Source organism: Phalangium opilio, unplaced genomic scaffold (assembly GCF_054372755.1).
Source record: "Phalangium opilio isolate 3A_F unplaced genomic scaffold, DU_Popi_V2 ptg000082l_1, whole genome shotgun sequence".
Taxonomy (NCBI): Eukaryota; Metazoa; Arthropoda; class Arachnida; order Opiliones; family Phalangiidae; genus Phalangium; species Phalangium opilio.
The window spans coordinates 1823150-2965653 of NW_028324189.1; the positions used below are offsets into that span (position 1 = coordinate 1823150).

Consider the following 1142504-nt stretch of genomic DNA (forward strand, 5'->3'; position numbering starts at 1 on the left):
TCATGGAACCTATATAGAGAGTTTTCACTGAAAAGGCTACAGAAAATGCCTCCCCTTGTACTGCTCTTATCTTAAACTTCAGTGCAGTGTTGTCAGGCTCTCTGTGAGTCAAGTTGAACTGTTGGCTTTTCTCTTTGCAATCTCTTGACTCACTAACGACCTGGCAACACTGGGGATCGAAAAAATAACCTAATTAGGTTGAAACTATGTGGGAAAATTGGATTAGCAATGACAAGCAAAGAGATCGTTAACGTTCTAGTAGAATATCAAGGTCTTGAAGCTACAGGCGCGTAATTTCTTTGCTGGTCCTCTTTGAAATACGAAGTCCATGGTTCTTCTTCTTCTTCTCTTCTCTCACTTTTGGAGGAACCCCTCCTACTCAATTCAACCCAGTTTTCGAGTGGTGTATAATAGAGTCGATTAGACCATTGTTCAATATTTATACATCATAGGGCCTTTTTTTGTCTATAGCTCGATCCCTTTTTTTATTTAATGAGAAAGCAAAAGGCCTTGCCACCAAAATGAGTAAATGACTCGTTTTAATTAACTTTATCACGCGTTCCTTGTTGTAAGTAGCTCCATTAAGAGCTTTGTGACTACATGTAGGTCAAACAGTAGGAAATATACTATAAAACTATACTAAAAGAAAAATACAAGAGGTTTCCATAGAGGGAAATGCATGATTATAGCGTTTTTTTTTAAACAAAATTAAATCCGGTTACATGATATGGGAAACGGTCCTCCCTTTTCCCGCCTTTTTCTATAATGAAGTGTTTCTCTAATTATTGTTCATTTTAATAAATGGTTTTATTACATTAACGACGAGAATCTTGTTTCATTCCTCTACCTTATTCACTAATCTAATCACGTGATATTACTCTTTCAATTGTTTTGTGAAAAGCGCGCGAAATGGTGAAATTCAAAAAGGCTTAACGAATTTGAAAGTATTGATAAAGCACGTGCCGTACGTTTTGTTAAAAGCGCGCGAAATACCGAAATAAAAAAAAATATTCAAAAGTAGGCTTAGCAAATTTTTTTTTTAAATTTACGCTATAACTCGCGGTCTTTACTAGTGCACTTTATTTTAAAATATTATAAACTGACGTATTTACAAGAAAGCAGAGCGCAATAAGAATGCTCCGTATACTTCCCCCGTGTTAAAATTTCTTGCAATCTAAATATAGATTCAAAACCGACTATTTACAGAAATGAAAGGATCCAGACCGATCCAGACGAGCCAAGCCTTAAGACAAAAATAAGTTTAAAGAGAAAAATAAAAAAAATCCCTCGAGTTTCTCCTAACACTGGCACGATGTCTTAGCCTATTGTCTAAATAATTCCAGAGATTATAAAAGCAAGAAAACATAGAGAAGAGAGATGAGACGTTAAGTTTAAACTCAAATGACCCCAAACGTGCAACCGCTGTTTGACGACAGCGTATATCAAAATTACGCAATTAAAATGCACCATAGAAAATTAAGACTAGAACTTGACCTTATTTGGATTAAATTTTGGAAAACTTCAGGTTAGGGGTCAGGGATGTTGCGACCCTCAATATGGCGTTGGTCATATTCAAACCAAAGTTAATCTAAGTTAACTTTATTTAATGCATTGCTCATTATAAAATATTAAATACTTTTGTTAATGCTTCTCTCTTAACTAAAATTTCTCAGTGGAAAGCTATAAGGTATGGGGCGACCAACGTACGTGATTATACTGCTTAATTCGTCCGTTCAAATCCCCCTTTCGTTCATAAACATACAAAACTACACGCCACACATAAATAAGTATACATTTGCTAAGTCAACAATGGCTCCATTAAATTATTTATAAAATAGGCCCTTATGTATGTAAGGTTAGAATGGCGCTACTGTAGGCGTAGAAATTCTATACACGGACGGAATTAACAACGGTGTAGTTAGATAGGCAAAGGCCTAGCAGAAAATTTTACTCGTTTTAAGGCTTAATGATTTCAAGCCGGTTAATAAGAGTTATCGAAAAGTCACGTGCCAAAATCCCCCCCCCCCCGCCGAAGCGTACCGTTGCCATGGAGATAAGCTAATCACCCTTCCCCGCCATTAAAAGCTTGCCACTGGTACAAAAAAATAAAATAAAACTACAAAACGAAAAGCTCCGAAGCTCAAATGGAAATAGAAATAAATGTTATTTCTCTATTTCTTAAATCTCTTTTTAAATTAAAAAAAAAACCCTAGAAGTTGTTATCGCGCCCGCAATGGATTACAGAACTGGCCAGTCATAACGCCAGAATACCATGGTATTATTAAAAAAAAATACGCCAATCATAGTGAGAGTATCCGCTGACGTCACTTACAATCAATGTTTTTTCATTTTAAAAACATTTATTTTATATAATTTACCACAACTTTTTTATATATTGACCGATTTAAGTGAAATTTGGTTTATTTTGAAGCTTATAATGTCCTCTAAAACTATACGCTCCTTTAAAACTAAAAATTACGCTACACCATCCCTTTAAATATGAATATCCATATTCGCAAAGCATAGGAATTTTAATGTAATAGCGCATGCATTCTTCAAACCTTTTATTTTTTTTTCTTACCACCAAAAAAACCTCTAACATAAAAATAAATCTAGTTTTTTTAGGCCAACACATATACGACCTAAAGCCTAAAACTCTTCTAGAAAAGTCTAGACCCATACATGGAACTAGAGCGAGGTCCATAAGAATTTTAAGAACAAAAAAACATTTTCTAGATAAATTCCTTGAAAAAAAAAGTTAAAAAAATAAAAAAAAAACACCGCCTAAAGAGCCAAGCTTCTTGTAAATTACAAAATTGGAGAAAGACGAATTTTTTCCTCTTTTTTTACTCCATTTTATGATTTCATGGGCTTATAAAAAGCCATAACATTTTCTCCTTCGTGAGGTCAAAATCGAAAACGTTTTCTCGAGAAGAATAATTTCGGAGATTGCGAAATTGGGGAAAAAAATGTATCTCAAATTCAAAGTTCAACCGCGATTAAGTTAACCACTATAAAGATTTAAGGCTTTCCTATGATGAACTCTCAACTTGAAATAGGTGTAGAATTTATACCGTTTCATTTCGAATATTCAATACAAACTTTTGGCCTTCATCATAAAATGAAAAAGGATCTAACCCTATTTTTTCTCCAACAGAGTTGAATTCTTAACATATACACCGTTCTTGTATAGAAGGGGATCATAAAAACAACCCGTAATTTTCCTTTTTACGAAACAGGAAAATTTCAAACTCTTAAGCCTAACTTTCAAATATCGATTCTTGAAAAGTTCTAACGTAATAATAAATTTTACTCATACCCAATTCAACTGAAAGCCCAAGAGTTTCTACCCATTAAATTTTATCTTAAAAATGCTAGAAAATACGTACTAAATATTCCTGGTCATCGAGTTTTTAGGCTTAGAAAGGTCAGAAAATACATAATAAATAGGTTTAAGCCTTGGCCGCACACTTTTTAGGCTTAAATAGGGGCAGAAAATACATAATAAATAGGTATAAGCCTTGGTCGTAGATTTTTAGGCTTGAAAAGGGGTAGATAATGCGTAATAAGTGGGTATAAGCCTTGGTCGTAGATTTTTAGGCTTGAAAAGGGGAAGATAATACATAATAAATGGGTTGTACGCCTTTTAGGCTTAAAGTTGTACAAATTTGGTAAGCAATTCTTTATGAAGGGATAGTAATGATAAAGCAATGTTGCCAAAACGTCCCCAAGTTAGTTTACACGCAACAGAATGGTGCCCAAATTTTCATTCCAATCCATTTATGAAGATAGCGTGAGAAAGATTACTTTTAGCATCCATTAACAAATTGCATTTGGGGATATGATTCCTCGGGATTCTGCAAATACATTTAATTAATTCGAAATGATAGTCATTTTTGGTGGTGGTGGTCCCCTTACGGAAGGCCCAACTTACGTTTCCGCGTTAGAAAAGAGAGAAGAAGAGAAAAAAGGGGTTGGCAGATTATTTATTACCTTAATTCTAGGCTTCCGTTTTTTCTCGCGTGACACAGTAAGTTTTCCCGCGTTTTCACATTTGTCAAACCATTAGGCTTAGCGACAAAGGCTTAACAAGGGCGCGATAGATATTAGAAATAGTACGTAACTCCATCATCGATGAATAAATTGTTAGGAATACATACAGTTAAAAGGAATCATTGCGCTACATCCATTTTCTCAACGCGGATTTTGCGGGAAGAGATAAACTATAATCACCATGTTTAATTTACCCACGTGTTACACCGAAGTGGCGTATTGTAACCCCAAGTATTTAGTATCGATTTAAAGGGAAGAAAAAGGGCTATGACATATTCAAAGGATTCCCGTGTATTTTTCATAATAACAGAATACCAACGTCGAAAAATCGAGGGGGCCAAAAGCTAAATAAACAAATAAAGTTGACCCCAGAGGCTAAAAAAACGTCAGTTTCTATCAAGATAAAAAAAAATTCAGCTCAAAGATCAACGTAGCTATATAGTAGTAGTGTTAAACAAACACGTCAAAAGATTATTCTGGCAGCCTTTGAGCGTGAGGCAAACGGGGGTTCAAGCCTCCCTCCCCCCAAAGCCAACCAATTGTTGACTCTTATAGATCGAGCAAAAACCCCCCTTTTCCCAGAAAAAAATTACTTTCTACCCTCATTTTTCATATCAGACCGGAAAAATTCCTACTTACTAGACTAGATGGTTGAGATTTGATGTATAGGCAGAAGTCACAGGGGTGTGGCTTAAGATAGCTCCTCCCCTATCCGCCAAAATGGCGACAAGTTTTACAGAGTTTAGGAAGCTCAGCATGATATTTTTTGGTGGTGTTTGCTTCTCTTCCGGAATTAGTGGACTGGTCTATAGTACATATTCCTAGTTAAGCCCCTCCTCTTTATAAGAAAAAACAAAAGTGGATATTAAAAAATAAAACCATGACCCTAAAAATCAATCCATTCAGTATATCTTATAAATAAATTGAAGTTTCTTAAGCCTCGGTCATTTGAAGTTCCTTTGGAGAATAATATATAAAAGCTAAGCCTTGGTCAAAACTTTAAATCAGGAATTGCAATCCAGGATTTTCTGTAGAAATAATACAGTCCAACTGGGGGAGATAAGGCCTTAAGCCTGAAGTTCCTTCCGGAAACCACCAGAATTAAAAAAAAAGATAATTTTTTATCTAGATTTATTTGTAGTGTGGTGTTTTTTTTCTTACATCTAGTTCCAATTTAATCCTACTAAAATCAATGATCCCCGGATAAAGTTTCTTCTTCTGTTTACAGAAGTAATTCCTTGATTCAGTCACGTGTGAATTTTGGTGGTAGCGTCGAAAACGTGACGTGTACAGATAAAATGAACCGTAAAGGATATCTTAACTGACCACTAGAAAAGGGGTAACTCACTTGTAGAGCGCGTAAGCCAGTGACTCCCCTCTCGTTCGTTGCCAGTTTAAGATTGTACTGAAGATAAAAAATCACATAGACGTTTCGATGAAAAACGGGGAATTTTACTAATTATCAAGTAAGCATAAAATAGGTCCAATAACCCAAAGCGAAAAATGCCATGACAGATGGAAAAATAATTCTGGACATTTGGTCGTAAGTTTTAACGGATTTTTTTAAACGAAAGTCAACTTTTCGTGGTTGGACAGCGGCACTGACTTTCTGGCTATGGTCCAGTTTACTCGGTCTGTGAGAAATTGTCTCCGGTAAAGGAACGGGGGCAGACAGTTCCGTTTTGAAAGAATCAGATGACCAACACTCAGATGTTAAAAGTTTTCGTCGACAGCTAACGCAACTCTTGGTCGCCGCTAAGCCTTGGTTTGTTGCGGAAGAAGAGTTAGGCTTAGTTTCCGGAGAGACCTAGTGACCAGTCAAGCAAAAAATCGGGAGTACTTAGAGACAACCCGTCAGAGATGTTATATATTTTTTTTCTCTCTTTGGGAAGTACTGACATCAAAAACAAATCAATAGACAATTCCATTAATTCCTGAGAGAAGCATAGACCACAGGGACGGTGGAGGTCACCTTCTAGGGTTATTTCCCTCGCGCCAAGAAACACGTGCCGCTAGAGGCAGTGCGAGTCGACTAGACTGCCCCGTGTAGTGAACTCTGGTGAAATTCATCTGGTGTTGCCTCCAGACGCGATTGAAATAACCAGTCTCCTGCGTATTTGTTTCTTTGCAAGTAACTAATGAAATGGTCTATATGGCAGAGGTCAGAGTGTGATAGAAGTTCATATCTTTCGGAAAGTTGTTTGTATTTATGTATCTTTGTGTTCTTTAAAAACAGTCACAATTCGTTAAGTTCTGAACTGCTGGTGAGTAACTCTATGGGAAGGTTCATTATAACTAGTTTGGGGGTCGAGTTCTTCTCAAGGTTGGGTCCGCCAACCCCTGAAATTTAATTTGGTGACTTCTAACACCTTCTGGACACCTTACAACACCACAAGTACAACACCAACCAATAACACTTGCCTGGTTGATATTTTTAGTATATGCGAAGCCATATTCAACCAAAGACGCGAAAACCATGGACACGCAAAAGAACAACCAAATATCTAAAGCGGTGACGTAATCAAGTCGTGGTAACGAAGCCCTTGATTGGAGGGTTTGAGTAGTTGTAGTTAAAAGGGCAGTAGCTCCTAAGGTGACCCTTGCGGGAACCGCGCTGGCGTTCAACCAAAACGCCAACCACGATAACATGACGATTAAGGTTGATGGAATATAAACGTTAATTAAACTTCCGGTTAAACGACGTTGGAATGTGAAATTAGTCCATAAAATTGTATAAGTTCCTTTGAAATTTAAATATTAATAATTATTCACGTGGAATATTGAATAAATTCACTAATAAATACCGGTCGGCCATCGTTTGGCCGTCTTATGCGTTGTGATGTTCAACAATGCAAATTCCAATAGACTAAATTCCTTCTCGTGTCTTATATTCGGAATTTTGTAGTTCAAATGGAGTTCCGAAATTGTTTCCTGGATCCATTTGACAGTTGCCAAATGATCGGGAGTTGTGACTATATCGCGTAAAGAAACCTAAATTGCACCTTTGCGGTATTTGTGCTCGGATGCAATGGGCCACATCGAAACCTTTTTTAGTCTACAGAAATTTGTTCAAACGTTTGGGGCTGCCAAGTGTTGCCAGGCAATTGTGAATTTGTGACCGCTATCTACAACGGACTGGTTTTGTTTGATTAATTCATTTCCAAACCTGAGATGCTCTCGCAAATTAATGTCAACAATTAAGTTACGGTTTCAAACAATAAGGAATTTGGTGGACTAGTAACTTTTAAGTGCTATCCATCGTCTTTGGGTCCACATACAAATCAATTGTCCTTCTTAACCCAATATAAAACAGACGATACTGCGCCCCTCCCCTTTTAAAAGGATCTATTATGACGTCAGACTAGAACTTTTACCCGTGATACCTTGCGAACAATTTGATGATAAGGCCTATTAAAGGTGCAAAAAGTGACCTTTCGTACCTAGCTCCATTTGAAAGTGACAATGTTGAGTATCCATTGGATAACGTTGAAAATCCATACGACAGCCCACCGTTAAAATGTACCTGAAGTTGATTATACGTTTTTTTAAGTCGAGTTGCAGGTTATGGGGGTATTACAATTCATTCACCTGGTTAACCTTTGAACGTAACGACCTTGAACGACCCAATGTCGTATATTAGGAACCGAAACGGGAAATATTTTACCATCTTTACTATTTGGAAATGTTAAATCCGGTTTCCACATGCATTTAACAAATTTCTGAGCCAAAACTTCGGTATTGTTATTAGGTGTTAGGTTTAACGTTTTATCTAGCCATAATTCTCCGATGGTAACCTGGAGTCGAAACTCCATATTTTCTTCTTTAACTTGGTCGATATCGTGAATATATAGAAACATACTAACAACAATGGCTTCCCCTGATTGCAATAAATTAATTTTAATCCTAATTAGATTATGGATTTAAATATACACCTGAACGTGTATACAGTACCATCATTATCCGGTAAATCCATATTTTCACATTTTTTACCATCATCCCTATTTAATTAATCAATTAATCGCGATTAAAGTTAATTCAAAATTAATAATTAACATAATTAATGCAAAACTTACGAGGTATTTGTAATATCGCATATAAAAAATACGAATAGAAGTTGATAAAACCAGAAGTAATTGAGAAAAAACATATTTCAAAGACCCACTGCTGTTCAGTCTTAATGAAGACTAAACTAAATTAAGTCCGAATACTCGAATGACCATTTGACCAACTGATCTCGTTCATATGAACTTTCCAATCGTGTCTCCAAAAAAAAGGTGTTTCGATTCCCAAGAGAACCCTTCTTCGAAAACAAGGCCAAAAATGTTCATACATCAATCTGCATGAATCTCTACTAATTTATCCATGCTTAAATTTTACTCTGAAAAACGGAGATCTTTTGATGTTAGGCGCTACGCTTCACGATTAAGGTTCAATATTCGTCATAAAATTCAGGTAAATTCACGAAATCTATCGATGACATTAAATGGAAAAATAATTGTTGTGACTTTTTAGTTCTGAATGTCCCTGAGAAACTTCCAAGAACATTAAAGAAGGACACACACGGTTTCTGTCACCAACAGAGACATATAGTGTTAAAACATCAGGGGGGGGTAAGAACGGACACTACCAACACCACCCACCCCTTTTCCTTTTTGTCTACTCTAACTTAATGTCAAAAACGCACTCCGATAAAATAATAGGCAGGTTAAGAATATTGCAATAAACAATTGTATGTTTAATAAACAAATTTCTTAACTAGCTGGGACTTTTTGGAACCATCCAGATTAGAGGCTGGTAAGCCCCCTACATTTTCACGAACTGAACTACCCTAATCTAACCTTTGATCTCCAATACCAATATAAATAAATACAAATAAATAAATAAATAAATAAATAAAATAAGTCAAATTTGACTTCCTTAATCTAATAGTTAAAATATTGCTTATGCGATCTATTATCAATCAATCAATTGGAAAGGAAAGTTCTTGTATCGATTATAGGTGGACAAAAGAACTGTTTTATAAAAGTTTCATATTTGCCAAAACCCCTCCCCTATTTTTTTCTAAAATAGCATCGGAAACCATTGATTATGTCTTACAATGATAGTAAACAAATATAGCCTTTTGGCACTGAGAATTTCCTGTACCCGAAATATACGTCACGTTTCAATTGCCTGACATAAATAAAAATAATTTCTACATGGTTTTCGATTTCATACTTGAAATGTTTTTTTAGTCTTATTAGAAATACAAGGAGATTAGTTTCGCGCGTGCGGCAAATTGGGGTTGGGACAAATATAAGTAGAGTATCTCGTGCTCGGAATCGATATTTTCCGGGCCCCGCCAAAAAGCGTAGCGCGAGCGCTTTGCTATATCAAACATACTCGTGAATGAAACGCAATTGGCCCTTTAATAAGCTCGAAGGCGCATAGTTCAAGTTAGGGTTAGCAATTTCAAACATGTTAGGCTTAGTACTAAGATTTTAAACATTCCAAATTAGGCTTAGAAATTTTGAAATGTTCTAATAATTAAATAACCGTGTCATAAACACGAAGAACACGATATATAGAGATTGATAATGTAACGTCTCTATTGGTTCAGTGGAATCATTTTAATTATACCCTATGGATACAGCGTGACGTCAGTGTAGATGTACAATGTTTCTACGGGCAGGTCATTTAATAGCACCAGCTTCCTTCCCATCCACATCCCTTCCCTCAAACTTGTTTGTATCAAAGGATGATGGTCCGCAATAAAGAGAGACCCCGCGACTAAGGGACATTAGGGCAATAAATCCCGAATTTGTCGACAGAATGGTCGACAGAATGTCTAGGAAAGCTTTTTTTATTTTTAGGTAGCTTTTTGTTAACCCTAATTTGAACCCCAATGCGTTTTTTTTTTCTTGACGTTAAATAAACTTATCTTTCAAAAACACGCGGGTTTTTCCTCTTTTTGTTAAATTCAATTGGAAATATTAAGTAAAAAAAACTAAACTATTTTTCGTTATTAAATTATAACAGTAATAAATAAAGAAAACCGTATTAAGTTAGGCCAGTAAATCACGTGATATTTCTCTTAATATAAAAAATTAATTAGGAGAAACATCTAACGCAGGCGCGTAGAAAAATACATTTAATGGGAAAGAAAGAAAGAAAAAAGGTACGGAAGGTTTTTTCCCGCCATGATCGTTTCCCGCGTTTTTAAAGACAGCTCGGAAAAGGTATAGGGTTACGTTGGATGAGTTTCCCCTCGTGAAAGCAACCTCTCTAGTGCACGCGCCTTTTTCGATAGAGGAGAAGCAACAGTGGTTGGTTACCATGACAACTCCCGGAATTACTCTATTCCACGCGCGCTCCCCGTCTTCCTTCCCGCCAAACTGACGGGGGAAAAATGGCCGACAGGAGAGAGAGAGAGAGAGAGAGAGAGAGAGAGAGAGAGAGAGAGAGAGAGAGAGAGAGAGAGAGAGAGAGAGAGAGAGCCCGCCAAAACTTTCTACATCATTTTTATTAAGCGCGGTGCGTGAGAAAGGGGGATAGGAAAAAAAAGGCGCGAAATGATTTGGCGCCTTTTTTTACACACTAGCAAACCATACATCATTTTATGGCTATAGATCTCCACGTGATCTTGATTCGCTCAATATTTTTCAGATTGTCCGATAAAAAATGAGCTGTTTGTTTATTTATACAAGTTATAACGCGAATCTAAGCCATCCTTCCATGAATATTCGTAAGATATATTTTACAAGTATAATTTCAAGTTCTCAACCCTTTTAGGCTACTTATCAATGCATTTGAAAGCTTATTATTGGTTAAATTAATAGGTAGCTCAAAGGAAAAAAGGTGGTGTATGGTTAAAAATATATTTTTAGGGGTTAAGTACGCAATATTATTGGTAGAAATGAATTTACCCTTTGGGTACATAGAGAAAACCTTCAAGAAGGAATAGAGAGTTTAAGCATCCCCTAAACGCGTACGTGTAGCTACCTTCCACAGTGCATTAGACCAATGCATTGTCAAAGGTGGCTACACGTACGCGTATAGGGGATGCTTAAACTCTCTATTATTATAGACTAAAAATCAATGTTAGGCTTAGCAAAAGCATATGGAAAAGCGGGAGAAGGGTTTCGATTTAACCTAAACCGTCCGTAGTTTCACGGCGACATCTAGAAAATCGTATTTAAATCGTTTTCTATTATCTTTAAGCGAGATTAGTTTAACGCTTAATGTATTCAGTTTATCTACAGTTATCGATTATTTAAATTAACTCTACAAGGAGGTAGACGATTCGAGTTACGGAATTTGTTATTGTGTAAAGATGGCATGGCAGAGTATTGTCTGATAATCCAAACATTAAAACGGTTCGCGACTTCAAAGAGATAAAAGCTTGATTAATTCGGAAAATTCGTAGCGGGGCTAAAATCTATTTGCGATAATATAATAATATAGAAAAGGGGGAGATCTTGTTTAATTACGTTATGTAAATATAGCATCTTTCAAAATTAAATTTAATCAAAAGGTAATGTATCTCTCATTTGTTTTGTTTGTGTTGAACTACATAGGGTTCGAGAATTATTGAATAAAATGTTTTATTTATTTATATTGTCACGTTATATAAGGTTATCATAATTTGATTTCTATTCAACTTTATCAATTTCATTGTTAGAAAAACAAATTAGATATTTAACTTTTAAATTAATTATTTTTCAATTAATTTATAAAGCAAAGTCCTTCCCCCCTGTATTTTCATCCTAATTATTTTTAGTTGTTAAACAGTATATTTTTCAGAACATCTAAAATTAATATAAGTCACAGACTAAATAGGAAGATGGACTGTAAAATTAACCGAGTGTAGTCAATTCTCGTGTCGTTCTCGAACTAGCTCGAGCTGTAATCCTCTAGTATTTTTTTGTATGTTTATACTTATAAACATACAAACTCTAAATTTTGAAATTATGTTTCAAAACCTATTAATTACAAAGCTGCAACTTGAATTCAATGTTAACTAGAATTTTCGTAAACCCAAGAAATTTTCTTGACAAATATAAAACATTCTGACTTTGCTTCATAAAATCCCTATTATTCTGTGACACGTAAATATACTTTAAAGTCCAACTGCGATTATGGGACATCATAAAGAAAGTCACATTAACAGGTGTACACTCCACTCTCCGCAGTACACATTCAGGTATATAATAAGTTTCTAGAACCTCTCCAGAGAGAGAGAGAGAGAGAGATAGATGGCAAAGAGAAATTCAAAGTACCGTTATACACACGTCACCTGTCACTAATCGAAAGACACCTGTTTACCAGAGAACTACTTCGCTTTCAGTGTCAAGTTATCCTGGTTGTAAAGGGGGGAAAGAAAGGGGCTAAAAAGTTTGCGTGGGATAAAGTTTTCTAGTCGTAGTTATAGCGATAACAGCGCCAACGTTGTCGCCAACGTTTTTCCGTTCTTTAGCTAGCTGGCTTGGAGAAATTCTAGAGATCCTACAATCTAACTTAGATATCTGGGATCCTTTCGGTAGATTACTAGCGAGTGATAGGTATGGCTCAGTCAAACGGTTAAAAATAACACCCCCACACATCCCTGGACGAAACGGACGTTGACCAACTGGACCATGGGAACGTCCGAAGAAAATATGAGCTCGACCTATCAATTAAATAATCTTGAACAACAAAATTCAAGTAAGTTTTTAGGTTTAGTTTTTCAAATGACAACTTTTAAAGACTTAATTTCTTAATTAGAACTCCTTTGTTGTATTATAATAGATTTAAATATGTTTAAAGATAATGGGGATAATTATATTTACTACTAATGGGATATTATCCGCTTATAATGAGATCAATACCATAACCTTTTCATCTCACGAGATTCAAAGAAAAAGAAACCTCGTGAATTGGCATGTTTCCAGCCTCACGAGATTCAAGAGAAAATTTCGTGAATTGGTATGTTTCCAACTTCACGAGATTCAAGGAATAAATCTGGTGAATTGCCATGTATCTAATCTCACGAGATCCAAGGGGGAAAATCTCGTGAATTGGCATGTTTCTAATCTCACGAGATTCAAGGAATAAATCTCGTGAATTGACATGTTTCTAATCTCACGAGATTCAATTGAAAAAAACTCCAATTTTATTTTCACCAAAGTGAAATACGAATAAGATTGGTTATTCAATCAGTAGTTACAAGGACACCAGACGAAAATGAAACACATTTTGAAATCAATCCAATGCACACAATAATAACTTGACCCTCGAGAAAGTTAAGGTTAAAAATAGACCATAAATGTAGTGTTTTCTGAAAGAGAGACGCCAATTTTAAACCAACGAAGATTATTGCCCCTTAACTAAACAGCTCGTCTAAAACCAACAGTAGAGTTGATAAGAGAGCTATAATAACATAAGTTGGCTAGCTTCGAACGTCATCTTGACGTCATAACAGAAAGGAGAGAGGGGGAGGGAGGGGTAAACCAAATCCAATAATATCTTATTACACTATATTATTTTTATATCAAATCCTACCGGATTACGGTTAATCTAGAAGCGCAAGAAAGGCATCGGGATAAAGTTAGAAAATTAATTGTATCAGAGTATAAGAAACACCTTAACCTAAATTTTGGACAAAGATAAAAGACCCTATTCCATCTCAACTAAGTTGAGATAAACTTCAAATTTTTTAAGGTCAAACAAACACCATTGTCACAAAAAAATAAATAAAAATTATATATAATTTTTGTAGATATCGTGAATTTATACAATTACTCCAGTAACACAGGGTGTTCAAAAAAGGGTAATTAAAGGAGGGTTTTATGGAAATATCAATTTTGAGTCGAAAATATAAGAATTACCCTAAACAATTTATGATTTGAGTGCTTTAGGGATAACCCCCTAATTAAATTAACATCGTCTTCCAATTTCTTAATTAAATTTAAGGGGTCATCCCTAAAACACTCAAATCATAACTCGAAAACAGTGTCCCTTATATCAAAATGGAGATAGAAGTTACATTTTCGACTCATATTTGATCTCCCAAAGACACCCTGTATACTTCAAGTTTTAAATAGAATATTCTTGGTAGAATTAATATAATGGAATAAGGTAGACAATATTCGCCGATAAAGAACTTAATAATATACAACGATAAATGTAACGGTATAAAATTCAAAATGAATAATGGAGGTTTTGGGTATAATATGCACTGCGCAATTATTTAACGTGTAAACAGCTGTCTAAAGTGTACAAAAAACCATACACGTTTTCATACAACTACGAACCTGAATGACTTTGAAGGTACACTTGAATATTCATTTTCAAGGTTAAAATCTAAATTTAATAAATTGACCTAAAGGGTCATTATAGGGTTAAATCGCTATGGTTTTGTACCACCACCTTGGTAAAATGGTACTTGGTATGCATGCACCTGTTGATATTGCAGTTAAGTTATAGCGCTTGGGATTTAAACAGCTGTAATAATACGGCGATAAGCTCTAGGCTTTAAGATAAAATGTCATAAAACTCAATAGTAATTTTTAAACTATCTGGTTGATTTATGGTTTCGACGACTTAAACGTATAGATTTTACAAATGCATGCTGGGAAATTAAGTACAAGTACTCACTGGAATTTTCTTAAGCCTTGGAGAGTTGATTTGTACATGCGTTAATCCTTTCTGGTATTTTTCATTCACAATTAACTCTGGTCACAAAATAGGGTCACAACCTTTAATTTAAAGAAATACATTATTCAAAACCATTAGCTCTATCCGTGACGTTTTTATAACGAAACTAAAATGATTTAAATTTTTTAAAACGTAAAGTATACCTATACCATATTAAAAATTTAAAAGAAAGAATGAATGAATGCTTTATTTCTTTTATATTGACAAAGGCATAAACTAAAAATAGTTAGCTTAAGAAATTCTGGCTTGAAAACTCCGCAGTTTATAAAGAAAATTCCGAATGAAAGGAAGCCCTCCCACGTTTCGAATAAACATTTTTTTCTTCCTTCCAAGAAACCAACTTATTCATTTTGTCATTTGAGTTAGAGCCAATAAAGGATAGTATAAGAACGTGGTATCTCCCGCCTTTCCTAATATTAGCTTCGTATCACTGGACATAAAACAACCCCCACATTGAAAAGATAGAAGAAAATAAAACTGATCCCAACCAATTCGGCTTCAAATATATTCTGAAATGAACCAAACTTCAGCACCAACCAAATATCCTAAAGAATGATGATATTATCACATTTTCGCAAGAATATTGTTGAAGCAATTTCAACATAAACCTTTTGACATCGTGTTGGTAGGTATGTTATATAAAAGGGCACTTTGAAATGATTTAGGGCCATTACGTGATTACTTACACTTATATAAGGAAGTGACCCCGAGGGAAAAGTGTAATATCATATTTTCTTCCGATATACTTGACACCCTTATTGTCCATACTTCCGGCCCAAAAAAAGGGTCATCGAACTTTCTCGTTTTTAAAAGTATACATACATATAAGAATCGAATTCCACTTATAGTGTATATTATAGAGTATATTATATTATATAATATTTTCTTTCATTTATTTCCAAGTACTGTATTTTTTCTTTACTATATTTTTAAGCAAAGGTGGAAAGTTTAAGAAATGTCTAGACATAAAACCTTTCAAGTTTTCTGTCACTCGATCTATATTCAAATTAGGCCTAACGCCTACAAGTTTTTGCGTAACTTAAACCTAACGAAAGCGAAGAAAGTCCAGAATGCTGCTCATTCTTAAACTAGACATATATGTATAACCAACCATAAGTTCATAAGAAATGTTCACCATAAGTTTTTCACTGGTTACAAACTGGAGCTTGTCATGAAATGAGTGAGGTAGGTCATAGATTCGAGGTAAAGCGAGGGAGGCCTGGTGAGGCGCTGCTGTCAAGTGTAGGACTTCAATTCTCGCTGGTCGTTATCGAACTAGCTCGAGGTGTAAGTCTCTAGCATTACAAAGTGTAGGTAATTTCATACTTATGCATGGAACATAACTTATAAACATATGATATAACTAACAGAAAGTACTGCGTAAGGAATTAAAAGACACGTTGCCATAGAACCAACGAAAAACATTATATAATGTCGTTCTTAAACCCATCGACACTGAACAACAAAATGTTTCATCTTTAAATATTTCGGGTTTTCAGCTATGATAGGAGTTATTAAAAATCAAGAGGTTAATTTCGCTTCTCTCTTTCCCGCCCGAGAGGTTGACCTTTAGCTCTGTTGGGTTAAAATGGCCCGGAACCAGCGTGGGTGTAAACAAGATAAACCTGCAGAGAACGGCCGGGCGCGTACTGAGCCAGGGATTCTGTTACCGATACAATATCTCTCTCTCTAGAGAGATTCAGACTATTCTCAGAAAACTCGCCCTTTTACCTTTTACCGACGACGAATTAATTAAAAGCTATATTTTCCCAGAAAGAGGGGATGTGTGTAGGCTTGTTTCTAGAACTATACCTGGAAATGCATACCTATATAAATTAAGTTTTCACCAAAGGCTTAATTTGTTTTTGCCCCTTCGAAAAATAATACCAATCCGTTGCTCAGACAAATGTTAGAAGAGTAACTTGCATGGGTTTGACAAGATAATGAATATGTTACATACAGGGTGTTACTGATAAGTCTGTCATAAATTAAGGGGGGTGTTCTTTGGGTGTACGAAAATGAATAACTTCTATCTCCATTTTGTTTGACCTAAGGGACACTCTTTTCGAGTGAAGATTTGATTTGAGAGTTTTAGGGATGACCCCTTAAATTTAATTAAGAAATTTCATTTAAAAATGGTAACGTTTCTTTCAGGTCAATGGATGTTGTACGCCGCTGGTGGAGGCAGTGCTGCCGGGGCGTTTATCTTCGTATCTATACTGATTTTTGTTTTATGGAGACGGAACAAGTCTAAGAAGGATGGGAGTTTACGAGGAGGATCGACTACACCGGAATCAACTCCCGGTGGACACATTTGCAATCATAAAATGTAAGGATAAGTTGTAAGAAATTAGGATGTGTATTTTCTTTGTTGTGGTATATCAAGGTTAACTAATTTCAAAGCACTGTTTAAATGTATTCCCTGGTCTCCTGGTCCATGACTAAATTCATTTAAAATATTTTTATTATTATTTTTCCAATTTCAGGCCGAACTCTAGTTACTCGTCGAGTTCAGCGGACGAAGTTGACCTATCATATCCATATCCAACAATACCTTCACCTAAAAGGATGGCTTTGATTCAATCACCATCCGTGGATCTACCAATGTTACAAGCTAGGCCCAATGGAATGGGTGGCTTCTCGAAAAGACCACCGAATTTACCAAGATGGCATTCCATGGGAAATTATTACCCATCAACTGTTATAGGAAAAGTTCAACCCGACTTATACAGGTATGTTAAAGAAAGTTAATCAAGGTAATTTAAAGGTAATATTAGATTGTAATTACTTAGGGGTTCAGACGATGACGAACCACATTCACCACCCTGTGGTAACGGAAGACTTTGGTTCTCAGTAACATACGACGAAGAAAATGAGAAATTAAAAGTTAATGTTCTTAAAGCAAAGTATTTACCAGGTAAATTAATAAATTTTTCCATCACTATACAATGTTGTTCAGATTTTGGTGCCATTTTTTTCATTAAGTAACTATTTTTGATCTGAATAACGTTGTTAAACAGAGGGGGGATGAATAGCTTGCCCTAGAAACGTACCAAGTACTTGTGGGTTATTGAGAGCAAACCCGGATATTGGAACCCATTATAAGGGTAACACAATCAATGTCTTCATATATAAAAAAACTGCCATTTTTATGACCCAAATACAAAATGATTGGATTATCTTATAAATAGCGGTTTGTGAATATATTTAATTTGAAAATGAATCCTTATGAATATAGAGGATGTGTATACGTTTTGAATTTGAGTACTTCAATATTCATGGGTAAATAGACAACACACACTTATCACAAAGACCCTGTTTTTTAGCATAGGGGAATATTATTATAAATAACCTTTTATAAGAATCTATAGGCCCAAATTAAGGATATGTAAATAAAGCAATCATTTTTTGACAGGTCGTGGCTACAACAATAACCCGCGGGATCCATTTGTCCGCTTGTATTTGTTACCCGACGATGAACATTTCGAACAAACGAAACCAAGAAAAAGAACATTGTCACCCAAATTCAACGAGGTTCTTCAGTTCAAGGTAAGCCAAGTTAATTGATAAGTATTATTTTAAACATAAATAAACTTATTTATTATCGTGTCCAGTTGACGAAAGACGAATTACCAACGAGGACATTAAGATTATCAATGTACGATATAGATAAAAGGAAAGTGAGACATTCTTTAGGACATATCTTCGTAGTTTTGACCAAAATTGATTTAACTACTGGAGAAGTTATGTCCAAAGACTTGGAAACATCATGCCAGGTAAGGATGCAGAGAACTATCTCTACAAATAGGCATAATATTATAAATGTGAAAATTTGCTAAACCTAAACCAGTTTGGATGTTTAAATGTTTGTTACTCAATCCCGCTTTAATGGCTGAACGTATTTGAATGAAGTTTGACGTGCAGGTGTGTTACCACCTGGATTTATATATAGGATCATTTTGATCCCGGTAGCATGTTTCGGTCTGTTAATTTCGAATGGTTTCCCGCTATTAGAACATTTCTTTTGATTTGATTTGCTTTGCTATTCTGATAAAAACTAATTAAAAAATACCACGTAAACATCTAGTTTGAAATAATTTAAAAATTTTGACAGCCTTCCGCTGTTGGTGAATTACAACTGACCCTATCATGTAACCCAATGACCAATCGTTTAAAAGCAGTAGTTGGTCGACTACGAAACGTCAGAGGAATTGATAACGGAGAAGCCAGTAAGTTGAACTGAACCGATTCAAAAGTCTTTAAGATCTAAAAAGCAATCACGGCCATAATCTAACAGGTCTCTACACCAGAGTTCAATTATTCCACGGTCATAAATTAATGAAAACAAAGAAAACAAACTTAAAACATCACAATAAAGAAAGGGACGAAGTTGTTTTCGAGGAAGCCTTCAATTTCGCGGTGGCTAGCAAGTACTTTGATTCTTTTAGTATCAATTTCACAGTGGTCATTAGTGGACCAACGCCATTGGTTAAAGATCAACCAATAGGAAAGCTTGTAGTTGGGCCTTTTATGTACGCCAGGGGGGATCCGTTATTGCACTGGCAAGAAATGTTATCAAACCCGAGAAGTTTAGTTACAAGGTGGCATACTTTAGAGGAAACGAGCTTGTGATGACTTTTTGAACCCCGGGTCAAGGGTATTTAAAACGATGTGTCTTTCATATTTCTTCCGAAGTTGTTGTTGTTTTCATAACTACTTGGTTAAGTTCGAATGGGTGCTAATGTGTTTTAACTTTTAATTTATTTGTAAAGGAAGTTAATTAAAACGAGTTAAGTCTGAATTATCGAGTTTAAGTGATATTATATTTAAATATAATGTAAATGTGAAACCGGAATTAAAAGGAAAATAATAATATTTCTGATCTATCTATATATATATGTGTAATTATGATTAATTTAGATTTAATGTGGATATGAATTTAACGAAAATGTTTCTGTAAAGAAAAGTAATGTAAATTTGTAATTTAAAACGTGTTTTAAAACCAATGATGTTAAATTTTATCTCTCTCTACTTTTATATATATATATTAATTGTGTTAATTAAAATAATTAATATTAAATACTGTCAATCGAACAATAATTGTAAAGAATAAACTAATTCCATATCACTATTATTAAAATTATGTTGAATTATTTAAAACAATTGACTCAATTTCTGATTCAAAGGGATTGTGGGTAATTTCAAATCAGCACACGCTCGTGATTGGTTGGAATGGTAAGAATAGGCTCCACCCATAAATAATCCCCAAGGAAAGTATGCAAGCCGCTTAAACACTATATCGTGTTATATAGGAAAAAAGACACGGAGAATTTTACAAAAACGGGAAATATATTTTGGTTTTTGCTGATGAAGATAACCGCCATTTTGTCAATATTTTTGCTATATTAACAAGTAAACAATTAGGAATGTTTGTTTGTTTATCTCTCTTTCTTCTCCAGTTTAGGTTAAATTTATAATAATCTTACTGGTAAATTAAATTTTAAGTACCTGTAACTTTGATCTTTAATTGGTTTTTTTTTTCTTAAATATTTTGTTAATTGCTTTTAGTTTAATTTAGTTAATTTAAGAGTGTATATCAGTCTACAATTTTACGTTATAAAATGTATTATTTTTGTTTTCATTTTGCAGTCATCCAAACCTCAAACATTTAATCATAATAAAATTGTGTTAGGGAGATAATTAAAGTTTAATTTAACGACAATTAGTTTGAGAGGTTTTTTTTTTACTTTAGTTAATTTGATTGATGTTTAAAAAATCCCGTAGAAACATTGAAATATGGTTATATAGCTTTCGTTTTTTCGGATTATTTTTTATTTTAAAATCTATTAAATAATCTTTTTTTACCATATTGTTTTGCATAGCATATCTATTTAGTTAAATTTAATTGTAAAAAATTAACTCATTTTCAATGTTTGCACGGAAACGGTTTTAATTCATTTTGTGGCTGGTTAAACAGTAGGGCAATTTGGAAACAGCATGAACAAAGAAAAATAATTATTAATTTTGGCTAGGGTATAGATTTGGGATTAAGTATATAGTGTTTGTCATCTCTACTTGGACACGACTATAATCGATACTTTAGCGTTAATATTCAACTAATTGGGTCAAAATTGGATCAAACTGGACCAAAATTCAATAAAATCGAACTAATTTTGTCGAAATTGAAATAAAAAGCAATAATATTGAACCAATTGTATCAAAATTGAAACAAAATGGTTTGAAAATGATAGTGGTGCAGTTTTTCCAGCATAATGGTTCGTCCAAGAACCCATTTAAGTCATGAGAACATTTAAATCACCAATGCACGTCTCCGCGAGCGCTGTCGTTAAAATGACCTTACATCATAGAAATACAACCCAATTATATCTTTTAACATTCTTAGTACTTAAAAAGGTTATTGGTGATTCAACGTAATATCCTGTATCCCACGATAAAACCAAATCACAGCCTACCCCATCGATAACACGTCATAAAATCAAACCCCCCCCCCCCAATTACTTTTTTAGACAAGCCCTAATAACAGCAGCACGCAAAAGGATATTTGTTCGCTTTAGAAGTAAATAAATTGAAGTTCTTCTTAAATCCTTAATTATATTCTCCTTTGGTATATTGTATTATTATTTTCATTTTTATTTACTTCAAGTAAATTTACTTCTGCTCTTAGATAGTAACGGAAAATTCGAGGGGTCGGACACGAGTAATCTAAGCCTTAGGCTACTACCTTCGACAGTGATTACGGGGGAAATCTGAGAGTGATTAGCCCCTCGTGAAAACAATAAATACGTTATGTGTATGTGTGACTTTGGCCTAACAATTAATATATTTTTTATACAATAATTAATACCATTTAAACACTTACATATTAATTTTTCGTAACAAGGATTGTGCAAATTTTGTGAAAGCCCGGGAAATATTTATTATTTTTTATAATTTAATTTTTTTACGCTTATTTTTTTTTTTTTTTGTACATTGGATCCGTGTGAGTGGAATTTGTGCTCTTCAATATATATTTAATATATATTATTAATTCTACTAACATTTCTTTTAATTTCATCTTAATTCTTTTTTTTTTTTGCCTTTTGGATTTTAAATTAAAATTTCAAATCTTGTTTTTTTTTTGGATTAAAAGTCTAAAATCTACTTTTGTTTTTGTTTATTTTTAAACATCCATCTCGTTTTTTTATCATATTGCTGGGTTTTTTTATTTATTTTTAAATTAAATATAATATTGAGTTTAAATAATTAAAATTATTTAATTTTATGAAGGTTTTAAATCTGGTTAAGGAGAAGATTGCTTTTTTTTTTAATAGATTCGGTCAAAATTAGACCAAAATTTAATATTTTAAATTGTTATAATATAATAAAAATAACTTTTGTTTGGTTTATAAGCGGGCTCGCGCTAAGATCAAACATAAAGGCAAACTTTAAATTTCAATCTGCAAAACTTATTTAAGAGCTATTAAAAACTCACCTAAATTAAAACTAAAAATCTTATTAATTTTGGTCTAATTTTGTCCTGCCTTAACCCAAACAATTTCCTTACCAGACTTAAAAAAAATCCATTGACCAAATTTAAAATCCAAAATTTGAGGTGGAAAAAATAACAATTCTCGGATCATATCAAACTATAGTGCAAACTATAGACTGACGATTAACGAAGGTATCGTTAGGGGCGTTACTACCATTTGACCTTTGACCTGCCAGGGATGAGCCACCAGACCCGCCAATCTTTGAATCCCCGGAAATGGGGGAACCGGCTCCCGGACTCATAAGAGACGGGTTACCGGAAATACTCGTGGGTATACCACGTGCGCACTCCGCGATACCTGTACCACTTTGGCTGGTTCGAAACAGAACTTCCGCCTTCTTTTCGACGCCATCTTTTTGGGGTTGGGGCGATAGTAGAATAGTGGGGGGAGGAGGAAGTATGGGGTTCAGAGGGGGACTATTCTGAAGTTGAGTGAATTCGGGAAAACAAGCGAACATAGAGTGTTGTTTTTTCAAAGTCTTATGTTTAGGAAGTTTAGGTTTGTCCCCGTGGGCTCCGCCTCGAAGCAGACCACGCCCCACGTTCCCGTCCCAGATGGTCCCGGCCAAGTGAAGGTGTTCCCGGGAACCAAATGGAGATGGGGCTCGCTTGAAGTCATCGAGACTGGCACCCATATCGTGTTTAGGGGAGGCGGAACGCAAGTCCCAGTAGAACGAGTCGAAAGATTGTTCCCTTTTCAAGTTGCCTCGTAAAAGGACGCGCTTAGGAACAACGCCACGCCACGAGTGACCTTTTGAAATTAGGTGGGCAGATGGACAAAGAAATAATTTTCAAGGTCATAATTTAGAAAATATTTGAAGTTTTGGGTGGTGCCAAAAACGCGGGGATACAACATCTAATCAAAACATCAAAAAGCGTGGAAGTGGAACAGCTCGAAAATACGCAAGATTTGCAAAGTCAAAAATATCAACGTCTATCAGTATCAAGCGTGAACTTGGGTGCTTGGAAATCTACTGGGTCTCACAAGCAATAACAGGAGAACTGAATGGGTTAAAATCCGCAACCAAAATCAAAGATTTCAAGAACAAATCACGGTTTCAAAATGTCACAAACCCTCTCAAGTGCAAATGCTTAAATAAGCTATTCACAATAAAATAGAATGCAATGACTAAAATTGCGGGATAACTATTGAGTAAAGCATACTGGAAAACTGCACTAAGATGCAATAAAGTAAATTAAAAAAGTATGACAGACCTGGAGTTTTGGCCTCTTCGGTGACCGGAGTGACCGGTGGAAGATCGAGGTTCAATCCTTTACCCGGATTATTGTGCAGCCTCATAATGGGCACTTGCTGATTGTTGGCTAAGTGGACCACCAAATAGCCCACGTTCATGGAAGTAGATACGTTCAACAGGCTTAAATGCAAGTCCAAAATGGCAATACGGTGACCAGTTTGACTGTTCCATAATTGCATCGTATTATCATCCGAACCTGACAAAGATAAGTATCAAATTAGGTCCAAGGTATAATAAGGTTTATTTAAAAGTTGTGACCAAGGGTTAGCGTTTTCATTGCGATTTTAGGCTTAGTTCAAGTAATTAGTTCAAATTACTTACCAGAAACAACGATGCTTCCGTCTAGAGTCAATTTGACGCATTTGACGACCTCCGTATGACCTCTCAAGGTGAAATTTTCAGAACCGGAAATCATGTCCCAAACTATTAGATTACAATCCATGCTACCGGAAACGACCATCGCCGGACTAAATGGCGCCACGGCGACGCAAGTTACTGGTCCTTCGTGACCGACCAGAACCTTTTCATAAACAAACAATTAATTACTAGAATATTTTACTTATGTCTTAAGAACGAGTTAAAAATCCAGAAAACGTATTACCTGAGTCAGTTTTCCGGTGGCCAACTCCCACACTTTCAAGGACATATCTTGGGAACCCGTGATGATGGTATGACAATCGTAAGTGACGGTATAGCACAAAATCGCGTCACTATGACTGACACTTTTTTCATTCTCGGCGTCCATCAAGTGCCAGAACTTGAGACTGGCCTCGTTCTTACCGCCCACGGCAAAGACCCAATGAGAATGCAGGATCACTTGATTGGTAGCTTTAGTAGCGATGGATATTTGAGCTCCAGTATCAGCCAACCATAACCGGTGAAGTCCTTGACAATCAACGGATAAGATTCTTCGACTATCCGATGAAATGGCCACCGCCGTTATCTTATGTTGGTGTTCCTGATTCGGGCGGGAAATTCCAACATTAAACCGTACATTGTTGTAAGAGTAGTACTTACCTTGAAACACGAGACAACTAGACCGATTGTTAGTCCCCAAACCCTTAGGGTCGTATCTTCGGAACCGGAAACGGCGAAGAGACCATTAGGGGCGAATGTTAGGCACGTTATGGCTCCACTATGTCCTTCGAGACTCGTGGTCATTTCACCCGTACTAATTTGCCATAATTTTACACAGCCATCTTTCGAACCGGAAATGGCTAAACTTCCATCCCTGGAAACTGCTATGGCGGTCACCGGTTCTTTATGGTCTTCCAGTCTCCTGTGTTTGTGTTTTTGATGGCTTCGGGGTTTTCTTTGTCGGTAAAAACTCCAAACCACGACTTTGTTACCACCGGCGGTGATTAGGAACCCGTCTTGCTCTTGAGCCTGTTTAGATTTAACCCTAAAGGTCATAAAGGTCACGTAAAACAATTAAAAAAACTTACCTGAGCACTGACGACACCTTCGGTATGACCCGATAGAACTTGTATCTTTTTGGCGGAATGAATATCGTAGACGTAACATTTACCATCGCTGCACCCGACGACGCATCTGCAGTTGTCTCTGGCGAAGGCAGTGACCGTCACGGTTCCCGTATGACCTTCCAGAGAATGGACGTCCGAGCCGGTGGTCAAGGAACGCACGTGGACGCTGTTGTCTTCGCAGGTTAACAACAAAAAGGTGCTGTCACCCGAAATATTCATGTGGCAGATTGGAGAAGGAAGGCAAATGGAGTTGAGCAAACTGAAGTCTTCCAGGCTCCATATCAAAACTGTTTTATCCGTCGAACCTACTCGGAAAGCCAAAGAACCTATCGTTATTTTCCGGTTAACTTCTGACCACGAAAAGTGTTTTTCTATGTTATATTTTTAACCCCATTTCGTTAAGCCTAAAAAAATAGTCTTGGCTCGTGCTTCTACAGATTCCTATCCTAAGTAACGCGTAGTTGAGGTTGTTTGCTTGATTGATTGATGGATCACTTCCCCCCTTTTCTATTATCGAGACAATGCAGATATTGATCGATTACCAGAATACTATAGCCCAAACCCGGACCCTGATTGTTTTTCTCGTTAGGCCTAACGGACACGTACTTGTACGTTTCCAGACGGGAATATAAAAGTTAATTACCAGTAGCGAAAATGTCATCCCCGCTGTTGACGGCGATGCAACTGATGACGCCGCGATGACTTTCGAGTTTCTGAACCACTTGACCAGTGTCCAGCCTGGAAACTATGGCTACACCAATCTCGGAACCGCTTAAAACCAAACTTTCCGAGACGGTGGTTGTCAAACACAAAACTCCGGTAATATGGTGACTTAAACGATGTTTGACGTTAGCCGTCGCCACATCCCAAATGATGACGTCGGTATCTTCCGATCCACTGACCAACCAACGACCCGATGTGGTGATATGTAGGCACGTGATGTTGGCTTTATGACCTGATGATAGTTTTGAACTTTAGCCCCCTTAAAGAGTAGATTAGGCTTAACAAGAGGCTGACCTTTATAAGTGCGCACGAGATTGCGCGAAGGCAAATTATACGCGTAGATTGTCTTGTCAGAGGAGCTGCATAGGACGTATTGCGAGTCCGGCGTGGCCACCATATGAGTTATTTCTTGTGGACATACCATGACATTAATTTGGGCCGGTAAGGTCAAATTCAACCACGAATTTTGGGGCACCAACAACGACGTTGAACGATTATTGCACCACTGCAAAGCCTGACTGACCAGTGAATCCAAAACGGCCGAAGAACATTCTACAACGAAACACATTAAAAAAAAAAACTTAAACCTTGAAGAAGAGACGGTTTCTTATGAAAAAATGCTAAAAGCGCTCCATAAATAAAAGGCGTAGGCGTCAAACTATGACGCTACTTCCGTTAGACAAAGTCCCGCCCCATTATTGTCGGTCTGAATTCAATTCTAAAGAGTCTATGGTTCCAAACGACAAACAAAATAGACGGAACCATCTATCGAGCGGTCTTTCCTCCTATTTTTTTTTCTTTGGGTAAGAAATTTTCCCTCTTTTGTTGAGGACAAGAAACTAGTCTTTGCGATATGAGTATGTCTGTGTGTGTGTGTGTCGACGGTTGGGGAATAAAAAAAATAAAAAAAAACTTCGACTCTTGGCTGGAAAAGGATTTCAACTTGAGATAGAATGAGGAATACAAGAGAAAGAAAAGTTTCGCAACGTGACTAGACTTTCAGATGACTACTACAAAACATCCACCCTTGCACGGACAATCAAATTGGCCTTTATTTTTCAACTTGAGTTTGTACCGTCGCGTTTGAAAACTGCTATATAGATTTTTATCTCGAAAGCTTTTCAAGTTTAGGCCTATTTTTACCTCTCCGAGTGACGTATGTCACGGAGAGGTTCTAATTTCGACGTGTCTGTGTGTCTGTGTGTCTGTCTGTGTGTCTGTGTGTCTGTCTGTCCGTTGTTACACCCACGTGACCGCGTTCGCAGTTTGCAAATCGGAGCAAACGTATATTCAATTTCCAGACCGCATTTACAGTCCCGGAAATTGTATTCGACTTACAGGCTATTACTCCATTGCCTGTTTAACAACTCTGTTCATTTGTCCACCCCACATGGACACTAGTCTGAACTTATTGGCTTCTAAACACCACCATCTTCTAGTTTTTCGCCCATTCCACATGGACGGACACCAGTCTGTACTTACTGGCTTCTAAACACCACCTCCTTCTCGTCTTTGTCCATTCCACATGGACACCAGTCTGTACTTACTGGCTTCTAAACACCACCATCTTCTATTCTTTGTCCATCCCACATGGACACCAGTCTGTACTTACTGGCTTCTAAACACCACCATCTTCTATTCTTTGTCCATCCCACATGGACACCAGTCTGCACACCTGGCTTCTAACACCACCATCATCCTTAAGGTTAAGACATACGCGGCGATCGGCTAGGGTTACGAGAAACGTCTAGCCTTCCATTGACGGGGTCTTCCGCCAAGGTTCACGCAATTGCGATGTTCTTATCCATAGCTGCGATTCGAAACCCTTATATACTACCTATTTGAGTAAGGCGACGCAACGGGCGTATGCTTCATTTCAAACGCCAATATTAGTCAGGTCTCTCAAGAATGTTTAATTGTTCTTTTTTAAAACGATGTAACGTTCAATAAAGCGAATAACTAACGAAGAAAATATTAAATATTAATTATATTTATTTTAATATTTAAGATAATCTTGTTTCTCAATTCAAAATTAATACGGAAATGGTTAAAAAGCAGTCTATGTTATTGTCTGTGTGTGTCCGTCCGTTATTACACTAGTGCCGCAGTGCGCTGCGTTAGAAGTTCGTTTTGTTTTGATGTGTAAAGAAATCCTACAGAACCATAATATTCCCTTTATCCTTAATATAAAGTGAATATGATGAAATATTTTTCGTAATTATGATGCATTTAGTGCTTTGGTGTCTTTAAAGCTCTGTTTCATTTTAATATTCCAAAGAGTTTTACTAATATTATTATTTGAAATGGCTGTTTATAAATTACTAAAGCTATACTACATCTGTATATAGAATAATCCTTGGTTTAGTAATTTTATGAAGAAAGCTAAGAACTAGACTCCGGCGGGTATATCTTAGTGAAATATAGAGTAAATAATTGAGGCCTGAGGTGATGTAAACTTTGGGTTTTGATTTTCGTGTCTGAAATGAAGAGACATGAACGGTTCAGAGTGAGCCGAAAGTTAAATACACTCTTAAATAATCAGGTTAAGATTTTATAATAGAAGAAAAGATCATGTTGGCAATTAGATTAGTAGGGCTAAGCTACAGAGTTTTTATTCTCTTTATGGTGCGCATTGACTATCAGTGCGTCTAGCTACAATTTAGCTTTGGTATTATCATAAGTTAATTATTTAACGTTAACACTCATGTTGGCAAACTAAGAATATTGTTTAGGTGAGACGAGACGATAGTGTTTACACTGCTAACCAGTTGTGAATGTAGCTATCAGAATATAGGGTAAACAGCTGAAGCGTAGACTTCATTTCCTGTTCTTTTTGCCATTAACTGATTTCCATGGGTCCAAGATTTATCCTTATTGGATGTAAAATGTCGTCTGCTTTACTGTATATTCGCTATGCTTGGAATACTGCTTCAATATTTCGAAAATTTTTACTTCAAAAAAGAGAAATAATTCCATATCTAGGTAAATAACTTTGTAGTAGTAGACCTCTTGACTCGGAGAGGTAATATTTTGGTTTTCCCAACTTGTTTATAATTGCGATAAAGTATTTTTATTAACAACTTCTAAGTTTTTTATTTCGATTAATTTACTTTTGGTGGGGGTCTTATAAAATAAGAGGATTGCAGCATGAAAGCTTTGAAAGTTTAGGCCAATATTTTAATTGAGATTTGATAACTTCTATTTTATCTCGATTAATTTACTATTGGTGGTGAACGAGTTATAATAAGCCTTATAAATTAACAACAGGTGCCTCGGTGCCTTAACAGACAATGAAGAGAAAGGCTGCTGTCACTTTCAGATATAGTCAGTCTAAAAGAGCTCTAAGACAATTATCTTAACTCTACAAGATAAAGCATTAACAAAAGACGCGTTCCGAGCTAGGCTGCCCCACTTTTGAAACTCGCGTATTGTTCTGCGGTTAATACAGAAAGGAAGTAGGGCTACTTACCCGAAAAAGGTCGTAGCCAATTCAAAATCTCCGTGGCCATTTGTTGGGGATCTTGACTCAAAACGTCAACGGAAAGTTTTGTCATGCTGTATAATAATTCCACTTCCCAATCCAAGAGCTATTGTAAACGAAACAATACAAAAGAGATTAAATTATTAAGATAAACTAATTAGGTAGTAAATTACTAATAGGTTTATTTAAGTACTTACCTTACAACGGACAAGCTCAAGGACACTGCGGATGTAACTAATGGAAGCTCCTCTAATGGCGGAAAGTAAGAAATCAAAATTGCAAATCGCGTCTTGTTTCAGCTTTAGATGGTCGCCTATTTGAATTGAATGGTATTTTCGTTTCGCTCAAACTATACCTTAATAAAGGGCAATTTTAAAAAAACCTTACCACTCATCATAAGATGAAACCAAAGCTCATCTATCTCTCTTAACATATCTGACCAATCGCCTTTCCTCCAACTGGAACCTCTCGTGACAGCCGGGCTGCCATTTTCGACAACGGGTGTACCCTGCATGGCAAGTTTTAATAATCATCCTTTTAATTTAGAATTTTCCCAACGAACAAGCCCTCGCGGAAAATTGTCAGTAGAGCGGGAAAAAGGCACGCGCGTTTACGTCCAGCGCGTGACAGGGCTGATAAAATTCCTCCCAGAAATTAAAAAAATGGTCCTTTTCAACTCGACTCACGAGCTAGTTGGGCGCGCGACTATCAACGATACCGCGAGGATGGATTACCGTCAAGGTAGTTGACGGGGAAGGGAATAGTGCGGGAAATGGATGAAAAGAATTAGGGACACGTACCTACCTTTTCATCTTTCTCCGAGAGGAAACTTTGATGGAAAGCGCTGGCCAAATCCGTGTGACACGCTAGAGTATCCGCTTCTTGGGACAGATAACGTTTTTGGACAACGGCCGAAATTGAGGCGTGACTCCAATGAGAATACGTCCTCCCATCAACCAAATACTCCTTCATCATTACTCCTATAGAGAAATTAACAAACAAAGGAAAAATAAATTTACGGACCAGATCAATATAACAAAAAATAAAGGTTTCCATTCTACTACAGGCTTTTTCTTCATTGAAAAATAAAACCAAAACTACTTGAGATTCAGTGTCCCAGAACTAAAAGAGGCTTGAATAATTGATTTTTGATTTTCAATCGTTCGAATCGAATCGAAACACGAAAGAAAATCAAAATTCAGCCCGTTGTCAAAACAAAGAATATACTAAAACCCTCCACTTCTACAAGACCCTTTAGAAAGAGCTAAAAAATAGTAAACCTGAAGGAGAAAAACCAATAAAAGTAAGATTTTTCTCTTCATTGATTTTAAATCGAATTGACAACGGGGATAAATCAAGATCCCACTTTGATTCAAATGTTATACAGGGTGTTTCTGATAAGACTGGCATAATTTAAGGAGGATGTTCTTTTGGCGATTTCGAGTCGAAATAGAAGTTACATTTTCGACTGAAAATCGCCCAAAGAATATCCCCCTTGAAGCAGAAATTCCAGAAACACCCTGTATATCCTAAACTCAAGAACTAGTATCGATTAGGCTGAGCAAAGTTCACGTAAAAGGGTATATATATAGCTTTAATTTTAATTGCGTTTAGCTTAAATTAAGGCCTATAGACTAGACATAAGACTTTCCAGTATGGCCGTGCATGTGTTTAGATAAAAAGGGTTAATCGCGATAGGCGACTGACGGAGAAAACAAAACAAAAGCAAACATACATAACGCTTAGGCCTAACGTTTGGTCCAGAGTTCTAAATAAGATTATCAAGCGGAGTTAATTAAGAGATAGAGGAAGCCCATTTAGGGGGTATATACGAGCGGGGGAGGGGGAGGGGGGTAAAGGCCCACGCCGCTCGTCGAGGGAAATAAAAGAAAATTGTTGTTGTAAATGCAGTTGTAGTTGGTTTTGGTACCGTATAAAAGCATAAGTTTGTAAGATATATGTTCACCATAAGTTTCTCACTGGTAACTTAGAAACTGGAGCTTGTAATTTTGAAGTGAATGAGGTAGGTCATAGATTCCAGGTAAAGCGAGGGAGGCCTGGTGAGGCGCTGCTGTCAAATTTGGGCTTAGTAATGCAGACTAAATAGGACCTAGATGGAAGTCCTGCATGCAAAATTAACCACCGAGTGTAGGACTTCAATTCTCGACCACGATGTTCTCGAACTAGCTCGAGTCTCTGTAAGTCTCTCAGTAGCATTACGAAGTATGGGTAGTGTTATACTTATGGAACATATCACTTATAAACTTATGATAAAAGCTAAGGTCTCTCTGATAGAGAGTTTTTGGGGAGAAAATGCGAGGATAAATTTCCGTTCTCAGCAACAACCACGGACGGACATTCCCAAGAAGAAAGCTAGGGGTTAGTTTTAGCGCATACGCAACACTTTACGGATAATTTGCGGCAAACAGATGTTAGAGAAGAGAATTTTATTATTCCATCTCATTCTTGGTACTAAGAGCGATAACAACAAAAGAAAGGCGGTCGAAAACAATAGACCTGGATTTGATGGAATTGCTGGATCATGAGCCAAGCGTTCATTCATTTTGAAGGATACCATAAGCAATGATATAACGTGTGGTTATCGTTAATGCCAAATTTCTTAGTTAGTTTTGTTTCTATATTATCAATTTTAAACCACCATAAACAATCAAAACTACAACAAAAATAAATAAATAATAATATTTCAGACTTAAACAACTTCAGTTTGAGTAAACTAAATTAAATTGGAAAACCCAAACAAAGCCAATGGAACTCCGAAGAACAATTATATTTGCGAATTCCTAAAATTCTTATCGTCTCTTAGACGGGGACCTGCCCGTGAATTAATTCGGAAGCGTATATATATACGGATATAGATATATCTAAAAGCCCAACTCAATATTCAAATGAGGATTATATAAAGAGACTAAAACTTAAAGATAAAATAGTTTTCCTCTCTTTGTGAAAGGAACCAGCTCTTTGAAAACTCTATATATTCAACAAACGAAATAATCGTAAATAATATTTTCAACTTCATCCTATTAAAAATTATTATAGGATTCGTGGAAATTCTCTACAAAACACTTAAAAGTTTTAGAAGCTTTAATTCTCGACCTTTCTCTTAGTAAATCGTATATAAAAATTGATTTTTCAGTTAGAATTAAGGATTTCGTACTAAATATAATTGGGTTCCAAGTAATTGCGGGTCTAGTTCACTCTATAGTCGTTTAGCGTCTTGGTTTGAGCCCAAATTAAGGCGGTATTCAATAAAAGCTTCAGCTATAGTACAAGACGCAAAAGTATTATAGTCCATAAGTTTCGAAGCCTTTTCAAAGAATTAAAACAGACTCACGCAGACACTCTAACAGATTCTAATTAGTGATAAAATTGCCATTAAAACGTTTCTCTTCCTAGAATACCGTATATAGAAACAAAATAACCCGAGGTTCTACTATGCTACACACATACCTTTACACACCTGGACCCTTGTATTAAATTAATACCTGATAATTTCGAGTTAATTCACTTTTGGCGAGTCTACATTTAAGATTATGTACGTAGTCATAGAGAGGGTCTCTAAATTAAACTTTAATAAAGGACGCTGTATAATGGAGATACGCGCGATATTGAATTTAAGACGGGTTCTTGCGTGGGTAGCGAACCGGAAATGGCCGGGGAGACCCCTAACACTCGCTACGTACCAACCCTGGACATTCTTGTCAAACTGAAGTTTCCGACTGCCCAGCGGCGGGCGCCTTTAATACGTAACTAGAACAGTCACCTACGAGCGTCCTCTATAGTGCACTTAAATGTTACCCGGACCGAAGTTTAAGTTACCTTGGTTGGCGCCATAGTTACGGAAAATTTTAATTTGATAAAATACAGTTCAAAACGTTTCTCTTAAGCGCGTCACTGCTTATTATCGAATCAAAATTTACCAACTCTAGTCTAGGAGAGAAATGGAGTTAAAATATCCTATATGGATATATAGTCTCTAAAACTCACCTAAGCCTAATTCAAAGTAGATTATTTTTAACCCTAACTCACTTAAGCCTAATTCAAAGTAGAGTCATGGTTAACCCTATCTCACCTAAGCCTAATTCAATGTAGAATCATTTTTAACCCTAACTCACTTAAGCCTAATTCAAAGTAGAGTCATGGTTAACCCTATCTCACCTAAGCCTAATTCAATGTAGAATCATTTTTAACCCTAACTCACTTAAGCCTAATTCAAAGTAGAGTCATGGTTAACCCTATCTCACCTAAGCCTAATTCAATGTAGAATCATTTTTAACCCTAACTCACTTAAGCCTAATTCAAAGTAGAGTCATGGTTAACCCTATCTCACCTAAGCCTAATTCAAAGTAGAATCATCGTTGAAACCAACGTTCTCTACGCATTTGCCATTTGGATTTTTAAACGTTTACTCTAGCTAAGCCTAACGCATTTAAAACTTAAACACTTCATGACTAAAAACAATGAAAAATTAAATAACACTTACTCATTTCTTCTTTAATTCCAAACCAGCAACTCAAGGAAAACTCGGGCCTTTTATCTTCGCCCAAAATATCGCTAACCGGTCCTTCAAAATCTGTCGAAGACAACAATTCGACGATCTCCGCTTCTCTGAGTCCAAAATTGGTGCAGGTCAAATACGAAGCGAGTTTCCGAATTGTCCTTGACCCGTAGCGCGCCTCTAATTCGTCTAACGACAAATTGACCAACCGTTCCAAGTCCGTCACGACGTCATCCTCGGTTAGACAGGTGGAAGACAACCATTTCCGGGCACGATGCGACAACAATTTCACGTACAAAGGTGAAACTTCCGACGAAGAGTTTTCAATACGGTTTCTCACAACATCCCATTGTTCTCGCGTCAAAACGTGCTTGTGATCGCGTAGATTACATTGCAACATGCTAACAGCCGCCGTATGATTCATGGGTGGTATACGCACCAGATTATCGCTGCTCGAGATACGCGATTTCAAAAGAGCCAATACCGTTTCGGCTTCTTCGGCGATGGAACACAAAATATGCACGTTCAGGGGTAGATTCCAAGGTAACCAACCCAAGATGGCGGTTTGCGTATTGGCGGTTGACCGTAATTGGTGTAAATTGTCTAAAATAATGACCAGTTCGCTCGAAGTAGATTCGACCATTTTAAGAAGATCTTGAAACCAATTGCTGAGTTTTCCCAATTCAAAACTGTAGTGTTTGGGAGTGATTTCGAATCCAAATACCAGACTTATGTGTAAACATAAATTACGAAGGAGTTCCGGCGTGTACATTGAACAAGGACTTTGACCCACGTGACGTACAACACGGACCACGTCGTTACCCAACCATTCGGGACAGTACATTAAGACCTGGTCAGATAAAATAAAAACAAACCAAAAATTAAATTACCAACTTCAAAATAAATATAATCTGCAAATCTTTCTGGTACATCAAGGTCACTATAACCTTCAACGATTGAGATCCCCTTGACAATTAACGAATCTCGCAATAAATTACAAGCGCAAATTACGAATTCCTTAACTTTCTCAAGAAAAATATAACAAAACCGAATAATTCTCAAGACATTTTTATGGATGAATATATATTAGGAAATAAGATTATTAAAATAGTTTCCGGTTTATTCCTAGAGATATTCCTTTTGGGAACCTTCCTAAATTCCCATGGGGGGAGGGGAGCAACCTGAAAGTCATCTGAATTAGGGAGGAGAGGATCGAATATAAAGAAGAAAAAAAAATTCAAAGACTTTTCTTAAATAAAAAGTCTATTATTTTCGTTTCCGGAGGCATGAAGTCAAAACCACGCCCTAACTTTCTTCCTCTTTTCAATACTTTCCCCTTGTTTTACATTTAGGATAGTACGAGGGGAGGTTCACTAAAATAATATACCTAAAATTTCAATATGTAAATACGCTAAAAAAGTTGAATTCATTTTGAGTATCCAACCCTTTGTATGTAAAAGGTATAGGCAAGCGTAGGCTATTTCGACCCAACTCACGCGCGCACTTTCTGGCACGTGATAAATGTTTTATACGCATTACCTACGTGAAGGTATGTAAGAAAAATAGCTGGTGTTTTCAATAAAAATGCCCCATATTTTAAAAGGGTTTTCAGACAGTTTTCTTTCGAACATTTTCAAGGCGTCAAGACAATGTCACGTCGTCTCTTCCGATTTTATAATGTGTAATAGGAAGAGTAGGGTGGATTCCGTCAGAATATATTTTCAACTAAATTTGCATCTAAAACAAGGCGAGGTCCCTGATATTTTAATATCAAAGAAACCAAAGGAGGATGTAGGCTTAATAGTAGTACAAATTCCGGTTGAAATTACGGGCGCGGGAAACAAGAACATAACCGGAAAGAAATAAGAACGGCCGAGAAAACAAAAGAATCAGAAATAAATTAATTTAAAGATGTCAACAAATAAAAAAAAATAAAGAAAACGGTTTAGTAAATTTAAATAATACCTTTCAAGAAAACAAGAACGCCATTAGAGTCAGGATGTAATAAATTAAACCAAGTACCCATATGTTATCTAGGAACGTATTAATAGCTATTTTAAGTTATCATAAGCAATGGATGAACCGGAATTGGTTCCTAATTAAGCCTTTTTTCCGAAAATAACTTTTGAAATTAATTCACTTCTGGACCGACGTTGCGAGAGATTTCAAAGGATGTCTGTCGTTTTCCAAGGCGAGGTTTCCGTACAAAATCTACTTTGAATATGGTTTCTATAACGTAAGAGATTTGACCAAGACTTAGCGTGTTATATTCAATGCAACCCTACGTTGGGAAAAATAAAACTTGGGCACTAAAAATGCCATCCAAAAAGGAGGGGAGCTCTCTTAATCCTAGCGATATATTTAGTTCCAAAGAGAGAAGGAGAGAGAGAGAGAGAGGGAGCGAGAGAGAGAGAGAGAGGGAGCGAGAGAGAGAGAGAGAGAGAGAGAGAGAGAGAGTGGAAGACAGCTTTGAATTGCAAATGCGGGCTTGCCTCCCAAGTATATATATATACCCATCCCTCTTTTGTATAGAAACATTCCTTCTACTTAAACCGAGACTCTTTCCGTCGACCAAGGCCTAACGTTAAACCTAACGAAGTTTATCCTTTTGGACATCCAAAGATAACTTGTCTAAAAAAACTACTTTTCAAATCGGTTTCAAACTGGTTAAATTCAATTTTTACAACCAAATAAAGGCTACAAGAAGAAAACCTGACCCCTTCAGCATCTTTATGGTTAGTCGTATGTGATGTAAGTGCAGTTATCGGACACTTTATTTGAAAAATAATGTCGATATTCGTGTTCAGAGTCCTCAAATTAGTCAGAAGCAATAAAAAAAGCATGTCTCCATTTCGACTAAAAGAATGAAGGTGAGGAAGTCTTATGTATAGATTAGGTTAGGTTTACTGTAGGTAAGTTTTTCCTCAGGGTTTTCAAAAAGATTTCCCAACAAATGTGACGTTGTCAGTTATCCCTGAGGTTATTTTGAAAGTTCTGAACACGAATGTCGAACATTATTTTCAATTTAAAAAAAATGTTCCCTGTAAAAAAACTGCACTTGCTCCAAGGATGTTTACCTGTGATAAAAGTGTGGATTTTCCGCATCCTTCCTTTCCGGTGACGATGATGGGCGTATGTCTAACCCGGCTTTCATCTCCCACGCACATCAACTCCTGGATTTGCAAAAGAGGACCGCAGTCACTGTCCAATGATTGAGACACTCCCAAGACACGGAGATGTTGTCGGCAATTGCATAAGTGCGTCTGAGATTCTCTTACAACTTCCTGTCAACCAACCAAAGAATAAAAATAATAGATTTTAAAGACAAAGGCTTAGCGACATAATTCTCATCTAGAGAAAAGAGGGTGGTCTAAACATAAAAGTAGATACGGATCTCTCATGCATCCAACCATTTTTCCCCACAAAAGGGCCTAAAGAAATAAGTTGCATTCAACCGTAAGCTTATAACAAGATTCCCGACTTAATAACCCCTAAAGGATAAATAGCAAAGGCCCATTTTCTTTTGATGCATGGACCATAATTAAGCTAGTTATCTCTTTTCCTCGTGAATGTGCGTATCACAAATGACACGCGCGTGGGCGGACGAAAGCCCTGCACATGCAAGAGTCAGAAAAGATACGATTCAATCCGTGAAAAAGATTTAATCATGAAATTATTCAAATCTCACGTGAAAACTGTAGACTTAACTTTATCAAAGTCATTGATATATTTGGTGGCTACAAAGCGATGGAAAAATTAGAACTGCATACAGGGTGTTTCTGATAAATCTGCATGCATAAATAAAGGGGGATGTTCTTTGAAAAATCAATTTTCTGTCGTAAATGCAACTTCTATCTCCATTTTGTTTTCCCTAAGGGTCACGGTTTTCGAGTTATGATTTGATAAGTGTTTTAGGGATGACCCCTTAATTAAATTAGAAATCATTGTCTTGATCAGTTTCTTAATTAATTAAATTTAAGGGGTCATCCTTAAAATACTTTGTTCAATCTTAACTCGAAAACAGTGATGCCCCTTTGGGCAAACAAAATGGAGATAGAAGTTACATTTTTGACTCAAAATCGCCCATTAATTTATGCATGCAGACTTATCAGAAACACCCTGTATATTTAAAGGGAAAAGGTTCCCGAATGATTAATAAAGGAAAAGGAAAGAAAAGAAAAGAAGATAAAGAATGAGCTACTTCTGAAACGAAATTTATCTCAAATTCCCTTTTATCTCTTTCCTCTCTCACAGATTCAAGATAAATTCCCCGGGATCTTTTAAAGGGATATTGAAACTTAAGTATACAATTTGATTTAAAGGATTTAACGTGGGGATAGGCTGCTGAATGGTTTTATCTCCCTTTAACTCAATAAATTAAAAGGAAGAATCTTTTCTATCTCAGCGGATAGGAGAACAAAGACAGATCGAGATCTGGTTGGTTTGTTGTCTCTTAGGGAAGTGAGATGCGATGGAGTAGTAATCTCCATACCTATAACGTAGCCTCTGAACCCCCCCTCATCTATTTGTATTAATGTTAAATAATTAAAAAGCTTCGATTAATTTTCTTGATCCAAATAATTCACAAGGATTTTCAAAGTCGCCCAGCCCTATTTCAAGTCATCGATTACTGGACTCATCCCGAAAAAAGTACCCCCAAATTACCTAAGAAAGGTTTTGACCTTTAACCTCTTTAAGGAATTAAATATAAAAGCTATAAAGCTGGTTTATTTAATATAAATTATATAGCAAGCGCCTGAATGAATGAATGTTTATTGACTTTCTCAAAGAGATCCCTTTTAGAACAAGGAGAAGCAAAAGAATTTGCTCACAAGTTATAAGTATTAGTACAACAAAAAATTTTACATAATGAAACCAGTAAAAAATAAAAATATTATGAAATATATATATATATATATATATATATATATATGTGGTGGGTAGCTTCACCGCAAACACACGTGTATTGTAAGATAAACATTTCTACAGGGGCTCGTAGAGTTAGCATGGGATGATTTGCCCCTGGAAAGTAGCTTCCCCGTTATAATTATTTTCTTTCAAAATTTGTATTAAAATTTAAACTAAATCATATTTAACTGCGAGAAGTTTTTGGGGAAGGGGTTTTTAGAAACATTAATAACGGTTTCTTCTAGGGGTCCTCCTAAACTAAAGCAATTGAGTTTTGCAGTAGCCATCCAAAAAGCGCTTGTGTTAGAGAAAATATATATGTATCCTTTATGGACCCTAGAAAGAAAATCTAAAAATAGATATAAAAGATATCTGTAACGTTTGTAATAAAGATAAACAGCCGATATGGGAGCCGAAACTTGAGTGGAGTGGAACCCATATACCTATACACTTTGCTTTTGAAGGAAAAGAATTTACAAAATTTATCCAAGAATAATAAAACCTAGTCGAAGGGGGTTGAATAAAGTCAGACTATACGTGACAAAAATGCGTACTCAGGTACGTAATATTGTCAATTCAACCCATACAAAAAATGAAGATTTACGTTGGGGTGTTTTTTTTTTCTTGTAAAAGGTAGGCGACAATTTCCCATGATCTTATACGAAGTGTCCCGTATCCCATAATACACCGCGGGAGAAAATAATAAATGACGTAAAGAAAGATTTATATCGTTTCCTATACCATATATTGGACCAAAGAATATGGTCCTCTCATACAAATTCCTTCTAAAAAGAACCATTCGGAATTTTCCCCCAAAACAATGTTACTTTTACGTATAAATCTGATTTATAATAAAGCAAACAAAGATTGTAAAGTATCTAATATAAGCGCGTGCAACCAACCTTATTCACTAATCACGTGGCAATATCAAAATTGGAAAACAAAGGCTTAGGTTTAACGATTATTTTAATTTTGAAATTTATCTTATATTCTTGAAGGGCATATCGGGATCTATTTAGAATAAACGTGTAACTCGACAGTACAGTCGAAGGCCGGGATGACCCCGGTATGCCTAAGATATTACTGAAAGGATATAATGGTCTATATTTAATATTAGGCCAAGGATATACGGGACTATCCAATAATAAAAGAAGGTGATAACGTAATATTAAAATCGATAAGACGTTTTTCGCCAAAAGAGAATAATCATTGAAGAGGAAACAACGAACGGAACGGCTGAGAATCTTCTGGCATCGGGACACGCTCGGAATAATTCTTACGTTTTTCTATATCGGCTCAGCGGGAGTTATTGCTTTTCCTACTACTCAATTTCGCTACATTTAACGATTATTATACGACCATGTTTGTGATTGGCGCGGAATTAGAACTATATATATATATATATATATTGTATGTTTCTTGGACAATAACAATAGCGTATATCCTCCATCGAACGGTCTAAAATTATTTATAATAAAACCACAGTGCTAAGCCTAACTCAGCCTATTTCAGAAAATAATTGATAAAATTCTTAGCTTCGTATTCTTCAGATCACGTCGCGAGACTCCCTGATTGTTTTAAGCTCGTTAGGCTTAGCGTCATCTTGAAATTCAAACCCCATCGATAATTATTTATAATAAAACTCAGTGTTAAGCCTATATTTCAGTAATTAATTGCCCAAAATCCTAGCCAATTAGACGCTCCGTATTCTTCAGAACACGTCGCGATTGTTTTAAGCTGATTAGGCTTAACGAAATCGTGAAAAGTTTCAAACCATATCGATAACTATTTATAATAAATAATAATAAGCCTAACTTTGCCTATATTTCAGTAAATAATTGACACAAATCTAGGGCCAATTAGAAGCTTCGTATTCTTCAGATCACGATGCGAGATTTCCTGATTGTTTTAAGCTCGTTAGGCTTAGCGAAATCTTGAATTACATTCAAACTCCTAACTTTTCAAGTTTCGTTCGGTGTTTCGATAATTTTATTACGCGTTAAAACTTATAGGGTTCGTGTTCCCGAGAGAAAAATCCCTTACTTTTATGGGATAATATGATTGGTTAGGAATAAAATATACGTGGTTGTCTACTTGCCTGGAGGGCTAGCCTAAGTGGAGGCGGGAATTCTCCCCAAGAGGGGGCGCTAGCGGCGGCAGCTTCCTCCGAAAGTAATTTCAAGTTGTTGAGGACCAGCTGAGAGAATTTCTCCAGGTAGGACGAGTGCTCTTCGCAATCCGAGTCAATTCCACCGTTCTCTTGGAAAGGAATTCTGGGAAGATAGAGGAACCCAGAAAATTCTTAAGATCGTGCACTGACCAACTTCAGAATCGTATAAGTGACTGAACAAGAACCGAAAGGGTAAAGTTTGCCAAGAAAATCAGAGAATACTACTAATGAACCCCTGAGCTATAAGGCTAACTTTAACTTCTCCAAAGAAACATATTCAAATATACAAAGTAAAAACTGAAAGACAATGATTTCTATTTTAATTAAGGGGTCATCCCCAAAACACTCAAATCATAACTTGTTTTAGGGGCTGTCCCTTCTGTCAAAATGCCATTTTTAGAACATACACAATGTATATGTTTCATGTACCACGTGTTTTCTAGAATTTTGTCCGCACGCGTCAGCTTGAGAGTTAATTAAAATGATACACTTACGAAAAGTAGTGTACGTTCTTGCGGTCAACGCCCAGGATGATGTCCTCAAATAGTTGTTGAAAACCCGAATTACTCTCGTCATCAACGGCCACCGTGTCAACGAAGTCCGAAGCGGACATGGGTGTGGTACCCTCAATTACCGGCACTTCTGTATAACATAAGAATACACACACACAAAAAAAACCATATTTAGATCATAATATTAGATGAATAAATTAACATTAATGTCGGAATTGAATATCTTCATCAAAATCGATTAAAATTTTTTGAATATTTAAAAAAAACCATATTTAGATCATAATATTAGGTGAATCAATTAACATTCATGTCGGAATTGAATATCTTCATCAAAATCGATTAAAACATTTTTGAATATTTGATAAACCTATATTAAAAATTTAGAAAAGGCGGGAGTCATTTTGAAAAGGCTTAACTGTTAAGTTTTAATTTATTTAAATGAATATTTAACACCATATAAGCAAGCGTAAACAAGTTGGCTTGAAGATTATAAGAGAGATATTTCTCTGGAAACCATTCCCCCTTATAAATTTTTAAGGATGAAAAATCAACCGTCTTCTAGTCTAGTTGGAAGTATTTTCAAATCTCTATCAAGCTTTCCAGAAAAGACTTCCCAAGAAATGTCTTAAGACTTGGCCCTTAAAGGTTTCTATACATATAAAAAAAATAAGATTTTCTCAAAAACGGAAGCTTTTCCGAAGCTTTCCTTCCATTCCGCGAGGCTTAGAGTCTTTTTCTTCTGGATTGTCCACTATACTTTATCGCGTCAAACCAGACTAGATGTTGATTTTAAACCCAGAAGCAAAGGAATTTTTAAGCCTTCTTGTGGGTGGTTTCAAAGGCACCACGTATACCCCTCTATCTTTCTTACAAGAGTTTATTCAAAATTACTACCCGCTACTAAGTCTTTTTTAACATTAAATTAAAGCAAAATAAAAAAACGTAAGATGTTATAAAAAAACGATACGCGTTGTTGAAGTTTAAGTTTAAGAGTTAACAACTTTTAAATGATGATGAACTTAAAGGGTAAATCTCGTATATTCCATTAAAATTTTAACCCATTCTTAGAGTGTTAATAAACCCCCCTATTCGTATCTGAAAGCCCTAGAACGATCCAGGGCGTATTATTTAGACCGGAAATTAAAAACGCCCAAGCCGAGAAATAATGACTAAGCGGCTTGAAGCGGCTTTCATTCGGCGCCTTCCAGCGCCGCTCATCTCTCTGAGAGTATATATGGGCAGAAAGCAAAGGTGTGAAAGAGCCCCGTCTCCCGCGTGACTTCCGCTTTTGGAAAAGCGTTTAATTATGAATTCGTATGGCGCGAGGAGGTCTTACCATCGATTTTTGGCGGTAAAATTTCGTATACCTTTCACACCTCACGCGCTCGCGGCGTCTTTGGTGTGGTTGGTTTTCCACGCGCTATTTCCCGCCTAAAACTAACCGAGCCATGGCTGCTGTTTAGGTTAATTCGAAAACGCGGGAAAACCTAATCTCGCGACACACACAAGTATTCGGTATACAGAAGGAAAAGGCGGGAAGAGAGGATCAATGGACGAATTTACATAGATACCGGGATTCATTCCCCGCTCTCTCGCTTTTGAAATAAAAGACAGGAAATGGAAAAATCACTTCGGGATTAACTTGAGCCTGGATAATTTTGAATGCTCGCCATCCCGCCAAGGAATATACGAAAAATAACTCAAAGGCATTCAGGCTTTCAAAAAAGGATTAACATTTTTCAAATAGGAAGTCCATAAGAGTGAAGTAAAAGCGTATAGAACCTTTCCCAACTGTCCCTCAAAGCTAAATTAGCCACTTGGAAATCAGTTTAACGAACAAACATCCATGCTTATGTCCCTGCAAACAAAGCTCCCTGCAGCTCTTTCCCCTTGTCGCCGTCGGAGACAGGGAGAACCAAACACAATCAATATTTATAATAGGTAATCACGGTACCATCATCCAATCAATCTCCTAACAGAAGTCAATTAAACCCCCGTATAATTATCAAAAACTTTGCTCCACCCGTCCAAAATAATAAATAATATTAGTAACCCAAAAACCTTAAAATTCATCTTCATTCCTAAATTTAACTTTTTGTTTACTTCATAATTAGTTAACTTATTCAGGACTACGTTAATTAATATTCACAAATCACGTGGCCTCACTCCATTAATTGTTACATGGCTCGCCTAAATTCAAAATTCGAAAATCAATTTTAAAATCTTTCGGAGGTATTTCCCCAATGTTTCACTACGCAGATTGGTTTTAAGAAACGATAAAAAATCACTTAATTAAATTCCCTTTCGTCCTCCTTTTAACAAACAGCCCTAATGAAACAACACCTAATTAATTTAAGATTACTTCCGAATTAATCTACTTTCTCCCAATCCCCTTGCTAAAATTAAACGACCTACTTAACAGAACCCATAGTTTTGACGACTTGGCAATCACTAAAGACGGGGGGCATAATTTTAAAGATTGAAAACTCGCGAAGTAAAAATTTATTTTCTGTATTATATTCATTCATTCTTCCGTTGTTCCAATGTGTTTAAAAGTCCCAAGATCCTTAACATCTCCAATTACGAAAGTTCCCTTAATGGCGTATTGATTTCAAACCCCCCTGGCCTACCCCACCCCCATCCTCTTTTACCCCGACCCTGGGGGGTGTCACCGAATCCATCTTAATGTCCTATTGATTGGGATTTCTCCAATCTACATCCCCCTTTTCTTACAAGTACTTAGAGGACCTTAAGCCTTTTCATAATACGCGTGTCTATGTTATAGTAACAGATTCGTCTTACGGTTGACTTTCACTTCTAAAAGATAGTTAGCCTTCTCTATTCCTGCAGATCGTGGATGGATCCATCCCCCCTCTCCCCATCCTCCCACCTCCAGTCCGAATCTTCGTTAAGGAGAGGATGGGTGTTTGCAGGATTGATATATATATAGCAAAGGATCCGATTTCGTTTAACGAGACTTTCAAAGAGGAGAAAAGACTTCACTTCAAAGACTACTTTCTCTTCTATTAGATTTCACCTTTACGTGTTCATACGCGTCAGCTTTACGTATTATATCAATATATCGGTTTAAGACTAGTGAACAAGTTGGGTTATAGAGGGTTAATCTAAGGTTTTACTATTTTATTTCCATGATTTTTTTATGTATCTAAAAAGGTCAAAGGGCAAACACTTCGGCGTAGGGATATGGTTTTATTCCCATATAGAGAAAATTGTGATTGGAGTGTTTTATGGGTGACCCCTTAATTTATATAGCATTGTCTTTAAATTTTTGACTTAAATTCTAGGGGTCATCCTTTAAACACTGACACTCCAACTTTTAGGGCAAAATGTCGTCCATGGACTGTAATTCGGTCAAACCAACCTTTTTGGAGCACAATGTATACTGCGCGCAACTTCAATAGTCAAAAACGCATAATACTCAAAATCCCTAAATCAAACTGAAGCTAAAAATCCAATTTTTCTCCAGGTTCCTCAATAAAAAAAAGACGTGTCGAAATTCGCAGCTTTTCCCTAAACTTTATGAATAATCATGAGTCGAGAAAAAGACGGCGGAGAGAGTTATAATTTTAAATTCGTTTTTTTTCCTTCAAAACTAATCACGTGATCTTTCATTCCGTTTAGGTCAAGGGTTAGATGGTTAGGTCTTTTCTTGCTTTTCGTTCAATGCCCTTTCAGACAAGAATTTTTCTTTTTCTTTTTCTATCCTTATAGATAATGAGTCTTTTCATCCGGCAGTCAACCGGCAATAATGACGTACCCAGTCTTAATTAAACCTTACCCTCGCCTAAGCCTTGCCTAAGAATTATATACCCAAAATAGAAAAAGGTAAAAACTTACCATCGAATTGACGAACGACGCAGATGATTCGATTTTCATTTGGCTTGGAAAGACTTAACGCGTGACGCAGTTGAGTATGAACTCCTATTAAATGACAAAATAAAACAATTCTGTGTGATTTTGCTTCGAAAATCCTACAGTGGATTGAAAAAGTCCTTGGCAGTGTTTTATTAACCAGGAATGCATAAAGAGACTAGGAATAAATGTGCCCCCATATATCCCATGTTAATTTCCATGCGGGTTTTGTGGGCCGGGCTTAAGAACTTACTATCCCTCACGCCTCATAATTCTGATGCCGTCTTTCTAACTGTTGTTTCATTGGTAGGTAGCAACTCGCAGCGAGGTAGATTATTCGCATTGGTAAAATTCGTCACTCATAATAATAAGTCTTAGCTCCTCCCACAAAACCCGCCTAGATACGTTGAGAATGATTCCAGTTAACTATATGCATTCCTGTCTCGACAAGAAATTTTGTATAGAAGTGCCTTATAAGGATCAGAATGTATTAATACGGTCATGGAATAAAAATAAATGAAAAAAAGAAGGGGCTTCTTTAGGATGAAATATCTCGATACAAAGAAAAGGAATGTCCAGTGATTACCACTGTCCGTTTATTATACGTAATGGTCAAGAGATAGCCTCTATCGGACATTCAAGAAAATAATGGGTCAGAAAGAGAGAAGAAACGGAAATGTTATTTTCTTCAGATCGAGAATCGATGATAGCCACTGTCCGGGTTTTTTTTTAGGATGACCAATATCGGACAAAATACGTGTGTGTGTGTGACCGACCACCCATAAGGACCATGGGAATCCTTTCAAATATTTCTACACTGCATTCGTTGCCTATGATATAACCTAGACAACGCTGCATTACACTGCATAGACATCAATCTCAACTATGTTAATTACAAAGAGAACAAACAACTACAACTTTTTCACAATGTCTATAAACAAAGGACTTGCCACTTCCTTACGTACAACAAAGTTAGTTGCTGTTTTTTTGTTCTTTTAACCTATGTATGGAGGATAATATCCCTTTGGAGATTTAAGCGTGGGAGTTTCAGCTACTTAAGCCTCGGTTCGTCTTGCACCGGCTTATTCTAAGCATTTTAGGACAGGATCTTTAGGATTAACTGAAGTTTCAGGCAAAAGGGGGAATAAATTTCATCCCTTCATTGTCTGTGACACTAATTCCAAAGGCAGTACAGTACAGTCGTAGTTCTGTCAAGGAGTTACTGTAGGCCTTGGCGTAAAAGGAATAATTAAAAAGTTTGCAAAGGCCTAACAGAAAAGTATCATTTTCAGAATATTCAGGCGTTTTTTTTTCTCGGAAAATTTTAATTTTTGATGTAATTTTTAACCAAGAAAGTGTATTAAAATTAAATAGAATTTTTAACTTACCAGAGAAGAAATATCTCTTGTGTTTTTCATCTTGTTCTTGATTTATTAGGCCTTCGTCATAAGCAACACGTGCGCCATATTGGACAATTCGAATCATTTTCTCTAATTCTTCCGTCCATTCTAGAACCTCGGCTTCGCATTGTGGTCTGTTCAAATCGTCAGGCCTTCTGCAGAAAGGTTATAAGAAAATCTTTTATCAAAATTAACATTTCCTCAAAATGAATATGACTATGACGTCAGAACTATGGTTACGTAAGAGTATGTCATAGTCCTATTTCTCCGCTTTCCAACGATACCTAATAAATGGAATTACAACAATCAGGGCTCGAGTAATTAAGCAAAATGTTAATAAACATTATCTTCATAGGATTAACACGGGATAATTTGCAGAGCAATTTGGAGGGCATAACTGTGGGTTTATAAAAGATACTGTGAATATCCTTTGTGTATATTATAGTACGTTTTCTTCCTTTGCAACGATACCTAATACTTAGGTTACAACAATCAGTACAGCAAAATCATCAAAAAACATTTAACTCTATTCAAAACATCGACTTTGCAGTGTTAAGACTCTAGTTCTATAAAAGACACAGGAAAAATCATCTGGATTCGTATTCATTTCAAATAATCTCAATAATCCCCAAGTTTCAAAATAAGCAACTTCATCTACCGAGTTATAAATAAACCCAATCTATTGTCTAACAATCGAATCGAATATGGCGATAATTTATAAGCGTCCGTCGTACGTCTCTGTAAATCAGGCCAACGCCAGGAAACGATAGGGACTATACATTGTTCACGGGGGGGGGGGGTTGGGGCTGCTTGGAATAACGGTATAATAACATCCTCGAACTTGGGGTCCAGTCAGCGAAGCTATAGTTCTCGAGCTGTTGAACAATCTGAACTTAACAATAACTCTAAAGCTCGGAGCCCCGCAGGCCCCAGTTGCCGGGGGCTATAGATTTCCCTCGCGATTACATTTCAAATTATATTTCGAAAAGGGGGCATACGATGAGAACGAGAACGGAGAACCCAACAAAAAAAATATTCCCAAATCAAGGAATACAAATTTACAGAAATATTTAAATACAATCGCGAAAATTCCTTAACAGTATAGAAAATATATTAAAGGAGTTGAAGTTTAATTATCGATTCAAGCTTAATCCGTCTGTCTGTTGGTAACGCTTTAATAGCAATTTCCCCGACGTTTACAGGTTCTCCCTAACTGTCTAAAGTAGTTTTCAGAGACAATTAATGTTTCACCAAGAAGTGATATCTAGTTTATTGGGGAGAAGGTATAAGATGTCTAAGTATTCGCGCGCCATAGTCCTGCAGTCCCCCTTTCAAAATGCAAGGGGGGGGACGTAAAAAGAGGCGGGGCTATTTCACCTCTCCTCAGTCGGAATTTTCGTCATTCGCGTCGCGCTGACGTGAGTTTTCAAGAACCAATGAGATGCTGGTTGTAACTCCGGACGTACGTTTGGACTGGAGATAAAGCTAGATTATAAATGTGGCAAATTTATACCTTCTCCCTAATAAACTAGATATCACTTCTTGGTTTCACCTATTATTTGCACTTGCAGAAATTAAGACAGACATGATTTGTGTCTAAACGGCTAACTTACTAGTATTAGAAAGTTACACAAGTTTCAACAAATGAACATAAATATAAATATTGAGCTTACATTCCTTAAGTTTAATTTCTTTGGAAGAAAGGGTATACCTTTCCCGGTTTTGGCGGGAAATCGTGGCAGTAAGATTTTGGATATATAAACTCGTATAACTATGCAGTTCTCGTGAGAAGGAAAGGTATCGATCGAGGTGGGGGTGGGGGCACTGAAAACAGGTGGTATCATTCCATTCTTAAACTGTTTTCGACATCCAGCTTTCCTGCAGCACTCCCAATTTATCCACAAAGTATTTGGAAAGAGCGCGTAAGGTAATAATCTTGAAAAGAGTGAACCCCCCCCCCCCCACCGGGTTTCTAAACTCGTATATTGAAGTATATAACCCCGAAGTTAAATTCAACAAAATTATAAGATTTTTTGTTTTATTGCGGTTTTTTTTTGGAAAATTGGGTGATTTAAGCAGCTAATACCGATTTCAATCGGTAGATTAAGGACCTTACAGGAAAATAGGGACTTTTAGGGATCTGGTCGGAACCCTTAAAAGGTTCCCTCATATAATATTAACTTTAAATAAATATACTTCTAATGCATATTTTTGAGATAAAAACGTAAGAGGGCCCTACTGTTTTCTGTAGAAGCGGAGTAACTTCCATTATAAAGAACATATCTAAGACAAGAGAACGTATAGATAATTTAGCAGTTCATGGGCCTACTTTTCTTTGCTCCGATTGTTAAATTATTTTCATTCAAAATGGCGGCGATGCACGTGGGAAGCGAAGCCCTGCACTACAATACAACTATATACTTTAATGTTCTTAGTTGCTAAATGTGTTCTCGCAATTTTATTATATAGGAGGTATACAATCAAAGTGCAAGCTGCAAGAATGGGGCACCACTTAGAGAATAGCTAGCCTAGCTCGCGGAAAAGCCCAATGCCCAAATGAAATTTTATTACGGACAGCGATAACATAAATTAGGGGTACCTAACCTCGCTGCTTTTGCGCGGGAAAAGCTCGGTAAAGCGAGGGCCCTACAGAGTTAGGGAACTTTCCTATTCTAAGCCTTTGGAAATTAATCTGTTTGGGAAATTTATTTACACGGCGGGGATTGGAAGTTACTGTGTTTCTCCTAATTTGTTTAGCAAGAGCTAACGTAATCAGAGCAATTAATAAAGTTACTGCTAGATTATTAATTTGGTTTATAGTAGGATTTTGGTTATGGAAGTTAAATTGCAATTTTTTTAACAAAAGAAATTATTTTAAATTTTTTTCTATTGGTTTACCTGAGACTGAATTTGCGGTACTTGTGTTTGACAGGCTGCAAGACGTAAGCCGGAGGAACTAAATTATTGTTGAGCCGGAACCAATTGTCCAGAAATGAAACGTCCAAACCGGATTCTTGAGCAGCGTTGTAGATTATTTGATACTCGCTCGCTTCGAAACTCGTCGGTAAAACGTATGGTTTGTATTTGTTACCGATTAAACACTGAAAATGTATTTATTTTAAATATTAGGCTTATTCGGCTCAAATATTGGAGATTAGGAAATTTGGAGTAAATAGGCTTAGTAAAAAATAGGCTTAATGGCTTATAAATTCGTGAGCAATAGAACATTGCATTAATTCCAGAAGAGATATGGAAACACCTTAGGGGCGGGGTCACCGTCATGGGTTATTTCCCACGCATTAAAAAGAAGGGTTAAAAATTTGGGGATTAAACTTCAAACCCCTCAATATTATCTAGCCTAAACTTCAATACCTCAACCCACAAAAGTAGAAAAAGAAGTTTATTTCAGCGGCAACCACACGACATATCACCCATATCAAGAATAGTTCACAATTATCATACCTATGGAAAGTATATTGACATTTTTAATAAAAAAACCCTTCTTCTTAAAGAATTGACGTTAACATAAAGAAATTAAAATTAAAATAGGGAATTTCCTACCATAAAAATAATTTATTCTACTATTGCTTGAATTTTTAAAAAAAGTCACCACCTAATTTTAAATTAAATTAAATTAACGACTAGATTGACGAATGTGTTATAACTAGCTGGCACGAATGTACTGTTTTATAACACAATAAACATTATTATTATTATTATTATTATTATTATAAATTTGGCCTAAAAAGTTCGGTATGAACTTGCATTAATCATAATATTTTTGGTATAAAAATCACATTAATCTTAACAACTTCGGGATAAAACATTTCAAAATAGGCTTAGTAATTCAGAATTTAAAATTAGGCTTAGGAAATCTTTAAATTGACCTTTTCTTTAAAACAAGCTCACAAACAATACATTAAAATAAAAAAATTAGAATAAGCCGGCTACGAAAGGGTTTTTTTCTGAGAGCCTTGCGGAGGAGAATGCCCATGGACTTTATTTAGGACAAGTAACATTCGTTTTCTAGCAATGTCAATCGGTTATCTCTTCCTATCCGACTCGGAAATAAATTTCCTCTCAAGTATTCGCTCCATAGGAAATAGGATTGCGGAGAAAAAAAGACCGTCTCAACACTGAATTCAATGGGTGCTAACCCTAAGCTTCTATTTCTTAAGGGAACGGACTAATGAACCCTCATCTTGAAAGAGAAACTCTTGTAGAAATAAGAAACCCCGAACCTACCCATAAATCTCACACGAGAAAAATCGATACTGGTCAGAATTTCCCTTTTCATATCCCATAGGAATCTTACAATGAAGTTAACCATGTCCTTACGGGTAATTAAGCTTATCTTCATGGAAGATTGAGACTGAAATGAACTATTATCTCGCGGGATAGAATAAACGAGCATTTTTGGACAATTTGCTTGCTTTTTCGGACGAGCTCTCATTACGCGCGAGCCAATTTTTTCTTTTCACGAAAAACACGCGAATGTTAGCCACGTGCCTTTGGTACGTACGTTTAAATTTGAAATAGATCTACGTGTTAAGGCCTGGAAAGGTTTCTGACTAAAATGGTCTATTTTCAGGTACGATTCTCGAGCGCGCGAAGCTATGACGGGAAATATTTCAAGCATTAAATTTAGGAAGGGTTTTTGAGGGGGGAATATTTTTTAGGTTAAATTTCCCTATCGCGTTTAAACAGAAATTTAACTTTTTGGGTTGCTTTTCCAAACTTTATATTCGGTTCAATGCTTATTCTTGATTTATGTTTAATAAAAACTATGCGATTTATAGAGCAGGTATTTTGATCGCCATTTTTATAGGTGTTTTGGTTTAAGGGGTACAATAGGGAAACAGCGTATCTCTGTTTCCTACTATATTAGATAACCTGGAGTTCTAACTCATTATTGGAGTAAAACTGGCCTACATCTTTGGACACAACTGGCCTACATCTTTTTCGGTTACAATTGACTTACATCTTCGGCTATGATTGGGTTACATCTTCGGCTACAATTGGCCTAAACATATTTGGCAAAAACTAACCGAAATAATAGCGTAAAACCATCATAAATCTTTCAGTAAATTAGCCTAATATGTGTGTTAAGATATTAGGCTAAATCAGCAAAACTTACCAAAAAGAAACAGCCAAGAGATGTTTGATAACACTCTTCGATTTCTCGTCTTTGTCGATCGAAAACGAAAGGTTCAAGGGAGGCTTCTATCTCGTTTCCTTGTTGGGTGTCCACAAACTGGACATCGAGTCCCAATGATAAACAATGCCTTTGTAAATCGGGTAAAACCGAATCTTGTAGCACTCTCCTTTCTTGTTCAAAATCTACAGACAAAAAGAAATAAAAAATGATTATTTTAATGTGACCTAGGGTCAAGTTACCAAACGAGTTTACGTGACCCCTTTTAAGAGAGGGGTTGAAGGGTTTCAGATGCAAAATTTTGTGATAAGGTGAATTACTATATAACCTTTGAGTGGCTTGTAAGCGCTTAAAATTCAACATCATGATTGTAATTTTCATATCTTCCAATTCACTCAAAGTCTATAGAATATGTCCAAACATTAATAATTGTAATAAATTACCCCTTGAGTGACTTTTAACCCTGTGAAAATTCAACAATACCCTTTGAATTTATATCTCTTAAATAAAATTTATAATCTGTAATATGGTTTTTCCAAGGGACTTAAATACTATGAGATAATGACAAATGCTCTCTTGAAAATGGATTTTGTAATTTGGGCAGCTTTTCTACCTTAAAAATAAGGAATTAGAAAATGGAGAAAGCGTGTAAGAATTTTATCTGATTTCGCCTTTCCCCAAAACTAATTCGATTTTGGGTTAGAACCGAGAAAATAAATCTCTTAGCTCGCGACGAAATTGAACTTAGTGTCAAACTGTGTTTGTTCTGCTTTTTCGACCCCGTTTTTCTATACATTTCATCAGTAATGCATACAGCTAACAGGAATCATTGTATACCCTTTTTCTCAAGGTATTCAAATGGATTTTGTAAGAAGAACTAAATTAATCATTATGAAAGACGAAATTTACCTTGCCAACCAATGACATCACAGTTAGAATGACGTCATAATTATGAGACGTAACGGATAGTAAGTTATCAAAACCCTCACACACAATTATTCCTAGTAGCTGTATCTATTCCATATAAGAGAAGTTACACGCGGAAAATAAATTGCTTCGCCAAGACACCGTTTTTTTTTCAAATGTCCACCCACGACGCGGCAAGTTTCGAAGAAGGTTTTTTTGAAAGCCTTCGATTTGATGAAAAAGGTAAAAAAAGAGCTTAGAATATCGAGCTATATCCCCTTGTTTATTTTTCAAACCGTCTGTTCAATCAATATATATTGTTCACTGCAAGTTCCCGTAGGTTTTTCGAAGTTTGGTTTGCTTTAAAAAGATATTGAGATGAAAAAGTGTTTACTTTTAGTTTAATTTGGTTGTTAGGGTTATAATACTCCGTGCAATTACTATATAGAGTGTTTAGTTCATTATGATGTGTTTAAATTGTACGTTACGTTTCGTAATTTGAATCAAAGTTAAATGATGGATCAAATTTGTAATGGAAAACATTGTGCAATATTTGGGCTGTGGTTATCATAAAATTTGGTGAAATTACTGTATTCAATGTCTAATTCATGGAAGTAACATATTTTGTATGTATCTGCCTTTGTTCAAACGTTACAGGCGTTTTAAAGTTGGATTAAAACCTCTCGGTATTTTGGAAATAATTTTAGTTCAAAAATAATTGGAATACAAACTCAAATTGACGTTTGGGTGTGCAGTGTGTGATTCACTTTTACAAGCTCGTATAATTCGCATTCTCCAATTTTCTCAGACGAAATGATTGCTAAGCCTTTTCAATGCCTTTATTACGTGCTGTTTTCAATAAGTTTAAACTTAAAAAGAGAGTCTCTTTTACACAAAAAAGTAAAGCCAAAGGTTTCCTTCGATTATGTTCAAATAAAAAAGACGAGAGAGAGAGAGAGAGAATCTTCACAGTTTTACTGACTTGACTTCAAATGTTCTTATATCTTATTTTGTAGGCCCTAAAAATATCTCAAAGAAGAGTTAAACGTCCATCCAGAAAAAGGCAAATATGCCATTTTCCCAGAAAGAGAGTGAGAGAGAGAGAGAGAGCGAGAGAGAAAAATAGAGGAGAAAATCCCTGACTCTGCCATTTCTTTACAAATTCTCTATACATACATTTTTTTCTCCAAAATGTAATATATTTTATTTTTTTAAATCTTGTTTGATCTAGTGATGTCCCTACACTTTATATAAAAGTATACTAACTTGAAATAATCAAATATCGGACGTTAAAGAGTAAATTTATCTACTAGAATTACACAGGGTGTTTCTGATACCATAAATTAAGGGGGATGTTTTACGGATAATTTTAGGAATTGATAACTTCTGACAAAATTTGTATAATATAGTTTTGACCTGCGAATTTTTTTCTTCTTCACATATTCATTTTTTGGTGTGCGCTTTTGAAATGCTACTCTAAATATATATAACAAATGTCACTAAAGATGAACTATAGTTCAAACACGCTTTTCTAGGATGTGGTTAAACTTCAAATTTTGTATATTTTCTATTTCAGAATTTGTGTGAACTTCAAGGAAAAGCGCATCCTCTTTTTTTCCCCGTGGTATTGATAAAGTAAAATAAATATGGCCCGCGGACCCCAACTTGCATCAAGAGTTGAAAAACAAAAATATTGCACCTCTAGTATAAACTTTCAATAGAGGATAGGTTAGGTTAGTCCGGAGTAGTATGAATGCTTCTGTTATATAGTAGGCTCCCACTACATCTTGAAAAACATTCATGTTTCATTAAAAATGTACTGCACACGCTCCTGCAACTTAATTATAATATAGGGGGAAACCACTAGAATATAGGAGTAAAATTCCTATTGGCTTCACCTGTAGCTCGTGCATGGACTCGCGCTGAACATTTTAGCTAGAACTCTTGTCTATATACACCAGTATTTTAGAATTCGGTACAGACAGTGTGTAGGAAAATTCGCGTTGTAAGCCAATTTAAATTTAGAGGAGTATACTGCAAACTCGAAGCGTTCCTCGCTTCATTGCGTTGGGATTACGTTAGGCTTAGATAAGAGGCATTTCGATTTAACCCTATTAATAATATGCTAATAGGGCAGGCAACTCTCGCTTTGAACTGAAAGGCGGGCAACTTGTATTCTAAAAAGATAATGGTACCACCATTGTCCTAGCTATTCTTACGGTTTGTTATAACACGAAGAAAGAACTTAATGGTTGTTTACAGCACGTAAGGGGGGAAAAGGGTTATGTTATATTTGGCGCTAAAAGCAAATGTCGGCAAATGTTCTACCGAATGTTTTGGCGGGAAACTACCTAGAAGGAGTTGGCGCGTGCTTCTTGTCACGCGACGATCTAGTTGAGAGAGAGCACTATAGGATAATCTGGAAACAGACCGGACATAAGCCGGTGGTGATGCCCATAACATAATAATAAGTGGGAAAAGATATATAATGCTTTTATCATCAGCGTCATTTTAACTCAATTTAAGCTTATTAGAGATTCGCGCCGGCGCAGTACAACCACGTTTGAAAGTATACACGTAATAATATTCAAAACCTGTCGTATCGGAAAAGATATAAATAATATATTTAAATTTACCTAAATCCATTTTGAGGATTAGAAACTTTTCCTGGGTATATTTTGAAATCAATTGGAAGTTTTATTTTGGAGGCGATATGATTCATTACGAAGTTTTTCTGGGGTTTGCTTTAGCGCCCGAGGTGTTTTGAGAGTCGCGCATACTGAGGTCGAATTCCGCGTAAAAGTTCATTGGAGCGAAAATTTGGGGGAGTTGGTTGGTTCTAGCTAGCTTCTCTAGATGTTAGGGTAAGGGGGGGGGCAAGGTTGGTTGGCTTAGATTGAGATCCTTATCGATCTTCATTCAGATAAGCGCCTCCTCAGCTTTACTCGGAGCTGCTCCGGCACAGACGAACATGACACGCTCTAAAGGATATATCTCTCTTCCTTACTGATTATAATCATCAGCTGACAAGATCCGGTCATTATGCCCCCCCCCCCCCACCTAACTTGATATTACGATATATCTAAGTTACTGTAAAGTTCGAGAGCTCTAGTTCTAGTTTTATGGACCATTTAAATGAATTTCAATGGTTAATTAACGTCATTAATTTTCATTAATTCCATGTATTTCAACGGTTAATTAACGTCATTAATTCTCATCAATTTCATGAATTATTCAAGAGTATTTTAAATTATTTCATAAACTAAATGTATCCATGAACGATTTTAATTTTTTTTATAAATTGCATCAATTATCCATGAAGTTTTTAATAAATTCCCTAAATTCCATGAATTATCCATCAAGTTTTTAAAATATTCCCCAAATTCCATGAATTATCCATCAAGTTTTTAATATATTCCCCAAATTCCATGAATTATCCATCAAGTTTTTAATATATTCCCTAAATTCCACGAATTATCCATGAATATTTTAAATTATTCCATAAATTCCACGACTTATCCATGAAGGAATAAAATGTTCTATAAATGCCACGATAAATAAAACCGTATTCCTTCAATTCCACAATAAATAAATAAATAACCCTTATAAATTATTCCTTCAATTCCACAATAAATAAATAAATAACCCTTATAAATTATTCCTTCAATTCCACAATAAATAAATAAATAACCCTTCTAAATTATTCCAAAAATGCCTTTTTTCACAAGAAAAGGAAAGAAAATTTAAAAAGTTTAAACTCACCAGATTTTGTTGATGAAATGAAAACTTTAACGACTCTGGATGGTGGATTAGGTACGCTCGTTAAATTTCCATGCAAAATTGATTGCAAAATATCGTCTTGATCAACCGCTATTTGAGCCATGGTCAATTTGTGATCGTCTTTTGACAAAATTCACTCTCAACAAATTCCCTCAGCAAGTAAGAAGGGGGAAGGAGAGGTTATGGAGACCCGACCGAGAGTAAGTCAGTCCTTTCCAGAATTCGAAATTCAAATCAATGAAGGTCCTTTTATTCAGCAACCATTTTCAACTTTAGGGAATGTCATTGGGCCTATCGACCTGATGGGGGAGAAAAAAGAAATACAAAGTTATAGCTTAAATTATTCATTTTTCAATGTAAGCTAACGGATACATAAAAACTCTTAGTTGATGATATAGAATCTAAAAGAAAGGTCAGAGGTTAATAATATACTCAGTATAGTTCTCTAACTACAGTTGAGCTTCGACTCCAAATAGTCTGGTGGTTTATAGAGAAAAATCAGAACGCATTCAAAAAACCCTTACAAGGTTGAATTTTAACTTCTGAGTAAACTATATGACGTTGTCAGCAAATACACAGGCTGGTTTCGGTATTTGTGACCAATGGGATAGTATTTCTCCACTAAACATTGAGATAACAGGCTGCAATCATTTATCCCATAGAAGTTAATAGCCACAAATACCTAATCCACCCTGTTTACTGTTGGAACTTGAAACTAAACCATTTTTAAACAAACGACCACAAATTTCTTTCCTCGAAAAATATAAATTTATATTCTTGATATATTCATACATTAGAAATGATATATTTTATGGTATAAATTTTTAAAACCAAATGTTTGCAAATTGTATGTTACATTTGAAATGATGTGATATAAAAATAATAAAATTTAGATGTTGTTCTTGCAGCCTTAAACATCATGTCAATTCTGTTGTTGGAGCCTTCTTGAAATATCCCTGTAGTATCTAAAAGACGCACCAGGATCTCCGTAAGACATGCCATCACCTCGGCCTCCTCCATTCCCGTAGGTTCTGTACGGTTGCATCTCATACGGGTTGTAACCCTGATGTTGAGCCTGAGGTTGATTTCTTATCCTTGCCAAGTATTCCCGTTGCCAACTACGTCTAGCTCTCTTGGCGGTAATTGCCTTCTTAACCGGGACGTAAACAACTTGTTCCTCGGCGTTCTTTTGTTGTTCATCTTGGTTCTCGGGAAAATTACTGGCTTCGAGGCAGTAGACGGCGGTAATCAAAGCCAACGTTACGATAATTAACTTCAACATTGTTAATTTTTAAGACACCAACGAAAGTTAGGCTTAACAATTGTTTTAAAATAAATTTTAAAATCTTAGCGCGTGACTTGACTCTTACAGCACGAGAGACGTTATGAAATAAATTTCACGTGACCTATGACCGTGACTTTGCGCGCGCGATTTAATAATGACGTCATGCCTAAGTGTATAACCATGGATAAAAAATGCGCGTAGCTTGAAAACAAATTTCCTCACGAGCGTTAACCCTAAATAAGAAGAAAACAGCTAAGCCTATTTTTGATTCAGCCAGATGTTTCACGACGGGAAGCTGTTGATTTTGGGCCTAATTAAAACTCGAGTATTTATATAAGATATGTTGTTGATAGAATTAGATAAGGAAGTACAGCCTATCAACCAGAATATAAGAGAGAAAGGGGGTTTTATACCAATGTTTAAACTCGGAACATATTCTTTTTAAGCCTATACTATATCCATTACCCAAAAGGCTTTATCTAGGACAGGATGCTTGAAAGCAATCGTCAGTGAAAGTTATAGCTACAGAATGCTAAGGCGGATGACTACACAATAATAAACGCCGTAGAAATAAAAGTAGCGCTACATCAGATACTGCAATGAAGAAAGGAATAGCTCTTAGTGTTCTCTCTAGGTACCTATATCGGATTCCGATATATAGAAAAATATAGGCGAACCTCTTTCACGCTTTTGGGGTTTTTCCAACTAATGGAATATCCAAACGTAAGGCCTAGACCGTTCCACGATCCATAATAATGGAGTGAATACCCCCAGCGACCTACGGTAGTGCCACTATCTTCAGTAAGAAATAGGCAGGTTAAGCAAATTTAAAACACTCATGGAGAATATGTTTAAGAAAATAAATACTCAATTTTCTTTTCAAGAAATAGACCTTCTGGGGTTGACTCTTGGAGAAATGAAAATAAGCGTTTGTTTCTCTGGGTATTTAATGAAAGGGTCTATGGCAACTTAACCTCTCTACATTATTTCCGGATTTAAAAAGTCCATTTCGTCAATATGTTTTCTTCCTACGCCTTTATTTCGTGGAAGTTTTGAAGTATACAGGGTGTTATGATATTTTGTCCTAAGGGACACCATTAGAGTGTTTTAAGGATGATCCCTTAAATTTAAGAAGAAATACCCTGAAAGACACTGCTAATTAGTCAAGGGGTCATCCTTAAAACACTCTAGATAATCATAACTTGTGTTAGGGGGGTTTCCCTTGTGGAAAAATGTCTTAGAAGTTACATTTTCGACTTCAAATCGATTTCCCATATAGAACAGCCTATACTTTGGTCCTATCACCTTTTTTAGAAACACCCTGTACAGGAGTAGAAGAGAGTTAAGAGTTAACGAAAAGGCCTTTTCAAATGTAAGTTGAGTCCGAATTTGAAAACTTAAGATTTCTCTTTCCAAGAAGGCGTGAAATTCTTGGATTTGTTTGGGGGTTAAATAAAACTTATTTCTTCCAATATTTTCAATGGAATATTGTCTCAAAAAAGTCTGGTTTAAATACAATTAAAATGTATACAATGTATCGTCTGAGACAACATAATCAAACTCCTCTCTCTAGAGAAAAATGCTGGGTATATGATTATAAATTAGTGTCTGGGCATATTAACCATTAGTGTTTGGGAGTGAGCACGATCCATCTTATGGAGCAAAAAAATAAAGACCCTAGTCATTTGGTATTACCATAAGTTTATAAGATATGTTCCATAAGTATGACACTACCAATGCTTCGTAATGCTAGAGGCTTACTAAGAGTTAGTTCGAGAACGACAAGCGAGAATTGAAGTCCTACACTCGGTGGTTAATTTTGCAAGACTTCCATCTAGGTCCTATTTAGTATGTACTAAGCCTTTGACAGCACCTCACCAGGCGTCGCTTTATCTCAAATCCATGACCTACCTCATTCACTTCATGACAAGCTCCAGTTTGTAACCAGAGATTAACAAACTTATGGAAGGAACATATCTTATGAACTTATGTTATTACATTAGAAAAATGCATGGGGGATACCTGGGCTCAAGAAATCCGATATTTGAGGTAACGTTCTTTTAGACTCGGGGCTAACCTATCCTATTATACATGGCATGGGAAAGGCTTAACGAAAAACACTGCTGGAGGAGAAAAGAATATACAGTTAAAATATTTCTACAGTGTAACCTTATTATTATTGCATAAATTTCACGTGTTTATATCATTAATAAGTAATAATGACTTTGGATAATTACTATTTTAACACCCCATCCGTTCCCCAAATAATTAGAAGAAGAAGAAAAAAATGTAGTCAAACCAGCTGGAGCTTTTCCTTAATTAATACCACGTGACCGGTCCACTCGATAGCCCGCCAATGAATTTCCGAATAGGATGCGCGAGCACCCCGAACGGAAAAGGCGGCAAAGTTATTAACGGGCGTCAAAAATTTAATATCAAATTATCCCCAACAGCTTGTCCGTAAAACTCGTAAACAATTAAGCTTTCTCTCATAATCGATTACAGTGACTTTATATTATTTATAGTAATTTTTTTAAATTGATTAGCTAGTGTCAGAAATTAAATTCTCGTTACAAGTAAATAAACATTTGACTGAATTTTATTTTAAAAAACTCGTATTTTCAATTTTATGGAACTGAATTGAACTAAATCGAGCACTTTGCTTTCCTTACGTGCCAGAGTTCATCATCAAAAGAGCGTTAAGAAAATATTATAGTTGAAAGTTATTGTAAGGTATATTTTCCTCTCGGTACAACCAAGCTCTCTGACGTCACTTCTCGCCGCCATCAAAGCTTTATCGAAGGCATCGCGTTATCGGCGAAAGTAAGTTCGCGACCTCTTTTTGACCTACTAACCTTTTCAATCGAAAATTTATCCCCATAGAGAATCCCGCCTTTGATATACCAGATATATTTCTATATTTAAAGGTAATCGCGACAGTAGCTCGAGCCTTTAACCGAAATAGTCTATGGATCGCCCCGAAATCTTATTTGCAATCTTCTCCAAACCTTTTCGCCTTGGTATATTAAGGCGATAGTGCTTCCCAAGGGAAGTTGATACTATTGTCAAAGCTAGGGTCTCTGTTATTTCGGAAGATGATTTAATAACATCCCCTCCTTTGATCTTGGTAGCTTTTCTTCTTGAAAAATAAAAACCAAGCTTTTCCCATACCTCGACTCTCATTATAGTCTATGGAGTTGCTAAAACTTGTTATTGCAAACGACAGGTCTTTGGGGAAACTTTCCCGGCAACTTTCGTACACTTTCGATGGAAATATTTCGGATATCAAAATTAGGCTTAGCACAGGCTTACTTTTACTTCCCTTTATTAAAAAAACCACGAGATTAAAATTCACGTGGGGTCAAAGTTCAAAAATTTCGTGCCTGGCGCGTGCGCTACTTTAAAAATCACGCGCGGAGTATAAATTCAAATATTTTTAAAACATTCTCTAAGCCTAACTCGAAACTTCTCCTCATCCTTAACAAAATGTTGAAGTTAATTACCGTAATTCTGGCTACGTTTTTAATTACCGCCTACGCCCGTCCTGCCAGTGATAACCGCCATCATGAAGACGGATTTACTACGCAGGAAGTAATTAAGGATCCCGAGGAATCAATCGTTTTTGTTCCGGTTAGAACAATTACTTCGAAGAGTCGAACTAGACGCGGTTGGCAACAGGATTACCTAGCTAGGCTGAGAGCCCATCAACCAGCTCAACATCAAGGTTACAACCCATACCAAGGAGGTGATGGAATGTACTATAGTGGAGGTTACGGAGGATACGTTCACCAGAGAAGACCAGTGCAATCACCTCATTTCGTTCGAGGAGCACCAATGTTTAGTGGAAGATAATAAACATAATATTACTTTAAAATGTTCATCTCATAAAAAATGTTTTAACTATGTATTGAAAATTCATATGTATACTTATTAAACTGATCCTCTAAATTAAACTAATTCTAAATGAAATGGTTAACTTGTTATTCTTTAAAACGCTACTCCTAATTTTGGATTCCACATTAAACAAACACTTAGGAGGTGACCGAAGGAGTGTTTTGGTCAAGTCATATCTAGCGGTCACGGGGCAGTCGTCACCTAATGGGTAGGATCTCTGCCAATGCAGACGCCAATACCGTCACACTTTGTAACCTTTCAAATAATATTTAAAACCTTATCTGTATCAATTTTCAAATTTGTCCATAATTTTAACTTTCCCGACCTCTGGGGCAAACCCGTTAATACCCTCTCTGGTAACTCTTGTTTAGAAAGGAAATAAGTCGAGGCAAACCTTTGAATTAGTAAATAAATAAATAAATAAATATAGCTTGACATCCGGCATAGAAAGACAGATTGAGAGGGGGAATATAAAAGGTTGTTTATAAGAGATGTCAAAAATGATAAGTCCCGCAGTGCTACCAGAATAAAATCGTTTGGAAAAGATTATGGAGAAAAAGGGGCTGCTCGGTGACGGTGTGGTATTGTGTCCATTGGGGCGGAAATTGATTCAAAGACTCGCGTGACATTTTTGCGAAGTAGCTTCCTGTTTCTCTCGTAAGCCTTACGGAAACCTCAGAGCCTCAAAATAATCCATATATTAAAGAAAAAAAGAAAAACCTGCAGTCTTTACAACATAAAACAAAGAAAATCGGTTTGTATTTAAGCAGTAGGGTTCGAGAAATCAATTTTTGAATTATGCGACGAAAATACACACATATTTTTACCTAAAGAACTTTTTTGACAAATCGTTACGGGTTAGTAGTTCAGCAGTACTCTTGAAATAGAAATAACTAGTTGAGTAACTTGGTTAAATCACAGTCTTCAAAGAGCTTAGAGGAGTAGGTGAGATGGAGTAGATATGTTCGTGGGCTATGTGCGGCAAAACTTCTCCCAGAGTACCTTGCGCACGCCTATGCCCTCGGTAGGGGATTGTTAAGCGCTATCACGTAGCAGTGGTAGCACCATTTTAAAATTGAAGCTAGTTCTCATGAATTAGCTTCAGGGGCAATATTTATCATTAAATCGTTTATTCGTTTTACTGACTTGTATTATTCAAACGTCGTCTGCTAGGGTATGACCTTACAAGTCTCCTAGGGTTTTTGTTATTAAACTATTAAGCCTTGGCTACTCTACTCTCCATTTTCTATTCACAAAGGTTTAGGTTTCTCTGATGATACCGAGGGATCGGACACGATATGACCTATTGACCTAAGAACCATATTTATAAAAAGCCACGACTCCGCGTAGTAGACCAATTAAAATTGCGTAGATCAATAAACGTACCAAGGGGATTTTAAAGATAAAAAACATCCCTGAATAATGAATGACCTACCCTTTAATTTGGGGTTTTTTGAGCTGGCCCTGGCAACAACTCTTTTTTTTAACATATCCCTAACCCTTGGTTGTTCTTAATTAGATTATCTGGCTATGGTCCATGACGGGGGGATCGAATTACCAAAAGGGATTATGGGTAATCACCTTCCTTTGATTTATTGAATTCGTGCTAAGCCTATTTTTCTTTTTTTGAATAATTAATTAAGCCTCTTTTATTACTAAGACTGATATTCCAACTTTCCTTCAAGGCTACAAGTTATTTTTCTTTCTTGTTCAGCTACAATTGATAAAAAAATTGGAGGTAAAAGCTCTCTGCTCCAAAAGCAGGCTTATGATTCTTACGTTCATTTTTTTCATCTAGTTTCTTACCTATTTTCTTTTTTTGGCGCTAGATATCAAAAAGGGTCTGAGATTCAATATAGATTTTCTCTCAATCTGACCTATCGACTTCCCTGGGGTTTATTCGCGTTGTCTCAGTTAATACAAGTCAAAAGCAGGAACGAGAGATATTGGGGAGATAATTCTAAGGGAAACCTAGGGGAAACTAATATATTTTTCGATTTCAAAATTCCCTGACTTTATTAAAAAATAAAGGCTTTTCCCTGACCCTATAAAATAAATTTTCCTGATCAATTTTATTTATAGAAAAAAAACAGTACGTAATTGTTTTTAAATCTGACTAATACCAGCCTTAAACTTAATTCACAATAAAAACGCGAACATCTCAACCAATTTTTCCATTTGCTCTTAAAGAATCGTAGAGAAGCTCTACAACCATTCGGAAAATACTCTACTATTAAACGTAGACAATTAATAAAATTCTATATTCACGTGAAGTAAATTGCGACTGGATCCAAATGAAGCGCACGAGAAAAAAATTTAAAACACACGACTCCCAATACAAGCCAAGTTTGGGTCGATCAAAAATTCTCGAGGTGCAAAATGTTTTTTCTTTATTTTTTTCTTCTTCTTAAAAGTCACGTGTATAATTTTCCGATATTTTTTATTTTTCTAAGAGGCTAGATCCCCCAAAGGCTGAATTGGGGGGTTTTTTTCTTACCACCACTTCAAAAAATAAAAAAAAATAAAACTTCTTAAAAAGGTTTAGGAAATATTTTTCTCATTTAGAAATAAAAAAATGTAGGAAAAATTCTTTTTTTAGTAAAATAAAATATATATATTAAATTAATAAATAAATAAAATAAAAAATTGCAAAACAAAATCAAATTAAATTAAATTAATTAATTGGAATTAATTTCCTGGCAATTTACGTGAAATAAATATTTAGTATTTATAAGTAATTATTTTTGTAACTCAAGTTTTGGTATACATTTAATTAATTAATTAAGAAAATAATTAAGTTAAGGTAAATGAAGACGCTTGGCCGCCGCCAAGCGGTTCATTTATGTTATGATAGAAAAGGGGATTGTTTTAAAGCCGCATTTATTTTTTCCCTCTTTTTTCCCCCTTGCCTCGAAAACAAGCAATTACGGTCGCTAAGCATAGAATCTCTCGCCTAAGTGCCTTTTCAAAAAACAAAGACTGGAAATTTTTCACAGTGAGAATGTACCAAACCCTAACCTCTTTTTGGGTAAACTTAAATAACATTTTGCGGTACAATCTCCGCGTGAAAAAAGTGGATTAAAATAGATATTTAAAAGGATAAAGCTTTCAGACTAAGAGCTTTGAAATAATGGCATATTTATGGCCGTTGAAATTACATTCCACTCGCCTATTTCACGTGGTATCAACTTAAGTTAGGAATATAAAAATTCCACCCACGTGCAAAGCTTACGTTAAAATTTATAGGATGATGTATACGTATGTCAAATTGAGTTTACAATGGAGATAAAGCGCGGTTCAATGGCAAAATGATTTAAAGGTAGCGAATTTTACGGTTGGGATGAGGTTACCGAGGTTAGGGGTTCTCTTGAAAGTCGAATAAGGCGTTTTCCCTTTTTTCCATGAGATTAACTTCTACTAAACATAGAGGGTTTTTTATACTTATATGAAAAAGGGGCTTTTATATATATTTTTAATATCACTCATTAGTATGTATAGTGTACACTTCAAGCGTAGACCTTATAAACCGTATAGGGGGTAGGAAAACTGGGTATATAAAAGCTTTGTCCATACAAAACTATTCCGCATGATGCAAGAGAAAGGTGATCGCTACCGTTGTAGTATATCAAGGTCAAAACAATAAACAGGGTTCATAAAGCAATTGTAAAACCGATTTCCCTGAGTTTTCCAGGTTTTTTTTCCATATATGGAGCAATAACAAACCGATTTCCAGGTTTTTTCCCTATATGGAGCAATAACAAACTGATTTCCAGGTTTTTTTTCCATATATGGAGTAAAAACAAACCGATTTCCAGATTTTTCCCATATATGGAGTAAAAACAAACCGATTTCCAGATTTTTCCCATATATGGAGTAAAAACTAACCGATTTCTAGGTTTTTCCCATATATTTCCCTGAGTTTTCCAGGTTTTTCCCATATATGGAGCAATAACAAACCAATTTCCAGGTTTTTACCATATATTCCTCTGAGTTTCCCAGGTTTTTTCCCATATATGGAGCAATAACAAACCGATAACCAGGTTTTTCCCATATATTCCTCTGAATTTTCCAGGTTTTTATATATTTGGAGCAATAACACACAGATTTCCTTGAGTTTTCCAGATTTTTTCCCATATGGAGTAACAACAACTGGAGTGACTTTTGTTGAAGTAATTTCAGAGCAAACTTAATACTCAAACCTAACAAATTTCTCCGAATTTTCCTTGAATTTTTTGTTAACTATTTGCATGAACCCTGAATAAACCTTACTATCGTTAATTATTCTTCAATATAAAAAACCAGGAAGTAGCGATCCGCACTTGAGCACGTGCTTCTTATCATGTCACGCGTGATTCTTACAAGGTCACGAGATTTGGCGATAAAATTAATTGCCACGTGACGCGATTAAACCAAAAGAATATTAAAAATGTCCATAATACAATACAATTCAAGCAAGCTAGCAAGAACACTTATCGATTTCAAGTATTACATAGTATAAAAATAGGCCTAGTGTCTTTAAGCCTTGCCTGCCAATAATAAAAAGTTAAAAGTTCTCTGCACTTTTTTAGTACCGGCTTCTAAGTTAAGTGTCGATAGCGGGTTATTGGGGGGAAGGGGGGGGGGTAGTATAGACGTAACTTTAACACTGTCACTTGGCCACTGTGGTGTGTAGCTTTTATGTTTGATCTAGTTTAATGGCTTATTTTGCGGCCAGAAAAATCGAACTGAAACTTTTCTCAAAAGCATCGTTATCCGAGATGCTAACCACTTTCAATTCTCGATCGCCGCCTGAAGTTTTAGGGATTTGTATTGATCAACGATATTCAATCCCTTATAAGACCAAGGTTACGGAATAGGGTGGTACTGAGAGAAGGGAGGAGCTACGTGGACGTGACGTCAATATATTGGTATAGTCTAAATTGTATTACCTAAGCTGACGACTTCCAATATGGTCGCCAAGAGATAGGAGGCGAGAGGGTAGACACTTGAGAACTCTGGTGTACAATATGTCTTGAACTCAATGTACTGTCAAAGCTGAACTGTGAGTTCCGAAGGATTTGAACTCAACGCACTGTCAAAGCAGAACTCTTTTGAACTCAGATGTACACATACAGCCAGAGCGTCTACCCCTCGATAGGAGGTGAGGATGTGACGTCACGAGAAAGTTCGTTGTAGCAGACTATATTACAGCAACCTGATTCTCCTCCCCCTCCCCCATAATACTATTTAACGTGTTAGGCTTAGGTTAGGTTAGTTTTGTTTAGGTTACTTTCTTGGCGCAATTTGGAAGTGGGGTCAAGTTTCCGTTTTCTAGCCCGGGGTCATGACCTTTACTATGAAACAAAAGAAAACTATGGCCCATCCTTCTGATCGATTTTTATTTTCTCGTAAAAAAAGTGATTCAAGTTTCCCCTCTAACGCGAAAAAAAAATAAAAAATAAAAATGAATTTTGGTCCATTCTTTCGAAAGAAACTGTGTTGGAGGGAAAAAGGATTTTTTTTTACTTTTATTTTAAGAATCGAAGAAAGCTAGGTCAAAAACGTCCATGACTTCCAACGGCGATAGCTTTCATAAACACAATCTTTCATAAACGAGAGAAAAAGGATTGGAAAAGTTCCAAAAAAAAAAAAAAATTCTAGCCATTATGATTAATGAGCTATATACGCCTTGAGATCAGTAGCATTTATATGCTGAAGATCTAATTTTATTTTAACACCCTTCTCAAAAAGGTCATTATCGAGTTTCCTATCGTTAAATTTAATCAAATGTATCCAGAAAATTCTCAGTTATTTCTTAATTGATCGAATGTGTACAACACCCTTTAATATATTTATAATATCTATGAATTCATCATATCGTACGAGATTATTTGGCGCGTGCTTATGGATTTTAAAAGATTAAGATGGCACCTCCTAGCCTATGACTGTATTCGATTCTTTGGAAAGTTAACAAGGGATGCTACTACTCTAAATAAATGAAGTGTATAGGTTATATCACGGGCATGCATTGAAGGATGAATTCACGAGAATTAAGTAAAAAGGCGCGTTCTTGTTAAACGCGCACGTGAAGGGGTGGGTGGTAAGGGTCGCGTTAGTATAGTTTGGCGCGAGAATTTGGGCGGGAAAAGAATAAAAAGAGATTTACAGACAACGCAGCTAGCTAGCTAGTAGGGCACGCGCCCTCCCTGAGTCCCTGGTCCCCAGAAAATTCAATTTGGGCGAAACCGCCGTCGCTTTCGTGATATGTAAATGGCGGTTCGTTCCGCTACGAGAGAATGGATTGCTTTCTAAGGGGGGGGAGAGTTTGAAAGGGGTAAAGCCCACGTAAATTACGCGACTGCGTTAGTGGGTCCAAACTGGAATTAAGGTGAACGTATAAAGGCACTAGCTCTGTCTTATAAACGAAGGGGGCTTTTTGGCGCCTATTTTTTTAACCCGTTCTATATACAGTGGACCATGAAATAGTCAGGAGGCATTCTGGGTAATACTTGAACCGAAGAAGTGTAATATATTTTTTGGGGTTTATGTTTATGTTTTTGTTTATTTATGTGCAAAGCAAAATAAAGTGAAAGTTACTTTAATATAATACCTTTCATATCGTAATGTACTCTCATATTAAAGTGAGGGGTAATAAACGCCAAAATTGTTGTTATTGTACTTGCAGGCCATAATGAAGTTTCAAATTTAAATTGGTTAAACTATACAAAACGAGAACCAATTCCTTTGTTTTCTTTTAATAAAATTAATGTTTGTCCAATTAAAATACGATATACATTGACAACAGCGTGTTTCTGAAGGGTTTGTCTGCAAGTAAGTGCAGTGAACGATTTCAAATCATAAATATTCCACGACATTTTTGCAGTCCGGGTCACCGTTTTCAAATTATGTTTAGAGTGTTTTACTTTACGCATGACCCCTTAAAGACATTCAAAGGCAATGAATTCTCTTCAAGGAAATTTGCACGAAGTAAAATAAAATTTAAAAGGACTGAGATTCACTTTAGGTTAAGAGCCAAAAATTCCATCAAAACATCGATCATTTCCTCTAACAGTAAAATTGTAATTCTAAATGACACTGTAGTCTTCGAAAGTAGAGTTCGAAACGACAATTAAAGTCAATTCAGTCGTTAAACGGGGCAGGTCCGATAATTGCTTTTTTAACCAAACCAATTGCAATTCCGTTAACCGTTTCAAAGTCCTAACGGTGCGGGCTACGAGCTACTAACGATTATTTCCGTGTAGGGCGCGCGAACGAATTTAAAAATTCCTGGTAACTCTAGAATTCCCAAATGACAAATGGTACGTACGTTGGGTTCCCCTGAACCTATACTAGTGTAAATTGCGACTTTATGTTGAGAGAAAGGAGCTAAAAATATCCCCAACACACACCATTTTCCCCCATGCACTCCGGCTTCCCCTAACAAACACAGCTGTAAACTGTTTTTGCATAAAAAGAAATATTTTAAACGCTCCTGCACGTGAACTCGTCGAGGTATTAAAAAGAGTTGATTTAATAATGTAATGAATATAGAATTAAGTATATCAGGGTTTGGATTAAATTTTTACATTGAAAATCTCCCTAACTTTTCCAGCTTATCCCTAACCAAATTTTCCCAATATCACCCCTGACCAAATTTTCCCAATATCACCCCTGACCATTTTAAGGTGTTTACCAGAGTCCACTTCATAATTACACCTGCAGCCCATATTTATCATTGCTTGAAGCAATCATGGTTTGATATAACAAACAAAACCCCTGATTTTAGTTTTTAGGGAGAAACTTTAAATCCCTTTTGCAAATCCCTGACTTATCCAGGTGTTCCAGGTTATCCAGGTTCAGTAAGAACCCTGCATAATAATATTTAGCTACTCGTAAATACGAAAGGAATAACCTTTCTTCAATATTCATGTTTAAAATTGAATATTCATATAGCGTTACGCTGTTCATATATTTTTAAAACAAAACCATTAAGGAATAAGCAAGCCTTCGCCAGAAAAGCGTACTGTTCATTTTGGCGACTTATTAACAAATATTTTTGTATAAAATGTATAAATTTACGTCAGACTAATTTGGAGTCGAATTTTTAAACCGCATTAATACATACTTAAAATCCGAGTTTTTAAAAATTATAATACTAATTAAATAAATATTAACAAAACTTACCGCAATCAAACTCCAGGACTTTATAATAAGAAAATCCAAGTTAAACTTCAAGTATCACGGAAAATTCCTGTAAACACAAATACATATAATTAATAAATAAGAAATTAACTCTAAAAAAATAAATAAATCAATCACAACACCACTGCAAAACAATTAATTAAAAATTAATTCCAATTAACCTACCACCATATTTAAAATTTCTCATATTAATAAATTTGCGTGTTTTTATAATTAACGTGCGTCTCGTGCACGCGTGAAATTGAAGTCAACGCCGCCGGATTATAAACGTCAAAACACCTGACCCTTTAAATATAATTGGCGGGAGATCCGCGCTGAAGAACACCAAATATATTTTTAACAATTTACACGTTTTTGGCGGGTAAATATACAAAATAGGCTTAGCAATCTCCTTGCTAAATACTGTATACTTCCGTCTTGAATTTTTACTTCTCGGTTTAGGAGGGAGAGTATTTATTTTTATTTTTTTGTTTATTTATTTACTTCTGACGTAATATTTTTAACGCGCGCGAAAATGCAAGGCAGTCCCCGTTTCTCGTCCGATCACCGTTACAAAACTGAGTCTGAGACTGAGAGAGAGAGAGAGGAATTGAACGGAAAAGATCCCCCTAGCTTACACCAGGGGCCGACCCCGAAAATATCGAACCACGTTAAGCCTAGCGTCCACCTTCACCGCGTCATCGTAGGCGTCTACGCGACCTCGTACGGATAAATCCCGAAACATTGGATAAGATCCCTTTACTATTTTACCTTCTCTTCCTTTTTTCTTTCTTTACCATATTATATTATATAACGTATAATGTCTACAAAATGTATATTACCTCTATTACAGGATTTATAAGAGGCTTAAAATATTAACTGTATATAAATACAGTTTGGTTTAGTTAAAATTACGTGAAGAGGTTATTTATTTACTTAACAATCAAATTTTAACTATATTTTAATTAGTGGCGATAGATTATGTTTAATTTAATTTAAATATTTTATATTTTAAGTATTTTAAATTTAATTATATAAATTAATTCGGTTTAAATAACATGAATTATTGTTATTGTTTATTTTAGTATTTTAAGTATAAGCAATACATTTTTTTTTACTATATTTTAATTAGTGACGATTGATTATGTATAATTTAATTTAAGTATTTTAAATTTAATTATATAAATTAATTCGGTTTAAATAATATAAATTATTTATTTTAGTATTTGAAGTATTAAAATATGAAAAGAAAAATTTGGACGTCGCCTGGTGGGTAGCTTCACCCTGAACACCAGTGTATTGCGGGTTAAACATTTCTACAGGGGCCGTAGGATTAACATGGGGTAGTTTCACCCTGAAAGCTGGCTTTCCCTGAAATATAGCAATATTTAATTTGGCGAAAAAATGTATTAAAAATTAAGGTAAAGTTAATATTAACCAAAATAAATTCGTAATAAATATTAAATAACCCTCTAAAGCGAGTCACCAGGGCCATAAAAATTTAATGTGTATTTAAATTAAATATAAGATAGTTTTAATTATTTAGTACTTAGTAATTCAAAAGATACATAGGAGAAAAAATATATTGAAAGGGAACCTTTTATTTCTAAGTGTAATTTATATAAGATAATTTCAAGATGAAATTACACCAAAGTGTAAGGCGGGGATTCAAATAGCATTATGGATAACGGATCCCCGCCTTTAACTTCGCTTTATTCTCCCGATAAAAATAAATACGAGGAAAGCAAATAAAAATCCCATACATGATAAACATTTGGAGATAGTGCAGTTAAAGTGGTCCGAAATTCAGTCTTAGATTGCATTTAAAAACGACCTCGATAATAAAGAGAAGCGGTCCTTTCTAAGACTGATGTAAGGGAGAAATACCTTGAGAATAAAACTAAACACAAATGAAGCCTAGAAAACATTTCTCCGATACATCCCAATCTAAGGTTACGTTAGATAAAAAGGGACCGTGTTAAAACTCAGCGTTTCTTTACCATTGAACCTTGAATGTGGGACGAACTTTTACAAATAAAAACTGTGTGTTTTCCGTCCATAGAGAGAGACTCTCTGAGAGAGAGAGAGAGAACGTGGCAGCGGTAGAAAAATATTCTTTATAAGTTAAATAATGCAGAAAAACGTTACCCATCAAAACTTTCGGCATCATAAATTGAGAATGCCGATACTCTAAGCCTTGGTCATGGGAAAAAATGTCTATATAGATAGGGGGTTATATTATTTATATTTATAAACTGAAATGATGCTAGGGGTCCCAAAAGATGCCAAAAAGTCCCAAAAGAAAAAGGGACCAAAGCAAAAATAAAAAGGCGGCAAAATACTTTGTAGGATGAAAGCCTTACAAAAATACACTACTTATAAGTGATTTTTTTATTATTGTTTTAATTTCATAGTAGTTCAATTCAGTTCACGAAAGGAGTGGTTCACGTAAGGGATATTTTTTTGATATTTTTTTTTCTCTTTTCTTATTGCGATAAGCAATATCAGTGGTCGTATCTCAGAACTTAAGAGAAACTTGGGTCATTCTCGCAAATATTTTGGTCATGCTATCCTACCCCCCTTAATGTGACAACCCTTCACAGTAAGCCAAAAAGTCCAATATATTATCATAGATATGAGAAGTATATCAAAAAGTGAAGATTCCTGCGTTGATTTAATAAGAATGACAACCTAAATAAATTGAAGATATCTATGCATTTTGGGAGAATGAGGTTTTTGAGCAACAAGGCAACCTTCCTTTCTACCAGTCATAAATTGTGATTCCCTGCTCTGACGTCTTTTGAAACGCTGTCTCACTTTTGGTTCCACTCGACTGACCAATCAATTTGGGCCATTCGTCTCCCCCTCTAATAGTTCATCCCATATTGATTGTACAGTACTAACAATCAATACAGAGAGTTGAAAGAATTGGCAGACCTGAATTTCTCATAAAACTTGGGGCTTTTTTTTAAAGAACTGAAGGTTTCTTAGACATTTCTTCAATGTCTTTGAAAGGTTTTGGCAGTACGGAGGGTTATGGGGTGGGGGAAGGAAGGGAGATGGTTTTCTGTAAATGTCTGTACACATAACTTTTATTTTCATTGCCGATGAAGGTTTTATATTGAGAAAAACCGACATCACTGATATGGTCGGTTTTCAATAAATAAAAAAGGCTAAAGAAATCACTATATTTTGATCGAGATTTACCAAGGCAGAAGTAGGATAAGGGACAAGAAGTATTGAGGTAACCAAATTCTTCACTTGGCGAAAGTGAATATTCTTGATAACACACCAACGGTTGGCCCTCTGGTAGCGGTTTCTGAGTTTTCCCTCCAAAACGTGAGACGCTCGCGGTGGTAGACGGCCGAACTAAATTCAAGCACCCGCGTCCGTGTTCCGCGGCTTTAGGATGAGGGGAAGGGGTAGGAATTTTTTGGAACTTGACCAGTTTTTTTCTCTCTAGTGTAGGCGCGATGGAAGCGGCATAAAATCCTCAAATTTGTCCACTAGTGCCAGGATCTATTACCAACGCTAGAGCTCTTTACTTCTAGTCTCATCCTACTTCTGACCAAGGGCATATAAAAATAATAGATAGTTTATACAAATGGTATGAATCCTTCTGCTATTATAAAATATTATCATTTATGAATCCTTTTTAATTTGTTTGTAATTTTACATTTTTAATTAAAAATAATCGTGTGGAAGAAATAAACTCGAGATAAAACAAGAAATAAATTTCCAAGGGGGGTATTTTCTTTTTTTCTTTAACGTAACGTTAAAAATCATCTAGCGCCAGACGCTAATATTCAAATTTATTCTGTTTACCCTCTGGCAAAATTCAAGAATTGAACACGAAATTCCTCCAATTTATTCGCGAATACTCTGTTAATACAACCGAAATATAAAAACCCCTTAAGAAACTTTAAAGTATACTTAACCTTTTTACGTATTAATCAAACAAGTACGAATAAGTTAATAGAAAACTCCCGGTTAATGGACATTTCATTTGATATGCAAATTGTCATGGCTCCCTTTTTTTTTTCTTGGTTTTTGGAGGAACGCAATTACAAGCTAAGAAGGACTAAAGAAGAACCGGTTTCTAATGGTAATGGTAAGGTTCACACTTTTTCTTATTATTTGAAATAAAATTATGAATATTGCCATGGACTTCTGCATATTTTAAAGAAGATATGAAGCCCGTATAAAACATTTTACTAAAGTCAAAATACGAATGAGGTTTCAAAAATAATAAAAACAGAACATAATCCGTATTTCAAAATCATCCTTTGATTTTCAATTATATTCACCTAACTTCAAAATTGTTTGTAAAGTTTAAACAAATGATTGAATAAAACGCGGAGATAGGGGGGATACGAACAGAACCTTTTAAAGGGAATATAAACCAGACCCGAGACGTTCCTTTCCACGTGTATGACGGAAAACAATATTATTATATAAAGGTTTATTACGCAATAATTTGACGGGTTATATTCCCTTTTATAAAAATTGCATTCTTTTTTGGTTTGCTGAAGTGGAATGGAAAAATAATTGAATCCGCGGTAGTTGCTGGTGCGGTTACCGAAATGTAACAGCTGCATCGGAATACAAGCAACCTCCGTAACCACGCATCCAAAAAGAATGCAACTACAAATGATTGGAGAGAGCGAGAGAGAGAGAGGGAGGGAGAGGAGGAGGAGTAGGAGTAGGAGGAGTAGGGAAACAGGGGGTAACCTGAAACTGTACTGGAATAAAACCACCACTATAGGTTTCATTCTTGTACAAATAAAAATAATATCAAAACAATAACGCTGAAAATATGTCTAAGGGATATCAATACCTTCAGGCTTTTTTAAACAATAATATATAAATTTGGTGAACAAACACTCTCAATAGAGAATAAACAGGGTGTTCCTGATAGTCTGCATGCAAGGGGGATGTTCTTTGGGTGCACGGTTTTGAGTCGAAAATATATAACTTTATCTCCATTTCTGTTATGATTTTCAAGAGTGTTTTAGGGATGACCCCTCAATTAAATTATAAATCATTGAATTTCTGTTTTTTAATTAATTTTAAGGGGTCATCCGTAAAATACTATAATCAATCTTAACTTGAAAACAATGGCACCCAAATGAAATTCCCAAATATTAATTATTAAGGGAAACTTCAATATTTATTTCCCTTTCTTTCCCTAGGGGTCACCCATTTCCAACAGAACATTCCCGCCTTTTCCATGTAATTTAGGTAAGCTAGCTTGAAGCTTTTCATAATGAATTGAACTGTACCATTCCTTGTACAAATATCTTGAACAGAATTGAATTATATTATAATAATCGTAACAATAAAAATATTGTAAATTAGACGTATTTACGTCACAAAGCCGGGAAAGGTGTGTTGTCGGGGGGGGGGGGTCATCTTTACAGGTGAGCTGCTCGGACTATATCAAAAGCGTACTGTACAAATTCCGAATTCATATATTTTCAGAGGAGCGTCTCTTTGGATGCGGGTTCTGAGCTGGCATAGCTTACCTATTAGTCGCCCTAGCAACCCTATATACTCTCTTTTCCTTTGCTTGTAATCGATCGCCTTAGCCTAGCTCGTTCCTTAGGTAAGGTAAGCGAGGCTTACCGTGACTGCTTTATACCTTTGCCTGTTCACCTTTAGCTCCGGCGAGAGAATCACCACCTCGCAATATTACACACATATATATCCTTAACATTTTCTCTCTCTGGAGTCGTCTGGACACTTGTTGATATTGTAAGGATACGTTAATATATTAGTAGATAGCTCTTCATGGCCCTTTTAAAATTATTTTGTTTAAAAATAGGTCCAAGCGTATCTGAATTTTAATGACTATATAATTAGCAAGTTGTTTATTATATAAAGGTAAATTATTAATCTTCACTACTTAAATTTGAATTCGCCTTTGAGGATAGCTTCTCGCGCAATGCATAAAAATGCAAACGCAAATCACTCTCAAAATTTAAACCGCGCCAAATAATCCACGTGTTTTACTTTAAGCACGTGACCCGACTTCCCCCTTCTTTTGAAAAATAAAATTAAAAAAAACGTCACGTGACGTGTAATTAATTTCACGAGATTTTTTATCCCTTGTATCTTTAGGAATTTACATCAACTAATTCCAATCGATGTGTTGTCCCAAAATTCCAACGAAAATTGTGAAGGGGAAAGGGTTTAAATTTAAAAAAGTAATGAAATAAAGTAAAGAAAAAAGAAAAAAAACCATTTGACCTCTGATGCAATCTTGGTGGTAAAACGCGAAAGAACAGTGGTTAAAACACTGACTTTGCCTATAGAGTACGTGTAAAAACACGATGATGGAGTCCCAAGTCTAAACTCTAGCGACGACGTGACTCGGGTTCCGTTGCCATGACAACTAATTCTTAAGTTAAACAAAAAATTGTAGGAGTGAAGTCTTTACAACCCACGGGGTAACGGGACAAAACCAACCTCTAAAACCTCCTTGGCCAAAAAAAAATAATAAAAAAAAAATTCAATTTTAAATAAAAACATTCCGAGAATGTCCTAAGGCCTTACGTTTTTGCCAAGGATCTGAATTTTTGACATTTTACTAACTAATAACAATATTGTTTTAAATAATATACTTCCCTGTAGGACCAACGTACGATAAGACCAACATGGGAATAAAATAGAATTTAATAAACTCTAAAAATGTGTTGTAGTGACATTACGAATAATTTCACTTACACCTGTAATGTAAATTATGTGTTTGTTTGTTTTGAGTATTATTTTGTTTACCTATAGTAAACACTTTGGAGTATTATATTTCATAAAAACAAATGAACGCAATCGCGATCTTTGTGTGAGTGTGTTTGTGTGTTCAGTGCTTAGATAACAAACAAAAAAATAGGCTTATAATTAAGCCTTAAAATTTATCTCGGTTCGATGGTCATTTTGATGCCATGTTCCGAACGCAAGACCATTTCGGAGACCATTTGAATTTTGTCTCGAGGCTCCAAAGAGGTTAATTTAAAATTTCGGATAATGTTGGCCAAAACAACTTTCTGTTCCATAATAGCGAACTTTTGACCTGTTGATAAGAAAAGGTCATGGAGAGAGATAGATCAACCTCAAAGGTCAAAGGTCGTAAGCTGCTTGAATGGAAAGCGAGTTGGAAAAGAAAAAAAAAATTGATCCAAAACCAAGGGCAACGCGTTGCAGCGTTTAGCAAGTGTGCAAAATGCACTAAGAAACAAAAGAAGGAAATTGTTCATAACTAGATCATGAATGAACATGAAACAAACCAAGCCCCACATTAATCATTCGTAAAACTTAAACTAGCAAATAGTCAAAAGCAGACAACGTGAAAATGATGTGGTTATACTATTGTTCTTGTTTTAGTACCAAATAAAAACGAGTTATGATTGCCGCTATTTTAAGTGTTTAATTGCACAAAGCATACGGAAATAATAAAATGGATAAAAAAGCATATGATGCTACTCACCAATGCAATTTCTAGGTCCGGCCGAGAATGGTATATAAGCGTAAGGATGTCTTCCTGAGCAATTTTCGGGGAGAAATCTGTCCGGGTCAAAGACTTCCGCTTTGGGAAATACTTCCTCATTGCGGTGTAACATGAATGTGAACAGCATTAGACCCGTTCCCGCCGGAACCTTGTGGCCATCTACGAAAAAATAATTAAACATAGAAATAAATAACTATATAAATATATAAAAAATATAAGTAAATAAATATATAATAATTATATAAATAAGTAAATATATATAAATAAGTAAATATATATAAATAATAGAATAGAATAGAGGTTTATTGTGCATAAAAAGAATCACGTAGGATTCACGGGATAAGTAAATATATATATATATATAATAATTATATAAATAAGTATATATATATATAATAATTATATATATATATAATAATTATATAAATAAGTAAATATATAAGTAAATAAATATATAAAAAGCATATAAATACTATAAAATGTAATTTAATAACTAGGTATAATTACTTATAACAGCGTCCTCGTGTAATTCTCGTCCAATCAGGGGCAAGGAGGGGTAAATACGTTGACTTTCCTTCATGACGCAATCAATGTACTTCATTTCTTTGATGTCATCCATGGTGACGGGTCGCTCTTTATCGTCACCAAAAATGGACTGGACTTCGTCGAAAATTTTCTTTTGAATCTCAGGGTTTAAACCGATAAGGTAGAGAGTCCAGCTCATCCCCACTGCGGTCGTATCGTGACCCTAAAAGAATCACAATGTAACCTTCGACCCCCCGCACTACTAATACTACAACTAATTAAGCTTAATTAAATCTTACCGCAAACATGAAGGTATCAACTTCTTCTCGGATATCTTCCTCCGTAAAAGATTCATCGTTTATATGGTTACGAATTAAAATATCCAAGAATGCCTTGCGGTTTTTAATATTAAATTCTTCGTCGGAATCTTCGCCTGATTTGATACGTCGAATCATTTCAATTTTCCTTTCGCGAATAACCTAATTGGATATCAAAGGTATTATCAGTAAAAAAGGGTTAAGTTCGTCCGCTAATTAATCCCTGAACTTTATAATTAAACAAAATGAATTCAATTAACAGCAAATTAAGAAGTAATTTTTTTGACCCTTCAAACAAAAATACAGATAATAATTTTATGTCCCCACGTGTTATTTTGTGACCCTTCAAACACTAACGTCAAGTGACCTTGATATACCAAAAAAATAAACAAAGATAATAATTTTCATGTCCCCATGTGCACCTAGCTTTAAACAGTAATATCTGTAATTAAATTTATAATCCATGATCGTACAATACTTGTACAACAAAAATTTCAATCATGACGTAGACACCCACATGACCCGGTAAAGAAAAAGAAAAAATAAATAAAATAAGCAACGACCCCAGCAGAACCACAATAAAGAGTAATTTATCACTAAGCCTAATTCCGGAAATATTTCCTGTTAATCCGACCCGCAAGTTTTAGTTCCGAGTTTTCAGACCGCTTTCTCGGAATTCGAACGAGAGTTAAGATTAGGTAATCCATCTAAGCAACCAAGCGTGTTTGAAAAAGAAAAAAAAAGAAAGAAAAAAAAAATCCCCCTAAAGTGACAACACTAAACTTTCTGACCCGGAAACTATATTCAAATTCTGATTTCAATTTTGTGAGAAATAAGCTAAGCGCACTACAGGAAAAAAATGTATAAATTCATAATGAGTTTTCATTTATTTATTTATTCAACTCACGCGCTAGCCCTCGTAACCTCGTGGTCTGTTTATCCACGTGTTTTACAAGCGAGTTCAAAGGTCACTTACGTTTCTCGTGAAATCTCCCATATGTTGCATGCATTCTTTAAAACGTCTACCACCAGGTGACAGATAAAATATCCAATCAGGCCATAACCACGGTCTCATAATACGGTACATAAACATTTCAGAAGCCCTGAGTTTTAATTATATATTGTTACTAATTAACATAATGATCTATTTTTAATTAACTTACTCGCCCAGGGCATCCAAATACGGATTCTCTGCCTTTTGTTGAGCGCCAACATATTTTCCCATGGCGGTTTCTGAAAAATGGCGATGAATTTAATCACTTATTAATTTCAATAATTTATTGACAAGATCGCATTTTATTTAAAAAAACCCTTAAAAAGGTCATTAAGGAGTTTTCTATGATTAAATTTGATCAAATTTATCCAAAAAATCCCAATTATTTCTTAATTGTTGTGATCCAAAAAGGGTTGTGGGACCAAAAGTGGGAGATTTTGAGTCAAAAATGTAATTTCAATGACTAATCGTACCTTGTTTAGACTGTCAAAATGTGATAGAACATTATAACTCAAAATCGATTTCCCACTATGGTCCTATAATTATACTTTTTAAAAACACCCTGTACTTAATTTGCATAATTACCGCATAGTATATCGAGGGAACACAATGTAATATGGGGCACCATATCAAATGCCGCGCCATGAGACGCCTGTTGATTCAATCTCTGTACTAAAACGGAAGCGTGTTCATTGATAACGGGTAAGAAATCTTCAAGAATGCGAAAATGAAAAGCCGGAGTTAACAACTTCCTGCGTTTCTTCCATTTGGTTCCGGTACTAAGATTTAAAATAATAATAATAATAATAAAAAAAGTATATTTAATTCAATCGACGCCTTAAGATATACGGTATTAACTTAACAATTAGTAAACTAAATTTTAGCGACATTTAATCTAGTCACGTATGGTTATCCACGTAGAACATTTTTCTTTTAATTTTAATCCGGTCGAATAATTATTAAGAATTATCGCAATATTTCTTTAATTCTAATGAGGTTAATTTAGTCGTATTATATTCATATTTATATTTACCTGGTGATAAGTCCGGCTTTAAACCATTCGTTTAAAAACTGATAAACGAAACTTTTGTCTAGGATCGAGTTACTGCTTAGTACAACCTAATTAAACAACAAAAAAGTAAATTAAAATATTACTTAATATTTGGGTTTAGGTAAATTTTGAAATTATAAGGGCGTTGGATTAAAACTAATGGATTTTTAAGCTATGTTTTATCAACCGTTTATTTTTTTATTTTTTTTTTTGAGTCATTAAAATTTGCACGTTCAGAAATGCAGAGGTTTATTTTAACAGCACGAGCTTAAAATGTTTTTACTCCGAGGTATTAAAATAGCACGTGCAAAATAATCAATCGCACGAGCTTCAGTTTTTTAATCTGATCGATTAAAATTTGCACGTGCAAAAATGCAGAGGTTTATATGCAATTTTTTCGTTAAAGTGTGAACAAGCCTTCGCAAAGGAGAGATGGGTCTATTTTATTTATTTATTTATTTTTTAATGATCCGACAAGTAATTAAAATTAAATTAAAAACAATAAATACAGTACCTCAATTGTTTCTGGTTTATAAAAAACAATTACGGGTCGAAATCCAAACCAAAATCGAAATATCCTGTCGGCATTGAACATTTGCGTTACTCCGCAGAGAACTTGAAATGACACTGTAACAAACACATAAATAAATAAATATAATTACTACTGAAATTCATTCCAAAACTATATTTACTATAAACCACCTAATTTAAATGAAAATAGGGGGTTTAATTTTTGAAACCAATTTTCAGCCGCTATACGTTTAAAGTTAATTAAATTAATCGGTGCAAAATACAAACATAAAACGGGGTGCGATTTCCATTCAACCCGAGCTAATTAATATTCATGTCACGTTTTCAGATGCTACTATAGCGCCTGACGATCACATAGAATTAAAGAGAACATTATTTATTGATATTTTAAACAAATTTTATGGGCTGTTTAAAATTTTAATAATGAGACATTTAAATTTTCCCAAGGTTAAAAGTAATTTATTTCAAATTCCGTAACCCATTATAAATATTAAAATTTATAAAATACCAATCATATTCTAAGCCGAATAATATAGCTTCTAAGATAAATTTCTAACCAAAATACTAAAATAAGGTGTTTAAAGGATTACTAATGAGACAATTAAATTTTGATTAAAAATAATTTATTTCAACCCCATCCACATTAATAAATTATTCTATTAAATTTTTGAAACTGTAAGAAGAAAACTACAGCCGCTGCTGCTAACCCTAATTTGTAACCAAAACACTTAAATAAACTAAAATTAAAATCATTAAAAAAACCTACTTAATTAGAAAAGAAAAGAAAATCCAAATTTCTTATTTAACAACAATTAAAAATAACCGAAACACGTTTAGCGATTAAAGTGCAGTTGATAAGCAACATACATTTTCTTTACCTAACCCGCAAAAATAAACGTTAATAAGCTTCATTAACTATTTTTATCGTTCCTTTAACTAACAACTGAAAATCGAGTACTATTTCTTTAAGATCTCTCGACGAATTTTAAAAAGATTTTAGATAAGTGTTTTCCACCTCAATTTTCTCGAATTTTCTTATTCTTGGTCTATTTCTATATCCTCATTGTTCGTTAGTAATATATTGTATTTAGTTCCCGACGAAGGACACGCTTATATAAATAAATATAAAATAAAAAATGAGTTTTTTTCGAGAAGAAGAAAAAAATCTCACACATTTTTGAGAAACGGAACGTTTAAGAAACAATGACACCAAATTTCGAAGGATAACAGATATAATAAATCTCCAATAGACACTTAAAGGTCTCTTATTTTTAGAACGTTTTTCTAGGCTTGTCTTCACGTGCAAAAATAAATAAGAATAAGAAAAAAAAAACACTCGTAAATCTTCAATCAGAAATATATTAATTCGAAGATTTGAATATAATTGAATTCTAACGAAAAATATTAACGTGTAAAAATACGCCATGCTCGCTTAGGACTTGCTACACCGTAAATTCTTCTGAGATCTCATGTACAGTCAAGTTTTAAATAAAGTTTTATACAATTTTATACAGTTTGTTTTAATATCATTTTAATTTAAATAATATTAATTTAATGCTTCAATATTATTTAATATTTTTCTGTGTGATAGCCAAGTGACAATACGTTTTATGTACAAAAAATACTGTATAAAATTCTATAAAACTTCATTTAAAACATGACTTCACATGGGATCTCAGAACTTACTACACAATTAATGTTTTGATTTTTAAATTAAAGTAATGATAGTAAAATTATTTTTCTCTATAAAAAGTATAGTTAATACTTAAAATTTTATTGAGAATTCCTTTGCATTTAGTATAAATCCAAATGTAATTCCCAGTAAAAAAAAACTTAATTAGGTATTTCCCATGAATTTATAACAAACTGGAATCAGCCCTTAAGCTAAGCCATACGCGATTAGATATAAAAGATAAGGGTATACCAATTTCCGGGAAAGTCTCGTTCCCATTTCACACATTTGGTAATAATAACAAAAAGAAAACTGTCGGATTACTTACTGACATTGGTGTTAACGGTTTTACTAGCCAAAATTGATTTTATAACAGCGATAGCCACAAACAATGGGTTGCCCTTTGAACCCGGCACTTTCCATAGCATATCACTACGCCGTTTAAGTCTAAGAAACATAAACGTAGCCGGCACTAATGTCACTAATAAAACCGTAGTCCACGCCGCGGTCCATAATGAATTGTACGGAATTAACGTACTTAAACTGACCGGTAACAAATCCGATGACATTTTCGTTTAAAATTGTTCTTTAAAATATATATTTCGCGAGAAATAAATTTTAACCTGAAAGATTTTATTTATTTATTTTTAATATTATTTCTATCTTAGAGAACGATTTATTTGGCCTAATTTTAATAGATAGAATTTAATTACATTGCAATAATAAAATTCACCGAATTATATTTAAAGTCCTATTTTTCCCATACAATTTTAATTCGAAATTAAAACTGACAAAAATAATTTGTAAAAATAAACATTTGTATCTACCAAATTTCCCAGACCTTTTTAAAAATGTCAAACTTCAAATTTAAATACTAAGGAAAATATGTGAAAAAATTTAATTGCGAAGTCCAGGACTTATTGGTCAATATAAGTTAGTTTTATAATTAAAAATTAAATAACTTAATTCATTAAAATACAATACAATCGTTCTCTAAGACAGTAATAAAAAATAAATAAAAATAAAAACAAAATCATTCAAATCAAAATTTACCTTTTAAATATAAACCCAAATTGCAATATCACGTTCGCAAATCAACGATGCCATCGAACACGCGAGGTTTAAACCAAAATCCAACAAGAGGTTAGGGCCTAACGATGTACCATCCTAGCACGAGCGAAACCTTACTAAAACTAAAACACCGTTAACTACTTCGAGTCAAAGTTACGTCAAATGTGATGGCAGTAAAGTGGCGTATTTTCAGTTTTATTCATAGAGAGGTTCTTTTTTCCTCCGGGTTGGTAGTATTAACCCCCCGAACGGATTTCCCTTCCGAAAAAATCTAGGGAACACACTTTCATTTGGTTCAGAGTTTCTAAAAAAGCGAAAGCAGAAAGGTATAATGCATTCAATAGCAGCAGGATATAGTCGACGAGAAACAGTGAAAAACTGGGTCACAGTTCTAGTGGTGTTGGTGCTGGTGCTGGTAGGGTATATACTACAGATATTTAACGTTTTATCTCGGGTACTTTCGGGTAGATAAGGGTATAGCATACCACCCTCTTACATTTGAATTTTATTATGGTATAATTCCGGTGATGAAGTATGCATATACGTTTAATATTATTACCTTAATTTTTGGAGTGGTATAACTCTGGTTCTATAAGAGATAAGTTTAAATCCATCATGTATGATATACCCCTATGTCTATTCTTTCCAACGACATTAATTACTCGAGGTTACAATAATCAGGGCTCGAGTAATTAAGAGATACTGCAAAAAATGCATCTCCATTTGATTTACATGAGCTTAATTGCAGAGGCTCAGAACTACAAGAAAATCTTTTGAATATGTTATAGCTCAACTTCTCTCCTTTGCAATGATACCACTACTTGGGGTTACAACAATCAGGGCTCGAGTAATTAAACAAATAATCAAAATTAGCCTAAGCCTGCATTTTTTAATTACTTCTCCATAGTAGCTCAATAGCCATCCCTCCAGTAAACACAAACACTTTTACTCTTAATATACCATTCACTTTGGATGCGAAAAAAGCGGGTCAAAAAATTATAAATGATCTGCATGGATGCTTCTTAGCACTTAGATCTTTGTTATTTTTCATTTGAATTTAAAATTAAAACTCTACGCATTTAGTTATAGTTCAAAACTTAATTTTTTTTAATCCATTTCCGAATTATATTATTATATCATTATATCATTATAGTTAGGCCCTAAAAATAAATAATAATATTAAATAAAACTAAATATATATATAGCTTAAAATAAATATAAATATAAAGTCGCCAAATTATATATCCTATAGGCTATTTTATTTTAAAATTGGTCGTTAAGAGCTTTGCCTTTGAGCGTAGTAAATACAATACCGATTAGCACGTTCGACCAACAACTTATTACGTAATATAAAACCGTAACCCGCGCGTGAATCGTGATTTGAATAAAAAAGGGTTAAAATTGAACTTCAAAAAGTTCACGAGGTTTAACCAATTAAATGTTGTTTAAAACTTGTAAATAAAACTGACCCATATATATATTAACATTTTCTTAAAACTCAAGTTTTTGCAGCAATTAGCGGTTAAAGTATAAAGTATATTACAACATAAAGATAGCTTTCGTTTTTAAGTTTAAAATATTAGAACCGGATTAAAGGGTATATTGGTTGTTCCTGATAAGTCTGCCATAAATTAAGGGGGTGTTTTTGAGTCGAAAATGTAACTTCTATCTCCATTTTGTTTGCCCTAAGGGACCCCTTAAATTTAATTAAGAAAATAAAACACAGGGGCCATCCCTAAAATACTCATCAAATCATAACTCGATTTGAAACAGTGTCCCTTATATCAAAATTGAGATAGAAGTTACATTTTCGACTCAAAATCGATTACCCAAAAGAATTTATGGCAGACTTATCATAAACACCCAGAATAGTAAAACGCGTGCAGGAATATTAATTAAACGTATTAAAGTTTAAAAGTTTAAGTTCAAGTTAAATCCAACGAAATTGGAATTTGAAGTTTGAGTAATTTTGCCTAAGGTTAAATAAACTTTGTGAACTTATTCAAATACTTTTTATCTAAGCATTAATGCAACGACGCTCGTAAACCTACATTTCTTTAAGATATAGTCCTATTTTTGGAGTAAAAATAAAAAATAAATAAAATAAAATCTCTTTATCGCAAAGAGCGACCAGACTGGGATGGGTCGGTACTGTACCATGTATCTTCCTTCGAATGTTAATTACCATTAAATAAATTAAAACTTATTGAATAAAAGCTGCAGCGGGGGGTGGGAGAGGAAGATTTAGAGCTTTATAGGTCACTAAACATAAATATAAAAATTTGTAAGGGGGCGCAATGCAATGCAATACCTCTACTAGGCATATATTATTATTATTACACCTTTGGGTTATTTATTTACGACGACGACGAACACGTTTTCCTCATCGCTCCCATATGAAAACTTTCATTAAACGATTCCAGAATTAATTAGTAATGGTTCGTTGACATTCCCATGGAAATACGTATAACCAATATGTGGTCCTTTATGGAATACTTTTATATAAAAGATCCCCATCTGGGAAAATAACTTTTATTTATTTTTTAAATTATTCAGAAATTCAATATTAAAAGGAAAAGCGAATATCGCTTGTTTAAAACCGGTTTTCAACGGGATTTTTAAAGCAAACTGAGAACGCATTAGACTTGTTAATTTGTTCTATGTTATTTTATTTAAATACTAAATTATTATTTACTTATTTCGAAATTTTACGAAATCAATATTTAACATTATTATTTCAGTTCTAAACTCTATTAGCGTTTCGCTATTGTGTCTTATTATTTTAAAATATTTTAAACAGGGTGTTTAATGCTCCTTGATTTCAGCTTCAAATACACCCTGTATACTTCAAATAATTAAATTTTGTAATTACGAATTTAGATATTTTTCCAACAGGACCAATCTATTTGGGTCCATTTATCTGTTACTTTTCTATAGTATTTGTCCACAAAGATATTTATATTTAATAATAATCTCTTAGAGCCTTGCAACGACACTGCAAACTTTGGAAGTTTCACGGTGGTCAAATACTCTTTTCAAACAATAAAAGAAAAACATATTTGGCTTCAAAATCTTTTGAAAGAAACAAAAGTTAAAAAAATTATTTGTCTTAAAGACATCGAAAGTTAACTTGTTTTTCGAGTTGTGTATTTATTTAAAAAGGGCTGGAACCGAAAAGAAATCATTTATTAAAATCCATTTAAAACTTCTTTCTTTTTCTCCAACGTTCTTTAAATTTTGACGGATGAGAAGTAATACTTCACCCTTTGGCACGGTAACATAAATTTTCAAACAAACCACGTGTCTATAAAGATTTAAGCAAAAGCCTAAAAGTCTTAACCCCAATTTCCCGCCAAATGAACTCGTAAACTCTTGTTTAACGAAATTACGTGCCACCACCCCTACTGGGAAATATTTAATGTCCTAACCTTGACCATGCTGGACTCAAGTTGAATTCTAGCCTTATAATTGACCCTTTTCAAACGTCGGGGGGGGGGGGTAAAACAAAGTTTGACGCCTGACCACTTGGTTTTCTTAAGATATACTACACCACCTCCCCCGAATTGAAAATGGTCTATTGCTAAGCCTAATTTCCCTCAACTGCTTGATACACTAAGAAATTATGAATATTTTGTTTAAAACATTAAAACACTTTTAGAAAAATATTGCGCAATTTATTTTAACTTCCTTAGTGGAGACTTCGGAGAGATAAAAAAAATAGGTTTTAGGTCAAAATAAACTACAACTATGAACTCAGCGAGAGGTTAGTTGATAAAAAAAGTAGAATTTCTACCTTCATTTTTGTTAGTGTAAATTTTTATTTCGAAAGCCTAACTTCAACTGCAGAAAAACAATATTTTTTTCTATATTTATTTAAATTTAAATTTAAAAATAATACAGCAGCGTGGAACAGATCAAACCATCAAACACTTGATCTGAAATTAATGACATCGTCTACGATATCAATGTTTATATCAGAAGTATATAATACTTCTCTTAGAGAGAAGTGTACAACATAGCGGGTAATCGTAACATCATTCTTCCCAACATCATTTTACATTTGGAGCAAGGTTACTAAATCGAACCACATTATTGTTCATAATTCATATATATTTTGGTGTATACTTAGTTAAAATTCGGTAATAGTTCCTAATTCATGTCTGATTGTATATAGTAATTATCTTTTCTGTACAGTGATCATTTGTATTCTGATGATATTTAATTCCATGTGTGTATTCTAGTGAACTATTTTGTAGTTTTTTATATGCACATTAAATTCCCTTTTCATTTCATTTCATTACTAAATTAGCACTTAATTATTGGCCAAGGTGCGCTTGTGGATTTTTGTCCCACGTCAAGACAATCAAGGTTTATGGGTTGATTGCTGAGGATTTAGTAAATACCAAACAGTTATAGAATTCACCCTAGCACGGTGCGATGCCCATCTGAAGTTAGATGAGCATGGAGGAGAGCAAAGAAATAGGGTTCCCTCACCTGGGAAGAATCATGTTACATAACTAAAGTATTAAGAGGATACAGAGTGTCACTCTTCTTCCATTATCCCCTTCTGGTACACTCACGCCTTATCATAAAGTGATCGCGGATAATTCATATATTGGAGAGGTGATCTTATCCACGCTGTAATTGTCGCAAAAGTAAGCTATAGTAGACCTTCGGTTAAGTTATTTAAAATGCGAAATTACGGTCCTCGTTTGAAAATAGAACGACAATTTTGACTTCCGCTCGCTCCTCTATTGAATTTGAACGGTTGTAAGCAACAATAAATTTCAAATTTGATTTTTTAAAAACCTTCTATACTTTCGTAAGGCGTAGATAAATAAAATCCGAATATAATAGATACCTCAGCTCTAAAATAAGCGGGTATCGAATAACGCAATAAGGGTGGAACCCGTAATTGAATTTTTAAACAACGAAATAATCCCGGTATGTGTTTAAGAACAATGAAACCCCATAATCACTTTGAAAGGAGCTCGATTTATATATGAAAATGTTATATTTTAGGTACTTCTAAGGGTATGGGTGATCATACTAAAGCTTAATCACTCAAGATTAAATTTAAATACAAAAGAAATTATAATATTATTGTAAAATATAGTATAAAATAGTTAAAAAAATACTCTGGGATAGAATTTTAAATAAAATACTTCAAAAAGAGTAATAAAATTTAAATATTAACTATCTTTACATTTGAAAATAAAATATTCAATTTATTATCGTGTATTTAAAAATTTTTTATTATTATTTTTTTTGTTTGATTTATTTATTCATAATCCTCCAATAATGAACTCAAAGATATGCAATTAGCGGGGGATTTTAATAATATTTCGCGTGATTTCTAACCTCCTATGGTGTCAAACTGATACCACAACCAAACTATTTAAAAGTGTAGATCGACGCTTACAAATCTTTGTTACTCGTTTGATATTATATTATAATTTTGAACCTAATGTATGTATCCAGACCCTCATTTTTCTGTACAGATAAACGCAACGCGCGCTATCAAATTCATTAATATATTCATTGATGAAAAACAGGCTGAGGTGTGTTAAATATTCATTTTAAAAAAATATATATATATACTTCTAGGTACGTCTAAAGATTTTCGAGACGATGGTTTCGCATTGTTAATCCTGGTAACCATGCGTGAAATTCGCGTACGCCGGAAATTCCCTTCTTAAAAATAATACTAATTTTCCAATTAATAAGGTCAGATAATCTATAAGGGTCATAAAGATTATCTTAGATATTAAAAAAAAATTAAGATTTTTTATTATTACCGTGCACCCATTCGATTTTAATTAAATTGATACATCATGCTAAAAAATTTCCTTTTTTAATCGAAAGAGCTTATAAATTAACGAATATATGAATTGGAACCATTTTTCTATCTGCAATATTAAAAGAGATACAAGCAATTAAGTTTCCGTAATGAGTGACACTACGCGTTAGGCTTACCTACGAGCACCCCTATTGGACGAATCCGTCAGGTGGTACAAGGCGTCCAATAAGGGTACTCCCCAGTGTTTTTGGAGAAGTGTCCATTACGGAAATTTAATAGCTTGTATCTCCTTTAATATTGTAGATAGAGACATAATTCCAATAGATATATTCGATTATTTTATTGGCTCTTTCGATTAAAAATAAACAAATTCTAGCCCGGCTTATCCCTTTAATTCAAATCTTCATGATCCTTATAGATTATCTGATCTAATATTAATTGGAAATTAGTATTAACTTTCACTTCTTTTTTTTAGTATAAAAAGTGGTTTCTAAGGCATTAAAAAGCTTAATGCGTTGATCTAGATAATCATTCACGCAACAGTACCTCCTCGCGATGCCTTTTTCTATGAGTCAACCGTATAGTAAGTATAGACCTATAGTTCTAAAATATTTCAAAAGCCGGTATATTATTGTAGACGCCTTAAAATCTCGCTTTCAGTGAAAATTATCCCATATAATTCCCATATACCTAAATGGGAAAATAAACGCTTCGTTTGACTCTAATGTCATTTCCTCCTCTATTATTGACTCGTGATTATTGTTGGCAAATTTAGAGTATATATATATATATATATATATATATATATATATATATATATATATATATAATTCAAGTACAACTACTATAGAGGGTGCTCAGAAAATGGTAATATAGGACCGAAATACAGTATGTGAATCGAATTTGAGTGGAAAATGTTCGTTGAGGGACACAGTTTACAAGTATTGATTGGAGTAATTGTTTTAAAGATGAACTCTTAATTGAATTAGCGTGTTCTTAAAGTTTCTTACTTCAATTTAAGGTGTCATCCCAATAAAACCCTCCAATGTGTTAGGGCAAACAAAATATCATAGAAGTTACATTTTTGACTCAAAATTCCCAAAGAACATCCCCCTTAATTTATGCATGCAGACGTATCAAAAACACTCTGTATATTAAATAAAATATATTTAAATTGTAGCGTAACACATAACCTATATACTACTCTGGTTTAAAACAGCGACGAATCACCCTTAATACACTAATATACCATAATTTAACAGCAATCTCCTTAAATTAAAAATAAAAAGATAATTTATTAATAATCAAAGTGTTCTAGGCCTACTCCTAAACAATCAACACCGAAATAAACCATCAATAATAATATTCCCAAACGAAAATTAAAAAAATAATAATAAGAAGTTAGAACCAATCAAAATAGTAAATACACAATAGAACACTTTTAAGAATGAAGAATAAAAAATCTTCAAAATCCAATTCCGTTTTCATTGAAATAAAAAAAAAATTAAAGCGTGTTAAAATCAACTATATAAAAGAAACCCCTATCACTCAGGACTGTAATTTTAACTTCCGCGTTACGAGTGGGGGGTGTGGATGGGGGGGAAACGGGCTAGACTAAGGTAAATCCACCATAATTAGTGAATTTTTAGCAAAAGGGTATACTGGGAGGTATAGGTTTAGTATGTATGCCTAGCTGACCTATATAATAAACCCCCACTGGGAAGATCATATCATTAACAAACTTTAACAAACGACACTTCTTGACAATATATACTTTATAATTTAGCCCGTGGCTATATATCATAATTTGGATAGAAAGGTCATTTACGCAATGATGGTTCACGGTCAATTATTGGGTTTGATAATCGTGTAATATTATAGCCAAGGGCGATAAATGCGATGCTTTCCAAAATTTAATATAAATCAGACATTATTAATTTTAATCAAGAAGGTGTAGATTAAATATATAATTAATTAAATTATTTAACAATTAAAATTAAGGTTACATTGTGTTTCTGATAAGGCTGACATATTTTAAGGGGGGATGTTCATTTTGAGGCGAAAATGTAACTTCTGCGACATTCTGGCGTCAGGCCCATTGTTTTCGAGTTATGATGTGAGTGTTTTAGGGATGACCCCTTAATTAAATTAGCAATAATTGCCTTTAATTCTTTTAACTTAAATTTAAATATATTAAAAACGACAATTTTATAGCTACATAATAATTAGTGTAAGATAAAAACAAAACAGCTACAGGCAGTAGATTTTAGAATATAATTAATATGTATGTATTTTAAATTATAATTAAATTATCTAGGATTAAACCTACACACCTTTTCTAGCAAAATTAAAAAAAGTCATCCTTCTTAGAAAAGAATCCGGAAACGAAAGGATAAAGTTTTTGGCGTGGTTACTAAATAAAAGGAGAGTATGCTAATTATTAAGCACAGCGTCTAGTTTTCTAGCTACAAATTGAAACCGGCAATTAGTACTTAAGCAAAGAAGGGTATATTCGCGGGTGTTTCTCTCATTCTCTTTCTCTGGAATATCTTATTTCAAACGCTAATAAATAACGTGGGAAGTTTTACCTATCATCTAACTTTCACTAGAAAAAAAACACGTCAATACGCCCTTTGCGGAAGGTGGTGGTGGTGACCTCAAGCCTCATTCACCTTCAGAGTCTGACAAATAAAGACATATCAATACTAGAAAGGTTAAGTTATAAGAAAAAATCAGATAACATAGCATTTCACCAGGGATAGATTTTATGGCAAAAACGTTTTTCGCTGTATCAGGGATAGATTTAATTTTAGAAGTAGGAATGGAGAACAGAGTAATTAATCTGGGCGCGCGTCAAAGTCCCGGACCCCCTTCCACGGGATAGGGGGGTATGAAAGAAGAGGCAGGAGGGTTATAGCGACAGAGGTAAAAAGGAATTACGTCAGTATATTTCGCCTTCTCCGTTAGCAACGTCATCAAAACGTAGTTTAAGTGAGCCAATAAGATAATTTAAACTTTTCGTTACGTGTTGGAGGGAGTGGCTCTATACTAGGCTATGAGTGGGACTGAAGTAAATACTAACCGTTCTTCATTCCTACTTCTAAAATTAAATCTATCCCTGGTTTAAGGTACAAAGATGTTAACCCTCCTAAACATCTAATTTTTATGTCTCATTTGTATGTTAAAACAAACAAATTTAAAAACTTATATAAATATTTAAATAAATATATAAATCAACGAACTTAACATGGAAGTTAAATCAACATCGTCATAAATAATTTAATAACGCTTACAATTTGTCGTCACAAAGTCAAAATCGAGGCTAAAAAAATAAATTTGAAAGTTAACCGTAACGAGAGCAATTTTAAACATTCAAAACCAATTTAAAAATTGTAAGATAAATTATCATAATCTAAAATTGTAATAACAGCGGGTGTTGAAGAATGTTAGAACTTTCACCACACATAGGGGAGCCCCAAAATAACGGGGTCATATTATTTATAATCCAATAAGAGAAGCGCTTCTTATAGCGATCTCCCTACCCCCTGTTCAATTGTCAACCATAAAAATAATAATAATATATTTTAAACATCAATTTCCTGTTTCTATAAAATTCGGATTTGGCATTATTCTGGATAAATTTTTTATTTAAGTGCCCATACTCTCCAAGTTTCGAATAGCTGGTTCTTTAATGTTTTTATTAGAGTCTAAATTCAGCTAGAGATGGAGGTTTACACACAAAGGACCCTATAACCTAAATAGGTCGATTCTCAAACGTTGAAATGCCTTTTTATTTTTTTTTAAATGGATGGAAATATACGCTGTTTAAATTTAATGCACCGGAAATAAGTTAAATTCTTAATACCAGTTTTTTATTTTATTCTTATTGTCTTAAGAAATTATTATATGGAGAATTGGGACCACAGATGTGAATTATAATTATAGTTTACGTCAGGGTGTGATAGTAATTTTTTTAATATCGATTTTTCTGTTAATTATAAGACCAATCTGCACAATGAAAATTCAAATTATTTTAAGATTTCATGGATAATTTTCAATTAGCACCTCTGACCAATCGCGTAACGCCCTGACTTTTTGATAACAAAATTCTCTATATCCAGCACCACAACTGTCACATCCCGTGCACTTTTTTTTATCAAACTTCGCGCCAAATTTCATTCGACATGGAGCACGTGCCACGAGAATTTTGCTAACAAAAAGGCGGGGTGTTACGTGATTGGTCGGAGGTGCTAATTTCAAATTATCCATGAAATCACTCAAAACTAATTTAAATTTTAAAATCACTCTGAGGTATTTCCTTGATGTTTCACTACGCAGTTTAATCTTATAATCAATAGAAGAATCGAAGAAAAAAAATCACTTTATTTTTCTTTAATGATATTCTTCGGTTTTAACCAATCAGAGCTTAAGGTGAAAGGGTTTGACCTTCATTTGACCTTTACTCCATCCTTCGAAGATTATATTATTCTAGCTTATCATGATAATACCAAGGTTTGATACCCTTAATTGTCCTCTATCTAACGATACTAAATCTATGGTAATAAATCTATCAGGATTCGGAATAATTGACGTTTCAATTCTGGTAATTTGAACTCAAACACTGCTTCTGCTGGATCATAATACCACAAAATTAAAGGGTGTTGATGAAAAATCTTTATAAACACGACGACGTAACTGGGCTGTCTGTCTTCTACGCAACAACACGATTTTAAGCCAGTTGTATCAAATTCCGGTTTGTTGTGGTAGTTCAACCCTCAAAATTTGAATTAAAAGAAGAAAAGAAGAAAAGAAATAAACCTATAAACAATATTTTAACAACTTCCGCGCGGCAGAACCGCTGGTCTTTCAAAGCATTATACACCTGCCATCTAAAAGAACTTTACGACTTTTAAATTTTTGAGCTGTAATACAAACCAGGAAAATAAAATGTTCGAAAGTAGTTCTAAGGTCAATTTATCGGGGGTGGAAAAGGGGTAGGGGAACATTATTTCAAAACAAAACTGTCAAATAAATTGTTATTATGGAAAGCTCTACCACTAAAATTTACTCTATATTTGAAATCGAATATTATAAAGATATAAAATTTGTTTCTTTGAATGAAGGGAGTAATCTCTGAACCTAGTTAACTAGAATATGGTATATAATATAGAAATACTAAAATGTTTAAATTTATTTTATCGATTTAAGTACTAACTATACGCGAGCTAAGTCAGAGTATGTGAAAATAATGTATTCAATAATGTCACGTTAGGTTGGGTTTAGTAAGGTTAGTTTCATTAGTAAATATTATATACTATACATACAATATTATGCATATTATTACAGATACTAGTAATTAAATTGACTAAGCTAAATTAAATTTAGAAAAAAATCTAGTAACAAAATTGATTATCACGAGTTATAAATCTCTAAATTTTTTTGGGGTGTTTTTTGGTGGGTTACTTTTGAAACAAGATTGAGTTCATCGTGGCAACAAACTTACGAAATGCTTAATCCCCTTTTACCAAAGACTAATCCTTTAAAATTTTGACAGCTTCTTATAAACTTAATTTTTTGGTCTTTTATCCGTTGGAGACACGACTTAGTGTAATAAATAAACCCCAAGTTAGAAGAAAAAATTGATATTGATTAATTTAGTTTCAGAGACTTAATTTCGCGCTAAGTTTCAGTCAGTCTTAGTATAACTCATTAATGCCTCAGAAAACTGATTATTTTAGTTATGTGGATTCTTTAAACCAAGATTGAGTATGACCATGGAGAAAAGAGGTAAGATGGAGCTGTTATGATGATGGGCGACCTGCTGCAATGGAAGCATCCCAGTGTACCTTCCCCGCGCCCCCTATTGTTAAGTGCTGCCGCGTAAAGCCATTGTATTTGTATGAGAACTAGATTCTGTTTTTAAGACACAGGGGGCATCGGTAAAGACCCTACCGAAACGCCAAGCATGCTGGGAGGACTTCGTTGCCGCAGACGGGGGGGGACAGCCTGCATCGTTATAGGTATGGAGATTACCACTCCATTTCTCTCTCCTTCAAGGTATGACCTATATTGTCGGGAAAGCTACTACTATTATTTTTTTAATTTTAAGAGGAAATTTAGGTGCAAATATTTCGCCATCTATACTCGTTCTAATTAAGATGTTTGCAATTAAATATTTTAGCCAAAATTACTTCAAAATATTTGGATTAATTATTTCTTAACTAGATTGGATATTTTTGCAATAATAAATAATGTATGCAATTAATTAAAGGGATAGAATCGGATATATCTGAGTTGGTCACACTAACATTGGTTTTCTATAAATTAACCAACAATAAAAACATGGGGGTCAGTAGAAATCGCGAGAAAAATTTATTAATTAAAATAAACGTGAATAAAAATTAAAATTTTGAACGCCAGATTTAAAATCGGCCACCATTTTCAACCCATTACCTACGTAGGTAAAGTTCGGCCTCTGATTGGTTGGTAGTAGTTGGAATGAAAACTGTCGTTTAAGGAGTAAAAAGTAGTAGGAACGAGAATCTAGGTCAGCTTGCCTGGTGAATCGTCGTCTGCTTATATGCATAAGAATGTCAGACGAGAAAGTATTTCTGATCATTCCGGTCCTGAATCTGAGGATGAAAGTTCGAACTCCGATTCTTTGGATTCAGAAAATTCGGAACAATTTATAATAAACGAATCTGAGGGTAGTTCTTCTGAAGTTGAAGAATTTGGTGTGCAGCCATACCAATTCCCGTCAATCTGTATCATACTGCGCTCACAGAATGAATCCCCCTACCAGTAGGAAAAACACTACGGAGCCTTAGAGACTTATGAAGTCGAAATTGGCCATATGTCTAATCAGCGCCACTAGCGGATGGTCTGAAAACTACTCCCATAGAGTCTAGGTATATTTAAGCGGGTTTGCAGAATTTCCGCCAGGTGGCTCGAACGCCGCGCCATCTGACGGAAATTCTGCAAACCCGCTTAAATATACCTAGACTCTATGGGAGTAGTTTTCAGACCATCCGCTAGTGGCGCTGATTAGACATATGGCCAATTGGTAGAGACGAACTAGTAACGTTTTTCGGTGGTTCGGCTCTGTGTCACCAGGTGCCCTCATGATCGCAAAACAAGAGCATTTTGGATCTTTTAATCGTAATTTAAAAATCATTAATTAAACTAAAATATAAAAACATATATATTTTCAGAATCCTTATTTGTCTATCTATCGAAATAAATTAACCTTATAGGGATTTATTGCAATGAAATTAAAAGATAGTATCCCTTTAAGTATATATTCTAGATGGCAACCCAAACTGAAACGTTTCTCTAAATTTGAGGGAAATTCAAACTTCCTTGAAGAGATTTTATCCCTCTTGAAAACTCGTTTTGGTTTTGGTTGTGGTTGCAAGGATTATTTAAAATGTCTAAGGATAAAACGCAGAGTAGGAAATATCGAAGGTAGATGTTCCAAACGGTACCTAGCGGGCACAATCGGCAAACCGGAAAGCCAATATTTTGAAGCGTCAACACGTGACCGGGTTCTTGAAAGTTTTGTCTCTCTCTGTCTCCTCTAGCTGATCTACTAAAACCTTGCCTATTAAACTAAATTAGTGTAAACTCACATGATATATTCTTGAACTGAATGTTTGCGTTAATCAAGGATTATTCCTTTAATCTATTATTAAAATTAAATTATGATTTTTAGTAACTAACCTCATTCTTGAATCTTCAACTAAATGTTCGTAACGACCGTTGACAATTCGAAAAAGAACTATAGAGGCTGCATGCTTTCGAAAACTATCTCTCTTTCGTCTTTGCTTTCGCGATAATAAGATAGGTGGCACCATTTCGCTATTCGTTTTCCGTTTGACGCACCAAAACAGTAGGTGGATAAGAGGGGGATGGGTGAAAATTTCGGAACAACTAGAGAACATTCCCTTACTATAGAGATATATGTGTGCGTTTTATCCTTAGACATTTTAAATAATCCTTGGTGGTTGTAAGAACTGCGAAGGTAAATTTTACTTCGTGATCGGTTATTGGTAGATTATGTTGGAAATTACCAATTTGGATTTTACGAAGAGTGCTTGAAAAACAATACTTCGAAACGAAAGATTTAACACCAATTCGTTGAAATTACGTTTTAAAACGTTTTCAACGGAAATTTCTTTTTAAGTGTTATCTTTTCACAACCTTCAGATTCCTTAATTTTAATCGAACCAACAAAAAATTCTTGTACCTAGTCTTACTATTTTTCAATGCAAATAATTTTATCACTTGCTTGTATTATTTCAAGTTAAATAGCAAAAGTGAATAAATTGCAATTCGACTTTAAATTGTTATAACTCTGGTTCTATAAGAGATACATGATAATCCTTTCAGTATTCTATAGCCCTATTTGTCCTTTTTCCAACAGTATGCAAATCATCATGTTACAACAATCAGGGCCCGAGTAATTAAGCAAAATAAAAAAGCTAATTACATAAAAATTACGATGGATAAAGCTTGGCTACAAATTATATTTATTTCGCAATATTTTTGTATTTAACTTTCAGTATCCTATAATTATTTAATGTTTGAAATTAATGTAATAATCCGTACTATTTCACAGTACCATGGAGAGGAAAAATAACCCTCTGTAACTAAACTGTAAACAGAAAATGTTACGGCTGAATTACCCCCTTCTAATAATCCTTAAAAGTCTAACCGACAAAAATTCAAACAACGTCATCAATTGTTAGTCGTGCTGGTGGTTTTTAATATTTAACGGTTTTACTATGAAATCGGGCCTAATGGATTAAAAATTTGTGTTGAAATAATTATATTATAAATTATGCATTTGATTTTCGCATAAGGAAAAATGTTATAGCTTATAAGCGTGGTTCAAATATCATAAATTTGTTTATAGCTTTTTTTCCGAGCGAGACCGCAGCTAAATCCCCAGCTTGACCTAAAATTTGGGGCTTTGGTGTTTAGTTGCTAGCCTTGACTTTAATGTTTAAACCATTTTGGACCAATGGTGGCCCCTTTTGACTGACTATAAGACAATTTGGGTTTGTCGCCAAATACAAAATTTCAAGATAAAACCATCTTAAGTTGACATTATTTTTATTATCTTTGCTTTTAGTGCCGATAAATAAAAATTACGAGCACCGGAAGAGACTAGAGATTCCATAGAGTAATCGCTCCAAGTATCATGACATTTGACCCCAAATTAAGATAGCTAAGATAAATTTAAAATGTAACCACGCAAAATTTTCTTACACTTATCTTTAAATTCTGATAACTTCAGTACAAAATGGCGTAGATTAAAATTAAGAGTAGCGGAAGATACTAGACAATCCATAGAGTAATCTCTCCAAGTATCATGCCATTTGACCCTAAATTAAGATAGCTACGCTTGAATGAAAAATTCAAATACTTAACCACCAGTACAGGAGAATCTAGTATTAATTTGAATTAAAACTAAACGAAAATAATCGGTAGATAAATCAATGGCTGTCAGAACGACACGGTACGCAACCTTAATTTGATAAATAGCGTCAAAATCTCAAGCGAAAGCTAAGAAATAAAATAACCGGGATTTTGGCATGGAAACCTGTTTGATTTCGAATTTAATGTGTAGCCCCTATTGTCCAAAAACCTCAAGCCTATTGTGAATTACTCGAAGACAAAAATTCTCTTCCGCTAAAAAGCATTTTCTTTTCGGAAATCAAATATTTCTTCAAAGTTTGTACCCTAAACTTTATCAAATATGACCCCATTTTGTATCAGACGATATCAAACGACAGTATCGTTTAAGATTATTCAAATCGATTTGTTTCAATAAATAAATCGTGGTTAATTTTTTTAGACAGAAGAATTTTTTTTTTTTGTAAAAATCCCACCCACCATATTTAGCTGACCACAGTTTCTAAACGCATGATTAAAGGCGTAAAATATTAGCAATAAAGGAAATTTTGTACTTACAAATTAAGTGGTGGAAGCTTATATCTTTCTTATCCGTTCCATATCATGATCCTTAATCGTGATAATCGCCCGACATTCCTTAGTGTATCTCTTCCTGATACAAGACTATTTAAAACGACAAAAAAAAATAAAGACAAGAAAATTTATTAGATAATGTAAACAAATAATTAGTTTCCTTAAAATCGTAAATATTAAAAAATCAAATCAAAAAGTAAATCAACTAGAAGTATATAGTTTGTACTTGTTAGGCCTATATGATTTTGTTAATAAACAGGGTGTGTCTGATAATTGTGGCATTAAGTTAAACTATAGATTACCATAACACTAAGCTAACCTCAGAAAAATATGAATGAAAATTATGATGGGAGGTCTGTAAGCTTGAAATTGCCTGGTTTTCTAAGAAAATATTCTATAATTTTACTACGAATTATGAACTTTTAGAACTTAAACAAGAAGCGATATCTAGTTTAATAGGGAGAAGGTATAAATTCGCCACATTTTCAGACAGCTTTATCTCCAGTCCAAACGTAGCCTGTCCGGAGTTAATCCCCGTCGCCTCTAAATTACAATCAGCATCTCATTGGTTCTTGAAAACTCACGTCAGCGCGACGCGAATGACGAAAATTACAGACATATTTTCCGACTGAGGAGAGTGTAGCGAAATAGCCCGGAATCCTTTTACGTCCCCCCTTGTATTTTGAAAGGGGAACTGGAACTATGGCGCGCGAATACTTATAGGAATCTTATTCCTTTTCCCTAGTAAACTAGATATCGCTTCTTGACTTAAACCATATTTCCGAGAAAAAAAATAATGCAGATCTACCCACAAACTCCCACTAAAAAGCCCTACCTCCAAAAAATGTCCTGGGGCTATTAATGTTGGCCTATTTTGGGTGGAATATTTTCTAAGTTAGTTTTGTTACAATATAATTAATATCTGAAGATATTAAGGGAGGGCTATATTTAATAAAGAATAATGCAGGTTACGTAAAAATGGGTCCCAGGCCAAGTTTCCTCGGAACGTCATATTTTGAGCGGGAAAATTACTATAAGACATTATTACCAGTCCTAGAAATAATTCGATAATAGTATATATTAAAAAAATATTATGATAGTTTAGTTTCCCTTAGCTAATGACTTAAGAAATTATCAAAGCTAAATTAGAAAAACAATGCAATTAAAACTAAAATTGACAAATTCTTTTAACCATTTAAAAAAAACTCTTAAGATTTCAAGTGTGAAATGTTTAAAAGTTTCTTCAAATATGAGTTAAAATTCAAAGAAAATTCCTTGAAAACTGTCAAAATTTCATGTCTGATTTGTTTAGATTCCATGAAAATAATATTAAAAATAATTTACAAAGAAACATCTTAAGATTTCAAGTATAATATCAGGATTTTGTTAAATTTAGTTAAAATTCAAAGAAAGTTCCTTGAAAATAATGTCAAGAAGAAAACTGTCAAAATTTCATATCCGATTTTTTTAATTTTCTGGACATTGAAATTGATTTATTAGAACAAAAAAAAATTATATTATTTCAAACAGGTCAACGTTTTACCTGAGACGTGGTTAGATTTTAATCAAATTGGGGGTAGGGGATGTTAAGAGAGAAATCTCTCTCTCTCTCTCTAAGAGAGAAAGAGAAAGCAGTAAGCAGGAAAAGCAGGAAGAAATATGGGATTAAAAAAAGAGGGGTAATTCCGGCGGGGTAAGACTAACTTTCACTAAGGTAAATCTGATTGGATGATAGGACAATTACGTCACGAAAAATCCGGGAGCACATTTGAAAAGTAAAAGTAAGGGGCAGTTTTGTAGAACTTTTGCTATAATATAATTTCAAATTTCCATTCATTTAGTCGTGTCCGAAAGACGAACGTTACATGTTTTCTAAAAAGAAAGAGACGATATTTTAATTTAAATTTTGATTAAAATTTAAATTAATATTAAATAAAAATGGACACAGAATTCGTGGAGTCTTATCTAAAGAAGACTGGAGATGATTTGCCAGTTTATATGTTCGCGATTTTATTTATCGCGATGGTTCTCGTATCGGTCATCGTTATGTATTTCACGAGAATGAAGGAATATCTAGCAATGGTCAATCAAATGCCCGGAGCGAGACACAATCCTTTTCAAAGTATTTTCGTACCCCTCATGCCAGTCTTAAGAAATAGCAAACATGTCGATATGAATGTCTGTAAGTTGAACCAAAATTTTCTAATAAAATTATTTATTTTTTGGGGATTCATAATTTATTATTTATTGCTTATATCTATGAAGAAAAAAAGAGATGAGTTCAAACTACTGAAATCAAATTTCTAATTAGGGTTTAAAGTTGAAATTATTATTTATTGCTTAAATAAATCTGCCAAAAATTAAGGGGGATGTTCTTTGGGTGATTTTGAGTCGAAAATGTTCTATCTCCATTTTTGGCGTCCGCGTCACTGTTTTCGAGTTATGAACTGAGTGTTTTAGGGATGACCCCTTAATTAAATTAGCACTCATTGCCTTTCAGCTTCATAATTAATTTTAAGGGCTCATCCATAAAATACTCTGGACAATCATAACTCGAATACAGTGGCCCTTAGGGCAAAATTTAATAGAACATTTTCGACTCAAAATTTCCCAAAAAACATCCCCATAAATTATTTCAGACTTATCAGAAACACCCTGTATATATTGTAGGTTAGTATTGCTCAAAACCGAAATTATATAAGAGGCGATATTGTCCTATAATATTCAAATTAGAAACAGCGTATATTATAATTTTGTTTTTATATATAATAATTTGAGCATCTAATTATAATATTTATAAAATACCCAGGGGTGTTATTTGAACTTCCTTATGTTTTGTTTTGTTTGTTACAATAAACAAATTAGACTCGAGTTAACAAGGTTAATAAACACTGGCACGCTATGTCCAAGTCACGCAATCACAGTCCATTAAAAATTATAATTTAACAATCTAGCTAATTGCAAAAGAAAAATAAAACAATCTTCAATTATTTCCCTATAAATAATTCTTTCTTAACTTTAATAAAGTTTCGCAAATAATCCCCTGAATTTCACGATAATCGTGGTAAATTTGAATTACTTTTAATTTCCGCTTTATTTTGATTTAAAATAAATAGTTAATTAAAGGAATATTATCTTCCGATAAAGCACACTCGAATGAGCTCGGAAATACTTAGTTTTCCTCGTATTATTAATCCCAAGTTAATTCAGGTAAAAAATAATTAAGCGGGAAAAATCTCCAAAAGATTCTGTGATTGTGAAATCCCCCAAACATGATATAGTTTCTATATTTGGAGCTTTCATTAAGAATATTTAGTTCAAGTGCAGTTTACAAACAATAGTTTAGTAAATTAAGCTTAGGAGCTCATTTTACGAGCTATGGCTTTATTTAAGCGCTGTTTACAAGCTATGTCATTGTTTATTGGAAGTTTACAAGCTATGGCTTTGTTTAAATGCAGTTTTCAAGCTATGGCTTTGTTTAAATGCAGTTTTCAAGCTATGGCTTTGTTTAAATGCAGTTATCAAGCTATGGCTTTGTTTAAATGCAGTTATCAAGCTATGGCTTTGTTTAAATGCAGTTTTCAAGCTATGGCTTTGTTTAATATCATTTTACAAGCTATGGCATTGTTTAATATCATTTTACAAGCTATGGCTTTGTTTAATAGCATTTTACAAGCTATGGCTTTGTTTAATAGCATTTTACAAGCTATAGCTTTGTTTAAAAGCAGTTTTCAAGCTATGACTTTGTTTAAAAGCAGTTTTTAAGCTATGACTTTGTTTAAATGCAGTTATCAAGCTAGGGCTTTGTTTAATAGCATTTTGCAAGGTATGGCTTTGTTTAATATCATTTTACAAGCTATGGCTTTGTTTAGTATCATTTACAAGCTGTGGCTTTGTTTAATATCATTTTACAAGCTATGGCTTCGTTTAAAAGCAGTTTACAAGCTATGGCTTTGTTTAAAAGCAGTTTACAAGCTATGGCTTTGTTTAAAAGCAGTTTTCAAGCTATGGATTGGCTTTGTTTAAAAGCAGTTTTCAAGCTATGGCTTTGTTTAAAAGCAGTTTTCAAGCTATGGCTTTGTTTAAAAGCAGTTTTCAAGCTATGGCTTTGTTTAAAAGCAGTTTTCAAGCTATGGCTTTGTTTAAATGCAGTTTAAAACTTAAAAAGAAGTTTGCAAAAATAGAGAAAGTGTAGAATAACACCAGAATCCTAAAATTAAAAAAACTAAAAACATTATTTACAAATAATTCCATTTCCGCGGAATCCAAAAATAAAGCCTCTTCACATCCGGTTACACGTAACTCTTCCCAAAAGAATTGTTATTTAAAGGGGGAAAAGGTAGGCCTAGTGCTTCATTATATATCTTATTGTAGTGAAATCCGTAACAATTCCTGAACATTACAGTAGAAAATTTTAAGATGTCATATTTCCCTGTACGTATCATTAAGCACGTGTAAAGTTGAAACTTCACTCTTAAATATTTATTCCTTCCAAAATATAACAACAAAATAAATTCCTTTGTATAATAAAAAATAAAAAAAACCAAAAAATCGGAAACATAAAAAAGATTTCGTTACAAAACTTTCCTTATTACGGCATTCCGAATCGAATGAATTTAACCGGGCGAATCGGTTAATTTAATTGAATTAAAAATATATATATTTAAAATATTAAAAAGTTAATTTAGCGTGGAAATGTTTTGTACGTATAGAATACGATACAGATCTTTTCAAATTATGATAAAGATCTTGGAATTGAAATAACCAACTGTATTTAATAGCCTAATGAGGCATTATATTGCCACGTGCCACAATATTAAATAACCATTTAGAAAATTTTGATTTTACGCCGTTTATACGCTCAGTTTTATTGATTTAATATTCTTTTTAATTAAAAATATTTTAATCACGTCTAAATTTCACTTTTAAAACTTGATACCATATTTACTATTTTAGAAAAACGTTAAAAAGTAAGTAAATAACATATTTTAGAAAATAAAAGCAACACGGTAGATAAAATTAAATCAAGAAGTGATATAGAAGTTTACTAGTAAACTAGATATCGCTTCTTGATTAAATAAAAGAAATAAAAGAGTCCATATCATCTTAGTTATAACGATTAGTTTTAAAGGCTCTAGACTGGACTTACGACTTGATATGATACCACCACCGTATTTGACCCAGTTCTGTATTATCTATAACGCTTGTTTTAAAAGAACAGCTTCTAAAAGCAAATCACTTCCGGATTTTATAAGCGATTAATGATGAGGGGATCTTAAGACTCAAAAGGTTCTGAACTTTTAGGGGCACCTGTTTGGTTTCCTACGTGAAAAAGTTCCCATTTAAATAAAAAAAATTAGAATTTTCTTTTAAAATATTATCGAATAAGTAAATATGAATATATTTGAGTCTGGTTTAATTTTAAATGAACGTCGCGTATTTCAACTTTCTATAGAAATTAGTACGATATTATCATTACAAAGCTTCTGAAAAAAATCTAAAAAAGTAGGGCCGGATTTTTATATGAGTCAAAACTTTCCTTCAATAACAGGACGTGATCTGTACATACGTTGGAAAAGGTTTTTTTACTCGAATTTAAGTTCAAAGAGCTCGCGTAAAATGAGAAGAAATAAATCAGGTTCTTTTTCATTTTAAACTATAAACTCCGATAAAAAGTAAATAGTTGTTGACAACTTAATTCTAATAATAAACAGACAGTTGGCTATTAAATTAAAAAAATAAATAAAAGAAATTATTTCAAAATTTTAGGTATGATTAGTCAATAGAAAATGAAATATAAATAATTATTGTTAAATTGTTTCGGTTATTAAAAAAGTTTGTTGGGAAAAATTCGAGAGGCTAATCACTCGGATGATTTTAAACTGATGTCACATGATTCGTCTTTCTTTAATGCCCAAAAAACCATATGACGAGACCATAATACTTAGACACAATTCACTGCTCTGACGACTTAGGGGTTGTTTCAACAATTTGGCCTCTACCTACTTTCCCAGAAATATTTTATCAAATTTATTCCATAAATAAATTTAAAAAAAGAAGTCATATGACAACGCAGGATTCCTTCAGACCATATCCTTACGATTAGAATTAAATCTTACATTTTCAAAATTAAAATGTATAGACATAAATATTATTTTTTAGCAGAAATTTTGGGTATCAAAACGTGAGAAATATTCAAAATGATTAAAACACAATTTCAATTTTAATAAATTCTCTGCGATGAATTTCAATTACACGTACCCAACTGATATTTTCTGTCATCTTTAAAAATGTCGGCCAGAAAACTAATAAAATTGTCTCGAGGGAGGGGCTGACGGGCAACGCCGGATGCCTTTGCTACTAATTCATTTTAAATGTTACTGTTTAAAAAAAGTGTCAAAATCACGCAAAATTTGCTAATTAATTGCCTAGAGCAGTCCCAAAAATGCTTATATATTACCAAAAAAACCTGTTCAACTAGCCTTTATCAATATATTGAGTCAAAAAATGCTATTTTAAGGTAAATTCTTGATTAGAATCCTTAATCGTAAAGCCCTCGAGTCTAAGTTTGAAAACAAATTATATTTCCTGCCGGTGAAGTTTGGTTTGATTTAAGTATATCATAGCTAATCTTTTTTTTAACAACCCCCCCCCCCTTATTTTGGGTACACGTGGTCTTGATTGGCATACCACCATACCTAAGTCACCATACTTAAACACAAAAGGCTCGGAAAATACGAGGAAAATTTTAGTGAAAAATTCTGCCCTGATTCCAAAATATTTCTATGAAATTTTCACCAAGGTGTAAAAAAACGTATAGTGATTAAGAGATATGTGAATAGAAGCCCATAAAGTTAATTTCGTTGTCAAAGATAGGGGGGAAAGGCATGAATTTAACCGGAATAAAGGGGCAGTTCCAAGTTCCAAAAGGGTCCGATCCGATTTCTCTAGACTCTAGACAAGGACAAAGTGCAGTTCGTTGCCTTTAACTGTTTCAAACTCATACTAACTTGATATGAACTGCCATTTCTATAAACCCCAGGAACTAGATTTAAACAACGTTACATAACAACTGACATAATTATCAAAACCTGTCACTTGATTTTAAAAGAAGAAGAAAAAAAGAGGTATTACGCGATTATATAATAAATGTAATTAATTTTGAAACCAAATTACTCCAATGAATAAACTAGAACATTAACCTGCTTTCTTTGTATTTAATATTTGTTTATTTACAAGCACGTTCCTGTTGTATATATAAGCCAATAATTATATAATTTGCCACAATGTTTACTTGAAATTCGGTTGGTGGGTCGGTTGAAAAGAAAAAGGCCTTAATTAAAGAGTGAATAAAGTCCAAAATTTTGACATAAATAATTTGATATCTTGAATACCCTGAAAACTATAGCTTAAAGGATAAAATACCTACGTTGAATTTACAAAAACCAGCTACACCTTAAACTTAAACGCGGTAATACTCCCTTTAATTTCGACAAACAGAAACCTGTATTATAAATCAAACCAAAATCAAACGTCACTTAATTTTATGAAAAAAAAATAATAAATAATTAATGGGCTTAAAATATATTAAGATCGATTGACTAAAGTCCAGAGAATCAAGGACTTTCTATTCTGTGAAAGGACAGTAAATGAGCTAGACTTTGTGACAGAATGATAAGTAGCGCTTTATCCTAAATACCCGAAAAACCACTTATTTTTCTTAAACGAAGTTGAAGGAATCCTTTGACAAGTTCTAAAGATAAAGAGGCAGCGAAATAATAAAAATACACTTAAATTCTGCAAGATTTTCTTAATATTTTAACGACACTTCACGTTCCCTTTAACGGTGAACTTTTACTATAGGGCACAATGAGCAACATATACTAAACTTGAAACTACTAGAAAATGTTTTCTAAACCGCTTTAAGATGGACATCCCAAGGTTTTAAAGATAATAGAAGTAAGATTGAACCTTAAAAGGAAAAAAAAATATTTATGAAAATAAAAATTGTAAAAAGATCAAGGTTTGAAATTCCCTTTCAACGAAATTTACATCAGCCGGAACTAATATATAAGTTAGGCTAAAAAAGACGAATACGAATTTGTCCATCAAAAAATTATAGTGGGGAAAATCTTGTTTCATCCTTTTTTCTTTCTTTCTTCAATTCAGTATTCAAAATTATAGTACTTTCTTTAAAAGCCTACTTTAATTCTTATGATTTTTCAAGTTATAATAAAGAGATTCCAAAATTAACTATTGGAAGGTTTGAACAAGGAGTATTAAGAAATGGAGCCGATATGAAATCGAAAGTGATTTATTTTGTAAGAATCCTATATATAAATAATGAAAGTTAACGCGGTTAAATGCAGCCCCAAATATTTTCTATCTTTGAAGAGAGTGCGTCTTAACCTATCTCACATCCTTAGAGCGTTTTTAATACGAAAATTAAATTAATTAATAAACTTGCATATATATTTATCAAAACTAGTAAAATTTTCTTATTTAAAATTAAAATTAATTGAATAATGAGTATTCTCTATGATCCAAAATTAATCCATATCGTTGAAAGAAACTAAACTACTCCTCCATTACTTAATCCTTCTTGTTATGACGGCATGGTCATTGCCAAAAATCTTTTGAATTACTATTTTATTTTATTTTTTATTATTTATTTAGTTCCATTGTTAATTCACGGCTTTTCCAACTTCAATGATTTTTTTTTTTTTTTTTACTTTCATTTTATAATAGCATTTTTTCAATCGTTATGCGCTTACACTAAACTATACGGGGATTCTGGAATTTGGAGATTTTGGGCTTTTTTTCGACCAATCGTAGTTTGCTGTAAGCCCGAAACCGCCGAGGTAAGTAAATTAAAAACAAAATACCTTCACAAACTATGCAACAACTAACATTTATTTCTCCCCATAGGAAATTCTTAGTAGTAACGTCATCATAGACAAATCAACCGAGTACAATTTTATGAAACCTTGGTTAAAAACTGGTCTAGTTACCAGGTAAGTCTGTAAACTTATCTAATATATATTTTAATTATTAATTTAAAAAAATATATATTTTTTTAATTAATTAGCGGTGGAGCTAAATGGAAGGGTCGAAGAAAATTGCTAACATCAGCCTTCCATTTCCGAGTTTTAGAAGTATTCCTTCCGGTTATCGAAGAACAGTCGCTTATATTGGTGGACAAATTCAAAGCCCTTAACGGCGAAATTGTAGATGTGGTACCTTTGGTTACTCTATGCACCCTGGACATTATTTGTGGTAATATTATTCATATACATTTCACTGTCCCTTTTATTGTGTTCAACCACCGAATAAATAGGAGAGGAATTCAATTTAATTAGTTCTGTTAAAGGGATATGTACATAACACATTCTATATCCCTTTAAACGCAAAGAGTATAAAAATAATGGTAGTGGAAATCACTTCATTTTAACGGTCTTAAATTAATAATTAAATGAATTCAGGTGGTATTACAATTTTCGTGCTTGATTAGCTACGGAAGTTAACAGGGAAATATAATTCTAATATAATTCGTAACCGTACGGGAAGTTTCCACTCACTGATGACAAATACTCCCTGGTAAAGCCCCCTAAATAACAGGAAATTTAATTTGAAGCTACAATTTTCCTAACAAAAAAAATAAGAAAATACCCCTTTATAAGTGTTTCACGTGTCTCGCACCGATGCCCTAATCATAAGCCTACATTAAGGCGTATATTTAATATTTCCTCTTATTGTTAAACAGAAACAGCCATGGGGAAATGCATCGGTGCTCAGAAAAACAACGATTCTCCGTATTTAACAGGATTACACGAGTAAATGAGTTTTCGCTTAAATCTTATTTAAAATTACGTTAATTTTTTTTTCCTCTTAATGTTGCAGAGTTTGCGAAACAATTTTCGCGCGAATGGTCAGACCTTGGTTATGGAGTAATCGTGTCTTTTATCGCAGTGAAATGGGTAAAAGCTTCAATAAATGCGTCAAAGCTATGAGCGACTTTGTCCAACAGGTAATTAATAAATATTAATTTTAAAATTAATAGGCATTAATTGCTGCAGAGAAGTAAACACACAGGAGGGGAAGCCACCATCTTAGGGCATTAATTCGCGCCAAGAAGCTCCGTTAGAAGCAGTGCGGGTCCCACGTGTAGTGATGTACACGGGCTCCGTTTGGTATTGCCTCTTGGCGCGAGGGAACTGTCCTAAGATGGCGTCCTATCGCCTGTGTGTTGGCTTCTCTTTTAAGTAATTAAAATAATGGTCTATTGGTAAATTGAGTTCAAACAAGGGTGTTACGAGTAAAAATTACCTTCACTAAAAACGGAAATAACGGTACTTTGGGGAATTTCCAAGGAAAACGAATATATTTTAAAAAGTAAATACGTGAAAGTTAAAATTAAAAAATAACGACGAAAACCACTAAAATTTGAAAATTGACCCACTCCAATGTTAAAGGTGTGAAACTTTTGGCAGCCTACATAATCCTGAGCAATCTCAGAGACGTTAGAATACCCTCCGCCAATCTCCCACCCCCTATGGTCCATTTTTATGCCGGAAATGGCGCAAGTCCTACTTTCGTTTTAAACATTTTCTGGTCTTTTATTTGAGGGAGTGAGACGAGATTTCTCAAAATTTCTATGCTCTAATCGGAAGTAAATCAACAAGAAGTTATTAAAAAGAAAATTACGATAAAGGTCATTAACAAATGGGAATTCCCAAAACACAAACTCGCGAGAGACATGTATATACAAATTAGTTGTAACTTCTAAAGTTCATTTACTTCTGATGTAACTAACTTACTAAAAGACGGGGAGTTAGCTCGGGATTTTCTTTGACCCTCTTCCGAGCCGTCGGCTCGTGGCTTTGCTATTTTTTGTTTCCTTTGCACGTTTTTTTATGATCTAACTAAAAAAACTTTTTTTGGTTAAAAACTTTCCTTATGCGGTTTTTCATGTAATTTAAGCGAAACCATTATATATTTTTGAGGGCGAGTAGGCAATTATATGGTACTTATATATATTTTATACTCCCACCAATTTAATCTTGTAAATTATAATATTTTATGAAGAAACGTTAAGCCTAATTTGGTCATCTGCAGGTAATTCGTGAACGTAAAGAAGAGATGTTAAACGAAAAATCACTTCAAAAGTTGGAAGAATTGGCTAACACGAGTGACGAAGGTTATATGGGGGCCAAAAAACGTCAGGCATTTTTGGATCTTTTACTGTTTCATCATATTCGTGATAACAGTTTAAGTTTGGATGATATCGAAGAGGAAGTGGATTCTTTTATGTTTGCCGTAAGTTATAAATTTCAAACTTCTTACGAGGAAGCGAATAATGATTCGCAAAATGATGTTAAATTTATCTATAATGCGTTGTGTTTACACTTTCTAGGGACACGATACGACCGCCGTCGGTATCAGTTGGATGTTGTATTTATTGGGTTTATATCCGGAAATTCAACAAAAAGCCTATGATGAGGTTTATGGTATTTTTGGAGATGATACCGAAAGAAACGTTACTTTGGAAGACGTTAAAGAATTGAAATACTTGGAATGTGTGCTTAAAGTACGGGCGTGTTTCATTGGGGGAGCTATATTAGTTTATTTGTCCAATTACTAATAAATAAAACTATTTCAGGAAACTCAACGAATTTATCCGTCAGTGCCATTTGTGGCCCGTAAAATACGAGAGGAAACGTTAATCGGTAACTATAAATTTAAAATAGTTCAGTGTTAAATTGAATTTCTTAAATTTGTAGCCAAAAAAAACTGAAATGTAGTTTTAAAACTTTAAAAACCCCGCCATTTTTAGAAATCGGTCAAAAGTTGCGTTCGACACTAACGTTATCTATCGACAATATCCATAACAAAACATATAAACTTTCAAAGATGGCGTTACCTCATTGAAATATTTTATATTTCAAAATTATACACGCGAGTGACAGAATCCCGCCTTTAAGTCTTAATGTTAGCCTTAAAATTTACAGCAAATACCTTTAACTTTTATTTGAAATATTAATTTAGGCTTAAATATAGGCTAGATTCGTATAAACCGTGTTTGGAGGCATTTACAAACAGTGAAGTTGGCATCCAAAATCCCGGTCAAAGACTCCCCATCCCCTAGCTAAGCCTTGGTTTCAAAAACGTGGTACAAATGCCGAGAATACCCTATTTTTCAAATGCTTCAATCACTATAAAAAACGTTCAATCATACCTTTTTGTTGCCATTATCGTATTCCTGGCTAATCCAAATGCTTATTAACACAAACGCGCACTTATTATCGCGGTTATTTTCACTAGTAGTTTTTATAATTTTGGAGCTCTAACTAAAAGCGGCTTCTCGAGACAAGCGGCCATTTAAACTTGCCAATAAAGCATGTGTGACGTCACAAACGCAAAAATCGGGAACTATCAGTGTTCTACACTAATAACGCTAGCCTAATGTATTTATAACGTAATTTGAAATGCGTTACGTAAGAATTCGTGGTATAGAACTATTGGGATGAATATTTTGTAATTAGCTATTGAGATGAACTCCAAAATGGAATTTAATTTTTTTTTTTTTTGGTTTTATGGAAAAATGTTTATTAAAATAATTACCTTTTTGAATTTTCAGCTGGATATAGAGTACCAAAACACTCCACCGTTTTGGTATTTTCATTTATGATGCATAATAACCCGAAATATTACGAAGATCCTGAAACATTTAACCCAGAACGATTCAGACCTGAAAATTGCAATGGAAGGCATCCATTTAGCTATGTTCCATTTTCGGCTGGACCGAGAAATTGCATCGGTAAATAATCTAACTAACTAACATAATTAAACCCTAATAAACAAATCGCGATCAATCTACAACAGGTCAAAAATTTGCCTTTATGGAAGAAAAAGTCATTGTTGCTAACGTTCTACGTAACTTTGTCGTTAAATCACACGATCACAGAGATAAAATTCATTTCACAATGGAAATGGTTTGTAGATCGAAACACGGCCTGAGATTATCATTTACACCCAGAAAACCGGGTGCTAACTTTAAAATTAGAGCTGAGGGTTGAACATTTAATAATGTCCAATGACCTATTCGTTACATTAACGTAAAATAGAAGTTTTTCCACCAACTAGTCCTACGCAAAACAAAATAACCAACAAGCAAAATTGATAATGGCGAAAAACAAAAACAAACATCGTTAACCAACCAAATTCTACATATTTCCTCAAATAATTATTCAATTTTCCTCGTTAGATCCCTAACCTTAATTATTACGAACATGGTTCCATATATATTTGTATATATATTATTGTAAAATATTGCTCAATAAACGTTTTTTATATTTATCACGGTTCGGACGAAAAATTTTTACATTGAAAATCCCTGACTTTTCCAGCTTATCCCTAAAGGTTTTAAGGTCTTTACCAGAGTCCACCTTCATAATACCTGGTCCATTTTTATTACGCCTGTGCGAGGACCCGGTACCCGACAATTACCGGTCGGGGAAATCCGGGTACCCGACCCGATACCCGACAATTACCCGGTCGGAGAAATCCGGGTACCCGACCCTATACCCGACAATTACCCGGTCGGGGAAATCCGGGTACCCGACCCGATACCCGACAATTACCGATCGGGGAAATCCGGGTACCCGACCCGATACCCGACAATTACCCGGTCGGAGAAATCCGGGTACCCGACCCGATACCCGACAATTACCCGGTCGGAGAAATCCAGGTACCCAACCCTATACCCGACAATTACCCGGTCGGAGAAATCCGGGTACCCAACCCTATACCCGACAATTACCCGGTCGGGGAAATCCGGGTACCCGACCCGATACCCAATTTGAAGTTTTTCAACTACCCTTACCCGACCCGATACCCGACAATTACCCGGTCGGAGAAATCCAAGTACCCGACCCTATACCCGACAATTACCCGGTCGGAGAAATCCGGGTACAAGACCCGATACCCCATTTGAAGTTTTTCAACTACCCTTACCCGACCCGAAATACAAAAATAACTACACGCACAGGCCTAATATTGCTCGAAGATTGGTTTGATATGCCAAACGAAATCCCCGACTTTTAATTAAGAAAAAAGCTTTAAAGTTTAAAGTTTAAATCTCTGACTTACCCAGGTTTTCCAGTATCCTTAAGAACTCCGTTTTTACAAACAAGACAAGACACATTTAAATCACCCAACAAATTTATTATTTTTTTTTTATGAGAAAACAATTTTGTCACATTCAATTTGTTGTTGTTGTTTATACGTTTTTCTTTAATAGTATGCTGGGTACGACTAAATTATTGTTCGAGAGAAAAAAAACCAAATTAACGAGGGCGGGCTAAATATTTTAATATCAGAATTAATTTAATAATAATAATTATAATAATAAACTGACAGCTTGGTACTAAATAATTAAACGAATTTTTCTTGCGCCCCTCGTTAATTTCCGTTTTATGAACAATCAATTATACACGTGATAAATATCTGTTCATTTAAATTTTTAATATATATATATATGTATAATAGTCTTAAATTGAACCCAAAGGAAATATATAGTAAATAGCCTTAAAGTTGACCGCAATTATTATTATAAAAAAAAAAAATTAGAACGTAAAAGTCAAATTATTCCCGCATCGTTCGGTTTTGGTTTATTTAACGCGTTAGAGTCTTGTAAAGTCACCTAGGCTTTTTCTCTCTTAACACGCACTGCGATAAGCGATGTTTGGCAGGATTTTAATGTAGTTCCAAACAGTTCCATTTTTCGCGCACATTTCGGTTCGGTTCGGTTTGGTTTTTTATATTTCTTAAACCCTTTTTAATTTCATTTAATTTAATTTAATTTAACCCTATCTAAATCAATTCAAGTTATTTTTCATTTTTTTTAATTACCGGTGATGTGTTAATTAATTGTTTTTCTTTCAAATTTAATTAATAATTAACCTAAATAACGTTTTTTAATTGAAATAAGCGAAGAAAAGGGATTCATATTGTCATTTTTTTTTTTTTAACTTTTTATATAGTGTTCCATGTTTTTTTTGTTTTCCCCGATAAACACTGGTGATTTTCATAAATTTCACATAGGGGGACTAGGGGGGTGTAATAGTCTTTTTAAAATTGTCCCTAGTTTAGTTAGATTAGCAACGTAGTAAAAAGAAACAGACCCCTATTTAAAATTCGCCGCCATTTTGAATTTATTTTTACGTCGGTCATTTAGAAACTTGCTGTTTTAAATGTTGCAAGAATTCGTAATAAGAAAAGGAAGATTCTGATCGATCATCAACCATGTGTTGCGCAAAGAGATGCTTCATTTTACTGTCTTCCCTAATAAATTTAGTAACAATCGTCGGTAATTACTAATTTATTAACAGAAGGGGATAATAGAAGAAGGATGACACTCTGTATCCTCTTAATACTTCAGTTACGTAACGTCATTCTTCCCAGGCGAGGGTATCCCTTTTAGTTTGCTTTCCCGCTCATCAAACTACAAATGGGTAACTCTCGCACCGTAAGGTGAATTCTATAGCTGTTTGGCACTAAATCCCCAGCAATCAACCCACAAACCTTGATTGTCTTGACGTGGGACAAAAATGCGCAAGCGCATGCATGCATGCGTCTTGCCAAATATTTAAACGCTAATAGAGTAATGATGAGGGAACTATTTATCGCGTATGTGATTCGGTTTAGTAACCTTGCTCTAAATGTTCCTTCCGATGTTGGGAAGAGTGACGTTACACTTACCCCGATTTGTGCTTGTACACTTCTCTCAAAGAGAAGTATTATATACTTCTGTTATTAATTGACGTTTCTTAAGTTTGAAATTTTTTTTTTTTTTATTTTTAGGTTAAGTCCGAAGTTTTGCGAGTTTTGTTAACGTTTCTGCGCAAAAACTTTTGCAAAATGAGCTTAACAACTTAAAAACACATACCTGATAATCAACAAGGGAGCGTGGAATGGCCTCTGACTTAATATCCATGAAATGAAGGTCCTAAATCGGTTATTTTCCGGTGTTTCCAACTCGGGGACTTCATACTGTAATGACAATTAGTGAAAAAATTCCTTGGAAACTCTAAAATAAAGCAGCAAATTAAACAAACAAACAAACATACCATTCCATCGGGTACTCTGCTATAATTGGGCACTCCTAAGACATTTTGGCAAAAATGTTCGTTAACGTTCTTTCCAACGTAAAGATACATATACTCCAAGGTATCCAACAGATACGCGCCGTAAGAGTCAATTTTCTCAAAGGATAATTGAAGAATTGGTGGTTGGGGAATAACAACGTCATTTTCATTTAAAGCATTCTATAATTAAAGTTGTTAATTCAAAATTAAATAATTAAGGAAGTAATTTAAATTAAATTAAAAGGGTTGTAACTTGTAAGGGAAAGCTTACATTATCGTCCAAAGCGTGAACTGGATAAAGATTAGGATAAACGTAACTTAGAAGATAAGTTAAAGGTAAGGTTTTCATTTGCTCCATTGCAAATACTCTCTCGTCCAGTTTTGTACTTATAGCCACTCGGAAAGCCGGCTAATTAATTTGAAACTCTTTGTTAATTGATTTATTAATTAATGTAAACCAAATGATTTTTCTTACGTGTTTGAGAAGAGCAATAACATAGAGAGGCACTAAACGCACGGAGAAAGGGGACATGAGAGCTCCCGCAGTTTGAGAAGCAGTTAAAGTCATCTTGAAAGCAATTAGAATATCAATGCAAGCATTAATAAGAGCGTCCCTCGCATCTGATAACGAAGCTGTAATACTGCGGTCCACAGCTACGGAGATAAGACACAAAATATTACTAATTAGAGATTAAATCCAGGGGTGTGCGAGTACTCATTAAGTTCGAGTATCGAGCCGAGTACTCGACTCTATACTCGATAACAACACATTGAGATACTCGAGACAGATTCGAGTAGCTTTTTCAACATTTTAAATACTCCAACAAATACTCGAGTCCGAGGCTTACAACTATAGCAGACGATGAGTTCATGATCATTTATTTTTAAAATCAATTGTTCAATGTTTAATTGATCACTAACAATCTTTTTGAACTAGTTCGATATTAGATAATTGAACATCTTCTTCGTTATTTTCAAGAAATTAACAAAATTGCTACTCGACAAGTCAATATTTGAGACTCGATAATTACATTACTCGAAAGAACCAAAATTTGACCTATCTAAATACTCGATACTCGAAAGTATTTTTGAGACTCGGATACTCGATACTCGATAAGAAATTAGTTTTCGATACTCAGACTCGGCTCGAAACCGAAAAAAAAACGGGACTCGCACACCACTGATTAAATCACTTAAATTAAAATGTATCATTAATTAATTAATTAATTAATTAATGTAGTATAATTCGCACCCATTTTGGACAATAATCCAATAATAGCTTGTTGATCTGCGCCTCCTAAAATCTCGGTTAAATTTGAGGAAACTGGAAGGCTTAGAGTATGAACCCTTATTCTCCGTTCTCCTTTACTAGAAGTATAAAGAACGGCGGCTTGGAAACAAACCACGTTGGACTCCGATAGATTCTCTTCAATAGAGATCTGCATTCCAAATCCACTGTCGGGATTAATATTGGGCAACGAGAGAAGATCAGTTGAACGAACGAAAAAATTCCCGTGGAATGTGTGAATAGACAAGCCTCGTGTACAACGAATCCTCATAACGGCTTCAAAACCAATTTTCCTGGTTAAATATCGTCTTAAATCATTCTCGTATCGTTCGACTTGAACTCTATTCAACGTCTGATGATATCCGGGGTAATAATGCACGCAACCCGACGAAAACTTCGATACGCAAGCCAAGGTCGCCACGTCGCAATATTGCATACTCATTAAAAATAAATCAACCGCTACTTGTTGCCCCGAACAATCCAAGGCCATTTTCTTATAAAAATCGCTAGCGGGACCCAGAGTTTGATTACTGATATCTTTAGCAGCGCGTTGGTTCGGATCTTCCCTGGGTTTTAAAGCTCCAGGACCAATATTGGGTAATGTAGCTTGCATTACGGTTACTCGTCCACCAACCGGAGACTGAGAAAGTAATTTAATAAGGTTTAAAATGAAGGGAAAATGATTTAAATAAAACTAATTAAGAAATAAGATTGATTAATTAATTAAACATACCACCATCTTGAATGCAGCTTGAAGCGCCGCACCCAAGGCACTATTTGTATCATCATTCTGAGCAAAACGTGTTGGCAACTCCGTTAAAAGTTCTTGAAGAAGAGCTTTATTTTCGTTTAAATTTACTAGTAAGTTATCGGGTAAAGGAACAAACATTTCTGCGAAAGAAAACGATTAAAGTCGAACATTAATGGTCTTAAACCTTCATCACTTACCATCAATATCCGATACAACCATCATCTGAGGTCTCGTCATTCCTTCGCAAAGGCTATAAAAATGTACGGCACTATCGTAAGTCATAATTCCAATCCTAGTACGAGCGTCTCCTGGTAAATTATCTATTTCGTCTACCAGAACTTGACAGAAAATGTTCAAATAGCCTAAAAACCCCAAAAACCAAAATATATTAACGTAAAAACGAACATAATTAAGTACATTCAATCTTACCCGTTTCAATGGCAACGTGAGAAACGTCTAATAGAAAGAGATAAATGGCTGGTTGAGGCGGTCTTAGCATGTATTCAGATGGAGCTATAAATTCTATCGTAGCGTTTTTAATTTCTGGTCTCCTGCTTGGGTCTCCAAATGTTCCACTAGAGGGATCGTAAAAGAACTCTTCCGGTACTGAAATGAGTGTGAAAATTAATTACAAATGAAATAAGCTTAAAACTACTATTATTTCAACTTACAATCATTTATTCTATAACAAAGATTGCATTTCCACCTTCTTTGGTCGAGGAAGGACACGAAAGGATTGATGTACGTGCGACAACTCCTACAACGAACTATCGTGTTACACTGAATCACAGGAAGGTGCTGCGAAGACAAATGAAACCATTAATTTGCAACGGTTTCGCCTCTGTTGCAAATTACAGAAATTATTCAATAGAAGTGAAACCCTTACGCTAACGTCTTTGAAGGGATGAATAAGAATTCCCAGTGGAAGCCTTGATTTTTGAAGTAATGATGAATTTTCAGGGACTTTTGTTAGTGTGCATCTAAAAATGCTATTGGATACCAAATGGGCGGAAAAAGTTAATGTCTTCGATTAACTTTCAATCTAAATTATATAGTACGCTTACTCTGTACTACAATTTGCTTTCTCTTGGGGCAGAATAGGTTTAGGGGGCTGAACGGGAGTTGGAGGCAGAATATGCCTATCTTGTAACAAATTTACACTATCATTACCCTGAAAATTTAATTTAAACTCAATTAAATTAATTCTAAACCCCTAAAAAGTGAAGAAACTTACCCACATCCTGGAGAAACTATTATGAATACTCATTCCAGCCATTCTAGCGTGCAAATGTGGGTCATAGCCTCCCGGGACGCCCCCAACTGGTCCCTCGGGAAGGCCCATTTGAGGAGGTCCAGGTTGTCCTTGAGGAGGCATCATACTCTGCTGTCCATAGTTGTTTACGTAAGATTGATTCACTGGTGTCATTGCACTGTGACTAGAAGTTCCTTGACTGTAGCCTGTCTGTTGGGGGTACCTAGGTCTCTGAGGCGCTGGGGCCAAGGGCGTCGGAGGAGGGGGAGGTTGCTGTTGTTGAAGCATTTGAGGAGGCTGTACGGGAGGAACAGCTTGGGGTTGTTGGGTAACGGGACCCATTGGATGGTGGCCCATATAAGGAGGCGGTACCATAGGTCTAGATTGGACAGTACTACTAGGAGGAGGAGGAATGGTAGGGAAAGACTGAGGAGGTGTAGGTACCCCCAAAGTTGGAGGCGCTTGACCAGCCAATGCTTGAAGATTTGTCGTGGAGTTTACCGGACCTTATTAAATTGGCAAAAATGGGGCGATTTAGGATCTTTTATTTAAGGCGGAGTTTGACACGAGAACGTAAAAGAATACGGTGTTAAAAGCTGCGAAAACACCTACTGGGCCTAGGTGACGGGAACTGTCCCTCCATGCTGTCATAGATTCGATTAGGAAGGGGAGAAGGATTTCTCGAGGAGCGTGCGGAATTTGGTTCTATTAAATTAATAGAAGAAAGCCAGTGGTGAACGGTTAACAAAAACGACAAACTCAAATACGACTATAAATTATTACGACAATTAAGACAAAATAGGCTTATTAATATCATAAGTTTATAAGATATGTTCCATAAGTATTGTAGCATGGCTCCGTGGCTCACGGACTCTTTTTCCTTTCTTATGGGAAAGGACTCTCTCCTTTCTTGTGTGTCGCCAAGATGTATGGAGATAGTTTAAGAAGGACCACCTAGATTTAACCAGGGATGGGCTCAACCCCATCCCTGGGCCTTCGGGGTGCGTGCGAGAGACGGGAAATGGGAAACAGTCAGTTTTGGCTTGAGCGTGGAGAATAAAGGTTCTGTTTCTGCGAACGTGGTGTATTTATTTGATTTCAAACACTTATGTAGTTAGTAAACTTAGTCTTTCAAACTACCTAAAACACCGCTACAGTATGCAAACGTCATACCATAGAGTAGTGTCGGTAGGGGGGGGAGTAGACTGTGTATCCCTTCCTCTAGGCGCGCTTTTGTAAGAAGGGATACTGTACGCGCCTGGTAGGGGGATGACACTGAGCTAAGAGATAGAATAGAGTAATGTCAGTTCTACGTATGCAAACGTCATACCCTTCTATCTTTTAGCTAAGTGTCATCCCCTCTTACAAAAGCGCGCCTAGAGGGAGGGATAAACAGTCTACTCCCCTCTCTACCGACACTACTCTATACTCCGTAATGCTAGAGACTAAAGGCCTTTTCAGACGTTACAACTCTTGACTCAACTAGATGGGTCAAAAAAGTTGAGTCTATCAATTTTTAATTTGGTGACTCAACATGTCCAACTTCTGTTCACACGTTCCAACTAGTTTACTTAACTCAAGCCGACTCATCTAAATGAGTCAAAAGGTTGTATCGTCTGAATAGGCCTTTACTGAGAGATAGTTCGAGAACGACAAGCGAGAATTGACTACACTCGGTTTTGCACGTGCAGTTCATCTTCCTATTTAGTCTGTACTAAGCCTAAAAGCCTTTGACAGCGCCCCTGGCACTATGACGTTTCACCCACGTCACTTTAAAAGGGCTAACCGGCGCTGTTGGGGTGAAGTCCGCTCTTAGTTCAGGGGAAAAACACCCAGCTCTTGGCCATAAGAAATGGCGCCACCGTCGCGGTGGGCGGGTAAGCAATATGCTAACCAACAGTTTGACCCCCCCCCCTTCACCCCAACAGCTCCGGCCAGCATCTTTAAGACAAGCTCTCAGTAACCAGTGACAAACTTATGGAACATATCTGATGAACTTATGGTATAATGTTTTAAAAAGTGTGGAATCGTTTTGAAGATTAATGATAACACATTGACATTTTGTTAAGACAATGCGATGCTCAGAGTGACCACAGAATATTTCAAGACAAATTATATAGGAATTTCTATCAACAAAACGGATAAAATGAGAGGAAAATATGGCGTAAGTATTTTTCAGTAAAATTATAATAGCAGAAAATAATTTTATGGATAAGGCAAATTTGAATCATAGAAAAATAATTAAAATATGTAAAATATAAGAAACATTAGGGAAATATTTAAGGAAAATACGCGAAACATATTCTTGAGTAAAACTAAAATTGTAGAAAATATTTTTACGGAAAATTTAAATTTTAAGACCAATTAAATACCTGATTTTCTTTAGATTTTAATTTAAAAAAAAAAAGAAAAATAATTAAAGTACGTAAATCACAAGAAACATTAGGGAAATATTTTAAGAAAAATACGCGAAAAATATTACTTAGTAAAACTAAAATTGCAGAAGATAATTTTATGGAAATTTTTTTAAGACCAATTAAATATCCTATTTTTTTGGATTTTAATGTTAAGTCATAGAAAAATATGTAAATCACAGGAAACATTAGGGAAATGTGTTCACTAGTCTAAGATGGGCACACTATATACTTAAATTAATCATTGTAATCATTTTTAATTTATATTTTCTACCAAACCATTCCATCTTAGACTTTTGTCATCACGAACATTGAACTTGTGTAAGTTAAGGTTCATGCAAGGTACGTCAATTAATGATACTATAAGCTCCTACACACGCTCAACTAAGCCTACATCAAACAATAACTATACATAAATAATTAAAATTAAACTCACCAGAAGAATTTGTAGTTAATCGACCTTGGCTGGAATTCCTGGATATATTACCACCACCAGCAGATATTGGTGCGTGTGGTGGGGGTAAATTTTGATATGCCTGCTGTTGTGGCGGTGGTGCTTGTGTAATAGTTCCAGGACCAGAAGGCACGGAAGAATAAGAAGAATAAGGAGTATTGATGATTGGAGGTGGGGGCATTGGCCCCCCGCGTGGACCAAAGTTAGACTGTTGATCAGTCCAATTTGGGGCAGCTGCTGTTTGACTTGAGTTAGTCATAGGAGCACCATTCGCGCCAGGAACACCGTTAAAATTTGTCGGGGTATTATTGTTTTGCATTCTATAAGGTCCATTTTGTAATGGTCTCGAGATATCTCCGTTTATAACATTCATGGGAGGTTTTGCTGGAAATTGTCCATCCATTTTTGGGGGTCCCATTTGAAATTGAGGAGGCATCATTTGTGGGTTGGGAGGACCCATGGTGTTTTGTGGCGCACCAGGATTAAAACCAGGAGGGGGACCCATGGGAGGCATTCCAAATTGGTTTGGTTGGGCCATCATATACTTTCCTGTAAAGATAAAGGAACAATGTACTGGTTTAGTTGAATTTCTGATGAAATGAGGTCAAAGAACACTTGTTAGCGTAATTAACCTTGTAATATTTAGCGTACATGATCAATAAAATTCTTAATTAATGATTGGATACATGGATCAATGCCAAATTATATAAAAAAACATCTTGAAACTTTAGGCCTAATTTTTGTAGCTACAAATTGCAGGTGACGTGTAAGCCTTTTTAACTTTATAAGAGGTTAAAAATTGATCAGGAATTCAAGGATAAGGCTAAATTTAAAAGGTAGCCGAGATTAGATAGTAATTTGTTGGCGTACTAAAAGATCTACGAGGAAAAAGTGGCCTACTGCAGCCGCCTTTTTGGCAAAATCATGATAATCATCCCCATCTTCTATGGCCAAGGCTTAAGTTTAGAGAAGCTTAAGACGTATTTACCTTGTTTATGGAACTTTCACGATTAAAAAATTATAAATTTCTATAACTAAACTTTAAAATTCAATAGAAAATAACGTAACATTTAAAGTTTAAAAGGCATCGCGGCCCAAGGCCGATGAAAAATTATACACACGGTGTTCTCTCGCGTATTTTCGACGTCATCAGGGGCGCCCGTCACAAACTATACCGGAAGCTTAACAAGGCGCTTCCAACGGTCAAAGCCCATTGCTTCCAAAGCCCGTTTCTTCCAAAGCCAAAATCATTTGGAAGTAACGAGCCGGCTGGCTGGATCGTTACTTCCAAAATGACGCCCCCTGCAATACGATTGGTTAAAAACATATGGTAGTAGGAAAACTCCTAAGAAATGCCCCACCCAAATCTCCCGGTGCGTGGACAAATCTCCCGGTGCGTGGACATCTCCCGGTGCGTGGACAAATCTCCCGTTGCGTGGACATCTCCCGTTGCGTGGACATCTCCCGTTGCGTGGACAAATCTCCCGTTGCGTGGACATCTCCCGGTGCGTGGACAAATCTCCCGGTGCGTGGACATCTCCCGGTGCGTGGACAAATCTCCCGGTGCGTGGACAAATCTCCCGTTGCGTGGACAAATCTCCCGTTGCGTGGACAAATCTTCCGTTGCGTGGACAAATCTCCCGTTGCGTGGACATCTCCCGTTGCGTGGACATCTCCCGTTGCGTGGACAAATCTCCCGTTGCGTGGACAAATCTCCCGTTGCGTGGACAAATCTCCCGGTGCGTGGACAAATCTCCCGGTGCGTGGACAAATATCCCGGTGCGTGGACAAATATCCCGGTGGGTGGACAAATCTCCCGGTGCGTGGACAAATCTCCCGTTGCGTGGACAAATCTCCCGTTGCGTGGACAAATCTCCCGTTGCGTGGACAAATCTCCCGTTGCGTGGACAAATATCCCGGTACGTGGACAAATATCCCGGTGCGTGGACAAATATCCCGGTGCGTGGACAAATATCCCGGTGCGTGGACAAATCTCCCGGTGCGTGGACATCTCCCGGTGCGTGGACAAATCTCCCGGTGCGTGGACATCTCCCGGTGCGTGGACAAATATCCCGGTGCGTGGACAAATCTCCCGTTGCGTGGACAAATCTCCCGTTGCGTGGACAAATCTCCCGTTGCGTGGACAAATCTCCCGGTGCGTGGACAAATCTCCCGGTGCGTGGACAAATCTCCCGTTGCGTGGACAAATCTCCCGGTGCGTGGACAAATCTCCCGGTGCGTGGACAAATCTCCCGGTGCGTGGACAAATCTCCCGTTGCGTGGACAAATCTCCCGGTGCGTGGACAAATCTCCCGTTGCGTGGACAAATCTCCCGGTGCGTGGACAAATCTCCCGGTGCGTGGACAAATCTCCCGTTGCGTGGACAAATCTCCCGTTGCGTGGACATCTCCCGGTGCGTGGACAAATCTCCCGGTGCGTGGACAAATCTCCCGGTGCGTGGACATCTCCCGGTGCGTGGACAAATCTATACGTTTGAAACTTTGGGGCTTTTTTGTTGAAGAAGGTTTAAGAGGATGGCGCCACCTTTACTTTATTATATAATTATTAATATAATATAATATAATAATATAATTATAATATTATATATAATATAATAATATAATTATAATATTATATATAATATAATAATATAATTATAATATTATATATAATATAATAATATAATTATTTAATATAAAGCGCGAAATATTAAATGCATTCTTAATATCAATGTTCCTGATTGTTGGCAATTATTATTATTATTATCATCATAACGTTAACGATAAATGGTGTTTGAATAGTAACATTAAAATTATTAATTTCATTAATTATTAATTTCATGACTATTTGCTTAAAGAAATGACAAAAGTTTAGCTTACTTACCATATTAAAATATTTCCATCAAGTTTAAAGCATGATGTAATGTTCTAAAAGCCCGATTCCTTTTTTTATCTTAAAATAATGTTAAAAATTTTTAATTTCCATCCTAAAAATCGTTAACATTTGGGCTGTATTCCAAAGGTTGCAATTAAATCTTAAAAGCTGAATCTCCTAATCCCATGAAGGGTTTGAAAAGGTAAGGATTTTATAAGAAAATACATTTTCACGAATTATTTTTGTGCTATTTCATAATTATAGAAGTTACTCAAAGAATGAAATTTTAACGTCGGATCTGCTTTATGTTTTTTATACTTATAATAATTTATTACGTACCCAAAAGGTAGGCTGGGTTTGAAAAAATATTCACCAATTATTTTTGTGATATATCAAAATTATAGAAGCTACTCAAATAATGACAGTTTCTTCAAACGTAATATTTTCTTTGTTTTTTTATTTTTTTTTTTTACAGTTCTAATCATTTATTAATTTTCAAAAAGGTACGATTTAAAAACAGTTCACCAATTATTTCTGTGATATTTACAAATTATAGAAGTTACTCAAAGACTGACTTTTTTTAAACGTTACATTTTCCATGTTAACAACATCCGATCTGCTTTGTTTTTTTACAGGTATAATCAATCATAACGTTTCAAAAAGGTACGATTTAAAAACAGTTCAATTATTTTTGTGATCTTTACAAATTATAGAAGTTACTCAAAGAATTACTTTTTTTACCGCCTCCCCTCTTCGCTTTGATTCGTACTGAGTTTAATATAAAGCACTAAATGTGAAATGTAGTATTCATAAAATACATGTATATTAAAATGTCTGTAACTCGTGTTCTTACTTGTTTTCAATTATTACTAACAACAATAATTGGTGTATGAATATTAGCATTAAAAACTGCAATTATTAAAGTGATGACTATTTTCATTAAAAATACAGCAATAATCATTAATTATGTATAAAATAGTTTCGTTTAACAAAAACCATAAACTATTTTAGTGCATTTATAACATTGTAATTGCTTTAAGAAAAGTATTGTTCCAACAATTTTCAAGCCCAGACCATTAACTAAGCCAAAGACGACTTCCGAAATTCGCCAAAACCACCTCTGATAGATCAAAACCAAATTTGCTTATATTTCAATTTTAAAAATATTGTTTCTCTACTAAATAGATTTGCAAAATCTTCTTGTACCATTCTATAGTGTGACGTGCAATATAGATATCAGGAACAGTACCCTCTTACTTTTATATAATATTTAATTTTTTTTAATTAATTTATGGCGGTTGAGGATGTAATATTTAAATATTTTCTAAAAGGTCAATGTACATTAGAACCTTGAATAGTTGCGAGTTTTGTCCGAATCGGAACGACCTCTGATAGGACAAAACCAAAGTTGCTTATATTTCAATTTACGCTAATTGAAATTGGACATAAGGTTCGTGATCATTTACGTAATAATCCTTGAAAGGGTCATTCTTGCTGATGTCCGCGTTTTAAGGCACAGATTTGGTGTCATTCATGGCCCTTGTGGATATAGTATTTAAATGTTTTTTAAAAGTTCTACGCGTGTCATGTGCAATATAGATATCTATAACACTACCCTCTTACTTTTACATAATATTTAATTTTTTTAATATACTTCCTCTTCATTTATGGCCGTTGAGGATTGTTTGTGGTAGGTATGAAAAACTAGGGAAATTACTTTCTCATAGTCGTGAACAACAGGATAAAACTGAGATTGTGGAAAACCTTGCATTTTAAAAGGGAAATGTTAAATTGTGGGAATATATTTGTGTGATGTGTTTCAATTAGTATTCATTGAGTACCTTATATCTTGTCAAGTTTCCCCGGAAATATCGGTTTACATGGAGCCGATATTGGCTGATACCTATATGAAAAAGATAGGCCGATATATCGGTGCATCCCTAATATGAAGTAAATTTTTACAAATTTTTGATTTTAAATTGTGCTGTTTCTTAGTAAATTAAATTAATATTGAAAATTTGAATTGGAAAAACTAAAGGTTGCAAAAACTACCCCAAAATAAATATCCTACTAATTATTAATTAATATAAGCCTAATTAAAATAAGTAAAAGTGAAAAACCGTTCTAACGGTCTAAAAATCACAATTATAACTCTATACTACACATTAAAACATAATTAACAATATGCCGCCAAAAAACCTAGGTTAAAATTAATTAAACTAATTTTTAACGCCTTATAGGTAATGTGTTTTGAATTATAGTCAGTTAAGAGTAATCTTCGCCTATAGTGCGAGGGGGCCATGCAAACCAGTCATACAGCAATCCCTATAAGCCGCCATCCTTTCCCCCATTTTTCGGGGTTATTACAGATTTTTCGGCGTTATTACACATTTTTCGCGGTAAGGAAAAATCTGTAATAACGCCGAAAAATGGGGGGAAAGGAGGAAGCGCTACAGATATTGCCGTAAGACTGGTTTTTTTCATGCCCCCTTCTCACTAAAGGCGAAGTTTTCTTAACTGACTATAATTCAAAACACATTATGATTATTAGGCGTTAAAAGTTAGTTTAATTAATTTTAACCTAGGGTTTTTTTTGGGCTGGATATTGTTAATTACGTTTTATAGTGTAGTATGGAGTTATAATTGTGATTTTAGACCGTTATAACGGGTTTTCACGCTCACTTATTTTAATTAGGCTTTAATCTTCATTCAGTATTTACTATCTTTTTAATTGTAAAGCCTATCATTTCTACTATACGTGGTTTAAAGTATAAAATCAATTCAGTTTTGATTTTTGTTATTTGTTATCAGTCACCAGTGTAATTTAAAATTAATTTTTACTATTGTTTGTTTGTTAGTTTTGTTTCTTGCAGTGTTTTGATTTTTGCTAATGATTTTTCAATTGCAATTTCGCCCTTTATTAAATTTAATAGATCGTTAATAAAAGTTTAATTCAAGTTTGAAAAATCAGATTAATTTCACTTTCGAGAGCGTAGGACTAGCAGTTTCCGAACTATCGACCACCGATCGTCGAAAGCTGGAAATCGAATTATGCCAATTATATGAATATTTTGAAAATATCTTGACGCCAAATTGAATAGTTTTTAACACCGAATTCAATGCCATTAACCGCTTTAAGATAGAGTCAGTAGTTGGACCAGAATCAGACGAATAGGGCTTTTCAAGTTCTTCAAAATGGCAGGAAAAACATGGGGACACCAGAAAGTAACAGGAATCGATCAAAAGTAGAATTTAAGTCAGTTAGGTTGAACTTAAAAATAGGGATCACCGTAATCAGTGGAACAACTAATCAACCGCTAGTATTAGGATCTTGCGATTACTTTTATTCGATTACTAACAGTTTTTTACGTCAGAATTGGATAGTTTCATTCAAATTTATTGCTATTTTAATGCCAAAAATGTGTTTGAAAGACGAAATATTAACTGTTATAAGCTGTCTTTTCGGACGTTTAATTGCATAATTAAACATTCGTAGTTGATGCACTTCCTTAAATAATTAAGCTAATTACAGTTAGAAACCGAAAATAACCGAAAAACTAAATTTTGTAAAAGTGGTCTTCGACTTCAGCTTTCAACCTAGTGTTACACCCCTAAATACTTCATACGTTTGCAAGGTTAAGATTCCCTGGATTTAATTTTTACGTTTTTCGTTAATTACGTCTCGTAATAAAAGTAATTTAAGAAGAAAAAATATTTTTCCTCACTAATTTTAGGATTAGGAAGTCGAAATAAAAATTTATTTTGAAGTCGTACAATGATATTTTTTTCACCTACTTAATTTCATACTATTTTGCATATCGCCATTCGATTCATTAGCTTAAACTACTGCAAAATAAATATCCTATTAATTATTATAAGCCTAATTAAATAAAACGTGAAAACCATTCTAACGGTCTAAAAATCACAATTATAACTATATCCTACATTTTAAAACCTTATCAACAATATCTCGCCCGAAAAACCGAGGTTAAAATTAATTAAAATAATTATTAACGCTTAATAATGTGTTTTGAATTATATTCAGTTAAGAAATCTGGAAATATTCGCCTTAAGTGAGAGGGGGCATGAAAATAACAAGTCATACAGCAATATCTATGACCCGTCACATTTCCCCCATTTTCGGCGTTATTACACATTTTTCGGCATTATTACAGATTTTTCGTTGTAAGGATAAATGTGTAATAACGCCGAAAATGGGGAAAAGGATGAGGCGTCCTAGGGATTGCTGTAAGGGATTCATGCCCCATTCTCAGTCACAAAGCCCGAAGCTGTGGATGGTTGCCAGTTGTGCTTGGTCGACCGATAAATCTTCAGCGGACGTTGAAACCCTAATTTTTGAATTTTGATTCGCGAAGGTTGGTAATTAATTTCTAATTATTTTCCTAGATTAGTCTATATTTTCAGGTGAAATTCAAATCTCCAACGGACGTTGAAACACTCGTTCATGGATCGCGAAGGTTGGTAATTAATTTCTAATTATTTTCCTAGATTAGTCTATATTTTCAGGGGAAATTCAAATCTCCAACGGACATTGAAACACTCCTTCATGGTTCGCGAAGGTTGGTAATTAATTTCTAATTATTTTCCTAGATTAGTCTATATTTTCAGGGGAAAATCTCCAACGGACATTGAAACACTCGTTCATGGATCGCGAAGGTTGGTAATTAATTTCTAATTATTTTCCTAGATTAGTCTATATTTTCAGGTGAAATTCAAATCTCCAACGGACGTTGAAACACTCGTTCATGGATCGCGAAGGTTGGTAATTAATTTCTAATTATTTTCCTAGATTAGTCTATATTTTCAGGGGAAATTCAAATCTCCAACGGACATTGAAACACTCCTTCATGGTTCGCGAAGGTTGGTAATTAATTTCTAATTATTTTCCTAGATTAGTCTATATTTTCAGGGGAAAATCTCCAACGGACATTGAAACACTCCTTCATGGATCGCGAAGGTTGGTAATTAATTTCTAATTATTTTCCTAGATTAGTCTATATTTTCAGGTGAAATTCAAATCTCCAACGGACATTGAAACACTCGTTCATGGATCGCGAAGGTTGGTAATTAATTTCTAATTATTTTCCTAGATTAGTCTATATTTTCAGGGGAAATTCAAATCTCCAACGGACATTGAAACACTCCTTCATGGTTCGCGAAGGTTGGTAATTAATTTCTAATTATTTTCCTAGATTAGTCTATATTTTCAGGGGAAAATCTCCAACGGACATTGAAACACTCGTTCATGGATCGCGAAGGTTGGTAATTAATTTCTAATTATTTTCCTAGATTAGTCTATATTTTCAGGTGAAATTCAAATCTCCAACGGACGTTGAAACACTCGTTCATGGATCGCGAAGGTTGGTAATTAATTTCTAATTATTTTCCTAGATTAGTCTATATTTTCAGGGGAAATTCAAATCTCCAACGGACATTGAAACACTCCTTCATGGTTCGCGAAGGTTGGTAATTAATTTCTAATTATTTTCCTAGATTAGTCTATATTTTCAGGGGAAAATCTCCAACGGACATTGAAACACTCCTTCATGGATCGCGAAGGTTGGTAATTAATTTCTAATTATTTTCCTAGATTAGTCTATATTTTCAGGTGAAATTCAAATCTCCAACGGACATTGAAACACTCGTTCATGGATCGCGAAGGTTGGTAATTAATTTCTAATTATTTTCCTAGATTAGTCTATATTTTCAGGTGAAATTCAAATCTCCAACGGACGTTGAAACACTCGTTCATGGATCGCGAAGGTTGGTAATTAATTTCTAATTATTTTCCTAGATTAGTCTATATTTTCAGGGGAAATTCAAATCTCCAACGGACATTGAAACACTCCTTCATGGTTCGCGAAGGTTGGTAATTAATTTCTAATTATTTTCCTAGATTAGTCTATATTTTCAGGGGAAAATCTCCAACGGACATTGAAACACTCGTTCATGGATCGCGAAGGTTGGTAATTAATTTCTAATTATTTTCCTAGATTAGTCTATATTTTCAGGTGAAATTCAAATCTCCAACGGACGTTGAAACACTCGTTCATGGATCGCGAAGGTTGGTAATTAATTTCTAATTATTTTCCTAGATTAGTCTATATTTTCAGGGGAAATTCAAATCTCCAACGGACATTGAAACACTCCTTCATGGTTCGCGAAGGTTGGTAATTAATTTCTAATTATTTTCCTAGATTAGTCTATATTTTCAGGGGAAAATCTCCAACGGACATTGAAACACTCGTTCATGGATCGCGAAGGTTGGTAATTAATTTCTAATTATTTTCCTAGATTAGTCTATATTTTCAGGTGAAATTCAAATCTCCAACGGACGTTGAAACACTCGTTCATGGATCGCGAAGGTTGGTAATTAATTTCTAATTATTTTCCTAGATTAGTCTATATTTTCAGGGGAAATTCAAATCTCCAACGGACATTGAAACACTCCTTCATGGTTCGCGAAGGTTGGTAATTAATTTCTAATTATTTTCCTAGATTAGTCTATATTTTCAGGGGAAAATCTCCAACGGACATTGAAACACTCCTTCATGGATCGCGAAGGTTGGTAATTAATTTCTAATTATTTTCCTAGATTAGTCTATATTTTCAGGTGAAATTCAAATCTCCAACGGACATTGAAACACTCGTTCATGGATCGCGAAGGTTGGTAATTAATTTCTAATTATTTTCCTAGATTAGTCTATATTTTCAGGTGAAATTCAAATCTCCAACGGACGTTGAAACACTCGTTCATGGATCGCGAAGGTTGGTAATTAATTTCTAATTATTTTCCTAGATTAGTCTATATTTTCAGGGGAAATTCAAATCTCCAACGGACATTGAAACACTCCTTCATGGTTCGCGAAGGTTGGTAATTAATTTCTAATTATTTTCCTAGATTAGTCTATATTTTCAGGGGAAAATCTCCAACGGACATTGAAACACTCGTTCATGGATCGCGAAGGTTGGTAATTAATTTCTAATTATTTTCCTAGATTAGTCTATATTTTCAGGTGAAATTCAAATCTCCAACGGACGTTGAAACACTCGTTCATGGATCGCGAAGGTTGGTAATTAATTTCTAATTATTTTCCTAGATTAGTCTATATTTACAGGTTAAATTCAAATCTTCAACGGACGTTGGAACACTCGTTCATGGTTCGCGAAGGTTGGTAATTTCTAATTATTTTCCTAGATTAGTCTATATTTACAGGTTAAATTCAAATCTTCAACGGACGTTGAAACAATCGTTCATGGTTCGCGAAGGTTGGTAATTCCTAATTATTTTCCTAGATAAGTATATATTTACAGGCTAAATTCAAATCTTCAACGGACGTTGAAACAATCGTTCATGGTTCGCGAAGGTTGGTAATTAATTCCTAATTATTTTCCTAGATAAGTATATATTTACAGGCTAAATTCAAATCTTCAACGGACGTTGAAACAATCGTTCATGGTTCGCGAAGGTTGGTAATTAATTCCTAATTATTTTCCTAGATAAGTATATATTTACAGGCTAAATTCAAATCTTCAACGGACGTTGAAACAATCGTTCATGGTTCGCGAAGGTTGGTAATTAATTCCTAATTATTTTCCTAGATAAGTATATATTTACAGGCTAAATTCAAATCTTCAACGGACGTTGAAACAATCGTTCATGGTTCGCGAAGGTTGGTAATTAATTCCTAATTATTTTCCTAGATAAGTATATATTTACAGGTTAAATTCAAATCTTCAACGGACGTTGAAACACTCGTTCTTGGTTCGCGAAGGTTGGTAATTAATTCCTAATTATTTTCCTAGATTAGTATATATTTACAGGTTAAATTCAAATTTTAAATGGATGTTGGAACACTATCATTCATGATTAGTAGAGGTACTTTCATAATTTATCCATAATACAGAGCTTCGTATCTTTTTTCTTGAAAAAATGTGTTCTTCTTGTTGCTACCATTAAAGTGAATCATAATACCGCTGAAAATAAACCTGTAAACCTGTTTTAATAAAAATTTCTCTATGTGGTTTGCCCCCAAGATCGCGAAGGAAAGTGGGGAAAACATTTAGGCCGAAAGAACAACTCGCGTACTTTAATCTTATTTTGTTATTTCAGTTAAGGTTATCTATAGTTACCCAAAAATAAACCTGTTGTTTTCGATTAATTTCACGTTAAATATGGTTATTTAAGTTGAAATTAACGGCTTATCTTCTTTTACTAGTGTTATTTCAGTTTATTATACGTGTTTGAACAAGAAATTCTCCTCAACTGCAAACTTTAGAGGAGTGAGTCCGAGTGACTGTTTGACTTTTGCGGAACAATCACTACTTTGCCCCAAAACTTTTAAATATCGCGGCTTTTCAATGGCTCTCTTTTAAAAATGGGAAAAAGGCTTTTAAAGGGAGGGTGAAGTAGAAAATCTACTGATTTTTTATCGATTCTTCAACTAATTATAGGACCAGTCTGCATAGTGAAACATTCAGGAAATACCAACTCCGAATGATTTTAAAATTCAAATTAGGTTCAGATTTTAAGGATAATTTTAAAGAAGGTCCTCCTACCAATCGCGTAACGCCCTGCCTTTTTGTTAACAAAATTCTCGTGGCACGTTCCGTGTTGAATGAAATTTATCACGAGATTTGATAAAATTCGCGCGCGACGTGATAATCGTGACGTGAGACATGGAGCGTGCCACGAGAATTTTGTTAACAAAAAGGCAGGGCGTTACGCGATTGGTCGGCAGTCCTTGTTTAAAATTATCCTTAAAATCTGAACCTAATTTGAATTTTAAAATCATTCGAAAGTATTTCCTGAATGTTTGACTATGCAGACTGGTCTTAAAATTGGTAGAAGAATCGATAAAAAATCACTTGATTTTCTACTTCACCCTCCCTTTAAATGACAATTTAATTAGTCGTAAGAATTAAACAGGAAAATGGAGGCTGGGTGAAATATAAGTGTAATTTTAATTTTAATTTGTTAGTTTAATTATAAGGTATCCATGAATTTACCCAAAACATTCGTGTTTTGGGTTAATTTCACATTAATTATACTTGATTAAGTCTAATTTAGCGGCTTATCATGTTTATCTAGTGTGGATTTAGATTATAATACAAGTTTCAATAAAATATTAACTTTAATTGCAATTACCCTAAAATTTTAATGTATGCGCTTTTGATGTATTTTAACGACCATTATTATTTTTGATCATTATTTTGAAAGTGAAATAGGAAACTTATTTTTAATTTTCTTTTTCTGGTTTTTTATGGAGCTAGGGCGCAGGCCATAACAGCTCCTTGAGGCATATTTAAATTAGACTATAATAGTATCGAGAAAAACAGTGACATAGCGAATAAATTAATTTAATTAGTGACTTAATTAGTTAAATAATTGACATTTTCCAAAACTGTCTCGGTTAACCACTAGCGTAGGTGTAACTGCGCGTGTATGCAAAATTTTATGCAATTTAAACCATAGAAAGACAAGATATATTGAAATTAGTAACTTTAAATTTAATGTCATTTAACTTAATGTAATTTCAAAAATAAAAGTTTTTCACAATTTTGTTGTAATCTTTGAAATGTTGTCTTTCGGTTTGTAAAGTCTTGAAATTTTTAAATTGAAACACTTGCTTGGAAATGAGCAGAAACTAAAGGCATATGAACAACCCCTCCCCCCTTCCCAAGTTGGCTTTAGCTCGACCTTAACGAGATGAGGTCGCCAAATCGGGGAGCAATATTTGCTGAAGCCAGAGGGGCCGGAATGGACCCGTCAGGAAGTTTTAGGGAGGGACCGGAGTTTGGGGGTTTAAGCCTAAACTACTGTGGCTGTACGAAAAACTTGTGATGTTTTAAACTTAATTTGAGCGTGGTTCGTTAGAGTGGATTAAGCTTAAAATTTATTTGAATTTTTTACCCTAATTGCAATGTTTAGTGAAGTTTAATATTTTTTCCACATATTCAGTTTTTAACCCAAAACTTTTGAATTTCGCGGCAATTATTGTACTTTAAAGATAGTTTAAATTAAGTGTGAAATAGAAAATATTGGGCTTTACCAATGGCTTGGGTATATAGTTTTAATCATAATTGAAGAGTTTATTTTATTTTAGCTTTTATCCAAAAAATGTATATTTTGGTTTAATTTTACGTTAATTATATTTAATTGAGTTAAAATTACGTAGGACTGTGTTTTGGCAGTGTACATTTAGGTTATAAAATGAGTTTAAATGTATACTACACCTTAATTGCAAATATAGTGGAGTTTTCCATTCTCATTTTACGCTTAAGTTTTGAATTTCGCGCCTATTAAGGTACTTTGGAGATAATTTAAATTAGCTTAAGTGTGAAAAGAAAACACGGGGCTTTACCAACGGCTTGGGTACATACAATCTTAATCAAGAACATCATTTAAGAGTCATCTGAGTTTTCATCCAAAAAAAATGTATAATTTGCTTTAATTTCACGTTAATTACACTTAATTACGTTGAAATTAACTTGCGTTCAATTTTTATCATATCCTGTGCCAGGTTTGTGCTAACATAAAGATTATCTATACAATATGTTAATGAATGATGTTATTCTATAGTTTAGCTTGAATACCAGTAATTAAATCAAATACCTATACAATTCATAGCAATTTAAACCAATAAACAAACGGCAATGTGGACTGTTGAAATAGCAAACAACGAAACCCTCCGTTTCTAACGTGGTTACATTGAGAGAATCTGAGATGTAAACATAAAAATTATTTGACAAATTAAATTATATAACGACACAGTCCTCCTGGATTAACCAGCACAACTGTTACTTATGAGAAGTGCCATACTTACGTAACATATCTTATAAAATTATGCCGTTTATCATTAATGTAAACTGGAGATGACATATTTTGTGCTTAATAACGATAGGAATAATTGCTAACAATTACGAACACGAGTTACAGGCATAGTAATATAATTTTATACAAACGCTATTTATAACGGCGTTTAATATTTCACGCCCTACCGAGAGAAATGTCCACGCACCGGGAGATTTGTCCACGCAACGGGAGATTTGTCCACGCAACGGGAGATTTGTCCACGCAACGGGAGATTTGTCCACGCAACGGGAGATTTGTCCACGCAACGGGAGATGTCCACGCACCGGGAGATTTGTCCACGCACCGGGATATTTGTCCACGCACCGGGATATTTGTCCACGTACCGGGAGATTTCTCCACGCAACGGGAGATGTCCACGCACTGGGAGATTTGTCCACGCAACGGGAGATTTGTCCACGCAACGGGAGATTTGTCCACGCACCGGGAGATGTCCACGCACCGGGAGATTTGTCCACGCACCGGGAGATTCGTCCACGCACCGGGAGATTTGTCCACGCAACGGGAGATTTGTCCACGCAACGGGAGATTTGTCCACGCACCGGGAGATTTCCACGCACCGGGAGATTTGTCCACGCACCGGGAGATTTGTCCACGCACCGGGAGATTTGTCCACGCAACGGGAGATTTGTCCACGCAACGGGAGATTTGTCCACGCACCGGGAGATGTCCACGCACCGGGAGATTTGTCCACGCACCGGGAGATTTGTCCACGCACCGGGAGATTTGTCCACGCACCGGGAGATTTGTCCACGCACCGGGAGATTTGTCCACGCACCGGGAGATGTCCACGCACCGGGAGATTTGTCCACGCACCGGGAGATTTGTCCACGCACCGGGAGATTTGTCCACGCACCGGGATATTTGTCCACGTACCGGGAGATTTCTCCACGCAACGGGAGATGTCCACGCACAGGGAGATTTGTCCACGCAACGGGAGATTTGTCCACGCAACGGGAGATTTGTCCACGCACCGGGAGATGTCCACGCACCGGGAGATTTGTCCACGCACCGGGAGATTTGTCCACGCACCGGGAGATTTGTCCACGCAACGGGAGATTTGTCCACGCAACGGGAGATTTGTCCACGCACCGGGAGATTTCCACGCACCGGGAGATTTGTCCACGCACCGGGAGATTTGTCCACGCAACGGGAGATTTGTCCACGCAACGGGAGATTTGTCCACGCAACGGGAGATTTGTCCACGCACCGGGAGATGTCCACGCACCGGGAGATTTGTCCACGCACCGGGAGATTTGTCCACGCACCGGGAGATTTGTCCACGCAACGGGAGATTTGTCCACGCAACGGGAGATTTGTCCACGCACCGGGAGATGTCCACGCACCGGGAGATTTGTCCACGCACCGGGAGATTTGTCCACGCACCGGGAGATTTGTCCACGCACCGGGAGATTTGTCCACGCACCGGGAGATGTCCACGCACCGGGAGATTTGTCCACGCGCCGGGAGATTTGTCCACGCACCGGGAGATTTGTCCACGCAACGGGAGATTTGTCCACGCAACGGGAGATTTGTCCACGCACCGGGAGATGTCCACGCACCGGGAGATGTCCACGCACCAGGAGATTTGTCCACGCACCGGGAGATTTGTCCACGCAACGGGAGATTTGTCCACGCACCGGGAGATTTGTCCACGCAACGGGAGATTTGTCCACGCAACGGGAGATTTGTCCACGCACCGGGAGATTTGTCCACGCACCGGGAGATTTGTCCACGCAACGGGAGATTTGTCCACGCACCGGGAGATTTGTCCACGCACCGGGAGATTTCCACGCACCGGGAGATTTGTCCACGCACCGGGAGATTTGTCCACGCACCGGGAGATTTGTCCACGCAACGGGAGATTTGTCCACGCAACGGGAGATTTGTCCACGCACCGGGAGATGTCCACGCACCGGGAGATTTGTCCACGCACCGGGAGATTTGTCCACGCACCGGGAGATTTGTCCACGCACCGGGAGATTTGTCCACGCACCGGGAGATTTGTCCACGCACCGGGAGATGTCCACGCACCGGGAGATTTGTCCACGCACCGGGAGATTTGTCCACGCACCGGGAGATTTGTCCACGCACCGGGATATTTGTCCACGTACCGGGAGATTTCTCCACGCAACGGGAGATGTCCACGCACAGGGAGATTTGTCCACGCAACGGGAGATTTGTCCACGCAACGGGAGATTTGTCCACGCACCGGGAGATGTCCACGCACCGGGAGATTTGTCCACGCACCGGGAGATTTGTCCACGCACCGGGAGATTTGTCCACGCAACGGGAGATTTGTCCACGCAACGGGAGATTTGTCCACGCACCGGGAGATTTCCACGCACCGGGAGATTTGTCCACGCACCGGGAGATTTGTCCACGCAACGGGAGATTTGTCCACGCAACGGGAGATTTGTCCACGCAACGGGAGATTTGTCCACGCACCGGGAGATGTCCACGCACCGGGAGATTTGTCCACGCACCGGGAGATTTGTCCACGCACCGGGAGATTTGTCCACGCAACGGGAGATTTGTCCACGCAACGGGAGATTTGTCCACGCACCGGGAGATGTCCACGCACCGGGAGATTTGTCCACGCACCGGGAGATTTGTCCACGCACCGGGAGATTTGTCCACGCACCGGGAGATTTGTCCACGCACCGGGAGATGTCCACGCACCGGGAGATTTGTCCACGCGCCGGGAGATTTGTCCACGCACCGGGAGATTTGTCCACGCAACGGGAGATTTGTCCACGCAACGGGAGATTTGTCCACGCACCGGGAGATGTCCACGCACCGGGAGATGTCCACGCACCAGGAGATTTGTCCACGCACCGGGAGATTTGTCCACGCAACGGGAGATTTGTCCACGCACCGGGAGATTTGTCCACGCAACGGGAGATTTGTCCACGCAACGGGAGATTTGTCCACGCACCGGGAGATTTGTCCACGCACCGGGAGATTTGTCCACGCAACGGGAGATTTGTCCACGCACCGGGAGATTTGTCCACGCACCGGGAGATTTGTCCACGCAACGGGAGATTTGTCCACGCACCGGGAGATTTGTCCACGCACCGGGATATTTGTCCACGCACCGGGAGATTTGTCCACGCAACGGGAGATTTGTCCACGCACCGGGAGATTTGTCCACGCACCGGGAGATTTGGGTGGAGCTTAAACTATTTTCCTACTACAAATCCTATGTTTCCTACTATATTTTGGAAGAAACGACCTTTGGAAGCAACGATCTTTGGAAGCAACGGGCTTTGGAAGCAACGAGCTTTGGAACAAACGGGTTTTGGAAGTAATGATAGCCACCCGCTTCCAACGTGGCAAGACTTCCGGTTTTTGAAAAGCCGGCAATATCACGCGTTTAGCGCCATCTATATCTAGTATCTAAAAAGTATTTAATCCTAATTTAAATACTTTAAATTAAAAAATAAATACTATAATAAATTAAAGTATACCTTACGTAGAAATAAAATTACTTAATCTAATATTAATTATAGTATAATTTTAAAAAAGTTAACAGACAGACAAAGTATCAAAACACACAGGTTATTAATTAGCAAAAGTTCATATTAGCCAAAAAACTCCATATATTTTAATATTTAGTAGAAAAATTAAACTACGCCAATTTATTTTTTATTGTCACTAAGATATTTTCATCAATTCTAATTATAGTTAACATGTTAACTACGCCAAAATTTCGTAAGCCGCTAAAAAAAATCCCAATGAAAACCTGTCCTGTATTAACAGCATTATGTATTGACGTACGCTGGTTAAACCTATGGATAAACCCAAATAGACACCATATCTATGTAGACACCTACTTAACCCTTTCCCCTCCCCCACCCCAAAATTCTGTACGTTTATAGAATTCTAGTTCTACTAAAGAACGGCCCTATAAGCGTAACTAATCTGAAATTTCGTGCGTGTATTGTTGAAATGTACGAAATTTTGCGGGAATAAAACCCTTGGGGGTCCGGGAAGCCCCTCAGTACTTGGGGGGACATTGACGTCAAGTGAGAGACGTCGTCAAGATTGCAAACCAAAAGGAAACCCCAAAAAGTAACTCATGAATTCTATTGAAAATAGCCCTACAACTTCGAAAACAATCAAAGACAATTATTTCCGAAATCACAAAGAGAAGGAAATAATATACACAGGTGATTTCACCTTTGACCTCTTATGAAGTTCCCATTACGACATAATAGGACCCCTCGATATTAAATAGCCAAATTAATATTGTCCAAAAAAAGCGGATGGCCTTCAACTTTGAACTTAATTTCTCGACTGCCAAAGTTTTCCTTTTAAAGATTACGATCTTAAATCAAAAATCAACCATCTTTGAAATAAAAACGATTAACTCATACAATTTGTCAATCTAGCTCTTGCGCAAATAATAATCATAAAACATTGTGATGTAAATAAATTTTAACCAGGATTTCATCTTAGTGAAAGTCGCTTGACCTCGTGACCTCTAAATTATCTTGCCATTGAAGAATTAACGAGGACGTAAATTGTTGGGTTGACAAAAATATTATATTGTAAGAAAAAAATAAATAAAATTCCAAGAACGAAGATAAATAAGGAATAAATAAAGTAAAATATTTAAAATTGAATGCATTAATTCAGAGACACATTCCTCGAAGAAACCTTCCAAGGTTTTTACTACTGTATCTTATAAATTAACTAGAATATTTTTTTAATTAGCTAGAACGATCATAATTTTCCTTATAAATTTAATAACATATATACTCTGTTTCACTGCCAAAATACATTGTAATTGAGTTACAAACGGGCTAATTAGGCTAAAGTTTAGTTCTTTTGGAGACAGCGCGAACTTAATTTTTTAAATATGGTTACTAATTGTAAGGAAATTTATATAATTAAGGAATTTTATTAGAGTATGGTAATATTAAAGATGGTTTAGAGCAGTCTGGGAAATAGCACACTTCCTCTGGTCCAAAAGCGGTTTATTAATTGCTTGGACTAGTTTTTAAATTCAAAAAGTGGGGGTTACTCTTCCTCTGGACCAGTTTATTAAATGCTTGGACCAGTCTTTAAATTCAATAAGTCAAGATGAGGGGGTTACTGTTTCTCAGGACCAGTTTATTAATTGCTTGGACCAGTCTTTAAATTAAATAAGTGCGGGTTACTGTTCTTCTGGACCAGTTTAATAATTTCGAATCTATAGTACACCTAAAGGGGACCAGTAATAAGGACCATTTTATTATATTGGACTAGTTTAAAAAAATTCTTATTTATTTATTTAAGACTGGTTTAGAGGGAGGGGGTATTCGCGTGGCGTCCCTTAAGTGAGTGTCCCCTCGGTTCGGAATTAACTGTTAATTTTTACAAACACGTATAAAACTATTCAAAGGTCGAAAAACATTATTATTTTCATTTTTTTTAAACTACATTCTTTTGATAATACTTATTATTAAGTGGTTGATTCGAAACTAACCCCTTAACCCTAATATACGACAATGCTACTTAATTTTAAAATTTAGAGGGTCTTCAATCGTAAAATGATTGTGGATTATCGGAGTCGCAAAAATTACCCTTTTCGTGGAATTTTCTATTTATTTAAAGATTTTGAAGAAGAGCCCCTTTAATCGAGATGGTTTTGCGCTGCTGTAGCATCTTTTCTTTAAAGCTGAATTTGCTGGACTTTAGTCATACGATGTTGTTATTTTGCACTTAATTTTGATAAGATTGAAGTGCAGTAGCTAAAACTTCAAATTCGTTTTCACTTTTTCTATAATAGACCGATTTTTCAAACCGATTTTATAAATTAAAAAAGGCAATTAATAAATGACAAAAATAATGGGGCTTTTTCCCTTTCATTAAGTAGAATTTAACTGCGCGTGATTATATCCTACCTTATGTTAAAAAAAGCCCATTAAAATTTATTGATATTTAAATTCATTTTCATTTTAGTTCCTTGATAGCTATAATTATTTTTAAACATTTAAAACTGATGCCAAGTATGCGTAATTATTTTTAATCGTTTCTATTTTTATTGATAGTGTCCACTAAAGGGGTTAGAGAAATTTCCACCCCCGTTTCTTAACTTTAACCACGCTTCAGGGTTGCCAGACATTTGTCAGATTAACCCGAATGATCTGAATCGAACCAGAACTAAAGCTTTTCAGTTTATTGTAGCTTAAAGGAGGGATGTTGATGGAGCGGTAACCTTCATATCTATGAAGTGTTGCACGTGGAAAATAAGATATCAACGCCACGTGAAAAATATTTAATAAAAAAATATGTGAAAAGGAGGTTTTAATTTTAAATGGTTAGAAACGATTATCTTATAATTTGAAATCTGGCGTTTTTACAAGAAAACAGTACTTAGAGCTTAATGGTTCTAATTTCGCAACCTTAGAAAGAATAAATTTATAGTTAAAATATCTTATTCTACAAAGAAAAGTAAGCGTTTTTAACGTTGCAATTTTAGTTTTTAGGTAAAATATTACGTGAATTGTATAGAAAAAAAATAAATTAAACAATTTCTCTTAAAATTTAGGAGGAAACATGAGTAATAATTTTTTCCCTCATAAAATTTGGGTATTTTTCAAGTAATTTCGGAAGCAATGAGTGCGGATTTTTGGGATGTCTTTTGGATACGAAATATGTTACTTATCAGCGTGTGAATCAGTCAAATTTTAACACACTGATATGGATAAACTATACAAATCCGAATTGTTTCATACGCAAATCCAATAACTCTTTATCCATTTTCTTTGAACTCTATTGAACTAACCCCTAGAAAAACTCCCCCCCCCCATGTTTCTTAACTTTAACCCCATGCATGCTCTTCAGTAATTTTTGAGATCATCTCTGTAGGTTTGGAGCTGAATGATCACTGAATACTGTAAGCTTTTTACTCTGTTGTAGATATCGGTTGAACAATTAACCAACATCACTTGTCCGCACACTATGTGGGATTGTTTTAGGATTGAATCAAGGTTATTCGCTACATAATGAGGCATTTTTGATGAGTTTTTCAGACGAAACCTTTACCCTTTAACTGGGAAAATCAACTTACAAAGGGAATAAAGAAATAAAAGTAAACCTAATCATTGTATAATGATTGAATGTATTACGCGTGTTTTAAAAAGCGGGGGTTCGATTACAAGCACTATAGATTCAGTAGGGACTCTCTCTCTCTTTCATGCCTTCGTAACCCTATTTCGTAACAACATACGTTCATGACGTCACCCTTTTATAAACTATCGGGGAAGAGGATGGCTAGGTCCTATTGGTGGAAAAGGCCGGTTAGGAGAGTCGTATGATGGAGGAAGTAACGGTGGCGCCACATAAGCTCGCGGTTCTGTTCTACCGCCCTGTCACGGACCCTAGCTTTATAATCCACGCGCAAATTCCCAGCAAAAATAATATAAACCCGTCTTTGGTCTGGTCTCTCCTGTCATTGCCGCTGCAATTTTCAGTCAGACAAAAACGGCGCGCGAGCGGTGATAATACGGTACCATGTGCCTAAAGAGTGACTGATTGAACAGAAAAGGCGCGCTTCTATTCTAACCATCTATTCCATCCCGAAACCAGAAAGTGAAACTTTTCCCGGATAGGAAAAATACCTCGGATTGAAATAAAACCCGCGAATATTTCGTTCTTTCCCCCCCTTTTTTGCTTTTCTTTCATTATTGTAAAGAGAGAAAGAAAAATTCCCCGTCGTGGTGGTGGTACTTGGCTTAGTTGATAAAAGAAACGGGGTCTCTGTCGACTGCCGTTCATAAACTAACTGGAAACCTAGGAAGCCGGACGCGTTTCGTTTTCATTATAAAGCGGACAACGGTTTAATATTTTAAACTAATTCCTTAGTCGGTGCTACAAATAATTCAAATTAATACAGCACGTGAAATCTGACTGAGACATAAAACCGAGCGCGTGTCGATTTCCCGCGAAAAATCTCTCCCGCCAAAAAAAAGTGCGCGTGTTTTTATTTCTTTTATAACAGTTTTGAATATTGAAAATTTTAAGAGATAGTTCTTTCATGATAAACTTAAGCCTTTTCCCGTGGCATAGTGTCGGTGTGTGTACAGTTTTCTAGCGAGGCCTCGCCTCTTTTGTATCGATTACCCTCTCGGAATTTCAGCCGATTTCTCCAAGAAAAAGGTGCACGGTCTAACGGCGCAAAATCAGTACGACGACGTAAGTTATCTCCTTATATTTTTATAATAAACCGTTAGATACGCTTCGTTTAATTTTATATAAGATAGAAGTTTAGCAAAAAAAAAAATAAATAAAAAATATCTATATAAATTGGTTTAAAAATCCAAAGTTTTCCCCATTGGTTTAAAGACAGAAAATTATTGAAAAAAAAAAAAACCAAAATACTTCGGTCATTTACCTGCCCCGCGCGTGTTTTTTAATTTTTATTTGGTTTTAATATTTAGTATAATTTTAGTAAGTTTTATTACTGATTATAATCGCGTAGAGGTAAAGAAGTAGTAGTGGTAAAGGCCGGTTTCATAGACATTAGATACCTCTAAAAGGGACTTTTCCACAGACAAATTGTTTATAAATAGGGTCACTCCATTTAGAAAAGTATCATGGCAAACGCCTAGTACAAACAAGAGATACCGTTACGTCTCACCATGGTTCATTATTTTGTCTATGGTTGTATAAAATCGTTCTATTGATCGCCCTGACTCTAAAAACCGCCCAAAACCTGGCGTTCCCAGCTTCCGAGAAACTATTCTATACTTTCTCTCCTACAACTACACTGCAATAAATGACATTTCTACTCCGTTATTTCAAAGAAGGTTCAATATTTTTTTTTGGATGTCTTTAAGATGGGCGTTTTTAATGAATACGGGGATTATGACTACCATTTCAGTTGTACAATCGTCTAGAGCTTAAATGGGGCTTCATTTTAGAACAAATCGCGCTAAAATCGGACCATAAATAAGAACGTTTTAGGGAGAAATAAATTCAACGTGACGTCATGTTGAAATACCCTAATATCAATGACAACCTGAATTTATTAATTAATGATAAATACAGATTATTATAGGGGATGATTCGGGCTACAATTTAAGCCAAACCACGTCAAAATCGGACCAGATTTAACAAAGTTATAAGTAATTTTCTTCAAGGGGAAGATTAAAAAAAATAAATTTCTTAAAATGTTTTTCTGTGTTGACGGATGCGTGAATTTTAACGGGTTTCTTCTGAAAAATACGACATTTATAAGGAAAAAAATAAAACATTTACGCGGAATCTTTCGTTAAAGGCCAATGAGTTCACCTTGATAATATGCTTATTTTTAACGACTTCTTCTATACCAAATCGGAACAAATATATAAGTATTAGTATTAGCCATACCCTGCCTTTAACAACGCTAGTATCTATGGGAAAATAATATGGGATGCCAATACCCTAACGTCATTGTAATCAGAGAGGCGTAAAAATTCACCCCAAAAAAATCCCAACCAAAATTAGCGTAAAAGCCCATAAAGGGATAGCGAACTACATTTTCTTCTTTAAAAAAACCCCATGCGCTAGAAGTCTTCAGTTTAGTAATAATACCTTCTAAATTTTCGTTCTCAAAACGTGACTTGGCTACATTTTCATTTTGGCCATGAGTATAAAATTAAATGCCTTGCTGCTCGAAATATTTCCATCTAATTTGGTCCGTTATTTCTTACATATCACCCCCGTTTTTAAGTCATTTGCCTAGCCGAAAAACTGAAGAGGTCAGGTGTTTTTTGGGGAAAGAGAGAGAGGAAAAGGAACCAGGAAACGAGGTCAGATACGTCAAAAGCAGATTCCTTAAAAATTGAAAGTGAGATAGCCAGTCGCCCCATCCCCTGGCAGGCACTCTAGCAATTTTTTATTTTATAAAAATATTTCCTCAAGTTTTTATTTAATTCGGAATCATACTTAAACCGTAGTACGTACAAAGTTACACTCTTAACAGTTTAATGCCCTATTTATCAATATTGCCCTTAGTGCACACTTAATATGATCAGATCTCTATTTTAGCCGGAAATAAATTATTAACAACAAAACATTTTTTTAATTATATTAAAAAGTAGCTTTAGAATATTATCTGTGTTTTAAAATTTACATTTTACAATGCATTTTAATTTAAATATATCATACCATAATTATTGATCGTAATATCGATATTATATATATATCGATAATCGATTACAGCTTGACGTTAAGCCTAACTCGAAGGGTGAATTGATTCCATGTATTTCTTATGAGCGCCTGTAAAAGTGTTTCACGCGGTAATACGCAAGGCTTATACGGGAAAGTAACCCACCAGGGGCTATAGGTTTATTATGTGAGCCGTACAAAGTCTACACCCTTTATATTAGTTATTATAGAAGTGTTGCCAGTCATTTATTAGTGCAATTATTCAAATGCTATCTACAACAGATACTGAAAAGCTCGTAGTACTACTTAATCTGTTCGATTCAGTTCCAAACCTGCATGAGATGCTCTAATTACAGATCACTGGCAACACTGAAGCACGGTTTAAGTTAAGAAATGGGGACCTTTCTCTAGCTCATTTAGTGCACCACCATCTTGTATAAATGGCGACTAGAAAATATTCAGGGTTCGGACGAAATTTTCATATTGAAAATCCACGACTTTTCCTTGACCAAATTTTGCCAATATCACCCCTGACCATTTTAAGGTCACTGTTTACCCAGAGCCCAATTCATCGAAGGCTCGAAGCATGGTTTGATCAGGGTTCATACAAATTTTGGAAAACCGATTTCACTGAATTTTCCAGGTTTTTTTCTCCCATATATTTCCCTGAATTTTTTGTCAATAATTTTGGTATGAACCCTGTTTGATATACTAAACGAAATTCTTGACCTATCCCTGACCTTTTAGGAAAAACACTTTAAATCCGTGACCTATTCCTTCATTTTCCAAATCCATGACTTATCCAGGATTCGTACGAACCCTGAATATCGCGTAGGCAAGGCCGGAAGTATTTTTTTTTATAACAATATAATAATATTCTTAGACTAACGTATAATTTCTTTTGTTATTCTAATCTTAATAAAAAAAATAGAAAAACCGCAAATTCATCTCCTTAGGTGAAAATTTAACTAAATTTTAATTTTTATCACGTATATACTCACTTGCATAATTAATAATTATATATTTATGACCTAGTTTTAATACCGGTCGTTATCTTAACTATAAATATTGTGAATTAATTACAATCCCATATTTTTTTCTTTAATAATTTACATTGAATTGAAACAATCGCAATTAATAAAAATAACCCCAATAGCTATAGAGCTATTTCAGAGGGGGTAATGGCTACGTCACCAATGCTATTTGCCCATAGAGAAACCCTCATAAAATGGCCGCCCTCTACACTCAAAGGCAGGCCCAATTTTCGTAGCAGACGAAATTTTTCCCCCACTGAAATAGCTCTATTGTTAATTGAAAGATATGACTGTTTAACATAACATTGGAGCATTAAAAACGAAAATAACAAGTGACGCATTACGCCGCGGTTTTAAATTATACCTTTCATTCTCAAGGTGAATTGCTTACTGAATTATCTTTTAGATTACATAGTAACTATAAATAATTAGTAGGCGACAGACGTAATTTAAATGTTGAAGAAAACATGTTTTTTAAATTTATATTAAAATTCGTCTACCTGTCATATTTGGGTTTATAGTTTTACCATAAGTTTATAAGATATGTTTCATAAGTATGTCACTACTACTTCCTAATGCTACTGAGAGACAACTCGAGCTAGTTCTAGTAGAACGACGGAAGCGAGAATTGAAGTCCTACACTCGGTGGTTAATTTTGCAGGACTTCCATCTTCTCCTATTTAGTCTGTATTAAGCCTTTGACAGCCCCTCACCAGGTGTCGCTTTACCTGGAATCTATAACCTACCTCACTCATTTCATGACAAGCTCCAGTTTCTAAGTTACCAGTGACAAACTTATGGTGAACATATCTTATGAACTTATGGTTTTTCTTCATAATATATAATAATATATTTATTGTGTTTTTCTTTTTTAAACCAGTAGAAAAAAAACTTAGTGGGTCATCTGAAAATTTAACTACAATTTTCCTCCTTTATTTTGAACTGCAATTACGTTTTGAACCAGAAACATTAAATTTCCGGTTGTCCGAAAAGTTTCCTCTTAAAATTCTATAAATATCTCTCGTAAGAAATTATTATTATCATCCGTATTACGTCGATTATTGGTCCAGAAGAAATCGAATGTTCGATTCTGTGACGTAATACATGAGAAATAGGACAGCTTTCTCTACTGACTGACCCCGTCTATTTTATTTTTCTAACACAAAACAAATTTGAATAAAATAGTTTGAGCTATTTCTTAAAAGATATAATGTAGCTATTAGAGTTACTAGCCCTACCACTTCTACATATCTTAAGTTATAATTAACCCAAAAATAAAAGGGGAAACTAAATTAAGCATAATTTTAGCCAAAAATGTTATTGGCGAGTCTAATGGCTTTAATACTTTCGGTTAGTTGTAGGATCTCACGCGATTTTGACTTTCTTCTTTAAGCCTAATTGGCTCAATTAAGCAATCCGGTCACGTGTCAGGGCGTAGGCTAAGTAAAGAATGAATGACACGTCATTCTTAAAAAAAGGGGGGGAGGAGGGGTTTATGGATTATAGCGGCAGTACTCTCTCCATTATCGACCCGTCTCACATTTCACTCGACGTATAAGGGGTCACTCAACTGTGACCTGTATCTCCTTCTCGCTTTCAAAAGCTTAAAATTGATATATTTATTTAAATAAGGGGACTTGCACGTGAACTAATTTTTATCTTGGAACTTCCGAGCACGTGATTTGATTGTTAATCAACTTGAACTAAATTTCGAGCGCGTGAATTGGTTTTTAATCCCCCTTGAACTAAATTTATGCGCGTGATTTCGAATTGATTTATAATCAATTTGAACTTCGAACACTTGAATTGATTATTAATAAATTTGAACTTCGAACACTTGAATTGATTATTAATAAATTTGAACTTCGAACACTTGAATTGATTATTAATAAATTTGAACTTCGAACACTTGAATTGATTATTAATAAATTTGAACTTCGAACACTCGAATTGATAATTAATAAATTTGAACAGGTTAATCAATAATCAAATTTGAACTTAGAAGATGTTAGTTGATTATTAATGAACTTGAACTTAGAAGATGTTAATTAATTATTAATTAAATTGAACTTAGAAGATGTTAATTGATTATTAATCAATTTAAACATTGAACACGTGAATAGATCAATTTGAACGTAAAAGTAATTTTAGCAATTAAATGTCAATTATTAAACAACAAAATTTTAAATTACGAATTAATTTACGCGCAAATAATTTGCAAAGCACGATAAACCCTTCTCTGCATTACGCAAAATCTTTCTCGAAAATTATCTTCGAATTTCTAAAAATAGTTAGCCCTAACCGATAACTAAAAGTGGTGAGAGATTGAAACATCAGACTTTGTTATAAAACGCGCGCTGAGCTGACGTTGCGTCTATCAACATAGTCTGACATTAAAAAAAAAAAGATTACAAAATGTTGATTACTATACATTTGTAATGCAGCAAAGGCCTAGATATTTGTGTGTGGAGGTGGTTTATTCGTCATCTTACGATAGATTGTCTGAGATTTCTCTCGTGGCTCGCGCGTGATACTTCATTTCATGACAGTCGCGCCATTATCTAATATCTGTAATAAAGGGAAGATGAAACGCAATCCGAATCAGCTACGAGAAACTTTTTTATGCCCTAGATATTCTTTGCAGTATCATACGATGTTTTAATGACGTCTTCAGATTGATTCCGGTTAAGATTAAAACTCTTATTTGCGTTGATTTCGCATTAAAAATTCATGACACGCGGGTTCATTAGCGATTCATTTAATTATAAATTCACTTTCCCTTTGAAGGATAAGAAATTCCAAGGTCACCCACTTTCTTACTTCACTACACGTGTTTTTTCTCAAAACCTAACACACACAACGAAATTTAGTTTTTTAAAAATGTGAATGTCGCTTTTTTTTAATTATTAGTCATACTCAGTGGACTTCAAAATTTTACTTTGATCCCTTTGTTTTATAAACTTCCTCTATATTTTTTTTTTGTTCCTATTTATACGCTTGGCTACCTTTCTTCTCGTTATTATAGGTCGATTTTGTTCCATTTGATTGATTTTTATAATTTTATAAGTTACAATTTATTATTTATTTTAATTTTTTTTTACCTGTCTTGAATCTTGGCTTCTCTAATTTATATGACTTATGATTTTTGGTGCTGAAATTTATGGCTTCATATGATTTTTGAATGCACCCCGTATTGAGCTTAAGAGCCGTCGCAGCTATTTTATTAATTTCTTTTTATGGTTTTTTAATTACGATTAAGTTCAAAAATCACACGTAAGTAATTAACTTGGATTGTTTTTTATAAGAAGGTAATAAATAATTTGTGAGGAGGGTGGATTAACTATTTATTTTTTACTCTAACGCGTAAAATAATTATTTTAAATGGTTTAAAATTAATATACCCCTTAGCTGAAAATTAAAAAAATTAACATAAACCCGCCACCACTTTTAGCTTTAGAGGCTAGTTTAATTTAGCTATAGATATTTAATTAATTATTTTTTGGGTTTTATTATTTTAATTTTTATTTATTTTTTGTTAATCGATTAATTAAATTTGCTCTTAAGCTTATTTTTTGGCTCCTGGCGCATGCACGCTCAAAAACTTTCTTTTTTTGTTTTTTTCTCCCATTATTTTAGTCCGAACACGACCCAGTTGTCACGAGTCAATCTCACACGAATCAATCAAATCAATAAATCAAGGCACGTGATCACGTGAACGAAACACGCACGAGCGAGAAAAATGTCCCAAACGCTAGGAGCCGACATGAGGGTCTCGTTCTCACCCAACTATTCGTACATCTTCGCCTTTGAGCGCAATTTCGACAAGCAGTCCCGTCGCCAATGGATGCTGGACAATTGGCACACCGTTTTCTATTACATCGCCGCCTACATGATCCTGGTCTTCGGTGGACAAGCGCTGATGAGTTTACGACCACGATTCGAACTCAGGAAGTTCTTAGCTACTTGGAACATATTCCTGGCCGTCTTCAGCATCATCGGAGCCTTGAGGACCTTTCCCGAGTTGATTTACGTCTTGAAGCAGTTTGGATTTCACCATTCGGTCTGTAACCCGAGTTACATCGAAGAGAACAAGGTCTCGGGCTTCTGGACTTGGATGTTCACTTTGTCCAAGGTGCCCGAGCTGGGAGATACCATCTTTATCGTCTTGAGGAAACAGAATTTGATTTTCTTGCACTGGTACCATCACATTACCGTTTGTCTTTATTGCTGGTACACTTACAAGGAGCACATAGCCATGGGTCGTTGGTTTGTCTGTATGAATTACTCCGTCCATAGCATCATGTACACTTACTACGCCTTGCGTGCCTTAAAATTCAGAGTCCCGCGTTGGGTGGCCATGTTCATTACCATGTCGCAAATTGTCCAGATGGTCGTGGGTTGTTACGTCAGCGTTTACGGTTACCAAGCCAGGGGACGGGGCGAGGCTTGCGTCATTACTCAAGACATTGCCAAACTATCCCTACTCATGTACTTTTCTTATTTCGTTCTATTCGCCAAATTATTCTACAACAATTACTTTACTCCACCAACTTCCAAACCCATCGCTTACGTCAAAAAAGATCAGTAATCCATTTTAATTACACCCCCACCCCAACACCCCTCACGTTAAGGTATCGCATCACCTTAAATTACTAAAAAGAGACTGAAAACATTCGAGACACAAAATACTGTTATTTTGTATTTTACTTCTCTTATCGTGATTTATTCAAATAAAAAAAAAGTCAAAAAGTTGAACAAGACATTCCTTAGGAAATAAAAACAAGAAAAATAAACAAAACCCCTGATGTTTTTGATTTAATTTAATTTTTCCTTAATCTTAATTAGTGTTATTGTTATCACCTTTGGGGGCGATTAATGCCACAAGGGAATTAAAGATGTACTACCCCAATGTGCGTGAAAAAAAAATGTTATTATTATTATTTTTGGTATACAATGTTCCCTAATTTGAACGTCTTAATATACGGGACACAAACTTGGACAAAAACCTAAGAAAATGGATGGACAAAACGGGGGGTTTTCAGTTAATATTTTATAATATGTCTAAGACATATTATTAAATTAATTTGGGTTTTTAAAAAAAATGTTTAGAATTAATTTGGTCAGTATAAATTTAGAATTTTTGGAAAAATTAATAGCTAGAGAATTTTTGGAAGTAATTCCCAAAAACCCGAGGACCCACCTATTAAAAAATCCCCCATCTGAGAATATAACTAAGAATTTGCATATTTAAGAAATAATTATGAAAATTGTATAGTTAACGATAAAAAAAAAGAATTAATTTTTTACTTAGCTAGACGCGGCGCAAATATATATAAATGATTAGCTTTAATAATTAAAAATTGGACTTAATTAAAATTTCTTGGAAAAAAAATAAATATTGTTAAATTAATTAATTATAAGAAAAATTGGTTCTTTTGGCGGCTCAAAAAAATAAAAATGGTTGTAAATATATTAAGATACGTAATCGTGAATTTCGTGAATATTAATTCACGGTATCTTCATTAATGTAAGATTAATTAAATACCAATTGTCTTTCTAATTGCAGCTATATATATTTTTTTGGTGATTTGAAAAATTAATAAAATTGTTATTAACGCTTATTAACGCCACGCCATGTCTTTTGATAATAGACTAATTTATAAATATAAACAAATAGCTTTCAAACAACCCAATATTTAACCAATTTTTCTTAACTGCAAAATTAATAATAGCACAGAACTAACGACTAAATGCATAATAGTAAATAAATAAATAAAAATTTTATAGACTATTTGAAATAAACAACAACAAATGAGAGCTTTAGATGTTCCAAGAAATTTTTGAAAAAACATTTAATTGGTTTTTTTTTTAATTTTTGAATAATTTGAAAATTTATCACAAAGTCTTAAAAATTATTTAAGAAAGGCTCAAACCCTTATATGTTTGTGTATATTAGTACCACACCATAATTAAGTGTTCTAATTAATATTGTTTACCCATTGTTGGGTTTATTATCATTATTATAATTTTTTTTTGTTTTGTTGTATTTCTCTTAAAAATTCTCGAGAAATAATTATTTTGTGTATTGGTTGAATTTAAGTTTGTGAAGAAAATTTTCCAATAAAATATTTTATTTTTTTGGGTTTTTTATAAAAACAAAAAAAAAAACAAAAATGAGGCTGTTGATTCAAATTGCGTCATAGCCACGAGGCTTAATTAAAAGATTTTGGAGGTAATTCAGTTAAATAATAAATCGTAACAAGGTAACAAGTCTTAATTGAGTATTTTTAACCTTTTAATTCCAAGAACGCAAAATTATATAGGTATAGTAAAACGGTTGTTTTAATCACGTAATTTCGTTTCATTCCGGAACCATTAGGGTTAGTAAGTAGATTGTCATTCGATGACTAATAAGAATTATCTACAGGGTAGTGGCATTGTATATTATCTTCCCATAGAGGATTATAATGCGTGAAGCGCGGAACTGACATTACTCCATTTGTCTGCCTTGTTTACTAGTGATAAATCAACGTACAAATATGTATCGCTAATCAAAAATATTTTTTGAAAAAAATGTTTGTTGAAAAAATATTAGTGATTATCTAAAGGTAGATTTAACACCTGACTGACCTCTGACCTTTAACAACTATTATGGGCCTATATAGACCATTTCATTAATTCCAGAAGAGAAGCAAACGCTAGAGAAACGGGGAGGTCAAATTGGGTTATTTCCCTCGCTACAAGAGGCATGCACAGAAATTTTAACCTTTTCAACTTTTCTTCGAATACTATAGGCCTGTCCAGACTGACACATTTTGCGAGTTCGCATCTTCGCTTTGCTTGTTTGCAAGATCGCGCTACTGTCCACATTGGGTTTTCGCTACTTTGCGTCCTCACCTCGCGAAGATACAAATTTCTTGCGACTAGGCCAAGAATTTCGCGTCTTCGCGAGAAAAGCACCAATCACAGACGAGAGGAAGGCAGGGGGCGATTAGTTTCGTTTTTCTCTTTGGACAACGTCGATGGAGAAGGGCAGATGGCGCAATGATTGCTCAATTTTTATTGGCTCTCAGAATGGGAAAAGCAAAATTTTTGCTTGTATCTGAACAGAAGTGCAAATGTTTTTCGTGATCTTTGCGAAGATGCGAATAGACGAAGGCGCGAACACGCGAGCGCGAACTCAATGTGGACAAAGCTTATGACCCCAGCTGGGACTGTTTTGCGAGGGGCGTGGTTATTATGCTGCGTTAAAGCTGAGGGACACTTCTCGCACGTGACCCGCGAACAAAGAGAAGAAAAAGGGCAAAATTTCTTAACGCGTGACAACCCTTCTTTTCTAATAAGTCCTCCAAGGTTAAATTGAGCAGCTTGTTTCAATTATTAAATCGAACTATACTCGATAGATGGCGACTATCTTACTAGTATATGGGTAATAGAGTGGCAGCATCTTACGTTATCTTTCCATTGAACGCTCTACTAACTGCCAATACTAGATAATGGTTATTTTCGAGGGGTTCGGCACATGTCCCCATAAACGTCAGTAGAAAAAATTTGCGGACAATAACCTTCTATTCCTTAAGTATATTTGTATTGGGAAAACCCAAAAACATCTTATCAAGATGTCCTGGCACTTTTCTCGCAATTTATCTTGCCTTCTAAAGGACCTGTCATAAATCAACTTGAATTCTTTGTCCCGAAAGTCGAAATGTACCTGAGAACCAACCACCAAAATACCCCACCCCTAGTACTTAAAAAGGAATCCTATTGCCCTGGGGTCAACAGGTTAAAGGCGGGGATGGGTACCCCCTTACCTTGATAAGATACAAGCTCTATTCAATGGGTAAAGAAAGATTTTCTTTAAAAGCATTCTTCGGAGTTTCAATGACTTTTCAAGATAGAGAAAATTGTCAAAATGCTGCTTACTGGGCGTTCTCGAACGTCATATTTGAAATACTTTACTTTCATGGGATGGGACCCATATTCCCCAATTATCTCCCGACCCTACATTATAAAAGGCCACTGTGTCGTTCGCGGACCTACCTTTTTACCTACAAAGAATACAGCTGGTTTTCGTTTTGAGCTCGAGGAATGGCGCCTTTTTATTCTATAGGCTCGTGCAATAAAAATCTTGTCTTTGTCACGTGAAAAGGTGACAGTTTTCGCGCCCGTTTAGTTGCACGAGCTGGAAATTATACGGTTAGAAACATACTCCGCTGTATTAACTCCTGAACATCAACATACCTTACTTTCTATTTTTAAAAACGAAAGTAATTCAAGGTTATCGGCGCTGGGCTTTTTTTGAGCGCATCATTAGATTTATATAGTTTCTGGTGTTTTTTAAATTTCAAGGCCTACAACTTACGAGTGAAATAAATGTATACTTATATTTATTTTAATAATAATGTTATTAATAAATATATGTAAAAATAATATGTTTTCTTGAAAAAATTGAGGATAAAAGAGTTTCAAATTAGATTTAGTTTTCAAACCTTTTTATCTCTGAATAGAGATGTATTTTAGGTGTATATTCAAGGTCATGGAGTAACTTTAATGACATCTTACGCGCTACTAAGTTAAAAATAATAATTGGAATTCTTTTTTCTTAGCAGCGTTTCCTCTTGAAGCAAAGTAAAACCGGAAGTGACGACAATGTGGCAAAACGGATCTTTCCTATTCTCGTTCGAGAACGAATTCGAGCACCAATCACGTCGTCAATGGATGACTGATCATTGGAACCGTGTCCTGTATTACATTCTGGCCTACGTCATGCTGATCTCGGTGGGTCCGGCCTACATGAAATCCAGAGCGCCCTTCGAACTACGTCCACTCTTGGCCGTCTGGAACTTTTGCTTCGCCAGTTTCAGTTTAATGGGCGCTTTCAGGACCATTCCCGAGTTCCTGCACTCTCTCAGAGACCATGGCTTCCACTATTCCGTCTGTAACCCATCCTACGTCGAGCAGAACAAGATCAGCGGTTACTGGACTTGGTTATTCACGCTGTCGAAGGTTAGTCGTATTCGGAATATGGTCCGATCTTTTCACGAGGTGATCGTGTTAAATTGGTATTTAACTATAGGTCCCTGAGCTGGGTGATACAATCTTCATCGTATTACGCAAGCAGAAGTTACTGTTTCTTCATTGGTACCATCACATTTTGGCGGCGTTTTACTGCTGGTACACGTACCGCGAACACACAGCCATGGCCAGATGGTTCATCTGGATGAATTACTCCATCCATTCCGTCATGTACTCCTATTTCGGGTTGAGGGCCTTGAGGTTCCGTCTACCACGTTCCTTCGCGGTTTTTATCACGACGGGTCAAATATTGCAGATGGTGATCGCCAGTTTCATAAGCGTCTACGCTTATTACGTCCTGGTACGAGGTTACGATTGTACCGTCACTTTTGACACGGCCAAACTCTCTTTCCTGATGTACTTCTCCTTCTGCGTCCTCTTCGGGAAACTCTTCTACGACAATTACCTCAGAAATAAGTCCAACAAGATGCGCGAAAAATTAAATACCGCTACCAACACCGCGGATATGCAAAAAACCCTCAATGGGGAAACTAAATCCACGTTGTCTAAAACGGAAGTCGCCAGCACTAATCACGATAAAATTAATATAAAACCGATTAAGGAAGAATAGTAGTAATAGTGTCGCCGTCTGTTAACGAAGTGAGTAATTGTACCCCCCATCAACAACCAATGTCTCTTGACATTGATAATTATTAAAAAGGGGGAAATATTATAACCCGGTAATCGAGATATATCTTCCCAGTTTCGTTATTAGTGTCAAGAGACATTCGTTTTTGATATAACCACCCACGTTTTTCTTAACAATATTTAGAAAGTTTTATACACACGCAATTAAATATTAATTATAACTACATTTAAACGAAAAGTCAACAAATAATAACCCAATACAGACAAACAAATTAACAAACAACCGAGCTATGAAACGCACCTACACTCGAAAACAAACAATATTTGCCTTTGAAAAAAATAAACAAACAGAAACAACAAGAATTGAGACTGAAAAATACCAAATAAATAAGAAAGGTTAATTAGATTAAAAATTAAACTTACATTTAGTGAGAGAGATTAATTAGAGATCTCAATTAACTTACTAGCTTTAATTAAACGAGAGAGAAGCTGACACGAAAATCGGGTTTAAAACACAATAAGTCTTTTTATAGAATAAATAAAAAAAGGGAAAGAATTCCACGTATGTGTTAAAAATCGGAATTTTAGAAAATACCCCTAATAAATTAATTAAAAACGTTGGGGTTTTAAAGATGCAACAACGAAACATAATTAATAATTAAATAAAAAACACACATGATGGCAATTTAGAAATTTAGAACTCAAATTTAAACACGTATAGTCAAATCACCGCACAGAAATCTGTGAAGGATTAGAGAAATTAATGAAATTACAACACACAAAAGCACCCCTAACCCCTAATTAGATAATCAATTAAAAAATATTAGACTTAAATAATTAAAAAAAAATAAGAGTAAAAAAAAATTAAATAAAATTTGCCCCTCCTAGCTTTCAATTAACTTTTTTTTAACTTAAATATAAACTTATTAAAATTAAAAATGGCCTACCCTTAAGCGCGCTAAGTGATATATACATATATTAATTATTTTAAGCTTAATTTATTTTATAATTTTCGCTAGTCATTTTATAATATTTTGCCATATTTAAAAAATAAAAAAAATAATAATAAGTTATATATAGAATAGTTATTTTTTAAAGTATTAATTGTTAAAATTATATATTTTTAAAATTATGTTCAGTTTAAAAATAAAAAATCGAAATTAATAAACTTGAAAAATAATAATAATAATAATAATAAAATTAACGAAATATAAAAAAAATACAATTTAAAAATAATAAAAAAAATTAAACCAAAATAATGTATTTTTTCTTATCCATGCATCAATAAAGTGCCTTTAATTTGTTGTAATTAAATTAAATATGGGCAAAAAAATTAACCAAGTTTCGTTTCTTATTTCTAAAATAGATGGCAAACCTTTCCTTACCAATTTAATATAATTCCTTTTTTTAATTCATTAAAAGGGACAGTGAAATGTAAAGAAAACCGGTTTTCACTTTTCGAAACCACGAGGAAAATATCTTCAACTTCAAGAGAAGAAAGTACGTACGTACAAAACACGTTTCGATGTTTTGGAAGAATTTTCAATTCAATCATGTTTTGATCTCATTGACGTCATTAATATTAAATTTTGACATTGACGAGATGAGAAAAATTTTAAAAACATCACGTTTCGAAGTTCAAGAAAAGAAGATCATTCAATTTAAAAGTAAATTATATAGTATAGTTCGGATTGACACGGTGTTTTCCCCAAGCTATGATGACATGACAGGGAATTTTATCAAATAATTGAGGTTTTTAACATGTCATAAAATTTTGAATATCTGAACTTCAGCCAATCAATCCATTTTGTTAAATTATATTTTACTTTTTTTTTTTTTAAGTTTTAGTGCACATGGAGAGTTTCATGGACACATCAGATAGGTCTTGAAGTCCATTTTGCAATATTTAGGCCTATATTTTTTGCCTATTTAAGTTTCGCGCGCTCTTCTTGTTTTTGGTTTATTTAAGTTTTACGCCATTTTTTGGTTTAAGTTTCGCAGTATTTATTCACTAATATTTTTATTTAAATTTCGCAGTATTTATTTATATTTAAGTTTCCTAGCATTTATTTATATTTATTAAAGTTTCGTAGCATTTATTTATATTTATTTTACAGTATTCATTTATTGAATGTTATTTTATGTTTATTTTAGTTTGCCATTATTTATTTATATGTTGTTTACTTCAGTTCAAAGCTTATAGAGAAACCGAAACTTCCATAAGATAATAATTTTGTGGCCCATCACAATGACTTTTATTAAAAGTTAAAAACCGATAATGTCGACGATAAAATGGATAAAATCATTCGGTCTAGCGTCATCATAATTTAAAGTAATTATCCCGGGTACAAAAACTAATTATCCTTTAAACTTTGATTACAAAATAATTTACATAATTATAATAGAAAAATTAATTCGCATTTTGTTCGTCATTTTATCAAGAAGATAAAGTCATAATTTAGCCATAAGGATAACGCTAAACCAATCCTTAATTCCTTTTTGATTAATTGTAAGTACATTTATTTTATCATTTAATTCAGAAATACCGGAATAAATATAGGGATTCAAAATCTTGCACCCAAAGAATATCCCCTTGTTAGACACACCCTGTTCAATTATTTGCATTTTCCCCTTTTCACGGAGAGTCACCATTTACAATCGTATCTTAAGAACAACACTAATCTTAATCTTAGTATTAAGTATTAATTATTACCATTTTGACCTTGATATTCTGGCTGGCATCTTAATCCCCTCTTTAACTATAGCTACAGTTGTTTTTGTATCCCACAGTATTCTCATCCTTCCCTTAGGGAGTTTTAATTTTTTTATATAAAAATCAACGTTACAATTACCACCGCGCTGGTGCATAATGACCTTGAAACGGACAATTCATAGACGATGGTGCATAAAAATAAAGTCAATGCCATCCGTCTATAAAACGCGATATAAACAACTTAAAGTGCTAGGCCTAATTACTTTCAATCCTTTTTGCACTCCCACCTCAAGAATGTGTCAAAACACACGTCATTCACTTTGGATTATTTTCGCGAAAGGGTTAATTTTTACTAAGAAGTTAATGGAAAATATGAACTTCGTAATGACATGGCTTATAACTATAGTAATTAAACTATTATTTTTTTTTTAATTTGAAAGTTGTTTACGTCGAAATAAATGTATTTCGTAATGAAGGGGTATGCCATTTACTTTCAACAAAATGGAAATTGATCATCCAATCATACAACTCGAAAACAGTGGCCCGGATGGCAAAATGTCATTGAACATTTTCGACTCAAAATGCCACACCCCTTTATGTCTGATAGAACTTTCAGAAGAAAAAAAATTGTTTATCGAATTATGCATCTCATTTGTCCTCAAATACTATAATTAAGTATAAAAACCTTTGGTTATAATAATTTGAATAATTGTCCGAAATACAAGGAAATGTTATGATGTAATCCGTATAATTAAGAAATCAATCTTTGACAAAACAAGCGTTGACGTCACGATCCTCAGCCACTCCCACTATAATTAAATTAAATAAATTATATAAGTGACACAGGGAATACTTATTATTCCACTAGGTGTGTTATAGACAAGCTTCATTGAAATCGTCAACATAGCCCACGTGTTCTTTCATATCTCGCGCTATTACTGAAGTAAACGCCCACTTTTTCAACTTTCATCCTAGAGATAACAGATCAGAGTTAAGGATTCTCAGTAACACTTCTATAATTTTCTGGCTAAACATCCAAAAACTAAAAGTTTTAGTGTTAACCTGGTGGGTGCCCTTGGCGATATTATGATTATCTTTACTATACTTTAGTTAGTGAGTTATGCAAGATCGGAAACAACTTTTGGTCTATAGTGTTAACTCCCTCGGACGGTTTAAGAATATTGATTTCACGTTTTCATAAACGTGAAATGATTTTAGGAAGGTTAAGCTTGATTAGATAGAAATTAATTCCCAAAATGCATTGTTTAACCTTTCTACAGTTCTTTAAAATTCAGGTGTCTGGATTTTTGGGTGTAGGTGATCTTTAATCAGACTTAGAATCAAAAGTAAAGTAACAATTAATTTAAAAATCTGGTTTAAAGATATTGAAAAATGCTCTAGTACGTTTTATAATTAAAAAAAAAAAAGAAACCAGATTTGAAAATTTTATCGAATTTAATTTTCTCTCTTAAAAAGCGCAATTTTACGAAGAAACTTTTAGGGATTTTTACATTGAAAACGAGTTCTGTAAAAGAGTGTAGGGTGGTGGCTTGTAATTCCGAACGCTTCTAATTCCGAACAGTTTTTTTAAATTGATTTTTCTTTTACTTGCGAGGCTTTAGACCGTGAAAAATAGGCTTAAATTATGCCTTGATTCATTGTCTATCCGAAAAACATCATTTCAAATCCATATCTAAAAGTCAGGGAACGATGTGACACGAAATAAAAATGTACCTAATTTGCGAATTTAATTTAATGTCAATTAAAGGGAATGCCGACCCTGATGCCTCCGAAAATAAGGTTTCATTTTCTTCAGATAAATCAGAGGCAAATAAACTCAATTTCAGCCAAAACGTCAAGTTTTCCCCCACAAAATAAGCATTCGTAACGAAATTTTGGCTCAAAATTAAATTAATAAAAGAATATTTATAAAAACCTTTGCGAGCAGCTAATTCCGACCACTCGAAACAACACTCCATTAATCATAAATTATCGACAGTAAAATTAAATTTAACGCTATTAAACGACATGGTTTAACAGATTAGTTATCCTCGATAATACGGCGATACGTTTTCCCGGGCTTTTCAAGCAGACAACTTTAGTTTAACCCGGCTAGCGTAAAGTCCCTGTTTCCTTCCCTCCCCGCCGCGGCGCCGTCACTCGTACTCGTACACTATTCCGCGATAAAAAAAAATAACGGTTCAATCTCGCGCCAAGTTTGAAAATTTGCGTTCGCGCGTTTCAAACTTTTGCATAAACGGGTCGCTAAAGGTTTATACCTACTTGAATATGGAATATGACGATCAAGGTAATGTAAATCGCTGTTGCATTTATTAATAATCTTTTTTATCCTATTAACCTACGAGAGATTTAAAACTTGAAAGCGAAATTTATTATAGAATTAACGTCCCAAAACTTAAGCCTTGGTTAGGGAATTTTATCCCGATTCACCTAAAATATTTCAGTTTTAGATAATCCCAATTTAGCATACAAATGAGATAGGCGCTGAAGTTTATTTCACCATAGTTATACCACATTACAGGTGGTGGTGTTAAAAAACCACGTAAAAACAAATCAAAATACACAGATATGGATGTTGTCAAAGCTCTCGAAGACGTTCGTGAAGGACGTCTTTCTATTACCAAAGCGGCTGCCCTTTACCACATCCCTAAAACTACCTTGCATGGCAAACTTTCGGTTAAATATGACAGTGCCCAAGTTGGAAGAAAGTCTGTTTTAAGTTATGACGAAGAGAGAGATCTGGCTAACTGGGCGATCAAGATGTCCAAAATCGGATATGGTCGCGTAAAACATCAAATTTTTGATAAAGTACGAGATATGGTTCAGAGAGAAGGAAGAATAACACCTTTTAAAGATAACAAACCCGGAAAAGAATGGTTCCGTGGATTTTTAAAAAGAAATCCTGACGTGAAGCTGAGAACCGCCGAGCCCTTGCATATTTCTCGAGCCACTGCATGTACACCAACTGCAATTAATCGTTGGTTTCAAGGGTACCAGAAATTTATGTCTGGCCTTGGTATGCTTGACCATGGTGGAGACCGTGTTTGGAACGCGGATGAAAGCGGGTTTTGCTTGTCACCGAAAACTGGCAAGGTCCTTGCGTCTAGGAAACAGAAAAATGTTATGCAGATTGCAGGGGATACACGGACACAAATAACGGTCTTGTGCGCAGTATCCGCGTCTGGAAGCGCAATCCCACCCTTTCAGATTTTTAGCGGAACTCGTCTTACACACAATCCTCTCGAAGACGGAGTTGAAGGGTCACGTTTCGCGCTCTCAAAATCTGGATGGATGACTTCTGAAGTTTTCCAGGGGTGGATAAAAAACCACTTTTTAAAATGCATTCCACCTGCTAGACCCGTTGTTTTGCTGCTAGATGGACATAGTAGTCACGTCAATTTGGACACAAGCAGACTGTGCGAAGAAAATGGCATAGAACTGTACTGTCTACCCCCACATTCCTCCCACATCTTGCAACCTCTTGATGTTTCAGTCTTTAAGGCAATGAAATGCAATTGGACAAAAGCTGTTCAACAGTACCAAACGGAAACTGGAAAATTTGTCGACAAGAAAACCTTTTCTCGTGTCTTTCGGGGATGTTGGGAGAACACTATAAGCACGGCCACTATCATTCATGGCTTTCGGGCGAGTGGGGTATTTCCCGTGAACAGGTTGGCAATAGACGAAACCAAACTGTTACCATCAGAGTTGTTTGACGATGATCAGGAAGTTGAGACTGCGCCGAACAATGAATTTGACAAAATGAAGCAATCTATCAAAAACCTCGAAGAAGCGTTGGGTGAAAAAAAGATTCGGGAGTTCAGGTTAATGGAAGAAGAAGGCTTTGACATCGCAGAACCATTGTTTGATGCGTGGAAAACTCTCAAAAATTATTTCGCCGCGATGAAAGCCCCCATATCCGACAAATCATCAGAGTTGGGTTTTACAAGCACTTTAGCATCAGTCAACGACTTTTTCCATTCTCCAAGGGAAGATTTTGAAACATTTGAGAACTCTGGACAAAATTCGGCATTCCCAACTGTGCCACACAATCAAGTTACAAACCGACCTGTCCGATCTACACCTCCAAGTTCAACTTCAAAAACTTGCAATGCTGAGGCGACTGCCACGTCGAAAAAATCCACTTTGAATGTCTCTGACCAGACAAGTAATTTTACTTCGGCAGCTCGAGGGTTTGTATCGCCGGGCATTTCCATACCAACTTCAACAATTAGAAAACGTTCTTTTGCGGTTCCGTATTCAAAAACTAAAGTTCCTGTAGCAGCCTTAATAAAGCCTCCGCCTTCAGCCACCCTGAGCAAGCCTCCGCCTTCAGCCGCCCTGAGCAAGCCTCCGCCTCCAGCCGCCCTGAGCAAGCCTCCGCCTTCAGCCGCCCTGAGCAAGCCTCCGCAATCAGCAACCCTGAGCAAGCCTTCGCAATCAGCCACCCTGAGCAAGCCTCCGCAATCAGCCACCCTGAGCAAGCCTCCGCCGTCACCCACGCAGAGGAATTCCCAGCCATCTTTCAACTTTACGGCTGCCTTGAACTTAAGCACACATTCATCCTCAGTTCTCATAAGCAAGCCCACATCATCTGAATCAGCAACCAACTGTCCATCAACTTCAATTGCTAGCAATTTCGCAATCGCAACGCCAGCTTTTCGGGGAATTCTCTCCTACCCAGCTCATAAACGAGTTGAAAAGCGGAAGAGAAATCAAATGGTAATCCCGCAGCATTTAACTGGACCCGAATTTATCTCGCTTATGGCCACAAAGAGAGAGGAAAATGAAAAAAAAGAAATAGAAAAGATAGAAAAGAAGCAAAAGAGGGAGGAAGAAAGGGTGAAATTACAGAATGAGAAGGAAGAGCGGAAGCGGGCAAAATTGGAGAAAAAGGCGACAGTTACAGCAAACAAGGCAGCAGCTAAGGAGAAAATTTTGGCCAAGAAAGCCACTAAAACTAAAAAATTCCGTCCTGATAAAAAAACAGTCTGCCAATCTTGCGACACACGATGGGAAAATAGGGAGGCTAATGAAGTGTGGGTGTGTTGCAGTGTTTGCAAGAACTGGTACTGCTTTAAATGCTGCAACTTGAGTGAAGCAAAGAAAGAGTTAGCTTGCACTGGTGGTTACAAGCATCGTTGCGATAATTGCCTTTTTTCCACCTTACTTTAAAGACTTCTATTTATCCCCGTTAAATCCACATTGTACCTAGGCCTATACTTACCTAAACTGTTTTTTCCACTAAATAAATGTTTAATGAAATTATGAGTTTTTTATTATTGTTTTTAAGCAGGTTCGGTAATTAGAAGCGGGGGTTCGGAAATTAGAAGCGGGGGGTCGGAAATTAGAAGCGGGGGTTCGGAAATTAGAAGCGGGGGGTCGGCAATTAGAAGCGGGGGGTCAGAAATTGGAAGCGGGGGGTCGGAATTGAAACCCCCTACGTCGGAATTACAAGACATCAGTTCGGAATTGGACGCCACTACTAGAAATGGGGAAATAGATATTTCTCCACAAGTTACCGGTAATTTTGGCTCAAAATAGGCTCAAAAGTAGCGCAAATGTTCAAGCTATTTGGTACAATATCAAATATTTCTCATAACATTATACGTGTGTCATGTTTCAATCGATTTTAAAAAAGTGTTCGGAATTACAAGCTACCACCCTATAGGTTACCGTAAATAAAAAGATCTAAAAACTAATTTTACTGTTAACTTAGAACGTGAATCGAATATCGAATTTAAATCATTTTTTTTTCTTTAAATTATGGTGAAACGATAGTGGTACTTTTTTTATTATTTTTTCTTTTTCAAATCGGTATATAATAAAACTTTTCTAACATTAAAATTCCAAGGTTAGTAAAATTTACTTAAAGCAAATTTAATTACACTCTTAATAAAACACTCTTATACTTTTATGTGAATTATTTAATATTAAACAAATGAATATTTTTCTTGTTAATTTCTAGCCGTTATTGGATATCCGTAGGGGCTAAATTATTCACATTTATATAAATGGAGAAGTTGAGATGGACTCGGAATGGCAAAAATATTTCTTTGTAATTTTAACTGATACCTAAGTATAGTTAAGGTTTTCAAGGAAAACCAGTTTCATTTTCTTGTGTAAATCAGTTTGAGCAGTGAGGACCAAAAGTGAGGACGTATGGTTTGAGCTAGACGTTGATACATCTGCCAATCAGGAGTCAGAGCAATCTTCTAAGTACTTATTAGTTATTTATTGAACTGACCCCCAAGTCACTAACTGGCTTCTGACGGTATAGGTCATTGGAATGATCTTACAGTATAGTATAGATACAGGGTCAATTTAAACATTGTTCTAAATGCAGGGTCAATTTAAATATTGTTCTAAATGCAGGGTCAATTTAAATATTGTTCAGAATGCAGGGTCAATTTAAATATTGTTCCAAATGAAGGGTCAATTTAAATATTGTTCTATAAATGCAGGGTCAATTTAAATATTGTTCTATAAATGCAGGGTCAATTTAAATATTGTTCCAAATGAAGGGTCAATTTAAATATTGTTCTATAAATGCAGGGTCAATTTAAATATTGTTCCAAATGCAGGGTCAATTTAAATATTGTACGAAATGCAGGGTAAATTTAAATATTGTTCTAAATGCAGGGTCAATTTAAATATTGTTCCAAATACAGGGTCAAATTAAATAATGTTCTAAATACCGTGTCTATTTGAATATAGTTCGAAGTATTGATCTATTTGAATATAGTTCGATCTAAATACAGGGTCAATATTAAACCACCTGATCATTAAAATCAACTTATAAAAGAAATTATCAGAAATTGTGCCGAATTTTTGACGAAATTTGAGTCAAACATCGATAGAATTAATAAGTAGGAAGAAAGTAAGTTCCAATCGAGTCTATTTGAATTCTACTTCTTACCCCACGATGCAACCTTGACCAAATTTAATGTTAAAAAAAAATTAAAACTTAATTTCTGATTAAATTCCCAATTTAAGGGGTTACTATTACTAAGCACGTAGAAAGTGAAGTCAATGACGCCACGTCAAAATTGCAAATGTAAATTTACAAATCAACAAGGGGAGTTTGCCTTGCCTTAAAGTCTTTAACTATATGACATTATAACCTTCTTATAATTATTTTAGAAATAATTGTTTTTCATTAATTTTAGGTGAATAAACGGGGGTAGGACATGAGGGGGGTGGAAATAACCTTAAGAGGTCGGAAACTTGCGTATTTGTAAATTATAATTTTACCGGATTTTGGTATTTTACCCAATACCTCGAGGAAATGGAAAACTAGCCCAAAGGAGTTAAAAATAAATAAAAATTAAAACACTAGTGAAAAAATTAAATTCACACAAGAATATGCCATTAAATTTAGTGTGAGGATAAAGGTACTAGAAACGATTTAATTTTTGGTGACAAAAATGATTTAAACTAACTCCACACGGGAGGCTAGATAACTCGCACTGCCTCTAGCGGGGCTTCTTGGCGCCAGGGAGAATACCCCAATGGCGGTTTCGCCCCTGCGCGTTGCTTTCTCTGTATGTAATTCCCGAAATGGTCTATAGAGAGCTTTCTCAGATGGGATAGTAGTACGTCACACCCTCCAAAGTGTTACCGCTGTTCTGGTAGCCATATTGAGTGCATGGTCTCAGCTTCATTCCTGCGCCTTTAAACCCACCAATATGGGAGTATAAATTATGTCACCAGACTCAGCTCCTCCTCCAACAGAAAGCTCTCTATTCTGCGTTCGATTCAGTACCAAACCCAAAATGCTTTTACAAATTTCTGGCAACCCTGAAGCGCATGTGCATTTAAAGTTTATCAACCGAGGCGGAAATTTATTTATCCCCTTTAGCCTGCAAAATATATTCATGGTAGAATGAAGTTAACCACTCATAATCAACATTGTCCTGAGGCCATGTTGAGGTATTTAAAATTCACCTCTCATGCAGACTCTCACTCTTATTTTTTTCAAGATCCCCCCCTCCTACCCTCAACCCTAATAAAAATATTTAGCAGAATACTTGGGGGAAATAATGAAAAACCAGGTAAACTTAAGTTCAATTACGAAATATTAAATATTGGTTTGCAGAAACAAGAATAAGACAAAAAAAAAAGAAATTATAGCTAACAGGGTTTATTGGCTAACATTACGTTAATTTCGGCACGAAACAAAATCATTAGATGGCAAAGAAATCGGCGTAGAACGGTGTTACGTTTCACATCGCTTTGAAGAATTACACATCGAAGTGTCTTTTCTAAAAAGCCTTGCCAAATATTTAAGTCATTCGCAATTCGATAGGGGTACGTCTTCATTTTTAAGCGTTTAAACCTTAAGGTGTTCGTTCATCTTCGATTCGAGTTTCGCTTCTACGTAGATAAGTCTTGTTTTGAAGTAGAAATCACGTCTTTTCACGTGAAATAATATTACCACCCCGGGATTCATTGGAATTTTCATTACAACTAAGGTACTACTGCTACTACTACTACAGGTTGGTACGTTGCTCTTTGGCAGGGTTGGGGGTTTTTTATTGACGATTTCAAGAAAATTCTGGACATTGAATGCGACCTTTTCACGGTATTTACAAAGAAAGGGGCGAAATCAATGCAATCTTCTGTTCAAAAGTTGGAAAGTTCGAGAGATTTCCGAATGATGGTTACCCATAGATAGGCTTTTTTCTCTTCTTTACAAAATGGGGTTTTGCCGTTTTCCCCCTTTTGGTGGGCCAATGATTGCACTGATAAAGACTCGCAGTTTCTTTGAACTTGAAATTTGAGGAGGTAGAGACAGAGCCTGACAACACTGCCCCTGACGTTTAATCTAAGAGAGATAGGGAAGGCATTTGCTTTGAACTCCCAATAGTGAAAATTATCTCTTTAAGAAAGATGCCATTGTGAGATAGAGAACTCATTGGTAAAGAAGTGCTGTCCAGGTTAACACTTGAGATCTAATTTACATTGGTGGTTTAAAAAGGTAAAAACAATTCATGCTTTTTAATATGCTTGCTGTTGTTACCCCCTCGGTTATTTATTTATTGTTTGCTATTGAGTTCTTTCAATAAATAATCTTTCTTTCGGTTATCTTTGTAACGATGTAGATGACCTAGGGGCCAAATAACCTCACCACGTGGACTGGTGTTGGGTTATAAAGAACGTATTAATGTTACAAAAAATATTGACAATGGAATTCTAAAGCCATCCCCGTTTGTCATTCTCCCATTTACTACTCTTTATACATTTTGTCAAAACGAAAATTCTTCATGGTACAATGGTAGTAGCACGGTACCCGATGGTACCGGAGGCTTTTGCCCAAATTTTCTTAGTAACGTTAACGCATTCTTTCCATTGTAAACGCGGTAAAAAGCTTTCTTGACACAAGGGGCAACCTTAAGCTGTGGTAAATCTTAACCACGTAGATACGGCGGCGGAATACATAATGTAAAATGATTTAAGGTAAAATAGTCCTTCATCTTCAAGATAGGGTGGATACCTTGGCTCTTGGCATTGAGCGTGAACCAAACCATTTACTCCCCCCCCCCCATTTCCCCCTTTTTTAGGCTTAGCTATTGGCGCTACTTGGTCGGTCTCATGTGCAGGGTTGACTTTATAAAATCGAACGTAGATAGTAAGAAGTTCAGTCTCACCGAAACCATCCTTGCAACTTGTCTGGGTTTGGTGGTTTTTTTCTCGCAATCGCCTGCGCCTGGTACTTGTTGACTAGGTTTTGGTCTTTTTTCGGTGAACCTAACCAGGCCTACACGTACTCCTCGCGTGTGGTGTAGTGACCAATAAATTTATTTAAAATTAAAGAGAGATATATCTTTATTATCGCGTCGAGTTACGGTAGTAGTTCTCCAAGTTTTTTTATTTCGAGATTATTCCTTTTTTTAAAGATACTTCAAAATTATTTTCAACGATTTTTCTAGAGTAAGTTTTTGTTGATTTTTTACTATTATTTTCGTTTCAACTTTAATCTAAATTAAGTTAATTTTTTTGAGGGGGGGGGGGTACGCCTAGGGGTCAAGAAGGTACTTTGATAATTAATATATTTTTTATGATTGGATTATCAGTTACGGTTTTTTTTTTAATAGATAGTTTTCTTTAAATTGGCCCCCTCCCCTATCTCAGCTTCAGTGTTGTCAGGCGAACTCTGAGTCAATTTAGTCACAAGTACTGAATAAAACCGAACTGTTATGCTTTCCTCTATGCAATCTCTTGACTCACAAACGGCCTGGCAACACTGGGGGAACTAAGCTCTCCAAGTTCAAAAATCGAAGATTAAATTACCTCGAGTCATTTCCAGTTTAGTTGTCAAATATTCGAGGTCAAAATTATATCGGTTCGTTTAATTCGAGTTAATTAAATAAAACTAGTAGATAATTACGATGAATTTTACCAATTCTAATATATATTATGAAAATCTCTGTTCTGGACAAGCGTTTCGAGCTAAACAGCTCGGACCCAATTTATTTAATTTTCTTGTGTAACTGTTCTTTTGAATTTTAATCGAAGTTTTTTCGGTAATAAGGTAAATAATAATTTTATTTTGGTTTATTTTTTTTTTGTAGTAACTTGATCACGATGATTCAAAGATCCGATAATATAAGTTTCGCCTACTCCCCAAATTACTCCTTTATTTTGGACGCCGAAAAAAATTTCGATAAGGATGCTTGGCAAGAGTGGATGCGCAAGAACTGGCAGCTTTCGCTGTACCTGGGTTTTGTCTACCTAACTTTAGTCTTCCTGGGTCAAAAGATCATGGAGAAGCGAGAGAGATTTGACCTTAGACCGTATTTAACCATTTGGAACGCTGGTCTGGCCATCTTCAGCATCATGGGTACCTTGAGGACGACACCGGAATTCTTCCACGTACTATTCAACTACGGGTTCCACTTCTCGGTTTGTAACCGAAGTTACGCCGATTATAACCCGATCAGCGGCTTTTGGGGATGTCTCTTCGTCATGTCAAAAATCCCGGAATTTATGGACACCGCCTTTATCGTTTTACGTAAGCAAAAGTTGATTTTCTTGCACTGGTACCATCACGTGGCTACCGCCGTCTTCTTGTGGTACGGATACCAAGATCATTCCTCAACCGCGCGTTGGATCTTCGTCATGAATTACTCCGTCCATTCCCTGATGTACAGTTACTACGCTTTTCGCGCCATGAAATTCAGAATCCCCAAATGGATCTCAATGTTCATTACCGTCTTCCAAATAACCCAAATGATCATTGGTTCCGTCGTATTTGGTTACGTTTTCTACTTTACGCGTTTCAGTAACGAATGTCACATTGAAAAACACTTGGTCAACGTATCCATTATGATTTACGTCTCTTATTTTATCCTATTTACCAATTACTTTATCAGGGCTTACTTAGTTAAACAGACTGTCGCCCCGTCCCACAATTCCTCCAATGGTTACGTTAAACAAAACGGCTACACGAATGGTCAAGTTGTTAAAAATGGTATTTTATCTAATGGCTACAAAAAATTGGCGCAAAATGGCACATGCGTTCCTGTTACAAACGGCCACGTGCGATCTAAGGTGGAGTAGAAAAATCATCCAATTCATTTCCCGCGCAAGCGCGCGTACCTTCAAATAAAACGCGCCAATTTATTCTTTGGCAAGTAAGAACCATTACTTAATTTAAATTAAGGTTCTTTCGTTATTTTTAATAATTTTTTTTGAACATTCTTAATTAACAAGTACAATATAATTATAGTCAACCATAGATCCAAAATGGATGGTGTTAATTAAAACATTCCCGTCCATTTTTGATTTTACTTGCTTAAGAGATTAAATTAATAGGGAAATTGTGTATTAATATTTTAGTCAAATTGATGTTAAACTTGTAATATTCATCTATTTTTAATATATAAACATATAAACTTTCATGATTTCATTTATTAAACGACCGATGTACTGAGTACAGAAAAAAATACACCCATCTTTTTCTACTTTTTCATATCGTGAATTGTTTGTCAACCTTAAGTGATTTTTTAAAAAAATTAAGTTTTTAGATTTAGTAGGCAACTTTGGGGTTAAATGTAATTTAGAAATTTTAAAATCAATTTGAATTGTGCTCATTGTTTTGTTGTTGCTGTTATTGTTTCATTATCACATTTTTTTTTTAAATTTTTTTTGGAAAAAAAAAATCATTTTCGTTTAATAATAATTTGAAATAAAATTTTTTAAAGCTACATACAATAATGTATAAAAAGAAGCGTTGTAAAATAAATAATTTCATTTTAATATTTTGGTTTCTTGCTTATAGATCTAAGCCTAATCATTATCATATTTTAACAAGTATATTCCCACTCCATTCTAAATTATCCTTGTATTTCAATTATATTATTATTGTGTCGCTCTATACAAACCACTTTCAATTTAAAACAATAATAAAAGATTTTTATTATTATTTTATTAAACTTCAAAGTTGTAAAAATAGGGTAGTTTCTATGCTTTTACGTCATAATTGAAATAGAAGAATGTTTAATTTGAAAGGTTAGTCACCCAGTGTATAAGGCTGTACCTTTAACTGTACTAAATTCATTACGCGTAATCTTTCAAACCCAATCCTTGACAGTGATAAAATTATTACACGTAATCGGTTTACAGTGATAAGCCCCCACGATTTAATCATAAAGTCACAATGTTAAGGGTGTAGTGACGTAAGTGAAACGTCATAGATTCGAGGTAAAGCGATGCCAGGTGAGGCACAGACTAAATTGGAAGATGGACTGCAAAATTAACCGAGTGTAGTCAATTCTCGCTTATCATTCTCTCAATAAGTCTCTAGCATTACGAAGTATAGATAATGTCATACATATGGAACATATCTTATTAACTTATAGTTATAAATAAAGTGTTGCCAACTTAAAAAAATATTATTGGAATTAACTAATAATCTTATTGGCGACATGGAAAAATCAGCTTAATTATTACGTTATTATAATGCGAAAATTAAGACTGAAATGCTGAACGTGACCTTGAAAGAGTTAAATAATACCATCATTTAAATTTGCATATATAATTATACGTAAACAAACCTGCCCGTGAAAAAATTACCCTTTCTCATAACCCTTTTTCTTTCCTTAATATTTCTTGTAAATTAAACCTAAAGAAAAATAATAATAAAAGGTATTTAATATTTGTTTAATTGTAGTGTTCCCTTGATTTTATACGTAAACAAAAACACTTCGATTATAAATGAGTAAATTTCTTATATGCTTCCAATTTCGATATATGGGTTAATTATCAAATAACAAGAATGTTTTTCTCGTGAAAAAAAAAAAATAATTATAAGATTTAAAAGTAACTACCATAAATAATTTTAAAATAACAATTGTTCTTTTTTGGAAATGTTGCAAAATACCTTAAATTGTAAGGTAAAATATCTTTAATGTGAAAGTTTGAGAGTTTCGATGTTTGTATGTTTGTTACTCAATCCCGCTTTAATGGTTGAATGAATTTGGATGAAATTTGTCAAGCAGTTTAAAGGCCGGATTTTCTGCTAGAGGGTTCTCCTGGTGCAGAAAATGACTCGCGACCGAGTAACAATAGAGAAGCGAGTCGTCTAAAAAATACGGTTCTCCTGGTACAGAAAATCGAGGGATAGGGGTTCTACCGGTGCAGAAAATTGAGATATGGTATAGTCACGTTAAAATTTTGGACCCCCCTTTTCGCCCCTAAACTTGGGCGCCCAATATTTCCTAAAGTACGGTTCTTCGGGACGGGTACAGAAACCCGAGCAATAAACATATACATACACTTTGGAATTCATTTTCAAAGTAATCTGTTCAGCAGTCCTAAGTTTTGTGAGACCACTTCGCGAAGAACAAGAAAGTCAGTTGAAATTTTACCCGTGCCAAAGGTCTAAGAACAGAAAGCCAGTAGAGTGCTACTAGGAATATTGTCGTGACGTCACACCCTCTTATCTCTTACCTTGGCTCTGGCAACCATATTGGAAGTCATCAGCTTTGGCAATACAATTTAAGACCCCAGAAATGACGTCACGTCACATGGCTTTTCTCTCGCACTGTAGCTCCCTATAATCTATACGTTCATTACAAAAGATACGGGGAAAGGTTGTCGAGGTAAAAAAGGAGGGTGACAGTAATGGGTCAAAACAGTATCGGTACCGCCCGCGGGGGTTTAAAGTAATATGGCACGGTCGCTAATGGGTTTCTACAATTGTTCGTAGCGGGGACCCCAGAAATTTTTGGGAGATGCTCTTTCAGTGCAATGACAAAAATCTTCTAGAAATACCACTAAATGGGTCCCGAGCTTGGCGCAGTCCTTGTTATATATACGGGATTTACGAGAGGTATTTCTGTGAGCGCTGCCATAACCTGTCGGCGGCCTTTAGTTAGTGGCTGACATTCCCTGTCGTCGAACGCGCTCAGTAGCCTTGGCAGAACAACTCTCCGAAAAGGGGGCGGTAACCTCTAAAGTCCCGTTATATTCTTAAAATTTACAACATTGACTTTACTACTTCTTCGAACTGGATATTTGGAAGGTAGATTTTTAACAGAAGTGAAACCTCGTGACTTGAAGAAGTTGGATAGTTTTTCTATATTCTCGGGAGTATAGTGATGATTTTCACCTTTACTAGTACAACCCCCTCAGGGGTTGGGGAGTTTTAAGAATATGTAGACACCAGAAAATTTGCTTACCCTTAGAGTCACATAATAGAGTATTTCTTTGGGATGTCCAAACGTTTCTAGAAACCATATAGCTCTCTGGGAGAGGGAGATTTTTAACAGTAAAACTAGAAGTTTTACCCAAATGTACGGCTTTAACGATATTGGTTCGAAATATTTTAGTATAGTGCTCCATCGTTTCATTAGAAACTGTTTCGTATAAGACTTTGCCATGGAATGTTCATGAAACCAACTAACGCTAGATGGTTCAGAAAAAAACTACTTACACGAATGTGCTAGTTCGGATGTTACTAAAACTCTTTCCCTTTATTTTAAAACTGAGATGGAAAAATATGATTTTGAAAGAAAATACTCCGCTGAATCCAAATCTATATAGCCGATTGATTAAAAAATTTCTTCTATTTTTTAATTTAAAATGTACTTTTTTAAACAATTGCAATGAAGTGCAGAATTAATTTGCTCACTCCTGTAGGCAAAAATCCTCAAGTTTATCTTATGGGTTGCATGTGCCTACAATTCTTTTAAAATTTTTCTCAACATAGTGATATAGCCATAGCCCTCACTCAATGGCTTTTAAGGTTTTCAAAGACTAGTTTATTATACTGAATTCAGATTCTATACCTCTGCTCAAAAGTACACTTCGCCACTGATTCTTTGACAGTTTGGTGTTGCTTTGGCTAACAATTGGCGAGACTAACCCCCATGGTATTCAACAAAACGCATTTGTGGTTTAGAAGATTATTAAATTAGCTATTGCTTGAGCTTCAAAGCTATAGTTTACTTTTGCTGCATGTTTAGTGCTCGGGTTTCTGTACCCGTCCCGAAAAACCGTACTTTAGGAAATATTGGGCGCCCAAGTTTAGGGGCGAAAAGGGGGGTCCAAAATTTTAACGTGACTATACCATATCTCAATTTTCTGCACCGGTAGAACCCCTATCCCTCGATTTTCTGTACCAGGAGAACCGTATTTTTTAGACGACTCGCTTCTCTATTGTTACTCGGTCGCGAGTCATTTTCTGCACCAGGAGAACCCTCTAGCAGAAAATCCGGCCTTTAAGATTGTTCTTTGGGAAACCGATTTTGAGTCGAAAATATATAACTTCTATCTCCATTTTGTTAGCCTCAAGGGACACTGTTTTCGAGTTATGATTTTCAAGAGTGTTTTAGGGATGACCCCTTAATTAATTAAATTAGAAATCATTGTCTTAATTAATTAAATTTAAGGGGTCATCCGTAAAATAATCCTTGAATCTTAAAGGCCGACTTCCAGCGAAAAGGGTTCTAGCGAACTGAAAACCGAGCATCGAGACTAACAATGAAGCGACCTGCTGTTTTTCTAATCCCGCTGGGTCAAAAGTTGGAAGGGTTCTAGCAAACTGAAAGCCGTGCAATGTGGTTCTAGCGAACTGAAGATGAACAATAGAAATCCTTTTAAATTTATTTCCTCTCGAATTTTTGCTTTCCCCTGAAGGAAATTCTCTACTGTGTATCTTCAGTTCGCTAGAACCACATAGCACGGCTTTCAGTTAGCTAGAACCCCCTCCAACTTTTACCCCAGCGGGGATTCGAAAATCGGTACGGTCGCTCCATTGTTAGTCTCGATGCTCGGTTTTCAGTTCGCTAGAACTCTCTTCCATGGAAGTCGGCCTTTAAGTTGAAAACAGTGTCCCTTAGGGCGAACAAAATGGAGATAGAAGTTACATTTTCGACTCAAAATCAGTCTAAAATCGTGAATTACGAATAAAAGTAAAAATATGTAGAAAGGAAAAAATGATTTCACTTTCACTTCAAGTTGTTTTCACCCAGACGTTCCACTTCTTTCGCAGAAAACCTGTTTCTGACGTCGATCGCCCCTAATTTGCATCGTGACATCACGATCTTAATGAAGGATGACGTCACAATTACAAGCATAAAACGTTTCAACTGTTTTAAGACAGATGTCAATACCGTCTTTAACTTAATTATAAAAAACAGGAAAAAAAATGTTTCTACTAAAAAGAAAAACATTGCCCAGGACTATAACGGTATATATGTTAAAAACACCCTCAATTTTCATTCAGCTTTTAACGTGATTTTTAAGCACAGATTATAAGCGCTTAAACAGTGTAACGGTGCCAAATCACTCGAGTGTGAAATTTAACAATTTCTTAAATGGATTATTGTAAATTTTTCTATTGAAATGGGTGAGTAACCTTTACGATTCATTATTTAATATCATTCATAGATAATATTAAATTTTATTTATATATATATTATAATAAATATAAATAATTAATTAATTATAAATAAAATTAATTGCAAATAAAACTTAATTAATTGGAAATAAAATTTAATAATTGCAAATAAAGCTAAATAATTGCAAAAAAACTAAATAATTGCAAATAAAATTTAATAATCATAAATATAAATAAAACTATTTAAAAATAACTAAAAATCTAATTAATTGAAATAAATTTCAAAATAAGGAATGTTTCGGCGCCAATTTTAATTCAAAATCTACGATTAATTTTGAATAATTGCAGAATTATTTTAATATCTTCAAATTAGTGTAGTATTAATTTTTATTTTGAAATATTAATGTTTTTAAAACAAAAACAAAATATTAAAAATTTCCCGGTTCTTATCACGACAAAAACAACAAAATTATCCCAATATTTAATTAATACTCGTAACCGTACGTTATTTCGTCTTTCCGAACTACAAGATGCTAAGAGATTATAAAGAGAAAACGAAACCCAACCCACCCATGAAATAAATAAAAATGAGAAAATAAATAATTTTAATATTTAATATTTCTTAAAGTACAAAAATAATATTTTATTATAAACGTTTAGGCAATCACGTACGAAAACAATTAATCCCAAGGAAATTAAATTGTTGTTAATTAGTTTGATTTATATTTTAATCACGTAATTATTTTGAGTGTCACTCTTAGAAGGACATTGCACAGTTCTAACCTTAAACACTAAGGTACGCGGTATCTTACAATTAGATAACAAATCAAGACAACCTTCAAGAAATTTACCCAAAAGACCCAACCTTTGCCACCTAAAGTCAATTAATTATTCGAAGTTCTATGTAATTGAGATAAGTATTTGGCAGTAAATCAAAATATTCTTAAATATATTATATAAAGGCGTATTTAATTCTGGCGCTGGCATACAATTAAAGTGATAGAAAACTAACATTAGGTGAAATATATTTTATATCAAATTACCTACCTGCCAAAACTTTATAGGAATTTAATTTAAATGGTTTGTCGAAAAATTGAAAGTGAAAAACCGGTTGGTAGTAAAAGCAAGGGTCTCAAACGGTATATACATAGTTTTTAGACTAGGAGGATTAATACCATTTACAGAAGGAGGCCAGTCTTCAACTCTTACACAGGGAGAATAGACTCCTTAGTGGAGTCAAAAGCCAGGCCTCCTTGGGTAAAAGGTATGGATCCTCCTAGTCCAGTTTCAGAAATTGACCAAAGCACGTGTACGAAAACGTGGCGCGAGAAAAATAATCCACGTGATTAAGGTTAGGTTTGATTCTGTTTAATGAAGGGTCAGGTTGGTTGCCTTCTAATCCTTACGGATTTAGGTTTATGAGTCAACTTCTTAATTAAAGGGACAACAAAAAAGGTAGCAGCTGGTGGGTAAAGATTATACGAGTGGCTAAAAGTGCCCTCTTTTGGGGGTAGTAAGAAAATACATTAAATGCAATATTGTTTAAAAGGTGGCAGTAAACAAGCTAATTAGCAATAATTTGGAAGAGGTTAAAACATATCCAATTTAAGTCAGAGGCACCACGTGACGCTAAGATCCAAAGACTCGGTATGGAGTTGGACTGGCCACCTAGTCCTGTTTTTCGCGACACTACAGCACCAGTTCCCGGAAGTGCTCGTTTTTGAAATAATAAAATAAAAGTTTCTTTGAACCACGCCTCAACTCGGTCACGTACCTCTGACGTATTTCAAAATAAATTTAACCCACCCGCCGCTGCCTTCTTTGGAGTCCCTTTAAAATCAGACAATATTTCCTATTTGAATTTTTCAACACTTCAAGTAACGAACTTCGTACGTATTATTATTATTACCCCTTTTACTGTTATTTAGACTTAATTTTCTGCCCTTTGACGTAGCTGGCCAAGAAAAATTTTAAAAATAGGTAAAAATAAATGCCGTAAATGCAAACGAAGGCGAAACTTAACCCGATAGAAATATCGCATTTTTTCCCATTCAAAAGCGTCACCCAACTAACGAGACTTACAACAGCACCGATAACCATTTGAGTAATTTGGGAAACAGTGATACATTTAGCTATAAAACGCGGTATCTTAATTTTAGCAGCGGTTAAGGCGTAATATCCGTACATGATCGTATGAATAGCGAAATTCATGCCGGTGTACCAACGACAAAGGGAGATCAACTCGGCGAATCCGTGCCATGTAACGATAAGAGTAGCTGCGTGATGAAACCAATGTAAGAAACTCAATTGACCCTTCCTGGTAACGATAAACGCGGTATCTAACAACTCAAACACCTTGGAAACGGTAAAAAAACAAAGCCAGCATCCAATAACCGCATTTTCCAAGTTATCCCCACGGTTGCAGATCGAATAATGAAGACCATGTTGCCATGTCACTTGAAATAACCCGGGTAAAATGCGCCACGAACCAAAGGCGCTGAAAACGCATAACAAGACGTTCCATAGAATTAGACATTCTTTCAGTTTAAAAGGTTCCTTATCTTTCATTAATTGTTTGCCGGTAAATACCGATACCAGGTATGTGGCAGCGAAAATGTAAGGCAGGTATAATTTGTCGTTGAAAATTTGAGTCATAGTCGCGGTATCGAATGTTTTCTCGAAATTGAACGTGAATTTCGTTGTTGAGTTCGATTCAAAAACGGAGACGGTTTCCATTTTGTAATTTGAGCGGATTTTGACGTGATGGTGGTATTGTTTTTGCTGGATTAATTCAACAACTTGGCGGTATCGTTTCTAATTGGTTCACGGAGTAGTCCTTCTTAATTTCTGATTAAATATTTTTTTTTACAATTTATAATTTGCTGGTAAGGTTTCTAATTGGTTCCAGAATTACTGGTACTGTTTCTAATTGTTTAGAAAATTGCCGGTACGGTTTTTAATTGGTTAGAAAATTGTTGGTATGGTTTGTAATTGGTTAGAAATTTGCCGGTACGGTTTCTAATTGTTTAGAAAATTGCCGGTACGGTTTTTAATTGGTTAGAAATTTGCCGGTACGGTTTCTAATTGTTTAGAAAATTTCCGGTACGGTTTTTAATTGGTTAGAAATTTGCCGGTACGGTTTGTAATTGTTTAGAAAATTGCCGGTACGGTTTTTAATTGTTTAGAAAATTGCCGGTACGGTTTTAAATTGTTTAGAAAATTGCCGGTACGGTTTTAAATTGTTTAGAAAATTGCCGGTACGGTTTTAAATTGTTTAGAAAATTGCCGGTACGGTTTCAAATTGGTCAGAAAATTGCCGGTACGGATTCTAATTGGCTCCTGAGAATTACTGGTACTGTTTCTAATTGCTTCCAGAATTGCTGGCACGATTTCTAATATATTGACAGTGTCCAAAATTAAATCTTTCAATATCATTAATTGATCCACGAGACTTTCACTACACTAATTCTTTAAATAAATAAATAAACAAACAAATACTTGCAAGTAATACGAGGTTGTATGCACTCTTTAAATCTTTACACGCTAATAAACTTCAACAAGCGGCAAGCATATTACGTTATAACCTCGCATGATGCAGTAGTGAGAGGCGTATCGAATTTTAGAGCGGTTTTTTGTCGGCGTACGTCTACCACCAAGGATACTTATACATTTACAAATCACAACTGACGAGATATTTGCTGTTTTGTTGGCATCATACGAGAGACTACGCGATAAAAGTGCTCTAAACGTTCGTAGTCATTATCAAGACTTGACGTCCAAAACCTTTGGTACTATCAAAGTCTATAACTATTATATAGCATAACTGACAAATTTAAAATTCAACTAAATCTTTTAGGATGTATTTTTCTTACAAAAAGCCCTGTCTTAATGATCGTCATTATCAGCAGAAATGAATAGTAGGAAATGAGCCCCGTTAAAATATTTAACTCAACCGCTGTTTCTTATGGCACTAATAAATTTCTAATGTCCGTTATTATTCTAGCACAAGGTTACGTTTCCAATAGAGTGCTATTAAAAGGCGATTTAACCAATCTTGCCTTAAAAAATTCTATACAATTTCGGTATAAATATGAAGTTATTTATAATATTTTTTCCTGACATTGCTATAGCTACACAGTGTGGGAAAGGTCAGAATAGACAGTTTTAACAAAAGGGGCTAAAGAAAATCCCCCCTTACTATCTGCTTCCACTTCAGTGCCGTGTTGTCAGGCCCTCTGTGAGCCAAATTAGTCAAGTACTGATTCAAACTGAACTGGTAGCCTTTCTTTTTGCAATCTCTTGACTCACCAACAGTCTGGGAAATAAGGATATTTCTTAAACTAGTCCTTTGGGACCAGTGACCCCCTAGTGTCCTAAATAATAAACTTGTCTCCGGACTGGTCCCAGCCTTTGTTCTCCAATAGATTCGCAATAATAATAAACTGGTCCCGAGGACCAGTAACCCCCAGTTCTTGAATTAAAAAGTTTTGGACTAATTAACCTTTTCCACACTGTACTCCGAGGAATTTATTATATCGGCTGATAATAATTAGAGAAGGATAAAATCCCGTTTAATTTCCATATTGTGTTTTTTGATATGCATTGTATGTTACCCAACTTCGATTATGATTGGCCGCGAGACATTTACATCATGTCTTCTCAATATACTTTGTCTATAAATGTACAAATAATTACTTAATATTGAATGCGCAATCATTTTAAAAATATATACTTCTTTCTAAATTACTTATAAAGAATTAATGTTTTATAATACATTTTAAAGATCAATAAAAATAGTTGTAATTTGCTGATTCAAAATATAAACTTTGTAATTTTGGAATTTGTTACGTGGACTTAAACCATTTCTTTTCATTTCTAAATTTTGGTTAATTCAAGATGGTTTGATTGGCTAATTAAATAGTTCAAGAAATTGACCAACAAACGTGTAAGAAATCGTCTAGCTGTCTAGACACAAGTTCTACGGTATATTAAAATTAGTTGGCGCGAGAAAAATCACGTGATTTTATTTTCCTTCAAATTAGGCTTAAGGCGGGCGTACAAGTTCTTTTGAAATTTAAATATAAATAATTAAAGTTAGTTTTACAAACTCTTCAACAGGGTAAATATGGCAAAGCAATTTTTATATGTGTTTATATTTAAATAATGTAAATTTAAGCTATTTGATGGCTTAAATTTATATTTAAATAATTGCAAATTTATGCTATTTGATGTCTAGAAGACGGCATCCCATATATGAATGATTTATGAATAATTTATAATTCAAGGATTTTATCAAATATTGATGCTTATTGCGTGTTTCCATTTTCCACACACACCTGTTATTTGACTTCCGAGTTCAATAAATTCACGGGGTTGAATCAAGTTCGCCTAACAGCTTGCTGTAAGTCAATCTTTTTTTTTTAATTTTAATATTGTAGATGTAGACACAAGCTTCTAATATTCATTATTATATATGCACTTTCGAAATATAATACTCTTAAATGATCTATTCCTTTTACAAAAGTCGGGGGTGAAATAATCAGGTGTTTTTATACCTTTATTTATACGTTGTATCATAAATTGATAATCAATCATTAAGTTTATAGCTTTCCCCCCACTGCCTAGGCTATAATCGGTCTCATCCCACGCTGGTAATAAATTATACGAGACACTACCGCTGTGAAAGCCTTCCCTTTACTGTACTCTTAGCATGACACGCGAGATGTGGTAAATAAATAAATTAATAAATAAATAAAAAATCTCTTCTCGATTGCCGGCGAGGTTTTAATTCAGTAATGCAAACGAAAGGACTGGTAACTTTGTAGCTCTATCTAAAGTCTTTGGAACCACAATATATAACGGGGATGTTACGTATTAACCCTATATCAGGAGCAGACGATACATTTGAAAAGGGTCTGTAGTAAATTTATAAATTTACATTTGAATAACGGTATAAATTATTATAAATTATAACACGCATGGATAAATACTCTCCATGCAATAACAGGATGTATTAATTAACCTGAAGTTATCAGCCAATTTTAATAGCTTTTAATCCCATAGAAAACCAAAAAAATCACGACAAAACTTCGAATTAATTTACATTTAACAGACAACCTATAAACTAAAATAGACTATTTTAGTTAAAATAGCTTTGGCACGAGATTTCTTAAGTTAATTTACCGTTAATCCCACGAGTTCCGGCTCACGTGCAATATGCAATTTAATTTTTTAAAGCGCTATTAAAGGCGAGTTCGATTACGGCTCGTGATTTCGATCGGATATGTCCTTAATTAATGCGTTTGGCAGAGCGCCCGGAAAAAATTGTATTGTCACTGTTTCATTTAGCGGATTTGAAAAAAAGAAAAGGCATATATAGTTGTACATATTCCCAATATGTGAAAATGTTACTACTGTACAAGATTAAGGGTGTATTTGAATAGCGAAAGGCTTAGCTTATGCAATTTTAAAATTTATGGTTTGCTTAATTGTGTAAACAGTCATTGCGTATTTGACCTATTTTTAAGGGTGATTAGCTCCTGCTATTTATTAACTCCTGTATTATTTGAAAATTAGGTTTCATTCAAAAATATTATGTGGTAAGTATTAACAGTTTCCTTATGTTTATTATTATTATTTTTATTATTGTATAAACTCTATATACATATCTATATATATAGATAGATATATAAAACCTAAATTATGAATTAATATAAGGAAGTAATGAATATATACAGTTAAGTTTATGAATTAATTCACTGAATTGGGTTAAATTTCAAAATACGAAGCTGCAAGTGACTTAGAAAGTTACCAAAAACTCGGAAATAATTTTTTTTTTCTTAAATTCAAATACCACAAACTTTAAAAAAGGGAAAAAATATAATATAAGCCATAATAGATTTCTTAAAATACAGGGTGTTCGAAGAAGGTTAATTGTAGAATAGAAGTACAGGGAGTTTAAGGACGATTTTGACTCAAAAATATTCTTTGATCTTATGCTATTAAGGGTCTAAATTGATTACCACCCTTTTTGAAACACCCTGTACACCATTATTTACTCGTGTTATATTAACTCTGACTCAACACTCCCCCACGTAACTATAACCTCGCCAAAATTCCCACGCACCATTTTAAAAAAATAATATAAAATAAAATTTAAAAAAAAAAAAAGTTTCGACATCAAGGTTGCTTTGGTTTAATATTATTTTAACGTCTGACCCAATGCTTAGCCTTTCATTGCAAGGTAGTCCAATAGGAAGCGAGACGTAGGTAATATTAATTCTTAAACAAGGATTCCTGTAGCGATAATAATTCCAACCTCGTAAAAATATAAGCGCACCGTGATACTAGTTTTAAATTAAAATTATACAAATTCCAAATGGTGGTGACATATTTTTCAAGATAGAGAAAAAAATCTTCAATCTTCAATCGCGAGTGGTAAACTCTACAGTGTACATACACAGGACAGAAATCTGACATTTGGGAAAAAAAATCTGTGTAAGTTTTCCAAATTGATTTATTTGAAATTTTTGTGTCCATTTGGATTCTTTGAATGCTTTTCGTTTGAGTTAACAATTTTTGTCCTTGAAAATAAATATGAATTACTGAATTTATTAGGAATTTTTAAGTTGATATAGATTAATTTATTTAAAAAGAAATTCCGCGCGGGAAATTTTTTGATTTCAATTTCTTCCTAGTATAAATGAAATTTAAAATTTCTTAAAAATTGTTTTGGTTGAACGGTGGGATTTCCCAATAAGCTAAATCTTAGATGAAGACTTTTGAAATTCAAGTTTTATTAATTCTAATCGCGTCTTAAGCGTTTAATGTTTATAATCCTGAAAATCGAAACTGAATGTTGTAATGCGAGTTTTTTTAGTGACGGTAATAGCAGAGAGAGTCTGGTAATTCATGTTTAAGATGAATTAAAAAAAAAAAAAAAAACCATTGCCGTGTGGGTTCGTCTACACTCTCATTAAAAAGTAAATCCGCCGGGGAAATCCAAAGCAATTTGACCTGAGGCGTAAAAGGAAGACCGCACAGGAGTGGCCAAACGATCCGGTATTCCCTTGGTTTTCCCGCGCTTTTTTTCATGTCTTACTAAGCACATGGGCCAGAAGAAAAGATGACGATTGAAGAAGTTTGGCTGGACTATCCAACTATTTGAGAGTCTAGCTCTAGCAGTATAGACCATTTCGGAAATTACATAATGAGAAATCAAAACACAGTTGGGGTATTCTCCCTCGCGCCAATTAGCAACGCCAGATGGAGCTTGAGTTAACTACACGTTAACTCACACTGCCCTCTAGAGTGGCTTCTTAACGAGAGGCAGAATACCCCAATCGTGGCCTCGCCCCTGTGTGTTGGTTTCACTGTATGCAATTTCTGAAATAGTCTATTTGATTAAAATTTATCTGACAACACTGCAGTAATCATGTCAAAGCTGATAGGAGGGGGGTGTAATTATCTCACAATAACCTTCACCCTTCTGTATTATTACATTTTTTTTTGTTAAAATTTTTCTATTCCTTTAACACATTTGCCGTATATTTATCTTTAAATCTCGCCCTTAACATAAAAAGGTTTTCGAAACCATCTCACTTTAAAAAGTCTTAAATCGAAACCATTTCACTCTCTAAGATCTAACCTTGACTGCTATTGACCTTAGCACCTGATTAGTGAGTACCCCCTCAAAAAAATCTTAAACGTCCTGCCTCCAATTTTTCTTTTGAAGCTATCTTCCAAAGAAATGTCAACCCTCCCCGGGCCGGTATGACCCCGAGAAATGCCTTGTTATTTGGAAAATCCTTGCGAAATCGCCAGGTAGGCCTTGTTGAAACCCCTTAGGGCGAGAGAACGTACTTTGAACAATCGTGGTTGGCTTAGGAACTTCCGAAATCCGAATATTTCAAAACTAGAGTCAGGTAGAACACTTGGCTTCGCCAGAGTTCAGTTTACAATCGTTTTTTTCTGAGATTGGTAACACTTTTTCGGCTCTCTCTGATTTTTCGCTATTATTGGACTTTTCAACTATCATCATGGTCCATGGTATTTAACATTATTTTTTATTTAATTCAATTCAATTTAATTCTATTTATTATTTGTTACTGGTTTTTACTTTAAATTAAGACTTAGTTATTTTAATATCTCGCTCAATTTTATTAAGGAAAAGTTTATTTAATTTAATAGCTTAGTTGAAGGGGTGAAATTAATCAAGGAAAGTAATGGTTAATAATTTTAAACAATTTACTCTGGAGATAATTATAATTGTTAGCTTTAATGATAAGGGCGTGTATAATAGGCGATTTAAAGGGTTGTTAAGTTACATAGAGATTAAATAATTTAATTCCTTGATGGTAATTATGGTTTAATGTCCCGATTTGTTTGTTTTTCGATTTAATTTGGATAGTTAATTTTAAATAAGGTACGGGGTAATTAAATTAACTATGAAAACTATTAAATTTTATTAAATTTATTCTGGCTAATTTCGAGGTACGCTAATTAAGTAATTATTACTTTGTCAGCTTAATTATTTTTAATTTGATATCGTTGGTTAATTTTTAATTAAAGACCAATTTCGTCTAATTAACTAACGTTTTGGAGTAAGGATTAATATCCCAAACATAGTTCATAGCTTTTAATTACTATACTTAATTAAAAATATATGTTTTAGAGAAAACCCCCAGACACTCGGCCCACCTCCCAATATTTCGCATAAAAACTCCCCCTAAACTAAACCACGTTGACTCGACCAATTATAATTAACTAATTTTTAATGTTAATTTCTTTCAATTTTAGATCAAGTGGACAGTATGATCTCCGGAGCCTTCAAAACGAACGTTTCCTTCAAATATTCGCCGACCTATTCGGTCGTGTTTCCATTTGAAGACGCGTTCGAAGCCCAGGAACGTCGACAATGGATGCGAGACAACTGGTACCTAGTCATCTACTTCAGTCTGGCCTACCTAGTCTCGGTATTCGGTGGCCGAGTACTTATGAATTCCCGCCAGAAATACGAATTGCGTTACCCATTGGCGGCTTGGAATGGTCTCTTAGCCATATTTAGCATCATGGGTACCTTGAGGACCATGCCGGAATTCATCCACGCGATAAGTAATTACGGATTTCATTTTTCCGCTTGCAACCGAAGTTACGCTGATTACGACAAAGTCAGCGGCTTTTGGGGGTTCCTTTTCGTCATGTCCAAAGTGCCTGAGTTTATAGATACGGCTTTTATCGTCTTACGTAAGCAAAAGTTAATTTTCTTGCATTGGTACCATCACGTGGCCACCGCGTTTGTGTTATGGTTCGGATACACCGATCACTCCTCATTGGCTCGATGGACCATCGTCATGAACTACTCCGTCCATAGTATCATGTACAGTTACTTCGCGTTAAGAGCCATGAAAGTCCGAGTACCGCGTCAAATCGCCATGTTCATTACCACGTCGCAAATTACTCAAATGATTTTGGGTATCTTCGTCACGATACACGTCCAGTTAACCCTTTGGCGCGGGGAACGTTGCGACGTCGGTTATCACGTGCTCTACAGTACCATGCTCCTTTACGCCTCCTATTTCGTATTATTCGTCCATTTCTTCATTAAATCGTACTTCGGTAAGCCCGTTTCCGTTTCCAAAGAACGCGACGTCACCGGCAAACTCCACGAGAATTGTAATGGACATGTCAAGTCTGGGTTGGCTAACGGTGAAGCCATTCAGACCAAGAAAGTGGCGTAAGATGGATGGAGAAAGAGTCAAAATTGTGGTTATTTGTTTTTTGGCGAAAACATAACATGAATGCTCAACATTGTTTTGTTTGTTAAAAAAATTGCGCCATTTTTCGCGCGCGAGCTACTATTCCAAAGACATGACATGAACAATATTTTTGAGTACTTTTTTTCTTAATTTACTTTTGGGTTTTTTAAGAAAGTTTAAAATAATTGCCAAATTTAATTCCCAACCCCAAAAATAACGTTAAATTTTTTTGTACCCCATTTTGTTTATCGGGAAATATTTTTTTTAAATTTTTCCAAAATTTTTAAACAAAATATGTTTTCTAAGTAATATTAATATTATTATTATTAAATTTATTGTTGTATTGAAAAAAGAATGCAGTTTTCTTAATATGAATAAAAGATGTGTTTTTGTTTATTTAAAAATGGCCTTTATTTATTTTTAAGTTTTAAGTCACTTTTAAAAGGGTAAGTTGTGATATTTTTTGCTATTCAATACCGGATATTTGAAGTGCCACTTATTCTAAAGTAAGTACCAAGGACTTTAGTTTGTTTACAAATCTAGTAAACATCGCCCTAAACGTTCAAAGACGGTGGTAAGTTTATATTTCTAAAATTAATTCTTGTAGTTGTGTTATGCCTAATTTGAATATTAAAATACAAAAGCACGTGGTGGTGTATTTTTCTCGTGCCAAAAATGAAGCTATTTCTAGCGCCAGATTTTATGTAGTATTAGTCAATTTCTTTAAATTCTGTAATATCTTATAATAAAGTTAACAAATGTTTTGATCTATATGGATCAAGATCAAATCTAATACGAGGTAATTTCATACTTAGCTATTAATTTAGAAAATAAGCCAAGGAACTTGGGAAATTGTAAAATATAGCTTGCGGTCGTACCTAAGTACGTTTTAGACAAAGTTGCATTTAATTAATATTTAATTACATCATAAGTTGAATAAAGCATAACAGAAGAAATATAAATTTAAAGATTACAGGTTATATTCAAAGTCCCCCCTAAACCTTGGCAGAGATAACTGCTAACCCGTAATTTATGAACAGAGTGATTACCTCCACCCGAGGGGCTAATCACTCTGTCCAACCATGACCGATTACGTGTAATCACTCTAAAGGTATGATTGGGTGGTATCGATTTAGTGCAAGCGTGTATACGGATTACTTTGAGTGACTGACCCCTCGAAAATGTCCATGAAATTAACAATTACCAATAACAAAAGTATATTGTAGAATTACATAATGTTTCTGGCAAGTCTTACATAAATTAAGGGGGATGTTCTTTGGGAAATCAATTTTGAGGCGAAAATGTATAAATTCTATCTCCATTTTGATTGCCTTAAGGGACACTGTTTTCGATTTAAGATTCAAGGAGTATTTTACGGATGGCCCCTTAAATTTAATTAAGAAACAGATTTAGACAATGATTTCTAAATTAATTAATTAAGGGGTCATCCCTAAAACACTCAAATCATAACTCGAAAACAGTGTACCTTGTGGCAAACAAAATGGAGATAGAAGTTACATTTTCGCCTCAAAATTGATTTCCCAAAGAACAACCCCCTTAATTTATGTAATACCATAAGTTAATTATACCTCTAAGTACACAAATCGCTACCACTTCTATGGCAATAGTGTTTGTCTGGCTCCCTTTAATGAAACCCTATACTCTCTCCGTATCATTTATCACCTCAACTTCAATACAAAATTGTACTGCCTAGCCTAGCGTTTCTTTTATCCCTTTTAGAATGTTTCAGGACTGAAACCGCCTCTATCTCACGAGAGAGAGGGGGATTTGGGGTTGCTTAAGTAAAATTCGTTCCCCCCCAGTGCCTGCCTATACGAAACGTAAAACTCTCCTTTATTCCACTGGATGATTTTATTTTTCGTCTCGACCGCTTGGTGGCTGCACCGCGACAGAAATTTTAAAATTTTCTCTCTTCGGATCTTAGCGCTATACGAGTTCTGACGTCACAGTAGCCTGCCAAAGATGCCGAGTCGTTCCCCGAATTTGTGTACTTAGAGGTATAATTAACTTATGGTAATACTTATCAGAAACATTCTATACAGTTTCTGCTCTTATAACAAATTACTGGCAACCCTGAAGTGTGGTTAAAGTTAAGAAATTTCTTTAGTGCACAGTTATCTATATGATATCAACGTAAAAATCTTGAGGTCACTTTTTACTAGAGTTGAAACGTTTTTATACAACCTTGAAGAAAAGAAACCTAAAACGTAACCTCGAAATTTTCGAGACCGTTTTAACTACTATTATCAAAAACTCATTTCATTTTAAACTTTTAAAATTATTTTGAAACTAGTTTCTTTTTGGTTGCATAAAAATAACACCCCTTTTCCATTCCGGGGGCTATAATAATATTCGCATCTCGTTTCTGATTGGTTAATAATATTCCAACAAAACGCCAAAAAGCAAAAAAACCCAAAGCAATTTTTATATCATAATATTGACGAGATTAGAAATAAACGGGTTAGTTTTATTATGATTCCGGGGGTTATAAGAAATAACCAATGACATGTAAGGATTTTAATTAAACCCAGAGTTGAAATCTTGAATCAAACTATTAAACTTGTATTTCTAAAAGATTTGAAAGCGGGAGCGGTAGGCGCGCGCATCGTTTCGCTAGAAAGGTTTTCGCGGTCATATTTATATAGCCAGCGCCTATTTCTAAATATCCTGTATGTTTTAAACAGAACAAATTCGACTTGTAAGATATTTTAGTTGATCCTGGATGTTTAAAGACGATGGTCATTGGGAAAAATCGTCTCTTCTTACCTTAGATAATTTTGTACCCAATTTTCTTTACCTTACCTTCGTTTATATCTATATTTGAAGTTCTAAGAAAAAATCTTTTTTGGAAAAACCCCCTAAAAGCACACGCATAGACACATTCACAAACTGGATCGAGGTGGATTCGTTAAATTCACGGACTACCTAGACATCGTCGGCAACGATTTGAAAATAAGGAGGAAAAAAAAAACCGTCATGATGATGATCCAATGTACCTCCATAATCACTACGAAAGCGAATTTCGTAGCCTAAAGACAACTGTCTTATAAAAATCGAAAAGAAAACGGTGTCAGTGACTTAAAATTAAATTCTAGTTTGCAAAAATTTTCGCCAAACTTCAAAAACGGTTTCCTCAAATTCAAGGTAAAGTTCCATTTATGTTTTTTGAAAAATTATTGTACCGTTGTTATATGAATGACTTTGATGACAATTGATTAAATTTAGAGATAGAATGATGTATTTTTCTTGTCAGACAATTATAGTCGAGGGGCAAATCACCTAGTATAAGTTTACTAACAAAATTTTCAATTAGTTTTGGGGGTAAAAAAATGGCCATTGTCAAAATTTTTATTTTACGGAGAAACATTGATTTCTAGTTTGAAATTGAGAAGTTTATGTATTTTTTTTAGTAAACTCAGTGGAAAATTCAATATTGAAATTTGTTTAACAGTGAAATTTGGGAATATTTGAACTATTTTAATTTCAAAATCGGGTTTATTTTTATTATTACACCGCGTGGTTTTTCCCTTGTAAATTTTGAATATGGAAGATACTGGGAATGGGCTTGTATATCTATAACAATGATTAATTTGGAAATATTCATAAACAAACTTTGAAACCACGCTTCGTGTTTATTAGAAGAAACTAGGGTTAAAAACGCAAAAAATTCGAGTTGACATTATGATTATTGATAAATAAATAAATAAATATTAATTCGAAATAAGATAGAGTCGAGTTGTCAATGAAGAGTTTTGGTAAATTCTCTCTTTGACGTCGAGTCCTATATAAAGGGCTCTATAAAAGTCTGCTTTCCGCCGGTATGTGAAATATTTTCGATTTAAAATTAGCCAATTTATAACTTGAAAGAACATATTGTTTCGAAATTAATTCATTCATGCTTGCTGAAGATATTAATCAGTTTTAAAATGCATCATTCTAACCAGACATTTGTAAATATATTATTTTTAAAAATTATCTGTCAAATGCTTATGATAAAAGAGAAATATTTAGCTCGATTCTTTTTATTTTAATTATGGGATACCATTTCATGGTTAATATTGGCAAAGTAGTTGATGAAAATCTCGTGAAATAACTTATGAGATTCGCGTGAATAACTGATGGGAATTTTATGAGATAACTGGGAAATATAGTTGTCCTCGTGGTCCAATTTTCAATATGAAATTTTCCGTGCCTTTGAAAATCACTACCAATTGGATAGAAAATAATATCTTTTCTAAACCTTCCCTTTAATTACTAATTTCAGGTGACAATCGACTCCTTGTTCGTTTTAAACATGTTTTCCTCAAGAAGTACATCCTTGTACTCGAACGGAACCCCAGTAACGTTCAAGTACTCTCCCAATTACACCTTCATTTTCTCCTTCGAGGAACATTTCGACAAGGATACCCAACGAGAATGGATGACCAATAACTGGCACGTGGTCATCTACCTAGGATTGGCCTACATCCTCTCGGTCTTCGGTGGTCAAGCTTACATGAAATCTCGCACTCGTTACGAACTGCGTTACCCATTGGCGGCTTGGAATGGTCTCTTGGCCGTCTTTAGTATCATGGGTACCTTGAGGACCATGCCGGAATTCATCCACGTTCTGAGTAATTACGGATTTCATTTCTCGGCTTGCAATCGAAGTTACGCCGATTACAACCCAATTAGCGGCTTTTGGGGATGGATCTTCGTCATGTCTAAAGTGCCTGAGTTTATCGACACGGCCTTTATCGTCTTGCGTAAGCAAAAGTTAATTTTCTTGCATTGGTACCATCACGTGGCCACCGCGTTTGTGTTATGGTTCGGATACACCGATCATTCCTCATTGGCTCGATGGACCATCGTCATGAACTACTCAGTCCACGCCATTATGTACAGTTACTTCGCGTTAAGAGCTATGAAAGTTCGGGTCCCACGTTGGATCGCCATGCTTATAACAACGTCGCAAATTACTCAAATGATCCTAGGGGTAATTGTAACTATTCACGTGCAATTATCTCATTGGAGAGGGGATCGTTGCGATGTCAGTAACGCCGTTCTTTACAGCACAATGTTGCTGTACTTATCCTACTTCATTCTTTTCGTGCATTTCTTCGTTAAGGCTTACATATCGAAACCAATTCCAAATGAAAGTAAAGTAAAATCGCATGTCGAAATTAATCATAATGTTTTAACGCAAAATGAAGCCATGAAAAATTACAGTCAAAACAATGGATACATTAGTAAGAAAGAAATTTAAAAATTATATCATATTTTTATATATCATAACTCCACTCTTAAAGGGAATAACACCACCATGTACACACCCCTTAAAAACATTTACCTCATGAAGGAGGTTGTAAAATTATTCCCCCCCTCATTTCTATTTCTTTATTTTAAAAAGTATTTTATATGAATTTAATTTAAGTATTGAATTGAATTGAACTGAACTGAACTCATCTCGTGATTAAAATCTTATATCTATGCCTACATCTTTTGTAGAAAATTAAAATAAAATATAGGGGAAAATAGGGAAAGATTTTTAAAATCCATTACAAATGCGAGCAATATTAACCCAAATACTCAAAAAGTATGAAAATATGATAATCAAAATAATTTTTTTCTTTACCTGGTTGACATTCAAATTTAAATTTTAAAATTAATCTTAGAAATATCGAGGAAAAAAACTACCTATAAGATTAAAAGAAATATATAAAAAAATTCACGAGATTTAAAAAATAATATTAAAAACAATAACTTAAATTTAAAAATAAACTTTCAAATGTATCAGATTAAATAATTGAAATATTATGAATATATATTAATGTTAAATATAATTTCTTAAAATTGCGTTAAATTTTCTTGGAAAAAAATGGTTATTATTTATTTTTTAACTATTATCTGACCCATTGGTTAATTCATTTCCATTTAGAATTGTAAATAAAAGTAATTTTAACATAATTACGATAAAGTTTACGGTGAATCTAGAACGGTTCACTAAACAGACGTTTAGTTCAGTTCATTAGTTTAAAGGTTCAAGTTCGAAAGAAAACCCCAAAAAAACGAAGCCAACCGGCCGCGTATTATAAGCGTTTAAAGGGGTCATGACCTATACACGCGAAAACAAACCAGTTTGGGACTCGCATTTATCCCCAAAAAATCGGAAACCCCCTTTTTATAATTTTTGCCTAATTAGTATTTAGTTAATAAAGATAAAAGGGGATGCAGACGAAAAAACGGTAGGGGGTCTAAATTCTTAAGAAGGTTGGCTTACATTTTGCTCTTCCAAAAAATTTTCAATTTGAAATGTGGGTCAAATGCGGGGTAGAGGATTTGGTATTGGGGGACTTTTGGAAATACATACTACGTCGTGAAACGTCACATTGCATGGGGTAGTAAGACAGGAGAATAAAATAGCTCCCAAAATGGCGGCAGGATGTGGAGCAATTGCATTTTGGAGGAATTAATTAAAAATATCGTATAATTGAGAAAGGTCACGTGGACTATTTGGTAATTACCGTAATTACCAATTACGTGTTGTATTGCTTAAAAATCAGATACGCCCCCGTAGTGAGTATCCCCTCGCCCAAAAATACTGTACAACTTAATTTAAATAAATTAAAATAATATGAATGAAAAAAAATAAAAAAATAAAAAAAAAATTCTTTAAAAATTTTCAAAATACGACTCTAAAATAAATATTTAGAGTCCGTTAATTTAACGTAATTTAAATAAATTAAAAACTCTATGAATGAAAAATTTTCAAAATACGTACGACTCTTTTAAAATTTGCGCGTAATAATGACTAAGGAAGCGTATCCTCTATAAAATAAGGGCAATTAACATTATATTCCTATTGATATTTATACAGTGAAAGGCACTGAGGTGTCATTACTAAGAGGAACCTAAAAAAAAAACGCCTCTTGATGTCGAAAAATTATATTACGTAATTGTAATGAATGTTATATACACACACACACCTAGGTGTTCGATAGATATAACCTTGTTATTCGTTTTTTGACCCATTTATAAAACTCTTCCTTAACAAATTCCGTACAGGAGAGACGACGGGACCTTCTTTCCCTCCTGGCTAAGAGCATTAAAACATTTAGAGAACAGGAGTGGCACGCGCAGTTTGAATTAAAAAATAATAAGAAATAGTAAAATAAAAAATATTATATTTTATAAAATACACGTGCAATTTTTATTTCCTTTTTTCTTTGAAATTAAAAAAAAATAATAATAAAATAAACGTCAGGCGCGTGAATTAATTTTATTGCACGTGCACGTGGTTTTAAATAAAATTGAATTAAAAAAATAATAAATAATAAAAAAATTATATTTTATAAAATACACGTGCAATTTCTATTTCTTTTCCTTTGAAATTAAAAAAAATAATAATAAAATAAACGTTATGCGCGTGAATTTATTTTTTATTGCACGTGCACGTGGTTTTAAATTACCAAAATAGTATGTATATATATATATGTAAAATTTTTTTTTGGAGCTGTAAGGCTGCTTTAGCCCTAGCTCGTCACTTAAAAGGAACAAAAAAAAAAAAAAAAAAATAAAACTAACTAAATAAATAAAATTATAGAGTTTAAAACTGCGTAAAACAAGATGCTCAAGACCAAATTCAATATTTTTTATTAATACCTTACTTTTACTTTTGAAAGGATTAAAATTTATTATTATTATTAAAAAAATTACAGTGTCGAGTTGCCACTCCTATATATATGCTAATTATCCCTCCATGTTTCGTTCCGATTCAAGTTCAGTGTACTATATAAAATACAGCTAGCTCAGTATACTTACATATAAGCCCAAATAAATAAATAAAAGAAAGAAAAAAAATGTTTTCCGCGAGTACTAAAGCTGTCTAAATTTTTCAATAAGTTAGGTATTATTTATCAGGTTTAAACACAACGCACCAGGAAGTGAATTTTATGAAATACCGTATGCAACATACATTTTGGTGTATTATAATTGTAAATAATCTATTTTATGTATGTATTATACAAAATATTTGGATCATTTAGTAAAATATTCCACTTAAATAGAAATAGAATGCGAAACCGTAACGGCTCGTTTTATCGAAAAAATAAATCGGAGCTAAAACCCTTTGAGTAAGGACAATAATAAATAACTTTTTGTAAACAAGTCAAAGGCCGGAACGAGATAGCGTTCGGTTTGTATTGAAACGCCGCATTGAAATTTAAATTGATAAATATCAATATTTAAATATTATCTCGATGTTTGAATTAAAAAAATCTGTCGCTGTAATTTTTGCTAATTACTTTTCTCTTTTTCGTACGAAAAACATGTCAATTAATGTTCGTTAAATTTGAATAAAATATAATATTATAAAATATATTAATTGCCTAAAATAATTATTATTGTTTTAGCGTCAATTAAAGTTGTTTCCCATTTTGTAATATAAATGGTTTAAGGGCATTTTTCAGCGGATGTTTTGATGGTTAAGGCTTAGGAAATCACGTTGCAAAGCATGCTGCCATAAATATAAAGGTGTTATGACACACAAAAAATAATAAAATTGGGCTAATTAGTTTTTACCTTGAAACTAAAATCTATATTGTATATTAATATCCTTTTGGGGTCAGCGGGTCAAATACTTCTCAGCGAATGACTCGAGTAATTTCGTTAATTATTTTAATTTTAATTAAAGGTAATTTAAAGCTGATTGAGTAGTGACAAAGCCCTTTTTTTTTAAGCCAAAAATTCTGGGGCCTTGATATATTTGAGGTCAAAGGTCATCATATTTATATGTAGAAATTTAGCAGACTTTTTTACAGAGTGCCTAGGAAATATTTGATTTAAAATAAATACACAATGAATATTTTTGTTAAAATTTTGTAAATTAAAATATTTTAAAAATTTCGTGAAATATAGATATTTATGTACTTCACAATCCCTTTGAGATCAGATAAAATAAACGCTCTTAATTTAGGAAGTAAGTGATTTCCGACACCGAAATCCGAAAACTTTCTAAAAACAAGCTTGTCCCATAAATTCGAGACCCAAATTTCGTAATAATTTATGTGTAATTTTGGTTTCTTGCAATAAAAAACTGCCCCATAGCTATCTTATAACCGGTTCTTAAGTATTTACTGTATATCATAGGGCTATCTATTAAATTAGATATAATGGAGTCAAAGGCAGGGATTTATTTTATTAATTAATATGAGATTAAGCTATCGTAGCATCGGTTTCTGTTTATGGACACTTGAAGTCTCGTATTTCAATGGGGAGAGAGCACTGCATTAAAAGGCGGGGTGTATTCGTTTGAAATAGGGTTTTAAAAGCGAAGATTAGAGCTTGGCAGTGTACATCGAATACAGATTGAAATTGGAGATTTCTTTTGCTCCTAATCCCTTCAGAGAAAAATTCGCATTTGAAAAAGGGGTTTTGGTTTGAATTAAACTATAAAATATGCAATTTTTTTAATTTGAAGTTAATAATTAATTAATGAAAATTAAAGAACGCGAGTCTGGCTTGAAAAAGAGATTAACCGGGTCGAAATCGGACAATAACTAAGAAAGCTACAGGCATAACCCACATATTAATCGTTCAATTAAAATTCAAAGGGACTATAAAACATCGAAATTATGGTGGACAATATTTTCATGTTTAATAGATGCGCAGGTGGTAAAGACACGCGTGTAAAACTTTGCCTAAGTTCCATCTCGCTTTTTGACGCATGCGCTGTAGTCTTTTTTGTATCATGAGAGTGCCATGATGCAGAGACGGATGGCTCGAAAAGAACGTCTATTCCCTTTTGGGAACTCATTTTATTTACTTCATACTCTCTTTAAGCTAAGAATTAATAATGTCAAACATTTCAAATAAACTTAATCCCTTCTTAACCCACCACTACAGGTCAAAGTTCAATCGGATTATAAACAATCCACTTATAACATTTATTCTTCTGCAAAAAGGGGTTAAGTGTTACTTATATATCCCCTTAATTTCTTCATTCATTTCTAAGCTAAACAATCATTACAGGATCATTTTGAAATTGACACCCACTGGAAAGCTAAAATCCCACCCGTAGCACCCGGAAGGGTAATCCACGCTCCCTACAATTACCAGTAGCGAGTTGTAGTCGCTTAAAATAAACGCTGATGTGGTGGCATAACGACGAGAAAACAAACACACCCCTAACATAATTAAGGTTATGATTCAGATTAAGAACTGTAGCTATTTTTCTAATAGGTAAATTGCTTATGCTGTTTTCCCATTAGGCTTGATTATGGAGTAACATTACTGGAGTGGTAAAGCTTGGTTTACTAATATATTACTCCATGGTTATAATAAAAAGTAGCACGGGGCCAAGCAGTCAATGGTATAAGTTAGGATGTGCTTGGATTTCTTTATTTTTATATTAAACTCAAAAACATTTACCACCCTGAATCAAGTTTCATAAAGGACCAATTACATGTATCTTAATTTATTAAACAACCATCAAGTCGTCCTTGGACTACAATTAACATGGTGGTTCTATGATTTCATCAGTTCATTTTGTTGTGATGATTTCATCAGTTCATTTTGTTGTGATTTGATTTAGAATCGTATAATTATATCCAAGCGCTCTGACTATAAATATATATTATCATTTTTATAGCTCTGAGGTTTTAATCGGAAGTATAGCATAGCTTATCTGTTTGGCAATGCCTCCTACATCTAAAAGGCCCGTGCATTGTGATCTTTTTCCTTCTCAAAAGTGACGTTTAAGTTTGCCACGGTTTCCCGCTATAGGGGAGCCGTTTCTCAGATTTTATCGGTGTGAACGGGCCTTGATAAATATATCGAAGGCAATGGTTTGGGTTCAAATCCCCATCAAGACTCAAGAGGTAAAGCGAATAAGGATATAGCGCCCCCTATCGACTACCCATTGAACTATTTAATTAACATTCAGCATTGCCATCTATATAAAAATTTAATATATGTTAAATTAATTAATAAATTGAAATATTTTTCCAATTTCACAATTATTAATAAAATAAATAGAATTAAATTAAATTTCGTTACTTTTAAGTGTCTGGTGTCGCCCTCTACTACTCGGATTAATAATCTCATTGATAAAATAATAATTAGTCTAAAATAATGGATCCCCAATTAAGTTTGGCTAATTTCGGCAATTATAACGATTTATAATAATTAAAATTAGTTAAATTTAATTTTTTTTTAAATGAAGTGTCGCCCTCTACTTCCCAGTGGAGAAATCTCTATTGTTTTTAAAAATTTCGCAATTTATTTTAAACCCAATTTATTAATTATATGAGGCCTTAACTGAAGTTAAATTAAATTAAGTAAGTTGCGCCCGCAATCACAAAATTTAAATGAAATCAATAAATTCACCCATGAATCTTTGATATAAATTCATTTTACACCCAAACAAATTCACAAAGGACCTCCTTACCAACAATATTTTTAAACTTCTTAACCTTTTTGGCCAAACTATAAAAAAAAGTTAAAGAACCCAAGGATACGTTTACACCAACATGTCAACGCTTTTAAAAAATAGTGCAGAATCACTTTTGACCTTCAAAAGTGAAAACATTGCAATTCAATAAGGAAAATAACGACTACTTGTGACGAATGGTCTTTTAAAAAATTAAACTTTATAATCAATTTTCCTGGGGGGGGGGGGGGGGGTTTACAACACGAAACAATATCAAAAAAAAACATTGGGAAACAATATTAAAAAACATTGGGAAACCATTATTCCGTCATGTAAACGTATTGCAAACATTCGCATCTACTCGCTGTTTGTTCTCTCATTGTCAACTGCATTTAACAACGTGTTAAATGTTAGTGCGCGCGCAGAGTCGAAAGTTTTATATGTGAACCTCCATTCGTGGAGATAATCCTTAGTTGGAGCCCAGCTAGCCCAAGTACTCGAGTATAGTCTCACTTCAAGTTAAGTACTTGAATTAATCATATCAGGGCCTTTAAAGCAAGTGTGAGCTTTTCCGGCAAACCCCACTCCGAAACATCTACTACAAGTGCTTAACAAAAACCTTCCCATTTGCAAGCCTGAACGCTACGCAGAGTTTACTAGTTCTTAACCTAACCTCTACCCAGGTAGTCAACGTAGTTCATTTTCAACGCGTGTACCCTTCCCAATAACGTCTACAAGTACTTAAAACCAACAACGAGTCAAGATAATGTCTAGCAACAACGGTTCCGTGGTTCAGTTCCCATTCTCACCTTCCTACTCGTTCATATTCTGGTTCGAAGACGCGTTCGACTGTCCCAGTTCGCGGAAATGGATGCGAGAAAACTGGCATTTTAGCTACTACATCGGGGTTCTCTACATTGGTCTTATATTAACGGGCAAGTACTTGATGAAGAACAGACAACCGATGAGTGTACAAACGAGCCTGGCAGTATGGAACATTGTTTTGGCGATGTTTAGTCTATTGGGAGCTTATCGGACATTTCCGGAACTGATCTACGTCGTTAAAGAGTACGGGTTGCATCATTCGATATGCGTAAGTAGTTTCGTACTTAACAAGATCAGTGGCTTTTGGGGATTTCTCTTCGTGGCTTCCAAAGCCGTGGAACTCTTGGACACCATGTTTGTTATAATAAGGAAACAAAAACTTACCCATATCCATTGGTTTCATCACGTGGTGACCCTGTTGATATGTTGGCGAGTCTTCTCGGACGCTCCCGCCATGTCCCGTTGGATGATGACCATGAATTACTCGATCCACGCCGTCATGTACACGTACTTCGCTTTGAGGGCTTTAAAGTTCAGTATACCACGATGGGTAGCCATGGTAATTACGACGTCGCAAATAACTCAAATGATTGCCGGATTATTCGGGGTTTGCTACTCCATTATAGACTTGTCCGTCGGTGGTAGTTGCGAAACGCCACCTTTAAGTTTAGCCGCCATTTTATTCGGATACGGTACGTTTTTCATCCTATTTTTAAATTTCTTCGTCCAGAATTACGTTTTAACGCCATCTGCGAAAAAGGACAGCAAGAAATTAAACTAACTGTGTTAAAATATTTATTAAAGTTGGTTATCAGTTGTGATTAATCTTAACAATTAAGAATGTTTTTCCATGACACTGTTTGAAAGTGTATTTGTACTATTTCAATGAAAATTTAGCAGCGTGTTATCTTTATTTTCTTGACTTAAAAATGTTGATTAAATGATTTGCGTTTCTTTTTTAATTATACTTTATTAAGATTACGATATTAAGCTAACTAGAACCCATCCCTCAAATCAAACTAAAATTAATTATTTATTCTGTTAAGTTAAACATTAGTCGCTTACATACCCCACTGCATACCCTCCCCGCGCCCAAATCATACTTTTAGTTCACGAAAAATCCACCAGTAGGCGCGTGGCATTGGCGTTAACATCAGGGTGAGTGGGTTTAATCATCCCTGTTGGCAAGTAACATACGGAAACTTCTACATGCGAGGGGCTAATCACTCCTGAGTTCCTTATGCACCTAATGCTGGATGGTTTCACGTAATAATTTTAACAGGATAGGAACTAATTAAAGATGTACAGTGAATAATATTTTTAGTAAGGATAGAATGTGTACGCTTATAACCAGGAGTGACTAACCCCTCGGTTGCTCATAGGATATATATGTTGTAAATAAAACAAAAGGGTAGTTGTAAGTAATCAACCAATATCTTTAAACTTCACACAATAGAAAAAATATTCGTTCAAATATTAACTCAACACCCCCGATACGTAGCTGCGAAAATATTTTTAGAATAGAACAACCACATAAAGTGGCACACACAATTAAGTTATTAAAACCGTACATCTCCCAACGAATGACGTTAGAGAAGAAGCGAAACTTTTTGCCCTAGACTCTCTGTACATCCGGGGTAAGAATGGAATAAATACAGTGGTATAATATCCTACGATTTTTTAGTACATTTACTCGTATTAAAAAACAGCTGTACCTTATAATATCCAACAATCATTGCAAATGTGGCAATGCACCGACAAACAACGCTGCGGTACAAGCATTTTATTGCGCAATAAAAGTGGGCTTAAATGTGTATTATAAACAACAATTAATATTCAGGGCTTTTCCAAAAGCAAGTTTTCTACCCCTTAATTTGTCTTTGAAAAAAATTCCCTCAGTTCAAGTAAGTTTATTTGATGTTTCTCTTGAAATTGGTATTTCAAATATGAAAGTGTTTCTAATTTCGGGGAAATGCGTGACGCTCCCTGAACTTAAGTGCAATGTATTTAATTTGTTATTGAGTTTTGGTTCGATTTGAAGACGTATATAAGTAGGGTTGGGTTTCGAGCGAAAGTGTTAAATTTTTCATTGGAATGGATAAGCTCTCGACGGGCTGTCGCTATTCAGTCCGAAATATTTGATTAAAATATACGAAATATTGTTAATTTGCAAGGATTTGCATTCCGATTTTATATTTTTAAATTATGGAGGGTAACGTTTCCAACCTCGTTTGCGTTTGCCCAAACAACTGGACATTGGACAGTAAGTATAGTTAGCCATTAGTGAAAAAAAAATTATAGAAGTGGTAAAGGGAATACTCATCTATATCTGTGATAATGATGTAGTAGGGAGAAGAGAGGTAAGGTGGAGAGATAAAAATGATGGGTGACCCGCGACCTCCCAGCGTACCTTGCGCACGCCCCCTACAATTCGGTATAGGCGATTGTAGCGCCAATGTATTTGTATGAGGTTTCTGCGTCTCGGTGACGTGATTGGAGGGTTTAGAGTTAACCAATAGTCAATAAGTTACGACAGAATTGAAATTAGCTTTTTCAAAAGAGTAATTTCTTTTCACAAATATTTCTTACACTTAATAATAGGGATTATTTGTAAAATATCATAATCATAAATTTTCCTTTATAATTTGGACAATTGTTGAAACTATTAAGCAAAGGTTTTAGCATATTTAATTATATGGCATTTAGCTCAGAGTTCGCGTAAATCACAATTCAAAAGAAATCAAGATTTTAAATTGCATCCCTTAAGGCGAATAAAATTTAATAGCTGAAATACATTAATTCAAAATTATAATAACAATCTCTCATCCATCAATTCCTGCAAAGAAGCAAACACACAGGGGAGAGGCTACCATCTTAGGTTTAATAATAATTCATTTTTAAGTTTGTATTACAGTATTTCTTTTTCGACATGGCTAAGTCGATAAACAATGTTATTATGTTACGATTAAGTTTTAGGGTTACTTCACCGCTAGAGGTAGCCTCCCGCGTATAGTGAAGTTGGTGCCTCTTTGCATGAGAGAAGTAACCTAAGATGTGGCCTCCCAACCCCCCTGAGCGTTGGGTTATCTTAAAGTAATTAATGGGATAGTCCATTGTTTAACTAAAGATAAGATTTCGATTAATATACCTTCACATTTTTTTCCGTCGAAAATTATTCGATCATAACTTCGACATTAATGAACATAATATACTTTTAAGTGGTTTCTTTAAATCGTTGCCAAGTCAGTCGTTCACAAACTAATCCTTGAGATCGATTATATTATATCTTATTTTAATTTCTTTCAGTGTCGACTTCGTATATAAACGATTCGCTCGTCAACATTTCGAGCGTCGACCGTCAACAAGTCGAGATGGCTGGAATCAACTACTCCTTCGTTTTTTCCTTCGAAAATAACTTCGATGGTACGAAAACGCGAGGATACATGGCGGAAAATTGGCATTTCAGCCTGTACGTCGGTGCCATTTATCTAATTTTGATCACCATGGGTCAACATTTCATGAAGAACCGTCCTCCCATGAATCTGCGTACCGGTTTGGCTTGTTGGAACGTCATTCTGGCCATCTTTAGTCTAATGGGTTCGTACAGAACCTTACCGGAGTTAATTCACGTCTTAAAGTACGAGGGCTTCCGGTATTCGTTGTGCGATAACAGCTACGCCGAAAATAAAGTTTCCGGTTATTGGGGTTTCTTGTTTACCATGTCCAAAATGGCCGAATTAATCGATACCGGCTTTATCGTGGCCAGAAAACAACCACTGAAGTTTATACATTGGTTTCATCACGTGGTTACCATGTTCGTCACGTGGAGTAACTTCGCCGAGGCTCCGGCCATCGCGCGTTGGTTAATGACCGTCAATTATATCGTTCATACATTCATGTATTCGTATTACGCTTTCAAAGTCGCCAGATTTCGCGTCCCGGAATGGGTAGCCTTAATAATAACCACTAGTCAAATCGCCCAAATGTTGGGAGCCTTGTTAGGAACCATTTATATCGCCGGTGAAGTAATTCGAGGATCGCAATGCGATGCCAGTCCAAGAGCGTTGTTAGTTTTGTGTTCTGGATACGCCTTATTCCTTCTCTTATTTGTTAAATTCTTTATTCAAAGATATTTCCGAAATAGAAATAAATTAACGAGCTCCAAGAAAATTAATTAAAAAAAAACCCCCCAAAACTCTCACGTGCGTTTTGTGACTGTAAAAGACTATTTTTAATTATTTAAAAATCCCCTATCCAATCCCATCCCCACGGGTCGGATATTTGCCTGTAATTAATTGTTTTTCAAGTAGGGTTAATTGGTACTTATTCCAAAAAAAAAATATATTTACCAACAAATAAACAAACATTTATTTGTAATAAATACGTACAAAATTCTGTTGAGAAATAAATTGTACGTGATTTTAACAAGCTATTTTAGGTCTGTAAAATTTTATATATTGGCATGTGTCCGACCCCTTTTGCGTTATTAAAATTTGGCGCGTGCTTTTAAACAAATTTTAATTTGGCTTAACACGTGCATTCAAGATCTTGTAAAAAATTTAAATTAAACGAAGTAAGCGTAATGATAATTTTGTAATTAAATTAAGTAAAAATAAAATCAATATCTTTTTAATTTGATTTGATTTAATTTATGATTAAAGCTAAATTAATTACGGGGAAAATTTATATAACAATGGTCAAGGTCGAATAAGTGTCATTATTTAAATTAGGTATGCTGGTCACGGATTGTTCAACCTCAACCGTATACAATATAATAATAAAATTAGTTTCATTTAATAATAAAATTATAGCTTGACCGTATAGAACTACAAAATGAGTTTCTTTTAATTGGTATTCAAAACAACATTGCAGGAAAAAAAATTACGTCAAATTTTCCTCATAATGACATCTTAGAGATTTTTACACTTTGATCTCGCCAACTTTACCTCAAAAAAAGCTCTTACTTCATTGGTTGAGAAACAATTTTCTTGGGGCTATAGTCAAAGGCTATGAACTTTTGGTAAAATCCAGGGAGGAAATATGGGACTAAAAATGCTCATATAATACTATTTTGGCTTGCCTTAATCCATGATTGAAATTATAGAATATTATAGGATAGGTTAAAAAATATAGAATTTGATAGGAATTCTACTATATTTCCTTCGATAAAATTGGTTAAAAATATTATATAACTTAATTAAAATTGTGAAATTTATCAAATGTTTTGCAATAATTTAACGTAATTAGATAGTTATCGTACGCTTGGTAAATTTAGTTAATATCGGTTTTATTTCAATTACGTGGTTCATAAACTGCAAGCTTCAATGAAGCTATATACCGACCCAGTTGACGTCACCTCAAAGTAATAAACTCAAGGTCTGACAATAAATTAACATATTCAAATTTGTAGGTTTGAATTTTTAGTTTTATTTTAAAATGTAAAAAGGTGAAAGGTTATAATTTCGTTATGTTCTTCGGTAATACTTAAGCTAGCTAGGTTATTATCCGATATATCATTATATTACTTAAATAACAAACTCAACGGTACGTAAACAAATCTAATGGAACAACAATTTGAAGTACGCATTTGTCCAAACATGTTCGTACGCACTTTTTAAAAAGTTCAAAATCTTTCCCTCATTTAAAAGACTATTTGGTCCATTGTTAAACAAGCCAAGATGGATGCGATTGTAAATTTAAAGTGAATATGAAATCATTTTAATTGTCTTAGCCCAGCAATCAGTAAGTTTGTTCCCCTTGACAATGCACTTTCCTTGTTAAACCATAACTTAACATTGCCCCCCCCCTGGGAGGTCAAACCAAGCCAGTAGATGTAATTGGAGGAAGTATAGCTCATTATTTCTGTAATTTGAACTTTAATTTATTTCAAATACAGTATATAAAAACAATTCCCTGATCAAACTCGTATAACTCGTTGAAAGTAACGTTTGAACGCGACATCTAAAATGTTTTCCATCTTTAATAAACCAACTCCGTTCGAATTCGAAGAGAATTTTGAATTGACGTTCTTTACGAAATGGTTCGAAGTTAACGATATATACGTTACACCGGTGGTTATTTTATACCTAATCGGAGTTTATTACGGTCAAATTTATATGCGAGATAAAAAACCTTGGAATGTTAAATACGCCCTGTTCCTATGGGACACATCTCTGGCTATTTTCAGCACTTTCGGGGCCATTCGAATGTGGTCAAGTACGTTATATATTATAAGAAAATACGGTTTTCACGATTCCGTTTGCGTAAATTATTTTACCGCGGAAAAAGTGGGTGGATTTTGGTTATTTTCTTTCGCCGTGTCGAAAGTGTTCGAACTTTTGGACACTGCATTTTTAATCGTTCGTAAACGCAACGTATCGTTTCTACACTGGTTCCATCATTCGACAACGGCGTTTCTTTACATATTCTTTTTATCGAGTTTATCAGCATTCGCTAGATACTTCGCTAGCATTAATTTTACCGTCCATTCAATTATGTATTCTTATTTCGGTTTAACAGCGATAAACGTCAGATTACCGCGTCAATTTTGCATGTTTATAACGACGATTCAAATATTGCAAATGATCGTTAATTGTTTCATCTCGTTTTACGCCTTGTACGTAATGTTATCCGGAACTGCATGTCATATTAGCGTCGGGGTCCTCCTAACTGTTTTAGCATTTTTTCCCGGTTATATTTATCTGTTCGGTGAATTTTTTTATTCGAAGTATTTGAAGGCTCCCAAATCGCGTCTTAACGGATCTTTGGTCAATTGCGCTAATAATGGTCAAGAAAAGAAAATAACCTAGGATGTATCGAAGTGGACTTAACTGGACTAGCAAAGAAGCGGCATTAATTTCATTTAATTCGTGTCACCTTGAAATATACCAAACAGAAATAATACAGATAACCCCCAACGGCTAGTGAGTTTGTGATATTTAATTTTTAATATAACCCTAATGATCCCCTTTCTCATGAGGTGGTTTTTGTAATTTTAAGTAGCTAAAACCATATCAGAATTAATACAATAATCGTGCATACCAAAGTCATAATCTTTGTAAAGTTCCCTTAATAATTTTTAATTAACGTTTTCAATAAAATAGCTTATTCACGTATCATTAACTATTAATCTTTGATATTACTTAAAAACTATTTCATTAATTTAATGATTCCATAATCCAAAGTGTAGAATATTAAAATATTAAAACACCCTCCATAAATATTTGTCGCCGCTACTCAAATAAAACCAACGACATTTTCCTGAACAATTGAATAAAAACAACCTTAATTTACATAATCATAAGCAAGGATGATTTTATAAAATTTTCAAGGACTTTCAAATACAATTCAAAGAGATACCGAAATGTAGTAAAAGCATGAATAATTTATAACTATGAAATTACTATATTTCTTTAGTAATTTCATAATCATGAAATTAATATATTTCTTTAACAATTTTATAAAGAAATGCAATTAATATTTAATTATTAATTTTATAAAAAAATGTAATTAATATTTCTTTAATAATTTTATAATAATGAAAAAATTCTTAAATAATTTTATAATAATGAAAAATTCTTAAATAATTTTATAATACATTTTAACTATTATAAAATATTTTATAATTGTAAATATTGTTTCTTTACTACTTAATCGTAAATCATTGCTAAAATATTTTTCCTTGAAACATAACACTCTTATTTATTAAGTATTGTAGTTAAAAAGTTTAATGATTAAGTAAGGATTATAAATATTTGCCTCTAAAATTTATAAATATTGAATTGTATTTTATGTTCAAATTTGGCAAAATATCACGTATGATAAGTTGATTACTGTACATGTATTTAAAGTTTTAATACCATTGTTTGTGTGTCTGTGTAATTTTAGTTCGAAACCAAAACACGTGTTATGAATTTTAAGTTTATTGTTAATCTGATACGTTAACTTACGAGGAAAAAGGGTAAGTTTTATTTTAAAAGTTATATTTAAATGCGTCTCGTTTTTCAACAAATTAAGCAAAATAAAAGAAGCGTAGATATCGCATCAACTTCACGTCACGTTCGCTATAATCGCAATCTTACTTAGAGCTTTAATTTCCTTAAAAAAGACCTGATCTTTATGGAAGCCTTTAAACGTAGTAAGACTGAACGTAACACATATAATTATAAATAAACAAACCGGACCGTTTATTTATAAATAGTTGCCCATACATCAAATTGTGACCTCTAGGTGACGTCATGAATTAACTTAAATTGCCCCGTGAATAATTGTTTAATGGGCATGTATTGTTTCAAAAAAAAATTAACCTACTGCTTTTTTAACAATGAAATGGTTGAATTAGGTTAAATTATAAATTTAATGTCAATAAATTTTAGATCTAGCCTTTAAGATAAATTAGGTCTTTATTGGTCACAAGAATTTGGTGAAATTTGGCCTATATTATTGACATGGATTTGGTAAAATTTGACCTATATTATGGGCATGTATTTTATAAAATAGTCGTTGATATTATTCAAATTTGACCTGTATTATGGACTTTATTTTAATAAAATTTGGCCTATATGATGCATTTGCTTTAAGTTAAATTTAGCATACATTATGGACATGCATTTAGCAAAATATGGCCTATATTATGAACCTCTTTTAGTAAAATTTTGTCTATATTATGAACAAGAATTTAGTATAACATCCTGATTACACCCAATTAGTACATGCATAGACCTGTAATTAACTACACAGATTTTTACCGCAGTCAGTTCATAATACCCGAGAACCTCTAACTAAAAGTAATGAAATATATATTCATGTATGAATGAGGTAAAATTCCTGTTAATAAACCCATTCGATTCAGGAGTACGTGTAATTCTAGTTTATACTTTCAAAGCATGCGCGATGCACCTTCTTCATAGTAAATGTAATAATAACGTACTGGGACTTTTCCCCATTAGATTTACCGACCAACACGTTTCACGTTCGGGTTTGAAGCGCCAGTATACGGGGCCATAAGTCTGACATTGAAGTACAGTAAGTTTTAAAACCATATATATATATTTTTAGAAACATTTTGGGAACCCCCTTTTTTTCTGCTAGTGTTTTACTTTTTACGGTCTAAAAGAGCATATCACAAACTAATCGTTTTCTAGGGTAAAAAGTTTCCTCTAAAAATTATAACATTTTTTTTTAATATTATTTTGCTTTGGGGGGAGGGGGGTAAGAGGGTGACTTCGAAAGAGTGGCGCGTTTAATCAAATGGAACCCTTTTTTCTTTAGTTTCAAACAAACAGTTGTTAAAGAACGTCGTCCATCTTATTCCAAGGTACGTCCCGGACGGTGCATGTTCAAGTTACGGTGGTGCCATATTTTATTATTACTTGACAAGTTTCCAAGATGAAGCAATTGGCGCAATTTATACGGATATTGCAATGCAATTTTGCTTAAACGGTAAGTCTTTTAAGTTTATTCAACTCGTGATTATTTTTATTATTTTTAATTATTGCAAAGCGCGTGCAAAAATGCAATGCTTTTTTCTCTAGCTCGTGATTGTAGGAGGGTTTCTTTAAAAGTGTTTATTAACTTATGTCAGCAATCTGTCAACATGTAGCAATAATAAAGGGGTTTAGTTATTACGTAAATCGCTATTAAGGAAACTTTCTAGCTCCATTACAAATTACTTCATAGAAAACGGTTTAAACTATACTAATAATCATTAAAAGGCCTTGCAAGCACCAAATTTAAATTATAGACCATTTCGGAAATTATATACAGAGAAACCGACGCACAGGGGCAAGGCCGTTATTGGGGTATCCTCCCAACACCGAGAAGCACCGCTAGAGGCAGTGAGAGTTGGCTAACCTTCCGCGTGCAGTAAACTCGGGATCCGTATGGCGTCCCTTCTTGGCGGCTGGCGCAAGGGTGAAAATCCCGAGGGGCAGGTCACTCTGTGTAAACGGCTGTACCTTTCAATGTTCTAAATTGATTACGAGAAATCTTTAAAATCCCTGTCCTAGACAGTGCTAAAATGATTACGCTTAATCCGTAATCGGTGTGCAAGAACTTTGACGTTGATTAGCCCCTCGGAATACCCCAATGGCAACCTTGCCCCTGTGCGTTGGTTTCTCATTACCTAATTTCCGAATTAGTATATTGGAAATGAAATTGTGTAGTAATTCTATTGGTGTGCACTGGTATCTACTTTAGTCTCCAATGATTTTACTCCATGATGACTAATTATAATAGAAGCCAAAGGAATTTTAAACTTTTTTATTCGACACAATCCGAGTTATTTAACGCGACAGTCCATTAGCAGTCTAAAAACAAAATTTTTAGGACGTGTGAAGAATTTTAGAGTTTTCCTCAATAAACTTCATCATTATTACGTGATGCAGAAGCGATCACTAGAGCAAATGGCACTGATTAACCAACCTTGTATTTAGCGAAGTGACCAGCATCTCGCGAATGGGGTTCTATTACAAATTAAGGTTATAGGCGTAATTAGGTCCAAGAAAAAAAAAACACCAAAATTTCTGAGAGCTGATGAAGTTAAAAATGCCATGCTTCAACACCTTTTACATAGTTTCGCTTCGATGGAACTAACATGGTTTGTTTATTCATGTTTTTTTTTAAATTTTAAATCACTTGGGGTTTGGTAATGGACATGGTGGTATTGAGTACGATTTCATAAAATTTGCATTTTTGTGTAGTTTTTTTTATATAATATTTAATCAATCATAGATTCAATTGATTGAATTTTATATTTTAATTTGATTTCTGAAGGGGGTTGTTTAAACTCTAATATCTCGAGCTCTGTTTGAGGTAAGACCTAATTCTTGGCACAATTGGAAAGATTACGCCTTTCTCTATGACATCCTATAATGGTAACTAGACATCCTGAATTTTGTCTGCACTCTGATAAAATTAAAACTTTGCCGTCTCCAGCTCGGGTAATTGATTTGAGGCACAATAATTTAATACTATTAAATTAAGTTTAATTTATCGTTAGTATTGATAACCAAGTTAGAGTTATGACCTTTCAAAGTTGAAGTTCAGCAGGTTACAAGGGGGTCAAACATTTCTATTTGAAGTTCAATATGTGGAACACTAATTAATATAGTTTCAAGTATTTAGTTATGGCATTTCAAAGTTGAAGTTCAATATGTGGAACACTAATTAATATAGCTTCAAGTATTTAGTTATGACATTTCAAAGTTGAAGTTCAATATGTGGAACACTAATTAATATAGCTTCAAGTATTTAGCTATGACATTTCAAAGTTAAAGCTCAGCAGGTCACACGTAGGTCAAACGTTTCTATTCAAAGCTCATTAAATGGAACATTAATTAATACAGGCCCAAGTAATTAGTTTTATTTAATAGCGTACAATGTTAGCTAATAAAACCCAAAGCCAAGGGGATAGACAAAGAGGCGGAGCCTAAGAAAAATGAAAGTCAATGTTCAAGCAAATGAAACGCTCTTGGGATTAGATTAGGGGTTTTCCCATTTAACCAGAATTCCCATACAATCTTTCGTAATCCAAGAGATTTATTCTTGGTATTTTTGAGCAAAACAATTCTCAAAAAAGCAAACAGATTCACGAGGATTATTAAATCAACTTAAATAGAAATTGGAGATTAAGTTAAAAACAAAATTCCCCCATAGCAGATTTAGGTATTTATTTAAAAACAAAACCCAATAACGCGAATCGATCCATATTTTTCAGGAAAAAATAATACCTAAAACGCACGTTTTTAAAAATAAAAATGGTATAAAAATAAAAATTGGTGGCTACTTTTCCACGTTTTTGTCTCTCGAAATAAACTCTTTATAACAATTATCATTTAAGTTTAAAGGAAACAAAATTCGGGATATTTTTTTGATGATAAAACTCGTATTTAAATATTAAAAATTGATAATAACGTATTAATCGTATAGTTTTAAAAAACCCCTTAAGGTATGTACCATTTATCAAAATCAATAGAGGAAAAATGGTAAATTAAAAACTTGGTATTTAAAGAAAAAAAATCCAAGATTTATCTTGAAATGGTGAAATTTAGCCAAAATCTTGATTGGTGGGGGGGGGGGGGGTTGCGTAAGGACATTACGTTTTGTTTTCCACATGTGGAGTAATAACATTGGAGTGGAAATTAATTTCCCTAAAAGTATATTATGGCCAATAAGTAGGTACATTATATCAGAAGTGTATAATACTTTTTTCGAGAGAAGTGTACATCACAAAGAGGAGTAACATGATTCTTCCCATCTGAAGTTTGATGAGCAAACAAAAAGGGTGAGACTTGGAAGAATTATGTTACATAACTAAAGTATTAAGAGGTTACAGAGTGGCATCCTTCTTCTATTACCCCCTTCTGATTAAATCTATTCAAATTAATGGCCCTAATAATAAACTTAGGTTAGTATATATAATTTTCTTTGAGATTTCGAAATGGTTTTTGACCAACTTCATGTGGAACAATGTTTACCTCTTTTACCATCTAATTTCTCTAAAACCCCCGTTGCTCTAATATAATTAGTTAAGTGAGATTGTTAACCCCAATCCTTCCAATAAGTGTATGATTAATGACAAAAAAAATATTAAAATTTAAATAACCTTGAAAATTTATGTAATTTCAGGAGAGGGAAAACCACACTCGTCAAATTTGTGACTGGCGATACGAGCCAGTGATTTGATAGCTCGTTTGGTTCATTTTTTTTCTTGTTACCCAATTCATCACTCACTAACTCGAAGAAAAAAGAGGTGACCACGAACCCGTATCAAATAAACAAAGGGTTGCAATTAATCTAATCCAAATCATCCATCTAAAACATTGCTACATAAAAAACAACGGATTGACTGACGCAAATTGAACTATTTAGTTTGTGAAATACTAAAAAAAAAAAAAAACCAAACTCGACAACATATTCCGACATTATCGCAACCGAAATTTAAGTGTCTTTGTTTGGCAAAGACAAAAGAAAATCTCCCAGCAGATAATTTTTTATTTGTCGGTGTTAATCTATATTTAAACGTGGTCGTGGCTCCTTAACATACGCTTGGGTTGTGCCCTAAAGCTATTAATTTTAAAGTATTATATTTTTAATCGAGTTTTAATTAATTAAAATGAACGGGACTAAATTAGTGCGGTTTCCGTATTCACCGGAATACTCTTACGTTTTTGGATTCGAAGAGACCTTTGACCGTGATTCGACCCGGGTCTGGATGGAAGCTAATTGGTCCATAAGTCTTATGGTTGGAGTTTTGTACATATTCGGGGCTTTCGCCTTACGGAATTTCATGAGGACCAGAACGGCCTGGAAGTTAAACGGTGTCCTTATCATCTGGAACTGGGCATTGGCTATCTTCAGTATCGTTGGATTTGTCAGGACGTTCCCGGAGTTCTTTCACGTTATAAGCAGGTATGATTCTTTGCCCTAGATTGTAAATTGGCGATAGTAATATAACTTCCAAAATTGAACCAATGTAATATCTTAACTCAACAACAAGGTGGTCTAACACTACGCCTAATTTTCCAAATATTTCTTTTAGGTATGGCTACCACTTTTCGGTTTGCAATCGAAGTTACGCGGACATTAACGTCATCACTGCCTTCTGGGGTTTCCTGTTTTCGGCTTCAAAGGTCCCGGAGTTACTGGACACCGCCTTTGTCATTCTTCGCAAACGCAACTTGATTTTCTTGCACTGGTTCCATCATTTCTTGACCTTGGTACTTAGCTGGTACATTTACTCCGATCACCCGGCTATGGGTCGTTGGATCATGGTCATGAACTACGCCGTACATAGCGTCATGTATTCGTATTACGCCTTAAGAGCCATGAACTTCCGGCCACCCAAATGGGTCAGTATGATGGTGACCACGATTCAGATTGTTCAAATGATGTTAGGCTTAGCGGCTAGCGTTTATTCCGCCGCCATGCTCTTAACTGGGAACAAGTGTGGACTGTCCAATGACGTATCGTTTTTCTTGTTGTTCGTTTATTCTTCGTATTTTTTCCTATTCGTCAATTTCTTCTTGAAGGCTTACGTCACGTCAGCGAAAAAAAGCGTCATGCGCAAAGTGTCACGTGATAATAATGATAGAACTGTTGATAGTTGTATTAACAATAATCATCATAAAATTTCGCATAAATTAGATTAAATAAATAATTAATATATTGGTAATTGTTAAATGGGGAAAAAATTGTTACACGTTTCTTATGTCTATGTTAGAAAGAAGAAAGGTTAAAATATACGTCATGGATATTAGAAATATATCATAGAATAATCAATCCTCTCTCCCTCTCTCTATGGAAAAGTATATTCTAATGTTTCAATTATCACGTGCTTTTTTTTAAGTTAATTTAGGACAAATCCTAGAATGAGTCATCACGCGTTTTGAAGTAATTTTTAGTTTGTTAATTAACATTAAATATAATAGTTAATGCCATTAAAATATATTTAAAATTTATAAAAGAAAACTGATCATTTATTTTACGATTTATTTTCTAGTTCGTTTAATTTCAAAATTAGTCCCATTTATTTTAAAGAGGAAAAAATAAAATAAATATTAAGAAAAATTAATAAGAAGTTACTCATTTTTACGCTTTGATTGAGAAATTTTTCGCCTATTTGAGATGCATGCCCAAGTTAGGTTACCATGTGGAACGAGTAGCCTCCATCTTTTTTTTTCCTTAAAATTAAATATGTCATCTTCCCTTTAACAAAAAAACCTCTTAAAAATAGAACCAATAAAAAAGTATTTCCTCAGATTACAGCACCAGTGACGTCATTTTATCGATAAAACAATGTAAAAAAATAGATAAAGAACAGAAAAAGGTTGGTTAATTATTAAGCGATTACAAAGAAAATATTGTAAGGAATAGTAACTTGTATTACAGGCGGCTTATACGCCTGCGATTTATGTCTGTCTTTTAATCCTAATTAATAACTTTTGGGTTTTGGGAACGAATTAGAAAAAACAGTTTGGCTACACATCATTCATTCTAAATACTGTTTAAATTTAATTTGAATATGTTTATTAGTTACTTAGAAAAAAGAGCATATGCGAAGTCAGTCAGTAGAGCAGGTAGATGTATTTATTCGTTGGCAATATTTGATTCCTTACTCTATTTTCTTACGTTGCTAAAAATTACAGACGCGATAGATGTTAATCTCTAGAAAGGAAATGTTAAGATATCCAAGGTCTAAATTGAAGAGGTACGATTTTTAAGCCTTTAGACTCTACCACGATATTGGCCATCCATTTTTCAACGAGCTTTCAAAGTGTACGGTGATTATGTGACTTACAAAGATAAGAAATTATCAACGCTGTATTACGTTTCACAGGCGTATAAAACGTGGACATTCGCTATAGACTTTACCGGTATAATTCTAAAACTTAAACCCCTTAAAAAGCATCTTAGAACTCAACTAAGGTAAGTAATAATAAAATACTATTTTTAATTTGACCTTTACAATTTCTCTAATGATGAAATCTCGACCTATAATTATAGTATAATGGGGGGGTTATGTGTTTGACTGTATTATACCCTAAGGAAAGTTAATTTTTAATTGAGGAAAATACCAATATAAATTTAAAGAAAAAAATGGTGATTTAAATAATTGTTACCGTAAAATTGCTTTTTAAGTATTTATTAATCATCTTGAATTACTGCTTTAGTAACAGGAAAATAGTTTAAGTATCTAACACATCAAGGTTTGGGTAGGTAACCAGTACCTTAATTAACATAAACGAACACCATTATCAAGTTTAATGTGAAACAAAAAAAAAAGAAAGACAAAATGCGCCTGCGCCAATGTGTACTCAGGTTTATTATAGTAAAGGTATATATAGGTATAGGTATAAATTATTTTAACGAGCCTTATCTAGCAAAACGTATGGTTTCTAACAATCCCACCTGAGTTACCTATCGTCTGTATTGCAGGCGTGTTTTAAAAATCTGAACGAGAGATTTTAAAAAGAGTTATAATAAAACCAAGGTAAAGTAATTCAACTATTTGATAAAGAATTCTCTTTTTAAAGAGAGTATAAACTTAAAACCCAATATTATTAATTTTGTCACTCTGTTTAACAGGTGTGTTAGGGAAAAATAACCAGAACTAGTTGGCAGTTGTTTTTTTAAGCAACTTGCTTTATACTCCCTTTATCTCCATATCGTTTTCTATTTTATCAAACGGGCTGAGAGAAACTAGAATTCGTATCTTAATTTTGCAATATATTAAATGATATCTATTGTAAATCTATTTCCTACTCTATATCGGAAATGTATTGATACCAGGAAGAGCGTTGTATTTCCACTGACATCTGATAATACTGTAGTATACATAATTTACTTAAATAACGTCATCCTCGTTAGACTGTGAAACAGTGTATCATTAAGAAAGTTAACGCAACAACGTTGCTACGTTTTTTATTTAAGTCGTAAATATTAAATAGATTTAATGAAATATGATATTGTATCCCCGGAAATTGAGTAACGGTTGCTATAAACATTAATCTATTTGATCTGTTTACCACGCCACAGATACCGCGTTACTTCCGGTTGAACAAACAAACATTGAAGCATCCTTATTGGCGTAAACATCGGAAATCCAACGACGTTCAAGATGAAAGCTTTCCCTTATTCGCCCAACTACTCATTCGTCCTAAACTTCGAGGACAAATTCGACATCCCCGGTCATCAAAATTGGATGCGAGAAAACTGGACACTGAGTATAGCCTTCGGTGTCATCTACGTCATATTCATCTTCGCCTTGAAACGATGGATGGAGACACGCCCTCCTTATCAATTACGTCACTTTCTGGTGGTTTGGAACGCCGGTCTGGCCGTTTTCAGTATTACAGCCGCGTACAGGACGCTACCAGAGTTCATCCACGTTTTGACGCATTACGGCTACCATTTTTCCGTCTGCAATAGAAGCTACATGGTCAGCAATCCAGTGACGTCGTGTTGGGCGTGGTATTTCATCTTGTCCAAAGTCCCCGAATTAGGGGACACCTTGTTCGTTATTCTACGCAAGCAAAAGTTAATTTTCTTGCATTGGTTTCATCACTTTTTGACTCTGATAGTCAGTTGGTACGTTTTCGACGAACAACCCGGTATGGCACGTTGGGTCATTGTGATGAACTACACCGTACACGCCGTTATGTATTCGTATTACGCGTTACGCGCTCTCAGATTTAAAATACCCAGGTCATTGGCCATGTGTATCACTGTTTCGCAAATATTACAGATGTTTATGGGTTTCTTCGCTAGTGTTTACTCTATGGTCATGATCTATGGTAAACAACAATGTCACGTCTCGAAAGGAAATGCCTTGGCCTTCTTTTTCCTGTATTCCGCCTTTTTGGCACTTTTCCTCAATTTCTTCGTCAAATCTTACTTTTCATCGACGAAATCGCCAAGGTCAGATGATTTAAATGCCAAAAAGAAGTTGGGCTAATAAGCGCCATTACTAAGTGTAAGACTTCTTTGTTTCATTTTACATAATATCTCAGAGTTAAGCCTCACTGATTTCTTCCTAACCTTTAGGGTCAAAGTTTTAGAACCTAAGTTTTGGAAGACTATTTTAAAGGTCCCTGATCTTTCGGGAATATTTTCAAATTTCGTTGACCTTTCGGGACTATTATAAAATTCCGTTGACCTTTCGGAACTATTATAAAATTCCGTTGACCTTTCGGAACTATTATAAAATTCCGTTGACCTTTCGGAACTATTATAAAATTCCGTTGACCTTTCGGAACTATTATAAAATTCCGTTGACCTTTCGGGACTATTATCAAATTTCGTTGACCTTTCGGGCTTATTTACAAATTTCCCTGATCTTTTAAGCTTATTTACAAATTTCCCTGACCTTTTAAGCTTATTTACAAATTTCTCTGACCTTTTAAGCTTATTTACAAATTTCCCTGACCTTTTAAGCTTATTTACAAATTTCCCTGACCTTTTAAGCTTATTTACAAATTTTTCTGACCTTTCAGGACTATTTTCTAATATCCCTGATCTTTCGGGCTTATTTACAAATTTCCCTGATCTTTCGGGGTTATTTACAAATTTCCCTGATCTTTCGGGCTTATTTACAAATTTCCCTGATCTTTCGGGCTTATTTACAAATTTCCCTGACCTTTCGGGCTTGTTTACAAATTTCCCTGATCTTTTGAGCTTATTTACAAATTTCCCTGACCTTTTAAGCTTATTTACAAATTTTTCTGACCTTTCAGGACTATTTTTAAATATCCCTGACCTTTCTATCACCTAATTTCCCTGACTTATCAGTCCTATTTTCAAATTGACCTGATCATCCAGCCTTTCTATTCATATTTGCCTGATATTTCAAATTCCCCGAGTCTGTGTCAGCCTTATTTAGAACTTTGTTTCTTTTACGAAATTGAATTTAATCATTTCTTTTCCGGCAATTTTCTTTTGCAGATTACTTCTTTAAATACGAAATTAAAAGTCGATTTAACGCTACAATGAACAATTATCGAGAACTGTTTCTATTACTAAAATTATAGCCATATGCGTGGCTAAATGGAGTGTAACTTGCGTGTTATTATTTAAACAATTAAATAAAATTATTGAAAACTAATTTAGGCAATTATTCGGAATTTAACAAATTAATTGGATTTTAAATGCAATAATTTAAAATTGATTTCAGAGAGGGGATAAATCTGGGCCAATACCGAGGTGGATAATGCATATCATTATAGCCCCAAAATAAAACCATTACTCTGCGATGTTTTATAGGCCGATTTTGATCATTGTAGCACTATGAAAAATAATGCTTTTAAATATTAAACCGTACGTAATTTGTGTAAAACACGTACAGGTAGAAGGTGCATCTTGTACAGCGTATACTCCCCCATTAAATTCCAAACTGACTTCGTATACATAGTTTTCAGACTAGGAGTTTTGATACCATTTACACCAGGAGCCCGCGCTACTTGGCTGACAAAATGTATTCATTACATTGCGAAATATCAAGGTTCATACAACCTCTGGGAAACCGATTACCAGGATATTTCCAGGTGCAAGGCCACCTAGTAACTGTGGGAGTGGGGTTTTTTTTGTGAATAAAAACTATGGTATTAGTTGGAGCAAACCCTTCAGGGCAAACCTAACAAATTTACCTAAATTTTACTAAAATTAAAAAATTATAAATTTCCCTAAATTTTACTAAAAAACATAAATTTCCCTGAATTTTACTAAAAGTTATTAATTTCCCTGAATTTTACTAAAAGTTATTAATTTCCCTGAATTTTACTAAAAGTTATAAATTTCCCTGAATTTTACTAAAAGTTATAAATTTCCCTGAGTTTTACTAAAAAACATAACTTTCCATGAATTTTTAGTCAACAATCTATTTTCCCGACTTCTCCAGGTTTGTATGAACCCTGAATTTCTTGTCAATTTGTTTCTCTGACTTCTCCAGGTTCGTATAAAATTAAAAAATTCTAAATTTCCCTGATTTTTTAGCCAACAATTCCCTGACTTCTCCAGGTTTATATAAACCCTGAATATTTAGTCAACAATTTATTTCCCTGACTTCTCCAGGTTTGTATGAACCCTGAACTTCTAGCCAACAATTTATTTCCCTGACTTCTCCAGGTTTGTACGAACCCTGAATTTATTAACCCTATAATCCTTGAATGTCCTCCTCCCCTCTTCCTCTTAAGCCTAAACCACGTGCAAGGAAATAAACCTCTTGCAAGTATAATTACGTCACGCGCAATCACGTCCGGAAGCAAACAAAAGAAAACCAATAATCACGCGCACCGATAAATTCCAAATTCCTAATCAAACTTAATCGTAAAAAAATCCAAGCCGGGGCGATCTCGACACGATCACTGTGTACAAGTAATCTGTCTAGAAAGTAATTCAGGCGAACCAGGACAAAAAGGCTGGTAATTTACAATCTTAAAAGTCCCTTAAGTTCCCCAAAAACGCAAAGTGTATCATTATAAACAAATCGCTCTAACGTATTATTTCCTGATCTTAACCAAGCGGATAATTTCTCTAAACCTCGTTAACTGATTTTTATTTTTTTTTTTTTTTTTTAAAAAGAGGGTTTGCAAACTTACAAGGGAAGTAAACCCCAAAGAAGAACCAGTTTTACCAAGAAACCTTAGAGTATTTTAATAATGAAACGCGATAAATTTTATAAGAAAAATCACGCAATATTTGTCTAGAATTTTCATAGAACGGGAAAAGCCCATAAAGGTAAAATGGGCGTTACTACCTGTGTGGTTAACTAAAAAGTCAACCTGTACTTTATAGTAACTCCAACTACAAATCCCGCTCTCCTCCACAAACGAGAGTGGATCATTTACTCGAGTTTAACCACGGATAGGTACACGCGGGAAATTTTTCACCGTTTTTTTTTTACTTTACTTTACTTTAATTTTGTTTTTAAATAATATTTTATCTGCATTTATTAATTAATGGTAACCATAAATATCGCTAATTAATCGGTATTAGTATCGATATCGCGATAAGATAATCGATTATTTAGTAATCGAGGAAAAAGAGAACATTAATAGTGACAGTGAAATATTGGACTGCTTGAAATTCCACGGATTTTTTGAAAGTATTAAATCGATTGTGAAAAAATGTATGGGATTTCTATACGGTAGAAAAAAAAATTGATTTGAATGCTAATTTTTGGTTTTACTTTATCAGAAATCGAGATCACGTGGTCATCAATTGATTATTTAAAACCATAAGCGGAAAATCGCGAAAAAGTGAGTCAAAATTTTAAACTAATTAATTTATAAATCAATTTCTTTTGAATATTATTTGAAAATCAAACAAAATATCTTTTTGATTATTTCTCTCAAGCTAACGAAATCCATTTGTTAAAATCCATAAAAAATCCCCCCTCCACTAAATTGAGGACAAATAATCCCTAATTATTAAAAGTTAACAAGAATCGATGACTGTCGAAAGTCAAAACATATCTTGGAATGACCCAATCACTTTCCCATTTTCACCAAATTATTCCTTCATCCTTCCAATGGAATTGAACTTTGACAAAGAACATAAACGGAAATGGATGGAACGTAACTGGAGTATTTGTATCTACTTAAGCCTAATTTACGTCATATTCTCATTCACGGTCCAACATTTAATGAAATGTCGTAAACCATTCGAAGTCCGACGTACCCTTCTAATATGGAACGTCATATTATCGTGCTTCAGTTTTATCGGGGCCTATCGAACATTACCGGAACTTACCCACGTGCTAAGTAACTACGGTATTCATTACTCGATATGCGATCGAAGTTATATCGAAATGGATAAAATATCCGGTTTTTGGGCGTGGATTTTTACATTGTCAAAATCCCTAGAGCTTTTCGATACGGTTTTTATCGTCTTACGTAAGCAAAAATTGATTTTCTTGCATTGGTCCCATCATATTTCGGCTTTGGTAACTAGTTGGTATATTTATTCTGACCATCCCGCTATGGGTCGTTGGATGATGACCACTAATTACTCGGTACACGCGGTAATGTACGCGTATTACGCCTGTAGAGCGGCTAAAATTAAATTACCCAGGTTTATAGCTATGATAATTACTTCTTTACAAATTATTCAAATGATTATTTGTTTCACGGCCAGTCTTTACACTTTTGTTATGAAAGTTGGTGGTTACGAATGCGGAATTTCTTGGAATTCCGCCTTAACCGTTTTCGCGGTTTATGGCACATTTTTCGGACTGTTTGTTAGACTATTTGTTATTAATTATTTGAGTAACTCTCAGAAAAATACCCAAAAGTTGGACTAAAACCAGCTAATAGAGTTTAATAAACTTACGGGGGAAAACGTGTGTTGCACTTTAATTTCATAAAATTTAATTTTCGCAAGAACTTGTACGTGTCAAGCCAGTTTTGAAAATATTAAAATTGCGTAATTATTGTCGCGTCACCCTGACGTTTTACCGCACTTTTATCCCTCGTAAACTTCGTAAGAAACGGTACATGCTCCCTAAATTACACTGGTACACGTTACGTTTGAGTTAAAGGTTCTATGGTGTGTTCTACACTGCAGATAGCGTGCACTAAGAGGGAGACATTTAACTGTTTACTGCGCTTCATGATTGCTAGCAAATTGTTATTAGAACATCCCACTGAATCGAACAGATCTACAATCTTTTCAAGTAGATAGCGGTTGAGTTTTACTTTCAAATGACTATCAACACTTGCCTGTAACACTATCTTCTATATCTCAATGCATTTTGACACAAAATACTACTTTGTTACACATATTGAATGTTTAAAAATTTGAATGTTTATGTTTGCAATGTTGATTTTTTACTCTTTGTTGATGTTAACTATTATTAAAAACATTTGGGCAATTTCTGATTATCCAAATAATAAAATTTTGATTTTCTTTTCCCAACTTGAATCACTTATTATTTCTAACTTTAATAAAAGGGACCATAAGTTCATAAGATATGTTCACCATAAGTTTGTCACTGGTAACTTAGAAACTGGAGCTTGTCGTGAAGTGAGTGAGGTATAGGTCATAGATTCGAGGTGAGGCGCTGTCAAAGGCTAAATAGGAAGATGGACTGCAAAATAAGAGTGTATTATTTATGGAACATATCTTTTAAACTTATGAAGGGACCAATTAACTAGAAAACGAATGTCCTTGAAGATAAAAATACTTGCAATAAATAATTGCGGTAACCTCGACTACATAAGATACTGCAATTACTTGATTAAATACAAAGATAATATACCAAATTCCCCATGTTTTCTTTGCAGAACAATAGGAAGGACAATTTTCTCGTAATTTAACAAGGAAAAAATATGATACTAATCCTCTATGCAGTCCTTAACATTCACTGCCAATCTTTCTTTGTCAAATAGTCATGAATTAAAATTTTACTCAGAATTCTTTCCTATAATGGTTTTTTAATACATACAGGGTGCTATAAAAAGTATAGTAGGGAACGAAGTCCAGTGGGTTATTTCAAGTCAAAAATGTTCAATGATATCTTGTCACAATTTACGATTGATGACCCCTAGCCCCTTGATGAAATTAGAGTTGTGTTCAAGTAAAACACTCCAATCTTAACTTGTAAACAGTGACCCTTAGGGCTAAATAATAATTATCATTGAACATTTTCGACTCAAATTCGCCCAATGTACTTCGGTCCTAACACCCTGTATAATCTAAGAGCACCAGTGAAAAAAGTGGTATTTAAAAAAAAAATTAACATTGAACAAATAAATTTTCTTTTCACGCGTAGGTCTTTATTGAGGAAATATGATAAAAAATAAACCTAGTATTTATTTTTCCCGTGCAAAGGTTTAATAAATAATATTTAAGTCAATTTACGACTTATTTTTTTAAACAAAGTATATTATATTTTACCACCTTCCCTAACTTATATCATATTTCGTCCATCACCATGGAGCAATATTATAAGAGACAAAGGGTTAATTTGCATATTTCATTGGGGAAATTCAAACCCATACCAATAGGTATCCTCCTTGTGGATAAAAATGCTGGAATTAATTTAATGTTTGGCCAATTTTGACCCAAAATATTCATTGAAACAGGAAATAAATAAATAAAAAAGTTAATCATTTCGAATGCAAAATCATTGAAGGGGTAAAGACAATGATATCAGCGATACTACCACTACCACCAGTGAAAGCAATAAAATAATATGATTAGTAAAGCCACTCCCTATTTTTTCCGTGTCGTTTAAAATTCAAATTGATTTTGCTTTTGAGAAAATTTATAAAAATTTATTTCGGAATTGAATTTCAAATAGATAAACGTCGTCGATTCAAGTCGAGTGTGCGCCAGTACGTTTTATTTCTTGGGCGACGCAGTTGCGGCAAGTTATTTGGCAAAATCTTTTTACCTATTACGTGCGAATTAAAACTTAATTAATTTTAAATCAATTTAAATAACGAGCCAATAATGTTTTTGGACATTATTAGTATTCAAAAACCAGTTTTGTCTGAAAATTATCGCAACCTTGAAGGTTGACGTTTTCTATGGTGTAATTTAATTATATACTTAACGCCGCCAATTTTTGATTAGACGTTCATTCGGTGTTCGCCGAGCTAACCAACGACAAGTGTGTTACGAGTGGTTAAAGGGGTAAGTTTCGAAAAATAATTTTGAAATATTTCAATTTGGTAATTTCGTTTATCGATTTACACGTTTTTGTCGTGAAATATTTCGAGATCTATAAACCTCTTGAACTATACAGATCGAGGGGTTAATCACTCGAAATAGTTTTTATAGTGGAGATGTATCACGCCTTATCAATGAATACGTTCAATTTTAAGTAGTAATTTCCCCCTTGGCGTTACGAGGACTTAAGGAATTTAGTAGGAGTACAAACTTAAGTAGCAATGATCAATAGACAAATTCGTTTATTACAAACAGAGAAACCAATGTTCACACAGGGGTGAGGCCGATATTGGGGTATCCTCCCTCTCACCAAGAAGCTCTACCAGAGGTAGTGCGAGTTGGCTAGCATCCCCCTTGTGTGTTTGTTGGTTTCTCTGTTTGTAATAAACTAATTTGTTTATGATGGAGGAACATAACATTATAGTTTGCGTTTATTGTAAGCTATGGAAAATTGGGAAAACAAAATAACCCTTGTTTTTAGTGTTAGCTGACTTTCCTTTTAAATAAATAAGGTAGTAGTTACGACCTTAAGAACGGAATAATTAATTTGTTACTCTACCAAGAAAAAGCGCTCGATTTACAATTTTCACGGTAGATTTGGTTGTTTTTTCTTCATTAATGTATCGAATCCTTTTAATTTTTAGGAAATCATTTGAAGAACGAAATGAGCGTTGAAAACCATTCGCTATTTCGACATGGCGAGAACATCACCTTCGAAGGTTCTCCCAAATACGCCTACATATTTTCCTTCGAGGAAAATTTCGACCAATCATGGTCACGTGGATGGATGATCCGAAACTGGACCGTGTCCTTTATTCTGGCTGCTATGTACTTATCGGTTGTCTTTGGAGGACCAATTCTGATGAACAGTCGTAAACCGTTACGTTTAAAAGGTCCGCTAATGTTGTGGAACTTTGGACTGGCCATATTTAGCGCCATGGCGGCTTTTCGCCTTTACCCCGAATTTTTCCACGTATTACATCAAAAAGGCTTTCACGGCTCGGTTTGCGATAATCGCACCTTTGAAACCAATAAAATAAGCGCATTTTGGTATTGGTTATTTATATTATCAAAGGGCCCGGAGTTATTAGACACCGTGTTTATCGTATTACGAAAAAGGAAGTTATTATTCCTGCATTATTTTCATCATTGTACCACTTTGGTTTTCACCTGGTACATTTACCAGGAACACGCCGCCATCGGAAGATGGTTCTCTTTCATGAATTTGGTGGTACATAGCGTCATGTACGCGTACTTCGGTTTACGCGTTGTAAACGTTAAGATCCCGCGGTTTATCGCTATGTTAATAACCACGTCGCAAATTGCGCAAATGGTCTTGGGTACCGTCGTTAGTTTTTACGCTTACTCTATGCTGTTTATCGGTTCCAAATGCGCCATTACCGAAACGGGGGGTCGAAGCGCCGTTCTCATTTATGGGGTTCATTTTATTTTGTTTGTAAAGCTATTTACGGAATCTTATCTGATTAAGAGTAAGAAAAGTTCTGTTAAATCCGACTAAAACGCATGGTTTTTGAATTTGTTTTTATGTTTTTGTGATATTATTTGTATTAGCACCTAGCATTATATTATATCATGATGAAATAACTTTAATTTTATCAATAAATATCTTATTTTACTATGACTAATGTATTATGACGTTTCATCATTTCATTACCATTAGGTTTTACGGGCGCCCATACTGAACCTCTGTATTGTAGGAATTGCAGACCTAATTCCTTCGTAACTCGTGTAATATTGTAATTCATTTAACTTACTAGCTATAATTTCGCAAGGAAAATATGAAGCTATTAAATTTTATAACCTACACAAATTGAGCATAATTTGCAGGCCTAATATTACTTTCACAAATAAATAAACATTAATGGAACTAATTATTCCACGTTGTTATTGAGAAAATATCAACATCTCTCTCTGGAATAAATTTACCTTCATCATGGCAGGATGAAGGGGCTGTCCGACCCCCTCTCCTTTTTTACAAACACCTGCTATGCTAAGGCCCTATGAGGAAGATTTTCATTTGTCCCACGGTCCGACAAAACCCCTTTAAGTATGGATGTCACAATTTCTTTTCATATAAGCCTTTTTTCTTTGAAATAAACCCAAGTGTTTCCTAGTTATTGGTATTTGACGTAAGTGAAAAACCACGATATTCATAAAAATGTTGAAATGTTTGAAATTTCGTTAGTATATTTCATCAATAAGGTGGTAAATTATTAATTAGTTTGGAATTAAAAACAAAATCATGAAAGGGACTTTTAAGAAGTTTCTTCAATCGATCACAAATTTCGAACGATGGTCGAACCAAGTGGTCCTTCGAGTTACTTTCTGGTACGCGCTCTCAACGAGGCCGAATTGAAACGCTTTCCGAATTACTACCATATCTTCAGCTTCGAGGAGAATTTCAATCCGTTAGCCGCCCAAACATGGATGAATCGTAATTTTACATGGAGCATTTATTTGGCCATCGTTTATATCGGCGCCGTTTTTGGTCTACGAGAATGGATGCGCAACCGTCCCCCATTGAATGTCACCCGCTTAATGGTTTACTGGAATTTTGGACTATCCATCTTCAGCTTCTTGGTGTTGGTTCGATGTTTCCCCGAATTTCTTTATGTCTTACAAAACCGCGGATACTACCACACTGTCTGTAGCAAGGACGGTAATCAAACTCACAAGATCGTTGCCTTCTGGTACTGGTTGGTGGTGATATCTAAAGCGTTCGAACTAATGGACACCTTATTCCTGGTCATGCGTAAGAGAAAATTGCTCGTTTTGCATTGGTTTCATCATTCGGTTACTCTGGTCTTCACTTGTTACTTGTACGACCAACAAGCGGCTTTGGGACGGTGGTTTACCGTCATGAATATGTCGATCCATACAGTCATGTACGCCTATTTCGCGCTTATGTCTTTAAAGGTGAAAATACCACGACCAATAGCAATGGCGATTACCATCAGTCAAATAACTCAAATGATGATCGGAGCCTACGCTAGTTTTTACGTTTTCGCCATAACTTTAAAAGGGGAAAGTTGCGAAGTTTCCCAAACGTGCGCCACATTAGCAGTTTTAATGTATTTGGTACATTTTTATTTATTTATTAAGCTATTTGCCGATTCCTATCTTAGTAAGAAACCCGTTGTCAAACACGATTAGGACTTAAAAATATGTTGAATTATTGTTAATCACGATGTTAATTTAAAACTGTACCTAGGGATTCTCTTTATCGAAATAAACTTAATTTTCTTACGCAAGTGGTATTAATTTCAATATTAATATGTTTTGAACCTAACCCCGGCCGAATGAGCCCATAAACCGAGATAGAAACATAAAATTTTAACTTACTAACTTACCAGTCAATTTCCTCATGATGATGTCATAAATAAGCATGGGTTATCCAAAATAATGATGATAAACGCGCACATAAAGACTGATTCGAACCACGTGTTCGAACTGACACACATGAAGCACCATTTTGATAGTTGTCTATTTCCGATCACCTTAAAATTTTAATTTGACAGTTTCGACACACCAAGGCTTAGCGTCTTAAATTTTTAATTTCTTCGCCGGAGAAAGAATCGACGAATTTCCTCTGGATATTTTTTGATAAAAACGCTCCGCGCTGTTATATTTACCACATATGACAGTTATTTCACACAAAAATCAACTTTTTTCTCACTATTTTAAAATATTTTGAAGATCAACGTTAGAACCGGCTTTACCAAAAATCTGAAAGTCGCGTAGTCTAAAACCTGAGTCCCTATTGGTCGAGAGAGGTTCTGGTCGAGTTCATATTGGTATGGTCGAAAGTAAAAAGAAACGTCAGGAATAAGATTGAACTAATTTTATTCTATGGATTTTTGTAATTTAGTACAATTTAATCTAATTAGCTAAAAGATATTATTTATATAAACCTTCTTTTAAGTAAAATGTAACAAAGGTTTACGCGTCTATAGACAGCACCAATTTTTTTTTTTAATATAATAATACGATGAGGCTGCCACTTATATAAACAATGTTAGCTCAAAAACTGTGTTAGAAACGATTGATTGACAGGAGGGGATATTGCACAAAAATTTAATTATATAAAAGAACGGAATCTTAACGATATTATTAAAACTTTTACAAATTTCACTAATTTAAAAATCTTAATAATAATATTTTAATTAATGAAATGATAGGATTAAAAAAAAAAAAAAAAAAAAAAAAACAATAAACCAAAGTTGCCTATAATAAAATAAACAAAACATTTTACAATCGTACAACCATTATTTTAAATATTTAAGTTTCTTTTTCATCATTTTAATAAAAATGTTATTTCGTTTCGTGGAATGGGTGTGTTTTAATTATAATTATTTTGTAGTAGTTTTGAAGCGAGAACGAGTGCGCTTTTCATTATTATATTCCTTTTTTTTTATTTTGGCAAATATATATATAAAATTAACGTAAAAACTAGCTCAGTATTTTTTTTTTGCAAAAAGGGGAAAATACTGGCCCTAGTAGTAATTAACACGATTAATTTTACGATCCCCCTGGATAAATAGCAACGTTACGAAGGCGGAATGCTCGGTTAGTTTACGAAAAAACTTAAGGAACGTTTTTAATTTAATTTAATTTAATTTAATAATAGTAGCGTATATTTTATCGCAATCAATATAAAAGTTGGCACAGCTTATTTTATTATATTTTTTTAATTGGTTCTCAATCGTAGAGCTACGTTGCCAAAAAAAAAAATGGTATGAGGATCAAGATGTAACTTACCTCTATTAATTTAATTTAATTTAATTTAATTAAGGTATTAAATTAATTAAAACGATTCGCAAGAGGGAGAGACGATAAACTTGTAAAAAGCGAAGAATGGACTTAATTTGATTGTCTTCCTGACTCTAATTAGTGAAATTAATTCTTATGATTTCAAAATTCAAACGAAGGCAGTTGTAGCGGAAGACTTCTAAAGTTCTAATCATTAACAATAAATTAGTTATATATATAAAAAAAAATACGGAATGAAGAAGAAGCTTATTTTGGCCACGAGTCGCTGGAAAATTAGTTTATATCACTAGTTTTTCACGCAAAAATTAATATCAGTTTTGTTTTTTTTTTCCTTTATATATTTTTTGAAAAAGGGGCTATATAGCTTTCATCAAACGTCGACAACGTCATCAGCTTGATCATTTTCATCATCCCGATCACTGGATGTGATCGTGGTAGACGCGTTTTGCGTGGTAGAAGAGGAGGAAACAACCTCGGAAGTTGTTTCCTTTGACCAAGACACACCCACTGAAGTGGACGACGACCAGCGTCCACTAACAAAGTTATCGCTAGATTTATTATCGCTGGTCGAATTACCCCCAATCATGGATGAAGAAGCGTCGCTTGAATAAAATGTTGAGCGAATACGAGTTGTTGAAGATTCTAATTTAAAAAATTAACGTATTTCCAATTTTGCGTCAATAAAAAAAAATTACGCTAAAAATCTAATTAAAGGGAGGGTGAAGTAGAAAATCAAGTAATTTTTTATCGATTCTTCTATACTAATTATAAGACCAGCCTGCATAGTGAAACATTCAGGAAATACCAACTCCGAATGATTTTAAAATTCAAATTAGGTTCAGATTTTAAGGATAATTTTAAATAAGCCCCTCCGACCAATCGCGTAACGCCCTGCCTTTTTGTTAACAAAATTCTCGTGGCACGTTCCATGTTTCGCGCCACGATTGTCACGTCGCGCGCCTAATTTTATCAAATCTCGTGATAAATTTCTTTAGACATGGCGCGTGCCACGAGAATTTTGTTAACAAAAAGGCAGGGCGTTACGCGATTGGTCGGAGGGGCTTATTTAAAATTATCCTTAAAATCTAAACCTAAATTGAATTTTAAAATCATTCGGAATCTGTATTTCCCGAATGTTTCACTATGCAGACTGGTCATAAAATTGGTAGAAGAATCGATTAAAAATCACTTGATTTTCTACTTCACCCTCCCTTTAAAACTGCCTAATTGTAATTGGGGGTTTGTTTAACTAACCTTACCTTGATAAATCCTTACGCTAGGCTTAATTGTTTAAAATTAATTGATTAATTACTAAGTTAAGATTATAATTAAGTGATAGAAAATGAATTACCCTTGCTATGAGCAACTGATTCGATACAATCTGTGCTTTTGACCTTATCGGTATCTTCAATATTCATCGTAAATTCTCCTTAAGTTTCAAAGGAAAATTTAAATTAAACCCTACCAGTAAAAGTAAAACCTAAAGAAAACTAATCATCCATTTACCAGAGAGCCTGGAATCAACCATTCCCACCACAGATCTAGGACGGGGTTTGGGTGGTACCAACGGAGCGGGTTTATTAAGGTTTCCCTTCATACCTCCAAAAAATTTTGATATCTCCCCTAGCCTCGGAGACCCCCCTGACAAAATTTGCCATTAATAAGCGCCCAAAATATGATAAAACCCTTTAATATTTACCTGGAGATGTGTTAGAAGTGGCTGGAGATCCAGATAAACGACCAGATACGGGTGCGATGCCTGCTGAGGATCTAAGAGGACTGTTTCTATCTCCGATAGAAGTGGGACTATTATCGGAGAAATTTTGCAAACTAGAAGGAGAAGAATCTTTCCCCAGAACGTAATCGGTGGGTGATTTCAAAGCTTCCGCCAATCCAGTTGGCTTCAATCGTACTCCTTTCAGCAAGTTATTCGTTTCCGACGACATACTACTTTGACTTTTCTCCACCATGGTGACGTTACAACTACTACTACTACTAATGGAAGTAACGGACCTTTTCTCTTGTCTGGCTTTCATTTCAGCTAAAACGTTGCCAGTCGCCACTCCAACTCCAACTTTCTCAATTTTGGGAGAAGAAGCCGGAGTTTTGTTGCTGATATCGTCTTCCTTCACTCCTTCCAAGACTAGGTGACCGTTTTGAATTTCCAAATGGGGAGCCGATAGGAACTTGTCAGCTGATGGTGTCGTTGACGTCGTTGAGACTGGTGGAGTGTATGATGGATAAAAAACGCTATTCCCTCGTTCTCGTTCTCGTTCTCGTTCAGTTTTTTGCGGAGGAGGAGTTGAAGAATCCGTTTCTGTCGGTAAACTTAAAGGTTCAGCCACATTGACGACTTTAACGACGGGTTCGCAGGATTGCGATTTTTGAATGGCACTTTCGTCTTTGGAAGCTGACGTAGTTCGACTAAAAAAACTCGCGATTCCCCTAATGATTCTAAAACAAAATTAATTTGAAGTACGAGTTACTTTTTAAGAACAAAAAGAAACGATACTCTTCGTGTTTCATTGTGAAAAATTGGCCATATGTCTAATCAGCGCCACTAGCGGATGGTCTGAAAACTACTACCATAGAGTCTAGGTATATTTAAGCGGGTTTACAGAATCATAGCCAGGTGGCTCGAACGCCGCGCCATCTGACGGAAATTCTGCAAACCCTCTTAAATATACCTAGACTCTATGGGAGTAGTTTTCAGACCATCCGCTAGTGGCGCTGATTAGACATATGGCCAATTGATTATAAGACTAATAAATAAGAAGAAGACTGACCCTTTTCGTTCAGTGACAGTTTCCGTAACTTTCTCTATAGAATTAATGTGCCTTCCTCCGCCCAAACTGGTAATTGAAAGGGTATCACTCGCTGTAGTGCTATTACTGTTCGTTCTGCCCCTAAAATAATTCCGCGATCTTCCAGGTCCAATTATTAGCGACGTCAAAAGAATATTCCCAAAATCTCCCCCCCCCCCCGCAAAAAATTAATAAATAGTTAATCTAACCTAATATCCTCGGAATCTGGAGAAGCGGAAGTGCTATTGATGGGGGGTTTCTTGAAAAACTTCTCCAAACCTTCACCTAATTCTTGTAAATCTTCTCTAATTTCGCGGCTTTGCAAACAAGGTCGCGTTGGAGCTCGAGTTTTAGGCCTTTTCGGTCGATCTTTTCCTAAATGCTCCAATTTATCGGAAGTCGGAGACAAACTAGGTAAACTATCTGAAATATTACGAGGGAAAAACATCGTCAGGTACGAATCGACGCTGATCTAAATCTAACGAAATAAAACCTTCTGATTCTTTAGGTAATAAATCTGGTATATCATCAGCGGCTATACCTTCTATGCTATCTGTAATCGCCATTAAATTTAATTACAGTTACGTAATGATTAAACATAACATAAATAAAATTCAAGAGAAAAAAGACGCTAACCCACAACTGACTGAGGTCGAAGTTTCCTTGTATGAACACTTCGTCTTTTGTGAGCTAATTTAGGAGTTGCCTACCGACAAACAATTGTAAGAGTTAATTAATTGTAATTAAGAGAGTAATTAAACTAAACATAATATTATAATAACTAAATAAATTTGAAACAAATAAAAAAATTAAATAATAGAGTGCTGTCAGAAGCGCCGGAGTGACGTCACCCATGCTGCTTTCCCATAAAGAAAAAACGGTAACTGTCATGGCCGCCCATTGCTAAAGGCAGACTCGTGACGCTTAACCTTGGATCTGACGTCACAGCTGACAGCACTCTATTGCAATTGCAACTATGATTGGTTCCAAAACTTACTAAATTCAACCAAGCCAATTGCTGCAGCATTAATTTAATTTAATTTAAACAATCTCATTAATTTAATGAACTTAATTAAATAATCAACCGCAAATTTCCCTCCCAAAAAAGCAAAGCCCCAAACCCAGCAAAAATAAATTAAAACCATTTGAAACTTACCGATGGAGAATCAGATCCTTCACTATAACTATCCAACTGTGAATCTCGACTGCGGCTACTCCTCAATCCAGAATTACTGACCATATCATTACTAATATTAGGGGGATTCATAAAAATTCGGGAACGACCTCTAAGAACATCAGGAGTCGCGCTACGTTGTTGGTTCATACCATCAGCCTAAAGTAGGCCATTTTTAGGCCAAAGCTTCGAAGGTTTTTTTTTTTAAGTATAAACTATATAGTATACCAATTCACGATGACTTTTTGTCAAACAATCAATAACTTCGTCCAAAATCCTATCTGAAAGATGGGCGGCTATGGAAAGGTTGGTTTCGCTAACTTTGTTCATGATATCAGCTCCGGCTCTTTCAACTAGAGCGTGTTTAACCACGTCATTAGGAAAAACTTCGCGTTGACGACAAAGCTGCTCGATATCTTGTTGTAAGTGCTAAGAAAAATGATTTAAAAAAATTTGTTGTGTTTAAATCGTTCTGTAGTGACATGTAGTGACGTTATTCACAAATAAAATTAGTATTCATTAAGTTTAAATTAGTAAACCAATAACGCGACTATTTCATCAATCAACTATTAATAGATTACATGATAATACTGTCGTTTGGGGTCAGCTAAGTCAAGTGACCCGGGCGAGCAAAACGAACTGTCTGATTAATCAAAAAAAAAAAAGAACTAACCATGTTGGCCAGGCTAACTGATGACGTCATCTTACCTACATCCCTTTATCTTATCTAGCCTATTCTAGTCAACTGTCAAAGTCTACAAGGTCTATTTTATCACAAACTGAAACAAAGAGTAAATGAAAATGAATAATTACTTCGTCACTCATAATAGTAGGACAATGTTCTTTTAAACATTCAACCATGCAGTTTGCAGTGACCTTAATGTAGTTTGCAATGGTTGAATTCAAATCATCGGCGTAATCTTGTAGTTTAAGTTCAACAGGATTAACACCGGCCACTTCTTGTTGCAAAACAACATCGTGAAGCCTCGTTAACAGCTGAATAATTAATTAAAATTATTCTTGAAAGAGCTGTAAAAATATTAACTCGGGGATTATATGTTACTTGTTTTGAACTATTAGCGTCTTTTAAATGCAACTCTGCCTTAGTAACTTGTTCCTCTAGTCGATTTTTCTTTTCCCCTTTATCGTAACTTTCCTTCTCTCGTTCATCGTCTTCGTCAACTTCCTCAATGGAAGCTCGCTTCACCAAAGCTACCGTATCTTGTAGATGAACCATTCTTCGGTCTACCATCTGTAAAGAATTTTACGCCTTAACATGGTCGAATTCGGCCTCAACACGCTCTCGAGTTCGGCCTCAACACGGTCGAATTCGGCCTCAACACGCTCTCGAGTTCGGCCTCAACACGCTCTCGAGTTCGGCCTCAACACGCTCTCGAGTTCGGCCTCAACACGCTCTCGAGTTCGGCCTCAACACGCTCTCGAGTTCGGCCTCAACACGCTCTCGAGTTCGGCCTCAACACGCTCTCGAGTTCGGCCTCAACACGCTCTCGAGTTCGGCCTCAACACGCTCTCGAGTTCGGCCTCAACACGCTCTCGAGTTCGGCCTCAACACGCTCTCGAGTTCGGCCTCAACACGCTCTCGAGTTCGGCCTCAACACGCTCTCGAGTTCGGCCTCAACACGCTCTCGAGTTCGGCCTCAACACGCTCGAATATCGGCCTCGACACGGTCGAATTCGGCCTCGACACGCTCTCGAGTTCGGCCTCAACACGCTCTCGAGTTCGGCCTCAACACGCTCTCGAGTTCGGCCTCAACACGCTCTCGAGTTCGGCCTCAACACGCTCTCGAGTTCGGCCTCAACACGCTCTCGAGTTCGGCCTCAACACGCTCTCGAGTTCGGCCTCAACACGGTCGAATTCGGCCTCAACACGCTCTCGAGTTCGGCCTCAACACGCTCTCGAGTTCGGCCTCAACACGCTCTCGAGTTCGGCCTCAACACGCTCTCGAGTTCGGCCTCAACACGCTCTCGAGTTCGGCCTCAACACGCTCTCGAGTTCGGCCTCAACACGCTCTCGAGTTCGGCCTCAACACGCTCTCGAGTTCGGCCTCGACACGCTCGAATATCGGCCTCGACACGCTCGAATACCGGCCTCGACACGCTCGAATATCGGCCTCGACACGGTCGAATTCGGCCTCAAAGTTGTTGAAATAGGCCTTATAATAAAAAAAGGTTGTCGCACCTGCTGCATCGAAGAAAACAAGAAACCTTGTTGAAGCCTAAAAGCTTGTCCATTACTACATTTTTGAGGATTGACATTACGACACAAGAGTTCTTCTATTTTTTTAAGGGCTGTTTCAGTTTTTTCGGGGTTAACTTTCATAGCGGTTGTAGCGTCTGTTATGGGACACGGCATATAACGTAACGTGAAATTCCTTCAATATTAAGTTTAATTGAAAAAATTAGTAATTAATTCTGCTTAACGCGGACGCGAAACTAACTTATCGAGAGCGTAGGCGATATCCATAAACCCTTGAACTCCGATATTATTTTTATCCAAAAAAATAGATCTCAATTTTGTGTTAATTTGCAAGGCTTTGGCCAAAGTCTTGGCTCCGGCGGGTCCCATAAAGTTACCGGTAATGTCTAAAGAAGTCAGACTTTGATTGCTGCCCAAAGCATTCAAAATAACGCAAGTTTCCGAACGTAATTTTGATTCGGCCAAAGATAGAGTTTCTAAAGCCGAATCTTCTTCGTGGATTAGTTGCACTATGGAATCCAAAACTCGCCCTAAATGTCTACAAACCCGAATAAATTAATTTAAAACCTAATCTATTAAATTAGGCCAATCGTACTTTGGTTTAATAGTAGCAAAATTTCTTCCAACGTATAAATGTTTAAGGGATTTGTTTTTTCCAGCTGCTGAAATAACATTAGCTAAATCGGCATCGAAATCTGAAAGGACGTACGCGACTTTTAATTTTGATTTTTTTGGGGGGGGGGGGGGGCTTCATTATAATTAACTTAATTACTATTTTCGCTGATGTCTAAATGACACAAGCATCGAATTCCTGGCAAACACGATTCCAAAACTAAAGCTCCTTGAGATCTTAAATCGTTGCAACTTAAATCTAACGCAACGTCAGTCGCAATCTCATTAGAAGCTAAACCAAGTAGCATAGCTCTGCCAAAAACAATATTTAATTTATAAAAGCTAATGATAGGTTTCTAATAAGGGTGGGCGAATACTCGTCTAAAACGAATAATTCGATCGAATATCGAGACGAATAACCGTCTCGGTATTCGTTTGAACCCATTTTTACTATTCGAACGAATATGGAATACCGACTTTACTATTCGATAAATATTCGACAACCTGCAATTTCCTTCGCAAAGGGCCAAGGCCTAACTCCGCTATTTTAGGCACCAAGATGTGTACAAAATGTGGTGAAATATTAACCCCTAAAAATATACTTTCACTAAAAGCATAGTCGTTTTTCATTTCCGAATAAATATTTTGTAAAAAATGGGTACTAACAACCTCCTTTAGTACTTCGTCAATAGCAGGCCTTGATATTCGACAAGTATTCGCGAATAATAGGCCTAATATTCGCGAATAATAGGCCTAATATTCGCGAATAATAGGCCTAATATTCGCGAATAATAGGCCTAATATTCGCGAATAGTAGGCTTAATATTCGCGAATAGTAGGCCTAATATTCGCGAATAGTAGGCCTAATATTCGCGAATAGTAGGCCTAATATTCGCGAATAGTAGGCCTATTATTTGACGAGTATTCGATAAGACTATATTTTCATTAAGCCTAACTATTCGATATTCGATTAAAAAATCATTATTCGTCTCGGTATTCGATAAGAAAATTTTTGGGTATTCGATATTCGTCTCGATAGTAAAAAAGTGGTATTCGCCCATGCTTAGTTTCTAATTATTCAAGATCTTTGTACTTTAACGCTTCTAGAGGTAATCTGTTGTTGGAAACGTTTAATTTCTTGAGAGCGAGTGTACTCGAAAAAAAGGCCTTAAAAGACGGAGGAACAATAATATCTTTCGCCTTTTTCAAACTAAACAGATTTCGCGACAGTTTTAAGTCGCTTAAATTTTGAGCGCAACCTCTGAGAAGCGCACCAAATACGGTATCAAGAGCGCATTCAGTGCCAGATAAATCTAAATGGGTTAGGGCATTTGGTTGCGCTAAAAAATTGTACAAGTTCTGAAAGAAAGGAAAAAAAAAGGGGGGGGGCAAACATTTAGTTAAATTCGTTAATTGATTCCGTTAACGAAATTAAAATACATTTATATCTTCCTTGAAAATGTTTTCGCTCAAGTTTAGGTGGGTTAGAGTCGATGGCATGGCTTTATTCAAGGACAAGGCGTGAGCTAAAGAATTGACCCCCTTAGCGGAGAGACCAATCCTGGACAAATTTAGACGAATTAGGCCTCTTTGAAGTTTCCCGACTGTCGTGCTTAAATGACCAGCTCCTGAAACGCAATTACGACATTAATTAAACAGAAAAGATAGCTACAATTGAATAAATGCTCAGTTTATGAATTTAGAAGCAAATAACGCAAAATTAACTGGAAAAAACAAAGGATTAGTAGTCAAAACTCATAATTAAATTACATTCAATTAGTAATCAAAATTATCAGGTTAATTAGGAGATTATGAACAAATATGATCAAAAAAGGTTCACACTAACAAAAAGCTACAAAATTTTGACGACAATTACATGCTCAGAGGAACAAAAACTCTACGTAACAAATTTATTCGCCAATATTCAAATATCAATAAGAAAAATGCTGGTAATGGGAAATATTTTTTGGGATGTAATTTCACATTAATGATCACTAAATGACGTGTAACCTAACCTTGGGTGATTTTGGCAATAATTCCATTCAAATAACTGATTCCTAAAACATCAGGGTGAAAAAAAGGCAAAAAAAATAATCTAAAAAAATTAAATTTAAAATCAAAGGTAGGGAATTTTAAATTTCACACTCTTGTATTATTATTATTTTTTTTTTTCCTTTAATGTTTTGTGTCAAAAAATATCAATTTCATGCTTAAACACTTTAAATCATTAAATTTAGTTCTAATTCTAATTAATTAGAAAATATATTACCTTTATCTTCTATTAGGTTATTTGATAAGTCCAAAGTATGAAAAGGTACATTTGGATTGCTTATCAAAGCCAATGCGAGTTTATGAGCAAAATCCCTATTTTAAAATACAAATTTTTACATTAAATCACGTAATTACGCTAATTAGCCTTATTCCTGATCAGCGCCATCTACCCATAGCGGTGACTTTGAGAACTACTGTAAGCGGCAAGCCAATCAGATGTCGCTAAAATCTGGTGACGTCATTTTTGGTAAGACCCGAGAGTGCCAGTCAGTGTCGTCACCAGATTTTAGCGACATCTGATTGGCTTGCCGCTTACAGTAGTTCTCAAAGTCACCGCTATGGGTAGGTGGCGCTGATCAGGAATAAGGCTAATTATAACAATAATTAGTACGAATATACACCATTTAACTCCTATATTATCTAAATAAAGTTCCTCAATGGAGACAGTTTTTTTCATAACAGCCAAAATCTGTTCCAAAGCTTCCGGGACCAATTTCATATTAGAAGCTCGGAATTTTGTAAACCAGGCATTGTGAGATAACGCCGAAATTATTGGAACCAAATCCCTATTTAAAATTAATTAATTAATTAATTAAACAAGGTGGGTTTTTTATTTATTTCTAAATGAGTATAGAAAAATTCTTGGTTCAAGTTATTCTAACCTTCCATCTAAATGATCAAAATCTAACAGCGATAGTTCTTTGCTATCATGTGACAAATAGATGGTGTCAACATCCCACGCAACTTCTTCACGATAAGGTAGTCCATGATAATCGCACATACAAGCGTATTGCGTTGAAAAACCTCCGCAAACCAGGTCTTTTGATTCTAAACTTTGATTGTATTCCAACATGGCTTGAAGACGGCTCGTAGGTTCCACTTCAAATTTTCTTATTATATGGCTGTTTTACGTTAAAACTTAACTATTTTAACAAAAACTTCTGCTGAAATAACCAGTGGTGTGCGAGTCCCGTTTTTTCGGTTTCGAGCCGAGTCCGAGTATCGAAACTAATTTCTTATCGAGTATCGAGCCGAGTATCAAAAATACTTTCGAGTATCGAGTATTTAGATAGGTCAAATTTTGGTTCTTTCGAGTAATTATCGAGTCTCAAATATTGACTTGTCGAGTAGCAATTTTGTTAATTTCTTGAAAATAACGAAGAAGATTTTCAATTATCTAACATCTAACTAGTTCAAAAAGATTGTTAGTGATCAATTAAACATTGGACAGGTGATTTTCAAAATAAATGCTCATGAACTCATCGTCTGCTATAGTTGTAAGCCTCGGACTCGAGTATTTGTCGAGTATTTAAAATGTTAAAAAGCTACTCGAATCTGTCTCGAGTATCTCAATGTGTTGTTATCGAGTATCGAGTCGAGTACTCGCACACCCCGGGAAATAAGTATTAGTAATTTTAAATTTACTCTAAAGGCACTTGAGGAAATATAGTTTTGAGCGCAGTTCCTAACTGAATGATCATATGATTAATAACTTCGATCTCGGTGTTAATTGCGTTAAAGTTGAAGTTTCTATTTTCAATCATCAGGCACAGCTAAATAATTCGTTTCTTTATGTTAAAATTAATTATATTGGTTAATTAATAACCGTTAATTTAATTCACTAACCTGATGTGGTTTTTTACTTTCTACACCCTGAATATCTAAATAATGGAATGTGTGCTCTATCTATTTTTAAATAAATAAACGGAACTATGAATTCAATTTCAATGCGGGAGAAAAAAAAACAAAATAGGTTCGCTAGTACCTTGGTTGGAACTTTGGTAGTAAATATAAACATACGACAGGAGGAAAATGCCTGAAAAAACACTAGTTATTGCAAAAGGTATGACAAGCTAACAGGTGTTGGTAAAAAGTGACGTCAAAACAATTGCAATTCTCACCAAAACTCTGTTTTCATATTTATCAGGCTTCGTTTCCATTTTAACCATACATCGAAAAGCGGTTTTGACGCTTCTACCTAACGCGTTTCTAATACTATCTGTTTTGGGGTTCACAAAAAACCCAAAATTGTGAATTATTATGTCAGAATTGGCCTATTTTTGACCTACTATAGAGTAGTGGCACTCCATGTTAACAACCCATAGAGCTTAATACAGTCAAAGGCAAGTAGGTGCCATTACTCTATTTCCTACAATAGAGTAGTGGCACTCCATGTTAACTACTCATAGAGCTTAATACAGTCAAAGGCAAGTAGGTGCCATTACTCTATTTCCTACTATAGAGTAGTGGCACTCCATGTTAACTACCCATAGAGCTTAATACAGTTAAAGGCAAGTAGGTGCCATTACTCTATTTCCTACTATAGAGTAGTGGCACTACATGTTAACTACCCATAGAGCTTAATACAGTTAAAGGCAAGTAGGTGCCATTACTCTATTTCCTACTATAGAGTAGTGGCACTACATGTTAACTACCCATAGAGCTTAATACAGTTAAAGGCAAGTAGGTGCCATTACTCTATTTAAATGGATAACAAAATATAAACTTACCATGCAATTCTCTTGTTATGACGTTTTTGCTTGCCATTTTCTTTATATATTATTTTTACGGGGTTTAATATTTACAGACGAAACTTGTTTTTAATGGATAACGAGGCTTATTTACTAGGATTTTTATTAATTACGATATTTAGACTTAAATTATAAAAATCTAACTGGCAAAGGCCTACTGAGGATTCATCATGATAGTTCATAGTCCGGATTTAACTCCAAAAACACTCATGGTAGAAAAATGTCTGTTTTTCTAATTTTCGCAGTGTTGCGCAATTTAAAAACACTTGATATTCATGATTAGGCTCTTAAGGAGTGGAAAAAAACCAATTATTTACAAGATTATTTCCAAGAAGCCGAACTTATTAGGCTTTTAGGCCTAACGGCGACGGGACCACTGACAAGTTGACAACTGAACCACCACTACTGCGCTGAGATCAAAGGGTGAAATCACCACTTTAAGAAATCTCTGTTGACGGATTTACAAGCCGCTCAAAGACTACATAACTAGATTTTTTTCAATTCAACTTAAAATTAAACACTTCACTCAAAAACTATGAAGTAGTCCTAATGAAAGAAAAACAAACGCAAGAAAGTAAATAAAACAAACAAGGGACTCAAAGATTATAAAGACGTTCCATTTAATAATAAACAAGCTGCTAAAACACTAGAAAAATACGTCAGAGTTAACGTCAGAAAAGTTCAACTTCAAGCATTCCGTCACTTCCGTGTTGTACAACTTGTAAGTTGTAACAGGGAGAAAAGAGGTACAATGGAGCGAAATTGCGAAAATAATGATGGGCCGGCGACAATGACAGTCTCCCAATGCACCTTGCTCACGCCCCTACCCTTCAGTAGGCGAGTGTTAAGTGCTGCCACGTAGCGCCATTGTATTTATATGAGAACTAGCTTCTGGTTTAAAAACACAGGGAGCATCCTCGACGTTTCAGCAAAGAGAATGGAAGTAGAGGAGTGGAAGGAATGCCTCAACTTGTTGCCCTTTTTCCTGGTACAGGGCAACTTCCGCTAAGCAAAATTAAACGGGCCGGAAGCTCTCATGTACCAATTTTAGAGCAACATCATTATTTGCGCTTGTAGAGCGGGGGACCTGCCACTCCTTGGGGTTTATAGTCTCTATGGTTTCAGTACCGTTCAATCCCACCGAAACGCTGAGCATCTGAGGATGCAACTTTATAGGTATGGAGCCTGAGGTGCTACACTGTTAGTGCTACTCCATCTCTATCTCCTTCAAGGTTGTAACAGTCAGGAGTCGGGCTCCTACAAAAAGTTCAAACCTAAAGGTCAGGTAGAAATTAAGAACGCGACTAAGCCTAATGGAATTTGTATTGTATAAGTATTTTGTGAAATTCTTAACTAATTGTGGAAGGAATTATTGTAAAAACGTAATCAAATTCCAGTAAATAACAAAATTGACGATATAAAGAGTGTATTCTACTCGTAAGTTTTAAATTAAACCAATGATTTTAAAGTAACGCCCCTTTCTATTGGATGAAAGTTGGTTAGGCTTAGCATTTGTTGTTTGACTAAATGACTTTCTGCGGGCAAGACTAAAGTACAGAAAAAATCGAATGTGCCTAAGGTTGCCTAAGGTCGGAAATCACTAAAATCCCAGTCGGGCGAAACGGCGGTAGAGGAAACTTCATCCTAAACGTTATTTTTCACCAAGGGGACCGATGGGGAGTAAAATACATTTAATTATAATTAAAAATGATTAACATTTTACGAATTTAAGCTTTTCTATCATTCAAAACATCTAATTCTTTAAAAAATAACGATTTACTTTGACGGCGTTAGGACCACTTAACTCCGCCCACAATTCTGTACTTTAGTCAGCTTAGGCCCCTTTATGTTTCTTAATTATCCCGGCCTAATTCATTTAATTATTTCAATTAAAACCAATGTTATGAATTAAAAAACACCCCCTTTCACCCACTGTAACTTTACACTTTATTTCCTTAAGTAATCCTTATTAAAACCACCCCAAATCACCCTTAGGCACCCGCTGAGTATGATATACTTTGTCAACCAATAATGAAACCGGATATTTCTGGCGGGTGATTCGAAAAATTCTGTACTTTAGTCTGTCGATCAATTTCGAGTTTATTTCCGAAAGTCGAGCAAATTAAATAAAACAATCGATTTAGAACGACTAATTATCATGGAAAAAGGCTTATTCAACATCTTTTATGATTATTCCATGCTAATTTAAAATTTTCGCCCCCTTAGGCACCCTAAAAAAGGCCATCTTTACACTTTAAACGCTTAAATTTTAATTATCAAGGTCTTCTTACACAATATAGCTTACAAATATAATTATAATTAAACAAATTAATGTGGTAAACCTTCATTTCTACCCTTTGGAAACCTCAAAACAACGAAATCCAAATATTCATCTTTAATTGATACGATAAAGGCTCGAAAGATGCCAAAGGCTCGAAAGATGCCCGTAGTGCATGCGAGAAAGATATCTTCAACTTAACTCCTCCCACAATTCTGTACTTTAGTCAGTTCTTAATTAATTCGGGCTAATTCATTTAATTACTTCAATATAAACGAGTGGTATAAATTAAAAAACACCCCTTTTCATCCCCTTCAAATTTCCACTTAATTTTCTCAACTAATTCTTATTAATACGACCCCAAACTACTCTTAGGCACCCGCTGAGTATGATATATTTTGTCAACCAATAATCAAACCGGATATATCTGGCGGGTGATTCGAAAAATTCTGTACTTTAGTCTGTCGATCAATTTCGAGTTTATTTCCGAAAGTCGAGCAAATTAAATAAAACAATCGATTTAGAACGACTAATTATCACGGAAAAAGGCTTATTCAACATCTTTTATGATTATTCCATGCTAATTTAAAATTTTCGCCCCCTTAGGCACCCTAAAAAAGGCCATCTTTACACTTTAAACGCTTAAATTTTAATTATCAAGGTCTTCTTACACAATATAGCTTACAAATATAATTATAATTAAACAAATTAATGTGGTAAACCTTCATTTCTACCCTTTGGAAACCTCAAAACAACGAAATCCAAATATTCATCTTTAATTGATACGATAAAGGCTCGAAAGATGCCGGTAGTGCATGCGAGAAAGATATCTTCAACTTAACTCCTCCCACAATTCTGTACTTTAGTCAGCTTAGGCCCCTTTATGTTTCTTAATTAATTCGGGCTAATTCATTTAATTACTTCAATATAAACGAGTGGTATAAATTAAAAAACACCCCTTTTCATCCCCTTCAAATTTCCACTTAATTTTCTCAACTAATTCTTATTAATACGACCCCAAACTACTCTTAGGCACCGCTGAGTATGATATATTTTGTCAACCAATAATCAAACCGGATATATCTGGCGGGTGATTCGAAAAATTCTGTACTTTAGTCAGTCGATCAATTTCGAGTTTTTTCGCGGAAATCGAGCAAATTAATCAAAACAATCGATTTAGAACGACTAATTATCATGGAAAAAGGCTTATTCAACATCTTTTATAATTATTCCATCCAAATTTAAAATTTTCGCCCCCTTAGGCACCCTAAAAAAGACCATTTTTACAATTTAAACGCTTAAATTTTAATTATGAAAGTCTTCTAACACAATAATAATTACAAATATAATTGTAATTAAACTAATTAATGTGGTAAACCTTCATTTGAACCCTTTGGAAACCTCAAAACAACGAAATCCAAATATGATATATATTCATCTTTAATTGATACCATAAAGGCTCGAAAGATGCCGGTAGTGCATGCGAGAAATATATCTTCAACTTAACTCCGCCCACAATTCTGTACTTTAGTCAGCTTAGGCCACTTTACGTTTCTTAATTATCCCGGCCTAATTCGTTTCATTATTTGAATATAAAGAAGTAGTAATAATTAAACAAAACACCTTCTTTCACCCCCTGTAATTTACCACTTTATTCTCTCAAGTAATCCTGATTAAATCTATCCCAAACCACCCTTAGGCACCCGCTGAGTAGGATATATTTTGTCAACCAATAATGAAACCGGATATTTCTGGCGGGTGATTCGAAAAATTCTGTACTTTAGTCTGTCGAGAAAATTCGAGTTTTTTCGCGGAAATCGAGCAAATTAATTAAAACAAACGATTTAGAAAAACTAATTAACATGGAAAAGGCATATTCAACATCTTTTATAAATATTTAACGCCAATTTAAAATTTTCGCCCCCTTAGGCACCCTAAAAAAGGCCATTATTACAATTTAAACGCTTAACTTTTAATTATCAAGGTCTCGATGTGGCTGCTATTACTAGCCCTTGGGTCGTCTTCTTTTATTTAGGTCCGACTCACTGTCACCAACATCGTGCACCTTTCTTCTCATTTCTTCAAGTCCACTAGAATAGTAAAATCTATAGCTCTTGCACAACCTTATGGATGGTCTTTCTCACATTTTCTCAGAAATTGTATGTTGCTAATTGCTTCCTAAGAGTTTAATTGGGTTTCGGTTTCAAGTATCCATCAAAATAATGCAACTTTTGATATAGATATTAAGCTAAATTATTTATACCTATATATTTTTTATCTTAGTGAAGAGGGATGTAACCGTTATATCGTCTCACAGTCCCTTTTTCGTTTTTGTCAATGCCCCTTTAGTTTTTTTATACCCGTTTGAAAGGTTATTGATTTGCTAAAAGCGACAGTGGATGATTCAGATTTCACCCCAACTCAACTTCTACTTTTGATTTTATAGTTTAAAGCCCTTGTTTTTATATTTTGTTTTCCTGACCTTTACTCATTATATCCCCTGTGCTGCAGTAAGTTGTTACAAGGGGTGAAAGAGGGGTGTTCTTTTAATTTATACCACTTGTTTATATTGGAATAATGAAACAAATTAGGCCGGGATAATTAAGAAACGTAAAGTGGCCTAAGCTGACTAAAGTACAGAATTGTGGGCGGAGTTAAGTTCACTCCCGACACGTGTAGAGCCTTTTTCGTAACGCCATTAATTAAGGGGATGAAAATAATTAACTAGTTTTAATGAAGATTAGTATCGTGATTGATATGATATTTGAAGACTAGCTTATTGTATTTTTTAAAGCGATAAAAAAGTCGAATATTTTTCATATTTGGTTTCGGTTGTTTTGAGGTTACCAAAGGGTAGAAATGAAAGTTTACCTCATTAATTAGTTTAATTACAATTATATTTGTAATCTATATTGTGTTAAATTTAAGCGTTTAAATTGTAATAATGGCCTTTTTTAGGGTGCCTAAGGGGGCGAAAATTTTAAATTGGCGTTAAATATTTATAAAAGATGTTGAATATGCCTTTTCCATGTTAATTAGTTTTTCTAAATCGTTTGTTTTAATTAATTTGCTCGATTTCCGCGAAAAAACTCGAATTTTCTCGACAGACTAAAGTACAGAATTTTTCGAATCACCCGCCAGAAATATCCGGTTTCATTATTGGTTGACAAAATATATCCTACTCAGCGGGTGCCTAAGGGTGGTTTGGGATAGATTTAATCAGGATTACTTGAGAGAATAAAGTGGTAAATTACAGGGGGTGAAAGAAGGTGTTTTGTTTAATTATTACTACTTCTTTATATTCAAATAATGAAACGAATTAGGCCGGGATAATTAAGAAACGTAAAGTGGCCTAAGCTGACTAAAGTACAGAATTGTGGGCGGAGTTAAGTTGAAGATATATTTCTCGCATGCACTACCGGCATCTTTCGAGCCTTTATGGTATCAATTAAAGATGAATATATATCATATTTGGATTTCGTTGTTTTGAGGTTTCCAAAGGGTTCAAATGAAGGTTTACCACATTAATTAGTTTAATTACAATTATATTTGTAATTATTATTGTGTTAGAAGACTTTCATAATTAAAATTTAAGCGTTTAAATTGTAAAAATGGTCTTTTTTAGGGTGCCTAAGGGGGCGAAAATTTTAAATTTGGATGGAATAATTATAAAAGATGTTGAATAAGCCTTTTTCCATGATAATTAGTCGTTCTAAATCGATTGTTTTGATTAATTTGCTCGATTTCCGCGAAAAAACTCGAAATTGATCGACTGACTAAAGTACAGAATTTTTCGAATCACCCGCCAGATATATCCGGTTTGATTATTGGTTGACAAAATATATCATACTCAGCGGGTGCCTAAGAGTAGTTTGGGGTCGTATTAATAAGAATTAGTTGAGAAAATTAAGTGGAAATTTGAAGGGGATGAAAAGGGGTGTTTTTTAATTTATACCACTCGTTTATATTGAAGTAATTAAATGAATTAGCCCGAATTAATTAAGAAACATAAAGGGGCCTAAGCTGACTAAAGTACAGAATTGTGGGAGGAGTTAAGTTGAAGATATCTTTCTCGCATGCACTACCGGCATCTTTCGAGCCTTTATCGTATCAATTAAAGATGAATATTTGGATTTCGTTGTTTTGAGGTTTCCAAAGGGTAGAAATGAAGGTTTACCACATTAATTTGTTTAATTATAATTATATTTGTAAGCTATATTGTGTAAGAAGACCTTGATAATTAAAATTTAAGCGTTTAAAGTGTAAAGATGGCCTTTTTTAGGGTGCCTAAGGGGGCGAAAATTTTAAATTAGCATGGAATAATCATAAAAGATGTTGAATAAGCCTTTTTCCGTGATAATTAGTCGTTCTAAATCGATTGTTTTATTTAATTTGCTCGACTTTCGGAAATAAACTCGAAATTGATCGACAGACTAAAGTACAGAATTTTTCGAATCACCCGCCAGATATATCCGGTTTGATTATTGGTTGACAAAATATATCATACTCAGCGGGTGCCTAAGAGTAGTTTGGGGTCGTATTAATAAGAATTAGTTGAGAAAATTAAGTGGAAATTTGAAGGGGATGAAAAGGGGTGTTTTTTAATTTATACCACTCGTTTATATTGAAGTAATTAAATGAATTAGCCCGAATTAATTAAGAACTGACTAAAGTACAGAATTGTGGGAGGAGTTAAGTTGAAGATATCTTTCTCGCATGCACTACGGGCATCTTTCGAGCCTTTATCGTATCAATTAAAGATGAATATTTGGATTTCGTTGTTTTGAGGTTTCCAAAGGGTAGAAATGAAGGTTTACCACATTAATTTGTTTAATTATAATTATATTTGTAAGCTATATTGTGTAAGAAGACCTTGATAATTAAAATTTAAGCGTTTAAAGTGTAAAGATGGCCTTTTTTAGGGTGCCTAAGGGGGCGAAAATTTTAAATTAGCATGGAATAATCATAAAAGATGTTGAATAAGCCTTTTTCCATGATAATTAGTCGTTCTAAATCGATTGTTTTATTTAATTTGCTCGACTTTCGGAAATAAACTCGAAATTGATCGACAGACTAAAGTACAGAATTTTTCGAATCACCCGCCAGAAATATCCGGTTTCATTATTGGTTGACAAAGTATATCATACTCAGCGGGTGCCTAAGGGTGATTTGGGGTGGTTTTAATAAGGATTACTTAAGGAAATAAAGTGTAAAGTTACAGTGGGTGAAAGGGGGTGTTTTTTAATTCATAACATTGGTTTTAATTGAAATAATTAAATGAATTAGGCCGGGATAATTAAGAAACATAAAGGGGCCTAAGCTGACTAAAGTACAGAATTGTGGGCGGAGTTAAGTGGTCCTAACGCCGTCAAAGTAAATCGTTATTTTTTAAAGAATTAGATGTTTTGAATGATAGAAAAGCTTAAATTCGTAAAATGTTAATCATTTTTAATTATAATTAAATGTATTTTACTCCCCATCGGTCCCCTTGGTGAAAAATAACGTTTAGGATGAAGTTTCCTCTACCGCCGTTTCGCCCGACTGGGATTTTAGTGATTTCCGACCTTAGGCAACCTTAGGCACATTCGATTTTTTCTGTACTTTAGTCTTGCCCCTTTCTGCGAGTTAATTAGCGTTAAATTACGCAAAATTATCATGTATTCCTTATCAGTTTTACGCGCGGATTTCGCGTAAATCCTTATTCTAAAGTTCTAGTGACTGTGAAAGTGCAATGTTGTTTACGCTCAAAATACAATGAAGAGAGTCAGTTTTTCGCAGCTCAAATCCAACTTAGTTGGTGGTAGACGACGTAATTCCGATTCTGACAGCAATAATAAAACGGAAATTGAACAAAATTGTTCTCCCGGAATAGAAGTACCATCTTCCGGGAGTAAAAAAGATTTGCACAGAAGCAACAACTTGTTCAGGGTGTTAAAAAACAAATGGAAAATCAAAAGAGGAACTAAGTATAATGGAGATAATCACGAAGAAAGTCAAGGAGCGACAGCCTTACCTTCTGTCGATGGTCAAGAATTTGTGCCTAAAAAAATACACCCTAAAACATCTAATAATGTAGTTGCCAAAAGAGCCGTAGGCCCATTACCGTCCCAAGCTCAGTGTATTCCTTTAAATAATCACCACCAAGAGACTGATGATACTTACGAAAATGCCAGCGAAATTGGTGCCACTATAAATCCTTCCAACAATGTTCAATCCCTTTCTATGGAAAGCAGTCAAGGAGAGACCTTGCAACAACCCGAACAAGTTGAACTAATAATTAGTGGTGAAGAATCAATGGGAAACAATCTATCAGTTTCTTCCACAACAGGACAGAGGGCGGGCAGTTTAACGAAGGAATTGTTTAAATTATCGCGCTGTGGATGGTATTGGGGTCCCATCACACGCAGTGAAGCTGAAGAAAAATTGACTGATCAACCTGATGGGGCATTTCTCGTTAGGGATAGCTCGGACGATCGTTATTTGCTCAGTTTAAGCTTCAGATCGTGTTCTAACACTCTTCACACTCGAATTGAACACTCAAATGGTTTATTTAGTTTCTACGCTGTTCAACATCAACCACATTTCGCTTCCTCAGCCACTGGAACTTCCAATAACGGTTCTTCATCCCAGGATAGTGAAGGTCATTCTTCAATTGTGGCTTTAATCGAAGAATCCATGAATTATTCCCAATCTGGGGTTTTCTGTTATTCTCGCGGAAGAACTCCCGATTCTCCTTCTTATCCCGTTCGATTAACAAAACCAGTTTCAAGATTTAATCAAGTTAGGACTCTTCAATATCTTTGCCGTTTTGTTATAAGACAACATACGCGTGTAGATCACATACAAAAACTCCCACTTCCAAATCCAATTAAGGGTTATCTAGAAGAGAGTCATTATTAATTAAAAATTAATTGTTTTCGTTTTAAAAGAAGGAAAAAAAAAAATAAAAAAATTAAAGATATATTAATTATCAAGATCCATTTAAAAAAATGTTTTTAAGTGTAATACTAATTTAACTTATTAGGGTAAAGATTTAACGTAAATTTTAATTAACGAATATTCTTAAGTGCCATCCAAGATTATTATAAGGTCACCCAATAATTTTTAAACAAACACTAAAAAAAAAAAAATGTTGTAAAATTAAATTAATCTATTCTAGTTTATGAAGAAAATGATGTTAAAGAAATGTTAAAAAAAAAAAAAGAGTTTAATTAACTCTAATGTTAATTATTAGGAGGCCTTAAATGACTGAGTCTGAAACAACCCTGAAAGTACGGTGCTTTGAAATAGTTTAATTGTTTTTAAGGATTTGTTTTATTAAACACGGATTATCATTTACCAATACTATAATTTTACGCAATAATTTCATTCACACTTCTGGCTATTATTTTTCAGTGTACTTAAAATAATTTAATATAGATACGCTATCTGAAGATTTTAATTAAAAAGATTTTAGAGCTTAATTTCACGTATAAATAATTTAATTCAGGTCCAAGTCTAAATCTAAATCAGGAAATAAAACAATCTCGATCCCTTTAACATTGTTGGAAAAAAAAAATAAAATAAAAACTTACAAGCAATGTATATAAAGTCTATGAACATTTTATTTTACTAATAAATACCTGTAAATGAAAAAGAAATTTAAATAAATGAATAATTGCTATTTAAATTATTATTTTAATCCAGTCCAGACTAAGTAAGCCTACTTTAAACAAAATTAAATACGGTTGTTTAATCCCAGCATATTTTTGACAGTTGTAAATGCACCTTGCGAAGCTTTCTCCAGATCTCCCAGCTAAAATGTTAGGCATAAGTTAAGCTTAAAGGTAAGTTCAGGTAACATAACGTTATATAGGCCTATATATAAATAAATATAAAGGGAAAATAAATCTCTAATTACAAAACAATTAGCATTTAATTAGTTTTAAAGATGACTACTGCGCCATCCGCCTTGCTTTAATGACGTCTGCTAAACGAAACTCATACGCGACAGCCGCGTGATCAAGTGCGCTATGCCCTCACCTCTCTAAGCCTGTATTAACCAATCCCTTTAGGGGTGCCTATCAGACGTCACTAAAGCAATGGCGGCGCGGTAGTCCTCGTTTTTAAGACTAATTAAATGCTAATTATTTCGTATTAAGAGATCATTTATTTCTTTTAATATTTTTCCCTTTATGTTTAGAAAAAGGCCGTTCTTTTAAGGTATAATGTTATGTTACCTGAACATGATATACCAATTAAACAATGCAAAAATACCTGATCAATAGTGTCATGGACTAATTCCAGATTTTTGATAGATTTATCTAAATATTTCCAAGTATTTTGATTTCCAATTGATTTATCTTGAAGCAGATAAAGTTCCGATGTTTTATATAACGTCATTATACCCATTCTTCTCGCATACCATAAAGTCTAAAATAAAATTGAGTTTTGTATGGTTTTCACCATTTACAGAAGAGTACTATTTATCCATACTAACATTCAATTCTCTATAACCAGCGTAAAAAGCAATACAATTTATCATTTTTGAGAAATTTCTGGTTGACTCGGGTAAATTTTGGGGTAAGAGTGTCAAAGCCATGGCCTGGTTTAAAATATATATATATTAAACATCGTAAAACTACGGAATCAGATTAAATTTAGAATTACTTGTGGCCACTTATTTAAATACGGAATAATCATTTGTAACTTAGTTTCGATTGCAGTTTTAATTACAACCTTATCGCTAATCCTCTCATCACTTCTAAAAATGTCAATTAACTTTAATCCTAATCATTTTAAAAATAAGATAATCATGCAGCATTACGAGACTAAATTCTTCAATTCATCTTCTAATTTCTCATTAGATGTTGCGTGAAAATAGTGAACAAGATCGACACCCCCATTAACAAATAAACCACTCGTAACTGAGGGATAACCAACATCTTTGGCTCCTAAAGATCGTAATTAACTTTAATCATCAATGGCTTCTAATTGCGTGGCTTTGATATTACCAGCAACTAGAGACTCTTTGCTCCAACCATAATTTGGTACGTATGGTAGGGACGCTTCTAAAATATTTTCTTTAACACTTTCAGAATCATTTTGAGCATCGATGTTTACATTTTGGTTTAACACGGCTGTAAACAATGTAAAAAAACAAGTGAAATTTAACATTCGGTAGTTAACTACAAAGTTTATTAGGTTAATAAATAGGTACACATGTATTTAACAAGCCATATTATTCTCTAAACGAAACAAGACCGATTCTATAAGGTCAAAATTGGTTAGTGCCGACTGACACATATCTCTGTGGTTTTCTTTGGTCAATGGTGGTAAATTTTGACCTAAATTGGTGCAAGCGTTGATATTATACTGAGAAAGCGTCCAGTCTTGATTATCAGAGCTTTTTAACTCCAATTCGTAATGAGCTTTGGATAACTGAAGACCCAGTTTCAGAGGTTCCATGAATTTATTACGTATAAAATCCAACAAATCCCATATTTTAGTTTTATTCAACGTTTTTGGATCCCGTATGAATAAGTAACGCAAAAATGCGATTGTAGTTAAGACAGAGTCGTAGTTTTCGAGTATATCAGTTTTTTCTTCATCGGGTAGGTATATTACACGTTTAATAAACATTGATAATGATCTTCCAGCAAAAATTAAACTCGTGTCTTCTTCCCTTGACAGTTCCGCGTGAAGATTTTCTCTATAGGTATTTATAACTAAGGATCTAACACCAGAATGGGTTTCATTTTGAAGTAGAATATTCAGCAATTCGCATCTACCCTCGTTTTCAAGCTTAGAAATCAATTCTTTAAAAATTTCCAGTGATTCTTTACGATGTTCTTGTACTTGGCAATAAATCATAACTTTAAACAAAAGTTTCGGCAACGTGGTAACATCTGGAATGTCTAGAATGTTCCTAGGTAGCTCATTGTTCGCAAATTTCTTCAAAAGCCCCGATATCAAAAGTAATCCCTTATGCAATATCAAATCTTCCGTTCTGTTCAGAAGCTGGATGCAATATTTAACGTTTGACGAAAAGAAGTAAGTAGGAGAGAGAACTAGAGGTTGAGAGACGGGTGGATTCTCTCCAATTAAGAAATACGAATAAGTTGCAGCTGAAAAATCATCCGGTTTTGAGAGAAATTCTTTGTAAGGTTCATCTAGGATTGAGAAAATGTTTCCTTTCATGGCAGAAATGTATTCTACCATCTTCTCAGCGCACATTCGTATTTGGCTTTCCGAATCCCCAGGTTCATGATGTAAATCCAAATAAGCCAGAGGATGACCCATTATGGACAGAATGAAAGAACATAGATATATTCTCTGTTGAACTATCTTTTGGTTTGAGTTTGACGCATCGTCCTCATTTCGTTTCAAGGAAACTTCTTCAACAAAGGGTTTTAAAAAGTCTAGTATACTTTGAAGAACATCCTTCGCGTCTGAAACTTCCGGATCTAAGTCTAGAAGTTTTCTTTCTTCACCTTCGTAATTGTGAATGGAAGGCAGTTCCAAATGTTTGATGAGAGATGATAAAGATGACAAAACCCAGTGCAAAGTAGCTCCCCTTTTACCAGGGATTCTTAATAGTAAACGTTGAAGGGGAATTAACAAAATAATGGCTGAAAGGGGTTCAGTGTATTTGTCTTCGATAACTGCTAAGACATACATCAAAAGCTCTTTTGATGAGCCATTAACAATATAAAAATCTATTAACGTTTCCAAAATCGCGAATTCGTGGTCGTTTATTGTTTTATCTACTAAGTTCGAGCAAATAAGTGGAAAAACTTCTCCCGACCACTCGAGAAGTTCTGGTCTGTTATTTTTGCAATCAAACACAAATTTTGCATTTTCGAAATCTTTTTTTCCCAGTAAAGCTTTTACAGCGTCGATTAAATTAGAGTTATCCATGCTTTTTTCACTTAAATTTACGAGATTAAATCTAAAGTTAATTTACTTAACGCGAATATTAACGTACTATTACTATTACGCAATAGCTCTAATGGCCGCGGCCCGCCTGGCAACTTTTTCTTTTTTTGGCAAGGCCAAGGCTTAACGTTTAGCAGATTAAAGATGAAATGAAATACACTTACAATAGGTTATTATACTTCTTGCATTGGCGACTTTAATATTCCTTCTTAAACTAATTAGTCGCAAAAGAATCTTCATAACTAATTTAACCCTAATGTGATTTTTAGTTATCTCAGAATCGTCCGTACTCGGCTGTGTTGCTACTTTATAACGCGCCGTCTGCTGGGCTATGATTGGACTATAACCTCTTAAGCAGACAGCAACCAAACACGTGGGTCGCTGTCATCGTGGGGAACTTGCGGTAACGGGTTGTACCGACTTTTTTATAGCATTCTAATGTCTATGGGTTGTACTAGTACCATACTACCTCGGTCTTTTAAATTAACTTCATTTAATTAATTTTAAGAAAGTTTTAAGTATTTAATTAATTAACAAATATGGCTACTGATACTGGCAAAGCACCAGTCAAAATATCAAAATATTTGTTAGAAATGAAGGTAAATAATAAATATTATTATTCTTAATGTTATTCAAATTAATTACGCTATTAAAATAATCATTGTAATTAGTTTATGAAACGAACTAAAGAAAGAGAAGAACTTAAAGCTGAACAAGAAGCGGATAATATTGCTTTCAAAAATAAAGAAATTGAAAGTCTAACCAAAGAAGGGTAATTAGCAACATAGATCCTGACTAACTCTCACTGCCGGTAACTAAATACACTTATGTATAGAAAGAGAATAATCATAGAGCCCAGTATAACATCGTGCGAACGTTTAAGACCAGGCAGGATATCATTTAAAGGAATGAATCCTGATATTGAGGTAGACAATATCTCAAATATCATCAATTATTACTTGGTAAACTTTAATTAAACACTCTTAATAGAAATTAATGAAAGAAGAACAGGAGACTAAACCAGCAGAGGAAGACCCTAGTGAGGGTATAACTTCAAAAGAAATGGCCCAAAGATATTCCTCATTGGTTGACACAATGGCAAAGAAATTTGGTGGGAAGAAAAGAACACACAGTGACAGTGAAAAAGATAATGCAGGGACACAACGCAAAAATAAATTTAGAAAGCCTAAAGATTGAAGAAAAGCAATAGCCCTACAAATCATGTACAAAAATTTCATCAATTTCATAAATAAAAATAATCCACATACTTTGCCAAAGTTGGTTTCCAATTTTCCAATCATTTTATCTAATATAGGCCTATTAGAAACCTTAATTAATTATTTAGATCGCCATTTTATTCAATTTTAATTTATTTCAAAGAGTGTAAAAAAGATTAGACGACTTTAAGTTGTTTGTAAGTAAAAAACTAGGAGTATTAAACTTTTCATAATAGGAGAAGAATGAGAGAGCGAGAAGATCACAAGGAGTATAAACACCTTAGAGTCTTTCCACGCCTAAGATAGAAACCTTTCATCTATCAAAGCTTTTCGAACCAAATTTCGGCGTCCAACGCTTTTTCTGACGGCTTCAATAGCCTTTTTTTCAGAACAAATTATTCGTCATAATGAACTATAAACTCAAAACAATTTTAACTTATAATACCTTGCTTGTAAAATAAGTCAAAATGGCGGCAAATACGAAATTTTTCGATGTCGAATCAATGACGCAAAAAAGAAGAACTTCAAAAATAATTAGGGTACTTTCTTGACCGCAAAATAACGCCCAGTCAAACGAATTACCGTTATCTTTAATAATAAATACGCTTTAATTAAATTAGGCCTAATCTTGAATTTGCATAAAGTAATTAAACTGACCGTTGTAAAAAATGCCCCTATCCGTCACTCGCGCGAATTCAAGATCTAGTATATTCTCAAGGAGTAACCTATCTCTTACCACGTAATCCAAATCTTTAAAGGCCTAAAAAAATAGGCTTAACAAGTTTAATATTTAGGCCCAAAATAATTAGGCTTAACGTTCCTTACATGCTCTATGAATCCGGATAGAAACTTATTCATCATAAGATACGTGTTAACAACACGATCAATATCGACGCGAGATAATCTCCCGCCAGCTTAATTGACATTAATTTAATTAATTAATAAACTAAATATTGAAATTAATCAAGTTTACCTCCTTGCATTCTATCTGAAGTTTGGCTATACTGAGAGCACATGAATATTTAAGAACCCCCAAAACAAAATAGGTCTTTTAAAGAAACTGTAAAGTACTTACGCTTCTTAGAGGTAGTAAAAGTCTTTGGTACTGTTCATGAACTCCTTCCGGTAAAGCCATCCTAAAGGTCTGCTGTTCCGTATTAGGTAAAAGTCCTCTTTGTCCGCACAAGTCCTCCTCTTCGCGTCTCAAGTGTTCGTGCATCTCTTTCATATTGATGTCCGCTCGTCCATGAGTGGACCGTCCGTGAATGTAGTATCCGTACTTGATGGCGGTCATCGCAAAAACGCTGACGTTGCTGACCGAACACAAGTCAACAAACTGTTGCAGTTTGTCCTCGAAGAATCGCTCGTAAATGACTTTATGAATGGTCAATTGCAGGAAGACCACCGCGAGGTAGATGGAGGCGCCGATGGCCAAACGACTGATTTGATTGTCGGATGTCCCGAGTCGCCACTCGTCATCGCGGCTTAACTTTGAAAATGGGTCGGATTTCGAAAGATTCTCAAAACCAATTACCTGTTCGGAAAAGACATCGTATCTTTTGTTTGCAAGTACTTGGAATGAAATTGTTGGTACCAAGAGAAAGGCGACATAGCATTAACAAAAGGTGAAGCTCATCTTACGTTTAAAAACAGTAGAGTACAAAACAGTTGAATACTGGGAGCGACCCTCCTCAAGGTCTGCAACTCAGTCCAAGTACTGGCCACAAAATAAACCCTCCAAATAGTGGCAGCACTCATTTCTTGGTATTTTTCCGCGAGGGAATTACGGGTAATTGCACCCCTTCCTCCTAACAATGACCCCGTAATACTCGATGACGTTTCAGGCGCCATACTGGTCTCGTCCGTCATCTTGACCGATGTCCGACGGTTGTTACTGGTCAAACCCCCGCTTTTAGATTTAACATTGGGTCTTTCCCAGTCGATAAAGAATATATTGACCGTACATTGAGTGACTAAAATGTCCAGTAATTGGACGCACTACAATACAAACATTATTTAATCTCCATTAAATTAATTATAATGTATGTAGGTTTAATTACTTTCATAGCGAGCGCGATTATTACGTAAATCATCAATGATTCTGATTGGTCTTGAGTTGGGAGTAATAAATGCACGACGGATTGGCACTAATTTTTTTAAATATAATATAATTAATTGAATTTTAAATTATTAATTAAGTTAATTAATTACCTTAAACATGATTAACCAATTAATTGAGGCGCATAAAATCACTAAGAAAAACGCGTTCGCCAAAGTCCCACAAGCGTGGATTAAAAATCGACCGATTGTCTAAATATTTTTTATTTTAAATTAACAACAATTAAATTTAAATAAAAATTAAATAAAGTAAACTTTACCATGATATCCAAGCGATGTTTCCCGGAACGTCTACACCAACCCCAAGTTTGAAAAACCGTCCAAATTAAAGAAAGAGTTGATATAATACCTAATGATATCTAATTAAAATGTTAAGTTTTAATTTTAGTGTTAATTAATTACGCCGAGTAATAATTAATTTTACTGATATGTTTGAGAAGGTTCGACTTTGTTCCATTTCATACGATACTGAGAAATACGACTAAAGCGTATTTAAGACAATTAGACAAATTTTAATTGAGTTTAAGATTATATTTAATGTACATTAACTTGGGCGTTGAGTTTGAAATCATCCGAGGTGACCTCCTCAAATTCTAGGGTTAATAAAGGAGGGTAAATCGAACCGACGTTATTCTCGTCATCTCTGACGGTAATTCTATAAACGCGAATATTTAATTACGAATTTTTAAACTTAATTAAAAAATGGCGGCGACATACTTAATGGAGACATGACTGGCGTAACGAAACACTCTAGCGGCGGCTCCATTTTCTTGGTCGAATTCCACACCACTAATTGCATCGCGTAAATAAAACCTTCTTGTTAATTGCCACTTTGATTTATCCGAATCTAATTATAATTAAGGCTAATTAACTCTAATTCCAAATAAACGCGGTTTATTTTACCTCTATTAATAAATTTCCCGTTTTTATTTAAGTTTTTATTCAGCACCGGTATTGGATAAATCATTTGACCCGATGGCGAATTATGAATCAAAACTAATGATAATTAAGTTAAATTTACATCAGCCGGATTATTTATTTAATTAATTTAATTATCTTACATAATTCGTAAAATACGAGATTGGCGCCATCCCATATATTACGAACTTTTAACTGACACTAAAAACCAAGTAATTAAATTAAATTAATTTTAATGTCAATTATAGTTAATTTAATGGTAATTAAGCGTGCCTCTCTTTGATATTGAACCCCGAAAAGGAACCCAGTCTCTATTTCATCGGAAATAACGTGACACGGTCCTAATTTTGAAGGTGTTATGGGAAAAATACCCAAAAACGAACCATTTAAGGAATAAGTAGCCGCGGCTAAATTGAATCTCGACATCTAATTAAAGTAAATAATCTTAATTACTAAATTAAATTAAAATTATATAAATTTACATTTTTTCCTGAATTAAAGGCAAATATATTTTTAACATTGGTTTTTGTTAGCGTTTCTTGAGCCGTTTCGTCCGAATAAAATAACCATGGTATATTTTCGGAACTAATTTGAGATATTAAATTTAAGTATTATAAGGGGTCATCCGTAAAACACTCTAATAAGAGGTAAAATTAATTAGTACTAATTACCCTTTAACTGCGGCATTTGAAACGATTTCCAAGTATTTATCACACGCGGTCGAATCGCTTTTATCATTATTTAACTTATAATTCGTTAGAACGCATAAATTAGCTAAGACTTGGCAGGCAGATGCATTTCGAATTACCTTAAATTTAAACAATATAATTAACGATTTTAATTAATTTAAGTGTAATTAATTACTTGGCAGTTATATATAGCGGCTTGTAAGTGTTCTCGAAAATAAGCCGAATTTATTTTCAGACCATTCTAATTGTTGGTTAATCAAAATATTTAAATATAATTTAAATAAAATGTAATTAACTTTTATAAATAATTTACTTCAAAATTGAGTGTTGACCAGGCACCTAATGGTGGCAATAAATTTAACAGCGGTATGCACGAGCCACCGCTTATCACGTACTTAAAATTCACATTAAATTAATAAATTGCAATTAAAATTAATTAATTATGGTTACTTTATCAAGCGGACACGAGCAATTTCCCGCGGCCAATTGAAAATCTAACGGACAATGGACGCATCTAATACGTACGTACCACCACAATTAAATGAATCTTAATTAAATTTAATTCCTTAAATTTAAAAAAATGTAAATACCGATTAGATTTAGTATCGGGCCAAGTTGAACCCGGACATTCGACGCATTCTTGTTTTAAAATTGAATCCTCATATTTTTCAACTTAAATATGTAAAAGCCGTTTTTGGCGGGAAAATTTTAACCAATCGGAGAAGAGTATTTGCGATAATTACCAATAATTCCATTTTGACAAGGCAAACACACTTCCGTCTCATTTTTCGTATAATTTTCTGGACATTTGACGCAATTCCAACCGTCAAATGACGTAACCTTTTTAAATATTAAATACCTATTAGGCCTAAAATTTAAAAACGATTAAACTAAGGGTATGGACCCTACTTCGTCATCTTGACACGGTTGACATTTGACTCCCGGTTTATCAGACTTGACAAATTTATGATGAGGAGCGCAAACGCAAGGTAAGCCTAAAAGAAATTAAATCTCTCTAAGCCTAATTATAAATAATTAGGCCTAAACATTTATTCAATAAGAAAATTTATTTTTAGTCGTTTATTAATAGCTGTACCTAGAACTCCACGTGCGTTTCCGTTTCGCGGTAAAATTACTTATAGCCGGCTTAAACCGGTTCTAAATTAGTTACCTGACGTCACGAGCCCTTATTTAACGGGGAGTGGGGGGTAGGGGTCACTAGAGTTCATTGTATTACGGTAACGTTACGTATACTCACGGTCAGGGCTTCCCCTTTGAAGAGCGACGCCGGAGTCAGCTGCGCGGCTTTCAGAAACACATTGTCTACAAGTTAACCATACCGTATCATAATACTCCGTTTCCATACACGAATTAGGCTTAACGAAGTCAATGGAACCCGATTTTAAAAGGTTCAATTTATCAGCCGAAATAATTTGAATTAAAATAAAAATTAAAACCGTTTTTCGAAAGAAATCCATAATATGATTCTTATATCTATGATTCTAGGTGGTTTCCATGACAACGACGTTTGTTTTATAATAAATATTAATATTATTCTAGCTAATAACGCGTAAATTAAGTTTTAATACAAATAAATTTAACGAGATCATTGCATTATGTTAAACCGGTTTCATTGAAAGCTCAGCCAAGATTGCGCGTGAAAAGCAGCTGTTTCGGCGTTAGGGGAAAGCCTGATTCATTTTTTTTGGTTAATTATAGATTGTTTGAAAATAGGAACAGACAAATTTCCCTCTCCATTCGCCATCTGACTTAATACATGGAATTGAACTGACTCGTAATTGATTTTAAGTGAAAATTAGAATTTTTTTGGTAATGAAGATAAATCATTTTCGCTTTCATCAAACTACGCGGGTTTTTTTGTGTTACATTAACTAAGTTTAAAATTTAACGTTCACTAGATGGAGATACAAAAGAGAGAAAGAGCAAGAGAGAGGGAGAAAGAGGAAGAGAGAGAGAGAGAGAGAGAGAGAGAGAGAGAGAGAGAGAGAGAGAGAGAGAGAGAGAGAGAGAGAGAGAGAGAGAGAGAGAGAGAGAGAGAGAAAGAGAGAGTGGTAGATACAAAATTTCGAATGCCTAGTTTTAGTTTTATATTAATTGTATAGAGGTAAATCAAGGGGTTATTCAGTATATATTTATAGATTTAAAAGAGTGAATGGCCCCTCGAGATAATAAACTTAGTAGTAATATGAAAGTTGACACGACCAACTATCTCAATTCTGCAAATGAAGATAATTCAGTTTTCTATGGAAATCTTAACGAAGGTCGAATTAGTTTGAATTCTGGGAAAAATTACATCATATAAAGTCTTATAAAATAAATATTCGAATAGTTATTCAATATATATATGCTTGAATAATTATATAAAAAAAGAGAAGTATTTCTAACGCACGTGACTGGAAGTACATAAATTCTCGGAGTATTTCTTTGAGCACGAAATAATTCTCGCGGTATTTGTTTGATCACGTGATAATTTGCGAGGTATTATTTAATCTCGTGATATTTCTTGAACACGTGTCACCAAAATCCATAATTCTAGCGTTATGCCTAAGAATATAAATCGGTCAAAATTGGAAACCTCCCATATACGACCTAAGATAGATAAAGAAATAAAATGTACAATAGGCCCACTTGATAAACACTGATCTTCTTTCTATTACGAATTAACATCTATGAACGACTTTTCATTGTCTACAATGCGGGGAAGAATATGGCAGGGTGTCTATCTGACAGTCTCTCGCTTTACAACCGCAGATAATATATATATATTTTTTATTACACTGTCATTTCTTGCCATAGATAAAGATGAAGTTATCATTATTGGGATTGGCGGGGAGTATAAGATTAAAATATACTGAATCCGTACAAATTAGATTATAACTTCGGGTTTTATCTACTCTTGATGTAGAGACAATAACGTAAAAGTTAGAGAATTTTATTAGAGGTTGGAAAGCCAGCGGAAAAAGTCGAGTCATGGTGATGGCATCTTCATCCCTAGTGTTTTGTTTAATTCTTCAATGTTTTGTATTTAGTTCGCCCATAGATACCAATAATGACTTTGAAATTATCGACTTAAACGACAATACCATTGGTGAATTAACCAGTAATACACTTCCGTCTAAAGTCAAAATAGTTGAATTGGACAATAAAGGGTCCGTAAGTACCAAGAACCCAATAGATCCCAACACGAATATCGTAGAAATTATCGACTTGAATGACACACACGCCATTGATGAGCTAACCAGTAATACAATCGAATTGGACCTGAACGCGTCCGTAAGTACCAAGAGCCCAAGTAAGGTCACCGAGAAATTAGATACATGGGGAGTGACGACGACCTTTGACCCCGTGGAAGCCGGTTGCGATTTAGACCCCAAAATGCGCCAAGAAATCGCTAGTCATCAGGAAGTGGTTGATAAAATTGTGGATTACGTTCTGAACCAGGATAGAGGTCAAACTTACAAGGAATTGTCCGAATTCGTTGACCATTACGGTGGTAGGATATCCGGGAGTCAAGCGTTAGAGGACTCAATTACTTTCTTATTGGATAAAATGGAGAAACTGGGTTTGGATAACGTTCACGGGGAAGAAGTGACGGTTCCTCATTGGGTTAGAGGTCGAGAGACTTTGAGTATGATTGAACCACGCAATAAAACCATGGCCGTCTTAGGGTTAGGACTGACCTCGTCGACATCCGAAGAGGGGATAACGGCCGAAGCCCTAGTGGTCAACAGTTTCGAAGAGTTGGAAGAAAAAAAGGAACAGGTATGAAATGTTTCTTTCAAAATAGACCGGAGACTGATTTCGCCATTTGAACCTTGACCAAACCAGGTGAAAGGAAAGATCGTGGTGTACGCGTTTAAATTTGAAAAATACGGTCAAGCAGTAACATTCCGTTACGACGGTGGACGCAAAGCGGGGGAATTAGGAGCCGTGGCCGCTCTGGTCCAATCAGTAACGGACTTTTCCCTGTACACTCCTCACACTGGCATGTCCAACTCGGGACAAAACAAGACGACAAAAATTCCCTCAGCCTCCATCACGGTTGAGGACGCTCAAATGTTATTTCGAATGAGCCGTAGAGGTAACAGACGAAAAAGAACTATTTAATAATTTTAGTCTCAAAAGAACTATTTTCGCCCGTTATAAAGAACTCCCTTCCAAGACTGCCAATTCTTTGTTAGATTGTGATAAGAAAGACAGAGAACTGTATAGGATGAGTGATTTCTTCCGATTCACGCACGAATGATTTCTCGAGTTGTTTGTCTTTTTAAGTGCTTTTTCTTTTCATCTCTCCTTTCCTTTTCTTTCCTTTAAAAACAAAGATTAGTTACAGTCTTGGAAGGGGACAGAATCTCTTTAAATTAGCAGCCGTATTTTAACCCCTTTCAAGCTTGCAATGTACTTTTAATTGCTCACGCACCGTGTTTCAGCGCTAGAAAACTTATACTTTTATTTTTCAGGAGAAAGAATCGTTCTACAACTGCTAATGGAATCGAAGACTTTCCCGGATTCGATTTCCAGAAACGCAGTTGCTGAAATTGAAGGAGTACTCTACCCCGAAGAGGTCAGTCAGTTTGACTATTATTATTTGTTTTAGCATAAAATACCTCAACCTGAACCCACATTGAACGTAAGCCTAAATAAAACCTAACCTAAACCTTAAATAGCCCACCTTAACCTAAACAATCACAATGGGGAGTCAGACTGCCGTCTATACCCGAATTTTCACTGAGAATGTTGATTTTTATAAATAGTTGGTGATAATCGGAGGTCACTCTGATAGTTGGGACATTGGTCAAGGTGCCATGGATGACGGAGGAGGAATTTTCATATCGTATCGAGCTTTGGAAATATTAAAAAAATTAGGACTGCAACCCAAAAGGACTCTAAGAAGCGTCTTATGGACTGCCGAAGAAGTTAATCTAGTCGGAGCTAAAGCTTATTTCGAGGCGCATAAAGATATAGCTGGTAACATTAGCGTTGCCATGGAAACTGATTACGGAACTTTTAGGCCACTGGGATTATCTATGGGATCTGAGGTGTTGCATAATCAATGCGTCTTCAAAGAAGTACTGAATTTATTAGCTAAAATTGACGCTGATAGACTCTTCATCGAGGTATAGTACTAAGCCCGGGCACTCACTTAAATAATAAACCTAATTACCTAAGCCTAATTTAAAATGAATAAAAAATCTAGAAATTCCTGATGGACTTGAAACCATTCCACGAAATAGGGGTGCCAACTGGTGCCTTGAAAACGGCCAATTCAAAGTACTTTTACTATCACCATACGGAAGCTGATACCATGGCCATGATGGACCCTGATCATTTGGACTTGTGCTTAGCCGTTTGGACAGCCAGTTCATACGTACTGGCTAACTTACAAGATAAACTTCATCGAATAGAATAGACTTAACTTAAAAAGAAAAACTTAATTATATAATTGTGAACTTATTTTAAAAGCAATTATTATTCTCGAAATAAAATTCAGTAGTGCCTAACACGGTGGTCGTTCATAATAAATTATTTTTACTTCCTCAGCAGGAAGTTGGATGGTCACGCGCGTTGTTTTTACCACCAAGAGCTAATTAATGGAAGTGCGTTACCAATAAGAAGACGGAATAACATTAATTCAATGACAAAATGTTACCCATACCAAAAGGTAATAAATAAAAACCTAAAGCATACTTCGTTCGCAGTTCCCAGCTTTTGGCTGTACACGACATGTAAAATGAGAAGTAAACGTCGACTCTACACGAACCAACTCATCAGGGCAAAGCCTTTTTGTTTTAGAGATAATAGTACTCTAGTGGTGATAATAAGCCGGTCTCTTCGATGTACAAAGGGGGTAAGCAACCCTCAGTATCTGCGCACTCTCTGAACCAAACGAGCTATAGAGCGCCAAAAAGTGAGATTGAAGGCAATGTTTTACCCCTCCCCCTGTGTTTTTTCCCTATTTGTTATATCGAAGAAGCTTATTCTTGGTAAGCAAAGGGGTCGACACTATTCTAAGAGGTAAATTGGAGGGGTTTCTCATATTGCGCGAGCTTAAATCATGTACACTTTTGTTTTATGCCTATGAACTTTTGAAAATACATTACGGAGGTGCACTCCGTTTATTATCTCTTGGACTAAAACTGTAAACTTAAGTTTGTCTTTGTCGTGTTAGAACTATTGCAACGACACAACAAAAAGAAAAAAAATGGTAAAATGTTCCAACCTAATTAAACCCGTTGGTCATGGGCGTTCGGGATAATTACGGAAACAAAAGTTAGTGGTTTTACACGTACTTTAAGCGATTTTCCAGAAGGTACGCTGTTGGTAAGTCGGACAAACAAACACAACCCTTACCCGTTCCAAGTGCATTAAATTACAACTACGCTACTAAATTTGAAGGAACGCAACTTCGTCCCTTCAAAATCGACAAACGTAAAGTGCTCTCCTACAAACGGCATTAGGCAAAAAAAGAAAATTTTTGGAAAATGTTTTGAAAGGGTTTCGTGTAATTTACTTTAAAACGTGCTAGTGTGATTATGCTTTGTTCTTATTGGTTGCGAGAAGGCTTAGGATTAATGCGGATTAAGGTCAAAGGTAACGGTCTATCGTTTCTGTTTTTATTGGTCGTGAAGCTCAGTCTTTCTTCCGCTGAAGGTAATACGAATGGTAAGTTAATGAACAGGGTGTTTCTGAAATTAAGGGGATCGGATCTTTGGTCGATTTCAAGTCGAAAATGTAACTTATATGACATTTGCCCTGAGGGACACTGGAACAGATAAGAAGAACACTTATTTCGAGTAAAATGTCGCTTTACTACTCCTAAAATGAGATCCACGATTCTTATTTATGGCTTTAAAAGCAGTGTCGTATTTCTGACATTTATCGTACATTCAGAGTAGGGCCTCTTATATGTGTGTTGTTACCCTGTATGAGTTTCAAACATCAATTTGAACTCGAATCATCATTTTCCTTGATTTTAGCTGTTTGTTCCGAAATACCGCATTTTTGTTGAAAAATGTATCCAATTTAGGATCAGTACCCGATGAAGTCGTGCCTAATGAAGTTCGTGCTCAGTAATTCAGCAAAACGTGAACAAACAACCCATCCATAGGAATAGCATTAGACCCAACTTTGGAGGCTCGTAACTCTGGTTCTAGTAAAGATACGGGGATGTCCTTTGAGTATGCCATAGTCCAATTTGTCCCCCATCCAACCATACTATAAACTTAGGGCTACGACAAACAGGGGCCAAGTAATTAAGCAAAACGTAAACAAACAACCCGTCCATAGGAATAGCATTAGACCCAACTTTGGAGGCTCGTAACTCTGGTTCTAGTAGAGATACGGGGATGTCCTTTGAGTATGTTATAGTCCAATTTCTCCCCCATCCAAACATACAATAAAATTAGGGCTACAACAAACAGGGGCCAAGTAATTAAGCAAAACGTAAACAAACAACCCCTCCATAGGAATAGCATTAGACCCAACTTTGGAGGCTCGTAACTCTGGTTCTAGTAGAGATACGGGGATGTCCTTTGAGTATGTTATAGACCAATTTGTCCCCCATCCAACCATACTATAAACTTAGGGCTACGACAAACAGGGGCCAAGTAATTAAGCAAAACGTAAACAAACAACCCCTCCATAGGAATAGCATAAGACCCAACTTTGGAGGCTCGTAACTCTGGTTCCAGTAGAGATACGGGGATGTCCTTTGAGTATGTTATAGACCTATTTCTCCCCCATCCAACCATACTATAAACTTAGGACTACGACAAACAGGGGCCAAGTAATTAAGCAAAACGTAAACAAACAACCCCTCCATAGGAATAGCATTAGACTAAATTTTGGAGGCTCGAAACTCTGGTTCTACCAGAGATACGGGGATGTAAATAATGTCACCTTGACACAAATGTTCGGATAATTATAAAGGTCATTAATTATTCCAAGCAAAAAAAAAAAAAAAACTTCGCGGTTTCGAACCTGTGGCCTTCCGGGAGTCAGGCGGATGTGATCACCACTACACTAAAGACGTGTTATTATTGGAGATCGAAAAACAGGAGACTAGTATTTAAGCAAAATGTGAACAAACAAACCCCTCCATAGGAAATGCATTATACTATACTTTGCAGGCTTGTAACTCTGTGTCTACTAGAGATACGAGGATGTCCTTTGAGTATGTTATAGTCCAATTTGTCCCCCATCCAACCATACTATAAACTTAGGGCAACGACAAACAGGGGCCAAGTAATTAAGCAAAACGTAATCAAACAACCCCTCCATAGGAATAGCATTAGACCCAACTTTGGAGGCTCGTAACTCTGGTTCTAGTAAAGATACGGGGATGTCCTTTGAGTATGCCATAGTCCAATTTCTCCCCCATCCAAACATACTATAAAATTAGGGCTACAACAAACAGGGGCCAAGTAATTAAGCAAAACGTAAACAAACAACCCCTCCATAGGAATAGCATTAGACCCAACTTTGGAGGCTCGTAACTCTGGTTCTAGTAGAGATACGGGGATGTCCTTTGAGTATGTTATAGACCAATTTGTCCCCCATCCAACCATACTATAAACTTAGGGCTACGACAAACAGGGGCCAAGTAATTAAGCAAAACGTAAACAAACAACCCCTCCGTAGGAATAGCATTAGACCCAACTTTGGAGGCTCGTAACTCTGGTTCTAGTAGAGATACGGGGATGTAAATAATGTCACCTTGACACAAATGTTCGGATAATTATAAAGGTCTTTAATTATTCCAAGCAAAAAAAAAAAAAACTTCGCGGTTTCGAACCTATGGCCTTCCGGGAGTTAGGCGGATGTGATCATCACTACACTACAGATGTGTTATTATTGGGGATCGAAAAACAGGGGACTAGTATTTAAGCAAAATGTGAACAAACAAACCCCTCCATAGGAAATGCATTAGACCCAATTTTGGAGGCTCGTAACTCTGGTTCCAGTAGAGATACGGGGATGTCCTTTGAGTATGTTATAGTCCAATTTGTCCCCCATCCAACCATACTATAAACTTAGGGCTACGACAAACAGGGGCCAAGTAATTAAGCAAAACGTAAACAAACAACCCCTCCACAGGAATAGCATTAGACCCAACTTTGGAGGCTCGTAACTCTGGTTCTAGTAAAGATACGGGGATGTCCTTTGAGTATGCCATAGTCCAATTTGTCCCCCATCCAACCATACTATAAACTTAGGGCTATGACAAACAGGGGCCAATTAATTAAGCAAAACGTAAACAAACAACCCCTCCATAGGAATAGCATTAGACTAAATTTTGGAGGCTCGAAACTCTGGTTCTACCAGGGATACGGGGATGTAAATAATGTCATCTTGACACAAATGTTCGGATAATTATAATGGTCTTTAATTATCCCAAGCAAAAAAAAAAAAAAAAAAATTCGGTGTTTCGAACCTCTGGCCTTCCGGGAGTCAGGCGGATGTGATCACCACTACACTACAGATGTGTTATTATTGAAGATCGAAAATCAGGGGACAAGTATTTAAGCAAAATGTGAACAAACAAACCCCTCCATAGGAAATGCATTAGACTATACTTTGCAGGCTTGTAACTCTGTTTCTACTAGAGATACGGGGATGTCCTTTGAGTATGTTATAGTCCAATTTGTCCCCCATCTAACCATACTAAAAACTTTGGGCTACGACAAACAAGCGCAGAGTACTTAAGCAAAATGTGAACAAACAAACCCCTCCATAGGAAATGCATTAGACTATACTTTGCAGGCTTGTAACTCTGTGTCTACTAGAGATACGGGGATGTCCTTTGAGTATGTTATAGTCCAATTTGTCCCCCATCCAACCATACTATAAACTTAGGGCTACGACAAACAGGGGCCAAGTAATTAAGCAAAACGTAAACAAACAACCCCTCCACAGGAATAGCATTAGACCCAAATTTGGAGGCTCGTAACTCTGGTTCTAGTAGAGATACGGGGATGTCCTTTGAGTATGTTATAGTCCAATTTGTCCCCCATCCAACTATACTATAAACTTAGCACTACGACAAACAGGGGCCAAGTAATTAAGCAAAACGTAAACAAACAACCCCTCCATAGGAATAGCATTAGACCCAACTTTGGAGGCTCGTAACTCTGGTTCTAGTAGAGATACGGGGATGTCCTTTGAGTATGTTATAGTCCAATTTGTCCCCCATCCAGCCATTCTATAAACTTAGGGCTACGACAAACAGGGGCCAAGTAATTAAGCAAAACGTAAACAAACAACCCCTCCATAGGAATAGCATTAGACCCAACTTTGGAGGCTCGTAACTCTGGTTCTAGTAAAGATACGGGGATGTCCTTTGAGTATGTTATAGTCCAATTTGTCCCCCATCCAACCATAATATAAACTTAGGGCTACGACAAACGGGGGCCAAGTAATTAAGCAAAACGTAAACAAACAACCCCTCCGTAGGAATAGCATTAGACCCAACTTTGGAGGCTCATAACTCTGGTTCTAGTAGAGATACGGGGATGTAAATAATGTCCCCTTGACACAAATGTTCGGATAATTATAAAGGTCTTTAATTATTCCAAGCAAAAAAAAAAAAAAAAACTTCGCGGTTTCGAACCTGTGGCCTTCCGTGAGTCAGGCGGATGTGATCACCACTACACTACAGATGTGTTATTATTAGAGATCGAAAAACAGGGGACTAGTATTTAAGCAAAATGTGAACAAACAAACCCCTCCATAGGAAATGCATTAGACCCAATTTTGGAGGCTCGTAACTCTGGTTCTAGTAGAGATACGGGGATGTCCTTTGAGTATGTTATAGTCCAATTTGTCCCCCATCCAACCATACTATAAACTTAGGGCTACGACAAACAGGGGCCAAGTAATTAAGCAAAACGTAAACAAACAACCCCTCCACAGGAATAGCATTAGACCCAACTTTGGAGGCTCGTAACTCTGGTTCTAGTAAAGATACGGGGATGTCCTTTGAGTATGCCATAGTCCAATTTGTCCCCCATCCAACCATACTATAAACTTAGAGCTATGACAAACAGGGGCCAATTAATTAAGCAAAACGTAAACAAACAACCCCTCCATAGGAATAGCATTAGACCCAACTTTGGAGGCTCGTAACTCTCTCTGGTTCTAGTAGAGATACGGGGATGTCCTTTGAGTATGTTATAGTCCAATTTGTCCCCCATCCAGCCATTCTATAAACTTAGGGCTACGACAAACAGGGGCCAAGTAATTAAGCAAAACGTAAACAAACAACCCCTCCATAGGAATAGCATTAGACTAAATTTTGGAGGCTCGAAACTCTGGTTCTACCAGGGATACGGGGATGTAAATAATGTCATCTTGACACAAATGTTCGGATAATTATAATGGTCTTTAATTATCCCAAGCAAAAAAAAAAAAAAAAAATCGGTGTTTCGAACCTGTGGCCTTCCGGGAGTCAGGCGGATGTGATCACCACTACACTACAGATGTGTTATTCTTAAAGATCGAAAAACAGGGGATTAGTATTTAAGCAAAATGGGAACAAACAAACCCCTCCATAGGAAATGCATTAGACCCAATTTTGGAGGCTCGTAACTCTGGTTCTAGTAGAGATACGGGATGTCCTTTGAGTATGTTATAGTCCAATTTGTCCCCCATCCAACCATACTATAAACTTAGGGCTACGACAAACAGGGGCCAAGTAATTAAGCAAAACGTAAACAAACAACCCCTCCACAGGAATAGCATTAGACCCAACTTTGGAGGCTCGTAACTCTGGTTCTAGTAGAGATACGGGGATGTCCTTTGAGTATGTTATAGTCCAATTTGTCCCCCATCCAACTATACTATAAACTTAGCACTACGACAAACAGGGGCCAAGTAATTAAGCAAAACGTAAACAAACAACCCCTCCATAGGAATAGCATTAGACCCAACTTTGGAGGCTCGTAACTCTGGTTCTAGTAGAGATACGGGGATGTCCTTTGAGTATGTTATAGTCCAATTTGTCCCCCATCCAGCCATTCTATAAACTTAGGGCTACGACAAACAGGGGCAAGTAATTAAGCAAAACGTAAACAAACAACCCCTCCATAGGAATAGCATTAGACCCAACTTTGGAGGCTCGTAACTCTGGTTCAAGTAAAGATACGGGGATGTCCTTTGAGTATGTTATAGTCCAATTTGTCCCCCATCCAACCATACTATAGACTTAGGGCTACGACAAACAGGGGCCAAGTAATTAAGCAAAACGTAAACAAACAACCCCTCCGTAGGAATAGCATTAGACCCAACTTTGGAGGCTCATAACTCTGGTTCTAGTAGAGATACGGGGATGTAAATAATGTCCCCTTGACACAAATGTTCGGATAATTATAAAGGTCTTTAATTATTCCAAGCAAAAAAAAAAAAAAAAACTTCGCGGTTTCGAACCTGTGGCCTTCCGGGAGTCAGGCGGATGTGATCACCACTACACTACAGATGTGTTATTATTAGAGATCGAAAAACAGGGGACTAGTATTTAAGCAAAATGTGAACAAACAAACCCCTCCATAGGAAATGCATTAGACCCAATTTTGGAGGCTCGTAACTCTGGTTCTAGTAGAGATACGGGGATGTCCTTTGAGTATGTTATAGTCCAATTTAACCCCCATCCAACCATACTATAAACTTAGGGCTACGACAAACAGGGGCCAAGTAATTAAGCAAAACGTAAACAAACAACCCCTCCATAGGAATAGCATTAGACTAAATTTTGGAGGCTCGAAACTCTGGTTCTACCAGGGATACGGGGATGTAAATAATGTCATCTTGACACAAATGTTCGGATAATTATAATGGTCTGTAATTATCCCAAGCAAAAAAAAAAAAAAAAAATTCGGTGTTTCGAACCTGTGGCCTTCCGGGAGTCAGGCGGATGTGATCACCACTACACTACAGATGTGTTATTATTAAAGATCGAAAAACAGGGGAGTAGTATTTAAGCAAAATGTGAACAAACAAACCCCTCCATAGGAAATGCATTAGACCCAATTTTGGAGGCTCGTAACTCTGGTTCTAGTAGAGATACGGGGATGTCCTTTGAGTATGTTATAGTCCAATTTAACCCCCATCCAACCATACTATAAACTTAGGGCTACGACAAACAGGGGCCAAGTAATTAAGCAAAACGTAAACAAACAACCCCTCCACAGGAATAGCATTAGACCCAACTTTGGAGGCTCGTAACTCTGGTTCTAGTAGAGATACGGGGATGTCCTTTGAGTATGTTATAGTCCAATTTGTCCCCCATCCAACTATACTATAAACTTAGCACTACGACAAACAGGGGCCAAGTAATTAAGCAAAACGTAAACAAACAACCCCTCCATAGGAATAGCATTAGACCCAACTTTGGAGGCTCGTAACTCTGGTTCTAGTAGAGATACGGGGATGTCCTTTGAGTATGTTATAGTCCAATTTGTCCCCCATCCAGCCATTCTATAAACTTAGGGCTACGACAAACAGGGGCAAGTAATTAAGCAAAACGTAAACAAACAACCCCTCCATAGGAATAGCATTAGACCCAACTTTGGAGGCTCGTAACTCTGGTTCAAGTAAAGATACGGGGATGTCCTTTGAGTATGTTATAGTCCAATTTGTCCCCCATCCAACCATACTATAGACTTAGGGCTACGACAAACAGGGGCCAAGTAATTAAGCAAAACGTAAACAAACAACCCCTCCGTAGGAATAGCATTAGACCCAACTTTGGAGGCTCATAACTCTGGTTCTAGTAGAGATACGGGGATGTAAATAATGTCCCCTTGACACAAATGTTCGGATAATTATAAAGGTCTTTAATTATTCCAAGCAAAAAAAAAAAAAAAAACTTCGCGGTTTCGAACCTGTGGCCTTCCGGGAGTCAGGCGGATGTGATCACCACTACACTACAGATGTGTTATTATTAGAGATCGAAAAACAGGGGACTAGTATTTAAGCAAAATGTGAACAAACAAACCCCTCCATAGGAAATGCATTAGACCCAATTTTGGAGGCTCGTAACTCTGGTTCTAGTAGAGATACGGGGATGTCCTTTGAGTATGTTATAGTCCAATTTAACCCCCATCCAACCATACTATAAACTTAGGGCTACGACAAACAGGGGCCAAGTAATTAAGCAAAACGTAAACAAACAACCCCTCCATAGGAATAGCATTAGACTAAATTTTGGAGGCTCGAAACTCTGGTTCTACCAGGGATACGGGGATGTAAATAATGTCATCTTGACACAAATGTTCGGATAATTATAATGGTCTGTAATTATCCCAAGCAAAAAAAAAAAAAAAAAATTCGGTGTTTCGAACCTGTGGCCTTCCGGGAGTCAGGCGGATGTGATCACCACTACACTACAGATGTGTTATTATTAAAGATCGAAAAACAGGGGAGTAGTATTTAAGCAAAATGTGAACAAACAAACCCCTCCATAGGAAATGCATTAGACCCAATTTTGGAGGCTCGTAACTCTGGTTCTAGTAGAGATACGGGGATGTCCTTTGAGTATGTTATAGTCCAATTTAACCCCCATCCAACCATACTATAAACTTAGGGCTACGACAAACAGGGGCCAAGTAATTAAGCAAAATGTGAACAAACAAACCCCTCCATAGGAAATGCATTAGACCCAATTTTGGAGGCTCGTAACTCTGGTTCTAGTAGAGATACGGGGATGTCCTTTGAGTATGTTATAGTCCAATTTGTCCCCCATCCAACCATTCTATAAACTTAGGGCTACGACAAACAGGGGCCAAGTAATTAAGCAAAACGTAAACAAACAACCCCTCCACAGGAATAGCATTAGACCCAACTTTGGAGGCTCGTAACTCTGGTTCTAGTAAAGATACGGGGATGTCCTTTGAGTATGTTATAGTCCAATTTAACCCCCATCCAACCATACTATAAACTTAGGGCTACGACAAACAGGGGCCAAGTAATTAAGCAAAACGTAAACAAACAACCCCTCCATAGGAATAGCATTAGACTAAATTTTGGAGGCTCGAAACTCTGGTTCTACCAGGGATACGGGGATGTAAATAATGTCATCTTGACACAAATGTTCGGATAATTATAATGGTCTGTAATTATCCCAAGCAAAAAAAAAAAAAAAAAAATTCGGTGTTTCGAACCTGTGGCCTTCCGGGAGTCAGGCGGATGTGATCACCACTACACTACAGATGTGTTATTATTAAAGATCGAAAAACAGGGGAGTAGTATTTAAGCAAAATGTGAACAAACAAACCCCTCCATAGGAAATGCATTAGACCCAATTTTGGAGGCTCGTAACTCTGGTTCTAGTAGAGATACGGGGATGTCCTTTGAGTATGTTATAGTCCAATTTGTCCCCCATCCAACCATTCTATAAACTTAGGGCTACGACAAACAGGGGCCAAGTAATTAAGCAAAACGTAAACAAACAACCCCTCCACAGGAATAGCATTAGACCCAACTTTGGAGGCTCGTAACTCTGGTTCTAGTAAAGATACGGGGATGTCCTTTGAGTATGCCATAGTCCAATTTGTCCCCCATCCAACCATACTATAAACTTAGGGCTATGACAAACAGGGGCCAATTAATTAAGCAAAACGTAAACAAACAACCCCTCCATAGGAATAGCATTAGACTAAATTTTGGAGGCTCGAAACTCTGGTTCTACCAGGGATACGGGGATGTAAATAATGTCATCTTGACACAAATGTTCGGATAATTATAATGGTCTTTAATTATCCCAAGCAAAAAAAAAAAAAAAAAAAAAATTCGGTGTTTCGAACCTGTGGCCTTCCGGGAGTCAGGCGGATGTGATCACCACTACACTACAGATGTGTTATTATTGAAGATCGAAAATCAGGGGACAAGTATTTAAGCAAAATGTGAACAAACAAACCCCTCCATAGGAATTGCATTAGACTACACTTTGCAGGCTTGTAACTCTGTTTCTACTAGAGATACGGGGATGTCCTTTGAGTATGTTATAGTCCAATTTGTCCCCCATCTAACCATACTAAAAACTTTGGGCTACGACAAACAAGGGCAGAGTACTTAAGCAAAATGTGAACAAACAAACCCCTCCATAGGAAATGCATTAGACTATACTTTGCAGGCTTGTAACTCTGTGTCTACTAAAGATACGGGGATGTCCTTTGAGTATGTTATAGTCCAATTTGTCCCCCATCCAACCATACTATAAACTTAGGGCTACGACAAACAGGGGCCAAGTAATTAAGCAAAACGTAAACAAACAACCCCTCCATAGGAATAGCATTAGACCCAACTTTGGAGGCTTCTAACTCTGGTTCTAGTAGAGATACGGGGATGTCCTTTGAGTATGTTATAGTCCAATTTGTCCCCCATCCAACCATACTATAAACTTAGGGCTACGACAAACAGGGGCCAAGTAATTAAGCAAAACGTAAACAAACAACCCCTCCATAGGAATAGCATTAGACCCAACTTTGGAGGCTCGTAACTCTGGTTCTAGTAGAGATACGGGGATGTCCTTTGAGTATGTTATAGTCCAATTTGTCCCCCATCCAACCATACTATAAACTTAGGGCTACGACAAACAGGGGCCAAGTAATTAAGCAAAACGTAAACAAACAACCCCTCCATAGGAATAGCATTAAACCCAACTTTGGAGGCTCGTAACTCTGGTTCTAGTAGAGATACGGGGATGTCCTTTGAGTATGTTATAGTCCAATTTGTCCCCCATCCAACCATACTATAAACTTAGCACTACGACAAACAGGGGCCAAGTAATTAAGCAAAACGTAAACAAACAACCCCTCCACAGGAATAGCATAAGATCCAACTTTGGAGGCTCGTAACTCTGGTTCTAGTAAAGATACGGGGATGTCCTTTGAGTATGCCATAGTCCAATTTGTCCCCCATCCAACCATACTATAAACTTAGGGCTATGACAAACAGGGGCCAATTAATTAAGCAAAACGTAAACAAACAACCCCTCCATAGGAATAGCATTAGACTAAATTTTGGAGGCTCGAAACTCTGGTTCTACCAGGGATACGGGGATGTAAATAATGTCATCTTGACACAAATGTTCGGATAATTATAATGGTCTTTAATTATCCCAAGCAAAAAAAAAAAAAAAAAAAAATTCGGTGTTTCGAACCTGTGGCCTTCCGGGAGTCAGGCGGATGTGATCACCACTACACTACAGATGTGTTATTATTGAAGATCGAAAATCAGGGGACAAGTATTTAAGCAAAATGTGAACAAACAAACCCCTCCATAGGAATTGCATTAGACTACACTTTGCAGGCTTGTAACTCTGTTTCTACTAGAGATACGGGGATGTCCTTTGAGTATGTTATAGTCCAATTTGTCCCCCATCTAACCATACTAAAAACTTTGGGCTACGACAAACAAGGGCAGAGTACTTAAGCAAAATGTGAACAAACAAACCCCTCCATAGGAAATGCATTAGACTATACTTTGCAGGCTTGTAACTCTGTGTCTACTAGAGATACGGGGATGTCCTTTGAGTATGTTATAGTCCAATTTGTCCCCCATCCAACCATACTATAAACTTAGGGCTACGACAAACAGGGGCCAAGTAATTAAGCAAAACGTAAACAAACAACCCCTCCATAGGAATAGCATTAGACCCAACTTTGGAGGCTTCTAACTCTGGTTCTAGTAGAGATACGGGGATGTCCTTTGAGTATGTTATAGTCCAATTTGTCCCCCATCCAACCATACTATAAACTTAGGGCTACGACAAACAGGGGCCAAGTAATTAAGCAAAACGTAAACAAACAACCCCTCCATAGGAATAGCATTAGACCCAACTTTGGAGGCTCGTAACTCTGGTTCTAGTAGAGATACGGGGATGTCCTTTGAGTATGTTATAGTCCAATTTGTCCCCCATCCAACCATACTATAAACTTAGGGCTACGACAAACAGGGGCCAAGTAATTAAGCAAAACGTAAACAAACAACCCCTCCATAGGAATAGCATTAAACCCAACTTTGGAGGCTCGTAACTCTGGTTCTAGTAGAGATACGGGGATGTCCTTTGAGTATGTTATAGTCCAATTTGTCCCCCATCCAACCATACTATAAACTTAGCACTACGACAAACAGGGGCCAAGTAATTAAGCAAAACGTAAACAAACAACCCCTCCACAGGAATAGCATTAGACCCAACTTTGGAGGCTCGTAACTCTGGTTCTAGTAAAGATACGGGGATGTCCTTTGAGTATGCCATAGTCCAATTTGTCCCCCATCCAACCATACTATAAACTTAGGGCTATGACAAACAGGGGCCAATTAATTAAGCAAAACGTAAACAAACAACCCCTCCATAGGAATAGCATTAGACTAAATTTTGGAGGCTCGAAACTCTGGTTCTACCAGGGATACGGGGATGTAAGTAATGTCATCTTGACACAAATGTTCGGATAATTATATTGGTCTTTAATTATCCCAAGCAAAAAAAAAAAAAAAAAAATTCGGTGTTTCGAACCTGTGGCCTTCCGGGAGTCAGGCGGATGTGATCACCACTACACTACAAATGTGTTATTATTGAAGATCGAAAATCAGGGGACAAGTATTTAAGCAAATTGTGAACAAACAAACCCCTCCATAGGAAATGCATTAGACTACACTTTGCAGGCTTGTAACTCTGTTTCTACTAGAGATACGGGGATGTCCTTTGAGTATGTTATAGTCCAATTTGTCCCCCATCTAACCATACTAAAAACTTTGGGCTACGACAAACAAGGGCAGAGTACTTAAGCAAAATGTGAACAAACAAACCCCTCCATAGGAAATGCATTAGACTATACTTTGCAGCCTTGTAACTCTGTGTCTACTAGAGATACGGGGATGTCCTTTGAGTATGTTATAGTCCAATTTGTCCCCCATCCAACCATACTATAAACTTAGGGCTACGACAAACAGGGGCCAAGTAATTAAGCAAAACGTAAACAAACAACCCCTCCACAGGAATAGCATTAGACCCAAATTTGGAGGCTCGTAACTCTGGTTCTAGTAGAGATACGGGGATGTCCTTTGAGTATGTTATAGTCCAATTTGTCCCCCATCCAACTATACTATAAACTTAGCACTACGACAAACAGGGGCCAAGTAATAAAGCAAAACGTAAACAAACAACCCCTCCATAGGAATAGCATTAGACCCAACTTTGGAGGCTCGTAACTCTGGTTCTAGTAGAGATACGGGGATGTCCTTTGAGTATGTTATAGTCCAATTTGTCCCCCATCCAGCCATTCTATAAACTTAGGGCTACGACAAACAGGGGCCAAGTAATTAAGCAAAACGTAAACAAACAACCCCTCCATAGGAATAGCATTAGACCCAACTTTGGAGGCTCGTAACTCTGGTTCTAGTAAAGATACGGGGATGTCCTTTGAGTATGTTATAGTCCAATTTGTCCCCCATCCAACCATAATATAAACTTAGGGCTACGACAAACGGGGGCCAAGTAATTAAGCAAAACGTAAACAAACAACCCCTCCGTAGGAATAGCATTAGACCCAACTTTGGAGGCTCATAACTCTGGTTCTAGTAGAGATACGGGGATGTAAATAATGTCCCCTTGACACAAATGTTCGGATAATTATAAAGGTCTTTAATTATTCCAAGCAAAAAAAAAAAAAAAAAACTTCGCGGTTTCGAACCTGTGGCCTTCCGTGAGTCAGGCGGATGTGATCACCACTACACTACAGATGTGTTATTATTAGAGATCGAAAAACAGGGGACTAGTATTTAAGCAAAATGTGAACAAACAAACCCCTCCATAGGAAATGCATTAGACCCAATTTTGGAGGCTCGTAACTCTGGTTCTAGTAGAGATACGGGGATGTCCTTTGAGTATGTTATAGTCCAATTTGTCCCCCATCCAACCATACTATAAACTTAGGGCTACGACAAACAGGGGCCAAGTAATTAAGCAAAACGTAAACAAACAACCCCTCCACAGGAATAGCATTAGACCCAACTTTGGAGGCTCGTAACTCTGGTTCTAGTAAAGATACGGGGATGTCCTTTGAGTATGCCATAGTCCAATTTGTCCCCCATCCAACCATACTATAAACTTAGAGCTATGACAAACAGGGGCCAATTAATTAAGCAAAACGTAAACAAACAACCCCTCCATAGGAATAGCATTAGACCCAACTTTGGAGGCTCGTAACTCTCTCTGGTTCTAGTAGAGATACGGGGATGTCCTTTGAGTATGTTATAGTCCAATTTGTCCCCCATCCAGCCATTCTATAAACTTAGGGCTACGACAAACAGGGGCCAAGTAATTAAGCAAAACGTAAACAAACAACCCCTCCATAGGAATAGCATTAGACTAAATTTTGGAGGCTCGAAACTCTGGTTCTACCAGGGATACGGGGATGTAAATAATGTCATCTTGACACAAATGTTCGGATAATTATAATGGTCTTTAATTATCCCAAGCAAAAAAAAAAAAAAAAAAATCGGTGTTTCGAACCTGTGGCCTTCCGGGAGTCAGGCGGATGTGATCACCACTACACTACAGATGTGTTATTCTTAAAGATCGAAAAACAGGGGATTAGTATTTAAGCAAAATGTGAACAAACAAACCCCTCCATAGGAAATGCATTAGACCCAATTTTGGAGGCTCGTAACTCTGGTTCTAGTAGAGATACGGGATGTCCTTTGAGTATGTTATAGTCCAATTTGTCCCCCATCCAACCATACTATAAACTTAGGGCTACGACAAACAGGGGCCAAGTAATTAAGCAAAACGTAAACAAACAACCCCTCCACAGGAATAGCATTAGACCCAACTTTGGAGGCTCGTAACTCTGGTTCTAGTAGAGATACGGGGATGTCCTTTGAGTATGTTATAGTCCAATTTGTCCCCCATCCAACTATACTATAAACTTAGCACTACGACAAACAGGGGCCAAGTAATTAAGCAAAACGTAAACAAACAACCCCTCCATAGGAATAGCATTAGACCCAACTTTGGAGGCTCGTAACTCTGGTTCTAGTAGAGATACGGGGATGTCCTTTGAGTATGTTATAGTCCAATTTGTCCCCCATCCAGCCATTCTATAAACTTAGGGCTACGACAAACAGGGGCAAGTAATTAAGCAAAACGTAAACAAACAACCCCTCCATAGGAATAGCATTAGACCCAACTTTGGAGGCTCGTAACTCTGGTTCAAGTAAAGATACGGGGATGTCCTTTGAGTATGTTATAGTCCAATTTGTCCCCCATCCAACCATACTATAGACTTAGGGCTACGACAAACAGGGGCCAAGTAATTAAGCAAAACGTAAACAAACAACCCCTCCGTAGGAATAGCATTAGACCCAACTTTGGAGGCTCATAACTCTGGTTCTAGTAGAGATACGGGGATGTAAATAATGTCCCCTTGACACAAATGTTCGGATAATTATAAAGGTCTTTAATTATTCCAAGCAAAAAAAAAAAAAAAAACTTCGCGGTTTCGAACCTGTGGCCTTCCGGGAGTCAGGCGGATGTGATCACCACTACACTACAGATGTGTTATTATTAGAGATCGAAAAACAGGGGACTAGTATTTAAGCAAAATGTGAACAAACAAACCCCTCCATAGGAAATGCATTAGACCCAATTTTGGAGGCTCGTAACTCTGGTTCTAGTAGAGATACGGGGATGTCCTTTGAGTATGTTATAGTCCAATTTAACCCCCATCCAACCATACTATAAACTTAGGGCTACGACAAACAGGGGCCAAGTAATTAAGCAAAACGTAAACAAACAACCCCTCCATAGGAATAGCATTAGACTAAATTTTGGAGGCTCGAAACTCTGGTTCTACCAGGGATACGGGGATGTAAATAATGTCATCTTGACACAAATGTTCGGATAATTATAATGGTCTGTAATTATCCCAAGCAAAAAAAAAAAAAAAAAATTCGGTGTTTCGAACCTGTGGCCTTCCGGGAGTCAGGCGGATGTGATCACCACTACACTACAGATGTGTTATTATTAAAGATCGAAAAACAGGGGAGTAGTATTTAAGCAAAATGTGAACAAACAAACCCCTCCATAGGAAATGCATTAGACCCAATTTTGGAGGCTCGTAACTCTGGTTCTAGTAGAGATACGGGGATGTCCTTTGAGTATGTTATAGTCCAATTTAACCCCCATCCAACCATACTATAAACTTAGGGCTACGACAAACAGGGGCCAAGTAATTAAGCAAAATGTGAACAAACAAACCCCTCCATAGGAAATGCATTAGACCCAATTTTGGAGGCTCGTAACTCTGGTTCTAGTAGAGATACGGGGATGTCCTTTGAGTATGTTATAGTCCAATTTGTCCCCCATCCAACCATTCTATAAACTTAGGGCTACGACAAACAGGGGCCAAGTAATTAAGCAAAACGTAAACAAACAACCCCTCCACAGGAATAGCATTAGACCCAACTTTGGAGGCTCGTAACTCTGGTTCTAGTAAAGATACGGGGATGTCCTTTGAGTATGTTATAGTCCAATTTAACCCCCATCCAACCATACTATAAACTTAGGGCTACGACAAACAGGGGCCAAGTAATTAAGCAAAACGTAAACAAACAACCCCTCCATAGGAATAGCATTAGACTAAATTTTGGAGGCTCGAAACTCTGGTTCTACCAGGGATACGGGGATGTAAATAATGTCATCTTGACACAAATGTTCGGATAATTATAATGGTCTGTAATTATCCCAAGCAAAAAAAAAAAAAAAAAAATTCGGTGTTTCGAACCTGTGGCCTTCCGGGAGTCAGGCGGATGTGATCACCACTACACTACAGATGTGTTATTATTAAAGATCGAAAAACAGGGGAGTAGTATTTAAGCAAAATGTGAACAAACAAACCCCTCCATAGGAAATGCATTAGACCCAATTTTGGAGGCTCGTAACTCTGGTTCTAGTAGAGATACGGGGATGTCCTTTGAGTATGTTATAGTCCAATTTGTCCCCCATCCAACCATTCTATAAACTTAGGGCTACGACAAACAGGGGCCAAGTAATTAAGCAAAACGTAAACAAACAACCCCTCCACAGGAATAGCATTAGACCCAACTTTGGAGGCTCGTAACTCTGGTTCTAGTAAAGATACGGGGATGTCCTTTGAGTATGCCATAGTCCAATTTGTCCCCCATCCAACCATACTATAAACTTAGGGCTATGACAAACAGGGGCCAATTAATTAAGCAAAACGTAAACAAACAACCCCTCCATAGGAATAGCATTAGACTAAATTTTGGAGGCTCGAAACTCTGGTTCTACCAGGGATACGGGGATGTAAATAATGTCATCTTGACACAAATGTTCGGATAATTATAATGGTCTTTAATTATCCCAAGCAAAAAAAAAAAAAAAAAAAAAATTCGGTGTTTCGAACCTGTGGCCTTCCGGGAGTCAGGCGGATGTGATCACCACTACACTACAGATGTGTTATTATTGAAGATCGAAAATCAGGGGACAAGTATTTAAGCAAAATGTGAACAAACCCCTCCATAGGAATTGCATTAGACTACACTTTGCAGGCTTGTAACTCTGTTTCTACTAGAGATACGGGGATGTCCTTTGAGTATGTTATAGTCCAATTTGTCCCCCATCTAACCATACTAAAAACTTTGGGCTACGACAAACAAGGGCAGAGTACTTAAGCAAAATGTGAACAAACAAACCCCTCCATAGGAAATGCATTAGACTATACTTTGCAGGCTTGTAACTCTGTGTCTACTAAAGATACGGGGATGTCCTTTGAGTATGTTATAGTCCAATTTGTCCCCCATCCAACCATACTATAAACTTAGGGCTACGACAAACAGGGGCCAAGTAATTAAGCAAAACGTAAACAAACAACCCCTCCATAGGAATAGCATTAGACCCAACTTTGGAGGCTCGTAACTCTGGTTCTAGTAGAGATACGGGGATGTCCTTTGAGTATGTTATAGTCCAATTTGTCCCCCATCCAACCATACTATAAACTTAGGGCTACGACAAACAGGGGCCAAGTAATTAAGCAAAACGTAAACAAACAACCCCTCCATAGGAATAGCATTAAACCCAACTTTGGAGGCTCGTAACTCTGGTTCTAGTAGAGATACGGGGATGTCCTTTGAGTATGTTATAGTCCAATTTGTCCCCCATCCAACCATACTATAAACTTAGCACTACGACAAACAGGGGCCAAGTAATTAAGCAAAACGTAAACAAACAACCCCTCCACAGGAATAGCATAAGATCCAACTTTGGAGGCTCGTAACTCTGGTTCTAGTAAAGATACGGGGATGTCCTTTGAGTATGCCATAGTCCAATTTGTCCCCCATCCAACCATACTATAAACTTAGGGCTATGACAAACAGGGGCCAATTAATTAAGCAAAACGTAAACAAACAACCCCTCCATAGGAATAGCATTAGACTAAATTTTGGAGGCTCGAAACTCTGGTTCTACCAGGGATACGGGGATGTAAATAATGTCATCTTGACACAAATGTTCGGATAATTATAATGGTCTTTAATTATCCCAAGCAAAAAAAAAAAAAAAAAAAATTCGGTGTTTCGAACCTGTGGCCTTCCGGGAGTCAGGCGGATGTGATCACCACTACACTACAGATGTGTTATTATTGAAGATCGAAAATCAGGGGACAAGTATTTAAGCAAAATGTGAACAAACAAACCCCTCCATAGGAATTGCATTAGACTACACTTTGCAGGCTTGTAACTCTGTTTCTACTAGAGATACGGGGATGTCCTTTGAGTATGTTATAGTCCAATTTGTCCCCCATCTAACCATACTAAAAACTTTGGGCTACGACAAACAAGGGCAGAGTACTTAAGCAAAATGTGAACAAACAAACCCCTCCATAGGAAATGCATTAGACTATACTTTGCAGGCTTGTAACTCTGTGTCTACTAGAGATACGGGGATGTCCTTTGAGTATGTTATAGTCCAATTTGTCCCCCATCCAACCATACTATAAACTTAGGGCTACGACAAACAGGGGCCAAGTAATTAAGCAAAACGTAAACAAACAACCCCTCCATAGGAATAGCATTAGACCCAACTTTGGAGGCTGCTAACTCTGGTTCTAGTAGAGATACGGGGATGTCCTTTGAGTATGTTATAGTCCAATTTGTCCCCCATCCAACCATACTATAAACTTAGGGCTACGACAAACAGGGGCCAAGTAATTAAGCAAAACGTAAACAAACAACCCCTCCATAGGAATAGCATTAGACCCAACTTTGGAGGCTCGTAACTCTGGTTCTAGTAGAGATACGGGGATGTCCTTTGAGTATGTTATAGTCCAATTTGTCCCCCATCCAACCATACTATAAACTTAGGGCTACGACAAACAGGGGCCAAGTAATTAAGCAAAACGTAAACAAACAACCCCTCCATAGGAATAGCATTAAACCCAACTTTGGAGGCTCGTAACTCTGGTTCTAGTAGAGATACGGGGATGTCCTTTGAGTATGTTATAGTCCAATTTGTCCCCCATCCAACCATACTATAAACTTAGCACTACGACAAACAGGGGCCAAGTAATTAAGCAAAACGTAAACAAACAACCCCTCCACAGGAATAGCATTAGACCCAACTTTGGAGGCTCGTAACTCTGGTTCTAGTAAAGATACGGGGATGTCCTTTGAGTATGCCATAGTCCAATTTGTCCCCCATCCAACCATACTATAAACTTAGGGCTATGACAAACAGGGGCCAATTAATTAAGCAAAACGTAAACAAACAACCCCTCCATAGGAATAGCATTAGACTAAATTTTGGAGGCTCGAAACTCTGGTTCTACCAGGGATACGGGGATGTAAGTAATGTCATCTTGACACAAATGTTCGGATAATTATATTGGTCTTTAATTATCCCAAGCAAAAAAAAAAAAAAAAAAATTCGGTGTTTCGAACCTGTGGCCTTCCGGGAGTCAGGCGGATGTGATCACCACTACACTACAAATGTGTTATTATTGAAGATCGAAAATCAGGGGACAAGTATTTAAGCAAATTGTGAACAAACAAACCCCTCCATAGGAAATGCATTAGACTACACTTTGCAGGCTTGTAACTCTGTTTCTACTAGAGATACGGGGATGTCCTTTGAGTATGTTATAGTCCAATTTGTCCCCCATCTAACCATACTAAAAACTTTGGGCTACGACAAACAAGGGCAGAGTACTTAAGCAAAATGTGAACAAACAAACCCCTCCATAGGAAATGCATTAGACTATACTTTGCAGCCTTGTAACTCTGTGTCTACTAGAGATACGGGGATGTCCTTTGAGTATGTTATAGTCCAATTTGTCCCCCATCCAACCATACTATAAACTTAGGGCTACGACAAACAGGGGCCAAGTAATTAAGCAAAACGTAAACAAATAACCCCTCCATAGGAATAGCATTAGACCCAACTTTGGAGGCTCGTAACTCTGGTTCTAGTAGAGATACGGGGATGTCCTTTGAGTATGTTATAGTCCAATTTGTCCCTCATCCAACCATACTATAAACGTAGGGCTACGACAAACAGGGGCCAAGTAATTAAGCAAAACGTAAACAAACAACCCCTCCATAGGAATAGCATTAGACCCAACTTTGGAGGCTCGTAACTCTGGTTCTAGTAGAGATACGGGGATGTCCTTTGAGTATGTTATAGTCCAATTTGTCCCCCATCCAACCATACTATAAACTTAGGGCTACGACGAACAGGGGCCAAGTAATTAAGCAAAACGTAAACAAACAACCCCTCCATAGGAATAGCATTAGACCCAACTTTGGAGGCTCGTAACTCTGGTTCTAGTAGAGATACGGGGATGTCCTTTGAGTATGTTATAGTCCAATTTGTCCCCCATCCAACCATACTATAAACTTAGCACTACGACAAACAGGGGCCAAGTAATTAAGCAAAACGTAAAAAAACAACCCCTCCATAGGAATAGCATTAGACCCAACTTTGGAGGCTCGTAACTCTGGTTCTAGTAGAGATACGGGGATGTCCTTTGAGTATGTTATAGTCCAATTTGTCCCCCATCCAGCCATACTATAAACTTAGGGCTACGACAAACAGGGGCCAAGTAATTAAGCAAAACGTAAACAAACAACCCCTCCATAGGAATAGCATTAGACCCAACTTTGGAGGCTCGTAACTCTGGTTCTAGTAGAGATACGGGGATGTCCTTTGAGTATGTTATAGACCAATTTGTCCCCCATCCAACCATACTATAAACTTAGGACTACGACAAACAGGGGCCAAGTAATTAAGCAAAACGTAAACAAACAACCCCTCCATAGAAATAGCATTAGACTAAATTTTGGAGGCTCGAAACTCTGGTTCTACCAGAGATACGGGGATGTAAATAATGTCACCTTGACACAAATGTTCGGAAAATTATAAAGGTCTTTAATTATTCCAAGCAAAAAAAAAAAACTTCGCGGTTTCGAACCTGTGGCCTTCCGGGAGTCAGGCGGATGTGATCACCACTACACTACAGATGTGTTATTATTAGAGATCGAAAAACAGGGGACTAGTATTTAAGCAAATTGTGAACAAACAAACCCCTCCATAGGAAATGCATTAGACTATACTTTGCAGGCTTGTAACTCTGTGTCTACTAGAGATACGAGGATGTCCTTTGAGTATGTTATAGTCCAATTTGTCCCCCATCCAACCATACTATAATCTTAGGGCTACAACAAACAGGGGCCAAGTAATTAAGCAAAACGTAAACAAACAACCCCTCCATAGGAATAGCATTAGACCCAACTTTGGAGGCTCGTAACTCTGGTTCTAGTAGAGATACGGGGATGTAAATAATGTCACCTTCACACAAATGTTCGGATAATTATAAAGATCTTTAATTATTCCAAGCAAAAAAAAAAAAACTTCGCGGTTTCGAACCTGTGGCCTTCCGGGAGTCAGGCAGGTGTGATCACCACTACACTACAGATGTGTTATTATTGGAGATCGAAAAACAGGGGACTAGTATTTAAGCAAAATGTGGACAAACAAACCCCTCCATAGGAAATGCATTAGACCCAATTTTGGAGGCTCGTAACTCTGGTTCTAGTAGAGATACGGGGATGTCCTTTGAGTATGTTATAGTCCAATTTGTCCCCCATCCAACCATACTATAAACTTACGGCTACGACAAACAGGGGCCAAGTAATTAAGCATTACGTAAACAAACAACCCCTCCACAGGAATAGCATTAGACCCAACTTTGGAGGCTCGTAACTCTGGTTCTAGTAGAGATACGGGGATGTAAACAATGTCACCGTGACACAAATGTTCGGATAATTATAAAGATCTTTAATTATTCCAAGCAAAAAAAAAAAAAAAAAACTTCGCGGTTTCGAACCTGTGGCCTTCCGGGAGTCAGGCGGATGTGATCACCACTACACTACAGATGTGTTATTATTGGAGATCGAAAGACAGGGGACTAGTATTTAAGCAAAATGTGAACAAACAAACCCCTCCATAGGAAATGCATTAGACCCAATTTTGGAGGCTCGTAACTCTGGTTCCAGTAGAGATACGGGGATGTCCTTTGAGTATGTTATAGTCCAATTTGTCCCCCATCCAACCATACTATAAACTTAGGGCTACGACAAACAGGGGCCAAGTAATTAAGCAAAACGTAAAAAAACAACCCCTCCACAGGAATAGCATTAGACCCAACTTTGGAGGCTCGTAACTCTGGTTCTAGTAAAGATACGGGGATGTCCTTTGAGTATGCCATAGTCCAATTTGTCCCCCATCCAACCATACTATAAACTTAGGGCTATGACAAACAGGGGCCAATTAATTAAGCAAAACGTAAACAAACAACCCCTCCATAGGAATAGCATTAGACTAAATTTTGGAGGCTCGAAACTCTGGTTCTACCAGGGATACGGGGATGTAAATAATGTCACCTTGACACAAATGTTCGGATAATTATAAAGGTCTTTACTTATCCCAAGCAAAAAAAAAAAAAAAAAAACTTCGCGGGTTCGAACCTGTGGCCTTCCGGGACTGAGGCGGATACAGATATGTTATCATATTTGATCGAAAAAACAGGCCAAGTAATTAAGGAAAACGTGAACAAACAAACCCCTCCATAGGAAATGCATTAGACTATACTTTGCAGGCTCGTAACTCTGGTTCTAGTAAAGATACGGGGATGTCCTTTGAGTATGCCATAGTCCAATTTGTCCCCCATCCAACCATACTATAAACTTAGGGCTACGACAAACAGGGGCCAATTAATTAAGCAAAACGTAAACAAACAACCCCTCCATAGGAATAGCATTAGACCCAACTTTGGAGGCTCGTAACTCTGGTTCTAGTAGAGATACGGGGATATCCTTTGAGTATGTTATAGTCCAATTTGTCCCCCATCCAACCATACTATAAACTTAGGGCTACGACAAACAGGGGCTAAGTAATTAAGCAAAAGGTAAACAAACAACCCCTCCACAGGAATAGCATTAGACCCAACTTTGGAGGCTCGTAACTCTGGTTCTAGTAAAGATACGGGGATGTCCTTTGAGTATGCCATAGTCCAATTTGTCCCCCATCCAACCATACTATAAACTTAGGGCTATGACAAACAGGGGCCAATTAATTAAGCAAAACGTAAACAAACAACCCCTCCATAGGAATAGCATTAGACTAAATTTTGGAGGCTCGAAACTCTGGTTCTACCAGGGATACGGGGATGTAAATAATGTCATCTTGACACAAATCTTCGGATAATTATAATGGTCTTTAATTATCCCAAGCAAAAAAAAAAAAAAAAATCGGTGTTTCGAACCTGTGGCCTTCCGGGAGTCAGGCGGATGTGATCACCACTACACTACAGATGTGTTATTATTGAAGATCGAAAATCAGGGGACAAGTATTTAAGCAAAATGTGAACAAACAAACCCCTCCATAGGAAATACATTAGACTATACTTTGCTGGCTCGTAACTCTGTTTCTACTAGAGATATGGGGATGTCCTTTGAGTATGTTATAGTCCAATTTGTCCCCCATCTAACCATACTAAAAACTTTGGGCTACGACAAACAGGGGCCGAGTTATTAAGGAAAAACTAAACAAACAAACCCCTCCATAGGAAATGCATTAGACTAAATTTTGGAGGCTCGTAACTCTGGTTCTACCAGGGATACGGGGATGTAAATAATGTCATCTTGACACAAATGTTCGGATAATTATAATGGTCTGTAATTATCCCAAGCAAAAAAAAAAAAAAAAAAATTCGGTGTTTCGAACCTGTGGCCTTCCGGGAGTCAGGCGGATGTGATCACCACTACACTACAGATGTGTTATTATTGAAGATCGAAAATCAGGAGACTAGTATTAAAGCAAAATGTGAACAAACAAAACCCCTCCATAGGAAATGCATTAGACCCAATTTTGGAGGCTCGTAACTCTGGTTCTAGTAGAGATACGGGGATGTCCTTTGAGTATGTTATAGTCCAATTTGTCCCCCATCCAACCATACTATAAACTTAGGGCTACGACAAACAGGGGCCAAGTAATTAAGCAAAACGTAAACAAACAACCCCTCCACAGGAATAGCATTAGACCCAACTTTGGAGGCTCGTAACTCTGGTTCTAGTAAAGATACGGGGATGTCCTTTGAGTATGCCATAGTCCAATTTGTCCCCCATCCAACCATACTATAAACTTAGGGCTACGACAAACAGGGGCCAAGTAATTAAGCAAAACGTAAACAAACAACCCCTCCATAGGAATAGCATTAGACCCAACTTTGGAGGCTCGTAACTCTGGTTCTAGTAGAGATACGGGGATGTAAATAATGTCCCCTTGACACAAATGTTCGGATAATTATAAAGGTCTTTAATTATTCCAAGCAAAAAAAAAAAAAAAACTTCGCGGTTTCGAACCTGTGGCCTTCCGGGAGTCAGGCGGATGTGATCACCACTACACTACAGATGTGTTATTATTAGAGATCGAAAAACAGGGGACTAGTATTTAAGCAAAATGTGAACAAACAAACCCCTCCATAGGAAATGCATTAGACCCAATTTTGGAGGCTCGTAACTCTGGTTCCAGTAGAGATACGGGGATGTCCTTTGAGTATGTTATAGTCCAATTTGTCCCCCATCCAACCATACTATAAACTTAGGGCTACGACAAACAGGGGCCAAGTAATTAAGCAAAACGTAAACAAACAACCCATCCACAGGAATAGCATTAGACCCAACTTTGGAGGCTCGTAACTCTGGTTCTAGTAAAGATACGGGGATGTCCTTTGAGTATGCCATAGTCCAATTTGTCCCCCATCCAACCATACTATAAACTTAGGGCTATGACAAACAGGGGCCAATTAATTAAGCAAAACGTAAACAAACAACCCCTCCATAGGAATAGCATTAGACTAAATTTTGGAGGCTCGAAACTCTGGTTCTACCAGGGATACGGGGATGTAAATAATGTCATCTTGACACAAATGTTCGGATAATTATAATGGTCTTTAATTAACCCAAGCAAAAAAAAAAAAAAAAATTCGGTGTTTCGAACCTGTGGCCTTCCGGGAGTCAGGCGGATGTGATCACCACTACACTACAGATGTGTTGTTATTGAAGATCGAAAATCAGGGGACAAGTATTTAAGCAAAATGTGAACAAACAAACCCCTCCATAGGAAATGCATTAGACTATACTTTGCAGGCTTGTAACTCTGTTTCTACTAGAGATACGGGGATGTCCTTTGAGTATGTTATAGTCCAATTTGTCCCCCATCTAACCATACTAAAAACTTTGGGCTACGACAAACAAGGGCAGAGTACTTAAGCAAAATGTGAACAAACAAACCCCTCCATAGGAAATACATTAGACTATACTTTGCTGGCTCGTAACTCTGTTTCTACTAGAGATATGGGGATGTCCTTTGAGTATGTTATAGTCCAATTTGTCCCCATCTAACCATACTAAAAACTTTGGGCTACGACAAACAGGGGCCGAGTTATTAAGGAAAAACTAAACAAACAAACCCCTCCATAGGAAATGCATTAGACTAAATTTTGGAGGCTCGTAACTGTGGTTCTACCACAGATACGGGGATGTAAATAATGTCACCTTGACACAAATGTTCGGATAATTATAAAGGTCTTTACTTATCCCAAGCAAAAAAAAAAAAAAAAACTTCGCGGTTTCGAACCTGTGGCCTTCCGGGAATGAGGCGGATGATATAACCACTAAACTACAGATATGTTATCATATTTGATCGAAAAAACAGGCCATGTAATTAAGGAAAACGTGAACAAACAAACCCCTCCATAGGAAATGCATTAGACTATACTTTGCAGGCTCGTAACTCTGTTTCTACTAGAGATTCGGGGATGTCCTTTGAGTATGTTATAGTCCAACTTGTCCCCCATCCAACTATAATAAAAGCGTGGGGATCGAGCATACAGGAGCCGAGTAATTAAGGAAAGTGCTCAACTTGGGGTAGCGTCTCACTTATAGCTAGAATGTTACTTAAAGAGTTTTCACACTAAACTTTGAAGGCTCATAATTCTATTTCTACTTTAGATACGGCGATGTCGTTGAGTATTTTATAGAGCTATTTGTCCTTCATACAACCATACTAAAATTCGGGGATGGAGTAAACAGGGGCCAAGTAATGGAGAATATTCACCGACATACCTCTATCTATAGGCATAGCATTATACCCAACTTTGGAGGCTCTTAACCCTGGTTGTACTGGAGATAGGAAGATGCCCTTTGAGTATGTTATAGTCAGGGCCGAGTTAAAGGGTGGGGCGAGGGGCACTGGTCCCAGGGCGCAAGGCTTGTTGGGGGCGCATAGAGTTAAACTTTTCCTTCTTAGCAACGTTTGCTGTTCCTTTTTTTCGACTAGTCTTCTTGTCTAATGAAGTTCGTGCTCAGATACCCAAGTTATTTTTTATAGTTAGTTTTTATTGAAATAAGATTTGGTCAAACGATGCCCACTTGTAAATGTACCTGCTGTGTAGTGGATATCTCATCTGTTTCACACACCGATTTTCTTACCGATTAAGTTACTTATTTTATTTAGAAATTGAATATAAGGAACTAATCAACGCTAGAAAAAAGATGATATTCTACAACGAAACTACGGGTATTAAAATTAATAAAAACATCTATTTATAATCATTTCATAATTTAAACTTTAACTTCAGATTGGCGAGATTTGAATTTAGTGATAACTAAATGTCTGGGAGGCGAGAATTCAACGGCGTATTACTACTCGATCAGTAACAACGCCGACCAATTAGCCTACACTGTGGACGAGAATCGCAAGAAACACTTTCACCTACATTGGCCCGTTATACCGTTACGGACACTATCAAGTTCATTTTATACTGACAGTACGGAGGACCCGATTATAATAGTCTTATTTGTTCGAAATGAGTCCTTTCTTATGGAGGTAATACAAACATCGCGTGCCTCTAAGGTACAGGGTGTTTCTGATAAGTCTGCCATAAATTAAGGGCTGTGTTCTTTGTATCAAACTGAGTAGAAAGTGCTGGTCAATTCATAGCAGATTTTACAGAAAAACCCTGTATAATTATTTATATTATTATCAAAATTGTTTAAATTCAGGTTCGAGATATGGTGGACTTCAGCGTTGCGGAAAGCGCGTATTATTTCGATTACACTTCAAGCACCGACGATTTTTCGCGAACGGGATGCGATAATTGGACAAAATTATCTCCAGTTAATGAATATGAAATCCCGGATTTTATTAAGAATAAAAATAACACTAAAATTTATTATTTATTATACAGAACGTTAAAGGTTGCCATCATCAATTAAAGGACGTGGAACGCGATTTCTACATAATGATCCTACTTAGCTCAAGTTGTAATATCGGAATAGTCGAGGTACCCTCTACCCCAATTAAAAAATAACATTAAATTAATTTAATTTAATTATTTTTAAAAGCAACCGTCCAACAAATCTGGTTTTCATTTTTACACAAATATTATAAAAGACAATTTTGATTTCTTGTATGTATGAAACAATTATAGACCAGTTCATTAATTCCATACGAGAAGCAAACACCATATGGGTGGGGTGGTTTCCTTCTTGGGTTGTTTTCCTCGTGCCAAGAAGCGTGCACCGCTAGAGGGCAGCGCGAGTCGGCTAGTCTCCTTCCGCGTGTATTGAACTTGGGCTTCTCTTCTTGAATTAATGCAGTGATCTATTGTAAATACGAGGGGATCATCACTGCGTTTCGATATTTATTGTGTAGAAAGGAATGCGCTTTTACGACGAACGCGCATGGTTACGGAAGAATGACGGATAATGGGAAATACACGGGTCTAATGGGAGACCTAATAGACAATGTATTTACGTATTTAATTTATAATGAGTGAAATTCAAAATTTTTTTGGGTGAAATTTACAGAAGCTCGGTATGATATTTTCGGTACGTCCAACTACGACCAGAATGCATTACGTCGATTTCACAATCCCCATGGAATACGACGCTCAAATATACATCTACAACGACGAACAAGAGGTTAAACATCCAAATATCAGTTTCCTTTTCTTGCCTTACGAATTGGAGGTATAACGAAGAGTACAACTGCAATATTTAATTATTTATGTCTCTAAAAACTATATTTATTCGCAGGTTTGGATCGCCATAATCTTGTGTTACGTCACGTGTTCATTTTTAGTTCACTTATTATCGTTTAACATCAAATCGGGTTCGTTTCAATGGAGCCTTTACGATTCGACGCTTTACTTCTACCAGGCGTTGGTCATGCAACGTAAGAAAACAGTTACACCAATAAATGAAACGGCGTTAACCTTCGACCCTTATAGCGGGATCCTCTCGTATGATACGATTTCAAGGAGTCTGGAAATTCGTGGGTTTATGGTGGTTCTTCACCATGATCATCACCACGGGTTACGGCGCTAAGTTCATCTCTTTCATAACGTCCTCAATCACCAACGACCATCACGTTGACGATTTGGAATCGCTCGGAGACATGATTGCCAAACAAGGTTACAAAGTGGGAACCGTCAGAAACACCCTGACGCATTTTAGTTTGTTAAATCAAATACGAGAATATCATAACCACGAAGTAATATAATTAACAGGCCCGGTTTTCTAATTGGATTTATTTCAACGTGTTGTTTCGATCATTTAATAGAACCGGGCGAAGAAACACGTTGAACGAGAAAATCCTTACTACGAACTGATGCATCATATCTCAAATACGTCGGAACAAATGGAATATTGCGATACCGTTGAAGAAGGAATGCAGAAAGTCCTTTCGGAAAAATACGTCTTTATCGGTTCGGAAAACGCCATAGAAGTGGCCATGACCACTCTGAACGTCACCAAGAAAACTCATTTTGACCAGGAGAGACTCTTAGGAACCATCAAAAGCGTCGCACTTCGGAAAGGATCCAAGTTACTCGTACCCATGAACAGAGCGTAAGTGAATTTCCCCGCTAAGGCTTGGCTACATTTGAATTTCCCCACTAAGCCTAGGCTAAATTTGAATTTCTTCGCTAACCCTTGGTTAAACTAGAATTTGCCTTACTCTAAGCCTAATATCGTGCAGGTTTCGCAAGAATCAAGAACAAGGACTGTACAGCAAATGGGTGAGTAAAATCGAGAAAGAAGTACAGGCCAACAAGGCAATCACGACGGACGGCGTTCAACGGGAAGAAGAAGAAGATTCTGTGGAGGAATATTCCAGTTTGGACCTGCAATCCGTTCTCCCCATCATTCGTCTCCATCTCTATCTAAACTTGATTACGGTATTCGTCTGTTTATGCGAGAACATCTTTTACAAATGGCGTTCGTACAACGAGTCACGTGGTAGAAGGCGTCGCAAACGGAAAAGAGCCTTCTTTCGCGTGAGACGACCACAGATATTGGTACACCCATCGTACGCTGATGACCCGATGGGTTTGAGACTGATCCGTGACACAATCAGACGCAAAAATCGACTCGAAATGGAATACTATCTAAATTTGCCAGCTATTGGACAACACCCTAATTATTACTATTAATTTAATTGCTTTGTACTTAAAATAAAATTAAAATTGAGCTTCATCTGGTATCATTGTAATCGATTGAATTCTGGGTGATTATAAAAATCATGGCTGGTAGTTGTGCGTTTGGAAACTATCTTTAGTAACGTTTTTGGAAAGAATGAAAGTCAAGAACCCCCGCTGAAACCATGGACTTCAATTATAAAGCGGACCAGCAGCAACCAAATTGCATACACAGTGAACTTAAGGGGAATACATCATTTACTACCCTCCCCACACGGATAGCTTCAAACAGTTCTGAACTTAATCCCAATCTTCCATGGCACGTGAATTTTGCACCGATTAAAGCACGTGCACCGTTTTCTTGTCCCCTAAAGGATACGTAAAATCCATGGTTAACACACAAAAGGGATAGGGCGATTCCCTGAAACGAGACGACAAAAACAGAAGGAAAACCATTTCCCCTGAAAGTTTTCTTTCCCTGGACAAAGTGCAAAATATCCGGCCCACCCGCTATGAAAGAACGGGTCGAAAAAGGGCTAGGACACTCGCCAAACATTTCATCGAGAGAGATTTGTAGTGTTAGGTCCCTTGATTTCAAAACAACTCTAATATTGGAAGAAGGAATACACAGATTTCTTCCACTTGGGATCTAAAATAAGTCATCTGATTGAAGGCAAGGGAAAGGGCTTAAAACTTTGTTAAAGAACAAGCTCCTCCTTCCTTGCGTTTCATTGGCTATTCACCCAAGGTTCACTCGTTCAAACAACGAGGTTCGGTGCGGATAGGTCAATAGCTATACGTCAATATCACTTGGTTTCTAATTTCAAATACATTAAGTGTGACGTCAGGGATGATGGTTTCTACATCACCTCCCCTTTAGTTCAAGCAGAAGGCATGACAATTCATATACAGCCACAGAGTTACTCGGTCCAACCTCAAAAACCTGCCAAAGGTTATATTTCAAACACTTCTGTACATTTTAGGATATTAGATCTTGAAAGTTGAACCGGATGTGAACCGGACTTTTGGAGCGAGGGAAGAATGACTATCGCTCGTCTATTTCCTTTCAATACAATCGAGTCATTTGTCTTTCGGGGGGGGGGCTTACCCCCCTATCGGAGTCCCTTTATTCTATTGGAAATGCCTCCATTTCGAGATACAACCCCTCCCCCCGGCCCCGAAAAGGTCACTCTAGATAGTATGTGGGCGCCTTGGCTCATCGAGAAGATGGACTTCGGGGTTAAGGGGTTCCTTCCCCTACCCACCCATAGAAGAAATTACCTGTCAACTACGTTTAAGCTAGAGACCACCATCACCACTCGAGAGGTCAGACACTTTTAGCGCGAGATGGGTTACGCCACCCCTGTAAAACCTCGTATCATCAATTGAGACGCGAGAAAGTGTTAGATCCCTCGATAAAACTGTCAGTGCACGCGCTATAAAGATAGAGAGAAAGCTGGCCTGGCGCGAGAGCCACTGTCCGAAGTTCCCGCCAAAAAAAAAACGAGAAATTGCTAAGCCTAACGTGGCCGAAGGGGGTAAAATTTATAGTCTGCCAAGGGGAATTGTCAAGATTGAGCGATATATTTCCAGCGGTGGTCCAAAAGGAACTCGTGTTGGAAGCTGATACCCCAATTATAGTCCGATAAATGATGACCCAACAACAACCAACTTATTAATTACAACACCCCTGACCTACCAAGGTCATCCATCCATTATTCCCCAACGTATTAAAAAACTAAGTTACGTCACACGAGATAAAAAAAATCAATTATGTCTCGTGATTTGAAAATAATTTCGCGCTATGAATTTCAACTAAAGATTAAAAAAACTCGAGTCAATTCAGGTGAAACCGATCCCGGGGTAGGGCGTGGTTTAAACCCCAACGTGTCTAGAGCTCTTCGGAACTTCAATCTATCTTCATTAAAGTCAAACGATGGGGGCATTCCTTTCAAGAAAGAAATTTGGTTTTTTCTTTACATTATCATCAGGTTCCAGGGGTACTGGAGGAGGGGGGGGGGAGATCCCTTTGATTCTTTGAAATATTCAAAAGAAGCTCCCCAAAAAGTCGAAAGGCCAAAAGAACAGAGAGTTCTTGAACTGCTAAGTATCTCAGAAGATTCAGGCTAGACCCCGACCCGACCCAACCCCTTCGCGTTACACCTGATTTCAACTTATTTAAACTTTGCGAAAAGTTTGCCCTCAAAGAATTAATACAAACACTACATGAATAATTCCATAAAAAAACAATAAAATTTAACTTAAGTTGTAAATCAATTATTTTCGAGGCGAAGCAAGCTATTAAAAAGAAGAAAATAAATGCTTCTTTCCGTGGAATTTGGAAGGAAACATTTCTGGTCAAGTGGTCAAGCAAGAAAAAAATCCAATAGCCAAAGCGATATTCAGTATAAGCAGCGCATGCGCCCAGCGAAAATAATGATATGCGATCTCAGAGCGGGTAAAATGGAATATGACATAAAATTTCAAATTCCCCCAAAATGAACAATCAATCAATCAATATTCATGTGAGAAAATGAATAAATTCAGAGCTTGGGGATAGGTACTAAAATATTCGGAGAACGAAACGTCAAAGAGATTTTTCTTTTTTATAAAAAAAAGGGCATTCAGGAAATTAAAACGGAATTGATTTGAAATTCTAACTTAATTATTCAGATAGTAAAAAAAAAGAAAAGAAAGAAAGTACCTACTCCTACAAAAATATTCTTTACGCTTTCATTAGGAATTAAAAGAAGACACTAAAAGGATCCGACGTCATTGGTAGATGAAGGAATACCACGCGACCAATCAGGAAAGAGTTCGAATGAAGTTGGTTCCTATTATCCAGGTATTCCTAAGCCTCTAAGACCTAAAAGCCAACGAACTTTCTTTGTACATACCTACAGAAAACCTCTTTCTTTAGAGTTACAAGTAGTTCGTTCTAACCACAATGGCAAGGTGTTGGATACCATAAATATACAGGGTGTTATAGAAGTTACATTTTCGATTCGAAATTGATTTCCCCATAGAACTATTCCGCTGAACTTCGGTCTTATACCAATCTTTTTGGAACACCCTGTATATAAGAATAAAAAGAGCCCCATACACGATGCTAGAAACCATATAGAAAAGAGGTACAATACTTTCTTAAACGCTTAACTATATACATACATATAAAGGTATATGGCCCGTATTTTATTATTGCCTCTAGTTCTTAAAATCCCAAGTTGGTCTGTGAGAGCTTTACTTTTCCTCAACACAACACAACACCTAAGAAAAGGTAGACATTTACACAAGGGAACCCAGCCCCATCAATCCATAAAACAGCGTGTCTAGAAGAAGTATATTAAATAGAAGTTACGATAGACACTCGGTTAATTTTGCAGTCCATCTAGGTCCTATTTAGTCTGTGTACTAAGCCTTTGACAGCGCCTCACCAGGCCTCCCTCGCTTTACCTCGAATCTATGACCTACCTACCTCACTCACTTCATGACAAGCTCCAGTTTCTAAGTTACCAGTGACAAACTTATGAAACATATCTTATGAACTTATGATAAAACCATCCTACCGGAAGTGAGTTAAACTAATTTTCAAATTAACTTCGGTGTTAATCAACTTTTAATAATTTATGTTAGGTGAGCGTCAGGGGAAGAAATCTACTAATTCCAGACGTCCCCCCAAAATGGCGTATAGGGGGTGTTAGCTTTAAATGTTATTAGTTTATATTCTAATTTATGGATGACGTATAAGTCTTTGTCTCTCCAAAACATTCCATGTATAGCTTTCTCGTTTTGCCTTTCATTCGTCGCTTAGCAAAAGTGGGTAATTATTTTGGCGTTATCCTGTTGGGAACATACGAGACCCCGATGGTATGAGAGGATCCACGCTTTTAACAGGCAAAAATGACTTGGAAATAATCCCTCAGCTCAGTAGAAAAAGTACTTAAAAAAATATTACAACACAAATCCCTCTTTTACTATAAAAAAAACGTTTCAAAGCCCTATCTGGTTTTTTTTTCTGAACAAGATACAAAACCCTTCAACATTGTTAATTTAGATACGTCATGCTCTCCTCCGTCATCCTAGAACATCGCAAACGCGAGATTTAATGTTTGTCGTTAAGGGACCAGGGGTACACGTTCAAAAACATGTTTTTGTCGACGAGGGAAAAATGTTTGTAAAATCGCGCGCCGAGTATTTGAGTGTACAGTTCCGAGGGATCGGTCACTTCTCCCTCTTCTATTCAATGGAGTAAAAGAAATAAACTACAGTTTTGTTGCGCGCGTGCACTTGAGAAAAGGCGCGCCGAAACATTCGTGTTGCGCGAGATGCGAGTACGTGTACATAGTAAAGCGATTTTTCTTAAAAAAAAACAAGTCGGGAAAACCAAAATATTACCTCTCCGTGTCGAGAAGATTATATAAACTTAAGTATCCAATGAAAACGTCGAACTTTTGCCCTCATCCTTTCCCGCGCTTTGCGCTTCCGCATTTCATCCTTACTCTCAACATTATCTTCCTCCATTTTACATACAAAAATCGAATACTCACAAAAAGGAGCGGCAAAAACCTGCTGGCTCTTTACAACCACTTAATTTGACTTAATATCCAACTTCCAAACACAAACATTTACTGGTAGATAAATTGACAACCTACAAGCAAAGAAAAATTCTCAAGAATGGCTCCCGCAAATTTAAAAGGTCTATTTTCAACTAGGTTTTTTTGAAATTTTTGGTCTAACTGTTATCTACACCTAGATGGTTTTCAGAGAAACAAACAAGGAGCATAAACACAATAATGGAAGCTTCAGCTTTATTTAAAACATATAAAACAATTATCATCTCTGCAAATAGCTTACACATGTCTTTTTTACCAATGCCTAACCGTTTGGATTTTTCTAAAGCAATCTCAGCACCAAAAAATATATTTTGATACAAAATAAATGTTTTATATTCTTATTAAGAATAAAACAAGAGGATAAAAAAGATCTGTCCTCTCGTAATTTTTTAAGCTTTTATCAAGATTACTCTATACAACAGTAACAAGGAGTATAAACCCATTAGTGGAAGCAGTATTTTTTTTCCGAAACAATCTCGCTTATGTTTATCCTCTCTAGGCTTCGCTAAATACGTATTTCTCTTACGTAAAATATTAATAGACAGGCAAGGATTCATACCATTAAAGAAGGAGAGCAATATTATCCATATTTTTATTTCATATACAGAGAAAAGAAATTATTATGTTTCTGAGAGGAGCTTCCCATTTTTGTTGTTGTTTTGAAAAATATATCGCAATGCACGGGCCTTAATAGATATAGGAGGCAATGAATGAAATATATCACAATGCACGGGCCTTGATAGATATAGGAGGCAATGAAGGAAATATATCGCATGCACGGGCCTTGGTAGATATAGGAGGCAATGATAATCTCTCTCTTTGCACGAGAGGTTTATCTTTAATATTTAAATAAATATAATTATTTTTAATTATTTTAATCTTCAATAATTAACATTAATAATAGTTAAATCGTTTAAAATAAAGTTATACCTATTATCATCTCAAACTTTGCTAATATTGACGTTTAAATTGAAGGGTACCCCTCTTGCCCGCTTTTTTCAAATTTGGGGTATATATACGATTCGTTTCCATTATAATAGTAAGGAAAAAGCGCAATTGCGAAAACCTTTGGTGGAGATCCCATCTTAGGGAGGCTAGACGTTTCTCGTAACCCTAGCTGATCGCCGCGTATATCCTAAAACCAAACGATGATAATGGAGTAGAAGCCAATGATATAGATTGGTGTCTATGTGGAATAGACTTTGTGGATGGTGGTGTTAGAAGCCAGTGTAAGTGCAGACTGGTGTCAATGTGGGATTGACAAAGAATAGAAGATGGTGGTGGTGTAAACCAGAAAAGTACCAGACCGGTGTTCATATGGGATGGACGAAGACCAAACATGGTGGTGTGAGAACTCAAGTATAGATTAGCCAAAGGAGAGAAATACAATTTTCCAAATTTCTGTGAACTGTCAATGCGGTCCGGAAATTGGGAACACGTTTGCTCCGATACGCAAACTGCGAACGCGGTCACGTGGGTGTAACAACGGACAGACAGACACACAGACAGACACACACACACACACACACACACACAGACAGACCCGGCCGTTACAGAACCTCTCCTGGACCACGTCACACGGAGAGGTAAAAACGCGATTTCAGCACGAGACCCAAAAATCCCGCCTTTTTCTAATAGCTTTTCAAAACCCGTTTTCTTTCGTTTGCCGCCTAAAAACAATTCTTTAAGACGTTTCTCCAAACCCAAACAACGCATTCCCTATAGCTAAGCCTAACCCTATTAAAAAGGAAGCTGCGTATGTACCAATGGTCCTGAAGCAAACTTCGATTGTTTTCTATACTACAAAAATTTTACTATTCAAAATAAAGGTAACGTATATTTTTCTCATCTTAGTATGCATAATTTATTCCATTTGGAGAACATGCCTATATTTTCAAAGGTCACCCATCGTTTATAGATTTTTGGTTCAGAGAGAAAGACGAACAAAATTGGGTCGAGTCGCTTAAAAAAGATGACAAATATCGAAAAGAAATGAAAGGAAAAATAAAATAAAATGAAAAACCTAAGGCTGATGGTTTTTTGGTCTACCGAGTTAAGAATTGGGTCTATAAATCAAAAGACGAAAGATATGACCGAGGACTAACAGACCGAGAAGATCTTGGCGTACATCTTGTAAAGCGACTTAATTTAACGCTAAAAACGCTTGTCACAATATTAACTAGACTCATTTATCAAACGAGAAGAAGCTCGGTTTCACGCCACGTGCCAAATTAAGGAATAAAGCGGGAAAATCCTTTCAGTGTGTGTGTGTGATCGCGCGCGCTAATTGTCTTTTAGCCAACGGTATCTAACGACAAACTTTGGGACGTCACAACTCATCTAATTTAAGTACTAACAGAAGTGGTATGATACTAGAAGTATTGAGCTAACCAAATTCTTCACTCGGCATTAGTGAAAAGACTTGATATAACACAAACGGTTGGCCCTCTAGTGGCGGTTTCAGAATTTTTCCCTCCAAAACGTGAGACGCTCGCGGTGGTAGACGGCCGAACTAGATTCAAGGAGCCGGGTCCGTGTTCTGCGGCTTTAGGTTGAGGGGAAGGGGCTGGGAAATGTTTTTGGAACTCGACCAATTTTTCTCTCTCTAGTTTTAGCGCGTGGCAAGCGGCATAAAATCCTCAAATTTGTTCACTAGTGCCAGGATCTATTACCAATGCTAGAGCCCTTCACTTCTAGTCTCATACCACTTCTGGTACTAAGTATAAACGTCTTAAGGGTGTGATATAATGAATTGTTACGCATCTAACGGCATCATAAAAACAACTATTCTGACTATGGTTTGTTAAATTACATTTGCAACAACGTTAAATCTTAGTAGGATTAATGTATGGCGCAATTTTAACATTTATAAAACGAGAAAGGGAAACTAAAGCTAGAGAAGAGGGAGGGGGGAAGGATGGGGGCGTGGAGCGATGAATACGCCAGCTAGCGGTGATGGAGAGAAATTACGGAGGAAGGGAATATTCTTCCTCTTTTGGGAAGTAGAAGATCTCGGCATCTCTAGCTAGGCAGTTGGGAAGTAAAGTGTAGTCGCGAGTCATCTCGGTGGAGCCCACGCTCTTCCTTTACAAGGAATACAATTTGTGGAGACATATTCGAAACAGGATAGGAAAAAGTCTTACCAACAATATAAAAAGAGGAAGCGTGTAAGGAAGCAAGGCGTCTCGGGTAAGAGACCATTTCTGATAACTTGCATGTCAACAATCTTTTCAATTTTCCTCCGCGCAGTTAGAATGATCTCACACTTCAATTTGCTTAAAAGCACCACGCTAGATATTCCATTCTTACAATTGAACTTTTTTTTCATTTATTTACATCCATATTCTTCGTTGATAATATGTATTTTTTAATTTAAATTTTAATTGGGGTGGGGTCAATCTCAAAAATAAATTGGGGACTTTTAAAGATAAAAAGTAGGGTAGGTAAAATAGGGACCAAAATTTTGAAAGTAAGAATTAACCAAAAAGGGCGGGCTGAACTGGTAAAACAAAATGACATCTTTAATGCATAAATATGTCTTAAAATGACAAGTTTTTAAGTGTTAAGTGAAGTTAAGAACATTACATAACTCTTTTTTTTCGAGTTTTCAACAAAATAACAAGTTATTTCGGACTTTTACTGATATTTTGGTTTAGACTGACAAAGAGTTCTCGTTTTTATTATTATTCTAGATAACTTTCCATGATTAACTACTAAATAAATGCCTTTTTTTCTTCGGTTTTTTTTTGAAAATAGTGCGATTTAAGGACCAAATACCGATTTCAAGGTAGATTAAGGACCTTGTAGAAAAATAGGGACTTTTTGGGACCAGGTGGAGGACCTGCAAAGGTTATAATGTTGTTTCTCAGCTATGACATGACCAATTGCGATAATTCTTATTTTAACTTAAGACATCTCAAAGCTTCTTATGTCGTAAATGAACCAAATATAAAAAAATCTTTTGAGGTCTAATATATTTGAAGTTAAAGGTCACTATTTCTATGTCGAAATTAAATTAACATACAGTATAACTTTATAATAACGCGCTATTCGCCTACAGAGCTGTTTACCACGTCACAGAGGCGATCTCACGGAAAAGCAAACTTCCAGGGGATTTCACTCCCACGTTAAACCTACGAGCCCCTGTAAAAATGTTTCACCTTTCAATACACTAAAATTAAAGGGTGAAGCCACTCATCAGGGGTTATTGCGTCGCTGTACAAGAATCTATGACGTTTCACCTACGTTTTCACTTCATGACAAGCTCTCAGTAACCAGAGACAAACTTATGGGACATATCTTATGAACTTATGCTATTAACCCTATGGCCTGAAAACAAAACGTAAAGAAAAAACACCGCTTTAAAAATCCCAGATACTTTTTAAAAGTATGCGGCTATCTTTCCGCATAATCGAATACTGCCAGAAGCAGAGAGAGAGAGAGAGAACCACCATTAGAAATATGGTATCAGAAAGATACGTTCCAAAATCCATCATAAAAACCATAAATTTTATCACAAACTTGTCAAAACTAAAAAAAATAAATTTTCAAACCCAAAAACTGATAAAAACTTACATTTTCACACAGGGCTACCAATATCATAGTCACTTAGCACATTAACCTACGTGTCTATCGAGTATATCAGCCTAGAAAACCCTAGCAGAAATAAACATGGGATATTTGAGGGAACAATGATTTCTAGCTGCATGGTTTTTAAATCGAGTTGCCATGAATAAATAAAATAGAAGGTGCCTTATCCTAGCATGCTACTGCTGCCAAGGCCCAACAGAACTCGGATAGTAAGTAGATGTAGAGGTATTTGATAAAGGGAATCTACAAGCCCCCATGCAAATATGATAAAAAAAGTGATTTCCTCGTCCATAATGGATTCGGACAAATGTTGGTCCATCTGAAATATTCGGTCGCTGACAAAAATGTCATTTTGATAAAATCTAGTTTCTCTTCCACCCCCCCTCCCCCAATAACCAGTTTAACGTCTCTATCTGAACAGAAAAAAGGCTTAGATAAACCTAAAGCGACGCTTATGGGCCTGCAGTAGATGGATGGTCATTCTTTAATAATAATAAAAAAAGGACAGTTGCCTGCAGTATCTAGGAAGCCATATTCTTTTCCCCTCTGGGTCTTAATGAGACCAAAAGGATGGAAAGCGGGAAAGGGGGGGTTGGCAGGGGGTGTCGCTATCGAAAAACAATCTGGGGGAAATAATAGTCCCGGGGGGAAAAGGGGTCAACCCCCAAATAACTTCTTACTCCTTTCTCAGATACACTATTGATGTTAGTTTAGTGATTTTTCTCCGGACAATACGTTGTTTTTTATCTCTTTCGACGTCTCTTTCACCATATAAGATGTTAGCCTTAGTTTTTGAGTGATATAATATAATAAAAACGTGTTCTTCCTCATCACGAGAGACCGTTGTATTCACTAAATTAATCACGTGACATTATTTTGTTATAGCGCGTGGAGTTTCAAAATACAAAAAACAAAGGGATTGTGGAAAGGTAAATTGAGTGTTGATTTTTTTGTATCGATTCTTCGACTAATTTTAAGACATATCTGCGTAATGAAACGTCCACGAAAAACCTCCCAATGATTTTAAAATTCAATTTGTTTGAGATTTTATAGATAATTTGGAATTTGCACCTCCGACCAATCGCGTAACTCCCTGCCTTCTTGTTAACTATTTTCCACGCACGAAACACAATTTCGTTAAAGCACATGAAATTTAATTTAAAACAAGGCTTAACGAGTATTTTAATTTATGCTCTATATATAGCAGCAATGGATATTTCTACTAGTACATATTCTAGTACAATATTCTAGGGGTGAATTGAATTAATTCGCCTATCTCTCGCTCTCACTCTATATGTTTGTATGTGAATAACAGAGGTACGCTTTTGGCTTCCGGAAATTGGTGGGCTAAGCCTTTGAAAATATATTTCCTGTTCCATTCAGAAGAAGGGCTATTTTAAAAGAATATCCGGAAGTCGGATTACGCGCCTTTACCAATACTAACCCTTTAAAGCCTGAGGACTATAGAGTTAGTGGAATAATATACTTTCACTGAAAAAGTCTATCTTTCCAAAGGAAGGTAAGAAGGTTGTACACTGTGTAGTAACAATTTCTTTTCGGATATAAGGATATAGCGTTGTTATTCTTGTACTATATGTTCAATTTAAGTTTGAACTAAAGCTTAAAGTTACTATATAGACAAATCCGTTAATTCCAAAAGATAAGCAAAAGTCACATGGGCGGGGATTGAGGTGACCTTCTTGGGTTATTTTCCTCTCGCAAAGAAGCACGTGTAGTGAACTGGGGTGAACTCCGTCTGGCGTTGTCTCTTGGCACCAGGGAAATAACCCAAGATGGCGACCTCCCACCCCTGTTTGTTGGTTTCTCTTCAAGTGATTAATGAAATTGTCTATAAGGATCAAAGGTTTACGTTGAAATAACATCCTAATCGGCTTCTCGCGTAGTACAATTTCAAAATGAAACAAAAACCATAGAGTGTGTTTTTCCCCTGGATACAACACTATATAATACAATATATACGATCGGAAATTAGAAATTAAGGGGTGTTCATTGTATCCAATTGCATTTGTCTCATTGACAATGTCCGGAGGACCGTATGTCCTTGAAAACACAATCGATCTGTACCTATTTTGGTATATACGATATATTCCCATCTAAGCGCATATATTTATTCAAAACTTGCGTATATTTTTAGCCCCCCCCCCCCCAAAAAAATATAATACAAAAGAAGAAAGAAATTTTAACGAGATTTTGATATGAGAATGTTTTTAGGTTAGGCTTAGCATATAAATCATGCAAAACCGGTTAGTAGGCGTGACCTATAAACCTTGGGATGGGGAAAATAAGCTAAAAAGTATATCCTAGATCGTGCATGCAGGCATGCAGGCAGCCCTTTGGGAAATTCCTTGGACTACCAATTTATTTAAATTTAGGTTGATTTTGTTTTATTTTCTTTTTCTCCTTATAAATATATGGGAAATCGATATAAGTTTATAACCCCTTGACCCTTTTGGATAAATCCTTCTTAGCTTAAATAATGCCCCCGTAATGGCCGTCGCTACCTGTTTTGAATTCGGAATGCGAAAGGAAATAGAGCGTAGAAGGATTAGAGTTCAATTCCGCGGAAATACAGCTCAAGGAGCTAGGCTTTGAAAGGGAACGTATCCAAGGCTTAGCAAGCTCCTTAATTAATTGGAAATAAACAGGTGCGTCGACACGATTAAATAGATCGTTAAAGAGAGTAACTCTCTCAATCGCAAACGATCTCCTCCTCTCCTTCTCTCTCTTCATTTCGCCAGCGATATCGACCGAGAGATTCTTCACTGCATTCCTATTCTAAATTCCTTTACCATATTTCCTATTGAATGCTTAATAAGTGCGTATCCCCTCGAAGATATTTATATTCCCTTTTATTAATATTGTAATTTGTAATTTTCACGTGAAAGAGAAAGAGAGATCACTATAGCGCAAGTTTGAATAAAGAGATGATAAAGCATTAGGCTTACACTTCTATAACGTTAATTGAATGATACAAATTAGAATTATTTAAAAAAAGAAAAAATTTACATTAATTAGAGGAGCATAGTATGATTCTGGAGAAGGATACTCTTATAGTGCTAACACGAAATGGTCCTTCCCATAGTACATTACCAGTCTGGGAAATAGCACGCTTAAATGTTTGAACCAGTTTATAATGGCTTGGACCAGTTTTTAAATTCAAGAAGCGGGGCTACTGGTCCTCGGGACCAGTTTATTAATTATAAATTTACAGGAAGCTAAGGATGCTGGGACGAGTTGATTTGTCGTAAGTGAGGGTACTGAGGCAACATTATAGCTACGGGGATTACCACTCCATCCCACTATCACCTTTAAGATGTCACTCCCGAATCAAACTTCCCTAACTAATCCACGGTTTTATAATCCAATTAAAATATATTATTTTTATTACAAACTTCGAATAAATTTCTAAGAATTATTAAAAAGTTTTCCTTGCAAAATTTTAAGCAAATCAGTCTCGAATTTTACTAAAATTAGTTGGGAACGTTGCTTTTAAAAGTGGGGAAAATCCCACGTAGTTTTAACTTTTAGAGGGCATAATCTAAGGAAGACCCCCGGGGGAAAATAACCAAAGCCCATAGCTGGTGGCTGGGCTGCCCTAATTAGAAGTAACGCGACGTCTTACTCGAATAACGTTCTTTGATGTTTGTCGCGCGCTCGGTGATAATTTCTCGTAGTTAAAAGCTTTCCCGGGCTCCTTAATATAATCTTTCCCGCCAATTTCCTAAACCTTTCAGGACGGTGAAAATATATGAACTTACAAAATGGGGTCATAAATTCTTTTAAGTTTTCGCGCGTTTGCAGTGTTACAAAAGCCCACCCCCCAGTTTCGCTTCAAAATTTATGAGATGTATGTACACTTCTCCCGCGCAAAATAAACAATACTCGTGCATCAAAACAAACAAATAAACAAAGAAACAAGGCGTACCCCCAAAACAAAGACGCAACAAAACGGTATGAAACTTATTTTACACTCACCAGTTATTTGGCTTCTTAAGACTTGGGATTGGTTAGAAAAATCACGTGACACAACGTGACCTATAGCTCTGGTTTTCCATATAAATATAATTGACATCTAAGATAAAATATATAGAAAATTGGATTTTTAATTAAACTACTCCTCTCTCTCTCTCTTTGAAAAAGATCAATTCATTGACAAAAAAAAATATGATGAAGTTGTCGAGAGAGAGAGAAAAAAAGATGATGCCCCGATAATGAGAGGACTTTAACCAACCCTGGAAAAAAATGTCCCCCAAAACATTCAACTCCATCTGTTTTCGATTGACCCTACCCTCCCTTTCTTCCTTCCATTAAAAATAAAAGTTGATCAATAAGAGGCCATATTCCCATAACTTGAAATTAAAAAAAAAATTGGTCCTAGTCTCCATGCACTTAAGTCAAGATGTTCTTTGAGGACCCACTCCTATCACGTTCAAAAGAAAAATGGGGTCGGACAACGTATAAGAATATTATATAAGAGTGATTGAAGTATTTAGAACTTTTGGAAAGTGTTCGACCTCTTTTTAATACGGTATATTGCGCGTGAAGTCAAAAGAAAAAGCGGGAAAACTTCGGCGCGTGAATTTTATAAATTTCTCGAGAGTAAAAATGCGCGCGCTGAAAGGGTGCTAGCTTTCTCGCACGTGGATAGACTCGTAATTTTTGGCGGGCTTTAATCTTCCTCAAAGTTTAGGAAAAAATTTTGATACGAGTCGTTAAGTAGAAAAAATGCAAACCCAGACGGTTTTTCCTGCCGCTCCATATTTTAATGCAAATTTACGCTCTGCGAAACGGATAAAATTTCCAGCTTGAACTGAAGATGATTTTCAAATTAGGCAAATCGCGTATCGATTTATTACGCCGTTAACCGCGATCATATTAATGGCCTGGTATTTATTTGACATTTCATTTTGAAATGGACACCTTAGCGAAATTGGAAGGCCGGAGCGGGGGTCAGGGGCATGGATGGACCCCAATAGAGAGAGAGAGGACACTAAGCTAAGAGATATATCTTTTACACAACACGTCTTGAAAGGGGACACAGAAGAAAAAAAAATGCAATACACTCGCCCCCCTAAGAAGAAAGAAAAAAAGAAGTTTGGGCCTTGGGCAGAACTCCAATAAAAATTGGGAAGCGCTTAGCAAAGAGGCCAAGATTCGCTTGGAAAAATGGGGATCAAGAGTAGGGGCATTTCAACTAAAGAGTGCAGTAAAAACAAGGCGAAACTGAGCTATTGTATCCATTACCGAGCTAGTGTACGGAAAAAAGGGGAGGTTGTCTAGAAGATTGTTTCGTTAGTTTTTCATTCGCTAGAATGCTTCAACGATCCATCCCTAAAAAAAATACAACTGGGACAAAACTTTACTTCTCCGATAAACTTTCAACATGGACCTTTTCGACTAAAATTGGATTGTTAGCTTTAACCTATACGGAGAAACATTTTTTTGAAGTCAAGAACGGCATGGCTCGCGTCATAAATCGAATTCGTCTATCAAAATTATTAAAACCTTGGCGCGCGCGTGAACATTTCTACCGATAGATCTAAGGGGTCGGATGGTTACCCGCATTTATATTATAATCGCTATATTAAATGAAGGAATAATGGAAAGTAACCCACACCCTTTTATTTTAGCACGTGAAATGTCATGCCACGAGACGAAATTAATCGAAAGGGCCATTATCTTTAGCCTTACTTAAACTGGAAGGTTAAAAAAGGTTAAAGGTCGTATATAGGAATTGCCATCCGCGATCCTTTGGGATAAACTGACCATTGTGAAAATGGGTCAGTGACGGTCTTGATTGATACATTACTATAAAGACCGCTTCATTTCCTAGATGGACTGAGTGAGAAAACTCTAGATAGAAAGCTCGCTACTTCATTCTATTCACGTTTAAGACAGATAAGTACCACACATGAATATACTCTCATTCGTCAAAGAATAACGTGAAATTACGTAAATAACTGATTCAAATCTTGGGAAAAAGTCAAATTACCATTCTGTTGATAATTTATTTTTCACGTGATGCTTTTGTTAAGTCTGCTATAAATTAAGGGGCATGTTCTTTGAGCGTTTTTGAGTCGAATATGTTCGGTAACATTTTGTCGTCTAGTGCACTAACGTCTCTAACTACAAGTTCTACAACCGACGAAGGAAGACAAAAAACTCCCAATGAAAAATCTTTCTTCATCCAATTCAAAGGAGGAATTCGTTAAAAGTATCTCTTTGGGGACTCGGGCCCCCACTTCGCCCTATAGAACCCAAGAATGTGTATGTTAATAAAAGGGGAACCCCTTTGCCGCCTAAAATCCGCGCCAAAACGTGACAAGACTACTGTATCAAAGACAATCTTATATTCATTCAGAGCGAGTTCCCGACGTTTTTCTTCCACACAACCCGCAAAGTTAGCTTTGGATCTTTCCCGCCAAAACCGCATAAGGGGGCCCGACCCCTAATGATCAAGGCAAATATTTTAAGGACAAATTTGCCGCCAGAAGAGACGCTCTGATAGAAGGGTATACCCTGCCTGTTCTTTGTTCTCTTTAATTCGTTAAATATACCAATAGTCCGCAATAGGGGATGGGTGCAATTCGTTTCCAAAATGGTTCATGAATGTAGCTGAGTTTCCTTTCAAATTCCATGAATTTTCCATGTTTTTCACTGACCCTTACCAACCCCGTAAACTTTTATAAACATCTTTTTTCTTTTTAAATTTTGCGGTTATTGATAAGCTGCAATATGAGTACGACCATAAGCGAATAATCCTCTTTAAGTATCCAGCATTTGATGCCCTTTGTTTAGGTCCGCGCTTAAGAGAAACTGGGCGCCAAAAATACCAGCGAGATTTTCTGACTTTCTTGGGTGAATTTTTAGTTTAGAGTTCACGGCGGTATCATTTAATACCAGGTTGGGGTGAGACGGATTATAGACTGCAGGGAAGGGGGGGGGGACAGATTATAGTCCTCTTTAGATGCCATTCAAACACAGCAACTTAACGGTACATTACAAATTTATGGTATATCCCCCCCCCCCCAAACAACAAAAAGAAAGAATAGAAAAAAACCGCCTTTATTTTCCAGAAGGCTGCGTTTTTCATTTTTATAATCAAATACTTATTAAATTATATCCAAGGTGAAAAAGCCTGGTCTGGCGCCCACGAAAAATAAGGCACACTCATCCATAAGTATTCGCGTTTAATAAATTAATAAAACTCAAGGTAACCCAAACATAATAACATTTCCCAAGTCCCGTATTAACTTCATTAACGCAGACAAGACGTACACCGTTACATTATGAAGATAGTAACGTATTAATACACGGAAAGTACTCTTCTAGTTGGACCATGGCCCTTTGGGGATTAACGCTGCAAACTCTTGGTCAATTTTTCACCCTTAGTTTATTCTACGAAATACGTTAAAATTGCTGGGAATATAGCTTTAATACCGGAGTAAATTCCGGTTGAAACGCGAGCAAATTTAATCAAAAGAAAAAAAAAGTTTTCTTATCGCACGAGCATACCTTCCTACTAAACATTTTTCCTTGTCAGAAGTAAATTAAACACCGAAGTTTACCACTGAAATTAAATATTCTTAACCTAACCTAAACTAACTCCGTTTAAGAAGCAATTAAACCAAGAAAGTAGTCCCAAAAAAATAAATAAATAATAAATAAAAATTGGGCAAAATATATAGTGCCCAATTTTTTCAACGAAATAAAAGAAAATAGAAAATTTCTAAATAAAATGTTTGCCAAAAAAAATATATTAAAAATTCAAATGCTATTTCTAAAGGGAGATTTTCAAAGAAAATAAAACTTTTTGGCGTAAAATTCACGTTCAGGAGAGAGAGAGAGAGAGAGAGAGAGAGAGAGAGATGGGGGAGGGTGTTGTGTTTGCGTTTAAGCTGGCTTATAAATGCAGCCCCCCCCCACCACCCAATCCCGCCATTTCTATTTAATGCATAAAACATAAAGCCGATAGGTAAAGCGCGTTGGAAGGATGCTGCCACCAGGTGGGGTGCAGGAACCCCTCTTGCCAAAAATGAAATAAGAGGGTACGGCTAACTGCAATAGCACGATCGTCCAATCCTTAGACGAGGGGACAGTCACTCTCAAATTACCTGTACTTTTTAACCGAAGCCTATAAGAATTATTGAAATTGAAATACGGTTAACCGGATCATATTAGGAGGAAAATATAACAAATAAATGAAAAAGAAAAGCCGCGAGGACTCCCAGAATGCCTTGCCAAAGCAGGAAGCTTCAACTCTACAACCTCTTTGCTTACACGGGCACCTAGGGTAGAATTTAACTCCGAAAGTTTCATAGAAATTTTATACCCAGTTACTAACCCCTCGGGCTCAACGTTCTAACCAACTATACGACCTAATCAGAAAATTCCCAAGGCTTACAAAAATTTAAGGCAAACACTGTCGAGTCGGTGCAGTGCCAAAGGGGGGGGGGGAAGAAAGCCTGACTAACCTTACAGATAAAACTAAGGCAAACAGAAAAAGAAAAAAAATGACGCAATCGCCTTGAAAGAATCAAAATCTTTTAAGTCAACATTTTGCCTTCGATGAACCATGAAAAAAATATATCAAATTTTAGTGTATAAAAGTATAGGCTCTTTTTCTTTGCCATGTAGTATCCATACTCATGTATAAAGACTATTTTCTTTTTTATGGCATTTAACATTAGGTAGTCCTACGCCCCTGTTTCTACAATATCATACAAGTACGCTTGAACAACACTATCTATCCTTTATAAAGTTGGTTAAAGGCCCCTTCAGACTGAAGTAAAATCTTTCGTTCCCGTCGGTCGTCAAGTTAATTTCGTTTCTCTCGCGTCGGTACGTTCATTTCCCTGTTCAGATGTCAGAGCAGACGACAAGTATCCTAAAACGTATCATATATCGTCTGCTAAAACGTACCTCACTCGATCACGCGTCAGTAAGGCGTGATCCAGTGAGCTATAGCTAAAGAAAAGGCGGTAAGGAAGTGGTGCTGGTGCCATCTCAACACTGCGCCAAGAAATTGAACAATTTTCAAAATTAAACCAGCAACGAATCTTTTACGTAGGCATTGACACGTGTCTTATTATGTGAGCAAAGCGACTTCACCAAACGTGAACGTTGTCTGAATGGGCCTTAAGTCGTGGGCAAAGAAACTTCAAAAAATATAAAAACGCGATGAGATATTTTAGGATTGGTAATATTAAGTTCAAACAAGAAACTTTGGAACTCATTTTCATCACTAGCCGATTTTTAAAGAGTGAAAATAAAAAACTTAACGCAAATATATCTTAACTTCGCGTTAATAAACTTTTGTTTTAAACAAACGGGCCTTGCCAAGAATTATGTTACCTATTTTTTCTCCTTTACAATCGGTGCGAGTAATAAAAATATACGAACAATGAAAGAATAAACCTGAAACAATATGGGAGAGAATAAAAATGCGGTAGACCAAAAATAGGCCAATGTTAGTCTTTTTCCCCCTCAAATGGATGTATCTTTAAGCACGAACTATTTTAAGAATGGTTACTGGCCAACCGATCTTCCGCGTCATTATCCAGATGGAAAAAAGTGGATACTTCACCCCATTCCCTGCAGAGAGTTCATCTTAAAAAAAAAGAGAAAGAAATAGTCTGTCCTGGATAAAAACGAGATCTGTTGTCACGAAAAAGACTAAGTATTGTCGCCAGTCAACCTTGTAAAACCATCTTAATGTTGCTGATTCTAAAGGAAAGGTAAACCTAGAATATATCATGGGGGTTCGCGGACCCAACCTTGAGTAACTCAACCAAAACCCACTAGTTCTAATGAAGCTGGCCCCTATAGTGTTGGTGAAATTATTGGGTCACATCACGGCTTGCTATTCCATGGGTTTACTGTATTTATCGACGTCATACAGGTGCGTTCAGTGTACGTACCTAAGAGATGTTATCTAAGAGTAAGTATGACTGGTGTTACTCGAGTTGGTTAGCCGTACGTAAACACGATTACCAGTTTTCGAAAGCGCGAAACAGTAAAAATAAGCTTTGAAGAATTTTATTACAAATTATATATTATGCAGTCTGTCAAATTCGCTAAAGAACTGCAATCTTTCCAATATTAATTTTAATAAAAACCACAAAAAAACCCTCTAAGCTCTAGGTTAGCGCTTTCCCTTCACAAAGAACATCTCCATCCCCAACAAAAAAAAAGAGAGCTATGAACAATTATTAAAAATTGGGATACTCCTTGAGTCCTTAGCCAAGTACTTTCCAAAACATTACATTTTCGGTCGAGTATGGTAATGAAGCTTGAAGAGAACAAATAATTGTCCGACCTCCCCAAGTCCCCTGTGTTTTGTAGAATGTTGGGAACTTTGGATGAGGATCGAGTCGTTTGATTCTTTCTCATCATTTCTCCTTCATCATTTTATCCGGGCCAGTATTCCCCAAAGAGGCAGCAGGGTCGACCCTCATGGCCATCGTTCCCTTGAAGCGGAAACGAGTCCCACACGCTTGATCGCGTCATATCCGTTTAGTAAACCCCAATCCCCTAGTGAGAGGATAGAACAACATTTAAAACGTATCTCCTATCTGCTTTTTACTCTCTTTTAGCTATCACTACAGATATAAGTAACATATAAACAATAAGTATTCAAACAAAAGTTCCTTTTTAAGTTAAGTTCTGGATGGTACGTGTACTTTTCGCGTTTAACAAAATGTCTCCTATTTTGAGCGAAAGAAATGTGTGAGCCTTTAAGAGGTCAAAGTTCACTACTATTAATATAGTCCAGAGGAATTGTAATGGAGCATAGGGGGGGTTCGTTTATAGCTGGAATAGGCACCCTTTTGACCATCTGACCGGGAACAAAAAGGGATTCAAAGGGGTAAGCTTACTAAACACGAGGTGTTGGACACTTTAGATTCTAATTCAATTTATCCATTTCAAAAGCGATGTGTTGTTTTTATTATACAGGGTCTTTCTGATAAGTTAACCATAAATTAATTGGGGGAGTCCATATCGCCGGAAATAAATGTTGTAGAACGCATGCGCATGTTCTTTGGTGCACTTTCAACTCTGTTTGAATCTAAGAACACACCTTTCAATTTATGGCAGACTTTTCAGAAAAACTGTTTATAAAATATTAATATTTTCTGAGTTGATTTTATTTTTTAATATCTTGGAGAAGAAAAAAAAAAATTTCTATGAAGATGGGAAAGTGTCCTTCCACTCGAGAAAGAAAAGAAGATGAGGTCGGTGAAGATGACTTTTTTTGGGGTTTTTTTCTAGGATGAGCCAAACAAACAAATAAAGAAAAAAAAGTCCACCTAGTTTTTTTTTTCTCCATAAAATGAGAAAGAGAGAATAGACAGAGACAGAGAGATAGGGGAGTGGTCTAAGCGAGGGGCTAATCACTTTCAGATTCTAGGATATGGGTTACGATTAATAATTATGTCACTGACAAGGTGGGTATGGCTTATGGTAAAGCTTCAAGAAATGAATTTAGTATATCGCTTAGGCAGAGTGAATATACCCTCGGCAAAAACTTTTCTTTAGATCTATTTGGGTCGAAGAATAAGAACGAGAACTGAAACTAAAACCAAAAGAAAAACTATGGAAGAATACCGCTTAACCCATATATATATAAAAACAAGCACATTTTCACGAAAAGTTTTAAAAGTATCGTGAAAAATCCTTACAAATAAAATCATCCACATTCTTAAAGAATATTACAACTGCGTAACATCGAAAGTGTCGAAAAAACCAACTACTATTCCAACAAACATTCGAAAAGACCAACTACTATTCTAACAAACCATCGAAACGACCAACTACTATTCTAGCAAACCATCGAAAAGACCAACTACTATTCTAGCAAACCATCGAAAAGACCAACTACTATTCTAACAAACCATCGAAAACACCAACTACTATTCCAACAAACCACCTAAAAACCATAACTTGGATCATATTAGCATTTCAATCGAGTAGTAGTAGCTCTAGTTGCCAACGGGATTCTATCTTCTTTTTTTTTGCATCTGATAAAACAAAACAATAGAAGAGCTTGGTGGGGAAAGGTCTTAGCCATAATTTGATTGGATAGCTTGCACCTGCGGTAACCGCGCGCCGAAAGAACGGCCAATATGCATAAATCCCATGCGAGAAAAAACCCGTATTAAACGGAGAATCGCGAATAACCACCGCGTAATCCAAAGAAGAAAAGATTGGGGGAAAAAACCAGCTGATGCTTGGGCAAGATAGAAAGATTGTTAAAAGGATTTACAAACTAACGTCTATAGAACTTTACAGCGTAGCCAAAGGCTAAGGAGATACAATCTTTAACGTAGAAGTTTGGACAAGAAATACTGTTGGGGCTTAATAATAATATAAAAAAAGTCTCGCGCAGAGCATCATCACGAGCGCGGCTCTGATGTATTAAAATCTCCCATTTCTTTATAGGCCTTGGTAACAATGACCACTGTCACGTGACGCGTACGTAGATCGCGTTACGTACAGTCGAATAAGCATTTATTTTTATATCCCCAGGGCCAGGGTAAAGGGAGGGAGGGGGCTAGGAAAAAACCCTACGTAAGAAATTTAGGCAATCACGAAGAAATCCGATGAGATATTGAGATTAAATTATCGCTGATTGGTTGTTAACCGAAGCCTAAATGAGATGTAATCCACGATCCAATAAGAAACAGGGAAATGTAAAGCCTTTGATGAGAGATGAAAAAAATGTACTTAAACTTTAATCTAGAGCAAAGTCATTATTCTAATGTTTCAATTCTTCCCTATTCTCCTTTAAAAAAAACCCCAAAAACCCCCCAAAATTATGCAAAAAAATATAATAAAGACGTTAAAAGAACAAACGAGGAAATGAATCTCATATTCATGTAAATTTAACGATATTTAATGATCGTGCAAAGGTTTAAAAAAAATTTCATTCCACTCGAATACTTTTTCTTAAGATTTTCTTTGAAACTCAAAGAGCAAAAAAATATTAATTATGTTAATGTGACTTTCTTGAATTTAATGGAAAAAGGGCGAGGAGACTTATTAGAATTAGGTTCCCGTTGCTATGGAAACACAACGCATTATGAGGAAAATGATTGAACCATCCTATGAATATGATAATTGAATAAAATTAATTTGGAGTTTTAAATAGTTTGACGAGAAATTCACATCGAAATGAAGACGGAAAATTCCTGGAATAGTTTCGTGTCGTAGTTTTAGTTTAGCTAAAAAGGAAAAAGAGGGACGATGCCTAAAGAATGCGATGAAAAGTACGAAAAAAAAAATAAATGAAAGAGAATATATAGGAAGCGACCGAGATTGGATCGAGGAATAAATTCCAAGGGGATTTCATGGACTAATTCGAAAGAGAGAGCTCTTCACTTTATTTCCAATCAATCGGTTAAAGCTACGAAATTCTATAAGCTATTTCTCCATTTCAATTGAGGTCTTACAGCTCTTGTTCTACAATAGATAAATGTTAAATCTTTGAGTATGTGATAAACACGTTTCTACTCTTTCCAACGATACTAAATAGATAGTTTTCATACATGGAGGATTCATACCATTTACACCAGGAGGCCGGGCTACCTGGAGGACAGAAATCCGTCTACATTTTGTCCTCCAGGTAGCCCGGTCTCCTGGTGTAAATGGTATGAATTCTTCATGTGTGAAAACTATCTATACTTGTCTTGGGGTTAGGCCTACGACAATCAGGGCTAGAATAATTAAGGAAAATGTTATCGTTGGTGTTATTATGGAGTGTTATAGGCCTACAACTCTGCTTCTAAAATACGTAGTATTTATACATATGGTAGCAGTTAGTGAGACGAAAAAATATTATCTAACTAGAAATTCTCCAGGGTATTCTGGGTTGCATCTCCCTCACTCCTCCATGCTTTAAATCTAAGAAAGTCGATCTTTGCTTGCTAGTTGCACATAGGGGCTGCAGGAAAAAAACTAAAACAATTCCGGTCTTACCAATGGAACCAACCGTCTTTTACGTTCGGAAGTGTATTACCCATTGGGGAAAAATCAGGGGAAGCTTTGGAGAAAGGGGGGGGGGATGAAATCCTCTTGGGTGACATGAATCAAAAATTCTACAAATCTTTAGCTCTCTCTCTCTATCCTTAAAGAGATGTCATTTGCCAGAAAATAAAGTATTCGCTTACAGCATTATTATTCAAAAGTGAAGGAGCTATATAGTATACAGGGTGTTTCTGAAAAGTTTGTCAGAAATTATGGGGCTGTATGTTTTAGCTCGATTTTGAGTCAAAAATGTAACTTTATTTTTGCCCTGAGGGTCACCGTTTTCGAGTTAAGATTGTCCAGAGTATTTTAGGGATGACCCCTTAAATTTAATTAAAAAACTGATTAAGGCAATGATTTCTAATTTAATTAATTAAGGGGTCATCCCTAAAACACTACTCAAATCATAACTCGAAAACAGTGTCCCTTGTGGCAAACAAAATGGAGATAGAAGTTACATTTTCGACTCAAAACCGATTTCCCAAAGAACACTAACCCATAATTTCTGACAGACCTATCAGAAACACCCTGTACACGACGGAACTTGACAAATGACAAAAGTAAAAGAGTAAAAGAGGGGGGAGAAACAATCATTTATATTCATTTTGTATCAAATCGTTTCCTATTTGTTGTAAAATGGAACGAAATATATAGCAATCGCGGGGTTTAAACCCATCACAACAGAAACATTTTTTGTAAGCAAATTCATATTTAAATTTCAACCTATTTTCATTTAATCATTTTAACCATTAATTTTCATTAAATTTAAATATTATCCTCATTAAAATTAGGTCTATTTTTCAAACTCAAACTAAAACTATAAATTTAAATTAGACGAATAATTGAATGACTCGCGCAACCCCCTTCTACCCCCCATAACTCCTTACTTCCAATAATTCCAGTAGAGAATCAAACACCACAGGGTTGGAAATAACCCAAGATGGCAGCCAAGCCACTGCATGAGCGTTTATTTCTCTGCAAAATATTTAATGTAATTGTCTATAGTAAATCTATCCATCCTCTTTTTTTTGGCGGGATACAAAACCATCAACGCTTGAACATAAAAGATTTGAATAAAAAAATCAAAATGCTAATAAATTTTCCATAATGCATTTCAGGAATCAGGAGCAGAACGAAAAAATCAAAGAAAATGAGACTAACTTCCAGCTCAATGATGACTTATTACAACGAAGGTAAATAAATGATATCCATTATGGAAAACTATTTCAAATTTAAATTTGATTTTCGTGCATATAGTAAATGTATAAGAAATACGGTTCAAGCTAGACAAGCTTACATACAAATTTACATAAAACCAATTCAGAGAGCGATTCTCCCTCAGGATCGCATCCAAAATATATTTTTCTCGTTACTATGATAATCTAGCAGACGATACTCTGCCCCTTCCCCCTAACCCCCCCCCCCCAAAGAAACAAGGAGTCACGTCAGACTCTTACTTTCGTTTCGGCCATGGCTTAAGAAAAGCTACAGTTAGGCTTATCTATCTTTATATAGTTTAATTTGTACCATTGTTTTAAGCCTATTTCTAGCCTAATCGAATACAATTGGAAAAGTAAAGATCCCCCTTTTCTTAGCGGTACAAATTCAAGTTGAAAAATATATATACGGGGATCTCTTTTTTTTTGCGGGGAAAGAAATGACAGTAATCCTTAAGAAAGGCGCACGCGAGACGAAAAGAAAAAATTCATATCATCTCGAGACTTCAATAAACAAGTATCGAATATCCGCTCGTGAAATCGAATTGAATATAAAGAATACTCCAGCTGAGATAAAGGAGGAGTTCATCCCATTTTGAGAATGCATTGAAATAAAGGCCTATCAATTGCCTAAAAATACTTGGGGACTCCAAGGGAACCTCGTAGTGATTACTGAGAAGTTATTTGGGCTTATAGCTTGACACCACCCCCTTTGGTGACTGCTATACCCAACCAAATGCTAAAACCACTATAGAACAATACTGAAAAAAAGTGAGGGGTCTAACACTATTCACAAATAATTTACAAGTATTTTTCTAAATAAGAAATATTTAAAAAAAAGTGGGGGAGGCAGGGAAAGTATCCGATACCTCAATGGGATAAAAAAAAAGACTAAAAATACATTCGCCAAGGCTTAAGAGATTTTTCGGAGCAGTCGTTTTTGAGAAGCCGCTGGATTTAAGCTGTAACTACACGGCCGTGCAGTTGTTGTTAGAAGGGAAGCTGGGGATAAGTTAGGCTATACCTGTACACTATTGTCTCCTGTCAATTTGGCGGGATTTACTCGCGTGGCGGGATATACCTTTGGCAGATGAGGGATTTTCCAACAAGAAAAAAACTTACTAACACTAAAAAAGGGTTTAAAGAAATAATAATAAAAACAAAAAACAATTGAACACAGTGGCGAATTCAGAGGACAATCTGGTTGGTCGTTTACCAAATGCCCATTCAGTCACAAGTAGGTTATCAGAAATGCCTTTCAAAGCTGCTGAATTGGTTAATGGCGATATGGAAGATTCGCTGGAAGGTGAAGTTATCACTTTGAAGAGACGAGCTGGGCTTCTTGGTGGAATAGCCCTAATTGTTGGAACCATGATAGGTAAGATTGCGTTGCAAATCAACCTACTATTAACTAATTCAGGCCGGCAATGTTATAAATATGGTAAATAATTTGGGACAGGAAGTGGAATTTTCGTCTCTCCAAAGGGAGTTCTGGAAAGAACCGGATCCGTCGGAAGTAGCTTCCTCGTTTGGGGAGGATGTGGAGTGCTTAGTCTATTCGGTAAGTGCACGCGCTAAAAATCTATCTACAGAGGGGTCGCCCACTTTACCTTAATTAATACTATATATACCCATATCGTATTGATTTTGTATTCGCGAGTGTCTAACCCCTTATAAAAATGCACGAGCATAAAGATTAAAGATATATAGATTGAAAATGGAGATTGAAGAGAATGTCAAAATGAATAATTTACTCACCAATGACGGTTTCGTGTCTTTATACATTTAAGGAGCCATGTGTTACGCGGAACTAGGAACGATGATAACTCGTTCGGGCGCCGAATACTCCTACTTCCTGGAAGCTTTCGGACCACTTCCGGCTTTCCTCTTTTCCTGGGTTTGCGTTCTCATTCTCAAACCATCCATGTTGGCCATTATTTCTCTTTCCTTGGCCGAATACGTCATCGAACCCTTGGCCAACGGATGTCCTCCAGATACTCTCGTAGTCAAGTTGATAAGCGCCATCACCATAAGTAAGTAATACCGAATCTTATCTCTGCAAGAAAACCATACAAATTATATCAAAATACAACCTTAATTTTTGTCTCGAAATTTGAAAAATTAAGCCTAATTCTTGTGTTCACGTGACTTTTGATCAAAATCCTAACTATACAGGGTGTTTCTGATAAGTGTGCCATAAATTAAGGGGGATGTTCTTTGGACCTACGATTTTGAGTCGAAAATTTAACTTCTATCTCCATTTTGCCCTAAAGGTTACTGTTTTCGAGTTAAGATTGATTATAGTATTTTACGTATGACCCCTTAAATTTAATTAAAAAACTAAAAGACAATGATTTCTAATTTAATTAAGGGGTCATCCCTAAAACACTCATTCAAATAATAACTCGAAAACAATGTTCCTTAGGGCAAACAAAATAGAGATAAAAGTTACGTTTTCTACTCAAAATCGTGCACTCAAAGAACACCCCCTTAATCAGAAACGCCCTGTATTTAAATTGATTCAAACTTTGACCTTTTCCAAAACTCCGAGGTATAAAGTATCTCTTCCCCCCCCCCTTAAATAACTCCAATTGAATTTATCCAAGTAATTACAGTAATTCTCACCCTTTATATTCGCGCCTTGAAAGTGTTATAATTAGGGCTATAGGGAAATATAATATCGCTGACTACAAACTATTTAACGACTAGTAGTATTACTATGGGAGGCAATGCGCACTTAGGGAGAGAGGAGGGAAGTTCGGGGGTCAGGAAAAGATAAAAGGAAAGGTTAGCTCTCTAAGCCTTTGTCTCTATTCAGGAAAGAGAGAGAGAGAGAGAGAAATGAGGTCATATCCTTTTAATTAGACTCTATTAATCGAATAGAGCCAAATGAGCCCCTAGGCTTTCTAAAATTACCCCTGAAAGGGTAATAACAAGCTATGCTATAGTCAACCGTATTCACTTATAACACAATTAAGAGGGTATACCTTTTTTAGATGCGATGGTAATTTAATTCTTGGAGGAGATAGGGATGGAGTTGAAACCCCCATACCTATAAAGTTACCTCTGTACCTATAGTACGGCACCGAAATCCCCCAGTATCCTCAGCGTTTAGGTTACAGTACGGAATCGTAAATGAGGCCCCCTGTGTCTTAAAAATAGAAGCTAGTTCTCGTACAAATACAATGGCGCTACGTGGCAGCACTTAACAATCGCCTATACCGAAGGATAGGGTCGTGCGCAAGGTACGCTGGGAGAGCTTCATTGCCTCAGGGCGCCCATTATCGTTTCCACTCCATTTTACCTCATTTCTCCCTGTATAATTCAACCTGTTTCGCATCTTCCCATTCTCACCAAAGACTGACCAATAGGAGGTGGGAGGGGGTCCAACCAGGGGACTTATAAATCACGTTTAAGGACCCCTCGTGCTTGGTCCTCGTTATAGCCAAGGCTTAAGTTCAGTTTGAATCTATAAATTAATGTCTGGGGTCATAAAAACACTAACAGAATAGTTTTGTTTGCAATTTGTGTTGCGTTTTTACGACTAAGTTTTCTCGTCCCTTCGTAGGTATTATTACGTTCATAAACTGCTATAGCGTGCCACTAGCCGCTAGAATACAGAATGTTTTTACATTGGCCAAAATACTGGCCATTGTTATTATTTGTGTTGGAGGATTGGTCAAAATCGCCCAAGGTTGGATATAAAATACATGAATATTAATGAAAAGAAATTAATATTTAATTGTGATTGATTTAAATTTAGGTCACACTTTATATTTATCGTCCGGTTTCAAAGGGTCATCTAGCTCTTTTTCGGATATGGCTACTGCGTTTTACAGCGCGCTTTGGGCCTATGACGGCTGGTAAGTAAATGCGCCATTTTGGTGAATCTAAGGGGGAGCTGTAGTCGTTTTTGTTCCTGAGAGTGCGCAGGAACGACATTGGATCAATCCCTTTGAATGTCCCGATACTTAGAACTTTCTCCCCTGAATTTACTAAAATTATAATAAATTTCCCTGAGTTTGCAATGAATTTTACTGACAAAATTATAATAAATTTCCTTGAATGTGTTGTGAACAATTTATTTTTCTGATATTTCCAGGTTTTTCAGGTTTGTATGAAACCTTAAGAATCATAACTTCTAAAATTAGTCAACTTCTAATGCAGTATAATTGCAAAATTATTCTTAATTCTAAATTAATTAAATTTGGGGATCTTAGTTGGACCGTTCCTAAGCTGACAACCATTATAAATCATAAAAAAGTTTTTTTTTCTCTTAACACTGTAAGTTTTTCCGGCCTGATTCCTTGAAGTTTTTTTTTTTTTGGCGCTAAGCCTTTTCCGCGCGCCTTAAGTCGACGTTAAGACGCAAAAAAAAAGATCCTTCCTTTTCTCGTGATCCCGTGCCACCCACACGCCCACCCAACTAAAAGCACGTGTGACGTCAGCGCGTGTCTTGAAAGAAACTTCCCCAATTAACTACGTTTTAATTAGAGTCATTCTGTCGTCGCTCGAGATAATGTCATTTCTCCCTCCACGAGATTTTACCATGACAACCAGTTACTTTACATTAAATTATAAAATAGAAACAAATGCACGGAAACTGCCTTTAATAGCGTTGTAAATTTAAGTTGAAATTGAGGTTGGCGGTTACCAAGGTAACGCAGTAAATAAAAAATAAATAAATAAATAAAAGAGAAAAGGCGGGGTTGGAGTTGGTAGTAGTGCAAATTACAAGTGGTTTAAAACAACTTTTATAAGAATACGAAAATATTAATTTTTAATCTCATTAAACTTTTAATTTTGAAAAGATACTTAAATTAAAGTCTGACTATTTAAATTATTAATTAAAATCAACTCATAAATTCAATTTGTTATAAATATCTTAACAAAAAACGCTTTCGAAGGAAGCCAACTTCCAGGAGGATCCATTTTACATGTTAATTCTATGAGCGCCTGTAGAAATGTTTACCCCTCAATACACCCGTGTTCAGGGAGAAGCTACCCAACAGGGGCTATGTTAATCCTACGGGATGAATTTTAAATGGAATTTCTTAACATTTATTTTAGGAATAATTTGAACTACGTAACTGAGGAATTGCAAAATCCCTTCGTGTAAGTTAAGTAATATATTTAAAATAATTTAATCTTAATTAACTTTAATTTCTTAAAATAGCAATCTCCCATTGTCAATTTTAATTGGAATCCCTTTGGTTTCGATTATTTACGTTTTGGTCAATGTCTCCTATATGACGGTCATGTCCCCTTCGGAATTAATGACGTCAGACGCGGTAGCCCTGGTCAGTAATTACGAATTTAAAGTGACTGTAAAACTAAAAATATTTATAAAAACAAATATTTGTCCCTATAGACATGGGCTTCTCGAGTACTTGGTGGAGCCTCATTCATTATTCCGGTTTCAGTGGCACTCTCGACATTAGGGGCCGGACAGGCGTCCACATTCTCGGGAGCAAGGTGAAGATAATTTATAGATCCTCCCAAATCAGTCACTCGGAGCCGGAGGAATAATTTCATATTGTCCCCTTAGGGTATCATTCGCGGCTGCGCGGGAAGGTCATCTATTGGATATCCTATCGTTTGTACACGTCAGGAAATTCACACCCGTTCCTTCATTAGTCTTCAATGTACGTATTATATTATCGGGGGGGGGGGGGGTTCTCTTTAATCAATACGGCATCCTCCCTTTGGATATTATTAATGATGTCAAAGAGATAGATGACACTACGCGCTCGAGCTATGATTCCCGCCACTTTACAAGAGGGCAAAGATAGTTATCGTATACCATTCATATAGAATTTCGTGTTTAACCTCTCAATTTTCATATAAGTTTCCGACCCCTCCATGCAGGCTGGTTTTCTTTTTTTTTGGTCTTTTAGGAGCTCGTGCATTTTCGCGCGAATAATAAATATCGAGAGGTTGGACAGTTATACCCTACCAGTCATAAAGTTCACTATCAAATTAATCAATTTCGGATATAAGTATCCGAACCCATTTGATTTAATTTGTTCTAGCGCGTGAATTTTGGAGAACGCGATCCGATAACAATATTGAGATATAGGTATTTGGTTGGTTTGATTCAGCTTTCAGGAATTCCCCCCTTTCCCCCCCCCCCATGAGACTCTTGAGAGGGCGACGCTTTCCCTCCAAAATTGCGGCAATATATTTTTCCCGCTATTTATCTTTTTCCCCATGCAGTTACAACGAGCTTTCAAAATTTTATCGGAATTATTTCGAAACGAGATAAAAAAAATATATTTTATTTATCGCCCATAAGTGGTTATCCCCTCGGAAAGCTTTTTGTCTGTAATACTAGAGCTATAGAAGAGAATAAAGAAAAAAGTAAGTAAAAAGAAAGTAAATTTGATTTTGACATCGTTGACTAAAAGAGAACACTTAATTAAACAAGAAAAGGCTTTTCAAAGGCGAGTCTCATTTTGTTAATTAAAGCAAGAGGGTAAAGAAGAAAATAATCGATGTTATTAGAGGGGAAAGAACGCGTCAACGACATTAACTTTTTAATTAAATAGCTCCCTTTTTCAAAATTAATGATTTTACTAGAAAAGAAAAACACTGAAAGAGAATGCGAGATTTCCTCCCCCCTCCCCCCGTTTAGTTATCGAGCATCTTTTAGGAGAGCAAATATTGATTAATTTTCCCAATATTTCAACCTCTGACCCCTAAAGGCTAAAAAGAGTCATTTTTGAGACTGATACTTAAAGAAAAATACAGGGTGTTTCTGATAAATTAAGAGGGATCAATGAATTAAGATTGAATTGTAATTAAATCTTTTTATTTATTTGATAGGGTGTGATTTCTCTGATCATGATCATTATGGGTAATATCTCGAGACTGGTGGACTTGTTTAGTTTTACGGCTTGGCTTTTCTATGGAGGCACCATGTTGGCTCTGATCGTAATGCGATGGACGAAACGGGATTGCCCGAGACCTTTTAAGGTATCACGATTCTTATCAGGCTGCCAAATACCCCCGAGTGTCTGTCTACGACAGTCGACATTCAATGAATAATCTATACAATATATTATAGAACCAAGGCTTAAGTGCAATATTATAGAACCAAGGCTTAAGTCCAATATTATAGAACCAAGGCTTAAGTTCAATATTATTATCGGGGCAATGAATAATAATCCTCTTTTCAAATCGATTTGTTCCATCGTTTTTTAAAGGGCAAGTTTCACCACGTTTATCTATGTATATTTTTGTCCAGGTTCCTTTAGTTATTCCAATCCTGGTTTTATGCGTCAGTGTCTATTTGGTGGTGGCGCCAATTGTAGAAAACCCGCAAGTCGAATATCTCTACGCCAGCGTCATTTTAGCGCTCGGACTCATTTTCTATTTCCCATTCGTTCATTATAAAGTTCAACTAGGATTTATGGGTAATTCCTATAATCCATTCGATAAGCCTAATTTTAAATTAGACCCTAATCTAATTCCGGGCATTTTTCACTTCAGAGGTGATAACGTTATTTTTCCAACTGCTATTCGAAGTAACGCCGACGCAGAACGTGCCGGACTGAAATCGAGACTCTTAAATTCACGCGCTAAACAATTTGGCGGGAAAATTAAAAATAATTCCGCGTGGATGGAAATAAGAAAAAAGAGGCGGGAGATAAATGTGACAGTCTGAACCGTCCGTTGATTGAACTTTCTCGTGAATCATGTCAAAAATACGCGCGAGCTCCCTCGAGCTGGCTGGCGGTCACGTGATTGGGTGGTTATAGGGTTCGATCTCTGTCGTTTAAGATTTATAAAGTGGAAATTTACTCCAATGGGATTTTCTCCTGTTTTATAATAACCTTATGATACTAGTACCATTAATACTATATATATATAGTCTCTACCCTTCCTCCTTCCAATATATTTCAACAAACAATTTTGTGATAACTTTGGTAAATAAAATATTCTATAAATAAATATAAAATTAATTTATTCATTGCGTCATTTTCAAATATTGGGTGTTTCAAATATTTTGTTAATAGGCTTAAACAAAAATTGTAGAAAAATAATATTTTAGAGGCTTGAAAATGACCAAATAATACAGCTTTTAAAAGCAAATTTCTTTATCGTTTCCAAGACACTCAAATACTATTTTTTTAAAGATAATTCTCGCGAGGGGAATGCACGTGTTTATCTTGAGGAATTTAATTTTAAAATTTCAAGATGAGAATGTAGCGCGTGTGGAAGGCGGGGACTTGACGATTTAAATGCCTCTTTAAATTTAAGCGTTTATATTGGTTTCAATAGATTCGCTTTCAAATTGAAACAATATTTTCTCTTTCTAAAAAATTTCGATAAAAGCGATAAAGATACCATGATACTTTGATCTCCTTCGAGGAAACAAAAGGCCTAACTCGAAAAATATTGGTACTTTGGTGACGGTAAGGATTTAAGAAGGGTGGGCCAAGTTGGGTTGAGACGAAATTCCTTTTCCGGACGTGGACATCAAATTAAGGTTAGTTTATTCAATTGTTTAAAGTTATTTATTTTTATTGTTGTTTTTCTCTTTCATTCTTCGCAAAGTCACGTGGGTGGGTCCTATTGCAATTTTTGGGGGAATAAACTATCTCTAAAATAATATTATATTTTATTTCTAAAATATTGAACATTCGGTCGAGAAGAACTACTTTCTTTTTATAATTTTGTATCCGTCCGCCTCAGCCATATTACAATTAAATCAAAATATAATTTCACAAAAGACGTAAGTTATTGCGTCATTATGATCTACTATATTTAAACCATACGTTAAATTATTAAAAGGATTAATTTATCTTGGCATTAATTAAAATTAGAACGTAATCAAATGGGGTTAAAATGTTAGCATATATTGCTCTAATTAAGTTTAAAATTTTGGCCGATGTCTTTTTTTCATTTATGTTTTTTTTCTATTCAGAGGGGGGGGGGTTAATAAAAATGAGACGAAATTAAATTATTAATGAAGTAATGAGGTTAATAAGTAAGGAGTCCTTAACCGGTTCTCCTTGTAACTCATCGATGGATTATGTAGCAATTAAATTATCACATCTATATTATTTTAAAGGTCGCGTTTGAATTTTCACCCCTCCAAAAATATAGAAATCAAAATCAAAATGTAATTATAAATTTAAAGCGAAAATAAGATATATTCGGTTTGAATTTCCTATCATTCCAATCGTGACCTTTTATCACACAGACTAAAAACAGCGCGTTTGACAAAAGTAATACACTAATTAAAAGTGCGACGCCTAATTAAAAATTACAAAACCCCTTTAAATACGCGCGAGATTTGTAGTTTAAAAACACGGGGAGATTGGAGAAACACGTGTTGAACCTGAGTACAGGGTGTTCAAAAAAAAGTGGTAGCATCGGAGTGCGGTGGAATCTTAGGGAGATTTTGAGTTGAAAAGTTATAATTGGAGTGTTTTACGGATGAGCCCTTAAATCTCACTAAGAAGAAAGGCAATGATTTCTAATTTAATTAAGGGGCCATCCCTAAAACACTTGAATGAATTGCAACCTTGTTTTACATATGACCCCTTAAATTTCACTAAGAAGAATGGAAATGATTTCTAATTTAATTAAGGGGCCATCCCTAAAACACTTGAATGAATTGCATCCTTGTTTTACATATGACCCCTTAAATTTAATTAAGAAACTGATTAAGACAATGATTTCTAATTTAATTAAGGGGCCATCCCTAAAACACTTGAATGAATTGCAACCTTGTTTTACATATGACCCCTTAAATTTAATTAAGAAACTGATTAAAGCTATGATTTCTAATTTAATTAAGGGGCCATCCCTAAAACACTTTGAATGAATTTCAACCTTATTTCAAAATCGACCATTTAACCCAACACCCTGTATAATAAAAATATTTCATATCGCCACGTGTGTGTGTGCGTGTGAACTGGCGCGTGACGTCACGTAAATCTCCCGCCATTTCAAATTAACACAAGGCGTAGTTTTTGCAAAACGAAATTATACGAATATCCCTTAACAAATGAATTAGCGCAAAACTTGTTTCTATCGTATTATTTCTGGAATATTTTTGCCGGGATTTCTTCTTGGCCCCCTTCCCAAAATGCCTTGCGCAATGGCGGCGGGGTGATTGCCGGGATAAGTATCTGACGGAGGGAGAAAGCTAGGGGAGGGGGAAGAGGGTTTGGATACCGGTGCTAACTAAGTCTTTGGTCTGGCCATACCAGTTGGAACCGGATTTTTCCTAATCAAAATTTTAACATTCTCGTATATCTGTCTTAAGTTTCGGCGTCGACGAGGTTTCGAGCCTAAAATACCAATACGGAATAATGAACAAGGATAACTTATAAGACAGTGAGGAAGAAAGGGGGGGGGTAATCGAGGTCTCCCCGGTTTGAGAGAGAAAAAAAATAAGGGAGTGGGACCAAAGTCCACCCAAAATAGCTATTTAACAAACATAAAAATCAAAGTCAATGATTCCCTTTAAATAAATTACACACTATAAAGATTATTTCTATTAAAAGAGAGATTTCGTTTAACGAAGACAGAACTACTAAATATACTCGGTGAGTTTGAACTATCACAAATTTGAACTTCATTTTTTTTTTTTTTCAAATTCCTTCAATTTTGAAATATTTTCAAGTGTGCTTGCTGATAGTTGATAGTTGAACTATGACTGTGTAGTTTTTTTAATATTGACTTATTTTTAATTATTGTCAAAATAGAGGTTAATTGTTAGGCTAATTCTAGAGATTTGCTATCTGTTTCTAATTTAAGGATGCAAATAATATAAATTTCCATTTGATATTCACGTGCAGCTGGGGTTTTGGCGGGAAATTGGAAATTGATATTAACGCGCGTGCATTTGCAATTATTTGTTTTGGGCGGGAAATTACGATTTACGCGCGCTGGTGCACGTGCTGGTGGTGGCGGGAAAATTAGATTCACGTGCGAGGAATTATTGGCGGTAAAAACTGCACGTGCTAAAATAACCTCGTAACGATGAAAATTTTTGGTTTCCGTTAATAGGCCAAAGTCAACTCGAAACGGGAGAGAGACAGACTTCCCTAAGGCCATATAAACAGAGATTATTTTCTTAGAGGTCATCTACTCTCTTATATACGTAATCCCTGGGCGAAACCTTCAAAATGCATAGAGGAAGGCGGGAAATACGGGTCACGTGGTACTAAAAAAGGCGGGCGGGTATAGACCTAAAGAAAATTCTATACTATAGAAACATTTTCTTTCCGAAAACACAAGACAATCTTTAAACATAGACTGAAAGACAACAATTATTATAAGCTCGTGGTTTTTGACTTTTGGCCTCAATTGTAAAATTAATATTGCAGGATTGCTGTTACCCAAAATTGCCATCATGGATTAATTGCGACAATAAGCAATAAGAGAACCGTCAGTGCCTGTGATAAAATATTGGACACAATTTTTTTTCTTAAGAGAAAGTTCCTAACTAAATTCATCCCATCGAATTAATATTTGAAAATTAAAAAAAAATTTGAAAATGACCAAATACGGCAGCGTATCACGTAAGTACTTAATTTTGTTATTATAATTAATTGCAATCATAATACAAGATTAATACGTAGTTTTCAAACAAGGAGGATAGAAACCAATTTACACCAGGAGCCCAGGCTATACTTACTACAGCATTTGTTTACCTATTAGCCTGACATCCTGGTACCAGTAAATGGTATCAATACTCCCAAGTTTGAAAACTACGTATTCCAAACTTAAATTTTGTGGTCAAACTAATAATTGGGGGAGGCGGCCCAATTTCGAAGCTAATATGTCAAATAACAGGGACTCAAAATCCCAAATTATAATTCGGACTTTAAGAGCACGTTTGGCCAGAAATTCGCCGCCTCATAACAAACGAAACGGGGAAAGGGGTTGCGTTGGCTTTGGGATTTTCCGGGGCGTTTTAATTAAAATCTATAGATTTCCTGTTTTGGTTGGGTTGGGTATATGAAGAATTCATAATCTAATCTAATCTGACGATCGGTTTCGTTCGACAAACTTCAAACGTCAAGTATAAATAAATACGCTGGTCAGGAAACCAACGAGTACAGGGTGTTACTGATAAGTCTGCCATGAACAAGTGTTACGACTATTTCCTCGTTTTAAGGGACAATCAATGTTTGGGAACCCATATCAATTAAGTAACTAAATGTTGTTGTTCTTTGACGTGCACTTTCAACTCAGACTGACCCAAAAAACAAATGGCAGACTTATTACTTAGAAACACTCTGTTCCTCATATATTGCAGCCTGTATAATAGAGGGGTCGGATAACTACCTAAAAATATAAAAATTATGCGTATCACCTCCCCATATTAACAACAAATAAAAAAAATTAAATGGTTAATTAATTTTGAGCTAATATTTAGTCTGGTTTTCATAGCTATTATTTATTTTTTCCATAACATACTTTGTGTACATAACTGCAGTTAAAAGACAAAGAAAAATTTCCCATCCAAACTGACAAACTCAAAAAAAAAGTACCGGTAGTTTCATAAAAAAATACATATATATCGATAATAAACAATTGAAAAACATCATCATATATTTTAAAACAACAGGTATACCCATAACTTCATAATAAAAACAATGATATCACCTGACAGTGGATGAGTTATTATATACCACCTTTTTTAAAGTCACGTGAAACTTTACCCTCCCCCCTCCACATTTACACCTACACGTGAAACTTTACCCTCCCCCCTCCACATTTACACCTACACGTGAAACTATACCCTCCCTTTCCACATTCACACCTACTCGTTTCACTTCCACGTGAAACTATACCCTCCCCCTCCACATTTACACTTTCACGTGAAACTACACCCTCCCCCTCCACATTTACACCTACACCTACACTTTCACGTGAAAACAAAAATGAAAGCATGTTGTCAAATAAAAAAAAGGCGATAAAGGATAGAAGCCAAGTTTGTGTCGAGTTCTCCCAACATCGATTCAGTTCTTACGTAAAAAAAATGTATATATCCTTTGCTATAGAAACATTCCCTTTCCCCCGCTATATAGCGCGTGTGTCAGCAGCTACTAGTGGTGGCGGGAATAGTCGGCTTCTAGTTGTGAACGAGAGAAAACGTACATTGGGTCGAGGAGGAAGTCCCGAAATTCAAGAGTGAGTTACTCTCTCCGTTCTCTGCTCTCTCCTTTTCTCTAAATTTAGAAGCTCATTGCACCCACGCACGCTTCCTGGATTAGTAAGCCAAAATTAAATAGAATATAAACTAATTTTAGGCGGGAAAAAATTATATAACGTTGTTATATAACGAAATTAAGCCTTTGGCGGGAAAAAAATATTAAACCTAACGAAAGAGCGCGTGCACACGCGGTTTTATGTTTTATAGACCGGTTTGTTTTTAGACACGTGGCCTTTTAAATACAGGTTGGTTCGATACTTCAATGTGGACGAATGCGATCCTACAGTTTAAATGTACCTAATATTGGGTTATAAAAGGTTTTTAACAATATTTTAATGCAACAGCGTAGTATAGCGTTTTTGTTGTTGTTTTACCAATCTTGTTAAAACTGCATGATGCAATAATACATATGGCATTACGAACTAACCTAGATAATAGCGATGTTAAACGTACCGTGTACGGTGGTTACGCCTAGCTGAAAACATGATAACCAGTTTAAATGAATGGCGTATTGACTTCGTCTTTATATGAAATAAATAAATATATAAATAATAATTAAATTCCATATTGCATACGCCATTTTAATTTGCATATTTGTCAACGGCTGATATTTATTCAATTGCGTTGCGTACGTAAGCATTTCTAAACAATGCACCGCGATCATTCTACGTCAAAATTAGTAGTTTTTTCGCTTCCCCCTCAACCGAAACGGATATTTTTTTTAACGCTAGCAGAATATTTTATGGTTGTATTACATTACACTATATTTCCTTCACACCTGTACCTTTACTACGAGTTTTAAATCGTTAGGCTTAGTTATAGAAAATGACAGGTATCGAGAGAAGTAGTACAAGTGTCAGTCAGCTAATCATCTTTTAAGTACCAAGACACACTATAAATTAAATAAAATTATTGATGTGATTTAGATGCAAATTTATTCTGTCTTATCATCTAACTGTTCGACCCCTTTAAAAACTAACGTATTGATTTATAAATACTATAGTTAAGGTATGCGGCTTTGCGCGTGGTGTTTTAAAGAGTGTTTAAAATGATGGATATGTCAATTGGAACCACGTTTCTAGTGACAATATTAAAGAAGATACAAGTTGATTAAGTTTCCATAATGGACCCTACGCGTTAGGCTTCCCCTCGAAGCATTGGGGAGTCCCCCTATTGGACGAATCCGTCAGGTGGTACTAGAAGGGGCGTCACAATAGGGCAATTTCCCAGTGCTTCCAATCTTAACTTCAAAATGTCACAGAACATTTTCGACTCAAAATCGTGTACCCAAAGAACATCCCCTTAAATTATCAGAAACACCCTGTATAAGTTTAAAGATTTCTCTATGAAATTTTACTCTATAATAATTTGCAATTAAAAATTTCACGGTAGAAGTTTCAGTTAAAAACTAAAACATTTTTTCAACAAATTACTTCTCTATATTATGGTAGGTTTAAATTATGTAGTGTAGGAAGTTATTTATTACAGTGATTTCTGTGAACTGAAGGTGTAGAATAATTTTAATTAAATTAATTAAATTAATTCTAAAGTAATTATGCAAAAAGTAAATAATAATTCTCGAGTCTAAAGATACTTTCAATCAGTTACGTAACGAGGGGGTAATGTCGTAATTTAAATAGGCTATCTAACTGTAAACACAGTCCCCGTAATCAGGCATTGAACTTAAAAAAAAAAAAAGAAAAATATAGTTTAAATAATGAGAAAGTGAAAGTCTAAACCATTAAAAGTGATAAGAAAGGCTTCCGCATATATTAAGATATATAAAATTTGAAACAATGGATGAAGTTTCGTCCCATTTTAAAGATCCAAAGGGGTCTGTCAACGGCGTCATGGATATTAGAAATATTACACAAAAACGAGTTTTGCTTCGAAGTCGGGATTTTGTAAATTAAAAATATAACTATAAAAAAAATAACACCGGTATCTGAGCACGAGCTTCATTAGACACGACTTCACCGGGTACTGATCCACTATGGTATACCGACCACTTCGCGTACTAATCCAACATGGGATACTGCCCACTTCGGGTGCTAATCCAAGATGGGATACTGACCACTACGGGTACCGACCATCTTTGAAGATTGATCTTTTAAGCACTGGCATTCAGTGGCGCTACCAACTGCGCCATGATACACGATGCTGAGCTAAATTAGTTGTGAATTTAAACTAACGAGCATAAAAAGAATTTCTTCGAACCCACATGGTCTCGAACCCGGGGCCTTCCGTGTGCGAAGCGAATGAGATAACTACTACACAACAGTTACACATACAAGTTCGCATAGTTTGACTAAATCTGATTTGAATCAATAACTAACTACAAAAATAACTACGGTATCTGAGCACGAACCTTCATTAGACACGACTTCATCGGGCACTGACCACTTCGAGTACTGATCCACTGAGGGATACTGACCACTTCGAGTACTGATCCACTGAGGGATACTGACCACTTCGAGTACCGATCCACTGAGGGATACTGACCACTTCGGGCACTAACCAACTTCGAAGATCGATCTTTTAGGCATCGGCATTCAATGGCTCTACCAACTGAGCCACGATACACGATGTTGAGCCCTCTTTGAGCTAAATTAGTTGTGAATTTAAACTAACGAGCGTGAAAAGAATATATCCGAACCCAATGTGGGCTCGAACCCGGGGCCTACCGTGTGCGAAGCGGTTGAGATAACCTCTACACAACAAATACACATGCAAAGTTGGCATCGTTTGACTAAATCTTATTTCAATTAAGAACTAACTATAAAAATAGTTTCGGTAGCTGAGCACGAACTTCATCGGGTATTAACCATCTTTGAAGATTGATCTTTTGAGCACTGGCATTCAATGGCGCTACCAACTGCGCCACGATACACGATGTTGAGCCCTCTTTGAGCTAAATTAGTTGTGAATTTAAACTAACGAGCGTGAAAAGAATATCTCCGAACCACGTGGTCCCGAACCCGGGGCCTTCCGTGTGCGAAGCGGATAAGATAACCTCTACACAACAGATACACATGCGAAGTTGGCATCGTTTGACAAAATCGTATTTGGATTAAAAACTAACTTTAAAAAGACTATACGAAATTTTTTTTTATAATGAGAACTCTTGAAACTAGTTAAATCTTGGCACGTAGGGGGTTTCACGAGACGGGAAGTAAATTAAATTGCACCCCCCCCCTACAAGCTTAAGATTGGCTGTCAAAAATGGTTTCTTCTTTACCGGTCCCTTTTCAGTATTATAAAGTCCATGATGGAACGGGATAAATGATAATGTCTTTGCAATTGGGCAAGAGGGGGGAAATCAATTTTTTCTTTGATGTAAGCAGAATGAATCATTTAGCGGTTAGCAAATACTTCTCTTTTTTTATCGTCCCATAATTTGAAATACGATCCCTTGATCTCATCTCTATGCTTAAATAGATAATCAAATTTATCAATAAGAGGCGACACGTAAAGAGCCGCGAAAAGATGAAACATCTTTCAATTAAAAGATACTTTTGCACCATAAAGGGACTGTGAAACGATGTAATAAATAATATACTGGTTATTTCTCTAGCGCCAAACCGTTAGACGCAGTGCTAGTCGGTTACACTATACGGCGTGTAGTTAACTCTGGCTCCCTCTGGCGGTGCCTTTTGGCACGAGGGAAATAACCTAAGAGGGCCGCCTCCCCGCCCCCTTTTGTGTTGGTATTTCTGCATGTAATGACCTTTTCGAAGTAATAAAAGGATTTAGGCATCCGTTAGTATCGGGACCTCACTCTCACGATACAAAAAGTTTACAGCGCATGCGCCAAAAAGCGCGATAGAAGGCAAAGTTTTACCCCTCTCCGTGTCTTTCCCTCTTAGTTAAAACGAAATAGTCTCTTAGTGAGAAAATAATAATTTCAAGGTCTATTGAAATCGTGTCATTTCGGTACTTCATTACGCCTTTAAAGGTCAATTTTATTTGACTCCTGGGAGGGATGAATATAAAAAAAAAATGTGATTACCAATATCGGAGTAATTTTAATATGGCAAAATTAGTCTCGAGATAAACAGGAATCGAACAAAATTGGGACCGTGCGAATTTAGTAAATGGCAACTGAATTTAAAAAAGAAATTAAAAATAAAAAAATACCCCTTCCATCCCTCGCTACAATTTCGTTTAATCTAATCTACCCTAGTTAAAAACAAAAAGGTCAGGAGAAAATTGCTTTTAATTAGAAAAACGTCACGCCATTAAGATAAAATAAAAAGCGAAATTAAAAGCCATAACACTATTATTTAATTGTTGCGTAGTTAAGTCATTATTTGTGTGACGTCATAGTGAGTCACGTTTTGAAAAATGACGTCTGTCGCTTTGACTTTATAAACAATAATAAACAACAGTCCAATATTTGAATTTTTAATTTATGTTAGTCATTCGAGCGAACGTCTTAATTTTGTTTTGGAACTATTGCAATTAATTTCGCTTTCAAGAAATTAAATACAAAATTAATTGATCTATCATGACTAGACTAAAACTGCCATTCCTATAAAATAATAATTACTGACAGATGAAATTATTTCTTTGTAGCTATATAAAACCAAACAATATTTAGAAACCTAATTCACGTGACCCCTAATAAATATTTGCATAATAAATAATTAAATAAATAAATAAATAAATAAAAAATAAATAAAAAAATAAATAAAAAAATAAATAAATAAATAAATAAATAAAAAATAATTAAATAAATAAATAATTATTTAAATAAATAAATAAATAAAAAATAATTAAATAAATAAATAATTATTTAAATAAATAAATAAATAAAAAATAATTAAATAAATAAATAAATAATTATTTAAATAAATAAATAATTAAATAAATAAATAAATAATAAATGAAACAGTTGCACGTGATAATTGAACGTCTGGCGCAAAAAAATACGGTTTCGAGTTCGTACATAGCCTCATAAATAATTCATCGGTGGCTAGACGAATAAATATGTCTCGTCTATTTCAAGTCATTGGTAAAATTCTTGGAATATGGGGAATATGGGTCAAAAAGAGAAAGCGTTATATTGATTTATAGGATTCTCAGGTAGGCATAGTTTTTAGTAAAAAAAAAAGGTTTTTTGCCGTTCCCCTAGAGCCAGAGAGTGAAGGAATTTTCTGAACAAGCTGTATTAATTTAAAACAAATACAGGGTGTTTCTGATAAGTCTATCAGAAACACAAAATGGTTAAATATAGTTTATTCTATCTCATTGGAAGCACCCTGTATAATTCGCTTTAGGGTTATTTAATCAATCATATATTCAGAAATTAATTTGACATTTAATTCACCTATAGGGCCTTGTTCCCTTTAATCTCGTTTCCTCCCCCCCCCCAAAATTAATTTGAATTAATTTTTCTAGACTAGTATAAGGTAATAAGCCAATTGCGTCAGACCCATTAGGCGAAAATGATGGAACCGGTTGAAACTGGATGTTAAATAATCAAGCCGGTAGTATGATTTAAAAACTGTATAATCCGGCAAATGAAAAACGTGCCAAGGCTGCTCTTGTTATTAAAACGTTTAAGCCTTTTTTCAAACAGGAAATCAAGTACTTTTAAACAACTATATTGTTAGGTTGCAAATACTTCTGCACTTAGCTAAACCCAACCTCAATTGAACTAAATCTAACAAAGCCTAACTTAATCTAACAACATAAACTAATATAAGCATAACTAATTTCAATTCAGAGCAATTTAACGTGACTAAAGGGTAAAGATTGAATTTCAAATCCTTTTTTAGTGACGACGGACAAGAAATCTCGTTCAGGCGATGGATACCAATTGGCCCCTTCGAATGACATCACCATCATGCCATCGTTATCTATGTCGACGACCAGAAGTCGGAATGGCAGTATTTCCAGCGGAAGTTCGCGGAAAGATAAAGGAGGGGCCATGGAAATGCAAAGAAACGTTGGACTGGTCAGCGCAGTCGCCCTCATAGTGGGAACCATGATCGGTTAGTACAATTGACCTTTCAATGCAAAAAAGGGGGGGGGGTATTTTTGTACTGGTACTAAGAAGTTCTTGGGACAAGTTAATTCTTGCAAATTTATTATGTCTACAATCTCTCCGTTTCTTCTTTCACTTAACTCGGCTGATCTTAAAATAGATACAGTTTTAAACCGCGCCAAAATATTTCTTCAAACAATTTTTTTTGTTTCCTCTAAAATTGTTTAAAGTCTAGGTCTGAATTTTTTTTCTTCAAAACTATACAGGTTCCGGTATTTTCGTCTCACCCAAAGGAGTCATTCAAAGATCTGGATCAGTGGCCCTTAGTTTAATAGTCTGGGCTGGATGCGGTATCTTATCCTTATTAGGTAAACAATTTATAATATTTAGATTCAATACAGGGTGTTTCATGGGTGATTTTCAGTCGAAAAGATAACTTCTATGACATTTTGTCGTATGGGACCGAGGGGCCAACCACTTGCCGAAATCGGTGTACACCTATCTGTAGCGATTACGTAATCAGTCTGTATTCCTTCGTAATCCTGTTATAATCCCTAATCAGATCATTGTCTAAACACTTGACTTCACTGTCCTGTACTCAATTGTCACCGTACTCAACGTAATCAGTGTAATGATGATTTGTATACTCATTATTATACTCATTGATTACGTAATCAGTGTAATGATGATTTGTATACTCATTATTATACTCATTGATTACGTAATCAGTGTACAGGAAAATTCTTACTGGTTAACCCCTCGTACGGGATACTGATTAATAGTTATGATTAGATTATTTTACGGATGACCCCTTAAATTTAATTAAGAAACTGATTCAAGACAATGATTTCTAATTTAATTAAGGGGTCATCCCTAAAACACTCTTGAAAACCATGACTCGAAAACATTGTCCCTTGGGGCAAACAAAATGGAGATAGAAGTTACATTTCCGACTAGAAATTCATTTCCCATAGAAATGAGTACTTCGATACTATAATAACCATTTTAGGGACATAATGTATTAACGCGTGTTACTTTCCCTTTATTTTAGGGGCCCTTAGTTACGCGGAATTGGGAACGATGATCCCTAAATCCGGGGGAGAACACGCTTATTTAAACGAGTGTTTCGGACCAATTCCTGCTTTTCTATTCGCTTGGACCACTATGGTCATTTTAAAACCCGCGTCCGTGTCCGTCATGGCCTTGACCTTCGCGGAATACGCCGTCGAAGGGACGGCAGGCTCGTGCGCCAATCACGAGATGGTCAAAAAAATGTTAGCCATTCTGTGTCTTTGTAAGTACATAATAACCTACTCCTAAACAAAAACTTAAAAAGAACACGATTCCTTTAAATTAAATTAAAATTTAACCTTTGACTCTTTAAGGTACGGTGACATTTGTCAATTCATTCAGCGTGACTTTAGCAACGAAATTGCAGAATATTTTCACAGCGGCAAAATTGCTGGCTATCGTTATGGTGGTCGGTGCGGGATTTTATAAACTTATTGAAGGAAATACGGAATACTTAGCGACTGGATTTCAAGATTCCACGACATCGTTCGCGGATATCGCTACCGCCTTTTACAGCGGATTATGGGCTTACGATGGCTGGTAAATAATTAATTAATTAATTTGCAATTAAAACCTATAATATAAACATTTCTAATTTTGTTTATTTTAAAAAGGAACAATTTAAATTTTATTACTGAAGAATTACGGAACCCTTACGTGTAAGTTCATATTTAATTATTTACTATTATTATTGTGTTAATGATACTTAAAAAATATAAATGTAATTTAAAATTAATGTTTGTATTTTCAGTAATCTACCCAGAGCTATCATGATCGGAATTCCATTAGTAACCGTTTGTTACGTTTTGGTCAACGTAGCCTATTTCTCCGTTTTATCCACCATTGAATTATTAGCGTCTGACGCCGTCGCTGTTGTAAGTAATTATATTTAATTACAATTAAATTAAATTAAATTAAAATAATAATTAAACGCCTCATTTTATTGCAGAGGTTTGCCTTTTACGCTTTGGGTCCCTTAGCTGTTACTGTTCCGATATTTGTGGCTATTTCCTCATTCGGATCGACAAACGGAAGTTTCTTTGCCGGAACTAGGTATGGAAATAGGTCAAAAATAGACCAATCGAGCGGAAATAGTAAATTTATAATTATTTCTTTTATATTTATATCAGAGTGGCTTTGGTTGCAGCGCGGGAAGGTCACAGTTTGGAAATGTTTTCGTATATTCACGTCACTAGGTTTACGCCCGCCCCTTCCGCCATTTTCCTGGTAATTACACCCCCCCCCCGAGTACTTTCAAATCACGTGACCCCCATATCATTAATAACTATTTATCAATTTTTTTTCCAGGCCATGGTGGCAATTTCCATGATCTTATTGAGCAATATCGGAAGTTTAATAGATTTCTTCAGTTTCACCGCTTGGTTATTCTACGGGGGTACCATGCTAGCTCTAATTGTCATGCGCAGAACCAGGAGTCAATTAAATAGACCGTACAAAGTGAGTTTCAGTATGGCCCTACGGTATGTGTTTCTATTTATTTTATTAATATTAAAATTTTTTGTATGTTTAGGTGCCTCTCGTCATCCCAATCATAGTCTTAATTCTCTCCATGTATTTGGTGGCTGCACCAATCATTCAAAAACCTCAAATTGAGTATCTCTACGCCAGTTTATTCGTCCTATCTGGCCTCGTATTCTATGTGCCTTTTGTACACTACAAGAAACAGCTCAAATTCATGAGTAAGTCATATTCCTTAAGCCTATAAACTCAAGAAAAGCAACTCTCTACACTTAAACGTCATCCCCAACCCCGCTTTGAGGTCAAAAGGCGTGGAGTCAAACCTTAGGTTACACCCTCAACCTATTTTGTATCTATCCTAACATAACCTTTGACCTTTACTAACACGCTTATAAACGGTTGCGATGCTAAAATACACCAATATTTAAAATAATAATAATATAAGGCGGCTTACACGTGTGTTGTTTAAATGTCTGTCTTTTTAATCTTAAAATTACTTCATCTTAATTAATTTATTTAATTAAATTACAGAGCACGTGACGCAATTTGTGCAATTAGTTCTAAACGTGGCGCCGTCCAGTGGAGGAAGCTCTTAATTAATTATATTTTTAAATGAATAGGAGGGTTATTTTATAAAAGAACTTTAAAAGACGTTTTTATAAAATACATTTTAAATTATTGAGCTTAAAAAAGAGAAACTATTGTATTTTTGAAAATGTTATTTTTTACACGAGGGCTGTGCTGGCTATATATGAAAAAAAAAAACTAAACAAAACTCAAGTGACCTACCGATATTATATTACAGAATACATTCCGTTTAAATAAATATTCTGACACTAAATTTCTATTAAAAAAAAATATTCTGGCTAGAATTTATTATTTTATGCAGCCCTTAAAAGTTCCTGTAAATTAGATTTTTTTTCTTTTGTTTTTGTTTGTTGAGTTTATTATTATAAACTTAGGTTTATAGAATTTGTGTTTGGCTTTATTACGTGAAAGTTGTCAAAGAAATAATTCTCGTGAAAAAAAAAAGATTTTTTCTAAAAAAAGACATTTGAAACCAGAATAGAAAAAAAAAAGAAAAAAAAAACATTTTTTCTAAAAAATATTTGCAATATCGATAATTTTGAGAAAATTTATTTTTCTAATAAAAAAAATCTTGCCATAAAAACTGCCTCGTAATTTTTCGAATTAAATTGAATTTCATGGAACGCTTACATATTTAAACTAAGACTGATTGTTAATCAGTGTCCAGCCCAAACTGCTATACCTAAAAACCTGAAAATTTGTAGCAGGCAAGCACTATGAAAGAATTTTCTAATCCACCGCCATCTTGAAAAATGGCGGCCAGAAATGTGAAAAACCTTACAATAATATATGTTGGATGTCCACACTAAGCCTGTTGGCGTATTTACAGTGGGTAGATGTGATATAGTTGCTGTTACCAAATACTCATGGTTATAATGTCAAGGTTTCCGTTTAAACAAAACGTAAAAACTAATTTCAATTTTTGACGAAACTTTCCTTTTCTGGCAACGAAAAACAGGATTTTAAATTTATTCCTAAGAACTGGGAGGGATGACTGAAGATGGGGAAAGAACAAGGGGTACGCCACTTCATCTAAAAATAGATCTATCCTTAAAAGAAAATGAATTCCCCCTAGTATGAACCGTACATCTTTAAACGTACCACTTATCCTTGAACAGTGAACACCATTTATGTATGACCATATCTAATCTATTGGGCGAATGACTCCCTTGCAATGGATCGAACTAGACGAGGGTGCTTTATCAAAGTGGCTTTCCCCTCGATAAAAACTAAATATTTAACAAACGATAAAAATATACAAAGAAAAAATAACCGGGTTTTATCTCATCCTGTTGTCTGCGCATTTCTCAAATACACGCGAGTTTTAATTCTAACCTTCCATTTTGGAAAACATTTCGCTGTCGTTTTACCGGCGTTTAATTAGACTATTATAATGATTAATTGCATCTTCGTCATAGTTTTAGTATGTTTATTAATAGTGGTACCAAATTTGGCAATAGTTGATATGCCCCCACCATTAGTTAGAGGGACACAACGTCGAACAGGTATTTCAAAATTTGGCATGGCCACATGCCATAATAAAATTGTTAATGGTGAATATTTAATCATGGTTTATAGATTTGGCGGGAAATGTACAAGGAGAATATCGTGTTTCGGAGAGAAGACAAAGTTTTAGAAATGAAGAATTAACATTGGAATGTTTAGATTGTATTTGTCAAGCGAGTACCGGTTGTAGTACAACTGTACCATGCCGAGAAGAAGGCAAACCAGGAAAAAGAACTACTTTATGCGGACCGTTTTTTATTTCATATTATTATTGGAGTGATGCGGGAAAACCCGGATCGAACGCTAGTAGAGGTATGTGTTATCTTCCCTTTAAAATGGACTAATTTTGGCCTATTTCGTTATAGCTTGGAGGAGAGAACGGTTATGTTCACCTCTTCCAAGGTTATAGAAACTAAAATCTTAATTTATTTCATTTCTATGCTAAAACTAATGTTAATCAGGTTTGGTTTTAAATATTCAGTAATTTAAAGCGTTATGATAATTTAAATATATAGCAATTCGTACTTAGTTTAGTGTTATTTACTTATGGTATATGTTAAACGTATAGTAAGTTTTCTTAACCCGTGGTGCCATCTAGTTCCCTTTGAGAAAACTAAATTCTATTTATCTCAGATTTTTGGCGGGGAAATCTAGATTATTCAAGTTTTTTTAATACCCGTAGCGCCATCTAGTCTCATCTAGGGAAATTAAAATATTTATTTCATCGAATTTTCACGATTTTCGCCCCACCTGTCGACAGTTATTTTCAGAAAGTTGCAACTTCAAACATTCAAATGTTTGGCGGGAAAATAACTGTCATAAAGTCGTTATTCAAGCTTTATTGCGACTCAAATTAACTTTAGTCTAATTTCTCTTCCCAGATGAGTTCGAGAACTTTGAAAGGTGCGTTTCACAAAGGCCTTGCGCTGACGAAGCTGTTCGTGGTTATATGCGACGTTATGCTAAAGATTGTGATGGAGATCGGGTTGTCACTTGCCTAGATTATGCCCTGATTCATAAAGCGGGGCCAAGTGGTTGTGTCGCGGGACAAGTACAGAACTCCAAGTATGGCCAACAGTTTCACCAATGCATCTCCAACCCTCTACCCCCCATTGACCCCAGGAAACAGGACTCCCTAATATCACCCAGATAAATTATAAATATCCTAACAACAATTGTTAAAATACATTTCTAACTTATTCGTGAAAATAAATAAAATTTAACAATATTTTCTCCTTGACAACTGAATTGGAAAGAGCATGCCTAAAATTTTCACTTACTGTAAAATCCGACGCAAAAACCGTAATCCAAATTGGGTGCTTGAAGACATTTCCACAGAATAAACACTACACACTCATCACAATAAACGGAGCAAAAAAACACAATAGTTAACAGGGACAGGCTGGGGCAGATTTTTAAAATGCCTCAAAGCTTCCATTTTCTTTTAAACCGACTAAATCTTTGCTCAAATAAGTTAACCGGGCCTATAACGCGACTAATTAACTATTTATATTTAACTATCAACGATAATTTCGCTTCAAAATAATTAAAATTGGAGAGCCGAACATCACTACCACTTTCATCATTTTTAATGACGTCACTATTAACAGTTCCACATTCGGCCAATCCGATTGACGGAAAAGCTGCAAACGTGACGTCATCACCAATGGGAGGCGAAGCCGCGAAGGATGAAGGAACAAATTCAAACTAATAAATAGGCCCGTAATTTTTCTCAGCTTTTCAAATTTAAACAATAAAATTGATATATTAAGAGGGATTAATTTCGAATATATTGCACAACTTTGATTAAAATTAAGCTTAGTCATAATTTCATATACTTTGTGTGGATGGAAAACCTACATAAATTTGGCCAGGCATATGTAAATGGTTTATTTTTGATTGGAAAACGAAAGGGACATAGGCATAGACGATTTTAATCATAATTAACTTTAATTAAGTGTAAAAATAGGCCAATAAATAACCAAAACCATTAATATCTTGAGTAAATTCTAAGTTTATGAAAAAATAAAAAACAAGGCAAAGGGATTAGCACAAATAAAGGTGCAATTTTTATTCCTTTTTCACTTTCACAGGTTTTGTATCAATATCTTTAATAATATCATCAAAAATCTTCCTCTTTTTTGTATTAACATTCTGAAGTTGTTTCCATTCTTCGTGTCTCGTTTTAAAATTATGCAGGGCTAAATTTCTATGGACAAATCGCCCGAATCGGTCTCCTTTAATAGTGGATTCATTTTTGCACAATTCCTCAGCAATCACGTTCTTGCTTTTAATGGAAGAGACATTCCAAATTGAGTCAATGCAACGACTGCCAAATTTGCTACAAGCCAATTCAGTCATATGAGGCTGCAATAATTAACTCTAGAATTAATATCTCAATCCTAATTAATTAATAAGTCAATAATTACCATTAGTTTCTTAATTAAAACGTCCCGTTTCTTTTCCCCGACAAATGTGCTTTGCATAAAGGCGTCAAAAATATGTGAACCTCCGCAATCTTGAGCTAATTGAACCAATTGTTCTTCCTTCATGTTAATTAAACTCATCAAGACCTGAAATTAAATTAATAATTAATCAAATAAAATTAAAGCCAAATTAACTTAGCTATTAATTGATAAAAAAAACATTACCTTATGAGGTTTATGAAACCCTAATGCATATTGTATTGTTAACCCTCCAGAGAGATTAACTTTCAAAGGCGCTTCTTCTCCTTGAGCGTAGAAGTCCTCGTACCTCTGGAAATTTATAACTAACTTTGTTAAATCCCCTTGACGTTCCACAGGTTCATCACAATGAAAAACCACCATCAATGCCTAGAATCAAATGTAATCATAATTAATTTAAATCCAATTAATATTAAAAATTAAGTAAATTTATTTCTTTACCTTAATCATCTTTGCTTGGCATGTATCCAAATTTTTACAGGCTTCCGATAACTTTGCAAAAAGGCCGGCGTAACCGAGGTCAAAAATTTTGTTTAAATGAGGTTCAATTAACTCGAAGATCTTTTCAAACTGTAATTAAATATTGGTTTAAAATTATTTAATTGAATTTCTGTAATTTAATCAAAATAATTAAATACAAACCTCCTCTTTGCTCTGACACGTTTTAATCAACTTTTGAATGACAAAATTGCCTTTCATATGCAAGCAAAGTGCCGGCAATTGTTCTTCAAAATAATTTTCCCATAAATAACTCCTTGTTTTTTCATTTGCTGATTCCAGAATTCTTTCTACTACGAAAGAACCAAACTGGTGACCAAAAATCTCCGAAAACGACCTGAAAAATATTGATTAAATAAATTAATTTAATTTAATTTTAAACTTAATTAAATAATTTAATTAAAAAATAGTATTTACTCATTTTCTTGTTTGGTAAAAGCCTTTTTCGCGATCTTTTTAATGATTTTCTGACACAGTTTTGGGAAACTTTCGGAGGTAACTAAAAGAAGAACTTGCACTATGGGACAACTTGTTTCAGTTTTGATAATTTCTGCGCAAGAAAAAAGTGGTTAAAATCTGTAATTAATTAATTAATTAATTATCAAAAATAATTCATTCATTACCAACTAATTTCTCATTTTTAAATAATTTTTTTGCCAGTTTCTTGAACAAAGCAACAAAGGTTTCCGGAGTGTTTTCATAATTATAACTCGGAGATATTGTAGTGTCCATTTCTGATAAGAAAACCAAGTTAATACAATACATTTAGCTTAAAATTAAAAAAGACCTCTTTTAAACACACCAGAGCCTTTTTTCTTCGGTAATACTCTTCTAACAATGCTGGATTCTACACTTTTCCCACTCAAAACACTTAACATGGTTCTGACAACGTAAGTGCTGTTATTTTCATGAAATATGAAATCTTCCAGATTTTCTAGACAAAACTCCGCGATTTTGACAACCCACTCTTCAAAGAATGCGGCATCTTTGTCAGAAACTTTATATTCTTCTTTATTTTGAATGAGATGAAGGCAACAGACCAATAGAGCCTGGGTGACGTGTGTGGCCCCTAAATCTACACAGATCAGGTACAAATCGGTACTAAATGCCTCCAAAAACCGTCTAACTAATTTGCTATTCTTGCATTTTACAAAGATTTTCTCTAAACAACGACTACCAAGTTTGGTTGTTGCAAGAAAATTCTCTTGCCCCACACATTCTTCTAGAACATTGTTGTAGAATATTTCTACATGAAAAAGGGTTAATTTTTTTTAATTGTAATTAAGTTTATATTCAATTAAATCAAACCTTCATCTTCCGCGCTTTCAAATGTTCCTTGAAGTTGATCATAAACACGTTTAAAGTATTGTTTAGCTTCTGGGTTGAGTTTAGGAAAAGGGCAATCTTCTTCATCAGTTTTAAATGAATGAAGGATTTTACTAGAGCCATTTTCAACTTCGAAACTCTGCTGGTCGTGCGAGTGGTCATCTCCGTTTTGATAAGGTTCCTCCTTGCATTCATCATGCTCTTCATTTTTAAACTCTTTCTTGAACTTCTTACGTTTGGGTTGTGTAGATTCAGCTTCATTTGTCTGGAATGATTGATTGTTGGTCCCATTTTCGTCACCAAACTTCTTGTGATTTTTCTTCGACTCCACTTCATTAAAATCTCCATTCTGAAACTTTTTGTGATTGTTGCTTGTATTAAAATCTTCCTTTCCATCAATTTTCCCATTTTGAACACGTGGGTTAGAGTTGTTAAGCCTCGGTTTGAAATTACTATTATCGTTTTCTTGATTATTATATTCTTTATTTACGATGGGATCTTGTTTGAAAATGTCTCTTAAATTACACGGTTCGAAGTTACATCCTCCGAAATTCTTAAAATTATATCCATTTCCACGTCCTCCTCGAAAACCTCCTCGTCCACGGCCACCACGTGGACCACCTCTACCACGACCGAAAGCCATTTTTAAAGTGCCAAAATCATTGGATTGTGAGCAGACGCTTTAATGGGGAAAGTTCTTCTGTCTTAAAGCGCCATCTACATAAAGGAAAATTAATTATAATAGTAATTAAAAAACTTTAATTATTAAAATAAAAAATATTAAAATTACTTTACATTAAATAAGATAATATTTTTCATATAGTTAAATTAAGAAATTATTGTAGTATTTTTTCAATATTATAGTTGAACTAGGTTTAAATAGATGTCGCTGTAACACAAATTAGCCTCTTAGGTAATAGTTACATATATCAATCATCTTCTGTCTTTAAGCGCCATCTACATGCAAAAAAATTAATTATAATAGTAATTAAAAAACTTTAATTATTAAAATAAAAAATATTAAAATTACTTTACATTAAATAAGATATTACTTTTTGTATAGTAAAATTAAGAAATTATTGTAATATTTATTTAATATTATAGTTGAACTAGGTTTAAATAGATGGCGCTGTAACTCAAATTAGCCTCTTAGGTAATAGTTATATATAAATATATTAATCATCCTTGCCTATACAAGACCCTGGAGTAGAAATTGCTGTATTCATCCCTCTTCCCTGGGGTGGAATGTATTTAAATACGGTTTAAATAGACTTGGTAATTCAACTTAGTGGTCACGAGCATGCACTACTAGCATTTCAGGCATAAACTTTCAAATCTAGTAAAGCTAAATCTATGAGATAAATTGAAGCGGGGATGAACTAGAAGAGGAGGGGGTCAGGGAATTGATTAATCAATTTTAATTATCTTGGAAATGATAAAAAATGAATCTAAATTTAATTTTTAATCGTCTAAACATACGTCAAAATAAGTTTTATTGACTTTAGAGATAATTATTACTTCAATGCTCGCGATCTTTTCAAAGCTAGGGGAGTAAAAAAAAAACCGCAGCGTTCTTAAGTCCAAAGTATTATATTACACCAGTCAGCGTCTGACAGTTCAGTCAGTTACATATCTAAATCAAACAGCGAGAATTAGTTTCCTAAAGAAATAATTTTAAAACGGTTTCAAATTCAACTTTGCATTAAAACAGTATCCATAATCGAAGGTAAATATATATATATTTTTGTAGGTCAATTAATTTGACCTATTATTGGTTTATCAATGTTCTCAATTTTTAATGGGTTATTGTCAAGGGGAGAATATTACATTTAACGCGTTAATGATATAATACCTCTAAATAGACACCTTAGTCTTTGAGCGGATTGTTTCACCTCCCCATTCCCCAAAATAAACGATGTCTCTCAATGGAATATTACCGAAAGAAAAGCAACAGCGAAGACACTTAAAGAATATTACTAAGCCATAAAGATTACCCTACATTATTTTTTTTTATCTAAAGATGTCAAGCACCTTTAGATTAAAAAAAAAACATAACAATTGAGGTCTCGAACAGTTGTTAAAATATTAAAATAAGGTATACAAAATATAACGATATCTTGAGGGAACTATTAAATGTCATACCCCTCGTTTAAAACCTCTCCACGTGCTTTCCATTTTTTTATTGCAATGCTTATTGAGCATTTATTAGGAAAAAAAAGTTTCATCGGAGTTTTGAATGAGTAGTTTTTTTTTTTCATTTTTGAAATGTTGTTTCCCGCCGGAACACAACTGGCATTTTCGCGTTAGATTCGAATGTAAACGGTTGAATGAATTGCTTTGTCCTCGAAGTATTACCTCTACCTTAAAAAAATAAAATAGTAAGCCGTAATTTTCATTTTCCCAACACAGAGAGTTCCTAAATCAAAACATTGTCAAAAGAAATGGATGTTTAAACGGTTTAGGGTGGAACGAATCCTTCGTTGAGGTCGTTGAATACCGTCTAATTACTTTCGTTACTTAATTACCGTGACGTCATTCGTAATGGCACCCAATAAGGATAAGGATAGTTTAGATGAAAGCGGAGAAACAGCCCCTTTGTTATCACCGATTTCGGACGTATCTAGAAGCCGGAGAAATTCAGGTAAAATATTTTTAATAATAAATATTTACTGACAAATACTCGGGGACATTAACTAAATTAGAGACAGCTGTATAAGCAATTTTTTATTATATTATTCATATTAAGTGTGTAGCGTGGACGAAGCTAGGATGTATTGTTATTTTGCCTTGAGTTTTTTGTGTCGTAATTGTAGTTGTAAAGTCCCGAGGATCTATGGTGAAATATTGCAGGATTTAGGATTAGACGCATTCATTGTTATTTTATATCTTTGAAGACATCATGAAAATTTTATCTCAGGGTTTAAAAAAATTTAATCTATCACGTTATCAACACGCAGGTGGATCGTCGTTTGTCTCATCTGGGAACGTGAGCGATATACCATCATCCCCTGATCTCTTATCACCTTATCTGGATCCGGAGAAACTGGTCTATTCCAGTAATAGAACGTCCTACGCCGATTTACCTCCAGCTCTAAAGGTAACTTCTATCATAAGTTTATGACCTTATACTTCTATTTAATCTACTTCCGATGTGTTCAATTTAAAAAAATTATTTTCGTTATAGGTTTACACCAGAAGATGGTGGATTCTTTTAGTGTTTTCTTTACTTTCATTCTCTCAATCTTGGATATGGATTACGTACAGTTCGGTGTCCAGTTCAGCCAAGGATGTCTTTGGTTGGTCAGATACGACCATAGCTTTGATGGCCGATTGGGGGAACATTCCTTTCATCTTCATGGTTCTACCCATCTGCTGGATACTTGATCGTAAAGGTTTAAGACTGGCCACGGTCTTCTCAGCCGTTCTAATGTTCATCGGGACGGCCCTTAAATGTGTTACGTCACATCCGCCATACGGTACGCCGTAAGTATTTTCTAATAAAGATTCATAAAAGATGACCTAAGCCTAAACGCGTTTGTTTTTTTCGTTCAAAGACTGATTCACGTTGGTCAGTTCCTGAATGGTGTCTCTGGAATCGTTTTTTGCGGAGCTACTGTCCAGTTGTCCTCTGTTTGGTTTCCGTCACATCAAAGGACAACGGCCACTTCGATTATGACCTTGTCTAACGTCATGGGAATTGCGTTTGGTTATTTCATATGCCCTGTATTTGTGGAGCATCATCCAATACCAGCTTGCAATATAACCAGGTAAATGATTGGACAGCTTCCTGGAACACCTGGAATCTTATATACATATAATTCTTGACCACCAGCCTCAGTTGCCATAACTTGACCGTTATCCATCAAGAACACGTTGAAAACCAAAGAAATGAAATCATGTTCTTAACTTATTGCGGTATGTTTATATTTTGAGGATATTGTTAACAAGTACTTAAACAATTACTTGACTTTTAGAATGCGGTTTGGCCATGTTCCTAATGTTGTGTACCCTAGCCTACTTTCCTAAGCAACCTCCTCTACCTCCAACTGCCTCAGCGTCCCTGGAAAGAATCAAACTCGGACCCACATTATCTAGTTTATTTAGAAATAAGAATTTCTGGATAATTAGTATGGGTTTCGCCATTACTAACGCCGTTTGTACCAATTGGTTAACCATGTTGGGTCCCGCTTTGGAACCATTTGGAATTTCTCAGGTATTTAACGCGGATTCGGTCTCGTGGACTGACTTGTAGTCTATAAATTGTATCAATCCTCAGGCGCAAACCGGGATGATGGGAACAGTAAGTATTTTGACTGGTGGTGTCGTGTCGTTAATAATGGGCAGGTAATTATGAATATAAGTACTTCCGTCTAGGGAGTTGTCCTTAATGTTTCGTTTTAAACCGTTAGAATTGTTGATTTACTTGGTGGTAAAATCAAAGCGGTTCTTGTGATATCTTGGGTGATTGGATGCGCAAATTTTACTTGGTATACTCTCCTGTTTACCAAAGTGATCCAACCAACCATGAATAGGTTATATCCGGCCGTTATTGTGGCGGGAGTCATGGCGTTTTCGGGTTCCCCTCTTTACATGGAACTATGCGTCGAAGTGGCTTACCCCTTGCAAGAAGGGGTTGTCGGGACCATCCTTCAAACCATTTACAACATCATTGGATCGGCCTTTTTGGCCGTCTTTCTAGTTCCGGGGATAGGTAAGTGAAACCGGATATTTGGCTTATCAAGTACAAGGTGTTTAAGTATTTAATCACGTTGTAGGCGTCAGCTGGATGAACTATTGTCTAATCGCGTGCACGATAGTGGGTATGTTATTGGCGCTGTTTACTAAAGAGACTTACAACCGGTCAGAAGTGGACAAAGCTGACCAGGAAAAACAGAAGGCGAATCGGGAGGACTACGAAAGAATAGAATGATCCCGTAGCAACTTCTAATTAAATAGTTATTTAAATAAGTAAATTAATTTAATCATGTAGTAGTCTCAAGCGCGACGTCGGATTAGTTGACCGTTGACCATTGTCCATTTTGTTTAGATTTTATTGTCCAGGGATCGCGGGAAATGGAGGGGAGGGAACATCATGTTTTGGACATAACTCATCCACTTGTACGTTAAGTCGTATCAAAATCTTATTAGGCTTATAAATGTTTATTTGTTTTTTTATAAATATTTGTTGTTTTTAAGTTGGTTGTTTTTCACCCTTAGAGAAAATCTATATAAAAAACGATTGTAAATATAGTAACCCTCAGTTTGTTTCATTAAAACATTTTTAACTTATGGTCAGTTTTTTTAATCGGGCTTAAGTTAAGCCTAATTTGAAAAAAGTATTTTTATTTTTTTATTCAAAACCATGTGATATTTCAGTGGTAAAATCTCGTGAGATCTTAGGTTTCGGTAATAGGATGGCGCGAATAGCGGATACTGGGAGCGGATGACGTCAAGAGCGAGAGACCCTTATCGGAGAATAACTCGCTTCGGAGGCTCAGGATGAATTTTCTCTGTCAGTCAGTCAGCCGGAAGCTTGTTGGAGAGTTCGTACGCGTAACGTTCGGGAATTTTAAACGTTTCATCTCTTGCGCGAGGTTCGGTATTCGATTAAAAAAATCTTATTTAATAATATTCGGTTATAATTGGCGCGTATATATCATGAAATAGACCTTTTATAACCATCAGAGATCATCGCGAATAATTAACGAAAGCCTAATTAGACAACGAAGAACGCAACAACAACCAAGACGAAAATCTTCAAGAATATCTTAAACGTAAGACAGATTTTTATAAGAAATCTATTTTATTTATTTTCGAGTGGTAACATTTGTGTAAGGTCAGAGGTCACGAAATTTAATATTTTAATTACGTAAGAGGAATAAAAAAATTTAAGCGCTGTGTAGGGAATAATTAGGCTTAGCTATAAGGTCAAAGGTCGTGATATTGAAATTACGTACGAATTAAAGTAGGGTTACGTTCCGTAGAAATCTGTAGTGGTAATTACTTTAGAATATTTAGGTTTAGGAAATAGGCTTAAATGGTTCCCGAATTAGCGTTTCTTGAAGGGGCTGGAGTGGTTTTTACGAAAGCATTGTTAAGGGCTAAAATAACGAGGGAGTGTATTTTAATTCATTGAAAACGGAGACTTGGTCTGGCGGTTTTTCTTTTATGTTCCTTTCTTCATCTCGATGATTCTACCCCCTTCTACTCCTCCTCTTCGTTTCTTTGAAAGCTTTTCAAGATGAGATTCTATTTTTAAAAGACCGCTTTGGCATTTTGACTGCCACAAGGTTACGTAACCATCCCATATTTCTTTAACACAATAATAATAATAATAGCAATACATTTAAGTAGACCACTACGTGCGTAGAATAAAGATAACGAAATTAAATTTAAAGTAGTTAACGCATCTTCCAGTTAATTCAACTCTTTTTAATTAATATGAAAGAGTTAAGCTTCCCGGCGTTGCGCGGATGTTTTAAAGGGAGCTGGAAACCAGACATATACGGGGGGCGATGGGCACTTTCCCCTATAACTTGAAAACAGTGGCCCGGACGGCAATATGTCACAGAACATTTTCGACTCAAAATTGATTTCCCAAAGAACATCCCCCTTAATTTATCACCCTGTATATAGTAAATATGTTGACTAACTTTAATCCAAAATCTGGTTTACGATCAATATTGTTTAGTAGTGGATTTCATATAAACATGAACCAGATAAATAAGTTATTAACTATGAAATTAGTTTCTCAAAAGTTGTTATAGACCCTGTTTATTTAAGTATAGATATTTTAAGGCTAAAGTAGCTAATAAATCTACACATTAAACAATCAATCCTTTCTTAAACAAATTTAATTAAAAAACTAAAGAAACTCTTGAGGGAGAATGGATCATTTTTTGTTTTAACCACTTTTGGCATTCCAGATGAGAGGCGATATGTTTCACTTAATGTCGGTCATTTTAGGGTCCAGTCTCGCTTACTTTGGTTAAAGCTTTTCAAAACAAGGCAAGGGAGGGTCGGAAAAAGAATTGCCTCAAACTAGCTGAAAGGGAAAAAAGAACAAAATCAAAAGTGGTTTTTTTCTATTTTTGGAATCACTCTAGATTCTCTGGTACGCCTAGAGTGATAAGAGGTCGATCTCGTCCCCAAACACACACACACACCCTATTGCTGAAATGGGAAGGGTGGTGATAGGGAGAATGTTTTGACGTCAAGAAATCATTCCACCCAGGAGTGGTGGTGGCTATGGGAGCGAAGAAATTTGTAAGAAAAATTATACATGCTTAGGGTTAAAGTTGAAAACAACAAAAAACAATATCAAAATTGAGATCAAGATAGTTTTCACACATGTAGTATTCATACCATTTACACCAGGAGTCCAGGAGGCCGGGCTATCTGGAGGACAAAAACCCGTCTGCTGTTGTCCTCCAGATAGCCTGGCTTCCTGGTGTAAATGGTATGAATACTCCATGTGTGAAAACTATCTATTGTGTCAGAAATATTTGGATCTACCCCCAAAATGACTTTTCGGGTCTATCACCCAAATCTCTCTTCAGATATACCCCAAATCACTTTTCAGATATACCCAAATCACTCTTCAGATCTACCTGTTAATGGCGGAGTTTGTCTCCTTAGTTTCACCATAAATAATCGTTGATAAAGTGACGTATAAAAGTAGAGAAACTGAAGTGAAAAATAGCTATTACGTTTCCAAATTGCAAACTGGAGTATTACTCTGATTTTGGTACTTATTTATGGATCTACACCACTAGTATTTCACAATAGCCAACCAACACCCTTTTGTCTTTACACTGCCAAAATTACAAGTGACCTTTATAGGTGTACGACGTTTTTCCCACGACTTAAGACAAAAAGAGCGTGAAAGGCAGTAGCAAAGAGATACGTATTATTTATAAAATGTGTGATATGTCTTAATTCCTTCGTATTGAAAATCGTTAGAACATACACGTAACCATAGAAACTTCCCCAAAAGAGATTCAGGGATATTCTTTCCCCCAAAAAGTTCCTTTTTCCAATAGATTAGGTGTCAGATACGCACCCGAAAATCGACAACGAACCCTAGCTCTCAAATTTGCTATCGTAATTAATTTCCTACGAATTTCCTACACAGATTCATGTTAAAAATAACCAAAATTTCAATATTTCCCACGTGTTTCACTTCTATTCCCGAAGGGATCTTTTCAATTTAGGCTTAAGTTATTCTTGGATCGTCTTCCCACGCCCACAACCATTTCGAGACATTATAGAAGTCCATAATTTAAAAATAAATCAATACGAAAGGTTAGGTATTATTTACTTCTAATAATTTGCATAAATTTGTATGGTTTTTCTGATGTCAGGTGCTTTAAATGGATTCTTTGTATAGTAATAGGTTAAAATAAAGTTGATTTAATGACGGTAGGGTAAAGATAATTAGCATAATCGTGTCATTAGCATCACCGCAAAATTTTTAAGCGCTTACTAAACGTTTAATTCTAGATTTTTAGGTAATAAGGTAGTGGTACAGTCGTAAGTCTTTGTGTGGAATTCTTAATATGTCTGATATCATCGATGTGACACCCACTTGGGAAATTACCTTGTCACTTGACTGCTCTATTAAAGGCGGGGATTATACTCGTATCCTTTTCCACTTATTTCCAGGTTTAAATTGCACGTTTGCGAAGGTTGTTAAATGTACGACAGACAATAAAGAATAAAAGACTACCGGATAGATTGCGAGGAAATGTACTGTACACTTATATAGAGTAGAGACACTCCTTAAAAAGGTTGCGAAAGGCCGGAACATCTACGTCGCTTCGTTATTTCAAAATTTTCCCATTACACTCGTTAATCAATATATTTGAAATAAAATAGGCTTAGAGATAATTTACCTTAAGTTAGTTAATTCCGATTTAAATTTGTAGTACCTTTTCAAGTAAAATTACGTCATTCTAACGAATTGCCATACGATTAAACACGTTTCTTTATTTCAAAATTTTCCCATTACACTCGTTAATCAATATATTTGAAATAAAATAGGCTTAGAGATAATTCCTCATAATACACCTGTAGTTAATTAATTCCTATTTAAATGTAACGAAACAGACTTAATTTCTACCTCTTCAAATAAGATTACGTCGTTCTTACGAATCACCGTACGATCAAACAACATTTAAGTTATGAATTACCTTAAAAAAAAACAGACGTAAAAAAAGAAATCCTAATAAAAAAATTAATATTTTCATTTAGAAATAATTTGCTGAAGGGAAAGCGGAGGAAGGGGTAAGTAATGGTGGTAAGGGGGTGGGGCATCTCAATTTTCATCATCTTCATCTCTAGCAATTTAGTGATGAGATAAAAACGAGGTCGTCTATACTATAGCAAGCTGGAGCTTGTCTCCCGATAGTTTTTGCGGTTGCTAAGGGCAACCAATCCTTTCCCGATCTCTCCCGCCTTTTTCCTCTATCTCGCGGGAAAAGTTTGATTTGCAGCGAGGCAAGGCTACTCCGGAAGATAGCTAGCCATGTTGGTTTAGGACAGGTTTTTTTCTTCTTTTTTTAGGGACAGAGGCCTAACATTAAATTCATCCACTAATGAATGACAGGCCCTTCTTAATATCCTTTTCGATAGCGAGCTAAAGACAACTTAATGGATAGAGAGAGAGTGAAAAAAAAAATTGTTTTTAAAAGTCGGGGTGTTTTTTTCCACTTCAAGTATTTAGTTATCACACCCTAGACGTCAACCTGAACTCCCATTGTATTAAGGTTACGTTAGGGTTAGGTTAGTTTCAGTATGGGGGTCAGATGATTGCCATCTCTAAGCCATTTCTTGTGTAGCCGTTTTTCTTAATGTTGCTCCAATTTATCCGAGAGCATTTGAAAATGCATTTCGTCAAAAGGTTCTAGGAGCAAAAGGGTTGCCTCGTGCGCACTTATCAGTTGTTATCTTACTTCTGATGTTGGATATTATTAAAGATAATGTAAAGGATGCCGCTGAGACTAACTGTTAAGGGTTGCCGTATATTGGGACGTCATTTTGTATCTGTTTCAATTAAAATGGACATCCAAAGTTGATGCTCCGTTATTTTATGTCTATTTATTAAGAGTTTCCTCTCGGCCTAGATATAACCATTTACCCTACCATCCCATTTCATCCCTTTCCCCCCTTTGATGACGTCAATCTATTAATTCACTCAATCTGAACGCTTTGATAAAAATATATATTTGTTTTTGTAACTCATGACCTTCTCAACTACTTTCCTATTATTTCTTTGCTTGCTGCTTTTTTCTACAGCGAGTGAATTTCGCTGTACGTCCAGTAGTAGCATGCTTAAATCATGATTAGAACCTATTAAATTAAATGAAATTGGGATTAAAATGGCCATGGATAAGCTGATTACATCGTGGTTAATCTATGATAATTGATCAAGTCGTTGTGAAACTATGATTAAATTAATTAAATCATGGTTAAACTATGATTAAACTGTGGTTAAAGTGTGATTAAACTGTGGTTAAAGTGTGATTAAACTGATGAAGTCGTGCTTAAACTAGGATCAAATCGTTGTTAAAGTATGATTAAACGATGAAAAGTCAAGGTTAAAGCGGTTAAATTCCAGATTAAACCATGCATGTCTAAATTAAACCATGGTGGCGGGAAAACCACGATTAGACCAAATTAGGATCGAGACAAGATCATAATTAAACCCAGTAAAACTTGATTAGACCGTGACTAGGTCGTCGATTAATTGAAATCGTGATTAAAATAATAAACACTGATTCCATTTATTCAACATTGATCAAGAGGTTAAGTGGCATTTTGCAACGAAATCGAGGAAGTAGAAAGGATTCTTGTCTAACCCGGCCCTAACAAATAATTGAAAATTGCGCCCGAAGGTGTTCAAAGTTTAAACGAACGCAACCACCGGAAGTAGGCCGCGACAAGTAGACAGTTCAAGTGGGGGAGAAGTGAAATCTATCTATATTCGATGATGTTAAAAAGGATATGTCTGCCGTAACTTTTGGGAATAGGTTCTATATCATAAGTTCATAAGATATGTTGGCCATAAGTTTGTCACTGGTTACAAACTGGAGCTTGTCATGAAGTGAGGGAGGTAGGTCATAGATTCGGGGTAAAGCGACGCCTGATGAGGCGCTGTCTAAAGCTATAGTACAGACTAAATAGGAAGATGGACTGCAAAACTAACCGAGTGTAGGACTTCAATTCTTGCTTGTCCATCTCGAATAGCTCTCAGTATGTCTCTAGCATTACGAAGTATAGTAAGTGTCATACTTATGGTACATATCTTATAAACTTTTGATTCTATACTATAGTTTCGCCTTTGACGTATGTTTACCGATATGACAAAGAAGGGAGGGCAAGGAAGACTCTTCCACTTTTCTAACGCTGGTTTCCGGTTGATTTTGATGTATATTTGATCAAGCGAAGACGGGAGGATACGTTGTTGTTATGGTTACCCATAAGTGACGCCAATACAGAAGATACTATATGCTGAAACAGATCTCTGACGAAAGATAACTGCATGGGGGGAAAAAGCGTGATATAGCTTATCAAACGAAACGATGGAAAAAGGCAATTCTGTTATACTCGACTTATTTCTATATACTGCATGATTTTGCACACCAGTTTTTTTCCATCGACCTTTGTTTGTATAATATATTCGAAAGTTCTGCATTATTAATTATTACTGATTTTAATATTATTAACTATTAAAGGTAATTCTGATAAGTCTGGGAAAATTAAGGGGATTATGCTGATATTTTACACGGTCTACATATAAACGGTAATCATTTCCCTGTTACCAGACCCTCAAAACACCAGGGCAACACTGGGAAGCTTGGCTAGAATCAAGAAGTGATATCTAGTTTATTAGGAAGAAGGTATAAGATGCCTAAGTATTCGCGCGCCATAGTTCCAGTCCCCCTTTCAAAATACAAGGGAGGACTTAAAAGGAGGCCGGGCTATTTCGCTACGCTCTCCTCAGTCGGAAAATACGTAATTTTCGTCATTCGCATCGCGCTGACGAGAGTTCTCAAGAACCAATGAGATGCTGGTTGTAATTTAGAGGCGGGAATTAACTCCGGACCTACTATACGTTTGGACTGGAGATAAAGCTAGAAATGTGGCGAATATACCTTCTCCCTAATAAACTAGATATCGCTTCTTGCTAGAATATAATATTTAAACAGTAGCCCATGATGCAGTAGATGAGCGCCTGTTTGTAGCCTTTGTCAGGCGAAATGTACTGATTTCCGAAGTCAAATCAAAAGTCGTAATACTCCTAAAGTTAGTAAGGCTTCAGTTTGCAAGTTATCCGAGCTATCAGTGTTATAAACAGATAGGGGCATGCATGCAGTTGCACCTTTAACGAAATTTTCCCTATACGTTCCTATATATATCTTCTCTTGACCAATCGAATCTGCTTTTTTTTGCGGTGTACGTTTTCGTTCCTATCTAATAAACTCAGCAGGATGGTGACGTCGTAAATTTTTCTCCTTTACGCCCACGCCCGATAGACACTCTACAAATGGTCTACATCCTAGCTCTATCTCACTTTCTCTATCAAGTCCGGTTCGCGCCTTACAATCTGTGCTGGAAAAAAACGTAATCTCATTGGTATACTCAAACGGAAAATTGGGTAGTGTGAATGGGTCTTCTTTCAACCCAATTTAGTTTTTGACGTCACTATCGGCCTTCGAATTTTGATTTTGCCACCACCCCTGCACTAGTAGAATTTTCAAAATTGTATATCTATACCTTCTCTATTAAATTTATTGATATGTGTAGAGTTCTTTTTTAAAGTCGCTTCTATCAACAGATTCTCTCCTCCACTCCAGGTTTTCATCAAATTTACGAAAATCAAATTGAAATATCAAAGTCAATAAACGAAAACGAAAACAAGGAGAAATAATGCTATAGGATATGAGAGTTGAATCTTATAATCCAATGCAATACGATTTGTGAAAAATCTTTTACTTTTACAAAAGTATCCAACGAGAAATTGTTCGTTTATGTTTAAAATAAAACAGCGCCGTTATATCCATTGGGCATGATGGGCACTGGCCCAGGAGCAGTGCCCGGAAACCTGCAATGATGTAAGACGCCACTGCAACAAATATTTATGAGCAAATCAACGTTAAACACCATTTTGATCTCAAATAATTGGTCTGAAATATTGTTATTAAGGGATTCAATTCAAATTTGTTCCCCAAAAGGGTTCACTCCAAAGATGATATTATTCATGACTCAGGAAAGCATCGGTGTTTACAAGGGAGATGACTTAAGGGGTGGTGGGGTCAAGTCACCTTCGGCGGACACGGGGTACTTACTATACACTTATTGAGTAGGATGGCCGACATGTGTCGCACTCTCTCTAACTTCATCGCACAGTATAGCTTGGTTTACTTCACCAAACTCCCGACATTGGATGTTAATTAAATATATATTATTGAATAGGTCAAGACATCTCTTAGAAACAGTCTTAGCGACAATATAACCTTTGAAACCGACTCTAACGTAACGCATAGCTCCCTTTTGCTCCCAATAGTATTCATTCATTTTCATAACATCTTATTTGCAACGATGTTTCCGAAAGGCTGCTAGAAAAATTTCCAATAGAATTGGTTTATGGTTGATGGTCCAAGACCTCAACACCGGATGTTTTTGGCTTCTGATTTACGGGTCAGATATCCCGATGGCTTCTCTTTCTAAAAAAGACACCCCAAAAACTAGCGGAGGGAATTGGGATAGGACACTTCAACGACTATATTATATATCATGGGTCCCCCCACCCAAGAAAAGGGACTCTAGGTCCTCATCCATTTATCAGATAGTGTACGCATTAGGCTTAGCTGCTAACCGGAAGTTGAGGTTCCCAAAATATCCGATATGATGGTGCCTTGAATTGTTTAACCATGGTTTACAGCTGCCTAGAGTTCGGTTGGAATATATACTTTACTTATCCCGGTTAGGCCCGGTTAGGTAACCGGAGAACGGCTATGAATTTGGAGATATGATATAGCAATTTTGACCAAGGTTAGCCCATGGTTAGGCGGTTTACATTGATCTTATAAATCCTAAAGGGGGCAGAAAAACTGGACAGGCGTTTTTTCCATACAAAAAAGGGTATGCCGGAGCAATAGATGGTTAGGATTGTAGTATATCAAGGTCTTTCAGGGCTGTTCACAGGTAACCACGAGGGAGGGTGATAAAAATGTATTCCCCTAAACTCACTGCATATTCCCTCGTCTCTAAAAATTACTTATCGACTGGTCCTCTTTGGATTTACCGAGTTCATTATAGTTACTCGCATCTGAAGATTACCAGAGTTCTTTGAAGAAAAGTCATGGTTACTGAATTCCACTCTGAATTTATCGGAAAAGAAGTCCAAAACCTTTCCAGGAAATCAGGCTAAAATTGTCAACTGGAACTTATTTTTTGTGCCGATGGATAAAAATGTTTTGAGGCTTTGATCCCGGACGAAATATCTCATCCCAGGGATCGAGGTAGCTAGGCCTTGGACGTTTCGAATTCCTTCCCTTTCACCTTTTGCTGGTAATAAGGAAATTGGAGAATCTTTCCCCGATGCGTTCCCCCAACCCCAAAACCCAACAGAAGTGAGTAAACTCCCAAAAGTTACAATTCGTCTTTGAAATCGTGGGTGAAATTTCATACCCTGAATTTCTTGATAACTTCTAAACGCGACGACTTTAATTTACTTCTGTCTCAGCGGATGCAACCAAAAACTCGTCACTCTCAATTTCCCCAAAGGGTAGAGCTTCCCTGCAATCCCAAACCCTACCTTGACTAAAAGCGAGGTTACAGCGGCACTGAAAAGGGTATGCTAAGGCACTACTCACTCGTTAAGGGACCTTCCAAGCCCTTTTCGTTAAAACTCCGAGTAATTAGCCAAAGGGAATAATCGAATACTTACTTAGCTAGCTACTCCTCCACTACCACCCACCCTGAAACTAAAGGAAAAATACGAAAACATCCCTGGATTAATTTGGTTTTCCTTTACCTTGGAAAAATATTAAATTAATTTTGTTTGTGAAATTCATGCGCTGTTGTATCTAACTCGTTCATTGTAATTAGCTCGTAATTTGTTAGTTCAGAAAGGAGAGAAATATTTTGTCTTTTGTTTGAAAGATGGATGGTTCAATTCCATCAAGACGTCACGTGTTTCTACTAACTTACTTTAGATATCAGATAGTGTGTCCGGTTTCGGGTTAGGAATAGTTGGGGACGCCCCAATGGCGTTGCCGTTACCTCTGACCTTTCGCGAGCGCTCCAAATGTAGCAAGACGGCGAGCCAGCTTTGGTCAGAAACTCTGGGATTTTCTAGATGCCTTTCCTCCCTCCACGCTCTCTCTCTCTCTCTCTGGAAGAGAAAGGCACGTGTTTCTCTCTTATCGACCGTTTTAAGGGGAAAGCCTTAGTCGGATCCTCTTCCACCATCTCAACCGCTCTCGCGCTTCCCACCCGCGAGAGACATATCCGCGTGTCCTAAAATTTTAACCATCCTGCAATTTCCTCGTGCACTTTTGCCAATTCCATCTTTTTTAGAAATTATTCTTCACAATCTGATTGTAAGAATTTGGATTTAGGAACTGTGCTATTCTTTGAGCAACTTGATTTGCACCAATTTTTTAATTAAAGAAGATTTTGGGAGCTAACCAAGGCGCTCAATAGCTACAACAAATTCAAGCGGATGTAGCGAAGAACTTGTAGCTAGTTAGCGGGCAAGACAGTGAGGTTTTGAGAGAAGGTATAGGCTAATCAGAAGGGAATAAGAAGATAAGGGAGTGATTGGGTACAGGATTGTAACGTGAGTCCGACTAATCTCAAAAATACACAGTTTTCTAGTGATTTTTGTTGCATTTCAAGGCGCTCAATGACTATAATACGTGTATAAGGGTGGAATTTTGTGAAAAATCGCTTCTTTTTGTGTTGAAAATGATGAATTTGAGAGAAATAAGCTTAGATCATTATTTTTCCCCAAAATATATGGATTTTATTGGTTTTTCGGTTTGGGGGCGGTCTCGACCTCTTACATTACATTATATCCACTCTATATAAGATCTTTCTTTGCAAAAGGTTAAAGTTGAAATTTACCCGAACAACACCCTTATGTCCTTTAAGAGGCTAAGCCTAACTCTCTATTTATAGTCCCTGAAACCGAAGAAGACGTCTTTTTTTTTCCTTTTCATATTCTAAAGATTGTAAAACAAAAAAACTGTCCGAAAAGGTCATCTTTAAATAGTTAGGGCCTAATTTTAGGCTTAAGTTAAATAGACGGCTAAAAATACGCTTAATCTCAGATGCTAAGCCTAACTGTTATTGTGTAAATTAGGGTTAGCTAAATATAAAAACAAAATTAACAGATGGAACATTTGATCCCCTCTTTTTTTTAATCAGATCAGCGTTAGGAAATTTAAATTTTTATCAAAACAAAACCGAGGCTTAGTATATTAGTATGACGGTGCAGAATACGCGCTCAGTTAAGCCATGAACTGGCTTCCCTGATTGTTAATGATCTTCCCCGTACCATATACTAGCGCCATTAATTCCCTAGTTCCCCGGAACGACTAACATCGTTAAAAATAAAAGAGAGTAAGAGAGAGAGAGAGCAGGGGGACAACCCCCAGCTTGTATGCAGAGGGAGCAGTTTTCAGTTTTCCAAAAGATTATGCTAAATTAATTAACATAATTAATTACTGACGTCGTCGTAGTTCGAGGAAAGGGGGGGAAGCGAGAGGCTGAGTTACTAAACCTTTCCGTGTTAATTTTGACTTTACCGTGCACGAGGTTAAGGGTGTTAATTTAGCGAGAGTTTTAATAAAATCCCCACATAGCTTTAGTTAAAATTAAGTTGTAGGAATTAGTAATAGCTTCCTTGTACGCTCGCGAATTATCAAACTAATAGAAAATGTCTAATTTCGCATACTATATCGAAACATCTGAAATTTGATATACTATTTTACATTTTTCATGGGTATTTGAAGGGATTGCCATAGATATCAGAAAATGTTGAGTGTAAATATATCCGAGATTAACCTGTATATGCATTTGCTGTTGGTATTGGTCAACCCTCTGCTCTTCTTCCGTACGTCCTTCTAGTCGCAGTTATCTATATAAATCTAAGTCCTAACTGACTGATTGATAATCAATGCCCAGCCCAAACCGCTTGCCCTAGAAGGCTGAAAATTTGCAGGAACGTTACTCATAAGTAGTAGGCGCGTACTAAGAAAGATTTTTCCAATCCGCCACCATCTTAAAAAATGGCGCCCAGAAATGTAAAAATATATTCTCTATGCAAAAAAGTCCGGGCGTTTCAACCTATTTCGCAAATACTTAGTACACTGGTTTCCTTTAACCTTTAGACGGGCTGAATGGTCTTTTGGGTTCGATTTGTTGCCATCTTTTTAAATGGCGGCCAAAAACTTAAAAACCCTTCTTTATGGAATAATGTCCGCATGAAAAGTAATAAAAAATGTCCCGACGGGCTGACGGGCAACGCCGAGTGCCTTCGCTCCTAGGGTGCTACAAAAATATTAGTCATCAGTAAAATGGAAGTTCTTATTACACGCGAGCGACGCCGAGGGTAACAGCTAGTATTAACATATTTCTAATATCCATTGAGAAATTGGTTTTGAAATTAGGCTTAAGTGTACGATTCTAAAGCCAATATTGACTTTATTAACTATTAGAGCTATACGAAGCGAACGGGGAAGTTTTGGAACTGAGGTTTCAAATGTCACTTCATTTTAGGCCCGATTATTTGATGTTGGTTTCTCTTTTAAACCCCCAAAACGCGACGGAAGTATTTATTCCTTTGCATCAAATCATACGAGCATGAATTCCCATAGTGATTACGGTTCTTCCTACCAAACCTTATTTTACTCCAAAGACGAAATTAATCAGACTTCACCAATACCTTTGGTTTTGTGGCAAAGTTAGATTGAAATAAACTTATATAATGAGGAGAGGAAACTCCCGCTTGAGGAAGCCAACTAAATCTGATCATGAAAAGAAAGGAGGGTGTTTTGATGATGGAGACCGTATGATGACAGCTAGTAAATCCCCTAAGGCTAAACTTTTACATCGTTAATTTCAATTTAACTCCGAAGCAGTATCGATGGTAATAACCTACAAGTTTAGTCTAAACTCTTCGTTGTAGGTTTGATTGATTTTTGTAACGAATATCGTTCAGATTCTCCTTTCATTTTATTGAATTTATTTTCCAAACTTTCAGCTTTTTTTTCAAATTAAACTTAAACTTCCTATTTCTCCCTATTCACGGAATTCTGGAAATAAATAATAAATAGTTACCAAGTCTCTTTTCAATTTAAGATTGAAACCTTAAAATAGCCCAGGCAAAGGTTAAAGGGTATAGACACTAATCACGTGACATTCCCTGTCAGTTGTCAAAGCTCGCGAAATTTATAAATTGAAGTGATATTTATGTATTCGCAAATCACTTGATTTTAATCATTTGTTTTTGTTAAAGCGTGCCAAATTTAAATGGAAGAAAAATTCAAAAACAAAGGCTTAACCATTTTTTTTCAAACAACGGGCTTTTTCCAATTTGTACAAAATTAGATTAGGGTATTTGAAATAAGCTGGTTTTTATTTCAAAAGAGGCTTTAATATGAGATATCTTTTTAAAAGCCTTAAAATGTTGGTAACGTCCATTTAAAAAAAGGGGCTTTGTTACTTTTTACCTCTCCGAGTGACGTATGTCACGGAGAGGTTCTAATTTCGACGTGTCTGTCTGTCTGTCCGTCTGTCTGTCTGTCCGTTGTTACACCCACGTGACCGCGTTCGCAGTTTCCAAATCGGAGCAAACGTGTATTCAATTTCCAGACCGCATTTACAGTCCCAGAAATTGTATTCCACTTACAGGCTATTACTCCATTACCTGTCTAACAACTCTGTTCATTTGTCCACCCCACATGGACACCAGTCTGAACTTACTGGCTTCTAAACACTACCATCTTCTAGTCTTTCGCCCATTCCACATGGACACCAGTCTGTACTTACTGGCTTCTAATCACCACCGTCATCTGCTTTATGTCCATTCCACATGGACACCAGTCTGTACACCTCGCTTCTAACACCACCATCTTCTGGTCTTTGTTTTTGTCCATCCCACGTGGACACCAGTCTGTACACCTGGCTTCTAACACCACCATCTTCTGGTCTTTGTTTTTGTCCATCCCACGTGGACACCAGTCTGTACACCTGGCTTCTAACACCACCATCATCCTTAAGGTTAAGACATACGCGGCGATCGGCTAGGGTTACGAGAAACGTCTAGCCTTCCAATGGAGGGGTCTTCCTCCAAGGTTCACGCAATTGCGATGTTCTTATCTACAGCTGCGATTCGAATCCTTTATATACTACCTATTTGGGTAAGGCGAAACAACAGTCATATCCTTCAATTCAAAGGTCAATATTAGTCAAGTCTCTCAAGGTTGTTTAATTATTCTTTTTTAAAACGATGTAACGCTCAATAAGGCGAACAACTAACGAAGAAAATATTAAATATTAATTATATTTATTTTAATATTTAAGATAATCTCTTTTCTCAATTCAAAATTAATACGGAAAGAGTTAAAAAGCAGTCCACTTTTTTGTCTGTGTGTGTCTGTCCGTTGTCACACTAGTGCGCCGAGTTAGCAGTTCGCTTTGTTTTGATGTGTTAAGAAATCCTACAGAACCTTAATATTCACTTTTTCCATAATATAAAGTGAATATGTGGAAATCTTTTTCGTAATTACGATGCATTTAGTACTTTTGTAGCTTTAAAGCTCTGTTTCATTTTGATATTCCAACGATGTTTTTTAATATTATTATTTGAAATTTCTGTTTATATATTACTTAAGCTATACTACATCTGTATATAGAATAATCCTTGGTTTAGTTATTTCACGAAGAAATCTATGGCCTGGATTCTGTCGGGTATATCAAGTTTGATCCGCAATAGGCTTAGTGAACCAAAGAGTAAATAATTGAGACCTGAGGTGGAGTAAACTTTGGGTTTTGATTATCGTGTCTGTAATGAAGGGACATTAACGGTTCAGAGTGAGCCGAAAGTTAAATACACGTTTAAATAATCATATTTAGATATTATAATAGAAGAAAGCATCATGGTAGCAATTAGATCAGTGAATGGGCTAATCGTTATCAGGTTAGTGATATGCATCAGAGAATAAAATTTAACATAGAACTTATATATTCTTTGAAAGTAATGATTTGAAACCTAGGATTAGCGGATGATTATATATTTTGACAATGTAGAGAAAACTATTCATTGACTTAAGCCTCGTTAGACAAAACAAAGCGAAGAAATGTTGCTCTAGTATTTCTTTATTGAGTCGTATACTAGTCTTTTCCCCGACTCGGAGAGGTATTATTTTGGTTTTCCCAACTTGTTAAGGTTCGAGATAAACCAATCACTCAGCAGCTAGGCTCTTTAAGGGAGGGCCCGTGCCTTTTAAAAAGAGTCGTCGGGACATGGGGACAAGACAGCTCTCAATGAGATCAGTTAATGTCTATGTTTTATTCATTGGATTCCATCGTGAACAACTCCATTAGCCCTAAAAGCAGCCAAGGACTAAGGGTTTCGTTGTCCCGGGCAACCGACCAATCAGAAGCCCGGGACCAAGACCCTGGATGGATTCTGCTAATAGCCAACAGGGAATAAAGGCCTCTACATAGATATCGTCATCTATGCATCTATTGTTTCCTTTATTTATTTGTCCCTTTACTGGTATACTGTCCGAATCGTGTTATTTTAGATGTCTATGCTAATACCAGGAGTTTAGGACACTAAAGTCACGTGTCCTAAATAAGGATTTACAGACGTGAGGTGTGTCTTACACACGCTATATCTCACTCTTAATGAGACGCTATAGCCTTTCCCTATTTACCTCGCGACTCATTTAACAGGGTTAAGAATAAGTTACGGAGAGCGTTATTGTCACTTGGATTTAAAAGGCCTTTCTTTCGGCTGAAAGTGTCCTTAGGACGTTTTTGTATGCCACATTTTTCTTTCTTTATTAAATCTTTCCACGAGAAAAATAGACCAAAAACACGTGTCAAAAAACGTGACTTTATATCACTTACTTTAACATTAAATTCGGCCACACAATATATAGTGTGTAAACAAGTGTTGCCAGTCATTTGAGAGTGCAAATCAACCGTTATCTACAACAGATACTGATAAGTTTGTAGTATTCAGTTCGATTCAGTGATGAATCAGTTTCCAAACCTGCATGCAGGAGATGCTCTAACTAATAACAAATTATTGGCAACCCTGAAGCATGGTTTTCTCTAGACCCCTTGTGCGCATGATCATCAAAAGATATGATTTGGGTATTTCGTAGTCCAACTCACGTTCGTATCGGTATAAACTATATCGGCCAAACTGAGAAAGATGAAAGGTCAAACAATTTTGACCCCGAAAGGTTTTGGGAATACAAATGATTGCTAAAATTCTACGACTGTACGATCGAGTGGAACATTCGGAGAAAATACGATATATATATGTAGAAAACGCTTTTAAAAAGACCGGAAGGATTCCTTTTGGTAACCCAGGGGGAGGGGGGGGGAAGACGAATGACGTCAGAGAAAAGAAGGCTATTTATTTTTTTAAACTTTAAGGCTTGATATAACATTGGCAAACGTCTCACGATTTCTTCTCTCTTTTTTCCGAAACACCACCCTCCTCTTTCCGAGTGATAAAACACACTTCCTTCACTTTAAACGCCTACTTTAGCGCCTTCTAAGCCTAACTCGGGCCTTGGTTTACCCTTTTGCAGTCTGCCTTCTCTTCTCTTAGGAGTTAGGCCTAGTTTCTTTTTTTTGTACAGTATGTTTGAAGCAATTTCCAAGTGATAGCCTGTCACGCGCTGGAATATATTAATCCGCTTATTTGATGGTCTCCTTCGTTCACGTCTTAAAGATTAATACAACCAAAGGCGAAGGATGAAGAAAGTATTAGTAACACGTTCTATCCCCTGTTCAATTCTGTATTAAGGGTTTTAAAATGAACGCCCGAGGAACTGCCGAAACTCTGATAACATACTAGACCCTAGCTCGTTTCGAGTTGAATTCCCCACCGCGAATTTTTGTCCTTGTTTGTTATCAACGGGGTTTATATAAAGTTAGTTCGCTTTGTGCTTTTTTTCGGGAGAGTATTAAATATATTCATAGAAATGTGTTTTACTTTTGGAGAAAAGTTTCTCTGAAACATTGTGGCCAAATTTCCGGGAAATGAAACTTTTAGATTGACTCTAGATTCCGAAAGTTAGATTTAACTTTAAATTGAATTTTATATTACGTTATTCAAACTTGTTAGTTATAAGAATCATAAAATAGATTGTATTAAACTCATTTTCTAGCATAGCATCTATACTTAACATCAGGAATTTTTAAGCGGACATAGACTACATAGCATAAGTTCATAAGATATGTTCATCATAAGTTTGTCACTGGTAACTTAGAAACTGGAGCTTGTCATGAAGTGAGTGAGGTAGGTCATAGATTCGAGGTAAAGCGATGCCTGGTGAGGCGCTGTCAAAGGCTTAGTAATGCAGACTAAATAGAAAGTTGGATGCAATGCAAAACCGAGTGACGTCAGGGGCTGAGGATTTCTACAATCTCCTCGCTCCCCCCCTTTAATTCAAGCAGAAAGGCCCAGAAGAAATCTATAATTTATTCCTGTTAAGTTTGATTTCTTAAAAAGTACAAACTCTTCATTTTATTTAATTCAAAATAAGCTAATTATTTAAAACGCTTTAAAATTCGCGAATAAAACTAATTTATGTTCCTTGTAAATTTAAAGCACTTAAAAATTTTTCCTTTTTATTCTCTATTTATTTACTTTTCATTTTTTAACTATATTTAATTTAGTCTCGTTTTATTTTGCCCGAAGAACGCGCAACATGAACTTCTTTTAAATCCCATTTGAATCAAGAATGAATTTTACTTTCAAAATAAATTTATCTCCAAGAAATAAAAACTAAATTTGCATATTACGTTTTTGAGTCGGAGAATAATGAAACAGTATGGAAAGGATCACGCTTACCGTTATTGAAAATTGTAGAGGGGTAACGCGACAACTGGGTGAAAGTCATTTGGGTGACGACGATTGGGAGAGAGAGCTTCAATTTGGAGTGCCGATTGAAAATTGGGTCTCCGAAAATTATTAGAATTTAAAATAGGGTGACAATGAAACCGACAAAGCGTCAATTGGGTGAATGAATAATAATTTATTTTCTAAAAATACATTCTTCTTAAAAACCATGAAATTTGGATGGTCAAAATTTTAAAAATTAAACATAAGATAACAATTTTTAATTTTTATTTTTTTACCTTTTCGTAGGGTCTGTAGTTTATCATACAGATTTATTTCGTCGGCAGTTCTACATAATACTGATCTGATCTTTTCCACACTGTTTATATTTTTGTTACGTTTTCTCGAGTTAGATTTTCCTCGTAATGTGGTTTATTCCACGCGCTGTTACAGTCTTAAAAGGGATCGGAACTTCCATAGGAGTCCCTTATAAAATATCCCCTTTCTAGTACTGTAACTTACTATAGTTGATGGAAAAATTCCACTCTCGTATTATATCTCCATATTTTCCAGACGAGAAATGTCATGAAAATATTCCCAACAAAAAAAAACAAAAAGACCAACCGTAGTTTGCTACACTGAAAACCCTTACAAGTGTAATAATTTTATTATAAATATATGGGTTTAATATTGCAAATTCAGATTGTCAATTTTATTTCTGCACCGGAATTTTTATCGCTTCGCGGCTCTAACTCGGATCTATGTGTATGTATAATTCCAGATCCTCGCATTTTTTATAATACCCGAAAATCAGGTCTTTTAATGGCTTCTGTTGTTCAAAGTTTTGTAATGAATGGTATCGTTCCCGATTGTAAGCTTTGCTTTTTTTAAAAGCTAAAGTATTTAATATCGTTAGCTTATCTAAACAAAGCAAAAACGTTAATATGTAAAAATATGCCAAGCTTCGCTTATGAACCGCTACACCGTGTCACCGTTCTGAGTTTGATTATACAAAACAATTTTCAGACAAGGAGGATTGATACCATTTACACTGCGGGAGTCCATGCTACTTGGCGGACAAAGTGTATAGTACCAAGTATCCTTGCCTCCTGGTGTAAATGGTATTAATCCTTTTAGTCTGAAAACTAACTATGTATTATTTAATTTTTGTTGTAACGATATGTTTTATGTAAACAAACAAACTGTATAAAACTTTGAAGTACGTCGTGTTATCGCAGAACGGTGTAGTAGTTCCAAAGCGAAGCTTGGCATAATTTTACATATTAATATTTTTGTTAGGATCTAACTTCTTCTTTTGTAGGTAAGTAGACCCCCTCTTTATACGTTTCTGCATAAGTTTATAAGATATGTTCGTTCCATAAGTATGACACTATCGTATATTCAATAGAATATTTTAATTGTTAAACTGGAGACATGCTCTAAAAAAAGTTTGTTTTTGGTAACTTAAAATCAAACATGACCGCCCATGCACTACCAAAGCTAAACCCGTGACGTTTTACGTAAGAACTGACGTCACAACTGAGATACCTCTGTATCAATAGGCCTAAATGCTTCCGTTCAAGGCTTAGAGTATTAATTCCATTCTTATAGTTAGGTTAGGTTAACATACTCGAAGCTCCATTCGATCGAATGAGTTTTTCATCCAACGAAACCGTATTTGACGATTTCAATATCAATAAATGCTTACGTTCAGGGTTTAAAGTTTCGGTTAACATATATACTCGAAGCTCCATTCGATCGAATGGGGGGTTTTTTCTTCCAACGAAGCTAAAGTAGGCTCATAAATTTCCTAAACACAGTGATATCGAAAGCTTCCTTACGTCTAGATGCCCTTATTTGTTTGATATGACCCCATTCCATGGAGCGCATTTTCGAAGCTCTCCTCCTACTTGACAAGAGTACCTTTAACCCTAATTCTGTTGAGGCCAAAGGTTGACTAAAGGTGCTCGTCGTCGGAGTCGTCCCACCCACATTCTGCCAAGGAAAATTTCAGAGAATTTCATTTATGATGAAAAACTAAAGAGAGCTCTCCCCATCTTTTGTCTTAAGCTAAAAATATTAGGTTGGGTGGGGATAAAAAGGGTGAATTCCTTCCTCTTACGGTAAACACGGGCACGAACAACGGGATGCCCGAGATGAATATGATGGAGAGTCTCTCGTCTCACCCGAAAAGTTCCCTATTAAGAATGAAGCGTAAGCCTTTGTCTTTATTGTTTGGAATAGATTATTGGCTTTGGGATGAAGGCGATCTTTCCATCTTGGAGATAACGTCATTGTAGTGACGTCAGTGGCGATGGGGTAGTAATAATCATGATAGCCATCTTTTAATATAAACTCTCTCTCACTAGAATGGCCAATTTAATTTAAAACTGACGCTATCTGCATGCATGCCTACATTTATTTACTTGTTTATCTTTTCGTATCATTTTATTTTTATATATTTTATTATTTATTACCCCGGGTATTCTTCATATAAAATAAACAATCCTTGTTTATTCATTTCCAGGCTATTTAAAGGGAGGGTTACCTTTTTAATCGATTCTTCTACCACTTTTAACCCCCAATCTGTATCAGAAATATCACCGAATGATTTTTTAAAATTCAAATCATATAATTTGGTATTTGCACCTCCGACCAATCGCGTAACACCCAGCCTTCTTCTTAAGAAAATTAATTCCAAATGGCACGCTTCATATATCGCGCCTCGATTTGTTAAACAATTTTTATAAAATCTCGCTCTAAATTTCATTGGACCTAGAGCTTGCAATGGTATTTTGTTAACAGGAAGGCAGGGTCTTACGCGATTGGTTGGAGGCACATATTCCAAATTATTTATGAAATCTGAAACTAATTTGAATTTTAAAACCATTCGGAGCCATTTCCAGAATCAGTCTTAGAAGAATCGATAAGAATTCGCTTGATTTTCCTTTTCACCCTCCCTTTAAGGTTACAGAGGTCACTGAACATTAATTTCTGTATTTAATCAATTCCCTCCCCCTCTTTCCTTTCTCTATCTTTATTAGCTTCATTTATTTAAATAAAGCTTAAGCCCCTAGGAGATTCGACTTTTGTTGATATATTGTATTTGAGAAAGACTTGGAATGGAACCGAAATTGATGTAGAAAAAGCAACATTTTCCAATGGATTATATTTAACCATTAAGCCGCTTAAGGAGGGTGATTTTCTCTTTTATTAAACCTTACAATATTTGACTGGTACATACCAAAATGGAGCAATAATTAAAAGTAATTATCTTTAATTTAGGCTGTGTTTTACGTTAGATATAGATTCATAATTTTTTTCACAAAATTATTCATATTTTTTCGTATTATTATATTCATGGATCCTTCATTTTTATTATTATTCATTCTTTTTTGTTCAATAAAGAAAATTTTAAATTCAGAAGGAGCGGCTCTCATGAGCCCTCTCATCTCTTTTGGGGTCTTTATCCTTCCATATCCTCTGAAATATTTTTAAATCTATATTATTTTCTCCCTTACATATCAAGTGATCTATAAGATCTTAAAGGTCAAAGTTGAAATATTTGGGTTTTTTGTGTGTCAGCCATAAATAGTTTCTGGAACAACATGGGAATTTCAGAGATTCTGGGTTAATGTACGAACGTATATAATTCTTTTAGTTTATATAGCTGAGATGTACGAGTCCCTTGGGTTTAATTTTAAGCCTAATTTTTGGTTACTTCCGAAATGCAATTTGGGAAAAGAAAAATTAACGTTCTTCCGTACCATTTCGAGTGTTCTTTACTCGGAAAATATACCCCTTTTATAAGTTAAGTTAGTATACAGGGTGTGTCTGATAAGTCATGAACTTTTATCTTGCAGAATGGGTAGAAGTAAGCGTACGCTGGCGAAGTTAAGCTAATTACACCACATGTTCTTTTATTTCCTTTGTTTTAGGGGTCAATTAGTGTTAGGAAGCCCATATCTATAAGTAACTAAATGTATAGACCCTTTGTTCTTTGATGCACTTTCCACTCAGTTGGACCCCAAGAACACACCCTTTAGTTTAAGGAAGACTTATCGAAAACACCCTGTATGATTATGATACCAAATCTCATTTATCTAAGCCTCGGCTCTTCAATATTTAAAAGCTAGCGGTCGACGGAGCTCGCTTTGTAGTTAAAGGGACTCGAGGGAACGACTAAATTTGTCAAATAGTAAACCCAAGGATCTCCTTGAACCGACCCTACATCTTAGTAACATTCTCTCAGAAGTAGATAATGTATTAAGGTTATCAAAAGTTCTCTGATACCAGATATAGCTTAACAGATGATGTCTTCGATTTAATCAAGCTTTGTTGGCACGTATTTTTGATAGGGTAGAGACGAGCGGACGAGCGAGATAGAGTTGGATGGTTGGTTTGTCACCCCCCTCCCCCTCGGTCCCTAACACAGTTGGTAGGAAACGGATGATGAGGTTTCGCCCCATTGGCTTCGTCGTAGGCCGTGGGTACCACTACGATCCCCTTGAAGGCACGTTGTCCCCTTTCCCCGGTCTCTTTTGCTCAATTGGATTTTCACCCGACAAATCTTTCTCGTGTTTTCGAGGGCTTAAGGGGGTATAGCCTCTCTTCCTTTGTCTTTCTACTCGTGGGGAAATGCCCCTCTTTTCCAGAAAGGCCCCCAGGCCGTAAGCAGTGTGTCTCTTAATTTTCCCTCTGAGTTTTGGGGATTATGGGACCATCTCGGTTATTGCTAGATGCCCAAGAAGCTATGGTCCCCTCCCTCCGTTAAGGTGACCAGCCTCTCATCTCTTATAAGCTTAAATCAAGGACTTGGTTACCGTGGGTAGCCCCCGAGAACCCATATAAGACGTGAGAACGGTCAAAGAGGTGACATATAGTGTCGTGATTTCAGGCCTGTTTCCCTCGCAACCGGTATTTAGTCATTCAAGTAAAACGTATGATCTTATGGCTATTCTCGGGTCTTTTATGGGTTCCTGCGTACAACAGAGTTCACGGTTTTAACGTCTTTGTGTATCTTATTCTTTTCAGGAGCATGAGGTGTTTCTTCGATGGTGGTTGTCCGGTGAAGAATAGCAGCAGCGTCTTGGAGACTAGCTCGAGTTGGATATTGGTCTTGATGTCTGTCCGATGTTGATCTTGATGGGAAATTTGAAACGATGATGAAAGTTGAACGTCATGCGGAAGCTTCGTCTCTCGACTCTGGCTAAACATGACGCTCAAATGGGAGAAACTTTCGCCCGCTGAATTTCAACAACTTCAGGATTTCATTCAGTGTAACTTTCATTCAGTTCATGACCTAATTCATTTTTAAATTTCAATCTTAATGCGAAATGATTTCCCTCTTGAAAAAAATATTTCCAAATTGAGATTAGATTAAAAATTATTCATTCATTCATTCACTCAGAGGGAATGAATCATTTTTAATATCATCTCGTTTCTTTGCCTTCAATTTCAAATGAAACGCATGCGCTACGTGACCAGGAGGAGATAAACATTTATTAATAAATTAAAGGAATGGCCCCCCTCACTTAGCCTCCCCCCGCCAAACACCGAATCTCGACTTTTGCCCCTTGACCTTATAAGGAAAATGAAGGAGAATCTGCTTCGCGTTCTGAATTTATTAAGCAAATTCTCAGTGTTATATTGACTAGTTCAAACAACACGACTGCGGCACTGGGCCTTTGACTTATTTATCTCTTTCATTCAAATTTCAAAGCGATATACCTGCATATTATTTATTTTTAAACCCCTTGATATCTAAACCCTTAGTACTGTGTTAGTATATGCACGTGTTAACGGGCCAACGATTATTGAAATCGGTAACCAAAATATTTTCTTTATTGAATTTAATATTTGGGTTGTGCAAAGTTTTCATTGATTTCCTTCCTTTGGCATTTATTTTCCTGAAACTGTTAGCTTTGAAATCATTTTTCTCGCACCATAAACAATGTTTTCCGTTATATATTTTTTTCCCTCTCCTTTTCTTGTCAAGAAGACGGTTAACGCTAGCGTCGTCTTGGGTTATTTTTTCTTATATTGTTTTCTCGGACGCGCTCGGACCTAATGTCCCGTAAAAAGCTTTTCCACGCTTCTTGTTCGCCACCATTTTTCTTTACGCGTCTTTCTGACTTATCTCTCCATTTCCTTTCATTATTACCAAGGAAATTCTGTTAGGCCTAACGCGGTTTAGGCTATTTATACTAATATCTTATAGATTCAGGGTGACGTGTTTTTGCTTTAAATATTTTCACAGATTTCAATAAAACAAACAAGTAATATTGACTTAATTTGTTTTTTATCTACAGATTCTTCAAAGAAGCTTAGCGATGTTCTCGCCGAATTTAAGGAACCGGGAATTTTATCCAAATACGATGCGGAAAAGGTATTTTCTTATTTATTGACTCTCTCTCTCTCTCTCTCTCTCTCTCTCTCTCTCTCTCTTTCTCTCTTTCTCTCTCTCTCTCGGGGGCAAAATGTTTATAGACTATAGTAGTTCCAACAAAATATAAAATGGATTGGTTTCTGAGAAGAGGTTCAAAGGTTACCTTTGGGGAGTTACCATAGTTCTCTCTTTATTGACATAGCGCGCATGGTTCGATTGAACTAAGAAAGACTCTATGTTGTGTTGCCTTGTTCCGGGAGATGCCAAGCAAGTTTTCCTATTTCCGAGAGTAAATATAGGAAGGGGAAGCGTGCATTCCAAGCGTGCTTAAGCAATGTTCCTTCGCGACTTGAAAGGAAGCGGTTTCGCTTTGAATAAGATATTAGCTAAACAAATTACAAATTCGCTGGTGCAAATTTACAAGGAATCTACCTGTACATAAATAATTACGTTTTCAATAATAAATCGGAACGAAATTGCGCGGAAATTGAGATTCATTTTATACAAATCTTGTTTCAATTATCTTTAAATTGCTCGTCAGGGATTTATCAAAAATTTTCATTTATCTAACGAGGATTTACAATGACACGATTTAAAAAATTTAGTGGGTATCGTACTTCTAAAGCTCGTTTCTTCCAACATTGAACCAAACCCTATACCTTTGATATTTAGATGTTGTTAGAAACGCACCTTGGAACAAACGATTCTATCCCAAAATTTGAAATACCATCGTAAAAAATTTTAAAATGCACGTGAATATGTTCCAAAAAAAACAATTGAGAAGATTTAGTAATTAAGTTGAAATTGTTATTTCAATAAATATTTTTGTATTTTCTTAAGGACATTGATTTGGAGGGTTTCCAATTGTTCATGGACACTTACCTGGAAGCCGAGACGCCCGTGGAATTGGTCAAGAGGTTGTTCATCTCTTTCGTTAAGAAGAAGAAGACTCAGATGCCCACTGGACAGTCAACCGGAATGGATGCCAGACTCCTCAAAGTACGTTTCGTTACGTTACGCTATCTCTATTACCTCGGTCGGGTTTTGCATGGCGCCTGGTGGGTAGCTTCTCCCTGAACACCGACGTATTGCGGGTTAAACATTTCTACAGGCGCTCGTAGGATTAACATTAGGTAGATTCACCCTGAATGCTGGCTTCTCCTACAAGCTAGTGTTACGTTTGTATGTTGTGAAAAATACAATGTTAGGCGTATTTGTTGGAGGATGTTTTTTAATAGGTGAAGGGTTATTAATTTAGATTGGGTTCGCGCAGTTGGCAGCCGTGACGTCGACGGCGGCGTGCGCTCCAATCACGTCGCACAACACCAGCGGCTCGCTTCCCGAATTGGCCAAAGAAGTCCACGGATTAGCCTCGGCTTGTTCAGACACTTCCGGTAGCGGAGCTGGTGGTGGTCAAACCAAGGAAAGGGAACGTCCAAGTTGCGGAGGTGGCGGGATATCCGGCATGCATTTCGGACTGGCCGAGAAATTTCACGGATTGACCGAGAAATTGCATAGCTTAGGACATCATCGAAGTGACAGTGATAGCAACAGTCGGGGAAGAACAGGTATGACAGGTACACGAAACTTCATCAAAGACTCATTGTTTATACGTTGTAAATCACGAGAGGCACTTCACTAATCATCAAAGAGTGAAGAACCCCTCGCCTTATGTCACGTAGACCAATTCCATCCTACACTTAATTGAGTTACTTGAGTTCAAATTAAGAACTATCGTTCGTTCATTACATTTTTAATTAGTATATTAAGAACGTGAAATATTCTCCTCTGCTTTTAATTGTGGCGTAGGTAGCGCGTCAATCCATCCTTTGGTGACGGTGACGCATAATTACAACGACCAAAAGTCGTCAGATTCGTCCCCCAACCACAGTCAAGTTTCCAGAAACTCTTCCAAGAAGTCTAATTCGTCCATCCTAGTCCATAGCGGTCAGTAAAAAACAATATCCTTAATTGGCCATATGTCTAATCAGCGCCACTAGCGGATGGTCTGAAAACTACTCCCATAGAGTCTAGGTATATTTAAGCGGGTTTGCAGAATTTCCGACAGATGGCGCGGCGTTCGAGCCACCTGGCGGAAATTCTGCAAACCCGCTTAAATATACCTAGACTCTATGGGAGTAGTTTTCAGACCATCCGCTAGTGGCGCTGATTAGACATATGGCCAATTCCTGATCTTCAAGTTAGTCTTCATTCCATCCACTCTGTCCCTTTGTAGTGTCTTTCTTTCCAGTGGACTTTAAGCCTTTACGCAAGGCCAGCAGTCACATCGATATATACGCCGAAAGAGTTCCTCTAAAGGACATAGTCTGCTATCTTTCCCTCTTGGAGAATGATCGCCCTGAAGATAAATTAGAATGTAAGTAAATGAATTTTCATTAATTTGGGGGGTGATCTGTCATTAGAGATAATGGTATTATTATACAATTCTTACTTCATATTTTACAGTTATGTTCCGACTGTACGATACAGACGGAAATGGGGTCCTGGATCATAACGTGAGTGTATCCCTTGAAATTACATACTATCTCTTTAATTTAATTCGAATTAAAGTTAAGTTGTTACAATGTTTACCATAAAGAACACAAACAATAGCATTTTTATACCTTAATTAAACCCAAAGTTAAGTTCAACTCTCTTTGTTGCATTGTTTATCTTAACTTACTAACAAAGACTCTACGAGCGTTTAATATTGTTATCTTCCACATTTTGAAATATTTATTCTACGTATTGTTAAGCTTGTAAATAATTTATTTGCTAAGCCTCGTAAGTATATCCTTAAAGACCTTCTCTGAGATCTCAATAATGATTTGGCGGTAGCTAGAACTCACTCCCTCCCTCTCTCTATCTCTTTCTCAATGTTGGGTTGACCACTCCCTTAGCAAGCCACCGGACAATCCAATTGTCCGAATCATTTACTATAGCTCTTAAAGAAAGAAGATAAATACAAAAGATAAAAAAAAGAGATTCTTTGTTTATTGCTGCGGTAGATCCCAATTCTAACCAACCTTGTAAGAAATGTTTAGATAGCTTTCTTACTACTTCTAATGTCGCGTTATACTACACGACTATTCATTTTTATTACATCTAATATCGTAATGAAAAGAAAATCAACAGTAAATTAACGCGAAGTTCAATATAACAAAAATGGTTGGAAGACAATCTTTTACTTAATGATTGAACGCGTCCTAACTTTCGTTTCATTTGCTTCTAAACCATTTTTCGCTAGCGATGACTTTTTCTAAATGTTTGGCCTACAACAATGTATATTTTTCTCTCTGTCTTTGTTTGATTGTTTGATGAATGGTCACTAGGAGATCGACTGTATCGTGAATCAAATGATGACAGTGGCCGAGTACCTCGGTTGGGACGTGTCCGAGTTGAAACCGGTGAGTTACGCTAACACTTCTAACATATCCACTTTGAGTGACCATACTCGCGGTTTGTTGTTGCAAAGATTTGTTTTGACATCATAGCTAGCTAGTGAGTGACCTTGCGTTTATGCTTTTTTATGTTAATGGGGGTGTCGCCTTGATTGAAATAGATTCTTCAGGATATGATGGTCGAGATTGACTACGACGCGGACGGCGCTGTTTCTTTGGACGAATGGAAGAAGGGAGGAATGACCACTATACCCCTGTTGGTTCTGCTCGGATTGGACGCGGTCAGTTTTCTTTATTTTTTCTTTAGTTTTATCTTATTATTATAATGTTTTTCTTTTTGGCCTTACGCAAGCGCAGAACGTTAAAGACGATGGTCATCACGTCTGGCGACTAAAACATTTCAACCGACCAGCCTATTGTAATTTGTGCCTAAACATGCTCGTTGGTCTCGGAAAAAAGGGCCTTTGTTGCATCTGTAAGTACACGTCTATGATATATTTAAACTTTAAAATTTAAAATGGTCCTTCATTTCCCTGCGAAAATGTAATTTATTTTATAGAAATTTTACCTTCAAGTGTAGTAAAACGTTTATGGCCAAAATTATGGCTAACTTGTAGAAAGTATGTTCCCATAACAGGTATGGCCCATTTTGCTCGCGGTTTTATAGTGTACGTACATAAAAAGAGTAAAATTTTATGGGTCCTCTTTCAAAAGAAGATAATTACACTTTTACGGGCCCCTGTGGTTTAGCTTACGGTAGTCGTTTCTAACCTGAGTTATCGTTTCGATTTTATGATTTTTTAGTTAATTTACTAATAGATATTTTAATTAAATTGATCACGTATATTTTTTTTTTTTTATTTTTCTGTGTTTATTTTTATTTAGTTTGTAAATACACGGTGCACGAACGTTGCGTTCAGAGAGCACCAGCTTCCTGTATCAGCACTTACGTCAAATCCAAGAAAACCTCGCAGGTGAGCTTTAAGTCTATAGCGTTTTAAATTAATAAAAAAAATCAAACTTTTCTTTAAGAAAAAATGTGAGTGAATTAACATATTTAAACTTTTATTATTCCTTTATTTCCTTTACTATTTTAGTCAATGAGTCATCATTGGACTGAAGGAAACTGCACTGGAAAATGTAGTAAGTGCAAAAAACCCATTAAATCTTATAACGGGATCACCGGACTTCACTGCAGATGGTGTCAAATGACCGTAAGTCGACTTATTGCTAATATTCACTGATAAGTCTGCCATAAAGAATTTAAAGCGATATCTCTGGTGGTTTTTGTTTCTCATATATTCCAGCTTCACAATCATTGCGCGTCTCAAGTGAAGCCGGAATGTACCTTAGGAGCTCATCGAGATCATATTTTACCACCCACATCCATCTGCCCCATCGTACTGGTCAGTTTATTTATAAATTTAACCTATAACCCCTATCTGAAACCTAAATTACTAAGCAATATAGATTTCATTATACGCAAATACATTTAATCATATTAAAATTGGATATTGGGAAGCCCCTTTATAATTCAACTTTGGGGTTTCCTTTGAAGCTAATTGCGTTGAAAGCTTTAGTCTAATTTATTGACTAATTACGCGTGTCAATTAGGCTCAAGGTAGCCCCTGTTTTGTTTTGTTTTCGCGAAAAATGTATTTACGTAATTATCATAATTTACATAGACCCATACGCGCTCGTTGCTTGACACTGTACGTATAGGTATAATGTCGCCCTTTTTGCGCTATGCTCTGTAGACAGGTGAAAATGTCACTGTTGTATACGCTGGTACATTAGCGATAATGCCTTTTCGGGGAAGCTTAGCTTCTGATCTCTTTACCGAGAGGAAATTTTGAAGGCTTTTATCTTCTGGCTTGTCCCCCCGAGAATGTAACCCAAATACCGAAACTTGAATGCGCGTATTACTACGTACGCTGAAGTTCGAATCTCCCATTTTTCTCATTAGTTTATGCATTGAGGAGCTCAATTGCTTATAGCATAAGTTTATAAGATATGTTCCATAAGTATGACACCTACTATACTTCGTAATGCTAGAGAATTACTCTAGAACTAGTTTGAGAACGACAAGCCTTTCTTTACGAGAATCTATGACCTACGTCACTAAATGACAAGCTCCAGTTTGTAACCAGTGACAAACTTACGGAACATATCTTATGAACTTATGGTTATAGGGTATTAGCGTTGTCGTTTTGGAGTTCGGACACGTAAATTACTATGTTTTGAAGTATAAACTTTTCCCACTCACGGAGGTTTGAAATTCGATTATCTCGAGATCTGTTTGACGTAGACAAACGAAATTGATACCAATAAATAGAGGAGTATTTTAGCTATCTTATTCTAAAAGGGTTTTATCCTTTGTGTTTAAATTGACAGAGGTTTATCGTCCTAAATTTGATCCATATTCTGACATCCGTGGCACTGTGACATAAAATTGAACTTTTTTTAAAAAATTAAATACACTAGCTTGGGTTTATCTATGCCCAAGTAATTGGTAGCTCTGAATAGAGGAGAATTGTAAAGTGGATTACCCCTTAGTGTTGAAATTGTCAGAGATCTTAAGATTTGTCAATATATTCTGTGGCCGTCAATGTCTTTAGGAAAGGCAACGTAGCGTCAGTGGAAGTTGTCCGAAAAAAAGTCTTTCAAGGACAGACTCGAACATGATAGGAGAATCGGGGAACCAATCTTCAGTCTCTCCCATGTCATTCCAAATCACCCCGTTGACCGGGTCACACCCCTTGTTAGTTCTCATTAACCCAAAGAGTGGAGGAAGACAGGGACTCAGGTACTTAAAAATAGGCCTAAAATACGCGAAAATATTTTAACTCTTTGAATTTTTGAAGAATTTTGCGAAAGTTTCAATTTGTTTTGAACCCTCGGCAAGTTTACAACTTATCAAAAACAGGTCCAATGCAAGGGTATGACTATATACTATACCATTTGGATCTTTTGAAGAAAATTTAATTAAGCTTTTCATATCCCAGTTTACAATTTTACAAAGACGTCCCAAATTTTAAAGTCTTGTGTTGCGGAGGAGATGGTACGGTCGGTTGGGTCCTCGATACAATAGGTGCGTCCTCGGGGCCAACAACGCGATCTGACACATTTAACAATGTTCCTTTTACAATTCCGGACAGATAAATTAAATTTCACCAATCCTCCTTCCGTCGGAATTCTGCCTTTGGGGACGGGAAATGATTTGGCCAGATGTTTGCGATGGGGACCGGGTAACCCTTATCTTACTACCTTCTTTAGTTCAATTTAATTACTTTAAATTCAATAACGATTATTATAATCCGCCATGGAATTAACTTAAATAAAATTAGTTTATTAATTTAGTTAGTTTTGATTGTGATTAGGTTACGAGAACGAAAATTTGGATAAGATTTTGGATAAAACCGAAAAGGCGGTGACGAGTATGATGGACAGATGGAAAATTGAAATCAGTTCTTCGGGGAACCCCGACGAGAAAGGCGATCCCATTCCCTGTAACATCTTCAACAATTACTTTTCAATTGGCGTGGTAAGTCTTTATCAACCCATACAACTTTTAACCCCGCAGTGTATCTATAGCAGACCAACAGACCACTAGTCTTATTGGAGATTAGGATAAGCGGTTTATTTATTTATTTGTGAACAGGACGCGTCAATCGCCATCAAATTTCACTCTGAACGGGAAAAACACCCGGAAAAATTCAGTAGTCGAATGAAGAACAAGATGTGGTACTTTGAATTCGCCACATCCGAAACATTCTTCGCTACTTGCAAGAATTTGCACGAAGATGTTGATATCATGGTAAGTGGCAACACATACGGCTAATTGGAATCATGGTGTGGTTTTTATCCTTTATCGTTTCTGAGTTTGCTTGTTTGTTTTTTGTTATTGTAGTGCGACGGAGTGTCTCTGGACTTGTCTAGCGGTCCATCCTTACAGGGGATCGCCGTCCTGAACATCCCCAGTATTTACGGGGGTTCCAACCTATGGGGGGATAACCCCAGCCAGAGAAAACGTCGCTCGAAACGCAAGAAGAAGAAGGACAAAGACGCGCCGACAAACAGTTGCAGCCCCATCGACCTGAGCACCGCGGTACAAGGTAAGTCCGCGAACGCAAATGTATACCTCATTTCAATGATGATGTGGTACTTACTTCATTTAAGATATTGGTGACAAACTGATTGAAGTGATTGGGCTTGAAAACTGTATGCATGTCGGTCAAGTTAAGGCGGGACTTCGAGCGTCCGGTCGTCGTTTGGCCCAGTGTTCTTCCGTGGTCATTCGTACCAGGAAGAGATTTCCCATGCAAATTGATGGGGAACCATGGATGCAACCGCCCAGCACGGTATATTTACATTAATACTTATTTATAAGACTTATTAACAGGGAGGTTGCGGACACCTTCCTGGTATCCTTGTTGGTCAATATATAATCCGTTTACCATTCTAAATATCTTTTATCTATCTTTAAAATGCAAATTACAAATTACCAAAGATTCACATCAGTCATAAGAATCAGATGCCGATGTTGATGGCTCCACCCCCTGCAAAGAAATCGAAATTTCCATTCTTTTTCTTCAGGAAAGCCTAAGGCGTGTCCAATCAAAATAACAACAACAACAACTTGGAAAAAAAATATTAATAGAGCTTTTAAAGTAGTTCCGGAGGCCTAAAGGTTTTTATATTTTCTTTTAATAAACATTCTTGAGTCAATCTTGAAAAGGGTTAAATTTCCTACCCTATTTAACGTGCTTTAACCCTTTTCAAGACTGCAAAACTATACACCTATATAATTTTCTTGACCCAAACTTTGTTGTTTCGTTTTCTCTTGTTCCAAACTCTTTTTCCAGTAACCAATTTTTAGAGTGCGCGCGACATTTATTTAAACGATGACGTGATTTAGTAAACAAAAGTGTCGTCGAAAAAATAAAAACAATATAAACAAATAAACAAACAAACTAGACTTGTTGGAAAGATTTTGGGATACTTTTCCTTCGTTTAAATATATTAAAAAAAACTTTAATAAAGTTGCTGGCAACATCCGTAGACTGTTAACAAAATAAATAAATAAATATACAAACATTGGGGTAAACAATTAAACACTCGCAACAACAAAAAAATTAAACATTCGTTACGTTGTAAATAAAAAATACGTAAATAGCGAAATAACTTATTTAGTAACGAAAAAAATGTTAAAAAAAATTAAATAAATATATATAAAATTATAATTAACTTGGTGGGGTTAAAGGTTAAATAATTACGCGTAATTTGTGGGGAAACAACTTTAATTATAAACAATTAAATATTAATTAAAAAGGCTGGGAAGGTGGACCTAATTACAAAAGATAAATAGTAAAACAACAAAGATACAAGTATATTATACATACATATTGCCTTCATACAAAATACAAAAAAAAAGTTAATTAAGCTAACAAATTTCACACATACGAAGCTATATATAAATATATAAACGAATTTTTTAAAACTAATCTTTTTCCGACAGTGTGACAAGAGTGTGAACAATTTTTACGAAAATATTTAAAATCTAACGAAAAACGTTTTCCATAATCAAATTAAAAATTAAATACTTTACTGTATTTAGCGTTTCAATCGCCTGCTATAATTTTTTTTAAAGAAACGTAGGTTTTTTTGGTTTTGCATATTTTTATTTTTAAAATAGAGTGTAGGTGTTTTTTAAAGGGGGTTTGTTTCTAGTGACGTAATTTTGAAATAGATACGAAGCTTATATAGGAACCACTCCCTGTGACGTAGGAAATACGAACATTTCTAAAACATTCTTTAGTGAGAGTAGTTCAATCGAAAAGGTTCATTGGAATGTTAAATACGGTAATAAATTCTCTATATAATATTTAAAAGAAATATTTAATTAAATAGTATATTACCCGAAATAAATAGCTCCTATCTTTTAATTTAATCTTCTAGATAATTCCAAACTTAATTATTATTATAATTAATATCAGAATTAATTATCGAGAGCTGGTGCTATTTCGAGTAAATTATATTAAAATTATATATAAATATATATATATAAAAACAACTCTAAATCCATCCGATATGAAATATAATTATCAAAAAAAAAATAAATAAATAAATAACAATATCATCAAATTAATGTTAGTATGTTAGTAGAAAAATTTTTATTCGAGGAATTTTGGAATTCAGATGTTTTCAAGATTTTCTATCTTTGACAGCGTTATTACGGTCACGTGATACTTTTAGCGTCGTTGTCAAAGGTATAATTAACTATCATCTGATTAATTTTAAATGGGGGAATGAAATAAAATGCTCAAAGTAATTAAACATCGATCTTTTTTAATTTTACAGCTAAATCCGTCATTGTTTTTTAAAATGAATATTTCTGTTTAATCAATTCCAAATTGTCCTCAAAGGGGTGTATGTAGATAGAGGGGGGATTAATTAAATAAATAAGGGGTTTTTAATTATAATTTAATGTTAATTAAAATAATCCTGTACAGATAACTTTAACAGTACAACAACAACAACAACAAAAACTGCGACGCTTTCATTTAATTTTATTCTAATCAACATTAAATATAGGATAATTATAGTTAAGTGATTTAAATAGAGCGTAATTAGAGCTTCAAAATGAGTCAAACCGCGTAGTAATAGGAACAAAATTTAATAAGTTATGAATTGTTTCCTGGAAAATCAAGTATTTGGAAAATAATACAAATTATTTTAATAATTTCTGTTTAATTCTGTTCCGATTTGGACGAAATTTGTCTCATTTCAAAGTTCTAAATTAATTAAAACGAAATTAAGTGAAAAAATTTATTAATAAAATCTAAGCATGTACATAAATTGATAATAATTCTAAGATACAAACAAATCCGATTGATTTTCTATGAGAAATTGAAAAGTAAATCGTTTAAAAAAAATCCAGGCGTTAAATTTAATCATAGCCACCCTTGATGACGCGCTTTCTAAAAGTTATTAAGCGCGTTTGATCAAATCGGGCCATGAAAGAAGGCGCATTCACACTGATATAAAGTACGTACAATGTACATTTGAAATAATACACAACAAGAAAACAGTGTGCTTTGTACAATATTTGTATGAGACGTGTTATATCCTAAATAGACGTTAATTGTGCCACAATCCATAATTGTATCAGTGTATTTTGAAAAAAAAAAGTTGGTGTTCCTCAAAAGAAAAGCTTAGAAATTCTACCTTCGATCATTATATTGATCTATTTTTAATCAAAAACCATTCTAAGGATTTTATATTTTCCATGATACCTCATTCCTATCAATCTCTGGCAATTTCCTCCATTCCTAGAACAAAACAGCGTGTCCTTCTCTCTATTTCGTCTACAATTTGTTTTATCCGTTAATATTATTGTATATAATATATATATATATTGATATTGATATATAAGAGAGAAATATATATAAGGCATTTTTGAATTAATTGTATTGTAGAGCTTTATTGTTCAACGAAAACTACTTATATTGTGATTAAAATTAAGTTTCTTGGACGAAAGTGTACCATATTAAAAACTAAACAGTATTATATCGAGCTTCGATTAATTTAAAAATAAGCCTACTTTTGAAAAATTACAAAAGAACAACTCAATAATATCCTAAGCCTATCTTTAAAACGGCACGAGACAACCATCAATCGGAAATAAATTAACCACATTTTCCATTTATCTTCCATTTGTTCAAAAACAAATGCTCTGACATTGAATTACGAATAATTTAAATTTCGGATTGAGCGCCCGTTCACCAAAACATCATTAGATACAATGGGCGCTTTCCATAACCCCTACAGCTTATTTTACCAACTATGTCATAACCTCTACTTCTAATTTCTCCAACTGTCATAACCTCGACAAACATCATTTCTCCAACTGTCATAACCTCGACAAACATCATTTCTCCAACTGTCATAACCTCGACAAACACCATTTCTCCAACTGTCATAACCTCGACAAACACCATTTCTCCAACTGTCATAACCACGACAAACATCATTTCTCCAACTGTCATAACCTCGACAAACACCATTTCTCCAACTGTCATAACCTCGAAAAAGGCCATTTCACCAACTGTCATAACCTCGAAAAAGGCCATTTCACCAACTGTCATAACCTCGAAAAAGGCCATTTCACCAACTGTCATAACCTCGAAAAAGGCCATTTCACCAACTGTCATAACCTCGAAAAAGGCCATTTCACCAACTGTCATAACCTCGAAAAAGGCCATTTCACCAACTGTCATAACTTCGAAAAGGCCATTTCACCAACTGTCATAACCTCGAAAATAACATTTCACCAACTGTCATAACCTCGAAAATAACATTTCACCAACTGTCATAACCTTGGAAACATAATTTCACCAACTGTCATAACCTTGAAAACATAATTTCACCAACTGTCATAACCTTGAAAAGATAATTTCACCAACTGTCATAACCTCCCCCCATTACCATACAAGAGTCAGCCGCGACACTGTCGTTTATGGCAGAACTATCCATCTTGTTTCTTTTTAAATATTCGTGTAGGCTGTAAACTTGTTGCCTTATTCGTCGAGAAGTACAGTGCGCCTGCGCATTGAACTAGTAATTGGTGACGTCACGCGTCGTCGTAATAATCCACTGTCGGAAGTTTTATCAGTCGCTGTGTTTGGACTTTGGAAGGCCGAGTCTTCGCGTAATTTCGTTATTAACTGGTTAATTAATTGCCATTTAATCGAGTTAGGAATTGGATAAGTTAATGTACTTATGGAAAAGTTGAACGGTAAGTTTCCTTGAAATTTTCAGGTGTGTTTGTGTGATAAACGTTAGGCCTAACGACGGGATTTTATAAAACTGGGCGGCCCGAGCCTTGGAGGAGGCTCGGAGCCCCTGCCTTCGGCCTACGCTTAGAGCTCAGCTAGGGAGAAACCGCTGGGGAAAATTGCGTTAAGCCTCGATCACTCCGTGGTTGGAAACTTTATTATGCATTTTAATAGTTATGATTATAAGTTAAAGACAGAAATTTGCAATTTTATTAATATTAAGCAACTATTCTTCAAGATGATATATAGTACTCAATACTGATTTGATTTAAATATGGTGTAGAATCTAATGTAAAACCAGCATGCCTAAGTTATTTATGTTGTTCCTTCCTTCTTTTCTTCATCATGTTTCTAACCATTCCCTATGATATATATCAATAATTACCGTTGAAGTCCAATTAAGTTATTTATAGTAATGCTAATTCTAATTGGAGTTGCATATAAATCATTTAGGCCATGTCTAAGCTGACCATTTGGTCAGGGTGAAGCCAGCCAGGTCACTTTGGCAACATAATCAACACAAAAATTCCTCGAGAACCTACCTGATAATTCCTATTTTACAAATCTTGGAAAAAAAATGGCCATGATGAGTTTACAAGATTTTGTCAATCCCATTGTGACAAGTCAAGACACTAAAAAACGTCTGCAACTGGGCACTGATGTTTTAGCCTTCCTTGAAAACCCAATAAACCCCATTGAATGTGAAGACACTGGAGTTTTAATTGATGGACTTGTCTCTTGGTTAAAAAGCAGCAATTTTAAGGTTAGTTTGTTTATTATGATTGAGGAGTTACGATGAATTTATTCTTTGCTAATTTTTTTACAATATCTAATTGAATTTTTTGTTTGTTTGTTTGTTTGTTTTAGGTGGCACAAAATGGATTAGAAACTCTAATAATCTTAGCAGAAAAGTTAAAGGATGAATTTAGACCTTACATTTCCACAGTTTTACCCGCAACAGTTGATAGATTGGGTGATAGCAAGGATCAGGTAAATAAATATCTTTATGTTTTTGGCAATTAAAATTAGTTTAAAAGATTAAGGAAGTTAAATAATTGACCAAATGGGGATTAAGGCTTTTATTAAACTAAAAAAACTGGATGAAACAGTATTTTTCAAGGACTTTTCATGGTGTTTCCTTGAGTATAATAGAAGTTTTAAATTTATTAATCCTTTGAAACTGCAGTTATGCTTTTAAATTTGCCTTCATTTGCCTTTATTTGTGTTAGTAATTGATGTAAAGTCGGCAGTCTCTTTTAGAAGTTGAGAATTAGTTTAATTTAAGTTGAAAGGAAACCTGTACATTGTTTATTATCCCTTAATGTTTTCTAACCAACAAAGTGACTTTAAAGAAAAGAAATATGCTTTTGAGAAAAGGTCTCCCACATTCTTACTGTTAGAAGTTTTTTTTTTTTAAAGGGGAGATTATCATTAATGATCCGCCCACACAATGTCAGACTAGTTTTTAAAAGTCTCCTCATAATAAATGCGGTTTTTTTTAATATACATAAATTATAGTTATTAAGCCACTTTCAAGATTGTGAATAAATAAATATAGAATTAATTTTAAAATAGGTTTTATTTTATTTTATTTTATTCATTTTGAAATAATTATAAATTAATTAATTATATTTAAATTGATTATTTATTTTAGGTCAGAGCACTTGCAAAATCACTTCTTTTGAAGTTAATGAATCCAGTGGCATCTCCCCAGGTAATTTAAATTAAAATTAAATTAAATTAAATTAATTACTAATAGTTATTAACGTTTTTTATTATTATTTCAGTATATATTTGAAAAATTAGCTCCTTCATTTAGTCACAAAAATTTTAGAATTCGTGATGAAATGATGTTACTCCTTAAAGATACACTTATTAGGTATTTAAATATATTTTTCTATATTTTATAGTAATTATATTAATTTGTTTATATTTTATTGTAATTATATTAGTTTGTTAATATTTTATTATAAATATATTAATTAGTTTGTAATTTATTGTAATTATTCAAATTTGTTTATGTTTTATTCTAATTATGTTAATTTATATTTTAATGTAATTATATTAATTTATATTTTAATGTAATTATATTAATTTGTTTATGTATTTTTGTAATTGTTTATTTATTTGTAAACAGACACGGTTCACAATCTTTGTCAATATCAAAACTAATGCCACAAATTGTGACTTTATTGGGTGATCCTAACTCCCAAGTCCGTGATACAGCCATCTTAACATTGGTAGAAATTTACAAACACGTGGGAGAAGCTGTTAGAAAGGACCTGAGCAAGAAATACAGCATTGCTGGACCAAAGTAATTTTTACTTTTTTTCCCTAAGTTTATAATTAATTAATTATCAACAATTTTTAATTAATAACATGAATTTTATAAATTTCAGGCTGCAAATTTTACTACAAAAATTCGACGAAGTCCGAAATAACGGCGAAGTTCTGCCAACTGCAACTGCAACTGATTTGGGTAAGTGAATCAAATAAATTTTAATTTGGCGCGAAATTTATTTAGTGTAGTACACGCGCGTATCGATAGATGGCGCTAGTGTGCCCTTTTCAATGTATTTGTTTTGGCGCGATAGTAAAGTACACGCGTATCTCGATAGATGGCGCTAGTGTGCCTTTCTCTAATTATTTTGGCGGGATAGTATAGTACACACGCATCTCGATAGATGGCGCTAGTGTCTTCATAATGAATTATTTTTGGCGGGATAGTAAAGTACACACGCATCTCGATAGATGGCGCTAGTTTGTCTTTCTCATTAAATGATTTTGGCGGGAAATTGTAAAGTTTTTACGTTGTGGTTCTAACGCTTCCCTATAGATGGCGTTAGTTTATCGAGTGTATTTTTGGCGGGAAAAATGTGTGGGAATTTCAAGTCTTTGATGTTGTAGTTCTCGCGCTTCGCTAAAGTTGCCGCCACCAACGTTCTTTTTTGCAGCTTTAAAGTTATTTTTAGGTTAAGCCTAATTAAGGTTTCTTCTCAGTGTTTAAAAACGAAGTAAGGCTTAGGTATAGTCGCGTTATATTGGAAGTTTACGTGATAAATCGATGGAAACGGCGAAAAAGGGTAAATGTTTATAAAATTTTATGCAAATCATAGTGTATTAAGGACGTGACATTAGAAATTATTGGAATTCCGATGTGTTGGAAAGTTTTGCGTGAATATAGTTGTAGTATCATCGTGATTTCGGCCTTTTTTTTGGGGACGGTGTCAAAATTGAGGTAAAAGGCACGGGATTATTGTTAGTCTTTGAAAAAAATACTTAAATCTGGTAGTTTGAGTGACAGACGATTGTTTATTGACCTCATTTAGACCCTTTCCAATATTAAGCCCCTTTTTGACATAATTTGATACAATTTTGATGTATCGGAAAGGGTTTTATTACTTCAAGAAAGATTTTTTTTCTCTCAACGGAGGCTTTTAGTTGACATAACCGTGACCTTGCTGTTTTGAGACATTCCAGAGATTATAGAGGCCAAACTGGGACTCGCGGATGGGTTGTATCTTAAGATAGTGCTATTTATAACATTAGGGAACCCCTTAAGCCAAGATGCTTTGCCAAAAGTGTGTTTTTAACTATAATATATTCAGGGTCAATATTACTTGACAGTAGGTAAAATGGCGGGTGTCTCCTCCTGACTCTGACATGGACTTCTAATCGTTACGATTAAAACAAACCCACCCTAATTTGCATATTGTCACGTGGTGGGGGCTGTTCAACTTTAATCCCCCCCTCCCCTGTGCTTGATCTTTTCCCTCCTCGTGGCTGTGACGCTTTAAAGCGTTTTCCCGCCTTGAGTCTCGGGCGCTGGGCTTCCCCGCAGTGCAGCAAAAGGGCGGGAAAACGGGGGAGAGGGGGGTGAATGGTAACGATCTTTAACATAGGAAAGATAGGCGAGGCTTGACTAGGAAAAGACGGGCCCGGCCGGCGTTTAAAATCTGTTAAAAATCTCGTAGATGCAAATAAAATTATCGAATTATTTGATAAGGATTAGGGATTAAGTTTGCTGGAATTAGGCTTAAAACGACTAAGTAGGGCACGTGCGTTATTAAAAACGCTTGGCGCGCGCCGTGGTATATAGTCAAGCTCGCGCAGTTTTCCCGGCTAAATCAAGAAGGCGGGAAAAAAAGGGGGCTGAAAATAAATATATTCAAACTTCATCCTTGGATCGTATTCTAGTTCTCATCTACGCCGCCGCTATACCCGAAAAAAAATTTCTCCCATTCATTTTAGTCGCGGCGGGGTAGGGAAGTACTTACCATAAGCGTAAGCCGGGTTTTTTAAAGGTCCCATATTATAGAATGCATAGTGCATAAAGGACCCCCATCTCAGTGAAAAATCCATTCCTGGTGCCGCCGGATGGGTCATTGTACCGATGCCTAATATAACCCAAAACTGTAGTTAAAATACTTTTATCTGTATGGCATGCATGAGACGGCATTAAGAAAAACCTTGGAATTAAACTTAAAAAAAAACGCCGGATTTTACAAGGAAGTGTGATATTTCGACCAATAATATAAGGTTTAAAACAAACCACGACGACGTCTGGAAACTATACGTACTTTGAAGCAGCGTCATCCAGATTTATACTTGGGATGTTTTGATCACGCTGGTAATATCGATCCAGGGAAACGGGTCTCTCTCTCTGTGTGTGTAGGAGAGGAGACCTTCTCTTATTCCAAAGCCTCTGGCTAGCTCGCCGGTTCCCTTCCTCATCCCAGAGTGAGTGAGTGAGAGAGAGCCGTGCGTTATGGGAAAAACAGTCTAACTAGAGGCATTGCGCGAGGCTGTTGTGTCCTTTTATCTTTCTCTCGCTCTCTCGTGTGCCAGTATGATCAATTCGTGATTTTATTCTGAAGAACGAAATTTAATTTTATTTCACGACGCCATGAAATCACGTGAATTTAAGGTGTTTTTACGTCACAATTGATTTTCTTCTGTTTCTTTCTTTCTTCACGAGAAATCGTGCACGCGCTCTTTTGTTTGTTTCGCTCGTGTGACGTCACCGAGTCCAGATTGCGAGTAAGATCGGCGTGTTTTGTTTAAAAGGGCCGACGGCATAAGGCGACCAGCCTTCCATGGGTTTAGAACGACTTTCCCGGTGTTTTTTCCATGATTCTGGCCCTAACATCGCGGCTTACGGTAAAGCGGCCATGAAATACCGTCGCCGCGTTTCCTTAAGCCTAGGTCCGCCCACCTTATACTGTCGGCTATGCAGATAGCTGAAATATATAAGGACATCCCTCTTAAAAAAGTATAAAACCATCCAACGAGCCCAGCCTTTCGTTCGTTACCTTATAAAACATATCTCTTAAAAAAAAAAGACGCGCGCCATGCCGACTTCCACAGAGTCCAGTAATTCGGATAGTACCACAACTGACCAACGACATCGCCCCGCTTCCAATAACTCGCTTCCGCTACCTGGATTAGATGATGTACTTCCGAGTGGTGATGGTTTACTTCCGCCCACGAATGGTTACGTTGTCAAAAATGGTGGTGACCGTCACGACGTCACGATGAATTTAGGTAACGTAGGCGCTGGACCAGCGTCGACTTCTTCCCCCGTTTCTTCGGAATCTTCCATTTCGTTTTCGGAAACGATTTCAATTTCGGAAGAAGTGTCAAACGGTGGCGGGGAAGGGACGGCTTCCTTCAGCGAAAGTTCCTTGACGACTGTCACCACTTCGGCCACGAGAAGTGGTACCGCCAAAAATGGACATTCGGGTATCGGTCGTCGGCGATCATTCGATAGTGTCGTGGCCGATGATGGTCGAATTTTGTGGGACGAGGACACGGATTGGATTATGTTGTTCGATAATATGTTGCGATACGCGGATAGAAGAAGTCGCGTCGCCAATTCCAGGTCTTGCGGTTGTAAAGGTAATCTATCCTCGCTGTTTTTCGAGTTGGCGAAATATTCACGTATTTATCCTTAATCCATACAATCGGGTAGATTTGTCAGGTCGATTTCCTTGTTAATTTTCAAATGGGACATTGAGGAAAGGATTGGGTATAGTAGTTACCGTGGTTACAGGTTTAATTTTGTAGGAAAGGGGCTGTATCCAAAAGATCCGCTTGGCGGAACGAATGGTCACTGGCGAAGCAACCTAACCAGCAGGTTGACAAGCCCTTTGAGTATTGCGAGCTATAGTAAATATTGTTTAAGCCTAGAACCGGAAGGACTAGCATTCAGGGAACCGCGGGGACAAAATAAAGTCTTTTTCCTGTTAGCTGTATCAGAAGTATATAATACTTCTCTTCGAGAGAAGTGTACCACTAAGCGCCTTAATTGTAACATGATTCTTCCTACCCAACATCATACTCGTGTTGGAACCCAATTTCGCATAGTGTAGAGTTTAACAGGGATTTTATGGTAAAGTTTACTCCCCTTGTAATGTTGGGTTTTACTGCAGAAGTAGTCGAAGTTTTACTACAGAAGTAGTCGAAGTATCGGTATTGGCATTTAGAAATTTGAGGGATATGTCTCGCTTAAGAATGTCGTAAATTTATTGGATGTTACGATATCGAATTGTATATTTGCTAAATATATTTTTTGAAAGAACGGAAACGCCTAGGGAGGTGGTGGTGTATACACCTGTATACTGACATACGCAGTATGACTGTTGTCTTAAATATTTACGAGATAATAGGGGCCCCCTACTTCTGGAAAAATAAGGTTGTATAGTAGGAATGTAGTAGCTAACAATCTGATGATTTACTGATATCAGGAAGACTAAAACTTATCAGAGTTAGTTGTAGAAAGAACATTAACGTTAAGAATTGCATTTTTTCTTACGACATAAAATTCGCTGTATTTATGGTTGGTCCCTACAGAGATATTTTCGGAAAATGCGTTTTCGCAGATCAATATCGAAACGGAGGGAAAAAAATTCCTTCTCTTATAGAGACAATAAAAAGTGATTTAATATCTTTTTTTTTAAACCTCTTTCGTCATTAATAATCTAAGAATGGGTACGATTTTTCAAAAGGAAATACCAGTGTTCATATAAACCTGGAAAACTCAGGGGAAATAAATAGTTGACAAAAAACTAAGGGAAATTTATAATTTTTAGTAAAATTAAAATTTATGGGAAACTGAAGGGAATTTATAATTTTTAGTAAAATTAAAATTTATGGGAAACTGAAGGAAATTTAGAATTTTTTGTAAAATTAAAATTTATGAAAAACTGAAGGAAATTTAGAATTTTTAGTAAAATTAAAATTTATGGGAAACTGAAGAGAATTTATAATTTTTAGTAAAATTAAAATTTATGGGAAACTAAAGGAAATTTAGAATTTTTAGTAAAATTAAAATTTATGGGAAACTAAAGGAAATTTAGAATTTTTAGTAAAATTAAAATTTATGGGAAACTAAAGGAAATTTAGAATTTTTAGTAAAATTAAAATTTATGGAAAACTGAAGGAAATTTAGAATTTTTAGTAAAATTAAAATTTATGGAAAACTGAAGGAAATTTAGAATTTTTAGTGAAGTTCAGGGAAAAGTTGGGAATATTTAGGATTTTAGTAAAATTCAGGGGAAACTCGGAGAAATTTATCATTTTTAGTAAAATTCAGGAAAATTTTTAAGGTTTGAGTAAGTTTTTTTCTGAAATGGTTACTGCAAATATAAGAAAACCACTCTCGTTGTTATTACTCCATATATTATAAAAAACCCTGGTGAAATCGGTTATCCAAAAGTTCTATGAACCCTGAATACTATTTTTACTTTTTTCTAACGAAGTAAAGGCTCTTTTGAACTCGCAACTAACTATTGTGGAATACCGGCAAGGCTTATTTCGAAATTGGTGATCATGGGATATAATACAATATCCCATTTAGCGTGTCATAAATATTTAACCCCCGCAAACTATCGTGACACTGTTCATTTGTTTGTTGGGAAACGTTTGTTCGCATAAGGAAACTCCATAAGAACCATCCCATTACCATGGAAAGAGAGAGGGAAAGTAATTAATGATTTTAATTATTTTCTAACCCTAACTTCCAAAATTTGGGACTGTATAACCATAATTCATTCCTACAGTGGTATAGTAAAGAACATTTGCCTAAAATTAGACTTATATTTAGGACAGGAAAATATATTTTTTTTTTAACTTGGAAAACTGGTGACAACTGAAAACGTAATTGGACCAGAACGATGAATAATTTTTATTTCTTCGATGATTTTAAGTGACTTTTATGACATTTTTTTCGTATAAATTATGTAAATTAAGTCAAATATAAAAAATAACGTCAATTTATGTTTAGATTTAAATAACTTTAAATTTGGTATAATCCTTAAAATTTCATATAATTTATGGGGTTCTTACTTCTTAGTAAGGTACGGTTTAGATTTTAAAATATGTAATAACACTGACTGAATTTATAATCAGTTTTTAAGTCACTTCTAAAAATTTGTCTTTTGAATATGGCCCTAAGGCGTTCATTTTTGGGCGAAATATGTCGTTGGCATTGGGGCTAAAATATTTTAATGAAAATTTTTATTATTAAAAAACCAAATGTGGGTGGTCCATTTTATGACGTAGTAGAGTATAAATAAACACTAATTTAAAAGAAGTATTGCCCTATTGACCCCTACCATAGGGGCCGCTCCCCGTACTGGAGGGTTAAAGGTTAAACATTGACCTTAATTCTTCGCCCGAGCAATATAGACTAATTGTAATATTTTTTTATCAAACGTAAAATCATCTTAAATCTGGGTTAATTGCGTTTTGCTGTCTTACTATAAAAATGAATCTGAATCTCACTGGGTGACTATAAGGTTAGAGGTCATCTCCTAAATTTAAATAGGATCTGAGAGCTTTTTAATTATTCGTAATCGTGTGGTGGGAAAAATTGGAGGATTAGTTACCCAATGACGTAGATACGTTACTATAGTAACTGATATACCTCATTTCCTACTATAAAAATTAATCTGAATCTCACTGGGTGACTATGACTATAAGGTCAGAGGTCATCTCCTAAATTTATATTACATCTAAGCTTTTTAATTATTCGCAAAGATGTGGTGGGAAAAATTAGAGAATTAGTTACCCAATGACGTGGATACGTTGCTATAGCAACTGATCTACCGCATTTCGTTCGTAGGTTATGTGCCGTTGATGAATTTAAAGGGTTACGCCCACCTTTCTAGAAAACGAAACAAAGGAAAGGTAATCTTAACATTACTGGGAGGTTTCCTTTATCAAGTTTTGGAAATCTAATTTTTGAGCGTGAAGCGCAAAGTGCGCTTTAACCGTGCCTCACGATTCTTTGCTTAAACTTCACCCATTTTTATTTTTATTTGATTGTTTAAAACAAATAACGCAGGTGCTATAGCCTTTATTTCGAACTGCCATCAAATACAACGAACCCTAAACACGCCGCCCATTTTTAGAATCTTATTTAAAGCCTATACATAGTTTTCAGGCAAGGAGGATGGATACCGTTTACACTGCAGGAGGCGAGGCTACTTTGTGCGCCAAGTAGCCAGGCCTCCTGGTGCAAATGGTATCAATCCTTTTAGTCGTACATTTTCCAAAAAGCAACGTGAATTAACTTCCAAGTGTTTACTATTATATCGCAGGGGGAATTTGGGGTATCGTGTTTCTTTATATGAAACCGGTGTTGGTGGTAAATTAACTGGAGGCGCTAATTGTTAATGAGGTTGAAACAGTAACCTGAATTAATAAATTATTACGAACAATTAAAAATTACGTTCGCTTTTTTTTAACTCCGGGGTTTTTAAATTTTTAGGGTGGTTTCCATTTTATTTTATGAAAATTAAAAAGTGAAATTAACGTTGAATTAAAATATCCTCACCTCACCTTTATGCGCTTGGGTTTATATTTCAAAATAAATTTTGGTTCTCTAGTGAGAAAGGACTTAGTTAGTATTTGAGTGCCTTCCTTTTTCACGTTTCGAAAGTCTATTTATCAATTGCAATTTAGGAGAAAACCAAGCTCCTCAAGGACTATCGCCTCTCCATCCTTTAGAGAACTACGGTTGCGATCTTGAAAGGGATCAATTTTATAATTGGGGAAGGCGTTGTTTTTCCACGTTGCAATTTGACCATACAGGGTGTTTCTGAAAAGGGGGATTTTTTTGGGGGGGCAATTTTGAGTCGAAAATGTATGTAACTTCTATGATATTTTGCCGTCAAGTTATATTTGGAGTATTTTACGGATGACCCCTTAATTAAACTAGATATTCTCTTTCAGTTTATTACTTAAATTTAAGGGGTCATCCATAAAATACTCAAAGGGTGGCTAATAGGGCAAAATTTCATAAGATTCATTTTCGGTTCGAAATCGTCCAAAAGAAGACTGCTCTCAATTACTGACGTACTTTTCAGAAACACCCTGTACATATTCCAAAGTTGAAGCTCCTATATTCTTTTACTATCGCGAACGCAAGTCACGTGTCGAAGGCGGTAAGGTTTTAACTACCGCCAAAAAATCGGTTTCCTTTTCAAAGGGAGCTCCCCCTGTATATTAACCATAGATATTAGGAACAATCTAAGCCTAAAATAAACTGTATAACCTTCTAATATACAAGCCCCTTTATGTATATTTCCAATATCTATGATATGATATAAAGTCTCTCCCCTGATTCTTAATGTCCTGAATTCGACGTCAAATCAACCTGACACTGAATCCAATCAATTTAAAAGTACCTTACATTCAAGGGGCTTCGTTGCCAAGTTGAACTGGGGTTTTCTTTTTGTTTTCTACACCTTCCCCTTCGACTCCCTAGAAGTAACAGTATATTTCTCATGGTGGTATCATAGCGCCGGTTGGTTGTTATTCTTTCATAAGAAACAGTGCAGTCGAAAGTGTACCACTGCCAAGTACCAATATAATCAGTTTTGCAACCTTGCTTTGTAACGGGGATAACGCGAGGTAGGCTACGGTTTTGAGGCATTCTAAGATTGTTGAGGCTAGGGTGATGCTCTGAATAAATATATATGTATACGGTACTCTTACCTAGCTAGACGTAGACAGCTGTAGGGAGTGTCATTTCACCATTTCGGGGGTGCAGGTGGATCGGGGTAAAGCCCCCGGAGGTTATAAAAAGGGTCTAGACCGACCGACCCGATCGAAGAGTCCTAGCTCCCCCCTGTAAATGTATCCAATCTCTTTTTCCCTTCCGTAGGCGATGTGTCTCTGGTCATTAATCTTTAGACGTTTTTTCTCCTGTCCAATATTTGTGACAGTGTATGTGTGACCAGTGGTGCTTTCATTCTACCTCGTGCCTCACGGTCAGTCTTGACCTCTTTAGGGTTAGATTCGAGGAGACCGGTCTGTTCCTCAAACAGGGTTCATACGAACATGGAAAACAGGGAAAACCTGGAAATATCAGGGAAATTGGTGTAGAGGAAAAAAATCAGGGAAATATCAGGGAAAATGAAAATTTCTTCGAAAAATCAGGGAAAATAAATTTTTTCCAAAAAATCAGGGAAATTAAATAAAGTGAAACAAATACACTTCAGTGGGACCCATAATCTAATTTGGTTGATTGAGCTAAATTACGACACTGACCTTCAAAATATCTTTTAAATCGGTCATCTCTGAAAACATTTCATTTCAAGTGGCCCCTATTTAGTCACTTTTTGCTTACCATTTCTAAATTAATTAGTCACTTATTCAACTAAAATTGAGCGTATGAGTGAGTATCAGCCCTGGTGTATGGAATTCTGTATTTTGGTACTGTCTATTATAACCTAACAAAGAATGGTAAACATATAATATTTATTTCGTAACCAAAGCTACTGGCAACCACAGAGGCATGAGCCTATATAATGTGGTTGTAGGTATAGTCTGGTTACCCTATTTGAAATTATAACACTCCTCCAATGCAAAAAAATGCACCTGGAAATTTATAAGAAGTACTCTGGAAAACCTGGAAATATCAGGGAAATTGGGTTTCGAAATTTCGTATAAACCCTGTCAAATGTCGTGCTCTCGCACAGAGCATTCAAATGAAGCAATGAAAAAGATTTCAATTAACGAAATTAGGCGAAATCCTTTCGAAATCAATTTCAAATCGGCTAAATCATAAGATTTCAAATCTCGCTCGCCATAAAGTGAAGCTACGGCCCCCTCGGTTCATTTTTTCATGATATCGAGTAGCAAAGTTGGTTACTGATTTAATTAGGACGACAATCTCTGTCCGATATTTGTGACAGTATGACCATTGACCACTCCCTTCTCTTGCCTCACTTACCGCCTTGACCTCGTACCTTTTTAGGGTTCTATTTCTCTGAAACTAGGATAATCGTCTTCGATGGTCATGATCTCGAGGAGTTGAAAATGGCCTTTAATTCAATGTTTTTAGGACGACAATCCCTTATCTACCCTATTTTTTAATTCAACCAAGAGTTGTTAAGGGGTTTGTTTCAGTTTTTGATAGATGGTTGTTGCGTGGGTTCGTGTAACGAACGCTACAGTTTTCAACTCTCACGAAAAATTATATTCTCGTATCTTCTAGTTTTTTTATGGGGGGATGACCTTTAGTATTGACCTTTCCCCCATTACCAAAAGAAGATGCCATTACCCGTAAATGTTTCGTAAACATTTGGACTAGCCCCTACTAGATCTTCTCTCTCTTGCTCGTATCCACAGCTTTCTTTAGGTTTATCATGTGGGGCCACAACGCCGTTAAATTGTTAAGAGAAAAAATATTAAATTGAGTTTCTGCAAAGGCTTAAAACTAGATTAGTCCTATCATAAATGTTTTAAGTGAATCTAAAAGCTGTCTTTGCCATCGAAATATTGTATTGTATATCAAATTTTTATCATTCGTAAACAATTTACTTGCGAGTTACGATTAGCATTTAAAGGCCGACTCGTTATAACTTGCCATTTCAACTTAGCATTTAAATACCGACACGTATAACTTGCCAATTAAGTTCTATCCAGAAGCGATGTCTAGTTTACTAGGGAAAGGTTTAAGATGCCTAAGTATTCACGCGCCATAGTCCCAGTCCCCCTTTCGATATACATTTCGTAAAAGGTGGCCGGACTATTTCGCTACACTCTCCTCGGTCGGAAAATACAAGTAATTTTCGTCATTCGCGTCGAGCTGAAGTGAGTTTTCAAGAACCTATGAGATGCTGGTTGTAATTTAGGCGGGGATTAACTCCGGACCTACTATACGTTTGAACTGGAGATAAAGCTGGAAATATGGCGAATTTAAACCTTCTCCCTAGTAAACTAGATATCGCTTCTTGGTTCTATTATAGCTTGCCGTTTAGGCTTAGCATTTAAAGACAGACTTCTATAACTTGCCAATTAGGCTTAGGCAAAGGAATGAAATAGGAAACGCGCGTATTTCGCGCCGATTACCTTTATAGCTGAATCCCAAAGAATTTCCATCTACCTCTTTCTTTGTGGAAAATCTTGTTAAGCCTAACTTCTTTAGTAGAACTCCCTTGCAATAATCGTAAATTTTCGCCGAGTCACGTATAGCGTTTTGAACATCATATTTTTGTATGTTGGTTGACTGACTTTTAAAGGGACCTTATATCCGAACTACAGTTTCAAGTATTTTTCGATATAAAAGGCCTACGTAATAAACGCATAAAAAGAAATACCCTAGATGCATTGCGATGCTGTTGTGGTTTGGTTTATTTTGGGAAACATCGATTGGTAAAATACCCATAGAGGTTTTTGCAATATTATTTTATTGTATTGAAAAAAAAATTAAATCATAAATACATTATTTTTTATTTGAAATTTGATGCCTTACCTAGGTTTGTATTAGAAATAAATTAAGTTGAAGTTAGTTGAAATAAATTTGTTTTATTAAGCTTGCATTTATTTTATAAAAAGAAAAAATATATGTATATATAATGATTGTAATCGTGTTTTGGGGTGGAACTAATATCAACAACAGCAAACAAAATTAGGTTAGCATGATTATTTCCTAGGAACGTTTGAATAATATTGTTCAAATGAAAATGAACAAAACAGAGCTTTCTCGGCATCTCTATTGTAGAGGGGCGAGTCACTAAAGTGTTTTAGAATTTGTTATATAATGTTCCACAGGATCTTATATTTCATTGGAGGTTCTTGTTACTGGTTTACAAATAAATATTGAAGAGCAAATGCAAAGGGCTCGTAGTGGTTAACCCCTCGATTTTGGGGGAGGAACTGGGAGGGGAGGATATTGTTTATAATTTCGTCAGTGGCGTAACGAATGTAATAATAGCCCATGGGAAACAAAACACTGACATGATCCATACTTTCTGAAACAAAGGGATACTTTGAAACCACCCACCTATATAGAAACCGCCCTCCTTTGTTTATTTAACAAATTGGTCAATTAAGCAGTTCATTTTTGGCAGCTAAGTACCTGCCTACCACTCTTTCTTAAAAGAAAAATTCAATAGTACCAATGTATAGTATACCAACCTCCCACTCCCAAAGTTTAAGACCTGAAATAAATAGCTTAGAATTGTTGAATCATTTAGGAAAGCCTTCCCCTCTAATGCTATAGTAACCTGAAACTGAAACCTTACTAGGCTCTGTAACTTCAAATAAAGGGAACATTACCTCTTATATTATTTTTTTAATTAATTAAAAGTACTTCAATATCCCTTTATTAATGTCATATATCCGTTACATGGTATCATTAAAAAACTATATTAAAATTACTTAATTTCAAAAATGGGAAATTTTTATTATCGCCTGGGATAAAAAAAAAGTAAAACAAGTTAAAAATGATTTTAATGCTAGTAATAAAATTTAATTGCTATTTTACACACACATAACAATCAAATAGTTTTTATGGTGTTTTAACGAGGTTCCCCCCTATTTTATTTTTTTAGCCAATCAGAAAATTTTTCCCCACTGAGATACGCGATTAAATTAAATGTGACGTCAATTTTTCAATCTGTCAAACCTCAATATTTATTTTAGTTTCTGATGAATGTTGAATTTGGAAAAAATATAATTTCGGGTTGTCTTTCTTTACTTTTCCAATTTGAAGTCTTCGGCGAGTTTTGGTTTAACTCCTGGGGCTAATCTTTGACTAGCTTTTTTCTTTTTTATTATTTAACTGAAATTATAATTTAAGGGTGTGGAACTTTTAAAAAAGAGTTGATGAAAATTCGACAATCAAGGTTTATTATCGAAGAATGGTTCAAATCGCCTAAAGAGTTGTTATACGAGTTTCTTTTTCAAATTAAGTGATTCACCCCTCGACACCGCCGTAATTAAGAGAAAGTTCCCCGTCAGGGTTTTTACTATTTATAATTAATTAATATAAATGTTTAGTTAAATATTGAGATAGTTAACTTAAATGGTTTCGTTAATATTGGATTTTTTTCATCTCTTAAGGGCATTTTGTTGCAGTGTTGAAATAAATGATTGGAGTAGCGCTTGTTAAGTCACGAATATCGTGATCGTTTCAAGAACGTAACTGTAGGTGTTGACATTTCTTAAGCCTTTTGATTTATTCAGGATTCTTTTTTCCTTTTGCTTGAGTAGATCGAGGGACTAATCACTCTTAAGTTATATTCACACTTACTCGGGAATTGGTTAGTCTCATTCCAGGTGAAATATCCCTGGAAACATAAGTTTATAAGATATGTTCCATAAGTTCGACATTTCTTAAGCCTTTGATTTATTCAGGATTATTTTTTTTTCTTGAGTAGATCGAGGGACTAATCATGTTCACACTTACTCGGGAATTGTTTAGTCTTATCCCAGGTGAAATATCCCTGGAACATAAGTTTATAAGATATGTTCCATAAGTATGACGCTACTTAGTAATGTTAGAGACTTAATTTTGCTGAGAGCGAGTTCTAGAACGACAAGCGAGTACTAAGCCTTAAAATATACACCTATTTCTCGGTGTGGCTATCCCCTCGATTTAGGGCTTCATGCTAATGTATTGCTAACTGAACTCGCAACGGGGTATTTTTTTATTGCTGAAGTCCTGATTATTCTTGATTCCATGTACATGTTTTTAAAAATTCATCGTTAAGTGTTGTTAGATTTAGGCTTAGCTATAGGTGGATCACAAAATAGTGTAGGGCTTCTGGCGCCGAATTAAATCGCAAGCGATGCAGATTTGGGCTTTTTCTGATTCACCTATAATCGAATAAGGAATAAATGTAAGTTCAAAAGGTTAAATTTTAACCTGTGAACTCCAACAACCTCAAAGTGCAGCTGTTTTTAAAGAAAAAAAACTTATTTAAACTTCACGAAAAATCATGTGATTTCTTATAAATTTCGTGTGGTTTATTTAATTGAATATTTTTTTGGATACAAAATGTAAAGGAGTATAATTGATAATCGTGCATTTAATTTAATTAAGGAAAATAATAATAATAATAATATTCTATTGTTTGTAATTTTTCCCATAAACCTTTTCGTTATATTCTGTTGAAGAATTGGTGGAAGTCGAGTGAACGTGATAATGAGTCATAAACCGTTCCAGCCGAACGTTACTATGCTTTGTAATGATCTCGGAACTGACCCCTACGCGTCCCTTAAATGTTTGCCCGGTTTTAGCGCCCCCACAAGGCACGATCGCTAGAGAAGTCGACCTAATCTCTATTTTCACCATCCCCAGAAAAAGTTCCTGGGATCCCATCGGGTCTAGCTCTACTCGACATTTTATTGTTCTGTCCAATTTTTCCTCATTTTTGGGCAAATAGGCCGTGACCCTTAGGGCTGAGAGCCCTATGAGAGGGGGTTAGGGGAGAGCTTGGCTCTCACACTTGGTAGGTATACCCAGTGAGCACTATACCCTAGAGGTAGTCCTGATGTGTTTGGATGCCCTGCCAGTTTAGGGTCTAGAATCTCCTTGTCATCAGGATTAGATAGACCATCAGGGTGATAAATTCAGACAGAAAGTATCCGGACCATCTGGACTCAGCCGGGTTTTGTTTCTCCCAATGGTTGGTTTTGTTTCTCCCAATGGTTGGTTTCCTTTATACTGGTCATCCTCTCTCAGCTTAAGTAGACTATACTCAAATGGAAATTGAATTAACAGCACTGCTGGCCATTATAGAAAATTCACCCTACTGGTAGAAATGTGAAAGAAATTCTGTCTCACCTCCCTCAGAGATGTGAGAGAGTTGGTCGAGGGTTTTTATCCCTAACCCTGGTTGATGTAGGGTGAGAGTTGGTCAAGGTGCTATTTAAAAAAAGGCGACTATTTCCAGCCCTGGGTGATGTAGGTTGACGTGTTTAGCATCGTTAGATAGAGGACGGTTTGGGCTATTATATCCTCAAATTATTGTTAAACTAGAGTTATGACATCTCAATATCATGCCGAGATCAAAAAATGTAGTTTTCAAGGTCATTGTTTAATACCCTACTATAAAATCATTCGGAAATGTTTCCTAGGCAGATAGCTATGTCTTATAATTAGTAGAAGAATCAATTATAGAAATCACTTGATTTTCCTTACCACATCTTCCCTTTAAAGGATTTACTGTACATCGTGAAGTATAATTAAACTGAAGTTATGACTTCCCACCCAAAGTTGAACGTCTGTACTGGAGTTGAGACTAACTTGAGAGTGAATCTTGAATTCAAAGCAGGCCTCTTCATTTTTAACATATTGACCGGCGTGGGAGGGGGCTGTAGTTTAATTCTTTTTCCGGGGCGAAAACAACTGGGCTATCAGTTTCCATTTGCAGTTGGTGTGGTGTCGAGCGAAGCCCTCCCGAAATAGACATAAGTTACGATTATAGTCCTCTCTATTCCCTTGATAGAGCCATAAATGCAGCCAAGCCTATTAGACTGTGAAGGGAACGGTTAAGACTTACTTGACTCGGTTCTTCATCTCCCTTGGGGAAATGCGAGTCTTCTTAATGCTCTAGAACCAGCTCGTAAAAATATATATTGTATTCTACGGAGAAAAAAATGCCGAAAACACTCCATTCTGAAGTGTAGAACATCTTGGGTTTTGAAATTAACAATGAGCGATATGCTCCATATCTTAAATTTCGTTTTCGTACATGGTGTAAACCAACCCTTTTGAGGAGACAATAATTTTGTCGGCAGCGGTTCCTTTGCCTTTCGATTATTAAGTGGGGTTTATTGCGTTTTCCCGAGGGGGTAGTCACTTGGCTTATCCTGTGTAATCTTTGAAGCCAACCATAATTCCTTTGTTGTGATTTTACCTTGAAGGAGAAAGGGATGGAGTGGTAATCGCCATACCTGTAACATTGCCTCTGTATCCCCAACTACGCCAGCGATGTTCTCCCAGCCACTCCTTTCTTACTGATTTCACGCGTAACCCGTTGTCGGATTAAAACGGAGTATCCTAAAGAGTTAATAACCCCTCGTTTCTATACTCATCCCCGTGGTTACGTGATAGTACGTAATTGTGACGAATAAGTGTCAAGAACGGCTACAGGGGATGGATGTTAACGCTCTGTTGCTCCCACGACCAATGAGAGAGAGAGAGAAGAATTTTCGACAATAAAGGACCCGCATTTTTAGGGAGAAAGTATCAACGTAGGAGAAATATTTGTCAGAATTCCTAGCGATAACGGAACCGGTGCTCGCTAGTTCCCTTTCCTATAGCTGTAACGACTGACTTCTTCCACTTGGCTAAATTTCACCCTCGGTGTTATTGCATGGCTCATTTTATGAAACGTTTCGTAGATATGTTGTAAGAAGGTCTAGGTCCCCTTGGCTGCTATAGAGTATCTATACAGGGTGTTTCTGGAAGGTCTGACATAAATTAAAGGGTGAGTTCTTTGGGTCCAGCTGATAGATTGGAAAGTGCACGTCAAAGAACCTTTAGTTATGGAGATTTGGGCTCCCGAACATTCATTGGCCCCTAAATGTGGGGTCCACATGGTCCTTTGACACTTTTAACTCATTTTGATCCAAAGAAGACACACTTTTATTTATGACAGACTTATCAGAAACACCCTGTACATGTTTGGGAATAGCTATATACCCTTTGCTTTCGCTGAAACTGTACTGATATGGAGCAAAAGTCGATTTTTTTTTTAATATATATCAAAATTTTGTTAGGGAACCTTACTTACAGCATACACTTTTACTTGATTAATCCTTATTCAACTCCCCATATGGTTATTTTAACCGTCGAAACAGATGGGGGGGCTGATTTTTTTTTATACTTTCTAAGGTCTATTTTAGGCCTATTTATTATGCAAATTAGGATCCTTTTAAAAAAGGAAGTGTTTTAAGCGGCTATGTAATGTTTGTTTAGGGAAATAACTAAGTTCCAAATAGAAAATGGTGGCACATCTCTTTTTCAAATTAGGAACATTTTAGGATGTAACTTCCTGTATCTCTCCGGAAGTAAGCGATTCTTCCTTCCTGAATTCCGGTAGTCTCGTCTAAAATACCCCCATCAAGATGTCTATAAATAGAAAATAACCAGTTTCACCCTAAATAATGGATAAACCATTTTCTTTTCCTTAATACGAAACTTTCACCCTGTGATTTCTGCATCAGCTGGAAATAATTCAATTTCTGTCAAAATGTAAACCCCCCCCCCCCTTAAAAAAACTCGTCTCAAAACATTATAATTTAAAACTGCGTGTATTACAAAATACTCAACATATTTCAGAACAGGTTTTTCTTTTAATGTCATAAGTTTCTTTAGAATACTGTTCAAGTCGGTGATGTCACCCACCAAATATAAATAAAATAATAATAATATTGTACTAATGTGGTTTCGGAGATCTACCATATAACTCTAAAATATTTTGGAGTAGTTTTGAGATCTTAAAATTTGTTCGTTGAGCGATTTTTAGAGCAAAAATAGCTCGTGGGATTGAGATGACTTTTAACAACGCGAAACGTGACTAGACTTTAGAGAAAGTTTTCTTTTTATTTTAAAAAGTCACGTTGTATTTTTTTGCGCTAGAGATACACTTGGCGTGGGTGAAGGATTGACCTATGACCTTGTAGCGCGCGTGGATATTTCATCCTCACGCGTATCCTTCTTAATTTAGCCGCCAACCCACTTGCTAATATTTTATATATACATATATATACAAATACGGCGTTATTTAATATGCTAATGCAATTAAACGGTTCAGATTTGAATCAAGGAATTTCCCACGGGTTTAGTTAAATTTTCTTTCTTCCCCTCTACAGGGTGTTATTGTAATGAGAATGAAAGTATCCTTTTTAGATAATGAAGGGCACACCCTGTTATTTTACTAAATTAGAAAATAGGGTATATATATAGGGGAGGAGGTACGGGGCCTGAGCTGACGACTTCAAATATGGTTGCCAAAACCGAGGTAAGAGATAGGAGGGTGTGACGTCACGAGAAGGTTCGTAGTAGCAGACTAAAGGGCTAGGACGTGTAAAGGTGCAGACTAACGTCTGCTTGGAACAGACCAATTGGCTACGGTTTATTGATCCATATGCAGCATGGTTGAAACAGAATCTGATATCCCAAAAATGAACCTGGGATGTTATGGAATTTTAAAGTTGTAGTAATAAAAGTCGGGGAATTTCAAAATTGTAGTACAAGTTCATGGTTTTTGTCATTTTTAAACTGACAACGTTCTGACTTGTTATGGAAAATGACTTTATAGGTCACGAAAGACACTGTAGAAGTTAGGGAATTTTGAATTGAACAAGCTGTAACAATCGACCCTTGTACGATCCATGATCTTAAATCTTTACCATTATATTAGCAAGCACATCCCCGCCAGGAAATATTTTACATGTACAATAGTTCCAACCAATCTCGACCTCATTATTTGCGAGTTTTCTTCTCATTGTACTCCAGATTATCCCCCAAAAAAATCTCCATTGTACTAGTCCTTTGTTGGCAGAAGCTTAACTGCCGTCTGCTATTGATTTTTTGAGTCGGCGCACGTGCATGTGTTTGTTATTATATTCGACAAAAAAAGAACATTTTTAGACCTATTTTTAAGCCCTAATCCTTTACACTGCTAAGACCTACTAAATCAAGTGTAAATGTCGTGAAGAAACGATGTGGTGGAATGAAACTACGATATATTTTTGAAATCTGACTTTAATGAACTATAATTATGGTCGATTTATACGTGCCTTGGGGCTTTTTCCAATATTTGAAAGATTTTTTGATAGATTTTAAAATAATTACAAGCGGTCTTTCTTTCATCAAACTGAAAGAATTTGATAAATATATCGATGAGAATCTGTTATAAAAAAAGGGTATTTAGAGTTCGTTTTTGTAGTTATTAAAAAATCGTAATTTCATAAGATATGTTCCTACCATAAGTTTGTCACTGGTAACTTAGAAACTGGAGCTTGTCATGAAGTGACAAGGTAGGTCATAGAATCAGGGTAAAGCGACGCCTGGTGATGCGCTGTCAAAGGCTTAGTAAGTTCAGACTAAATAGGACCTAGATGGAAGTCCTGCAAAATTAACCAACCGAGTGTAGGACTTCAATTCTCGTTTCCGTCGTTCTCAAACTAGCTCGAGCTGTAAGTCGAGCATTGTGAAGCGTCATACTTATGGAACATAACTTATAAACTTATGCGAAAACCCAAACGTTTTTCGAGATTTTTATGTCCGATTTTAGTTTTAAAAGAACTCGTTTAAAATAATTTTATCTTTAATGATAAAGATCTTGATAAATTACTCTGTCGAATCTTAAAGTGTCGGAATATCACGTAAATACATGATGGGGGAGAAGTCAAGAATTTTAAACTGAGCTCACGTGTTTTACATACAAAATTGCGGGAAATACATTGTGATTGAATAATATATATATACGCTTTGTGTGGTCTGCTAAACTCTACCAGTAAGGCAACTAAGCAACCTTTTAGAGTTAGAAACTAAATGGGTGAGGCGCTATGATCAAAGATAGAACTGGAAGTTGGCAATTCTACGTCATACCACAATTGTCAAGTCCCTTTTTAAAGGGAGTATAAACAGAACTACTTTGTTTGGGGTACACCCTGTATACTAGCTTTATTTCATTTATTTCCTTCCAAGTAACTTAACCCTAACTATAAAATATCGATTTTCCATTTGCCAACCCTGGTTTTAATGACAGAACCTCAACCCATCCATGGGGTGTGTCCCCCCACCTTCAAGGTTAACGAGATTCCAATGACACCCTTGTCCCTGTTGGCCAAAGTGGTCGATTAGTTTAGATTAACCATGGAGATTTTAGTTGTAAGAGGACTAGTAATGAAATTATTTATTTATTTTTTTTTTCGGAGTCGAATACCTTTAAACACGAAAAAAATAAGGTTTATGGTGTCCCTTGGGTCAAAAATGTCATAGAACTTAAATAATTTATGACTCAAAATTGATTTCCTATAGAACAGCCCCATTGTATTTGGGTCCTTTCATTAACCTTTATAATTAGAATTTTGTTGTATTGACCAAGTGATTTCTTGTCCAGGTTTTATAATATCCTTGTAATTCTTAACTTTCGAACTAATGCACCCATCCTTTGGTTTTGCAGGTCATAGAGGAGGTGCCATGGAAGTCGATTCCAAATCACAGGTGAGACACCCCAATCTTCTTTTTTTATTTAGTAACAAATTTTAGGGTACAAAACTATTTAGCGCTTAATGCCTAATATTTATGGGTAGTTTATCTACGGAATGAATTTTTGAGAACATAAATTTATATGATAAAAGATAAAGGGTCTATGTAACTCTTAAATCTTCGCGGCGGTAGGTCATGGTGGTTTTTAATGGTATTTGAACTTACCCCCTCGGGGCTACCATTAGATCCGGAAGGGTTTTCAATCTCCTATAGTTTACAGACTGCATGGAGAATTGATACCATTTACACAAGGAGACTAGGCTACTTGGCGCGCAAAAGAGTAGTTAAAAGAGTAGCCTGACCTCCTGGTGTAAATGGAATAAATCCTCCTATGTATTGAAGTTAATTTCGAAATATTTTAGAGCTCAGCTAATATACCATAAGGGAAAGATAATAGTTTAATGCTAATTGAACTTTTGTTTAAATTTTATTCAAAAATTTCTTTTATTTTTTATTTAATTTATTTATTTATTTATTGTTACGCACTTGTCTTTGGTTTTTTTTGTTATTTTTTTCTTTTAATCTTTGGTGGTGGCTTTTCTTTCGTCACTAAATAATTCATTTTGCCTAAAACAAGCTCTCAGAATCGAGTGATTTTGATACGGTGAGTATCAACTAATTAACTCCCCCCTGTATTTTCTTATTAATTAATTTGCTAATTAAGTGTTGTATTTAATGCTGTTCATCGAATTAGATAATTTTAGAAAATGTTGTTAGAAACAAACAAACAAACAAACAATCCAATCCGTTCTTTAGAATATTATATTTAATTGCGTTAATTGGATTTTTTTAACTTTGTTTTAATTGGTTGTTATTTTATTATTTCAGCCAATCACAAGAGCTACAGTCAAACGAGTGAGCAGCGCTCCTCCAACTAGACGCAATGTATTCGCGACTCCAAAGCCTTCCACTACAACAAGTAAGTTTTAATTATTTTTATTTAATTTAATTTATTAATTAAAAAAATTGTCAACTTTGTTTAAAAACTTTTATTGTCAATATCACTTATTTTCATTTATTTAATGAAACCAATAGCTAAACCCCAACACACTTATTTATTTCATATGATAAACTTCGAAACGTAACTCCACCCAATACATTTAAGTTTAAGTCTTAATTATTTTATTTTAAATAAAATTCATTCGTGGTGAATTAAAATAATTTATAAAATAATGATTTTAAAATGGAGGGGTTACCTAATGAAAGTATTATAATGCGTTTTTGCTTAAGGCAACATCGATATATATGACTCAGAATTTACGTATTTCTTCTTGACCTAAATTTTACACGATAAAAACAAAGATGAAATTTCAACCTCATATTCTGTCTTATTAGCTAATTTATTACGAAAATTAATACCTTATTTCGTAATACCTCAGTCGTTTTCAATTATTATAATTTAATTAATGATGTTTAAACAAATATCCTTCATCATCGTCATCATCATAATTAGTTTAATTAGTAAAATATTGTTATTTGAGCTTGGAAAAAAAATACTTTAATTTTTCCCCAAGAGTTGAGAGGTTATTTAGTTAATTAATTTTAATTGTAATTAAACCCAAAAGCTCCGAAGAAGAAACGCACTAATTACAACAAGAGTGGTACGGCGACTACGCCCACTTCGTCTACTTATACTACAGGTAGCGCAAGCAAGTTAGATATAGTTGATAGAGGTTCCCTCGTTTAATTTAAGTACTTAACTCTAGCTGCGATTTTAGCTTTTACATTTATTTTTATATCACTTTTTTTGCAAATGCGAAAAAGAAAAGAAAACACGCCGTATATATTCGCTTCTTCGTTGTTTCAAAAGCACATATTTGTTTTAATTGTTAATAATTTCTACTATATTTTTATTATTATTATATCATAAGTTTATTTAAGATATGTTTTCCATAAGTATGACACTACCTATAATTTAGTCTATACTAAGCCTTTGACAGCGCCTTACCATGCGTCGCTTTACCCTGAATCTATGACCTACATTGTCACTTCATGACAAGCTCCAGTTTGTAATCAGTGACAAACTTATGGAACATATCTTATAAACTTATGTTATATGTGAAAGCATGGCTATCACTAAGTGAGACTCGAATTACACATTCCCAAAAAAAATCCAGACGCTCCCCGTGTCGAAATGTAAATCAAAATTCTTCCATTTCGGTTTCACTTTGTTTTTGAAAGAAACTTTTATAATTTATATTAAAATTGCGTGGGTGATTTTCAATTTAACTTCTTTTTTTTTTATTTTTGAAGTTTCCGAAAATTGGTTTATTATAGTTAATTTTTGAAAAGGAAATACTAATTTAGATATCTTTGTCAGTTTCGTTTGTCCTTGATCTTTTATGCCCCTGAAATATAATTTTTATATTCAAGTTTTTAATAAATTTTAAAAGTGAAGGGCACCATCGACAATAAGGCGATGGTAGTGGTAATAGGGGTTACTAATTGGCTTAATTACCCTTCCCGTGATTATTATAACACAAAGTATTTAGTATCGTTACAAAAGGGAAGAGTAGGACCATAATATAATCAAAAGGATTGTCCCGTATCTCCCAGAATTATATAATTCTTCGCAACGTTTTATTTTTTTTCAAAAATTTCTGAAAAATAATTTTTATTTTGTATTTGGCACGCTAAGTCTAAGCGCTGAATATATATTTATTTATTTATTGTTTTTCTTCATAATTGCCAATATTAATTCAAAGATTCCAAACCGTGCCATGAATATAATTCATTACCTTTATGAATATTTTTCGTACTAGCATCTGCCGGTGCAGCGGATGAAGAAATGTTTATCAGAGCATTTACAGACGTGCCTAGAATTCAGGTAGCTTCCGTTTTAAATATTTAAGGGGATCGTAACCATAGAAACGAAACTTTAAGGCAATTTTATTTTTTTTTTTGGTTTTTGAAGTTGTACAGTTCTAAGGAACTTGAACAGGAATTAACGAAAATTAGGGAAACACTCTCCGATTCTAATTGTGATTGGGAGAAGCGAGTTGAAGCGGTAATTAAGAAAAGTAGATTAGTTTATTTCAGTATAGTTAATTAAGTTTTAAATATAGTTAAAAAGAGTTCGAAGCGTTTTATTGGCTGGTGGAACGGAATACGACGAATTGTACCCGAATCTCAGGCTTTTAGAGCCGCCATTCCAATTGTCCGTTAAAGATCTTCGTTCGCAAGTCGTTCGGGAGGCTTGCATATCCATCGCGTATTTAGCGCAGCAATTAGGATCGAAATTAGATCGTTTCGCCGAATCGTTACTGCCGCATTTAATCAACTTGATCCCGAATAGCGCTAAAATCATGTCGTCTGCCGGAACAGTTGCCGTTCGATTTATCATTCAACACACTCACGTTAACCGTTTAATTCCCATTATCGCTTACAACTTATCTTCCAAATCAAAGGATATTAGAAAGTAATTAAAAAATCTTCTTTGATCCTTTGTATTTTGGCAAAATATTGAATTGTACTATGGTTGTTTATTCAAAGATCTTGTTCTGAATTTCTTGATCAATTACTTCACACGTGGCCAACTCATACGCTGGAAAAACACGTGGCTTTACTTCAAGACGCGATTAAGAAGGGAATTAGTGACGCTGATCCCGAAGCTAGAGCGTTTTCGCGAAAGTAAGTACTCGCCTAATATTTTTTCCCGTGTTTACTCCGTGTGGTTATGTACTACCGTGGAGTTACGCGCTGATACCCAGTTAGTTAGTTCGTTAATTAGTGGGGCCGTTGGATGCACGCGAATTGGCAGTGTACGCGATTCCATGGATAGTTCAATCATAAAGGGGGCTCGTAAAAGTGACAGCTTTGATAGTTACGCGGTACTCTTCGTAACTTTGTAGTGTATGCGAGGCACTGTATATCCTTAGATCGTTGTTAGGTGCTGTACAACCTTAGCACATTGGAAACCACACGTGGAAAAACTTGAAAAGGTTTGAAGGGGAATTGTAAAATTGCGTTTGTTCTTTTCTTGTCAGAGCATACTGGGGGTTTGCTGACCATTTTCGAGAGCAAGCGGATAGCTTATTAAACTCTCTAGATAGCAGCAAACAGAGAATGCTTCAGGGCGAGCTATCCATGAGCAATTCTTCGAGTAACAATTCGTTAAATAGCGCGGGAAGACCTTTCCGATCCTCAGCCTCCAGTCACGGTGGTTCCACCGAAAATCTCAGGTAACTATTGACGGAGCGACGTTACGACTTCTCTAAAGGACGCAAACAATGAATAAAGTGGTTTTTGTTTGTTGTGGTTATTTATTTACGTTTCAGCTCGGGGCGTTTATTGGGTGGTTTAACCAGTGGTCGGGGGAGATCGGGAATACCTGTCTACAACAGCAAGGGTGAACAAAGTAAGATCCTTTCCTCCTCTTGCTCTTCCTCCACTGATGGAGAAGAGTGAAATTAATTATAGAAAAAAAAAATTAAAATATATCCGTAATTTTAAAATCCCTTTTCTCGGTGTTTAAGCATGTTTTCTTAATATTAAATTTTTAATTTTTAATTTTTACATACGAACCTTTTTTATAAAGAGCGTCTAATAGTTTTATATTAAACTTTTATTTTTATTTTTTTAATTATTTGCAATAAAAACTAATATAATTTATTTTTATTATTTTCTGGCACATTATTGCAAATATTTTAAAACGGGAAAACACTTATAACGAAATTCGTTATTAATATAGTTAAGCCTAAATATCTAAGACTTAAAATTAAGCCTAAATAATTTAACCAAGGCTTAAGTGTACAATAACAATGACTTGACGAATTTCGTTATAAGGATGTTCTTATGTCGTACATTACAAAAATATAATTATTTTATACATAAATTTATCCGTATTTTCTTTTTCCTCAATCCGTTCCTGTTGTTGTTTCCTTGTTGTTTTTTTTTGTGTCTCGGGTTGTTTTTTTTTTTGTTTTGTTTTTTTTCGATGTGTTGTTGTTTTTTAGTTCGTCCCAATCCCTATACGATGCGTTCGAATAGTGCCATAGATGTTGGGGCCGTACGAAGAGCTAAGATACGAGCCGGAGGCATGAATCCTTTATTAAATTTGCCCAGAGGTTCCGGCGCTTCACTTCGTAAGTTTTTTAGACGTAACACACAAAAAAAAAAAAACAATTAGCCTTATTCCTGATCAGCGCCACCTACCCATAGCGGCGACTTTGAGATCTACTGTAAGCGGCAAGCCAATCAGATGTCGCTAAAATCTGGTGACGTCACTGACTGGCACTCTCGGGTCTTACCAAAAATGACGTCACCAGATTTTAGCGACATCTGATTGGCTTGCCGCTTACAGTAGTTCTCAAAGTCACCGCTATGGGTAGATGGCGCTGATCAGGAATAAGGCTAATTTAATTCGAACATTTTAAAATCAAAATTTCGCACAACCCTTCGCTTAGGATGAAAATTATTAGCATGGCCTGTTAAATAAAAATTTATTATTTTAATTTTGGCGCACAGTTTTGCACGGTTTTATAAACTTTTCCCCGTCTGGACTTAGTTTTGCTAATTTTTTAAGGGTTAAGTTCGAGGAGTTACTCACTACGACAGTATGAATGTGATTAGCCCCTCAACCAATTAATTTTTCAAGTCCATAATCGCGGGCTATTTTATCTTTTTCAGCTCGTATGGGAATTCGTAAACATTCTGATAACACAGTTAGTGCCATTACGTCACCCGAACGTATTAGTAGAAGTCGAGCACGCGGAGTTTCACATTCCCAGCGTAAGATTTCATTTTGTTTCTTTATTTTAGTTTTAATTTTATTCTTTTAGTTTAATAATGTTCTTGTGTTTTTGTGTTTTTTTTATCTGGCAGCAAGTAGTAGGTCGGGTTCCCCTTCTTCCCGCCTTAGCTATGCAACTTATCAAATGCAGTCGCCTGACGGTTCAACTCCCGGTCGAGTTAGACGCCGCTCTGGAATTCCAACAGCCGGGGGAGCTAGCCGAGATGGAAGTCCAACGAGAAGTAAGTTTATCTTAAATTTATTCGCGCTGGGTTGGGCGAGTTCCACGCGATGACGCGCGACTATCCAAAGAAGACCATCGTGTTGATCGCGTTCCCAACACTTTCCCGCGATGTTTCCACTTAGACCGTAGTATTAAAACGTTCGCGGCGAAGTATCCTTGAAGACCGTCGCGTTGAACGCGTTCCAAGCGATGTCCCGCGAGGTTTCCGCTATCTAGGCGCGGTGTGAACGTGTTCCCAGTCATATCCCGCGATATTTCCCCTAGACTCGCGCTTTCAACGTGTTCCCAGTCATATCCCGCGATGTTTCCCCTAGACTCGCGCGTTGAACGTGTTCCCAGTCATATCCCGTGATATTTCCCCTAGACTCGCGCGTTGAACGTGTTCCCAGTCATATCCCGCGATATTTCCCCTAGACTCGCGCGTTCAACGTGTTCCCAGTCATTTCCCGCGATGTTTCCGCGAAGAAAGCGGCATTAAATGTGTTCCCAGCGATGACCCTCGAAATGGCGCGATAGTAAATTTGGTATTTCGTTCCAGTGGGATTTGATCGCCGTTTAAGTAGCGGAAGTGTACATAGTAGGGGAGGAGGCGATCATGTCCTTTCATCTGCAGTATGTAAGTGAAACAATTTAATTATATAATGTCGTGTTCTATTTCTTGGCGTTTGTATTTTAAATTCGGGCTTCTCTCTCTCCCCCCCCTCTCTGTTTTCCTATCGCTTTGTTATTGTTTTAAACGTTTTGTTGAAACCCAGTTTTACCTTCTCGCGAAGCTCCCGTGCCTATCCTGGCCGAAAGAATTCTACCCGGTAACAAAGAAGCCGAGGACGCTGTCGCTGATGCTCTGGTTAGCAATTGGCACGTAAGTACTTATCATATCATCGGTTTTGGTTCGGTGACGTGGGGGGGGGGAGGCAGGCGTTCGGGTGGTAATGAGGAGTCTTCGTTAGCAGAGACTTCCAGCTAGAAAGCGGTATAACGCCTTTGACGACCAATCCGATGAGAGCGAAACGTCAAGCGTCTGTTCGGACCGATCATTCGGATCCTTCGGTGGTCGATGCGTCGATGATGTGGCCGATATAATTCATTGTTTAAAGAGTGTTCAATGGGGAGATCGTAAAGAAGGCTTGCTGGGTCTTCAAGCTCTATTGCGATCGAACCGAATGTTGACCACTCCTGAACTTAAAATGATCACCGATATCTTCACGAGGTTGTTCATGGATCCTCATATGAAAGTAATTAAAGTTGGGAGTGGAAGGGAACTCGTCGTTAATGGTGGGTGACCGTATCATTGTCAGGTATTCACTTTATTTTTGGATACGTTGAACGAACTGATCATCGTGCACAAGGGTGATCTTCGCGGTTGGTTGTTTCCTCTGATCACGCGCATTCTACTTAAATTGGGCGGGGACATTCTGCCATCGTTGCAGTCGAAGATACAACAAACGTTGGATTTGGTTCGAGATTCGTTTCCGCCCGAAGACCAATTCAAAGTCATTACCCGTTTCTTAAACGACCAAACGCAGACGCCCAATCAAAAAGTCAAAATCGCCCTTCTTCAGTACTTGCACAATTTACTTCAAGTTATGGACTCTAGAGATTTCTCCTCTAACGATGCCGATACTAAAATAGCCGTCAGCAAAATTATCGCTTGGACCGCCGATCCTAAAGGCACTGATCTTAAAAAGGTAATCAATAAGCCTTCGCTAAAAGGAAAGAGAAAGGTAGGATACTGATGTCCAATGTCCACTTAATACTTTACAGCCTGCCCAGGATGTCATTGTAGATTTATTTAATCTAAATTCACCAGAATTTTCAATTCTTCTTAATCAAATGTCAAAAGTCTTTCAAGTAAGTAACGTTTTTTAAATTTTACGAGTAACTTGTTGGGTTTTTTCGACCCGACCCGGCCCGAGTCCAACTTTAAAATTATAAACTTAACCCGACCCGGCCCGAGTCCAACTTTAAAATTATAAACTTAACCCGACCCGGCCCGAGTCCAACTTTAAAATTATAAACTTAACCCGACCCGGCCCGAGTCCAACTTTAAAATTATAAACTTAGCCGGACCCGACCCGACCCGAAAAAAAAAATTAAAATAAAAACCCGACCCGACCCGGAAAATTTTGAAATTAATTTTGCCCGACCCGACCCGAACCCGTTTCGGGTCGGGTCGGGTCGAAAAAGCCCGATTAAATTGGGGGCCCGACTCGTCTCTAGTTAGGTGTAGCGACGAGTCGGGTCGACTTTCTTTTCGACCCGACCCGGCCCGAGTCCAACTTTAAAATTATAAACTTAACCCGACCCGACCCGAAAAAAAAATTAAAATAAAAACCCGACCCGACCTGACCCGGAAAAAAAATTAAAATAAAAACCCGACCCGACCTGACCCGAAAAAAAAAAATTAAAATAAAAACCCGACCCGACCTGACCCGGAAAAAAAAATTAAAATAAAAACCCGACCCGACCCGACCCGGAAAATTTTGAAATTAATTTTGCCCGACCCGACCCGAATCGGGTTCGGGTCGGGTCGGGTCGGGTCGAAAAAGCCCGATTAAATCGGGGGCCCAACTCGTCTCTATTTGTAAGGGAGGCCAGTTTGGTTACGGATTAGCGTTGATTTTAGGGCTTTTTAACCTTGTCTTCTGTAAATATTATCGCAATCTTGAAAGGGGCTCGTTTATTTCGCGTTTATAAACAGGACAGCGCTTTTAGATTACTTCGAAGACGTAATAGTTCGGATAGTTCTTCTTCGTTAGGCGGCTTGAAGAGTCCACCCAGCCCCGTCATGTCGATACATTCGCCAAACACAACTTTAACTAGGTGCGTCATGTCATATCAACCCTCGGAACCTTGGGTTGGATGAAAAATGTTAAAACTATCTTCCTTGTAAGAATTAGAAGTCGATCAGGATCTTCGCAAAACAGCTCTTTCGAAATGGATGACACGGAAAATCAAATGCCCGAGGATTATTACCATTCTTTGCGTAAGACATCGGCCGAAATCCAAAAATACAGTCAAGACAGTCTCGATCAGGACATTTACGGCAAAGAAGCGGTAACTGTCGCTAGGAAACTGCAAGCGGAGTTGGCCAATTCCCCTCAAGATGGACAGAATTCCGTCGTTGATGGAAAGTTGGACACCTTGGAGGAACGCTTCGAAATTTCCAGTAACGACTCGTCGCCCATTAAGAGGGGAATGGAGTACCAGAACACGAGGAACGCCTTCAATATGCAATCCTTGGAGGAAGCGCTGTACGAAGCTGAGATGGACATTGCTGAAGGTATGTACATATCCTCCGTATTTTATATGGTACCAACGTGTTGGTCGCGTTTTATATGCTTGACGTCCGAACATTTGCTGATTTCACGCGATTTTTCCTTTTAACTTCGCGTACATTTGCTGATTTCACGCGACTTTTCTTATTAACTTCGCGTACATTTGCCGATTTCACGCGACTTATTCGTTTAACTTCGTGTACATTTGTCGATTTCACGCAACTTATTCCTTTAACTTCGTGTACATTTGTCGATTTCACGCAACTTATTCCTTTAACTTCGTGTACATTTGCCGATTTCACGCGACTTATTCGTTTAACTTCGTGTACATTTGCTGATTCTTACGCGACTTATTCGTTTAACTTCGTGTACATTTGCTGATTCTTACACGACTTATTCGTTTAACTTCGTGAACATTTGCTGATTTCACGCGACTTATTCGTTTAACTTCGCGTACATTGCCGATTTCACGCTACTTTATTCGTTTAACTTCGTGAACAATTGCTGATTTCACGCGACTTATTCGTTTAACTTCGCGTACATTGCCGATTTCACGCTACTTTATTCGTTTAACTTCGTGAACAATTGCCGATTTCACGCGACTTATTCGTTTAACATCGTGTACATTTGCTGATTCTTACGCGACTTATTCGTTTAACTTCGTGTACATTTGCTGATTCTTACACGACTTATTCGTTTAACTTCGTGAACAATTGCCGATTTCACGCGACTTATTCGTTTAACTTCGCGTACATTTGCCGATTTTACGCGACTTATTCGTTTAACTTCGCGTACATCTACCGATTTCACGCGACCTATTCGTTTAACTTCGCGTACATCTACCGATTTCACGCTACTTTATTCGTTTAACTTTGCGTACATTTGCGACAAATATCTTGACTTCGTGTATTGTATATTTTCTAGAATTTTGATATTGTGTTGTTGAAATTTATTTTAATAAATTTTATCTTTCAACAGACTTTCCAATTTCAGGTTCGGAAAGCAAGTTTAGGTCCATTATGATCGAACTCAATAATCACCATGTCAGGTAAGTTCAAAGGTTATTCACCAATTAATATCGCGTTTAATTAAAAATGTAAAATGGGGAATTTAGAAACGAACAGCGCCAGGCAGCTCTAACGCAGCTCTTAAGGTTAGCCAAAGATGGTTCCGAAACGGATTGGGACGAACATTTCCGCGAAGTTTTACGTTTATTGAATGATACCATTGGAGATAGCGATGTAATGATGGACATTTCTTTTCTTTGGGGATTAATTAAGTAGGGAGTAATTATTTAATTGTTAAATTAGGGAACCATTCGGGCTTTGGCTTTGAATGTTCTAAGCGAATTAATGCAAAGGCACACGCATCGCTTTCACGGTTTCATAGAAATGACCGTTTTAAAGATTTTAGAAGCCCAGAAAGACGCCGACAGAGACGTAATAATTAACTTTTTTAACTTCATTCTTAATTAGGCTTACGGTTAATTTTGGGGGTTTTTTCGTCGCGTTTAGGTTGTAAAAGCGGCTGAAACGTGTTCGGCAGTCGCGGCCACGTGCCTTCCACCGGAACATTGCGTGCGCACTTTGAAATCCATTATAATGTCAGACGCTTACGGATATTCCATTCATCAAGCGGCCATCAAAATGATCACAAAAGTCGTGGAACATCCCAAAAATATCGTTATACAATTGTTACCCGATATGATGCCCGCGTTAATACAAGTAAGATTCCTTTTTTTCTGGCTTTGCGAATTGTATTCAAGATCGGAATTCGCCCTTTTCTTGAAGAATAACGGGGTTTATTTTAGTTTTCTTGAAGAATTATCGCGATTATTTTGATTTTCTTGAAGAATTATCGCGATTATTTTGATTTTCTTGAAGAATTATCGCGATTATTTTGATTTTCTTGAAGAATTATCGCGATTATTTTGATTTTCTTGAAGAATTATCGCGTTTATTATGGTTTTCTTGAAGAAACATCGCGTTTACTTAGGTTTTCTTGAAGAATTATCGCGTTTATTATGGTTTTCTTGAAGAAACATCGCGTTTACTTAGGTTTTCTTGAAGAATTATCGCGTTTATTATGGTTTTCTCGAAGAATTATCGCGTTTATTATGGTTTTCTTGAAGAATTATCGCGTTTATTATGGTTTTCTCGAAGAATTATCGGGTTTATTTAGGTTTTCTTGAAGAATTATCGGGTTTATTTAGGTTTTCTTGAAGAATTATCGGGTTTATTTAGGTTTTCTCGAAGAAACATCGCGTTTATTTAGGTTTTCTCGAAGAAACATCGCGTTTATTTAGGTTTTCTCGAAGAAACATCGCGTTTATTTAGGTTTTCTCGAAGAAACATCGCGTTTATTTAGGTTTTCTCGAAGAAACATCGCGTTTATTTAGGTTTTCTCGAAGAAACATCGCGTTTATTTAGGTTTTCTCGAAGAAACATCGCGTTTATTATGGTTTTCTCGAAGAATTATCGGGTTTATTTAGGTTTTTTTGAAGAATTATCGCGTTTATTTAGGTTTTTTTGAAGAATTATCGCGTTTATTTAGGTTTTCTTGAAGAATTATCGCGTTTATTTTGATTTTCTTGAAGAATTATCGCGATTATTTTGATTTTCTTGAAGAATTATCGCGATTATTTTGATTTTCTTGAAGAATTATCGCGATTATTTTGATTTTCTTGAAGAATTATCGCGATTATTTTGATTTTCTTGAAGAATTATCGCGATTATTTAGGTTTTCTTGAAGAATTATCGCGATTATTTTAGTTTTAGGGGAAGAATTATCGCGTTTATTTTAGTTTTAGGGGAAGTTAACCTAATCTTAAAACTTCTAGGCGTACGATCACACTGAAAGTTGCGTTAGGAAAGCCGCTGTTTTCTGCATGGTCGACATTTACGTTAAAGTTGGCGAAGTCATGAAAGAGCATTTAGTGGGATTAAATAGCAGCAAAGTAAGTTTAATTTTCCCCGTTTTCCGTTACGTTAAAATTAAATTTGAACGCGTATTTAATTAAAAAAATACTCTTAAAAGATGAAACTTCTCTCGGTTTACATCAAAAGAGCTCAATCGAACATGTCTGACGGCCGCTAAAAGAAATTAAATATTTCCACTAGTGATAATTAACATTTTTTCGACAAAACAAAACAGAACTTTAACTTTAAGCAAATTTTACGGATGCTTTCTTTCAGAAACAAATTAAAAGTTGAGTGCTTTTTTTAATTATAATTAGGCCTAGGTAAATATATATATATATATTATTTAAATTTAATTAACGCAATTTATTTATATATTAATTGATTGATTGATTGATTGGAATGCTGCAAAATTTTAAACACCTATATATTTTAAAATTGCAATTCAAAATTTAATTAAGTATAGTTTGCTAATTAGAAATGAATTAAATTAATTGTGTAAATAAGTCAGGTTATATTTTTAACTACGATATTATGGTTTTTCGTTACTTTTAATTTTAGTGCCAATTTTTTTGTTCTTCTTAGACAAAAGAAATGAACTATTTTTTCTATTAATTAAATATAATTAATTAATTAATTATAATTAAATTTAAATAAATGACTCCCAGACACAAACACACACACAAACAAATTCAAATTTTGTTTCATTCCAATTCATTTAAAATTAAGTATTTTAGTTTAATTAATAAAATGTAAAAAAATAAAATAAAATGTAAGGAAACAATTTAGAAGAATTCTCCAAAAATATACAAAAAAACAAAACCTCCAAAAAATAATTATCTCTCTAAACGTAAATAACTACCTAAATAAGCAACAAACAAACAAACATAAACAACCAGAGGATGACGAAAAAATGTTTTCCTTGAAAATAATAAATAAATAAAAAAATTATTATATAATGATAAACTTTACTAATGACAGAAGTAAATAATAATAATAATAACGCGTACTTCTTTATTATTTACTTCTGATGCAAGGCAATTTTATATTATATACCTGCAGTACCAACCAATACGTGTTAAGTGAAGAAAGTGACAATTTTTTTTTAATTAATTGCAATAATTTAGTTGGCCCTAAATTTAATTCAGAACGTGGTTAATTAATTATTAATTAATTAACAACAACACCCCCTCCCTCCCCATTTTTTCACGCCTGACGGGAGAAAACAAGGGATAAACATTTCCAGCAACGCACTGTTTAGATGTAAATTTGTGGTATTTGACAAAAAAAAAATGTAACCCAAGCTCTTTTTTTTTTTTTTAGTTTTTTCTTAATCGCTTTGTATAGTGTAAATTTCAATTTTTATTTGACACACGAATAATAAATTTTTTATTCCGAATTTTGTGAATCTTTTCTTTAATTAATAGAGTAGTGTCGGTAGAGAGGGGAGTAGACTGTTTATCCCTCCCTCTAGGCGCGCTTTTGTAAGAGGGGATACTGTACGCGCCTGGTAGGGGGGATGACACTGAGCTAGAGCTAGATGTCAGTTCTAGTATGCAAACGTCATACCCTTCTTCTATCTCTTAGCTAAGTGTCAACCCCCTACCAGGCGCGTACAGTATCCCCTCTTACAAAAGCGCGCCTAGAGGGAGGGATACACAGTCTACGACGCCCTCTACTGACACTACTCTGTGGTATGACGTTTGCATAGTAGAACTGACATTACTCTATATTTGTGAAACGTCATAGATTCTCTTGTAAGTGAGACCTTGACATGTGTATATGTAGTGTCATACTTATGGAACATATCTTATAAACTTATGTTCCACTACGTCAACAGCAGAGTGAGGTAACAAGGCTTAATGATATAGGAGCAATACAAGGTAATGAAATAAAGTTATAAATTTATAATTAAGCAAGATCTACAATAAAAGAGGTAGTAACTTCAAGGTTAGATACAATTATAGTTAATGCTGCAAATTAATTTTTATTTTTTGGCGGGTAACTTGGTAGAATTTGAAAGTGACGTCATTTCGCGAGCAGCTTGCGTGATCGAGTTGGCTATGTTCACCATGGAGCAATATTACAAAAGGCGAAGATGTAAATTATCGTCTGCTAAGCAAGGGTGAATGTTTGGTTATCTCAATCAAATTTAGTTTAATTAAAACTTAAAAGGGGAGTTGCAATTGATAATTAGGCATTTAAAATATGAGTGATAGTCCTTATTAACTTCGTGTCTGTATGAAGATACTTGTTATATGGTTTAGGCTTGGATAAAAATATTTCTAATGGATGAAAATAATGAGGATAAAACCAAGAAGAACCAAAGATGGGGAAGAAGTAAAGATATGGCTACGAAATCTAAAAATTCAAACCAACTTTTAAAATTTGAAGATCGTATGTCAGTTATCGCGTTAAATGAATTCCAAATTAAAGAGAATGACTTCCCATCTTTAACAAATGAAAGTTTGAAAACCTCCGAACATCAACAACATCAACCTATCGTTAGTTATTCTGAAAAGGTCTCTAAACCTCAACCGGCAGCTTCAAACGTTAAACCAACTACCGAACAACCAAATGAGACGTCTGAGAACCAAGAAACCACCTCGGGTGTCAAGAAAAAGAAACGTAAACGTGCCAAAAAGATGAAAGCGGATCCCAGTGCAACCCTAAGAATAGGAACTGATCTACCGGAGAAATTAGTGGATAATATTCAAATAAATTTAGAAGATTTAGAGGAATATCCTGCCCTTTCATCCGCACCAAATCTACAAGTAATTAAACCAACTGCTACAATTTCAACTCCAGAAAAGTCTGAAAGTTCAGCGGTTGAAGTGAAAAATAAATCTACCAAAGTTCCCGGAATTTTAAAAGTACCGTCATCAGTCATCAAAAATCAAACAAAAGTTGTTGGAAAAAAATCAAAGACGCCTGTTGAAATTAACATCTTTGATGTATTGATTAAGGTAATTTAATTTAATTTAATTTACTTATTTAATTTATTTTAGTTAAGTTAATTTAATTTAATGGAGTTTTAATTTTATAATTTTAAGCCTAAAAAACAAGCTGAAGTAAAAGCCAAGAAACTAAATTTAACTTTTAATGTGAAGAAAGGAAAATTAAATAACGTATGTAAATCTAATTTTAATTAATTAAGTTTAATGATTATATTTAGGCCTAATTAATAATTAATCTTGTAGCAAAATAAAATATCACCTCACAATGTTTTGGATTCAACTGCACCAATTAGAAAACGTGGGAAAGAAAGAGAAAAACCTAAGAAAGCCAAATTATCAAAATTAAAGAAAGTAAGTTGAAAATAATGGCCTAATTCATTAAATTAATTTAATTTACTTAATTTAAATTGCAGATCATTTTACTGGAAAGAGAAATTCGCAGGCATTTGCAAGATGAAAATATCCCTCCAAATTTGCAGATTGAAACAGCAACTCCGGAAAAATTAGAAGAAAAAATTATTGAGGATGTTCCTAAATTAGATGAAACATCCTTAGATGAAAAAACTAAAGATGATCAGATCGTGGAAGAAATACCTGTTGAAAATACAGATAAAACTATTGAAACATCAGATAAAACTCATGAAACATCGGATAAAACTATTGAAACATCGGATAAAACTATTGAAACATCAGATAAAACTCATGAAACACCTGAAACGGAAAAAGAGTCTAAATATGAGAGTTTATTTGTAATTCCAAGCACGGAAAATGATGAAGAACAGAAAGAAATGTTATTTTGCGTCAAAAAAGTTGTTCATTCAAGAAAATATCGAGAGTAAGTTAAATTTTAAATTAACTAAATTAATGGTTTGTTTAATTAATAATTTCAATTAATCTATAGGTATTGTAATCAGAGGACAAGTCAAGAAATAGATTCAAATTTGGAACAATTACTTCAAGATTTAGTCAGATTTCAAGATAGACAATTTCAAAAAGATCCCGTCAAAGTAATTTAATATTAAATTAATTTATAAAATAAATAAAATGTAATTAATTTAATTTAATTTCAGGCGAAAATCAGGAAAAGGATGGTCTTTGGTTTGAAAGAAGTCACGAAGAATTTGAAGCTAAATAAAATTAAGTTTGTAATAATTGCACCTGATGTTGAAAGAATTTTAGCTGAAGGTAACTAATTAATTATGATTATAATTATAATTATATTTAGCATTATTTGTACTTATTTTGTTTGTTTTAGGTGGTTTAAATGACGCTATAGCGACTCTTATAAAATGTTGCGATGATCACAAAGTTCCCGTTGTGTTTGGACTATTGAGAAGAAAATTGGGTTTCATTTGCAAGAAAAGTGTTCCTCTTAGTTGCATCGGAGTTGTTAGTTATGAAGGAAAAGAGGTATTTATTATTACTAGTTTTAATTAATTAATTAATTATGAGTCTTAATTAATGTTATTTAATGAAGGAATTGTACAAAACTTTGATGGAATTAGTGGCAGAGGCTCGAGAAGCTTACGAAACATTGATAGGACAAGTTGAAAAATTAATAACTCCTTCCATGAAAGAAACTCTAACAAACCCGGAACCTAATGATAAAAAACTACAAGAAATTAAGAGAAATATATTTTCTCAGCTATAATTAAAAATTATGTAATGAAATTTGTATATAAGTAATTAAAAAATATGCCTATATCTATGAGAAAACGTCTTTTATTTCATTAGGCTTAGCCTCGATGCCTATTTCCTAAGTTAAGCCTATGCCTTACTTCAAATATCGCGCGTGAAATTTATCACCGCTAGATGGTAATAAAAAGGTAGAGGAATCGTGGAAGATGACGTTACCGGACGGCATCCTGGTCGCTTATTGGTCCGTTTGAATAGGTTTCCCTAACGTCCGTGTTCCTAAGGAACATAATCAATACGCCGTGCTCCTTGGTGCTTGTGGCTGCCGTTTGTGATCGAAGTTTTACCGCGCTTCTCGGGCGCTTTTTGGCGAGGACATTTTAGCTTCGTATCGGGCGTTTCGCGCCGATTCGGACCGCGCGCCTCTTTAGTTCCTGGTAAGCCGTTTACCAGAGTAGACGAGCGTAATTTGGTGTCCACGCACGGTTATTCCAACGCAATGGAGAAAAGAATCGAGCTCGAGAAACGTGGAAGGACCCCGGCGCAGGTAAGAACCCTTATTTCAAATTCCTCTACCTAGAAATTACTTCGCGCCTTAATTAAACGGAAGGTTAAAGCTTAATTAGGCCTAGTAATTGATGACAATGGTTAGGATATTAATTAAAGTAGGTAGTCATAGTTTTGGTTTGACTCCTTGAGCTAATGAAGAATTCCCCCCTTTTTAGGCTTTATGACAGCTTTTAGGCATTTTTACGCTAATCTAGCTTAAAATGGCGCAATTTTCATTATTATTTGCCTCCATACGTAAATGTCCTTCATTTAACTTCACAAAGCTTTGGTAACCCTGGCTCGTTTGGAACAATGTAACTCAAAATTTTCAGGACTTTCTTGTCCCGCGATGTTGATGGTGGCGCGCTTAATTTTTTAGTCATCGTGGTATGGGTTATAAAAGGTTAGCCATTAGTTTATTCCCCCCAGAATTGGCAAAATTTGCCTAATTAATTGATGCCTATGTGTTTTTATATGCCCTCCCGGGTCACATGGCTGACAGGCCGGTTAGGACGTGATGAAAGACTTAATTATTTCATCTAATCTCTCGTCCTGACCCGACATTGTTTGAATGTAAAACTATAAAGGGGAGACTGCAATTTGTTTATTTCAATATATGTACCGTTTATTTTTTGTTGGCGTTAAAAAAAGCTGCGAAATAACGTAGCGGCGTCAAAAATCGCTTGATCTACAGGCATATTGGGCGGCAAAAGTTTCGCCGACATTTCTCTCTCTACCGGCGGTCGGTGGAAAGGGGCGCGAACGGTTCCCGCCGAATCTACGCGGGCCGGCAGTCGGAATCGCGCCATTAAAGCGCGTGCGACGCGTGTACTAGGGTGCAGTAGATTTTGCGCGTATAATGGCAGGCGTCTCGCGCCTTTTCCCGCGTAAATTTACTCTCATTTTCCCGCCTTTGATATTAAAGTGCGGGAAATATCCTATATTTACCATCAAAAATCACCACCGACCCTAATTACGTCATTTACATCAAAAATGATGGCGAATTTAAAAGGTTTTGGGTAATTTAAATGATGTTTTTGAAACGGATAGTACGCGATTCTCGGGTAAAAACATGGCGGAAAGGGGGAACAAATCCCGGGAACCCCCCTAACTCGGTCGCGGCGCTCGGCAGACCTGCAATGGACACTCGGCCAGCTTTCTACCCAAGAGGACTCCATTGAAATAACTTTGTTGCATAATATAGGTCTACTTTAATTCTATTTTTGTTGTGGGTCTCTTGATGTTCGTTTTTAGGCAATTTTAGAGGTAATTTAATAGAAATATTCAGCCTTGGATAGGTGTCTTAGCTTTTATGGCAAGGTTTTTGTTTAGCACTTTTAGTTTTCAAAATGGATGTTCAATTTTTGGGGTGTACTTTCTATATCTACCCCCTCTCACACACATCGTCACTCTCTCATTTTAATGTAGGCTCCATTTTTGAAAAAGAATTATCACAGAAATTGCTTACATTGCTCTTTTTTTCAAATTATCATTATAAATTTTGTGTTTTAAACAAGTTTCTATTATATTTTTCACCTCAAATATTGAAATATGATCCATTCTTAGGCCTGTCTACCTACCAAGTATTTAAAATTGGTTAAATTATATTGCAGATAGTTGAATTAAATCTTGATAACTGTCGGAGCACCACAATTGTTGGCCTTACAGATGAATTTATACTCCTAGAATCTTTAAGCCTGATTAATGTTGGCTTAACGAGTTTAAAAGGTTTTCCAAAACTACCAAATCTTAAAAAAGTGAGTTGTAACTCATAAACACGTGAATATTGAACTTAAAAAAAAAAATAAATTATCTCCATCACAGCTTGAATTAAGTGACAACAGAATATCAGGGGGTTTAAATCTACTCCATGGCAGTCCCAAATTGTCTTATTTAAATCTCAGTGGAAACAAAATAAAAGACATTGAGACTTTAGAACCATTGGTCAGTTAGATTTTTAGATTTTTACCATTTTAGGTTAAAGTTAGATGAACTCTGACCTTTTTTATTCTTTTTTGGTAACAGAAAGAGTTTAAAAATTTGAAAAATTTGGATTTATTCAACTGCGAAGTTACGAATGTTGATAACTACAGAGAAAAAGTCTTTGGATTAATAACAAGTTTAAAATACTTAGACGGATACGATAGAGATGAGAAAGAGGCTGAAGATTCCGAGGTTGATGATGAAGACGGTGAGAATGGTTGTTAAAAATTTTTATTATCTCTATATCAATATTTTAGACCTATTTTTCGCCTATTTAGGTGAAAAATAGGTCTAAAATTGTTTTAAAAAACCTAAAAGACTAAAATACAAATTATTTGATCTTAAATGTTCAGGTAACGATGATGACGAAGAAAATGATGTAGATGGAGAGGGAGAAAGTGAAGGAGAAGGGGATGATGACGATGATGATGAAGGGGAAGGTTAGTTCTCTCAGGAAACTTTAATTTTATCATTAATCTTATTTATGCTTTGATAAGTAATTAATCATGTCTTCCTGAAAAGAAAGAAAAAGAAAAAATAATAATTAGCTTGTGCTTAGTTGTTTGAATAAAGTTGGTGTTACAAATTCAGATTTTTCAGATGAGGAAGACGATGATGATGATGAGGATGACGAAGTTGATGAAGACGCGGAAGATGGAGAGGTCGGTCTCGCATACCTAGACAAAGAAAACATTGATGTTAGTACGATTCATAAGTCAAAAACAAATGTTCAAAGACTCAAAAAAAAACAAAAAAAAAGTCACAAAATTTTTATTCTTGAAACTGAATTCACCATCTCAAATTCGATCTGATGAGAAAAAGCATGATCTGTTTGTCTGTTTTTTTGGTTTAAAAAACTTAATTGGAAGATTAGTTAATTGATATTAATTAACTTAACTTAACTATGGGGTTCTTTATTTAGAACTCTGTAGATAAGTTAGAAGAAGAAGAAAAAAAAATTGCAATTTTGAGAGAGATAAAGACGAAACAAACATCTTAATTAGTTTTCTTTTAGTTTAGGGTGTTCTTTTACTTATTTGTTTTATTGGGATTAATTTATTTTGCGCTTTTTATAGGATGAAAGTGATGGAGATGATTATAACCCGGGAGGAGATGATGATGAGGGTAAATTCAACTTCTTTTAATTTATATTGTTGAGCTGAAGTACATATGTGCATTAAATTGTTCAATTTTGGGCTTGGGAATAATTTCAGGCCAAAATTTAGGCTTGGGAACAAATTTAACCCAAAAATTTGGGCTTGGGAACAATTTGAACCCAAAAATTTGGGCTTGGGAACAATTTGAACCCAAAAATTTAGGCTTGGGAACAATTTGAACCCTTTAATTTAGGCTTGGGAACAATTTGAACCCAAAATTTAGGCATGGGAATAATTTCAACCCAAAAATTTAGGCATGGGAATAATTTCAACCCAAAAATTTAGGCTTGGGAATAATTTGAACCCAAAAATTTAGGCATGGGAATAATTTGAACCCAAAATTTAGGCATGGGAATAATTTGAACCCAAAATTTAGGCATGGGAATAATTTGAACCCAAAATTTAGGCATGGGAATAATTTGAACCCAAAATTTAGGCATGGGAATAATTTGAACCCAAAATTTAGGCATGGGAATAATTTGATCCCAAAAATTTAGCCTTGGGAACAATTTGAACCCAAAAATTTAGGCATGGGAATAATTTGAACCCAAAAATTTAGGCTTGGGAACAATTTCAACCCAAAATTTATGCTTGGGAACAATTTCAACCCAAAAATTTAGGCTTGGGAACAATTTGAACCCAAAAATTTAGGCTTAAGAACAATTTCAACCCAAAACATTAGGCTTAAGAACAATTTCAACCCAAAACATTAGGCTTAAGAACAATTTCAACCCAAAAAATTAGGCTTAAGAACAATTTCAACCCAAAAAATTTGGCTTAAGAACAATTTCAACCCAAAAAATTTGGCTTAAGAACAATTTCAACCCAAAAAATTTGGCTTAAGAACAATTTCAACCCAAAAAAATTAGGCTTGGGAACAATTTCAACCCAAAAAAATTAGCCTTAGGAACAATTTGTTGACAAATTTGTAAACAATTATAATTTTTTTTTTTTTTTTAGAAGATTCACCTCGGGGTCAGAAAAGAAAACGGGAAGGGGAAGGCGATAACTGAGAATAATTATAAAAAAAACCATCTAAAAAAATTGTGCATAAAGGATTTAAACAAACAAAAACAACCCGACATTTTCATCATAAAAATTTCATTTGTAGAAAACTTTGTATGTACAGCTGTAGGGGAAAAAAACAAAATCAATCATCCTTTTTCGAAAAAAAAAAAAAAACAAAAATCAACAACAACAACAGAATGGACAAGACTCCAAAACAAAGTTTAAAAAAAAAACTCTTTTTCCATCACAGATCGGTGATGAAAAAGTAAAACTCAAACTTTTTAAAAAGTAAAAAAAAAAAACTTCTGAGAAGAAAAAGAAAAAAAGTGAAATCAAGAAAATTTAATTAATTAATTAATTATTCTTCAGAAACAGAACTTCCGCAAGATTTAGTTATAATTTGTTTCTCTTTTTTTTTTAGGTAAGATTAGTTAACTAAGTTAGCTAATTAATTAGGAAAAGGGGGATGGGATGAAATGTTTTTAAAAAGAAATTAATTAACTAAAACTTGCAGAAATGAAAAAGTTAAAAAAACCATCCACCATTTTTAATCAATTAAAAAATACAACCAAATTTTCTACAAAAAAAAAAAACAAATGTTAAAATCTGAAACAAAAAATATTCTTGGGGGTATGGCAATCATTAATTAAATAATTTAGTTTCTCCAGTTATGTAATTTAACATTAATTATAATTATCCTTAAGTTTAAAAGGAAAAAACACTTCAAATTTGAAATTTGCCCATAATTCGTTAATTCCCTACTTTTTTTATTATTATTATTATTATTTTCCCTCATCTGTTTTCAAGCTTTTGTTTGTTTGTTGTTTATCCAATCATCGTAAATACAAACCTTTTTTTAAAATAATAAAAATTATGATCATTCCAATTTAAACCATATTAATTATTCCCCCCAACCCCTTTTACCTAATTAAATTTCTTGAACTTAATAAGAAGAAAAGAAAACTAAAAGAAAAGCTAACGTCCAATTAAAAACATTAATGAAAAAAAATTTATTACTCAATTAAAAAGTTAAAGATAATTATTTTATTGATTTTTTTTTTATTTAAATTAATTTTTAAAATTATTTCTTTAAACTTTTTATTTGAATCCTTCCCCCCCCCTTCCCCAATAATTAATTATTTTGTTTTAATATTGTAGAAGAAAATAATTAACATCTTTTCGCAGGTTAAATAAATAATTAAACAAACAAACAAAGAAATAATATTGGAAAGGGTTTGCCATGCAAAAACTTTCTTATAAATAAAAAATGATAATATGAAATAAACTTTAACCCCTCCCAAAAGGGGGGGAATTAAAAAATATTTCCGCTGTTTATCGTATTAATAAACAGTTGAAATTTAATGAAGAAATAATTAAAAAAAAAAGGCTATTGTAATCTGGTTCTGTTATAATAAAATTTTTTAGAAAAATTAAAAAACAAAAACAATATGTGAGAATTCAACCAATCCTGTAAAGGTAAGAGGTTCTGGTTAGCAGACGCTAATGTGAAAATTCAACCAATCCTGTAGAGGTAAGAGGTTCTGGTTAGCAGACGCCAATGTGAGAATTCAACCAATCCTGTAGAGGTAAGAGGTTCTGGTTAGCAGACGCCAATGTGAGAATTCAACCAATCCTCTAGAGGTAAGAGGTTCTGGTTAGCAGACGCCAATGTGAGAATTCAACCAATCCTGTAGAGGTAAGAGGTTCTGGTTAGCAGACGCCAATGTGAGAATTCAACCAATCCTGTAGAGGTAAGAGGTTCTGGTTAGCAGACGCCAATGTGAGAATTCAACCAATCATGTAGAGGTAAGAGGTGCTGGTTAGCAGACGCCAATGTGAAAATTCAACCAATCCTGTAGAGGTAAGAGCAGGGTTCGTACGGAACCTGGATAAATCAGGGATATGAAAATTTGGGGGAAAAGTCAGGGATTTAAAAGGTTTTCCTAAAAAGTCAGGGATTTGGTTTGGCACATCAAACCATGCTTCGAGCAATGCTAAATATGAGACAGGTGTGATGAAGTGGGCTCTGGTAAACACCTTAAAATGGTCAGGGATATTGCCAAAATTTAGTCAGGGATAACCTGGAAAAGTCGGGGATTTTCTATGTAAAATTTTCGTACGAAACTTGAAGAGGTTCTGGCTAGCAGACGCCACTAAACCCTAAAAGGCCCTACTTTTCCTTATGCATACTTCAGGAGTTAAACATAAACTTCTGTTTTTAATTTATTCAATAAGTAAACTTTATTACCCAGAAAAACTTTTATTAATTTTTTATGTACATTCTTTTAATCAATCTTTACAAAAAGTAATTAATTAGTAGCATCTCATTAACGTTTTGATTTTTTTCCTTTTCCCTTTTTAGCAGTTGTTTGAACATTAGCAGCAACTTCGGTTGAACTTTGTTTCTGAGTTCTGGACTTCAAACGTGGAATCATTTCACAGGTGTAACAAAGCAGAGATTTCTCTGTAAAATAATTAGTTAATTAATTTATAATTAATCTAATTTAATTTTAGTTAAACTTTATTAAGTTAATTTACTATTTGGGAATTTAGGATTGACTGGTGTTCCGTCATCATTTCTTAATTGGACTTTAATTCTACCACGGTAAATTATACTGTCTTTATTTTGTTCCTTAGGATGGAGTTTATTCTAAGTAATAAACGTTAATTATAATTAACTTTAAATAAATTAAAAAAATGGTTATAATTATATATTTATACCTCAACCCCAACTTTGAAACCAGCTGCGTCTAAAACATCACGGATTTCTTGGTAAGTTGGGTTTTCTATGCACTTTAAATTAATCAGAGGATATTAATAATTGAGATTAAATTAATTTTTATTAATTTAATTTTATACTTTTTCTTTGGGTATTCGTCGACCCTCCGCGACAGTTTTTTTGCTATTAATATAAAGTGGATAAATGGCAATCCATCTGTAATGTAACAAACAAACACATGGATTATTGGCCAAGGCTTAGCGGAAAAAGTGGTTTTAAGCTTAATTTCTCTTTAAATATAATTAAATTTAATATGAAATACATTCTATAAACTTAATTTTATTTACCTTTCACGATCGCTGTAGTTTTTTTCAACTATTACAGGCATAATTACGATATTTATGAATTATGATGACGTTCAGGTTCAGGGTTCATCAAAATATGGAGCTTATAGTACGACCCGGATTATGAATATAATGAGTTATTGCATGAATATATTCACAAACCGGGAAATTTTATTTTTCCTACTACAAATCTCCCCATAGTGTTTTTCTACCAACTACAGCAGTTTTATTTGGGAGGTCCTAATTTGCCAATAGATTTTTTTTACAAACTTGCCAATACTAGTTGTAACTTACCCCTCGAAAAGTTTGCAAAAAACATATACTAATTTGCCCATACTTTTGAAAATTTTTACAAACTTGCCAATAGAAAATCTTATACTAATTTGCCCATAATTTTTTTAATTTTTTTACAAACTTGCTAATAGAATTTTAAAAATAACAATAACTAGTATTGGCAAGTTTGTAAAAAATGTTTGTAAAAAATCCATTGGCAAATTAGGACCTCCCGGACTAGGAGGATTGATACCATTTACAACTGGAGGCCAGGCTTCTTGGCATTGAGAGTGCGGTACTATATATTGAAATTATGTTTTCTTAAATACTTGAATAAAACATAATTGATATTAATTACTTTAATCGTCCGAAACTTACCTTATTTTTAGTCAAGTATTTTTAAGAGAAACGTCATCGTCACTAGGAAAGGTAAAAATTACTCGTAAATAATGTTGAAAGCAAAGCTTCATTTGGAACAATTTTTAATCGGTTAATATTGCTTTTGATTATTTAAACACAAGTTTTAAAATAGGAACAATTTTTAAACACGTCAATATTTCTTTTAATTATTTAAACACATTACAATATGAACAATTTTTAAACATGTTAATATTGCTTTTGAATATTTTAACACAAATTATGGCAATCTAATTTTAAAATAAGAGCAATTTTTAATCACAGCAATATTGCTTTTGATTATTTAAACACACGTTATGGAAATTACATTTTTTATCACAGAAATATTTAAAAATAAAAAAGGGAATTTTGAAGAAGATTGTATCTTGTAAAAACAGGATTTTGCTCGAAATATTTTATGTCATTTCTGCGCATGCTCAACCATTTACATGGCTGCTTGGACCACAGCCCACTCGATCACGCAAGTTGCACGCGCTATAGAAGCCCGTCCAAACGATTTTTTTTACATGTTAACTCGCGAATACGGCGCGTCACATAGGTTCGGTCTAAACTTTCAAACCCGTCTGGTTTTAACATGGGCTTCTATGGGAGGGGACCAGTTTTTTCAACGTTTTTGACAATATTAGTGCATCTACTGGTTCAAATCTCTTGAATTTTTAATGAGACGTGTATTGAAAGGTTTTATATTATCCTGTAAGATTTCAAGTCTTCAGCTATAATAGTTTTTTTTATAAAAAATAGAAATCATCACATAGTAGAGAATTTTGCCCCTTCAATTTCTCTACTATGTGATGATTTCAGCCAAACTAGCGCTGATAAGCCCCCCCCCAGCTAGTTGCAGCGCCTAATCATGGACGGTGAATCTAGGTCCATGGCCTAATCAAGTCCTCTGACAAACTGGCATTCTTGCTCATCATTTGGGCCACGTTGAAGTGGCAGGCAGGTTGCGACGTGTTTTCATTGGGACGATGACAAGTAGGCGATTGGTGTTCGTGGCAAATCTACGATGTTACCGAAGCCAAATGAAACGGCGCGAGTAATTTAAACTTCTTTTGGGCTACAGTTAGTCGGTTGTACTGGGTGTGTAGTCGAATGTTCGTTGTGTTTATCGCGTCTGTTGCTTTAGGTTAAGCTTAGTCTTTTCTTTATATTTATTTAAGGTCCCACTTTGAAAGAAATAGTATGCCAGCTTTACTGAAAGCTTACGATATCTCTCCTTTTTAAATCTTATTTCAGAATTCTTCTTCCAAAAGTACGGAGTCCTTATCTTATTTCAATGTTTTTAACCCTTTCTTTACATTTGAAAACCTTTTTTTTACACATTTTAGTATCAAGAAGTCTGGGACTCGTTTACACAAACAACAATGGAAGAAAATATTTTAACAAAACGTCAGCGAGACAAAGTAAAATCATTTAATACTTTGACGTACATATTTCAAGGGATCGACCCACCCAAAAATTTAATTCCTTATAGAAAAAAAAAAAAAAATAACAAAATGGTTTCTATTTAAGTAGTAGCTCGGATGGCGGATAAAAAGGAAGCTCAAGCTCAAGAGGAGGAGGAGGAGGAGGAGGAGGAGGATATTGAGAGAGAAGAAAAATTCATTTGGTATCTTTGGATTGTTTGTGTTATGAGTTTTTCCATACAGATAGTTTAGGAGAAAACTGTGCAATAGTTACGATTGCTGCTGTTAGGTACTTCAATAACCTTAACTCTAATTAGTAATAGGTTTAATCAACTTAATTATTTATAGCCCTTCGTCATTAACCTACGAGGACACTCTTAACACGCTAAAATACGCGGCTCGAATCATGGAAATCAAACTCTACAGTGTCCATCCCGAGAACGTCGCGACAACGTCTCGATCTTCGACTCCAGTGAATGAAACACCAAAAAGAGCTGAATTAGATCCTGATTTCCTCATTTCTCTGGACGCGTTATTTGTCGAGCAAATCAAGATAAGGACTAGAATGATGAACTGTGAAAGTGCAGCCAAGCTTTTATCAGTGAATAACAATTAACTTAGTTTAAAGTAAAAGTAGTTACTCCCTAATTTTTTGAGTTTTTTTTAGCTTACGCGGAAATTTAAAGAGCAGTGCAACGAGCAAGTTCAATCCTTAACGTTTGAAGAACTAAAACAGGCGAGGGTAAATTAAAATAACACAAACTAATCAACATCTAGGAACTTAACGTCTTTTTTTTCTTATAGAGCGCTGAAAGGACGTTAAGTGTCTCTAGGGGTTTAAGAATAAAGGAAAATAAGTGTATAAACGCCGAGGCCATTTTTGCGGAGAAGTTGGAAGCTAACCAACGAAGGATTTCTAATCTCCTTGAAGAAAAATGTTGCGGCGATGCCTTTGCAAATAACTCTTTACATAGATACATCGACAATAAGAGAATGGAAGTCGAGATTGCCTATTTGAACGTCCAAACGCAACATATTAACAAACTGTTGATGTTGCAATTAAACCATAGCTCCTCGACTTTCAAACTGGCCATTAACGCGTTGAAGTTAGTCAAAGATCAACAATTGCTTTTAATGATCACCCGAAAGCAAAATACGAAAATCTTCTGGACCAAGTACGCGTCTACTCTTCCTGTTCTACCAACGAAAAAGCGTTAATTATGTGTTACATTATTTTTTCTCCACCGTTTAGGTTAAGGTACCCAAGGTAGTGACGTGGACTGATCAGGCCAACTTCAACCCCGAAACGGAGGAATATATAAGCAACTACACGCGGCTTAAAGTTCTACAAGTCGCTCCTTGGAATCGTCAATCTCAATCGGGGCTTATTTGTAATCTATTTTCCTCGACGCCCGGCACCGGGGTTACGAAACCAAACTTGGTTTCTTGCCATAACCTCGATGAAACCGGTGATCATTCTTCTATAAGAGCTGATAGTTTTCGATCGAATGATCAGGAAATAGAGAAAAAGAAGAGACTCCGGTAATGAGTAAAAGTAAAACTGGTAGAGCAAAGGAAAAGAAAGAATTGGCTAATCAAAGGGCTTATCGAAAGAGGGTTGCAAGGAAAAGAGCGGCGGCTGCCAATGACCATTGACCAAGCCAGTCTCCACGCCAATATGTAAGAGCAGCTGGAGATAATAAAGAAAAAAAAAACTATAGCCGGGAAGAAGAAAATAAGGCCCTTACCGCGCAACTCCAAGAAAAAAGAAGTTGTTAATCGAAAATTGTACTGAGTTTGATTCGGTTATGATCATAATTATTAGTCTTATCATAATTAATTTTAATTAATGTTACTTTTGTATGATATTCCCTATGGCTTGTATTGTATGTATTGTATTTTCAAAACGTTTCGGAGCTGTAAGACCTTTTCTTTGGTCCTAGCTCGACAATAAAAACGGAGCAAAAAAAAAAAAAATAATATATAGCCCCCTATATATTATTTACTTATGGTCCTATAATATCCTATAAAAACATTGGTTTTTCTCCTACAAAATCCTGTAATTCAGGGGATCCTTATTTTTGGCCTGGCTTTCTGTTATTAACTATCTTGTTTTACAGGTTTGGACGAAGTTAAGCATCCAATTAAAAGCAATTTGATGGCCGCGTCGTCCCGAGATACCAAAACTACTCCAAAGACGTTGGAAACGGGAATGTGTCCCAAAAGAAGGAAACTTTTCGCCCCGCCTTCTTTTTCTAAACCCGTTTCGCCCAGAACAGTGATGACTAGGTTTTTGCAAGGAAAGCAGAAAGCAGTTCCAACAATAAATGATGTTCAATCCCCGCCGCATCCATTGGTTAAATCTCAATCAACCAGAGGAGGAGCGTCCACCCCTAATCTTCGAGCGGAAGTTGCGGCTAATCCGATTAGTAAAGAATTGTTTTGTTATCCTTTGCCTTGTTTTTTGCGCTTATTGAAGAATTCCTTAGGCGGAAATTCAAAAACGCTTCTCATTATAAACGTGTCCCCCAATGAAGAAAACTTCGACGCCATCATAAACTCGTTACGTTTTGCGCAAAAAGTAAATAAATGCAAAATTTAGGAACGCATTTCTGAAAGAAAAAAAAAAAAAAATTCAACTGGCAATGTTAAAAAATGTAAAATAAATTTTCACAAAATTTAAAAACGTTTTGACGGATTTCAAACAAGACTTAAAAAATAACGTTCAATTACTCGGAGATATATAATGAAACCCTAATAAGGGTTCATACAGCTTTTGGAAAACAAATTTTCCTGAGTTTACCAGGTTTATCCAGTACACGGAGTATCATATGGAGCCAATGTTGACGAAGGGGGGGGGGGGTGCAAATAGGACTACAACATACTCAAAGGGCATCCCCGTATCTCTAGTAGAACCAGAGTTACGAGGCTCCAAAGTTTATATTTAAAAATCAAAAGTAACCTAATAACAATAAAAGAGACACTAACATAAGTTGACGAAGATATTGAAGTAGCCTCAAGTTTAAAGTACCCTTGCATGGGGAGCAAAAATCAGACTATAACATTTTCAAAGGAGATCCCCGTATCTCTAATAGAACCAGAGTTATGAGCCTCCAAAGTATAGTGTAATGTTAATCCTATGGAGGGTATCTTCACGAACATTTTGCTTAATTACTCGGCCCCTGTTTGACGCAAATTTCCCTTATTTCCCTGAATTGTACTAGAAATTCGTAATTTCCCTGAGGTTAGTGTCAACTATTTATTTCCCTGATTTTTCCGGGTTTTCCAGATTTGTATGAACCCTGTTAAAAGCCTCGATTTTAACTCGTCAATAAAAGATTCTTAAAGTTACGGTTTCTATTATTTAAAATTGACTTCTTCACTGAGTTACTTTATAAGTTAATAAGAAAGTTGTCTATCTTCAAAAGACGCGGAGCAGAAGGAGTAAAAATGGCTGTATCTGTGTCCAGGGACACGGGGCCAGACTCTTTGCAACTTTACATACAGTTCTACTAATCTATTTGCAATTTACGAATATTTAAATATGTTTAAAGAAGCTTCAAAAGCTACTATTAAACTCGGTTAGAATATCCCTTACCAAGAAGTGATGTCTAGTTTACTAGGGAGGTTTAAATTCGCCACATTAACGTAGGTCCGGAGTTAATCCCCGCCAATGACGAAAATTACTTATTTTCCGACTGAGGAGAGGCGAGCTAGCCCGGCCTTCTTTTACGTTCAACCTTGTATTTTGAAAGGGGGGACTGGGACTATGGCGCGCAAATACTTAGGCATCTTATACCCTCTCCCTAATAAAGTAGTTTTCGCTTCTTGCCCTAACTATTTCAGATACGTTCAAATGAATTTATCTAGCATCTTTGGTTAATTTCTCACTCACCACACGTGGTTTCCAGAAGAGGTTCCGTAAAGCTCGTAGAGCCGCGAGTTATAGCTCGAAATAAGCCATCCTGGGCTTCCATTTGACCGCCAGCAGATCCAAAACAAAGATCAAAGGTCGTCTCTGGTAGTTGCGGCGGCGCTTCGTGTCCAAAAAGGTCTCTCTGTAGGGGCGAACACCCCTCGGATCCCCCCAGCCGGTTCAGGGCCTCACTTCAGTGGGTGCCCGGTATCCCGTATAGAGAGCGCTAACTCCATTGAAGCGAAAACAAAAGTACCACGTACCATAGAGTCAATCGCGGTTTGCGGCGGTAGAAAGTCACTGGCTTAACATTAAATCTCAACCGTAATTTCGCGACTACTTGACGGAAATCGAAATAAATAATTAAAACAATTAAACTTTCCCCAATTGCGATAAATATCCAATTAATTGTCCATAAATTCGAGGCGAATGCCGTGGAAGAGCGGCGCCATTTTCCTTTAATGCCACGTGGCGTTACAAGTTACAACGCGCATGCACGAGTCACGACGAGGCCACGTCTTCTGTCTTTGTTCGGGTAAAAATTCTTTCAAGTTCACGGTGTCACTGCCTGACATTAAACTTCAAACGAAACGCCTGTTTAGAAGATTAGAACAAAAAGCAACTTCTCTTAATCCACCTTATTCCCTTTCGCCGGAAGTTAGGCTTAGCTCGGGATTCATGGGGGTGAGTAGCGGGAAGAAATTGGTCTGTCGTCCGCTACAGTACATATTTTTGGCTTATGTAGCAGACGACAGACCAATTTCTTCCCGCTACTCACCCCCATGAATCCCGAGCTAAGCCTAACTTCCGGCGAAAGGGAATAAGGTGGATTACGATTAATATGGAACTAACTGCGATCGATGTGACAATTGTCTTTGAGGACGGCGGGCCGCAGCGCCCCTACTCGGCAACTTGCTCAGAACGCGGGAAAAATCTGTTTGTTTTGCATGTAGTAACTTTATCTATCTATATCTATCTTCTATATAAATCAAAGTCCTGACTGACTGACTGACTGACTGACTGACAGACTGACAGATAATCAACGCCCAGCCCAAACCGCTTGCCCTAGAAGGCTGAAAATTTGCAGGAACGTTACTCATAAGTAGTAGGCGCGTACTAAGAAAGATTTTTCCAATCCGCCGCCATCTTAAAAAATGGCGACCAGAAATGTAAAAAATCTTCTCTATGCAACAAAGTCCGCGCGTTTCAAACGATTTCACAAGTATTTAGTACACTGGCAACCTATTGACGGGTTGAATGGTTTTTCGGGTTCTATTTGTTGCCATCTTTTTAAATGGCGGCTAAAAACTTAAAACCCTTCTTTATGGAATAATGTCCGCGTGAAAAATAATAAAAAATGTCCCGACAGGCTGACGGGCAACGCCGAGTGCCCTCGCTCCTATAGGGTGCTACAAAAATATCAGTCATCAGTAAAATCTACCCATTCTTTATATCATTTTGATGGAAGTTCTTATTACACGCGAGCGACGCCGCGGGTAACAGCTCGTAGGAGTGATAATTGTAGATGCCTTAGAAGGGCATTAGTATAAAGTCCAATTTCTTGGAATATTACTCCATGGTGACAAAAAAACCAGCAGACTGGAATATGTTCACCCCTCCTTCCTCTTCTTCCTTTCCTCCCCCCCTTTCTTCTTTATCATTTTCAAACCCATAAAAACCGGGTGCCCCGGTGAGCGGTGACATAAAGTCAGTCTCGTCTATCTATCCCTGATTATACTAAGTTATAATATTTAATTAAATTTAGAGACTAATTAGTACTTTTTCCATGGAGGAAAACTCCTTTGTCAAAGAATTTACGCGTAAAAGTCTTAGAAACTGAAAAATAATGCTAAGATTTTTTTAACAATTTGTATAATTATTAACTTTACACTGTTTTTCTACATTATTTCGATTAAAAGTTAAGCAATTACGATGTACTTTAATTTCTCTGGGGAATTACATCCTCGGCTTCTTCATAAGCTGTAGCTCTAAGCAGACGATGGTGCGTAAGTGGTCACATAGCCTTTGACCTTTGTGATTTCCACTTATTATTTGTTATTTTTAAAATTCTATTAGCAAGTTTGTAAAAAAATTAAAAAAATTATGGGCAAATTAGTATAAGATTTTACAAAATTTTCTATTGGCAAGTTTGTAAAAAAATTTCAAAAGTATGGGCAAATTAGTATATGTTTTTTGCAAACTTTTCGAGGGGTAAGTTACAACTAGTATTGGCAAGTTTGTAAAAAATCTATTGGCAAATTAGGACCTCCCTTTTATTTTTAATTACGATATTTATGAACTATGATGACGTTCAGGTCAGGGTTCATCAAAATATGGAGCTTATAGTACGACCCCGGATTAGGAATATAATGAATTATTGCATGAATATTTTCACAAACAGGGAAATTTTTTTTTCCTACTACAAATCCCCCCATAGTGTTTTTTTCTACCAACTACAGCAGTTTTATTTTTAATTACGATATTTATGAACTATGATGACGTTCAGGTCAGGGTTCATCAAAATATGGAGCTTATAGTACGACCCGGATTATGAATATAATGAATTATTGCATGAATATTTTCACAAACAACGCCACATGATTTTCCCTACTACAAATCCCCCCATAGAGTTTTTCCTACCAAATACAGTTGTATTTTTATTTATAATATAAAAAAATCAGATTGTGAGAAAAAAATCATTTTATTCATTGAAAGAATATTTTAAATACAAAAATTATTTTAATCCCGAAAACATTTTTTTTCTATTGATGAAATCAATTGCTAAAAAAGAAAAATATTTAAAATAATTAATTAATTTTAAGCCTAAAATATTGATTGTAATTAAAATTATGACCTACAGGATCAAATGTCCAACTTGCCAATTGGACTTCAACTCAAATGGACCTTCGACTCTCGCTCCTGAAGAGGTAACAATGGCAATTTGATACTAAAATGATATTTTTTTTAAATAATTAATTATCTAATCTTAATTAGGCCAACCCAATAGACTAATGGCACCCAATGTTATTTCCCCATAGAGCTTAATACAGTGGAAGGCAGATGGCTGCCATTACCCTCTATATTTTGTATTTTTTTAGAAACTAACTAACTCTATCAAAAGCTCGTGTGTCTCTGTAAAACAAGTTGGTCATGCATTTAATAAGAATATCTTTAGCCTCTTGTTCGCTCATGTTAGGATTTTTCTTGTATTCTTCTCCCATGATTGGCTGTGTTAAAAATTAAGGTAAGTTTAATTAATTTTTTGGTACAATTTCGGTATGAGTGAATAAGGTCAAAAATCATTTTAGAGCAAAATCAAGCACACCATTCGATAGAGCGTAAAATTTAGATCTAAAATGGCCGCCGCTTTTTTCAAATTTCCAAAAAAAAAAAAAAAAAAAAAGTCTTATCCGCCATAAGAAGTGCCACCTTTTCCAAAATATTGATGTTTAACGTTAGGGCTCATTTTCACTTAAGAGGCCGAATAGGTTAGGTTAGGTTAGGTTTGGTTAGGTTAGGTTAGGTTAGGTTGGAAAAGGTGGCAAATTATTGCCCCTCTGATGTTTTCCACACTGTTTTTGACCTTGTTCACCTATACTGCAAAATTTTTTTTGGTTTTTTTTTTTTTTTTTGGAAATTTGAAAAAAGCGGGGGTTATTTTAGATCTAAATTTTAGCTCTATCGAATGGTGTGCTTGATTTTGCTCTAAAATGATTTTTGACCTTATTCACTCATACCGAAATCCTACCAATTTTTTTATAGTTTAATTAGGGACTAATTACAAACCCTAGCTAGGTAATTTCCATAACCAGTAGCAATTGTATCATCTTCATAAGCCGTTCCTATTTTATCAACATAACCTAAAAATGATTTCCCGTCTTGTATCCCACCAACTACAAAAGTAGTCCATAATGGGTCAAATTTTGAACGTCTAAAATTAAATAAAGATTATTATAAAATTTTTTTAATTAAATTACTTCATTAAGGGTGGGTTACTAACCGGTTGTAAAGGAATCTAGTCAACCAGCAATGCAAGGATTTGGGTTTGAGATTGAATCCATCGTTTAAACTATCATCACTGATACTGTAATGGTTAAGTAAAGATTAAAGGGACTTTAATTAATTAATTAATGTTATTCGTTAATTAATTAATTAACGTACACTTTTTGTTCGACTATCTTCGTGAGGAAGTCAGAATCGGCGATATCGCCACCAAATCCAAGGATGGTGGTATCGTTAACTCGGGAAACGCGACTAACATTAGTGTGTCTACGTAGTGAACCATAAGATCCTTGCATATCAGCCGCTATCATAACACCATCTTTGTATTTAATACCGAGAACCGAAGTTCCAGTCGTAATGGGATACCTCAATTAAAAATTTAACTTTAATTATTAATAAAAATAATAATTTTGCAAAAAAAATTTTGATTGCGGAATGAAGTTTAGGCTTAGCGTATTTTAAGAGTAAATAAACTCACTGAGACACGGTTCTTGGATCAAAAGAGTGCTCTACGCCCATAGAATTCATTACTGAAGTCATTTTTAATTGCTTTAAATTAAATCCGATGTTAAAATCTAATTAATTTTGTAATTTTCTTAGGACAAAATATCCTTAGTCACTCCGCCGGATTCTTCAACTTTGGGGGATGAAACTGCTTTGTTCCCTATTTATTTGTTTCCTCCCAAAATGCATTGGTTGACGTCACCGGATACAACTTTTGATGAGGAATATGATTGGCTGTACAGTTTCCATTGGTTACTGTCGTAAATGTCTTATTTGATTTAATAGATCGCCAAGTTGGGGTTCTTTTTCGTAAAAAGTCTTGACAAAGGACCAACTATTGGAAGTATAATAATTTGTTACTTCGCATTAGCTTCTGTGAGTGTGAACTTAAGCCTAGGTTTATTATGCAATGTTATGGAAGTTGCAGGCTATTTTGTTGGTATTTTGATATCGTTTATTGTCATTAGGCTTATCATGTTTTGAGGATATTTAATCACAGTTCGTTAATAAGGAATCGACAAAATTAGGAAGTTAATTCAATCGTGGTAATAAATTTAAAAATACTAATCTTCTAGAGTATTAACGTAAGTTCCGGAACATTTCCAAAGCCTTTCTGTTATAATTGTAATCTTTACGTTAAGCCTACTTTTTAGGCCTAACATTGATGAGGTATTTTTTAACTAACAACAATTTAGGCGAGTTTTTCCCTACAAAAACTAGTATTTTAATAATTCTGACACCAAAACGAACGTTTTTAATGCTAAGTTACGTTAATGATTTAAATATAAGTGATGGAAATCGCTATTATTTTCGTTTTGAAGTTAAGCCTTGGCCTATGAGAAATATATGAAAAACTTCAAAAGAAGAAAAGATTCTATTGCCAAGGCCCAAATACGAGATTATTTATATAGAAAAATACTATTTTAGGACAGACCAAGGCCCTATATTTAGGTATTTAGATCAATTATAGTAATATTAATCGTATTTATTCAACATTCATTGTATTAAACGTAAGATTTTGTATTAAAATCCATATTTCTATGGTCAGGGATGTATATCCAAATCCAATCTAAGCCCTTTGATTCTCGTATTAAGAAACCTTAGGCCTATATGTCAGATGATTTGAATGTAAACAATAGTAGTATAAATATGTGTGGTTTAATTTGATGAGAAAATAATAATAATAATAATCCATATTGAACTTAAACGCTTGATGTAAATTAAAACCTGACTTCATTTTTCTATTAGAGACCAAAAGTTGGTACTGTTTTCATATGATGTTAATGTATGTGTATGCTCCCTTTGAGGGACTGTAACGTTCCACTATGAGGCGTAAGTTTTGACGTCGTTTTTCTTGCCTCTTCCCACGTGGTTTTAATAGTTTTTAACATATTTTCCGTTAGATTTTGCCCATATTTTTCGCGTCTAAATGGGCCACCCATAATGATGTTTCAAGGCAAACATATCCATTATTCTCCCGTAGACAATAAACCTCTATGCTCGTATAGTGTCAAACTTTGTAAGCAAAGGCGATTGAAGGATTACGCTTTCTGTATAAGGCACATTCTAGAGGATAAATCTGCCCCATTCAAACAGTGCGCTCACGTAGCAAAGTATAAGAAACAAAAGTGTCAGAATCCTATTCCAGCTAATCAAGATAGACAGTGAGTATAGCTTTTACTTTTCCCCCATAACAGGGCCCCCAAAGGTCCTATAATTCCTATGAATCCTATATTTTAAATCTGTCCTATTTAATCCTATAATTTTGGCTAAAATCGCCAAAAATCCTATAAAGTCCTATAATTTTGAAATTTGGGCGAATTTTAAGTAACCCTTCTGTTAAACCAGGACTCAGGTCTAAAAAATATTATAAAATGAGGATGATTTCCCTAGTATTGTAGCTTAACTAGTTAAAAATAGCTCAATATATCTCCGTATCACTTGTAGAACCTGAGTTATGAGCCTCCAAACTTGGCTGTAATGCTATTCCTATTCCCCTAAATGTTTTTGAACATTTTGCTTAATTACTCGGCCCCGGTTTGTCTTAGTCCTACGTTTTTAGTATGGTTGGATGGGGGACAAATAGGGCTATAACATACTCAAAGGGCATCCCCGTATCTCTAGTAGAACCAGAGTTACGAGCCTCCAAAGTTGGGTCAAATGCTATTCCTATGGAGGGTATGTTTTTGAACATTTTGCTTAATTACTCGGTCCCGGTTTGTCTTAGTCCTACGTTTTTAGTATGGTTGAATGGGGGACAAATATAGCTATAACATACTCAAAGGGCGTCCCCGTATCTCGAGTAGAACCAGAGTTATGAGCCTCCAAACTTGGCTGTAATGCTATTCCTTTGTCTTTGAACATTTTGCTTAATTACTCGGCCCCGGTATGTCGTAGTCCTACGTTTTTAGTACGGTTGGATGGGGGACAAATAGGGCTATAACATACTCAAAGGACATCCCCGTATCTCCAGCAGAACCAGAGTTACGAGCCTCCAAAGTTGGGTATAATGCTATTCCTATGGAGGGTATGTTTTTGAACATATTGCTTAATTACTCGGCCCCGATTTGTTGTAGTCCTACGTTTTTAGTATGGGTGGATGGGGGACAAATAGGGCTATAACATACTCAAAGGGCATCCCCGTATCTCTAGTAGAACCAGAGTTACGAGCCTCCAAAATTGGGTCAAATGCTATTCCTATGGAGGGTATGTTTTTGAACATTTTGCTTAATTACTCAGCCCCGGTTTGTCTTAGTCCTACGTTTTTAGTATGGTTGGATGGGGGACAAATAGGGCTATAACATACTCAAAGGGCATCCCCGTATCTCTAGTAGAACCAGAGTTACGAGCCTCCAAAGTTGGGTCAAATGCTATTCCTATGGAGGGTATGTTTTTGAACATTTTGCTTAATTACTCGGCCCCGATTTGTGGTAGTCCTACGTTTTTAGTATGGTTGGATGGGGGACAAATAGGGCTATAACATACTCAAAGGGCATCCCCGTATCTCTAGTAGACACAGAGTTACGAGCCTCCAAACTTGGGTCAAATGCTATTCCTATGGAGGGTATGTTTTTGAACATTTTGCTTAATTACTCAGCCCCGGTTTGTCTTAGTCCTACGTTTTTAGTATGGTTGGATGGGGGACAAATTGGGCTATAACATACTCAAAGGTCATCCCCGTATCTCTAGTAGACACAGAGTTACGAGCCTCCAAAGTTGGGTCAAATGCTATTCCTATGGAAGGGTATGTTTTTGAACATATTGCCCTGTTTAAAGTACTGATTCTTTAAAAAAAAAATGAAAATTAATGTTTTAGTGCCCTATATAATCCTATAATTCTGGAAAACCGTCCTATAAAATCCTATATTTTCATGAAAAAATCCTAGGAGGATCCATACCATTTACACATATTTTAGAAATTCGGCTGGGGGCCCTGCCATAATGAAAGAAATCAAAAATTACACTATTTTAACTAAATTATTGATTATTTTTATCCAGTCTTTGTAATAGTCATATGCAAGTTGAAGGTTTTATTCCAAAAGTCCCAAAAAAGAAACCCAAAGATAAGAAAGACAAGGACTTAAACTTAACCGGAGATGGTAAAGTGAAATTCGCGGATCGTTTAAGAGCTCTGCTTCGCAACGAAGACTGCGGATTATCCCTAGATCCACCAGCCAGTAGTGGTGGTGATCCTTACGCATTCCCTGATCCCTGTAGTGAAAAAACAGAGGACATACCTTGCAGCGCTTTCTACCAATCCCGAGCGTTTTGGAATAGCAACAAACCTCCTCTAAATGATAACATAATCTCTCCGAACAAATCGACTGAAATAGGGTCCCAATCAAATAGTAATAGTTTATTCTCGGCCTCGTTTCAAAATGATAATAACGTCGCCGCTTCTAAAAATGTCTCGATACATTTGGGGACGATTAATAATAACAGCAACAGCAGTACGAGTAGTAGCGGTTGTAGTAACGTTACCCCTAAAAGTTGTTCATCAACGGGACAACAATCCTGCGATAATGGAACAACAGCCGCTATGGCTAAAACTAAACCAAATGGACCAAAATTTGCAAAAACTATGAACAGGCTACAAGCCAAAATTGCTCAGAATAAAGTTTTGGATAAACTTAAGAAGTCTCAATTAGAAGCGTTAACGTCGACGTCTTCTAATAATTCTATCATTGCCGCCCCTAATTCTAGTCAACAGCGTCAAAATGGGCCTAAATCCGCGCCAAATCAGTTGGTTACGCTACCCAAATTAGCATTTACAGTCGCGAATGTTAAAAAGGAACCAAATTTAACCCTAAATAAAAGTTTACCCTCCGTTAATGGTAACCATAAAGAAATTTTAAACCAACAAATCGGGACCATGCAGCTACCAGTTAGTATTCAACACGCGCATCAAAATAATTCTACAACTACGATAATCAACGTTAAAAATACAAAATCTTATAACAACGCTTCTAAAACTTCATTGGGAACTGTTACAAAAGTGACAAAATTAACTGGTATAAAAAGAGAAGCTAATAGCGGCGGCGGCGGTAACGTCAATTCTTTTAGTACAATTGTACCAAATGTTAACTTGACCAACCGCGAAGTTGGTGGTGGTAATGCCAACAACGTTAAGGTTACTAGGGTCAATAAGAACGTTACCTTCTCTTCCTCTTCAAATGTATGGGCATCTACAAGTTCAGGGTCAAATAATTTGAACGCCAATAGATTAGTAGGAGCGAATGGAACTGGAGGGTTTTTAAAGAACGGTGTCCCAGCTTTGCCAACAGCCATCTTATTGAAGGACATCAAGAAAGAGAATGGCGTCGAGGTCAAAGTTGAGAAGCCGTCGTCTCCCGTTTCCAAAAAGAAGGAAGCTGTTGCCAAATTGAGTCGGAAATTCAGTGCTAAAAATCGTAAAAGAGAGGATTATTTTTACCACGGATACGTCAATGAGGATTCGGAGGACAGTGATGACGGTGACGAGTGTACCTTACTGAAGAGAATCAATTGGTGCTCTGGACTAGAAAGTAACGCTCCAACCTGGTGTAGTACAAAAGCCACGACGCGTCAAGGCAAGCAGCAAGCTCTTAAAGCTGAAATGAGGCGATACGGTCAACTGGCCAATAAAGCCCTCTCCATTGAGGAATGCGTCCTCGAACACCAGTTGAAGATGGCGCGAAACGTTGTTCAGGCAACTCAATTATATCCTAAAACTACTGCTCAACTTTTATTTAAGAAATATCCATCCAAAATTAAGAAAAAGTAATTAAAATAACTCAAAAAAATTAAAGATAACGTTCAACTAACGCTGGTTTTTCATTTCAAGACTTACTGGTGTTGGTTTGGAGAAAAATACGTGCTGCTATCAATCTGAAAAACTCAATTGTAAGAACGTGGCATTGCCTTATACCAGGCATTGTATTAAACGTATCCTTTCGAAGAGTTTTAATTTTAATTAAGCAAAAATTATTTATTTAAATTATCCTTAATTAAATTTCAACTCCAGACATTATGTACAACGTAGATCAACTGCTTTTTGAACATTGTACGGCAAAATTTGCTGATAATACCCAATGTTGCGTTCCTGTCTTTGATATATCACACGAACTTCCACTGTGCGCTGAACACGCCAAAAAGAGAGTAAGTAATTAGACGCGGTTTCCCTGGAAAAGGTTGACCACGAGTGTTTAATCTTAGGACAATTACAACAAGATGGCTTCGGAACCTAAACCGAAAAAAGCTCGCAAGAAAACGAAAGCGTCCGCGTTAACGCGACCGACAAAAAGGGGGAAGAAAAAGAAACAACGTCAAAATTCTTGGTCACTCCGTCCCGATTCGGCTCCTTCCTCCCCCGTTGACGAGAGCAGCTGCAACAAATTGAACTCCGGTGCTAATAATGATTGTCACAATTCTGATGGCGTCGTCAATGACTCTTTCGGTACGCCGAAGGAAGTCCCTGAAACAAATCTTCCAAAACCCTTGGAAGAATCGGAAAACATGGAATCCGAAGAATTGGGCAGCGAATTGGAGGATCATTTTTCACCCGGAACAATAGAGAAGACGTTGGAGTTGCCCCTTGATACGGCGGAATTAGCCAGACAAGCTACCAAACTCTTAGAGGAACACGATTTTACAGAAGTATTGAACAAAATTCCGGATGACGCGTTTTCAGATCTGTTTAATGGTAAGGAATCTACGTCTTTACTCTTTAAATTTTCACGTCAAGGGTGAATAAGGGACGCCTTTCAATGCCTTCTCTTCTTTTTTGTTTTGTTTGTTTTAACAGATGGTAGAAATGGGGAATACATTCCTACAAAAGAAGAAACTGAAGAATTGGAACGGGCGTTAGCGGCTGTTTCCAAAGACGTTCACATGGCAAAGGAATCTCTGGCGAAGTTAACCGTCACTCGGCAAGATATAGAAGAGTTATCGAGCAACATCGCTTTACCCTCCGCTTTAATAACGGCGGAGAACTTGACGAGTACTTTGGACGCCAACGCCCTGAGTGACATGGAGAGCCTAAACGTTATGACTGGCCTCTCGTCGACGGATCTCAATTCTTTATCGCAAGCTTTTAACGATGGTTTAACAGCGCCCAACTCTCACGGCGTTGTTGGTTTGACTGTGGATTCTCAAGCGACTACTTCTTCCATGCCCATTTTGGATACCGACGTTGTTGTCCCATCCCATTTAAGATTGGGTTCCATGTTGAACGTTGATTCCCTAAACTCGCATTTAACAAACGGCGGCGACATTTCTAGCAACGAATGTTTGATTAATCAAGGGACCGAGTTTGGTTTGAGTTCGCAGTTTCTAGAGAACGCTATCAACGTTTACGGGGCCGCCGCGGTGGCCGCTGGCATTTCTCACGGGGTGACGGCGACGGGTGAGTTGTTGGTCGGACCCCCGGACCCTTCGTTGCTCGGGGGCTCCTTGGTAGGTGGTCAATTTTTAAACCAAGACCCTGTTTCCTCAAATTTGGCCGCCATGTTGGGAGCCGGTGGTTCCAGTCTAATAGGAGGAGGAGGAGGTAATCGGCAGTTAAATAGTTTAGACGGAACGACAGTCAGTGAGGATGAATTATTGTCCTTGCCGAATTTAACGGCTTGTACGCCCCAATGGTTGCTCAATTCTTCGCTGGCCTTATCTCAAAATTCGGGCTATCAAAACGGTTTTTTAAATAACCCAGGCGGCGGGGTAGCCACTGCGGCTACTTCAAATTGCGCGTCCGCGATGCAAAGCGGTTCCGGCTCTACTTTGTCGCAACAATTGTTAAGTAAATTCCCCTCGCAAACTATTAACGCCGAATCAGTCTCTCTTTTATCCAATCACAATAATCTCGGCCTAACGGTTATCGAACAATACGCGGCGGATTGCGCCGCTAATTCCAAGGACGTTCAAGGATATTTACGGCCCGGCAACTCGACCGTCACTCAACAAGAGACAAAAACGACGATGCTAGCGCAAGAAGGTGCTTCCTAGCGCGGAGGTAATTAAATCGATTAGATTTTAGACACTTTGGGGGGTTTCGTTTTAATTAGGATAAATCAAACGCTACTGTAACTCCATTGCACAAATTTTGCGTTTGTTTTGAATGGAGGAAGAATTATTTTCAGAACAGAAACAAATTAGGTTTTTTTTAAAATGAGATGAGGAAGATTAAATTCGGTCAGTATTAGGAAGTATCGCGGTTTAGCCATGGTTTAAGTCTCTATGGCTCAGTGGTAGAATGTCTGTCTACTGCGTGAGCGACCTGGGTTCGATTCCCGGCTCCGACCTGAACCTAAGCCAAGGCTTAACGAATAACGATGGCTCAGTGGTAGAATGTCTGTCTACTGCGTGAGCGACCCGGATTCGATTCCCGGCTCCGACCTGAACCTAAGCCAAGGCTTAACGAATAACACTCGTAACTTTGTTATTTACTGACCGATTTTGTCATTCATGGTGTCATTTTAAATCTCTAAAGTTGTTCTTTTTCAAGACGAGACTTCCTAGAGGGAACACCTTTATGTAAAACTACTTTAAATTACCCAAAAAATTGAAAAAATGTTTAAAAACTCTTTCTCCAATGATGTTTTTAAATCACTTGTATAGAAGAAAATGTTTTTAGTCTAAAATATGAAAAAATTTATTGATAAACCAAAGGGGAGGTGGGAATTTTGTGTAGAAAAACAAATCGTTATTTTAAAAAAAAAACATTGTAGATAAGTGTCGTCATTAAAATAAAAAAAAGGAAAAAAACCAAAAAAAAAAAAAAACAAAAAACGCACGCATAGGAGTGAATGAACGAACGGACAATGATAAAATTGAAATTTTCTCATAACCAAAATTTGAATATAAGAAACTAAGATGGTCAAAGAAAAAACTTGAAATTCTTCACTCTAACGTAACCAAAAGAAATGTTTCCACGTATTATACAAAATTTAATGGTTAAATTCATCAAAATCCTACGATAGTCTATATATTAATTAATTGTATAGTTATTTTTAACAATGTTCTTTAATGTACAGTTAAAATAACGTTAAAATCATTTGATGTGCTTTGTATATGTAAAATTCAAAGGAAACAAAAAAACGACGACATCGGACAACCAAATACTTTTCAGTGGGGGTTAATTAACCTAACACTTAGTACGTTAGAAATTCTAAAAGATAAACCAGTTATATAAGATATTTGGAATTAAAATAATAAATAATAATTAAATTTAAGACGACCCCTCCCCCCTCCCTAAAAAATAACGTAAAACTGTTTACAATACCGGTAATAATAAATAAAAAGAAGATACAAAAAAATATATTTACAACTTGAAATTAATTACTTAGATTCGAGTGGGGTTTTTTGCCAGTTGCGTATGTATTTTTAGGCCCAAGTTTTATCCCGAAGAAGATATTATGATTATTATTATTATTATTTGAACAAATTTAATATTAAACAACAACAACAACAACAACTTAACAACAAACCGTGAACTGTATTAAGTAGCGTTTTTATTGTAAGTAAAACTTGTACTTTAAAGAAAAACAAACAAAAACATGGCGTGGGTTTAAGAAAAATCCTTTTTTTTTTTTTAAACAAAACTTTGAAAACATCGTTGTGGTAATTAATTAAAAAGCCATAATGAGTGCGTGATGAAAAAAAAAAAAATAGACTCTTAAATGGGCTTTTTAATGTTATGTCTTACTCATAAAATCTCCCATATTAATTTGGTTTTTTGAATTGTACAAATATGTCCCTTAGTTCCTGATTTTTCTCTTATTTGAATTTTTTCTTTTTTTTAAAAAAAAAAAAGAAAACTTGTACAGTTAAATAATGAAACAATGTTATCAGGAAACCGTAAATTAAAGCTTATAATTTTTTTCACTTATAGAAAAACAAAATTGCGACTAAATGATCTCCATCCTTTTACGAGTAACGGGGAATTTTATATTTCCCGCGCCTTTTTAGTTCCATACTCCATAGCCTGACTAATCACGGCCCGAGTTTGACGCGCGAGGTAAGCCAAGCGCCCGAGGAGGGGGAAGAATATCGTCACGTGACTCTGCGCCATTGTATTTGTATATGGTCAGTCTGTCGGCTGCTTTAGACGCGAGAGGTTCTTGCGAAAGTTACGGAACGGGTCCCGTTTCGGTCGAGTTTTATAGTAATTAACATAATTAAAGACTGGTTTACGGATTTTAGAAGCGCAGTACCATCAAAATTTTCGCGTTTGTTTAAAAGAAGAAGAACCAGAATTAGGAATATTTGACAGAAGTGGAACCTTTCTCCAGGCTAAGCCTAAAACTAGTATTGTTACAATAGAATGATTGATACAGCCTCCGCCTTTGGTATACCTTTTTGCAAGGTAAGAAAATTTATTTCCGTCCCAAATTTTTTGACACTTCGTCGGGCTTGGATCAACCTTAATTTATTATTATAAATTGCGCTTAGAGGGTCGAATAAAAAATTGTAAAGTAATCGATAATGTTAAGCCTTGGGTTGTTATATATGTCAGAAAGTTTTAAAAGGCGCCAGAAATGCGGGCGTTGTTACTGACATGCGACAGTTTCGACCCTCCCCTATTGGTCTACAAACGTCCAGCCTTTGGTTGGATTTTTAGACCAAACTTCTTTCTCCCCCTAAATATCCCCGCCCTTGGAACTTTCGGTAGCGCGAGCTTCCCGTCATTTCAAACATTGTAGAGGTTGAAGGTTAAACACGCACGTGAACGTGATGAGTTATTATTGCGTAACGCACTAGCTGTCAAATTAGGATTAATCAAAATCTATTAGGCTTATCCAAAAATAGCAAATTTGGCCCCGTATCAATAAAGGATGAATTTTATCTTGGGTTCAAAGGTTAAACGCGTTGATTGAATTAGGCTTTGTTCGTCAGGCTGTGCTAATTAGCGGGCGGACAAACTATTGACGCGGGTTAATTACGTTGGTAATTCCAAGCAGATTAGGCTTAGGTAGTAAATATTAAGAGAAATTCCTTAACCCTAATGGATGGAAGTTTGCAACAAACAGAGATCATAGGTCAATGACTTCAGTTGTAATTTTAACATTGTAATATCATCGTGCATGGTCTATTACCGTAGCAAAAGAAAAATTTCTAAAGGATTCTTTCCAAAACGTTTTATGGGCGTATTTTTATAATAATTACTTCCCAATTCCTTTGGGAAGATAATGTTGAACGATTTCATGCCATATTTTGAAATTTGAATTATAGACATGTTGTAAGTTCAACCAACAGAGCGTGCAATGTTTGCATCTTTTTACGGTACACCTGATTCACGATTATTAATTACCTTTTAATTATGGTTATTTAGCTTAGAAAAAACCCTCTAATCGTGTCAAATATTATTATTTTTTTTTTTTTATTCTTCAATATGAACTCCGAAATTTTTATACAACGTTAATTTCACGTGTTGTTTCCCTCCTCTAAAATTAAAGGAAGTAATATAAATATAGCGATCAATTTCTTTCACTAACCTTGCCCCAATAATTTTACCCACGCTACACGAGGAAAATATTACACATATTGTGACTACCAGATTTAGGTATAATTCATATCTATGTGATATGTTCGTTTCGTCTCTTTAGAATAGAGAGCAAGGCTTAGAGAATGATTATTTTGACCTTCTACCTAAATAGAGGAGAGTTCAACCCCCTCTCTGTGTACTGTTAGTCTGTTAGAGGATGTAGACATTTTTATTCTGGTTGGTTTTAACGACCATAAGAGAACAAACGTATCGTCGTGTAATGTCGCGATGTCTCTAGGTCGAAAAATGATTACGTCTCGTGATTTCTTACCCTCAAGGTTGAAGGTCACATCGATGACCCTTCAGTCGTCAATTTAGACTAAACGTCTCAGAAACTATTAAGTAATTAATAACCGTGATATAATTATATTACGAAATGACGATAATTAAATAGAATCAAGTTTAGCTAATTGTTTAACGCTAAGGGTGTCAATAATTACTAGTTTTTAAAAAGTTATAATTTAAGAATTAACCTCGTTTTTCGTTTGTTGGTAATCTACTTCCCAAATTCCTTATTGACCCAGACCTCTTTTATTATTATTAATTGAAAAGAAAGAAAAAAAATTGATAATCCATAATTAGTTTAAAGTAAGCTTGAGAAAACAACTTTTTTGGTCGATGGAATTTAAAAATATGGTTTTTTTTATCCCCGTTAATGGATTTTGCTTACAGCTTATTGGCGTGTCTTATATTGTATATTATTTTTTAGAGAGGGTAAGCTATGGCCTTATTAACATCACTATAGTACGGTTAACTTTAAAGGTGGATTCTATGGCTTAATCTCTCTAATTTTCGTTCAAATAAAAAAAATGCATCTTCACAAGATACACATATTTATTTTCATAAGAGATTGCCAAACTAGCTAGGCCTCCCTATTTTATGCCTAAAGGGCAGGTGCACTACATAATTTAACTTTGAAATTTCAAGTCCCTCTGAAAGCTTTAATAACGAAATCTTATTATTATTTTTTTTGTGGGTTTTTGCTTCGAAGTTATTGCTTAATTACTTGCTTATTAATTACTTAATAATTGGCCTAGTAACTTTACAATATAATTATTGCTAAGTTGCAAAATAATCCACGTATCCCTGTGCTGTTTCTTTAAGAAGTTCGATAGATTTTTTTATATATGTAGTTACAGGGTTCTTACGGTACCTGGATAAGTCAGGGATTTGAACTTTTCCCTATAAATTCCGGGATAGGTTAGGGATTTCGATTGGGATATCAAACCATGCTTCGATCATTGCTAAATATGGTCCAGGTGTTATTATGAAGTGGGCTTAAAATGGCGTAAAATGTGGTCAAGAATTGGTATGGACCACCTGAATTGTTTGGCGTCAAGCTGTGTCCGTTTTAAGAAAACTTAAGAAGTTGATGACAAATCCTTCCCTTGAAATTATTATATATTTATTTTTAATTCTTAAGTTTCAGTTGGTCTTTATTTTGATATCCCCTTCGATTCTCGAAGTTGTTTAACGTGAAAATATCTAGGTTAAGAAAGAACTGCGAGACTTAATTTTCGATGTATTTTTTTCCCCAAACAAATTTAAAAACCCTTTTTTAACAAGATCGTTCGGTCGATTTTTTCCGATGTACTTACTTTATTTCTCGGATCACTTTATTAAAACGTAGCCAGTCAAGAAGATTTCGATTTTTCCCCCAATATTCCGTTCGTTTCGTCTGTATTACGACGAACGCTACGCGCTATTGACTTTTGAATATAAATTTTTGGTACCTACCCAATTTTTTCGCATGAACGACAAAATTCGTGTCTTAGTTTCTACTTTTAGGTGAGTTTCCTATATCTTCTTTTAATTAGCGAGTAATTAGAATCAGTGGGACAATTTGAGAGGGGTTGGATAGAGGACAAACAGTCTGGGATAATAATGGCCTCGAAAGATTTCGCTGGAAGTTCTGTTAAAACTATAGTTACAACACTACAAAGTGTGGGTTCAATTCCATGCCGAAGAAGTTTTCGGTTTTTTATTTAATGCAAATTACCTCCAGACCTAATTGATGTACAACCAAATAATTGGTACCGTTAGAAAGAGGACATTTTGAACTATTAAAATCTCAAAGCGTTTGTCTGTAGTATTTATATTACCATAGTTCTGATGATGTTGGTTCATATTCTGACCCACGTCCGGCATAAGATGGGTCACTCTTAGCTCTCAAATTTAATTTTTCAAAAAAACTTAATTAGTTCGGTTCAGTTTGTGTAGAACAAAGTAATCAATACCTTTGCATAGAGGACAATATAATATACTCAGAATCGTTTGTCCTTAGTATAATATTACCATAAGTTCATACATATCTTATAAACTTATGATATTACTATAATTGTTTGTCCGTAATGTCCAGTACCTCGGTTTACGGTTTCAGATTCAGGACCTGCAAAAATTAAATGATACCATGCGTGGTTAGTTACTTGAACTAGATTACTACAATTTTCACAGATCCTAAAGCTAGAAGCATGATTTATATTACATTATAGTATTTGAGCGGCTGTGCCCAAGCTTTTTATAACCACCAACACGAAATACTTATTTATTTGTTCATTTATTTATTTATTTATTATTTGCAATGCTTTTTGTTTTCTTTGCACAGTGGTAAATCCACTCAACCCGTTTCGGAGGCGATGGACAGAGATGGTGTCCAGGTAAATCACGCTTTGTTTTCTAATAACTTCAGATTTATTTACTTTCCATGAATCGCAGGATACACAAATAAAAATATTATTTAGTTATAACCGATAATAAATAACCTTTTGAAAAGCAATATATATCAGAATTATTTTAGTTCGAGTTGTTTTTAATCTTAGGATTTAAGGTATTTCTTATTATGAATTTTTTCTCCGTAATCTATAATTAATCTTATCTTTAAGTAAACTTTTACTGAATTCGATAAACAGAAAGTGTAGCCTATACCTCTACATTTATTGAAGGTTTTATAGCGACTATATCAGTCTTAAATTTATTTGGTTCTAAAATACAGGGTGTTTGTTTATTATAAGTCTGGCAAAAATTAAGGGGTCATCCCTAAAACACCCATCAAATCATAACTCGAAAATAGTGTCGCTTAGGACAAACAAAATGGAGACAGAAGTTACCTTTTCTAAAGAACTTCCCCCTTAATTTACGGTAGACTTATCAGAAACACCCTGTATATGTTAGAAGCAGTTAAAGATTTATCTTTTTAAAGTATTTGGTTTTAAATTTAAAATTTTTATCGTTGGATTTTATTTAAACTTGTTTTAAATTTTTAAAAGTATTCGATTTTATATATTTTTTTTAGAAATTTCGTTTTAAATTTAAAAAAATTCTTATCAGAAGTTTATAATTAACTTGGTAGAAAGTATACCACCCCTTATATTATTTTTATTTAAAATTCTTATCAGAAGTTTATAATTAACTTGGTAGAAAGTATGCCACCCCTTATATTATTTTTATTTAAAATTCTTATCAGAAGTTTATAATTAACTTGGTAGAAAGTATGCCACCCTTTATATTATATTTTATTTTTATTTCTATTAACCTTTTTTTACAGAAATAATTTACGTACACATGGTGTTCAAAAATTTATCGTCTATCTCTCTCTCTCTCATACTGAGATAATTTAAATATTCAAAAATAATATTAAAATGGTCAGATATATTTTTAATGTATTGGCAAGTATAGCCAAAGTTGTATAGTAGTTTTTGCTTTTGATGAGTGAGAGTCACTGATCCGTAGAGAAATGCCTTTTTAATTGGCACAATTATAGAAGCTACATCTAGAGCATGGAAATAAAATAAAAATAGTTGTAGTTAGCGATACTAATCCTTTAATTTTCAAGAATGCTATTGCTTAGACACTAGGAATACGTAGATTTCTTCTATACTTGGAATCGTTAATAGGTCCCATAGTAATATCTGATTGAAGGTAAGGGGAAGGGCTTAAAACTTCGTTAAACCGTCCGCCCCTTCTTCCTAGCGGCGTTTCATTGGCTATTCACTCGTTCACACGATGTAAAGACAATTGGTTCTCATTGGATTCGACGCTCATTGGTCGCTCAGTGCCAGAGCATCCACTAGACACTATAGGCACGTGCGTAGGGGTTCTGGAGCTCGGGGGGGGGGATGGTCAGCCTTAAGCCTCAACTGTCATATCGCAGTGGGCCCCCGAACGCCTAGTGCCTAAGGGCCCCTGAGGGTGTTGATCCAGCACTGGGTCGGATACGTCAATATCACGTGGATTTAGAAGTTAAAATGCGTGATGTCAGGGGTAACGATTTCTATAACTCCGCCCCTTTAATTCAAACAGAATAGCGCAGAATTAAAATGGCCCGTTAAACATTCCAAGTGGAAGAAATCTATGTATTCCTGTTAGACTTTATAGAACGAGGGGCTAATCACTCTTTAGATTCCCCCGAGAGTGACCCTTCGCTTATACTAATTTAATCTAAGCTCTTATCCCTTACCCCTATTAGATGGTTATTGTAATTGGTATTTAATTAAGTTTAGGGGTTAATTAAATTAAAATTTTCAGGCTACGTTTCGGGGTGTACGAAGTAGCAAATTTCGACACGTTTATGGCAGCCCCGTTCGAAAAGACGAATGTTACGAGTGTTTAAAAATCACTAAGAATGCTCATGATAGCCATTTTTGCGCTGTTAACCCCAAATTTTTGGCGGTTGTCACCGAAACAGCCGGTGGAGGGTCGTTCTTAGTGATTCCGATTGAAAAGGTGAGACTTTTCCTTTACTTCAATTCGTTTGCGTTGTTTTGTGAGACTTTTCCTTTAGTTCAATTTGTTTGTGACATTTTCTTTACAATATGTAGTACTCTCGAACATTTTCCCAATTTTTGAAGTAGACGTAGATAATTAACTATGCAATATTCATAACGAAATTAATTTTATTCGTAACTAGATTTAATTTCAAGGTGATTTCCTTGATAGCTTAAACGTAATTCTATGAAATCACGTGGTATCTGTTATCTTTAGAAAGAAAAAAAAATGTTTTTCGTCAGAACTTGTTTTTAATTTAAAACAACGAAGCTGTGATTATAAAAATAATTATTTTCTTTTTCTACGTTGATTTATAATTTTATTTTATGACTAGTTTGTTTTGTAAAGGAAATAGGTCTTATACCGTTTGAGCGGCTTGGTTGACCCTCCCCTTATAAATAAACAAATTTTTTGTAATAGACCGGTCGATTAGAGGTCAATGCTGGTAAGGTTACGGGACACCGTGGTCCAGTTTTGGATTTAAAATGGAATCCATTTAACGATAATGTTATCGCATCCAGTTCGGATGATTGCACCGTTAGTTACCGTTTATTTTCGTATTCATTATAATTATGATTAGAATTAATTTGGTACGTGGTTATGAATTAGATTAAATTATGGTATATCCCCGATGGTGGTTTGAGTTATACCAATTTGGCCGAACCCTTAACGGAGTTGAGCCGTCACCGACGAAGAGTTGGTTATATTGAATGGCATCCAACCGCTGAAAATATTTTATTTAGCGCCGGTTTCGACTATTTGGTTAGTTTTAATTAATACTTAGTTAGTTTAATGTAGGTTAATATTAATTTTAAAAGTGATTTGTACCGCCAAAGATTTTGATATGGAATGTCAGCAAAGGCGAAGTGGCGCAAACCATTGATTGCCATACAGATTCGATTTATTCTATGTCCCTTAATCGGGATGGTAGTCTTTTAGCAACTACTTGCAAGGATAAAAAATTGAGGATTATCGATCCTAGGAAAGGAACAGTCATAAGGGTGAGTTGCACCCCAAACAATCTTCAATTTAACCCTTGCCAAAGAAAGAAGGTTGTAAATGATACCCCAAGATGGGTTTAAAGTCCCCAAGGTTATTTAGTGCGTGTGTAGGCACTTTAAGATGTCTTCAAGTGGTGTAAAATACCCAAGGTCTTGCGTATGATGTCTGTAGGTTCTTAGAGATGTCTTACAGATGTGTTAGGTCCTCAAGATGTCGATGCCATCTTTGGGTGTAATTTAGTTTGGCAAGGAAATGACTGGTTTCGATTGCAAAGTACTTAGCAACTCATTAAATTATCGTGTACGCACTACGTAGGAAGGCGAATGTCATCAGGGTTCAAAGGCATCGAAAGTAGTTTACTTGGGGGATACAAATCGACTGTTGACCACCGGTTTCTCGCGATTTAGCGATCGTCAGTGGGCTATTTGGTCCCAAAATGATTTGACGAAACCTTTGAGAATCGAGAATATCGATTCCTCATCGGGCGTACTGTTTCCCTATTACGACCACGATACCAAACTGGCCTTCATTGCTGGAAAGGTATATCGGTCAATTAATCGAAACTTGACCACATCAGTTTCGTTAATCGATTAATCAAAACTCAGGGAGATGGAAATATCCGTTACTACGAGATTGTGAACGAAGCACCATGGTGCCATTACCTAAGTCAGTATTTATCGGGTTCGCCTCAAAGAGGTTTGGGTTTCATGCCCAAAAGAGGACTCGATGTTATGAAATGCGAAGTATTCCGATTCTATAAGCTACACGCCATCAAAACCTTGTGCGAACCTGTCTCAATGATAGTTCCACGAAAGGTGAATTGAACACGCTTTTCTCGAAGCGGCAATTGTCGCCAGAGTTAATCGGTTTTTACTTGGTCAGTCGGAACAGTTTCAAGACGATATATTCCCCGATACAAGCGCTCCTACACCGGCTTTAACAGCTGAGGAATGGCTTAGTGGCAAAAACAGAAATCCAATACTGATATCACTCAAGGTAACGTGACATTTCTGATAAGTAACGTAGCAAGACACGCGAGAAAGGCCTTGCAATTCTTTGTACGTTTTCCGATGGGACTTACCACGTTGAAACGCATTGCTTGTTTTTAGCAAGCTTGTTGTTGTTGTTCTTTCTATTATTTACGTTCGCCAAATGCTTATTAATTAATTTATTTTTAAAAGCACAACTCGCAAATTATTGTTTTGGTTAACCGGTGTTTGATTAATTTTGGGTTTTATTTGGTGCGGTCCAATTGTCCCTCCCGACAAATTTAAAGTGCTTATTTCAGAGCGGAGCGGGTGCTAAGACGCACAAACCCGTCATGTACAAGCAAGACAATTCCCTCGTAACGTCAGATAGAAATAACGAACAGAAATTCATCTTTTTGTCGCAAGGAAACACGGTTGATTATCGTGCCGTGCATAAGAAGAATTTCATTAATACTAATGGAGATCAAAATCTGTTCGAAAGGTTAGTTCAAGTGTTTTATTTCTGCGCGGACCATGCACAGATAATTTTAAGCTGCATGTACACCGATTACGCCAAGTGACCAGCCCCTTCAGATAGTGTACGGGTGTTTGTAGAATACTGATAAATTGTTTAATTACTCGGGCCCTGATTGTTGTAACCCCAAGAATTAAAAAAAGGGGGGGGGGAAGATGTGTTGGACTATAACCTAGCTACTTCAAGGTTTCTTCGCGTCCGGTTTTTCTTTCAGTATGAATTGCAACAAACAGAATCAATCGATTGTTGTTGACAAGAAATTTCCGTGGTCAACTGAGAAGGAGAACACCAGTTCGGTCATGTTGTGCGATATCGTTTCCAGTCACGTTTTGCCAGTCGCTACTTACGTCACTTTAAAAGACGCCGATAGCGCTAGCGATTCTGAGGTGGAAAATCACGCTGGACCAAAATCGGAATTTGAGGTACGTAATTGCACATTAATTGGTCTTGAAATTCTTTTTACGTCAAATCGCTTCGCTTTTTTGATAATACCAAATTGCAAAAATACGCAATTGTCCTTAATTTAAAACTCTGTGGCAATATTTGCAGCTCCGTAAAGCGTACAAACAACAAATAAGCGAAATCAAAACCTTAAAAGATCAACTCTCCGATAAAGATAAGCGTATAAGAGATTTAGAAGAACAACTTAAAAAAGTTAACGTTCGCCGTTAAAAAACATCAAAACACACAAACACACACACCATAACGAACTCTCGTTAAATTTAGTCAAATTATTACCTACATAAGCTCTACGCTATTGCAACAAGCAATCTACTTATTATTATTACAATATAGTGGAATTAAAACCCAAACTGAGTTGTTTGTACGTTAGTTTCGCCCCTATTTAGTGTTTAGTGGTATTTTTTTTTTTGTACAGAAATATTATTTATACATTTATACTATACGATGATTGTGAAAATAAGCATTTTATCCTTACATATTTTTAAATATTTGTTTGTAGTTTTAGGTAACAATTTTTTTTAAAAAAACATTTTATCGTATTTTATATTATTTTAACTAAACTAAACTAAAAGTAAAGTGACTCGAAATTTACCGGTGAACAACTTACAGGTAGGTTTGTTGGGAAATAATTATAGGGTTTTCGCTCAAAGAAATGAACAAAAGATATTGTAGGATTAAAGGTTTTAAACAGGTTCAAGGTTCAGAAAGGTTTAGACAGATAGACTCCTATTTTTAATTTTTGAATTTAATGCATTTATTTTTAAAGGCCAATTTAATTTTATTTTTTTTTTTCTATACTTTTGGGACCATTTTAAATGCTAGTTTATTATGGATACGAGGACCATATAAGCTTAATTACTCTGTCAGGACGTTTAGGCAGTCGTCTTTAATAATAATAATAATAATAATAATTAAAGCTTTATTGGATATCCCTGTTCAGTCGAAACTGGTTTACAAAGGGGTCCGTTAGTTAAATTAATTGTTAAACATTAAAAATATGCTGTTTTTAATCTTACGTCAAACTTAAATTAAACGATGGTACAAACGTCAAGGCGCGATGTTAAGGTAAAAAACTTGCAAGTATTGATGAACAGGGGTGGAATTGACGTATTGCATCGCGTCCGACGTACAGTTATGTTTCGAACTTGACGTTAAACGTATGGCAATGTTAATTCAGGACGTTTAGGCAGTCGTCTCTAATAATCTTACGTCAAACTTAAATTAAACGATGGTACGAACGTCAAGGCGCGATGTTAAGGTAAAAAACTTGCAAGTATTGATGTACAGGGGTGGAATTGACGTATTGCATCGCGTCCGATGTACAGTTTTGTTTAGAACTTGACGTTAAACGTATGGCTATGTTAATTCGGGACGTTTAGGCAGTCGTCTCTAATAATCTTACGTCAAACCTAAATTAAATGATGGTACAAACGTCAAGGCGCGATGTTAAGGTAAAAAACTTGCAAGTGTTGATGTACAGGGGTGGGATTCACGTATTGCATCGCGTCCGACGTACAGTTATGTTTAGAACTTGACGTTAAACGTATGGCTATGTTAATTCAGGACGTTTAGGCAGTCGTCTCTAATAATCTTACGTCAAACTTAAATTAAACGATGGTATGAATGTCAAGGAGCGATGTTAAGGTAAAAAACTTGCAAGTGTTGATGTACTGATGTGGAATTGACGTATTGCATCGCGTCCGACGTACAGTTATGTTTAGATCTTGACGTTAAACGTATGGCTATGTTAATTCCTTGACGTTCAACGTGTAGGCCTTCACGTTTGACTTTAAATTCTAATTTTTGACGTTCTACGAAGTTCGCGTACGTCTGACGTAAGATCTTTAGCAGTGGCTTAACTATATGTATGGTAGCGATCGGAAGGTAGCTAATATGATAACTCTTAGCTAACTATATTAATTAAATGCAGCTATCAATTAAAATAGAGCTTAAACGGCGTTAAAGGCCTTAATATCTATCTACTTCAGCTATTTAATAAAAATATTAAAACTTCGATCGTAATATAGGCCTATAGCTAGAGGTCAAAAGGTCAATTAAATAATTTTATACCCATACTGCAGAAAATAGGTAAAAGGAAATACCTTAATTAATTAAGTGTATCTGTATCATTAAATATTTATGAAAAGTGCAATTTAAAATAATAAATATTAACTATAATATTATTAATCGATGGCTTATAATTAAAATTAATCGTTAATTAATTAATTAATTATGAATTATCCAGGTTTTATTGGTGGTTACGTTTCAAGTCAAACCATTTTTTAATCGCTGAAACAAATTAAACTTAAGTGTGGCACAAACAACAACAAAAAAAATGTCAAATTTATAAAAAATAAATAAATAGCAACTTAAAACAAACAAACAAACAAACAAACAATTAATGGGAAAACATTAAATTTTTTATTATAAACTATGTTTAATTACCAATTTTAATTATAATAATTAGGCGCCATTGATGATTTCTAGGCTTAAGTACAATTAATTGGGGGAAAAGGGGGGAAATAATTTTTAATTAAGACAATTAGTATGACTATTAATTAATTAATTTTTTTTAATGGCACAAATATACCTTGTCATATAGAAAATAAACAAAATTCAGGCAATATTTTTTTCAACAATTATAAAATACCTACCATTCCCAAATTCAAATTTCTTTTGAAAAAAACAATTTTTAATTTTGTTCGTTCGTTTTGGGGAAATTGGGGTTTGATTTCTTTACTTTTTTTAATAATATATAAAGTGCGCTATATTCATATATAAAAATATAGATTAAAAAAAAAAATTTACCCGTCTTGAATTCTACACCCGTTTATGAGATTTTTTTTTTTTTAAAGGGGTGAGAAGTAAAAAAAAAAAAAAAAATAAATACGTGTTTACAACAAACATGAACAAAAACTTTGTTTTTATTTTCAGTTAATTAATTCTGTGTGGATTTTGTTTTGTACCCTATTTTTAATGATGGATCAACGGTGATTGTTTTGATAGTTTATTAGGGTCATCTTAAAATGGTGTTGTCTTCATCTTCGGAATTGCTTTGAGCTCCTAAAGGTTTGAATCTTCCTGGAGTTAAAATGTCTTCATCGTCCGAGACTTCGTACCAAGGTCGGTTCAGTCTTTTTTTATTTGTACTTGTTGATTGTCTGAACTGTTTGGAGTAAAGATGGTAAGTGATTAGTTTGAAATCATTCGTAAACTAGGATTGCGGGTGACAACTGACAAACTTACCTCATCGGATGTGGTACTTTCTGGGATTGTTTCGTACTCTTTCATCTCTTCACTGTCCTGGTTTGAATCCTGACAGTGCGACACTTGGGATATGTCTAAGATTGTAGTGGGCGTGTTATCGTTCTCGCTCTTTTTGACGCTAAGTATTTCGTCAATTCTACCCAAGTGGTTCGTGTGTCGATGGCTCTCTGTTTTTGATACGTCGCTGGGTGGAGATAGCGCGCTTTCAGTTTTAGAGACCTCGCTGGGCGCTGGTGATTGTCTACCAGCTGTTGAGGAATCCGGGGTTACGAGAAGTTCCGTCGATGCTGAAGACATCTTACTCAAAGGGAAACTTATGCTTTTGTATGTATCATCGGAACGTAAAGAAGAATCGATCCTGGAAGCTGATGACGGTGGTCTTGAATCTAATTTCCCCGTAGAGCAGTACAACCTAGATATCTCCGAGGCGGAACAGTATCTTTCTTTGTTACTTAAAGTGTCTTCAGTTTCTTCTTTGTTTTCGGATGATGACGACGAAGATGGCTTAGCCGAAGTTATCAAGTTGGATGCGCTAAGGATATCGGGTAATACAGCGCTACTTGGAGGTGATACTTCCATCGGCCTTTCGTAATCGGGATCGTTTTCGTCAACCGGTGGCATGGGAGGTGGTTCCCTTCTGACTGTTGGAGGAGGTGGAGGTGGTGGCAAGAAACGTTCCATCTTCTTCAAGTGTTGTCCACCGTCCTGGTTCGACGTACTAACGATTTCCGGTTGTGATTGAGTTGGTTCGTTTGTCATGGTACCCGAGAGATTTTCGGATATGTCTTCGGAAATTGGGTGGCTGTTAGAGATGGCGGGAAGTGGAGCCGATTCGTTTAAGGACGATGAATCTTGACTAGAGAAGGATTGAGCTTCTGCGGGCGAATATGACGGGCCATCTTGATGGTGGTTCGTTGTTGTTGCTGACGTCAAAACGGCGCTACTATCTTTCAAACTATCTTCCCCACCACTGGATTCACTCGATTTTTTCGATACCCTCAACTTTTGCTTGGAAGACCATCGATTTTTCAAAGAAAACTTCAGCAGAAAACCTTTCTTCTTGAGGACAGTTCCGGGTTGCGTACCGGAAGTGGAAACCGTGTCGCCACGTCCCGTAGAATCTGAATTTTCTGGAGAACTACTGCTGGTACAACTTTCACTTCCGGTGGTGTCAAGTATTTGAGTGCTATGGGCGACTAAGGACGTCGATTCGGGTTCGGAATGAGCCTCATCAGTTGTTGAGACGTCTCTCGGTTCCGGTGGTAACACCTTACTAGTCTTGCTGGTGGATTTCGACGGTAGCGCCGCGCGATTTTGCGTCGTCGAAGATACTTGAATCTTACGTTGTCCGTCGGGTAAAGTTACCAACTCACGCGAGGTTCCGCCCGCCGTTAGGGTTATGGTAATGGCTTGATGCGAAGATGGTTTTTGGGGTAATGAGCGGCGACTAAAATCCGTGTTGGCGCTACCATCTTTGTTATTAGAGAAGCCGCCGCTTGCCCCGTTTTTTGAATCCGTTGTAGAAGAAGGTTCCTGGTTCGATTTTGTCGTCACAACTGTTGGCGGAACTTTAATTCGTAAAGGACTTCGAACCGTTTTGGTAGAGGATGAGGAGGCCCCTGATGGATTGCCACTTTCCCGGCTTTCACTAACCACTAAACCCTTGCTATTACTTTTAGCGTGATTTCCTCCACCACCACCACCGTAATGTTTTTCTATTTGAGTTAACTCTTCGTTTTCGCTACTAGACGGTTCTAAAACCTCCAAGACTGAGCAAGTTCGACCTTCTTGTTTTAATTCGGGATTGCGATCGAAGAGTACTCTTAAATCGACGTCGGAGTGAGGTAATTGCGCGTGATACGACCAAGGTCTGTTTTCAACCGCTGACGCTTGAAGTCTCGACACGCCACCGACGACGGACGTGACGCGTTTCTTCTTAACCTCTGAGGAACTGGTGGGAAGGGAGGGGAGACCTTCGGAGGTACGACTTCCGGTTGCTTTACCACGAGGAGAATCTCCTTTTAAGCGACTGGCGAATGAACCATGATCGGATAAGTCCACGTTGGGTCGCGATTCGAAAATTCCTTCGGTCTCGTCACCACTGTCCCCTGATAAGGAACTCTCGGAGGATGACGCCACTTCGACATCTTGAAGAGAGACGTAACAAGATGCCCTGGCTTGAACCCTGGAGAATTGAGACCTAAACAAAAGAATGGTAGACCCTGATGACCACCGAAGAGGAGATGGATGAAACGCCATTCATCAGTTCTTAACTTACCGGACAATCTCGAGAGGATCTCTACGAGAAGCGGTGACGTGCTGCGACGTTTTTCTACAAACCCTCTTCCACTTTTCCTCGATGGTATGGCAAGCGTTTGTATCTTTGGGCAAAACGGCGTTACAAAATCGATTGATTTCTTGACTAAGAATATTTTGGAATTCGGTATGTATATTATCATTTCTTCTATCTTCGCCCCTAATCAAGAATAAAAAGATACCCGAGTTCATTTCATTATCACCCGAATATCGAAAATAAAAAATACAACTCGGTTAATTTCTCAATCTCTATTAAACTGAACAAACAAGTTGTTATTTATTCTTGGGTGTATTTAATAAATTCTAGGTGGATACCCACGCCTATAAGGTATTTAAGAGGCATTCGGCGTAGCGTCCGAAATCATTTTTGACCCCCCTTGAAGTCCCCCCTGAGGGATGAGAATCAAAAGAAAAATTCCTTATCGTTGGATCTTAGTAAGTTAGTTCTCGTCGTGTTTAGGTAAAAGTATTATTCATAAATTTTCAATTTGCGCCCCCCCCCCCAAATTCCCCCTCTCCCATTTTTATCAATTATCCCCCCTCCCCCCAGTTCAGTTCCATCTTTCCCATCCGATATAGAAATTCTATCCACAGCCAAGAAAACTAATTAAAATTCTGGATCACTCGCGCGTTTAACATATTTTTCATGATAGCTAAAAATTATGAGGAGGTATTTTCAAATTCCCCTGTACATTTTAACTTAAACCCTCAAACCCCCACACCCCCCTGCGATTGGGGTACTTTTAAATTAATCCCCTGTGAAACCAGATGGTAAATTGTTTAAGGACTGATATATTTTATCAAACCCGCGTGTCCTAAGAAAAAAATGAGCTGTAGTGGCATGAATACTACCTTGCCATAGACTCTAACACAATCACAGAACTGTCATTAATTTATAGCCCTCCTGAAGTTTAGGGGTACAAATCTCCCCCCACACTCGGGGGAGTCTTCCCCCACTAGCCTACGTCGTCGTAAAGTTCTCCGCGATTTTGATGAGTAAGCGATTCTTCCCCCTTCTTATATTTGACGCCTAACAAACTTCTGTTGATCTACTTCTATTTATCCCTATAGTCACTGAGAGCCGGCCTAAAAGTTTCATTCAAAAACCAAGACGCTCAAGGAATATAATCTTTTAGAAGTTTCTTAATATAAAAACAAAATCAGATAAATTATCCCGGCATTGGAATTTAAATTCGTCCCCATACTATGATATTTTTAATAGGTTAAGACTGTTTTTCTAGGGATAGGGGGTCCGAAAGGGGCGATAATAATTCAGTTTGGGGGGCGGAGGGGGCTATTTTTTAATACATATGGATGTCTAATCATTCCCGGTATCCTTGAGGATAGTGGTCTTAAAAGAAAATATGTTAATGGGAGCGATTAGCCCGCGAGGCTTAGGGGAGAACGCAGTACGAGGAAGTGTATTATTATACAATAGAGCCGAGCATTGTTTATGTTAATTCTTTAGCCTTTGGAAGGATTTCTTACTTTTCGCTTTCGGCCGAATGATCGTCCGCTTCTTCTTCTTTCTGCTGGAATTCTTCTTGTATTTTTTTGAAGCTCTCCAACATTTCTCGCTGATGCCTCAGGGAACATTTTACCAGGTGCAGTAACTATACAATGTCACGAATGTAACGTAATGTAGAGAGAGAAAGAGGGGAACCAAAGAAAAATCATTTCAAAATTTTGAACGTTATTTCTTGGAATTTTCTTTTACGGTATTATAAGAGAAGAAAAAAAATTTAAACTAACGTCTTTAAACAATTTTCTGCCGTCGGAATTTTCGATTCTGTAACTGGGGGGAAGGAAAAAGTGGTTGTAATAATTATATCTATTTTGGTAGTTATAATTACTTTTTAGGCCTAACTGTTTCTCTAAAGTGTTTTCTCTTAAGCCTGAATGATTTTTCTATATTGTCTATTTGTTTTGGGATGGAAATATGAAAAGTATGGGGAAAATGTGACTTTAAATCGTTCAAAAAAACCGCCGGTTTTATAGGCTTATGTTCAGCGAATTTGCTAGGCCACTGCTTTGGTTAGCGGGCTTGTTTGAAGTGTCATCTGCTCGTTTCGCGCGGCATTGTCTAGTTTTGGCGAGCGGAGGCCGGTGTTTAGAAATTAATTAATTAATTAATTAGTTAATTGAAGTAAGCGTCATTTTAATTGAAAGATTATTCTAAGGCCTAAAAAAGAACGATTGACTTTTTATTTTGCTTTACAACGAAGTTAAAGAATGGTATCGAATTTTTGAGTGAAATGCTAAGACTTAACCTATAATTTTTAACCCTTGGTGAGAAAATCTACAAAGGATCAACTAATAGCCGCAATCAACGAGATGGTAAGTCAGTTAAAAACCTTTTTAAACTTCAACTAAACTCAAACTTAAGTTTAAATTAAGAACTTACCGATAAATTTCGCTTTCCAATATACATTGTTCAGTAGCCAATGATATTGTCGCTTCTATCGACAACAAATATTCTGCACAAGCCTTAAAATTGTTTCGAATTGCCACATCATAGGGTTTTAAACCAGCTTCGTTTCGAAGCGTTATATCCCCACTTTGTAACACAAGCTCCTAATAGAATCAAAACCCCTCATTTTTAACTATCAATCCGCATAAATAGGCCTAAACAAGGTGAACTTACTTTAGCACATTGAATGTGTCCGTATTTAGCTGCTAAATGCAATGGCGTATTACCATTAATATCGCGATGATTGACATCGACGCCATCAGGTGCGTTTGAATAATTTAATAACCAATTTAACACTGGTGACTGAAAATTAATTTTAACGTAAGACAAATGATTGCCGCGTGACATTTAACTTAAATTTAAATACCTGGCCGTATTTAGCCGCGCAATGCAATAAGGTTCGATTTGCCCCATCTGGTACGCTAGATGTTTGGGATTGTCTTTCCATCAGCCACTGAACCACGGATAAACTCCCAAACTAATTGATATTAATTACTTTAGTTAATTTAATTTCCTAAACTACGGTGATATATACTACGCACGAACCTTAACGGCTAGAATGACCGGTCTTTGACCACTCTTATTCTCATCCTCTAAACCTTCCGAGCCAAATTTCGCGCAAAGCCATTGAACACAGGCTAGATGGTTGTGCGCCGCGCATAAATGCCATAAACTGTTCCCACTATGGTCACTTAAATTTCGGACCAAGGCCGAATCCATGTCCACCATACCGTGTTTCTACGAAGTAAAAGAATTCGGTTTTCTCTTGGCATCTACTTTTGTAAGTGATGTCCCGAAACCGAACTTTGGCGCGCGAACCCGTTTCAAAGAAAATTTCAACTTACCAACATTTCCAGGTTTCCTTGTTTGGCCGTCTTAAACAAAGTTCGTATCCATTCGGGCATTCTATGTTTCTTGGGGTACCTTTGCGAGATGGGCTTGGCGGGGTTGAAAGCCTCTACACCAACGGGACACGGTGGTGACGTTTTAGTTTCCTCGATTATCGAGGCACTGAGGCGATGATCGTCGCGATGTCCTCGCGTATTAGCGGGCTTAACCCTAGATCTGGGTCGCGTATCCCAAGGCGTTCCATCGTCCCAATCCAAACAATCATCCGAGGAACACTTACTCCTGGTCGCGGTAGTCACTCGCGATGACACTGTCTTAGAATGATTATTATTTGTCCTAACACTCGATAAGAAATCGGTATCGATCTCGCTATCGGAGAAACACGAACGGGACATGTCCCTATCCACGGCGCGACACGTAGATATATTCGCGCCACCGTGACGCGAACTTCCTCCTTTAAAACCCGCGATACCCATGCCGGTATTTGTCTGCGATTTGTCACTACATCCTCGAACGCGAACTTCCAAACCCGCCGGAACTCTCGAAGCTGAGTAGCGGCTGAATGTTGGGACATTGACTACGGATTTTGAAGATGAACCACCACCTTGAATTATAAAAAAAAATAATTCAAGCATTAACAATTTAAACGTGGTTTTCAAAGGCAAAGCTTACCTTTAGTTTTATCGTGTTTGACTGTTAGAGAAGAGGCGGGGATTAGTAAACCTCGTCCCATTAATAATTCGTTTGCTTTATCACTTCCGCTTCGTCTACTTCCACCCATATTTGTAACGGATACGTCCGATATTCTTTTGTCACGGTTTACACCACCCTTCCTGCCCGTTGTCGTTGTTGTTTTGGGCAAATTTTGAAAAGTGGGTTCATCCGCGTCACGAAAATCTAGTAAACGTTCCCTAACTTCCCTATTGGAAGTCGAGGATGACGCGGTTGCTATGACGTGTCGACGTCTATTTAGTCCTCTATGATTGACCCTATTTAGAGGGTCAAGGTCGCCTAAGTTTGGGATCTTTTCGAATTCGTTTAAAGGTAAAAAAGGCGGGGAAGTTCCGGAGGAGGTACCAACGTGCGGTCCACGTTCGCGTTCTAATTCGACCCCACCACGCGCCAGTTCGCTTAAAGTGTCTATAATGGACACTGTCCTTAATTTAGCCGCTTTGGACATTTGACCCGGTAATGAAGATGGATAGTAGCTTTTGGAATTATTGTATCCGCCACGGAAACGGGCCTCGTCTAACAGATATTCTTCAATGTTATTAGTACCAAGACCACCATCACCACCACCGTTTGAAGTGGCGTTGTTGATGACGGAAGGCTGCTTGTCAGCGCTGCCATCGATGACGCGTGTGCGCATGACAAACGCCGGCGGTTTTTAGAAGGGGGTTGGTTATGTTTCTCGTATGGACTATGATTTGTAATTTGGGGGTTTATTTTTTGGGGGGATTACGAATGGTTGTCCCGGGTACTTGGCTTCAAAGGCCAGTACCTCCCTCTTTTACGCAAGCGCATTGTTGACTTTCAATTGGCCTGCAATTAAAAGAAAATTATACTTTTTAAAATTATCGCAATGTCACGGAATGCCAAACGAAAGTGCTAGACTCAAATAATTTATCGCCTTTACGCTACGACGAAATTTTTCAACGAAACTGAAGAAAATTAGTTTTCGCTTCGATCCGAGGGGCCATTCACTCAACGTATTTTTACAAAGCCCTACCCTTGACTGAGATTACTCCCAACCCTTTCGTAATACAGGTACAAAAAGCTAGTGCGTGATTAGCCCCTCGGATGTTATCGTATTAATGGATATGATATTACAACCACCCTCCCTCCCTCCATACTTCATTTTCTGTTAATAATCTCTCTCCCAATTTTTAATTAAAACACCTACCATATTAAAAATTAATCGAAGAAAAGTTATAAATTTTTTTTTTACCCGGCGTATTAAATAAAGCCAGCACAAAATGATAAATTTGAGAAACATTCTTGTAATGAGGAAATAGTATAGGCGATCTTTTCAAAGATGGACGGTCGCCGTTTCATGGAGGAAAATTAGAAAGGAGTAGAAAGAAAGCAGGGGTGTTCATATACAGAGTTTACTACAACTTCAATGTTGCATATTACTATTAATATGTTTTAAAGGCCGAGGTCCAACGAAAAGGGTTGGTTCTAGTGAACTGAAAACCGAGCATCGAGACCTACAATATTGCGAGGGAGAATACATACCCCAATGGAGGCATGCATCGCCCTCCTGTGGTGGTTTCTCTGTATGTAATTTCCGAAATGGTTTATTGTTAGTCTCGATGCTCGCTTTTCAGTTCGCTAAAACCAACCCGTTTCGTTGGACCTCGGCCTTCAAATAAAATAATAAACGAGCGGTTTCACGGAGTAGAGAAGTGAAGGAGTGACAAAAGTTTACGAAAAATTCAAACGTTGACCGTTACTATATCTTTTAAAACAATTTCCAAATAAAAATAATAAAATACTGTTAACATTAACATTGACAACTATAGCTTAATGTTTGACCTTAAAATAATTTTGGCAAAAATGAAATTATGGATATAGGAAGGAAATAAATCTGGCAACCCTGGTTTTTGAGTTGCTGGCACGAGGGTAAGATTATTGGGAGTCCAGCGAGCTTAATTTTGGTTAGGGTATGAAGAAGATTCTCGTTGGTTGTGGCGTTTTTGCCTCCTGTTTCTATAAGAACTTAAAGACGAACCTCCCGGGGCCATCTAATGATGTAATCGCCCAAATTCTTTTCCAGATGAGAAAACGAAGTAAAAAAAAATATTCAAGATGGAGATGATTGGGACGGGGGGAGGGGGCAGTGGGGGGGGAAGGAATAACAAAAACAAGACGTCGCTTAGAGAAAGCCTTTAAACTGACCCGTACCACCTTTGTAATTAAACTTGACCACCACGTGTTGACGTATTTCGTCTTGAAAGGTTTATATTTAAGTTTAAATAAGATTGTAACTGGGATGGGGGATAAAAACAAGTCGTCGCTTAAAGAAAGCCTTTGAACTGACCCGTACCCCCTTCGTAATTAAACTTGACCACCACGTGTTGACGTATTTCGCCTTGAAAAGTTCATATTTAAGTTAAGTTTAAATAAGATTGTAACTGGGATGGGGGATAAAAACAAGTCGTCGCTTAGAGAGTAATGACTCTTACCCCTTCCTAAATTAAACTTGACCACGACTTAAATATTTAAAGTTAATAAACACTTCAGTACCACTTTAATGTCTTCGTTGAAAAAATAATAATAAATAATAAAACGGGTGAGATGTTTTATTCTAAAAACATGATTGGTTCAAAAATTTGGAGCGAATTTTACACTCCATTTAATCGTAGGGATTCCTAAATTCCTTCTCAACCCCCTTCTTTTTTTTTCTTTTCGTTCCTGCCCCGCTAATTATCGAAGCAAACATGTTTTTAAAGCTGCTAATTGAACCAGAGCTTCAAAAATTAACGGGAAACACAAAAGGGTAATTAACGCGTTGAATCGTTTTTCCCCAGTTTCCTGATTTCATTTGCGTTTTCAAATAATTAGATTTATACTAAAATTATTAACTACGGTATTTCATATTTAAAGTATTGTAGCTTCTTATTTTACTGCAGTTACATGGGTATTAAACCAAAACACGTCTCGCTTCTCAGGCCTTAAAAAAGTGCATTTATTGCAATTTTTAGCCGCATGAAATTCGTTATTCGTTAACGTATTTTAACAGGCAACTTATTTGACTGAAGGTGCAGATATTAAACCCAAAATGTTGCTTTCTCAGTTAAAAAAGCACATATTTATTGCAGTTATTTTAGACAAATTCGTTAACGCATTTTAACAGGCAAATTATTTGACTGAAGGTGCAGATATTAAACCAAAAATGTTGCTTTCTCAGTTAAAAAAGCACATTTATTGCAATTTTTTTAACAAATGCGTTAAATATTTATAAAAACATATATATCACAAGACGTAAACGCATTTTAACATTCAAATTATTTGACTGAAGGTGCAGATATTAAACCAAAAATGTTGCTCTGTCAGTTAAAAGCGCACATTTATTGCAATTTTTTGACCAATTCGTTAAAAAAAATTTATAAAACATTTATATTTTTAGATGTAAGCGTACTTCTATAGTAAAATTATTTGACTGAAGGTACAGATATTAAGATTAGTTATTGGCCCCTCGGTTTTGGGAAGTCCCTATGTCGTAAAATATCACACTTTTTCGTTTTTAACTTCCCCCTCGGTTAGACTTAATGCACTTTTTAAAAAAAAACATAAAATTTTAAATATAGTTAAAATAGTACAGACTACGCCTTTAAAATGCCCTCGACTTGGAAAAGAAATCAATTTTTATTTACGCCCAAATATTGAAAACGTAAAATTTTAACCCAACCCAATGAGAACCGTCCATAACACGACACTTCTAAATAAAACAAATTATAGCTTTCTCCTTTCCCCCCCCCCCCCAAATAAAAATAACATAACAAAATACAAACAAAAGTAAATAACGCAACTTACCCGAGAAGTGTTGTTCTTCCTAATCCTCGATGATAATATTAATTCCAAAAACAAATGTAAAACAATGAAATCCACATGAAAGTTGATTTAAATCTTACGAAATAATCGAAAAATTTCGTTTCGGTATTATAAGACGTCCGAACATTGAAGCAGGCACACAAAATTTTAGTTGAGCGGCGACCCGGGCTTCGGGATTTCTTGGAAAATTCGAGTTGCTTGGAATGTTGTTAAGAAAGAAACAACCTTTTTTTAAAAAAAGTTGCGAATTGAACGCGAAGAAAAGTAAAGTTTTCAAAGTCTGTTTACTTTGGTAATAACTTTGTGTAAAAGTTAAAACGTTTTAAACATTAACCGTTAGGTTTATTAAGACGTTTAAGAATTAGTTAAACTTTTTGTACACCGTTGATGGTTTTCGGTGGCGCGGGACGGTTTTTCGCCGTGGCACTGAAAAAGCGCCACCTATAGTTATGAGCGGGAAAATGATGGTCTATCATGGCCGCCATGAAAAAAACAGGTTAGGGCCCCTCCGCGTTTTTAAAAAGTTCAGCAAAAAAATATCATTGAATGGTTCTTAAAACGGGGAGGGTAGCTACGTGATAAGGAGGGAAATGTGGCGCGCGCGACCGACCCGCTCGTGGCGGCGGTATGTGGAAGCTTTTCTTTAAACCCCCCTTCCCCCCCTTTAACGAGATGCCGATTGCCGGTCAACCCGAGACATTTTACAACAAGGTAAACCCAACATCATCATTGCAAATGTTTAGAAAAGTTCTAAAACTCGCTAATTTACGTACGTATTTCTGTTCCCCTGCCTTAACCTTGATTGTTTTTAAAAGCGTGAGGTAGAATTCCAGCCCTTTCTCTTGGTGCATTGTTAACAAAACCTTTCTGAGCCAGCCAAGTTTGGTCAAATTGAACTGCTAGCTTTTAAAGGGATGCATTATGAAGGGGTGCATCAAGAACTATATTTTGGTAGTAGTAGTGTTACTATTTCATGGAGTAGTGATTGGGCAATGTCACGTGACCGATGCCTATTCCCAATGCACTTGTTTACGCTAGGAAATTAACGCGTAACCTGTGGAGCTCTCTTGATATAGGCCCCGCCCCAACATAACGGATTGTACACCACTTTAAAATTATCTGGTAACACTGGTGGAAACGTTAAAAAATACCCATTAAAACTGAAATCACGCTCACTTAAAATTACTTCGCATTTATTTTGAACACAATAAACCAGCCTGCCAGCCAGACGCTATCAGATCAATAAGTTTTCGTACCTTAGTTTTTTTGAAAGGTAAAAAAATTTCTCGCGCGAGTTCGAGAGTGAAGGTAGCCTGGAGGCTATGGGCCTGAATACCGAACTAGCGTAGAAATATTTTCAACTTCTACAAAGGCTAGGATGGAATGTGGCTTAAATTTTTTTTTTCTAACTACCCCTAAAAATTTTCTATACTACCCTCCCGTGAGATTACCCACCCCTCTAAAATTTTTTGGTCCGAAGAATTTACCCCAAACCTGAATTATATCAGAATTTCTATGAATATTGAGCTTAATATTTAATAAATATTTTGGGAAAATATTCACTACTAATGTCCCAAAAAGCAAAAAGAAAAACCAAATAGATTCCGTATTCAAAGGAAATGAATAGATAGTATGTGAATAAAATTATTATTTACAAGAATACTGATTTGAAACAAGAATAATAGGTCAGGTGTAGTTTTTCCGTGCTCCCAGTGTTGCTACTTGCTAGAGAAAAACCCAAGAGAACTGAACAGAATCCATTGTTATGTATAGATAATTTTCATTTCATTAAAGAAGTTATAGAAAATTCCCCTTCCCTCTCTCTCTCTCTCTCTCTCTCTCTCTCTCTCTCTCTCTCTCTCTCTCTCTCTCTCGCGGTTTAAACTTCAGTGCAGTGTTGTCAGGCCCTCTGTGAGTCAAGTTGGTCAAGTACTGATTCAAACTGAACTGCTAACCTTTCTCTTTTCTCAATGGCTTGGCAACACTGAGTAAACCAGAATCGGCAAAAACCCTTTAATTGGAAACTACGTTTATTACTGTGAAATCAAATTTGATTTATAATAGGGTATTGTTTTTTTTTGGCACACTATGATATTCTTGTTTAATTTGAATATATTCGTGATATGGTACTGAGTTTAATTTGAGCGTACTGCTTGAGCCTTTCTGGCTTGGGCAGGCGTCCGCCAAAAACCGAAATAGGTACGGGCATCTCTGAAGATTTTTTTTTTCTTTAAAAAAATTTATTAGCCGCCCCCGTTTCTTGGTTAGGCTTTTCTTCATTGGACAAAGTTAACATTCCAACGCCACAGAGAAGGAATTCCAAGCAGTTTGTTTCTTTTCACAGAAAAGTACTCTCTCGTCTTACCTTACCCGCCAGGAGGTTACAACCCTAAAGGGATAATGAACTAATTATCACAAGCATCTCTTACATCTTCTCGCGATCCCAGAACTTTCATTTAGTTCTCATTGACCTTTACCGTTCCTATTTGACCTCCATTGGGCTTTAAGGCGAAATATAAATCTAAAAAGAAACGTATTTATTCGGAGCCTATGTATTTAGACTCGGGTCAAAATTTACTTTCGTGTATTTTAATTAAAAGTTGATTGTCTCTGGCCCTAATTGATTTAGGCCCAAGTTTTTAGTACCGTTATATAGAGGACAATTAGGGCTATCGTTGCTTCAAAGGATTTTCCTGGAAATTTCTTTAAGACAAAGTGTTGTCGTTTCGAAGTTGGGCTAACTTAGTTAGGAATGGCGTCAAAATAGATATTTTATGTATTTTAATTTAAAGTTGATTATATCTGGTTATAATGGATTTAGGCCCAATTTTTTAGTACAGTTATATAGAGGACAATTTGGACTATCGTTGCCTTAAAGCATTTTCCTGGAAATTTCCTTGGGCTAACTTAGGTCAGACTGTATGCGCAAGTATGAAGTAGAGAACAATCTTTACCGAAGATACTAAACCAAAGTTGAAATTCCATGGATGACAATTTCCCTTTGAAGGAGGGAGGGAGAGTGAGGGGGGAGTCAATTTCTTTTTTAATAATAAGGCGATATTGTAAGAAAATTATTTATAAGTGGGCACGCTTATATCCCGTGCTCTCTCTTAGCTCTATCTTGCCTCTCTCTCCCATCCGTAGCTAAAAAGGAATCATGGCCAAAAAATATATTCTCCTTCGATAAACGTTTTTGATTTTTTGGTTCTTCCCTTCTTCCCCTCGTCTTGGTATTAAGTTAAACAGGCTTCTTTCCAATTTACCTTTTTCTCTCCATCTTTCAAAGAGCTCTCTGCTGCTTCTCTCCTAGATTCCCTTTTTCTAAATTTCACTCCTCGGTTATCCATGAATTTATTTAATTACAATACGAATATTATTATTATTATTATTATTTGAAAGTAAAATTGAAATAGTTGCCACGGTTACGGTTTTAAAGGCATAAGTTTATAAGATATATCTCCATAAGTATGACGCTACCTATACTTCGTAATGCGAGAGACTTACTGAAACCCTAGACTAGCGAGAATTGAAGTCCTACACACGGTGGTGGTTAATTTTGCAGGACTTCTATCTAGGTCCTATTTAGTCTGAACTTACTAGGCCTTTGACAGCAGCGCCTCACCAGGCCTCCCTCGCTTTACCACTCAAATCTATGACGTTTCTTCTACGTCACTTCATGACAAGCTCGTGTTTGTAACCAGTGACAAACTTATGGAACGGAACATATCTTATAAACTTATGATACAGGGTGTTTATGAAAAATCTTTTAGAAATTATGTGATTTCGAGTCGAAAATGTTCTAACAGTTCTGTGACATTTTGATGTCCGGGCCAAGTCACGATTGGTAGTGACCCCTTTGTCAGAAACACCCTGTATATTCGTGGTGATTATTGAATTTATTCTCGTCTATAATCATCCGTTGGTAGGCCTCCTTATTATATGCATTGTGGCCCCTTTCACGCGATTGAGCCTCATTGAGGTCCCACATGCACTCACTAGTATTTGAGAGCGGGAAATTCCTTCGTCTTTTAAAGTAACAGCACCACACGTAAACTTAGCCTAGAATCAAATATTGAAAGATGGCAAAACTGTCATTACTATATAATTGGTTAAACAATCAATTTTTGTAAGGTAAAAAATAGATATATATGTATATAATTTTCAAAGAGACTTTTTAATGTTTTATTTATGTAAAAGTAAATAAGTATATTGTATTATTTGAATACAAAGACTAGTATAATTAAGTTAATTACTGCTGCTTTTCTTTTGGAATCAATCAGTAAAATTAATATAGTTTCTTTGGTTTGGTTTTGTTTTTGTTTTAGGGTTAAAGTATTTTTTCTTAAATTTCGTAATGGAATGTACATACATACATACACGTAAAACTGTATACAAATTAATTGCAATTAGCGGCGTGTGATTATATTTAATTATTTAAGAATACTTAAAAATGGTCAACTAATACGGATACAAAGTTATCGCTTATTTTGCTGAAGGTTCCACCACTATCTAAGGAGGTATTTTGCCATTCCGCGGCCGCTCCTGTTAAAATTATTGAACAGTTTAATTATATTATTATTATTTTCAACTTTAATAGCTTGAAAAGCACACATTTTAGGCTTAACTACTAAACTTTCTTAGGCAATCTTTAATTCTTACCTTCTGTGGCATCGCTGGACTTTAAAGCGAATGACCAACTATCAGGATTAACCGCGGCAGAATGTGGTAATCGTAGCTCCACCGGAATGTTGAATTTTTGACCGTGAGGTCCACACATGACCAACGGACTCAGTAGAGTTTCCCCTTTGTGATCAATCTTAAGTTACGAACATCACCGGACAAAACAATTGACCTTTTACCTTTGTCTTTGTCCAATGGAGGTAACATTGTTGAATCTTGACAGACTTTAAAGTATATTTCATTTTCTTCTCCTTCGTTTATTGCTCCTGGTGGGACTATAATACTGACACCGGTTTCCTCAGAGGTTAAAGTTCCCCCTTCGTGGTTAAATGTCCCCCTGGCTACAGCCACCACGTTTCTGGTAGGGTCACTGGGTTCATTGTCACTTCGTGGTGGAGATGGTAACATTATTTCCTCTTCTTCCTCCTCCTCTCTTTCTTCGTCACTACTAAATGAAAACCATCGGGGTTAAGTGGCAATAATTATTGCAATTATTGCCACCTCCCTTCACTTTCAGACGTCAGAACTCTGGTTCTAAACGATTTATGGGGGAATCCTTTGAATATGTCGTAGCAATACTTATTACCTTTAAACCGATACTAAATAATTGGGGTTACAACAATTAGGAGCCGAGTAATTAAGCAAATTATCGAAAACCGTTTTTTCTCAACATCATGTCTCCAATTTTGAAGTGCTATAACTCTGGTTCTATAAGAGATACAGTGAAATCCTTTGAATATGTCGTAGCCCTACTTATTACCTTTAAAACGATACTAAATAATTGGTTACAACAATCAGGAGCCGAGTAATTAAGTAAATTATCGAAAACGGTTTTTTCTCAACATCATGTCTCCAATTTGAAGAGCTATAACTCTGGTTCTATGAGAGATACAGTGAAACCCTTTGAGTACGTCATAGCCCCACTTCTTAGCTTTCCATCGATAATAAATACTTCGTGTTTACGACAATCAGTGCAAGAGAATTGAGCTAATTAACTAAAAAAACAAGGTACCTTAATTTGATATTCATACAGAAATGAAATATATTCATTAAACCTTTTTTTAAAAAGCACCTATACATGAAAATAATGATTGAATATCATGTTTTTCACTAGATTTGGGACTGGTATATGATTTCATACGCGCGAGTATTTTATATTAGTGAATCTCTAGTTAATATTCACATTAAGGACCCGAGCGAGCGAATTAGCCTATAGCGTTCTTTCTGACAATTTAAATACTTCTCAAAGAAACCTCTCCCAACCCAAAAAACAGGCTAGGACTAAAATTAAACAAATGAGAAGGATAAATTATAAACCAAAAAATGTCCAGCAAAGATAAAAGACCGGCTAAGAAATTATTGGAGTTGCGGTAGACAAGATGGATGGGAAACTAGGATCTCAATTATAATTTTAACAACCGAATATTTTCCACAAACAGAAAAAAATTCTGAAGTTAAATGATCGATAATTCCTTAATTTACGATGTTACAATGTAACAATATACCCCCTAAATATATATATATATATATAATTTATGCCAGATTTATCTGAAACACTCTGTAATCTGTATATATAAAATAATTCACGAAGCAAAACAGAGCAATCCATTTAAAATATGGAAATACTTCTACCTTAAAGACAAGAAATCCAACTCGTTTCCGTAATGTTTTTTTGTGACTTGTGAAACTGGTGCGAGATATAGATAATATGAAACCTGGTGCGAGATATAGCCAATGTGAAACTGGTGCGAGATATAGACAATACGAAACTGGTGCGAGATATAGGCAATACGAAACTGGTGCGAGATATAGACAATACGAAACTGGTGCGAGATATAGACAATACGAAACTGGTGCGAGATATAGACAATACGAAACTAGTGCGAGATGTAGACAATGTGAAACTGGTGCGAGGTATAGACAATGTGAAACTGGTGCGAGGTATAGACAATGTGAAACTGGTGCGAGGTATAGACAATGTGAAACTGGTGCGAGGTTTAGACAATGTGAAACTGGTGCGAGATATAGACAATGTGAAACTGGTGCGAGCTATAGACATTACCTTCAAAGGCTTAGTTTTGATTATAACCAAAATACCAAAGAAAACTGTTAAATGTTTGTTTTTAAGAATTGTAGATGGTTTCAGAGAAAGGAAATTGTTTTTTTTTAAGTCATCGCACGAAAATTAACGTTTTTAGGCGAATTTTTTTCGTTAGGGTTAACTTCAATCATGGCGCTGTGTTATAGGCTTAGCTATCTACGTTCACGGGGTTTTTTTTACCACATTGCCAACATTTGTTAAGTTGTAAACGTGGCGTTCTATGTTTACCGGTAACGTTAATTAAATTGTAGGTAATATTAGTAATAATTTGTAGAAATGTTAGAGCCAAAAACCCACCACCAACAAGCAGAAAAAGCAAACCCAAGAATTCTTATTAAGCCTTTATCTATTAAAACTAAGCCTAACATAAACTTCTTTCGTCGAGTTTTGTAAAAAAATTCTTTATTTATCTTTATGAATTTTAAACATAAATATTAAAAATATTAAACCAAAATCGTTCGTTTTTTTTGACACAATTAATATAATACAAAACTTTTTTTAAATCACAGAGCACCTCTTTTAATATAAAACTTGTTTTCAAACACGCGAAACATTTTTTTTTTCCGTGAAATTTTAATTTCAAAGTTCAATTCTTACCCGTTAACTTGTTGGTGGTTAAGTTTTTCTCGCAACAAACATTTTCTTCAATTATAATGCTAAGCCTAATTGTGATAATCTAGTCTGATAACCATTTAATTGACTAGTTAATTAAACTTAACTAATCCTAAAACATATTTGGGGGGCTCCGATGTATTTTAGTCTATTTACAAAGCATTTACTTTTTTTTCTTTAATGAAATGCGAGATTCTTTTGATTTTTTTTTTACTTAATTATGAATAATGATGAAGATCTTGATGAACTTATTTAAGACATTACGAAAAGATAATTGGCACTATCTTGGGTAAAATAATTTTAGGGCTAATTGAGATTTACTATTGCCATAATTAACGTAATTAAAAACCCTTAACCTAACGCGATTAAATATAGTTTCGTAAATTTCTATAATACACAATCATTTATTGGCCCGATTTCTTATCTTTTCTTTCGTTTACTTCTTTTTAAATATACAATTATTTTAATTACCATACTTAACTATTTATACACACGATGATGAGCTACATTTACATAATAATTATATTATTATTATTATTAAACTTGATTTTAATTAAGAAAAATAATTAAGAGTTTTTCGAACCCCCGTCGCTTCCTTCAGTGTTTAAAAAATTCAAAGTGTTTTGAGCTTCGTCGATATTATAAAAATTTGAGCCATTGTCAACCGTTCCTTAATTATCTTGATGTTAATTTTTTTTAAGTTAATTTTAATTAATTTCTTTGGTGAACTGCGAAGTGATATTTCCGTATTGTTTTTTTTGTAGTTTTTTTTTATTTGATTTGTTTTTTAAGCGGGGGCATATCTGACTCTGTTAACGGAATGAGGGTGGGACGAAAGACCATCTCCTGATCTAGTGGGACAATGGATAAATTTAGTTCTTCTATTGTTTGTTAAAAGTACAAGCATGGATGAAGGATGCGCGTGAGGAAATTTGTTTTCACGCTATAGGATCGGCAACTCCCTATCTCGAACGACAGAATATTCTGTATATACTCTGTTACAACGTCGGTTTTCAGCACGCGCAAAGCTTGGTCTCTATGTAACGTAGCTTTGTACGTGCTGTCAAGAGACAAAAAACTTCAGAATCTTCAGGATTTAAAATATCCGCGAGTTTTTTTAGCTCGAGTGCACGGACCTCTAGGCCTTAGTTTCAAATGCGTGTAGTAGGCTGTAGGCAATTTCACACGTATTTGAAACTAAGGCCTAGAGGTCCGTGCACTCGAGCTAAAAAACTCGCGGATATTTTAAATCCTGAAGATCCTGAAGTTTTTTGTCTCTTGACAGCACGTACAAAGCTACGTTACATAGAGACCTAGCTTTGCGCGTGCTGACAATCGACGTTGTAACAGAGTATATACAGAATATTCTGTCGTCCGAGATAGGGAGTTGCCTATCCTGTAGAGTGAAAACAAATTTCCTCACGCGCATCCTTCATCCATGGTACAAGTACAATTACTACTTCGTGGACAATGTTGACAACTATGTTCTTACCCAAGGTTGCCACAAACGTTTATAATTCAAATTCCCCTGTGGCAACACCTTACACCAATTACCATTGTTAGTAACTTAAACATTGCGAATAATGTTAGATAAAAAAACACCTAACAAGCATTTTATCTTAATTACCGCCGCTAATTACGTAAAAAAATTTAATTTGAGCACTTACTTTGGATCGCAATTAAGATGTAATGGCATACTATGAGAAGACCTCGAATCTGGTTTCTTATAAAGTTCAAACGCACTACCTCGATTTTCTCTATTCGATAAGTCCAATAAGCTAGCGGGTGCTGGCGGCGGTGGTGAGGAATGGTAGCTATGATGGACATCCCTTCTGGTATTACCACCGCCGCCACTTCCATGATGGTAGGATGTAGTACCATTAACGTGGGCCACTGGTCTTTGAGGCGAGTACCCATCGCCATTAGGTGGTCCAGGGACTGCTTTATGGTAAGGTGACATATCGTAGTTACTGACGTTACGATGGTTAGGGTTAGGTGCCGGCGGATGACCACCGTGTCCCGTTCTTTCGTAATTTCTGTGACCGTTCTCCGGAGGATGGAATGGTCTCCTTCCTGGTGTGGGTTGTTGATGACGACTTTGATAAGGGTTTTCTGGTACTGGCGGAGGTTGAGGTCTCGGAGGAGGTTCGGCGTGGGACCCATAGTTACGGCTGGAGTATAATGAAGAGGAATGATTGTAGTCATTATCTTGAGGGTTTCCTCCTGGTACGTGGTGAGGTGGTCGCGATGGACTGTTGTGTTGTTGATGCATTGAATAAGGATCTTGCGATCTCGGTGGTGATATTGGAATGTTTTCTTGCGCTTGAGACGCTCGTTTAGAGTCTGAGAAATTGTGGTCCATGTCTCCTCCGCGGTTGTTAGTCTCATCATGGTGTTGCCATTGTTGACGTTGTTGAAATAAGGCTGGTTTAGGCGGTGGTACTGGACGACCATCTGACAGTCTGGGGATAAAAACCAAACCAATTTCTCTCGAAATTAGTTAAAGATTGATGGTTCAACTTTAGTTACTAGTTATGACATAAGTACTTACCTGGAATGGTACATCGATGGTTTAGGCGGCGGCGAAGGTGGTACTGGCTTATCTTCTGGTTGTCTGTACTTATTAGGCGGTGGAGGTTGCTGAGGTCTTCCTCCTCCCTGACTGGGGGAATTAATAGGCTTTGCCCATTGGTTAGCTGTACTTCTCGTGTACCTATAAGGATTATGCGCTTGTTGCTGCTGCGGTTGTTGCATTTGATTGGCTCTTTGCGCGGCCATTGAGGCGGAATTAATGGAATCTCTAGTTCGTCTATCAGGGGTCACTTGGATTTGATTGTTCATGTATTTGCTAAACGAGTCGCTACTATACGAAGAATTGTCAAAGGCACCTTGTGGCTAAAGACAAAGATGAGTAACATGAAGACGTACAAACTATCAGCTAGTAATTTAAAGCAGACAGGAAACTTACCGGTGACAGAGATGATAGCTTAGACCGTTCCAATGAACTTGATTTACTCGTCCCGGTATTCATATAATCAGGGTTGAGTTGTTGATGGTCTCTCGGATCTTGTGGCCATCCCGGTCCTAAATTATAAAAATTTGTATCTATTGAAGGCCTAAAACAATCTCGAAGAAATTTTGTACACAAGACAGTGGAAGTAACTTACTCGGAACATCTCCATTAGCTTGACTTAGATGCTTCTCTGTCGCTGATAAACTACCATATCGGTCATGAGGTGTCCTAATACTTGAACCATAGAAATCTTCCGTTCGATCATTATCCATAACACCTAGAGTTAAAAACGAAAATGTTACCATCGAAGTAAAGGGGTAATACTTAGTTGAGAAACTAATTACCTTGGGAATGTTTTGGGCTTGAAATAGAGTCACGTCCCTTTGTGTGTCCCATACCAGGCAAGGACATTGGTTCCTAACAAGAAATAAATGAAATCATTGTGGACGTACTTTAACACGTCAAGAAATGGTCTTAAAGTATGGCTCTTACCGGCATTGGTCTTGCTAAAGAATATGGCGGTGGTGGCGCGTTATAACTCGCATCTTCTTGGGTCGCGATACTGGGGTCACTCGAAGCTTTAACCATCCTCCTTTCGGTACCATTAGTTGAAGTTAGACAGTCAGGCAAACTCATGGGTCGCGTATCGCTTGTCAAATCCAAGTCACTTTCGGGGGACGACGCGTAACTCAAACGCGACGTCATTGGGAATAAAAAGTCATCCGAGATGACTTCCTGAGGTTTTGATTCAGAAACCCAAATGGCTTGTTGTTGTTGTTTTTCGATTGTTTCTCGGAGTTTTTTGTACCACATATCCGCACTCGTTAAGGCGATTGTGGCTTTTTGGTTTAATATGATTATTAGTTAAAATTGTAATTAGATTTAATGGCAATGGTAATGAGGTATACATACCAGTGAAGACGTGCGACCAAAGCTTCTCCAACTTGGTCGCGTGATCGTACAATTTCTTGGAGCTTTTATGACTAGATTTGGCTAGCCTGGATCGCAATTCTTTAACTGTGTGTTTGCTTTCGGCTTTCATGAAGATAACAATCGGATAAAATTGGGCGTAATTTAAACGGTCAACCGCGCTTGGCGTAATGTCCAGTATGGCGTGCTTGCCCTGATGGTCAAATCATATTATTAATTGAAATTTACACTAATGACCACTAAAGACTACACAAAGGTACCTCGAGCCTTGGGTTAGCGTTTTATAAATTTAGGGTAATTACCATATCTGTATGTTATTAAAATACCCATAAAAGTTAATTACAATTACCTTTTCAATAATTTCTTTGATGGCACTAAGTCGAATTATCCCGGATGATTTTTGGCTTTTTGGAATGTCATCCATTCTGTTATCTAACTCTAAAATAGTTATACAAAATGTCTTTTAAGTTACTTGGTAATCTAGCAGAAATTACAGCGGTAATTACTTACGCGGTGAGGCGTATTTATCAGGGTAATCTTTAAGTAACTTATCCCTGGCCACGTCACCTAAAGGTCCAAACAAAACCACTGGCCTTATAAAACCAGCTAAAGTAAAAACCATTCATTGTTAGTTTTAATTTATGTAATTAAGATATAATTTTAATTAAACTTACGATGCCTTAAGGTTACCCTTTCATAGGCTGGGAACTTGGACATGCCATCTGCTATTATACATATCAACGTTTTAATTACCTACCATTTAATAATTACGTGAGATAATTACCAAATACAACATCTTCCCAGTTATCTTTGCTTAAAGATTTTGAGCGTCTGGATCGCCTTTTAAAGAAACTTCCCCTACTTTCGGACGCGGCTTCTTTTTTAGCCTGATTTTGTTGTTCGGCGCTTAGTTCTTCGGCTCTATTTAAACCATAATTACTTTAATTACCGCGTAATTAAACAAAGGGTTAATGATATATTTTACCGTCTCTTATTGGGTATGACACCCTTTTGAATCTCTTGGTTATTTCTACCCATTCTATAAACCATCCAAGAGCCAACAACACCATTGTACAGTGTATCTATGACGTGGAAGACTTCTCCAACGTGGAATGCTAGTTCCGATTTACCGTAACATTCGTATGTAAAATGGGTTCTGAAACGGAAATATTCTCGTTCTTCTCAAAGTTGCTATGTGGGGAACATTTAGGGGCGGAGTTACTCACCGAATGTAAAACGAATCTCCGCGTTGATTGGCTACAATTTCATCGTATTCTTCTTTACGATGTTGTACAATTAAATTAACTTGATCTTGAATGTTCAAAAGATACAATACCGCTTCTTCTCGCGTAACACCTCGCATATCTTTCTCATTAACCTAAGTTAATCGTAATTAATATATGATCCTCCGGGGTTCAATTACTTTCGTTAAGTACTTTAAGTATTTTGTCTCCGGGTTGTAGTCCTTGTAACGAAGCTGGACTTCCAGGTTGAACAGCGGTGACAAAAATGCCCACTTCGTTACCACCTGTTAGTCTAATGCCAACGCTACCGTCCTTTTGGAAGAATATAAACCTAGGATCCGGACTAAAATGCGAATGGACTTTAGCTAAACGCATGTCGTTGCTGTTATGGTTTTTATCAGTGTTTACTAACAGAGGCGCTTTAGACCTTCGGGATAATGGGTCATCATCGTACATTGAGAATTCTTTAAAAGTACCATTGAAAAGAATACTTAATAGCAGAAATTATGGTTGTTTACTCCTTGGGGTAAGTCACTCTTGAACTAAGCTCATGAGGTTATACCGCGTTTGGGAGTGACTTGCCCAAACGAATACAAGTACTTACCATCGCTTCTAGGCGGTGGTGGTGGTCTAGGAGGGGCATCCTCCTCATCTAAGCTACCTAAAGGTCGCGAATTCGAACCTCCAGCCAATAAAGGGGTAGCTGGTTGGTCTAACTGACTTAGAGATATGTCCATTATGGGACCACGATTTCGGGCCACGGGTAACCGCGCCAAATTATTTTTGTCATCGGGCGGTGGAGGGGGAGGTCTATAGTCACCTGTAATTATAATTCTAATTACTTTTATGCCCCGAGTGACCAATGGGGAATACAATTCCAACCTCTTGTCGGTGGTTGAACGTATAAATTTTGATTGGTCCATTGAGGTCTGGGACTTGATATACCATCAATGTACCCAGGTTGATTTGGAAAGTCTACACGTGTATGGAGGTCGTAATTTAATTATTGATAATTTAATTTGATTACAAGTAATGTATGAATCGTACCCGAAGACCATCGCTGATTTTGATTGTTATTATCATGATTTGTTGATGGTTTATTATTAGGGTCCCTTCTGACAACAAATTGCACTTTTTCTTTGCTACTATCTATTAGTTTTTTAGCTTCTTTTAAGCTTATGTTTTCAGTATTTGTATTGTTAATCTTTTAAAGAAAAAGTACGCGTTCAATTAAGGTAGGGTTTTTAATTAACAAATTATCCTTGATTGATTAATTACTTTTAAAACGACATCTCCCTCTTGTACGGAACTGGATTTGTCAATTAAATTGCTATTTGTGACTTCTTTTATATAAATATGACATCCTAAAACCACTCCGAAATCTGACGGGAAATTAGTTTTAATTTTAAGTTTGTTAAATGGAATTGGGCGGAGTCTTTTGTTGGTTAAGCTGGTACCTTCTTTCTTTTTGCCCCTAGTGATGGTTAACTTGAGTGTTTGAGGTTCAGCGGTCGCCATTAAGTTTGTGTTTATTTTACGTTTAATGACTAAATTGACGGAGTTGCCACATTCCCTAAGTACTTGAACTGCTGTGGCGTAATCCACATTTTCCAATGATATTCCGTTTGCACTTACAATACGGTCATTTATCCTTTAGTGTCAAATATTTTAAAGTGAAGATATGATTTATTTTGTGGTTGTTTCAATGCCGAAATATGAAACGTTTTGGAGACTTTCTCATCGAAAAACTTTATTGTAAATGTTTTGGAAGCTCGGATTTTATTGGGATTGTTATAGTTAACGATTGAGAGACTCGTATTTCATCGAAAAACTTATTGTTAACGTTTTGGAAGCTTATGTTTCATCAAAAAAAGTTATTGTAAATGTTTTGGACACTCATATTACACCAGAAAACGTGTTGTAAACATTTTTAAACCCTAAACGTTTCACAAAACATTTTTAAATCATATACTTTTCACGAAACATTTTTGAACCCTATACGTTTCATACAACATTTTTGAACCCTATACGTTTCATACAACATTTTTGAACCCTATACGTTTCACCATAAATTTATGGTTTCACGAAACATTTTTGAACTATATACTAAAAATTTCAGAAAAAAATTTTGAACCCTATACTGAAATTTCCAGAAAACATTTTTGAACCCTACACATCTCAGAAACCGTTTCGGAACCCTATACTTTCGCAAAACCATTTTAAACCATATTTAACCGCGAAAACTAACCTCAAAACTTATTTAAAGTAACATAAACAGAACAAACCGCAAATATAAAACCACGAAAAATGCGAAAAAACTTGGTTTGGAAAATTTGAGACAAGCTTACATTAATTTCGCCTCTGCAGGTCCCGCTTTTAAAACATCCGAAATGGCGATGGCTGGATCTCCGTTTGCAAAGTGTGGATTATCGCGGCCTCCGCTGACAGCGATACCAAAACCATAGCCTGGAACCTGATACCCCCAAACCAAAGACAACCTTATAGTTAGTTACAACTACTAGTGGTGAAACCCTCCTCCGACTGACTGTCTGACTCCCCAACCCAATGGTACGTACATACAACATCGACCATTACAAATTTCACCCCGGGGTAAGGCAACTTAAACTTCATTGTTTCGTAAAATATTCTTTTGTCACGATTTCTGTGTGCCCAGCTTAGAAACTTATAGTATCTTTCAATAAGAGCAGGGTGCACCCCTGCTTTCCCCCAACCCCCAAGCAGGTTTGGTTAATTGTTAAGGACCGAGCGAGCCACCAATATGGGCGATTTTATTCAATTGGTTAGAAACATTTTTGATTTAACGTTGCATTATGGTTTTAAATATGTGTTTATGGAAAATGGTTTTTTTCTTACCCTAGTTAAGTTGACGTTTTGAAAATCCCATGTTACTTGTTCTCCGACCTACATAATAGAAAATACCGTAAAGGCATTAATTCCAAAAAAGTTTGAGGTTTGAAATCGATGTTTTTAAGATATCTTATTAATTCCCTGGTTCTTTTTTTGGTTTGATTGCCTAAATTGTCAAAATTACTTAGGGCATGAATATTAGTTATAAACTTGGTCATTTCAATTGAGGGTAAACAGGAAAATCAAGTGATTTTAGCCCCTTTGATTCTTCTATTAATTATAAGACCAATCAATCTGCATAGTGAAACATTCAGAGAAAATACAGTCTCCGAATGACTTTAAAATTCAAATTCGTTTTTATTCATTTCATAGATAGTTTGAAATTTGCACCTCCAACCAATCGCGTAAGATCCCGCCTTCTTGTTAACAAAAATACGGTGTCACCGCTCCATGTGGAATGATTGAATGACATTTAGCGCGAGATTTGATAAAAGAAATTTCGCGCGATGGGGATGCCACAATCATGGCGCCTGGGGAATTTTGTTAACAATAAGGCAGGGCGTTACGCGATTGGTCGGAGGTTCAAATTTTAAATTATATCCATAACATCTTAAACTAATTGGAATTTTTAAAATCATTCGGAGATATTTCACTATGCAGATAGGTATTATTATTAGCGGTAGAATCGATAACCCTCTCTTTAATGAAAGCTCAGATTTAATTTTCACCTAAAACTTAACTTCATTTGCCATTACACGTATTTGAAATAACTTTGGCGTTTACTTATGATACTTGGTGGGATTACTCTATCGAATTTATAATTTTACGCGGTACTTTCAAAAATACTCAAGTAATTGGGAATTACAGACAAACAAAGGCGATTTCTGTATTACTAATACTACTTAACTGAACCATAATTACTCTACAAATTATAAAACATTAGATATAAACACTTAATTACCTTTTAAAGTTAAATAATCCTATTTAAATTTAACAACAACAACAACAAAATAACAGAAACAAATACACAATAACCGGGGTCCGGAACGCACCACAAATAATGTTTTCTGTTAATAAAATCGAATACCGTCGCGCTGCAAAAATTTATTTAACACGAAAAATTCGATGGAGCTAACGAAACGAAAGTATTTGTAGAATGTAGGGCGCGTTCCACCGAGCACCACCACCAACACCAGATAGAAGTCTAACCACTTTTAGCAAATATACGTTCCAAGCCAAAACTAGGCTTCCAAAATGCTATACTACAACTCGAACACTTTGCAGAGAACTTCGTTCGTTGAACAACTATTTTAAAAAAGCTTTAAAACTTGTTTCTCCAAAAATGAAAATTAAAAAAAATATTAAAGCCGAACCGAACCAAGCCGACCGACCGAACTAAGTCCAAAAGTGTACTAACTTTAATATTTTGAACGTTTTCACATAATTACACGCTTAATTTTAATTAAATTTAATTTAACTAATCACTGTGTAATAAATAACGTTACAAGATACAAATAATTCGCCGTTGTATTTTAGCATCGAGTCGGGACATCTTTAAGGTTTAAAAAAATGTTACAAGTTGGTCTCACGCTTAGCGTTTTCTTAAAAGTCGAAGACATTCAACATTCTTCATCATGCTTTCTGTTAACTATCCCCCCCCCCTCTTCGTCGTTTTCAAGAATTTTTCCACCCCCTTTTCAAGGAACTTAAGGCGTGTTCACATTATGATATTTGCTACCAAGCTAGGAGAAATTTTAAGCGCCTGTCCACGCTGCCTTTTGTAATTGGAACTCTCTCTCTCAACCAATGAGATTGTATTTAGTGCATGTGCGAATGGACCTTTATAGATCTTAGCATCATTTTCTCCTAGTAAAAAAGCCCGCCCTAAAATTTTTTCCCAGCCTCTAAGTCCTTGCTTAGTTTAGGAGAGAGCGAGAGAGAGGAGAAAAAAAACCGATTTCTAACTTTCTTCAAAGATGAAGAGGATTTTATTTTCAATGCGAGACTTTACTATAGCTAACTAGGATCATATTACACATTATTCGGGGTGATAGTATTCGCTTCAGTAAATTTATCCGGTGAAAAATGAGCGTCCCTGCAAAATCTCAGTCAGTAGTCTTGCTCGGATTACGAGGGGATCGTTACTCGGGCACACTTTATTGCTACACATTTAGTTTAAAAATGTAATGGTTTAGCTTTATAAGGTTTTGGTTTAGCTAGATTAAAAACGTAATGGTTTAGATAGATTAAAAAGGTAGTGATTTAGCTTAAAAAGGTAATGTTTTAGCTTAAAGAAGGTAATGTTTTAGCTTAAAGAAGGTAATGTTTTAGCTTAAAGAAGGTAATGTTTTAGCTTAAAGAAGGTAATGTTTTAGCTTAAAAAGGTAATGTTTTAGCTTAAAAAGGTAATGTTTTAGCTTAAAAAGGTAATGTTTTAACTTGAAAGGGTAATGTTTTAACTTTAAAGGGTAATGTTTTAACTTGAAAGGGTAATGTTTTAGCTTAAAGAAGGTAATGTTTTAGCTTAAAAAGGTAATGTTTTAGCTTAAAAAGGTAATGTTTTAGCTTAAAAAGGTAATGTTTTAACTTGAAAGGGTAATGTTTTAGCTTAAAGAAGGTAATGTTTAGCTTAAAAATGTTATGGTTTAGCTTAAAAAGGTAATGAGAATTTTGAAAAGCGTATAATGTTTACTATCAAAAATTGAACGGAAGCTTAATTTAGATGATTTCGTTCCTTGAAGTCATCTGGTTTTGAACGAAATCACAAAGTTCAAACACTAGAGTGACAGTTCCCTCGTAAAGCAGCCTTGACAGGGAATTTTTGTTCGACGTTCCATAGGTATTGAAGTTCAAAAGGGGGACCGGGGGACATTGGTATTTAAATTATTTAAGAAACTAAGCCTCCGTAGGTTGAAAGCCTATTCCCATTCTAAGCGCGAATTCTTTGGAGACGAGGTGTTTGGATAATGTTTAGTGGGGACAGAAAAAGAAGTTGACTCGTTCGGGAAGGGAGGCTGAAGACGAATTGCATCCCCTCCCTAAGTGAAGCCCATGATGTTTCGTAGTTAGCTTTAGCTTCGATCTGCTGCGATTCCTAACGCAGTAGGGGTGACTTTCGCTATACTCGGGACACATTTCTTACAAGAATTTTTGTCCCATTTTGATTACCTCACCCAGTCAGCGCTCTCTAGTCTCTACTACTTCCTCCATGCCTCACCTACCCATTGAAGAACCATGACTTTACCTACTAGGCCTACATCAGGGTTAATTTTTTACTTTACCAGGGTCGTCCCTAATTACCGTCTAAAATAATTTCCCCTGACCAATTTCGAGTCGAAAACTTAACTCTATGACATTTGACCTTAAGGGGTCAATCCTTAAGTTATGATTTGAGTGTTTTACAGATGAACCCTTAAATTTAAATAATTAAGAAACTAATTTAGACAATGATTTCTTCTAATTTAATTAAGGGGCCATCCCTAAAACACTCCAAACATAACTTAAAAACGGTGGTCTTGGGGCAAAATATCTCATACAACATTTTTGACTCAAAATTTCCCATAGAACCCACCTCTTTTTGGAAAACCATGTATAGAAAAGTCCAAAAAAATGTTCTTGGTTTAAAAAAAATCCAGACTTTCATAGATTTTTCCAGAATTTAATTTTAGTGTCATACTTAATTTTGTTACTTCACTTATGGTATGGAGATAATTAAAAATATTGAATTTAAAGGCTTTTTTTCTCCCATGGAATTAAGTCTGGTCGAATAACCTATTGTTTCCTTAACTAGCATCCGGTGGGTAAAGAATTTTTTAATAATTAAAGAATGACAAAATAATTATGAAAAAAAAAAGACATCGCATCACGTTATTCTTTTATAGTTTCATATTCTCTTTGAAAATGAATTTTAAAAAATATGGACAAAGTATTTTTAAACTATTATTTTAAATCCCCTCATCTCTTTTAATGCATATTTAATCAAATTAATTCAATTTAATTTAATAATAAAAATAATAAAGTTTAATTATTTAAAAATCGAGACACTTTTTAAAAATAATTACTAAGTTAATCAATGAACTATATCCATAAATTAAACTTTAGTGACCTACCTTTCATTAAATTAAATTAAAAACTATTAATAATACTTTAAAAATCACTTACAGTCTCCGAATTCGAAGCATCCTTCGATAATATTTTCATGATTCCACGTAGGTATAAGTATTTCAAACACAATCTAGGTTAATTGTTAGTATCCAAACGAAACTTGTTTTATGTTCATAAAACTTCGTCATATTTAAGCACCGGGGTCTCTAACCAACGTACCAACGTAAGAACGTCATTCCACAGACTTAGCTAGACATTTTCCTCAAACTAAGTGAAAAATACCTGGAGCTTTACCTGTCCTGTTCTAAGCTTAAGCTAAGCGCGCCAAGAAATGCACGTGGGGTTTGAAGAAACAACATACCTTGATTGCTATGCGCGTGCATAACTGCTTCATTTTACGCGCCATCACGAGTAAACTATGAATAAAACAAATATTGGAGTATTTGGAACAGGGTCGAGTTTCCACTATTCTTCTATTTAAATTTGCCGATTTATTGTTTACTGTTGTTAAAAGACGTCTCTGACTCACTCACTTTTCTGGTTTGCAATTATCAGGGTAAATACGTTAATTATTTAATTTTAAATGTTAATTATAATTAAACTTTAAGCTCTGTTTTGGAAAAAACATACTCTCATATACTAATATTTAACCGTCTTATTAACGATGCAAATGTTTTAAGCAATTAGAAATTTCAACTGCAAATGACCTTATAACCTCTATTTAAACCAAAATGTTAATTTCACTTTCAGCTATTTTAAAAGCAAGGCTCTGTTTTGGTAAAAATTTACTTTCATATAATAATATTTAATCATCTTATTAACGATGCAAATGTTTTAAACAAATACAAATTTCAACTGCAAATGACCTTATAACCTCTATTTAAACCAAACGGTCTGAGAAATCCCTTAAACTTATTTAAAATTTTCTTAAACAATTTTCAAATTTTATGAATAGTGTGAACTCGACCGCCAACCAATTTAATTTGAAAATATAAAATCCCATTAAATGATCAGAGTCTGAATCTACCGCTACTTTATTCAAACGTCCGAGGGGAGGGAAGGAAGTATGCAAATTTTTCTTTTCATACTAATTAAAATATTAAGTGTGTCTCACGCAAATGAAACCTTAGATAAAACTTCTTTTTTTTTTGGTCAAAGACAAAAATTAAATATAAAATTTTAAATTGTTATAACATAAAATCATTCGGATGTGAAAATGAAAATGTTTTGGAAGAAATATGAACCCATTTAGTTTTTCTTTTCTTAAAAAAAAATATAACCGGTTTTTATTTTAAAACCGTTTTTATAAGTTGGTTTTTATCAAATATCTTTTTAAATTATGACGTCTAATTACGGATCTCTTATATAATTAACAACTACAGTTCGAATACAAATCATATTTTTTTTTTCAAGGTGACATATCACGATTTAATTAATTATAAAAATATCGTAAATTTAAAATTATTATTAGGCATTTTAGAGTAATGATTTTGTACAGTACGAACCTTGAAAATGCTAATTACCTATCAATAATCTGATTTATTTTAAATATATTTTATAAACAACATAGTCTGTGAGAGACTTATAAGTAAGGAATTTTTTATTTTTAGATATTTCTAAGCTGCTAAAATGCCATATATTTTTTTCAACTAAAGTAAAATCACTAAAGAAGATCAGAAAACCGTGAAAAATATAGACGATTTGATAAAATCTCGACCCAAATTTTCTTCTGAAGTTCCAATTTCAGCGATTGGAACCATCTGAAGTTAGTCAAAATTTGAACTGAACTGCTGGCGTGCATGTGTCTCTTATGGATTCAAACACACTCAACAAATGATCTATCTGGCAACACATGGAGGAATGGCAAACACCTCCTTAGTAGTAAGTCTAACTAGCTATAGAATTGCAAATTATCTCAATACGACTTCAAAGAAAAGATAGACAAGAAAAAACGCTCGGATTCTAGTTTGGGTTCCTTTTTTTATGTAAAAGTTTGCGAGTTGGCAACCTTGAAAAGTAGGGGTTCCCCGTAAAGATAAGGAGTTAAGTTATATAATTCTAAGGTTGTAAATAAGTATAGATACATCCTGAAAAAAAAATCCCCATGCTTAAATCACTATACACCTGCGCCTCTTGGGAGAAAGAATATTTCAAACTCGAACCTCCTACAGTGACGAAAATAAATATTTCTTACAAATGATGGGCTGGGAAAAACTCGAGTTACCCATTAACGCTAGTCTCAAAACTTAGGGTGACATTAACATAATTTGAAATTCCCGGAATTAAAATGTTTCAAAAAAACGTCAACACTTAAAAATGAAACCCCTTGTTTAAATGTTAAAGTGGTAATAGGATTAGAGATACGAAACACTTAAAGGTGCAGATATAGAGTAGTTCTGAGAGGAGGAGCTACGGGGACGTGACGTCATTATAGGGAGCTAACAACTGGCTAGGGGGAAGAGATAGTCTGACGTCACGCAGCCCCTCTCTGGTTGGAATTTTTGCGCGTAGAATACTGTCTCCAACCGTTAGGGGGGACTGAACTCCAGTAAGAGATAGAAGGGTCTGACGTTTCAGGGTCAGAACTGTTAGCTCCCTATTGTGTGGCCTGAGCCGAGGACTTCCAATATGGTCGCCGAAACCGAGGTAAGAGATAGGAGGGTGTGACGTCACGAGAAAGTTCGTTGTAGCAGAATATACGAAACACTTGAAGGTGCAGTGCAGATATACAGAGTTTTCAGACTTGGTTGATTAATATGCTTTACACCAGGAGACCAGGCACCAAGTAGCCTCTCCTCCTGCAGGTGTAAATGGTATCAATCTTCCTTGTCTGAAAACTATGTATTAATTACATAGTATCTAATTCGTTTAATTATAATTTCCACGACGTTAACTTGAATGCACTATCAAAGATACGGAATCCTTTAGCGGAACCCACGTTAAGAGTTCAAGGTTAATATGACACCCATTAGAAAAAAAAACGCCCTCGGTAAGTTTTCCAGACATTTTTCAATTCTTTTTTGTGTTTTGAACTTTTAAAAAGCATCATTTGAGGAGATGAAACACAGATGAAACTACTACACCTTGGTATTTAGGGTTGTACAAAATTGGGCTCTATATGTCTAACTAACATCATAAGGCGTTTCTTGTTTAACTGCTTTTCAAATTGTGCACATTCATTCAAAAACCTTACGATTCTGAAACATTGGTCAGTGTTCAAATAATTCCAATGGGCCCGTTCTCTACCAACTTAACGACGCTTAACTGTATTTAAATTTAACTTAATTACGCATTAACACAATCCCCCAAATTTATTAATATCCAATTATAAAGTTCTTTTAAATTAAGTTGAAAAAAATAAATATATAAATAAATAATTCGTACCTTTTTCGACTTAATCCCGGGTGACTTTAAACACGCTTAATCGCGATTAATATTTAACTAATTTTAATTTAAACTTAACTAAACCTTAAATTAGTTTCTAGTACACATCCATAGCAAATTGATTCGAGTAAATACGTTTTTAAAATGATGAGAAAATGCGAAACAAAAAATTTTATAAAATTAAAAATAGGTTAGAGAGTTCCCATTTTTATTAAGGAATTTGGGTCAAGATTCATTTCATTCCCTAACCAGGAAAATTTCCTTTTGACATTATTGCATCTTCACTAGACTAAAACCGAGGGGTCTTTCAACTATAAATCACCCTTCCCTAATGGAAAATTCAGTTTTATTAAACAAACTAGTGGAGTATCCATCCCCTCTGTTGTTTTCAATTCGTTTCAGGTCAGAGTTTATGATATAAACAATCATAAATAACAGTACTTCGTTAAGTACACATAGTTTTCAGACTAGAATGATTGATACAATTTACAACGGGAGGTGAGGCTACTCGGTACTTCACTTTGTCCGGGCCTCCTGGTGTAAATGGTATCAGTCCTCCTTCTTAGAGCACCTTTTTCATTCAAAACTGATCATATTACGGCTCCTAGAAATTCTATAGTGACGTCACAACACCTATAGAGTGCTGTCAGTTGTGACGTCAGATCCAAGGTTAAACGTCACGAGTCTGCCTTTAGCAATGGGCGGCCATGACAGTTACCGTTTTTTCTTTATGGGAAAACAGCATGGGTGACGTCACACCGGCGCTTCTGACAGCACTCTATAGTGAGTGAGGGAGGAAAACTACGTGACGTAATGACAATTTTTTGTAATATCTCTCTGTTTAGGCCACCATATTGGAAGCCCAACTTTGACAAATCAATTTAAGACAACCAATACTGACGTCACTAACTCCTCCCCCCCCTGACAGTACGTTACTATACTATATTTTTGTCGCACTTACGAATACTTTATTACTTTTAATATAACAAAATAAAAAATTGTTTTCTTTAATGAAAGATATTCAATTTTAAAAATCATGTTTATTTTTGGATTTGATTTGGAACTATACTGGTTTTTCCCTAAATAAGACAACGTAATAAATTATTTAAAATTTCATTAACCAGTTCGTTTCGAGTATAAAACAAACTTGAACTTCCTACGGTAAACCCTGGTAAAAGTAATAATGACAATTACCCCCTTTTAACTGCATTAATTCCTACGCTAGAATAATAAAGGGTGCTACTACTCGATTAAATTAAAAAGTTCATTTTAGCAACAAAAAAAAACATCGCCTAAAGCTTAAATCTAGATTATTAGGAAATCATCTTCATCTTCTCTTTCAAGTTTATCTCAACAGTAATGGCAAGCCCCCCGTCTTTGACTGTTAATACGCTATACGAGATAACGTTGGACTGTCACTACTATGTATTAATGTAGAATTGACTTTTTTTTTAATTCTCACGCTCCCGAAATGATAAGGGGACGGGAAATTACGGGGGTTTATCGTGGATTTAAAGGCACACTAGCAATTCACACATTTTATTAATGGAAAATGAATTAATATTAGATGGGTTAGGTCTTAGCATGATAGGTTGCCTTTATTTAAATAAACTTATTCAGATAGTCAAAAATATAAACAATTGTAGTAAGTTTTGTATGTGTCAGCTTTTAATTCCCGCCATTATTGTATTTAATAATAGTTAGGCTTAGCGTTGTTGCTATTTTAATAACAATTAGGCTTAGAATCGCTGGTAATTAAATCATAATTAGGCTTAGCATCGCGGATATTTAAATAATATCTAGGGTTATGATCGCGGGTATTTAAATAATAATTTGGCTTATGATCGCGAGTATTTAAATAATAATTAAGCTTAGGATCGCGGGTATTTAATAATAATTTGGCTTAGCACCGAGGGTATTTTAATAATAATTAGGCTTAGCGCTTCGGATAGTTCTAACAAAATAAGGCCGAATTTACGTCGATTTATTTCAAATTTAAAATACCCACTTTTCACCTAATTTGACAAGCAACTTAATTACTTAACCGTATCATTTACACGCTTCATTAAATCTTAAAATTATACCCAAAAAGAATAACTCGTAACTTAATAATTAATCAACCGTATTAATTAAAATCCCGTTCTAATAAAAACTTTTTAATTAAATTAAATTGAATTTAAATAAATCTTACCGAATTTAGGTCCTCGTCCATTTTAAGTATATTAAGAAGTTTGAGACTTTTCAAACACAGATTCTTCATACACTCGCAAAAAAAACTCTGTTTTTAAACTCGAAATATTTAAGTTAATTAATCCACATTAAATCATCACAACACACAGTAACGCTGGCGTTAATCCAAGAGGTTTATAACAACGCCTATCCGTTAATCGTAATTAAGTTAATCATTCAGAACTTTTGATGAAACTTTATAATATATTTTCCTTAAGCCTTGGCGGAAAGTTTCCTTTCATAGTCTTGGAGATTCATTTAAAAAGCAGCAAGAAAAACTTTTTTCAAACTTCACCCGGGTCAAAATCACTACGGAATAGACTGAGCCCATCCCACAAACCAGTAGTAAATACGTTTAAGGCTACGTCATAGGTACCATTGGTACTCGTACCTAGATGGTTCATACATTTGGGCTTAGGAGGACTAGAGGAACAACCGTGCCTCGGGAAGGGAACCTTGGTATATTATGTATTTTAACCACCCAGTAAGCTATGAAATCAAAGCAGGTTTTTTTTTTCCTTTGGAAACTTGGTTGGAGAGCTTGGCTTTTCAGAAACGGAGGGGGCGAAACATCATCGAAAGTTGGTCTCAATAACGTTGTTCTATGAAGGGGACATTCTTTGACTGATTCAACGCGTCATTAACATAACTGAAGTTCCCTTTTGAGATACCAAGAACAAACCCCGTCTTTTTGTGTCCCCTAGAAACATTTGTTAGTCAAGTGAAGATGAAATGTGTACAAAAATATTTCCAACAAGTCTCTCTCTAGTTATTTTTGTTAATTAATAATAACTTCTTAATTACTTTGAGTACGGTTATGATACTGGGTGGAATTACTGTATGGAATGTGTACTATATTGTGGTACCATTGATTTTTACGTATGAAGTCTCAAACAAATGTTATAGAGACTTTTATAGACATGATTGTGAAGATTTTTTTTTGGAAATTCGGTACAATAGACTATTTCATTAATTTCTTGCGCAGAAAGAGGTCACCCCTCGGGTTATTTCCCTCGCTCCAAGAGGAAACACCAGACGGAGCCCGAGTTTGCTATACAAGGGGGGCTAGCCAACTCTCACTGCCTCTAGCGGGGCTTCTTGGCGCGAGGGAGGATACCCTAATGGCGGCCTCGCCCCTGCGCGTTGGTTTCTCTATATGTAATTTCCGAAATGGTCAATTTAAAACTAAAATCTTCGGAAAAGAAATGTTTAGGTTGAGTTGTCCTTTAAGAATCGTGAGTGATAAGCAAACACGGGGCTTCCCAAGGCGATAATGACGGCTATGGGGGGAAGGAATATAATGGATTTCGGGGGTATTACCCCTTTCAAGCCCCTCTTTGATAGAATAACTATCACACTAACCCATTCTCTGACGTCCCAAGTTCCCAACCCAATTTGAAACTTTTTCTTAACAACAATAGCTTTTTCCGAGAACTTGTGTCAAAGAATCTTATTTATGCCCACACCTGCGATATTGCACGTGTTTTGTGTAGTTTAGCCATGGTTTAACATGATTTTGAAATGGAAAAGTTTTTAAGAAACTTTGGGATAGGGAAATTTGTCTTAGTCGGGTTGGTAAACGTATTATTTTGGTCTTAGTTGGTTAGTTGAAATACCATGATGGTTAGTTGACAGTAAAGTTAATGCCATAATCCCTTAGATTTAGGATTAAGGTGTTTTAACGTGTGTCATTGTTTTACTGCCCGCTGTAAAGTCCGTTTGGTATTATTATCTAATTGAGTAACGGATATGAGATGATACGCTTGAGTTGAATCAGTAATATAAGTTCTATAGGCTAAAGCGTCGGTTGTGGACGAGTCCAATTTTCTAACTCTCCCCTGCTACATTAATTTGGATGTATTGTAATTATGTCTGCGAATGTACTGACTGTAATGAGTCGAGGAAATTTTCAATAGCCGCCCTCTTTGGCGTTGTTTCGTTATTAAATAATTGTTTAAGGTTAGAATATAACTTTAATAATTCATAGAGATATCATGGATATCGCTTTAAAAAATACGTATAGTATTTTAGCTTATTGTAAGGGACAGATATAGAGTAATGGCAGTTTCCCAGCTTTGACTGCATTATGGTCTATGGACAAATAACATGGGGTGCCATTAGTCTATAGACCAATACGAATATTACATGCAGGGAAACAAACTTCCAGGGGCACGCCTCTATAGTCGATAATTTCAATCATGTCAGGAGACACCGCTAGAGGCATGACCGAGTTGGCTAGCCTCTCAGATGCAGTGAGCTTGGGCTGCCTCTAGTGTTGTCTTGAAATTATCCAGTATGTAGGCGTGCCCCTGGAAGTTTATTTCTCTGTAGGTAATATTCGTATTGGTCTATTGTCGTGTAAAATTTTTAAAGACGTCCAAGACGCTCAAATAATATAAAATAATATTTAAGTACAAAACTGTTCATTTAAAAATTACTTTATCTGGAAATAAGTTAATTCTTTCTAACTAGGCCTAGAAGACGGCAACCTAACCTAACCTGACTTGCCTAAACTGACACACACTAGGCGAGGGAGGGGGTCAACTTTCCTATGTTTGAACAGGAAATAATTTCAACAATTCTAAAAATTACTGACTAGTGACCCATAGTTAAGAAAATTCAAATTCACTCACTCTCGAAAATGGTCTCCTTGCTGTTGGTGGAAGCCACTCTCCAAAATCGAATTCTTTATTCCTATGTCTATGCGACGTTCCACCATGATGCGAACTTCGACTTTTCCTATGGTGATGGTGACCATCGGCCGATTTTGACCTACTACTTTTCTTTTCTCTGGTACTTTTTCTACCTCTGTCGCCCGACTGCGATCTCGACCTGTGCTTACTCATTTTGTAATTTTCTTCATCACTTTGTGTTTGTTCCAAAACTTCCAAAATCCATTTGGCCACGTAAGGTTTAACTAAAGTATCCCAAGAATTTTTACGACAATTTTTAGAAAGTAATTTAGAGCTTAAAGCTCGCAATGATGACCGAAACAACGAAATTTTTAACCGAATTTAGGGTACACTTTACGTTGGAAGGCTAATCGAGTAATATTTAGGATTTTTAAAGTAACCCTAGTTTAGAATTACTAATTCTTGAATTGGCTCAAACGCCTACTACAGATGGTTTAGGGTTTAAGATGTTATTTAACACCTGGGGCGTATTCAAAAGTAGGGGAGAGTTTGTGAAATATAATACTTACTCGGAGCATTATGCCCTTACGCGCTGCTAAAGATGAGTTTTCAATTTTTAAGCCTACTTTTGATTCTATATAAATACTAATTTTTCATTTAATTTGTCCATTTTTCATCGTTTTAAGTATTCAATATTTGACATAACGTTTTAACACTATTGAAAACCGAACATTATGTCTCAGGCCGGCGACAATTCAACTTCGTAGAAGATTCTCGGGTAGATTTGTAGAAACAACCACGTTTACCAAAGATAATATATTTCCTTTTACTTGTAGCTTTTACTACCTAATATTTTTGGTTAGGTTCAGCCTTTAGCAAGCTTTGAAATGTAATTATATAAGTATTTTTCATACTTTAAAACTAATTTTAGGCTTAGGAATATTTTAATTTTCCCTCCACTAGTTGGAACCACAATATCATACTATGATGAAATTCTATCCAATAGTATTCCACTTCATATCCCTCTAGTATTTTTCACCCCATTTTAGAATGATTATATCTCCCTCCTCACCCTCTCGAGGAAGAAGCACCGATGACCGAAGCAGGCTGCAGCGCTAGCGAAGTTCCCGCGGTAAAATAATACTAAAGACCGTTGACTGGTTATGCAGCTTATGCTGGTTGGCTTAACAATATAAGTTAATGAATTTAACCCTTAATGTAACCCAATTTTAGGCGTAATAATTAACGAAAATGGAATAGAAAGTGTTATTTTAACTTTTAAGAGTATTTAAGTGTGAAAACTACGAATATTTACGGTACATTTATCGGAAACCGGGTTTTTCTTATAGCCAAGGCTTAAGTATAGTAGCTAGCTACTAAGCTTAGAATCAACTCTTTCATGAAACTAAACTACGTCGCCCCTTAAAAACTATAAAAATGAATAGAGGAACAGGTTAGTTACATATTTTACATTTAAATAAATCGTTTCTTACAGATATAAATCTAATTCTAGCTAGAAGAGCAATACGTAGCCGCCCACCCAGTAGTGTTGGAAATAGAGGAGCACCTGGGCGTGGAGCGCCATCAGGCAGAGGCGCCACAGGCCCCCCCACAAGCGGGACTGCGGTTCGTGGTATCCCTTCTGGTAGAAGAATCATAGCAGCACGTGGTGTGTCCAGAGGTGTAATGAGAGGAAGAGGGGCGCAACAAAGTGGCACCAAACCAGCAGTTGCTGAGGAAAATCCCTCTGTACAAGATTTGACTTCAGATGACCACCGCGATGTCAAATCAGTTAAAGAAGCGCCCGAAATTTGTCAAATTTCTGGAATTCAAAGTCAAGATGCTCAAGACAATGAACCTCCTTTGGCTGTAGTTAAGAAAGAACCAACTACATCTGTAGTTAAGAAGGAACCAACTACACCTGTAGTTAAGAAAGAACCATCTACACCTGTAGCTAAGAAAGAACCAACTACACCTGTAGTTAAGAAAGAACCACTTACACCTGTAGCTCAGAAAGAACCAACTACACCTGTGGTTGAAGAGCCATCACCTCCACCTGTTGTTAGACAACCACCTCTGTTAAATGTCATGCCTGCAAAATCTATTTTGAAGAAACCACACAAATCCGACATTTCCAGCACCGACAACACCAGCATTTTGTCAAATTTGAGTAAAGATTACCAATACCAAGATATAAGTCCAGCGGAGTCTGAGAAATCACTCAATCTCAGAGGAATGGAAACGGACGATCAAAATAAATCTCCGAATACAAATGGAAATGATACCAAAATGGATTACGACGAGAGCAAAAGTAATGACGAGAACATGGAAACTGAGACAAGTGCAAGTTCACGCAAAAGAAAAAACGACGGAGAGAAGGGTTTTTCTCCTCGAAAGAAAAGAAAATCGGATCATTTAATGGTTCCTAAAAACCCTTTAATGAAACTGAATGAACTTAAACCCGGGTTGAGTTACGTTATTGAGAAACAAGAGGGACCGTCGCACAACCCAACTTTTTGGGTCTCTGTTACGGTGGATGGAGAGAAACATATAGGGAAAGGGCGATCGAAACAAGACGCCAAACATTCGGCCGCTCTCGCCGCCTTGTCCTCCTTCGTTCAATTCCCTGATCAGTCGGAGGTTTCTCAAATGATGCCCCAAGTGTTCAGTGGGAAGACTGACTTCACATCGGATTCCTTAGAAGATCAACAGATATTCTTTAACGTCTCGGACGTAAAACAGAAGAAATACGCTGATTTTCCGCAAATATTTATACCGAAACGATCTCGAATACAGAAAGCCTTGGCTGGATTTGAATCTAAAAGTCCAGTCATGTTACTTAACGAATTACATCCTGGATCTGAGTACACGTTAATAGACGAGATGTCCTCTATTCCCGCTCATCGTTTCACTATGGCCGTCAATGTAAACAATACTTTATACGAAGGAAATGGTCAAAGTAAAAAACAAGCCAAAGCGGCGGCGGCCAGGGCGGCCTTGGTTTCGATTTACCACATTCCCTTAACTGGTAACTACTCTACCATGAATACGGGAGACGCTACGACGATAACGATGTCCGGATTGGAACAAGCGGTCGCTGACAAGATCGCCAGTACAGTCTACGAAACGTTCTCGCAAATAATCGTCGGCTTTGATGATAATAAGAAATGGAAGGTCTTATCGGGGATTGTCATGACGACTGACGAAGAGATGGAGAAAGTAACGGTCATCGGGGTCTCAACAGGAACAAAGTGCATCAGCGGGGAGCACATAAGTATGAATGGAGCCGTTCTCAACGATTGCCACGCGGAAATCATCTCTAGAAGATGTTTTAAAGATTTCCTTTACTCGCAATTGGAACGTTTTGCTGAACCAGGGGCCATGATAGACGATTTAGTCATAGTTAAGAACGAAAATGGTGGCTTTGCATTGAAACCCCACGTGAAATTTCACCTCTTTATCAGTACGGCGCCGTGTGGAGACGCTCGCATTTTTTCACCCCACGAATTAGAGTTTGGAGACAAAGTCGATAAACACCCTAACCGCAAAGGTCGAGGCCTTTTGCGAACCAAAATCGAAGCGGGTGAAGGGACAATCCCAGTCAAATCGGGAGAATCCATTCAAACTTGGGATGGTATTCAAGGAGGACAACGATTATTAACAATGTCCTGTTCGGATAAAATCGCGCGTTGGAACGTCCTTGGGTTACAAGGAACGTTGCTTAGTCTGTACTTTGAACCGATTTACTTGGAGAGTATTATCCTCGGTAGTATGTACCACGAGGACCATATGTACCGAGCCATCGGTAAAAGAATAGAAGGCGCCATTGGAGCATTACCTAATCCTTACCGCTTAATAATACCTAAGATAAATATCGTTACTAGTACGGAAACGCGTCAAGCTAGTAAATCCCCAACGTACAGCGTGAACTGGTCACTCGGACTATCAAATCCGGAAATCGTCAATGGTACAACTGGCAAACTCTACAATGGTCAGTTTTCGAGGCTAGCCAAACGTACCTTCTTTACTAGGTTTCAGAAAATACGACCGAAACTAAAGTTTCTACCAGGAAGCGAAATGAAATTCACTATCAATTACGTTGAGACAAAAACTACTGTCACTGATTATCAAAACGCGAAGGAGGTTGTCTTTAAAGCATTTCAGGACGCGGGTTTAGGAGCTTGGGTTAAAAAACCACCCGAACAGGATGATTTTGAAGTTAGCTTTTAGATCTTGAAGTACGTTTGTCTTTGTTCCCCCCCCCCCGGTTCCCCTACCTTGTCTTCATCGCGCGATAAAAAAGGAAGTGTTCTTCGTTTAGTTTTTACTTAATCCCTCATTTTCATCTCGTATTTGTAATGTTTTTAGTTTTAAAGTTTGAATTGATTGAAAAAATCAAAACTTTCAAACACTAAACTAACGAATGATTTACGTATGAAAATATACAGATAATATTATATGATATGAATGTAGTCATTTCGAGTATCAAATAAAAACTACATCTTAACTTGTACGTTTTTCTTGTTCTTTAATTTACAATATTACTAAGTCAAAACTTTCAAGTTTTACTTTGAAAACATGGGAATATCTTGGTAAAAATATGCTTTGAAAACATGGGAATATCTTGGTAAAAATATGCTTTGAAAACATGGGAATATCTTGGTAAAAATATGCTTTGAAAACATGGGAATATCTTGGTAAAAATATGCTTTGAAAACATGGGTATATCGTTTTGTCAAATTTCACAACGTCGGAAAGGTTTGGTGAAACATGACTTTGAAAACATATTCAAATTAAAGCCTGGACAATGTTTGAATCTTTAAATGTTTAATTTTACCCTAAATACATCAGAATTTTACCAGAAATAACAAAAATAAATCAATCTTAAACTTTTTTAGGCAATTTTCGTCTCTTCGGATTACTATGAGGATGATTCGCGCTCGTTTCTCTTACCATATCCCGCGGAAAATCTGTTAGTTTCATTAAACTCTTTTTGTTGGCGCTTTTGAGAATACCATTGACTCGCTTAACGACATTACCACCATCATCTTTGTCATTGGGCAGCTGTCTTTTAACAGGTTGACGTTTTACCACCGGTTGTTGTTTTACCATCGGTTGTCCCTTGGTAGCGGCTTTAGTACCTGGTCTTTGAGGCGTCGCCTTATGATTTAACCCCGTTCCTAAGACTTGACACAAAGCTGTCCTCGTTTTCTTAAGCTTACTAATCTCCAAGTCACTAAACCCGTGACTGTAAAAGATAAGGTTATCCAAATCCGTTATTATTTGTAAAAGTCTTTTGCTCGGTATCATTAACATGGAACAGTGGCTAGAAGAATTGTTCTTAGAGGCCTTGTTTAGAAGGTGGCCAAAAAATTCCAGACTTTTATCACACTTGGTTTGAATGGCGTTTAACATTCTGTTCAGTTTCTCAAAATAGTTCTTGTAGATTTTAAGCAAGTTGACGGTATGTCCAGAGAAACTCTCATCGAAAATCGTCCCCAAATTTCGAACACCGGACCGTTTACTTTGCCGAATTTTCCGTACCATTATTTCGTGATTTTCTTTAATTTCTTGGATGTTTAGGAAAAAAGTGTTGATAAGAACGTTTCCCGGAAACTTCTCTTTCAAAAACAATCCGTATTTATTCATTAGAACGTCCAGTTTTTTAACGTATTCGCTTTCTTCGCCGATGAATGTCTCTAATAACTCCTGGTAACCCGGTTCTCGTAGTTGTTCAATTTCGTGACTTTTCATAGTTGAATTGTTTTGTTTTTCCGTTGGATTTAAATAAAAATATATCCAGGTTAATTTTGAAGACGTTAAGCCTAAATTACTTTTAAAATTTAAAATAACGTTTCTCGTGTAACGTCTCGTGGATAATTTTGACCTTTTTTTCACGTGATTTACTACACCTCCTTTTCACGCGTTATCATAATTCTAACCAATAACAGTAGAGCTACGATATTAGGCTTAATGAACTCTTTAAAATAACCCAAGATTCTTGAAAATTTCAATTTTTCTTTTAAGGAACGACATTTAAGGAAGAAACTTAATTACCCTGATGTGCCTGCCCTTATTCATGTGAGGTTTGAAATTTATTCATAAGGTATTTTGAATTTTTATCCATCGATTAGGCTTAAGAACGATATCAAATAGTCGATGAGTGAAAAGTCGTTTATTTCAAGTAGACATCATTAGGAAAGCAATTTTGGCGGGAGGCTTTTGATACCCCCACCCCCACCCCTCAAGGCACAGCGGGAAATTGTTCTGTCTCTAAAGAGTTTCAATTTCAAACGATATTAATAGTAGATTGTTGCTATATTTAACTTTGATCTGTAACTAATGGACCTTTGAAACCCCACCTACTCGGAAGGTTTCCAATTTAAATCGAAACGAAGATCTCCCCCTCAGATAATTGCTATGAAAATGAAGACTATAACAGACGCTGTATACTTGGACATCCATTAGTCTTCGGTAATTAACCTAACCCCTTTTTTTTAATGGAATCCGACCTCTTTCTGTTAATCCAAAATAGGCCAGCTCTTATTGGGGAAAAAGTTCAAGAACGAACTTTCTTTAGGGAAATTTATTGAGACATATATTGAGCTCCGATAGGCGGTATATTGTATATACAGAGTTGCCCTTAACAACCCCCAGCTCGTGTTTGTCATTCTAAACGTATTAAACTGGACATACGACATAGGGATCCACGGATAATTGGATTAGTGGAGAGAAAAATCGACTTACCCTAGCTGGATATCTTAAAGAGTGTCAGGGAAAACCGAACCATATTGAAACACCAATACTTTATGATCGGTCATTTTTTATACAAGTGTTATATTCCTATTCCCCCTCCCGGGGTCAAATAATATCATATATTGAGGTTATGACCTTTGACCTGACCGAATTTACTAACTGAAACATAATTTCCAAGTAATATGAACCTCGTGTGTTGAAAAATTAACTTATCCACGCCATAATTTAATATATTTATAATTAGTTTTTACTTCTGCCACAAAAATAGTCTGAAAAGAAGTGACGTAGTCATCGCGATCTGTTAAAGCAGACGAATCTAGTCTTATATAGTTAAGATTAAAAGTACGTTCTACTTAGCACCAAATTATTATAATCCGGAGAAAAGATTATCCGTTACTATCAAAGCTTTTCTCGCATCTCCTCCTAAAGATCTGGGGTATCTACCTATGGCGCATGCTCTATTCATTCCAGTATCTAGCCAGGCTGGCACTCGAGCTGACAGTCGAGATCATAAAGCAACCGGATTTAAACCAAGTCGCGCGCCAACTTTAACCTCACGAGACGCGAATCTCCTAGATTACGTCATCAGTGTCAATTTATATCTATGACAGTTAAAATTGGCTAAGCTCAAATTCAATCTTAACCCGTATTCGAGTTAAATAGAAAAATAATGGAACCAACTACGCTGGGTTTTATGTCAAATCAGTCGTTTAACAATTTAACTATTACGGATGTTGAAATAAACTATACGATTTCGGACCTAAGTGACTTGGAGGCGTTAGGACCGGCTTTGCAAGCTTTTTTAGTAACTTTGTATTCCCTTACGGCGTTGATAGCTTTCGCCGGTAATATCACCGTTATAACCGTTTTAATATGCGGTAAAAGTTTCTCGAAAGAACTTCGAATTTATTTGATTAATTTGGCTCTGAGCGATATCGCCATGGCCATATTCAGTATTCCGTTTACATACACGGATTTTATGCTCGGACGATGGATTTTCGCGCGAATTTTTTGTCCAGTTGTGATGTTCATGCAACATGTTTCGGTAATTGTCAGTGTTTATACCTTAACGGCAGTTGGAATTGACAGGTAAGAGAATTTTTTTTTTGAAAAATACTTGGTTTTTATGTTTTCATAACTTTAATATAATCTGAAAGGATTATACCCTCTGAGCGGCTTAAAATCGACGAAATTCTCGTACAAAATAGGGAATTTCTTAGGTATACCTTCTAACCCCCTCAAAGAGTATATAGGCTAGTGTAAAAGTTTTCAAAAATAAATGTATTAGTACTAGTAGTGTATTTATTTTTATACCCTATCGGTTGAGCGGCTTATTTTATTAAAAAAATTCAAAGAAACCAAGCCGCTAAAGGACTATAAATACTTCTACTCAACAATGCCGTAGGAAGTTTTTTTTTTGATGCTCTCTTGTTCATTGATTTGAAAAATGCACTTTGCAAGTTTTTATCTGCGAAGACCATCCAATCTTTTGTTGTCCGAATTTAAAGGGGTCGTACAAATACACTTTGTCGCTTAAACCCAAGTCCCTTTTGCTATACAGGGGCCTCCAAAAACGGTGGTAGGACCTAATAGCGTTTTCCTTTGGGTCCTCGCGGAGCGCTCCCAAGGAGCAATAAAAATTGTAGTAGTAGTTTCCAGCTTCGTTAAAGACTGTTTTTGAAGAATAGGATCTCCTAGTTTTATTCCTCCATGGGAGCGCTCCACGAGGACCCAAAGGAAAACGCTATAACCCAAGTACATGAGTTATTTTGAGTCTAAAGTGTTCTGTGATTTTTTTCTCTAAGGGGCATGGTGTACATCCCAAAGATAAATTAAAATAATAAAAAAATAATGATCTGGAAGACTTTTTTCCGTGAAGTATCCAACCTCTTGACCTCTTCACGTGATGTGTAATTTCGCGTGGTCTATTTTTTTTTTAACCAACTTTATCGAGAAAAGTTTCATTTTGCGCACCTTAAATTCTTCTTTTTATTTAGTGCCCTGCTCTTTTATTGAAGTGTCGACCGTGGTGTTTATAAACGAGGTTCATTTCCATAATCCATAAACCCTCTAAGGTCCCTTTCTAGTAAAGGTACCGGTCCCAAGACCTCTTAGGAGGGTCATAAAGGGTTTACCTTTTAAATCTCTTAGGTCCCATACTATCGATGGACCTTTAACTTCTTTAAAGGGATAGTATCTTTTTTTAACTGCAATCCCTATAATTAAACTTAATTTTTGTTAATTTTGAAGATTTTACAAAATTAATGTATTTTTAAATTATTATTTTTTATGCTGGGGAAGCCAACATTTAGGGGTTTTTCATCCCATGCTAACTCTATGAGCGCCTGTAGAAATGTTTAACCCGCAATACACCAGTGTTCAGGGTGAAGCTATCCACCAGGGGCAATAGCTAATTTTCAATATTTTTTTGTAAAATAATTTAGTATTTTTAAAAAATGCATTATTTTTATAAAGTAATTATGATTATGATTAATTCGATTTTAATAATTAAAATTAAATATATCCTACGTTATTTTAACATCGAAGGAGTTAATTACCCCTCGTTTAAAAATAGAGATGTTCAAGCAGAGTTCATACAAACCTGAATAACCTGGAAATTTCAGGGAAATAAATTGTTGAATAAAAATTCAGGGAAAACTCAGGGAAATAAATTGTTGAATAAAAATTCAGGGAAAACTCAGGGAAATAAATTTTCGACTAAAAAACTAAGGGAAATATATAATTTTTAATTCGGTGAACATTTCTGAGGCCCTGAACCACTCCCGTAGTTATTACTCCAAAAACAACTCATGCAGATGTGGCTTTGCACTTGGAAATTCCAGGGAAATATATTAAAAACAAACACATGGAAGTTTCAGGGAAATTGGTTTTCCAAAAGTTGTATGAACCCTGTTATATATTAAATTGCCAAACAATATTTCATAAACTTTTCCCCGATAAATCTATATAAACAAACTTTATGAAAGAATTTTCTGTAAAATTTGGCATCGAATCGCTTGGGAATTGACTTAAATAGAAAACTAGTGTACCATACTATACCGGCAACGTCTTAGAATTAGTATTAAGTTAGGGAGAGAGAGATAATGTAATGCCCATTATTCTTTCCTTCGCTTTGACCCTTCAGGCCCCGGGCTATATCCAGGACAATGAAAATGACCTCTTGGGGGAGGCATCGGGCTGTTGACCCGTTACTTTAACTTTACCAATTCTCTAAGGAGCTAGACTTCTTCCTTTTAAGGAAGGGTTTATTATGGACACTTAATGTCGTAGTGTAGAAATTTCCCAAAAACCATGCCAAGAACTAGGTTTTACTACTTGATAATGGGCCTTATAGCTTCGATGGAATAATGTATGGAATGCTATTTTATTCTCAATTATAGGATGTACAGGGTGTTTCAAGAAGGGTGGTAGGCCGAATAAGGGCCATTTTGAGTCGAAAATGTTCTACAGCTGCATGGATTCCTTAGCCTTATATTTCAGTTTCTTTCTAAAATTTAAGGGGTCCTCCGCAAAACACTCCCTTAAGGCAAAATGTTATAGAAGTTTCATTAAATTTCGACTCAAAATAGATTTCCCACTGAACCCATGCACTGTACTTTCGTCCTACCACTTTTTTGAAGCACCCTGTATAGTTTTTGAGGAGCTTTCTCCAACCGATTAATTTTGAGAGAAGCCAAGCACCTCAAATACTATAATTTTTCCAAAATATAAATAATATAATGCAATTTTCCGCTCCATATATGCTCTATTAGCGCAAATACTCCCTTCGCAGCCAAAGAAAATAGACCCAGTGGGTGTTTGGGAAGTGTGTTTTTAATTATATCTTTTTGGGGATCGAGGCTCTTCGATTTTTCCATCCTCAATTGGTTTGTTCGCTTTTTAACCATGCGACACTTTTTTCTTACCAAGACGGTCCCGGCGGGCGGTACGTGGTGGTTTCCTTTTTTCCTTTTTCAAGTACTTATCTCGCTTGCCACTTAAAACAGGCCATTAGTCAGTTTGAAGTCTTTATAATTGAAAGAATATACTGTACTTTCCAAAAAAGGAAGAAAAGAAGAACGCTAAGCCTTTGTCAAAATTTTTGCCTGAAAGAGTGTTAAGAAAATCTTCCGACTTTGGAAAAGGTCCAGGGACTTTGCCACTTAAAGTTCGTCTTCACATTTTCCCCCCCGTAACTAAATTGGTTACGAAAGAGGGTTTAGCTAATTTGCCTAACAAAGACTGAGCTAATATTAATTAAAATAATCAATCGTTAATATTCATTTGAGCAAATTATTTTCGGAGAATTCCCTGTTCTTAACGCTTCCTGAAAAGGGAAAAATAATTTTAAACCTAGGCCTAATAAGAGTTATTGTTAAGCCTAATTATTGGTTAATTTGCCACAAAGGCCTAGCTAAAATTTCCTTGTTCTTTATCCTTCCTGATTTGAAATGGGAAAATATTTATAGGCCTAATAAGGTTAATTGTTTAGCCTAATTATTGGTTAATTCGCCAAAAAGGCTTAGCTAATAATCAATTGTTTTAATTTTGAAATGATAATTCCTTGTTATTTGTGTTTCGGAACACAATTAGGCCCAACAACGGTTATTGTTAAGCCTAACGACTCTACGGTAAAAATAGCCTAGAAGTACAATTTTCAAGCCTGTATTATGCTTGCCATAGGTATGGGGTTGGATTCCCCGTAGAGTTTGACGCGCAGGAAACCGTTCTAAACGAGTGGCTCGTTTATCTAGGTATCCTCTTGAATAAACATTACACTCTCAAGATCTCGGTGGATTTTAGAAACTTCTTATTTGCAGTTTTTTATTCGCTACGCATCTTTAAATTCATTTTTCACTCTGAAACTTTACTAACGAAAAAGGCGGCAATACTCTTATTTCAAAGCCGATTTAAAACGCCTTAAAATACGTTTATATCTTCGTGGATTCTCCTATCTCAAGTTTTTGAGACGATAAGCTCCTTTCGCGATACAATTTTTATTTTCAACATGAATTTACAATTCTATTTCTAAATCCGTTTACAGGATGTCGAGTATATTATTGGTATCGTATGTCCGGGGGTCATAGAGTAGCCTTCTTTAGAGGTAGATTTTCGTACTGAAAAATGTCTTTTGATGTTAAGGTTTTAAAACACTTTGTGTCTATCTCAGGGATTCAATTCCATTTTCCCGAGCTGACTTTGAAAATGTCGTTTGTTCAACTTTTCCGGTACCCCACCCCACTCCACCCAAAGTGTCATGATTTTTTAACCTTACCTCTGTGAGATAAAAATGAATGTTTACTGTTATCGTCAGCTTTAGTTGGGTGTAGGTTCAAGTACTCGGTACAATTATTGAGCACTCTCAAGGGTTTAAATTTACCAAGGTTCTAACGCGGTGAGGTTTGTTTAGGTCTAAAAGTGAACAGTTCTAGGCCTGAAACCTTTATTACTCCAGTTTTGGTTGATGTAGGCCCAAGTACTTGGTACCATTAGAAAGATTACAATTTCTTCTATCAAATGCTAGAAGGATTTATCTTTAGAATTTTTTTAAATGGGAGTTCTGGTGTCCATCCACGTGGGTCTCTTAAAATTTAACTTTCCTAAAACCCTAATTACTCCAGATCTCTCTTGGTACTTGGTACCATTAGAAAGAGGACAACATTATCTATCAAATCCTCGAAGCACTTTTCCTTGGCATTAAAATTAAAAGAGTTCTGACGTTGTAAAATATGTCCATATTCTTACCAACTGTGACAAGGCGAGGAAAGTTCAATATTATTCGGTGTGTCTATATTTCGTTGTCCGTGGAAGACAGGCTTCCGAAAAGATTTTCTTATTTGGGACCGAATTTTGTCAAAAATGATGTTACGACGTAAGGAAATATTTGCTTTTGTTTGGCAGCGTTGCAATATCGACAGGCCCAGAAACAGGGCCTCTAGCATAGGAGTATATGGGATATTTACTTAGACAAAACTTGTTACAAAGGCCTCTTCCATGCATCCGTGCATGCTTGTAGTACAAATACACTTTCCTATAGTTTTCCTTTAGAAAAATACCCAAGTTTTATTTTATTTCAGATCCTTGACCCCGCCTATATTCCCTATACAGGGTGTTTGTGAAAAGTCCATCAATAATGAAAGGGCGTATTTATTGGGCCATTTTGAGTCGAAAATGTTCTATGACATTTTGCCGTCCGAGCCACGGTTTTCGAGTTATGATTTGAATATTTTAGGGATGACCCCTTCATTAAATTAGCGCTGTCTTTCAATTTCTTAATTAAATTTAAGGGGTCATCCGTAAATTACTCCAATCATAACTTGAAAACAGTGGCTCGGACGGAAAAATGTCATAGAACATTTTCGACTCAAAGTGGCCCAATAAATACGCCCTTTCATTATTGATGGACATTTCACAAACACCCTGTATATATGTTTAGCATTTAAGTGCAGTCTCAATATTTCTCCAAGACGCTAATAGACTATGTTAATGTTTTTGTAAAAATACCTTCCATGGAGTAATATTTGAAGAAGCGCAAATTAATATAACGTTTATACTCTATGAAAAAACTTTTTCCTGACATTAGATTTTAAAATTTTCATGAATATTCAATTAAATCGGTAGAATATTATGAAAACATTCATGGGGGACTTGAATAAATTCATTAATGATTTTTTAACTCCTGAAATATATATATGTTTTTTTTTTTCGCTTTTTTATGGTTATACTAAACTCAGAAATAAACTCCATATTGAAATTTAATGAGAGGAAATCTCAAAACATTTTACCCTAGATGAAAAAGACGGAAATGTTTGGATACTTTTATCTTTTTTCCATTACATTTCAAAGACAGAGAAAGAGTATTTCTTGAACTATCCGACCCCTCACTCTAATTTAAAATTTTGACCCCATATTTTAACTTCTTCCTAGAAAACTTTTCATAATGAAAAATAAGGGTAAAAGTTTTTTATATTGAATATTATTTTTTAATATAAAATTTTTTTGGTTCAATTTCTTAATGAGCTCAATTGAAAAATTGCTCTCGAAGTAGGCTAGTCGTGTTTTTATCATTTGTAAAGTTAAAACGGAAGATGAGATTTTAAATTTTCCAATTGCGGAGGCATACTAAGTTCTATCAAAGGCAAGTTAAATAAAGTTTATTTAATTGTGTTTAAATCAAGTTAATTTCACATATATACACTTAATTGTGTTTAAATTAAGTTAATCTCACATCTATACACTTAATATCACTTCCCATTCCCGCAATACAAAAACCACACTCCATAAACATATTTAATTTAGTGTCACACTTAATTTTGTTTTGTTACTTATGATTGCATTGAATAAACCAAAACAAGCGTAATAAAAATAGAAAAATCCATAATTTGTTTTTCTTTTGTGGAATTCTACAGTGTTATGTTTTTGATATAGTATGTTTTCTTTGCTAAATCTTGCGTTGAACCAACTTTCCCCTTTTTCTCCACTTTACTATACTTAATCATTTATGGAGAGGATGTTTTTTCTAGGGGGTTCTTCCCCACGCCGCGGGGGTTGCGGGGATAAATTCATTGTCGCTTGGGGACAATTCCATAAAAAAGAAAATGATAGTAACCAGAAGTAGGCTTAGCTCGAAATTGACCCATATCTTACACACCGCCGAGATCGAAACCGCACAATTGGGCGTAATCCCTTACCACAGGCAATCCAACAGGAAAAAAAACCCCTCTAAGACCTAATCTCGAATATCCCTGGGATATTTTCACAGTAATTCCAACCAATCATGAAAAAAAAAACCGCTTGAAAAATACCGTAGCTTCCAGAAACGATTCCATTAGAGATTGGCTTAGCCATTCTTAATCTTAGTAACCAAGGCTTAGATATTCAAACAAACATTCATATTTTCCAGTATTTTCGGGATTGATCAAAGTAGGCCTAATGTTAAGCCTAATTCAGACTGATGAGGTTTAGGCAACATATCAGATTTAATTATTAATTTAAGTTTTTTCTATACTTTTTACGTGAATTTATGAATATAGGCTTAAAAGTTAAGCCTAATTATGAAATTTAATATTGAGTATTCTTCTCTTTTACGTTAAATTCGAATGTTATTCTCTCCTGTAAATTGATTGTTTTAAAACAACCTCATCTTTAAAAGGTCAAATACCTCCTAACATAAATTTCCTCTTCAATTAGGGTTAACCATTCGGAATTGTGTCGTTAACAATTGATGCTCAAAATGCGGTTAAATTTCGACAGGATGAAACAAAGACCCTTTGGGGCTTAAATACCCCTTTTAAAAGGATAAGGTGAAAGCTTGTTCGTCGCATTTCTATCTGACCCCATTTCGATTGAATTCAAACACCTTTCGCAATCTCTCAGGGATTAATTTTGGTCTATTCCGAGACCCCCTTAAGACTCTAACACATTCTAGTAGTTTCCTACCATATTTTATGTTGTCAAGGAAAAAACCCTACATCTGACACGTGAGCTTGGCACGTTTAATTTAATTTCAGAGAAAAAGTTAATGATTTAACGGGTCAAGGAAGTTAAATAATATTATGTTAATTTGGCACCTGAAATTCGATCAAATCGACCCTATTGAGTGAGTATAGCCGCGTAATTAAGAATTAGGTAGGCTTGAATGCTTTAATCATCAGTAAAACTTTTAATTACCGAAGCGTAAATGACCCCTTGTCAGAAAACCAGGCTTCCTGATTTCTCCGGAATAATAATGAAAACTCAGGAACTATAGTAGAAATAGATAAACACCCCGCGTACTTACGTTATTCCTCCAAATAGGTAAATTATTTTCACTCGACCTTATTATAACTTCGGGGTTTAATCTACTTCCGTCATGATAAATATGCATGGTTGAATAAATAGTAGTTTGGAGAACTCCTTTCGTTTTGATTTGTAGGATTTTCTAAGGAAAGTTGAACTCCCGGCGAAATAAATGTTACTTTGGCTAGAACAAATTGGTATACACCTTACGCTTAGTGAATGAGAACGTATGTTTCTATAATAGGTTAGGCTTGAAGTTAAGCCTAATTTATTTATTATGTACTAATTAGTTGCAAACGCAGCACCTGGCGTTGCCAGTCATTCCATCGGGACATTTTTATTAGTTTTCTGGAGACCATTTTAAAAGATGACTGAAAATCGAACTTATACTTTTCGGGCCTCCATTTAAAAAGATGGCGGAAAATCGAGCCCCGAAAGCCATAAAGCCCGTCTATATTATACAGGTAACCAGTGTACTAAATATTAAAATAATATGTGAAAACGCGTGGACGTAATTCCATAAACTAGGTTTTTTTTTACATTTCTATTTAAATATGTTTAGTATCCCTCTGATTTATTTTTCTGTTATTAGTTTTTTTCGGAGAAAATTCTCTTCTGAAACTATATGTCAAAGGATATAAAGAATGGATTAGACTTTGGAATTTTAATAATAACAATACATTTTTGACAATTTTCAACTCTCGAAAGCTTGGAAAAATTTGACTAATGACCGAATTAAGTAAATTTTGGACGTCCTGGCCTCTTTTTTGCGCCAATATTTATTATTTCCGGTCCCGTTATCTTTGAGAGGGAGATTTCGTTAAGCCTAAATCGATTACGGGATAACAAGAAGCGGAAGAAAGCGCTCGAAGGGAAACTGTAATTTTTAATTAATTTTAACCCCTCTGAAAAAATAATGAGGAACAAACAACAGCCTGCTCGTTTTCTAATCCTGAGAAGCTTAAAAAACATCGCAAAATACATGTTAAATACCCTGCAGGTATGGCGGAAGCTAGTAGGACTTGTAATCGATTGGAAAAACCAACCTGCTGCAATGGAAATAAGTTTCCCGCCTTTTCTGGAAATCCCTAAACATGATGACCGTATGCCAAAGGGTAGTCATTTATTTCGCGCCTGTTTTTATACGCTCGAATAGCCTAAATTGGCCGTTGGGGGATTGACATATAGGCTTATACCGCCCGTGACTACAGCCAACTTGTCAGAATAAGAAATGTTTCTGCCATAACCAAGTTTTTTATCTTTTTTCTTAAGCGGCACGCGCCGTAAGTTCTAACTCGCTCTTATAAAGGTATTATGGAATGTATGATGATAATTTGAACTTAGGCTTAGGTCTTAAGGTTCAAGGAAAGGGTTCGCATTCCCTTTAAGATGATTCCCGGGAAAGAAATTAAATTCTTTATACTCGATAAGACGAGGGTAAAAAAAGTGTTGGTAAGAGATGGCTAATGTTCTGGTGATTAAATAGCTAGCACGCCTGTCAGAAACAGCTAGAAAAAGATGTTCTTTTTTGGTTTTGGGGTTACGTCGAAGAAAGAGGGGGAGGGGTAAGAATGACATTAAAGGATAAAGATAAAGAAAAATGGTTGGTCGTATTGTTTTTCAAAATGACAATAAATTCGCGCCCTTCGCAGGAAATTCAAACGGTGTGATGACGGATCTAAATTTATCTATAATTACCATTGATTTTTAATTTTATGACGTATCCAACCCCTATTTCCAATCACGTAATATTAAAAATTACTAATGGAGGTTTTGCAATTAGCTAAGGTCTCTCAAGGCCGTTACTATAGACAGACAGACAGACATAGATTAGGCTTACTTATAATACCAGAACGGGTGAACGCTTTTTATCTAAGTAAAATTAATTTTAATTCAATCCTTACCTTTACAATTTTTCGTACTTTGCTTTTATTATAGCATTAATCTTCACCAAGGCTTAACGTAACTAAAAACCATACGTACGTCGTTGGCGGGAAACATTTTTTCCCGCCAAAAAAGTAATGGAAACCCGTGTAATTAACCGCGGTCCGCGGGCACTCGACACCGGGATATTTTTTTCAAAAAAAGAGTTAATGCGTTTCCTCGATAAATTTAGAAAGCGTGAAAAATCTTTTTCCATCGAAACTTTTTCAAAAAATTAAAACTTTTAAAGATAGAAAAATGAATATGCCCCGAAAGGAAACATTTATTTGAACTTCTCACGCTCAGAGAGAATCCTAGCTGCTTAAGCCTTACAACAAATATTAACTATCACAAAATACGAAAGAGTTAAGTCAAACATGACAGTTTTTAAAACCAAAGTTTTGAGTAAATGCGACTTCATTTCTATACGTGGTTTTCACTAAAGGTGGTTTTGCAGTTTCCAAAAATGTTGCTAGAGACAGTAAACTAAGGTTAGCAGTTCAGTTCAGTACTTGAGTAACAAAGGGTATAACAATACTTCACTAATTATAACTGTTAAAACTGGGGGTACTGAAAAGTATATAATATAAATTTAGGCTAAACGTTTGCGAGCCTGATATAAATATAGCAAAAATGATATCAAAAGTTCATACATAAAAACGAAAAGTATACTTCTGTGAAGCTTGCACGAGTCGTGTAGTATGAGAACCCTCCTTGACCTCTCAGAATAGCTTGACGCCCTAAGCACAGGGAACATGCGTGAATATACTCAATATAATAGAAGATGCTAGTTATTATCTAGTATCAAGAATTAACGTTTGAATCGGCACCATAGAGAAATAATTTCTATAAACCTTTGACCTCAAAGAAGCTCTACCCTGATTGGTTGGGTAGTGTAGAGGTATAGAGGAGGGTGGTTTGCTTCTCATTTTACATTTCGCCTACATCCAAAGGCGGCGGGAACTGTTAACGAAGTATACTTTTTGGTTACTTTATCTATGAGTGTTTGATTATATCTATTGTAATAGAACTTTCATGAAAAAAATGGACCTTATAGTTTTTCTATTTTCTTTCTAGAAAAACATATTACATCAATTTTAAGGCAGCAGACAGATTGGGCGGTTCCCACTAACGTTTTGTCTAGAGTTGAATAATTTTCCATTCATTTAATTGCTTTCACCATAAGTCAAATGATTACATTCCTAAGTATGTTTATATAAGTTTAAAATTATTCCTAAAACTTATTTAAGCTCAAAACTTATTATTATTTTAAGCTCATATTGATGAAAACTCAAATATTTTAGTATCGTTGGATACTTGATTGAATATTATTTGCATATGCTTTCGGTAAATGTACGATAAAAAAGGTTACACACGTATATAGTATATGGCAACGTTTTTAATTAATCAAATTTAACCCGAGGTCAGATAGCCGAAAGGAGTGTACTCCCTTTGGTCAGTAGACAATAAATAAGTTTATAAGATATCTTTATAACATAAGTATGACACTTCCTATACTTCGTAATGCTAGAGACTTATAACTAGAGCTAGTTCTAGCAGAACGACAAGCGCGAATTGAAGTCCTACACTCGGTGGTTAATTTTGCAGGACTTCCATCTAGGTCCTATTTAGTCTGAACTTACTAAGCCTTTGACAGCGCCTCACCATGCCTCGCTTTAACTCGAATCTATGACCTACCTCATTCACTTCATGACAAGCTCCAGTTTGTAACCAGTGACAAACTTATGGCCAACATATCTTACGAACTTATGACAATATTTAGAGGAATTTATGTTTCTAAACTTTGTCCTAAATACGGTATTAATTATCCATCTATTTATTTTATTTATTATTGTTGGGCAAAAATAAATAAATAGTGGTTTCCCTTTAAAAATCCCTATCTCGGTTATAGTATCAAAAATATCTCGGATGTCCCTATAGGGACCGCTTATATAGATAGCTACGTGACTGGGACATGAAGGCGGCGGTCTTTTTGTCCAGTACTTGTTAGCAAAGAAAATAGTTATGGAATAGAAGTTATAGTCGATTTCGGGGCTAAAAAAGCTAGGGTATTAAGAGACAGCCGGAAGCTAAATGAGACTCAAAACCTTCTATTCCATATACAATTTTCTCTGTTGTTAGATGTTTGAAATACCAACTGCAATATTTCCAATTTATCTTCACCTTTTGAGCCAAATATTATTTCTTTTTATTTCATATCCTATAGGTTAATGCTACCCACGAATTTTCACATAAAAGTAAAATTTTTTCTCGCTGTCTCAAGTGGAATTTTGAAATTCGTATGGTTTTACTCCCCAGTGATGGGGGGGGGGTGTTTTTAATTAAGGGGAAACTTCTTAATTACTTGGAAGCTGTATTAAATTTGAGGGTTCCCATGAGAGACATTTTTCAGTCATTTTAGAGCAATGACTTCCTGGAATTCTTGTTAACACCCACCTTAAACTTATTCTAAAAACTAACTTATAATCGGATTAATCAAAATAATTCAAATTCTCAAAAGGGAGAATGAAATGATTGTCTATGGGACTTTTTGAAACCGATCCAAGTTTTACGTTATTACGATAACTTGTTATATTTTATAGATTCTACGCCGTTATGTACCCTCTAAGTTCACGAGTGACCAAATCACGTGGTCCTTATATCATGGTTGGAATTTGGATTGTGGCTATCGCTCTCTCGAGCGTCCAGTTATTTCAAGGTGAAGCCGTAGCTATCGACTTCAATGGTCAACAGTATTACGATTGCATGGAGGTTTGGGATGAAACCGAAGGGAAAGTAAGTGTAATTAAGTGTAATGCCAATATAAGTCAACTGTACGCTTTGACCTTTCACCTATATTTTTCCCTCTTGGAAGATTTATACTATGGTCATTTTTCTGGTGACCTTTTTACTACCCATGTTGATCTTGGTTTTCACGTATTCCGCTATTGGATGTCGACTCTTTAGACACTCAGCTCCGGGAAACAAAGACGAAACGAGAGATAATAATCAAATCGTAGCCAAAATGAAGGTCAGTTATTAATTACGCGTGTTATTAGGTTTAATTAGTTATTAAACGAGGGATTTATGTTTAATGAAACACCCAACTATCTTTGGAATAGGAGAAGTGGGCTTCCCTGTAGGGGTGTCTTTTAAGGTTTGAAATGAAGCTATCTTTCGCTATTTTGTTGAATTACTCGAGCCCTGATTGTTGTAACCCCAAGTATTTAGTATCATTGGAAAGGGGGAGAAGTAGGGCTATGACATATACTCAAAGGGTTTCACTGTATCTCTTGTAATATCGAAAATTATTGTATTCTTTCAGATCGTGAAGATGTTGGCAGTTGTGGTCATTTTGTTCGCCTTCTGTTGGCTACCCATTCAAATCTTCAGTCTGTTGATCTATTTTAACCCCGAATTCGTGACAGCGTCATCCAATAGCGAATATTACACCTACGTAGCGGCCTTTCTTATTTGTCATTGGCTGTCTATGGCCAACAGTTTCGTCAACCCATTAATCTACTGTTTCATGAGCGACAATTTTCGAGTAAGCCATCCCAATACTCGAGAAAATCGTATAGAGAAGTTAGTTCTTTTATAAGTAACAAAACAACAATAAGTATGAAAATTACTCAATGCGAGGTATGTTCAGGGCCGTGGAGAGAGTGCCTGGGCCCCGTCAAAATGGAACCCTGTTCCTTTAGAAAATACGGGTCCCGGTGAAATAGACCGAATTGTCTCCCCTCGCGACGGCCTTTGGTGTGTTTCAGTCTTTTCGAGTAAAACACATTCTATAGAGATAGAGTCAAAACTATAGCTTTTCATCCTATTTTCACTTAAAACCTCTATCAACGGAGGAACGAACGAACTTTCCTTAAGGAATTTAGCGTTACGGGAAGCAACGGGGGAAATGACATACTTCTATTGATTGTTAATACTTACGGAACTTCTTTAAACGTTTCTTTTTGTCAGATGGAACTGAAACTATTCGGCCACAAATGGATTTTCGGAAGATCCAAGTTGTATCGACGCAATTATACTTTTCGTTCGACAATCTTTCAATCGACGAGTTGCAGTCCTGGAAATTCCGTTAAACAACAGAATCAAAGTATCAAACAACTCAACAATAACAAGTTGGAAATGTCTTTATTAAGGGCGTGACCTCCGAAACGTATTATATCTCAATACCAAAAATATGTACCAAATATTTAATTATGTAAAATAAAATAAAAAAAAATTGCGTCTTTAAGCGTTTGTGTTTTTATTTTATTTAATGTCCGATCAAGAATCTTGCTCTTTTAGGGAAGTACGGAGTAAGTGAAAAAACATTAAATAGATATAGGAAATAAGTACATCCAACATTTTATCCTCATCCTATGAAATGATGTGGTCAGAGAAAATCCTCGAATGTATAAAATGTAATGTTTCAAAATAAAACTTGCGTGAATAAGTCTGTGTTATAAAATCATTTTTATTTATAAGCTTACCAGGGACCCACTATAATAGAGCGATCTCTAAAGTCTTGGTGTGACGTCACCCATGCTATTTGTCTAAAGAACCAAAAAAAGGGACCAAAAATGGCCGCCCTTTGCAAAGCTAAGCCCAAGGTACTGACGAAACAACTGAGATTGCTCTATTAATTGTTTACAAAGCTAATTATTAATATTTCACAATTTAAGAAAGGATCAGATCTTAATATAGAAGGGTTTTGTTTTTATTATTACTTTAGTTAGAAAAAAAGTTACAAACACTTCTGTGTGTAATAAAGCACTCAAATTGTTTACAAATTTATGAAAGGTTTAAGCAACATTTGCCGCTAGGGGCGCTGCATGCGTAGTTACGTATTTACTGACATCTAAATGACATGCAATAAAGCTCTCAAATTCTTCACAAATTTATGAACTGATTAATCAACATTTGCCGCTAGGGGCGCTGCATACGTAGTTACGTATTTACTGACATCTAAATGACAATGTCACAGTTGGTAAATTGAACCTTAACTGCATATCAGGTCACGTGACATAACGTCATATCCGGTGACGTGACGTGACGTCGTATCCGGTGACGTGACGTGACGTGACGTCGTATCCGGTGACGTGACATGACGTCCTATCCGGTGACGTAGCATGACGTCATATCCGGTGACGTGACATGACGTCATATCCGGTGACGTAGCATGACGTCATATCCGGTGACGTAGCATGACGTCATATCCGGTGACGTGCCATGACGTCATATCCGGTGACGTGCCATGACGTCATATCCGGTGACGTAGCATGACGTCATAGAGGTAATTTACTTGTGACGTCACGACAGATGTTTATTATAATAATTATTTCATTCATTTAGGCCTAGCATTAATTCTTTTAGGCCTAGCGTTAATTCTTTTAGGCCTAGCGTTCATTCATTTAGGCCTAGCAGTGTTCAGCTATTTGAATTTCGTGCCTGTGATATGGCGCGTCCGAGTCCGCCCATAGGAGCTTTTAGCGCCCCCCGACGTTAAAATTTACTTCTTGGTTGGAAGTAAGAACGGAGCTCATTCTTTCTTTGCTTGGAAGCCGTCGAGGAGGTCGCTTGGAAAAACTTGTCCCGCTCAGCTGGTTCGATCGTGATCCCGGCTTTAGAGGTCGATTCTTGATAATTCCGCCATTTCGTTGATCGTTTTTGCTGAGGACGCAAGCTGAATTCGAAGCTCTTCAACTCTCTTCGCGGCCATTACTTGACCTCCTCGTAATTCAACAGTCCGTAAGCGTAAACTTTACAATAATCCGAAATCATCCAGCTTCCCTTAAATTATTTCTTTTATTTCGAGTATTTAAATCAATTAGGCAGTGTTAAATGTTAGTGAATTATATTTATTTATTGAAAATTAAGTACCATAAATAAAATTTTACAACGAGATGTTGGACAAGAGAGAATCCCTTAATAATTAGTTTATAATAAGCTATTAAACGGGGTACGTAATTAATTTAGAGATGACGCGACAGATTTTCGGAAATCAGGTCCCGCCGAGAGAACTTTAGGACACGAGGACTGTTGCACTAAGCCTTGTCCGATTGAAACTGTATTATTTACGTGGTCTGTCTGTGGGAATAGTTTTAAAATAAATAAATGGCAGGGAACGCAATTAATTTAGAGATAATATGACAGATTTTCGAAAATCAAGTCCCGCCGAGATAATTTTATAGCACGAGGTAACCTGAGCTAAGCCTTGTCCTATTTAACTCAGTTTTTATTTATGGATTGTTTAAAATAACTAAAAGGCAGGATTTTCTAAGATACTTTTCTTTACAATTATGGGAAATAATTAGTTGGCCGGAGTATTTATTCAATTCAGGGTGGGAATCCTGATAGACTAGCCTATCTTTAATTTAATTACCCATTTAAACTAAGTTTTTCTTTACAATTATGGGAAATAATTAGATAGCCAGGGTATTTATTTAATTCAGGGTGGGAATCCCGGAAGTTGAGCCTTTCTTTAATTTAATTACCCATTTAAACTAAGTTTTTCTTTACAATTATGGGAAATAATTAGTTAGCCAGAGTCTATCTTTAATTCGGCGTAGCAATTAGTTGGTGGTAGTTTGTCTTTCTCTAAATTTGGTAGCCAGTTTTTTAATTAAGCAGACGTTTTCCTTAAAATATTTAAATCTAAGATTATTTTGTGTTTGACCCAAAAGTAGGCAATAGCTTAAGATGTGTTATTAATGTTTTAATTTATAGATCCGGCTGAGATTCTTGGATTTTGCTGTCGCTGGTCATTCCGAGACGTAACCTTCCCGATGACCTCCTGATATTCTTGGATTTTGCTGTCGCTGGTCATTCCGAGACGTAACCTTCCCGATGACCTCCTGATATTCTTGGATTTTTCTGTCGCTGGTCATTTCGAGACTTATCCTTCCAGATGAACTTAGTTGGATTTACGTTACACATGTCTTCTTCTGGACTTGCTATCTCTCTCAGCGCCGGACCTAAAGATACGAAGAAAATCGTCAAACCTAGAAGAGACCAAATACATCTTTTTTACTTGCAAATTTTACATGCAATTACTTAACTTAATTTTTTGCTTGCAAATTTTATCTGTAACTACTTAATTTTTTTTTTACGTTCAAACTTTAATTTACTGAACTCTTTAACAATTTTTTTGTTCGAAATTTTTGTAAACACTTAGGTTTCTTTGTTTTTTATTGAATAAATTTTGCCTTAAACCTCGTTCTTTCTTTTATTTCAATACTTTCGATACTAGGCTTGGTTTCGATTTTTTTTAATCGGGACTTAGGGGGGTTTTTTTGACCCTTTTTTAGTCCCTTTTAAGCTAAATAATTAAAAAACAATGAACAAAAACGATAAAAAAAAAAATTTTTTTTTCCAAAAAAAAATTTTTTTATTAAAAATAAAAAAAAATATAAAAAAAGTCAAAAAAACTACCCTAAGTGTTTTTCTTATGTCTTTGTACCTTCCATAGTAACGAAACTTTAAATTTAAACTTAAGCTACCACCCCCAAAGTAAGCCTTGCGAGCCCAATTTAAATTTAACAAGCCCCTGTTCAACTCGGGAATCATTAAATTTAAACTAAGGCCCGCTGTGGAGCCCCCAAAACCAGGAAACTTCGTCCTTAGCATGGGATTTCCAATGAATGTCCACTTGAAGAATGTTGTCGCATCATGTCCACAAGAATGTTGTCGCATCATGTCCACAAGAATGTTGTCGCATCATGTCCACAAGAATGTTGTCGCATCATGTCCACAAGAATGTTGTCGCATCATGTCCACAAGAATGTTGTCGCACCATGTCCACAAGAATGTTGTCGCATCATGTCCACAAGAATGTTGTCGCACTGCATAAGATAAATTGTTATTATTTGGGAAACATGGTACATGCATAACTTCAAATTACACACCTTAATATGAAAGTCGACTTGACTGTTCTTGCATGATGTAACGCAAAATGTTCCAGCTTTAGACAAATTATTATTTTGCAAAAAAGGCACATGCATAACTTTAAACTAAATAACTTAATAGGGGGAGAGATTTTGCTATGATAAAGGCAACCCTTGCCTTAAACTTCCTTAAAATACTAATTACTTTTAAAGGAGATGGCGTACGAGCGACCTTCTACATACAACATAATTTATTTAATTCCTGCAAAACCACCTCAATGAGCCACTCGACAAGCGCTGTCTCCTCTAAAAATAAATATAATTAAAACCCATTGCTTGATACCTTATTACTGGGAGTGGAAAGGGAATCTCATACATTGGCTTAAATCGCTTAAAATCTTGACTATTTTCATTATTTTTAAAAGAGAAATCGTATAATAACCAGTCTTCTACCAATAACATAAATAAAGAATTTATTGAGATCCTGCAAAACTTCCTCAAAGGACTGACGCTTTCCCTTCTAAAGATAAATAAAATAATCTAGTAATGTTCAAAGAAATAGTTAAATCTCTTTCAACTAAAGAAGCTTAAATTATTTCTGCGCGCTAACTGCCTAAATATTTCATGTGTCGCTTAAATGTTTTCCAAATGAGATCCCCTTTCAAAATGTGGTTCAGAATTAAGTATGAAATTGCGAAGGGGTTAATAACCTGATTGATACTGCTTGAATTATTATTAATAAGCCTGAATTATTATCAATTAGCTTGAATTATTATCAATTAGCTTGAATTATTATCAATTATTTTGAATTATTATCAATTAGTTTGAATTATTATCAATTAGCTTGAATTATTATCAATTAGCTTGAATTATTATCAATCAGCTTGAATTATTATCAATTAGCTTGAATTATTATCAATAAGCTTGAATTATTTCATGTGTTGCGTAAGTAGTTTTTCTAATAAGGTCTGAATTAAGAATGCATGTGCGCTATTTTGCAAAATAATAATTGCAAAGCTAAAATATTTACAGCATTCACCCATTTTGTACGTTAAGAGCATCGTCCCACTGGGGACCAAAAAGCATCTGGTCTAACATTCTAAAATAAAACTGATAAATAGCTAAAAAAAATATTGCGTTTCCCATTGAAAGGGTGACATGGGTTCATATATTAATGACACGATTACCAATCTGAAATACTGGGAGCCCTTTCGCAAAAATAATCTCAAAGTTCAAATATTTACGGCACTAACCAAAGAGAAAACTAGCTAAAGTGGGAAACTACCTATTCAATGTAACAAAATAATTCACTTATTATTCTAGGATTGTTTGTTAGTCGCAATAACAAGTGAACAATAAAGTTTGAAGAGACAAGCGGCAACCAACAGCAGTTGAAAAATTAAAAACAAAGAAAAATAAATGTCTCAGACATCAACTGGCAAAAAAGAAGTCTTAAATCGTTTGCCGTCTCTCATCATCCAAAATTATTCAATTATTAAAATGGCCAATAAACAGCACTTAACAAAACTATGCCGTAAAGATTAAAGTGAATTTTCAAACCGACTTCAAATGCTCAAAATCAAATAGCTTCCAAAACTATCGAGATAGTTGAATTAACTCATCCTAGGCCGAGGGGCTAGTCATTCGCCAAAAATTTGTACACCTGATTACTGATTTCTTAATTCTTATGTGAATTCCCATGATTATTGACCAAATTCCTTGATTTCTGTGATTACTATTATTTACGGTGATTTCCATAATCTTTACACTGATTTCCCGCAATTTACTTGTGATTTCTGTTTGAATTCGAATGAATTCCGGTGATTTTTTTGGTAAATGCCGTGATTACCACTGGATTATTTCTATTTCAACTGATTATGATTTTATTTTGGATTTTCGAATTCCTCGATGCGTGATTATTTCAAGGAAAGTGTGATTACCGAGGTGATCACAAAAGATTACTAGTAAATCATGTGATGATTTCTGATTTTCTTAACATTTCGTGTGACTTCCAGTGATTATCGGAGATTTTGATTACCCACAAGAATGATTTTGATTAATGATGATTTTCTAAGAATTCTAGAAATCAAGTAATCGAATTCTGCGGTTTTGTACATTTGATTATTCAAGTGACTAACCCCTCGTCCTAGGCTTACCCACACGTGGCCCACCTAAGCCTTGGTCGTGATTAAAAAACCTATTTTCATACAGTTAACCATAAATTTTTCGAATTTCAACGCTCTATTTTCATTCAGTTACAATAAAACTTGGGTATTTAATCTAAATTAACCCTTAATATATAAATAAAATATTTACCAGGAAAGATCTCTTTAGCTCCGTACAAAAACATGCAGCCGTCCCAACGTAGCTCCGTACGATCGCAAGCATAGACCGCTAGATGGCGCTGCTCAAAAAAAAAATTTAACAAGCTACAAAATAAGGAACCTTTTTTGAAATTGAAAAGGAACGTGGATTTGGTGAATTATTCAGGTTTTAATTAAAATTTATAATTGTATTATAAGTAGAAAATTCCTAATACGCACTTTTACATGGGAAAAATATGGTTTCGAGGGGCTTCTAAATCGCGTGCAGCCAGCGTGCGTGATTGAGTGGGCTGTGATCAACTTGAGAGCGAAGAGGGATTGAGGGAAAGAGAAAGAGACAGGGGCAGATAGAAACGTGCTTTATAAAATCCGCTGAAAAAGAGAAAATTAGATCCTAATTATTATTTATAAGTTAATTTTGGCTTTAATTAGCTTCAGTTAAATTCCATTCAGTCGTAAATAATGTCGGAAGATTTGGATTTATGTCTGGAAGTCGCTATCAGGCTGGCAAAAGAAGCCGGAAAAGTACCGTGATGGTGGTACTCTTTTATAATTTAATTACAATTAACCCCTTTTTCTCGACTTTAGATAATTAAAAATGCGATTGTTCAGAGTAAAATAATCGAAACTAAATCAAGCGCCGTTGATTTGGTCACGGAAACTGACAAAGAAGTTGAAAAATTTCTTTTTTCTGGATTCGCTAAAGAATTTCCCCATCACAAGTTAATTGGCTTTTAAATTAAAATTGATTAATCCTAGTTAAATTAAATTTCAAGCTTATTATCGCTTTATTTTTTTTTAAACACAGGTTTATAGGAGAGGAAAGTACCGCTGTGGGAAGTAAAATCGAATTAACCGATGATCCAACATGGATCATCGATCCCGTTGATGGTACGATGAATTTTGTCCACACGTTTCCATTTGTGGCCGTTTCCATTGGTTTAACCGTAAACAAAGAGGTAATTTCGAATTAAAATGGCTATTTTATGATAAACCCGACCCTGAAAACGTATTAATTCCGTTTTAGATTGTAGTTGGAGTCATTTATAACCCACTTATCGATAAACTTTACTCCGCTAAAAAAGGTTCGGGCGCCTATTTAAATGGTGAAAAAATTAAAGTGTCATCAACTACGGGTAAGTAATTTTGATATAATGAATTTTATTTCGTAATTAACGCATTTTTTTCAATTAGATTTGTCAAAATCTCTGATTATCATGGAGGTTGGCAGTTCGAGGGACCCAGAAAGGGTTAATAATGTAATTACAAACCTAACAACATCTGTCAAAGTTGGTCACGGGTAAATCAGGTTAAATTAAATTACCTTTAAGTTTAACGATAATTAATTATGGTTACAACACGTTTAGGGTTCGTTCTTTAGGTTCAGCAGCCATGAACATGGCCAGCATCGCTGCGGGAAATGCTGAAATTTACTTTGAATATGGCGTTCATTGTTGGGATATGGCTGCAGGAGCCATAATTATCGAAGAAGCGGGTGGAGTTGTCATTGATCCCGAAGGTAAATCCTAATTAATTAAATTAAACCAAATCTTAAGTTAAATTAATTAATTAATTAATTAATTATTACAGGTGGAAAATTTGATCTCATGTCAAGACGAGGTTTATGCGCCACTTGTATGCCGTTAGCGCTGGAAATGAGCAAAATGTTGAATCATATTCAATTAGAACGCGATTAATTAATTAATTAATTAAAATGATTATATTAACGCGGTTAATTGTAATTAATCGAACTAAGTCAGATAGTAAATTATATTTTATTAAAGTCTTATTGTAATTAATTAACACCTGTACTTCTTTAGTTAGTATAAATAAAATAAAATTTTAAATGTTTAATTAAAGTTTGGTGACTTCACTGTGATAACCATCAAAGGGTGTTTTGACCAAATACGTATTTAACCATCCTTTTCCCTTAACGAATGTTTCGCCTCGACTCTCGCAAATGTATGGAGAATTAGCGGTGTTACTTAATATCTCCGCTACTTCTTTAGTAATCTAAAGTATTATAACTTTAAGCCTGAAAAGGATAAAGAAATTAATTTGGTTAAATTTACCTGAATTCTTCCAATTATTCCTGTACTGTCCATTCGACTGGCCAGATTGACCGTATCTCCCCATATATCGTATTGAGGTTTTCCTTGACCAACAACACCAGCTACAATGGATCCCGTCGCCACTCCTACAAACAAATAATCAAATACATTTCATTAATAACGCCAAATCTCTTTTGAAGTAGAAATCTAAGTACCGATCCGTAGATGAAAATCCTGTTGAGTATCGCGATTAAGTTGCGTTAATTTTTCCATCATAGCTGTTGCAAATTTTATTAAATTAATTACGTTCCATTCAGGATCTTCTTCTTCAAAACTCTAATTGTACAAAAAAATTTATTATAATCGCCTTGAAAGGTTTAGTTTCATTTATAGACACTTCCATTATCATTTTTTAAAAATAATCTAGAGTTAAGCCTTGTCACACGCATCGAGAATATAGTTAATTAATAATTACCTCTCGAGAACCACGTCCAGGTTGTAAACCAGCAGCCGCCATGTAAGTACTTCCGATAGTTTTAATCTTCTCAATTTTCGAAAAAGATGGGACGTAAAGTAACTATAATTATTCAAAAAGGAAATAATTATTAATTAGCCTTATTCCTGATCAGCGCCACCTACCCATAGCGGCGACTTTGAGAACTACTGTAATATGCAAGCCAATCAGATGTCGCTAAAATCTGGTGACGTCACTGACGGGCACTCTCAGGGTCTTACCAAAAATGACGTCACCAGATTTTAGCGACATCTGGTTGGCTTGCATATTACAGTAGTTCTCAAAGTCGCCGCTATGGGTAGGTGGCGCTGATCAGGAATAAGGCTAATTCCTCCCGATAATTAATTATAATTTACCTCATCAAAATCGCAGATTATTTCGTTCAAAACTTGTAAACATCTTCTGCCTTCTTCATTCATATCGGTTTCGCTGTAAAACTCGGAGAATTCGGGAATTGAGGCGAACATGACGGCGACTTGCGCGTATTCTTCGTAATAAAGTTCGTCCGATTTCGCTTCATCCGTTAAATAAATATTGGCAATGTGTTCCGGTAAAATATTGGTCAAAAGCATACGATTGACCAACCCCATCGTTTGTGCCTCTTCCTTCTCCTCCCATAATTTGTGCTTCCAAATAAAATCCAAACGACAAACGTATTCGATCTAGGGGAAAAAAAAAAAGAATAAATAATTTCTGGCGGCCATCTTGGTGGTATAAGTAAAAAAAAAAAAATATTACCTGTCGATCGAGCATATGCAAGAAAATGGCTAAGATAATCAGGTAATAGCAATGTCCGATTGCGGGTCCGTGATCGTATCTTTCCCAGTCGGTAAAATACTCTTTACCGTTATCAAAAACGTCCCGCTCAAATTTAAGGATGACTGTACTAAATAAAATAGTTCCCAACAAATGTACGAATAATTTCAACATAAAATGGATCTTCAAAAAGACCGAGGTCGTCGTCATGGCCAATGCGGCGTTGAAAGTATAGTACTAAGAATTATTTTTAAATAAGATAAGAATTACCCAAATTAATTAGTTCAATTCCAAATTAATATTAATTACCCAAGGACTGTAATAAACTACGTATTCCATTTCGGTAACGTTTTTGTCCTCGGTGTTGTTGTAACAAGTGAAATTTTTAAGGCAGGTTTTAAAATCTAAATTTTCCTGATGCAAAAAAATATTAATTAATTAAAATTAAACAAATGAATTAACTACTTAATTAATTAAATAATCTTACAACTCCGGCCATGGCGATTGCCAACATCAAAACAGAAGTAAAAAACCAAATAACGATTCTTAATGAAAGTCGATTCGTTATAAAATGAGCGATTCTCGTTATAAACATCTCCGAATAATGTCGAGGTCGACTATCAGTTCGTTTCATCTAAAAATATTTTAATTAAATTAGTTTTTAATATTAAATTAAATTAATGAACTTACTCGATGTTTTAGCCATAAATAACCGGACCAAGTGGCGAAATTTCCAAAAACGATGATGGCAAACGTAATTGGGTAACCAGTATAAGACGACCACGCGTTCCAGTCCATTACAAGGCAATGTATGACGAATGTTCCGCAGAAAAGAATTAAAATACATAGAAGGTAATATTTGAACAAAGGATCCGGTTGTTTCCGATATTTCTTACTCAATGACGGAGTTAAAAACGTTAGAAAGAACGGTTCGATATCTTCTGGTTTACACCATTGACTATAGTAATTATAATAATTCGATAATTAATTAATCACTAATTACATATAATCCACCTTACTCTTTTTTGCTAAGAGCCATGACTTCAATCGCTTTCTCCATATCGGCGTTAACGTTACTTATCATGGTTCGGAACTGAGAAATGCTGTTTTTATTGTTAATTACATAATTAAGTTTTATTGGAGTCTAGGATTTTATAATTACCTGTAATCTAAGACGAATCTTTTGCGAGAAGTAATTCCGTCATTGACGGGAGCTAGCGAGACTTTCTTGGCTTTATTTTGAAGGCGAGTAATGGGGGCAGGAACGGCTAACGAACCACGTTTAACCGAACCAATTATTTTCACGTAACCTTCGTGGAATTCAAAAACGGCCGTAGATTCCCGTCTCACAAACTACAATTACGAATATTTAAGGAAAATTAGGCTTAGCGAGAGTTTAGACCAAAGTAGGCTTAGCGAGAATTTTAGACCAAAGTAGGCTTAGCGAGAGTTTTAGACCAAAGTAGGCTTAGTGACAGTTAGACCAAAGTAGGCTTAGCGAGAGTTTTAGACCAAAGTAGGCTTAGCGACAGTTAGACCAAAGTAGGCTTAGCGACAGTTAGACCAAAGTAGGCTTAGCGAGAGTTTTAGACCAAAGTAGGCTTAGCGACAGTTAGACCAAAGTAGGCTTAGCGACAGTTAGACCAAAGTAGGCTTAGCGACAGTTAGACCAAAGTAGGCTTAGCGAGAGTTTGAGAACAAACTATCCATAACTTACAGTAGGACTTATGAAGTATGTACATCGAACAGTGGAATTTATTATGAAAGTGTCTGACTTATGAGCATCTGATTTCTCTATTTGATATTTTTGTTTCAAATGTGCGTAAGTTACGTCGGTAATATGAACGTGTCTGTTGACAAAAATAACGTTATAAAAAAGGCCGATAAAACCTTATAAAAATCATATTTTACCCGGATTTTCCGCATTGTTCCATATGACTGGCAATAAGAGCGTCTTTTGAATAAATATCGTATTGCCATTTGCGACTTCCAATAAGACCACACATGATTCTTCCAGTATGAATTCCGATTCTCATGTCAACGGGAACAGCTCTCTCTTCTCGGACAGTCGCGATGATTTCGATCATATCCAAACCCATTTGGACGGTATTATCAGAATGGTTTGGATCGGGATTGGGAACACCAGAAACGCAATAATAGCAATCGCCTAACAATTTTACCCTCAAACATTTGTTTTTCTTTGAAAGAAATGGACTTTTGTTAATTTTTAAGCGCCGCGCGAGCAATTACTTAGTTTTTAATCGAACCTCTGCCTTTTCGTCGAATCTAGCAAACAACTCGTTAAGAGTTTCGACCAACTCTCTGGCATCTAATCTGGCCGCTAACTTCATGGAATTGACAATATCGGCGTATAAGATACTGACGTTTTTATGTTCTCCGATGTAAAGTTCGTTAAAAGGTCGACGTTGAAAGGGTCTCCGATCGATTCGAAGGATGACGTTTCGAATATCGTTTTTCACTTGTTCCGCCAAATAATCGGGAAGGACACTTTTAAGAAGGCTTTCTTCTTGCTGTTTCTCAAACTGCAACTTAATTTTCGACTCGAGACATTCGCGACGATCTAAAAACGCTCGTCTGTTCATCATTTCCATAATGAAACGAATGTAAAATCCGACACTCGCTCCAGCAACGTAAAAAACGCCTTCAGCCGCAATCTACGTTGAAACAGAAATGTTAACTCAAGTTTTTGATCGTGGCCCGATGACGTACCTGCTTCGCGTCCATTTTACTAGTCAGGGCGGTCAAAATCAACTCCAATAATATGACTGCGGCGCCTGACAGGCAACAAATGTATCGTTTCGGATAAGGCAACATTATAAAATTAACTAAAACAACGTAGTACGTTGGTCTAACTCCGTCTTTGCCAGTTATTAGAGCCGAACCGTGAGTTTGAGTACACATTGTCAATAAAACCACGAAAGAAACTAAAGTCCGTGAGAGATCCGATCGAAACCAATGTTCCTTATGAGCGACCGACAAAATTATAACGTATACCATAAAAGAAAATGAACATAAAATTATAGGAATTTTGCCTCTTTCAATGTTTTCCTGTTAAATTAAATTAAATTAAATAAATTAATTAAATTTTAATTATATTCAACGTGATTTAAAGTTAATTACTTTAGCTAGGACTAAGTTGGTGATGCCCATACTTAAACTAAGAAGTAAATTAATTAACAAGACTAAAACAAGTAATGAATGTTGCAATCGAGCTTGGTATTTGTGAAATAAATGTTCGGCTTTTTTAATCTCGAATTGATTCTGAAATACGTGTAAAAATAAAATAATAACCTCGATAATTACTTGGTTAATTAATTAAATTTGCGTAAATTACTTTTAAATGTCCCCAAGACCAACTAAAATCGTCTCCTTCACGAAAAGCTTCCGTTAACATAAGAGAAACTTGGCTTCCGTGACGTAATGACGTCATACTGTTACGAATCAGCATTTCCATGGCGTTCATCTTGCCCTTTTATTAATGGGTCAGCTTATAAGCTGACTTAATTTAAAGTTAATTAAATTAAATTAAATTAAGTTAATTCAGATCTTTTCTCAACATTTTTTTTAATTTAATTTAAAAGTCAATAAACAAAACAACTTCCCGAAAAAAAAAAATTTCCATTTCTAAAAAAGTCGCACGCAGAACAATTTTTATTAAAAACTTAACTTTAATCGAAATTAAATTATTGATGAGCTACAAAAATGAATGTAAAATACTTAACCAAGCTTAGTTTTTACGATAAAGTCATTTTCATTTTCATTATTGTAATAAACTTGATTTCCAAACTGAATTATGGTATCTTATCTCGAAAAATACAATTGTAGATTTTTATAATCTGTTTTTGCGCCACCGCTTGTACTCGACTCGAAAATTATAAAGAAACACTACAGGTAAAGATAAGATAATTGCGGTAGGGCTCTTTTAATTTTAGGTAGAGTATTCTAATGACAATGTTTCGCCAGATATTAACTCTTTTTTGGACATTAAAAGTTCGTTCCACGTCCATGATAACGGTAAAGCGGATTCCGACCAAAATAGTTGAATTTTCTTTAAGAAAAATAATTAAAATTAGTTAAGTTTAAAATTATTTACAACAGGGTTCGTACAAAATTTTCGGAATGAAATTCCCTGACTTTTCCAGGTTTTCCCTGACTAAATTCCATAAATTTCCCTGACCCATTTGCAATAACGTACATGGCCAACATATATGAAAACCAATCTAAATTCACTCGAATCATTTTTACACGAGTTCTTGTTATAAAAATTAGCCAATTAATTCGGTTAAATTTAACTTATGTTAATCATAAATAACCGGAGCGAGCGAAGCGAGCTCCGCCAATTTTTGGCTCTGGTCAAATCTCAGACAACACATTTTCTGATCACCCTGATATTTTTGTCCAGACTTCAAATTTCCCTCCAATATATTTTTCCCTGACATTTCCCTGACTTTTTAGGTCCATTTTAAATTTCCCTGACTTTTCCCTGACCTTTTAGGCCCAATTTCAATTTCCCTGACTTTTCCAGGTTTTCCAGGTCGTGTACGAACCCTGTACAAGTATTATCGGTTACAATCTTGGAAGGAATAAAAATAATTCGACCAAACTGATTTTTTCCATCAGATTTTGGTCCTTTTCTAAGATTGGTCTTCGAATCAATTATATTAACCTGAGCATTAGGGACGTTATTTTTATTGGTTAATTTTTCGTGATCTGTTAACCAATCGACCGATTTTCCAACACTCCATGACTAAATAAATAATATTTAGTTTAATTATTAAAATCTATAAAATGCAAAATATCTATACTTACCTTCTTAAAATAAATTATGGTTTCCGTTTTCTTGGCCTCCTTGGGTAGACGAACCTCAAAGAAGACTTTATCGTTTTCCAGGGTTGAGGGTGGTCCTACCGCCTTCATTTTCATCTTCATAAGTTTGACATTCATGGCGATATCCTTTGATTTCTTTCTTGGTGGTTTGACAGGTGGTATCGACAAGGGTTGAGGGACTGGTTCTTTAACTATATTTTTTTTTTCCGCTTGTCGTTTCAATTCGGATTCTTCGGGTGAAATATCATCTGGTTCGTGGTAATTACCACTTTCTAATTTCATCCTCATACGTTCAACTTTTGCCGCCATTTCCTCAGATTTTCGTCCCTGAGGTTTATCGCAAATAGGTGCGGAAGTTGCGGTATTACGTTTCTTAAACTCTGTTATAATTAATTGTATAGAATTACTTAGAATCAAGTGAATATAATATTCTTACCATTCAGGGCTTTGTCAATTTCTAATTGTTTCTCGAGAAATAAACTTTCTTCCATTTCTTCTTCACGTTGCAAACCCTCGCAGTAATGATCATCAGGGTGTCTATGTTCCAGGCAATAATTTTGCCCACATTTTGGGCATAAAACGGGGAAAATCTCGCCTTTAAAACAATTTTCGTATCGACATTCATTAAATAAAGGATTCTCTGTTTCTGGCGGTAACTCGAGAAGAATTGAATCTGGAACATCGCTACACGAATGACTTGAAGGGGTTCTATGTTCTAGGCTGACATACAATCCTTAATATTAGGTCCTAATTTATTAATAGCTTGAATTATTTTACCAAAATATTTTCCGGCAAAACTGACACTCAAATGGTAAGAAATCTGCAAAAACATCGGAAATAAAAGAAATAAGGTCAATGACCTCTAAAACACGTGGCCATGGTGCCGCAACCCGGGGCCGGTAAGTAAACACAAATAGACCGAGGCTTAAGGAAATGACAATTGACAGATAGACAATCACAACTGACATAAGCCTTGGCTGCCATTCAAAATATTGAAAATGAAATGTATACTTCTTACCTAGCTGATTACAGTCTTTTAAAAAACAGTGTGTACCTAAATGGGGTAATTCCGCCATTTTAATTAACTATTTAAGTTAATAAGTTAGAAAAACGAAGTAATGACAGACGACTCTCGATAACTCCACTCATAGCCCACTCGATCACGCAGCACAAAAGCATCAACAACTCAAGCTGCTCGCCATATTTAAAAAAACAATGAACGCATGGTTTTCATTATAATTCATTTATTGCGATGTAAAGTGCTTCTTTTTGAATGAACATACATGAAAACGAAAAATTAAACAAGTAGAACATGGGGGAAAACAATATGAAATTATAAAATTTACATTTTAAAAATCTGACGCAATAAAAATCTTAAGCCTAACTAGTAACTTTGTTTAGGCTTAAAAAACACATAGGAAAACAAAGGTATGAAACAAATACGTTTCAAAATGAATTGTTCCGCTTACCAACGTGGGTGGGACTAGATTAATTTTAATTAAATGTCAATTAGTTTAATTTGAAGGCTCCATTTATAAGTTGTTTGGCTTATTTGCACATTTATATATATATATACCTTATATATGTATATTATACAGTATAATATAGAGATATTCCAAATATATTTCTCGAGAAAAATCAGAAAAATCTAAACTTTGAGTCAAAGTTTTCTTTTTCCCAATGTGTATATATATATATATATTTCTTAATCTTAAAGTGACGTTTTAGCTAAGCCTAACTCTTCAGTGCATCTTCCCCATTAATAATTAATTGACTTTAACCGCGCCTAATTTTGATTCGTCCTTGTAAGGTGTGGAAATTCCCCAACCTAAGACTAGTCGATCAAACCCGGCTGTGAATAAATTAGCTCTTAATAAAGGTTGATCATCAATCCAAGCTACTGAGCAAACCATTCGTCTGTGACCCTACAATAACCCAATTTTTAAATAGTTTTAGTCATTACATTACCGAGTCTTAATTTTTCATCTTTTTTAGGCTTAGAGTATAAAATAAATATATTTACCTGTCTGTTACTTCTCGGAAGTCGACCCAGACGAACGCCATTCAAGTCATAAAGTCTAATTTGGCGATTGTCATGAGGAATAGCGATTATATGTTGATTAGAAACTGCTAACCTGTTAAAAAATGTTCATTTATTATTTAATTTTACTTTGCAAATGATTACTCTTTAGTAGACTACGTGATGATCGCTAAGCCTTGCCGACTACGTGATGATCGCTAAGCCCTGCCGACTACGTGACGATCGCTAAGCCTTGCCGACTACGTGACGATCGCTAAGCCTTGCCGACTACGTGATGATCGCTAAGCCTTGCCGACTACGTGATGATCGCTAAGCCTTGCCGACTACGTGATGATCGCTAAGCCTTGCCGACTACGTGATGATCGCTAAGCCTTGCCGACTACGTGATGATCGCTAAGCCTTGCCGACTACGTGATGATCGCTAAGCCTTGCCGACTACGTGATGATCGCTAAGCCTTGCCGACTACGTGATGATCGCTAAGCCTTGCCGACTACGTGATGATCGCTAAGCCTTGCCGACTACGTGATGATCGCTAAGCCTTGCCGACTACGTGATGATCGCTAAGCCTTGCCGACTACGTGATGATCGCTAAGCCTTGCCGACTACGTGATGATCGCTAAGCCTTGCCGACTACGTGATGATCGCTAAGCCTTGCCGACTACGTGATGATCGCTAAGCCTTGCCGACTACGTGATGATCGCTAAGCCTTGCCGACTACGTGATGATCGCTAAGCCTTGCCGACTACGTGATGATCGCTAAGCCTTGCCGACTACGTGATGATCGCTAAGCCTTGCCGACTACGTGATGATCGCTAAGCCTTGCCGACTACGTGATGATCGCTAAGCCTTGCCGACTACGTGATGATCGCTAAGCCTTGCCGGCTGCGTCGCGAATAAGGTTGATTAATTATAACGTTTTTTCTGACGTTCATAGTGTTTATGGGTGGTGAAAGGTCGAGACAAAGAGGAATATTTCGTCAAAGAGCGACGTTAGATAACTTACCGATTAACTGGTGAATCTAAACGAATAGTAGTTAATGGTGACCTCATGTTTTTAAGGTCCCAAACTTTAACTGTTCGATCATCACTCCCTGAAACCACTTTATCGCCACTCGTGAACGTTGCGGAAGTGACAGACCTATAAATAACAAGGGCAAAAATGATTTTGCAATACTGCGTGTGGTTTCCAATGTGCTCAAGTCTTTTCTATATACATGAATGTGTACAAGAAAACGGGTTCTGATAATCAAGTTGTACAAGTCTCGAAAATTTAAATAAGCGGATCTTTCCTTAACCAATATCATGATTGAACTATCCATGGAATCGCGTGCATCCAACGGCCCCACTAAATAACTAACAAACTAACTGGGTATCAACTCATAACTCCGTTGGTTATTTATAACATAACCACAAAAAAGAGTAAAAAACGATATTCAAGCTCTATTTCAAGGATAAAATTACTCAGTATGTCCTTGAAAAACGCTGACAGAATGAATAGCTTCTCTGAAATCCCATAAACGAAAGGTTGTATCCTTTGAAGAAGTAACCAAAAGTTTTTGGGAAGGATGAGCAGCAGCGTGCGTTAATTCTTGATCATGTCCAATCAACTGGCTGACTAATTCTCCATTGTGAACGTCATAAACATTGGCTGTTCTATCCCAAGAAGCCGTGATGGCTTGATCCCCACCAGCTAACCAATCAGCGGCTATAATTACACTGGTGTGTCCGTGTAACTCAATCATAGGCGTTTTTAGAACAGACGGAGAGATTGCCATATCATTATCATAACCATCTGTGAAATAATCTTCTTTTTCTGATAGATCAACTTCTTCCTCCGATGAATGACATTTCTAATAAACAAATAAATATCACTCGATTCCTCAAAACCACCCAATTTTTTGCACTCAAACTTACAGACTGATCACCAGAATGTGAGACAGAAGCCCTCCAAACATGAGCAGTTTGATCACCAGATGAAGTCAAAACGAGATCTTGATTAGGATGAAATCTAACCGAATTGACTGATCCACTGTGACCCACGTACCTCAAAATGCAAGTGCTAGTTAAAACGTCCCATATTCTAGCAGTATGATCTTAAAGAATAAATAATAACTTTTTAATCAAGTAAATTAATTAACGCGATTCAAGTCTTACATACCAGCAGAAGCTGTTGCAATGAACGGTAAATTAATTCTAGGAGAACTGACTTCCCAAACACCGTCTTTATGTCCCCTAAACTCTGATATTAAATGACAAGACGCTCCTGGTGTTTTAAAACTCGAAACAATTTTACTGGTTGATGCCTTTAATTTATAAGTACTCTTCAATTTTTGAGAAAGTTGACTAGCTTTAATTGCAACAAAATATTACATTAATTAAACTTAAAATTAAAAACCAATTAAATTAAATTAATTATATTAATATTACCAGTTAGAGATTCTCTCTTTCCTTTGCCTTTTCCAGACGGTACATCTAAACTATCTTGTCCATCAGTTAAAGCATTCATTTCCCCACTCGTTAACTCCCTCCCGATCTGTTCGCTAAGAGCTTCAATCTTTTCTTTGACTACAATAATAAATAATTGGCGACTTTGAAGAAAGACCTTAACCTTTAAGAGAATAATTTGAATAATTTCTTAATCTTACGAGACACATTCTCCGTGTAAATAGCTTCAAACTCCTTCTCAATTTGATTAAACAATTCATAAAGACGTCCCCTAATGTTTTGGCTTCATTAACATAACTCAAAACTACCTGCACTGGATTAAAAATGTAATATTCACCTGAATTGTACGGGTAGAATAGATTCCGCTTCGTCAACTTTTAAATAAGGTAGTTGCAAATCCGTATCGGTGCTTCCAAGACCATGAAGCAAATTCTTCATATATTTTGTTTTGGATTTACCATGACTACTGTCTAAAGGCATCACTAAGCCTTTGACAAAATATCCGAGCACCCAAGTTTTAAACTAGATATTACTTTTTATACCAAAGTTAATTGGAAATACGTTAAGGTATCTTAAAAAATTTATCGAAATTTAGCTTTAGGCGTCGTTAATATTGAAAACAATTAACTAATTACCATAAACTTCGTGAATCCAATTCCAATTTTAGCGGACGGTAAATCTAATTGTATCAAAACATCAGACTAGGAGGATTGATACCATTTACACAAGGAGGCCAGACTCCGTGGTGAAGTCAAAATCCAGGCTAAATGGTATGGGTCCTCCTAGTCTGAAAACTATGAACCATGGGCATGGGCATGTTCGTAGTGACGATTTATTCTCCCCCTCTTGGAGGGGTTCAAGGAAAATTGTCCTCATGGAACCTGTATCTAAAAGAACCGGTAGGCGCTAGCCTTCCACACCACAGAACGATTTGTCTCCGGCTCCATGATGTGATGGACAGGTTTACTTGGGAGGTGACGGAACGGGTAACTTGGTCAAGTCACCTCGGGCAGATATGGGGCATTCTCAGTGGTTAGGTAGGGTCGTACAGTACAAAATAGTAAAAGACGCCCCCTTGTCTTAAAAATAGAAGCTAGTTCTCATACAAATACAATGGTGCCACTGGGCGGCACTTAATAATTACCAACCAACGGTAGGGGAGTGCGCGTGGTGCACTGAGAGTAACTGGGCAGCAAGCCAGCAAGTGCCCATCATCATAATAAATTCCAATCAATCTCACCTCACTTATCCCTGGTGGCGGAAGGGGTGGCTTGGTCAAGTTACCTCGGGCAGGCACGGGGCAGTCGGCCCTTGACGGAGAGAGCGATGGAGCGGTAACTGGAAACGTGATTCCATTCCTATGACGGGAGTTTACAATGTCCCAATTTTTTTATTTTGCGAAAACATGGACTCAAAACACAAGAAAAATGGAACAGAATCGAGAAAAACTTTTGAAAAAAGTGTAGAATTCTTTAATAAAATAACAAGAGCTACCCTTAAGGAAGTTACAGACAGTTTTAAGCCTTCAATCAATTCAATACTTTTTTTTTTAATAGAAAAATTATCCGCGTTTCATATAAACGTTAAAACTCGTAAATTGGAAAAACGAATAGTTACCCCTATATTTGCGCGTAGAAAAATACTTTTTGATTTCAATCTCTCTCTCTCTCTTTATATATATCATTTGTTCGAGTTTTTTTTTTATACGAGAATTAATATCACCGCCTACATAATCAGGCAACAACCTTGTTTGGCCACTTCGCCCCCCACAATTTCACCGGTGCGAAACTTTGGAACGGAAACGGTGGGGGAAGGTGGCGGTTCGTAAGTGTACGTGGCAGTGATGCGACGATGGGGCGACGCGAGCGGGTCGCTCGATTCGCTGTTGCTGCCGATACTGTTGTTGCGCGTATCGCTCCTCTGTTTCTTGAGATCGGCTAGAGTTCCTGGGTTGGGAGTAAAAGTGGGAGTTGAATTGAACGTGAGTTTAATCTCGACAGTGACCGACTCGGCGCCGGAAGTTTGAGGATAGGTTCCCGCCGCCGCCGCCATATTGGAAGACTCGTGCTCGTGGCCTTGTTTCTCGCCATTCGATTCCAGGGCCAGTTTCAACGTTTCCGCCAATGAGTCGCTAGTACGCGTCTCGCCACCATTTTTGTCGTTCGTCTCTAGCGCGAGGGATGAAGTTCGACTCTTGATGAATTTAGCGCCTTCTTCGCGACTCAGACTGACGCTGGCGATTCGCGTTTTCGATTCTTCATTCTGAACGCGAGGGTTTTCCCGTTCGTAGATGTCTTTTTGAAGTTTATTTTCTTCATCCTAAAAACAAGTCAACCGCGAGTGAAATATTCCCGTCACGCTCCTTATCAAATGTACGTCTTACCTCCTCGGAGCCTTTGGCGGCGTCACGCTTTTCGTGTCGTATTCTGGCTTCTTCTAGGGCTTCCCTTCTCGAAATTTGCGTTTTTTCCCTAATACTGGTTCTCCTGACAGATTGGCTGCGGTCCGACTCAACATTAGACATTTTCCAATAACAATAATATGAATTATATCTACCTTCTAGTGTTTTGGCTTTGGGAACGACGCAACTTGTGAGGTTGCGCGGCTCGCTTCGTTTCCATTTCGCATTTTAGCTGAATAATTCGATCCTTTAATTCTGGATCTTCGCAGATGTCTGTTGATGTTGACGCGTCAAAATGACGTCAAGTTCCCCTATTTGGGTTTTTACGTAATACTAAATATATTCTTACCAAATGGAGTCTCTCCGTTGCGGGTTTTGGCACCCAGATCGGCTCCCGCTTGTACTAATAACTCTATGACGTCAGGCTAAAATAACGGAACAGAAACCGTATCTCTTATTAATTGAAAGGAGGTGATGGATGGAACTTACGTGTCCCCAACAAGCGGCCGCGTGAATTGGTTGCCATAAGTCCTTATCCGTGGCGTCGGTGCAAGCATTGTGATCCAATAGGAATTCCACAACGGAAGTGTATCCATTAGCAGCGGCAACGTGCAGCTACAATACATTTTCAATAAAGATACTGCGCATTTCATTAAAGGATTAATGACTGACGGGAGTTGCTCCTTGATGATCGCGCGTTTCCAGGTCACCATCTTCCTCGTGGATCTCTTTCAAATCGGCCAGCATCCGTCGTTCCGTAGCTGCTCTTGTCTCGTCGATCATTTCCTGCGTGATTCCTTTCTTAGCCATCTCTACCTCAATAAAATCAAGAGTGGCTTCGTCGTCGCAAATGTCGTATGGCATGTTACCTGCGCTCCAAATAAATCAACGCGCCTTTGTTTAGGTAGTTGCGATTGCGAAATATTATTTGGATTGATAAACTCACCGTCAGCGTTTACAGCTAATAGGTCAGCGCCTCTAAGAAGAAAAACGCCACCAGAGAATAACGGTTACTGGCATTGCTTTGGCTATACATAGTGAAAATGGTTAAAGCTTACTTGCTAATGAGGTATTCGACTAGATGTATCAGTCCGCCTAATATGATAAAAGAAGGTTTTGTTAGACTCTTAAAGGGAAACGCGTCCTCCCCACTTTATTGAGATCTACTATTTAAAGAACTGTTAATTACAAGTGGCGGCGGCATGGAGAGGAGTCCACTGCTCGCTGTCTTTGGCGTTGACATTGGCCCCGTACTCCAATAACAACTTCATCATGTCTTCGCTGTCGTCGATACAACATTGATGCAAGGCAGTCAAACCATCTTCGTTTGTCGAATCCGGACTGACTCCCAGTGTAAGCAACCGTCCAACTGATCCAATCCCCAACAGAAATCACTGTCATTTCACGCGGGATGATACGAACCCGCCACCAAGAGGTGTTGCATCCTCAAAGTTATCTCACCTTCTTCAATGTCGTTTCTAGCAGCGGCCTCGAGGAGTGTGACGCTGGGGACGAAATGGACTTTGTACTGGTTGTTATTGGCTTTACGGGTGCTGTTCAGGTTGCGTTCGGTCTTCTTGCGTTTACTGTTGAACTCCTTTTCGCGTTGACTCCATTTCTTAAGTTGCTGAAGTCTCCTTTTGCGCGCTTGTTTCAAACGTTCCTGAGTGCTCATCTTGTCGATGACCGCCAATTCGGCCACCAGTTCCGCGTGTTCAGCCATTGAGGAGGGAGGTCGGGGGAAGGAAGGGGACGTGGAAAACAACGACCGTCCTAACCGAACACCCAGCCTCCGACGATAAGATATAACCTCATGAAATAAGAACTGCTCGCTGGAATGATGTTTCGCTTCCAATTGCAAGCGGATCTAATGATGGTTAGAGAAAAGCGCGAACCAGTCGAGTTTTAAAAACGCGCCGACGTCGGTGGAAAGTCGCTGACTGAGCTCTATCCATCCACGTCAGAATGGATGAAATGAAGTGGACGAGTCAATTGCGTGGGGTTGGAGCCCCGAGGCCCCCAGACTAACCTACAAACAAAGACAACTCAAGACCCGCACAAGACTGTCTACCTCTGCCATGACAAAGAACACTAAGTTACCATTAGCTCTGAGCAACTAAAAGTCAGTAAAAACACTTTCAGCTAAAATGAATAATACTCTTTCATATTCAACTAAATCACAAGTCAGCTCAATCGTTATCAGCGCGACCTATTCATAAAATCATACATAGTTTGGCACTATAGGTTATCCAAGAGATGCGGAACGTGATTATTCTGGCTTAAAGGAAAGGGCCACAACCTGTGAACACGTGTAAGGAGCGCCAAAGATGGAAAGGGGAAGGTAACTATAACCAGGGTTCATAAAACTTTTGGAAAACAAATTTCCCTGAGATTTCCAGGTTTTTCCCCATATACTTCCCTGAGTTTCCAGGTTTTTCCCGTATATGGAGTATCCTATGGAGCAAATGTTAACGAAGGAGGGGGGACAAATAGGAATATAACATACTCAAAGGACATCCCCATATCACTATAGTAGAACCAGAGTTATAAGCCTCCAAAGTTGGGTGTAATATGTTAATCCTATGGAGGGTATGTTTATGAACATTTTGCTTAATTACTCGGCCCCTGTTTGATGCAAATTTCCCTGATTTCTACAAAAAATTCGAAATTTCCCTGAGGTTTTTGTCAACTATCTATTTCCCAGATTTTCCCTGTTTTCCAGGTTTGTATTAACCCTGTATAACGACACAGCCCGATATCTCTCTCACGCTACCTACCTCACGAGGATTGGTTAATAATACTAGCCCTAAACAAACTTCTCTGATTTTTTTTCTGTTGCACTGGAACACTGAAACCGGTTTTGAAAGGGGGATTGATGGAGAATTCAGTCTCTCTGAGTCTCCTTCTCATCCATTCTCACTGGCACAACAGTTTTTATGTCTCTATCTTTCATTATACAATATTAAAGATAGGAGCATAGACTAATTATAACTCTCCGACTGTATTAGACTTTGCACAAAGATAACATGGAAATTAATAAATTTGAATTGCTATTATGTTCTTTAATATTGTGGTAAAACGCATAGTTTCCGTTTGAGATGTTCCTCAATTTTATTGGATCTTTCTTTCTTATAAAACAGAAAAAATATCCACGATGAACTTTTCCTTTAACACCACTATTCCCTAACCCCCCTCCCCCATTTTATCGATTATAGAGAGCTTTCAGTTGGGTGAGTAGTACGTCACACCCTCCTCCGTGTTACCACGGTTCTGGCAACCATGTTGGTGGGTTTCAGCTTTCCTTCTGCATTCAATCCACCCACCAGCATGGCTGTGAAAATTATCTTACACATCTTTACTCCTTCCCAATTGAAAGGGTCGCCCATACCTCGACCCTCACAAAGAGGCTTAAAAATCAATAGCTTATACACATGGAGGATTCATACCATTTACACCAGGAGGCCGGGCTACCTGGAGTACAAAAGCAGAGGGGTTTTTTGTCCTACTACAGGTACCCCGGCTTCCTGGTGTAAATGGTATGAATCCTCCATGTGTGTTAACTATCTTGTAAATTGTGATAATTTTAGGGCTGCCGAACCCCCCCCCCCCAAGCCCAATTTTCTAGGCTACCCGGGGCTCCCTAGTGGACAAAGGTAAACAAACAAAATGTGAGGGAGGGAAGGATGCATTCCAGCCACAGTTTTGAGGGGAAATATTCTTCATTTTATTTTTTCCCCTTTTTAGAGAGCTGTTTTGAGTTATCATTATGGGGGAGAGTTATCATCACCCCAAATTTTTCAGCGTACCCGTACCCGGGTGGTACCGACCCCCCCTAAAAATATTTTTTCAGGGTTTCCTGTGAATTTTCTTGGGTGTCACAGGCTCCCTGGTACCCCCTATTTACAAGTCTGCTATAAGGATTTTTTCCAAACTGGTCCTCAAGACTTGTGACCAATGGTCTCTTGAATAATTATATAATAACCAGTTCCCCCTACCCTATGTATTTAAGTTGGAATTTTTAAAGTAGTCCTTAGGACCAGTGAGGAGACTGAATTAAAAAAGTGGTCCAACTAATTAATTAACTGGTTTTGGTATTATTTCAAAGTCAGCTTACAAATTCAAAACCAGGGAGCAGATAGTATCAACTTTTTACTAATGTTTGAAACTGACATTTTTGCATTAGATAATACGCGATTAGATATAAGGCTGTGTGTTAAAAACTAAATGGAATTTTCTAGTAAAAACCTCAAGGATTAGGATTTGAAAAGGTTGGTTTATCTACCGCTGATAAGTTAATTAAGATAAAAAAATTATTTGTGAATGTTTACAGCTACCAAAAACTCTACATTTAACCTTTATGTAATTTAGAAAATAATTCCATGTAATAAAAACATTATATGCTAATGAAAAAATTAAATGACAGTCACACAATTTGAGAAATGCTGTAGGCAAAACAGTTAACGATTCTAGGACCAAGATTAACTCATTTGAATAGCCAATTAGACCAAATTTCATAATCATGCTTGTTATCAAACATTGAGCTAATTTAAATAATTTATTAAAAAAATATCCATCATCTTTTGGGGTACGAAAATGTTGAAATGAAAGAAACTAAAGACTGAATAGCCAAGAGAAGCCAATGGTGATTGATTGGTCTCTTTAGACAAGCCTTGGTCAAAATCACGTTACTTCATTTAGTTTCGCTATTTGTTTATTAATTAACTGGATCATTCTGACGTATTATAGCTCATTTAAAGGGTTATTAATTAATGAAAAACAATTTACCTTTATATTGCTGATAGTTATCCTGATTAATGAGGTTTAATTAAATTCTTACGCGACGAATACCGACGATGTTTACGTAGGCCAAGGCGAAGAGAAACTAGGCCGCCTACGAAGATTTACCTGGCTGTCATACTTTCCATCAGGGATCTTACGTGTAGAAGGATAAGAAATGTGGTAAAATGTGCGCGCAAAGTGGGCGTGCCTGCAAAGTAGATTCAACCGGAAAATTTCTTTCAAGGTCAAAGATTCAGTGTAAATTGTTTAATTTAAACTGAAAAACAAGTCACCAAAACGGTAAAGGACTAGAGAGTGTCGATTTTTAATTATTGTAGGTTGAAATTATGAGGATTCTTATCCCTCTACACATATAATATCCCTGTTTTCATCCCCCCTTACCTTTTAACGAATGGGGAGGCTCAAGGTCACATGGGTATGTGACGTCAGGTATAGTCTTCTAATTCTCCCGCCAAATTCAAGATTACAAAACGCACACCGTTGGGGTGCGTTCTGGAATACGTAGCGAAGATACCAGAACGCTACCGGTTCTGAGAAATTCATAGGAATTGGTGTCCGGTCTGAACGGAGTCTTATTTTCCCGTAGATCTTCGATTTAGGCTTAGGGGAATGCGATTTAGGCTTAGGGGAATGCGATTTAGGCATAGAGGAATGCGATTTAGACTTAGGGGAATGCGATTTAGACTTAGGGGAATGCGATTTAGACTTAGGGGAATACGATTTAGACTTAGGGGAATGCGATTTAGACTTAGGGGAATGCGATTTAGACTTAGGGGAATGCGATTTAGACTTAGGGGAATGCGATTTAGGCTTAGGGGAATGCGGGAAAAATGTTTTAGGCATAAAAAAATTGCAATAAGAGTTAAATGTTTTTTGTTTTAGGCCTAAATTAGAACAAAGACTAATAAAATTCGTTTTTGTAAATGCTTTTAAACAATTTCATTTTAATTTTCTTATTGTATCAAAGTTAACGCGATTTTGTTTTCCTCCTAAGATATTGTCTGTCGATTTTTAGTTTTGTTTGTTTTTAGCGATAATATTTACAAATTCTTTTATATATTTACACAAAATTTCTCCGGCGATATTCAACACCTTAATAACCAACCAATCCGAGTGTAGTTTAGTTTAGTTTATCCTCCTTTTGATATAATGTAAAAAACGTGTAAATAAACTTCAGACGGAACGAAAACATTTCATAATTGTTTTTTTTGCACTGAATTGTTTTAAATTTTTAATCCAGGGCGAACTTGACGTAACCCACCCTCGCCTCGCTTTTCCCCTTTCACTAAATATATTTCATTTTGTTAAACTATTTAAATTTAAATAATTTTCTTTTTTAATAATAATAATAATAATTATAATTATTTCCGCCAAAGATAAAAAGAAAGAAGGGAAGGGAAGGGTTAATCGAGTCCATTTTAAAAACTATATATTTCCTTATATAATTAATTAAACTTATTTAAGCGACGATTGAAACAAATTTGCGCGGAGCGAAATGATGGCGCACCCACCTACAATTATTATTAATATAATATATATATATTTTATCTATACAATTTTACAAACTTCTCCCGAGCCAGTATTTCGCGAATAGAGAAAGCGTCGCCGCAGAAAAATAAAAAGTTCCCGCACATTAATGTCGATTTTGTCATTTAAAATAAGATTTGTAGAGAAAGGGAGTCCGAACTGTTTCGCGTTCTTGTTCCATTAAAAAGAGAAGATCGCGCATATTTACTCTTTTGACTCTTGGCCTTACCAACGATGATTTGGCAGCCGCGTTTCCCCCCACAGACGTCCCCGGACTCGAACCCGCCTAAAATATAATAATAATAAATCAATTGGTCAAACACGCGGCGGGCGTTTCATTAAAGGGAGGGTGAAGTAGAAAATCAAGTGATTTTTTATCGATTCTTCTTCCAATTATAAGACCAGCCTGCATGTATTATGAAACATTCAGGAAATACCAGCTCCGATTGATTTTAAAATTATTTCAAATTAGGTTCAGATTTTAAGGATAATTTTAAACAAGGACTGCCGACCAATCACGTAACGCCCTGCCTTTTTGTTAACAAAATTCTCGTGGGCCGCGCCATGCCCAAAGAAATTTCTCACGAGATTTGATAAAATTCGCGCGCTACGTGATAATCGTGGCGCGAGACATGGAGCATGCGTGCCACGAGAATTTTGTTAACAAAAAGGCAGGGCGTTACGTGATTGGTCGGCAGTCCTTCTTTAAAATTATCCTTAAAATCTGAACCTAATTTGAATTTTAAAATCATTCGGAACCTGTATTTCCTGAATGTTTCATAATACATGCAGGCTGGTCTTATAATTAGTAGAAGAATCGATAAAAAATCACTTGATTTTCTACTTCACCCTCCCTTTAAGAATTTATTTACCTGAGTAGCGCCAGGCGCCGCCCCTTCCACCTTTTGTCTTTTTCTCGTTCCGATAGCCAAAAGTGCCGTCGCGTTCGCTTCCCTTTGACGCATCTCTTCCAACTCCGCTCGTTGCATCTAATTAACGTAACCAATTAATTAATTAAGAACATTAAATTACAATAAAAAACACATCAATACCTCTTTGGCTTTTTGCTTTAGTTTCAACTGTTCAGGATCTTCTAACTTTGAACGACTCTATTTTTTAAAAAAAATAAAAAGAGTTAAAAAAAAACAAACTCCTTTTTCAAAAACGTTCGTCAGTTCCGTTCAGTTCTTGCCTTGGCAGCCCGTAATAGAATTTCTCTTTCTTGTTCTTCGTGGCGTTTCTTTTCCAACCTGTCTAATTCTTCTAGAAACTTAAGTTGACCTTTGACATCTTGCGTTACTTCAAACCTTGGGTCGTTCTGAATAAATAATTAGGTCAAAACAAAATAGGTTAATTAAATTTAAAAACTCACAAGTCTATTAATTTGAATTTCGGACAAACGTACTTTAATATTTTCGAGTCGATGTTCGGCAATGACTCCTAACTTTTCGACCAAAGTTTTTAATCTTTCCTGCGTCGCGTGTGATATCAAGGAAAGCACTTCGGATGACGCTTCTTCTAAACCATGTTCTGATACTAATATAGACAGATTTAAATAAAGATTTTATTATGAAAATCATTTAAGAAAAATAGTACGGGGAAAACGGACGGAAGGGCGGGCGGGAGCGTCGGAAAAACGGACGGACGGGCGGGCGCGTCGGAAAAACGGAAGGGCGGACGGGTGGGAGCGTCGGAAAAACGGACGGGAGCGTCGGAAAAACGGACGGACGGGCGGGCGGGGTCGGGAAAACGGACGGACGGTCGGGAGCGTCGGGAAAATGGACGGACGGGCGGGAGCGTCGGGAAAACGGACGGGAGCGTCGGGAAAACGGACGGACGGGCGGGAGCGTCGGAAAAACAGACGGGTGGGCGGGAGCGTCGGAAAAACGGACGGGAGCGTCGGAAAAACGGACGGTCGGGAGCGTCGGGAAAACGGACGGACGGGCGGGAGCGTCGGGAAAACGGACGGACGGGCGGGAGCGTCGGAAAAACAGACGGACGGGCGGGAGCGTCGGGAAAACGGACGGACGGGCGGGAGCGTCGGGAAAACGGACGGACGGGCGGGAGCGTCGGAAAAACGGACGGACGGGCGGGAGCGTCGGGAAAACGGACGGACGGGCGGGAGCGTCGGGAAAACGGACGGGTGGGCGGGAGCGTCGGAAAAACGGACGGGAGCGTCGGAAAAACGGACGGTCGGGAGCGTCGGAAAAACGGACGGACGGGCGGGAGCGTCGGGAAAACGGACGGACGGGCGGGAGCGTCGGAAAAACAGACGGGTGGGCGGGAGCGTCGGAAAAACGGACGGACGGGCGGGCGGGAGCGTCGGGAAAACGGACGGACGGGCGGGAGCGTCGGAAAAACAGACGGGTGGGCGGGAGCGTCGGAAAAACGGACGGACGGACGGGCGGGAGCGTCAGAAAAACGGACGGACGGGCGGGCATGCGGAAAAAAGGACGGGCGGACTACTCACACACATTAGGGTCAAAGATAAAAATACACCAACTTACATAGACTGTTAATTCGTTGTTGAAGTGGCGACGTTGGGAAGAAATTCTCATCTTTACAGGACCTGATCTGCGTGCCAACAATCTCGGCATTGGCAGCTAAGATCCTTTGACTTTCCTCGACCAAGTTAACACCGCCCATAGCCGCCACGTCATTGATATCGTCGTCATCCCGACTCGAGCTTAACGAGGCAAAATTGCGCTTTTGTTCCCGTTCCTTGGCAGCAGCGCCGCCCCCACTTTTGGAGCCACCTTTAGAGGACGTCGACGTGCTCTGAGGAGGGGTGGGAGGTGGTGGCACTGATGGTGTGACAGTGGCGGTAGTGACAGTCTGGGTATGGGGGCCCATGGTAGTAGAGGGAGGCGCCACCGTAACTGGCGCGGGAGGTTGGAGGGGTGCTTGTGGCGGATTCTTAGGAGAAGCTAACGACGTGACAAGGAGGCTTTTACTGGCATTGACTCCGCCTGCCGTTGACGTTAATCGAGGCTAAACAATGAAATCGACGTCAGCCATTTTTTTTTATAGTCCTGTATGAAAGACGGGGGGTGGGGGGCTTACCCTGTACTGGGCATTTTGGTGTTCCTTTAAAGCGTGCCTCTGATTCTGCACCTGATGCCAAAAGTTTTGTAGACTTTTATTGTGTTGTTGAACGGGAGGGCTACTTCGCATTCTAGGAGGAGCGCTACGTACCGTTAAAAGCCTCTGTTGACCCATTAGAGGAGGGCCCCCCAACTGTCCCCCCAATTGCCCCACCGCCCCAGCACCCAACACCCGCAATCCTCCAACAACCGAATTGGGAGTGGGTGGAGCGAGTGGTCGAGTCTGAAAATAAATAATTTATAATTAGCGTCATCAAGATGAAGATTGATTCCCCGTGAAACTAATTATTTACCTGCATTTGGGGTATGGGGGGCTGCGTAGGTGGTAAGGTGACCGCTCCTGGTGCAGGAGGTCGAACCCCCTCTATCGTTAACTCTTTTGTCATCAGGGAATGTCTCAAATATGGTAAACTTTTCTGTAAAAAGAGATAAAATGATTACCCCCTACGGGGAAATGAGTTTCTTTAACGAAAGAAAGGGTGTAATTACTTTAAGGAAGGGAACGAGGCAAGGCTGGGGTGAAGAATTCAATTCCCTTTGAAGTTGATTGGTGAAATCTTCAGGCTGGATGGCCCCATCCTTAAAAAACCCCCGTCAAAATCAAACTTAAGTGTCAAAAGAGTTCAAGATCAAGCCAAAGCCAAAAATAGGTCAACACACGGACAGTGGTGTGCGAGTCCCGTTTTTTCGGTTTCGAGCCGAGTCTGAGTATCGAAACTAATTTCTTATCGAGTAACTATCGAGCCGAGTCTCAAAAATACTTTCGAGTATCGTAACTAATTTCTTATCGAGTATCGAGCCGAGTCTCAAAAATACTTTGGAGTATCGAGTATTTAATTTAGATAGGTCAAATTTTGTTTGTTCTTTCGAGTAATGTAATTATCGAGTCTCAAATATTGACTTGTCGAGTAGCAATTTTGTTAATTTCTTAAAAATAACGAAGAAGATTTTCAATTATCTAACATCGAACTAGTTCAAAAAGATTGTTAGTGATCAATTAAACATTGAACAGGTGATTTTCAAAATAAATGATCATGAACTCATCGTCTGCTATAGTTGTAAGCCTCGGACTCGAGTATTTGTCGGAGTATTTAAAATATTAAAAAGCTACTCGAATCTGTCTCGAGTATCTCAATGTGTTGTTATCGAGTATCGAGTCGAGTACTCGTCTCGATACTCGAACCGAGTACTCGAACTTAACGAGTACTCGCACACCCCTGCACACGGACCATTTTTGTCTAACGTGTAACAAAACATTTTCTTACAATCAAACCCTGAATCAGATTTTTAACGTTAGTCGCAACTTGTTCCGGTTGATCTGTAGCTAAACGTATTAAAGTTGATAAGAAATTCTTACATTTCTTTTTAGCGGTGTTGGGAGACATCTATAAGATGGAACAAAAGTTTTCTAACACCGTTCGTCACCCCAAAAAAAAAACTAAAACTAAACTTGAGATTCTAACAATTACTTGAGAAGGTGTTGTGGCCGATTGGCTATTAGCGGTACTGGTTTGTATACTGAGTGGTTGGGTAGCACTGGGTGCCGGGCTAGAAGAAGGCGGCGTGGGTGGCATCCCCTTCTGAAGGGAGGAAGGGGACGGTGCGTGTTGTTGGTGAATGACAGGCGCTTGGCTAGAGACAACCACGTTGCTGCTGTGATGACTGGGGACACTAGTAACCAGATTCAAACCGCCTTGACCATGTTGAAGAACAGTTCCCATAACATGTTGACCACCCGCCGTTGTCTATAAAACAGACTATTCCTATTCCGTACAACTTTTCCAAAATGAAACGTTTCTTACATGAACAGTATGAATTTGACCAGTTTTGACTCCAGATGCTGAGGAAACAGGAAGAGAAGTGACAATTTGTTGAGGGGTCAAGGTTCTAATACCTCCTTGATGACCAGGCTGAGAAATAATACCAAAAATTGTGTCGGAAGCGTAAGGGTTATGTTCTATTCAATCCTGGTACGCGAGGTATTAGCTTCGCTTCTTACCACCGATTGTAGTCTGTAAGTTGTTTGCGTGTTTGGCGCCCCTGATTGGGTGGTAGGGGTCAATCCAGGTGCCATATTTAACACCTGGAATTGACCATTTTCTGTCTTAAAGAGTAAAGCGCCCCGTACCATCCCTGGTTGTAATGTTATTGTGTTCTGAAATAAAAACAAATCAACGTTCTTATGCCTGAAAGAATTAAATTATTAAATTTCTTTAATTAACTAAACTTAATCTATTCTAAAGATTCATTAACTTTCAGAAATATGTCAGAAACTTTAACTTTGATTGATAGGAAAGGTTAGTTAAGATTAACACATGGAAACGCAATTGAAATACATTGGTGGAACTTTTATCTATCAGAGTGGGTCATAGTACACCTAGGAATATCAGCTAGCCTCATTGGATCTAAATTTTTCTCACAGATTAGTTAGCATAGCTCAAAGTTCGATAGAAAGTTTCATATACTAGAACATAGAACATCCACATTGATTGTGATAGAACTACTTCTAAAGGAAATGTGACAGGTGCAAATAAAAGACTTTCAAACAAGTGTAAGTGGCTAATGAAGGCTCATTTGACTTAAAAATGGTAATAAATCTGTCTTTCTAAGGTTAAATTATGGAAGAATTCTTATATTTTACAATTAATTTATGAGGATCATATGAAAACTGACCTGTCCAGGCACTGGGGACGAGTGTCTGGCTCCCGCCGCGGCGATGACCTGTTGGTTGGAAGCTAGTCGAACAGGGTTTCCCGCGATGACCATCCTGGGGGCCAAAGTCTTTTGTTGGGGCCCTCTTGCAGGGGCCATATTAACTATCTGCATACCAGGGATTAGTCCTCCACCAGGGTTAGAGACCATTTGGGTAACGACATTAACGGCTTGACCACCCTGCGATGGCTTGGAGACGGGTCCAGCACCCATCAGGTTGGGGCCGGCCAATGTGACGATGGAACCCGCGGGGGGAGTCGCGCTGTTTTCGCGCCGAATATTTTGGCTTTCTTTCTTTTTATTTCTATCTATGGCCAGCTCCCTTCCGGGGGCCACTAAGGGGGTTTTGGGCGAGTTTAATTGGGCTTGCAGGGCATAATTGGGTCCCGAAGGACTCGAAATGACGATGGGTTGCTGTTGCGAGGCGACGTTCGCCAAGTTCCGCATCGCGGCCATCCCGCCGGGAGTCGTAGCGACGGGGTTACTTAAGCCTAAATTAGGCCTAACGAGATTACCGTTGGGAAGAGCCATTTTCCTCCTGGTTTGTTGTATCACAGTGTTATTTAACGCCGACGACGGAGAATTGAAGGATGTGGCCGCCGTAGAATAGACGATTTTGACGGCATCTGCCCCGGGTTGGCCCCCCGGAAGGGCCGCCACCGAAGTTAGGCTTAATCGCGGCGCCCCCGCGTTCGCGTAGCCGCTGGCGGGAAGGGCCCCCGAGGTTAGTATTCCGGCGGGCATAACGACCGGGTTGGCCCGGGAGGTCGGTATCGGGTTTGCCGTCGAGGAATTGGAATTATCTGTGGCGCGTTTTTGAGACGACGGGTTTTGGTTTTCGTTCGCGTGATTATTAGCGGAAGCCGAATTATTTTGACTGTGACTAGCGTTACGAACATTGGGCGAATTTTCCGATAATTGAGACTCGAGCGAACCCACGATAGCACTGACCGCCGATTCGTCCACTTCGGACGTGAAAATATCGTCGAGTGTCTTCGGGTCAGCCATTTTCGATTTTCCGAGCATTTTCCCTCAATACACTACTTTTAGGCTGACGATTTGCCCTGCTTCGAGCGGGAAGTCGGGAACGTAGCCGCTCCGACCGGAGAGGACAGCGGCAGCTTCTTTCCTTATTGCGCGTGCGCGAACTGCGCGTTTTTTGACCTCATTATTACGTCACGCGTATGTGCTGGAAATAAACTAAAACTTAACATCCTTCTCTATTCCTTTCCAATCGATAAAAAATCGAATTTAAAATAAATTCGAGTTGTTTCTCTATTTCATATTAAAATTTTATCTATTATTTCCGTTAATGTCGATTATTTACACTAATCACGTAGTACCTGACGGTATTTTACGAATTAAAAATATCTCTTCGGTTGCTTATTGCTGGCCCTAATTTTGTCCCGGGCTTTACGTCACGAGGTTCTCGCCGTGGTTCTCGTTTACATCCCCCCTATTGTACGAAAATCTAAATAGGCCTATATTTGTTAAAATAAAATAAAACATTTTACGCAACTACAAAATATTAGCTCTACAATGATTAAAACCGATTACATTATGAAAAATTAAATTTTTGCGACTTAAATTACGAAAAATCGACCCAGAATATCGGGAGAAAGCGTAATTTTCTTTGGAAGAGTAAAGAAATTTGCATAAAGGGTGAGCGGGAGGGTATCGACGGTGGCGCTCCCCACGGCCTCCCTGTCGATCACTTCGGGGCATAAAATGGCGTTGTTTTCAGTCGCATCCTCCTAGATCTCAAAGTTACGCCGAAGGATAGAGAACGAATTTTCATCGGTTTACATCGATTTAAATCGCGAATTAAATCTAATTAAAAATGAGTGGAGGCGGAATTCCCTATCTGGGAAGCAAGATTAGTTTGATATCCAAGTCGGAAATTCGGTATGAAGGGATTCTTTATACTATTGATACCAAAGAATCCACGGTCGCCTTAGCCAAAGGTAACTATGCGTAAATCTTTGCTTAATGACAATTAAAGTAATTACGCGACATTTAACGGACCAAAATATAGGCCTAGTTATAATTCTTAATATTTGCCGTCGATAAAATATTCCAAAACCATAAATAATTTTAAACAAAGAAAATGTATTAGACAGATCTGAACTTCGACCTTTTTAGGGTTTCTTTCAATGGCTTCGGCAGTTATCTTAATTAATTGAAATATTAAACCTATAGCTTTAAAATTAATTTAATGTCTTTAAAGTGCGCTCCTTTGGGACCGAAGACAGACCTACAGAGCGTCCAGTAGCTCCCAGAGATGAGGTGTATGAGTACATCATCTTTCGGGCTAGTGACATCAAAGACTTGCATGTATGCGAGCCCCCCAAGCCACAACCCACCTTGACGGGCGGATTACCCAATGATCCCGCTATTGTCCAGGTAAACTCTGCGCTAGTTTCTCAGGTATGGTTTCCAACAAAGGTATCCTTGTCCCTGATTTGAAACACTTCTTTGTCCTGTTGCTAGGGTCACTAAATAGCTTCGTTTTTTTTTCCTCCCCATTGTTTCTTAGCATTCAGCCCCTGTGACTGGAGGCTTTCCCAGCTTTAATCAACCCAGTTATGGACCAATTGGAGCAGTTCCTCCATATCAAAGTTATTCCTCCACATCAGCGCATGTTCCCCAACCTTTCGCTTCGGCAGCATCCCAGAATTCTGGTACCTTTTGTTGAGTAAAGGCATAAAGGCCTTCTTACGAACTTTGTTAAACAAATTGGACAGGTTCCCGATCAGGTACTCCGACACCGACTCCTCAGCAGGCCGGTAGTGGTGCGCAGTCATCCTTGCGCAAGAGTCCTTCCATTGACCAAGGTGTGCAAGCGACTGGCTCCAATCTTATCAATCTTTCCTCTTCTCGAGGAGGCGGGCATGAGGAGGTGAAAGAACCTCGCAGATCCGTCCCCTCTCAGGCCAATAACGCACCCAATCAACGTCGGCCTCAACAAGCCCCCAACCAGCGTCAACCGCCCAGAGGAAGTGAGTCTCCTTCCTCCTCGAGACTGAAACGAGTCGTTTTTTCTTGTTATAATGTTTTGAGTCTTATAGGAGGAGCTGCCAGAAGAAGTCGAGGTGGACCTCGTAGCACCAGTCAGTCGAGTGGTGGTCAACAACCTGGTCAACCTACTAATAAACCTGGGCAAAATTACTCTTCTCGAAGCAAAGAAGTCCTCAAGTTCGAGAACGATTACGACTTTGAACAAGCTAATGCCGAGTTTATAGAATTGGAAAGCAAGTTGGCTAAAACTAAGATTGAAGACCCTGTCGTACCGAGTAAAGACGACAAGAAAGACGATTCCGGTAATGAGACACAGGCGGGAGAAAGCCACGAAGAAGAGGATTCCAGTGTGGCTTACGATAAGGCCAAATCCTTTTTCGACAACATCAGCTGCGAAGCCTTGGAGAGAAGCAAGGGAAACTTCCAGCGTGTCGACTGGCGTCAAGAAAGAAAGCTTAACTCCGAGACATTTGGAGTATCTCAAAGCAACAACTGGATGCGACGTAATGCTTGGAGAGGCCGAGGAGGCTACTACAATCGCGGAAGAGGCGGACCCAGAGGTGGTAGAGGACAAGGAGGTCAATCCAGAGGTGGTCGGGGAGGAAACAGAATGGGTTTGTATTGTATATTATTCACGAGCGTCTTCAAATCCTTAATGTTGACAAGTTTAAATTTAATCTTTTCGTAATTAGGTTACAACAATCAAGCTGCCAATAACCAAAACCGCGCTAAACCAGTCAACCAAGCTGTATGATGATGATCCCGTTGTTTTTCCATTCATTTTGAAACTTCATTTTCTCAAAATCTCTCAAGAACTGGCGGACGAAAATCTGAAAAATATGAAATAAGATTTTTGCGGTACCTGAACTCAAAAAAAAAAAAAAAAAATGTTTTAAGTTTCATTAATATTATTTTGAGCGTTTTGTTGACAAAAAAAAAATAAACAAAACGCGAACGCGGCTATTTAAACGGGGAAAAAATTAAAACACTAATTGAAATTTATATTTTTCAAAATGTAACGCTAAGAAACCAAATTTCCGTTCGGTAATAGTTAGTGGGAAGAAACACTTTATTACCACGAAACTATCAAGGCGCTAAAACGGAAATTTAGTAATTTACCCTTTTTTTTTATTATTTTTTTTAATTTAAAATGAGTATTAGTTTATAATATAATAGGCGTTAATTTTCCCCTTAAAAGCTTTAAATTTGAAATGAAAGGCTTATTAATTCTTATTGTTTCAATACCCAAATGATTGTAGTAGGAGTATTGAGAACTATAACCTGTTAACGTTTAGTCGAGATGCCATAATCATGGTACAATAATCGACAAATGTAAGAGACTCCCAGTGAAACAAATATTTCATAGTTTTTTTTCTTGTAAATATTATATACTTGAAATGGAAAAATAAAAACAAAAATATCTTTGGTTTCCAAAAAACACTTGAACATAATCTTTCTGTCATTATTGCCCTGCGTATAATTACCTTACCGAACGTATCTCGCGAAACATGGGGGAAAAGGCGCAATATAACTAGTGCCATGAAATAATATGTGGATCGCTACCGCAGAGTACTATTTTATATAAAACATTGGCCAGGGGATAAATGAGGTAAGGTAAGATGGATTGGAAATTATAATGGGCGACCACCGACCTTACGCTCTCATTGTACCTCACGCTCTCATGGTACGTACGCTCCTACCCTTCGGTAGGCGATTGTTAAGTACAGCAGCGTAGCGGACTAGCGGCATTGTATTTGTATGAGAACTATCCTCTATTTTTAAGACAGAGGGGGCGCCCTTTACGTACGATTTCGTACTGTACGACCCTACCTACACGTTGAGGATGCTGGGTGGACTTCGGTACTGTAGGTGAGAGCCCCAGTCCGTGCAAAGAAAATATACGCTCCAGGAATGGAAGGTATGTCTGGGGGTTGGGTTGACCAAGGAACTTCCGGTCTATGCAATTTCAATGTAGCCGGAAATACCTCGGTCAACCGAGCCTGCCTTTGGAGCGTACTAGGAGGGGCCAGACAAAAATTTACACTAGAGGAAGCTACACTTTCCATTCCTGGGGCGTGTATCTTCTTTGGTCCGTGAGGGCATTGGACGGTCTTTTATAGCGCGCGGAGCCAGCGTGATCTAGTGGGCCATGACTGAACTGATCCAAACTGATCTGCCATTCAATCAACAATGGCGTCTGCTTCTACTATGTCTAGTCCCTTTGCTGTACTAGGAGAAACGATAGATTTAACATTATCTCAATTAAATGGTACTTTTAAACTATTTAATTAATCGTTTAACTGATTCTTGTATTTTTCCAGAGAAAAGTGACTCTCTAAAACATAACTACTTAGGCATAAACGAATTTTGGAATGCATTTGGTTAGTTAGGGCCAAGGCTTAAGAAAAACGTGTAACATAAACTGAAACTGATTTATTATTTAAATAAAATTTAGTTTCAACATCAAAAGTGGTATCACACGAAGCGACTAAATTAAGTTTAACGCTCTCAAAACCACCTTATCCTAGTAGAGAAGAAATTAAACCTTATGCTGATAATATAGAAAAAGCTGTTATAAGCCTTTTAACTGCTTATGTAAAGTTAAATCCAAGTTATGGTGAGTTTTTGACAAAAGTTTCTAACACCTTAGAGATGAAATTCATTAAATTTTGAGTGTTTTTAAAGGCTCTACTTTAAATAAAATTGTAAAAACAACCCTTCTTAATATATTAACGAGTATTAGAAGTCTATGTACAGAAGTTACAAACCTTAGGTATTGTTAATCTATTAATTCCAATTAAGTTTAACATTTAAAAGATTAAATTTTTATTTAAAATTTTAAAGTCCATCTCTAGTTTCAATTGGAAATGTTTGGGAACAATGCAATAAAGTTCCTAATCTCCCAAAAGGTTAAATAATCTTGTTAAGTCTAATTATAATTAAATATAATTAGCCATTTAATTTAAATAGATAATAAAGAAGCTGTACTTCAAAATGTTATCAGTGAATTAGGATTAGTTGATGATGCCTTAACAGAATTACAAGGAGAAGTGACAGGAGTAGAGGATGAGCAAGAGTGTCAATGGAATGATTTAGAAAAGCAAATGTTACCTTATTGTCTGGGATTGATCAAAGCCTCCAAAGCCCTCCTAAAGAAACTAAAGTCATCATGGAGGGAAATGTCGTTAGAAAATGATGATACCAATAGTAATAGACTCCTGGATGAAGTCAACTCTCTGGTTATATTAACCAGCAGTTACGTAGATGATTTCATCCTTTCAATTTACCCTCCCATTGATCATTCTCATCTGAAAAATAATGTAAAAGATTTAAATTAAATTAAATTAAATTACTTTTTCTTTTTAAGTAATTAATTTAATTTTATTTTAAAATATATTTTAGTCTAAAATTTTAATGGAACATTTGATAAAAGTTTTGGAGATTTTAAAGTAAGATTGATAATTTAATTAGTTTAAACAGGATTAATAACTAATTATTTATTTATTTACTTGGTATGGGATTTTTTTTTTTTTAGAAATGGACCAAATTGGGATTGGATTGATTTTTTGACAAAAGCTATTCTTCATAATTATGATAAAATTGATGAATTAGCCTTGGAAGATTAAATATTGAATATTTATAAAGATGTTTTTTGCTGGTTATTACTTGATTAAAAATATTCTGAATTATCCTTTGTAAAATTGTTACTTTTTAATTTAAATATAAAATAGAGTAGTGGCACTCCATGTTAACTACCCATAGAGCTTAATACAGTCAAAGGCAAGTAGGTGCCATTACTCTATAAACACAAAAACATTAAAGGCACAGTCTCAATAAAACAATTTAAGACAGTCAATAAAAATTCTAAAGGCACAGTCTCAATAAAAATTCTAAAGGCACAGTCTCAATAAAAATTCTAAAGGCACAGTCTCAATAAAAATTCTAAAGGCACAGTCTCAATAAAAATTCTAAAGGCCCAGTCTCAATAAAAATTTCTAAAGGCACAGTATCGATAAAAATTCTAAAGGCTAGTCTCAATAAAAATTCCAAAGGCACAGTCTCAATAAAAATTCTAAAGGCACAGTATCGATAAAAATTCTAAAGGCTAGTCTCAATAAAAATTCCAAAGGCACAGTCTCAATAAAAATTTCTAAAGGCACAGTCTCAATAAAAATTCTAAAGGCACAGTCTCAATAAAAATTCTAAAGGCACAGTCTCAATAAAAATTCTAAAGGCACAGTCTCAATAAAAATTCTAAAGGCACAGTCTCAATAAAAATTCTATAGGCACAGTCTCAATAAAAATTCTAAAGGCACAGTCTCAATAAAAAATTCTAAAGGCACAGTCTCAATAAAAATTCTAAAGGCACAGTCTCAATATATATATATCTATAAAATAGGTAGCAAAATGCGGATGGCTTAATAATTGGGGCTATCTTTGAAAAGTTGGCTATAGCTAAAGGCCGGCCAATTCTACTTATCGAACCTCTATTTCTAACGCTTTTAACTAATAGCGCGATAACTAATATAGCATTTGGAAGGGGGAAGAGAGATGGGGGGACAGCCCCGAAGAATAGAATAGATAGGGAAAAGGGGGGGTTCGACTGATAAAAGCTCAGCGCCAAGTGAGTTATTAAAGAGATATCTCTGTGGTGGGCGCCAAATAAGCAAACTCCATATTTTCGTTGGTAGCTGCTGCCGTGCCGTTCCGTTCTAATCTTTGTCGCGAGGGGGGGGGGGTTACAGCCCCATAGATGGCGGGAGGGGGGGGCGAGGAAAACGATCCAATTATAAATCGGCTGTCAGCGATTCTGCGGGACAGCTCCCCCGATAAAGTCCGCTTGTTCTCTTCTCATCTTTCTACCTAGGTGATTTCCAAAAGAAGCTAGCAGCCCCAATACTCGCCCCCTACCCCGTACTAACGCTATACCAAATCGTGTAAGGCCCCATCAATTTAAATAGAACGGTTAGGTTACGCCAATATCTATAGAGTTACGGTGTGTTCGCATTTGAACCAAAAAATAACTGGCTTTTATACTCTACCATGCAGGGAGTCTGCCTGGTCTCCTTGTGTAACACCTGAAGCCTGGCCTCCTTGTCTAAATCAGTTTCTTAGTTAAATTTAAGGGGTCATACGTAAAATACTTGGGACAATCTTAACTCGAAAACAGTGTCCCTTAGGGCAAACAAAATGGAGATAGAAGTTACATACATTTTCGACTCAAAAACACCCAAAGAACATCCCCCTTTATTTATGTCAGGCTTATCAGAAACACCCTGTATTTTATAAAATCAACACATTTTTACCTTCTGGTTTTACTACTATACACGCCTCTCACTAACTACACTATCTAATTTTGATATAGTCTTTAAGCACCTTGGAAAAAAGCATTAAAATTAAATAAAAAAATTCCAAGCGATTCCAAGTCACTCAATAAACACGTTCCATGAATTTACAAATTAAATACACCTAAAAATCCAATGTAAGTGCGAACGGGGACTAAACATACTCACTAACTGCACTGTCTAATTTTGTTATTGTCTTTAAGCACCTTGGAAAAAAGCACTAAAATTATAAAAAAATTTCCAAGCCACTCAATAAATACGTTCCATGAATTTACAAATTAAATACGCCTAAAAATCCAATGTAAGTGCGAACGGGGACTAAACATACAGGATATAAAAATATAAAACGATTGGGGGTGTCACCCCCGGGGATGGGGGGGGGGTTGTGGAGGTAAAGTATTATCGGTCGTAGCCGAGGTTTATTCGCCTTCTGATTTATAAGCAAATTTGGGGACAGAAGCGGATAGTACCAGCACCAAGCACCACCACCTTGTGGCTCGGCCATGGGGTGGGGGTTTGACCCCCACTAGATCTTCGATAATGAAGCCAAAATGGCCTTAAGAGGTTTTGGGGGGGGGGCTTGAAAGGAGGGGATGGAGGGGGTCTTTACCTTTCCTCCGTCATATATTATTGACTTAAATTCACTTTCAATAAATCGCTTAGAAGCAAAAAATATAGATTGTAGAATGTTTTATTCTACCTATCCCCCTTCCCCCAGGGGGCTCTTACCCAATTGGGGGGAGTGTTATGGGGGGGTCAGGTTATATAGATTTCCAAGAGCCAATTATAATTCATATTAATCGGTTTAAGACTAAGGCTTCTGTTGTTATTTTCCTACAACCAACTTAGAGAAAGTTGGTTAATGGAGTTGTAAAAAAAAAAAGTGCCGATATTTCATAAATACTATTTTCTTTTTAGTGTCTATGAGGATAAGAAACTCTTTACGGTTTCAAATCACTTCAAACAGCGGGGTAACGCTGGGTAGTGTAGCTCATCCACAGTTACAAATAGTTGGCGCTTTAGAAAGTGAGGGGTTACTGAGAGAGGTGAAAGTTCACGTCATGGAAACGATTAGTGACGGTAATTTTTCTCGCTTCATTAAAAATTATTGTAGTACCTAACTTTTTAATTGCCCAAAAAATTGTGGGAACAAAAACCGATTAGGGCCTTTTAAATAAAAGTTGGGTACAATAATGGCCCCCCAACAAAATTTAATTCCCCACAAGGGATTATACTTTCAAATCACGATACTTTGAAATGAAGTTTTTTTTTACGGCAAAGGGAGGACCTTATTTTTTTTTTTTTGAAAGCCCCATAAATGTTTTCAATTCGGAAGTAAGGTCTCTTTTGTCCTAAAAAGTATATTTCTTATCGTATTGGGTTTAAAAATTGGGCGCTAATAGAGTTTCTCTTCCCCTAGTACATGTAGTATTTGAGTGGCTTGGAAAACATTACTCCCTTCGCCCAATTTGAAACGATCCGCAAACTGCATGGTGAGGTGTAAAAAGTGATTAACGAAATCGGTAATGTTAGATTGAGCAGCGGGGGAATAAACTCCCGCATTTTATCGTACAAACCAAGAAAATGAATTCTTATTACAATACGAGCATCATGAAGCTATTCCTTATACTCATGAATATATAGCAACAAAACTAAATTAAGCTTCTATTTCGGATCAGAAGTATATAATACTTCTCTTCGAGAGAAGTGTACCAACCACAAAGCGGGAGGGTAATTGTAACATGATTCTTCCTACCCAACATCACAACAACCGAATCACATACGCGATAAATAGTTCCGTCATCATTACTCTATTAGGGCTTAACTATTTGCCAAGGCGCATGCGCTTGTGGTCATTTTTGTCCCACGTCAAGACAATCAAGGTTTATGGGTTGATTACTGAGGATTTAGTACCTACCAAACAGTTATAGAATTAACCTAAGCACGGTGTGATGCCCATCAGAAGTTTGATGAGAGGGAGAGCAAACAACTGGGAAGAATCATGCTACATATCTAGAGTATTAAGAGGATACGGGGTGTCACTCTTCTTCTATTATCCCCTTCTGATATGATTAAAATTGTTTTAAATTAAGTACCTGTTATATTCCTGATGAAAATGCGTCGAGACGCGCCTTTATCTCGGTTAGGAAATAAGGAGTAAGCTAGGGGCTTGGAGGAAATGCTCATACCAATTTTTTATCATTACGATTGACTTTTTGAGCAAGGAAACTCCCCCGACTAGTATCGCGGCTCGGGAAAAGAGTTAAAAATGTTCCCTTTTTCCGACTCAACGTCGAAGAACAATGAAATTTGACAAAGCCCAAAACAATAAAGAACTCGAAAAAGTACGACGTCTCCCCTTTGCGCCTCTCTATTTTAACGACCCAAAAATACTTTCTCATCGAAGAGAATACGAAATACACCATACTACTCTTTAGCTCGAATAAAGTTAAAAGGGAACGACTAAGGTAGTGTCATATTACCTTTAAAAAGGAAACTGTTAAATTTTTTTTCTCCCCAAAGCGTAATCGCAACTTGAAGGAAACGTTTAATGTTTTTTCGCAAATTCTGATTTCGTTCCAATAATGGTTGGGAATTCAATACGATAAAAAGACAGAAAACTATTTATTAAAACGAGGTGCAGCTGTATAGTAATTACTTTATTACTAGCTTACTAGAGACACTAAAGGGCTTCAGCCTTTGTTGACGTTCCCCCTTACCCCCAATTTCAATACATTACTTAATTATGATCTGGCTGCAGAAATACCTAGATTTCTTCCACTTGGTATCGTTAACAGGTCATTTTCAGGGCCTTTCTGCTTGAATTAGAATGGAGGATGTGTAAAAACCGTCACCCCTGTGACCCCTGACGTCACAACGAATGTATTTGAACTTAGAAATCACGTAACATTAACGTAGGTAGCGATCTGCACCGTGACTCCCGTGACCGAATATAAACAAGTTATCTTTACGTCGACAGTTGTCCTATAGCCAATGAAATGCGAGGAAGGAGAAGCCAGCGGCTTCACAAAGTTTTAAGCCCTTCCCCTTACCGTCAATGAGATATTAGTATTGGGTCTATGGCCTCTTAAACATTCCAAGTGAAAGAAATCTATATGCATTCCTGATCTGGCTAATTTTTATCCCAAAATGTTCACTGTTGTAGTTCACATAACCTATTTATTTCTTCAGGATCGGAGACGTCAGATATTGTTCTCGATTTTTTTTATTTTCAAAGTTATTAAATCAATTTTTCATTTTCCTCGAGCTAGGTCTAGGTGTGTTGGCGCGAGCGAGCTTAAAATTTAGAGAAAAAGGCGCTATCTTTTTTGAACCGGCTGTTACTTTTAAAGTTTATCAATTTTTTATTATTTTTTTCGGGGGTCTTCTGGGTCCTGCGCGGATGTAGGGGACGTAGGAGGGAGGGAAGAGCCTAACACCGGACTCTTTCACGGTCCACTTCGGATCTCCATCGGTGTGGCTCCCCTAAGATAAAGCTCCCTCGACTGACTGACCAACCTGACAGCGCGCCAAAAAAAATAAAAAATAAAATACACACATACACACCTTGACCGGGGTCGAACCATAAGAAAATTTCATTATTTTTCGTGAAGGCAAAATATAGAAGAAATATTTTCAAATCTTATTCATTCGAGTTCTGATTAATGTAGAACCAATTGATTTTAGATACAGGACAATTAAGACTATTATATTCCCAACGGATTTTCTTGTAAGTAGTTCTGAACTAGAGTTATGACCTATCAAAGTTGGAGGTCGAAACCAAAATTTAGTTTTATATAATTTAAAGCCCATCTCGAGTTCTAATGAATATAGACGCAAGTATTTAATACCGTTAGATAGAGGACAATTAGGGCTACCATGCCCTGAAAGGATTTCCTCGTCATCATAATTAAACTGAAGTTATACCAATCCAAAATTTTGGTGATAGGCGATAACCACGTACTTTCATTGATAATTTCTATGTATTAATAGGTGCTTATAAAAGATTTTAATGGGATACCTTTTGTAAATGGTAATTAAGCGATGTCCCCTAAAAGGGGGCTTCAGGTTTTTTAGGCGTATATATATGGTGTCAGTGGGGGTATTCTGTCGGTCGGGGGTTGCGGGAGCTAGGGGGGGGGCGTCTATATATATAGGTATGGCATAGCGTTATCGCTTTGCTTCCAAACAACAGACTGCTGTCCAAGATAAGTCCACTCTCTCCTTTGACCAGTATACCCTGTAACAGTCCCTCGGACCCCGACGTCCAAGCTAAAAAAAACGCACGTATTACGAAGGGTGAAAGGGGGAGAATCACTATCAGTAACCAACAGACTTCTGGTTGTAAAACTCCATCAAACAAAAACGGAGACGGGGGTTGGGGGGCAGTTCCCCCTCGTTCGCTTGTTGCGTCCGGGATTTTTTTAAGTGATAACACTACGGACCTTCTTTTTTCTCTCGCTTTAACCGCCTAGAATCAAAAATCGTAGATGAAATAGTTGAGAATGACCCCTGGCCACACCTCGTTCTCTCTCTCATTTTGTCTTTGCCCATATACCAATAGCTACCTATGACCACTCTAAAATGTCATCTGGAGTGACCTACATGGTCCCGTAACCATTTTATCTACTATGACAGAGAGTATTTTTTCTTTACAAGTTTTAAACGAATTTCTATCACATTTTTTTCGGAGGCGTATAAGATTGTCCAGTTTTTGCAAAAAGGAGAAAAAGTTTAGGCTGGACCCAAGAGAGCTTGACCGTTTCTTCGGCTGGCTATCTGGTAGAGAAAAAATATCACAAACTCGGGACTAACAAATAATCGGGCACAAATTTTACGACTTTAAATGCCTGTTCCGAGAGGTACGTCATTTGACTTCAACTGAACGATAACCAATTGTACTAAATTCAAGTCGAGACAACTCCCAGAATACAACAGTGACTTGGTCCTCGCGTCTATAGCGAATGTTGGGTTATTTTTTAACGTAGGGCATTGTGGGTATAGAGTAAGGGGGGGGGTGGAATCTTTCCTATTGTTTTTCTTTTTCGAGTTTTGTCTTCGAAATTGGTTCGTGAGGTCACTTGGGATCACCAGCCTGGATTTTCGAGAAAGTGGGATTTAGGAGACTTTATAGAAATTGCATTCTCACTAGGAACACACTCCTTAAGAAAACCGCGCCAATTTTTGACTGATTCTCAAGTTGCAACACCTATACATATATATTCCTTAAGACTTGGTCACTATTTAATTAAAAATAAAAGCAAATTAATAACCGAAGTTATCGAATGTATAGTTCGGAGTTCACATCCCTCGGATAAATTTTTGTTAAGCCTAACTTGAAACTTAAACTTAACAAAGTATAATTAGACCTAAATTAAAGATAATAAACTGATATAGAACTTCATCGATGAAAGTATCATCAATTTTCGTTCCGAGTTGGTTAAACGCATGCGTATTGAATGACGGCTTTGAAAAAGCGAGCGAGAGAGATCCTAGAAATTCGTTATCAGTCGCGCTGCGTAATCTAGAGTTGCGCAGTGTTGCCGGAATGTTAGGGGGAACCCTAAAAATAAACACCTTATCAGTGGCCGAATATATTAAGCGGGAAAACTCGCGTTTCCTTATCTCTATCCTCCCCCCTCCCCCCTTTGAACCCCCACATATACCATCAAAAGATAAGGGACGCCACCACTGACAAACCAGTGCTGAAGATCAACCAAACCAAAGTGCTTTCAGAGTTAGGTAAATCCAATTAGAGTTATCCTAAATGAAAAAAAATTAAACGCAAAGTTCTAGGCGGGAAAAGGTTCACATATTCAGCACGGGTTAAAGGTTAAATACACGAGCGCGAGACACGTGAAACCGAGTGACTGACTAGCTTTTTCAAATTAAGCCTAAGAAATCACGTCAGTTTTAATTCAGCAAAGGGGTAAAGGACACCAGCGCAAGGAGAACTTTTACTAAGCCTAAATTGAAAACCTTTTCAAATTAGTCCTAATTCTAACAAATCTCATGTCTTACGGAGGCCAGAATAACATTGACGTATTGACGTATATACAGAACACTCGGGTGACTTCTTTCAAAACAAATGTTAGCACGCGTTGGGACCCGATACCGTGAGGGACATTTTGCTTGCTGGCTCCTAAAAGATATCCTCCCATCTATCCTCGCTTTCCGGAGAGGCCCACCCGAACCTTCCAGGGGCTGATCTACCCCATTCTCCTCATAGACCGTAGTCTCGTACAAGGAAAGCGACGAGCGATAATCTCCGGGATGCTGGCATCGCACGCTCTCCTACGAAAAGGAAAGATAGCTGATGGGGGGGCAACACCCCCCCCTTTCCCCAGACCCCCGTCCAGTCCGTCAGTTCGTCCGAGAGTCTCTTTTCGGGGCCAGAGGAGAGAGAAGAAGATAAGGTCTCTAGCGGCCTGAAACTGATAAGGAAACGAGTCGGCAAAGGCAAAAGGCCCTGAACGCTATGTACTGCAATCGGAACAGAGATTTCAGAGCCTGCAACAGTCCGACGTAACCCCCCCAACCACCACCACCCCGGGGGGAGGGAGAGAGACAAGCAGATAAGAGTGGGGAATAAAGCGTCATATTGAAAGTATATATTCTATATTTTAACTCTGTGGGCTCGTACCCCTTACCCCTCCTACTCCAATGCCGCAACAATTTTAATTGATTTAAAATTTAAAGGTATAGTATAATCATTTCTTTTAAACTTAAAGATCTTAATCACTATCTATTTAGGTACGCCCCAATTTTCTTCCAACATCTATGAGATTTTATTGATAAAGATCAAATGATTTAAGATACTTTTCCTTTAAATTAAGGAAGGGGGGTCGAGATTGACTGACCCCTACCCCCATTTTCCCCTAAACGAATTTTCCAATAGTTTTAAAGCGAGATAAGAGGTTAACGTTTTGGGGTATGGGGGTTCACGGAATTTTCAACGGGTAGTAAGCGATATTTCTAAATAGGCTTTTCTAATTTTCTAATCTATTTTAGATTTGGTTTGGGTTTAACCCCTGTTGAACTTTGGTCCTGAGATGAAAGTGAAAGTTGGGGGGGGGAGTGGGGGAAGGTCTCTTATCAGGCGTTGGCCGGCGGCTGCCAGCTACGTTTATACCTTATCTGTTTTAGTCCGGGGGTCGGATAAGCCCCAACGCCACGCGCTGGACCCCCTTTATCTCAGAGCCCCATCTGACCAAGAGAACACCTCACCTACACCCTTCCACGCTTTAAAGGGAACATGGCATCAACTGCAAAGTTATCTACTTTTATAATTGTAAATATTGAAGGAATAGAAAGCCAACGGTCAATGTTCTAAAGAGGTAAAGAATCCGCCTTATCCTCTATCGCAGGAACTAAGGCTTATCTCTTGATTCGTGAAGGCGAATAACGGACAACGGTAAGGAATTAGTCAGTCGTCTGCTACGAAGGCAAAATCGTATTGTATAGCAGACGACAGACGAATTTCTCCCTTCCTCGTATCCCGAGATAAGCCTAACTTCCGGCGATATGGATTAAAGTTACTTCTAATTCGTTAAACACTTGTTCATTAAAAGTGATTATTATATAACTCCGGGGTTCACATTACCTTTAAAGGTCGCCTGGTATCTATAAAGGCAAAGGCGAACTTTTCGCCTGGTGGCCGCCTTATCGGGGGGGAGGGGGATGTTCCCCCCCTCCCGTTCTCGTTATAGGCCTATTTTTCAAGGGAATATATTCCGGGGAGGGGGTTCGACTCTATAGATTGGATGGAATGACCTACAAAGCTTTGGAAAATTTTGATAGCTTGATTTTGTTGCCGAGAGGATTTCAGCTAGGGGTTTGGGGTTGCTCGGGGGGGGGGTGTAAGGGGGTAGGTAATTTTAAAGCTTATCTTTTGGTGAATATTCTTAAAAGTCAATTATATTTCACAATTAAACGAACGACATATTGATTAGCCATTAATTTATATTGTGAATAAAATATCTTTAAAGTTGACCTTTTAAAATTAACCCGACCATGAAGTCATGAACGCAATTTTTAATATTTGAGTCTGATCATAAGCTAACTAATTTCAATACCAGATGTCTCACATAATTTTCACAAAACACAATTTTGAATTTTTCGCCAAGAGCTAGTGAAGAGGTTAAGCTTAAATGGTACAATCCATCACCATTAGAGTCACGTGGGGAGCAACAAAGATAACTTTTAAAACAATGGCAACGTCGGTTACTTATAACTCAATTTCTGGTATTATATATCTTCTTTGGCCAATTCTATAGAAGTATATACGAAATTTAGCTCAGGTATAATGAGGGTCTCATTACGGAATGAGAGTTTTTACACTCAGATGGTAAAAAGTAGATAAAACCACCAATTTAACATTCCTAGGAAAGTTTGTTATCGGCCACCGCTAAATTAGGGGGTTCCTCTTTTTTTATTCACAACCTGATTCGTCTTCATTTGTCAGAAATGGATCCTTCTCTCTCCCTCTCCTTTTCTCTCTTACTCCTTCCTCTTTCTCCCTCTAAAAACTGACCGACTCTTTGAACTTCAGGTCCCAAATCTATCACCTCCAATCGCGAACCTATGTATTTGGGAGAAGTTGGAGCATTAGGAGAAGTATATAATACTTCTCTTCGAGAGAAGTGTATACCACAAAACGGGGTAATTGTAACATGGACGTAACTATTTGCCAAGGTGCCCTCGTGGATCTTTGTCACACCTCAAGACGAGGTTTGTTGGTTGACTGCTGGGGATTTAGTACCAAACAGTAATAGAATTCACACTGTGCGGTGCGATACCCATCTGAAGTTTGATGAGTAGGAGAGAAAACAAAAAGGGTGAGCCCGGGGAGGATCATGTTACGTAACTAAAGTATTAAGAGGATACAGAGTGTCACCCTTCTTCTAATATCCCCTTCTGGTATTAGCAGTATCCGAGAGTTGATTACAGCAGACTGGATGTACTGGAAGCTGTTCGCCCCTCGCCTAGGAGCTAGATTATTTGATGGTCAGGTTAGGTAGCAGGGCGTACGTCAATTACTTTACAAGCCGGAGTTAATAAATAGGGTGTCTCTGGGAGAAGTCTCGCGAAAGGCGGTCTTTAAACAAGTTGATTTTGCTGACTGGCTTTGCAACACGTGCAGGTGGCGCTGCGCTGTCAAACGACCCGCCTCTGTCTCCATCTCTGTTGTAACTGATAGGGCATGCAGCAACCGGAGAAACGCACCACCAACGAAAGCGTTTTAGTACGGAGTCAAACTCCGAAGCCGAAAGACGGTCGGCTACAGAAACCGAGAAAACCAGAAGTTAACCGAAACCTCGTGTTCGCTATACCCGACAAACGCGTTGGACAGTCAATTGCTGCTGCTTCAAACGCTAATATATTGTGTAATATACATTGTTGTCGGTAAGAGACGGTAATAGATAGTGAACGGACTCGTGGGTGCACCGACAACGGTGGTCGCTCGGACATTTGAAAGTTTATGTAGTTAATTGTAGTGTTGGACATAATTCCTTCTTTTGGGACATTCTCCGAATTCAAGGTTCGAATGCTAGGAGGAGAGACATTCCCGCATTTCGGGACAACATTTACTGATGTCGAGGAGAAAACAATCAAATCCTAAGCCTCTCAAACGTGAGTCTGACAATAACTCTTTCAATCATACCCATCCCTAGCTGTTGACGCGACGCAATGGGACGTAGTTCAATTACCAAAATTCTTCATCACCCTTAATTTTAAACGGAGACGTCTACTCTAAGCTTAAAACCACACCGTAAGAGGATTGTTATATATTATAAACAACAATCATCCCATCGTGTTTATAATCAAAAACTCATTTCCAATTATAACGATAGCATTTTTACCCTGCACATAATGACCAACAAGTACCGCGCTATTGATACGCATACTATGACATGCAAATATGTCAGAAACTTATATCGTATATTAAACGTCAGAACATAATTTGAATATGATTGTATTTTATTAAAATATTTGATGAAAATGAAGTGGATCAAGTATTGGCAGTGTCATAGTGTTGGAAGGCGGGTGAAGACCGGGTTTTGCCGGTACCCTATCATTGATAGTAACACGTGAGAAGACATGGACGTGTGTGTGGACCCTATATACGATTTTATCTTATCACTTATATATATTTTTAAGAATAAGTTGAGGTCGTTGATAGGGGAGAGGATATTCGTTATTTTTCAGGATATTTCCATATCACTTTTTCTATATGGGATATTAATCTAAAACTTATCACAACACGCAGCGAGTGTTTACCCGGACGAGGCCTTTCTTTCTCCCTATTTCTCTTTTCTTTTTTTGTAAATTTAATATCTTCATGGAGATAAGAATTTTCTAAGTCGCCTTATCGCTAGTATAAGAAACGATTGGTCCCTAGATAAAGATAGAACGAATTATCGACCAAATACTCTGGTGATTTTCCACAAGCCCAATATACAGGGTGTTTCTGTTAAGTCTAGGGGGATTTTGAGTCAAAAATGTTCTATGAAATTTTGCCCTGAGAGACAATGTTTCAGGGATGACCCCTTAATTAATTAAATTAGAAATCATTGTCTTAATCAGTTTCTTAATTAAATTTGAGGGGGTCATCCGTAAAATACTGATATTCCAATCTTAACTTGAAAACGGTGTCCCTTGTGCCATACAAAATGGAGATAGAAGTTACATTTTGGACTCAAAATTGATTTCCCAAATAACATCCCCCTTAATTTATGCATGCAGACCTATCAGAAACACCCTGTATAGTTAAGAACTTCAATAAATACTTGCTATATTTGCAAAATCTGCAGGAATATTCAAAAGCTCTGGAACCCTTAAAACCGAATAATTCAAAAGTTATACCCTTTAATTAGATTTTTTGTCTGATTAGAGGTGATTTTCATCTTAATTTGAACGACGTAATAACCTAACCTTCAAGCTATATACGTCAATAAACTCCTTTTTTTCAATGGTTAATTGGCCTTAGGGTTAGAACTTAGACGAGACCGGAAACTCATCACTAAAGAATTATTAAAAGAACAGATAACAAAAAAATATTTCATGACCTCTATAAAATTACCAAGATTTTAATCTGTCCACGTCTTTCTTTCAATAGAGACAAGGGGAAAGGGGGAAGGCAACGAGATTCTCAAATTAAACGATATAGTTATCTCTTAAATTAAAAGAAATGTAGGCCTATTTGTTCTAGAATTAATAATTTGAAGAGAAATTAAATTTAAAAGATTACGCGCTGATCTTAAAAATGATTTTAGTTTTATATATATCAACTTGGTTAAATTAAGATAAAATTTTAGTTATTGGGGAGCGTTTTAGTTACTTTTATCTTCGGTTATAAGGAATAAGAGATAAGACGGTCTTTATCTGTCTCAGTAATTTTGTCGAGTCGTTTAGAAAGAGGACTAATAACTAAATTGATAACCAACAATATTCAATCTAAAATCTTTGCTTGACGATAAAAGAAATATCTAAGAAGTTCAACTGCATAAAAAGCTGATCAGCCTGAGAGTGCCAGATTTCATCATCACGCAGCAGAGGCCTATTTTGAATTTTTGATTCTTTGGTCTATTTTACCGCCCACCAAGAGATTTTTGTCAAATGGGACAACTACCAAAGGGGTGTTTTTGTTGACCTTCCATAGTCCTTAGCATACAAGAGGACCTCCAAATATTTTCGTCAGTAACGCATCGATGCTTCCGCGATTTTACTAGAATTAAATACATATTTTTGTTTTGGTTTATAATAACATTTCAACTGATCTCTGATAACAGTCGGAAACGAATATACAGGGTGTATCATAAAGAGTTGTATATACAGGTCATAAATTTCAATATTAAAGGAGAATATTAATTTTCGACAACATCGTGGTTGAGTTGACCTGACTCACCCTGTATATTTTATAATATCAACCTTATATTCAGTACGACGGAAGTCTGCTATATCGAAATCTAAACTTAATTATGTATTATAGATAAAAACCAGGTATATATCCTATATAATTTAATCCAAGCATGCATGCAAGCATTTTGAAAATATATCATCAACGTATATAGCTTTTGCCTAGCTGACTTCGAATCATGAACTTCGGGGGGTTTATATCTAACTTCTAATTACTAACTTCTAAATGAATGTCGTATATTCAATGTATTATAGAACCTAACAGGGAACTATATATATATCGCATTACAAATTGTTGAGGTTTCCCTGGTTAGCTACTTGTTGAGGACCTAATGAGGCGACCACTAGCTCGAGTTTAAGCTAGAATATGGAGGGATTTCAACAAAGCGGGGAGAAGGGATACGCGGGGGGGGAGGGGACGTATGGGGGATGAAACCCCACCTGTAAATCAGCCTCGTCTCGACAATCGCTGTAGTTTGAATAATTAAATCCAATTTATGGCTCAATTCACGATACGATAAACCGCGTGTTAAGTTATTTACTAAATTTATACCAAATAAATTTATTTCGCGATAAATAATGAAATTAATTCCAATTAAAACTTTTAGCCCTAATTAATTAATGAATTTATTAATAGATTTAGTTCCCAGGCAGGGAAATAGAGAGAGATCTAGAGAGAAGCGTTAATCGTTTTCTAATATATAAAGATTTCATTCGTGGATCGTGGCTCTGGATAATTTTGTTTGTAAATAATATATTGAGTCATTTCAGTCTCCCTTTATGTAATAAGATGTGGGTTTGAATTAAAAAATGTTGACTCGAGGCCCAGGCAAAGTGATTAATCAATCAGATTAATAATTAGATAAAATAATAAAAAAAGAAGAAATATATTTTTCTAGTTCGCACGATTGCACGGTCCGGAATACAATTTTCTTTTAAAAATAATCTTTTAAGTTTTGGAATGTAATATTTTTCATGAAATTAAAGCTAACCTTGAGTAGCTATTATCTAATCTACCATCTCTGGGCACCTGATACCGAACAAGGCGGGCCTACCGCTTTCCCCCAAATTCTAATTAAAAATTTAAGAAAACTAAAAACACACCGAAGAGATGTATATGACAAAAGTCTATAATTCGAAGTTTCAATTTATTCGGGAATTGTTGTTTATCAAAGGGAAAAGACCCACAGGAGAGGAGAGAAAGTTGTGATAAAAGTCGCCTCGTTTTAATGTGTGCAGGGCTGCCATTGAGTAGGGGGTTATCTGGGCTAGGCGATCTACTTTTTGAGGAAAAGCTTATCTGCGTGCCAGCCCGACTCGACCCGACTGCGAAGCCCAAAACCTTTTTTTGAGTTTTTTTTCATTCGTTTTAGGTGATATTCATCATTAGATGTAAGCTCATTAACTTCAATTGATTGAAGTTGGACTGAAAATTATGTTTTCCCGGAAAAAATCACGTGGATTTTATCCAGAATTATATAAACATTACTTGGGTCGTCCCCACAAATTCCCAGTTTTTCAGCTAAATTACTTGGGTTGTCCCCACAATGTTCTGTTTTTCAGCTAAAATCACTTGGGTTGTCCCCACAATCTCAGTTTTTCAGCTAAAACCACTTGGGTTATCCCCAAAATCTCAGTTTTTCAGCTAAAATTACTTCGGTTGTCCCCACAAAATCTCAGTTTTTCAGCTAAAATCACTTGGGTTGTCCCCACAATCCAATTTTTTCAGCAAAAATCACTTGCCTTGTACTAAAAATTTCAGTTTACAAGAAAACATTACTTGGGTTGATCCAAATCGAGCATCCGTTTGAACACAATAAGATACATCTTATTTAATCTAAATTAGGGTTCGGCGTCTTAATTACTTTAATTTATAACCTTCGGAAGCAACCTGCGGATATCTCAGCTGTATATATAAGCTAGTATTTTTGTGCGCGAGTGAGTTGGTCGCTGATCTTTATCAGTAGCAGAGCTCGTATAGCGGGTACATAGGCATAGCTCGCTATCAGCGCGGCAGCTGCGGGCTCTCCTCTACTACGGCTGTGTATACGGGCTATAGCAGATTGTTTCACGTTAAGTCCCCATGCCTTATCCCATTCCCGCCAAAGCTTTATCTACTTCAAATCGACAACCATAGACTTTATCAGAAGTCGATTAACCCTACACGGACTATACAGAATGGCTAATATATTCGAAGCCGCATTACCAAAGACAGAGCCGGGTTATCCACAAGGCACTGGAGGCACGTGCCTAGGGTCCCCGATGGTCAGCCTTAGGCTCTCAGCTGTGATATCACATTGGGCCCCCGAGTGTGTTCGTTCGGCACTGACCCAAGACAAAAGGTCAATAAAAGAGAGTAAGGTAAATCCCCAGTATGGTTTCCGGCGTACATCCTCCAAGTCTTCATCTCTCTCTAGCTTCTTTGGTGGTCGACCAATCAGCTCTCAGCTTTAATTTAATTAAGAAACTGATTAAGACAATGATTTCTAATTTAATTAAGTGGTCATCCCTAAAACACTTATCAAATCATAACTCGAAAACAGTGACCCTTGTGGCAAACAAAATGGAGATGGAACTCCTTGGGTTCACCAATAGCTAACCCAATTCATTGAGGGATTTGATAATAATAAAGCAGCCAGGGTTAATTTACTTTAGTCAGAGGAGTTTTTTTGACTCCATTGTATTATTCGGTATTCTCTCTCTTACATATTAAAGATAAGGATCTACTTTTTCCGTTCTCGCTGGCGAAGCCAGGACGGCAATTTGATGGCGGATTTAGATTTGGGAAAAAAGCACAACCTATAGCGCTGCTCAGCATGCCTGTTCATATATATACCCCTACGCCGAAAATCTTTGCTAAATCTTACGGGAAATCTCTTCTCAAGGACCTCTCTTTTCTGCATAGAGAGAGAACGAAACCCCGACAAAAATTTATTTACAATTTACTCCTTTAGTATTACAAAAGGTTTTCCGATATATTTGCCTAATATTTTAGAACTTTTCTTCAACACCACTTTCTAAATTTGATGGGGAATAATTAACATATGCCTTAATTTATCCTGAACGAAAATATGATTGGTTTAAAAAATAAAACACCAGGATCATACGCCAATAATAATCTTCCCTAAGTTCCCATGAAATACATAGTTTTCAGACTACGAGGATTGATACCATTTACACCAGGAGACGTGGCTATAATGTACTGCACTTTGTGCGCCAAGTAACCTGGCGTATGGTCTGAAAACCATGTATAAGACTTCGCAATTCGCCCTGGTTTAGATCAAAACCACTTTACCAAAATAGAAAGTTGAAACTAATAGTTGAAAAAATGGCAACCATTTTGAAATAGTCCTCCAGACTTATGATGACGTGCAACTTTTTAAAAATACAGGTGGTAACTTAATTGATATTAATATTACTTATGCTACGATACACCTGACATGAGCTGATGGATACAGTATTATATTTTCTGTCGAAAGATATAGTAGCTTCCCTGCAGTGAATGCTATCCGTTTCCTCGCAGATAAGCTCTCGCAGTGTTTTCCGGCCCTGCAGATTTTTAAATCCCATACTTAAGCCGTCAGTATAAGGTAAGGTTAAAGGGATACCACGTGACTTACGATGTAGTTTCATCCAATCCCGATAACAGGTTCTTAAAGCCATATTTATCCGACTGGATGCGCCGCGGATATTTTTTTGGAAATGATTAAACCAACGTTACCAAAATTTGACACGTATGTCCCTATAACTCGGTTTAAATAAACTTGATTCTTGCTGGTAAAATACTTAGGAAGTATAACTTCGAGTTAATTCACTTTGGAGATCTATATTTTTAGTTTTTCTTCTTGAAAGCTGCTAAGTATATATATCTAAAAGGTAAACTGGGAATCTGGATTTAAAGGCGCGAAAATGTGAAAAACGGACACAACTCAAACAGATAAGACAAAAAAGGATCGAGTTGCTAGCTAACTTACGACTTGAACCTGCAGAGGCAACCGACACTATACTATACACAAAAACAATGAATTCTAATTTTTAAAGGTCAAGGGGTTCGTCACTCTCAACGATGTCAATATCAGAAGAGGATAATAAAAGAAGGATGACACTCCGTATCCTCTTAATACTGTAGTTATGTAACATGATTCTTCCCAAGCGAGGGAGCCATTTCGTTTGCCCTTCCGGGCATCGCACTGTGCTAGTGTGAATTCTATAACTGCTTGGTACTAAAACCTCAGCAATCAGCACAGGCTTCGTCTTGACATGCAGGGACAAAAATCCACAACTACATGCGCCTTGGCAAATACTAAAAGAGTAATGATGAGGGAATTATTTATCGCGTATGTGATTTGGTTTAGAAGCCTTCCTCCAAATGTTGGGAATGATGTTGGGATGAATCATGTTACGATGGTACACTTCCGTCGAAGAGAAGTATAATATACTTCTGATAATATTAAGAGATGATGATTCATCCCGAAAGGATGTTTATCTAGTCGCGGACATCTTTGAGTATATCTTTGTACACGCACGCATGGTTCCATCTCTAACCGAATTACTTAAGCCTAAATATTAAATTTGTCACTTATTCGTATTGCGTTCTGGAAAGATTTCCTTTCAGATTAAGTTAGAACGAACTATATTTAAATTCAATTTCGAAAGACTTCGGTAAACAAAATTACAACAATTTTCCGAACTATTCGCCCGATTCAAACGTTGATTCTTTTATAAAGATAAAAACTCGTGGTTTTTCTTTAATATAACGCAGGCCATAATGCGATGTCGAACATAAATCACACTAATACACTCTACTAGTAGCAAAGGACATTTTTCAGGATAGCAGCGGTTTGTGGTAGGAGTTGATTATTAGCGCCGTGCTTTGAAAGTATACCGTTACTTTTCATTATGGCCTTCTGTTTCTATTTAGCCGAACAAATAAAATTCAGGCAAGGGCAAACTACAAAAAATCATGAATTATTGAACGAAGATTAAGTAGCAGTCATGCGTTAAGAAAGATTGCTAGGAGAAGATTAAGACTTATAGCGAATACCGTCAAATCGAATGCGTGTAATTTGATTAGAGAATTGTTAGTCTATTATAATTGAATGGAGATAAATCACAATTTAATTCGCCCAAAACAAATATAGCTTCTGTTTTAATGTTGCATTATTAAACTGGATGTCGAACCCAAATCCACGTTCTCCTTTAGTTCAGGTACATTTTTTTGGTCGCGGTTTGCCCCTCGAGGAATCTCGATGATAAGTTGAGGGTTGAATTAAAAACGCTGAACGGATTTCACGGTAATTAATAGCACGGCGTTAAAAACTAACTTCACGGATCTGAAAAATGAGTTGAAGTGGGGGGGGGAGGGGTTTGAGCGTCGTGGGGAGGGGGGAAACACGATCTCGTTATAAGGAGAGAGGAACGATTAACAGATTAATTATTGATTGAAAAACACTACCACCGAACGTGTTGTTACTTATCACCCCCCAGGGGCTTCCATTTTTAATAAAAAGTAAAGGGGGAAGATTAATTTTAAACGTGGGATTAAATTTAACATCGTTTTCTTCTTATTAAACTATCGAGTAGAATAGCTGCGGTGAGATCACCCAATTGTTCTTTACTAAAATGTCTCGTGCACCGAATTGCTCTTTACTAAAATGTCTCGTGCACCCAATTGTTCTTTACTAAAATGTCTCGTGCACCGAATTGTTCTTTACTAAAATGTCTCGTGCACCCAATTGTCCTTTACTAAAATGTCTCATGCACCCAACTGACCTTCAACTAAAATGTCTCATACTCTCATGCACCCAATTGTTCTGTACTGAAATGTCTGAAGCATCCTATTGTTGTTTACGTGAAATGTCGTTCAAAATAACCCAAACATTCGTCACATTCATGAGGCACATTAAAACGTGACATTATTAACCCGTTTCGAAATGTCGAATTAATAATCCCAAAAACATATGAATCATTATCTTACTTATTATCAGGTACACTGACAGAAACTAAAAATAAATTTCCAAATCTGCAAAAGCTTCGATTCATTTTCTTAGTCAGCATTCTCAGATAAAGATATTTCAAAATCGTATCGAGACGATAAACCGAGTTATTAACTCTTAGTAATCGGCAAATGTTTTATAGGCGATTAAACGATGTCAAGAGCAAATTAGAATTAGTTTTAATCTCGATGAAAATATTTAGAATTTGCCATGTATTATTTTTCCAAAGAAATCTTAAAATTTCTTTCACGGATGGCGAAATTCTTACGAGTATAGAATTTTCCTTCAGACGTGATTTTTCTCTGAAAATTAAAGAGATTGCGTTGATAGTGGGAATACCGACTTTAGTGCGCAAAAATAGATGACATCAAAGATAAGAAATAAATATAAAAATACCTTCGTTTCACTCCATAGAGTTCGTGCTTTAATCACTTATTAAAGGAAGAGTATCACGGGTTAAAGTAAATTGGAAAAAATTGGAAGTACAACGTCCTTGATCTCTGTACGATTTATTTTAAACTTGTGACACTATTCCTTTAATTACTTAGACACATGCCAAATAAGGGATGACGCCGAGACGATCTTTATCAGCTCCTGTTAATTTCCAAGGAGGATCGAGGGAGGGAGGGGATTCTTAAATGGACTTAACTATATTTATTATATTCCTTATAGCGAATTAAAATTATCTACTGATTTTGTTACTCAAAATGAAGTAAATAAAAATTCCGAACACGTTTATTTCCATTGTTTAAACTTGACTATGACAAAAGTAAATTACATCCTTTGAGCATAAGTATGAATAAAGCGAGCGCTAGTAAGGGGTCCTGCATATGACGTAGACTTACTTCTAGAAAAGATATGGTTAATTGCGTTTTTCAAGTGACAACTTGGCCAATCAGATTTATTTAGGAATACGTATAATTTCTTTTCATCGGAATTATCACGACGAACTATTTTTCTTTTATAAAATTTAAGTAGAAATTGAGGCATAGTCGTTTATCTTTCGGGAAACGCGTCGTCTGGTTTTTCCCTCCCTTATATCAAGATAAGTTGCAAGAAATTACAAGAAAACTTTGACTATATTACAACCAAATAAAGAGAATTAAATTTGAAACTATTTTAACCACAATCACTTCCTCGTACAATCGTTAAATCTCGTGGAATAAAAATAAATTCAAAACAAAGGCTTAACTGATATTAGGAATTGTAAAAGCGCGCCAAAGTAAATAAAAAGCGCGTGACATTGCGATTGTTTCTTGTAAAATCGCGCGAAATTAAAAGCACGTGGCATTACGAATTGTTAAATGCGCGAGAAAGTGAAAAAAGCGCGCGAAAATGATTTCCATCCAAATTAAAATAAATTAAAAAGTAGGCTTAAGGAATTTTTTCAAATATATACGATTGCCGCGATTGAAAAACGCTTAAAACGGTGTTGAAATAAAATTCAGAACGTGTTGAAATGAAGTTAATGACAATGCATGATGGGATAGGATGGTTTTAGACGATATCTATCCATTAAATCTTTCTCTTCTGTTGGTATTAAAAATCACGTCTACACGCATGCAGCAGAGGTGAAGGGCACCTTAGGCCAGGAGAGGGGAGGGGTTCCTTCAGGGGGATAGTGTTACCTTAAAGTGGCTTGTAAAAATGGAGGTGGATCATCCGCGAGCGCCGAGGAAGATCCACTCCTGATAAGATTAAAAATCTGCAAAAATACTCCTGGAGAAAACTAAGCTTGCTTTAGCTTTTTGACAAACCGTGTGAGAGTATTGGGTTTAACCACGATGTTGAAGTAGTAGTAGTAGTAGTACTTGTAGCTGTTCGGGATTTAACTAAAGAAATGGTTGGGTTATAATGTTCCGGTTGATGCATACATGAAGAATTCAATAGACTCTAGCCTTTAAAATTATATTTCTTTTATGAAACCACAGTATGGCGCTGTTATAGACCATTTCGATATAAATAGCTTTTTTGCACCAGCGCAGTAGTCTTTCTGTATCACGAGAGTGCGCCGAAACAGCAATGTATCAACCCTTATATGTCAAAATACCGAGGGTTTTCTTAACATCGGCAAGGTCTATGGCTCACCCATCTTGTTTTACTCGTTTCTCACGAAACAATTCGCTAAAAGTCAACATCAATTGACAGTAAGTTTGACGGGAACGTTGCCAATGATTTAAGACGGATTACGTAGACAATTGGGGTTGGTTAATTTGGTAAGGTAGGAGAATACACCGGTCCGGGTGCTAGCTGACTCGCTCGTCTCTAGCGGCGTGATTATCTGATATTCGCCAAGAACATAAAGCGGATGGGAAGAAGAAGAAGAAGATCCCCGTCTCCTACTATTTATATTAAAGATTTATATTTCGTGTAGACTTTTAAATATATTTAAAATACAATGAATGCTTTACAATCGCCCAGGAATATTGCAGAGATCCCGGAGGAATTTTAATCTTGGGGGTTAATTTCATAATAAACATAAAATTGACTAAATTGGTAGTGATAGGCGATTCATTCCGAGGTTCTCAGTTCTTAAATGAGTTCCAAATGGTGCAAAGATAAACATAATTCTGACCCCAGACCCCTAATGTATTTGGATTAATTACTTCTCAAACCAGAGGAACGACCGACACTCTAGGCTTAGCTTCCCATAGAAAAAGCATTGTTTTTCTGTTGTTCCAGTACATCGAATAAGTAAAGAACCACAGCGAGGTTAAGGTTCGGAACACTTTTAAAATATCAAGTAATTATCTAATATTGAATTTCTGAAGTTTCATTAAAAACAATTAAGTCTAGGTAATTGATTTTATCAGATAGTTATTATCCCTCGTCAAACGCGCCATTTTCGAAACTTCACAGTTTAACATTCGCGTAAGAAATGAATGAATTCATCGGTCAGACTCCGTTTTTGATAAAAACCCTTAATATTTTTTTTCCCTCAGCAAGCCCTAGTCGTTTAACCCTCTGGCCGATTAGCAACCATTACATTTTTAAGCGCTATCCTCTCCCAACTTTGATTTAGTAAGGATATTAATTTAAATTTACTCTTATTAAAGGCGTGAATCAGATAAGCGAGCAGTTTGAAGCGAAAAGGTCTATAGGTATAGATATCTTTCGAGAGATTTCGTTTTGCGCTAAGGCGTATTTATTTTAAAGTTTGGAGGTTATCGCGTTTAAGGATTTAAATGTTAGGGGACGAACTGTACATACACGCCTTACGCATTATAGAAAACAATGCCTACAAAGATCCTTAAACAAGATTATAGAAATATTATACCGTCCGTTGGAAAACAGCCGATCAGATTCGAAGATTAACGTCGAAATTATTTTAAAAGTTTTTCAAAGAAAAAATAAAGCTTAAATTTCTTTACCCCTTTAAAATTAAATTCATAACTTGTCTATATACAATAATATATTATTATATACATTGTCAATAATAACAATTTCACGTGGAAATTAAGCTCACGTGAAGTCCTCATGAATTAATATATATCATTCTATGAATATTTTCTTCATTATCCTTACAATAAACACTCTGTATACTAAAATTTACATACGTAAATTCTTCATAATTCGAGGTCACTTAGATATACTGTAATTAAATTTAATATCAATTTAATTTTTGTATTTTATAATTAAATAAACGAGGAGTCCAGTCCGGGTCCACCTTGTGTAGATAGTTATCCAGGTGATATTTTTGAAATGTGGGGGAATGGGGGTGCATATCCCCTTAATGATACCTTTTCTAGAAAACAGAGCCTCCTTCATCTCAGAAACCATTTTAAAAATTTCATTAAAGTCCAATTTTTAAAATTTGTGTAATCTTATCATAACACAATAATGCTAATATTGAGGAAACAATGGTAATAATGTAAAAGGTTGCAAACCAAGATGGCCAGCAGGAGTTTCTCTTACCCCTTCCGACCCCAAAACCCCTTCTACTCTGTTTTGTACACTTGAGGGGGGGGGACTATATGCTTTGGTGTACCTTTCTCTTTGCTAAATTGTTCTTGATATGGGGGGCGGGGGGTTCTACGTTATTCCTATATTTAATTGGCAACCCCAGACCCCATTAACAAAAGACAGGCGGCGGAGTGACATAGCCTAATTGATTCTCGGGGACTGGGGTATAGTTTAGATGGGGGGGGAAGAGGGAACAGACCCCATCACACATTATTAGCGAACCCCTTTTCTTAATAGTTTCATTTCTATTAAAATCAACCAAGTTCGAGTCGGGGGTTTGGGGTCTGGAAGGAGAGAGAGAGAGAGGTCCAGGTCGAGATGGGGTACCATTCCCTACAGCCATTAGGTAAGCGACGCAATTTCTAAAGAAGGGGTCTATACTGCCCCTGCTTGCTTGCTGTGAATACGATTCTTTAATTAAATTACATCCTTTTCCATGATACCCCAAACCCCCATATTTCTTAAAAGTAAACTCAACTTTACCAAAAATCTGGTTAACTAATCATTTGCAATGGAGAATATATATGTAGGGGTTTCTCGGCCCCACAACCTTTTTGTTGTCAGAATTGAATCCTTCTTTCTTGACAAAGCGCAGATTTATAAAGAAAAGGTCGAATACTTACCGTTAATTTTTCATTTACAGTATACAAAGCTTAAATAAACAAATTAACGAAGTATCCGACCCCACGATTTTTAACTTTCGAGAAACTTCAAATTTACAATCTTTTGTTTTGGCCAAGAAGGAATTTTCTTGGGGCAAACTTTTTAATTGCGATTAAACCATTGAAGCGTGTATTTCTTACTTAAAGACTAATTAATCCACCCTCTCTCTTTTGCTTTCCCTTCTAGCTCCCCCGGGGGGAATTAGTTTAATTAAAGGTTCATTTAATTAAGATTATTGTGGCGTAATGTCGTTTAACAAGCTCCATTAAATAAATTAGTTATCCTTCTAAAACATAACCCACGTATTACAATATTGTTTTTTTTTTAATGCAAAGGAGGGTAGACCCCCGTGATGTTTTTATCTGGGACGGGTCAGGCTGTGTTCGCTACAACAAATTGCTTATATCCCCCCCTTGCCCCCCAAAGGGGGTCGTCTAACCCCAGATTTTCTACGAGTAAAATACTGAAACTAGCCACCCTGAATTATACAGTGTACTCGTGGAATTCTGGGATTGAAATGCTTACACGTGAAAAAAGTCCCCCTCCCGTTTTTTCGTAGGGGGAGAGGGGTACCTGGGATGCGTAGGGGGGGGGGGCGATCAAGCGGAAGTTGGGGGAGGGGGCTCTAATCGGCCATGATTATCTTCAGTCGCCAGAAGAGTCAACCCCACTGTCGAGTAAAATATAATATACCCCACGACAAAAACTATTCTATGGGATTTTCAGCGTAAAAAAATTGTTCATAGAGTAGTGGCAGTCCACGTTATCTTGTTATAGAGTTTAATACACTCAAGGGTAGGGAGCTGCCATTAATTACCCCATTAAATACTAAAGATTGGTTTTCATTCTGAGCGCTTCGTGTCTTTAAATTAAGCCTTTCAATCAAACCAGACCCCCGTTACCCAATTAGGTACCTTCTCACACTAATCTTAGACTCCGCCATTTTGAGGGGAAAGAGAGGAGTCACGTTAGTTATCGGAGACCATCACCCTGCAAATTAGCCACCGAGTGTAGGACTTCAATTCTCGCTTCCGTAGTTCTCGAACTAGCTCGAGTTGTAAGTCTCTAGCATTACGAACGAAGTTTAGGTAGTGTCATACTTATGGAGCATATCTTATAAACTTATGGTTATAGGTATGAAGAATTCTCATCTTTCCCGTGCTACCATCACGTGAAAAGACGAATTGATTTTTAAATTGGTAAACACCCCTCTTTATAAGTTATAGACATAAAATATATAAAAGTCAAAGGAAAGTCATTTAGATTAAAAAACAGAGAAAGATTTAGCGAAATGCATTCTGGGATCGAGTCATATATGTATGTATGTATAAAGAACGTTTTCTGAATAGTAAAAACTGGCCTGATAACATAAGACAGCAAGAGCGTAGAGTGAGAGAGAGGTTTGGATTGCCCGACTATTAGATAAGTTGAAAAGATATCAAAGCGAGGGACTATTTTATCCGGCGTACGCACTCTTTGGGACTGATAAGGTATAGAAGGAAAAAAAACACCATGGAAAACATTAAGCCAAGATAGGCCTTTACACTATCTACTTTATCTAAACGATCACCCCTATGTATGTACATGTATATATGGGTAGGGCGACTTCCACCGTGCACCAATACATCGCATCTTGGCAAATACAATGTATACCTCAAGAAAAAAATACACAGACACACACACACGGAGCCATCAGTCAAGATAACGCGACAATCTCTCGCCCAACTATTTTTCTAAAGATCCGGTTTCTTAACATAGTCCCTTAGAACATTGCTTTATTAAGATCTCATAGTTTCTTAGCTCAATGGTATGATTTAAATCAATTTTAAGTGCTGTATCTGTTGTAGTCTCTTAGCACATTTCTACAGGGTGTTTCTAATAAAACTGGTTCAATGATATGATTTCAATTACATTTTTAAGCGCAGTATCTGTCGTAGTCTCTTAGCACATTTCTACAGGGTGTTTCTGATAAGTCTGTAAGCATAAATTAACGGGGATGTTCTTTGGGTGCACGATTTTGAGTCGGAAAATGTAACTTCTACCATAACATTTTGTTTGACCTAAGGGCCACTGTTTTTGAGTTATGATTTTCAAGAGTGTTTTAGGGATGACCCCATAATTAAATTAGAAATCATTGTCTTTCAGTTTCTTAATTAGATTAAGTAATTCAATTTAACAATAAGGAAATGGTTCATAAATTAGTTCCGGCTTTTTCTTCTGAAAATGTTTCAAACTCTAATGCAATATTTGAAGATTATTAAATATAAATATAAATTTAGATTATCTGAAAGTAATATAGACATTTAAATAAGATTGACTCAATATTTGATTTGCAAAAGGTTTCAGTCTCTAAATTGAAACACCACGGGCATCACCGGGTAGCTTAGCTATAGTTATTTAAGAGATCCATGATTGATATAATATAAAGTCCCTGTCACACTATTCCATTAAAGGTATATATAAGGAACTAAAATTAGATTTGAAAGAATAGATTTTGCAATCCGATTTAAAACTATATATAGGAAAGTCGCAGTCTCTCCGTGATTTCTCCCTCTCTAACTTTCAGATAGAAAAGCAAGAACCGATCTCATTTAAGATTACTTTCGACTGTGATCGCATTATTTTACCCAAAAAATGCGAAAGATCGGTGTCGTCGCATTTTCAATCTCCGGAGTCAGTTTTGGGGGTAAACCCCGCCCCCTTTCCACCCGCGGATGACTACTAAAGTTAAAACACACCCAAGAGAATCACGGATAAAGTTTCCTAAGCTAAGAATGCACCCTTAGTTAAACCATAAGCTTATAAGATATGTTCCATAAGTATGACACTTCGTAATGCTACTGAGAGACTTACAGCTCGAGCTATAGTTCGATGGAGAACGACGGAAGCGAGAATTGAAGTCCTACACTCGGTAGTTAATTAATTTTGCAGGACTTCCATCTAGTTCCTATTTAGCCTGAACTTACTAAGCCTTTGACAGCGCCTCACCAGGCCTCCTTCGCTTTACCTCGAATCTATAACCTACTTCAATCACTTCATTACAAGCTTCAGTTTCTAAGTTACCAATGACAAACTTATGGTGAACATATCTTATGAGCCCATTCGTATTTGGTCGAAATTCCGATTGAAAATATTCCGATTTCATTGGAAGATCTAAGATTTTAAAATTTACTACTTGGGAAAATGGGGCTAGCATTGTTTTAAAATGGGTATTTATTTATATAGGAACCTAGCTTTGGAGTGTAGTACGGATTCCCTTTCAAAAATTCGACCCAAAAGTAGATTTCTTTTTTTCAATTTTCTTTCAAGAGAGTTGAAATCGAAAATACGCAATAACCATTACAGGTTATCGCACCAAACGGCCATCTTTCTTTCAAAGGAGAACACATTTCGCTGAAGAATTTACAAAAATTTAAAGGAAAACTACCCTACTTCATAAAACAAACTAACAATTTTGCAAAAAGATTAAGTTACAATTGTTCTTAATCTAAGAAACTAAACAAATTAGATAGCAAGAATAAGTCAGAATTCTTACAAGTATATGATTAGAATAGCAAGAAGAAGTCAGAATTCTTACAAATATATGGTTTGGATAGCAAGAATAAGTTAGAATTCTTACAAATATATGATTAGAATACTAAGAATAAGTTAGAATTCTTACAAATATATGATTAGAATACTAAAAATAAGTTAGAATTCTTACAAATATATGATTAGAATACTAAGAATAAGTCAGAATTCTTAGAAGTATATGATTAGAATAGCAAGAATAAGTCAGAATACTTAAAAATTAATGTTTTAACGTAAAAACATAGACCTAATTCAAATTGCAATTGTTTTCCTCCCCCAACAAATTTTAACTTAATTAAATCAAAATAATCGTTAATTAACAAACTACCTAATTTACTTCCCCAACACGTCGACGAAATTCCGACCAAGTTGACGAGCTAAATTAAAGGTCTACTGACAAATCACTCGACGTACATTTTGAATTCTTTGGCCTATATACTAGGCCTAGCCGTTCTTTTTTCAAACTAATGTATTCCTTATCGGGCATTAAGAAAATGCGTCGCCACGAATGATATGAGGGTATAAAACAGGTTGCGCCAGTAGAGGGGTACAACCCCCCTTAAAAAATCGTGTCCCATACAGAGGCACCAACCCCAATGATAACGGAACAAGGAGGACAAACCTTGGGTACTACCAACTATAGCTCTATAACCTTCTCTAGGTTGGTTTTCGTGGGGCATACGACGATAAGAAAGATGTTGCGGGGGTTCCGGGGGGCGAGGGGTAAGGAGATATATAACGTCTTTTCCGTTATCTATTAGTGGGGCAAGATCCCCCCTCCATACACCTCTTCCTTGTCGGCTGCTCACCGACACCCAAAAGTGTGAAGAAAAACTATCTCTTTGTCCAAGTTTTTCTTGTCAAAAAATGACTACGAGCTTGAGGGAGGGGGGTAAGAGCCCCCTTCGACACTCGAGGCCCCATTCGCACTAATACAACTTAATTTTAAATTATTTCTTATGAAGAGGTAGTCTCGGAGTTTTAAATAAGGTTTTATGAAGAATTCTCATCAGTAAAAGGAAAAATAGATTCATTGGGTTTTGCGTTACGTATGTGTCTCCAGGTGTGAACAGGGACCGTTTTTCTCTTCCTTCGTTCAGAGGTTGGTGGGTTCAACTCTACAAGTCTCTCGTAAGAAAATTTCTTATCTTCAAAGAAATTTTGCGTAAATGGAGTCAAAGATGGGCTGTGTAGAAAAATTGAGAGGGGACCAGCATATACACCCAAATTTGATAAGAAATTCAAACCAACTAAGAAAATACCACCATATCTCATGTCCCATGTAGAACCACCAGAAATATTAATTAATTTATTTAAGTTAATTAAATTAAATTGTATTTAAGCGGGTTATTTTAGTCCCAAAAATTGCCGTATAGGCAAACGCTGTTCATTGATTTTGCCCGATTAAAATTTAATCTGACTCTAAGTGACTTAACCCTCGGACACGCAATCCGAGCGCAAGCATGTTGAACTAACAGGTCACCCCGACAAAGATATTTTGGAGCATGGACAAGCCAAAAATTGGGCGCAGTCTGAAGAAACTTGTCCTCTATCAAATCATTTGAGTTTACTTTAGGATGCTTTTGTGTATTGCGACGGAAAAGGTATAGAGGAGGAGAGAAGATGGGAAGGAAGGTGTAAAAGCAACACGTGTCTACAGTCGGGGGTTCGTGGGGGATGGGTAGAGATGGGGCGTCCGGTAAGGGGTGTCTATCAAAGACCGGAGGCAGGGCTGGCAGATTTCGGATCCCGGCGTCTCCTGACTATCTTCCTGCTCAAGCTCACAGCGACACCTAGCTTGAAACCCCCCATTCAACCACTCCCCCTAAGAGAGAGAGAAGCATCCTCTTATCACTCCGAACAGACTCCCTCTCTCTCTTTGCTCCTCAGCTTCTCGCATCCCAGAGTCTCTTCCATCGACATATCTCTAGGAATAGGTTCGCACTCCCCTATGAATCTTCAAGACACTCACTAAATTTCAATGCATTCATAGCTTTTTGGTCCATTTATAGTTCTAGATCAGCTCGCGTTCGTTACATTCCATTTATTTGCGCTCGACCCGAGACCCGCTCGAAACATACTATCTAAAGTATTGTGAAAGATCTCAGAGCAGGTAAATGGAACATGCTATAAATTACCTAGTTAAACTTCACCAGTAATAAAACAGAATTTTCTCTGGAATTGTTCAACTGAATTAAGGATTCATGGTTGAATTTAGAGTTATTCATTTTGCCTCCATCCCATATCGCGGGAGCTGCTATAATATACATACACGTTTCTCGGTCTTGCCGCGGGGGTTTTACCCCCGTAGAAATCCCCGTCTCTATCTTTCTCTCTCTTCGTGACTGTAAATGCCGATCAAAAAAGGGGGGCTTCACCCCCTCTATCCCCAACCCCGTTTGTACAACCCCCAGCGTCAGTTCCGTTATCGGTGTGTGCCTATTTAAGAAAAGTAGGATATACTATTTCTACACCTCTCTTTCTCCGTGGAAAAATGTCTATCTTGAAATAGGCATAGACTATTGCATTAATTCCACAGGAGAAGCAAAGTCACTCACTAAGAACAACGTGTCGGATTTTAGTAGCCTACACAATTTCACACAAACCTCAATAATTCGCCCCCCCCCCTTTTTCAAACCATATCATATTCGTTAGCAATCTTAGTAAACCTAATGTTTCCTTGGCGAAATTAAAATATAAAATTCGATCAGAAGAAGTCAATTAAACAAAACCTTAAACGTTATCAAATGATTAAACGCTTATCATCCCCCTGGGGAAGATTCGATACAAACTAAGGAGGGAGGGAAGACAAGTTTAATATCTAAGCTGAAGAATGTTTTAATTTAAATAAAATTCTCGTTACGTGATTAAGAGTATCAGGTTGAAATATACGAGTTTTTGTATAAGACAGATTTTATCTGAAAATTTCTTTTGAAAATGGGCCCGCTAGCAATTTTTACATCCAAAGATATCGTCAGTTAACTCCCTCCCCTATTGGCTGCCTCGCTTTCATACTAGACCATAGTAAATAGTCGAGGAGATGCCACCAGCAACTTACCAAAACCGATTATTAGTGTATTATCAAAGACAAATAGAACTAACAGAAAGTAAGCGGATGGTATGAAAAGAAATGGTTTCGTCGAATACTTTGACTTGGAATATTTTCGGTTCTTAAAAAATCCTCATTGCACGTGAGCTCATACTTTCCATTATTTAAATTTACCTTTGATACACTATTATCCATCTACCTACCTATAGTGTATATACATTTTGCGGTCAGACGTAAATGAGGGTCATATTATCTCCCCCTTTTCCAGCAGCTCAGTTACATCCCCCTTGAAAATGGATGGCGTGGGAAAATACCAAAACCATTTATTGAAACCTAAATTAATTTCGGGTCATTTAACAGGTGCGTAATTTGTAAAATAATTTAACAAACAATTAAAACTTTCTTTCAGAATTAAACTAATGTCAGCGAGTGAAATGACTTGAAGAAATCAACTTACAGTACCATATGATAAAACGGACTTAGTATATAGTTCTGTGGGTTTTCAAATTCAACATATATAAATATAAAACTCGGTTTGGGGGGGCGTATATTAATCGGTATATTATAAATGGTCCGTTTAATACTGAACTCTGGTATCCATCCATATATGGGGTGTCTAACCCCCGGGGAGGGGGAGGAAGGGGGTGTTGGGGTGGGAGTATTCCCCCCTCTCGCTCGAATAGGCGCCAAAAAAGGAGGCGAAAGAAGACGTCTCAGAAATGATAGCGTAACCGATTAGATAACGAGAAATGGATTGCAAAAGAACACCCCCCACCCTTACATCTCCGTCTTGCAAAACCCCCAAAACTAGAAAACCCCCATACGCAAAAACCTTAAACATTTTATAGCTGATCCAGTCGGAGTTTATACTAAAGTTTAAAGCTACGTTCACACTATGTCTTATGTAATATGATTTGCAAATTGGGGTTGAATACTTTTCCTTGAAAAATATATGAAATGATGAAGGGTTGATTCTAGTAGCTTGCTCGATTACTTTTCAAAAGCAACAACTTACAACATTGCAGTTGGCGTTACGTGGAGGGGAGGGGGAAGAGATAGTACGTCATAAATTCAAGCTACAACTTAATCATATATATATATTTATATAAACATTTGTTGTTTGTGCATGGTGATATTATACATAAAATCTAATTTCCGGTGCGTCATTTTACAATATCCTGATTAGTGATTATGAACCAGATGCGGTGTAAAAAACAAACCTAACTTGTTTTTTTACAAATATCGATATTGAAACTTTACAGTGATTTGTTATTTATTTAAACTCAAACTATGATAGTAGATCAATTAAACGTGATCATATTGGAAAACCCATCGTCGAGATTTCATTCAAATCGTTAAGATTTTTAAATCATCTATTAAAAGGCGCGAAATTTCAAAAATTAGGCTAAACAATTTTATCAAATTAATAAGCTGTAGAGATCGTTTAGTTGCAAGGTGTTTTTCAATTATCGTATTCAATATTTCATTTGAACCGACGACGGTCCAGAAATGCCATCAGATAACATCTGTCAATACTTTAGTTTCAATAAATTAAACCACATTCTCCATAATAATTTCAAAATTAAACTAAAACCGAGGGGTTAGCCACTCACTCCTTTGAAATATAAATAAATTTTCTAATCAAATATTAAGAGGTGGATTCCCTCTCGGTTATAAGTTATATACACCTTAATAAATAAAGATAAGCGGAGGGATATATTTTTTTGTATAAGAGAAATTTATCTGTTAATGGAATCTGCAAATTTTTAAGGTCACGCCCAAATGAATCTATACATTTAAAAGCGCCAACTGATAAGGAAAAACTAGACTGTGTCTCTCCCTCTGCGACACGAAAAATGATAACGCAAAATATATACAGGTATATCAAGATAACGAATAAAAAGCTTGCCAAAATATAAAAGTACATAGCCTATGATAGCACCATTTTACCTTTGACCGTATTAACAACAACGTCAAAATAACTCTACTGCCAATTGACTATATCTCGTATAGTCGATTCTTATTACGAAAGGCTAACCACACTCTTTTAAGGTATTATATTACGCTGAAAGATACAGAGTGTATTACTCGGAGGAGTGAACCACTCCTCATACGCAATGCAATCTTGTTATCTAAGGATACGTAGGAACGATAGCCATTGGGCCCTGAGGGACGCTGCTTGTTAAAAGACGCGGGGGGGGGGTCTCTTTATTAGTTAAGGGGGAAAAGATTCGATAAAAATGATATCTAACGTCGGAGACGGGGATCGAGAAAAAAAAACGTTTCTGCTAAAACCTCCAAATAGATTAGATGGACAGATTAAGAAGGCGTCTACGTGACAAAACTGAGTAATAAATATTACTTAACCTCTCTTTCTCCCCCCCCCTCCTTTCACCTTTCATGCATTTCCAGATTAATTTACTTCTAACGGTTCATATTAGAATCGTTCTTTCATTCAATAGATCTTTCAAATTTGGCGCGAAAAAATGTCTCCCGCGCTTAACACGTGTAAGCGCGCGTGAATTTTCAATATTGGCGCGAAAAAAAAGTCTCCCGCGCTTTTAAATTTAGGCTTAACACGTGTAAGCGCGCGTGAATTTTCAATATTGGCGCGAGAAAAATCTCTCGCGCTTTTCAATTCAATTCAATTCGACTTTCGTGTTTGTTCGTTTCGTTTAAAGTTCCTAAAATAAACGTAAAACAATTAATTTCCAGGCAATACTGATAAGAGAACCGAGGGTCCGTTTTTTTTTAAACAAGTTAATTCTTATCAAAACTAAAATATTTTCACATATTTCTTTTTTTTTAAACGAAAATATTAATTCTCGACCTAAAAATTTGATAAGTATTTTTCTTTTTCTTCTTGCAAGCTCCCTTTCCCCGAAGCTATGTTGTATTATAAGAATTGAAAATATATTTCCTTGAATATTAAATAGATAAGGAGGACCATTTTAAGGGTGTCATTTTATAATTCTAATCTTGGAATTAAGGCGAGGAAGGAACACATGGCCCAAAGATAATCTCCCCAAAAAAGCATTATATTCATACACACTAGATAGGATATAGAGACACACTTGACTAAAGGGAAATTGAAATTAACTTCGAAAATCGTGAATCAGTGAATGAATGAATCGAAATTCGAATTCTCTGTTTTCGTCGAAGAAAAATAAATAACAACGCTGATTGGTCGATCAATGAATCAAAAACTGTTCATACCTATACTAAAAAGTACACTTGTCAATAAAAAGTACTGGACGTGTCACATAAGAAATCAAACACGGGCTACCGTCGATCTTCTTTTCATTAGCGTCGTCTGCATCCATGGAATTATGGGTCGAAACCGGCAACCTAACTCCCCAAATTGAACCTAACCTAACCTAAGCTAACACACCATAAATATAACATAATGGGGGATCAAATGGCAAGATTTTCCAGCGCTGGAAGCCAGGTGACGCTAGTATCGACTAGTTAATTTTTTATTATAAGGAGTTGGCACCACCTATAGAGAGTCAAATCTTCTTCACGCGTAGCGGCGAATCCTTTATCCATGGAATTATGGGTCGAAACCGGCAACCTAAGTCCCCAAATTTAACCTAACCTAACCTAACCTATCACACAATAAATATAACATAATGGGGGATCAAATGGCCGTCTTATCCAATGAATTTTCGAATGGTTTTGGCGCCCCTTTAATTGGGAGGGTATATATAGATTTAAAATAGAATTTGGATAAGAGAGAATAAAATATGTTTGCGTGTGTAGCTTATATTTATCGCTTTAAAAGGTTCCTACATATTTTGGGAGTTTGATAAGACCTAATCGCTCTTAAGACGACTAACTCCCTAGAATGCGGCTTTGAATACGTATAGTCTGTGTGTAGCTAAGCGCTGTTGCATTTTATCCCCAATGATAAGAAACTCGAGAGGAAAGTTCTGGCTGCCCATCACCATCAGCACTTGCCATGCGGCATTCTACATCAGGATAGGTTTTACTAAGCATTTTATCACTTATCGTCATAGAGGGCGGTTCCCCCTAAGAGCCCATCCACATGCAACCAATGTCTCTGTTCAATTTCAAAATAAACCTTTTTTTTTCAAACGCTTCTCACTTCTATACGAATAAATTCAGATTTATAATAAAACGTTTCCACTTAAATTGATTGATTAATGCATCGAACGAGTTTAAGAAACATTAATTTCGTTAAAAGTTAAAATTTCGCAACAACTTGTTAAGCCTAATTTGAAATTGAGAATTTACAAAGCGCGTGCAATTTTTTTCTCGCGCCAAAACTTGAAAGCTGAAATTTTCAGCGCGCGTAATTGTTCTCGCGCCAAAACTAGGAAAGATACAGCGCGCGTGATTTTTCTCGCGCCAAAACTTGAAAGATCTGAAAGCATACAGCACGAGATTTTTTCGTACACGACCTTAATTTCTGTAATTTGAATCGAATAAGTTGACCACTAGGAAAAAATGGATGACCCGTTAGAAAAAGGTATATTTGACGAAAAAGAAATAGTTTTGGGATTACTTTTCCTTTCATTTTTTGGAAAGATTGTATAGTTTTCTTATCGCGTAATGGAATTCCTATAGACCATTAAAAACTGGCGCGCTAATGATGTCAAAAACTCAACTAAAAGTCAATCATTTACATCGATGAAATTTTCTATTCAATTTGACTCTCATTTCTAGCTTTCATTATCAGCGGCGGAGGGTTACAACTCGGAGAAAAATTAGTCGAATGACATTTCAAAGGTCACTATAGATTTCCAAATAATTGAGCTAATTAGGGTCAATTGAAGAGTTACAAAACTATCATTGTATCCTAAAAAGGAGTCGAAATTCAATGGAACCTAACGTTTAATTCGGTTCCTTGCAAGATTGCGAAGCTATTTAACCTTTACTAATGTCTCTCTTATGAGAGAAATTAATGTTTCGATCGAGTTTTTAAAAAAAATGATAAGAGCTATATAGTCCATGCAAGGTTTGACACCAATCAAAGGGGTACATTTAGAACTGGTGGGGTGCAGCCCCCCGCTAATCGTTTAAAAGGGTTGACTGCCATTGGTAAAATGATACGGACAAAAAAAACTTAATGGTAAAGGGCCATAAAGATATAAGTCAAATTATACCTCTAGCAAAACGTTTTTCAATTACTATCTCGTGAAATATCATAACAATGGTATATGCCTATTATTAAGCCAATTAGGGATTATTCAAGCGTGGTTTTAAGTACTGGTCTGCGTGTATCTTTCAATCAATAGATTCGATTGTGACAACATTATCATTTAAAACTAATTAAGTGACTTCTATTTAGATTATATTGAAGATTCAGTCTTGATTTGCTACAAAATTATTATTTTTGATTCGAAATCGAACAAATGAACATACCCCTTAATTTCTCTCAGACCTTATACCATTCAGTGCAAGGCAAAAAAATGGCAGGTAGAGAAAGGTAAAACCACTGACATAAGCGATTTCGAAAATCAAATCAAATCAAACCCAATCTCTGTGAATTCTGACTGAGCAGAGAAAGCGAGAGAGAGAGCGAGAGAGAGAGAGAGAGAGAGAGAGAGAGAGAGGGAGGGAGAGAGAGAGAGGGAGAGAACTAAAGAGCGTATAAAATTCATTCAATCAAGTCATACATTATATACTTCTTATTCAGAAATTTAGTAAAATTTTAGTCGTTCCATATCTTTTTAACGCGGCTGCAAATAGTGGGTGAAAAAAGAAGATGATATTTGATAAGAATATCAAAAAAAGGCATTAGAAAGATGACGAAGGGAAAGTGAGAGAGAGAGAGAGAGAGATATTTCTTATACAGAAATAATGACGTCATTTCCGTTGTCGAGGTTTGATTCTCTTCTCTAGAAATAGGTTAACGTCATCCCCCTCTCCCTTTTAGAAGTCTCTCTCTCTCAACGAATCTTTTAACGGAGCTAGAGTTTAAAGGCGATCCCTCCTTCAACTGATATCAAAAAATTCTTCTCCGAATAAAGAAGAATAAAAATCAAAAATCTATGGATGGAACATAAGTAAATTGATTATCATCTCTAAGTTAATGGTTTATTGAAGAGTACACGATCTTGGGGTCGCCTGGTTCGATTTTCATCCGTGGTCTCAGATATTTCAGGTCAAAGATTATGCTCCCCTATCTATGGAGCATAATGCCTCGTGGAGCTGATGTTTCAGATGTAGAACTTTGTTACGCGCACTGAACGCCCCTGAGTAACGTCGACATAAACAGTAAACCCGTTGATAAACAAGCTGTGAATGGCCCAAACTATTTTTCGAATCATCTATTGGTGTGTGAATGCTCATTACAAACTTAGAAAGAACGTTATTAACATATGACGACAGTAAAAACGTCAACAAGTCGGCCACGACTAACTTCGCATCCCTTGAAATGTAAACCCAAATTCCAAATTCTATGCAGGGAGGAGAGATGTAGGACTGAGTGGCAATGGTAATAAGTCTCCCATTGTACCTTGCGCACACCCCTACCCTTCCGCTAAGTGCTGCCGCGTAGCGCTATTGCATTTGTATGAGAATTAACGTTCCCGTACCGTACGACCCTATCGAAACGCTGAGCATGCTGGGAGGACTTCGTTGCCGTTCCGTAGATGGGGGTACATACTGAAACGTTATAGGTATGGGGGTTACCACTCCATCTCTCTCTCTCCTTCAAGTTCCATCCATGTCTCAAACCAGTCAGACGAAAAAAGTTATAAAACCTTTGAGATTTGGCGGGATTTAGAAATGGGGTAGGGGGCCACGGGGGTCTATTATAATGGTGGGAAAGGCGATATCGCGCGGGAGAAGTGACTTTACAGAGCTATGCGGAGATCTTATCTAAGCTTTAAAGGGAGCACAAAATCTAAAAAAAAAATCGTATTAAAAAGAGAAGAGACCAGAAAAAAAGGTCAGGATTTCGTTATCAGGCAGTGAATATCGGACGAAATGAAATAAAACTTCCTGACACCCTGAGAAGGGAACGTGTAAAGGCACTCTTATCTACCGCTTATCTTCAGGAATTCTTAGCATTCTTAGCTAGACACTCGAGAGAGAGTGAGTGAATGAAAAAAAAAGTGAATTAAAAAAGTCAGCCCTTTTTTGGTGATGGTGGTTCAGATGACTCCCCAAAAATTTCCAGCCAATAGCAAATTGGTTAAGTTGGCTTTTCCTGAATAGCTTTTATTCTAACTGATAAGGAACAGTGCTAAGCCTATTTTAATATGGCTAAGCCTACTTTTTAAAAGCCCTGAAAGAATAAATGAATGAATGAATACTATCTTAGCGTCTTAAAAAGGATACTTTAAAGATTTTAATTATCTTTGTCCCCTAACCTAACTCTGTATCTTTTAAGCTAAAAACGTTAAGCCTACTTTTAAAACGATAAATACTATCTATCATAGAACTTAGGGATGGCGAAGTATAATCACATAGCACCTTGTTAAAACATTTCCCTTTTATAATCTTAAACGGGTCAGTTTAAATGAAATTTATGTGAGAAAAGTCTATTTTAAACGCGGGAAATCTTAAACACGGAAGGAATTCGGTCGGCAATTTTAAAAGAAGAAAGATAATTTCTATTTAATTAACGATCTAAGATATTATCAAATAGACAGTGACGTCATCACATCATGGCGTCAAATTTTTCGGTAGCAACGAATATTTTGGCTCCAATCTGAGAAATAACTCGTTTAATAAAAAAAGATGATAAACTCGTTGTCGACTCTCAGTGATCGCACGAGATTAAAATCACGAGAAGAAATTTCAGCGCGCGCTTCCAAATTCCAACTAAGCCTAATTTAAAAGGGATACTAAATGATTTCAATTTAAAGGCAATACGAATTCAGTTCAGTGGTAAGAACTGTAAGTGACTATACGTGATACGTTCTCTTTGGAATGCTCCCAGTTTTGAAGCTAAAGAAAGATATTTATCGGTATAGATATAAAAGAAGAGGATCACGTTGGGGAAGAGAGAGAGAGGTAAAAATTTGTTAATTGAATTTGCAAGTAGTATATGGCGCCAACTAGTCCATCGTCGCAAAAGGAGTCCCGTGCTTTTTGCAAGCCAAGGGGATTAATCTCTCGTTCCCGATCTGATAGCCATCTCTCCTTTGCTTTCTCTTTCTCCTGATCTCTCCTAAGTGCAGAAAGACGGAGTGAGAAAGAAGCCTTCTTCCTCCCTCCCAGTACAATTATCTTTAATCTAATCCCTTCCTCTCTTTCTCGTATAGTCAAATAAACTCCATGGCTTTTCCACGAGAGACTCTGTTCACATACTCCGATAGTGACAGGAGAAGAGAAGCCTTTACCAATAGTAAAATTATCTTGAATAGTTAAACTTATTCCATGAGTTCATGATATATATATATACATATGCGTATGAGCTTTCCATGAGATATGCTATATATTAGAGGGAATTCCATGACTTTTCCATGAGATATTCTGTATAATCAAGGGAATTCCGTGATTTTTCCATGGAAAAACTCTGTTCACATACTGCAAGCGACACACAAAGTATGTCCCAATAATAAAATTATCTTGAATATGATCCTTTTTCTCTTATGGTTAACCAATTCCATGACTTTTCCATGAGATTTAATTGGGGAACCGTTTGTTTATAGTGAGAAGGGCATGCATAATCTCTCTAATATTAAAAATAGTTCTAAGAAAAAACGTGTATACCACAAGAAGTAGATAGCGCATAGCAACATTTGCTTGAACGATTTTAGTTAAACGGAGAAATTGCTTGCAATTTCCATTCAAGCGAAATCGAAGATACCTTTTTTTCATAATAATACAAACAGATAATAAAAACAGAGCTTATATTAGAGTCGGTCAAGCTTAAAAACACCTTATCGTAATTTGCCCCCTGGAACATGCATGCATAACTACGTTTTTCCCTTGACTACATTTACAACGTTAGGAATCTTAATTCTTCGATCGTTTTTCGTTGTTATTACAGTGTCCCTTTGATACCCCCACGTGCTCCACCCCTTTAAAGAAATCTCCCACCCACGCGCCTCAAATATATTCAAATTTTTCCAATCGGTTTTGCACAAAGCGCGCGCGCAAAGATTAGGGCTTTCCTTTTATTGTTTTGGGGGGCAGCGACTAAAGAACAACCATTTTCTTTGAATCCATCTCTACTTCATTGTTTTACAAAGTTTTAAAAAGTTATTATTCAAATCGGTTGAAGGCAAAATCTGTTCTGGTAAAACAAGCCGCGTGTTTACCATAATTGATTTACACCCTCACCCCTTCACCACTGAATACCAAAACAGGAGGTGAACCCACCCCGTCTTTTTATCGCGTCCCCCACAAATTAATTAATTAGCTAAGCAAACCCCTAACGACTTAAACATAATTAACGCTAGCTTCCTTGAAAGAAATTGTAGCATATTTAAATGTGGTAAATTAAACGTTGAGTTAGAAGTTTGGATGTATGTACATACGTATTGGCGTTTCGAAATTGAATGGGTGTTTAAATTCTACAGATTATAAAGATACAGGGTGTAACCAAGAAGCGATATCTAGTTTATTAGGGAGAAGGTATAAGATTCCTATAAGTATTCGCGCGCCATAGTCCCAGTCCCCCTTTCAAAATACAAGGGGGGACGTAAAAGGAGGCCCCGGGCTATTTCGCCTCTCCTCAGTCGGAAAATATGACTTTAATTTTCGTCATTCGCGTCGCGCTGACGTGAGTTTTCAAGAACCAATGAGATGCTTGTTGTAATTTAAAGCGGCGGGGATTAACTCCGGACCTACTATACGTTTGGACTGGAGATAAATCTAGAAATGTTTGTCGAATTTATACCTTCTTCCTAGTAAACTAGATATCGCTTCTTGGTGTAACATAAAGAGTGGTGGTATAGGATTTTAGTGATTTAAGGATAACCCCTATAAATTTAAGTAAAAAATTGAAAGACAATTATTTCTAATTTAATTAAGGGGTCATCCATAAAAAACTTCAAAAATAACTTGTAATTGGTGTTCCTTCTGGAAAAATGGCGATAGAAGTTTCATTTTCGACTCAAAATTGATTTCCCCATGCACTTTCTACCACCCTTTTTGAAACACCCTGTATATCGTATATCTTTTATTCAAAAATGAAATAACGTAGAGATATGTAACAGGGTATCAGGGTATCCTGGTTTAGGGAGGCATAAGGGGGGGGCGTAGAAATATAATCCCGTATCGTGTCCCTCCCTGCCTTGAGTTTGACTTTTCCAAATCGGAAATCTTTCAGAGAGAGGTAGTCTTATATCATTTCTATGTCTTTGGGATCCCGTATGGTCCGAACCCGATAAATCCTCGTCATCCTCTTCCACCAGCAGCACCACCAGCTTCCCTTTCCATTCCTCTTGGTTATAGGTGAGCTCCGTTAACACACATTGAGAGAAACAGAGAAAGATAGAGAGAGGCTGGATGGCTGGGAGGCGTCGTCGGGAGATGTATCTGAAACAGGGAAGAGTGTCATCCCAGGGGCTGCTCAACAGAGATAAAATTTTATTCCGGGGGTGTCACCTCCGAGCACGTGCACCCAAAACGAAAAGGGAGACAGCCTCCCAGTAACCCCCACTGCCCACTCTTCTCACACGTGATGTACAAGAGCCCTGCCATTTACAAGGGGATGGATACAATACTTAATTTATATGGAGAGATACAAACACCTTAGACAGATATCCCAGCTTTAATTTTTCTTCTAGAAAAGTTTGTTTTAAGTTATATTTCAATGATTTAATTTGAAAATTAAATTATGAATTATATTCATGGTTTCTTATTTAAAACTAGTTAAAATTATCATTTATATTAATGTTTTCTTATTTAAAACCAGTTAAAATTATGATTTATATTAATGTTTTCTTATTTAAAACCAGTTAAAATTATGATTTATATTATTTTCAATTTAAAATATTTATTTCTTGAGAAGTTAATGTCCTTCCTCTTTAGCGCGAGACGATATCGGTTTTGGCGCGCGCGGGATAGAGCTCGCGCGTGAATTCTTTGTATTGTCTGAGCTAGCGCGCGCTTTTCAATGTCCAATCATATAAGACGAACACAGTTAGGCTTAAGTTATTTAGAATCTTCTTTCCGAACGTTTACCCTTATTCTTGTATTCGCATTAGGCACGTGGATAAAGTTAGCGTCCCGATGACAGGCTACGTATTAAAAGGGGTGACTTTCCGATTGATCGAGTGTTTGCAATGGATAAGGGAATTTATTATTATTTTAAAAGCTGAAACGCCACCGTCCTTATGTTTGGCTAATTTATTAAAGCTACGGATAATCGTGGATATGAGGGGGGGGGGGCTAATATCCCGAAAAATACTTTCAATAGTGGGAGGGGGCCCATATGGGACCCCAAATCATTAAAAGGCGAAAAGGAGCTGCTGGCTTCAATTTTGAAATTTGTAAATTTCAAAAATTCTCCAGAGTAAAAGAGTAAACATATCTAGTGCGCTTTCAAAACTTTGTTCTCTCGACAATAACAAATATTGGGGAAATTAACTTAAAAATATAATATTATTATATTTGACACTATAGTATTTGAGAAGCTTGTCCTTAACCAATATTTAGGGGGTAAAATAACCCCCAGAAATACGTAAATAATCATAATGAAAGCGTTAGAATAGGCTAACAATAGACATGCGTAATAATAGGCTAATAATAGACATAAGTGATAACAACTGATAAATTTATAAAAACGCTTTTCGTTATCTAGAGTATGACGTCATGATTTTAAAAACGCCTAGAGACAATTGTAATATTAAAATCATTCCTGTTCGTGATCTCGATATGTAAACACAAGTTAATAAACTATTTTAATTTAACTTTTAATTATGTTACTCGGCGCATTACTGACTTAGCTTTAAAATAGAGCTAACATAATTCAGAAGTGGGGTGTTGTCCAATGGACCGAACTTAAGACACTCAAACGACAAAAAAAAAAAAAAAAAAAAAAAAAAACTCGGAATGTTTTATTTTTTGCGCGATATTGTCGAAAGTTACGAGAACGTGTTCCGAAGTCGAGGTAATTGAAAACGGTTCGTGAAGGAAAAGTTAACCACGGACAGTGACGGGGCTACGAATTCTGCCTCAAGGTTCAGCAAGCGACTAAAGGAAAAGGGTGAGAGAAAGGTCTACTCGACAAATTCAAGATCAAAGATCGCGAGGTCAAAGGCGGCAGCGAAGTATCCAACTACCACACGTTTACTCGGGAAAGGATTAAAGCCCACTTTTTCCAACGGAAGATCACGAGAAATTGAAGGAGTGTCGGTTGACGTAGAATATAACGAAGTTAGTGGCCATACATTCATCGAGAGCGATTCACGCGAAGAATATTTACACCCAACTTTTGTCGACGGCGCCCTCCACGAAGGAAGGTACGATAATATCGGGATAAGGGACTTGGAACGAGCGTTTAACGAACAAGTCAGAGACCACGGGAGCGACTGCTTCGACGTTACGGAAACTTACAGAGAATCACCTTACGATAATTTCGGCGTAAATCGTAAAGGTCCCAACGAAGATTCGCGGCGTACAATGACCGATACGAATCAAAACACGCAGGGAGCGGCAGCGGCGGCCCCCCTTACGGGACTTGAGGATGCAATTAAGAATGCGGTTGCTACAGCGGTACAGCAAGCACTTTCTGCAATGACACAAGTTCAAGTACAGTTTCAACAACAGCTTATCACTGCTCAAAACAACCAAGCGAATCAGGTGAATAACCAACCACCGGCGGCTACTCCTACAGAACACCATCACTGGGGCGATACAGGAAAGTTAATACCAGACTTCGACCCTTCAACGTCTCCACACCAGACAGTTGATCTATGGATTAAGAAGGTTGATGAGACCGCGGCGGCCTATAATTGGTCAGACAGAGTTATTGTTAGCCACGCAGTATCCAAACTCAAGGGAACGGCTCGCATCTGGTATGAAGGACTATCAAGCGTCAATCATTCTTGGGATGAGTGGAAGGCGTTGTTGGTGGAATGGTTTCCCGTAGTAAAAGGAACTCAGAGACTTTATCGCGAAATGGAAGCGCGCGTTAAACAACGCAACGAATCGGTAGAAGCATATTGCCACGATAAGATGACGAAGGCTCGTTTGGCTGGAATTTCGGACTCGGCAATGATAGACTACTTGATAACTGGTCTACGCGACGAGCAACTTATAATGTCATTAAGTACTCGAGACTACGCGTCACCCCAAGAGTTCTTGAAATACGTCAAGTTAATGGAAGAACGAATGGGCTTATTGAGAGAAAGTCAACCGGGTTCTACATGGGAATCAAACCGGAAGGATAGGTCACGAATTGCGAATAACCATCCTAGCGGTCATACTGGAAATAGCAGTAAAAATTACAACAGCGAGGAGCAGACAAAGAAGACTAAGCGGAAACCTAGATATAACGAGAAGGGTGAACCCCTGTGCTTCAACTGTAAGAACTATGGTCACATTTCGAAGAATTGTTCACAACCACAGGAAAGAGAACGCTGCACAGAATGTCACAAGACAGGACATGAAGTAAAGGATTGTCCATCATTAAGAACTAAAACGAAGACAGTTCATCATCTAGACTCGAAGCGAAATGAAGATACCAATCTGAAATACTTCATGGATGGAACCATAGACGGAAAACCAATGAAGTCCTACTTAGATCTTGGAAGCAAATGCGTGACAATTCGTAAAATCGATGCTGACAATGCAGGACTTAAATATAAACCGGCACCAATAGGAGTAACCATCGAAGGATATGGGGCAGGCGTAACAAAGGTTTTGGGAACTTTCACGGGTAAAGTGAAACTCGATCAGGCTGAAACTATAGTAGAAGTCCTCATTGTACCAGACCACGCTCAAGAAATACCGATGCTAGTGGGCCAGCCCTTTAGCGAGAAACCACACATTACGATAATTAGGAGGAAGAATACAATTCGAATCTTTGAAGAACCATATGATGCAGATCAGGAAGATAACTGTCTCCAGAACATTCAAATTCCGACGCTACCCGAGAAGGCAATTAATCTTTGGGCTAAAGAGGCGACTGTTATACCAACTCAGTACATTGGGTTCATTGATGTTCACGTAGGAGAGGAAGGAACGAGGAAGTCCGACCTTTTCGTAGACATGCAGATGCGATGCGGTTTGGGTTATGAGCATTGCATACCACGAAGTGTTATATCAGTCGACGAACATGGCAAAACTACAGTTCCGGTACTCAATGTATCCGAGCGGGAACTGAAGTTCAAGAATGGCCAAAGGATAGCGAGAGCCGAAGTCTGTACATTGGCCGAACCTTTGACGAACGAGATTTTGCAATTGGACGTTAAGCGTGGTAACCCTATCGTGGTTGGAGATGTCAACATCGGACCTAATGTATCCCAAGATGACAAGGAGAGCTTGATTGAATTACTAAACGAGTATCATGATTGCTTTGCGGAGGACATTTCGAGCATAGGACGTACAAATAGTACTAAGATGGAATTAGAACTAAGTTCTGAGCAACCGGTGACCTTCCGCCCATATCGACTATCCTTCTCGGAGAGACAAAAGGTTTCGAGCAAGATCAACGAATTAAAGGCTGCAGGGATTATCGTCGACTCCGTATCACCATTTGCAAGTCCAATATTAATCGTCAAGAAAAAAACTGGCGACGAGAGACTTTGCGTCGATTACCGAGCTCTTAACCGAATTACAAAACGAGACTCGTATCCTCTTCCTCGCATTGAAGACCAGATTGAACGATTACAAGGCAACAAATATTTCACAAGTTTGGACCTCGCGTCTGGATATTATCAAATTCCACTCGACGAAGCATCAAAAGAGAAGACAGCGTTTATAACTCCGGACGGGCACTACCAGTTCGAAGTAATGCCATTCGGTCTGAAGAACGGACCAGCAGTTTTCCAGCGTATGATCAATGCTGTACTTGGAAATCTTCTGTATACGGTTGCAATGGCGTATATGGACGATATACTGTTGCCATCAGTAACGGCAACGGAAGGAATTCGAAATTTACGGGAGATTTTGGAAGTCCTCCGAAGAGCTGGATTAACACTGAATCAAAGGAAATGCTATTTTCTTATGGAAGAAATTGATTACCTGGGTGTCGAAGTTAGCGGAGAAGGCATTAGACCGGGGACGCGCAAAATTGAATGCGTCCGTGCTTTTTCAAGACCGAGGAATGTTCACGAAGTCAGACGATTTCTGGGGTTGTCAAGCTACTTCCGTCGTTTTATCGAGAACTTTGCAAGATTGGCCTCACCGTTAACAGACTTGCTACGTAAAGAAACAGCATGGAAATGGGGACCAACAGAGGAATTGGCATTCGAGACGCTCAAGCTTAAACTCACCGAACGCCCATTATTGGCTTTGTATGACCACAGAGCCAAGACGGAATTACATACTGATGCCAGTCAAGTTGGCCTTGGCGCTATATTAATGCAGGAAGGGTCCGATGGAAATATGCATCCAGTGTACTACGCAAGTCGGAAAACAAATACTGACGAAAGCCGATATCACTCGCATGAACTCGAAACTCTGGCGATAGTATGGTCGATTGAAAAATTCAGAGTATATCTACTAGGAAAACAATTTACGATTGTCACTGACTGTAACGCCGTACGGAACACTATCTCGAAGAAAGATATTGTACCCCGCATCGCTCGATGGTGTCTAAAGTTGCAGGATTTTCATTATGATGTTATCCACCGCCCCGGCTCCAGTATGGCACACGTTGATGCATTAAGTCGAGCGCCGCACGGTGATTGTGAAGAACTTGACGTGGTACAGGGGTTTCAAATCTGCCACGTATCCTTATCCCACGAAGATTGGCTCGTAATGGCCCAGAAAGAAGACCCTAAAATATTGAGACTTATCGACCAACTCAATAAGAAGACTGATCTTACTCAAGCGGATAAGCAAGTGAAGGAGGAATTTGTATTGAAAAATGGGAAGTTGTACAGGAAATCCTCAGACGATAAGTTGCAAGAGAGGTTACTGTGGGCTGTTCCGAAGAAGGCTCGTTGGCAAGTAGTAAAATGGAATCATGACGATGTTGGCCATTTTGGTGTAGACAAGACCTATGACCGAGTGAAGAATGCCTATTGGTTTCCACGAATGAAGGGATTCGTTCAACAATACGTATCTTCATGCTTGGATTGTCTATATCACAAAAACCCGTCTGGAAGAAAGCCTGGATTTTTGCATTCCATAGATAAGGTGGGCGTACCAATGGATACAATTCATATGGATCATCTAGGCCCGTTTATCAAGAGTACCAAGGGAAATGCATACTTAATCGTCATTGTTGATGCATTTACGAAGTTCACAATATTGAAGCCGGTTAGGAATACAAAAGCCGCATTTGCTCGGAGATCCCTGGAAGAGATTATTGGTCTTTTCGGTTCACCAAGAAGAGTTATTACGGACCAAGGCACATCGTATACAAGTAAAGAATTTGAAGATTTGTGTAAGAAATCAAAGATTATACACATCAAGAACGCAACGGCAACGCCTCGTGGCAACGGACAGGTCGAGAGGTACAATAGAACCATAACGCCAGCCATAGCAAGTTTGTGCACACGACAAGATGAAAAAGATTGGGATGACCATCTTTCGCAAGTTCAATGGGGCTTGAACAATACGTTCCACAAAGCGACCTTAAGAACCCCATTCTCACTACTATTTAATTTTCGATCCCGACATCCGCTGGGAAATGAAATCGACGACGACGACTCAATAGAACCAATTGAGCTAGAAACCCAAAAACGAAGAATGGAAGCGATAGATCGAATACGTATAGACCAAGAAAAACAGCGATTACGCTATAATGCCAAGAGAGTCAAAGCAGCGGAATATTCACCGGGAGATCTAGTAATGGTTCAGCGAGAACCAATCGCTACTGGAGTACCAACAAAAACAAATCCGAAATTCAAGGGCCCCTACGTTGTGACGAAAGCACTTAACTACGACAGATATCAAATTGAGGACATCCCTGAAGCTCAGAGGACACAAAAGTTCTATAGAAATACAGCACCAGTAGATAAGCTGAAAAGGTTTCAAATATTTGACGCTCATGATGGTTTCGAATCTTCTTCAGATGAAGAGAACGTTGATGGACAATTGTCACCAGTTAACGCAATAACCCAAGAACCATCAGTAACAACCAATGCTAGTAAAGAAGCCACTCCAAGTTCATCCAACGATCAAGTACACGCAGCGTCTGAATTGGAAGGAATAGATTTCCAGCGACGAAGCGGTAGAAACCGAAGAAAACCAGACTATTTCAAGATTTAAGTTAGGATAATTAAATTCTTCCAAATTTTCAAACTGTGTAAACATAAAAGCAAAATCTCCATTGTTGTAAACTATTATTGTTATCATGCTTAGTCAGGAGTCTAAGTTATTAGGATGGCCGAATGAAAGCGTTAGAATAGGCTAACAATAGACATGCGTAATAATAGGCTAATAATAGACATAAGTGATAACAACTGATAAATTTATAAAAACGCTTTTCGTTATCTAGAGTATGACGTCATGATTTTAAAAACGCCTAGAGACAATTGTAATATTAAAATCATTCCTGTTCGTGATCTCGATATGTAAACACAAGTTAATAAACTATTTTAATTTAACTTTTAATTATGTTACTCGGCGCATTACTGACTTAGCTTTAAAATAGAGCTAACAATAAGAAAGTCAGTAATATTTCAGTAAGAAAATAATATACTACTAAAATTTAATGAGCAGCTTGTCCCTACCTAAAATTTGACTCTATAGTCTTTGAGAAGCTTGTCCTCGCGACTGTTAGCACCCCAATAAGTTCTAAATAATCCCCAGAAACTATATACATAAGTAAATAATTCAAAAGAAAATATTAACAAATCGGTTTGAAATCTGGGAGATTCCGATATGAGTGAATGTTTGTCTGTAAAATGTGTCGTCGGACTTTGTCGCCCCCACGGAAGGCGCCGCGGCCTGGCCCTGGTCCTGGTCCTGTTAGCCAGGGGTGTTCATCCCTTTCTGGCTGTTTACAAAAGGAGTCTAGATAAGTGAGGGAGGAGAAGAGGTATGTACGGGGGAGGACTGAATGTTCTCGTATCGGCAGGCTGCCACGAGATAAGGAGCCGCTATCTCCAAGTAACACGCATGGCCGCCGAAAAGACCAGAAAAAAGAACTGGGAGAGGGCTAGAGGGGGGGAGTTCTCCCCAGATACTCTCCTTTCACCCCCATCCCTTCTCGCATCTTTTTCTTCATCGCGTTTATAGCGGAAAAGCGCTAACGCCGAAGAGAAGACCTATTCGCATTTCATCTATTCGTGATATTAACCAATATATAAATAAATATCATCTGCTAGCGTAGTTTTAAGTTTTACATCGTCTTAATATGGATTCCAAAGAAGGCAGAGGAAGGTGGGTAAAATATTTTTCTGAAACGTCACAGGCACCACGTTACGTGAAAATCCAATGACTCCGTTTGGAGTGGGACCTATTTTCAGTGGAAAATCCCTAAAGGGTTAGGTTTCGAAATAAAACGAAAGAAGTTCCTCTGATTTAATTTTCAAATATCTAAAATATTAAACTCTGAAATTTAGGGGGAAATATACTGAAAAAATATACCAAAAACTACTAATAAGTAGACCAAAAACTACTAATAAATAGACCAAAAAACTACTAATAAATAGACCAAAAATCTACTAATAAATAGACCAAAAATCTACAAATAAATAGACCAAAAACTACTACAGAACTTCAATAGAAAATTTGAGAAGAATTGACCCTGTAAGTTGGCTTTTCCCTGGACACCGGAGCTCAGCGGGTGAAACATTTCTACAGGGGCCATAGACTTAACATTACGGAGCAAAACTTGGAAATTCCTAAACCCATAGTTGCAAGTGAACAAAAAGAAGGAACTTAATTTTAATTATAATTAAAGTTAAAATTAAATTACACTCCATTTAATTAAAGTTAAAATTGGTTTGTATTAGAAATTAAACAAAAACGTGAAAAAATTTACATTTATGTCAAAATAGACCAAAAAAGTAAAAAAAATGGCGGTGAATGCGAACGAGACTGGGATCTTACACACCGGAGGATTTCATTGGAGGGGGGGATTGATTGTTACGCGAGCGATAGCGTATTCATAGTCAGTCAGAGAAGAGAGTTGGGAGGAGGGGAGGGGGTATAAAAACGGAAGAGATTCGCTCCCCCCTCCTCCCCGTCGGTTGCCGCTAGGGGGAGCAGCGGAGAATGTTATCATGGGTTGCAGAGCGCTCGTCCGCTGCTCGAGCTCCGATAAGCGCCCTCGATAATGTAAATGAACTATTTTTTCTGCGCCACTATACCAACTTCTACTTAATCTTAGGAGAAAGGGGGGGGGGGAGGAGGGGGGAAAACCCCCCTTCCACCCCCACCCCCATTGAATAAGGAGGCGAGGATAAGATTGCGTCTATAGTAGTGTTAGCCTTCTTCCTCTTAGATATATATTTAGAGAGGAAACTTGAATTGTTTCATTATAAAAAGGAATATTCAATAACTAGGAAGTTAGCCTATAGCCTATAGTTATTTATTATTAGATTTTATGCCATTTAACCATAAGAAGAAATATACAAGGGTGTTTCTGATAAGTCTGGTGGCATAAATTAATTTAAGGGGGATGTTCTTTGGAAAATCAATTTTGAGTTTAAAATGTAACTTCTATCCATGCCATTTTGGTTGACCTGAGGGACACTGTTTTCAAGTTAAGACTGTCCAAAGATTATTTTACGGATGACCACTTAAAATTTAATTAAGAACCTGATTAAGACAATTTTTTCTAATTTAATTAATTAAAGGGGTCATACCTAAAACACTAATCAAATCATAACTCGAAAACAGTGTCCCTTAGGGCAAACAAAATGGAGATAGAAGTTGTATTTTCTACACAAAATCGTACACCCAATGAACATTCCCCTTAATTTATGCATGCAGACTTATCAGAGAAACCTTTGTAGGAATATTGCAACTTTTTCACAATTTAACTGTTGATCATAATATACATCTAAAATTCTTGTTAGTAATGAATAGATTCTTTAAGGAAATATATTTGGCGAAAGATATCTCTCGACGCTGCTTGCCCCCTCTTCCCCCGTCTCTCTTTTTATAAAGGGGTGTGTGAGGAGGGTGCGCAAGGTTTAGTAGATAAGGAGTTAGTTTTTGAACCGAAGGAGAGAGAGAGAGGATGCTTAATTTTTAAGTTTTGGTCCAGAGTAGATTATGAAAAGGCACTAAGGAGAAAAAAAAAATCTTTTCCTTATCTTGGATGAAAAAAACCGGCCAAAAATCATCGTTGTGTAAATAAGCAATTTATGGCTAGGGATATTTTTAATCTATAGCTTGCCAGGGGATCATCCCCTCACAGTCTAACCTTAATCATGGGGCTAACCTTACCCCTTATTGCAATAAATAATAATATATATGCCTGCACATTCATTAATCCGCAGACGTACATTATACAAAAGGGACTAACCAACACCAAGAAGCGATATCTAGTTTACTAGGGAGAAGGTTTAAGATGCCTAAGTATTCGCGCGCGCCATAGTCCCAGTCCCCCTTTCAAAATACAAGGGGGGACGTAAAAGGAGGCCGGGCTATTTCGCCTCCTCTCCTCAGTCGGAAAATATGACTGTAATTTTCGTCATTCGCGTCGCCGCGCTGACGTGAGTTTTCAAGAACCAATGAGATGCTGGCGGGGATTAACTCCGGACAGGCTACGTTTGGTCTGGAGATAAAGCTTGATTATAAATGCGGCGAATTTATACCTTCTCCCTAATAAACTAGATATCGCTTCTTGCCAACACAAAGGGATATGTTGCACGCATTACATAATCTGGGGTCTTTTTCTTTTTATTAATGTTAGCCATTTTGGGGGTGTCGATAAAATGGTCAAATATATTAGGAAGGTTTCCTTAGACGTCATGACAATATTTCATACCTATGATCTTGTCTATTTACCTGTGAAAAAAAATATTATTATAATTTACCGTAGTCGGAAATTTAGTATTTCATGTAGGAAAAGTATATATATAGAGATGTTAAACTATATGTAGAAGTATATCACGTGTATTAGTAAAACGTGGGGTGATTTTGGTCGCTCCTTAAACTGTCTATAGGGTGATTTTTCACGCGCAAATGACCGCTCGATTTTTGGGTTGGCGCGAGCGAGCGCTACTGGAGGGAAATGGGGAACATCAATAAAGAAAATGGCCCCGGGATATCGATACAAGCTAAAATGTATAGACCTTAACACGCTGGAAACTAGATAGTTGTCGATGGTCCCCCCCCCTTTCACCATATTGGGGAGGCTATTTAAACTTCGATAGATTTAACATATTGCAAAATCAGTGTAGACACGGCAACAAATTTTATCTTTACATAGAGTGTTATGGAGTGAAAGCTAGAAAGGTGCTATTACTCTGCAAAAGTAGTTACAAAACTAATTTAAAGGGAGTGTATCGTATACTCCGTCAAAGATAAGAGAACTAAACGATATATTCCCTTTAACGTACAGTTATGCCATAGTTCAACGATGAAAGAACATAGTCGGTGTATGTGAAAGTAAAAGTGACGTAACAATGATAAGAATACACCTTAACGATAACTAAACGGTGACTGCTAGGAATTTGGCACACTACACAATATCTAAGAATCTTACTGTATGGTAAAAGCGTAACTAGTGACTTTATTGGCTGCGTTCAACGAGAAAAACCGATTACATATCGGTATGTTACGCTGAACGCGCCTTTATAACGTCAACAAATGCCCTAAACTCTTCCTAAACAAACTTAATTTGTACCGACTGTAAGGTAAAAGGGTAATAGGTAATAAGTAACGTTATTGAATGCGTTCAGCAAGAAAAACCGATTATATATCGGTAAGTCACCCTGAACGCGCCCTTATTACGTCAACAAATACCCTAACTCCTTCCTAAAAAAATCTAATTTGTTTGTACCCGGAGTCCCGGATAGTTTTAGAAACCATCCTATATTTAGAAATATAAAATAGAAAATCAACTCCCATCCAATATGGTAGCGAATCCGAGCTATAGGTAGGAGCGATAAAAGCGTGTGTGACGTATCATAATAATACGACAGCATTCCTAACTACCCCCATACATTTTTCTGTTGAAACAGTAAAGGTTAAAACTGATAAAAACCCCTAACATTAAAAACAATATTTTGTGTAAGGCAAATCCCGCATAGATAAGAAAAAAAAACAAGTTAATAAATACGTTTTTAATCCCAATTCAAAATAACGAAAAAGATGAAATAATTTATATTCATTATCAGTTTCTCTCAGTATGAAATAAAATATAAAAAAAACTGTTCGTTCCGCAGTTACAGGCTTTTTTTTTTCATATCCGAAGTGAGATAGGAACATTATATAGTATATTTTTCTAGCTCACCAGGAGTGTATATTTATCATTTGAAAATAGTAAAGATAACCATTGTTTTATAAAAGGTAAATATATATTTATACGATAAGGTGTATACTTTAGTTTGCTGGAGTCAAAACTCAGCGTGGTGCAGGATTCGAATTAACACTCTTATCATTACGGGAAATATACTTGTAAAGATATGATTGTAGAAAGGTAGTAGGGGGTTGTTATGAATTGTCAGCTTTGTTTTTCAAGGAATACTACCACGTAAAATAATAGACACTTCCAAAAGTAGGATATTTTTAAGTAATCTTGTTGCCTTGAAAGGGATACACTGAACTTTAAATATTTATTTTCTTAATTGAAAGAGCGTGTAAAATAATGAATATATCAATTGGAACCATGCTTATATTTACAATATTAAAGAAAATACCAGCAATTGAGTTTCCGTAATGGATGGCACCAAAATCCAATACCATGGGGCTAAATTTGATGTAAGGTGCGAGACTATACCTTTAAACAACTTTTTATTATCGTCTAGTCAAGCAAGGATGGTTGTGAATCTATCATTTAGTTATTTTTCGAGCCGTACAGTTAGCCGCGCCGTGTCTATTAGATAATAAATAGTCATTATATATACTATGGGTCCCATTTTATCTCTAACTTAACAGAGGGAATGGAACGAAGCTGGGCATACACGCATTTTTATAGCGCATGCATTCTAGATAACAATACGAGGAATGTAATACTTAATCTCAACCTTTTGAGTATTCAGCTATAGGGATTTTTACGGATGAATGCATTACGAATTTTGTAGATAATAATTATAATCTGCAAACTGGGATTTTAAACGTCAACGGCAAAAGATTTGATTGAGTTTTTAGTTACTATTAGCAGAAGGGGATAATAGAAGAAGGATGACACTCTGAATGTATCCTCTTAATACTTTTGTTATGTAACATGATTCTTCCCAGGCGAGGAAACCCTTTCTGTTTGCTCTCCTGCTCATCAAAATTCAGATGGGCATCGCACCGTGCTAGGGTGAATTCTATAACTGTTTGGTTCTAAATCCTCAGCAATCAACCCACAAACCAGCGCTAATAGACTAATGATTTGGGAAATATTTACGGCGTATGTGATTCGGTTTAGTAACATTGCATGCTCTAAATGTCAAATGATGTTGCGAAGAATCATGTTACAATTATTCCGCCCGCTTTATGGTGGTACACTTCAATCTTAACTTGAAGACGGTGTCCCTTAGGACAAAAGGCCATAGAACAATTTCGACTTGAAATAGTCCAAAGAACATTGCAACCCTTAATTGCTGAGACTTTTCAGTAACACTCTGTAGTGGCTCATAATCAGTGAACAAAATAGCAACACCCTTAAGAAAACGAACGAATGCAATTTGGCTCCAATTCAAATTTTAGATAGGCGAGAGTGGCAAAAGAAATATACATCATATAAGGTCAATTTTCGTTAACAACGTCTTGTATAATCAACTCGCAACAAAAACTCTGTGCAATATCGAAACTGCCAAACTAGCTATCGGCAAATTTGGGCCAAAGAATGAAAAGCCTTTTATTGAAAGAGCCCCACCTTCAAAGATTGAAAGAAAAAAATTCAGGGGTGTTATATACCCTACGTACTATATCTCCTAAACCTCTAAAACCTTACACCTTTTTTTTAACCAACCCCTAAAAAAACGGTTCACCTTTATTAATTCAAAGAGTTCGATATTTAAAGCTCGGTGCCTTCAAGGACCTCAAATAATGACTATTCTTTGGGGTCCCTAACGACGAGGGGAGAGAGGGACATGTAAGAAAAAAAAGAAGGGGTACATGCACGATAAAGAAGGACTTGCAAGTGTCCCTAATTAGGGACCGCGCCACTTTAACAGCGTAAAAAAAGTATATATATATTAAGTGCCCCTCTGATAAAAAATGGAAGCCATGCTCGTTCTGAAATTCTAGTTCTGAACCAATTAAATTTATTAAATTGATCAGAAATTTTAATATAATTTGAAGAATTAAAATATAGTCCTTCAGTGACTTGGGGTTATTTTTTTCAATCATTAGACTGACTGAAAATGAACGCCCAGGCCAAACCATTCGACCTAGAAGGCTGAAAATTGGCAGGAACGTTACTCATAAGTAGTAGGCACACGCTACTAAAGATTATTCAAATCTACCGCCATCTTGAAAAATGGCGGCCATAATTGTAACCAAAACGTTTTTATGGAATAATGCTGATTTTGCGTTTCAACCGATTTCAATAATATTTAGTACAATGGTTCCCCATATCCTATAGACTGGTTTAAATGACATTTGGGATTCGTTTAGCCACCATCTTTCAAAATGGCGGCCGGAAAAGTAATAAAAATATTTGGTACCTTTGCTGCTAGTCATTATTATAGAGTTTGAAATCTTTTAAATTTCTTTCATGTATTGAACAAAGTGAAAACTTAATTTGGGTTGGTTCTTTAATTGGGACAAACCTTTATCAACCCTCGATGAAAGGGGGTTCTCTCCATACTCGGGGGAGGGGGTTTAGTTTTTGGGGGTCGAGTTGGGGGGTAAAAATCAATCTGTCGATCCCGTTTAGCGATAAGAGCTAACGAAGTTTGCCTTTGTTTTCTTAAAAGATAGCTGAACGGGGCTCGAACCCCCTGTTAACCATATTGAATAAGGGGCGCTAGTGAACATTCTGTCTGTATGTATACTTAGTTTTTTTGGGGGTGGGGGTGCAGGGGGATCAGAGTCGTCTTTCTTTAAGACACCTGCTAATGACCGAAGGAACCCGACGCTCCTCCCCCTTCCCCCCAAAGATACCTGAAGGTATTGTTCGGGAAGGCAATCTTTTTTACCTCATTTTATTAAGTATACCGATATTGCTAAAGAAATGGCGTCTCCAACAAAAAAGGGTACTTTCTCGTTAAGCTCAGATAAAGACAGTCTCATAATCAATGAACTACATTATTCTATAGTCACTTAGCACCGTGTTACGATGCACCAATATAATCTTGCTGGAATTATAATCTAAGTTTTGTCTATGAAGGAATGTCCATGCTAAGCCTGTGGGTTGCTTTGCATTGCATATTGGTGGCTAGCCCCTTTGCCACAGCTAACCAACAGCGCACTATACTAACTATTACCGTTAACTAGAGTTCATAAAATATTAATCGAGGTCGAGCTTGTTGTTGGGGTCAAGGTATCCCCGAAAAGAAACAGGTCAGTGTCGGGTCCCCACATGAACACTACCATTAATCTCAGTAAGGTTTGATTGAAATGAGAAACTGGGTAGGCCTAATACCGCGGTTTAAAAAAGTGGTGAGAGAACTTGCAAACTTTACGATGATGATGTTTGTTTGTTCCCAAAGTTTTACTCGGTGTGCCACGGTCCGGGATCGAACCCGAGACCCTTTCGATGCAAGGCGAAAGTGATAACCGCTACCCCACCCCGCCTTAAGAGCCGAACTCTCATCCGCAAAACCAGCCTGATTTTAAATAGAACTTTTACATCCAACGAGGCCACTCAAAGAGTTAGATAAACGGACGATCTAAGTAACTAATTACAACAATTCTTCAAATCTACAGGCAGAAATGAAGTGTCCATTATCATTTTCCCGTTTGACCGACGGGGGAGCTGAAGAAGATGGGGGGTTTCAATAAACGTAGTAATGGAAAAATAGGACCGGACACACGATTCTATTTTGTTCTCTCTCTCATCTTTCCGGAAATGACCTCTCTCTCTTTCTCTCTTTTGACCTCTGAACTCCGTAGCTCATCGAGACGATTGTCGCTTTGAGTGTTAGGAGATGATGACCAATGGTCACCCTTATTGACCTCCCCTTACACATGACATTCGAGCAAATAAAAGCCAATTGATTTAATCGCTATAAAAGGATAGTTAGTGTTTTGCGGCACGTACCATAATACTGTCTTAGCTATCTTACAAAGGAGAGAGGACAGAAAAAATATAGCGGGGGCTCGAACCCCCAACCCCTAGCACCACAAGCAAGCGGCAGGGATAGATAACTTTTAGGGGGACTAGTATTTTTTTAGTAAGGTACATTGTCAGTTTGCTTTTCGCACGAATACCTCGGCTAATGGATGCCACGAATCTCAAACCATATATCATACCAAAAAGAAAAGTTCTTCGAAGCAGCCTGTATACTTTTTTTATTCACTTCATATCGCCGAAGTGCATGATGGGAAGTCGGGTGTATAGTTTTAGGGGAAAAGCTTATTTCTGTGTTTTTGTTTTCTTTTATTAATTATAATTAGGTTTTTATAAGCGTATGACAGTCGAATATTATAGTTCTTTCATGGGATCTACAGATACAGTTAAGTCAGGGCCTACCCCGTAAATATTTACTGAAACAGTTGACAATATACTTAATGGCGTCCACCACAGATTGGTGGGAAATAAAGTGTTTAGAGAACTGCTGTGGGGAGTTTGACAAACTTTATGACGCGTGTCCTCTATAAAGGACAACAAAAAATAAGTCGTTTCTCAACGTTTTAATAAATTAAAAGGAAAATTCGTATCTGTTATTTCTTTTTTCATTGAGATTGTCGAGCTTAAGATCTTAATCTGAGCTTTAACTCGGTCCGGTTGTTAATAAAAACTGCGTAAAGATTGAACTACCAAGATTAAAAATCCGGGAATGTCTTAGTCTTTCGTGACAAAATGAAACACGCCATAATTCAATTTATACAATACAATATAAAAAAGTTGATTAACTGGAAGTATAAATTTAGTTTGGTTCCCCCGCATGATATGGTTTGACTTGAAATCACAAGAGGGTAAGATTTGAGGTGGTGTTTACCCAAAGAACACATATACTCTTTAATTAATGGCGGACCCATCAGAACAGATACACCCAATATTTTATACCTTAAACTTCGGATTAATTTACTTTTTCCGTACTTATTTCAATTTTAAAAAAATGAAATATGTATTAGAGGTTAGGTTTAAGTGGCGGAAAATCATACGTTTGTTTGAAAAGACGATTTTAATTTAAGCCAATAGGCGCCACACGATATAGAAGGACACTCGCACTATCTTAAATTGAAATACAATTAGGCTCATTTCCGGTGCTTGGCTGATGTACAAACTATTTCATTTTTCATCCCGCAACTATACGCAATGCACGAGATTCAAATTAATTATGAAATAAATTTTAAGAAATTTAAATTACTATACCCTCAATTAAAAAATTAATCGAAACACTCTCTAACCGGAAGTACAAACTTTATTATTATACATAGGAAAAGCGGAAGACGAAGAACTAGAGGAACTAGGGGAACAACTGGGATTACCACGTGACGTTCTTTGTCTCGGAGAACCCAACTCTGAATCGGAAGAATCATCTACTCTGGGACAATTAGGTTTAGCAGACTTGTCCGTTCAAAGTGTCCAAAAACTGAAAGAAGGGGAACAATTTGGACCTTACCACGCGCGGATACTTGACCAAGATAACACCGACAGCGAGGACAACCAAGAATTCCTACAGGTTGGTATTTCAAGTTGCACGACGTATAATAATAATTGTTGTTTCAATTAAATAATGTCCTTATATTACAGACCAAGGACCAAAATGGTCGAAAGGTAAAAATCAGTCTTTTAGAGGGTGGCTCTAAATGGTTAAAATTGGTCAAAAGTTCCTCAACGTATCACGCGGCTAACTTTTATATCTACACTCATGGTAAGTACTTCTTAAATATAATTGTAAAGGAATTAACTAACCCGTTATGTCGACAATGTCTTTAGGAGATCTCATTTGGTGCCGAATCAAACGGGACTTGGAGCCCGAAACTGAATTACGTAGCGTCTACGATGGGCAAAGAAAATTTAGTCCCTCCCCTAATGATCACAGACAAGGGGCCAAAAAAATTAGAAGGACCTCGTCCGAAGAGATACCACCGAACTTGGGGGTCAACGGAGACTCGCAATTACATTCACCAGCTCCGGAGAAAGAGAGGACGGAGGAAAGGACGCCATCACCTAGCGGTAGTCAATTGTCATATCGACGTCACATACGGAATTCACCCAGTCCCGCCCCGAATACAAAAATCCTAGTCAACGGAGATGATGATAATAATGGGGTCAAGAGAGAAAGGGTCAGTCCCGAACCCCCCACGCCCCCAGCTACTACCATTTTTCAAAATGCCCCCGAGTTCATCAAGGTACCCGTCAACGAAGAAGCCAATTACCCGGATCATAGTAGCGGTCCAACATCAATAAGTAACAGCACCCTTCCGGCATTCCCACCATATGGATTTCAACCCGCCAATGTTCCACCAGGTAAACCAAGTTTCAATTATCAAATTAATATTTTGAAGCTTAGTGAAATTAAAACACCTAATTTACGTTCCATTCCCCGGTAAGCCTACTTTTAAACAGAGTACTTCGAATTTAACTACTACTGAGTGACCTTGATATACCAGAACAGAAAAAAATACAAATAGAAATAGACCTAACCTAGATGTACTCAATATACTCAGAACGCTAAACAATACTCTTGCTCGTGCATCCCATAAGGTTTTTGTATCTACATCAACAAATCTCCTGAACAGTTCAGTTATCCAATCCCCTAGGCCTATAGGGGTTTATAAGATGCACGGTACCATGTTGAAGTCAGTTTATTTTCCTTGTCAGGAAATACGGGGGAGTCAACCAGCATTGTTTCGCGTGTAGATTTTACTTATAGATGCGAAACTCTAATTAATGCCAATCTATAGGAACAGTACAGTTCTGGGAATTGATTTGAAACAAAAAGCCCAATTTTAATTTCCTGACCCGCGACTGCTGTACTTGTTTCGATTCGATGTATCACGGATAAAAGTAGTCCGCGCAAAACCCCGCCATTAACAAGAGTAGATAGGTGAAAACACGCGTACAAGCCTATAGACTATTCCCTTAATTGCAATAGAGAAGCAAACACCACAGATTTGGGACCACCGTGTTGGGTTATTTTCCCCCTCGCGCCATGAAGCACGAGCTAGAGGCAATGCGAGTCGGCTAGCCTCCCACGTGTAACGAACTAGGACTCTGTCTGGGGGGGGGAGAACTTACGATGGCGGTCTCCCGCCTGTGCATTGCAGTTGATCCTTCTCAACGGACCACCTGACGTCTGGCTCCTCGGCTCTGCGCGTGTCAGAGAGAGAGAGAGAGAGATTGGACTGTGACGTTATAGTTACCTTCCCCTTTCTCTTCGACCCTCCTATCTATAATGCTAACTGGTTTCTCTGCAAACATTTAATGGAATAGTCTATATGGACAATTTTAAAAAGGGGGAATTTGGAATTTTCTCCGTACCGCTCTCCCATCTTTTAACAAAAGTACCTGGATGGGACTTGATGTCACCTTTTCCAAACTAGACAAGTAATCTCCCGACTTTTCATTTCCTAGATAGATCACGAAATAAATTCAACTACCTTCATCTCCCCCTCCTCCCCTTCCCCCACGCCACATCCCCAGTTCAGACAGAGACAAAATTTCCTTTGTTTCCAATTTCTAGCGACGACATTTCGCTATCTTATTTATGCCACCTCTGATTTTACAATTATTCCCAAACTGACAACCCCTATCCTACGTCCCTTACAAGGTAAAGTTAAAAACCCAGCACCAAAACTTGGGATCTAATTTTTTTACGTCACTTGTATTCATAAGTAATATAACTATAGTAAGTATGCCTATAAAAACTAGCTTAGGGTAAGATACAATAGGTATAACCACGTGGTTTTGGAGTTGCCCCAACTTGCAGAAGTTCCAGTTTTTAGGCAAACTATTCTACCTACGATTTTGAATAGGCTTTATTAACCATTAATGCATGCGTCACACTAATTGTTATTACGTTATTTATGGTATTGTATAAGCGTACGAAATTAGAAACCCTTTTTTTAATCAAAATTTAAGAATAGGTTTGGTGGTATGTTTTTCTGTGGGTTCCCTGATAATTTTAGTCAAGTGACTCGAGTTGCTTTGCTACTTCTTTTACTTAATTAGAAAGCCCCCCTTCATCTCCCCTCTCCCGCAAAGTTCTTTGTTAAAGTATGGTTCCAAAATATTTCTACCAAAGGATGGGCACCAAAAAAATTGGGGAAAGAAAACCCAACCAAGAGTCAAGGCAAAAAAAGAAAAAAAAAACTCACTACGTCCCTAAGATGAGATGTATAGGAGAAGTTCACACCATCTTTGTGATTTCACTAATTAAGGGCTGGGGGAAAAGCCCCTTTCTAAGATGGGGATGAGAGTATCGAACCAGGGGGACAGAGTTAGGAGGATACAAAATATTTTTAATTAAAACTACCAAGTCTTTGTTTGATCTTAATATTTTTTTAAGACTTTTTTTGGGTTGGTCCAAGTGAAAAACTACTTCGGGTGACTTGGCATAACGCTGGGTTTATGACTGATTCGTAGTTTTATCCCCCCTCGTGTATTGAAGCGAGGGTTAGGGTTAAGAATTCAAATCAACGTAACATTTCGATTTTAGTATATAAATATTAATAAATTATAATTTATGGTGAAAATTTCAGTTCTCAGCGTCTCTTATTGAAGTGAACAGACAAAAGTAGACTAAAATAGGCCAATTTGTATTGAGAAATGAAAACGCCGGCGTACCTAAGCTAGAATGGCTCATCGAAAACTTTACACTTTCAGCCTTAAAAATATATCTAATTTTAGGATTTTTATATCAAATAATTTTAGGCCTAGTTTCCTTGACACCTTGAAATTGAAGTACTTAACATCAATATGTTTTTGCAGGGGGTTTTGTGTACGTGCCATTTTTATCTGGACAACAAATGTCCCCGAGACCATCCTCGGTCTCCTCAGTCTCGAGTGATCAGACCGAACCAAAACCAGTCATCAAAGGTATTACCGGATTGTGACACGATTTAAGGATCTTAAGTACTTATCCCGTAATGTATTTTTAACAGCTGGCTACAACTGCGTACCGTGTGGTATCACTTTTAGTTCCCTGAGAACATTACAAGCCCACCAGTCTTACTATTGCGCCCACAGAACAGTCAACCTTAAGAACAGAAACGAAGACGGAACATCCGCAAACGAGGGTAAGTAAAGATTTAGGTTCTATATATGGTTTATCCAAGTACTGACTGTATGGCCACTTCAGACGGTGGTTCAGGTGGAAGACCTAAGTCCAGAAATCATTATTCGCCAAGGATGCGTAGATCCAATGTGTCAAACCAACCTGATGAGCGATCACGAGGGGGCGGTGGTGGCGCGTCATCGGTTCCCGCTATGACGTCGGAAGATCTAGCCACGAGTGACATTTCCAACGCCTCGGAGGCGACCAATCAAACCGCAAATAGCAACACTAACAAGTCTTTCAAAGGGAAAACCTACGCGTGCAATTACTGCGATTACGTAACGGACCGTAAAGGTGGCTTGACGCGTCACGTGAAAACGCACGCGGAAGCGCCGGGAAGCGTGGCGTCATCGCCTCCCTCGAGCCCGCCTAAAGACAATAGCGCGCCTTCCACGTCAAACGCTTCGGAGAGATACTGCGCCAATTGCGATATTCAATTCGCCTCTTTAAAAACCTACCACGTGCATAAGGCCATGTACTGCGGGACGCGTCACGTTCATAAGTCAACAACACCCGTTCCTCCAGCCGTCTCACCACCTATTCTACCAGGGACTAGCAACCAGCAGCAACCTAATATATATGAGGAACGAATGGTACCTCATTCTTCGACATCGAGGATCAGACCATCGACAGAGTCAAAGGTTTTACCATCTTTACCATCGCTAGCCCTTCCCGGAGGCGCTGTACCTATCGTCTTACCACGCTCATTGTCTCCAAATTCTACACTGCCCACTTCCGGTATCGACCCTAAGACAGGACTGGTCTTTGGGCAAACATTTTACGCCGCTATTTCTACCAGTCCATTGATACTGGTCCCCTGTTCTTATTTACCCGGACGCGGGATCACGCCATCGGCAGGGGGAATTGTCTTACCCAATGGTTCCGCTTCGGATGACGCTCTATCTTTGTCCCCGGTACCAGCCTTCGCGGTGCTACCAAATCACAATAATAATAATAATAATACCACCAGGGGCGAAATTTCGAATACCCCTTCGATGGCCACCACCCCTAAAGTACGACCTTTAACACCCAAATCAGAAACGGATGTTAAAGTGGGTGAAAATTCTGGTACAGTTATTGATAAACCATTGGATTTGAGCTTAAAGAAGACAACAACCCAGCACGAAGACGAGGAAACGGAACACGTCTCACCGCCAAAAGTGGCCGTTGTTTTACCTAACGTACCGATACCATTATCACTTCCGGTTGTGGGTCAGACAATGATCGCGTCGTCTTTGGAACCGGCGCAAAGTGCCGCCAGCGTTTTGGTGAAACAGGGAACTAGTCGTTGTAAAGAATGCAATATCGTGTTTTATAGACACGAAAACTACTTGGTTCACAAAAGAATGTACTGCGCCTCCAGACAGAATCGCGACAACAAAAGGTCCTCGACATCTTCACCCGAAAATGGGGGAACAGTCTCACCCAAAAATAATGCCAAAGGAAATACAATTCCAAGCAATAACAGGAGGGAAGCGTCAAATTCAAGGTAAATCTTTCAATCAAGAATTAACATTTAAAGACTAATAAGGTGGACTACTTAATTTAGACGCAAATTAACGATAATAAAGATAATTAATCATTTCCCCATAAAGATAACGAATAAAATACTTACAGTTCCTTCTTAAAATAGTGAATATTTAATTCGAACGACGATTGAAATTTTTGAGAAACTTTGTCCGCGTGTTACTGGGCAAGAATCACGTTGAAACTGAGCCGATTCTAATAAAATGTAGAACAAGTCTAGGCCAAATTTCTAAAATGAAGCGGTACTGACTGACTCATTAAAGGGCAAGCTTTTACCCATTCCCCCCCCCCACAAGATCAAAAGTTGACGGGCATCGGGGAGGGGAATACATCTGATTTACTTCCCCCGCGCGACTAGCAAATTCATGAATTTGACTACCTCTACGTGGTACATTTTCAGACATGAAATATTTTAGATTTTCTTGACCAAAAATTAAATAATTTACATTTCTTTGACCAAAAATTAAATAATTTAGATTTCTTTGACTAAAAATTAAATAATTTAGATTTCTTTGATTAAAAATTAAATAATTTAGATTTCTTTGATTAAAAATTAAATAATTTAGATTTCTTTGACCAAAAATTAAATAATTTAGATTTCTTTGACTAAAAATGAAATATATTATTTTTGTTAAAGGATATCCCCGGCAAGATCGACGGAGTCATCACCTGGTCATTCCCCGAAAGCTTCCTCCGCGAGTGTCCTGGTGAAATCACCTTCACCCGGCGCGATTACCTCCCCTCAAATCCCAACCAACTCGGCTGGGGTTATCGCCCAACACGCGATCTACCAATTCTATTGCTTGGCATGTGGCATCAAATTTACTAGTCTGGACAACCTGAGAGCCCACCAAACCTATTACTGTCCCAAAAGACAATTACTGGGAGTTCCCCAACCTTCAACTTCACCCGGAAGTCATTCCCCAAGGGCGGGCGCCCTACTACAAGACACGGGTTTAAGGTGTTCCAAATGCAAGCATTGTTTTCCCAGCGAAGAGACTTTGAGGTGTCATCCTTGTGGTTCTCAGAGAAAGTGTCCCTACTGCGAAGTTTATTGCCCGACCCTTAGCGCCGCTCAAAGACACCTTGTTTCCCACACAGGAGTCAAGGCTTTCAGATGCACCATTTGCGGTTATAAAGGACACACATTAAGAGGGATGAGGACTCACATTAGAATTCATTTGGAAAGCGGTTGCAACACGCCCGAAGAAAATTACATCGTTTGCGTCGGGGAGGATGGTGTGGCCGTTGGTAAGAATCGAAGATTATCCAATACCAGCATTCAGAATCAAGAAAACAACCCCGACAGATCAAATTCCACAACACCGACCCCGAACCCGGAAGAAACAAACCCTATTATAACTCAGGACACTTCGCAACAGGAAGTTCAACATTGGTGTCAATTTTGCGGGTATACTAGTTCATACAAGGGGAATGTTGTTAGACATATCAAGCTGGTACATAGAGACGTTTCGGTTGCTAATATCAATAACTGTGGAGTGGTAGCCGGTGTGCCTGGTATGGCTCCTAGTGGTGTTGTCTTTGAGAAAATTCCTCCGGCGCCAACGTTAGATCGCGTTAATATAACCTCCGCGGTCAGTTTGGTCGTTAAAAAAGAGACATCGCGCGTGTCCTCGAACGGAACCGATTCGGAACATTCCAATGACTCAAAGACAAGTAACGAGAAAGTAATTCCGGAGGTGGTCGCTGGTGGACAAGAAAGTAATCATTCCTCACCGGGAATGACGCGTGACGCACCTCCGAGAACCGACGAGGACACCATTAAGAAAGAGGACGCGTCTTCACGCTCCAGTTCTACTTCCAGTAACGGTTACGCTCGACCAGGGTCACCTCCTGGTGTCGATCCGAACCCGGAAAACGTGGGCGGGGTCTCGGGAAAGCGGAATGGCTCAAAATATTGCAAGATATGCGATATTTCATTCAAACATTTATCTAACTTCATAGCTCATAAGAAATTTTATTGTTCGACTTCGATTAGCGAAGGCGCGTTAACAACTGGACCATTACCTCAAGATAACCCTAATTCTAGCACACCTTTAACTATGAACTGAACTGAATTGTTGGCATTTATATAAATGGAAATCGTTTTAAAATTTGGAAATATTATTAAGTGGAGAAAGTGGTAGTACAAATAAATTAAATACGGGGGAAAGCATTTCCTTTAAAAATTAAATTTGGGCATTTGTTTATATCATATTTATAACTAAGTTCATTTTGTGTTCAGACATTGGTGTCAATTTTCGCCACCACCTCCTCGAAAAAGCTTTAGGCGCCGATAAGTGAATATTCTGGTGGAGTTTTAAACTGTCCCCAGAATGCTAGTCTACCCGTTAACATATTTTGAGTTTAAAATTGCGTGGAAAAGAAAGTTAAAAAAAATCACTTTTAAAATAATTAATAGGGTTTTAGAGTTGACCTCTATGTATTTGTACCATGTAACATAAGACACATTCTTCGCCAAGATACGTGTAAAATAAAATCGACCCAAAATACAAATGTATTCATTCGCACTCGTTTTCAAGTTTTAACCTAAAAATTCTTTTTACAGAATTTTCTAACTGGCTTTCGGTTTCAGTATGTTAATCTTATGGCGCCTACACGATGGCTTCACCCTAATACACGAGTGTATTGCGAGGTGCAACACTTCTACAGGATCCCGTAGGTTAACCTTACCCTGGTGGGTCGCTTCCCCATAGTGCAAATGCTCTCGATATAACCAGAAGGAGATAATAGAAGAAGGATGACACTCTGTATCCTCTTAATGCTTCAGTTATGTAACGTCATTCTTCCCTGGCTCACCCTTTAAGTTTGCTTTCCCGCTCATCAAACTACAAATGGGCATCGCACCGTAAGATGAATTCTATAATTGTTTGACGTTAAATCCCCAGCAATCAATTCAACCCACAAACCTTGTCTTGACGAGGGACAAAAATCCGCAAACGCGTTTTGCCAAATATTTAAGCGCTAATAGAGAAATGATGAGGGAACTATTTATTGTGTATGTGATTCGGTTTAGTAACCTTGCTCTAAATGTTCCGATGTTGGGAAGAATGACGTTACACTTACCCCGCTTTGTGCTTGTACACTTCTCTCGAAGAGAAGTATTATATACTTCTGATATAACGCAAATTAACTCGTGTTTATTGTAAGGCCTATCTTTCCCTTCACACCCACATTATTTAATGATCGTACTATGATTATTAAGAGTACTAACTAACTTAAATCAATTCCACTTGAAGATTTTTCGACTTAAAAACTGCTAAAATATCGGCTATGAACTTAAACCCTAAAATGAGAGCTTTACATCTCACAATACACTTACTGATGAAAAGCAGACGACACTGTTGCATCATGCGATTTCAGCAAATATTCCAGGATTCCCTAAAGTAAAATAAGATTTAAAAAAATAATTAAAGTGTGTCACTTTAATCCCGATTAAAAAGATCGTAGTTGACTTAATGGAATTATTGTTTATTATTAGGTTTTTTCCAGGAAGAAAATAAAAACATATTAAGTTCGATTTTAACGGAAACCGCAACTTTTACGATCGACGAGACACAATTTTTTTAATCACAATTATCGTTAATTTAACGGTCTCCATATATTAGGCTTATTTACAATCGAATTAAATACATCTTTCTATATACAGTTAGGCCTAAAAATTAGGCTTAGCTAACGGTTTTTTTCCCGCCTGAGGCTTCGATTAAATCAATCAATTAACGCGAAAAATATCTATTTACAAAGATTAAAAAAGATCTCGTTTAAATTATTCACATAAAGCCTTAAGATCCTTCTCAATTGCATTCATTATTAGACGAGTTAGGCTTAACGATTATTAATTATCGCTAAGCCTAATTGGGCATTGTTGCTTAAATATTATATATATATTTTTTTAAAAATCTAATTGCGGGGGTGGATACTAAAATTTTGGATTTCCTTTGTACAGTTTCTGTGCTTTATTTTAATTATTTTTTTTTAATTTCATCTACGCTGATAGTTAATTTAATTTAATTTAATTTAATTGGAATTTTAATTTGTATTATATTTCTATTTATTAATTTGAAAAATATAATCATGCGTGGGCGTTCGCTCTTCATTTTTATTTTCTCAAAAGAAAAAAATAAATAAATTAAAAGCAAACTTTTGTAAAAAATAGATCATCTCTCGTTAGTTAACCCTTTTTTTTTTTCGATTTAATTTTAGTTTTTTTTTAAAATATTAACGTTATTTTTTTTTTTTTGGTTTTAATATTTTCGCAACAATTTTATAGTTTAATTTAATTTAATTAAAACGATGTTAATGGGGAAGTAGGGGGGGGGGAAGGGGCGGAGTTAATTTTAACATTATATTAAAATACACATTTTTAAACTTACTTTTTCTTTGACTTTGCAAACTTTTTAAAAAATATTGTATTTCTAATTCTTTGGAATCGTGTCTACGGGACGAATAAGAAATTAAAAACTAATTAATTAATTAATTAAATCAACTCATTAATTTAGAAATTTCATCTAGCCTATTTTTAGGCTAAATTTAGGCTTAAGAAAAATATAATGTAACCGAGGGATTAGGCTTAGTTGGGAGATTATTATTCTAAGGTTTAACTAGCATTAGGCTTAATGAAGGGAAATTTTCATGGGACATTGGGTAAACTATGTCCTACCTCGTGACCTTCGGGGGTCGTTGCTGGGCTTTCCGTGACGGAAGCTAAACAAAAGGGACCGTCGCAAGGTGGGTTTTTACCCTTTGACGCCGATGAATGATCGCTTCCAGCGCTGGAGGAAGGATTCCGTCCCGTTTCCATGATATGATTGACCAAGGCCTTGCAATCGCGACAAACAGCCACTAAAGGACCCGTAAACTTCTGTCCCCCGTTAACTTCGTCTAAAATATCGTAGACAGGTGACCGCGGTACCGAAGACTTGACTTGAACCGTGTTGGAACGCGCTAAGGGAGCCGGTTTCTTCCTTGGTTGAACTTGTTGCGTTCGACCCATTGAAAAGCTGAAGGATTCAGCGTGTTTTAGTTTCCAGTTACGTTTATTGTTGTTTTTGGAAGCGCTCGTGGGAGAAACTCCGTTATTTTTGGGCGTTTCCTCAGCTATATCTTCCATGGAAGATGCTGATGGCGTCTGACTACCCTTTGGGTCAATATCCTCCATGTTTAACTCGATCGAACTGACCAAAACATTATTATTATTATTGAAATTACAAGTTAAATTTACTGCTCTATGGAGTAATTACTTACTCGGAGTAATCGACATTGTCCGAGAATTTCCAAAAAGGTAAACTAGTGGGTTCTTTTTCAAAAGGTGGGCTTGGAGTTGGGCTCAACATATAAACGGGTATTTTGGCAAAATGCTCAGTTGGAACTTTCATCTATTATAATTAGGACCCGGGCTTAGAACGCGTCATTAAAAAGTTTGTAATTAGCCTTATTCCTGATCAGCGCCATCTACCCATAGCGGTGACTTTGAGAACTACTGTAAGCGGCAAGCCAATCAGATGTCGCTAAAATCTGGTGACGTCATTTTTGGTAAGACCCGAGAGTGCCAGTCAGTGACGTCACCAGATTTTAGCGACATCTGATTGGCTTGCCGCTTACAGTAGTTCTCAAAGTCGCCGCTATGGGTAGGTGGCGCTGATCAGGAATAAGGCTAATTAAAGTAATTAACGAACCTTAGTGGCGCATTTAACGCAAACAGCTCTTTCGCACAATTTACATTTGTGTCTCCACGGACCAAATAACGTAAAACGTATTTTTTTACAGGTAAAGCAAATCTAAACGATACACGAAGTTAAATTGTACTTTTTCAATCAGGAGCTGATCATAATCTTAATCTTACTTTGCCCTTGATTAAATCATCGTACAAGAGTCGATCACCAACGACCGATTCTAATTCGGCTTTAGTCAATACGTTTCTAATATGCACCACTTCTTCCAAGGTCAAAGACAAACACTCCAAGGATCTCCAATGAGACTGAATTCGTCAAATTATTTTATTTCAGACAAAAAAGAATAGATAGATAGATATAAAATAGAAAAATTAAATATTATGGCGTTTAAAATTGATACATGAAAATTTAAAAAACGGCATTCTAAAATGACATACGCAGCTCCAGTAGTTCTCAGAGTAAAGATTGCTTGGGGATTGTTGACTCCCGCCACTTGACTTGCGACTGCCCACAGATTTGTTGTCTGGTGTTGAGATGGTAGAAACGCTACGTCGCCTTTCGTAGCCCAAAGACACTGGCGAATCTAAGTAAAGTTAGTTTAATTACGGATTGCAATTAGTTAAAGATTTAAATTAAATTTTCGGTATTAGCGAGAGGGTACCTTGATGTTTATTGTATGACGTTGAAAAATTAGGTAAAGACATTGGTTGGTCTGAGGTAGGTGTCGTCGTATCAAAGTCATCATCGTCATCCTGAAAGATACCGAAATTATTTTAACCACGTGGTCAACTTAATTAAGTTTAACAGTCACAGTTTTATTTTATTTCGAAATAAGTTTCGCAGATTTGTAAGCCAGTATAATGGGGATATGGTAGCCCAAAGTGTCCGCTATGCATTGGGCGTACTCGAGTACTCATAAGGGGGGGGGGGATTAAAAATGCAATGTGTATATACTCACATCAAAACTAGTTGATAACCTAAGCTCCAAATCAGCTTTAATTAACCTTCTTTGAGGCGCTTGTTGTGGTTGTGCTTTCTTGTCCGTTTCTGGCTCGGATACTCGAGTCGATTCCACTGAAAATATACGTAAACAAAAACAAAATTAAATTATACCAAACAAACAAATAAATAAACGTACATAAACAGCGAAGACTTTCTTTATAATCTAGGCTAATATTCTTTTCGATTAAACACGATTAATATTAACGTCCCGCATTTTATAAAAAAAATTAATGACACTGATATTTGAACAATACTATATCTACCCTTCGTGACCCACTTAAATAATTCGTTTTCGTTCAAAGTTCGAATTACAAATTTCCTTTTTAAAGAACGATTTTCCCCTTCTTAAACTAAATCACCTTGAAAGATAATACAATACTCTAGTTAAATACTCGAGCACTCTTAAAAGGAACCGAAAATCAATTATAAAACGCGTGTAATGAGATACATTCTAACACTGCAAATACGTACCTAAAGATTTTCTTAAAATAAAATAATAAAAAAGTTTAGGCGTGGTTCTCATTTTACAAAATGTTAAAATAAAATAAGTTTTAAAGAATTAAACTAGATTTATAATTCTATGTATTATAATTTTTGGGTTTAAACCGTAAAAAATAAATTCCTCGGTAATAAATAATCGTTAATAAAATAATTAAAATTAATTTGCATATTTAATTTAATTATAATCAAAACAAATCTTTTCCAGTATATTAAAATTTGTCCTAAAAATGCAGTGAGAGATATTTTTTCTTTAAAATGCAATTATATTGAAAGTAAAACCTTTCACGCGCGAAAAGGTTTTCTTAAATTATCTCGGTACCGGCAAATGATAGATTAGCGCATTGATACGTATCGTAGCGATAAGCTTTCCATTAAAAGACTATAATTAGGTTTAACAGGAAACCATTAGACACGACGACATAATTACATGGGTATTAATGCGCCAGTCAGGAAATTAAAGTTTAATAACAAATTCAAAGAAAAGAAATATTATTTGTAGATAATTAGTATCAAAAGACTTTTATAATTATATTCAGTACACCTAAACAAGCTTCCCCCTACTAAAGAGCGTTTGCCCCCCCCCCCCACGTTTTCCATAAGTAATATAACAAAATTAAGTATGAAATTCACATAATTAATTGAGAATATATATTATTCCCAGTATACTATAATGGGAAGTGTCATACTTATCTGCATTATATTACTTATTTCATAAGTTCATAAGATATGTTCCATAAGTTTGTCAGTGGATACCGAGAGCTTGTGACGTAGGTGTATGTAACGTCATAGATTCCGGTGAGTCGCTCTCAAAAGGAAGATGAACTGCAAAACTAACCGAGTCTAATCAATTCTAGCTTGTCGTCCTCGAACTAGCTCGAGCTGTAAGTCTCTCAGTAGCATTACGAACTATTGTAAGTGTCATACTTATGAAGGAACATATCTTATAAACTTATGATATTATACTAACTCAAAGGACAAAAAAAAGGGGGTTAAACTTATTAATGACTCGACTTCTAATTAATTCTGTTTCTAATTAAATTAATTGGCATCGCAAACGTGGCGTATCACCCTTAATTAAATTAGCATTCAAAAGAGCTATCAAAAACGAGCCATCCCTCCGGGCAGATATTCGCCAGCTTAGAATGCACCGTATTGTCTATGAAACACGATGAAAATGATATACAAATTAAGGTTGATTTCAACTTAACAATAGTAACAACAAAACATCTAGGTTACGTTAGCGCTCCGGCCATTTATAACACGATTTGGACAGCTTGTTTATTTTTAATCTTATGTAGTAATGAGTGGAATGTGGGTTTCACGTTTCAAGCAAAATTTCAAAAAAAGGGTTAAGAGTCCACCATTACGTCACGACCATAAAACACGGGGGCGGTGCCGCCACGTATTATTGCTAAAGTTCAAACTCGAACTGTCACAAAAATAAAATAATTCCGCGTTTTAATTATTTAACTTCTATTTTTGTCCAAATCGATTAATTATTATTTTCTGACCTTAATAGCTTGCAGTCTTAAAAGGGGATGATTTTAAAGTGATAATGAAATGAATAATAAAAACATCAAAATCATTTTAAAGAATAAAACGTCTACCAAAAATATACAGTGTTTCTAACAGACCTTTCATAAACACCCTGTATAAAATTAAGGTTTTCTTGTTTTTTCCGTATGCGTTCATCCGATTACGATGAAACGTTGGTGAGCTGTTTGTTGGGTGTACGCCCGCAAAGGTTTTAGAAGTGATTTGGTTCAGTTAATCAAAGTTGGGTCCGCGAACCCCTGCCATTAATATTTTTAGCTTTACGGGTTGTCTTGTCAACATATACAGGAAAGTTTCCCGGTTTCTACTGCCTTAAAACACCGGGAAACGCCGGGTAGCAACCACAAGTTTTAAAATAAATTAACTTAAAGTTAAAAGTTGACGTATTAAGCCTAACGCTCAATTTTGATAGATAAACAACGTTTATATTACGAACCCGTAATAAACAATTACAGAACGTTGATTTAGTACGTCTTTTGAAACTTTATATTCATTAAATTAAAAATTAACGGGTACTTATTTATATTTTTGGTACAAGTTTTCTTAATGATTTTAATTTTAATGTTCTTTCATTAGGATCTAACTTGTATTAAAAATTTCCGATTTATATGTTCTTTTATTCGGATTTAAATCGTATTAAAATAATTTTATGATCGTTTCATTAACCCTTTAAGCAGCAAAAACACATAATGACGTTGAAAGTGTCATCCAGTTAATAATAGAAATTATATAGCGTACTCAATCAAATTCTGAAAACAATGCCCTTCGAGTCGATATATTTTCTAAAAATAAATTGAGTTAACCACTAAAGAAAGGACCTAGCAATTTTGACAAGAGTCGAATGAAAACTTCCTTTTAATCTTTAAAAATATTTCTTTGGAGATAATTGGCGCGTTTCAATAGAAAATATTGCTTCAAACAATTATGCAAATTAGATAAAAGAAGTAAAACTGTTCTCGATACGCGGAACTTAAGTTAAAATAAAAAATCATAACCACATCGACCGGTTTTACGGTTATTTATAAAAATAAAGACAAAACTTAACGGCCTGGGTTATTTAGTAAAAAGAAGTTCGTAAATGCCATGAACTTATAATTAATGTCTGGAAAATTAACATAAATTTAAAATAAAAGAATATAATATAAAACTTACGAGCTGGTACATCCATAATGCAAAGCATCTCACGACAATAACTTTAACACAGGCGATAAAATAAAATCCAAATTTTGAAAGTCCATTTGATTTTAATAAAACCTATATTATTATTACGGTTGGGTCAATATCGACCACACAGAGTTGTTGTCCCAATGACCCCGAGATCTAGTTTCCGTTGGTCTAACTAAGCCTAAAGCAGGCTACACTTTTCGATGAAGCCGGCTTCTCCGAAAGCAACTCTAGTCTCAGCTTCTGACAATCCCTAACCACCTATAACACGCAGTCTCTGTCCGAGACGGGAGTCGGAAAGAGAGTCGAGCCAGTATCGAACCACGAACGCAAACTGCGAAGCTACGCAGGCAGCACCAACGCTTTCCCGACGTTCGTTGCAAAAGCCCTCCCTCTCAAATGTTACGTAGTACCCGAAAAAAAAAATACAGAAGTAGCACCTTTACGCCTTTGACTCTATTGGCATCTACGTAGGAATAACATCTCGTGAGACTACCATACCACACGAGACTGTTAGCTCTATAGCTTTCTCTGTTTTCTATAGTAAAGGAAATCTAGGTTGAATGGAGACCCCCCCCCTTTTCCCCCGGGGAGCAGATTTACTAATGTTGGTTTGCATTGATGGAAAGGTGTTTAATTGGGTAGGTTTGGGTGTGTTAATAGTGCAAAGTGACTTGGGTTTCGATCCGTCTAAGGAGTATAGATATTAGAGAATACGTCTCGCGCGCTGATCGATTTTTCTAGTGGAATTAGAAGTATATTAACGCGGGAAGAACCGAAATTATAAAAACAGTGAAAGTAAGTTCAATTTACATCAATTGATATGTTGTAGGCCTAGTAAGTTATTTATTATCTTGGAAGACTCTAACAATACGGTTTTTATGTTAAATAAGGTTCTTTTCAAGCTGGTATATAGGAAATCTTTGGAATTTTTGTTGGCAATTTCCACGTTTTGCATGTTACGGCTGAGATATTAAATACACTGAAACTCACAACTTTTGGATTTACCTGTGCATTACTACTACTACCATAAACTCATAAGATATGTTCTATAAGTTTGTCACTGGTTACAAACTGGAGCTTGTCATGAAGTGACAACGTAGGTGACACGTCATAGATTCTGACGAGGCGCTGTTAAAAGCTTAATACAGACTAAATAGGACCTAGATGGACTGCAAAATTAACTGAGTGGTCGAACTAGTTATCTCGAGCTGTAAGTCTCAAGTATTACGAAGTATAGGTAGTGTCATACTTATGGAACATATCTAATGAACTTATGCTACTATACTAAAGTTTCCGCTCTTAGTCGAAGTCGCTTCACTTTTGGGGAAAGAGGTTCTTAGGGTGAGCGCCGGTCAAACATCATAACCATTACAAAGATAGGGGGAAAAATATCTGAACCGTGTCCAGATCTGCACCAGTGAAATGATTTCCATCAATGATGTCGGGATTGCGTGCATTCTAACTATTGCGAAACGCAAAAACATGCCCTCAAAAAAGAAACAGTATATACACGATAAGGAAACGAACATCGTGACAAGATGCCATTAAACTAAAATGATAGTACAATTTAATACGTAAGAAACAAGGTCAAAGTTCATTATATAAATCTGATAAAATTTGATTACGTGATAGCGAGCTCCAATAGCTGTTTAATGTACAAGGTGTTTCTGATAAGTCTGCATGCATAAATTAAGGGGGATGTTCTTTGGGAAATCAATTTTGAGTTGAAAATGTAACTTCTATCTCCATTTTTTGAAGTCTGGGCCACTGTATTTTAGGGTTGACCCCTTAATAAATTAAATTAGAAATCATTGTCTTAATCAGTTTCTTAATTAATTAAATTTCAGGGGTCATCCGTAAAATATTCCTGCAATCTTCCCCATTAAAATAAACTTCTGTGGCGTTATGAAATGATTTTTATGAAATACTAAAAACCATAAATCCGTTGGGAAAAATAACGAAAACGCTATCTAACGTCCGTAAAATACTTCATCAACAAAATCCGGTTGGAACGTAATATTTTTTTGTTAACTCAACTAGATCTAACAAAAAAAAAACTGGTAGTTGTTCAGGTTTGGGGCGCGGTCAAGCGGACAGAAAAACACTACACCTGTACCTGGAATAGGGAATTAATACCTAATGTTAAACGTTATAGAGATGAAAGTAGCCCGGCCTTCGACACACACAATATAATATAACATTGGTTGGGCGGAAAAGTCATGAGAGTGGAACACACCTACCCCCTAAATGCCACGACATTAGAGAGGTTATACAATTGACTTTCTAAATAAATTCTTGTACTAAAGGTATAAGGTAAAATTGCTTAAACTGTCTATAATACCTTTGGAAGGATGTAAAGAAAAATAAAATGCTTTTGAAAAAGGTTTATTTTTTCAATCTATAGAAAAAAGGGGTTTTTTAGAAAGTTGTTTCCAAGTTGGAAGTTTTGTTATAACGTTTCAATGGAAATCTCCCGCCAAATTTCTACTTATTAGAACCAGTATGCCTAGAAATAAGGCGAGCCTTTGTCTGGGCATCACTAACTTCCGGTAAAGCTGCGGGGGAATTTCACCCGCACTAAACAATAAAGAACGTAGGAGACAAGACACCCGCTAACCTATAATTGGATTACATTCATTTACTCTGTCAAGCCGGACACAGAGAGAGAAAACACCCACCCGAGGGAAATAAATAATGCTTACCAAGGCTTAAGAACTATATTGTCACGTTAGTTTGCTTACCCACTCAACCAAAGTCTCGCGTCCAAAGGAAACGTGACCCGAGGAGTCTAACAGTTCTCCTCTCCTACTAAACAGATTCTTAGGGTTGAATTTAATCATATTACCGGGATTAATGACTTAAATAGGAAGGAAGAACCCTTTTATGAGTCACTGGCGTAGGATTTCGGAACCTACGTAAAGTTTCTTAAGTTCAAAATGGAGGTAGTAGAGAAGAAAAAATGCTGCCAAAAGTTTAATAATTGTTTTCCGGTATATTAGAAAACATAATTTTACGAATGCATACCACACCTTCATTTCTAGTTATTAATTAACCCTAATTAATATTAGAGGGTTTATGAAACTGACGTGGGCCTAAAGCGCCCAAGCAGTTAAAATTTTAGACCATCGTGCTAAGCCTAATTTTAAGCCCAACATCTGCAAAATCAAATTGAGATTCGAGACGTGCTTTTCAGTAAATTTTCTATAACTTAAAATAACGTATCAGGAAAAATATTTAGTTTCAAACTATGTACCTAATTTTGATTAAATATTTTTTTTTAAAAAGAAATAATGTCAAGCCCTAAATAAACAATTCAGGAGGTGCTTAACAAAAAAATAATATTATTCAATCCTGATAGTCTTGAAATTTTTAATTAAAAATATTGGTCTTTATCGATAGGGACGGATAATGTTTTATCAAATTTGGGTCACTCGGGAAAGCTTTCAAATTTTAGTTTCGGATTAGTTCTCTCACTCCATCTTTAATCTTGATCATTGGATATAAGAAGTGAATTAAATCGACATCCCGAAGTTATCAAAAGCTGCTTGGATGACTAATGATATAATTTCGGGTCATGAATATGAGAACTAGTTTGATAGAAATATTGACGAATCATGTGTCGGTAACGTTATTTTAGTTCACGGTTGAGTGAACTAGGGGTGGGTGTCATTGGGGTCAAAACCTGGCTACAATAGAATTATAGTATAAAAAAATCTCAGAGCTAATTGGGTCTCGCCCGCATTTTTCATAATGACCTACAAGAAAATAACCTAATAAAATTTTTATCTCGACTATCTTTAATTGGTCATAACTTTTCATGTAATAACCTTAGACACAAATTGAAACTACCACGTAATATGTTATATTCATTAGAGTAATAGCACCGAGTTTCATAAAAATCTGGCATAAAATAAACTCATAACTTAAACTTTAAATATTGAAAATAAATCCCCACATTTAAATAATTTAGACAATTGTTTAAGTGATCATAACTTTTCATGTAATAACCTTAGACACAAATTGAAACTACCACGTAAGAGGTTATATTCATTAGAGTAATTGCACCGAGTTTCATAAAAATCTGGCGTAAAATAAACTCATAATCCAAAGTTTAAAACTTCAACCCGAGTTTCGGAAATATTTTGAACGTGTTTCTAATAAAGTGAAGCGATTTCACTAAGCCTAACTCAAAACTCGCACTCTTTTTTTTTTCTTTTCAAAATTCCGGTTCTGTTTGGCCTTTCCAGAATCTCTAGAGAAGAGATTACCTAACAGAACTCGAGAGACGGGACGTGGTTTAATAAAATATCCCCCTCCCAACTGCCTTTCGCCGTTTTACAGCAAATTCCATTCTAGAAGTATGTGTGTCTGGACTGACCTATATTTTCCCGTAACGGGAGCCGGAATACTGGTTCTAGTTCGCGAATTTCACGTCAAACGAAATTTGGCGCCACCGTACAGTAACCACAAAAATTCAAGCAGAAATTGTGTTCTAAATGGGGGAAAAAAATCTACGGAATTTTCCAAGAGCTTAAACACGTTACTTAACCTCTCTATTAGTTTAAAAATTACTTCTGCGTCATTTAATGAAACCTTAATTAGTCAGAAGTTTCCACACCTTCCAAAATAAAGGTCATAGTTCAAACGTGCATAAACTTTACACTATAAACTCTGAAGTTGCTTAACCTCTCTATTAGTTTAAAAATTACTTCTGCGTCATTAAATGCAACCTAAATCAGTCAGAAGTTTCCTTCTCTCTTCCAAAATAAAGGTCATAGGTCAAACGTGCATAAACTTTACACATTAAGCTCTGAAGTTACTTAACCTCTCTATAAGGTTCAGGTTTAAAATTTACTTTATATTTCAACGCGAGAAATTTTTCATTTTTAGCTACGTTTCATCTTTTCCAGAAAGGTTATAGGTCAACCTACTTAATATGTAAATCACTTTTCAACTATGTTAGAAATGTCATTAAAACTTGGGCAAATATTTTCAGTTGTAACTTTACGCCTTACCTGATATACTCTTAAACATTTTTTTAGTAGCACTAAAAGGTCAAAGGTCAAAGGTGAATCGTAACCTATTTCTAAGACGTGTAACCCGACCCGAGCTCAAGAGCTAGGTAATAAAATACACCGCTTCTAAGTACAGCGCGGTTATTTTTAAACCAAGGCGATCAATAGTGTGTTTACGTTGAAAAATCCACCACCAAAAATATTTAAAAAACTCAAAAAATCAGAAAATATTTTTTTCTTACCTATAGGAGTTGGTTTTAATTTGTGCTGTTGACGAATGGAAGTCATAAGTTTATCGTACAAACTTGGCTGTCGAACGGGTGGAGGCGGTAACACCCTCTTTGAAACCTAATTAATAATTAATGAATCTTAATTAGTAATGAAATACTTATTATTTAATACGTAATTAAAATACAAGATGCTCCAAAAAATAATAATAATGATTTGACAGGCGTTTTGCCACAAGGGTCACCGTTTGTAGTGTTTTACGGATGACCCCTTAAATTTAAGTAAGAAACAGAAATACAATCCCTAAAATACTAAAATAATAACTTGCAAAGTCACATAAACTCAAAATAGCACATTAATTAAAAAAAAATATTATTTTAAAATTTAAAACTCACGGGAACTAATGGCGGCCTTGATCTGATGAATTCGAGGATCAGCGCATGCGCGTCTTTCTTCACTCTGGGAGGTAAGTCCCCATTTACCTAAGAAACAAAACAAAACACAACAAAAAATTTAATCAGAAAACATTCGCCAATCTAAATTTGTTTTTGTAAATTTAATTTGCATGGAGGGGGGTTGGGGACTTAGTAAAAGGGTTAAGTAATTCAATTCGAGAAACTCCCCCCATATTTTTTTTTTCTTGGCAAACGCCCCCCTAATCTAAGAGGCCATGTGTTCGGAATAATTTCGAAATTGGTTTCAAGCTAAGCCTAATTGGACACGGAAATTCTAAACGTGCTCAAAAAAAATAAAAATATTAGGTTTCATTTTTATACCGCTACAGTTTCTATATGAGCTACTGTTCAAGTTAAAAAAAAACGGAGAATATCAGCCTATATATAAAGCTAATTTTATTATATAAGGCAAGATTTTCAATTTAAAAAAATGTCAGTTAAAATCTGGCTAAGCCTTGGCACATGCATCGGGAATAAGCTTGATTCGTTACTGAATTTAGCTAAACTGTAGTAAACACCTAGGGAAGGTTCATTAGACATTAAGCTTGTCCTGAACGTAACATTTTAACTTTATGAATAACCCCTAAACAAGCATCGTTTTATTAAACTTTAAATTTTAAGTAATTAAAAAAATATACGAGAAATTTAACTGACCATTATTTTCCTGAGGTTATATCTCCTGGATCTTATATCATCTAGTAACATCTCAAAGGGGGTCAATTCGAACTCAAACTGATGGGATAGGTCATGGTCATCTAAGTTGACCTTCTTTAATTTGACCCCTTGACGAAGCTCCCGGATGACCTGCACCCATAGACGAGCCTGAAACATAACACAAAACGAAACACGATACCAATTAAAATTCACCATACTACGAAAATAAGACCTAAACGAAATTTAAATACAATCAAGCAATAATTAACTTAATTAGTGCGACAATTAAAATTAAATAAGGCAAATTAACGAGTACGTGTATAGCATTACCTGAAATGCAGCAAACTCCTAATAGAAGCATTCAAGAAAATAAAGAGAAAAAATGGATACAGCACAAAAAGCGTCTAGCAATCAATCAATCAATCACCATTAAATTTAAGTAATTACGCTTATATTTAATTAAAAACGTAAAGGTTGAAGCAATTCGTGCAAAGATAAATTATGGTTTAAAGTTTACTTAAAATTAAATTAATTATTATAATTAAAATTTATTACCCAATCGTGTACGTGAAGGTTGTCCAACATATTGTCTTTCTCGGCTATAGATGAATCTGTTTTTCTTAATTCCTATTAAAATTAAAATCAAAACAAACCTCAAAATCAAATTGAAATAAACCTCATAATGTTAATCCTATGGCGCCTATAAGTTGACTTCACTGTGACAATTGTGTGTATTGTAAGGTAAAACATTTCTACAGGGGCTCGTAGGTTAACATTACCCTGGTGGGATGCTTCTCCCTGAGCACGGGTGTGTAGCGTGTTAAACATTTCTACAGGGGCCATAGACTTAACATGGGGTTGTTTCACCCTGGAAGCGGTCTTTCCATCAATAATGGAAATAATTTATTATCATTATTATTATTGTTGTAAATATCATATTATTTAATTGTTTAAATTTAATAAACTAATTTTCACGAGTCACTAATAGTTCCTCCTTGTTATATAAGGCATATTTGTAAAGAAATGTAATAAACCTTTTATTAATTCATTTATAATCGAACTGACCTTTGTCCCTATGGCTATTTTTTGTAAGAAACTGGACAATTCGAGGACTTCGGCCACCAAAGCTCGGCATACTGCTTTGTAATGAGCGTCTGGTTGCGTTGAACTCGGTATATGTTCCCGACATTTCTGCAAAAAAATAAATAAATAAATAAATAATAATAAATAATAATTAAATTTAACTTAATTTTAAATAAATTCTTAAAATTTATAATAGATGTCGCCGTCGCTTTACCGGCAAATACCAAAAACCCAAGATTTAAAATTTGAAATATTAAACGAGGAAATATTTTAAACGGAAAAAAGGTTCGTTAAAGGGCAAGTGACACAATTTTTTTTTCTCATTTCTTCTCTTTTTTAATTTAAATTAAATATAGTCTGGAACCTAAAGCGTTAATTAAAAACATAGAATAATTATTTATGCTCCTAAATCGCGTGGAAAAAATACGTTGTAGTAGAAAAAATAAAAACCATACTAGTGTTTTAAGGGCGGTACCAGAAGTTTTTAACCTTGGTTTTGAAAAAATAATTACAAGCCCTGGGGACAAATTTAAAAACATTTCATTCTTTCTTCGCCAAATAAATTGAATATAAGCTAAGATGGTTTTTTCTCAATACTAGACCATAGGGGTATTAATATACTATTTAATATATATATTTTTTATTTTAAATAAAGGGTATTTTTCCTACAAAAATAATATAATTCGATTGATTCTAATTTTAGATTAAATTTGTGAGATTTAAAATTAGAAATTTTTGGAATATCCCGTTAGACAATGACGGGTTCGTCTCACTCAATTAAACAGCTTCAATTAAGTATTGCATTTAAGCGGCTTGCCATGTTACCACACAAAAAATTCTATAATCATATCTAATTTACTTTTTTATTAAAAGATATCAATAAATAATATTCCATAAGCCATCCGCTTGTGTTTCCTATAAGGTGGCAATTTAACCAAGCCGCTAAAACACTATTTATTATTTCATTACTTATTACCTGACAAGGATGCGATTACAACTTCTTACAAAGAATTTTTGCTTTTATATTAATAAGCGACGACTACTTATTTTATTACCACCAATCATAATTAGTCTTATCTAATATTAACACGTTAAATGTCAAAGACACTAATAAAACTATTCCATTTCTAAACTAAAGACATGGTTTAACTCAAAGTGATAAGAGATAAAGTCAATGTCAAATGACAGACACTTTTAGTATAAATTTAGAATTTTCAGATGTACTTATAATTCGATTCGAAATCGAAGAAATTTTTTCAATTGCAAATGAAATGAAATTAGAGAGGCCTAATTCTGTAAAAAGCAATCATTTCCTATACAATAACGTGACTTAACCAAATTAAATTCACCAGTGAAAGTTTGACAGGAAATCTAGATGCTTAGCCAACCATAACTTAACTATACTAATCGGTTTTCAAAGTACTTGCTAATCTGACCAAAAAGTTACATACACTTAGATGTAAAAAAGGGGGTAGGTAACCCTTAGTATTGGGAAATACAGGGGGGTTGGGTATCTGATACCTTACCATCTCTACGCACTCTCGTGACACAAAACGTCTACAGCGCAGGCGCCAAAAAGCGACATGGAAGGCAAAGTCTTACTCAGAATATTTTTTTTTGAATAAATAATTCTATGCAAATTTTGAGCCCAAAATGAACATACCATTAAAAATCAAAATCACTTCCGAAATTAGTTTCTCAATTTCTAATTTAGCTATCCATAAGTTTTAAATATAATTTTGTAGATCTAAATGTCTATTTTCAGAACATGTTTTTCAAATAATAATTTTGAGCAATATCTAGGTCTTAGAATTAAATAACTTAAAGTAAATTAACTTCTAATTTAGCTATCCATAAGTTTTCACTTCACTTTGTAGATATAAATGTCCATTTTCAGAGCATGTTTTTAAATAAATAATTTTGAGCTATATCCAGGTCGTAGAAGTAAATAACTTAAAGTAAATTAAATTAAATACGCTAATTAACAAATCCATAATCTAAGAATGAAACGGAAACAGGTGGAGAGTAATATTTAAATTTGAAAATATTTTGTTTTTAACAATTTAAAAGCCAAATTCAGTTGAAAAAAAAAAAGAAAAACCCATAACAATAGAAAAATGTTTGGAGTTAAATTTCTTTCAAAAATTCAACCTCATTTAAATATTTACGTAATCAAGTTCGTGGAGTTTTTAATTTTTTCTTCGTATTTTTTTCCCCAGTTTCATAATTCTATAGGAATACTGTATAATGTTATTATTGTTATTATACCGGCCTCTAAAAACTTCATTCTAAAGAAGCCCCAACATTAAAGTGGCAGTTTAATTTAAAAAATAATAAGAAAAAAACACGCTTGGGGCTTTTTCGTCTCACGTAGTCACAAAAGAAACATAAGTAATTGAAATTTTTTCTAAAACCAAAAATGAGGAAAACTAATATGACGAAAGAGGCAAAATAAACTGAAGATTTTCCTTAAAAAGGCACCCTACCCTAAACTAATTAAAATTAGCTCCTTAAGATTATACAGGGTGTTAAAAAGGGTTATTATAGGACCGAATATTGAGTGGAAACTTCTATCTCCATTTTGTTTGCCCTAAGGGTCACTGTTTTCGAGTTATGATTTGAATGAGTGTTTTAGGCATGACCCCTTAATTAATTAAATTAGAAATCATTGTATTAATTAGTTTCTTAATTAAATTTAAGGGGCCATCCATAAAACACTACTTGAAAACAAGTGACCCTTGAGGCAAAAATGGAGATAGAAGTTACATACATTTTCGACTAAAAATCGTGCACCCAAAGAACATCCCCCTAATTTTTGACAGACCTTTCAGAAACACCCTGTACATATCTTTCAAAGTCTATTCCAGCGATATAATTATCTAATCTTTGTTATCTAATTTTGTCACCACTAATTACATGATCATTTGAACAAGGTGTTTTAACAGGTACAATACACGTCATCAAGACAATAAAATTCAAAGAGATAGAAATATTATCAGGATTTTTCAAGTAATTCTTATAAGTAGTATAAAATTCAAGTTCACGACTATGAGGTAACTAAGTTTAATTCATTTTGAAGCGTTTCTTCCCCTAAATATGACACGAAAACCTGTTTATATGTACATATATTTCTTTTTTTTACAAAGAAAAAAATTATTATATTTTTAAATTGTTGTGCTACTACTATAAGCAATATCTCTATGGTTCTGGTGGCCTTCTAAAATATATAATAACAATAATTTTATATTCATTTCGGACTAGACCATAGTTATTAAAATTTTAAAAGGTATTGTCCAGTATTAGGGGCAGAATCCGGCCCTTTCAAATTATTCAGAATAATTTTTTTAGTCATTGATGTATCTCGCTGCTTGCTATATAGCTACCGGTTTTTAAATTAAAAATAAAAATAATACACCTCCTTTAAAATAAATTTTGAACTTCCGCCCTCGAATTAGACAAATTAAACCGAAGTTATGGACAATCTGACCCCTATTTTTAGATCTTTGTTACGTCGTAGCTCTCTCTAGCTTATTAATATATTGAGGGGAAAATCTGTTAAGGGTTTGATTGCCATAAATGACCTCTATCCAATCAGGGCTCGAGAAAGTCAGGGATTTGAATATTTGAAACTTTTCACGTCCAAAGTTTCATGAACTTTGGGACGTCATAACTTTCGCTTAACAAATGTTCCAGGGAAATCCCTTGAATATATCATAGCCCTAAATGTCCCCTATCCTTAGATACTAAAAAATTTGTTCTAGCACAATCAGAACTATAGAAAATCAGAAAGTTTCGAATTTTTGAAAATTTCCACATATGAACTTCGGGACGCCATAACTTTTGCTTTACTAATTTTCCAGGAAAACCCCTTGAGATTATTATAGCCCTAAATGTCCTCTATCCTTAGATACTAAATAATTGGTCCTAGCTCAATCGAAACTCGAGAAAATCAGAAAGTTTCGAATTCTGGAATTGTTTCCTATATCGAAAGCTACATGGAATTTTGGAGATTATAACTTTTGCTTATGTACATTCAAGGTATGATAACCAAATACTTGGTCCTGTAGATCAATCATAACCGTAGTAATCCCGTCCATATTTTAAGCGTCATCCCTTCAAAACAAATCAAGGGTGTGACTGGGGTTCAACTCCTTTTTAAAAATAACCTCATTTTACAAATAGAGCTAAAGTTAATTGTTTCAACAGGGAAGCTGCATGAATTCATTATCTTGATCCAAATTAATTCTAAAACTTATATCCCTAAATACATAAACTTAACTTTCCTGGTTAAATAAAACCACCATACCCCAAAAAAAATTTCCCTTTCAAGGATAACATACAACAGAGAGTCCAATTTTAACTTTCACTATTCCATGACGCGAGTATGTGTTACGAACTGTTAAGTCCGTTGTCTACTTAATAAGCTGGCCTCTAAAAATGGACACGCTTTGTTTAACGCCTAAAATACCCCGGGCAAGCCTATACTTTTTGACTTTTATAAAGTTTGAATAGAACCCAGTCCTAGTCTATGAGCACGCTGCTTTGATTGCTAGAATCTAAATGAGAATGGACTTATAATATGAATTTGACCTTCGGGGTATGGTGGTCACGTTCTGCGTCAACGTAACTTGTCAGTGAAGAGGAAGGCTGCGTTTTCAGGGTAGCTCTGTTGCTAAGAGTATATAGTTTGTGGTGGGAGTAAAAGGATGTCAGGAGGAAATCAAGTCAAGCGCGATTCCCTAAAGGTACATCCCGCTCGTGAGTCACTAATTCCCCCACTCTACCCCACGTCCCACCGCTTTCCAACGCGCAGACGCGTGATTTAAATACTAGAGAGTAATGTATTGTAATTTTATTTGTCTTTCAAAATCGTAACTATACGCCGAAAGTTGTTCTTTTCGTAATGACAAAGGTGGATAGAAATTATGGATGAAAGAATACCGTAGTACCCAGTGTGATTGATGTTTAGGGAACGTATATAAGCAAGAAGTGATATCTAGTTTATTAGGGAGAAGGTATAAGATGCCTAAGTATTCGCACGCCATAGTCTCAGTCCCCCTTTCAAAATACAAGGGGGACGTAAAAGGAGGCCGGGCTATTTCGCCTCTCCTCAGTTGGAAAATATGACTGTAATTTTCGTTATTCGCGTCGCGCTGACGTGAGTTTTCAAGAACCAATGAGATGCCGGTTGTAATTTAGAGGCGGCGGGGATTAACTCCGGACCTACTATACGTTTGGACTGGAGATAAAGCTGCATGGAATTGTGGCGAATTTATACCTTCTCCCTAGTAAACTAGATATCACTTCTTGATATAAGTTAAGGGAAGGTAGGAAGGTATTGAGATTAATTTCTGCGATAGAGGTATTCTTAGTCTCACTTTTACTTTACAGGTTCATTAACCAATCATCGACTTCATAGTGAATACCTGATATTTTGTAAATATAATTCGGTTCGACTTATTATTCAAACGCGAGTCGAAAAAGCACTTTGAAGGTCGGTAAAATCAATATATTCAGCAAAAGAGGTTAAAACATTTCTTTTTTGTCTTTTGACAAGTAGACGATTTTTAGACCAAAGGTACTAAAACCACTGAAGCCCGCGCATTATTTTTAAACCCACGTTATAGGGCGCGGTCCTTTTTAAATCCACCACAAAAAACCAACCTTAGTCTTCTTAACCATCTGGAAACCTTAGTTCGCTTCTCAAAAAGGACACTGGAGAATAAATTTACTCTAAAGTATTTAATTACTACTTAATAATCAGTGGAAAAGTGCTAAAACGCGTTAAGAAAACCTTGAAGGACAATCGCGTGTGGTCTGTGGGTTGATAATAACCACTAGAAATCTTACGGAGGACAATTAAGACAATTAGATAAACTGGTTCCTCAAATGATCACCGAGTTAATTACCATGCAAAGAACAGTAGTAGTAACAACAGTGTTGATAGCAAAATGACTAAATTTACCACAAGTAACAACTGTGGGAGGTTAGACTCAAGGTGTAGAATACAAAAATAAACTCCTGTTAAACTTCTCCATGTCAATAACAATGCCTCACCAAGAAGTGATATTTAGTTTATTAGGGAGAAGGTATAAATTCGCCACATTTCCAGCTTTATCTCAAATCCAAACGTATAGGTCCGGAGTTAATCCCGGCCTCTAAATTACAACCAGCATCTCATTGGTTCTTGAAAACTTACGACGTCAGCGCGACGCGAATGACGAAAATTAAAGTCATATTTTCCGACTGAGGAGAGGCAGCGAAATAGCCCGGCGTCCTTTTACGTCCCCCCTTGTATTTTGAAAGGGGGACTGGGACTATGGCGCGTGAATACTTAGGCATCTTATACCTTCTCCCTATTAAACTAGATATGCCTTCTTGGCCTCACCATACAGGGTTTTGATTTGTAAGTTGGGTTGCCGGAAATCGCTCTTAAATTAAAACACACACTAGAATCGAATTAACGCGAGATCATTAGATACTTATTGAACATTATATTACTTATATAATTTTAACAACCGACAGGAAGTTAGTGATTCTTGACGTCGAGGGCGTCGCTTTGAAAGTAACTTGTTTCTTTTCTTTTTTAAAACACATTCTTAAAAATTATCTCGCCTACATATTAGATACATAAACATAAGTCTTAACTACTTGACTTACGCACTACGTTTCAATTCAAAATAAAGCGGAAAGTTTTTAAAACTAACCCTCAAAAGCTCATTAAATACAGGGTGTTAATGATAAGTCTAACATCATTAAAGTGTCTGTAACATTTAGGCAAAGAGATAAGGGGCTCCCAAAATTTGGACCCAATTCATGTGACGTAACTTAGACAGACATATCAGCCTTCAATAATCTTCAATCTAAGAATGTTATTGAACCTTAAACAATCAGAAGTGTACTTTTGAATGGGTAGAAGTGTGCATAAGTTGTTATAGTAAACCTAATTACTCCAAATGTGTTATAAATATTTCCTTGTTCAAGGAGACAATCAATGTTTGGGTGCTTATATCTATATCTATAAGTAACAAAATGTTATAGACTTCATGTTCTTTGACATGCACATTCCACTCAGATCTCAGATTAATAACCCCCTGGATATGAAAGGAAATAGGGAGGCATACTTGAATAGGGCATCGGCATCTCTAGCGCCCCTATAGTCAAAACTTGGAAAAAAGTTACCCCAAACAGACTCAGTAAGCGCGTCACCGCGTTTGCTACTCCATGCTCGGCTACTTTTTATCCGCGGTTCCCGTTTCTTTTTCTCTTCTCGTCCCGGTACCTGGTCCGGAGGTTTTGGTCACTAAATTAGGTAGGTTTTTGGTTTATTTATTTATGTAAAAATTAGATTAAACTATAAATTTGATAAATCAAATGACAGGAAAGCAATAATGGTCTTCGAAGAAAAAAAACCGTTTGCGTTTGCTAATCCTTGCCAGAACAACCATACAATTCAAACTGCGTCGTCTGCATGGGGTGACAAAGTTCTACGTTTTGCCGTCTGAGGGCGCCACATGGCGATACTATTTGAAAACGCCCGGTTTTGCTTGCCTTTCATATCCAGGGGTTATTAATCTGAGCTCAGATTAACCCGAAGACCGAATACACCCTTTAATTATCAGAAGCACCCTGTACATCTTTTCCTTATCCAGTTCTCACATATAACATCATCATAAAGGTCGTAAAAAAACAAAATATGTTTTTTTTTTTTATTTTAGAAATTTGTGCATACTGGTTTTGAAATAAGATAAATACATTTTTTTTAACTTTGGAATTCGCGAACTCGTGTATCTCTCCCTACGCTATTCGTTTTTTGGGTCACCCTTTGAAAAAAAAAAATAATCCTTTAATTTAGAAGAAATCTACCTCGAAAGATACCGAAATATGAAAAATATTACATATCAAGTCATTTGGATTTGGGTGCTATATTGCATTGTGGGGATCATAAAAATCGTGGATCTATATAGATATCTTATATACGCCTACGTCTAACTTCAAATATCCTTCCCATGCAGGTTCGAATTCGATGTTGTTTTCAAGTAGGCGTTTTTTAAGGTTTTCAGTTCGTTTACTTCTGGAGCGTTAATGACTACCGTTTATTTTTTGATGATAAAAATTATGAGATTTTTTTGGTCAGATTTAACAACAATGGAGTGTGTATTAAATTCAACCGAAAGTAGGTAGGTAATTGTTCTTTTCTTTCCATTGGTTAGAGAAGTAAGGCACCAGAGTAAACGCATTGTGTTATGAGGACTGAAGTACTATGGGAAATCAATTTTGAGTCGAAAAATGCATAACTTCTATCTCTATTTTGAACCACAAGGGACAATGTTTTCGAGTTAGGATTTGATGGAGTGTTTTAGGGATGACCCCTGAATTAAATAAATTAGAAATCATTGTCTTAATTAGTTTCTTATTTAAATTTAAGGGGTCATCCGTAAAACACTATAATCAATCTTAACTTAAAAACAGTGGCCCATGTGACAAAATGGAGATAGAAGTTAAATTTTAGCAAATTATATTTCATTAACTTTTGGTTTATCTTTATTTTAAGGTAAACACTACCCCGAGTTTAGAAAAATAAAGGAAAACCCTCTTTGAATAAATTTTTGTGAGAGAATAAGAAGGGGCAAGTCTGCTAATTTCAAAAATTACCCAATTCTTTTGAAAGCGATTGAAAAAAATAATAATACTGGTATTATAATAAAAACTGGCTTTAAAAAACGTAAATGATAAATGACGTATTTTATATTTAGCGAAGTTCAGATTTGTATTGGAATTTAGGGTGAGAGATATCCTAAACCGACATTTGAAGAAGAAAGGAAGAAGTCTTCAATCATTGGTCGATCAACCCGTTTGCTGGCTACTTCGAGTGAAGTCTACCCGAAAAAATTCATTTCAATATAAATAACGGACCTTTTTCAAGGACCAAAAGTTTCTAATAACGAGAATGCGAGAAATAATTTATTATTGCAGAGAAAAAAGAAAAAATAATAATAATGAGGTGAAAGATTAGGTTCTTTAAGGGCCAATGAACTACGCCTAAATATACTCAACATTCACCTCAAATTTCAACTCAGGAATTTCTGTAATTTCACTTAAAAAAACATCACCTAAATAATTATTTAAATTTAGAAGTCCCTAAATCGATGTAAAACATAATATTTTCATGTTCAAATTTCTACATGACTTTCCAGGTGTCCCTGGTTTTTTTTTTAAATTCCCTCATTTTTTCAGGTGCTCTCCCTGACCTTGGGTAATCAATCGTGTCTTTGGGAAAACTGCCCCAGTTACCTTTCAAAGGCCTCACCATAATTTTTATTACTACAAATATAAAACCTAACCGGGCCCTCGGACCCCAGATTGGGGGGGGGAGAAGGAAATCAAAATTAGAAAAATAAAAATTAAATTATATTATTATATTATGCAATTACGTGTTTTAGATTGACCCTAAGACACACCGTTTACGTCAGTCTTATCAAAAACACCCTGTATAGTAAAGCTAGTAGCATAAATTACTTCAATACATGGATATTTAAAAAAAACTAAAAACACCAAAACGATGGTGTAATTAAGGCAATTAACATAACGCTTAACGCTTTAAACAGCTAAGTCAGACTTGAGTTCTTAAAAACCAAAAAAATTTTTGAGGTTAAGTTTGCTTAAAAGGTAATATATTTTGAATGGGAATTCTACCTGAGGCGGAACTTTTAATAAGTGAATATTTAATTTCAAGAACGATCGGTTCTAATTGACTTTTTCCCAGGCTTGATATCGTACTATCAATTCGCCTCGGGGTGCAATTGAATCTTTACCCCGCGGAGAAAATAATCACATCTCATCAAAGAGTTAAATACCATTTTAAGAAGGAAACCGGTTAAACGAAATCCCGTTATGATAAAACAATACTAATTGAAAACCGCTAGGGGCCATAAAGACTGCATGCGGCTATTGTTAGCTGTCAGGGTTTTGACAATAATCTAAGTGTGAATGGTTTGGAAAGTGGATAGTCATTAAAATACTTTGAAACAAAACAATGAATGGATTTCACGGTCTCTAATTATAAGAATGAATTCATTACTGTCAAAGAAAAAGGACTACCTACTTCATTGTTTCGACCTTAACCCTTTCAACTAATTTAATTTAATTAAACTAAAAGACTTAATTGTTTTCAACTTTTAACATTCAAGGCGGAAAAAGTTTGATAACCTCGAGGTACTTGACGAATTATTTTCCTTACCCTAGGGTAATTACTTTGCAACGGGAGCTATTTGAAATATTAGTTAAGATATGACGTCGTCTACTTTTGAATTTTACTCTAACACCACGTGATTTCGTTAAGGAAAGAAAGATAGGACAGGACGGACTGGGACATACCTCCAAAATCTTTTCCAAGGTGAGTCCCTTCTTGGCTCTTTGGACTCCATGAGGAGGAAGGCGTGACTTGAGTGGTTCAGGAAGTAGGACCCTGTCCTCGGGTTCATCTTCATGGTCCCTTTCGATCCCCTCGTCATCGGGGTGCTCTTCGAAGGCCTCGTCTTGCGACGTCTCACCTTCTTCGGACGACGAGGAAGAAGTGACGTCATCGTCACCGGAAGTCCGTCTGCGCCGCCTCCGTTCGCGTCCGTCACTTTCCCTCGAACCTCCACTCCTTTTGCGTTCGTGACGTTGATGTCGACGCGACGAGGTCATACGACTACGTTTACCGTATTTGTCGTTCGGACCCGCTGACGTCATGTCGTCTATTAAACTCTCTAAGGCTGGACTCATTGAAGGCTCATCGTTCATTTGTAAACTGAAGTCCAGAGCGTTGAACACAACCAGACCCAATGAGTTAATCATCTAACACGGAAAAAAATTTAAAAGGATTTTTAATTAAGATTAAATTTTCTTGAGCTTTACGAGAATCTATGACAAGCTCTGAGCAACCAGTGACAAACTTATGGAACATATCTTATGATATAAAACTCCCTAACTTTGCTGAAGTTCTTAAAACCCCCTGACCTGTGCGTGACCCCCTGTGTTTCGCAATCTAGAGGAAATTTAAAGTTGATTTACCCTAAATAACCTAAGCTACAGTAGAAATTGATAACAAAGTCCAAATTGTTTGTAGAGGTATAATTTCGTAGCTGGAAACGCTACATTTCCTTGGTGTGTGACTGTTTTTTGTTGTGAAACTAATTAACGCAATCGTAACGTATCGAACAAATACATTTCGATACGGGGCGGATAACCGGATGTTCTCAACCACCCCCAGTTTGCGCCAAGTACAAAGTTAAAACTATCCCCAAAATTAAATAGTCGCAAATTGAATACTACGATTGAACCTGATAAATAGGAATTGGTCTCATTTGTTTCAAATCAATACAGCGTGAAACTATTAAAAAAAATTCCCAATTGTAAAGCTCTAGAACAGAAATTTTAAAAGTTCGTTAAGCCTTTTTTAAATTATTTTTTCTATTTATTTCGTGCTCTTTAATAAGCAACTCGTAATGCCACGCGCTTTAACAATTGATATAAGAAAATGTCACGTGATTCAATACGATCGGTGTACGTGAGGAATGGATAGATATAAAACCGAAAAATGAAAGGTCACATCAGATTGACCCCGCCTAAGAGCCACCAAAATCCAAAAATTCGCAGCGTGAAAAATTACCCTAAATTTTAGTTTATTCTTAAATGCTTTTAAAATCCATTGAAAGTGAAAACTGTTTCTTTTGCAAAGGTAATATTTGTTCAGAACTATAAAGAAAAAATGGCGGGGCGTCCATGATGACGTCATAGTCTTTAAACGTAGGTGTCACTTAACGTCCTAAATTTTTGTAAAGCATTTTGCTTCGTCCCACTATATATATAAGAAAACCTCAAAATTTTTTGACTTTTGAGATATTTTAAAATAACCCACGTTACTTTTCTTACGTTTAAACCCGTTTATTCCTTGACGCAAAACCCGCCTACCCTACCCATTAAAATTTTTGATAATTGGGTGAACAATTAAAAATATATTATAATTAATATAAAGCTAATTAAATTGAAGTTAGCAAAAGCCAACTTAACAGTACGGTTTTCAAGGTATATAATATTTAAAATTATCTTATCACAGGTGTGTAAGTAAGAGAAAAAGTAAGGTATTAACCCATTTAAATAAAAAATTAAAATGTCTTACTTTGTACTCCGTTAGGGCTACCTTTCTCGGAACTTTACCTGTAAAAAAAAGTAAAAATATATAAATCAGACATTAAATTAAGATAACATTTAACGACTTAAGTTTATCATTAAGTTTTAGACACTTCCTCATACGTGAACCCAATAAGTACTGTTAAGACAGGTGACCTTTATCGCAGGGGTCAACATGAAATGTACGTAAGTACAGGTGACAAAAAGAAAAAATTGGTTTTACAAAGTGTTGCTGGCCTTTCTCAATAAAGTCGATCAAAATAATGTAGAGGTAGTTATTCCGCGTGCGATGCTCCCACGTGACTCGCCTCCGTATTATTAAAAGGGTTGCCATGGTAACCAAGGAGATATAACCCGCCCCATATCCATTCTGAGGTATGTCCACAAAACAATTATTAGATTTCTCGGTTTTAATTCTGATGTAGTCATTCTTGTCGGGTTCATTTTGTAAGCCAAGTTACAAGTCAAGTACTGACTCAAGACTGAATGATCTACAAATCCTTCTCCTCTAAGGGCAACAATGATAGAATGACAAGCAGTTTAATCCATTATAATTTTAATTAAGACAATTAAAACGTTTCTTATCGTTGTTAATTTCCTTGTTTTTAAATGTCTAATCAAGATCTACACTGGGAGGTAGTTGTTCAAATTTGTGTCAATGGAATAGAATAGTTAAGAAACTGACAAAAACGGTCCTCATAGATGTCAAATTGCTGGTATCATGTTCAATATTGCAGATAGAAACATAGTTCTAATTGATATATTCATTAATTTATACGCTATTTCGATTAAAAAGAAACAAATTCTAACCCGTTTTACCCTTTTAAGCCTAATTTTAAAATGAAAATTTAAAAAAAAAAAAACGCACGTGGAACCATTTTTCTCGTGCCAAAAATTAGACAGATCTAAGTCTCAAAAAAGAGGCCAGTCTCTTTGAAGCTCGGTTAATTTCTTAAACTCTCTAATATCAAAAGTTTTGCTAATATTACATACGAATTTAGATTCAAAATCAATTCGTGACTGTTTAAAACAATCTACAGCTACAATATATAATTAGAATGTCATTGAAAAATCTTAGATAACGTCTAAGATCTAATGACATTTATATGACGTAAATATCCGGACCTTAAATAATAATAAATATATCTACCATTGTTTTCCAAGACACAGTCACGACTTTATAAAATTTGGTTTCAAACCTAATGACCAATTTAATAATAAATAATAAATACTTAAGATCATTGTCGGCAAAGGTCAAGAGGTCAAACTGTAGGCAGCGAGTAGACTTTAAAATGATGTACTTCCATTTCTAACGCGGATGTTTTAATCGATCAAAAAAGATGATTTTGTTTAGAGATAATCATCTTTCTTTTAGAAGAAGACCTCCCTCGAATTCTATTTTTTAAAACTAAGATTCATTCTTAAATGTTCATAGTTTAGCCCTGTTTATATGGGGGAACGAGCCCATTTCAAGGATGGGAAAGTACTGGTTCCTTGATAGAGGCGTGTTCCCTTGAACTTGATCGATATTTTTTCATCATGAGAAAAGTTGTTTGCAAAAATAACTAAAGAATAAAAAAAAACTAATCTCAATGTGAAATTGGACCAATAAATTTTAATTTCGGGTCATCTAAAATTATATTCCTTTGCTAGTTTATTAAATCTACTTAGATCTTAAAACATTGCTAAATTATTATATAACTACATTAGAGGGAATATAATACGGTTCAAGTTGGGGTCCGCGGTCCCTAAATTTCTTTAATTCACCAAGTTTTCATTTAAAAGAAATCAAATGGCTATAATTGTTTAACATTTTGATGGACGTTTGGACTCTGTCTTTTTAAATCTCAGACCAAGTTAGGGCCTGGAAAATTAAGTTATTTTCTCCTCATACCGACACGATCGCACGGGTTTATTACAAAAACCTTATTAGTTATCTCGTTTCCAGTCCAGTAACAAATAAGGATATTAGTTATTTCAGAAAAACGCTTTCGAAATTTTTGATTAAAATAGAAAGATTTGGCAATGTCGTTGCGCTAGACCACGCAGTACAAAAAGCGGTTGCTATACTTTGATGTTGATAGTCTGAGAGAGTGAGAGGGTCGATATGGGGGAGGGGTCACTCGGGCGTTGTAACAAAGCAAGGCAAAAAGATCCTTCGCTGGCTAAGAGAGATCGATAAATGCCCTAGTTAGTCTGGCGTCGTTCTCAAGAATACAGACGAGTCAGGTCCATGGGATTGGTGGTACAATTTACAATTGCTAATGTATTTCATTTACCCATGAATATTCAATGGAACCTTTCATAAAACGATTTGCACCTCACAAATTTAAATCTATCTACTTACTCCCTTAAAGCCAGGTTTGCACTAGACACTTTGAAAGCGTTTTGCAACCGTACAAATGCAAACCCTATCCCTCAGTTCAAATAAATAAAATAAAATAAGTAAATAAATAAATAAATAGCTAAAATAAATAAATAAATAAATAAAATAAATAAATAAAATAAATAAATAAATAAATAAAATAAATAAATAAATAAATAAAATAAATAAATAAATAAATAAAATAAATAAATAAAATAAATAAAATAAGTAGGTAAGTAAATAAAATAAATAAAATTAATAAATATAATAAAATAAAATAAAAAGAATAAAATAAAATAAAATAAATAAATAAATAAAATAAATAAATAAAATAAAATAAATAAATAAAATAAAATAAATAAATAAAATAAAATAAATAAATAACATAAATAAATAACATAAAATAAATAACATAAAATAAATAAAATAAAATAATAAAATAAATAAAATAAAATAAATAAAATAAAATAAATAAATAACATAAAATAAATAAAATAAAATAAATAAATAAAATATAGTTTTATGTGTGAAAATTCAAATTATCATTATGAAAAACGTGTTAGGCTTAAACAAAAAGTTTTCCAAAATTTTACTAGTCCCGAAGAATAACTCCGAATTGAATTTGAACATTCTTTGGGTAAATAATAGCAATTCATGTTAGGTTAGGGTCTTCTACATTTTCTATTTTTCTTCCCACGAAATGGCTAAAAAGGTGCGCGAAGAAAAATCGGGGTTAATTGAGATTGGGGGATTTTAAAAAGTGAACTGATTTCGTTTTAACATTAAAGTCTCCCTTCGTAAGCCTCACTCACTCAATCGTCACACGAGATGGGGAAAGTTTTGATTTTTATTTTTTTTTAAGGGTGTAAGCACCAACAGACTTGATGCTTTTATCTTTTGGGGACAAAATAAAATGGTAAATTCCGAGGAAAAATTAAACGATAAACATTCTAAAGTTAATAAAACAAAATGAGACAGACCAAATAAACAAATATTTTGTTTGTATCGCCATACCGATGACTGACACAAAAAATTATTTACAAAAACAGTAAAATGCAGATCTGTCATGCTGAGTTTATAATTAGTAAAAGGCAACGAATTAATTAAGTTAATCACCGATAAATATTTCCAAATGGTCGAAAATTTAAAAAAAATCTATTATGAATTTAACCAGAAGTAACGCATTGTGACGTAATAGGGACTTGGCAGAACTACGTCATGCAACGTCAGGTTTACCTTCCACTTGTGCTAAAATACATACTAGGAGGAGGGGCTTCAAGGCGTTGGGGGCGGAGTTAAGCCCGGATTGCCAAGTACCTATTGAGTAATTACAAATGAAACTAAATAATCAATCTAGTCTGTCTACAAAGAATATCAAATTCCAGGACTAAGTCACGTGACTCTTATTTGTGTAAATTAAATCGTGTTAAGCCTAAGCCTTTTAGAAAATAAATAATTTTCCCTATTCAATATTTTGATATTTGTATACACCTGATTCAAGGGTCAGATTAAGGTAGGGATTTCAGTTAAGGATTTTCTCACGATATTTTTAATCGCTTTTGACCATCAGCTGGCCTTTTTCGTATGTTACGAATTAAGATGGCCATCATACAATTTATTTCTTTTCAAATTTTTTTTTTTTTACCCCTATAAGGTCAGCGATCTCTACGTAGGATATTATATAATAATGGTGTTCTTTTCTCATTGGGTGATCGACCAACCGGAAGAAAGATATATAGAAGAAACCGGGACCTATTCCATCATCATTAAGAAAATGACGTCATACACTTTTATTATGTCTCGCGCGCGCGCGCGACATTCTTCCGAGGGGAAGGATACTATACCCTAATATTTATATGCCTTTAAAGAATAAAATGGGGTCAGTTTCGTTAGTGTTCATCCCCTCAGTCTAGGGATGAACAAAATTCAATGGTCGCGAGACATTTTCTGTCTGTCCATCGAAATTGAAACAAAGCTAAGGAAGCTGGAATAAACGTATTAAGAAATCGTTAACTTCCCCCTTTTACATTATTGCCTCAGAATTTTTAAACAATTTAATATTTATTTATTTATTTATTTTATTGGAAAGTTTTTATTTGGTTCCAATTTTCTATTCTAATTTTTCCTGGATGTTTTCAAGGTCTTTTAAAGGTGAAGTTAAACACAGAGTTATTTCCCAAAGACAACATAATCAGAAACACCCTGTACTAAGGGATTAAAATGACTCATTTTATCCTCTCTTCATTTAATTCATATTTGGAGCAGAAACCATAATACATAACTTCTTTTGATTTACGAATATTTTGGCTTAAAATTAGGCCAGCCTATATATATATATGTACAAACAACGATTTTTCTAGTCTTTCTAAGGTTGCGAAGGTCGCTTATCCGCACCGATAATCCAATAAGGAAACTTCAAAAGTCTAAATTTTTGACTCCAAATAATAAAATACAGGATTTCTTCAAATGTCTCAATAAAAAAGTTCATATATATTGAAAATATTTGAAATTTATTTATATTTTTTTATTTAGGAAAATGTCGCGAAGTGATGTTGAAATAAAAAACTGGAAATGATTCAATTTAAGAGATTCCACGGTTCGCTGCATTTTACGGAAGATAACCCTATATTTTTCATCATTATTTTGATTTTCAATAAATTATAAATTAATAAAAATCGAATTGAAAAGTTTTCAAAGAAAAAGTTGGTGAAATTTGTTTTATTTTTAAATTTTTCAGGGCGACTGAAATTTGAATTCCTCAGGGTGTGTCTCTCGAGTCATTATTTGTGCAATGTTATCAGAACTTCTGTGAGTTGGCCAAGTTAATCAAAAATAGTGAACTGCATGCTAGTTCTAATTTTAGAACCAGCAGTGTTGATACAACCTGATTTCCCTGATATTTCCAGGTGGAAATCCATTGACTAAGTTAAAATTCAGAAAATTCCCTGACTTTTCAAGATTTTTCCCTGACCCCTCTGGCAACCCTGTATAATTAAAGACCCCTGAACTTATAACCTTTCTTAATTTCTCTCCGACACCAATCTGATTACTGATGAACACCGAGTACACTTACAAAACACCTAAAACCTCTTAAGTGAAAACTACATATTATTTTTCAAATAAAATCAAAATGTCTGATGTCCAGTTAAGATCTTTTGGTTGTTCTTTGTTTTAATAAGGGTACATATTCGTATATTTTTGTTCTAAAAAGGCGCAGGTGTTAATTTGTGGCTCAAGGTCCTCCCCATGCCCCGTCTCTAACTTATATAGAATTCGAATTCATTGTTAAAATATGAGCGTGTCCGATTGTAAACTTTCTCGTTAGATCACGTTTCTCTATTGTTTTCTTTCTTTCCCTCGCAAAATGATCTTAATCGACCGTGTTTCCATCCAATTACCGTATAGTATTTGAGCGTATTGTAAGGTACCTTCATTAGATTTACTCTTTGAATTCTGAAACATGATAATTCACTATAGCTTTTTTTACACCAAACACCAATACGGAGTATTTGATTTTTTTATATTTCATAGATTTCATCGAAAGTTAATTTAGTGAAGAAGTTATTAGCCACAATTTTGCCATAACAGACCCTTTGATAGTTGTTAATCTAATTACCCACTTCATTAGAGGTAGATTATTAAACTACAGATTGAAGTTATCAAAATATCCTATAAGGGTTCAAACAGACAATTTTTTTTTTTGGAATTCCCCGTTTTCAGAGATTTCCTGATCTAAAATTATTTTCCCTGACCAATTTTAAAATTTAGGGGTTAGAAAAAATTTTCATATTGAATTGTTCAGGCCTATAAACATTTAGTTATTTATACGCCATTTTGGTGTATGGTCAAACGTGATCTCGCGTTTAAAATACGGCATTTAAAACGTCACCCAACTGGACGGATGAACCTCAAACATTTTAGCAGATCTTTAATAAAAGATTCCCAAACTTTTCCCTGATCTTTTTTGACCCTTGTGGCAACCCTGTTTGACATACAAAACGAAACCAATGACATTTCCACCTTTTCCCAAATCCCTGACCCAGGTTTTCCAGGTTACATAGCTCACATACGAACCCTGAAAATTTCTTAAAAGAATTCCAGGTATACTGTTGTAACGCTGCCAATTAGTTTCACTTACAACCAGCCCATTACTTAAACGGGGGAAAACCTAATTACAATAAATAATAGTTACCGAAACGTTAAACGCTTAAAGAGGTTTATTTTCTTTTTGAAGAAAAAAAGAAACAGCGTGAAAAATGCTGAAAATGGATGATTGAGCGTTAGGAACGAGAACAAACAAAACCAAATCGTGACTATAACAGGTGCTGGTGGTGAGATGCTTCTTCCAACAATGAATCACCACCGTCTTTGCTCTCCAATTTGGCCCAGCACAACACCCTTGCTCGTCCTATTAGATTTACAATGAACTCTTAACTGAATGACTTAGCGCGCGCGAGAGAGAGAGAGAGGGAGAACCAACGGGTTATTCTTGAGGAAAAAAAGGTTAATCCATTCGTAACCTTGTTTACTTAGAGATAAAAGTTTCTCTCTTAAATAAAACCAGATACAAGACGAGCGATTACGAAGAACTAAATTCTTAAAGTGCTAGTCTCACTGTCTCAGTCTGAACTAAACAATAGACTAGAGGCGGTAGAGAGGGGTGTAAACTGTGTATCCCCCTCTGGCCACTCTCTTGTATGAGGGAATTGAGAGAGGCCAGAGGGGTTTTGTTTAATATGGCTCCTCCCCTTACCAACAAAAATGGTGGCAAACTTTACAGAGTGGAAGGTTTGAGGGGGAATGAATCTGATTGCTTAAGCGGAGGCATGACGTTTAATGGGGATATTTTCACCCCTTTTCCCACTCTATACTGTCCGCACCCAGCGGCAGGATGACACTGGACTAAAAGATAGAAGGGAAGGGTAGGGTATGACGTTTGAATACTTTATTCAAACTTTTCAAAGGTCGGAGGTAAAATAGAGACTGGATCTTTAATATTGTTTCGACCCCGAACTTGACCTTCTGGTTTTGGTATGGGGTCGATTCGTGATAACGGAGAAGATTTTATAACATTGTTTGGACGATCAGAAATGAAGCACGATTTGACAAAATGATTAACGAGAAACTCGCGTGGAAATTCTAAATTTGCGTGATTTTTTGCAAGGAAAATAATTTAAATAAATAAGAAAAAATATATGACGAATTTATTAAGAAAATTTGGATAAAAATATCACGTTTTTAACTAAAATATTTTAATTTAATTTGAGTAATAATTAAAGCTTATCACGACTCAAAATTAATTTTAAAATTGTACCTATACTTGGCTTGAATTATAATACTATAATAGAGTCTGAGAAATTGGCAGAAAAAACGTGATTTTTGGCGCGAAAATGTTGAATCTTACCAATTTGGCGGGAAAAAATCTCGCGCGCTTTCATAAAATTTGGCTTAATCAGTAGGTACTTCTTGGATATAAAATAATAATTCCCACGAAATGTAGAGCTCGCTTTTTAAATCGACCCGCTTTTTTCTCGAGATTGAAAGAACACACCCAGACAGCCTCGTCTTTAACCTCTGACCTTCGAAATTCCTTTTCTTTCAGTGACCTCAAAAACCATTTTAAATTTTAGCCCCAAGTCCTAAACGTATAGATACTATTACAGTACCGAACTAAAGCAATATAAGATAAGGGAAATTCAAGTTGACAGGCAAATTTTGATAGAAACAATTTCTCAAGTGAACTAATTTTGTTACCCAGGTTTTTACAATTACAAATGACGTAGTGAGGGGTGATTTAACAGGATTGCCACAGCTAGGTTCATCTTTCATTTAAAAAATCCCTGACCTTTAGGGATTTCCTTGACCAAGGGGATAACCTACTATACGTTTGGACTGGAGATAAAGCTAGAATATCAATATGGAGAATTTATACCTTCTCCCTAGTAAACTAGATATCACTTCTTGGTTATATATTATCCGAGAATAGAGCAGAAAGAGATCTTGGGTGAACGGTACTGTACCATTTCCGTCGGTGCATGTAGTTGGTTCTGGTGTTTTTTTTAATGTTAATTTCGTGATTGACCTTAAACCAGACTAGGTACCAACAAACAATCGCCCGTTGATATAACAACGCGCAGCTAAGGTAACTCTTTCAATGGCCGCAAAACAAGCTTATGTTCGTTACCTACAAACTGTACAAAAATCACACAGGGCAAAATTTTCACGCGATCAAGATGGACACGAATTTTCAATTTAGAATCCATTAAAAAACCAGAGCGTGCGGGTAACAAACTAGAGCAATTTAACATCCAAAACTTTAACATTAAAAACAGAAATAATATCTTTAGGATGTGATAGCCTAAAATTTCAGTAATCCAACTATACTAATTATGTGGTGCAACATCAATAAGAGCTTGGGTAAAAAGGAGATGAATATAAGTTCGTCTTAAAAAGATCAAATAACTAATTTTTGACTTCGCAAAATTAAATTTTTTAACACCACGTGCTATCTACATTTGTCCTATATATAAAAATACTACAAACACGCGCTATTACGTCATCATGGGAAACTACTTAATATTCATTGAAAGGATTCATTTAATCATAGGATAAAAATGAAGTTAATGAAAATTAATGAAGGTATATCTCTGATTAGAATCTAATTATCGCCGCCAGTCACTTTGGGTAAAATTTGGGCTGAGAATATAAAACGAAAAATGCGACGACGATGAAAGGGCTAAAACTATTAATATCGTGTAAAGGAATTTTATAAATGCCCCCTAAACATTTTCAAGATCGTCTGTTAACATAAAATACAAATGCGTTTCATTTTAAAAGGAAATTAATACTGATTTATTTACATCTTTAATTAACTTAATGGCGCCAAGAAACTGTCAGCTATAAATATAATATATAATTTATTCGTTTTTACGGTTTTACCTGAAACCAACCTTGGAAAGGGTATAGTGGAAAAGTTCAGGTAACATAACATTATACCAAGAAGCGATATCTAGTTTACTAGGGAGAAGGTATAAATTCGCCACATTTCCAGCTTTATCAACAGTCCAAAAGTAGCCTGTCCGGAGTTAATGCCAGCCTCTAAATTACAACCAGCATCTCATTGGTTCTTGAAAACTCACGTCAGCGCGAGTCGAATGACGAAAATTACAAGAGAGGCGAAATAGCCCGGCCTCCTTTTACGTTCCCCCTTGTATTTTGAAAGGGGGACTGGGACTATGGCGCGCGAATACTTAGGCATCTTTTACGTTCTCCCTAGTAAACTAGTTATCGCTTTTTGATTATACCTTAAAGAACGACCATTTGCAAAATATAAAAGGAAAAATATTAAAAAATAAATAAATTAACAATCTTATTACAAAATAATTAGCATTTAATTAGTCTTGGTTTAGTGAAGTCTGCTAATCCGAACCTCCAGTATAGGTCAGGCTACTTACTACTGAACTTTGTCCGCCAAATAGCCTGACCTCCTGGTGTAAATGGTATCAATACTCCTAGCCTAAAAACTATATATAACCGCACGTGATTTTTCAGTCCATAATTTCTTTAATTGCGTTTAACATAGCGTGAAAATACGAATGGGAAATTAAATCTAGCCACGTTTATTTGTCTTCCTTTAAATATTATCGTTCGTATTTAAAATTCCGTTGAGATAAAGCTTCCTGGAATGGAATGGGATATCTCTCTGGTTATTAATTATATCTCTCCCTCAGTAATTATCGATTAGTGACCGCTCATCTCTCAAAATTCCTCAATTTCAAGATCATTGTAGGCCATCAACTTTTCTTTACAAAAAAATTCATATTTTTCCCCAAAAAATATTCGAGCCACGTTAATATTGAATTAAAAAAAAACTGGTCCTATAATACTATTTATATTATAATTTTAATTTTAATTATAAGTTTAAACAAATTTAAAAAATTAAATGCTTTATTTATTTATTATACAGGGTGTTTCTGATAAGTCTGCATGCATAAATTAGGGGGATATTCTTTGGGAAATCAATTTTGAGTTGAAAATGTAGGGGTCATCCCTAAAACACTCAAATCATAACTCGAAAACAGCATATCGTACATTTACGACGTTATATCTAAATAATATAGAAAAAATTAAATGGAGAAATTTTAACTGGTGTTTTTCTTCGAGTCTACAGAAACGTGTACCGTGGGGCCATATAAACATAATGACCAAATTCTATATTTAATGGATATATTCTTTGGTATTAGCCTCTGGCCAAAAACAACTGGTGGAAAATCGAATCTAACAGGGCCAATGAACCTTCCCCATGGTGTATAGTAATGACTTTGGCCTATTGATTGAGTTACGCGCCTTATGACGTAACGTAAATTGATCCCTAGGTTGTTACGTAACGTCACGTGTCACAGCTAAAAGTCAAAAACGCTAAGCCTTACTTATTAAATAAGTCTTTTCTATTTAAAAATCATGTATTATTTATTGTTTAAAAGGAGTATCTAGCCCCTCGAGGTCAAAGGTTAACGTAATGCAATGTAATATTGCCCGCACATTACGCATGCGTTCAAAACAGAGTAGTTGTGGCCATTTCCTGATATAAATGAGCGGTCAAACGTTTCCAGTCAAAATTAATTTGTTTTCGAGTTCTATACGGAAATGGATGGGAAAAAGACCGCCTCGAATTTCTAGTTTAGATTTTTTTTTCTTTTAAATTGGTGACCATTAACGGAGGGGCGATAAATTATAATTTCAGACCTCTAGAATTAAAATAAACAGCTGTCTCGACTTTAATTGCAAAATTGTAAAACCCTCGCGTCTAATTGGACCAAGGAACAAAAGTAAATGTAATAAAAAATGAGAGTTTGAGATTTTAGTGCGGGTCCGCTTACAAAGAACAAAAATACTATATACCTACCTAATTAATTAATTACGCTTTCAAATATAATTTTAGACCAATTGAGAAAATTATGAATTTCATATTTAAATACACGCAGTCTTACGTAACCTATTTTTAGCCTACAGAGACCGAAAGCTATCCAATTACTTCTCTACCTAATTAATGACGATTTCTAATATATAATTTTAAACCAAATATTAAAGTAAATGTAAAAATTATATTTCTTGATATTAAAATCCCCGTTGTTTCATAATTGAGGCCTATTTTTGGCCTACATAGAGTAAAGTACTACCCCACGCGATTGCTCTACATTGGTAATATGTTAAATATAATTTTAAAATATTTTCAGTCAAATGTACCACAAATATTCGGGAAAACAGTGCTTTAAAAAATTCACTTGGGTCTACAGGGGGTGGTTGGAGGGAAGGGGAACTTGTAACCTTGCCCTTGACGAGACTAACCTGTTCTAGAGGGTCCAATTTCGACTTCAATTAACTTTAGGACGAGAAGATTTCGGTAAAAAAACAGCGCTTTGGGCCTCTGGTAACATGGAGTAATAAATATCATCCACGGTGGATGGAGGGGGGGAAGCTAAGAAGACCGAAACTGGTCGGTATTTGACGGCCAATAGGTACTTGAAAGAGTTTGAAAAACCGCTTTATTTTATACCCTATGGGAGACTTTCAAAAAAGCAACGGTTCTATAACCTCTTCCGGAATTTTACTACGCCGCTATTAAAATAAAAACTAGAGAAATCTAGCAGCCGTCAAAGTTCAGTCACTAGAGATTGAATATGGAATCTCTGAAGAGGTCAAAGTTCGCAGCGTGACTATGAAAGTCTTGTTATCATGTTTTATCTTATAACGCACTCGCATAAGGAACTTCCGAGTGCGTTTCCAATCGGCAAGATAGGAACAACAAATCGATTGAAATATGTAGCTTTGTTTTCAACTTTAAACCTGATAATGTGTTAAAGAAGGAAGCGCCCTACCCACAAGCACGCACTGACATTTAACTATGAGTATCATATTACTCATGTATTTACTCAAATTGTGTTTACACAATCTTTCTACAACAGTAATATAGGCCCAGACTTGATTTAGGGCTATAGGTTTCAGCGGTCAAAAGGATGACCGGAGCCTCCGAGATAGCTCCGGGATGACCTATGAGGCGTATGACCCGACACTTAAGATTTTAAAGCTTACCAATTTGAGAGTCCCGTACGGTGGAAGGGTGCACCATCCCATCCTTGTGTATTTGGACGTGTGAAATGTCATCGATTTCGTAGACCGGTTGACCAGTGTCCACCGTCTCGAGCTCACTGTGAAGGCGTTTGACCGTTTCGTAGCACACAGCCCAAGCTTGTTCTTCGCTTAAGGGCGTATTGAAGGCTTCTAAAATGCACTTTAAACTGACGCATCCTTTCGAATCCAATTCGCATCGCGAAACTATCACTTTATGGGTGTCCGACACCCCTCGGTCAGCCATGGTCACAACTGGCTATACGCGATACTCCGCGAAAAACCCGCACTAACCCTACCCGGCAAAAATCCGACGGCAACTGAAAACTACAGCGCGCTCCTCAACGCAACTCTGCGGCAGCGCCAGAGAGAAATAACGGCCGATGATTGGCTTTTACACCCTCATCCCTATTGGTTTGGAACGGAAGATTATCGTCTGCTACGTTTTAGCTCTAGAACTGTCTAGAGACCATAGACATAAGAGTACTATAAGGGACTCATACTGGTCGGAACCATAGACATTAGAATACTATAAGGTACTCAGAGTCATAATGGTCTAGACCACTAGCAGAGCTAGTCTGCTGTAGCTTCGGCTGTAGAGTCTAGACTTTGTACTATTTAAAAACTGAAAATTAAATACGTTAATTAAATAAGTTAATTAAAGCGAGCAGAAGTTTGAAGAACAAGTTCGGATTTTGGTGAATTACTGTTTAGACGATACAACATAGGAGTATAAGGTCATCAGTAACTAATTAATTTTAATTAATTATTAAAATAGGATTAATTATGAGGCGAAAACGGGGAGAAATGACGGAGGAAGTGAAATTGCATTGCCCCCACGAAGGATGTCTCTATTGGAAAGGTTCAGAACGATACTTTACCAAGAAGTTCAATTTGAAACAACATTTACTTAAAGTTCACGCTGAGAAATCCTTCTTATGTAAAAAATGTAAACTTAAAACATTCGCTTCGATGAAATTGCTCGCGTATCACGAAAAAAATTGTGGAATTAATTGGACTTGTTCTTGCGGATTGAGCTATGATATGAGAGAAACCCTTTTGACTCACGTTCGAAGAACACAACACACACTACCCCAAAATATACAACCTCCCAAAAAGTAAGGCATATAATTATAGAAGGAATATAGGGGGTGTGCGGGTACCCGATACCCGAAGATTACCCGTTCGAATATCGGTTCCGAACTTCGGGAACCCCCCCCCCCCCGAGACTATCTACCCCCCCCCCCATTTCCGTGTCAAGCAGAAACAGGTTGTCGGGCTATTCGCGGGTAGAAAAATAGGAGTCAGAGGTGAAAGGGGGACCACCCACTGGCCAGTTTAGAAAGAATCGGAATTTTAAGGTTGACGAAATTCCATGAAACACTGTTCCAAAGTGAAATTTAGTTCCCATAAGGTAAACTTTCTGTGGTAGTTTCTTTCTGAGACAGACTAGAATCACCACGCAGCGCGTCACACCTCTACACGCGTATATCATACCTTTGCCAGTATTCTGTGTTGAAATAAGACAAAGGGAAACCAAAAGTTGGGTTCGTCCTAACTTGTTACCCCCCCCCCCCCGACAACCATTTTTCGGCTAAGCCTAACTACCCGAATACCCGCCAAAAATTCGGGTACCCGCACCCCTCTAGAATAAGCCAATGATCTTGTTTTACAGAAGAGAAAGCCCCGCTGTGAGGTCCCGTCTTGCATTGTTTGAAGGAGACATTCACCCCTCATATCCTGGCAAAATAGTCAGTGTCAGTTCAGGCAGCCAAGTGGAGTGTGGTCCCGTTTGCAACCCCCCTCTTCCGCGTCAATTCCGACCCATCTTACCCAAACCAAGTTACAAAATTATCAACGGATTATCTTCCACGCACCGAAAACTATTCAACTCTGATTACACGGACCCAGTTATATACAAAGTGGAAAACACGACGCAAACCGAAGGGGAGTTTCACGTCCACGAACCTTCCCATTTCAATACCTCCTCGAAAAAGGACCAAAACACTCAAATTGGAAGCCGTAGTGTTGAAACTCAGACGTCGAGAAGATCCATTTTGAAGAAACCTTCGTCTAAGAAGAGTTTGCAAGTCGAATCAAGAGCTTCCCAATGTTACGTTCACAATGAAAATCGTAAATCCGCATCCCGTAGTCGTGACAGTGTCCGTTTGGAAAGTATCGAAACACAAACGACTGAAATTATTCTGGGCAAAATGAAAAGAGCTTTAAAAATGAATAAGAAACAATTGGACAAATCAGCGTGCGGCAGTAACACCGATCGTCGTGTGGCTGACGTCAGCGCTCAGTCCGTTCTCTCCTGTCTCGATATGCTTTTAAATTCGCGGTGGTCAGTAAATAAGTCCGTCAAATGTTCTTCGGGAACTCAAACGAGTCCTAGATGTAAGCGAGCCAGAGAAACATTAGATTCCCAAGCTGGAACTGACCAGGCACATTCGAACGAGAATGATTTTGGAATGTTGAGCTTATTGGCAACTGTCTGCCAGCGAATGGCAACTGAAATGATATCCCAACAATCCCGCAATTACACCTGTGACGAAGATTCCTGTTCCACCCACAATATACGCGACATTTTTGCACAGAAAACTGAACCAGTCAATTTACCCAAAAGACACGCGAATTCTCCACGCGCATCGAAGAAAAGGAGGCTACCGGTAAATATATCCTTAGCAGAAGTATATAATACTTCTCTTCGAGAGAAGTGTACAAGCACAAAGCGGGCTAAGTGTAACGTCACTCTTCCCAACATCGGAACATTTAGAGCAAGGTTACTAAACCGAATCACATACACGATAAATAGTTCCCTCGTCATTACTCTATTAGCGCTTAAATATTTGGCAAGACGCATGCATGCGCTTGCGCATTTTTGTCCCACGTCAAGACAATCAAGGTTTGTGGGATGATTCCTGGGGACTTAGTGCCAAACAATTATAGAATTCACCTTACGGTGCGAGAGTTACCCATTTGTAGTTTGATGAGCGGGAAAGCAAACTAAAAGGGATACCCTCGCCTGGGAAGAATGACGTTACATAACTAAAGCATTAAGAGGATACAGAGTGGCATCCTTCTTCTATTATCCCCTTCTGATCCTTAGGTAATCACGCATTTTACCGTGACATTTGTAATTTTGTATAATTTCAGGATTCAAGTGATATCTTAACTCAGTCATCATCACCAACTCCTTCATCATTGGATATCGAAACTCAGACGCGAGAGGAAAACGCTTTGTCGTCCTTCTTATCATCAAATATGGAAACTCAAACAACTTTAGATGACGAACTCCTATTTCCCGAGTTGGAGCTATCCGATATTCAAACTCAAACTCCTTGGCCTGATTTCTTGGATTTTTACAATACACCTAACAATGTTAACGAAACGGAATCGCTTCAATTATCAGCTGAAATTCAAACTGACATAACTGGTATAGATTTCGCTGATTGGCATAATAATTTCGAGGATCTAGTGACTGATACGCAAACGCAAACTAATTATACCAATCCAACTTCACCCATTTTGGAATTAACCAGTTCGTACACGCAAACGTTGGATGATATGTGTCATTTCTTTGATTTGTGATTTGTAATTCCTTCGTAATAAAACAATAATATATTATTATTAAGATGTATTCAAATTAATTAAATTCCTATTAAAGTAGATTATGAAAAATATTGTTAATTAATTATTATTTTAGGGGCATTATGTTTTATTTTACTGGGGTTTTTGCGAGGGGTCGGACGTTCGGCATTTTAGTGTATGGGATTTTGAGATTTCAAGATTTTGACAAAGATTTTGAGATTTTGCCCCAGATTTTGAGATTCTGACTCAGATTTTAGAAATCTGGAAATCTAGTCCAAGATTTTAAGATTTCGGGATTTTAAAGGAGATTTTCAGATTTTGAACACGATTTTCAGATTTTGAAGGAGATTTCGGGATTTTGTTTAGGATTTTCAGATTTTGAAGGAGATTTCGGGCTTTTGTTTAGGATTTTCAGATTTTGAAGGAGATTTCGGGCTTTGGAATAAGATTTTCAGATTTTGAGGAGATTTTCGGATTTCGAGGAGATTTTCTGATTTTGATATTTTAGGATGAGATTTCGGAATTTTACGTTAAGATTTCGGGATTTCTAGATTTTAATGTGAGATTTCGGGATTTTAGGTGAAGATTTCGGGATTTCTAGATTTTAATGTGAGATTTCGGGATTTTAGGTGAAGATTTCGGGATTTCTAGATTTTAATGTGAGATTTCGGGATTTTAGGTGAAGATTTCGGGATTTCTAGATTTTAATGTGAGATTTCGGGATTTTAGGTGAAGATTTCGGGATTTCTAGATTTTAATGTGAGATTTCGGGATTTTAGGTGAAGATTTCGGGATTTTCAGATTTTAAGATAGGGATTTTGGGATTTTTCGATTTTGACGTGAGATTTTCAGATTTTGACGTGAGATTTTGGGATTTTCGAGAGAGATTTTAAACAGATTTCAAACAAAGTGTACGGGATTTTGACAAACGTCCGACCCCTCGGGTTTTTGTCTTCATCATTGAAAGGAGAAAAAAAAAAGGGTTCCATTTTAACGTTTAATTTTACACTGAAGTTTTTTTTTTTTTTTTTCGTTTATAAAATGGTAAATTACAGAAAAGTGATCCCGCTATTTAATTATTTTCAAATAACGTCCGCTGTTTGTTTATTTATTTATATATATTTTAGCAAGATGCTTTGAATCACTCAATTCAAAGGCACTTTGATTTTCTTTTCATTTATTTAGAGGCGATTTTAACAGGACAAATTAATTAGTTTATAATAGACCCTTCAAAATACGTCAAAATCGGTCAAAAAATAATAATTAATTAATTTCTAAATATTTTTTTATTTTATTTCACAACAAAAAGGTCAAAAGTCACGTAACTTTGTTATTTATTGTCCGATTTTGACGTTATTCGCACGATTCCGAATCTCGTATCGAGCTCTAAATTAATCCCTTAATTAATTATTTTTACATTGAATTTAAATTTAAATTTAATATTTCTTACTTAATTTAATTTTGCATCTGAAAAAACGGCCGCCATCTTTTTCTTTCCCATTTTTTTTTAAAAAATAAAATACAGAGAGAGAGAGAAAAAAAAAAGAGGAGTAATAGTCAATTTGATTAATTAATTTACGAAAAAAAATGTCTCATTAAAATTAAAACCGCCATTAAATTCCTCCGTAAGTTATTTTAAATGACTCATTCGTAATTAATATGATTTTTAAAAGAAAGGCAACAAAACTCAAATCCTTAAAAAAAAAAAAAAAATTAATTAATAATATGCTAATGAATAAATTAACTTAGGAAAAAAAAAAAAATAAAAAAAAAATATCCCAGAACCACCGAAATTATTTTTTCAATTTCAAACTTCAATATTTGGTGGCGTTAAACGTAAATTACTAAATTCACATTAAAAAAAAAGAAAAAAAAGGTAATCAAATTCACAAATAGAAAATAATGGGGGAACAAATTCCTCTCGTAAAAAGGGGCGTGGTTTGTGGTTTGTAGTTTCACTAACGTCACTAATATCATTATTTTTATTATTTTTTTCTTATGGGAGGGACATATACCTTTTTAAAGCGAGGAACTGCCATCCGTTAAAATTAAATTTAACGATATTGATTAATTAATTAATTACTAAATTAATTAATTAATCTAGGGAAGGACGGGGAAGCGATTACTGTGTGTTGAAAGGGGGTAGTTTAATTTATTAATTATAAAATTCCTAGCCTAAAAAAATCCTTTTCGAAAAAGTTCTACTACGTTGCTATGATTTCCTCTCAAAATAATAAATGTCAATGATACATTGTAATAATAATTAATATTTACAATCAACTAGAATTTTCTTTTTCTTTATATCCGTTAAATTTGAATATATTTATATATATAACAATAGCCTAATTTTTTTTATCATAATTAATTAATTAATTAACTCAATCAATCAATTTTAGCCTAAAAATAATAACATTTACAGTTAAATTTTAGTTTTTTTTTTTTCTTCTTACGGGTGTCGATTATCCTGTACAAAATATTTTATTTTTAATTCAATTATTCCCTATTTAGTATTTAATTATTTATATAAAAGTTTGTCGCGAAAAATTATTATTTTAATCGTGGTTTTTTATTATTTTTAATAATAATTTTTCGACTTTTTTCAAATTACTAATCCGAGAATTTTTTGTGATTTTTTTTTTTTTTATTTTTAAATTTCTCTCTTTCGCTCAGGCACCATTTTTTTTTTTTTTGTTTTTCATTCGCAATATTTTCAAAAGTCCATCCATAATATAATTTTAAACCCTATTCGACTCAAAACACGGGATTTATCGCGCAGGATTTATTTTACATTGTATTAGTCGCTTAACATAAAAAAAAAAAAAAAAAAATTAAAACCCATTAAGGATTAATTAATTAATTAAATTAGCTTAATTGAGAGATATTATACTTAAATCTTACACAATCTGTCAATTAAATCAGATTTTGAAACCATCCATCCATCCATTTATTTCGAGTTCGACACGTTTCAAATTCCGGACGAACAAATCCACTTATTTCAAAATTTGAAAAAAAAAAAACCGTTTTAATTTAAATTTTAAATTAAAAACTTAAATGGAGGGATAAATAAATTCTTCGCGTATTAGTTTAAGCTCAATTAATTTCTTCCTAATTAGAAAATTAATTAATTAATTAATTAATTAATTAATTAATAATACTTAATAATGCAATGTAAGATGATTAAAGTTTGAAATTTAAACAATTTTTTCCGCGAGCGTAATTTTTCAAAATAAAACGAAAAAATTCGGAATTTGTTTCATTTTAAAATTAAAACTGAAGAACATTTTTCAAACTAACACTCGATATAAACACGGGACAATTTTCCAAAAAAAAAAAAACTCGCGAATAGTAAATAATAATCATTAAAAAAAAAAAAAAAACGAAACTTGTAACGGAAATTGACAAATTATTGTTGCGGGGGCGACGTGATTTATCTACGTAAGGAAGCCAGACGGATAATTAAAAATTTACTTGTAACAAACTATTTCTGCACAAATTTTAGCGTATTTACAAGCGTTACGCGATAATCGCGTAAAAATATCACCAATAGGACACGGCTTCAAAGTAAAACAAAAAAAAAACCAATCCAATCGGAAAAGACGCGGCAACAACGTCACTGTTGCAAAAATATCAGAGGATTTTCACGTACGATATAATGTTTCGTTTTCAACTTATAATAAATGTTATATTGGTTTTTTTCTTAACCATCCAAAAACGTTTCTAGTTTTCACCACCCGAGTTTACAAGGTTTTCACCACCCGAGTTTACAAGGTTTTCACCACCCGAGTTTACAAGGAGCAATGCAAAAAGTAGTTCCGTTGAATACGCGTGCGCGAAACCCCCAATTTTTAAAATAAAAAGGAAAAAAGAGTACATTACGTTACGTTACGTTACGTTCCGATTACGAAATTGTCGCCGCGTTCACTTGGACGTTGTCGCTGTTGCCGTTGCCTGATTTGGGATTTCACGTCCATAGAAAAGCAAGTATGGGACGCAAGGAGAGTTATACGTCAAGACGTTCTCTTCGGAGATTGGCTTGATGTTTCGGTCGTCACAATGCAACCAGCTATTGATACCAGCGTGGAAAACATCAGCGACATAGTGCCCTTTCACCGCCTCTTTACCATCGTGGTAAACAACTGGGAATTGGAATAAACGTAACGAAAAACATTCTCGAAAATGAACTGAGGTTCAAATGAACTGAGATTAAATTAAAGTTGAACTTACCAGCGAATAATCTATAATTCCGGTGAAATTTGGCACTGTAACGTTGTCGAACACCAGGTGACAACAGATCTGAAATGAAATTGATTAAAATTGGCATTAATTTAAATTTAAATCAGGATTAATTTATTGAAAATAAACTTGAAATTCATTTATTCAAATTTGAAAAGATTCTTTACCTTTTTTGAGTTCTAAGTCAAGAGGATAATCCATTTTCTTGAGGACCTTCTTGGAGCCACCGTCTTTGTCGTCGTAGACGAATCTCTTGAAATGAAGGATCAGAACAGGTGGCAATTCTTCCAAGGACATGCAACGAGAGGCCTCCACCTCCTTCTTCGTTTTGGAGCAAGTGTAACCTTGGATTGACTCTTTAACGATCAAGTGAGACAGCGCATCCTCAACAGAGTCGACACCGTCACCCTGACAAAAAAAGGTCATGGCCCGGTCCTGAAAATTACTCTAGGACGTCTGATAACTTACTTGAATATCTAGCTGCAACGTGAAGAAAGGTTGAAGAGTCGCGGACGATTCTGTTCCGGAAGTCAACAAAGAACGCGTCATTCCACCAAAGATGGCTTTGATGGGAGTAGGTGACAAGTGAGCCGATGTCCTGGTAACAGTCCCAGATCCTTTTCCCTTAGGTCCCATCATCCTCCACTCATCTTCCGTGTCATCTTCGCTAGCGGTCTCCAGATGACCATTGGTCGTTTCGGATTGACCATTGCATCCTTTATTCTCCACCGTTTTAATAATGGCCACCATTTCATCGTGAAGTCCATTCAAAATGCAACTAAGGAATTCCTCAGCGTCTTCTTGTCGCCCCTTGATGCATTCCGACTTGATTAGGGTCAACATGGCGTGCATACAAACTGGTTCAAAAGGGAGACCCATGTTGGGATCCTCCTTATTCTTCTTTCGTTTACTGATGTTGTTTGAATCGAACTCCGAGATCAGTTTGACTCTGAAATAAGTCAAACGAGTTACGGTTGTTTCCCTGATAAAGCCTCGCCAAAAAGGTTTTTAACAACTTACAAGCTGAACATGATGGGCGTTTTACTCTTGGCTGAGGTTCGAACGCGCATATTTTGCAAGGTTTTTATCAGATTGTGAAAGGGTGCGCATACCAACAGAGCTTGCAAAGTAGCGTTAATGTAACACCAGTTGCTACGGTTGATTAAACCTCGCGGTTGAAACGGTTGCGGCGTAAAATCGGCTTTGTAAGACTGTAACAATTCTGAAAGAAAATATATCCGTGAAGATCCTACAAAGGCAGGTTTAAAAATTTCTGCAAACTCACTTCCGATCTCGCGTATTTCGTAATCATTGGCGAAGGAGTCATCTTTCGCGTGTCCATTTCTGTTAACGGCGTTAGATGCAGCCGTCTTATTGGACGTTTCGAGCGCGCTTCCAATCGAGGAAGATTTTGACGCGTTACCATTCGCTTTGAACAAGTCAGCCCAGCTTTTACCCGGTTCATTGGAGACTGCCGCGGGGGCTTTAGGCGTAGGAAGGGGAGCAGCGGGCAGAGTTTCGTCCAAGTCAACGCCACTATCCTCCATGTTATCAACGGAATTTGAATTATCCGGAGTTTCCGAAACAGTACTGATTTCTTCGGGTTCATTGTTCAACGCCGTATTACTTTCTGGCGGTGTTTCCGAAGGGAGTGTTTCAACTTGACTCTCAATCTGGTACTCGACTTGTTCCGATTCGCGAGTAGAAACGTTCGTTAATTCATTCAAACCGGGAGCGTCATCGACGTTTTCCGGGATCACGTTTTCCGACGAACGCGATTCTAAGACAGGGACATTTTTTTCGGTTTCCGGTTCACGAGTGGCGCGCGTCGCGGCATCATCATCGACTCGAACTTGGCCGGAATTGTGGTAAGAACGTTCGGGCGTCTTAAAGGCGGCCACGCCGTTTTTCTGATGATTGAAGGCCGAGTTACTTTGTCTAGGGATTGGACTAACGGCCGCGGCGGCGTTACTTATATGTTGGTAAGTTTGTTGGGGAGGTAAATGGTGCGTAACGGCCACGTGCGACGACATGGTTAAAGGGGAACCTTCGTACAATCCGGGGGGCGGGGCCACCACCATATTTTCGGACCCATCCGATTGGGCCATAATGGGGGAATTCGGGGCACCAGGTTGAATATAACTGTATGGCGAATGGTAGAAATAAATTTGTTGCTGGGGTGCTTGAGGGGCTGTTTGATAGGCCTGAGGCGGCGGCGCCATTTGAGCCGGTTGATAGGCGACTGGGAAAGGTGGGTGATGCGGGATGGGCACCATGTTGGGCCCATTGCCACTATCATCGCGACCCACATTGCCATACTCTAAGAGCGCGTTGCCGGGAGGAGAACTGACGTCAATAATGACAGCGTCACTGTGAGCGAGGGTCTTGCTTTTGTTCTTCAAGTGGTGATGGGTATGGTTGGATTTGCGCGGGTTGTTCATATAGTGCCGATTGCCTTTGTGCACCGATGGACCACGGTTGTTAGAATCGTGTTGTTGTTGAGTCTCTTCCATTTCTCGTTGCTGGTAATGATGCCTATTCCACGAGGGATCATCACGTCATTAAGCCTATTTCACGCCGCTAAGTTCTATATACCTAAGCTTAAACTACTTATTTGCCCATAAGCCCAAGTTTCGCGTAGTCGTAAGACTGTTCATAAGCTACAATTTCATTAACTATGAATTGGATTTCCAATTTCATACAAAGTAGTTTGGAACAATTACTCTAAGTCCTATTGGTTACAAATTGATCTCAGCTCTAAAAGCACGCGGCGCTTGAATAAAAGAAGAGATTGTCTTACCTGTTTGTGGGGCTATCATGTCGATGATGCATTTGATGAATGAGGTTGTTATTGGCTGGGGGCGAAGAGTCCAGTTGGGGAGGAAGGGAGTAACTGGAGAAGGCTGGTCTCTGTAGGAACTGCGGGGGGAACTGACCCCCCATATTAGGGGGGATACCCGCGAAGGGAGGCAAAGTCGGCAAAGAGGCCGGGATGAAGACGGGGGCATTGGCTGAAAACTGAGGGGGCGCTTCAGAGATGGGGACGACAGGATGGTCAATGGGGCTGATCCCCAATTGAGGATAGTTGGGGTTGTTGGGAGGAAGCAATTCATGTTGAGAGGGCAACTGACTGTCCAGGACTGAAAGACGCGCAATGTCCTTAGCCTCAACAACCGCGTTTGAAGAAACATCTATTGGTTTAGTTACACTCCATGGAAGCTGAAGGCAAAAAGAAAAAGAGAAGCTTTCTATCATACTCCAAAAGGGAGGTTCTTAAAGTGGAACATGGGCAGGGTTCATACAACTTTTGGAAAACAAATTTCCCTGAGATTTCCAGGATTTTTCCCCACATACTTCCCTGAATTTTCCAGAGTTACGAGCCTCCAAAGTTTAGTGTAACGCTATTCATATGGAGGGGGTTGTTTGTTTACGTTTTGCTTAGTTACTCTGCCCCTGTTTGTCGTAGCCCTAAGTTCTTAGAATGGTTGGATGGGGGACAAATTGGACCATAACATACTCAAAGGATATCCCCGTAACTCTAGTAGAACTAGAGTTACGAGCCTCCAAAGTTTATTGTTAAAAATCAAAAGTAACCTAATAACAATACGTGAGACACTAACATAAGTTGACAAAGATATTGACGTAGCCTCAAGTTTAAAGTACCCTTGTATGGGAAGCAAAAAGGGCCATAACATATTCGAAGGAGATCCCTGTATCTCTAATAGAACAAGAGTTATGAGCCTCCAAAGATGGGTGTGATGCTATTCCTATGGCATGTTTTTAACATTTCGCTTAATTACTTGGCCCCTGTTTGTCGTAGCCCTAAGTTTTTAGTATGGTTGGATGGGGGACAAATTGAACTATAACATACTCGAAGGACATCCCCGTGCCTCTAATAGAGCCAGAGTTAGGAGCCTCCAAAGTTTATTGTTAAAGATCAAAAGTGGGTTAGCCAAACGAGTGAGAGGGTGGGTTAGCTAAACGAGTGAGAGGGTGGCTTGTTTGTTTACGTTTTGCTTAATTACTCGGCCCCTGTTTGTTGTAGCCCTAAGATATTAGTATGGTTTGATGGGGGCAAATTGGACTATAACATACTCGAAGGACATCTCCGTATCTCTAATATAACCAGAGTTATGAGCCTCCAATATAGTGTAATGTTAATCCTATGGAGGGTATGTTCACCAACATTTTTCTTAGTTATTTGGCCCCTGTTTGACGCAAATTTCCCTGAATTTTACTAGAAATTCGTAATTTCCCTGAGGTTTGTGTCAAATATTTATTTCCCTGATTTTTCCCTGAGGTTTGTGTCAAATATTTATTTCCCTGATTTTTTCCTGAGGTTTGTGTCAACTATTTATTTCCCTGATTTTTCCGGGTTTTCCCTGTTTTCCAGGTTTGTATGAACCCTGATGGGGAATTCAGGATATTCCAAAGGATTATAAAATGTTTACAATGAAGCTATCTAAGCTTTGTTTAAGGAAGAATGTCCACACTAAGCCACTGGCTTATTTACACTGGGTCCCTTTAGAGGGGTGGTGGCTAGCCCCTATGCCACAGCTAACCAACAGCGCCCTATAGAGCTATCTCAGTTGTGACGTCAGTGTCTAGGTAAAACGTCACGGGTTTAGGTTTGGCAGTGGGTGGCCATGTTTGGTACCGCTTTGGTTCTATGGGCAAATAGCATGGGTGACGTCACACTAAGCCTACTGAGATAGATCTATACTAACTATTACCATTAACCTCAGTAAGTTTTGATGGAAAGTAAAGATTTAGGTTAAAATTTTAACTGTATTTTGACCGAATTTGAATTATTTGAACATGCATGCCTAAGTGCCTACTGATAAGAATATGCAGGGGCATCTAATTACAGATTTTTAAGGTTGACCATGTTTTTATAAGGATAATTGTTCTTACTTCAAGAGCTGGTACGACATTCCCTGGTCGTAGATGTTGAAGAAGTTGCTGCACCTCTTCGTTGCTCACTCCAGATAAATCCAGAAACTGGAATTCCTTTGCAATAACAACACACAAAACACTTTTACACCATTCCCTTTGACCTGACATTTGATCCAAATCACTGTGACCCGGCAATTTTCCCAACCAAAATAATTATTTCTTATCTTAATTAGCATTTAAATGTTAGGTAGTATGTATTTGATATAGAGTAATATAGTTAGAGGGGAATTAACTGTTTATCCTCTGTTTTAGGGGCGCATTTGTAACAGAGGATACTATACGCCCCTGGTATGCGAGATGACACTTAAAGTAAGATATTGAGAGGTATGACGATGCCAAATATTGGGAAGAAGAAGTTGCTCTATTTGTTTAAGACTCGGTTAGGTATTTGCCGGCCTAAAATTATCGGCAAGACGGCTGCAACGCGCCATGGCCCGTGTCCGTGGGTCCCAATTGACCAAGGCTTAACTTTTACCCATCTGCCGAGCCCCTTTTAGCGCGAAAGAAACGCTTTACGCTTAAGGTAATCTCTTAATTTTATCATATTTTACTTTCACTAAGTTCCGGAACATTAATTAACTGAAATTTAAGGTATATTAAACTTTAAACTTACCAAAAAAACTGAATCCATTGTGAGAGAATATCCGTCATCGCACGCTTCTACTCGCGGACATATTTTCCCTATGAATGGATTTAGGCTTAGCAGCGACCACCGCTAGGTGTAATTTATGGTGCGTTCGGTGTATTAAACCTAATAACAAGGTTCTATTAATAATGAAATCCACGCAGCTGACTTGAACGCATGATGGATTCAGTTTAGTTCAGTCCGCAAGAATTTAGAAGTTTCCACACGCCTGAAGCCGCTAGTGAGTCGTGTGGGTAAGAGTAAGACATCCATGATGGCGGGTTCCACCGCAGGTCCAGGTAAATTTTCCCATTATTTTTTGGTTAAACCTAGAAAATAATAAAATTCTGCGTTTCATTAAAGTATAAATAAACTTCCCAAATCATATTATATTATAATTAATTCAATCCGGGTTGAAATTAATAGTAATTACATTGAAATCTTCGAGTAACTAAGGCGTAAACCAAACCGAGGCTTAACTGTCACTCGACTCGAGTGACTCAAAACAAAACTGCCTAGGCTAGAATTTTTGATCTTATTAAAAATCATTGACATAATACGCGTATTTAACGACGCGTGAATCATTGCGTGTAATTATAAACGCGTTAAATTTATTTAAAATAACGTAAATAACTCTTAATCTTATTAAAAGAGGCCAATTTCTTAAGCCTAATTTGACTAAATAAATTGTATGTGGTGGTAGTTTTATGTGGCTTCCCAATTTCCCATGAATCCCATCTGACTCGCGAATTCCAACCTACCTTGTTTAAACTAATTATCGAGGTTAATTTTCTTTATTAGGCGTCGTAATTCCGCGAAATTTCCGTTTACTAGAAGAACTGGAACAAGGTCAAAAAGGTGTGGGAGATGGGACCATTAGTTGGGGCCTGGAAGATGACAGTGACATGACTTTGACACATTGGACGGGAATGATCATTGGCCCACCCAGGGTAAAAACCCTAATTAATCCATCCCCCTCTTATTAGTGACCCCCCAATTTAACCAGGCTCTTTTATCTTTAAGAGTCCGTATGAAAATAGGATTTATAGTTTGAAAGTGGAATGTGGTTCTCAATACCCGGACGAACCTCCTAACGTTAGGTTTATATCTAAAATCAAGATGACTGGTGTTAATGAAAATACTGGAGGGGTAAGCGCGCGCCATCCTAGCCTTAATAATAATAATAATAATAATAATAATAATAATAATAAAGAACTTACGTAGAGAAAATGTATTCTTTTCAGGTTGATAAACGTTCTTTGCCTGTTCTTAGTCGTTGGCAACGTAATTATTCAATCAAGACAGTTTTGCAAGAATTGCGTCGCGCCATGACGCTTAAAGAAAATCAGAGACTGACTCAACCCCCTGAAGGATCCGCTTTCTAGCCCCTCACCCCCCCCCCAAACAAACCCACGCCCCCCCTTTATTTACTATACAACAAACAAACAAACAAGAATAAATTTAAAGCTGCCCTCCCCCATTAATTAATTTCTTATAAACTCCGGCCTGGTGCTTTTCAATAAAAAAAATAAAAAATAAAATAATAAAACACCAAAAGAAGTACCACCATTTGTCAATAAAAAAAAAATACCAAAAAACCCAAAAAATTAATAAATCATGAAGAAAAGTATCGCGGAAAGAAACATGTTTAAATTTAATCCAAATTAAAAATAGGCAGCACTTTAAAAAACGTCCAGTGCCTACTTCCTTTGAAGTATTTTCTTTTGCTTAGATTAATTTAATTAAATTAATCAAAAAAACATTGCCCAAATGAATAAATAAAAAAACAAAAAATACATCACCAGCTTTAAATTTTAAATTTTAAAATTTAAAATTACGCAAATGGAAACTTTAGGATTAAAAAAAACAATTTAAAAAAAATTATAAGACTTTTTTTTAATTTATTAAAAGAGAAAAAGCAAAAAAAAAAAAAAAATCTCTGGCTTAATTAATTTAACTTAATTAAAAAAAAATTAATCAAACTTTGTATTTTGGAAGTAACCTTGAATTTGTTTTTTGAATATTCTGTAAACGTTTTTGTTTTTTTTTTTTAATTATTAAAATATCGTAAATAACAACTTAAATATTGGTTCATTCATTCGGGCAAAGTTAATTTAATTCATATCTTAATTAAAATAACAATGGCTTTTTGCTGAAAAAAAAAATCGAAAAAACTCATTAAAAAAAATGTTTTTTTTTAATACTGTTTGAAATTGAATTCACAAATTAATTTGAATTTGAAAGTTAGTAGTTAGTTTTTTTTTTAAATGGTTGGTTAATTAATTTAATTACAAAGAGTAATTAATTAAAAATAGGAGGGAAATTAATGAACACATTCCTGAGTTAAAAATAAAATTGTCGCTTGGTATAAAAAAAACCCTAAAAAAGAGTTGAGCCCCGCCCCTTAATTAAAATTAACGGGCTCATTAATGGGTGAACAACGTGTAAATGACTTAAATAAATTAAATACCTTCAAAAAAACCAAGAAAATTTTACATCAGTGTCCATATTTCATTAAGCCTTTTGCTTGGTCTACAACTTGAGTATGTCAAATTAAATTTAATTTAATGGCAATTAAATTAAATTTGAATTGAATTAAATTAAATTAAATTAAACATCTTGGGAACCGGAAAAACTAATTACGTGATTGCACCGCCAAGATGGCAGCCATACGTCGTCTGACGTCAAAGGTTAGTGGTGTGACGTCACTACATTATTTTAGATCTTAGTGTGACGTCACTACATTATTTTAGATCTTAGTGTGACGTCACTACATTATTTTAGATCTTAATCTAAAGGAGGGGGGGGGGTGGTAGGCTTATTGGCACATAAATTAATTATACTTGATTAGATTAATTAATTAATTTTGAAGAGTGGGGGTGGGAAAAGAAATTTTCCTTATGAGTTTACAATTAGAATGAAAATTGAGCAATTTGATTGCATTATTTATTTCAGTGTCCTCATTCTTTTTTTTTATGGCGTGTTTGTCAATTTCTTCCGATGATATTTCTTTTTATTTTGTTGTCCCCCCTTATCGCCGTTATTTCGAATCATGTCAGAGACACGGCGAACTAGATCGTTCAGCTCAGACTGCAATTATCGAAACGATAATTCAGCTTTTACTTACCATTAAACCCCCCAAAAAAGTAGGCGTAGGCGAGGAAAGCAAATGTTACCTGATCATACGTGTAAAGTTGTTTATGATTTTTTCCATCCTTCTTTTGGACGCTCTGGTAACCGTGTTCCAAACAATAAACGCTATCATTGACGGTATTAACAACCTGGAATGATTCCAAAACAGAATGAATTCAGTATTTCTAAGCCTTAAAGATTTTGAAATTACCATGGACACGTAGCAATGCATTCTACAGACTTCACACTCGTGGTCCGATTCATCTTGCGTCGCACCTTTGGGTTGGCGTTTCTTACTTTTACTTTCGTGTAACGCTAATCTCTCCGATGTTTTTAAGCCAATATCAAAGAGTTGTTTTCGCGAACATAGTTCACGGTCTCTGCCAAAGAATGTCCAAGAGTCATTGTCCGAACTCCGAAGTCAATAATTTTGAAAGACAAGATCTCTATTACCTGATGTGTTTCAATAGAGGCAATAATTTGCATAAAGTTTCAGTTTGCGTTCTATTATCATTTGCAATCGCGAATAGCAATCGTTCCAAAGAAAATACGGGAGGTTCGTAACTGTTTTGAATGTCCTGAAATCAGATTAAAACTAGTAATGTTTAATCTGTTTCAAGGGAGGGATTTTATTTTATCGACTTACCTGAAAAGAACTTTGCGCCATTTCAAGCCAATATGGCGGAGCGAAATATACCGATTCCGAGACTGTGTACCCGGTGCAAATGGTTGAAGTAAAAGCACTGGGGAAAATGACGACAAACTGTCCACTCTCTTGGACGGTGCGACATAAAGGAGAGCCATTCTCAATCAACATTGAAGGCGGGACCATAGCAGTGTCTGACGGAAGCCATATTGGGTGGTCCCGGCATACGTCGGGCATGATTTTAACAGTTGCTTTTCGGAAACGATCGCTAGCGGAGTTGGGGACGCTGTACCAGATCTTATCAGCACCCGTGTGCGAATATTCGATCCAGGGTAACTCGTGAATGTCGCGGTACCAACAACCCGTCGTGAACAACATGCCCACGTGCAATGTTGGAATGGTTACCCCGGAAACGGGACCCATTGAGCGCAAAACACTACCCGGATTGTTGGTCAATACCTTCAAATTCCACGGATGCCTAAGCCATAGGACAATTTCATCAAATACCCCCGTTCTCAAACTTTGACTTCATCTGGGACTTACTTTGAAAAGGGGCTATTACGATTGGTAGGAAAACCACTCCCATACACGCTACTGTCGATGTTTCCAGCGTGAACTACGACGTGATTGCTTCGTTCGGTTACCAGTTTCCAATAGTCTTTCTGTGGAATTAATGACGGTAAGGTCTCTAACTGATAATATGATCAGGGTATTTGAGACCAACCTCAACTTCTTCCGCTTGAGGTTCGTTTCTGTACCACATGTTCATGGTATTACGCGCAACGCGGTAGAAAGCGCTGAGGGAAACGGACCTTCCCTTGGTTACGCAATCGTTTACTTCATCGTCATCTTCGTCTTCATCATCGTCATCATCTTCGGAGGGCGCGTTCTGATTAGCTGAGGCTTCTTTCTTCTTTTTAAGCCATTCCTCTCTACGCGCGACCACCTCCATCTCTAATTTGTCGCGTTCTTCCTTGGGCAAAGTTGCGTACGAGACCAAGTACTTGCAATACGCGTCGTACAACTTGTTGACGCGATCTTGGGCCTAATCAAACTCTTTTAATTTTACAATAGAGCAATTTAATGTCGGAGAAAATACAATTTCCGACATTAAACAGTCTAAGTACTTAAGAGTTTGGTACTACTTACGGCTTTGGGTATATGAAGTGTATCTGCGATTTTTTGCCATTTTTTCTTCTCCATGACGCGTTTCAGACCGCCGAAGCTTTGCACCGTTTTGTACAAGCGAGATAAGTCCATTTCGATGCCGCCGATCAAAGGAGCTTGTTCCATCTTAATGGACTGAGAAGCCAAGTGCTTCCTGATGGCGGCCACGTGCTGTCGATTGGGTCCCCAACGGTAGAGCATCTTATGAATGTACTGATTATGGGCGGTGAATCGCATATCGTCGTTAACTTTACACTCTGGTTTGAAGCAAGATGGCGGAATAATGCGACAGATTCCGTATTTCTCAGCTTCTGGTCGTATTTTCTCAATAAATTCCAAAGGATCTTGAAATTCCTCAACGGTAGGCGCGTAAACTGGCGCGTCCACCAACTTAGCAGGGTCATGGGTACCGGGAAATGGTTCCACCTTTTTGGCTATGTTCTTGACGCGTTTCGAAGTTGAAGTAGAGGGTGTGTTCAAGTCACTCAACTCCTTGGATGCTTCCTTAACTCCACAATCATCATCGGACGGCTTTTTCGTGCCTTGATTTGTGCGTTGCTTAAAGTTGGGAGAAGGTCTAGATGATGTTGAAGAAGCGAGTTTCATTTTTGAAGTATTATTCGGAAATGACGTCATGGAGGTGGATATAATTTCTGGTGAGGATGAAGTAGATGAAGAAATTATTTCAACGACATCTTCGGCGTCTTTCGAGGAACTGTCGCTGGAGATGAGAATGTCTTCGCATTGAGTCGAGGCGTCCACCACAATCTTAGTCGGTGTGATATTTACATCGTGGGCCAAATGCAATGGGACTTGCGTCAAAGGATCCCTGGCAGTCAAAAGAATGGCACCGGCTGGGAAATTTTCGTCAAAAACACCTGAAAATTCGCTGGTCATCAATCCTTGTATTTCTTCGGCGCTGCCAAACATTAATTCACCGGGTAAAGTGGCCGCCGCCATTTCGTTGGAAATGTTTTCAAAACCGGAAGTGGCCCGCGTCATACTCTCGATGATGTACGACGTACAACTATTGGCTTCTTCGTTCTGGTTAGGTACCGCATTCGACTTGACGGGGCTTTTGTAGGTTGGGATGTCCTTACTAGTAGAAGCCAGGGGTAATATTGGACGCGGAAGAATAACGGAAATTGATGAATCCGATGAAAGTAGTTCCTCTTCGGATGACGAATCCGAAATGACCAAACGATTGTAATCTTTAAAGGAAAAGGATCATTTAAATCTCTTTCCTTTAAAGAACAAAACCAATATGACCTTTCAATGACTCAAGGTGATTAGAAGGTCAGATTGGTCATTTAAACCTTTACCTTTAACAGCCAACAAATCGCGTGAATTTTCAAATTTCGTTGTAGTTTTGCTCGAAGACTTTTTCTTTTTGTTTTTATCGCGACTTTTCTTGTTCGGTTTCTTTTTACTGGGTGTTGAGTTTGTCGAATCCGAATTCTTTTTGTTGGATTTCTTTCTGGAAGTTGAATTATCCAGTGACTTTCTTCGTTTAGACCAAGTACTGTCTTTGGAGTTTCGACGGGATTTAGTAGGTTTAGCTTTTGAATGTCCAGGCTTTTTGTCAAGGTCAGGCTGATTATCTTTGACAGGCGGGGCTAATTTGGCGATGGTCGATTTAACAAAAGACGAGAGAAGGAAGGAGTCGTCGCTGCTCTGATCGCTTTCCTCTTCCGTCGTCGAGTCGATGGAAATTACGTTAGGAAGTTTCTCCTTCGACATTAGATCCTCTTTGATTTGTTTAACAATTGGTTTCACTTTATCGCTCAAGGAATCGGAAATTTTCGGTTTCGTGTTAACTTTCTTGACCGGAGTTTCGACCACTTTCACTGGGCTTTTCTTCTCCACATTCTCTACAACTTTCGCGGGAGATTTCTTTGAAACACTGGAGTCGTTTTCGGGGATAGTTTCAGCTGGTTTCAATGGCTTCTTATCAGCCAATTTCGACGTCGTAGCTTCAACTGGTGACTTCTTGGGGATGGTAGAATTACCATCGGAGGTGTCGACTGGTTTAGCGGTCTTTGAAACATCCCGAGATTCACCACCACCAATTTTAACCAAACCTTTCTTAAGAAGATCGCAATTTTCCTCGACTAATTCAACTTGTTTAGCTGCGCATTTCTTGACCAAATTAGAGTTACCATCCGAAGATTTCTTACCGGGATCTTCTTCAAAATCGACGACTTTCGGGGCAGATTTCTTCGCAACATTGGTGTTATTATTATCGCTACTTGAAGACTTCTTAGCAACGATGGAACTTTTATCGGAACACGATGAAGACTTCTTAGCAACGCAATCTAAAGTAACGGAGTTCTTCTTGGGACTGTCGTTAGATTTGATGACATCTTTAACAATCACTTCTTCATCCAAGCACTCTTTCTTAATCGTGACGATCTGTTTAGTCGTGCTTAACTCCTTTTCTTTTTCAATTTCCTTTAATTTCTGACTACGCGTGCATCGTTTACTTTCTCCTATGACGATGTTGGGTGGTGGTTTGTAAGTTGGGCTCAACGGCGCTTGTCTCTTCGAGGGGGTAACCACCGGGGAGTTAGAGGAAACCTTTTCCATCTTGATACCGATTTGTGACCAATTTCCCATTCCCGATTTAGGCATAATAATTTTGGGTTTAGGTATAACGATAGTGGGTGGTGTATCAGAACCACCCTTGCAGACGCGCAACAAACGAGAATTTTCTGGTAAAGCGATATTGGACAGTTTAACAACCGGTTTTTGATTTAGAACCATTTGGTGTTTGACATTGTTAGAGATTTTTACCATTGAATTGGAACACATTTGCTTAACGTTAACGTTCTTACTGGGTGAGGTGGTTTCAAGCGATTTTGGAAAATTTTCCGGGGATTTTTCGTCAATTGTCATTTTGGGTTTAGTTTGCGAACCTTTGATGGGTATATCTTTGCAAATAGATTTGATTTCAAAGTCGCTGTCTTCGGAATCAACCTCCACGATAGGTGGTACCAACTTGGCGCGTCTGACGCGTGTAGCGCTTTCATTTTTAGTCGACACTTCTAAATAGGTCGGTGTCATTTCGCTAATTTTACGAGCCGATCTGAGCGATTTGCGTTTCTCCAGAGATTTTTTCATTTGTTCACGTTTAACGGCGTTGATTTTTGATATTTTCGAAGAAGAGTTCGGAGTGGTAGATTTGCTTTTAGAGTAATCTAATTTGACGCGATCTTTCAGATTGGTGTTCTCTTTCTCGTTGCATTTCTTTTCCAGTAATTGTTTTTTGTATTTCTCTTTTAAGGCGTTCATGGAGGAACCATTTTGGGAGGAGGAACCCTGGTTCGTTCCAAGTTTTTGGTAAATTATTAAATTATAGTACCCAATACACGCGGCGCGTTTATTGGTAAGGCGCGTTCACAAACATTTAAGAATAAGAACCATTACATCTAGTGATGGCCGATATCTTAAATTAATTACCTATGTCGATACCAATACCGATATAGAAGTTTAAATGGAACTGATACCAATTTTAACTGATTATTTAAACTATGCGAGATAGCCGATTATTTAACCCAATAATGTTGATATCGACCAATTTTTTACTAATATCAACTGATTATTAACATAAACTTGAGAAATGCTTGCCCAATTCAATACTTGCGGAATCGTAAATCGTAGAAAATCAACACAATCACAAAAAACCCTTGCAGTAAAAAATTTCACAATTTTGTTTGCCAAAAAAACTAAATCAAACAATGCGAAATTCTTCATTTCCAGTAAGAGTTTAAAAATTATTCTACACTTCTACAAACCCTTCACAACTCCTTTTAGAACCCGAGTTTTATAATAAACTTCAAAGCTGTCACTTTTACCAGTCCCCTTTACGATTATAATATCCATGGAATCGCGTGCATCCGACGGCCCCACTAACTAACAAACTAACTAACTGGGTATCAGCGCGTAACTCCGTTTGTATTACATAACCACAAAACGGAGCAAAAACGGGATGGCAACTCTGATGCCCCAAATATTTACCATCATTATTAAGGGGGCAAAATTGGGCTATAGCGAGGAGCTAATCACTACCACCTTCACAACTCCTTTTAGAACCCGAGCTTTATAAATAATAAACTTCAAAGCTGTCACTTTTACCAGTCCTCTTTACGATTATAATATCCATAGAATCGCGTGCATCCGACGGCCCCACTAACTAACTAACTGGGTATCAGCGCATAACTCCGTTGGCATTACATAACCACAAAACAGAACAAAAACGGTATGGCAACTCTGATACCCCAAATATTTATCATCATTATAAAGGGGAGAAATAAGGCTATAGTGAGAAGCTAGTCACTACCATCCAAGAATACACACACAAAAAAAAAAAAGAACGCAAAAATAGGATAATTTATTTAAAAAAAAAAAAAAACACAATGACTAATCTGTTATATAATCACTGTCAAAAACGTATCATGAAGTTTATTAAAGTTTAGTCAAAACCGCTAACTAATAAGAGATGGTTCTTTATTAAATTTCAGGTATGGAAATTGACTCTTTTTAATGAAGTAGCCATTGACTACTGCCATAATCACAACTCTCTTTATGATTAATTTAAAGTTTAAAACAATATAGAACTATTCTTAGACAGGGTTCATACAACTTTTGGAAAACAAATTTCCCTGAGATTTCCAGGTTTTTTCCCCATATATTTCCCTGAATTTTCCAGGTTTTTACCCTATATGGAGTATCCTATGGAGCAAATGTTAACGAAGGAGGGGGGGGCAAATATTACTATTACATAATCAAAGGACATCCCCGTATCTCTATTAGAACCAGAGTTATGAGCCTCCAAAGTATAGTGTAATGTTAATCCTATGGAGGATGTGTTATATTGAACATTTTGCTTAATTACTCGGCCCCTGTTTGATGCAAATTTCCCTGATTTCCCTGAATTTTATTAAAAATTCTAAATTTCCCTGAGGTTTTTGTCAACTATTTATTTCCCTGATTTTTCCAGGTTTTCCAGGTTTGTATGAACCCTGATTCTAGATAACTGAACTTACAAAAAGGCTATATGCCCCAAAATTTTGGGCCTAAATAGAAATAGCCCAAACTTAAGTGGGTGAAATAAATAAAAATATTGACTTACCCTGTTTTTCAGTTCAGGATCGGCAGACTTAGAAGCTAGAGTATCCATATTTAAAGCAGCGTCACAACTAATTCTCTTTGAAGGGAATGATCCACCGCTTTCATCTAAGGATGACTTCCGTTTCCTCTCATTGACATTGTTCTTATCCAAATTGTCTTGCAGGTTTAACTTTTGTTTGACCGCACTTAATTTGGCACTAGCTTGACGATGAAATGAAGTCATGTCTGTTGTTGATTTAAAATTGAACTTGGGGGCTCCTCCTCCTCCTCCTCCTCCTCCTCCTAACTCCCCGTCTCTTGTCAAGCCATCAACACTGTCTTTAACGGGTGTAGTTTCTTCAGGGAAATTGTCAGGTTCGGAGAAATAACTTTTTTCCGAGCAACTGTCATCTCTTGACCAATTATTGAAAAAATCCAAGGAAGGTGGCAAGATTGGGGTCCCTAATTTAATATTGAACATAATTTGGTTACTTAAGTATTATATTAATTAGTGTAATATATTGAGTTTATTAATTTAATAAATAAATAAATAAAGAAAGAAAAATTAAATTGGTCATTTTTAGGAAAAATAGGAAATTTTTTCCGGAATTATAGGATTTTATAGGAGAGAAAAAATCACGTGTTTTTATAGGAAAATATAGGACTAGAAATGCTCATATATAATATAATTTTGGGGTTTTAAACTATGTAGAAAAATCTCAAAAAAGAACAAAAAAAAACTAATTGGATTTTACTTTGAAAACTCAGAAGAACTTAATTTAATTAAAATATAATATAATATATATAGAAAATCCTAAGCGAGCCTTTGAAGCAATTTTGGTGTCTATTCAAATGTGATCTCGATCTCAATAAAAAAAAAGCGAAATTTTGATAAATTTGATGCTAAACTATACGAAAACTTTGACTAAGTCAAAAATATAGGATATTATAGGACTTTTCATGAAATTATAGGATAATATAGGACTGCTTCAAAAATATATGAATTTATAGGACTTTTGATGAAATTATAGGATAATATAGGACTGGTTCAAAAATATATGAATTTATAGGACTTTTGATGAAATTATAGGATAATATAGGACTGCTTCAAAAATATAGGATATTATAGGACCTTTCAGGAAATTATAGGATAATATAGGACTGGTTCAAAAATATAGGATATTATAGGACTTTTCATGAAATTATAGGATAATATAGGACTGCTTCAAAAATATAGGATATTATAGGACTTTTCATGAAATTATAGGATAATATAGGACTGGTTCAAAAATATAGCATATTATAGGACCTTTCATGAAATTATAGGCAATAATATAGGACTGGTTCAAAAACATAGGATATTATAGGACCTTTCATGAAATTATAGGATAATATAGGACTGGTTCAAAAATATAGGATATTATAGGACCTTTCATGAAATTATAGGCAATAATATAGGACTGGTTCAAAAACATAGGATATTATAGGACCTTTCATGAAATTATAGGATAATATAGGACTGCTTCAAAAATATAGGATATTATAGGACCTTTCATGAAATTATAGGCAATAATATAGGACTGGTTCAAAAACATAGGATATTATAGGACCTTTCATGAAATTATAGGATAATATAGGACTGGTTCAAAAATATAGGATATTATAGGACCTTTCATGAAATTATAGGATAATATAGGACTGGTTCAAAAATATAGGATATTATAGGACCTTTCATGAAATTATAGGCAATAATATAGGACTGGTTCAAAAACATAGGATATTATAGGACCTTTCATGAAATTATAGGATAATATAGGACTGCTTCAAAAATATGGGATATTATAGGAATTATAGGACCGGTGGGCTCCCTGTAAGTATGAAATAACATTCATAATTTTTATTCTTACCTCTTAAACACAGAAAAGTGAGAAAATCTTCAGTTTTTGGTCTTCTGCACGGAAAAACATCGACAGCCGTTATATTGGACGAGGAACACATTTTGAGAGGAGTTGGTATTGGACTATTAGGAGTTGAACCCTGGGCAAATTTCCGTTGAGCATGAACTTTGGCTCTGTTTTATAAATTATCATTAATTATTTAATTATGTTTCCCATTAAAAGTTCACTCAGAAAGAATAAATACATACTTTTTATGATTGGTTTCCGCTGTTGAATCACTTTGTTTTGTCTTTTTGTGTCCCTTTATGTTTGGTGATTGGGGATCTTCCCCCATTTCAGGGCTTCTCCCTTTTTTAGATGTTTCATTTAAGGAAGCGTAGAGAGCCTTTTTCAATTCTTTCTCCTCTCTCCATAAAAGACCGTAGTTTGTGTAATCCTAATCAATTAATTAATTAATTAAAAAATGTGTTAAAAATCAATTTTTTAGATATAAAGTGAATATAAACTCACAATAGCTTTTTGATGAACGTTTCTCTTGGGTCTTTGAGAAGGTGACGTCGCTACGGTGACAGGAAGGGCCTCAACATCCGCAGTCTCATTAGATTCCTCCTCTATCATCCTTACAATAGCGGAACTTTGATTCTATAAGACCAAATTTATGGAAAGGGTCTGTTTCAAGTTCAAAAAACAGTGAGGAGGACAATTTTTCCTTCTTTTTTTCGAATAAACTATCAAATTAACTACAGTTAATCACAAATAAAGCTCGAATGTTAAGAAAAGCATGATTTAAGTGCACTGAGAATTTTAAACAGAAAGAGAAACAAAATAGAAAACAATAGATTTGACCAAGGCCTAAGAATCAAATTGTCAAAAAATAGGAACTTTCTCTTGAAAACGCAATACATTTTAATTAAATTAGTTTTAATTATACAAATATGGAACGTACCTTATATGAAATAAGTTGTTCCCGAATATCTTTACGTAATTTTATAAGAATATTTCAATACTTTTGAGCCGGGAAAAAGCAAAACACATTTAACTTTACAGTCGCCATTCCTAATCCAACCCAGCAGTGTTGTCTGCTTGTTTTTCTGCAACTGTCAAAAAGTAAACAAACTTTAACTTACACATTTTAAAGTTAACTATTCTTCAACTAACAAACAACACATTATTTACGCTCAATTTTAATCGTAGTAAAGTTGAGATATAAATTTTAATGTATTTATCGTCCCATTTACTACGTGAACTCTCCAAATCTGGGCTTAAGAAAGCAAAAGCTTTTCACCTCGGGCCTTGGGAGAGTAATGTCTTGGAGGAAATAGGTAAGATGGAGTAGAAATGTTATTTCACCATGTGCCTCAATTAAAGTCTCCCATAATAACACCTTTGCCGGTAGCGCAATTTAATAATACTATCCTACCAAAACGCCCAAGGATGCTGGGAGAATACGTTAACGTAGATGGGGGGATTGGGGTACAGAGGCTACGTTATAGCTCTGGTTATAGATATTGCGAAACTACTCCATCTCGTCTCTTTCCTCCAAGATTGCTATTTGCTAGCAGAGTGGCCTTTCATTCGCTAGGATATAAGACCCATTTAACTATTTCACGCGCTGGTGGCGCCATCCCGGTGCAACCATGGGAACTAAAAGAAAAGGCGTTTCTTATCTAGGTTTCGAGATGGCGACACCATCGCGTGTTTAACTTTGTGCCTGTCGTCCGTCCTCATGTTTTCAAAAGTGTCCCAACGCAAACGCCACTCTAGTGTAGCAACCTGCTACCATGGAGGAATATTACAGGAGATTCTTTAATGTAATTATTTCTAATTCTCAAAAGAAACAAAATATTTTTATATAATTTTTTTTTATTTTTTCATAAATGATTCTCCCATATTTTTCTATGTACAAAAAACACAATAAATCCAAACATTTTACATTGGGTGAGTGAGCTATCATAGGAACAATAATAGAAAGATTCCAAAATGAAAATGAAAATACCCATATTAAGCCGCGGTAATTATAGAATAATTAAGTTAATTACAAACGACAATTATAACAATTACTCCTAAAAATCGGAATAATATAAGAGCGCGATTACCAACCGAGGAGAAAGACTGGGAAATTAATCTTATATAATAAAGAGAAATTAAAAATTAATTAATATAAAAACCCGTTAAAATTCTACGCGCTTAATTAATGGACTCGTGACCAGAACCATAAAAAAGAGCAAATAATTAGTTGCCTAATTAAACCGGAAATACTCGATTTCTAGTGTTTAAGCTGCCCTAAAGGACGACCAGACAATTATACTTAATTAAGATTAATTTAAAATTAATTTTCCAGAGTCCCCGTAATAATACTGACATTGAACGAAGCTAGCCTCAGTCTAGGATTAGGGGGATATGACCCGCGTAATGGCGGTAGGGACCGGGGGGAAGGGATGGGGTAACCTATATGGGAAAGAGGAAATCTATGGGGATAACTAATAACCTTAACATTACATTTACACCATGGGATTATGGGTATATTAAAATGAAATTACGCGCAGAGTGTTGGCGAAATGATGCTCTGAGCAATATATCGCGAAACACCCTGCATTTTTCGTTGATTTCTATTTCCAAAAATTCGTTGTTCCGTGTTGAGAAAGCGGTTAAGTTGTAAACCATTTTTGAAAAGACCCTGGAAGACCAGAGGTCATTTTCAATGCACCCTTTGCGAGTTGGCGTTTAACCTCTGGTGGGAGCACCTCGGTTGGCAGCCAATAAGGGAGCGGCCCTTTGCAAATCTCCATCGTCATGGAAGAAGGCGTTCTCGACTCCGAGTTTGCCGTTCAAGTAGAAAAAGTCAGGGGCGTTCTGGCAAGGGATGGATTCCTCGGGATAGGCGCAAGTAAAGGTCAACTGGTTGAAGATGGTTTGATTGCCGCAGAAGAAGCTGTAATGTTGAATTTCGGAGGTTCCATCAGCGTGGTTGGCGGTGTTACAGATATGGAAGATTTGGCAGTTGTTATCTACGTCGGCGTAGTATCCGTCTTGACGACATTGGAAGGTGGTACGAACGGGGCCCAAAAGGAATTGGGAACCATCGGGCAAATCGTACGCTTGACGCTTTTGCTGTTTAACAATGAGACCGGACAATTTTACTATTCTATTCTATTCTATTCAATATGGTTCGTGGTCTTCAAGTACTTACCCTGTTGTTAGGTTTAGCGTAAACGGCAACGACGGCCAAGAAAGTTAAAGCGACAAGTACCTTCATTGTAATTTAATTTAACCTGAAAATATCCATCGAGAAAAGGTTAAGAATCATCAAATCAAAGATTTCCTCCATTTCGCAAACGAAGAAATTCTTTTCTTTGAAATTATACCGCCTTAACAACTTGTAAAGCGCGTAAAAGCTATTCACTAACTCTTCGGATGGTCAACTTGAGTCAAGTGACTCTCGGTTAAAACTATTCACTAACTGCTCGGATGGTCAACTCGAGTCTACTCTAGTAACTCTTGAAAATACTAAGTACTTGTTGAAGTATTTCCGATTTTCGTAACTGGAACTCAATGGGTTTAATCCATCCAGTTGGGATTTCAAGTAACACTCGCGTCCAATAATGAAAGGTATAATCCGTAATCCAAGATTGGAAAAGAAAGTCTCTTATTTGCGGTCACCGTATTCTTTCTTACCTTGGGGTTAGACGTTGATGGTCTGTTAGGGTGCTGGTGGTCTTAAGTGAGAACCGTTTCTGATTTCCTACCAGCAAAACTTTCCCTTTTTATAGTCAGAAAGTGGCTAGACCATAACTACATCAAACTCATCCCTGACTCGTCCCAACAACTTTTCAATTCTTCTTAGTACAACACGCCCGAAGAAGACGACTTCAACAGGTAAGGTTCCGTTTAATCCCGCCCCCCTTTTTCCCCCTCGGGTTCTTCAATTCCCCTTCCGTCAGGTGGCAGAGTTCCGTTACCGTTAGAAAGTTGAAAACTTGAAACCCCGTTAGGTTCCTTCGTTTTTTTCCGCCCAGAATTACAGTATTTTAACTTTAGGCATGCTCTAAGGTCGTAGAAAGGTAACGAAACAAAACCGCCTTAGAAGGAAATTAAACTTGGAAGTTAAATGATACGTTTCAAGTCATAGTTTAAAACCGTAGAATGAAAACAATTCTGGTGAACAGACGTTGATACCCTGTTTTTCTTTTAAATTGTCTCTTGTACAAGATTATGATAAAGGTGACAAAGGGAATATTATTTGGAGTCGCTATGGTAGGAGCTTTTATCATATCAGATTGTTGAATGCAGAAGTGTACTTGCGAACTTACTAAAGCACCCATCAATATCTCAGGACTTCTATAATTCCTGTTATGGCTACATTTATGACCCCGACTTGACCCTTATCAAACGATAGAAATGTATTTAATAAAAGTCGTCTTATAACTTCGCAGTGTAATATACTTTTGATGAAACTAAAAGTTATATTTAAAATATTCGAGTTGAATGGTTTAATAAAGTCCAAGCTTGTTTGGTTTGGTTTTTACGTAAAATCCAGATTTGAGGATGATCTCTTACGAAAACTGGTAAATGTATGTCAAATAATTTTGGCCCATCTTCAAAAGGGTGTTTCATTCCAAGCTATTCAAAGAGATACTGACTGCAAATTTCTTCTTCTTTCTTTAATTATATTGGCTTGATTTATATTTCCAGTTTTCAAATAAGAATAATTATTATTTCGAAATTCGATACAAATTAGGCCATAGAAACCTTTCACTCCCCTATTTCCGGAGCGGAGACCTATCGACCCAGTTCACCCATTTTTAACAGGCAATTTGACCCCCAGAGGTCAACTTATCCATTTCGCGACAAAAATTTTTACAACTGCGAAAATTAAGTTTGTAATATTAAATCTAATTGAGATTGTACGCATTTTTTTTTGAAAGATTTAATGAGATTATAATAGCTTGAATCGTGGGAAATATTTAAAGAAATTAAGTTAATTAATTCCTTAAGGTTATTTCATCATTTTCTTAATAAAAATTAATGTATGATTATGAAGCATCAAAAGGTCTTTACTGGTATTGCTATCAACTGTTGGGAAATTACCTAAGCAATATGAAATTCCGTGAATTTTAATAGTACAATTTTAAAATTAATGCTCTCTGAATTATTATTTAAATGGGATATCATCCATCATTCGGATGAAACTAGTTGATACTCAAATCAAACAAGAAAAAAAAATCCCCCGAAAATGTGGCCCTAATTTCCATTGAGCGAGCTTTATTGTTATTTAAAGATTATAAACTTTAAACTGGATTCTTTTCAAATTTGAAATAAATCTTTCCCTATTAGTTATAGCTTGTAATACTTTTAAAAATAAAACGATATCAACCATCTTCTATTATTAAAGTTAATTGGTCTTATTATTTAACGAAACTTAATGAGCCTATTTATTTATAATTTCCCCCAATTTAAGCAAGTGGGTTTGGTCCTTTATTTTAATGTTATTTCTTCAAAAAATTAAGATGAAAAATTTCCGGGAATTGCTAAGACACCAAAAACCACAATAAATAAAAATTTTAAATCATCAAATAAATTTTTATTTCGAATTTCTTAACTCTTTGATTTCAAAGAAACCCGATGGATAATTGTTTTTAATAAATCACGAAATCCGTAATTGCATTTAATTAATTATAAATGATTTTTTATTAATTGTTTAGTCATAAGACCTTGGCTTAAAAATTCATTAATTTATGAACCAATGGACTTGGGCCGTTTCTTTGGGTGAAATAGAAAGTGTGACAAATTTTGAATTATAACTCGAAAATCGCAATAAGTTGACCCTTTGATGGAGTCGTGAGAAAGGACTCCCTTTTTTTTAAAAAAAACCACTATAATTACGCGTGGAATTCAAATCAGTTCTACAACATCAATTCATTTCGGCCAGACGACTGTGAATTTTTAATTCTTCGCATGAATATATTAAGAATTTGTCTGGAATTCTGGATTTTCTTTCTAGAATATTCTATACTTTTTACAAAGAAGGCGTGGCGTGACAAAGGGTCATTCGTGTCTCGAAGATGACCTCTTTTATACCACGTGATCTCTGGCTTTCCATAACTTGAAACCTTCCTTACACCGTTTCAAAAATTTTAATTTTGAAAGCGTATCATCTTCGATGCACGAATTCTGATTTGAGGCTTTTTTCTTTCTTTTTTGGAGGAAATAGGCTTAGCATAAAAATATATATTAGAATTAGGCTTAGCAGTACTTCTATACGGGGATTAAACTAAATTAATATGAACTTAATCACTGAATTAATTGCCTTAAATTAAATTTCAAACACGGCCGTCATCAAAGAGTTAGTTAAAGGATAAGTGAAAGAAGCGCGGTTAAGCTGGATTAGTTTTTAGAAATGTGTCTCGAAAGGGAGGGGAAAGGTCAACCTGGAGGTCAATCGTCTTTATGGCAAGCTTCCTACAATTTAATTCGGTTGGCTAATTACATGTAGAAATACACGGAAGATCGTGACTAAAAGGATAACCTCGATACGAACTTCTTCAACCCTGGAGCTAAACACACACCGGCATTTTAAAAGAATCATAACACATCCCAAACTGAATTCAAAGTTTCTTATAGTGTCAACAATTTCGTTCTTCGTTTGACACCGAAATTAAAGTTTCCGGATTGGCAATTATTTACAGGAGTAAACCTACGCTCTGAAATAGTTAGGCTTAGCACAAAAATCAGGTTAAAGTCGTAAAATGTCTCGGAGGGAATGTTTTATCTTCACTTTTACTTTTCCACGAGATAAAAAAAAATGTCTCGTGCAGGGGGCCCCTTTTCTATATATGTAAACATTCTTAGTAGGGATTAAATTATGGCTTCCTTACTGAGGAATAATACTCCATTTTAAGGGTGCAATCTCAATAAAGTACTGCATGTTACATCGAACTTTCTCAGGGCCACCCGCTGTTGGATTTATTCGCTTGATTCATAAAAAAAAGGTGATTTTGATCAAGCCCAACCGGATGTAAACATAGGTCCTAGAAGATCTTCCTACGAAAATACCTACCGTAGAATTTATCAACTTTAACCTGTTCAAAATTTGGTTGGTTAATTCGAAAGACTCGAAAAGATATTAAAGAAATATAATGCGTTGTTCATAGGATATGTTCCATAAGTTTGTCATCACTGCTTACGGATTACTCCTTTGTCTGTCATTATTTTACACGTTCTTTCGAATGAACAAAGAAAAAGTCTATCTCTTTAAAGGGAATATCACCTTTAAAGATCTTTCAAAGTACTTCCCTTATCTAACCAGTTGTAGCCCCTGCCTTTCTTCCCTAATTGGGACCAAAACCAGTTGAGTATCAAAATTGCAGCTTGTGGTATACGGTTTAAAAATAAATCTAAGAGTTCTTCCCACACATCCGATTATAGGATTGTAGCGATTACGGAATTGGGTAGACTGACGGATGGCTCTTTAAGAAACCGCATTCTTAAAACGGAAGCGAAGAAGCCATTGCCTTAACGGTGGTCCTTTTTAATATGAGCCCCATTATATTCAAGATCGTGATGCAATGATATATTTCACGATTGCAATTTACGGCAGTTAAACTACCATGATTTTAGTTACCGGACTAGATTTATCTAAAGCTTGCTTTTCACTAGCGCGTCTAAATACTAGGTGCCAGGCAATGCAACCATCAAAATTGTAAACGTGAACAACGATTTTTGCAAGTCGAAGCGCGTGAAGAGCGGTTTTTGCAAGTCGCAGCACGTGAAGAGGGATTTTTGCAAGTCGTAGCACGTGAAAAGCAATTTTTGCAAGTCGTAGCACGTGAAAAGCAACTTTTGCAAGTCACAGCACGTGAACAAACGATTTTTGGAAGTCGTTGGCGCTCTTTTTTGCACTTGGTCCTTTGCACGATCTCACGTGCGCTAGTGAAAATTAAGCTTAAGATGCAAAGGAAAGAGACGGGTAGGATGGCTGATTATTGACCAACTTTATAACCATGTAATAAAACCGTGAGGGTATATAAGAAAAATCGGAACGGGCTACCCATTAATCTTAGGTTAAAAATTTAGAAGATACCTTGCCGTCAAATAAAAAGAATAAAAACCAGAATGTCGACCCTTTTGACTCATGGAGAAATTAATCTCGGATATCCTTCTCTACCTTACCCCCGACCTATAATGGAGCCCGAGGGACAAACCACTCCGGCCATTAACAATATAGACAACTTTGGACAAAATTCTTTTAAAATTATGGTAAAGTGAGGAGCCCCTCGTAAGAGGTTCAGGATCTTCCAGGCCATCAATGAGAAATCAAAAATTTTGGGAGACGTTGAGAAATATGCCATCTTCATAATATGAACAAGGGTTACCATTTAGTTATTCACCATAAAAGGCTTGGCAAGCCATTTATTATATATTTATATTTCGTCATTGCCTTTTTTGCAGTACTGAAAAACTTTCCTTCCTTGCCTTGACTAATATTGAAGGTAAAACGCTCACACAGTCTTAATATGGTCAAGCGTAAGGTTTCCCACAGTTCGGTTCAAATCGGTTTTGGACTAAAACTGAAACTGAACTGAAAGTTTTCAGTTAGGATTTTCAAGAACTGAAACTGAACTGAAATTATCAGTTCGGTTCAGCCAAGAAGCTAAACGAAGCTAAGCTAAGCTAAACGAAGCTAAGCTAAGCTAAACGAAGCTAAACGAAGCTAAGCTAAGCTAAGCTAAACGAAGCTAAACGAACCTAAACGAAGCTAAGCTAAGCTAAGCTAAGCTAAACGAACCTAAACGAAGCTAAGCTAAGCTAAGCTAAGCTAAACGAAGCTAAACGAAGCTAAACGAAGCTAAGCTAAGCTAAACGAAGCTAAACGAAGCTAAGCTAAGCTAAGCTAAGCTAAACGAAGCTAAACGAAGCTAAGCTAAGCTAAGCTAAGCTAAACGAAGCTAAACGAAGCTAAACGAAGCTAAACGAATCTAAACGAAGCTAAACGAATCTAAACGAAGCTAATAAAGGCTAAACGAAGCTAAGCTAAGCTAAACGAAGCTAAACGAAGCTAAACGAAGCTAAGCTAAGCTAAACGAAGCTAAACGAAGCTAAGCTAAGCTAAACGAAGCTAAAAGAAGCTAAACGAAGCTAAGCTAAGCTAAGCTAAGCTAAACGAAGCTAAACGAAGCTAAGCTAAACGAAGCTAAACGAAGCTAAACGAAACTAAGCTAAGCTAAACGAAGCTAAACGAAGCTAAGCTAAGCTAAACGAAGCTAAACGAAGCTAAACGAATTTAAACGAAGCTAAACGAAGCTAAACGAAGCTAAGCTAAGCTAAACGAAGCTAAACGAAGCTAAGCTAAGCTAAACGAAGCTAAACGAAGCTAAGCTAAACGAAGCTAAACGAAGCTAAGCTAAGCTAAACGAAGCTAAACGAAGCTAAACGAAGCTAAGCTAAGCTAAGCTAAGCTAAACGAAGCTAAACAAAGCTAAGCTAAACGAAGCTAAACGAAGCTAAACGAAGCTAAACGAAGCTTAACGAAGCTAAGCTAAGCTAAGCTAAGCTAAGCTAAACGAAGCTAAACGAAGCTAAGCTGAGCTAAGCTAAACGAAGCTAAACGAAGCTAAACGAAGCTAAGCTAAACGAAGCTAAACGAAGCTAAGCTAAACGAAGCTAAACGAAGCAAAACGAAGCTAAGCTAAACGAAGCTAAACGAAGCTAAGCTAAGCTAAACGAAGCTAAACGAAGCTAAACGAAGCTAAGCTAAGCTAAGCTAAGCTAAACGAAGCTAAACGAAGCTAAGCTAAGCTAAACGAAGCTAAACGAAGCTAAGCTAAACGAAGCTAAGCTAAGCTAAACGAAGCTAAACCAAGCTAAGCTAAGCTAAACGAAGCTAAACGAAGCTTAACGAAGCTAAGCTAAGCTAAGCTAAACGAAGCTAAACGAAGCTAAACGAAGCTAAGCTAAACGAAGCTAAAAGAAGCTAAACGAAGCTAAACGAAGCTAAGCTAAGCTAAACGAAGCTAAACGAAGCTAAGCTAAGCTAAACGAAGCTAAACGAAGCTAAGCTAAGCTAAACGAAGCTAAACGAAGCTAAGCTAAACGAAGCTAAACGAAGCTAAACGAAGCTAAGCTAAACGAAGCTAAACGAAGCTAAACGAATCTAAACGAAGCTAAACGAAGCTAAACGAAGCTAAGCTAAGCTAAACGAAGCTAAACGAAGCTAAGCTAAGCTAAGCTAAGCTAAACGAAGCTAAACGAAGCTAAGCTAAGCTAAACGAAGCTAAGCTAAACGAAGCTAAACGAAGCTAAGCTAAGCTAAGCTAAGCTAAACGAAGCTAAACGAAGCTAAGCTAAGCTAAACGAAGCTAAGCGAAGCTAAGCTAAGCTAAGCTAAACGAAGGTAAACGAAGCTAAACGAAGCTAAGCTAAGCTAAGCTAAGCTAAACGAAGCTAAACGAAGCTAAACGAAGCTAAACGAATCTAAACGAAGCTAAACGAAGCTAAACGAATCTAAACGAAGCTAAACGAATCTAAACGAAGCTAAACGAAGCTAAACGAATCTAAACGAAGCTAAACGAATCTAAACGAAGCTAAACGAAGCTAAACGAAGTTAAGCTAAGCTAAACGAAGCTAAACGAAGCTAAACGAAGCTAAGCTAAGCTAAACGAATCTAAACGAAGCTAAACGAAGCTAAACGAAGCTAAGCTAAGCTAAACGAAGCTAAACGAAGCTAAGCTAAGCTAAACGAAGCTAAACGAAGCTAAGCTAAACGAAGCTAAACGAAGCTAAGCTAAGCTAAGCTAAGCTAAACGAAGCTAAACGAAGCTAAGCTAAGCTAAACGAAGCTAAACGAAGCTAAGCTAAGCTAAGCTAAACGAAGCTAAACGAAGCTAAACGAAGCTAAGCTAAGCTAAACGAAGCTAAACGAAGCTAAGCTAAGCTAAACGAAGCTAAACGAAGCTAAGCTAAGCAAAACGAAGCTAAACGAAGCTAAACGAAGCTAAGCTAAGCTAAGCTAAACGAAGCTAAACGAAGCTAAACGAAGCTAAGCTAAGCTAAACGAAGCTAAACGAAGCTAAGCTAAGCTAAACGAAGCTAAACGAAGCTAAGCTAAGCTAAACGAAGCTAAGCTAAGCTAAACGAAGCTAAACGAAGCTAAACGAAGCTAAACGAATCTAAACGAAGCTAAACGAAGCTAAGCTAAGCTAAACGAAGCTAAGCGAAGCTAAGCTAAGCGAAGCTAAACGAAGCTAAACGAAGCTAAGCTAAGCTAAACGAAGCTAAACGAAGCTAAACGAAACTAAGCTAAACGAAGCTAAGCTAAACGAAGCTAAACGAAGCTAAACGAATCTAAACGAAGCTAAACGAAGCTAAGCTAAGCTAAACGAAGCTAAGCTAAGCTAAACGAAGCTAAACGAAGCTAAGCTAAACGAAGCTAAGCTAAGCTAAACGAAGCTAAGCTAAGCTAAACGAAGCTAAACGAAGCTAAACGAAGCTAAGCTAAGCTAAACGAAGCTAAGCTAAACGAAGCTAAACGAAGCTAAGCTAAACGAAGCTAAACGAAGCTAAACGAAGCTAATCTAAACGAAGCTAATCTAAACGAAGCTAAACGAAGCTAAGCTAAACGAAGCTAAACGAAGCAAAACGAAGCTAAGCTAAACGAAGCTAAACGAAGCTAAGCTAAGCTAAACGAAGCTAAACGAAGCTAAACGAAGCTAAGCTAAGCTAAGCTAAGCTAAACGAAGCTAAACGAAGCTAAAGGAAGCTAAGCTAAGCTAAACGAAGCTAAACGAAGCTAAGCTAAGCTAAACGAAGCTAAACCAAGCTAAGCTAAGCTAAACGAAGCTAAACGAAGCTTAACGAAGCTAAGCTAAGCTAAGCTAAACGAAGCTAAACGAAGCTAAGCTAAACGAAGCTAAAAGAAGCTAAACGAAGCTAAACGAAGCTAAGCTAAGCTAAACGAAGCTAAACGAAGCTAAGCTAAGCTAAACGAAGCTAAACGAAGCTAAGCTAAGCTAAACGAAGCTAAACGAAGCTAAGCTAAACGAAGCTAAGCTAAACGAAGCTAAACGAAGCTAAACGAAGCTAAACGAAGCTAAGCTAAACGAAGCTAAACGAAGCTAAACGAATCTAAACGAAGCTAAACGAAGCTAAACGAAGCTAAGCTAAGCTAAACGAAGCTAAACGAAGCTAAGCTAAGCTAAGCTAAGCTAAACGAAGCTAAACGAAGCTAAGCTAAGCTAAACGAAACTAAGCTAAGCTAAACGAAGCTAAGCTAAGCTAAACGAAGCTAAACGAAGCTAAGCTAAGCTAAGCTAAACGAAGCTAAGCTAAGCTAAACGAAGCTAAGCGAAGCTAAGCTAAGCTAAGCTAAACGAAGGTAAACGAAGCTAAACGAAGCTAAGCTAAGCTAAGCTAAGCTAAACGAAGCTAAACGAAGCTAAACGAAGCTAAACGAATCTAAACGAAGCTAAACGAATCTAAACGAAGCTAAACGAAGCTAAACGAAGTTAAGCTAAGCTAAACGAAGCTAAACGAAGCTAAACGAAGCTAAGCTAAACGAAGCTAAACGAATCTAAACGAAGCTAAACGAAGCTAAACGAAGCTAAGCTAAGCTAAACGAAGCTAAACGAAGCTAAGCTAAGCTGAACGAAGCTAAACTAAACGAAGCTAAACGAAGCTAAGCTAAGCTAAGCTAAGCTAAACGAAGCTAAACGAAGCTAAACGAAGCTAAACGAATCTAAACGAAGCTAAACGAATCTAAACGAAGCTAAACGAAGCTAAACGAAGCTAAACGAAGTTAAGCTAAGCTAAACGAAGTTAAGCTAAGCTAAACGAAGCTAAACGAAGCGAAACGAAGCTAAGCTAAACGAAGCTAAACGAAGCTAAACGAATCTAAACGAAGCTAAACGAAGCTAAGCTAAGCTAAACGAAGCTAAGCTAAGCTAAACGAAGCTAAGCTAAACGAAGCTAAACGAAGCTAAGCTAAGCTAAACGAAGCTAAACGAAGCTAAGCTAAGCTAAACGAAGCTAAACGAAGCTAAACGAAGCTAAGCTAAACGAAGCTAAACGAAGCTAAGCTAAGCTAAACGAAGCTAAACGAAGCTAAGCTAAGCTAAGCTAAGCTAAACGAAGCTAAACGAAGCTAAACGAAGCTAAACGAAGCTAAACGAATCTAAACGAAGCTAAACGAATCTAAACGAAGCTAAACGAAGCTAAACGAAGTTAAGCTAAGCTAAACGAAGCTAAACGAAGCGAAACGAAGCTAAGCTAAACGAAGCTAAACGAAGCTAAACGAATCTAAACGAAGCTAAACGAAGCTAAGCTAAGCTAAACGAAGCTAAACGAAGCTAAGCTAAGCTAAACGAAGCTAAGCTAAACGAAGCTAAACGAAGCTAAGCTAAACGAAGCTAAACGAAGCTAAACGAATCTAAACGAAGCTAAACGAAGCTAAACGAAGCTAAACGAAGCTAAACGAAGCTAAACGAAGCTAAGCTAAGCTAAACGAAGCTAAACGAAGCTAAGCTAAACGAAGCTAAACGAAGCTAAACGAAGCTAAGCTAAGCTAAACGAAGCTAAACGAAGCTAAGCTAAACGAAGCTAAGCTAAGCTAAACGAAGCTAAACGAAGCTAAGCTAAGCTAAACGAAGCTAAACGAAGCTAAACGAAGCTAAGCTAAGCTAAACGAAGCTAAACGAAGCTAAGCTAAACGAAGCTAAACGAAGCTAAGCTAAACGAAGCTAAACGATGCTAAGCTAAACGAAGCTAAACGAAGCTAAACGAAGCTAAGCTAAGCTAAGCTAAGCTAAACGAAGCTAAACGAAGCTAAGCTAAGCTAAACGAAGCTAAACGAAGCTAAGCTAAGCTAAGCTAAGCTAAGCTATACGAAGCTAAACGAAGCTAAACGAAGCTAAGCTAAACGAAGCTAAACGAAGCTAAACGAAGCTAAACGAATCTAAACGAAGCTAAACGATGCTAAACGAAGCTAAGCTAAGCTAAACGAAGCTAAACGAAGCTAAACGAAGCTAAGCTAAGCTAAACGAAGCTAAGCTAAGCTAAACGAAGCTAAACGAAGCTAAGCTAAGCTAAGCTAAACGAAGCTAAACGAAGCTAAAAGAAGCTAAACGAAGCTAAACGAAGCTAAACGAAGCTAAGCTAAGCTAAACGAAGCTAAGCTAAGCTAAACGAAGCTAAACGAAGCTAAGCTAAGCTAAGCTAAGCTAAGCTAAACGAAGCTAAGCTAAACGAAGCTAAACGAAGCTAAGCTAAACGAAGCTAAACGAAGCTAAACGAAGCTAAGCAAAGCTAAACGAAGCTAAACGAAGCTAAGCTAAGCTAAGCTAAGCTAAACGAAGCTAAACGAAGCTAAACGAAGCTAAACGAAGCTAAGCTCAGCTAAGCTAAGCTAAACGAAGCTAAACGAAGCTAAGCTAAGCTAAACGAAGCTAAACGAAGCTAAACGAATCTAAACGAAGCTAAACGAAGCTAAACGAAGCTAAGCTAAGCTAAACGAAGCTAAAGGAAGCTAAGCTAAACGAAGCTAAACGAAGCTAAACGTAGCTAAACGAAGCTAAACGAAGCTAAGCTAAGCTAAGCTAAGCTAAACGAAGCTAAACGAAGCTAAGCTAAGCTAAGCTAAGCTAAACGAAGCTAAACAAGCTAAACGAAGCTAAACGAAGCTAAGCTAAGCTAAACGAAGCTAAACGAAGCTAAACGAAGCTAAGCTAAACGAAGCTAAGCTAAACGAAGCTAAACGAAGCTAAACGAATCTAAACGAAGCTAAACGAAGCTAAACGAATCTAAACGAAGCTAAACGAAGCTAAACGAAGCTAAGCTAAGCTAATCGAAGCTAAACGAAGCTAAACGAAGCTAAGCTAAGCTAAACGAAGCTAAGCTAAGCTAAACGAATCTAAGCTAAGCTAAACGAAGCTAAGCTAAACGAAGCTAAACGAAGCTAAACGAAGCTAAGCTAAACGAAGCTAAACGAAGCTAAGTTAAGCTAAACGAAGCTAAACGAAGCTAAACGAAGCTAAACGAAGCTAAGCTAAACGAAGCTAAACGAAGCTAAGCTAAGCTAAACGAAGCTAAACGAAGCTAAACGAAGCTAAGCTAAGCTAAACGAAGCTAAACGAAGCTAAGCTAAACGAAGCTAAACGAAGCTAAGCTGAGCTAAGCTAAACGAAGCTAAACGAAGCTAAACGAAGCTAAGCTAAACGAAGCTAAGCTAAACGAAGCTAAACGAAGCAAAACGAAGATAAGCTAAACGAAGCTAAACGAAGCTAAGCTAAGCTAAACGAAGCTAAACGAAGCTAAGCTAAGCTAAGCTAAGCTAAACGAAGCTAAACGAAGCTAAGCTAAACGAAGCTAAACGAAGCTAAGCTAAGCTAAGCTAAGCTAAACGAAGCTAAACGAAGCTAAGCTAAGCTAAGCTAAACGAAGCTAATCGAAGCTAAACGAAGCTAAACGAAGCTAAGCTAAGCAAAACGAAGCTAAGCTAAGCTAAACGAAGCTAAACGAAGCTAAACGAAGCTAAACGAAGCTAAACGAAGCTAAGCTAAGCTAAACGAAGCTAAACGAAGCTAAACGAAGCTAAACGAATCTAAACGAAGCTAAACGAAGCTAAACGAATCTAAACGAAGCTAAACGAAGCTAAACGAAGCTAAGCGAAGCTAAGCTAAGCTAAACGAAGCTAAACGAAGCTAAGCTAAGCTAAACGAAGCTAAACGAAGCTAAGCTAAGCTAAACGAAGCTAAACGAAGCTAAGCTAAGCTAAACGAAGCTAAACGAAGCTAAGCTAAGCTAAACGAAGCTAAACGAAGCTAAGCTAAGCTAAGCTAAACGAAGCTAAACGAAGCTAAGCTAAACGAAGCTAAACGAAGCTAAACGAAGCTAAGCTAAGCTAAACGAAGCTAAACGAAGCTAAGCTAAACGAAGCTAAACGAAGCTAAGCTAAGCTAAACGAAGCTAAACGAAGCTAAGCTAAGCTAAACGAAGCTAAACGAAGCTAAGCTAAGCTAAACGAAGCTAAACGAAGCTAAGCTAAGCTAAACGAAGCTAAACGAAGCTAAGCTAAGCTAAACGAAGCTAAACGAAGCTAAGCTAAGCTAAGCTAAACGAAGCTAAACGAAGCTAAGCTAAACGAAGCTAAACGAAGCTAAACGAAGCTAAGCTAAGCTAAACGAAGCTAAACGAAGCTAAGCTAAACGAAGCTAAACGAAGCTAAACGAAGCTAAGCTAAGCTAAACGAAGCTAAAAGAAGCTAAGCTAAGCTAAACGAAGCTAAACGAAGCTAAGCTAAGCAAAACGAAGCTAAACGAAGCTAAACGAAGCTAAACGAAACTAAGCTAAGCTAAACGAAGCTAAACGAAGCTAAACGAAGCTTAGCTAAGCTAAACGAAGCTAGACGAAGCTAAACGAAGCTAAACGAATCTAAACGAAGCTAAACGAAGCTAAACGAAGCTAAGCTAAGCTAAGCTAAACGAAGCTAAGCTAAGCTAAGCTAAGCTAAACGAAGCTAAACGAAGCTAAGCTAAACGAAGCTAAACGAAGCTAAGCTAAGCTAAGCTAAGCTAAACGAAGCTAAACGAAGCTAAGCTAAGCTAAGCTAAACGAAGCTAATCGAAGCTAAACGAAGCTAAACGAAGCTAAGCTAAGCAAAACGAAGCTAAGCTAAGCTAAACGAAGCTAAACGAAGCTAAGCTAAGCTAAACGAAGCTAAACGAAGCTAAACGAAGCTAAACGAAGCTAAACGAAGCTAAACGAAGCTAAACGAAGCTAGACGAATCTAAACGAAGCTAAACGAAGCTAAACGAATCTAAACGAAGCTAAACGAAGCTAAACGAAGCTAAGCGAAGCTAAGCTAAGCTAAACGAAGCTAAACGAAGCTAAGATAAGCTAAACGAAGCTAAATGAAGCTAAACGAAGCTAAACGAAGCTAAGCTAAACGAAGCTAAACGAAGCTAAGCTAAGCTAAACGAAGCTAAACGAAGCTAAACGAAACTAAGCTAAACGAAGCTAAACGAAGCTAAGCTAAGCTAAGCTAAGCTAAACGAAGCTAAACGAAGCTAAGCTAAACGAAGCTAAACGAAGCTAAACGAATCTAAACGAAGCTAAACGAAGCTAAACGAAGCTAAGCTAAGCTAAACGAAGCTAAACGAAGCTAAACGAAGCTAAGGTAAACGAAGCTAAACGAAGCTAAACGAATCTAAACGAAGCTAAACGAAGCTAAGCTAAGCTAAACGAAGCTAAACAAAGCTAAACGAAGCTAAACGAAGCTAAGCTAAACGAAGCTAAACGAAGCTAAACGAAGCTAAGCTAAGCTAAACGAAGCTAAACGAAGCTAAGCTAAACGAAGCTAAACGAAGCTAAACGAAGCTAAGCTAAGCTAAGCTAAACGAAGCTAAACGAAGCTACACGAAGCTAAGCTAAGCTAAACGAAGCTAAACGAAGCTAAACGAATCTAAACGAAGCTAAACGAAGCTAAACGAATCTAAACGAAGCTAAACGAAGCTAAACGAAGCTAAGCTAAGCTAAACGAAGCTAAACGAAGCTAAGCTAAGCTAATCGAAGCTAAACGAAGCTAAGCTAAGCTAAGCGAAGCTAAACGAAGCTAAGCTAAGCTAAGCTAAGCTAAACGAAGCTAAACGAAGCTAAACGAAGCTAAGCTAAACGAAGCTAAACGAAGCTAAACGACGCTAAACGAAACTAAGCTAAGCTAAACGAAGCTAAACGAAGCTAAACGAAGCTAAACGAAGCTAAACAAAGCTAAGCTAAGCTAAACGAAGCTAAGCTAAGTTAAACGAATCTAAGCTAAGCTAAACGAAGCTAAGCTAAGCTAAACGAAGCTAAAAGAAGCTAAGCTAAGCTAAACGAAGCTAAACGAAGCTAAGCTAAGCAAAACGAAGCTAAACGAAGCTAAACGAAGCTAAACGAAACTAAGCTAAGCTAAACGAAGCTAAACGAAGCTAAACGAAGCTTAGCTAAGCTAAACGAAGCTAGACGAAGCTAAACGAAGCTAAACGAATCTAAACGAAGCTAAACGAAGCTAAACGAAGCTAAGCTAAGCTAAGCTAAACGAAGCTAAGCTAAGCTAAGCTAAGCTAAACGAAGCTAAACGAAGCTAAGCTAAACGAAGCTAAACGAAGCTAAGCTAAGCTAAGCTAAGCTAAACGAAGCTAAACGAAGCTAAGCTAAGCTAAGCTAAACGAAGCTAATCGAAGCTAAACGAAGCTAAACGAAGCTAAGCTAAGCAAAACGAAGCTAAGCTAAGCTAAACGAAGCTAAACGAAGCTAAGCTAAGCTAAACGAAGCTAAACGAAGCTAAACGAAGCTAAGCTAAGCTAAACGAAGCTAAACGAAGCTAAACGAAGCTAAACGAATCTAAACGAAGCTAAACGAAGCTAAACGAATCTAAACGAAGCTAAACGAAGCTAAACGAAGCTAAGCGAAGCTAAGCTAAGCTAAACGAAGCTAAACGAAGCTAAGATAAGCTAAACGAAGCTAAATGAAGCTAAACGAAGCTAAACGAAGCTAAGCTAAACGAAGCTAAACGAAGCTAAGCTAAGCTAAACGAAGCTAAACGAAGCTAAACGAAACTAAGCTAAACGAAGCTAAACGAAGCTAAGCTAAGCTAAGCTAAGCTAAACGAAGCTAAACGAAGCTAAGCTAAACGAAGCTAAACGAAGCTAAACGAATCTAAACGAAGCTAAACGAAGCTAAACGAAGCTAAGCTAAGCTAAACGAAGCTAAACGAAGCTAAACGAAGCTAAACGAATCTAAACGAATCTAAGCTAAGCTAAGCTAAACGAAGCTAAAAGAAGCTAAGCTAAGCTAAACGAAGCTAAACGAAGCTAAGCTAAGCAAAACGAAGCTAAACGAAGCTAAACGAAGCTAAACGAAACTAAGCTAAGCTAAACGAAGCTAAACGAAGCTAAACGAAGCTTAGCTAAGCTAAACGAAGCTAGACGAAGCTAAACGAATCTAAACGAAGCTAAACGAAGCTAAACGAAGCTAAGCTAAGCTAAGCTAAACGAAGCTAAGCTAAGCTAAGCTAAGCTAAACGAAGCTAAACGAAGCTAAGCTAAACGAAGCTAAGCTAAGCTAAGCTAAGCTAAACGAAGCTAAGCTAAGCTAAGCTAAACGAAGCTAATCGAAGCTAAACGAAGCTAAGCTAAGCAAAACGAAGCTAAGCTAAGCTAAACGAAGCTAAACGAAGCTAAGCTAAGCTAAACGAAGCTAAACGAAGCTAAACGAAGCTAAACGAAGCTAAGCTAAGCTAAACGAAGCTAAACGAAGCTAAACGAAGCTAAACGAATCTAAACGAAGCTAAACGAAGCTAAACGAATCTAAACGAAGCTAAACGAAGCTAAACGAAGCTAAGCGAAGCTAAGCTAAGCTAAACGAAGCTAAACGAAGCTAAGATAAGCTAAACGAAGCTAAATGAAGCTAAACGAAGCTAAGCTAAACGAAGCTAAACGAAGCTAAGCTAAGCTAAACGAAGCTAAACGAAGCTAAACGAAACTAAGCTAAACGAAGCTAAACGAAGCTAAACGAATCTAAACGAAGCTAAACGAAGCTAAACGAAGCTAAGCTAAGCTAAACGAAGCTAAACGAAGCTAAACGAAGCTAAGCTAAACGAAGCTAAACGAAGCTAAACGAAGCTAAACGAATCTAAACGAAGCTAAACGAAGCTAAACGAAGCTAAGCTAAGCTAAACGAAGCTAAACGAAGCTAAACGAAGCTAAGCTAAACGAAGCTAAACGAAGCTAAACGAAGCTAAACGAATCTAAACGAAGCTAAACGAAGCTAAACGAAGCTAAGCTAAGCTAAACGAAGCTAAACAAAGCTAAACGAAGCTAAACGAAGCTAAGCTAAACGAAGCTAAACGAAGCTAAACGAAGCTAAACGAAGCTAAGCTAAACGAAGCTAAACGAAGCTAAACGAAGCTAAGCTAAGCTAAGCTAAACGAAGCTAAACGAAGCTACACGAAGCTAAGCTAAGCTAAACGAAGCTAAACGAAGCTAAACGAATCTAAACGAAGCTAAACGAAGCTAAACGAAGCTAAACGAATCTAAACGAAGCTAAACGAAGCTAAACGAAGCTAAACGAAGCTAAGCTAAGCTAAACGAAGCTAAACGAAGCTAAGCTAAGCTAATCGAAGCTAAACGAAGCTAAGCTAAGCTAAGCGAAGCTAAACGAAGCTAAGCTAAGCTAAGCTAAGCTAAACGAAGCTAAACGAAGCTAAGCTAAACGAAGCTAAACGAAGCTAAACGACGCTAAACGAAACTAAGCTAAGCTAAACGAAGCTAAACGAAGCTAAACGAAGCTAAACGAAGCTAAACGAAGCTAAGCTAAGCTAAACGAAGCTAAACGAAGCTAAGCTAAGCTGAACGAAGCTAAACTAAACGAAGCTAAACGAAGCTAAGCTAAGCTAAGCTAAGCTAAACGAAGCTAAACGAAGCTAAACGAAGCTAAACGAATCTAAACGAAGCTAAACGAATCTAAACGAAGCTAAACGAAGCTAAACGAAGCTAAACGAAGTTAAGCTAAGCTAAACGAAGTTAAGCTAAGCTAAACGAAGCTAAACGAATCTAAACGAATCTAAGCTAAGCTAAGCTAAACGAAGCTAAAAGAAGCTAAGCTAAGCTAAACGAAGCTAAACGAAGCTAAGCTAAGCAAAACGAAGCTAAACGAAGCTAAACGAAGCTAAACGAAACTAAGCTAAGCTAAACGAAGCTAAACGAAGCTAAACGAAGCTTAGCTAAGCTAAACGAAGCTAGACGAAGCTAAACGAATCTAAACGAAGCTAAACGAAGCTAAACGAAGCTAAGCTAAGCTAAGCTAAACGAAGCTAAGCTAAGCTAAGCTAAGCTAAACGAAGCTAAACGAAGCTAAGCTAAACGAAGCTAAGCTAAGCTAAGCTAAGCTAAACGAAGCTAAGCTAAGCTAAGCTAAACGAAGCTAATCGAAGCTAAACGAAGCTAAGCTAAGCAAAACGAAGCTAAGCTAAGCTAAACGAAGCTAAACGAAGCTAAGCTAAGCTAAACGAAGCTAAACGAAGCTAAACGAAGCTAAACGAAGCTAAGCTAAGCTAAACGAAGCTAAACGAAGCTAAACGAAGCTAAACGAATCTAAACGAAGCTAAACGAAGCTAAACGAATCTAAACGAAGCTAAACGAAGCTAAACGAAGCTAAGCGAAGCTAAGCTAAGCTAAACGAAGCTAAACGAAGCTAAGATAAGCTAAACGAAGCTAAATGAAGCTAAACGAAGCTAAGCTAAACGAAGCTAAACGAAGCTAAGCTAAGCTAAACGAAGCTAAACGAAGCTAAACGAAACTAAGCTAAACGAAGCTAAACGAAGCTAAACGAATCTAAACGAAGCTAAACGAAGCTAAACGAAGCTAAGCTAAGCTAAACGAAGCTAAACGAAGCTAAACGAAGCTAAGCTAAACGAAGCTAAACGAAGCTAAACGAAGCTAAACGAATCTAAACGAAGCTAAACGAAGCTAAACGAAGCTAAGCTAAGCTAAACGAAGCTAAACGAAGCTAAACGAAGCTAAGCTAAACGAAGCTAAACGAAGCTAAACGAAGCTAAACGAATCTAAACGAAGCTAAACGAAGCTAAACGAAGCTAAGCTAAGCTAAACGAAGCTAAACAAAGCTAAACGAAGCTAAACGAAGCTAAGCTAAACGAAGCTAAACGAAGCTAAACGAAGCTAAACGAAGCTAAGCTAAACGAAGCTAAACGAAGCTAAACGAAGCTAAGCTAAGCTAAGCTAAACGAAGCTAAACGAAGCTACACGAAGCTAAGCTAAGCTAAACGAAGCTAAACGAAGCTAAACGAATCTAAACGAAGCTAAACGAAGCTAAACGAAGCTAAACGAATCTAAACGAAGCTAAACGAAGCTAAACGAAGCTAAACGAAGCTAAGCTAAGCTAAACGAAGCTAAACGAAGCTAAGCTAAGCTAATCGAAGCTAAACGAAGCTAAGCTAAGCTAAGCGAAGCTAAACGAAGCTAAGCTAAGCTAAGCTAAGCTAAACGAAGCTAAACGAAGCTAAGCTAAACGAAGCTAAACGAAGCTAAACGACGCTAAACGAAACTAAGCTAAGCTAAACGAAGCTAAACGAAGCTAAACGAAGCTAAACGAAGCTAAACGAAGCTAAGCTAAGCTAAACGAAGCTAAGCTAAGTTAAACGAATCTAAGCTAAGCTAAACGAAGCTAAGCTAAGCTAAGCTAAGCTAAACGAAGCTAAACGAAGCTAAGCTAAACGAAGCTAAGCTAAACGAAGCTAAGCTAAGCTAAGCTAAGCTAAACGAAGCTAAAAGAAGCTAAGCTAAGCTAAGCTAAGCTAAACGAAGCTAAACGAAGCTAAACGAAGCTAAGCTAAGCAAAACGAAGCTAAACGAAGCTAAACGAAACTAAGCTAAGCTAAACGAAGCTAAACGAAGCTTAGCTAAGCTAAACGAAGCTAAACGAAGCTAGACGAAGCTAAACGAAGCTAAACGAAGCTAAACGAATCTAAACGAAGCTAATCGAAGCTAAACGAAGCTAAGCTAAGCTAAACGAAGCTAAACGAAGCTAAGCTAAGCTAAGCTAAGCTAAATGAAGCTAAACGAAGCTAAACGAAGCTAAGCTAAGCTAAACGAAGCTAATCGAAGCTAAACGAAGCTAAACGAAGCTAAGCTAAGCTAAACGAAGCTAAGCTAAGCTAAGCTAAACGAAGCTAAACGAAGCCAAGCTAAGCTAAACGAAGCTAAACGAAGCTAAACGAAGCTAAGCTAAGCTAAACGAAGCTAAACGAAGCTAAACGAAGCTAAACGAATCTAAACGAAGCTAAACGAAGCTAAACGAAACTAAGCGAAGCTAAGCTAAGCTAAACGAAGCTAAACGAAGCTAAGCTAAACGAAGCTAAACGAAGCTAAGCTAAACGAAGCTAAACGAAGCTAAGCTAAGCTAAACGAAGCTAAACGAAGCTAAACGAAACTAAGCTAAACGAAGCTAAACGAAGCTAAACGAAGCTAAACGAAGCTAAGCTAAGCTAAGCTAAGCTAAACGAAGCTAAACGAAGCTAAACGAAGCTAAACGAAGCTAATCGAAGCTAAACGAATCTAAACGAAGCTAAACGAAGCTAAACGAAGCTAAGCTAAGCTAAACGAAGCTAAACGAAGCTAAGCTAAGCTAAACGAAGCTAAACGAAGCTAAGCTAAGCTAAGCTAAACGAAGCTAAACGAAGCTAAGCTAAACGAAGCTAAACGAAGCTAAGCTAAGCTAAACGAAGCTAAACGAAGCTAAGCTAAGCTAAACGAAGCTAAACGAAGCTAAACGAAGCTAATCGAATCTAAACGAAGCTAAACGAAGCTAAGCTAAGCTAAACGAAGCTAAGCTAAGCTAAACGAAGCTAAACGAAGCTAAGCGAAGCTAAGCTAAGCTAAACGAAGCTAAACGAAGCTAAGCTAAACGAAGCTAAACGAAGCTAAGCTAAGCTAAACGAAGCTAAACGAAGCTAAGCTAATCGAAGCTAAACGAAGCTAAACGAAGCTAATCGAAGCTAAGCTAAACGAAGCTAAACGAAGCTAAACGAAGCTAAGCTAAGCTAAACGAAGCTAAACGAAGCTAAACGAAGCTAAGCTATGCTAAACGAAGCTAAACGAAGCAAAACGAAGCTAAACGAAGCTAAACGAAGCTAAACGAATCTAATCGAAGCTAAACGAAGCTAAGCTAAGCTAAACGAAGCTAAACGAAGCTAAGCTAATCGAAGCTAAACGAAGCTAAACGAAGCTAATCGAAGCTAAGCTAAACGAAGCTAAACGAAGCTAAGCTAAGCTAAACGAAGCTAAACGAAGCTAAACGAAGTTAAGCTATGCTAAACGAAGCTAAACGAAGCAAAACGAAGCTAAACGAAGCTAAACGAAGCTAAACGAATCTAATCGAAGCTAAACGAAGCTAAACGAAGCTAAACGAAGCTAAACGAAGCCAGTTTTCTATTGTTCTACTAATGTTTGCGGGAACGTATTGATATCGTTTCTCGCGATAGATCGAAAGAGTACTTATATCTCTTCAGTTCAGTTTAAGAAATAAACCGAACCGAACTGAAAACTGATCAGTTTGGAGATGTGCAAACTGAAACAATCAAATCAGTTTAGTCCCTAAACTGAAACCGAAAATAACTGAACTGAACCGAAAACTGAACTGTTTGAACTGAACTGTGGGAAACCTTAGTCAAGCGTGTCCCTTTCCTTTAAATTTGTAATCGAAATAATATTTGAAAAAATTCGATTAAACTTATTTGAAACATTTTTATATTTTAAAGGAATTTTGCGATCGAGGAATTGATTGATGCGCTAAAATTTTCTCCCCGGGGTCAAAAGGTCAGCGACGGAAAAACCAGGAGGCCCCTCGAGACTTCGTTCTAACTACTATAGAAGCAGATCATTAGAAATTAACAGGGTTGCCAGAGATTTTTAATTTTCCAAGATTAAATAATTTTTCCAGACCAATTTAATTTATACTTTAAATTGCATATGCAAACGATAGAGTGTTGCCGGTTTAAAAATGACTTGCAGGGGGTCTTTGTTAGTACAATTAAATTACAAATCTACAGAGTGTTTTTGATTAGTCTGTCATAAATAAGGGGGATATTCATTGGGAAATCGATTTATTCATGCATTATTATATATTTTTGAAATCTTCGGTATTTTTTAATAGGAAAATTAGCGACCTTCATGACAATTTTAAAATCCCTCGACACTCAGTTTCAAAATCTCCATTTCTTCATATATTCATGGTAAGATGCAATTAATTCTCCTGCCGTTAAAAATAAATAATTTTAATGCCGTAATATCTAATACCGGATTGACCGCTTATAAAAATGATGTTTCTAGATGTATCTAGAATAAACGCCCAATCATATTTATAAAAACATTTTAAAAACCACAAAGATGTCGCGGAGAGTGAGACGACTTGCCAAAAATTCGTCCTACGCACCAAAACCTTCTAAAGAAATAAAAGATACGCTCCCAAATTATAGGATTGCATACCAATGGGTGGATCAACTCACTTTTCAAATTTAATATAGTTACCCAAAGTCTAAATTTAAAAAAAGAAGAAAAAGAAATTCAGAATGTAAAACTAAACGGTGTCATCTTCATTTCTATTTAAAATTCAGATGGCGTATCGTTTTTCTCAAATTAAATGTTGTAGCCCGCACTTTCCCTGTCGGTTATTAAAATTCACTTTAATGAAATTTAGACGAGGCCGAAACAATTAGGGACATTTTAACTTCATTTAATGGTCGTTATTAAACACCTTTAAAGCATATTAACATAATATTAAATCCTGAAAATAGTTTGAAGCTCATGTATTGAAGAATATTATATATTTATATTTGAAGGAACTTAAAAGTTACAGTGGAAAGATTAGGCCTATTCGATTCATAATGTTTCATAGAAGTTACATAAGTTCATAAGATATGTTCCGTCCATAAGTATGGTACTTTCTATGCTTCGTAATGCAAGAGACTTACAGCTCGAGGAGGACATACAGTCTCGTTGTAAAATCGGGGCCACGAGTTGAAATAATTTCTTCCATACGGGGTAAAGTTGAACAACTCAACCGGTTTCAATTTAATACCGGTAATATATATTTAATTTATTATTAATTTCGCCCCTTATTCGAGCCTCTGAAATAACGGAAATTAATTGCTAATTAAACCACCGTTATCCAAATGAAAAAATATTAAAAAATATTGTGCAGTTTTTGAGCGGCTTTGATGGCACCAAATCACACAAATACTATATTAAAATTTTGACCTGACCCCTAGTACTAAGAATCATAAGTTTATAAGATATGTTTATAAGATAAGTATGACACTTCCTATACTTCGCAATGCTAGTGACTTACAGCTCGAGATAACTAGTTCGAGAACGACAAGCGAGAATTCAAGTCCTACACTCGGTGGTTAATTTTGCAGGACTTCCATCTAGGTCCTATTTAGTCTGAACTTACTAAGCCTTTAACAGCGTCTCACCAGGCGTCGCTTTACCTCGAATCTATGACCTACGTCACTCACTTCATGACAAGCTCCAGTTTCTAAGTTACCAGTGACAAACTTATGGTAGGAACATATCTTATGAACTTATGATGATAAGTATAACAATTTAAAACCTCAAATTGTCAGTTAAGATTGAGAGGTACTCAGTTTAGGCCTAAATTAATGTTTTATTATTATTATTTTTTTAATATGAAAAATGAGTAGCACGAAAAATGTTTCTACACGTTTTCAAGAGCGGTTTTAGGGTAAATTTCATAAACACTGTTAGGAACCAATCCGGTTCTAATTCATCTGTTTAGTAGGATAACTGGGGGTTTAATATTTTGACGGTAAAACCCTTGGGTTATTAAGTGTTTTGATGGGATAATTTCGATTGGGCTATTATTTGGAAGATGATAAAAGCTTTCTTTATCTGACAACGAGACCAGGGGATCTTTCACATAACTGATGGAGATGGAGGTGAAACCTTTTAGGGGGGAAATTGGTGTCAAGGATAGCGCCTAAATCAAGTTGATGTCTAATAAAGGGAGAGGGGGGTATGAGAGTGAAGAAGATTCTTTGACAAGTGGCCAACCCATCTCATGCCACGATTAATTTAATGTATCCCCGAAAAACAAAAGGTCGCTTTTTTATCCTCCAGTGTCGGGGGCGGATGTAATATATTCTACAAGGGTGGTCCTAATAAGTTTGGACACCTTTATATACCACGAATTTTAAATTCTAACTCAAAAGGAATTTTGAGTAGCGTTCCTCTTGGGAAACGTCAAACACTAAGACAATTAGGCCTAAACAAATAGGAGTTTTGCTTAAATGTGTGGGTAATTTTAAGTATTCTAAGCCTAAAATTGAAAATTCATCAAATTAGGCCTAACAGAGATGAATTTGTTTAATTTTTCGCAACACTTCACGTGGATAATTTTAAATGCCAAACCTAAATTTTAACAGTTTCAAATTGACCATTTCTGTAATTAAATGTAGAGAAACTAACGGACAGGGGCTAAGAGGCAACGCCATATGGGGTCACTGGGTCAGAGTTCACTAAAAGAGGGAACCAAACCAACTCGCACTGCTTCTAACGGTGCTTCTCTTCACCCACGTCAATAATGGAAGGTCTATTAGGCCTAAACTGAAAGTGGGCGGCTTCCACACCAGAACATCCATTTCAAGACGTTCCACGCGATAATCTTTGACCTCAAGGACTTTGTCTCTTTTCTTCTTAAGGTTTAAAAGGAAAATGTTTAAAGTTAGGAAAACCACGATGTTAGTATTGTAAAACAAGTGGAAAAAAATGACTGCGTGAGAACCAGTATCTTCATTTAACCATTTATCAACTTGGGATTATATTAAGTGTTTTTCTTTACAGTTATTTTCTCGTATAATAATAATAAGAAGGCGCTTGGGTTAAAATACGTTCTTTATCTAGCTACAAATTCATTTGTAAAAATGTGGTTTAACCGGACTCTGAAAGAATGGCCTGTCTTTAATCTTCTAGTTAACTTGAAAAGGGTGAAAATTAACATTCTGTCAACATTGAACTTTATTAACACGAAGTTATAGTTAGAAATTACTTCATTAGAAATTACAAGATTAAAACGTGTTTAAAGGGTTCATACACTTCTGCATGGAGAATTTGAATATAATAAACACAGTGCTGAGACTATTTGTTTTGCTGCAGTGAAAAATAACTTAACAAGGGAGAGATGACCAGTTTGCGATAAACAAATTAACACATTGTCTTTTATAACACTCCATTCTTTCAACAAAATTTAATGATGTTAATTTGTTTAATTCTTCTTTTCCAGTTAAAATTAAACCCGCTTAGATTAAATCAAAACTACAAGAGGATATAGCGGGAAAAATCGGCTAACGCTATAACCAAAGAGAGTATAAAGAGGGGGAGTAGAAGGCTTTGCAAAATATAAAAGAGTTTACTCGATGTATAGGCCCAAATTCACGGTATTTCTTTCAAAAAGAGGAAAGTTTTCTTTATCAGATCCCTTTGAAAACTAAATATTCAAAGCTCTAAATTGCCAGATTTAAAAAACAATGTTTCAAATTAAAATAAATAAATAAAAAATTCATCTTAAATATAATTACCCTAATAATTAAGATATTTTTAATTGTTGCAAGTATGAATCATTCCCACAATATTTGGGAAACACTGGAATTAATCAATCTGAGGAGTGGGATAATTTATAAGAAACGAGTTTAATTAAAAGTCGAAAATTTTCTCACTTAATTTCATCTCATTTCAAGGTTTAATTAAGGAATATTAGCGACAAGAGTGACTTCCATCATCTCGAGAAAAAAAAGTATCCAAATGGGACAAGGACAAATTCCAACATCCAAGCGAGGAACGTCTTGAAAATTATTTTTATTGCTTCAAAAGATGAGGCTCTTACCATGGACATTATAAAAATTTAGTAAAAGGGGACGGGAAAACACTGGGGCAGCAATCCCTTCGTCGACACAAAAATACAGCCATGGTGTTTCTGATAAGTCTGCATGCATAAATTAAGGGGGATGGTCTTTGAGATATCAAATTTGAGTCCAAAATGTAACTTCTATCTCCATGTTTGTTCTTTGCCGGTCCTCTTTCGTTATACGGTCCTCGTCGCTGTTACCAACCAAAAATTTGACACTTTTCAAGGAAGAAATGATTCTTTTCAAGTTTAGTTAATGATCTTCCATCCTTAAGGTTCTAAAAACTTTAAACGATCCTCGTCTCAGAAATTTCACAAAGAAACACTATTGTTTGCTCGATCATGGACTCGCTTGCTTTTGCAATGCCGTACTGACCCCCTTTAGAAACGTATATACATTTTTTCTAAGGCTTAAAAACAACCCTTTTCATTCCGTAAATAAATGAATAAATAAATAAATAAATAAACAACCGCGCCTTAACGAATCAATTATGGCGTTGCAAAATATTTTTTCACATTTGCTTTTCAAAGCCGGGATAAGGAAAACAAATGCTTCAATCACTATTTTATTTCTAAAAAAGTTCTAAAAATATTTTACGACTATGGCCATTTCGACTTAGTTTAACCCGTTTCGTTTGTTTGTTAAAATCGTTTGAGGGGCAGTTCATTTGTGGCGGATTACGATGTCTCATAAACAAAGAATTAAAATTATTAAACTGTAAAACATTTTCTAATGATGAGTTTGGCAGCGGCCGTTTTGTTTCAGGCTTAGGTTAGGTTACCCTGCATAAATAATGTTGAGAGATACGCTTTTAATTAAAAATGTCAATTATGAAATCTTATACTGGTTTTAATATTGTAACGTAATATCTTTAAAATCCTTGGGTTATTTCGTAACTAAGTTCTTTACAATGAAAGTCCCTTATACTCTTAAAATGCGTGCACTTGTAATTAAACTCAAAGAATTTTTTTCTGTGCAAAGAAGTCTTTCTAAGAAATGGTTTTAAATAAGTTTTTAAGAGAGCACTTAACACTCCATTCAAATTCGAGGATCGAGTATCAACACTTTATTATTACGAAACATAGTTTAAAATTACTGTCAAATGACCTTTCAATTAAAAATGAAACGAAAGGTCACAACTAGAATATTTTCATGCCTAATCTCACGATGTTAAATTTCACTTGGGTTCATATTGATTCGAGACTTTCTCTGGACGGACGTAGAGGTCAAGAGGTCAATAGTAATTAAAATTTTGGCACCTAATTAAATTGGACTCGGTGGTGTGAGGTTAAAGTTCAGATTTATCAAACTAATATTGGTTTGTGTTTAAGACTTTGGTGGCGCGCGGACGCGTTTTCGTTTTTATCCCGCGCGTAATTTGATTTTCAAACTCCGGAATTTTAAGGCCAAGGCTTAGGTTTTTTTTTTTTTTTGTTTTTTAATTTAATTTAACATTATGGATGATCCGCCGTCATCTTCAACAAGATATGAGGAAGCCGTTATGGTGGTTTCGCGCTCTCCCGTGTTCCGCGGCAATTTTTTGGTGAATTGTGATATTAACTCTCAACAAACTGACTTATTACCACGGTCGCTCTCATTACCATCGGTCCACACTGAACCGTTACTAATTGGTGAGAATGTCTCCTTAATTCAGCAAGAAATTAACAAAATTAACGAAGCTGCGCCTAAGCCTTGTCTTGCGGCCACACCCTCAGTCGCGTCGCTCACATGCCTCCGGGCTGTCTCTACCGATGTGACTTTACTCCCTGACCAAATCATTCTTCAATCTCTGTCACTACCAAATCTATCATGTGATACATCAGTGCCAAACTTGACTTGTGATACATCAGTGCAAAACTCATCTTGTGATATTTTCGATATACCAGTTCAAACTTGCAACATCCCAGTGCAAACTTTAAATAACGAATCCCAAAATGTCAGTATTATTACTACCCCGTCCAATGCATCTTGTGATACGACAACCCAGAGTGTATCAAATGATTCTCAAACTATCAGTACCATTGTTACCCGCTCCACTATTTCTTGTGGGAACTCCGCCCTGGCCGATACAATTATCTCTAGTCAAGATTGCACCAACGCTGTGCCAAAGAAGAAACGGGGCCGTCCTAAGTCAACTTTTCCAGCCAAGGTCCGTACCCGAGCCTCAGTTACCAAGGTTACTCGTACATCCAAACCCAAATCGAAAATACCTAGTTGTCCTATTTGCAACCAACATGTTGAAGACTCTGACTGCTCCTTTCAATGTGAAATCTGCTTGGGCTGGTGTCATATTTCGTGTGTGAACATCTCTGATGCCCAGTATGAATTCCACATCAATAACCCCTGCGATCTTATGGTATTTTTCTGCCCCAGCTGTGTCACCTACGGCCCTACTGTTCTCCAATCAATATCATCCTTGTCGCAGGAACTCTCCTCCACCAAACTGCAGCTCGCTGCTCTTACTACCAAATCACCTAATGAACTTGATGGACAGCTACCTCCCACTCAAGTACCCAGCCCATCTTCACATGATTCAAATGATTTTCAAGAATTCAAGTCTACCATTTTAAAGGATATTTCTGCCCTCCGGCAAACCAACCAGACTACTCTTTCTGAGTTACACTTACTGCAGACTAGTTCCTCTGCTGGATTAAAATCTCTTACTGATGAAATCAAGGCGCTTCAAAGCTTTCATTCCATCATTGCCACACAGATTGAGTCCCAACATGACGAACTTCTACAATTCAAAACAAAGCTCGCTCACTCTTCCCCTCCTCCACTCGTTGAGGAAGTTGCCTCCCAACCAAGGCAATCATCAATGAGCCCCCGGGGTCTAATAAGCAACCCTTCACACCACATTGACAACACTAAGCAACATTCTTCCGCCTCAAGTCATCCTCACCAACAAAACAATCAGCTTAAACAACATCTACCCCACCAGCATCTCCACAATCTACCTCGGCAAAATCAACAATATCTACCTCACCAGCACCAGCAACATCTACCTAACCGACAACCACCAAATCTACCCCTCCAAAATCAACAAAACCCTCCCCACCAATATCAACAAAATCTACCTCACCAACATCAACAAAATCTACCTCACCAACATCAACAAAATCTACCTCACCAACATCAACAAAATCTACCTCACCAACATCAACAAAATCTACCTCACCAACATCAACAAAATCTACTTACTCAACACCAACAAAATCTACCTCACCACCACCAACAAAATCTACCTCACCACCACCAACAAAATCTACCTCACCACCACCAACAAAATCTACTTACTCAACACCAGCAAAACCAACCTCACCGATACCAACAAAATCAACCTTACCAGCATCCCCAGCTTCAACAAAATCTACCTCACCAACACCAACAAAATCTACCTCACCAACATCAACAAAATCTACCTCACCAACATCAACAAAATCTACCTCACCAACATCAACAAAATCTACCTCACCAACATCAACAAAATCTACCTCACCAACATCAACAAAATCTACCTCACCAACATCAACAAAATCTACTTACTCAACACCAACAAAACCTACCTCACCACCACCAACAAAATCTACTTACTCAACACCAGCAAAACCAACCTCACCGATACCAACAAAATCAACCTTACCAGCATCCCCAGCTTCACCTAAATCTACCCCATCAGCGTCAACTAACTTTACCGCACCAGTACCACCAAAATCTACCCCCCATGCAACACATTCTTAACTACCGTCAACAATCCCCCACTCTTCAACAGCAGCCGCTACTATCCCCTGCGCCCCACCAACAGGATCACATTCAAAATCACGCCGAATCATACCCTAATACTACCAACCTTCGCCGTAAGCTTAACGCCCTCATTCATCATGTTCCAGATACTAATAACTTTCAAGATGACCTCAACTTCGTCTCCCCTCTTCTCCGTGACCTTGGGTTCACCTCAGAGCAGTGCGAATACATCACACTCAAGCGCATTGGCCCTCCCCAGGCAGGCCGCTCGCGTCCTCTATGTATTGCGTTTGAGTCAGTCAGTGATCGGCAATTCTTCATCCAGGGCTTGAATAACATGCGTCGTCAAAAGACGTTCGTTTACTCGGTTTCACCGGACCGTACCTCATCACAACGTGATGCTCACCGTCTTTTGCTTGCGGAGCTCCGTGAGCGCCGTTCAAAGGGTGAGACGGGCCTGGCTATCAGACAGGGCAGGATTGCTCCATCATCAGCCACAATATCTCAGCAAGTTTCGCCCCAATTCCATCATCGCCACGCATCACCGGTGCTTTTGACTCATCCCAACAACATCCCGCTAGCTGCTGCCTCCGCCAACTCTCAACCTACCCTGCCGCAACTTTACTCTACCCAAAAAAACTAAATCCTACACCGCCTCCCCCTTCATCTCTCGTAATAATCACATTTAATGCCCAACACCTCTATGGCAAACGTATGGAGTTTATCACACTCTCTTCTGCCTGGAACGCCGACATTATCTGCATTACGGAATCCTGGGCCACCCCCCTTTTAAATGATGCGGTTTTCAATCTCCCCGGTTATTCGTTGATACGTCGAGATCGTCCTGGTCGACCGGGAGGCGGTGTCCTCATATACATCCGTCAAAACATTATTTACCATGATCTGCCTCTACCCACTCAATATTCTGAAGCGATATGGGTCGAACTTAAACCCCCTACCTCTTGCTCTTGGTTGACACTCGGTTGCGTTTATCGCCCACCGAATACTACACAAACCGCCTCCACAACACTCTTCCAAGATATAAAATTCATCTCTGACCGTCGCAGCGAACTTATCGTCACCGGGGACTTCAACCTCCCAGCAATATGTTGGACTACTGTCACTCCCAAGTTAGGGTCATCCCCTCCCCACACTGAATTCATCGATCTTCTACACTCTGCAGCTCTACGTCAACACATAACTTTCCCCACTCGCTTTGGCCAATGCAATTCGTTGTCCCGCAATATACTTGACTTATTCTTAACCAAGGCCAATGTGTGTCCGATCCTTACGTCACTCCCCCCGGTTGGTGGCAGTGACCATGTAACAATCCGTGCGGAGTACCCCTTAGCTAGTGTTGCCCCTCCAGCCATAAAATTTATTCGCGACTACGACTTCAGTCGTGGTGACTACAAACAGCTTAACCTACTACTCGCTACCAAAGACTGGTCCCCTCTTGCTGCTCTCCCTATCGAAGACGCATGGACCTTCTTCAAAGACTACCTATTTGCCTGTGTCTCTACGACGGTTCCCCTGTACAACCACTCGGCCCGCCGTCACCCAGGTCCTTGGATCTCGCGTTCAGCTAAGCGTGCCGTTCGGAAAAAAGAACGGTTATGGAAAAAACTTCGCCATGCCATCTGTACTGGTAACCATGCCGCCCATGACCGATTACAGCCCATCTACAAACTTCAAGTCCGCCAGGTCAAATCTCTTTTACGGAGAGCTAGTGCTGACTTTCAAGCGCGAAAACTTTCAGTAGTCAAAACCAACCCTCGCGCTTTCTACCGCTTCATAAATCGTCAGATTCGCACACTGCCGACGCGCCTCAACATACGTCTCCCCAATGGTGAACTGACCGACTCCGATGTGGCAATGGCGAACAGTTTGAATTTAACGCTATCCACAAACTTTAATTCGCAACCTCCTGATCTAACAGACTTACCCGATAATGTCACAACTCAGATGCCAGACTTCCTTCCAAATTTAATTGACCTGAAGCATATCCTAAATCACCTTGACATTAAGAGTGCCTCAGGCCCTGACGGTATTCCCAACCGCCTCCTCAGAAATTGCGCCGCTTCACTTGCCGCGCCCCTTCTCACCCTCTTTTCTGCCTCCCTAACCAGCGGAACCATACCCTCAGAATGGCGTGTTGCGTCTGTCACTCCGATATATAAAGGCAAGGGTAGTAGAAGTGACGCAGCAAACTATCGCCCAATTAGTTTAACATCCACGGTATGTAAGGTCCTTGAGAAATGCATTCGCGCCCCTTTAATGCAGTTTGTTAGCCCCCTACTTAGTACTTTTCAACATGGCTTTCTCAGTGGGCGCTCTGTGGAGTCAAATCTTCTTTCTGCCTTTTCTACTTGGTTAAACGCGTTCGACGAGGGTCACCAGGTAGATGTCATTTACCTTGACATTGCGAAGGCGTTTGACTCGGTTCCCCATCAGCGCCTTTTGGCTAAGTTACAATCTCTAGGCATATCGAACAATATCCACCGGTGGGTCAAATCCTACCTCCTTCATCGAACCCAAGCGGTACGCGTTGGTGAATCGTTAAGTGACCTCCTACCTGTGCCCAGTGGCGTTCCCCAGGGCAGCGTCCTCGGTCCCTTATTATTCCTCATTTATATTAATGATCTACCATCCCATCTCACTTCCCCATTATGTCTGTTCGCTGACGATCTCAAAATTTTCCGTGTTATCAAATCGCATGCTGATGTTCGGAGTTTACAATCAGACCTTCACAAACTAGAAGCTTGGTCGGTGCGCAATGGCCTCCAATTTAACAGTCAAAAATCCTTGCTCCTTACAGTTCAAAATTCTCAATTAGACCTAGCCTTACCCACCCCTTACTATCTTGGAGGTTCTAACATCGGACGTGTTAATGAGTGTCGAGATTTGGGGGTTCGTGTCTCCCATAACCTGAAATTCCACACTCATGTTAAGCAAGCATGCAGTCGTGCTAACGGTCTCCTTGCAACAGTTAAGGCCAATTTCCCAAACCTCTCTCCCCAGCTTCTCACACGTATCTATCACTGCTATGTGCGGCCATTATTGGAGTTTGGAAGCCAATTATGGAACCCCTCTTTCCAAAGAGATATTGCCCTCCTTGATAGTGTCCAAGGTCGCGCTTCCAAGCTCTGTGCGTCCCTGCGTCATCTTCCTCGCGTTGCCAGATTATCTGCTTTGGGATGGACCCCCCTTTCGCTGCGGCGTACCTATCTAGACCTCGTCAGTCTCTATAGAGTTCTTAGTAAATCAAACCAGCGTTATTTCACCTCGGTTCCCCACTTCCATCAAACGCGCGGCAATAGTCGAAAGCTATTCCTTCCCCCTTCTCACAAAGGACCCCTGAGACACTCTTTCTTCCGTCGAACCATCCCTATTTGGAATTCCCTCCCGAATGACCTCGTCTCCCAGTCATCAATACTCCAATTTAAAACTGGAGTTAAAAAATTTTTAGGCATTTGAATTCTCACATTATCTAACTTATACTTATATTTGGAGCTGTAAGGCTATACAAGCCCTAGCTCGTCAACCTCGTTGGAGCAAAAAAAAAAAAAAAAAAAAACGAGGCCAAGGTTACGTTAATTCCAATATCGTATAGTGAGGGAGTATCATCCGCCTTTAAAAGAAGTTCTAGAATTTTTAACGGTTAACTGAAACGTTAGTGGGCCTCTGAACTTAATTTGACTACCGTTAAATGATACGTTTTGAAAATACACCCAAAATACTTCTAAAATAATCATAAAACACCCAGAATAACGAACGAATACTTTTCATGTTTCCAAGAAAGTTTGAATAACATTGAATACACCTAAATATCGTTTGATCAACTTTTTCAATCGATTTATATTGATAAAATAACATCAAAGTCATTAAAAAAACTTACGAAAAACCTTTCCGTTAACTTTATATAACGCGAGTGACCAATTAACGACCGAGGCCCGTTTTTTCAAACAGTCTACCTTTGCATGTTTGTAAAATTTTCTAAATAAAATTAACGGAAAGGTCTTAATGATTTTGATGTTACTTCATCAATATAAAAGGATAAAAAAATGTTTCTCAGATTATTTCATTCTCCCTTTGAAGCCTAGTGCCTCGGCACAAACATATCAACGGGTTAGGCCTAATTAATAAGATTATTTTGAAGGCTGTCCCACCCAAAAACCTATGATATGGTCACATGGTACCTTTGCAAGGTCGTATACGCATGGATGAAGGATGCGCGTGAAAAACATTCGACGCTCTACAGGATGTGCAACTCCCTATACTAAAAAGTAGACAAGTCGATACTAGCGCCGCCTGGCTACCAGCGCTGGAAACCCTCGCGGGAAAAATAAAAAATACTGGACACGAGAAAAAAACACGCGCTACTGTCGTTTTTTTCCTTAGCGTCGTCTGCTAGAAGCAAAACAGTGGATTTTTTTCTTATGTCCAGTATTTTTTATTTTTCCCGCGAGGGTTTCCAGCGCTGGTAGCCAGGCGGCGCTAGTATCGACTTGTCTACTTTTTAGTATAGGGAGTTGCACATCCTGTAGAGCGTCGAATGTTTTTCACGCGCATCCTTCATCCATGGTATACGTCTATAAGCCTCTTCGTGAGGGTTACCTACCTCTTTTTTTACATCTAAGATGCTTATATAACCCTTCTCCACCCCGTCTAAAGAGACCGTTCAACTCTTTGGCTGATCATTAACATATTTTGGTCAAAAAAATTCCACCGGGACATGATTTTCCAAGAAATCGTCTTACAAAGAGAAAATGTTGAGTATCAAACTTAACGACCTAAATTTCTTACTTTATTTTCGGGTCAGACTAGAGATGCGCTCTTTAAAAGTTGCTCATCCCCTAGCTGGCCTCATCTAACCTTTCAACTTTCACGTACACCTTCAACTAAGCCTAAAATATTTCAAAGGGGCCCAAATATCACGTGAAAGTTGCGTGATGACAAAAAAATCAGTGACAAACTTGACATTCCATGAAGTAATTGAGATCATTGCTACGATTTTAAATAAGAAGGGAAAATATGAAATGTTTACGATGTTTTTCAAAACGATTTTAGGAAACGGATTGCGTCGGAGCAACAAACGGGTTTTCAAATTTGAATATTAATAAAAATATTTCAAACTTGGTAGGATTGACTTATTTATAGCTTTATACACTGACTCCCACATCCGAATATTTGAATATTTTTGATCCTGGTGGGTAATTCTAGGAATAAAATACAAGCGACACCTGGAATCATTACCACTATATTTATTTTCACTAATGAAACTATAATTGTGACGTCGTAGCTATGATGACGTCTTGATACAAGTTTGGGCCACATCGCTATGCATCAAAGATATACTAAAGTCTATAATTCCATGTGCCACCTCTATATTTTTCAGATCATTTGAATGAAATATTAAATAAAATCAAAAATAATGATAATTTTTTTAAAAAACAACTTTTAATTTCAACGTGTGTAATATACACATTAAAAACAGACAGTGAAAGAAAATATAGTTTAATCTACACAAAGAAAACAAGCTAAATTTAGTTATTGGCACATATGATAAAATCAAACAGCGATTTTCACGTTCTTGGGGCGAGATTTCGTTTTTTTAAAAGCTTATTTACATAAAAATGAACGATGATTTTTAAGTAAGCCAAAAAAAAACCTTGAAGCGAAATTTCGATTTCAAAAAATCGCCTCTTAAAATTACCCGAAGAATTTTGAGCAAAATGAATATTAATTAAGGAACGTTAATGACTCGAAAATTAATTGGCAAAAGTAATTAATAGTAGATGATGAAGGTTCGTTTGTCAGAGGTCATGGGTCATGGGTCATTCAATAATATTCCTGTTATACAGAAAATGGTCCAAAAAAATGACATTTTTCTAAGGCAAATTTTCTGTATAACAGTCGAGGGTTTGGTTAATTACTTAACCTCGGTAATTGTTAGGGGCGGTTCTTCTACCAGATGGTTGTCCAGCGGGGGCTATCCTATTGGAACCAGTACCAGCCTGTTGTTTCAAAGTTTCTCCTTGTACGACATCTTGGTCTTCCAAGAAGGCTTTGTCTTCGACGCCGATGTTGGAGTTGAGACGGTAGAAGTCTTGGGAGCTTCCGCATGGGATCGCGTCATCGGGATGATTGCAAGTAAAGGTCAATTGGGAGAAGACCGTTTGGTTGCCGCACATGAAACTGTATTGTTCCACTTGGGGTCCAGCTTCGGTTTGAGCAGTATTGCAGATATGGAAGATTTGGCAATTGTTATCAACATCAGCGTAGTATCCATCTTGCTGGCAGACAAAGTTGGTGCTATATCCACCCAATAAGAGCTCGGCTCCGTCTGGTAATTGGTACGCCTCCCGTTTCGTCTGTATCAAAGTTATTTTAAAACTTGTTTAATTCATGGTTTATGGGCTAATATTCATAGGGGAAACGCGTCTATTCACGAGACATTTACGAATTTACGAAGTCTGGTTTTTAATAAAACTAGTTAAAGATGGTTCTGAATTCTTTCCGCCGGCGCAGACATCATTTCATTTTGCCTCCAGTTTATTTGACCTATTTCGAACTTTAGGCGTGACCCCCGGGGTCCCAAAATGTCTTAGAAATTTTAATATAAACACGATTTCGAGCGGCGAGATTAACCCAAAAAATATTACGAGATACAACCGAGGAACCAGTAAACGAAAACGAGAATGGTAATAAAATTTCAATATCTTGAAATTATTCTAAAAATAATTTGTTTAAAGTTTTTGAATAATATAATAGGGAATCGGGTTTAATATAATTTTCTCTAAAATAATCTTTATCCGTATTATTTGAACTTTATATGAAGGGGTAGGGATGCAATATTTACAGATTTCGCGATAAAAAAAAAAAAAAATCGCCAAAATTTCCTTATTTTTAAAAGTGGTTTCAGATAAAAATTTGTAGATTTTGGAATCTTTGATGTTTTTCTCATTTTTATTAGTAAAAAGCGTGGGAAGTAAATTGTTAAAACTTTTTCTTACTCTTTTGTTGGGAGCGGCGTTTACGGCAAGAAGACCGGAGATTGCTTTATAAAATTAATTATATTTAACGTTTATTACCACCTAATTAAATAATTACGATTAAAATTATAAATCGAACTTACTGAGTAAAATAACAAACTTCATTCTAAATTCACAAAAATTGTGGTTGGTTAAAAATAAATAATTTTAGTTAACTGGCTTTTTAATTTTATTTAAAATTGTTAAAATTTATAAAATGAACCAATACCAATAAATTTAGTCTAATTTGGATCTAATCAGTTCATATTTGAAAACTATCTTTAATACCAAACATAAAACTATATCAAAATCGCAGTGAAAAACTGTTAAAATACAACAACCGTAATGAACAGAAAACTTAGTTAATTTTAGTCTAAATTTGACCTAATCAGTCCTTATATGAAGGGCTCACTGTTTAAAATTATAAACTCTAAGTAATAACTACGAATGGTTCATTTGATAAAGTTTAAAACTGAAAAACTTGGTTATCTACCTGAATTACAAGCGAGAAACCGAGTTGGAACTTCGGAAGCAGTAGTAGACCAACCAAGAGAGTGTGTGTAAATTTGGTCACCTCCAATTTAGCTTATATACCTTTTCAATCCGGGGGAAAGCACCCCTTACCTGAGCACGTCATGGGGGTCAGCGTCCAATCGGAAGCCTCCAAATCATCCTCCCCCCCCCCCCCATTTCTAGACGCGACTATATTTTAACTTTTTCTATATTTTCGTCTCAAAAGATTAAAAGAGTCACAAAAAAAAGAGAGAGAAAGAGAAGAAACCGAGGGGTCTAACACTTCCCAGTAATTTCCCATGCTTTACTAAAAATAGAAAAATACAAATTTATAGGACTAAAATTATCATTGTCTTTCAGTTTTCAGTTTCGTAATTAAATTTAAGGGGTTTTCCGTAAAATACTCCAATTTTAATTCGAAAACAGTGTCCCTTAGGGCATAGAACTTATCACTTTAAAAATCGAATTCTGAATAACCGTGGTGAAGTATTCGACCCCCAGACGAGTAAACCTAATGGTAAATCTATGTCAGAGGATGAACCAGAATAGAGATAGAAGATGCTACCTAACCTCGCCTTCAAATTAACACAAATTAACTATACACTAAGAAAAGGGAGATAGGAGGTACGAACAAGTTTTCCACTCGCTAACAAGTAAAACTGTCTTTCCATCTTAACCGGTTTGGGGAAGAAGAAGATTCAAACACACAAACACACACACCGGGGTTGGTCTCCCTACAGGTAAGTAAGTAAGTACTTGGCCTAAAGTCGTATCTCAAGTAAAGGGGAACGCTTGCATAGATGTAGGTAATCTCTTTCATTCCTTATAGAAAGAGAAAGTGAATTTTTCGAACGTTAAATCCTTAATCTTATCAGCTTAACTTTCTTTTTTTATAGACATCCTCTTTATAGGATGTATTTAAACGTATAGAGGAAAGGTAAAGAAAGTCAATGGACCACAAATTATAAAACTTATACTTTTATTAATCGAGATTAAACTTGATTAAAATTATCTTATACACAAATTTATTTACGCAAATCAAGATAATTTGTAATATATTTGGACTACTACAAATTCATATCCTTGTTTTAGGGGGCAATCAATGTTTGTAAAACCATATCTCCGTAGACCCAAAGATGTTCTTTAACACTTTAACACTGCGTTTGACCCAAAGTCCACGCATTAGTTAATGCTACACTTATCAGAAACACTTAAGCTGCATTTATTGGACTATAGGGTCCCCAAATGAAGGCTCTTTCAAGTTAAATACCAAGTAAAGACAACTTAAGAGTGTCAGCCAGGTAGTACAAGTAATTAGTAATTAAGGTTAAATTATTTAAACTCGAGGGACGTTACAAATCGTTAATTATAGTTTGGAAGCGTCTTATAGGTGAAACAAGTCATGAATTGGAATGTTATTTCTTTATTTGAGAGAGTGTTTTTAGTTACGAAGCACCTAGGGGGTAAATTAAAACTAATTAATAGTGAATCTTCATTGCCCGTGATCGCCTTGACACAAATACAACGTCTTAAACAGATTTTAAGCACCCCCCCTCCATTAACATATCTACGTAAACATCTTGTTAAGTACCACACGATGTCTTAAAAGCAATATCAATTAAACAAAATTTATTTTAAAAAATTACGGTATTGACTTACCAAGGCGCTAATATAGTATACTTGTAAATATGTTTATACGAGTGACATTAACGACTGTTTTCTATCACCTTGAAATTTACTCATCTTTCCCTAACTAACTAATGTGCCCTAATTTCTCCCAAATTTACATTTCACGCCCGCCCAAGCGAAACGAGAAAAAATTCCATTCCAAAAGATCATTAATACCGTAAAACTAATTAGTTATTCTCATCATCAAAAGTGTATTAGTTAGATATTTACACTGATTATTTAAATTTCGAAATTCCCTGACTTTTTGCAGGTTTTCCCTGATAAATTTTAATTATTATAATTAATAGTGTAGCTAAAAATTACTAATACCATGAACTTATAATTATAAAGTGACACAGGGTATTCCAAAAAAGGGTAGGGATGATGTACAATGGGCGATTTAGAGTCAGAAATGTTCAATGACAATGTGCCCTAATTGTCACCTTATGACCCCCTTAATTAAATCTGCATTGATTTTCAGTTTATTAATTAAATTTAATGGCTTATCCCTAAAACACTAAAATTATCATAAGTTGTAAACAGTGAAAATTAGGGCAAAATTTCATAGAACATTTTTGACTCAAAATCGACAATTATGCTTCGATCCTACCACCCTTTTTTAACACCCTGTATTTAATCACGATATAACCTCTTTAAAAAATAATAAGAAATTCCCCTACTTTTAATATTACAATTTTAAAATTCCCTAAGACCCATTTTCAAAACCAAAAATAAAATCCCTAGCTTTGCATGTTTAGCAAATAAACGCCAAAAAACATTCACAATGAAAATTAAAAGTATATAGAAAAATAAACGGGATTTATGTAATTTCACGCTCGTTATAAATATGTGTTTTTTAACAGGTTCCTTTTTTAAAAAATCGCGTCATCCGGTCCGGAATAACGGGGTGAAATACCCAATAGCCAGCCGAGAAAAAAAGGCGTCTGACCCTCGAGTGCCGGTTCGCCCCTAGTATTATTCTAGTTTGGAGGGCCCTTACTCGGAAAAGAAGCTATTGGACAACGTATCGAAATTTGGATTCTATATACTTTTATTCATCCACTAACCCATCTTTTTAATATTTTTCTATACAAATCGGGTTTAACGGGAATTATATTTTAGAGAGAGAGAAAGATATTTCGTTATACTAATACATTAGCACGATTTTCTTGAAATTTGGGGAGTAATAACGAATTGGGGCCATCTTCTCGTTTTGACAAGCGGATGCCGTCTGCTAATACCCAGCAACCAATTCTATTTAACTTTCTACCCATTTTTTTCTTTCTTCTTCTTATTTTCGTTATTAATTCTTAAGTAGTCACCCTCAGGGCCCTAAATTGATTACAATTCAACATGCTTACAACGTAATGAGAAATCCATAATATAAAGTTGTTATTTTTCTATAGTGAGTAACCTTTAAACCAAATCGAAACTCTTATTATAGTAGAGATGGGGCGATACCGATGCCATATCGGTATATGTACCGGTATTAGGCTAAACCAATATATCGATATCTGTACCGATACTTGGATAAACCGATATACCGGTATCTGTACCGATATTTGGATGAACCGATATATCGGTATCTGTACAAATATTTGTCTATACCAATATATCGTGTACCGATATTTAGCTAAACCAATATATCGGTATCTGTAGCAGTATTTAGCTAAACCGATATATTGGTATCTGTACCAATATTTAGATAAGCCGATACATCGATATCTGTAACAATATTTAGCTAAACCGATATATCGGTATCTGTACCGATATTAGGCTAAACCGATATATCGGTATCTGTACCGATATTAGGCTAAACCGATATATCGGTATCTGTACCGATATTAGGCTAAACCGATATATCGGTATCTGTACCGATATTAGGCTAAACCGATATATCGGTATCTGTACCGATATTTAGATAAACCGATATGTCGGTTACTGTACCGATATTTGGCTAAACCAATATATCGGTATCTGTACCAATATTTGATTAAACCGATTCATCGATATCGGTTTAAACTGGTATCGACCCATCTCTAGAAGTAAGACATATCAGCCTTAAATTAGTCTTTAGTCTTTAATCTAACTTAATTAGCAGAAGTGTATAAATGTGTAGAAGTGGTAGTACGCTTGTAAAGCTAATTACTGCGCATGTGTTATAAATATTTCCTTGTCAGGTAAAATGAAGTTGGGAGAGCATATTGTTTTACTTCAAATACTGATCTTTCAAATCAGGTTTAGTCAGAATTTGTACAATCAAGAAGGGTGATTTCGTTTAAGCCCCGAGGTTAAAGATGAGAGCGAGGAGAAAATTTTTGGGTAAAAAATACTTCGTGATTAGAATCTAATCAAGTTCCATCATTTTCATTATATTCTCTCCTGGACCAGTTTCATAATAATTTACCAAAACTTTTATGATTAACTGTACAAGATGACTCGGGTTTTCCATCTTTAATATTTTTTCTTCTATGTCAAAACGGCATTTTACAAGGTTGTTTAGTAATATATATTTGAAACTAGTTAGTAAAGTTTTAACCAGATTAATAACCACATGTTATAAAATAATACAGGGTGTCTGGTATAAATGTTCTTTGGGAAATAAATTTTTTGAAACGAAAATGTAACTTCTACCATAACACTTTGTTTACCACAAGGGACACTGTTTTCGAGTTATGATTTGATGAGTGTTTTAGGGATGACCCCTTAATTAAATTAGAAATAATTGTCTTAATTAGTTTCTTAATTAAATTTAAGGGGTCATATGTAAATTACTCCTTGAATCTTAAGTTGAAAACAGTGTTTATTAGGGCAAACAAAATGGAGATAGAAGTTATATAATTTTCGACTCAAAATTCGTTTCCCAATTAAGAACATACCCCTTAATTTATGCTTACAGACTTATCAGAAACACCCTGTACCTGAAAATTTCCACTTTGGAAATATTTCAAAAATATGTTGGCAAAGTTCAAATAATTTTGTTAAAGTTGTGACCATGAAAATTTTAAAAGGCTTATTAATAAGTAACAAAAATAAAAAAATGAGTTCATAAAAAATTTACATTTTTGGACTGTTATGGTTAGTTAGTTAGTTCGAAGCCCCTTAAACGATTACACCGTCAAAAGTATAACTAACCACCCATAAAATACTTTGCACTAATAATGCTAGAGTCATTTGTAACCCTTGTAAATTGTAAAATGTCAGACGGGAAAGGCACTGGAGATGTTATTTTTCGAAAGAAAATTATTTGTAGGTGAATTATTCGGTCTAAGAAATAGATAAATTACACTTAAATCCCGCTGAGACGTCGAGTGAATGTAATTTAGGGGTAAATGTCTACGATAGCGTCTTCAGTATAAGCGAAAGGGTTGAAGGCAGTTGACCGATATCGAAGAAAACGGGGGTCAAACGAGAAGCCAAGGACCACCCGAAGAACCAATTCAAATTTTGGTTATAAATGAACAAGCAAAAATGGTTTGTTTAACAAGAAAACTAAGCCTAATTACATTTAAAATACTTTTGCGTGGAGTCATTTTTAAAATTAACTCTCCCTATATCAACATGTTAATTTCTATGCTGGTTTTGTGGGCGGAGCTTGAGTACTCCGTCACGTATCATAATAATGACGTCTTTCTAACTGCGATTTTATTGGTTAATAGCAACGCGAGTTCCTATGCGCTACAAGACAGATACATAATTATTAGTTTTGATATTTCCACAAAATTCGCTTAGATACTTTGAGAATACGGCTTCACAATTATTCCTGGCAACTATAGGTATTCCAAGCTACACACTTATAAAAATTGAAGTATTTGAAATTTCAAATCATTTAATTTTCGAAAAAAAATAACTCTGCTAGGGTAAAATATCGCATTAAACCAGCCTAGAATCATCCATTAAGTGTTTTATAATCATTCTTTCTTTTTTCTTTGAAAGTTGTATTAACACAAATATGAACCGCTAAGCCTAACGTTCGGTTCTCCTGCCTTATAGCCAATGGCGTATTAAAACGTTTATCAATTTATTTTTCTTTTCAAAAAAAAAAGCAGACCACGAACCAGTATTAGAAGGGGTATTATATCAGAAGACGCGCAAAAGGCGATAGATATTCAATTAGATGGGCCATAGAAGGGTGAATAAATTAATTTGGGGTTAATATCCCGTGTAAATGGTTTCAATACAGATACACTTGGCACTGAGTACCAAGCTAAGATGCGTGTAATCATTTTCTATAGGGATAGAACGTGGCAAGAACTGCAAACTGTAAAGTGAGTGATTAGGCATTAATACAAAAATAAATCGAAAGTGAAAGGATTCTAAATTTTATAACCTTGATTTCATCCTGAATGTCAATGCACTTTTTCGGGTATTTTTTTTTAAAAAGATATCTAACTTCAAAGCTTGATATTCTCAGAAATAAATAAACCCGAAGTTAGGAAATGATCGAAACTATGGGAAATTATAAGAAAATGATCGAATTTATAGGGGACTATAGGAAATGCTCGAAATTAAATAGGAAAGTATAGGTAAATATAAGAAAATTATCGAAGTTATATAGGAAAGTATAGGTAAATATAAGAAAATTATCGAAATTATATAGGAAAGTATAGGTAAATATAAGAAAATTATCGAAATTATAGGAAAATGATAAACTTATAGCACAAGTTCATAAGATATGTTCCATAAGTTTTTAACTGGTTACTGAGAGCTTGTCATGAAGTGACGTAAGTGAAACGTCATAGATTATCGTAAAGCGACGAATGGTGAGGCGCTGTCAAGGCTTAGTACAGACTAAATAGGAAGATGGACTGCAATATTAAATTCTCGCTTGTCGTTCTCGAATCGATCTAGCTCGAGCTGTAAGTCTCTAGCATTAATAACGAAGTATAGGTAGTGTCATACTTATGGAACATATCTTATAAACTTATGCTTATTGGCAGACATCTGAAATACAGGAAAAATGGTAAAGCAGAGGAAAACTATATCTATACGTACAACTTCGGCTTAAATGACTTTGTTCCTTTACGGGGTTGTTACCGCCGGGTTTTCGAAGCAGCTAGTCAGTGGTTAGAGTTTAAATATTAGATAATAAATATCAACGCATGACCGGGTTGGGGCCCCCAGTATCCCGAATTTTGATAGAAGACTAATAAAAAATGGGATGGGTTACGTGTGTGAAACTAAAAACCAAAAACTCGTTGGATATCAGTCTAAACTGACTTTAATCAGCTTTCTGTCAATGAAACTTTGTGGATTAAATACCTAGAAAATTACACCCAAGTTCAATAAACTAATAACTAACAGCTAAAGGTGCCCCCCGATGAGAAAATCTAATTTGATCGGGTTATCAACCGTACAATCCTAACACCTACGATTTCAAATGAAAATATTGCTATACCGATTTAAGCCTAATGTGGAATTCGTTGGCAAAAATCAAACTTCAGGATCAAGAAAAGATTCGCATGTATCTTCGTGTCGTGTTAAGCCAATTTGTTAGCAAAAAAGAGATCAGCAAAAAATTATCATAAACACGTATATAGATACGCCTTGAGATGGGTTTATAAACTAGTTTTGAATCGCCTGTAAAATATCGTTCAAGTTGAAGGTAAAGGAATAATCTAGATTAAAGCGGAGATTAGTGACAAGAAAGCTCTAGTATTTAGACGCTGTCTGCTACATAAATTACACACCCATAAGAGGAGAAGGGGTAAATTCAATCCTTTCACTTTCTGTAAGAGACACGTGACTCAACAGAGCCGCGTCAAATTCCTTCACGCTTTCGGGGAAAATTTTAAAATTAACTATGTTGTTCTAATTATCTTATGGCAGCCAGTCTTCAACTGCAAAAAAACGTAGATTCTGGTTAATTATAATTAAACATGGTGTTCGAAAAAAAAGATGGTGAATTCTATGGGAAATCTATTTTGAATTTAAAATGTTCTCTGACAGAGATACATTGGAGTATTTTACGGATGATAACTTAAATAAACTAGCACTGTCTTTCAGTTTATTAGTTAATTTCTAATTAAGTCGAGGGTTCATCCCTAAAACAATCTAATTATAACTTGTTTATGGCATAAAGTTTGGGCGCGAAAAATAGCACGCGCTTTCGGATTTGAATTTTGCGCGCGAAGATAACACGTGCTTTGCCATTTAAATTTTAAAGCGCCAAATCGCACGTGCTATCCCATTTTTTATATTGAATTTAAAATGGTCCTTTATGCAACAACATAAAATTCTAAGGCGGTTTTGCTTACGTCAACTAAGGGTCGAAATAATAAGATTTTAAAATTTAAACTAAATTGAACCTCAATGGTTTGGCCTCATTCATAAATAAAATGTCACAGTTGCCTCTTGAAAGTTTAGATAGCCTTGAAGATTCACTTTAAAATAATGATGAGGCGACTTCAAAATAAAAAAATTGTCAAAAACAAAATTATTTCGAATCTCAAGAATTTATTTCAACTATTTCAGTAATAATTTACAAACATCTACAACTGAAAATTCTTAATATTATTTTAGTTCAAAAAATTATTTTATCGTATTTCCTGGTAGAATGGAAGCAACTAAATAATTGTGGCACCCCGAGGGGTCAAAGTCAGGTGACCCCAAACTTCTCAAAGTACACGAAAATGGCTGGATTAAGGTTTGGTAGACAACCTTGACAATTTTTCTGACCCACATATAATAGTTCCAATAAATCGTGATTTTCCGCGAATTCCCAATACAGAACTAGAGGAGAAAGTTCAAAGAAGAACCAGAACAGACGCCGAAGAGCTCTTCTGAGAAGTTCTCGAGGACCCCCTTCTAGTATTTTCATAAGTAACGTTACAATTATAAGTATGAAATGCACTTTCAGAGTAATGATTGCTATTACATTACTTATAGTATTTTAATGTTTATTTACTTTATTTATAGTAATTTAGTTGTTTATTTACTTGTTCAATAAAGTTGGTAAGTTAATTTTCGAAGTGATATAATATTGTGTAATGTTATGCAAATGTAATACATAGTTTTAAGACTAGTAGCCTGGTCTCCTGGTGTAAATGTAATCAACCCTCCTTGTCTGGAAAACCATGTATTTAAAATGCTAATATTTACGACAGCTGTAAGGCTGTATAGCTTCAATAAAACCAAGGAGAAAAAAAACGAAATATATTAAACAAAGTGGTCCATTGATAACAGAAACATCAGTTTTTGGTATCGATTTTTCTCGGGTAAATTTTGAATGAGATATTTCTGGATTGGTGGAGATGGTTCCCACGTGATCGTACGATAAATGACGTCACGAACTAGCGACAAGGGGATTGTTATCTTAAGAGCATGTGCGTTTATTTGTCCATTCTTTAGTGGCATTTTCTGAAAGACCGAAACACTCCACTTTTAATTGAAATTTTAACGCGTTAGGTTCCGAGTTCGTCGCTCTTTACAAACAATTAGACTGGTTCATTTGCATGATTATGTTGAAACGTTGTGGCATGCCTTTTTACTGGCTTACATTTCTATCAGTTATATTAGTTATATTTCGCGCGTCGTTTGTTGAATCCCGTTTCGTTCATTTTTCCTCAGCGAACGATGTTAGACAATATGTTTCTGTAGACGATAATAGAGTCGTGGTTGAACATTCAGTAGAAGAACCCGTTCTTAACAACGATAACAATGACGTTAATTCTAATACCGAAACCGATAGAGAAACACGATTGCGTCATAATAGAATTCAACCCAAAATCGAACAGAGAAGGAACACTTTACAAGGAAGCCCAGTTATTTTAGGTAAATATTTCACCTTCTAAATTTGAAACTAGAGTTCAGCTTCAAAAGAAGACCAATTTCGTTAAAATCGGACGGTAATTAAGCGAATTATCCTATAATTTCTGTACCCCCTGCTAAGCCTAATAACAATAAAAAACTTAACAACTTAGTTAAATCTTGCCCGATTTTGACCTTATTTGTCTCATTTTGAAGCCCTAATTTTTCTCATTAAAACAAAACCAATTTTATTAAAATCCGACCATAAATAAAGGAGTTATCCCCATTTTCCCCAATTCCCCCAATCATCAAGCTGATAATAATTTTATTAAAAACCTTGATAACTTTGTTAAACCTTGATAGATTTTGACGATGTTAGTTTCTTTTTAAAGCTCTGTTTGTGCTCTTTAAAACTAAACAAATTTTATAACAGTCCGATAATAAATAATGAAGTTACCGTAATTTTTGTGTAACCCCCCCCCCCCCCCACCTCTAAGTCTAATTAATGTAACCCGGTCAAAATTGGTCTCATTTGCTTTGGTCAAGCTGAATAATAATATTTTTCAGTTCCCGGTGATGGAGGTAGTCAGTTTGAAGCTAAACTTAATAAACCGGAATCCCTGCACTATTATTGTGAAACACATAGTGATTGGTTCGATATCTGGCTTAATCTAGAACAGATGGTTCCATACGTTTTGGATTGCTGGGTTGATAACATGAGGTATGTAAAATCGTTAATCCTCTCCAATAAAGTAATATACTCTTTCTAATAAATTTAAATATTGTAAAATCAATATTAATTAATATCTTTTAGATTAGTTTATGACAATGTCACCAGAACTACGAGCAACAGTCCTGGAGTTGAAATAAGAATTCCTGGTTTTGGAAACAGTAAGAACAAATCTCAAACGTTTCCATAAACTTATTAAAATTATTTATACATAAACTGATAACAAATGCAGTGCTTAAAGAAAAAAACATTTTATCAGCACTTCATTATCCCTTTATTTATTTATTTGTTTATTTACATACATATTTATTTGTTTACAGCTACCAGAGTGGAATTTTTGGATCCTAGTGAGGTTTACACCAGTAAGCGTTTAAGTTGGGATCAATTTTATTTTTTTTTTTTAAATACAGAAATGGCAGATAGCAGAAGGGGATAATAGAAGAAGGATGACACTCTGTATCCTCTTAATGCTTTAGTTATGTAACGTCATTCTTCCCAGGCGAGGGATCCCTTTTAGTTTGCTTTCCCGCTCATCAAACTACAAATGGGTAACTCTCGCACCGTAAGGTGAATTCAATAGTTGTTTGGCACTAAATCCCCAGCAATCATCCCACAAACCTTGATTGTCTTGACGTGGGACAAAATGCACAAGCGCATGCATGCGTCTTGCCAAATATTTAAACGCTAATAGAGTAATGACGAGGGAACTATTTATCGTGTATGTGATTCGGTTTAGTAACCTTGCTCTAAATGTTCCTTCCGATGTTGGGAAGAGTGACGTTACACTCACCCCGCTTTGTGCTTGTACACTTCTCTCGAAGAGAAGTATTATATACTTCTGCAGATAGTAATATTTCCTCATATTACGTTATATTTTCAAACCTACTTATCTGCCATTTCAGTCTATTAAGAATTTTTTTATCAATTTAATTTTAAAGTCGACTTAATTAATTTTATTTTTGGGAAATACATAGGCAAATATTTCACAACAATCGTGCAAAAATTGATACCATTAGGATATGAAAGGGGTATTTCAATGAGAGGCGCCCCTTACGATTTCCGTAAAGCCCCCAGTAAGTGACCAGTCAGGTCGAATTTTAACCAAATTTGGCCCGTTTTGAAGCTTAATGTTTTTCAACAGATGAATTAGGCGAATTTTACTCCAAACTTAAGCAACTTATCGAAGAAACTTATACCATCAACAATGACTCGAGAATTATGTTAGTATGTCATAGTATGGGTTGTCCAAATAGCCTGTATCTATTGAACAGACAGACGCAAGCGTGGAAGGATAAGTATATCAAGTCATTGGTGACATTGGGGGCTCCTTGGGGTGGTGCCATCAAAGCTATGAAGGCCTTTACATCGGGAGACAATCTGGGGGTTACCCTTATTAATTCCTTGACAGTCCGACTAGAGCAAAGGACATCGCCAAGTACAGCCTTCCTAATGCCCTCTAATCGTTTCTGGCCTGAAGACCAAGTCTTTATTGTTGATAATAACAGGTAATCTTTGCACCACATCCCACTGTTATCTCCTTGATTGGTCACAAATGATTTCATTCCTTAAATGTACTTTGTATTTGTTTTCTTTTTTTTTCGTCAGGAGCAAAAGTTACTCCTTGTCTAATTTGGACGAATTTTTCTATGACATCAACTTTATGACTGGATATGATATGTGGTTGGATAACAAGGATGCCATTTATAATTTGAGCCCACCTGGAGTTGAAGTTCATTGTCTATATGGAATTGGTGTACCCACCATGGAAAAGTATATAATTAAAGACCTAAATTCTCCAATCGGTTCCCTTATCATTGATTGATCATGACCTTTTGACCTTCATTCCCCAATCATTACGCGGACCATTGAACATGACCTTTTAACCTTCATTCCCCAATCAATCCGCAGACCATTGAACATGACCTTTTAACCTTCATTCCCCAATCCATCCGCAGACCATTGAACATGACCTTTTGACCTTAATTCCCCAAACAATCCGCCAACCATTGGTCATGACCTTTTGACCTTAATTCCCCAATCAGTCCGCCGACCATTGATCATAACCTTTTGACCTTAATACCCCAATCAATACGCGGACCATTGATCATAACCTTTTGACCTTAATTCCCCAATCAATACGCGGACCATTGATCATGACCTTTTGACCTTAATTCCCCAAACAATCCGCCGACCATGGATCATGACCTTTTGACCTTAATTCCCCAATCAATACGCCGACCATTGATCATGACCTTTTGACCTTCTTTCCCCAAACAATCCGCCGACCATTGATCATGACCTTTTGACCTTCTTTCCCCAAACAATACGCGGACCATTGATCATGACCATTTGACCTTCATTCCCCAATTAATACGCCGACCATTGAACATGACCATTTGACCTTCATTCCCCAATCAATCCGCCGACCATTGATCATAACCTTTTGACCTTAATACCCCAATCAATACACGGAAAATTGATCATGACCTTTTGACCTTCATTCCCTAATCAACCCGCCGACACTTGATCATGACCTTTTGACCTTCATTCCCCAATCAATTCCCTTGACTATTGATCATAATCTCTTAACCATCTACTTTCCATTGACCCTTCTTCCCTGGGACAAGATACCATCAAGTTAACTTAACACTTAAACCCATGATTCTTATTATCTCAATCAGGGCTACATACTCTGGTGACCATTTCCCTGATGAAAACCCTGTTCTGGAATACGGTGACGGAGATGGAACCGTCAATCTACGCAGTTTGGAAGGATGCAAACAATGGAAGAATGCTCAACCCCAAAACGTTTATAGCTCTTCATTCAATGGTTCAGATCACATGCAAATATTACACGACCCGCGCGTTTTAGAATACATTAAAAATTTGGCCACAGTTCGCTAGTCGTCGTAATTAATCTTCTAATTATTTTTTAGCGCTAAAGTACTTAAGTATTAATTATTTTGTGCCAAATTTACTTTAAAATATAAATAGCATTGCCAGTATTTTTTTACTAACATTTAACTATTTTAAATTAATAGCAACTAAAAAGAAAACCAAAGATTTTTTCCGTTATATTTAAGTTTAATTATGGTTAATTTAATTTAATTTAATTTAAATTATGTAACCAAGATTTGAAAGAAAAAATAACAATTTGCGACAAACTGAATCTCATTTAAAAAGAAAAGAAAAGGAAAAAAAATATTTAGTCATATTTTAAAACTTATTTAAACATTTTTTAATATATTGATAATATTAGTTATCAAAATTTAATTATAAACTATTAAACTAATGATAATGTAAATAGTTTTTAAACAAAATTGATTAAATTTGGTCACAAATTTTCACATATTCATTCTGAGTTATTGTGTCTAGGTTCAAAGGGGGTAAGAAGTGTGTAATGTGAAAGTAATTAAGAGGTCATCCTTAAGGTCAAAGGAACGAAAGGTAATTTTTGTCATTCCAGTTTATTTTTTGGGTGGCGTACTTTTGGTTTTATAGGATTACCATATCTTTCTACTAGATGGCGCCCTCATTCCCGCGTAATTTGAATTAGGCGCGCTTTAACAGCAATGGCGGAATTCCCGCCAAAAACAGGGGACTTGGCAGATAAACCCCAAAAGAATTATTTTAAACATAATAACACTTTCATTATCAGTTTCAAGGCCTTCTTTAATTGCTGCCGCCGTTTCACCAGACTAGGATTTTAGTGATTATCGACCTTGGATACGTTCGCTTTTTTCTGGTTTAGTAACTAGGCCTAGTCGTTCGTAGTTCTTGTGGCAATTTTGTAGTATTATCTAAAGTGTGTAGATATATCTATATATACACTTTTTGGTATTATGGAGAACGTTAATGAAACAGTATCTAATTTAGTCAAGTGTTATAATTTCTCGGCAATAAAACATCGGAATCAAAGGAGAAAAGATTCCGATAAAACGCCTTATATCAATCATCCAATAGGTAAGGCTACGATGCGGTTGTAGCGACATCCCTTTTAATATTGAGCAAACGCTAGAATGCTGGCCGTCAAATTCAAAAATGCTATCTTAGGTGTTGCCAATATACTTACGGAAGAAGGTGGGATAACGGATATACACGTCATACAGGTAACCACAAACCATTAAAGGACTACATAAGTCGCTTGACGGGGTAAAATGGTTTTACCCACCTGCGGTGAAGCCAGCGCCATCGCATTACTAAAAGCATAAGTTCATAAGATATGTTCCGACCATAAGTTTTTCACTGGTGACTGAGAGCTTGTCATGAAGTGACGCAGGTTATAGATTCAAGGTAAAGCGACGCATGGTCAGGCGATGTCAAAGGGTTAGTACAGACTAAATAGGAAGATGGAAGTCCTGCAAAATTAACCACCACCGAGTGTAGGACTTCAATTCTCGTTTGTCGTTCTCAAACTAGCTCACAGTTAGTCTCTAGCATTACGAAGTATAGGAAGTGTCATACTTATGGAACATATCTTATAAACTTATGCTAAACGGTATATTGGCCAGCTGGGAGGGTATGAAAGATTACTTTTCAGGCCGCTGTTCTTCATGACACGGTGGAAGACACGGACACGTCATTTGAGGAGATTGAAAGAGAATTCGGTAAGAAGGTGAGAGACATCGTGGCCGAAGTTACTGACGACAAGAGTTTGGAAAAACAAGAGAGAAAACGTCTTCAAATCGTCCACGCTCCCATATCCAGTCACGAAGCGAAATTGGTAAAACTGGCTGATAAGTTGTACAATCTACGAGATTTACTAAGAGCAACTCCTTCCGGTTGGGACGAAGAACGTGTGAATGAGTACTTTGAATGGTCCGCAAAAGTGTGCGAAGGACTAAAGGGTACAAACAAAAATTTAGAGGACAAACTTGACGAAATATTTGCTAAGAAACGTGTTTCGTCTGAATAAAAATAAAAATACAATTTTTTCCGAGCAATTTCTTTATTTCACCACATTAAAATAACATTTTTTGGCGAAATCATTTGTCAGCTTTACATTTAAAATATTTTGGCAGTCGCACCATTGGGATTTGAAACATTTTGTTTTTTACCAACCAACTCTGTTCTATTTTATACACGTAATGAATAAAATTTAAATATTTAACATTATTTCCGAGTGGTTTTTCAGTTTGAACATTTTTCGAGGAAAAAATTCGGTTTCTTTTCATAATAAGCCAAATATTGCTAAAAGAATGGAACTCGCAATACTTCCGTTCAATCACACTAGATTAAAGTAATTTTAAAACATCAGTGGTTTAAAAATACTTAACTTTAGTCAAGTGCGCTTGAACAAAATTATGAAAACATTTTATAATGATGGAATAAACGGAACCCTAACTTATTTACTTGTTTGAAAAGTGGAAAGTTTTCACAACGTAGTAACTTGAGCTCTGTTATTGTAATTATACAGTTCTTATAAAATGTAGTAATTAGAAATTAAGGCTGATTAAAACATAGCACGCAAAAAACACCTAATAGTGTTATTATATTTATCACATTTGTTCGAGAAATTTAACAACGTCTTATACGACATATTTATAGAAATTTATCCATCAACAAACCCGTATATTCGGCTTCATTTTTCAACGATAACAATTAAAACAACACTGACAGACTCGAGAGTGCGACCACGTGGTGCGACTTTAGTAAAGCGTCAGGTACGTGTAAAGCAAGATTCCTGGTTCCAAAAACCTTCGGACGATAATTCGCGTTAGGTTTCATTTTTTTTTTCGGAATTCTTCAGTGTTTTTACGGAATAGACTTTCAACAATGTATAAATAATTTAACATAAATATAATAATTTACCGAAACTGCGGGACCTTTCACATGTATAAAAAATCTTTTGAATTAATTCACACATTGGCTAAATTGTTGCCACTCAAACTTTTACATTTACTGTCCGACTTCTTTACCACAATTTCTTCGGGTTTCATGCTTCGTAAAACGCGCTAGCAATAGAGAAGAATTGTATTATACCATGTTAAGAGAGTTTCAAAGAATGTCCGTCGTTTATTTACCTCTTTAAAAGTTCCTGGTGTGATGATAAGTTTGTAAACCATGTATCCGGGGATGCACATGAGAGAGGTTGATGTTAGTGTCCAGCCAACAATTATGGACCATTTTGGATAGACGTATCCTTCCCATATCAGATCTTTATGCTCCACCATAGCCGCCACGAATATAGACTGAGAAAACGAAAATTAAAATTAATACAACTGCGAAAATAAAATCTTAGTCTACGAAAACACCAAAATTCCAGGTATTCTAGGGGAATTTTCGTTTTATCTGAGCCGCGAAGAAGAAAACTGTTTACGAAAATGAAGATAGGACTGATGCAAGTCCAACAAGCTCTCCAGAAGAAACCAGGTCTGAAACCCAGCATTTCTTTAATTTGTTCCGAGAATCGCTGAGCACCGTAACACCAGCATACAGCGACAGACTCAACGAAAACAACAAACAGCAATGGCATTGCCGTGCCGTAAGAATCCAACAATGTGACTAGATAGTTTCCTCCCTATCAATTTGTAATTAAAACACGTTAATTAGTTCAAAGTGTAAAATAATTATTACAGATGTTTTACGACTTACGTAGGTTGTAGTGGCCAATGAGCATAAGTATATAAATATGACAAGACCCGCAACAAAGACTTCGCGCCTCTTGCGAAGAATATGAGGATATTCATCGCACAGAGCAGTGATCATAGCTTCCAATCCCCCAAACTATAAAATATTAACATGACATAGTTAGTCAATTACGAGAAAGTAATTTTAACCCAAAGTTTACCGTGCTATCAAGTCCAAGAGTTATAAGCATCAAAAAGAACAGTATGGACCAGAAGACTGATCCGGTCATTGTAGCAATCGCTTCTGGATAAACGACGAACACCAATCCAGGACCGTCAGTAACGACGTTGCTTACATCCTTGTGCATTTCATGGGCCATGTACCCCAAAACGGAGAAAATGACGAAACCCGCCAAGAAACTAGTCGCGCAATTAATGGAGCTCGTAATCACCGCGTCCCTATGAAGATACAATTACCTCAATAAAAAAATATAAGTAAATTACGTCTTAATTACTTACTTGTAACAGTTATTGTTAAACTTGTTGTAACTCGAAAGGGCTAAGAGCGTTCCAAAACCGGGACCGAGTGAAAAGAAAATTTGAGTAGCAGCATCGATCCACACCTTTTTAAATTATAAAGAATAACGATATCATATGAAGCTGTGGAATTTAATCAAATTTAAATAAACTAATTACCTGACTATCTCCTAAACGATCCCATTGAGGATACAGATAGTATATTATGCCATCCATAGCTCCGTCCAATGTTACACCACGGATAAGTAATATGAAGAGGACACCATACGGAAGTGTCGCCGTCACCCAGACAGCCTATAATAAATAAGTGCAAAGATTAAACACCAATTTCCGGGACATTGATGAAACTATTGTTTAATTTAGGATATTTTAAGCCTTTTCTGGGCCAGTTACTAAGGGTCTTTTTGGCTCTCGGGGCTTCACAACGCTATCTGCAATGGGAGTCTGAAAATAACTCATTAAATCGAAAAGATTTTTGGAAAGCCGGCGAGAAAATTCCATGGCGTCTCCGTTGTGAAGCAACCGAGTACCGGAATTTCGGACCTCCCTGAACCTATTTAGAAATTTTGAGATCTAGCCATTTCGAGCGATTATACAGTCGCTTTCTAGCTATCCAAGAATATAGCAGAGGTCTAATTTTAAAGATGTACAGGCATTGTGTAGAGGAAATATAGTTTAACTTCTATTACCATGGTTACAGAGTAACATTAAACCGAACTTGAGAGCGAAGTAATTTGAGTAGATGCGCTTTTAATTGGGTTACTTAATTAACAGCGACTTCCTACTTGCCTGAACGCGATTAATTTTCTTAGTCTAATGCGCAATTAAGTTTATCGACAATGTCTTACCTTTCCCGAACTTTTGACACCTTTCCAAAGTGAAAAGTACACAACGAAAAATACGAGAAACAAACATAGAGCCAATGACCACTTAATGGGACCCATATCGCCAATTCCTGTTGATTCGTGGATTTGTAGAACATTCCTCCTGCAAATTAAAATTAAGTTTAATAAGCATTGTAAACTTTTAGAGGTGATTTTTGAATACAACTATTACTAAAAAGCATTTTGAAATTGAAGAAAGATTTAACTCTGGTGGGAAATTGCTTTAGCCAAGCGAGTAAGTATCGACTGTTGCTTGGTCATTTCAAAAACTTTCAACAAGTAGTTATTTGATAAGACACCTTTAACGCAGTCAAGAGGTCTTCGATCGGGTCCGTCAAACCGCTTAAGGCTTTTTCTTATCGGGTCGCCTTCGAATACCGAAGAGTGCCGCTTAATGAGGGGCGAAATCAATATTTGGGCGCGAGAGTGAGATATCTTTCAGTAACCGACCAAAGGTGCTGGGGCTCTGGCCCTCTCCCCTTTTTATATTGTCCCCATTCGATGAGAAATGGGTAAGGGTGTCCCAAAGGGAATTGACCAGAAGCGAAAGTTTGCTACCAGCTACCCCAGGACCCCGACAGATACACCCCTTCCCCCTCCCAAGCTGGATAGATCTTGAATATCAAGAAAAAGTGACGTTGATAAGGGGAAAAATATTTTCTCTTTTTAAGCGCATAATGGAATATACATATTTTATACGCTTTCCCCATAGAAAAGTTACTGGAATATCTGAATACGTTATAATGTAGATTCATTATAGGGCCTAGGGAAGCCCACGGTAAATCGAACTTTCTACCACAATTCCTTATTTTGCAACGAGACTACAGTATTTTCTTAACCATTGCAAAAACAAATGGAAAAGTTAATTAGCAACTTCCAAAAGAAACTGAATAAATATTGACAGATAGACATTCACTTACTCGAAAAATTCCTCAGCCGGACTAGTAGATGAATTGGTAGAGTTGTGCCCTCGTTCTTTGAGGGTCAAACAATTTTCCGTATTCCAAGAATTATTGCAAGTTGTCCATGGTAGCTCCGTAGTGAAGGATGCGCACAAGTAGTAAACTGCCCAAGCGATAATTGTGTTGTAATACATTGCCATGTACAAGTCAATGAAGCAAATTGAATAACCAATTCCTGCAAGTAAAGATATAATTTTTTTAAAGGAAGAAAATATGAGGATTGTTCAATATATTTAATTAAGAAGTTTAGTCCAAGTACTCGAGAAATTGGAAGTCTCAACCCTTTTCCTTCTAAAATTAAACTAAACGAGGTGATACAGTTAAATAGTCCCAAGGTCTAAGGTATCAATATCGTTTTAAATTTAGCGAAGACATCCAGTCGTTTAATCTATTTGGATGGGAAGAATGGTTTCCCCCAATGCCTGCCATTCTGCGGAGACAGTCGTCAGGGTAGACTCCCTTATATCAGCCGGTATGCACTTTGTCGTTACCAGGGGAACCTAAATGGGTTCCCTTCAGACCTCGAAAGACCAGATTCCCGAAGGAAATGATTGTTTTTTAATAGACAATGGAATTTCAAGGATAATTTATAAAGATTATTTGTGAACAGTTTAGAACTGACGATTTGAAAACCAAAATAAAAAGATTTCTTACCTTTCATAATTGGACAAATCTTGGACCATAACGTCAGGCAACCACTTTTGTAATACTGTCCTAACGCTAGCTCCAAGTAGAAAAGGGGCAGTCCACCAAATATCAGCATGATCAGATACGGAAGAAGAAAAGCCCCTGTTAAAGATATAAAAAAGATTGGTTAAAAAAGCCCACGTTTTTTGGGGGGATTTGGGAATTACACGTTTCAGTGGGTTGAATACTAGAAAGGGACTCTCGCTTTAAATTCCTACCTAATTAATGTGTCATTTCCAATACGATAGTTTTATCAGCATAGCTTAAGACTTTGGGTTAATTCCTTACTTCTATTTACTATTGCTATTACACAACAAGCGACTATTCGCAGCGTTACACTGAGTTATAACCTTTACCATAAGTTTGTCACTAGTTACTGAGATCTTGTCATGAAGTAAATGAGGTAGGTCATAGATTCAAGGTAAAGCGACGCATGGTCAGGCGATTTCAAAGGGTTAGTAAAGACTAAATAGGATAGTAGATGGAAGTCCTGCAAAATTAACCACCACCGAGACTTCAATTCTCGCCTGTCGTTCTCCCTCGAACTAGCTCGAGCTGTAATTACGTCTCTAGCATTACGAACGACGTATAGGTAGTGTCATACTTATCATGGAACGTATCTTATAAACTTATGCCTTTATTAATGACTCTAGTTTATCAAGAATTGATAGAAAATAGTCTACCACCATTCCGGTAAATAGATACGGCGAACTAGTAAATTTTTATTCGGTAACGTCGTCTACGAGACACTTGAACGGACGGTAAACTATATAGGGACAGGCCGAAGTAGGGTTGCCTGTTATAAAATAGCAACGTGGGCAAGGATCTGGACGTTGTATAAATTTGCTTTTTTCGTGGTTTATGTCAAACGATCAGAGTGACGGTGCGTGAAAACGAAACCAATCTCAAAAAATCTGACTCAATTTCGTCATTTTAAAGCAAAATACACGTATCTTAAACGAATCGGACGCTCGAAAGTTACTTCCTTTCTGTTATTAAACGCCTATTTTAAGGTTTCCGCCATATACATTAAAGGTTCTCAAGATAAATATTTTAGATAGGCAAATTCTTTGACGTTTTTCAATTTTAAATAATACATGAAAATTTATACATTGATTTTTAGGCGAGTTTTGTCATGTTATATTAACATGTATTATTAATGTTTTTAAACTGTATCTAAGCATAAATGGAACCTTTGAAATCCAACGGTTTGACGTATGCATTAAACAATTTATGCAAGGGTTGGTTAGGTTAGTTTAGGTTATCTTGACTTTCGCAAGGTCCATGGGAGTTTATGATGTGTTTTTGCATAATTCTATTCCTGGCTCGAACGCCGTCAACTGATAAGACTGAACGGAAGGTTGTCATTAATAACAGGCAATGTGAAAATTATGTATCTTCAAGTCATAATGGTAGATAATTTAACAGAAAGAATAATCTTCTGTAGACCATATTTGAAGATCATTGATTTTCAAATAGGAATTAATTAGATTAATTATCGTAAATTTTAAAAGATTTCTATAGTTAATTTAAGTACGAGGGAATTATGTCTCTTTAACGAAATTAGGTTCATTAGAAAGATTAATTTAATTAGATTAAATCGTGTAACTTTTAAAGATTTCACCGTGAGATAGATGAGATATACCCTATTTTATATTACCCCATGTTTCGAATATAACTTACTTCCCTTCTAACTTGTACAGGAGAGATTTAATGAAACGTTTGACAACGCGAATATAGTAAAATTTAGCTTATAATATAAATTTTAATACAGTCCGTCTACGTACATACATTCGTACGTTTCACCATAGATTAAAATTTCACTGATTCATTACATATTTATTTTATACAAGAAATATTTCTCCTTTAATAATCTCATGAACCGAAAATGTAATCTTAAGAAACCATTAAACAGATTTTTGAGATAACCAGACAGTATTTAGACAGTTGGTTCTAGATGATAAACAGAATGCTTTTAACTCAAACATCCCAGATTAGATCAAGTAACTTTGAAAGATTAAGTTACCAAAGATGTCGTAAATATAATAATTTTGTTCGGCTATATTTTTAAACTGAACTTTGATACAAATAAAATATAGAAAAACGTAGGAAGAGAACTTACCGCCACCATTTCGATAACAGATAAATGGAAATCGCCAAACATTTCCCAAATCGACTGCAAATCCGATGACGGCCAGCAAAAATTCAATTTTTTTATCCCAAGTTTCTCTCTCTTCGTCGTTACAGAGTGAAATCGGAGTAGCCACTTCGTTGGAATATACGGAACTATTGGCCAGTTTCTCTTTACTAGTGGCAACCGCGATAGTACCAGTTGTGGCGTTTGTACCACCAGCGGTTGGGCTGGTAGATGATGGTGAAGTCGAGTTCAAAACCACCGCGCTCGTTTTAATTTCTCCTTCCGGTGATAATTCCGTCTTCATCTCTCGTTTTTTCTCGCATTCCGTACTGAAAGTGGTAGCCGAAGACATTGTCCCAAATAACAAGTTATCGAAACACTTGTTGACCGATCGTCGTACCCGGCAGAATTGCGGTGTCAATTTATCAGTATCGGTTTCAAGCAACTTAACTTCATTTCCATGTAATATTGAAGCGTTATAATGAATTACTACAACAAGTAAGTGTCACCGATAGCTAGTCGACTAGAGTTTAAGAATTCCCGCCAGCTTTTAAGAAGTTGTACACGCGCTTGGTTACAGAAAGAATCGAGTAAGAAAGCCAGAATCTGCCCCTGGCCCCAAAATCCCGAAGTTCCCCGTTTTGAACGTTACGCGGCCTAAGATCCCTGGCATTACGTCACACATTCGCCGTCTTACGATAGGACCCCGAGTGAACTTTGAGGGGGGAATGAAGAATAGCTCCAGAAACCCTGGGTAACTTTTGCTAAGTCGAGTTCGCATTATCGATAATTTTCATCCCCTCTGTGCAGTTCCTAACGGCTATATCCATACTTCAAAAGATCCCTTCGTTAATCCGAACTTAAACGATTAGGAAATAATTACTTTACTCAGGTGTCAATGTTAAGCAAAGAGAGCTTCAATGACGACTTTAAAAATTACAGTTAATAAGCCAATTAACTTCCAAGATAAACTTCTAAAATAAATTATATATTCCTCCGTGACATAATTTAAAAGTACACTTCCTTCTTCTCCTTTCTCTTTCCGCGTTTGAAATCGAATAGACTGAATAAAAATAATTTACCCCGCTCTATTTTAGACAAGGTTACTTGGTAAATAATTTTACATTTTTTTTTCTATAAAATCTATAGACGGTTTATAATGATTATATCGTGAGGTAATATATAAGCCCTTCGGATATAGTTTTTCTAGTTAAAATTTAAAATAAAAAAAAATAAAAAGGATTCTAGTTATCAACTTTTTCCATTTAGCTCGAAGGCTTACAGATTTTTAAAACGAAAATTACCTATGATGAGCAAACTGTTAATTTGCGTTTTAAGTGGAAAATTAATTATTAGAACCATTGCGAAATAATATACACTCTTTAATGACGGTAATCGTATAGTTTGTTAAAATTAATTCTTTCTTAATTAATTTTGATAGTAATAAACGTCGGATAAACACGTTAGTTAGTGTCTATTATTAAATTTTCAATTATGACGGTGGTAACTTAATATTATTCTGCAGAGAGCCTATCTTAAAATAGATACGGTACGGCTCTCTGACTTCCGTATAGGCTACATAGTTCGGATTTAGTTGAAGCGTATTTCAAAGTGAATATTTATAATATCGCTTCTAAGGTCTATTGTTCATGTTCCCCACAGCGTGGGTACTCTTAAATAATGAAGCTTACACCTATGGTATTAGTCTATGAACTTTCTAGATAATCGAAGATCAATAAAGTCAGTATACAAGGCGGGAAATACCGAAGCAAATGCAGCGAATAATTGCTTCACGCTTACGCGAATATCGCCTAAAGCATGAAAAGACCTAAGAAAAATTCTATGACATAATTGTTCGTAAAAAAAATTGATTTTTCATTAACTTTCGAAATTTCTATTTCAAAAAAATTGGACCAACTTCGGTGTTTCTGGCAATGTAAAATAAGTTGCAGAACCACCCACGTGACAGGATTTACTCTGTAAAACGCAAGTAGCAATACCAGAAGTATATAATACTTCTCTTCGAGAGAAGTGTCCTAAAAAGCGGGGTAATTGTACCCTCATTGAAGTTTCTTGTGTTATATATTATTTAATTTTGTATATGTAGTAAAGTATTAAGTTTAATTAAGAGTTATTCTGCCGAGCATGTTCTACCGGCCTCATTAAGTCGTAATTAACAAATCAACCAATAGAGCGATTTACCTAAATCAGTGCACAAGTAACCAAATACGACAATATAACCAAGAACGTCCAGAAGATCGTTCTAAACCCAGTTTTTTCACATCACAACTACATTCAACAAAATTTCATTCAAGATTCCCACGTCATGCAAACGTACCTTTTACTACGTGTTTCCATCAAAATATGTTTTAAATTTAATATCCGACTTCCTGAAGTTCTTCCGTTGTTTTTAAAAAATTACGGTTAAAGTGACATCGATACACATTATATAAAAAAGGCTTCGTTTGCCCAAGCCTTAAAAACAAAACGATAAGAGTTTTTCCAGTTGACTGAAGCGTGGATATTATTTTTTTTCTATTGAGTTTTAAAGACAATCTCTATTTTACTACTCTTTAGAATTTAATTCAATCACCTGATTTTACTGCTAATGGATTAGTTTCCTATAAATTAATTGAAATAAAAAATTACTTATCTCAGATTTTTCAACAATTCTATTTTCCTGAAATGTTCTCTTTTCAAGGGAGAACGTAGTTTAATTTTCAAATAATACTCTCAAAAATAATGTATTATATGCGGTCTTTTTGAAAAAAGGGGGCTATTATCACCTTTCTTATATTTAATAAAGGGGTCCGTTTCTTTAAGCAGTGACAATTATTGCACTGTGTATATCCGTACTTGTGGGGAAGATTTGGTTGAGTTGCTGTTTAGTTGACAACATTATGAAAACTTGATGTGTTTAAAACCTTTTGAAATCAAAATTCCCGGTAATTAAAAAAGAAAGGGTCAATTTGATTAAAATTTACACGTTATCCCTCAAAATAATAGCTGCACGATATAATGTTTCAGGAAAATGGAATTGATGTTGAAAAATCTGAGATAAGTAATTTTTTATTTCAATTAATTTATAGGAAACTAATCCATTAGCAGTAAAATCAGGTGATTGAATTAAATTCTAAAGAGTAGTAAAATAGAGATTGTCTTTAAAACTCAATAGAAAAAAAATAATATCCACGCTTCAGTCAACTGGAAAAACTCTTATCGTTTTGTTTTTAAGGCTTGGGCAAACGAAGCCTTTTTTATATAATATCTGTTCCTTCAGCCTTAATTTGTATTAATTAAATTTTATTTTTCACGCGATGCTTTCCAGCACTGGTTTCCAGGTGGAGCTAGTATCTACTTGTTTACTTTTTAGTATAGGGAGTTGCACATGCTATAGAGCGACGAATGTTTTTCACGCGCATCCTTTATCAATGGTCAAGCCATCAAAACTTCGGAAGAATTTACTGGTCAACCGTCCGGTGACCCCTTTAGATTTAAATAAAAATTATGGAACATTTTCAATATTTATTGGACAATGTCCAGTGTCCTGTGCTTATTTACGGCATTGAGATAGTTTCACCTATCTTGACCTGGGCCGGAAATAAAAACAGCACACTAAACTTTGTCCAATAAAATGTTTAAATTACCCATAATTTAGAAAATAGCGTCAGGGATTTTCTATTTACACTCAATCCTAACTCTTAATGTTAATTTCTACGGAGCTTAACATTACCACGCGAAAAGAATTTTCAGAGTTAGACCCAAGGTTTCGCAACCAAGGGTGTGCACCTTTTTCACAACAAAATTTTACAGCAATAGATTAGCAAAGGCACATCTCTCAGTGTAAAGTTTAGTTAACCATTTTGTATAGGTTTCAAAAAACGTTATTTCAAAATCATGCGCCAGCACGCTCACATTTCATTGAAAGTTTGTTATTTAAGAATTTTCCCTTCTATATACTAAGAATCTTCATCAAACATTGACAACGAGCATTCCAAGACTCGAACCTGCAATGTTTTGCTTCGAATGGAAACGCGTTATCCATTACGCCACATGCCCGTATTTGTTACAACAAAAAAAATTATCCAAACATTGTATTTATAGGATTATTTCTTTTATGATGTCTAAAAGATCTGTAAAAATAAACACCGAGCTTGCCAGGACTCTAACCTGCAATCTTCTGCTCCGTAGGCAGAAGCGTTATCCTATTCGCCACAAACCCGCTGGAGGCAGAACATAATACTATGCAAACAGTGTAATATATGTAACGGTTTTACCATGATTTATAAGATAATTAAAATAAAATACTTAGACTTAGTTGTTCTTAATCAAACTTCAGAAGTTCAACATTCCATAATTGCTTGATAATTCAAAAGTGTTCCGAACCTTAACTTCGCAGTAGTTTCTGAGTTATTCGATGGAGTGGAACACCAAAAATCCCATGCTTTTTCAATGGGACGCTAAGCCTAAAATCTGTGAATTATTTCTTTAACATTACGGGAGGGTGTGGGTTCTTATCTAGTAGGGCCTACCGGCCCTCTAGAATTGTAAAATATCCCATATATATTTTTCAACGCTGTTAACAAAGACCTCATACTCTGAATAAACCATTAAAACTAATTGTTTCTATGAGAAGGGAAGTAAATTTATAGTAGCCTATCATCTCTCTTCTTTGTTATTGGATAGATACCAAATTGCGTAGGCCTATATGTAAAAATAAAAAAGAGTAATCAACGGTAGGACGTTTCTAAGAAATTAATTGAAACTATAAACGAAGTTACAATCCATTAGACGAAACCAAACACACCATGCATACTTTCCACATATTGATTAAAATTACAAAGAATTTTGAATGTAAGCTTATAGTTTAATCGATGAAGTTTGCCATTATATTAAGCCATGTAACTTAAAACGAATCTTTCATAGAAAGGATGCAAAAATTATGAAAAGAAACAATAGGCTCTCATCCCGGTTAAAAGGAAGAGCTATGTTCTCCGTCGTTCGATATCACAACCCTGCCTATTTCCAAATGAAACTAATCGGCAACGGTAGAGGCGTTCGTCTTCCCTTGTAGGCGAGAAACTCTTGTCAAGAATCGAAAAGGATATCTATCCAATTCCAGACTTTTTTCCCCTCAATTTTTCCCAAGCTTTCCCAAGAAAATCTATCCCCACCCTATAGCTTCTAAAAAGGCCTTGTTAAAATCGACCCCTTTTTTCAGCATCCTTTGGGGTCTGTGTCCGACGAAAATTTCAATGTCTTTAAAACCCCCCCCCCCCTATGAGAGCAACTATTAAAATTTAATGAAATTTACCTTTGAGTGTGACATTCATTTCATCGCTGTGAAATATTAAACTTTACAATTTCAAAAATAAAAATTAATTTTAATTAATTTTGTATAATTTTCGTGGCTCACTCTCGACGATGGGCCAAATGCGACGAACTTCTATTGAACAATTGCCCATAGATGTTTCACAAACTAACCCCCCAAAAAAACCCCACACTTTTTCACTATAAGACAAAGAATAAGTCATTCAAAGGTACCATACTATATTTATTAATCATATTCATAAATTATCCAAACATTTGCACATATATTTTATATTAAGGTTAAACAGTATAAAGTAACTTGAAAGACAATGAAATCACGATCTCATGTTATGCAATTTACGCGCCAATCTCATAATATTCCGTGAATCATGATCAGGACTCGAAATGGGCGATGCCACGCTACTTAAATCCGATGAAGATCCAGCGGCTATTGAACTTGATAAACGCGCGCGAAATACGTCGATCATGTAATTGTGCTCGCTTCGTTTCAAGCCCTAAAAGTTCACGTCATGTTTTATAGGGGGTTGAAGCCAGAACCTCTTTGAACATTGTCACGACTTATAAAGGTTATAGGTTCAAGTAAGGACTTACCTTCATTTCCAAGACCTTTTGAAATTCGTTAAAGTCGGATACTGGTAAAAGTTTGAGGTAGTTGTCCACGAAATCAACAGGAGAGTCATGTGGTGCCATGACAACCTAAATTACCGCATGCATGGAAGCATAGCTAATATATTTTAGTATGTTACGTTTGAAAATGGTTCAAGTACTCAACCTTTAAGATCATTTCAGCTTTGGTCATTCCTTTGACCACGATTTTAGTATAGCTATTAGATTAAAGTGCACAACGACTTCTAATAAAGTATGATACTTAAGTATATATTGTCTTATACCTGGCTGGAGCTTTCCTGACAGCTTGAGATCCAATAAGTGGCATCTCTAGAAGAACTGTCTTCAACATATGAGTGTCCAGTAATAACTTAAAATATTTAACTAAGGTTCAAGTCCTTGCTTACGACATTTTTAATTTAAACCCTCTTACTTGTTCAGCCCCAACCGGACTTATAGGCTTACAACGGAATAAGTATGTAATGAACTTTGGAATGAACGAACTGAAAAATTCGTTCAAGTTCAAGACCCTGTCACATGACACGAAAATACATTTTTAATTCACTTACTTCGCAAACCTAACGCAAAATTGCGTAAAATATTTCCTAGAGGAATCTAAGTTATCCCTTAATAATGGAACGGTCTGTCTGAGATTTGCCGTGATGAGAGTCACATACGGACTCTGGTCACCTACAGTCTCAACACCAGACCATTGTATCTGATATAAAAAGTGTTAAAAGTAATTGCAATTATAAGAATCAATAAATTTAATTACTTACTTTAACCATGGCTGATAGGGAAGGCGTACATGCTGCTTCTAAGTCTTGAACAAGTACTTGAATGCAAGTACCAATGACGCTAAACGAAGTGTAGAATCATTGCCCTTACTGAAGAATTAAGGGTCAAAGGTTGTACTTACTTATTGAATATCTCAGTCTCTGATTTAAGGTCAATCTGATCAACTAGACTTTGATCAACCTTTTCTTTCAATTTGCCTTCTAATTGTTGCGTGGTTTCGGCGCAACATTCGGCCGTAATCAATATACTACAAACTCGGCACAATTCCGCCGGTGTAAGTCTAACAATCTCGCCTTCCTTCAATAAACTCTGAATATTTTGGAAAATGACAGCGGTAGACGCTGCCGACAATGGCGTGGAGTTTGGACCACTTTTGGGTAAGTGGTTCTGTAGGATACGAACAGCGTATTCTCTTAGATACTTTCGGAATGTACCAGCCAAGGCTACCATCGGTTGACCGATGCTAAGTTGCGTGCATTGCACTAAACACTTCTTGTAAAACATAAAGAGATCGCCACACGATGGTAATACCGATGCACCTTCTTCGGATCGAGGAAGACCCGTTTTTTGCATATCACCAACTAGTTTGTCCATCAACTGAGCTAAATTTCTTTAAGAACAGTTCATTAAGTAGTTATATTTGCACGAAGAGGACATTTAGAGCTTACTTGTCTTGGGAATCAATATAAATATTTAAATGAGGTTCAAAACATCGCGATATAATTCCTTGGAATGGATTTAGTTTGGCTTTAGATAACGATACCTACAAGTTAACAATGATAATTTATAAGTACTAATTAATTTCTAATTACGGCAATAATATACTTACATTGAGATTGGCGTCTGCAGTGTCTAAATTAGCGTCAGTAGACGATTTGGACTCGTCTAAACCCATGTCCTCCGCGAATGGATTATTCGATTCACCTTCCTGTTCGAAAGGATTGGTTGTTTCTCCACCTGACGCCTAAAAAACTTTGGTAAGCATTTAACATAAACATTTGCGTAATGTTTTAACATGCCCTAAATAGAGGTTTCATCGTTATGTCCAGAGTAATTCCCGTGAAACGTTTATTCAACAGTGATTCGAAACTGGAAGTTCTTTGAATTGCAAATAGCAATAATCTAACATCCATTTCTTGAGCTCTGTTCTCCATTACTTTACTTAGAGATTGCCTTTAGGGTATAAAGCAATATTGCAATCTTCGCGATTCTTTAAGTGGCCGATCGTTTTATACCTAGTAATATCGCAAAATGCCACGGCAATTCTTTCACTAACTTCCCAATCTGCTGGAAAAATGCGCCCAAATTTTTCCTCAAATTCAATCAAGTGTTTTTTGAGCCAAGAGTATCGTTTATCGATTTTGTCCAACCAAGCTATCTAAAATTTCGAAGAGAACCTAAAATTTCTAATCGGACCTTCTGTGACCTTTAATGTATTCTAGTAGTTTAATTACATCTTGATTTTCTTGAAACAAGTGTGTATATTCGGCAAGTTGAATATTAACAAACCACTTGAGCAAATCGCGTCTAAAACGTTATAATGTGGACGCGTAAGCTATAAGCTTGCATTGTTGCACTTTCTTCACAACGGGTTCATGACTTACTTGACTTTGGGGTCCAATACTGAAACAACTAAACAAGCCTCTGCTATTTGTTGATTTGGAGTAAAATGCTTCGAAGGAAGATTTAAATATGATTAATTTAAATATTAGGGTATGATTAAATAGGCCTATTACTTTTGCATTTGGTCCTGCAAAAGCGTTATGAATTTCGGCAGTTATTTGCTCCGCAAGCTCATTTCGTATGGCGTAGACTCTTAAAGGTAAGTTAGAGATATTGCGTTATTTTAGGATACACGGACTAGCGAATTACGTTAAGTACTTGTCCGCAAGTTGCCTAATTTGTGGAATGGACATGTATTTTTGGAAATGGTCTAAGACATTCATAACTCCTTGTAGTAGATTGGCAACTTCGCCATATTGTTTCTTTTTCGACAATGTTCTAATTTAATAATACAGTTTTAGGTTGAAGCTCCATTAAGTTAATAGGACATGTTTTCTTAACTGCAAATTGACAACTCCTTCAGATAAAATCAAAAGATGGTTAAGAGTTGTAATTGATGCGGTCAAATTTCTTTTAGCATGATCTAATTGTTTAATATCTCTGGTGATTTCTTTCACCTACGAAAACACGCCGATATATTTCACAAGTATCAACGGACCTCATGAAAATGCTTTAATTATACCATCTGTTCGGATTTTTCAGCCTTTTCCTTAATATCTTTAATTTGCGTAAACAATTGCAAAATTGATTTTTCAGCTTCTTCTAGAGCTTGTCTACCATCGTGACCCGCTGTCGTTTGACCTCTAACCACAGTACGTATCTCATCATCTAATTGTCTACGGATATTAATTATTTAACAGGTGTATTCAATAAAATGTTTTCTGGGAATAGGAAATTTTCAGGAAGGGTTAACGTGAAACTTTATTTCGATGACCTTCAACGGTTGCTTCAAGGGCATGATGACACCTAGCTTTTAAACCGCTAGCCCTTTAGCAACGATTTAGAGAACGGCTTATGATTATTTGGTTTGGTTGTAACAAAAATTGTGTATATCGATGTATATATTTAGCGAATGTAACATTTAATATATAATATAGTGGAACATAATACGACTAGTATTTGAGTGGCTTGGAAAGCAATAAGTATACAAGTGTGGAAAAAGTTAAAAAAATTGTAGAAAAACTGCGTAATAAGTCATATTTTATGTTAGAATAAGATTTATGAAGTATTTATCAATAATTAAACACTGTTAATTATTTTAAAACAGTTTTAATCGAAATTGATTATATTTTATACCATTCGCGCCTTATAATTTATAAAACGCACCCGTAGATATAAGCAAAAAATAAACATTGTATGCCTACATCTATTTACGATATCTATGATACAAGGAAATTATTTTATAGAAGCAGACGAAACTGGAGGTATAATCGCAAAATACCCACCGTAAAATTTTACGTTACAAAGCATAAAAATTGATTCCACTTACCTTATTTTCAACAACATTCTGCCCATTACTTCGTCAATATTTGATAGAGATTGTTCAGTTGGGAATAATGTATTAATATAATCAACTGGATTGAAATCAGGCTTATCAAGAGGGTCTTTACTCGGCAACACCTAGAATTATAGCCAAGGCTTACTTAAAATATAGCGATAAAACGACATCCAAGGCGTTCAATAACTATATAGCTATACAAAATAATATTGTTATACTAAACCTGATCGATTGCATTTTGAACTTCAGGAGGAAAAGACTTCAAAAAGACATTAATTTGCTCATCTTCGAACAGATCTTCGTCGGCGTCTCCGACCACCACCGCCATTTTATCTCGCAAAAATTTCCTTGGTATAGAATCGAGATTTCCCGGTTTCACGTATATTTCCTGTAACGATCATAGATGCATTTAATATAGATACATTTAATATCAAAAACGTCAAATAAAATCACGTTTGGACAATTACGACATTTTCCATCCATCCGACCTCAAAAAGGTTAATGTTCTTGTACCGGACGAGGAGACCAAATTGGAACATATAAACGTGGATGATTATTCGATAATGTTATCTCGTAACAAGCACTAAACCCAATGTTTGTTTACGTGTTATCAGCTCAAAGAAAGCGTCTTCATTTTTGGTTCAAACTCCAAAGGGGGTCTAAGGTTACGATGCTTGGTACCATTTAGAAAATGGAGAATTTCCTATAATGGCTTACTCAGGTAGTTAAGAACTAATTACGAATAAGTATGAACATCATTAAATACACTTGGCTAAAAAAATAGGGAACAAACGAAGTAGAGGGCAAAGATATTCACGTCAAATTCAACTTCATGGAAGGATATTAACTAATCTAAGTGTCATTGGGAAAGAGGTAACCGATTATGGATACTATAGTAGATGGACTGCTTCTTCGTCTCCAAATGACGTCATGGCACGTTATACTTGGCCGGTATAATATTAGACAAACATGTTTATAGGGTGGTTTTCCCGCTGTAGGAATCCATAAACTCCGGTATCACTTTTTGAAAGTCGAGAATAGTGTTTTGAGCTGTTTAGAAGACATTATTAAATTATAATTAACTAAATTATTAATTATATTAGAAAATAGAAACAATAAAATTGAGACGCACGCTCCCGCCATATTTTGAAGTGTGCTTAGCTTTGGTTTCGACACTAAGCAGCGCCATCTGGCGGTCCATGTTTGGAATCAATAAGGCTATCCAATCTGGGTTATTTTGGCGTTTGCTGTCGGAACTTGCTGCTGGGTGCGATCTTAACTGGTAAATATTTTGATTTTATTTATATTTAAATGGTTAATTTAGATTAAATACCAAAGTTTTATTGCAACCGATAGGAAATTAACCGTTGAAAGTGAAAAATTTATGGTTAACGGTGCAAAAATAGGGATTTTTTATTGTGACTAAGCCTTGGCAAATCCTTCGTCTTGAGGGGCGTTGTTCAGTTCCGGTTTGATGCCGCCATATAGGAACTAGGGCGTCATTTTCAGTGCAAGGCTAAAGAGATCTTTGCTGGTAAATATTTCGATTATATTTATATTTTAAGGGTTAATTTAGATTAAATACCGAAGTTTTATTGCAACCAAATGGAATTTTGCATTGCAAGTGGGAAATTTATGGTTGACTGTGCAGAAATAGCTTTGTTTTTGAAGAGAACTTGAGCGTTAGTTGATTTTATATATTGATTACCAAAGTAATGCACTTGTTTGCCTAAGTTAATGGCTGTATGTTGCCTTTAACCGAAGCAAGTACAAAGCTTTTAACGGCAGGTGTGTAGTTATTAACACCGAAAGCCAAAATGAGGTTTTTAAGTGTTCGTGTTGCTAGTTCTCTGAAATGTTTTCAATTAACAAGTTTATTGCTGTTCATATGGGTATACGGACTAAATACCCCCAAGACAAAAGACCCCCGGTCATAATCCCCCCATTTTTAAAAACGTACAAAATCCCCCCTCTCTCAAGACAAAATCCCCCGGTCATTTTCCCCCCATCCAAGTTAAGAGTACAAACCCCCCCACTATCAAGACAAAATCCCCCTACGCTCTAGACAAAATTCCCTGGTCATAATCCCCGGTTAGGTTAGGTTAGGTTGGGTTGGGTTGGGTTGGATTCGGTTCGGTTTGTAATATTTTGGAAATATTGTAACAATGGTACGCCTTTTCCAAAATATTATTTTTTACATTTATTTTCTTCCGAAGAGCACAGTTTGGGGGGAATTTGTCCCGGGGCTGGGGGGAATTTGTCTTCGGCATCCATTCGGGGGGAAATTGTCCGGGGGATTTTGTCTCCTACCTGAGGGGATTATGTCCTTTTCTTCTCAAATGGGGGGATTATGTCCAGGGGGGATTATGTCCTACATTCGTAAATATGGGTGTCAAGCCCGTTTGTTTTCACCGCAACTGCGCTATTTGCAGGGCTCATACTCAGTCACTTCATTCCAATTCGGTTATCGGCCAGCTTGATGACGGTTTAAAAGCAAGAAGAGTTTAACTCAATTTTTATAAACAATCGAATACAAATGAATGATTACTTTGCATTCTGAGCTGTGCTCCAAAATTATTTAATTCAATTTCGCCCTAGACCTTTTATGTGGTGACCTTTCCTTTGACTGGAAGTATCTAAGGCCATAGATTGGTCTTGATTACGACACAGACCTTTAAAATATCTTTAATTATAGGAAATAATTATGAAAATCGGTCATCTTTGTAAACATTTTATTGGACCAGGCCCTTTTCAATAGCTTAATTTGGTCCCATCTAGCCACTTTTTGCTTACAATTTTTATATTAATTAGTCACATATTCAACTAAAATTGAGCGTATGAATGAGTATGACCCCTGTATAAGTTTGGGGATTTGTGGTTTAGATTACATTGGAATCTTTCAAATGGTTAATTTTTAGCAGGTCTTATGGAATTTTAGCTTTTGTGGTAAAATCATAAATGGCACAATGTTCATGATCAACATTAATGCGATACTTAATCTAAATATTTGAAATTAATCTTATTAAATGGAATCTTCTTAGTTAAACTTTCTATTTAATTGTACCATGAATTTATTCCTGGTTTTACTGTTCAATCTTTTTAGTTGGTTTAAAAGTAACTCAAAGTGATTATTCATGCCATTAATTGTTAAATATTTCAAGATTGACCCTAAATCTAGTTATGATGAATGATTTATTTGAAAGTAAAATGAATGTTATTCTAAATACTTGTGCCATTTAAGGTGATGATAATTTTAAATTGCATTTGATTGATTGAATTTTAATTTATTTTCCAAAGGAGCAATTTATGTTGGATTCTAGAATCAATAGCTATTACTTGACAAAATAGCACCCAATATTAATCAGATCAATGAACCCAGTACAATTCTACTCTTAATTCAGGTCTACACTTTGATTTTATCCGTTGAAACTGAATCTCACTAGGAAAACAATTTAGACGGCGTGTAAAGGTATCTAGTGCGGAGAAATAATAGTTCTAGCAGTATTAGGACAATGACCCAGTACAATAATTCAGGTCTACACTTTGCTTTTATCCGTTGAAAGGGAATCTCATTAGCAAAAATATTTAGACAGCCAGGGCCGGATTAAGCAATTTTCCACCCGCTAAGGGGAATAGTTCAACTCAATGCGCCCCCAACAAGTCTTGTGGGGCACTGGCCCCCTTTAATTCGGCTCTGTAGACAGCGTGTGCAATATTTTAGTCCCTTAGTGCGTAGCAATAAGTAAATCTTATTATTATAAATATATTACCCCTATGTAATTATTAGGGTACTTGGTATAATTTGTTATTCTATTTAAGGGAAGCGCTAGTGTCCTGTTCTTTTTAGGGATTTTTCTTTTCGCCAGGACATAAATAAAATACTTGATTATGGAATAGGTGAACACTGGCTCTAGCCCTCCCTTTTAAGAATAATGAACGTAATCAGGATTTTAAGGATGAGATTCCCTTTGCGGTATCAAGGCATCTAGTTTATGGTTTTAATTATAAATATTTTTAGGGGAAAAGCGTTTGGCAACTCTTTGAGGGAATTTTGTAGGATCTAAATAAATTTCTGATTTATGTTTAAGGTAGAAGGTTGCTTATACGCTTTGTCCTTTAAAAGTAAACACGATTTAGAGCGGGTTTAAGGCAAGGCTTAGCTTTTTATGGTATTATTTTACTTTCCCATACTAAGGTATTCAGTTTAATGTTACGAGTGTGCCATTTTATGTCAAGTAATAGTTATTGGTTTTACTCCTGAACATTTTGCGTTACGTCAAGAGAAAATACTGAGTGGATTTTCGCATTAAGGTAATTAATTTGAAGTTATGCATGTGCCTTTTTCCAAGTAATAATTTGAATTTTTCTTGTGCAGGAACATTCTCTCGAGTGGAGGACATCTAACATAGAGTGGAGGACATCTAACATCGAGTGGAGGACTTCTAACATCGAGTGGAGGACTTCTAACATCGAGTGGAGGACTTCTAACATCGAGTGGAGGACTTCTAACATCGAGTGGAGGACTTCTAACATCGAGTGGAGGACTTCTAACATCGAGTGGAGGACTTCTATCATCGAGTGGAGGACTTCTATCATCGAGTGGAGGACTTCTATCATCGAGTGGAGGACTTCTATCATCGAGTGGAGGACTTCTATCATCGAGTGGAGGACTTCTATCATCGAGTGGACTTTCATTGGAAATCCCATGCTAAGGACGAAGTTTCCTGGTTTTGGGGGCTCCACAGCGGGCCTTAGTTTAAATTTAATGATTCCCGAGTTGAACAGGGGCTTGTTAAATTTAAATTGGGCTCGCAAGGCTCACTTTGGGGGTGGTAGCTTAAGTTTAAATTTAAAGTTTCGTTACTATGGAAGGTACAAAAACATAAGAAAAACACTTAGGGTAGTTTTTTTGACCTTTTTTATGCTTAGGGTAGTTTTTTTGACCTTTTTTATGCTTATTTTTTGTTTTTTTAAAAAAAATTTGTTTTTTTTTATAAATTTTACCTTTTTTTTATATAAAATTTTTTTTTTATAATGGGTTTGCCTTTTTTATTTAGTAAAAAGCTTAAAAAGGGGCCTAAAAATATCCCCCTAAGTCCAGAGGCAAAAAAATCGAAACCAAGTCTAGTATATTAAAAATTCAAGAAAAGAAAGAACGAGGTTTAAGGCAAAATTTATTCAATAAAAAACCAAAGGGTTTACAAAAATTTCGAACAATAAAAATATTAAAGAGGTTGTTAAGTTAAAGTTTGAACGCGAAAAAAAATAATAAGTAGTTACATATAAAATTTCCACGAAAAAAATTAAGTTAAGTGGTTACATGAAAAATTTTCAAGTAAAAAAGATGTATTTTGTGTCTTCTAGCTTCGATGATTTCCTCCATATCTTTAAGTCAGCGCTGAGAGAAAGAGCAAGTCCAGAAGACATCATGTAAATTGAATCCGAGGAAGCGTGTCATCAGGAATGATACATAGCAAGTCCAGAACAGCTTCGTCTTGCGTCAATCGGAGCAAAGGATGTCATCTGGAAGGATACGTCTCGGAATGACCAGCGACAGAAAAATCCAAGAATATCTGCAGCATCTATAAATGAAAACATATTAATAACACATATTAAACTATTGCCTACTAACAAACTAACCTCGTAGATTTAAATAATTTAAGAAAAAACGTGTCCTTAATTAAAAAACCGGCTACCAAATTTATAAACCGAGACGAACTACTTGCCACCCTAAATCAAAGGAAGACTTGACTACCATGATTTCCACCCCGAATTAAATAAATACTCTCGTTAGCTAATTATTTCCCAAAATTCTAGAGAAAATAGTTTTAAGAAAATCGACCCTTTGTTTAAAATTAAATTATGTAATAATGAAAATAATTGAAAACATTCCCTAAACTAATTTTAGAAAATCTGCCATTTATTTAAAACTTCCCACAGGGAGAACCCAAAAAACTTGAGTTGAAATTGGACAAGGCTGAACTTAGGCTTAGGGCAAACGTCCACGTGTCTTAAAATTATGTGTGCGGGACTTGATTTTCGAAAATCTGTCGCTTTATCTCTAAATTAATTAATAATAGCCCATAAACTACCTTTAGGAAAACCTTCCATTTATTTATTTTTAAACTATTCCCACAGACAGTATTCCGTAAAATAACTAGAGTTTAAATGGGACAAGGCTTAATTAGGCTTAGGTCAACCGTCCTCGTGTTCGGCGGGACTTCATTTCCGAAAATCTGTCTCTAAATTTATTAATGATAGCCCTTAAACTAATTTTAGTTAAACCCGCTATTTATCTATTTTAAAACTATTCCCACAGATAGACCCCGTAAATAACTAGAGTTTAAATGTGACAAGGCTTAATTAGGCTTAGGGTAACGGTCCTCGTGTTCGGCGGGACTTGATTTCCGAAAATCTGTCGCGATCTCTCTAAATTAATAACGTACCCCGTTTAATATCTTTAAATAATAGCACCTAAACCATTTATTAAGGGATTCTCTCTTGTCCAAGATCTCGTTGTAAAATTTTATTTTTGGTACTTGATTTTTAATAAATAAATAAAATTCACTAACATTTAACACTACAGAATTAATTTAAATACTTGAAATAAAATAAAGAATTTAAGGGGAGCTAGATGAGTTTGGATTATTGTAAAGGTTAGGCTTACGGACTGTTAAAGCACCACGAGGAGATCAAGCAATGGCTGCCAAGTAAGTTGAAGAGCGTCGAATTCAGCTTGCGTCCTCGGCAAAAACGATCAACGAAATGGCGGATCTATCATGAATCGACCTCAAAAGCCGGCATCACGATCAGCTGAGCTGGAAAAGTTTTTCCAAGCGACCTCCACGACGGCTTCCAAGCCAAGAATGAGCCGTCTGACCTCGACAGCTTCCAAGCAACGAATGAGCCGTCTGACCTTTGCCTGCAACCAAATACATTTCTAACGTCGGGGGGCGCTAAAAGCTCCTATGCGTGGACTCGGGCGCGCCATATCCCAGGCGCGAAACCCAAATAGCTGAACACTGCTAGGCCTAAATGAATGAACGCTAGGCCTAAATGAATGAACGCTAGACCTAAATGAATGAACGCTAGGCCTAACTGAATGGACAATCATTACCTAATACCATTAACATCTATCGTGACGTCACAAGTCAATTACCTCGGTAACGTCATAGGTCACGTGATCTGACGTCATAGTCACGTGATCTGACGTCATAGTCACGTGATCTGACGTCATAGTCACGTGATCTGACGTCATAGTCACGTGATCTGCCATCGTAGTCACGTGATCTGACGTCATAGTCACGTGATCTGCCATCGCAGGCACGTGATTTGACGTCATAGTCACGTGATCTGCCATCGTAGTCACGTGACTATGACGTCATAGTCACGTGATCTACCATCGTAGTCACGTGATCTGACGTCATAGTCACGTGATCTGCCATCGTAGTCACGTGATATGACGTCAGTCACGTGATCTGCCATCGTAGCCACGTGATCTGACGTCATAGTCACGTGATCTGCCATCGTAGTCACGTGATCTGACGTCATAGTCACGTGATCTGACGTCATAAATTATTCATTTTAACTCTGATACTGTAATAAAATTTACATTGGATAGTAATTTATTCTGTTGTTTATTAAGAGTGTGTCATGTCCATATATTCGACTCTCATATCTATTATGTTGGGAAAGCACTTTAATCATACTCTAATTCAGAGGATATGAATTAAGTTTCTATGCCTCAGCCATTAACTTTAATTAGTAAGCTTACAGGTAAAAATAATTATCAATATTAATGCAATATTTTTTTTCGAAATATATTCCATTTGATACATTCGGATTTATTAAAAATTAATAATCAATATACTTTTCAAAAATTATAACGTTGGTTAAAGTCATTTATTCTGTTTATTATTATATCAAGAAAGCACTTTAACAAAGTGGATCTTATACTTTAACTAGTTGCAAAGGCACCCGGTGTTTCGTGTCGGTGTTTGCTCTCCTGCTCAATCAAACATCAGATGGGCATGGCACCGTGGGGTGAATTCTATAACCCACAAACCTGGTCTTGACGTGGGACAAAATAGTTGGAAAAGAGTTAAGGGCTAATATAGAGCAATGAATATGGAACCATTTATTGCGTATGTGATTCGGTTTAGAAACATTTTTCCAAATGTCCTGATGTTGGGAAGAATCGTGTAACAATGACCCCGCTTTGTGGTACACTTTTCTCGAAAAAAAAAAAGGTTATATACTTGTGCTTATATTCAGAGGGTACCAATCAAGTTTCTATAACATAGCCATAGCCATAACTATAATTAGTAAGCTTATAAATAGAAATGATTTTATCAAATAATATTTTATAAATATTAATGCAAGTTTTTATTTTGAAATACATTCCATTGATACATTAGATTTTATTAAACAGATTAATAATGAAAATAATAAAAATATTTTTATAAACGCGTAACTTCTGAGTGTTGAATCCAGGTACTGAAAATAATAAGAAAATTTCTATTATTAACACTTATTCGGCTTAGAATTTCCACTGGTTTTCCACGCTAATATCCTACTGAGCATTACGATTGAAAACGAGGTTGTTAGGATGGAAAACCAGGGTATTTGGTGGCAAAACGTAGCATTATGCTTTTGCGTCCAGATCGGAAGTGCGTAAAGCCACCGAGGCCAGAATGCACGAGTGTTTAGCCCCTCGGTGACACTATAAAATACTTCAATCTCACTATTAAATTATACATTGTCGAGGGGTCCGACATTTACACGAAATCCCGTACGCTTCTCGCGAAATCTTTGAAGGAATCAATAAATTACGAAATCAAAGAGGAAATTCCGAAATCTTTGGCGAAATCGAGAAATCAACGAATAACTCGCAAAATATTTGCGAAATCACGAAATTCCGTACGCTTTTTTTGGGAATGTCGGACCACTCGTATATTGTACTTGGTAGGCTTCAAAAAAATAAACATTTATAGCTTAGCGGCAAGAAATTAAGTAACGCCGAAATTTCCAGGAACGTTTGAAACAAAACCGAACATCTGCAATTATAATAAATAAATGAATTAGTTCTTCCATGATATAACTAACCGGAAATATTCAATTAATTTGCTTGAATCGGAAAATTTATTCACAAGTATCAACGGACCTCATGAAAATGCTTTAATTATACTATCTGTTCGGATTTTTCAGCCTTTTCTTTAATATTTTTAATTTGAGTGAACAATTGCAAAATAAATTTTTCAGCTTCTTCTAGAGCTTGTCTACCATCGTGACCCGCTGTTGTTTGACCTCTAACCACAGTACGTATCTCATCATCTAATTGTCTACGGATATTAATTATTTAACAGGTGTATTCAATAAAAGGTTGTTCGCAATGTGAAATTTTCAGAAAGGGTTAACATGATCTTTATTTTGATGACCTTCAACGGTTGCTTCAACACCTAGCTTTTAAACCGCTAGCCCTTTTGCAACAATTTATTGAACAGCTAATGATATTTTGGTTTGGTTGTAACAAAAATTGTGTCTATCGATATACATGTATATATGTATACTAGGCTGTAACATTTCATATATAATATAGTGTAACATAATACGACAAGTATTTGAGTGGCTTGGAAAGCAACAAGTATACAAGCGTGGAAAAGTAAAAACCTTTGTAGGAAAACTGAGTAATAAGTAAAATTTTATGTTATGGTGAGTTCTTGGAGTTCAACTGTAATTTAAAGGCCGAGTTCCAGCGAAAAGGATTCTCGACTAGGAGGGTCGAGGTGTGCAAAAAAAAAAGTTTATATTTAAAGCTGGGATTTAATCGAAATTTTTAATAATTGATCTTTATTGTGCAGTGAATGATGTTCATTTTGCGGATGTAGCAGTAAAAGCCCGATTAGAAAAAATAAAAAACACTTTTCTTTCATCGTCTGCAAAATTACGAATAATCACCCGAATGAAACGGAAGAATGGGCGAGCCCTCGGGGCGTTAATAATAAGGTAGGTGCTAATTGGTGCGAACTTAAGTAAGAAAGTGGAAAGAGAGTAATTTTGGATGTGCCGTACAATGCGATAATAAAGAAGTTTACATTCAAGCTACTAAGGGTTTGGAGGTAAATGTGCAAGAAGTAACGAGGTATCAGATCTTTTTTTTTTCAAGAGATGCGGCGTAAAATGGAAGTATTACAATATGAAGTCTATGTTTTGATCGAAAGTGGCTATATTTTATACCATTCGCGCCTTTTAAAACGCACCCGTAGATATAAGCAAAGAAATATATATATTATATATATATATATTATATGCCTATATATGTTCACGATATCTATGCAACAAGGAAATATTTTTATAGAAGCAGACGAAACTGGAGGTAAAAATCGCAAAATATCCGGTGTTAAATCTTACGTTCGTTCGAAATTCGTCTTCAACAGAGTTTAAAAATTTAACTTCACTTACCTTATTTTCAACAACATTCTGCCCATTACTTCGTCAATATTTAATAGAGATTGTTCAGTTGGGAATAACGTATTAATATAATCATAGCCCACTTGATCACGCACGCTGGCTGCACGCGCTTTAGAAGCCCGTCCAAACGATTTTTTTTACATGTTAACTCGCGAATACGGCGCGTCACATAGGTTCGGTCTAAACTTTCAAACCCGTCTGGTTTTAACATGGGCGTCTATGGGAGGGGACCAGTTTTTTCAACGTTTTTGACAATATTAGTGCATCTACTGGTTCAAATCTCTTGAATTTTTAATGAGACGTCTATTGAAAGGTTTGATATTATCCTGTAAAATTTAAAGTCTTCAGCTATAATAGTTTTTTTTATAAAAAATAAAAACCATCACATAGTAGAGAATTTTGCCCCTTCAATTTCTCTACTATGTGATGATTTTTATTTTTTATAAAAAAAACTATTATAGCTGAAGACTTTAAATTTTACAGGATAATATCAAACCTTTCAATAGAAGTCTCATTAAAAATTCAAGAGATTTGAACCAGTAGATGCACTAATATTGTCAAAAACGTTGAAAAAACTGGTCCCCTCCCATAGAGGCCCATGTTAAAACCAGACGGGTTTGAATTTTAGACCGAACCTATGTTATTCTCATTTTTAGGGTCGATTGAGCGGGCTTCTATAGCGCGTGCAACTTGCGTGATCAAGTGGGCTATGATATAATCAACTGGATTGAAATCAGGCTTATCAAGAAGAGGGTCTTTGCTCAGCAACACCTAGAAATATAGCCAAGGCTTAGTAAAAATATAGCGTTGAAACGACACCCAAGGAGGCCAATATTTCCTGCAACGATCATAGATACATTAAATATATGTATTCTTTTATAATATCTATGTTCGCAATTGCATTTTTTTTGGGGGGTTAACTCGAGGGTTATCTATAGTTTTCTTTAATTGATAATATGATTAATTACTTAATAATATAAAAACACGTCATTTGTTTGAGAAATTACAGAGAAAATATAAAATCTAATGTTCATAATAAAAAAAACATTTTGTAATGTGGCTGGTTGGTTGGTTGTTTTGAATTCTAATTGAAAACCGGATTAAACCAGACACTGCTTAAACGAATAAGACCTTACAAGCATAACTTTATGACGTAATAATTGACATTTTGAATATTAAACGACGGAGATACGAGATAGGGTGTTGTTAATAAGGTTATTTACCACTTTTTCTTAGAAGCAAAACAGAATTATTTAGGGACTGTGACACGTTTTCAAATGGGGCCCGGTGTGGTCCTATAATATAGTAGAATTCACCCTTAGAACCTATACTTTTTTGCACATTTGAATGGAGTTTTATTTCATCTAAGTCCGGATTCTAGAAAAGATCTCGACTTTTTTATTTTTTTCATTCTTTAGAAACTAGAAGAGCTAGCTATCAAATCAAAACTCTTGAAAACCACTTGATACATCCTTTTGAAAAAGAACCCAATTGAAAGATAGGCATATATAATAAAGCTTTTCATCTACATTTATGGGGCTTATTGGGGATATACATGAAAAACATTCTTAATGCGTATGGTTTACTTAGAGCTGGGGGTTCCCTAAAATCTCTGACTGTATAAATCGTAGAGAAGAAAAAAAAAGCATATATTTATTTCGGGGGTGACAGACAGTTTCTGCTTAATAGCAAGAAGAATTTCTTCTCGGCGAGTAATTCGATCTTCTCTCTCTCTCTCTTTCTTGAGCTCAAGACCGCGGACTCCGACTCTCCAAACGTCTTTAAAAGTGGGGGAAGACCATATACCACCACAAAAATATCTTGCAGCAGAATAAGGGGGAGAGAAACATACTATGGTCGAAAGTGAAAAAAGAGGAAAAAGTTTATGCCTTCCATCCAGAATTCTACCAGATTTATTTCAACAATCGCGAACGAAAGGTCAGTGGGTAAATAACATCTCTTTTAAAAGAAATATACAGACAGACGCGCGTTGTATTCGAGTTGTTACGGTCAAAAACAAAAAGTTGTCTGGGGAAATAAATTTTCAATTCAATTGGCAGTCATGATTTTTCAATTTGTATAAAATTATATTCGTAAAGAGAAAAGCTATAAATGTCAGAGTCAACGTTCTTTTAACAACTCTCATTTCTCATTTTCGAGAAAAAAATGCATGCATAATTTTCAACGACACTTATAAAAAGCTGTCAAAATTTGGAATTGCATTAAATATATATATATATATGCCTGGCGCCTGACTCGTTTATAAAGTTTGCTCGACGCAACCAACTACTTCTTACGACATGAAGAATTTGGCCAGAGAATTCTTCGATACGTTTAGTTGACTGAAGACCCTGCTATAGTTGACTATATAAAAAAGCTTAGTTCCTAAAAATACCGTCTTTTAAAACAATTATTCGTAATGTGGTTCGCGATCGGTGTAATTGTTGTGGTTTGCATTAACGCCAGTTTCGCTTCGCAAAATGGTGTGGAAAGGAAAGGGTGAGTATATTTAACTTATATCATGTTGTATGTCCAGTAAATTCATTAGTTATTGCTTTTATATATGTATATAACTTTATATATGTTTATAACTTATGGTATAACTAAGACAATGCAATATTTGAAAATATCAAAATTTCTATTGAAAAACTGGTTTAGTGGCGTCTAAAATTGCAATAAAAAATTGCATATTCTTTAACTATTAACACGATTTCTTTCACCTGCCGTCTTAATATATGGTAATATAAAACGAAATTACAGGGTAACAGTTTCCAATCTTATATATTCAAGAGGTTAAATAACTAACTCATAACCGTTTTTCAAGTAATTAAATTCAATCTTCAAAAATTAAATAATAAAAATTTCCCTTAACAAAATTTTATTCTTGAAAAATTTATTTTGATCTATTTCTGTCTGTTTATTAACACCTGGTTATTATTATGTTTATTTTTAATCATTTCGATCTGTGAAATTTAATATATCAAGTTCGAAAGAGGTAGTAGACACAGCCAGCTTTCGTGATTCTCAAAAAGTTACAATGTAGACACATTATAAACTAATTCGAAAACATCAGATTATAAAGACTACACCGTAATTATGCACTGAGGCTGAATTGCGTACCCCCCCCCCCAACCCACACTGGAACCACCACCAGAAACAACCAACTTCTATTATTTAAATTGCACTAAACAAGAAACTTCAATTAGTACGCTCTAATTTAGAGTCCTTTTGATTATCTAGTTCCTCATTAAAAAAAGAAAAATTAAAAAACCAAGGAAGTTTCAACCCTTTTTAGAGAAGCCCAGCCTTTGAAAGAACAGTTAGTAAAATCATTTTAAATTACATTTTGCGTCTCGAAATTACAGAAGTACTTATTTTTACTAAATATTCATTTGTCGAGGAATTCTAGTCGCACACTGAGTTCTGACGTCATTCTAACATTTTTTCTACGTCCCCATACGCGAATTTATCAAAAGATAAAAGAAAGGGTCCTTGTTCATTTTTAGGAACTTATGCGCTTATCTGGTCTCCAAGACCGTATCCTGCAAACAAGTCAACGGAACCGAGACATACATAAGTCGGAGTCCTCGACCGAGATGTTATTCAAGGGGTTGTTTAAATAACCCAGCCAATATACGGTATCAGTTTTATTGATTTAGAAAGTCATTTGTTAATTCTACTAACAGAAAAGACAGTAGAATCATAAGTTTATAAGATATGTTCCATAAGTATGACACTACCTATACTTCGTAATGCTAGAGACTTACAGCTCGAGCTAGTTCGAGTATGACGGAGAATTAACTAGTCCATCTTCCTATTTAGTCTGTACTAAGCTTTTGACAGCGCCTCACCAATCGTCGCTTTGCGAGAATCTATGACCTACGTCACTTCATGACCAGCACCAGTTTGTAACCAATGACAAACTTATGGAACATATCTCATGAACTTATGGAAGAATTTAGGCTTCATATTCTGTTTAGTGATTTACTTAGAATTATAAATATTAAAACGCAATCATTTAGATCATAATGAGATTCAAATAATTTGAGAAAATTAACTACTTCCTGTTTTTTAACTCTTTACTCTCATGGCCAATGTAGACAGTATTCCACGTGTTTAGTTCGAAAGATATCGGTCTAAATGTCCTTAATATTCATCGTGATATCTGACTAGATATGATAATTCTAAATAATTGTACGCTAACCTTGGATAATCCTAGCATTTTACGATAACCCAATACTTATCTGGTTTAAATTAAAATATACAAATTGCTTATAAGTACGTTTTAATTAAGTTCAAAACTGATAATTGAAAATTAATTCGCGCAGGATTCTTCGTCGACCTCGATATGTAACGGCTTTTAAGAATATCGACGAAAAAATATGGAAATGTTGCCCTGGTTATTATGGAAGCAACTGCGATAATGGTAACTTTATATTTTGATGTATATATAAAGCTATGTAAATCGATTGATATTGGTAATCGACAAGTGTCAAAAATGACAACTAGACAAGGACGTCTCGATGTCGAATTCAGGACAGAAAAAAAATTACTTACGAATGTTTTTCTTTCTTTCTTTCTTCAATATAAACAAGAGTGTTTCAACTGTACCACAGTCAGGATTCTGGAAAATCGATTAAGGAAAATTGAGTCACAAGTAGGTGAGAATTTGGTTTATGAAACATTTTTTTATGCCAAGGCCTGACGGAGTTAATATTTTACTACGAACAGATTTACAACCCATCAACCGCGCGTAATGGAGTTTTAAACGACCGTTCTTCAGGATTTTCCGATGCTACAACCGATAATTTCGGGTATAATGCCGATACTCCAGCTCCAAGGACGGTTGATTCTTCTCAGGACAGAGATTGTACTTGTCCCGCCGGGCCTCAGGGTCCACCAGGATTACCAGGGACACCTGGTACTCCGGGTTTCGACGGGATGAAAGGCGAAAGAGGACCACCGGGGCTACCGGGACTGCCTGGTTTAATGGGACCACCTGGGACAATAGGAGACTTTGATCCACTGTATGACGGACCACCAGGTCCTCCTGGTTACCCACATTTTGAAACCGCGGGAATTGGGGATAAAAATGGTCTAAAGGGCCTTCCCGGATTATCTGGGTTGCCTGGACCACCAGGGGTCAAGGGTGAACCAGGGCAGCGTGGACTTAACGGCAGAGATGGTAGTTGGCGATATTATAAATCTAAAGAACTTTTACTCACCCTAGCCACGTTTTCAGGAAATCCCGGACCACAAGGATTAGACGGTCTCGTGGGTCCTCCTGGTCCAAAGGGTGATCAAGGTGAACCTGGGCCTCCAGGAGTTCCGGGTGAAACCGGACTTCCCGGATTACCTGGTCTTCCCGGTAAACCTGGATTACCAGGACTGAATTTTGGAGATTTAACTAAAGAAGATGGTAGGTTTTTTGTAATAAATATCCTCAATTCTTATAAACAATAAAAACTATTTCCAATAAATTTAGACCCGTACTCGAAACAAGACTCAACAATTCCAGAACCAATGTTAGATGTAAGTAATATTTAGATACTTGAACTTCATTTATTTCAAGTCTAAAAGGCCTCGATTCTTAGGTTATTAAAAAACTGCAAGATAACTATGATGCTTTAGAAGAAAGAGTTCAGATCTTAGAGGACATGCTTAGAATATCATCAGGCAAGTAACATTTAATTTCCTTAAGTACTAAGCGGGTCGATAACCATTTACACAACAGACACAACGTACACCGAGGACAGCGATGACATTGTCCCAATGGACGAACTCCACTTCAACCACCACCCTTTGGCAACCGACGAATCACACTTGTACCGTCGACCTGTGGCCATATCAGGTAGCGAGGCACCCCTCAACCGTCGACCCGTGTCATCATCAACGAGCGAGTTACCCTTGAACCGTCGCCCAGTGTCATCGTCACCAAGCGACTTACCCCTCAACCGTCGAACCGTGTCATCGCCAGCTAGCGAGCTACCCTTGAGTCGTCGACCAGTGACAACCGATGAACTACACTTGAACCGCCGACCTGTTTCACTCTACCCTGACAACAATGATGACACTATACACGTTGAACCATTTAGCAGCCAAATCATGCCGGGAAGTCCCGAAGCTCCACACGTACACTCTATGGAAACGGACATGACTAAGTTAATCGGTAGGCAACCGACGGGTCCAAGACCAAGAGGAAGTCACGTAAGTTCCTCTGGTTTTAATAAACCAACGCGCTACGACAAAGGTACAGTTGGACACGGGACAGAGTCTACGTTCCGTAATCGTTTACCGGGGGGTCCAGTTTTGACAAATAAAGGAGCACATTTTTAAGCCAAATTTAGACACTTTTAGAAACATGTCATAAACTAATACTTCTTAGGGACTACATAAAGAAAGAATCGCAGTTGCGTTTAAATAAATTCATGTACAAATACAAGCCTTATTAAATATTTTTCCGAGTGTCGGTTTTTTGGTAACTGCCATATTTGTAAATCACAAAAACCGAACTCTCAAAACGTAATAAAATTAGTTTTTAAATATATTCGTTTCGTGTTTTTCTAAGTCTTAACGCATCATAAATTAAAATAAATATTATCCCCACTTGTTTAAAAATTGAAGATTCACTTCTTAGAAAAGCTAACATCTGAATTTCAAGTCGCGTTCGCATTGTCTTTCTTGAAAAATTAACAACCAGAAACTTATCAACTTTATAAATACTTGAATTGCGTAGTGACAACGAGTCATTTCTTATATATATATTCAAACTCCGTTACATTGGCTTCGAGACAAAAATCCTACGTAAGTGAAATTTAATTATTCATATACGGGACAATAGCCCTACCTATTTAGAAATTAATGTTTGTATCTCATTAGCATAATATTCCCTATGAGAGTACCTCTATTATTAAACAACCCGCCTACCACGTGCTCGAAAAGAGAAAATGAAAAACATATTTCTTAATACAAAAAGTAATTTGTCAAAAGTCATAAGAATATAAAAACAAATGCAGATTATATTTGATAAATTCGATACAAGTTAACAGATAACTGATTACGCGGATATTCCAGATATTGAACTAACGTCAAACGAGTATCATATAACGGATTAAATTTCTTGTTACATAAATTATGCCTGCAGACATATAATTAAAGTACATGGTATGCCAGTAAAAACAATTTTAAAGTATAGATAAAAGTTTACGTAACGAATAGGGCTCCTTCTAACACTAGATAATAAATGCTCTGATTTTTACTAACACGTTAATTATTAATAAACTAAAATACCTAAGTTAAAATGACCAGTCTGATATCTTTGTTAAAGAGTTAATTTTAACTTTAATTTCAACTTACATTATTTTGAAGTTGATATATCACAGATGGTATCATTATCGTTTTTCCGCTCTTTTCAAACCAGGAAAGAAACTTAACAAAACTTTCTTTAGGCGGCAACTAAAAGCTGAGAAAACTAAGTATAGGACGTTTATTATTGGTTGAAATCCGAGTTATGCTCGAGGGTAACTCAAAAATAGTCAATTTGTATTATAATATGACGTTAGCACTAGAAGCGTGTATTCAGGTTTGTTGTTCAAACTAAACTTCTAAGAAGTGAAAGCGTATATTGCTTTGAGAATTTACTAAATCTAATGTACAGATTGTCATTACAACGTCCTTGATTATTTAATGTATATAATAAACTGTACAGGTACCGGTACAACAACGAAGAAACGTCTTTGGTAAGTTGGTTATTTTTCAATTAACTATTTAGAGGTTTTAATCTTTAAATTAAATTTTTATATAATTCTCATTACTTAAAATAGCCCCCATTTTTCAGTATGTCAAAGCATTAATTGCTTAATGAAAAGCACCTTTAAATAGAAAAGGTTACAAAATTGTCACTCAAATCTTTACTGTTTATTCATGATTGTCTATGTAGTTCTGATACAGATTTAAGCTTATCCATAGCCTTCAAGAGATAGTATTGTTTATTGAGAAACACGTGGGTTTCACTTTACAATATAGAATTTTTAGATAAGATAATCTTTCGGCTTTTAAAGTCGTCAAAACTGGAAAAAATAATTCTTTCCTAATCTTGAATTACAGAGAAACGGAGCAATGTCGTTATTAATAAGTTTTTCGTTAATTTATCTAGTCTATAGGATTTTTACTTGCAAAGAAGGTAAGTCTAATTAACTTAAACATGTAATAAAACTTCATTATTAAAATCACTTCATTCAAAGGTAAAATATTCGCCATAAAGGAATATGTCGCTCATATCTATTTGAAATATTTTCACCGAAAAACGAAATCTCGTTTGGATATCTTTGATTTCGACCATCCATCGGATTTGAAGAAAAACAATGTATTTCCGCCCGATGAAGAATACGACTTGGAATACCGTTCATTGGACGACCCATCAGTAAGCTTTTAATGAAGCCAAGTATTATTTCTTCAACAGTTTTGTTTACATGTCCTCCAGAAACGAGATAGCGTTTTTGTTTTTGGTTATAATACCAAAGGAGAACGTTTGGTTTCGAGAATTACTATACAGGACAACAAAGCTAGGGTTTGGCTACAATTGAAAGTCGACGAAAAGGTTTACACATTACCGCGTGATAAATTATGGAACGTCCCTAAAGTTGATGCCAGTTGCTTCGCCGCTGCTGGATTACGACTTAAGTGTTTAGCGCCTTTCCGAAAATGGAGGGTTTCTTTTAACGGAATATTAAGGTACTTGGATATTTTGAAATTTAAGTCAAAACTGATTCCCGTATATTGAATTTATTGCAGAGAGCAAAGTAGCAATAAAGAAGTTCACGTGAAATTCAGTTTCATGTGAGTGTTATTTAAAAACATTTAAAATGCGATTTTTAACCGTTGAACACAATCTAGTTGGACAGCATCAGCCGAACCATTTGACCATTTGGACATTCCTAATAACGTTCTTGAGTACTATCTTGGCGGAATTAAATGGAACTCCTGGTTACCTAACTCTGAGTTGTACGGACACTATTAATTCGTGTTAGTTAAAAGAGATAATTCAACTTTGAACTTTACAGGCTACCTAAAACTTTAAACGCACTGGACCAGGCGGGTAATCTATTCGGAACTGTGTCTATAGACGGTGGTGAAGAAATTGAAGTGTTGTTATGGGGTGCTCGAGTCATGAGTCGTGGTACGAAAATAAAGTTTGTTTATGACAAAAAGTACTTTTAACACCCATTTCTTTTCTTTCATTAGAAAACCCAGAAGAAGAACAGAAATTAAAAGAATACTTCGTTTACATGTCCGTAAGTATATCCAGGAATTAATTACAAGTACTGTTGATTAAAGTAACATAATAACACATAGGAAGGCGAGTATATACACGTCATCGAAACTGGGAAGTACACATACGGGTTCATCGTACAACAAAGTTCCGAAGGAGGGGCAGTTGAGAAATTGCAATTGCAATATCACCCGAATGAAGATACAGACGCGAAAATCTCCTTCTCACACGGTAATCGTTAATACCTGACGCAAAACAGAACTTAATCTCTAAATTCAGCTCATAATTTTAGGAACTAACAACTTTGACCTAACCATAAGGAAATCACAAGAAAATATAGTAAACGTTAACGATTATGAATTCAATACTGATAGAAATTACACCATTTCAAAAGCAATTTTAAGTGATGACGAAAAAGGGTTCTCTGTTATAGTGGAGACAAGGTTAAACGATATATTAGTAATTGGCTTGTTAAATAATATTATAATTGTAATTTTTCTAATAGACAAATGTCGCAGCCGATAAAACACAATGAAAAGAAGTTACAATCTACTCCTAAACCAGTATTAAGCATATCAGATATTCAGTGCAAAAATGTTGATTACACAGGAGGTAAAGGTTCATCTTTAGCAGAACTAACCGATATATCGAGAACAAATACTTCAGTAAGTACTTGATTTCACTCTTTGAATTTATGAATTGAATTCAACAAACTGCAAAACTTTATTAGTTTAAAGTGCCAAGTGGATTTGTAGTCACTACACTTTCATACGAAAAATTCTTGGAACTAAACAATGCGAAAGTAGTTATTAAAAAATCCCTACTTGAAGATGTGGCATGGTAATATAAATTTTAAGGTCAATTAATAGCAATGTTTCTATATTAATTCTTTAATAGGGGTAACGTTGAAGGTGACTTGAAGTCTCTGTGCCAGAAGTAAGTGTAAAGAGTGAAGTTAAATCGAATGATACTAATTATGTCTTTGTAAGGTTGGTAAGCGAGATATCTAACATGGAGTTGCCAATTGAAGTCAAGAAAAATGTAGAGGAACAATTGAATCAATATGATAGTTCTTCATTATTTGCAGTTAGATCATCAGCATCAGGTAAAAATCGTAACAAACTTCAAATCAATGCATAAACAACCTTTTTTGGGATGAATAGGTGAAGATTCCGAGGAAATGTCGGCAGCTGGACAAATGGAAACCTATCTTGGCATTCAAGGATTAGATGCGGTATGTATGAAGTAAAATGATTAAGAATGCCTTAAATTAATCGCGAGTTTGAACAGATTTCGAAAGCGATCGTCAAGTGTTGGGCATCTCAATTCTCGCACACTGCCATACAATACAAAAAGTAACTGTTTTAAACCAAGTACTTAATTAAAGTTTAATGTGAGGGAACCCCTTAGACAAAATGGCCAAGAGTTAAATTCACCAATGGCTGTTGTGGTACAAGAAATGATCGCGGCAGAGCAGGCTGGAGTTATGTTTACTTGTAACCCTGTCACCGGAAATCCAGAGCATATCACGATTACGGCAAATTATGGTCTTGGAGAAGTATTAGTGCAATTTATTCCTAAATTTGTTAATTTTGTGGACTAATAGGTGTTTTTGTGGGATTTAGAGTGTTGTTTCAGCCACTGCGGAACCTGACACCATTGTGGTGAAACGAGACTCGTACGGCAATGTAGAGATCGACTCCATTCAAATTGGACGTAAAACTAAGAAAACTGTTCTAGCTAGTAAGAATTATATTTGTAGGACAAGTAACAAAAACATTAATGTAAATTTATGTAACGTAAGATGACGGAGGTGTTACCGATGAAAATGTATCAAACGATGAAACCAGTAAATGTTGCTTATCCAATGAGGATGCCTTGAAATTGGCCAAACTCGGAGACGAAGTTCGTATTTTGTTTTGTAATAACAGTCGCTAAAGTGTAATGAAACATCGTATTTTACAGATTGAGGAATCATACGGTTGTCCACTTGATATCGAATGGGCTGTTGTCAATGGAAAAATATTCCTCTTACAAGTAGGTCTAAGTTGTTGCGATATATTTAAATGTGCCATCTACTGACATGGTTAACATTAATCAGGCACGTCCAGTCACAACATTCGACAGAGAAACTGACTTCGAAATAATCCACGAAACTGATGTCCATCTTCGTTCCGAATTTGATTGTTATACCAAAGCTAATGTTGGGTTGGTATTCTACCATGGTTTGTTCAACTTGATTAAGTTTGTAATTAATATATTTTCAGTGAAGTGATGCCCGGAGCTACAACTGAATTAGGACAAAACGTGACTAATAAACTGATGGAAATTTCCACGCAGGTAACAATATGAGCGATTCAAAAATAGATATTATTTAATTTAATTATTGCGAATCGAAAATAGAAAAGCTGGCTAAGGATGGGAAACTCTGGTTTTAATGTAAGAGCGCATACCCAAAATGGTCTAGTGGTAACCTCTAAGCACGTGCAGTTCAACGTAACCGATGTACGTTACATCGTAATTAACTTAACACTCATTTCACCAATTAATGAATTACCTTTTGGTTACAGTCGTTTTACAGAATGGAGACCAAGAAGGAAGAACGAAACTTGTTCACGAAAGCTTATGAAATTGGAATGTTTGCTCGAATAATTAACGACGAGGATCTTAGAGATCGTGCAATTAGAAGAAATGTCTTTTACAAATCAGTGAATGGAAAGAAGATTCTGTTTTATATTGTAAAGGTATGGTGATTTGGATAATTAGGACTACACATCGTCCTGTACGATGACTTCGAAGTAAATAATTCCGATAATAATTTTAGGACGTGCTAAAAATAGAGAAGTCTCTTAAAGAAGCTGCGAAAGTTGCGAAGGAGTATAAAATCAACATTGACAAAAACCTCAGCGCTGAAGAATATTTATACAAAATTCTGAATGAATTCTTTAAATTGGGAAAAGTTAGTTTCTCACATTAAGTTGGTTTATGTAAGAATGTAAAAAGTTTACCGCTATTTATTTAAACACAGTACACGCAACCTCATGGAACTGCATCATTTTCATCAACTATGTACAGTATGGCTGCTCTTACAACTTTAGCTAAAGCGAACAACGGTAATTATCCTTCGAAATAAGGTTTAAAACAAATTATTTTAAGACAATCACCTAAATAGGAGAATGGAACGAAGTTGTATTTAGTGACTTTGCCAAACTACTGTCGTCATGCAAGGAAGTTGAAAGTGCCGATGTACCATACGCCTTACAAGTATGCCTTAATTATATAATATGATTATCACATCACAAACACGTTGTTATTACAGGAATTAGCAGTTACAATTAAAAATAATATCGACCCCGAGAAGTTTCAAAAAATGTCTACTGAGGTAATTAAGGACTAATTGTTTTCCCAATGCAATTAACATTCAATTTGAAAGTGATTCTAACAGGAAGCCGTAGAGTGGTTACAAATATCAGGAACAGAAGCGTCCAAGCACTTTAGAGAATTTTTAACGAAGCACGGTCATAGATGTCTCAAAGAGGTATTATTAACATTTCATTTAAACTAATCAACAAATACTAAAAATGAGTTAACTTTAGTTCGATGTTGGAACAATACCATGGAGAGCCAACCCCAAACCCTTAGTCAAGAGCCTACAAGTAAGTAATTAATAATTAATAATTAGTAATCATTAGATGACACTAATCTTCATTAAATTTAGGGAATGACCAAAACGGCTAAGAAACCACCAAAGGTTGCAAATATAGTTAGCAATACCATAAATAGTTTGAAGTCGCCATTAACGTGGAAGACAAGACTTATTCTGAAATTCATTATTCCGTTTTGCCAAACTGCAGTTGGCCGTCGTGAACGATCAAAGGTACGTTATTTCTTTTTACATTATAAAGTTTAATATCTAATTAGTATATTGAATTATTTTTCAGTCCGTTTTCATCAAGATCATAGATCATTTTAGAAAAGAATTCAATACACTAGCGGACAAAATGGTGCAAGAAGGTCGTATACCCGATAGAGACCTTATTTTCTACCTAACTTTGCCTGAATTGCAACAACTTTTAAAGACTAGATCACCAAAACTGATTCAGAAGTAAAAAAATACTAGTTATGATACAGCTAATTTACATATTACAATATTTATACACATTTATGTTAAATAGAGCAACACGAAGAAAAAACTTGCATCCTACAGTAGATGCCTTCAGATTCCCTGAGATCAGTAATGGGTTGCCCAAACCGGTAAGTTGTTAATGATGCAGTTGAATTTAGAGAAATTGCGATTCCAAATTTCATTTCATGTATAATTTAAGACAAACGCGCAAAAACCAATGTACGAACACATCGAAGGTGACCTCACATTGAAAGGTACACCCGTAAGTCAAGGGGTTGTTAAGGCTAGAGTCAGAGTTGCGAACAATCTCGAAGAAGCAGCCCAGATACAAGTAAGACAGAACTTCCTCTTATGTAAAACTCTGTTGATATAAGTTTAATGTTTTTAAATGTCACAGCCTGGCGAGATTTTAATTGCCTATAGCACGGACATCGGATGGAGTCCATACTTTCCCATTTTATCCGGAGTTGTTACCGAGTTAGGTGGACTGATATCGCATGGTAAAATAATTGCTATTAATTAATAATAATTAATTCAACAAAAAGTTAATTAACAATCTTAAATGTAATAGGCGCTGTGGTTGCTCGCGAGTACGGACTACCCTGCGTCGTCGCTTTACACGGTGCCACTTCTATGTTTAAAACCGGTAAACATATTTAATTAGTGACGTATTCATTTATTTAATTTAATTAAATATATAATTATAGGTGAAATGGCAATTTTGGATGGCAACAAAGGAACACTACAAAGAGTGTTTGAATAGTTACTAAAATAAAATGTATATTTATATTTATATAAATTAAAAGATATATTTCTTCGAAATACTAAATATGTTTTTCGTTTACTCTATTTTACTGATTGCCTCTAAAAAATCCTCGCTAATAAAAACTTGTTATCTCTTAACAAATACACATCAACGATCTCTAATCATTTAGGACATATTGTTTAGAGTATCTATAACGAACTTTAAAAGATGTAGTTGTATTAGACTCTCTCTTTCTCTCACACAAAAAAAAAACATTTTAACAGGAAACTTTCCGGAAAACTTTTAGTTCATTTACTATCTCAATCAAATTATATATAGTCAGGTGTAAAAGCATTGCGTGAGAACGCCTAAAGGCTACTTATGTGACGTCATAATAAAGGATAGTTTTGAATTAAGTTTATTAGTTTGTCCTTGATGTTGGTTGGGAAAGTGTATCCTCAATTTGTTTTTTAAATAGTGGGTCACTATAGAAGAGACAAGAAAACGTTGGTGCTGTTCTTTCAAGTTAGTTTCTGTTACGTTTAAACGCTGGTTAGTGAAATGTATAACTGTGAGCGTTGTATTTAAAAACCACCTTTCAGCAATCATTATCATGGTAGCTCGATAAAATTAAAATTGATAATGGATTTTTATTATTCGAAAAATTATCTCAATGTAAGTATTAAGTAATTTAGTTTAACGCCCATATATCGCGATGAAAATTGCGATAAAATTTTATTTGCTTTACACTTATAAAGCATACACGATAACAGAAATTGTTATGGTGAGCTATTTAAAGCTCTTATCTTCAAAATGCATTATAATTTCATAAAAACGAATCGCTGCTTGCACAATATTGCACTGAGCAGCTTCAGAGACAGTGTTATCCCACTTCATTTCATTTAAGATGTCTGTAATACTCAGTTTTTCGCTTCTCTATGTTATATACCGTATATTCACATGCAAAGAAGGTAATATTAATTTTACGTACAATGGGGATAAATTTAAAATATTTAAATTTATTAATATATTTAGGGAAGTTGTTCGCTTTGAAGGAGTACATCGCACTGGGTTTCTTAAAATATCAAAAACGTCAAATAAAATCACGTCTGGACAATTACGACATTTTCCATCCATCCGACCTCAAAAAGGTTAATGTTCTTGTACCGGACGAGGAGACCAAATTAGAACATAGAAACGTGGATGATTATTCGGTAATGTTATCTCGTAACAAGCACTGAAGTGGCGTAAATAAACCCAATGTTTGTTTACGTGTTATCAGCTCAAAGAAAGCGTCTTTGCTTTTGGTTCAAACTCCAAAGGGGAACGGTTAGTAACAAGAATCATCATACAAGGATCCAAAGCTTCTGTATGGATTATTTTAAAAACAGAAGATGGGAAAGTTTATAAAATACCAAAGGATAAGCTTTGGAATGTTCCTAAGACTGACGCGAGTTGCTTCGCTGCCGGAGGTCTAAGGTTACGATGCCTGGTACCATTTAGAAAATGGAGAATTTCCTATAATGGCTTACTCAGGTAGTTTAGAACTAATTACGAATAAGTATGCACATCATTAAATACACTTTGCTAAAAAAATAGGGAACAAACGGAAGTAGAGGGTAAAGATGTTCACGTCAAATTCAACTTCATGTAAGATTAAGATATTAACTAATCTTATTGGCATTGCGAAAGAGGTAACCGAGTATGGATACTATCGTAGATGGACTGCTTCTTCGTCTCCATTTGACTACCAAGACTTTCCAAATGACGTCATGGCACGTTACTTGGCCGGTATAACATGGGGAGCCTGGTTTCCAGATACAACACTGTAACATTACTCCACTTTTTTGGGGGTACAATTCACAGTGTTAAATACTATATTTGAAATAGACTGCCAAACATGAAGGACGCTCTTGAACAAGCCGGTAACATGACTGGAAATGTAACGATAAACGGTGGGGAAGAGAAGGAAGTTTTGTTATGGGGTGGTCGAATTCGCAGTTCTGGTCAGTGGTTTAGTTAACTTTGATTCACGACATTCACTAACTTTTATGTTATATAGAGAGTAGTTTTGAAGTTAACCACGAAACTACCAAGGACTACTTTGCATATATGTCGGTTAGTACTTAGTTTAGTCTTTAAGCCGTTATAGTCCTTACTAAACTATTAACAATTTAGGAAGGAGATTATGTACACATATCCGAAATTTGCGAAAAAAACTCGAAGATACCCAAAAGGTGAACTTATTCCCCATAGAAAATAATTACTCAAATTAGTACTAAATCCCGGAAAACACTTCAGATTCGTTTACGGTTTCATAGTACACTGTAGTTCCATATCTGGTGTTGTTGAAAGAATTGAAATCAAACCAAACGAGACAGAAGATATTGAAACCAGAATTAACTTCACAAGAGGTAGTCCAATAATTGTTGATAATAATTATCTGTTCTAACTCTAACAAAAATTATGCGTTAGGAACACACGACTTTGTATTCGATATCGAAAAAGCCAAAGAAGAGATTGAAGTGCAGCGAAACCGACTTGAAATTGACCGAAAATACAGTTTTTCAAAGGCAAAATTAAACGATGATCATGGATTTTCAATGACTATCAACAGTTCAAGGTATGTTAGACGTGGAATATCGATTACTTTGATCACTTAAATTAAAATTATTTTATAGCTCCGTACAAAAAGAAGCTAGTTTTGGACTTGAAAACTTCAAACCTTACGTACCCCTACCCAAAAAGACGGACTTAGTTTTAAATATAGATGATGTTCGTTGCAAAAGTGTCGACTTCACTGGGGGAAAAGGCTCTTCATTGGCTGAACTATCAGATATTTCGAAAAACAATAAAAATGTGCAAGTAAGTACATTTTATCGTAATGAATATCAACAAAATTAAACTTTCCTTTACAGTTTTTAGTCCCGAAAGGATTTGTTGTAACGACAGCGTCGTACGAAAAATTCATTGAATTCAACCAAGTCGAAGCCATCTTGAAGGAAACGGCTTTGGAAGAAATTGCATGGTATATCTGCAACTTAAATTATATCCATTATAGAACTATATCTTAAAATTGCAGGGGCATTAAAGAAGGAGATTTAAAAAGTGCATGCGAGTCGTAAGTTAAAAATATAAAAAAAATTAGGAAATTGATAAAACGTTGCTTATAACAGGACAGTAGCAAAAGTGGCTAAATTAACGCTACCAGAGAATGTAAGAGTTAGGGTGCAGGAGCTGTTAAGCACTTATGGGGATACTAGGTTTGCTGTCAGATCCTCGGCTTCTGGTAAACTTGATTAAGATTAATTGATTTACTATGATTAAACATATAATTTTTACAATTAAAGGTGAAGATTCAGAGGAAATGTCCGCCGCCGGACAAATGGAAACCTTTTTAGGTGTAAAAGGAGTTAACGAGGTAATATCCGACTTTCAAAATTTACACCAACAAGCATATTTATGATTAAGAGTAACTATTCAGGTCACAGAAGCGATTGTCAAATGCTGGGCATCGCAATTTTCTCATACGGCAATCCAGTACAAAAAGTAAAACATTAACTGAATTATAAGCTATAAAGTTTTTCAAAATAATGCGAGATTTATTTAACAGACAAAATGGTCAAGTTCTGAACTCCATGATGGCGGTCGTTGTACAAGAAATGGTTCCAGCGCAAAAAGCGGGAGTTATGTTTACGTGCAATCCTCTAACTGGAAATCCAGAGAATATAACAATTACTGCTAATTACGGCCTTGGAGAAGTAATTAAAAAACTATTCCTATAGTTAAATGTAATCTTTAAATATTAAACGATATTTCAAGAGTGTCGTATCCGCATCAGCTGACCCGGACACGGTATTTGTTAAAAGAAACACGGACGGAAACTTGACAATTGAATCAATACAAATTGGAAAGAAAACTAAGAAAACAATGATGACTGGTAAACATAAATGTTTGAAAGTTAGGCATTGAGGAGCTCATTCGTTATTGGTACAGAAAACGGTGGCGTATCGGAAGAAGATGTATCAAACCAGGAAACTGAAAAGTGTTGCTTATCCAATGAAGATGCGTTGAAACTAGCCAAACTTGGATACGAGGTCAGTTTCGTATTAATTACTTGAAACACAATTAACTAATCCTTAATTTAGATCGAAGAAGAATACGGATGTCCACTTGATATTGAATGGGCCATAATTGACGGTCAAGTATTCCTTCTGCAGGTATGAAACACCTTCTAGGGTGTTTGACCCAAGTTGTTTCATTAATCTAATCTACTCTAACAGGCAAGACCAGTTACAACCTTTGACCGCGAAACGGACTTTGAACTAATCCATGAAACAGATTCATTAATACGTTGCGAGCGAGAATGTATGACGAAAGCCAATGTTGGGTAAAGAGTGAAATAAATTTTAAAATAATTGTACTAAAGTTAATTAAGTTTTACTGACTATATAGTGAAGTTATGCCTGGAGCTATGACTGAATTAGGTGCAGTGTTCATGTCGAGATTAATGGATGTGTCCATGCAAGTAAGTACACGATACGTTATTTATACTTTAAAATAATCTTCACACTCGTAATTTAGAAACATTGGCTAAGAAAAGACCAGACCACATTTCCAGTTAACCCTTATTTCCAAAGAAGTATAATGTTAACTTCGAAACACATGGTGTTTAACACTATAGATGTAAGTGTAATATTGCACAAAGCAGATTATGGTTTATCATTCAAAACTGCTTTTCCTTCAAAGACATTGCTGAAGTCACATAAAAGCAAGGAACGTAATGGTTTCACGAAAGCAACTGAAATCGGAATATTCGGGCGCATTTTAGAGGACCAAGAAATTTTAGATAGGGCTGTTAGAAGGAATCAATTCTACCCTATTGGTAACCAGAAAACCGCCCTATTTCGTTTACTCATGGTAAATTAATTTATAGTTTAATTAATTAAGTTTCTATCAAGGTCTAATTTTTAGTTAAAAATTTGTTTTAGAGCCTAATGAAACTTGGGAAAAATATAAAAACCAGTTCAAAATTCGTCAGCGAATACAAAATGAACATGGATCATAATCTACCAGCTGATGAATTTTATCACCAGCTTCTGTGCAAAATGTTTGAAATTGCCTCGGTATGTTATAAATATAATCAATATATTATCGCAAAACAACACGGATACTAACAAAATCTTTTCATTACAGTACACTTCAGTTCACACCGACGCTACCATAAGTTCATCTATGTATAGCTTAGTGCTTTTGTCCATATTGGCCAAGGCGAATAATGGTAAGTTCATAATTTGTTTTACAATACTAAACCCCAATAATGCAATTTAACTTTCAGACGAATGGAACGAGGTTGTGTTTAGCGATTTTGCACTCCTAATGTCTTCGTGTAAAGAGGTTGAGAGCGCCGATGTACCATTCGCGTTACAAGTAAGGGAAATCGACTAGCTTTTCACTCATGTTCAGCCACTAACAGCGCGTTATCTCTAGGAACTGGCTAAAAATATCAAAGAATCAATAGATCCAGATGTGTTTTACAAAATGAGTGTTGATGCAAGTATTTATAGTCCTATCTATTCATGGCAATACATAGAAAATTTATGTTAATATAGGAAGCCATTGAATGGTTGCAAAATTCGAATACACCGGCTAGAACACATTTTCAAGTGTTTTTAAGAAAACATGGACATCGATGTGTGAAAGAGGTAGAAAGTTGACAGAAGTTTTACGTCTCTAGAGATCAATAATGTGTGTATTTCATAAGTTCGACATAGAAACTTCGCCTTGGAGAGAAAACCCCAGACCATTGGTCAAAAGTCTACAAGTACGCGATACTACCATACAACAATAACATCCTGAACCCTTAATTTTAACCTATTTCCACACAGGAAATGGTTAAAACCGCCAAAAATAGGGAGAGATCATCATCGGTCATACGCGACACTATTAAAAGTTTAAAAGTACCCTTAAATTGGAAGACCAGGTATTTTAACAAATAAAGTCGTCAAGGCTTTGCGTATACGCAATTACCCCAGAATTTCCATTCGTTTTAGATTACTTTTAAACTTAGCAGTTCCATTTTGCAAAACCGCTGTGATACGTCGTGAAATGTCAAAGGTAAGTTCTTTTTTCACCACATAACCTTTTTGCCAACTCTTTTTAGAAGAAAAATCCATATACTTCAGGGTACAATCCACTAATACATACTTCATTAATTGTTGTTAAATTACAGTCAATCATGATCAAAACCATGGACTATTTTCGTCAAGAATTCAACGTTCTTGCGGACAAAATGGTGCAAGAAGGCCGATTACCCGATGGAAAATTACTATTTTTTCTAACAATCCACGAAATTGATGAACTTTTAAAAACAAGATCGCCGAAACTAATCCAAAAGTAAGACTTAACATATTAAGATTAGATGAAATGCAAAAAATGTAACATACTTTTTTGAAACCTGCGCAGAGCAATCAGAAGAAGGACTTCGCATCCGACGGTTAACTCTTACAGATTTCCTGAGATTACTATGGGGTTACCCAAACCGGTGCGAATTGGAACTTCGCAAAAGAAAATTAAAAAATCATAATTCTGATTAATTTAACAGATAAATCTACAAAAACCCGAGAACTACGATAATGTTAAGGCAGATATTGTATTAAAGGGTACACCAGTTAGTCAGGGAGTTGTTAAAGCTCGCGTTAGAGTCGCTAATGATCTAGAAGAAGCGGCTAACATACAGGTATGTCTCAACGCAACAATTTTCAATTTACGCAAATAAGTGACTCATATTAAACCCAATATTTCAAAAAATAGCCTGGTGAGATTTTAATAGCTTACAGCACTGATATTGGTTGGAGTCCATATTTCCCCGTTTTGGCTGGTGTGGTAACAGAACTAGGTGGTCTAGTGTCTCATGGTAAGCATATCTAACCGGTTCACGGGTAGTTGAGCGGTTTTCAAAAGAGCGTTTTGGAATAAAGCGGTTCCCAAAACAGCGGTTTGCATAACCGCGTGGAAGCAAAACCGCGGTTGCTGTTTCCGCGTTTCTCAATACAGCGCTATTTCCCAAAACAGCGGTTGCTGTTTCCGCCCAAACTGTGATTGATAGGGAGGGAAATCTCTATTATATTAAGTATATAGAACAAAGAACAATATTATGCAAAAAGGAGTAATGTTATATCGGAAGTAAATATAAAATATAATTTTTTGGAAAAGGCATATTATTTTGGGAAGTCAATGAAGATAAACAACAATATTTTGGAAAAGGCGTACTTTCGTACGCTCAAGATATAAACGCTGTAATCAAAATGCGCTAAAACGAGAAATGGCTATAATGGCAAACGCGCTTATGAAATAGCCGTTTTGGACAATGCTGTTTTGATAACACGCCCAATCGATAACATACCTATCTGACCATGGCCTAACTAGATTAAAGCTTACTCAATAAATTATCTTATTTAAAAGGCGCTGTAGTCGCTAGAGAATATGGTTTACCATGCGTGGTAGCGCTTCACGGGGCAACGTCAATATTTAGAACAGGTAATATCATAGCTTAACTAATATTGATTGGTTTTATTTAATACGCTCTTTCTTGTTTTTTAGGCGAAATGGCAATTTTGGATGGAAATAAGGGAACCCTTCAAAGAGTAGTGGAATAATATAATATTTTTGTTATAAATGAATGTTATTCTTATTGTTATTTAAATGTATAAATAAATTTAATAAAACTATCCTTAGTGAGGTTAAAATAGATGGCGAGGTATTCGCCAAAATTAACATCGAGTTGAATCAATTTTACCTTCGAATTTTCTCTCTTTACAAGCTTTACTATCAGCTATATTACACAAGAGTTTAATAGAGTTTCGTTTTAATTCCGCTACGCGTCAGTAGCGCATAGAAATAATTTGGTTGTATGAGAATTTTTTAAATAAACCCAAAAAAGAATGTCTTCAAAGGCTTTCCTAAAACTGAATTCTAATTGTGGCATAAATAGATCAAAGCTTTCTTTTTATTATTATTAAGGGTTCAATGCAAATTGGGTTCCACTATAAGGGTCGTCTTCAACGATGTGATTAGTTAGGTTTTATGACATGTTTACTAAGGGAAGGCATGAGGATTACTAAGGATGTGACATTAGAGTTAGTGGGGTCAAGGCACCTTCGGGGCACATGGGTTCATTTGGCACCGACGTGTGTCGTATTCCCTCAAACTTTGTCACCCAAAAGCTTGACTTACAGGGGTAGGCCACACTCCCGACTTTAAGATTTGTTGGTTCACTATATAATTTTGAAATTACGAATTAAGTAATTAAAAGTAGACATGGCTTTTGATGACACATCATAAGATTATAACCACCTAAGTATAGTAGCGATCAATATAGTTAATTATCTTTGAACTGGTTAAATACATTCTAGAATTAACTGTAAAACATACACAGAATGAAATCCATTCATGGTTGGTATATGCCGAATTTTACGCAGTGTAATCAAATAGATTTTGGAGATCTTGACTAGAAAAAATCAGTGACAATATGGGAAAAACTGAATTTTCAAGGTAAGGACGGGAGAGTATCGCATGTCGCATGGCCGACGGACCGCGCGGCGTTTCGAAGAAGCCTTGACCAGTAGAGAGTGACCCCCGCGCCTCACTGGCGTTTTTTGTACACTCGACTAACATTTTAGGCAGACAGGCGTTAAAAGAGCGTAATGTGATCCTCGTCAGAAACAAAACTCCAACGAAATGTTAGAAATAATGCATTCAGAGACTGGATCTCCTTAGGATCAAAAGAGTTATGAAAATTGCACGCGAAATATACATCATTGGGATACCTATTCAATAGTGGATTGTTCTTGTTTACAATGTAAGTAAGATTTTCCATCAGTTCAATCATTGTGGTGAAAACCAATTGGCGAGTGCGCCAAAAGAGTGTTAGGACAGTGGGTGATTTTGAGTCAAAAATGTTCTGTGACATTTTCCCCATTGAGCACTGTTTACATGTTATGATTACAGTGTTGTACAAATTCCCCTTAATTTTAAGTAAGAAACTGAAATACAATGTTATTTTAATTAAGGGGTAATCCATAAAACAGCCCGCCAAATGGTGACCCGGTTGTCAAAATGTCATAGAACATTTTCAACTCAATTAACCGCTCGTAGAACTCACTGTATTCTTTTAGAACCACCCTGTAAAGCGAATTGGGCTAATAGGATAAACACTAAAGGTGTATGCCATACCGAGAGGATTTTAAACTCGCTCGAATTCCGAAACAAGCTAGAGAAATTACCCCTTAGCTGCGCTAATAACGAAAAATACAGGCAAATGTCAAAAGGCATCATGAAGGTTTATAATACGGTGCTAACTTATACAGGAGCCAATATGTCTGCCTTTAGAAAAAAAAATCCCTCTTCATGCAGAAACGTATATACAGAAGTAATGTTTTAATGAACGCATGCTCTATATAGAATAGAGCCATTTTATTAAACCATTAAATGGTTGTACCCTTGACCGTATTATACCTATTCAAGGTATATTACCATAAGTTTATAAGATATGCTCCATAAGTATGACGCTACCTATACTTCGTAATGCTAGAGACTTACAGCTCGAGCTAGTTCGAGAACGACGTGGTCGAGAATTGACTACACAGTCCATCTTCCTATTTAGTCTGCATTACTAAGCCTTTAACAGCGCCTCACCAAACGTGGCTTTACGTTAATCTATGACCTACCTCACTCATTTCATGACAAGCTCCATTTTGTAACCAGTGACAAACGTATGGTGAACATATCTTATGAACTAATGATATTACTAAGTTCTTTTATTAATAAGATATGTTCCATAAGTATGACAATACCTATACTTCGTAATGCTATAGAGCCAGCTAGTTCGAGAACGACAAGCGAGAATTGAGTATACAGTCCATCTTCTTATTTAGACTCTACTAAGCCTTTAACAGCGCCTCACCAGGCGTCGCTTTACGTTAATCTATGACCTACCTCACTAATTTCATGACAAGCTCCAGTTTGTAACCAATGACAAACTTATGGTGAACATATCTTATGAACTTATGATATATTACTAAGTTCTTTTATTAAAAGCCAATTTAAGCAATACCAGAAAAAGAATTCCCAAACCAAACCAAACCAAAGCAATTAGCTGTTTTTATGTGCACTTATACAAAAATTAAGGAGTTTGCTTTGAACACAACTCTTAATGGTTTAACTAAACTTCTTTAATGATCGTCATGTTTTTTCCATAGCATGCATTTCACTATTAGCATTGCGGCATTTAACTTAATCGGTATTCAAAAATCTAAAATGTATAGAGTTAGCGCAAAAATGTTTGTAAAACAAATCCAGCTATAACATCATTGGAAACTACTAATACCGTATTGCAGACCATGTACCTCGTAGAAAGCTGGTACACCGCAACATTATGGTAATATTGTTGACCTTAGCTAAACTATATCATTTAAGGAAGTACGTACCGCACGTGTACTAGTTGACGTAATCATCATTCAAAGATACTTAGGTATTCAGCGCAAATGCAATTACAATTTTTTTCGAACAAATGGTATTTGTCTACACTATATTTGGACACGTGTATTATTATAGAATGAGTAATTCAGGCTCTCTTCATATACAGTTTTAAAAACATGAAAATGTAAAAGGATTTGGAAAAAAATTTATACGGAATTACATAAAAAGGTTCCATTATAAAATTTGCATAAATTCAATATTTTTAAACAAAAAGTAGTAACTAAAGCTTGCGAACCCCCCTTAATGTACTTAAAGTGCTGTGCCCAATATACAGGGTGTTGGGGGGTAGTACTGGTATAGTGATGTTTGCAGAATGTTTCATATATCAATATGAGAAACAAAAAATTGGTTCTAGAGAATGTAAAAATTGACAGAAAAATGTGTATTTCAACATGTAAAGCCTCGTTCTTTCTTTTGATTTTTGGTCAATTTATTAAACTCGCAAATATCCAAAAGTATCCAAAAATCCTGCAAAAAGTAGGTAACATTCTAGACTAGTCCTCACTTTAAATATTTCCAAGGGATGTCTATCTTGTGGTCAATTAGAGATAAATACTTAAACCTCCATATTTAATTGCGTATGACTCCTTTCTAGGGGTAATATGGCAGGTCGATATTCCGAATACATAACTTAGTTACAAATATACAAAAATATTTGGTAATCGTTTAAACTTACGTAAAAAGGGAGTGATTTGGTACCATTCCGAGATATCAGAACCGGGTCCCATGGGTGCAAGGATCCGAGCAAATGTTTTTGAAGTTTTTTTAAATGAAGGAGGGGCCTTAAAGGATGAATTTAGTGAATTTAGCCAGGATTTTGATCTCTTAGGTAACGCGTGATTACCAGAGCAATGAGGGACATTCGCCCCAATTACTGTCCATGGACCACTGGTCAAAGAAGGTTTACGTATATATATATATATATACATGTACATGTAGTCCCATAAGGAACCTCTCGGTTTAAAAAACATATATTTTCCAAAAGTCAACCTTCCAATTAAACGTCAACCAAGAAATTTCAAGATTATTATTATCGATTCGTTTTTTCTCCCATTTCCAAAAAAATAAATGTATATGAAAATAAAATATGTGACGGTAATTACATAGATCATTAAAAATACGTCACGCATTGGTCGTGAATTAAATATTAGTTAGAGAAATTCATTTCCCTTCGAAAAAAATATATATTTTTCGCTTATATCAACCGAACTGGGTAAAGATTTCAAATGAAAAGTTTAAAAGTTCAATTTTCAAATTAAAAATTATAAGTATAGGTTTATCGGTAATTGAATTTATATTAAACTCAAGGTGTGTGTACGTGTGTCTGTATGTGTATGATGAATGGTGGTTGGTTAAGTAAGATTAAGTTTGGAGTTATTTTCTTCCCAATATATTTTCTAAGATGCAACTTAGTAAATTTACTATACAATCTCTTTTGCAAAAAAATTTTTCATTAACTTCACACAAAGAATCTCAACGTTTTTTAACAATGAATAGACACAAAGTGAACCACTATAGCGTATCATTGTAAAAAGGAACCACACCTAAAAACGAATAAATCCCGCGTACTCTATTGGCGCATAGCTCATTAAAAACACGTACAGGGCATTTAATGAATAAATATATATATATATAAGTTCATAAGATATGTTCACCATAAGTTTGTCTCTGGTAACTTAGAAACTGGAGCTTGTCGTGAAGTGAATGAGGTAGGTCATAGATTCGAGGTAAAGCGAAGACGCCTGGTGAGGCACTGTCAAAGGCTTAGTAAGTTCAGACTAAATAGGACCTAGATGGAAGTCCTGCAAAATTAACCACCGAGTGTAGGACTTCAATTCTCGCTTGTCGTTATAGCTCGAGCTGTAAGTCTCCAGCATTAGGAAGTATAGGAATTGTGATACTTATGGAACATATCTCATAAGCTTATGATATAAACTATACTTGAATTGTAAGACTCTTGGGGAGGGCGAGATTAGTTATCAAAGATAAAGAAGAGGATGTTTGGATCTTCGTCAGGCTCTGGAAAATATATTTATATTTTTTTAATAAGCCCCGCCTATAGCCCACTCTCATGAAAATTTTCAGAAAAACGACAGTGTTTGTATATATTTTTATTCACAATATAAAAACTACAATGATATTTTTTTCCATGCTTGAAGGGTCTAAAGATGTCTAAAATGTCATCGCCCTGATTACCATACAGTGTCTCAACTGACTGACTACTTTGAATCAAGAAAAACCCTCCACCCTCAAGATCTCGTAGGTCAATGGATTGATATTACTACTGATACTGGTAATTATGAAGTAATTGCAAATTAAACCATCACCTCAATTACAATTATCAATAAATTAGCTAAAAGACGAAAACCTGACTCCCAATTGAATCTAATATAAGTTGAAACATAAACTAACCAAGCCTAACAGACACCTAACCCTAATCTAAACCGAACTTACCAACTTTAACCGAACGATCACACCATAAATCCAATGGGAGTCAGGTTGCAATTTTATCCCCAATAGATCTATTCTATAGAAATTTAATTATTAACGGTAATAGTTAGTATAGGGCGCTGTCGGTTAGCTGTGCCATAGGGGCTAGCCACCACCCCTCTATGCATTGTAAAGGCGTTAGATAAGTGGCAATAAGTCGCAAGATGACTTGGTCCAATTAGCTAGCTGAACTTTATTTAAATTATTACGTTATCACAAACCAATACTAATGATAGTAGTAATTAGGACTTAATTTCAAACTATCACAGGTTAATTTCCGGTGGAGACCTTTTTAGTTATTTGAACTTTCTCATACGCTATTCTTATTAGCCAAAAGTTAGATTTTCCTAGGGAAATAATTAAAAGGTGTATGATTTTCGGAAGCCTCGTGTATCACGCACGACGTAACGGAAATGACCATAACGAGCTTCCGTTTCCTACACGAGATTATATGGCGGGTCTAAATACCTCCTAACAAGCGTCCCTCTTGTACTTTATGACCATTAAATTTGAAGATTCCCATCACTGACGCCGTTTTCGCGGATTAATAGATCACAAAAATTTGATTGTTTCACTTCACATCAGAGTAAGGAACAAATAACAATTGGATTTCAACGTCTATCCGGATGTAATAATTTAAAATATTAAAAAATATATACTCCTATAGCTAAGTAGATTTCAGTTATCCCTCTATTTTTCTTTATCAATTAAATTTATTTAAATTTAAATAGTTGAAGGAACTTACCATAAAAGCGCCCTTAATATATTGTACTTAAAAGTTTAAATTTCACAAGAATTTTCACGAGTTAAGCTTAATCTGAAATTAAAATTGAAAAATCACGTGTAACAATTCTCGCGCCAAACTTGAAAGAGCACGAGACTTTTTCGTACACGTTTTAGATTAATTTCTTGATCAATTAAAAACTTCTCTTTTTGTTAATAAACAAAATGCGAAGTTTTTTAGTTAATTATTAATTACAATATAATACCCCATAAAAAAAAAATATAATGCTTTTTATGGGAAGATAACCCTAAAAAGTATGATTTCTTTCGTTTAATATTACAAACGGGCATCAGGCCTAATGTACAGGCTGTAGAATTAAATTTTAATTAATTATAAAATATTTAGTAGACTAATTTAATAACTTTTTTAAAAAAACAGGTTTTGGTGGTAAATTAGAAGGCAGATGGCAGACAAAGTGATCACCGAAGAACAAGCCAGCTGACAAAATTAATACATACATACATATAAATATAAATAAATAAAATTCATATTATTAAAAACCTGTATATAAATAATATGCCTGAATAAAAAACTTGCTCTTAATACATTTAAGAGAATTTCTTTAAAACAAAAGCCAAAAAAATTTTTTTTTCAGGAGAAGAGCATTTCTAAACAGGTGCGATTCGAGACACAATCCCTCCTCTACCTAAACCTAACCACCTCCAATTTCTTGTTTGCTTTTTTAAAGCGCGCTTACGTATACTTAATGTCTAGTGAATGAACAACGTTTTTGCGACTTCCGGAAGTGTCGACAAGAGCATTAGTGCCAAAATGACACTGAGCAAAATCGTCATCAAGAGACTGTTTTTCTTCAAAAAACTTGGACTCATTCGCATCTATCTACGATTAAGTGTCAAATGGGCAAGACTTTTAGCTTATTTTAAACAAATAACGTAATACCACAAGTTTATAATACTTCTCTTCGAGAGAAGTGTACAAGCACAAAGCGGGGGGAGGGTAATTGTAACATGATTCTTCCCAACATCATTTTACATTTGGAGTGTACAAGGTTACTAAATCGAATCACATACGCGATAAATAGTTCCCTCATCATTACTATATTAGCGTTTAACTATTTGTGCTTGTTTAAGTTTTGTCCCACGTCAAGACAATCAAGGTTTGTTGGTTGATTGCTGAGGATTTAGTACCAAACAGTTGTAGAATTCACCCTAGCACGGTGCGACGCCCATCTGAAGTTTGATGAACGGGAGAGCAAACAAAAAGGGGTCAACCTGGGAAGAATCATGTTACATAACTAAAGTACCAAGAAGATACAGAGTGTCATCCTTCTTCTATTATCCCCTTCTGGTATTATCTAAATTATTGCAGAACAAAATCATTTAACACGTAAGATTGGAATGAAAATATTGATCTTGTGTTGCTAGTTTATCTCAAGAAGTAAGATGAAAACCACGTGGCTTGATTTAAATATAAAAACATACAAAATACTTGATATAAACTTGCTCAATAACTGTAAATTTCACATAAAACTAAGTGCGAACGAAACTGTACATGATCGTGCCTGGGAAGTCAAGTGATCTTATTTCCCGTCGATGTTACACCTGGTGTTACAGCATTCAAAAGTCCGCTTAACACAAAGCTTTCCCTTAAGTTTCTTTTTTTTTCTCTGTCTCTAAACTCATCTTCCATCCCTATCACGCGACTTAATACGCGCCAAAAGCATCTTCGCGGACAAAAAATATACATGGTATTAAATAACATAGACTTTTCTTTTACACCGGAATATTTTTATTTACCAAAGCACTATAGGCCTATTGAGTAACGCGAGTTTCGTATATATAGACACGCGCACGTTATAATCTTTAAGGTAAAATTAAGGGAATAGACCCTGAGGGGGGAATATTCATTTCTAATTAGAACCAACGGAAATTGTAAAAAATAAGAAATCGGAAGTTGCCTGGGCAAAAACTGCTTCGCAAGTCCGTCCGTCCGAATGGAGGGACGACCCCATTCCCGTATATACCAGGTGTAATTTTGTAGAATCAATGAACTTGAGACCACTATCATCAAGATGACCAGATGATGGATAATGAAAAATAAAAAAAAAAACATTTTTCTAACTAATATGAAATATAATTGTTTTTCTCTTGGGAATGGTTCTAAACTAAGCAGTTAAACTTTCAGTATTTGTTTACACTGCTACCGGTGTAAGATAATCCGACATTGATGCATCGGCCATAGTTGGTGAAATTTAACTTGTAAATTTTATTTAACAGACGTTTTGTTAAACGTTATTCCTAACTTCTCGGTTGTTAGATGTATTTCCGGTGTCTCTCGTCAATTTCAACTCAATTTGGGATTCACTATGATAGGGGCACCGGATATACGCCCACCTGAATCCCAATTAAAAAAGGTGCTGTATGAAATGTCTCCCCTCTTCATTATGTAACGTTTCCGTTTCTAAGTTAACTAAGTTTTTATTTTTATCTATTAATCTTATCGAAAATCTTAATTTAAAAATGAATTTCATTACATGAAACTAGCATCAAAGCTACCTGGCTTTCTTCGTCAGACCAATGGGACATTATTATTATTGGTTTTTGGGTAGCCATTTTAAAATATGGCGGAAAATCGATCGAACCCCAAAGGATTAGTACAGACTAAATAGAAAGATAGAGTGTAGGACTTCAATTCTCGATTGTCGTTCTCGAACTACCTAGCATTACGAATTATAGGTAGTGTCATACCGAGGGTGTAGGCACTTGAGAACTCAGGTGTACAATATGACTTGAACTCAACGTACTGTCTAAGTTGAACTGTGAGTTGCGAAGGATTTGAACTCAATGCACTGTCAAAGCTGAACTCTTTTGAACTCAGGTGTACGCAGAAATCCAGAGCGTCTACCCGATCCTCGAGTCATATTTATGGAACATATCTTATAAACTTATGGTACATTGATAAAGATTTTGCTCGTTTGACAAATATTGATTGGGTCATTATGAGTTGGGCCTCGCTTCATTAGTAGAAATTCTAAGAGAGAGGTTATAGAATCTAGAGAAAAGGAACCGTGAAGTATCGCTATTATGCCTTCAATGAACTGAATACATTGCCTTAAAAAAGGAGAACCGATTCGAATTGATTTTAAAAACCTCGATCATCTCGCGAAGGTCGTCGACGTTTGGGCGCTCGTTATTGGTTGCCTTAAGTAATTTTCTTCAAAAGAATTAACTTATTTCTAGGCGTGACGAGCCGAATTACATCGTTTTCTGTCTAATATTTCGAATCAAAAGTATAAACAGACCCTTGGGCCATGTTTCACAGACGTTTTTACCCCTTTCCCCAAAAAATTCGAGACTATTCTGTGTTTAATTTATAATTGCATGAAATGAAAATTACTTTCTGCAGCAAAACTAAAAACTACTTGTGAGCAATAACCCCGTTACTATAGTGGGTAGCATCTACACACATACAAATTTCTTACTCCCTATTTCGTTAAGAAAAAATTGATAAATAGTGGAGCTTACACCGCTCTTTGGTTGGTCTTTTGTGCCCCACAAGTTTTGCTTTTGAAACTTTTAACAAATTAACACGGTTCGGTTCAGGAAAGAAGATTAACGAAGCAGCAAAACGTTTCGCGGTGGAGGTCCAGAGCTCTAGAATCAAGCTTTTTCTTTAACGAATTTTTAAACATTTTGAAGAGAAGGAGGTGGCCCGTTTCTTGACGTACGGAGTAGACAACCGCCTAAGTTTTTGGATAAGTCATATTTGTTTGAAAAATGTCCCTGTCGGCGGAATCGACAACACCAATCTACCTTCCGTAAAAAGAAATACTTCAACGGAATTCTACCCTTGCACTTTCAATTACCAAAAACCCTAAAAACCCATCAACCACACCCTGATGCCCCATTCCCTCCCTCTTAGTTATAACTACAAAAAAACTGTGGAAAGAGATATGTATGTAAGAAATTTATCAAAAAATTGTCTAAAAAGAAAACAGGATTCAAATATTATTCAGCACCGCGAGTCCAATGCACTCAATTCCATGAAAATTTCAAAGTTTGTCAGATCGAGCTTATGTATATATACTAACAACTACAGCGTGCTATCTAGGCCCCCATTATTTGACCCCCTGTTGCTTAATTTCACACTCTCCAAGTCTCAAGGCGCTTCGATTACTTGCCATTAGGTAATGACAGGGGACCAACATCGCGGTAACCTCGATTTTTTTTTTTCGGTTTTCACGTTTAGAGTCGTGGCTAGCTAGCATCTTCCTATAAACCAAAATGAGATTATCAAGGAGGGGGAAGAGTCGAAAGATCGGCCATTCCACTTGTCTATATTGGAAACTTTGTAAAAGCGGTCCAAGCCAGCTGACCGTTTTGACCTCTAACGCGCAGCTTCCGAATGACGTACACTTCTTCCATCCTGGTTTCCAGGCTAAAGATGAAATATATTTTTTCTAAGCCCCGGCCAGATTTTGATGCGCAGCGTCAAGAAACAAACTAAGGAAATGATGGAAAACGCGCCTTGTCATCGAAACAATAAGATACGTACGGCAATCTTGATGTCTATATTTTTTAGTGGCGGTGAGTTTGCGCTACATGAGAAATAAGCAAAAATACGATAACAATTGTTTCCTAGCTGACTGAGAAGTTTCCTTTGTTTGCGGCTTACGTTTTTGGATATTTTTGTCTACGAAAAGTTGTGTCATGAATGATTGAACGGAGGGGAATATTGTTCGAAAGAAAATACCGAGAAATACACGCGTATTACGCTAAAAAAACCAGGTGCCCAAGAACGTATGCCCTTGAAATTACCCAAGATTAATTATCACTATAGATTTCCTAAACAGCTTTCCAGTAATTTCGTTAATAGCTCTGTCACTATTGTATAGTTGAAATGAATACTTAATTACATCCTGTTATCCACTCTTGTAATAGACAAGCCGATGACGCAGTTATAAAGATCAAAATCAATTTGATTAGCATAGATTGAAATCAAATTAGAAACTAAATAAAACCCTCTCGCTTTTAATCAAAACTCAAACTGATGCGTTTCATTTCTCTAACTGACATTGCAATGATATAGATTATTTTAATTGAATTACTGATGAGTTCGTATACCCATCTCTCTTAACTTAAACAAATCTCGGTGATGAACCACCTAATCTCTAAATGATGAATTGCATTACCAATACAGAGGTGGGTGAACTACGATTCTGGTTTCTCCCTTTATTTTGGAAGGCACGCTGTTTTGGTTTGGGGTAATGGGTTTAATTCGATCAGAGGCGAATTTGCGAAAAGCAGAAGCGACTTGATGTTAACTCGACAAGAGATACAATAGTTGAATAGCCGGGACTGTATAATTACGTTGGCTACCTCTGGCCCTAACGCGTCAAAATATGAATACCAAAAGAACCCGAAATCGATGATCCTATACCCGCAGCGTACACCATCCCACTCCAATTCAAGGAGCTTCAAAAACTCTAAAATTCAATCGACTCATCTTTTTACTTTTCCCATCTAAAGTGTGCGTTATCTCTCCCGAGAAGTATCAGAATGATCTCGTTCAACTCCAGTTCAAAATAATCAATTTGAACTCTAGTTCAAAATAATCAATTTGTACTGACCAAGAACTGAGGCGAACTGTTAAGCTTTGTGTTAGGTAGTGAGCATGAAACAATCTCTGGGATGCCTGCTTCCAAAACAAAGTAAGGAGCTAAGTAAGACTAAAATCACATACATTTAAACCATCTATTTACTTTGGTTATGACCAAGAAGTAATATCTAGTTTATTAGGGAGAAGGTGTAAGATGCCTAAGTATTCGCGCGCCGTAGTCCCAATCCCCCTTTCAAAATACAAGGGGGGACGTAAAAGGAGGCCGGGCTATTTCGGCTCTCCTCAGTCGGAAAATACGTCATTTTCGTCATTCGCGTAGCACTGACGTGAGTTTTCATGAACCAATGAGATGCTGGTTGTAATTTAGAGGCGGCGATTAACTCCGGACCTACTATACGTTTAGACTGGAGATAAAGCTGGAAATGTAGATGAATGAATTTATACCTTCTCCCTAATAAACTAGATATCATTTCTTGGTATGACCTACGTTTATTGGCGACAAAACTTTAACGATTTATAAGGGATGTTTAAACTTGGACGACCCAAGCCAAATAATTAAGTATGCCGATAAATACGTTTAATTTGGCTCATGATCAAAAGTTAGAGGGATCAATTGGAAGAGTTTAAAGGCTGGGCTTGGCCATCTCATTCGTTCTCCCTTGGCAAAATTTCACACTTTAATTCTTGTTGACACGCGTCAAAGTAATTACCCTCCTCTTTTATCTCAACTCGGCGCCCCGGCTTAAGACGTTTTTTTTTTCCCGCGCGTTTAGGTCCTAGATATTGGTGGGAATAAGAAAGACGCCGCGCTACGGCTTTTCCAGACATTGATTGAAAAGAAGGCCGGTTCCAGAAGCAACAGCACCTCGAGAAAAATTTCTCCAAGCGGGTTTTACTGACTCTCCTAGCTTTAATCACTAACTACGAACGGGGTGCGAAGTTTGCCACTTTTTTTTGGAAGACGCGGACGCCCTAAGAAAAGGAAAAGGTGAAAAAGGGGAGAGAATGATAAAAAAAGATGCCTTCTAAATTAGTGATGCCCGGGATCTAATTAAAATCGTGACGAACTGTACGTAGTTGGTCACGACCGAGGCATGGCAACACTTTTAAAGTAAAGGGTCCTCACTTTGGTAAAATATCTACAAACCCGTAGGTAGGTATTTGGCGTAGGGACATTACTTCATTTCAAGCTAATCTATCTTCCAAGAAAAAAAGTAGTCAACATATAACATTATCTATATGATATCTAAACTTATTACAAATTCAAGTATTACTAGTTGGATACCGTATGAATTAATGTCAATTATAGAATTTGCCCTAAAGCTGGGTCGATCTGTTATTTGCTTTGGCTGTTTAGTTTCAAGTTTGACAAAAGTTGTAATGATTTAAAAGGGTACATATTTTCCCAGTGGGGTATTAAAAACAAAGTAACTATAATAAAACTATACTAATTAAATATAATGCTTAATAATTTCGTGACAGAATTAATAGGTTATATTCGCAGACGAAAAACGGTGTTAGACCCTGAACAGACTTTCTTGTTTTTCAATCAAAATTGCTTTGATTTTTCCCATAAAACTCCCAATACCGTAAAGCTAAATATAAAATATTAAATACAGAAATGAGAATACCGGAAAAAAAATAAAGCAATTAACCCACCTTTCGCGTGCAAAACTAAATTTATTTACCTACGAAAATTTTACGGGCTTATTCACGCACGCACTAAAACATAGGCGAGAGACCATGTTTTGCACTGTACCTTAACGTTTTATCATAAGTTCATAAGGTATATGTTCCATAAGTTTGTAAATTCTGGTTACAAACTGGAGCTTGTCATGAAGTGATTCATGGTAAAGCGATGCCTTGAGAGGGGCTGCCAAAGGCTTAGTACAGAAGTGATATCTAGTTTATTAGGGAGAAGGTATAATATGCCTAAGTATTCGCGCGCCATAGTCCCAGTCCCCCTTTCAAAATACAAGGGGGGACGTAAAAGGAGGCCGGGCTATTTCGCCTCTCCTCAGTCGGAAAATATGACTGTAATTTTCGTCATTCGAGTCGCGCTGACGTGAGTTTTCAAGAACCAATAATGCTGGTTGTGATTTAGAGGCGGGGATTAACTCCGGACCAACGTTTGGACTGGAGATAAAGCTGGAAATGCAGCAAAATTAACCACCGAGTCTAGGACTTCAATTCTCGCTTGTCGTTCTCGAACAAGCTCTCAGTTGTAAGTCTCTAGCATTACGAAGCTTAGGTGTTATACTTATGGAACATATCTTATAAACTTATGGTTTCATATTATAGTATACTATACTTGCAAATCTACAAGACTTAACCATGATTGATTTTGTTTTTCTTCTAACTAAATTTCAAGGTAAAAAAATATATTTAATCCCTATAGTTTCTTGTTCAAATTATTAAAAGTTGTTCGGGGTCACTCGACCATCAAAGCTTGAATTAAATGGCTCGTTTTCATCTTGGAAGACTAAACTCTTTTCAATAGACTATTTCGATGTAACGAAGAAGGAAAGACACGGGGGTAAAACTCTGCCTTCCATCATGCATTTTGGTGCCTGCGCTGTAGTCTTTTTGTATCACGAGAGTGCACAGAGACGGATGGCAATGTATCAACCCCCTTGTATGTCCAGAAAAGGTCTATTCCTAGTGTGAAAGGCTTGCTTTTATTTCTTACGCGATTTAACATAGTGTATTAATGCGCTTCAGTTTGATCAAGTAAACTAGCCTGAACTAAAAATTCCCGTAAACTCTTGTCTTTACCAAAAGAAATAGAAATTGAAAACGGTCCAAACCGTGCACGTCGAAAAACAATCATAGTTTTAATTTGCATGCAAATTTAGTAATTTCGTATGATTTTCTCAAGTTAGAAATACTAATATTTCCTAATAAAAAGTCGGTTACGCACCCTTGCCTTCTTTTAATTTAAGTTTACTTTAGAACAATTTAAAAGTTTATATCAGTAGATAAAAATTTATTTTGCGGGGTTTAGTTTCCAAAAGCGTTGCTTGAACGATTTTAATTTAAATTTTTAATAATAAACGATTATAATTTGAACTTTCATGGCTTGTCCGTAGCAAATTTGCTAGTCAATTATTATTTTCATAACTCAAAAGAACCTAAAGGTCAATAAACAATTTTAAAATAAATTAAACATTCGGTAAATAAATTGGAATTTACTGAACCGCAAAATTTGTCGCTCGCAAATATTAGGTACTTGGTAGACTGTATGAAATTGTATTGACATAGTCGCCTGGTAACTTCCTAATTGCTGTATTGATTTACCAACAGTAGACAAATACTGATGTTTGCATTATATTCAAATATAAAAATAGCAAATTACTGAAACACCCAAATGGCCTAAGTTATATTTATCCCCACTGAAATTATTTTGCCTTTTAGAGTTCAAATTAAATCTCATTTAGGTGTTTATTCAAATTCCTGCAGATAACAACCGAAACCTAATTGAAGTATCTTATAATTAAAGCCAGTAAAAATACTTAGAAAAACATCATTATAATTGGTGGTATCTAAAGAAACCGAGTGGTAAAAACCCCAATTTTTAAAGAAATTAGAAACGTATGTAATTTAAAATATTCCTTATATATATTATATTTTAATGAGCGATATACAGTCCATATGCCTTGGGGCTCAGAGCAATTTGATATTCGTCGTACCATCTTCAGTAATAAAATGTAAAAAAAAAAGAAATGTACCTGCTTATACTCTTTCATTAAATAATAAGCGCGTGCTAGGCGTGTGCCGAACCGCCCTAACAACTGGGGAAAATTGTTAAAATAAAAAAAAAAAAAAAAAGCATTTGGCAAAATTACGGTATCATAGTCTGAGACGATTGAAGCTACTATACATCTAGCTTCGCAGTTCCGGACTTTTGATTTCGAACCTTAAAAAAATTGGCTAAAAAAGGAGGGTGTCGGCCATTATAATGACGCTTTCACCCTGGGGCTACCCTGGAGAAACTACTTCGTTACCTTTGATCACTTAAGCGTGAGGATTTTTGCTTCTATTACTAAGTAACGTGCAGATGATTTTCTTGGAAGACGCGTGCTATATTCTCCCTAGTTTTGTAGTATCGCCGATCTTAATGGCTTTACTAGAGAAAGAAGTTGGATTAACATTTTTTAAAACGATTTCTTAATTAATATCTTCAATTTCAAACAATATTTTTGTGTTAATTAGTTGCAGAGAGTTTAAGAAACATACTGTTTACACATTAATTTCGTTAAGTTTCAAATCCTCAAGACCTTTTTGAGTTAAGCCTAATTTGAAATGAAAATTCAGAAGCACGTGGAATGATATTTCTCGCGCCAAAATTTAAAAGCGCGTGGAATGACGTTTCTCGCGCCAAAATTAAAAAGCACGTGGAATGATTTTTCTCGCGCCAAAATTTAAAAGCACGTGTGATTTTTCTCGCGCCAAAATTAAAAAGCACGTGTGATTTTTCTCGCGCCAAAATTAAAAAGCACGTGTGATTTTTCTCGCGCCAAAATTAAAAAGCACGTGTGATTTTTCTCGCGCCAAAATTAAAAAGCACGTGTGATTTTTCTCGCGCCAAAATTAAAAAGCACGTGTGATTTTTCTCGCGCCAAAATTTAAAGACGTTTTTGTACTAATTTTTCCTTTGAACTGTACTGAATTGATGCCAAGATGAATTGTTTTTAATTATAATTAGAAAGTATTAGATATTTGAGGCTGTTGAAGTTCACGTTAAAAATAATTAGTACTAAAGTACTAGATTTTTTCAAATCGTTCTAACAACGCTATTAGCAGAATTTAGATTAATTTCTTTGAGCAAAAGATAATTTAGTTTTTGGCTATTTCAACGGAATCCTTTCATTAAAAAAATTAACTTCAAAATCATCATAAATTTCTTAATATTCAAATATAATTTAACAACAAATTCAAATCATTTCCCTCAAATATAAATTATGGATTTCATAAACTGAAAATGATAAAGAAAAAATAAAAGGACCCAACATTTCCTTAATGGTAATTTCATGTAAAAAATTCGACGGTGCCTCCCCGTAGACTCCGGAATTGAGCGAAATATTTCTTTCGTCATTTATAATGAGAAAGATTAGTAGGTTTTAATGCATCTTCCCTCAAAAATAATAATAATAAGGTATAAGCGTGCCTCTAAATTCGAGCACTCAAGCGCGAATTTCTAACAAATTGGCTACGAATTTTTCTTATTACCTTTTCTCGGTACCCAACTGAATTTAATATAAAAAAATATATACGTATATACTTTAGTTGGACTACAGAAGGAAACCCATTATCAAAACCATACTAAACCCTAATCGTTGGCACGAGCGGGGCCAACGGCATCCACCTTTTGAAGTGGTAATGAAGTACAAATGGCTGCTCTTAATTTGAACCGCAAAAATGTCTATACATATCATAAGTTTATAAAGTATAGACTTTATGAGAGCTAGTTCGAGAACGAAACGACAAGCCAAGAATTGAAGTACTACACTCGGTTAATTTTGCAGTCCATCTTCCTATTTTGTCTGTATTAATAAGCCTTTGACAGCGCCTCACCAGGCATCGCTTTACAAGAATCTATGACCTACTTCAAGCACTTCATGACAAGCTACAGTTTATTAATTTAAATATACGCAGGAGCTTTCGGACCGCGGTCCCTCTTCAGCTGCAACTTTGACAATTTATTTTTAAAATTAATAAATAATTTTAAAAATCTCCATGAAGTATCAGACTCATTTTATTTAAATTTAAATAATTAATAGAACCATGGATCAGAAGTTTAACATTTATGATAAGCTACAGTTTGTAACCAGTGACAAACTTATGGAACATGCTGATATGTATCAAACTACCTACTATCAATTTAAAAGTAAAAATTTAAACTTAACTTTTATAGTTAAGTATTTGAAAATTGTATTTTAGAACTAATTGATATTAAATTTTACATTCAAAATTATTGCGTGAATTTGGTTGTATATTATTGGTAATTATTGAATCTTCCAGTGAAGGTAAATCAAGGTTTCCATCAGGTAATAGTTGGGCAGACATTTTTATCTAATTTTCACGAAATAAAATCCCCTTCTTCACAAATTATTAATTCGTCTGAAATGTATTTTTATGTGTCGAAGATTCGTATATATCGAATTCCCCCAAAGGGAAGGTCGTTTGTATAATAATTCCCCTTGATTCGGTTACGTCTGATTAAACAGAAATTCTTCTTCAAGTTTCGGTGTATATAGTTTATCATTAGCTATGGTATAAGAAAAAAACTTTAACAATAAAATAAAAAAACATGGGTACAATTTGCGCGTGGCAGATTCAGCAAACCTTGTCAAATGATATATTTTTTCTTTCAATCTCAATGTTTTATGTTATACTAAGAAATTATTAAAATTCCCTTCAAGGCCTGTAATAAGTACTAGAATTTGTCTCGCTAATTTAAAGGCCCACTCAGACAAACTAAAATCTGAAGTTCACGACAATGAAGTTCCTTTCCTCGCTTAAATAACGACTACGAAAACGATTCGCGGGATTAGTTTGAAAATTTTCAGTTTGGTATAGGGTAGTGTTGAGATGGCGCCACCTAGTTAACGCCTTTTCTTTATCCATAGCTCACTCAATCATGCCTTACTGACGCATAATTGAGTGAGCTATGCATTAGTAAACTATATATGAAAAGCTTTAGGATCGAGTCTTGGAGGTTTTCGTCATTTTGGAATCGGGTATTTTAGTATTCAAAAATCTTGGGTCAAAAATAAAGTTATACGCGACACATTTTAAGCCGTCTGCTCTTACGTCTGAAGAGGGAAATGAACGTACCAACGCGGCCGAAATATTTTACTACAGTCTAAACGGGCCTTAAGTTTCTTTTAACTTTTTGTCTAGTATTTATTACCAATTTTTTATATATTAGCGTTGTTCCGATTTTAATTAGAAAATAAAAAAGCGAATATCGTCCCGTAATTACCGTGAAAGGACAAAGCGAAATTAATATATTATTCCAGATATATAAATGTTCACGGAAAATTAAAAATTACGATTTTTTACACCAAAAATTAGCGTTTAAGATTTATTTGCGAGATATCGTTATGCGAAAATAACGGTCTGTTATTCCGGAGGAAGGTCGACATTGGCCCAAATAATAAGCATGTTTTTCACTTGTTAATAATACGTTTCAAGTACTTTTCCGATATTTTCTGACAAGTTTTGAGTGACGTCCCCAGTAAAGTTTAAGGGGAAATGGTTATAATTTCTGGAACCGTTTCGAATCTTTTACTTACTACGAGACCTAATTTTGGGGGTTTGACTTTCGCCATAAATTGAAAACATATCATTCAGAATCAATATTACTTCGACCTAGTATTTTTCAACTGAATAACAAATTACATTAAAAAAACAACCTGGATTTATTTTATAGTAAATTTTATTAATTAATGAAGACACCAGTAATGGTTTTAGTAAATCAGTACATTAACTATGGTTCTACTGCGCAGTATCAAACACCAATGAAGGGCTTTGTATGAAATGTTTCTCAGTTTTCTATAATCGAAAATGGTTATCGATACTTATCTTAAAGATGTGACGACAACTTCTAATTCAAAGTTTAAATTAAAAACACGTTTAAACATCATATATAGGTAAAAATTAATTATTATTTTAAGTGCCTGTTAAGATTTCGGACCTTCTGTATGGTCTCTAGGTATTTTTAAAGTTTAAAAAAAAATACGACGATGTATCATAGTCTCGCTGCGGCTAACGTTAATGATGGTTTCCCGTAGAGTCCCAAAAATTCTGACGAAGATTGATCGTGTCCGTGTAGAAATTAAACAACATTTCTTCTTCGGAATAAATTTCGAAACGAGGCTTAAAAAAAGAACGGGGTAGGCCTAGTAGTTCCGAATCAAGTTAGCGACTAAAGTACTTGGCCAAACAAGTCAAACTTTGAACTATTCACAAATTTGTTTTTATCGATAGAGTCGTTTCGATATTTGCACTTCAATATTTAAATTTAAGAAGGCACGCAGAGGGTTTAATGAACTTACTCGCGCCTTTTGACAACTAACTTCCCAACAACAAAAAAAGAAGACAAAAGATTCAACCCTTTACAAGGTTCGTGACATAACATATTGGAGAGGTTAAAGTTCTATTCAGTGTATGTATTTTCAGTGTATGATTTATATCTATATGAATTATTATACAAGTGTATTTGATTGAATGTATTTTTCATGTACACAAGGAGAATCAAGAACACATTTAGGATATAAGAATGTTAATTCAAAGAAGATTTCTCGAGTGTTTTGGTTCCCTTATTCAAGTTTAATAAGGACTCAACGTTCTCGCATCTTTTATGGGTTCTTGTTCCAGTAGAAATTCCAGTCACATATTTCATAGAATTTGGATTATAAACCACTTTTAAAGAAATCGAATCTTAAGTTATCAGAGTATCAAATACCCTTAGGGTTTAAGGTAATTTGGAATTAAACTGAGATATCCCAGAATCACGACACAATTTCTACCACTATTACTCGATCATAGTTATACCTTTAACCCTAAATAGAGTCTTATGGTTTCCAGTATACCTAAATTATCCCGCCAATTTGGAATTATAAACACACACAAAACCAAAGTCGTGGGGCTCCTAGATGTAGTGTTTTTCTTCTTGTATTCTACACTTAGCTTAATGTAGCTTTGTATGAATAGGCAATGAAGATGCATTGTCGTAATAAGATGGTTGTTAGAATTACTTGATCTGTCAGTCGTGTTTGAATTTATGGGTAAAAGGGTATACTTCAATTCTAGCACTTGATTCCACAAAAATGATTGATATCCAAGACTCGCAGTGTGTGGAAGAATTTGGAAGGTGCTATTACGCAAGGTCAGGTACAATAATTTTCTGTATTAAATTTGCCCATTCATACATATTTTCAACTTACTATTTTCATTTCATTTCATTTATGGAATGCAATTTGTTTTATACCTGTTTTTATATTACATATCACTACGCGGTAATTTTTTTCTTATATGCACTCTAATAGTGAGATGAAATATACGTAATGAATGGTAACTTGGTGTAGATGCAGCTCTACTACATAAGCTTTACGGTATATTTCCATCAATTTATACTAAAGTTAGTTGACCTTGGGTCACGATATTTAAATACCCTGAGTTTGTTTTAAATTAATAAATAAATTTAATAATTAACAATTGGTTAGTGTACTTTAATGGTCTCTGGATGGCTAACTCCTTATAATCACTAACGTTGTTGATGTAACTGAAGTTCATGTGGTTATAGGTGCGGATAAGAACTCAATAAAATCTTTTTCACGCCATAGGGTGTGATAAGTTCGTCATGGGGCAGTAATTTTAATTCTAGCGGAGCGGATCACAGAAATGTATGGGGGCGAAAGTGAAGCTCACTAGTCATCTCAATGCCTTCGATTGTTTGTCTTTCACGTAACAGTTCAAGTGGTAGAAAAGTGTACGTATAAGTGGTTACTCGCTTTAAGGTTTAAAGTATCCGATTACGAGCTGCTCAAATTTGACAAACCGTGAATTCTTGTTTTGATTAATCACTTCTCTTGTTAAGCTTCTTGTCAATATTCTGATTTGATAATTTTACAGGTGCTGAATGACAGCATAAGTTCGTAAGATATGTTCACCATAAGTTTATCACTGGTTACAAACTGGAGTTTGTCATGAAGTGACGTAGGTCATAGATTCGAGATAAAGCGGACCTAGATGGAAGTCCTGCAAAATTAACCACCGAGTGTAGGACTTCAATTCTCGCTTGTCGTTCTCGAACTAGCTCGAGTCTCTAATAGTCTCTAGCATTACGAAGTATTGGTAGTGTCCCTCTTATGGAACATATCTTATAAACTTATGATGAGAGTAAGCGAGGTTTACAAATGATTTGTACTTGTAACCAAACTAGAAAGTTTGCTGACCTACGCACCAATTTAAGATTTTCTTTCAGGTATAGGTAGGGTAAACTAAATCTTACCATTGACGTATGAGACTTTTTTAATAACTAACCTGTTAACAGGTGACCGCGTAATTAAAACGAAGGGTATATACCTAAACATCAATCGTTCAAAAGTCTTCGGGAATATCCCTTAGATTTGACAGCGTGGCGTTAAATGAAGATGCGGTATAAGCAAGTAGCTAGCCGATCAAGACCTCGTTCAAATTTATTAGATAGGCAAGTATAAGGAATACCGATGAAAGCCGGGGAATTAAAAGAAGCGCGGATTATGGTTAAGATCCTTTAAAAACGAAGCGTCTTTATTCCTCCTCGAGTTGCCGCACCCTTAACCGAGATATCTTGATTTACGACAAACAAGAATTTAACGACAAGAGTGGCCAAAATAGATTTCTTTTAAAAGGTTAGCCTAACATTTTTCTCTCTGTACAGTAATAAAAGGACTTAATGACGAAACGTGACGTGAATCTTCAAGTATTGTCATAATAACACTCTTATTAACCATTGGCCCCCGTGTATTTTAAACCACCAAGCAAAAAATTGCTTATGGATCTGATATACAACCACTGTCATTTGGACTTACACTTTAATGAGACATTCGTAGATTTACATTCGAGAAATTTGCAGCTAGCATGGAGGTCTCTATAGGCCTAATTCTACTTTGAACGTTTAGTGGGATAATTTAATACCTACGCTTTATTTACGTACGCAGTAAATTTTACTGGCTAATATGCCTAACCTAAGCACTTGAGGTATATGGAATGTTATTCGTGATGCTATCTTCAAGTGGCGATAGCTGGAAACTTTATAAATCCAATTACTACTACGGATCAACTGTGAAATATATTTTATCAGTTTATTCCACTGTCACTAAATTCGTACTATAGTATTCTAAAATACTCGCATAGATTTAATACCTTAAAATTGCATATTATTAAAGGTCAAAAATAAAAATTTTAAAATGTAACTAACTATCTTACGAAGTAGTTCATCTACAGGAATTTTGCTTCTTGAATTAACATAAGAAAAGGTTCAATAAAAATCTGAAATGACAAGTTTGAGAACTTCATGCAACCACATATTACTGTCAAGGAGATTTTGAAGACACTTAAAATCAATAAAGATAAAATGATCGACTCAAGTACTTAGTCATCACCTATCAAACTTTGTGAATTTTAATTATCAAGTTCAGTGGCCTATAATACTTCTAGACATTTTCAACAACACTGTCAAGTCAAAGAACGACAGTCGTCATGCAAGGCTTTAAAAATGAAAAGATCCCTAACTGGTTAAAGGGTTAAAATTCGACGATTTATCATGTGTTTTTTCATGATAATGTTTTTTGTAGTTCGTGATAAAGAACATTTCATCATGTTAAACAAAGCAACGATGACAAAAAGGTTATCATCGTTATAGTTACTTCGCTTTCTATACAAACCTAATTTACACCTAATTATTATATCAATTATTTAGATTAAATAAAATAATTCAAATAGTCTCAATTTTAAAATAATAATTTAAGGTATTGAAGGTTAATGAACTAATATTTCAGTTTAAAGTAAGGGGGCGCGTAAGGTTTATGGCTTTATAACCCAACCCCACCCTTGAAAATATACGCGATTAAAATATTTAAGTTAAGTAATAAATTTTGATAGAATGATATAGGCACACTTTGACCAACTAGTTTAAAAAAATATCAGTATATTTTGCTTTTACGTGAGTACTTGGGATTATGAGTTGATCATTTTAACATAGCAATAAATTTCCTGGATCTAATGGAAGAGGTTTTACAGTGTTTAGAGCAATGGCAGCCTCTTAATTTAAACACTATGAAGAATTAACATTAGATGCCATTAGCTCATTCCAGGAAATCTAAAAATCCGATAAAATTAACGTAAAGAAGAGCATTACCACAGCACGTTTAAATTTAACGCGGCCTTTAAAAATTAGCCGAAAGATTGAAGTCTCATTGTAAACAGAGCGCATGCAGCGGGTTTACCAGTTTATTTACTTTAATAATTGAAACGCCTATCCAAAAAAATCTCGTATCTTAAAAAGCATTATTAAGTTCATAATTCGAAATATTAAAGCTCGCCTCAGGGTTCAAAAAGTTTAAGCGTTTACTTCTGAGTTGTTGACCTTAGAGATTCAAGAGCGAAAATGGTTTTGAGCTTTCGCCGTATTCTCAATTGAAAGTTGAAAGCCAGGCTTTTAAAATTACATTTTTCTAACCGCCAGAAAATGTTTCTTAGAATAATTAATGATTTGTAGATGTACATGTACAGATCTGCCTACCATACACAATCTATAATATATATATGCCCAAATTGATGGCATAATTACTATCTTACTAGACTTGGAAAACGAATCAGATGAGATTGAAGACGAAATTTCGAGGGTGAAACCATACTAAAAATCTTAGAATTTTTGGTCTAAAAATTTATCTGAATAGATCTGTAGCGTTACAATTTTTTTAACATTTTCTCAAAATAAAAAAATAAAAATGGATGTTATAGAGCAAGCAAACCAAAATTTCTTTCAATTCAAAGAACCTAAAGCTACGGTGCCTTCAAAGAAAATTCGTATTCACATAAAAAAATTTTTTAAACTAAATTTTCTCATCATATTTTATGTACGGTTTGTAGTGTACCTTTTAGGGAGAGGGAGGCTTCTCATTATGACCTATACACAAAAAAAAATTTGGACGGCTATACGTTTTTTGGCTAGGAATTGGTCTGTTATGGAAGAAATCGTGATCAAACTTATATGGGCGCTATAATGGTATATTTAGTTGGGACTTATATCATAGCACCTTACAATATATGTCGGAGGTTAGTGTAGAATTTTCCCCTTTTGCTAGACACGTTGGGGCCTTTTACAATTGATTTCTTTCTCCAAAAGGGTATGAAGTAAAGTAAAAAAATAAAAACACCTTAAAAATGAGGTGAAAAGAAAACGAAATTCCAATTTAATCTAAGAGAATATTTATCATAAAATTTTCAACTAAAGAATATATGGAAAAAAAATGTTGGAATTCAATGTAAGAAAGGATATACTGTAAGGTTTAAAAAACATCTTATTAAAATACTTATTTTAAATTTAAATATAAATGATGTTGATATAATTGGAGAAAAAAACCTATTTGAAAAGCATTTTTTCTCTTTTTTTTTTTGGACAAAAGTTTGTTTTAAAATTTTGAGGTTTAGATATCATTAAGTTTTAGAAAGTTTCTGTTTAAAAATAATAAGTATTTTTTGCAGAAACTAATTAATTTCTGTTTCCCAATGTCGTGTTAATTTTAAGGCATCATCCGTGAAATTATCCAAACATAACTTGAAAACACTGGCCCGGACGGCAAAATTGGGATAGAAGTTACATTTTAGACTCAAAATCGCTCAAAGAACATAACATACCCCTTAATATCCGAGTCATATTTTATTTTTAAACGCAGTATTTTTCTAATTCAACTTCTAAAAAACAGCTATAACTTCATTATTTACGACTAATTTTCTATCTTTTTCAAGATTTAGTTTAATAATAAAAAGGTTGCCAAGAGATTAAACCTCACATTCATAACTTGATCGCGTTTGAGAATCATAGCAGGAGATCGCAGTTTTTGGTTTGGTAAGTCCCTGATCATAGCGGGTAATAATTCGACAACAAAAACGTGTAAAGCTATCTTTGGATAGTAAGTTTTGTAACATTTGGTTCACGCTAATTTCGAAAAGAATCACTTTTTTTCCTATAGAGCGGCGGGATTTCTTTTTTGATACGCAGGTGCTGAAAAATTGGTTACTTTGAAAGAAAAAAAATTAGAAATTGCGTATGGCCATTTTCGTAAGTTCATCTTCAATGAAGGATGAGGGGAAAATGGCCAGAAAAGACGTGTAATAATTACTTTCGGAACGCGTGTATTTATGTTAGGTTTCCAAGTAATGGATTAAAGATATTAAGCAAGACGATCGAGGACCAAGAGTTGGGCATCACTAAAAGTTCTTGCTTTCATTTCGATATCACATTGTGATATATTTTGCGAAGGAAAAATGGTTTTCAAACGAAGTTTATATGGAACTACACGGGGTACGCGAATCTTTTGAATTTAATAACAAAATTAGGAAGAACGAAAAAAAAATTTAAGATGTATCAGTTTTGGTATTTTTTTTGGCTTATTAAGTTAGAAAATTAATGTAAAAAATCATGATTTTACGAAGCGTTTCGCGTGAAAATTAATATGATATAGAAAAACATCATTGCTAAGGATATAATGGGTTTATAAAAAAATTTCTTAACAGGCGTAGATAACCCTAACTTAAACCTTATAAATTAAATTCATGAACTAACAATAAAATATTTTTCTGGCTGAAATTTCAATTCAAAAATACACACCACAATATCAGAAACAACCTGTACTGTAGTGTCTAATCTAACAACTATATTTTTAAGTATGATTAAAGTGTATTATTTATGTTATTCTGCACTTGCTATATCTGTGGGAGTTAATCTCGAATGCTTACGTAAAAGGCAGATGGTGCTAGGTTAACTCATAAGACACTCCGTTTATAAAAAATTAGAAGTGTTCTAATTGTCCAGGGCACACAGGAAATGGGGGAGTGTTTGAAATGGTAGCATAAAAGCGTGTGGCAACCCGTGCGAGAAATTTAAATCTCGCAAACTAACAACGAAGCGTGGACGTGCCATGCGATTTCTATCATTTTCGAAATGATTCTTGTCAGGTACTTGGAAAAGTACAACCGCTCAGTCTACCCAATTTACCCTCTCAAAATTTTATACTAGTCTTTTTACACCGGCTCACGTAACCTTCGGGGCACAAATTGGATGCCCTCTACTCGGAGCCACAAATTTCAAAGACGGGGGAACGGTACAGTAGCGAAATTATCATCTCACCATCTGGTGGGCGGAAGAGATAGTCCGAGAAAAAATCCCCTTCATTGGTGGTCATTATTTGATGTTTTTTTCACGTAAGAAAACGGATACTTTGCCCATAAGCTAAAGCGTAATTGCGTAATGTGGATTTTTGAAAAGGAAGTAACAAGTAAATGATTGACTTTAGGCAAACGTGGAAAAACTTAATGTATCAGTTGCTCTTACGCGATTGGCTTAAGTGGCTTTAGGTAATTTGTTTCAATTGGAAAAACTTGCCTGTATCATGCGAATTAACAACCGTGACCTAACTTGAACCTAGCACCGATCTTAATGGTTGTGAAACTGTGAACAGCGTGTTTGTTAAATCAATCATTAATACAGACTGCATTTAATATTAAACTAATATGATCATTAAAAACTAAACATTTAATGTTTCTTTATGACGAGAAATTTATATTATTACTTTGACCTTGGACCGATCTTAATGGTTGTGAAACTGTGAACAGCATGTTTGTTAATTCAATCATAAATATTTTGCAAACCAAATGCATTAAATATTAAACTTAACTGACCATTAAAAACTAAATATTTAATGTTATATTATGTCATGACGAGAAATTTCAATTATCAACGTCCGGTTGCAAGTAATATTTATTAACTTAATGGAACCAATTGCCTCTGAACACACAGGTGCTAAAATGATATCTTAAATTTTCTTTAAAAATATTTTAAAATAAAAACAAGCAACGAAAGATTTTCCTTTTTTTTTCTTTGCAATTTCTCCTTTTATGTTATAATTAGGACGACGTCTTGTCGTCATGATATGCACGATTGGCATCAGCGGTGGTCATTTGATCGCTTTTTATAGCTGCACGCATGGTTGACCGGCACACGCGCGTCTAACCCGAGGGGATAGATTTTTAAATTTTTTTAATTCCATTAGACTCGAGAACCGCGTTCGAGATGAATTCCCTACAATTTACAACTACTTAAAATAAAATAAAATAAATTGCGTTAATTTCTGTAAAAATTTTATTCCCCGCAAAAGGCAATATTAAGTAAGGGGGAATTCGAATTTTTCGAATATTTATTTTTTCTTTTTTCGACTCTATTAATAATGAATATAATAAAACTCATTTTGGTTAATTTTTCTCTACAAAATAAAATACGTAAGGAAGGGTCACTATCCTCTGATTTCCCCTTTACATCGCTTATTTCAAAAGGAACCATTTTTTCTCTTCCCCAAAAAAATCTTTTTTTAATTCCATAAAAATTTCCAAGTTTTATGAAAAATTTTAAGGGGTTTGCGCGCTTTTAAATTTAAGTGTTGAAACATTTTAAATTGGTCTGAAGGGTGCTTTACAATAAAAAATATTTTATATAAACCCAATGCGTGCATCTCTTCTCTATCATGGGCGAAAATTTTACAGTTTTTTTATTTTTATTATATTCATCGCTTTGTACAAAGACTCCTTACTCTTCTTCTATGATTGCTTATTTAGAATTAAACTTTCTATAACAATTTTTTTTTACCGAAGGTCAAGGTCCGTAATAGGTTCAACATTTTCAAGAAAATCCTTTAAACTCTATTGAACTTTTGATTTCTTTTGTATTTAGTATACAAGACTTATTTTAAAAGGCGCTTCCTTCCTAGAATTGATTTGATTTGATTTGAAAGATTTAATCATTTAGAAAAACACCTTTTAGAGTTTATTATTGATTTTCGTTTGACTTTAAGTTAATTTTGCCGCATTGATTTATTTCTAAATTGTAAAAATTACAGTCAATAACAACAATAGCTCATGCCGGTGTTTGCAAAACGTTAAACAATTCAAAACAAGGTTTTTATTATATTACTTTCTTATGTCTAAGCGCTAATTTAATTACGATATAGAATAAAAAGTTTAAAAAAATAATTGGGTTAGTTTTTGGGGGCTTTTCACTTATAAAATTAACAGTGTTTACGGAATTATGTACAGATAAATCACAATATTCGTTACTTAACATGGGCGATTTGCCCCTCGGTTATACCAAAAAGAAAATAATAAAAATTTATCGGAAAAATATTAATTGAAAATAAAAATTAACTTCAAACAAAGCTGTCCTTCGTGAATTCAGTAGACCGACACAAAATAATAATTAATATTTGTTAATTAAGAAATTTTAATGCTCTATATTTAGTATATTAACCGTCATCAGTTGCATGTATTGTATTTAAATGAATAGATTCGACCATATACGTTTAAAAATAAGTTCATATGATATGTTGGCCATAAGTTTGTCACTGGTTACAAACTGAAGCTTGTCATGAAGTGATTGAGGTAGGTCATAAGATCGAGGTAAATGGACGCCTAGAAAGGCACTGTCAAAGGCTTAGTACAGACTAAATAGGACCTAGATGGAAGTCCTGCAAAATTAACCACCGAGTGTAGGACTTCAATTCTCGCTTGTCTTTCTCGAACTAGTTATCTCGAGCTGTAAGTCTCCAGCATTACGAAGTATAGGTAGTGTCATACTAATGGAACATATCTTATAAACTTACGATACAAATAATCACAAACGAAACGCTAGGTATTCATTACACTAGCTTCATTAAACTGAACACAAATCGTTGCTATTCAATTGTGAGCAAATAAAGCTAATATGAAAAAACCACATACGGAAAAATCTCGGTGGTGGTTCTATATGGGAAAGCTCTTCTGAATTAATAATAGGTCACGTTCGGTAAGCGATATAGAGTAGACCAACCAATTATGCTTTTTTCCGCGTTTCCCCAGATTACGGTAGTGTCCCCAGATTGTCTCCCCTTTTTATAGCCGTAAGGGCGACCCTTACGCTTGCGACCGACCTTTAAGGGACTCTATATTAGGTAGGTTGAGAGAGAGAGGGAGAGCTCCGGGCCGGGACCGCTTAACCCCGCTCACGAATAAATTATTCAGGCTTTCTATCTTAATAATGCAACGATATTGCGGTTGCGGCTAATTACAAAAGGTATATAGACCCTAAACGCGTTATATAGGGGTGCGGCGGTCACCGTGGTCACGGCGGGTCACGAATATTAATCGCCGCCGCCTCATCAGATAGAAAGCTATGACGCTTTATCACTGCTACTGCCTATGTACGATCAGGATTGTGTTTGTGATAAAGGGTTATATACCTTATAGATTGCCTGCCTATCAGTGCCATGCATGCATGCATGCATGCCTAGGCTTAAAACTAATTTTGTTTTTAAATTTAAGTCGACAATAGGTTATGTGTATACGTTGATAGGTCAATTAATATTAATTAATTTGTGTTTGTTTCTTTCAGGTCATGCTTTAATATGAGGAAAATTGTATTTGAACTTTAGCCTCGTTTACTTCGTTGGGTGATCACTTAAGGGACTGTTGTGAAGAAGGCATGAATATTATTTGAAATACGTCACAGGCACCACGTGATGCCACGATTTAAATATTCCATATGGTGTTGGACTAGACACCTAGTCCCTGTTTCTCGCGAGATTACAGCGGCAGTTTCCCTATAACTTAAGATTCTTTGAATCACGCCTCTCCTTGTTCATGCACCTCTGACGTATTTAAAATAATTTTTACCCAACCAACGATGCTACGTTACAGTCCCTTTAAGGTAAAGATACTTCGGAATTATTCAGCTCAAATAGTTAACAATTAAAAATTAAATAAATGAAGGTAAAGATACCTCGGAATTATTCAGCCTAAATAGTTAACAATTAAAAATTAAATAAATGAATAACTAATCATTACGACAAGAAATTAATATTTAATTTAAGTGAAAATGTACAACTGGAAGCTGTCTTCTGAAGAAATGCTACGTAACATGTCACCCTGGTTATTTACCAAATGTTAAAAGCAAAAATCTTTACAGGTATAATAACGTATTGAAGATGAAAATATTTGGATGGCGACTACAAGCCGCCAGACCGACCTTTTTTTAAACCCAAAATGCATTTACGGGATGAGGGCTAAATCATAAGAGGGGGGTAGAAGTATTTCCGGCCAAAATAATGCTGAATGAATGGGCAACCGCCAAAAAATATCAAATAGTAGTATATAGTAAGTCATATAAAAACATTTCTTCTTCTTTTTTTTCAAAGTCATATTGTGAAAAGTTATTTTGAAAAAAAAAAATAATAAAAATCATTTCGATTTGAAACGCCGTTTAAGAATACGATTTATCAGGAGATATTTATTTTACCATTCTCGCTATAGTCCTTTGAAAATTGAAATTAGATTCAGAGAGATATTTTTGAAAGGGTTAACAAGGTTATTTGACCTTAATTCTTGGGACCCTTGATGGAACTTTCATTAACTTTTGAATTGAATTAAGTTCAAAGGTTACACCCATATACTGACTGTCAAAAAAAATGCCGGTAGATGGGTTCCTGAATTACACGCATTCTTTTGAGTATATACTTGCTTATAGAGAAGCGTTTTAAGAGTAACAAACGGATAATATAATAGGAAAATATTGATTCGATTCCCATACATGGGAGTTTGAAAGGCAGTTTTTTTGGCCCTATAGGACTGGTTTTGGAACCTATTGAAAAAATGGCTGGTTCATTTTATACTCAACATTGAAATTATTAAAAAAAATGAAACTTCAATGAAGAAGCTAATGTTAATTTAAATTCCAATTTGCATATTTGTAAACTATAAGGTTCATTGGCCAATGATGTTTGGATATGCTAATTGTTGTTTTAATAAAAAAAATAATATTGGTTTTTATTTGCAATATTACTATACGTTGCTTTTCTTGTAAAATGAAAAATATAATTAACATAAACAGTCTAAGTAATACCTATTGTCTTTAAAAGCTGTTAAGGTATGATACCGATATTTTTAAATTGTTTTTGAGTCTAAAAGCATTGACCTTCCATGGTGAAATCGCCTTAACTTCAAAGGACGTACAGTTGCAAATTCGTACAAACAAATGGTAAGTAACAGGACCCACAACAGTCAAAAATGTCACTCTCAATATATAATTAGGACCATTCTATTCAGTCTCTATAGAAAACACCAGACTTATAACACCAACCATTTCACTTGTGTCCTGGGACCCAACCATAAACTAGACCTACATTCGTCCCTGAAAACAAATGTCCTGGATTTTTCTCAGGCCAAACATCCCATGAACAGACAAACCCAAGCATGGAACGTCTGGCCACGAGTCTACGCGAGAGAATACCCAAATTTCAAAACAAGCCCATAACGAACCAGAAATGTTTGTGGATACGGATAGGAGATTACGATGAGAAACGCGTGGATAGGTTAGGGGCCCCGAGGGCAATTTCTCGTGCGGGCCATGTCGGTTATGGCGCGTAAAAGTGACGACATCTGGTTAACGGACCAAGCGAACCCCAACGTGAAACGGTTCGCCAGCGTAACATTTAATTACAAACCTACACACCTCCGACGCGATGCGCATGTAGGGGGTTTAGCATGGGAAATAACGTGGCGAAACAAAAATAATTTCACTGTTTTCAACCAAGCCCGCACCACCGTGGTAGGTAGGCAATAGTAGATGAGTAGAAATACCCCCGAAAGTGGGTGGGAGACGTTCAGAGATGATTTGGGATGCTTTTAAGGATTGAAATTGGGGAGGAATATTTTTCTAAAAAATCAATTTCGGTAAATAACGGCGCTTTAAAAATGTATTAAACCCGGATAGAAATAACCGTGATGCGCGTTTGAAATTCGAAATAGGTCTTTTTGAAAAATGGGGATGTTCTATAGTTGGTAATAGCATAAGTTTATAAGATATGTTCCATAAGTTTGACACTTCCTTTACTTCGCAATGATAGAGACTTACAGCTAGAGCTAGTTCTAGCAGAACGACGGAAGCGAGAATTGAAGTACTACACTCGGTGGTTAATTTTGCAGGACTTCCATCTAGGTCCTATTTAGTCTGAACTTACAAAGCCTTTGACAACAGCGCCTCACCAGGCGTCCCTCACTTTACCCTGAATCTATGACCTACTTCAATCACTTCATGACAAGCTCCAGTTTGTAACCAGTGACAAACTTATGGTGAACATATCTTATAAACTTATGGATGGTAATAGTTAAGGCAATTCATGATTTCTGCATGCCATAGAACATACTTATAATAAGTATAGTCCGCTTTAGTTCAATATTTCTGTATCAAAAACCTCAATGGAATACGATAGAAATCAATCGAAAATTGAATTTGATCAATTTTAAATAAACAGATGGTAGTTATTACTCTAAAATGTATAATTTTCAAAGTTAAGGAATTCCTTTAAATATGTCTGATATCTCGTGCCGCGTAAAGGGATGATAACTCGGTGAACATTTATCACCAGGTCGATTCGATTTAATAAAAGAGGGTAGGCGAAATCGGTCTCTGACAGATACTTATTCAATTTTCTGTCTGATTTCGCGCCACAGCAGGCACGATATCATCAATTTTTTTCTTCTAAAACGTCTAAGAGATCGCTAAGAATATATTTAAGAGGCGAAACGCGTTATTACAGGGTTCTTATCTTTTGATATCGCACCGTTAATCTCAAGGTTAACCTATAGACTCCTTTAATACAAAAAAATCAAATTTTGCTTAAAATCGAGATTATTTTTATATAAAAAAATCTGATACTTCTTTTTAGGCAGGATGTAATTTAACTCTGTTAATTAATATTTAAAATTACTGTTGAGTTAATATTTATTATCAAGAGAAAAGAATTATTTTACGTCATTAATATAAGAGTTTTAAGAAACGTGTATCTAATTTTAATATTACAGCCGATTCATTAAAATAAATTTAATTAAATTAAACTGCTAATTACGAAGAACATTAACGAATTTTTAATATTTATATCGAAGGAAATAAAAATGCAGCGCAAATGCAACAAAACACATGTAAACAGTGTATGAACTGTACGGAATGAAGGCATATTGCTAAGAACCCTAAATTTATCATAAAACTGATGATAACGAACGTATATTACAGCTGATTCATTAAAATAAATTTAATTAGATTAAACTACTAATTACGAAGAACATTAACGAATTTTAAATATTTATATCTATGGAAATAAAAATGCAGCGCAGATGCAACAAAACATCAGCATGTAAACAGTGTTTGAACTGTACGGAATGAAGGCATATTGGTAAGAACCCTAAATTTAGCATAAAACTGACGATAACGAACGAATCTTTCAGCTAGAGTGAAGATGTTTCTTTTATAGCATTTCCGGTGAAATGACGGTAATGTGGGAAAAATTCATTTAAGAGTTTCAGATGAGCGGAATTAATTGAGGCTTCCCGATTCGCGATCCAGGTCGTCGATTTTTGAGACGCGCCGTGTCTCAGTTCTTGTAGGGAAATAAATAGAAAAACTAAATTTAACTTCGATAGTTTTTGCATTAAACCAAAGGATGGGTGGTGTTTGTCGAGATAGAGTTGTGTTGATACCAACAAACGGTAAGACGTTTCCTCGTTAGATACGGACTTCTTAGCTCTCGGGAACAGACGGCGTGAGACACGCTTCGAATAGTAGCTAGCTAATAAGGTCCACCCCCACGATATAAAAAATATCATTTAAAAATTAAGGTCCATTGCCTTTGAACTTGGTTGTCTCGATGGACCGAGTTTAATTAACAAAACGATATTATCGGAATTGTACCATATATTAAAGACCAGACCAGGAATACATACAGCTTACTGGAATCTTTGTTTAACCATTTTCACATAACGAATCTGAGGTGGATTTGATTAATCTTTATGTATGACGAATTTTACCTCTCAAATAATCTATCTCAACCAATGAAATCACAGTTAGTAATATGACGTGCGACGGATAGTAAGTTCTTCAGCCCGGCCCATAAAACCCGCATAGAAATGAAACATAGGATATATATTAATGGCAAAATTATTCCAACAGCTGTATGTATTCTTGGTCTAACCAATTAAACACTCGGTGAACTATGAATAAATTCATAAAAGCATCAACTTAATTCTTTCCCTAGAAAATTAGCATTGCGTATAAAAATACCACCAATTCCCTTTTAATTTTGTATTAATTGATTTACTGAAGAATATCAGATAAATATTACTCTATATAATTTCCCGATATTACCCAAAGATCTGCACCAAGAACGTATAAAGGTTTATGTCAATTACAGTAACCGTTTTCCATGATTTAAAAAAAAAAAATAATAAAAACCGGACATGTCTGATCTAAAGGGGACAATCGCAAAAAAGAAGGAAATACCTTCAAAAATCTCGAAGCTTATTAATCAAGTTGGGGTCGAGAAGGGTTGAGGTACAAGCCTTGTTAAAAAGAGAATCGTTATTAGCTTTATTGGCAAAGTAGTCCGCCCGCCATTACCAGTACTGGACCATGCATAGTCCGGTGGTATAAAACGTTGTCAAAATTAGATGAGAGCTGGGGCCCCATGCACGGGAGATCCTCGTATGGCAGAAACTATAGGGCGTATTCCAGATGGCAGCCCTTTTAAGTATTAAAGCGTGCCTTGAATTATTAATGTCATGGAAGACTACGAGCCGTCACATCGTCTAGTTTTATCAACGAAGGTATATTGCTCCACCGGTACGTTTTTAATATTTCGGGAAATGCTGGTTCAGAATATATTGGTTTAAAGGCAGCGACGGGTGGGTGGAAATTATTTGAAATACGTAAGAGGCACGTGACCGGGAAGAGGCGTGGTTCAAAGAAACTACGTAATACGTTTCATTTCGAAAACTAACACTTCGGTTAATTGGGGCTGCAATCTTGCGAAAAACCAGGACTATATCTGTCCAGTCCTACTCCATGTGGAGTCTTTGGATCTTGACGTCACGTATGTGGTGTCTGTGACGTATTTAAAATAATTTTTAATTACCCACCGTTGCTTTCTTTGGAGTTGCTTTAATAGACATGTTGCATGAGGGGTAGTTGTGTAGAAATATACCTTTTAAAATGGGCATCAAAGTGACCAGTCTTTCGATCAACAAGACGATCAAACACCTGGTTCTATTTTAACCCCCGAACATTTGAAAAGGATCTATTCTCAAGCTTTTGGAATCGTAATGGCCGCTGGAACAAACTTCAAGCTATACCCCTTATGCACGTTTACTACAATTAAATTTTCAGAATTGTTTAATATGTCTTTATCCTCTTGTTTTCCGTACACATCGTATATAAACGCGAAGATTCCATTTTGTAATTCACCCAAAAATCACAGAGACCATTTCGTGGGCGTGGATTCATAAACAAGTCTCTATGCACCGAACACCACCGTAAGCTTGGTGGTCAGAAAGGGAGTGAATTAAAGCTTCTATGATTTACTTCTTATTGAAAAATAGCGGCGTTGGTTGGTTACGTGGCGGACCTAATTTCTACTCTTTCCTCATTTGGAATACTAAATCCGAGGAGCCGAGTCTCTTTAAAAGGGAAATATGATTTCGGTGTCTAATTTTGTATTAAATTTACATACGAAGCCTCGCGGTGTTATGATGAATGATGCAAATTGTAATATGGAATTATTTTTGTCTTTTTAATGGTATTAGCATTTGTAAAAATTGAAATTGCATGCTGTGTGATTTGATTAGGTTAATGGGGTTAATAATAAACTTAGGCTAAAATCTTTTCTATAATCACGTCTATGACTCGAGTTTCAAAGTTCTTTCGATGGACTACAGTGTATATATGGCTAATTAAATTTTTCATTTTATTTTAATTAAATCTTATACGTATTTGAGATAGTAGTAGAGATACTATAATTAAGATAATATTGATAAATTACGCCAAGATTGTTGCGGTTACTGCAAAATCTTGATCTACCATGAAAAAAATCAAACTTGAAAAAAAATAAATAAAATTCTGAAAAGATCAACTGCATCTTACAGATAATTTTTTTCATTAATCATAAGGTAGTTTGAAAATATTTATGTCATGCGAAAAAATAACCGTAACCCATTGAAAATTCACTCTTTTTTTTCATTTTCACTGGAAGATAAGCTACAGTACTAGGGTTAACAAGCACCCTTCATAAATTTTGAGTTTGACTCCTTCGATAACGAGACTGGCTAGAAACGAATCAAGTGCGTCGAACTTTGCAAAGATTCAAACGTTACCGGCGTAGATATCTCGTGGTACAATACGATGAAACCGACAAAGAACGTATACTGTACAAGGCCCATACATATCTGAATAGAAACTGAATATCTCTACTTTGCAACTTGTATCAAAACTTGAACGATTTTCCTGGTACGCTACCCATAACAAACCCCGAGTTACAATTGATTCAATTTAACAAAAGTGACCTAGCTGAGCTAGTATATTAATGATGACAAATGATACCAGGGTATAGCTATATTTTTAACCATCCCTATTCGCCTAAGTCGTTATCTTTATCCTTAAAGTTTGTTTCACTGTTGTACTTGTTATGTACGTTGTCGAAACCCAACTGAGATTAGGTTAAGAAAGGTTACTTTCGAAGGACAAAGGTTGGTTATGTAATTTTGATAAAGTTTCGAGGTTTTGACATTGAATGTTTTGAAGAGATTGCTTCCGGCATTATAACTTGTTTTTTAAACTACTTGAAATACGACTGTAATTAGAGGATTAAAAACAATTTGAATTAATGTTTAAATTCACCTTATTCCCTATCGCCGAAAGTTAGGCTTATCTCGGGAAGAAATTCGTCAATCGTCTGCTACAGTACATATATTATTGGCCTTTGTAGCAGACGACAGACTAATTTCTTCCCCTTACCTAAAACGTTTTATTTTTTTCACAAAAACAGGTACGAGCTAAGCCTAATTTGAATTTAAAATTGAAAATCACGTGTAATTTATCTCGTGCCAAAGTCTTTAGAGTTCTGGATGTTTTCGTAAAGGTTTTTTATTTTTGTCAAAAACTATAATGTAGGCAATTAATTACATCCAAATTTTGTCTTAATTTCAACCTATTTTGGTCCCATTTCTTTAGTCGGTGTTATTTCAAACAAGGAAACCTAATAAATAACTGTATATATTTCCTCCGAGGGCATGCATGCATCTTTTATACAAGTCACCATTCAAATCTTCAATACTAAGAACTAGAGGATGATAGTTTTGTGGAGGCGGGTATGAATCGACCTCTTCAATCAGAATAAAGGTAGATTTCTTTTTTTTTTCTAAACTAGACGGAAAACGATAAGGGGGGTCCGAAGGAAACTGGTCCATCCATGCACCTTTGGCTTCCAATTCATCAAGAACAGCGCGGCGAAGAGCTAGCTACAAATTAATTCTAAATTCGCAAAACGCATTCAAAATCGGGCAGCGGCAGTATAGATAGATATACTGCGTGGTGTAACACCCTCCTTTTTTCCATTTTATGAAAGACACACTAACTTAAATTCTCATTAATTGTAATGTCTATCAAAAGAATGGGTCTTTCTTTTTTTTTCTTAATACCGAATAGGATGTAAATATATTCTGCGCTATAGTCGAGAAATTTTACTTTCCTGGTTCCGAGTGAATCTTTTAAATTTAAAAGATGCGCATATACGATTTTTTTTAAACAGCGGCACCCTTTCACCTCACGCTGACAAGTTCACGGAATTAGTTTCTTGAAATAAATTGGTTTTGTTTGTTGAATGCGTGTATTTCAAACTCTTTTTACTTATCTTCCTCCAAAGTCAAAGGTTTAAGAGTGAAATTTAAAGTTATGAGTATTTTAAATCATTATTTCAAGTTTTTTTAAAATAAATATATCATATTAATGTTTAGTTTAAAATTAAACGGAAAGTTTCGCCATCTTGATATTCTGGTCTGTTACGACACTTTTTCCACTTTTCATAAGGCTATTAAAGAAGTTATAAGTATTGGTTTAGAGAAAGTGTATCTTAAAAGACAACGAGTATACTTGTCGTAAACTGGAGTGGTAACTATATATAAGATTCCGCTATATTTCAGTAAGGTATAAATAAAAACGTGTATGCTTATATCTAACTTCAGTTATAAGAAAAAGAAGTGAATTGATTAATGGTATCAAGTTATTCTTATATAGCCTCGCATAAATTTGTCTGAAATAAATCTATAGTTGTAGAATATTTATAGAGCCATAATATATCGCTATGAACAAAAAGAGGAAAAAGTTAAACTTAGTTTGGAAGCTGACTCGATATTGAAAAGGGCAACACGCGGTAAATTGGACATAATTGCACTCATGCAGGTTCTGGTAAGGGGTTGGTTTTTACATCAACTATTGGCGCTTCAGGAATACGTACAAAGATATGGAGTTTTTAGTCGTATCATTTAAATCAAGTCTTGGGAGCCACATGTCATTCCTTACATTGTTATTAAAACCTTAAGTAGCAATTTTTCACTGAAGGAATGAAGAAATGATTATTTTTTCTATGAAGGGGTCCCGCCTATATAGCTTGTATCATTCAAAAAGGTTTGAAATTGTTTCATAGTTTGTCGTCTTCCAGTATAGACTTATGAAAACAAGTTTGTTTGATCTTAGAGAAATTATTTTTACACACTATTCATGTCAAAGGGACAGAGAGACTAACTTTGGTCCAATTTGTTAAGCCTTGTGGACTTTTGGAAATTCTATACGGTGGACTTTTTATTCAACCTATTATCGGATTATACTGTATTTTTTATACTGGAGGGAGGGCGTAATTTGAAATTAAGAGCTTAAAAGGTTCAATGTTATGCCCTGAAGGTTATAAGAGTAACTATTTAGTTTGGCGCGAAACGTTAACAAAATTTCCAAAGACAGTATTATAATCCTCCATGGGTTTTGTGTGTGTAAATAAACTTACTTTCCATCTCTCATAACCCTCGTGTTGACCCCTTACCAAATTACAATGACGGGAAGCGGCCAACACCAACCAGCAGCAAAAAGGGCCCTAGGGTCAAGGGCGATATAGTCAAGTCTCTCACCATGGCATGCCGCTATTAACGTTTTCACCTATTCGTTTCCCTCCATACGATAAACTCCCACAAATACGCCGGTCACGCAATGCCAGTCCCTCAAGCTCCGAATGATTATAAACTGATAGAGGTCACGAATATTGTTTGATCTAATCGAGCTACTAACAAAATGGAAACGAGGAATATGGCGGTCGGAAGGGAGGGGGGAGGGCAATAATTGCGTAATTCAATCCATTGTGAATCTTTGTGGCGTTTTCTTTCAACATTTCCGATTCTCATAGAACACCTTACACATAATATAATAAGATTATTAATAACGTTTTAATTTTTACAATCGACCCTTCTCCAGCCTTAATGGTAATTTAATTGAAGTGAGTAGTATCTTTCTCCGATTAAATAATAAGTTGCCAAGGCCCTTAAAATTGAAAGTATGTGTTTAAAGATACAAGACAGGTCAAAAACCAGTTTTTAATTCGTTTCTAATTCTACCACTTTTTTAATTCAAACCTCGAGTCTGACTAGTCCCAACTTAATTAAATACATTGGGTAAGGGGTACTGGTCCTTTGAAATAGTTTAATTATTCATGACACTAGGGGTCACTAGTCCCATGGACCAGTTTGGAAAAATCCTTGCCTGCATGAAAGGGACGACCAGTTTAAAACCTCAAGCCTGACTGATCCCAACTTAAATTCTTTGGGGTAAGGGGCACTGGTCCTTTGAACTAGTTCAATTATTCACGACACTATGGTGACTAATCCCATAGACCAGTTTGGAAAACTCCTTGCCTGCATGAAAGGGACGTCCAGTTCAAGAACATCAACTAGTTCTATTGAGTAGACAGTTCTGTGGTTTTCAAACTGAGTTCTTTAGGGTGGTCCATAACTAACCCATCATTGACCTGACTAAATAGGTTCAAACCTCTAGTTCAACATCCTTAAATATGTACAGTAATTTATGAATACAGAATACCTTAACTATTTCGGAATAAAATCGTAAAATATTTATCACTCTTTCACTTTTCATTTCATTAATTTATATCAAAGTGGATCGTTGCTCTTATCAAAAAAAAAAAAATGAAAACAGTCAAACGGCCGTTGCCTAGCTGACAGTATATACACGAAGAAGAGATGGGAATATAAATTACATCAGCGTTTTCGGGGGAGGGCAAAAGACAACAAGAAAAGGAAGAGTATGGTGGAGGGGAAAAGGGGAAAATGACTAAAGAGAGGAACGGAAGTGGAATGGACGCCACACCTGCCCAAATTTTTTTTTATTCTCTCTCTTTTAATTCAACTATAAGGGGACGTTAGATAACGCAACCACTTTTTTTAATTGCGGCCACATCCTCTTTTCAAAGCAAACTATAGCCACACAGCTAGACCCTCGACGTAATAAAGAAAACCTATTTAAAAAAATAATACACTTCAGGACGTGATACGGGATATTTACTGGTATACCCCCGTCTTCCAGTATTGCGAATTGAATAGAGACACGCTGCGAAGGTGTCGATGCTTGCTAGGCAAGGGGTCGAACACTTAAAACTTAATTACCATTAAGATTTCTTTAAATATAACAAAATATAAGTATTTGACTTCCTTGGTAACGATAACTTGCCCAACATTCTTCATGCAGTGTTAAAATACAATAATAGAAACGTCCGGCCAAGTATCAAAACCTTTTTGAGTTGACAATGAATGTTTTTTTTCATTGCCACTTACTAACATCGACGTCGTTCATTGTGCAATATAAAGCTTTGAAACTGTTTTATAAAATTAAGAATGGAAGGATGTTATTTAATAAAGGGTGGAGGTTCAAGAATGTAAGTTGTAGACCGTACATATCGTGAAATTGTTTCCTAATGACTTATAGTGGTGCCAGGCTATGTACTACGCCAGATCCTAAGCAGACCAGGAATTCGATGTAACGTTGGTGGACCAATCATAGAATTATACGTCACAAAGTCTAGCATTAAAATGGGTTTAACTTTTATAGTATTTAATGCATAACGTCAAAAACTAACTATTCTACTTAAATACATTTTGCAAGTTCTTTTAAATATCTGTGAAGAAAATATTTCTTAATAAATCTATTCACTTAATTTTGTAATTAAGTAATTTGGCCTAGTTATTTTTGTATGCATAGTTCTTTAACTAATATTTACTCGTTAAATAATACTAGTAAATAGAGAGTAAAACTAAAAGTAAGATAATTAACAAAGAATTCAGCCATAAATACTATATGATATCATAATTTTAAGCGACAAAAAGGCTGCCATTTACGATTCGGGTCGTCGCATATGGCAATTATGGTTTCATTAAGGACTTTACAGCGTATATGCAGAATAAAAGGCATAGCTAGCCACAAATATACATTGCACCAATCTTATTAGAATAAAAAGATCATTGGGACAAACCGTTAGGTAAGAATAGTTAAACAAAAATATATATATATATATATATATATATAAATATAAAAGCATATTTATATATATAAAATTATATCTTTCTATAATCAGACATATCCTCGTAGAGTGGGAGGACAACGTTTAATGACACGGTGCCCCTCTTATTTCAAAGTGGGGTTAAATTATTGTGGAAATACTAGTGAAGACCGGATGGTAACACCTGGCTCGTAACCTCACCTGCCCAATACAAAATGATATACCTAACGGTTTCTAAAATGTTTGGAGATTAAAGCGAAGGAATTTAACCCAAGAAGAAAGTTCTCTAACCTAAAAACAGTGCCATTCTTATGTCATACCCTTAGGGCTTTGTTTAAAATTCAGGAATTAGAGCTGAATTAAGAGGTAAAGGCAACCATTCATGTCCATATGAAAGTGTTAAGTTCTTCTTTTTGTGTGAAGGTCTTTTCAGACGATACAACTTTTGACTCAAGTAGATGGGTCAATAAGTTGAGTGAGAATAAATTAAATTGGTCAGTTATCAATTTTAAATTTGTTGATTCAACTTGACCAATTTCTTTTCACACAACTATACTAGTTTACTCAACTGAAGTTGACTCATCTAAATGAGTAAAAACGTTGTGTCGTCTGAGAAGGCCTTGAGTTGCGACTGTGTTTGGCACTCTGCTTTTTCGTTTAAAAAAAAGACCCTAATTCAAACTGGCCCAAATACAGCAAGATACCTAACCATTTTCTCACAAGACTATGTACAACTGCGTTCCAATTTAATTCTACCAGACATTAAAACCCCTCAACGGGATACCCTTAATATGTGCACCAACAAAAAAAGTAATAATAACATATCCTACCACAATATGTATATATATATAAAAAATATTAGGTTCAAACACGTAAGGTAGATATCACGATGAGAAAAAAGGTCCCTTGCGTTGGTTGGGAATTAAAATTGCTATAGAATACAATGCATGGGGAGTAAGGATGGAACATGGGTGGGGGGTTTAACTTGGACATCCGTTGTACATGGGATATCATCTCTCTAGCAAAATGAGAAAGAACCCTAGACGTACGGGCAACTTCCGCTCAGGTAATATAAACAGATATATATATATATACATTACGATTTATTATATTTAAGCGCGTTTGTTTCGTTATAAAACGTCTATTATATCAAAATAGTGAGGGTGGTACTTAAGGACAACATCCTCAATATACGTGACAAGTATTTTCAAGTTCATTTAACAAAAACCGTTTAACAAATTTCAGAAGTTTCAAATAATATTGATGGGGCAACGGATAAAATTGGTTGATGAATCGAATAATTAAAAAAAAACGGGGTGCATGTGAATGTGATTTGTTCTGATTGAAATTTATGTTTGTAAAACTACGAAAATTCGTTATTTTTTACGTTATTTACTAATACCGTTGGCCATGCTAGCAATCTGCCACCATGGAGGAGTATTCAAGGAGACGTAACTGCACGTTTAACAATATTTCGTACTCACTCATATAAAATTACTCCATGGTATAATTCATAAAGAGGCTACTGATGAGGCTGAGAAATAAGTCGGTGACCCAATAAAAATGTCCACTTTATAAATTAGCTGGGCCAGTTTAAAATTTAAATACTAAATTGGCCTCTTAATTAAGGTTAACCGTTTTAAGTTTCCAATGTAAAGTTTACTAATTAAAAGTGCTTGGGCTTTATTGTAAACATGTCCAGCTCTTTAAAAACAATCCTTATTTCTCAGCTTGTTATTATTATCGATAACTAGAGTGTATTCATCTATCAACAAATGGATCGTCTGCTTTTTGGCTAACCACATGAAAATCGATCACATTCGATATTATGTTCACGCCCATTTACAACAAATCGATCGGTCAATTCCTAATCAGATTTGACGAATTAAAAGCGCAATTGATCAAAGAGAAAAAATGTAGTAGCCAAATTGATACAAATAAGATGTTGTCAAACTTTTCCTTACGAGATAAATCAGATAATGTATTGACTTCTAATACAACTTTAATTTCTTAAACGCGAAGCAAATTATAGATCAATTCCTACAACGACCACAACAAGGCAACAAAAAAAAATGCTTCCGAAAAAATCTCCCACCACTACCTCATCACATTGCATAATGAAACCTAAGAAAATCTGTTTAAGATATAAGGTCAAGTCATTTTCCAACTAAAATTATAAACATTAAAAGCATCCAGAGTGTGATTTCCTAATCACGCGATGCGTTTTTTGTAATCAGCTGCTCTGATTTTGGTTTAGATATGATCAGAAGTATATAATACTTCTCTTCGAGAGAAGTGTACCCTCAAAGCGGAAAGATAATTGTAACATGATTCTTCCCAACATCATTTTACATTTGGAACAAGGTTACTTAAACGAATCACATACGCGATAAATAGTTCCCTCATCATTACTCTATTAGCGCTTAACTATTTGCCAAGGCGCATGCGCTTGTGGATTTTCGTCCCTGCACGACAAGATAATCAAGCTTTGTGGGTTGATTGCTACGGATTCAGTAAATACCAAACAGTTATAAAATTAACCCTGAATGGTGGGATGCCCATCTGAAGTTTGATGAACAGGAAAGCAAACAAAAAGGGGATGAGCCTGGGAAGAATCATGTTACACAACTAAAGTATTAAGAGGATACAGAGTGTCACCCTTCTTCTATTATACCCTTCTGGTTATAGGTATAAAATAGACATACAGGAGGGGATGAATTAGACGGAGTCACCAAATTGGTGCGCAGCCGCCATCAGGTTTAATCTCTAGAGTGTCGTACAGTGGAAATATCTGGGAATGCCCCGAGCATGACGCTGACCCAAACACCGCCTATTTGCCGTTTACAGGAACCCAATTTTGATGTTACATGAAACGCACGTAACTTCCAACAATAACACTGGGCAAAATTTCGCGTTTTATTGAATTTTTTTTTTTGTGGATTTATAAATGCAGCGGCCGGCCTATCAAAATACTTTGGCCGGAAGTATCGGTGTATGAGATGGATGTCCAACCGGAAGTTTGCGTTTTTAATGAGATTGTAATTTTCCGAGGGGTTTTTGGGAAGTTAAACTATATATATCGTTATATTCTTAGTATAATTGGTATTAATTCAGTTTTTGTTATATTTCATTGTCAATAACAAATACGATAAATATGGTTATCATCATTTGAAACTAATTAATAATTAAATTTTAAATCTACTTACGTGGGTGACCCTTGTTTCATTCCTTCAATAGCAATATAGTTGAAGACAGATAGTGAAATATAGTCATATTGTTTTCAAAATTTTCTATAAGGGATAGAATTTTAAACAAAGTATCTATAAATTTATTTATTTGTTATTTTTAATACTTAAAATATCACTATATATTTCTACTAAAATTAATACAATTTTATAAAACCTTACCAATTAACATTTGATTAAGATCCACATTATATTTAAGAATGGAGAAAATGAGACCGTCTGAAGACTAGCACGTTCGGCACTCAAATGAGAAAGATTATGACGTCATTTAAACATGAAATTATGAAAACGACCTTTGATCGAGTGTTTTTATTGAGTAGGTTAATTTTTTACGTAAAAGTTTCACCAATATATGCCTAAAAGTATGAAGGAAATTATTTTTGGTGAATTTAGTAATTTTACCGTTAAATATTGATATATATATGTAAACACCAGTGGATGGCGTGTTTGAGATATATTTACGATATAGATGCTGGTAAGTTTTTGGATGATAAACAGTTCCTTACACCTGGGGCTTTTAGCATCCGTAGCCCTTGGCGTATTAAAAATGTATACCCAACATAACGGACCCCAGTTTAGTTAGTTTCCCAAATGAATGGGTCCACTATCGTAGCTGGACATTAATTCACTATTCTCTCTCTCTCGTCCTTTTTATAAATATACTACAACGGACCAACTATACATAGCGAGAAGATAATGTAATATACCTATAGTAGGTCCGTGAGATTCACCCTGAGGGTATTATATTCCTCTCATGATGGCGTGTGCGTGTTTGTGTCCTGGGACCTCGCGAACATAGAAGATCAGTGGTTAACGAATTTAAAAGACTCGAGGCTGTGGCATGGCGTCGGCTTGCCTTAGAGACTACTTCCGTTTCCGTAATTACACAACGGGAAACAGTTTTGGGTGCTTGTTGTAAATGGTGTTTCAATGGAACAAAGATGTAATTGTAAAACAATCAGAAGTATATACGGGTTGGGGATATTCCCTTAATGAACAGGAACGATTTTACTCGATCATTTCGGGAGGGTTTCGTTGATGTAAAGTTAAAGATGTTATACCATTAAATTAAATTGGTATGTTCAATTTTGAAGTGTAAGTTATAAGATGACACTACCTATACTTTGAAACGCTAGAGACTTGCTGAGAGCTAGTTCGATTCGAGAACGAAGCGAGAATTGAAGTCCTACACTCGATTAATTTTGCTGGACTTCCATCTTGGTCCTATTTGGTCTGCACTAAACCTTTGACAGCGCCTCACCAAGCGTCGCTTTACCTCGAATCTTTGAGGTTTAACCTACGTTACTTCATGTCAAGCTCCACTTTGTAAACAGTGACAAACTTATGAAACATATCTTATGAACTTATGCACTAATTTCAGATGAATTATTGAATATGGGTAAATATTTAGAGATATGAAGAGCATAGGTTGGTACAATTACAACGTTCCAATTAATAGACTTATACATGAGGTTATCTTTTCAAATTTTACATTTCAAAGTTGCCTCGTGCACTTGTCAAAAGGTTACGAAGAGTCAATGATGGAAAGACTCCCGCTTACAATCGGTGTAAATCATAGGTAGAATGTTTTGAAAACAGTTCGTGAACTCTCGCCGTACGTCAATAATATAAAAAAAATTGTTACTGAAACTGCGAAAATCTTGATCCGAGCGAGGATATTATACTGGTTGCAACTTTTGATATTTGGTGTATGTACGATTGTGGAAAAGTCCTTTGCTCCCGACTCGTTTCGGGGGTGCGAAATCGGAGCGATATTTTACTCCAGGGGTTACGATCGGGGCCATACTTTTGCACGAGAAGAGATACTTTCATTAATCTTACTAGAAATGAGAAAAAACTCTTCGTTGACGCGTCGACGTCTTACATTCCAAATTTGTTATCCCACTGTATTGGCACTGGATGATGTTTCGTCGTGTTGCAACTATCCTTTCAAAAATATCATCACCCAATTTATGTTCAAGATTGTGCTATAAGCATTTTTTTATCGAATTGACGAAATATAATTTTGAACAATATTAATTAAGTTTTGCATTGTTTTATCAATTTTATTAATGAAGTTTTTTCTTTATTTTTCTCCTGAATGTATAATTATGTGATTGGTACACTTCTCTCGAAGAGAAGTATTATATACTTTTGATATTACCCGTGCATTTATTCCTTTGGTTATTTCGATTTTAGGTCAAAAGGTTATATCATTGCGTCAACGTAACAAACAATTTAACGCTTAATTAAAGATAAAATGGTGCATCAGGTGCGCTTGAATAACATAACTTCCTATTTATTTAATTTATTTATTTGTTTGAGGAATTACGAAATTCTAATATTAGAATTATTTATTACGAAAGGGGAATAAGATAATTATTAAGGTAAAAAACTTAAAGTATTAGGGTTGAGTCAGGTATTTGTAAATCCCAAGGAAACGCGCACGGATAAATTTTTGATTTTTCCCAAAAAATCCCAAAAAATGAAAACATTTACGCATTCGTGAATTCGTGTACAAAATATATTACTTTTCTGGGGGAAAATTTGTGACTTTAATAACAAAAAAAAAATTGTATTTTTCGTGCCCAGTGGGTCTTGACACTTCCCCTTTCGACGTTACGCAAGGGTTCTGATAATTCCGATGATTTCTTAGCATGCCCGGGTTTGACAAAGAAGTTAGAGCTCTTTCATCCGGTCAGAGTTATAGGTGGAATATATCTAAATACCGGATGCCTTTTTCGCCTACAACATCCGAACTGAAACACAATTTTATCCCGGAACTCCAAGAAATTAAGTAGAAAAAGACGAAATTTTAAGTCAAAAAGATTATTTTAAGATAATATTATGGTAAAATACCATTTCCGGAATAGACAGACAGACCATTTTGAAAAAGTGCCAACAATATTGTCTGCATTTCATAGGGTTAAGAAGGGATCCAATGGTGTTGGTATACTAGTCCATGGTTTTAAGTAATAACGTCCTTGTTGTGCACAAAAAGTGGTAAAACACCAAACTTCTATTTTACCTCAAACATTTGAAAAGAGTAAATTAAACGTAAAATGTTTACTTTCAATCTGAATTTAATGTATCTTACTTAAAAATTTAAATACTGGCTATCTGATATCTCATTCGTTAGGGTCTAAACTCTGCAATAAATCTCTGAATTAAGTTAGCTCGACCCAAACTAATTTCTAAGACACTAATTACAAGTAATTACAATAAAAAATAAATACAAACATAACAAAATTTTGAGTATTTCCTCTGAAAAAATTTCAAAAGGGATTCAAAATAACAATACACTATATCTAAACACGAGATCTAAATAAAAAATACAACCCCGGCAGGTAGACAATATTTACGTGGTCGTAGACGTAAATTCTAAACAAAAATTTACGAATGAATCAAAAAAATATTTTGTGGAAAGAAAAGATTTGGGTTTGGGTAGATTATAGATAGCTAGCTTGAAGTCGGCCTCTCATATTCGTGCTGGCCCACGCGTCCATGGTAATATTTTACGAAAGCAAATCTTGAAAAGGGGGGTGACAGTAGCGTTTATACGCGCAGGGACAAAAGGGTCAGTTGAGCGAGAAGACCACTCATATTTCGGCCCTTTTCACCAAAAGTCTGGACCGCACCCTCCTTTGGTGGACTTCACTCAAGCAAGACGTTTTTACCAAGCGGCTACTGTACTATATGATAACTAGGACCCTCGTGCCTCAAAAGTCTAAAACGCCCAAAAACCTTTTATTTTTTTCGCTACTTCTTTCATCCTTACGTATGCACGTATTTTACTTATTATAAACGACAGAATTATCGTTTATATCTTATAATTTCACTCATGCATAATTGCTTTATTTTCGCTGATTTCATAAAATTTCCCAAAAAAAGAGGTACAGTAATTCATTGTGCGCGGTCGAAACTGCATGAGAAACATTATCCAGTATTATTTCTTATCATAAGTTCATAAGATATGTTCCATACATAACTTTGGGCACTGGTAGCAAACTGGAGCTTATCATGAAGTGATTGAAGTAGGTTCGAGGTAAAGCGATGATTTCCTGCGGTGAGGCGCTGTCAAATTTTGGCTTAGTAAGTTCAGACTAAATAGGACCTAGATTGAAGTCCTGCAAAATTAACCACCACCGAGTGTTGGACTTCAATTCTCGTTTGTCGTTCTCGAGCCCAGATCGAGCTGTAAGTCTCTCAGTAGCATTAGGTGGCGTCATACTTATGGAACAGATCTTATGAACTTGAATATTGATTGAAAGCTTACACTTACTTAGACCCGGGTTTATACCTTTCTATTTGAATCTTTATACCGTCATTCATAAAGCCTTAATTCAGTATAACAAATAACCTAACCCTAACTAACACTTCTTGAAAAAAAGAGCCATTAGTATACAATAGGTGCAGGCTATAATTAAGTCGGTGGTAGCACGCTCCTGTATGTAGATTGGAAAAACCATACACCAAACACCACGCGCTGGACTGCAGTTTTTGTATAGAAACCCTTCGCGACGAATCTCACAATTTTCTCTCTCAGTAAATATTTAAATACGCTAGCTCTTTTAATTCCTCGGGGGGTAGGTCGCGAGTCTTAATGGATTTAGAGTTGCTGCGGTTACTGTTATTGGGCAGATTTTTATAATTATAGAAACTACAGGTAGAAGTTAGAGAAAGAAACTAAAATAGTAATAATTATTCCAACGATGAATAATATAAACGGTGGTTGAATTGAATGTATAAAGATAATTTGTTTCTCACTTTATAAAACATTACGTATATGAAAAACGGTAAAAATATGGTATCGTAAATACGTGTTTAAAAACATTGATAGTAAGTAAATAAACATTGGTATAGAAAAAACCGCGTGGTAATGTGAATATAGCTCAGTTTGTAACACATGTATTTACTTCTATACTGCAAGATATATCAAGTTACCTAAATACGTAGGCGTTACAGCTGTTGCTTTTTTACATCCATTCCAAGCAAGGATACGTCATGCGCACAAATGACGCGACGCGCTTTGACATTCAGCGTTAGTATCAGCAGTGTGACACAGGTGGTTAATCAGGCTTCAATATTACGTAGGTACACCGTACACTATCTAGTTTCGTTAGCTCCCCTCGTTTATATTACGTATATAAATGAGTGAAAGTTTTTGGCTAGCGAGAAATCGTATTTTCACGGGTATTTAGTCAAACATGTGGACAAAAAGGGCGTGAGAATAGATCCAGTAACCTATAGGCAACCTTTTTTACATTTCCATGCTTCGTGGTCCGTCCAGGATGACGAGACGCAGCGCCCAGAACATTGATTCAAGAGCGGTATCGCAGATGGATGACCAACCATGATGGTCAGGCCTGGGAGAAAACCTCAGGAATGCGGACAAACATTACGAAGCTGTATACATTACAGCAGTACGCGTTAAACTGTGATGATGATATACATATTTCACGCTTTTAACACGCTTCTGTTAATTTCCTAGTTTTTCTGCTTTGTCAATGATGCTTTGATTGGGGATGCAAATTACCTTTATTTTTTTTTATCTACTAAATATTTTGGTTAAAAATTATTGTTCCAGAATCATGGGTGTCATAGCTCCGTAGATCGTAAAAATGAAAGTGTGACGGCCATCGCGTCAAATTCAATGTATTTGTTCTCTGATACTCATGGTTGTTGATTATGGGCTTCATAGCCGTATCGATGTAAATATATAGAAATATTTCAATAACACTCTTACGTAAGTAAATAGTATTTGTAATGGTTGAAGTGTGGCGTATGATAATTTGCACAAATAAATGGTATGTAACCGTACATAATTTTGTAATTGAATTAAAAGTAAAATTTAATTGAGATTCAATCAGTGACACTTTTTGCGTCACTGAATTTGTAATTGATTTTTATAAAAGATGAATGTATATATTTTCAATTTCGGGTCTAAATTGTTTCCTGTCAATTTATAATATATTTCTAGAAAAAAATAAAACATTAAATAAATAAAAAATGCATCATCTGGATTTAACCACAGTTAAATCCATTTCCTTTCTAGCTTATGATTCCACGATACTTCGACCGAATTACTATAGTATAGTAAAAAGTCTAAATTTGTCATTTCCGTTCAGTTCATTCGTAAACTCAATTTTCTCTCATGAGTTTCCCAGGATGCGACAAATCTCTAGAAACCCCTTCTTTTTTTCTTTTAAAGGTATATATTTTTTTGCGGTACCTTATCGTTGTCCCCCCGTTCTTACGTCGTCTTCTTCGCTATCTCTCTCTCTGTAGCCAACGGCATTATAAAATAGATCAACAAGTGGGGCTCTCTCCAATCTAGATTTCGTTTATTTGCCCGTTTCTTCCTTTCGTGTAGGGATAGTTAGTTGGCTCTGCATGGTTAGGTGAGAGAGAAGGCTAGAACGACGCCGCGGCATATCTCACGTGTGCTACGGAAGCACGGTAGGTTGACCTCCGTGTCATTACCCGTGTCCGTTGCCCGCTTGAGCGACTGACCACAGTCGAGTGACTCGCCCCCTCAAGAAGACAAACCTTTGCGCGGACTCAATTTTAGGGGCCCACAAGCTAACATCTTCCCGCAGGCTATAGGACATACAACAGCGGAAAGGGATGAGTATAGAGTTGCGCGGAGAAAAAATCTACATGAATGACATTCTTGAAAATCAGTGAAACAGATATTCATTCACGTCTAGTTGCTTGGTAATTCGCATCTTTTTTTAGTTTACTTCTAAGATAGTTGCTTTACTTTCTAACACATAAAAGTCCATGAATGAATTTTTTTCCCTATGCATGGAGAGGGAAGAATTCTTAATTGTATAAAGAACTAAACATAATCCAATATTCCATATTCTATTTAGTAATTTTGTTTATTTTGATATTATAAACGCGCTGTTATTTTCAAGGCTAGTTATGGCGTAGTAGTAGACCATATGTAATAAGTCAACCATGTTACTCAAACAAAAAAAAAAAATGCGAGATTAAAAATATTTTACTTTACAAACAGATTCAGAAAATTCCTGGCGGCCATGAAAATTCCCTTTAAAAACCTTGAGAAAAGCCTGAGAAAATCTTGTGATCTTCTTCATGGGAAATAAATCTCTTTCTTTTAAATATTTTCTTAATTTCGACGATTTGAAATCATAGCGACACACTTCGCGATACGAAGGAGGTATTTGTTAAGGGATTGTGAAAAGTATTTAAAAAATATTCAGACATATAACTGTACCCTTTTTTTTAAATTATTTTTACCGATATTATTCAACTAAAGATAAAAATAAATGTATTTCACGAAATTGGAAAATAAAATGTTTTGACAATTATTCGGATGAATTGCGGTTTACAAATTGAGCAAGCAGATATTGATTGCACAATCCCTTTAATAGTAAAAAATAAATTACCGGGAAGATCTAAGAAGCGTGAACGATTAAAGATGATTTTTATAAAAGACAAAATTATTATTTTAGCTTTTTTTATTTCTTTAAATCTCGTGTAACCAAAATATTATTACCGGAATCATAGCAGCATAAAAATGGTAAAATTCTTGACTATAGCGCGAAGTATTTCGAAAAAACGCCCATTTTAATATAGAATATATTGAGTAACATTTTTTTTTTTCATATTCTCCAAGCTATAGACTATAGATTTTCTTTACGCTCCGACAAATTCCTTTGAAATTTCTTATCCAATAGAAAAAAACTTCTTGTCATTCCAAATTAGACGACACAGCCAATAGAAAGGCGAATTTCAAAGTTTTACGTCAAAAATGAAGTCGAAAAAACGTACAGAAAACAAAAAGCGTATGGTTGTGTGGGCGAGGCCCTTCCACGCCTAATTTAATATCAGATTTACTGAAGAGACTTATTTTTTTTCTCGTTTCTATGCATGGCTATTGGGCGTTTTAGGGTTTCTACCTCGATCTCAATACGTAACACAACTCAGTGCAGTATAGTATTGAAAACGCTATACCAAATTGGGGTTAGTCAAACTAATTTCATGTTTTTTATTAAAGAGAAAAATAAGTGCATAGTAATTACCCAAAAAACTAATTTACGTAAATTTTTAAAACGTCATGAGAAACTAAAATATTTAGGTGAATGTATAATATGATTAGTTGTGGCTTGATCAGCTTGTTCGAATGCACCCCCGAAATGTCAGTGCATACGTCACGTGGTTGATTTGCAAGAAGGTCATCACGTGATGCCAAACGTCTGGTACATTCTCTCTAGAAGCACCTCCAGTTTTATTCAAACACATACTTCTTTCAAGATAAAACCCAAGCGTAGTTAAGGCATTTAAAAATAAGTTTACTGTAAGACCAAAAATAAATAGGGGAAAGTGTCGGACTGCCAAATTTTCCTGCCTTTACCTTAGCTTGACATGCATTTCGAGACGCTCGAGCGCGCGAAATGGTATCAACCAATCAGATTTGTAGTTGATGATGTCATTCTTCCCGAAAATAACGCTCGTACGCCACCAAACGGGAGAATTTGGCATAGGCGTATCTCAAGGAAGAGTCACAACCTGCGCGCTCTGTTCTATTTTCTTTAGTGATTTTTTCGCGTTTGAACGAGGTTAAAGTTTGTTTAAATCGCTAGCACGCCGAAATTAAATTAAAAATGCCCCAGATGTTCTTGAATCATCATTTAATTCAAAAATACTCATCGTTAAAATCCTTTAGAATTTCGTTTAAACTTGGGCCCTGGGTTGTCATTATAAGCTAAAACGTTTTTCTATTAGTAAATAACATCAATATTGTTACGTAGGAATTAGTACCGAGACGGAGTTTCTAACTTTAACTTAACAATTTTATTAACGATAAGAGGAAAATATACAATGACAATAGGCCGTAGGAAACTAAGCCTTGGACGGACGGAGATGTTCGACCCGTGAACGCGACGGTACGCGGAGAGCTCCCGTACGGAGGAGACTTCGCTAGGGGCAAGAGCATTTCGTTCTCGGTACCCTGGCTTAGTCTAAGGGATTAGGAGCTGGCTTTTTCAGCTGGCGATCCTACCCCGAATTGGTAAATAACATCTATATTAACAAACTAAATTAATACAATCATGTACATCATCAAATTAAATTGTGGCGATAAACTGCAGTGGCCACGGTTAGCCTATGTCAAAAGCAGCTAATGTAAAATAAAACCGCACTATTTCTTCACGCGCAATATCACAAATTGTCTTAGGTACGTGGTGAATGGGCGAGGGGGATGAAACAGATTTCGCGAGTATGCATTCACCCCTCCAAATGCATGTCACAGACGAAGGAGGGAGTCCGACACTTTCCCCTATTTATTTTTGGTAAGACTAACTAAACCCAAGTTAGCCAACACGCCACGCACCTTTGCGTAAAACGCTATTTAATATTTATAATGATTTAGCGTAAATTAGGTAACTTCAAACGTAGATGAATGAACATTTGCACGATAAGTAGTTACTATAAAAAAAAACGAACAAGGAGTGTCAAAATAGGGTAAAGTCAATATAAATGGGTCCAATTGTAAATTTTGTTCGAATGTTGTAAGTCTGGAACCCACCGTAATGTGCAAACAGAAAAGCCAATTACATGGTACAAAAACAATACGAGGCAAGAGGGAGACAATAATTTGGAAAGCATTAAATGCTTCATTATCTCCGCGTGCTAAAACGTTCGTCAGCACGACGGTCAAGAGCAAATAATTCGGACGCCCGTTGTCTGTAAACCGGGGAACAAATACAAAGAACAAAAGGCAACTCGATCGAGTCCCTCATCAAACCACCACCCACTTATGGTTGTTAGCACCCGATCAGCCTTGACTAACAAACCATATTTGAATAAGGTACACAAGGAAGGTCCTTACGTGCGATAGGAAGAAAGAAAGTGTGTGTTTGGTAATCGCTAAAACTTATATTTTGAATGTTGACTTTTCTTGCGTCCACGCTAACCTTTTGCGACATTGAACAATTTTTAACTTAGAAACATGTTTAGGGGCTTACTACTTAGTTTGGATTGTGACGCCCTTAAGGGCTACGTTTACTTTGCACTATCTTTAGGTGGAACTATATATGTAATTCCAGCTAGCAATTGTCATTAAGTATAGTTTAAATTTATCAATATAGTTAATAAACTAATAGCAAATTAAGTATAGTTCTCGACATAGTGAGATATTGCAGTCTTCTAACCTTAAGGTTCCTCAGGTAAAAAATTATCCCTTAATTCTAAGCCTGGAGTCAATTGAGATTAAAATTAATTGACCTATATAAATTAAAATCAATCATACAATAAAAATATACGAAGTATATTCGAAATCTATTCGAAATATTTGATATGAAATCGTTTTAATATCATATTTTCTACCACCACCGAGTCAAATCGTGAGATAAACAATGTATAAACCTCATTTAATCCTGTTTTGACGAACACGTAATCTTTTATTTGCTAACTTGTCATTATCAGAGGGTTTCAGCGCGTACCAAACAAACCAGGGTGTATTTTTCCCGTTAATTTGATTTCGAAGACATTTAATAACATTAGATCGATGAAAGCGCATTCAAATAAACCTACTCACAAACCGATTGCGACTTTTTTGATAGCTTACGCAACCTGTCAGAGTTATTAGCGTTTAATCATTAGATTTGCCAGCAGCCTTTTGCAAGGTGACTTCCGTGTCAGGTCAGAATGATTGAAAAGTGTAAACGAAAAAAGAGCTATCACGCTAAAATGAAATCAGACTGTATATTTCGTTCCCTCCGTTTAAACAAATCGTGAAGCATTAGATTCAATGTTTATTAGGATTTTAATAGTTTTAAAGAAGATAAGCTTTGTTCATAGCAAATGTTTTGATATATAGAGAGATTGGGGAGGTTAAAACGAGAAACGTATTTGACGGTGGTATAACATGACAATTTATTTTCCGTGTCATTTTAGCAAAATAATAGAAAATTGTAATCAAAATGTTTAACCGCGGAAAATATTGCGCAAGAGCCGCGATATTGGTTAGGTCAAGTTAAAGAGCGTCCATTTGGATGTTACCCTAAATTGCAATTTAGGTTTAGTTTGAGAGTTTTCCAAGCAAATCGGTTAAGCATGGAAAATTTCCATTTTAGATTATATTTACACGATATTCAACATTGCCTAACTAAACAAGAATATTTTTCTTACTCTTTTTTTTTCACTTATAGTTTGAATTTTAAATGGATTCCGTGAAAATGGTGGTTTTTTTTAACTTCTTTGGTGATATATGAACAAAGTTTAATCAAAATACAAGGCTATGAACAAACGTAATAGTAATTTAATTTAAATAAAGACTATTAATTTTTTTTATGAAATTTAATGTAGGGTTTCGCGACTTGTTTAACATTGTTTGACCCAAAACGAATTACGTTTAATTATAACTTGGCTGTTTGGTAATTTTTTCGTCTCTTGAAGCATGAAATGAAGTAAATTAATATACTATTTATTGTTTAATCTTCTATCAATTAACGTTTATAAGGATATAAGAAATAAAAATGCATATTGAAAATTTTCAGACATTTTGGGGCCCATGAAAGTCTTATATTTCTTTTATTCGGTTTATCTAACTTAAGGGATCTATATATATATATATATATTTGTTAAGCCTAAATATTGGTAACTAAAGATGGTTTATTGTGCAAACTGCACGTCTTGAGTTACCTTTGTATGAAATTCAAGCCCACCTTTACGAAAGATGTTTTACAATACATTTCAATCTCAAATATTACGACTAAAATCTTAGCTTTTAAATAGCTTCTCAAGGGTGGCCCAATGCATGCAGTTATATCCCAAATCTTGAGTTTCTTTCTACACTCACTGAACTTGAGTTTCCCAATACAATACAGTATAATACAAAAGAATAGTAGAATATTTTCTGTGGAAAATCATGATCAAAGCCATAAAATAGATAAACATTTCTATATATGAAGTTAAACCTGAAAACGAGACATAGACTGATTGGAAAGGGTGGAGAGAAGCGGTCAATATGGACAGCAGCATATGGTTGATGGAAGTAATGAAGATGTTTATAAATTGAACTTGTTTTCAACCATTTATTCTACTAAAAATTGGCTTTAACTACAAATAAAACATCGAGGCGATATTGGCTTCCGGGAAAGTCTACCAGTGTACCTCACTGTACCTCGCGTTATCTCCCCTTTAGACAATTTCTAGACATTTGTGAGAAAAACAGCGGGAGACTACAAGAAACTTTCCTAATCCTCCCAGTCCAATCTTTGCAGAAAATTGCCCTCCATCGGGGTTTCGAGAGTGTTTATTATAAAGGGTTGGGCCCGGCCGCCCTACTTGAGAACCCCCAGAAGTTTCAGGTGGTCGTCAAACTCGTACAAGTTGCGCCTTACCACTCGTCCTTCACTAAGTTCTTTCCAAGAAGGACTACTTTAGCAACCGACTCGAGCCAAGTACGTTGGAAACAGTTCCTAGTAAGATGGCTAAATTATATGGAGTGCCATGTACTCATGTGGGAGTGTTTAAAGACCCAAATGGCGGTCGGTTTCAAGAATGAATTGCTTATTAAAATAGTCTAGTTAAGGTCCAGGAATATTGTTGCAATTTTAGTTAAGTCAAGCATCTCTTAACAACAAGTATGGCAAGCTTTGAAGCTGACCCCCGTTTGCAGTACACGCATTTTTCTACTACTTTTGTACTATCGCTGAGTAGAATTTTCCGTGGTAATTTGTTCCAGTTTTCAGTGAAATGGAGTAATTAGGGAAAATGAATTACGTTATCGGAGGTAACGTTTGAAATTAGTTTTCAACTGTCAAACGGGAGAAACAAATGAACAATACAGTTTTAAGTAGTCTGAAATAAATGAGCATTTCGGTTACGGGTCGACTTCCGGTCATCGCGCGCGGGGCCACGTGTGTTTACCTGTCCGGGGTTGGGAGAGACGAACGATTTTTATTTTCCCTTCTAAAAAAGCGGTGGTGGTGGCGGCGAAAAGCTCCCTCGTGATAATAGGAAGAGCCTGAACCCCAAAAGCGTCCTCTTCGACCCCCAGAAACTTCCCGGGACGATAGAACAGGTGGCAATAAGCTGTTCGTAGCCCCAGGCTGGTGGCCGTTGCCGGAGGAGTTGAGCCGGGAGGCCGAAGAGCCAAAGAGATCGGGAGTTCCCTACAAGCCCTCGGGCGATCATACCTGGTATTTACCTCCGAATTTCCCGCGACTAGTAGTAGAAAATTGAGTATAAAAAAATTATATAACGTAACTACGGTAAGTTGGAAATATATCAAAAATCCACCCCCGAGATGGGTCGGACTCTTCTGGGCTATTAGCGTTCGCTCGGCTTTCTTCTTCGCCGAAGGGGGGTAATGGTACGAAGGTAGTAAGAGAAAGGCGAAGTTGGTATCCCCCTCCTTTCGGGCTAGACTACCTCCCATCCAGGTACGGGAAATGACGCGATAGCCTCCGTCCGCAAATCACGGGCCGCGCGGCGTGGCAATTAGCGGCGCTTCCCCCTCGATCGAGAGGTACGCCAGTCCCAGAAGTAGGGGTTCGGGCACAGGTGGTTGAGGACACTCTTCCATAGACATTTATTCAACCGGCCGAGAAAGGACCGTTTCGGTCGCGGTCTCGATCAGCCCGAGTAACTCTAGATTATCTTAACGTTACGAAATAAGAGACTTTTATACGTCCAGTTTCTGGGAGGTTTCTAAGAAGGCAGGCCTATACCGACGCCTCCCAACTGCCCAGAAACAAAAAAAAACAGTGGAAAAATTTGATATTCGGCCGGGGGCAAAAAGACCTACAAAGCAAGCGGCTCGCTCAGGTAAGTTTTCGATGGACCATAACGCATTTCGCACTACGCCGCTTTAGTTCCACGGCTGACTTTGTCGACGCGAAACGCGCCGCGAAATTCGTGGTCCGCGAAAACGTCCCGATAGACTTAAGACGCGATACTCGCTCGTCCCACCAGCGACGGAAGCCGGACCACGCTCGGTTACAGCTCGTTCGGTCCGGTTAGGGATGCCCAGTCAGGAATTGGCTAAGCGTGACCCCTCTTCGATAACGCCGCCACGCGCCCATCAACTGTGACCTCTCATCCCTGAAAAATTACGAACCCGTGTCAAATATTCGACCATGTGTTTAATTAATTAGCGCGTCTTGAAAATTTTCAAGTGAAACAAATCCGCCTTTGATTCCGAAAGAGAAATTTTAAAGCTTTTTCCCAAATAATTTCGACTCGGCAACCGACCGTACGTCTTTCGAAACATCTTGCCTAAGGCTATTAAGCCATCTAACGCCAGGCGACTATAAAAGGTTCTCCCTTGACCTTGACGCTTTCAACTTTACAAAAATCCCAAACCACCCAAAAAAAGTATTAAAAAGAGAGCGAATTGCGTTGATAATTGTGTTTCCAAAAGTGTATACGCTCTTTTGAAGATCGCCGCCTATTTTTTGTGTACATTCCCATGCAAGACACAAAACTTTAAACTGGAAAATTGCATTCTTTGTTAACACACCCGGACTCCTTTGTTGGATAATATTTTAAATTTTTTTTACTTCACACCATCGTGTCACAATTTCTCAAAATCGTTTTCAACACAAGGTATTTTAAAACCAATTTATTATTAGTATTATTTTCTTATTCTCAAAACTGATACTCCGTCGCTGAGAAAAAGTCCCATCTAAAGTTTCCCTTTTTATCTCAAAACTCGGATACCTATAGCCCGGGGATACGTGTCGCTTTTAACGGGTTCATATCTATATAAAAACGGAACGCGAATCCCTTAGGCTAAAATCAACCGTATTTAATTAAGATTAACACAACCATACTGAGTAAAAAAAATATTCCCTAGACACACACAGGAAATAATAATTTTGTGGGACCTTAAGACAGACACCCCATTAGATAATTACCTCTAATGCAGGAGATGAAGTCATCTAAACATCACCCATCTTGTTGCCTTAGGTTAAATACATTTACGAATAAATATCACATTATTACATGACGTAGAGGCTCTTTTTCCGGTTCCAATATTTAAGAAGAAAAAATTATTTAATTGACATTTAAAAGACCCCTTTATTTAAATGGAGTTTAGCAGCAAAATGCCCCAGGGAAAAAATATATCTTTTACCCGATTCATTGTTAAATAATCGGAGTTAACACCTTTCAATTAAAAAAGCTTTGATAGTATAGTGAGAAAAGACAGGTTATGGGCCTCCCTGAGAAGATTGATTCCGGCGGGAACTCACGATAAAATACCTTATATTGCGATAAGTCCCACGCGATATTCGTTAATAGGTTTCGTGGTACCTTGCCGAGTACCTAGACTATATTTACTATACCGTCTATCAGATTTAAATAAGTGAACAGTTTGGGGATTAATTTTGAAGTTAGTTTGCGATAAGGCATGCTCGTTAATTAATAACTTCTCATATATATATATATGAACTAAGTATATTTATTAATTTAATTTTGTTCATCTCTAACGGTGTTTTGAATATCTTAATTGCATCGTTAAATTTATTACTTTAAATAAGTCTTCGCCGCTAATGATGAAGTCTCATATTTTAAAAGCTTAAAATTTGATAAATTTCAAATAGTCAAAATTAAGACGTAGTCTCTAAATACATCATCCATTCCGCTTACAAGTAATAAATTCTTTAGTGGAGATTAAGCAAAACAAAATAAATCAACGCGTTTAGAATTCTCCACACCTTACACATACAGATAGAAGCCGCTTTTTTTAAACATTCACTCCATGATAACTATATAGCAATGCAGGAAACGGCACCGTCCTTATAGTGGACAAAGTAGCATTAGGTAGAACTAGAGATTCGGCCCGCCACACCACTATTTCTGGTATTTTAGAGAAATCTATAAGAATTTTTGTAAGGTAGATAAATTTTAGGTGCTCCTTATCATACACACAACGAAGAGCTAGGGTCTTTTCCCTATTTTTAAGACATTAAGTTGATGACCTCTTAGAATAAACCGCTATACCATTAACTTCTCAAGAGACGTCCTAGAGACGCCGATAGTTTTTGAAAATTGAGTCTTTTCAACGATTCAAGGGTGGCGAAAACCCAGAAATTCCGTCCTCAACTTTGTTTGTAAAAAAAATAAATGAAAATAAAATGCTCAAGGCCTCGTGTCAGCTGCGGTATTAAACTTCAATGACTAGATAGGAAATCCCCTGCATGGTACTATTTCTAAGTCATCTATATCTGTTGATCTTGACCTTAAGCGACTGTCGCCGGGTCATTCACTCGAGATCATGGGTTCCCCTTATACCCCTGGCACGCCGCGAACAAGAACCATCGTCGAAAGACAGGAGGCGGATTTTTTAATACTCAAACGCTATTCCGTCTATATGGGCCAATTGACTAATTTTAGTTAGTGGAAAAAAAAGTAAAAAGAAGCTAACGTAAACTAGCCCCAGGCAGTAACGAACCTTTATAAGTCATCTTCTTCAAGGATACACCGTGGAAACCATCGCGAGCCTGTGTTAGGCCTAACCCTCGGGGCATTACGGAAACTTTCTTTCCGATTCTTTTTTGTGCTTCTTTCGCTACATGCCTGTCCGTGGCCAGTTGATAATTTCTCAAGAAATAACAACGAAATACGGGGAGTCTCCCCGTTTAATAGTTTTCCCAGGGAAAGACAGCCGGTAACATTTTCACTCGGGGACTTTTCTCTATCCAGGTATCAACGTAAAGCTGTCATCTTACTCGGAGTTGGCAAAAGTATTATAGGATATCTCTGTTGATTGTACTGTGTAAATGGAATTATGGAATAATGAGGATGCTTTTTCTCGTGTCGTTAACTTCTATTTTCTCTCTACAAACTACTTTGAAAAGCTTCATATTTTGAAAAGACGACACTAATATTTCTTAGGACTTTGGAAGTTTTATAAAGTTCGGTTTTTTTCTCAGGATATTATCATTAATTAAAACGTATTTTCGTAAACTAGACAAGTTTCGGAAAGTGTCGAGGATATATCTCTCATGGGACGTTCAAAGAAACAACGCGTAAATTTAACACCCTTGTCATTCGGTTATGAAAATTTATCTTGTGAGAAGTTTTGTTCGCATATCATAGGGCTCCGTATTTGAATATATTCGTCTGCTTCAAGCTTTAATTTTATTGAATATAGCAGCTTACAAACCATAGAAAGCATATAATAGTAATTTAGTTCTTCCAAACATTCCCCGAACTAGTTCGAAACCAACTTAGTCTGAGCTCATTCAGAAATTAGTGCCATGTAGTTCGAAACCATTTTAATGTGAATACATTCAAAGATTAAATAATGTTGTTTTACTTTCAAATATTGGATGCTATTGTTCTACATTACATAAGCTATGGAAAACGAATATAATGCAAATACCCAGCATGCAGAGTGTAGTCCAAAACAACGAAATAGTATTTTAAAACGTGGAATAGGAAGGTAATGCTAAAAATAATGCAGGAAATAATAATAAAAATATAACATTAATCGTAATAATTATTGTAAATATTGCCATAGTGTGATGAATACGAAAAATAATAAAAAAACGAAATAAGCTGGGGAATGGGACGAAATGAACTTTTCTAGTTAAATGAAAAGACCGGTTTGTCTTTGAGAACTAGCCGAGACGGGACAATAGGCTATACTACCAGGAGTCGAATACACAATAGACCCCTTCTGCGGATGTAGACAATGACAATTAATGGGCAAAGAATGAATCGTTGGTAAAACATATACCATGGGGGTCTTTTCAAAAAGACTATCTATTGAAAAATCGTTTCGTCCGGATAGTAGTAGTTGTTCTCAATAAACCCGCCAAGAGGGGACGCTTTTTAATGATGACTATAGACCTACCTACCTACCTACCTTAGTCTCATCATAAGTTTAAAAGATACCTTCCATAAGTTTGACACTAGTAACACTTCGTAATGCTAGAGACTTACTGAGAGATAGTCCATCTAGGTCCTATTTAGTCTGAAGTAAGCCTTTGACAGCGCCTCACCAGGCGTCGCTTTACCTCGAATCTATGACCTACCTCACTCACTTCATGACAAGCTCCAGTTTCTAAGTTACCAGTGACAAACTTATGGAACATATCTTATGAACTAGAGAGCATCATGGTATCAGACTTGCAAAAAAGATTAGTGCAAAGTGTTCCTGCCATGGAATCGAGAGCAGATGATCTAGGCTTTCGCCGGTACTGGAGGTTTTTATCTGGGGTTTTTTTTTTGGAGAGTAAAAACTTCGGTGGCAACGGAAATACTATTCATTGACTGTTCCCCCTTCTCTAGTTTTAAACACAGACCATCAATAGGTATTATTCAGGGGGATGGAAATAAAGACATGTGGCGAATGGCCCGAAAGGTTGCCTTTGTTTTTGGCGTATGATCAATGACCTAAGCCTCTTCTACTCCATTCTCTTTCGAAACCAATTGACGGTAATAAATTCCAGAGGTTAATTGAAATAATAAGAGCGATTAAAATAAAATTGAGAGAATTTGATAAGAATTATATTGAAATTTAAAAGCCGTTGATTTTTACCGAGTACTTGCTGAAGTCTATCGTTTTTCAAGGCAGGTTGTCGAGTCCTAAATTGGTTCTTTCAATTTCTCTATTAAGACGGTACAGGTTTTCATTATATTACGGCATTGTCGTGATTTTTATCAGTCGAGGAAAAAATACATATATATATCATTAAGGCAGTATTTTTCTAAGCACTTTACGTATATATTGAGAAAATATATTTTCCACGCACTAATAGGGCTTTTCAAGGCTAAGTTAATTAAAATACACATCAATTTGACTATACGAAAATAAAAAAAACGGTTTCTGAAAAACAATTCGCGTACACCCTTTTTTTCTCGCGTTAATTGCCGTGCGTACTAACCAATCAAATTTAAGTTTGAGTCATTGCTAATAAATGTATATTTCGTTTACAGGTTTGACCCCGAAAAGTGCACCCAGTTCGTGTCAGTTTTGTTACCCTTGAACTATTTGAACTGATCGTAATACGAAAAGAATACTTCACATTCAACGGTAAAGACATAAATTTGGGAGTGGGGGCGAAGTTGACGCTCCCCTCGCGCGCGACCTTTTTTCGCCATTTCCATTTCGCGATCGGGCGCCCTGCCGCCCTACACATCAGTCAGTGTGGCCCTCGGGCAACCCAACACGGGCACCACGTCTCCCTCGGCCTATCCCCCGTTCGAGTTAGCCCATGGCGGGCGGAGGTCCGACTCCTGGATGCAGGAGGACGTCTACGGCAACGTCGGCGGTCAAGTGAACATGATGGACATGGGCGGTCCCATGTCCGGACCTCCGAACTCCGTTCATAATAACTCGCATCACCATCAGGGCGAAAATGAACCGAAGAAGAAACGTGAGTACTCTGGTACTGTTCAAAATTCATTTACTCTCTCTCGCTACCATGGTTGCAACGGCTCTAGTTGCCGTGCTGCGACGTGGCCTAGACTTAAACACTTAATAAGTTTACCACTGAACAGTACGGTAGATCTTTTGCTAGTGAAACTATAGGTAACAAAATTAGTTCATATACACGAATTTTGCATGAAATACGCCTAGATTTCTGTTAATAACACTTTTTTATCTGTCTAACAAAAAATGTATCGTCAATTAAATACACAGAGTAAAAACGTAAATTATTATAAGGCATGCATGGTTAATGCATGTACCAACCACGAGTGTTCGGTGTCTTTCTGTCTATTTGGAAAAACATTCCATAATTTCTCAACAAAAACTCCGTGTCTAAGGATTTTAGCAAACGAAAGGCCGTTCCAAAACATACTAATTGGCGTAAAAACAAAGGACAGAAAACGCATAATTGGCTCCCATTTTTGCAGTATAAGCCATTAAAATTAGGTTGACTTGACAAATATTCGAAAAACCTACTTGTCATTTTTCTTTTTAAATGAAATATAGAATTCAACGTTTAAAAATTTGAAATTTAGCATAAGAAGTACATTTAATACAACGGTGACGGTTCAACGGTCTCAACCGCTAGTGAAGTTCACCTGCTCTGTTAGGACTATCTCCATTTATACGCGTCGTTATGTAATCTAGGGCGAAAATAGCGTAAGACAGACTGCTGTATTCACCTGCCTATATGTTAAAGAGACGGTTATACGAGTTTGTATATAATAATGCGTAAAAATTAAACTCTCATACCGTTAAACATTGCTCAATTTACACAACTGTCTTTAACTACTCGTAATATAGTGTTAGTTGTAAAACAGTTTAGTTAATCTAAATTAAACAAAACAGGTGTTATTTAGCAAATAGATTATAATCGCCTAGTACAATTCTTACAAAACGTGGAATTCAGACATGCATGGTGAACTTCAACGCACCAACGCGTATGGGGGGACAGGGTTTAGGGGGATAGTACAATGTTTTTAAGTAGTTTATGGAAAGCTCTAGAGATGGCGTAAAGTAAAACTTCAGTTAGTAAATGGTAACACACTAAAAAGTGGAATTATATAAAAAGCTTAGCCTTGTAATAGGTCAAACAATGTTTTAAACGCGGATCAATGATCCCGAAACGAAGTTCAACAACGTCATCCAATAAACTGGGACTCGTTAAATGATAACGCTTAATTTTAACCAAGAAAATTTTATGTCCGAAATACCGTTTCTCATAATAAGAAATTCCGAGCAAATCATCGTAGTTAACGTACGAGCTGATTTTTTTTTTTATAAATTTTCTAGAAACCATAAAAATCTTTATACTTATACGAAGACACTTGTCTTTGGGTATCAATATTTGAGACCCGTTCGCACCATAGGGAATGAACATTCACGTGGGATAAATTTATATAACCACACAATTTCTTTAAGAGATATTTGAAATCTCGCTCAGTAATAGTTATGAAATTCTATAACTTGTTTTAACTATTCGAGTTTGATTTTGATTTCGATTAAAGCAGTGGTGTAGTCCGAACTAGTCGCGGAGAAAGGTAAAAGGCTTAAAATTGAATCGAATGACTGTTTATAAAAGCGGTTTAATGGCCCTAGAAGATTGATGTCTTTATTCCGGGGGCTCTTTAAAGGGGTTATAGATTGATAGATATTTGCTAACTGCTTATAGCGCGTGTGCGCGGTTTACCGATAGAGTGATTCGGCGATGGTCCCGGGTGCATGCATGCCACTTGCTTTTTTTTACGACTAGTGTTAGGTAACGACCAAATATATTTCTCCCTTTCCTATTAAAACGAGTGGAAACCCGATTTAAAATCGACGAATAACTCTTATTCGGTTTTCTTCCAAGCGTATTTTTACTAGTCGTTTTCGATAAAAGGTTATCTAAATTCCCGATTCGAAACGTTCAATAAAAATACGCCAGCAGATCGGCACTTTTTACTCGGAAACCCTTATCGAACGCGCCAAACGACAAAATGTACTTACTCTCTCGGCTACCTTACCAAACGAGGTAGCCTCTAATAAGCGAAATCTTAAGCCTATTAAAGATTTAACTGATTTAACTGGAAGCTTATCTAACGATATACCACTTTTTTTTCTTTCTGATTCTATATACGGTGTTTGGTTATACCTTCTCTAACCCTAACTGCATGATGGGTAAATTTACATTCGTTGGTAACAGATAGCTACGCGCCCGGTAACGAAATGAAATGAAGTGAATAATCTAAGTTAGTTTATGTCTTTCGGTGTCAGAATGATTATCTTTGCCACAATTTAAGTAGCAAATTCTTCACGAATCGTGGACGTGCTGTGGTTTATCCACACGAGACTTCTTCGGTCAGGGCAATTTTAAAGTTTCTACAATTAACAAGTTACCTATACTAAATTAGTATCGTGTTTTGATTGGAATAAACCAAGTACATTTAAGCTGCGCAAAACGAGATTACAAGTGCAAAGCGCATTACGTATAGACAAGTAGAGTAAATCTAACGTTGGGTAGAGTAGAAAGGTTTCTTTCAGTTATGAAAATAGGCTGTTGCTGCTGCTGGCGGTAGGCATATTTTAGCATAAACGCCTCTTTATATTAGATATTTTGCCATAGGTTTTAGTGGAAATTTGTCAACGTTGAATGATGGTAGTGTTAAGCCAAGTCATACCACCCGCGGTCCGTTCAGTAAGGATATACAGTTGGGGATCTCTTTCCTTAAATTCGCGGTTTAGACAGTGATGGAATTGAACACGCTAAGGTCAAACCTCTCTCTTCCCTGATATCTTTTCAAGCTAGTTTCTTCTTTCTAATCCTAGAAAACGTAACGCAAAATGTCGGAGACCTTTTTTAAAAAAAAATAGGAACAAAGTTTTTCCTTTATGATTTTCGACGTTAAGATGCGCGCCGCCAAGGCTTAAGAGAAACGCGACACGAATAGAGGATTACTTAGTACTAAGTTTTGATAACTATAAATTATACCATACGGGGTACTTTCGGGGGTATATACTCAACTTTGTCGAATACCTCGTAGTTGGATAACTTTCCCATTCGGTACTGGATCCGGCCGTTTTGTCACTCTCGGGGTCTATTTTCTTTCTTAGGTTTAGTGACACTAGGTTCTGGTGTTTGGGTATACTTTTCAAACTTCAAAGTATTAGGCCATTTTATATTTTGTTTTCATTCGAGTATGTTTTGTTAAAAGAACCTTCCTCCGTATGGATTTATTTTCGACAGGTGGGGGTAATGGAGGATCAGGCAACATGGAGTCCCAAAACTCAAGTAGGTTCCTGTTATTTTGTTTTTTTGGTGATGGTGATGGTGGTTTGATTTATTTTGTGTTTTATTTGGAAGTTTTGCTATTGATCCCATGTTAAATTGATTTAAGATATACTTGTTTTGAAATTGTTTTCGCGAAATTCATAAAATGTATGCCGTCGTGTAAATAACTTTCAAACGTCACTCAATCCTGTTCAGTTCAGTTATTTTCATTACCATGCAGGTAAGCCGGGTAGTCCGTAAAACCATTGAGGCCTTTAATATGACGGAATTCAATTCAACGCTCAATTGCTAGTTTAACTACGCGTTTAATTCCAGGATTATATGGTTTGAAAAGTCTGCGGGCCATAGCTATATAGCTGAGTGTGTACATAATTTTTTGTCGGTCGAAAAGTGAAGCCGCGCGATTTACAATAACCTATTCAGTAATATGACGATCGAGGCACTCATGTATGACTCGGGTGGCTATTTTAACCAGAGGTCGGGACCCTTGGTGGTGCGTAAAGCTGCCGCGTACAGTGTTCGCTGTTTTATTTGCTTGATATTAAACACGTTATGGAGCCCTCATCCATATTCTGAAGCGGGGGTTGAGGATATACCCTGTATGATCTCCCGCCTATCAAGCTTCGATGATTTCCCATTCCCACACTTCATTCATTCATTCAGACCGCCCGGTATTACGGCATATATTGATCCTATCGACTGTTGTATAAATTGTATTGTTCAATCTCTCTCTCTCTGGTAAACGTTATTTTTTTTTACCAAGGTATTTCTCGCTATCTATTGAAAGAAAGACTTCACAATACCAAACATACTTTCGTGAACGATTCTTCAACAGGAACGTCACTAAACCAATTATTTAGTAATTGTTTAATGATATTGGTACCATGATGCAATGAAGTATATAAACTTGTTATCTTAACAATGGGATACCAGAATTTAATGTACAACATAGATTTTATTGGTTAAAGACTGTTTAATTAGAAAAATTGAGTTTTATTCAATGGGTATGGAAGAAATTTACCGAATCTGGCCTGCAATCACTTTCGCGACGCTAGCCTCGCTGCTCAAATTTTTAACCCTTTCTTTATTTCGTTTCTTTAGGAGGGGCTTGACCCCACAACGTGACAAAGATTTAACTGTCTAACCTTGAAAAGACTGGTTTTTGGGGTAGGACTAGAAGTTTTACCTAGGTTTAAGTTTGACCAGATTCGGCTGTACAGTTATTGATTTTTTCAAGAAATAGGAATAATGTTAAAAAGTTCTGAGTGAGAAATCCCAACAATGTCTTTAGTGTTTTCAATGGTAAAATCCTATGAGAATACTAGAGGGCTCATGGTTTATTTGCATTTTCTACTAATTCTTGGCATCAACCAATTTTAACAAACAAGTTAAATATACCTTACAGTTGCCAACAATAAATTTGTTATCAAACCTTCAGGCAAACAAATTTCTACTCATTCTGCATGATATAATTGAATAGTCAAAGCAATTTAAATTTCGAATTCGGGACCCAAATAAAAAAAAGCTTCGTCAATTTAGAAGCAGTCGCCAAGGGAAGGACACTTTTTTTGAGGTTGATAATGATACGATTCAACATCGACTGTGGGCTAAACATTATAGGACCTCGACATACACGGCCTTTGTGTTGGTAGTTTACCGACGAAGTTACGCTATATTATTTTCGACGAAATATAAAATACCCACGATTGAAATAGAAATAAAAATATATCGCTACTAGTTTTTCGTAGAATACAATAGAATCGAGAGAGGGACTAAAAATCATTACGAGGTCCGATCGGCGTCAATGCTAAGTTTAAAGAAAGCTATATAAAAACTACATAGGTGTGGGGGGTACCAAATCATGGTCAAAGACTCGTTTTCTCTAAACCATTCATAAGTTTTCTACCGGCGTCTAACTGAAAAAAGGTGCAGCATAAAAAACTGACGCCAACATGGAAGCCCCTTAAGAGATGTAATTTTAAAAATCTACCCCCTTAATTTGTTTCTTTTTTTTTAATATTGAGAAAGTCTGGTGGTAAAAATCCCCCCTAATTTAATCCGCCTACACGTCCTCAAGGTCATTCCCGTGGCCCTGTTTAAGAACAATTCAACTACCCTACTGAAGTTTCCCAAGAAACTCCTAAGTACTAACAGAAGTCCATAAATGAACGTTCAAGATTTAGTTAGTCGCAAATAATGCACAGTTTTCAGATTCAGAACATTAACACAAGGAGGTCAAACTTGTGGTGGAGCCCAAGTGTAAATGGTTTGAATCCTCGTAGTCTGTAAACTATGTATATCTGTTCTTGAAAGATGGTAGTAGCTGTTATACTTAGTGCGTGACAAGTATTAAAACAACTCCAAGATGAGTTAGTAATTATTGAGAGTTGTTATTCTTTTACATCACCGCATGGACATCCGTTAGCACAGTTTCTAGGTAGGGGGTGTTGGGTTAAAACGTTTTTATCGTGAAGCCTTTTTCGCAATTTATTCCCATGAATACCGTTACATTTTTTGGGCTATCGTTGCGGCATCGTCCACGTTTATAAACAGACGCCAACAAACCTCACCTGGCTTCCTTTCGGTTAGCCTATTTCCGTTGGATGTTCGAGATACACGCAAACCGAATAGCCTATCCGATACATCATATTATATATATATATTTTTTAGTTAGCCCAGGTAAGGGGGAATTATACTATAGCCCGAGGTGTCCTTGGAAATTGCGGTGGTACCCCCTACTTGTTTAAAAAGTGAAGCTCCTGAACCCCTCTTCCGTTGAGATGATTAAAAATGGGGGTAAAAACGGCTAACTATCCTCCCTTTAATACAGTAGCCGCTAAGGCACTTTTTTATCTATCAAAATTTTACCATTCTATAGGTATATCTTTTGTTTCCAAACCTTAGCAGGATGCCATTAGCCCCAAGCACCGGAAGCTGACAGGTTACGAGGATAAAAGTGACGCGAAAGAGTCAGTACAAACATACAGGTGAATAAGAGAATGAATGATAAAGGGGAGAATAATTAACGGGGGTCGAGTGTAGATGGCGTCAGTTCAAGTGAGAGTTTGTAAATAGTTTGCGAAAACCTGTTTTCATAAGAGCAAATATTTACTGCCGTATTCCGTAATAGCTATTTAGTTTTCTATAATAAATAACATTAGATTAGCTTATTATTGACTTTTTAAAGTGGGAAATATGTTTACACATACTTCACACAGTATCATCAGAAGAATATTATACTTCTCTTCGAGAGAAGTGTACCACAAAGCGGGGTAATTGTAACATCAGGTGATAATAAAAATAAGTTAATTACGTATTACCGTTTCTCAAAGCAAAATTGAAAGTATTGGACAGTTTGGTCCTATTGTTTTAAGTCATACATTATGAACATATTTTAAATCAAGATTAACATTTCAACGAACCATATCAAAACAACTTTCAGAAACATTGTAGCTGCATATTTCCTTTTCAATTTATTAATTTGTTTAAATAATTGAACAGAATAATCAAATTTAAGTTGTTATCAATTGAATAATTATAGCAAAATTTTATTCCTATTCTAAATTGGTCAGAGATAATTTAGATAACTCCTAATTTGTATTTTGAAGAAATGTTAATTAATGCATGCATAAGGTCGCTGGTGATATTTCCGAGTGCACGTGGTGGTACTTTTCTTTCCTTCAAAATATTTCAAATACTTATCTCGGTGTTAAAACAAAGAAAGAATAGGGAAAATTAACTAATAACCTTTACAAGGGAAAAACGCTAATAGCCTAATCAAATTTAATATATTTTCTTGGAAAAGAAAAAGGGTCATAGTTGAAGGTGAATAATATGGAGATGCCATCCATACGCAACAGGATATATAAATGAAAAAATTATGTTTTTCCCAAACTTATAAGACTAATAAGGAAAGGCTATTGTTTATTATTAAACATAGCTGAAGAAGAAAACTATAATTTGATTTTCTTCGTGAAATATCACGTGCGGAAACGAGTATTATCTTCTCAACACAATACCAAATGATCCAAGAATTTCAAACATATTCCTTGAAAATTATGCCTCTTTTAGTGTCTCCCCATAGCACCCTACATAGGGTCCCATTCATTTCGTTGATAAGCCTTGGCTATACAAGGCTTAACATTTATAGCCTCTCTATCGTTGTTAAGCCTTAGCTGTACAAGGCTTAACGTTTACACAATCTCTATCTTCGTCAAGCCTTGGCGTAACATTCATAGCCTCTATAAGGTTGTTAAGCCTTAACTCTACAAGGTTTAACATTTACACCCCCTCTATCGTTATTAAGCCTTAGCTCTACAAGGCTTAACATTTACACCCCCTCTATCGTTATTAAGCCTTAGCTCTACAAGGCTTAACATTTACACCCCCTCTATCGTTATTAAGCCTTAGCTCTACAAGGCTTAGCATTTATACCCTCTACCGTTTTCAAGAATATCTAAGTTCACCAATACATTTTGAATGTTAGACCACCCACCAAATGAAAGGTAAAATTTAATTTAGGTTTGCTAGAATGTAATTAATTAATCCCATGTTTCAAATTTACATAATCACATCAATCATAATCTAACTATAGTTAGTGTCTACTTTAATTAAATAAATAACCAAAGTCCAACCATAAATTAGGTCTCATACAGAATTAAATTACGTTTCATTTTTTTCTTTCACGATATTTTAATATTTTTCCAAAATAACAGTTAATTTACTTGAAAACAATGCTCCCGGGTTGGTATAGCGCACATCCTCATCCATATAAACGAAAAAGAGAAATAGTTCGTTTCTTTGAAAAATTATTCCATACGGAATATGGTTTAAAGATGACAAGTTAATAAGAATCCCCTATAGTTCAAATTTGACATATTCAGGATCGTTATATTAGAAGTTAACAAAAAAAAAGAAACTGGTTTGTATCAGGAAAGAAATTCCTTAATTTTCAACGAACAAAGGACCCTTGGGAGGTATTACTACGTACCCATTCATATTAAGTAAAAAACCTTACGTCTAAAGACAATGCATTTTGTACGTGGGAACATCAGTAGAACCACAAACGTAATTTAAAAAATAGTTTTTTTTTTCCAGGAGAAAAATTGAAAATTTTAGTATAAAAACAAATCTTCTCTGTTTTTTAAATTTCAAATGATACCACTTGTAAAGGCAAGGACCCTATTAGTTAAACGTGCTTTCGAAATCATACCCAATACCTTAAGTCTTTGATAAAAGCTTATAACGAGATACTAAAAAACGTTATATACTGAACTATAATATTGCTTTTCCGTATATATAAAGTATATACATAATTGGAAATTTAAAAAAGTTTAAATTGTATGTAATGGGAGACAATTTTATCGTAAGTATTTTCCCCACAATATGAGACAAAAGACTTTTAAAGCATTTTTTGTCACATTATTATTATTTTTCTTAGGCTTAGATGCCCCGATTAGTTTGGCCGAGTAAAATGTTACCTGTCGTAATATTTAAAAAACAATCGTTCTGACAAATAACATTTTTGTATTTGTATATATTAATATTGTCATAGCATTTTTTGAAAGATAAGTAATATGAAGAAAAAAAAACCACAATTTTTTCCAAGAAACTCAAGTTTCAATTTCAGAAATAAATTAAATGAAAAAAAAAGGAAAATTTCTACATTATCTTTCAAGGCCGTTAAGTTTGATTAAATTAAAGCAAAAACTAGTCATTCTATTTTGTCTAATATCAAAAAGAGATCTAAAATATGGCCATATCACGCTATAATAATAATAATACATTTTTTTATTTCAATTGAAATCTAATATCCTATGAATCATAGCCGAAGGAAAAAAGTAATATAAAAATTAATTGACAATCAAAATAAGTATCGTAATTTTTCGACGCAATCTCTTTCTCTCTCGCTCTCTCTCGGATTCCAGGTTGTTCCTTATATTACTGAGGGTTTTTTATGCGCCTGCGCATTGTATATGACCAATCATATTGTTAAAACGTGCTCGGAATGAGTAATACACGAGGGCGTAGAAAAATAATATTCATTGTGATTTTTCACTGATAACCCTAACTAATAATAATAAAACCGCCACCAGGGTTTAAGACTAATCAAGGAATATTTCAAAGAAAAAGTTCTTTAGAAGCGAGAGGGAGCTAGATTATCTTTTTGGAATGACTTGCAAAGGGCACCAAAGGCATTGTTTTAAGGTAACCAGGAAAAAAATATACACGCCGGATATTGGTAGTTTTCGTATATATAAATTACTCCAATTTGGGGAAGAATAAGAAAAAATTCTAATTAAGCCTTTGTTTGGTGCATGGTACTCTACGACTTTACGTCGTCTGCAAGATTTATTAAATTAATTCAGATTAATTAAACAAAACTTAATAAATAATTTATACGTTCATTCCTTAATTAATATTTCTTTTATTCCTATTATTGTTTATCTTAATTATAGTCCATTAACAATTAAATAAGTATGCATGAGATTGCATATTCAACTACCTAATTAAGAATTCTTCAGGTTTCTTAATTAATTTTAAGTGTAATTTTATGAAAGACTCACCTATTTGAAGATATTAAAAAACGTAATTAAATTTTTAAGCACGTTTGATATAATATGAGTGCGAACAAGTCCTTTTGAAACCCTTCAAACTTAAATAATAAATTAAAACTAATCCGATTTCATTACCCCCTTATTAAAATTATTCAAAATTAATCCTTTAACACTTTAAACGCACTACCGTATCTAATCAAATCAAATATTTAAAAGAAAATTAAATAAAACTGCCTGAGGATATAAGATGTAAAGAAATATAAACCAGTTAAACGTGTAGATACACCTTCCCTCACTTGTCATCTTAAATAATTAATATTATACATTCGTGTTTAAAAGATGATGATTAAAGTTATTATAAATGCGTTGAAATACTCAATTTAATATGGATCATATATATTCAACATTTTTTTTTATATATTTTAAATAAATGTCTATTTATATTTAAGGTATATTGAAGTTGCAATGAAATAGGGAAATATATATTTAAAGAATAATAATACTATACTAAAATAGATTAAGTTAGTGAACCTTTTTGGAGACTTAAAATATTTAATTTGATTTAAAAAAATAAAAGAAAAAATAAAAAGCCAAAGGCAGTCAAGCACTACACGTTTAACTTCTATTACACTTATTTAATTTTAAAATTTAGTTCTTGGTAATTAAACATTATTGCAATACAGTATAGGGTAACGGGAGTCTCGCCTTTCACGCATACTATTCTGGTTTCACGGCTAATCGAATTTAACGGTTAGTGGGTTTTCGAGATACTTTTCCTTATGAAAATTATATTATTGTAAGGATATACTGAATTCTATAATTGATCAAATTTTCATAACTCAGTTTTTAGTAATATTTCCTGAAATATATTGATATTTTATTGCTAAATGCTATACTTTATTTGAAAATAGAGTTAAATTTTTCTTTCCCTATGGAATTATTATTTTAAGTTAAATCTAGTTCTTAAATTTAAATATTCAGAATTATTTATGTTAATTTTATAAGAGGTTTCCTTAATTGCAGCTTCGTTGTTATTCCATGGAGGCAGGCAAATATTTACTGTATATTTTTCGTTTAAATATAACCATAATTAAGTTCATAAGATAATTTCCATAAGTTTGTCACTGGCTACAAACTGGAGCTTGTCATGAAGTGAGTGACGTAGGTCATAGATTCGAGTTAAAGCGACGTCTGGTGAGGCGCTCTGAAAGGTTTAATAGTACAGACTAAATAGGAAGACGCTGCAAAATCGCGTTGTTTTCTTATCGAAGTTGCTCTCAGTAAGTCTCCAGCATTACGAAGTATAGTTAGTTCACACTTATGGATGGAACATATCTAATAAACTTATGATATAACTAAAGCGTGCTAAAATACACCGCGTATGAAAACAAGGTACAATTTAAACTAAACCCCCTAAGCGTTTGTCAGTTATAGCAACAATTTCAAAGGGTTTAAATCCAAAATTATAGAGTTTAAAGTAATAAATCCCCAATTCAAGTTCCGTATCCTAGAAAGTATTTTAATGAAAAATAATCCTTAAAGATTAAACTCGACAAGGCTACTTGACGTACGGTTCCGGAAACGCTTGTCTCACCACCGCATGCATGGTGAAAAGAGTCAAGCAAAACCCGTGCGTGTTTAAAAGGTGGCAAAGTGATATTTTAATCTCTCCTTTCACGTCTTGTTGAATTTCGCTTTTTCTTTTAACTCGAGGGCATTCCTAGAAGAAAGCCGCTCGAAACTGAGAACTGACTAAGATTTAAGACTTGTTCTTATTGGACTTTAAAGATATTTTTACGTCGCGGAAAATTTCATTACCAAAAAATAAATAAATAGAAGCCCAACTACAGGGTGAAAGTGTCCCATTGTTTTTCTATGGGCCCCTGTAGAAAAGCTTTGTTACAGTACGCGCATGCTCACACGCCTAAATTTAGTAAAATTAAAAGAAAATATAATATTTTGCGTTGGGAAAATATCGTTTAAGTATAAACAATCCTCGGATACGTTTCTTTTTGATATGATATAAGACGAGCGTTTTATTCGAATCGCGTCTTTAGCGGGAGAGGGTTTTGATTACAGGGTCTGACAGGAGATGGGTTGCTCGCTGTTCTTACGTATGAAGGGGAACCATTAGACAAAACGGCTTGTTGGATTTTCTAGTCTAAGAAAATGAGTAGCTTCTTTCGCCGACAAGCGTTAAGACCACCCAAATTCTAAAATTCGAAATATGATAGCTCTTTAAATCGTATAAATCAATAGAGACGATTATTTCAATCTTATCACGCCTAAGACTGGTTATACAATACTTATTATTATTATAAAACCGGGTTTGGTACTTAAAAGTAATCCCCTCTGGGTGCCACGAGCCAAAATACAGTACAGGGTTTCGGGAATAGATGGCGTTTTTGGGAAAGAGAAAATTGATTTCACCAAAACCGAAACTCATCTCTCACCCAACCAAGAGGGCAGGGTCGATATTTTCCTGAGGTTACCTGGCGTCATCCTGTGGTTAATTTACAAACCTAACTTTATAATAAACCACATTTTTGGGTTTTTGTTTTATTTACAGTTAAATTAAGTTAGCAAGGACAAAGAAAAAAGATAATGAAACGCATTTATGAAAGTTATTTTCATGGGTTATGCTCCAAAAACGCCTTAGAAAGGTAAAAATTTGAATTTGTAGGCATAGTGTTGTTAAAAAAGCTGCGAAAAACAACCAAGAAGCTTGATGGTCTCTTAGGAACTGTATGATAGATTAAAGTAACTTAAAAACTAGAGTGAAAGTGGGGAAGAGAGCGGACGTTAAAGTTGAAGGGTGTAGGGAGATTTTACGGCGGGAATCGCTCTCAAGAGGGCGCTACAGTGAAGCAGCCAAGCAAATCGAGAAGCTGGTACGATGCCGATAAGAGTTTCGCGCGCCAACCTATATTGGCACTACTGTAAACTTTAAACTTCGGAAATGACCATCCCGGAAAGGCCCCGTAGCGTCCGATTAACTTGGCAATAGAGGCGCCATTCTTACCTTTAGTTTTAAACACCGAGACACTTTGATTGGTTATATTGGCCGGTGAGGTAGGAGGGAAAAAAGGGAAAATGTTTCCGAAAATAGGCTAGTGTCGCGTCTAGAGAGTCTAGTGAGTAGCGGGTCTTAGAAAAGCCGCGAGAGACGTTTGGGAAGTTTTGGGAGTCCCGCACGAACGGTCCCGCCACGGTTCAGCTCTGCCTAGGCAGCCATGGCCGCTAGCGCGCCGGACCCGGTATTCCCGGCACCTCTACCCCCTTTCCCTTTAACTTTTACCCAAAAATCCTTCCAACTATCGCGTTCCCCACCTCCCTTTACCCGATTCGGAAGCTTTGATAAATTCGGCCATTAAACCTAGGTAAACTACGGCAGTAGCGCGAACTCACTGAAGCGACGGGTAGGAGGGGGTTGCTTGGCAAAGTCAAAGGCTGACATGGGGCTTCTTCGTCCGCTCGCGCTGGGTACACGTGTGTGCATCGGCACGAGCCATGAAAAGCAACTCTTCCAGAGCATGATTCCTTTCCACCGCCGTGCACATTTCTACATCTACCGCTCTTAGCTAGCTAGATAGAACCTATTTCGCCTTTCGAACCCAGCCAGACCCCATAGGTCGTCGGAGCTCCGTTAGGAAAGTAGCCAACGTTCTTCTCTCGTAATCATACAGTCAGTCTTCCTCTTCACTTTTAAAGAGTTCAAAATTTTAAAATACATCGCCAGGGTTAAGTGCGAATGGATACGCGTACCGCAAACCAGGTAGGCCAGCTAGCAATTGCTATTTACCCTATCGCCACTAAGACCCACTCGAGCCTTGTAAAAACGGTAGCTAAAAAAAACGCAACATCCGACCAACGAAATTCAAATTCCTCTAACCGCAGTAAGACCCGGTTTCTCTATCTATATCCTCCATCTCAACAACATTAAGTAGTTGCTCCTAAAAAAGGAAGAAAAAAAAATAAACTAAAAATAAGAAAATAAACCAGATGGGGTGATTTCTTTTACGGTGTTTTGCTCTTTTCGCCAGTAAAGCCAAAAAAAGCGCGACCAGCGCCGCCAACGTGGTGTGTTTGCAATGATTTCGCGATTGATGGTACGCTCCTTAAGAAGATGCAAATAGATATATATCATCATGAAAAACTCGGAAACGGCGCCAAAATTTAAATGGGAAAGATACCAAGAATTTTAATGCGTACTTAAAAGTCTCGGCATCAGTATTATATATTTAGTATAGATTCTAAAAGGAAACAGTATGGTGGTAAATAAGAAATAAGATACTCTCATAAGCTATATAGCAACTCGTCGAATAGTTTTGTATCAGATAAAACCATATTTTTTCTCGACAAAATACATTCCCATAAAGAGACGCTCTTGTAGAAGAAAACTTCCCCTTCCTTTTAAAGCAAGCTCTTCAGCAGCTTTCTTCGAAGTATCGAACCGCATGCAGGGTCTCGTAATTAATGTTTTAGGCAACTCCAAACCCGGGAAACATGGGACTGACGCGAACCGTTCGGGTTGTACGGCAATACACAAGAATTCCTTGTTCTTCTTTTTCTTCTCCGGCATCACTGAAAATCTCTTCGGGAAAATAAGGAAACATCCCCGGTCGATGGCAAAGACATCTTACAAACAACCGGGACATCGTCTCAGACACAGTCAGACAGGAGGGGGAAGTTTGCAAACGGGCGTGAAGAAAATACGCGCGGTAACATCCAAAAGAAAGTTCAAAACAGAGATATGGAACCCAAAATTCTTTCAATTTTTTTTTCCGAAAAGAGCGAGGGTTTCCCAAATGCTCCAAATATTTTGGTAACGGATACTAATATGAATTTTGACGAATTCCCAGCGAGTAAATCACCGCACCATTCTCAATGTTTGACGAATAGGGCAGTAGGCCATATTGATGTTTACAAAGATATATTTTTCGTTACTCGTCATGACTATTTATTTGTAGTTGGGAGTTATAATCAGTATGAGATGAGTCAGCCAATACCGGTGTCAGAAACCTCGTTTTTGCTATAGCAGTATAGGGAAATGACCGGTGTATGCTTCTTTAAGTGTCGGTAAACGTTTCCTTTTTTTTCTTCTCATACGCGGGCATATATCTTTGACGCCAAAGGCTATTTGTGGACGACGAGCTTCCACGTTCGGTTAATTTTCCACTCCAATGCTTGCGCAACGATCAAGGTTGAAGAACTAGCCAGTTTAGCGCGCTCTATCTCTTAAGTGTTTTGCCTTTTCAAATCACGCTACTCTATAGCCAGTATATATATTAAGACTTATTTCCATGTAAACGTTCTACAAACCACAAGTTTGACGTTAAAAAATATGTAAGAAATACGCCACAAAACCACTCGCGGATGGGACAAAATTTAGCTAAGATATGTTCCATACGTATGACACTACCTATATTTCGTAATGCTATCTAGAGATTTACAGCTCGAGCTATAGTTCGAGAACGACAAGCAAGAATTGAAGTTCTACTTAAGCCTTTGACAGCGTCTGACCACGCGTCGCTTTACCTCGAATCTATGACCTACGTCACTTCATGACAAGCTCCAGTTTGTAACCAGTCACAAACTTATGGAAGATATACTTATGCTTTACTTGCAATAAATATTCGTAGATGTCACTGTGAGCTTCTGTCACCTTGCAGAATATCATCGTAAACGTACGGTTTATATTATAACTGTAGATCTAAGTTTCTTTATTCGAACTATATCGGTTTTTAATAAATACCAATTTTCAAAAAAGCTACAGATTTGAAAAATTACAAACTATAATAAATATTGCAAGAAATACCTAGTGATACTGTCCTTGTTAATAATTGACGGGTTTCACTGCTCACAAGCCTAAATTAACTTTAAATAACAACTCATATAAACCTCGCAATTTTGCAAATATTTACTACGGAAATAGTTGTAATTATTGAAATAAGGCCAAGGTATAAGCGAAGGATTTTCATTTGATATCAACCGATTAAATGAAACGTAAGTTTCTCCGCTGAAAACTTCCAAAAATAGTTTCGCCAGTAAAAAAATAATAAAAATATAAACATTTAGACTAGGGTATATATTTTTTGTACCAAGCGTCTTTTTCAATTTCCTCGTCAAATTTTCAGTTTGAGAAAAAATTAGACAGGCAGCTAGCTAGGACCTTCGAAGTTTGTGTATTGAAAATATATGGAACAATACAAATAGTATATCGCGAAAGTGGGTTATATGCAGAAACCAGTAATCATATCTGCTTTCTAGCTGCAACGAGTAAAGCTATTCTTATTTATAGCCCTTGAAAAATTGGCTTTATTATTATTTATTCCGTGGTTTGTAAATGAGCCTGGCTGCTTATAACCATATTATATTCCAAGGCTTTGAACTTGAAACAACAATGGATAAAAAAATGTATAATATACAGTATGATAACGCGGTTTTCTTTCAATTTACACACAGTATAGTGACGCGTCCAATTTCACGCGCGTTTAAGGTTATAACTTAATGAAAAAAATGCGCATTATTTAGCATGTTTCAAGCGTTGATTGCTGCAACCTGAATCTAACATTGAATCTGAATTATAGCATTTTTTTAATATCAAATTTTAAAATATAGTCTACGTGTCACACACAGCACTTTTTCAATTATGTTGACCTCAAGTATTTTTAAAAAATAACTAATTCGGCTATTTTTTTAAGGTATAATTATTGGAGTATTAGTTATTTTTACGCTTGACGTGACAATTTTAATACGTTTTTAAATTAAATTAAATTTTGTTATTTTTTTATTCTAAACTTGTATTTTTTTTATTAGTTAACACATTTCTATTAGATTGACAATAGAGTGCTGTCAGTTGTGACGTCAGATCCAAGGTTAAACGTCACGAGTCTGCCTTTAGCAATGGGCGGCCATGACAGTTACCGTTTTTTCTTTATGGGAAAACCGCATGGGTGACGTCACACCAGCGCTTCTGACAGCACTCTATTGGAAAACGGTTCAAAAACCTGTTTAGTTTCTAATATAAGTGTTTATATCTAAGAGCAAAACATTGAAAGATCATTTCCAAATTTATTCTATAATTTTGTCAGTGTCGTACGAGTGTTTCGCCTTTTGATTTACGATATATAGTTAAAAAAGGGTCCCAAAATTCAGTCCCCAAACCTTAATACCGCTTAATTGAGATATCGAATTCCCCGTAAAACATCACAGTTAAGCGGCATGTACTCAGAGCGTCAAAATGATGAGCAACTTGGGAGCAGCAAACAATCGTGTCTGATATTACAAAGTCTTCTGATCAGGGGAATAGTTTAAAACTCCCTAGCGCCTTCTACCAACGAACCCTATAATAATAATAGAACGCCTGGTGCTCGATACGCAATTTGGGGTTAGAGAGCAAAAGGCAAGATCTAGGGGTCCGGGCGGGCGCCCCAAAAGTCAGGAATTTTCCATCTATTTATTTCCACCCCGCTTGCTCGCTCTTTCGACGGTTCATTCCACCGGTCACAAAGGAGACCCTTCTGTCGTTCGGTTAAATGGGACATGGGCAGATGGTCCAGTTTTTCGGGGATGCACCCCTCGCGTTGAACATAACAAGAACGACGCACCCCAGCAGCCCAAATACTAAGGACTCATACTATATAAAACTTCACTTCGTTTCACGCTAGGACCTTTTCACTCTCTTTAACCGTATTTATTTAAATTGGAAAGTGAAGTTAAATTGAGTTTAGTTCTTATTTAATCTAAGAAATTAATCCCACTGTTCTTGCAGTTCAATACATAGTTTACACGCAAGGAGGATTCATACCATTTGCGCAAGGAGACCAGACAACTTAGAGTGTAAAATAGCAGACGATTTTACACTCTAAGTCGCTTGGTCTCCTTGTGTTAATGGTAGGAATCCTCCATGCCTGTAAACTATGTATTGGTACCTTAAAAATCAACTCTAATGTGTTTGTATTCTTTCATGAAAATATTTTTAAGACTACCCGCGGTGTACTGTACTTCCCATGCAATGATATGAAATTTTAACGCATCAGTAAATTGAAAGTTACATCGAGTTAAACACGAAGATAGTTAAGGGTCAAAGCACAGCCACCTCGCGCGCCCATCATAATATCTTCATCATTTTTAAGTAGAAGAAAATAAAAAAGAAATCAGCATAACGTTTCTAGAAATTCCTAATAACCGCTCGAGCCGTTCCAACTTTCTCTATACCGTTAGAATAAAAGTTGGGTCAAAATGTTTTGTACGAACATTGCGTATCGTGACAAAAGCTCGCGCGCGCGATCTACGCATGAGTGGTGTTCTTCTTCTGGCCTCAGGGGGGCGAGCGGGGGTTCACCCCGGCACAGTCGCTTCGCGCTCCAGTGACCGTATACTACGCCATTAAGCAAAAACCCAGCGTATACCGTACCGATGGTACCCCGCTCCGGGACGACCCGTACGCGAATGGAGTGTACCACCGCGAGAGAGTGGCTCTGTTTTGATTTATTAAAGTCAATTCGGAAACTGCTCGTCAACACCGCTATGGCCGCCAAGAACCGCTCGAGCGGCGAACCCATATACCCTCCAACACAAAACCTGTCCTCATACTTTCCATTCATTTTAAATCATCATCGAACATATTCGTTTTGTATATTAGTCCCCAGCTGGAATTACACCATTTCATAACTTCATTTTAACGATTTTCATATCAAACTGTATTTTTTTTCCCGCTTCATGAACTATACGCAATAATGGACTATCGACACCTTTTGACGAATTTTTTCATCACTTGAGTCACCAAATCTGTTGCAAAACTCTTAATGCTCGATAAACAAAATTTGTTGTTATTAAAAACAAGTCTCTCTACTCCTTTTGAGAAATCAGTTATTAAATGAACTGTACTTTCACTTATTGGAAAAACATTTCACGGAAGAGAAAGGGAAACGCAGTATTTGCTCGTGGTACTATTATAAACAGACAGAGACCCTTGCAAGAACTATTTGCGTCAAATCCTACACAGTTCGGAATAAAGTTCGATCCCAATATAGAAGAGACTTTAGTTGAATGGGTCCTCGAGGGTGAAGTAAAAACTGTTTGTCGCAGCAGAGTACGAGAGAGGGTCATCAATCAAACAAGACCAACCGTATTTACCTAACATTTTCTAAACGCGGGATAATAGACTTAAAATATATACATGTTTCCCTCCATGATTCAAGTAACGTATGTCAGTATCGTCCTCATGCAGTTTAACAAACTATGGACCCGGCTTTTCTCAATCCAAAAGGGGTTGTGTCACTCATACATGAAGGGAAAATTAAAATAGACGAGGGAAGATAGTTGCATGAAATTTGTTCTATAAGGACGCCGTACGTGTGGACCCCCGATGTACTTTTCTATAAATGGAACGTTTATTTACCCTCGACCAGGGAGTTATCCGCTTTTCCCGCAACCTACCCCCCTTTAACTGGTCAACATAAGTGATGGCACGGAATCACTCGGACCACGGAGCCTCTATATAGGGAGTCTTATTGAAATTACAGGCATCGTTCGTCGCTCAAACAAACTTCACTTGATCCTTGGCTTGTTTGAGGAGGTTTCCGTTAACAATGGTATAAAAGGGACTCACAAAAGTACCGGTTCTTGAAACAAGGATTACATAAATAGGCTCCCTTTTATAGAGGCTCAGTGCTTGGACACACGACCGCGCTAGTAAAAATCGACCCTGACGACCCCATGGAATCAATTGATTGTTCCCGTATCCTCTTACTCTGTCATTTAGGTTAGGGGAAAGCGCTCTCTTTAAATAGATGGCAGGGTATTCTGCTTTGCAAGAAACACCGCAAATAAGGTGTATGTCAATCTAGATTCAAACTTTTGCCCCTTTACATTAAAAAGGTCATGATGGTTTTGTTTACTGGATGGGAGAAGTGTAGAGATACACAAATTGTATTGATTGTAAATGTACCTCTCTTGAACACGTATCATTTGGCAATTGAAAATTTAAGGAAAACCTTGTAAACTTTATGGGAAACTAATTTTTGAACGAGCAGACGCTTGTAGTTCGCTGAACACCGATGTTCAATTAAAAGTTTATGAACAGGGGATGTTTTAAATTTCGGTTTTTGGTACACAGAATGGTACCGTTTTATTTATTTATTTATTTATTTTTTCTAAATTTAACAAAAAATAAACCCCAAGTTTTTCAGACTTTCTAGTTGTATGTTAACTTCCAAATATTGATTTTTCTGTTGAAAATAATGCAGAATAACAAGCTAAAAAACCACAGGATAGTAAACAACTACAATTATCATACAATCAGCGATGATTTCGAATTCAAGTAAAATGGGTCAATAGAAAATATGGGGTTTCTACAAACGTAAAAGAAAAAATAAGAGTCGAGAAAACTGTCACATTTTAAAAATGTTTCAACCTATATTGTTCAAATATCTTTGTTTCGATACGGAATAACCGGTTTTTTTTTCTTTCGAGTATCAATAAAATATAGAAAAAGATAATAATTCAATAATAAAAAATGCAATTATATTCATTTCGAACTTAATCTATTAATTTCTAATTGTAGGTTTTTAGAAAATTATTATTGACAATATTGGCACAATTTAATTTTTCTTCATTTTCACTTCGAATCAAAAAGACCTAACCCGGTTTTCAACCTTGTTTAATTTAATTTAATTGGAATGGAATTAATATCCTCAGATCTACGTCCTAAAAACTGTTATTTACTGGATTTAAATTACCACCTACTAAGGTTTTAATTTGAATATTAAAACTAGTTTTTATTTATAATTATAGTTATTAATTTGTAGGCATTGGAAGGAGGTATTTAGCGCTACCAAATAATATCTTAAACGGAAATTTAATATTTATTTTCTATCTTTGAGAGAGAGAGAGGGAGAGAGAAAAAGAATTGTCATGGCGTCAACCTATTAGATATTGCAGTTGGGCCAAAAAAAACCTTTCACGACCTTACGTTAGCCGTTGGGCGACCTGTGAAAAAGCGAGGACCATCGAAAAAGTGACAATGTGAGGTTTTTAAGAACGAAATCAACTTTTATAAAACACGAAGGTGTGTGTATATGAAGAAATGGATGAGGAAAAAGGGGTGGTAAGCCCTAGATGACACGTATTTTTACGACCACGAAAAAGGGGTTTTTTGACGTTATCCAGGCAAAGAGAAAGTCAAAGTCGTTAGCGCTTTGAGAGTGGTATAGCTCCCTCTACCGGTGAACTACGGTGTAGCACCCGGGCCTTTGGTGGCGTTTTCGTTCATCTATCTCATCCCTGGTTCGGTATATTTTCCTATCCTTTTGCCAGAGAGCTAGCTCTCTTTCTCGGTTCCGGGGTACTGATGACCCGGGGGTCAAAGTCAGACTCAACCTCACCTCTCCCTCCGCCGTGTAGCTGTCCGTGCGCGAGGCTCCATTGCTTTCGTATTTCACGCTCGCCCGAGCCGAACGAGTCGCTGCTCGGCTCTTTCGAACGGAGAAAGCTAGCCTATGATGAATGAAGCTATCAGACTCGCCAGCAACGGGCTGAGGTGTCGCTGGAAAGGCGCTATTTTCCAATATAAACCGACGCTCTTTACCGCTCTTTCCTCGAATATACTAGGTCGAAAATGAGTCGGAGAGCCCCGCTCGCGAGTACACCGTCGACTCTAGCTCCAAGCTTTATGGCTTGTTCTCCGAGAGGAAAAGCTTCCTAGCCATTATCATCCCGCGAGCATTATGGTAATCGCGAGGTGTAAGGACTGGTAGGATACCGGAGGAAGGGGCTCCGGAATAAAAATGAGATGACGGGGAAGTAGAAAAGCCCAGGCTAGGCTAGCCACACCACCATCCAGGTTATTCTCGTAAATCCGTACCTTCCACTCCATTCTAAAAGGAGAGAAGGGAGATGGGGAGCCTCTTTTAATGAAGCTATCTTCTCCGCGTGGCCTCCAAAAACCCCCTGGTATTATCAGACCCCGCATTTTTTATAAACTTGGGTTAAAAATTACTTAGGTAGAAGAGGAGATGATTTACCGATTGTTAGACGAGGGATGACGTATTTTACGAAGCATTTTTTATCATTTTGCCAAGTGTGCAAAAATATTTAAGATAAGACCCGCTGCTGCAACAGTACGTATACCCAGAGATTAAACCCACCTGAAGAAAATACGTTAAAAACATTGCATTTAACATATGCCTGTACTAAGAAATTCTTAAAATTAGGTAGAGAAATTACTTTAATATAACAATCTTCAAAGAAATAAAATCAGAATTAAATTAATTTTCTTTTCATAAAAACAATTACTATGTTTCGTGGAAAATTTGTCTATTTTGAAAACCCACGCATGCAATGTCGTTAGAATATTAGCCTTGATTAAATATAAGTATATATATATTGTGACAAGCTGGGAATAATTCGATTGTACAACAACGGTTATCACACAACGTGATGTGGTGGTTGGTATATACCCAAAAAAAGAGAGAAAATTAGAGGAAAAATCGCGACGTTTTTCATCGAAAAAATAAAATACCGCGTCGCTAAGAGAGATTTCTAAGCCGGAAATGTATGGGAATTTCATCTTTGCTTGTTTCCCACGAAAAAAGAAACTTTATTACATTATTACTCGATGGTACTATCATTTTAGTGCCATTGTTATAAATTAAATTAAATGGAAAAGTATTTTCATTTTATATATAAATTTGGTTTTTTAAAGTTTAAAATACTCTTAACAGGACAGTGACCATGCACATTATCCCCTTCTTGCCTTTTTCTATATCTTTATCTAATTCAAGGTAAAATAATCATTTGGCAGCGGTTTAATTTACATTACATTAGTCGTTTTGCTAATTCTTTGAAAATAACTAGGAGATACTTTTCACAACCGAATGTCTTTAGAACAAGATAAACTCAATGACAAATCTTAATGTATTCCTTGGGTTTTTCGAGAGTTAGGCTTAGTACAAAGAGATTTCTTGAAATAAAAACGATAAAGGATTTGAACCCGAGGCCCTTCTCCATCTTTACGCATCTTTTAATCTCTACCCAAATAAACAACTGGAATGGAAGCGAGAGAGAGAGAGAGAGAAAGAGCGGGAAAACACGCGGCGCGGTCCTTGTATTAGTTACGCGTGGCTGCCTATGGCTGGTTCCCCCTTTTCCTCACCTGCCCCACGGGAGATGGCGTTTCTAGCTTGGCTATGACGTCAGACTCGTATCTCCCTAGAAACGTACACTCCTATCTGTGTCTCTGCACGACACGATGCGACTTATACAACCTGAGAACAATGCCTTATCAGAAACGGGACTAAAAATCATCTCAACTTGTTGAAGATGGCAACACCAAACGTTGCTTACACACTATCCGAGAAAGTAGAATTTTTACCTGAGTTCTAGTCCCATTATAGATAAAGGTGCCATTCTGAGACGTTAGAAATAACTTCGATAACATGTTAACTTGTCGCGAACCTAGAAAAGAACGCGGGTAAACGACAGTACAGGTTTATAGTTAAGGTATAAAGGCATTTTGGGGAATATAAGGGGGATTTGATCTACTCTTATAAGCCTTTCAATTTGCTGGCGACATTTTGCCTAGGAAGGTTTATTAACGGTAGCTCCCCGTTCTTAATAAGAAGCCATTTTGAACTCCTCCTCCCCGTGCCAAAAGGGCCTCTCTCTATATGTCTTGGGAGACGACGGTTTTAATTATCCCCGTCTTTCGTAATCACGTAGCTGCCACCGAACAAGATATGGTGTCGCGTTTTGCCAGCCTGCGCGAGATAGAATAAGACGAGCTCTTTAGGGACTCCTCCAAACAACCAATCCGTAGCTAGCGCATAAACCAGGAGCTTTTTATCTAACTGGTTAACGACGTGGTACGTACGAATAGAAACTACATAATTTATGCAAGAAAATTATTCCAAGTTTCTCTCGTTTCAATTGATCGTGTTAGGGTTAAGGTTTTGAATTCAATCTAAACAACACTGAATCCACTAGAGACTACGATATAGTAACACTATAGCCTAGCTTTGACTCTATTTTGGCCTATTTGATTGCAAATCAAACGGCTACGTAGCCACGAACCGGGAAAAGCTGTTCCTTTTTTTCATTCCCCCTAATACTGAAAAGAGCATCTAGCATTCATTTATTATATGGAAACGGTGGCGCGAGCTTGGCTCCCAGAATGGAACCGAGGAGAAAGAATGAAGCTGCATACTTCTTTCTGATACACGACTCCTCTAGCATACAAAATAGACCCGGGCTAGCTCAATGTATAAGTTCAATCTTATAATAAGTTTTGAAAAGCTTATCCGGTTGAAGCATTCTTTGTGGTGGTATAGCTCTTTGATTTTTTTTCGGGGGTTATATTTTTGAATGGAGGTACTCGATGTATACTAGACCCTAGATATACTTCTAGCAGCGAGTCTATTTCTACGACGTAAACTCTGTTAGAGCTGGATCGGTCCTTTTTTCAACAACAGGGAAGTTAAGTCTATGGTCAATGGAACTTGTTATGGGTTTTAGAGTTGGTTTGGAATTCTTATATACAGTTTCCCTAAGTTAAACTGAGTTCCTCTTTTGGGGGTAATCGAATAAGAAAGTTTTTAATTCTTTTAATTGAATATTTAGATGTTGATTTTAATATTAAAATTTAAAGAATTATCTATTAATTTGTCATAGCTATAAAAGATTTATGTAAAAAATTTGTAACATTTTTATACCTACAAAGTGTGCTAGGAAATCCAGAAAACATGCCTTTACTCACTAAATTAAATAAAACTTAATTAATAAACTCATCTTCACACTTAAACTAATCAGGACGATCTGATAAACCTGATACTGAAATTACACCTCATGCAATACATCACTTCAAACCTAATGACAACTCATGAAGAGATACAAATCTATATACAGACTGAATGATAAACGTCATACCTCATTAAACAAATACGAGAAGAAGAAAAAAATCCCAAAACATTTTATGGACAACCCCCTTGAAATGGGGATGGTCTCTCAAACTCCGAATACAATACCCGAAGTTGATTTTGAAAAAGTATAACCTACAGCTTCCTTGAGCGAAAAAGTCACTTCAAAGGTGTCCCGTGATGTACTCTACTGAGTCTCTATGCAAAAGGTAGAATCTGTTACAGAATTTAGCATCCACTATATAAGTTATAAGAAGTTTATAGTCTAGGCCAGGTTACCAAGGTATATAAAGTGGTTTGATTTATAATTCAATATTACAAAGAGAACTTGGACTATTGTCGACGGTGTGGTACTACAGACAGAGCTTTTTAAAACTTCCCAAAAAAGAGGGGGAAACTTTTATACATAAACCTATAGGTCTATTGAGTTCCGACGAGTTTTAGAATTTAGAGCCACTATGAGCATTTTTAAACGCACAATGACACTCCAATATATAGCAGACACGTTATTGTATAGTTAGGGATACCAAAACCTAACGTACCCTAGCTTGCAAATAAGGAAAATAATATCCTCTAGTTTCTTTTGGAGTTTTTTTCCAAAGGAAAAAAATATATAAAACCATTTTCTTTTTTTTTGGGTCTAAAGGTCTATTTTTGTGCTTGGTATCATTGCCTTTACTTGAAAAACCGAATTAGGCACGGGTGATTTTGTTAAAATTGTATTTTTAACCATTTTGAAAGATAGGTAGGTACTTGAGATTTGTATGCGCCGCCGCGGAATGTCTGTCGTTATATACTCTTTGTGTTATTGTGGTTTGATATACTTGAATGAACAAAAATGTTTTTTTTTGTAAGTTTCATAAATATATGGATGAAGTATTATTTCTTAATTATTTAAAATTCAAAAAAATGTTAGACGGAAATTTAAGAAAATGTTAGACAAAAATTCAAAAAAATGTTAGACGAAAATTCAAAAAAATATTGGACAAAAATTCAAAAAAATATTGGACAAAAATTCAAAAAAATATTAGACAAAAATTCAAAAAAATGTTAGACGAAAATTCAAAAAAAATATTAGACAAAAATTCAAAAAAATGTTAGACGAAAATTCAAAAAAAATATTAGACAAAAATTCAAAAAAATGTTAGACGAAAATTCAAAAAAAAATAGACAAAAATTCAAAAAAATATTAGACAAAAATTCAAAAAAATGTTAGACGAAAATTCAAAAAAAAAATATTGGACAAAAATTCAAAAAAATGTTAGACGAAAATTCAAAAAAATGTTAGACGAAAATTCAAAAAAAATATTGGACAAAAATTCAAAAAAAATATTGGACAAAAATTCAAAAAAATGTTAGACGAAAATTCAAAAAAAAAATATTGGACAAAAATTCAAAAAACTGTTAGACGAAAATTCAAAAAAATATTGGACAAAAATTCAAAAAAATGTTACACGAAAATTCAAAAAAAATATTGGACAAAAATTCAAAAAAATATTAGACGAAGATTCAAAAAAATATTAAACAAAAATTCAAAAAAAATATTAGACAAAAATTCGAAATAATATTAGACAAAAATTCGAAATAATATTAGACGAAAAATCAAAATAATATTAGACGAAAATTCAAAAAAATATTAGACGAAAATTCAAAAAAATATTAGACGAAAATTCAAAAAATATTTGACGAAAATTCAAAAAATATTTGACGAAAATTCAAAAAATATTTGACGAAAATTCAGAAAAATATTAGACGAAAATTCAGAAAAACATTAGACGAAAATTCAAAAAATATTAGACGAAAATTCAAAAAATATTAGACGAAAATTCAAAAAATATTAGACGAAAATTCAATACCCGACTTGAAACCGTACAATATTTATTATCTCTTGATATAAATCCCCCTCCCCCCAAAAAGAAAAAGATGAGGAAATCCACGATAGAAAAATGCGTATCAAAGTCTAGATATTTCAATAAAGTCACGTCAAAAAAGTCAATATTTTCATCTCACCAAAAAAAAAAACTTTATATAAATTCCACGCCCCATATCATAACCTAGAAGATGATGAATATGAAACTGATTATATTTCTTTTTTCCTTCCATATTTCTTTCACATATATAAGAACAATATCTTCTCTATGACAAATTGCATTTTACCCCTCTTTGGACCCTCCAATCATTCCCGTTATTCCAAAAGTAAAAAAAAAATACTAGGGCTATAGTTCTGACCCGCTCTTCTTAGATGAAGTAAAAAGAAGAAGTAAGAGAAAGAAATGAGAGGAGAGGAGAGTAGAGCAGAGGGGAGGAAAGGTAGGGTGGGGTTTGGTATGAGACTCCGATTTCTCCATGGCCGTGCCGCATCGCTGGACCGTAAAATGTGTCGAGCGCAGCGGCGATCGCGGCCGACCGTAGCCAGAGAGCCACGCGCTCGAGCTATACTGAAAATATAACCAGAGAATCTCCCAAAAAACGTAAAAATCCAACACGATTCTGAAGGACTTCAATATAAAAGCGAAATATAGGCCTAGTACACACTCCTTTCCGATTTCTCGTTTTAACCAGCGTTCACTTCTCACATGAATATTACACCTTTCAACTTTAGGTCTTGGATCATGAAATTTGTTTTCAAACATTATAACAGAAATATATGAAACTTCTCTTCGAGAGAAGTGTACCGTGCACAAAGCGGGCGCGGTAATTGTAACATGATCTTCCCAACATCCCCTAACATTTGGAGCAAGGTTACTAAACCGAATTAAAGCTTAAATATTTGGCAAGGCGCATGCCCTCGTGGATTTTCGCCCCACATCAAGACAATCAAGGTTTGTGGGTTGATTGCTGAGGATTTAGTAAACACCAAACAGTTATAGAATTCACCCTAGCACGGTGCGATGCCCATCTGAAGTTTGATGAGCAGGAGAGCAAACAAAAAGGGTGAGCGTCAGCCTGGGAAGAATCATGTTACATAACTAAAGTATTAAGACGATAAAGAGTGACATCCTTCTTCAATTACACCCTTCGGATAATAAGTAATATTTCAATATTCTTGTTAGGATTTAATCAATTCTTTAGTTACGCATCTGGGAAATGGATAAAACCTTAGTAAAACCTCCTTCGTTCTGTTTTTGTGGATGATATGATAGAGTTATGATGAGGTTCTGTCACTATATGTCAATATTACCAAGTCCCTCTGGGGATACGACAATTCCGTTATAAAACAGACGTTGAAATTAGTTATTGGAGAAAAATGATTTATATATTTCTTTTAAGTTTATAAATGTCTAATTAAAAATGATTGAGATAACAACAACACCGCGGGTCTAATTCATCACTTAAAAATTCATTAAACAGCAATTAGTCATTCATTTTGAGTATATAATTTTAAACACTGGTTTTTGACATTTTTAAAGACACCACCCTTATTTATAATGAGTTTATCATGATAATATAACTAGTTTTTATGCAAAAGCAGTTACAAAAATCGTTGCTATTAATTTAGTAAAGAGTGCCTGTATAAATGTTCCAACAGTATTCACCAAAGTGCGAGGGTTTAGTCCAACTCGTAGGGGCTCAGATTGGGACATAACGAGAAATGCGTGAATGATTTTTTTCATACAACAACAATACTTTTAAACAAAACTTAACTCCACTGCCTAACTTTTATTATTAAATGCTATTAAATATCGTTTTAGCTCCTTTTTAATGATATTAATACAGACATTTTTCCCTCGTGACATTTTTTTACCTGGTGTAATTTTTAAAAGAGTGAATGAATGAATGAATGAAGAGCGCCCTCGGAGAAGATTATAATCCTTTTTATATTAATTATTTTTCTCGCTAATAGGTTTATTGCTCGCGAGTTGCTAAAAATAATAGGAATAAGGGAGAGTGAGTGGACTCTCAGACTAAAACGTGACTGTCTGTCCACACCCACCGCGATTACAAAACTTAACAATTCAATCAAGCGAAGTCCCCGAACCCTCTATGGAGAGTAAAATTCCAAAAGCTAGACACGAAATTTCTATTCTAAGGGATATCGTCTGTAGTAGTGCATGGAAAAACACGTTGGTTACAGTAAAATAATAAACAAAATCCACGAGTGTTTTTGGCGAAATATAACGGGGGAAAAGTGAGAAAGACGTAAGCGTCGTAGCGCTTAACGGGAGGATATATTTCAAGCTTTAGAATGGAGTGGTTGTTGAGGAGGCGATCTGATGCTGGCCGAGAGAAGGAGCTAGTGTGAAAATTTGCTTACTCTCTCGTCAAAATAGAGCGGATAAAGCTGATGCGGAAGAAAGGAGAAAGGAGAAAGAGGAGAGAGAGAGTGGATAGCGGAGGAAAAGAGAGAGAGAGAGGCTCCGGAGGAAGAGAAGGATGAGGGAGGGTCGGGGATGAGTCGGAGAACCAATCATCCGGTAGCAACGTCGCGCGTCTGTCACCGCTAACGGAGACGCCCTCTGCGAAGCGAGCCAAGGCGCCGAGCCTAAGGCTCCAACGTACACTCCTAGCCCTAGACTCCCAGAGAAAGATGTAGGGACTAAAGTCTGAAGCCGAGTCTTGTCGGCGTCACGCATCACGTGACCCTGGAAGGCTCAATAGGAAGATGGCGGGCGGTCGGAGCTTTTTCGACTTCCAGATGATTTCGGACTTTTTTTTTTCTTCTTTTCTCCCTCTTCCCTTTTTTTCTTCCGCAAAAATCTCCGTCGGTTCCTTCCCTCCTTTTGACTTCTTCCGCCCCCCTTTTTGACTTTTCTTCCCCCCTTGGAGTGCGGCTTTCCCTCGCTATCGAGAAGCTGGTTGTAAGCCTATACCGTTTCGCTTTCGTTCTCGCCGCGCTTACAATACTAGCGACGGGTTACCCGGGCGATTTCAACGATGGCACTACGCTAATATAGATCAGTCGCTACTTCGCGCTTCGCCACCGCCGATCCGATTAGTTAAGCTCAATTATAACCGGCTCTAAACTACTCGTCGAGCAACGGGCCAAAAATTCCCACAGTCTTCAGACTCTTCGTTTACCTAGAAGCAACCTCGCTAACGTTCGCTTCCTCCCACTTTTTACCAACTTTTTCACCAAAAATTTCGTCCTCAAAAAAGTAATAAATGAAAAACAATAAGATTCGAGACTGAGATAATAATAAGAGTCAACGAATAGGGGATGGTAATTGTTTGGAAGAAGAGCGCCGATATTTAAATAACCTCGAATTAGAGCCAACTTTTGAATATATTCTAAGATCTACGGGGAGAGGAAGGGTTAATTTTTTTTTTTTCAAATCCGGCGAAGATGAGTCTAGATTGGAAATCTCAAACTGAACGAAAGATAACGAAAAGAAGAGACAATCGGTGAAAAAGGTTTCGTCGAGTACGGCGAGGCGTATAACTCTAAAGTGTGTCGAATTATAAGTTCGCGTCGCGGAGTTAATTACGACTGGGACGAAAGAGCGGAGGGATCGGGCCAAAGATCTCCGGAACGACGCGACGGACATCGTAGCCCGACGGCATCCCCCGAAACGTCGGCGCTACTCCATCGCGGAAGCGTCGCCTACCAATCGAACCACGAGCGCGTTATAGCCCAGGCGGGACCGGTACCGGTCCTACCATACATCTGCAATTGCCTCGGCGGCGAAAGATCACCGGTCATGGATCTCACCACGGCCTATCGCTACAACGCTAGCATGATGGAATACTACTCATGTAAGCTTTGCCCGAAATTAGTCCAATTTCATCGTTAACCCTATCGACCCATTCCACTCTCGTATACCGGTAATCCGGCGCTAACCGTATAGCCAAAACGCCACGGCGGATCCATACTTCCGAAATGCATCGCTTCCCAAGCGCGGCTTGAATGCGACTCCGACACGTCCCCTAATTAAATTCCCCCCTTCCCTTTTTAGTTCTTTTTGTTTCAAAAATGGCTAAACTTAAAATCTAAACGCTAAGCGTGTTTGCGTACGTGTCATCTCTCCTTAATGACACAATTACCAAGTTAAGCACGTTTCGCTTCTGGCCTAATTGAAAAGCCAAGCATTATCGTTTCCCAATAGCCAGTCCGGCTTCAAAAGGTCTTTTTAAAGTCGGAGAAGCGAGCGGACCCTTCTCGCGTACCGACACAGGCTCGCTCCGCTTGACCAAAAAAGAGAGATGAGAGACAGGAGCGTGTCCAGCGTGGTGGTACTTAAGCCTGGACGGAGAGAGAGAGAGAGACGCGGAGAGATAACAGGGTTAACTTCGGCCCCTCCCAGTTAGGGCTTTATTCGGAGATTCGCTGACCGACGGCGATTTCACTATTTCACGCGGCTCTCGTCGGGGTCACTCATGCATTAAGATCGACCAAGAGGAATCTTCACCTTTAAGCGTCAACTATAACTCGAGCGGAACCGAAGCGCGCGAGGAACAAACACATCGCGCTTAGTCGCGTGAACGCGCGCGTCAAACACAGGTTTCTAAAAATTTCTATTGGTTTCGTTATATTATTATGAAGGACTTTCTTCCATTGGCCTACTATAACTACTTTCTCGACGTACGATATCGGATTTCAAAACTTGGTATTACGTTTAAATGTAAAAGCATGTTGCAACTCATTTACACAATTTCACTTTTTAACCGAAGCAATAATTTTATCGATAAACCTAAAATTGACAAATTTGCACGTATAGCTCAACTAAAATGTAAGCGTTCACCATCTTCATATTAGAATATTGGTCGTTAAAGAAGGTAGTAGAACTGTTTGACGCATTACGACCTAGGCCTAGTTCCATCCTACCTTTTGACACAAACATTCGATAGGGAAAACCACATGACAAAACACCGCGAATACACACAGACACGCGACCATGGCGCGAGAAAGCGTGGGAGTACTAGCGGTATATATTAATAATCGTATTATCATTTAATGGTTTTTTAACGCACAGCCGGCTGTTACGCCTGGTTAGTGTTTTAGGATGGCATGGCGGCTAGGGGTGATATAATAACAGTACCTACCCCGTATAAGAGAATGCACGCGAGGTTGCCCCAATGTCCAGGTGTAGAGTAGATGAAGTGTCGTGCACCGTGACCGCGTGATTCACGAGGGTTTAAAAAGAGGACGGTCTATGTCTGAACAAAGTGGATGAGCTATAGAGATGAACGTACCACATCCATGTCACACCCTGAACTGTCTTAGCTAGGAGAAACCTTTGCAACCCATATTAAACTGTGTATTTACAATTTTGATTTTTACCTTCAATCGTTCTTAGCGCAAACTAATTGTAAAATCATTTGAAACTATAATAGTCATGAATGAGTTTGAAGAAATTCGTATTGAAATTTTAAGTAAAGTTTAAAGGACTGCTTGCTCAAAAAGGCATCAGTCAAAAAAGAAGTAGAGAAGAAAAAAATGTTATATAAAATGCAAGTTGAGGGGGAGAAAAATCGACCAATGCCCTCAATTTCACATCCTTGGTATATTTCTTTCTGGCACGGGAAGGTCAGGCGGGAAGGTGTTCGGTCGGCGGAGCATTGCGCCGTGGTTCCCAAAGCGAAGCGTTCTATCAAAGGCCACCAGACTAGAATCAATTAAAGAAGGCCAAATCCCCGAGTGTACGCCCCGAAGCGATATTATAGACCGGCAAAGAAGAAAAACCATTCCTCTTCTTCCCTTCTTCTTTTTTCTTATTTCGATTTTTTTTTTAACTTAGGTCGGGAATCTCTCAAATATATGCTCCTTGGTGTTAAAGGGTTACAGTACTAAATTGTTAGAGACCTTCATCAAAGTTTTTATCATAGCGATGATTATGATACAATAATTTGTTCGAAATTAAGTTACGGTTTAAGTTCATGTCCGAACAAATTGAATTTGAGTGATGTACGCAAACTTCAGGAATTATTTAAATACGATGTTGAAAACGCAAACGCGGCTTTATATGCAATAATGTCACGGATTTAGCAAAGCTTCCAATGCACTAATTTAAGTGTTGTTATTATTGAAAGTATCCTAACCATATTTTGTTTTTGGTTTAATAATAGGTCACGGCGGGGTCAACCAACTTGGTGGCGTATTTGTCAACGGTAGGCCTTTGCCGGACGTTGTCCGGTCTCGGATCGTCGATCTGGCGCACCAGGGTGTCCGTCCCTGCGACATCAGCCGTCAACTGCGAGTGTCGCACGGCTGCGTCTCAAAAATACTCGGCAGGTAAGACAAATGAAACATACATATCTAAGATCCAACGTAATTTAAATTCAAAGAAACTCTCCGCGTGCATGTGAAACTTTAACTGCATGTATCCCAAATCTGTTTCTATACTTTAACCACTACAAAAACAAACAAAGAGACTGTTTGTTTCGTTATATAATTAACCAGTGTAAACGCCCTCAAATTATTACCAAGAAAAACTATACATTTAAAGAGAAAATAACTTTTTTCTAAGCCTACATACTTTTTCAATGTCAAACTCATAAACATACATAACTCGTATATAGCGTACAAGCGACAGATTGCGTATTTTAAACCCCTCAGTTCAGTTTAAAAAGCGGATCATGAAGGGCGGTGGAAACAAAAACATTTATTCTAAATTCTACAGCCCGTAAAGAATCGTTTCTCGATTAGTCAATGAACGCGTGTTTTAATCTCTCATGCCTCGTCACCGAAGGGCACCCCATGGTATACCACTACAGGCATCACAGTACCGAATCCACCCCTCGGGGTAGTAACGTAACTCTCCCTCCATTATGATTAAAGGAATCTGACTTTCAAATTGGGGTATATGTATAGCTGCATTCGAACTAAAATGACCTTTAACCTTGCCGTATACTATTAAGCAATGATTAATTGTCAGACTGCCGAGAGGTTTATTTCAGATAGACAGAGGAATTACCGGCTAACGAAAATAAAACAAATCTGTTTGATATTAGATTGATTTAGAAACATTTTGGTAATCATAATGCTACGGATGGTTAAGCCTAAATCAGTGTATTCCCCTGCATAGTGTATTTATACGAGGATTTCTTATTTCGTTACGATCAAATGAGCAACCGAAACTATTAACAAATCAGCGAACCGTATCAATATCAACAAATACCTAACTATAGGATTGCCTAAGCGCGCGTGTATGGCCTAGTTTCCGTGATGTATCATTGATATATTTTTAAATTTGTCATCTTAATGGGTTTAATATATTGAAAACGCGTGCTATGCAATAAGGGTTAACGAAGCAAATAATTTTAAAATCACTTACCTATTGCGGTTTAGCTTATTTGAAGGGAAAATATGGGATGTAATTTAACTTGGGAACGGTCTCACGTACCGAAATTTCACGCAGAAGCTAAAAATAAAACGATTTTTATAAAAATATATAGTTCAGAGCTTCGGCTAAAATAAGATAAACATATATGTTAAAACCAAACAAGCTGCAGTTTCGAAAATGATCATTTTACAAACTTTCACTTCATTTAAGTTAAGATATGTTCCATAAGTTTGTCACTGGTTAATGAGAGCTTGTCATGAAGTGACGTAGGTCATAGATTCTGGTGAGGCGCTGTCAAAGGCTTAATACAGACTAAATAGGAAGATGGACTGCAAAGCCGAGTGTAGTCATTTCTCGAACAAGCTCTCAGTAAGTCTCTAGCATAACCAAGTATAGGTTAATTCATACTTATGGAACATATCTTATAAACTTATGGCTCTTTAACTTATATTAAACCCATTGAGGAATGTAGAGGTCCAGATTTCTATTTATATTCGCATTAAGAAAGACATCAATTCAGTTTCTTCATATCAGCGTACTTGATTCGTTTTCGAGTACATGGTCTAATGCGTAGTTTGAAAAAAAGCTTCCCCGCATAGCTGGTGATTCCAAGCAATGCCGCAATAAAAAACAACATTCAGAAGGCAGAAAAGTCGCCTCTTCCCCATAATTGATGCCATTGCCTTCATAGAAATCTGGACGCAACTACTTCCCCCTCCATTTATACCGATTATTCAGTCGTTCGAATGCTCTCCGGAAAATGCTCATCATTCACTACAGAGCCAACCGAATTCTGTTTGCCTTCCAAATCGCATTTCTAAATAACCAGTCAGCCTAGCTTTATAATCTCATTTCCAACGTGTGCAATAAATATATTCATTCCTTAAAAAGTATGTTTCCAACCCAGAACCCACTTAAGACCCAAGAACGTATGAAAACCCCAAACTTTGTACGCGTTACGTGGGTTAATTTATGTCTATTTCATATGAACATAGATAAATTACCATTATACCTCCCCATAATCGTTACACGCCAATCACACCTAACTGGAGCTATAAAATTGAATAACATCGTCATTGTGACATAGCACGTACCGCTATTTATTCCATGATATTACTTAGTATCCGTTTTTTTAAACATTAAGGACAATGCTAAAGACTACCGGAAAGAGGCTAGGCGTGTTCAAAAGCGCTTAAACGGCTTCTCGCGTGATGTCATTCTGTATGTACCAAAAGCCTCGAGAAGAATCCGTGGAGAGAAAAAAAATTCCCCAGCCATTAACTAATCATTTGGCTTGCCCCTTCTTCCTCTGATTCTTAATCGACCATTAATTTTTTGACAAAGTCGTCACGATTACGTCCGATAACCACGCGCCGGGTTATCTGGTGTAATAATATTACCTATGGCGCTAGGTCTAGTTAGGGACAAAGGCTTACAACGAAGCAGACCAGAGAAGTGACGTAACTCGAATGATGACTATTGCTATTGACGGATAGCCAGTTTTACTATAGAAGAGGGCAACAGTGTTTTACGTGGTACGTTGGGGGACGTACGAGGTTTTAAACGAGCGTTATGGGAGGCCGAGCTAAGGCCATGTGCTACGGCGCGGCCGCTACCAAAACATGGTTGTATGGCGGGAAACGTTACGTACAAGGGAGAGTGAAAGAGAATGAAATGCGCCTGGACGCGTGGCTTCTTACACCCGCCATAGCCGCAGACTGTCGACCCTCGTTTTCGTTCAGGGTTGGAAAGTTGATAGAAGCTAAGATTGAAAGCGGCGGCGTGGGTTGCTTGTGTGCGTGTTGGAAGATTTTCCCCCGCGTTCAAACACGCACAGAAATCTCCCTCGCCTAAACTTCTACAAGCCATCTCTTTCCCTCGGAAAGGACCTATTCCCACTGGACCTTATAGTTCTTCAGAGCACTGCCCTTCGATCCACTCTTTAAGCCTATACACTTTCCTATTTTAGAGAGGTTGTGACATAAAAAATGCTTCCAATTTTAATTAAGAACCCTTCTTGTACATGTATTGTATGTAATTTAGGCGAATTTATTTGAGTTCTAATAAGAGCAAACCACCACCACCTTTTATGTCCTATTTTCACCTCGGGTTACACTTAAGAGCCGTGTCAATTACCGCGTCTTTAAGGGAGACCCAGTAACTTCGCGTTGGTATAAACTTTAGACGGAGAAACTAGGCATATAGAGGTTAGGTTAGAACGAGCTGCTGCCGCGCCAGAATGACGAACGAAGTAAAAGCGCCTATCCGTCGCGAGTCATCGAAATCTGAAGAAACCGAACCACTCGGAGAATGTAGTAAACCATTTGTCAGAAGACTGAGAGGGGGAAAATTAGAAGGATGAATTAGAGGGCTACGAGCATTCCTTCGGGAGGACCCGGGGACGGGGCTTTCCCAGTGACCTCTTAATGTTCCGCGCGCCGATCTTGACCATTCTTTCCGCACATGGGATCTTTTTCGGCTCCGACACAACAAGCTCGTGTTACCCTCGACGCTTAATACCCAACTATGTCTTTGTGCCTTTGCCGAAAATGTCTATCCACGAAAAATAAGATATATGTTTTTTTCTCTCTCGTGTATAGCAGTATCCATATAATGAGGTTCGAGGCCCCGGTTTTGTAACTAACCACACGCATGTTCATTCTTGTAAATAGATCTATTTTAAGAGTTTTGTAAACGGGGATCGTCAGTTTAAGTTGACAGCCAAATAGAGTGACGGGAATATTAGCTTTAACTTTGCGCCATACTGAAAACTGGCATTGACTACCTAATAATACTTAGAGAAAGTTAGCCGGGCATTGTCCGGAAATAGGCTATATGCCGACAGACATTCGGACAGATCGAATAGACTGATGAGCCTAGATTGTTGTTCATTCCGCCCAGATAAAAGTCTCAAGGTTTTTTTTTATATATAGGATATGTTGTTACGAATTCTTCTACAATCTCACGCGTATTGTTTACAAAGTATCTAAATGATGTCTTTTATTTTTAGGTACTACGAGACTGGGTCAATAAAACCAGGAGTCATCGGTGGTAGCAAACCAAAGGTGGCGACCCCGAAAGTGGTCGACGCCATAGCCAATTATAAAAAACAAAATCCCACCATGTTTGCCTGGGAAATTCGCGATCGGCTTTTAGCAGACGGCATCTGTGATCAAGACAACATACCCAGTGTCAGCTCCATTAACAGGTAAGATTCTTTTATACATTTTTTTCTAAAACGAAATAAGGCTACATTATAAAGAGGCGCCCACCACTACCCCATGTAAAAAGCAGACTAGACAAGGAAACCCTAAAAAAAATGTTTAACCTCCCACGAAGCCAAATCTCAATTTCAAAGAAGACGCCAACAGAGGGATTTTAAAGACTATACTTCCTTCAAACAACCCCTGTATTTATTACCGCGTTTTAAACGATGGTAATGGTTAATTAGTACCAATAATCTCACCGGGGAAACTTTAACGACGTAAGACCTGGGTGTACCATTCGAATAAAAATTCAGAAGTTGACAATGATTGCATGATATTTACGTTTGTTGAGTTCTTATGGCTGCAGTATAGTTTATTGAAAGCTTACAACTGAAGAAAAGCAGTCATAAACTTGGCCTCCTTTACTTTTTAAGTCTACATCCTCTGACATTTAGTATAATATAGTCAACTTCGCAAAGAGTAGAGTACTTGGTAGGCGCATTAGCCATGGAAATTGTATTAAAAAGCAAGTTGGGTTGGGAGGAAAAAGAACTGTAGGACAGACAGGGTAGGGAGATAGTTGAAAGCAATTTTATATTCCTTATTACAAGATAGGCTTTTATTTCGTTAGTCTGTACGCGGAACCATTAGAATTATATTAGGAGAGGAGTTGGTTGGAGAGAAGTAGTAGAGGAAAAGGAGGAGAGGAAGTTGTAAGTAGAAGCCGTTTTCCAAGCCCGCACTTTATTATCTAGACTCCACATCCCCGCGTGCCGCGACTGTACACCAAAGTTTTGTCGAGGTTGGGATATTAAATTAAACGAAGGGGAAAATAATTTTTCCGGTTCTGTCTAAGAGGCGAAACGATATAAAAGGGCTGCAGGAATATACAAACCAAAGAATACAAGCGCTAGACAATTTATGCGAAAATGCTTCAATTTTATTAACTACCCTAGTTTGTAAGCCTATATTTCCCCCTCCTCCAATATTATTTTTAAAAGTTCCTGATTAATTTGTAAAGTTTCGAGTAAATATTCTCCCATTCTCTAATTACTGAAGGGTTAGATTCAATATAACTCTTTATCAAACCAACATTTTGCATCAGAGACAAAATATCTCTCACCCTTGATGATATAAGTGGTCTAAATAGATATTTTACGTAGATCCCTTGTCATTTGACAGTTTTATCCCCACACCCTGAGAGATTATCAACACTAGGGAAATAGCTATATTCGCTAGCCGAATAAAACTCAAGGGTTCGTCGTTCCCAGCTTACATTAGGGTAAAAGGCTATAACAGAAACACGGAGGTATCAATAACGTGGTAGAGAAGAACGGCTCTGGAGACCACGCTCTCGCGCGCGCGGCGCGAGTTTGCTATAGCTAGGAGACATAAAGGGTCACGAGGGGATCAACCCCCTACTTGTATCTCCTATAGCTCCTCTTGGGCTTTTTATAAACAATCTTCGTTATCGGCTCGCTTTGGACCTACGCGTCGTTGTTAACGGAAATTGCACTTATTCGAGCTCGATGTACCGCCCGTTCTTGTAGGGTAAGAAGACTTGGTCCCAGGGTGCGTTTTCAGACTAGGGCATACATATACTACTTTTATTCTTGCTCGTGCCAAAACAGCGGGGTTTAGGAAAAGAGTAAGCTCTAGGGTTAACGGGAGACTCTTCCGCCACATCACCCACGGATTGGCTAGGATCGGGTGACGAAAACGGCTCCATACTCTAGAACAATAATCGCGCTGAAAGCTTAAGTCGATTATCAAGCATTAAAGCTCATGGATAAAAGCTCGTGCCTGCAGAGGGTGAGAAAAAGTACTTTAAGTTGGCTTATTTGAGAAAATAATATCATCGTTGCTATGTATAGGCATAACCTGTTTAGCTAGATTTAATTTTTTCCATTGTTTTCTTTATGACGAATAAAAAGATATGGTATAACTAATTTTCCTCGCATTCCACTCGTATATACTCGGTACTCGAAGCCGTCAATCGCATTAGGAAGCCAATTACTCCAGCCATATTTTGCTTCGTATCGAAAATGGAGCAATTAACACGAAAAGAATGCGAGAGTGGGTATAAAGTTAGTATCGGTAAAGCTCTCGAGCAAATTTACATAACTGGATGGTGCATGGGCCTCGCAGATGGGGAGAAATTGAGTTTAAACACTGCCAAACTGGCACAAGAAGGACCGAAAACATTGGCACGAGTCAAGTGTAATATCGCAAAAAGGTTCGAAACGCAGAGCTATATAGCTAGTGAAACATAGTTGCCCGGTAATATTAACAGCTGCGAAATCCTGGCTCTCGTGGGGGTTTCGAACGACTCTCACCTCATCATTGCATTGTGTACCTCGTCATCGTTTAAAAGAGCCCACGCTTTCCCCACCCCATCTTCCTCCCCCTTCCAGCACACTATCGTAGATTGCCACTTCCCTTTGACACGTGACCACCATATCTCCAATCTCCCCCCTTCCCCTGGCGCTATTGCTTGTCTAGTGTTACCCCCCCCCACCCTTGGGATCCTTTGTGTACCTAGACTCTCGAAACCATAATCTCAATGTACATATGGGTAAAAACTCGTCCGGGGTCCGTTGGGTCTTCTAAAATATCGCTGGGGTCTAATATTTTTGTAGTAGCGGATCAAGATTGAATCGTATAGAGGGGATAATTAGTTTAAAGTGTCCTCGTTGTTATAAGGTGCGGGAAGAACGTCCGCTCTAGCGATACGCGATACATCCCAGTAGGATCGGTCCGAGCTTCTGGCTTTTGATGTAAAACAGTACGGATGCTCTTTTATATTTATGGCATGGTAGTGGTGCCCTGTAAATGCGCTCCACTATATACTTTGCAGAGGGTTTTATTCTCTTACTTATTACACTTCACACCCCAGTCTGGCCCCTCTCGAGAGAGATGTTATCACCATCTACTATCTCCTCCCAAAAAGATGTGTTTTATTTTAAATTTAATTCAATTTTTATACATGTAACATTATAGGTCCAAAAGTTCTAGAAAACGATGGTTATCTTTCAGAATGTTTCAATAAATTAATCATTTTTAGGTAACTCCCATGAGACAAAGGCTTTTTTATAGGGAATACTTAAGTTTAATTGTTTACAATTAAAGTTCTTGATTAAAATTAAAGCAACAAAATAGGAACACGGGGATACATTTATGGTCTAATAGAAAGTTCTTGTAAAACCCATGGTTTTCCAGACGCAAATCCATTTTTTAGGACCATGGATGAAAGAAGACTTGGATGGAAGAGAAAAAAGAGGAGAGAGTGTAGGAGAAGCGAGAAGAGAAAAAAAAGAACCTCCGTCACGGAGCGTCATTAAGTCATTATTATAAAAGTTGAAAGCCGGCGCGTCACTTACCGCAGTGTTACCGCGACACTGCCCTTTTATAACACTTCTCTCCTGCACTCTTCCTTTTATAAAGTGAACGTCGGAGCTTGTACAGTGTCGTTGGGAAACTAGATGTTCCCAGAGGGGGGCAAAAAGGGGGGCCACGAAGATGGGTGGGCGACTAATAAAACGGGAGGGCAGTAGCGTGGCGAAAGTCGACCGTTGGTTCCGCAAATGCTCTTTACGTGTAACTGCGACGTCATATTTCATCGGATGGCGGCTCTAATTACTGGCGGCCTTCTAAGAACAATCCCTTACCTCCCGTCGCTAGTCTTTTACTGGCCACTCGGACCCTATAGTTTTCTGTCTATGAATGACCTCTGTATTTCCTTCCGCATTTTTTCTTCTTTGTCCTCGTTCATTCGATACAATAGAAACAGAGGTTTTCTTAGTTTTATACAACATCAATCCGTCTCACCCCTAAAGTGGGGAAGACTTGTTCCGATTGATTCACGTACTAAACTATTCATTTACTACGATAATCATTATTAGTTTAATTTAATTTTAATTTTCTTGAAAATTTGTAAGTCTATATAGAAATAGCATTAGGGTATTAGGGTGAAGCCATCTTATAGGGGCTTTAAAAAAGCATTGTTTTCTACGGGGCGCCTGTAGAAATGTTTAACTTGCAATACACCACTGGCAAAAATAAATAAAACATTACTAGTTTATTCTCATAATTAAAAAATAAATCTAACTAGGGCCTTAAAACAAGGATGAAATAAAATAAATCATTTTTAAGTGCTTGTAATTCTAAACAAGGTATCAATGTTTGCTAGTCTGGGACAATGAGTAATCCCCAAGTCTAGGCGCCTTTTAAAGGAGAGCAAAATGAAAAGGTCTCTAATGTGAACTGAACCGAGACGGCTCTAACAACAAGAGTTAAAACGATCACAAGGGCCATCTGGAATTTGCGGCGTCCGTCGCTTGTTTCCTTGTGAAACACTCGATGATCGTCTGCACTCCCCCCATTTATTTACAGCCTGAAATTTCTTCCGCTAAGCCTTGGATTTTTCCTTTTACTTTTATTTTCTTAGCCTGTAAAGCGTTCTTACCCCTCGTTACCGGCATTAGGGGGATCCTAAATAATAGCCCTATCCGATCCCTACACCTCTAACGACTGCGGTACTCCCCATCCAAAGCATTACCTGGGATTGTAGAGAAAAAGTCAACTTTCGAAGGGACGAAATGACTTCACAATAGCTTTACCAAGGGAAAAAACTAACCAATTGACCTCGAAAGTGTTTGGTAGTTTTCTAACATATAGGCATGGGGTGATTTTTTTATAGACTATGTTAGGTTATTGTAGGGGTGAATTCGATGTAGCTCTTCGTGGGCATCAAATCTACTGTAAAAGCACTTAGGAAATGGGACTCTTAATTGTTTTATTTCTGCACCAAGGAACTCCATATAAATCGCCAGCTCTTAACAGACCTCCCCTCCCCTCTCTTTCTCTCTCTCCATCGTATCTCCATTCAATATCTGCTAAGATCTATTCTTCGTAGACATTGCATTATCTATTGACCATATATGTCGTATTTTTAATTGTAGCTTTCATTCTGTTTGTTTGTATGTAAGAGATGGGAAAGTAATTATTTATATTGTTTTTATTTACGAAAAATAAATTGGTCTATAGCTGTAAGGGAATCAAATTACGCGGGATTTCTATGGGATTTTCGAAAACACGAAGAGCAAAATGGCCCCGGTATAGTAGTAGTATAAAAAGGTGAAAAGGTTTTTCTGTCGGTGATAATAGAGGAGCAGCGAGGTCTTTCCTAAGAACAGCTGAAGGATAAATTGATTTGTACGAGTAGGACCGAAAAGTTTGCGCCTAATATCATTTGGCTGGTAGAGAGTGAAGAGTATGTGTATGTGTGTATGGGTTTTCAGGGGAAAAGGCGTATAATGTCATCATCGGAAGGTATAGAGGGAGCCGCCTCCGAGCTTAATGCGCTTAATAGCGCTTTGATTGGGCGGTAACGCGGCAGCCGCCTTCGATAACCCCGTCAATCTTTTCGCTGTAAAAGCCAAGCAGCCCCAGCCCTTTCCAGCGCCACCAAGAAATATATAAAACATCGCCTTTTCCTCTTACACACAGAATGGGTTAGCTACTTGTATGCATAGACCTTCCATCATATCCATTGGTTTTCAGACTAGGAGGAGTTATACTATTCACACCAGGAGTCCTGAATAGCTGTGAAGTATCAAGTAGCCTCGCCTCATGGTGTAAATGGTGTCAATTCGCTAATCTGAAAACTATGTATTGATTCTTAGATGAAAATTGTTCATTATCAGTTCAGTTTTCATTGAGATATAAACAAAGGGAAAACAACATATCATGTAAGATGTGTCCACCTCTTATAGCTAAACCACTCGTATCTTCGAATAAGGCTTAGCAACTGAAAAAGATACTCCTAAGCCCCCAAAGAAATAGGGAAGAGTGGTAATGCACAAGGGGCTCCACGCACATATCCCGCGTCAAATTTTGATTACGATGACTTTCGCCAATGTTCCGTTAGCTTTCAGTAGTGTTGAACCCCTCGCCGGGCCCCATTCGTGTAGGAGGAGAGCGGGTTAAATCAAATCTCGAACAAAAACACGCCGGGAAAATTGGCCGCTCGGTGGCGTTCCGCATACAGGGAATGCATGGGTAAGATGCACCATACTTGGCGTATGTGTCACGAATTAAATTAAGCGTTAACCGTATACGAAACGCCTTATTTTATACCCCGAAAGATACTAGTATACTAGTACTCGAGGAGTATCTCAGGTGGTGTAGAAGAGGGGGGAAAAGATCGGTGCGCCCTCTACCAATCTAGATGGGAAACTCCTGGATAATTCTCCCCCGCCTGGCCAGAGTTCAAAGAGACTATATTAATGATGGAAGCGTTAAATTTTAAAAGTGGGAAACGCGAAACCGTATGTCTCCGCTTTCGCCCGCTGCTCATTAATAGCCTTTTAGGATCTCCGCTTATAAACCCTGAAAGCCACGCTATACCAAAAGTTCTTCATCATCGCCCCAAAAATAATCTCTACGTTTTTAAAATATTAATATTAAAAAAAAAATACTTTTAAACATATTAACTAACCCTGCCACCAAACTTTTGAGTTACTAATAGTTACAGCTTAAATGGAACGGATTTTGCAAAGTAAAATAGTTTTATTAAAACTATGGCAGGGGCTATTTGAGTTACGGATATCTTCTCCTTCAGCAATAATGTGCAGCAGTGTAAACAGTGCTACAGGAGAAATATTCTTATGTTAATTCCCATAGCCCCTGCAAATCTTTTCACCGCAATGTCGCTTTAACCAGTTAGGTTTCAAAACTAGTTAATAAAATAAGTTTTATTGAAAAGACTAAGGAGGAAATGGATAAATATTTTGAGTAGCTTTAGTTTTTAACATATATAATAAAGTAATTAAATGTTTGCCTTAGATAATATGAGAGAAAACAAGCTTTAACATAAAATAAACAAATAAAATATTGCGCCATCACAAACAAATTGATAGATAGCCCTTATTCCGAGAAAAACTAAATGTTTTCATTTTCATCTCTTTGGAGTCGACTATTTCGTTTATTATTGTTGGGATAAAGTAATAGACGGCGCGTTCGCGGTGGAGTATCTTTATTGATTTGAAAGCCGCAAGGCGTCGCTGTAGGAAGTGGCTTTTTTTCCCATCCGTTGTGGCTTGGCGTTATAAATGGGAGAGAAATAAGTATGGGGGGGGGGGGGTTGGAGAGAAAAAAGTAGTGGATATTCCGGCGAATGAAATCAAAATGGCGTATTTCGGAGAAGGCAGCGGCAGCAACTATAGCGACGATTCTATCAACCAAGGAATTCCGAATCGATTTTCGGAAGGTTTTTCTTTTCTTTTGTGTGTAGAGAAAACCATTTTCCCTTCCTTTTCCCCTAGCTAGATGTCTCTACCCTTCTCCCATTTCCCTACCCCCTGGTTGCGTGTTTTCCTTCTATAAATAGGAGCGTGAAGGGAATGGCTAACATAAACAAGGGCGCGTTAAAAAGGTTTCTTGTCTGCTCTCGGGCAAATGGCTCAAGAGATACTCGAGGGTGATAATCAAATTAAATCACCCTTTTTAACAGTAACTACGCGGAACTTAACAGAAAACACAAAACGCCTTTCACGGACGGTTGATGGGAAAAAAAAAGAGCAAAGGACACTTACTCCTTTATATACAGATTATTCGGGATAAATTAAAAACTAATTAACTAAGAAAACTATCTATTCATTTCTATTTGACAGGATTGTCCGCAATAAGGCAGCGGAGAAGGCAAAGAACGTACACCACAACGCGTCCAACGGTAACAGTCCTCAACCGCAACCCACCTCGAACCCAACGTCGGTGATAACCCACGCCCCACCCGCTCACGAAGGGGCGCAGTCCCTACAACGACCGTCGTACTCCATCAATGGTATCTTGGGTATCCCCAACGCCAATGGTGGAGGACCCAATTCCGATTCCATCAAGAGGAAACGGGACGACGCCAATCAAGGTATGTCTTTTAGTAAGTCAATTCTTTCACATTATATTACGAATTTAAGCCTTTGTGCGTAAGGGTATTGTCTACATTTTAACAACATCCAGTATAGGCCTAAAAAATAGTCCCCCCGCTATACTGTTCAGTTAAGGCATTTGTAGATCTTCTTTTTGAACGCGTGACCCATCAACTTTGTAAGGCGTATCAAGCGGTGCAAAACCAGTTTCCTCGCCAAAATATTGCGTTAGTCCCACCTTCACCACTATATATGACACCGCACCAAAAGAAACGACGAAGCAAAAAAAGTGTAATTCAAACTATTTAGGTCAAATTACCTACCAAGGAACGTCTACGTACCCTACTCCATGTAGGGAACAAAATTCTAAAGATAGATAAAGTATATATACGGAGAACGCCGGATTTTCTTACCACAGCTATAGAGCCTCTTAAGATCTTGGCTTTTGAGTATAGGCCCTATACATATTCAAGCTCGCAAAGTATGGGGGAATTTTTTTATATATAACATGGCCGGGAAAATATATCCTTGTCCCTGACTATATGAGTAATTATTTTTATAGAACAAGGGTAGAGGGGAATTAGGAGGCCAATTACGAAACCAGGCGTATCAAATCGTGGAAATGTCGCTAAGCAGTCGGGATGTACCGCGGTTGAAAGATATCATTTTTCATAAAATTACTATACTATCTTACTAGAGCACTTGACAAAATAGCCAATGGTATAAGACGGATAAGCACGTAATGTTAAAAGCCATAGAAAGAATTTAATTTTCCCCCAAGTGTAGCGGAAAAGTAAAGATCAAAATCTCATTACACTCAAATTAAATAATAAATTTTGTAACTGCAAGGATTGTAAGTGTTTAAAACGCAGTACACATAACAATACGCATTCAAAATTATGCTATGAAGCAAGAAAACATTACTTATTTATATTGTTTTCAAAACATCTCGTCATTTAGAAATAGCAGCCTATCCCATCCCAGTTACCACAAAAAGAAAAGTAAAAATTATCCGCGAAATAGACACAAATATATTTTTCTCCGCATCTCTCCATGCAAAAAACCAGTAGCTAACCCCCTATATAACGATGTCGTAATAAAACACATTAGGCTTATTACATCTACGGATGATTACGTTAGAATTCATTATTCGAAAATGGTAAAAAAAAAAAGAGCACCAGATGATGCATTTTTTCCTTCCCAAATAGGGAGGGTAACCAAAGTGATGAGAACGATATATAGTACGCAAAAAAAAAGAACCGGAAGGTAAAAATTATATTAGGCAAAAAGGGATGACATTACCCAAGAAAAAGGAGGGAATACGGTGGGGGTGGAATCGGTAATGACGCTCATGCCACGTAATAAGTTTTTTTTTTTCATTTCTGTGGGATATGGGAGTTACCAGGCATCTTCTCTTGGATGGTGTAAGGCGCCAGACACATTTGAGTATAGGATAGGGGAAAAAAATATTATTCCATTTCATCGGGCTCTTAAAATTCAATCACTGTAATTTATGCGGGTTTTGTCTCACATTTCTACGTCAAAAAGAGAAGATGGAATTGAAATCCATGATTTTTTTTTTCTTTTCTTCCTCAATTGTTATTCCAGACAGCCTTGAAGTAGAGTAACCATATTATTGAGTATGCTTATTTTTTTACAAGAAAGTATTGCAAAAAAGACATCGATGACAATTCTGTATGTGGCGAAACCTGCATCCAATCTGATTACTGATATTTAACACAAAGCAATCAAGATACTAGCTTCCATAAAAGGCCGTGAGAACCATTCATCCTAATTTTTGTATAACTAGGTCCAGTTTCGCTTCGCATTTTTACGAGATCAATATAAATAATTCCCAAAGCTTGAGTATCGATGACTTAATAATAGAATCAAAACCCTCTCGGACAAAAACCTGATCTTATTCGGTATATAGAACCAGTAATAAACAAACTCAACGCTCTAGCTTATTTCACTCTATTCAAAGCCTTTCTCCGTATAAGAAACTCGAGGAGAATATAAAAAGCTCGTAGCTGTCTTTATGTACCCCTACATAAGTTGACGAAAAGACAAAGCGGCCACATTCCTTTTTAGTATATAAGGACTGGTGAAGGAATAAGAAGAAAAAAATAAATGCATGCGCGAATACATAAAAGAGGAATCTTTCTTATCCACGGTCTTTCCTATCGGCGTCTTATTCTGGAACCACGCGAGAGTGGTACAATGGGATAGTTTCGCGACAAATATATATTCGTCCGGGTACTGGTACGCGAGATGTAGGCGAGACTAGTCCAAAGAAAAGACGAAGACGGCGATGAGAACTCTCCCACGGCCAGTAAAAGAGACACAGCTCGCTGATTTCTTACAATCGACGATTGTACGGAATCAGAACTCCGAGACCGGCGTGTGGCACAGTCCCGTCGACCAGAATCGGGGAAAACCTCGGATAAAAAGGGAAGCGGAGATAGAAAGGGAACATAGCTGCCATAGGGAAGATACTACTAAGGGTGCGCTTCTGGTTTTTCCCTTTTCCGCCGCCGTCATCCTCCGGAGTTTGTCTCCCGCGGGTCCGCATCCGGATGCGAGGCCCGACGCAAAAAAACCAAGCTTTACCCTCAAAATATACAACCTTTCCTTTACCCAGAGAAGACTTTCTTTCCCTTATAGTTGCTTGGGGAAAAAAGGAGCAAAAGGGCTTATTGGGAACCGGCTATTTTTGGTTAAAAGACAGTGGGTACCATTGATGTCAGTTCAAAAGGAAATTGCAAAACAAAACTATATATACGCGTCCAAGGACTGCAGATTTATAATTGCAAATGGTGAAAGCGTGTCCCATAGTCTCTACCAAGGGCATTAGGTTGGGTAAAAGATACTAGCATGCAAGGCCCTAGGATTTTGCAACGGTTTCCCAAACTCGCTTGGCAAAGTTACCGTACGGTTTGTTAATTTTTTTAAAAGATCCATCTAGAGCGTGCGTGCATTTTTCATTTCATGAATCTGTCTTCCTTACACCATTAATTGTAAAACAAATTGTAACGAACCAGCCCAGAGAGTTAAGCCGCGCTTAAAAATGTCACTAAAAGACATTAATTAATTTCCAAGTCCTCAATGTTTCTTTTGGCTTCCTTAAGTTCCGTTCCGTGGTTTGAAAGCAAAACAAAGTCCCACGCAATCTCTCAAGAACAAACAAAACATTTTAAAGGGGTGGTAATGCGTATACTACGATGGTTAGAATTACGTACGCAGACGTCAAGAAGCGCAAAAACCCAAATAATAAAGAAGGGCTGTTAAAAAGGCGATAGTGTTTGAACCTCTGTTTGAACGCTCTCGTAACCCCGACCAATGGGGCCCTTTGTAATCAAGGCAGATTCTCTCTCGTATACGCTCTCACACCTTTCTCGAGTAGAGAGAAGGAGCGATAGAGTAAAAAAGTGCAGAGTTAATCCTGGAAAAGCTAAATGGGCGACCGCCCCCCACTTTTTCGAGTTTCGCGCCCACTAATCCTGGTAGGACACGCCGAGTGGTTTCCTCGTTGACGTTTCGATAACCCGACGAGGCTTCTTCTTCCCTTCGAATCTTGATTTCGATCCGCCATTTTGCGCCCGCCGTTCCGCCAAGCACATGCTCGAGAGCGCGCGAAATCGGTGCTCTACTCTTCCCGCGCGCGAGAGTTAGGAAAACCCTCGTGATCTTTTTTTTTTCTTATTCCTTTCGTACGAGAAGCGAATTTTATACCGTCGTTGACTACTAGAGTTAGGCCTAACCATAGAGTCAACCGAATAGAAAGATGTGACGTTGATAAAACTGGTCGATCGACCATGCACCACCCCGTTTTTACGGAGTGGGAAGTTTGACCCCCGGATTAAGTAACCCTGAAACAGTGTGATACAGAAGACCTAGTGTCGAAAATAACGACTATAGAGTTAACGTAGCGTGTAATTTGTGCCAAACTTATTTTTTTTTTTCATTGGCTTCCCATAGATGACTTTTTGGGGCTTATCGAATTGAAGGATTAACTATGAGAAAGCCTGGATTAGTTTAGAAGATTCCCATGAAATCAAAATGACCAGTTGGTCAAAATAAAAATCCCTCAGTTGGAAGAAACGCTGAATTCATGTTCCTATTTGAAATTCTAGAATAGATGATTTTGGGCATCTTTTTTAATTTAAACAAATTAATTACCATGCCTGAAGGAAAACTAAATTCACGTGTCTTTAATCACAGTGTTGTCTTCTTTTCATTCTCCGATCCATTTACGATTATATTTTATTAAATGTCGTATTGTTTCAAAGCAGCGGCAATCTTTATTTAACTCAATGGGGGGAAGTGTTAATGTCCTTATTCAACAAAGCTAATTCGTTCTTTCTTTTCCGAGATTCAAAGGGATTCCTCGAGAGAAACACCCGCTGGGTCTTTTTTTTCACTCGAGGCCTCTAATATTAAAATTCATTGTTCTACCCAGTTAAGCTATTCCATTCTTAAAATGAGAGGTTGTTGCGTTGCGTAAGTCTGAAAGTTCATTCAGGTTGTAGTGACACGTCCGTAGAGGTAAATGTATTTTAAAGTTCAAAGGGCAATATTTCCTGCAGGGATTAATATTCCTGTATATTTTTTATGAATTAATAGGTGTTAATTCTTCCCTATTTATTAATTAAAAGCTTTGTTTATAAGCAATTAATTAAGGACTTAAAGTTTGCAAATAATATACAGATAAACAATTTAATAATATAGAAATCGAGTATAGATTAACCCTTTCTAAGTCAATTTCAATTAATTCTAAACAGAAGCAACCACCAGCAGCAGCTCACTAAGGGATTAAAACCCAATTAAAGGCTTTAATTATAGTGTTTGGCCCCTGTCTCAAAGTAAATACCCAAATCAAAGTAACCGAAAAAGAAAATTGTTTGTCAGTGCTAAAACACATCTCGGAATTAACAATAGAGCGTTCACTAGTGAGGTTTATGTAGTCCCACGTGACGTACAACCCTCTAATCCTTCCAATTACGAGAGGGAGCGAGGAGGGAGGGAGCGAGGGAGATACACAATCCTTGGTAGGTTTGCGAGAATTTGCAGGTCCTGTTCGTCCCATCACTCTCTAAACGGCTCGAAGCGGGATAAGCAATCGCTCTTGTCCCTCGATACGAAAACGTATATATATACCGCGTCAACTACCAAACGAGTACCATAATAGTACAACCAGAAGTTCATTAAATAAAGTAATATAAACGCCAACCAACGCTTGAAAGAATATACAGTACTTAAGAGATTTTCAATGTAGAATCAAACTAAGTGAGTATTATTTGAAAGGTTTTTACTTTCATCATATGGACTTTAGCGAGTTAGGAAAAGCTCTCTTTACCAAATTTCGCTGTTATTAAGGGCTCTGGATGATGCCCCTTTTCGGAGGCCAGGCTAGTCTCGCGGGGCCATCGCTGGCTTGACACAGATAACCGTGATTGCGATAATCAAAGGCCGAAGAGCGGCTTCAGAAAAGCCCCTTTTGTGATTTAAAACCCCTACCCATTCTGATGGTGGTGGTGGTGTTGGTACTCCCTTTTCCCACATTCACTCCACCTACTTCTCTATAAAACCTCTCCTCCTTCCTTCCTTCCTTGCTCTATCCGCGCGCGCTCTAGTTTTCTCTACATCCTATTCTCATCTCCATTCCTTATACTCCGTCTCTCTCCTCTTCCGCGCATGCTCAGTTTGTCTCGCGCGCTCTCTTATATTATCCCCTCGGCAGAAAGCACGTGCCTTTCTCTAAGGTTTCGATCGACAACTAGCAGCCCGAGCTTTGCTAGCTTCTTATCTCTCTGAACCACTCAGCTCCTGGAGTGAACCCCGGACACCCCTTTGCCAGTTCTACGCTTTCAGGGGCTTATTGATAGTTAAAACTACCACCGGGAAAATGGATTTTTTTTTCTTCAGCAGAAATATATATTTTTTCTTCATTTTTTAACTTTTAGCAATAAATGTCTTTTCGTTATTTTACACACGAGGAAAATTACTTTTTAGTTCAATATTTACATATTAGAAACATTATAGCATCATTTTAAATTAAATGGGTTAGAAATCAATTGAGATTTTTCTAGAGAAAGCTAAGTCTTTATTTCTCTTAAGGTTAGCGTTAAAGATTTTAACTTAACCCTTTTTCGTTTATGCAGAAATGGAATTATTAATATGCTAATAAAAAAAAACCTTGTAAAAGTTAGACAGCACGTCAAGTCAATTATTATGTTTCAGTATGCTTGGCCACGTTCCGCGATAAAAACCCGGTAATGAAGCGCAATATAACCCTTTTTTCTTTTGCCAATTTCCATATATATATTTTTTAATTAGTTAGGAGAGTCTCGGAAATGGAAATATATATATTCATTAAACACGAAAACAATCAAAACTCTTCAAGCGCGATATAACTATTTTCATAAGTTGATAAGATATGTTTCAAACTTAAGTTTGTCACTGGTTACTTAGAGCTTGTCATGAAGTTATAGTGAGGTTGGTTATGACCAACCTCACTATAACTATGGATTAGAGGTAAAGCGACACCTGGTGAGGCGATGTCAAAGGCTTAGTAATGCAGACTAGATAGGAAGATGGAAGTCCTGCAAAATTAACCGAGTGTAGCCTTCAATTCTCGAACTAGCTCGAGCTGCAAGTCTCTAGCATTACGAAGTATAGTTAGTGTCATTCTTATGGAACATATCTTATAAACTTATGGTATTTTGACGTTGTACAAAAAAAATAAGGTATGAAATTTTTGGCAAGGCCGTATAGTTTTCTTCTTAAGGTTAGTTCACGCGTTTGTGTTGATTTGCTTGGGAGGGTTTTAAGGTTTTCCCCTTTTAATTGCCCAGCAACATTGTGGTAAACGTTGCGAGCTATTTTTTCTTTCTTTAGGCTGATTCATTTTCATTTCTCACGGAACGGAATGATGCTATTAGACGGTGATTTACCAAGCGCGTAATAATATATATTCAATTTCTAGTTTTGCTATGATTATATTGCGATTTACAGTCCGTGTTACTCATAAATGACCTTGCGTTGTGTGGTTCTCATAGGCAGACATTTTAAACATAGAATAAAAAACCACTAAATCCGCCCAAGTCTACGCGGCATAACAGACTCAACAACATCTTACTCTCTTGTCATATTGCTAAGTCTTAAATTTTTAGGTGTTAACAACACATGCACCAACTGTAAATTTTATTCGGAAATATTTCTAGATTATAAAGGGTGTTTTTGATAAATCTGCCTTAAATTAAAGGGCATTTTCTTTGCGTCAAACAGAGTTGGAAAATGTCAAAGAACATGCATGGGGTCTACAACATTTAGTTACTTATAGATATGTGCTTCCAAACATTGATCGTCCCCTAAAACACAGGGTCACAGACTAAGAATAAGACATCAGTATTCAATCCAAAATTAAGAACGTTTCTGAATCTTTATCTAGAAGACGTGTACTATTAAATTGATAGGAGTGTGCATATGCTGGTAAATTAAAGCTAATTAGTCCACGTGTCATGCATAATTATTTCCATGTCTTAGGGGTCAATCAATGTTGGGGGCCATATCTATCTCCATAACTAAATATTATAGACCCCCAATAAGTTCTTTGATGCACTTTCCACTCAGTTTGACCCTAGAACACACGCCTTTAATTGATTACAGACTTATCATAAACACATTCGTGTTCAAAACGTGTTTAACAATAGTTATATTTCAAACTCTTACATAACTGAAAATAAAAACATCATAGCAAAAAGACCGACCGACTAACTGAGTACATAGGCGTCCAATTCATTTAAAGTTCACGTACTAATTCCTGTGACAGAACGTATTCCCTATTTTGACAGCAACAACTTAACCTCGTCAACCCCGAACGACGTGCCAGGTTAAAACGCTAACGACCATTAAAGGGCGTAGAACGCGTTACAACAATCCTACACCCATCCATCTATTCATTCAGCAAAAACCGAAAACACCCTACTGACCGTGAATCCGACAAAACACAGAAACAATCGTACATTCGAAACGCGGGCGATGTTGGGTTTCAATTTCATTATAATTGTATGTCCCTTATGTAACAAAAAATGGACAAAAAAATAAAATAATTCTACGGGTCCTAAAAGCACGAGTAAAACCCCCAAAAAGTAATAGTTTTAATGCATTGTCTTCGAGGGTATTTCATTGGGGAATCAACTTGATTGAATGAGTAATATATCCCACCCTTGCAAAAGAGAAACCTAGTGCTGAACTAAAAAAAAGACTACCTTAGGTATAGACTATGTTAGTAATGGAGGAGTAGGGTATATGTCGGGCCACCAAGATTAAAGCGACTCTGGGAGTAATGGTCGGCAAGACCAAATAGAGCTCGCTGGTTAATGTTGCATAGATCCCTCCTCGTAGCCCTTTCGCGACCCATACCGTTCCGCCGCAATTTTCATTATTCTCCTTGGGTCTCCTCCCGCATGTACACTCCCCTGTAAAGCTACCAAACCTAACGTGGTTGTATGCTCTTTACTTCAGCTATAGGGGCGAGGAGTCGACGACCAAGGCTTATATCTCAGCCTTTTTTTGGTTGAAAGAAAGACCCAAAGTGCATCTAGGCATTAATTTTCTATCGGGTGTTGTTAAGTAGACATTCCCCTGGGACTTGAAATAGTCCCGTGCGCCTGTTGTTCATTTTTAAAGACAAAAAAGATGTACCGATGACATTGTTCTTAATGTTAATAAAATGAATACTTTTTTACTTTTTGCGTTTAACAGGAAACGATGCGAGAGACTTAAACGGTGATCACAACGCCCTCCAAGATGAAGAAGTTAAAAGGCAAAGGACGGCGCAGTATAATGGAGATCAGTTATATGCAACGGTAAGATTAATTTAAGACTTCAGTTGTACATTCTTAATCATATCATATATATTAATTCTTGGCCATATCCCGTAATAACACAATGAAAGAAATATTTATACGTATCATCACGAAATAATTCAATTATAATTTCCCCAGTTAAGTTATTTTTTTAGAGTCGCATTGAATAGTTAAATACACGATTAGTTCTACTATAGAACTCAAATCCATTAAATTTTTTCAATTTATATTTACGATATACTAATAATAAAAATTCCTAGCATTATTGCTCCATCGCATTCCAAAAATTATAATTCAAAAATCAATTGTCATAGTCCATCGACTGATAATAACACGTGAATCACCAACCACAACAACAAAAAAATTAAAAAAAAAAAATTGAAATAGTCAAGCACAATATCGCTATATGAAATTTCATCATGGAATTCGGAGTAAAACTTTTAGGTGAATGTCCTGTTTGTCCTCATCCTGCCTATTGCTTCATCGAACTTCGAATAAACTTGCCAAAAAAATGAGACAATAGATATACGTCTACTTCATTTCCCATCGCGTGACAATGTAGCCTAAGTCAAAATTAACTCCCAAACATACCAATTCCCCCCTGAAAATTTGTGGGTAAAAACGTGAAAAGATTACCTATTCGCGAATTATACATTTCATTTCATTTCATTTAAATTACGGTTATAGAAGGGAATTTTAAATTTTATAACCGTGATTCATTTCTATTTTGAATATTGGGCTTTGCATATCGTCAAAATAAGTAATTGGATAAGTTACGTGCGAGTGAGTTAAAACCGCAGTTTAGTTAGTATTCATGCGATTATTAAAGTCAATTTTTATTTTTTTTTTAAATAAATAAAAATTGTATCTCTTTCCTGAGACATACTTCAAAATTAACTATGGGAATTTTGTGCCCGACTTTTTTTTAAAAGTAACTGCCGGAAGTTATGGATATTTACGTTTCAAAAACGAATTTCCGTAAAAATTTAACAATTTTCGGTTGTTTTTTCGTTCTTTCTTTCCATTTTAGCAAATGTGGGCTAAATGGCCGAAACAAGATGACCTCAAATCGTCCGGTATGGTTGTTGACCTACCGGGTGCAACAGCGGCGGTCCCTAATGGGTCACCTTACGCTTCGGCAGCGGCAGCTGCTGTGGCTTTACAACAATTCACGAATCCTGAACAAGCTTTCGCGCCCGTGGTCACTTCCTCAAACGAACACGGCAAATCGGACATCGTTTCCTACGACGGTATGACCACGATGACCTCGCAAGTTCAATCAACGGCAGTTTACTCACCTCCATTAGGTAAATATCCACCCATTAAACATATCTTAGTGTTTAAGAGAGTATTTATTAAGGATTTGGCAAAAATCTAGTGTATGGTATGCCATACAAAATCACGACATAGAAATACAACTTCCGTCATCAAAATTTCACGCGACTTTTCGTCTCCTGGCCTTTTATAATGAGCACCCATATTTAGCTAATCATATCCCCAATCTCGTTCCAACGTTATGATCTTTTTTTTCCTAAAACATACACGCATATACAGTGCACGGCAAAAGATTAATAGAAAAGTGCCTTTAAAAGAGAAGGAGAAACAAGCAGTGAGCCCATCTCAAATTCTGAGATGCAGCTTAACAGATAAAATCCCAAGGAAATTCTCCTACTACATAAGACAAGACTATGAGAAAAATCTTTTGCCGAAAGTATTTCGGTGCACCAAGAAGTTAACCGGCGAGAGAATGTTTCTTGATTTCTGTTTTCCCAAGGAGTAGAACACTTGCCATAATATAAAACCCCTACTAAGGATAGTAGTAAATTTGGAAAGAAATGTCCGACCACATGGATGATCCCTGTAAATTTTATCAGATCCTTAAGACTTGCTAAAAGAGCCCGGATCTTACTTAAAAAGCACCAATGAGAAAACGTAATTTTTTTTTCTCTCTCTACCGTGATACCCAACCATCTTCCAACTCGGAAAAATTCATTTTAGATGCTGAAATTCCGAAGCTTATCTTTAAAAACCTTCCGAATGTTTAATTATAGTTTTAGGAAAGCCAGTGAGAGAAAAAATACTCCATCAGAAATGTACTAGAATTCTTCTAACTTCCAGCGGAAAACTTAAAGGCGCTTATCTGATTTAACAGAAAGCTTAACCCGCATGGGTCTCTGAAGTTCAGATAGGGACGGTACGGTGTAGATAGCTTTTTTTTTCTACTTCAACATCGGGAAGTTTTCTTCCAGTATTCCGCTGAGCACTAAGAGATAAGAAGACGTATTTCCCCGGTCTAAAACCTGATATCTTTTACACTAAATAAAAACCCCAGAAAAAATCGAACCGCAAACTAGGGTTTTCTTCGTTATCTACATTTTCTTGCCTTCAACAAACGTAATGTTGTGTTTTTTCCCCTTACATATTGGTAATGTTAACCTTAAACATAGTATACAAGGTTTGGGGTGGGTTTTTCTAACCCAAATTTAAAATAAATTTCGAAATGGAAAGTGTAATGTTTTTGACCAGTTAAAAATCGTTCTAGTTGCTTACTCATTCAGAGCACATATTTTTTTATTTCTCCCTAATTTTCCGTGAAATACCCGCTTTCAAAAGTGACTTTTTAGTATAATTTAACATTTTTTACCCATTAGCGATTATATTCGCTAAAATATATACATTTTTTGTGTTTGTTTGGGGAGAAAGGTTCCTAATTGCACGCGTTAAATTGTACCACACTTATTTAAATTTTTTTGAAACAATGGCACTTAAGATATGCCTGTTCCGTGGGACATTGTTTTCGTTTGATTATGGTCTGAAATGATCAATCCAAATAACCCGAGATAACACGTGGATTGTTTAGAAATACTACTTATGTTAAGTAAAATTGGGTTTTAAAGTGACACTAATACTCGTACTGTCAATAAGAACCTACTTGCGAGAACATTCTCGACTTTAATTATGTACTACCATAAGTTTATAAGATATGTTCCATAAGCATGACTAACTTATGGAACATATCTTATGAACTTATTGTATGGGCACATAATTGAAGTTGATTAATTTTCGTTGTTTGTTTTAAGTGGGTTCTTGTTAATAAGCATCTAAACTGACTTAAATAATTGCCAATAATTGCTAATGATAATAATTATAATTTTAACATTGTTTATGAGCGATTTGGCTTAAAAAATTAAAACTGAATCCAAACTAAATGATAATTATAGCCCAAGCTGACGCCCGCCAATCTCACGGCGAAGTGACCGAAGGAATGTTTATGTTTTCGACAGGTAGCGGATCATTAACCCCGTTGACCCCAATCAGCGTACAAGAAATCAGGCCGAGTCCTCTTATGAGTAATTCGGTCGGTCACAACACTATTTTATTAGACAGTAGTTCAGCGACGCATCCCTACCAGACAGGTAAAAAAGCATCCAAAGCTACATTCCTGAGCTGGTGGTGGTGCCTTTTTAAAAGAGTTCAAAAGGTCACGTCATAGGCGGCCGCTAAACACTAACGCTAAATATTGGTTAAAACTGTACTAACGTGGTGGCAGGTTTTACGTTAGGCTTAAATCATGGTATATTCTATCTGGTGTTTTTACTTGTATATACATACATATCGTCGGGTGACGGTGGATAGTGACCTTAAACCTGACCCCGAACAACATGTGATAAAATTAACAATCATAATCCTCTAGCATGTGATATAAGCGTTGAACACTAATAACCAAAACAACCTAAGACCATTCATTACATGGCATGTGCACGCTTATTGCACACGTTCAGAGTTAAGCATGGTATTTTTTAAATTTTAACATTATTTTAATTGTGTTCAATCGAGTCGCAATCCATTTCTCACTAATTACTTAAATGAGATATAGTAGTCCTTGAAGAACTTGGTTGGTTCAAATACCAACAATTGAAGGTGTGAAATTAAATACTGGACAAATTCTTAGCTCGATTGAACAGTTAAATGTATTTTGTCGGAATGTTTTTGTTTCTTAAGTTGAACATGTCCATAATATCCCCCGCATGCTTAATTCCAGTAGGCGGTAGCGAAGTCAGTAGTATCCCATCCCCAGCCAAAGCCGAGTGTTCCACGTCGTCCTCTTCCCTGACCATCCTCCAACCCGTCCAAAGTGCCGGTTACAACAGCAACAACTCTTACGGTTCCTTCGGACAGTACTCAGGCAAGTTATACTACCATAGATAACCTTTAACCCATATACCGTCACCCGGACGGAAGTTCCATTTCATTTCTTCTCTCTCTTCACCCTTCTCTAAGATCTTTCTGGGCTCTCAAAACTTGAATCCGTAATTCATCGCCTCAATTCTGAGATTCGTCTTAATAATTTCAAATGACTAACTTTGTTACTTTGTTCTGGTTTTTTTCATAACAGTGACAGGAACAACTGTAGGGGGAACGGTACCCGGTGTACCAGCAGCGGAGTACGCATATACGTCACCATACCCTCATCAATATCCAACAGCGGCAGCTTACAGTCCTTATGGATACGGTTCAGGAGGTATAATCAGTAAGTTTATTTAAAGTGATTCTGCACCAACATGTTGTAGAGCTAGCACGGAAAGATTAGAGTACTTTCATAGGAGACTTGTCCCCTTACAGTTCAATTTGAAATTAAATATTGCTCTAGAATAATTATAAATAATCACAGCATGTCCATTAAAATAAACTTTATATCAATCAAGTCTTTAAGATGTGTTGAATGCATGTCTCAAACGAATTTAAGTTATAACAGTTTCGAAACACCTAAAGTACTCTAACTTCCAAACCCGCCATTCAATTTATAAAATTAATACACCTAAATTGCTGCACTTGTTATAATTAATTAAAATGAGTCTAATTCGATTAAACCCTAAGTAATTATTAAACAAATGATATCCAAGCATGTTGATGTTGAGATTGCACCAATTCAATTTTAATTTGCGCTTCGATGTTCATGGTTTTTCTCTTCCCCAATTTTTTTTTGTCGCACCGTTTTTTCTAAAAGGAAATAACCACGATCCGTACTCAAGCGGAACACTTGTGTTTCCAGACCCGTCCTACTATTACGCTCACGGAGGTAGACCAGCTACGACCAACGCTGGTCTAGGCGCCCCACCACCTTTAAGTCCTAACGCCTTTAAAGGCGATCGCGCTTGCTAACCCTTGACCCTTTGCCGGACAATTTAGGCGATTCAAAACTATATCGCGCCGCTACCCACGAATTCATTGTAAAAAAAGTCGTATCTAAAACAAGATAAAAACTGAATCAAGTAGCGTGGTCTAACTTTGTAAAAGCGCGTAGGACATTACCGCAAAAAGGTCTTTCGATTAAAAGCTAGGACTTGAAACGTCAATTATACTTAAAAAAAAACGAACTACGGACAATATACCGCCGAAAATACGAAGACATACGATAAAAAGTATGTTCAACTTTAAAACCAAAACGAGCTTTTCTTTTTCTCAACGATATTTTTTCGAACATAAGTGGCCTAATTAGCGTAATTTCGAAAAAAAACAATTAAACAAACACAAACTGAACAAAAAGAAAATTTATAGAGTAAAAGATAATGGCAAAACAAAATTAATTGATCAATATTAATTAGTTTACTACCTCTATGCATTTACAACGTCATCGTCATCAGAATTTTAAATAATGACACTTTTTGGGGGGAGATATAAGTGAATTAATATATCTAAATTAAATGAAAAACAACAAAAAGAGGTTTGTATTATAGTGTGAAAAAAAATATCCTCTCGAAAATTAATTACTAGAAATATTTTACAAACGTAAAATTTTCGGTTTGTATATTCGAATTATTTTAATTTCGTTACGCTATTAAGATAAGCGATTTTAATTCAGAACTACGCTACGAGGCTAATCTAAATTTACCTCTAGTCCCTTAGAAGAAAACAAGTAGAAGACTTTTTAAAGAAAAACGCAAAAATATTTAAATAAAATCACCCTCCCAAAAATTTTAAGTTTTCAAAATAAAAAATAAAAATGAAAACATTAAAAAAAAAAATAAATAAAACCAAAGATTTTTTTGTATTATATTTCTCCGACCCTCTATCTTCCCTCCCCCCCTTTATCAAAATTATTCATTTTGAGCAGCGCAAACTTTTATTATTTCGTTAGTATTTTAAACATTAGTTTCATAGCACCCAGCATTAATATTACACCTTAGTTTAAAACTTTTGGTTTATTTTTTATTTTTTTTATTCATAAGATTAAGAAGTGATATATTAATTAGTGTTTTAATTAAGGGTAAATTTCGAGCTTACACCATACACTATGAAACTTAGGCCCGCTAACAAAATGGAGCACTGGTCAGTTTTTGATAGAAAAAAAAATAATAAATAAATAAACCAATTGTTTTAAACAAAGACAAAACTCGCAAAAGAATAAAAAACAAAAATAATTAAAATGCGTTTTGTGTGGTAGTCAATTACTTAAAAATAGTCATAATTATTTTATAGTATAAATTTTAATTTCGTTTGCGGATTTATTAAATGCACCCCTTTTTTTAAAATAAAAAGGAAGGTTCGGGTCGGATATTGTTTTAAAGGAGAAAATTTGAAAAAAAAAAAAAATATTCCCTTATTATTTATTAACTAAAATCTTTTCCCCGACTGCAATCTTAAATGTATTAAAAAAATATTAAAAACCAAAATCATTTTTAGCATTAATAAAAAAAATTGTATAAAGAAAAAAAAAACAAATAAATTCTGATTTCCTTATTTTTAACTTTGGTAATTATATTATTATTTTTAATGTAAAATAATTAAAAGGAAAAAAGATGGGTTAATTTAAAAATTAATTAATAAAATCATGTAGGGATTTCAACCGAGGTTAATCAACGCGACTTAAAAAAAAACACCACCGAATTATAGGCGAACATTAACTCAAAAGGTGGAAAAATTAAAATAAAAAGGTATTTGGACGATTTCATAATTATTCCACATAAATAAAAAAAAAATTAAGCTAAGGCTGTGATGATTCAAAAATAACAATAAATACATGTAATATTGAAAAAATAAAATCGCGTATGTTTTCTTTTGGCCTAAAGTTTGAAAGATAATTTTTCTCGTAAATTAATTAAAAATCACGCAATTTTTTTTTTCTTTCCCAGTTGACACTTAAAACCTTTCATCAATTATTATTTTGTTTTTGAAATCTCTTATAGCGCCCGATTATATTTGGTCTATTATTTTGGTGCATTGTGTTTGTATTTACTACTAAAAGGAAAAACCAATTAATCCTTTTAATAAAAGGATTAAAACGCACATAGTAGTATAAGGCGTTAATTCACCCCCTCATTCGCGAATTTGTATAAAGAAAAATTAAAATGTTTATCCTTTAAATAGGATGGGAAAAAATGCAAAATAAAAAGGTAATGTCTCAAAGAAAAATTAATTATTAAACAAACGAACAAGTATAAAATTTAATGCAGGGGGGGGGGGAATTTTGAGATAAGAAACAAATACCTTCATTGTGGAATAAATGATAAAACATTTTAACAATAAAACGATGCTACCAATCCAGGAAAGTAAATAATTGAAAAAAAAAAAGATTTGTTAGATGCTCAAAAATGTTGAAATAAAAAGTTACATAGATCCAAATTTGAATATTTTCTTTATCAGCGCAATTGACTACACGCGGTTAAATTACAGTCCATCTAGGTCCTATTTAGTCTCTACTAAGCCTTTGACAGCGCCTCACCAGGCTATGACCTACGTCACTTCATGGCAAGTTCTCAGTAACCAGTGAAAACTTATGGAACATATCTTATGAACTTTAAAAGGTTGGGAAAAATGACTTTTGATCTTAGGGAGAATCAGTGACATCCCTGCTAAGGTATTAAACTGACAGAAGGCATTTAAAAAAAGAGGATTTTATATCGATAATTAGTCTAATACGCCAAGAAGAACTGTTTCAAAGGACTTATTTAGTTAAATTCTCCTTGTTGGGAAAAAGTAGGTCTTGAATGGGAGCGGTATATAGTTGGAAGCAGGAAGTTAGTCCTCTATCAGTTGCAATGGCATAATACGCTCGAGCAGTAAAGTGGTGACATTGATCTATGATAGGATGAAGGGAAGAGGATGTTTGGGGGGTGAAACCCCCGGGTGGTCAACGCTCTCCATTGATGGAGATGACTACTTTTCTAAAACACCCCTGCGGGGCAAGCTTTCCCGTTCATCCTTCCCCTTCAATCAATGCCCCCAATATTCCCTCTTTATTGACTGTGATCGTTGCGGGTACATCAGGAGCGGGGGAGAACTATAATCCAAACCCCAAACGAGGGGATAATCCCCTACTCGAACCCTGCATCCAACGCGCGTTATGATAAGCTCAAACTTTGCCCTTTTCGACACTAAGTACCGCAATCTGGGAAAAGGGGGACTTGTACTTACTGATAGTTCATTGAAAAACGTTCAGACTGGTTCTATTCCCTCCCCCATATTTCCATTGTATTTTTAACGTTGCCGTCCTCAGAAATGTTCAAACTATTACACTGTCTATGTGAGTTCAATTGAACCTAACTTTCGTACGATGACATTTCCAAATTGTAAAAATTTTTAAGGGTTAAATTTAACCAAGATCTAAAAGTACGTTCTAGTTTAAAGATTTTTCTTATATTTCAACTTAATCGTGTGTCCACAACACCCATAGATAAGAGTGGTAGCTAGTCCCAGTGTCACAGCTAAACGACAGAGCTCTATACTAACTATTACAACTAACCACAGCAAGTTTTAATGGAAAGGAGAAACTGGGTAACAAGTAGGGAGAGAACTTGCAAACTCTACTTGTTCCCAGGTTTTTTCACCTTGTGACATAATACTGATCTTGTTGCGACTCGAAAGTTATAACCACAACCCAAGAAAGAATTGGGTCGTACTTTGTAGGATGTCATCTAAAGTTTTCCCAAGTTGAATCCTAATTCCCTAAAATGTGTAAGCTGATGACCTTTCTCAGGGCAATTATTAGTTCTTGATTAAACCTCAAATGGAATTCCAAGATGTGGTTAGTAGAAAAGGACTTAAAGAGAACCTATCTAAACATTAGACAGAATGTGTGTACGGACTCATCATATTAAAGATTGAAATTCGAATAAAGCCTAAAAAACTCGAAATGTTCGGTATATGGAAAGAGAACCATGAGATTTATTGGTTTCCCTAATGTTGTCCTCATAGCAGCAGCAGAAGATGAACAAACAAGGGAAACTCGATGGGAAGTCATAAACATCAATGGAAAAGATTTCTTTCCCAAAATTCTTCCATCACGGTGGGCCATTTTACGCATCACAGAATCGGGAATACAACCTGAGATTTTTCTGAAACCTTACTACATTCCCAAAAATCCAAGAAAACTATAATATCTACTCGAAGTTGGTTTTGGGGATAAGAGAAAGTTGTTTTTTATAAAAGAAGAAACTGCAGAGTTCGAAAAAGACATAAAACTCTAATCCTATCGATGAAGATAGTTACAGCCTAAACCATTTCTGAAATCGGAAATAAGGTGAATCCATATTATGAATATAATAAATCTGATTAATTCAATTTAAGGGTATAGGTAATATCAAAGGGTTATAAAAACATAAATAATAAATCAATTATCGTAAAGGTTATTCCATACGCGTCAAAGAAACAATTACTGTTTGAAAAACATTAAGAAAACAAGTGCTAGCAAGATAATTTGTTTTTGCAATAATAAAAAAAATGGTGAGTCATATTCATTCATTTTATAACGGCATCCATACGCCACCCCTCCCCCCTGGTTACAAATATCAAGACTTAAACAAGCTGGTCACTAAATGCCATGACCATAAGTTACCTCACAGTCCGTCAAACGAAGTTAAAGGCTACTGAGTTATTGGCTATTTGAAAAAGCATGAAGGTTCATAGAACTTTTGGATAACCAATTTCCCTGAGTTTTCCATGTTTTTTCCCATATATTTCCCTGAGTTTCCCCATGTTTTTGCCCATATATTTACCTGAGTTTCCCCATGTTTTTGCCCATATATTTCCCTGAGTTTCCCCATGTTTTTTCCCATATATTTCCCTGAGTTTTCCCGTATATTTCCCTGAATTTCCCCATATATGGATTAATAATAACGTGAGTGTTTTTATATAGTTGAAGCAACCCAAACTTACTCAAACCTCACACAAGTTTCCCTGATTTCCCTGAATTTTACTAAAAATTCTGAACTTCCCCGAGTTTTCCCCGAGGTTTTTCGTCAATTATTTATTTCCCTAAGTTTTCCAGGTTCGTATGAACCCTGAAAAGGTATTATAACACTCTTATAAAAATTTCTCATTTTAAGAAATCTTAGAAACGATAAACTCAACATTAAATTAAAATTAAACCAATATTATCAATAACACTCCAGATATTTCCTAGCAGTATACACGACTACATACACTTAAAAAATTCACTACTAGAAGCATGGAATGATTAGGCCTATAGTATCTAAAACTGAACTGGAGACGCGACTAAAAACGTATTCATACAAGATCCACCCCCGACAAAGTTTTTTTGGCGACTTTTTTTTCTTTCACATCTCAAAATCCATTGTAATCTAGCCTAAGTCAGGTAGGTATATACGAAGTTGGCAATCTTCTTCGTGTAGCCCGGTAGCCAAAAACTTTTTAGGACCCCCCCTTCTTTAACTTCATACAACCCAAACCCCCCTACCAAAATCAGTCAACCAGAAATTAATAAGAGTGGCTATAGTGTGGGGGTGGATAGAAGGGGGGGAACTACGTTGTAGTTAGTTTTCAGCAGGAAGTTGGAGAAGCAGCTTTTTTTTTGCTTGAAGAACGGACGGATATCACATCCTTCCAACCCCCCCCCCCCATCCAATCCAAACTCCCACTCAATGACAACGGAGGATACAGGAGATATTCGGCTTATTATAAGAGATTTTTGCATTTTTTCTTCATTCTTTGGACTGACGAGAGAAAAAAAAGTGATTGCATTTTCCTGAAAAACTTGGTCCGAGCTTTCTTTCCCACCCTCTCCGACAAATTTACCATTTTTTTTTTTATCTTCCAGATAAAAGTGTAAACTGCTGTTAAAGTCGAAATATTATTCGTTCAAAAGTTTTCTTTTTTTATGCATAATAATGAGTAGGAATAGAATTTGCATGTTATCGATTAAGGTTTTTTTTTAAAAGACGGGCGGTTATTTCATTTTTTTTTATGTTAAATATGCAAACTAGATCTCGACAGTTTAAGTGTGGGTTTTAGGAAGTTTTTGAAACTTATACATAAAGATATTATTATTATTATAATAATAGTGCCTGGAAGTTTTAAGAGTATTTGATGATGGTTGTTGCTAATGATTTAGCGTCACCAGTTGACCTTTAACACCGATTAGGTGGGGTAAGATGGCAACTAACTAACCCTCCCGGCACTGTATTCAGTGTTACGAGGTAGGTTCAATTTGGGGGGGGGGGGTTGATAATGAATTAGCGTCACCAGTTGACCTTTAACACCAATAAGGTGGGGTAAGATGGCAACTAACTAACCCCTCCCCCCCACCGGCACTGTATTCAGTGTGACGACTGACGAGGTAGGTTCAATTTGGGGGGGGGGGGGTTGATAATGAATTAGCGTCACCAGTTGACCTTTAACACCAATTAGGAGGGAGTAAGATGGTAACTAACACCCCCCCTCCCGTATTCATAGTGTGTTAGACTTAGAACGGGATAGGTTCAATTGGGGGGGGGGGGGTAGGCATGGTACCGTTGTTGGGCCTTAAGTACTTGTCCCCATTTGAGGATTACCTTGAACATACCTTTGACCTAGGTGACCCACTCCATGTCAATTTACATTAATAGATGTAAGACCGTATCGGCAGCCACTTAAATACATTAACAATGGCTATAAAGTTAATAATTAACAGTGCTTCGAATTAAAATTTAATTCGCTTGAAATACCAATAAACATTGTTGTATGCCCTTGTCCAACTATAGCTATAATCTAATTTCACTATGTCTTAACAGTGTAGGCAAAAAAAAAAAACCGACCAAAACTACTAGCCTTAAAGGCGAAAAAGCTCCAGGCCTACACTAATCAAGATACTATATTTATCTTTAAAATTAATAAATACGATATACGTAATAAATTAATTACTTACCATTAAGTCCTTGTCAATTGCAGCCTTCCTTTGTTCACGTTACTTTCCCGAAAAAAAACCACGCCACGCGTACATTATTGGCAACCTCCTGAACCGAACGAACTCTCATTAGAGAATGAGTCAAGGTGGTTGCGCAGTAGGTCAATTATTTGAAAGATCTACGCAACTCATTTTTCTTATGTGACCAAAGTTCAATGTATAAAACGTTAATATTTTTTTAATTTTCTGCTATTTCTTCTGCTCTTGGATAATAAATTTAATAATTGGAAATTAGGCATGGAGAAAGTAAACTATGACATTGGAGTTGAATTAGACCCTTAGTTTTGTTAAAGATGGAATATAATTTAGCAAAAATAGATCGCATTTTGTGGTTTAAAAGTATTTTAATGCTAAGTAAAATTTACATTTAAAAATTGAAATGGAAATTCTTATATAGGAAAACATGAAACTTTCTAAAAATTGAATTAACAAAAATACAATGGAATTCTTTACACAACTTTGTAGAAAAACACAGTTAAGATTATGATTTAAGTAATAAATGAGTTGGTTATTGTGCAAAGTGAAGAATTATTGTTGTAAGGCACGATTGGCTCTGGCGTTACTGTTGAGCGCTTTCAGTATCTCCTCGACTAGATTCTTGTACAACCAGGCGTCACCCTTCAATCTTTTCCTACAAACGCAAATCATTTCCTCACCTTGCGTCAAACGACAGATTTCAAGCTCAAATTCCAACATAACTTTGCCAGTGCGATCGTCTTTCAGTTTATTACGTAAAGTGTACCTGCAATCAATAAAATAACAACCATGGGTACAGAGACACACGTACGCGTCTCCAGTTGGTCTATAGGTTCCAGGGTTAGGTTATGAAGTAAGCATTCAGAAGCGGGAAAACCCAAAAATATATGGGTTTCAGTAAGGACAATCATTTTCAAAGCTGCCAAAGTCATCGTTCCGCCACATCTCTCAGGTTGGATCCCGACAACACGCAGCTCTCTCTCTGTCTGTCTCTCGCCTATATCCTAGTTCTAGCTCCCCCGGACCAGATCAGACCCCTGGTCAGTAAGCGGTACCTTTCCCTCAAGACCAACGCTACGAGGGAGAAGAACAGTACCAGGAGATCACCACAATCTATTTTCTAGGTACAACTTAACCGAATAGAATCAGAACGTCACGGAAATACCATAGTACGATTCCATCGTGTTAGAAGCTTAAGGTGTCTTTTTGAGAAAACGCGTCCATGGTTATTCTTCACCGCCCCCGCATCCGTACCCCGTGTATTTCACGATAGATGTTTCCTTTACTAGACTCGTTTCGAAACGACATTTTTCTAACTTTTCTTTTTTATTCTACCGGGGAATTTTTCATCTCTGATTCCAATGGGGATACTATTAAGTATAGTCTGTCCCATATAAGACCTAAAGACCCGTATAGAAAACTCAAAGGAACCTGGACGTACGGCGTCCTAGAACTTTATTGAACTAACGCCATCTTAACAACCAGAAGGGTACCGAGAGAAGTACTTAAGTTTTCATCTGACATATCCGAGTCAAGAGTGGACCCAGAAAGCCACGAAGTAATTACTTCGCTTAATCCATTTCGGAAGTGTATGAAAGTCAAACTAACGCCATCTTAACAACCAGAAGGGTACCACGAGAAGTACTTGAGTTTTCATCTGACATATCCGAGTCAAGAGGGCAACCAGAAAGCCACTAAGTAATTACTTCGCTTAATCCATTTCGGAAGTGTATGAAAGTCAAACGTTTTTGGTATATTTCCCCAAAGGCAAATATTAAAAGTTTTAGAGTGAGCGGAAAGGCGTTGTTCATCCTTTAAAAAACAGAAAGATGAGGGGGATTGAAAAAGGATCCGAAGAGGAGAGCAAAGAGATACGGTTTAACAGTTTTTACAAAGGTGTTCCTTCTTCCGAAGGGAAGAGTTCCAAAATAGCGCGTTTCTCTTCCAATAGAACTGCATGCAGCTGTTAGACCGAATCAGCAGACGACTCTTTTTTTATCCCCCCCTTGTCGGCTACGCTCGCACGCTCATAAAGAAGGGATCCATTTTAAACATGGGCACCCCTACAAGACTCGTACAAACGTCTTGTACATTTAGAAATATTCCCGAATCAAGGAATCCAACTGTATAATCCCGTCTTGAAATTAGAAACTTCGAATATCCCAACGGAAGCTCCGCACAGCTCGAGCAATGCTGCAATTTTTGGTGATCCGCTAAATATTTCATCTCGCATTTACGCTTTCAAAGATCATACATTAAAACATCAAGCCGTATCGAGTATATTAATTTATTTACACTACTATAGGGGATGGTGCATGTCATCGTTATACAAGTTTTAAAAATCATATGGACATAAAGCTGTACAACGAGGAGTTTCCCAACCAAGATTAAGCGCAGGATGCAACGGAAGAAGCTGCTCCGAAATGATAATGGAAACGGAACGGTACAAGGGAGATCGGAAAGAGCTAGACGGATGCTAGAGGTCCCCATCTTCCCTTGGGAGTAGCGAATACACCCAAGTTTTAACATTACCACCAATAGCATCCTTGCATGATAGTTTGTAGGTTCGGCAGTCGGCACTACAATATAGAAGGATAGTGTCTGCAATGTTTGCATGCATGGGGTTGTTTTAACAAATAAAGGAAATTTAAAACTAAAATGAAACAGTTGTTGTATCAATAACACATCAGGAACGTCGGAAGTAGAGTAGAGTAGATGAATGACAAGCGTATTGTTAAACCGTACGGTATGGTAGCAAATTGAATCATATAATCACATTTGCTTAACCCGTAGTAAAATCCTCTTTCCCAGCTGTCTTTTTCCGGCATAAAACCTTTAAAATCATAGCGGGATCGAACTGCTATATATCAATCTATCAAATTCGATTTCCACGCTTGCTACGGCCGTATAAATAGAAGTTCAGCGCGACGGGTCGAACCGGACAACCCCAAACTTTAAAACCCATTTATGTCCAGCGCAAGAACAGAGGCGGCGAGATAAAAGATCTCCGGATGACCGCCCTTTGTCCAAAAAAGGGGGGGGGGGATAGAAAATAGATAGAGTTGGTGGCTATCTTTTACAGTCTATAGCCGAGGGTCTGTCAAAAATGTTTCAACGGGATACGCATGGACAGTCAACAAGCAGCGTGGCTTGAAAGGATTTGAACCCTCGACTAAAATGGACGTTATCTAGCGACCTTCTTGACCCTTGGTTACTTACTATAAAACCCCCCTTTTATTCAAAAGGGTGAGTGGGGGGGGGGGGCAAAAGAGTTATTCACCAAGGCACTGGACCAGTCTCTACTGACCAGCACCGGCAATGGCACGGGGGTGAGGTGTGGAAATAATCTAGGACTTGATCTTCAACAATGGTCAAACAACTCTATTAGACCGCATTTGTTGATGCCAAATTCAAGCCCGTTCACATAAGGAAATTCACAAAATGTACGCCTTTTTTTGCAAAGTTTTTATCGGCACAACAATTTGCAATCAGAATTAATAAATATTGAAGCTCAAATACGTTGTAGTTTTATAGTAATCAGAAATTTTCAACCGAAGTCTGAGAAGAGCAGAGTAGGTCCAAAACTAAAGTGCACTTTTGCAGTACTGAGAACATACTTCATCGTCTGCAATAGCATGATATAATCGATCGACCATCCATGAATAAATACGTGACGTGAAAACTAAATGCAAACTCAACCTTAGAGGGAGAGAGAGAGAGTTAGGGGCACCCTTGATATAGGAAACAGTACATAACAGAGTCGCCAGAATATACTGTATATCTCCCTACAATTTTAAAAGGATTTCGGGTCTTTGGAAAATAGCTGGTACTTTTTACACGGTGGAAAAATAATGGAAACTGGGGAAAGAGCGAGAAAAGAATTGTTCAGAGTGGCCAGGAAGACGGAGAGGGGTGGTAGGAGAAAAATAGAGCCACCACCACCGACAATCGGAGGGGGTTATACGGAATAGACGGAAGAATGGCCGGAAACGAGCTTTCCCCCCAACGTAAGTTTGATGGACTGAGGGGAGGACCATCGGAAATCGGTCAAGACTAGGGGTCAAGATCTATTCTCAGAATTTTATCTACTCTGGTTCAAGGTTGGGCGACAATTGGATGCGCCAGTTGGTCGAGTCGGTTTGGGTTTGTGGCTAGTATACTAACTTTGTGATGGACATCGTCTTAAGGATCGACTTTAGGGTTAAATTGAAAGATATAGTTACCCTTTCTGTTTACAAGGAATTCCCTTAACTTCGAGCGCTCGTTTTAGAGTACTCAAGACGGAATCGGCATTCTCCCATCCTTGAATAACGGAAACATTGTAGAGATTCATGTCCTGTTAAAAATATATAGAAATAAATAAAAATATATAAAAATAATAAAAATATATAAAAATAATAAAAATATATAAAAATAATAAAAATATATAAAAATAATAAAAATATAAAAATAATAAAAATATAAAAATAATAAAAATATATAAAAATAATAAAAATGTATAGAAATAAATAAGAATATATAAAAATAAAAAGAAATATATAGAAATTAGACAATAAAACCCACAAGGCAGAAATTACATCTCATTACAATAATATAAACCTTTCCCTTCAAAATGAAACGTCTTGAAAACCGTTAAAACAAGCAGATTGCTTGCTTGCTTGAGAACGGATGTGTTTAAAACATCACGCAATGAGTATAGCTTCCTCAAAATTTTATAGCTCTATACCACGTGTAATTGGGGGTGGGGGCTACGTAAATCGGATTATATATCCCCTTACTGGTTATCATACGATTACATCAAAAAAATATAGCTAGGGGGATGGCCATAGTTATCCGGAGATTAGGTTTATATGGATATATAATATTTGAGAGAGAGAGAGAGCAGGAAGCCCCGGCTTGTTATAAGACCGAATAAATAAGCGTTTAGATTTTTTTGACTGCTTTTGTTTTGCCATTCCCACAATTACATAAACGGAGGAGACCATACCATTGTTTTCCAAATGGCGAATTGGGCGAAAAAGGGAAGTAAGTAATTGGTTAGGAGTTTGCAGTTCTGTCACGCTAAACATTCCATTAAATGACGTATTGGTAGCAGAGCAAACTCAAATTGTTCACAAACGCCAAGTAAAACGAGAGGTACAGTACCCACATATGAAAATATTTAAGTAATATTTAAGTACTAAGGCAGGAAATTCATAATATCGTGTGCTCTATGCTATATTGAGAAAACAACTGCTTTTTAATTTTAAGTTTTTGTTCTAAAGCAAATATCGAAATTAAAGAAAAAAAAATTGCCACATTCCAAAAATTCACAACTGTAACGATATCTAAGGAAACAAAAACATTTGTCTATTTGAAGAAGACCGCTGCAGATCAAGGAGGTCACGCGTGACTTATTGCCTTCATAGTGTGATGAAAGACCATTGACCAAAATGATTTCTTTACATTTGAAGGAATTTATAAGAATGATAAGAAAGATTTCTTCCTAAACTAATTAATAATTTTTTTTAATAAATATTTCCAAGTCAATTTTTGACACTCTAGATTTCGAATGAAATAATTTGTTTCAAATTATTCGTAGACCTAAACCTAAACAAATTTCGCGTCAACAGAAAATTGATTTTAAAAACCTTGGCATGAGCTACTATACTAATGGAGAAAAAATGACTTTGCTTCACGACATTTTGATCGAAACTTGAAAAATAGAGCAAAAAGAGAGAGATTTCTCAATATACACAAGTAAAAATGGTGTCTTTTGTCAAGTATTTCACGGCTCATCAAAGATACCAAAAAAGAAAAAAAAGCCCTATGTACACATACATATACATATAAAACTTTGAAAAATAGTAAAATACAGAAAATATTGTATAAGTTACTACGGAATACATAAAACTTTTAGGAATAATTGCGCCCACTGTTTATCCCATGTTAATGTCTACACTGGTATTGTGGGCCGGACTTGAGAACTTAAAATCCGTCACCGTCACGCCTCATATTTCTAACCGATTCAGAGCAAACTTACTCAAACCTCACAAATTTTTCTGAATTTTACTAAAAATTCTAAATTTCCCTGAGTTTTTTGTCAAATACTTATTTCCCCCGAGTATTTTATTTGTTAATTACTTATTTCCCCGAGTATTTTATTTGTTAATTACTTATTTCCCCGAGTATTTTATTTGTTGCTTAATTATTTTACTGAGTTTTCCATGTTTATAAGAACCCTGACTTAACTCCGGAGCAGTAATTTCGAATTAAATTTGGAAATTCAAAGCGATCCACAAGTCACAAGAGCTAAACTAATTGGTAAACTTCTTTGAATTGAAAATAAGAAAAAACAAATTCTAATTCCAACAACACTGGGTTACTAGGCCCTACCACATACGAAAGCAATAAACAAGTATTCCCTCCCATAGTCAGTGTGAGACATTCGTCAAATTTTCTCATACCACTCACAAAATTTAGATTGGTGACTTATCCCAAAAGCCCAAACCATACACTTAAGAACGACGTAGAAGACGACGAAGCCCTTAAATTTCGGTAGCGCCGAAGAAACGTGTGAATTGAATATGTTGGCGACACTTAGTCGCCGCCATCACCAAATATCGGATCATAGGTGAAAAATATAAGAATGGCTATAAAATTCTCATACACCGGTCACAACAATAAAAGAAACCGAGTGGTGGTATAGAGTGTAGGTGGTTGTCGCGGCGTCGAATAACGATAGTCCAAAAAAAGGGGGAGGGGGCGCCACCATTTCAACCAGCGACTGTGGGAAAATGAGAGCCGGAAAGCTCTTTTTCTGACATAGAATATTACGAAACCATCAATTTACAAAATAAAAAAATATATCCACTTTTTTTTATTGAAAAATGTGACTGTTGAAACTACGGGTGAGGTCGCTGCTAAGAGACCAAGTGATATTAAATAAACAAGGACATCTAATGCCTTTGATTGTATTGTCTTGTGTTGTTGTTTGCTACAATTCAAATACCGGTTGTGGACCTGACTGAACAGAACGTGTGGAGCTACTTGTTTCAATTTGTTAAAATAATTTTTTTTTTTTGGAATTCTTCCGGCAAATTCAGATCGGTTTTATACCTACCTGGATAGCGAGAAGTGTATGGCCGCAGGGAAGGTCGTTTCGGAAAAGAATAAAGAGAACAAAAAAAAAATAATAAAAGGCATACGAACACTGTCTAGTGGTAGGTATACTAATGAGTTGAAAGAATACTCCAAATGGGTAACTTAACGGTATGGTACAAAACACTAACTAGTATTTCCCTTGATTTGTAATAGATATTGTATAATTAAACTTACTAAAATGAACAAGCTATACTTTTGTGTTAAAAAAAGGAATACATACAGCTAACAGCAATCCTTGTGATTGTACAGCCATTTTCTTAACGTATCTAGGTGGATTTTGTAGGAGGAGCTATGACCCATGGTAACCCTACACGTTTTACAAATATGTATCAAACGGTATCTTTATAGAATGCGCGGTCCAGCGGATATTGTTGGCAAATCAAGTCAAGCGAGCGCGTAAAGCTCCACCAGCTCATTAACCTCGCGACCTTGCCTATATACGTAACAGCAAAAGTGAATAATCCTTCCCTCCGAGAGAAGTGTACCTACACAAAGCGGGCGCGGTAATTGTAACATGATCTTCCCAACATCCCTTAACATTTGGAGCAAGGTAACTACAGTATTACAGTGGATACAGAGTGTCACACTTCTTCTATTATCCCCTTCAGGTAACAGTAGAGTGAATCTCGTGCGCTTAAAGTATACTAGGCTTAGGAACCCGATTATTGAAGCGTGCTAAGTAGTACGAAAAATTCCACCACGCGTTGCGAGAATGAAAAGGAGATAGAAGAGCTAACTTTCATTCATTCATGAATTACCCCGAAGTCATTCATTCATTCATAAATGAAATATAAAAACCCATCTTCATTCTTATCCTAAAACGCGAGTGTGTCTCGTGAAACGCTTTCTAATCACGAAAACAAACAGGCAGCGTTTGAAATTTTTACCTGGACACCAACCATAAGATGATTCTGTCGATAAACAAAGAGGTAGGCCTATAAAACAATTTCGTTGCGTCATATCTCCCCCCTCCCCGGCTTCTAATGTGAAAAACGTTTATCACGAAGTGCATGCCCTAGGGTTAACACACACACAAAAAAAGGTACATGGATACGATGGGCATATCTCTCCGAGTAAGGTTTCCCACAGTTCGGTTCAAATCGGTTTTGGACTAAAACTGAAACTGAACTGAAACTTTTCGGTTAAGATTTTCAAGAACTGAAACCGAACTGAAATTATCAGTTCGGTTCAGCCAGGAAACCGAACTGATCAGTTCAGTTTTCAGTTTTAACTGAACTGAACCGAAAACCCCTTCAGAGATTATCAAGAAGAAAAATACGGTGTCAGAGACCCAAAATACTCAGATTGTAACTATTAACCACTAACATTTTCTACTACTACTAAATATTTTGGAATCGTGAAGTGCCATATCTTAATAGTCATGTTTATTTCACTAACTACTAATTATAAACATTGAACAATTTAACTTTGACTAATTAACTAATTATGATACCCTTTTTAGTCACTAATTATTGGTATTCTTTTAGCCTGTGTCTCTCTGCAGCTAAAAGTCCCAGCTAATCACGGGACTTAAATTAATAGCTTATTTCTATGCATAATTAAATATACGCGACATAAATGATGAAATATACGCGACACTAATAATGTAACTTTACGCGACACATCCTCCAAAATATCATACAGCATGCAATACTAAACGATGCCAGTTTTATATTGTTCTACTAATGTTTGCGGGAACGTATTGATATCGTTTCTCGCGATAGATCGAAAGATTACTTAACTATCTCTTCAGTTCAGTTTTATCAGTTCAGTTTAAGAAATAAACCGAACCGAACTGAAAACTGATCAGTTTGGAGATGTGCAAACTGAAACTGAACTGAAGCAATCAAATCAGTTTAGGCCCTAAACTGAAACCGAAAATAACTGAACTGAACCGAAAACTGAACTGTTTGAACTGAACTGTGGGAAACCTTATCTCCGAGCCGCAGTTAAGTAAAACGGGTAGCCATGCTAGCGATTCGCATTAACTTTCAAAAAACCCCGGGGCTATTTTAATCTTTTGGAGAAGGGAATTCATGGTTCATAGATCTTATGGAAAAGCGCCTTCCCTAAATTTTACTGATATTTTTTCAGGTGCAGGGCCTCCAAATATTTTAAAATTAAGTTAACAAAAATCAACTTTTTTTTGGCTTACGTTACTTCCATACATGGTGCCCAATAAAAGGTTTGGAAATTTCATAGGAAAATTAGGATTGAAAATAAATTTTAAAATATAGAGTAATGGCGGCACTACTACGTATGCAAACGTCATACCCTTCCAACTCTTAGCTCAGTGTCATCCCCCTACTGGGCGCGTACAGTATCCCCTCTTACAAGAGCGCGCCCAGAGGGAGGGATACACAGTCTACACCCCTCTCTAGCGCTACTAGTCTATAGGATGTAAATAACGGACTTTCTTCGCAAATTTCCCATATTTTCCTGAATTATACAATAAAAATATATAAATTTCCCCAAGTTTTCCCCGATTTAAATTTTTGGTTAACAATTAATTTCTCTGACATTTTCCGGTTTTCCAGGTTTGTACGAACCTTGCCCTCAAGGTAAACCATATAAGATCTTCGTTGAGAGAGAGAGAGACGTGGTTCACGTGGGAAATTTAGGAGTCGTGATTTGGCGTGGGCGTATTATTACCTTACACGACATTAAGCTACTACTACTACTCGGCGAGAAAGAAAAAAAACATACAAACACGCGAGATGATGAAAATATTGGGAACCGTTCCATGAGAACCGTAATTCGGTGCTGCTACTGGAATTTTCAAGAATCTAACGTAATAAAATGTGCTGCCATCTAAAAGTTGGAGAACGTTGGGAAGACGCAACAGGGTTCACACAACCTTTGAGAAAACAGATTTCTCTGACATTTTCAGGCTTTTCCCATATATTTCCCTAACATTCCATGTTTTTTCCATATATTTCCCTAACATTTAAAGAGTTTTCCCCCATTTATTTCCATGACATTACGGTGTTTTTCCCATATATTTCCCTAACATTTTCATGTTCTTTACATATATATCCCTGAAACTTGAAGGTTTTTCCCCATGTATTTCCCTGAAACCTGATGGTTTTTTCCCATTTACATCCCTGAAATTTCCAGGTTTTTCCCCATAATATTTCCAGGTAACTATAGAGCAGTGGATTTTTGGAGTAATAACTATGAGATTGGGTTTTTCAGTTGGAGCAACTTCTTCAGGGCCAACTTACTCAAGCCTCACAAATTTCCACCATTTCCCTTAGTTTTCCCGGAATATTTAGTCAACAATTTATTTCCCTGAAATTTCAAGGTTCGGTCCCACCCAAGTTTTTACGAACCCTGCACAAAATGTATGCCCATTTCCACATACAAAACACCTATCACTGAGAAAGACGTTACGTTGGTCATTTCAAAGACAAGACCAATTGGACAACCCCATATTTGTCCACCATTCCATTCCATTTATAGAACCAGGAGGACACAAAACACGAAACCCTAATATCCCTAAATCTAAACTGCACGGAGCAGATGGCACAGTGACATTTTGTTGTAAAGCGTATATGAAAGACACCATACACCGCGACTTTAAAAAAATGAGCGTATCTTAAAAGACAACCCTGATGTAGCCTGAATGAAACGGGACTTCTCGATTCGCGATCACCTCAAATGAGGCAGTAACTCCCTGAAGAGAACTTCGGGAAGGGGAAAAACAAGAAAGTCTTAGGGCGAATGGTCTAGTTATCTAAAACGGTCATTCGTCTAGGATACCACGGTACAGACCAAAGCTAAAGTCCCGTAATCGTTTTTATCTCAAAATTGGAAAACCTCTCGAGCAGTTGAATATATTAGTGGAATACCATTCATTTTCTTGGTTGTAATTTGACTATGGATCTTCGATAGAAAAACTAAACCAGAAGTAAGATGAGACTAGAAGTACTGAGCTAACAAAAATTCTTCACTTGGCGAAAGTGAATATTCTTGATAACACACCAACGGTTGGCCCTCTGGTAGCGGTTTCTGAGTTTTCCCTCCAAAACGTGAGAGGCTCGTGGCGGTAGACGGCCGAACTAGATTCAAGCACCCGCGTCCGTGTTCCGCGGCTTTAGGTTGAGGGGAAGGGGATAGGAAATGTTCTTGGAACTCGAGCAATTTTTTTCTCTCTAGTGTGGGCGCGATGGAAGCGGCGAATAAAATCCTCAAATTTGTTCACTAGTGCCAGGATTTACTACCAATGCTAGAGCTCTTTACTTCTAGTCCCTTATCCTACTTCTGACTAAACTAAACTACTTACTTTAACTTTTCTGGGCGTCTGCGCAATAGCGGTCAGAGTCGATAGGTCACCAAATTTCTTTTTGGGGGTCAACATGTTTTTCATCCTGTCCAATTTCTTTTCGATACTTCCAAAAACTTTGCGAGCGGATGACGATTTATCTTTAGTAGGAGTGGCCAATGGGCTTTGAGCAATTGAATGATCGTGATAACCGCTTTTCTGCAGGTCAACGTCGATTGAGCGAGATCTGAAATTATAAAAGTTAACGTCTTACTTTTCTAAATAAAATATTTCATCACACAATAATTTCAAAGTAAATCATAAATACTTGAAAGTACATAACCCTTTCATGGAAGTGAATATACCTTCATCATAAGGTTATAAGATATGCTCCATAAGTTTGCAGGGCCGGGTTAAGCAATTTTGCACCCGGGGGCCGAGATAATGTGCGCCCCCTTAAGTCGGAAAAAAGGAACAGCAAATGTTGCTAAGAGGGAATAGTTTAACTCAATGCGACCCCAACAAGCCTTGCGCCCGGGGGCCAGTGCCCCTTCGACCCCCCATTAATCCGGCCCTGTTTCGTAATGCTACTAGAAAGTTGAGAGCTATAGTTCGAGAACGACAAGCGAGAATTGAAGTCCTACTCTCGGTTGGTTAATTTTTCCGGACTTCCATCTAGGTCCTATTTAGTCTGAACTTACTAAGCCTTTGACAGCGCCTCACCAGGCGTCGCTTTACCTCGAATATTAGACCTACCTCACTTCCCTCATGACAAGCTCCAGTTACCAGTGACAAACTTATGGAGGAACACATTTTATAAACTTATGCCTTCATATATTACAATCTTGAATAAAAATTCATGACGGAGAAATTCCCATTTGATAATTAATCAGCTTATCCGGGATAATTCAGATTATATAAGCTATTAATTAACACCTTTCGACGTAGCGTGCAACACACGTATAGAAAGATTTAAAACTTAAAATATTGACAGAGCCGCTAGGCATTTAAATATATTTTTTTATATATTATATATAAATTAAAGTCGATCGTAATTAAACCATCAACAAGAGACACGTGCGAGCAAGCTCAAGTAGAAGCGCGTGGTGTTTTGCGCCTTCGGGACAAGCGACGTCCCGCCAAAAACAAAAGATCTTTTTGCCAATCCTGTTTGGTGCATGGTTATTACGTAAAATGAGTTCTTGACGATTTTACAAGTACGTGCGAGATTAAGATTACCCGTTGATACGTTCTTTATAAATTTGACAAAGTTCAAACTCATTGAAAATTAAAGTTTATCGAACCGGTTTTAGACATGTGATTTGGAAGGCAATCTTATTACGGAGAAAATTGCCTAAAGGTAAACCATCAGAAGAAATAAACTATTCCAAAAAATTAATCACCGAGTATATAATCAGAAGTATATAATACTTCTCTTCGAGAGAAGTGTACAGCACTAAGCCTGCGCGGTAATTGTAACATGATTCTTCCCAACATCATTTTACATTTATTATAGGAAGGTTAATAAACCGAATCACATACGCGATAAATAGTTCCTTCATCATTACTCTATTAGCGCTTAACTAGTGGATTTTTGTCCCACGTCAAGACAATCAAGGTTTGTGGGCTGATTGCTGAGGATTTAGTAAATACCAAACAGTTATAGAATTCACCCTAACACGATGCGATGCCCATCTGAAGTTTGATGAGCATTCAGGAGAGCAAACAAAAAGGGAAGTGCATCAGCCTGGGAAGAATCATGTAACATACATAACTAAAGTATTAAGAGGATACATAGTGTCACCCTTCTTCTATTATCCCCTTCTGATATAACCATAACCAAGAATAACATCTCTTCTTCGTATATTACTGGTCTACAAATTAAATTAAACATTACTATTTAAGCTCAAGTCGTCTGAGGGTCAAAGGTTACGATGAAAATAAAGAGAATAAAAAAAAAGAAAATTCAGTCCTAAAAAGCGAGTTAAGACTTTCCGGTGCCAATTTATGCAAACGACCAAAAATTCTTCCATTTTTTCTTTTCCCTCTTCGCTAGCAACTATAAGGTTAGAGGACCCTAAAAAGTGTCAAGACGAGGCGGAGACGAAATTTAAAACCGATGAGTAGGCTGAAGGAAAATAGAATGCTCGCTAAGTCCCTAGAATCAGCTTCGTATAAAATAAATGCCTTTTTGAAACTAAAGAGGCAGGAACCCGCTGGAATACCTTCTCGTGTTGAATATGAAGGGAAGAAGAAGAAGGGCATGATAAAAAAAACTGTGATCCCATATTTTCCCAAGATTGAAAACCCATATAAAATTGATAGGCAAAAACGTGGGGATGGAGAGAGAGCCCGGGCCTTGGTCTTATAAAAAATAAAAAAAAGGAGAAGAAATAACGGGCGTCCTAAATTATGAGACGCGCCCGTCGAGGCTCAAGAAGAAATCCGATGGAGATGATCGGGAAAGCGACAGCGTGAAATGGGATGTTGCAGCCGCCACCCTGCAAGGACGACTTCTTCATCTTGCTAACTTCTATATCCTCTAGACCCATCTTCATTCCCTCCATATTATTTTTATTATACCAAGAAATGAAAGTATATATGTTCCACGTAGGCCTTTTCTCATTGGCTATAAAAATGAAACCTCTAATGCTGTAAGGGTCACTAAATATGAAAGGATAGAATACTGATACTAAAATCAAGATACTTATTAGTGTATTTCAAATTTAATAACTTGATATATTTCCCAATTAATATTAAAAAGAAAACCCCCAATTGTGACACGCCTCTCAAAGAAAAACACGCCCCCTTTATCTGAAACGCCTCCAAAACCAAGCCCCCTTTGTCAGAAACGCCCCCAAAATCAAGCCTCCTTTGAGGGAAACTCCTTCAAAACCACGCCTCCTTTGTGAGAAACTCGTTCAAAACCACGCCTCCTTTGTGAGAAACTCGTTCAAAACCACGCCTCCTTTGTGAGAAACTCCTTCAAAACCACGCCTCCTTTGTGAAAAACACCCCCGAAACCACGCCCTATCACCAGATAACGCCTCCAAAACCACGCCCTATCACCAGATAACGCCTCTAAAACCACGCCCTATCACCAGATAACGCCTCTAAAACCACGCCCTATCACCAGAAACGCCTTTAGTCCCATCCCTAAGCCCTTAGTTAAAATAAATAAAATGAAAATTAAGTCAAATATAAATGCTAAGGAACCTCAGTTTTCTAAAGTTTCCTCTGATATACAGGGTGTTTGTGAAAAGTCCATCAATAATGAAAGGGCGTATTTATTGGGCCATTTTGAGTCGAAAATGTTCTATGACATTTTGCCGTCCGAGCCACGGTTTTCGAGTTATGATTTGAATATTTTAGGGATGACCCCTTCATTAAATTAGCGCTGTCTTTCAATTTCTTAATTAAATTTAAGGGGTCATCCGTAAATTACTCCAATCATAACTTGAAAACAGTGGCCCGAACGGAAAAATGTCATAGAACATTTTCGACTCAAAATGGCCCAATAAATACGCCCTTTCATTATTGATGGACCTTTCACAAACACCCTGTATAGCATTCTAATTTATAACCAGATTAGGGTTTGATATAAGGAAATCATACACTCGAATATCAATCGTATTCCAATGAAAAATCGAAGCGGGTTTGTTTGCGTGCGGGGACCACACAGACGAGGAAAAAAGGTTTCGGAGCAAATTACCGATACTAAATCTCTTGACTTTACACCTTTTGAATATTCAAAAAAGCTTTAAATTTAAGTATTCATTAGAATGGATTAACTCTCAATGCATACTATTCCTACACGTATATTTCAGAGATGAATAAAGTAGACACACGGCGCAGCGTGGTTCCTACGCATTCATAACGCGAATGAAGAAGAAAAACCATTTGTAATGTACGAAGACGCGCTAAGGGAGTTCGTAATAAATCCATCAGGTTTAAAGAAAAAAAATTACCTAACTTGTTTCGAAGAAAAGTATGAATTATATTTCTAAAAGAAACCGTTTCGATTCCCATTTTTGACGCGCACCGTTCTACCCATATAAAAAGAGACCACACAAAATATTTAGAGAAACTCCTGTTGGGGATGTTGGAGGGCTAACACGATAGCCAAAGGTCTCCTCCCACCCCCCTACGTTTCTTCAAATTTTTGATTGCCAATAAATCTTAAAATACCTATGGTTAACTTTTATATTATTTTTTTTTTCTTTTACCATCTTTTGACAAACGGCATGACCCTTAAAAGATTAACAGAAAATATGGCAAAGCAGATCCGGCAAACACTTTTACACCGTGTTATTATTTCTGAAGTGATAGTAAACGCGTGTAAAATATTTCAAAAAGGGCAATAACTGCCATGCGATTAAGATTTGCCAATTACGACTCTCAACTGATTATTTTTTTCAAACCAGTTACATTATTCCAGGAATAGATTTAATTTTAGAAGCAGGAATGGAGTATTTACTTCAGTCCGGCTCATAGCCCCTCCCTCCAACACGTAACGGAAAGTTTAAATTATCTAATTGTCTCACTCAAACTACGTTTTGATGACGTTGCTGACGGGGACGGAGAAAAATACGCAATTCCTTTTTACCACTGTCGCTATGACCCGCCTCTTCTTTCATACCCCCCGTCCCGTTTAAAGAGGGCCCGGGACTTTGACGCGCGCCCAGATATTACTCTGTTCTCCATTCCTACTTCTAAAATTAAATCTATCCCTGATTATTCTAAACTTACCGTTTTTCAAAGGAAGAGTTAAGAGCTGGTGAAGCAAAAACATCAACTTTGCGTTCGTACGATGATGATACTGGAGTTACTGGCTTACCTACGAAAAATATAAATAAAAAAAAATTTATAATTTAATTTTAAAATTAAAACAGTCACTTGAATACCCCTCTCCCAATTAACAGCTATTAAAATTTTCCAAAGCTAACAAAGGACTCCGCCATTTTGAGAGAGAGAGAGAGAGAGAGGGAGAGAGGGAGAGGGAGAGAGAGGAAACGACACTTTTAATGGCTAAACCGTAATTGTATTATGAAAAATTTGTCTAACCAAAGTTTAATAGCCTGACTAGCATCTTTTAAATTCAGAGAAGGGAAGATGGTGAAAAATAAAACCGAATTACAGTTGGGCCTTTTGAAAAGATTCCGAAAAGAGAATCGCTGGCGATTAAGGAAGAAATTACCCGAAGAGGTCCAGTGCCAAGCCCCCCTAATACCCTACAGCACCCAAATAATTCGAAACCGTTTTTCCAGATTACCAGCTTCTCGCTAAGATTTTTCTCAAATGAGGGAGAGATCTCAAATGTTTAACGATGCAAATCCCTTCATCCGAATCCAACCCGTTACGGACAAGACTCGGGATACAAAAAATATACCAGCGAGCCCCCGTTGTTAAAACCCATATTTTTTACACAAAGAGGTTTGCAAAAATTTAACGTATAAGGCTAATAAGATTACGAGGGGTATTAGACTGTCTTATATGTATCAAAATGATCTCCCACATCATCCCAAAATTTTTACGTACAGTGTTTCAATTTTTAAAAGACTATTGAGATTGTCTGAGTACCATCCCGAAATTTTTCCATGGTTGGAGACTAGATTTTGGTACAGTACAATGGGGTGTTGTCCGAACGCAAAATATTGTGGTTTTACTAATATCAGGGTTCATACAACTTTTGGAAAATCAATTTCCCTGACTTCCCATGTTTTTCACATATATTTCCCAGAGTTTCCATGTTTTTCACATATATTTCCCTGGGTTTCCATGTTTTTTACACATATTCCCCCGAGTTTTCCATGTTTTTACACATATTACCCCGAGTTTTCCATGTTTTTACACATATTACAGCGAGTTTTCCATGTTTTTACACATATTACAGCGAGTTTTCCATGTTTTTCCCATATATTTCCCCAGAATTTTCCATGTTTTTCCCATATATTTCCCCAGAATTTTCCATGTTTTTCCCATATATTTCCCCAGAATTTTCCATGTTTTTCCCATATATTTCCCCAGAATTTTCCATGTTTTTCCCATATATTTCCCCAGAATTTTCCATGTTTTTCCCATATATTTCCCCAGAATTTTCCATGTTTTTCTCATATATTTCCCCAGAATTTTCCATGTTTTTCCCATATATTTCGCCGAATTTTCCAGATTTTTTCCCCCATATGGAGTAATAATAACGAGAATGATATTCTCAATGATCACCGGCTCCCATCAGGGTACAAAAAATGGGTATGGAATTTGCATTAGATTCTGAGGAGATTTCTAAATATGCTGATCTTACTCAACTTGTCAAAGGACAAAAAGGGTAAAAAAGTCATCCGAAATCAGCAAGGGGTCCGTGTAAAAGGGTCCCCCTTTCAACCGTCCAGAAGATGTTCCACAGCCCTTTTTTATACCAGTTGAAAAATTAGGGGTAGGGAAAGGACCCTAAAAAATGGGGTTGAAGCGAAACAATTACCATCACAGAGACAGCGAGCGACCTCCATTGAAAACTATTGGAGTGAATATTTGAAATGAGCTCCAAGCGACTACCATACGACCCTATCTATGACTCCATAAGTTCGTAAGATATGTTCCTACCATAAGTTTGTCACTGATAACTTACAAAATGGAGCTTGTCATGAAGTGAATGAGGTAGGTCATAGATTCATGGTAAAGCGAGGTACGCCTGGTAAGGCCCTGTCAAAGGCTTAGTTAGTACAGACTAAATAGGACCTAGATGGAAGTCCTGCAAAATTAACCACCGAGTGTAGGACTTCAATTCTCGCTTGTCGTTCTCGAACAAGCTCGAGTTGTAAATCTCTAGCATTACGAAGTATAGGTAATGAAGTGATATCTAGTTTACTAGGGAGAAGATATAAGATGCCTAAGTATTCGCGCGCCATAGTCCCAATCCCCCTTTCAAATTGCAAGGGGGGACGTAAAAGGAGGCCGGGCTATTTCGCCTCTCCTCAGTCGGAAAATAAGTAATTTTCGTCATTCGCGTCGCCGCGCTGACGTGCGTTTTCAAGAACCAATGAGATGCTGGTTGCAATTTAGAGGCGGCGGGGATTAACTCCGGACCTACTATACGTTTTGAACTGGAGATAAAGCTGGTATAAATGTGGCGAATTTATACCTTCTCCCTAATAAACTAGATAATACTTCTTGGTCATACTTATCATGTAACATTTCTAATAAACTTATGATGTGTTTCTGCTGGAAAAAGCGAGTCAAACACCACCATCGTATACAAAGGGTGTATCGAGAAATAAAGACATAAAAAAAACATAGGGTTGCTAAGAACACCAGCAATTTTTTATAAATTTTCAAAGTCTCGCATGGCAGAAAAGTTATTATTTTTATAGATATATACAACATATATACGGTTTTTAGCCTTTTGCGTATGATTCATTGGTAATTTTGCGGTCTTCCAGCAAAGCTCTATATCGCGATGAAAACTATATTAATGGGCCCAGCGTGATACCCTCATCTTTGTATTCGCCATATTTTTTTTTAAGAAAATACAATTTTTTTCTTTTCTTTCGCTGTTGTATTAAACTCAATCCGTTATTTTCTTTGTTTAGTTTCAAGCTTACAATCTATAAAGTCAATCTTCTCAAAAGGAAGACAAGTGAAGCGAAATCGTTTACACACAAACAGAAAAAACTATCCTCTAAATTTAAACGATAAAAAAAGGACTTTTTTAACAACATCATTAACATCTTTTTAAGCTCATCTTCGGATGGTGGTTGGGGGGGGGGGGGTGGAGTTATGTAAATTAATAAAATGCCTCTGGAAATGAAATTAGAATAATGATAACGATGAAAAGGAAGACTTTCCCGAAGATATCAGGAAGTTTAAGGAGGAAACTTTGCATGTTTTTTTAAGGGATTTTTTTTATTATTTTTTTCTTTATCTGAGGGGGTACGGTCTAATTTAATGTAGTCCCTAAATACAAAAGATTATAGGCCTAGTATTCTTTGTTCAGCACCCATACATGGGGACACGGGACAATGTTCCTTGGGAAACCGGGGTTTGGGAAGGGAAATAAGAGAATGGATGCAGTCAACGGATATGTCAGTGTCTATGACCCATCTCTAAGAAATGCCAACTATATTTATATTAAACCTGATATCCTTTCTGAGTTGTTCAAATCAGAAATTCCAAATAAAATTTAACCGTTTGAAACTTAGTTAATTCTAATTCCCTCCATTCGTTACTTCACAATGACAATTTAAATCGCGAGTCAAAATTTAAAATGAATTTTTTAAATCAAATTTAATGGGGTAGGCCTAGGGGTGGTATTTTTATCTTTAAATTAAGACAAGTCGCGTTAAAATCGGTTAAAATTTTAGATTCAAAATAGAAATTTTTGAAAAATAATTTTGAAAAAATTACATTAATTTCATACAGAGAAGCAACACATAGAAGGGGTAGCCGCCATATTGGGTTATTTCCCTGGCAATAAGAGGCAACGCAAGATGGAGCCCGAGCTCACTACACGCGGGAGGCTAACCAACTCGTACTGCCTCTAGTGGTCCCTCTTACCGCCAGGGAAATAACTCAATTCCCCCACTCCTGAGTGTTGCTTCTCCACAAGTAGATAATGGAATTATCTATCACCTAGTCCATTTCTATCTAGCGATTTTAATATCCGTAAAAATTCGAGTTTTTCCGTAATTTTTAAAAGCGATTCCACCTTAAACTGGCTAGATCGAGATTTCATAAATGGATTTAAGGTAGCGGCTAGGGCAAATATATGACGGGGTCAATGGCGTTTGAAGGCCGCGGCGGCGGCGGTCCATCCAATTATAGCCTAGAGACCTTATCAACAAAACGTCAGTCGATAACTTTTAAGTTCGGTCCGAAGATTTTTGGGGGAAAACACGCCCATATAATTTAGAATTAAACGATGACGGCGGATAGTTACTAATATAAACAGAAAGCTATAATTTGTACGTAATTGATGTAATAATTATGTAAGATTTAAAAATTTCATGTACCCTAGAATGGAAATTCTAATATAATAATATCAAAATTCGTTTATCAGGGTTGCCACGGAATTTTCAGAACCATTCCCCGACTTTTCCAGGTTTTCCCTGACCTTTTTCTGATATTTTCCCTGACCTTTTCAGGGCGAAGGGGTAAATGTTTGCAGCACGTTTTAAGTGCTTATAATTAAATAAACTCTCTGAATTAAGTTTTCCAATGTATTTGTTGCACCAAAATGATTAAGAAACATTTTTACTATAAATAACAGTCTTAGAGACTTTTTAGAGAGCATTTACTTTACAAAAATAATTTTAGACATTTTTAAGGATTACTCTAGAGTTTTCTGTGTTAAGAGAGGGTCCATTTTTAAATTCCCTGACTTTTCCAGGCTTTCCCTGACCCGTGGCAACCCTGATGTATTGGGAAAGTTAAGTATTAAATTTTAAACATTTTCGTTGTTGAAGTAAATTTAACTTTATCTTTCGGCGCTTAAATTACAAGGCAGGCGTATAGAATCATAATTCAGAATCAAAGGAGTATGTACCTATTGACAGGGGTACTGATTATATCGGCCGCCGCCGTCGCACGATAACCAACACCCCTTACATAATAAGCGATAAACAAGCCCCTTTTTAACGAGAAATCGCTTCCAGGCTTATAAAAAAAAACTTCTTATGTTCCTATAATTTAACGACGATGTATTTCAATACATTTAAAAAAAAATAATTTTTTAAAAATTGAATTTAATATTACCCTTGAGGGTTTTAAAATCAAAGCGGGATGCCGTTAAAAATTGAACTACAAGGGTGTGATGATGATGATTTCGCGGTTAAAAACACTAGACGAAAATTTGATAAAAATCAAAACGTGCGCCAACTTTACTAAAAATTAAAGATCAAATTTGGGAATTCGATATTTATTTTTAGTCGGGGATAGATTTAATTTTAGAAGTAGGAATGGAGAACAGAGTAATATCTGGGCGAGCGTCAAAGTCCCGGACCCCCCTTCCACAGGACGGGGGGGGGGGTATGAAAGAAGAGGTAAAATGGAATTACGTATTTTCGCCCTCCCCGTCAGCAACGTCATCAAAACGTAGGTTTAATTTAACCTTTTCTTTACGTGTTGGAGGGAGGGGCTTTATACTGGGTGGTCTATGAGTCGGACTGAAGTAAATACTAACCGTTCTCCATCCCTACTTCTAAAATTAAATCTATCCCTGTTTTTAGGTCGTGTTGCCATTAACTTGTGAGTGTATCTCAGAGTTGGATCTGAATCCAACAGAACAAGCTTGCTTTTTAGTCAGTTGCAGATAGCGGTTGAATTGCATTCACAAATGACTATAAAAAATTGTCTGTACACTATCTACAGTAAATATTTGGTCGCCATTTTCCAAGATGGCCGAAGGTAGTGCGAAAACAATTATAGCGATTACCCGGGCCACAACTAACGACTTACAAATATTTTCAGATCCTTACTAGAGCTATTGAAGGTGAACGTATTGGTTCGCCAATATCAGGAAAATCGTTCATTTTAAATTGTTTAGGGATGTAAAAACATCTAACCGCGAAAGAAGAGAAGGATATTTTGGGTGATGTTACGTACGGGAGGTATGGTGTCGTAAATTCACAAGCTGAAACGTCATTAGGCATGCATTTCACCCCCGGGAGGATAGGGTCAAACCGATTAGAGGTTCGTTTCGTTCTTTAGGGGATTTTAAAAAAATAACCAGGGAAGATCTTGGCAGCAAATACCACGGAGAAAAGAAGCTAGATTGTCCCAAGACCGTTGGGGGTGCAAGTATACCAAACGAGAGAGTGTCGCGCGCTCTTTCAAACGAGTGATTAACGATTCGAAAAATTCTACGGTTGCATCCCGACAGTTTTTGCGGCAAAAGAAAAACTTATGCTATAATAAATTTCCTTGAAAAACGACCAGTATAGGTATATGCAAAAATAACGTAAGAAAAATAAAAGATTTTAAATTAATTGTGTTAAGATCGAAGTATTGAAAAACTGTTTTGTAATTCCTCATCAACAGTCATTGTGATATTTCATAATGAATCACATGTAGCTTATTTTTATATTAATAAAGATTATATGAAGGATTCATGAGCTTTGGGAAAAACTGATTTCCCTGACATTTCCAGGTTTTTTCTCTCGCATATTTCCCTGGTATTTCAAGGTCAAAGGTTACTTAGTAACGGCAGGAGAGCTTTTTTTCTAGCAATAACTACGGGATTGCTTATTTATAATTATTAGCAACAACTTCAGAGCAAACACTTAATCAAGTCTGGCCTCAAAAATGTCCCCAAATTTTACTAAAAATTATCAATTTCCTTGAGTTTTTAGTCACCAAATTCATTACTTCATTACTCCAAAATGTTTCCAGAATCTCGGTGTTTATGAACCCTGATATAATTTTACCAAATTACCCTTGGTAAGTTGGTATTAGAGTGCGTTTGAAGAGAAGGTTCACCTTCTAAGGAATTTTCAATTTACCCAAACGTTTCTGTTTTCCGGCTTCATTTCTTTATTTTTTGCTCCTAACAATTTAGCATCGCTAAACCTAAACAACTCCATTTAACTATAATAAGCTCCGTAACTTATAAATTCAAGCATAAAAAAAACCACGATACTATTTCACCTGAACACCAATTAGGGTGTGCTAAAATCTGATCAATACTTAATAATCTTTACAAACATATTACATTAAGTCCCCCTTATAAAAACAATCATTAATAATAAAAAAAATTACCTACCTTTGTTAGAGACTAATTAAAAAATGTATTTAAAGACGGTAAGAAAAATAATAATAACCTGATGTATCTGAATTAAGAATATAGGCCTATACCAAGTAGCTAAGCTAAGCTCAGCATAATCTTGTTCCGGACTTCGTCTTGTTTATAATCATTAATCAACCAAAAAAAAAGGTCAACTAAAGGTCAACATTTTCAACGTGGAATTTTCGTCATTCATAAATCATCTTTTAGTATTTTAGGGGATAATATACTGCAATGAGATTTCGTAATTTCGAATTTTTTTTTTTTTCAAAAAAACCGTTTAGGTTATTTATTCAGCTCCGCCTTAGCGGTAAACAAGTAAACACCACCCTGTTTATTTCAGGTTAAAAAAAAATTATGGCCTAAACTGGCACGCGCTGAACACGTATTAACGTGCTGTGCTTCTCTATGGGAACCAATTAAATAATTTGAATGATGGCTAAAAAATAATTTTCTGAACATGTGGCGTTTCTTAACTATATCATAAGTTTATAAGATATGTTTTCTTCCATAAGTTTGTCACTGGTAACTTAGAAACTGGAGCTTGTCAGACATGAAGTGAATGAGGTAGGTCATAGATTAGGGGTAAAGCGAGGGATGCCTAGTGACTGGGGCGCTGCTGTCAAAGGCTTAGTAATGCAGACTAAATAGGACCTAGATGGAACTTGGTCCTGCAAAATTAACCACCACCGAGTGTAGGACTTCAATTCTCGCTTGTCGTTCTCGAACTAGCTCGAGCTGTTCTAGCATTTCGAAGCATAGGACGTATCATACTTATGGAACATACCTTATAAACTTATGCTATATATATCTTCCCGCCAATAATTATTTTCTCAAGTTACAAAGTCACCCATCTTACCTACGAGTAATTTATGGCGTAATGGGGGTTATTTACTTTTATAAAGACGGTAGAGTGGTAATTAAAAATGATGCCCCGAAAACAAAACCACTTAATTTTGATTCCGGACGGTCACGAAAAAACTTGAAATTTTATCTCTATTCGGCTACTTTTCTCTTTTGCGGTATTGCTTGTCTATAAATTTCACAAACGCCAAGATTTTTGACTGGGGGCCGGGGGGGTTCTGAATTAGGTAGGCCTAGGTGGTGGTAGTAGTAGTAGTAGTAGGCTATTCCTTCAATTCATCGTAGATAAGCATGGCTAAAACTTATTGGCGTAGCGTAGTGATAGTATTTGGCTGGATCAGTGACCCTCTTAACTAAGCGGTGAAAAGTTCTATAAGAACTTCCATTTTCTATTCAAAGCTTAGAATAGTTTTAAAAGATTCAAAGCTTAGAAATCCTACGATGTTTTTTTTTTCCAAAGGGTCCACTTTGTAAATGGATGACCTTGAACTTTAACCCCAATAAGAACGTAGTTAAATTGTGGAAGAACACAAATTCGAATTTCATTTCGGAACTTACAAATCACGCACGTTTCCCCCCCAAAAAAATATATATATATTTTAATCGGCGCTTTTTTGGAAATATTTGACCTTTAACCTTTACCCTCGTAGAGTAATAAATAATATATCAGTGACCCTTTTGGTACAGTTTTTCGCTAAGCGAGTAAAATTGTGTTAGAGCTTCCATTTTATTGCCAAAAACCACGTACGTTTCCCCAAAAACCGATTTTAAGCGCCGCCATTTTGTAAATATGTGACCTTTAAACTTTACCCTCGTAAAAGTAATAAAAAAATATATTTGTGACCCTTTGGGTACAGTTTTTCACTAAGCCAGCAAAAATCGGGGAAGAGAAGAACTCTTCAAACATTTAAATCGCGTAAATTCCCCAAAAAACCGATTTAAAGCGCCGCCATTTTGTAAATATCTGACCTTTAAACTTTACCCTTAAGAGTAATAAATAGAATATATTTGTGACCCTCTTAGTACAGTATTAGTTTTTAACTAAACGAGAAGAAATATCGGAAAAGCAGAAAATCGCGTATATTCCCCAAAAACTGATTTAAATCGCCGCCATTTTGTAAATATCTGACCTTGAACTATACCCTTGTAAGAGTAATAAATAGAATATATTTGTGACCCTCTTGGTACGTTTTTAGTTCTTAACTAAACGTGAAGAAATATCGGAAAAGCAGAAAATCTCGTACATTCCCCAAAAAAACCGATTTAAATCGCCGCCATTTTGTAAAGATCCGACCTTGAACTTTACCCCCCCCCCATAAGATAAATAAAACAAAATGTACTCACCATCAGCGTCTACTTCCGTTTTAGCTCTTCTCGATTTCCGGTGGGACGGAGGAGGTGGAATGGCGAAGTTTTCTTTGTCACTTATGATAAGCTCATCAATATTTTTGCCAACAACATCCTTGACTTTATTTTCAGTTTTAACTGGCGTTGTTTGTATTGTTGTTGCTGTTACTACCTCGTCTCTTTTCGGACTTCCCAAGGTCAAAAGGTCAGCGTTATTCAAACCACTTTCGAGAGAGCCACCCAAATCCCATGATAAGTTCGAGCGATTATTATTATTATTCTCCTGAAAAGAGAAATAATTAAAATAATTAATTATTGACAAATTAATTAAATGAGTCTAAATTTGTGTAGCTCGTTAGTTTTTAAGACGCGTTTTAGTGTTGTTTATGATTGAACAACATTACAGGGTTGTTATTTACTATAATTAGCAAAATTTAAAGGAGAAAATTATCGGTAAAGGCGCCATCTATGAGAAATTCAATGCACTAATTGATAACTCTAAGATAATTAGATTATTAAGGTTTTAAATACTTTAAAATCGGCATTAAATATTTGCATTTTTTAAAGGAGAAAATTAAATATTAGCAGTTTTTATAGGAAAAAATTATCTATTAAGGCGCCATCTATGAGAAATTCAATGCACTAATTGCTTACTCTAAGAAAAGCAGATTATTAATGTCTTAAATATTTAAAATTAGGTGTAAAAATACTTTTGAATAACCAATTTTAATTAATATTAACATAAAACATTAAATAAATGATGGATTTTACTCATGGCCGCCTTAAAAATTTACTATGGCGCCATCTATTAGCGCGTGCGATTTTGGCGCAATTTATCAACACAAACGACTGTGGTGCAATTTATCAACACAAACGACTGTGGCGCCATCTATTAGCGCATGCGACTTTGGCGCCAGGCTGGGAAATAGCACACTTCCTCTGGTCCAAAACCATTTTATTAATTGCTTGGACTAGTTTTTTAATTCAAGAAGTGGGGGTTACTGGTCCTCGGGACCAGTTTATTAATTGAAAATCTATTGGAGAGCAAAGGCTGGGACCAGTCCGGAGACCAGTAAATGATTTCAGACACTAGGGGGTCACTGGTCCAAAGGACTAGTTTAAAAAATATCCTTATTTCCCAGCCTGTGCAGGCTAGGAAATAAGACAGGTTTACAGGTCAAAAACCAGTTTATTAATAGCTTGGACCACTTTTTTTATTCAAAACGAGAGGGTCACTGGTCCCAATGACTAGTTTATTAATTCCTACTTTTATTAAAAATTGATATGGGGACCTCTTTAATTATTTTCATTTTAACATAAATTTCGACTCCAGGAGTCCAGTTGTGTATACAACCCTTAGCCGAGAGAGATTTTTTTAGAAGAGAGAACAACCACAAGTCCTGGGACCAGTAGAAAAATAAATAGGGGAAGGGTCACTGGTCCCGGGACCAGTTTCATATTTACGACATCAGGGGTCACTGGTCCGGAGGACTAGTTCAGAAATAAACCTTATTTCCAAGCCTGCTATGGCGCCATCTATTAGCGCATGCAATTTTGGCGCAATTTATCAACACAAACGACTATGGCGCCATCTATCGACGCAAACGACTAAGGCGCAATTTATCAACGCAAACGACTATGGCGCCATCTACCACCACCCGCCAAATTCAAAAAACACGTTACGCTTACCGTAAGTGGCTTTGTGGGTGTCAAAGTTAAGGCCCTTCCCTTGCGTTTCTTAAGCAGTAACAAGAAATAAGTGGCGGTCATATAATCATATTTCCATTTTTGAAGCTCGTCCAAGATGAATAGTTTCGGTTGACCATAACATAGAGACATTTCACAGATGATACGTTCGTCTAAATAGTTTTTCTGTAGAGAAAATTAAAAATATTCATTAGTTATTTAATAGTTTATGAGTTTTATTATAGTTTCTTTCTAGGGATTTACCTTGTAGATACTGGGCCATTTAATTGTTTCGCAATAACCTTCATTGAGCCATGGATGAATTAAAAGACTACCAACCGTGATTCTACGCATGGGATGAGTCACTAACATTTTAGAGAGTAAATTTTTGCTGCCTTCTGAAAGCCAATGGGGACATTCGTATCTTCCACTCTAAATTAGCCGGGAAAAATTAAAAACAAATTATTATAAATAATAAATAAATTAATCATAATATGATTCATATTAAACAAGGGAAGTTTTTAACCATATTTAATTTTTTATTCATTTTGCAAATCCCTGAATTATTTCCGATAATTTTGCAAAACCCTAGATTATACCTGACAGATTATTTTGCAAAACACTGAATTATTCCTGATAGATACAGATAGATCATTTTGCAAAACCCTAAATTATATCTGACAGATTATTTTGCAAAACACTGAATTATTCCTGATAGATCATTTTGCAAAACCCTAGATTACACCTGACAGATTATTTTGCAAAACACTGAATTATCCCTGATAGATGATTTTGCAAAATCCTAAATTATATCTGATAGATCATTTTGCAAAACACTGACAATTTTGTCCCAATCCCTGAATTATTCCTGACTTGAATTTCCTCAATTTTGCAAAAACTGTCTTATCCCCGATATTTTTCCCTCCATTTTGCAAAAAACTAAATAATCCCAGACAGTATTTCCCCAATTTTTCAAATCCCAAAATAATCCCAGACAGTATTTCCCCAATTTTTCAAATCCCTAAATAATCCCGACAGTATTTCTCATATTTTGCAAATATCTGAGTTTTTTCCTCATTTTTTGCAAATATCTGGCAGTTTTCCCCTCATTTTTGCAAATCCCTGACAGTTTTTCCCTATTTTTGCAAATCCCTGGCAGTTCTTCCCTATTTTTGCAAATCCCTGGCAGTTTTTCCCTCATTTTTGCAAATCCCTGGCAGTTTTTCCCATATTTTGCAAATCCCTGGCAGTTCTTCCCTATTTTTGCAAATCCCTGACAGTTTTTCCCTCATTTTTGCAAATCCCTGACAGTTTTTCCCTCATTTTTGCAAATTCGTGGCAGTTTTTCCTTCATTTCTGCAAATCCCTGGCAGTTTTTCCCTATTTTGCAAAACCGTGTCTTATCCCTGACAGATTTTGGTCTTTCCTCTATTTTGCAAATTTCTGACTTATCCCTGATGTAGTATCCCTTCATAGTTACCTGTATCTTCCTGTACAATGACCCGACATTCTCATCATCAAATGGCAAATATCCACACAATAAGGCATATAAGAGGACTCCCATGCTCCATATATCAACTTGACTGCCCAAATACTCTTGACCATTAATTAATTCGGGAGCAGCGTAGGCGGGACTACCGCAAAATGTCTCCAATCTTGACCCCATACCACCTTTAGGTTTGGCACATAATCCAAAGTCGATAACTTTGATATTTTGTTCATCATCTATTAGCAAATTTTCCTGAAATAAAATAACACCTTTTATTAAATTACAACAATTAAAGGGTCATTCCTATTTTAGAGGCCGTTTTCCATAGTGGTAAAATTTTTAGTAGGATGGTAGTAAAAATAGTAGTATTCCCCCTACGAGGAAAAGCGGAACCTATGATGGAGAAAATAGTATGAATTGCTACATTGTGCCGACTAACCATAAATTGCCGCCTTTTCCAAAATATTGCTGACTAACCATAAATTTCCGCCTTTTTGAAATATTGCTGACTAACCATAAATTGCCGCCTTTTCCAAAATATTGCTGACTAACCATAAATTGCCGCCTTTTCCAAATTATTTCTCACTAATCATAAATTGCCGCCTTTTCCAAAACATTGCTATATTACTGTCTTTTTCCGTGTAAAGAGGCGCATACTTAGCCTTTCGTGAATAAACAGGAAAAATAAAATGGGGTAATGCACTGGCCTTTTAACAAGGCGTTTTAAGTGTTCTAATTGCGAGGCCAGTACAGAATGAACATGCAAAACGAAATGTTGGAATAATACATTGGCTTTTAACCTAATTGCGAGGTCAGTACAGATATGCCCTTACGTTCAAACGAGATTAGACCAGGTTAGGTTAGGTTAGGTTTAGGCGAGGCGGGTGAAATTCCATGTCGGGCCTCTCAAGTAGGCGTTGGTAGTGGCCTACTTGAGAGGCCATTAGAAAATAAACATGCAAAACGGAACCGTGTACAATTACACGCGCCTCTGAACTAAGCGTTTGTAGTGGCCTACTTGAGAGGCCAGTAGAGAATAAACACGCAAAATTAAACTAGGGACAATACATGGGTTTCTTATCTATGTTTTTATCGTCGGCTACTTTGCCGTTCGTGAATAAATATTAAAAACGAAATGGAAGCATCACATTGGCCTTTAAACTAGGTGTCCTAAGTGGCCTAATTGCGAGGCCAGTACAGATATGTCCTAACGTTCAAACTAGATAAGTATAGGTTAGGTTAGGTTAGGTTAGGTTAGGTTAGGTTAGGTTAGGTTAGGTTAGGTTAGGTTAGGTTAGGTTAGGTTAGTTTAGGTTAGTTTAGGTTAGGTTAGTTTAGGTTAGGTTGGGTTGGGTTGGGTTGGGTTAGGTTAGGTTAAGTGTCAGGCCGCTCATCTTGGCGTCAGTAGTGGCCTACTTGAGAGGCCAGTAGAGAATAAACAAGCAAAATGGAATCATGGACTATTACACTGGCCTCTCAACTAGGCGTCAGTAGTGGCCTACTTGAGAGGCCAGTAGAGAATAAACAAGCTAAATGGAACCATGGACTATTACACTGGCCTCTCAACTAGGCGTCAGTAGTGGCCTACTTGAGAGGCCAGTAGAGAATAAACAAGCTAAATGGAACCATGGACTATTACACTGGCCTCTCAACTAGGCGTCAGTAGTGGCCTACTTGAGAGGCCAGTAGAGAATAAACAAGCTAAATGGAACCATGGACTATTACATTGGCCGCTCAACTAGGCGTCAGTAGTGGCCTACTTGAGAGGCCAGTAGAGAATAAACAAGCTATATGGAACCATGGACTATTACACTGGCCTCTCTAGGCGTCAGTAGTGGCGTACTTGAGAGGCCAGTAGAGAATAAACAAGCTAAATGGAACCATGGACTATTACACTGGCCTCTCAACTAGGCGTCAGTAGTGGCCTACTTGAGAGGCCAGTAGAGAATAAACAAGCTAAATGGAACCATGGACTATTACACTGGCCTCTCAACTAGGCGTCAGTAGTGGCCTACTTGAGAGGCCAGTAGAGAATAAACAAGCTAAATGGAACCATGGACTATTACACTGGCCTCTCAACTAGGCGTCAGTAGTGGCCTACTTGAGAGGCCAGTAGAGAATAAACAAGCTAAATGGAATCATGGACTATTACACTGGCCGCTCAACTAGGCGTCAGTAGTGGCCTACTTGAGAGGCCAGTAGAGAATAAACAAGCTAAATGGAACCATGGACTATTACACTGGCCGCTCAACTAGACGTCAGTAGTGGCCTACTTGAGAGGCCAGTAGAGAATAAACAAGCAAAATGGAACCATGGACTATTACACTGGCCGCTCAACTAGGCGTCAGTAGTGGCCTACTTGAGAGGCCAGTAGATAATAAACAAGATCTGGCCGCTCAACTAGGCGTCAGTAGTGGCCTACTTGAGAGGCCAGTAGAGAATAAACAAGCAAAATGGAACCATGGACTATTACACTGGCCTCTCAACTAGGCGTCAGTAGTGGCCTATTTGAGAGGCCAGTAGAGAATAAACAAGAACTGGCCGCTCAACTAGGCGTCAGTAGTGGCCTACTTGAGAGGCCAGTAGAGAATAAACAAGCGAAGTGGAACCATGGACTATTACACTGGCCTCTCAACTAGGCGTCAGTAGTGGCCTACTTGAGAGGCCAGTAGAGAATAAACAAGCGAAGTGGAACCATGGACTATTACACTGGCCGCTCAACTAGGCGTCAGTAGTGGCCTACTTGAGAGGCCAGTAGAGAATAAACAAGCAAAATGGAACCATGGACTATTACACTGGCCTCTCAACTAGGCGTCAGTAGTGGCCTACTTGAGAGGCCAGTAGATAACAAACAAGCAAAATGGAACCATGGACTATTACACTGGCCGCTCAACTAGGCGTCAGTAGTGGCCTACTTGAGAGGCCAGTAGAGAATAAACAAGCGAAGTGGAACCATGGACTATTACACTGGCCTCTCAACTAGGCGTCAGTAGTGGCCTACTTGAGAGGCCAGTAGAGAATAAACAAGCAAAATGGAACCATGGACTATTACACTGGCCTCTCAACTAGGCGTCAGTAGTGGCCTACTTGAGAGGCCAGTAGATAATAAACAAGCAAAATGGAACCATGGACTATTACACTGGCCTCTCAACTAGGCGTCAGTAGTGGCCTACTTGAGAGGCCAGTAGAGAATAAACAAGCAAAATGGAACCATGGACTATTACACTGGCCGCTCAACTAGGCGTCAGTAGTGGCCTACTTGAGAGGCCAGTAGAGAATAAACAAGCAAAATGGAACCATGGACTATTACACTGGCCGCTCAACTAGGCGTCAGTAGTGGCCTACTTGAGAGGCCAGTAGAGATGGGGTTTACTGATTTCCGTGTAGAGACCGACGAGATTAGGAGTGGCCTCACAATAGGGCGACTATAGACACCTAGTTGAGAGGCCAAGATGTGGGGAAGTTCACTTTGGTGACATATGTTTCGTTATTTTGGGCGCATTAATAGTACAAAATGAATTTCTTTTGGGAAATTTCACTGAGAACATTAGGTTAAATAATCAAAAACTGTTAAAACAGTAAAATCATACGAAAACGTTGCTTCTGAAATATGCCTAATGAGTATTCAAATAGAGCTGTTCATAGCATTTTCTCCGTCATCGGTCTAGCTTTTTGATCTAGGAAAAATACTACTATTTTTACTACTATCCTACTAAAAAAAATCCCACTATCGAAGGCGGCCTCGTAAATAGGAAAGATCCCAATTAAATTTAACATTAAATTAATTTAATTTCATTACGGGTTTGAGATCTCTGTGAGCATATCCTTGTGTATGAATATAAGCAACAGCTGCAACAATTTGCCGGAAAAAGAATCTGGCTTCACCTTCTTCAAGACGATCTCTTTCAACAATATAATCAAATAGTTCACCACCTGAACAGTACTACGAATAATTTAAAAGATTATATCATTATTAATCTGATAAAATATTAATTAAATTTAAGGTATTTGACCTGACTGACTGACCTCTAACACCAAAAATATTTTAGTGGGGGTTTCAATAACTTCATATAATTTGCATATATTTTGATGGCACAAATCTTGTAAGGCTTCAATTTCTAATTTGGTTCTCGGTAAATCATCCTACGTAATTTAAATTTATTATTTAAGTTTGCTAACTAACATTTAGTTAATTAATTAAGATTAATGGTTACCCCAAGTGATTTCTTATCCATGATTTTAATGGCAACCTTCTCCCCAGTTGCAATGTGTATTGCTTTCTTAACTTTACCAAATCCGCCTTAATTTTAATTTAATTATTTAATTATTGTTAATTAATGTAATAAGTTAGTTAAGTAATTACCTGTTCCGACTGTTTCCATAATTTTATATTTCCCCTCAAGGATTGCATAACTCGCACAACTGCCAGGCATCTTTGAAAAATGTATTGTCTGGGTTGGTTTTGGAAGATTATAGTTAATAAAACCGATTTAAAATATAATGAAATACATTCAATTAAGGCTGGTATATTTGTCGATTTAAAGGCACTGGTTTCATTAACGATTATACTCAATTAACTGTATTAATAACAATTATATTGTTCCATTACATAGGTATCTTCCCGGGCAAATTTCAACTACAGGCTTAACGCTGTACTTTAAATTATCAATGGCCGTTTGGTCGTTACGTTTAGGTCACGTGGTCTTTTTTTTTATCGATTGGGAGTCTGCTCTGCTACCTCTTGAGAGAAATTATAACTAAATTAATGAATTAAGTACGATTAACAAAATAAATTACAATTAATTAATTGAGTTTTTAAAAATAATTTAATTTTATCTAAAAAGTTTTTTTGATTAAATATGTTATTTCAAATTCTTGTTGTAAATTGTATAGATAGCGCTAAAATATTTCCAGATTTGAATTTCAAATTTCAGTGTTTTGTTTTAAAAATCATGATTAAAGCACGATTGAAGTGGAATTTAAAAACTTTTAAATTAAAATAGTTTAGTCAACTCAGTAAATGACGAAAGAGTATCATTGCATGCCGCCACTGAAAGGTGGTATAGGTTTATTACAAACATAAATACTTATTTCCTGGTTTTTTGTAATATGAATAATTATTTATTGCATAAAACTAAATGAGACAATCTTTATGAATCATTTTTATTACTTATTGCATTTATAATTTGTACTTCCTAGTTAATTTACTCGGCAAACGTACACTTAGCATTTGTTTACTGTTCATACGAAGCAAAACAGTCATAACCGACTAATTCTAAAGTAGACAGGTGTCGTTTAGCTAATAGAAATATCTTCAATGTCACACAAATGTCCGAGTTAAAAATAAAAACTGCAGCCAATTGCGGACAAAGGTATAAAGTATTAATTGCAAACTGGAACGGCTTCCTAAGTCGCGTCGGTGGTTAGGAGGAGGTTGAAGATGAAGCCATAGGGATGCTGGGACTCTGGGAGAAACGTGGAGATCGATTGAATGTAGAGGAATGCGCCGTTAGTGCCGGAAGGGGGATGGATGCCCGAAATCCTCTCCGAATCTCTACAGCAGCATCCACGGATGGCCACAAGGTCGTCCTCGGGAAGAAGACGTTGCTACTACTAGCTCAGGGTGGGAGACGACGACCACCAAGGTAATTTTCCCCGAGAGTCAAAAGGTCTCGGGCTAGATTAGAACGATTGAGAGAAGAAGAATGGATGAATAGAGGATAGCGAGAAAAAGGTGACGGCTATCGGTGTCCTCGTTGCGTCATTCAAAGAATTATTCGCGCTCGTTATACGCTTAATACCGCTCCTGGGACTCCTATATCACTCACTCTTCGATTATTTCTTTTCACGTTCAATTCCAATGGTACGTTTCTACCTTAAGTCGTTTCATTACAATGTTATACCGAAAAGAATTGTTCCCGACCATTTTTTCACCCAATTCAAGAAAGAGGAATAATTCTTTTACGGCAAAAGGGAAAGGGGTAAGACAGGTACTTCGGAATAGAGTGACGTATTTTTCCATAGCCCACCATTTATCATGAATTTAACCCTTCAAATATAACTATGATGGGCACCTTAGTAACAATGATTCAAGTCTTTCATGAATTGTCCCGTGGTCATCCTAAATAAGGACTATAATAATTTGTCTAAAATTTACAAGCACATGATGGAGGCGAAGTCACTGAAATTAACTAAGTCTAATAAAGGATTTAATTACGTGTTTATTATGGAAACAAGTGGCAATTTAATTTGAATACCTTATTTATCATTGACACTAAATTCTCACGCCATTAAATTAAATGATCAACGAAAACTTTGATAAGGCGATATACTATAGTATAATCAAGGACATTTGAAATCGAAAACGTGATGTATTAGAACTTAGCACTATATATGCAACTGATATTTAACTCAGCGAACCGATAAAATCAGTTCACCTTGAACAATCAACTACCATAACTTTTTTTGTTGGAATTTCCTATACCTTACATTTGAATGTACAATAAAACTAAAATTTTGACAGGTTAATAGCAAAATACTTAAATTGCTTCTGACAAAAATACTCCAGTACGTAACTGTTGTATTATGCAAATAATTAAAATGTTAATTATGACACGAGATGACGTGGCGAAATAACGTATTTGAACCTCCACAATCGAACATAAATACCAAGATAAAAGAATCACTTTTTTATCAATCTTCTGTTATCTAGCTTCGATTGAACTAAGGTCTTATCTCATTTAGTTTACAATTTCAATTACAGTTTTTGAATTAGAAATATCGGTTTCTTATTGAGGATAAATTAACCCTTATATATTAAAATTAGAGTAGGAAAAAAAACTTACAGAACAAGGTCGTTGAATCTAGAGGTATATAAATTTTTCACGAATTTACCACTAGTTTCCCAGTGACGTAAATTATTTTGTACTTTTCCTGGATATCACTATACGTATTTTTATTGTTATCTATATTTTTCAGAGCTTCATTTTTCATTTCGCGTTCAAATAGTAAACTACCCTTTTATTTACCAACGTTAATAGAAAGCCGCTTATATTGGAAAGCTGATAAAACATTTAGAATTAAGGTAAGTTGCCTAACTAATATTGCTAGAATCAAACGTTCATAGATTAAAAACCAAAAGTGTACCTCATTGAAGCTTGTTCGCGTCGTGTTATACGAGACTAGTGTCGACCCCCTATGCGTATGATTATCTTCACAGGGAAAATGCGTCAGTAGGCTCAATATAGTAGCAGAGTACATAATTAACGTTAGGATCGCCACTATAGAGTACTATTTTCTATAAACCTCAAGAAAGCTCTGCTCTGCTGGTTGGTTCGTGTAGGGGTTGAGAGAAGGGTCTTTTGGTTTCTCATTTTACATGGCGTCTTCAGAGAAAGACTGGGAACTGTTAACGAAGTACACTTTTGGTTTTTAACCGTGAGTTTTTGATATAATACACCGTAAAGTGTATACGTTTAAAAGCATCACAATGACAGGTTTTTTAAAAAAATTCTTACTACGTGTGTAAATTGTAGTTGTAGAATTTAAAACAGACGACACGATGCGTTGAAAACTGGGTTTTAAGTATTGTAAGCACAGGAAAAAAGGGCTTAATGCAACTCAGAAGTTAGGTGTTGGTTTTGAAAAGAGTTGTATATGGAATTTGGTATAATTAACTTAAAATAACATTACAATTACTATTATTATGAAATTATCTTTTGCTATCTTCAATTATGGTAAATAAGAATTTGTTTGTCTAAATTTCAGAATAATCTATTCTTTTAAAAATGGCCTCCAACACTGGTTCCAAAATGCTTCTAGTTATGTTTGTACTCTTCAGCGTGATTCAATGGAATCGATTACGAGCCATCAACACATCTAGCAACGATACTTCAATATTCAAAGGTAAAAAATCATCAACCAATATTGGTTACGTATCCTTAAAAATTGTAAAATGTAACTTCTTGGAAACAGATATAGATTGCTACACCAAATTACCACCTCAACTATATTTCACCATCAGTTCATTGGCCAGTGTCTCAGACTCTGGTGAAATCACTCAAAGACAATTAGAAATCAACTGGTACAACATTGACACGCAACCGGGTGACAAGGTAGCCATTTTCGACCACGATCCTAACCTTTCAACCGCTGACCCTCTGGAAATGGCACCAGTTGACGCGTCAAACCAAAACTTTTACCGTTCCAACGTTCAGTTTCCAACGATCAAATTCGACGAGAGTAACCTTACGTCTCAATGTTTGGGATTTTGGGGGGCGTATTTAAAACCGGGGAATGTTATAGTTGCCGTAACTTGCGTGAGAGCTAGACCATTTTGGATGTCCGAAACGAGAAAGTATATCGGTAAATCGAATCTGACCAATCTTTTATTGCCCGGAACACACGATTCCGGTAGTTACGCGCCTTACGAGGGTATGAAAAGCGAAAACGTCATATCAAGATACATGTTAAGTCAAGACGAGGATATTTTTACTCAATTCTGTTTCGGCATCCGGCATATTGACCTTAGAATCGGACATTACGAAAGAACCCCGGATAAATTCTGGATTAACCATTCCGTATTCCGAACCAACAACCCATTGATCAAGGTTTTGAACGATGTCAAACGTTTCTTATCCATAGCCAAAGACGAGATTGTGGTATTGGATTTCCATCGTTTCCCAATTGGATTCAAAAAGACCTCAACTCACAGTCTCTTAATAGACACGCTGATACGAGAGCTTGGACCACTGATGATACCCAACACTATGGGGTACTCGGCCACCGTGGACGATATTCTTAAAACTGGGAAACGAATTCTGGTAGCGTACGACAGCAAATCGCGTCTAGGAAACGTTCTATTATGGCCGGAAGTTAAACAAAAATGGGGGGATGAACAGGAAGTGGATACTTTGTACGAATACTTCAGCAGGGTTTTAAATTCGAGGATACCAGGCATGTTGTGGGCGTGTATGGCTGAGCTGACACCAACTTCTACATCCATATTTTTTAAGCCTAAAGAAGGACTGCGTTACTTGGCCGATAAGGTCAACCGTAACGTCAGTCGATGGTTCCAAGGTGAATGGGGCTGGAAAGCGAATATTGTTGCCACCGATTACTTCTTAGGCACTCATGTGATAGAAACGGCCATTGATATTAATAAGAGAAAGGTTTTTTGCAATAAAATGGAGAATAATGTTTAAATATTACAAATAAATAATTAAATTCATGGTCATTAACACCTAGTCGTTATATTATAGTAGTTTAATTGTTATTGATATTACTGTATATCCTTATTATCAAAGAGCTTACCATTTTAAATGTTTTTCATTAGAATTTCCCATTAAAGAGCAATAGAAGTTAAGAAGATTATGTTATAATCCTAAAATACTGTTTAAAATACTCTTTCTTTCTCATTATACCTTGTTAAATATGTGTATAATAATTATAAATTTACTAGTCTTACGATGTTTTTCTGGTTATTTATACATATATATACAGAAGTATATAATCCTTCTTTTCGAGAGAAGTGTACCTGCACAAAGCGGGAGGGTAATTGTAACATGATTCTTCCCAACATCATTTTACATTTGGAGCAAGTTACTAAACCGAATGAGGTTGTTTGCTGAGGATTTAGTACCAAACAGTTATAGAATTCACCCTGCACGGTTCTATGCCCATCTGAAGTTTGATGAGCAGGAAAGCAAACAAAAAAGGGATGAGCCTGGGAAGAATCATGTTATATAAGTTTTAAGAGGATACGGAGTGTCATCCTTCTTCTATTATCCCCTTCTGATATAGATCATTGTTCAGTACGGAGTTTATAAACGGAAAATTATTAAAGTTTCCTGGACCACCTTAATGAATCACTCTTTTAAACGTTTATCTACCTTAAAACTATTAAAATGTAGCGTGCGACTTAACCGGAAACTATTAAATCCTTTTCTAATCTACAAATCTTCGGTCTCTCGAGACAAATTATACTAAATTACTATTTTGTTTCTTTGAAAGATTCCCGAAAGATATTTTTAAGCCTAAATTTCAACGAAGGCGTTTTTTTATAACGTAATTCCTTTGTTATTAGTCCTTAATTTCTTTCATTCACTTATTTTGAAAGCGAGCCAAGTCTAGTCTAGAAAAGGGGTATTTTTTTTTATTATTTTCTTAAGCCGGTCCCTGACGCGAGATCATTGACTGCGTGGTAATTCCGGCTGGGATGAGGAAGACCTATTAGAGTGTGTCTCTAATAAAGTCCTCTTCCATACCACGAGGGATTAGGCCTATTTCTATTGATATTTGGTATAAAAATCAGCCGCAGCAACCCGTTTATTGCACCTAGCAGCAAATGATGAGAACTATGAGGATTAGGGCTACGGAAGAAAGAAAAGTTAGAGACGCGCTTTACTAAGGAGTGAGGATTCGGGAATTAGTTTTTTTCCTCGCTCTCTTTCTTCCGGGGAGAGAGTGAGAGAGAGACAGAGAGAGAAGGAGAGAGAAGGAGAGAGAAGGAGAGAGAGAGAGAGAGAGAGAGAGAGAGAGAGAGAGAGAGAGAGAGAGAGTCGGAGGCGCATGATCAGTCGGGTTCCTTCTCCCTCTCAGGAATTCCTCGCCATGGCGTTCCATTTACTCGTTTTCCTCAACAACGAGGTTCCGGAGCTCCGCAGCACTCCGAAGCTTCATGGAGCGGAGAAGGAAGGAGAAGAGCGAAGGAGTTGTAGAGCAGCGCCACTTAATCCCAAGCGGGATTAAAGGAAAACGCGTAGAGGTCGCTCCAGTCTTTGGTCGGGATTTTTCAGTAGTGGATCGTTAACTGGAAAAGTAGCGTCTACCGAGTAAAATAGAACGTTCGTAAGTGGAACGATATTAGAGGAGCCTTTTTACTCTCGCGGTTGGTGTAATAAAAGAATAGCCGACGACTGAAAGTTCGCGACTCTATTCTCAGTTCGGGTCTTCTCCCCTTTTAATCCCTACATTAAGTTTTAATTTCGGAAGACCCGCTTTAGTTTAAAGTCCAAATCTTTGATCCTTTCGGTACAATTTCTCTCCGTCTCTCTGATCCCCGTCGAGTCTTGGTTTTCCGCTCGCTCTACCTTTCTCTCTTAAGCCCCTCGAACTGAAAAAGCAAACATGTCGAGAACGGCTATCGCGGCGAAAGACGAGACCTTCCTCGCCGCAGCGTCATGGTGATTTCGATTAAAGGCCTAAAACGCGATGTCGGGAACGATCCGAGCGGCCAAAGCGACGAAGAAGCCGCCGATATATCGAAGGACTACCCATTCGAGCTACTATCCCATTCCCAGAGACGCCGCGAAGAGCTAGTCTAGAAGAACTAGGGTTTTTTGTTTTTTACTTATTATTTCGCCTCCGGGAGGCTGGTTCCCTAACCATTTTGGTTCCTTTTTTGGTTCGTTGATTTTGACCGGTATAAACCTTTGTTCCATTTCAATCCCGACTACGAGGCTCCGTTTTTATGAAATTTTCATTTCGACTTTAATCAAAGCAAAATCTCGGTTGCTGGTAAGACATGAGCGGAACGGAACCCAGTGTTAACGCCACATATTCTCCGGAAGAAATATGCTTGCAAGAGAGAAAATGGTGGTGTTTCCTCCTTTCGAGTATTTTCACTTTCCTAGCGGGACTGTTTATCATTTTGTTATGGCGCGCTTTCGCCTTCATGTGTTGCCGGGGCAAAGACAAGAAGACGGGACCCAACAAGCAGCAACAACAGCCTGTGCCGCCACCACCGCCACCGACCGTTCAACAAGCGGGTGCCACCACCCCAGCGCCTCCCCCCGGTCGAAACGACAAGAAAGCGGGGGAGGCCACGGAAATAGGCTTCATGACCGAAGCCAAAGACTGGGCGGGGGAACTTATATCGGGTCAAACCACCACGGGCAGAATACTGGTAAGTCTCGAGATATTTATTTCAAACCCTCCCGACACTATCACTCTCCTCGACTCACGAATACCCGCCGAGACCAATTACCGGTACGAGAGTGTCACTGATTGGATGAGTCCGGAGTAAGTTAACCTTAGTTTCTTTACACGTCATGGAAACGCCACCTTCTGTCTTTGGCAGTAGTGTGTAGTTACGTTCTAGGCCTACTAACCGGCACAATCGTATAATTTCACACTAACTATTATTCGTAAATGTAGCTACGCCAAAGACCTTGGATGGAAAAACGATTTACACCGTTAACACCAATTATTTTTGTCCGGTTAGGCTATAATCAAATTTAATAATAAGTTCTGATTTGACTCTAGGAGAACAGGTTTTCATTGTTTTAAATTTTCCTCTAAGCAATAATAAGGAATACACAATGGTTTCTGACATCTTTGGCGCAGCTACATAAAATTGGCATTATCGTTATCCTATTGACAACATATTCGTAATATAATCAAATAACAATTAAAAACATCGATACTTCTAGCTCACTCACTTCGATCTACCACTTACTGACGTCATATACTTTAAATATTGTACAGAAACATCATTATTTATCGCTTTCATAAACCGTGATTATTCGGTATCATGATATAACTCTAAACCCATCCATAACCCACGATATCATAACTAGATTATCGAAGAGAGAAGCCCACTTTAACGTCTAAAAGCGCATGGGTTTTTTCGGGGTTACTTGGAAACGAACAGATAACCACCACCGCAACATCGCACTCAGGAGCTTCAGATACGGATTGCCTTAAGTGATTCTTGACAGCTTAATAAATAATATGGGGTGCCAAGCGAAAGTGCATCTATCTTGAACCACCACCGCGAGAGCACCATTGATGGGCTGAAAATAAAAATGCAACGGTATACTTATCCTTGATGCTAAAAAGAGATGGGGATTAAGACTCAACTTGAGTCGGTGGGTCGCTAGATGGAATTTTAATTAATGGGTGTTTTGGCAGGAAAATATTAGTACAGAATTGCTGATATACCCGCCCTCGTTTTCAAGAAAGACATCTAAGACGCAACAAAATTACTAGCGCGTAGCAAATCTGAGGTTGAAAAAGTCATTTTCATTTTAACTATATTCGCAAATATGTAAAATCAAAGCTTTCAAATCAATAAATATTTGTCTCGTTGGGAATACCACACTCTCTCACTTTGTACAATTTAAATCATACTCAAGAGTAAATCAAGCCATTTCTAACACGACGTAGGCTATCTTAGCTATAGGTCACGTGCGGCATTGGTTAATCCTACACTGAATGAAAGATAAATTAGGCCAGAAAGCGCATTGACTGATTCGGAAGAACAAGGGCTAGGTCACAAAACTATATCCAGCTCGCACGAGTTAGGACCGAAACCCCGCTGGGTGTTACGAGCATCTCAAGCTCATTATCCGAATACACCACGGATTTTTTGAGTCCGTTCCAAGAAAGAGTATGACTCTTTGGGATCAAAGATATCAGAGCGTGGATTGCTATATATCCTTCAGCTTATTTCCAGCGATAGTGTCCCATTTTGCAGCAGCGCATGGCCGCGGCGTCGCTTTTTGATCTCTACCAGCGATAAAAAGGATCCCCATAGTTCCGCAGACTCTAGAAACCAGGAATTCTACTAATTATTCAATTTGGTTGGCTGGAGATACCAAAACCGTAAATGGCAAACTGGAGCGGAAATATTGATTTTTAGAGATATAATTATTATGAAAGGGGATGTAAGCTAATTTGCTAGCTAAACGGATATCTATATGGATAATTAGGCCGAATTAGATTACGAATCAAAGAAAAATTATATAATCTATTTTGATAATCCTATTTACAAATGAAAATTGGTGATTTTGGATTAGAGTAACTGCAATACGACATTTAACATTACTTACGCGTTGACGTGTAACTTAGCGGAGTTGAAAATATTGACAAAAGTTAAATTCAATACTCGTTGCAAGGAACAACTATGTGGCCAGGTTTTAAAACAGGTACTGTGGGTCGAGGACCCGTCCTCATATGACCCCCTTTTATCTTTTAATAGTTTCGGTACGGGCAGCCGTTATTGCGTTCCATTGTAAACTTCCTGTTAGGCCCTTTTATCACCAGCAATTAACGGTTCACCCCGTTCTGCTCTAAAGAGAACTATGCGAGGGGACACTTCAGATACCTTTGGCCAGGGTCCATAGTCCAAATATATACGGGGGAAGTGCTGCTTGTAAAAGAAGGAAAAGCCATTAAAGCTTATCATTTCGGCCGAGCATGTCGTAAACCGCTTCAGTCTCCTCATATTGCTTTCCAAAAATTTCTAACAGAAAGGGTTAAGGATTGGCCATAAATTGAATTTTACAAAATGAGTGAATTTTTCTTTTTTAATTAAATTGACATTCTTTGTGAATTTTAGCATTGTTCTTTTCACCTTTATACATTGGAAGGGTTACCAGTCAAGGATAGGACATTTAAATACACCTTTACAGTTACTTCTCGGTTTTATCTCATACAAAATTTAATTGTTATAAATATTTATAACTAGAATATTTATATCACAAGCCACGAAAACGAACGAAAAACAACTGAATTTAAATTTGTTGCTATAGTCCATTCTCTCGCTTACACAAAACGGAAAGGCAAAAGATATGACCAGTTGCGCGGCCAGCAATATCGATCGTCTTTGAAGTGCAACGAAGCAGCTAGTTTGAGAAAACAAGCTTTAGTGGAAAAGTCGTAGCTAAATAAAAATAAGTAGTGGCTAGCCACATTGAAATTAAACATTGATCCCAGGACTACATATTGCGCAAATGTTCCTTGGTCATATATCATAAGATATGTTCCATAAGTTTGTCACTGGTTACAAACTGGAGCTTGGCATGAAATAACGTAGGTTATAGATTCAATTAAAGCGACGCCTGGTGAGGTGCTGTCAAAGGCTTAGTAATGCAGACTGAATAGGAAGATGGACTGCAAAATTAACCACCGAGTTCTCAAACTAGCTCGAGCTGCAAGTCTCTCAGTATCATTACGAAGTATATGACGTGTTATACCTATGGAACACATCTTATAAACGTATGGTCATATTCTACCAAACTTGAATATTTTTGAATGTACTACAGTCTATACACTTTAATATTTTTGCATGTGCTACAATCACAATCTTGACCCTGTCGACCCAACATATTTTTTGTCAGAAATCACCAAACCGATTCAAATCAAATAATGAACTTGTCACGTTTAATTTCGTGACTAAAAACCTTATGAAAAGGGTTATTGAAGGTCAGACACGTCATATTAATGTTATGAAAATGAAGGTAAAAGAGATAATTGCGATGAAAGTCGAATATACCTAATTGCCATGGCAACGTTGTTTGGAGAGATAGATTCTTGGTTTCACAAATCGGTATTGCATATTTACAACACGTACTGTATACAGAAAGAAATCTTTTATGAACATTTTTTTTTTATTTTGGCGTGATTAAAATTTTGCCACGAAGTTGTTTATCGCGTGAAAACACAACTGACAGTTGTTAAGGTTGCCATGGAAACATGAAATACATTATGAAACTTTCATGATAAGTCTCCAGTGAATTCAAAATAAACTTCACGCTTCGAAGTAACATATTGTTCATTGGCTAGATTTAGGTCCAAGCTTAAATGACGTAAATCAAACCTACATGGATTAATTATTAAAACCATTATATATATTATTTATACGGTAAATGTATAAATGTACTTAGACTAACACGATTCCTTTACACTCTTAAGTTCTTCCACGAAATATCATGAAACTGTACACGTTTTCGTTTATTACCAACAGAGAGTTCTCAGAAGTGTTTTTGTAAAAATATACCATTCGAAATATATATATATATATATATATTTCAATTTAGGAAAAACAACTGTCAACCATAATCGATTTTGTTTTTGAATATTTAAAAAGTATTTTTAAAATGCTGTTCCATTTGATCGCTGGTGAAAAACATTACTCGCATTAACCATTAGACAAGATAGGCAATTGTTTATAGCCCGCATTTAATTCATCGAAGAGTTCGTAATATCTTCCGCTATTTCTCCCCTACAAATAAATCTAGGAGTTCAAAGCAAAACACGCTTTTAAAATTATAGGGGCCCATAAGTTGCTCTTTGTACTACTTTAGTCCCAAAAAAAAATTATAATCCGGTGCTGATGGAAAGCCTCTATATTATAAGAAACTTTATTTTATTTTATGAAAATTGTGGTTATTCTGGATTAAATAAAATTTAGAGAATAATGTAGAGAAAAGAAACTAAAAATTAAATTTAGAAAGGAAATATGGAGATATATCCAACCAAAAGCAAAAATAAAGAGTACTCGAAAAGGCGACTCAGCAGATGCAGCCTAAAAACTCAACATCTTCATCTTTTACGTTTGTTTCTATCTTTTTCTATACGAACTCGGTATATAAGATAAGAAATTTTTCTTTCGAATTATATCTCATATATTATTATTATTGAAAGACGAATTTCATTCTTTTATATCGAGCGTGGAATCCTGGGAAGCTTTATTTTTCGCGCCTTTTTTCTGTATGTCCCTATCTACTAAGAAAGGTATATACATAGGCTGGTGAATTTCCGCCAAAAGAGAACGTGTCCTGGATGGTAGCCAAGAAACCTTTTTTTCGTTCTTTTTATTTATTTTCACTCTGTACTCCGCGCATCGCATCTTTCGTGGAAGATGCCTTTCTCCGGAATAATCATTCTTCCTTATAGGATTCTTTTTTTCTACTTGTAGCTCTATTCTTCGCTCGCTCCCAGCGCGCTGTCAATTTATTAGAAGCCTTAGTACAAAATGGAGCGAAAAATCCAATTTCGCCCAAGTGCGGGAAATTCTGAAAGGCCTGGGGAAAAAAAAACGCCCTCGTATAACAGACAGTCTTTGGCACCTTGTAGTCTGTCTGCGAACTAGTAACGTGTACATCAACCGCGTGTACGTAACTCCACCGACAATAATTCAAAAGGAACGAACGTACGTGAACTAAGACCTGCGTAATAAGTGTTTACATGGTTACGTTCGTGGCGTTTGTTTTCTAACTTAGTATATTTGTCTTGAAGCTACGCTAAGGCTGACGAAAGATTCCCCATGTGAAACACTGGTGGTACGAATCGTAGCACCACTAAGTTTTATCAGAAGGGGATAATAGAAGAAGGATGACACAATCATCCTCTTAATACTTTAGTTATTTAACAGTACACTTATCTCGAAGAGAAGTATTACATACTTCTGCTTTTATTTGCCCAAAAATATGTTCTTGTAGAACTAGGGTTTACTTTTTCGTAAAATAATTACTTTCTATAAAATTCGGGTTGACACGTACACGACCTATTGTGGGAAACAACAGCCGAGTGATTATCTTTAACCGCGCCTTCTTTTTACCTCTTTTCAAAGTTCTGACATCAAAATTGTTATATTTAGGGTCCTAATACATTATTATAAGACAACAACATTGAAAGTTCCTTCCTTACCCACCAAAGGTTAAGTTCGAGGTAAAAGTCAAACTGAATTTGACATGCACGAAGTATGAAGTATTAATTTCCACAACACAACTCATTGACGTCAACCTAGTAATTGGAGCATTGAATGCACCTGTTATCTTTTAACCTAAAGTACCTAAACACTCACGGCTTCAAAAAACGAGACTGCGTATAAGAAAATTGATTGATATCCCCACCACATTTCCTATACGCGAATTAGTATCAGGTATTGAAACCTTGGTTTTACTGACAGGTTGAAGGGGTTATGGCGAATGGAATGGAGGGAAGGGGAGGGGATGTAAGTTTGGAATGAAAATTTACGGATATTTCGTGTTACGCGAGGTTACTTCCGGTCCGGATATGAGAAATGGGTTGAAATTCATACGGAAACGGCCTTGTGAGAAAAAACCATGGCTGAGTCAAGTGGAATAGCCAATTCGTCTAACGCTTTAACGCCTACTCCAAAGAGTTAAAAGGGTTAGATTGTAGTTAGATTTTGATACGAAACTACTTTAAATTAAATTAATATAAGATATCAAAACCCATATATCAAAATTGTTTAAAAAGAGAAGGGTTAATGTACCGAAAGAGGAAGCAAGAAACCTGGCAAGGCGGATGTAATCCCATAATCTATAAGTTTCTTCCTTGGGTTAGCGAAGTGTATCTCGGTTTCTAGTAAATCCTTCCACGGGTTATTCGAGACGTAACCCAAGTTTTCTATTTCTTGGACGAAACTTTGGACATCTCTAATGGGCGCTCGGCCGGTCGTCGTCAGCTTACAAAATACATTTTTCCGTCATCTCTGGGTGGCCGCGCTGCAACCTAGTTTCTTCCTGGAGGAAGGCTTCTGGTTTATAGCTTTCATTTTTATTTCCCCCTGTCAAAGGGACGTCTCTCGAAGCTTATACGACTTTTTCCCAACAGCTTCCCCAGAATTTCCTCTTATCCTTTGGAACCAAATAGTACAGAAGCTTTAGGAAACCTAAAGTTACGTAAAACTCAAGATGGGCAGGGCCACACACGCAATATCAGTCTCCAAAGGATACGAGTATGTTTATCTTAAAACTACCGGAATAGCAACTAAGGAATTCATAATGAAGGAACAGTTCCTTTGTCAACATCCGGAACTAAAATCCGCCGGGATCTTTATTCCGGTGTAAAGTTAATAGGAGAGTTTCGTGACCCATTGTTAGTCCTTTTCATGTCTCATCCGGTTTCGCCTTATAGCTATAAACTTTCAATTAATATATACCGGAAAATATCACTTCCACCCCCATAGTTGAAAATTCGTAAGCGGAATTGTTGCTTAGAACGTATTTTGTCATGTTTTTCCTTCACGCGTCAACAAACAGAGCGTAAATTATTTACTTGTACGAAATGTTATGCAAGGCTTAATAGCAGAATGTAACACTATATAATCCATTATGAAACTCAAGTACCAACCGCTGCTCGTCCAAAAAAATAAAGGATCTGATATGATTGACGTGGTCGGTTGTTGGCGCTGGTCTTCGTATTGAATACATTAAAATTTTGTTTGCACTCCTGGGGCAAACTTTCCTAAAACCCCGGGAGTTCTTGGATGGACAAATATAACAGGAGAAGGTGGGTGGGTATAAGGGAGAAGACGGGTGCCCTGTTACGGCGATCACCCCGTGTTCTTAGCCCAGTGACCTTTTCAGAGGACGGTTGAGCAGAAGTATCGATTTCTCCCTAAAGGATTTCCCCATTTTCTCATCCTGTGGTACGGAGCAGCATTCGATGACCTCAACGCGTTCGCCACCGACGTCGCTAGCGTCGCCTTAAATTCTTCATTCAATCGTTTAATAATAAAGGCGATGCCCCCTATCCTATCACTTTACTCCGAACTCTATTCATACAAATAGTAGAAAAAAGATTGAATTATTTGTATCGATCTACCCTACCAAAGATGTATCAACAAATTGACCCATCTGTGTGGGTAGATATAACCTTGTTTTGAGGTTTCACCCTTTCAATAACAAGTAAAGAATGATGTTACTTAGTTACAGGTCATAAACTATAAATATAAGGATGATTCAAAACAGTGTAGAGGAAATAAGATCCAGGTAGGGTAAGGTAACCAAACGTATATACACTGTCATACGATGGTCTTGTTTACCAGTAAGAAATGTTTCCTAAACGTCTGCAATCACCGAGCATCTTTAGCTTCACTCGTTATGTTCCATATGCATCACACTACCTGTAGTTCGTAATGTTAGAGACTTACAGCTCGAGCTAGTTCGAGAACGACAAGCGAGAATTGACTCCAGTCGATTTTACAGTCCATCTTCCTTTTTAGTCTGCATTACTAAGCCTTGACCTACGTCACTTCATGGCAAGCTCTCAGTAACTGTTGAGAAACTTATGGAACATACCTTATGAACTTACGCTATTATAGATTTCAAATACGCCAAATTTTTCTTGAAAGGTCAACTGAATAAAAGAGGTATATAATATAATAGAATGTATAGTATATTAAGAAGTATATGAGAGCTATTCATTCCATCCAGTACATTCCAAAATTCTTATTAACGAAAAATTTCAATTTTGAAAGGGACATGAAATTAATAATGTGACAGTGGCGCCGTCAACCCTTTTAAGGGGGTAAAAAACCCGAAGGAATTGGGACAAGACAGTCTATACTTCCACCTTCTCATCTCAACTCGTACTTTTCCTTTTCTTCCTTTCTATGACGGCTTAGATATTAAGAACGTTTAGATGCCTTTCGAAAATTTTCTTCTCTTTCATAAGAAGAGCTATAATAATTTCTGCGTGTATGGCTTTCAACACTTCTTCTCGCACACTTAGTAAACGAAAAGCCAATATGCTCGTGTCCTTTGATCGAAATTTCTTTTGAACCAACGCGAAATTCTCGTTTTTTTTATCAGAACCTACAGGAGAAACATCTACTTTAATTTTTTCCAGTCAAAGAAAATTCAATGAAGGAATGGAAGATTTGGGTCTAAAAAGGGTCCTTAATACGAAGTGTTTTAAGTTTACGAAGCCCTTTCTAAAGTAGTATTCTATTCCACGTTATATTTACAGGATAGCTGCAAACTTCAAAAGGAATGTTTATTTTTTGAACGCTTAGAAGTTTACAGAAGTAGGTCTTCTTCTTGCAAAAAAATTATTATGCCATGATGAAGTTGTAAATTCGCTTACGTAAATATACATTTCGAATAAGGTACCCACGTCTAGACTACACAGTTCGTACGTGAAAATAATCTCACCGTGTGTGAGGAAATCCAGAAATATAATTTATATAAACACCCTTAAATAGCGGTCGATAAAAGTCATAAATCTTTACATACACAATTAATTATTAATGAGTTTAGTGCAATTACCCTAAATACAATGCTTTTAATAAAACACAAAACGCCCATATCAAACCCACCCAATATCCCGCCCGAAACAACGATTTATACACTCGTATATTGTAATACAGGCCTTTCAAACGCAAAAGGAATCCCTTTTTAATAGAGGTGTGCGGTTAACCGTTTCAATCGAATAATTCGATCGAATACCGAACCGAATAATTCGATTCGGTATTCGATAAGCCCATTTTCACTATTCGATTCGAATATCGAATACCGAACTGGCTATTCGGTTAAAGTTCGACTACCATAAATTTAGGTCCTTGGCACTAGAGAGACCCACCTTATTTTAAAAAATATCATCCCAATTTTATTTGTCCCCATCAAAAACTACCAGCAAGTGAATAGGGAAATTTCAAGAAATACTTGACCACCAATGAGGAGAGGTATTTTGAAATTTAGGAGCTTCTAAATGTTCTTCTCCTTGCTTTGTATTGACTATTGGCGAATATTAGGGTTACTACCCGATTAACCGCGAATAGTTGGCCTAGTATTCGCGAATATTAGGGTTAAATATTCGCGGTTACTAGGCTTAACTATTCGCGATTAATCGGGAAGGAAAAAAATTACCAAGGCCCAACTATTCGGTATTCGATTTGGAATAAACTATTCGATTCGGTATTTGATAAGGAAACTTTTTTGGTATTCGATAACCGGTTCGATACCCAAAAAGTGGTATTCGCACACCCCTACTTTTTAACGACCTCAGGTATAATCTACCTGAACCTGCTTCATACCCTCCTGAGACCTACATGTATTCTGAAAATAATATGGTATCCACCATAATTTAAAAGCAAATCGATGTAGCGAACTTAAGCAATTTCTGTTTTCGTCCATAACTTTTTGGTGGATAATTTGGGCGATGCCCCCTTACATGCGATGCACCTTAAACACATCACGCGTGATTTCATATCATATTTAACTTAGGTCCAAGTGCAATTATGACATGCAAGCAATATCAATTAAAGGTTACGCAATTTTGTACGGGTACCTTGTTGGGTTTCAAGCGCCACAGGCAGTTATTGAAGTTAATCAAAGCGAGTAACTTTTGCTCCAACGAATTATACCTGAGCTTAGTTTATCAATAAAGAAAAACTCTTCGAGAGTTAATCGCGTTGCCTTAGGCGTCGCCCTGGAAAACGAGTTAGCGACGCGTTCGGGGGTTCTTCCGCACGGATAGTTCATACACCGACGTAATGAAACCCCCCTAGTCCCTTAATTCGTAGAGGGATGGATGAGATAAAGTTGCCTGACTGAATCAGAAAGAGGACGTCGTCACCGCCGTGTCTAAAATTAGAGAACCCCGCAAAGACTGATTCCACACCCTAAAGTATAACCTTTTAATATCCCGTGCCATGGAGGGGTTACGGAACGTTGACCTAAAAAATGAACAAAACTGAGAGGACCGTGTAAACAAGTCAAGGTGTCACCCATCTCACGCGACGATGTCTTCCAGGGAAGCATTCGATTTTCAATATTGATTTCCAGGGTTTAAGCGTAGAGTTTTATAATCAAGGGTTACAGCTAGCGTTGGTGAAGATGAGGCTATAGTTATGATTGATTGTCTTGGGTGGAACGTACGGTTTGGGAGTTATTCGGGATACGGGCGTATGCCCAAAGAAGAGAGGCTTAAAAGGGGTTGTTTTTAAAGTTAACCCTACACTTTTCCGCGTAAAGATTGATATGAATTCCCCAAATTATGTCATACCATAATGACCGAAGATTAATTAGATTCGACCATAAATCACGGTTTAAGTCACTTAGGAGTGGTAAGCGACCAGGGACAGGTCAAAAACGTTGGAAAGCTTTCGTAAGTAAGCTTGACTTATAAGTCAGAGTCGGTAAGGTCTGCGTGAGACTCAGATAGTTGATTTCCTGCATAAACTATGTTTGCTATAGTGATATCTTTTTTATGCCAATTCTACATTAATGAAGAAAAACTAAATTGCGTGTCCTCGTAGCTTTATAAGTCCCCAGAGCGCAAATCAATACTATTTTACTGTTAGATGGCTAAAGTCCCTAGTTTTAGATGCATTATGCATTAGAAGTCACTGTGTGGGAATGTATAATGGCGTCTCCATGGTACCCACGACAAATACCATATCATTTTCTCAACAACGGGCGGTTGATACCGTGGCCAAAGCTACGTGAAGAATATCCCATAGACAATTTCTCATACATCTGGAAAACTGACCGAGAGATAGGCGCCACAATTCTTTAAAATCGTCCAATACCTCAATTTTCTTCTTTCACGCGATTTAGGCTGCGGATGGCCAAAGGACATCTGGGAGGTTTTTTTTTTGAGAAAGATATCCCATAATCGTAAAGGTGTTAAATTTTCTTCCTCTTTTTGGCACTTGGAGAGCGGCGCGGCGTGGCCGCAGTCCAGTAACGGTAAAAGGGGTCGAAGCGATCGATCAATGGCCTAGCTGAGACCTAAATATAGATGGGCAACCACATTGTCAGGATAGGTTTTTAAAGGCCATCATTTCTAAAAGAGCCCTGTGGAGAAACGAGCTAGGGAGAAAAATGAGAAATATGCCTCGGAAAGGTACCGCCAAATTTTTTTTTCAAAGTATAAATAACTAAAAAGGAAACTCCCTAAATTGGTCTCAGCTGCTCGTGCTTGAAGGCGGTCATCCGCATAATAGCGCGGAGCTCTTTCAATTTACAATTGGAGCTCGCAGGGTGCGCGTTATGACCCAACCAAAAGCCATCTTCAAAAAGTTATTAACCCATTTTTAAAAAGCTTTTAAGGATCATTTTGATGAAACGAAACTCTTGTCAATGATGAGAAAGAGGTAATCCGAGATCATGATACCTTGGCGTTACAAGTTTAACTCAACTGAATTTTTTTCTTTTGAGACGTCATGCCATTTAAACAGGCTTAACTAACTCAAACCATAGATATTCCTAAAACTTTACCAGCTATATATTCAGGTTGTGATGGGCTCTAATTATTCCAGGATTGTTCAGCTATACCCTTCGTCCGCAAGTAGTCAAGTAGACGTAGCTAATGATCACGAGTACACTCAGGACGGGGATCCAAACTATACCCCTAGATGTTTTCTAAATGACATTAGAAATGTCAGGGAAAATATTATACAATACTACTTAAGGGAAAGCCGCTTTGTTTACTGGTGTAATCAATATCCATACTTCAGTCAATGAAAGAGGTACCTACAGTTCGCTGTTAAGAGGTTTATAAACATATGGCTGCACACGCATACCCCAAACGTATTGGCGCCAAAACACCATTATGGTTGAAACATCTTCAAATACATACAATGTACGTTGCTTTACAATATCAAAAAATATCGGTATAAATCCAATCCTCGTGTTGAGAAAAGTAAATAAAAAACAATGTCTAAAAGTAGCTACATGAAAAATAGATGAACTATAGTGACATGAGCCGATTTTTCCCCCTTTACTACTAATTGAAGGATTGATTCTTTGAGCGAGTAAATCTAGGTCGAACAGCAAGTCTATAGGTGCCGGTATATATTTTCCAGGACGACACGAAGCCTTCGAAGAATTTCTCAGTCTATTTCGCCAAGGCCCCATTCCCCTAATAAGGAAAGGGGGAATCCATTTATTATTTTGCTAACACGATCGATACCGTATAATATTTTAAGACAAAGGCCTCGCTTTCTGTTCTCTATACGAAACAGAACACGACAGTAAACCTACCCAATATTTAGTTGCTATATACAACAAGCCAATGTAGCCAGGCAATCACGTAAGAGTTTTCCCATTTGCTGCTGCAAAAGTGCACTAGAGAGTTCTGACTTTTATTTTGTGTTCCATTTGCTTACCGAGATCAACTCGGAACAGTTTGCACGCTCTGAAATATAGCTTTAAACTGATTTGAAAATATCGAGAGAACCCGTCCCAAGAGCGTGTTCTACCTGGGTTTTGTTTTTGTAAAAATTTCTGGACCAAGGCTTACCAGGAAAACATATTGCGACACTAGCTTTTCTATATTGTTTTTTGTTGCAATAAATAAGTAAGAACATAAGTTCATAAGAAATGTTCCATAAGTTTGTCAGGGGTTACAAACTGGAACTTGTCATGAAGTAAAGCGATGCTTGAGCTGTGTCTCTAGCATTACGAAGTATAGGTAGCGTTATACTTATGGAAGATATCTTATGGTAGGAATATTTTGAGCTGTTTCAGGTGGAAGAGACTAAACACAACCTTTAGACAAAGATATATATCTCTTTGCGATGTCTATGGCAGCTCTTATTAAAATCGACCCTCTCGGAGTCTCGGACCCTCCCAACTACGTGACCCTAAAGTGCCTATTGACTAATACGCAAAGCCAATCAATTTTTCTTTTTTCTCTCCGAAACCCAAACTCGCAAAGTCCTGTAGGATGATTTCTTTTTTATCTTGGATCGACCGATAATACAATGATGTTAAATTAAAATGTAATTAAGAAGTCCTCGCACGATCGTGGTTAAGGATTAGTAATCTAATCAATTATCTTAATTAATAATCACTTTAGCATCGTGCGCTGAAGCCTTAAGTAAAAAACATGCGCGTAGGAAACCGCTTTCATTGTCGGAAGTTCGGAACTAACGATTTTCGTTACTCATGTGGAATTTAACAAGAGAAAGCGGGTCGTTGAATGTATAATAATTGCTCATTAAATTAATTAAAAATGATTGGTTCGGATGTACGATACGATGTTGGAATATTTTGTAGATAAACGTTCTCGGAGGAATGTTTCGTTACACGCTTTATTTTGAGTCAAGGTTGGAATTTAAATTTTGATTGGAGCTCATTAGGGCATGTTTAGGGAATATTTTTATTTTCGGATGAAACTTGTTTTTTTTTTAATTAAGCCCTTTTATTTTTAACTATTACATTTAATGCATGGTATAGTTAAGGTATCAGGAGTTAATATTAATATTGAGATTAGTTAACGGTAACAAGAACACACATTTCTCATAATTCCAGTACACATTCCGTTAGTGAATCCCTTAGATTTACACGTCCATGTGCATTGATAGGTATTAAATGGACACGCTTCAGCAAACTCCACTGTTAGTGCTGAACATTAAATATGTTTCAGTACATATGTCTTTTGAGTAAAAGATCTAAGAAGAACTTACCCATAACGAAAAGAAGGCATATTACGACCAATATTAAGGAAGTTTTAGTATTCATTTCGTTTGCTTCGATAAAAACAGACGCTAGCAATACGAGCTTAACCGTTTGACTAACCTATCAGTGGCATAGCGACGTCTTTTTATACCTAAGTCTTATCAGTTATGAAACAACTGTTATTTCCCCCATTTCATCGAGTTTCATCATAATAAACATCTCAGAAAAATACCCAGTGAAAGGAAACATATTTCAATAAATATTTATCACTTTGTTTATGCTAAAGTCATATATCCGTTCTGATAGTAGTAGTTATAAAAATTGAAATTTCCCAGAGCGACGTTGAAGTTTTGTCTACTGCTACTATCAGCGGCTTACACCACAACGTTGTAAAATATGCAACAATACCTCTCCACCATCGCCTACAAAATTATCAGGAAATATAGATTGTCAAATATTTCACTTTACAAACAAAGCGCATTGTGAAATAATTGTAGATTATATAAACGAAATATTTTCGAACAATTGTAACCTCTTCCTTGTTGTTATTTATTTTTCATTGAAATGTACTCGTAAACTTTAGAAATTTCGAGCAAAACTAAACTAAGGAAAAGCATACATACACCACAGATTTTTGTTTATAAAATTATTCCTTAATGCTGTGGCAGGATTTTTATTTTGGCACCTCATCAATAGTGAAGGTTCACTTTAAAAACTATCGAGGTAAAAAAGCTGCAGCCTAGCGCTTTTAAATCGAGCTATTTTATCTTGAAAACAGTTTCTCTATATAAGTGAGTGGAGAAAAGCGAGCGTAATGAAGATAGGAGTTTCTTAATGGGGCGAAAAGATCCCATTTTCTCCTGGACTTCGATCGACGGAGCTTCAATCAAGGCATTTTTTTTTTGTAACCCAACCCATGCAACCAACGATAATTAGAAAGAAACTCAGAAAACCTTTTTACTCCCAACGTTTTCTTTCTTCAAGAAAAAAGGTTTTTAAACGACCTATTTTTAGTTAGTTATTCCGAGTTAGTAAATTGCTAGAACTAAAAGAAGTTATTTTTAATAGAGTTCGTTTAAAATGAAACAAATTAACATCTTAATTATAATTAACTTTAAATGTTTACATGAGTGTATTCGTAATTTGGATGTATTCATTTTTATTGCTTAGCAAACTATTAATCAAGTTTTGGTAATACTTCAGTTACGCAACGAAATGGCGGTTGCTTTAGTAAACAATGTTTTGGATTTTGGCGGTTTTAGGCTTAGTTAAATGACAAACAATGCGTGCTTCCGTGGGGGAAAGGCTTGATTTACGGTTATTTTATAGACCGTACCAAGTTATTTGCGCGTGACACTGTAGTTTCGCGCAACACTGCGTGTCTAGAACGTGAAACATTTTAACTTCGTAGCTCACTTTCAACGATTTTAGATTAAAAGGAAAATGGTGTTTTAACTACATTTACCCCCACTGTGAAACAGCGAATACGGACAACGTCCCTTTTAAATGGCTTGCTTGTAGTTGTAAAGCGTAAAAGGGTCAAGCTAAACCAAAACATTTTAATATAAATTCTAAAACATAATACAGTTTTCATTGATTATTTGTTATGAAATGAATTGTTGTGTTTTAGTCCGTCACTTTTCTCTATTTTTAAATTAAAAAGTTAACATTATGGTTGACCCCGTGTTATTGATCCAAAGAAGATAACGGTTTCACTAGAAATAGGCTTACATAATATCAGGGATAGATAGACTTTTTTAAGACGGAATGGGTAACAGGGTTATTCGGGTGCGCGTCCTAGTCCACGACCCCCTTACCCGTGACGGGGGGTATGAAAGAAGAGGCGGGTCTTATTTTCATTATGGCGTTGTATGTATATCCGGGTCAAATAAACGTCGTCTGCCAAGTTGGAATGGATTGGGCTCCGATTGTAATTTTTGAAAGAACATTGTTTAAAAATGGAAGTAACACAAGACATAGGGCTTGAAACCAAAACACATTTTGAAATACGATTTATTTCTCTTTGATGAAGTTGTAGTGATGCTTTAAAAGCCTTCATAGATATTACAACACGAACAGGTTTTAACCAAACACTAAGCTCACAAAACTCCTGGCCATTCACTAAGCCTTGGTTAACTTCATCAAATTCGCTTACAAAATTATGAGGATAGTAGACATGATTGGCTTTAGAAAGAATTAGCGAACACTTTTCACCCTTACAGATGTACTCCAAATCCAAAACACCGGCAATAAATTCCCTACCTCTTAATTGCTATTAAAAACAATTCCCGAATAATTTCCGTACCCTTGCTTTTAGACAGCTTCATTTTGAACCCCTGTAAAGATGCTTTTCTGTACAACCATAGCCCACTCGATCACGCGCATCACGACGTAAGCTGCTCGCGCTATATAGCGCGAGCAGCGCAGCGTCCGGGAGCGCGGATCGAGTGGGCTCTGGTACAACGCAAGAGGGGTCGTAGTCATAGCGACAGATGTAAACAGGAATTACGTATTATTGGCCCTCCTTGTCAGCAACGTCACCAATACGTAGTTTTAGTGAGCCAATAAGAAAATTTAATTTTTTGGTTACGTGTTGAAGGAAGGGGCTATGTACTCGTCTATGAGTCGGACTGAAGTAAATATTAACCGTTGGGAATTCCGTCTTAAAAAAGTCTATCTATCCCTGATAATATTTAATGTTTAAACGCGTTCAAAATGGTAATGCAAGAAACATCTTTAGCATTAATACATTCATTAAGTCTAAAACTAACCCTTATTCCTTGGTAAAACGTTTCCCGCCAAATTGGCCCATTGTTTTAATTATTCTTATCAAACTGGATATTGGAAAGCTTCCAAATTATCGTTTGTTTTAGGTGGAACGTAAGAAAAAAAATGTTAGAAACATCATAGACTAAAATCATTACGCGCAGCACTTGCTATCACCTTGATTTTCCCTCAAAAAAATACTAGTTAGTAATAAGAATTTTTTCCTATCCTTCAAGAAATAGCCTACACGTACCAGACCTTGCGAGTCACCCCTAAGAGAAAAAATACCCTCGACATGCACTGAGAAAAAACTCCCACGACGAGTTAGGGTTCCATAAATAGAACAGTCAAATATTCGGCATCGCAAATCATACCTTAGCTCCCTTCTGTATCAGACACGTGATATAAGAGACTGGAGTTAAACCCCGGTGCACCATCCTTTCTCCGTAACCATGGTAACGAACTAGAACTTCCCAAGTTTCCTAAAGGATGAAGAGCTTCTAGCCAAGTCCCATTTTTAATCTCCTTCGAAGATCAGGTGCACTAGGCAAAGTTCTAACTACTCCTCTAGATTCTTGTACTTGGATCCTTAAGGGTTACCGCCCTCAAATCTATCACTGACAGCCCTGGCAGCTGGGGTTGACATCCCCGTATACACATTTTCATCATCAAGACTTCTCTTTTATTTCTAAAAATGAAATTAGCGACGCTTTACCGCTTATAACCACCCAAAAAAATTTGTAAATTTTTTTCTTTTTTTTTTGGAATTTTTTCTTTCCCAGGGATGATCTGGCTACATTCCAGAAACGGTGTCAACTTCTAAAGGGGGCTAAAGGGAACCTAGCTCGCGTTTGGCAAACACGTAACTGGGGAATAATTAAATGAGGATTCCTTTTCGGAGACGCGTAGTAATATTTCCGAGCGTATATTTTACAAGAGTTACTATTTTCGACGGGAAAAACGTCTGCCGTAAGCTAGATTTCTTAATGATGTCTACATCTTGCCTTAGATAGCAACCTGGCAATGGTTTGGAGAGCGCTGCGTTAGGACCATGTAATCGTACACAATATACAGTGTATATGATATCATAAGGTCATAAGATATGTTCCATAACTTTGTCACTGGTTACAAAGTGGAGCTTAATTGTTATGAAGTGACAACGTATGTCATAGATTCTCGTAAAGCAACGCATGGTGAGATGCTATCAAAGGCTTAGTAAAGACAAGAAGTGATATCTAGTTTATTAGGGAGAAAGTATAAATTCGCCACATTTCTAGCTTCATCTCCAGTCCAAACGTAGGTCCAGAGTAAATACCCGCCTCTAAATTACAACCATCATCTCATTGGTTCTTGAAAACTCACGTCAGCGCGACGTGAATGACGAAATTTACGAATTTTTCGACTGAGGAGAGGCGAAATAGCCCGGCGTCCTTTTACGTCCCCCCTTGTATTTTGAAAGGGGGGACTGGGACTATGGCGCGCGAATACTTAGGCAACTTAAACCTTCTCCCTAGTAAACTAGATATCACTTCTTGGTAAAGACTAAATAGGAAGGTGGACTGCAAAAAAGAGTGTAGACATGCAATTCTCGCGTCGTTCTCGAACTATCTCTCAGTAAGTCTCTAGCATTTCGAAGTATTGTCATACTTATGGAACATATCTTATAAACCTATGATGATATCTAGGCTTGTAACTCTGTACATTTTGTTTCTGGAAGTATGAACTGTACCATTTTCAAGTTTTGTCACCGTTTTCAGACTATCTTTAAAAATGTCAAATATTCAACATTTCTCTTTCAATTCAGTGGACCATAGATAGATTTTGGTTAGAGAACGTTTTTGTGTTTGAAGCGTTCCATCGAAGGGCAAGCAAATATAGAAAACTTTGCATTGCAAATCCGTTTTTCTTATGAAAAAAAGGGGGAACCCAAAAAAGAAATCCTAATCCCTTACTTTATCGACGGTTTTGCGATGATTATGGAAAGGTAGCGAATTTTATACAAACTTCAAGCTTTCTTTCAAATATTTGAAAACATTTTCCTCATGACGATTGCCAATTTACATACAAATTATATCTCTTCCGTTTTGCCGAGTTTCAACATACATATCAAGTATACAAATAATATCTTTATCTTTGAATTACTTCACCAAGACTTTTAACAAATTTGGCAAGTGATATTTTTGGCAGTATAGTCAATCCAACTCCTTATCGTACTCTTCCATCATTTATACCGTAAAATTTTATAGTTTTATTACAAAATCTATCACAATACGAATTCGACCACAGCTAAAAATTGCTTTTATGAAATGCCACTTTTATATTTTTATAGCGACGTTAAAGATGCAAATTTAAGAAAATTTGTGTGAAATAAACGCCCATTTTTGTCAAAAAATTGACGCGTTTACCGCTTGACAACACCCAACCACGAAAGTGAGAGAGAGACACCGAGAAATGGGAACAAGATTTGCCCATGACATTTTGACGTCCTTTTTTTAGGACTATCTACAGCCCTCTTTTCCAAGCTCACAAGCAACGATACAAGAAAAAGGATGGTGGGGATTTTACAGCGAGTGGAATATATATAAAAAAATAAAACATTAGTCCTATTCGTTGAAAATGGTGCACAATTTTTTTTTCCTAGATTCTTTTTCATTCTTGTAACTGACTGTCATTCGTTTTTTGGCTGAGCATCCGAAATCATTTTGGATTCGAACGATTTCCTATCGTGTTTTGGGGTGATATCGAGGCTCGTTAAAAATAAGAACAGATACCAATGACCCAAGCTATATTGAGGACAGTTTAAAGAGTGATACATTTATTTGGGAACGGGCGATTTCTACTTCTAAGTCCATCGATAAGAGAGTGATATTTTTAAATGGTGATCGATATTGCCTGTAAACATCTGAAGTAAGATTGTGGAAAAGGTAGATCTAGACTATTTTAAATTTAACAAAGCTCGATCAGGAAGTTGTGGAAATGGAGTTCCCGCAAAGTATCGTTACAACCTGCCCTCTAGTGACACCCTTGATAAGTTATAAAACGTCCGTTGACTGAACGAGACTTTGTTGAAAATAGTACACTTTGTGTTCCAGAGAGGGCGCAAAAAAGCAACCCACGTGACATGAAAGAACCAATTGATCCTCGTTCGACCTGTTTCCTCCCTCTGTCTGAGTCTAGGGAGGATCGTGGTACAGAATTCTTGTTCAATATACAATACGTCTCCTTTCTACCTTCTCCCTGGTATCATCTCTAAGACCCCTGTTGGGATGCTTCGCCCTAAGCAAGGGTGTAAAGCGGTTGAAACATTTCTAAAGGCGTACCATTTCTTCCATTTAAAATACACGTATTCCGAAACCATTACAACGTTTCCATAAATCATATTTAAATACAGAACGACAAATAGGCTACATAAAAATAAAAATATAATACATAATACATCCTTAAATATGATTAATTTTCCTTCAAAGCTCAAATCTTTTGTCATGTTTCGGAAGAAATTAAATGACAAAGTAAAAATAGAAAATATTTTACTCCGCTAAAAATTCTTTTGTTCCGATGCGTAACAAAGAGTGAAACTGCCAATAGGGTAATTACGCTTGGCAAAATGTCATTTATCGTTCTGTCGGGCGTTCATTGTGAAAAGGACGAATCTGACGCCTCTAACCGACACCTATTTCCTGGAGAAAATGTTCTCCCTCGGCACGAACCGATTGAAAGAGAAATAAGAAGGGACCCCGCCTACACCTAAGCCTATGAAGAAACTACGCTAAAGAATGAATCTTCCTTACCTACGTCTCTTCCACCTTTCTTTATCGACAAATCTGGGACCTGTCGCTAGTTCTACGCACGGAAAAACATCGTTTTTGACACATTACACAAAGACACGTATTTTCAATCAAATAATATTTTTGGAACAGGTAGCTAGCTAGCTATTTTTTTCCCCAAACGTTATGAGTTTCTAAAAGAAACTTTTTTCCCCATTTGAATCAAAATTAATAAGCACTTTCTGTATTTGATGGGAAAATGTATACAGTCATAAACATCAGCACATAATGGCTTACAGCAGCAGCGGCATTGTACAATCCTAACTTACATCAACTGATCTACTTTGACGGTTATTAATGAGTTCAGTTTTAATTGGTGAGTCTACTCGAGAAATAAGAAAATTAACGAAGAGACTTATTAAAAATAATAAAACAAAATAAAATATTAAACTAAAAATAAAATTAAAAATGATTCGCGATGAAAAATTTCTATGAGGGGAATTTAATACTTCCTGAAAATGAAAATGACTTTTTCACTTTTTTGCTTTTAACAAAACACGGAAACATCATCCCGGATAAAAAATATTTTCAGTACTTTCCAAGAGACTCCCGTTATGAAAATGAAAACACGAAACCTTCATAAAAATAATGGCGGTGTTATTGCATCAACCAAACTACAGTATAAAATGCAAAAAGGTATATACGCTAGTCTCTCCTTTAAAACAGGAATACATACAGCTTTTAGGAAGGAATCATTGTGTAGCAATTTTCACTCAACGTATGTATGTCCCCATATGCGAGACATGTAGGACACAATGAATACTATCAGCTGTATGTATTCTTGCAATGTTCTAGAACGCAACCAAGGCTTAGGTAGGTCACCAACCAACGTATGCATGTCCCCATGTGGCCTGATGATGTGGGAGACATGGGGACACAATGAATACTATTAGCTTTATGTATTCTTGCAATGTTCTAGAACGCAACCAAAGCTTAGGTAGGTCACCAACCAACCAAAGGCGGTCGTTAACTATCTCTTTTTAGCGTCATTGGAAAAATGGGTTGTTATTAAGGTGGGACGAACGCCTCTTCGCTCGTGACAAAGAGGTATAAATCAGGATGAAGCCCCAAAGAAAATAAAACAATTTCTCCCTTTTATCTCGCAAGCCACCTCACCAACTCCCAGTCGCGTGCTTTCCCAGAAATGACTTTCACTTCCTGCAATTTCGTTCTTTACCAAGAAACGATTTTAATGCAAAGAACTAGATCAATAATGAGGTCGGTCGCCTTCGCTTTTGGCACTGTTTCTGTACTGAAAATGACTGATTGTCTTAAAATCAAGGTTCTAGAACTTGAGTGTACAATCACGAACCTTTCTATAACTTGTAAACAACCAGTCCTGGGTGTGTTGTTATGTCACAAAAAAAAATGTTTGACGACAAATGTTACTCAACTTCTATACAGACTAATTGAAGAATCATGTTATCTAACTATAAAATTGCTTTCAAACGATTTATAATGGATGTTGCGGGGGGCGTTAGAGGTTTTCCGCATACTATAGTGTTTTTGTTATGAGAGCGAACAGATGTACGAATTAAGGTAAAGTGGTCAAGTGAATTAAGATCTACAAGTTAAGGAAATTAAGAAAAAAAGGTCTTTTTCAGTTGTAATATAAAAATATTTATTCTGTTCTATTGTTTCAAGTTAAGCCCCGTTGCACCCCATTATGAAATGACAAATTAATAAAAAAAAACTGTCTTTGTATAAAAAAGGAAGATATAACTTGAGAAAATGAATGGGTTGAAGGTCCAGATATTCTTTTTTCAGTTTAACCTTTTGTTTCAACAAAACATTTCAGATATTTAAATAAAGCTTTGGTTAATTTCAGCCCATTTTGAGTTTAAAACGTACTTTTCTACGTAGTTCGAGCTAAGAGTGACTACTAGAATAATTATAGCCAGTTTATCCCAGCCACTTAGCTTATCAAAAATAAAAGAAGGTATCTAAAAGTACAGTGTTTTAGAAAGTGAATTCTAACGTCGAAGCGACTAATGCCTTGAAAAATGGCTTTCAATATATCAAGAGTATAAGAGGGACTATTTCTTAGCAGATAGTGTAGATATACACGTTTTGGAAAAGAGAATGGGCTAAGATAAGAACCGAGCACGTAATATCGTAAGTTTATAAGATATGTTCCTCCATAAGTTTGTCACTGGTTACAAACTGGAGCTTGTCATGAAGTGAATGAGGTAGGTCATAGATTCGAAGGCACTGTAAAAGGCTTAGCACAGACTAAATCGGACCTAGATTTAAGTCCTGCAAAACTAACGGAGTGTAGGACTTCAATTCTTGCTTGTCGTTCTCTAATCGAACTAGCTCTCAGAAAGTCCCAAATATTACGAAATATAAGTAGTGTCAAACTTATGGAGCATATCTTATAAACTTATGATAATATTTATTCGCCAAGAACACTAACGAGGAACTCTTATCCCTCTCTCCATTATGGAACGAAGCGCTTTCCAAAAGTAATTTCCTTTGTCAACAAAATAGCTTAATGGAATTCTGAAGCCTTCCTTACAGCGTCCCTCTTTGTAAAAATACCGTCTTTTTTAGACCATCTTAGTAATCGAAGATATTAACCAATAGGTCATTCTCTTTTCGATCATTTAAACGCCTACAAATGAATTAACTGCCTAAAAACCAAGAGCTAAACTAAACTTAAAAAAAACTTAACTTTTAATATTTCTCTTTTCAGAATATTTAGTTTTACAATTAGATTAAATGATTTTTAAATATCTTAATCATTAACCCAGTCTTTAACTTCCTAACTCCTATGGAATATTTTTCCGATTAACTTGTATGATTTAGCTTAAAATTAAGATAAATACTTGGAACGTTTTAAAAGCAAGCCCCCCTTTTCACGTATTTTTAAAAACTTTAAAATCTCCTTTTTCAACACTGGCAGAATCCAAATTTTCATCAAGAGCTATAATACTATGTAAGAATGCTCTATATCCATCGCAAATCTCTCCCATACAGGTGTTTTGGTTGACAACGAATTTTGCATATTGCTGAAGGCATCGTTCGCATTCGAATGCTACATTTATGTACACATATATATTTATTATTTACCAAATTCCTTTTAACGATCTAACACTAATTTTATATATAGCATGAATTTTTACGCATGTTATTTATGCCTTTATAATAACATATTAACTATCTTTATAATTTGAATTATTAAATGATTAAAAAATATACGAGTACCCGTCCAAAAAAAATTAATAAAATAAAGATAAATTTTAAAACAGATCGTTTAATTTATTCACGTTTATTTATTTATTTATTTTTTATGAGATATGTCAAGGTTTAACGTCTATTTGTAAAACGGAAAACCTTTTAGATTATGTTTACTTTTCAGGATTATTATTGTCAAAGAGCTTTTCAAATTTTAAAAATATAAATTAGTTTTCGGTAGGGTATATTCGAAAACGAAGGACTCGTTCACATCATAGCAAAAATGATCGTTGTCAAATATTAAAGCCGAAACTCTTGTATGGGGGGATGAATACTGTATTGGGGAAATGTTTGTTTAATGTGGCTATATCCTTGAAAGTGACTCTCTGCCACGGTCCACCTCCGTGACAAATACCAAGAAAGAAACAGAATCTTAACATCACTGTTTTTATTTCTAGGTGGTGTTGGTGTTTCTGCTAAGTATAGCCTCATTAATAATATATTTCATCGATGCATCTCGGTAAGGAACGCATTTAAGACAAAAACAATTAACTAAAATTAAACAAAAATAACATAACACCATCGTGAATCTTATAAGTCGTTAACTAACCTAACATATACTATGATAAAACTCCGTTATTGCGCGGTTACAATTCGCAAAACGTTCTAGTACGCGGTAAAAATGCGTTTCAGTTTAACTTATTTTTCAATTTCGCATAACAGCTAAAATAAGTTACTTTTCATCTTAATAGCGGTTTGGGAACAGCTTAAATAAGTTGGGTTTTAACATGTTTACACTTGAAAGGTTTTTAAAAACATGGAAAATAAGCATGTTCAGTTTAAAGAAGTTACTTTTCATCTTAATAGCGTTTGGGAACAGCTTAAATAAGTTGGGTTGTATCATTTTTACACATATAAGATTTTTAAAAACATGGAAAATATCCATGTTCAGCTTATATAAGCTCCTGATCCCCTGCTCTTAATTGTGTTTTCATCGTGTTTACATTTTGTAAAACATGGAAAATAACCCTTTTCACGAAAAATCGACCAAGCAAGCTGTGAAAGTAATTTGCAGAAAACTTTAATGTTTCTACATGTACTCTTAAACATATGGAATATTTTACCTGTTATGCCATACAATATAAAGCAATTTACCTAGCGGTTTCAAGCGCAAATCAAAGTCATACAAAGAAATGATTTCAAACTTTCGAGACGTACTGCAATTACCGCGTACTAGAGTGCATACGTATTGAGAAGTTTAATAACGTTCATTTGAAGCAAGACCTGAAACTCGAGTTAATCACCGAAATTTAGGAGAAAGTGTAATTAACGCAGCAGGTTGTGTTAAGGCTGTATACCTTTTGCGAAAAATGTATACTAGTTTTGATAGCCCATAAAGTTCAATCAAACTATAAAGGCAACAGTTCCAGCTGTTCAAGATATTTCCATTAATTGGGACGGACATTTTGTAAGAGAAATGAAAACATATATAGATAATCAATAAACGACAGATACACGGCTTCCCACGAAGCCTTACAGCGATGGTTTCGTAGAAATGCAATATTAATCGATCAAGTATCAAACACTGACTGGCCTTTAGAATTTGCCTAGAATTATAGATAGCTCGTACTCATTTAGATATAGATTTGCGCTGCTTAAACTCATATAAACTATATAGAAACTTCGATATTAATGTAGCCAATAGATTAAATTATATATTCAATTCACGTAATGTCAATCAAGTTCATCGTTGCTTTCCAATTAAACTATAAACGGCATAATGGTATATCGATAACATTGGTCGTTTATTTTGTAATTGGGTTTATTTAATACGTCCGCTTCCTAAAACTAACATAACCTTTTTCCAAACTATATTTTTCTCCTTTAATGCGTAAACCAAAAGTACGGGAAATTCTGCCACAGGGTGAGTAGCGTGTAGAACTTAAACTTCATCTACAATGATGCTATAAATATATTAGTTTCGAACGACTTACTTATTGTCGCGTATGGAACATATATATTTTGAAGTATATTTGACAAATCTAATAAAGAGTAATCATTAAAAGTTCCACCACTTAATTGCTTTAAAATTCGCCAGTAAAATAATATTTTACAACATTTTAGATGAAATTTTTGACTAAAGCGCAGTTTATACGATCCTTTCGACGGAAAACTCGTAATTGTTCTCCGCTGCATAGCGCTTCGCTTTTAATACTGTATATTGAAGTTTCCTCAAGCTGTTACCCCCTTATCCTCTCGAAAAGTTTAATTAAAGCAACCTAGGCGTTCGGAACCCCAAAAGATGTTAGGGCTCGTACGAAATTCATCGATTAAACTATGAGTAACATAGCAAGAATATGTATGATGCTCAATAAAGATGTGTTTACCACATAAATTCTTCTGATGACACCTGCTGGTGACGCAGAGTCAATAGGTATAAATACTAATGTGTACCCACAACAAACCTTCCTAACATTGGGCTTGAAGTATTGAAAAACATTGTAGCCCACAGTGTATCTCTTTATGTAATTTAGTATTACGAAAAAGGGAGGAGGGAAGTGTCATACTTGTTCTTTTTATGTCACTTACTATCAAACCTTTCAACAAATTTTGAGTTTTAATATTCTAAAGCGAATACGACATTAATAGATCAATATCTCAGCTTCTATTTAGACCTAATTTTGTATGTCAAAATTGTCTCGCGCCACCTTCCATCAAGTGACGAGATAATGCGCGTGACTAGTGGTATACCAAATATTTGAGAATCAACGCGTAACCATAGCAACCGCGTTGTAAACAATAGCCTTACGTAAAAGCTATATCAATAACTCTAGATGTAATTTATCGCGTGCGGAAATTGCATTGATTGCATCACGTGCAATTTTATTGATGTAGCAAAATACCGTAACTGATTATAAATAAATAAAGATGGGGAAACTATAATAGCGCTGTAACTAAAACAGGTTAATTATTGAAAATTTAACCTTATATTAATATCATATTATCGAATTTCTTTTGTACAGGAAAGACAGCGTGGAAAAATGCCAAACGTGGGCAACTAATACAACGCAACAGATAGATTTAGCACTGAATATATTTTTTATGGTGTACTATTTTATACGTGTATGTCCTAATTTCATTTATAAGCATGTCTAATTAAGTTTTTGTATATGCATAATCATAACCCTAGGCGTAATCACGCATTGGCTTATGATATAACATGGGATTAAAGAATGAACTAATTATTGGGCGTAATTTACAGTTCATCGCGGCCAGCGACAAACTGTGGTTCATGCTGGAACTATACTCTTTTGTTGATTATTTTACCATTCCGCCGTCCTTCGTATCAATATACCTAGATCGAACATGGATAGGTAAGAACTAATTACTAATTAGTTAATTTAATCCCAATATTAGAAGAGAAAAAGTTGACTTTCTTAGAGTTAGAGTTGAGGTTTGAAGTACAGTAGAATTAAGAGTGTCCTTTAATTATGAGAAGAATTTACTAGAGGGACTTTTGGAATTTGTTAGGGCTGCGGTTCCTCCGAGCTCTACGGTTAATGACCGTTCCCGACATACTACAATATCTGAATGTGCTCAAAACAAGCAGTTCAATAAGATTGGCACAGCTAGTTTCCATTGTCATCAGTGTTTGGCTCACAGCTGCCGGCATCATTCATCTGGTAAGTATTTGGACCATTTCAATGCATAAAATGTTGTTGGGATATACAGGGCTCACTATCATGATACAAAAGGCCTATGGTGCCCTTATCAGGAATCAATATTAATATGAGAAAATGTTTCATATGATTTCAGCTCGAAAATTCAGGCGATCCTCTGGACTTTGTAAATCCGAATCCCATGACCTACTGGGAGTGCGTGTACTTCTTAATAGTCACAATGTCGACGGTCGGCTATGGTGATATCTATTGTAAAACAACCTGTGGGAGAGCCTTCATCGTATTCTTCATATTAGTAGGATTGGTAAGTCGCCATCGACACACATTCCTAGATTAATTCTTTCTGGATATTTATCTAGCGTTAAAACTAACCTTTTTCTATTGGAAGACATCTACGTAGTAAAATAGTAGTACATAGTTTGTAGTACTTTTTGTAGTAACAGAACAACACCGTATTTAGTTAACATACTGTTCGTTTCAGGACGAGTGTGCTTCATAGACAAAGGTATTTATATACCAATTAAAATATGAATTAACGAAGGGACGGTATCTTTGTACGTGAAGCATCTTCCTCTTGGAACGAACTCGTAAGGCAGATCATCGATTTTCTTTTTGCCGAGAGAAATGTTGATTTTGCGACTCTACAATTTTTTGACTACGTTATAGACTCTTTTAAACGGGATGTCTTTAACCGGGCCCAGCCATTTCCTAATGTTACTTCCGACAAATAGAACGCAACGCGGAAATGGCGGTACCCTGTGAAAGACGCTGATAAAAGAGTGTATATTTAACCAGTAAAATAATATTTTTATCATTAGATATTTTGACACATATTCGCGCGTACCAATTACTAATATCTTTATATATATTTATCACAACGTCGTGTGAATTATTTCGTTTTCATAATTAATGTTAATTAATAAATTAAAGAGCCGTTTTACAGCATCGACGCTATGAAAATATTTCGCTCAGCATTAAAAAAACCGATAATTTGGTTCTTGTTGGAAATTCTTATTCTTTCCCCGATTCTGCATTAAAACGTGGAGATTAAACTATATATTAATGACGACCATTAATTTAATAGCCTTTCATTACTCGCATTAAGCGGATTTTGATTCTTCAACTCAAAAACGCAACCTTGGGGAGTTAATTTAGCGTTAAGTGTTTATCCGCATACGTTTCGTGGTATTGATTGTATTTTAAGTACCTGTTTGAAATAATTGAAATTGTCACGAAAGAAATTGAGTCAGTAATCATGTGTATTATTTTTTCCATGATGAAATTAAGTACGCTTTACTATTCGCCATGCCACAAAACAACAAATCATACGTTTATAAGATATGTTCCATAAGCATAACACTACCTATGCTTCGTAATGCTTACAGTTCGAGCTAGTTCGAGAACGACGGAAGCGAGAATTGAAGTCCTACACTCGGTGGTTAATTTTGCAGGACTTCCATCTAGGTCCTATTTAGTCTGAACTTATTAAGCCTTTGACAGCGCCTCACCAGGAAATCATCGCTTTACCTCGAATCTATGACCTATTTCTTTCACTTCATGACAAGCTCCAGTTTGTATCCAGAGACAAACTTATGGAACATATCTCATGAACTTATGATCAAACTATTCGTTTAGTCTTTGTTTTGGAATATTGAATTTAAGCTCTTTAACAATTGATAGAGTTAAGTCACGTGATTTACGTGAAAGGAAGAATACGCTTTTAAATAGATTGATCCGATTGTAAACAGAAAATAATTATTTGAGTGTGAAAATATTCGCTTTTGAAGTTTGAGAGTCACAATACGCGATTGGCTATTAAGTTAATGGTTTTAAGAACGTGCGTAAGAAATATATATACCCAATCGCTGATCTTTGATGTAGCCACGCGAAATGCATTCTGGGCGAGAGAAGTGGAACAATCCAACATTACCTATCCATAAGTAGTACGTTAAGAAAAACATTTCTTCGAAGCGCTAGTGCCTCCATGGGTCTTCAGATATTTATACGTTTTTGAATAAATCTCATAGTTTCGCGAACAAATTTTTAAAACAACCCCCAAACCAACTCCGATCGAGTATTTTTCGCGTCTATAATTAAATAATGTAGCCTTTTTTGTCCCCCCGAAAATTATTTTTGAACACCCTTAAATTGAAGAAAGATTTCGATACGATTAAAAAAACGTATAGAGCACCCAAAATGTGTCGCCTTCTTTTTTAAAAAAACTATTTTGGACCATAAATAACTAATACGTGTTTTCGTAGCCAATAGATTTGTTTTTTTTTTAATTTAATTTAAAGAATCCCAGGTTTGTTTATTTTTACGTTCGTTTTCTTAACAAACGTTTTGATAGCATCTCCACTAACCGATAACTCACCTCGAGAACCCAAGTTTCCGCTTGTAGCTATTTATAATTATTGCCAGCCATAATATGATATTATCAAAAATACAACGTGCCTTTTATATAAAAAATACGTGGAAACAACGCCGTAACTTGATAATAATAAGGCGTTTTAACGGACGTGGCCATATCGTGATTTTAATTAAAAGGAATGGCTTGTAGCGTGTTATTCCTACCTACCATAAATGAAACTTATATTGGTTTAAGTTAGTGACGTTATGGCCTAATAGTGTTCAAGGTACGAGGTCACGCTACTAAATCCCAAAGTGACGTCATAGAGGTGAAAGGTCATTGACGGTGTAACAAATAATATAATACGCTTGATTCCACACCTTGGACACTATCATAATTTAACTATACCAGGATGAAAATATCTTAGTATGTTGCCTCCGAACTCATATCTACGTGTTTACAGTTTTGAAAGGCGTAGGTTTCGCGAAACCACGTTGCTGGTGTATTATAAATAAGGTTCAACACTACTCATATCGGTTATAGCAAATATTTTTCGTAATTTTTCATAACCTGATACGTTATTAAACCTGGTTTTTCTTTGGGAAGACTGAGGACTTTTTCTATATATTTTATATGTATAACCGCGTTCATGAGCACCAAGGGTTAGTGGGTATTTTTGGTACTGCATTATTAATCTTTTAGCTGAAAGGTTCTCTAATAGTGGACGCATTAGAGGTTCAAAAACTTAGTCATCACCGTAACGAATTTCATACAAAACATCCCAGCATGCTAAAGATCGCGCCATATTGCCGTTTAGGGAATGAGGACACGAGAAAGAAATATTTACATTGCAATCCTACTTACCGTTTTGTCCCTGTACGTCTTAAGGGTTGATATCCACGGAACACAGGGTTGTTTGTCCTGTAGTCTTTAGTATCGTAATCTTGCAAGTATTAGTATACTTCATATTTCATTGCGCTACAATCCATTCCGTTAGAAAAACAGTCTGGCGCGTCCGACCTGTTGCACTTTTCTGCTCGAACCGGCTTGACGAAAAACCTTTAAATTGAAAGAAAGAAGAATAAAAAATACATCATAGATTATAAAAGTATATTTCATAAAAAAAGTACTAGTGTAGTACTAGCCTATTTTTTTACAATATAATTTCGCTGAACTCATTTTAAGCCTATTTCCTATTTTTGTACAACTGGGCCTAACGTTAAAATTGCCTATAATATAAATTGACTTCGACTGGCACCTAAACAATGCCTATTTAGGCTAAAAATTATAAAAAATCAAACGCCAGTTAATAAAAAATATCTTTGTAGACAAGGAGTAGAAAAAGTAAAAGATAAGTGAGCCAAATGAAATGGCTGAAGTACCAGATATTAAAATTCACTATTTTTAATTTTTTGAAATTTCTGTTAAGGACCTAGCTATGAGTCATGAAGCCGGTTCGAGTTATGAAAGGAGCGTATAGTAGACCAAAGTCGATCCAAAATATTATTGTATTAACTCATTTAGCTGGTATTGTTCACTCGAAATGCCACACAAAGTCCCGCGTCTTTTACATTCTACCTTGACAGTCACGTAGTGTGGTAGTATCCCTAGTTTTAGTACGCCTTCGACTAGTGTGTAGTAGTAGTAGTTTTGTCACCCACCGAAATCTGCAATTGACGTAGTAGAATTTAGAAATCAGCACCGTTTATGTCAATTAGGTTCAAATCAATTCACGCAAACACTAAATATATACCGCAGGGTGTACCTATATTAATATTAGATAAGTATCAGCTGTCAGGTGTTAATAGCGTTGTTAAGGTGGACGGAAAATAACAATCAATCATTCATGTATGGTGTTTTATTTACTTAATTTTATTATAACATTTTTTAAAAATTTTAAAAAGCACATCTACACCCAGCATGATGAGAGCTACATTTTTTGCACCAATTTTAGAAGCATTCGTTATAACGTACGGTCTTTAAAAATATATATTATTGAATTGAATATGAAATAAGACCATGCGATATACAATTTAAAATTTAATATTAATTTCTTTAATTAAAACTTTTGCCGTTTTAGAACGTAGTTAATTCACGGTTTTACTAAGATTGCGATTAAATTTTTCTTGATTAAAAATAAAAAAAAAATAATAATAATAAAATTTGCGATACTTTTAAAATTAAATATAAATTTGTGCATGACGTCTGAACAAAGCCGATTTTTTCAAAAAAAAATTAAAAATTAATTCCGTTTAATCTTTTTTCGAAACTGATAACGTTTTAATTTTACTAACTAGAGGGAAATATAATTTATTTTGTGATATGAATTTAACTAATAGCGTGTTTTTCATAGGATTGGGGCATCCTGAACCGAAACACCCGCAACCAACAGTGATGAATTTCGTTATGACTCATTTTTTTTATCCCTATAGGCCGTCTTTGCAAGTTGTATTCCCGAAATCATAGAATTAGTAGGAACTAGACCCAAATATGGCGGCGAATACAGGCGGGAGCATGGCAAAAGGTACAGCCTGTGGTTTAAACATAAGATATCAAGAAATTACGCTGATAAACGTTTAAATACCCCTATTCGAGACATACCGACGAAAGTGAACCGCCATTACGTTTGAAAAATATTTGGTTATAATATTTGGTTTAGGGTATTATTTGCCATGCAGGGTCAAAGTTCACCGGGTGTCTTAATTTACTTCCAAAAGCTGGGTTCGCTTTTGTTTGTTGACACCCAAATCTATCGTAATGGCGGTTACATAACTGAACGGTATAAATCAGGGCCCGAGTAGTTAAATTATAGCGGTGATGGTTTTGATAATGTAGTTATATCAAATTAATATATACTTATATACAAAAAGGAATAAAAGTCGATGTTCGTCTGTTTGTGCGACTGAAGCATGCTAACTTAGTGTGCGCAGAACATAAAAATATCAGAAGATATATATTACTACGTGAATTATCACGTTAATTTATTAAGTAATTTAGAGTTAATTACGGAAAGGGCTGAATATTGCAATGGTCTATAGATTCCCACCCTCCGCTTTTAATATTTCTTTTCAATCCTATTACCTGATCTACAATTCAGAAAAAAAAAACCAACCCATTCACCTAACAAATCACTAAACACCTACCTTCACCGCTCCAATCAATATTTGTCAATTTCTTTGAACTCAATGCTTGACTAACTTCTTTGTGTGGCAATTATTATGTCATCTCTGTGGCCAAAAAAAAAAACAGTTTATTTGTTGGATGCCCAGTCTTATTACATAAAAAAAAATCGAGAGGAGTGACAATTTTTAATTTTTTCCCCAATATTATTATTTTTTTGAAAACCCTGCGACATGTTGACTGAAAATTATTTTTGGACGCTCTATATAAGGCGTGCCTTTATCTTTTTTAGTCTTCCATGCATTTCCCAGCAGATTCAAAGAATTATTTATTTCTTAAAATATTATTTTTATATAGTTTCTTTACAAATTTCATGAAAGAAATCTATAAAATCATTCAAATCGTGCGGGTTACGGTTAGCTAAGATACATATACCGTAAGAGGCGGAGTCTATAATTGGTAACGCCCATGGTACCGCCTCGGCGTAACGCCTCTAATGATTTATAAGAGGCGTTTCTTTTATCTAACGTAACCCACTCGTGAACAATTTCAAATTTCTCGGTGTCTATAGTGAAATACATCCATTTGAGCCCGTCAAATTCGAAGTAAAGCTATTTTTACGTCGTAGTTTATCGCAGCGGATATTTTAGATAAACTATGCGATAAACTATGGTACGGTCCTACTTCGATTTACAAAGGTTTTACTTCGGATCAACGCTAGAATTTTCGCTAGGAAACGTTTTTCTTAAGAATATAAACATTTTTTTTTCAAATTATATGAATATTAATTAGCGAGTCCATCGGTGTCTTAATTAGAAAATATCCATTAAAATATTCATATATATCCGGTGACTGTAGTTTGAAAGAGAATATTGTTCGTATACATAACACGTCCTCCCCACCGTCCTATAAGATGACCTCTCTAAATAGGCTGTCTTCGCAAGTTGGATCCCTGAAATCACTGAATTGGTCGGGCACCCGTCGAGATATGGCGGAGCGTACAGGCGGGAACTCGGAAAGAGGTATCGTGAGATAAAAATAAAACAAAAAAAAACACCCAAAAAATTTATAAAAGATAAAACATCAGCGATGAAAACTAACTTTTGGTTGCTTTGTGACGGTGGCGGAGTTTCGTCAATTAGAATTATTACTAAAGTATAATTTTTATTTATGTTTATTTGACATAAAATTATATTTTAATTTGGAAAAATAAATCCTTAGAAAACTTTTTTATCCTTTGTTATTTTTTTTATTGAATTTATTTTAATATCCGAATAATATTTAGTCAATTTTTGCTTTTTCTTCATTATTATTTTCGTTATCACCTGTGGCATTCTTGGTTTTCTCTTCTTTGACCTTTTAAACGTGCACGTGCTTGGCTTCGTATCGGCTAATACCATAACGATTCTAACCCCCAGCCAATTTCGTCATAAATGAAACGTTTTTGCACCGAGTTGCTACGAAACGTACTAACACGCTAACGCAAATTTACACGTCGTTCCAAAAATGAAAATATTTTTGCGACCACCAAATTGGAACCAACCGTTGAAGCGGTTTAAGATATCCACCCTCTTAATTAAAGTAGCCCCTTTTGTCACAATTTGGAGACACGATAAAAACAAAAACAAAATCCATTTTTATAAACGCGAACTTTTGGTCCCCCCTTTGAGATTTTCTCTCTTTCTCAATATGGAGAATCAATATTTTGTTACACGCAAATCAAAAGTATATATCAAAATTATACAAAAAAACCATGCTGGCACTATCTATTCTGCCTTTAAAACATGCACGTGATTGTTCTCTGGCCACTCGCAGGCTGTATTTGCTAGCTGCATACCGGAGATCATAGACCTGATTGGTTCACGACCAAAGTATGGTGGAACGTTCAAGTCGGAACGGGGAAGGAGGTAAACTCTAATCACGAAACAAAAAAAAACTAAATAAAAAATTTTAAATCAAATTGTCCAAAAAAAAATTTGTTTTGTTAAACTTAATGTTATTTTACTTTTAATTTCATCAATCTAACAAACATCTTTCGATATTTTTATTCGTTTCTTTATCTCTCGCGGACTTATACTCGCGATAAAAAAAATAAAGAAAATAGTATTTTAAAGTTCGTCGATAGATGTCCCGCTCTATCCACGCTGGTAGGCCTTAGTCTAGGCGTTGCGCCATCTATCGAGGAGCGTTAGGGTTAATTATTTGAGCGAATTCGAAACATTCTAAACGAGGAGGAGAGGAGAAAAGACAAAATTCCTTATAAATCTCAACGAATCAAAAAAAAAAAACCTTTTGTAGGATACAGAAAAAAAAACGTTGACTATACTGCCGTTACACTTTCAAAAGTAGCTGCTATACTTTTTTGCATGTCGATAGAAAAATTGCACGAGATATTTTATTTTCGGAACGGATTAAAAAGAAAGAGAAAAAAAAATGAGACCTCGTCGTCACATAATACCGAGCAGTATAGCGGTGGCTCTAGTAATTGTTAACTGTGGTGTATGCATGAAGTTGTTAATTTATAAAAATAAAAATAAACCAATACTGGTAGAGCATTTTATTAAATTAATATTCGTTTACAAAAAGCTTTTTCTAAGTAGTATACTCTTTTCGTGGCTTAATTTAGAGAAACAATGAAGGAAATAAAGAAACCGTCACTGTTCGCTAATATTATTTTCCAACCGTAACCGACTAACATTCAGTTTTTGAAAAAAAAAATTAAATAAATTATTATATATCCTCTTTATTTTACCCTCGACCTAAATGGCTAAAATACTGTTAGCGTCACTGATTCACTTTTCCTTTCTTTACTAATGATTTTTCTTTTGCATTTGCGATCAAATTCGCCGGGTAGACACATTGTCGTCTGTGGACACATCACCTACGAATCTGTCTCTCATTTCCTCAAGGATTTCTTGCACGAAGACAGGGAGGACGTTGATGTAGAAGTTGTCTTCTTGCACAGGTACAAATAATGTCGAGGCAACGAGGCAAACACGACCGTCTCGCGATGAAAAACAAACTTAGATAAATATTGGGGCGTTGACTCTTTCCTTTTGAGTTTCCTTAAACGTAAACGATACTCTAAATGGGCGTTACCACTTAAGTTAAATAGTAGATGGGATTTGCGTGATGAGATTAAAATCTATTAGGCACTTATTGTCAAAATTATTATTTCTTAAGAAAACCACCCGACTTGGAATTAGAAGGTCTGATCAAAAGGCATTTTACGACGGTGGAGTTTTTCCAGGGCACTGTCATGAGTCCAATTGACTTACAACGAGTGAAGGTACAGCGTACTACGTTAGTTTAAATGTATTTAAAGTCTTTACACGAATGTTTATTACGTAGGTGCACGAAGCCGACGCCTGTCTGGTACTAGCCAATAAATATTGCCAGGATCCTGATGCTGAGGATGCAGCGAACATTATGAGAGTCATTTCTATCAAGAACTACTCTGACGATATTCGAGTCATCATACAGCTAATGCAGTATCACAATAAAGTCAGTATGAATGAAAACTTATCGATTTCTTCTTGAATTGTTAATAATATTTATTCATTTCCTCAGGCATATCTACTCAACATTCCTAGTTGGAATTGGAAACGAGGCGATGACGTTATCTGCGTGTCGGAGTTGAAACTGGGTTTCATCGCACAAAGCTGCCTTGCTCCCGGATTTTCCACAATGATGGCTAACCTTTTCGCCATGCGGTCCTATAAAACGTCGCCTGATATGCCCGCTTGGCAGAACGATTACCTCTGTGGTACGGGCATGGAAATGTACACGGAGAATTTATCGCCATCCTTTACAGGAATGACCTTTCCTCAAGCGGCGGAGTAAGAAAAACATTGTCCGAATTAGCAATCATCTCCTTAATCACGCTTGTTTATTAAAGGTTATGTTTCGTCAAACTAAAACTCCTGCTGCTGGCCATCGAGGTACACAACGAAGACGGGACAGACTCAAAAATAACCATTAACCCTAAAAAGAAGGTGAAGATTCAGCCAAACACTCAGGGCTTCTTCATCGCTCAGTCCGCCGATGAAGTCAAAAGGTACTTAATGTCTACTTAGTAATCATCAGTTGACATCCTGTTTTAACAACGTTGCTTATTTTTCATAGGGCATGGTACTACTGTAAAAATTGCCACGATGACATCAAAGACGAAAAAGTAATCAAGAAGTGCAAGTGCAAAAATTGTGAGTGCGACACTTTGATTCCTAAGATTTGTTTTTGCATCGCAAAGTTTTAGCTTTCCATTTTCTCTTGAAAATATTTAAAAAAAATTATAAAAAAATGGAAACTATATATAATAGGATTTTCAAATCGAGAGCACGTGAGCATTTTCATAACTAACATTTTCATCGAGCAACATTTCCAGCATATTTGATTTCTTAATGATCGCGAGTTTTCTCTTTGCATTCCTTTTACTGCTCTTAACTTTTTCCAAAGCATAAAAACAAATGAGATTATTTTGTGCTCGGCGTTGGCCCCGAAATTAATCGCGGAGTCTCGCTGCTTTTGAGAAATTCGCTGCACTTGAAATTTCACAATTGCACAAATTATTCAACTATGGCTTAGTTTCTTTCCATAATTGTAGTTTATACAAATTCATTTATTTTTCATCTTAATAACGAGAAAAAACTATAATACATTTAACGATAAAAGCAGCCGAAATTAGGTAGTAGGAAATGGTTTTGGTACTAGAATATAGTGCATGGTGTTATTTTTAATACATTTTGGGTTTTAACATATTACCTTCAAACGCCAATTGAATTTAACCAAAAGTCACTCGAAACTTCACAGATCGCGAGTCGCGCAACTGAATTAAAAATAGTTTAAAAAATCTCCACGTGCTTTATTAGTAAAATTAGAAGGGGGTGTTGGCAAGATCTCGCCACAGAAGCTTCGATAATTCTCCAACGCAATAACCACTGTGCGGGTGAATTGTCTTCAAGTACACTGTCGCCCTAATTAGCCAACTGGCAAATACGGTTGCGCCGTCGTCATGTGACTTGAGGACAAGGTGCCCGCGTATGAAAGCTTAAGCACATACCCTCAAATAGGATTAATAAAAGAGTAGAATAGAATGTCTTAGTGTTGTCCATTTAGAAGGGTAAGCTGTTAACTAACACCTCTGACCTCTTTAACCCAATGCGGCTCTACAATCACGCTTCCCGCCATTTCTCTCTCTCTCTTTCTACCCCTTTTGCTGCCAGTGGCCCTGTTTAAGAAAGGAGTCAGAGCAGTCCAAGTTGTAGGTAGGGCAAGTACGTCATAATTTTTCCTATTTCTTTGTAAATTTTTCTCCTCGTAATTGAGTAGATAAAGTAAAAACTTTTTTTTTTGTAAATACCCCTATCAAAAGTAAATTTGTTGTTTGTCTGTAGGTGGCGTACTAATTTCGGATCCTTAGTTATTATTAAATGGGGGAGATAATTTTATTTATTTTGTATATATATATTTTGGCTGATATTAGCAGCAGAATGCTACCGTCGTGGTTTTTTATTACGTTTTAACATTAATTATATGGGAAATGTTCCTGCTAGTTGAACCTATTCTAAAATTGAATATAAACCTAGATGATATCACGCCTGTTAAGAAGGTATCAAGGAGCAAATTACACCCACACAATAAGCCTTTTCGATTTAAAATAGGGGGTAGGCAACCCTAAGTATCGAGACATACAAAGGGGTTGACACATAGCCGTCTCTGCCCACTCTCTGTTCCCAAAGCGCCTAGAGCGCAGTCGCAGAAAAGCGAGATGTTGTACCCTGTATTTTTCACTCCTAGTTACATGGAAAAGGCTTAATAGTGATAAACACAGCACGAACGTTTCTCAAATGTTCCGAAATCACTGTTTTTCGTTTGGCTTTGCGTGATGAGGCAACCATCGAATGAAACAAACAAAAAATAGATCAAATCACTTCGTTCAAGCTAAACGGGACTATTTGTGGCTGCCTCACACTAACCACAACTTTATCACGACTTTCATATTTTCATGATTTTGTTTAATCATTCATCGTAGGGTTAAATTAATTATTACATGCGCATGGGGTTTAAAAACAGAGTAATTAAAATCCCAAGCGATATTACATTTCCTTATAAGTGAAATTCGGTATAAAACTAAGCCTAAAATATCTACGATTGAGTATTAAGATTAAGGTGAACATTTATAGTCAGTCATAGAGTTCAATTTCCGACTCCTATGGCTTGCTTCAAATTTAAATCAAGAACTAAATTGCACGAGCATGGTTCGGATTAAAGATAAAATAAATAAATACTTTAACTTGGTATATTCTAAATAATTTATCTGCATTTAGTTGATGAAAGTAGATATATAATTTAGCTATAAAAGTAAGCAGTACTGGACGCTTTTTTGCGATTTATAAAGAGCCGTAAGCAGCATGCGTATTTCGACATTTTACTATTAGTAATATAGCTTTAGAAACGAGGTTAATCTTTTTCTTGGTTGGAGAATATATATTTATGAAGAAATTTAGTTTTAGAGGAATGTTAATTTTATTGTCCATGAATTGTGTTGAATTAATCTGAAATAAATGAACCGTTTTTTCAGATGACAATCTCCATAACTCCACTATTCCAACCTTTACACCACCAGAAATACCCAAAAGAGTCAAGTTGAGAGGTAGCGAAACAAAATTCAACAAAGTCACGTTATTTAAATAATACCTTCCACCTCATTTTTTCCCCGTTACTTTTTTAACTTTTTAATATTAATTCCTTCAGTGTTAGGCTAAATTTTAATTTTTAAATTCGATATATCGATTGGATGCCTTATAAGAACCATATACAAACAATTTTTCGCTATTTTAACTTGGATAATTCCCTTAAATTTTGACTATGGATGAGTAGTGAACAAAAATAACTTTGTTTTGTGACAATGGCGTGGCTATAGCAACGCATACCTCACAAATAGTTAGCAAAATCAGTGAGCACTTATAAGAAGGAGAATCAAAGATGGAAGGTAACTATAACGGAACAGCCTGATATCTCTCTCACGCGCACCTACCTCGGCGCACAGCCGAGGAGCCAGACGATACGTGATCCGTTAAAGAATACTTTCCTCTCTGTTGCGCCGATTGCGGTCTCTGCGTTTTTCCTTTTCATACGTGCTCACTGGCAATATTACTACGAAGTCGTGAACAAAATTGGCAAGACATAATTAAAGGGTCTTCTCAATGTTCACTCCTCATTCAAAAAATAACAAACACAAGCTCAAGATTTTTCTATTAGTGCTGAACACGTTACACTTGCTAAAAAATAATTTCCAGCGATTATCAAGCTAAATACTGACAAGAAAGTACTTGTGCGCATAAAAGCATGTGATGTGTAACTAGGGACTAAGTTAAGAGTAAAGAGCTTTAAAAGTTAGTGGCGAGTTACTTGTAGAGTAATCTAAAATAGTTAAAATATGACTGCGCAGTTGAGATTTTATCTGAAATAATCGTTGGAAATACTAAAACAAAATGCGAATTAACTATCGCTTATTAGTTAAAAATGGGTATTTCTGAAATTCCTGGGAGTTAAACCAGTCGTAACCAGTTTAGAAATGAGATAGGAACTAAGTTTTAAATTTATTTAAAGTGTCTCGCATGTTTGTTAAATTAATATAAATTTAGAGCATCATTCGATCACTAATAACCAATACTAAACGCACTCTCTATCTTTCGATACTTCCAATTCTTACACGTTGTATTTATATATATTTAAGCTTCTAGTGTTGAATTATTGTTTAAAACATTTTTCCTACGTTTTTTATTAGCAGCTGATAACGCAAAGGATATCGTTGAACCGAGTAAGTTATATTACCAACGAAAAGAACAATTTAATTTCGATTAACACTAAGTAAATCAAGTATGGCGCAAGATAGACTTAATTTCCCCACATATCACAATCGTGTAACCCGTATAAACATAGTTCGAAGTGTGTACGACAGGCAACATTATTTATAACAGTGTGAACCAGCCACTATGTGCCCATTGCAAGCTAAATTATTGTGTACAGTACAATATCGCTGTTGAAATCTACCACTCTCCGATGAAGTTAATTACGCTCTGTGTTCGGAGTTTGTTAATAGTTAAATATCTTCAAGAACATTAAGATTTCTACACCCTCGGAGCATGGTAGATCTTACACGGAACGATCGGCTTTATAGCGCTTTTTCATTATGATAGCTTCACTGTACAAATTGGTGGTTCGTGTTGCTTAATTATCTTTTTTAAAATATTAACAGGTTATTTTTCTCACGATTCAGCTACCCAGTTACATTCCCAACAAAGTATGGCAAGACATCGACGAGGAAACCACGCTAAACCCCATCCTCCTAGCGTAACCAACTCTTCGGCCGTGGCGGTAGTATCGCCCAATGGTAGAGGTCGCTCGGCGGGCGCAGGCGGCCCCAACCCGAGGTAAAACATTTATAGCATTTGTCCAACCATTTTCATCATGGTCACTCATCACCCAAGCTTCTTAATTAATAATTACAACGCGGCGTCAAAAGCGCTTCTGAGGTACAACATCATGACGCAACACTGCCTAAAACCCTTAAATGACGACCAGGGTTGAAAGGTCAACCTGTCTTGAAAGAAGATTCAGTAGACATTGCTTTAAGGCCGACTTCCATCGAAAAGAGACAACTCTTTCAGTTAGCTAGAACCTATCCAACTTTTACCCCAGTTGGGATTCAGAAATCAGCATGGTCGCTCCGGACATTGTTAGTCTAGATTCTCGGTTAGTCTAGATATCGGTTTCTTTGGAAGTCAGCCTACATGAACCTTCATTCTGTTTTAAAAACTAACTAAAATAAATTTGAAATTGTACAACTTACTAAATTTGGACCTCAACCACTGTGCGCTTTCGTTTGGGAATCACACGAGCAGTATCTACGATGATAGAGTTGGAAACTCATCATCTGCATGCATTTTTCGTACGCGTCATGAAAAGCGTTTCACGCTCATCAGTCATCACTCACACCAACGTGGTTCATAACACAATTTAACACAGTATTCATCAATGGCGCTACCCATCTTGCACACGACACAAGATGATTAATTTTTTTTTAGCTAGTAATACCGTAAAATGTTCTATTTTGAATTTAAAATTATTTTGAGTTTAAACAATTACAATCCGTCATTCTAGGATGCAACGATTAATGAGTGTTGCCGCTTTTTTTTTGTTTTTTTTTTTTTTGGTATTTTGCTTGGGTTTTTTTTATTATTCCTTGTGAATCTCTTCCTTCTGTATCCTGTAAAAGTATTTTTTGCTTGTCACACGATAACGGGACAAAATTAGCACTTTCTTCATTATACCCGTGCCGATTATTCTACTTTAAACGTAATTAAATATGGCGTAACTAAATTAAAATTATCAAAGACATTTCCGAATCCCGAACAATTAAAAATTTCAAATTGAATCGGAAAAAAGACGAGCTCAATCGAAATTATGGTCATATTTTCTTTTTTTTTCTATCTTTGCCGAATCTGTCAGTCCTGTGTCTGGTACACCCCCGGGCCTTAGGACCGCCGCACCCGACGTGTATGCTGGCTTACACCTTGCCTACGAAGTAAAAAAGCTCATGTATGCCACTATTTCTATCTCACTTTATTATGCAAGTTTTATCTATATTTATTTTTTTTTATTTCATAAATTTTATACCTCAATTTTCATTTGTCGTCGTAGTTTAAAAAATTCTATAGTACTTAATGTTTGAATAACCACGACATTATTAAAATTGTCTAGACTTTGTAAACCAAAAATGAAACAATGTAGGCTCCGAATTTCTCTTCAAAATAAGCTTATGTTCCCCAATGTGCATTCATTAAAAATGATGCATAAACATTGTTTCATTTTCACCCAAAATTTACATAGAACTCCGCATTTTAATCAAAATCCCTATGTTCAGAATGAGTCAAATTCAACACACTTTAGCACAACTCCCTTGCCACGCTCACAAACTATCTCTCCTTTATGTAATTAAACTTAGTAACTAAACACAAATAACTGTAACACACCTTAATACTAAGTGGCTGATAGATAACATAAACTCACAGCATTCAATATTCTGTGTTACTTCCAATATTCATCAATTTGTTCAAATTACCTTGGGAGAAAACTTCGAACTTATAGCTTAGGTTCAAATAGCACGTAGTTAGGAAGGTCATGCAAAGGTTGTATATTTAGGTATACATTATTTATCACCCCCTTTTCGATAAGTGTGACGTAACTTCGGAGCTTGCGGGTTCCCTCTTGTTGAAGTCACGTGGCTCTAGGTGAAATTTTCAGTGACCTTGGTATACTATAACCGCGCGTCTAGTTTTAAACAGTGCTATGAAATTTTGAGTGACGTGCGGTTGTTATAACGTGAAGGTTTATAATATGAATGTTTTAGGCATATTAAAACACACACTCTTTAAAATTGGTAAAAATCTTACTGACTTACACATTAAAAAAAATGAGGTAAGGTTTAGAACAAGACTATTCTTGCCTTTTGACTTATTTTTCAATATTTCTAATTTCCTTAAGTTTAATTATTAAATTAATTGTCTTAATTTACGGAATGCCACTTCAACTTCTTCCGTCCGCTTGGTCATGGCTTTTGCATGAGACGCATTCAAATTGCAATATAAATTATGTGTAGCATAATAAAAAAAACTAAATTACACACATTACCCTTATCTTTGAAATTAGTTAGAATTTTTAATAGATTTCATAGTATTTTTAGTATAATTTTATACTTATTACCACGTGCCTCGAATCTTATTTCACATTATAAATATATTCTAAAAAAAAGTGAAACACATTAAACAACATAGTTTCCACACAATAGACTCAGAAAAGATGAAAATTCTGATTCAAATGTCGAAACTATGTTGGCTAGCTAATTTACATATGCTTACCGATTTTTAAACTATATATGATCTGGGAAAAATATTCAAATTGTCTCGATTTGATTATGCTGAATATTTTCACCAGTCAAGAAAAACCCTAACCATAGATGATAGATTTTTAAAAGTCCCACAATTTTTTTGAAAACCTATTACCAACTTCTTTATTTATCCTTTATGGAATATAAAATATTTCTGGCATGTTTTTGGCTTATTCAGACCAAATTTATTCATATATATCCTAATTTCACGGCAAAAGCTATGAAATTATTGCCGCTTCCATACGGGGTAGTGATTACCAACCTAAAAGATATAATTTCAAAATCGTAAATGACGTTTCGTTCTTGTATATGCTATATATCAGGCCTGCTAGTAGACCAACGGGAACTAACGGGTCAGCCAATTCTGGGATATCTGTTGGTCTGGCTGACGACCAGTCCAAAGACTTTGACTTTGAAAAGACAGAGATGAAATACGACTCGACGGGAATGTTTCATTGGTGCCCGGCCAGGGCCATAGAAGATAGTATACTGGTAAAGAATTACCACCCTTTTTAGACGTTGAACAACATGTAACGCGTTTAAACTATTTAGGATCGAAACCAAGCGGCCATGACGGTCCTTAATGGACACGTGGTCGTGTGCTTATTCGCCGATCCAGATTCTCCTCTTATTGGCTTGAGAAACCTGGTCATGCCTTTGAGAGCCAGCAACTTTCATTATCACGAACTCAAGCATGTCGTCATAGTGGGAAATGTCGACTATCTAAGACGAGAGTGGAGAATGTTACAGAATCTACCCAAAATATCCGTTCTCAATGTAAGACCAAATGTTGTCTCCCTGAAGACTTATCTTACCAAACCTTTTTCCAAATTAGGGGTCACCTTTGAGCAGAGCGGACCTTCGAGCGGTCAACATCAACCTTTGCGATATGTGCGTTATACTTTCTGCCAAAATTCCCAGCAGCGACGACCCCACCTTGGCGGACAAGGAAGCCATCCTCGCATCGCTGAACATCAAAGCTATGACTTTCGATGATACCATCGGAGTTTTAACGCACAGTAATTGTCAACAATCTTCACAAAGCACAATTTTGTTTTTATGATTTACGATGCTTTAATTTTAAAACTAGACCCCGCTCATGGTGGACAAGAAGGATTTTCACCAATGGGAAGCCCAATTGTCCTGCAGAGGAGAGGTTCGGTTTATGGAACCAACGTACCGTTAATAACGGAGCTAGGTATGAAGATGGTAAGGGGTTGTGGGGTGATCTTGAGTAACATACGTTTTTCTTCCTTGGTAGTAAATGATTCAAACGTCCAGTTCTTGGATCAAGACGACGACGACGACCCTGATACCGAACTTTACTTGACGCAGCCGTTCGCGTGCGGAACCGCCTTTGCTGTTAGTGTCTTAGATTCCCTTATGAGTACGGTGAGTATCCATTAAGTCTATAGTCTATACCCTTCAGCAGACTTACTACAATTACTTCTTTGGTTTTTCAGACGTACTTCAACGCCAACGCGTTAACATTAATTCGCTCACTGATCACGGGTGGAGCCACACCCGAACTCGAGCTTATTCTGGCCGAAGGTGCCGGTCTCCGAGGAGGATACAGCACGCCCGAAACTCTTTCGAACCGTGACAGATGTCGCGTTGGACAGATTTCGCTTTATGACGGACCATTAGCCCAGTTTGGGGTATATCTATATATCGTTTCAGTTTAGGTTTCGTGGTTCTCGAAGAATACCTTCGTGGATCAGGAAGCCTTTCGTTTGATTGCCTAGCTTACTGTCAGGGTGAATTGACAGGATAACGGGCAAACAAAAGTAGTTTAGAGTATACTTTAAAATTTGAGAATGAATATTCTTTGACCCTGGAGCAGGAAGGGGGAAAGTACGGAGACCTATTCGTTTCCGCTTTGAGGAACTACGGAATGCTATGCATCGGCCTCTACAGGTTTCGGGACACGAGTTCGTCCTGCGAGGCATCCTCCAAGCGTTACGTCATTACCAACCCGCCTATAGAATTCACCCTCCTACCCACTGATATGGCAAGTAACGCCTTTGGAAAGAAATTACGTCAAAATATATTAATCCTAATAATATTCTTTAGGTATTTGTACTTCTTCAATTCGACCCGGGTTTAGAGTACAAGCCTAATCGTGGCGAACAGATGAAGGTGGAAAATTCTTGACTGCTGCTCTGTAGCGCCCTGACTGACGGGCCTTACTCGTTCATCTGACCTCTCGTGACCCTTATAACGGTGGCCACCAATTACCCAATCTATAGATACGTATATCGTCCATGGTCCGCGAGATTAATCCTAACTTTTAACATTCATCGCGGCAACACGGAAGAAATAAATAATGAAACTAACCGATTTAAAAACGCGGACGGTTACCTTTAATTCCCTTTCCCAATCTTTCGAAACAAAATCTCTCTCGTTATTCGATGTTCTTTTTGGAAATTTTTGAAATGTTCTTTTTTTTGTCGAGATAGTAGAGGGGGGAGGAACTAACGCAAAATAAGTAAATTATGACCTTTACAAGGTTCAAATTTTAAATTCTACGTGAAAAAAAAAATAAAAAAAAAACACTGTGCCTACAAAATAATTCATTAAATTTTTTTCTTTCTTCTATTTCCTCATTCCTACATTTTTTGGAATATATATATAGGCGTTCACAATTTAAATCAATAATTAAAATATTGCAATAATTTTTCTCGTACATGGCTTTCGGCACTTATAGCTTTAATATATAGCTCGATTATGAGGACATTCTAAATTATTAATCAATTAAATTAAACTAATCAATTTTTCAGGGGATTTTTGAAATTTAGAGAAAGAGAGAGAGACGCGAATAGCAACTAAAAAAAATATATTTTTGAAGTATAAAACAATTAAAAGAGTAGCGAATTTTATAAAAAAAAAAATAATATAATAAACAAATAATTGTTACTAAATTATTATAATAGAACACCTTTTTAAAATAACCCCATCCTTTTATCCTTATAATCCTTTGTTTCATTAATATTGGGTCAAAAGTGTCAGAAGAACGAGTGAATTTTTTCGGTTTTCGATATATTTAATAAATAATAAATAAATAAATAAAAATCCCCCTAAATAATAAATAATACGAGAAAATTTTGCACAAAACTACAATCGTGTTTAAACGAGCATAGCTTCAAAGAAATCAAGCCCAGTTTTGAGTCAATCGTATAATTCACGTTAAGAGGGAAAAAAAATAAATTGATATCTCAAAAAATAAATAACATCATTTATAATAAATAAATAAATAAATAAATATAAAAATATTCGCAAATCGAATCCCCATCAGGGCTGCTACAGATCTACACGTAACACGTAAAACACATACACACAAAACACACATCAAACGCGCTCAAACAATTTCATAATTTCGTTGATTTTAAAATAACGCCTAATATCTATTCATGCAACGACAATTTTCGTAAAATTTTCGCGCCGCAAATAAAAATAAACAACAAACAACAACAGACAACAACATTATTAAGACTATAAGCAATTAAAAAAAAATAAAGACAAGTAATAGGGTACAGTTAATTAAATAAAAAGAACCACGCTGTGCAGTGCTTTGCGACTTTTTCCTGTAAATACGCCTTCAATATAACTTCGAAAAAAATACACCAAAAATTTCGAAGTTCCTTAAAAAACAAACATTCGAGATTTATTTCTCGATTCTAACAAAAACAAATAGGAACTGGTGAAATATTGTTTTTATGTAAATAATTAATTTATTTAATTCGCGATAATCGTTATAAGTTATAAAATTAAATTTAATTAAAAAAAGGGTTACCAAAAATATATAGTTGTCTGCTTTCGATAAAAAAAAATTCACCTAAAATAAATGTGACCTAAAATTGTGGCCCAGCGGTAGCCAACCAAGATTGTATTACAAAAAGTTATCCATGATACGGAAGGTATCAAAAGAAACCACATTATTTCTTTGCAAATATTGCTGGAAAAAGAATACCAAGATAACAAAATTAATATATATAAATACACACTTAACGGCACTGAAATTTGAAAATTGGTTATAGTATAGCCATTTAGACAATCTACGTATTAATATATATAAAAATATGTATAATAAAAATTTCAAAAAAAAAATAAAAATAAACCAACAAAAATATATGAGGAGCTAGGTATGCAAAAACGTGTTATCGTTAATATTTTAGGGCAAAAAGGATTAAAATTATTAAGAAATAATAAATAAAATTGTTGTTTAATATAGGATAACTGCGAATAAGACTATAGACAATTAGATTTAAAGGGATTAATATATAATATATATATAGTACAATATGACGCGATTTGTACGTCGTGCGCCTGTACAAATATATAGAAACATTTATTTATCATGACAAAAACGAAATTAATAGAAAAATTGTAAAAACGCAATAGCTCCTATACTGTGAGTTGTACGATGTGTCTAAAATTAACTCTCTCTAAAAAATATATACATAACACTAAAATAAGCGTAATATATGGTATAAAAATTTGATGTACTCACAAAAACAAACAAAAAAATGCTTAATAATAATTATTAACACTCTTTAATAATTATCGAAGTTTAATTTAAATTTAACACATTTTTATTCGTCTTCGATAATTATTAAAGTTAAAAACGAAAATAAAAAACCAAAAAATTAAAATTAAATACGCAAAATACGATGATAAATAACCTTTGACTAGAAGAAAATAAAATGGCACGATAATATATAAGTGTTTAAAAAATTATTTTTTAAACACGATTCAATATATATAAGCGAAAATAAACAAAAAGTTCTAATAGAAAAATGCTTATAAGTAAAAACATAAAAAAAATAAAACCCACACGCTTTTTGCATACTTTGACTCTGAATAAATAAAATAAACAAGTAAGTAAATAAAATAAATAAATAAATGCTAAATAGTGTGGCACGTTTCTTGTTGCCTGACAAACAAAAAACAAAAACAAAAAAAATATGAATAAAAAAAATAGCCCAGTGCCTAAGTTGGAAATATAATGTTTTTAAACTGAAAAATGAGCAACAATAAATGATGTTCGTTTTTAATTTTGTTTCGTAGATTTAAGGTAAATAAAAAAACTAATTAATAAGTAAATAAATAAATAAAATTCAATTGTAAATATAGGTATATGTTGAATAGAAGATATATTGTTACCTGGACTATATGAGTATGGCCTGTGATTGTCAAGCCTCTTCTATATTATTTGAAGAGGACAGTGATATCTAAGATTTTTGTATTTAAAAAAAAAAAAAACATTTGTTAAAAAAAACAAACAAACCGCGATTCACTGGCGACTGACCGTTGTATATAAAAGTCCCTTACGGTTTTTTTCAAAAACAAAATACTAAAAACTAAAAAAAAAATTAAGTAAATAAATAAATAAGTAAATAAGTAAATACAACCGCCGATATTAAAAAAAAACTAACTAATAAAATATTTCAAAATTAAAATTATGAAAACCTTTTGGTTTTCCCGTTAGATGTCGCTACTGTTACAATTTATGGAACTGTACTGAACTGAACTACTTTATAGTGTTAATTAAAAAATGAAAACTCGTGTTTTCAGGAACGACTTTTGGCGAGGATGACCAATTGGTTCTAAAATCGGCAAAACTATTCCTTCTTTTTCTATAGCTTAAATTTAAAAAAAAAAAAAATACCTAAACATAACTACGAACAAATAATGAAAAAAAAAATAATAATAATAATAATTAAAAATCTCTCCTAATTCCTAGTTAATAACTACCAAGTGAAACGATGAACCAAAAAGTAATTAAAAATATATATAAATCCTGAAACCAAAAGGGTAAATAAAGAAAAGCACCCGCAATGAAATTAAAAAAAAAACCCAAATATGAATTAAAAAAAAATAAAAAAAAATTATTAAAAAATTGTGGTTAATTTTAAACCCACTTAAAATATTTACCCTTTCAGTTCAAAGTAAAAATTTAAAAATTAATAAATTAAATGAAATAAAAAAACGTTAAGTTATTTAGAGTATATAACAACGAAAAAAATTTAATTAAAAATAAGAGTTATAGCGCCCCTATAATAATAAATAAATAAAAAAATGATTATAATTGGTACAAAAATTTAGCTTAAATATTATGTAATATATTTAAAATAAAAATTTGCAAAAGCATTTGTAGTGTGTTGTATTTGTTACTTAAAATTATTCAGGCCAACTTTCTTCAAAATTTCATGAGAAGTTATCTCAAATATATGCCTAATAAGCTGCCATATCATTTGTTTCACTAAATAAATTTTATAGTGAAAGAATTTTTTTTCATTTTCCAGATCGACCATAGTAATACATAGGACTGTAAACTACAAATAAGGGTATTTCTGAAAATTGCACAGCACGATTTTTATGAAAATTTCAGAAAATAAGCTCTAATATATGCCTAAAACGATGACGTAATGATTGTTTCACCCAAAAAAATTCACGCTGAAAAATCAATTATTTTTATTTTCTTGGTCGCACCATAGTAATAGATACATAGGGCGGTATGAACTTACAAATATGGGTGTTCCTGAAAATTGGTCGGTGCGAAATGTATGAAAATTTCAGAAAATAATCTTTAATATATGCCTAAAAAGATGCCTTAAAGATTGTTTCACCAAACAAAATACATTCAGAAAAAATCAATTATTCATATTTTGAAATCGTCAATTTTAATTCTTCTTTACAGAGCGAATTTTTTTTATTTTTAAATGAAAAAAAATAGTCTACGATGCATTAAGAAGTTTTATTTAATGAAAAGGAAAAATACAATACAGAATCTTAATTAAGGTGGTGGTGGAGGAGGTGGTCTTGTAAAAAGTGGTGGTGGAGGAGGTGGTCTTGTAAAAGATGGTGGTGGAGGAGGTGGTCTTGTAAAACACATATTAAAAATCTGCGATGCTGCAGCTCTTTGTGGTTGGTCAATAGGACCAGGTTGATTAAACGAACTTTGGGGAGGTAATCCAAAAGGATACCAAGGAGATTGAAGTGGTTGGTTATTCCAAAATGCTGGATTTTGAAACTGACCCTCCCTACTTGGTCCAGGATAGTTCTGACCATTAAAACTGTTCAATCTCGGACCTCCAGAATAATTATACTGATTTGGGTATGGATTATTAAACATTGAGGGCGGAGCCCCAAATACATATGGATTCGATAATAAAGGTGGTCCGGTCTGATAGCTATTCGGAGGTGGGTATTGCTGCCCTTGACGCCATTGATTCTGTTGTTGTTGTTCAAACCCTGAACTACTTTGCTGATTGGATAAATTATTATCAGGATGATAAAAATTATCCCATTGTTGTATACTAGACTGTGAAGTCTGACCATTGGTCGAATTTAAATCAGGTGTTGGGGCGTTAAACCTGTTAGGTCGAACTAATGGTCTGTTACGTGAACCTCTTTGGTTTCTTGGATTTCGATCTAAAATCATGGAATGTTTAAGAAGTCCTTTAATGTTAATTAAAGATAAGTAAGTAAAATTACTTTTTGCACTTGTAACGTTGCTATGCACAATTTGAATATCATTCTCATCAATATCAATCCCCTTGCGTTTAGCTTTTAATTTCATTTTGTGCATTTTCTCTTGTTCATCATCGGAAAATTCCAATAACTAAATTATATTAATTAGTAAAATTTTGAATTAGATTTAATTAGTTCTTATTTCAAAAGAAAATATCGAGTGAACCTCTTCAGGTGGTTCATTATTATCTTTCCATGACGCGTCAGAACCCTTTTGACTAATAAAAAAAAACCACATAGTTTTAACATTACTTCGTTAAAACTTGGATGAAATGTATTAATTACATCATTAATTTTTCAGTAAAGACAAATTTTGTCACTTCTTCGTGAGTTGGTGCACAAAAAACGTCGCACCCTACTTCAATCCCCTTATTTTTAATGTCATCTTCAGAATTAAATCGAACGGAATAAAATGGGGCCGCCACACGACCAAAAACATCAAATACCTTTCATGTAAATTATGTTTTGTGAGTTAATAGATCCGGAAATTAAATTATTATAATTATAAAAATACTTGGCCTAATGGCGTTCCATCTTTTAAAAATAACACTGTATCCAAATCTAACGCTCTCTGATTTTCAAATGTCTGAACAATTACTATAATACAATGATAAGTAACTTTTGTGTGGTATTATTACAGCCAAGAAGTGATATCTAGTTTATTAGGGAGAAGGTTTAAATTCGCCTCCACATTTATAATCTAGCTTTATCTCCAGTCCAAACGTATAGATAGTTTTGCACACATGGAGGATTCATACCATTTACACCAGGAGGCTGGGCTATCTGGCGGACAAAAATTCGTCTGCTTTTGTCCTCCAGGCAGCCCGGCTTCCTGGTGTAAATGGTATGAATCCTCCATGTGTGAAAACTATCTATAGTAGGTCCGGAGTTAATCCCCGCCTCTAAATTACCACCAGTATCTCATTGATTCTTGAAAACTCACATCAGCGCGACGCGAATGACGAAAATTACAGTCATATTTTCCGACTGAGGAGAGGCAGCGAAATAGCCCGGTCTCCTACTTTTACGCCCCCCCCCCTTGTATTTTGAAAGGGGGACTGGGACTATGGCGCGCGCATACTAAGGCATCTTTAACCTTCTCCCTAATAAACTAGATATCACTTCTTGTTACAGCACACAAGTGTTTACCTTGTGTTTGTACAATACTAGAAACCTTTCCAATATGTGTTATATCTTTTTCGGGTACCGTTATGTACAAATCTTCAATTTGTGGTAGGTCCTTAATATAAATTACCTCGTTTTTATATAAATGAAATAAAATAGTTAAGTTTATAGCCATTAAGTCTAACCTCCAACGCTAATTCTCCTTGAGTTCGATTTGAATTCCAATTATTTTGTTTCTTTTGGGGTTTATTATCAGATTTTTTGGGCTTTTCAATTATTACGCTGATATTTTATGAAACATTATAGTGTTGTAAATTTTTTTGGTCTTTTTGGGGTAACAGAATGTAACAAAAAAACTTACCAATTATTATCTGATGAGCCACTACTATCATCTGATGAAATTGTCTCAGTTGAATCTGAGGAAGAATCTGATTCAGAATCAGAAGAATCTGAGCTCTCCTTCCGTCCATAATCATGGATAAACGCGGGAAGGGGTAGGACAGTAATATCAGATTGAGGAGGAACGGTTTTTTCAGGTTCAGTTAAGCCAGATAAACTTGCATTGGAATTATCAGTAGTTATAATAGTGTTTTGAACAACAGAAGGAATGGTGGTGGCAATGGGTGTTTTCTCCTGTTCATTATTTATACCATCATCATTTTCTTCATCCGTTGTACCATCTGTATCATAATCGACCAAGTTAAATGGTTCTTCTTTAATTTTGACAACAAAAGGAGATGTAATGTTGTTCAATTGTTCAGGAGATGTAATGTTGTTCAATTGTTCAGGAGATTTAATGGGTGAATCCATTTGAATGGTTGGGGTCACACAATTATCACTGGTTGCAGTATTAGACACATTTTCACACTGTTCGACAATAGTTTCCTGTACTTCGGAATTAATTTTAACTAGTGTGTTTGTATCAGGTTTTATGTCTATTTCGGTTAACTGCGAGTTACAACTACTAGATTCAGGCGATTTTAAGTCATTATCCACTACAGTTAAATTGTTTCCTTCATCCATAACTGAGCGGATAAAACTACTCAAGGCTTAAAAACACTTTAAACTACGCAAATTTAATTAAAATAAAATTATATTACTTAATTAAACTTTACAAAGTTACATAAACCCGCACAAACCCTAAACAAAGGGCAACACACCGTACACACAAAGCACGTGTTAAGCTTCAGAAACTAGAGCAGACGATTCCTCGGAATACAATATTGGAGAACTTGGAGTAGTGAAGTTTATACTGGAGTTGAAATTTGCAAACGCTTTATAGCGCCAAATTTTAATTTTAAAAACTGATAATTATAATTTGAAATTTCTAATATTAATTAATATTAGAATTTATCTATTGTTTGTAGTTTTGAAAGGTTAAACTGTTTTAGATAGATCGGCATCTTTAATTTCATATAACTCTCATTTACTTTCATTAAATTACAGTATTAACAGCATAAACTATTGGAATACCTCAACACCACTTAAATTAACGTAATTACATGGCTCTATGGCACCATGCCCCTAGCCATTCCCGGACAAAGAGCAAAAAAAAAAAAAAAAAAAAGATTTTTTTTTTTCAATTATTCTTAAAGCTAAAATAAACAGAAATAATTTTGTTTATTTAATTGCAAACACACAAAAACAGAAATCCAACTTTAAATTTAACAATTTTATTTAAAAACCAAATGAGACAGCTTCGATTCGACACGTCCGAGTGATTTCTTATTTGGGGAATAAACTGAAAGAGAATAGTTTTTTTTTTTTTTTTGAACCACCGACAATCTCGTACCATCAAGAAAGTTACACTAAAATCGATATCAACACCACAATAGTGTGAATGAAGAAGTTTTTCATACCAATACATACCAAAAACGGGAAAGTGGTTTCCATTCTGGTTTAGGGGATTCACTTCCAGGTGCTATTGTTGTCAATAAAAACCGATGAAAAAAACACTGTTCTATTAATTTTAAATTGGTTCAAGTGAGCCGAGCGTGTCCGGTTTTCTATAAAAGTACACTGCAAGGTGATGGTAAGTCATTGAAAACTTTGCGATCATCGAAGAACCATGAAAACAACGGTGAGTTCTCTATCGTCTAAAGTGTTATGATATAAAGTTCCTTTTCAAAATTACCAGGGAATTCCCAAACCCAAAGTTTACTTAGATTCTTTGAACAAAAACAAACAATGTCAGTTAAAATGAAGGCTTGTCCTCTTAGAGGCTTCGGGATATTTCTCTCACTGACTTCAACGGTTGTCTTTTGGGAAATTTCATCCGCCGCGAAAGAGAAGTATTGACAAATCCTTAGAGAGCAGAAACCCGTAAAAATGAATGAAAAAGAAAGATAAAGAATTCCAGACGAAATTACTATTGTTTCCGGTGTGCATTGAGACTTCTTGGAGCGGGATCAAAAACTTTCATGGCCATCGTAGAAACTTTCCACATCGATTATTTAATGTTGCTATACTGGAATTCAACCTTTATTAAACCGAATAGGTCTCAAGGCTATGATACAGCGCGGGGAATGGTTACTTTAAAATGTTTTCGCTTCAGTTATACACCCTTAGATCTTAGATAGGATGAAATACCTAAGCAGTTTTAAAGCTATATTTAAAATTATATATAATTACAGATAATTATCACGATCCTATGGGTCTTCGTTGCCCTAACATTGGCCGACGAATTTGACGACGAGATGGAATTGTCCGAAGCTGAAGGTTCAAACTTCCACGTTCACTCGGAAAACGAAGATGATGACGATAGTAAAGGAGAGGGTACTGAACATGAAGATGAAAGCGTTCATCATGGAGGAGGAGGTGGTGGTGGAGGCGGAAAAGGCAAAGGTAACGAATGGAGCCACAGTGATTCAGGAAGCTACGGAAGTCACAGTGGGGGGCATAGCGGTCACGAATCTGGTCCCGATGGCAAAATAAAGGCTTGGAACCACAAATACCATGGAGATGACGGACACGGAGGACATGGGTCAGGAAGCCACAAGAGTCACAAGCATCACGGTGGCGGCGACGATGGCGGACATGGTCATCATGGTAAAGCCGGTGGACATAAAGTTGGCTGGAGCACCGGAGGCAGCAAAAGGTAAAACTAAAATAAGCAGAAACTTTAGAAGTTCGTAATTATAATAAAATGGAATTGAAATTGTTATAGCTACGGTGGCAAGAGTGGATGGAGTCATAAAGGAAAGGAAGCGAAGAAGCATGGAGGTAGTGGTGGAGGACACGGATCCCATGGCGGAGGACACAAATCTCATGGTGGAGGACACGGATCTCATGGTGGAGGACACAAATCTCATGGAGGAGGACACGGATCTCATGGTGGAGGACATGGTTCTCATGGTGGATGGCACGGACACCATGGCTGGTACTAAAGCACGATCTCAACGTTGAAAGAAATATAAATTCTTCAGTATCGCTTTTTGTTTTCACTTCAAATTTATCACAGCGCGATATTTCATGTATACATGTAGTTATTAAAAATAAACTACTTTAGTATCTTTTTAAATTCATTTTTGAATTAATTTATATTGACAAAGTCTTTGACGTCGGTATCTCTCTCTATGCATCTTAGTTGGATTTTTCCCAGACGTTACTTTACTATTACTTAAGCAAACGTTTGGTTTCGATTCCATTTTGGTATATTTGAAGCCTACAGAATCTGAAAGAACTAATTTTATACATTAATTCTCGAGAGACGACGAGGTAACATTTATATCGGGTTCAAAGACCTCTCCAATTCAGTCTTCGAAAAAAAACGTTTTGATTCATGTCACCAGATATTTGATTCATTTCGGATGTCCCGGTTAGCATTATAGTTGAGTGATTCCCGGATACGCTTCATAACAAAAATAGAACAAAAAAATTAATTACTTAACTGTGGTTGTCTAAATATTTTCAAAATTTGTTTTATCAAAATCCCTACAGTCTTCTAGTGCCTCAGTTTTTAAAAGCGTATTTATTTTAACCGATTTAGTCTGCGACGAAAAATAAACGTTCACATTGGATTGATTTCCATTTTATAAAAACCTCAAAATGTTTACACAGTATTTTAATTAATTTATTTATTATTTGTACAAGTCCAATATTCATTAATAAATAGTGGATTTTTTCTCTCTGTTCCTTTGGGAGGGGACTACAATATTCTTCACATGTGACAAGAATTTCTTTGTTCGTTGCCATCAGGTCTTAAAGAAAGACGCATCGGAGGAACTGATCGCCTGTTATCATTGCTGGGAGAGAGACTGGTGGGTTGATAGCCCACCGGAAGCATTGAGAAGAAGGCTTTTCGGAAGTTTTGGTTGCATATCCCGTAGAGAATCGGGTTTATGGCGCTGTTCGAGTAAGCCAAGAAATAGGCGACGAAGTGGAAAGGTCCGAACCAGTCAGGAAGCTACGTATACAAAGCCATCGTGTCACCGCAAAGATATAATAATCGGCAACGGGGAATAAGAAAAGATAAATGTAGGCCTGGATGTTTGCAAGAGCTTGTCGTCTGTGATTTATTAGTTTAGGAAGTGATTTGTTTTGGGTTTTTTTTCTCTAGCTAGTGAAAGAAGTTTGGTTTCTATTACTAGCCTAATCCCTACACTTTTCGATAATAGATGTGTCAGTCACTAGCTCGCTATAGTATCTGTTTACCATGCTAAATAGGAAATGGTTTCACGTACTCTCTTAGGATTAGGCCTTAACTTGTCTCTGGAGGATAATGTCTGAGAAACTTCAGTATGTTAAGCCTATTTATTGTTTTCGAATAAATAAAATAGTCTTAAATGGTGGTATTTGTTTACCATCCTAAATAGGAAATGCTTTTGGTTAGACGTTAACTTGTTAATGCCTGAGAAACTTTAGTATGTTAAGCCTATTTATTGTTTTCAAATAAATAAAATAGTCCTAACCGGTCCCAATGATTCTTGGACGTTGTAATACCGATAAAAAATAGACACTTGAAAAAGGAGCCAACAAATAATAATGCAAAGTAGATACAGAAATAACATTCGTAGAATCTATTTGAAAAAGAAAATTAAGTAATTTTTCATTCAATAAATAAAAAAGAATTGGGCAATTACTCTTCTTTTCCGATTCAGTTTGGCTGGACTGAAGCAGTTGGTCAGTTTGCTCTGGTATTTATCCAGCTGTAGTATGATGAATGTATAAGCTATAACTAGGATGCATAATGGAAGATAAAAGAGAAGTACTAATATGGTAAACCAGTAGTATTTAAGTTCCATCATGTCTTCGGTGCAGAATTTCTGAAATATTATTGAAATAAGTTCAGCGTAAGAATAATTAAGGATACACTGATTACCATGAGCTATTGGTACGCTATTAAACGTTGCTGAGAGTTAGCAATAGCAATAAAACGAAAACTACCCATTGTTTAAAATGGAGCTATATTTTGGTACGAGCGATAGTCTATATATCAACATTCACTTTCAATTTTAACAAAATATCAAGGGAATTGATTCAGGCATGAAAGGCAAAGAGTTTTCTATCCTTTTTTCTGTCTGGCAACGCGTTCCTGAGCTCAATTTCAAGAGAAGCGGGCCTCTTGGCTTTTCTACCTTTCTCTTTTCATTTTTTCTCCAAAAGTGGTAAACAGACACCAGCTGTTTTCTCTTATCACACGCGAGCTTTGGAACTCATCTTCCGTGAATAACGACCATAGACGCGTGACTTAAAGGGGGGGAACGATGACCAGTAATACCTTACACTCAAATCAAAAATAAGATAGCTCCACTTGGTTTTTATTATACTGAGAATGCATTCACGTTACTAAGAAATTCTTGGCCCTATGATACTTGCAACATTCATCATATAAGACCTGTTTGAGCCTGATGAAGTGTTCTAATCTAAGTGCCTCAATATTCTTAGTAACACGAATTGGTTCATGGTTATAGGCGTATAAGGATGAATTCGTGGATCAACAAAGAATAATCACTAATTTGAAGAGGCCGGTCACGTAACGTTTATCTTCTAAAATATATGATTCAATAACGCTCAGGTTTTTTTGGGAAATATCGCAAAAAATAATAATTAAATGGATAAGATACGTGTTTCTCTATTTTCACAATTTTACCTTTTATTACACAAGGGAAAATAACAAACAAATAATACTTAATTTTTCTAATTAACTTACTTCTACGTAATCATTCCATATTCTTTCATTGTAAAACCTCCAATGGATCAAAGGGTATCCCGAACCGGCGGAAGCGATCCAAATAAGTAAGATGATAAAGATACCGACCCTTCTGGTCAATCGTTTCGTGAATGGGAAAACGATACCCAGTAGGCGGTCCATCGAAATGACCATCAACGAAAATACGCTCGAGAGCAAGCAGGTCACTGCGTTGCGTATACCAATAAAAAATAAATAAATAAATAAATGGGAAAAGAAATGTAACTAGTTTATGATTATTGATGGGAAGATTTTATCTAGAGGGACACGAAATTGAGAATCGATACAAATGTACTGAAGCAAATCGCTTTGCTTTTGTTTTTATGTGAAGTTGTGATTTGCGAAATGAATCCTAATTTAGAACATTGAATTGAGTAACGTTTGATGGTTTTTATACGACGCTGTACCATTATTATTATTACAATAAGTAAGTACATAAGTTTATAAGATATGTTCCATAAGTTTGTTACTGGTTACTGAAAGCTTGTCATGAAGTGATGTAGGAGAAGCTACGCCTGGTCACGCGCTGTCAAAGACTTAGTACACACAAAATAGGAAGATGGACTGCAAAACCGCGTGTAGTCAATTCTCTCGTCGTTCTCGGGCTAGCTCTCAGTAAGTTTCTAGCATTACAAAACATAGGAAGTGTCTTACTTATGGAACATATCTCACGAACTTATGGTAAGTACTTATACTGAATCAAAATTTTTCTCGTCGATATTTACAAAGAATATCTTACCTTGAATAAATCCACCAGCCTTACAAAAAAAACTACCAAGAACGTAGTTTTGATTAAAATCACCAATCAAGAAAATCCACGTTGATAGAACACTAGTGAGTAAATCGGCTAATGCCATGTTCATTATGAACATATTAGTGCATGTTCTCATTTCTCGTTTAAAAACAACCAAAGACAATATGGCCAAATTTCCGAAAAATCCCAATCCGATAACGGGAACGAATGCCGTGATTTTTATAGCTTTTTCCCAAGGTGGAACATGTCCCCAGATTGGTGTAAAATCGCTGTAATTCCATTGAGAGAAATTGTCCGGAGTTAAATTGGACAATTCGCGTGAATTCAAGAACGCAAAGTGGGAATCCATTTCCTTCGTCGTTAAGTTCATTAGCTGTCTAACTAAGGAGCTGGTTTAACTTAAAACCTCTTTTCGAAGTTTTTCAGATAACAATATTGAAGTTTATACATATGGGTGTTGTTTGCTTTGTTAATAAATCTTTTTTATAGGTGGTAAATTATGTCACCTTAACATTTATGTTGTATAGTAGTTAAGAAGTTCACCGCAACGCTCCCTAGAAGAGTTAGTGAAGACTATCTTGCTTATTCCATTAATCTTTATGACCCTATTTTATGAATTTATGATTATAATTATGGATATAGGAAAATGTAAACTACTGCTATACCGTTTTAAAATAAGGTGATAGGTACATAGGATTTTCTTTCGTTAGTTCCTTGTTGGTTTAAGACATCTACATAAAGTTCCGCAATCAAAAATTAAATCATGGGAGTTTTTAATTACTTCTACAATGGCTAGAAGTATTTTGGGAATTTCATTGTTAATTTCTTGGTAGTCTTATGCTTAATTAACATCTAATAATAATTTTAGACATAAATAAAATTATCGTACATCTGGTTATTTAAGCTGCTACGCGATTAAATCATTGAGAATAGAAAGCCTACTCGAACATTCCTGATAAAAATCGCTATCTTAAACAATTAGTGACCATCTGTTCTAAAAGTGTCTTATAGTTAAAAGGGTAATAAGTTTAGATATTATCGCATTAAATAATTCCATCTTGACAGTCTTGGGGATCGTCACAACATGAAGAAGTGCAACATTAACGTCACTGATTTCACTTCTTTCGGCTTAAACGCAATTTGCAATTTAGCTCTCGTATCTGAATTGGAACTGAAAAATGAATCGAAACAGAAATTGATTGATTTTGATCCCACTCGTCCGATAAACGATGACGTGACCTTATTCTTATTCAGAGAACTCCTTCTAGGAGCGAAATGCGGGTATTACGAAAATCACTGGACGAAACCTGAGGAGAAAGTCGGCTTGGTCACTCGTACGATTTTGACTTGCTTGTTTACATTGCTACTGATCTTATCCCTCATTAGCAACGTGACTTGCGCAAAAGTTGCTTACCATTTCCTTAAAATCGAGAAAACCACCAGTTACACGCTACTGTCTCTGGCTGTCAGTGACGTACTGCACACGTTGGTACTGTACCCGCTCGAAATGAACAACCTGATGTTCAATATGTTCTGGGAACTTGGCGAGATATCCTGTAAAGTTTTGCCATTCCTCATTAGTACGACCAACCTTGCCAGTTCATTGACGCTGTGTTGCATCGCTGTGGGAAGATGCGTTGCAGTTGTAAGGGCTTGCAAGATTGGACCTCAACCGCCTAATAAGTACAGTGGAATATCAGCTTTGGCCATAATGATATCGTGGGTCATCTCGGCTTCGTTGAATATAGTCTACTTACTTACGTTTAATCTAAAAGAGGAATACGCTGACCCTAGAACAGAGCTGTGTGGAGAGGATGGTGTTAAAAAGTACAAGTACGAAAAGGTCAAAGTTTGTTTCTTCGACAGCGCCGTCTTTAAATCGGATTATCTAACAAAGTACTACATCTACATTCTGCCCTCCATTGTTTTCATTCCACTATGCATCGTGGTCACCACCGGATACTTTTATCTAAGCTTCTTCTTATGGTCTTCAAATGCGGCCAGAACGCCCAGTCAGTTGGATAAGAAACAGCACAAATACAAGAAGATAATTCGCGTCTTGATGGGTCTTGTGGCTTTATTTTTCGTATGTCGTTTTCCTGCAGTGGTTTACAACTGGATGGTGGGGATGAGCGAGTATCAAGTGAATCATAAAATGGTCAGTTTTCGCTACTTCCTGGTTCTTCTACGTTTCTCCAACTGCGTTCTCAACCCCTTTTTCTACGGGATGATACACGACCATTTTCGTAAAACAGTTGAGAAATTCTTTAACTATCTAAAGATTAGAGCTTATTGCGTAGGTGGTAGCAAAGAAACAAGCGGCATGAACGTGGTTCAATTCGAAACGACGGAGTCACTTTATTCCAGTATGTTTAAAGGCAACATCTTTTTTGCAACTGGCAGGAACTATACTCCGCCTATGAATTCGAGATACTGATTAACTAATAAGTAAAATTTTGACATAAGAGTATACAATTTGTAAAATGTATGATTACAAAAGTTTAAAACAATAAAAAGTAATTTAACATGGGAAAAACCTTGTGAAATCAAAATTTATTTAGCAACTGACACTTATATAAAGTTAGGAGCCCAAATAATACTAATCACATTAAATTTTATCAAAAATAGTATTTCGTACTCGAAATATAAAGTAGTTATCAATTTTAATAAAATATGTTTCACGGTTTTTACAGAAAAAGTTCTATGTATTTATTATAACAAAGTATATTGAGTTACAGCAGCTCTCTGGGTTTGACTGAATTACACTCTATGGGAAGATAGCATTGAGCGCGCCCACGTAGAGATTCTTTTTTAGTGCATTCTATAAGCGGCAGATGGCGTGAAAGCATCGATCACATAAGACCTATATACCGAAAAATATACGCATACATGTACATGTACAGACTACGCTCAGTACGCTGTAGCGTTATAGAGGCTAGAGCCTACCTACTTAGTCGGGTACGAGAAATATTAAAGGATGCGATTCTCAAACTTCAAGTTTCGTAACATATTACTTAAGTAAGTGTTTATATATTTGTATAAATAATATTAGTTTAAGTTTAGATTGTTCGACTGGCAGCTTGGTACGCGTATTTTTGTTAACATACATTTAAATGTATGGCACGTCAGCAAATTTTAACTTTATATAGTTAAGCCTTGGTCTTGTAGCTTCAATAGCTTTAAGCTATTAGCTTACACTGGCGCACTGTAAAGTTATGGTGTACTATATCATTATATAAGATTGTTTTTTATGGCACTGCCCTATTAATCTAATGAATGTCATTTTACGTGATATTCTATTATTGAACCGGTGTTTATTGTTTATAAATGCTTGGCGTGTTTTATAATTAGCACTTTAGTAGAGACAGGAAATTGTATTTCCTAGTGGAAGTGGGAAGTAGCATAGCGAATGACTGCTGCGTGGTTTCCCTCTTTTTGCTTCGGAATTTTCCTTCGTGTTAAACCTACCGTAACATTTTTTGCATGAATTGATAGCCCTTCCTTAACTTGTTCCTTTGGAGTTTAATATCAGTGGAAACGTTTTGTTGTTTAAAGTTGTTTACACAACCAAAACAATTTTTCTCTAAAGGTTCAATCATAGTTTCTTGGACCAGCAGCGTTAGGCAGTGGTGCGATCGAACTGTTATAGAACTATAAACCCTTTTAGCATTTATATGTAGTAATCAGGGACAGTGTTATATTGAGTTTTAGTTTTTATCAGTTAAACGGTTTTGTTTAGTATTACGTTTATGCCTAGTTAAGTTATTGAATACTGGTGAAAAAAAAATGTCATCACTGTCGCTTCCAAAAGTTTTAACGCAAAGGAAAGCCTCTACAGTTGAGACTGAACGGGAAAATTTTGAACGGGCTCAGAGTGTATCATTGGCCAAGGCTATAAACACTCAAGAAACGCCTGTCAAAGAAAAACACGTTAGAAGTGCCATTATTGGTTCTTTTCAAGAAAAGGGGGCTAGAACATTTTGGTCAGTCGTGCTACGTTTACCTTTGCAAGGAAACCCTATTGTATGTTGGAAATTTTGCCACGTCCTTCATAAATTACTCCGCGAAGGACATCCCAATGCATTTGAAGACACTTACCGAAATAAGAAGTTTTTAGCGGAATTGCAAAAACTTTGGGGTTTACTGCGAGATGGATATGGGAAGTTAATCGGTTGCTATTGCAAGCTACTCCTAGCTAAATTGGATTTTCATAGAAGAAACCCTCGTTTCCCTGGGAATTTGCAAGTCACCGATGAACAGTTAGATGATATTGCCGAAAGAGATGTCAATGTGTATTTTCAACTCAGCTGCGAAATGTTCGATTATATGGATGAGATATTACACCTTCAAATAGCCGTATTTGGTTCGCTGGATATGTCGCGATCCAATTCAATGACAAATTCTGGTCAATGCCGTCTGGCTCCTCTGATACCGTGCATTCAAGATTCCAGTCTCCTTTACGACTACACGGTGAAACTACTCTTTAAACTGCATTCGTCTCTACCTTCAGACACGCTCGTCGGTCATCGCGACCGATTTCTCAATCAGTACAAAAAACTTCAACAATTTTATCTGAGCTCCAGTAATCTTCAGTATTTCAAGTATTTAATACAAGTACCTCTACTTCCGGAAAACCCACCGAACTTCCTAATCAGTTCAGATTTGAGCTCTCATATAAGCCCGGTTGTAATTCTACACGAGCCAGCTCAATCCGATGGCCCGGAAGACACTGTTGACATGAATTTAGTCGACGTTAGCGCCGTCAGTCCTGTTAAATTTGATGACAGCTTTGGTTCGAATGACAGGGACAGTGTAGCGTCGTCTCCGGTTCCTTCGAATCATCTTTTGAACGAACAGTTGATGGAGAAAGACAGGATTATTCATCAGTTAGTCAGGGAATTGGAAGAGCTGCGTTTGGAATTTCAAAAAGCCAAAGTCGAGTACGAACGCGTCGTAAATGATTTGAAGAAAAGGCTAAAAATTAGCGAGGATCAATGCGCTGAACATGAAAAATTGATTGAACAGCTTAGGAATGAAAATGAGCAGTTGACGCAAGAAAGAGACGCCGTGATTGATTCGGAAGACGCGGCGAAATTAGCTGAAAAAGCTAAAGCCCAGGAGGAGAAGTTTCAAAAGATGAAAGAAATATATGGGAAATTACGAGAAGAACATATTGTTCTCATTCGCACAAAAGCTGAATCTGATAAACAGCTGGCCAGCGCTAAAGCCACGTTGGAAGATTCGAAACAAGCTCATCGAGAATTAGAGCAAAAGTTTAGGATTTCTGAGAACGAGAAAAACCTAGTTGTTGAGAAATTCCAAACTTCCTCTAAAGGCTCCGAAGATAAACTCAAATCTCTTATCGATGACAAGAACCTATTGGAGAAACAAAACAAAGACATTTCTGACCAACTACAAAGTCTAAAGACAACTTTGGAGCTAACGGAACAGATGTTGAAAGATTTGAAAAACGAGAAACAGAATTTGGAACTCGATATCAACAATGCTAAAAGTAATTTCGACTCTGAACTAAAAACTTGGAAGGAAAGAGAGACCGAAGCCAAGTGGAAGTTACTGGTTGACGCGTTAACGGAAGATGGAGTTGTGGTTGAAAATGCCCTAGGAGAATTTGACAACCCGACAATATCTATGGTTAATTGTACACCAGAATACTTACTCCATCAAATCGAAACATTGAAGAAATCTTTGGGATATTTCAAAGAGGGATGCGAAGTTTTTCAAGAGGACAACTTAAAAATTGAGACGCTACTTAGAACGGTTGGTCCCATGAGCCACCACGTTGGAGTCGTTTTACTCTGTGGAAAAACTACTTCTCAAGCCTCACCCAATATCGAACAAGGAGAGGAACTAGCCCTGTTCTGTAAAAAATTTGGCAGTGACGTTTTAAAGGTCCTGGATACTGTAAAACATAAAGGAGATACCGGAACGTGTATCTCTGAAATATACCTTAAACTGGATACCTTGTCAACCATGACTGAGCAGCTAATACCCAATATGTCAGGCGATGACAAGAAAAAATTGGGTGATATGGTAGGCGAAGAATTGGCGGAAATGGACAGAGCCATCGAGGAAGCAGCCCAAAGAATTGCGGATTTATTGTCAAAAACCAAAGAAGGAGATTCTGGCATTAAATTGGAGGTTAATGGAAAAATCTTGGACGCTTGCACCACGTTGATGCAAGCTATTAGAATACTAGTACAAAGATCCCGCGATTTACAAGAGGAAATAACCAATCACGGACGAGGGTCAGCTTCCGTAACCGAATTTTACAATCGAAATCATCGATGGACTGAAGGGCTGATCTCAGCAGCGAAAGTAGTCGGTTTATCAGCAAAGTTTTTGGTTGACGCTGCGGACAAGGTTGTAATGGGAAACGCCAAATTTGAAGAATTGGTTGTTGCCTCTCAAGAAATTGCAGCGGCAACTGCGCAATTAGTCGTAGCGTCCAAAGTAAAAGCCGAAAGAGGCAGTGAAAAATTGAAAAACCTATCTACAGCTTCACGTAGCGTGACGGATTCCACCGGTAACGTTGTTGCAACAGCCAAATCATGCGCACAACTGATCGAAGAAACTGAAGTGTTGGATTTCTCAAAGCTAACTCTTCACCAAGCCAAGCTTTTAGAAATGGAATCGCAAGTACGAGTATTGGAATTGGAAAATTCATTGGTGAAAGAAAGAGTTAGGTTAGCTGGTCTTCGAAAACGACATTACCATATGGCTGGTGCCAGCGAAGGTTGGGAAGAATCGGATATTAAAAATTAGAAAATAATCCAACATTAATTTTTGAAAGCTGTAAATTAATTAAGGAAAAATAATGGGATGAAATTAATGTTAAAGTTTTTATAGGAGATGAGTATTTGAATCATGTTAAAATATTTGAAATATACTAGGGCGTTTTCCTAATTAATAATTTAATCGTTGGGGAAAAAAACATAGATACAATTTAACAAATACTATTTTTTAGTTATAAATAATTAAACCCGTACTCTCAGGATGTATATTGTTCGTACTGTAGTAATAAAATGATACTAATACCAAAAAGTTCTACCAAATTTAATACGTACCCCAAAAAAAGCATCATTATAAAAATATTTAAATAAATAATTGTGTGGGATTTTTAATATATGCGCTTTAAACACAATGAAACGAGAAACAACCAAATGTTTGTAATTCTATTCTTTTATATTTGTAAACTCTTTTAAATAATGAAGCCACTAAAATTTCTTTTTTAAAAATTAAAAATCCAGGTTTCATTTATTTTACTTTATTTTTTCACCTTTACAACAAGAATGTTCGATATTTATACGTATGTAGGTATTAATTAAATTTGAAAGTTTTACAAATTAAATTGGCTTGTTTTTTTTCTTTAAGAATAAACTAGTTGTTAAACCCAGTAGTTTTAATTAAATACTAATTAACGTTTAAAATTAATCTATATTGTATTGGGAATATTAACAATTTAATACAAATGGTTATCACTAATTATATAACGGTTCTGAAGATAATCTACTTATTAAAAAAATAATGTATCAAGACTTATATTGTGACAGAATAATAATTTGTTATTAACAAAAGTTAATTAGTGGTTTTTATAGATAAATAAAAAATATGGAGGAGACTGTAACGCTGTTAAAAAAATCAATAAAAACAAGACTACTAGTCATTAAAACAATTTCGTTTTGTTTTTTATTAACTTTATATGGTGTTATAGTAAATAATAAATAACAACAAATTCTGCTACTTAAAAAAGTGGATCTATTTTCGAAGCAATTTTTATTTTATTGGAAATGTCATCAAGACATAACTAGAGCGTTATTGATTCACAAGTTACATGTAGGTGTACTTGCGTAGGCGTTAGCCTAGTTTTTGAACTTCGGAACCATAACGGGAACCACGAGGCTCTTGAGGTAAAACGCTTTTCGTGTCATTAAAGATGTCTTTCTCAAAGATGTATTCAATCATTATATATAAAAAAATCTGTACATAAATTTTATGTCTGGAGATCACTTAAGATTCATTACAGCTTGTCTTTCATCATAATCACTCATTCGCGAATACTTGATGTAATACCCCGTATTAACCTTTGAAGTGAAGTGAAGCGAAGTTTCCCTGAAGTTTTATTAAATTATAAAAAAGACTTGTGTTACACTTTTTTTATTATTTATTTATTGAAATGATTAGGCATATATTGTGAATCACAAATTAACGGTAAGAGTTAGTGTAGGGGCTAACCACCACCCCTCTATGCATTGTAGAGGGACCCACCTATAAAACAAGCCCAAGGCTTGGTGTAGACACATCCCTTCGTAAAAAAAGTGTAGTGGGTGTAAAAAGACGTAATTTTCGTAAAAAGACCAAGAACTGAAAATTTTATGATAAAACTCGAAAGAAAACTGTCCTTTTGAAAGAGTTACTTCAAATAATACTGAAAATATCTTTAACAACTGTTCAGTCCTGCTTCAAGTCTGTTCAATCCTGCAGAACATATTTTTGAGAGTAAATTTATTTTTCCTTAAGAGATGTTTTTCGTTAAAATGTATTATCACCTTTTTCCAAATCTTGCGTTGGTTTTGAAAAAGTAAGTCTGAACCATCCTGGTTCATCCCCTAGGAATTGCGACCCAGGAACTATATAAAGCTTTTCTTCTTTGAATAATTTCTGAAAGAGTCGCATTTCTGTTTCGGTCGAGGTTATAGGTCGGCAAAACTAGGATAAAATAGTAAATACCACCAGGTCAAAATGATTTTTCAAAGGAACTAGAATTTAATTTTCTTCATACTCGGCTCAAGTTCATCCATAGAAATACCCCCGCCGGCGTTTCCAGGTGATCCACTTTGATTCCTTTTAAATGGTCGCTGGTAAATCGATACGCCTTTGATAGACGTTGCCGATTTTGTTGTAAGAGGTATCTGACGAAATCTGAAAGAAAATATATCCTACATCGGCTTTTGATGAAGAATCTCTTTCAATTTACCAGCGTCTTCCAGTATTTTTGACATGGTGTTCATGATAGGTTTCGGTATTGCTTGGTACGGAGATAACGATTTGTAAGCTGTTATAATATTTTGGTTCGTTGTATGAATCATTCCGACTCGAAAGCTAGTAAGACCAAAGTCCTGTAAGAAATTTCGATTTGTGAATAACAACTTATAGGTTTTTAAGAATATTATAATATTGGAGCCCAGTGGTCCTATAATTCCTATTATTTCATGAAAGGTCTTATAATATCCTATATTTTTGACTTAGTCGGAGTTTTCGTATATTTTAGCCTCTCATTTATCAAAATTTAGCTTTTTTATCAAGATTAGATCACATTTGACTAGACACTGAAATTGCGTAGCTCAGGATTTTTATATATATTATATTTTAATTAAGCTCCTCTTTTCAAAGTAAAATCCAATTTGTTATTTTTCTACATAGTTTAGGCCTGTATATGAGTAATTTTAGTCCTATATTTTTTTGTAAAAACACTTTTCTCCTATAAAATCCTATAATTCCTATTATTCCCATAAGAAATTTAAATGGTAAATATCAATTACTTTACTAAATCCGTAGATAACGTGAACGTTATCCATTTCCGCGGCTTTCGGACACGATAAAATGCTTTCAAATTTCGCGTTTTCATCGTGAATACAATTCGCGTAAGTCTCGTCCATTAATAGGTGAATATTTTTGCTAAAATTAATTTTTAGCGTTAAGTTACAATTAAGGTATTTGCGCGTAATTAAAAATATGACGATACCTCGTGCAAAAATCCAATATTTCACGCAAAGTTTTCGAACTAAAAATATTTCCAATTGGATTCCCTGGATTTGTTAAAAGAACTCCGCAAACTTTGCCCTGAAAAATGTTTAATAAATTTTAAAATTAATTCTATAATGAATAATTGAACATCAATATTTTTATATCTACATTTTTTATCGCTTCATTGTAGACGTTTTCCAGTTTCTCGACAGTTAAATTAAAATTATCCTATGAAGAAAATATTGATTAAGTATGGCCTAATTGCTTTTTCTAGGTTATGGTTTTCACCTTGTTGGTCAAGGGAAGCGGCCATAATCGTAATTGTGCGCGATTCTTTATGGTTAATGCCGTAATCGGGTATATAGGGGTCGGTGATAAAATCAAATCTAAATGAATTTATATTTATTAATCATATTGTATTGAAGATTAAATTTTAAATACCTCCTGGGTCTCCAATCAAATGGCACAGAACGTCCATGCATGACATAGCACCGGTTCCAAACATAAACTATAACATAATAAATAAATTATAAAACTTCATATCTATTGTTTATTATGTTAATTATACAAAAATATCAATGTTCTTACATTATCGGGTATAACAGGAGTTGAGGGTCGAAAGAATTCATTAACGAAGGCCGAAGCTGCTTTCTGCAAACTATTCGTGATAGATAACTATTATAAAACTCTTAATTTACCTAAATAAATTAAGAATGTTGGAATTTACCGTGGAATTCCATGGTCCTCGTAATAGTTAACAAAACCGTCATCCTCTCTGTAGTTGAAAGTTGAAATATCGGACAGCTACTCAATATGTTAGTTAAAAGTTTTTATCTATAAGTATAACCTTACTACTACTTATACCTTATTTTCCAGTATATCACGTGTTATACCGTTCGTCGCGGTTCCCAAATTAATAATGCCCTAAATTAAATATATGCAATTTTATTTTTATAATTTAAAGTAAAAAAAATATGGTATTTCAAGAAAGTTTAAACTTACATTTGGATTGGTTAAGAGATTAAACTCGTCTTTATTACATTCCAATATAAATTTTCTCATTAAACTAAGTTCTTTCACTAAATGATGACTTCTTACCGATACCGCCATGATCTTCAATGCTTGACGATGAACTGGTTTACGGAATTATATAATATATATAATTTTTTTGACAGTTAATCACAAGGACATCTTAATCCCTTCGTTGAGTTGTTATCTTAGTTACTCTTCACTTTTCAGGTGTTGGAATTTTACGACAAAGTTACGTTTTTCTATAGATTAATAGAGTTAAGCTAAATTAAAGTTCGTTTTTAATTAAAAAATTCGTTAAGGCTTAGCGATTTGGTTTTGCGTTTTACCATAGACCCTGACTTGTTTAACAGATATCTGGGGCATCACAAAGACTTGTACATCTGTTCTCAAAAGCTGAACGATGCCAGAATGTCAAGAGAACATTTAAAGCGGATCAGCTCAAAAATAAACAAAACTATAAATAACTCGTGTTTAATATAGTTTACAAATTTTTACAAAGTCGCCGAAATTAACGAGACATATTGTAGTTTTATACAATTAATTTTCGAATTTCGAAGGAGTATTATTGATTTTGTATCGATGGATAGTTATAATGAAATCTTTCATCAGATTTACATTGATTCTTTGAAGTATTTCGGACTTTAATGAATCTTATTTGGGATTTCTTGCGCACTGAATGACCTGCAATGAAAATCATAATCTTCAAACGTTTATTTTTAATATTTATCGTTATGTAGTTTGAACAGAGAGTTGTGTCTGTTTTAATATTCATTCGTAGAAAGTAGAAAACCGTGCACTTATCTCGCCAAATATTTCAGAATAAGTGACGCAATTAGGAGCGTAACTATGTTTTAACAAAACGAAAGATAAGCCCGGCCGGACAAATCTTAATTATAAATTTATATATAATTAGCCGTAAAATTAAACGCTCGAAACACTCATTAAATTAAGGGTTTCTAGGTCAAATTTAATAGCCGTACAGAAACTATTACGGTTCATACACCTTAACGCGTGAACTAAATTGGAAAAGTTCCATTTCCCGTGTCTCTTTCTATACCTGAATCGCTTTGAAGGCTTTGTCTGGAACTTCGGCCTTCTTGCTTGAGTATTTTAGCTCTTTTTATAAAAATTTCAAGAGCGTTGAGTATTTGAGGTACGGATAAACCTAACCAAACTCCTAGGAAACCGCCAATATATCCAAATATTTCCGTTGGCTAAATTACGTAAAGAATAAAAAATCAAAGTTCGCACATTAGAATCAACGTCTTACAGTCTAGACCTCGAAATATTTGTTGGCTAGCCTTACATTACCGTTATTTTCGGACTGTGGACGTACAAAACTTCTCTTTGTCTCTTCAGGTCAATGGTGGCACTTGTTGACCTTTGTCTATAAATTCAACGTGTAGAAAAAATAAAATACAACAATAATACTTGAGAAAGGTATTTAACTCCACTCTTAGATTAAACCTAGAAGTGATATCTAGTTTATTAGGGAGAAAGATGCCTAAGTATTCGCGCGCCGTTGTCCCAGTCCCCCCTACAAAATACAAGGGGGATGTAAAAGGAGGCCGGGCTATTTCGCCACTCCTCAGTCGGAAAATATGACTAATTTTCGTCATTCGCGTCGCGCTGACGTGAGTTTTCAAGAACCAATGAATTGTAATGGTTGTAATTTAGAAGCGGGGGTTAACTCCGGACCAACGTTTGAACTGGAGATAAAGATGGAAATGTGGCGAATTTATACCTTCTCCCCTAATAAACTATAGATATCACTTCTTGATTAAACCATTAAGCCAACGAATGTCTATTATTCTTCAAAGCGCGCGTGACGCTTATCACGCGCGATTTGGTTAGGCTTATTATTTTTTAATTATCATAGACTTTCATTTTGGTCAAATGGTTAGACCATGGATGAAGAATGCGCGTTAGGAAATTTGTTTTCACTCTACAGGATAGGCAACTCCCTAGAAGTGGGGTGGCGTAGCGGTTAGCGCTTTCGCCTCGCAGCAAGAGGATCCCGGGTTCGATCCCGGACTGTGGCACCGGGTAAAAATCTGGAAACAAATCCTTCTGCGTAGAGTTTGCAAGTTCTCTCCCCGCTTGGTAAAAGGAGTTTTCCTCCGCGGTCTAACCCGGTTTCTCCTTTCCATCAAAACTTGCTGAGGTTAACGGTAATAGTTAGTATAGAGCGCTGTAGGTTAGCTGTGGCATAGGGGCTAGCCACCACCCCTCTATGCATTGTAAAGGGACCCACCTGTAAACAAGCCACAGGCTTAGTGTGGATATCCCTTCATAGACCAAGCTTAGATTATTATTATTATTATTATCTCGAGCGACAGCTTATTCTGTATATACTCTGTTACAACATCGGTTGTCAGCACGCGCAAAGCTAGGTCTCTATGTAATCTACCCTTGCGCGTGCTGACAAGAGACAGAAAACTTCAGGATATTTTAAACGATTTTAAATCCTGAAGATCCTGAAGTTTTTTGTCTCTTGTCAGCACGCGCAAGGCTAGATTACATAGAGACCTAGCTTTGCGCGTGCTGACAACCGATGTTGTAACAGAGTATATACAGAATAAGCTGCCGTTCGAGATAGGGAGTTGCCGATCCTATAGCGTGAAAGCAAATTTCCGCACGCGCATTCTTTATCCATGGTTAGACGCTTAAATTAATTAGGTCAGTTCTTGAAATAGTTTTACTTACAGCATTGTTTGATTCATTTTAGGCTGAAAGAAATTAAGAGAATCCGCCTTGAACGTTGTTAATGATATCAATGAATGATTGAAAGCGATTTTAAAAATATATTAATGATTATTAAACATATTAATTAATCTATGCCAAAATAAAGGGATCAACAATGAATTATAAACCGTTACAGGAATTCATACAGTTAATAAGAATTATTGGGTAACCATTTTCTCTACGTATCTAGGCGAATTTTGTGGGAGGAGCTACACTAATACGCACGCCTGACCTCCCGTTGCTACCAACCAGAATGATGACACGTGACGGATATTAAGGTCTCAAGCCCGGCCCATAAAACCCACATAGATAATTCTTAATAATATGCCAATTAGCTTTTGTGTAAGAAGAGAAAAGTCATTTACGTTGAACTCCTTAAGCGTCATTCGTTCCATATCTGGATCGAACATTCGCACTCTGAAAAGTGATATGAATTTAAATAGAGGCAGTGCAGTTGTATACGAGGAAAGATAATGCATAATGTTCATTCCAAGACTAACTTATTGCTAATAAGGTCAATATAAGTAACACCATAAGATGTGTTCCATAAGTTAGAGACTTACAGCTCGAGCTAGTTCGAGAACGACGGAAGCGAGAATTGAAGTCCTATTCACTCGGTGGTTAATTTTGCAGGACTTCCATCTAGGTCCTATTTTAGTCTGTATACTAAGCATTTTACAACGCCTGACCAGGCGTATTCGCTTTACCTTGAATCTATGACCTACGTTGTCACTTCTTTGACAAGCTCCGGTTTCTAAGTTAACAGTGACAAACTTATGTATGGAACATATCTTATGAGCTAATGATAACACAAAAGGTAAATCTATATATTACGTGCAATCTCCAACGCACTCTTCGTCACATATTTTAATACTTTGTTCGTATTCCTCAATACATTTATCTAGACATGACAAAGAGAAAGGCAGGCGTACATTTTCTTTAACCGCTAATGTTCTTAAACGTACCTTTCATATCTTTTGGACATAAATTATAGTTTTCGAACATCACATTTCGATCCCTAACACATTTACATTTTGCCAGAGAAATTTTTCTCCGACAATAATACGAACAGACCTATTTTAGGTGAAAAATCCGTAATAAACGTACTGTGCAAATATCGCAGTCAAATATTTGAATATCGACTATTTACGGAAATTAAAGTAGGATTTCTAATTAGGGTAGGAGTGCCTGTGTTTAATTAGTAAATCTAATATATGTATAAGTTGATTCTTAATAATCTCATTACGTGCCTTAAAGAACTAACTAACTTTCTTTCACATTTCGAAATTGGATTTTCACGCTTGACTTATAAATCTGTTAATTTTAATTTAGCAATTTGGAAGATCAGAGCAGAGTCAATATTTAAAGTTTAATTTCTTAGAAAGGACATTTAATTCAAAGGGATCTTGTAATATAATCCGTTAATAAAAAGATAAGCTAAAAATTTATTCATACGGATGCTTATCCATTATATAATTGCACTAAAGTGGAAATAATAAATTCCAGTATTTCGTACTTTGTCTCACGATCGAAAGTTCTATCAATGAAATATTAATTTATAAATTTTGGGTGGCAGGGGGGCCCGGGGGGGGGTAGGCGGTAGGCCTAAAATTAAAAACACATGTTCCCATTTCTGTGATTATTTATAGAAACGTTGATTACACAGGGTGTTTATGATAAGTCTGCCATATATTAAGGGAAATGTTCTTAGAGCGATTTTGGGTCGAAAATGTATGTAACTTCTATGACATTTTTCCATTCGGGTATTTTACGGATGACCCCTTAAATTTAATTAATTAAGAAACTGATTAAGACAATGATTTCTAATTTAATTAATTAAGGGGTCATGCCTAAAACACCAATCAAATCATAACTCGAAAACAGTGTCATAGAAGTTAAATTTTCGACTAAAAATCGATTTCCCAAAGAACATCCCCCTTAATTTATGCATGCAGACTTAGCAGAAACACCCTGTATATTGATCAACTTAATGGCTTCCAAGTTTTAAACCCAACGAAACTTTAGTCACCGTATTTTTCACGTATTTACCAAATTAGAGGAAAATAAAATTATTAATCATACCTCTTTACTGGCGTAGTCAGTTTTATTATTTTTCCATTCAGTCTTATATTGGCGGCAAGGTTTACCATAAGGAGGTTGCATATAATGTATAGTTATCTGTGAATATCAGTCCAGAATCCAGATAGACATACATCTTATGGATATAAATAATTTCTAAACAAACAAACTATTTATTATTTACCTGCTCATTACCGATTTCATAATGATATCCTAATAGGCCTTTGATTTCCGAAGCTTGTGGAGGAAATATGCCCGGGTTATGAATGATTATCTCAGCTCGCGGAGTTTCCTCCTGATAGATATATTCTCGAGGGTTTAAATTGATGAACAATATATACACTGTGATTTAACGGACGCGTTATCAACGTGATTAGCATTTTCTAATCGCTTGACCTTAAATTAGACGCTAGTGTCAAAAGCTAAATTACTATAATTATGAACGGAGTGAAATTCCTGTCCAATATTTCTCAACCACTTAGAATTAATACTGTGACAGACTAGATTATTTGCAAAAATCCATACGGTATTGTTTCTGAAATATTTTAATATTAATAAACTACTTATCTTAGTGAATTTGTAGAAAGATTTCGGTTGGGGGAGGATGTAAGATTAGTGAGATAATTTTCACGGCCATATTGGTGGGTTGACTGCAGAACGAAAGCTTAAATCCATGCACCAATATGGCTGCCAGAATCGTGGTGGTGTGACGTATTACTCAGCTAACCGAACACACTCTATAGTTAGAATTCAGACCTTACCGGCAAGTAATCGGGTTTCTTGGATAAGCTAGTTGATTCGGAATAAATATACAGACAGTCATGGCTTCATTAAAGGAGTATCCCATGTCTCTAATTTTGTTTGTGTCATCTATTTCATTAATTATCTCGTAAATCATGCTTTCAAGTAGAGTTTCGTTAGATGCCTATTATTATAATGTTAAAATTTAAGGCTCTAAACGTTATGGAGTAAATTTAGTGAATATATTACGTATGGTTGCGTAAAATCATCGCATCGGTCTTCGCTGATTGATTTATACTTGCATATTTCGCTCTTTTTCAATCTTAAGAAAGGTTATGACTTATTACCTTATTTGTTACTTGATTATTATCATAAGTTTATAAGATATGTTCCATAAGTATGACACTACCTATACTTCGTAATGGTAGAGACTTACTGAGAGCTAGTTCGAGAACGACAAGCGAGAATTGACTACACTCGGTTCTGCAATCTATCTTTCTATTTAGTCTGATCTAAACCTTTTCGAGAATCTATGACGTTTCACCTACGTCACTTCATGACAAGCTCTCAGTACCAATGACAAATTTACATAACATATCTTATGAACTTATGTTATTATGTGGCTCATTAGAATTACTTTCGAAATAAATCGGATATTAAAAGTAGTTACGGTGTATTGTTCGTCGCCTACGCTCTCATAACTACCTTCCTTGTTAATTATAATTACTTTTGGAAATAGTAAACAAACTTACACATTCTTGAAGCAAATAGTCACTGCAGGAACGTGAGGCGTTTGAAGAATTATAACATTCACAGTCACCACAGTTTCGAAACGTAGGTACAACAGAACTATATCCCAAATTTGCCAAGTACAGATAAATGTAGCGAATAAAATAATGATTGCCTTGGAGATCATCCAGGGTCCGTGTATTTTACGACGGTTTAAACAAACGTGAAAAATATTTGAGACGTTCATAGCTCGGCCTTGCTATTGACATGAATCTAATCCGAAAGAGCGAAAAATATTTAATAATTTCAATTTATCAAGACTCTAGTAGTCCTATATAATGAAAACGGTAGTTAATGAAGTATACAGGTAACTGGAGCCGTGTGTCCTGCAACACACGGTTCGCGTTTATGGGAAGCAATTTTATTTATTAAATAAATGATTGTCCTTTGTTCGTGCTCGCGTGCTGATAGAAGTTGCTTTCATATTCGATCACGTGTTAAGAAAGTATTGAAATGGTCTTTATGCGCTGTTAGTATATGCGGTTAAAGGTTCAAGAATAGCCTAACGTATTCTGGTACTCTGACAATGATTTGCATATGCAGGTCACGATCACGCTTTTCATATTGAATCCCATTTAATGATTTTAGGTATTCTTTTTTTTTTCTTTGCATTTTCACCCTTCCAATATTCTTATCTGGAGATCAATGTTTATTTACACTGTTCTATGTTCATTAATAAAGCTTGCATTGTAGCTCTTTTTAGAAAAAAAAATATTTTTTCGGAGGTCTAAAAGACATTATATAAATATTTTTCATATAAATAATTCAACTGACGTTTTCGCACTTACCGTCATTAGATTGAAAATATACCAATTTTATTTTGGGTACCTGATATCATCTCTGTGATATTTTATTTTTATAGCATTTTAATTAGAAAATTTATTGATTCAAAAGGAATGAAGTGAACTTTTGTCTCTAATGATTTCTTCAGAGGTTAAAGTTCATTTCAATCAATTAAGGTCGATATACGGGAGCTAATCAAATTCAAATAATCATTAGTTTAAATTGCTATTAGCTTTAGCGTAGGTACCTAATTTTAAGAAGTATTTTTTTTCTTCGAGAAAGGTTGTATACTCAGGGCTCCTTTGATTGGTTGAAAATCGGAAATAGCAATTAGCCTGAATTTACTTAGAGAGGCAATGTCTTATGTAACCGATGTAATTTTTCTCAAAGAACTCTTACTTTAGGCATTGCATATGACACTTTTTTTCTAATACTCTAAATTCTAAAAATATCCAATTTTCTCTGAATAAAAATAAGAATCTATTTTCTTATTTCAGAAGAAGAAAAAAAATAAATAAATCTCAACGAGGAATATTTTAGAATATGGAATCCAATTTCTTTAAAACACTATAATTAAAGTAACTGGAAAATATTTTGTTGTATTTCAAGCGCAGTCCCTTTAATGCTCTTCATTTATCAACCCTTCATTTGAAAAATGGATCTCATTTACGTTTAAGTGAAGTTGTTCTTATATTTTTTTTTCTTTATTTTTTGGATCATTCATGGTTAAACGGATGTATTTAAGTATTTCCGTAGCTCTCCAAACATCAAATAAAAGCGAAACTGCTTGAATTCAAATACATACCTAATAAAAATAAAATAATTCCGTTGAAGAAATTGGAACCCAGTACTTGGGAATCTTTTCAAATAAAAATAACCATAGCATATTATATGTATACCAAAGCTGTTTTGCTATCCTGGGGATAAGGAAATGGGGTCCATTTTCTATTTGAAGAAGAAAGTTTTTCATTCAGCAATAAAATAGAAAAAAATTATTTGACGTGTCTGGGTTAGATTCTCTGATTTTAACCCATTCATCTTACGTATGAATGACACTGACAATAACCATAGGAATTTATTGAAATTCCCAGTGCACATTGGGATGGATTCGATACGCCAGAATTGCATTAATTTAAACATAAACGAGTCTGGTTTCTGTTGCCTAAAGGATCAGAGTCTTTCTGATAAGTCTACCATGTTCTTTGGTGCACAATTTTGAGTTGAAAATGACACTTCTATCTTCATTTTGAAGTCCTGGCCACTGTTTCCGAGTTATGATTTGATTTGTGTTTTAGGGATTACCCCTTAATGAATTAATTTATAAATCATTGTCTTAATCAGTTTCTTAATTAAATTTAAGGGGTCATGCTTAAATTACTCTGGATGCAATCTTATCTCGAAAACAGTGTCCCTTAGGGCAAACAAAATGGAGATAGGAGTTACATTTTCGACTCAAACTTTATTTCCCAAAGAACCATACATATCCCTTAGTTTATGGCAGACTATATATAAGTGTTTGAATAAAAAATAAAACCTGGAAATTTATATCACCGCGATAAGTTTATTGTTTTTGACCCTTTCTCGTTTTGTCTAAATGATAATACAGATTATTTCCATGGTGGCACGTTCGATATAACTTCATGAGCAATACGTGACGTGAGGTTTTATTGCATATTTCATCTGTGTTTGTTCCCATATCCTTGGGGGGCATACATGTACATAATTATAACTGGTACACGCTACCGAAATTATTAACAAGTAGGTTAGGTTTAGAAAAGGCATAATAACGTTTGGAAAACGTTTTAGCATAAGTATAAAATTTAATTTGGTGGTTTATCTATGAAATTTAGTAGAATTCAGCTCGTTATGATAAAGGCAGAGATGCTAAAACGAATTGAAACGTACTCCCCATTTTGAATTCCGAAAAAGTTTTTCAGGTTATTCGGGGAAATCCCAATCTCCAAGAGACTCAGGAATTGTTTTGCTTGCTTTTTAACGGCGTATAAATTCCTTCTGGCTGTCTGTCCATATTATTCTAGTCTAATCTATGCTCTTTGGCGACACCTTGTTCAGCTTTTCTCGATTATAGCTTTTCGGCGTTCGCTTACCGAAATTGCCCTAGCTCCAGTATCATTAAAGGAAGTAGAGCTCGATGGGAAATGTCTTGACCCTCTTGACTCCCTTCAAGGATCTGTATTTAGTTAACCTTGGAAGTTAGTCCCTGGATGCTTTTATACGGTCTCATTTTCGACAGCTTCATCTTATCCGAAAGATGAAGAAAAACTCCCAAAAACTTCAAAAGAGTGACACACAAATCACGCCTTAAGCTACTATATACTCACTCCATCGAACTAGCTAAACTCGAGAAACAACTGCCCCGTTGTTGTCAGTTGGAACCATATGAGTTTATATTCACTAAGGGTTAAGTTTAACTGACCCATTAAGGTTATCGTGGAAAATTTGGCTTAGGAAAGGATTAATATGAGATTATTGCATTGTCTAGCAGATACCACCATATGGTTGTTCAGAATTTTGACTTCGACGCAAACACAATCGGTAATTAGGTCGTTTAGAAGCCTCTCAAAGACCACAACCTTAAACTCGGTTTTTTAAACATTGCAACAATTAATTGAAAGTGATACCTAAAAGTTGTTTTCAAGGTGCTATTCTAAGAAAATTATTTACAATAGGTCTTTTCGGTGTAAAGTATAGTTAGGCTAACCCTCAGTGTCGGGACATACAAAAGGCTACAGGGAAGGCGCCAAAAAGCGAGAGGGAAGGCAAAGTTTTACCCTCTTAGTTGCATCGAAATGGTCCCTTGAATAGCTAGGGTATATATTAGAAATTTACAGAAACGACTTTCTTAAGTAATCCAGTTGGTAGTCCCTACCGCCGACTTGTTCCAAACTTTGTTCAAAAGTAAATCTAGGGGATTTATCTCAGATCGTGAATTTCTTGGAATGCTTCGATTACAGTTAAATTTCTGATAAAAAAGGGCCATCATCCTAGTCCCCCATTGCCCTATAAAATTAAGGGCTTTAAAGAAGTTTCTTTGAGGAAAAACGGCGGCAGATTAAAGAGAAAACCAACCCTATCTACTCCTGTAATGTTACTCCGGATGAAATCTAATTACCTTCTCTTTATACGTCTAACCTCGCGGGTGGTTGCTTCTTGTAGGACTTAACGGATCATTGCACACTTTAAATAGAAAATCTGACGGTGCGAGGGACAATAACGGAGGCTTTTGTAAGGCTGCTTCCGGTAAAGAGACTTTGGAAAATGATCAAAGGTTTTAAAGTTCGTTTAAACTAAAACGTTGGTATTAGCGACGGGCTTAAAGGCCGACTTCCATCGAAATGAGTTCTAGCCAACTGAAAACCGAGCATCGAGACTAATAATGAAGCGACCGTGCCGATTTTCGAATCCCCGCTGGGGTAAAAGATGGAATGGTTCTAGCTAACTGAAAGCCGTGCAATGTGGTTCTAGCGAACTGAAGATACACAATAGAGAATTTCCTTCAGGGGAAAGCAAAAATTCGAGAGGAAATAAATTTAAAAGGATTTCTATTTTTCATCTTCAGTTCGCTAGAACCACATTGCACGGTTTTCAGTTAGCTAGAAGCCTTCCATCTTTTACCCCAGCGGGGCTTCGAAAATCGGCACGGTCGCTTCATTGTTAGTCTCGATGCTCGATTTTCAGTTCGCTAGAACTCTTTTCGATGGAAGTCGGCCTTTAAGTCTTGCTTGGCCTTATTTCCAAAGAAGTTAAAATGGTCGTTATATAACCTATATGGTTTTTATGAATTAAAACAAAGTGCTACGTTTAAATATTCCACGAATACAAAGCTTAGGTCTACTATAGTTTTAAATTTTTTATGAGGCATTCCATATAGTAAATGAGAACTTTTCTTTCAGCGTCGATTGCAATTAGGCCTAACTATATCGGGCCTTAGTTTGGCCTACACTACACATGCACAAAAAGCTGGCTGTAATAATGAAGGGTGTATATTGTATGCTATTGTATTCCATGAAACTTATATGAGGTTGCAGTTTTTTATTTTTTACTTTAAGATCATTGCTTTTGGAGAAAAGTCGGAAAATCACGAGCTCAACGCCTTGTTGGCTTCGTCGTATAGGGTAATGGTAGCCCTATACCTTCGACTGTACTAAGCTCTATGGAGAAATAACATGGGGTGCCATTAGTCTATATAACGAAGTTATACGCTTTCTTATACAGTATAAGGTAATTTGATTCGTTCCCCTCCTTTTACATCGATGTCGCAATTTCCGACCAAAATATCTTGACAACACGTACGACTACGTGTTTGATATCTGTTAAATTAGTTTAAATCTCAAATGGCAAAGTAGTTTAAAAAGTAATATATATGCAAGACCTATATTACATTTTGCTATACATAATCCATTATCCAAAGTTTTTCAGCTCAAAAATATATATAAGGTATTTTTTTAAAACAGTAAAGAAACGTTAAGAAGGCTGTGGAGTGTTTTGGGAAATAACAAGCCATACGTAAATAATCAATTAGAGATTAGGATCTCGTTTATTTGAAAAAAGGACTTAAGTGACTTTGAACCATACTATTTATTCCGTGCAATACATCGTGAATAAAAATTTAAAGTCGTGTAAAGTCTGCAAGGTATTGATTTTTTTATGAGAAAAAAGTAATTTAGATTTTGTACAAGTTCCGTAAAATGAATGTTTTAGATGGTACACTAGTTTCATTATTATTTAAACAAACAACTCATAACAACAATACATATATATGAATTTCGATTTAACTTTACAATTACCACGACCTTGCTCCTTTTTAAGTACTTCTTTATTTTCGACTTAATTAGGCAATTACTTACGTAAATGCTAAACAAGCAACTTGTAAAATTTGTTTTTGACTAAGTAAAATAATTAACTCCTAAGTTAATCTTAGAGTTTATTTTCTTTTTACCAATTTTATTTCATAATTATTCAGAGTTACAATGGATCAGAAATTCATCTTTCTTTCTTTTAGTTTTCAGAAAATAATATGCTCAGGGAAAAAATCAACTTGACATAATTTTGGAATTTTCAACAGCTAAATTCCACAATATTCAATAATTACCAGCGTGTAAATCAAATATTCATAATTTTCATATATAAAAAACTTGCATTATTGCTGGAGACAATAGATTAATATAAAAATATTGTTTTTATGTCGTTCAGTGTCCCTTTGTAGGTGAAAACAAGTTGGAAAAACCAAAATATTACCTCTCCGAATCAAGAGGACGACTTTACTACAAACTTATAAACCTAGATCAGGGATAGATTTATTTTTTTAAGACGGAATGGGTAACAGGGTTATTCGGGTGCGCGTCCAAGTCCACGATCCCCTTACCCGTGACGGAGTGATATGAAAGAAGAGGCGGGTCTTATTTTCGTTATGGCGTTGTATGTATATCCGGGTCAAATAAACGTCGTCTGCCCCTTCGTCTGCCAAGTTGGAATGGGCTCGGATTGTAATTTTTGAAAGAACATTGTTTAAAAATGGAAGTTACACAAGACATAGGGCTTGCAACTGAAAAAAAACGGGGAAGACCCAAGAAAATTAAATGTGAGTTAGAATTGAGTAAAAGTCTTCATAGATATTACAGCACGAACATGTTTTAACCAAACACTAAGCTCACAAAACTCCTGACCATTCACTAAGCCTTGGTTAACTTCATCAAATTCGTTTACAAAATCATGAGGATAGTAGACATGATTGGCTTAAGAAAGAATTAGCGAACACTTTTCACCGTTACAGATGTACTCCAAATCCAAAACACCGGCACCAAATTCACTAACTACCTTCTTAATTTGAACTGTTATAAATTTATAATCATCTCGGATATGGATGGTTCCATTATTAATTCGGAAAAAAATCGTCGTTCGGTTGTGTGGTTTTCCTTACATTCGCACGAACGATTTTATTATTTCTTCGTCTCTCCGCGTGCACCATTGAAAAGTTGTGTTGAAGTACTTATTCTTCCGTGTTTCTTAAGTTGGAAGCTTAAGTTAAAGACGGGATGCCGTAATCACGTGCGTGTTTGGTGTCACTGGAAAAATTCAGCATCTAAAACTACCACAATCACTTGGAAAAGTTTACGTTCCAAGAAGCTTTGATTGTATTGAAGAATGATGTGGTATCGTCTTTAAAAGGGCATCGAGGCAGTGGCTAATTCTTTCTCACTCTAGTTCAGCGGCGTGTTCTCGTCCTCAAGGGGTATAAAGATGTCCTTCAACCATACGTCTTCGGCCTCGTAGAGATGCCAGAAAGAAATTCGGGGACCGTTAATTTTTCTTGTTGGATGACGGGAATCTCGTGACCTTTAACGATATTAACGCTAGAAATATTGTTCGAATCCACTTTAAGCCTCTTCTCATATTTTTCTCTTCGATTTTTATTCTTAGTAGCGTGAGATTACTACTTAATCCCGAATCAAAACATATAACCCTGGTACTTCCTTGTGTTTGACAATTTTGTTTGAGACTGTAATTCTTTTTCAATGATCCTGATTTATCCTTTTAAGGTTTCCGCTTGTAGAAGCAAAATATACGCCATTACCCATAACGTAAATCATTTGTTTTGTTACTCTACTTAATTGGCCATATGTCTAATCAGCGCCACTAGCGGATGGTCTGAAAACTACTCCCATAGAGTCTAGGTATATTTAAGCGGGTTTGCAGAATTTCCGCCAGGTGGCTCGAACGCCGCGCCATCTGACGGAAATTCTGCAAACCCGCTTAAATATACCTAGTCTCTATGGGAGTAGTTTTCAGACCATCCGCTAGTGGCGCTGATTAGACATATGGCCAATTCTTAGTATTCATCTTTTTATTTTGCATATATTTATTATTCAAAAATATATGTTTAGGATGGAGATGTGGATCCTTTACTCAACTTTGCATAAAATATTTTAAAGTATAAGCTTTTGGATTTAGAAACGCAGGGAGTAACACCATGTAACGAAATGGAATATTGTACAGGGTGTTTCTGAAAGGTTTTTTAGCAATTAAGGGCAGTATTCTTGGGACTATTTGAAGTCTAAAATGTTCTATGATATTTTAGATACGTAAGCTTACATCTTACTCAAATCTTTCGCCTTAAAGGGAGTATAAAGACCCATATTTTGAGTGCTGTATTACGAATTCAAATCTAGCTGTCACAATGGTACCTTTATATGTGCTAAATATCTTGTCTCAAGGCTAAATATTTTAAAACCTTAGCACACAACTTTTCAATACCTTTCTACTCCCTTTAAAATATCATTATTTAAGGTTAGTCTCATGGAGAAAAAGAAACCTTTTCAAAAATCGACGAAATCAATTTCATAACCAAAACTATACGCTCTAGCTTAAATATAAAAATAATCCCAACTTTTCCAAATAGTATTTCGCTTACTACGCTCTTTCAAATGATTTCCTTAAACTTTAAATTTTCTGAAGATTGAAAACAACCCACTATTTTTATGTTTAGATATTTATATGAAATAACTTATTAAAAAACTTTATATATATGTCAGTTAGACTATGACCACAACTTATTCAATGGCTTGGAACTTGTACAGTAAAAACAGCATAGCTTTTCATCTTTGTTTTCATTTTGTTTTAGCTCCTGTGCATTGACGTCATTTATTTTGGAATTAGTGACATCAAAACCGAATAAGAAGGGATAGTGTTTTATTTTTAGAAACATCCCCTAATTCCTGCGAAAATAAAAAAAAAATAAACATGAATTAATTATTTGTTTTGGTTAAGTCCGAACCCTGGAAGAATGAGAAGATATATCTGGAAACAATTATCTTTAAACGGAAAGGTGTAGTATTTCAAGCTTTCTTAATAACTAGTATTTCTCTTTTTTCTTTAACTCTTTTATACCACTACTGCGGTACCTGTTATTTCTGTCGATTTCTAGAAAGAAATAGAGAGAGGAAGATCAATGAAACTAGATTAAATGAAGCGCTTTCCCCTTATCCAATTACAAGGAATTGAATTGAAACTCTGCACTTTCTACACCAAAAAACGTGCCCGCGACCAAAGAATATAGCGGATATGGATGTTCTTGACAAATTCCTGTAATTTTTCTTTTTCTAACCAAAGAATAGCTGTGGATTTTTAGGCTAGAAGCTAAAGTAATTGAATAAAAAATAATTGGATGTGGTTTCATCATTGATGACAAAGGATAAAAGGTACAGTTGAAAAAATAACTTGTAAATTAGATTTTTCGTTTTAAAGATTTTCCTTAAAATAGGAGGTAATTTGGATTTGCGACATTCATTATCTATACCAAGAAGGGATATCTAGTTTACTAGGGAGAAGTTATAAATTCGCGACATTTCCAGCTTTATCTCCAGTCCAAATGTATAGTAGGTCCGGAGTAAATCCCCGCCTCTAAATTACAACCAGCATCTCATTGGTTCTTGAAAACTGACGTCAGCGCGACGCGAATCACGGAAATTACAGTCATATTTTCGGACTGAGGAGAGGCTGCGAAATAGCCCGGCCTTCTTTTACGTCCCCCTTATATTTTGAAAGGGGGACTGGGACTATGGCGCGCGAATACTTAGGCAACTTGTACCTTCTCCCTATTAAAATAGATATCGCTTCTTGTCTATACCTTAGGCACACAAACTCTACGCTGAGTTACCTAGAATAAACGAAACTTAATTCAATATTGGTTTAGAGAGATGCTAGTAGGCTGTATTTTTAAATTTTCCTCTCGCTCTTTCAAATATTTACTTGACACATCTTATATTTGTTTCCAATTTTGTAATTGAAAATTTATATTTCCAGCATTGAAGAAAGGATCAAATAACTTTAATTTCCATTCAAAAAAATACAGCCCCTTCTTTTTTAATTCATGTTGATTACTTCCGTTTATTCGAGGAAGTAAATCTCGGAAGAATTCTTTTCATGCAAATTATTTAAAAAAAATATTCTTTATAAAAATTAAAAATAATTGACTACTTCAATTTAAGATAGGGCATAAAGTTCGTAAGTCATAGAAGGTCAAAGGTCATATTCACTGCACCACCCAATTCTTTTGTGAATACTCGAAACTGTGTCTAGAAACTTTAAAGAAAGAACCATTATTTAGAAATGACTTTTAAAGTCGCTGAAAATAATTTTGAAAAGGACTACTATGATCCTCTCGATAATTTAATATGACCAAGGCCCGCCTGTTCATAATTAGAGATCTCGTTAAAGATAAGCTAGACAAAGAAGAGAATATGACGGCTTAATTTAAAGGGAATCTCTGCCAGTCGAGGATTATTGTAAGCCGATGCTGCCGAAACTCCATTATCTACCAATATGTCTGTCTGTACAATAGAATACAGAGGTCATTAATCTGATCTGATACTTTAACGTTTGGGATGATTCTTTGTTAGGCCTACTTTTAAAACAGAAAAATAACTGAGTTGACTCCCACCACGGTCACCAATGAATAATAATAATAAACTTAAGACTTAATTAGTCATTGCGGTAGGAAAAATTTAGCAATTAGTATAAAGACTACACCTCCCTTGAGCGCCATTATCATATCTCTTATATCATAAGTTTATAAGATATGTCCCATAAGTATGACGCTACATATACTTCGTAATGCTAGAGAGTTAGTTCGAAAATTGACTACACCAGGCGTCGCTTTACCTCGAATCTATGACATACGTCACTCACTTCATGACAAGCTCCAGTTTGTAACCAGTGACAAACTTATAAAACATATCTTATGAATTTACGACTATATTTATCTTGAAATTCTTAAACATTTTCCATTTACTATTTTAAACGAGCTACTTGTTTCGAACTGCGGTGTGCATTTATGTGCAACGTCAAATCTTCTCGCTCGACTTAATATCTGCCTCGAAAGTCGAGCTCATTTGTTTTGAGAAGTCTAATTGGGTCGAGCTCTAGTTCTCTAAGCTCTTATACGACAGAACAAATCCAAATGAGGTACATAACTAAATAGGAAATTAATTTCGTGAAATGACTGCGAAACTGCGATAGCGAGCGCGTGGGAATAGATGAACCGTTATTTAAATAAAAGATCTCTATGGAATAATCAAAATTTATACTATAAATTTATTCTATTTTTAATATCTCTAAAAATAGATTGAGGTAGAGATAACAGCCCAGCCGCGTGTGTTCTTTCAAACTGTAACCTCTTCAGTATGTGGCTTCCCTTTTAAATTGTAGAGGAGTATTTATTACTGCTCAAAATATTTAGTAAGAATTCTTAAAAATAATAATTCTCAGAATAAGGTACTTAAAGCAGGAATACATAAAGTTACTAGGAATTCTTGTGCCCCCCATGTATCCCACTTTTACTTCTATGCGGATTTTGTGGGCCGTCCTTGAGTATACTATAATCACGCCTTATAATTCTGACGTTTTTTCTAAATGTGATTTCATTAGTTGGTAGCAAACGCGTGGTCAGACGCGCAAGATAGATTATTCGCGAGGTCATACATAATAATTATTCAAGCTCCTCCCAGAATATACCCCTAGATACGTCGAGAAAAATGCTACACAATGATTCTTATTATCTGTATGCATTTCTAATTTAAGATTATTAAAAATTTATAGTAATTTTAAAGGCTTAATTAATGATAAAGTGATATCAGTTAAGCTCTGATTTAAAAAGAAACGAAGAAATAAATTCATTCGTTGTTTTCGAAGGGGTTGGTTTTCCGATATCCCCCTCCCCCCCCCCCGAAACTGTATCAGTAATCCCAATAGATCTAAAAATAGAAAAGCCTTTTAAACTTTTCCGTATCATTGCGTGTATCCACCCTTTTCTTGGTGAAATCGATGTCAGAGATCCCAGGATTTTTTATCGCCAAAAGGGAATTTTCTACTGTTTGTGGCCTTTCTTTAAATTTTACTTAATATCTAGTCGTTATAAAGATACCCTCTCCAAAAATAGAGATTGATATAAACACAATCTATCCAACTACCTCTATCAATGTACTTAGTGGATGCCTTAAGGAGGCGAATGACCCTTGAGTTTAACCCTTAATGATCAAGGGTTTATTTCCACGCAAAATTTTAACTAAAGGATATTTTTAAAAAGACATACTCCAAGCTATCTTGAAATTTTATGCAAACTACCGCTGTAAAAAGGTATACTTTAAAAATATGTGTTCAGCCATGAAGAGTTTATTGTCTAAGAGAGGAAGGAATATCGGTTTCTAGTCATTGTTCATAAAATCTGGAAAACTCAGGGAAGTAAATTTAAAAAAAAAAACTCTGAAAACTCAGGGAAATTTGTGAGGTTTGAGTAAGTTTGTTCTGAAGGGGTTGCTTCAACTATAAAAAAAAACATTTGGAAAGCCTTTAAAACTCAGGGAATTATATGGGTAAATACCTGGAAAACTCAGGGAATTCGGTGTTGCATGCGTTTCATGAACCATTCTAGTTTAAGAACTAGCAACGCGATCGTTATGTTTAATTCAAAAAAGGTGAACGTTTGACATTCGCCATGTACGTGTTTGGTGTCATGGTGAATTTACTTACCACTTGTTGATTAGCTTCTGATTGTTTTTATAGTACATACTATACTACTTATTTTACAATTAGGATTAAAACAAATTAATGTGGGAGTTAGTACTGTATTTTCCATTTTATATTGCCATTGATCAAATAATCAGAGGGGCCTGTAACTCGGCGTCATCGTTATACACACTGTACCTTAACCTTTTCAGGAAATATGATAGTGAATAGCCTCTCCTACCTTTTCAAATTTAAAGACGGAATCGATTATAGATACGGATAATTACAAGATATATTATTCATTATGCCTGAATACATATTTATATATTTATTTATTTATTTGTACCGTAGAACACCAGGAAATGCTCCTTGGGGTCCCTGTAAAGGAGGGGGTCTTTTTCTACAAAGCTTTTAATATTTTTCCAAGTTTTCTCTAAGGGTCTTTCTAGCTGTATAACTTTGCATTCTCCCAGCCCTAAATACCCTTTTACTTGAAATTCCCGCTGAGTATATATATTCCACTGTATCGATTTTATTTTCTAGAAAGCTCTCTCTGTCAATCTTCTTTGGGAAATATATATACCCTTTCTTTTGAAGAGACCTCGAGTTTGGATGCTGGTTTATTTTTCTTTCAATAATTTTGGGTTCAAACTACTTCTCTTTATTGTTATTTCGACCTGGTTTTCAAGGACACTGTTTTTAATATACGTTGGGAACTTTGACCTATTCGATACACCCACTAAAGTATGACAAATTTCGTTGCGAGGATATGCCACTGCTCTTAAGATGTCCGATTAATATATCCAATTTGGTTTAGCTAGATTGGGCAGTATTGAACTAACCGGCTAAAACGTATCCTGTGTTATCCCGCCATGAAACTCAATGTTGTTCACTCAATAACAACCTTAATTACAGCTTGGAGATGAGGTAGATTTCGATATATTCGGTTATACGTCGTTCAAATGACGCTTTGTTATATTTAGGTTTACTATGTTTAAGTCGACCTGCATGCTATTCAGTTGAAACATAAAAGGCTGCATGCACACAATTTAATTATGATAGAACTCTTTTTGGTTCAACACCATCAAAGATACCATAAGTTAAGTGAAGCCAGCGTAACTTAATTTGGTGCTAACCCACTTCTCTTCATTTCGAGAATCTCCCCAAAGATTTGAGGCATCTAGACAGAACTATAGTTCATGCCTTTTACCCTTCGGCATTTCTCTGGGAAAATTTTATTTTTAATCTTTGAAAGCTTTCATTATTTTTAAACTGTCTGCTGAAAGTATGTCCAAAATCTTCGAATTTCTTATTTGGATTTTCCATGCACTAAAGTTGAGTTGTCCAGGAAATGATAAGCCTTGAAGGAAATCGAATTCAAAATGTCAGGAAAGTTTTATTTATTTATATAAACAAGCCTACATCGTGAATTTTAACCACTTTAGAAAACCTTAAATTTGAATTATTATCAAACAAAATTAAAAATTAGCTCCTATAGGCTTAAATTTAAGTAACTGTACTCTTACTAGTAAGTTAATTAGCCCGTCACGCTAATCACCTTTGATTTATTTAACAAATGAAAGAAAGTGATACCAACTCGAAACTTGAATTTAAATCTGCATTAAAACGGAATGATGCATTTATAAATTTAGTACTTTTTAGTTTAGTAAGAAAATCTTTAGATAAAAATAGCTGTATAATGCAAAGTAAAGGGCAAAGGCTTATTTTTTCTTCCACGCTTGGGTTTATTCTCTTATCCATTATAATTATTTTTTTTAAATACGTATCTTCTTTAATATTTAAAGCATGGATCTCGAGGGAAGTATATATTACTCGTGTTGTCGTTTATTTCTATGTATGCTCGAGTTATGCACTGTAACATGAAACTTCGTAAACAATATTATTTAATTAAATATTTAGATGTAGGAATATGTGAATTTAAGGCTATTTGAGATTTAGAGAGAACTTTGCTTGCTCAAATGAGAACGGTTTTAAAATCATGAATTTTTAAATCATGAATTTTTAAACCCTGAACTTTTATGTAATAAATATTTCCTTTGCTCTTTCTAGGGAATTCGTCTAGAGAAATGATGACTTTTCTTTGATAATAAATTGTTTACGCAATTTGCGAGTCAAATTTAAAGAAATATATATTTTTACAAATTAAATTTAGTTTTTCTTTTAATTAAAATCACTTTTATTTAGATATCTATTAAAATTAATTAAGGAAATCAAACAGAATATAACTTTTGAACCTTTTTGGGAAATTTTGAATGTGTATCTATCTGCTGTGTAGTGGTTATCTCACCCGCTTAACAAACGGAAGGCCTCGGGTTCGAGACAACGTGGGTGCGGAGAAATTGTTTTAGACTCGTTAGTTTAAATTCAATACTAATTTAGCTCAAAGAGGGTTCAACGTCGTGTATCATGGCTCAGTTGGTAGAGCCATTGAATGCCACTGCTTCAAGGATCAATCTTGAAGATGGTCAGTGCCCGAAATGGTCAGTATGCCTCAGTGAATCAGTGGCCGTAGAAGTCGTGTCCAGAGAAGTTCGTGCTCAGATACCGCAGGTCTTTTTTAGAGTTTGTTTTTAATTCAAATAAGATTTAGTCAAACGATTTGTGTTTGTATATGTATATGTTGTGTAGTGGTCATCGCATCCGCTTCACACTCGGAAGGACCCGGGTTCGAGACCTCGTGGGTACGGAGAAATTATTTTATGCTCGTTTGTTTAAATCGACAACTAAATTAGCTCAAAGAGAGTTCAGAGGTCGGTATCCCAATTGGGGTCGGTACTTCATGTGGTCGGTATCCCAATTGGGGTCGGTACCTCAAGAGGTCGGTATCCCAATTGGGGTCGGTACCTCAAGGGGTCGGTATCCCAATTGGGGTCAGTACCTCAAGAGGTCCGTATCCCAATTGGGGTCGGTACCTCAAGAGGTCGGTATCCCAATTGGGGTCAGTACCTCAAGAGGTCCGTATCCCAATTGGGGTCAGTACCTCAAGAGGTCGGTATCCCAATTGGGGTCAGTACCTCATGAGGTCGGTATCCGATATGGGGTCAGTACCTTTTTTTCTTGAGGAGTGGTTGTCTCATCCGCCCCAAATCCGGAGAGGCCCGGGTTCGATACCGCGTAGGTGCGCCGAAGTTTTTTAAGCTTTCTAGTTCAAATTGACAACTAAATTAGCTCAAATAGCGTTCAGCAGCGTGTATCATGGCGCTGTTGGTAGCGCCATTGAATGCTGGTGCCTGAAAGATCGATTTTCGAAGATGGTCAATACCCAATAAAGTCTTGTGTAATGAAGATACACGGAGTTATTTTTTATAGTTAGTTTTTAATTCGCATAAGATTCAGTCAAACGATGCCCTCTTCTATGTGTGTCTGCTGTGTAGTGGTTATCTCACCCGCTTCACACAGCGAAGGCTCCGGGTTCGAGACCGCGTGGGTGCGGAGAAATTTTTTTATGCTCGTTTGTTTAAATTGACAACTAAACGCTATTCACAGGGTAAGGTAGAGAGGGGTTATCCACTCTTTAGGGTAGGGTATAGAGGGGGCTATTCACTCGTTCGATGTGGCTACTATTACGAGCCCTTGGGTCGTCTTGTTTATATCTAAGCCTTCGCTTCGAAGACAAAGGCAACTGGAAGTCCGTTTCGTTAATCATATAGAATATCAATAGTGTTCCCGGTCTACGTTTAATTAAAAGTCTTATTACGATGAATTATCGGGTATTTGCACAGTTACTAATTAGTTCCTATATAGTTTTAAACTTTTTCCCCGGGATTGGGTGATCAAATGATTTCTAGGCATTAGCGATCGCCAAAGCGAAATTGATTTGGGTCCGAGTTACCGAACATACTTTTAATTAAGGGATTAATGTTTTATAAGACTGGAGTTCATGGGTCAGTGACTTTCTAGTTAAGATTTGGCTAAGAAAACCACTATTTTACAATTTTGGACAATCGAGAAAGTTTAGCAGCTTAGCAAATTAACAATTTGTTTTCATTTATCATGTGTTCAAACTTGAATGTTGACCATACTTTTCCCAAATAAAATAACGGAAAAAATTAGGTAACATATCCTTCTTAAAGGCCGACTTCCAGCGAAAAGGGTTCTAGCGAACTGAAAACCGGGCATCGTGACTAACAGTGAAGCTACCGTGCCTATTTTCGAATCCCCTGGGTCAAAAGTTGGATGGGTTCTCGCTAACTGAAAGCCGTGCAATGTGGTTCTAGCGAACTGAAGATACACAATAGAGATTTTCCTTCACGGGAAAGCAAAAATTCGAGAGGAAATAAATTTAAAAGGATTTCTATAGTTCATCTTCAGTTCGCTAGAACTCTTTTCGATGGAAGTCGGCCTTTAAGGCCGTAAAGACATTGCAACGTTTTGACTCATTTAGATGAGTCAACTTGAGTTTAGTAAACTAGTTGATCAAGCTAAATCAGCAAATTATAAATTGATCATTGCTGACTCAAATTTTTGACCCATCTTGTTCAGTCAAACGTTTTATCGTCTGAAAAGGTCTTTAAAGTGTAACTCTATTTCCATTCCAGGTTTAATCATGACAAACTTTTGGTTGTTACTTAACTTTTGTTATTAATTTAATTAACATATGTTCCGGCAGACGTGAAATAACGAGGAATATCTGGTACCTCATTTCCATAAAGAATAAACTACGCCATTACAACGAAAAAGCACAGCCCTTAATTGGATATAGCTACGGCTATCCCGATTTTCTAATGACTGTCAGAAACCTTTTTAGTCGCCTATTTTAAACAAGAACACGCCCTGCGTGTTTTACGACCAGAAACACATAACGAAACAAAGTTTTAAACAGGAATTGCCGCTGTTTTTCCTTATCAGGGAGTTTAAAGGGCATTGAATTTATACGACGTTAAGGGCTCGTCTTGCATAATAAATATCGTTAACCCTAAAGAGTTTTAATGAACGCTCTATTTATTCATGCCCCTTTCTCTGGTTAATATTTCTGGGATTTTTGTCCAATTAAAGAATGGATATTTCATTTTTCCTGGAAAATTATTTACATAAATAAATGTGTATTAAATTCAAACAGGTTTTTGAATGCAATATTGAAAATCTAATATGCTTATTTTTATTGAAAATTAAGTTTAATAGAGCCTTTTTTGAAAAAAGGGGAGGCGAAATATCGTCTGCTTTATTTATAGGGTAAATACGGAACGTCCAAAGACGTTAGATAGTACTTGAATGTAACCAGTCCACCAAGTTTGGTCCATATTGTTTGAATTAAGCCAACACCACTTTGGAAAACTGTTTTGTGGGGTTGATATTTCAGCATATTATCAGTAATTTTCTTGCCCTCCAACAGGAGAGTCTGATAGACTTAATTAGCCTCACTCAATCATCTGGTGTAGAAGTACATGTCAAAATTTGCATAAACTATTTTCCACATGATAAGGTATTATCCGTACGATATATATTCTAAACCGCGAACCAAGGCGTTAAATTTTATTCCCAAAAGTTAGGAAAAGTTAGACCTTTTTAAAGACCTAGACAATAACCTGGGTTTACTCGCAAATTCCACGGAAAGTTGTAAAATACGTCTATTTCCACACATTCATTTTTTTGGTCTGCATTTTCTAATATAATGTTATATGAAAAATTTCAACCACACACAATTTCTTGGTCTCGTAAAGCTATATTGCTTTTCGGTGTTATGCGAGAAAGAATTACAGTAGGCGGATATAACATTGTCTTTTTCATACTACGTGATACTTTCTTCTTCCTTTTTCTGGTGTATTTCATTACCTTAAGCCTAAGGTCAAGTTTTTAATAATATAGCGGAAGTAATGAGGAAGTGGGCAGTATATTGTTTCAGGGATGTTTCTTTTGAATACACGGAAATGACTTTGACTCTAATGAGGAAAAGGCGAGTAAATAGTTGTTTCGAATTTTGTTAAAACGTGTTTTGTAATTAAATATGTTTTTCGTTTCGGACAGTAAATCCCTGCTTAGGATTTGTAAATAAATGTCAACTTTAAGTTGTTTATATTTAAGCATTTTGTTTGTGTACACACGACAGATTTTTATAATAATACATACATCTTTGTCATATTAATATGTCAGAAACTTTTCAGTATTAAAATATTGCTAGACAAGTCTTCACTTCAAATGACTTAATTCTATAAAATCTATAAATTTAACGACACATTCTTCAGGAGCTCAACTAAATGAAGATTCTCTTAAAACCTTCAAATACCTTGTAAGTTTGCATAAACCCCTCATTTTCCATTCCACTTCGCACTTTTATTTTTGGACAGATGCTATCCAAAAATAGACTTGCCTTAAAAATGTCAGACTGGGTGGGAAAATACGAAATAAATATTGTAATATTTAATGAATATTTAACGAGTTACGCGTAAACATTACACGGTATAGTGAACTACATAAATTAAAATTGCACTCGTTTTTGAATAAGTAATTTTAACTGAAATGGAGATTAACAAATAAACTTCCAAACTAATTTTAGGTTGGAAGTCAATCGTAACACTTGTTTTGGTAAACAAAATAAATTTAGAAACAAAATTTTGGCCATCTATACTTCAACACTTCCAGTATATTTATAGATAAATTGACAGTTCGTTTTGCTCGCTATGTAAGCTTATATTATACACAACCAAATAATATTGTACCGATATAAAGAAAGTGTATCGCTTATTTTCCCTGGACAAACACGAAGGCACTGACGTCGTCGGAAGTAGTATTGGTAACAAGAATATCTTTCGCAAATTTTCCTGACATAAAAGAGACAGCCACTGAAAATGTTTAGAAGCCAGAAATATTCTTTCGCCGGTGATGTGGTAGTGTTGGTGGTAGTGGTAGGTCTGGTATCCGCTACTTCGGAAAGGAAAACTCAATCTTGGTTTCTCTAGGCTTTAAAGAAGAAAGTAAGTCTTCTACGTTCAGTGACAACACCACAAGTATATATATATATATGGAGAGAGAGTGAGATAAAAAACAAGAAATGGAAAAAGCAGAGCAGACCCGAGTCCATCAACATGTTTCTTTCAACTCCCCCTTTTCCTTTTTTCCCTAAAACGTCTCAAAGACTCTAAAATATTTCTTCGTGAAAATTGTGATGGTTTCGGAAGTTTTCTTCAACCGCAAACCCGGGTATAATCATTTCTGTAAAGCTTTGTCAGCGTTTATGGATTGGAACTTGCATATTCACGAAACTTCGTAAGAAAATTACGTTTATTTTGAATACCAAACCTGCGCGTATTTTAATATCAGACAAACTGACTCGTGTCACAATATTGTGTGCATAGGTTTATAAGATGTTACATAGGCATGAAACTAGCTGTACTTCGTAATGATGGAAATTCACTGAGATCTTCCTATTTATTGTGTACCAGGCGTCTATGACCTACGTTGTCACTTCATGACAAGCTCCAGTTTGTAACCAGTGACAAACTTATAGATGAACATATCTTATAACCTTATAATTTAAGTAATTGGAAGTAAACAATGCACGTTATAATGATTTTTCATATCTTTAATTGGTTAAATTATTGTTTCATGAATTAAAAAAAAAGTGGGACGTAAGACCCTGAAAGCACCGCTTAAAAGCAGCTATAGTCTATACACTGATGGGGGTTGGTTCTAGAGAATGTATAAAAGCGGGCTTTCAGAAATCGATTCTTAGCAAAAGGCAAGCATCCTGCCTTGGATAGCCTACCTCAGAGACTCAAGAGAGAAAAGCTGTGGAGAGAAGTGACTGTCCGCATCCACAGTTTTAGTTTGCCGATGAGAGTCAAAGGGTGATGTTGGCTCTCCGGGAAAGTTTTTATCTAGGTCCAACTTATCAAGTATAGGGTCCCATTGGGACCCTTGGAATAAATAGTATATAGTTAATGGCGATTTCATAGTTGATAGAATTATGATTGAACAGAGTCAATATGAAATAGACGAAATTATAATAGGTGACGAAAAGTGGGAGGATCGCGATTTATCGTTGAACAATGTTACGAGGGATAACAACACGGCGATTGAGAACAATACATCATTTACTAGGGATCTCTTCGAATCGGACTATCCGGGATTGGAAAATTTGAGTCCTCCGATACAAGCGACGTTAGTTACTTTATATACCATAACGGCTTTATTAGCTCTCTTCGGTAACGTTACCGTCATCATCGTTTTAACGACGGGAAAAAGATCCTCCAGAGAACTTAGAGTGTTCTTGGTCAACTTAGCTGTTTCGGACATAACGATGGCCGTATTTTCCATCCCTTTTACCTACACGGATTTTATGTTGGGACGATGGATTTTTCATCCCAATTTTTGTCCCGTTGTACAGTTCATGCAACATTGTTCCGTCATGGTCAGCGTTTACACTCTTACGGCAATCGGTGTTGACAGGTAAAGGCCATTCCGTTCCTTTCTCCACCTTTCCTCTAACCTTTTACCGCGGATACCCACGCTTCCAACCGTCTTTTAACTTAAGATGTAGTCCAATCACGTCCTTCTCCATAAATCGTTTACTTTTCTGTTAGTGTACAGTACCTTTCCAAACTTCTATTCGGTTGAATTAGTTGCCCAAAAGTCGTCAGTCGGCTGGGAATAGGTCTATTTGTTTGGTGTTTCATGGTCAAATGTAGAAACTAAGTAATACACACTATGAATAAAAATGGTTGTTAGGGTTTTCGAATTAGTTATTTATAGAATTGAGGATTAACGTAAAATAGTTATTTCGCACCAGATAAATATTAATTCATCAACCTCTTTATAAACAATTTAAGTTTTTTAAGTAATGAAATATTTCATAGGATTTAATTGGCTCGACTAGCTGCCTACATTATTTATAATAGGAACGTTTCGTACAGGCTAATTGGATGCTTTTGTCTTGGACCTGAGCTCATTCAGGGTTGAATAATAGGGTAAATTTAGGGAAAATTGCTGACTATGTCTGTAAAAAACGGTAATTGTTGTACTTGTACCGATAAATACGCGTAATTACTTTGAACCCTTAGAGTAAAATTCAAAAATATCGAGTTAACAACGCAGTTTATCAACGAGAAAAGAAAATACTTGTAAAATACGTTACATTTCAGAAATTCAAAATGCGAATAATATGCTTACTATTTATATATCGTTTATTGAATGTATTGTATAAATTGTTTAGGGAAATAGTTTACGCAGACGTTCAATACAATAACGTTATTCGAGATGAAAGCTATTCAGATCTAAAGGCGCGATCCATATTTTCAAAAGAATGCTTTCTGGACGCGAAAGATACACTATTCCAATATTTTGAGGAAGAAATTAATCCTTAGAATATTCCATGGACTTTGATGCCAATCTCTTTGAACCTGAGGAACGTCCCGATTATTTTCACTTTATAGTTATCGCTCAGGCACGAATGGAATCAATTCATGTTACGCGTAAGGAAAAACAGTACCCATAGAAATGCAGTAGCAACGCCGTATCCGTTTACGTTCAGCAGTTCCTCAGACAAAGAAAACAACACACTATGTAACCGAAAATGAATACCGTAATATCATAAGACATATTCCATAAGTTTGTCACTGGTAACTTAGAAACTGGAGCTTGTCATGAAGTGAATGAGGTAGGTCATAGATTCGAGGTAAAGCGATGATTTCCTGGTGAGGCGCTACATGTCAAAGGCTTTGTACAGACTAAATAGGACCTAGATGGAAGTTCTGCAAAATTAACACCGAGTGTAGAACTTCAATTCTCGCTTGCGTCGTTCTCGAACTAGCTCGAGTATCTGTAAGTCTCCCAGTTGCATTACGAAATATAGGAAGTGACTTACTTATAAACTTATGGTTATATCTATGGATAGAATGGAAAAATATTGCTATCGGGTTTCGTAATATAAGTCTAGCTTCGAGTTTCCACGTCTGTGGTGCTGTGGGGCTTCTAATTGAACTCCACAAAACCTACCTGAGTCTAAGGACACGTTCTTGAGAACCTGTATACTTTTTAGTATAGTCTGAAAGTTTTTTACAACCCTTCAGACCTGGAAATCATTAAAAATACGTGAGATTTTTTTCCCCTCTTTGTTTCTGAGGGTATATTAAGTTTATAAACCTGACTATAGGTTCTTAAATGCGTCTAAAATGTCATCACGTGCCTGTCTGTACCTATTAAGACGGTAAACAAAAGGTGAATGAAAAATTCAAAGCTACGTGTACACCGTACAGTTTTCTCCTTTTTTCTAAAAGATGCATAAAATATACATAAAAACAATGCCAATATCCTTCCAAGTTTCAAAACTTAATACACGTAAAAATTGTTTGAAACTAAAGTTTCATTTTTTTATCAAGACTTTTAAAGAAATAACTTATATTCTAAATATAAATTCAATTTAATTTCCAAGTGTATACAGTGTGTTTCTGAAAAATTTGCCATAAAATGAGGGAGGTGTTCATTGGGTAATTTTGAGTCGAAAAGGTTCTATGGTAATTTGACGTCTGGGCCACTGTTTTCGAGTCAAGAAGTGATATCTAGTTTATTAGGGAGAAGGCATAAATTTGCCACATTTCCAGCTTTATCTCCAATCCAAATGTAGGTCCGGAGTTAATCTCCGCCTCTAAATTACAACCAGCATCTCATTGGTTCTTGAAAACTCACGTCAGCGTGGTGACGCGAATGACGAAAATTACTTGTATTTTCCGACTGAGGAGAGGTAAAATAGCCCGGCCTTCTTTTACGTCCTCCCTTGTATTTTGAAAGGGGGACTGGGACTATGGCGCGCGAATACTTAGGCATCTTGTACTTTCTCCCTATTAAAAAAGATATCACTTCTTGTCGAGTTATGACTTAAATTAGAAATCATTGTCTTAATCAGTTTCTTAATTAAATTTAAGGGGTCATACTACAATCTTATATTATTACATTATGCTACGTAATTTTGAGTGGTTAAATTAGTTATGGTTGATGAAATATGCCCCAAAAATCATTACAGTAACGAAGTTAGTCCAGATTCCTTATGTAATATCGAACCATCGGGATATATTTGTGTCAAGTTTTTACTGGGTAAGATCTGACCACTTGAAAAAGTATTTATTTTTTTTTTCTTAGTAGAGAAGTTTCCCATATTTATCGACGGAAACGTTTCTCCCAAGGGGATATCGAGATCTTGTATAAATCTTCAGAATATCACGGATTGAAGGGATTTGTACCACCTAAAAAAATTGCCCTAAGTCGAAAGTTAAACAACTGGCTTACATACCGCAGCATAATACTGACATTCGAATATATGGAATATATATATTACTTGGGCAAATGAAAACCCCCGCGTTTGGGGAATGGGGTTTTTTTTTCTTATAGAAATATAGTTATGATTACAAAGTCATACTATATTTTGGTGAAGCGTACTAGCGTAGGATGTTAATTCAAATAGGCCTAGGAAAATATATTGTATATCCAAGTTTTATTAGTCAAATATACCATCGCAAAGCATACAGTCTGCTGTAAATTAAGGGTGATGTTCTTTTGAAGATTTTGAGTTGAAAATATTTAATATTCTATGAAATTTTGCCCTAAGAGCTACTGTTTTCAAGTTACGAATATTGAATTATTTTACGAAATACCCTTAAATTTAATTAAGAAACTAAAAAGACCATGATTTCTAATTTAATTAATTAAGGGGTCAACCCTAAAACACTTGAAAACAGTAGCCCGGAAGACAAAATGGAGATAGAAGTTACATTTTAGCCTCAAAATTGATTTCCCAAAGAAAATCCCGAGGGGCTGCTCACTCAATTTAATCGGTGTACACGGTTGTATCTTTGACTGTACTACAGTGATTACGCGTAGTCTTTGAAAGCTCTGCCCTTGACAGTGCAAAAATGATTACACGTAATCCGTAATCAGTGTACATTGAATCTAATAATAATTATGACCTCGGAAAAATCCCCCATAATTTATGCTAGACTTATCAGAAACACGCTTTGCGACTATAGCTGAATTTAATATTTTAACCAACGCCTACCTACGATGTTTAACATTTCCCAGAATTTTTACTAACATTAATCAAACTTAGTATTTATTCCAACTGAAAAGTTTATTTTGAGCTCAAACTTATCGTCTTATATAATATTAGTTAGATGAATTATTTCCTGAAACTATGTTCATAATTAAAAAATCTTGCATAACGATTGCCGCGCGTAACTTAAAATTCATACAGCGTGTTATTATTAATTTGCATAATTTTCAATATTCCTACGTAAAATATAGATTATTATTCGGATTACTCGGGTTTCCATGATGGATTATTACGTATTAATAACTAAATTAAACCGCCCACCATGTACGGTGAACATATTCTGGAAAGTTTTCAGCATCCAAAAATTTATATTCTTTAAAAACATGCAGTTTATTTTGGAATTATCTGTTTTAAAGTTTACTTTTAGGCTTACTACACATCGTTCAATATTGTCTACTGTAGCCTAATAGCCAGGGGGGAGGAGAATAAACTAGTTTGTTTAATTAATTAATACACTTTAAGGTTAAATCAGGTTTAATGTTAGTCAAATATTAACTTTGCAGAAACGACTCTGTCTTCCGGCATTTTCAAAAATTAATTAAAAATTTAAAACAATAAATTAGGGGAAAATATCTGGCATTTTTTATAAAATGTTAAATAAAATAATCTCAAAATTAAAAGAACTATTATAAAATTGACTTAAGATCATGCCTGGATAAATCAATATTTAAACTTTGAATCCATTAATATTGGAATATTGGTTTTTGCGAAATTCCCAATATATATATTTTTCAGTTTCTAGATGATCTTTTTTTTTTAAAAAAAATCTGATTTATTGCCTTAGAAGAGAAATTTCTCATTTTATTTTGTTTTAATCGACTCGAAATCTTCAAAAATTCCCAAAACCTATTAGGCGTATGTAGGCTAAATTTACCTAAAACTAGGATTAAAATGGAATGCGAGAAGGTAGAACTCAGGGAAGTGATTTAAATACAAAATAATTTTTTTTTGAGTTGCAACTGAACTGGGAACCCAAGGGAGATTTTAAATTGGAATTAAAGTAATGTGAATTTTGTTTTTCAATTCTCAATTTCCAAGAGATCTTTTGCGACTGATTTCAAGGTTGTGTTTTTATATATTCAGCGTGTATACATTCAGAAGAGAGTAAACAAGACGGCCCAAGGGCTCGTAATAGTAGCCATATCGTACGAGTGAATAGCCCCTCTATACCCTACCCTAATGAGTGGATAACCCCTCTATACCTTACACTAATGAGTGAATAGCGCTATCTTTTTCTATGCTTAATTGATTTACCGTGCATAAAATCAGAGTTAATAGCCCCTAGATTCCGGCGAATCGAAGAACAGATAGTTTTTATTGATAATCCCCTCGATGAGTTTAAAACATAGACTTATGCCGATGTACACTTATCGCATCTTATAAATTTCTAACAAGGACTTATGCCCAGAAACTTTTGAAAGAGAAAGTTTAGTTATAGTAATTACGCATTTTAGTGATTATCCCCTCGAATTACCTTTAGCAATGCTAAAATGATCAAACGCCTAACGCTCATTTAACACTATGTTAGCTCTATCTAAACCCACATTTGAATTAACCGCCAAAACGTTCCAGTCAAACATAACATAGATGACGATACCTACCGAACGAGAACGAAAAACGGGGAAAATCGTTATCAATTTAATTAGCACATACATAAAAAGGAAATAAATATAAAAACCCCAAACATACAAATTCATAAGTATCCGACCCCACAGATAAAAATTCAAAAGTATCCGACCCCACAGATTAAGAGGTACCCCACCCCACATCACCCCGACATTTTAGAGATAAAAATAAATAATAAAAAACTCGGAGTTTCTATCAAGTCTCTATGGTTTAGTGGTTAGAGTGTTTGTCTATTACGCCAGCGTCCCGGGTTCGATTCCCGGGTCTGACTTGAAAAAATTTTAATTAAAATTAAATCTCTAACCGAGCCCAGTTACCCCAATGGGTGGGTTGTGGTAATATAAAGTTCCTTTTAAGCTAAAATCTGACGATAACGAAAGCGAAAACTCCGGCCACGACTACTAGTACTACTACGGCTCGGGTCAAACTAAGAGCCTATCGTATACTACGATATGGCTAAAAATCGATGTATTACGTAACATGTTTTGAAGCGTATAGAAGAAATGCTGTTCTCCAGTGGTAGCATTTCAGTTTCAGTATTGACACTTTTTCTAAACTGACACAAAGCTTACCACCATCATTAACAAAGAACTGTTAACCTTGATAAATACCCCTAGTTTTTTGAAATATTGTTTTTTCGTTGATGCTTGAAATAGTTTGCCCTAATAGGCAATGAGAAATTGCCCAGACATACCCTGAGAAACTAAAAGAGGCGGGCTTTTCTTCGATTTTCACAAGGATGCCCGGTTTTCTACTTTTTAACCCGTCACTGTCCGCCCAAAAGTAACAGATGTTCTTTTTGAGTAATCAAATTTAGTTTTAGCCTTATCGTCCAAAAGAAAAGACAATGGCAATGGTGTCTACTTGAGTGACAGTTAGACGAAAATATAAACGAAAAGTTAATCTTCGGATTTAAAAAATCATTAATTTCCTATTAAGTAAGTCTAGGCCTAATCTAAAACCTTTCCAGAATTGAAACATTTCTTTCTGTAAATATAAACGTGTACTCTGACAATGTCTTACTTAACTCCTTAGCAGTTCACGTGAGTTTATGCTAATTTTAACAGAATAATTTATGACCAATAAAATGAAAACGCGGCTTAACTTTGCCTTAAACGCAAGTAAATTTAATAATATTCTTATATAACATTTCTTTTGTGATCGTGTGGCCGTTCCAGGAAGGAATTCTATATAGATAAAAAAATGCAACGTTAATTTTTAATAAAGTTGGAAGTTCGCTATGTATTGTCAACATTCCAAGCATAGCAAAGTTCTATGCTATACGAAAGAGTTCAAATTATAGGATATACCGATGAAGTTAATTTATATTGGCTAAAAAGTAATAAGGGTATTGGAAAAATGCATGCATGATTTGTGTTTTCCTACAAATTGGATGAACATGCACGAGTTTGAAATAAAGATATAACCTTCCATGTACTCTTAAAGACTTAATTGATTCCCTGATGCAATTGGTGTTGTCGGTTGTTATTTCTGCTAACATTGTTCTGCACCAGAATCCAAGGACAAACCGAATATGTATTGAAACGTTCCGTAACTGGATACTATTAACCGTTTTATAAGGTTGTCTTACCACCGTAATTCGATTTTCTTCGCTCACGGTAGCCTTCCAAACCTTTAAATCTAATACAAGTCAATATAATTCCCATCAAGGATAGTCTTTCGGTCTTCTTAGTAAACAATATATGCCTATTTTCTACGGAACAGACCGACATATATAACTATAGACGGAAATAGGTTTCGATTACAATTCTTACGGTTTCCTTTATCAAGATGTATGAGACTTGGTAAATTATTGGAAGGGCTAATAAGAATTCGTTTCTACAGGGTGTTTCTGATAAGTCTAAGGGGGATGTTCTTTGGGTGCACGATTTTGAGGCGAAAGTGTAACTTCTAACACTATTTTGAAGTCCGGGCCACTGTTTTCGAGTTATGATTTGATGAGTGTTTTAGGGATGGCCCCTTAATTAATTAATTAAATTAGACATAATTGTCTTAATCAGTTTCTTAATTAAATTTAAGGGGTCATCCATAAAATACTATAATCAATCTTAACTTGAAAGCAGTGGCTCTTGTGGAAAAATGGAGATAGAAGCTACATTTTAAACTCAAAATCGATTTCCCAAAGAACATCCCCCTTAGTTTATTACAGACTATACAGGGTGTTTGTGAAAGGTCCATCAATAATGAATGGGCGTATTTATTGGGCCATTTCGAGTCGAAAATGTTCTATGACATTTTTCCGTCCAGGCCACTGTTTTCAAGTTATGATTGGAGTAATTTATGGATGACCCCTTAAATTTAATTATGAAATTGAAAGACAGCGCTAATTTAATGAAGGGGTCATCCCTAAAATATTCAAATCATAACTCGAAAACCGTGGCTCGGACGGCAAAATGTCATAGAACATTTTCGACTCAAAATGGCCCAATAAATACGCCCTTTCATTATTGATGGACTTTTCACAAACACCCTGTATATAAGTGTTTGAATAAAAATTGATACCTGGAAATTTATATTACCGAGGTAAATTTATTGTTTTTGACCCTTTTCCGTTTTGTCTAAATGATAATACACATTAATTTATGCCTTCACACACCCTGTATACTTGACTCTGCGTAGTAATTTCAAGACATGCCTTGTTCGCGTTCGCAATAGTCAGTAAGTTCTTATTTAGAAGAAACCGCGGGGAAAAAAACGAACTTCAACTCTAAACAGAATGAATGGTGTATATATATAGGTATTGTGACCCAGATCACAATCGTACTTCATCAAATACCGTACCTATACTATACTACGAAATCTTTCTAAGCACCCCCCTTTTTCTGTTGGTGCTAGAGGATTATTTAGTTATCTATTTTATTCTTTCGTTCTTTTGTTGATAAAGATATCCAAAGAAGCAAGAATGTCTTTTTGGTTATACCCTACTCTCTCTACTTCAGAAATTAGGAAAGAAACTGATAGGCCAAATGGATGAGGGGCTAATTTGGTATTTCTTCTTTCTTTGGCTGAAAGGAATACCCATCCATCAAAGAAAAAATAATACAATTAGCTTATTTATTGTCATACAACGTCCAAGAACCCCAGGAATGGGTTGCCTGCATTCCTTATTATGAAAGGAATTATATTAGAGAAGTAATTTTGTGTTGATGCTTCTAAAAATAGAACGAAGTTACAATGCCCTTCTTCGATACAGAATATAATATAAGGCGTGTTTCAGAAATTGAAGGGAGTTGAAACTAAATCGAAAAAAGTCTGCTAATTGCAGTAACATCTGTTATAGTGAAGCTGAACTAACGTTAATGTTTCTACTCCCTTTGAAGTTCCATGGCTATTAATTATTTCGCTGTTTAATCAAGTACATTTCCCCTTGAAAGAGATTTACAATGCGTTATGTAGGGACGTAAAGAACTATATTTTGTAGTAGTGTTACTATTTCCTGGAGGAGTGATTGGGCGATATCACGTGACCGTAACCATTGAATGACTCGGTATATGGATTCAACGGAAATTCCAATGCTCATTCGAAATGCACTGATAATGCTACAGAATTCACGCATGCTCAGAAGAGCGCTCTTTATTTGATGGAAGATAAGCTTGATATATTTTCAAACATACTTGCAAAATATTTGTTTTTACTCATCGCAAAATAATTAATAATATTCTTATACTGTATAATAATTATCTTTAACGAAATACTTAATAAAGCTTCACTTTATCATGATTCATAAGATCTTCAAAAAAATTTTAATAAGAAAATATCAGCCTTTCTCGCTCGCGTTTCTAAGTACTAGAATTAAGATCTTAATTAATTTTCTTTTCTTTTTTAAACTCCAATCTCCCCGACTGGGAGTGGAGTTTTCGAGAGAGCTTACGCTAATTAAATACAATAGAGGTGCTCGAAATTAAGATTGTATAATGTGAACGTTACTTATCAACAGTTTTGGATAAACATGCGTACAACGATACATCGAAAGCCAGTTCTTGAATGAAAAAGGTTTTTTCGTATTAATTAGGTCCCTTTTTCAACCACTCTTTTCGAAATCTCTCAGAGCTAAAAATAAACAGGGATTAAATTTGAGCCTAAACTGTGCAGAAAGAGAGTTTTGCTTTTACGAGATTGTGTTATATTCTGCGTAATAATAAACGTAACACTTTCTCTTTCTTTAAATGACCCTTCTCCTGTCACTAGCAGTTATTTAGTTTACTTCTCTATCAATGTCTTTATAAATATTAAGAGAAACTGCTTCAAGAAATGTTTAATTGTTTCTAATCTGAGACAATTTATACCTAAATTTTCATTTAAAGTTACTTTAATGAACATTCTATTTGAAATGAACTAGTAGTCTTATAGAGTCATGAACATGTGTAGGATCATAAGTTTATAAGATATGTTCCATAAGTATGACACTACCTATTCGAGAACTACAAGCGAGAATTGAAGTCCTACACTCGGTTTATTTCGCAGGACTTCCATTCCTATTTAGTCTGCGTTACTAAGCCTTTGACAGCGCCTCACCAGGCGTCGCTTTACCTTGAATCTATGACCTACGTCACTCACTTCATGACAAGCTCCAGTTTGTAACCAGTGACAAACTTATGGAACATATCTTATGAACTTATGGTAAGATCTAATCTAACAATGTTGGGGGGCCTTGCTTTGAAGTACGCCAAGGGTTGTATCTAATTAGAACTTCCGTCTCGGCCGTAAATGAGCCAATAGGAAACAGCTTGTGATGAACCCTTTATCGTAGTAAAGCGGTTGTTTGCTCGAATCGTGCCTACGAAAGAGATCTGCCAGCTTAAGCGAAACGGCCAGCTAGATTACAAGGACTTATTACGAGAGATTTGCTGAAGAGCTTTCTACGTTCCCCTTAACACGTTAATCACAAAGTCATTTTGCCTTGCGTTTCAGAAACTGACCATGCGTTGTTGTGTTTTGTATGACAAATAGACCCAGGGTTTTACTTTTAATTCAGCCGAAACTAATTTACACTACGTCATCGTCATTATCGCGTATGAGAGAACCAAACCCCTAATAAAAAAATTAAGTTAGGCCTTCGGGGCTTTGGTGTTATTAAAATAAATTGCTTTGCGATGGCTTCACTATCTTTACACAAACTGTTACCAACATCATACGTCTTAATGATGAATTAGAGAACGCGGAGGAAAATTTCAGCAAGTACTTTGAAGATCTAGTTTTTGTTATTTTACAAGAGCCGGCTGGGTATTTTGTAAAATTACGAAAATAATTCTTTTAGTGCTTGTATCGAGGCCTGAGAATTCCATGGACGAAGTTTAACCGATTCCGTCTGTCTTAAAGGGTAGGTAACCCTCGGTATCGGGATATGCAAAGGGGTTGGTACATTTGAAGTCTCTCATGATACAAAGAAAAACAGACTACAGCGCAGGCGCGAAAACGCGAGATGAAAGGCAGAGTTTTACCCCCGTACCTTTCCCTCTTAGTTACATCAACCAATGAATGCATTTTTACAAATAAACCTCAGTAGCGCAAGAATTTCACAGAGCACAGCACTTTACTAAACACGTCTAGGTTATTATCTATGAAAGACTGTGATTTCGCTATCAAAAAAACGTCTGGCACATTTTTTGAGATTCAATGTATGAGATACTTGAGCGTTTTCTAGGCAGGCCTGGACATCTTAAATTGCGTTGATCAAAATATAGATCGCGTCCAGACGATAAAGACTAGGCCTACTTCCTTAAATATTCTCCAAAGTATAAATGGATTCTCTCTATTTTTACAACTTTTACCTCGTTTTTTGAGAAGGAAATTGCGAGACTTTCCCTCAAAATTGCTTTCCTGTGGCTTCTTAAGCGGGGGAATTTCCATTTTGCTATTTAATGGAGCAAGCTAAGATAAATTTTACTGTAAAATAGAGGCCTCTCTGCCCTGAAAAAAATCCACCCCAAAAAACGAAAGGGTTTTAATGCGTGTTTAAGCAAGAAAAATGCTTTTCTTCTTAGAAATTTAAATTCATTTTGCGTAAATTAGATTAAAAGTTAAAAATACCGATGTAGTCAATAGTTAATCATTACAGATAATAGGGGTATTAAAAACTTAGAAAATAATCCATGCCCATTAATTTGGAAGTAGAAACAACGTTTTTTATGGTTTTCAAAAGAGCCATGAAAGATCAAAGGCATTTCTAAATGTCGCCTTAGGTATTATGGCATTAGCGTAGACCATAAGTTTATAAGATATGTTCCTTCCGTAAGTATAACACTTCCTATACTTCGTAATTGCTAGAGACTTACATCTCGAGATATAGTTCGAGAACGAGTCACGACAAGCGAGAATTGAAGTCCTACACTCGGTGGTTAACTTTGCAGGACTTCAATCTAGGTCCTATTTAGTCTGCATTACAAAGCCTTTGATAGCAGCGCCTGACTAGGCATCGCTTTGCGAGAATCTATGACCTGCCTCATTCACTTCATGACAAGCTCCACTTGGTAACCAGAGACAAACTTATGGTGAACATATCTTACGAACTTATAGTAGACTAAGAACCAAATTAATTGGTTTGCCACAGAATTGGGGGCGTTTTTGGCCCATAAGAGAGTCAAGTAATTATAAATGCGGTTTCAAACCTTACCCTAAATTCCCTTACCTCGAAACTGAAGCGTTCTAGAGGCAGTTGGAACGTTCTAATTCTTAAAAGGTTTACTTCGCTCTCGCCACAGGTATTACGCTATAATGCACCCGCTTAATTCGAGATGGACGAAATATCGAGGGACGTTGATTATCGTGCTAATTTGGTGCATGTCCCTCGGAGTATCCAGTATTCAGCTCGTTCACGGCAAAGCTGTCCCTTTTAATTGGGCCGGGAAAGAGTACTACGACTGCACCGAAGAATGGGACGAATTCGGTGGAAAAGTAAGCTTTCTATATATATATGTACTACACACACACCATTCCGATCACTGGGGCTATTAACCTTTAATTGCTTTTCTATCAAGCGGAGTTTCAAATAGTTCCTACGCGAACACGTTGAAATAAGTCGTTCTTTCTTTTTTTTACTTAACACTAAAGCCAATTCCTTAGCAAACTTTTAAGGTCCCAATAGACTATAACCTAAAGAAAGGTTCTGTATCTTTTCTGATAATTTTCTTATGGGAATTGCTGAAGTATCGATTCAACTCGAACAAATCGATTTCTTTAACTGATGTCTTACAAAACTTTTCTTCTAAAATATTCAAAAGAATTGCAGTTCAGGATGGATGGATCCCACGTTAATTTATAGGTTTTTTTGGGGGTTTTTTATGTTGCTAAAAATGTACCCAACATTTTATTCAAATTACCTCCTTCTGTTTAAGTAAATATCTAATTTAATATATACTTTTAGTTAGCCCAGATTAATATACAGGGTGTTTGTGAAAGGTCCATCAATAATGAAAGGGCGTATTTATTGGGCCATTTTGAGTCGAAAATGTTCTATGACATTTTTCCGTTCGGGCCACTGTTTTCAAGTTATGATTGGAGTAATTTACGGATGACCCCTTAAATTTAATTAAGAAATTGAAAGACAGCGCTAATTTAATGAAGGGGTCATCCCTAAAATTTTCAAATCATAACTCGAAAACCGTGGCTCGGACGGCAAAATGTCATAGAACATTTTCGACTCAAAATGGCCCAATAAATACGCCCTTTCATTATTGATGGACTTTTCACAAACACCCTGTATTTTATCTAGATTTAAAGAACATTAGATCTAAGTGCATTTTTCAGATATTAGAAATAAATTCAATGCTCATGCATATGAAACCCAAAAAATCATAATGCATTTAATAATTTACAACTTAAAAATTTTCCCGGTTATATACTGTATACTCCAAAAGAATTTAATTATGTGAAAATTTTAAGTATGGCCATGCATCAGCATTCCAGTAGTTAAGCTTATGACATAATGCGAAGGTAATATAAGCTATGGAGTATAATTATAATTTACTTAATTAAAATTTTAAGGGTTTTAGTACGGTACCAGCTGTTAATTGTTATATCATCATAAATAGAACTATATAAGCTTAAATATTCTATTAACAATTCAGAAATGGGTCACTCGAGTCGTAATATACACAGATACCTCAACAAAGGCTTTTAATTTTCAGCTAAAAGCTTTTTCGAGTCTTTTTTTTTAATTTTTATAGCTCTGCTAAGTACACATTGACACGTTCAAAATTTGCATTCAAATTTGCTTGAAACCACCGTTTGCTTTATAGTAAAAAGAATAAAAAAAATTCAAAATTTAATTTCAGCCAGTTGCATGATTGCATTCGATATAACGAAAGAAATGTAATAATAAAGAAATTGAATGCCTTAAAAAAATAGAGAAAAATGCGCCAGTTAGGAACGTTTTGTATTCATAAATCTAGCAGTTAACAATAGCAAAAGGTTTAACGTTTTGAACAAATTTCTTTTTCAAAAGAAATACGAATTTTCTTACAATATCTTCAAAGACGGGAAGGAAGTTTAGCTGTTTTACATTAAAGTTATACTTCCACTTTAATAAAGAAACTCGGAATCGGATCGCAAAGGCAAAAGATATATTCCCTTTTGTTATTATGTAAATTTAGGCTTATGTATTATGTATCTTTTTTCTTTGCATTTCGTATATTTATTAGGCATTTAGTATAGTTTTAATCTTAAGTTGCGTGGCTTTACTCTTGTACAAAACGCAGTATGTCAGCTATATTTAGCTCTGAGGTTCACAATTTATACTTAGTCTGAAGTGACATTGTAAAGGACACCCTATTTCCTTCCGTATCTTTGTTAATGTCAACACAAGAGTATAGGAAATTGAAAAACGTACGATTTGATACTATTTTAGCCTTAATATAAGGACTAGATGTGAAGATGTTGCGTACGTGCTCTGTTTCAAAGAAGGGTATTAAGAATTTGTAAAAAGTTCTTCAGTCTCAAATTTAAAAGAATTTATCGTTAAGAGCTTCTTTATGTTGAAAATATTACGTAAGGTATTTTGCAAATGTAGCCATGAAAAGAATTTCCAACCTTGCTGAAAATTATTTTAATTGAAAACTGTCCTTAGAAACATTTTTGTTTCAATTCTAAAGCATATTTATTTTGGGGTAAAATCAAGAGTTGTTTGAAGAGCTGTGTCTTAATTAGAAAGGTATTTGGTTTATTATTTGAATGAGAAACTTGACACACCTGTAAGAATAAAATACCTTTTTAAAATTTTAATTAAGATTAGTCAGCTTGGCCATACCAGGATGGGAATATGTGAATTTCAGAGTCTGTATAAAATTTTATTCTCTTTGAACCAATGGGAACGCATTTTGTCATTCTGGTCTGATAGGTTGTGAATTGAGTTTCTTAGTGGTTTTCTCAGACAAGCGGTTCTTGTAAGCTCGGGTTAAATATTAACCCAATAAGAGCGAGAGAGTTTAATATCCCGGTGTCTTTATTTTTATTACTTGGACAGGTTTATACCCTCTCTGTATTTGTACTGACCTTCGCTCTGCCAATGACCGTCTTGACGTTTTCTTACTCGTCTGTGGGCTGGAAAATGTGGAGACACACTTCGCCCGGCAACGCCGATGCTGTCCGGGACCAGCAACAATTGCTAGCGAAAATCAAGGTTAATAACCCTTCACTTTACGACTCGCAATTACATCGGGATAGGCTTACAAGTGCTAGTGGATAGTAAAACAAAGACTGAGATGTATTGCAATTTAATTGTTTGAACGTACAAGGTCAAAATAATAGTATATTTGTTTTATCAATGTTTGTTCGCGCAGGTCGTTAAAATGCTGGCAACTGTAGTGTGTCTCTTCGCCGTTTGTTGGCTGCCCATTCATATCTTCAACTTGCTGATCTATTTTCACCGCGATTTGGCAGCCGCCGAAGATGACTTTGAACTTTACCTTTATACGGCAGCGTTCTTTTTCTGTCATTGGCTGTCAATGGCCAACAGCTTTATCAACCCAATTATCTACTGTTTTATGAGCGACAACTTCAGGGTAATGAATATTAGTGATGCCACGGTAGTGAACAAATATTTTTCTATCCAAATATTTTTTCAATCTTAGCGTATTAGTACAACATATGGTTTTAAAAGAAGTTGTTGTACTAATACTGGGTTTGAAAATATAGTCGTACAAGTATTTTCGTTCTTTCTAGGTAGATCTTAAACAACTGGTGTACTGTTGCTGCCGGGCGCGGAAACCCAAAATCCGGGGTCATCTGACTCTTTTGGGTCGGAGCAGCTACGGCAGCTCGTTCATGAGAACCACAATTACCACTACTAACACTTCGGCGTTCAATCACGTCTCGTTCAAGCGCACTAATCAATGTCACGCTTGTGAGCAAAACACCTTCGGTCTTCCGCTCAGACTCGTCAGTAACAACAGGAGTTCGTCACCGCAAACGCCTCCCGGGCTCGACTGACTTCGACTGCACGCTCACACAGCACGCACCAATCTAACCATTTCCACCATCTTAAACGAAAGGGAGAAACATAGCTTAAACTATGGGTATTAACACCAGGAACCCTTATAAGATCTGGGAACGTATGAATCAATATACATCTCAGGGTTCCACGAGCTCATACTTTTTCCAATGGGGGGGGGGAGAACCTGAGCTCATAACACTACAGCCCAATTCAATCTTTGAGTACTTCCAGGTCTTATATTTGTTCATGGTATTAACTACAAGCCAAAATCGTACTTCAGATGAACACCAAAGAAAGAGAGAGAGAGAGTTTTAATATGAAAATTAAACCTTACGATTATACTATATAACCAAAATGTTCCAATGTTTCACTACCTTCCGTTAACATTCCTCTTATTGTAAATACCCTGTATAACAAAACAAAGTGCAATCCTAAGTCCCCCATAATTGTTTAAAAATCATAAAACAAAATGTACCAAAAACTAGTCTTTTAACTAATGGAGCTAAGTTCGTTATAATGCTGATACGCGTATTTCGTAAATTTTGAACTGTTATCAATTACTGTGATTAAACTGTACAGTAGCATCAGGGATCGAAGATAGAGGAAATATTTTAATCTTAGTGTATAATTAATTATAACTTATGGTTTTATGTACTGTTGGTTATAATAAATATTTTAAAAATTAAATATGTAATGTTGGGTAGGAGATGCTTATACAAAGCGTATGAGGTTATTTATGTGCTGAAAAAAAAATTAATGTCTTTTGTAAATTGATAGTTAATTTTATTAGGTATTCTAAAAGGGTTGCCAATAATAATTTACGCTGTATATTACTCCATGCACTGAGACAGGAGTCGAAGGAAAACAACCCACTAAGGCCCGGTAAGGCGCTACGCGGCGTGGCAGGCGGCCATCGGGAGAGAGCATCGACTCATCGAGTTGAGAAAAGTACCACTAGAGTGGCCTTTGCGTTAACCTGCCTATGGGGTACGTGGGACACTTTTGAAAACATCGGGGCGGACGGACAGCTGCTAAGTTTATCAGGCGATGGTGTCGCCATCTCAAAGCCTAGATAAGAAATGTATAAATACATGTATTCTTGAAATCAGTCAAATTTCCCGCCTTTTCTTTTGGTTCTATTTGTTGCACCGGGATGGCGCCACAAGCGCGTAATATAGCTAATTGGGTCTTCCCGCCTTTTCTTTTAGTTCCCTTGGCTGCACCGGGATGGCGCTACAAGCGCGTTATATAGTTAATTGGGTCTTATATCCTAGCGGTACTTTTCTCAACTTAATAGACTAATGGCACCCCAAGTTATTTCCCCATAGAGCTTAATACAGTCAAAGGCAGAGGGCTGCCATTACCCTATGGGAGAGAGAGAGTCGACTGCTACAGAAAACTGTACTAATATCCATCTCAAAGACAAACGCGTGGGATTTTGGTAAGGTGTGGTTTCTTTTGAAAAAAATTAAAGATAATTACGTTTTATCGGTCTGAAGTATTACCTTAAAAGTCAAAAATGTCCGGCGCGAGTATACCCGTTGATTTGGAGCTAAAAAAGGTAAATTATGTTTAAAAGTTTTGAGCTTTCATCCTATGATGTGAAATATGGCCAAGGCATAAGAAGTCACTGTCATTGTCATTGAATGAAAATGCTTTTAACTTTTGGATTTCAGGCTTTTCAAGAACTTCAAACCAAGATGATAGAAACTACGCAGAAAATTAAAATGGCAGAAATGCAAATGGAAACTTTGAGGAGATCGGTTGTCCACTCAAAACTTACTGAAAGCGAAATTCAGGGGTTAGAAGAGGATGTCAGGCTATACCAGGGAATTGGAAGAATGTATGTGAATCCCAACTTTCCATTAGAATGAATAGTTAAGTGTGACTGTACTAATTGTTTTGAGTGACTTTAGGTTTATGGTGACCAAAAAGGATGAGGTTCAAAAGTCATTGGAAGAGAAAATTAAAACCTCTGAAGAAAAAGTCAAAACACTGGAGGTAGTTGTTGCCTAAACTCTTGTGTTGTTAGGCCTAATAGCAGGTTCTTGATTCATAATAATAATTTCAGAGCAACAAATCATATTTGGAAAGAAGCATGAAAGAGAGTGAAGATAATCTCAGAGAAATGATTGCTAATAAACAAAAAACTGGTATACAATAAGCCTTTCTTGTTTAATTTATGTTAATTCTGTTTAATTTTCCTCCACCCCCATCCATTTAATGTGAATATTAACATTTTTTGTGTTTTTTCAATTTATGTAACATAATTTCTGAGAAATAAACTTTATTACTACAAAAAGTACATAATTTGGTCCTGGGAGCGGGTTAGAGGGGCTAGGGGGGGTAGTAAGTGGCAAAAGACCGGTTCCACCGCCCAAGGTTGATCTCAGTCGGAATACTCAGTACCACTTTGATCTTTATATGCATTACCATGGAGTAATTTAATTGGAGTGAGGTTGAGAGTTTCCTTGAACTTGCTGTACTCTATAACTTAGTCTCCCTAAATAATACTCCATTGTGGCAGATATGTAGCAGACGTCAAAGCGGACTTGTATAATATCAGAAGTTTTTGACAAGAACGCTAAGAAAGTTTGAAGTTGCAAACTACCGAGAGTAATAGTTATTATAAGAGCTTGACTAACTAGCTTTTGCCAAAGAAAGGAGAAATTTTCATAAAAAGACGATTAATCATAAGAGACTTGACGGTGAAATTGCGTTTTGTAAAAACTGAACTGAATTGAAATAGGTCTAAAGGTCAAATAATTTCGTCTGCTTACAAATGAGTTAGGGTTAATTTCACGTTGTGAGAAATAATTGTGACCATCTTTTGTGAGAAAACAGTAGCTGATATTTATTTGTGACGAAAGACTATTGAAAAGGACTTTAATTATATCCATAAACAGTTGTGAAAGATTAAATATATAGAAGTCATGAAGCTTTTAACCCATAACATGTTAACATCACGCTGCATCAAAGGAGTCAATGTCGGTTTTCCATTGGGTATCAAAGCCCTAGAAATTAAGGAAACAACAGTTGATTTCAATCCAGAGTTTGTGGCTAGAATGATTCCAAAAGTTGATTGGGATGCCCTATGTCAAGCTGCGGAAAATTTGGGGAAATTGGATGAATTACCTAAGAACGTCACACCAAACTATGAAAATGACCCAGAGTTTTTGAAAAAGGCTCATCATATTCTCTTTGAAGTTGAGGTAGTTGCTGGAGAACTTATATGTCCTGAAACTGGACGAAAATTCCCCATTGATAAAGGAATCCCAAATATGCTTTTAAATGAAGATGAAGTTTGAAAACGTACTCAAGACAAAAATTTATGTATTTAAAATGTTTATTGTTATAATTTCCATTAAAATCATCTTTAAAACTTCAAGTCAAACTTAATTAAGTTGAATAAAATAAATGTACTCAAAAACTTATGTATTTAAAATGTTTATTGTTATAATTCCCATTAAAATCATCTTTAAAACTTGAATAAAATCAGGCATTACGTTCCCAAGGTTCCAAATAATTTAAATTCAACAATGAAAATATGTCTTTTTCATTCTGAGCATTTAGGTTCTCTTGTTTGGAAATGTTGTATAATCCGTGACTCGATAATTTCATATTCATTTCTTTTGAGGCGTAATCTCTGAGGCTTCTGTTGAACATTTTGTTGCCAGTCCATCCTAATAAAGCAAAGGCCCATTGAGAATAAGGGCAAATGACTAAATCCACTCTTTTTGCTTTCCACAAACGTTGTGTACTTTGAGCTAGATTTTCAATATCCTTATAAGAAACATAATCCTCCACACTTTGACTAGTAATATCGTTTTCTGGATATTCTTCTTGGTATTTCAAGATGGTAAAACACTTGTCAAAGTTGTCAATTGTATTACGAGGAGAACTTAGGCCTAATTTTGATGAACTTGCGTTGGTTTGTTTCTCAATCCCTCCGTATAAGATTATTCCCTTTGTTTTAAGTTTCGAATAGAGATCTTCTAAGATCCCGGCTTCTTTTCCCTCATCCGGTGATGTTATAAGTAGATCAAGATCATGCCCTTCTGGTTTTCCTCTACGGAAACCTCCAGTTATTTCAACCAAGCAATTGTTTGGCAAAAGATTTTGCACCAAAGTTTTCATATTTTGACCTTCTTTCAAGGTCATGGGAGAATTTAGGTCTGAATGAAAAGCCAGGCCATATACTATTCTTAAGTTTGATTTCCATAATTTAGGCGTGTTTTTAACTTTTTCCAAGGTATCGTAACCTTGGATGAACCATTTTTTAGCGGTGCTTGGTCCCACACCAAAGATTGATGTTAAATCAGTCACGCTTTTGAACCAATTAGAGTTCGCGGTTTTTTCAACTTCATCGCAATGTCCGTGTTCTATTATTTCTGTTATTATTCGCGCGGAATGTTGACCAATATCATGGATTTTGGTAATATCTCCCGAATGGTTTATTCTTTTAGATTGTTTTAGCGCTGAACAGGCTTTTCTAAAAGCTAAAGCTCTGGGGTAATCTCCAGGGTCATCGCGTAATTCAGCTTCTTTAGCCATAATTTCTAAAGCTTTAACTAAATCTACGTTTTCGTGGCTTAATAGTGTAGGCCTTTGACACAAATACTGGTTTCTCTTTATAATTTTTGAAGGTATGACTTCACTATCTGACAATTTACGTTTCAATTTGTAACTTTCAGTGATTTGGGGTTTATGTGATTTAACGCTGTCAAAAAACCATTTTAAAGAGAGTATTTCAATATTACGATCGTGTTTTAAATCAATAATTTGTTTTAAAGCCAAGTCCTCAGATTCTAGTTCAGTTAGTACATGGGTAACATTTTCAGATAAAGTTTCGCTTATCTTATAACCATTCTTAATAGCGCAGTTTTTTATTGATTGCAACCGTAATTTTTGTATTTTTGAAGGTATAATGTATAAAAGTATACCTTTTTTAGTATCAATTTCATTAGAATTCATAATTTACTTCGTAAAACCACGATGTTTATCAGAAACAAATTTACCGCCAAAATACTAAACAACGTAAACTATATTCATCCGCCGTTAGATGGCGTTTGTTACAGAAACTACGTCACGCTCACGTGTCAAGTATTGACCAATGAGAGAACGCAAACTTTGAATTTCCAGTATAAAAGTTGGTTTGAAGTTCAGGCAGAGTGGAGTGCACTGTGTGGAATGCAATTCGGTTTAATTTTTGGAAGTGGCGGTTGAATTTCGGTTTTTAATTTTTTTTAGATAATATTAATTAAATATAATAAGCAATTAAACATTCGTATCATCGAGTTTATAACAAGTAAAAGCAAGTAGAAGCCAGTGACGAGATGAACAAAGAAAATGTGCCATGCTCTGTAAGTATAAGTTCTCTTTTTGCTAAGCCTAATTTAATTCAATTAAACTTAATTTTACGCGTAAATTGGCAATAATTAGGTAAATAATGCGGCAACTTCTAGTTCAAACCCTCAAGGGCAGGGGCAGGGTGCTACCTCTAGCTCTGAAGACAGTAAAAAGTAATTTAATTCCCCCATTAATTAGATATTTAATTTAGTTAAGTTCAAATTAATTCCTACCCATTAGAAAATGGAGTCTGAAAGATTTTGACATTGGTAGACCATTGGGAAAGGGAAAATTTGGCAATGTTTATCTTGCTCGTGAGAAACGAAGTAAATTTATAGTTGCTCTCAAAGTAAGCAACGAACCAGAGAAAGTGGGGTAGTTTATCATCGTGTAGATTAACAATGTTTTGTACCCTGATAAAGGTTCTTTTTAAAAATCAACTTTCAAAGAATGGTGTAGAGCATCAACTAAGACGTGAAATTGAGATCCAATCCCATCTGAGGCATCCTAACATTTTACGTCTCTATGGCTATTTCTACGATGAAACTAGAGTCTACCTGGTCTTGGAATACGCCCCTAGAGGAGAACTTTACAAGGAACTCCAAAAAGTTGGAAAATTTACTGACAATGTGGCTGCTAAAGTTAGTATAAGCTAAGCCTTGGTCCTTGGTGTTGATAAGTTTGGGCATTGGTGGTAGTATAAGCTAAGCCTTGGTCCTTGGTGTTGATAAGTTTGGGCCTTGGGGGTAGTATAAGCTAAGCCTTGGTCCTTGGTGTTGATAAGTTTGGGCCTTGGGGGTAGTATAAGCTAAGCCTTGGTCCTTGGTGTTGATAAGTTTGGGCCTTGGGGGTAGTATAAGCTAAGCCTTGGTCCTTGGTGTTGATAAGTTTGGGCCTTGGGGGTAGTATAAGCTAAGCCTTGGTCCTTGGTGTTGATAAGTTTGGGCCTTGGGGGTAGTATAAGCTAAGCCTTGGTCCTTGGTGTTGATAAGTTTGGGCCTTGGGGGTAGTATAAGCTAAGCCTTGGTCCTTGGTGTTGATAAGTTTGGGCCTTGGGGGTAGTATAAGCTAAGCCTTGGTCCTTGGTGTTGATAAGTTTGGGCCTTGGGGGTAGTATAAGCTAAGCCTTGGTCCTTGGTGTTGATAAGTTTGGGCCTTGGGGGTAGTATAAGCTAAGCCTTGGTCCTTGGTGTTGATAAGTTTGGGCCTTGGGGGTAGTATAAGCTAAGCCTTGGTCCTTGGTGTTGATAAGTTTGGGCCTTGGGGGTAGTATAAGCTAAGCCTTGGTGTTGATAAGTTTGGGCCTTGGGGGTAGTATAAGCTAAGCCTTGGTGTTGATAAGTTTTGGCCTTTGTGGCCCGGGGGTATTTAATTAATAACTTCTTCTTTTGTACAGTATTTGAAAGAACTAGCAACTGCTCTCAAGTACTGCCATAGGTTGAAAGTAATTCATAGGGATATCAAGCCTGAAAATTTGCTCCTGGGACAAAATGGAGAGTTGAAAATAGCCGATTTTGGATGGTCTGTACACGCGCCTTCATCAAGAAGAGCTACAATGTGTGGCACAATGGATTATCTCCCTCCTGAAATGATTGAAAAGAAGAAATATGATGAAACAATTGATCTATGGAGTTTAGGAGTCCTATGCTACGAGTTTCTTGTCGGGAGACCTCCCTTTGAAACTAACAGTATCCCTGAAACTTATCAACGTATTGTCAGAGTTCAACTAACTTTCCCATCCTTTATATCTCACCTAGCTCAAGATTTAATTAGAAAAGTAATTAAAACTATCTAAACTAAGTTAAAAACTTAATTAAATTAATATAAATGAACTTTATCATCGATATTTCCAGTTACTAAAAAGGATTCCTTCAGAGAGACTTTCATTGGATGGTGTTTTATCACACCCTTTTATTATTCAGAACACCACCACCACTGAAGTTTCTCAAAATAGTCAAAACCCATCCTCCGCATCAACCTCAAGTTCATAAGGATTTTCTTTTGTTTTTCATAATAATTAATTTCTTTTATTGTTATTTTAGTAAAAAAAACTTAATATGTAATTGTAATATTTTAAAATGTATATAAAATTTTAAATATGTACTATTTTTCGTCAATTAAAATGGAAATCAAATATATTTAGTATTTATTTACTGTGAAGGTACGTCTTAGTTCAAATTTCCCGCCTTTTTGATCAACAGATCACGTGGTTACGGGTCAAAGGTGAAACCAGTCCAGTATTTGGCGCCAAGTCCCGTGGGGATTAATTGGATTAATGACGTGTAAATCCACTTTAATTTTAAATAATTGATTGAATTAATAGCATTTATTAATTAACTACATAACGTTTCTCGTTAAAAGTAATATTGTCCACTGCCCAGTGAAACAACCTTAGTAAAAACTAAAGGTAAGCTTAAGCCTTGGCTTTGGTAATTTGTGTTGGTATTGTATTGTAGAAAGATAAGAAATTATGTACTATTTTTCGTGAAATAAAATGGAAATCAAATATAATTACTGTAGCGTTTCCGTGAAAATACGTCTTCGTTTAAATTTCCCGCCTTTTTGATCAACAGATCACGTGGTTAGGGTTCAAAGGTGAAACCAGTCCAGTAACTATTTGGCGCCAAGTCCCGTTAAGACTTCTTCGTGGGGATTAATTGGATTAGTGACTTGTAAATCCACTTTAATTTTAAATAATTGATGGAATTAATAGCATTTATTAATTATCTACATCACGTTTCTCGTTAAAAGTAATACTGTCCACTTCCCAGTGAAACAACCTTAGTAAAAACTAAAGGTAAGCTTAAGCCTTGGCTTAATTTCTGTTGGTATAGAGTAATGGCAGTTTCCCAGCTTTGATTGTATTTAAGGTCTGTGGACAAATAACATGGGGTGCCATTAGTCTATTGTAATTTGTAAACAGAAAGATAAGAAGTTTAGAAATTCATTGATTTTATTTGACTGACAGCGCCATTTAAATCTACAGGTTTATTTAATTGGTGTTTTTTATCTTTTGAAGTCTTTGTTGTACCTTTGACTAGTGAAGTACTTGTACTCTTAATATCTTTCAATTCTTTATCTAATGACTCCACTACATCCTTGTTTTTTAAATTTAACTGAAATTAATTAATTAATTAAACTCAACTTTAATTATTTTATCTTCTTGGATAAGTTAAATTAAATTAAAATAATTCACTTTAAATTAAACTTACCTTTTTTAAATTAGTTATAACTGGCTTGGCTTTCTTGGCCTTCTTTTGAAATGAAGGTGTCGTAGACTTTTTATTCTTCTTGTTTAATGACCCTTTTGTTGAACTTGAATTTCCTTGATTCTTTACTTTTCCCATATTGTTACTAGAAGGGGGGGGGGGGGGGGAAATGTTAATTAAAATGTATTAAACTTAATTGAGAAGTTAAACTTTAAGCTTTTTTATTGGTGGTTCAGAATTATTACAACAATCTTTATTAATTAAAACTTGTTTTGGCAAATTAAAAGAAACCCTTATCATTTCTTTATTGGGTGCAACATTTCTGACATGAACAATTTCTAAAACTTCGTCTTTAGTTAATTTAGAACCTAAATTATCCTCAACCAGTTTTGTGGCTTGTCCAAAATTTGTAGCATCTTTTATAAAGCAATAGGAATGAATTTGTACATTTAATTTATCTATATTTAAATCAGGAATAAGTCCCTTAAATGAAGTTAAAAATTCAACACCTGTAGCGGGTAAATTCATAACTATGTGTATGTTACATTCACTTTGAGTCAGTTCCTTTAATTTGGGCCCAATTATTGATGTTATAAAATCACTCGCATTTAAATTAAACGAATTAAAGTTTTTAATATTAACTTTGTTCAGTTTAACATTATGACATAACCATTTGTAAGATTCTGGATTTAAATCATTTGCATAAACTACGCAATTTTTCTTGGCAGCTGGAATGGCAAATGGACCAACTCCGCAAAAAACGTCAAAAACAATGTCACCAGCTTTTATTTTTGCAACAATTCGCGAGTGTTCAGTGGATAATCTCGGATTCCAATACACAGTTGCAAAATCAAACTCAAAAGTGATTCCATTCTCCTTAACTTTAACTATCGTTTCCGGATCTCCGGCTAGTACCTCCATTTGGAAATTACGGTAAGTGGAATCTATTGTGTTAATTTTGTTAACTATGGTACGAACTCTCGGAGTTTTGTCCAATAAAACTTGTGCTATTATTTTTTTATATTCTTCGTGGTGATTTCTTAAATTTAAATGTAAGATGTGTCCAATTAGGCTAAATCCAGATACAGTAGGCAAATCTGGTGGTATTATAGCCCGTAAAATGTCTTCGGTTTTCCAGTTTTCATATTGCACTGTTATTTCTTTTTGACTTAGTTCGTTAATGTCCACTCCTAACTTAGCTAAATTTTCACAATCTTCACTTGTCATTACTGAAAGGGACTTTTCTGGGTTCAATAATACTATTTTACGATCGGAATTTTCTTCATTTTGAACGGGTTTAATTTTTTCTAATTTTAACATAAATGGTTTTAATAGTTTAGTGACATTTTGTATATTAGATGTTGTAGTTTTAACATAGGGTATGCTAAGTTTAGTATCGAATGCGCTTTTGTCCAAAACTTTCATATTTTGTACAACTTTTGAGGGAATTACAATTTTTCCAACCTCCATTGTCGGTTTAATTAGGCCTAGATAATTGGGGAATTTATTTCGAAATAATTTTGCCAGTACTTTGAACTTTAATAACATTTAAGGCCAAGGCTTAACTAAAATGAGCCGACTATCCAATACTTTGACCTTAATTATAACTTAAGTTTCGATAAACTTACCGAATTGGTAATATAAAACTGTTATCTGTCAACAAAGTCTTAATTAACTTTAATTAAGATTAAATTTGGCGCCGAAATATAAAGTGCGTAGACTTGGTGAGCCAATTTTGGTTGTAGAACACGTGAAGGGCGCGCTAGCAGACGAGCGAAAGGGCCACTCTGGCTCAGTTCTGTTCGGTTCATACTTTGTTGGAGGCAGTGTTTCATGTTGTGAAAGGGCGCGCTAGCAGACGAGCGAAAGGGCCACTCTGGCTCAGTTCTGTTCGGTTCAAATTTTGTTGGAGGCAGTGTTTCAAACTGAAAATAAAATTTTGTGGCTGCTGCCATCTCTCGGGTATAACCGCAAGGTTTTCAAAAATTGCGCAAAATTATTACGAAAGCTGAGTAGTTGAATATGCAAAGTAGTTCGGAACTTCGGAGAACAATAGAAACAAAGTAAATATCGCAGAAAAAATCAATTTTAATGGTTCATCCCTGGATTTATGGGTAAATATTAGCTAAAGCATGTTTTGTATTTATTATAGTATCGTAATATAATAGAAAAAACACTATAAAACACATCGGGCGAGCTTTATTTTCAAGGTCTACCACTGTCTGTACATCAAAAACTTGTACCTGTAGTCATTTGATATTTTTAGCTAATACATTATAGCAGAATATAATGAAATTTATCACGGTTAAAAAAATAGTTTTTCGTGAAGATTGTATGGATAGGCTTCCTGAATAATTTAAAACCATTAAAGCTCGATTCATCGCCCGTTTTGACATAATTTAAAAGTCAATAAATTAACGTAATCGGTTTAAAACGTGATAATGGCCTCATAATGACTTTGACCAGCAGCAGCAGTACCGTTTTTGCATTTGACTAAATACTTAGGCCTCAAATTATACAACGATATGTTAAAGAAAAGATGCACCTGACGCGAATGTAGGTTTAATGCACGCTACAAAAGGGGGGAGGGGGGACCCTTATGTAAAACCACGCTAAACGCTTCGCGGTCAAAGGTGTCGGCCTCTTTTGAAAATTTTCAGCTTATACCAAAATTTGTAGCCTAGTACATAGAAATATTTTTCGTATGCTGCCAAATGTAGTGGGGTTTTTTTTTTCTTTTTTTTTTTTTGTTGGAAGGGCGTGTCAAACTTAAAATTTCGGTTGAAGGGTGGGGGGGAGGTAGTCGCACTAACGCGTTGTTTTCTAAGGATGACGAATATTTAAATGACCAAAGCGGATAAACATCAACAAAAGCTTAAAACTTACCTCTTCGTCCAAGCGAAAACTAGGCTTTGCAATAGTAACACCCTACCAGGGTAATTTTAGGCCATTTCCTCTATAATTCTGTCCTCCCAAAACGCTAATGGACCGATATTTTTAACCCAAAAACATATGGGATTCCAGCAAAGCCGATTTTAAATCCCTATCCTAAGTTTCTCCATGCTTAAATCTACCAAATGAAGTCAAACACTCGTATTATTCTTAACCAGTATTTCTACGTCCCATAATTTTAGGCCTAAACAGGGACAATTGAAATGGTTACATCCCATGTCCGTGTTTGGAAAAGGACACTCTTTTATACCTAAAATAGACCCATACAAGTTTTATTTCAGTAACCCCCTCAGGCTTCTGGTGTTGTTTCGCGCTGTGGTAGCTTTATTTATGTATAGACTTTAATTCAAAAGGCCCCCCCTGTACAGGCTGGCAGGGGGTACCGATAGACATAGAAGAGAGGGACGTCTGAGAGCTTCAGGATCTATTCTCCTATCCATTGGGGTTGGTTGGTACTTAGAGGAGGGAGGTGAGATGGAGTAGTTATTGCTATACCCATGAGGAAGCCTCTGTACGGCAACGAAGTCCTCCCAGGCCCCAGCATCCGCGTTGGGCGTTTTGGTGGGGTCGTGCATTTGGAAAAGGTCTATAGAGCTATTTCAGTGGGGGAAAAATTTCGTCTGCTACGAAAATTGGGCCTGCCTTTGAGTGTAGAGGGCGGCCATTTTGTGAGGGTTTCTCTATGGGCAAATAGCATTGGTGACGTAGCCATTACCCCCTCTGAAATAGCTCTATAGTGTCTTAAAAAGAGAAAACAATCTCCTACCAAATGTAGGGACGTTCGCAAGGTACTCTGGCAGGGTTCATACAAACCTGGAAAACCTGGAAAAATCAGGGAAATAAATAGTTGACAAAAACCTCATGGAAAATTCAGGGAAATTTCGAATTTTTAGTAAAATGCAGGGAAATCAGGGAAATTTGCGTCAAACAGGGGCCGACTAATTTAGCAAGATGTTCGTGAACATACCCTTCATAGGATTAACATTACACTATACTTTGGAGGCTCGTAACTCTGGTTCTACTAGAGATACGGGGATGTCGTTTGAGTATGTTATAGTCCAATTTGTCCCCCATCCAACAATACTAAGAACTTAGGGCTACGACAAACAGGGGCCGAGTAATTAAGCAAAACGTAACCAAACAACCACCCTCCATAGGAGTAGCGTTACACTAAACTTTGGAGGCTCGTAACTCTGCAAAATTCAGGGAAGTATGTGAGGAAAAACCTGGAAATCTCACTGAAATTTGTATGAACCCTGTAGACTGATAGACTTATTGCAGCACACGGACCACAAACATGACTACTCCATCTCTATTCTTTCCTCCAGGGTTGGTATTAGGAGCGTGCCATCGGTCACGCAAGATCCGTTTAGGAGGTTTTTTTGGGGGAGGATGAAAAGATCATTTATATTTGTATTCTGGAAGCCGCGGAGCAGAGTAGGAGGGATTTACACTGATCCTAGGTCACCCAAACCCAAAAACCAAACCATACCATTGAGGCCTCGTCCATTTTGGGTAATTTCTCACCACCCCCTATAGGATCGAAAACGTATATTTTTAGGAAGTGACTTTATTTTTCGTGGTTCATTCAAATAGTTAAGTTCGGTTATACTGACTGTAGTCCGTACATTATATTTTTACCATTTTTGGGCTCAGTTGAATTCATGGTAAGTAATTTGAATAATTATACTTATGAAGAACGATTTCACTGGCAAAAGTTGATTACTTTGTGTTTCTTTCTTTTTGGATGTAGAAGGGCTGAGACTCTTTAGACGTTAATTATTCGTATTATATTTACATCTTAACTTAGCTTATAATTTTGGTATTAAATTTGTTAAGGAAATTAGATATCTCCCGCTAATTTCTAAGCGTAGGAATTTTTGAAGGACACCCAGGTCTTTTTCCCGGCTGCATTTTAATAGCGTATCATTTGGCGAGCGATGATTTTAGTTTGAAATCTAACGTGTCTAGAGATTCAGACTGGTTTTGTGGGCTTGCGTCTCGTGATTGTAGGCCTATAGATTGTTTGGTTTTATAATATTTCCTCTTTTACGCGACTTGTTTAAAGTTTTAAAGTTATATAACATCTAAACATTATTTTAGTCGGAAGTTTGTTGAATAAATTTTATCACATTCATTCAAAGCATTATTTGAATCGAACCCAAACCTAGAACCTGTACAATAGTTTAAATTAAAGGGGGTTTTATGGCGGTTCCCCAATGTTGCCAGGCGGTTGGTTAGTCAAGAGTTTGCAGAAAGAAAGGCTAGCAGTTCAGTTTGACTCTGTTCTTGACTCACTTAGTGGGCCTGACAACACTGCGCTGAAGTTTAAGCCTAGAGAAGGGAGAGGAATTTTAGTTAAAGGCAGTCTGTTAATATTTTTGGCTCACAAGTTGCTCCTGAGCTGTTAAGTACAAAATGTCAACTTTCAGGGCAATGTTTACTTCTTATCAGGTGACTATATATCACGTGGAAGAAACAAAAACTTAACCTTGATTATCTAGTTCGAATTTTAAAGATCTCTTATCTCGTGTCTTGATGGGATTAATCGGATCCTTCTTTGTTTGATTATAACTTAAACCAACATTGACACTAAACTCATCTTTAATCTGCTTCAGACAACCTAGAGATAGCGGGGGTTCCTACCTTCAATTGCAGTGCAAACTAGATTGAACATACTTCCTTCCTTAGATGTTCTAACTGCAATATCCGGAATTATTTCTCTAGTATACATTTGTATTAGCTGTTTCTGACGGGGCCAAATTTGATAAGGAGTATTACATTCGATACGGGGTATTTTTACATAATCAATGATTAATTTTAAAAAAACAACGAAAACGTATCACCTCTTTATCCCCTATTGTGGAGGAATATTACAACATAATTCCGACAAACCGGGTTTCCTTTTGATATTAACTGTTGTAACGTAATCTTAGCCCCTTTTTTGGTTAAATCTACGATTAAATCAGATTCGTATAGACGGTTTAGAGTATAACCAGGTCGCGAAAATGTTTCTAAAAGATATAAAAGTTTAATTTACTGTACATTAGATTGAAGCGAGATTTGAGATTAGTAGTAAGTGTTTTCTTATAATATAAAAATTTTGGTGTTTTTATTATCTGGACGAGTGGGATTTTTCTGGAACTAAAAATAAGAGTGATAGTGGGTGAATGTGGAACGAATTTATTTAATTTTAATTTAAATTAGTATATTTTTGTTATTTTCGGATGTTTTTTTTAGTATTTTTAGTTTATTTTATTATTATTAAGTGCTCGGTTTTAATTTTTAATTTTGTTATTTAGTAAAACCAAGAAGCGATATCTAGTTTATTAGGGAGAAGGTATAAGATGTCCAAGTAATCGCGCGCCATAGTCCCAGTCCCCCTTTCAAATAAAAGGAGGCCGGGCTATTTCGCCTCTCCTCAGTCGGAAAATACGTAATTTTCGTCGCGCTGACGTGAGTTTTCAAGAACAAATGAGATGCTGGTTGTAATTTAGAGGCGGGGATTAACTCCGGACCTACGTTTGGACGGTTTATACCTTCTCCCTAGTAAACTATAGATATCGCTTCTAGGTAACACTATACAAATACTATAAACCATATAAACCTGTATATATTAGTAGACTTAACTCTTAATTGAGCTGCGTAGAAAAACAAACAATTAAATTCTATGTCCTAATTGGAGGTTGATGTTTTATAAGGAACATAGTTTCCGCCTCATTTATAGCAACCCCTTCCAGTTAATAGTCAGCGTATAATCTAAAATCTTGAGCGTAAATTGATATTTAATGTCAAAAGAAATGATAAATTAGTTGATTAGAAAAATTTTCCTCATCCAGCTGTCTTTTAGATTTAGTATACGTGTTCATACGCTCTCCTTTATGGAATAACATACTCAATAACTATTGTTTCGTGAAGTACGTGCGGTAATATAGACCCCATAACTTCGGTACGGTTGTCATAAGTTCATAAGATATATTCCTACCATAAGTTTGTCACTGGTTACAAACTGGAGCTTGTTAATTAATTTATGAAGTGAGGGAGGTAGTCAAGGTCATAGATTTTAGGTAAAACGAATACGCCTGGTGAGGCGCTGTCAAATTAAGGCTTAGTAAGTTCAGACTAAATAGGACCTAGATCGAAGTCCTGCATGCAAAATTAACCATGCACCGAGTGTAGTACTTCAATTCTCGCTTGTCGTTTAGCTATAACTAGCTCGAGCTGTAAGTCTCTCAGTAGCATTACGAAGTATAGGACGTGTCATACTTATGGAATATATCTTATAAACTTATGCTGTACGGTTAATTATGTCAATTTGAAATCAACCATGCGTCCAGTGAGGAACATTATGGCCAGATCGTTTTAAGTTTGAAATTTTTGGTGTTATGCTTTTGGAAATCAACCTTTATAGGAAAACTTTTTGGGGGAGGTAATGGTGGTTGTATACCATAGATTGTGGTATCAGGTATCATCAGGTTTTTCGTCAAAAAACTTTGAAACGTTGGGTCGAGTGTTGTGTGCTCAAATGGATAAAAAAGTTTTGACATGGTACTGTATCTTTCATTTTTTTGTTGTTTCGAGATTTAAAAATCCGGCCATAAGATTATTAGGACTCGTTAGATTATGCTTGTTTGGCCCTGAAGCGGTGTTAGACATTTTATAATAGAGTTAAATTTGATCATGAATATTGAAGGTTATTCGTGTTTCAGAGAAAACATGAAAATGTTAGGTAATTGCGTAAACTCATAAGATATGTTTCATAAGTTTGTCGCTGGTTACAAACTGGAGCTTGTTAATTTATGAAGTGATAACGTAGGTACGTCATAGAGTCGAGGTAAAGCGAATACGCCTGATGAGGCGCTGTCAAATTAAGGCTTAGTACAGAAGCCCTGCATGCAAAATTAACCACCGAGTGTAGGACTTCAATTCTCGCTTATGTCGTTCCTGCAGTGAACTAGTTATCTCGAGATGTAAGTCTCTCAGTAGCACTACGAAGTATATTAAGTGTCATACTTATCATGTAGATATCTTGTAAACTTATGGTAATTTTAAATTGAAACAAAATCTGTTGTGGTTGGTTAGTGGCCCTTACAATATTCTTGGATGAATTGAATAAATTCGGGTGACGCCATGTTCCTTTTATATAAAATTTATAGCAGGTTTTATATTCAAGAAAAAAAATCTTAAACCCAAAAACCAAGATTCCGGTAGCCTATAGAATGATCCTATCTAACTCGTCTCGATTTCTCGATCGAGTCACGAGTGTAGTGGATGTATTTTTCATCATCCGAACTTTTACATGGGACCCTTAAGAAGTTTAAAACTGTTTTTACGTAATAGAAGGTTGTCAGTATATTCTAGAATCGTCGTACGGTTTTCTTATGAAATACTATGATTGCAAAATGATCAATCAGTCTTGTTGGACTTTTTCTGTGAGTGATGTTTTCTCGATCTAGGGGCCTAGTTTTCCCCGATATTGTATTTATTTATTTTTCATTTTTATTATATTTTTTTGGGGGGTAACGATTTATTACAGATTTAGACACTATGTATCGTATTTTTTAGCTGTGTTTGTTACGGTTAAAGATTTCGATATACTTTGTACAAATGTGTTTTTAAAAGCTGTTAAGTTTAAGTTACGACTTAGTAGTGAGTGGCACATGGTTTTAATGATATAGCTTTGAGTTGGAATTTTTTTTGTTATTGTAAGATTTGGTTGATTAATTTGCATTGGGAATAATATCTTAATATTATAGTATATGCATATATTATTTGCATATAGTGTAAAATTTGCATTAATTTAAGGAGTATGTAAAGATTTGGTCCCTGCAAATATAAACGTTTGTATAGATATCATGAGTTTATAAGATATGTTCCTTCCATAAGTTTGTCACTGGTAACTTAGAAACTGGAGCTTCTCATGAAGTGAATGAGGTAGGTCATAGATTCGAGGTAAAGCGAATACGCCTGGTGAGGCGCTGTCAAATTAAGGCTTAGTACAGACTAAATAGTACCTAGATGGAAGTCCTGCATGCAAAATTAACCACCGAGTGTAGGAGTTCAATTCTCGCTTGTCGTTCCTGAACTAGTTATCTCGAGCTGTAAGCCTCTAGTATTACGAAGTATATAGGTAGTGTCAAACTTATGGATTATATCTTATAAACTTATGATAATATACTACAGTTAATTTCACAAGTCAAGTAGTCTATTTCCCTTCCCATTGGAGTTTGTATCGGCCTAATTTTCCCATAATGCAAACGGTTCCAAATCTCTCTCAGAGAAGATCGTATCAACAATAACTTCACCTTTGAACTTAAACATTGAAAGTATAAATTTTTCCTTTCCCAATTTACAATAAATAACTTTTATAAGTTTCTGGATGTAGACACGGTTTTTTAAAGCTCCAATCGAACTATCGAAGTAGTTATAAACTTTAACTTTAAAATAAAACTTGTATCGCTTGAGGCCAAGGAAATTTAAAAAAAAAAAAAAAAGAAATTTTTTTATTATAAAATTCTTCTTTTTACCCGTACGTGTATCTTTTGTATTTTACAGAACCAGTAAACTTTACAAAGGTTCTTTAAAAAATTACAAGTAAAACAACTTAGAACTAGAAGTACTTGTAAAACCCCCATAAAAATGAATGAGAACTCCAGGGGAGCCGTGCCACCGGCTCAAAGTCAAGCGAGTTCAGAATCAGAGGAGAATACCAAGTCCAAAAGTACCAATACGGTGATGGTCACTGAAAAAGATGATTCCTCAACATCCGTTAGTTCATCCGTTTCCGCCGTGGGTTATGACGACTATTCCTCCGAAGCGGAGTTATCAGTGTTGAGTATTCCCGCGCAGGTGTCTTCTTCACCTGATTCATTGGCTTCGACTCCGTCACCCCCGCCAAGACAAAAGCACCAACGGGACCAACACCAACACCATCCCGCGAACGCCAACGCGTCCTTCGACGAAATTAAAACTGAAACCGCGGAGTCAGCCGACGAAGTCTCTTCGTCCTTATCCGAGCGCGAGCAAGAAGCAGAACGAGGCAGCTTGTCGCAACCAGAGATGGGACAACTATTCAGTCGTGCCGGACGAGCTCGCGTTCGCTCGTCTCAATCGAGTAACGTTATCTATGGTGTGTCATCCAGTGCTAGCGTGGACAGTGTCGGTATTGATGGACTGGTCTTGTCCTGCTTCGACCCCGATGGTGGTGGTGGTGGTGGGGGCGGCGCGTCATCTGACCCGGAACCAAATGGACCGGAATACAGGGTACCAATTGTTGGATACGAAATTAACGAGGAACGTGCTAGGTTCACGGTGAGTTTAAACCAATCAACTCTTCTCCTTCTTACTTTAAATTCGATTACTGCATGTTTACTTGATTTGATTCTAACATACATGACCTTTTGGGTTATCGCTTGAAACCTTGCGTAATTATGGTAATTTTGACGGCATAAACGTCTGAAATCTAATAACAGATAATTGTTTTACGCTGTTAATAAGTTAATTTAACTTCTATGAAGAGATTCTATTAATCTAATAGGTCCTACAGCAGTTAAAATGTAGTGTTTAGCCACCAGACAAAAAGTGTTCATGTCAACTGTCAAATTTTATTTATTTAACTTCACCTTTAAGCGAGTTAAATCGAATTAAGTCATAAAACTGGATTATTTAATCAAGGAATTAAATCTATAATCTATCCCCCACCGACCTTTTAATCTACTTCAACGTTTAAAATATTAACAAATAGGTTATCGTAAGTTTTAATGACGTAGTGGTTTTTTAAAAAAAAATATTATGTTATGTTTTATTATCTCAACTTGGCAATAATAGTAATTCGAGATTGCTGCTGCGTGTTTTGAGATAAGTCGCGGAAGTTAGTGTGAAATATTCAATTATAGAGATGCAACTGTACTGTTTACTTCTACAGCAGGATCCGTGTAAGTTGTCGTATTTATGCTATATGGTTAATTATCGTTTTGAATGAGAATTTTCGCGCGGTTTTTCATTTGTAGGTCACGTTACGTATATAGGTGCGATTATTTAATTTTATTTTATGAAATCTCTGGGAAATATTTTAAAATTTGAGGTTAAAGGGCAGGTGTGACGTAAAACAGCTTTTTTATATATGTATAGGCAATTTGAAGGTTCAAAATGACACCGTTATGCGAAATTTGACCGTAAAGTTTTTAGGCCTAATTAAAAATATAAATATTTCTAAATTTCTTCGTAAATTTTCTGGTTTTGGACAATTAATTTGAGTTTACTGGTGTTATTACGAAGGCGTTTTTAAGGTCTAGAGCTAGTCTTAAGTAATCGGTCGTTAATCAAATCATAAATTAGTTAATTTTTTTAAAAAAAAATATTTTAGTGAAGATTGGAATTTGTTTTTGTACAATATTTCAAAGTTACGATGCCTTCCTTCTTTAAAACCTGTTATGTATATAAATTTTGATTAATTATACATGTGTTTTAAGCAAGGTGCTGCTTTTAACAAGTTTTAGATTGAATTGCGGATTTGGTTTTGGTTTAGCTTCAAAGGGAAACTAACCCGTCGGTGTCATGTAGTCTAGCATATATATTTATAATACGGAAAGATTCAACTAAGAAGTGATATCTAGTTTATTAGGGAGAAGGTATAAATTCGCCACAATTATACCAGCTTTATCTCCAGTCCAAACGTATAGTAGGTCCGGAGTTAATCCCCGCCTCTAAATTACAATCAGCATCTCATTGGTTCTTGAAAACTCACGTCAGCGCGGCGACGCGAATGACGAAAATTACTTTGTATTTTTCGACTGAGGAGAGGCGAAATAGCCCGGCCTCCTTTTACGTCCCCCCCTTGTATTTTGAAAGGGGGACTGGGACTATGGTGCGCGAATACTTAGGCATCTTATACCTTCTCCCTAGTAAACTAGATATCGCTTCTTGGTGTAGAAAGATTTAACTGAACATAAGTAGTTGAACTTCCCTTTAAGTTGGTATTAATATTTATGGATGTCATACGGAGATGTGACTCAAATTATTGCGTTGTCGGATATGTCTATACATGCATGCATACAGGGTCAATAATATCTGTCGCTACAATAAAAGGTGATTGGCCCGCTATATTATTTCTAAATAGATAGCTTCCTGTTGTCGCTAAATTTGTTTAACATATAGATGAGCTAACCTATCCTATCACATCGCGTTATGTTATTTTTTTAAACCCTTAAATCCATGATGTCATATTTTAAAATACGAAAAAGGTTACATCCAATCAAAAAAACCATCCTTACACATTAAATCCGTCATCAGGCATTATCTAGGGAGCGTTTTTAAATTAGATTAAATTATTAACTTAAATTCAATTAAATTTATATATATTTATGCATTATTACGAGGACCTAGATTGAAAAACTAAATTTAAAATTAAATATGATAGTTTAAGTTCCGTGCTATTTCTGTGGTAATTTAGTTTAAAAAAAAAGTTAGTTTTTTTTTAAAACAACAGATCGCATATTTTTTTTTTTTTGGTAGAGAAATATTATAAAATATATGTATTTTTTATATTACAGTTATTTATATGTATAAATATAGAAACTTGACCATTTTTTTTGTTGTTTTAGATTGGCAGTTGTTTTTATTATCCTTGTATTGAAAGTAACAGAGAGTATAACCCCCTCATTTTCGTTCCGATTCGTGTAATGTGGGTCAAGAAATAAGTGTTAAAGAAAACCTTGTTCGAATGAATTCTTTATTGTAGGAAGGAGATTGAAAGAAACCGCTTTTTATTAATATACTTCCCTATTAATTAAAAACAATTTAACGCTATGCTAGATTAGATTCGCGAAAGTGTTTTATTTCGATTTCACACCAGCTTTTTGTTTTTATTAGAGGGAGGGACTCGGGGAGAATGACGCGGTCGGTTGTTGTACAGTCCTACGTTCAAGGATATTTTAGGTTTACCATTTTTTTACCTTGGTTTTTTGGATTTTTTAAGTTGAAATATTTGGTTAAATATGCTATTAGTGATGCCCTAAACGATGGTCCGGAAATTTTATCTTTCAGATATAATGTGTTTAGTAGGAATTAAATTATTTTGGTTTGTTGTACGCTAATGTTATTTCTATGGGCGTACATAAAATTCAGAAAGTCATTTTTTCTCGAAAATGGCTCGGTTTATTTGAATCAAAATTTGTTGAAATATGCTCTGACTCAAATCTCCGGTTGTAAATAAGATGGTTCCTTGCAACACGCTTCATTTAATAGACCAAAATGTCCTCTTTAAACTAGTGTTCTCGAATTTTCCCTAATCGCAAAGCATTCTCCCCAAAAGCTGTCCCAAATAAATCGATAAAGCAATCAGAAAACCGAATATTTCCATAATTTTCAAATTCATTTTGTCAAATCTCCGGTTGTAAATAAGATGGTTTCTTGCAACAGGCTTCATTTAATAGACCAAAATGTCCTCTTTAAACTAGTGTTCTCGAATTTTCCCTAATCGCAAAGCATTCTCCCCAAAAGCTGTAACAAATAAATCAATAAAGCAATCAGAAAAACGAATATTTCCATAATTTTCAAATTCCTTTTGTCAAATCTCCGGTTGTAAATAAGATGGCTCCTTGCAACACGCTTCATTTAATAGACCAAAATGTCCTCTTTAAACTAGTGTTCTCGAATTTTCCCTAATTGCAAAGCATTCTCCCCAAAAGCTGTCCCAAATAAGTCAATAAAGCAATCAGAAAACCGAATATTTCCATAATTTTCAAATTCCTTTTGTCAAATCTCCGGTTGTAAATAAGATGGTTTCTTGCAACAGGCTTCATTTAATAGACCAAAATGTCCTCTTTAAACTAGTGTTCTCGAATTTTCCCTAATCGCAAAGCATTCTCCCCAAAAGCTGTAACAAATAAATCAATAAAGCAATCAGAAAAACGAATATTTCCATAATTTTCAAATTCCTTTTGTCAAATCTCCGGTTGTAAATAAGATGGCTCCTTGCAACACGCTTCATTTAATAGACCAAAATGTCCTCTTTAAACTAGTGTTCTCGAATTTTCCCTAATTGCAAAGCATTCTCCCCAAAAGCTGTCCCAAATAAGTCAATAAAGCAATCAGAAAACCGAATATTTCCATAATTTTCAAATTCCTTTTGTCAAATCTCCGGTTGTAAATAAGATGGTTTCTTGCAACAGGCTTCATTTAATAGACCAAAATGTCCTCTTTAAACTAGTGTTCTCGAATTTTCCCTAATCGCAAAGCATTCTCCCCAAAAGCTGTAACAAATAAATCAATAAAGCAATCAGAGAAACGAATATTTCCATAATTTTCAAATTCCTTTTGTCAAATCTCCGGTTGTAAATAAGATGGCTCCTTGCAACACGCTTCATTTAATAGACCAAAATGTCCTCTTTAAACTAGTGTTCTCGGATTTTCCCTAATCGCAAAGCATTCTCCCTAAAAGCTGTAACAAATAAATCAATAAAGCAATCAGAGAAACGAATATTTCCATAATTTTCAAATTCCTTTTGTCAAATCTCCGGTTGTAAATAAGATGGCTCCTTGCAACACGCTTCATTTAATAGACCAAAATGTCCTCTTTAAACTAGTGTTCTCGAATTTTCCCTAATCGCAAAGCATTCTCCCTAAAAGCTGTAACAAATAAATCAATAAAGCAATCAGAGAAACGAATATTTCCATAATTTTCAAATTCCTTTTGTCAAATCTCCGGTTGTAAATAAGATGGTTCCTTGCAACATGCTTCATTTAATAGACCAAAATGTCCTCTTTAAACTAGTGTTCTCGAATTTTCCCTAATCGCAAAGCATTCTCCCTAAAAGCTGTAACAAATAAATCGATAAAGCAATCAGAAAACCGAATATTTCCATAATTTTCAAATTCCTTTTGTCAAATCTCCGGTTGTAAATAAGATGGCTCCTTGCAACACGCTTCATTTAATAGACCAAAATGTCCTCTTTAAACTAGTGTTCTCGAATTTTCCCTAATCGCAAAGCATTCTCCCTAAAAGCTGTCCCAAATAAATCGATAAAGCAATCAGAAAACCGAATATTTCCATAATTTTCAAATTCCTTTTGTCAAATCTCCGGTTGTAAATAAGATGGCTCCTTGCAACACGCTTCATTTAATAGACCAAAATGTCCTCTTTAAACTAGTGTTCTCGAATTTTCCCTAATCGCAAAGCATTCTCCCCAAAAGCTGTCCCAAATAAGTCAATAAAGCAATCAGAAAACCGAATATTTCCATAATTTTCAAATTCCTTTTGTCAAATCTCCGGTTGTAAATAAGATGGTTCCTTGCAACATGCTTCATTTAATAGACCAAAATGTCCTCTTTAAACTAGTGTTCTCGAATTTTCCCTAATCGCAAAGCATTCTCCCTAAAAGCTGTAACAAATAAATCGATAAAGCAATCAGAAAACCGAATATTTCCATAATTTTCAAATTCCTTTTGTCAAATCTCCGGTTGTAAATAAGATGGCTCCTTGCAACACGCTTCATTTAATAGACCAAAATGTCCTCTTTAAACTAGTGTTCTCGAATTTTCCCTAATCGCAAAGCATTCTCCCTAAAAGCTGTCCCAAATAAATCGATAAAGCAATCAGAAAACCGAATATTTCCATAATTTTCAAATTCCTTTTGTCAAATCTCCGGTTGTAAATAAGATGGCTCCTTGCAACACGCTTCATTTAATAGACCAAAATGTCCTCTTTAAACTAGTGTTCTCGAATTTTCCCTAATCGCAAAGCATTCTCCCCAAAAGCTGTCCCAAATAAGTCAATAAAGCAATCAGAAAACCGAATATTTCCATAATTTTCAAATTCCTTTTGTCAAATCTCCGGTTGTAAATAAGATGGCTCCTTGCAACCCGCTTCATTTAATAGACCAAAATGTCCTCTTTAAACTAGTGTTCTCGAATTTTCCCTAATCGCAAAGCATTCTCCCTAAAAGCTGTAACAAATAAATCAATAAAGCAATCAGAGAAACGAATATTTCCATAATTTTCAAATTCCTTTTGTCAAATCTCCGGTTGTAAATAAGATGGTTCCTTGCAACACGCTTCATTTAATAGACCAAAATGTCCTCTTTAAACTAGTGTTCTCGAATTTTCCCTAATCGCAAAGCATTCTCCCTAAAAGCTGTAACAAATAAATCGATAAAGCAATCAGAAAACCGAATATTTCCATAATTTTCAAATTCCTTTTGTCAAATCTCCGGTTGTAAATAAGATGGTTCCTTGCAACATGCTTCATTAAATAGACCAAAATGTCCTCTTTAAACTAGTGTTCTCGATTTTTCCCTAATCGCAAAGCATTCTCCCTAAAAGCTGTCCCAAATAAATCGATAAAGCAATCAGAAAACCGAATATTTCCATAATTTTCAAATTCCTTTTGTCAAATCTCCGGTTGTAAATAAGATGGTTCCTTGCAACATGCTTCATTAAATAGACCAAAATGTCCTCTTTAAACTAGTGTTCTCGATTTTTCCCTAATCGCAAAGCATTCTCCCTAAAAGCTGTCCCAAATAAATCGATAAAGCAATCAGAAAACCGAATATTTCCATAATTTTCAAATTCCTTTTGTCAAATCTCCGGTTGTAAATAAGATGGTTCCTTGCAACATGCTTCATTAAATAGACCAAAATGTCCTCTTTAAACTAGTGTTCTCGATTTTTCCCTAATCGCAAAGCATTCTCCCTAAAAGCTGTCCCAAATAAATCGATAAAGCAATCAGAAAACCGAATATTTCCATAATTTTCAAATTCCTTTTGTCAAATCTCCGGTTGTAAATAAGATGGTTCCTTGCAACATGCTTCATTAAATAGACCAAAATGTCCTCTTTAAACTAGTGTTCTCGATTTTTCCCTAATCGCAAAGCATTCTCCCTAAAAGCTGTCCCAAATAAATCGATAAAGCAATCAGAAAACCGAATATTTCCATAATTTTCAAATTCCTTTTGTCAAATCTCCGGTTGTAAATAAGATGGTTCCTTGCAACATGCTTCATTAAATAGACCAAAATGTCCTCTTTAAACTAGTGTTCTCGATTTTTCCCTAATCGCAAAGCATTCTCCCTAAAAGCTGTCCCAAATAAATCGATAAAGCAATCAGAAAACCGAATATTTCCATAATTTTCAAATTCCTTTTGTCAAATCTCCGGTTGTAAATAAGATGGTTCCTTGCAACATGCTTCATTAAATAGACCAAAATGTCCTCTTTAAACTAGTGTTCTCGATTTTTCCCTAATCGCAAAGCATTCTCCCTAAAAGCTGTCCCAAATAAATCGATAAAGCAATCAGAAAACCGAATATTTCCATAATTTTCAAATTCCTTTTGTCAAATCTCCGGTTGTAAATAAGATGGTTCCTTGCAACATGCTTCATTAAATAGACCAAAATGTCCTCTTTAAACTAGTGTTCTCGATTTTTCCCTAATCGCAAAGCATTCTCCCTAAAAGCTGTCCCAAATAAATCGATAAAGCAATCAGAAAACCGAATATTTCCATAATTTTCAAATTCCTTTTGTCAAATCTCCGGTTGTAAATAAGATGGTTCCTTGCAACATGCTTCATTAAATAGACCAAAATGTCCTCTTTAAACTAGTGTTCTCGAATTTTCCCTAATCGCAAAGCATTCTCCCCAAAAGCTGTCCCAAATAAATCAATAAAGCAATCAGAAAACCGAATATTTCCATAATTTTCAAATTCCTTTTGTCAAATCTCCGGTTGTAAATAAGATGGCTCCTTGCAACACGCTTCATTTAATAGACCAAAATGTCCTCTTTAAACTAGTGTTCTCGAATTTTCCCTAATCGCAAAGCATTCTCCCCAAAAGCTGTCCCAAATAAATCAATAAAGCAATCAGAAAACCGAATATTTCCATAATTTTCAAATTCCTTTAGTCAAATCTCCGGTTGTAAATAAGATGGTTCCTTGCAACACGCTTCATTTAATAGACCAAAATGTCCTCTTTAAACTAGTGTTCTCGAATTTTCCCTAATCGCAAAGCATTCTCCCCAAAAGCTGTCCCAGATAAATCAATAAAGCAATCAGAAAACCGAATATTTCCATAATTTTCAAATTCCTTTTGTCAAATCTCCGGTTGTAAATAAGATGGCTCCTTGCAACACGCTTCATTTAATAGACCAAAATGTCCTCTTTAAACTAGTGTTCTCGAATTTTCCCTAATTGCAAAGCATTCTCCCGAAAACTGTCCCAAATAAATCAATAAAGCAAAATTTTCATAAATTTGATGCTAAACTATACGAAAACTTCGACTAAGTCAAAAATATAGGATATTATAGGACCTTTCATGAAATTATAGGATAATATAGGACTGGTTCAAAAATATATGAATTATAGGACAGTTGGGCTCCCTGTCTGAATCATGTCCTAAACGGTGGTGTAAATGACGTATCTATCAGAAATTTAGTTTGTGAGAAATCAATTATTTTAGGTTTGTTGTACGCCAATGTTATTTCTATGGGCGTACATAAAAGTCAAAAAGTCACTTTTCTCGAAAATGGCTCGGTTTATAGGTATGAAAATTGGATGAAATATGCTCCTAATCATGCCCTAAACGGTGGTATAAATGATGTATCAATTAGATATTTAATTCTTGAGAAATTAATTAATTTAGATTTGATTTGTTATACGCCAATGTTATTTCAATCGGTGGAAAAAGAAATAATTTAAGTATTTCGTATCTTCATTCTCCCTTTAATTTAATTAAATTTGTCACTTTCCCTTAAAGGCATTAGGCGTATTTCCCTTTTGTTTTCAAGTGTGGGGTACCTTGAAGGTGTTTTTCACTTAATTTCAACGTGTGCTTTGGCATATGCCATAAAGACTCAAAAGAACATCCCTGGCGTGGTGAAAAATGTTTAGCATCCTACAGAAGTTTTTGCGTGGTTATTTACTTTCTAATAACGTTTTGTCCCCAATCCCCATTTTTCACTTAAATTGTGTGGAATCCCACGATATTTTTAGTCATCCTGCTTAACTTTGGAACTCCCTTTTGGGTTAATCATTTATTGTATGTAACTCCCTTCTTCCAAACAATTTCTTTTAGGCAATAAAATTGTCCCTGATATTGTCGTCATGCTTGAGAAAAATTGAATAGGATTTAAACAAAATCAAGAGAATTACTATGAATAAATATAATTATGTTATTTATTCTTCTTAGAATGTCTTAAGACTCTAGGCCTACCTTGAAACTTTTCGCTCCCTCAATTTTAATCTGAAACACCCGTAAAAAGTACGTGTATCGAAATGAAAAATCATTTCTGACTTTGAGCTGTTTTACAAGCTAATTAGGGGAACTTGGTGTTAGAATTTTCAAGGACATCTTTAACTCTATCTGATTTTCAATTAAACTGAAATAATTGATTGATTATGGCAGATAATTTAATTTCATTGCAATATTGCGGTTATTAATACCCTTATTTTAAACCGAGACAGAAAATTTAACAGACCAAGATAATAAATCATTAAATAATATTTCAAATAATCTTAAAATTGATAATTATTGTTTTATTTATTATTTCTTTGAAAGATATACAAAGTTCAAGTGGAACATTCCACCACATGTAGACGTTGGTTTGTTTTCAGACGTTACACTGATTTTGCAAGACTTAATAAAAAAGTACTTGGGCTTCATTAACTATCTATAAATATTTAAATTTCTTTCTAAGTTATAAATAATTAAAATATTTGCTTTATTTTTGAAACGTAGCTCAAAACTTTATTCCCCAATTTAAAATTCACAATACCACCTAAAAGGTGGTTTGGTGATAATTTTGACACAGCATTTCTTGAAGATCGTGTAAACGGACTTCAATCTTTTGTAAATAGTCTAATGATGAATGAAGAAGTAATGAAAAGGTATTGCATATTAAGAACAAGAAGCGATATCTAGTTTATTAGGGAGAAGGTGTAAGATGCCTAAGTATTCGCGCGCCATAGTCCCAGTCCCCCTTTCAAAATATAAGGGGGGGACGTAAAAGGAGGAGACCGGACTATTTCGCTACACTTTCCTCAGTCGGAAAATGACTGTAATTTTCGTCATTCTCGTCGCGCTGACGTGAGTTTTCAAGAACCAATGAGATGCTGGTTGTAATTTAGAGGCGGCGGGGATTAACTCCGGACAGGCTATACGTTTGGACTGGAGATAAAGCTAGAAATTTGGCGAATTTATACCTTCTCCCTAGTAAACTAGATATCCCTTCTTGTTAAGAATTAAAAAAATGTACTCTGCCATTTTAATTATGAGCTATTAGAATGTAGTTATTAATTTTATTTTAAATTTGTTTCGTATAGTCATCCTGTAAAGGAATTTTTTTGTATGGATGACCCACCTGGTCCTGATGATGGTTTTGAAGAAAGCAGGGTAATTAACCCTTATTTCTAATTATTTTTACACCAATTATATTTAATTAAACAATTAAAACTGTCTGTTATGTTAATAGGCATTATGCGAAAGTTTAGAAGAAACCATTATTGAAATGCAGCGTATACGCAGGGAAAAAGATAAAGAGGTGGAACTTCTTAAAGGAGAAGTTTCCATGCTCAAAACTCAAATGAAAATGCTTGTGAAATCACTTAGGTAACGTATGTTCAATGTTCAGTTTTTGACTTGGGAAATATTTATAATTCTTTTTTTTTCTTCCGATGTTATAGAATGGAGTGTACAATTACGTCATCCGTTTTGAGTCGACTTCAGAAAGCTCAAGATATAAGCGCCTCTAGAGAAAGTATTTGCAGCTCCGAAGCTTCAGGGTGTAAATATTCCAGTCTTCATAATATCATTCGTGATCACTCATTCAACGTTACCTTTGTAGATATGTAAGATTATTTTATATTAATTAATTTTAATTAAGATCACGGTTATAGTTAAAGAATTTTATTTTATTATTATGTCTATGTAGTATGGAAAAATCATTAGGAACCCTAGGTCTATCGAACTCTGCTAGCAGTTTGGGGTCAATTATTGAAAGGTAAAAATATTTTAAATTTATTGTTATTAGAGGTGCGTGAGTCCTAATTTTTAGGTTACGATCAGTCCAAGTGCGAGTAGTGAAAAACTGGACTCGCCTAGTCTAATTTCTCAGTATTCGCGAGCAAATTTCTAGAAAAACAGGTTTTGATTCGCCAGTACTCGGAGTTGGACTCGCCGGCGATTCGTGAGTACTCGGACTCGGACTCGCCGGCGATTCGCGAGTACTCGGAGTCGGACTCGCCGGCGATTCACGAGTACTCGGACTCGGACTCGGACTCGCCGGCGATTCAAGAGGACTCGGACTCGCCGGCGATTCGCCAGGACTCTGACTCGGACTCGCCGGCGATTCGCCAGGACTCTGACTCGGACTCGCCGGCGATTCGCCAGGACTCGGACTCGGACTCGCCGGCGATTCGCCAGGACTCGGACTCGCCGGCGATTCGCGAGTACTCGGACTCGGACTCGCCGGCGATTCGCGAGTACTCGGACTCGAACAGGCCGGCGATTCGCCAGTACTCGGACTCGCCGGCGATTCGCCAGGACTCTGACTCGGACTCGCCGGCGATTCGCCAGGACTCGGACTCGGACTCGGACTCGCCGGCGATTCGCCAGGACTCTGACTCGGACTCGCCGGCGATTCGCCAGGACTCTGACTCGGACTCGCCGGCGATTCGCCAGGACTCGGACTCGGACTCGCCGGCGATTCGCCAGGACTCGGACTCGCCGGCGATTCGCGAGTACTCGGACTCGGACTCGGACTCGCCGGCGATTCAAGAGGACTCGGACTCGCCGGCGATTCGCCAGGACTCTGACTCGGACTCGCCGGCGATTCGCCAGGACTCGGACTCGGACTCGCCGGCGATTCGCCAGGACTCTGACTCGGACTCGCCGGCGATTCGCCAGGACTCGGACTCGCCGGCGATTCGCCAGGACTCGGACTCGCCGGCGATTCGCGAGTACTCGGACTCGGACTCGCCGGCGATTCGCGAGTACTCGGACTCGAACAGGCCGGCGATTCGCCAGTACTCGGACTCGAACAGGCCGGCGATTCGCCAGTACTCGGACTCGAACAGGCCGGCGATTCGCCAGTACTCGGACTCGAACAGGCCGGCGATTCACGAGTACTCGGACTCGGACTCGGACTCGCCGGCGATTCAAGAGGACTCGGACTCGCCGGCGATTCGCCAGGACTCTGACTCGGACTCGCCGGCGATTCGCCAGGACTCGGACTCGGACTCGCCGGCGATTCGCCAGGACTCTGACTCGGACTCGCCGGCGATTCGCCAGGACTCGGACTCGCCGGCGATTCGCCAGGACTCGGACTCGCCGGCGATTCGCGAGTACTCGGACTCGGACTCGCCGGCGATTCGCGAGTACTCGGACTCGAACAGGCCGGCGATTCGCCAGTACTCGGACTCGAACAGGCCGGCGATTCGCCAGTACTCGGACTCGAACAGGCCGGCGATTCGCCAGTACTCGGACTCGAACAGGCCGGCGATTCGCCAGTACTCGGACTCGAACAGGCCGGCGATTCGCCAGTACTCGGACTCGAACAGGCCGGCGATTCGCCAGTACTCGGACTCGAACAGGCCGGCGATTCGCCAGTACTCGGACTCGAACAGGCCGGCGATTCGCCAGTACTCGGACTCGAACAGGCCGGCGATTCGCCAGTACTCGGACTCGAACAGGCCGGCGATTCGCCAGTACTCGGACTCGAACAGGCCGGCGATTCGCCAGTACTCGGACTCGGACAGGGCGGCGATTATTATCGCGGATTTAATAAATCTCCATAAAATATTATAGTTGCAACGCGACTGAGGGGATTGTTGATGCCTCAAATAGCGCCACTCAGGAGGAATCTACCTCATTACCTGGCGCTGTTAAAATTCCAGTTACCGTCCACGCTACCATGGTGGAAAATATCTCTCGATCAACCGGTGATGGTAGCACGGGTTCGAGCGAGAGATTACCACCAGTTGGTGGTATAAACGAAACCGTGCCAATCGAAATGGCGCGATCAACTGAATCTAAAAACAATAACGATGACAATGTTACTGTACCTAAACTGAACAGTCCACCGTTGAAATCTCTAATTGAGGAAAATTGTCCGGTAAATAGTAGCACGCCTAAAAAATTCGTATCCGAGAACACGATGGTTCTTAACGGAGTTACTAATATCACCTTAGAGGCTTAAACTAAAATATAAATTAAATGAAATGTTAAAGGGAGGGTGAAGTAGAAAATCAATTGATTTTTTTATCGATTCTTCTACTAATTTTAAGACCAGTCTGCATAGTGAAACATTCAGGAAATACCAGCTTCGAATGATTTTAAAATTATTTCAAATTAGGTTCAGATTTTAAGGATAATTTTAAATAAGCCCCTCCGACCAATCACGTAACGCCCTGCCTTTTTGTTAACAAAATTCTCGTGGCACGCATGTTACGTGTTGAATGAAATTTATCACGAGATTTGATAAAATTAGGCGCGCGACGTGACAATCGTGGCGCGAGACATGGAGCATGCGTGCCACGAGAATTTTGTTAACAAAAAGGCAGGGCGTTACGCGATTGGTCGGAGGGGCTTATTTAAAATTATCCTTAAAATCTGAACCTAATTTGAAATAATTTTAAAATCATTCGGAGCTGGTATTTCCTGAATGTTTCACTATGCAGACTGGTCTTATAATTAGTAGAAGAATCGATAAAAAATCACTTGATTTTCTACTTCACCCTCCCTTTAATTATATTTATTATAGATGGCTAGCTGTGCCTTATGAGAAATTCAGGTCATCTTCATGAGCATTTGTTTGTTTGTTTAAGTGTTTAATTGTTACGTTAAACTCGTGTTTTAATAAAAAAAAAATAATAATTAGCTTATCAATTCTTAGGTTAATTGTAAATAACTTTATTATTATTATAAATCTCAGAGCTTTTGCGTGCGGAGTAAAAGGAACTCTTGTCATTCTTTTGCAGTGAGAATTCTCAGTTGTTTAAGATAATTTCAACTTGTTTAAATAAAATTGCTTAGATATTAATTAATTGATAGATTTATTTATTTATTTATTGTTAATTGGGAATGAAGTCTGAAGTCCCTAGCTGTTGTCTACTCGGAATAAATTCTTTATTATTCAAAATAGAGTAGAGCCATTTCAGAGAAGCTGTAGTGTGAATGACGTCATCCATGCTATTTGCCTTGCCCAAGGTATCACACATTGCCACGCACTGTCAAAGGTAAGTCCCTGACGTTTTACCTTGGCTCTGACGTCACAATTGAAATAGTTCTATAAATAATTAAAACTTACGTCCACAAAAACATTATAGAAGATATGATCAAATTAAGTTTCATTATTCTAGAGTATATGAAATTAAAGTAATTATTTAAAGTAATTTAGATACTTAATTATAGGCTACAATAAAAATTTATTTAATTATAAATCAGGGAGCCCACTCTTAAATTTAAATTCCTTATAGGAAAAATAGGAATTTTTTTCCGGAATTATAGGATTTTATAGGAGAAAAAATCACGTGTTTTTATAGGAAAATATATGGATAAAAATGCTCGTATATAATACAATTTTGGGGCTTAAACTATGTAGAAAAATCTCAAAAAAGAACAAAAATAACTAATTGGATTTTACTTTGAAAATTCAGAAGAACTTAATTAAATTAAAATATAATGTAATATATAAAAAATCCTAAGCGAGTCTTTGAAGCAATTTCGGTGTCTATTCAAATGTGATCTCGATCTCAATAAAAAAAAAGCGAAATTTTGATAAATTTGATGCTAAAATATACGAAAACTTGGACTAAGTCAAAAATATAGGATATTATAGGACCTTTCATGAAATTATAGGATAATATAGGAGTGGTTCAAAAATATATGAATTTATAGGAATTATAAGACCGGTGAGCTCCCTATTTATTAACTGTATTTTCTTTAATAATTTAAATAGATATGGTTTTTAACTTTTTATTGATAATCAATTACTTTATAAAGTTTATACGCTCCTTGAAAATCAAATACGAATATATTTTAACCAGCATGCTTTATTATAGAACATGCATGAACATTTTTAATAACCACCATTAGTCATTTTACACATGAACAAATTTTTTTTATTATTTTTTTCCAAGACTAATTTTAAAGAAAAAATTTAAACAGAATAATATTTAACATTAATTAAATTAAAAATAGAAATACAAATTATACAATTAATTAATTAAAAAGTTATTTTGGCAGGGTTTCTTTTAGCATATCTCCCGCCTTTTGCAACTCGGCAATGGTAGTATTTGTGTTCCATTTGGGCTAGGAAAAGAAGAAGATAATTGATAATGCTTTTAATTATTTTTAATTTAATTTAATGCAATGATTAAAATTAAAATTTATAACCTTATCAATTTTCTCCTTAATATTCCTACTTCCGAGAAGAGAACTCAAATCTATCGGACTGCCAGACAAAGAAAGGAGTAACTCTCCCGGTAATGGTTTCCTCATTGACGAACGAGCAAGAGGTTTACTATAAAGAGCATTGTTAATAAAATAATGGACATGTGGCACCCCATGTTATTTCCCCATAGAGCTTAATACAGTCGAAGGCAGATGACTGCCATTACCCTATACTTAACATAGAACCATTACCTCAAATCAACCTTGGGTGTGATATTGGTGATCTTTTTCTTCCCAGCCAAAGGTGTGTAATAAATTTCACTTGGTTTTGCTTCGGTGGAAGCTTTCTTTCCTGACTTTTTCGATTTTTCTGTTAAACAGCCGGTACTTTCTGCCTTCTTCATTGAAGGTGCCTTTAAAGCGCTTCTCGTTGGTTTGGCCTTAACGGCAGAACCAGTCGAGTTGCACCTGACTCTCTGCTTATGTGTTTGTCTGGAAACCAAATTTAATACACTATTAATATAGACTACTGGCACTTCATGTTATTTTCCCATAGACCTTAATACAGTCAAAGGTGGGGAACTGCCACTACTCTATATTAGTAACTTGGCGGTTAAGCCTAAATTAAAACTTACGCGATGGATATATCCATCTCACTATCACTACCATCATCCCCAGCATTTGCTTTGGCTCCCTCTTCTTCTTCTTCTTCTTGACGCAGAACTATAAGTATTTATATATATATATATATATTAGTAATTACCAGTAACTAGAACATTACAACGCGAGGCAAGATAATTATCAACTACCTAATTGTAAGACATCACACATTTTCATCTGTCTTAGTTCCTATAATGAGTCACACAATGTAACATGTTACATGTGTTATACAAATTTTTACCATTTTGATTAGTTATAATCTTACCATTGGTATTTGCGTTAGCGCTAATTGAAACTCAGCAGTCATGGTTTTTAATTTGGCTTCCAAATTACTATGAAGTCTAATATTTTCGCTTTGGCATTGCGCCTCGATGTTTTCACGTAATAATTTGTATTTAGTATCATCTTGTTCTTGTTGGTTGACTTTCTTGGGTTTAGATGTTTTTTTACTCTTCTTGGGTGGCATTGCGATCTACCGACGTGAAAATAAACCTAAACTTAATAACTCGTGCGCGAAATTAGACAATTAAGAGATTTAAACTAAATATAAACACTCTCTAGCAGCAAACACCAAAAGCGTGTCACAAACAACAACGGTTTTCGCGCTTTAAATACATTTCGGTAATCAAGCCAATCACCATCATATTTTTGGCCATCCAATCGGCGCTGGCCGTTTAAGGCTTACATTTTTTGCCGTTTTTCGGTGGCATTTTCCATGGAGTAGTTTTTGTGGAGTGATAATCATATTTCTATTAAAATAGCCTTAAATATACCTATCTCTATAGTAATATTGCTCCATGGTGGCAGATTGCTAACAGCATCACATTCCTCGTGACCTTTCGTCTGCTTACGATTTAGGTCTATTCTTTGCTTTGTTGTTTCCCCGTCAATTTCAAAACCTTTAGAGAAGCGTGGTTACTTCGCCGTGATTTTGAAAACCGATTTCATTGTGTAAATAATGGATTATAGAGCTGGGTAAGAGTGGTATGCTATTAAAATAGTTACTAATTAATTAATTATTTTCCCCTAACTAGTGAAATTCAAGTTAGACTCATTGGAAACCGAATTGGAGTAGTAGAAAAACATCTTTCGGAAATCTGCCAAGGCTTATCGGGTTATTTAAGAAAATTATCTAGCGTTAGGGATAAAGGAGATGAACTTTCCAAATGTATCTTAAATTTTGCTGAACATGAGAAACTAAATTTGACTTCACAAACTGCATTACTTGGATTTGCTGATAATTTAGCCACTTTACAAGATTATAGAACGGCCGAGGTAAGCCTAGGCCTAAATCTCAAATAAAACATTTTAGCCTTTGATAACCCTAATTTCATCATTTAGATTGAACGAATTGATAACAGAATTGTTCAAAATTTATCTAAATACGGCAGCATTTGTAAGCAAGCCAAAGAAGATCTTAGAAACAATTTTAATGCCCAAACAAGGGAACTTACACGCAAAAATCACTTGGATAAAGTCAGGGAACGTTATCCTACTAATTGGCAATCAGTTGTAAGTAAACTTTATCGATATATTCTATCATAATCATACCCATTCTTTAAGTATTTTACTATATTATTTATTTTAACTATTATTTTAATATTTTCCCCCCAATTTTTCGTTTCTTTTTTTTTTTGTTTTATTATTTTGCAGACCAAGGTGAAGGTTTTTATCATTTGCACACAATTAAATAAAGTGTTTTATAATAACCTTTAACCTTGGGTTATTAATGTTACATAGGCTGAAAACGATTTTATGAAAGCCTCAACAGAATCAGCCTTAACTAGTCGACAATTTGAAAATCAAATTGAAGATTTTGAAGAGCGGAAAATAAAGGATTTGAAAGCCATTTTTTTAGACTTGGCAAATATTGAGATATTGTTTCATGCCAAGGCCTTGGAATTATACACCGCTGCTTGGAATAATATTGCTTCGATAGACGAAGACAAAGATTTAGAGGCAAAAAATTAAAAAAAAAACCGTGTTTTTCAGTGGTGTGCGAGTCCCGTTTTTTCGGTTTTGAGCCGAGTCCGAGTATCGAAACTAATTTCTTATCGAGTAACTATCGAGCCGAGTCTCAAAAATACTTTCGAGTATCGAGTATTTAGATTAGGTCAAATTTTGTTTGTTCTTTCGAGTAATGTAATTATCGAGTCTCAAATATTGACTTGTCGAGTAGCAATTTTGTAAATTTCTTAAAAATAACGAAGATTTTCAATTATCTAATATCGAACTAGTTCAAAAAGATTGTTAGTGATCAATTAAACATTGAACAATTGATTTTCAAAATAAATGATCATGAACTCATCGTCTGCTATAGTTGTAAGCCTCGGACTCGAGTATTTGTCGGAGTATTTAAAATGTTAAAAAGCTACTCGAATCTGTCTCGAGTATCTCAATGTGTTGTTTTCGAGTATCGAGTCGAGTACTCGGCTCGATACTCTAACCGAGTACTCGAACTTAACGAGTACTCGCACACCCCTGGTGTTTTTAAAAGAAAATTAAATAATTTCTAGGATTTAATTTCAGAATTTTCGCAATTGTTTACGTTCTCCTGACCAAAACCCTCGCCTTTCGACAGTTCGTTCAAATATGTTTCGTTCCGCACCCGATTTATCATCTCTAAAGGATTTCACTGAAGAAACTGCGTGTAACCAGTTAAAAACGTATCCTAAACGAAAGAAATTGGCCCTTCATCATTCATCTAGAAGTTTGGATGTTGAAGTTAAAAACATAGATAGCAGCAGCGAGGATGAATCGGAATTATCTATTGAAGAAATTGAAAGCACCGAGAAAGTATCACTATCCAAATCAAGTGATAAAATGTTACGAAAGTACTAAAGGAAGTTGGTAAAATAATACGAGTAAAATTTAAATTACGTATTGTAATCTAATGCGAAAACTAGTCAAAAAATTAATTAGGGTTATTGAAAGTAATTATCGTCTGTAGACAACAATTCTATCGCAATCACGGAGAAAATTAATCACAATTGCCATAAGGACATCATCTCTCTAAGGGCCCAAGGGCATCTATTAGCAAAAACATCTAGTTCTGCTAGATGTGACATAGATTTTGTATAGGGGCTCCTTCCGAATTTTTCGTCAAATTCGCGGGAGAGAAAAATAATTTTCAAAATCAGCCACGACCGATATCCTAAGCCGGTCGTGGTCTAGTCGCGAGCTCTGAGATAACGCTCCCAAGCGGTTGGGAATCAAACTAAAACACACGGGGAGGCAAGAGAGGAAGGACTGAGGGGAAAAAATAAGTAAGAGAATTTCCAGAACCCCCCAGTTCTCTCAGACACCAGAGGTAAATTCGCGCTTAGTAAAAATCACGAAGAGCTGTCGTGAGAAATCTTTGAAGGAGGGAAAAATGTTCAATGCCGGGTTACTCTGCAGCGAATGCGCTCGGCCTCTGTTTAGGATATACAATTATTATACCACTTGAGATGAGACGGATGGCTGACCAAATCGGACATACATACATTTCAACCGTAACATAGAATCTTGGGCCCTTAGAGAGAGATAATGTCCTTATGCAATTGCTTATATCACTCGGGAAACCGTCCAGAATCACAACTCCTTTTATTTTTGCGTTCTTTTTCAACTCTTTTCACTGTTTTCACGTCATAAGAAATTAAAATAATTTTATACTCATGCCTGGCCTTTAATTTATTGCAAATTTTACAACAATTCAGTATGAACATGAAAACGTCCAAAAATGTTATTTTTTAACATTTTTTTATACATAATTGATTACATGCATAAAAGTTTTGGGGATTTTTAATTTTTTAAATTTTAGTCATAGTCGGTTTCTTCAAAATTGTTTTCTAAAAAAAAACAATATGTGAAGGTGGTTATTAAATTAATTAATTAATTTTAATAATCTAAATTCATACCGTAATTGGAACAGATACTAGGAATCACCACTAATTATAATTAAAAAATAAAATAGGTTATTTAGAATTAGGCCTACAGCATTTTTTTTTTTTTAACATTTTTTTCAAAATTTAATTTAACCTGAAATTTGGCCCATAAAAATATCGGAATCACTTTCTGAAATTGACCAATAAAGACACTACGTTAATTTATCTGATTAATAGAGTGCTGTCAGTTGTGACGTCAGATCCAAGGTTAAACGTCACGAGTCTGCCTTTAGCAATGGGCGGCCATGACAGTTACCGTTTTTTCTTTATGGGAAAACAGCATGGGTGACGTCACACCGGCGCTTCTGACAGCACTCTATTGTCTGATCAACTGTTGCCAGTCATTTGTTAAATGCAATTCAGTCGCAATCTACAAACAGATACTGAAAATGTTGTAGAATTCTGTTCTATTCGGTAATTATCATTCAGTGTCCAAACTTGAATGAATATAAGAGATACTTTAATAACAAATTACTGGCAACCCTGGGCCTGAAGCGCATGCGCAGTTAAAGTTAAAAAAAGGGGGGGGAGAAATTTCTCTATCCTCTTTAGTGCCTAGATTAATTTCCTGGCTCCAGAACACACTGACTCACTGAGGTAAGGCGCGAGTTAAATATTTTCACCCGCTCTTATTCTAGGAGAGCGATAGCTCTCTTAGATAAGACCTCATACCGACTTCAATGTATAAGGATGGTTTTTTGATTGGTTATAACTTTTTTTGTATCGTATTAACTGCTTTGAAAAAATTCCACAGAACTACAATTCGGGCCCTCAATATGTGGTTAAAATTTCAAGAAGATCCACCCATTAGTTTATTGTATAAAAAATAAAGTTGCTAAGGGTGGTTTTCATTTCCATAAAATTAATCAGCCCTTTTGGTGAAAAAGTTAAATTTTCCCATAGAAATAACATGGAGTTTTTTTCAAATTTAGCCATTTTGTCGCCACCCTTTTGAAATGAAATATTCGTTTGTTACGTTTGGGAACGGTTTTATATCAAAATTTAAACCTTTTTCTAGGACCATTTTTAAGGTTTTTGAGAAAAATTAATTTTAAGTATGTTTAATTTAAAATTTTAAAAACTACCCCAATCTGCGATATTTTAGCATGGATACACTGTTTTATTAGTAGATATCAGCGCGACCAATATTGGCCTTTTTTTACGTATAGTTGCCTCATAATAATCCGATTGTTTATTCTTAATGCCTTTTGGTTGAAATGGCCTATCGATAGTGAGATAAGACTGCTTTAATAGCTCTTTTCCCCTTTTTCACCCCGTTTGTGGCCGCCATTTTTTTTAAGGGGAAAACATTTTAGAGTGGGTCCTTTTTCGTTGTCATTTTCATATGTTTTGAGGATTTGCTCATGGATGGATTTTAAATATAATATAAAGTAGGTTTCAAGCTTTAATATAAGCCTAATTTCATAATTTTCCACCTTTTTATTGTCCCACAATCTATTTGTAAACTTGGCACTTTTTTTAAGGCGGTGAAATTGCGCTAAGCCTTGGCTTAACGTTAATTTTTGCCGTTTATAAAAATGTTTATTTCTCGTTGCCCGTTACTTCGCCTTCTCGTATCGTCGTACTTTAAAAGTTTAGACTTTGAAAGTAGTGCTTTGTTTTCTTAAATATTACTTAATTGTATAAAATTTCAATATTATAATTGCCTAAAACGTCCGTATTAACGAATTCAATGTTTTTTGTTGAAGGGACGCGCCTTGCATTTGAATTTCGTTCCCTCGAAACTACCCCCTTTAAGAGACCGGCCGCCGGAGGCTTTTTCTTTTACGCCCTCTCGGTCGCTCGTTCAGCCCCGATTCCCCCGAAAACAGCTGTAGTGAGTGACTCTGTTATTTACCAAAAATGTATGCGGTCAGTGTGTTGTTTTTGCATTTTAATGCTTCTAATCGTGGTGCACGTCGAGGTTTACGAATCCAACGTGTGTTGCGTAATGAAAATCAAGGGTGGATACTATATGATCTAATGATCTATGCTTTAAAAGGAATTTGACGGCGACAGTCATGCAAAAACGGTATTAGGCCTTGCCAAAAGTTGACTAAGCTATAGTGAGCCTTCGTCAGTCAATGATATAAGAAATTGACCCTCGGATATCCTCTGACTAGGAGATGGTTATAAAGTTACTAACTCTCGATTTTGGAGGTAGATACTGTCTAGTGACACTTAAAGTAACGACTTAATCTTATAAACAGACTAACATCATAAGCCCATATCGTAAATTCACCGATGTTGATATCTAAGCTTACTTGAAATACCAATACCAATTTTTTTAACTCAATGAATCTTAAATATCAACATCAAAAATTATCTACTGAAAGAGATATCTACTAATATTCCATTCAAATTTCTCGCAACATTTCAAATTAACGAATAGAAATGTGCAAATGAAGTTCAAACTGATTAATTGGGCAAATTGCTATATTGGTCACCATTACCGATCACAGATAGATTTGCGCCCTTCAGTAGTGTTTATTATGCTTGTAAAATGGTAAGCGAAATCTGTGATTAAAGTTTAAAATAGACATGAGCAAAAAGGGCTTTATAAATATCAACTCGATTACCGAATATCTAAATTTGACCAAAATTAAAAAAATATTCTCTTCGTGATTAAAAATCTTGTTTGAAGCAGCAAGCCATCTAATCCTTATTTACCTTATTTTGAATTAAAAATAATAGGTTGATACCTCTTTCAGTAGATGATTCATTGATATTTCAGTTTCATTGAGTTTAAAAAAAATTAGTTCCACCATTGGTTGATTTTCAATATTGACCAATCGATAATCACAAATTTTAATAACTAAATCACAAAAACCGGTTCAAAACCATATTAGTTTTGAAACCTGAATAATCGCATCCTTGCCGAGGACGTAAGAGCCCGATTCGCATTGAAACCTCCAAAAAAAAAAAAAAAAAAAAATTAAAATAGTTGAGATAATGTCTGGACCCTGGTTACCCTAGAATTTCCATTATGGTCGTGTGGACCACTGCTCACCCTCCGATTTAATTTTTAAACTGGTCATTTTCCCGGTGCCACCGCCTTATTTGCAACGCTGATCTGAAGATTTCTTTTGACCGGACCATAGCCTACTCGATCACGCGCAACACGTCGCAAGCTGCTTGCGCTATAGCGCGAGTCAGGGTGGGAAATAAGGATTTTTTTAAACTGGACATTAGGCCAGAGACCCTCCTGACTTGGAATAAATAAACTGGTCCCTGACCATTGGCCAGAGCACGTCGTCTGCTAAGCTAAGGAAGTGGATAATTAAAGTATTAGAATTTTAATGTGTGGACTCTGGTTACCCTTGAATTTTTTAGTAGTCTCGTGGACCACTGACCCCCCTCCGATTTAATTTTTGAACTGTACCAGGCAATTTTTAAACTCGTCATTTGCCCTGTGTTACCGCCTTATTTCCCACGCTGGCGCGAGTTGCTTTGCGTTGTCGAGTGCGTGATGGAGCGGGCTATGCCTGGAGTCCCAACCCCCGTTACTTACTACCAAAATACCCACTAGCATAGCCCACTCGATCACGCTCTCTTTTCCCCGGCTACATATTTTGAAGAGGGCACTTTTTAGGCGTATTTTTAACAATCTTGGATCACCTTTGTGGACTTTTAGGGTAGCCCTTATAAATTGAGTCTTCATTGCCCTGACTATATTGTGTTTAAGGTTTATAAGCTTAATATCAAACAGACGTTAGTTAATGCTACAAAAAAGTTCGAAATTGATAATCTTGGATCGTCTTTGAGAAGTTTTAAGGATATCCGAATTTCATATTGGGCTTATGAAAAGTTTGAGCTAAAGGTTAAACAGACATAAATCAGCGTCTTAAAAAATTGTGTAAAACTGTCAATTTGGTTCGATTTGTGGAATTTTTAGGGGAGCGCCCCGCGTTTCAATAAAGGGTTGTAAAAAATTGTATTATGTTAATTACAATAAGAATACAAACTTTCAATGAGTTACGTTTTTATTTTTTGGAGTATCATTATAAATAAATGACTGATTGAGCTAAAGTTACGGTCGCTTTCATATATGTTTCTGCTTAGTGTAGATTTTGAAAATGTAAAACAGTTTCTTAACAATCTTAATTAAAATGAAGACTGAAGGAACAGATATTAGTCAAAAATGTCTTGATTAGAATCAAGTCCTAAAAAGTATCGATAAGACTGAGGTTATCACTTGACTGAAGGATCAGATATTAACTTTTCTTTTTAATTGAAACTTAAAGGCATGCTTAAGAAAAAACAACGTTCCATTACCGTTTTCCGTTGAAATAACTTATTTTACAGGTAATCAATTTCAAAAATTTACTTATCTCGGGTTTTCGGGCACAATTCCATTCCCCCAAAACATTTTATCATTACATTAATTACTTTTGAGAGATAACGTGTCAAAATAAGCTTTAAAACAATAAAAAACTGAATGAGCGGTCTGTTTAGCCATGACCAAAACCTTCAAATCAGTGTTGCTAATGTTAGAAAGTGGATGTTCCCACTTCCATTTTAAAAATTTGCCGCATTTCCCACACCCCCTTTTTTACAGTCATATTTATCTGGACTATTTTATCATACTAAGTTTAATATGGAATATCACTCCGCATGGCTTTGACAATATGTACAAATGCTTTAAAGCTTTAAAATTCTCAAAATATGCTTTCTTTTTTTCAGTGCCAAACTTAAAATCACCGAATTTATTTCAAAATGTCGCTTGAAATTATTAAACCGAATAAAATTTTCGAAAATGCACTTATTTTAACTGTGCAGTTAAAATTAGTGCATTTTTGAAAATTTTGCACTATTAACCCTTGAACAGGAAAATTCCGACATTTGATTGATTTCGGAAAAATATTACTTTTTCCCCACAGAGCCTAAAACCAAACCTAAATCTCCCACGATGTGGGAAATTACCCACACATTGGCAACACTGCTTTAAAAACTTATAACAAGCACACTTTCGAGACATGTTCTGAACAAATTAGTGCTTAACCCTCTAATAGTACGACCACGGAGAATTGATGTAAACTGTAGTTGAAATATATTCATGTGCGACCTGCGGCACTGAATGGTCTCTAACCATTGTTTGAAACTAGAGAGAGAAATAGTGAGCAGCATTAATCATGTCCTGAGCTATGAGAATGAACAGTATGACTGTTGACTGAAGTACACTAGACATTACATCATTTTGCATAACCACGAGTAAAAATCTAACTGTCCCTACTTAATTTTCCGCCATTGTTTTAAAACGTATCCACTGCGAAGCATGCCGGGCACAAATGAGGGAACCTTTTAAAACTCAATGTCATACACGTACTCTCTCAAAAGTAATTAATGTAATGATAAAATGTTTTGGGGGAATGGAATTGTGCCCGAAAACCCGAGATAAGTAAATTTTTGAAATTGATTACCTGTAAAATAAGTTATTTCAACGGAAAACGGTAATGGAACGTTGTTTTTTCTTAAGCATGCCTTTAAGTTTCAATTAAAAAGAAAAGTTAATATCTGATCCTTCAGTCAAGTGATAACCTCAGTCTTATCGATACTTTTTAGGACTTGATTCTAATCAAGACATTTTTGACTAATAGATTAATGGCACCCCATGTTATTTGTCCATAGATCTTAATACAGTCAAAGCTGGGAAGCTGCCATTACCCTATAGAGCTATATCAGTTGAAAGGGGGGAAACGTCACAGTTAGGCCTGCCAATAAACGGAGCCCCGGTATTCACCCTCCCTCCCTCCGTGGACGCCCGCCGCTGAAGAACTCTACGCTAAGGGCGGGGACTGGCGAAACCCCGCCTCAAAAACTCTCCTTCCCCCCTCCCGAATTGAAATAGTTCTATAGGCGAGGAAGCCATAGCCATAGTGATTAGCCCCTCGCTTACAGGAAATAGAATGCAAGTTTTGCTCGGAAGTAGGCCTATAGGAGTAATGGTTTCACTTCACGTCAGGGTGCCATTTTAAAAAATATATATTTACCTAATTCATTTTCATCATACGGATTAATTTCGTCTGTTTCTAATTAAATTATAATATTAAATAATCAAATAAAATCTCATAATAATTATGTATTATTATAGTTCTATTTTACCAGCAAAGTCGTAGTTAATGTTATCGTTTGAACTAGTTTGAGGAATGTTTGGAACGTGATTTTCAATTTCATTATCTGTAAGTATATTATTAACTTTAAATACTGGCGATTTCATGAATAAAATTATAGAGGTGACACTGGGAATTCTTTTTGCCTGGTGATGATACGTAAAGATGTGGGGGAACTTAATTGGCAAAAACATGGATATGTATAAGTACATATCCATGGCACAAGCACGTCTCAAGTTTACTATAATATCCACCCACATCAGCCTTATCTAATGGAAACGGGAACATAAGGATTCCTTGTGTCTTCTCTATACTTTTTAGTAATTTTACCGGAATTATTCTCCTCTTCCGCTATTTGCGGTGAAAAATCGTAATTTCTTTTATCTTAATTAGAATAATAATTATTTAATTGATGGTTCGTACAAAGTTTGATATATTTTACCTACCCTTAAGCCGGATTCCACTTATAGCAACAAATGCTTCACTAAATGGGACAAACGTGTCGAAAACTAACTATAAATTTTTAATTTAAAAATGTTTAGATGATTTCCCTGGACATTCTTATCATTGCGCTATCATTTTACCTCGCAATCTTTAAAATTACACGGAGAAATAGGCGCGGTTTCGTTGGTAAACTCTTTGGGAAATGAGTTACCCCAACTAGCCCATTTTTGCCATATTGTTTCAATGCTCATGGTACCATCGTGATTATCTACACGCTTGGAAAGCCTCAAGAAGACCCGATTATCCCCGTATATTTTATATCCAAATTGAAAAGGTCTGGCACTATTTAACTTCAGAAAGCCACTTGTAATGGAAGCACTTCCGCAGTTTGGGTAAGTACATTTTTCAACTCTTACATAATTTAAACCATCCTCTAGAGTAAAGACGGGAGAGAGCGTATTGTGTCAATAATAGCATAAGATTATGTTCCATAAGTTTGTCACTGGTAACTTAGAAACTGGAGATTGTCATGAAGTGACAACATAGGTCATAGATTCGAGCATAAGTTGATGTGATATGTTCCATAAGTATGTCACTACCCATACTTCGTAATGTTAGAGGCTTAATGAGAGCTAGTTCAAGAACGACGTGAGAATTGACTACACTCGGTTTTGCAGTCCATCCTCCTCTTTAGTCTGTATTAAGCCTTTGACAGGGCCTCACTAGGCGTCGCTTTACGAGAATCTTGACGTTTCACCTACGTCACTTCATGACAAACTCTCATTAACGGGTGACACACTTATGGAACATATCTTATAAACTTATGATTCGAGGTAAAGCGATCGACATACGCTTGGTAAGGCGCAGTCAAAGACTTAGTACAGACTAAATAGTACCTAGATGGACTGCAAAATTAACCGAGTGTAGTCAATTCTGGCGTCGGTCTTGAACTAGCCTCTAGCATTACGAAGTATAGGAAGATAGGAAGTGTCATACTTATGGAACATATCTTATAAACTTATGCTTATAATCGTAAAAGAGTATAGAGCGCGAGGGGCTAATCACTCTTGAATTCCCTGTAAACATTAAGGATTACTCGTAGTCATTTTAGTGCTGTGCTGTCCTTTAAAAAAATTGGTCGTCCAGTAACCCGATTTCGAAGAGTGATTAGCCCCTCGAAAAATATATTGCGTGAAAGATATATCGATTTCAAAGCATCTCCGTTAAGGTAAATTTGTTTTGTATTATACGGTCATTTACCTCTAGTGTAACGAGAGTGTATATTTAACAATGACCAAAGGAGAAGGCCAGGAATATGGTATTTCTTAAAACCCATGAAATTATAAGTACTGTATATCTTACTCGTTTCGGAAATCCATTTTAAACTATCGCCTCCGTAATTGCTCCAATTGCAATACATTGTGTCGTTGCACTTGCACGAGACTATGCATATATAGTTAAACATAAAGTTATAAAAGCATTATTTCAAAATTAATTCAAGAAAACATAAAACAAACGAGAAGGAAATTAATCATTCTTGTTATCGGGTGTTTAATAGATAGTTTTCACTGTTGGGGCTACAGAAAATTCTTCCCCCTCAGTGCAGTGTTGTCAGGCCCTTTGTGAGTCAAGTTGGTCTCCCAGGTCAAGTAATGATTCAAAATGAACTGAAATCTCTTGACTCACCTAGGACCTGACAACACTTGGGGAACGGCATAAAAAAAACCATTGTGAAAACTATGTATAATTGGAAGTTAATCAGTACAGGGTTTAAAACTTCGCCGGCTACCAGTCTAGATACGTTGGTGTTATTCAAGAATAATTTGGTTTATTTGATTTCTTCAATTAAAGGTATTGCGACAGCTCGTCAAATTTCCCTACTAGCTCCTGTAAATCCGGTAAAAATTATCCCCGAATTACACCAACGCGTTAGGGAAGTATCTACTCTGGTCGTTGGCGAAGGTTTCCACCCTGTATATGGTAAAATTCTTGAAACATTCGAAATCTCCGTAAATTACACTGAAGTTATAGAAACAATTTATTAATAAGTCTTAGTTAAATCTCGGAATAACTAATTAATTAATTTAATGTGTTTTCTAAATGGTTGTTTACAAAATACGAATTAAATCGCTACTTACCCAATGCAACTTTTATAAGAATTACGCAAATAGTTGTCACTAGACTCTCCATGTTATTTTTTCCACGGAGTATTGGTCAACTTCTCTAAATCATTTGTAAGGAAGTCCAAACTGGACAGCGTGTTTGTGTCGTTAACAACGCGACGGAAAATAGGTCAAACTGCCCGAGCCAATGACCATTTAATTGTTGTGGCTATAATGTATTCTTTCTGTTGGTCACGGAAGATTTTTGGCCGACTGACCAGTACAACTTCGGCTAGAAAACGCGCTTATAACTGTAGAACGTTTTTGTTCAAAAATATCGTTTTTCACTTTCGATGATAAGTTCAAAGGTTATCCGTCCGTTTAGACTTATAATACCAACTATGAAAGACAAAGCGTCTATCGACTAGAAAAACCCCTTCGCGTCTAGTAACGTTTTGCGTTTTCTATAGACTGTCCACTGTCCAGTCTCTGCATGCAGGACTACAGCTAGTGGTCTCACGCAACTTTTATTTCGGAAGTAAATTCCCGCTTTCCATAAGGGAGACACGCCTTATTATTTGATTGATAGTCTAACGAACTAGACGTACTAGGATATTATTATAATGGACCACTCTATGGGGTGTCCTTTTATTGACTGGTCAGAGAGGTATGGTAATACCACAAGTTAATAAGGGAGAGTTTAAATTGTACATAAAATATAATGCTTCCTTCGTTGTTTTCTTTTATAAAAGGACTGCTACTTCATGGATTTTTAAAAAATTTATTTATTACTTTAAAATAATGGGAGCTTTCGGACCGTGGTCCTTCTTCAGCCGATACAATTTCTAATTTAACCTGCTTCCTCGCATATTTAATCTCTTCAGAAGGCAGAAACCATTATATATACCTTTGCTTGCATTATTAGTGAATCATATACGTCTGGTAAAGATATATAGTATCATAAGTTTATAATATATGTCATATAAGTGTGACACTACATATACTTCGTTATAGCTTATAGCGTAGTTTTGTGCGGAAATTCAAAGAAGTCCGAAATTAATTTAACATTTAAGTTCTATGGTAGATTGCGTGTTTTTTTGCGTGTGTTCTCTGTCATATTGTTCTAAATTACAAGAAAATTTTAATGAGAGGTGTGGTTCAACGAGTTTAGGCCTAATTATACTAAAAAGTTTAAAAATGTCATAGTTTCCAGCTTTATTATAAGAAAGTTCTTATTTTGATGTCTATTTAACTTTTTTTTTATATATTTCTGATTTCATTCATCGTTTTAAAATAATAACAAAGAAATTTGTTTAACAAACATTTTGTTATTCTTTAGCTTTTATTAACCAACACAAAATGTCATCAATTTGAATTCTTGGTATTGATGTTTTTGATATTTGAGTGGTCTCTCCGAGCGACGGTGCGAGCAGCTTGCGTACGCGAACGCGTGATCGAGAGGGCTATGCTCTGACCAAAGAGAGTCTAGGGGAGGAGTGGAAGCTCCCCCGCTCCACAAGGCTAAATTACAATGTTGCCCCTAAATTATACTAGTGGTACGAGGGAATTTCCGGCTCAGTCGCACCACCTACGATACCATTTAATGCCTCGGTACTGCGCATTGAAGATGCTCGGTAGAAAAGAGCAACAAGATTTTCCCCTCTTTCCACTCCTTCCCTATACTCTCTTTGCTCCGACCGAAGAGAGCGGAAGAGAGCGGAGCATAGACATTAGAACACTATTAAGAACCTAGACAAACTATTGCGAGGGGGGTCTCGCGACATTCTGTTACGAAAATTTCCATCCTACCCCTTCGCGTGTGTGATAGGGTTTTTGATACGTGGCGCCCCTATCGGCGAGCGAAGGAGCTATTCAATTTGAACAAAAAATAAATACCGTAATGTTTCATCTTGCAAATATTTTAATTCTCTCTTAATAAACATCTCTTTATTTTACAAACACTTTTCCTTCCATTAATTAATACGGAAATTAATAAAAATTAATTAAATATAAAACGTCCCCGGCGGGATTCGAACCCGCGTTGTCTCCCTCCCAAGTACTGACCGCGCTCGAAGCTGCTTAACTTCGAGTGTTAACATGGGGTTAGTAATATTTTAGTTTACCTCGCCGCATGTAGATGGCGCTACAAGCAACTCACCCTATCACACACGCGAAGGGGCGCTTCCATTGAACCCGAATCAAAGCTGAAAATTCAACTGTTCCTCTTGTATCTCTATGGAGCGGAGTGAGGTTCATTGGTTGTCGAACTTGTCGTCCACAGTCCGCGTTGTTTTTAAATCAACTAATAAACATTGAATTAATTAATTAAGTTGTCCATCAAAATTTTAAACTGGACATTTGTCCAGTAGGCGGCAATCCACGTTATTTAATTTAAGAGTGTCGGTATGGACCACGTTTTCTCAGTTTTGAGGCGAGCACCGTCTATTGCAACTTTAACCACAGAATGGTAATTAAATTTTATTAATTAAAAATGGCCAAATTAATTTGCAAATAAATTATAAAATCAAAGGTTGCACGAAAGTGGCGTAGTTTGTTCCTTATCAAACAGAAATACCTTGGCATTCACTTCAACCAGTGATCTTTGCGATACACAATATAAAATGTGTCGTTCCCATCTGTACGTTGCCGATTTAAACATTCCTTGGGAAGCTTATAAGTAAGTGTACCGAGTTCAAATACGTTTATTTGATCATTTAAAACTTATTATTTTATATTATATATTATATATATATTATATTATATAGTTATATTGTAATTGTAGAGTTACGAGTCATAACGAAGACATAACTTGCGTAGAGTGGGATATTAGTGGATCAAAAATACTATTAGCCGATGCCGTTGGTAATCTACAAATATGGGGAATGAGAGATTACTTAATTAACGAATGGGTCATGTTAACGTCGAGTAATTTCCCTGGAGAACACATTCTATCCGCGTCTTGGTTTCATAATGGAAAAAAGGTAATTTGTAATTAATTATTTCGCATTCAGACTTTATTAAATAGGGTAATGGCAGCCCTCTGCCTTCGACTGTATTAAGCTCTATGGGGAAATAACATGGGGTGCCATTAGTCTATTAACTTTATAATTAATTTAATAAACTTTAAAAGTTGAGCATCAACACGGATAAAAAGGAAAGCACCCTTTACTTGGAGAAATATCAACATGTCAGGTTTGCCCCGTCAGTTCGACAGTTTGGCGGTCGACCATCAGATGGCTGTATAGTTGTCAGTGGATCGGGACTTATTTGCGTCATGATAATGCAATCTGACGGCTCTAACATAACTTCTTCCGATATGTTAAGCAACTTTAGAAGCAAAGTTAAAGTCGTCGATATGTGTTACGCCAAAAGTAACTAATAAATAATTCAGTCTAGAGTATAAATTAATTTAATTTAATTTAATTTAATTGCCTAATAATTATTATTAATTTTTTTTAATTAGACGGAGATTTTTTAATCGTTACCAGTGATGGTTTAGTTCAATCCTCTATTCATTGTTATAGAGTTACGGTTAAGGTTTCTCAAGGTGCCTTTTAAAATTTAAATTTATCTTTCCTCACTCATTATTAATTAATTAATTAATTAATTTAATGTTTTAAATTAATTTTAGATAAATGCTCATTAACTTGCCACCCTTTTTCAAGTTTTTATCCAAACTGTCATACTACAAATTCCACCCCAGAAAAACCATGTAACAAAAAAGTTATTCTCTATTGTAGAAAATTGAAAATTAATTTATTATTTTATAATATTTAATTTTCATAATTTATTTTTTAGCTTTTTCTAAAATAACGCATTTAAAGTTTGTACTCCGAGAAGCGGCTGATGCTGTAGTTATATCTGCTTGTGGTAAATTAATTTAAATAAAATTAAAAATAATTAGGCCTGTTTGAGTACCTGTTTTTCTAGAAAGTGACGGTACTGGCGAGTCCGAGTACCTGTTTTTCTAGAAAGTGACGGTACTGGCGAGTCCGAGTACTTGGATTCGCAACCTGTTTTTCCAGAAATGTGCGGGTACTGGCGAGTCCGAGTACTCGGATTCGCAACCTGTTTTTCTAGAAAGTGACGGTACTGGCGAGTCCGAGTACTCGGACTTGGTCTTACAACCTGTTTTTCTAGAAATGTGTGGATACTGGTGAGTCCGAATACTCAGAATCGGACTCAAAAACCTGTTTAGTGTTTTTCTAGAAATTGGCGAGTCCGAGTACCTATTAAATTAGGTGGCGAGTCCATTTTTTTCTTACTCGCACTTGAACTCGCACCCTAAAAATTAGGACTCGCACACGTCTAAACTATAATAGGACTCGCACACGTCTAAACTATAATAATAGAAATATTATTTCAATAATAGGCCCTTTAGGAAGTACGGTAGAATTATGGGAACTCCGAGAGAAACCCGTTGTTCTTCACAAAATGTTTCAAAGCAGCGCTTCCGATTCTCAACCTAAAACTGTTGGTTGGCAGCACCATGCCTCGTCAAACGCTACTTCACCAGTTGTAGCTATAACAACACCGCGTTTATCAATCTACGACATTTCTCCTCCTCCTTCTTATATAATGGTAGCTTATAAAGATAACGTTATCAACTGTTTCTTTAGGTTTGATTAATTTAATTTAAATTAAATTTAAACTGAAAAAATAATAATATTTTTGATTTAAAATAATTCCAGAGATTCCTTAACGTTAGTTTGTAGCATCAACGTTAACACTGGAAATCATAGACGAGATGAACACAATTTAAAACAATACGTAGCCAGCGCTACAATGTGTTGTTTACAAATGACCTGGACTGGTTGTGGATTAATCGCGGTAGATACTGCGTCACAAATATTTTTATATCGTCTCTCGCCCATTAATGATCCAGGTGGTCCTATGAGTCATAGTTACGCCATAACTATGTTGGAATATTGTTTACTCACTGGAACTGATTGGTGGGATGTAATCTTAAGTTTAAGACCAGGTGAAAATAAAAGAAACTTATTTTTAGGCCTGCGCGAGTACTCGCCATAGTCGGACTCGGACTCGGACTTTCTTATAAGCCTTATTTTTAGCTCTGCGCGAGTACTCGCAATAGTCGGACTCGGACTTTCTTATAAACCATATTTTTAGCTCTGCGCGAGTACTAACCATAGTCGGACTCGGGCTTTCTTATAAACCTTATTTTTAGGGCTACGCGAGTACTCACAATAGTCGGACTCGGACTTCCTTAAAAAACCTTATTTTTAGGGCTGCGCGAGTACTCGCAATAGTCGGACTCGGACTTTCTTATAAACCTTATTTTTAGGACTGCGCGAGTACTCATAATAGTCGGACTCGGGCGTTCTTGTAAACCTTATTTTTAGGACTGCGCGAGTACTCGCAATAGTCGGACTCGCACTTTCTTATAAACAATATTTTTAGGGCTGCGCGAGTACTCGCAATAGTCGGACTCGGACTTTCTTATAAACCTTATTTTTAGGACTGCACGAGTACTCGCAATAGTCGGACTCGGACTTTCTTAAAAACCTTATTTTTTAGGACTGCGCGAGTACTCGCAATAGTCGGACTTGGGCGTTCTTATAAACCTTATTTTTAGGACTGCGCGATCGAGTACTCGCCATAGTCGGACTCGGACTTTCTTAAAAACCTTATTTTTAGCTCTGTGCGAGTACTCACAAAAGTAGGGCTCGGGCTTTCTTATAAACCTTATTTTTAGGACTGCGCGATCGAGTACTCGCCATAGTCGGACTCGCACTTTCTTAAAAACCTTATTTTTAGGCCTGCGCGAGTACTCTCACGCGAGTCCGAGTCCAGTACTCCCAACCTAAAAATTAAATTATGACTCGCACACCTCTACTTTATTTTTAAAGATTTTTCTTTAATTTAATTTAAATTAGGTTTGATTGAAAGTACCTGCGATAAATTAACCGAATCTTTCAATCGACAACCTATTGGAACTCAACAATATTGGTACGGAAGGTTTTTATCCTTGAAGGGTTCGCTTTATAGATCCCTTAGTAATGGTCAAGCTAAAGCCGGAGATTGTCACGCACTTATCATGTTAAACGCTGTAGCTACCGCTATGAAAGGACTTCTACGTCCTAGAGAATTATCAAGCCAGGACAAAGGTCCCGCAGAAAATATGAGTGGTGAGAACTCTTCATTGTACATATCTATTCTTGTTCCATATAACAATTAAGACATAACACCAGAAGGGGATAATAGAAGAAGGATGACACTCTGTATCCTCTTAATGCTTTAGTTATGTAACGTCATTCTTCCCAGGCGAGGGTATCCCTTTTAGTTTGCTTTCCCGCTTATCAAACTACAAATGGGTAACTCTCGCACCGTAAGGTGAATTCTATAATTGTTTGGCACTAAATCCCCAGCAATCATCCCACAAACCTTGATTGTCTTGACGTGGGACAAAAATGCACAAGCGCATGCATGCGTCTTGCCAAATATTTAAACGCTAATAGAGTAATGATGAGGGAACTATTTATCGTGTATGTGATTCGGTTTAGTAACCTTGCTCTAAATGTTCCGATGTTGGGAAGAGTGACGTTACACTTACCCCGATTTGTGCTTGTACACTTCTCTCGAAGAGAAGTATTATATACTTCTGATAACACGTAGAACTAACGATTATATTGATGTTTTATAGCGATTTTAGCTAGTAAGGGAGCGGAAACTGTTACAAACGTAGATAATGCTCTATTACATCTCGAGTGTAAAGAATTTATGGTTGAACCACCCATTGTTCAATCCATGCAACATTTGACGCAATGGGTGGCTGATTGTACGCTTTATATTCTTTCAACGTTACCTTATCAGTATCAAAATCATATGAGATTTCCTGGTGTACGTTTTTAGAATATTTTTCGATAGCTTAATTAGCCTTATTCCTGATCAGCGCCACCTACCCATAGCGGCGACTTTGAGAACTACTGTAAGCGGCAAGCCAATCAGATGTCGCTAAAATCTGGTGACATCACTGACTGGCACTCTCGGGTCTTACCAAAAATGACGTCACCAGATTTTAGCGACATCTGATTGGCTTGCCGCTTACAGTAGTTCTCAAAGTCGCCGCTATGGGTAGATGGCGCTGATCAGGAATAAGGCTAATTTATGTTTTAAATTTCAGAAAAATTTAATAATTTTATTAATTTCTCTTTGAAAACTTAGGGGGGTTTGATATCAGATGTAAAAGCTTTGAGTACCCTGCGTGAATTGCTCGTAATTATTCGAATTTGGAGTCTGCTGAATGAAAGTTGTTTACCAGTTTTTACAAAAATGACTGGTAATTAATAATTAATAATAATTATAAACTTTAGGTTTAGCTAACTACGACTAATTATTTGTTAATTAATTAATTATTCTAGAAAATATTGATATTATGTCCCTCTTATTTAAATTGTTAACAAAAACTCTGTTAAGTCACGGATCTGAACCAGATGAAACTTTTTTCGGTACACTTTTAATTTCGTTTTCTTTTTAATTAAGTACTGATTGAGATTTTAATTGATTTAGACGAGTGCTGTTTGCTTCCCAGCCAAGTTATTATTCCTACACTTGAGCTTGGAATTCAAGCTCAAGGAATTGTCAGCCCAGCCCTTTTTATGAACTCTCTCCCCCTTCAGTTTGAGTATTTTAGCCAACCGGAGTTTTTACGTTACACGAGTAAAGTACACGCGGTCGAAGGATCAATGCCTCAACTGCATAAAATTGACGTTGTTAGGCATATTAGTTTGGGTGCTAACCCGGTTTCATCTCGGCAATGTACGAGATGCTCTTCATATTCTATGGTGAAGCCAGTAATTAGATCAGCGGCTACGAGAGCCTGGGATCAACGTTGGCTTAGATTTTGCCCTTGTGGGGGACAGTGGCGTCATTTGGTTAATAAAACATAAATTTTCTTTGTATGTCTGTGTATTTTGTAATATTTTCAAGTCAATAAACGTGAAAATGGATTTTAACGCATTATTTTATTTTCAAACATACATAATAGGCCTAAAAAACCGCGTAGGCAAATTGTAATCTTAGATTTTGCCCTTGTGGGGGACAGTGGCGTCATTTGGTTAATAAAACATAAATTTTCTTTGTATGTCTGTGTATTTTGTAATATTTTCAAGTCAATAAACATGAAAATGGATTTTAACGCATTATTTTATTTTCAAATATGCATAATAGGCCTAAAAACCGCGTAGGCCAATTGTAATCCAATCGGATAGCTCGTAACAAATTGACCGGTTGAAACAACCTATGAGAATCGAGAATACACTTCTAGCAGACGACAGTGGCGGGTGAGACGGGTTTCCGGCTCCGACATTCCGGGTTAGTCGCGGAATTTGAAGGTGCTTTTGCAGCGTGGATAAAAAGATTCTCAATTGGAATAAAAACATTTAAAGTAAGAAATTTCAATTAATTTACTATTTAAGTTTATTATAAGGATTAGTTAAATTGTATAAAACTTACTTTGAACGGACATTTTGGGCTCTTAAAGTTGCATAGGCCTATTTTTTAACCTATTCTTGTTTGGACTACTTTTTTTAAACCCTACAGCGAAAGTAACCCTGTAGACAAAAAAAATAGCTACATTTGTACATGTTTCAATAAGTCAAATAATATAACTACGAGAAAAATCTGAAGAGCAAAACTCTTTCGCTTTTGATGATAAAAAGTTGGGAAATTGTTACAGTAGGCCTTAGGATGAGTAATTTCTTGCCGTTTTTTTTTTTTGGCCTACTGACCTTTCCCGCCCAACCCCCCCTCCGCGCGTGTGATTTTATCATCATGTTCCATGAAAATCAGCCATTATAAGAGGCTACGCGATTAGATCTCTCTTCATTAAAATAGTAACCTTTGATGTGTTAATTAATAAACGGGTACTCTTAAATTTAAATAACTTAATCCGGTAATAATAATAATAATTAAAATCAATAATCATGACTGCTACCCGACGACTTATTAAAGAAGAAAGTGAAAATACAAGTTGTTTTGACGAGGTAATTATCGTTTAATAATATCTAGTTTTAGTTTAGGCATGGATATGACGCGTGGTTTGGGAAATATTATATGAGTGTGGTGTTCT

At 36.1% G+C, this 1142504-nt stretch overlaps 90 protein-coding genes, 16 long non-coding RNA genes and 6 pseudogenes across 200 annotated transcripts in view; 66 read left to right on the forward strand and 46 right to left on the reverse strand.

Moving 5' to 3' along the window:
- Positions 1-2485: 2485 nt before the first annotated feature.
- Positions 2486-4357, reverse strand: LOC149650817 (uncharacterized). Its single transcript, XR_016370857.1, has 3 exons — positions 4161-4357; positions 3994-4084; positions 2486-3857 (listed from the first exon to the last, which is right to left on the reverse strand). It is a non-coding gene; the product is annotated as an uncharacterized LOC149650817 (long non-coding RNA).
- A 1158-nt stretch (positions 4358-5515) lies between these two features.
- On the reverse strand, positions 5516-6702 carry LOC149650818 (gamma-aminobutyric acid receptor subunit gamma-1-like). The gene is made up of 2 exons (XM_089847175.1): positions 6475-6702; positions 5516-5860 (listed from the first exon to the last, which is right to left on the reverse strand). The coding sequence occupies exons 1-2, from the start codon at positions 6700-6702 to the stop codon at positions 5516-5518; spliced, it is 573 nt and encodes a 190-aa protein (XP_089703301.1).
- Positions 6703-7637: 935 nt separating this feature from the next.
- LOC149650819 (gamma-aminobutyric acid receptor subunit delta-like) lies at positions 7638-8026 on the reverse strand. Its single transcript, XM_089847176.1, has 2 exons — positions 8005-8026; positions 7638-7930 (listed from the first exon to the last, which is right to left on the reverse strand). The coding sequence occupies exons 1-2, from the start codon at positions 8024-8026 to the stop codon at positions 7638-7640; spliced, it is 315 nt and encodes a 104-aa protein (XP_089703302.1).
- A 4459-nt stretch (positions 8027-12485) lies between these two features.
- LOC149650820 (synaptotagmin-15-like) lies at positions 12486-19876 on the forward strand. The gene is made up of 8 exons (XM_089847471.1): positions 12486-12735; positions 16882-17056; positions 17214-17459; positions 17520-17644; positions 18143-18276; positions 18342-18503; positions 18842-18956; positions 19025-19876. Exons 1-8 carry the CDS (start codon positions 12669-12671, stop codon positions 19357-19359), a joined length of 1359 nt encoding a protein of 452 aa, XP_089703597.1. The 5' UTR covers positions 12486-12668; the 3' UTR covers positions 19360-19876.
- A 198-nt stretch (positions 19877-20074) lies between these two features.
- On the reverse strand, positions 20075-70351 carry LOC149650821 (protein qui-1). Its single transcript, XM_089847446.1, has 23 exons — positions 69966-70351; positions 69783-69849; positions 56423-56739; positions 51737-51939; positions 49498-49700; positions 46588-46754; positions 45185-45268; positions 41309-41456; positions 40743-40917; positions 36814-37020; positions 33722-34586; positions 30025-30200; positions 29608-29728; positions 29418-29533; positions 29209-29326; positions 26034-26291; positions 25660-25971; positions 24978-25321; positions 24550-24918; positions 24134-24490; positions 23854-24052; positions 23492-23728; positions 20075-23027 (listed from the first exon to the last, which is right to left on the reverse strand). The coding sequence occupies exons 3-23, from the start codon at positions 56541-56543 to the stop codon at positions 22369-22371; spliced, it is 5439 nt and encodes a 1812-aa protein (XP_089703572.1). The 5' UTR covers positions 56544-56739; positions 69783-69849; positions 69966-70351; the 3' UTR covers positions 20075-22368.
- A 6091-nt stretch (positions 70352-76442) lies between these two features.
- On the reverse strand, positions 76443-111605 carry LOC149650822 (cytochrome P450 4c3-like). 3 transcript variants are annotated; one of them, XM_089847468.1, is made up of 11 exons: positions 111470-111605; positions 99220-99324; positions 80685-80797; positions 80153-80238; positions 79705-79898; positions 79289-79358; positions 79102-79228; positions 78108-78287; positions 77791-78031; positions 77263-77442; positions 76443-76848 (listed from the first exon to the last, which is right to left on the reverse strand). In XM_089847468.1, the coding sequence occupies exons 3-11, from the start codon at positions 80763-80765 to the stop codon at positions 76691-76693; spliced, it is 1317 nt and encodes a 438-aa protein (XP_089703594.1). In that variant the 5' UTR covers positions 80766-80797; positions 99220-99324; positions 111470-111605; the 3' UTR covers positions 76443-76690. The 3 variants fall into 3 exon arrangements, with proteins under 3 accessions (XP_089703594.1, XP_089703593.1, XP_089703595.1); XM_089847467.1 differs by lacking the exons at positions 99220-99324; positions 111470-111605 and adding exons at positions 82702-82996; positions 83427-83621; XM_089847469.1 differs by lacking the exons at positions 99220-99324; positions 111470-111605 and adding an exon at positions 96964-97237.
- Positions 100820-112590, forward strand: LOC149650823 (cytochrome P450 4c3-like). The gene is made up of 11 exons (XM_089847466.1): positions 100820-101416; positions 107983-108095; positions 108163-108248; positions 108323-108510; positions 108998-109067; positions 109135-109261; positions 110350-110550; positions 110648-110821; positions 110894-110960; positions 111872-112051; positions 112117-112590. Exons 1-11 carry the CDS (start codon positions 101173-101175, stop codon positions 112308-112310), a joined length of 1644 nt encoding a protein of 547 aa, XP_089703592.1. The 5' UTR covers positions 100820-101172; the 3' UTR covers positions 112311-112590.
- An 846-nt stretch (positions 112591-113436) lies between these two features.
- Positions 113437-199247, reverse strand: Sec24AB (Protein transport protein Sec24AB). 4 transcript variants are annotated; one of them, XM_089847485.1, is made up of 16 exons: positions 199118-199247; positions 121521-122087; positions 119283-119375; positions 118653-119176; positions 118483-118589; positions 118305-118407; positions 118090-118216; positions 117848-118024; positions 117616-117780; positions 117401-117558; positions 116632-117307; positions 115855-116033; positions 115651-115788; positions 115362-115559; positions 115181-115284; positions 113437-114576 (listed from the first exon to the last, which is right to left on the reverse strand). In XM_089847485.1, exons 1-16 carry the CDS (start codon positions 199134-199136, stop codon positions 114462-114464), a joined length of 3450 nt encoding a protein of 1149 aa, XP_089703611.1. In that variant the 5' UTR covers positions 199137-199247; the 3' UTR covers positions 113437-114461. The 4 variants fall into 4 exon arrangements, with proteins under 4 accessions (XP_089703611.1, XP_089703612.1, XP_089703613.1 ...); XM_089847486.1 differs by lacking the exon at positions 199118-199247 and adding an exon at positions 122527-122712; XM_089847487.1 differs by lacking the exon at positions 199118-199247 and adding an exon at positions 122171-122309.
- Positions 124242-125337, forward strand: LOC149650825 (uncharacterized). Its single transcript, XR_016370978.1, has 2 exons — positions 124242-124614; positions 124677-125337. It is a non-coding gene; the product is annotated as an uncharacterized LOC149650825 (long non-coding RNA).
- On the reverse strand, positions 124838-129513 carry LOC149650826 (uncharacterized). Its single transcript, XR_016370979.1, has 2 exons — positions 126254-129513; positions 124838-126176 (listed from the first exon to the last, which is right to left on the reverse strand). It is a non-coding gene; the product is annotated as an uncharacterized LOC149650826 (long non-coding RNA).
- On the forward strand, positions 129486-134003 carry LOC149650827 (uncharacterized). The gene is made up of 2 exons (XR_016370977.1): positions 129486-130900; positions 131100-134003. It is a non-coding gene; the product is annotated as an uncharacterized LOC149650827 (long non-coding RNA).
- LOC149650828 (very long chain fatty acid elongase 6-like) lies at positions 142613-152110 on the forward strand. The gene is made up of 2 exons (XM_089847478.1): positions 142613-143490; positions 150117-152110. Exon 2 carries the CDS (start codon positions 150220-150222, stop codon positions 151066-151068), a length of 849 nt encoding a protein of 282 aa, XP_089703604.1. The 5' UTR covers positions 142613-143490; positions 150117-150219; the 3' UTR covers positions 151069-152110.
- Positions 152884-157890, forward strand: LOC149650829 (very long chain fatty acid elongase 6-like). 2 transcript variants are annotated; one of them, XM_089847476.1, is made up of 3 exons: positions 152884-154855; positions 155087-155486; positions 155557-157890. In XM_089847476.1, exons 2-3 carry the CDS (start codon positions 155130-155132, stop codon positions 156124-156126), a joined length of 927 nt encoding a protein of 308 aa, XP_089703602.1. In that variant the 5' UTR covers positions 152884-154855; positions 155087-155129; the 3' UTR covers positions 156127-157890. The 2 variants fall into 2 exon arrangements, with proteins under 2 accessions (XP_089703602.1, XP_089703603.1); XM_089847477.1 differs by having other exon boundaries at positions 152884-154629; positions 155090-155486.
- On the forward strand, positions 167700-171138 carry LOC149650830 (very long chain fatty acid elongase 6-like). Of its 3 annotated transcripts, none has more exons than XM_089847482.1 (2): positions 167700-167857; positions 169452-171138. In XM_089847482.1, exon 2 carries the CDS (start codon positions 169465-169467, stop codon positions 170437-170439), a length of 975 nt encoding a protein of 324 aa, XP_089703608.1. In that variant the 5' UTR covers positions 167700-167857; positions 169452-169464; the 3' UTR covers positions 170440-171138. The 3 variants fall into 3 exon arrangements, with proteins under 3 accessions (XP_089703608.1, XP_089703607.1, XP_089703606.1); XM_089847481.1 differs by lacking the exon at positions 167700-167857 and adding an exon at positions 168486-168810; XM_089847480.1 differs by lacking the exon at positions 167700-167857 and adding an exon at positions 168913-169366.
- Positions 176312-179394, reverse strand: LOC149650831 (putative fatty acid elongase 3). Its single transcript, XM_089847483.1, has one exon. The coding sequence runs from the start codon at positions 178457-178459 to the stop codon at positions 177644-177646; it is 816 nt and encodes a 271-aa protein (XP_089703609.1). The 5' UTR covers positions 178460-179394; the 3' UTR covers positions 176312-177643.
- On the forward strand, positions 184568-186884 carry LOC149650832 (very long chain fatty acid elongase 6-like). Its single transcript, XM_089847484.1, has 2 exons — positions 184568-184771; positions 185522-186884. Exons 1-2 carry the CDS (start codon positions 184762-184764, stop codon positions 186460-186462), a joined length of 951 nt encoding a protein of 316 aa, XP_089703610.1. The 5' UTR covers positions 184568-184761; the 3' UTR covers positions 186463-186884.
- On the forward strand, positions 189012-194857 carry LOC149650833 (very long chain fatty acid elongase 6 pseudogene; annotated as a pseudogene). The gene is made up of 2 exons (XR_016370980.1): positions 189012-189645; positions 190766-194857. The product of XR_016370980.1 is annotated as a very long chain fatty acid elongase 6 pseudogene (transcript).
- Positions 198354-199695, forward strand: LOC149650834 (very long chain fatty acid elongase 6 pseudogene; annotated as a pseudogene).
- A 1119-nt stretch (positions 199696-200814) lies between these two features.
- LOC149650835 (very long chain fatty acid elongase 6-like) lies at positions 200815-203366 on the forward strand. Its single transcript, XM_089847489.1, has 2 exons — positions 200815-200996; positions 202040-203366. The coding sequence occupies exons 1-2, from the start codon at positions 200939-200941 to the stop codon at positions 202909-202911; spliced, it is 930 nt and encodes a 309-aa protein (XP_089703615.1). The 5' UTR covers positions 200815-200938; the 3' UTR covers positions 202912-203366.
- Positions 203367-204699: 1333 nt separating this feature from the next.
- Positions 204700-206087, forward strand: LOC149650836 (very long chain fatty acid elongase 6-like). The gene has a single exon (XM_089847177.1). The coding sequence runs from the start codon at positions 204700-204702 to the stop codon at positions 205540-205542; it is 843 nt and encodes a 280-aa protein (XP_089703303.1). The 3' UTR covers positions 205543-206087.
- A 5617-nt stretch (positions 206088-211704) lies between these two features.
- LOC149650837 (very long chain fatty acid elongase 6-like) lies at positions 211705-213190 on the forward strand. The gene is made up of 2 exons (XM_089847490.1): positions 211705-212143; positions 212274-213190. The coding sequence occupies exons 1-2, from the start codon at positions 211848-211850 to the stop codon at positions 212881-212883; spliced, it is 906 nt and encodes a 301-aa protein (XP_089703616.1). The 5' UTR covers positions 211705-211847; the 3' UTR covers positions 212884-213190.
- A 139-nt stretch (positions 213191-213329) lies between these two features.
- LOC149650838 (very long chain fatty acid elongase 6 pseudogene) lies at positions 213330-217310 on the forward strand (annotated as a pseudogene). 2 transcript variants are annotated; one of them, XR_016370984.1, is made up of 3 exons: positions 213330-214159; positions 215270-216206; positions 217175-217310. The product of XR_016370984.1 is annotated as a very long chain fatty acid elongase 6 pseudogene, transcript variant X2 (transcript). The 2 variants fall into 2 exon arrangements; XR_016370983.1 differs by having other exon boundaries at positions 215270-217310.
- Positions 217311-219677: 2367 nt separating this feature from the next.
- On the forward strand, positions 219678-220529 carry LOC149650839 (very long chain fatty acid elongase 6 pseudogene; annotated as a pseudogene).
- A 1632-nt stretch (positions 220530-222161) lies between these two features.
- Positions 222162-224420, forward strand: LOC149650840 (very long chain fatty acid elongase 6 pseudogene; annotated as a pseudogene).
- Positions 224421-225214: 794 nt separating this feature from the next.
- On the forward strand, positions 225215-226075 carry LOC149650841 (very long chain fatty acid elongase 6 pseudogene; annotated as a pseudogene).
- Positions 226076-226748: 673 nt separating this feature from the next.
- On the reverse strand, positions 226749-240070 carry LRR (capping protein regulator and myosin 1 linker 1 leucine rich repeat protein). Of its 2 annotated transcripts, XM_089847491.1 has the most exons (27): positions 239282-240070; positions 238673-238770; positions 238537-238587; positions 238398-238457; positions 238197-238324; positions 237434-237673; positions 237173-237337; positions 236770-236864; positions 236516-236557; positions 235941-236128; positions 235594-235859; positions 234661-234812; positions 234484-234583; positions 234130-234426; positions 233871-234063; positions 232734-232922; positions 232484-232666; positions 231899-232099; positions 231653-231829; positions 231133-231202; positions 230990-231049; positions 230706-230919; positions 230479-230616; positions 229392-230146; positions 229199-229333; positions 229044-229121; positions 226749-228334 (listed from the first exon to the last, which is right to left on the reverse strand). In XM_089847491.1, the coding sequence occupies exons 1-27, from the start codon at positions 239316-239318 to the stop codon at positions 228063-228065; spliced, it is 4584 nt and encodes a 1527-aa protein (XP_089703617.1). In that variant the 5' UTR covers positions 239319-240070; the 3' UTR covers positions 226749-228062. The 2 variants fall into 2 exon arrangements, with proteins under 2 accessions (XP_089703617.1, XP_089703618.1); XM_089847492.1 differs by lacking the exon at positions 236516-236557.
- A 7264-nt stretch (positions 240071-247334) lies between these two features.
- Positions 247335-249249, forward strand: Socs44A (Suppressor of Cytokine Signaling at 44A). The gene has a single exon (XM_089847498.1). It carries the CDS (start codon positions 247335-247337, stop codon positions 248478-248480), a length of 1146 nt encoding a protein of 381 aa, XP_089703624.1. The 3' UTR covers positions 248481-249249.
- On the reverse strand, positions 248607-252794 carry Coq9 (ubiquinone biosynthesis protein COQ9, mitochondrial). Of its 3 annotated transcripts, XR_016370986.1 has the most exons (9): positions 252662-252794; positions 250574-250699; positions 250387-250513; positions 250230-250323; positions 250060-250164; positions 249837-249992; positions 249287-249375; positions 249155-249202; positions 248607-249083 (listed from the first exon to the last, which is right to left on the reverse strand). XR_016370986.1 is itself a non-coding variant. In XM_089847500.1 (8 exons), the coding sequence occupies exons 1-7, from the start codon at positions 252735-252737 to the stop codon at positions 249298-249300; spliced, it is 762 nt and encodes a 253-aa protein (XP_089703626.1). In that variant the 5' UTR covers positions 252738-252794; the 3' UTR covers positions 248607-249202; positions 249287-249297. The 3 variants fall into 3 exon arrangements, 2 of the variants coding, with proteins under 2 accessions (XP_089703626.1, XP_089703627.1); XM_089847500.1 differs by having other exon boundaries at positions 248607-249202; XM_089847501.1 differs by lacking the exons at positions 248607-249083; positions 249155-249202 and having other exon boundaries at positions 249238-249375; positions 250230-250320.
- LOC149650845 (glomulin) lies at positions 250736-252663 on the reverse strand. The gene has a single exon (XM_089847497.1). It carries the CDS (start codon positions 252477-252479, stop codon positions 250788-250790), a length of 1692 nt encoding a protein of 563 aa, XP_089703623.1. The 5' UTR covers positions 252480-252663; the 3' UTR covers positions 250736-250787.
- Positions 252058-319879, reverse strand: LOC149650846 (meckelin). 3 transcript variants are annotated; one of them, XR_016370985.1, is made up of 26 exons: positions 258698-259803; positions 258349-258434; positions 258183-258279; positions 258030-258111; positions 257890-257953; positions 257753-257833; positions 257615-257680; positions 257422-257558; positions 257233-257335; positions 257024-257176; positions 256894-256951; positions 256736-256828; positions 256550-256679; positions 256376-256487; positions 256257-256313; positions 256093-256191; positions 255926-256024; positions 255775-255861; positions 255356-255712; positions 254790-255248; positions 254688-254718; positions 254540-254628; positions 254372-254474; positions 254160-254302; positions 253766-254092; positions 252058-252150 (listed from the first exon to the last, which is right to left on the reverse strand). XR_016370985.1 is itself a non-coding variant. In XM_089847493.1 (26 exons), the coding sequence occupies exons 1-26, from the start codon at positions 319762-319764 to the stop codon at positions 254012-254014; spliced, it is 2991 nt and encodes a 996-aa protein (XP_089703619.1). In that variant the 5' UTR covers positions 319765-319879; the 3' UTR covers positions 253850-254011. The 3 variants fall into 3 exon arrangements, 2 of the variants coding, with proteins under 2 accessions (XP_089703619.1, XP_089703620.1); XM_089847493.1 differs by lacking the exons at positions 252058-252150; positions 258698-259803 and adding exons at positions 306713-306809; positions 319738-319879 and having other exon boundaries at positions 253850-254092; XM_089847494.1 differs by lacking the exons at positions 252058-252150; positions 258698-259803 and adding an exon at positions 259850-260422 and having other exon boundaries at positions 253850-254092.
- Mpp6 (M-phase phosphoprotein 6) lies at positions 252955-253774 on the forward strand. Its single transcript, XM_089847502.1, has 4 exons — positions 252955-253096; positions 253169-253269; positions 253333-253423; positions 253488-253774. The coding sequence occupies exons 1-4, from the start codon at positions 253037-253039 to the stop codon at positions 253692-253694; spliced, it is 459 nt and encodes a 152-aa protein (XP_089703628.1). The 5' UTR covers positions 252955-253036; the 3' UTR covers positions 253695-253774.
- Positions 260412-262961, forward strand: LOC149650848 (carboxypeptidase Q-like). Its single transcript, XM_089847496.1, has 5 exons — positions 260412-261222; positions 261289-261541; positions 261921-262024; positions 262215-262577; positions 262658-262961. The coding sequence occupies exons 1-5, from the start codon at positions 260431-260433 to the stop codon at positions 262868-262870; spliced, it is 1725 nt and encodes a 574-aa protein (XP_089703622.1). The 5' UTR covers positions 260412-260430; the 3' UTR covers positions 262871-262961.
- On the forward strand, positions 290845-292150 carry LOC149650849 (uncharacterized). The gene is made up of 6 exons (XM_089847076.1): positions 290845-290920; positions 291097-291210; positions 291282-291377; positions 291439-291503; positions 291749-291842; positions 291904-292150. Exons 1-6 carry the CDS (start codon positions 290915-290917, stop codon positions 292069-292071), a joined length of 543 nt encoding a protein of 180 aa, XP_089703202.1. The 5' UTR covers positions 290845-290914; the 3' UTR covers positions 292072-292150.
- On the forward strand, positions 292138-293528 carry LOC149650850 (uncharacterized). The gene is made up of 4 exons (XM_089847056.1): positions 292138-292270; positions 292326-292588; positions 292658-292944; positions 293075-293528. The coding sequence occupies exons 1-4, from the start codon at positions 292264-292266 to the stop codon at positions 293526-293528; spliced, it is 1011 nt and encodes a 336-aa protein (XP_089703182.1). The 5' UTR covers positions 292138-292263.
- On the forward strand, positions 301009-325933 carry LOC149650851 (b(0,+)-type amino acid transporter 1-like). The gene is made up of 14 exons (XM_089847503.1): positions 301009-301315; positions 317881-317955; positions 319160-319357; positions 319439-319540; positions 319770-320012; positions 321548-321673; positions 321743-321842; positions 323050-323094; positions 323156-323279; positions 323351-323454; positions 323528-323624; positions 324805-324954; positions 325226-325394; positions 325471-325933. The coding sequence occupies exons 2-14, from the start codon at positions 317913-317915 to the stop codon at positions 325533-325535; spliced, it is 1566 nt and encodes a 521-aa protein (XP_089703629.1). The 5' UTR covers positions 301009-301315; positions 317881-317912; the 3' UTR covers positions 325536-325933.
- Positions 325934-326315: 382 nt separating this feature from the next.
- LOC149650852 (b(0,+)-type amino acid transporter 1-like) lies at positions 326316-340869 on the forward strand. The gene is made up of 13 exons (XM_089847505.1): positions 326316-326470; positions 329325-329519; positions 336940-337155; positions 337415-337516; positions 338200-338442; positions 338534-338759; positions 338834-338878; positions 338971-339094; positions 339169-339272; positions 339350-339446; positions 339528-339677; positions 339751-339919; positions 340230-340869. Exons 2-13 carry the CDS (start codon positions 329495-329497, stop codon positions 340292-340294), a joined length of 1566 nt encoding a protein of 521 aa, XP_089703631.1. The 5' UTR covers positions 326316-326470; positions 329325-329494; the 3' UTR covers positions 340295-340869.
- Positions 340870-341552: 683 nt separating this feature from the next.
- LOC149650853 (lysozyme-like) lies at positions 341553-343035 on the forward strand. The gene is made up of 3 exons (XM_089847506.1): positions 341553-341791; positions 341865-342104; positions 342674-343035. The coding sequence occupies exons 1-3, from the start codon at positions 341680-341682 to the stop codon at positions 342943-342945; spliced, it is 624 nt and encodes a 207-aa protein (XP_089703632.1). The 5' UTR covers positions 341553-341679; the 3' UTR covers positions 342946-343035.
- An 803-nt stretch (positions 343036-343838) lies between these two features.
- Positions 343839-346741, reverse strand: LOC149650854 (nucleolar protein 9-like). Its single transcript, XM_089847507.1, has 9 exons — positions 346064-346741; positions 345558-346001; positions 345379-345489; positions 345173-345305; positions 344900-345092; positions 344699-344827; positions 344444-344626; positions 344222-344365; positions 343839-344159 (listed from the first exon to the last, which is right to left on the reverse strand). Exons 1-9 carry the CDS (start codon positions 346722-346724, stop codon positions 343863-343865), a joined length of 2295 nt encoding a protein of 764 aa, XP_089703633.1. The 5' UTR covers positions 346725-346741; the 3' UTR covers positions 343839-343862.
- A 1609-nt stretch (positions 346742-348350) lies between these two features.
- Positions 348351-351370, forward strand: LOC149650855 (solute carrier family 49 member 4-like). Of its 3 annotated transcripts, none has more exons than XM_089847510.1 (10): positions 348358-348459; positions 348544-348722; positions 349039-349178; positions 349266-349564; positions 349636-349848; positions 349914-349996; positions 350056-350294; positions 350358-350425; positions 350491-350792; positions 350857-351370. In XM_089847510.1, the coding sequence occupies exons 2-10, from the start codon at positions 348623-348625 to the stop codon at positions 351009-351011; spliced, it is 1599 nt and encodes a 532-aa protein (XP_089703636.1). In that variant the 5' UTR covers positions 348358-348459; positions 348544-348622; the 3' UTR covers positions 351012-351370. The 3 variants fall into 3 exon arrangements, with proteins under 3 accessions (XP_089703634.1, XP_089703636.1, XP_089703635.1); XM_089847509.1 differs by having other exon boundaries at positions 348378-348429; positions 348491-348722; XM_089847508.1 differs by having other exon boundaries at positions 348351-348722.
- Positions 351371-351610: 240 nt separating this feature from the next.
- Dgk (diacyl glycerol kinase 1) lies at positions 351611-386540 on the forward strand. Of its 4 annotated transcripts, none has more exons than XM_089847523.1 (24): positions 351611-351855; positions 374217-374461; positions 375494-375570; positions 376411-376569; positions 376829-377147; positions 377380-377517; positions 377807-377947; positions 378037-378086; positions 378903-378977; positions 379133-379252; positions 379329-379446; positions 379857-379945; positions 380069-380185; positions 380279-380377; positions 381590-381777; positions 381836-381910; positions 381977-382062; positions 382130-382219; positions 382352-382515; positions 382633-382788; positions 382882-383086; positions 383151-383332; positions 383482-383661; positions 383837-386540. In XM_089847523.1, the coding sequence occupies exons 2-23, from the start codon at positions 374398-374400 to the stop codon at positions 383575-383577; spliced, it is 2808 nt and encodes a 935-aa protein (XP_089703649.1). In that variant the 5' UTR covers positions 351611-351855; positions 374217-374397; the 3' UTR covers positions 383578-383661; positions 383837-386540. The 4 variants fall into 4 exon arrangements, with proteins under 4 accessions (XP_089703649.1, XP_089703650.1, XP_089703651.1 ...); XM_089847524.1 differs by having other exon boundaries at positions 376829-377138; XM_089847525.1 differs by having other exon boundaries at positions 376844-377147.
- On the reverse strand, positions 385790-387455 carry LOC149650857 (uncharacterized). Its single transcript, XM_089847527.1, has 2 exons — positions 387350-387455; positions 385790-387220 (listed from the first exon to the last, which is right to left on the reverse strand). The coding sequence occupies exon 2, from the start codon at positions 387215-387217 to the stop codon at positions 386753-386755; it is 465 nt and encodes a 154-aa protein (XP_089703653.1). The 5' UTR covers positions 387218-387220; positions 387350-387455; the 3' UTR covers positions 385790-386752.
- Positions 387456-387628: 173 nt separating this feature from the next.
- Positions 387629-423903, forward strand: chb (CLIP-associating protein). Of its 11 annotated transcripts, none has more exons than XM_089847511.1 (32): positions 387629-387768; positions 388262-388571; positions 388676-388798; positions 389463-389522; positions 389596-389687; positions 389946-390122; positions 390208-390287; positions 410248-410288; positions 410911-410937; positions 411162-411252; positions 413096-413160; positions 413248-413340; positions 413399-413751; positions 413826-413963; positions 414320-414514; positions 414611-414690; positions 415289-415417; positions 415962-416063; positions 416157-416306; positions 416847-416924; positions 417064-417170; positions 417259-417543; positions 417607-417996; positions 418073-418159; positions 419010-419131; positions 419203-419591; positions 420565-420634; positions 420701-420827; positions 420897-421025; positions 421101-421310; positions 422426-422542; positions 422623-423903. In XM_089847511.1, exons 2-32 carry the CDS (start codon positions 388386-388388, stop codon positions 422680-422682), a joined length of 4353 nt encoding a protein of 1450 aa, XP_089703637.1. In that variant the 5' UTR covers positions 387629-387768; positions 388262-388385; the 3' UTR covers positions 422683-423903. The 11 variants fall into 11 exon arrangements, with proteins under 11 accessions (XP_089703637.1, XP_089703641.1, XP_089703640.1 ...); XM_089847515.1 differs by having other exon boundaries at positions 420580-420634; XM_089847514.1 differs by having other exon boundaries at positions 419209-419591.
- A 637-nt stretch (positions 423904-424540) lies between these two features.
- Sbp2 (SECIS-binding protein 2) lies at positions 424541-427177 on the forward strand. Its single transcript, XM_089847536.1, has 8 exons — positions 424541-425470; positions 425558-425632; positions 425705-425812; positions 425875-426296; positions 426363-426468; positions 426532-426646; positions 426717-426871; positions 426939-427177. The coding sequence occupies exons 1-8, from the start codon at positions 424793-424795 to the stop codon at positions 427110-427112; spliced, it is 1833 nt and encodes a 610-aa protein (XP_089703662.1). The 5' UTR covers positions 424541-424792; the 3' UTR covers positions 427113-427177.
- Positions 427178-427379: 202 nt separating this feature from the next.
- Mapmodulin (acidic leucine-rich nuclear phosphoprotein 32 mapmodulin) lies at positions 427380-431863 on the forward strand. Of its 7 annotated transcripts, none has more exons than XM_089847546.1 (8): positions 427380-427643; positions 429259-429402; positions 429470-429589; positions 429671-429836; positions 429982-430068; positions 430229-430290; positions 430705-430753; positions 431746-431863. In XM_089847546.1, exons 1-8 carry the CDS (start codon positions 427596-427598, stop codon positions 431796-431798), a joined length of 729 nt encoding a protein of 242 aa, XP_089703672.1. In that variant the 5' UTR covers positions 427380-427595; the 3' UTR covers positions 431799-431863. The 7 variants fall into 7 exon arrangements, with proteins under 7 accessions (XP_089703672.1, XP_089703669.1, XP_089703667.1 ...); XM_089847543.1 differs by having other exon boundaries at positions 427381-427643; positions 429671-429845; positions 430220-430290; XM_089847541.1 differs by having other exon boundaries at positions 427381-427643; positions 430220-430326.
- Positions 427523-428872, reverse strand: LOC149650861 (uncharacterized). The gene is made up of 2 exons (XR_016370989.1): positions 428268-428872; positions 427523-427672 (listed from the first exon to the last, which is right to left on the reverse strand). It is a non-coding gene; the product is annotated as an uncharacterized LOC149650861 (long non-coding RNA).
- A 2170-nt stretch (positions 431864-434033) lies between the features above and the next one.
- Srp19 (signal recognition particle 19) lies at positions 434034-435037 on the reverse strand. Its single transcript, XM_089847550.1, has 5 exons — positions 434860-435037; positions 434653-434728; positions 434515-434586; positions 434332-434443; positions 434034-434257 (listed from the first exon to the last, which is right to left on the reverse strand). Exons 1-5 carry the CDS (start codon positions 434898-434900, stop codon positions 434121-434123), a joined length of 438 nt encoding a protein of 145 aa, XP_089703676.1. The 5' UTR covers positions 434901-435037; the 3' UTR covers positions 434034-434120.
- A 2321-nt stretch (positions 435038-437358) lies between these two features.
- On the forward strand, positions 437359-438932 carry LOC149650863 (uncharacterized). Of its 2 annotated transcripts, XM_089847549.1 has the most exons (4): positions 437359-437553; positions 437620-437694; positions 437757-438127; positions 438205-438932. In XM_089847549.1, the coding sequence occupies exons 1-4, from the start codon at positions 437359-437361 to the stop codon at positions 438221-438223; spliced, it is 660 nt and encodes a 219-aa protein (XP_089703675.1). In that variant the 3' UTR covers positions 438224-438932. The 2 variants fall into 2 exon arrangements, with proteins under 2 accessions (XP_089703675.1, XP_089703674.1); XM_089847548.1 differs by having other exon boundaries at positions 437757-438932.
- Positions 438933-441427: 2495 nt separating this feature from the next.
- On the forward strand, positions 441428-442795 carry LOC149650864 (uncharacterized). Its single transcript, XR_016370990.1, has 2 exons — positions 441428-441552; positions 441686-442795. It is a non-coding gene; the product is annotated as an uncharacterized LOC149650864 (long non-coding RNA).
- Positions 442796-443550: 755 nt separating this feature from the next.
- On the reverse strand, positions 443551-445527 carry Prosbeta7 (proteasome subunit beta type-4). The gene is made up of 7 exons (XM_089847547.1): positions 445349-445527; positions 445030-445236; positions 444869-444952; positions 444655-444799; positions 443979-444095; positions 443727-443815; positions 443551-443649 (listed from the first exon to the last, which is right to left on the reverse strand). Exons 1-7 carry the CDS (start codon positions 445408-445410, stop codon positions 443643-443645), a joined length of 711 nt encoding a protein of 236 aa, XP_089703673.1. The 5' UTR covers positions 445411-445527; the 3' UTR covers positions 443551-443642.
- A 23-nt stretch (positions 445528-445550) lies between these two features.
- LOC149650866 (uncharacterized) lies at positions 445551-454642 on the forward strand. Of its 2 annotated transcripts, none has more exons than XM_089847535.1 (8): positions 445551-445717; positions 446623-446706; positions 446778-447038; positions 448873-450633; positions 450698-450798; positions 450878-451011; positions 451069-451555; positions 451658-454642. In XM_089847535.1, the coding sequence occupies exons 3-8, from the start codon at positions 446818-446820 to the stop codon at positions 452851-452853; spliced, it is 3900 nt and encodes a 1299-aa protein (XP_089703661.1). In that variant the 5' UTR covers positions 445551-445717; positions 446623-446706; positions 446778-446817; the 3' UTR covers positions 452854-454642. The 2 variants fall into 2 exon arrangements, with proteins under 2 accessions (XP_089703661.1, XP_089703660.1); XM_089847534.1 differs by lacking the exon at positions 445551-445717 and adding an exon at positions 445764-445958.
- Positions 454643-454909: 267 nt separating this feature from the next.
- Positions 454910-466309, forward strand: LOC149650867 (coronin-2B-like). Of its 2 annotated transcripts, none has more exons than XM_089847537.1 (12): positions 454910-455212; positions 458997-459048; positions 460916-461113; positions 461576-461692; positions 461765-461917; positions 461992-462156; positions 462473-462697; positions 462763-462972; positions 463040-463153; positions 463434-463627; positions 463875-464082; positions 464210-466309. In XM_089847537.1, the coding sequence occupies exons 2-12, from the start codon at positions 459028-459030 to the stop codon at positions 464330-464332; spliced, it is 1728 nt and encodes a 575-aa protein (XP_089703663.1). In that variant the 5' UTR covers positions 454910-455212; positions 458997-459027; the 3' UTR covers positions 464333-466309. The 2 variants fall into 2 exon arrangements, with proteins under 2 accessions (XP_089703663.1, XP_089703664.1); XM_089847538.1 differs by having other exon boundaries at positions 454913-455212; positions 463446-463627.
- A 211-nt stretch (positions 466310-466520) lies between these two features.
- Positions 466521-478139, reverse strand: LOC149650868 (uncharacterized). The gene is made up of 12 exons (XM_089847528.1): positions 477564-478139; positions 473697-474566; positions 473021-473628; positions 472722-472913; positions 472543-472653; positions 472350-472478; positions 472110-472279; positions 471458-471500; positions 471194-471318; positions 469668-469865; positions 467369-469589; positions 466521-467288 (listed from the first exon to the last, which is right to left on the reverse strand). Exons 2-12 carry the CDS (start codon positions 474391-474393, stop codon positions 467139-467141), a joined length of 4644 nt encoding a protein of 1547 aa, XP_089703654.1. The 5' UTR covers positions 474394-474566; positions 477564-478139; the 3' UTR covers positions 466521-467138.
- Positions 478140-481736: 3597 nt separating this feature from the next.
- Positions 481737-503212, reverse strand: LOC149650869 (tight junction protein 1-like). 5 transcript variants are annotated; one of them, XM_089847530.1, is made up of 25 exons: positions 502709-503212; positions 493036-493083; positions 492510-492634; positions 491619-491812; positions 491440-491543; positions 491209-491365; positions 491044-491136; positions 490766-490981; positions 490354-490625; positions 490144-490295; positions 489903-490073; positions 489702-489838; positions 489592-489642; positions 489428-489523; positions 489267-489355; positions 488900-489110; positions 488480-488826; positions 488332-488404; positions 488142-488264; positions 487943-488058; positions 487526-487869; positions 486642-487436; positions 482441-482706; positions 482241-482384; positions 481737-482123 (listed from the first exon to the last, which is right to left on the reverse strand). In XM_089847530.1, the coding sequence occupies exons 1-25, from the start codon at positions 502775-502777 to the stop codon at positions 482026-482028; spliced, it is 4491 nt and encodes a 1496-aa protein (XP_089703656.1). In that variant the 5' UTR covers positions 502778-503212; the 3' UTR covers positions 481737-482025. The 5 variants fall into 5 exon arrangements, with proteins under 5 accessions (XP_089703656.1, XP_089703655.1, XP_089703658.1 ...); XM_089847529.1 differs by having other exon boundaries at positions 482441-482709; positions 502709-503211; XM_089847532.1 differs by lacking the exon at positions 502709-503212 and adding an exon at positions 494082-494644 and having other exon boundaries at positions 482441-482709.
- A 3231-nt stretch (positions 503213-506443) lies between these two features.
- Positions 506444-509892, forward strand: Adar (Adenosine deaminase acting on RNA). Its single transcript, XM_089847561.1, has 2 exons — positions 506444-506832; positions 506893-509892. Exons 1-2 carry the CDS (start codon positions 506817-506819, stop codon positions 509607-509609), a joined length of 2733 nt encoding a protein of 910 aa, XP_089703687.1. The 5' UTR covers positions 506444-506816; the 3' UTR covers positions 509610-509892.
- Positions 509893-510191: 299 nt separating this feature from the next.
- Positions 510192-512933, reverse strand: LOC149650871 (uncharacterized). The gene is made up of 2 exons (XM_089847573.1): positions 512580-512933; positions 510192-511125 (listed from the first exon to the last, which is right to left on the reverse strand). Exons 1-2 carry the CDS (start codon positions 512588-512590, stop codon positions 510264-510266), a joined length of 873 nt encoding a protein of 290 aa, XP_089703699.1. The 5' UTR covers positions 512591-512933; the 3' UTR covers positions 510192-510263.
- On the forward strand, positions 512806-514329 carry LOC149650872 (G protein-coupled receptor 83-like). The gene is made up of 2 exons (XM_089847178.1): positions 512806-513224; positions 514287-514329. The coding sequence occupies exons 1-2, from the start codon at positions 512806-512808 to the stop codon at positions 514327-514329; spliced, it is 462 nt and encodes a 153-aa protein (XP_089703304.1).
- Positions 514330-522190: 7861 nt separating this feature from the next.
- On the forward strand, positions 522191-527083 carry LOC149650873 (RYamide receptor-like). Of its 4 annotated transcripts, none has more exons than XM_089847577.1 (6): positions 523336-523810; positions 523894-524042; positions 525440-525632; positions 525712-525867; positions 526162-526383; positions 526809-527083. In XM_089847577.1, the coding sequence occupies exons 3-6, from the start codon at positions 525453-525455 to the stop codon at positions 526995-526997; spliced, it is 747 nt and encodes a 248-aa protein (XP_089703703.1). In that variant the 5' UTR covers positions 523336-523810; positions 523894-524042; positions 525440-525452; the 3' UTR covers positions 526998-527083. The 4 variants fall into 4 exon arrangements, with proteins under 4 accessions (XP_089703705.1, XP_089703703.1, XP_089703702.1 ...); XM_089847578.1 differs by having other exon boundaries at positions 523790-523810; positions 523914-524042; XM_089847579.1 differs by lacking the exons at positions 523336-523810; positions 523894-524042 and adding an exon at positions 522191-522222.
- A 1264-nt stretch (positions 527084-528347) lies between these two features.
- On the forward strand, positions 528348-530048 carry LOC149650874 (uncharacterized). The gene is made up of 2 exons (XR_016370994.1): positions 528348-528581; positions 529560-530048. It is a non-coding gene; the product is annotated as an uncharacterized LOC149650874 (long non-coding RNA).
- LOC149650875 (uncharacterized) lies at positions 529887-533287 on the reverse strand. Of its 3 annotated transcripts, none has more exons than XR_016370992.1 (3): positions 533162-533287; positions 530738-532303; positions 529887-530674 (listed from the first exon to the last, which is right to left on the reverse strand). It is a non-coding gene; the product is annotated as an uncharacterized LOC149650875 (long non-coding RNA). The 3 variants fall into 3 exon arrangements; XR_016370991.1 differs by having other exon boundaries at positions 530738-530793; positions 533033-533168; XR_016370993.1 differs by lacking the exon at positions 533162-533287 and adding an exon at positions 533033-533113 and having other exon boundaries at positions 530738-531815.
- Positions 533288-533352: 65 nt separating this feature from the next.
- Positions 533353-534899, forward strand: LOC149650876 (inositol monophosphatase 1). Its single transcript, XM_089847574.1, has 7 exons — positions 533353-533565; positions 533629-533762; positions 533849-533999; positions 534068-534176; positions 534235-534340; positions 534408-534559; positions 534631-534899. Exons 1-7 carry the CDS (start codon positions 533503-533505, stop codon positions 534735-534737), a joined length of 822 nt encoding a protein of 273 aa, XP_089703700.1. The 5' UTR covers positions 533353-533502; the 3' UTR covers positions 534738-534899.
- Positions 534797-538538, reverse strand: LOC149650877 (adenylate cyclase type 2-like; the record flags this gene model as incomplete). The annotated part of the gene is made up of 13 exons (XM_089847566.1): positions 534797-535053; positions 535113-535237; positions 535307-535427; positions 535567-535668; positions 535962-536267; positions 536344-536598; positions 536671-536775; positions 536849-536995; positions 537052-537319; positions 537381-537464; positions 537524-537714; positions 538079-538211; positions 538273-538538. Coding segments are annotated over 13 exons (2262 nt in total), but the record flags the coding sequence as incomplete, so codon positions are not given.
- On the reverse strand, positions 538462-539811 carry LOC149650878 (adenylate cyclase type 3-like). Of its 2 annotated transcripts, none has more exons than XM_089847582.1 (2): positions 539503-539811; positions 538462-539430 (listed from the first exon to the last, which is right to left on the reverse strand). In XM_089847582.1, exon 2 carries the CDS (start codon positions 538971-538973, stop codon positions 538608-538610), a length of 366 nt encoding a protein of 121 aa, XP_089703708.1. In that variant the 5' UTR covers positions 538974-539430; positions 539503-539811; the 3' UTR covers positions 538462-538607. The 2 variants fall into 2 exon arrangements, with proteins under 2 accessions (XP_089703708.1, XP_089703707.1); XM_089847581.1 differs by having other exon boundaries at positions 538988-539430.
- A 219-nt stretch (positions 539812-540030) lies between these two features.
- LOC149650879 (AN1-type zinc finger protein 1-like) lies at positions 540031-542404 on the reverse strand. Its single transcript, XM_089847571.1, has 6 exons — positions 542228-542404; positions 541987-542029; positions 541646-541929; positions 541192-541589; positions 541049-541129; positions 540031-540430 (listed from the first exon to the last, which is right to left on the reverse strand). The coding sequence occupies exons 1-6, from the start codon at positions 542283-542285 to the stop codon at positions 540311-540313; spliced, it is 984 nt and encodes a 327-aa protein (XP_089703697.1). The 5' UTR covers positions 542286-542404; the 3' UTR covers positions 540031-540310.
- A 32-nt stretch (positions 542405-542436) lies between these two features.
- Positions 542437-546438, reverse strand: Wdr37 (WD repeat domain 37). Its single transcript, XM_089847568.1, has 10 exons — positions 546332-546438; positions 546034-546267; positions 545897-545967; positions 545679-545816; positions 545410-545598; positions 545166-545344; positions 544713-545101; positions 544255-544389; positions 543233-543344; positions 542437-543134 (listed from the first exon to the last, which is right to left on the reverse strand). Exons 2-10 carry the CDS (start codon positions 546174-546176, stop codon positions 542976-542978), a joined length of 1515 nt encoding a protein of 504 aa, XP_089703694.1. The 5' UTR covers positions 546177-546267; positions 546332-546438; the 3' UTR covers positions 542437-542975.
- A 704-nt stretch (positions 546439-547142) lies between these two features.
- On the reverse strand, positions 547143-553040 carry MYPT-75D (Myosin phosphatase targeting subunit 75D). Its single transcript, XM_089847565.1, has 11 exons — positions 552883-553040; positions 549559-550126; positions 549287-549466; positions 549156-549192; positions 549044-549075; positions 548770-548966; positions 548587-548712; positions 548447-548522; positions 548253-548370; positions 548080-548194; positions 547143-548015 (listed from the first exon to the last, which is right to left on the reverse strand). The coding sequence occupies exons 2-11, from the start codon at positions 549818-549820 to the stop codon at positions 547422-547424; spliced, it is 1737 nt and encodes a 578-aa protein (XP_089703691.1). The 5' UTR covers positions 549821-550126; positions 552883-553040; the 3' UTR covers positions 547143-547421.
- Positions 553041-553807: 767 nt separating this feature from the next.
- On the reverse strand, positions 553808-561700 carry LOC149650882 (transcription initiation factor TFIID subunit 4-like). 2 transcript variants are annotated; one of them, XM_089847558.1, is made up of 14 exons: positions 560202-561700; positions 559528-559683; positions 559331-559438; positions 558992-559273; positions 558794-558913; positions 558018-558107; positions 557822-557944; positions 557488-557751; positions 556932-557415; positions 555830-555960; positions 555617-555742; positions 555477-555533; positions 555297-555413; positions 553808-554710 (listed from the first exon to the last, which is right to left on the reverse strand). In XM_089847558.1, the coding sequence occupies exons 1-14, from the start codon at positions 561264-561266 to the stop codon at positions 554546-554548; spliced, it is 3288 nt and encodes a 1095-aa protein (XP_089703684.1). In that variant the 5' UTR covers positions 561267-561700; the 3' UTR covers positions 553808-554545. The 2 variants fall into 2 exon arrangements, with proteins under 2 accessions (XP_089703684.1, XP_089703685.1); XM_089847559.1 differs by having other exon boundaries at positions 558998-559273; positions 560202-561699.
- Positions 561701-561875: 175 nt separating this feature from the next.
- Positions 561876-564696, forward strand: tral (LSM14 family protein trailer hitch). Of its 2 annotated transcripts, none has more exons than XM_089847569.1 (6): positions 561876-562204; positions 562468-562667; positions 562777-562921; positions 562985-563239; positions 563309-563872; positions 563951-564696. In XM_089847569.1, the coding sequence occupies exons 1-6, from the start codon at positions 562081-562083 to the stop codon at positions 564010-564012; spliced, it is 1350 nt and encodes a 449-aa protein (XP_089703695.1). In that variant the 5' UTR covers positions 561876-562080; the 3' UTR covers positions 564013-564696. The 2 variants fall into 2 exon arrangements, with proteins under 2 accessions (XP_089703695.1, XP_089703696.1); XM_089847570.1 differs by having other exon boundaries at positions 561885-562204; positions 562468-562643.
- Positions 564697-565126: 430 nt separating this feature from the next.
- LOC149650884 (cyclin-D1-binding protein 1 homolog) lies at positions 565127-566959 on the forward strand. Its single transcript, XM_089847572.1, has 8 exons — positions 565127-565527; positions 565580-565639; positions 565714-565875; positions 565944-566031; positions 566103-566167; positions 566229-566578; positions 566661-566707; positions 566794-566959. The coding sequence occupies exons 1-8, from the start codon at positions 565449-565451 to the stop codon at positions 566882-566884; spliced, it is 942 nt and encodes a 313-aa protein (XP_089703698.1). The 5' UTR covers positions 565127-565448; the 3' UTR covers positions 566885-566959.
- A 10892-nt stretch (positions 566960-577851) lies between these two features.
- ush (Zinc finger protein ush) lies at positions 577852-633361 on the forward strand. The gene is made up of 8 exons (XM_089847557.1): positions 577852-578236; positions 625469-625713; positions 625785-625905; positions 625971-626504; positions 628968-629075; positions 629141-629275; positions 629338-630802; positions 631478-633361. The coding sequence occupies exons 1-8, from the start codon at positions 578197-578199 to the stop codon at positions 632910-632912; spliced, it is 4083 nt and encodes a 1360-aa protein (XP_089703683.1). The 5' UTR covers positions 577852-578196; the 3' UTR covers positions 632913-633361.
- Positions 633362-634311: 950 nt separating this feature from the next.
- On the reverse strand, positions 634312-673253 carry spir (spire type actin nucleation factor). Of its 2 annotated transcripts, none has more exons than XM_089847562.1 (15): positions 672827-673253; positions 660359-660396; positions 658570-659034; positions 648175-648300; positions 647665-647736; positions 647110-647277; positions 646396-646482; positions 646015-646120; positions 637492-637607; positions 637195-637285; positions 636971-637116; positions 636704-636838; positions 636537-636638; positions 636106-636236; positions 634312-636035 (listed from the first exon to the last, which is right to left on the reverse strand). In XM_089847562.1, the coding sequence occupies exons 1-15, from the start codon at positions 673107-673109 to the stop codon at positions 635492-635494; spliced, it is 2610 nt and encodes an 869-aa protein (XP_089703688.1). In that variant the 5' UTR covers positions 673110-673253; the 3' UTR covers positions 634312-635491. The 2 variants fall into 2 exon arrangements, with proteins under 2 accessions (XP_089703688.1, XP_089703689.1); XM_089847563.1 differs by lacking the exon at positions 672827-673253 and adding an exon at positions 672083-672332.
- A 79-nt stretch (positions 673254-673332) lies between these two features.
- On the forward strand, positions 673333-676546 carry Asciz (ASCIZ zinc finger protein). Its single transcript, XM_089847564.1, has 4 exons — positions 673333-673560; positions 673641-673980; positions 674538-675534; positions 676022-676546. The coding sequence occupies exons 2-4, from the start codon at positions 673649-673651 to the stop codon at positions 676454-676456; spliced, it is 1764 nt and encodes a 587-aa protein (XP_089703690.1). The 5' UTR covers positions 673333-673560; positions 673641-673648; the 3' UTR covers positions 676457-676546.
- Positions 676547-677439: 893 nt separating this feature from the next.
- On the reverse strand, positions 677440-686377 carry Usp10 (ubiquitin specific protease 10). Its single transcript, XM_089847560.1, has 9 exons — positions 686259-686377; positions 685604-685699; positions 683490-683908; positions 681975-683224; positions 681710-681911; positions 681158-681638; positions 680857-681097; positions 680681-680749; positions 677440-680592 (listed from the first exon to the last, which is right to left on the reverse strand). Exons 1-9 carry the CDS (start codon positions 686274-686276, stop codon positions 680375-680377), a joined length of 2994 nt encoding a protein of 997 aa, XP_089703686.1. The 5' UTR covers positions 686277-686377; the 3' UTR covers positions 677440-680374.
- Positions 686378-686423: 46 nt separating this feature from the next.
- Uev1A (Ubiquitin-conjugating enzyme variant 1A) lies at positions 686424-687663 on the forward strand. The gene is made up of 4 exons (XM_089847580.1): positions 686424-686569; positions 687072-687220; positions 687294-687419; positions 687515-687663. Exons 1-4 carry the CDS (start codon positions 686542-686544, stop codon positions 687653-687655), a joined length of 444 nt encoding a protein of 147 aa, XP_089703706.1. The 5' UTR covers positions 686424-686541; the 3' UTR covers positions 687656-687663.
- Positions 687664-688445: 782 nt separating this feature from the next.
- On the reverse strand, positions 688446-699508 carry Jarid2 (Jumonji, AT rich interactive domain 2). 4 transcript variants are annotated; one of them, XM_089847555.1, is made up of 16 exons: positions 699399-699508; positions 699169-699319; positions 698733-698864; positions 698471-698658; positions 698232-698395; positions 696347-696786; positions 692538-694533; positions 692154-692426; positions 691198-692093; positions 690773-691093; positions 690592-690710; positions 690049-690526; positions 689856-689980; positions 689614-689782; positions 689447-689551; positions 688446-689360 (listed from the first exon to the last, which is right to left on the reverse strand). In XM_089847555.1, exons 3-16 carry the CDS (start codon positions 698838-698840, stop codon positions 689244-689246), a joined length of 5499 nt encoding a protein of 1832 aa, XP_089703681.1. In that variant the 5' UTR covers positions 698841-698864; positions 699169-699319; positions 699399-699508; the 3' UTR covers positions 688446-689243. The 4 variants fall into 4 exon arrangements, with proteins under 4 accessions (XP_089703681.1, XP_089703678.1, XP_089703680.1 ...); XM_089847552.1 differs by having other exon boundaries at positions 691198-692426; positions 699399-699507; XM_089847554.1 differs by having other exon boundaries at positions 691198-692426; positions 698733-698891; positions 699399-699507.
- A 556-nt stretch (positions 699509-700064) lies between these two features.
- On the reverse strand, positions 700065-702093 carry LOC149650891 (U-scoloptoxin(01)-Er1a-like). The gene is made up of 3 exons (XM_089847583.1): positions 701898-702093; positions 701413-701494; positions 700065-701333 (listed from the first exon to the last, which is right to left on the reverse strand). Exons 2-3 carry the CDS (start codon positions 701476-701478, stop codon positions 700947-700949), a joined length of 453 nt encoding a protein of 150 aa, XP_089703709.1. The 5' UTR covers positions 701479-701494; positions 701898-702093; the 3' UTR covers positions 700065-700946.
- A 33779-nt stretch (positions 702094-735872) lies between these two features.
- Positions 735873-738071, reverse strand: LOC149650892 (U-scoloptoxin(01)-Er1a-like). The gene is made up of 4 exons (XM_089847584.1): positions 737959-738071; positions 737570-737592; positions 737448-737491; positions 735873-736805 (listed from the first exon to the last, which is right to left on the reverse strand). The coding sequence occupies exons 2-4, from the start codon at positions 737589-737591 to the stop codon at positions 736368-736370; spliced, it is 504 nt and encodes a 167-aa protein (XP_089703710.1). The 5' UTR covers position 737592; positions 737959-738071; the 3' UTR covers positions 735873-736367.
- An 8856-nt stretch (positions 738072-746927) lies between these two features.
- On the forward strand, positions 746928-751476 carry LOC149650893 (lysosomal phospholipase A and acyltransferase-like). Of its 2 annotated transcripts, none has more exons than XM_089847586.1 (8): positions 746928-747419; positions 747963-748116; positions 748210-748286; positions 748446-748499; positions 749100-749198; positions 749267-749630; positions 749731-749895; positions 750807-751476. In XM_089847586.1, exons 1-8 carry the CDS (start codon positions 747101-747103, stop codon positions 751027-751029), a joined length of 1455 nt encoding a protein of 484 aa, XP_089703712.1. In that variant the 5' UTR covers positions 746928-747100; the 3' UTR covers positions 751030-751476. The 2 variants fall into 2 exon arrangements, with proteins under 2 accessions (XP_089703712.1, XP_089703713.1); XM_089847587.1 differs by having other exon boundaries at positions 746930-747419; positions 748446-748487.
- Positions 751477-751849: 373 nt separating this feature from the next.
- Positions 751850-753240, forward strand: Mesh1 (Metazoan SpoT homolog-1). The gene is made up of 3 exons (XM_089847590.1): positions 751850-752088; positions 752179-752234; positions 752666-753240. The coding sequence occupies exons 1-3, from the start codon at positions 751968-751970 to the stop codon at positions 753038-753040; spliced, it is 552 nt and encodes a 183-aa protein (XP_089703716.1). The 5' UTR covers positions 751850-751967; the 3' UTR covers positions 753041-753240.
- On the reverse strand, positions 753055-761094 carry LOC149650895 (sodium-dependent serotonin transporter-like). 2 transcript variants are annotated; one of them, XM_089847589.1, is made up of 12 exons: positions 759887-761094; positions 757732-757866; positions 757036-757252; positions 756080-756218; positions 755391-755525; positions 755214-755317; positions 754916-755153; positions 754720-754851; positions 754445-754645; positions 754149-754316; positions 753937-754079; positions 753055-753822 (listed from the first exon to the last, which is right to left on the reverse strand). In XM_089847589.1, exons 1-11 carry the CDS (start codon positions 760251-760253, stop codon positions 753984-753986), a joined length of 1932 nt encoding a protein of 643 aa, XP_089703715.1. In that variant the 5' UTR covers positions 760254-761094; the 3' UTR covers positions 753055-753822; positions 753937-753983. The 2 variants fall into 2 exon arrangements, with proteins under 2 accessions (XP_089703715.1, XP_089703714.1); XM_089847588.1 differs by having other exon boundaries at positions 753055-754079; positions 759887-761093.
- Positions 761095-765434: 4340 nt separating this feature from the next.
- Vps53 (vacuolar protein sorting 53) lies at positions 765435-770295 on the reverse strand. The gene is made up of 21 exons (XM_089847591.1): positions 770165-770295; positions 769921-770085; positions 769689-769819; positions 768882-769035; positions 768701-768816; positions 768518-768637; positions 768373-768451; positions 768241-768308; positions 768091-768163; positions 767872-768014; positions 767656-767809; positions 767466-767600; positions 767305-767399; positions 766758-767246; positions 766618-766696; positions 766408-766556; positions 766272-766341; positions 766123-766208; positions 766005-766056; positions 765824-765928; positions 765435-765726 (listed from the first exon to the last, which is right to left on the reverse strand). Exons 1-21 carry the CDS (start codon positions 770234-770236, stop codon positions 765547-765549), a joined length of 2715 nt encoding a protein of 904 aa, XP_089703717.1. The 5' UTR covers positions 770237-770295; the 3' UTR covers positions 765435-765546.
- Positions 770280-776330, forward strand: LOC149650897 (uncharacterized). Of its 2 annotated transcripts, XR_016370997.1 has the most exons (6): positions 770280-770418; positions 770482-770711; positions 770801-770979; positions 771054-771231; positions 772995-774008; positions 774073-776330. It is a non-coding gene; the product is annotated as an uncharacterized LOC149650897 (long non-coding RNA). The 2 variants fall into 2 exon arrangements; XR_016370996.1 differs by having other exon boundaries at positions 770482-770979.
- LOC149650898 (uncharacterized) lies at positions 774855-776827 on the reverse strand. Its single transcript, XR_016370995.1, has 2 exons — positions 776365-776827; positions 774855-775279 (listed from the first exon to the last, which is right to left on the reverse strand). It is a non-coding gene; the product is annotated as an uncharacterized LOC149650898 (long non-coding RNA).
- A 4933-nt stretch (positions 776828-781760) lies between these two features.
- LOC149650899 (uncharacterized) lies at positions 781761-786714 on the forward strand. Its single transcript, XM_089847593.1, has 9 exons — positions 781761-782666; positions 783674-783805; positions 784496-784593; positions 784763-784824; positions 784899-785352; positions 785410-785586; positions 785653-785699; positions 785762-785843; positions 785902-786714. The coding sequence occupies exons 1-9, from the start codon at positions 782587-782589 to the stop codon at positions 786501-786503; spliced, it is 1734 nt and encodes a 577-aa protein (XP_089703719.1). The 5' UTR covers positions 781761-782586; the 3' UTR covers positions 786504-786714.
- Positions 786715-788225: 1511 nt separating this feature from the next.
- LOC149650900 (uncharacterized) lies at positions 788226-794393 on the forward strand. The gene is made up of 36 exons (XM_089847592.1): positions 788226-788349; positions 788411-788589; positions 788650-788900; positions 788961-789005; positions 789063-789170; positions 789230-789345; positions 789411-789460; positions 789522-789669; positions 789731-789881; positions 789944-790103; positions 790169-790278; positions 790336-790374; positions 790428-790543; positions 790602-790672; positions 790729-790793; positions 790849-790996; positions 791064-791181; positions 791243-791343; positions 791404-791475; positions 791540-791646; positions 791706-791778; positions 791842-791943; positions 792009-792182; positions 792263-792397; positions 792467-792551; positions 792611-792702; positions 792758-792820; positions 792884-792976; positions 793035-793094; positions 793157-793315; positions 793380-793543; positions 793614-793692; positions 793764-793895; positions 793962-794064; positions 794136-794210; positions 794272-794393. The coding sequence occupies exons 1-36, from the start codon at positions 788286-788288 to the stop codon at positions 794325-794327; spliced, it is 3864 nt and encodes a 1287-aa protein (XP_089703718.1). The 5' UTR covers positions 788226-788285; the 3' UTR covers positions 794328-794393.
- Positions 794394-794813: 420 nt separating this feature from the next.
- Positions 794814-802085, forward strand: LOC149650901 (uncharacterized). Its single transcript, XM_089847179.1, has 39 exons — positions 794814-794984; positions 795068-795280; positions 795345-795523; positions 795592-795845; positions 795909-795959; positions 796030-796137; positions 796200-796315; positions 796372-796427; positions 796488-796546; positions 796611-796723; positions 796785-796932; positions 796991-797174; positions 797228-797337; positions 797392-797430; positions 797486-797598; positions 797660-797730; positions 797794-797858; positions 797923-798070; positions 798132-798249; positions 798306-798406; positions 798458-798529; positions 798593-798699; positions 798765-798837; positions 798894-798995; positions 799059-799229; positions 799301-799435; positions 799506-799590; positions 799648-799739; positions 799800-799862; positions 799922-800014; positions 800074-800133; positions 800198-800292; positions 800363-800426; positions 800542-800705; positions 800775-800853; positions 800914-801048; positions 801123-801225; positions 801774-801848; positions 801912-802085. Exons 2-39 carry the CDS (start codon positions 795217-795219, stop codon positions 801965-801967), a joined length of 3921 nt encoding a protein of 1306 aa, XP_089703305.1. The 5' UTR covers positions 794814-794984; positions 795068-795216; the 3' UTR covers positions 801968-802085.
- Positions 802086-806880: 4795 nt separating this feature from the next.
- On the forward strand, positions 806881-808668 carry LOC149650902 (uncharacterized). The gene is made up of 2 exons (XR_016370858.1): positions 806881-807141; positions 808501-808668. It is a non-coding gene; the product is annotated as an uncharacterized LOC149650902 (long non-coding RNA).
- Positions 808669-821700: 13032 nt separating this feature from the next.
- On the forward strand, positions 821701-826718 carry LOC149650903 (uncharacterized). Its single transcript, XR_016370998.1, has 3 exons — positions 821701-821872; positions 821957-823693; positions 823763-826718. It is a non-coding gene; the product is annotated as an uncharacterized LOC149650903 (long non-coding RNA).
- A 33325-nt stretch (positions 826719-860043) lies between these two features.
- Positions 860044-928182, forward strand: sv (paired box protein shaven). 9 transcript variants are annotated; one of them, XM_089847597.1, is made up of 12 exons: positions 860044-861757; positions 866099-866550; positions 869818-869862; positions 899342-899507; positions 903569-903766; positions 911438-911700; positions 920456-920559; positions 921590-921866; positions 923781-923975; positions 924602-924745; positions 924956-925081; positions 925568-928182. In XM_089847597.1, exons 2-12 carry the CDS (start codon positions 866403-866405, stop codon positions 925720-925722), a joined length of 1821 nt encoding a protein of 606 aa, XP_089703723.1. In that variant the 5' UTR covers positions 860044-861757; positions 866099-866402; the 3' UTR covers positions 925723-928182. The 9 variants fall into 9 exon arrangements, with proteins under 9 accessions (XP_089703723.1, XP_089703730.1, XP_089703722.1 ...); XM_089847596.1 differs by having other exon boundaries at positions 860047-861757; positions 924956-925090; XM_089847600.1 differs by having other exon boundaries at positions 860047-861757; positions 923844-923975; positions 924956-925090.
- Positions 928183-933064: 4882 nt separating this feature from the next.
- On the reverse strand, positions 933065-965942 carry LOC149650905 (maternal embryonic leucine zipper kinase-like). Its single transcript, XM_089847632.1, has 12 exons — positions 965646-965942; positions 965497-965582; positions 965309-965425; positions 965082-965225; positions 961274-961534; positions 960058-960225; positions 959797-959979; positions 958105-958390; positions 948873-948960; positions 944145-944370; positions 936940-937052; positions 933065-933482 (listed from the first exon to the last, which is right to left on the reverse strand). Exons 1-12 carry the CDS (start codon positions 965713-965715, stop codon positions 933269-933271), a joined length of 1956 nt encoding a protein of 651 aa, XP_089703758.1. The 5' UTR covers positions 965716-965942; the 3' UTR covers positions 933065-933268.
- A 3097-nt stretch (positions 965943-969039) lies between these two features.
- Positions 969040-970830, forward strand: LOC149650906 (PI-PLC X domain-containing protein 1-like). The gene is made up of 2 exons (XM_089847634.1): positions 969040-969187; positions 969257-970830. Exons 1-2 carry the CDS (start codon positions 969070-969072, stop codon positions 970483-970485), a joined length of 1347 nt encoding a protein of 448 aa, XP_089703760.1. The 5' UTR covers positions 969040-969069; the 3' UTR covers positions 970486-970830.
- A 1203-nt stretch (positions 970831-972033) lies between these two features.
- slo (calcium-activated potassium channel slo) lies at positions 972034-1022336 on the forward strand. 24 transcript variants are annotated; one of them, XM_089847607.1, is made up of 27 exons: positions 972034-973187; positions 997451-997512; positions 998896-998916; positions 1000016-1000115; positions 1000255-1000366; positions 1000524-1000675; positions 1000809-1000976; positions 1007073-1007164; positions 1008997-1009107; positions 1009326-1009431; positions 1009494-1009646; positions 1009713-1009981; positions 1010041-1010199; positions 1010268-1010344; positions 1011365-1011415; positions 1012723-1012794; positions 1013932-1013964; positions 1014424-1014577; positions 1015656-1015745; positions 1017417-1017585; positions 1017646-1017870; positions 1017929-1018112; positions 1018184-1018291; positions 1018355-1018485; positions 1018557-1018751; positions 1018934-1019104; positions 1019167-1022336. In XM_089847607.1, the coding sequence occupies exons 1-27, from the start codon at positions 972807-972809 to the stop codon at positions 1019245-1019247; spliced, it is 3627 nt and encodes a 1208-aa protein (XP_089703733.1). In that variant the 5' UTR covers positions 972034-972806; the 3' UTR covers positions 1019248-1022336. The 24 variants fall into 24 exon arrangements, with proteins under 24 accessions (XP_089703733.1, XP_089703748.1, XP_089703732.1 ...); XM_089847606.1 differs by lacking the exon at positions 1007073-1007164 and adding an exon at positions 1005455-1005546 and having other exon boundaries at positions 972035-973187; XM_089847609.1 differs by lacking the exon at positions 1007073-1007164 and adding an exon at positions 1007958-1008049 and having other exon boundaries at positions 972035-973187; positions 1013935-1013964.
- LOC149650908 (uncharacterized) lies at positions 981248-983514 on the reverse strand. The gene is made up of 3 exons (XR_016371001.1): positions 983108-983514; positions 981973-982013; positions 981248-981633 (listed from the first exon to the last, which is right to left on the reverse strand). It is a non-coding gene; the product is annotated as an uncharacterized LOC149650908 (long non-coding RNA).
- On the reverse strand, positions 986835-987807 carry LOC149650909 (uncharacterized). The gene is made up of 2 exons (XR_016371000.1): positions 987234-987807; positions 986835-987171 (listed from the first exon to the last, which is right to left on the reverse strand). It is a non-coding gene; the product is annotated as an uncharacterized LOC149650909 (long non-coding RNA).
- Positions 1022337-1023833: 1497 nt separating the features above from the next.
- Positions 1023834-1026937, reverse strand: LOC149650910 (uncharacterized). The gene is made up of 8 exons (XM_089847633.1): positions 1026113-1026937; positions 1025937-1026033; positions 1025776-1025866; positions 1025141-1025223; positions 1024912-1025072; positions 1024793-1024844; positions 1024591-1024717; positions 1023834-1024527 (listed from the first exon to the last, which is right to left on the reverse strand). The coding sequence occupies exons 1-8, from the start codon at positions 1026772-1026774 to the stop codon at positions 1023890-1023892; spliced, it is 1911 nt and encodes a 636-aa protein (XP_089703759.1). The 5' UTR covers positions 1026775-1026937; the 3' UTR covers positions 1023834-1023889.
- Positions 1026938-1027701: 764 nt separating this feature from the next.
- LOC149650911 (uncharacterized) lies at positions 1027702-1029275 on the forward strand. Its single transcript, XM_089847077.1, has 3 exons — positions 1027702-1027831; positions 1028385-1028848; positions 1028918-1029275. Exons 1-3 carry the CDS (start codon positions 1027820-1027822, stop codon positions 1029135-1029137), a joined length of 696 nt encoding a protein of 231 aa, XP_089703203.1. The 5' UTR covers positions 1027702-1027819; the 3' UTR covers positions 1029138-1029275.
- A 629-nt stretch (positions 1029276-1029904) lies between these two features.
- LOC149650912 (neuropeptide FF receptor 2-like) lies at positions 1029905-1033841 on the reverse strand. Its single transcript, XM_089847078.1, has 6 exons — positions 1033361-1033841; positions 1032681-1033300; positions 1031903-1032108; positions 1030833-1031015; positions 1030662-1030769; positions 1029905-1030156 (listed from the first exon to the last, which is right to left on the reverse strand). The coding sequence occupies exons 2-6, from the start codon at positions 1033063-1033065 to the stop codon at positions 1029911-1029913; spliced, it is 1128 nt and encodes a 375-aa protein (XP_089703204.1). The 5' UTR covers positions 1033066-1033300; positions 1033361-1033841; the 3' UTR covers positions 1029905-1029910.
- A 1760-nt stretch (positions 1033842-1035601) lies between these two features.
- Hip1 (Huntingtin interacting protein 1) lies at positions 1035602-1040064 on the forward strand. The gene is made up of 2 exons (XM_089847636.1): positions 1035602-1035713; positions 1036285-1040064. Exon 2 carries the CDS (start codon positions 1036482-1036484, stop codon positions 1039476-1039478), a length of 2997 nt encoding a protein of 998 aa, XP_089703762.1. The 5' UTR covers positions 1035602-1035713; positions 1036285-1036481; the 3' UTR covers positions 1039479-1040064.
- A 341-nt stretch (positions 1040065-1040405) lies between these two features.
- Positions 1040406-1043300, reverse strand: LOC149650914 (uncharacterized). The gene is made up of 11 exons (XM_089847639.1): positions 1043188-1043300; positions 1043049-1043118; positions 1042902-1042968; positions 1042749-1042846; positions 1042629-1042688; positions 1042459-1042556; positions 1042256-1042391; positions 1041691-1041832; positions 1041496-1041635; positions 1041263-1041422; positions 1040406-1041191 (listed from the first exon to the last, which is right to left on the reverse strand). Exons 3-11 carry the CDS (start codon positions 1042963-1042965, stop codon positions 1041154-1041156), a joined length of 936 nt encoding a protein of 311 aa, XP_089703765.1. The 5' UTR covers positions 1042966-1042968; positions 1043049-1043118; positions 1043188-1043300; the 3' UTR covers positions 1040406-1041153.
- A 26589-nt stretch (positions 1043301-1069889) lies between these two features.
- Positions 1069890-1086627, forward strand: LOC149650915 (RYamide receptor-like). 2 transcript variants are annotated; one of them, XM_089847638.1, is made up of 5 exons: positions 1069890-1070558; positions 1082559-1082751; positions 1085318-1085473; positions 1085634-1085855; positions 1086020-1086140. In XM_089847638.1, the coding sequence occupies exons 1-5, from the start codon at positions 1070077-1070079 to the stop codon at positions 1086080-1086082; spliced, it is 1116 nt and encodes a 371-aa protein (XP_089703764.1). In that variant the 5' UTR covers positions 1069890-1070076; the 3' UTR covers positions 1086083-1086140. The 2 variants fall into 2 exon arrangements, with proteins under 2 accessions (XP_089703764.1, XP_089703763.1); XM_089847637.1 differs by having other exon boundaries at positions 1069901-1070558; positions 1086016-1086627.
- LOC149650916 (uncharacterized) lies at positions 1085552-1087210 on the reverse strand. The gene is made up of 2 exons (XR_016371002.1): positions 1086621-1087210; positions 1085552-1086332 (listed from the first exon to the last, which is right to left on the reverse strand). It is a non-coding gene; the product is annotated as an uncharacterized LOC149650916 (long non-coding RNA).
- A 470-nt stretch (positions 1087211-1087680) lies between these two features.
- On the forward strand, positions 1087681-1088588 carry Pfdn1 (prefoldin subunit 1). Its single transcript, XM_089847079.1, has 4 exons — positions 1087681-1087847; positions 1087963-1088129; positions 1088203-1088287; positions 1088358-1088588. Exons 1-4 carry the CDS (start codon positions 1087806-1087808, stop codon positions 1088448-1088450), a joined length of 387 nt encoding a protein of 128 aa, XP_089703205.1. The 5' UTR covers positions 1087681-1087805; the 3' UTR covers positions 1088451-1088588.
- Positions 1088589-1089219: 631 nt separating this feature from the next.
- On the forward strand, positions 1089220-1089720 carry Trmt112 (tRNA methyltransferase subunit 11-2). The gene has a single exon (XM_089847646.1). It carries the CDS (start codon positions 1089220-1089222, stop codon positions 1089592-1089594), a length of 375 nt encoding a protein of 124 aa, XP_089703772.1. The 3' UTR covers positions 1089595-1089720.
- Positions 1089721-1089781: 61 nt separating this feature from the next.
- On the reverse strand, positions 1089782-1091260 carry LOC149650919 (DNA nucleotidylexotransferase-like). The gene has a single exon (XM_089847180.1). It carries the CDS (start codon positions 1091258-1091260, stop codon positions 1089782-1089784), a length of 1479 nt encoding a protein of 492 aa, XP_089703306.1.
- Positions 1091261-1091470: 210 nt separating this feature from the next.
- On the forward strand, positions 1091471-1093773 carry LOC149650920 (aurora kinase A-like). Its single transcript, XM_089847645.1, has 6 exons — positions 1091471-1091649; positions 1091729-1091808; positions 1091876-1091984; positions 1092058-1092276; positions 1093032-1093412; positions 1093489-1093773. The coding sequence occupies exons 1-6, from the start codon at positions 1091623-1091625 to the stop codon at positions 1093624-1093626; spliced, it is 954 nt and encodes a 317-aa protein (XP_089703771.1). The 5' UTR covers positions 1091471-1091622; the 3' UTR covers positions 1093627-1093773.
- A 1267-nt stretch (positions 1093774-1095040) lies between these two features.
- Positions 1095041-1096717, reverse strand: LOC149650921 (tRNA (guanine(37)-N(1))-methyltransferase-like). Its single transcript, XM_089847644.1, has 2 exons — positions 1096473-1096717; positions 1095041-1096331 (listed from the first exon to the last, which is right to left on the reverse strand). Exon 2 carries the CDS (start codon positions 1096312-1096314, stop codon positions 1095049-1095051), a length of 1266 nt encoding a protein of 421 aa, XP_089703770.1. The 5' UTR covers positions 1096315-1096331; positions 1096473-1096717; the 3' UTR covers positions 1095041-1095048.
- LOC149650922 (uncharacterized) lies at positions 1095637-1118823 on the forward strand. Of its 3 annotated transcripts, none has more exons than XM_089847640.1 (9): positions 1095637-1095777; positions 1104352-1105107; positions 1114340-1114429; positions 1114520-1114668; positions 1115104-1115173; positions 1115253-1115389; positions 1115464-1115628; positions 1115712-1115780; positions 1117586-1118823. In XM_089847640.1, exons 2-9 carry the CDS (start codon positions 1104436-1104438, stop codon positions 1117974-1117976), a joined length of 1743 nt encoding a protein of 580 aa, XP_089703766.1. In that variant the 5' UTR covers positions 1095637-1095777; positions 1104352-1104435; the 3' UTR covers positions 1117977-1118823. The 3 variants fall into 3 exon arrangements, with proteins under 3 accessions (XP_089703766.1, XP_089703769.1, XP_089703767.1); XM_089847643.1 differs by lacking the exon at positions 1095637-1095777 and adding an exon at positions 1096824-1096958; XM_089847641.1 differs by lacking the exon at positions 1095637-1095777 and adding an exon at positions 1099195-1099463.
- A 915-nt stretch (positions 1118824-1119738) lies between these two features.
- On the reverse strand, positions 1119739-1121477 carry LOC149650923 (uncharacterized). Its single transcript, XM_089847648.1, has 6 exons — positions 1121097-1121477; positions 1120981-1121020; positions 1120807-1120894; positions 1120424-1120663; positions 1120175-1120301; positions 1119739-1120090 (listed from the first exon to the last, which is right to left on the reverse strand). The coding sequence occupies exons 1-6, from the start codon at positions 1121295-1121297 to the stop codon at positions 1120013-1120015; spliced, it is 774 nt and encodes a 257-aa protein (XP_089703774.1). The 5' UTR covers positions 1121298-1121477; the 3' UTR covers positions 1119739-1120012.
- Positions 1121478-1121590: 113 nt separating this feature from the next.
- Positions 1121591-1123819, forward strand: Fam92 (CBY1 interacting BAR domain containing protein Fam92). The gene is made up of 5 exons (XM_089847647.1): positions 1121591-1121806; positions 1121866-1122106; positions 1122173-1122343; positions 1122572-1122790; positions 1123361-1123819. The coding sequence occupies exons 1-5, from the start codon at positions 1121790-1121792 to the stop codon at positions 1123670-1123672; spliced, it is 960 nt and encodes a 319-aa protein (XP_089703773.1). The 5' UTR covers positions 1121591-1121789; the 3' UTR covers positions 1123673-1123819.
- A 751-nt stretch (positions 1123820-1124570) lies between these two features.
- Positions 1124571-1134160, reverse strand: LOC149650925 (uncharacterized). The gene is made up of 10 exons (XM_089847652.1): positions 1133450-1134160; positions 1132674-1132754; positions 1131452-1131744; positions 1131314-1131380; positions 1131198-1131251; positions 1130860-1130934; positions 1130748-1130786; positions 1124852-1124887; positions 1124731-1124760; positions 1124571-1124661 (listed from the first exon to the last, which is right to left on the reverse strand). Exons 1-10 carry the CDS (start codon positions 1133499-1133501, stop codon positions 1124630-1124632), a joined length of 759 nt encoding a protein of 252 aa, XP_089703778.1. The 5' UTR covers positions 1133502-1134160; the 3' UTR covers positions 1124571-1124629.
- Positions 1125393-1128786, forward strand: LOC149650926 (uncharacterized). The gene is made up of 2 exons (XR_016371003.1): positions 1125393-1126148; positions 1126467-1128786. It is a non-coding gene; the product is annotated as an uncharacterized LOC149650926 (long non-coding RNA).
- Positions 1134161-1135118: 958 nt separating the features above from the next.
- On the forward strand, positions 1135119-1141389 carry MED16 (mediator complex subunit 16). Of its 2 annotated transcripts, none has more exons than XM_089847651.1 (14): positions 1135119-1135880; positions 1135956-1136090; positions 1136196-1136394; positions 1136544-1136784; positions 1136877-1136960; positions 1137045-1137125; positions 1137212-1137283; positions 1137786-1138032; positions 1138105-1138394; positions 1139311-1139562; positions 1140078-1140274; positions 1140599-1140713; positions 1140796-1140882; positions 1140944-1141389. In XM_089847651.1, exons 1-14 carry the CDS (start codon positions 1135819-1135821, stop codon positions 1141321-1141323), a joined length of 2442 nt encoding a protein of 813 aa, XP_089703777.1. In that variant the 5' UTR covers positions 1135119-1135818; the 3' UTR covers positions 1141324-1141389. The 2 variants fall into 2 exon arrangements, with proteins under 2 accessions (XP_089703777.1, XP_089703776.1); XM_089847650.1 differs by having other exon boundaries at positions 1135120-1135880; positions 1135944-1136090.
- A 444-nt stretch (positions 1141390-1141833) lies between these two features.
- LOC149650928 (uncharacterized) overlaps positions 1141834-1142504 on the forward strand; it is a 1654-nt gene continuing 983 nt past the window's right edge. The window contains exon 1 of the mRNA XM_089847080.1: positions 1141834-1142418. Within this exon, the coding sequence (XP_089703206.1) occupies positions 1142359-1142418 (60 nt within the window). The 5' untranslated portion in view covers positions 1141834-1142358. The remainder of the gene's footprint in view (positions 1142419-1142504) is intronic.

Excerpts from the sequence above, each read along its gene's own strand:
- LOC149650911 (XM_089847077.1), top strand. Across the intron at positions 1,028,849-1,028,917 it reads AGCACCGGAGGCAGCAAAAG|CTACGGTGGCAAGAGTGGAT; the intron begins GTAAAACTAAAA and ends AAATTGTTATAG.
- spir (XM_089847562.1), bottom strand. The coding sequence starts at position 673,109 with ATGGCTGACCGAGGGGTGTCGGACACCCATAAAGTGATAGTTTCGCGA. Across the intron at positions 659,035-660,358 it reads TAGCCCTAACGGAGTACAAA|ATGATTAACTCATTGGGTCT; the intron begins GTAAGACATTTT and ends TTTCCGTGTTAG. Across the intron at positions 637,608-646,014 it reads ATTAAAACCAACTCCTATAG|TGGAATCGACTCGAGTATCC; the intron begins GTAAGAAAAAAA and ends GTATATTTTCAG.
- LOC149650852 (XM_089847505.1), top strand. The coding sequence starts at position 329,495 with ATGACCAAATACGGCAGCGTATCAC. Across the intron at positions 338,443-338,533 it reads GTTAGCCATTCTGTGTCTTT|GTACGGTGACATTTGTCAAT; the intron begins GTAAGTACATAA and ends TGACTCTTTAAG. Across the intron at positions 339,095-339,168 it reads CGTCTGACGCCGTCGCTGTT|AGGTTTGCCTTTTACGCTTT; the intron begins GTAAGTAATTAT and ends ATTTTATTGCAG.
- Dgk (XM_089847523.1), top strand. The coding sequence starts at position 374,398 with ATGACGCTCAAATGGGAGAAACTTTCGCCCGCTGAATTTCAACAACTT. Across the intron at positions 377,148-377,379 it reads GGGAAGAACAGGTATGACAG|GTAGCGCGTCAATCCATCCT; the intron begins GTACACGAAACT and ends ATTGTGGCGTAG. Across the intron at positions 380,186-380,278 it reads GCAGATGGTGTCAAATGACC|CTTCACAATCATTGCGCGTC; the intron begins GTAAGTCGACTT and ends CATATATTCCAG.
- MED16 (XM_089847650.1), top strand. The coding sequence starts at position 1,135,819 with ATGGACCACGTTTTCTCAGTTTTGAGGCGAGCACCGTCTATTGCAACT. Across the intron at positions 1,136,091-1,136,195 it reads ATTCCTTGGGAAGCTTATAA|AGTTACGAGTCATAACGAAG; the intron begins GTAAGTGTACCG and ends TTGTAATTGTAG. Across the intron at positions 1,140,883-1,140,943 it reads ACCAGATGAAACTTTTTTCG|ACGAGTGCTGTTTGCTTCCC; the intron begins GTACACTTTTAA and ends TAATTGATTTAG.
- LOC149650878 (XM_089847581.1), bottom strand. The coding sequence starts at position 539,532 with ATGGGCATCACCAACTTAGTCCTAGCTAAA. Across the intron at positions 539,431-539,502 it reads CCAACTTAGTCCTAGCTAAA|GAAAACATTGAAAGAGGCAA; the intron begins GTAATTAACTTT and ends TTAATTTAACAG.
- Asciz (XM_089847564.1), top strand. The coding sequence starts at position 673,649 with ATGAGGCGAAAACGGGGAGAAATGACGGAGGAAGTGAAATTGCATTGC. Across the intron at positions 673,981-674,537 it reads AATATACAACCTCCCAAAAA|AAGAGAAAGCCCCGCTGTGA; the intron begins GTAAGGCATATA and ends CTTGTTTTACAG. Across the intron at positions 675,535-676,021 it reads CGAAGAAAAGGAGGCTACCG|GATTCAAGTGATATCTTAAC; the intron begins GTAAATATATCC and ends GTATAATTTCAG.
- Trmt112 (XM_089847646.1), top strand. The coding sequence starts at position 1,089,220 with ATGAAGCTTTTAACCCATAACATGTTAACATCACGCTGCATCAAAGGA.
- tral (XM_089847569.1), top strand. The coding sequence starts at position 562,081 with ATGAGTGGAGGCGGAATTCCCTATCTGGGAAGCAAGATTAGTTTGATA. Across the intron at positions 562,205-562,467 it reads CACGGTCGCCTTAGCCAAAG|TGCGCTCCTTTGGGACCGAA; the intron begins GTAACTATGCGT and ends ATGTCTTTAAAG. Across the intron at positions 563,873-563,950 it reads TCGGGGAGGAAACAGAATGG|GTTACAACAATCAAGCTGCC; the intron begins GTTTGTATTGTA and ends TTTCGTAATTAG.
- LOC149650829 (XM_089847476.1), top strand. The coding sequence starts at position 155,130 with ATGTGGCAAAACGGATCTTTCCTATTCTCGTTCGAGAACGAATTCGAG. Across the intron at positions 155,487-155,556 it reads GGTTATTCACGCTGTCGAAG|GTCCCTGAGCTGGGTGATAC; the intron begins GTTAGTCGTATT and ends ATTTAACTATAG.
- LOC149650891 (XM_089847583.1), bottom strand. The coding sequence starts at position 701,478 with ATGAAGGTACTTGTCGCTTTAACTTTCTTGGCCGTCGTTGCCGTTTAC. Across the intron at positions 701,334-701,412 it reads ACGCTAAACCTAACAACAGG|CAAAAGCGTCAAGCGTACGA; the intron begins GTAAGTACTTGA and ends ATTGTTAAACAG.
- LOC149650854 (XM_089847507.1), bottom strand. The coding sequence starts at position 346,724 with ATGGCTTTCGGTCGTGGTAGAGGTGGTCCACGTGGTGGCCGTGGACGA. Across the intron at positions 345,093-345,172 it reads TTTACCAAACAAGAAAATGA|GTCGTTTTCGGAGATTTTTG; the intron begins GTAAATACTATT and ends AATATTTTTCAG. Across the intron at positions 344,366-344,443 it reads GGTTTCATAAACCTCATAAG|GTCTTGATGAGTTTAATTAA; the intron begins GTAATGTTTTTT and ends ATTTAATTTCAG.
- LOC149650853 (XM_089847506.1), top strand. The coding sequence starts at position 341,680 with ATGATTAATTGCATCTTCGTCATAGTTTTAGTATGTTTATTAATAGTG. Across the intron at positions 341,792-341,864 it reads AGGGACACAACGTCGAACAG|ATTTGGCGGGAAATGTACAA; the intron begins GTATTTCAAAAT and ends CATGGTTTATAG. Across the intron at positions 342,105-342,673 it reads CGGATCGAACGCTAGTAGAG|ATGAGTTCGAGAACTTTGAA; the intron begins GTATGTGTTATC and ends TTCTCTTCCCAG.
- Hip1 (XM_089847636.1), top strand. The coding sequence starts at position 1,036,482 with ATGTCATCACTGTCGCTTCCAAAAGTTTTAACGCAAAGGAAAGCCTCT.
- LOC149650828 (XM_089847478.1), top strand. The coding sequence starts at position 150,220 with ATGTCCCAAACGCTAGGAGCCGACATGAGGGTCTCGTTCTCACCCAAC.
- LOC149650846 (XM_089847493.1), bottom strand. The coding sequence starts at position 319,764 with ATGTATAAAGACACGAAACCGTCATTG. Across the intron at positions 306,810-319,737 it reads AAGACACGAAACCGTCATTG|ATGTCAATTATATTTATATG; the intron begins GTGAGTAAATTA and ends ATTTTATCTTAG. Across the intron at positions 256,314-256,375 it reads AACTCAACGCCCAAGTTAAT|TCGTATTTCTCAGTATCGTA; the intron begins GTACATTAAATA and ends AATACGCTTTAG.
- Mpp6 (XM_089847502.1), top strand. The coding sequence starts at position 253,037 with ATGGCTACTGATACTGGCAAAGCACCAGTCAAAATATCAAAATATTTG. Across the intron at positions 253,097-253,168 it reads AATATTTGTTAGAAATGAAG|TTTATGAAACGAACTAAAGA; the intron begins GTAAATAATAAA and ends CATTGTAATTAG. Across the intron at positions 253,424-253,487 it reads GAATGAATCCTGATATTGAG|AAATTAATGAAAGAAGAACA; the intron begins GTAGACAATATC and ends CACTCTTAATAG.
- LOC149650837 (XM_089847490.1), top strand. The coding sequence starts at position 211,848 with ATGAACGGGACTAAATTAGTGCGGTTTCCGTATTCACCGGAATACTCT. Across the intron at positions 212,144-212,273 it reads TTCTTTCACGTTATAAGCAG|GTATGGCTACCACTTTTCGG; the intron begins GTATGATTCTTT and ends TATTTCTTTTAG.
- LOC149650830 (XM_089847480.1), top strand. The coding sequence starts at position 169,269 with ATGAATTTTACCAATTCTAATATATATTATGAAAATCTCTGTTCTGGA. Across the intron at positions 169,367-169,451 it reads AATTTATTTAATTTTCTTGT|TAACTTGATCACGATGATTC; the intron begins GTAACTGTTCTT and ends TTTTTTTTGTAG.
- Prosbeta7 (XM_089847547.1), bottom strand. The coding sequence starts at position 445,410 with ATGACTTCAGTAATGAATTCTATGGGCGTAGAGCACTCTTTTGATCCA. Across the intron at positions 444,953-445,029 it reads AAGATAGTCGAACAAAAAGT|TATCAGTGATGATAGTTTAA; the intron begins GTACGTTAATTA and ends TAACCATTACAG. Across the intron at positions 443,816-443,978 it reads ACACACGAGCTTTTGATAGA|TATCAAATTGCCATTGTTAC; the intron begins GTTAGTTAGTTT and ends ATATCATTTTAG.
- LOC149650919 (XM_089847180.1), bottom strand. The coding sequence starts at position 1,091,260 with ATGAATTCTAATGAAATTGATACTAAAAAAGGTATACTTTTATACATT.
- Sec24AB (XM_089847485.1), bottom strand. Across the intron at positions 117,308-117,400 it reads AAGCTGCATTCAAGATGGTG|TCTCCGGTTGGTGGACGAGT; the intron begins GTATGTTTAATT and ends TTACTTTCTCAG. Across the intron at positions 115,560-115,650 it reads TTCACGCTTTGGACGATAAT|AATGCTTTAAATGAAAATGA; the intron begins GTAAGCTTTCCC and ends CTTTAATTATAG.
- Mapmodulin (XM_089847539.1), top strand. The coding sequence starts at position 427,596 with ATGGAGAAAAGAATCGAGCTCGAGAAACGTGGAAGGACCCCGGCGCAG. Across the intron at positions 427,644-429,258 it reads GTGGAAGGACCCCGGCGCAG|ATAGTTGAATTAAATCTTGA; the intron begins GTAAGAACCCTT and ends ATTATATTGCAG. Across the intron at positions 429,846-429,981 it reads TGATGAAGACGGTGAGAATG|GTAACGATGATGACGAAGAA; the intron begins GTTGTTAAAAAT and ends TTAAATGTTCAG.
- LOC149650920 (XM_089847645.1), top strand. The coding sequence starts at position 1,091,623 with ATGAACAAAGAAAATGTGCCATGCTCT. Across the intron at positions 1,091,650-1,091,728 it reads AAGAAAATGTGCCATGCTCT|GTAAATAATGCGGCAACTTC; the intron begins GTAAGTATAAGT and ends GGCAATAATTAG. Across the intron at positions 1,091,985-1,092,057 it reads AATTTATAGTTGCTCTCAAA|GTTCTTTTTAAAAATCAACT; the intron begins GTAAGCAACGAA and ends ACCCTGATAAAG.
- LOC149650912 (XM_089847078.1), bottom strand. The coding sequence starts at position 1,033,065 with ATGAACTTAACGACGAAGGAAATGGATTCCCACTTTGCGTTCTTGAAT. Across the intron at positions 1,030,770-1,030,832 it reads AACTGAATCGGAAAAGAAGA|ATTCTACGAATGTTATTTCT; the intron begins GTAATTGCCCAA and ends TTTTTCAAATAG. Across the intron at positions 1,030,157-1,030,661 it reads TCCAAGAATCATTGGGACCG|CTTCCTGACTGGTTCGGACC; the intron begins GTTAGGACTATT and ends TTGTATACGTAG.
- LOC149650892 (XM_089847584.1), bottom strand. The coding sequence starts at position 737,591 with ATGAAGTTTGTTATTTTACTCA. Across the intron at positions 737,492-737,569 it reads GAAGTTTGTTATTTTACTCA|CAATCTCCGGTCTTCTTGCC; the intron begins GTAAGTTCGATT and ends AATTTTATAAAG. Across the intron at positions 736,806-737,447 it reads ACGCCGCTCCCAACAAAAGA|ACGAAACGGGAGGCGTACCA; the intron begins GTAAGAAAAAGT and ends ACTTTGATACAG.
- Socs44A (XM_089847498.1), top strand. The coding sequence starts at position 247,335 with ATGAAGAGAGTCAGTTTTTCGCAGCTCAAATCCAACTTAGTTGGTGGT.
- LOC149650869 (XM_089847529.1), bottom strand. The coding sequence starts at position 502,777 with ATGAAGAATCTGTGTTTGAAAAGTCTCAAACTTCTTAATATACTTAAA. Across the intron at positions 491,813-492,509 it reads CCTGCAGAGGCGAAATTAAT|GATAAATGACCGTATTGTAA; the intron begins GTAAGCTTGTCT and ends TTGACACTAAAG. Across the intron at positions 489,643-489,701 it reads CTGGGAAGATGTTGTATTTG|CAGATGGCATGTCCAAGTTC; the intron begins GTAATTATCTCA and ends TATGTATAATAG.
- Mesh1 (XM_089847590.1), top strand. The coding sequence starts at position 751,968 with ATGGAGAACGTTAATGAAACAGTATCTAATTTAGTCAAGTGTTATAAT. Across the intron at positions 752,089-752,178 it reads TTATATCAATCATCCAATAG|GTGTTGCCAATATACTTACG; the intron begins GTAAGGCTACGA and ends ATGCTATCTTAG. Across the intron at positions 752,235-752,665 it reads CGGATATACACGTCATACAG|GCCGCTGTTCTTCATGACAC; the intron begins GTAACCACAAAC and ends ATTACTTTTCAG.
- LOC149650855 (XM_089847508.1), top strand. The coding sequence starts at position 348,623 with ATGGCACCCAATAAGGATAAGGATAGTTTAGATGAAAGCGGAGAAACA. Across the intron at positions 349,179-349,265 it reads ATTTACCTCCAGCTCTAAAG|GTTTACACCAGAAGATGGTG; the intron begins GTAACTTCTATC and ends TTTTCGTTATAG. Across the intron at positions 349,565-349,635 it reads CATCCGCCATACGGTACGCC|ACTGATTCACGTTGGTCAGT; the intron begins GTAAGTATTTTC and ends TTTCGTTCAAAG.
- LOC149650822 (XM_089847467.1), bottom strand. The coding sequence starts at position 82,942 with ATGTCATCGGATTTGTTACCGGTCAGTTTAAGTACGTTAATTCCGTAC. Across the intron at positions 80,239-80,684 it reads ATAAACCAGAAACAATTGAG|GTTGTACTAAGCAGTAACTC; the intron begins GTACTGTATTTA and ends TTGTTTAATTAG. Across the intron at positions 78,032-78,107 it reads TTGATACCTTCATGTTTGCG|GGTCACGATACGACCGCAGT; the intron begins GTAAGATTTAAT and ends TGATTCTTTTAG.
- ush (XM_089847557.1), top strand. The coding sequence starts at position 578,197 with ATGTCGAGGAGAAAACAATCAAATCCTAAGCCTCTCAAAC. Across the intron at positions 625,714-625,784 it reads ACAACCAAGAATTCCTACAG|ACCAAGGACCAAAATGGTCG; the intron begins GTTGGTATTTCA and ends CTTATATTACAG. Across the intron at positions 625,906-625,970 it reads CTTTTATATCTACACTCATG|GAGATCTCATTTGGTGCCGA; the intron begins GTAAGTACTTCT and ends CAATGTCTTTAG.
- LOC149650876 (XM_089847574.1), top strand. The coding sequence starts at position 533,503 with ATGTCGGAAGATTTGGATTTATGTCTGGAAGTCGCTATCAGGCTGGCA. Across the intron at positions 534,000-534,067 it reads GTTTAACCGTAAACAAAGAG|ATTGTAGTTGGAGTCATTTA; the intron begins GTAATTTCGAAT and ends ATTCCGTTTTAG. Across the intron at positions 534,341-534,407 it reads TCTGTCAAAGTTGGTCACGG|GGTTCGTTCTTTAGGTTCAG; the intron begins GTAAATCAGGTT and ends CAACACGTTTAG.
- LOC149650848 (XM_089847496.1), top strand. The coding sequence starts at position 260,431 with ATGGTGATGGCATCTTCATCCCTAGTGTTTTGTTTAATTCTTCAATGT. Across the intron at positions 262,025-262,214 it reads GAGTACTCTACCCCGAAGAG|TTGGTGATAATCGGAGGTCA; the intron begins GTCAGTCAGTTT and ends TTTTATAAATAG. Across the intron at positions 262,578-262,657 it reads CTGATAGACTCTTCATCGAG|AAATTCCTGATGGACTTGAA; the intron begins GTATAGTACTAA and ends TAAAAAATCTAG.
- LRR (XM_089847491.1), bottom strand. The coding sequence starts at position 239,318 with ATGGCAAGCAAAAACGTCATAACAAGAGAATTGCATG. Across the intron at positions 236,865-237,172 it reads GATAATATAGGAGTTAAATG|GGATTTTGCTCATAAACTCG; the intron begins GTGTATATTCGT and ends ATTTTAAAATAG. Across the intron at positions 231,203-231,652 it reads AAGGATCTGATTCTCCATCG|GCAACTCCTAAATTAGCTCA; the intron begins GTAAGTTTCAAA and ends GTTTGTCGGTAG.
- LOC149650857 (XM_089847527.1), bottom strand. The coding sequence starts at position 387,217 with ATGACAGTTGGTGAAATGGCCTTTTTCGAGGTTATGACAGTTGGTGAA.
- LOC149650923 (XM_089847648.1), bottom strand. The coding sequence starts at position 1,121,297 with ATGCCACCCAAGAAGAGTAAAAAAACATCTAAACCCAAGAAAGTCAAC. Across the intron at positions 1,120,895-1,120,980 it reads GTGTGATGTCTTACAATTAG|TTCTGCGTCAAGAAGAAGAA; the intron begins GTAGTTGATAAT and ends AAATACTTATAG. Across the intron at positions 1,120,664-1,120,806 it reads GAGATGGATATATCCATCGC|ACAAACACATAAGCAGAGAG; the intron begins GTAAGTTTTAAT and ends TTTGGTTTCCAG.
- Uev1A (XM_089847580.1), top strand. The coding sequence starts at position 686,542 with ATGATGGCGGGTTCCACCGCAGGTCCAG. Across the intron at positions 687,221-687,293 it reads TGATCATTGGCCCACCCAGG|AGTCCGTATGAAAATAGGAT; the intron begins GTAAAAACCCTA and ends TTTATCTTTAAG. Across the intron at positions 687,420-687,514 it reads TTAATGAAAATACTGGAGGG|GTTGATAAACGTTCTTTGCC; the intron begins GTAAGCGCGCGC and ends TATTCTTTTCAG.
- sv (XM_089847596.1), top strand. The coding sequence starts at position 866,403 with ATGCAGGAGGACGTCTACGGCAACGTCGGCGGTCAAGTGAACATGATG. Across the intron at positions 869,863-899,341 it reads CATGGAGTCCCAAAACTCAA|GTCACGGCGGGGTCAACCAA; the intron begins GTAGGTTCCTGT and ends GTTTAATAATAG. Across the intron at positions 911,701-920,455 it reads CAATCAAGGTATGTCTTTTA|GAAACGATGCGAGAGACTTA; the intron begins GTAAGTCAATTC and ends TGCGTTTAACAG.
- LOC149650819 (XM_089847176.1), bottom strand. The coding sequence starts at position 8,026 with ATGGATTTACCGGATAATGATG. Across the intron at positions 7,931-8,004 it reads GGATTTACCGGATAATGATG|GGGAAGCCATTGTTGTTAGT; the intron begins GTACTGTATACA and ends TATTGCAATCAG.
- LOC149650925 (XM_089847652.1), bottom strand. The coding sequence starts at position 1,133,501 with ATGGAGAGTCTAGTGACAACTATTTGCGTAATTCTTATAAAAGTTGCA. Across the intron at positions 1,131,381-1,131,451 it reads GTAATTTTAAAGATTGCGAG|TTAGTTTTCGACACGTTTGT; the intron begins GTAAAATGATAG and ends AAAAATTTATAG. Across the intron at positions 1,131,252-1,131,313 it reads AAGTGGAATCCGGCTTAAGG|ATAAAAGAAATTACGATTTT; the intron begins GTAGGTAAAATA and ends ATTCTAATTAAG.
- slo (XM_089847607.1), top strand. The coding sequence starts at position 972,807 with ATGAGCGGAACGGAACCCAGTGTTAACGCCACATATTCTCCGGAAGAA. Across the intron at positions 1,000,367-1,000,523 it reads CCTAGATCGAACATGGATAG|GGCTGCGGTTCCTCCGAGCT; the intron begins GTAAGAACTAAT and ends GGAATTTGTTAG. Across the intron at positions 1,017,871-1,017,928 it reads CCAAAATATCCGTTCTCAAT|GGGTCACCTTTGAGCAGAGC; the intron begins GTAAGACCAAAT and ends TTTCCAAATTAG.
- LOC149650868 (XM_089847528.1), bottom strand. The coding sequence starts at position 474,393 with ATGCGCACACGCGTCATCGATGGCAGCGCTGACAAGCAGCCTTCCGTC. Across the intron at positions 472,479-472,542 it reads GCGCGGCTAAATACGGCCAG|TCACCAGTGTTAAATTGGTT; the intron begins GTATTTAAATTT and ends ATTAATTTTCAG. Across the intron at positions 469,866-471,193 it reads CATTCGGCCGAAAGCGAAAA|GGGCGAAGATAGAAGAAATG; the intron begins GTAAGAAATCCT and ends ATTCTTGATTAG.
- LOC149650820 (XM_089847471.1), top strand. The coding sequence starts at position 12,669 with ATGGGAACGTCCGAAGAAAATATGAGCTCGACCTATCAATTAAATAAT. Across the intron at positions 17,460-17,519 it reads GTTCAACCCGACTTATACAG|GGGTTCAGACGATGACGAAC; the intron begins GTATGTTAAAGA and ends GTAATTACTTAG. Across the intron at positions 18,277-18,341 it reads ACGAGGTTCTTCAGTTCAAG|TTGACGAAAGACGAATTACC; the intron begins GTAAGCCAAGTT and ends TATCGTGTCCAG.
- LOC149650849 (XM_089847076.1), top strand. Across the intron at positions 291,378-291,438 it reads GTAATATCGGAATAGTCGAG|CAACCGTCCAACAAATCTGG; the intron begins GTACCCTCTACC and ends TATTTTTAAAAG. Across the intron at positions 291,843-291,903 it reads TGGGAGACCTAATAGACAAT|AAGCTCGGTATGATATTTTC; the intron begins GTATTTACGTAT and ends TGAAATTTACAG.
- LOC149650915 (XM_089847637.1), top strand. The coding sequence starts at position 1,070,077 with ATGATTGAACAGAGTCAATATGAAATAGACGAAATTATAATAGGTGAC. Across the intron at positions 1,085,474-1,085,633 it reads AATTGCTAGCGAAAATCAAG|GTCGTTAAAATGCTGGCAAC; the intron begins GTTAATAACCCT and ends TTGTTCGCGCAG. Across the intron at positions 1,085,856-1,086,015 it reads TTATGAGCGACAACTTCAGG|GTAGATCTTAAACAACTGGT; the intron begins GTAATGAATATT and ends CGTTCTTTCTAG.
- Pfdn1 (XM_089847079.1), top strand. The coding sequence starts at position 1,087,806 with ATGTCCGGCGCGAGTATACCCGTTGATTTGGAGCTAAAAAAG. Across the intron at positions 1,088,130-1,088,202 it reads TACCAGGGAATTGGAAGAAT|GTTTATGGTGACCAAAAAGG; the intron begins GTATGTGAATCC and ends GAGTGACTTTAG. Across the intron at positions 1,088,288-1,088,357 it reads AAAAAGTCAAAACACTGGAG|AGCAACAAATCATATTTGGA; the intron begins GTAGTTGTTGCC and ends TAATAATTTCAG.
- LOC149650899 (XM_089847593.1), top strand. The coding sequence starts at position 782,587 with ATGTGGTTCGCGATCGGTGTAATTGTTGTGGTTTGCATTAACGCCAGT. Across the intron at positions 783,806-784,495 it reads AATAACCCAGCCAATATACG|GATTCTTCGTCGACCTCGAT; the intron begins GTATCAGTTTTA and ends TAATTCGCGCAG. Across the intron at positions 785,700-785,761 it reads TTCCAGAACCAATGTTAGAT|GTTATTAAAAAACTGCAAGA; the intron begins GTAAGTAATATT and ends CTCGATTCTTAG.
- chb (XM_089847511.1), top strand. The coding sequence starts at position 388,386 with ATGGCCATGATGAGTTTACAAGATTTTGTCAATCCCATTGTGACAAGT. Across the intron at positions 388,799-389,462 it reads TGGGTGATAGCAAGGATCAG|GTCAGAGCACTTGCAAAATC; the intron begins GTAAATAAATAT and ends TATTTATTTTAG. Across the intron at positions 421,311-422,425 it reads TGATGCCCGCGTTAATACAA|GCGTACGATCACACTGAAAG; the intron begins GTAAGATTCCTT and ends TAAAACTTCTAG.
- LOC149650914 (XM_089847639.1), bottom strand. The coding sequence starts at position 1,042,965 with ATGTTTGGAACCGGTGCTATGTCATGCATGGACGTTCTGTGCCATTTG. Across the intron at positions 1,042,847-1,042,901 it reads TTTGATTGGAGACCCAGGAG|ATTTGATTTTATCACCGACC; the intron begins GTATTTAAAATT and ends AAATTCATTTAG. Across the intron at positions 1,041,636-1,041,690 it reads AAAAATACTGGAAGACGCTG|ATTTCGTCAGATACCTCTTA; the intron begins GTAAATTGAAAG and ends ATTTTCTTTCAG.
- LOC149650910 (XM_089847633.1), bottom strand. The coding sequence starts at position 1,026,774 with ATGGATGAAGGAAACAATTTAACTGTAGTGGATAATGACTTAAAATCG. Across the intron at positions 1,024,845-1,024,911 it reads TTTACTGAAAAATTAATGAT|TCAAAAGGGTTCTGACGCGT; the intron begins GTAATTAATACA and ends TTTTTTTATTAG. Across the intron at positions 1,024,528-1,024,590 it reads CAACGTTACAAGTGCAAAAA|ATCGAAATCCAAGAAACCAA; the intron begins GTAATTTTACTT and ends CCATGATTTTAG.
- LOC149650823 (XM_089847466.1), top strand. The coding sequence starts at position 101,173 with ATGGACACAGAATTCGTGGAGTCTTATCTAAAGAAGACTGGAGATGAT. Across the intron at positions 109,068-109,134 it reads TATTTAACAGGATTACACGA|AGTTTGCGAAACAATTTTCG; the intron begins GTAAATGAGTTT and ends TTAATGTTGCAG. Across the intron at positions 110,961-111,871 it reads ACGAGAGGAAACGTTAATCG|CTGGATATAGAGTACCAAAA; the intron begins GTAACTATAAAT and ends TTGAATTTTCAG.
- LOC149650884 (XM_089847572.1), top strand. The coding sequence starts at position 565,449 with ATGGCGTCTGCTTCTACTATGTCTAGTCCCTTTGCTGTACTAGGAGAA. Across the intron at positions 566,032-566,102 it reads ACAGAAGTTACAAACCTTAG|TCCATCTCTAGTTTCAATTG; the intron begins GTATTGTTAATC and ends AAAATTTTAAAG. Across the intron at positions 566,579-566,660 it reads ATTCTCATCTGAAAAATAAT|TCTAAAATTTTAATGGAACA; the intron begins GTAAAAGATTTA and ends AATATATTTTAG.
- LOC149650831 (XM_089847483.1), bottom strand. The coding sequence starts at position 178,459 with ATGGAAACCGTCTCCGTTTTTGAATCGAACTCAACAACGAAATTCACG.
- Sbp2 (XM_089847536.1), top strand. The coding sequence starts at position 424,793 with ATGGATGAAAATAATGAGGATAAAACCAAGAAGAACCAAAGATGGGGA. Across the intron at positions 425,471-425,557 it reads TCTTTGATGTATTGATTAAG|CCTAAAAAACAAGCTGAAGT; the intron begins GTAATTTAATTT and ends TATAATTTTAAG. Across the intron at positions 426,297-426,362 it reads CATTCAAGAAAATATCGAGA|GTATTGTAATCAGAGGACAA; the intron begins GTAAGTTAAATT and ends ATTAATCTATAG.
- LOC149650821 (XM_089847446.1), bottom strand. The coding sequence starts at position 56,543 with ATGGCTCAAATAGCGGTTGATCAAGACGATATTTTGCAATCAATTTTG. Across the intron at positions 25,322-25,659 it reads GGATGACATTTTCGCTACTG|GTTCGACGGATAAAACAGTT; the intron begins GTAATTAACTTT and ends CTTTCCGAGTAG. Across the intron at positions 23,028-23,491 it reads CGAAGAGGCCAAAACTCCAG|GTCACTCGTGGCGTGGCGTT; the intron begins GTCTGTCATACT and ends TAATTTCAAAAG.
- LOC149650893 (XM_089847586.1), top strand. The coding sequence starts at position 747,101 with ATGATTATGTTGAAACGTTGTGGCATGCCTTTTTACTGGCTTACATTT. Across the intron at positions 747,420-747,962 it reads AGGAAGCCCAGTTATTTTAG|TTCCCGGTGATGGAGGTAGT; the intron begins GTAAATATTTCA and ends AATATTTTTCAG. Across the intron at positions 748,117-748,209 it reads TGCTGGGTTGATAACATGAG|ATTAGTTTATGACAATGTCA; the intron begins GTATGTAAAATC and ends AATATCTTTTAG.
- LOC149650866 (XM_089847535.1), top strand. The coding sequence starts at position 446,818 with ATGATGTTTCAAGGCAAACATATCCATTATTCTCCCGTAGACAATAAA. Across the intron at positions 450,799-450,877 it reads TACCAGGCATTGTATTAAAC|ACATTATGTACAACGTAGAT; the intron begins GTATCCTTTCGA and ends TTTCAACTCCAG. Across the intron at positions 451,556-451,657 it reads GTTTTCAGATCTGTTTAATG|ATGGTAGAAATGGGGAATAC; the intron begins GTAAGGAATCTA and ends TTGTTTTAACAG.
- MYPT-75D (XM_089847565.1), bottom strand. The coding sequence starts at position 549,820 with ATGGCTGAACACGCGGAACTGGTGGCCGAATTGGCGGTCATCGACAAG. Across the intron at positions 549,193-549,286 it reads TCTCCATGCCGCCGCCACTT|GCGGACTGATACATCTAGTC; the intron begins GTAATTAACAGT and ends TTATCATATTAG. Across the intron at positions 548,523-548,586 it reads CGGCCGCTTGTTGGGGACAC|CCTGACGTCATAGAGTTATT; the intron begins GTAAGTTCCATC and ends CCGTTATTTTAG.
- LOC149650863 (XM_089847548.1), top strand. The coding sequence starts at position 437,359 with ATGGAAATCAAACTCTACAGTGTCCATCCCGAGAACGTCGCGACAACG. Across the intron at positions 437,554-437,619 it reads GTGCAGCCAAGCTTTTATCA|CTTACGCGGAAATTTAAAGA; the intron begins GTGAATAACAAT and ends AGTTTTTTTTAG. Across the intron at positions 437,695-437,756 it reads AAGAACTAAAACAGGCGAGG|AGCGCTGAAAGGACGTTAAG; the intron begins GTAAATTAAAAT and ends TTTTTCTTATAG.
- Fam92 (XM_089847647.1), top strand. Across the intron at positions 1,122,344-1,122,571 it reads CTACTAATTGGCAATCAGTT|GCTGAAAACGATTTTATGAA; the intron begins GTAAGTAAACTT and ends AATGTTACATAG. Across the intron at positions 1,122,791-1,123,360 it reads ACGAAGACAAAGATTTAGAG|AATTTTCGCAATTGTTTACG; the intron begins GCAAAAAATTAA and ends ATTTAATTTCAG.
- LOC149650879 (XM_089847571.1), bottom strand. The coding sequence starts at position 542,285 with ATGGCGGAATTACCCCATTTAGGTACACACTGTTTTTTAAAAGACTGT. Across the intron at positions 541,590-541,645 it reads AATTGACAAAGCCCTGAATG|AGTTTAAGAAACGTAATACC; the intron begins GTAAGAATATTA and ends TAATTATAACAG. Across the intron at positions 540,431-541,048 it reads ATAACGTCCCTAATGCTCAG|AAAATTCAACTATTTTGGTC; the intron begins GTTAATATAATT and ends TTTTTCTTAAAG.
- LOC149650895 (XM_089847589.1), bottom strand. The coding sequence starts at position 760,253 with ATGTCTTCGGCTACCACTTTCAGTACGGAATGCGAGAAAAAACGAGAG. Across the intron at positions 755,526-756,079 it reads GTGTCAAAAGTTCGGGAAAG|GCTGTCTGGGTGACGGCGAC; the intron begins GTAAGACATTGT and ends TATTTATTATAG. Across the intron at positions 754,646-754,719 it reads CATTGGCCACTACAACCTAC|GGAGGAAACTATCTAGTCAC; the intron begins GTAAGTCGTAAA and ends ACAAATTGATAG.
- LOC149650905 (XM_089847632.1), bottom strand. The coding sequence starts at position 965,715 with ATGCCTGGCAGTTGTGCGAGTTATGCAATCCTTGAGGGGAAATATAAA. Across the intron at positions 960,226-961,273 it reads CATTGTACAGGAAGATACAG|AGTGGAAGATACGAATGTCC; the intron begins GTAACTATGAAG and ends CGGCTAATTTAG. Across the intron at positions 958,391-959,796 it reads CACCCACAAAGCCACTTACG|GAGAATAATAATAATAATCG; the intron begins GTAAGCGTAACG and ends TTCTCTTTTCAG.
- LOC149650867 (XM_089847537.1), top strand. The coding sequence starts at position 459,028 with ATGGACAGAGATGGTGTCCAG. Across the intron at positions 462,698-462,762 it reads TGGCCTTCATTGCTGGAAAG|GGAGATGGAAATATCCGTTA; the intron begins GTATATCGGTCA and ends ATCAAAACTCAG. Across the intron at positions 464,083-464,209 it reads GACCAAAATCGGAATTTGAG|CTCCGTAAAGCGTACAAACA; the intron begins GTACGTAATTGC and ends CAATATTTGCAG.
- LOC149650882 (XM_089847558.1), bottom strand. The coding sequence starts at position 561,266 with ATGCTCGGAAAATCGAAAATGGCTGACCCGAAGACACTCGACGATATT. Across the intron at positions 557,752-557,821 it reads CCCCCATACCCCAAATGCAG|ACTCGACCACTCGCTCCACC; the intron begins GTAAATAATTAG and ends ATTTATTTTCAG. Across the intron at positions 555,414-555,476 it reads TAAAGCAAAAAGCCAAAGAG|ATGCAACGAGCGGAGTTGGA; the intron begins GTATTGATGTGT and ends TACGTTAATTAG.
- Coq9 (XM_089847500.1), bottom strand. The coding sequence starts at position 252,737 with ATGAAGATTCTTTTGCGACTAATTAGTTTAAGAAGGAATATTAAAGTC. Across the intron at positions 250,514-250,573 it reads CAAAGAGTCTCTAGTTGCTG|GAGCCAAAGATGTTGGTTAT; the intron begins GTAATATCAAAG and ends TACGATCTTTAG. Across the intron at positions 249,376-249,836 it reads TCCATGACACTATTGATCAG|CTGGGAGATCTGGAGAAAGC; the intron begins GTATTTTTGCAT and ends CTAACATTTTAG.
- Jarid2 (XM_089847552.1), bottom strand. The coding sequence starts at position 698,840 with ATGATAGAGGAGGAATCTAATGAGACTGCGGATGTTGAGGCCCTTCCT. Across the intron at positions 690,527-690,591 it reads CGTAATAGCCCCTTTTCAAA|GCATCCGTGGAATTTGAAGG; the intron begins GTAAGTCCCAGA and ends CCTATGGCTTAG. Across the intron at positions 689,361-689,446 it reads AACTTTACACGTATGATCAG|TCTGAGCTGAACGATCTAGT; the intron begins GTAACATTTGCT and ends CGATAATTGCAG.
- LOC149650836 (XM_089847177.1), top strand. The coding sequence starts at position 204,700 with ATGTTTTCCATCTTTAATAAACCAACTCCGTTCGAATTCGAAGAGAAT.
- LOC149650845 (XM_089847497.1), bottom strand. The coding sequence starts at position 252,479 with ATGGATAACTCTAATTTAATCGACGCTGTAAAAGCTTTACTGGGAAAA.
- LOC149650851 (XM_089847503.1), top strand. The coding sequence starts at position 317,913 with ATGAGACTAACTTCCAGCTCAATGATGACTTATTACAACGAAG. Across the intron at positions 321,843-323,049 it reads CTTTGGGCCTATGACGGCTG|GAATAATTTGAACTACGTAA; the intron begins GTAAGTAAATGC and ends CATTTATTTTAG. Across the intron at positions 323,095-323,155 it reads GAATTGCAAAATCCCTTCGT|CAATCTCCCATTGTCAATTT; the intron begins GTAAGTTAAGTA and ends TTCTTAAAATAG.
- LOC149650818 (XM_089847175.1), bottom strand. The coding sequence starts at position 6,702 with ATGTTATCGTGGTTGGCGTTTTGGTTGAACGCCAGCGCGGTTCCCGCA. Across the intron at positions 5,861-6,474 it reads ATACTAAAAATATCAACCAG|GTCTCTCCGGAAACTAAGCC; the intron begins GCAAGTGTTATT and ends ACTGGTCACTAG.
- LOC149650921 (XM_089847644.1), bottom strand. The coding sequence starts at position 1,096,314 with ATGGAGGTTGGAAAAATTGTAATTCCCTCAAAAGTTGTACAAAATATG.
- LOC149650835 (XM_089847489.1), top strand. The coding sequence starts at position 200,939 with ATGGAGGGTAACGTTTCCAACCTCGTTTGCGTTTGCCCAAACAACTGG. Across the intron at positions 200,997-202,039 it reads AAACAACTGGACATTGGACA|TGTCGACTTCGTATATAAAC; the intron begins GTAAGTATAGTT and ends AATTTCTTTCAG.
- LOC149650872 (XM_089847178.1), top strand. The coding sequence starts at position 512,806 with ATGGAACCAACTACGCTGGGTTTTATGTCAAATCAGTCGTTTAACAAT. Across the intron at positions 513,225-514,286 it reads ACGGCAGTTGGAATTGACAG|GTCCCATACTATCGATGGAC; the intron begins GTAAGAGAATTT and ends TAAATCTCTTAG.
- LOC149650850 (XM_089847056.1), top strand. Across the intron at positions 292,589-292,657 it reads GAGAATATCATAACCACGAA|AACCGGGCGAAGAAACACGT; the intron begins GTAATATAATTA and ends ATCATTTAATAG. Across the intron at positions 292,945-293,074 it reads CTCGTACCCATGAACAGAGC|GTTTCGCAAGAATCAAGAAC; the intron begins GTAAGTGAATTT and ends AATATCGTGCAG.
- Vps53 (XM_089847591.1), bottom strand. The coding sequence starts at position 770,236 with ATGTTCCAATTTGGTCTCCTCGTCCGGTACAAGAACATTAACCTTTTT. Across the intron at positions 767,247-767,304 it reads TATATTGATTCCCAAGACAA|AAATTTAGCTCAGTTGATGG; the intron begins GTAAGCTCTAAA and ends CTGTTCTTAAAG. Across the intron at positions 766,209-766,271 it reads GTCCGGTTGGGGCTGAACAA|TTATTACTGGACACTCATAT; the intron begins GTAAGAGGGTTT and ends AAATATTTTAAG.
- Wdr37 (XM_089847568.1), bottom strand. The coding sequence starts at position 546,176 with ATGCCTTTAGACAGTAGTCATGGTAAATCCAAAACAAAATATATGAAG. Across the intron at positions 545,968-546,033 it reads ATTCTACCCGTACAATTCAG|GGGACGTCTTTATGAATTGT; the intron begins GTGAATATTACA and ends CCAAAACATTAG. Across the intron at positions 544,390-544,712 it reads GTTTTTCAAGGACATACTGA|GTCTGTCACTTCCGCAACGT; the intron begins GTAATTTTATCC and ends TGTTATTTATAG.
- LOC149650873 (XM_089847579.1), top strand. The coding sequence starts at position 525,453 with ATGTACCCTCTAAGTTCACGAGTGACCAAATCACGTGGTCCTTATATC. Across the intron at positions 525,633-525,711 it reads GGGATGAAACCGAAGGGAAA|ATTTATACTATGGTCATTTT; the intron begins GTAAGTGTAATT and ends CCCTCTTGGAAG. Across the intron at positions 526,384-526,808 it reads TCATGAGCGACAATTTTCGA|ATGGAACTGAAACTATTCGG; the intron begins GTAAGCCATCCC and ends TCTTTTTGTCAG.
- LOC149650901 (XM_089847179.1), top strand. The coding sequence starts at position 795,217 with ATGTCTGTAATACTCAGTTTTTCGCTTCTCTATGTTATATACCGTATA. Across the intron at positions 795,846-795,908 it reads TCCTATAATGGCTTACTCAG|GGAACAAACGGAAGTAGAGG; the intron begins GTAGTTTAGAAC and ends CTAAAAAAATAG. Across the intron at positions 801,226-801,773 it reads AGGTGGTCTAGTGTCTCATG|GCGCTGTAGTCGCTAGAGAA; the intron begins GTAAGCATATCT and ends CTTATTTAAAAG.
- LOC149650906 (XM_089847634.1), top strand. The coding sequence starts at position 969,070 with ATGGCCTCCAACACTGGTTCCAAAATGCTTCTAGTTATGTTTGTACTC. Across the intron at positions 969,188-969,256 it reads CGATACTTCAATATTCAAAG|ATATAGATTGCTACACCAAA; the intron begins GTAAAAAATCAT and ends TCTTGGAAACAG.
- LOC149650900 (XM_089847592.1), top strand. The coding sequence starts at position 788,286 with ATGTCGTTATTAATAAGTTTTTCGTTAATTTATCTAGTCTATAGGATT. Across the intron at positions 789,670-789,730 it reads GAAAATCTCCTTCTCACACG|GAACTAACAACTTTGACCTA; the intron begins GTAATCGTTAAT and ends TCATAATTTTAG. Across the intron at positions 789,882-789,943 it reads TCTGTTATAGTGGAGACAAG|ACAAATGTCGCAGCCGATAA; the intron begins GTTAAACGATAT and ends TTTTTCTAATAG.
- LOC149650922 (XM_089847640.1), top strand. The coding sequence starts at position 1,104,436 with ATGAATGAGAACTCCAGGGGAGCCGTGCCACCGGCTCAAAGTCAAGCG. Across the intron at positions 1,114,669-1,115,103 it reads AATGAAGAAGTAATGAAAAG|TCATCCTGTAAAGGAATTTT; the intron begins GTATTGCATATT and ends TGTTTCGTATAG. Across the intron at positions 1,115,781-1,117,585 it reads TTGGGGTCAATTATTGAAAG|TTGCAACGCGACTGAGGGGA; the intron begins GTAAAAATATTT and ends AAAATATTATAG.
- Usp10 (XM_089847560.1), bottom strand. Across the intron at positions 683,225-683,489 it reads CATGATAGCCCCACAAACAG|GCATCATTACCAGCAACGAG; the intron begins GTAAGACAATCT and ends CTCGTGGAATAG. Across the intron at positions 681,098-681,157 it reads CGTTGCAGCTAGATATTCAA|GGTGACGGTGTCGACTCTGT; the intron begins GTAAGTTATCAG and ends TTTTTTTGTCAG.
- Srp19 (XM_089847550.1), bottom strand. The coding sequence starts at position 434,900 with ATGCCTGTAATAGTTGAAAAAAACTACAGCGATCGTGAAAG. Across the intron at positions 434,587-434,652 it reads GACGAATACCCAAAGAAAAA|TGCATAGAAAACCCAACTTA; the intron begins GTATAAAATTAA and ends ATTAATTTAAAG. Across the intron at positions 434,444-434,514 it reads GTTTCAAAGTTGGGGTTGAG|AATAAACTCCATCCTAAGGA; the intron begins GTATAAATATAT and ends TTTATTACTTAG.